Source organism: Corvus hawaiiensis, chromosome 5, assembly GCF_020740725.1.
Source record: "Corvus hawaiiensis isolate bCorHaw1 chromosome 5, bCorHaw1.pri.cur, whole genome shotgun sequence".
NCBI lineage: Eukaryota > Metazoa > Chordata > Aves > Passeriformes > Corvidae > Corvus > Corvus hawaiiensis.
In genome coordinates this window covers 11,201,091-12,276,391 of record NC_063217.1, presented here as the reverse complement: position 1 = coordinate 12,276,391, position 1,075,301 = coordinate 11,201,091, and the positions used below count along the sequence as shown (strand labels likewise).

The window sequence follows — 1,075,301 nt, the reverse complement described above, 5'->3', positions numbered from 1 at the left end:
CCCAAACTGAATGTTACTTAGTTTAATTCATCCTTCCTAGGTATAGACAACAATTGATTTTTAGTCCAGTACTTTTTTTCTTTGTAGTGAGTTCCACTAGGAAGTTGCCATGTTGGCAACTGCTATAGAATAGATCTGTTTGCTTTTGGAAATTTAATTTAAATTGTACTTGCGTAAGAGAATAAATCTGTTATAGAACTCCAACTTTTCATTATGCAGCTGTGCATAATAACAACCGTGTTTCCTTCTCTGGCATAATTTAGTGATGAGTGAAGATCTGTAACAGAGGTACCATGGATACTTTGCTAACAGTTATTTATGGGCACTTAGGATTCTGCATTTCTGAGATATTATACAAGGAGCAATACTTTTAGTTAATATAGTTTTACTCCTTACACCTTATTACTCATTTTGTCTTTCCTAAACAGCTTGTAGACAGCGATAGGAACAATCCTGTCATGCATCCTGTTTCAGTAATATCTGTTCAAACATGCTGGAAAATCTCACACACTCTTCCCCTGCCTTTCCTGCTCTTCATTTTCTTGCTATCTTGTGGAGGATAACCATCTCAGTCTATTCTTACCCAGTGGTAACAAAAGGGTTAAAAGCTATAGACTAAGCTTCCTCATCCTTTATCAGGTCTAAGTTCCTATAGGAAGAGGCAGCCTTTTGGGATGATCAAATGGCACATTCTCCAGCTGTTCCTGATTCATCCCAAACCTATTAAAATGGCCTGGTGTACAGATACTCCACTGCTAGTAGGAACACCCCTGTGAATGGTGGCCATGCTGGAAATGGACTGCTATCAATACAGACAAGCAGAAATAGTTTTGTGTGAACAAAATTAATTTCTGATGAATCTGAAGTGGAAGAGCATAATACTCATTTCTCAAAAGCATCACCATTTGCTTCCAAGGTATTGACATTCTTCACAGAATTATTACCTTTTTCATTGCTATGAGTAAGTAGAAACCTGAATTTATTCATTGTTCCCTTTTCTTGTGCCATATAACATGCACGAGTTACTTCCCTGTGCCTGCAGATAATTCTGTAAAGCAAGGAGGAAAAGGAGCAATATCTCATCTCATCTCATCTCTGTGCTAACATCTGCTTTCAAGAGAGAACTTCTCTGACTCGTGGCATGATGGATGATAACTCAGAGTATCCAGCACTGCCACACTTGGTACCCTTGCACTCTGGCTTAGGTGAGCTAAAACTGCCTTAAATCACAGTGATGGCAAGTGGAGGCAGGAGCTGTTGGTCAGCTCACATTCATTGATGCACAACTGTTGTACTTTCACAATATGCAAATCTTTGGTTAACTAGAGAAAAAAATATATTAAAATGTCCTCTGCCTTATGACAGAGGATTACTGACTTCCAAGACCTGCACAGCAGATTCAAATGAAGCTCGGTTTGGCTGGCTCTGAAAGCTGCTTGCATCACAGTTGGCTTGTGATGAAAATTCAATCTAGATGTTCTCATCTAGCTCTTAAATAAATTTGAAGCTGTATCAATTACAAAATTGCTGAAGCTTCAAAACAGAACTGAAAGCCTAAGCAGAGAATATTTTCTCACATCTACAGGCATAAGAAGTATGACAGAAACTTGCATTTTTGTTTTTTGGCTCTAATGAAACAGAGGAAGGACTGGTATTTGGTGTACTTTTATCATATATAGTATTTTTTGGAGAAATCACTGAGACAGAACAGAGCACAAACTCTTCATGCTTTCTTGCAGAATAACCATAAAACTGGCATATCGAACTCTGCTGGCATATGTCTGTATGACAGCACTTTTGAACTATAAATTCTCTAGCACCAGTCTATTATTAGACATGTAGAAGCTTCTTGCCCACTAGGTGAACATCAGTTGCCAGTTTGAGGCTGCTCTATGCAGTGTTTCATTTCTATGCAACAGCTGCAGGCAAGACACTTAAACAAAACAAGATTTTATCCCAAGAATTTTTATAAAATTAAGTGTTCTACAGGTTTACTTGACCCTGAATCAGTGGCAGAAGACTGATAACTAACTTCTTATCATGCTCCTGAGGATTTATTTACAACCCATGTGTTTAAACAGGAAGACTTGATTTCTGTGTGCCCTCCTGTGTGAACTTTAAATTTTGCACAGTTGCTGCAAAAAGGTGCTAAAGGTCCCCTTTGCACTGAGTTATGCTTTTATACTTCCTGTACCTGGCAGTACCTGTTCTGTTTCCTTTTAGGAATTAGCACATGCCACACTTCATTAGAGCTAGTGGTGTGACACTATGTAGTCGCAATGTGAGCCCTTCAGCTTTTCCCCATGCAGAGGAGTAATAATACACAACATTTGCAGACAGAAACTACCTTCTCTGCGATGGAGGGGGTATGAACGGAACTGATACTGACTGCTAATGCAAAACACTGTTTGGTAATAGCTCATGACAACCAGAAATGCTTCTTCCCCTTTCCTATTGAGTTATACAGCCATTCACGTGCAATAGAGGGGTTTTTTTATATTGACTAGGCTGTAATTTTCTGTGACTTTCTGTATGCTGAGATACTGCTGAAAGATTTTCTGTAGCAGCTTTTTCTAATCGTTTCTTCAGCCTAAATTATGTTACGAAGCTGGGAGTATCATTATTTCCTGTGCAGGCACTTGCTTACTTAAGAGAATTCCTGACTGTGTGTTTCCCTTCTGTTATTTACCCTGGGAACCAAAAAACTGACCCAGGTACAATGACATACCATGATAACAGTATTCTCTTCTGATTGCTCCAACAAAAGAATTGATTCCCACTCTCAAAAACAGAAGGAAAAATATCAATACTGAAAAAGGAATTAGTGACAGTATATGCTCCAAAAATCTTTTTCCATATGAACAAGTTTATAGTGCCTCAAAATTGGTTTGCTTTTATTTATTTACATTTAATATGGAAGCTATCTTACAGATATAGTAGTGCTTTTCAAAAGATGATATGGAGAAATTAGTGCAAATCTTAAATCTATGATACCCATCTTAGAAATACAGCAGACTAAGGACTGATCCAGTCACAGAAACAAACTATCTGCAGAGGTGTAATTTTTGACTGATGGTAGATTTTCAGAGCAGTTTCATAATTACCTAATTCTTACCTTTACAGTAGGGAATTGGTGTCAACAGGGTCATGGTGGCAAGTACTTCTGTACAGGTTTACCTTAGCCTCTCACAATTCATTCATGGGTAACCTGCCCATATCAAAGCTTGAATAATCCTGGGTTTGCACTGCTTGATACCGAACTAGTTACACCAACACAAGTTCAGATATTTCTGCGTTTGCTACCCTCACACTTCCAGCTTCAGTGTAGACATGAGAGGTGTGAGGTGACGAGAGTACTTACAACCTCGGTTCAGATGGGGGACAGCTTTATTTCACCACCGTTCTAGAGACATGATCACCGAGTCTAGGTGCGAAACATATGACCTTTGCAGAAAAAAAAGGGAGTGCCGAGTTTCACAGACGATAAGGAAACATGACAGATCTGTTCCTGTCAGGTGCTGACTGCTCGGAATTTCAGTGCAGGTGTAAAGCAGTCCATGTGAACGGCAAAAGGGTGCACTTTGAGACGGAGGGTGAAGAGAATGGAAAGATAAACATACAAAAAATTACCACAGAGCCTCCACTTTTGGCATTACAGAGCGTAACGCCGAAGTTCCACAGAGCTAAGGACACACCTGCACTTGATGCCTCCACCCGTTCCGCAGCCCACATTTGTAAAACCGCTGAATTTAGTTTTCCTCCTAAACGCAGGCGGCAACAGGAGTACAGCCCGCCTGCCCACCTGCTTCCCCCGGGGACGGACAGGGCCGCCCGCCGGCCCGGCAGCCAAAGAGCGGCTCCCGCCGGGCGCGGGGCTCCTCCTCGGAATGAGCGCCCTCAGCCACAGCCCCGCTTCCCTCCCGTCCAGGGGCTGCTCGGAACCAGCACCCTCAGCCACAGCCCCACTCCCGAGGCGCCGCCTCTCCGGGGCTGAGCAGGCACCACAGTCGCCGCTCCGTGGGCACCGAGGCCATTTAAAATGGCGCCCAGCGGCCGCCCCTCGCTCCCCTCCGCGCAGGCGTTCCCTTCCCCGGCGGGCGGTGCTTCCCCCGCCGCGCCGGGCCGGGGCAGCGACGCGGGAGGAGCCTGAACCGCGGGGGCTGGAGCATCGGCGGAGGAGCCCGGCACCTGTCCCGCAGCCAGGTGTGCGCCGCCGGCGCCATGGGAGGCCTCGTGCCGCGTCAAGGGGGCGCCCGGCAAGGGGTGGCTGCTCCGCCTCAGCCGCGCTGAACCTGGCGCTGCTCCGCGGGGACCGGAGAGCGGCGATATGGACCGCCCGCCGCAGCCGCCGGCCGCTTCCTAGTCCCGCAGCAGCGGCTGTGGGGCGGGTCGGGCATGGCCCAGCGTGACGAGAGCGACGGAGGGCAGCGCTACCCCGGTGAGGTGTCTGGGCTCCTCGGGGCTCTTCCCGCCCGGGCGGCGGCGCAGCCCTGCCGGGGCCGGGGCTGGGGGTGTTGGTGGTACCTGTTGGTGTGAGGGGCAGAGCCCGGGGGCGTGCCGGGCCGGCGGGAGCAGCCTCAGCGCCGAGGGGCTCGCCGGGGCCGCGCTGGCTGCGGCTGCTGACTTGCCCGGCTATGGCCACCTTAAAAGTTAAGAGGAGCAGGTGGGCTGAGCCGTCGGAGTGTTCACCGAGTGGGTTAAAGACCGCGGAAAAGAGTGAGCGCTGCTTCCTCAAGGCTTTGGTCTTGGCTTTTTTTTTTTTTTTTTTTTTTTTTTTTTTTTTTTTTTTTTCTGGTTTTGTTTTGTTTTTTGTTTCAGTTTCTTTAGGTTGTTTTGTAAGCGAAGGCCGCCAGCTCGGAAACCTTCGCAGAGCGAGTCGGGCTCAGCCCGTGAGAAGGAAGAAACTTTCATCTCGCTGTTTCTGTTCTAGTCGAACTCTCCCAGGCAATTCCCAAAGACCAAACAAAACTACATCTCACGATAGCTGAAGTTCTCCTGACGCTGCTGCTAATTTAGTGTGGTTCACAGAGTTTTAAGTAATAATGGTGTGGGGAGAGAAAAAGCAGTGTAAACCGCTTCTGGAGCAGAGGCTTTAGCAGAGCACTGTAACTTGTTTGTATTGCCTGCCTGACGGAGCAAAAACAGTCGAAAAGCAGTGAATGGCTTACTTATGATTGCTCTCCGAGCACTCCACTCAGAAGCCAGATTTGTAAAGCTCTAAAGGGCCTTTCTAAAAGGTCACCAGCTGAGAGTTAGATAACAATCATCTTAATTAAAAAAAAAAAAAATTCCCCACTGGTTTCTTTTATTTCAGTAAAGTTTCAGCCGTACTTACAAAGGTAGCCTTGATTGCTGTATCTTATGTTTTGTTTAAAGGCAGACTTTTTGTAGCTTCAGGAGTTCTTCACTCTTGGCAATGCTGTGGCTGTTGGAACGGGCATGTAAACAAACGGGACCAAGAAATCTTTAATAAAACTGAGTTTGATGCTCTTGTGCACCAAGGTCACCCAAAGCTGCACTTGATAACACCAATGTGTTTCTTGGTGCATGCAACAAAAATATTGTTAAACGCATGGAGAATATAAACCATTAATTTGAAAAAAAATTATTTTAGGAGGAAAAAAAAAAGTTGCAACTTTGTAATTTAAGAAATTCTTTGTTCTTAAAGACTTAAGAAAAAATGCTGGCAGAAGTTAAGTGTTGTAGAGATGAGGTGTGTGATATAAATTGTGATGTTAACTGTTTGAGAACTGAGCAGTATGTGTAACCATTCCCCTTCTCATTCCTGTGAGGCAAGAAAATATAAAGCCTGTTTTGCAAATTGTTGTCTTAGTCTTGTTGCTTGCCTGAATTGTATCATAACTCATAACAAACTTGGAATAATGGGCCTTGAGTTGGCATCTTTCTGTTTTTGTTTTACTCTAATGATTTCGCATTGCTGTTATCTTTCTTTAACTTTTTTATCAAAATGGTTAAAAAGCCATTTTATTGTAAATCTTAGAAATTCTAATCAAATATGACTTGTTCCCTCTGTGTGGCTGAGTGGTATGCAAAGCCAAAATCTGTTTTAAAGCCTCTGGTTATTGTCAGAGCATGCCTTCTTACATGCTGTGATCAGAATTTGGGGAATGTGAGGGCCCTATGGACAGCCCTACTGAGAAAGATAAAAACTCCACCTGTCAGAGAAAAAATTACCCAGGAGAGGGCCTGAAAGCAGAACTAATGTATGTTGATGTTTTCATGAAGTTCTGACACTTGCAATTTAGAGACTTTCTGAGTTTCTTTTTGTTTAGGAATCATCAGTGGATTTTTATTCCCAAGCTTACATGTAAATTTCTGGCATCCATGGTGTTCTGTGACAAGGAGTTGCACAGTTTAGCTGCCCTTTGTGTGAATAGTTGTGTCCTGATGTTAATTTTGAACCTGGCTACAAAACTGTCTTTGTCCTTAGCACTTAAGTTGGAAGTGTTAATGAGTAAATAATATCTACCTGCTCTCTCATCACCACTTGTGACCTTGGCTGTATTTTCCTAACTCCCTTCACCTTGTTACCTCTCGTGGAATGCTCACTCTTATGAGATCATGTTCTCTATAAGACATACGTGTTAAGACTTTACAAATATCGATTTTATTTAGATCATAATATATTTAAATAAACAATGGGGATTATTAATGTTGTGCTGACAAAATTGCATGCTATTTCTCAATAGTTTATTATACTCAGATGATAATGTTTCAACATTGTTATGTTAATAAATGCTTTATGGAAAGAAGCTGGCATTGGAGCACGACAGAATATTTGACATCAATTGTCAGATTTTGCACTTACCAGTGAGGCAGATAAAACAGAGTATAAATATCACTTCATCCTTAAAAACAATCCTACAACAACCTAACGCAGAATGAATCAAGGAGTTCTCATGTGTATCCTTGACAGCTGATTGCATCTCAAGTTTTCATTTAAAGCCTTTGACGGGTACACTTCAAAGCCTCCCACAGTTTCGCTGAACTGTGTAAAACCTTTGTCGCTTGATGTTGCGTAATTTGCTCCAGCAAGCTGTAGTGTTGTATACTTCTGCATTTGCTGGTTGCCCGTTTAAAGGATCTCTTCCTGTTAAATTTATTGCTTGAAAAAATACAAGCCAAGTTAAAATAGCTTCAGAAGCCAGCGTGGAATTTTATTTTCACCTTTTTTTTAAACTCTTTTGTTTATAATATTTGGCCTCTGGAGCTGCTGTGGTTACTGCCTCTGCCAAGGTCACTTGAATGCTTACTATTTGTAAGCTTGGTTGAGAAGAGCAGTGCAATTAAACTAAGGACTGGCTGCTACTTGGGAAAATCATTGAGCAGAAGTGAAGGCAGTCATGGGAGGAATTCATTACAGGAACATGCTTGTACTGTTTACCCAACCATCATCAAAGCTGTTCCTGGCAGATTACATTTCTGTGTTTTGATTTCTGGACTGCACTTTCTAAATGCATTTATAAGTTTGAATTCTTTTATGTCAAACACCTTGGTTATACTGTTCTGAAGTGTGTATCTATATATGCTGTAGCGTAACATTGGGGCTGGGTGAGCTGTGTATTTAAAGAGCAATGTAATGTATATGAAGGGATAAAGGTGAGCACAGGGAGAAGAAAACAGTCAGACTTACATTAGAAAAACAAGTGAATTCAAGCAAGAAGGTCTGAGAATAGGCGATCCCAGTATACAACAGTAATTATACCTAATGCTCCATGTTATGTCTTATTTGTATACTTCAACTATCATTGTTGACTTCTTGAGTGTAGTTTGTTGCCTGCATTCAAGGGTTGCTATTTAGGGTTGCTTGTTTTTTTGCTGGCCCTTGCAATTTTAATTTAGTGAATAGAGAATTCATAATGTACATGGTTGGTGTGCCAGCTATTTCAAGACATCATTTTAATTGCAGGGGATGTAAACTTTTCAAACCATGGTAATATGAAAAAAAAAAGTTGCTATAGCAACTCTTTAAGGACAGTGTACATCTTCACAAGCTTTTTAGTCAAAACAATACGCTTGAAACCTTGCTTACCCAGAAGATTAGGCAATTGGTGCATTGATTGATTTGGATGGGTAGCATATAGTTGGCTGTTAAAAAGTTCTGAAGAAGTCTGAAAGATGAAATATCCAGGGTTGTTTCTCCTTGACTTTTGTCTGTGCTTAGGAGTGGATTGAACTGGAGTGTCATATCTGCAAGTGAATACCATTGGGGTAGTAAGTTAAAGATTTAGTATAGCATACAAAGTACAGTTGGATTCCTGAACTTTCCACATGACTGAAAACTTGTGGAAAAAAACCTTCTGTTTGGACCAGTGAGATATGTTTGAAATGAATTTTCTCTCACTCGCTGCCTGTTGGTATCACAATGCCAAAGTGTATTGATGTCCTCAGATCTAAGAATGTACTGTGTGTGAAACCCTGGTGTTTGGCAGGGCTTAGGTGATGTTAACCAGGGGTTTAGAACTGCTGTGAGATAGCAGTTTTCACTGCTGTTTGAAATTGAGAAGTTTGGGGTTTCTTTTGGGGTATGTTTGTATTTGTTTTTTAAAAATAGAATGTGGGGATGACCTAGAGAACAACTGGCACCTTTAATTAAGTGCTACTCCTGAGAGAGAGTAGGAGAGCAGAAGCAGGAGACCAGGCTTCAGGAACTGAAGAAAAAATCTGTCTAGAAAGCAGTCTGTTTGCAAGATGGAAGGAGTGTTCTTCATTCATTCACACTTATCCCAGAGTGTTTCAGAGGGAAGAACTTGAAGCAATATGTGCATATTTGTTCTGCCAACTGCTGCAGAGTAATTGCATTGCAAACTTCAGAAGAGCTGTAGACAATTTAACTACTCGTATGGAAAGAGAAGATCTGTGTAATGTCGTATTAATAATCATGTAATGTTTAAAGGGTCAGTAGCAGTTCTGGAAGCCAGGGTAGTATTCCTGATGGTGTTCCAGGTGTGTGAAAGTTGCCAATGAGTTTGGTGCATCCAACCTGTAGCTCCTATTTGACAGCCCTTACTTTGCAGGCCATTCAGATTCTGACTGGAAGTGGGGCACTGACTGGATTAACTGACCTGCTGGGAGCCCCTGGGGTGACAGCCTGCATGGATATTGCAAAGATGAAGGATCACAGTCCCTGAGTGCAGTAAATAATACGTATTTGCAAATGTCATTGTTACTGTATATGCACTGATGAAGTGCTTCATGTGTGTTGTCAAAACATTGACTATATGGATAGCTTTATAGATGTTCAGATTTTGCATCTCTTGCTTAATGCAACAATGATACATTATGGATTCTCTTTTGTGACGAATTTGTTATCAGTTTTATGGTTTCCAAGAATACTGAGAAATTCTGTTTAAATGAACACTTCTGAATCTGGTCTAAGTGTATGGAAACAAGTTTTGTAGCCCTCTGACATCAGCAAATATGAATTTATGACTGTATTAAAAAAAATTCATATATTTGTCTCAGTATTGGCAGGGAACCTTAAAATACTGCAGGTTTTATAGTATGTAGTTTTGCTCTTAGGAGATGTGTAAGAAGCAAATGTGGGCACACAAACTGCTTATGAAAAGCTTTTCATGCTTGACATTTTCTAGAAGCCTAATTTAAGTTGCCATTGTCCTGGTTGTTCAGGCTGGGGGAAGGGATGGTAATCATGTGCAAGAGAAGACAAATAATTTTTAATTAAAAGCCTAAATTAGGACAGGACTGAGTGTATTAAAAAAACAAACCAAGAAACAAAACCAAGAAACGACCATGGAAAAAAAACCAACCCTACCAAACAAACAGTCGAGAACAAACCACAACGCTCCAGCAAACTCATAATCTTTTCTTTCTTTTTAACCAGTTACCAGCTGGGCCAAGACAACCGATGCAAATTTATCCAACTCTTTAAACTCTTTAAATGGTTTGACCTTCGTGGGAATTCTGGATTCAAGAGTGGGCAGCAGTATCCAGGGCCTTCAAAACTTGAATTCTGGGACCCTGAGACATCTCTCATTGCCTGAATATGGACCTGGCCAGCTGTCCAGTGCTTTAGAAGATTGTCATAGCCTTAAATCAGTGGATTCTGGTATTCCAACTCTAGAAATAGGAAATCCAGAGCCTGTTCACTGCAGTGTGTTGAATGTGAAGAGAAAGCAATCAGAACCTGAACTCGTGCCTGACAGGGCTTTTCAGAGTGCTTGTGCACTGCCACCATATGTGCCTCCACATTCACTGACTGCTGAGCATGACCACGCTGTGCGAAAATCCTCGACTTTCCCAAGAACTGGGTATGACACTGTCAAACTTTATAGTCCAACCTCAAAAACTCTAAATCGAAGTGATGATATCTCTGTTTGTAGTGTGTCTAGTCTTAGCACAGAACTGTCAACAACTTTATCAGTTAGCAATGAAGACATTTTGGACTTTGTGGTCACAAGCAGTTCAAGTGCAATAGTGGATCTCGAGACTGACGAGGCGCACTTTTCGGATGTTACCCTGAATTCCACTAAAGAGAGCAATGACCAGAGCCAGCAGCAGTATTGTCACGAGACAGATGTGGACAGTAAACGGAAAATACTGGGACCTTTTACAAACTTCTTTGCCAGGTAATGTTTCCATAAAATATATTTTAACAGATTGTGTAAGATCTTAGGAGAAAGGTCTTGTTTGATATTGTGCTTTGAAAGATGTAATAGATTGCTGTTTTAATGTAGATTGGTATTAACATATTTTTTCTGTTATGAGTAAATAGGCAAATATTGCTGGGGACTAAGGCTCTGCATCCTATTCTATATTATGTTTATGATGTATGGAAGCATCTTAAATCTTGGAAGAGTCCTTCTACATTGCAGTAAAAGGATTTCTGAACAAGGTCTTTTTTTCTTCTGAACAGTGGCTTCTCCAGTGGTATCTCTTGTGATTTTGGCCAAGGTCCTTAATCTTGTGTCACATAAATAGATGATTATAGGTAGGATCCATACCTGTATTAAAGAGCTTTGACAGCTGAGGATTCATAAATAGTTTAGTAGTCATGGGATATTTTATTGATCATTCTAAGGGTATGAAGCTTAAAATACAAATACTTTACAAACACTTGGTGTGATTACTCTTATGTTTCCAAATCTCAGTTACTGTTTTTTTTAATAGCCTTTTCCTTAATTTTTGTATGGAATGAAAACATCTGACATTGTGTCACCCACTTGTTGAAATGATAGCATTGGCCACCCAAAGCAGTTTCTAAATGTGGCCCTTGTATGAAGGATAAGGTTCCCCCAGGGAAGTGGGGAATGGGAAAAAGGACTAATTGGTTTCTGGGGGCTTGAGTTGTTTGCTGGTGGGTTCTTTTTTTTTGAAGTTATGTAAGGGCTTCATAATGTCTCCTAAGTTATGATATTTGAAGTGTGATATATTTTAGAGAAATTGTTCTAGAAAGACATTTTAGACATCGAGCAGAGTTGGCTGTATATAACCTGTTTTGTACATGGCTTCAGCTAATCTATTTTTCCTCATGTAATTTTTTTTTGCGTGAGACAAGTAGGCTAATAAAATGCATCAAGAATTGGCAAACATCATTCTTTGAAAGGCTGCCTTATTTGCAAAGCTTAAGAGAATCAGTTTATTTAGACCTACTAAACTGGCTGAAGCCTTTGTTGATTTTTATTCTTAGGTTAAAGTACTGTGCAGCAGAGCTCCAGTCATCAGTCGTGTTTGAGGTGCTGATGCTTTTGTGGACCCTTGTCTGTTTGTTGCCATGGAACCAGACTTAATTCTAAAGCAGGAGGCTTCTTGGCACTTCAAAGCATGAACTTTTGTTACCCATTCTGGTAGTACAACTGCTAACTCAAACAAATGCTGTCCTTCAGCCTTGGAGGGAGCACAGTGGAACAGGCACATTTAGACCCTGCTCAGAGTAGGATGCTTAACCACCTCTCAACTTTTCTTATCCAACAAAGCAAAGCCATCTGTCCAAATTCTGTTCCACTGTAGTCTGTGGAGGTTTTACCAGTGTTACAGAAACTGTAGTACTCACCAGACTGAGCTTTTTAACCTGAATCTTTGCAGGTACATTGAATGCCAGGAAACAAAGGCTGTCATTATTGCCTTTTAAATGGAGAACAGATAATCTTGGTCATTGGGTGATGTCATTGTAAGAATATGAGGATTAAGTTCAAACTAGGTGATCGGCTTTGAAGTTCCAGGTGCTCAGTCTGTAACTTGACCTTGAATATTCTTCTCTTTGGCATCCACTTCCTGTTCTGTTTTGGAAACAAGAGCTGCCCACTTTTTGTCTGTACTTGCACACCACACCCCCATGTTTTATGCATCTGTTTCATGTCATGAGGCCTGGTGGTGAGTTTCACAAGGTATTGAACAAGCAGGGAGCCTTGGAGGTTGTTCTGTGCCACAGAGTACTATCTATATTTATGCTGTCAGCATTGTTAAGGTTCAAAACATGCTGTTGCTAGTTTTTGTTGGTATTTGTAATCTGCCATCCATGGGGTTGAAAACTCCCTGTTCCCTGGAGTTCCTGTGGGCTCCTTGGATTCCCAGGGCTTAAACCAGTACTGAAGTAAATGAACCTGGGCCTTGCAGTGTATTGTTTGAAAGTAGCTGCTTTCTAGAGGCCTTCCTACCCAGCTCACCCTGTGCTCTGCACTGGGGTTTGTGTGCAGTGTGAGATGAAGAGGAGGTGTTTTGTTTAGTATTGCTAAGGACCAGCTTGCTGAGAGGGAGCTTTCTAAAGCAGTTTGTTGCAAGTGCTGCAGTGGTGGGTATAAACAAAGTCCTAGAAAGGAGTGTGTTCTTAGCATTGCACTCTGTGCTGAAAGGAGTTTCAGTTGAGATTCAGTCTCGCAGGTTAAGTGCATAAATTTCACTTTAGAGAGCCAAGGGTGAATAATGGCAGGAGAAAGTCAAATTGCCTTGGGTTTGGTCAGTGGCTGTCACACTTGTGTGCAACATGGAAGAATGAATCCTGAGTGCTTTGTACACAGCCTTCCAGCAGCCCAGTGGTCATGGTGTAAGGCTGCAGTGCAGGGACTCGGCCTTAATCTGCATGTTTAGCTCTTTGAGGGCTTCTCTGGGTAATAGGATACAGGTTTGAACCACTGAGAGCGAAGATGAGTCAGCTTAATTTTTTGCACAGGTTATTGGTATTTGGTAAAAGGGAGAAACCTTGCTTCTTGAAATGGCACTTGTGCTTGTATGGAACCCCGCCTGGCCTCTGAGGATATGTTAGTTTCTCTGATCTTGTCGAGAGTAAATTTGGCCTTGACATGTCAGTTAAGATTTGTGGCTGCCTGTAGAGATAATACTGACAATAATTAGATGCCTTCAGTGCTTGGTCACATGTGCTTAAGCTACTTACATATCAGTTAGGGGTAAATCTTCTGCGGTATCAAGAAAATGGTTACAGAAGTACTTGCTTTAGAATATAGTTATTTTTTGGCACTCTCTACATTTATTTTTCCTTTTGAGACTATATGCACGTGTGCATGAGTACTGTGCACAAGGTTGCATGTTCTGTGTCAGTTCTGTGGTGTGTTATGAAGTGTTGGTTTGAGACTGCATTTACAAAACTATTTGTAGAAGATATCAAAGAAAAGGATGATGAAATGACCTGTTGGCTCATTTCCTTCAGTCCTCGCATCTTCAAGATCACTTGAGAGTGAAGTGCTCCTGCCTTGCCTTCCTGAGCACTGTGGTGAAGACAGTTTCTCTGGCTCAGTTTGTTTCTTCAGCAGTTTGAGTATCCAAAAGGTCTGGTTGTTTCCTCAGGCTGTTGGGTGCATCTTTGGGTGTGGGCAGGAAGATCCAAAGTGAGAAAGAGGCCGCTTTCTTGCTTACGCACAGCTTTCCTCTTGAAAGAGCTTAAGGCACCACAGGTACAGTGCTCTCATTAGGCTCCAGGTTGGTGTATGAAAATGGATTATTGCTTCTGAAAGCAGCTGTAATGCTGACTGTTGACAAAAAAACCTGACATGTTGGTTGTTTTCAAGTGTCACTTGTATCAGCTTTAAAAGCCCAGAGGTCTTTCACGTAAGCATGAATTGGAATTAATTTCCTTTATTTGAATATATGCAGGAACTTAGTTTGAAAACTAGTGTGAGCAAGTAACTGGGTGGGAGACTAAAGAGTAGTTGGCTTGTCTGCACCTTTGCCTTATTGACCCAGAGTAGTGTGAGTTAATGAGTTATACCTTTGGACTTCACTTCTGCACAGTACTGCTGAAACTTTTAAAGTGTGTGGGTCTTAAACAGTTTTGCTGAATCAGAACTGTTGTGATCTTACTGCAGAAGTTGCCCTTTTCATTTATCATTTTCAATTATCATTTTGGAGACTGAGAATGAGGATTTTTAGGGTTACACGGAGTGTGACCATAAAGGGATTAGGGCTATGTACAGTTAAAAATAAGCCATGCAGTTTGTTTCATTTGAATGGATTACAAGCAGCGTAAGTCTTTACTTAGTCCACTGCATGGATATGGTCTGTTTCAGGAATCTGGATCTTCTTTCTTTTCAGGCTACTCCTAGAAGTTTGTGATCCAAGTATTTGGATCTCAGGAAACCTCTCAGGGGCATAGGGCCTACACATGAAGTAAAGGGCTTTAAGAACAACATTACATTGTACTATTTGCAAAGAATCTCTGCGTTTCTGGGAGAAAGCTTCTGGAGCAGGATTGGCATCCTATACCATACATAGAAGCACATACCTAGTCCAGGCTGCAACCTTACTTGTAATCTGATAAGAAAAAGGTCTTTAATTTTGAAATAGTAGCTACTGCTTTCAGTGTTAAGTCTGAAATCATGTGAATTTAATCTGTTTATATCACGTATGTACATACCTGTTTTGAGATTACTGGTCACACATAATTTGTGGTTCTGAATTTAGGAATTAGGTCCATTTATGGAGTAGATCAGTCATCTGTGTTAATGAATAGGACCCTTTCATAATGCTTTTAATGAGAGGACGGCTTATTGTACTTCTCTAATTTTGGTGCTAAAAGGGAGGTAGAATGACAAGGAGCATTGTAGTGTTGATTTCCTGCTTTCATGTCTCCAAAAATGGGAATTCACTGAGCACAGGAAGGAAGAAAAATTATGAAAATAATTGCAATTGACTGATCTAAGATAGTAGATATTATGTTGTCTCCTCTTCCATGCAAGTTTCTGTTCAGTGAAGCCTCTTATAGTATTGGCTGTTCAGGAGGAGACAGGCTGAGAACAGGACTGAAGCGTGTAGGAGGAGGAACAGAAAGAGCTGGATGCACTGTGGAGGCAGGTGTAACTTCACTGTTTCTAACCACAAATGAATAAAACCAAACTGAGCTGCAGGTGGAGTTGGCCAGAAGCTGATGGGAAGGACTCCAGAAACCATGCCTCTGATGGAGGGAACCTGCATGGCCACCCAGCACAGGCTGCTTCCCTTCCCTGCCTTGGGCTGGGCTCCCGAGTGCTGTAGTTGCCTGGCACCACAGGATTCACTGCCCTGTCAGAGGGAAGAGAATAATTTGGTGGCAGTTTTGTCCTTCCCTCCTGTCCCTTCGTCTCTTCCCTGCTACTTTATCTGTGTGCATTTCTAGCAAATTGTTGTCAGTAACAGGCAGCTGAAAGGTCAGGGAAGAAAGGAGGGTAAACAAGCTCATGCTTTTGTGGTGTGGGAAGCAGCACAGGCACTGAGGATCTGTTTAACAGAGGATGCTGGCAGTATTTCTGCAGCCTGTGAGGCATTCAGTTGTACTCATCTGAAGGGTGCTTCAGTCTGCACAGTGTGATTTTGGATAGTTCATATTTGAAAGCCACTCTGTCTACTTGAACTGACAGACTAAAGGTCCTCTCCCCACCTGTATTTACTACCACAGCTCTGTGTGAAACAAAAGAAAAGCTGCAGAATTTTCTGAAATAAATATTCTCTCTCCAAGCAAGTGTTCCACAGGTGAAAAGTTGGAATTCTACAAAGATAACAGCCTTTGCTTTTGATAAAGGTTGAAAATTGTATGATGCAGTTTTCAGAACTTCTGTCCTCTTATTCAGAGTATGAAGTTTTGAACTTTGTCATGTGGCCTGTTCTCCACTAGGTGTTGAACTGAAACTGTCTAAATTAATTGCAATCCTTATTTTCCCTTTATGTATGGGATAATGTAACTCTTTACAATTACAATTCTTTTAGTTCTTCCTTAAACTTTTCACTAAATTTTGAGATGTGGCTCTTTAGAATAAAAGGAAGTTGCTTTTGTAGGTTAAAATCTTTGTTTTGCTGTTGAGTAACTGGAAACAGTTTTGCACATACAAGACTTTAAACAAAGAGGTTTGTTGAAGTTATTTGTTCATTATAGAAGCTAAATGAAAATCTGCTCAGTGATACTTTAAGTTTTGGAGTTTTTTTAGTAACGGTACAAAACTGTGCAGTGAGGACTTAATGTGGTCTAGTTATTACTTAAAAGCAGGTAAAACGTGTATGTTTCTTTTCTAGTGGCTGGTGGGAAGCATTACAGAAGTCTGATACTGGCTGGTGAATGTGACCTGTAGCATAGATGGGTGTTGTATGTTGTTTGCAGCATTGAGCTATAATGCTCCCCGCATCCTCCCTTCCCCTGTGGGGTCACAAGTCCTGCCAGCAAACCTGCTCCAGCATGGGCTCCTCATTTCAAGGGGCCACAGGTGCTGCCAGGAGCCTGCTCCTGTTCTCACAGGGTCACAGTCTCCTTCAGGCACATCCATCTGCTCTGCTATGGGGTCCTTTATGGGCTGCAAGTGGATCTCTGCTCCACCCTGGACCTCCATGGGCTGCAGGGGCACAGCACAGCTGCCTCACCATGAGCTGCACCAGGGGCTGCGGGGGAATCTCTGCTCAGGCACCTGGAGCACCTCCTGCCCCTCCTTCTGCACTCACCTTGCTGTCTGCAGGCTTGGTGCTCTCACACAGTCTCACTCCTCTTTTTTGACTGCTGCTGCTGTTGTGCAGCAAGTTTTTTCCCTTCTTAACTGTTATTCCAGAGGAGCTACCGCTGTCTCCGTTGGACTCAGCCTTGCCAGCAGCAGATCCGTCCTGGACCCAGCTGGCATTGGCTCTGTTGTACATGGGGAAAGCCTCTGACAGCTTCTCACAGCAGGCCCCCTGTAGCCCTCCACTACTGAAACCTTGCCATGCAAAACCAATACAGCACTGCGCACACTTGCTTTTGAATAGAAAGCATGAGAAGTACAGACGTTTCTCAGAGATGTGTATGAGACTTTAGGAGCTAATTCAGATTAATGAAATTAAGGTCTGTTTTCATTCTGATTCATTGTCTATATGAAGGTTTAGTGAATGGGTGGGTTAGATGGTCTTTGTATCTTCATTTGATTTGCAAGAGCTTTCCTGATGTTTTCCTTTGTTAAAAGGAGCTGTGAGAAGTAGATGATGGGGAATGGAGAGTATCAGTGCAATTACTGCTGTGTGATACTCTGTCTCTCTCTCCATCTGATCAAAGTACTGTTTAATGTTCAGATGACTTCTTTTTTCCTGAAAAATGCAGTGAGCAAGGTGAAATTAGATGGAATAAATATCGTTTTTGCTCTTTGATGTTTTTATTTATACTGTCTCACTTCCTGTGTTACATAATCTGTGGAGAAGGTGGAGTCAATATTAACTTCGGTTTTAAACACATTTAAAAAGGCTCAAATAAGAGATGGTCTGTCGAAGAAGTTTTCCTTCTTATGTAGAATTTTATTAACAGAAATTATATATGGAAACCATGAATTTTCTGAATCCATTCCTTTATTTGTGTTGAGCCTCTCTTTTTAGTCATTAAATGCCTCCAAAGTTTTCCAGCCATACCATAAGAATAATAAAGAAAAAACCCTACAGTAAATATTAAGGTCATTCACACCTTAGAGCTGACAGAATAAACACAAGAACTTGGCAACAACTGGAGGTAGGACAAGGCATGTACTGGGTGCTTGGTCTCCCCTTTGTGAGCAGGAACCTTCCACGAGTATGGAATCACAGAGCAGTTCAGGTCAGAGGGATTTCTGGAGCGCTGTGTGTAGGTCCCTGCTTGGTGCAGGGCAACTTCAGCCCTAGAGCGTGTTGCTCGGGACCCTGTTCAGTTGTTGTGAGTACATCCAAGCTTGGAGTTAACCTCCCTAGACTGCACAATTCGGGATTTATCTTCTACCGCTGTGATTTTTTTTTTTTTCCCCTCCCCTTTTATCTGTTTAAAACTTGCCTTGCCTTGCAGCAGCTTGCTGCTTCGCCTCTTGGGTTTTATTCCTCATTGCATCCCTGAGGATGGTCATCCAGGCTAAATAAAAACACCTTTCTCAGCATCCCTGCATGTATGTTGTAGGCCTCAGCACCCAGCCATCATAGTGGTCATCCTCCAGTTTTTGATCTTATTTGTTGTAGTCCATGGGCCCCATGCTGGATACAGATATAGTCTTGTAGGTACCAGGCAGAGCTTTTACTCACTTTTTGCTTTTGATGTTTATGCAAACAAGTTCATATTTAATCTCTGTTGTTGCAAGGTCTTACATTTTACTCGGCTTCAGCTTTTTGCTTAGGATGACATTTCATGTGTTCTGTTTTTTTATTTGTGTGGTAATAGTGCTTCAAATCAATGAAGAAATCTACTTTCAGATTTTAGGAATAGAATTTTCATTTATTCCAATAACATGAGGAGAACTGGGAATTTGGCCAGCTAGAAAAGGATCGTTAATTATAGCTGGTTGATGCTAACATATTAGTTTGAAGTTGGATCTGAGTGTTGATTTTGTATGACAGTCCTAACTTGCTGAAACTCCATTTTCTGAGAATTCTGCAGTATTTTCATGGTAGACCAGCACTGTGCATTATCCATATGCAAAATAGTTCTTGGCTTACAGCAAGCAGTCCTAACAGCTAAACTCACAGGGTACTGCCCAATTTATCTTGGCACATTTCGGACACCTCAGGGCAGTCAGCACTGCTTTGTTCCCCTGTAAAATGAGGGGAATCTGCAAGAAAAAAGATAAATGCAGAATATTGTAGTTTTGATAAAATAGTTTATTAAACTCTACTCTTTTTCCCAGAAATACAGAGAAATTTCCAAGTTACCCTATTGCAAGCTATCAGGTATCCTGTAGTGCTAACTTATATTGTATTACTGTTTCTCTCTACTGTGGAAGTATTTTTTTTCCAGACCTGCAGGTGTCTGTTACCCTGTGAAGTGTCATTGTTCTTGATTCTTACCGAACATACTGGAATGTCAGTGGTTGGAAAACTTTGTTTATAAAATGTGGTAGGAATTTATAAAACATAATTCTGTGATTAGTTACCCCTTTCATAGGTAGGTAAATTTGCAGGCTGTCTGGCTCTATTTCTGTTGATTTGTTTATCCATAAACCAAGCACTGTTCTTCCTTTAGTCCGACCTTTGGCAATCTCCCAGAGATAAAATTCTGCAAACCCTGCTTTTGTATGTAATTTTGGAATCTTATTCAAAGCATAACTTTGGACATGTTTATGGAGGTTCTTCACCATAGCCAAAGTACTTGAACTTTTTTAATGGTGTTCTGTCTGTTGGTTGTTTTGTTGTATAGGTTGACTTAGAGGTGATTGGGGTTTGAGAGAAGGGCATGTAAGAACTGGCAGTCACTACATCTAGTAAATTATTTCTAGAAACCAGTGTTACTGGGTCATAACTACCAATTGCTGGCTTTTACCTTTGGAGAATGTAGATTTAGGGCATTTCAGGAGACTTTGGTGGGTCTCCTGACAAGAATGCCTTCTCAAGTCCATCAGTTCTCCAGTCACCATGATTTACGTGTCAGTCTTGTTCCTCCACTAATCTGGTAACAAAAATTCCTTTGATAGAATGTTGCTGTTTTTTCAGGATTTGTTTTCTCAGTCTCTGGAAAGTGAGCAGGTTGGGAACATCTAGATGTGAGAATCTTTCTTCTGTTTATTGGTAAATTGCAAAAGTTATGATTAGTACAGAATAGAAAAGGTCAGTGGAGGATGAGAAGAAAACAATGTTGTTGTACCTTTTGACTAAATTCCATAGTAGAATTCCATAGCAGATAGTGTTAATTGAATTAATGCCACATAAGGTCAGGTGGCTGGACACTTTTGATGATAATGCAGCAATTACTTAATAAAATTTATCTTAATATATTTTTTGCTTAATAGGTACATGTTATTTAAAATGTCTTGTTTCAATGTAGTTTTCTGGATGCCTTGTGGAATAACTTCTGTGGAGACATTTCTTACTGTGCTTATGTGCTCAGTGTGGATTTACCTGGTTCTTATGATTAATATCTGCTTACTTATCTAAGGTCTATGCATGTACTTAGCCTTGGATAGGCCGAGGGGCTCAAGACCTTGGTGCTCTCTCCTTGCGTAGTTTAGAGTTATCAGGGTAATTTCAGGGTCTTCCTTCAGAAGCAGCTGAAATGATCTTTGACTTTGTTTCTTTCTTGCTTCTTAAGAACACATGCAAGTCTGATACTCATTTGAAAAATTGTCTTTCAAGATAAAATTGTTCTACAAAACTGAACCTTTTGAACTTTCTTCACTGTCCTTATTTTTCATCTGTTCTGCTCATGACACTGGTAAGTCCTTCCCGTAGTTAATTTGCATGACTATTCCACTTGTTTTGTTTTCTGAAAATAATCTTAATTGAAAGACTAATTAAAATTTGGAGCATGCATCTTGAGAGCAGGAGATGTTGTGTGTATTTTTAAAACTTGTAACAAAAATTTACTTACATTTGCAAATTAGTGTTGGTTAAATGCAGATAAGAAATTGCATCAGTTTGCATGAGCTGGGTCAGTTTCTTCACAATTTTCATACATGTTTCTGTGTACCAACTGTCTTTTTAAGAGTAAGGAACCCGTTTACTTGCAAATGTAATCTCTATGCTAGATCAGTGTTAGGCTACCACAGAGCAGCATATACCATCTCACTTTTCTGTTGCTTGCAGTTGTTACTCTGTGCTGCATGCCAGTAGTTCAAGTACTGTAGAACTTCATCTAAGGAGCCCTGGCAAAACAGTCACAGCAATACAGTTAAAATTCAGATTTTCTGAAGAACCCAGATGCTGTAATTGTAAAAACTCCTAAATCCTAAGCTCCTCTACCTTTTCTTTCAGGACACTGGTGTATCTTGGGCATTCTGGTAAAAAAATACCGTGTGTTGCCTGGAAGTCCAGGGATGTGTGTGTGGACCAACAGGTGTCAGTGGGTGTGTATGTGCCTGCCTTGCTCAGCTCCACCCTCTGACAGCTCCTGTGTGAGCCCATCCTTTTTTCCCGTTGTTTAAGTGACATGTGCCAGAGAAACAGTTCCTTGACTCTGGTGGTACCAAACTTCAGAGGTATCTGATGGGCTCAGTATTGAGCCTGCCTGGATAGAGAAGACTTTGAGACTTTGTGGTGGAAAGGGATGACCTCTTAAGAGGTGACTTCACAAAAGTGACTAACCTTGCTTGGAACCAAGCACAGCTGAAATGTGGAAAAATGAATAGTTGAATGCTTGTGGAGCTGCTGCTCTCAACTCCTCACAGGGCAGTAGTTGTTGGCAGTTGTGTTGCAGACCTCCTGTCTTTTTGGAAAGAGAATTGGACAGAACTAGATAAACTTTCTGCTTCAGTGGTGATTCCAGACTTTTTTTAAAAGCAAAAGCTTGAAAATGCTCTTAGAGATGCAATATGGATAGGTTTGACTCGATTACTTGTTGTAATATCGTTAGAATATCTAATATCGTTAGAACCACAGTTTTAAAATTTGATTGCGGCTTCAGCCTGATCATGACAGCACACAAGGCTACAAAAATAGTGGCAATATATACATGTGCAGTACGTATATATGGCAACTATTTTGTACGTTTATTTTAGCAGTGCTTGGAGAACCAAAATGGAATTGTTTCTAAAGTTTTATTAAAAAATAAGGTTTTCCTGACATTGCTAAACTTGCCTCTTGGTATTAACTTCCTCTTTTCCCCACAGAAAAGGCAGCTGGGCAGATCAGTATAGAGTGGTGATGGAATATCTGTATGTTCAAGCTGTAATCTTGATATCTGTAATATCAAGATTGTTCCATCTCTGTCCTACCACAGGATGTTCATTGTATGTAAAAATTAAACCTGGAATTAGAATTAAATTCTCTTCAGGTAGGTAATCCCTCTCCACAGCTCAATTAAAATAACAATGTTAAACAGCTGTTTGGTGCCAAATACTGTTTTTAGGGGACTGTGCAAAAGCAGTTTTCTAATTGAAATTTGATCTCAATTTAACTTCCGTGCTTGGCTTCTCTAAAATAAGCAGCTGCAGACACTTAGTGTAAAATAGTTACCATGTGCAACAGAAATGAAGATGTAACCCATGACACTTTAATGACTCCACACTAATGAGTCTGCAGACATCATGCATCATGTCAGATGTTCTTGTTAATATCCCTATTGTAAATCATCATGATGTGCTCTGATAGTTGTGAAGAGGACAGTGATACTGAGATAACGATGAGCATGTTCTTTTCTTTCAAGGCATGTCAGCCCTTTTTTACATTTAAGATCTCAAATTAATTTTTGTTATCTTAAAACCCTTGTAATGAAACTTTGACATCTTTTACACTAGAATTTCTGAGCTCATCTTTGGAGTAAAGATCTGTTTGTTTAGGGTTTTGTTTTGTTTTTTCAAATAGGGAAGTTTTGCTTCTTGTTAACCTGTATTTTCTGTAAGATCTCCTTAAGTTACCTTTAGCATGGAATTTTTCTTAGTGAATTTGCTCACAGTGAAACCACTTAGTACTTTTCTTGAAAATCTGAGGGAGCTGTGTAAGAATAGGAGGAAAGTAATTCCTTTTTGTGCTGTAGCAACAAAAAATGAAAGGTTTTGCTATGAGTTATTTGCTCTGACATATATATGGCAGAAACTTCCTCCTAAGGCAGTTGGATATTTTAAGGGTTTGCTTTTAGTTCAGGAATCTCAGGTAGTGGCTTTATCAGGACCCTGTGGTGTTGTCCTGATTTATTGCAAAGCTCTGCAGAAATTGAACCAGAGAACATTCCATAGATGTTTTTTTTGTTTGGTTGGGTTTTTTTTCCCCTTAAGTTTTCTCAGAATAGGTGAAAATTAGGTGGCATCTCTTCTGCTCCTTCTATGCCATCCTGTCATATATTACCTTTGGTCTGTTCCAGTCTGGGGCAGATCAGGATTTAATGCTGTGTGTCCTCAGTCAAAGCAAGAGCAGGTTGTAGTTGGCTGTTCTACATCTGATTGTGCTGATTTGTGACTGCTGATAATGTTAAGCCTTTGGGGGATTTTGAGACTTTTTGGAGTTTGTAAATAGTGTGGACACCAACCAAACACTAGGACTTAGGTCCAAACAGAGGGTGGAGGAAAAGAAGAGTACAGAATGAAATCTGTATATTGACCATACCTACTGCTTTCAGTTCAATATATGTATTTTAAATTAAAACTGATCTGGAAATCCCTGACATAGTACAAAGGAAGGAAGAGATGCCTGGTGCCCTAGAATGTAGGGATAGAGAAGAGTGAGCTGAACAAGTGCTGTGCCATCTGCTAGATAAGCTGTAGAACAGATTATTTGTTATGATGCTGCCTCTAAAGGGAAAGTAGATAGTTAGGATTGTGGAATTGAATTGAGAGGAAGTGTGTGAGATTGTCTTTTCAGATTTAGTTCATTTTACACAGGCACTTGCAGCAGAGAGCTGTTACACTTTTATCATTCCAATTCATCTTTATTTTGCTCTGAGGGTAAATACCTACTGCTGTTCTTAAAATCCTTCAGAGGAGACTGAGGGAGTTGTTGCTTGTATATACACTCGTGCTAGCAACCTCTAATGTGGATAGAGACAGAGAGAAAATTGCCTTTAATTTTTGTGTTATTGCAGTGCTAATGAAGTGTAGTGAAAGCCTTTTACTTGCAAAAGGATTTGAATGTGCACAGAGCTGTCGCAGAGGTGTGCCTCCTTACTGGACTCTTCCAGTGTCCCTGATGCTAGAAGTTCTTCTTTTCTCTGAAGATGGTTTGTAGTCTGGAATTTGCTTGCTTCTGAAGTAGTAACAATCTGAAAAAAACCCTTTTGCAAGAGCAGCCAGTCTGCCTTACATGGTGTATCCTATTTACACGCAGTAGATTTTAGGATGTTGTTTCTGTCACGCTTTCCTTTTTATTCTTAGATATATTTTAGAACTTGCTTGATATTTCTCCATTTTAAATGGACTGAATATATATATATATATATATATAAAATTATATAAAAATATAAAAATTAGTATCTTGTCTGTTTGTCTTTATATTTTATTTCCCAGGTAGCTGTCTCAAATGATGATACAAATCTGTCATCTCGGGCTTTAGTTACTTTATAATCTCTGTGTAGCTGAAAGGGGTTTGGAGAAGTACAGTTACTGCTTAGCTTTGACATCAGTTGTAATTGACTTGCGTGGTTTCTGTACATAAACACTTTGTTCTTATCTTTTAATATGATAATTTGTTCTTGGTTTGAATTTCAAGGTAACTGTACCCTTGTGATACAGAAGCATGTGATAATTTGTATAAATATATGCATACTTAAGGATGGCAGTGCATACTGTTAATTTTATAATATATTTCAGCATACTCTAATGCTTTGACCTCAATTGTTTTCCACATATTAAACATATCTCTTGTATTCCAGCAATGTTATCTCTGTTGGTATAGCTGTGATATTGGTCATGTGATCTGATACAAAGTGACAAGGAAAAACAATTTTTTAGTGCCTGGATTGTTCCTGTTGCAGACATGTATTCAGTTCTTTTAGAACGTGAAGCTCAATGTAGTTTTATTTTCCAAACTATCACACTTTATACATAAGAAACAATCTGCACTCGATGTGCCAGCACACACGGCATTAAGGTGGTAACTGTAAGGAAAAGCAGTAATGTCAGAATGGGAGCATCTGTGGTTTGAAGGTACTGGAGTTGCCTGCTGAGTGCAGTAGCAAAATTGCTTTTGTCTCAGTGGATTTTTATTTTCATTTAAATGAGGGAGCAAAAACTTACAGTCAGTTTCCAGATCAACCCACCTTGAGGTGAGTAAATCATGGAACCAACCTGGACATATTTGAATAATATGTTCTAAACTAGACAGTAGGACAAAAGAAAATTTGTTGCTTTAATAATGCAGGCGTGCCATGGGGATAGAATATCTGTGCTCTTGGAGGAGCTGAGTGCTATCAAAAGCATGAAGACTGGTCTGTACTGTTTTTTCCAGTTTTGGAAAAAAGTAGTTGTGGTGTGAAGTTGCAAGTCTGGCAAATCGCTTTATGATTTAAAACTAGCAATGTCAATAAAACTAATCTAATTTTCAGTGCATTTATGTCTAGCTTTATGACTGTTCCTACAGAGTTTAAGCTAGTAAATATTAGACATTTCAGAGAGACTTCAGAATTAATGTGTTTTGATAGCTGTTTTTAAGATTATTTAGGAAAAATAATCTTTTATTAAAGCAGATTAAATACAGTAAAAGGCTACTATGTCTCCAAGGTTCTTGTGATTTTTGGTAGTAATGTGTTGTAACAGGTGGGTAGAGAATGTTCATGCAGCAAGAGGTTTAGTGCCTTAGTCTTTTTTTTAAAGAGTGAGGCTAAATGATCTACAGAAAGGCTAAAAAAGGGTGTCCACTTTTAGAAAGTTGGAAAATGATCTTTTTTTATCTAAAAGTTGTCATTTAACCAAGTCCATTGCCTGGTATGGTGATAATACTGCATGGTGTACCTTTTGAAGCTGGGAAACAGTGTCTGTCAGCACAACCACAAGAGGAGTTGGAATATGTGATTAGGAATCCATAAGCTTAGCAAATGTTTGTCCTTCTTTTCATTATAATTAATCAATTAACCTTTTTTCTTAATAAAACTTCTTTTGTTTTTAGGAGTTTGTTTACCAGAAAGCAAAGTGCAAGATTTGAAAAAGAAAATGATGTGCGATGGAAGTTGTTTGGAAAAGTACCTCTTGGAGAAAACTTACAGAAAGACCCAAAGAAAGTACAAAAGGTATTTGTTTAATTCTGTGTTAGGATTAATGGTGAGTGAAGAAGCCAGTTAAGTTTATGATCTGTATATATGACTGTGCATATATTGTTTGAGTTGCACACAATTTCAATACCAGAAAAGGCTCTTTGTTGAAATTTTCCTTCTGTTACGACAGTGCTGTTCAGAAGAATGTGTTCTACTTGGTCATTACACTGAGTATGTGAGGTGTGAAGAGCCTTCCTTAGCGTGTCATAAGAGAATAAAAATCCGAAGTGAAACCCACTTTTTTCCAACATTGTTGAAAGCAGCATTTCAAGGAACTGGTTCTACTACAGATGAACCCAAGCTCTTGGCTAGTGAGTCAAATGACTTGCCTTTCCAATGGGGAAAATCTTGTGAAATCCAGCTGTGTGGTCAGTAGTTCATGAGCTGCTCTTTCAGTGACAAGAAAACCTCTTTTGTTCTGTCTGACTTGATCTGGGATTTTTGGATTGCAAGTAGCCTTTTAATGTGTTTGGAGCTTTTTTTGTATTTCAGTTGTCACTTCCTTGTTCAAATCACTGTGGGAATAGTAATGTTTGCGTGGAAAGAGACCATGCAGTAAAACTTCAAAACCAGATGCTGTGTGTGAAATGCAAATGCTGATTTGAAGGACTGTGCTGCTTAATTCAGGGTAAAGTATTCTGGAAATCCATGTGTCGTGTGACTGTTCTTAGCTGTAGTTAGGCTGGTAAAGTGAAATTGAGGCAGCTTTTGAACTTGTCACTGTACTCAACCATTCAGACTTTATCTTCAGCTTGTCTTGACACAATTAATGGTTCTGAAGTGTTCACTAAAGATTTTTGATGACAAAATTGAAGAGACTTAATAACTGCAGTACTCTGACACTTAGCAGTATATTTTATTGTAGTGCCTGTTCTTTAGTAAGTGAGTAGATAATCTATTAACATTTTGTGGTTGTTGCTGGTACTGTGACTCTTTTTCCTTTACATCCAAACTATCTTACATTACAGCTTTGAATGGTTGTATTAAATTTGTTACAAAACAGTCATTATTAAATACTTACATGGTATGGCATCCAACCATGTTGCAGCGGGGATTACTGCAACAAGCATATTTCAAACCAGGAGTCCCGTGGAAAGGAAATATATATAGACAGATTCGTGGTAGATGTTTCAGAGATGTTTATTTCTCCAGCCGCATGGCCGGGACTCTGCTCAGGAACTCTCTCAGTCACGGGACCAAGGGTCCTTCTTACACAGGGGAACACAAACCAACCAATGGGGAATGAGGCTGACCAGGGGCAGGGAAACACCGTGCCTCCCCCCCAGGGCCCCTCTCCCAGGGCTCCATGGCAGGGGGAGGGACCCCAACACAACCATTAGTGAGTTTCTGGCAAAATTGCAGTCTAAAACAATTGTCTCCAGTGCCTCTTGGATAGCAATAACTAATCCTTCCTAAATGATTTGGTGCTTTTCTGAGATTATTTTTGGCATGTAGACTTTGAATCATGAGTAGTGCTGTAAGTCACTAGTTGAACCTCACCACCATCTAACAGCACAGCCTGATTTAGATGATCCCTCACCAAAACAATGGTCAGACAGGCTTTTTGAGCACATACGGCTTTTCTCAAGCCATGTAAAAACTCTTGTGACAACACTCATTTGTTCAACAAGTGTATATACAACATAGCATCATACTGTATTTTAACAGTGTAGGAATTAAAATCACTCCAGCTAAGATGTTGCTTGTCCTGTTTTTAATGCTGAAAATATACATGAGTATTAGTCTTCTGATGAAGAAGCAATATTGGTATATGCTCAGGCTGGGTTGTTTTACTGGGTCACTGAGAGCTTTTGTATAGTTTTTATCCAGTTAAATTAAAACTTTAAAGCTGTCAAAATGAGTAATTTTGGAGAAGCTGGAACTGCATTTGCAATGGAGGTTTGCACGATTAATTTTTTATATCAATTATCTTCAGGAATTCTGCTTGAGCAGAACTGGTTATGCCAGTTCCTTTTGCAATTGATGTTTGAAAATGCACTAAAAGTCAAATGACAGCACCTCAGCTAAGTTCTCTTCTTTTCCAGTAGACTGTAGAACTGAGCTAGGCTTTGCAGCCACTGTTTCTTTTAGAAGCTCTTTTCGAGATTGTCAAGCACAGAAGTTGTAAATACCATATATTTGCAACAACTTCTCTCCCCACAGTTTTGTTAGTGAATGCTCTTCAAAAGAAATTCCTTTAAAAATTCAAGAATCACCATATCATTTGGTTATCTCTTCTCATGTGATCTGTCTTCACAGAACTTGTTTGCATGTGGCCAGTCAAGATTTTGTGTATTAAAAGATTAAGGCATATAGAGGAAAGCCAGATTTTGGCTATATCCTAGAGACATGTTACAGCTTTCTTCCCCAGTGAAATGAAATTACTTTTTTTTATAGTGTATTTATTTTAATTTTTTTAAATATAATAGCAGAATCCATTTTTAATCAATGAGTTTTGCAGGTTTTTTTTGCCTTCCAAGTGTGCTTTGACCCTTTGAGGGTTGTACAATTTAGCTTTCACTATATGAATTCCAATAAGAGCTCAATGGAACATCTTCTTTTTTTTAAGTTTCAATACTGGTAAAATTCAGCACATATAACACTTGAGGCCTTTCAATAACAATCTTGACTCAAAAATTCAGTGTAAATATTTTATGATCTCATTTTCTGACATTCCATATTGGAATATTTAAAAATTTTAATGGCAATTCCTTAATAATTAAAAAATAACTATGATTTTTAACTTGGGGATTGTAATTTTTCCAAATGTTTTTCTGTAATAATTAGGATATGGCTATATGTGGGGGGGTCAACATTCCAGTCAATTAAAATCAGCTGTACTGAAGAGGCTCACTCTGTAGGACATGATAAAGTAAAAATGAGCTCTCAAAACAGGAAAATGAATTTCTTGGCTTACAGGTGATGCTTTGTTATGGGATGAAGAGTAAAGGTTATAACATTAGTGTAGGAAAAACTTCATAAATTGAATTATGTTAATTATAATTCAATTCAATCTTCACATGATTTAAGCTATAATCCTAGTCGATGAAGTAAAGTGATTTTATCAGAGTCTGTTTTCTGGTTTGGGTCTGTTAGATGGAAAAGAGTTTCAAAGCAACAGCACCTAGCGAGAAACATGGAAAGAATTTACTACAACCCATGCTTTAGGCAGATAGTGATAAAATGTCCCATTATAAGCAGTGGGTTTTCTCCAGGTTAAAAAAAGCCCAGAGCAGAGCAAAGTCCCCAGACTGCTGATGTGTGCAGGTTCTTGTGCAGCTCCATGTGCAGGAGCAGTGCGGGTGGAAGCTGTGCAGTGTGGGGAGCTGTGGCCTCGTGTTCTGCATCCGCACATCTGCAGCCTCTGCTGATGGCTGCCAGTGGCTAAAAATACAGAGCTTTTCAGAGCATTTGCCTGAGCCGTGCTTTACTGCATTCATATGGTCCATTCAGGGCCTTTGGAAGGGGAAGTCGTTGGTTCAGGCTGGCTGCTGCTTCTGGCAGGTGCTAGAGCTACAGCCTTGGATAGAGCACTGTCTTCTGCTTGTACTGAGTTAGTCTTTGGATAGCCTGAGTAAGCCATTGTGACTGATGGCTATAGCTGCCAATAGGGTGAGCGTTAGCACACAGACTTCACTGCCACTTTGAAGCTAGAAACTGTGTAGTGCATTTTTTCTGTTCTGCATGAGAAGTCCAAGGGTGTGAATGAGTCACTTCCTGTGGTCTCCACTGTTGGGTTCATTTCTATTAGTCAGCCTTCAGAAAGGCAGGATTTAGATCTGTGGGCCAGAGTTCCTTTTTTCAACAAGAAGCAAGGGCAGTGTAAGAAGGTATAATTACTGTGGTTGGTCTAACCTATGCCTTTTATTGTTACATTCTCTGGAAATAAAGGTGTAACTAACTTCCCCACTTGAGAATAAAAACCCAAAACTTGCAAGTTGCCTTAATGCACTGCTGTTTCATGTCTTGCCTTCTGATCCAGTTACAAGTACTTTTATTTTATTGCAATCATATGTAAAGGACATCTAATTTTTGTGAAGGTAAATAAAAATAAGTAAAGAAAGGAAACCTTTTATGTCAATGATGAAGTCCTAAAAAGTCTTTCCTTTTTCCTCAACAAGAACAGTACTAAATAGATCATTCGACAATTCCAGTAGACTGTATTACTCTACAAAGAGTGTGTTGCCCTTGTCCTGTCTTGAAAATTACCTGCCTCAAACAAAACTGCTATCATATTTAAACAGACAAAGCAAGAGTCGTAGCTTCCATTCACCGTAATTGAAAGTGTGATTTAATACTGTGTCAGGGTGATTGTTCCTGTGTATTTTAATAATAAAAGAATTTAATATGACCCAGTCAGGTATCATAATCTAGCAGAGTGTAGCTGACGAAGTTCTGCTTTTGATGCCGTTGGAACTTCTTCCCATATGTTAACAACATATGAAAGTACAGAATACGTTACAAGCATCAGACAAATGGAGAGCAGTAAGCTTTGAGTATTGGTTTAAATAGCTATTACAAGTTACAAAGTATTTTTGAAAGGAAGTGAGAGGTTTTTTCCTCCTTTTCCAGATTTAAAGCTTTTATTTTAGCTTTCTCGCTCTCTAAAATGCCTAGTAAATTGTGTGGCTCAAAAGCCCTGGAAGCTGGAGGGATCCTAAAGAGGTGTAGCAGGCAGTGTTGTAGGATAAGTATCTGCTTTCAGAAGTAAAGATACTAAATAGAAGTATAAGCTTAGGTAGTTGTTACTGCAGTTACAATGTCAGCTGCTGGTCTGCTGCGCAGTCTGTTTCAATGCTGGTGGTATATTTTGGGGGAAGTGCAGTAACTTTGAAGTTGTTCTCTTTGTCTCAATAGGGACAGTTAGTTTGTAGCCCAAGTTGATACTTAGCATTAGCTGGAATATGAATTCTGGTAGCACAAGATTATTTTTAAAGGCAGGAAGCCACAAATTCACGGAAAAATGATTGACTTTTGAGTATCAAGTACACAGCTCTTTCTAACCCCAAAATTTCCAGGCCAGAGATTATAACTTTTCAGAACAGCTGATACATCCGTGGAATTTTGCTCTCATTTGTGTTAAATAAGAATCCATCGTGCAACTGGTATTTGTGTGTCTTCCAGTGCTAGTAGAAAGATACTTAAACACTTACTTCTTTGTGTAGTCGGTAAGCTTTTTTCCATGTAGTAACCTTCCACTGGCAACACACAGGAGGCTTTCAGATCCCCCCCTCCTCTCATGGGCTTTGAATGAAAATAGATGTCTGTAGAGAGCAAGCCTGGAAATAATGCCACGTGCCTTTGACTGTTGCATTGCACAAACACTTGGCAAAGCATTGCTGTGAAGCAAAGCTGGTGATAAATTTTTGAAAGCAGATGTGTAACACCTAAATATGGTGGAACTTCCTATTCTAACTGGAGACTGGAACATTTCCACTGCTGACATGTAAGATTGAGAAAGCTTTGCTAGACTTCATTGTGCTAATTTTGTGTTAAGTTTAAGCAAGCTCCCAAGAAACCTGACCCAAAGGTTTTCTTTGTTTGTCTTCCAGCTTATGCATCTCAAACTTCATATAAAATTAAAGAGTGGCGTAGATACGGGTTTTGAAAGGCTAACTCTTACCATGCTCTCTAGCAACAACAAACAAAGCTGATGTTCTTTAGCTCTGCAAAATGAATGGAGGTACTGTGTGTTACTGGAAACCCTGAAGATGCGAATGTAAGGATTTTGAAAAGCCAGACTGGTGCTTTTTCCTTAAGTGTCTTTCTGAAGGAAGACTAGCAAATTTTATGTTCTCATTCTCCTTCTCTCTCTGAGGACTCTCGGTCCTATTTTTTGCCTTGATTTTATTACAAATTTTTCATGCCTGTTAGTATTTTCACATAATTTTCTTGTGCTCTATTGAGAAATTCTCACTTGAGCATGATAAAGCTCAGTGGAAACAGCTTCATGAATATTAAAGCCTAAAAATAGTCATTGCTTTAAGCCACACTATAAAGGTATGTTGCCCTCCTTCATATGTTTGTATTTGTGCGTAGCTTTAAAAAGCTGCAATTTCTTCTCATCAATACTGAACCTTAAATTCAGAAGATGATTATATTCAGGAACATTTTGATATAGGGTTTTTTTGGTAAAATTAAACACAGAATGCACAAGGATCTGTAAGACTGGACTACTGATGAGAGAGAATATGGAGCACACTGTCAGTATGAGTACAAAAGAAGCTTGTATTAGGCATGTGAGAAATTGGCACCAGTAAGAGTTTCAAAGGTAGTTTCAGGGATCAGAGAAGCAAACATGGATGCAAAAAAACATTCAGAGGCTTTAATGTAGTAGCCTTATTACCTTGTTTTTCTGTAATTTCTAAGGGCAGACAAGCATAAAATTTTAAGAGGTCAGAGATCCATAAAGATACCCAAATCTTGATGAGGAAGCAGAAGGGAAATTAGTAGAGAGATTTGAAAACAGGGGAGAAGTAGAATATGGTCAGAAGTATCCAGTGAAGTACCTTCGCTACCTTAGTTTGGTGTACGTGCTGGAGTCATGGTGCTAAATACAAGTGTGCACATACTTACCTACAAAGACAGCTGTTCGCAAACAAAAATAGTGACTGTGTGGTGTGGAAGGTATCTGAACAGCATAAAATACAAGTTGTTGTGCACTGCAAAGTAAGTGGCATTCCTGGGTGACTTTTACACTGTCTTGAAGATTACAAGTATTTGAGGTTGTTTTTACAACTGCTTTGAGAACCTGCAAGATGAGTTATATGATATTGATGAAATATGATATTTCTGTGACTCCTTTCCTCTATTTCCTGTAGTTAACCTGGATTTTTGGCCGTTTCAGAGTGGTGTCAGCATCAGGTTGATGTAGCATGGAGAGTCCTTTTATTTTTGTGTCTCGCTCAGAATGAGGGGAACAGTTGTGACATGATCTTCAGCCACACTAAGAGCGTGTTATATGAGACTAGGTAGGAAAGGTAAGTTTTCTTCTGCAACATCAGCACTACTGTGAAATGTCAGAAGAAAAAGTTGCTGAGAGATTTTTTGGAAAGCTATTATGCTGAGACTATACAGATAATTAAGGTGTAGAGATCAGTGAGCAGGCATACAGATCAAGTAAAATTATGTTTTCACATGAAGTCCATATCCAATGGAATTCCAATCCCTGGAAGTGATGTTTATGGGTTATGCTGAAAGCAAGTGTTAATAGTGTTTTATTCTGGCAGATGCTCACAAGAAAATAACAGTAAAATAAAACAACCATTTAGCTTGTATTTTCTTGCTTAGACATTTCCCAGATGCTTGTCCTCCTGGAGGCCTTTCTTGCAGATGTTTCCATTTGATTAATATTGCAGTGTGCCACATAGTGTCAGTACCTAGGGAAACACGCACGTGTTTGTATATGCAGATTAAATTGTGTCCTTTGCAGTATTCTGAGCAGGAGGGTGTTTTTTTGTTGTTACTGTGACTCATGTTAGAGTCACTCCTAACAGTATGCTGCACAATATGATTGAAGATCCTGCTTTTGACAATAAAAAGCTGTTCTTAAGCAACATGCTTCATGGTATGCCTTGTCTCTTTTGAGTACTTCAAATACTTTTCTTCTTTTTTTAATGAAGCATGTCACTCTATATAACCAAAAACCAGTTAAATTATTTACATACAGCACAAATGAAACGTGAACCCTGAGGGTGGGAACCATGTGATACATAGCATGTTGAATGATTAGAGGCAACAGACTTCAAAACAGCAAACTGTTATTCTTTCTTGGAAGAGCTAACCTGGCCTTGTCTTTGCTTAGGTTTTAACTGTTCCTTAATCTAATGCCTCCATTGCTCAGAATATGAAGTTATAAAAATATGTATATGGAAAAATTGTTAAAATTTTTAAAATTGCAGTCTAGTGGCTGGAGCACAGGACTGCAAAACAAGAGTATGTGGCTTCTCATTTTTTTGCTTTACTCTTAACTTTCTGTAAGATGTATGGATTATTTTATTCATTTAACTTCAGTGTGATTTTGTGGGATCACAGTTGCCAGCCCAGGTTCTGTATCCCCTGTAATCAGAAAGGAAAAGTAGATGCTTCCTGGGGAAAAGAGGCAAATTTCAGAGCACTTGAAATGATCCCTACAAATAGTGTGAGGTTTTCCTCACAACTTGGCCATAGTATGTTATCTTGTCTTTTACATTGCTTAGGCATTCCTAATTTGTAAAGTATGGAACAGGAGAATACTGTGGTACTAAAGATGAAAGATGTCCTGGTGGAAGATAAAACTTCGCACATATAATGTTATCACAGACAAGTTCTGTTATGCAATTGCTATCTTCTGCTCAGGTATCCTTTCTTTAATGTAAGAGGATTAAATATATGTGTATACACATATAGAGAGAGCTGTGTAAAGCAAGTAGGGCTGATGGTTCTTGAACCATTAATTATTCGTAGAGCTTGGCAGATCACTAAAGTACAGGTTGAGTATGCAATTCAGATTTCTCAGGTTGTATAATATCTGAACTCAGAAGTTCAGAACTCTGTTAAATTTTGAAGGTTAGTCTCATAATCAGATCTTTGCCTGAAGTTCCAGTCTCCTTAAATTCTCTTTGATTACTGTATATATAAGGATCTTCATTAAAATTATTCATTTATGGCCCAGTGTCACGTTAAGAATCACATCTTAGTTTCCCAACCGAAAGATCATCACAAATTTCATGATCTGGTAGTCCTGCTGCATATTCCTTTGTTTTCCTTTTCCTTTCACGTTTACATTGTCCCAGAGCAGGCATTGCAGAGTAACCAAACTAATGGAACAAAACAAAAGGTGTGGTTTTGGTCGTATCATTTCCCCAGTCCAGGGTATTGACCATGGCTGTGTAATGGTGGCACAGAAATGGTGAGAGGGGCCAGAAGGGTATTGAGGGGCAGGAAAGTGCTGGGTATGCACCAGCTGAAATTTGTCTGGTAAACTACATTATTTATAAAAAGTAAGAGATTTCAGATGGACATGCAGTAGACAGTCATGAAACAATGCAAGGGAACATTGAAGCACTGTTGAGGTAGTGATAAGACTTAAAAACCAGAGAAAAAATAGTTATCTGTTTGCTTGGGCAATTCTGGTCCAGTTCTTATTTTGTGTGCTGAATGAGGTGGGACATCCTGTGGAAAAAATAAAATGTGATTAAATCTTGCACGTAACTTGTTCAAGTAGTCTCAGGTAGTGTTTTAATTGAAGCAGCCTAAAAATAGTGACTGCTACCAACTGTGTGTGTAACTTGTAGCCAGCTGTGGTTTGTTACAGGGTGTACTTCGCTTTTCATCCTGCAGTATCTTCCTGTGTCACCAGGCATTCCTCTCTCCCAGTCAGTGCTTTGCAGAAGAGCTGTGATACCATTCTAATTTCAGTGTGAAAGCATAGACATCTACTGCAGGAATACCACTGCCCACCCAGGGGTGCTCTTCCTCAGCATCTGCTTTTTCCCCCGTGTTAATAGCTGTAACTTTAATGAATGTTCTTTTGATATGTGCGATAACTTAGTTTCAGATAGTTCATGAGATAAAGCATTAGCACTGGAGTCTGCAGTGTTTTGCATGAGCTGTGTTGACTTGTGCTCTGACACGAGATGCTTGGATGGCAGGTGTCTGTAACTGGTGGTGGTGGGAATGAAGCCGATATACTTGTAAACAGTGAGCTGTTCTGTATTTGCCGTAGTATTGCTGCATCCGTGAAATAGATGTGAAGTCTCAGGTTGAAAACAATAGCTGATATAACACCTAGCAATTCGGATAAAATAAGTTCTCCCAACTATTGCAAAGCTTTGAAAGCAGTATGCTTAAGTGACCAGTTGTTTTCAGATCAGTCCTTGCTGCTAATTTCGGGACTTAGGATCATTTTATCTGTGATAAAGACCGTGAGCAATTCACCCTGGCAGCTGCAAACCACAGTCAGTGAGATAAAAGAATATGAAATCCTTATTGCAGAGTTGAGAAAATGGCAACAGTTGCAGGTGAATAGATAATATTTTAAAATTCAAGTCTACCAAAAATGGAGCCACAGCAACTTGGGTGTCTCCACTGACTTAGGTAACAGAGTCTTTGGACAAAGAAAGAATATCAAGCTTAATTTATCTGGATTGAGGCAAAATATTTAGCAAGAGGTGATGTGGGAGTTGTCAGAACTGTAGAAGAGATTTATATATCTATCTCTTAGAGTTGTCAGAGGTGGACAGAGCATGAGTGCTACTGAAAAGATGCTTATGCCGTAGGAGTATTTCAGCGTAACACTGCTGCTGCTCCTTCCGCACTGATACAGGGGCTGGTGAGTTTTAGCTGCTCTGGCGCTTCGGAGCGGTACCGAGGCTGTCTCAGCAAGGCACAGCAGCGGGACTCGGTACAAGCAAACGCCTGGCTTGGAGCCAGGGACGCGGGGAGGGGAAGCGGCAGTGTGGGAAAGAGAGTGGAGAGAGATTCAAGGAATACAGCTGCGTCCTAAACCAACACCCGTAATGCTAAGCTGACAAAGACTGCGGCTAACGCAGACGAGCTTGTGGGGGGTTGTCCGTCATGGACGCGGGTCTGCTCCGGGCGGGGCTGCCGGGGCGGCCCGGGAGGCGGGAGGCGTTCGCCAGGCGGAGCCGTGCGTGCCCAGGCAGCGCTGGGCGAGGCGGAGAGCAGCGATGGTGTGCGGCGGCTCCGCGGGTGATTAGCGCGGCTGGCGGGGCGGGGCGGGGCGGGCGGACCCACCCGCGGGAGGCGGGGCGGGCGGGCGGCCCGCGAGGCCGTGCGGGCCCGGGCGGCGGCAGCCAGGCCCGCGGTGCGGGGCGGGCAATGGGGCTCCGGCGCCGCCGCCCGTGAGGGACCGCAGCGTTCATGGTGAGCGGGGCGGCTGCGGGGCGCGGGGCAGGCGGGATGGGCGGGCGGGGACTTGAACGCGTGTCGGCGAACCCGGCCTCGTCCGCTTCTCGGTCGCCTCGCCGGGTCCAGGCGAGAACCAGCTTCCCGGGAAGGGGATTCTCTACGTGCGAGGCGAGACTCCGCCGGGATGGAAGGCGGTGGCACAGCCACGCCGGTGGTTCGGGGTGTCGGAGCGTGGGGGCTGTAGGCTGGAACCCCCGGCTGTGCTGGCCATCCCTCCTGCCCTGCAGTGCTGCCGCCCGTGGAGCCAGAGTCCCGCAGCCTGGTGTCTGCCGCTCCGGCACCCAACATGAATATTTCATATTCGGCTCCGTCGGAAAGTGGCTGCCTTTAAACATGCAGGGCCAAAACAAGATGACCTTGATAGAGCAGTTTGTGTTATTGTACGTTCAGTTCTGCCGTGCTGCTGGTGCTTGGGGAGGCTCGGGGCGTGTGGGAAGTCACACAGCCCTCTCCCGGGTAGTGCAGTCGGTCTTTCAGCACTTGCCCTGTGTTCTGGAGGGTTATTTGCATCTCTCGGTAGAGATGGTTGAGGATCCTTTTGTAGGTTGGCTTCTCTTTTTTGAAGAATCGCAGAGAATCACCACAGTCTCAGCTTCTTGCATCTTAACTGCAAAGCTGGCAGGTTCCACCCAGAATTAAACTTGGTTTCGGGAGGCGTGTTTCCGTGGGTTTTCTTTGTTTGGTTTGGATTATTTAAATCAGTGCTTTAATCTACAGCACGCTCTTATAGAACATTTTCAAACCCTAGTTCAGCTCTTGTGAACAGCTAAAGGTGAAACCTGGAAGAAAGCCTAGATGATCCGAGTGATAAGGCTGTATTTTAAATCGCAAACCGTCAGCTCATCCTAAGTTGATCCTAAAATTAACTTGCAACCATATCAGCTTAGTAACCCCTAACTGCAGCATAGCATTTAAACAGATGCTGAATTATTTTTACCTGTGAGAGATTTGAATCTGGTTTAAAATAAAAAACTTTAAATGAGCTATTGTGTAGCTTAGCCTATTGCAGTATGCCTGTATGTGCAAATACTTGGACTTGCTCAGTCAGCAGATACTCTTAATATGAGTTTGTGGAGGCTTCAGTGTGCTTCATCGCTGTATCATACATTGTACTCTGAAATTGCATTCTCTTCTCAGTGGAGTAAAAGATACTTTCCATGAGCTTTTGTTTTCTGTGAATTTTGGGGTATTTGGTTTTTATGTTTTTTTGGGGGGAAACTGGGCTGGAAGGTTTTGTTTGGTTGTTTTTTTTTTTTTAATCTTCCCTAATTAAAAACCAGTCTTGTAGATAGTATCACCAGAGGACATTTTTATTCTTTTTTTGGCTACCACTGAAAAGGTTGAAATTCCTACAAAGGAATCATACTTGTAATCTGATCAAATGTGCCACTCCCATTTTTGTGCTGGTCTGGCTTTTTTACTGTAGGGTAGTGCTGAGTAGAACACCAGTGAATACTTGCTGAAATGCAGGGTGGGCTTTGGCGCTTTTGAGAGGTTTGCATAATTGTACTGATGTGCTGATACTGTAGCTAGCTACCCATATTCAGAAATAAAACATTTTCTTAACCAATAAATTCTTATAAGGGTGTGCGTAGTGGTGGTCTGGAGAACTTTGTACTTAGCTGAATGGGATTTCCAAATTAATTCTGGGGTACAGAATAAAATTCCCATTGCAGCTCAGTGTGGACATTCTTTTCTCACTTTCCAAAAGCAATTTTGCTCTCCAGCTGGCTTTCAGTGAAAGAAAACCCTGAATATAATTTTCATATGTCAAAATTAAGTAGCTTTAGTGGAACTTCTACTATAATAAACATTGGGTGCATATGTTTTAATGTCAAATTCTGAGATGCCTTAGGGAGTAATCGAGGTTAATTTTTGACTTCGTTAATTTGTGAAAAAGGGCTCATTAAGAAATCAGTCTCCTAATAGAAACTAAGAGAAAGAAAAGCCATTTACTTCATTCCTATCAGCACAGTGGATTTACTCTGCAGCTGGTGCACCTGAAGCCCATTGTGATGGTGCACTTACACACTGGTCACTCTCAGTTGCTTGCTGGTGCAAGTGACCAGTGTAAGACTACATCTGTGCTTTCTGAATATGCTCTCTATCTGAATACCTTTTTTACAGCATTTCTTTGCTTATTTTCTCTCTGGAGGTTTTTTTAGCGAATGGCTTTGTCAGCATGAGCACTGTACCTTTACTTGACAAAGCTGAGTACTAGTCTGTAGTTTAAATGCATTTTCCTTGGTTCTTTTCCTTGTTTTCAAACTGATGTCATGCATAGCAGTATTAGCTGGTATTAATGAGCCAGACATTCCAAATTCATGACCGTGTTTCCCATTACAGTAATGTAGTCATCATAGGATTGATTGTTGAGGTAGTGCCCAGTTAATAGACAAGGGAAAATAGGGATTTTCTGTGTCCTGAGGGCTGCACAGACCTGTACCCGTGAGCCCCATGGAAGTAGCTTGAAGTAGAATTGAACTGTACAACGCAGAGTAGAAGACCAAGGCTGTGTTGTTCCACATTCATTGCATCATGTCTTGTTTTCATCCATCCCTTTTTTAAGGTGTGATTGGAGACAGCCTTTCTGGAAGGGATGGATCTCATTTTAGTTGCTGAATGAACCTCATTGTGTTGGAAAGGTTGGATCTATTGCCCAAGAAAGTTTTGTTGAAATTGAGAGGTTACGTTGAGAGAAAGCAAGCAGTACCATCTGAGGAACTCCATGTGCTAGCAGGAAAAGATCCATGGCTGGAACACTCTTCATAGTGCTTGCTAATAGTGTACATTTACGTTTTTTCTAAATTTTATTTTACTAGAAATGGTATAAAAAAGCTGTGCATGAAAGCCTTTGAGTTTTGGAAGTGGCAAGAATCATAAAGTTGAATGTAGAAGTAACTATAATGTGGATGTGATTTTCCATAGGACTGTTTGACCGTGTCTGTTGTTTGTATATCACTGATGCTTTGCATACTTAATGCTTGCTGTAATACTTAAAGCATTGAAGCAGATGGAAGTTGTGTAAAGGTTGTTTGGTCCCATTAGGTCATGGTTTTAGTATACTTTTTTTTTAAATCAGTGTTTATAGGAAAAGTAAAAATAAAATGGTACCTGAATACCAAGTCCTCTCCTGTAGATCAGCGTTATGCAGTAATTAAGGGTAGAAGGACCTCTGAGGGGCTATCTGCCCTCTCAGGACAGTTTGCTTAGACCAGGTTCTCAGGGCTCATCCACCTGAGCTCTGAATGCCTTCAAGGTCAGGAGTTCTGTCACATCTCAGGAAATTTGTCCCACTGTTCGCCTACCCTCCCTACAAAGCCTTTTCCTCTGGAGGCTGAGCAAGCCTGGTTCTCTTGACCTCTGTTCATACGGCACTTGTTCCAGACCTCAGGGTCTAGACCGTCTTGATGCCTCTCTGCTAGTCTTGCTCCAGGGTGTCAGTGTCTGATCACAGACACAGGTTAACATGTTATGCTCCGTTGTGATTTAGGATTGTGTAAGGCGTTGTACCAAGTGTGGACTTTTCTGTCCAACAGTGATTTTAACCTTTTTTTTCTCTCCCCACTGTTGAGATGTTGCATATGAAAACAGCTTCCATAGGAGAAATCTTACAATGAGATTTTAAGACATGGAGCTTGTGGTCATTTTTGACTTTGCTTTCAAAACCATGTAAATGAAAAAAAAAATAAAATAGGTCCTATTTTTATACCTCAGATAGTATTTGCTGTTTGTAAACGCCTTCGTAGTAGTGCTTTGTAAAAGCAGGCTGTCAGCCAGAGGAACTTTAGATGTTTTTACAAATAGAAGGAATGGAAAAAAACATCAAGACTCACTCCTGAACATAAATTTTGCCATTGTTTTCAGGGTTGAGGTTGCTCTAGTTGAAAAGCTTCAGAGGTACTGCAGTATGGCTAGATGTGAAAGCATTATCTTGAAGACTTTTGTAGATCCCTTTTTAAATTCTCAAGTTCATTATCTTGGTGTTCTCCACTCTTGTAAGTAGCCCTGTGTTTTTCTTCTCTAGGAATATGAAGAAAAAACTGGACGAGCTCAGAGACCACTCTCTCCTAAACAGAATGTGAGGAAGAATCTTGATTTTGAACCACTCTCCACTACAGCACTTATTTTAGAGGACCGACCGGCGTAAGTTTTGAAAGTGCCACAGTGAGGGTCTCTTTAAAATTAACCTAGCAAAGATTTTCTAAGTGTATTTGCTTACTCTAACTTAAACAGATTATTTAAAATCTAAAGCAGATTTTTTTTTCAGACTAGGGAATATGAAATTTGGTTGATTATGAGAAAAATTATTCAAACAGAAGGAACCTTATTTTATAATAAAAGCAATAGCTTTTTGTTAAGGGAGGTAATTAGGATAGCAGAGCTTTAGTTTTGAGTAATTCTATCTTCTAAACATGATTAAGGGATTTTTATTTTCCATGAGAGAACTTAAGCATAAAAACAAAGCTGGTATCTGCTAAAGAAATTGAGAAGCAAGAATCCAGTGTCCTGTTTACACAGAGAAAGACCACACCTCCATAAATAATGAAACAATATAGTGATTGCTCTGCAGTGAGTTCAGCATCACATTTTAAGGGTTGTCAAGCACTTGATGAGTTGTTTCATGCCTCTTACTGCAAGGAGGTTTTTGCATATGCAGACTGACTCCAAAGCGATTTGCCGGCAGCTGCTTTACCATGTTTTTCTCCTGAATTACACAGATTTGGTCATGCTTAGTCAGTTTATGATTATGAATGTGATCTGGCTTTGTGGGCATGACATCTGCATTTTTAGTATAGCTGTGCATTGGTGTGAAGAACTGGCATAACATAGATCTGTGTTTTCATTAACAAACCTGTATGAAAAATGCTCATATCAAACTAGTCTAATTGTAGGGTTACTTAAGTAACTTTCTGGCTTGGCTGATGGACTGTGTGGCAAGACACTGGGAGATGTAGAAAACTGTAAGAGTGATTATTTGTTATAGCAGTTTATTATGTTCAACTGGAAACAAAACATACTAGCTTATCTGTTGTATTTAAAAACCTGTTAAAAATCTCTTTCCTTGTAGGATAATCTGAGTAATACAGTGTTCAGACAGATGGAATTAGTGTTACATTACAGGAGAATGTCCAGATTTTGCTTTCTTTCCTACTGTTGATAGAATGAGGAACTTCTAGCAGAAAAGGAAGGAATTTTTAAAATTGAAGACAACTGAAGCATCACTTACTGCTCTGGACAGCAGTGCTGTCCTCTGACTCTTCCTAAAGAATCTTTTTTTAATTGTTTACCTACAGTTTCTATACTATTTTTTAATGTTTACCTATTAGGCTTTAAGTAGTTTCTTTTTTAAGACAGAAAAGTGGAGTGGGATTCTTTTTTTCAATAGTTGCTCTTGATTTCACACTCATTTGTAGGGTTTAGGTAAAACTTCATAGTAAAAAATCAATGAATATTCCATAGTGCCTCTAGCTTCAAATGGAAAAAGTAGTAGTTGAATTTTAATAGATACTAAACATCACCTCACATGTATGGTGGTAATGTTAAGACATAGGGCAAATAATTTGAGTGGTGGAATTTAAGTTAGCAGAACCTGATTAATTTCATCAGGTTTTCCTTTCCAAACTGTCCCTAACTTAAATAAATTTCTAAAGAGTTGGATTTAAAAAAAGATGCAGATCAAGAAACTGGAAAAGAAAACTGAAAAAAGAGTAGATTGGTCTCTGTGGTTAACAAACTAACATTTCACCAATGTGAAAATTTACTTTTGTTTCTCTAGTAATAATCTTGATTTGGAAAAATACTCATAGGCCAGTATCACATGGTTATGTGTACATTACAGGCACTGTGATTACATAAATTGTAATGCATGCTAACTATTAATGATGTTGGGGGCTGTCAGCTGCCTGATGTGTGACACCTTACAGGAACATAAAAGTGAATTTTTGCATAGGTTTTCTGTTAACCAAAGATATAAACTGTTCTAGGAATAAAATACAGTGCTCTACAATACAGAAGAACAAAATAGTTAGTCATTTCCTGTTTTGATGTTTTGCTGATCTTGTAGTTGTAAGAGATACATATGGTTACGTTCATTACAAATATGATTAACTGAAAGGTCACGTGTTCTGACATAGGAATATTTGACATGTATTTGTATGGCAGAGTCTTAATCACAAATCAAAATGTTTTGTTGGTATTAAGAAGTGGAGAATACTAAAGATGACCCCAGTGCCACTTGTTGTTCTAGAAGAGTGGGGAAGGAGTTAAGTCTTTAAAATAGAAATGGGGTCTTGGAGACCAGAGGGGAAAAGGTGGCTGGTTTGGGGAGTCATTGTGTGTGGGTAAAGAAAGTTGTGGATGTAACTCTTAGACAAGGTGAACAGTAAGAAAGAGTACAGTCCTGAATCTTACCAGTTCAAATCAAAACCTACCAGCTTGGTATATACCAGTATGTTCCCTTTATGAAGATCAGCCTATGGGTTCAGTTGGTTTAATAATAAAAATGCTGAAATTACCAAACATAAGGAAATTACTCAGCGTATTCTGTGTATAAACGTAGTCATAGCTGCTGACTCTGGCAAAAAAAAGATTCTTTCCAAGGATCTGTTGTTCTGCTCTTTGACTGGATATTTTGACAAGAAACAGAGTGTGCTTTTCTTTTAGAAGTATCTAGAATTTTATTTAGACAGTCATGCCAACTGTAAATAATATATTTTTTTTAAGGAACCTTCCTGCAAAACCAGCAGAAGAAGCTCAGAAACACAGGCAACAGTACGAAGAAATGGTGGTTCAAGCAAAAAAAAGAGGTGATGGGATTTCTTGTCTTCAGAGGAGAAAAGTATAGGGATCTTTCTAAACCTGGAATGCACTTGTGTCAGTCTGTTGCTCTGTAATGTGAGGGATCTGTGCCTCCTCTCAAAGAAGAATCAGTCCAAAAAGAGAGGAGCAAAGGTAGTTTTGTTGAAAAGCCCAGCCCCAAGCTGAAAAGAAAATGGTCCTAAAATCCAGCAGGAAATAATTTTTTAATCCATAACTCTTAAATGAGTGACACTTATTTGTGGGTTTAAAAACTTAGTAATATATTGAAGGAGATTGTTGGTCAAATTAGTGAAGACTGGACTTACAACTGCAGGGTATTTGTCAGTTTCATACTGGAATCAACCTGTTCAGGCTGTAGTACATAAATACATAATTTTCATTGTAGGAAAATGTATGTAGTTATGTTCATTTTATACTCTCTCACTTAAAATTTACAGCTTTCTCAAGGATTTGCTCGTAATTTTTTGCCTGATATTTTTCACAGAAGTGTTTTAGTAACACTGTACTATGAACATGATGTAGAGGTGATGGTAGTGGTTTCTTTTGGCTGATACTAGAAAACCATCTGGGTTTTCTAATTAAAAACAAGCATTGCAATAATAGGAGATTGAGACTTGGGTTTTGCATCCAGTGGGAGCTACTGAAAATATTTTTTTCCAGCTGGCCAGACCCTTGAACCATATGAAACAGTAGAAAGGGTATATGAACACAGGACTTGCTTTCATTCTGCAGTTGACACACTAATAGAAGTATCCTCTTGTGATTTTGAACATCATATACCTACCGGTGAAGTTCTAGCTTCATGTGACTCCTGTTTAATCTATCTGCTACTGTATGTGTAGTCCAAAGGAGTTTCCCTGTTCTTTCTTAGCATGTAGGGTAGGTGGTTTGGGAAAAACAGGATGATTGTTAGACGATGGACCAGGTCCTTGTTCTGTCTTCACTGAACTGGAGTATGTCATTCTGTCCAGATAAATACCATGACAAACCCATTGTCCCTAATGTCACTCCAGATGAACAGCTTTGCAGAGCGATATATTGTCCAGAGGTCAGGAGAGCAAAGACTGTAAACACCTTCTTGTTGGCTAGAGAAAAATTGAAAGCCTGCATTTCGGCAGGCTTGCAAAGAGCTTGTATCAAAGCTGAAAACACTGTGAGGCAGTTGCTATGGTTCTGCTTAGGCACAGCTTCTGTGGGCCTTTGAAGTGGACCCATCAGGTTGAAAGTGTCCATTCCAAATACCTTGTTCATGGTACTGCTGTTCTTCAGTGAGCTCTGCTTGCCAGGTGAGCACCTTCTCATACTGTAGGCAGTGAATACACATCCATGTCCTGTATTTCCACTGTGCTGCTGTAGAGACTGGTTTCCTGCATTTGGTAAATGCATGTCTAACAAATTTCCAGTGGAAAAAGTAGTATTTGATGATGCGAAGGAAGGAAGAAGTACTTCGTGATAATTCAGAAATGTAAAATACATCTAAACTAGACATGAAATATGTTTTCTTGTTAATGAACTGAAAGTTTCCATTTGTGATGTATGACATTTAGATTATCCATATGCGAAGTAGCATCAAAAATGTGGCTCTTGTGATTTCTTGACAGTATACATAAATTGTAATAGAAGAATGAAAATGAAGCAAAAATTTGTATTCATTTGGCCTGTAGTTTTGAGTCTATCATAAAAGGGGTGGAGGTTTATTCAGAAATACTCTGACCTGTTCTACTAGATGAGGCTGTTGGCTGTCTGAGGTGCTAATTCAAAGTTACTAGTGTGGTTAGATTTGAAGGGTCTTTGTCCCATCTGTTGAAAATGAAACTTATTTAGAGTTACAGTTTGTTCTTTATTCACATCGGCTTCACTGCTCAGCTTGCTGTGTGCTTGGGAAATTTTCAGAATTTGAATGGTCCCCTGTACTTTAGGGTGAACACAGTGCACTTTACATTGTTACGTAGCCATGACTAACTGAATATTTAGTTTCTGATTTTATTAACTTAAAAAGGAAATTCCTTTTTGCAGAGCTTAAAGAAGCCCAGAAGAGAAAGAAACAACTGGAAGAACGCTGTAAACTGGAAGACAGCATTGGCAATGCTGTTTTAACCTGGAACAATGAAATCTTACCCAACTGGGAAACTATGTAAGATAGTATGTTATACTGAGTTTTAATTAAAAATTGCAGAGTCTATATCCTGAAGAAAAGTTACAAAGTTAGGACGCATAATCTTTAAATGGTCTTGGAAGCTTTTGTTAGAAAATCGTTCTTGGACATCTACAAAGGAAATAAGCAACATCTATATTTCTACAAGGTGGCTGGAAGTGATGTTGTGCTAAATCTTATTACTTGTCTGTAATGAAGGCTCACAATACTCAGAAACTCTGAAGCACTGAGAAGTGATTTGTGGTAGAGAATGTAACAGCATGAAGGCGTGATACTTGAACATCATTCATTTATCAGAAATGAGCTTTTCTTGACTATTTGAGCTCTTGAGTTTTCCTTGACTACTTGAGATGTTGATGTGATATCAATGTAGATTGAAGTATGTGAATGGTTTATGAAGCCTCTTTAATTGCAGAATGGTATACATGCTGGGATAATCAAATGATGGAAAAGAGAAATAGGGAAAAAGTTATTTATATTAACTGCTAAAAGATTCCTTCCAAAGATGCAGCACAGGCAGTTGATAAAGTATCTTGGTGGTCTTTGCTAGTCATCTTAAAAAATGCAGCCCCCACCGTCCCAAATACCACAACACCATAAACCAACAGCATTCAGAATTGCAATTTGCTTAACAATGGAATTCAGTTATCCTGAGAATATATATTAAAAACATGGACAGAATTTGTTGGAAAATGTGTTTTTGGAGAACTGAAGTATAATAAACTGAGTCTAAACAAATTGTAGATTTACATGTGTGTCTTTAGTATTTGAAGATGCATCTGTTATGGTTGCTGTGAAAATAAGGTCACCTTTTCCTTTATTGGTTTACAAACTCATAAGTTCCCCAGTGTATTCACTGTTTTACAGATTAGTTTTCAGAATCTGCTCAAAGATAAATGAAATGTTATGGTTTAGCCACTTTTCCTTGCTACTTAGGTGCTGTTCTGTTCCTCCTCCTGGGCTCTCAGATTGCTGAACATCAGCTGCATCCATTTCAAAGCCTGTTTTCTGTTAAAATGTCCTTCAAGTTCCCACTTAAAAGTTACTCCTTGTTGCATCTTCATGCATTTTTCCAGAGGCACAGAACTCCAAAGATGGGTGGGAAACTGCATGTCTGTTTGCACAGCAGGGTGACGACAGAGGGCAGAGGTAGACTTCCATAACTTGTTCCTGTATTTGGTCTTGTATGGAGCTGTCCAGTTTTTAGCATAGGCAGTGGCATAGGTATGGACTTCCTTTTCATTTATTTACTTTTTCCCTGTGATTCTTGCTGATCAAGTGTGGCTGCAGATTATGGGTATTGTGGCTGCAGTGCTTCTGTCAATATAAAGCCATTACATTGGAAGGAAGGAGGATTTCCTTTGCAGTTCAAAGCAAAATAGTACTAAAGAATGGATATATGCAAATTATGTTTGACTTCTAGGGCCATTGATGTTCATTTTGGTTTGAATCCCATCAGCAGTGGTAGGAGGATACATTTGCAATTCTGCTGGCAATGAAATATTTCTTAGAATAATCTGTTTTACTTTAAACAGGTGTTGTTCCCGTAAAGTTCGAGAGCTGTGGTGGCAGGGCATTCCACCGAGTGTGAGAGGCAAAGTCTGGAGCTTGGCAATTGGCAACGAGTTAAACATCACTCATGGTGAGGCTGTTTCGTTGACATTTTCTTACAAAGTCAAACAGCAAGGGGACAGTCTTGTATCTGTTGTGGTGTGGGTGTGAGGAAATGTTATCTAGTTATGCTTTTTTGTGCTGCTTTGATGTGTTTTGTTCAAAAATGCAGTGCCTTTTAATCTTGTTGCTGTTCTAGGACTGCTGCTGTGAATTGTTTCTGAGTATTGCTGTCACTGTCTTGCTTTCATGTTGGATGGAGATGGTCAGAATTAATGACTCAAGTTTTTTTTTTCTTTTTGAAACATAAAATTGTTGTTAATTTTGAAATGCCTATGAATATGTGTATAGTGTGCTTCCTTTGATTTGAAGCAAGACAACAGGTTTGTAAGAGATTAAAAGACCCTTGGCAAGATCTGTACTTCGATTTGTGAAAATAGAAATAATCTGTTACTTCTGAGTACAGAAAAATACAGCTCTGAAAGACTAACATATGTAATTAATTCCAACAAGGAAATGTGGTAGACTGCCTGTACTCCTGCTGTATTGTGCTGCTTTTCTATGCATTGCTTAGTTACCTTGGGTGTAGTTCTTACATGTAATTTGCTAGACTTTCCTAACTATCCATTCAGACTGTAATTTTGAACATCAGTGCTCTGCAAGAAAAAGCAAGTATTTGAATGTAAAATGCAACTTGGATTGCCTTTCCTTTTCACTTAATACGAAGTTACAGGTCAGTGGAACGTGTCTTTCAAAACTGTAACCTAATTAGAATTTCTGCTACTGTTAATGCCTAGGGCAACATTGCCCATGTGGTAGGTGGTTAGTGGACATGAGCTTGTACAAATAGTGGACTTGGTTTCATATTTTTCGTTTTCCAGAACTGTATGATATTTGCCTGGCTCGTGCCAAAGAGAAGTGGCGATCACTTAGCACAGGAGGGGCTGAAGTAGAATGTGAAGGTATGCTTTTTGTAAATGATTCATGCTGTGTTACAAAATATGACATTTTGTAAAATAATTCCTTAAAATAAAATAGGTATTTTAAACAAACAAACAAAAAAATCTATAAATTTGTGTTCTGGTAAAAGGAAAATGTCTTTTTGTGAAAGCAAGAAATAGTTGTATTCTTCTCAGTGAAATTCTGGTGTGTTACAAAACACACTTGTTCATTTTTCTTTATAAACAATCTCTAGGTACAGTTCTTATTTTGATGCAAATCTGTAGGAAAACTACAAATGGTAGTTTGGGGATTATAATTTGAATTGCAACACTAAAATACTTTTAGTGCATTTAGTTAAAATACTGCATCTATAGTTTTGGAATTGCAACTCAAGTTAGAGCAGAAAATTGCATTTTAGTCCTTTGTAGCTTTGAGCTCAAGTCATTGGTGTGTTTCAGAGAGCATCAATTTTTTTTTGCAGATGGAAGTAGTTTTAGATTTACTAATTAATTGGAAGAGTTGACTGTTTTTGAGAGATTATAAAATGACATGCAGATGATTGAAATTGCCTTTGGAGAGTAATTATGCTGAGCAGAGAAAAAAAAAGGAGAACATACATACTGGCATTTATAAGCAGAAAAATCCCCACTTTGTTCTTTTAAGATTGTTTACATCTTAAATAAGATAACATCTAGTACATTTCCAGCTTCCTCTTGCTCTTTATTTTTTGGAGTGTAGATGCTCATGAGATTGGTACAAGCATTATCTAGTGACATCTTGCTCAGTAAGCAGCAGTAAGTAATTCCCAACTATACCAGAATACCAATAAGACATCTTGATATCAGAAAGAAGTGCTATACAAGTGTACTTGGTACGAGATCTGTTTCAGTTATGGAGAATGTACTATAGTGTCAGTAACAAGATCTACAAAGACTAAATAAACATGAATCTGAAAGGAGAGCTTAGTAGAAGTAGGCAGCATCCGTCACAGGCTGCTGCTTTAGGACTTCTCTCTTCCACTACAGCTTTTCCACAGAGGCAGCTACTTCAGGATCCACTGGGAAGCCTTGTTGGAGGTGAGGGGGTCACAAATTAACAGGCTTGTGTCTGTCTAATGATTTGTCAGCAGATACAGGAAAAGTGCCTGACCTACCTTGCCCTGCGTCTTTCCCCACTTTGCTTCAAAACATATTGAGGGTCACAGTGCACTGTAGGGTTGCTCTAGGTCAGGATATACTTTCTGCTTAGCCTGTGTGCTGAATTTGGGGAATTGTTCTGTCTGTAGCCTTATTCCCTAGCATTCACATAAAAATAAATGAACTGTGCAAAAGCTAACTCTTACTGGAAAATAAAAACAAGATTGAGTGTACACTGATTTTGTATTAAATGTAGTAACTTTGGCTTTTGCAGATGCTGGGTTTTCTGCAGCTGACAGAGAAGCAAGCTTGGAGTTAATAAAACTGGATATCTCAAGAACATTTCCTAGTCTCTGTATATTCCAACAAGTAAGCAATGTTAACTTTTGTCTTGACTTCTCAGGGAAATTAAGTTTACATAATCTTGCACATCCCTTGGTTGGAACAGGCCATTGAGTTCTGAAGGAGTACACATCTTGAAAGGATAAAGTTCCTAGAGATTTTGAAAAACTAGAAATAATCTAGAAAAGAGTAACATCAAGGTACATACAAAACTCCAAACTGTTGGGTAATCATCGTGATTTAGCTAACCTAGTTCATGCTGGTTTCTGTCTGATGAAGTGATGCAGGTTAGTGTTCCCAAGTCAGTGACTCAACACTGCTGGTTATAAATACACAGTGAGAGAGACCACCTCAAACAAAGGGGACCGGTTGGCCTTTTTTTTGGTTTGATGCAAAACTGATTTAACTTGTATGGTTTTGGTGTGCTTTAGTGACTCAGTTTAATCAGATTTTGTCCTTCAATGTACAAATTTCAGCAGCCCTGTAAAAGGCTTAGAGTGTGATAAATCAACATTTTTAGGAGAAAAACTTTTCCCTTTGGAAATTCTCAGTCAGTTACAATACTCAGTGCAAGATATGGCAGCTATTAATAGTCAACAATATGAAATTCTTTTTAGCTGTACATGTCCTTCTCAATATGCTTTTTCTGTGTTATGGCATGTTGCTGTTTTAACTGTTTTCTTCATGGTTGAATTCTGCCCCAGTCTGAGACAATTATGTTGGTTTGCATCATTGTTCTACTTTCTTGGCACTATTGTCAAAGTGCAGGTGAGCTATAAGGAATCTCTTAGGCTTGCACTCCTATTGTGTAAGTATTTAATATGTAATCAATGTATTGGATGAACTGTATGGATGAACTGTATGTATTTATAATAAATGGAGTTTGGAGAGTTGTTTCATTCTTTTAAAGCTAAAGTTATTTGGAATACTTCAACTGTTCTAAGCTGCACTGGGAAAGAACGTGTCCTTTGTCAGCAGTAATAGAGACCATCTGTAGCACTGAAGGTTTTTTAACATGCTTGTTGTATAATCAGATGTATTGTCTTGTTTTTGTTTAATTATAGGGTGGTCCTTACCATGATATGCTGCACAGTATTTTAGGAGCCTATACGTGTTACAGACCTGACGTAGGCTATGTAAGTGAAGAATTTATTTTTTCAGGGGTGGAGAAAGAGATATTTTTTAGGGGAGGAAGGATTGTATTAATCAGTCCCTTTTAGACCAGTATTAAATGGTTTTGTGGGGTTTGTGTGTGGTTTTTTTCTATTCCATTACATGCTTGAGAAGTGTGTATAACATTTCTTTTGCTAGATTTAAGCTTTTTACAGGTTAAGTAATTGGAAAACTCGTATTTGTACTCAAAAGTAGGTAATTTGAAAATTGGAATCAAAGAGAAGGTGTAGTTAAGTCCTTATTGTTAGTATCAGTCTTACTGAGACTGCAGTTGAATTGAAATGATTGGCATTTCCGTGCCTTAGCACCATGAGCTTCTGGACCAGTCTCTAAAGCAATGCCCATTGAAGCTACATGAGCTCACTCATAGTATTTGACGTAGTAATTATGAGAGGACTGAATAGATTTCATTTAGTCTCTGTATTCAGAGCAGGGTTATACAGAGAGGCTTACTCCTTATTCACAAGCAGTTTTAAGACAAGGCAAGTGTAGAGAGGGGACGTTCCTACTCTGTAGGTAGCACGTAATGCTTGGCAAGAGCTGCTGAACATGACTGCTGGGAAATGAGACAAAGGGCAGATCAGCTGCTGTGCTTCATGTGGCATAGCAACAACCTGTTGTGTTGGGAAGGAGCTTGTTCCTCAGGTTTGCAGGAATGACAGTCACACCTTGCTCCATGTGACTCAAAATGGCAGCACTGCACCCTCAGGGTGAGAGAGGTTTACCTGGATTCCACAACAGACTTTGTAGAGAAAGGGAACAATATCATGAGTTTATGGTAAATGAAACAAGAGTATAATCTTAAAGTGGTTTTGTTTGTCAAATGAGTCAGTGCAGTTGTCTTTAACTGCTGGTAATTGATTGAAAAGCAAAAGTACAGGCTTTGTCTCTAGGGTCCGAGTCCAGCTTTCCACAAATCAGGATCTAAATGACCCATCCCTGGAACAAAAAGAATTACTTAGAAACACCCTATTCTTCAAAAAAATCTTTATTCTGTATGTTTGAAAGTGCTGTCAACCTAGCTCATCTTGGGAGTTTAACTTGGAGTCTTTGAAAGAAGGCAACATGGGAATTGTTAGCTTCCATGCACTGAACATGTGATATCAAAAGGCATGTGGGTTAAAAAAATCCTGCTTTTCTGAACATTTCTCAAGATGCAGCAGCTCAGTGAGTGCATTAAACACTAGTGAACACGAGGACAAAATGAGGCAGTATAATACAGTTATTGCTAAAGGGTATCTCCTTACCTTCTTACACTTCTCCTTTCTTCAGGTACAGGGCATGTCATTCATAGCAGCTGTATTGATCTTGAACTTGGATACTGCAGATGCCTTCATTGCTTTTTCTAACCTTTTAAATAAGCCCTGTCAGATGGCGTTTTTCCGTGTGGACCATGGCCTTGTAAGTATGCAAAAAAACCTGTAATCAACATGATGTGGGTAATGTGTAGAGAAAGTTTAAAAAAATAAAAATTGATGATTTCAGCAGCTTGGAAAATAAATCAGAATTTATTTTAAAGCAGCACACTTGATAAACAAAACAAACCCCCAACACACGTATGCAGAATCCCTCAAAAAAGTCAAACCCAATCAAAGATCACCCCATCAACCTTTTTGAACAAGACATGTGAATCAAATTGCTGAGTAGCTATTTTGTGATGCTCGGAGAATAGTTATGAGAGTATTACTGTAGGTGGTTTTCAACAGCACTGCAGCTGAAAGCTGAAAACACCTTAATGCAAGTGTCTTGAAGGTGCTTTTTATCGTAGGCTAATAGGTTGCTAAAAACGGACGGTTGCTGGGAGAACCAGGTTTTCCATATCTTCCTGTAGCAGCTGTGTTTGAGTCCCACAGGCTCCTTTTCAGAGAAAGAAACCTCTGACCTCTCAAGTTTTTGGTGGGAGCTGACTGGAGTCTCCGGAGTCTCTAAATTTCCATGTTAGAAGGCACACTAGCAAAATAAGACACATCTCCTCAAATGTGGTTTTCATTTACTTTAAAGGTATTTTTGTGTAAACTATATGGCATCCTGAATTTCTTTCTCACCTCTTAGCACTATGAAAATAGAATCTGCCTCTTAAGGGTTCAAATTCAAGAAATAAAGCAAGGGAGTGGATGATGACAACAGTCACTGTTGTTGCTTAAAAAGGAGACACAAGAAATCCCATCAGTATTCCTGCTGGAAAAGCATTCCCTGTTCAGTCCCTGAATTTCATCAGTTGTAAATACCATGGGAAAATGTACCACAGGACAGACAGCACTGCTTGGAGCAGTATCAGCTATCTCCATTACAGTACTTGGAAAAAGAGGACATGCTTGTGCATTCAGTGTGTAAATACAGTTTTTGTGAAGATGGTTTTGGAATTAAATTGGATAGAATAAGATAAATATTTTTTTAGCTGAGCTAGTGGGGTTTGGTATTCTCTGATAGTGCTGTTCAGTTCTGTTAGCCTGGCCAAATAGGGACTATGTGATAAATGTGTGCTTACAGAGGGCAGAGATGGTGATACATGAAATATTAACATCATGATAGCAAACCCATGATTTAACAATACAAGGAAAATGTCATTTAATATTTCAAAGAGACTAGTGACACTTGAGTGAGATGGTTTTTGCTTTCTATGGTGAACATACTGATCTGCAGTCTACCCTCATCTTGTTGTGTCAGCTTAATAAGCAAATGCTGATTTGTTGTATAGTAAATTAATAAAAAATAATACCAATATAAGTTAGTTGTGTAAATAATAGTAATTTATACAGGTTTATCTTGGCTTCTTTTGTTGGTTAATTTTATTAAACTATATTTTTTTTCATTACCACTAAGGAATTGTCTTGTTGAATGTGCATTTGATCAAAATAACTACTTGTACTGCTGCCCACATTGCTATCAATAGAAATGACTGTAGCAGTTATGTGTAAGGTCCTGTCTCTGCAGAACTTTTCAAAGTAGGAACTTCAGTAGAATTGTCTTACAGTGGTGCCAGCAGATTGTTTTGTAAGTAGGACTGTCTGATGCATTACCTGCTTCCTTGTTTATACTCACAGGTCTCATAGGTGCTTGGATTTCATGCATGTAAAAATCCACACTAGGAAGCTGTTTCAGGGGTACAGCTCTCTGAAGTGGGTTCCTGAATTTCTGGTGTCATGTTTGACATGAAGCTGTTTCTTAGTAACTGACTGTTCAGAGATTTCACGTAACTTCAGTTACTTCTGTAGCATACACCCATCTCTGATTGACTTAAAGCCTTATACTTGTACTGACTACCAGGCTCAGGTTTTTATTTGTCACTGTTAATGAAAGTAGTCCATCATCTTCCACTTCATTCAGAGGAAATGGGAAATACTTGTATAACGACAATAAAAAAACCTAGGAAACAAACTTGTCATCCTTTAAAAGGGTTACACACAGAAGTCTCCAAAAGGAGCCTCTTTTCCCTTTACTGTCATGATGCTTTGGGAAGATGTATGCTGTTGCACTCAAACTTTGAAGAAATCACAGCCTTTCTTTATTGCTTTTATTGGGGTATTGTAGTTAAAATTACTGAATCATTCAAGGACTTCGCTTAACTTTTCTCCCTATAGTATTAGGGAGGGTGATTAAATAACCTTTTGTTTTTAACTCTTAGTTGAATTGGAAAATTTGTTTTTATCATGATCTCTGTTATGAAATTTGACTAAATACTCAGATTTTAAAGTAGCATAAAAGTCATTGTGTTAAAAGCATGAAGTTCAGGGGTTATGATGTCAGAGAGTTACAAACTGTTTCTCTTGCATAGGTGTTTTGTCCCAGTCTTTGAATTTTTATGTGTGAAACTTGTATCTTCCTTTTTGCAAATGAAATGCCTATTATCTAAATGTAGAATGTATGGTATTATGTTGCTATTAGAATAGTTTTGGTATTACAATATGATTTATGACTGGAATATACTGGACTCTTCACTGTTGCTGTGGAGTATTAACATTGTTTTAGTTTTGTATTTCATTATGTTCCATTGGGTCTTGGATTTTGTTCAGTATAATATTAAATTACTGCCACAAGCATAAAACACCATTCTGTTATAATTATTTTGAGAAATCAGCAAAAAACTTCTCTCCTGCTGGTATTTTTCTTTCCAAAGGAAGCTGGCCAAGACCCAAAGCAAATGTTACATTGTTTAGTATGAGAATTGTATATAGAGTGGATCTTAAACTCTTAGTGCTTGCAGATGCTGCCTTTTATGTAAATGCTTACCTCTTTATAATATCATGTAATTCATTTGATCCTATTTTTGAAGAGTGTTAATCCTACAACAGATAATACATTTAAGCCTATTAATAACACAACTAACTGCTTGTTTTCTCTGTTATATTTTCCCAGATGTTGACTTACTTTGCCGCATTTGAGGTATTCTTCGAAGAAAATCTGCCAAAGTTATTTGCTCACTTCAAAAAAAATAACTTAACTCCAGACATCTATCTAATTGATTGGTAAGACATTGAAAGTGTAATTCCTAATGTGTGTAACATACAGCTCTGTGTCAGTGTTCATGACAGAAACTGCCATGTTCTTACCTGCTTTAATATTCTTCTAAGATAAAGGCTTTATTTTTTGTTCAGTACATGAGTTGTCAATCTAAATCATTCCCACATACTTCTGTGATGCTTAACATTTTCCTAACATTTATTATTGTACTTGTGTTAAGTTGGAAGTTTATTTTGGAATACTGCTGGATAGCAGTGTTTATCCATATGTAGTGCCTGTTTGAATTGATCTTCTGAGAAAATTTGTCTATTGCATGTGCAGGTGTGTACCAGGGTTGTCTATTCAGAAAATATTGCCAGTCTTGCACTTGAAATGTATACTTTGTCCTGTACAGATCAGGAAAAGCCTAATTAAAACATTTGTCCATACAATGTAAAACTCAAAGCTACAGAAGAGCTATTGCACTTAGCAGACAGGCAATTAGAGTATTTTGATTAGATGAAACTGTCTTGCCTTTTAGTTCTAGTATAATCAGAATATTTTCTTTAGAGAGGAAAGAAGACAAAGTTCTTATTTGTACTTCTGCCAAATTTCAGTGTGGTATTATGCACTCCAGATTGAGTGTTTGCATTTGTGCCTATCAGACCTTGGTTTGGGGTAGTTAAAATGTCTCTTTTCAACAAGACTTTGTTGTCAGTTTTCCAATGACATTAAAGATTTTTTGTGAAAAATTGGTTTGCCCTTACATTGTTGACAACATCTTCTGTTCTCAGATATCTGACAAATGCCTTAAGTAAAAGAATAAATGCCCAGTGGTAACAGCGGGATTTTTTCCCTGAGATTAGTAAGGTGTTCTTTTGGAAAATATCTGTAATGTTAATGCAACTTCACCTGAACCTCACAGGCAGTACCCTGATCTTTAAGACCTAGTTGGTAGCACTCAACATGTTGCTGATCTCTTAAACAAAAATACATTTGAAGTAAATCAATCCAATACAAGCTTGAAGTTTGAATACATTAATTTTCATAGGGTTGTAGAATTTCTGAAGTATTGGAACAGTCCTCTGAGATCATCCAATCTAAAAGCACTGCTCAAAGCACAATTAGAGCAGCTTGCTCAGGACCTTGTCCCTTTGGGGTTTGGGTATCTCCAAGGAACGAGACTCCACAGTGTCTTCAGGCAACTCTGTTCCAGTACAACCATCCTTGTAGTTAACAAGTTTTTTTATTTTCTTATGTTTAAAATGGACTTTCCTGTATTTCATGTACTTGTTGGATCTCTTTCTTTTACTGGATACAACCAGGAAGAGTCTGGTTCTGTCTTCTTTTCATGCTCCTATCAAGTGTTTTTAGACATTTAGGTCTAAGCCATCTCTTCTCCCAGCTGAACAGTACCAGCCTGCTCAGCCTCTCCCTCTGTTTCACATGTCCAAGCCTTTCATCACATTCATGGTGAGCTGAACTTGCTCCAGTATGTCCGTGTCTCTCTTATACTCGGAAGCCCAGAGCTGGCTTGCCAGTGCTGAGTAGATGGATGACCTGCCTTGGCACACTGGCAGTAGTGTTTCTTCTGCAGCCCAGGAGTTTGTGAACAATCTTTGCTGCACAGGCACATTGCTGGCTTATATTTAGCTTGGTGACCACCAGAACCTCCCCATCCTTTTCTGCAAAGCAGCTTCTTGTTGTCCTTAACATCCATTGGTAGATTCAGCTCCAAATGGACTTCTCATGCTGCCTTTGCTTGATTTGTGTGGTTGTATATGCCTGTTGTGCAGAGGGTGGTGTAACATGGGCTTTGTGTGACTTGGCTGTTACACTGGGATTAAATTTTAATGCATCATGTGTCGGGGAATTATTGGGCGTTGTAATGAATAGGCTCATTTCTCCCAACATTTAATGGGAGAAATACTATGAGAAGGACTTAATGAGTGAAGGCTGAGAATATTAAGTTGAAGTAGATCTATGCACAGAGAATGGAAAAAGTACTAGCGTAAGATAGAAGGGAACAAAGAGACCAGAGGCTGGGGTGTTCAGTGATAGAGGAAAGATGTTGAAATTGTGTTGCCTCAATGTTCTGAAAAGCCTGTGTGTGGAGGAAGCAGTTGAATAAAAGGGACATCAGAATAAGCTGACTGTAAACGTGGTAGAGTAACTGGATAGACAACACTGAAATCACCAGGTTATTGTATTTTTAATGGACAATAATGTCAATAGCAGTCCAGAAATTACATCAGCCTGTTACATGATGGGGATGATCACCTCACCAGCAGGGACACAGACAAGGCAGAGATATTTAATGCTGTCTTCGCTTTGGTCTTTAACAATGATGATGTGCTTTAGGGGTCCCAGAGCCCTGAGCTGGAAGACAATGGCTGTGAGGATGATAAACTTCTATTCAACCCTGAACTTGTGTGGAATTTACTGCTCCAGCCTCATGGTCTATGACACCTGATGGGATTCATCCAATCTGATGAATATGATGGCTGATATCATCGTGAGACCTCTCACAATGACTTTTGAACAGTCTTGGGAATCTGGAGAGGTTCCAATTGTCTGAAAGCTGGCAAACGTTGTCCTTATTTTCAAGAAGGACAAGCTGGGTGTCTCTGGAAACTAAAGGCCTGTCAGTGTCACTACAGTGACTGGTAAAATTATGGAGAGGGTTATTCTGGGACATATTGAAAGACACCTGGAGGATAGCACAGCCAGCACAGGTTCACAAGGTGAAAGTCCTGCTTCACAAACTTAATTTCCTTTTATGACAAGGTTACCCACCTAGTTGGGTAGATGTGATATTTTTAGACTTCAGTGAAGGTTTTGATACTGTCTCTCACAGTAACCTATCTGGATTCTGCAGCTGGGATGGGGCAACCCCAGATCATGGACAGACTGGGGAAATGAGATGCTGGAAAGGGAGCTGGGGGTGCTGGTCGATGGCAAGTTGAATGTGAGTCAGCAGTGCCCTGGCAGCCAGGAGGCTCAACCCTGTCCTGGGTGCATCAGGCACAGCATCACCAGCTGGGCAAGGGAGGGCATTGTCATGCTGTGCTCTGCTCTGCACTGGGGTGGCCTCACTTTGAGTCCCGGTGGCAGTTTTGGGTGCTACAATATAAGAAAGACATGAAACTATTAGAGAGTGTCCAAAGGAGGGCAGCAAAGATGCTGAAGGGCCTTGAGGGGAAGCCGTGTGAGGAGCGGCTGAGGTCACTTGGTCTGTTCAGCCTGGAGGAGACTGAGGGGAGACCTCATTGCAGTTCCAGCTTCCTTGTGAGGGGAAGAGGAGGGGCAGACAATGATCTCGTCTCTCTGGTTCCCAGTGTAGGAAGTTATGTCAGGGGAGATTTAAGTTAAATATTAGGAAAAGATTCTTCTTCCTAGAGGGCAGCTTGGGCACTGGAACAGGCTCCCCAGGGAAGTGATCACAGCACCAAGCCTGGCAGAGTTCAAGAAGCTTTCAGACAATGCTCTCAGACAATTGGTGTAATTCTCAGAGTGGCTCCTGTGCAGGACCAGAAACTGGACTCAGTAATCTTTGTGGTTCCTTTCCAACTTAGGGTATTCTGTGATACTAGTTGGAGATGATGCTATCATAAATAAGGTGATTGTTATGTAGGAGAAACTAAAATTGAGCATCCTCATGGGACAGGCATGTTAAGATCATGCTGTTATCTAACTATGTTGTAAAGAAGAAATCCTGAGAAACAATACCAGAAATTAGAGATTTAGAGAAAAAGACTGTTTTGACAGAAGGTTGAAAGTTTACATTCCCTTCAACAATTTTATTTTGATAGAATACTCTTTATTGTATTTTATTGAGTAAACATTTGTGATTAGTTTTTCTTTCTTAGTACATATATAGGGTAAAAACCAAAACACAAAACCAAAACAAACCAAAAAAGAAAAAAATTACTGACTTGTGAGCAAAGAACTGAAGTGATGAAGTCTGTGTTGAAGTGTTATTGAAGTCTTGAGGCATATCAGGTCCCCCCTCTTGTTACCTCTGTGGGTGTTAAGAGCACTTGAAAGAAACTTCAGTCAGGAGTGACTGTGGATGTTGCTTCTCAAGGTCTTTGTATCAGTGAACTGCCAATTAGCTTTTCTTGCTGACTACCTGCATCCATATTCAAGCTGTTTATTTTAATTCCAAGGACAACTTACTGTGTTCCTTCCCATCCTTAAAGAGTTACAGCACTGTGATCTTGCACAGGGATGTAGGCTATTTGAGGTAGACCTGCCCAATACTGCATTCAACTTTTTCACACTTGTCTTGAACTACACAGCTTGTACCACTCAGTCTTTAATTTTGTTAGACAGTGCAGGTTGTATTTATGTAAAACTTACATATTTTACTTAAATATATGTTTAAGTGTATTCATATGTGTGTATGTGCATACATATACATACTTTTTACTTCAAAATATTTTGATCCTGTAGGAAACAGATTTAGATTTTTTTTCTTTAAACTGCCACTAAGAGTGTGGCTGCTGTGTGTTTAAAGTCAGGGAAGAATATGGTACAGTGTAGGCAGAGTAGGCAGACCTTTTGCTTGTAGGTAAAAATCTCTGTGAAACAGCCTTGCTCTAACATTAATTTTATTTAAATGAACATTTGTTCTGAGCTCCAAAGGGATGCCTGCAGTTATTCCAGGGGCTGGTGTGGTTAATGTGCAGGCATGTGTGCAGTAAATCCCAGCCGGTGCCAGCTCTGGGAGGCTGCAGTAGCCAGTGCTGCACAGACCAGTTGCTGGGAAACCCTCTTGCTCCTGCCACAATTACAGTGGAGTCAACTAGTCTCCTTTATGCTTCTTCCTGTAACCCGTGCTGCAGGGAACAGCAGTAAACTCGGTGCATTTAAATCATTTTTGAAGGGATATGTTCCAAGTAAAAGAAATGCTGTAGGTGGGCCCAGCTGTGCAGGTTTTCTTGGAGCTGGTAGAGGACTTAGAGAGGAGAGCCCCCCTGCTAGTTTAATTCCACTGCTGCCCTCTATTATGGGAAAATTCCAAGGACTGAATAGTTTAATTTAAAGGTACTGTCACATGATTATTGGGGGATACCTGCCACAAGTAAGGCATCTCATTTAAAAAGGACCCATGTGCTTTAAGCCTAAACTCCAACTGATAAATCTTGTAGAAAGAATTCAAAAGCTATACAGGGTTTTACTTTTTTGGGTGAGTATAAAGGGGATCAAGTGTGTGAAAGAGCCATAAAGGGCAACATGCAGTCAGGTTCACAGAGAACAGAGGGGAAGTAGTGTGTCTGAACAGCCCAGTCTTGGCCTCTCACTCCATCAGCTGATGTTCCGCAGGCTCTTGTGAGCAGAGTAGAATGTGGATGTGCCAAGGACACATGCTGTCTATTTATGGCCTGCTGCTGCTATACAAACACTTCTTTATTCCTACTAATAATTATAGCCAAGGGCTGTGTTTGTACTGATGGATTGATCAGTGGTTCTTTAGTATTACGTGGACTGTGATTGTGCTCCGTGAACATGAACTTCCTATTAACACCATGTGCTTGTTATGATAAAGGTCCAAGCCACTTTGTGTGACCATTTTTAGTGGGCACTTCCAGTAAAGTATTTGTAAGCTTGCTTTCTGTTACTTTAAGAAAAGCATAGTCCATGTCATGCCAGCAACTCTCCACTCCCCCCAAAAAATGCTCTCTTGCAGTCAGTATTTTATATTAAATACTATTTAGTTTTCTTTTTTCCAAATAAGAAACAAAGTAAACACTTCCACTTTTGTTTTAGACTTTAATAATTTTAAAGTTTATAGACAGGGGAAAGGAATGTGTAGTGCAAGAATACATAAGATCTGATTTGCAACAGTGTTGTGTGTGAGTTGCCAATCCAAAATTTGGCCTACCTGTCTGCATTGCTCTTGCTATATCTTATAAAGACTATTTAATTAAAAAAGAAAGAAAATAGAAAAAAGAGAGGGGAGAAGAGAAAGTGAAGGAAAGACGCATGGAGCTTATGATTATCATGGTAGCAGTGCTTTGCTTTCTTGATGACTTTATGGTCATATGCTTTCCCTGTGAGCAGCAAACCAGCCAGGACTTCATGCATCTACCTCAAGGTACACTTTCATCATAAGCAGGGCCGAGGAAGAGCAGGAGCATTTGGTGCTTCTTTTTTTCCTCTTGCAAACAGAGAGAGGCCAGAAGCCTGCACCTGCATTGCTCTGACACTGGATATGTCTATGTGAGTTATCTGTGTTGTCTGCACCTGCGACTTAGAGTGGGTTGGAAGAGAGCTGCAGACAGAAGTCATCCTGCAGTACAGCGACAGCAGGTCATGTGCAAGGAGTGTGCCACTGCTGCTGAAAGGCGCTGCTGGAACTGCTTCAGTCTGGCAGCTGCTTTATTACTCTCATAAATTTCAGCTGCATTTCAGACCAATCGCTCAGACATCTAATAAAAAATGTCTTTCAGTAGGAAATGTTTGAAGGGATGAAATGCTGTATCCATTCTAAGCAGTGATTCGTACTGATGTTTCACTGCTTATTCTAGGGGCCCAGTCTCTGCTGTTAGGGCTTGATGCATCAGTTCCATGCAAATATTAATGAAAGTTAATTGCCTTGTTAAGTTCCTGCAAATGGTGCTTCCTTCCAAATTATGAAGAGTTCAATGGCAAATACCTTATTTGATGTGACAGCTTTTTTGATGTAAATCCTTTCATATAAAAGTAGTGTTCTAATAAATAGTTCTTTTGCCAGTTAATTTTCTGCATAGTTGGAGACAAATGGGTTATTCATGTTAGGTCTGAATCATGACAGAATAATAGCTTTTGTGAATAAAAACAGGTCCAAAAAGTTGGCATGGTTACTTATCTTTGACCCAGACTTGCTTCTGCTTGGGTGTTTGCCCACTACTTGGTGATCAGGAAAGGACTCAGCTGAATTGCTTCCTATTACACTGTTCCTTTTAAATTGAAAAGCTGTTGCTGTTTCCTGTACATGTGTGTACAGACAACAGTCTTAATTCTGCCATGTAGATATTCTGTGACAGTACAGTTTTATATGTGTGTGACTGTGCAAAAAGATTGAGAATATACAAAGTATATGAAGTCTTCAGTGCAGGATCAGCCAGTAACCCAAAGAAGGAGCTTGTATCCTGCTCTTCTTACACCTTCATGTATGTGTGATAAACAAGTGTGTGGGTTTTTCATCCCAGGCTTCGACCTTTTGTTTGTTTATTTTTATAATTCTAACCTAGCTTTTTGGAGAACAGGATTTAAAATGTTTTCACTTGTTATAAGAAGATTGCAATAAGATGTAAAACTAGAAAAAACAGTAAAATCCTAAGGATCATAAAGCTGCAATTCACTTGTCACCTGAATTTCTGCAAATGTTAGTTTCGTCTGGGTGTTTATAAAACTAATATCTTTTCCCTTTTTTCTAAAGTGTGCTGATTTACACAGAAGCCATATACTTAACAACACATCATTCAAGTAAATTTTTATATAGTAAAAAACAGATAATGCAGAAAACCTTTGATTATTAGACTGCTGTGAAAATACATTACTTCATATTCTATACCTATATGTGTGTGTGTGTGTGTGTGTATCTGTTCCATTTTATCTTTTTAATGTAAATCCAAATTTCCTAAATAAAAAATTGGAGGGAATAGAGGGTAGTTTTAAACACAGCTCAATTCAGCGTACTTGAAAAGGAGTTCTTTGTTAAAAGCTGTGGGAAGGTTTGATTGAAATTTGAGCCTTTGCTGACCTCTGCCGGGGAGAGAATTCTTAGCAGTTTTATGGAGATTTTTGTGCAGTGCATCTGTGGAAAAGTTCTCTCTGAATTCTGAAGGAAAAAAACACTGTAACCCTTTCCCCTGATACACTGTTAAGTGATTCCAGGAAGCTTAATTCTCATCGCTTGCTATTAGGTCATTGTTGGCGGCAGTGCTCATGCTCTGCTGCGTAGCGAGATGCTGGAAAAAGGAGAGAGGAGGGAGAAACTTTTTGTTTCTGGCTGCAAGGCTGTCAGCATTTTGGTGAAGGAAGAAATGTGCTGACGGTAGTTAATGAGAATACAGTTTTAGCAACTTAGGAGGAGGTTGTTCCTTCTGGTATTACCCTTTCGCTTCGGGGATCACATCCGTACAGGCACACTGAGCCACCATCTTATCACCACAATCTACACCTCTCTGGACATCCTGCCTTGCCTGTTTCTCTCAGCTGAAGGGAGTTCAAGCTGATCCTTCCTCCAAAACTCATGCTATTATTACTTTGCCAGTTAATCAAGCCTGGGACACGAGAGTTAATTTTATTCACCTCCTATATCTGCATCACAAAATTCCCATTGCAGTTTGTCTTAAGGTTCAGCTTTTTGTGTTTTTGCAACTCAAACTGCATCAATTCTCAACTCTGAAGCGATGATTAAATAGGCCTTTGATTTAGCTGTGTAAAACTATGTATATTGTTTCTTCTGGTGTGATCCAAGAAAATCAAACTTGGAGACCATGCGTTAATGGTTGTACAATTTTATATTGTGTCATGGATTGGTATGCTGTGACTAACAGAAGTACTTTTGAAATATAAAAAGGAATATTCAATTACAAATATTTGAGAAGCTTCAAACATACTGATGATTGGTGTGTGTACCTCTGTGAGTATCCAAGACTTCTTGTCCAGTAACTCTGAAAATTTTGTCCTGCTTTTCAGGATATTCACATTGTACAGCAAATCTCTGCCACTAGACTTGGCTTGTCGTGTCTGGGATGTGTTCTGCCGTGATGGAGAAGAGTTCTTATTCCGTACAGCGCTGGGAATACTAAAACTTTTTGAAGATATTTTGACCAAAATGGACTTTATTCATATAGCCCAGTTTTTAACAAAACTACCAGAGGACTTGCCTTCGGAAGAATTCTTCACATCTATTGCTGCCATTCAGATGCAAAGTAGAAACAAAAAATGGGCTCAGGTAAAGAGGATGTCAATCCTTGGTAACTGGTGATTGTACTTATAGAAATGGGATTTGGCCACGTCTGGAAGAATGTTTTAGCACAGCTGGTGTTATTTTATGGGTAGGTAGGACTGTGTAGCTCACTCCATGCTCTTAGCGTACGTTGAGGTGAGTGGATTCCCTCAGCTTAAACTCCTCTGGAAAGAGAGACCTCAGTCAACATTCAAAATTGAAATATTGAGTGAAGTTTATGAAGTAAAGTGTCACACAATTTTTAAAATTTATTAATTCCAAAGGCTGCTGGCAACATTACAACCTGATACTTAAAAGCAGAAATCTACTCCTTGGGAGAAGATGACAATTTGTCAGGACATACTATCATACAGTCATCTTAATCTTCTTGAAGATCTCTACTCTGCCTAATTTTGGTCTCTACAGAAGTGATTGCATCTCTTGACTTCTGTATTGGGATTTAGTATGGGATTTCAGAAATTGTTTTATCACTGTAATTTCAACTAAATTCCAGTGTAAAGAAAAAAGATGTCACCTGAATGTGGAAATCATTAAGTGGCTGTAACAGCCATTCATGTCAGAGAGTGGAAGCTCCCCCACTTTTTTTTCCTTCTTTGTTCAAAGCAGCAATACAGCCCACTTTGTGAGTCATTCCATTACAGAGCTCTGCCCATTTTATCCAGTTGCTTTTGTGCAGTGAAAACGAAAGGTGGTGTTAAATGTAGTGGTTGGGGGAATTCAGCTGCAACTGGGTTTTCCTGGTTCTTTACTGGGGTAGCAGTGTCTTTAGATGCTGGGGATTTCCAGCTTTCTCTTTGAGATGAGGATTTCTAACCTTCACAGCAGGAGTGGCTCTACAAGTTGTTCATTGTCTGACCTTCCTTCAACATGTCATGTGTGCATGAGGATTGCATTCCAAATAAATTCCCAGCCTGCTGCTGCTTCCCTCATGGAGAAGGAGAGATAGGGGTCCTATTCTGCCAAGTACCCCAAGTAACAGGTTTCTAAAGTGTATGTTGGGGGGGAGATGGTGTTTAAACCTTTGTTAAATCTGTTTCTATCCACCATGTCACAAGGACTTACAGGAGAGGTCTCTTGTCAGTGGAGAGTTTCTCTAAATTTAATTACATTTGATAGTTAAAATAGTATTGCTCAGACATAACTGGAAACTCTTCAGAATAAATTATTGAGTAATTTTTTAAATCTAATGCTTTTCTTCTCTCTCATTTCTTGAAATGTCTAGATACTGGCTGCTCTGCAGAAAGATAACCGGGAAATGGAAAAAGGAAGTCCTTCACTCAAACGTTAACATGGGGTTTGCCTCCAGTGACTCCCAGGAAAAGAGCTAAAGTGGCAAAAGTATTGGTTACTGTTTGACATGTATGAGCCTGCAAATCAAAGTGTTAGTTCAGAGTTCTATTTAGTAGTAGAATAGCCTTAAGGGGGAGAGAAGAAAAATGAGGAGGAGGAGTTAAAAAAAAAAAAAAAAAAAAAAAAAAGAAAGGAAAATAGGGGATAAACCCCTTATAAATTAAACCTAGGCTTAGCCTTAAACTTTTAGTGGTATGAGCATATGCTGTGGAGAGCATTACACATTCTATACTTCTGCTGAGAGCAGTCAAACAAAATAATATCAAGGGTTTGGGGTTTTTTAAAATTTTTTTCTTTGGTGTTTTAAAAGACTGGACATTCATCAATATTGGTTGCTTTGACAGCTATTCCCCTGTTTCATTCTTAGGCAGGATATATTTCCAATACCTGTAACAGTAGCTGGATGTGGATTTTAGATCACTGGTGCTGGAATTTTAAATGATGTAAGGACCATTTCTTTAGAAATGCTTCTGATTTTATAGGCTGGGGGTCCCATTTACCAAAGAAATCATGTAGACATAGAACCACACTCCTTTCTTTAATAAGAAAAAGTTAAGTAGAAAGTAAACTTGGAAGAGAAGTCAAACTAGCAGTGCAAAACTAATTATTCTTCAAGATGCCTTGGAAATTTATTTTTCCAATATGGACTGGGTGCATATGGAGGAAATTCCATTCATCAGACTAGATTCCAAACTCACCAAGAGCATTCTAGTATTAAGGTGGCATCATTTCCCAAATGTACTCTCTTTCCTCTTTTTAAAGCCAAGGTCACATCCTACTAAATGCATGTTTCCATGTGTCCCTCTACTGGAGCAGTGCTGTTTCGGGATGTTCTTGCCTACCAGCTGCTTAGTCCTGTGCCATGTGTCCAGTCATGGAGATAAAACTGTGGACTTAGCAGATAAACTGAGAAATGGTTAAAAGCAATTTTGATAGTTACTTTAAGCCCAGCTTTGCTCACTGGCAGAACTGAGGAGGAGGTATGGTAGGGGAGCAGTTAATGTTTGCCAGTGTTGCTGCTGAAAAAAAAAGGTTTTGTGGGATCTCCCAAAGCTGCTGCTGCTGCCACAGTGGGAAAGTTATGTGGAGCTGATCCATAGAGTGACAAGTGAAAGAAGTTTATTGGGAAATGTGCCAGACATCATAAGTACAAGCTGTCATTTCTGAGCATTTTATCTGACCTCTAATACATGAGAGCAAGTTACAGCAGCAGCAAACTGCTGTTACATAAATCCTCGTACATCTTAGATCCTCTCTGCATTCAGGTGAATGTTGAAGGGCAAATCGTGAGTGCCTCTGATTTACAAGAATGTTTATTGCATAGTGTACAGTGTAAAACCTATTTTATAATAATGATGATCATTGAAAAGGGAAATGTAACTGAAGCAATATTTGTGTTAACTGTGAACAGGCGTTATAAATCCTCCAGCTGTATGGTCAGCGGTTTCCCAGTGCTCTTCAGCTGGTTTATGCTGATTATTTTGGCATTGTCCAAATAAAAACCAAGAAGAATAGTTGCACACTGCTCAACTCAACATACAATGTAAAGGACTGTGGGACGTAATCAAAACATGGTCCTTTGGTACAGACATTATTTCTATGAGGGATAATTTGATTGTAATAGTAAGAAGAGTGAGAACAAGACTCCCTGGTAAGTGAGGACTCATAGTCACTTTGAAAGATGTGTAATGCAAATGCAGCCTGCAAGTCCAATACCTCACTGACCTCTTCTCCTGTCCACTTTGTGTACCTGGTGTAATGGATGTGGTTTTTTTGTTAGTCATCTTAATTCCTCCACAAGGCATCATCTAGGTCATCACTTACTGAAAATAGATGTTAAGATGTGATAGGAAACGTGTTAATTCACTCAAAATTTGTACAGAATTTGTCCTCCAATGACTGGTACTTGTTGCTTTGAAGTGCAATAGAAAGCAGGAAGGTCAGTAAGTGTTTTTTGATATTACTTTTTCTATTACTACAACAAATATGCCTTTCCATGAAGAATACGAGAGGCCATCCGAAACATTTGCACTATGCTTTCAAACGGTTTTAAACACAGAGATCACTTTTTCCTCAGTATACAGTTTTAGGTGGTACTGTAACTGGCTTTGTGGTTTAAGTCTTCATTGCAACTACATTTGTATTTTCTTTTAAAGCAAGTCTACAAGTGTGGCTCATTTGTCTGGTTAAAAATGCTTTTTTAGCTATTAGGTACCTTGGCAGCCATCAACAGCCTGTTCTTTTTCTCTTCTCAATAAGATGTTGAATGTAACAGTGACAGTGGGCACAGTTGTGGGGAAAAGGCCTGCTGCAACACTTGTGCACTGTTTGTTACTTGCAAATGTAATTACTTTGTTTTGTGATTTGATCTGTTCTTAGAAGTTGTATATATTTTGTAAAGGATTTCTTTGTGTATATAAGGTATGTTCTTTAATGAAGAAACAGCAATGCAATAAGGAGCTTTGCACAGTTTGTTTTCAAACAAAATACATGTGAAAAAAAATCACCTGCCTAAACATGCAATTATTGCAACTTCTCATTAACTTGATTTGAAGGTAACGCCTGAATTTTGACAAAAACAGAGATGAGTAGTAATGGCATAGAATTCCTTGCCACTGAGCTTTTCAAGTTTCTTGCAGTATACCAAATCTCTTAATTAGCTATTACAGAAATCTTACTTAAGAAATTCAGGGAATTGCATTTAAAAATTTGACAATTTTATTGTTCAGGTGCTTGAAAGGATCTGTAACAAGATGCATGAGATTTTCTTTTATGGAGCAAATGTCCCCATCAAGCAGACTTTTTTTCATGTGTTCAAGGCAAAATAAAACTGCTGCAACACATCAAAAGTACCACTGTACCTGCAGCAGATCAGAGAAACCAGAAAACTCCAACCAGCTTTGGGATTCTTTACAATCTGCACTTTATAATAAAGCAGTTTTGCAACTTCAATCTGCAGTCAATCATTAATGTTATTTCATTTAGTAAACAATTTCATTTGGAAAAAGAAAAGGTACCTTGTAACAGCTTATTTTTGAATGTTTTAAAATAAGAATGACATAGAGAGAAGTGTTGGTACATCTCCTGTACATCATGTTTAAATTGGGTTATGTAGTTACCATGTTTGTTTTGTTTAGATATGTGTATCAAACTGGAACTTTTTTCAACTGTAAATATATGGTTTTGTTAAATAAAGTCATGTAAAGTTATCTTAATCAGCTACTGTCAGTGTAATTCAGATATTAAAAATTCCAGTACTTGTCTTCTTCTTCAAAGGTGGCTTTGCAGTTTTTGTCTGTTCAAAAAGAGGACTTTGGGCCATTTGTGTATTGAAGGTGGAGGACTATTTGCTGATGCTTTCCAAGTTCTCATGTTCAAATACCTGTTAAATTCCATCATACTTTTAGAAGATCTGATACTTTCCATGCCTGTGGTTTTATCCCTTTTCATACACCTTTCTCTAAGACTGGGCCTGAGGTCTGATAAATTCATTATGCAAAGTAGTTGTAAGTATATCTTTGTGACATGCACAGAACTCAGAAATGCTTAAATAACTTATCCTGGCTTTGTTTTGAAAAGAAGAAATCTTAAGTTTATTGCAAGTTTCATAATCACAAAGCATTTTTGTGCTAAAGTTAAGGCAGTATTGTTTTACTTCTGACGTAGGTGTAACTTCAGGACTTAAAGTGGAGAAGCTTCCTGTTGCTTAAGTGAAAAGAGGTTGAAGGACCAAATAAAAGATAAGAGGGGAGAGAAGGCAGTACCTGTGCAATAAAGGTACATGCAGAACACAGGCAAAGCCTTGGCTGCCACGGTTTATCCAGCGAGCAGCTGTCCCACTGCCTTTTGCTGAAGTATCTCCTGATGTGTAGAATTAGAATGTGAAATCAGATTTGTTCTCTCTAAGCTGACACCAATTCAATACTGAAAGTTTTCTATTGTATCTATTACAGGAGTTGCACACATTTGTTCTAAACTAGATTTACTTTACTTGTTTTCCCAAATAATAATTCCAAGTTTCTTCAGCCATGCTCAGCAAGAAAAGAGGAATTTGCTTTCTGGCTTTTTATCTGAATTCCCCTACAAGTAGGGGCCAGCCCAGCGTAGTGACATTTCTGCGTTTCCAGCGGCATTTCTACTGACTCAGCAGCTCTACAGTATCCACCTTTTCCTCCAAGTCCTGAAGCAGGATCTCAATATCAAGCAAACCCCGTTTCTGCTGCAGTTTCAGGTTGTTTCTCTACAGGCTGGCTCTGGCTGGTTTTGTTTTGGTCAGGATATCGCTCTCCTCTGACATGTTTTGACGCCCATCAGTTCAGCCTTTCTGCCTTGGCTTTCTGCTTCCATTAACTCCAGTTTTTCCATGAGGTGGCTGAGAATATGGTATATGTCCGAGACCTTTCTGAGCTTCAGGATTTCATCACAGATAGTCGAGTTCTTTCTTCATGTGCTCAAAGTCCATAGAGCGTTGACCAGTTCTTTCTGAGCGCTCAAGGTGGTTCCAAGCGTTTGGATTTCAGGCTTCAGCCTGACGTTTTCTGCATGGGCCAAGAGGAGTAGAACTAGAAGAAGAATCGCTCTATTTCTTTAATCCTCACCTGCCCGGGGAAGAGACGCTTCCATTTGAAATGTCACGAGGAGGATCAGGCTCCTCCCGCCGCGCTGCCTGCGTGCCCCGCTGGCCCGGCCCGGCCCCGCCCCGCTTCCCCCGTTGCCGGGCACCGGCCCGGCCCCGCCCCCTGCCCGTGCCGCGGCCCCGCCCCCTCGCGGGCGGCCCCTCGCGGCGGCTTCGCTGGGGGCGGCCTCTCCCATTGGCCGCGGGAAGGGCAGACAGGCCCCGCTCGGCCAATCGGGGCCGCCCCCTCGTCCTGACACCGCCCCGCGCCCGGCAGACCCGGCCCCATTGGCTGGCGCTCGCCGCGGCCCCGCCCCCCGAACGCGCTGCCATTGGCGGCGCGGGCGCCGGGGGCGCGGCCGCGCGCGCGCGCGGGCGGGGTAAGATGGCGGAACTGGGGAAGAAGTACTGCGTGTACTGCCTGGCCGAGGTGAGCCCGCTGCGCTTCCGCTGCACCGAGTGCGCCGACATCGAGCTCTGCCCCGAGTGCTTCTCGGCGGGCGCCGAGATCGGCCCGCACCGCCGATGGCACGGCTACCAGCTGGTGGACGGCGGCCGCTTCACCCTCTGGGGCGCCGAGGCCGAGGGCGGCTGGAGCAGCCGTGAGGAGCAGCTGCTGCTGGACGCCATCGAGCAGTTCGGCTTCGGCAACTGGGTAAGGGGTGAGGGGCGAGGACAAGGGGAGGGGGCGATCCTCCTCCTCGGACCGGCGGTCCTGACAGCAGCCCCCGGGGGCGGGTCCTGCGCTGCGAACCCCGAGCTGCCCCTGTCTGGCGGGGCCGTGCCGGGGGTGGCGCCGGACGGGCTCCCTGCGGGCTCCCCGCTGGTCCGAGCAGCGCACCCGGCAGCTCGGACCTGTCGCTACCTGCCTGCGTTTGCCTCCCGTCAGCGCGTCCGTGTCACACATCTTGCACCTGCCTCTTATCCGTGCTCAGCCTTTGGCTTCAGTATGTCCCAGCTGCGGGCTGGCTGCTCGCCTTCCCTGTCACTGCACAGGCAGGCTTGGTTTTGAAAAACAGCAGTAAGAAAGCGTCATTTCACAATCACAGAATGGGTCAGGTTGGAAGGGACAACGTTGGGTCATCCCAGAGCACATTGTACAGGATTGCATCCACACGGTTCTTGACTATTTCCAGTGAGGGAGACTCCACAGCCTCTCTGGGCAGCCTGCCCCAGAGCTCAGAAAACCTGCACAGTGAAGAAGTTCTTTCTCATGTACATGTGGGACTTCCTGTGCATCAGTTTCTGCTTGTTGCTTCTTGTCCTATTGCTTGGCACCACAGAGCAGAGCCTGGCTCCATCCTCTGACACCTCCCTTCAGATACTGATGGACACTGGTGATGTCCCCTCTCAGTTGTCTCTTTCCGAGGCTGAGCAAGCCCGACTCCCTCAGCCTGTCTTTGTAAGAGAGACACTCCACTCCCCCAGTCATCCTCATTGCCCTCCGCTGGACCCTTTGATTAATTTTTGATTGACTTGATTTGTTGTTACGTATGTTTTGCTTTGTTAAATATAAAGACTTTTTCAAAACCTTAAAGTGTAAGATCATTGCAGCTTGCTTAGTTCTTAAATAACTAGAAAATAATAAATACTGTTATTCTCACAGTAAATACTGTTTGTCTGTTTCCACGTTGCTCCGCAGTAATGTGGTCTACACAAGCAAAACCCAAGCTGTATAGTCCTGTTGGTGTTGGCTTGGGACTTGGACAGCTTCCTGCTCATGGTGAGCTGGCTTTGTGGGAGTGCTGTGGGTTCTCAGGAATCACCAGGGTGCACTGCAAACACTCATCCAGAGCTGAAATCGCAGATCTGATGGAAACACGGCCAGTATTGCTAGAGAAGTTTAGGTACTGGAAGTTGGCTTTTGAGGAGCAGGGGAAAAGTTGTGCTATTTCCTGAGTGCTCATTCTGCTGGAGATGTAATGGGAATCGTTTTATCACTCCTCCTTTTTTTCTGTTTAGGAGGACATGGCTGCTCATGTGGGAGCATCCCGAACACCTCAGGAGGTGATGGAACACTATGTGAGCATGTATATCCATGGCAACCTGGGAAAAGCCTGCATCCCTGACACTATTCCAAACAGAGTGACGGACCACACGTGTCCCAGTGGCGGCCCGCTGTCCCCCAGCCTGACGACGCCGCTGCCGCCGCTGGACATCTCGGTGGCCGAGCAGCAGCAGCTGGGCTACATGCCGCTCCGCGACGACTATGAGATCGAGTACGACCAGGACGCCGAGACGCTGATCAGCGGCCTTTCGGTAAACTACGATGACGACGACGTGGAGATCGAGTTAAAAAGAGCTCATGTGGACATGTACGTAAGGAAACTCAAGGAGAGGCAACGGCGGAAGAACATTGCGCGAGACTATAACTTGGTACCGGCCTTCCTGGGCAAGGATAAAAAAGACAAGGAGAAAGCTCCCAAACGAAAGATCACAAAAGAAGAGAAGGAGTTGAGGCTGAAACTGAGGCCTTTGTACCAGTTCATGTCTTGTAAGGAGTTTGAAGACTTCTTTGAGAACATGCACAAGGAGAGGATACTTCGAGCAAAGATTCGGGAGCTGCAGCGGTATCGGCGAAATGGGATCACCAAAATGGAAGAGTCGGCAGAGTACGAGGCAGCCAGGCACAAACGGGAAAAGAGGAAGGAGAACAAGAACATAGCTAGTTCCAAGAGAGGGAAGGAAGAGGGTAAAGAAGGTGAATTTGCTGCCATTGAAAACCTGCCTGGCTTTGAACTCTTATCGGACAGGGAAAAGGTGCTCTGCAGTTCTCTGAACTTGAGTCCTGCACGTTATGTGACTGTAAAAACTATCATCATTAAAGACCATCTCCAAAAAAGACAAGGAATTCCTTCAAAGAGTCGCCTTCCCAGTTACTTAGATAAGGTACTGAAGAAAAGGATTTTAAACTTTCTGACAGAAAGTGGTTGGATATCCAGGGATGCTTCATGAAACTTAGCTGATCTGAAAAAACACAGCAGAGGCCCATTACAGCCTCAAGGACTCCGTTACTTTTTCCTTCCCTCCCCAAAGATACAGAAACCATGTCGCTTAAAAACACAAAAAATCAGATACATAAACCCCCACAGTCATCATGATCCATGGTGGCTCAAATAGACTTTTGCTTTGAATCATGGAAAATACTTAATTGTGAAACTTCTACATTGGATTTCACTGCTTTTGGTACATTATTAGAACAGATTTTTTCATGTGAACTTACTCAAGTCTGGTAGTCCCAGAGTAGTTGCTTTAGTCTGTACTATTGGATAAATGAATATCAGTGTAATCCTTGCTTTTCTTTGAAGGTAGGAGATAGTTTCATTTGCTGGAAACTTTCTTCACCCTTTGTTTTGTTTTTTTGGCATAATGCTGGCAGCAAAGTGAAGCTTACAAAAGTCCTGTGCTCAGGAGCAGGTGAGCAGGGACTTTTGTGACCATTGCTAAGCTTTTGGAACATTCTCCTTAGTAACTACAGCCAAGGCATGGGGACACGGGGATGAGAGTTCCTGTCGAGAATACAGCAGGGATGAGTCGTGGCAGGGAGTGAAAGGAGGGAAGGAAGGAAGGAAATGTGGTAGGTGAGATGCCTTCAGGGAGTTGTGCTGTGGAGGGGGGTTTTTGAAGAGCTCCCAGCTAATCCAGGCATTGCTTTGACTTGAGTTTCCTGATAGACCCCTCTGAAGCTTTGAGTTTCCTACTTGGTACTGGAGTGTCAGGAATCCCCAGCAGCTGTGGTGCCCTCCTCCAGAGGAGGGGTCAGCTACAGTGAGATACCTGATTTGGGCCAGAAATGGGGTTTGGGAGAATAGGCAGTGAGGTCTTTGGCAGCAGTTGGAAGTGTCAGCCAGCAAAATCACTGCTTGTCCTTGTTGGGGGAGCCTGCTCCTCCTCCTTTGGGATCTTAAGTGCTGAGTTCATACAGGCTAAGGAGGTGTAGCTGCCTCCTTCTGGATTTTGTTGGAAAGTCAGGGAAAGGGAGCAAGATTCTCAAATGGAGTGTGATCACTGAGATTGGTCTTTAAAAACAAAAATAACAATTGATGCAGATTTGGTCAAAATGCACAAAGTGTTTCTAAATTTGGAGCATTTAATCCAGCCACTGTAGGATTCTAATTGCACATACCTTGAAACATACCAGCCCAGGCACATTGAATCTGAATTTACTGACAGGTAGAACAGTGCACCTTGGGAGGGATCTCCTCCCAGTTCTGACAGCTACAGCCTGGAGTGCTGCTGGAGCCAGGCACCACCTGGGATGTAACACAGTGGGAAACACAAATGCCAGACTCACAGTGATGTTCTAGTAAGAGCTATTGATTAAGGAAAAGATGTTGAAGAAGGATTATAAAAAGATTTTTATGCCCATTTCATCCTTAAATTCCCATGCTGGCATTTGAATAAATGAATAAAAGTGGTGGTTTGCCACACGAAAGATGGCACAGATTTACTTGTGCCTAAGCCTCTCTGCTGGTTGTGTCTGGAGCAGGAAGCTGTGACTGGCGGCCGGCTGGGCAGGTCTCCTGGAGTGCAGGTGTACCAAAAACTTGGAACCTGACTGGCTTCAATATGAGTGCACGATCTGGAAATGTCATCTTGCTTTGGTGCTTTGGGCTGTAGTCAGTGAGGATGCAACAAAATTGTAAAACAGTATTAATTCTGCAGTTTGGCAGAGGTATTCTGATCAGAACTGGGTTTCATTTAATACATCCAGCATTACCAAAATAGTGTTACCAGAGATTAGAATAAAATTACAAAGCCAGCATTTCTAAGGAAAAAAACCAAAACTCTAGTGCCTTTTTCTTTTGAGCTTATGATGTTATGTCCCTTCAGAAAAGGTAAGGGCTATGTCCTCTGGGATATAATACTTTGGCTTATCTGTAAGTGGTTTGTTGTGGCATACTCGAGACAAAATTGTCTCTTCTTGGCAGCAGTGGAGCTAACTGCACTGTGCTGAGTAGCTGTAATAACCACTTCCACCCTATATGCATGTACAAGCAGCACACAAGTTCATAAGGTATAAACCCTTGGTTATTTTCTCTGTCCTACTCCTGTGGGAGAGAAGCTCAGTCTGTCTTTTCAGCATTCTAGTTATGCAATTTGGTTCTTCCTGTAACTTGTTACTTAACTGCCATAACATGGTGTTATGATGCCTCAATTCTGCATGTAGCTGGGAGTTTAAGAGAATTGTTTTGGTTTTGGTTCTGGTTCTTCTGGGTTTTTTTCCCTCAAATCTGTGATTTTCATATTTCTACACTGTTTTGGCACATCTCAGTTTAACTGAAGCAATAGTGTAAAGCCCATCTGAACAATAACTTAGGAAAAAATCTAGGCACCAATGAGTCATTTAAATGTTGAAGTGAATTCTGCATTTACACTTTGTAGCTTCTTAATTCCTCAACCCCTCCAAAATGTTTCTTTGGTGCTAGACGTAACTTATTGAACATCAAAATGAATGTAAAATAAAGTATTTTTAATGTATGCAATATGGATATCAATATTTATTTTGTACTTGCAAGCTAACTCAAGGTGGTAAATGTTTGCTTTAGCAAATACTAGTCCCTTGGAAAGGGCTTCCCTAGAAGCAATGTCTCATTGTCAGCTATGCTTTTTAATTTTAAAGGTGACTTGCACTAGAGGATGCTGCTGTTCCATATTTCACATGGAACTGATTTAGTCTAAGCATTCCTTTGTTATGAGCTGCTGGTTTTCTGTTTGATTGCTTATAAATTGAGATGCAGTTAATGTTAATCCAGCAATTTACTACAGCAATGCTGCTGCTCTTCTGTGGTGAAGGGGCTGAGATGGCAAAGAGCTCTTTCAACTTGTATTTTGTGTTGATCTGGAAGTGCTTCCTGTACTGTACAAATAACCCAGCCTTCATGTTGCTAATGACAAGGTGTTTTATATGCTTAATGCTCTTGACTTTTCTAATTAAAGTTATTACTAATGATAGTATCTGTCTTAACAACATTGATGTAAGCCTATGAAAAAGCAACATTCTCTAAGCTGTTCAAAATACTGATCTTGTGCTCTGGGTAGGGGCTGTGCTGTGTGTGTCCATCCCAGCGCTGAGTTGAAGGGAGCATCCATCTCCCAGGGCTTGGATGCTGCAGAGTATTCTGGCTCCGGCCCCTCCTGCCCCCTGCTCCGTGGCAGGCCCAGCAAGCAGTAAGAACAGTGTTTGGAGATTTGCACTAGCCTGTGACCATGAACTGCCTTGTAAATCACACACACTAAGCACTCTGCCATTATTCTCTTGTGTGGCCACTGCATCCAATTCCTTTACAACTGAAACAGGCGTCCTGAGCCTTCTGGTTTACTCTTCTCACAAAATGTTTTTGCATGTGTCCCAGTCACTCTTAAGTGATGACACATTAAATACTGTGAAGCAAGATACCCCATGAGCACGTTCAGCTCATCAGCTTCCTTCTTCCTTGAAGGGAATGTTGCATTGACATTTACTGGTGTAGCTGTGCCAGACACACAAACGCCTGTGCTGAAATCACACAAAGCCTAACTAATGTTGTGCACACAGCGTTTTACTAGATTTTTGCATTGTGTATTGGTAAATAAACTTGTATTAAAGTTCCTTTCCATGATTGATTTAACAATAATGTAGTTTGGGCAATGAGGAAAATGGCTGAAGTCTTTCCAAGAACAGGTGGAGATGCATTGTAGCTAAATGTGATGGGTGGAAATGTGGTGTTTATGAAATAGCTAGTACTGGTGGTAGCTTTGTTGGGTGCTTAAATTTCAGAACTACTTTCCTCTGTTCTTTGATTTCTTCAGTGCTCCTTCCTGACGGTATGGCAGAGTGCACAGGTGGTTCAAGCTCTCCCTAGACTGACCCACTCAGTGCCAAAGCCCCTTTGAGGGCAGGCCAGGGAAGGGGAACCACTTAAATGAGAGTCAGTTACCAGATTTAAAGATGAACCTTGTGTTGAACATTTAACAGGAACTTGTGTTTAAGAACACCCCAAATGAAGTAATGTAGTCCAAAAATGACAGTTTGTGTGAGGCACTGGGAAGCTCGTTAACAAAACCTTCATGTGCTAGGGAAGAAGCTGTCCCTTTAACTCCTATTGGAATAAATTCTGTTAAAGAAGTTACTATTACATTTAGTTTAGATCCAGAGGGATTGGGAGGAGACAAAACAACATGACAGTTCTTAAAAGGTATATAAAATGGAACCTGGTCCTTTTTCGGCATCAGTTGAGAACAGGTCCTAATCAAAGTGCAACAAAATCATTTCTTCAGTCCTACTTCACACATCTACAGTGTGCTCTTAAACCCAGATGGAGGGAACATACTTCTAAATTCAACTTCAGTATATGGAGTCCCTTTTTTTTCCCCATATGTTTAAATCTGATCTTTGCATTTTTTTCCCTGTACTCGATTAATTTAAAAAAATTAACACTGTAGTTGTCTTCACACACCAAGAAATTGTTCTCCTTCCTCTACCCAGTCACAGCATTCTTTCCTAGGAGTTGAGAAAGAATGAATTCTTAAACATAACTAATCTCCAAACACTTGTATGCACTTAGGCTGTTCCTGGTTAACTGTTTAATTCCCATGAGGCAAACCAGCACTGGGAAAAATGCCTTAAGGAACCGTGAGCAGGTCCAATGTTCAATAAGCTCTTGGCAACTCTGCATCTGAACCACAGAAAGGTAATCAATACCTGACTTTAAGGTAAGAAGCTCCTTAATCCACGATAACCAGAAACATGGTAAAAAATTCAGAAGTACTTACTTTTTACAGGACCTAATAACTTCCCTAAGTTTGAAGATTCTGTCCTGTTTGTTAATAGTATGGGCTTCCAGGATACAAGAGGATGGATGCTTTATAAGTTGTGTAATTTGCCAGGTTCCACCCACTCCTATCCAGGTGACCAGACAAATGTAGGATAAAACCTTCAGTTAATCATGTATTGTATTTTAGCCTGATTCTGCAGGATTGGGGGCAGCAGGTGGAGTTAGACATGGCAAGAGCTGCATAGGGAAAAGTTCTGCATGGGGTGCAACCTAAGATCCAAGCTGAGTAAATGTAAGAAATAATGAAAATGAAACTTAAGTTCACATTTTTGTTTGAGCCACTTACATGCAATTATTTATGTAAGTCTAAAAGAAATCATATGCCAAAGTCTCAGCAACTCACTTTGGGTCTTCTGGCTCTCAGCAGGATTGTAACTACAGTTTGCGTAACAAAACTGATTGCAAAGCTAGAAGTTACAAGACTATCAAAATTGTTTAAACCAATTTATACAACATTAAATTAAAAATCCAGAGATAGGATAAATTCTATTGGTTCTTCAATGCCATACAAGTATTAGATGGTTTTCTTGATTCAATGTTAGTACAAGACAAAAAGGTTGAACAATTACAAAAGATACCTAATCTCCACTGCCATTTATTTACAGTTTACAATTCACACAGGTATCAGTTTCAGTTGTTGAGATTATTTTTGAATAGAAAAAATGGCATTAATCACATCAGTTGTGTAAAAGCTGATGGGTGCTTGCAGAAAGCAGGTTATTTGTACTACTTTACCCACTTCTGCAATGTGAGATTCTACAGAACCAAGGGAAGTGTTTAAACCACTATCTGGATTTTCAATCTACACACAGTGATAAACTTGAAATTGCAACATTCTTGTGAGTGTTTCATTCTTTCCAATTTAATGCACCTTCTCAGGAGCAATAGTTGCAAAAAACATTATCTAATCTAAAGCATTAGAGGGCTTAATGGCTCTTGTAGTTCCGAAGAAGCAGCTTATGGAACAGTGATGTTGAAGGCCACCAAGCAGGAGAATTTCATTGGTTACTTCATTTTCAGTGGGAGACCTCAACCAACTCATTTAAACCTCTCAGGGAGCAGAGGAACGAGGAAAGCATGGTGTAAGAGAAAAACCATCCAGCTGTTTAATAGTTGTATGGCATTTGAAACTCTCAGCTTGAGCAGCTAAGCGTCTTTCACAACACCCACCAGGGCGGGCCGCAGCGTGCGCCCGTGCAGCTTATAGCCAATCTTGGACACCAACGCAATCGTGCCAGGCTCCTGCCCCTCCACAGGAGCATGGAACAGCGCTTCGTGTTCATAGGGATCGAACTTGGCTCCAACAGGGTTCAGTCTGAGCAGGCCATGCTTTTTAAACACTTTTTGAATCTGTACTTCTGTCATAACAAGACCTTCATATAAGCTCTTTAAGTGAGGATTGTCATCCTTAATTTCTTCTTTTGGAACACTTTCTGTTGCTTTCTCCAAAATGTCTGCAACTTCTAGTAAGTCCTTACAGAAGCTCTGGATCCCTGAAAATGCATAAAAGAGGAGAGAATGGGATTAGTCTACTGAGGGAAACAAGTGTTAAAAAACCCCAACCTCACAACCCCAAAACCTACAGCAATAATCTGTACTCTTAAAAGTTTAAGAAGATACGTGATACCGTAATCATTTGGGGTAAAATGTCCTTTCCAGTTTTGGATGATAATAAAGAACTATTACAGATACCTTGAAATCTACACTATCTCTTCTATGGAACAAAATGTTACTTCAACTCAAAAGAGCTAAAGTTATGCTAATGACCTAACAATAACAGTTAAAATTCTTACCAAAGTTACCAAAATCTTCAGATGGCTTCATATAATTTCCTCACGTCTCTCTCATCACCTGAAGTTCAAAGCACTATGTTGCCCTATTCCTACCCTTTAATCTGATGTGATAAAAATATTTGCGTAAGACAAAGCATGTAATCAGACTGACAAGGATTCCAAGAGATGAACAGGGATTCTTCCTTGTATGAAGAGAACTCACACCTCTCCCTACCACTACAAACCTCTTTTACAAAGTCAGCAGCTGTGCCTTGCAAATACTGAGCTATTTCCAAGTTAATCATAGTCCTTGTCCTGAAGCTGTTCTCTGGCTCACACTTAGAGAATCTGGACTAATCTCACTTAATTCACTAGCAATCAAGAAAAAATCAGAACAGTTCAATAAAATAACACATTTCTACATAGAGGTAAGCAAAGGACAAACAGCACTGGGTTTTGGTTCGGTTTTTGGTTTGTTGGTTTGGTTTTTTTTTAAGCCAGAGTCAGCCTTTTTAGCTCACTTTTTGGATTTTTTTTTTCCTTACCAAGAAGTGGTATGACCATTACCAGAGGACAAACCTTTGGTTTAAACAAAAAATCCCCACAACTATGGAAGCACCTTACAAGATCTGTGGGGATCACCTAGTTCTCAGGAAAGAGTCTCTCTAACAACTGCACAACTCTGTAGAGACTCAAGCTCTTTACAGACCAGTAACAATGTCCAAGTAGTTCCAAAAATCTGAAAAAAACACATCATGGTTTTAAACTAAAAACTAGAGCTGTGGTTGAAGCTGAACTGTAGCAAATATAGATAAACCAGCTGTCTAGTTATGTGGATCTGGATCAAATCAAACAACCAAACTCTTGAGAAGGTGGTTTGGTTCAGTTTTTTATTGCTAAGTTATATTTGCAAATCTCTCTGACTGCAACTCTGAATTTATGCAAGTCTCAAAAATGAGTTTCTCTTTCTTCAACAGAACAAGCAGTCATGCACAAGCAATAAAACTTACAGATTATATGTAATTTAGTTTTCAAGATAAATTAATTTCTACTGTAGCATCTCTGAACTCAGACAGGACTCAAAGTCCTTTGCAGTAAGTAGAACATTAGTGTAACAAAGCTTATTTCTAATCAACCTCAGGATGAGGCACTCAAACATCCATGAAAAAGAGTGCAAGAGTACTATGTACTTTTTCTTACAGTACACATTAACTGAAGACCCTGAATTCAGAAATTAGAACTTGTGTATTCAGAATTAAACTATACAGCTGTGTATGGTGTGTGGTGAAAAAGAGTAACTTATTTTTTGAGGCAGAGTGGCAGTCAAACACCAGGATAGAACAGCACTCTTCTGCTGCAGCATTTCCACACAATTGCTGATTTACAGATTTGTGCTGGAAGTGTGAAAAAGCTAAATCAGATGTTAGCAGCCTGGCTCTTGAAAGAAGATGTGCTTCTAGCACTCCTCACAGCCAGTGATTGTGCATTCTTACCACTGAAAAAATCCATTCATTTAGAAATATTGCTTCTATTTGGAAGCTATGGCCTTCAACAGAACAGTTATTTAACTGTAAAAGGCTAAAAAAAAAAACAAACCACAAAAAATACCCCAAAATCAGAAAGAACCAAATTCAAAACAAACACGAAGAACAAAAACCAAACAAAACAACCCCGCAAAACCCCCAAACAACCAACAAAACAAAACAACCAACCAAAAAAAACTCAAACCAAAAACCCAAACCAGAAGGCAAACAAATATTCCATGCTCTTGGTCGGATATGAGACCAAAATAAGTGAAAAAGGAAAACTTCAGGCTGCAGACTTCCTAAAAAAAAAATCTGCTAATGCAGTACACGTTGTAGGAAACCAGATACCAAATTTAAAGAAAATGTGAGCTGTTGACTTCAGCAGTTAAAATCTTGCCCTTGGCTGGGGAGATGGTCACAATTCTGATGTAAATTGAGGAAATGTTCAAACCTCTCTGCCTCAAATGCATTTTTTAACCAAGTAGCCAGAATCACTGGGAAGTACATCCTGTCAGTACTGCAAGGCCAGTCTTTGCATTTCCAGGGTCTTACTGAGTAAGCACCAGAGGAGCCTCCACTCACCGTATAACTTCGCCTCTTCTACCAGTTTCTGGCTTCTTTGCCTTATGTTTTCTGCATCTGCCAAGGCACGCTTGTACTTGTCCTAAAGAAGAAAAACCAGTAACAGAAGAGATTTTATTCCTTCTAGTCAGGCAGCTGACAATAATTCACACTAGCATATTCAGTATAAAACAGCATTTTAAACAGTTTCATAGCCTAAATCCACCATTCAGGGCAATCTGAAATAACATGCAATTATCACACCACCCCTCCTGCCAAGACAAATGTTTGCTTCACTTTACAAGGACAGAAACGAGGGAAAGGAAATCAGTTGGTTTTCCAGATTCTCGGTATTTGTCACCAGATTAGCTGGAAGAAACAGTATTTCTGCTTTTTCTGCTGTGTGCTCTCAGAAATCCTTCATCAGTCATGAGATACACTGACACTATGGCAAATCAGATTCAACCCAGCCATGACTTTTAAACCATCTCTTCCTTCTGCATACGTACCACAGAGTGCCCTCCAGTTTTCTCAGCCTTTACAAACTATGAAGCCTAACTCATCTGTTGTTTAGGTCAAGTTTTGGTCTATTCCTAGAAATATGGCCATTTAACAGCAGATGTACTAAGATGTGAAATTCAATAAAATTAATAAAATAAAAATTCAGGCTGAGTGCTTCACCACCTAACCCAGAATGGTGGGCTTCCACCTTGAATGTGTCTGACCTTCATATGCCAGTGAACAATCTCAAAACAGAATAAAAAAAGTCAACAAGCTGCCTGAAGAGCTGCATTAGGCAGCCAACAGCAAACAAAGACATTAAATGGTATCTCAGATTTCTCCTGCAGAGCTCTGGGAAGGGCAACAGAAAGCAAACTTAATCCATGTAGGATCCATAGGTGCTGGTTCTATAGAAGGTTCTGAGCTATCTCTCAAAGTCTCAAATGCTCCAGAAAGACATTTTATATAAAGCACTCATTAATGCCTTTGCTTAATGGCCATCTCCCACCTCTCAGGGCATCCTTCACTCTCTGCTGGAGTTGTGCATGGGAGAGAATGCAAGATACACGAGGCCACACAGAAGGAATGTCATGTTTCAGTCTCATGTCGGAAGGGCTCTCCAACAGACAAAGTTTGAAACTTCTTAACTACGGTGCACGTACACTACTGTATAAAAGCTAAGCATCATTAACTCTGACCTTTGGAAAGTCAGCAGCTGTTTCCATGAAGTCTACTCTTAACACACAGAAATGCACACAACCAGAAACACACACTCACACCCTTCCATGGCTCCCAAAAATTATTTCTCCACCGAGCAAAACCTATGTGAAAATCAGCAACAAATTTTCAGGCAGGAGACGCTCCAATTCCACCCAGAAACTGGAAGAAAACTATCCAATATCTTAATTTTGGACCAGAGATGCATCCCAGATCTTGTAGTACATGTACTTTAAAGAAATTAGCAAAGTGTGGGTTTTATTCAACTAAACAGGAGTCATGTAACTGTATGCAGACTGTGCACTGGGCTTCTTCACTGGGCCACAGTGAAGGCTCTAGGGCACACAATTTGTGCAACCTAATAACCCAGAGACACTTACAGTAACTTCTTTTAGTTGTTCTTCCAGTTTGGCCTTTTCTTCAGCTAGCAGTTTTTCAGCAGAGCTGAGTTCCACCTTCTGCTCATTTTGGCTCTGACTCCGGTCCTCTTCCAAGTTCTGGCCACTGTTTTTCTGCTGTGTTGCTGCACAAAGCAGTCGTGGAGATGTTCTAAGGCAAAAAGATGGACATTATTATTCTGTTGCTTATTTTGTACGGTATTAGCATTTTCTAGACATACCAGACACTTTTGACACGCAATGTCCACAAAATTCTGACATCAAAGCAAGAATTCATACAATTCTAGGCCTGTGAATACTGTGTGCAGAACCCTCCGTCAGAAGCAACATATGTCCGACCATTTAAACTGTAGCAGAAAATAACTGCTTCAAGACAGCTTGTAAGTGTCCATTACACTCAGTTTATAGAGTCACAGCACTTTTAAAGGGAGTATGGGCTCGTTTTCAGCACAGTGCTCTATCTGGAAACAAATTCCGTGAGGCAATCGCCGGCAACAGCCTCCCTGAAACCACACGCGCAGAACAGGGCTTGGCCTCTGGAGCGGCGCGCCCCGTGCCGCCTATCCCTGCTGTATCGCAAACACCGCGGCAAGGACAGGCCTGCCTGCATAAATAATGACTCTTCATCCCTTCCTGACGTTTTCAAGGCTGAGCGAGCTGAGCCACCCGGACGAGGCTGCGGGATCAGCGCCGCGCTGACACAAGGGCTCGGATCCCCGCCCGCCGCATGGACACTCCGGGCCGGGAGCCCTCCAGGCTCCCCGCAGGGCTGGGCCGGGCCAGGCCGCTCTCCCAGAGAGGAGCAAGGAAAGGCAGCGAAGAGCGGCGGGGGATGGGGGCGGCCCCGGCCCATCCCGGCTCTCAGACGGGGCTCACTGGGGCTTGGGACCTCAGCGCGGCGGGGCCGAGCCTCGCTCTCCTCCCGGCCCGGTGGTGAGCGCGGCCCCGGCCCGAATGTCCGGTGACGGGAGGGCGGCGCAGCGCGACCCCCTCACCTCAGCGCGACGCTCAGCAGCGGGAGGCGCGGGCGCAGCGCACCCCGCACGCACTGGGCCACGGCCGCCATGGCGCTTTCCTGCCCGCCGGCCGCTCCGCCCCGCCCCCCGGCCGCCGCCAATCAGCGAGCCAGCGGGCCGGGAGTGACGCGGCCGGGAGCCAATCAGCAGGCGGGACGCGCCGCCCCAGGCCGAACAGGCGGCTATTCCGGGGCGCGGCGGAGCGCCCAGAGGCGCGCGCGCGCCTCGCCCCCGGTGACGCGCGGCGGGCGGGGCCGCGGGCGGGGCGCGTGCCGGGCGGCCATTTTGTGTGGGACGGGGGAGGCCGGGGCTGTTTCGCCGTCGGGTTGCTGCCGTTGACGTGATCCACGGCGTCCGTGTCCGAGCTGCCACTGGAAAAGTTTGAAGATTTCAGCTCATTTTAAGTGTCAGATAACTCTGTTACCAACAACACCCTGTAGCACCCGTCAGCAGTTTGCAAACCCCCACACAGAGGTTTCCATCCTGTGACCACACACACTCACTTTGTACACGCTTGCTGGACAATAATTTCATTTAATGACATCTTGAGCTTTCATTAAATAGGATAATGTTGCTAATCCACTAGATTTGGCCACCTGCTTGTGCAAGCTGTGCAAGTGTCCTGTGTAACTGGAGGCTACGGGAACCCTGCTCTGCGATACTGGGGTAGCTGAACTTGGGCAGTTTGTCAGTTTCTTTGTCAATATCCTGTTAAAGGGGAGGGAAAAAAATTGAGGTCACCTATTTATTGTACAGCTTCGAAGTTGAGTGCTAGATTGTGCACAGATGCCTGAACATCAGCTGTTAGCCTGATTCCTGCATGTGTTTGTGCACTCTGCAAATGAAATCTGAAGGATAAAGATGCAGATACCATAATGCAAATTTAGTAAATATTACATTGGAGTGAATAATTAAAGTATTTACTAAAAAAGAAGATGTAGAAGACATTTTTGGCTTGTTGCGTGAGAATCCTGCAGGACCTTGCTCAGTACAGTGGAACTTTGGCAGAGTCCACCAGAGTACCAGCATGGCCTTTATTCAGCAGATTGGTTTGCCTGGGATGGGCTGTGTCACAGTCTGTGCAGAAAGCAGGATAAATGGTACATGAGGTCAGTCCCCTCATCCTGTGGCAACTTTAGATCCCATTGAGTCTTATTTTTCCGACAGCTGTTCTGTGATGTGACACTGGTACGGTCCCATAGCTTGCCTGTACAGAACACAGCAAAGAGGAGGGTTGTGTGCTGTGTCCTGTCCTTATGGAGTGGCTGTAGTGTGGTCAGTATCTGCTTTCCAGAAAGCTGATGAGCCACAAATTTTCAAGCTTCATCGTCAGAAGTGCTGAAAGAAATAATTGAGGAAATTTATTAAGATAATGCTGAGAAAGAATCAGAAAGAACAAGGAGAAAAACAAGAACAGACGTAAAGGATGATACCCACAAAAGACCATGAAGAAATGAGACAGAAAAAGCAGTTGGATCTTTAGGTCTGATGTTTTTAAAATGCTTCTGGAAAAGATTATTCCTTACAAAACCTAGACAAGCAGTCTGTCTGTCTCATCTTTCTTGTCTGTTGTTTTTACCCACATCCTTAGCATGTAGTTTCCTATTTCAGCTTGTCTCCATTTTTCCGCTGCCCACCATCTTTGGAAGTTGTGCTTGATTAATGATTGATCACAAAATCACAGAATTGATAACAAAAAGTTGAGAAGAACCCACCACCAGCATGTCTCAATAACTGAGGATATATATTAAACTTAACTTGTCTGTAACAATATCCTTCTTGTATTAGAAGCCATTTACCCCAAATCACATTTCACAGGACTTCTGTGAGTAACCTTTCAAGATAACGCACAGTGAAAATGCATTTTGTTGTGAGTTGTGTGAGTTGAAGAGCTGTCATGAAAAACCTGCAGCTGGCTTAGATGCTGATGGGTCAAGACTAAACAACATCTGCAGCTTCAAGAAGAACATGCAAGTTTACTGGAGCTTGTTTGCATCGTGGCTGACGTTGTCTGTAAGTACTGTCCCATTGTCACCAAAAAACCCCAAGGCTTTTTCATGTCTTGTTTTGACTCAGTCTGTTGCAGGCTGTTCTGGTTTTACTGCAGTATCAGCTCATGAGTTGGGTGTTTTTAAACTCAGCTACCGGGTATTCAGTATCTGTTGCCGGACCCGGTTGGCAGTCATAGTGTTCAGTAACAAGCACAGTTTTTTCTCATCCACTCTTCTCCATATCAACCAATCTTTGGTTCTTCACATAAATACTGGGTTTGAATATGATTTGAGGATAAATATTCTTATTCTGAATTCTAAACTGTCAACCATCACCCCTGTATAGGCCATTCACTTAAGAGTTGGACTCAGTGGTTCTTGTGGGTCCCTTCCAACCCAGAACATTCTGCAATTTGGTGAACCAGCTGCTACTTTTTAACTCGTGGTTTTAAAGTGGCTCTAACCTCTAATTTCTGTGAGCTAGTGATATCATCAAGTAGTTTGAATATCATTCCCACTCCTCTGGTGATTAACTTCATGGTCTTGGGCAGTTACTTAACCTCATTTCTACATTTCTACAACTACAATTAAGGGCAGTAATTTTTCAGTACCTTACAAGAAAGTTGTGTAGTGAACATGAGGGAATTAATGTGATATTTTGAAAATTCAAAACATCAACTGAATAAGTCTGTTTTTTATTATTAATATTGCACTTGCAGTAAAGTAACCCGTAATCCTTCAAGATGAAAAATGCCACAAATGTAAGATTTGTGCTTGAAAACTTAAATGAAAAATTAAGGCATTTCTATTTCTCTAAAGAAAACCCCAAACCTAGTTCTGTCTCCTAATGTTAAGATGTAATTTATTGATATTCAAGCAGCAAACAGAATGCCATTACATTTGTGTTTCAGATATGAACTTTATTATTAATCTTTTGAGAGTAAAGGAAAAGGCTATCATATCTTCTCCAATCAAATTTTATATCCCAGCCAGAACCAAATATTGAGCTGTGGTGGGAGCAAGCTTGGTGGGGGGGAACCACCAAAAATATCTCTGTAAATATTCTAGCAGTGACCTTTCAGGCCAGTAACCAGGAAATACCTAAATCAAATTAAAAAATATTAATGTAGCTGTAAGACTGTTACTGAACTATATAGCAGTGAAGACAAACATTCATACCTGTGCCCTTTAGAAAAGATCACAGATCAGACCACATAGCCACAGTATTCCAGTCTGCTCCAGGAAGATGTCTAGTGGAAAATTAAGGGACTGATGCTTATGTATAAAATAATAACAATTTTTCTTCTATAAGGGTTATTGAGACTGAGGATCAGATAACCCGTGGGCCCATTTCAGACAGAGGACAATAAAGATTAAATCAGTACTTGAATTCAGAAACTTTTAATCCTGAAATGCAGGTTGGGAGGTGTGTGTGTAGGGAGACAGCCTTATTTGCTTTTAATTAGAGCAGTACTAAAGTAGTTACTCTGTACATTCCGAATTTATCATTTTTAATGTAAACATTTTAAGAAAACTCTCTCAAGAGTGAATGTGTAATACTTATATTCTGCCTAGTTTCTCCTTAGGCTGAAAATACAGAATCATACATCTTGCTCTGATTATGAAGAGTACTTCTGAGTTCCCATAGCCTTTTGCTAACTAGTTTGAAGGGTATATTTTGTAACCATCTTGTTGCCTGGAGAATGTTGTCGCTGTGTTGGAAATCTAATAGCTATAGCCACAGGGCTCTGAAGAGCGCTAATTAGAGCAATTTAGAATAACAAAAGTTCTGCTCCTGGGAGGACACTGAAGTGTTCCTTCCCCAAAGAAGCATGCCACAATTTCAGAGGCAATTTATTGTAATATAATGCATAAGTCATCTGGTATCCCAAGGATTTACAAATCTGGCTATCTATTACAGTTCTCTTAGCCCTCATGTTAATTGGGGACACTCATGCATGCCTTGTAGCATTCCTGGAGATAAAAAAATGGAAAAATTATGTCAATCAGGCATTGTCTATTTTACTTTATTTAGTTACCAGTCAGAACCAAGCTGTTCAAATTCACAGAGACAATTTATTGTCATGCTGATGTGGCTTTCCACCTTGAGACAAAATTACTGAGCCTTGAGAGAAGAGTTGTCAAATCCATTGTGATTCTCTGAGTGTGGTGTCATGGATTTTTTTAATATTTTTTTTCATAAAAATCAATTGTTGCCTCTCAACTTACCAGAACAATTGGACAGAAGGGGAGATCAGCACGCTGGTCACATTCAGGTTTGACAAGAAGACAGCAGTTGTTGGTCTCTATTTCTGCACACAGGCTAACAATGGAAGTGCAGTTACTAGAATGGTACTTTGACATTCAGATCTACATTTTCCTCTATTAATTTTTCTTTAAGATTGGATGAATTAGTTGTTGTGGGCCTGTTTCTGCTGCCCTTGTGTACAAGTGATTTGTATTAGTCAAAGTGAGTGCTGTACAGTGAAGGATTGCCAAGCCAGATGCTGGCAAATAGGCTGCCAGTAGCACCATAAAAGCCTGAGGTGGCTATTTATTGCTCAGGTGTGACTTTCTCCCTTGCTTTTGACATATTTTTTGTGATGACTGACAGGATGTTGAATGGCAGGGTTGGTTGGACCAGTGCACGGAGCTCTGTTTTGTCACAATGTTTTAGGGCTCAGAATCCCAGTGCAGTCCCATAGATAGGCTGTTCTCTGAGCTCCCAGCTGGCTGACAAAGTGGCAATGCTTATTCTGGTGATGTTGTGCAATGGTTTTGAAAAGCTATGAATGAAAGAAGCATAAAGCAAAATTTTATAAAGGTTATCTTCTGCTTTTATTCAACTCTAGAAAGCAGCAAGAGCTTTTAATTGTATTTCTATGCCTAATTAATGAGGAGGCGAACACTCTTGTGGGACCACTGCTGTGCTCCATTTTGTCCTAATCTGGCTAGATGAGTCTGACCAGAATGGGGACAAAGAGTTCAGATAAAAATAGCTGTAGTGGGAGGGAATAAAAAGCTTTCAAAAATCTGCCATATAAATAAAATCTGCCTAACACATTTTTGGTGCTTTGTGTGAAGATCACAGTCTCTGAAGCTGGACTTGAACCTGTCCCTAAAATGCATGCTTCACACTTTGTTTGCTTTCCACAAGCATCTCTGAAGGTGCAACCATGTTATAGGACCTCATATAATCATTAAAGCTAGGCCAATGACATTTAAGGCAAGTGTGTTTTTGTCAGATTCTCCGCAAAATCATTTGGGTTCTGTTACTATGGTGTATCTCCAAGGTTTGGATATGAAATCTGAATGTCAATCTTGTTCCAGGCAGGTACAGACAGAAGTGAAGGAAAGCACTTAATTACATTCACAGTGTTTGCACCTTGTTCAGAAAGCAAGAACATGGCTGCTTTAAGTTTTCTAACAGTTGTCACCCAAAGTACTTTCACTGCTGTTTTAAAGGTCACCTCAGATACATGAATCACCTCAGGTTAATGTGTTATTTATTAATCATCAGAAACTGAATGAAAATTATTGGTTCAGCATTGCGAATACTCTTGTGCTAGATGTTTATAAAATAAAATACCAAGAAGGGAATCTGTACTTTAATGATAGGTGTTACATAGGAATTCTGCTGCTGTAGATGAAACCATGTAGTCTTTCCTTCTGGCTCTGTTACCAGCTGCTGGTCTCTGCACTGTTCTCTGGTCTGATCAGACAAGTTGTTTCTCATCGCCTTTACAGTCCTTAGCTGGTCCTTGGCTTTTGCCCATATGTTGTTCTTTCTCCTTCCTCCTCTTTTAATTTCTGCTCTTCACTTTCCATCGCCACATCTGTTGTGTTAAGAGTGGAAGAACCTATTTAAAGTGCTGCTTCCATCTCTGCTTACTCATTCCCAGGTTTTGCCAAAGCTATCCTCCCTTACTCACTGTGATCAAGAACACCTTCACCTTTTTCATACTGACCACTGCTTCAACAGCACTGTGTTCATCTCTAGAGATGGTGTGACCAGCACCTCCTGCTCTGCTCCATGTTGGTGTTGGGTGATAATTATGCCTGTGCTGTGGGAAAGCATCAAGGTGGAGAATCCCTGCCCCATGGCTTCTCTTTTAGTTCATTGTAATTAACAAACAAAGCAGGCTCTTCCATTTCAAAGAAATAGCTTTTCTTATGACTAGTGATGTCTGTATTTTATTAGACCACCTTTCCTTGCTTGCTTAATTTGTATTTTACCACTCTTAAAAAAAAAAAAATCCTGTGTCTTTTTTCATGTGTTTATTACTTTTTTAGGATTCCCCAAGTGCTTTGGCTGACAAAGTCTTAATGAATAAAATTACTGTCATGTAACAACTATAAAAATCCACTCCCTCATTGGAATGGGACATGCAAGTTTGAAGATGCTGAGGAAAGTAAGAATCATATAATCATAGAATACTTCAAGTAAAATAGGAATACATAGGAAAAATATTTGTGATATATTTTTGCAGTTATGAACTGTTGAAACATTGGTCTTCCTCATTCTGCATTATGCACAAATACTGAATAGTGTATTTGTGCTATTTTTACAGTGTTATTGGCTCTGTAGGACAGATCCACCCAGACTAACTTTTTTAAGTTGAAAGCTGAGAGTAGTCAGGAAGTACCAAAGAATTCTGTATGAGCTAGAAAACCTGCTTAAAGTGTCCCGATACATTGTCATGCTAATTAACCCTGAGCTGGTTGTGCTTTTGGAAAGCTGAAGTACCCGAGGCAACTTCTATCTCATGCAGCTCTACACTGCTCTGCAGATAAATTAGTAACTGTCTACACATTGATTCTGTTATTTGGGACAGAAGGAGCTGTTTGGGACTGCTGGTTGTTTCTCAGTAGCTATTATTAATACTTTGGTACAAACCCAAGTGAATAAAATATGGATAAACAAGAAGTTGAGGATTCAGAGATAACTCAGAGAGCTGTAAAGTAGATGCTGTACTTTTCTGCCAGAAGGCAGCATGACAAACTCAGAGGATCTGTTCTCATGGTCGTCTGCATTGCAAATAAATGTGTTTCAGAGCCAAGTTCTCCATAAACTCCAGCTAAACTATGTAGATCATGTTAGCAATTGGCCAGCAGAGCTACAAGCAAGGTCAAGCAAGAGCATAGCACAGGAAACATTTATGCATTAATGGCAATTTTGTTGTTACAGCTCATGGTTTGTAAGGAATAATTTCCCAGCTGGGGGCAGTTCCAAGGCAGAAAGCAGATTTACCCAGCTTTTCACTTTTCAGGTATTACTTGCCTTTGTAAGGGCTCTGCAGATCATGAAGTGTGTGCAAAATGCTAATAAAGTGAAGTGATGACTTAAAGTCAGTCTCAGCTTCTCCAGCAGAGCCAGTGAATGGGAGAGACAGGATATATTTGTCTTCCTCTGGTGACACAGTGGGATGGGTTGACCCCGGCCAGCAACAAAGCACTCACCAGCCCCTCTCTTACATCCTCCCACAGCAGGAATGGGGGAGAGAATTGGAAGGGCAAAAGCAAGAAAAACTTGTGGGTCAAGAAAAAGACAGTTTAGTAATTGAAGAAAAAAATGGAAAAGTCAATCATCACTGCTCACCTACAGACTCATGCCCAGGCAGTGTCTGAACCACGACTGCCTTGGAAAGACTCCCTCCCCAGTTTTATTGCTGAGCATGGCATATGGCATGGAATAACCTTTTGGATAACTTGAGTCAGCTGTCCCAGCCATGTCTCCTCCCAGCCTCCTGTCTGACCTCAAACAGTTTGCTGTTTGCTGGGAGATAGAGGGAAAACCCAAAGTGGCCTTGGCACACTGTAAGCACTGCTCAGTATTAGCTAAAAATGAGTGTGTTACTAATGCAGTTTTAACAATGAATCTAAGACACAGCATCTTAGAGATTGCTGTTAGGAAAATTAACTCCATCCCAGCCAGAGCCACTACCTAAAATAATAGGTAGGCCTGACTTTGCAGTGAGATTAACATTCTGCTAACTCTAAATATGACCTGACTCTATTTGTATCTTCTTTTCTTATTTTCTTTAGTCCGTGTTAATGGCATGTATCCAGTTGTCATAGAGAAATATCAGTATTTATACTTCCAATACATTTTATGAAAGCTATAAGCAAAATTTTCAAATGGAGTAGCTGAAATTGTGCATCAGATCTCTATTTATGCACATAAATATTTTGGTCTTCAGACATGTTCTTCACTTGTAGTTCCATAAAATTTATAATAGGCTTCATTTTGCAGTGGTTGTGTATTCATTAGTTTTTGTTTGCTTTTCATGACATATTTTCATTGTATATTTAGGTGAAATTCTAGCTAAGTAAATCTGTAACCTAGATAAATATAAACCTCTGGTTTAGAGAAACTTTTTCCTGTAGAATTGTTGCTGTTTTCTTCTAGAAAAGCCTGTTCTGCCCTGTGGTGAAATATCGCTTTCTTTAGGGACTTTGTGGAATGTAATTTATAGCAATCCTCCATTTGACCTGCAAGCATTCCTGCTTTACTTGAACTTATGTTTTTATGTGAAATTTGTTACATTTATTTCTGGAATGGAAGACTACTTGGAGCAGAGAAGCTGAGATGACATATAATGTGAGATGGAAGTGGTATTAGGCTGGAAACAGTAATACTTTTCAAAACCAAGCAGTGTTTTGACATAGAAATGGTAAAAGGATAAGGTTCATTTCGTTTGTTCAATGAGACCACTGTGGAACTTCTGTATCTGTCATTTGGGCTGTCTGAGCTTTCTGTCTTTTCTACCATGTCAGTAACAAAGTAAGTGATCCAGGTGCTAAACCTGTGCAGTCCTGTTGCAGACAGCTCACATACCCCACCTGGCCTCCAACATCTGTTCCAGAAGTGCACAGGTCTTAGTAAGTCCTGTTCTATTTTCACTAGTCCCATACTGATACCTTTACATATCTGTTTTTACGCACCCACATCACTTTTCAAACATCAATTCTAGCAAATAAGTCTACACAAATCCTGTAAGCCACAGTTCTACATGTACTGTATCAGCCATCATCGAAGCTGCTGTACAGGCTCCTCTGTGCATATCAGAAGAAGGGCCTCTCAAAGGCACTTAAGACCCAGCAAGTTGCTCTCTGTCTTGCAGTCAGCACACAGCTTTGCTTCATTTGGGTTTGTCTGCCTGTGCATCCCCTGTGTTTGTGTGTCTGCTTGGCTTTTGGCAAAATTATTTATGCCCTTTCCAGTCTGCCTTTCAGAATCATCCTGAGGCCTTTGGCTCAGTCTTCTGGTCTTCAATCTGTTTTTCCTGGCTCTGCTCTCATCTGCTTTACAGCGTTTCTTGTGACTCTTACTCTTGTCAGTGGTTTACCCAGCTATTTCAGGAGGTGTTTTGAGTTTTGACTCTTCCATTTTGTACTCTGTCTTGTGAGTTGGCCAGAAATGTGAGGGTCACCATAACCTGGATTTGAGTCATCTGAGTGCACCCTTATGTCTCCTGTTGAAATCCTAAATATTTTACCAGCATGTTCTTCTTGCTTTGAAGCCTAAGACAACATCAGGACACGGACTTTTAAACCAAACCATTGGCCTAAGAAGGCTTGGGATGCTCCTTAAGATGCTCCTTCTGTAGCTTTGGATAACTTGTGCCTTCCAAGTGAATAGAGAGGGAGATGAAATGTTTGGTGCTTGGACCATATTGAAAATAAACCCCATTGCATTTCACGATAAATGCTGTCCCAAATGCCACAGAGAAGTGGCAGCCAGCATACAGAATATTGGAAAGATCTTCTGTTATTTTTCTAAAGTTCTGAAATGAAAAGAACATGCCTGTGAATATATTTAAGCAATATATTCTTTTTATATGTACTTTCTGTTCTGTAAATTCCCCTGAAAATCAATAAAAACAAATTGTACCTAATGTATTCTGTAGTTTGCAAGGAGACCAAGCCTTTCCCCCGATTTATTAATATTTGGAAAAAAGTCATTGCACATAAAAATCTTCTATTAAAAATAGTAATTCATTATGTTTTAATATCTTTTTCCCATAGTTAAAGAAGAGTAGGAAGTACAGAAGTATTTTTTATTGCTCTGAAAATATTTCTATTTTTTGACAGTAACTGGCATCAAGAACAACAACAAAAATAATAAACCATACAGAGTATTTGTCCCCTAATGTTTTATGTCTACTCAGAAAAGATAGGGTACAGACAATTGTTCAGCTGCAGTAAAGTTCTCATTTTTATTGTGCAGAGCTAAATTTATCCTTGCTGTAATTTTTCTGAAACCAGCAGAGTTATTTCTGCTAGGCATGAGAGTGACCTGCTCTGATTGTATTGCTGTTCTAGGAGGGGCTACACTTGAGCGGGGTTTCTTCCCTTCAGTTGAATACACAGGTTCAGGTACAGGTACAGGTAAATTGTGTTTACCTCTACAACTGCTTGTATGATTTTAGCCAGCATAGACAGGAGAGCACAGCAACTTGAATCTGTCTTTCAGATGCAGGAGATGAGATTCTGTTGTTTCAGGGCAAAGATGCTGTTCCTTATCACATGCTTCATCTGAAAAGCTTTACCACAGACCTGATTAGGCAGAAGCCTTCTTCAGAAACAAATTTGGTTTAGTACTTATGAGATGTCCAGGCTTGATATTTTCTAGAGAGTTTCCTGGAATGAAGATGGGGAAAGCTTTGGTTCTTAAAATAAGCTTCTAGTGTTGTATCAGAATATTTTGTGATTATTAAAAAAAGAAAAACAACAAAACCAAACCAACAGGTGGGACAAAAAAATAGGCCAATGGGAATTTTCCCAAAGCTTCTATTTTAATAAAATAAACTCATCAGGAAGGAATACTGGAATATAAAGTTTAGACAGAAGTAGGATCAAACTGAGATTTTTACATCCAAGTTCTATTTTGATATTATTAATTTTCTCTCTGTTAGACTGTACAGACCCATATTGGGGAAGTTCTTTGCAAACTGAAGATTCATAATTCACTCCCAACCTTTCATGTTCCAGTCTCCCTTGCACTGCTGTGAAAATCTGTATTTTTAATAGAGCTGATTAATTTTTTTCACCTTCCTTGGAAGTATCATGTTTCCAGAAATGTATATGGCTCATTTCTGTGCTTATTTTTATTTATTTTTAATGGGTTCTCTCACTCTCATCAGTAGCATATGTATGATACAGGTTGCCATGGTAAACAATGAATTTTTTATTAACATTGTAAATATTAATTTATAACAGGAGTAGCTGGTAACTGAGATGTTAACACTGCTTTGGAGATTTTCCTGCTCCTGAGGTGACAGAAATTATATATGGAGTTAAAAATGTGAAAAGCAACATGTCTCGGGAAGGAGGTTCTTTAGTGATAGTACAGCAGCCTAAGGGCACCGAAATGTAGGCTATTTGGACTGTGAAGCAAAGACAGTAGAAGATCAGACAGAAGCTGCTGAATGTTATTACTAGAGATGACATGGAACCAAGGCTCAAGTTTTAAATTGCTTCCTTGCATTTCTGGACCTTTTGCTGTCAGTTCTTTGCATCAGAGTGTGACCAACTGGCTGAGCTGAATCCAGTGTAAAAAAAAGAGAAGAGAGTGTGAAGAGATGTGATCAGCTTCAAGGCAGGGATGGACACAGGGATGGGCACATGGATGGCCCCCTGCAGTTTCATTTATGACATTACATCTAACTTGCTGCTCTAATCAGGTAATTTTAGGCACATTTTTGAACACTCCTAGTTACTCAAATTTCATTGAGCTCAGTGGGAGCTATCTGCTAGGACATTCTTGAAAATTCACTTTTCTAGGCATAGCATATCTCTTAAAACTCATGTCTTTCATCCATTGTGAAATGAATCCAGTGCTGCTTTCTTTCTTGGAAGCTATAGAAATGGAAGTATTTTTGGATAGGAGGTAGTTTTGTCCAATGGCTTTTTTTGCATAACCTGTGGTTCCTGATGAGTTTCTATTAATCCATGAAGTCCCTGGTGACAGAGTGTTAATTTTTCAGTATACATTTGCTTTTGGAGCAGAAAGTTACAAGGTGGTTGTTGTATTGCCTTGGGACTTTGACTCATATTTGACGCTGTCACTGAAGAGTGATTTTAGAAGAAGCTACATGATAAGAGGAACTATCTTTCAGCTGATATATTAAATTGAGGTCGCTTCTGTCAATGGCCCTCTTAAAAATCACCTCTGTGTCTTGTCAGACATTCCATTTCCCCGTGAAATTAATTCTAAAAATCAAGGACTGTGTCTGAGATATTACAAAGCCCATAACAGTGGCTCTGTTTGCCCCATCGTCTTTGGCACTACTGGCATTTCACTTACTATTTTTGTCAGGACTTATATTAGAAAACTCAATTTTACTCCGTTCTGTATCACAAAGCAGCATATGTCACCCTAACTCCACTGAGCAGAGTAAGATTACTACATGAAATCTTATATCATCCTGTGATATATATGTACACACAAGATTACTCAGAAAATAACTTGTCACTATTGTAGACACTTCATGGTTGCTGGGAAAAACACTCCATACTGAAGGGCACATGTATATATACACTGATTTAACAGCTCTATTCACCCTTTGCTAGAACAGTGCTGCTAGCAGAGTAACAGGAGACCAGTAGAGCTTCATACTTTCAAGGAAAACTTTCTTATCCCCTCTGTTTAAAGGACTGAAGTTCATTATATTAGAAGGAGATAGAACTTACTCACTACATTGTTTTGTGAAAGTAAAAGCACTTTCAACTCCATTTCACCTTGGACTCTATTATAAGGACTCCAAAGGTGTGACAAATGTTGCCGTACAGAATACCTTACTGATTTCAGCAGTAGATTTGACTTTCAGAGTGTTAATTAATGGATTTGAATCACGCAGGTTTTTTTTTTTTTTATTACTGATAAAACAGTTCAGGTAGTTCAGTGTCTCTTTCAGCTGAGATGTTATAAAGCATAGTTCCTTTAAGATTCTTTGTAGACTGAAATCTTATGACCCATTCACAAGAATAGGACTTTGGAAAGCTGGTTTTGGTGCATCTCTCTCCTCCATACTCTTCACTGTATGCTTCTCTCCTTGATGCACTGCAGTAGTGATTTCAAGGGCAAGAAGGCTTCCCTTCCGCTGGTCTCAGGAAAAACCATAGATCTTGCCATATTGTAACCTATTGAAACGTAACATTTACCATTAGTGTCCTGTGCTTTTGAGGTGGCTCCCAAAAATCCAGGTCTTTCTCTTGGTGTTCTCTTGGTGTTCTGACTTACTGTGTGTTGCAGTGGGGATTCTTGCAACATGTGTATCAGACAACAAGGCCCCTGGAAAAGAATATATGGACCAATTCTTGGTAGATATTTTCAGAGACATTTATTTTTCCAGCTGTGTGGTTGGTGACTTGGCCAAGAACAATCATGGGACCAGAGGGTCCTTCCCAGGCAGGGGAGCACAAAACAACCAATGGGGAACAAGGTTGACCAGGGAGTAGGGAAACCCCATAGGCCCTGCCTCTACCCCGGGGCCCCTCTCCCAGGACCACATGGCAGGGGGGAGGAACCCCAACAACTGTATGCCTAGAACTAAAGTTCATTTTGCCTATGTGATGCTGGTTGTCTTAAAACATTTCACAAAGCCACTAAGTTTCTTTTATTTCCATGGAATGTATTGGATAAGAAGAAAAATATTCTACATTCTTATTTTGTCCACAAAAATTATGTCCTGAGTGATTTATTTGACTTCTAACAGACCCACACTCAGTTTTTCACAAGGTTCTGATCTGGCTTTGTGTTAATTGATTTTGTTAATGGTTCGAGTGATATCTTACAACAGAAGAATGTTATATGTGACCCAGTAGTGTTGTGTTCTTTGTAGTCCGTGAAAGACACCTAAAATCTAAGTTCTAAAATCATTAGTTATAAATAAACACAAAGGTTGAGGTCACTGAAAAATTCCTCTCCCTGTCCTATTTCTTAAATAAAGAAATTATAAAGCAGCGTAACATTTATGAAGTCTAGTGACAATACTTATTTTTATATAAAATTAGACAGTATTTGTTCCATTTTGGAAATGCAATGGAAAAATTTCAGTGAGAAATTTTCCAACTTGTTTAATAAAAATGGAGGTCTCTGTGTATTATGTAACAACAACAACAAATCCAGCAACATCATTGTGCTCACTGTCAGAATCTGTGTGGAGTTACTTCTTGATTGTTAAATGGCAACAGAGTCTCTCAGCACTTTTACAGTAAGCAAGCTGGAACCTAAATTAATATTCTACCTCTTTCATATAAATTTTAGCAATTATATAAAATAAATAGATAGACACCTTTTGATATTTATTCAAGTCCTGAATGTTGAATTAAAATGCAGAGCTTCCTAGTTATGTCAAATGCTGTCATGAAGAGTTCACTTGAAAGCAATTCAGCCATTACAGAGAAGTGTATGGCTTAGTCAGCTTATTTTTCTTTCACTTGACTTGAGTTCTAATGTGAAATTGCTTTAAAAGCTTTGTTGCTGTTTTAAATGTTTTGCGGGCTTTCCTTCTCCACAGAAGCTGTAGTTGTCATATTTAATTTAGGAATCTTTCTTTAATGAAATTTGTATTTATAAAACTTGGCAGCGTTGTAGGCAAAATGCTGTGTGTATTCTCAGGTCAGATAGAGAATAGACAAGAATGCAGTGCTATGGCTGGCTGGAATTGGTAATTTGGTCAAGCTGCAGTTTTGGGCACCACAGTATAAAAAAGGCATTGAGCTATTATGGAGTGTGCAAAAGAGGGCCGCAAGGATGCTGAAGGGCCCTGAGATGAAGCCATGTGAGGAGTGGCTGAGGTCACTTGGTCTGTTCAGCTGGGAAGAGACTGAGGGGAGGCCTCATTGCAGTCTGCAACTTCCTTGTGAGGGGAAGCAGAGGGGCAGGTACTGATCTCTGCTCTGTGGTGACAGTGACAGGACTCGAGGAAATGGCATGAAGCCGGGGCAAGGGAGGTTTAGGATTGGATATCAGGAAAATGTTTTTCACCCAGAGAGTGGTTGGGCACTGGAACAGGCTCCCCAGGGAAGTGGTAACAGCACCAAGCCTGACAGAGTTGAAAGAAGCATTTGGACAATGCTCTCAGGCCCGTGGTGTGATTCTTGGGGTGCCCTGTCTAGGGCCAGGAGTTGGACTTGATGATCCTTGTGGGTCCCTTCCAACTCAGCATATTCTATGATTCTATGAATTAAAGTCATCCCTACAGTCCCTGGTAATGGCAGCACTGTGTCCAATGCTCTGCACTGTGCAGGTGTTCTCAGACCATCTCCCAGAAAAGTCAGCTGAGACAGCCAGCTTTGCATTGAAGTAAAAACATTTGTTTGTTTCTTCTACTAGCAAAGGTTTGGGGGCAGCAGCCTGTGGCAAGGGATAGGAACAAACCTCTGTAAATGATTGAGAACTGAGACATTCTTCCTGCAACCATGAATGTGAACCATTACCTGAACTTCCACGTCACTTGTTCAGTGATACTTCAGGTCTTACTTTGAAATCCAGCATTACAGATATCCTCATTTTGTTCTGCAACTTTGCAGCATGGCTTGTGATGTTGGTTGCCTACACCAGTGTAATGGGAATGAAAAACACTTTTGCTGTGAGTTAATAACACTGAACAGTTCTGCCTTATTTTAAATAGCTGAAAATTGTGCAGAGCTATGATCTGTAGGGTTTTGGAATCTTTCCACAGTAGGGAAAGGGACTTGTTCTAACTATATGATAACTAACAGGTAAAAATTGTAATGGTACATGGTATGTACACAGCCTGCTTTTCTATAGCAGACATAAGTTTGTTTGTTTTAAAGGAGCTATTTACAAGTAATTATCATTCTACTTTTTGAAATGTTAGCTTCTGCATAAGAACAGCTCTACCTGCTTTTTTAAAATTTTAGTATGAATTTTTTTACCAAAACCTGCAATTTTGTTATGAGCTAAAAGGGCACAGTTGAAGTCCTGTTTGAATTTGTGCTGAGTCTGTGTAGATGCTGACGAAGTGTGGGTAGACCTGCTATCCAGAAGGTGGGTAAAGGGACAGACTCACTCTTCAGATAGAAGTTAGCATGGCTCATGCAGAGCATCAGATTGCTACGTTTGCAGTGTGGTGCAAAATCAGCCACTGTAGCCCCAGCCAAGATGGGCATGGTTTAAGGTAAGCTTTGACCTTGTCCTGAGGAAATGCAGACTCACATATTCTCTCTTCTTGGCTCTAACGCAAAGGGAGTAATTTCCAGCTGAGCAATGGCAACATGCAGCTCTAGGGCAGTGACACTGCCTAAGGCAATGTTAGGGCAGTAACTGCTCCAGACAGCTGCTAAAAATCTAGTTTTCGTTTGTTAGTTTTGTACCATAAAATATACATATAAACTCTCATAAACTCATAGAAGCAGATGTAAACTACACAGGTGTTAACCTGATTAGATGTAGCACAAGAATGCCATAATATTCATGCACAATACTTCAAAATAGCATTCATTAATCCCATCCAAGTTACAAAGGGATTTGTGGGGAAGAAAGGGTACTACATTACAAAGATTACTAAGCCGCACTGTCTAAATCAACTTGGGCATTGGAAAGAATAAATGTCATGGAAAGTCAATAATATTTGGCTCCTTGGTGACCCATGTTATTTTAAATGTCATGCTCTGTACTAAATTGTGACTCATTTTGTACATGTTACTGATTTTTTTTTTTTTTTTTTTAAATTATCTAGATTAGACTCATGAGAATTAGCCTGTGAAAGGAACAGTCACTCCCTGGCCAACCATTTCTGAATTTTTGATTCTTTAATATTGATACCCCTGCAAGGGGTCTAAGAGAAAAAGTGGTTCATAAACTAAAGGTGGCTGAAATGCCTAGTAAAGATCTGTAGCAAAGAAACCAAAGGTGTCAAATGCTGTGTGAATTCTGAGACAGAAGTGTAATGTGGAGAGGCAGACACACTCAAAGCTCTTGAGTGTAGTTTGGCTCTGAATGAGGGTTTTGTATGTACTTCAAAATTTCCAGAAAATATTTCACTGCACTCATGTTTATGCTAAAATAAACATCTTTAATTTACTGAGGTGAAAACTATAGTGTTTTCCAGTTATTTCTATCTCTAAACTGTGCTTATGTGTCCTCCAAGTAATACAGATGGTTTTGATTGTCAAAAAATTGTTAACTTTGAATTCCAGGTTGTTTTCTACAGGAAAGTTGTTTTTTCTGGCTCTGTAAAAACAACTTCAGATTGAATATGTGCTGGCCTCTACTCTTCCTTCATGTTAGTCATGTACTCAGTGCAATCAGTGGCTTAGTCTAACACATACTGAAAGCAGTAGGAGTTATTCTGTTATTTAATAGGAGCTGGACTTCTGAAAGAAAAAGAGATCATCCTCTGAGATGAGAATCCAGTTTCCTTTCTGCAACTTTAAATATTTAATTTCCTGACTTTTTTTATGAACATGAGAGAGATTTTAGAGAAGCATCTTTAAGTCTACAAGAGAAGTTGAATAAGCAAAAAGGGCAGTGTTCCTCCCCTTTTCCTCTGCCAATGAGACAAATGGGTCACAAGGAGTGAGTGGGGAAAAGAAACCAAACTGTTTATTAACACACGAACAAAACAGGGTAGAACAGGATAAAAACCCCCTCAAAATACAACAAATTCCCGAAGAGCCAACAGACACGCAGGCTCCGACCAGCTGGGGCCACCCCGTGGGCCCGCCAGGGCTGCCCCTGCAGTCTCCCCAGACTGGCTAGGAGGGAAGGGAGGCAGTGAGGCAAGAGGAAGGGAAGGGAAAAAAGAACAAGAGAGAAACCAACAGAACCTTTTCCCAGCTAGCTGGAACACAAAGGAATCGCAGAAAAGCAGCACAGCGCTCCCAGCACACTCGCTCCTGAGCCCTGCCTTTGGGCTGAGCCGTTCAACCGCCCCCTCGGGTCCGTGGCTCCGGCCCCGCCCCTGGGTCCATCCTAAAGGCACAGCGTCCTTGGGCATTGAGCGGGCGGTAAAGGAATAAAGCGGCTTCATAATGTCACCCCAGGACACCTTGTTTCTGTTCTAATCCGATAAATGCTTGATTATAGGGTCCTCCTGTATGACACCATGGAAAAGATCTGGCAGTTAATATGTCTGTTTCAATAATTGTGTACTTTGGCTTCAAATAGCATTCTGAGTGGAAAATCCACACAGCAGGTGTCAGCTCAGGATATTCAGAATTCTTCCTCCCTCTGCTGCCGAATCAGACACAGGAATCATTGTAAGGATTTTGTAGTTTCTTGTTCCACTGGGCTGTTTTTCATGCTAATTGCTTCTATTTTGCATTCCATCAATTGTTCCATAGGTTTGCTAAATTAATGAGGTTCTACAAAAATGCAAGAAGGGGAACTATGAACTACAGGCTTGGTAGCATCTCTCAGTCCTTGAAGACATTATGAAGGAAGTCATGTTGGAAGCTTCCCAGCTATTTGAAGAGCCAGAAGGTAATTGAGAACAGCAGTGGTTTACCAGGATAAATGATGCCTAACCAATTCATTACTTTCTAGAATGAAATGAGTGTTCTGTTGTGAAGGAATAGCCGTGAATGTTGTTTACCTTGACAAGGCTTCTGACATGGTCTCCCAAACCATCTTTGCAGCTAAACTGGTGAGGCATGAATTGGGTAGTTTTGAAAAATTGGACTGTTTGCTCAAAGAGACTCCTGTATGGTTTGGAATGAAACTGGCAGGTAACTACAAGTGATCTTCCTCAGCAATCAGTATTGGGGATGATAGTGTTCAACATCTTCATAGGTTTATAGAATTATAGAATCATTTAGTTTGGGAAAGACTTATAAGATCATCATATCCCACAGTTAACCCAGCACTGCCAAGTCCCCCACTAAACCATGTTCCTAAGCAACACTTCTACATGTTTTTAAGTACCTCTAGGGATGATGACTTAACCGGTTCCCAGGGCAGCCTGTTCCAACACATCAGCCTACAGGGGCAACCCGCACCCTCAGCAGGTTCACAAATAATGCAAAATTGTGCGTGTGGAAGGAGAGCAGTTGATATGCTAGACTGGAGCAGAGCTTCCATACAGAGGCACCTCAACAAATAGGAGGAATGGGCTGGTAGAGTCCTCATAGTGTTCACAATACAAAGGCAGTGTTCTGCCAAGATAGGTTAGTACAGGCTGGGGGCCAACTGTCTAGAAAGTGATGCTGCCGAGAGACCTGGGGGTCCTAGTGGGCAGCGAGGTGATCATGAGTCAGCAGGACCATGCTCAGGGCAACGAAAGCCAGTTGCATACTGGGCAGCCTTGTCAAGTCTGTAGCCAGCAGGTCAAGTGGTTATTCCCCTCTGTTCATTTCTTCTAAGACCCCATGTAGAGAGCTTGTTCAATTGACACCTGCTGTGCAAGAGAAAGAGGAATAAACTGGAGTAGTTCAGCAGGGAGTGAGTAAGATGGTTAGAGAAATGCAGCATAGGACAATTAAGGAAGTGCAAGGAAAAGTTGAGAGCACTGTGCTTCTTTAAACAGGACAAATTAAGGCTAAGGGAGGATCTAACTGCAGTCTTCCACTACCTCTAGGAGAGACAGAGAGAGGATGGAATTAGAAATGCATAGAAAAAGGGCAAGATGTAATGGATACAAGTTTCTGCATAGGAATTCAAAGGCATTAGTAAAATTTCCTAGGTATGAAGTAGTTTTATTTCACAGGGAGGGGAGGGTGTTTAAGCACTGGAATAGATTGCCTGGAGAAGTTGTGGAGTCTCCATCCTTGCAGATATTGTAATTTGTTAAGTTCTTGGGCAACCCAGTTTCACTTTGGAATTCACTGTGTTTTGAGGAAGAGGTTGATCTTGAGGTCTTTTTCAAACTGAGTATTCCATAATTATCCCATTCTATAATAAGTCTTTACCTCTGGACATGACATCCTTCTGAAATGTAGGAGAGATGTAAAATGGAGATGGAAAAGAAGTGTGAGGTTTGGAAATTATTCTGTGCACTTTCACAGATGTTTTAGATCTAAGGTTGGTCCTTGAGTTGGCTCTCCTCCCGATTTCCCTGGGTGTATCGATCCTTAGAAGTGTCACAGAGCTCAGGTAGTGCCTGAATAACAGCATGGTCCAGTGTGCAACTCTGAGCTGGCTTCTGGACTTGACCGTACTGCTGCCTTGATAATGTATAAGTCACTGGTTTGTTTTCCTCTCCCATTCTTTCCCTATTTAGACTGCAAACCTTTTGATTCTGGAAGTGAATTTTAGCCAGCTGTTTAGCATACAGCACACTAGGGCCTCATATTGGGTAAGCTTCTAAGTAAAACAGCATCCAAAAGTGAACAATACTGTAAAAATGCAAAATGTTATAGCTGGAATTTCTGTCAGACTACATTAGTTGTTTAACACTAAGAGAAAATGAAGGTCCTCAGTGTTGTACTGCTCCCAGAGAGAGACTTAAATTTTGTATTATAAATGGAAGTGTTAGCAATGGTGACTGGAAACTGGGATTGAATTAGAGTAATGTGAAGGGGAGAGGCTGAAGAGCCTTGTTACAGTTAATGGGGCAAGACAGGGGAGAAGAATCTGTATTTGCTCAAAAGACTCTGCTTGTATCTTGGCTCCATTCCCTTCCCTCCTCCCAAAATAAAAATAAAACCACAGGGCTTTATTTGAGACTGAAATCCTCGTGTTAACTTGGTGGAAGACTTTCTGTGGCTTCTGTAGTGTTAATTCCTGGAGGGTACTGTGAACCCTTGACTTCCAATTAATGTTGATGTAAAGTGCTCACAGGATTTATGAGCCATAATTAAGGAAAATAACTGATGTGGACTGCTGCCATAGTCTGTTGAGATTCTTTTGTAGCCAACTTCACTGCCACTAGAACTGTTTCTGGCAAAGTACTGCAAAGTACTTTGTTTCCTTTTCCAGAACAAGGAAGTGGCTGATCATGCCGTGTCCCTGCAGCTTCTTACAAAGGCAGCTGGAACAACTGTTGAAACGAAGAGTTCAGAAACCAGCAAATAGTTCTAGCTGTGTTGCTACCCATGAGGCTATAGCAGAGCAACCATAATGCCCACTCCATGAGCAGGGGCAGATTAACTCATTCGTGGGAGAGCACTGTCATATATATTTCTTTTCCACGGGACTCCTGGTTTGATATATGCGTGTTACAGTATTCCCACTGTAACACACCGTTATTACTTTCTCCTGTTCTGTGCAACTGTGGGTACCATTGGGATATAGCACCATGATATGAAGCACCATGGTGTGGTGCTTCAGCAGTGTTAAATGCCTGCAGAGCCTGTCTTTGGTCCTACACATGATATCTGCTAAGGCAATTTCTGACCATTGGATAAGGGAAGTGTGAACTGTGTTTGCTGATTTCCTTACCTTTCCCAAACTGAAAGCCTGTGCCTGAGACAGATCAGGATGGGCTCAAGGTTTTAAAAATATCAGTTCCCAGCAATTATTTTTCAGAATTCACCCTTCTCATTAAAACAACAACAACAACAAGGATTCTTACCTACTGACAGTACAAAGCTATGATTTAAATTACTCTGGAGATGACAATTCTGAAATAAATACTATTGTCAGGTTTATATTAACTTATCCTTTGCTCAGTTTTGCTCTGATAGAACTCCTATGAACATACAACAGGTATTAGCCTTTGTGTCCTTGACATACTCACACTCTACAAGGAAAACACCTTACTTCTGGTTTTTGCAAGTGGTCTAATTAATGTCAGTGGAACTTGGCACAAGAATCAAGAATTTTTATGGGTTTGGGGACTTTTAAATTGATTCCAAATTAGACAGTTAGACATGAGTACTGTTCTAAGCTTTGACTTAGAAAAGCATAGCTGTGTGCTGCTGACCAGCTGCAGTGTTCCACTCGGTGTGTTTGTAATTCCTCTGTCTCCCTCTAATTGTTTGATTAACTGGGAGGTATTATTGGTGTCCATCAAGGGCTTTGAAATCCAAGTATGAATGGTGGTGTAAAAGTGAAAGCTGTTCTTCATTAATGCCAGAGAAAACAGGCATTGCTTTGAGTGTGGCCCATGGAGTTATCCTCAGTCAGTCCCTTATCATTACTTGTCTTTATGAAAAAATAAATAAAACAATGGGGTATGACCGTGCTCATTAAAAACATATTTTATTATTAAGCACCCTATAAAGAACATACTGTAATATCAATTTTTGGCTTCAGCAGTTTGGGAAAAGGGAGCATCAAAGTGCATTAAAGCCAATATGCACCAATGGTATAGTCATTGATTTTCATAGGACTATGGGAGTCAAAAATGGAAATTGATACTGCAGTGATGACCTGGGTAATTGACCATTTAAGTGATCCAGGAGTAGTCCTGTAGGTAAGGGAAGAGATGCCCTTCTTTGGTGTCTCTTCCATATTAATGAGTTTCGTACTTAGTCTTTTATGCTTGTTTCATTCAGAGCAGAGCTCTAAGTACCTTATCTTTACTTGAGAGTACTTGGCATCTTGCAGGATCAGGAACCATGCTTGCTGAAGCTTGCTGCATTTAATTTAATTGTATCGTTTTATTCACTGTTACTCACTCCATCTGTCCCAAAGGGAACACAGAGGAAGGAAAAGAGAAAGAGTGCCCATAAACTATAATAGCAGAAAGAAGGAGCTAATTTTAAACTGCTTTGAAACATGTTTTCTGTAAGCAATGTTGTCCTCCCAAGTGGCAAAGTGCTTAATATAGAGGAGAACTGCAACAAACTTTGGTTTTCTTCCAACAGCGTAACATAGTGTATTGATAACACCTACTTATAAGCGCTGTCTAAAATGTTTTTTTTAGCCTAGGGAAATTGTCAAGTGGATAGGATGCAAAATCCCACAGAAATCCATGTTATGATCATAAATTATAGTCAGTATCATACAGAGGGTTAATAGAAGACTTTTCATAGATAGCTGGGTAAAAGGAAAATCAGCAATTACAATCCAATAGGCTGTTTATGATCATTGCCTTTAACTAGAGATTAAATCTTCTAATGATGTTGTCAGCCTTAGTATGTAAATCTTATATATAGAAATCTATACCATCTTTATAACATTATGCTCCTTTATCCTTTAAAAAATATTTGTAAGTAGAACCTTATTGTAGGTGCAGCCCATATTTTGTGTCTTTGGTATCCACCCTGCAGCATGCTGCTTGTTGTGCAGATCAATATTGTCTCATTGCTTCTGTGTGTTCCCTCATCTACCCATATGTAAGAAAAGAGGATTTTTTTAAGATTAGTATCCCCTTGCTACTGTGGAACTGTGCAAATGTGTTTAATTACGCACACAAATATTATGAATGGCTTCCAAAAGATCTGTTCAGGAAATGTCAGAATGAATGTTACTTGTTCCAAAACAGGCACATGCAGCCTTGATGTGAAGGGCTCCCATCTCATAGTGGTTGAAATTAGGAGTTAAGCGTCTGTGTGGTGTTATACATGAGGCAGTGTTCCTTCCCTTCCTCCTGTAGCATGACATCCTACTGTGTGGCAGGACCAGCCTGATGGTCTGTGTGGAAGGAAAATCCAGGCTCAGCAATGTGTCAGTGGTGGATTCACTGTTAGTCCAGTTTGAAGCAGGAGAGTATTTTTGAAGCAGATCTCCCAGCTGTCAACACTTACTGTGCATTTCTTTGCATCATCGAGCACTTGCAGTTTGGATGACCTAAATTGCTTTCAGGGGAAACTAAACCAGAAGCTTCACTGTGGATATGTACCAAATATGCCCCAATCCCTAATAAAGATGACTGAAACCATGAATTGTCCTCAGCAACATGAAGGTCTCCAGTATGAATTGAATGCATACCAAGAAAAGGCTCTTGGACATTCGGCACTTTGTGCAGCAGCCAGAAAGCACCTCCCATGCTACACATATTGAACTGATTTTAGCTCAGTTGGTCAGAGCATGGTGCTAAGAACTCCAAGGTTATGGGATCAATCCCTGTGTTGGCCATTCACATAGAGTTGGACTTGATGATCCTTGTGGGTCCCTTCAGACAATTCTGTGATAAAGGCCCATATGGCAAGTATGCCTTGATGTTTGACTGCTGTTGACCACCTTGAAATTTGCTCCTTTTCATCTTTTCTAGGACAACTCCTTCTTCAATATTGCCTTGTTTTCTCTATAAGTACCTTGGTCTCTTATACAATATATCTCTTTTTTTCCCATCTTGTTATGTCTTGTTTCATGTTTTGCTGCTTCAGACTCCCAGAAGGTCCAACAACGTACGTGTTGAGGCGCCAGGAATATGGTCATGTTTATTACCTTATACTGTGTGAAAATGTGTTTCTTCCTCTTTCCTGGCCTGTGTGATAAGGAAAAATCAATTCTAATAAGTTATTTATCATTGTAATGATAAAGTAGAATAAAAACCAAGTAATGTAAAATTATTTTAAAATTTCAGTTAAAAGTATTTTTTTTGAAAACACATCTTAAACCTCCCACACATTTAAAACATGAGTATATAATAAGTTACTATATTAGTAAAAAATACTTTTAGGTACTTTTTAGTTATTTTTATTCCATAAAGGTTTATTATATTGTCAATATTTTCAGTAGACAAACCACTGCAGTCACTGAGTAAATGTTTGAAACCGTAGGCTACTGAGGCTAGAATACACATTTAGGTTTTTTTTCTGCAGATACAAAAAAATGCTGCCTTATTTTGGACTTTTCAGATAGTTCAGTTCAATAATTATGTAACACGAAGCTGAGAAATTGACCTGTGCTGAAAAAGCAGAAAAAGTTGGTTTTCTCTCAAACTGTTGATAGGATGATCAGATTTACTAATTAAACACTTTGTGACAACAGAAATAAGGCACAATCAGATTAGTTTGCTAATTTTAGATTAGGAAAGTCTTCCTTATTGATTAGGAAGTTTTTTTAGAGAAAATATTAGTTGACATTTTTCTTCAGGTATACAGCAGACTGAAGATTTTTACTTATCATAAAATAGCTTCAAATGCTGTGTTATGCATTTGGGATGAATCAGAATTTATAACCCTAATTCATTTTCACAGAAGTTACAAAGAAGCAGACATTTAACAAACAAGAGAGATGCTATTCACAGGAGTCTGAGCCCAAACAATTGTGTATTACTCAAATAAGGTCTTAATTTATTTTTGTCAGTAAAGATAAAATAACAATGCATGCCAACAATGAAAATTAACTAAGTAAAGAATACAATTGCAAAACAAAAGTAATGATTATTTAAGGTTTTCTATGTGGTAATTCAAATTATCTTTAAAATCTGTGGCAATCAGCATAGCTACAAATTGTCAGTGATTCAAAGGCAACAGCATAGCTTTCTTTGCTTTTCATCCAGTCTCCTTACTCAAAGATAGAAATTTCTGTGACAAGATGGGAAATAGAAGAAAGATTCAGTGGCGGGAGCCTGGAGATTACAATTTCAGTACTTCCTTAGTGGCACGAGGTTTACTCAGCAGTTAAAGCTGAATTGAAATGTTCTTCCATATACTGAAATGCTAAGTTACTCTGCAGGAAATCCCATCCACTGCAGCGTCGTGTTCAGTTATATGGTGGTTATCCAGTCTGAGACTACAGATGATCTCTTGCATTTTTTGGTATTTCTTTCTTCTTACTCCTTGTAATGCCTTCTCTGTATTTTTAACTCTAAGTACATAAAAATAAACTGACCACCATAAGGAAATAGAGCCAACAAAAGCAGTTCACCTGTGGATATGAACAACAATGAAGAAACAACAGCAAAAGCCCTCAGAAGAACATTAATTTGGACTGAAAATGCTGAGCTGTGTTTTTAATTGTAACACTTTTAAATTCTGTGCTGTTACTTCAGGTTGTTTCTCAATGGATTTAAATGGCTTGTGATGAATAAAATATTGATTTGTGGTTTTGGATGACAGATGCTTCTAAATCTGAACAAACATAACTAATATGAAATTCAAATTCTGATCAAACAAAAAATTAATATGAATTTATTATTTTCTTGCTTTTAATAAGCACAGATGTCTTGCCAGTGGCCTAGGCTCTGTCAAGCATCACTGCATCACTTTTTGTGGGCTCAGACATAAAGGTGTAGAGTTCTTTCTATGTATGTGCCTTGCATGCAGAATCAAACTGATGGATATTCAAGCATAACTGATGTTGACTTTCTTGAATGGAGATTGTGGTCCTAATGTAAAAATCCTGAAACATTTTGCTTTTCTGGTACAATATGCATTTAATAATGTAGGACCAGAAGGGTCCCACCTCATCAATGAATCCTGTCCTGGTCTGGCAGGCAGTTTGAAAATATAATCCGCTTAACAGGCTGATGCAGCTCTGGGCCTCTTACTGATTGACAATGGGTAAAAAAATATAAAATTGCCGATACTTGTTTTATCTTCTGCCAGAGTGCCGAAGATAACGAATGCCCTCGTCTAAAGGAACTCTCACTTCAGTGAACAATGAAGTATATGAACACAAGAATTGCCATGTATGTCCAAATACTGTGTCTCTAGTCTGGTATCCCAGGTCTGACAATGGCCTGTTCCACAGTGAGATTTGAGAAACTCTTTTCTAAAATCACACAGTGACCTTCCTCTGGGAGAGGCATTTTTGTAATGGCTGTCAGTGAGAAATCCACCCAAACATGAGGTTAAATGTTTTTTTTTACTCCTGCTATATAAATTGTGTGTTCATCCTGTTTATATAAACATTTAAGTTTTGGTTTTAATGCCTGATGGTGATGAATTTCAGAGGTTAACTGACAATTTTTTTATTTAAAATATTTCTGCCTTTTACCTTCACTACTTCCCTGAGTGAAGGTATACCAAACCTTGGCTGACTGTGGCTATACCATTTATTATAAATGTCCATCATATGTCTCTTCTTGTTGACATTTTGCTGAAGCACTTATTTTCAAAGATAATAGACGAAAGTTAGATGCCCAGAACTAAATGCGCTATTTCGGCTGAAGACATACTAATGGGTAGAATAAGATGGCATGCTAAAATATTTTTTTTATATCAATCCATCACAAAACATAAGTCTGAGAATCTCAGGAAATCATGTTTTCCCCTCCTTCTCCCATAATCCTACACAGTTTGCCTTTTTATTTGCAGTTGCGTGTTGATCAGAAGCTTTTGTATTCAATCTGTTTACAGTACTGCTCCTGTCTCTTTCCTAAAAGCTTCTAATTAATTTAGAATTTGTCTAATTAATTCAGACAGGATTAATGTATAGCGAACTGTGTCTGGATTAAAACCCTCGTGTGTTGGATTGCTGAGTGGACTGGTGAAAGCATGCAATGCCTTTCAGTTCTAAGGCAGTTCGATATGGTAATGAACAAAAATTTTCACCAATGGGAAGAGAATTTGTGGTGGTATCATCTTGGCAATTTTTTAATAATTGATATGTTTTTAGGAAATCTTCACCAATACGCCAAGGCTGGCATAAACCAGAGCCTGTGCAGGTGTCTTTGAGTAGTGGGCTGGGAGTGAGAAAGCTGACACTGATGCTTGCTCTGCATTATTGATTCTAAGAAGGCCCTGGGGAAGGGCACGGAAGTTTTGGGGTTTTTTGTGTCAGCCAGGGACTTTAATGATATTTCTGTCCTTCCCAAAGAGATGTCCTGAGTATGTTTTCATAGAAATAGTAGAATCCTAGAATGGTTTGTGTTGGAAGGAATGATAAAGATCATCTCGTTCCAACCCCGCTGCCATGGGCAGGGACTCCTTCCACTAGACCAGGTTGCTCAAAGCCCCATCCACGCTGGCTGCCTTGAATACTTTCAGGGATGGGGCATCCACAGCTTCTCTGGGCAACCTGTGCCAGTGTCTCACCACCCACACAGTAAAGACTTTTTTCCTAATACCTAATCTAAACTTTCTCTCTTTCTGCTTAAGGCCACTTCCCCTTGTGCTGTCACTACATGCCTCTGTCAAAAGTGCCTCTCCCACTCTCTTAAAGGCCACCCTTGGGTACTGGAAGGTGCTGTAAGGTCTCCTTGGAACCTTCTCTTTTCCAGGCTGAGCAACCCTAACTTTCTTAGCCTGTCTTCATAGAGGTGCTCCAGCCCCCTGAGCATCTGCATTGCCCTCCTCTCCACTGGCTCAAATAGGTCAATGCTCCATGGGTCAGTGAGTCAGACAAATATGTTGTATCATTCCCTTAGCATGAGGAAACTCAGCTAAAGATGGGCTGGTGACCACAGCCATGGCCAAATGATCCAGCAGGGATAATACATCCTGATAAGGAAGCAACAACGCCTAAGAATTGTAGCTTCGTTAGCTGCAATTAGCATGAACAAGCAACATGCTGAGATATGTTCAAGAGTGCAGGATGAGAAAAATCTGAAGAAAATTACATCCCTTTTCCTCAAAACACTTAAAATGGACAAAAAAATGTATGCCTGTGTAGAGGAGCAATACAGTGTACAGCCTATTGCCTGGCTGAGTCCTAATGTGCATATAGGTATGAAAATCTCATTCCATGGCAAGAATGTACACAGTGTATTCAAAGAGTGAAAGGACACAATACACTGGGTACACAAATTAACCATATATGAGTAGTTACATATCATTTTAGATTGATACAGAGAATAGATATGTAGTAGATTGGTGTATTTAGTATGTGTACATATATATCAGATATAGGAATAAAATAAAAAATATTTTTGCTTGGTAGTATATTACCGCAACCCTAGGGTATATCACCGTGTCCCGCAGCCGTAGGGAGGAGGAGAGAAGATCCAGCAGGCAGGAATTGTGCAGCAAGATTGATTTATTTAATTATTTTACAAACTCTTTTGTAGCTTTTTTCTTCATAGTCTAATTGGACAATGGATCAGCCACCCCTTGGGGTGATTGGCTAAAATCCTAAAACATCCCTTGTCAAAATATTTTTCTACTGTACCATAAACAAGACTTTTCAAGGCTGCAGGTGTTTGGTTGTTTACATAGCTCTGCTACCTCTTCTGCGAGAGAGAAAAGTCTCTCACGGGCTTAGAAAATAGCAAGAAAATCCTTGCTAGCAGCATTTTTGTATCTACAGAAGTATACATCTGGCATCTTATTAATTGCACACATTTTATCTAAACAGCTGGATGATATGATGGAAAAAAATAATTTATTGCTTCTAGAACTTTCAAGTGCACAGCAATTAAAAATTCTGAGGGTTTATTAGATACTTTCTGTGATTATAAAAGAATCTTCGCCTAATGCATGAGTCAACCTGTCATGATAGGTCTTACCACAGATCATCAATTATTACTTACTAATTCATCATTCATCCCCAGTGTTCCCTCCTTGTGGCAGTCAGTCCATGCAAGACTCATCTGAGATAATATAGCATTGGAACAACATGACTCTGTCTTAGTATTGAGTAGTTCAGGACTCTGGCACTGCTCACCACTATCAATCATGTCTGTCTTACTTGGAGGAGCTGGAGAAAACCAGGGCTTTTCCCTGTTTAATGCTGCATGAGGCTGGTAGCAAAGTGTCTGGCTTCTACAGTATGAGGTTGAAAATGTAAAAACAGCCAAAACAAATGACCATTCCATGTGTAAAGTACACACATGCATGTATCAGGGCACACGTTTTTGCTAGAGTAAGTAAAGAAACAAACCTTTTAGCTTAATTACAGATTAGCTAATTTCTTCTAGGCATCATGGCAGAGTTGGGTAATGATAAAAATGTCTGTGTCAGATAAATAAACTCTAAAGTGCTAAACCACTGATACTGAAAGAGACTTGCTGAGGTTATGAGTGTCATTCCCTTGTCCCAGTCTTCTCTGGGTTTGAGTCCACAGAGGGACCTGGCTATATTGATAGTCCTTATAAAACACGAACTGGGATTTGTTCTTTCAGTGCTCGTAACTTCAGGTACCCTGTTGACCTACTGTATTCTGTTCATAATTAATTATTTGCATATTAATTATGCAAAGCACAGGTGCCCAAACTGGTAATTTTTGATGACACTGAAAGTTTGATTTACTATACTGAATAAGCAAAATCCAGCTGTCTTTCTGTGTTTCTCCTCCTTACATTGTTTCTGTAGCCGGTGCGTTATCAAGCCAGCTAGTACAGTTTTGTTTGTCTTGTTTTCTACCAGTTCGTCTTCAGACTGGCTCATTGCACAGCAAATGCTGTAGCTACAGTTTCTAGTGAGATATTTTAAAATTCTAATTCAGTCTTTCTGCTGCTCAACATGTCTGCAAACTGTCAAATTGATCATAGCGTTCACATCACTCAGCAGTCTTCTGCGTAAGGCAAACATGTTGCAGCACTTGAGCAGCTTTCATGCTTTCAAACTACTTGTTTCTGCTGATATACATTCTGCATGGAACTCAGAATTCACCAGCAGTTTTAAAAGAAGGAAATAAAAATATTGGGAGAAATTTATTTTTATTCCTGTTTTGTTTATTATATTCTCTTTTGTGATTATAAATTACAGAATCTACTATTCCTTATATCAAGGAATGGGGATTTTAAGAAATGTGCACCTGCAGTTTATAGGAAAACTTTTTTTTTTTTAAATTTAAAATGCATTTTCAGGCGGATTTTTTTGTTTGACTGGTTTTTGGGGTGGTTTTTTTTTGGTTGGTTGGTTTGTTAATTTGTTTGTTTTTGTGTAATATGAATTATTTGTTACTTTTGTCTTTTCCTTATCATGGAGTGTGAAGATCTCAAGGTCTTATGGAGCTGTATTTCCACCATGTACCTGCAACCAAGTTGCTTTTGAGTTCAGTAGGTACCATGGCAACAAGAATTGTCCCTCTGATTTTAAAACTGCTGAAAATAATTAGCTTTTATTCAGAGATTTGAAAGTCATGGGAATGCTACAAATTGACCTAAGAAGAATGCCAGTACCAGATGCAGCCATAACGTGAGAGAAGGGATGCTGCTGGACACATCTGACCAATATTATGTACTCCTCCTGGTCCACTGCTTTCCTCTCACCCACAGTAGCTTTGTGAAGTGAAGGGACAGTGAAAGGAGTGAAGCACCATGCCCTGACTTTGCTCCACAACCACTCTCTCAACAGCAAGAAGCTCCTTCCTGTAGGGTCAGATTCTGACATATTAGGAATAATGCTCCCATCCCTGCTCCTTTCTTTTTTATTTCCTGCAGCTGTATCAACTCTATTTTTCTAGACAATGGTGTGTTCTTGCAGATGGATGTTCCACTTGTGGTTTTAGCTTCCTTTGCCCTTTGAGCAGCATCAGTAAGTTTTTTTGAGTCATTTAGTGACAATAAATAATAACAGCCTCTTTCCTAGGGAAAGACACAGCCAGGTCTGGTTTCACCAGTAGTTATGCTTAAGTCACCAGAATGTGAAATGGAGTAGAAGTATAATATTCCTGCATGTTTTGTGAGAACAGGTTGGCTGGTGAGGGAGGTGTAACCCGTTTGTGTCAGAACAGCTTTGATTCAAATGTATTCAGGCATCAGTGTCAATCCATCTTGAGTTTTCTTAATGCCAGTAGTTGTTGAAGTACATATTTTAAGTCAGGGGAGCTCACTAAAACATGGTTTATTTAGATTGTAGTTTATAATTGGAAGGCTTTGTTTGGGAAAAACTGGATTTTCTGAACTTTTTCTGCAGTTGTTTAATTTTAAACTAGACAACCTTTTGAATATACAAGAAATAATTGTTGAAATTGTAAAGGTTCTCAACGTCCTTAAAAACTATTGAAAAAAATTTCTTATTTATTTATTTGTAAAAGAGAGTTTCTATTGCAAGAAGCTCAAGGCAGATATCTCAGCCTCCCAAAGAACCCTGTGCATATCACCTCCCACATATTTTAGAGCATACTTTTAGATATAAAGGTCAGATCCATATGTTTGATCTATTTTTCAAACTCACAGTAATCAGGTACATCATGATGCTTTCAGACTGTAAATATTTAATGCAGACTTGCTCCAGGAGATGGAACCATATTGATCCTGTGTTCCTAATCTTTATAACTTTGTCATTTATCTGACTGAAATTTGAAAGCTATCCTTTGTGGGGTTTGGTGTTCTCTTTTCATTTGTTCTGAACAACCTGACAAAACCCCAAACCACTTAATTTGTGTAATTCGGTTTCTCAGCCTTATTGGAACAGTGCATTTTGGTTCATTTCGAAATAGACTGCACTCCATAACTAAACTGTAAACTGAGGGTCTAAGTGTGAATGAAAAATTCTGAACTTCATACTCAGAAGGTGTAATTCAAAAAACAAAACAGATATTTTTCAGAATGAGTAGTCATTAAAGAGAGTAAAATCAAGGCTTCCAACACTTTTTCTATGTTGGGATTGTAACTTAGGATAATAAAAAAAGCTTCATTAAAGAGAACTAAATGAAGTTATATGCAGACCATAAGTAACAGAACATTCGCTATTCATTGTGATGAGAAGGCACTTGATTTTAGTAGAATCTGCTCTCTCTTTTTGAAATTAATTATGCATGTTTTTCATGGTTTAGAGCCAGGATTTTAATAAGTAGAAACTACACCTTACTTCTATTCAGACTGATATTAAATATCTTATAGAGACAATAATTTCTGGTATTATCTGTTAGTGACAAGACTTTGCCCAAATCAACCTGGAATAGACTTTTCACTTTATTATAATGCAAAGGAGCAGGTAGGCGCCATGTAATGTTTTAGGAGAGTAGGCAATATAGACAAGATTGGTGTGAGCAAAAACTCAAAAACTGAAGTTGTCCTGCATGAGGCTAAAAGTGAGTGTTTAGAAACCTAACAGTTTGCAGCTCCTTTTTACTGGTGAGCATTACTAGAATTTTACCATCACTGTGCATTAGGAAGAGTTCAATAAATTTTAACCAGAATTGTTGCTGAAAATGTCTAGTAACTAATAATAATCTATCCAGCAGATACAGATTTCTTTCTACAGTTGTTTTTGCCATTATGTCTTTAATCCTATTTGTCCAGAACACATACTCCAGTCTACCCTCACAGTTCCTGAGAAACTAAATAATTTCATTTTCCTAAATCCCTCTGTGACTAGACGATGATTTCTTACAGTTCAGTAATCTTGCACCATTTCCTTCACTGAAATAACATATTCCTTAAGAGGGAGACTAAGCTTGGTGCTTTTACACCAAGTTTCTTGGGCCCCAGATGTTCACATGGCTGACTTCCTTAATGTCTTGCAAAAGTCAATTCAAATTCATGAAATTAATAACATTTGGACAAAATTCTGTTGATTGTCTGGCTAGTTTGATAATGCCATCATGTCAGTCACTGAATTTCACATGCCTTTGTTGTGATTTAGTTATTACTGCTTCATATCTGAGCGTAGTTCATAGGGATAGAAAGTTGATGCTGTGGTCTCCTTTTATATTTTAGGTACTTTGCATTTAAAAAGTTAAAATGATGATACAAACAAAGCAGAGAGATATAAATAGAACACTTTCTCTCAATATACAGTAACAGATGTTTGGAGAAAAATAAAGGAAACAGGGCAAGTACTGAATAATCTTTCCCTGGTGCCATCCAGCCTTTCTGTAAACAGCAGCTCAGGGACTTTCAGACCTGGCTGGATGTTTCATCTGTATCATGATGCTCAAAGGCCTTAATGTGCCATTACCTGTCTCTACTGTCTCTTTATACTTCTGGCTTCCACAACATCTCATGTGGAGTTTAATTATGCTAAGAAGTGTTTCTTTTTATATGTTTTAGCTCTTCTTCATGCTGAATTCATGAGCTACTTTCTTCCTACCAATTATTTCACAGAACTATATTGTACTCCTCTTTAGCCATCCTTCTTCTAAGCTCAAGAGCCTGACTAGCCTCTTCTCACACAGGTGTTGCTCATACTTTCAATCATCCTTGCACATTCCCTTCTTCAGGTTTTGTTACATCCTTTGTGAAATAGGAAGAGCACTGCATGCAGAATTTCATGGAATCATAGAATGGTTCGGGTTGGAAAGGACCTTATCCAACCCCCTGCCACGAGCAGGGACACCTTTCACTAGACCAGGTTGCTCAGAGCCCCATCCAACCTGGCCTTGAACACTTCCAAGGATGGGACATCCACAACTTCTCTGGGTAAAGTATAAACACAACAGTGATAATTGTGTTTGCATCTATTCCCAATTTCTTTTTAAAGATGTGACCATCCTAGGGGAAAATAATGTTTGAATACCTTGTCACAACATTTACAAGGTCTTGCAGTTCATCCAGGAAGATGAGAATTTACCCCTTTAATCTCGTCTAATGCACCCTTTCCTCCTTCTAAGGATTTTCAGAGCACCTGAATGACCAGATTCTCTTCACTGGATATGACAGGTTCTGTAGCAGATACTTCTTTGACCTGTACTTCTTTTAGCGCTTTCATTCTGAGGTCCACAGCTGCCTCTGGCTGCTTGCTTGGTGTAACTGCAGCTCCCCAGGTTATGTATGCAAAAATGCTTCCCAGATTATACACACCTGCCATGTATATGCCATATTCTGGCCTATGCTATATACTGTATATGCTCCTTCTCCATTTCTTTTTATCAGGCAATAACAATTGAATTGAGACCATATTTTCTTCTGCTTCAGACCCATCTTCAAGTGAAGATGTCAAAAACCCCCAGGTCTCTGCAGCTACAGCAATAAAAATACTAAATAAAAATGCTAAATACACAGTAAGGTTAATAACAAGCACTTCCTATCATAGTATTGTATTCATGATTTTATGCAGAGGAAGTCTTTTGTACTCATGACATGATAAAAAGTTATTATTGATAGATGAAACATCTGCTTTAAAAAAGCTACAAAATATTCCACTACTAACAAACTTCTGCCTAAGATATATTTTTCTCCTCATAATCTTAGACCTGTATGTACAACATGTAAGGAGTTTTGAGAATAATAAATGAAAGTTGCTGTAGAAATAATACAAGAGTGGTTAAGAATGACTTTTAAATGGTTCAGTGAAGTAGATACTGGAAAAGCAATCTAAATTCTATCAGACAAGGTAATGGAGGGTAAAGAAGCTGGCAAGCAGAGTGACTGGAAAACTAAATGATAATATAAGCCTAAAGCATAGAAGAGCTTTGAAAATCTCTATGCAAATGGGCCAGGAGACCAAGGTATACAAGAAGGACTGTAGCTTGAAAGGAGTAAAAGGAATATCTGGTTGAAAAAGGGATAGAGGAAAAGCTGAGCCAAAGGTATTGCTGAGTACTTTTGCTCTTTTGGGGGATAAATTCCCATTTGTGGTGTTCTGGTTTAAAATAAGGCCTATGCACATGTAAAATGTAGCTGGTAATGGCCATCTGGTGAACCTCTTGGCTCCAAACCAGGGTCAGCTGTACCTCAGCCATTCTCCAGAAAGCGTTGTTCTACTGGTGCTTAAAAAAGTGCAGAGGGATCTGCAGTCACCAGAGGCATTCTCTTCCAAGTGTTGTCAATTCACCTCATGGAACTTCTCCTGATACCTCACCTTAATATTTCTTTCTGCATTTCAGACCCTTTGCTTCCAACCACTTCCTCAGTGGACGAGAATGAGATCCCACTGATGTATCAGCTTGAAGCTCAAGCTTCAGTTCTCTGCTTCCCAAATCATTCCTAATGTCTGTATGATATCCTGGGGCTCTAGTCTGGAGTGATCTGATCACCTCTGGAGACTGGGAACATGTGTCATCAACAAAATAGAAGAGATGCTGTATTTCTGTCTAGTGTATTTTACACAGAAATATTTGCATATTGGTCCGACAGCTATTTGTAGCTACTTTTTTGTCTAGATATCTATCAGCCAATCGCAAATGTATGAATGCACCATATTGAGCCTGGAAGAAATGCCTGGCTTTGAAAGGAGAATGCTTCTTAGAGAAATCCATGGGAATACAACCTGGGGGGGAAACATTCATAGCTGGTGAATTCTAATTTGAATATGTTTCATCAAAAGTGTTGTGACAATAGAGTGATTACTGATATTATTTGAGAAATACATAATAAAAGTAGCAGAGAGGCAAATTCAGTTCTCATATGAAACAATTGCTGAGAAAGGTGTTCCTGGTGCTTTTCTAGAACTAGACAAGTATTCACAGGTTTCTTTAGCAATGAAAAGTGCTCTGAAAAGAAAGCTCAGCACCACAGTCCAGCCACATGACAAAGTATTCTGAGTGAGTGAATCAGCATATCACAGGAGGATCCTGTGGGAGTTGCATAGATTTAATGTCTATTGATGGCCTTGCTGCTGTTGAATATGGTAAAACAACAGATGCTATGTTGAAATTTTGTGTGAGGAGAGGACTGTTTTCAAGTATCTTATCCAATGTGGTTCCTTGAGGATTTGGAAAAAAGCATGTTCAGACAACATGCCAGATGAATGCCCTTTCTGTATTGGTCAGTGCTACAGCTGCACTCGGTCTATAACCAAGGCTAAACTCAACACATATGGTGTTTGGAACAATTAACTCTGTTGACTTCGAAATGGGTAAGAATTTGTGTGATTTGCTCTATTTTTAGGCAGTTGGATAGTGCCATGTATTATTTAGTTTTGATTAGCTTAGTCAAAGCACAGAGCTAGTACATGTTAAACACTAAAATTAATCATACAGCAGTGCTAGTTATCAGCTCTCAGCAATCTGATGAGAAGTGCAGCCAGAAGTGCAGGTGTGTAGATGAGGAATGTTGTGGCATTAAGAGCCAAACCTTTCTGCCTCTTACACCTGCACGTTTGGAAAAAAAAATAGAGCCAATGAAAGTTCTTCTAAAATATTATTGTCCAAGGATTTTCTACCCAAACCCTTGTGACACACATATATCAAAAAAGCAGATGCTATTCTGAGAAGTGTCAAGCATGATATGGCACAGAAGGTGAGTGATCTAGTCATTCTTGTGAGAACAGCAGCTTCTAGGAGGTATTTGATTACCTGCAGAGTCTGGCCCTGACTGAGTAGACTGGTGTATGATTATCTAAAAAGCCTCATCTTGCTCCCTATTAAACCAATGACAATTTTCTCATCTTCTTGTCATTAGTGGGTCAACTCTTGGCAATATTTAATGAGATTGAGTTTGCATTCATGAGCTTCAAATCTTTGTAAATACCTTCTTTCTTGTTTATTTGTTTTAAGGAAGACACTTAATGTTTCCACCTGTCTTTTTTTTTTTGTTATCTTATTGTAGGTTCATTTATTTTAACACTCAAAATTGCAGGGTCAAACTAACTACAGAAGTAAGTGGTACGTTTATTGATTCAGTGATAAATGCCTCATTCACAATCTGCATGGCAAAATCTGGTTTTTGTAAGAAAACCTACTCTGGACACCGTTGCTCTATATTTTTGAAGATGTTCATTCAGAATGTTTTAGGAATTTGGTCAAGTGTATTTGTGGAAACAATCAATCCCATGGGATAATATTCTCTGACAGTTGAGCAGACCCTCATGAAAGTTCTGCTGCTGAAATGCAAGGTCCTCTTGTAATACAGGATGCACAGATTCCTAATATGTATGTTCTGGAGGTCTGGAGGAGATAAGAAGGTAAAGAATGGTACAGAACATTCATAATCAGCAAACCTTTTATGAAGAGAAGTCAGATCCTGATTTGCCACTCCAGGGAGCTCCCTAAGGAAAAAGCAAACATGGGTGTGAATCTCTTCCTGGTGTCCAGCAAGACACGTTTCTCAGGGAGGAGTCAGTGCAGTCTCTGTTGGAGTTCCAGCTGGGTAAGTCAGCATAAGCCCAGCAGCCTCAGTAACATAGCTGGGGATGGCACAACTGAGCTTAAGCAGAGCTGGTTGGGTTGTCTCTTTCAACCCTACACGTGAATCTAGTTTAATGTGTAAAACTCGGGGAAACCACAGTTACAAGATGATGATGATGATGGGGAACACTGGCAGAACTCTTTAAAGTTAACAGACACCATGAAGAGGTTAAGGGTTAAACTTTTTGGAGAGATTGAAAGGATATCTAACTAACTGGAAATAATGGAATCTAGTGAAAAAAATTGTTAGGAAACATAATCTTATTTGCATTGCAGCTCTAATGGTTTTGGATATGGATGGATACTCGGGCAACAAAAAAAAGAAAGATCAAACATGCACCTGATTCACAGTAATACTCATATCCCTAGGAATAACTACTAATATAGCTGAGGTGGAAAACCTGGAAAATTAAGGTGCTTTGAAAATAAAGTGGTAGAAATAAACTAAGGATGAGAAAAATTCTGTATCAAGCTATCTGCAACCGAATCTCTTTACTAATATTTTCTGCTGACAAGAGAGACCCCATGAGAAATTTTTTTTTTAAATTATTTTTTCTTCCCAAACCAGAAGATTTGTATCCTTTGATGCAGTTCTATGCAGGCTGAAACTACAAGAGCTGGAACTGTTGCTGGAAAATTGCAGGAACAATGATTTATTCCTCTATCGAAAAATGAGGAAGGGAAAATATGTAAACACTGCGCTATAGGCACAAAGAGTGATTATTTTTGCCACATAAAACAGTTTTAAAATTCATGGGGAAAAGTAATTTTTGACAGTATGGTGTAGGTGGTTTCAGTCTTATAAAAATAGCTATGGATGGTTTATTTGCTTTTCAGACTGCTATTTTTGCTCTTCCAGTCAGGTATTTTTAATGGTTTTTCTTGAATAAGACTTACAGTAGTTATGTTTATTGATGAATGAATTTATATGATTACAGTAGACTAAAAATGCAGAATCTTAACAATAGCAGAAACAAATTTGTAGGCTTACTGTATTTTTCTTGAGCAAGTTGTCTTGGAAGAAAAGATGTGATCATTCTGTTTGATTGCAGTTTTTTAACTGTTGCATTTATTTTAAGTATTTTGGTGGATAAATGTACTACTTCTCTGGCTACACTCTGAATCATATATGAAATTAAAGCGAGGCAGGGGAATTTAGCAGTAGTGTTGTCACTAAAATGTGTATAAAAGTCATTCTCTGTTTCTTTGTCAATTTTTACAGTTTAGGTGATGCAAATTCAGATTTCAAACACTCTTTCATGAGCCCTAGGCAGATTTGTTTTGTTAGGTGTTTCAAATGTCATTTTCCCCAGATTTCTAGTTCTGTCTTCTGTAGTTCAGGGATACAGAATTATCAACCAAAGATGGAAAAAAAAAGAATTCTAGTTAAGGTTGCTTTTTCATAAAAATTACTTCCCAAGGCCAGGCTGGATGGTGCTTTGAGCAATCTGATCTAGTGGAAGGTTCCCTGCCTATGACATCTAGTTGGAACTAGACGATCTTTAAGATTCCTTCCAACCTAAACCATTCTATGACTCTGTGATTCTAAATATTGTTTCAAAAGTAGAAGCAATCATCTCAAGTCCAGTAACGTAATAACCACCAAATGCTTTTGCAAGTTTAGTCAGGCAGATGAAGATGGTGAGAAAATCAAGCTAGACCCTTCTGTCACAGCACTGTGAAAGAAAAACTAAAATGTTGAAAAATCATGAGAATGTCTTAAATAATGTGGCATTAAAATAAAATTCTTGACCCCTCTTTCTTTGGCTTCCAATATCCTGAGTCTAGAGGATTAATTTATTCTGTGTTTTCAGTCTTTTTTTGAAGACATGAGGGCTATTACACTTTCTAAAGCCAGCACTAAGACTTTACATGTAGTCTCTTGATCTTATAGCTGGAGCTCTAAGAAAATTATTGTGACTCTATAAGCTGCTGTATAAGCTTTACGTATTAGAATCACAGAATGGTTTGGGTTGGAAGGGACCTTAAAGATCATTCAGTTCCACCCCCTGTCATGGGCAGGGAGCCTTCCACAAGGTTACTCAGCCCCATTTAGCCTGGTCTTGAACACCTCCAGAGATGGAGAGTCCACAACCTCTCTGGGCAAGTGAATTGTTTCCTATGGATACACATTTGCTCCTACTTACCTCTCACACGGTACATATTGCCAGCTTCAAAGTGAACAATGTACCAGGCATATGGAAAAAACATAGATGTCTCCCAGACTTCCCTGTTTTTGATAATTCCAAAGAAAAGTGAAATAGCCACTAATGCCAAATTTCTAAATGCAAATTCATTTTGTAATGCATATGGGCTCTTAGCTCCCATTGATCTTTCTAAAAATAAGGAACCAAGAGCACCAAAAATGTCTACCTTCATTTTTAGACATTTAGACTCTTTCAAGATTTTGGCTGAAAGGGAACTTCACAGTAGGCCACAAATGTTTGAGACTGGAGAGAAAATATCACATAGAAAACAAAAAAAGATAGAGAAATACTTTACCTTTTCATCCTATGTGTTTATATGAGGCAACAATGATGGGATTTATAGAGGGCTGTTCAAAACAGTATGATATTTATGCTCCAGTTTGGTTTTCCTCCAGATATTTAGGTCATCCTATGTTCATAGGACAATAATAAAAGGTACCTTTTCTTTGGGAGAAGTAGTATAGTATCTTGATATAAGTAACCTGGTTTGGTGCATAAAACAGGATTTTTAAGATGTTAAAAATATGGCAGGGTTTTTTATTGTTTTACTGGCTCAAATGCAGAGCATGGAAGGAAATGAATGCTGAAATAGAGAAATGGAATTGATAAGGGGAGCCTTGGAAAGTGTGAAGTGCTTTGTATTTCTCCAGCTCGTGATTCCAAAGCCCTCCAGCCTTTTACTTACATAAAACATCTGCCTCCAGCTGTTTTGCTTTTCAGAAACAATAGTTTTTAGGAGAGAAATTGGCACCAGTTGTCTATTATGTTTCTATTACTTTAATTTTCACTATTTCTCATACAGCTTTTTTTTTTTTTTTGAAAGTTATCTCCAAAATGTGTGGCAGTCAGGTTCCCTGGCATCTGATAGTACACATTTTTCACAGTGATACGCTATTTCAGTAACTTCCTTTTTTGGGTAAAGACTTATCTATTCACTGAGACCACGCAAATCTTTATAGCAAGCAAGCAAGAAAAAAAAATGGACATGAAAAAGAATAAGCCAGCTCAGAAAAAAAAGGTACTACCTAAACAAAATTCATGTACAATTCTGTTAATTATTTAAAGAAGACACTCCTGAGGGTTGTTACTTTAAGTAAATCTATTTCACAGCTTAAAAATAATGTGGTCTTCTATGATATTTTAGCTGAATATGTCTTCTGCAGAAAACCCTCTCATTTTTCTTGGTTTGGCTTTGAACCAGCCAGTGCTGTATCTGCAGACCTCAGCCATGAGACAAAATTTAGCACACTCCCTGGAAAACTCAGAGCAAAACTCTTCCCCATCCCTTGAAACAGGCATGCAAGACCACACAGTTAGGTCCCAGTCCCACACCCACTTAAGCCTGCATGCTTGCAATAGAAAGGATTTGCTCCATGGTCAAAACCTATTAACCATAAATTGGAGTCTACTTACATCTGCATTCCTTGCTAAGCTCTCTCCATGAAGAGTTCAAGGGGATTGAGGTAGCTGTAAACATGTCATACTGACTTCCCACTAAACATCTACCAGGCGGGTGCATCTCCTACTAGAAAAATGGTGCCTTCAGGGATAATTTGCAAAAGACTAAGACTGATTTAGAATGGTTTGGTTTTAGGTGAGCTTAATATTTATTTTTCTCACACCATTTCATCAGAAATGCAACTGTATTAGCAAACTGTTTAATAAAATGTCACTGATAAAAGTACTGTTAAGATTAGATCAGAATTTAAGTGGTTGGTAGGACATTAACATTATATTTGAAATAAAATGAACTTAATAGACAAATATGAAGCTGAATTTAAACCTGAGGATTATGTCCTCCACACCACATTTGATTATCTAAATACCCAAATATTTCTCAACTTTCCATATTTTGCCAAATAAGCTTCATAGAAATTTTAGGGCAGAAAACATGAATGCAAAGCTATTCTGGGAAAAACAAGTTCCCACAGTCTAGCTGACCACATAAAAGAAAAACATTTTGTTCTCTGTGAGCTCTTAAGGTGTAGACAATGAGTCCATTCTCATGTTTTCAGAGCTCTGCTCATTAATTGTTGATGAGAGATTATGAAGGTTGAAGACAGATAATTTTACAATGGCCACCACAACATTACACTTCACCTTTTATTTTCTGTTTCAGACTAAGCCACTGTTTCAGGCTTTGTGGCATAATAAATATGTACAGGCTAGGTTTTTTTTTTCTTTTGATTGATGGAAGATAAAACCTAAGGAGATCAAGACAGCTTGTATTAATTGTTAGCCTGTTTTTTCAGTGACAGTGATTTCACAACTTTTTTTTTTCTCTTTTATGAGCTGGAGCTAAACAAAATTATAGTGTATATTTACCTACTCAGTAGCAGAAGTCCTGCAAGGTGCTGAGCTGCTCAGTTACTTTCATTGAATTAGAGGAGAGCTGATGTGCTCAAAGGATGATGTTTCTAGCCAACCTCAGTGACTGCCTGTTTATGGGCTACTGGCCAAGGGGGTGGTTGTGTTTTTTCTGTGTACATGCTATTTGCTATCTTGATACTGCTAGAATTGGAAGCTACTTAGCTTTTCCTTAAATCATTGTACTAGTTTGAAAACAAACCAGTGGGAGGCACCAAGTCAGAATAACAATTTAATGGAAATTAAAGAAAAGGGAAAAAAAGTAAAAGAAAACACTGGTTCAAACTGACAGAGTCAAGGTACAACCTGACACCCTGTTAGGCAGGGTGGTGGTAGCAGTCTGGTAGAATGGTGGCTGCAGTCCTCTGAAGCAGTGATCCTGTAGTAAGAGTCTGCTCTTCCTCAGAAAGTCCAATGGTGGCATTGTGGCTCCTGTCCTCTGGAAATCCAGTGGGAAGGGTTGTCTCTGGTGTTTAGAGTCCCAGCTTATATCCACGATGGGATGCTTGGTTCCTCCCTCTGGGTGGAGCATCTCACAATGGGGTAATGAGTCATGAGGCCAAGTGTTGATGAGGCTTATTAACAGAAGATAGTCCAGAGGGAGTTATCTCTGAGTCATGCAGCAGGACAATGATGGGCCATTAACAGCAAGACAGTCTGGGGGGAGGAGGCAAGGAAACACTGCCCCACCTGATTTCAACAGCTCCTGAGGATGGTAATAGAATACACTGCAACCCAGGACAATCATTTACAGCTCTTCCAAATTTATTTACATAACTGCATGCCAGCTAGTATACCCATACCTGCAGAGAGCACTCTGTAATAATCAGAGATAATACACTATACTGAAATCTACTCTTTTATATTGTTCAAATTTGAGCAGAATAATTGAACATGTACTTCGTAGCTTAGTCAGTTCTTCATAGAACAAAGGCAGTTACTCACTTTTTTTGACTTCAGAACTTCCCACAGAAGTAGTTTTTTTTCTTTGTGACAAGGAATGCTACCTATTAATTAGGCTTTCTTCTGTGGACATCTGGGCTGGGTGCTGAAAGCAATGTATCAATGAATTTATGCTAATAAAACAACCTGACACCTGCTTTGGTTTTTATTCTGTCAGATGGAGCAACTACTGAGAAAAGTGTTCAGACATCTAGATTTGTTGACTATAGAAAGATTTTTTTTTTTTTTTTGGTATTGCAGTACACAAACAGAAATTATTTTGGACCCTGAGAGGCCTAGCTAAATAAAAGCTCTGCTGTTTGGCATAAGGGTATGGCATTATGTATAATAATTTGCATTTAACACAGAAGAAAGCATTTGGGTTATGTTAATTGAGTAACAAGGCAATAAAGCTTTGCTGTTTATTAATTTGTTGTCTAATGATATGGTCAGAGTGAATCATAAGGTGTTTTGGGGTTGGGCATCTTGATAAACATATGAGGTTAAGTTGCTTTCATGCATGAGCGTTTTGTCAAAAAACCTGCAGGTCACTGTGTAATGATGTGGTTAACATAAACACAATGTAACTGGAAATTGTTTTGTATCTAATGAATAGAATAACGTATCCTAAATGCATCTTGATACATTAATTTAAATCAACCTTTAAGAGGTGAACAATGTACTAGGAGCATGCTTAAATGGGTAATTCTCCCGTGATTTTCTACTATATTGTGCCTCTGCAGACATCTTGATTTATCAACCTAAGACAGCTATGAGGGTGAAACATGTAACAAATTGTTATCAATATTTTTACTTGCAAGCAAAAGGAATAAAGCATTGCATCTTGGTTTCTGCCTGAGCAGAATTTGAAGGTTTCTGTAATATTTCCAGTATTTGATCAGAAATTAATCTGATAAAAATAAAGTGAGTTAATTGAAGCCTTTTAATCTAATCTGACAGTCAGTAAAAATGTGAGTAAACGTTATTAGTATAGCACTAATAATTCTGCCATTGACAGGAAGAAACTTGCCTTGGATTTACAACACACTAATTTTTTTTTTTTTGAGCCTTTTCTATTTCTATTCTGGGACTGGAGGAGCTTAGAGGTGTTACTGATAACTGATAGTCAGTTATTTGTCTTCTTGTCTGCCCCTGTATATTTGCTGAACCAGAATTTATAAGAGACATAAAAGGTTACAGACATTAAGGGAAGCCTCTTTGTTTTAGGAATCCTTAAACTAAATCTAAACCATCCTTCTGGCAACCCTTAAAAAGTTCCAGTTAAACAAAATTTGAAACTGGGAGAGCTCCTCACTTATCAGAGTTGGTGTCTTACACTGCTGAGCTTGCTTGGGCTTCCTAGACAAAATTATATTTTCTAGTCTGTAAATTAGCTTCCTTCTTTTATTAGCAACCTTGATGCTAACAAACCTATAAAAATCAGAAGCACTTCTGTTCTCTTGTGTTTGCATTTCACCTAGAATAGTGACAACAGAATAAGAAGTAATTAAATATTCTGATCATGCTTTGAACTAGAAGTATGTTGTTTTGATTGTCCTTTGCATAACCAAACATGGATGGAATGGAAGCTGGATCAACCCTTTGTTTTCTCTTTTTGTGCAGTACCTACCTAAGACAGTTGGGTTCTGACCTGTGATGCTGTCCCCTGACTTTGGACAATACAAAGCCATCGTTTTATCTCTTAGGTGACTTAGCTACAGGAGTTTGAATGCATTAATGGGAGTTATATAATGAAGCTTCCTTTCCAGTTTTGCGAACCTTAGCATTCTCATCCGATCTGCTCAATACTCATATTTTGAAACTCTACTGTCATTAAGTGTGCACCACAGTGAAATAATGCCATATGGGTATTGTTTCTACAGCATCCCTAGTCTAGAGACACATTTTATTACTGTGAATTACTGATATATTAAATATGCATTATTTATTAGATTGTAATATTCAGTAAGTGAGTATTAATGTGGTTGATGTAAAACCAGCTTCAACAGCCATTGAAGAAATGTCCAAGCAAAAGCCTTTCACTAAGTGGGAGAGACAAGAGATGGTGCAAAGATTTTTATAGTGTTGTCCACACATCTGTCTTGGTTATGATAATCTCTAAAGAAGGGAAAATGGAGAAGTTGCTTTGGGTTCCATTATATCCTTGACCTCTTAAAAGCCTGATACTAAGGGATTCAATTAGTGACAAGTACAGTTGTAGGTTGAGTGATTCATCCCCATGTACTCAAGTCTCACAATTCATACATAAGAATTACATCAATTTCTGTCAGCTTTAGCATTCTTTAGGTGAAATGTTTCATTAACTTACCTAAGAATAAAAGGCCTGATTAGTCCTTGTCAGTGAGTGATTCATTGGGCTGTGTATCTGTCCATCCACCTTGGTCAGAGTCTTCTGTACAGAAATTGTCTGTAAGACAGTTTCAACTGAATTGTCAAACTGGGGGTGATCACAAAAATAAATGGCAAGTTTTGTGATTGGACAGACAAGGAGAACTTTATTAGTGGGTTTGCTAGGTTCCTGTGAAGATAATGGAAAAGATATTCTGACAATGGGGAAAGACTAGAGCAGACCTTGCAGTTGACCATAGGGTGCAAAGCTGGAGGAAACCAGGCTTCATTACTTCTGCAGCAAATGCTTGGTTTTCTTTTCCTTTTTAAGTCACGTTATGGGAAATGTCAGTAACTGACAGATATAGAGAGCTTGACTCTTAGGAATGTGGATGTTGCCATCTCTTTGCTGCTGCTTATGGGAGCCCAACCTGTCAAACACAGTGGTGAATGCAAAATGGATGAGCATGACAAAGTCCAGCCGTATTTATACAGATGAAGTATTAGGTTTTGCATGCCAGTTTTAACATGTAGGGATTTGGGCCCTTCCATCTCTTCTGAATACTTTTAGGTTATTCTACAAACTGTGGGTAATGATTACAATTACACAGGAGATAGGCCGTGATGTAAGAATCAAAATTATTGTATTCCTAATAATGGGCAAATGACCCCTTCATGCCGGTTGATACAATTGTGGCTGGTCAGTGTTTTCTTAACAATTTGGCATTGTGCTTTCCTCTTGTTCCTCTTTGTGCAGAGGTGAAAAAGATGGAAGGTGACTCGCTTAGTATGAAACTGTTATTCTGACAGGAATGACTTTCTGCTTGTGTGTCTTCTGTGAACTGTTGAATCACTGCCCAAACGCAGTGATTCAAACAAGTGTTTGACCCCAGCTGTCGTTGAGACCAGTTTACTAGAGTCAAGAGGGTTTTGTCTGGAAAATTAACTTTCTGCTCACTTAAACCCAGGTCTTTTTTGCCTTACAAGGGTAATGTTTCAGAGGGATAAGACGCCGTGAGAAAACTAAATGGATGCAAAGTCAGTCTCGTCTCACGCTCCTGTTTCATCTCCCTTAGACAATTCCCTATAGCTACTCCTAGGCTTTCTGAGCTTTTGGTACTGTCTCCAGAAATCAAGGTCTGAGACGAAAAATTAACTTGCTCTTTACATAAGATGTACTTCAGGAATGAATTTAATACATGGCCCCTTCAAGAGTCCCAGGGGCAACTACTGGTGACCTGGGTCATGCAGTGCTGCCTGCCTGAGTTTCTATCGCTGCCTGGGCTCCTGTTTGGCAGGGTGTTTGGGACAGAATCTCCATAACTGGCATCTGGAGACTCCTAGATAAGGGACAGTATCTTCTTTTAGTTCAGATGCTGTGCCGAAGGAACAAGGGGGAAGGCTGCACAGAGGTTGTTTTGAGATTGTGGGGCTATGCTTGGAACTCTGAAAGAGGACTTTATTGGGAGCTGCAGAAAAAGTACATGTGATTTTTTAAAAGTAATATTTTAATTTTTATTCTGTATTTCTTTTGAAATGGAAAGTCATCCTGAATTTGAAACTGCCTTCTAGTTTGAGCTATTACAGTAATGACAGGGCAGGTTACCATAGGTCTCCTAGCACTGAAGGTGCACAGCTAATATGTAATCATATAACTTGCTGAAAGTAATTTTTACATGAACTTGGTATAACCAGGTCACTTTAGGTCACTGTGGTAGTCATCACAGGCCTGTAAATGGTACAGTAAAACCAGTGGATACTATTTTTTTCTATTAATCTTCCTAGAAAAGCCTTCGTAATCCTAATTTTCTAGGCCATTAGGGTAAAGGCAGATTACAACTAAAGCTGGTTTATTAACTTTACTCACCTTGTGTTTACCCAGCCCAGATCTCTTCTGTTAGGTGCCTATACTTGGAGTCATTACTTTCCTCAATGGTCTTTCAAACTTGTTTTCTTACATTTAGGCCTGAGTATCCTTATCTTACTGTGAAGTTAGATTCAGCTTCAGAGTTGGCCCTGGGCTGAGCAGCAGGTTGAACCAGGAGTTCTCCAGAGGTCCCTGCCAACCTTAGTTATTCTGGGTTTCTAACTTGTGCCCTTTTCACAGCATTTGAGGCAAATTGCTTCCCAAGCTCCAATTTATTCACAGTTACATAGCACACTGCAGTGAAGCAGGAAGAGCACCCAGTCTGTGGTGGCTGAATCTTCTTCCACCGCTTCACCTGTCAGTTGAGTGATGCCACCTTGCACAGCCCCAGTCATCGTCCCTGCTGGCTGTGATCACGCCAGTAGAGCATTTCTTGGGGCTGCCATGGATCAATCCCAAATTACAAGCCACCCTTCCCCACAGTGGGCAACAATGGATTAGCAATTGGATCGCGACAATGCAGGTGACGAGCCTGGTGCCTCCTAGGAGCTGGGGAGCAGAAGAACGGACAGGGTCCCTTTCCCCACGGAAACACTTGTCTTAATGACAGATATCGTATTTTTGCACCTGCTTCATTTGTTCTTTGGCTCTCAGCTGCTGACCACAGACCTCTTCTGACCGTTTCACTGCAGCCTCCTGGGACGGACGGCCAACCAAGGCCATCCGTCGTGTCCAAAGAGGCAGCGGTGGGTGCTCGCCCCCAGCGCCCCTCGGGCTGCAGCGCACACACCCCGAGAGGCTGCATGAATCTTGCTCGGCCGCTCTCGGAAAGCCTCTCCCTGGAGCTCTGCTTGAAAGTTCACAAGCGGCGGGCTCTGCTGCCACCGAGAGACCCGTCCCCGCCGCGGCTCCCGCGGGGCGCGATGCCCGTGTCCGCGAGTGCCGGAGCCCGCCCGGCGTTTCGGCGCGGACCAGCAGATGGCGGCGCCGCCCCGGCTGGGCGCGCAGCCCCGCGCACGGCGCTGCCGCTGAGCCCCGCTCCGGTTACAGCCCTCCCCCGCCCCCGCCCTCCGCCGCGGTGTCTCCCTCCCTCCCCGCCACCTCCCCGCCTGTCACTACCACGCCGGAGAGCCACCATGGCGCACGGCGGGCCACGCGTGTCCGCCGCTGCCGCTCCGCGCGGGGCTGCCCGGCTGCCGCCGCCGCCGCTGCTGCTGCTGCTGCTTCTGCTGCCGCCGCTGCTGGGCGCCGCCGCCGCGCCGCGCTGCGCGGAGCCCTGCGGCCGCCCGCGCCCGATAGCTCTGACCCGCGGGGCGCGCAGCCCCCCGGACCCGCGGCGCGGTGGCGGGGCGGCGGCGGGGAGCAGCCGCTCCAGGAGAGCATCCTTGGCGGCCGGCCGGGAGCAGGTCTCCCTTATCAGCACCTCCTTCGTGCTGAAAGGGGACGCGTCTCACAACCAGGCGATGGTGCACTGGACGGGCGAGAACAGCAGCGTGAGTGCGAGGGGCAGTGCGGGCGGGGTTTGGGGTCCCTGCCCTTGCCACTGCTTTGCTCTTCCAACTTGCGGGGCGGAACCTGCGCTCCGCCGGCCTCGGTGCGGCCGGAGCGCGCTGCTCCCGCCTCCCGCTGGCCGGCCCGGGGCGCGGGAGTCCCCGCGGGCAGCGCTCGGGGTGCTGCGGACGGTGAGGTGCCGCCGGGAGGCGAAGCGCCGCCCTGGTCGGGCCGGCCCCGCGTACCCCTCTCCACTTCCCCAGAAGTTTGGAAAGTTTGCGAGCGCGCATCTTGCAGAGGCGCCGGGTGCGCGGTGTGCTCCGCGCCGCGCCGCGCCGCGCCGCGCTGCGAGGAGGAGGAGGAGGGCGGCTTGGCTCCGGACCGGCGAGGCGGCGTCCCTGTGCGGTCGGTGTGCCCCCGGGTCTGTGCCAGGGTATCCGGGTAAAGGGGAGGCAGGGACGAACTGCGGTGCGGGGATTATCTCCTCCAGCCCCGCATGAAGTCCCAGATTAAATTGTCGAGGCTTAATCGATTCACCGCGACTCAGTCATCCCCGTGTAATCCGCGCCGCTCTCTGCCTCCTCAAGCGCCAGGGAAAGAAAAACCCGAAAAAACCAGAAAATGAAATAAAACGCAGTTCTGGGCTTGAGATGATGTGAGCAGCAGGAGTGAGAGAGCGGGACGGCCCCGCCGGGCGCCGCAGGAGCTTAAGGGCGTCCCGCAAAGGTCCGGAATAGCAGCAGCTCTCCGAGGGGGCTTTTACAGCCACATCGGTGGATAAAAATCGTGCGCTGGGACCAGTGATACTTCATTAGAGCATCAGTGTTCACAACTTTACACAGTTAAAACAGTGTGTCTTGCCTTTATTGTTTATCTAGTTTAGACAGCAACTCTCACGGTGAGTGCCCCTACTATTTTTTAAACTAATTTTCAATATCAGCTAGTCTTCACTTCTTTATGTATTGATCCATTAATGGTTGTGTATTCGCACGGGTGGTTTCAGAGATTTGCTGCTTCTAATTTATTCTTCACTGAAACATTATATCATAATAGTGGGCGTCATGGGTAAATATTACATAGCACCTTGCACTGTCTGTGTAACTTCATAGTCAGGAAAATATCGTTATGAAGGCTTAAGGTGAACTTTCTCCTGGAGGATTTTAGTGTTTCTGGAAAACTGAGCATTTTTACAACAGTTCAGCTAAGCTCTGAGTCTGCTTGAACTTTGTGAATTTAGTATAAAGTTTACTTAAACTTGGCTCAGTTCAGAGTGTGCGTGTGTGTGTTATAATTCTCATAAGTATGTGAACTATCATCCTTTTTCTAGGACCTGAAGTCCTGAGTTTTTGCCTGTTTTGCTGGGGAGTCAGCCAGGATGTGGAGCTGCTAAGGCTCCACTTATGAGGACGCAGTGATTCCCTGGAGCATGCTGAGCGCTTATGTTAATGCTCTTGTATAATCAGGTGTCAGAGTTGAAGTCAGCATCATAAAGCTTGACACTTTCAAAGGCAGTTTTTGATTTGCTCAGGAAGGAAGTGTAAGATGATGGTCATTTTCTGTGAAAAGAAAGTGTTGCAAATCAGCAGCATCAGCTATTCTGATTCTGTCCTTCCTCCATTTCTCTGCTATTAGACTGCTGCCGTTTTTTTGTGGACAGTGCTCGCAGGCTGTTAGGACAGCTTCATTGAAAAATTCAGTATTAAAAAGTTGGCATAAGTTCATTTTTTGACATAGAAGGCAAGTAACAGCTTTCATGCACAGCATTCTGCACTCTAAAATGAATACAGTAGAACCTTGCTAATCCACAGTTATGACTAGCGGTCTCGCCTCGCCTCTCTGCAAAGATTTAATAACAGATGCTGCAGTGAGGGCTTGTATTGCTAAAATGTTATTATTTTTTCACAGTATGCTACAGCTCACTTACTAGAATACTACCACGTAGTCTCTTCAAAAGCAAAGATAAATGGCAACTGTCAGAAGAAATGAAAGTGGTTATAGTCTTTGCTGCAACTTAGTTCTTTTTTTGTTTGCTTAGTTGCTATCTACTAATTCATTATTGCAGGATGACGCACTCTTCATGAATGCCTGCGGATGTTCTCTACATTATTTATACATTCAATAAAAAATACTTTTGCAGAGTTACTTATAAAGTATGATGCTCACTCTGCCTGCCATCGGGTGATTACTGTCAACCAAGACTGTATTTGAACAAGTGACCTGGTAATGAAGGACTCTTTGCTGCCTTAACCCAAATTAAAGCAGCCAGTCTTTGCACAGGATGTTTTACAGTATAACTGTCAGCATTTTTTTCAGCATCTTTTCTTTTTAGTTAGCTTTGTTTTATTGCATGCTTCCAGAAGAAGAGCTGATTTTAACAAAGGCGTCCAGAGAAAAATGATTTGTAAAGACAGTTTGTAGAATATTTTTTTTTTGTTTTCTTTTTCTTTCTTTTTTTAAGGCATGGAAGAAATACATTAAGCTCAAAGGAAACAGGATGGGCTCAAGGGGATTGAAGAGAATTTTGCTGCATGCTTGTATATTATATTAAAACAATTGAAAATGAACACCTGATCCCAAACATATTTAAGGTAGTTTTGAATGTCTATTTGTTTAAGTAGATATGTATGCATTTATTTATGTTACTCTGGGTTGTTTGGAGGTAGGAACGCTAACATCCACTGCTTCTCAAAACTGCCACCTTATTCTGTGTTCTTAAATCTATGGCAAGTTTTTCCTTGCCTTGGAAGCACAGGCTTGAGTCATGGATCTCTGTTCTGTCCCAGGTGCATTGCAGCCAAGGGGAGGGCTGTCCTTCCTACAGTGGGGTTTTGGATCAGGCCCTGAGAACCTCAGGAGGCACTCAGCAATCTTGAAGTGTCACCACACACATTTGGCACCTCATTGGAGGTACTCAGCACTTTGTAAACCAAGGAGCTAAACTAGTTTCTTTGCCCTTTACAGCTGTGTGGCTGAAAATCTGACAGTGATGAGCTCCAGATGACCACATATCCTCCTAAACACCTCACCTAGTAAAATAAATGAAGAAGAAATATGCAATAGGATTATTCCTTTGAGCTCCATGATGAAGAGACAACCAAAAAAAGCGGAGGGGGCAGCTGCATCTCTCAGGGATGTTCACCTGCATGAATAGTTCATTGAAAGTGCTACCATGGAGTGTGGATCAAGGGCAAATACATCAGTGTGAGAGGGGCAGAGGTTAGGTTGATGTGCAGATGGAGTTTTAAAAAAATAATTTGTATCATGTAAATCATCCTGTGCTGCATTGCTAGGTGCATGAGATTTTTGGTTGCATGAGATGTCCTGAAAGAAACTAGGGAGGCTATAAATTAAACTGATCCTCTCTCCTCCCTCTTCTTTTCTGTACTGTAGAAGTCTGATGTTTACTTATTATCCTCTTCTAATGCTGTTAGTTTTTTGAGTTAGAGAAATGGTCTCTAACTAATGGTCTCATCCTAAAGCAGAGGATGTGGTTGCATGGATTGTAAAGTGGCCTTGAATCACTGGGAAGATCAGGGTACAATTCCTTGCTTTGTCAAGAGAGAACTGTACCAGGAGGGATGCAAATTGCTTCCCGCTTTGTGTCCTCATTACTTTATTTTGTACTCTAATAATTATTTACAAATCCTATAAACGAGAAGCATGTCTCCAACCTTTCTTGGCAGTGGGATTTATAGTCAAAACTGTCACTGGTGATGCAGGTCTTGCAAAGCCAGTACTTGTCACAGCAAGAGTGTGGCTGGTTAGTGAATTCCTGCAATTAGTATTTCTGCTCTCTGTCCCCTCCGCCTACTGAAATCTGTTGTGAGGTCTTACTTTCAAACAAAGGCTCATGCAAGTGGAACTAATTTTCCTACCAGTCTTAAAATATCATAAACTGAAGACATGACAGGTGGGTAGTGCAACACACCATTTACTGTGGGAAGGGCAAGTAATTGACATCCGTGTAACTGATAAATAACATTGAGAATTGGAATATATACAAGTAGCAGGCTAAAAGAATTGCCCTTAGTGTGTTAAGCTAAAACATGCATGTGCCCAGATGTACTAAAAATATGCTAGCTTTTCTGATTTGGGGGAAAAATAGTCAATTCATGACAGTTTTTAAAAATCCTACTTTTCCTTAGGAGAGACCTTAGTCATCCCAAGAGGTTTTTTTGGTGCTAGATAAACAACTTTGTTTACAAAACTCTATTCTTTTTGACCCTCCTGAAGAATTCCCATTCTGCATCAATACTAGCCAATTAAAAAAAAAAAAAAATCAAAGCCAAAGCAGAAACAGAGGGAGAATGACACTCGTATTCACAATTGATTTTGATTCAGGGGCTGCTCTTCATGCTGTGTGCAGACTGCTAAAGTGTTGTGAGCAGGACTTTGGCCAGCTACTTCCAAGTCTGAAGTTTCATGGTGCCAGTATTTCCTTTTTCTGTTTGTTGTCAAAATATTAAATCCATGCAGGAGCTTATTTGTCCAGTAACTTGATGTCATGATCCCCCATAAACATGTAGCTCTTTGTTAAGGAAAATAAATGTAAATATACACACCATTTTTTTCCAAGTCTTAAATATTTAGCAGCAACTTACCAGAAAGGAAGATTTACTGCATGTCTACAGATATTGCTACACACAAAAACTTCAGCTGATCCAGACTTGTCTATATTTGACATACAGATACTTTGTTTAATTTAGAAACTATTACTCTTTTTGATACAGTTTCACCATATATGATTTGCAGAGCCTAGTGATCACTACATGTATTCTTCTGACAGATATTTTATTTAATTGGTTTTCTGTTTTGTTCAGTTTGCAATAAATTGTGAGGAAAACTATAAAAAGCATTGACTTAAATATTACTGTAGCATTACCTGTAATGGTAAATGTAGTTATCTATGCAAACTGGGCAAAAGTCCATTTGTGGTAAGGTTTGGGTGGTGTTTCTGCAGAGTAGTCAGACTACGTTTTATGAAACTAAAGGGAGCATGAGGTCAAAAATCCTGACAGCTCAAACCTTTGATAAATGGCAGATATATCACAAAATGAAAAGTAGATTTCCCATAGGGAGCGTTTTTCTTAAAATTCCTTGAGATGATAGTGTGATTATAAAAACAAATAGAAACCAAACCCAATAATCATATTTGAATGGAACAGCAGAATCCCACATGGAAAGCAGAATGATTTTAATCTGATTAAAGTAACTCAGGACTTTAACAATTCTTTTTCCTTTTTCTTTTTTAATGGTATAAAGTTTCTGGCTTACTTCATCTATTTGCTTCTACCACTGTTTTCCCTCTCTACCAGCCTTACATCTTGCTGTAAGTCATATTGCTGCCTGCAAGCTTTCTCCACATTTTGGCAAATTCCCACTGCTAAAGGAAAGAGAGAACCTCTTCTCATCCCCTAAGCAGACACTTAAAATGGATACATTAATTAGTAAATGTGTATTTCAAACATGCTTCAAAGTCCTCCACCATGAACAGCCCTCCACACCTGCAGCCATACCTGGTTTTACCTGGTTTGCTGGTTTAACTGGCATTATCTGGTTTGCTTAAGAGCAAGCTATTATAGCAATACTACTGTTCCAACGTTGGGACAAGATCACTTTAAATCTAGGAGGGAAATTTAGCAATGTACACTCAAGAGAGACACCAGATTGAAATCCTTGCTCTGATACTGCTGATGTATTACATGTGTGTGATAAACCAAACAATCATTAGGGATGTGTTTAGTCTGGGGATAGCAGTTCACATATGACAGTGGGAACAAAATGCATTCTTCCCAAGCTCGATGGTCTTAGAAATCTACCGATAAAGATCTTTGGAGAAAGAAATGAAGACATCCCTTTTGACTTTATTAAAATTCAGTAGAGTAGTAGATCCCTTTTGAAAGAACAGAAGGGGAAAATGATGAGCTTTTCATAAAATTAGTGATTGTTCCGCTAAAATGGCAAGCTCTGTAAGGTATGTACCACTTTATGAATTTAAAACATGAAACTGCCTAGATTACAGAAGCTTTTATGCCAAGCCTTTTTCCTGTCCAAATATAATATTTTATGGTTGTGTCAGTTACGACCAAAGGTTGTTCCCATAAAGGAGAGAGAATCTGCAGTACAGTCAAGTGGGATCTTTCAATGTTCTGAAAACTCAACTTCATTTATGCAAATGTGGAAAGTATAGGTTGAAAGTATTCTGCAGTATACAATTGCTTCCTGTAGCTCAGAATTCAACTTGATGACCTGCAACATTCCTTCAGCATTTTTATTCTCAAAGTCTCACATTCCTTACCAAACATTCCCATCCCCAACCTCTGTCCAGGTAATAATCATTTAAAACTCTAACAAATCACCAATTACAAAACCACTTTTAAAGAAATAATGGATGGGATCCTTTGCCATGCCTTTCCTTCTTTAGGAAGGAGAAGATTCTCCACTGCAAGGGTGGCAAGACACTGGAAAAAGTTGCCTGGAGAAGTTGTGGGTGCCGTATCCCTGGAGCTGGCAGGATGGGGCTTTGAGATACCTGGTCTAGTGGAAGGTTTCCTGCCTGTGGCAGGGGGGTTGGAACTAGATGAACTTTATGGTGCTTTCCAAACCAAACCATTCTGTGATTCTATGATTCAGCCATTAAGTCTAAGCTTGGACTTCTGCAGTAGGAAGGAGATAGGGATGGTCTCTGACAATCTTAACAGGCATGCTTGAGAAAGTTTGGCATATCTGCTGGACTTGCTGACTTCCGTGCGATATGTAGAGAAGTGTTTTGCTTATGAATCCTATTGGATGTCGTCAGCCCTGGATGAGGCTGTTGTGGAAAGAGGAGAGATGCTGAGGTGCTGCTGTCTTGCAGGACTGGGAGCCCTCGGCAGAGCTGGTGATGCTCTGCGCAGCCCCGTCACCACGTCTGCGAGCTGTAAGCAGAGTTGAGGTGGTCATGGTGATGCCTGGGGGAAATTTAATGCTTGGCCAGAGACAGAGCATGAGGTTCCAAATGAACAGCTGCTGGATTAAATTGAAGCTGAATAGTAGTGCCAAAGAACTTTGCCTGTTATCTCACCAGTATCTTCTGAAATACCACTTGCCTTACATAGGTGCTATTGCAGTTTCCCACCTGCAAGGTGAGAATAATAATACTTTATCTTTTAGGATGGCTTTTGACTAAAAATTAGCTTTGCACTTTGATATTAAAGTAATGGTTGTTACCATAACACCTAAAAGAGACAGGACTATAGAAAATCACATCTGTGGTTTCTTTGTTCCTTTGACTGTTTCACAGTACAGCCCAGGAATGAGAGAAGAAAAGACTGTCACAGGTCATGCAAACTGGTCTGCTTGTTCTGATATTTGTTTTGATCAGGGCTCCTTTTAATATGTAGTCCAGTTTAATTTAAATGCCTAGACTCTGGCACTTCAAGATCATTGAACGATCTTAAGATTGTGTGACTAAAAACAGTATCAGTGAAATCTAACCTGTATTAAATATGATTTTTCTGTCTTTGTTTAGCAGTATAATGAAACAACTATGCTTCTTTCTCAGTGCTTTTATTTTTTCTACTCTTGTAGACTAATAACTATTTTGCTGAATAACGTTTATTTTGACCTTATAACTTTTCTTTTATAGCTCATTTTTGCTAGTTCTTTAATTGCACCACCTGGATAGGACAGTACCTAGATATAATAGTACCTGTCTATTGTGTATCTGACAGGCACATTTTTAGAAATGTACTTACAGAGATTATTGTTCATTTCTCACATCCTTCTAATTGCTCTAATATCCTTGTGATTATCTGTTTTCCTGGAAAGAAAATCACAGCACAGTAAATAGGTTTGGTTTTTTTCTAAAGGGAAGTCATAAAAACAAATAATTTGGTCATTAGCAAAAAAGGTATTTTTTGTGGTTTCTGTGCAGTAACATGGTTAAAAGGTTGTTCTAGTAGATGAAGTAGGTGTATTTGATGTTTTTTTCCCCCCATTCACTTTATGAACTTTGTTTCTTTATCACTGGAGGCACATTAAACTCCATGAGTGTTGCAGCAGCGTATCTGGAAGCACAAACCCCTGTGATGTGTCCTTACTCCTGTGGAACAGTAGGCCCATGTTTACTGGCCAGTATGTTCAGTTTTAGCAGATGGCAAGCTACACTCTGTGAAAACACCTTTTTTTTTTCAGTGTTACTGTTTCTTGTCTGGCCCCTGGACTGAAAGTGCAACAGGGAAAGAGCAGTCTTCCCCCTGCAAGTGTATGAGCAAGATGTGTACTGGGGTTCTGCTCTGAGTTGGTAGCATTTAGATGCTGTGTAATACCAATAAATAATGATGATGGTGATTGAGAATTGAGCTGTTCCACCTGTAAATTTTATCAGTGCTCAGCTTGGCCTTCCTAACTGAGCTGTGGTGGAGAAACATTGCTTTCCTCAGGTGTTGAAGAGGAGCCTGTTTACAATTAATGCATTCCCATGCTTCCCTCCACCAAAAATTGTCACTGCAAGACAGATGCCCAAGGGGATGGAGCTGCAGGGTGAGAGGAGTATGTTGGAATCACTCTTTGGGCTTTCAGCACTGTTTCACAGTGGTAAATGTGACTGATTCTGAAGAAATAGTTGTTTCTTCATTGAAAACACAATTGTATCAGGGGTAGTAGGTTGCCATAAAATCCTCAAGGGGTACAATAAGATATTTTTCCTGTGTTTGCTAGCAGAAGGATGCCTTGTAACTTGGTCTTTTCAGAGGATTGGAACTGTCTGTGAGTCTAAAGCATCTAAATCTGCAGCAGCACTTGTTAAATCTTGCCATTTATGAAGAGCAGAATACACTTCTCTCAGCCCTTGTTTTATGCTCCCAGGTACTGTTTTGGGGGTTCAGCCTAAGTAGGCACCAGTGTTAACATAGGCAGAGATAAGAGTATAACCCTGAGGGATCTCATGAACCCCTTTAGTATGGGCTGCTCTATTTTATGCACTGTTTTTGAAGGGCTCCATGGATGAGATATAAAAACAGAAATAAACCAGACAAAAGCAGCATGTGCCACGAACAGGTGGATTAGTGGATTACTTTCTGGGTGCACAGAGATCTTTACTGTCAATTACCACCACCAGTCAATGGGCATCCAAACGGCTGTAGTGCACATATGCAGTGTTTCAATAATCAGCCTGTTGCAGAGCTCATGAGGTGAATTCCAGGGAGATTTGTAGCAGCAAATGCCTGGAGATGTTCACGGAGCTGGCTGGTGATGGTGAAGTGCATGCAGTTGGATGTCATAGAAACACTAGTTCTCTTTTGCCCACTTCACCTCAACCTGCAGTGATTTCCCCGGTGGAAAAGGAAGTCAAAATCGGATTATTAGGATCTGCTCTGCATTTGTCTTTGTACTTACAGGCTCCAATCTTGATGATTCTTAACTAAAGAAACTCCAATATCCTACTCCATGGCAGGTTGGTATCAGTAAACTTCTGCCTCTAACTTCCCAGCTGGTTTTGGGAGGGATCCCTCTGTGCTCTTTCTGAACTTTTTGGGGCCCTGTTGAGAGTAGTAAGCATTCACATTAGATGTGGCTGCCTCACACTGGTCTGCGCATGTGCTAAGTGAACTTCATTCCTTCTGGCGTCTCTCATTTTAGTCTTGTAACCTGCACTAGTTTAATTGCTGTGCATAGGGCTTTGGAATCTTCATTATTGTAGTATTTCATGAGGTTAGAGCATAGAAAAAGCTTTCTTCTCCCAAGCACAGATGCCTCCACACAGGCAGTAGGACTTCATCAAAGTTGCAGCTTTTGATGTAAAAGGCCATTTCTTATTTTGCTAATTTGTTTGGCTTTTAATCAGTGGTTTCCTGTGTTTCCCTGCCTGTTACCCAACCACAAAATGGCAAACATGTTAAAAGGTCTCAGCTTCCTTGAGAGCAGTCTCGAAATATGCTCTTTGCCCTGAGTGAGAAGTACAAGCTGAACAGAAACAATGCAAAACATTTATGCTGGGAGTAGGGTGGCTTCAGAGTGAGAGCTGTGTCCTGAGCACCAGTGACAGACTACAGAGTGAACTCTCTGGTTGCCGTTCACTGTACTGATGCTTGGTGTAGAAAATTGGGAAGCCACCACTATTAGTGGTTCTGAGCTTTTCTTTCTCCCTGGATGAGGGAGGCAAATACTGGCAGAGTCAGCTGAGATCTGATGCTCTTCTTTTTGAAGTTTCCTGGCCTGATAGGAAAAACAAATATGAAAGAATACAGAGTTTCTTCTTTCCTCTCTTGTATGTGACATCCACTGAGGTGCTACTGAGCACATGCAGGAGGGAAGAGGATATGTGGATAGAGCAAAATTGTCCGTATTTTTGGAGCAAGCAGCCCACTATCAATTTACTAAATTTCTCTTGGGTCACAGATACTATTGCTTAACACTGTCTAAAACCACTGTAAAGAAGAGAAGCAAAAAAATGTGTTGCACATCACTTGAACAGCATTTTTGTAGCTCTGTGAAACCCACTTTCTGATCCACTGATAAAGTTATTGGCTCCTATCAGCTTCTGTGAAGGAAGATGCAGAAGGAACACATTCCCTGCATATAAGCTGAATCAGGCACCTTTGCTTAAAAATTGTAGGATGTAGCTCAGTGAACAATTTTCAGTTCATAATGAAATACATATGTTCATGCAGAATCTCTCAAGGGCCACTGGGCAGAGCTCTGAGGTCCACTAACAAGGTCTTCTTTTCCTTCCTTCCTTTCTTCCTCATCTTCCAACTGCTTTAAACCAGATGTTTTTTTATAAAGTGGGCTTCATTTAGAAGGCTTTGAACCTTTAATAATCTTATTGCTCCTGGAGAACCCTAAGAGAGAATTTTAAAATTTTATTATATAAGCACTTTGTGCTCTGTGTTCCATTTCTTGATTTAAAAACCCTTGGGAGAGAGATGACTGATATCAGACTACCATATATAATCCATGTGAGAACTGGGTTGTTAGCTGGTAAATTATCAATATAATTTTTTGGGGTGGTTTAGTTAACTGCAGAAAGGCACTTCTTAAACTGGCATGAACTGCTACAACATAAGAATTGAATGAAAGACAAGCTTCTTCATCAGTACATGGACTTGGTTTAGTTTGATCAGTCTGCAAGCACACAGGAATGTTCAGGCTGCTTTTGTGTGTGTTTCTGAGGCTAGAAATGCTTTATGAACACGAGCTGCATGAAAAGAAGAGCCTCCACTTCCTGTTTGAATCAATGTCCATATTATTGTTAGGGATTACATCTTGGCTCTAATGTTCATGACTGTGAAGAGACTGTTCCTGAAGATGGGAATATAAAGCTACAGAAGGATGTAATTTTTATCTTGTTTGCAGAAACTGCCAGCAAGTCTGGTTATTGCATTGCTGTACTTTGTGAAGTACATCAAGGCTTCCCTGAGGGAGCAGAGCTCAGCCCAGTGTGATGTTTCACAGGGATCGGTAGCTCAGGAGTTGAGCCCATTGAGCTGAGACCACTGAAATTCACATTTAGGCATAGACTCTGTGCCAGGGAATAATATAAAGAGTTCATAGTCTTTGATCCACAGTCTGTTGTATGTGGATGGTTTGCACAAAATATGCATGCTTTTTATTTTTTTGCAGCCCCTAAATAGACTTGTATTTATTAAGTGAACCTTACTGTCACAGTCCCTATCAGTCAGTCAGAAACTCTGCTCCCCTTTAGGCAAGTTCTGCAGCTGTCCTTTGTTTCTGTTACTTTCCCGTCTGCTTTTTTGTATGTCTCATTCCTCCTTCCTCCTTCCTTTGTCTCTGTGTTTCCCCTTTGTTATTCTCCCTTCATTTCCTTCTCTGTATTGAATCACCTTTCTCACCCCTGAGGGCTTGAATAGCATCATCTTCCCCCTTCCATCTGAAAAAAAAAGATCTTGAAAGACACTGTAATGACACTGACATGTCATCAGTTTGGGGTTTGCCATTCCAGTGAAAATAGATGTTCACACTTGATCACATATTGTGTGTAGAATTGGACAGACTGCATGGCATTGCTTAAGGAAATCTTGTGTTCATGGCAGGATCTCTAGCTCTAGAGCATAGCAATAGCAGATGTTTAAAAAACAATTGTCCCCAAAATACATCATCTTAGTTGAAACTGGCCCACGAGCAGTGTATTTCACCTAATGCCCCAAATCAACTGTTTGAAGAGATCTCTTAAACCTACCTAGGGTTTGTTTTGGATTGGGCACATACTACAAAATACACTGCTTCTGTGTTAAGCTTCCAGGTGAGTTTAATAATCATAATTAGAAATGAAATACTCAAAATTCCATTTCCAGTTCTGTAATCTGCACATGCCATCTAATAAGAATTTGAAATGACTTGGCTGCTCAGCCAGGTTTAATTGAAAAATAATCATAATCTATTCAGTGTTAGATTTAGTGTATAGAAGAGGTATTGTGAGCAAAACAGAGATTCTGAAATGTCTATTACCGTGGATTTTATTGTCTGGATTAAGTTCAGATATTAGTGCACGTCATTCTCATACTTGGGTGATGTCATTCTGAGGTGTGACTTTGCCAAGTATGCCTCATTATTACTTTTTTGCAATGGACAGACAATGAATTCTTTTTCCTTTAAATGAAATTAAATATTTACAAGCTGTTACTTATTGCAGGAATTTAAATGAATGAAGCTTCTTTTGGAAACAAACACAAGCTGAGGAAAGCAGAGACAGCAAATGAGTTTGAAGCTGTCACAGGAGGAAACTTTGCATCTCATGTATCCAAGCTCTGTGGCTTTATCAGAGCCCTGAAAACATGGGAGTCAAAAGCAGAAACGTGTAAGGTCTTGGTTTCTGGCATATCTTATTTCTCTATTGCAAGTGCACTTGCTGTGTAGTCACTGCAGTTCATGGACTGAAAGAAGATGAACAGATTTAGAGTGCTTTTATCTAACACGAAATTGATACTGTCTTATGGGAATGACTTCTAAGAAGAACATGAGAATGTCTGTACTAGACTAGACCTGTGGATATTTAGGGAAGAACATCAGATTCAGATGAAAATTTTGTGATCCTTCACCAGACAGCTTTTCTGGCCAACAGTGATTTGTGGCTCAGGGGTAACTGTAAAAGCTTCTCAGGTGCAGGAAACACCTTGTTTGTAAACATGAAATGAGAGGGAAGATGAGCTCATGTACTTGATAGTACTGGATTTCTATTATCCTTTCCATAAAGCTAAATGAGCCCAAATTTTGGGGTATGTTCTCTAAGTGATTTAAATTTTGTGGCTTTGTCTCTACAATTTAGAATTTTAAAACCATTTATTGATTCTGTATTGATTTAAATAGTATTTAAATTCAGACAAATTATATAAAGTAAGAAGTAGATCTATCAACACAATTTACAAATTAGGGTTCTTTTTTCTATTGTAAGTTTCTCACCAATTTAGGTAGTTTAAAGAGTGTTATTCACTTGAGTGAATGTTGTTTCTGGAAAGAAAGATGCTTGGCAAAAGCAGTATTAGACGTCTTTTTGTTTCCATGGAATTTATTAAAGCATCTTTTTAGACAGGTGGATGATGGTGCTGTCATATGCAAAAAGTACAAAGTATCCTGAAAGTTTTCCTTGGTTATTTGAAGTTGAATAAATGTTCATTAAATGGACAATCTCATCTAAGCCAGGATGAATTTTAAATTCAAGACATTACTCTTTTGGTACATAACCAATACAGTGTATGTTCTTATCAACAAGTGAGTCTCATTTTTAATTTATGGAAGTTTACCTGAGAGTATTCAAGTGTCTCACCCTTTCCATGTATAAAAATATGCCTTTGATGTCTCAGCGTTTGACTTTAAAACAGCTGATCTTCTGGTGTGCTGTATAATAAAGTTGTTTTGATACCTACAAGAAATTCTGCTTGTTTGTTCCAAGTTTGCATGGCATAGTTAATCTAGGTTTTTGTTCAGTAAAAATTGGTGATTCTTTTGAAAAGGAAATCAATAATTTTCTCTTAAATTGCTTAAATGGCTTATTAAACAGGCATGATCAAGTTTCCTAGATTTTAAGAAGTGCTGAAGGTGAGTTTTGAAAATCTTGCTCATTCTTATTTACAAATAGTTAATAATTTTTAAATGGAGATTTCTAGTGCTCTCTTTCCATTTAAAATATTGTATTGAAGGACATCAGTAAAACATTAAATTATAGTGATCTATCTATAGACTCCCTGGGAACCCGAGCTATGATTGTATTTCTCAGCTAGAGTAAAGCAGCACCATTTCATTGACTTAAATTTTGTCTATTATGGTAGGATCCTTGGCTTTAATTTATCTCACAGGTAGCGGAATGTTAACAGTAATGGAAAGGAAGAGGTGCAAGAGCCTACAAAATGGAGAAAAGTAAACAGAAACAAGTAATAACCCAAGAATTGTATTTTAATTGTTGAATTCAATGCTGTTCTTTCTTACTGTTCTTCCTCTTCATTTTGTTTTTTCTAAAATTCTATATAATTGCATTTATCTAGAAGAAACAAGCCTCTTAGCATGAGCAGAAGGTTGTTGGTTTTTGCCTTTGTTTTCTTACTCTCTCTTGGTCCTCTACCTTCCTTTCTATGGATTGGTTAATTTAATCTTTCTAGCTGCTGTGTTCAACACCACTAGGGTCAGCATATTACATATGGAAGGCATATCAGCTGAAGGAAACTAATATCCCAATCAACTTACCACCAGTGCAGATAGAGGGAAACCAGCTGGCATGAGTGAATTGATTTCTGCATCAGTCTCTTCACACAGGCAATCAATTCAGCAGAGGGAAACGAGACCTGAGTCCTCATCACTTCCCTGTAGCAGAAGGCTCCCTATAGAGGAGTTTCAGCCTCCTGAGCTCACTGCTGCACTCATCAAGCTGTGAGAGTAGGGGTTCTCCATATGGTGTCACTGAGCCCAAAGCCTGTAAAAGGCCACAGCAGCTTCAGTGTGTTTTGGGTCAGATCCTTGGGCTAATGCTGCAACCATACTAGTCACCATGTTAGTTAACAGGTATTTAAGCCCCAAAAGCATTAGGAGTCTCTCATCTCTCATTGGTAACAGCACGAGGCTCATCCGGATAACAAAAGCAGCACCAATTCTATTTGTAATTTTTTGTAGTTTCTGAATCACATACATGCTAATAATTCTGAGGAATGACACTCAAGCAGGCATCATTATTATATCTATATGGGTAAAAAACATGGTTTTCTTCCCTCACTTTTTTTGGTGAAGTAACAGTGGTGCAGCAAACCAAGTCTGTTTAGTACTAAAAATTTTCAGGGCATTATACTGTGTAACTTAGGTAATTGCTTAAATAGTAAAGTTAAAGAGAAAATAATTAGAAGGCTAATTTGGATTCATCCTTCCCTATCACCACTTAGAGGTGTTGACTGTAGAGTTCTGTTATTGCTTCATTTAGCTTGACTATTGCAATGACCTAACTCCTTGCACTTCAGACTGTCCTTGTTCCTAGGTGAGGTAGGGGGTTTGTGTTGCTGGATCAGAGCATGTAGCACTTGTGGCATTCTTAGTACCACAGAATTAGGAGCAAATAAGATGACATTGGCTTACACAAGGGAACAGACTTGCTCTGCTTTGGTCCCAAAGGTGTCATTGATTCTATTTGCAGTACATGGTCAAATACTTGTCTATGGAATCAAAGAGTTTAACAAAAGGTTGTCATAGGGCAGTGTTTGTCACAAATAGTGACATTTACTTGTTGATAGGATAGTATAATGTCAGCATGTCGTGGTGCAAATGTCATCATTTTGTGATGTGACAAATTGTCCCCAAGGACAGACTTTTTAAGAGATCCTAACAGATGTTGGAAAAATGAGTATGTTAGATTGATTATATTTGTGTCGTATTCAGGAACAATCAGAAGTTTAGAAAGCAAACCTTGCAGCAATTTGTATCACTTTTCATTCTTGAAGGGTCTTTGCTAATGTCACAAACTTCAGTCATTATATATGTGATGCTTCCTTAGCAGGCAAATTTGTTGATGCATCATGCTTCAAGGCAGCTCCAGAGATGACAATTTTTCAGTAATAAATGTGTTTAACTGGACTGTTCTCCATTTGTAGCAGACTGGATTTTCCTATTTTAACCACAAAATAGTAGGAGAATTTGGACAATTTCCAGTCTGTCAAAATTTAAGTGCAATAGGAAGTAAGATAATTTTGTTTGTATTTGTTCTGTCCTTCATTCAAACCTTGTTAGAGGCAACTTTGAAGCATACTAAGCAGTGATGCTTGTACTTTATCTACAAGGCAAATTCAGCTGGGATAGCTGTGCTGTGTTAACACACACCTAACCACACTTATGTTCGGTATTGCGATGTATTCCTGGGCCATTCCTGTGTATGCTTGATACATACTGTAAGAAATTGAAAGAGAGGATGTTCAGTAGTTTCCAGATGACATTTTAAATAAAATTAAGACATGCAACTTGCACTGAAATCAGGGCCTTCGAGAATGTTGATTTGTTTTCTTAAATATGAAGGGGATATTGTGGTGAGAATGGAAGGCCACAGCTTTTTCTGTGGAAATAGTAGATTTCCTATTCTGTAGAAATAGACTACATTGAAAACTTGTCCAAGCACAGAATAATTGAATCATAGATTTCTGGATTCCGTAGTGGAATATAGTCTTAGACAGGCCTAGTCATTCTTCAGGGTGGTGGCAGCATTCAAGGCGGATTCTGTCAAACGTGGATCATAAAAGCAACATGAACAGTGTTAGCAGGCTGTCTCCTGCCCCCTCTTCCTGAAGAGTTTGTGCTCATTCTAAACTGGACTTCAGATAAGTGATCTTGTATGAAACTACTTTCCCGTACGTCCTGGTTCCAGCCAGCACAGGGTTAGACAGGAGGGGGCATGGCTAGGACACAGAAGTTATTCTGTACCACCTCACCTCATTGCCAGGGGTGGGGGAAAGGGAATCCCTTCTGGGGAGAAGGGGTTCCTTCTGGTCAAGAAAACATGGTGGAGGGATCAATCTGATATTGTCTATTATCGAGAGGTTTTCTGTGTGAATAATTTCTTTTCTTCTACCTTTTGTTGTTAATATTGTTGCTGTTAATATTAATTTTCTAATTTTTTTCTCATTGTTATTTCCAGTAAATTGTTCTTACCTCAACTTGTGCCTCCAATTGGATGGGGGAGGGGAGTGGTACGTGGTTTTAGAGGGAGTACTAAATTGGAGAATGCCATTCCTAAACCCCAACAGCCTTATTTGGTACCAAAAAGGGCTGTCATGGTTTCATCCCAGCTGGCAACGAACCCCTACGCAACCCTCACTTACTCGCCCACAAGCAGGATCAGGGAGAGAACTGGAACGGTAAAAGCTAGAAAACTCATGGGTTGAGATAAAGACAGTTTAATAGGAAAAGGAAAAGCTACACACACAAGCAAAGAAAAACAAAAAATTAATACCCTGCTTGCCATGTGCAGGCGGGTGTTCAGCCATCTCCAGGACAGCAGGACCCATCATGGTAATGGTGACTTGGGAAGACAAATGCCACCACTCCAAATGTCCCCCGCAGCCCCACTTCCTCCTTCTTTGCCTCACTTTATATACTGAGGATGATGTGATATGGTCTGGAATGTCCCACTGGTCAGTTTGGGTCACTTGTCCTGGCTGTGTCTCCTCCCAGCCTCCCATTCACCTCTAAATTCCTTGCCAGCATGGCCGTATGGAAAGCAGGAAAGGCCCTGGCTCTGTGTAAGCCCTGCTCAGCAATAACAAAAACATCTCTATATTATCAACCCCGTGTTCAGCACAAATCCAAAACACAGCCCCATACCAGCCCCTGTGAAGAAAATTACCCCAGCCAAAACCAGCACACCGTAGATATGAAAGATCTGTTGAAATTTGTGCTTTCCAAGTCTGTATGTTCTCAACTTTCTTTTCACACAGAAATTCCGTTTTGTGTTAAGCACTTACTCTGCCTATATAGTTTGAAGATTTAAAGTTTGATTTGCTGTTCTTTGAAAACACAGATTGATACAAATAAAGCATAGTATATTCTCTAAATGAGGCCAGGGTGGGCTGTCCTTGGACAACTCCCCAGGAGCTGGGGAAGCCTGTCCACTCATGTTGGCTTCAACTGTGACACTGCTGTCAAAGAGAACTGTGCTCCTATGAACTTTCCCTGCTGTACTTGGCCAATACTGAGCTAATTCTCTGTGATTACACCCACAGGAAGCTGTAACTTCCTGCTGAGGAAGAGAAATTGAATAAAAAAAACAACATAGTGTTTGATGCATATGAATAGTGTTGAACAAACTTTAAACAGCTTTCTAATCAAGATATTAGGACATTGGGCTCTTTTTTCAAACTGTTTGGTCCAGAGCTGACGCACAGCCCATCTTTCTCCTCAGTAAGTTCCTGAAGTAGGAAATTGTTGCTCAGACTGCAAACAGTGTAAGCCTCCATTTCCATAGTTTCTGTCTCAAAAATAGACTTCAGGTGAGTTGTGATTTCTCTACAGAGGGCTGCCTGGTTGTACCTTAATGTGTTCCTGCAGAAATGGCAAACAAGGTGGGTCCAGTCATTTTTGAATCTCTTGGGCTTCAGGAACCACTTTTGATTTGCAGGGCTGCCAGAGGCTTTCTGTTCAACCTTCAGCAGGTAACTTGAATCTTTCTATATCTGAATGTCAAATACGGAAGTCTTGTTCCACCTCTTTGGTTATAAGGGCAACATCAAAGATCATCAAGTTGTTGGATACTTTGGAAATTTATGTGATCACGTTACCATAGGTAAACAGAAGGGAAAGAGTGGCAATCTACACAGGAAAGTTATTTTTCTGATGTTTGTCTGATATAAGGGAATCTCATTTTACAGTCACTTATCCAGAGATTTCATGTGGCTTTACATCTTCTGTGGTATTGCTTTTTAAATGCTGTACTGTACAAACAGTAAAGCAAGGTGGATGGTTTTTCATTTTCATGTATTTTTAATGTCTTATACTTGCATTAGGGAAAATTCCTTCTTATTAAGCCACTTTTAATTTTGATATATATTATTTTCTTTCATAATAGCATCTATTTTAAAAATCCTTGGGAAATTTTAACTTCCTTAAGGAATGTTTGGTATTTTTAATATTATTTTTCTCAGCTATATGTTTTTTTAAATTTTAGTTTGGTAAGAGTTATAAATTTCTTAGAATCATTGCATACATAATAATTTGAAATGTGCCTGGCATTAGTTCTGTAAAAACAATCTGGATGTTCTCTGATCTGGATCTACAGAGTCATAAAATATATATGGCACTGTATTAAGTTTTATAATGCTCATTACTTCACTGTTGTACCTGTTGGGTAGAAAATCACTGAAGCAAATGAAGAGTATTGCTCTTTGGGCAGCAGAAATATTGGAAGTGCTTTTACATGGCCCCTTCTAGAGATGAGTTTCACTGCAGGGTTCAGCAAAGAAATAATTAGTATTTAAACAGTTGGCAAAGGAATATGACTTCTTCTCCTTACAAGAAGAATTACAAATCAGTGAAGCACTGCAGAAGTTTTATTTGGGCTAAAATAATTGCCACATGAGGTCTTCGAGTTATAATGAGGGATATCTGTGGTCTAGGAGAGTGAGCTTATAACTCAATATAGTAGGACCTTGTTTTGATTCCTGAATCTTTCACCTGACTGTCATTGCAATTTGGGGCAACACTCTTTGTTCTTGTTCCGCTTGTTAGAGCTGTATTACCAGTGTAATCTATATGTCTTTAATATTAACTGGGCCTTCATATTTAGTTACTTTCAGGGTCAATTGCTAAGCTACTTAGACAACAAACTTAACCTACCTGCTTTGTAATCACTGTAACTGTGTTCTGGAAGGCCTGAGGGCCTACATGTGTTGTACAACATTGACCATTGTACTCTAGGCAATGAGCTCCAAAAGGTTAAATATTTAGATAATGCTAGCCAACCTTCTGCTTATAACTATAGCCCTAATAAACCCCAATATTTGTCTTGATGTCTTTCTATTTTGAAAGGGATTTTAATTTATGTTCTGTAGTAGATGTATTTATTTAATGTGGATTGTGTTAGCATTGCTAATGGTCATAATATGTTTAGTTTCAAAAGATACTTGCTTTGAAATTTACTGCAAAATAGTGTAAGTGCAACCATTTACTTGGGAGTATCTAGGAGAAAGTAATGTTTTTGTTTTAATTTTAGAATAGGTCATTGTAGCATTCCACTTTCATTATTGAAGAGCCAGTTAGTTGTTCTCAGGAGAGTTGTATAGGGCATGAAACAGTCCTGTAAGCACGGTGGTGCAAAGCCATAAGAAAACGTGTGAGTTTGTGGTGAGTGTATAATCCCAGTGCAGTTTTATGGGATGAGAGCTTGTAGTCTAGATCTCATGTAAGCAGTTCCTGAGTGTCAAGCGGGGGCATGCAAGCCCCATTTATGTAAGTGGCTGAGGTTCACCTGTCTATTGGTGGGTTTAGATGCTTTGCAGTATGTTGAGTTTGCATTCTCCCAGGTTCTAGCCCTCTTAAACTGTCCAAACCCAAGGTTGTTTTTAAGTGTACTGCTGCTTGGTGCAGCTCTGCAGCCACTGTGCTGATGCAACTGAGATAGATTGCACACAGGCAAGGGGCTGAGAAAAAGTGGCCAGAGCAGTACAGAAACATGAGCATTGGGAAGCAGCTTCACTGCTGAGCAGTGTTGTGAAACAGATTCCTTAATGTACAGTTTGCTACCTGTTTGTCTGGGTAGCAGTGCTGCTACAGAGTTTTTCCAGACTTATACAAACACTCCCAGCTGGTTTCACTGTAGTTGTTTGTGGAGAACTGAACTGGAGAGGATTTATTGTGATAACAAGAACCTGGACAGGTGTGTTAGACTATTTTCTTTAATGTTTGATTTAAATCTGTTTTCCTTCAGTTTACTTCTTTCCCTATCCACTCCATATGGAGAAAAGTTTATTTCCTGTCTGTTTTCATCAAACTTTAATATCTCTGAAAGCCTTTATTAGACTTCTCCTATGTCTTTAGATTTAATAACCTTAACTTTGTCATCCTTTCCTTGTTGCTCTCTTGGTGCTGCTTTTCTAGACCGCTCATCATTTTTATGGTGCTCTTCCAGGCTCTTTCCAATTAATCAGCATTAGTCCTGTGATGCTCTGGCAGGAACACACTCTTCCTACTGTGGTCTTCTAGGTACCTTTGTTCATTTTATTGGTAAACTCCATGAATTTAATTCTTTTTCTTGCTGACTAAAATAATGTATAAGGAGATTAATCTTTTAGAAAAATAGGAATTTTTGTATTTCTGTGTTTTTTGCTTCTCATGGCAAACTCTGCTTTGAATTAGTGTATCTACTTCAAGTCTTGCATAGTGGCATTGGGTTTTGCATGCCATTTTCTAGATTTTCTTCCTTTCTGGCATATGGGCACACAGCATATGTCCTCCCACATCCCCTTTCACCTCCACTTCACTTTTACTGCTGGGCAGTCTCCCGGTCTCCTGTAATCTGGTTTTTTCTTTTTTTCTTCTATTTAATCTGGCACTGCTGGAATTTTTAAATCTCCCTCTGCATCCTTATTTATTCAACCTATATGAGCTTCTTTATACATTTCTGGATTATAGACATTTATAGGTAAATTATGTGTAAGCAAAGTACACAAGTAAAAACAAGTTCTGTTAAAATTAGAAGCTCTTGTGTGTGTATATATACTTACTTATACCTCACTTGAAACACTTTGCAGGTTAACCTCTCCTTTCTTTTCTCCACAGAAGATCATTGACATGTTTACAAATAATGACCTCTGTGGCCTTGGTTGAATGTTTCCTTTTCTCTTGCTTTTCCCATGTGGCCAGTGTGAAATCTGTGCTTCTGAAACAGTACCTTGTATGTCCCTTAGGTTTTGATTTTGGAGCAGGACATATAGGTGCTACGGTAAAGCAGGTAATAATATTCAGCAGATGTTAATGCATTAAACATAGGCTTCTCACTTTTATTATTATTACTGCACAGCTTTTAAGTGTCCCTGCGTCTTCCTAGGCAGGTATCTGGAATTTATTAAGTGAAGTAAATTCCTTCTGGGTGTTTACAGGAAAAATGGACAAATGTGATTTGATAACACTGATGATTACACAATTCCCTTTCTGCTGATGAATTCAAAACATCTGAGAGCTATATGAAATTAAGTGTTATCAAGACCAAACACTGAATTAAGGTAAAACCAAACATTGGTTGAACTCTCAGAACTGCAGAATTTTTTGCAGAGACATTCAGAGAACAGAAGAAAAAATAACAGAATATTAAGGAGCTTTATATCTATAAGAATTAAACTGATTTTTCAGATAAATAGAAGTGCATAGCTTGCTGAACAGAACAAAGAAGAAGCATGGCTAGTGCTTCTAGCAAGCCATTGCTACTGACAGTGCAAAGAAATTGTTGAAGAAAGGCTATTGAAGAATAACCAGTGGAACATGGGGCACCAGTGAGCAGAGTGTGTCTGCTCTGCACACAGGAGTGCTGTGGTAACTTCACACAACATTAGGTGAAGTTTCTGGTGCAGTTCATGTGTAGCAAAATGCCTCACTGTCTTGCAGGCTCTACTTTGCAAGCTGAGTAGGTTTCACAGACTGCCACTGGCATTGGCTTAGGTAGGAAAAGACTGAAAACTACAGGGCTTGCCATGAATAATGAGAAAACTGAAATGCTGAAGGCATGGAACTTTGTATTTCCCAAGTATTTTTTCAGAGGTCAGTGAAGCTTTATCAGCAGTTGTGTATGCTGTCCTGGGGGACCTGTGTTGTAAAGAAGCACTCTGAATTGTAATATGAGAATTACCACTGATAGGGTCCAAGACTTTGTTAGCTAAGGACAGTACAAAGCCAGAGTGCTAAAGGAAGGCTAAGCACTTTAGCACCAGAAGCAAGAGGTCTCAGATCTTCAAAAGACATCATAAAAGATTTGGCATTTAGGTAGTTTCCCTGAATATTAAAGATTGCTCTGGACTTGACATTTTTACTGCTTGGACTGTTTTTTAATGCAGTCAAGAAGTTTTTGGAGTTCATGGTGTTCTTGTTGTAGGAAGAAACAAAGGTGAAATTTATAAATATATAACAGAGACTCTGAAAATAATTTGGGACCTGGAAACAAATGGCAGAGGACTTTGGGCAGTGGGAGTTGCTGCTGTGATTTAAAGTCTGCCACCTCTCTTGAGAGTCAGGAAGTTTAGCTCTGAGGTAGTGTGGGGTCCTGTTGAATGTGCAGGTATATTTAGAGATGTGTGAGATTTTTGTGATGGGGAATAGTGATACTGTGGTCATCAGGCTCAGTTTCCCACTTTGGCTTTACTACGACCAGGTTGGATTTTTGAACAAGTTCTGAAATCAGTCTCTTCCTTGACTTGGATAACCTACATTTTATTTTCATTTTGATGCTTTTAATCTCTCCAGATAAAACTTCGGGGAAAAGACAGTTTCTTATCATGCATTTCTGTGGCACAAAGTGCAGAGGAATCCCAAATTTGAACAGTTTTGAAGTTCTATAATGTGGAAAGAGGAGTTCACCAAAAGTAGAGTTGATGCTTGTTATTTTGCCTGCAGGGCTGTAGCAGATCTTTAGAAAAAGTTTACAGAGAGAGCATTGGCTCCACTTGTCTAATAATCTATGCTTCAGTAGTTTGTGATCCCACGTATGTTCTGCTTCAGGCTAGATAATTAGTGTTGCCAGTGGTTATCTCTTTCTGTGCAATAACTCATATCTGTCCTGGACTGGAGGATGATAAGCTTTTGTTGCATCTAAGGGGCTGCTGTGCGTCCTCATGCCACTGTATATACAGTACTTAATCAGTAATAGTCTCTCTGGATTTTCTTGCTCTTGCTTTTTGTGCCAGCGAGCATCTTTCAGGGTTTGAGAGAGAGTGAGTGGGTGATATATTTCACTGGGGAATGAGAACTGTTAAGAGCAGGTCAGCTATATCATGCTACGGTATTTTGTTAACTTGGGCAGACAAGACTTCCTTTCACCAGGGATCATATTTTAAACTCCCAGGGTGAGAAAAAGTGCTTGTGACTTTTCTTCCTGAGTGAGAGACATGTTGTACAGGGCCATGCAGTGTGTAGAGCTTAACAGGAATATTTAGCCATTGGTCTGTATCAGCGCACAGGAGATCAGCCTGTAGAGTTTGGCAGCTTGCAGAGAGCTTGTGTGAAGATGGTGCTCTCTATGTCTGGACAGCACCAATGGCTTGGGATGGGCACAGGTTTGACTCTATGCTCCCAGCTTTCTTGGGAGAAATGTCACAGCATCCAGTTGTGACTAGGGAGTAGAGAAAAGAAGTGGGGAGCAGGAGACCATTGCCACAATTTCTAATTGTAAATACTCCTTCAGTTTGTCTTTACTTTGTACTGAATCTAAGTCAATAAGGAATAAGCAATGAGGAATAGACAGAAGTTACGAGTGAGATGTACAGTGTAACTGAGTCCAAAAATGTTTACAAGATCACACTTTGATTTTTAAACAATTGCTTAAACAGATAGTTTATTGATAGAAGGATATTTCTTGCATTTGAAAATGATTTATGGTTTATACAGTAATTGAAGTGGTAGTCACTTCATCACACTTAAGTTTATTGATTCCATTAGCACATTGACCTTCTTTCTGCTGAATCACCAGCTTGAATGTCTGTGCTGTGGGATAAATTAAAAGGAAAAGATGTCATTTTTCCTAACTATGCAGGATCCAGTTTTCTGCAATAAATAAAGAAATGAAAACCAGGAAACTAGTGGAAAATTAAACATTGCAGGAGAAACAATGTTTTGAATCTCTCTAATATTTAATGGATATTTCAAAGTAACTTTGTGTCTATCACAGGATGTCTTTTCTGCAGGTCAGTCGTGAGTGCTGAATTAGCTTGCTCTGTTACAGTGGCCAGCATCTGTATTCTGGCAGTTTGACTACACAGAATTCCAGAAGAATATGGAAACTATCATATGAATGGGACAACAAGGCCAGCTGGAAAATTATTTCTGTGTGATTCCACTTTGTATATTCCACATGTTAAATAACAGTTTCCACACTTTTATTTTTCTGCAGAAAGATTGCTCATAGTTGAGTGACGCTTAAAGCTGCAAAAATAAAAATGGAGAGCATGTGAGCTGAAAGACAGAAATCACAGAAAGATAGAAATTGCAGAAAGGCAGAAATCCCTCTTTGCTTGTGTTCTGCTGGGGCAGCAACTCCCTCCTCCTCTGGCCTCTTTATGAGTGAGCTGCCTTCTGCACTCTTACTCAGTCTTATCTCTCCTTTGGGAAGATAGTGGTTTTCTGCACCAAACTGCCTGTAAGAGCAGGAACTGCTACCTTGCCAGAAGCAAGGGATTCTTTGTCTCTGTCTGCCCTCCCTGAGTTCCTGGCATTGTTCAGCTTGTGGCAGTTCCGTGGGACAGTGTGGTGTGAAAGCTGCTGGTGTGCCATGACACTGAGTGCTCATCCAGCCTGAGCATAGCACTAAGGAGCAAACATTTTGGCTTGTGCTGTATGTCCCTTAGATTTGATAGGTTTTCTCTTTCTCCTCTTAATCACTGATGAAAGTCAGCCAGACTGAAAGGACATGTTTTGCTCTTTGTAGCTGGGAAACAGAACAAAACAAGGTAAAGATTTGGCCCTTGGGATAACTGAAATGAGAATAACCCATCATTCTGTGTCTGTTGGAAGGATAGGTAATATTTTTACCATTTATAGTATATGCTAGGCTAATGGATTTAAAGCTTCAAAATCTCCTGTAGGATATTCTGGCCATTTAATAATGCAGTTCTGAAAAATAAAAGACTTTGATTGCAGCCAAGGCTCCATATAACCCTATCAAGCTAACATTCAAGGTCTCTTAGTGGTACTTAGTTAGTGGTAGAAGAGGTATTTAGCAAAGTCATCTTAGGAGCACAGTATTTTTAAGAGCATGGTTTGTGTCTGGCTTACCGCAAAGTGAGTTTTGACATGATTCCAGGAGCACCTTTTCATTGGATTTCACCCAGGCATTCTGTGCTTTCACTGGAATAAGCCTGGAAAAGCTAAAGGGGAGAAAAAGAAATTAGGAGTTGTCATGCTCTTTCCAAAAGTTTTTTTCAAGCAGATTTGTTTTCATCCTATTGTATCCTATTGCAAGAGGAAAACTTTTGGATGCAGAGTCTGATTCAAAGGGATCACATAGTCTTACCTTTATTAAATTGTGATGTGAGTTGGGCCATATGGCACAGAAGTGGAACAGGGAGACTATGAAGGGTTTTCTCCAGGGATCCAACTCTCTTTCTGTGACTACAGTAGAGTTATTGCCATTCTATGGTACAGGCATGCTCAGGTGCTGTGCTGAGAAGTGCAGTACAGTAATCTGAACTGGACTGAATTAATTTCCTCTATATGACAACAAAGTCTCTGGCCATATTTTGAGGTTGGTTATATTGGTATTGTTGCTCAGAAGTTTAAAAGCTTTCTAACAGCCAAGTGGAAAGGGCATTTCTCATTATTGTACTGATGCATGAGACATTAAATGCTTGATGTTGTGTTCACAGATGAGTGTACAGGTTTTTGGCAAAACCTAAGAGTCAGATTCAGTCATGCAGATTAAGGCCATATTACAGTATATCCGAAGGGGTTATATACACCCAGGCTGAACCACTGGGTCTTTCATGTGAAATAAGGAGTAGGTTTTTGCTAAATGATACAATTGGCATAATATTTTATCAGCGCATTCTTTCTTTTTTTTTTTTAATCCATTTGATTAAAGAAGAAAACAGGATCTAATTTAATTTCTCTTCCTGCTCCCTGTAAAAATCTGTTTTACTGGCAAATTAGAATTTCTGAAAATTTTATCAAGAAAATACTTTCCATCTGACAAGGCTGAAACGACAAAGTTGCCAGGAAACCAAAAATCTATGAGACGTTAATTAGAGAAGATGGTCTGGCTTTTGCTTTTGCCATCTAACTCCATTTTTCTACCCTTGCATCATTTCACAAAGTCCAATAACTATTTTAGGTTCAGTAGCCAGCTGATTGTCTTTTCTTTAATATTGCATAGCATGAATGAAAAAATTTATTTGTAGAAGTATCATGAAATATTTGTCTGTGCTACCTATGAAAATACAATGCATTTTTCAGATTTTATGTGGCCTGTATTTAAATGAGAAAAGGTGGAATGGTAGCCAAAAGTGTCTAAGCACATATGAATTGCAAGAAAAGCCTTCTACAAGCTCACTGTTTATTTTATTAGAATGATGATTAGGAACCAGTATGAATACTTGGAATACAGAAAGTTTGTGCTTCCCACCTCCTGATTTAAGGAGATGCATAAGAATGAAATTAAAGCAAATATGCCAGTAATTTACTGTGTTGTGTGCATTCAGCATACTTGCTCTTCGACAAGTATCCAGCTCCATTCAGTGCCAGCTATTTCCTCATCATGTAATAGAAGAAGCTGGAAGGAGCTGCTCAGCATATTCTGGTTGAGTTTTGCTGCTGGGTAAAGAGGTTTGAGGGGGCCAGATGCAGAATAAGCAAGATGAGGCAGGATGCTATAGGAGCATGGATGCTGGTTCAGCTGCTTGTTTTAGGCTTTATTTGTACTTTTTTTTCTTGAAGGATCATTGGTTAAAGTGCATAATAGGTGATTAAAGCAGTGGATTTATTGTCTACAGTTGTGTTGATACTTGTGTCAAATGAAGTGCTCCACTATCTCCCTGGCAGGACTTTCTAGAAGAGGTGATTTTGGATAGATCCATCTTGTCTTTGTTGTTAGCCTGAATATTAGTTACCTTTTTCGACATTTAGCTTTCATTACATTGGCCTCTCACCTTGTGAAATTTATAAACACCTGCTGTCAAAAATCCCAAACAACAAATTAAGAAGTAAATATGAATTTAAGCTGAAGCTTCTTTAGTACTGGGATCACAGGGACTGACCACATTAATTGATGCACAGTGTGGATGTATTAGGACTGCATCTTCTTCAAGGAGACTTAAACCACATATTAGGGATGAGTTTTTACCATCCTGTGGAAATACTGCAGAATAGTGTGAGCTTAGACTGTGCCATAAAGTGTGTCCATTTTTCCTGGAAGTATTTATATGTAATTTTTTGAGAATTTTGGTTAGAAGCTTGACTTAAATGGAATCCTTTAAGTCACAGTAATAGAGATTCCTTTGCATTTGATGCTGGATGTCATAGTCTCAGATCAACAGAAGCCAGATCAAAGTGGCCAGTCCCTGGCATCTTGAGCTTCTGCTTTGAATCTGTAAAGTGGGAACAGTGATGTTTCCTTACATACATACAGTTACCCTGAAAATTGATTTATTAATATCCAGTTGCTGCTGGTGGTGGTGTTGGTATTGAGTATAGTTGCATACACACTATATCTGTGGAATTCACAGTAATATTTTTGAGGTTTTCTAAAGTTTGGTACATTGTAGTACACTGAGATGAGGTCAAAAGTGGAATCTGAAGTTCTTGTTTTTCTTGAAGACTACTCAGTTCGTGTGACTCTTCCTTTGGAACCTGAGATTCTTTTCTTTCCAATCATGGTCCTAGCTAAAACAAAAGCAAAATAATGTTTTACATTGTCTTCCAATAGGCATTGGACATGCACTGGATATGTGCATGTGCCTCAATTATGTTATAAAATCATGTAACAGCAATAGCTCTGGTTTGTGTTATAGAGCTCAGTCTTGCAGTGTGCTGGACACTCCTGCCAGTTCTCACTGCCCTTGCCTTGGAGTGTTCAATGTGCCCCTTAGGACTCTGTAACCAAGCAGAAACACACTGCATCCACAGTATTTACATTTTCATTCTACTGTTTTTCTTTCTCTTTTAACTGTTCTCTTTGTCAGGCTTTGGGCTCTGAATATTCTCAGTTCCATAGATTGTTAACAAAGTTTTCCACTACCTGTCTACTTCGCATTCCCTAATGGGAACCCTTCTATGTAAAAGTAGAACCCTTCAATCTGTGAAGATCTGGTAAGCCAAGAAGACGTTTTGGAGCCAAATTAATTTTTAACGGTGTATTGATTCAGTGTCTAGCAGCTTATGTGTCAGAGTGTATGAAAGTCACCCTTTGTCCCATCACTCATGCATTTCCTTTGAGCAGTCACTCTTTGTGCATCTTTTTGGTTTTCATTTTTTTAATTCACAACCTTGAAATGCTCTGGTGCTGCTTTGTTACCTTTTGTTTAGTAAGAGTGGGTTGTGTTGGGGATCAGCGAAGCTGGTGAGTGCTGACAGTTCATTGAAGCTCCACACACCCCTGGTGTGCTGTCCCACGCACGATGCTGCTGCTCTCCCTGCTGACACACACCAAAGCAGAGGCAGTGTTAACACTGCACCATACCTAACTGAACTTTCACATTTAGTGTGGTATAACATAAAGCAGTCTATCATGGAGGAGGAGCTGGCACTCCTGGGTTTGGCAGATTGGTGAGAAGCTGGGAGTGCAGGCTTTGGGATGCTGGTTGTTCTGTTGACTTGTTATTGCTGTTCCGTACCAGAGTGTCTAAGCATCCCAGCCAGGGAGCTGAACATCTTTGTTCTATGTGTTCAGTACACATAGCACAAAATGGGCTTTGGTGAACACTATACAAATTTGTATGAATAAAATTAAAACTCTAAAATTTATGCTCTAAGTATGTAGATGAACTTGGCTGTTGGTTTGCTTCCAGAAGGGATATGCTGCTTGTTCTCTCTTACAAGGACCAAGGGCCTAGCTCTTCAAGTAACAAAAATACAATAGCAAAACCAAGTGTTTTAGAAGTGGATATAATGATATATTTACAGCTATTTAATTATTTCAAATATTTAAGATTTTTGGATACCCATTTTGAGTTTTTTTTTTTTTAAAGGATCACTTGAAAGGACTGAGAGCACAATACTTTCTGAAAATCAGATCTAGTTAAGGTTGCTTAAAGTGGAGATGAGTACGAGTCAGTTCACCAGTCATTTTTGAAAATCAACATCTATCTAATGTTGAGGAGTCTAATTTAAGGTTCCTGTTTGGAAACAATGATGTCTTTTTTTTTTTCTAGCTTCATTTAATCCCTCTGTGCAGGAGACTAAAGAGATGCACTTCATCATATTGTTGTCAGAATTAATACTTTTGAAAGACTTCAAATGCTTCACAAATTACACCTCTTGAGTATTACTTTATATATTGTTGTGGCTCCTGGTGGACACATACTTTGTCTATCTTTATCTCCCTAAAATTATCACAATGGTATTATTTGGTATTAATATATTTTTCCTGTGGAGAATGGAAACCAGTTGATGGAGATAGGGAATTTTCCTGAGCTCCCCCTTTGCAGGTTTTGAAGCTTAAGGATTCCCTGTGCTACACTGCTAGCCCCTTAAGCCGAAATTTTAAGCTATTTCCATCTCTCGTTTTGATGCCTACTTTGTAAAATATTCCTATTAACATCATATTTGTGTCCTGCATTATATCTGGTGCTGCTGTGTAGCTGAGAGATGCAGACATTTCAACCCAGAGTGAGTTTGTGGCCTGTATTCATATTCAAATTTTGGTATCATCTATCTATGAAAGTATTCATCAGATTTCTGTGTGAATGCTTTTAATGGTTTAATGTGTTCAGCTGATAACAAACTGCATGCTCAAACCTAATGTTGCTCTTTTTAGACTTGATTAGACTCTATCCTTGATTGTGATTTAATGGCTGTTCACAAGCTTGTTCGCTCTTGCTGTTGCATATTAAGTACCAAAGTATCCAGCCAGGTCTGCCAAAGTCTTTCAAGAGACCATGGTTTCTCAAGGAGATGAAAAGCCCTAAGTAGGCTAACGTTTTGATTCAGGATTTGGATTGTTCTTGATCACCAAAGATTTTGTCCATAAATCCCTCTGGAAATGTTTAAAGTGTTCAAAGACCTGTCTCAGTGCTTAATTTTACTCTCCTAAAATGCTATTTCACAATCAAACAAAATCCTTTTAAAAGCAATTAGCACAAGCAATACCAGTCAAAGCAATTCCAAATACAAGTTTTATTTACCTCCTTTTCTTTTCCCAAATGCCTATCTGAGCTATTGTGCCAGAAAAAGCAGTGTATGATTAGAAGTCAGCTACTTCTCATATGCTTTGTGGATCATCTCTTAACATCTCATAGTTGTGTATCATGGGTACTTGCATGGCCCTGGTTACCAGAATCCTTGCTTTTTAGCAATTCAGGTGTTTAATGTACTGACCTGGTGCCACTTTGGCTGTCTAAAAGCACCATATCCTATTAATATAATAATGGTATTGGCCTAATACTGGACCTGGGGAAAAATACATGCCTTTTTTAGATCAGCCAGGTGTGGTACACTAAGGCATCTGAAATTGCACTAAGTACTTATTTTAATTCCAGTTTAAATGCCTGGAACTCCACTGGCTCCACCTATGGACAGTTAGCTCATAGCTGGCTGCACACCTGTGCCTGGAAAAGATACCAAGCCACTAGTCTTTCATTAAGCAGAGGTATATACTTAGAAATTAAATGCAAAATGTTGTACATGAAGGAATGATTTTGCAGTAATAAATAATGTGGTAAATACCAGTTATCTGGGAAAAGCCATAGGAAAGATGCAATTTCAACCCCTGGTGAGGTGCTATTGACTTTTGAGATTAATCTTACAAGGAGGCAAGTTCTTGTATCCTGCTTTTTAAAACATGTCCAAAGAGTAAATCCTTCAACATGCTTGTTCCCATCCAAGTGGCTCTTTTATGCTTGTATTCAATCCCATGCCTTCATCACTGCCTACTAAAAGTCCTTCATTTTTCTGTGGGGAAATAATCACCAGCTGAAGTGGATCAAGAATTACTTTTATGTGGATCACACTTAGCAACAAGTTTAATTACAGTTGAAGTGGAAGATATTCCCCTTGTGACACATCCTCCCTTTATTGGCACCAGAAGAAACATTTAGCAGTGGAAGAACTTCTAACTTCCAGGAGATTATTGTGCATTTCTGCTGCTCAGACCAGGTAGCTCTTACATTAGCCCAGCTGCCCATTTCAACTTCCTTTCAGGAGAGAAGCAATATATATCTTGTGTTTTAATGTATACCCAGCACAAAGGTAGGATATAGAATTTTAAAATCAGCAAAATATTCTTCATACTTAAATTGCATTATAGTATTTTATTAATGCAGCAACTCTGAATTTTGCTTAGATGTAGTGTAGACATTTGAATTTCATATTAATCAAATCCCAGATATTTCAGGAACATGATTTAGTTCCTACTTAATAATCCACTAAATGCAAATATTGGAACTCTTTTAAAAAGTGAAATATTTTTTCACTTGAGCTTGATGAAGCTGATTAAGAAATACCTGCAATAGGTTGTTTTAGTTTCAGTGTAAACTATTGGTTTAATAAAATAAATTACCACCTCATAGGAGTGTAAAGAGAAACAGTGGAACATACTAAGGGCAAGGTTTTCAAAAGGCACTTTGTAGTGGCTTAACTCTGCTCTGTGAATTTTATCCTTCACTTCAAGCAGAGGAAGGTGAGGGAAGTACCCTGTGTCCATCTTGCACAGAGTATGCATAAACATTTTTGCTCTGTGTTCTTTCTAAAATGTTTGTTCAGCATTGCTATGAAATTCTAGTTGTCTTGCTAAAATCAAAAGTCTTCTGCCAAAGGCAAGGACAGGTTAACTAAGTGAGCTGAAAAACATCTGTTAAACACACTGGCAGTACTTTATTGTCTGTGTCTTGTTAGCTTTTTGTTGGATTTGGCTCAGTTCCTTGAGAAACAATCTCATCTCTTGAAGAAATAAACCTCATGTTACCACCTTAAAATAATACGAAAAGTACTTGATTCTTCTTGCTAAATGCCTCCCATCTTCTCTTTTTAAAGCTGTGTTGTTTGACCTTTTTAATGTCAGACCCTTTCAGTACTGAATCCGATACCTGTAGTATTTTACATTGCCCTATCCCCTAAAAACTCAAGCATATCAGAGAGCTTGCCAGAAGCCGTTCAAGCAAAACATTACCTGATTATGAAATACTTTTAATTAACATGCACATACTTTTGAGAAATAGGCAGTATTAAAGACTGTTCAGCCAAACTAAGCATTTTGCTGTTGTTTTTATCCACAGATCTTCCTTCCTTTCCCTGAATCTCTGTTGAATGATAGCATTAAACTGCAGGTCCTTCAGAGGTTGATGGATTTGGGTAGTTTGCCAGGGGGCTGGGCCCCACCCTCCACCCTACCTTCAGGAGCCTGGGAAATATTAGACCATGCTAGGGAAACAATGTGGATCCAATTCGAAGTCCGAGAAGTGCGGATGTTCTGTGGCATATCAGAAATGCATGGCTTTTAACCCACTTTCTCAGGCCTGCTCTTGCCAATGTCTTTGAGAGCACAGTGATCCAACATGACACACAACACACACTCCCTCAGCTAAGCACACTGGAGTGGGGACAGGCAGAGCTATGGCTGTAACTTTGAATTTTCCATGGTTTGGCAATAGATGGAGCATAGCTCAGTGTGGGTGCTGATTTGCACATGCATATTGTGCATTCCTAAAGGGAAGGCATCAGGGCTTCCCTGATACTTCAGGTGGCTCTGGCCTCCTGGAGAGCAGGACAGGGCCGTCAGGCAGCAGCACTTTAAAAACTTATGAACCAGCAGCTGTTCACAGCCACCTCTTCTGCAGAGCACCCAGATTGCAGGTTTATTAGTTGTTGTTAATTGTCCTTCTGGATGTTGATAAAATACAGAGTGAAAAATATACTAAGCAGTAACCTGCAGTTTCTTTTCTCTTGGATGCTGGAGTTGGATGCATCTTATAATGTAAGTTGCATATTGTAGGAGTGTGTGGTGAGTAAAGTGTCCACTGAAAGTTCATTGCTGGAGAAACTGGATGTAATTGGCTTTGGGAAGAGGATGTATTCATTTCAGGACCCTGCTTGTTAAGCTTCCATAGACAAGGAATGAGAGCTTTCTGTGCATGATTGTTTTCACACAGATTGTGAACATCTCTCTACAGCTGTTTGTCTTTTCTTTTAGTTCTGTGCTAGAAGCTCACAGATAACTGCATTTGCACTCTGAGAAGGCTTTGGTTAGGCAGAGGCCTAAGTGAGGTCTTCTGGTTCCATGTCCAGTCCTTAAGCCTGACTATCTTTGCAGCCTTAAATAAATCAGTTAGGCCAACATTTTTTGAATATTGATGTCTGAAGTTAGACATCCAAATTTGTAGTTAAGCATGTAAGTAGGACTGCTCTGATTTTTATAGACGCTGACTCCCACTGTGTCTTTATGTGTTATATTGTGTGGGGGTTTGCAGCATTACTGAAAAACTAAATGAGAATTTAGGAGTATAATGTAAGTCAGCCAAGTTTGAGAATGTCAGCCTTGACTTACACACTGTAATTTTTTGCTCCTCTGTTCAGCTAACCCAGTAAGGCTTACCTTGCTGAAGAGGAATGCAGAAGGACGAATGGACAGTGTGTTTTGATCAATGAGAAATTGATATTTTCCAGTTTATGAATAAAGACAGTAATTATTAAAATATAAGGAGGGAGATTTCTTCAGACCCATTGCTCAAACATAATGCAGTTGTCATGTGCAAATGTAGCAATCTAATACATTTCTGAATAACAAGACTATGCTGTTAAACACAGCCTGGTTTGATCCACCCTCTACCAAAGCAGATGAACTGCTGTTTCTTAATGAGTGGTTAGACAGCTTCTTAGAGACATGTGCAATATCATACTGATGAGATAAAGGCTCCTTTGTGGTACTCTGGATTCATGAGCATGCTGGCTCGATGGGCTGGAGCAGAATGTTGGAGCATTTTATTACAAAAACATAATTTCCACTGTTTTGGTAAAGTTTTGGGGCCGCATTCCAGTCTCGTTTTCATGACATAACTCTGGCATAGAGAACAGAAGAGCTTACAGTGACACTGGGATCTAACTTCCTTTTCATCACGTGGGGACCAAAATGTAGAACTCTCCTTTTAAATTCCTCTGGTCAGGGTTTACAGTGGCAAGGCCACATTAATTTTGTTTCATAATATATAGGGAGTGAGTTCTGTGGCACACTTTAAGGGACTAGATTTGATGATAGCAAGTACAGTTGCAGCTTTCAGCTTGTTACAGTTATGCTCCAGAGTGTGCATGTTAAAATAGAAGTTCCCAGTGAATATAGTATTGTTTGCAGGCAGAAGTGTCTTCAATTCTAGTATCCCTCTCCCTTCCGTTTTGTGAGGGCTGTCACAACTCTGCCCCTTTTGGGGACAGACCAAAGTCTGATGCCAGTTTGTGTGGAACGTGTATCAAAGCCTACTTTTGTCTTGCTGAATTCAATGGGAATTTTGTCTTTAAATGTAGTGGCAGCCTTGCTGGATTTCTTCTGTTATAATTTATTCTTTAGGGAGTTTATGTCCGAAAGTACTGACTGCCTTTTGCTTCCACTGACTTAAACATGAGCTGACTGCTCACTATTCTTGGAAGGTGCGGTTCTTCACTGCAGAAGATTCCAGTTTAAACAAACAGACATAATTGCTCAGAAACAAATTTTCCCTGGACTCCTGAGAAGACTGTGTTAAATCAGGCTTGCTTTGATTTGCTTTGATGCAGAGGTGTGACAGTGCTTTTCCCGTAGTGGGGTTAACCCTGAAAGTTTTGTCTATTTTGATTAGCATGGTGCAGTTTTTCTTTTAACGGGTGAAGAACAAACACAGAGACAGTTTAATTTTGATTGCCAGAAAAATATTCTTCAAGTAAATGGTTTTATCACATACTTGATCAATCTTTCAAAATCCAGCTGTTGAGCAGAATCAGCAGAGACAATTGTGTTTTCTGTGGTTTTAAATAATGTGTCAAAAAGGACCCTGATTGTTAAGAAATGCACCGCCTATGTTGTTTTTTCATTCTGCAGCAATGAAGCTGCTTTGCTCCAATTTGGATTCCAGTGTCTTGTGCAGCACAGGGCTGTGTGCAGTACACAACTGCTGGAATTGTTTCTTTTTTTAACTAAGTGATTGGCAGCCACTTGGATGAGTCACAATCATGAGCCTAATTTTAGCTGGTGTGTATGTATTGGGAGAATCTACCAGAGACAGTTGCATTTGAAGGGTTGAGAGAGGTGAAGTCAATTAAGTTTTGGGGCTTCTTAGAAATCATCTTTTGTGTCTGAATTCTGTTTCTTCTCTTTTGGTTTTGTACAGTCATATTATATGACCTCTCTGGTGGAATACACCTAATTCCTTCACCTTCAAAGAGTTTATCAGAAGGAGACAATCTAGAGTGACAACATCAATACTTTGATTGATGCTTGTTTGGTATGTGTTTGACTTGTGTTTGTGTTTTGAACATAATGAAGTGCAGGGTTTAAGCTGCCTGTAGTGTCCCATTTGTTAATTTGTCCATATGCAGCCTCTGTTGGTTTCCTCCAGCTGACCTGGGAAATAGCATCCAGGCAGGTGTGTTAATATGGAGTTTGAGAGGAGTTTAGTACAGGCAGTCAGAGCCCTCCAGTCGTGCAGGCTGCATAATCTGGCTGCCAGCACTAATACCACTGTTTAACAGCTGCTGCTATTAGTTTAAGGCAGTAGAGGTGTTCTGTTGAATTCTGCATTTTGCTCTTTTGGTTCACCTGTATCAAAGTAATGCAGCTTCTGGCAGGAGCTGGTTCCTACTGTGGCAGCCGGTCAGGAAAGCAATGTGCACACTGGTGCCTGCCTTTAAGTGCTGTGTATGTGAAAAAGGTGTGTGCTTTTCATGGCATCTTGCTGTTTCCTAATGCGTTATTCCTGTTTACTGTGAGGCAAAGGTGTCAGACTGGATTGTGCAAGGAGATGGAAGACAAGTTGTCATATACTGCCTGTGTTCTGAAAGCAGCCATTAGTAGTACCCAAGTCCCTCTTCTGCTTTGTGTTGTGCTCAGCCTCTGTGTGCGTCTAGGTAGTAAACTACCGTATGTTGTTTATAGAAACTGCAGAGGCAGTGTATCGTTTTCCACTTAATCAGGGTGTTCCTAATCGGGAAATTGCCCAGAGAACTAATAAAGCCAAATACACTCAATAGCTACTGTTTAAGAGACACAGTAATTCTGCTTAGTGGGAACATCCTCAGGTGATTTACAGGTACCTGGGCCACGTCCCATTTTTAACCTGAACGTGACCTGATTTCTCCTAGGAGAGCTTTTAACGTTTGTCTGAGTTATGATGCAGGGAGTGTCTGTACAAACAACTTCTCTCACTGTCTGATCAGTGTTGAAACTCTATCTTTTCTAAACCCGGTAAGCAGAGTGTCCTCACAGTTGGTGCTGTGGCTGGGTGGCAAGCTGGGCTCTTGCTCTGGGCAGAGACACTTCTTCCATTGCTCCGAGGAGTCTCAGGCTGTGGGCTGGTGTTAGTGATGTGAAGGTCCTGCTTAAGCTTTGCTTATGCTGAGCATAAACATGTTCTTGCCCTGGACACGTGTTCCTGATTTGTGCTGCTTCTTGTGTGTAGTCGTGGCAAACTATTTGTTCAGCTGTGCAGCAGCTAAATCTGCAGCACAGCTAAATCTGCATACAGATCTGGCTGAAAAATAACTTGCAGAAAAGGGGGAGGAAAGAAGAGAGGTGTCTCATCCAAATGGTTTTCTAGCCTGTTTCACGATGTGGCTACACAAACAGCTGTACAAGCACAAAGAAGGGAGTGGTGGGAATAAGTGGGTGAGGTCAGGGAGAAAGGAGGCTATTTAAGCCAGTACTGCTGCCAAAACATTACTTGCCAAATTACTTTTCAGCTCCTCTGTTTTCTTGAACATTTCCTCACATCTGTTCTGTCATAGTAAACTCTTATGGATGTTACTGCTTCTGCATAATAACAGCTGTACTGGTTCAGACAAAGACTTCATCTAACCCAATATCCTGTCTCCAACAGTGGCCACAGTAAGCAGACCCAGGGGGTAAGAAGGGGACAAGCCTGTCTGATGTTTCCATGTCTCAGCCTCAGACAATATTTAGCTCAGGGGATTTTGTGAACTTGATATGTTTCATTTACACAGTAACTGTCAACGGATCTCTTACGTACCTGTCCAATTCAAGTTGAACACCATGTAAAATCATGGTATTCATGACATCTTTTGGGAAGGAGTCCCACAGGTTTTGCACTTGGAAGTGTGATCATGAAGTCCATAGGCAGGACAGACCTATCATTTTTATTACTATGTCTTACAACTAATGTTGATTCACCTATACAACAGATAAAAATATTTGAGAAAACACTTCTCTGAAAAATTGGAAGAATCATGGAGTTAGCAACACCTGTTAACTTCTGCTCAGTGATGGTGAAATATTTTGGTTGTCTCAGTCCAGTATGGGAAAGAAAGATGTGAAAGGGTGCTTTCCATAAGCCAGTGAAGGGTAATTAAGTTCTTGGGGTGCTAAGCCAAAATGACTGGAAAGGAGTATCAAGATGTGCATTACTGCTCTCTTTTGCTCTGAGATGAATGAGCTGAGTTTATATCTAAGAACACACCAGTCAATGGAAAAACTTGCAGCTTGCATCAATTCTGTGGGCAAATGAAGTTTTATAACATCCCGATGCTTGTCTAATTCCATTTAGATTCATGATAGATTATAAACTGGATAACTCTGAATGCCATCCTTCTCTGTGCACATCTGTGCTTTGTGACCAAGTCAGTGGATTACAGTGCTGCTTGGGAAGGGTGGAACCACTGAGAGAAGGCTGTGCTGATAAACTAGGGCAAATTTTAAATGTTTGTTTGGTGATGTGTTTGCTGGAGATTATAATTGGTTCTAGATGTGCATACCCATTTACCAGGATGAGAGGGAAAATTATCCATCTCTTTTCCCTGATGTTCATCATGTTTCTCACAGTGACCAGGCCAGGGATGCAGTCCTGGTTGCTGCAGTGCTGCCTGAGCCACCTGAGTTGCTTTGTCAATGAGGATCACAGGGACAGAGAATGAAATTACCTGGTATCTACTTGCACAATAAAATCTTCTTATAAATGGAATGTACATTCCTTTCTCCTGCCCCCTTGGGATGTGGTTCCCCCTTTGTAAGGTGTTCACCATTTATGTAAATGATTGTGATTGCCAAACTAATCAAACCAAGGACAAAATCTATCACAGGCACTCATTGAGCATCCAGCCCCCACATTAGCTCCTACTTCATTAAAATATATATGACCCAATTCAAGAGCTAATTTGGACGAAACCATTAGGATTCTCTCCTCATCACTGGTAGAAGTCTGATGTTCATTTTCACACATGAGTGAGCAGTTGCAGCTTTAAGATGCATGAAGGTTATTGCCGTGTATGTGATGCATATGAACGGGAAAGCAGCACACAGTGGATGCACTCTTTATTTCTGTGACTGCATCATTTTATAAGGTCTTATTTGTGCTCCACCTGTGGAATGCTAGACAGGATATAAAAATATATGGGCAAGTTAAACACAGGAAAGGAAAACTGAGCTCTGAGAAGGGAGAGTGACAGGATGCTCATATTGCATTGTAACTCTTCGGTACCTGATACAAAAATTGGTTGTGATCTCAATGGAGTCCCTGGTGGATGATGTCTGGTTGAATCTCCAGAGGTGTTTGGACCAGGTACAGAGAATCTCTACACATTCTGCAAAGTTGTTTGGTTTGGTTTGGATTTTCCCAACGAGTTTTTGTTGGTTTGTTGGTTTTTTTTTGGTTTTTTTTTTTTTTTTTTTGCATTAGGTAGCTGTTTTAGACGCCTTCACTTAAAAGAAGCCCTTAGCAGAGGGAGTTTGCAAAAATACTTTGAAAGTCAACAGATTCAGAATCTCATGATATTTTTTTAATCCAGCAAATCCAAGTAATTTATCCCCATAATATCCTAGTTTTGGGAAGGATGCCATGACTAGATTGCGTCACTAATATCTTCCGGCATGTGTGGCTGGCAGGGGTTGCTTTCCTGGAGCCACTATCTGGGGTATCAAGTTACTCTCCAGACTGATGGATGAGTCACCAGAATCTCTGTTTTGTTTGTGGGTTTTATCAGAGCTCATCAGGTAGCCGTCAGTGTGATTGACTAACTCTGCGCCAAGTGTCAGGCAAAAGGAGCTGAAGTGAAGTAACACAAGTGACAGCTGAAGAATAAGCAACAATCTGTCTTTTCAAATGAGTTGTTCTGTTGGCAATTTGACAAATTGTACGGTGTAACTAAAAGTTCTAGTTAATGTGTTGCATTACTTTATTTCAAAATATTCTGTTATGAATTGCTTACATTTAAATTCTGGCAGATAGAATGCTTAATGAAATCAGTACAAATACAGTAAAACTGACATAAAAATACTGAGAAAGTGCAAGTCTTCTGAGATTTATTCCTAAATATACTTGCAAAGTCCTGCTTCAGCATTTTTAAAAATAATTTGACATTTTTGTCTTCTACCAAATAAAATGTAATGGGATAGTTCTCACTATAAATGGACAAGAGAGAGAAAGAGTGGGGTTGGAAACAATTTGTTTCCCTATAGAAAACCTCCTGCAAACTTCTGCTCAGCAGATTTATTTGGGTGCCACACAACTGTTTGGTCTAGTTTATCTGCCTTGCATGAGTAATTCACGTTTTTCCCATTCTAAAAAACATCTGACTTCTTTTTTTTTTTTTATAGTTTCATCAAAATTGCTCTGATTCCATGATATTGGATGGAATTTTAATGGGACATGTAAATAAGGAGCATCTTCATGAAATCAAATTTTGTCATACAAATATGCCAGGAATGTTAAAAGAATTTTCTCTCAAACCTTGTTTTTCCTGTCTGGTAATGCCTTGGGAAAGCTCACAGCTCTTGTGAATGTTGTTGTTTACCCATTTTTTTTTTTAAAATTACTCTCATTGTGTAAGCAAGTGTGAATCATGGTGGATTGAGCACTGGCTGCATTACGACCATGTTATAATTTGTTTCTCACAGGCTGTCCAGTCAGTGTTGTTTTTACATGGCCAGCTTGTAAAAAGCTTTACTGGAAAAATTTTAGTGTGATTTTAAACAATTCCAGATTTACTGGTGTATGTCCCTATGGGGATATCTATAGTCTGCAGTGATCTTTTTTTTATTCCTTTTTTTTCCTAGACTGACAAACCAAATTTGTGACTAAATTGAAATATTCCCCTCTGATTCCAGAGGAAGCATCCCCACATGAAGAGCTGCTAGCAAGCAATCAAGTGGTCATATATTAAAAACTTGCTGTGAAGGTACTTTATGTCTTTGTTTTATTTTGTATTGCAAAGGACTAGGAGTGTACATTGTCAGCTACCATGCTTGACTGAGAGTGCTGAGTCAATCACTTGATCATTGAAAATGTCCATTAAATTGCTGATACTCTGTTTTGGGCTAAGATTGTTTGGAGGTTTGCAGCAGTTTGCAGTATTTGGGTGCTTTAGGTTTCCTGTCATGCTTGTTAGTCTGATACAATGTGAAAACACACTGCTTCTGTTGGCAGGTTGCAGCTTAAGCACCGTTTGTATGCAGCACATTTCTGGTTTGTCTTCCTCACTGCTACCTGCTTGTGCTGTGATGAAGATTTACCCAGTAGTCTCCACAAGAACAAGAACAGACAGCAGGAACAGGTTTTAGTAACTATCACTTCTTACAGAGACCTTGCAAACAGCAAAATTATTTTTTTGCACACAGCACTGCCCAAGTTTTAATCTCACCCCTCCTGATAACTGCATGGGAAGGAGCAGACTGCAGCTATCATCATTATGTTGAGGCTTGGGGCTAACACAGAAGACAAGGGAAAGCTATTTCCTAGTTCCTTTGCTGAAAGCAAGGCAGCATCTTCTCAGTGTCACTCTGGTGGGGCTGATACTCTCCCTGCTGGTGCAATGGCTCTCCCTAATGTTTTGGTATGATTTAAGCACCATTGGTATCATAATGTGTGACTCTCTTCTAGGGTAGCTAGATGACAAGTTCCTTCCTCAAAATGTGTGATACTGGAGTTCAGATAGTGGCTAGGTGGTCATGGCCTAACATGGATGAGAAGGAGCAGAGACCTTTTAAGCAGATTACCAGCAAGTTATTCCAGAGAATATAACCACTACTTGCCCTGAAGATATTTATCTCCTCTCTAATAGCTGTATTTGCAATGACATTTTAGTGCCTGTGGCAGCTAGAGCCACAAGAACCTTTTCTTTCAGATACTGGCTTTGTATCTCAGCCTTTAAAGGCAGAAGCTGGTGCAGTGTGTGCTGGAAGCAGCCAGGCTGAGCTAACTTTGGCAGCCCCTGCAGCCAGGCCGGTCAGTGCCTGCATGACCGGTGGCCCCTCACTGCCTCCTCTGCCTTGGGACTCCCTGCTCTGCATCTGGGGAGGTGATTTCAGAGAGGAGAGGAAGGGAAGGGAGAGCTCTAAAACTCTTCCCTCTCCCCTGCCCTCCAGTCAGCCTGCTTCTGTGCAGGGTTCTCCACTGATGAGAGGATGGGGTTTTTTGGAGGGCATATTCCTGCTGGCATCATTCCAGAAAGTGTAAGACATAACAATGCTTTTGAGATCCATCATGGAGAGATGTAGGTGGAATCTCTTGGCAAGATTTTAAAAAAATAAAAAAGACAATTGTACTAACCTTGCTTCTCTATCCCAGTTTTAAAGAACTTGGATGTTGGCATTTTCTCTTCCATTTTCACAAGGATGAACACTAACCCAGAGGTAATGATGGTAATGGTTGATGGGTTTACCTTTGTTATGTAGTGAGTGTTGTATTATCCTTCTGTTCTGTGACTTATGATTAAAAGTAAAACTGCTGACAGTTCTGAGAGCGCAGGGGAGGTTTGGCTAACATACATATCAAACTTTAGAAACATTAGTCTGAAATAAAATTACATTCTTTAATAGTGAGAATATTTGTTTCAGCCTAGTTTTTCCAAGGCAGATAATAAAATTATGTTATCTAAATTCAAACAACTATATTTAAAATATTTTATTACTTTGTTGGCTACCTTTTTTATTCTATATCCCCAGACTTTTGAAACACAGAGGTCATCATCTTAAAGAATCCCACCATTGCCTTAGTTTGAAAATTAGCTCCTTGAAATATCAGCTCTACATATCTTGCATTTAATAAATTAATGTATTAAAGAAGCAAGAAATTGATTATTCAATTACTGTGAATCAGGCACCAAACATCCTAGTATGTTAGATGAAGCATCAATAAAAATCTATTTCATCAGCATTTTTTAGCAGTGAACTAGCTGCTTGGGAGCAAAGGAGAGCACACACATGCAAACCCCTCTCTCTGAATGTTTTCAAATGATATGACTGAAACACAAATGTCCTGTGCAGTAAGTCTGTGTATAATCATGGAATTTGTTGTGTGTGAAATGCAATTTGCATTTCATTCCTGGAAAAAAAGTTATACACATTTGTTTGTATTATGTATGTCTGAGTGAGAGATATGGATCCCACAAGTAAGGAACACATTGTAAAATCTAAATGCAGAGAAAAAAAAAAGTGTATCTAAACATTAAAACTGTGCTGAGCACTGGCAACAGTCCAGAATCAAAACTGTCATGGTTTGTATCTGTCTGCCTGTCTCCTTCTTCTTAAAGATTCTTGAATCTTTGCTTGAGAGCAGGCTCTTCCAGATAGTTCATAGAGCGTGCTGCCAAACACTTCTCATATAGAAGCCACACAAAGCAAAACAAGTCTTTTCACTGGGAATTTATGTGCAGAGTGGTTGCTGAACACTTTGTCTACCTTTTCTGGGGGAGTGTGTGTCAAAAATATTCCTGTTGCAGTTGATGATCATGTCTTACTATGTCTTACTGCATGAAAATGACAATATATGTTTATTTTGAGATGTGGACAATAGAATATAATGAGCTTGTCACCTTTAGCTTTGTGTTGCTCCATTGGATTTTAAGCATGCAAGCACCAGGCCATTTCTTACCATTGTAAATGTCTACAAAATAATGATTCTGCTGGGCAGTAGTGTCATTATTGCACCTTTGTTGGCATATTTGTTTAATAATCTGCAATTTGAACTCTCCAGGCCAAGTTCTGCGTTCTTCTAGATAACTTTCAGACCTCTGATCTTTGGCAAATGTTGACTATGGTTTGTGTAGAGTACTGAGATTAAGGTCGTGACAGTGCTCTTTTTCTAGTGGCTTCAGTAGAGTTCCTTTCCATTTACACTTGAATAACTAAGATCAGAGTCAGGTAATTGGTGTTTGGAGCCTTATTTTTATTTCTTTCTTTACTAAAATCCATCTAACGGTATTCATCTGCTTGACAAATTTTGAGGAAACCAAAGTAAATATTGCTTGGTGGTATGGGAGACTTCCCTATATTTGAGAAGTTTTATTTTGAAAATAAAATCATGCTAGCTAATATTAACTCATTTTGCAAAATTCTGCTTGTGATGTATGCTTTGTGTTACTGGTATACTCTCTTCTAGCCCGAGATCCCCCACATAGTCCTGGGAGATGTTATAAAAGTAGAAGAATCTCTATTCCTCTTTCTATGAATCTGTAAAAACAATTACCACCACCACAAATCTACACAGATGAAGGACGCAAAGCAAGTTAAACTTAAGGCAGATTTATGTCCCTCTTCAGCCAAATATTTCAGCACACATTTGACTACAGACACGGCTTTAATCCATTTTTAGGCAACAAGTCACTTTAGCAAATGACTAAGTCCCACTGCATTGCCATGAGAGGTGAGCGTGGGTGTGCGTTCTTTGCTGGCTTGGAATCTATTCCAGTGTAACTGCAGGAGTCTGATGGTGTCGTGTGTGTGACGTTTGTGCCATGGTAGTTAGGTATAAGGCCACAGACTAAGCGTGAATCATCAACATCACCACAGCAACAAATTTCTTAATACTCAAAATCTTTCTGTCTTGTGAGACACAATCTCTTGCTACACAACCTTGGTGGAGGGGTAAGGAGATTTTTATTTGAACAACTTAGGAGGAGGATTGCGTGTGTTGAAGTTCAACCACCAACCCTACTTTGCTTTGCACAGGATGTCTCAGTAACTTCAAGTCCTGTAGTTGCCTTCTGGACACTGCCCCAGCACTCTCAAGCACTTGTGGACAGCTGGGGTCATCCCCATGCTGATGGATGTTCAAGGACAGGGGCACTGGAGACCCTGCTGCTCCCTGTACTGCTTCTGCCTGCAATCCAGAAAGGGTCAGACTCGGTTAAACTGACAAACAGTTGTGTATCAGTGAAAAGTGCATCTAACTGCACCATGTAGGGCCATCCAAGAAACTCAATTATTTGATATACCAGATTCTCAACTGGTGAGATGCGGTGCCTGAATTAATTACAACAATGTAAACATGCCAAAGAGAGTACCCATCCTTCTTCCATTCAGAGAATTTGCTCACTGAAGCAGACATCTGAAGTGTTTGGTTTTTTTTTTAATAGAAGCATAAATTGATTATTTTGAGAGAATGCAAATGTTCAGAATGAACCATGTTTTACCTATTTTGGGATCTGAATGATTGTACCAGAAACTGAGGCTGGTATCTGTTCCAGTCTCCAGCAGGATGAGGAACTTTGTAGAATGAATTTGGTGTTCTGTTCTCACAAGCAGGGATACAAATGTTTCCATGAGGACTCAAAGAAAAAAGATACCTTTTCAATTTTTGCATCTGTTTTTCAACTTGATGCTTTAAAATGATTTAATAACCATGCATACTCAAATGTTTTATAAGGCTTTTTGGCTTCAGCATGCTTTTCTTGGTATGGATGAAGGCACTTGAAGCTGAACTCAGCGCAAGAGTCAGAAGAATGTCTACAATGAGGTAACCATCATGGGAATCTTTTTTTGCCCCCATAGTATTCGTTTTGGTAATAAAGCTCTTGATGGTGGCAGAGAAGAGATTTGTGTCTGCTTGTGAGCAGAAAGGCATTGCAGGTGTAGCAGTCTTGGGTACCCATTTGAAGAGTTGGCCAATGTTTCATTTGTTGTGATAGTTAGAGGTTTTTTGTCTTCCTGAAAAACAGCAGAAGGCAGAGAATATTACAAACTATACTGAAAAGACAGAATTATAGAACTATAGAATGGTTTGGTTTGGAAGGGATCTTAAAGACCATATCTTGTTACAACCCTCCTCCTATGGACAGGGACATCTTCCACTAGACCAGATTGCCCAAAGCACTATCCAGCCTGGCCTGGAACACTTCCAGGGATCAGGCATCCATATCTTCTCTGGGCAACCTGTGCCTGAGCCTCACCACCCTCATGGTAAAGAATTTCTTTTTCACTTTAAAGTAGTTCTCCCTTGTCCTATCCCTCCATGCCCTTGTCAAAAGTCCCTCTGCAGCTCTTCTGCAGGCCTCCTTAAAGTACCACAGTGACTATTCCCCAGTTGCTGGCTCTTGCATCTGTGTGAGTTATACTGTTCTCTACCTCAAAAAGTTTATTTGGAGGTAGTAGAGACACCTAAATCAAAAAACACAACAAAATAAACCACCAGAAGAATTTGTTGTTGAATGTGGAAGAGAGAACACAAATGTCTGGCCAGCTCATATCTGTCCTAATGACAGTCCTTGTCCTGGAGGTTGTCTTGTAGATCTGACTATATTTGTTTCCCAAAATTTATATCCATCTCTAATTGGAAGTTAATGTGGTAGAGTAATTCCAGTCCTGCTTCTGTGCTCTGTCTCTGAATTAAATTAATTGAGACAATTTGAGGTGAATAGGGAAAGTGCTATCCAGGAGTTGAAGCCTCCATCTTTCAGGAAATAAGAGCTATTTTGTGGGTATTCCCATCAAGAATAAGAAGTTTTCTTCCCAGATGAATATAGTTCAGTTTAATGATTTATGTTTACATCAGTATCTGTTAAACTAGGATTTTGGGCTAGATGAATGCCAACTAGGGCTGAAAAGCCTTTTCAGATGCTCTGCCCATCTCTTCCAAACGTGGATTGTTTTTAATATGACACCATCTGTGGAGTTCACTGACTTAAAGGTGTCATCTGACTTTGGCCTGGCAGTACTTGTATAGTGTGTTAAGCACACATCAGGTCTGAGTTTTAGTTCTGGGAATTCTTAGGGTTTGCTTACTGACTATATTTATAGTTGACATTTTGAATTTGTAAATGCCCCACTGGATGTGTTACGCTGTGTCATTGCTCACTATGACTTAATATTTGTAAAATTTGCTATCTATCGTACTTATTTTTTATCAATTGAAAAAACCCCACTTTCATTCCTGAGAACACATTGTTCTGCGTTAATGGATGTGATAAAAAGGGTAGAAAAGACTGTATGGTATGAATTTGTTAATACACAAATGCACAAGAGATTTAGAGAACATGTAAGAGGACATTTTCCCCAGGTAGTATGTACCCTGTAATATGTACCTTGTTGCACTGCAAAGCAGGTGATGTGTTAAGTGTACAGCTCAAGAGACACACTTCCAGTGTAGTTTTTGATCATTTAAACTAGTCAAGACCCTTATGACTGATCAGTCTTGAAGGAATAGGTTACTTTTTTTTGTCTTGAATTAACCATTACATTTGTAATTCAGCAATATTTAAATACTACATAAACTTTTAGAGCTTTCATTTCTCTTTTGATGTACAGATTATAGTCATTTTTGGAGACAGTAGTCCTTTCCAATCACAATATAAGAGTTGCTGATTAGTTCACATTATTTCCTGAAATGCTTACATTTCTAGGTATATTCCTGGAGAGGAGGCAAATGTATCATAACATTATGGTTTTCTTTTCAGTCCACATGATTAATTTTTTTCTCATGATATAGATACAACCTAAGATTTATTAGTTTCAATTTATCAGATCATAATGGCCTTCTTTCCAGATGTAATATATTGAGCTCAACAGACAGCAGCCTTTTAAAGTTTCTGTCTTTTAAATTGCTATTTATGTGGAGAGTCAGTGGAATCAGCTGGATTCGCATTTTCCCAAGTCTTTAGAATGGAAGACACTGGGGGAAAATAAACTTCTGAGTTCTTCTGGGTCTTAACTGGCAGAGGTGGGTTATTCTCTGCCTACATTAATATATCATAAGTTATTATTTGCTGTCCACAAGCTAATAAATTGTACTGTGTGCTAGCAGGCAGTGTAAAATATGACCTCAAGAATTTGATATCCTTCTATATTGAGGGCTAGGTAAGACATGGATTCTTTATTTACCATGAAGATTCAGAAATAGTTTCATATTTAATGGCGGCTATTGATTTAGTAGGGTTTGGAAAGAGGAGTGTTTTTGCTCATGCATGAAGTCACAGCAAACAAAATTTTCATATCCCAGACACATCTAAAGGTAAATTGCTAAATCAGCATAAACTAATTGTTAGTCTTTGGATTACTTGTATTGCTCTCTTTCCCAGAGAGGAATTGGAGGAGATGGGGATTAGCTCCCACTGTACATGGAAAGGGACTCAGATGTGTCACTCCTGCATCAGCCTGGCCCATGAAAAGCCTCCTGACCCTAAATCTGGGATGTGTAGCCTATCTCATATATGAGATTTTATCACTCCCTCTTAAATAACCAAGTGACCTGATCTATATCACTGCTAAGGACTCGTACCTTCTAATAACTTCAATAAGTTTCATGGTGTTCATCATTTGGAAACAAGTTACTTTGATAAATGTTTTCCAGCATTAGGGGGTAGTTTTCAGTATTTTAGCCTTTATTTTAATGATTTGATCATAGGCTTCAGTGCTGTTTTCTGGAATAGTCTTTTAGATGCATCATCTCTTTGGCTGCTCTTATCTTCCCTCCTTCCTTCTCCTATCCCTCTCATCTGCTCTCCCCTGAGCAGTTACAGCTGCTGATCTTGCACTGCTCTGGGTCAGCTGTTGTGAATATTGCCGAGTAAACACATAACCATCATTCCATCCCACCATGATATTATCCATTCTCTCATCTACAGCTGCCTCAACGAGCAGGGACAATCTGAACAGCCACGTGTAGGTGCAGTTACAAGTGTCTGTCAGTGTTTTCCAAGTTCTGGCAGCTCCAGGCTATTGTGGCTCTGCCTGTATCCAGAGGCTGAGGATGTTATGTTGCAGTAATGCTCATTTTGCAGCTTCACAATGCAGCCATGTCTTTGCTGGATGCTTCTGCTCATGACCATGTTGATTGCTTGTGTGACAACAGTACTTTGGATCCTCTGGAGATTTCTGCTTGCAAGGACACCTTTCCATAGACAACCTCACTTATTCAGTCTTAAAGCAGTGAGTACAGGCTTTTTATATGTAAATTTGCTCATGAGAAATATATATTGTACAAGGAATAGTGCAGTGATTCATTGAAGTAGGAGATTTTATGTGGTTTTTGTATGTGCTAATGTTATTTAACGTTTTCTTCCTTGTCTTTTTATACATCCATATGGAAGGTGAAAAATATGAATTGATATAAAATATTAAGTGTTTGAACAAGTAATTTAGAGGACTAACTCATTCCTAAAAAAGGAATATTTCAAATACATTAAAAAAATTCAGTGCAAACTTTGCAAAGCAAACAGTTGAATTTCTTTCAGTGAGTGCTGATGGTTTTCTCTAGCTTTGCTTAACTCATTGAAAGGATCTGCTTGGTGATATACCTGAACTCTATAAACCTCACTGGGAATTTAGTCCTCTCGTGAAAGACATTTGTATTTATTAGGTAGCCTGGTGTATTCTTAGAAAGAAAACCTCAAGATGTCTGCGAAGGATTTGGTATGTATTGAATGAATACATGATTTGTATACTGCAGAAAGGGAAGAACTGATTTGTCTTGTGATCTCTTGCACTATGTTAACAAATTTGGGATATTGTTGCTAGCACATGCTGGAGGAAAGCCAAGCTCTGCTCCTATTTGGCTTCAATTCTAGTAAGCAATTTTTGATGATTTCAATTAAAATTTCAGCTCATGTAATTCCATCATGCCTTGATAACACAGAGGCCTGTGCTGCACACCTGCCATGTCAACTTCACATAATAGCTACTATTTGGGAGGAACATAATAGAAAGTAGTAGAAAAAAAAAAAAAGTATATACTTGGCTGTTTTCACCTGTTGGTTACTCCAGGAGTTTTACAGCATTCTTGTTCTCTAATACATGTCTCATGTATTATAAAATTTTTGAAGAATAAATGATCGATTTCTGCTAAAATAGCTCTTTGGGAAATCTTGTATTGTCTGGTTCCTTACTGGGGTGCTGGCCAAACTTGATGCAAGGCTGTAGCTGTTTCCCACAGCATTTCTAGCTGTTCCCACAGCATTTCAGGTCCATGGTTTGTGGCATTTGGGAGGTGGTACCATCCAAATGCAAAGGCATATGGCTAATGATGAAACAATATTAGTAATACTAATTTCAGAGCATAAGCATGAGTTCTCTTTCTTTTTGTTTGGCAACATTGAGGTTTCTCAGTAGTGCCTGTTCATTCAGAACAGCCCTTTTCTTCAATGGACAGAATTCTGTAATTACCATAATGCCCCTGCTGGGTTTGCTGACAGGGCTGGTCTATCTGTAAGGGCTGTGGCTGGAATTGCAGCTGCTTGTCTTGGGCAAAGAAGAAAGCAAATGTACTTCTTAGTGGAGATACTGCATAGCTGTTCTTTAAAGGGGGAATTTTTTAGTGAGTGAGCCATAGATATTAATGTAGATACTGGGTTCTGATAGGTAGCTACACAACCAGACAACCAGGCTGTTGCTTTCTAAGCTTAAGATATGTGCCTTGTTGGACTGTAAATATAAAGCTGTAATCAATAGGATGATCAGTTTTCTGCAAGCAAAGGAAGCAATAGCGTATGCAATAATCACTTTTTGTATATGTACCCTGTTGAAGTGATTAGAAAAACGATGGCATCAGCCTTTTTATTACAGCAGTTGGATTAGTTAAGGCTTTGGTTTGTAGTATTATCTCAGAGATAGCAAGCAGATAAAGCAGCTGTTAGGGAAGCTTTGCTTATTCCCATTTACAAGGAGCTTGCACCTGTACTTGTTTGTTTTCCAGTGTGTGGGAAAAAGTGCTGGGAGCATAAAGCCACTAAGTGGCCAGAAATGATACCAGTCCGTTACAATTTTCATGGTTCATATTTTTTACTGTGCTATATGTAATTAATCCAAGCCATTCATGGAAACACACATAACCATGTGCCTCTCCTATAAAAGAGTCTGGAAACACTACTGTTTGCCTTATTCTCTTGTGATTGATATATTCATCCTGATTGTGTAGGCTTCTTCCATATTGAACAGTCCTTCTTTAATTGTAATCCCGGCTCAGCAGGACCCTCTCTGGAAGTACAGCTTTGTGTGTGGGAGAAGCTGCCAAGTCAGGCTGTGATTTCTGTTTTAACTTCCCAGGTGCATGGATTTCTACTTCTTATTGATCAAAGGCAGTAGAAATAAATATACACATGCCAGGATTAAGACATACAGATATCATGCAACCCTTCCTTTCTTTGGTCATATGTGATTTGAAAGGTAGGTTTTCAAGTTTGTTTGGTTTTGAGGTGGGTGGGGTTTTTTCAAAATTACTGCTCAAATCCTCTCTGGGCTTTGAAGTACTCTGTTTGATTTTCAAAGCACTGAAAACTGAATCACCTGACATCAGACACTAAGTGCTTTCAAAGATTTATAGATGAAGATTTAGAAATCCAATTTAGTTTCCACTGAGGTATGAATCTCAATATGTTTATTAAGCTTTAATTTTTAAAAAATAAGACTATCAAAATGTGTTCCCATCAAGACCGTTATTTCTCTGCATTCACAAGGATATTAATGAAACATGTTTTTTTCTCCTTGTGGTGATGATTTTTATCAATGCTGCACCCAGAAAAAGGTTTCTCCAAAATGTAGTTTATGTTTGGAATTAAATATCAGTCTTTGGCAAATTTCTTTTGACAAAGACTTTAATATTTGGCATCCAGCCATTGAAAATACGTGGTCCTTGCCGCTTCACTCAAAGCTGCATTGTTTCTCAAGAGCAGAGCTATCCTGCAAGACCATGGAAAATGAGGGGATTGTAGAGGCAGCTTGGTTAAGGGATTTGCAAATTTAAGACAAGGCTTTAAGATATTTTTGAAATTAAATAGAAGCATTCATGTACTGCAGAGATGTGTTTGTTTAGGCTCCTGTTTGCCATGTGTGTCATCATAGTCACCTCCCTTGCACTAAACATAGACAGATAGAACTGTATCAGATCCATACAGAAACAATAGGCCACTGTTAAATTTACTTCAATAACAATGTCCTGCTGTTGACATTAATTAAAACTAGGAGGCTTTCTTTAACACTTACGGCATTCTGAGGAAGAAAGGTGATCTTAAAAATAGCTTGGACCTATTTAACATAGCTCAGTATCAACATCCTGAGCTGTACTAGGCTTAACAGGGCAGACCTATGGTCTGAAAAATTGTTGTGTTCCTTGCAGGTAGCTGCTTTCTCCATTGCTTGCAACTCTTAAGCGATCCACAACTGCTCCATGTAAAAATCAATACAGTAATCCAGTCTGGAGGTCCCTAGGTGTAACAGCAGTGGCAATTATGTTTTGACAATAGACTCCTTGTGTGTGTGGTGGCTTCATTACAGTGAGTAACTTTAAATATACTACCAGGTTTCTGATGCTACTCTGATCGGGGATGAACTGAAGGGGAGATTTTAAATCAAGACAGCTGCTCTATCTAAGCAGTCCAAGCAAAGGAGTATTAATGGTGGCAGATAGCATGGTATTGAAAATCTATTTGCTTGGTGTAGCACCTATTGCTTGGTGTAGCAGAGCTTTGGATACCACAAAAGTTTGTCTTCAGATGAGCGGGGGCATTATGATTTGTTTAAGGCAGCCAGGACAGATGGTTAAAGAAAATTACCCACCCTGTATTTCAGGGGAACAGGAAGATTTCAGATTACTTTGTGGTGCCTTTGTTGCAGTTTTTTTATTGTAGACGTTTACAAAGATTACTTTGAACATGTACATAGCTATAAAGAAACTTGTAGTTTATGCAAACTAGGAGTCTAACTTGCACATTTATCTGAGAGACAGAAGATATTTAAAGTTATTAAGGAAATGAAAACATAATGATAAAAATAAGCCCATATGGATATTAAATGATTGTATTTGGTGTTCTGCCATTTACAGCCTTTGAAATTGTAGTGTTTTGCTGTCTTTAATATAGAGATGTGGACACTGACTCAGGTGGGCAGAGATGGAAGTTACTTAAATCAGAACTCAGTATTGCCTGTTGAGACTTGCAGTTGTAGGGAACTGTACTTTCATCGATCAGATCAAGATGGATGGCTGCAAAATTGGATCTCCAGCCTCGCTGAACCACACTGGAGTATGAAGGATGCAGGCAGAGGAATTATGCTCTGGCTTGGCCGTACAGCTCCAGCTGTAGCCCCAGGGCTGCTGCTGCCGCTGTTCCAGCAGTGTCTCTTTTGGCTGAATCCTAACTGCCCCATCCTTGAGGAGTTTAAGATAAAAGAATGTGTGTTCTAGTATTAAGAAAAAAAAGTTGTTTCTAGCTGTCAGTACAGTGTGTTTAGCAGGCCTTTTCTGCTCTAACTTCAGGTTCATATGGGAATTAAAAAGGTCAATCTCCTGCAAAGTAACTGACAAGATGAGGTTAAGTTGCTCAAACAGATACCCCTCTGCTTCTCTGAAGTGCAATCTATCAATCATTTCTCAGCTTCTTTCTTTGCTGTCATGAGATGATAGCAAATTAATTGTGTGTCTGAACATCAAACTTTTAAGTGCATCTGTGTGCTCCTCTGCAAAAATATGTTTCAAATGGCTTGGCAATTATAATTCTAGTGAGCACTGTCCTTCACCTTTCACCCATACTGTTTTGAGTCTTTAGACAGTCATGAAGAAGAATTTAACCTGGTTTTAAAAATCAGTTTTTAAAAATGAATGATTATTAACAGAGAAGGATGGCTCCTAAGTGGTCTTATCTCTTATCTGCAAAATATGCAACCATCTCCCTAAGAACCCAAATCTCTTTGTTCAGATTTCTCTAGAAAGCTGTCCTTATCAATGGGGGGCGGGGGGGGGGGGGGGCGGAATTTTCTATGGAATTGATTCCCTTAACAGTATAGCAGGGGTGCTTAAAATAAGTAAAAATACAGTATTGCTTGCCATTTTTGAAAGGGCAGCAGTCTCCTGTGAGCTTGTGTGCCTCGCTACAGCAAATGGGCATTTTGGCTGCCTGTGCATGTGCTGTAGGACTGACCTACAGAGCCACGTGAAAGGGTATGGCTGTAGTTTCATGGGAAAGTGAGCCTTAAAAATCCCATTCTTTATTGCTTAAACTGATTAGAAAGACCAGCACCTTTTGCAGGGCTTTTTGTAAATCCTAGTTTTGTTAAGATAAATATCTAGGTCAGAAGCTAGAGGTGCTGTCACCTGTTTTTTCAAAGCTATGGCATGTTTGAAAACTCTTTAATAAAGTTGGATTGCTATAAGGAATCCAGTGGGTTTCTAAAGCATTCATTGAATTTAACCTGTAAAACTCGACTTCCAGCAGGTTAGCTGAGGATTGTCAGCTGGTGCTTTCATCTTGGCTTAGCCTGACATGAAAACTTTGAGGAAAAGCAAAGAAAAAATTCAGTGTTCTCTTTATCCTATTCACATGCCTTTAGAGCTCTTCTCATTTACTTCACTTCCTTCATTATGTTGCAAAATCGAGCTTACCTGTCTGTCATGAAGCGGCACAGGGCACTTGGCCGTGCGGCCCCATTCTGCTGCTAATGAGGGTATCGAGTGAGCACCGTGCTGACGAGGCTGTGGCTGCTGGGGCATTGCTGGCACTGGGGACAGCCAGCAGAGCAGGAGCTGCCAGCACGGCCAGAAGTTGCGTTAACTCCATGAAGCTGAGCCTGGATACGGCTGCTTTGCATGGCTTGTGCAGAAACAGGACACCCAGTGTGTGCTTGTTAGGGCAGAAGACCTGTTGTTCTGAAATGAGCACCTTTGTTCTCCAGGACTTTTTGGGACTGTATGTACTTTGCTGGTGAAAGTAGATTTTTTTTTTTGCTATTATGAAGTGATACTTGTTACTTTGGAAGTCAATTTAGAGAATCAGCTGACTGTGACCTCTTCAGAAGATGCATCCTGCTGATATCAAAACACATGAATTCTTGTTTAGATGTTTTTTTCTCTGACTTCAAGAAAAGAAGGTTTTTAAGAGCATGTAGTTACTTAAATATTCAGGCAGAGGCCTTATGAAATTTTAAAAACAAACCTGTTTTTAGCCTTCAGTTACTACAGGTGCTTAAATGCCTTCAAAATCTGCCCTGTGGCTTCTCTACTCTAGATATTGCTATAGTAAAATGAAAATATAACCAGGATTAATTCACTAATGGAAAGTGTGTGGCAGCTGGACAGAGTGCTGAGGACAAAAAGTAACTTCTAAGAATCCAAGATATCCAAGAAATGTGAAATCCTCACAATGTCTTTATAAGACCAAAATGAAATAACAGGTCTGACATGGTGGACGTAGTAAGGAAGAAGAGATTTTTTCACATACACTCTTGAGAAACAACACCCTTTAATGGCAGAACTCTGGGGTCCTTCTTTTCAGAAAGCAGACTGACAGCATTTGTAGGTTAAATGAAATGAATTAGCAAACAAGTAATTATATTTGCAAATAACTTTGTTAGGATAATATCCTGCCCATCTTAAACCTGTCATATTAGACATATTTAATCTTTGTGATGCATGGAGTAGTATATTGTGTTTGACACCTTCTAAAGGAAGAAGGACGAGAGCCTGTAATTGGAATGCTGCCATTGGATAGTTATGATGAGCACTTCTCATCTTCAAAGGGCTTTCAGCCTCCCTAGCTAATCCACATATCTGCTGAGTTAGGAAGGTAAGTTTGATCCCTGTTTTACAGATGTGGAAGCTAAGATGGAAGGAGTCACTGCATTAGAACTTGAAGTGCTTAGGTGCTAGTCATCCTGTGTAAAATCAAAATTAATTTTATTTGTGAACTCAAATGAAGTAAATGCGTTGTTTAGATTTGGATTACATGGATGACATTGATCATCCTGTCATTTGACCCGTCAAAAATAAAGTCAGTCTCATGCTATGCCAATGTAACAAGTGTTCTCTAGTAATCATATTACTGTTGAATTCAAGAACCTTTACAAGTAAAATGTGCAGAGTTTCTGAATGTTTGCACTTGAAAGTGAAGATCTGATCCTGAAAGCCTTCTGGATATAAAATTTGTTTTTTAGTTCTGGAACTTCAGACTCTGAAAATTGTGAGAATATTACCCATTGCACTGGAAAAGCTCTCACTAGAGTGAGGAGCTTCCTGAGCAATTTTGGTTGTTGGATTGACATGTTAAGGCAATTTGAGTTTACCAGTTATTCAAATGGTAAAACTAACTCAGTTGCTGAAGTGGACATCTTCCTTTCCCAAAGTGATTGCTTTTGGTGTTAAACCACTCGGGGTTTAAAAGCAACATTTTCTTTTTAAGTCTTTAACTTACGTGTAGAGTTACTTATGGTAGCCTAAACTGGAAAATGTTTTAAATTAATTTTGCCTACTACTGTTCATGCTTTGTATTAGAATTTCTTTTATATAAAAAGCGGTAGGTCTATTATCCCACATATTATTTGGTCTGGCATGTTCAGTTGTCCCAACAGCTAGTGAGCATGAAGTAAACATTAGAGATATTTACAGAAAGTTTTTCATGAAAAAATAATACTAAACTATTTTCTCTTCATTTTCAATTTAATAAAGCTTCCCTAATTTTAAAGTACAGATGAGCCATAAACAAAACCATACTATTGTCCCTTATTGGAATGCAGTGAATGAACTTTATGCAGCTGGTGAACAGACATGAAAATAGTCTGACTGATGACATTTGTAATTACTACCTATAATATATACAAAAACCACAAGCAAAATTTGCAACATTTAAAAAACTCATTAATAAAACCAGAAACACTGTCTTTTCCTTTTTCTGATCATCCCTCTTCATGCAGACATCCCTTTTATTTTCTTTCCCTTATTTCTACAGAAATTCCTACAGGCACTTGTTAGTTCCCAAATAAAAGAAAACATTTTAGTCTTTACCTGAGTTCTATTGGCTGAAATGACAATGCTGTTAAAAATCAATGTGTAGAAAGCTGGATCATTACTGAGCTTTCCCCTTGAACACTTCATAGACACAGCAAACTCAGGAAAACAGCCTGAGTACACTGCATCGTGATTGATTTCAAGTACGTCTGATGGAGTATAATTGTCTATCCATTCATTTATCTTCATTCTCCTCTCTACATGCTTCCTCTTTTGGGATCAGATAATCAGTAGCAATAATAAAAAGCAGTAAGAATAAAACAAAAAAAGAAAATACATAGTAACGATCACCCCTAAGGTTTGGCTGCAAAACTAAATGGCAGTAGCTTCATATTTAATGTATTAATTCTCATATTCCACTATAATATCACCAGAATCTTTGGGAAAGCCCTGACTCCACTTTATGTTAACTTAATAAAAATGCACACTTGGGTTTATATTAATGGTTATTCTGTTAGTGGCATTGAGTCTAAATTTTCAAGCATGTCAACATCACTATCAACATCGTCTCCCTCTTCATGTCTTTTATATTGTGGCAAGAGAATCAATACTTGGAGGGGTTGGGTTCCTAACATTTCTGTGTGGTTTTTTTGTTTGTTTGTTTTGTTTTCCTGGGTTTCTTTTTCTTAATTTTATCATTTATGAAAACATTTATGGCACTAAAAATGGAGACTCCAGTTCAGAATGTATGACTCTCAACTGGCCTATTTGAACAGAGTATTAATTGTGGAATATGCTCTGATACCTACTTGATATAAAACCAGATTATTGAAGTTATATTGAACTTCCTTCAATAGGAATCCAATGAAAAGAAATAGAGATTTTTCTCATATTCTTAACCTTGTAAATTGACATCATTTCAAATTTTACTGGAAACTCTTAATATGAGAAGAAATTTTTCTTCTATGATTATCTACCATAGGCCATAAATCTGTTTAAAAAAATCATACTCTGCTTAAAATATTATTCCAGAAATTATTTATAGATTGCTATCTTTGGTTTCAGGCACAAACAAATATCTTAAGGCAATTTTTTGGTTTTCTAAAAATATATATAATAATACTGTCATCTTACTTATGTATAGGTATAACATACCTGAAAATTGCTGTTACTGCACTGAAAGGACCTGTTGTCATGAGTGCAGGCCTTTTTGGTTCCTCATATACTCCTTGCTGTAACTGCTTTCATATCATTGAGGGTATTGTATGAGCACTGCGATTTCTTGATGCTGTTTGCTCTAATGTTGTATGTTACTTTTGATTTTGGTTTAGTTCTAAATTGCTCTCTCAAATAATGCCTTTGTTGGTTCTATAGTTGCATCCCAGGGTTCTATAGTTGCAACTTGTCGATATTTAAAGTATCAAGTTTACCAGTGAAAAACTGCTTTTTTTTTTTCTGCCAGACTTATCTCCAGTAAGAGATAAGCTGCTTGTGGCAGAGGGTTCATTGACTGTCATCAGAAAAGAAAAATCTGCTTTTTTTTAGATTATGCCTTCAGTGACCTCATTCACTGAAGGTGATGGAACTGTGCAGTGAGAACAAGGTTATGAGGAATGAAAGTAATAATATTTTGTTCTGTTCAGGTATCTTACAAGGAGCAGATGCTGTGGAAAAGAAGGTGTCATTCTATTTTGAAGCTCTTCAGAACAGAACAATACTTTCAAGTATCTAAAGAGTCACGTCTGCTGTCATTTTTACAGGGAGATCATGATACGCTTTCTAGCTATTCAAATGGTTTCTCCTTTTGCGCTAAATTTTGGGTGTACCTAAATCCTTCCCTTTCTTCTTTACTTTTCACCTAGTTAATTCCATGTCCTTTCTGCAGCTCATAGGTTTTGCTTCCTTTGCTGTTTCATTGTAGGTGAGCCCCTCCAGCACTGAGGACGTTTTGTTACCCTCTGTGAGAGCTCTTCAGTTTAAAACATCTTTCAAACATTACTATGCATAGGAGTGCTGGTTGGGCAACCAGAACTGTGTTAATACAGCCTGTTAAGAAGTGATTTAAATGTTTCCAGCTGTGTTAATATATTGATACAGGTAAATTTAATCAGTACAATATTGGCAAATACAGTTCTGTATTACACAAACTTTTCTACATTCTCTTCCTATTTCATCTGTGACTTTAGGGAGTGCTATTTACTCCTGCCATATATCTGTTTATAAAAAGTGTAAGATGACTTTATGGTAGAGAAGGCCCTATCCACACTAAGACCTTCACAGATAGTGAAGTTTTAGAGAAAACAGCAATGACGTATTTCCTGATGAGAATGAATATTGCATTAATTAATTAATTAATTGTATTAATTTTAGAATAAAAAGCTGACATTGTGGGTCTTTTCATTGTCCTAAAATGTGTTTTCATTAATTAAGCAAGATAACATAAGGCATAACTCATCTCCAGTTTAAAATAAAGGAAAACATTTGAGTCTGATATATGTAGATTGTGTGAGTTTGATATCTGCTATCTTCTTGTATTCCCTTGCTTGTATTTCAGGGAAGTTCCTATGTTTTGGTATAGTCCATGAAAAATGTTCAGCAAGGAAAATCTGTGGAATTTGACTCTGAATTCATGATAAAATTCCACACACAGTTCTATTCCTATATTTAGTGAGATTCCAGCCTATTTTTATTTTATTAGTTATTACTAAAATATAGATGATTAAATCTCTTTGTTTTATCTTATTAAAAAAAAAAAAAAAAAGCCAAACCAAAAACCTCACTGTATGTCAGAAATAAAACTGGCATTGGAGAAGAGACTTTGAGCTGTGGTTCTCAAAGTCAAAATTTTGGGCCATGACAAACCCCTTTAGTTACATATCCATAATCAAACAGCCAGTTGAAATCTGGGGAGAAAGATTCTTATAACAAATATAACAGCTGATGCTGCATTGTGTGTGACTAATACACAGGTCTGTTCCAATTGCATATTGAAGCACAGGAACACACACTTCTGATTTCATCTGTTTCCAAGCACAAAATTACACACTGTTCCTCATTAATAATATACTTTTTAAAATAGTACAAGGATGAAGACAAAGCCTGCACTATGTCTAATAATGATATCCTGGAGCATTAGAGATTCTACAAACTTCTGATCTTGATGTGGAAATAGTGAGCAAATGAAAAATGTCTGTGTACCAAGAAGGCAGTGAAGTCTTCCTGAATACTCTCATGTACTTTTTCTTTATTTTAGTGGATTTGGATCTATACCACTGTGGTTTAACTCTTGTCCAACATAATACATTAGTTTGTAATTACATTGCTCTCCAAACCAACATAGTTCTTCAGGCTGTTTTTAGAGGTGATGGTTTAATATATTAAAACAGATTATGACTCACAATAGTTGTTACTGAAAATACAGAAGCTGTGCTGTTCATGGAGAGGGAAGGCTGCCTATGAAACTTGAGAGACTGAGACAATTTCTTTATCTTTCACAGATTTCCTGTGCAATTATGGGCAAGCCTTTTAGCCTCATAAAAGGACTTGGGTCCTAGTATTTACTTTTTGTGCTGCTTATTTTCCCTATCGCCATTATTATTTTTTTTTCTTTTTGAGTTGTAAATACCCAAATAAATAAATACCCAAATAGAAGTGTTGGAAAGTATCTCTGTTCCAATCTTTTTAATGGTCTGGTTGGCAGAAGACCTATCAAAGCAAGAGATGCTTGTTTCACTGTAGGACCAGAATCTACTGGATAAGTGTTTCCCCCTTTGTATTAATAAATAGAATTGTGACTAACTGAGAGTTGTGAATGCAAGTAAAAACCTGTGAATAATGAATGCAAGTACGTGCATAACTGAATTCAGAATTAACTCCTTTGCCAGGAAGCTTTGCATTTTCCTTGTTGCTTTCAGTTATTTCAATTTCCCAGATAAAACATGTTCTGTGCAACTTCTAGTGAAAAGAGGAAGAGAAATTGGTTTAAACAAAAGTCTGTGCCATTGGGATGAAGTGTTCTCCTCAGAATCCTTGGGAAAAGAGCTTTGGTAAATCTACCTTTTGATAGAGCCAAAAAGAAACCATAGAGGGGTCATACAAACAATGACAATACTGGAAGCAAACGGCAAGACATTTTTGGAAAGTAATGCAGGAGGACTGAAGAGCAAGATACTGGGACAACCTGACAGAAGAATCATTCTCTTGCTGCCATTATGATTGTGTGTACTAAACAGAGGTGAAAGACTAAAACTGAGTCACCTGTGAGGAAGACAAAAAGGTGCAAATCTCTCTGGCAGGGACATCATAGTTGATATTTCTAAATTTATGCTTTCAGCTCTGAATACTGCAGAGCTTTCAGGGCAGTTGGCTAGGCCAGGACTAGCAAGATAGATCTTTGTATGAGAAATATGTGTGGTTCTTATAATTGGGAAACTGCTACTAAGAAAAATGCTTTCAAAAAAAGAGGCATCCCTGCTGCAAAGCCACTATGCTTGTCACCAGTTTTAAAGACTGCTCAAAACTCCTGGATTTCCACTTCAGCTCCTTTTTCAGTGCTTTGTTTTTTCCCTCTCTCTACCAAGGTTGTTTACATTTCATTGCTGTGTCTGGCTTGTAGGCTATTTAGTCTCTATAAACGACCTGTACCAGAAAAAGGTCTAATAATGTGAAATGCTCAGTTCTTGTTAGTGCAGCTGCCAGTGGTGCTAAGGGAATTCTGCATGGGTGGCTGTAGGTGCGAATTGAAAAAAATGGGGAGGTGTTGAAGAAATCGAAGGTGTTGTGAATGTGAATGGAAAAATTGGATTGTTGAGCATTTCTTGTCCTGCAGCAAAACCAATTATTGATGAAAGTTTTACTCTGCAAAAAATCTGTTTTGAGCTTTGTGTGCCTGAGTGTTGCTGTTTGGGGTGCAGATTTAAATGACGTGGAGAATGCAGTCTCTTTTAGAAAGTATCTGCTAATGAAAAGGGCACTAACCCTTGTTAGAATTTGTTTCTATTTCCTGTGAGTTTGGCAGAACTGGCTAGAAAAGTACTGAACATCCTTTGCTATTCTCACAAGGAAGAAGGCTGATCTTTTGCACTGTGCTTTGGGTTCCTCCGACTTTGCCGAATAGATTATCTGTTGCTTTTTCAGGAAGAAGTTACAATAATTGTATTGATTGTCTTTCATTTGACTCTTGACTGAGAGGAATAAAAAGCTTCACAATTATTGATTTAGTTTGCACTCAAGTATGTTACTTTTGTTTTCACTTCCCATAGGACCTAATCCCAAGGCCATTTATGCAGTTGTGTAAGGCCTTAATGCAGTAGAGGTAATGCAGCCTGGCTGTACAGAAGCCTGAATCAGCAGACATCCCATGTGCCTATCTCCTTGCTCAGACATTTATATAATCTCAAAATATACCTAAAATAGATTAAGACAAGTTGAAACAAATGGATTTGTTTATTCTTTTTATGAACTAGTCTTGTCTCTTATGCACCCACATGACTTCTAGGTAGATCTTTGTTGTATCTACGCCTGTCAGTACCAGAGGGGCAGGAACTCAGGGCTAAAGATTTTCAAGTGCCAACCACACCCTGATCTTGTTGCTCCTAAAATGCTGTATCTGTCATAGTAGAAACGGTCAGTGCATTGTGCTGTGGAACATGCACTATCAGGACTTGAGCAATGTTATCACAGTCAGCAATCACATTTTAGTGTTTAAATATTGTTTTCTTCTCCTTACACTCTATTCTGCATCCTCAAACAGAGCAGAGCTTAGAAAATACTGATCCCAATAATTCTGTAGGAAAGGCTGTTGAACTCCATGTGAGCTAGAGAGGTGATGCCCAGCTCAGAGGCTGGAACTAAGAATCCTTTTTTCAGTCTCTCAGTGCTTCAGTGTTTGTGTAAGATTGTCTCATGTAAATATGTTGAATTCTATGCTTAATGCCAATTTCTCCAATTCTTTTATTTGGAAAAATAAACCTATAAATATAAGCAAATTTTGGTTGGGCAGAAATATTTAGGCACAAAACACAGTAAAGCAAAAAAATAGTACGAGATAAGCACAGAAATATGCCATTAAATACAAGTAAAATTTATCTCATGGGTTAGGGTCTGTTGAACTTAAAGGCCTTGTGATTAAAAGACCTCAGAGAGAATCAACACAACTTTTTTATCTGGCAGCTTATGCCCTATGCCTATATATATAGTGCCAGTATGTGCATTACTGAAATCACACAATCCCATAATGACTCAAGTTTGTCTTAGATTTCTTGGACGCCTTTTCTCCACCACTTTCAAACTTTTTCACAGGAGTTACATTGGTGCTATATCCCTCTGCCACCTCATTTTCTTGATGTTGCAAGTAAGGTATCTTAAACACTAGGAAATCCTTTGGGGCAAAAAAGTGTGTGTGTTTAAAATTGTTTTATTATATTAATTCAGCTTCTACTGCAATCTGAAATACTGCCTTATGCACATCAGAATTTTAGGAAGGCAATTAAATATATTTAAGTCCAAGTCAGGTATGGTCACACGAGCAAAGTTCTTTCTCCTAGGATGGTTGGTACTTAATAACAGAGTCAGGTTCTCTAGTCTTAGTTTTCACTTAGTAGATGGCCTTGGCAAATCTTTTCTGTCTTGTCCTTATTTGTAGATAAGGAGGCAGAGATCCATTGCACAATGCTTTGTCATCTCTTAATTAAAAAAGCCATTTCATTTCCAAGTTTTTGTTGTTTTTGTTATCATCCAAGTATAGTCGCTAGTATTGTGTTTCCTTGAGAACATTAAGCCCTCTCCAACCTGTGCCGATTTTCTTCAAAAAAAATGGTGTATTATCTACCTTGTGTCCAGGAACCTCCTGGTATTTCAGAAAGATTAGGGGATAGAATTTTCTCTGTTTACAGGTGTAACAGTGAGGAAGCTGTAAAGAACAAGATTCTTCTTGGATAATATACATCTTGCTCAGTGGTCCAGGTTCCTGTCTCCCAGCAGCTTTAATTGCTAGACAACTTTGCTACCCTTTGCAAGAGAGAGAGGGAGAGGAAAAAGCCCATCTGCTGCTCGTGGTTGCTAGGGAGTCACATGCTGCCCTCAGGTTAGACTGAGCCACTTTGTCTCACATTTGTATTGGTTTGGGCCACTGCTCTCTGCCGAGCTGAAGTTAATTTAGCTCTTGGTTTTTAACTCCCCTGCCCAGTAGTATGGCAGCTGGACAATTCAAGGTGGGCTGCATGAATTTAAACGTATAAACTCTTAATACACTCATGCAGAAAGGGAAAGCAAATGTAGATTTTGTAAAGTGTTGCTCTTCTACTTGCTTGTTGTCTGAGATATGCAGCATGGATGAGGAAGCAAACTGCTTTTACTGAAGAATACTCTCACCCGAGACACTGGCAGAATACTGAGGTTTATAGAAATCTTTTCATTATGGCTCTGTGGGGAATTTCCAAATGTATTAGCATCTTTAGGTCCTCTTATCAGCACTTCAAAGATAAAGTGGTGTGAGATGAACGCTCCTCCCTTTGCATGCCAGGTTTTACATACACTGTGCACCCAAAATAGGTACGAAAATCTAAAAGGGATTTTTATAAGCAGATGTTAAAAAATGTGGTGAATGATTTTTTGGATGGTTTTTAATTATGGTTTGTCAGATGGCTTCTCACAGGAGCATAATCACAAGGCACATATTCACTGATGATTTATTTAAAGAAAAAAGAAGAGAAGGAAAGGCAGGGTGGTTAGTGTTTTTGTGAGCTACTGCTGTTGGGGGCTCTGTGTCTCTCCGTAATGCTTATCTCCCTGCTCACTGTCGTCATGGAAGCTTGGAGCCAACTGGAAGATCCTGCTCTGCACGGGACTGGATTACTGACCCTAACACATGGAAAATTGAATGTATTAAGAAGCAGCCGCATTTTCAACCCTAAGGACTTCACAAGGAATTTGAAACAAAAGGCCAGAGACCTCTGAGGAGATTTTCATCCCAGGGGGGAGTCTCATTTTTAAAAAAAAAATTAGCATCACCATAGAAAAGCAGCTTCCAATGACCAAAAATTAGAATACAAAATGGAAGATTTTTTCATTCTCCTCGGTGCTGTTTTCCATCTTTTTTGCCAGCCGAAGGAGCTCTCTTGTCTTAAATGTAGCTGAGGTGAGCTAAGCTCTGACCTCAATGCAGTCAGTTGCACTCACATTGGAAGTGGGAAAACTAGTGACATCAGAATGTCTTGCCAATCCATGGGTGAAAGATAAAAGAGACTCATTCTTTTATAGAGGGTTAACAATGGCGCTCTCTTTATTTATATGTATATAAACTCACTGAAGTCCATGAAAGAAGAAATATACAGGAATTAATCTAGCAGGGACAGATCAGATAGGTGGGTATTTTTCCTCCTTTTCCTCCTGTTGGCAAATATCACAGATGTCTAATAAAAGACAGAATTCTCAAAAGATCTGTGAAAGAGAACTCATGAGCTGTAAAAGCTTGGCTTGCATGTACTAGCAAGAGGAAAATGTGGATATCCTTCAGAACAGGGACAGCCAGGAGCTTTGGGAAAAGGGCTTAAAGGTTTGCCTTTGGGAGTGCAAAGGATGGAACTGCCAGATGTAAGGCATAGGCGATGACCATGCGTCTCCTTAACTCCAGTTTGCTGCTCTGTTGCACAGATTTGTGTTGCAAGAACTGGCTGTTGAGGTGCATGGAGAGGTTAATGGCAGATCTGTGTCTGTGCGTGTGAAATGGAGGGCACAGGACAAGCCTGCGAGGCTTGTTTTGCCATTTTGCCCCCTGGGATGGTGGCAGGATAGCTTCTGCCATGGAATTCTGTGGGGACTGTGTGCTGAATTAATGCACAATGTGTTTCACCTACCTTTTGCTATGACAGATGCTGTCCCCTGAGTTGACGGTATATGTTCTGAACTCCTCTAAGGAGCTGTTTTAGCCTTGTTGTAAATGTTAGGAGATTTATAAGCTAACAAGCTTATACTGATGAGTATTTTCACCTTAGGCCAGGCTATCCAAATGTAATAATACTCTGCAGATTTTTCCCTGAAGGGTGCCTGTGTAGCCTGTCACTTTAGAGGATGTGCATTAAGCCTGAAACAACACAAAGAATAGGCAGATTTTAATGATAGCTGTTGTCATATGAGATTTTGCAAGTGAAGCATGAATTTTTGGTGCAACCAAACCAAGACCAGACCCAGCAGCTTTTTGATTCTTTTCTGTAGAAAAATACAAAAAATATCTATAGCTATTGGTTTTTATATGCAAAACACTTTATTAAACAACTAGTCCTCACAAAGTATATACTCAAAGCCAAATTTGTCAGAAGGCCTCTCCTCAACTTTCAGGTTGTTTCTCAGTTTCTGTCATCCTAGAGTTATTCATGCAGTAGTCTGTGTTGATTTGGTTTTGATGGGATAGTACTGTAGTATAGTAAAGAAATAGGTAACTACGTAATTTACTTTAAAATACTATATGCTACAACATTCTTCAGTATATTTGTGTATAAGTCTATATGTGGGCATGTGTCTCTACACAATTAGCAATACTGAATCAGCAGTTTCACCACCAAAAGCTCTGGGTTTGGACACTGTAAGACATAATAGAAATCTTTTGTTGTAAAGGTGGCAGCAAAATATCCTGTTTTGGCTCTGTACACTGAACACTTAAAGGTCACACTTGTCAGGAACAGCAACTTTATTTCTGCAACAGAAGTGAAGAGTTTTGTCCTGGTTTATGCATTTTACTCTGAGGAGTGAGTTGTGGTGCTTGTAATGTGACTTTGCACTGTTCAAATTCAGTAAGCGTTCGGTGACACACACTACACCCAATGGGGGCTCAGACAGAGAAACACGAAACACTCTGGCGTGATTTTGATAAAGAAAGATGCTGAATCATTGTCTACACTGAAGAAATGTCCTCCAGCAACACAGTTAAGGTAAAAGGACAGTAACTTCTCAACTGGGACACTTTTCTTAGTATTTATCAGTATAAGCATGCACTAATGGTGGGAAGTGGCATAACCAAAACATTGCACAGGGTAAGAGAATAAAGGTAAATCATCATAGGGGAGAAAATGGAGCAGATATCTTTTCTCCAGTGCCAAAGCTATATGGGAATATGGCAGGGGGGAGGGGGTGAGGAGGGACATCCCCCCCAAAAAAAACCCAAAACCCCACACTGTGATTACATGGCAAAAAAGCAGAGATGCTAGCATGCCTGTGTGTGAGTGAAGACAGTGGTGACAAATGGACACACGACAGCACCCCCCCCCCCCCGACATTTGCAGCTGATTAGAAGCACAACAGAAGAGCAGCTGTCATGCCAATGAAATACTACAGAATGGAAATGAACTTACAGCTGGTTGAGGTGACACCCCTGGTACTTTACTTTTATCACTACAGCTCCAGACTCCTACCCCTTATCCAGTCAATGAGTCTCTCTACCTCCCTGCATGCATCCCATTTAATTAGGTTCACTTTAAATCAAAATGGGGATCAATTCCTTCAAATCTGTATTTTATAAGGTGGTGAGGTGTGGAGTAGACTCAAACTGTTCTCCTCAAGCACAGCTGAGATTGGGTAGGTTATCACTGGTACAAGAGTGATGCTAATCAGCTAATAGCTGTGAAAGTTTGGAGACCACTAGCTTGCAAAAAAAGCTGGCATCACTCTGCTTTCTGCTCTTTATTTATCTTGCCCTTCTTTTCCATGCTCTTTTTCCTCTAGCACTGTACAGAAAGCTTGTTAATATTTTGTTCAGCTACCAGCTAACAGAATGAGGCAGCAAGTAAGAGAAATACTTATGAAGTAGCTGTATCCTTAAAAGTACGTGCCTGTATGCTGAACTTTGGTATAACATGTGTAAAATACATTTGCAGATCATTTAGTTCAAACCACGGTGTGAAAGGTAATTCTAGTTGACTGCTGGGAAATAGGAAGTGTAGCCTCTCATTTTCTGCTTTCAGTGCTGAGCTATTCATGGAATCTGCAATCTTTTTTTTATCTTTTCAGTCTCTATTATTTTCCATTATTCTCTAGATTTAGCAGCTTCTAAATCCAAAGGAATACTCTGGATTTTAAATATTGCCTCCAGGAACAGAAAGTCTGTTTTCCTGTAGGATGGATGTTTTGCTCTTGAGTCTATTAATTATGGCCTTTTCTTTCAACAGGAATAATTGTGTTATTAATAGTCTTTTCATGAACAGAAGAAAGGCCTCTTTGGAAGGAGAATGCTTTTGCTTCACAAAAGGTTTCTGATAGCCTTAAGGTGGATTTATCTGGTGGAGCCTTGGCTAACCTTCATATTAAACAGACAGAAACAGTTTAGGGAATTTGGGGATGTGAAGCAAATTAGAAAATAAATTAAAAGCATTATAGCTCAATAGTATAAATTAATGCACTGCTATAAGCTTCATCCTGAGAGAGTTGTCAATATCTGCAAAGCTCCTGCTATGGGGGAGAAAATTAATGTGTATTTTAACATTTGTGTTTTGCCCCACAAGAAGCAATTTGAAAGAGTCCCCTGTAGCTTTGATGGCTTTCCTTATCTTAACTCCTTCCACACCAGTGCTCTGGGTATCCCAGGGGACTGCAGAGGGAAGGGACTAATACCCCATCCTAGGCAAAGCATGTTGTGAAAAAAAAAGCTGTGCAAAACAGCTGCTGATGGCAACACTGATGCCCAGGCTTCCCTCTGCAGATGCTTCTCTGGGCTCCCGGCTGCGCAGGTTGTGGCAGGCTTGGTCCAGCAATTTCAATGTCTTGCAAATGAATATTTATTGAGTCTGATGATTCTGCAGAGTAAAAATCTCTTCTGTTCTGCTAAGGTTTCATTAGCGTTGGTGGGAGAAGAACAATAACCTCCCTCCCCCTCCTGTATCCCAGCCCTCTGCGGTGCCATTCCCTCTGCAGTAACTCTTTGTGTCTGCTCTTCCCAATTGAGATTTTACTGTTGTCTCTTTCCTCCCTGACTCCTGAGGACACCTGGGTGGAGGTTCTACCAAGACATCAGAGAGGGCAGTGCTGTGCCTTTTTTTACTTATGGAACAGAATGAGGAGTGCTGGTCATCCTAAGCCTACGTGAGACAAACCTCCCAAAGCAGAAAGGAGTAAGACAACAGGAATTCTGTTTTCATCATGGATAGAGTCATTCAGAGTGGTTACATGAGAGTTGAGCAGAGCAGAAAAAACATGCTCAATTGCTGATTATAAAGAAGACTTGTATGGTGTTTATTTTCTCTGGTACTCTTATTAGGAACAGGAACTAAAGACTATTCTAGCTGTACAGGGCACTCTTAGTCAGATCTGGTCCATGGTGCTCCAAGAACTATGCAGACACATAGTAGTAAATGAGAAATTATGTTTCAGGGAGCTTGTGATCTTTATCAAAATAAGATATTTCAAAACTCATGAAGGGATGAAAAATTGTGGTGACAACCATGATGTGGCCTGACGCTTGCGGCAGTGTTTAGTCCAGATAGTGTCTCTGCCACTGAGTCTTTCCCGAGCGTCCCTCGTAAGAGCTGGTCCTCGGTGGCCTCTCCCCGTCAGGGACACCAGGGTGGTGCTGTGCACACCCGCCTGCAGACAAGCACACCCACACTGCATGTGGTGGCAGCACACAGCCAAACACACACGCAGACAGGAGTCCAAAAGAGCAGTCCAGGAACGAAGAGGCGGGAGGGGTCTTCTGTATGGAGTTCCAAAGGGTAGGTTTATTGGAGGGATCCAGGGACAAAAGACACAAGCAACTGAAGGATCCAAGGTTATATAGGGGGAGGTACCATGGCTGGGCAAAGCATTCTTAACCAATAAAGTGAGGGCCAGGGGGAGGAGCGGACACAAACTGACAGGGTTGGAGCCGATAGGGAAGGAAAGGGGTGGGACTGGGGAACCAGAAACCAATAGGGCTTCGAACAATGTGGAAGGTTCTAGCAAACATGAATATTCAATAAAGAACATACATAATGAAAGAAAAAGGAGAGGGTGACCAATGGACCAACTGGCTGACATTAATCTACACAGCACAGCAAAGATCTATGGGATCTCACCATAACCAAGGGGGAGATTCTAAACTTCAGTACCGGTCCACCAACAATCCTGGACTGACTCAGAGCTTTGCAACTCCCCAACAGGTCCTCTTGCGCCCTCAACTGCTGCAACAGTGGCCCATTGTTGGCTAGGTAAAAATCAGCCCCTAAGGGTAAACAGAAGGAGATCGTGTCTGGCTGCAATTAATTGCTAAGCTCTAAGAGAAATAGATTTGACAGAGGAACCTTTTCAGCTGGTCCTGAGACAGTATTTCTGGGGCTGGATGTGTCAGAGTTGTAGGTGACAGGACAAAAGGCTGAGGTTGCAGTTACTAGTGTGTTCAAGCATACTGGGGTGAGACATGCAGTGGAAACGTAGGCTGTGCAAAGGCTTACTGCAGAGGCCAAGGGAGATGTCCTTGAATGAAAGCCAGTGGAGGGAGTTCAGTGATAAGAGTGATGTGTCAGAGCTTTATGATGGTCCCTGTGGAGATGAGCTCGGTGCTTTGAAAATGGTGAGTATACATGCTGGGTGCATACTCCTCCTCTGTGATGAGGAGGAGGAGAAGGACTGGATCTGTGGCAGAATATGTCAGCAGCAGATCTGGAGAAAATTAGTTAGATTTATCTAATTTGCTGATATCTATGAGGAGATATCCTAGAAAGACCACATTCCATGGTTGTAGATAACATAGATGTTTTTCTGAATTTTAGCTTGCTGGCTCTTTTTTGGGGTTTTTGTGTCCCTTAATTTTTAATAAAAAGAATGCCTTGCTGTCTTTAATACATGTTATTACTCTTTAAATTCTAATCCTAGCACTGTGAAATAGATTATAACATGCTTCTGGCAGAACATGACTTGCTTCCAGAGCAAACAAGGAAAATCTTGAAAATCCAACCTTTGCTTAATTTTTTCTTACTTGTTCTCAGTATGTGTTTCTCCTGTAATTTTCACTTTATTTAAACTATGAGAAAGTAGGAATATTGGCTTTGTTTTCCTGCCTTCTTTAAGGTACTCAGTGAACTTTAGATGCCTTGTAATTGTCTGTGTAAGGAGAAGGATGTGTGCAAGGAAGACAGGGGATTGCACATATGCAGAGAAAGATGGAACAGAGTATTTGGAACTATGTTGGACTGAAAAATTCATATTAAATGAAAGCTCACCTTGGCATCTGGTATGTAGCCTAAATTTCTCGCAGCCTCTGCTGCAAAACTAGAGAAATGCTGTCTGGGCAATTTGTGTGAGCTCCAAACAGTATGAATAGAGTAAGGAAGCCTTACACGTGACAGCAGGTGCTAATATCTTTATTCTGCTGCACCTGAGACCCTGACATCCCCCCTCTAATGCTTCTAAAAATGCAGGTCAATTAATAGGAGCAGAGTTCTCATTTTTGATCCTGTATTAATTCCCTGAAGCTATTACTGCCTTGAGGGAGTGGGGGAAAAGTGGAGAAGATAATTATACTTGACCTTGTGCTATGGACTTGTGCAAACTCTTGGAGTAGCAATGAACACTGTCGAAGCTTGGTTAGGAAGCAGTGGGAGACACGACGCTTTGTAAAGCATGTTGCTGAATATGCAAGTGACCAAAATTGAAATGGAAAGGACAAGAGAGAAGCAGAAAACAAATATTAAGGCCAACTCTGTAAGTGCAGTGCTGTCAGAGTTAATGCCTTTTTCTTTCTTGTTGTCAGAACATCAGTGATAATCAGAAAAAATGGTACTTACTGTAGAGAAACAATTAAGTTGGGCCTTCACATCCCAAATGATTTAAAAAAAATAGGAATTACACTACAGGAATGTGTTAGAACAGAACTTGTGATGGCTAAGCAGCAGCTGTACATCAAATAGATGGAGCAGAGAACTGATTCTGATCAGCTTTGCTTTTCTTTACCTTTTCCCACTGCACTTTCTCTCACATTATCCTACTATTAGCATTACCAGCTTCCATTTTGGTAAGGATTGCAATGTCTTGAATAAGCCTTTTTTGGGAACCATCTGGCCTGTGATGTCAAAGAACAGCTGTAGATAGAACTGGCTTCTAATGTAGCTAAAGTTCTCATCTCTCTGTAAAATAAAACAGAGCAGTGCCCGCATTGATGCTGACATAGCAACACTGAGCCTTTGGGGAGTTCACTTTCTCCTTTTGGTTTTCTTTGCCTTCAGCCTCTTCCCCCACCAGGGATTCTGAGCCAAATCCTGTTCACCTCGCTTGTATGAAAATAGTTTTTGTTATCAGTAGAATTATTTACTCTCATTTTTAGACCATACAGTCTGTGTCCTAAATGTAGACATTGTTTATCAAATAAGGATGAAAGGAAAAGGAGGTGATATGAAACCCCACATAGATTTAGAAATTTTGCTACAATTTAAATTTTCCTAAATACTTTTTTTGGTTCGTGCGTGTCTTTGTGGTACTGGAAATCCAAAATCAAAAGCAGTTCAGCAAAACGAAACACACCAGAAAACACTTCAGAGTGAAACTATAGGGCTGGATTCTGCTCTCATTTCTAGTGGTGTAAATCTGGTGCAATGTGGACATCTTACAGATTTATGTAGCTGTCACAAACTGTACCCAACCTAGGAAATGAAAGTTTGTTTTTTTCAAGACTGGACTGAGTGCAGGAGAGAGAATTTGAGAACTTGACATGATTTATGAAAATGTAGTAATTTTCTGAATTCCTAGGACTTAGCAGTAGCATTACAGCTCACCTGGAGCTTAACGTGAAGTTAGAAAATTTCAAAGGCATCATTAACAGCCAGACTGCTTCCAAGAATGGGCACGTGGTTGTTGCATTCCCTGTGTGTGGGTCTGCAGAATGGAGAGCAGTGCCATGACCCTTTCCTTTTTTTCCTGCCCCGGGGGCTTGGCACAGTGAGCGATGCTGATCTGACCCAACCCACTGTACAGAGGAGCAGAGCAGTACATAAAAAGATATGTTGTCTTTATACCCTCTTCTGGCTTTTGAGAATCCAAATAGAACCTGGGAATGACCTGCCTTGCTGATCATCCCTTTCTAGTTCCATTTCTGTAAGTGAAAGTACCTGTGACTCCTGTGTACTGTGGAACAAGCAGAATTGTATTTGTGTTATTGCTTTAATAATGGGATGTGCTGTCAAAACAGAGCAAATGGGGAATGAGCAATGAGAGAGGAAAGTAATCCCCTGTTTATACCAAATCATTTTCCATAGCCCTCTCTGAAAGGAACAAAGAGAAAGTAAAGTCAAAGGAAGAAGGTGCTGCAAAAACATGTTTTGATTGCTTTCTGAAGAAGTATCTGTTAACATTTGTCTTTAAAATTGGCTAAGCTTCATTGATTAACACTACACTTAACATGGGCATTTTCCTCCAGTGCAGCAAGGTTACCCTACACCTGACCTCTTTCCTTTGTTTGTTCTTTTATTTTTGGAGTGAATTTTTAGTAATGAATTGCAAAACAAAATGTGATTCACTCTTCTAAGTGCTCTCTTTACTTTTCTGTATTCTTTGGCCATTGAAGTAATTGCTTGTAGGAGACAAATCATGTTATGAAAACCCCTCCCTGTAAGTATAGTGTATATCCAAACTCATGTCCTTATCCTGATCAGATTTATTTTTAAAGTAAAATTCCCTTGCATATAGTCTCACATTTAACCTGTAAATATTCCAGGGAAAATTAAATTAAATAGGTATGGGGCTGGATGAGTTTTAATATTTTGTACTTCCTCCATGGAGTCCCTGAAATTTAATCCAAACCCTGCTTCCCTTGGGCTGCCAAGTAATGAGCAGAAAAAAATGGGGAAAAAAAGAAGAAAAAAGTCTCCAGAAAACTGCAGGGTAAAAGGCCATTACAGGATGAATGAAATACTAAAAGAAGAGGTTAAAAATACTGCCCAGCCACACTTTAGGGTTACACCAGGATTACCTAATGAAAGCACAAGAGGAGTATATATGATGTATGTGAGTGTGATGTAAATGTAAATTATATGATTATCATCCTACATCAAAGAATGTAACAGTGCTTTAGATTAAAGTTTATATAAAATGTATATTTTGATTAAATACTGCATAAGTGAATTATCTGAATTGCAGGGGGCTTGGGAGATGTGCTCTAGCTACTGGGCCAGTTGCAGAGCTGAGATTACTTTGAGTAACCTCAGAGCGAGGGACTGTGGTGTCTGGCAGATCCAAGAGCAGACCTGGGATTGGAGTTTCCCCTACATGAAATGTCCATCAGGATAAAATTGCAGATCACACATAATGTTCTGGTCAATTAAGGTTCAAAATAATCTTCAGCTGTTGAGGATTTTTTCACTCTTTTCTGTTTCAGTTGTTCTGGCATCTCTCCGAGGACTTTCTCTTGCTGTGAGATCTCTCTGCATGCCTGTGGCCCTGTGGTTAGACAGCAGTCGGTATTCAAGACAGCAGCCAGTATTTAAGATGTGTTCATGAGCTAACTTGATTCTGAGAAGCCAGGTTTCACACTTGTTCACCTCTTTCAAAAAGAAGCAGGTTGTGATTCTGAATTACCTTCAGTAGGGTTTTCTCTTCTGGAGATTTTGTCATACATGTATGTATTTAAAATAGATTTGTTTCCCCAGGCCATAGTTTGCTTTGTGAATATCTCTCCAGGAGCCCTGCATCGAGACCAGGGAAGGATAGGTACTGCCTTAGCTATGTCTTGTTCTTTTGCTGGTATCTAACCAATGGCTTTCTGGATTTGGGCTTTCTGGGAACTGGGTCTCATTTTTCTTTGCATCATAGTTCTTCAGAGGACTCAAACTCACCACAGGTATTGTTGTTTAACCAGTTACTGTAAATCAGCTCAGCCAGGGTGACTTCCTGTGAGTGCTTGTTCATGAGGCTCATCCCTTAAGTGTGTCCTGATTGCTCACAGAGATCTCCAGTGAGATGTCAGTGATTTGGCTGGCTGTACCAGCTTGCTATCTGCTTTTCTTGTTTTTCAATGGTGTATTAGTAATCCTAAATCAGAAAAGTGATTGAAGTTTCAGTTCAGTTGCTAGTCCTTAAGAAGGCATCTTTTTTATTCATCTTAAAATTTGGTTTACTGTCTTCTTTTTTTCTCCCTTCTTTTAAATCAGGATGTGTATTACTTGATAATTTGATCAACTCTGCAGCAACAAAGGCCAGCCAGTGCCTCATTGCCTGTTGTGCCCTCTGGTTTGAATAGTAACAGCACATTTTCATGCTGAGTTTAGATGAATTGGCTCCTGCCTGTGTGTGCTGGGTAATGTCCTTTCATATTCTTGGCCTTGGTAATGAATAGGATTTTGAACACCGCTTGTAGATGTTAAGGCTTATTGTAGGAAAAATGCTCACAAAAACTCTAAGCTTCTAATAAGTGCCTAAAAGCCAAAGAGGGTATCAGAATTAAGGTGCTAATTCAGTTGCTATTGGTTGCTTACTTGATGTCTAATTGCCTGTACAAGGACTTAAACTCATTTGCTCCTAGGTGACTTCACAGTTTTCAGAGTATTTTTCCTGTCCTTTTGCCCATACATAAGAGAACTTTGTTGATCTGTTTGCTTTTAGGTCTGTATTCATCTTTTGAATTCCAGATATCTTCTTGAACATTAGTAGTATTCTGCCATCTTAATTAAGATAAAAGTATGACCTGTTTTTTCTGCCTGAAAAAAAAAAAAAAAAAAAAAAGCTCTGTTACTGATACCGTGTTTTGCAATAGGGTAAAAAACCCCATCAACAACCCTAAACAAAACCTGAAAAAAACCCCAAGACCTACTAAAATGCCTTTTGCCTGAAGATGGTCAGAATATTTGCCACCTTGTGATTTATTGTTTGCAAAACCAGAAACTGTCAAAACTGTCCACTTCCTATTTTAGCAGAGTGTATTTCTGAATAGCAACACAAATTATAAACATCTTATAAATAAAATATCTTAATTTTTGAGGAATTACTCTGATTTGCAGATTCTATTTGATTTTACAGCAGAGTAGTGCTATTGAAAAGCTAGATTTAACACAGACAGCAAAGAGGGATTTTGTATGTTGAGGGTTTTTTTTTATTTTGGGTTTGGGGTTTTTTTTCCAAGAGAGATGTTTATTTCAGCTGTGGATTTAATCCTTCCTTCAAAGAGAACTGGAGGATAAAGTGAGTGCCGGTGCAGCACTGTGGGTTGCTACTGTACTTTTGTTCTTTGCTACTGCAGTGCTAAACAAGTTTCTGTTAATGTGGTGGTGCAGGTGAAAATGCTGTAACTTCATTAACGGTCCTGCTGATGAAGTGTGAGCCAGAATAAAATCCAGTTCCTCCTCTGTTCACTGGGTTAGATTTGCAGGACGAGCAGAAGCAGAAGGCAGCCTGCCCTGCTCATGTTATTCCACTGAACAGATTTCACTGAGACTCTGTAGGAGCAGTAGAGTAAAAGAAAAATAGCAATAAAAATGTGAAATCTTTATGCAGTCACATTTCTGATTAAAACCAAACATCTGAGACCTTCCGAGTGAGACTTTGCAGGCAAATTACAATGGGTCATCTGTGCTGTAGCCAAAATGTACTTAGAAAAATAACTGGAGAATGACACATTAACAAGGAGAAGGTAAGGAAATGAACACATAGTTTTACCTTGAAGTCTGTGCAATTCAGCGCAGTGTCAGAGAAGGGGCTCAGGCTCTGACACAGGCATCTGTGGTTCTACTGGTGCCTGATTTGCTACCTACTTAACTCCAGCATGCATAAAATGGATGGTCTTGTGGCCAAAAACCTCTCTAGGTCTTAGGAGTAAATCTGAATGAATAATAATGATTTTTCCAATTTCATAGTTAGAATTAATTTAAAAAATTGGAAACCAAATGAAATGTTTTAAACTAGTTTAAAGCCATTGATTTTTTTTCCCTGCCAATTGTTCCCCAACTCTCATGTGAGAGTAAATTCACTGCTATGTAGGTACTGTTGCAATGGATGGTTTTAACATCAGGCAGTGACAAGAAAGTGCTGTCCAGTTAAAAAGGTAGCCAGCTCACTGATGAATTACAGCAGATGCTAAAGGAAAACTTGGTTTTGTTCTGCCTTTCATAATCTCTGGAAGAGCCTTTTATAAACAATGTTTTACATAAAACAATTTAACTCATGTTAAAGACTGCCTCAACATGTTTTTTAAGAGACATGAACAAATAAAACCTTTTTTAACAATGGGAGTGCATCTAACAATTCACTGTTCTTAAGTATCACAATGCAGAAGAAAATGAAGAATAGAAAAATCACAGTCAAGTGAAGATGGTAACAACAGAATTTCTTTAAAAACCAGTGCTTCTGGTCTCTTGGTAATGCAGTCAATATATTCTCTAAAAGATTTAAGGCAGTAAGAGTTTCTTTAAATAGTAGAGTAGCTTTGAAATTCCCTTTTATACCTGGATAGAGGAACATTAAATCAAGAGGCAGTGATCTTGCTAGCTGCAAGTCATTTGTGACAAAAATCAGATTTTGCATCCCTATTACCTTCCTTGGGAGATCTTTGTAGTTCTAACCAGTGCTTTGCCTTTCTCCCTACAAATCACCAAAATCTTTACTGTTTTTCACTCAGTTGTGTATGCTGGAGACTTTGCTTATTTCCCAGGGCACACTTCAGATGATGCATAAAACTTAGGTCATGAACATTGCTGGTAAGTAAAGATCCGTGGTATGTATGTTCTAGGTTGTTAACTTGGATATCTGGGCAAAATTCCAGCTTGGGTAATTGTGTGCTGTCTCACTGACTTCTGTCATCAGCTGCCACTGAGTAAGGTATTGCATTTAAGTCCTGTCCTACATGAGTGTAATATTATTGTGTTGGTTGATGAGAACCTCAGCATGAGCCAGCCATGTGAACTCACAGCTCAGAAAGCCAAAGCTGTCCTGGGCCCCGGGCTGCATCCAAAGCATAGTGGCCCCAGGACAAGGGAGGAGATTCTGCCCTTCTGCTCCTCTCTCCTGAGGCCCCACCTGCAGTGCTGCATCCAGCTCTGGGGCTTCCAGCACAGGAAGGACATGGACCTGCTGGAGCACGTCCAGAGGAGGCAATAAGGAGGTTGGAGTATCTCTGCTATGTAGACAGGCTGAAAGTTGGGGTTGTTCAGCCTGGAGAAGAGAAGGCTCCAGGAAGACCGTCCAGCACCTTCCAGTACCTAAAGGGGGCTACAAGAGAGGTATAGAAGGGCTTTTGCCATGGGCATGTAGAGACAGGACAAGGGGAAATGGCTTTTAACTGAAAGAGGGCAGGTTTAGGTTAGATATTAGGAAGAAATTCTTTGCAGTGAGGGTGATGAGACACTGGAGCAGGTTGCTCAGAGAAATTGTTGATGCCCCATCCCTGACAGTGTTCAGGACCAGGCTAGATGGGGCTTTGAGCAACCTGCTCTACTGGAAGGTGCTCCTGCCCATGACAGCGGGGTGGAACTAGATGATCTTGAAGGTCCCTTCCAGCCCAAACTATTCTATGATTTTGTGATTTTATTGGTTGCTCAGTTTTCTGGGCATGTGTTCTAGGAACAATTTTGCCCTTTGCAAAATCACTAATGACTTTATGTGTCTATCTTGTTGCCTCATAAAAACATCCAGTTCTGAAAGACCACATTCTCAACACTTACTGGAAGTCAAGTCCTTTCAGTATTCCTTGTGAAATTAAGCATTACCAGTTATTTTGGAAAAAATAAGCTTTCATCAGAAATTCCATGACTTCTGAGCAGGTTTTGTTCACTTCTTTTTTTTCCGAAAATATCCCCTCCTCTCTCCCCAGTAACATTGAATTTGACTGACAATACATGTATCTTAGTGCCAGAGAAGAGTCAAGGAGAACTGCAGTTCATGCTGTCTTTATCAAAAAGAAGTCAATTAGTAGAAGAGAATTCTTGTTGCTATTATCTTAATGTATTTGTATATTTATAAATATTGACATTATGTTCCACTGTGTTGTTTGAATGTTAGTTGAAAGCTTTTGAATGTCTAAATCGTTAATACTGTAACAGATTCTAGTTCGAGGGAAATTATGCCACTTTTTATTCCATCAAATGCTTTTTGAGAATTTTATTTTGTCTTGTTCATGCTCTGCTGGCAATTACTGCTAAGTAGCAAATTCCTGAAGATATTGGAGGCATAGTTCTAACAGCATCTTATGCTGCTTAGAACAGAGGGCTAAATATAGCTCTGGTCATTTTTATTTTTAAAGTTGAGTTTTATCATAAGAATACACTTCAGTAAAGTATCCCAGAGGACTACTGTGATGAAGTTAAAATAGCAGAGATTTTGTGTTTGATAGCATCACCTGCAGCAAACTGTGCTGTCACCAAAAACATTTTTCCATTATGGAAATAACCTCCTCAGGCATAAGTTCTGTGGTATTTTGAATAACAGGAATGGAACTCCAGAATGAAAGTTTCCAAAAAAATCACAGACTAGATATTAGTGGGATTTTATCTATGTATCTGTGTATCTATATATCTATATCTATATATCTGTATATCTCATGCCTCAGAGAATAGGATACCCACAGACAGCCTCACCATCTGTAAGTCTGATGCTGGGACTGTTGACTGCTTACGCAGACTTTCCTTTCTGGTGTTGGGCAGAATCATAGCAGTTAGTGTCATGGATTCTGAGATGTCATAAAAGCAGATTTTTTCCTTTTTTCTGCTGCATTTTTTCCTCTTAAAGAGGAGATAAAGAATGGAGAGGATACAATATGTCATCAGATGTGATCAGAAAGTCTCTTCCCTATTGAGGTGGGACTAGCACCAGTTCCGGAAAATTTTTGATCCTTAGCTGTTATAAAGAACATAAAAATAAAAACCCTAGTAAAAACTTTTTCACCATGAAAGCCATTGGTGGTTAAGCATTACAACAGGTGACCAGAAAAGTTGTGGTATCCTCACTGTTTGGCTTGGTACAACCCCCAACAGCCTGCTCTGACTTTGAAGTTGACTCTGAATTCATCAGGGCATGGGATCTTATGACCTCCAGAAGTACTTTCCCTTATATTTTATGATTCTAAATATGCATCTGGATATTTGGAAGTGAATTTATCACTTGTTTTTCCACTAGCTTCACTAAATTCTATCTAAAGGATCTGTCCATGTGCCATTACAGCTGGTGGAGATGTTAATTTTGACTTCAGTTGGAATTAATACATGTTCCAAATCTTGGTAGTCCGGTTCTAGTGCCCATTAAATCAGACCTTATGACTCTTACTCATTTCTCTAATTTCTCTAATCCATTTATATATGTGACATGTATAAGAGTGTGTGGGAGGCAGTTCCACAGTATTACTGTATGAAAGAAGCACTATTTTGTAGCCTAAAAGTTTAGCTACAGTTTTATTTGCATTCTTTCCCATTGCCTTGCCTCTGCGGCTTGATACAAGTTTGTCAGGCCATTTATATGAAGCAGAAACAGTAAGAAAAACATCTTGAATAAAAGAGTTTAGTACATAACACTGGATTGGAAAGTGTCAACCATGACAGAAGATGAAAGTGTTGAAATTTAAATAAGCATCCTGGGCAGTGTATTTCTACCTCATCCTCAACACTAGTATGCTGTGGCTGTGATGGTAAGACATTCTGCATGCAGAAGTTACAGCTTCTTCTCCGAGTAGGAGTGGTGTGCAATGGATTATTTCTGAAAACTTGCTGTCTAGCAGCGGGGGCTCGACTGGTTTAAGAGCATCCTGCCACGCAGCTGAGGAGCAGCCTGGCAGTGTTGTTGCTTCTGAGAGGAGCCAGATTTGAGCTCGTGACCCAGAGGTGAAAAGCTCTGTATCCCATTAGCTTTTTTCTCTGGGAGATGTTCAGTCTTTCCATTTTTAAGTGTTTAAGGTTTGCTGGATTTTCTCTGATGGCTGCATTTGGCAGCAGTGAACCGTTGATAAGAAATGAGATCAGACCCGTTCCCCTGAGGTTTCCTCACTCACCTTCTCCACTTGAAGCTCGACAGTTTGGATAGTGAAGAAATCAGTTATTTACGAACATTGTTACAGTAGTGGAGCAGAAAAATGTCCCCACATCTCTCTAATAGAGTCTTTAGCTCAAAATCATGCAAGACACTGCTTGAAATGGCTGGAAATATGCATGACTGCAGCAAGACAAAAATGGTAATGGCTTTGTAATCAAGTCAAGTCCAAGGTATTGGAGCCTTCTCAAACTTGCCTGTAAGGCAATTTGCTTGTGGGAATGTGATCCATCATGTTTGTAGCTACTTCCCAGACTGCTCTTTAAAGCACCTAGCCAATGGCAGGACCTCCCTGGGAGATAGGACAATGTGGCATCTCTGTGTCTGTGCAAGAGACAATTGGTTTCAATAAAAATGTTGGCTGTAATGAGCAAGTATGGACTTTCCCATGAGCCTAACTGTTTATTCCTGGAGGGTTTATAGTATAGGAAATTACTTCAATTTCAGACATTTCTGTCTTGAATGATGTGTGAAAATGGGTGATCCTAGTTGAAAGAACATAAGATAAAAATGAACAGTGAAATTGATACTTTTTTAATAAACCAGCTGGGTTAAATTTTTCTCAGGTAGAGCTTCTCAGTACAGCCATATTCAGCAGTGTGTTATAAAGAAACCAGGGAAGACGTCTCTTGCTATGTATGGAAAATCTATTTAAGCAGGTAGCCTGGAATGTGGGAGTCTGCCACTACAGCCGATATGCCACCAGTGAAGCTGGATGACATTCCTTGTGGAGCCTGACAGGATGCCTCCGTGCAGTGTAGCTCTGCCAGCTGTCTCTCTTCCATGAAGCATAGCACAGTCCATTTAGATTCAATTTTGTTTTTATTCTTTGATGAGTGTTTAATAACCATTTCCAAATCTCTGCACAGCTGGGAAGTGACATTGTCAAGAACAGGTGCAGTCAGCTGAAATTATGTGGTAATGCTTGTTGTAACAGCCCTGGGAAGATGTAAAATGGAAAAGTTTTATTTCCATCAGGGCAGAGTTAGCTAAATGGAATTGAGTTATCCCAGGATAAAATAATTACTCTCTTGGTTTTGTCTCACTTTCCATCGTGAGAAGAATAGGATGGGATTTTTGGTTAGGGACAAGAAGTCATATATTCTCATCCCAGCTTTGAGATCAACTTGCTGGATGACATTTGAAAAGGCACATGGACAAAATTTTGAGTTTATTTCTTCTACAACCAGGTGCTTGTATAAGCCACCTAGTTTCTTAATGTAAACCCACAACTCTGCTTTTCATTCTGGACACCCAACATTCCCACCACTTGCTATTTCTGTAATTAACTGTATATTCATACAGACATTTGTGACTTAATGTTTCAGCTTTACGCTTGCTGTAGGAACTCTCTGGGTTGCCAGGAAAATTAGTGGAAGCTTCTTCAAAATAATTCTTTTACTTCTTAGTTTCTTTCTGGTTAAATTGGAGGCAATAATTCATATGTCATCGCATTGTTTTGAGGCTTTAAATCAATTAGACTTGGGTCCTGCAAGATCCTGAACATCGTTGGCTCTGATGGATATTAATAGCTGATCATGCAGAGCACCTGGTGCAAGAAGAAAACTTAGTATTTGCAATTGATCTGAGATCTTTGCTTTGAGATGCTTTTCAAGTGCTCAGGCTTATTCATCTCTATCTAATGGAACACACTGCTCTGTCAGTGGGGATGAGCTGGTTGTGGCAATGTTCTTTTATTCACTATATGTTTTACTGTTTTTTCTCTGATCTTTTCCACTGACTGCTTCATATAAATGTTTTGGTGAACTCTGTGAGTGCTTAAAAGCCTCCCTTCTTGCAACACTCCACTCTCCTTTTCTCTGTTTTCTTTTTCTGATACTCCACCTTTTTGCTTTGCTTCTTCAGTGTAGCAAAACAGTAGGCACAGAAATCTCTGTCCTTAAGAACAAAAGGATTACAGGGGTTAGATATTGCAAAAGTTTACATGGAATGAATAATTCCCATTAGAAAATCAGTTTGTTGACTAAGGGAAAGTAGCTGGGGAGGAAGGGGAGAGAAGAAAAAGATTTGCTTAAAATTATAGTTCCCTGTTAAATCTTTGTTAGTGTGAACAGCTGATGTCTGTGGGAATTCTCTAAACTCCTTGCCTTAACCATGAATCCCCTCTTCATTGCTTTAACTCCCTGTTTGCCAATAGATGGGTTGCCTCAGTAGATGGCAGTCTCTTTCCTCAGTCAGTGCAGAGGCTGTCAGCTGGAGCTGCAGGGTGGTCCTGCGCTTGCCCTCTTTGGGAGAAGACACAAAGCCCACATCCTGGTGAACTGGGCTCAGTCAGGATTGTGCGCAGATTCCATGGAAGTACGTGTGTTCCACCCCAGTGGGCTATAGCTCTCATTAATTACATCTCATCTTTCCAAGTTAACAGCTGCTATTTTTTATTGTACCATAAAGTTTGGAAGCAACAGAGACATGAGATCCAAGCTCTGTCTCACTAACAGTAGCTTTACGTGGCTTTTGAGCCTTGGAGCTGCTATTCATTCACACAGTGGAAACGGAAGGTGTGTCAATCCCAACATACTGTCTTTAGCAAGGTGTTTGTCCAAAAATATGGGAAAAAGCCCAAGGAGGTAAGTAATATGGGTGGAACCCTAAGGACAAATGACATATGAGGAGGTGTACTGCTCCCGAGCAAAGCTTCTCCCACAGAGACAGATTTCCTCATGGAAGTGAAGCTCTTTTTTATTTCATTCACATTGTGATAGTTGCAGCAAAAAACGGTACTGTTTTTAGTATAACACAAAAAATAATTTACTTTGTATTTTGTGACTAATAGTTAATTAAATGTTAATATTTTATTAAAATATTTTAGGAAGAAATGAAATCTGGTATGCATTTCTTGTTAAAATATTTTAAAACTTTCAGTCCTAAATTAATGAAGTATTTTTAAAAAATTGTTCATGAGACTTGAAAGGAATACAAAATGTATTTTGAAATTGAGGTCTTTTTGGCTTCTGAGAGAGATTCTGCATGATTTTACTTAAATCCAAGAGAAGCTGGTGTGATTTTAAACAAAGCTTTTGGTTTTCTTCATGTTTGCTTGAAGAGGCAAGTCAACTTCCAGTCCCAGACACCAACATATGATGGCAGAAACTCAGTCCTGGAGTGTCCAGTTGAGGGTCAAATAGAAGGATAGATTTGAAGATAAAAACTCTGGTGATTTTTTTTTAACTTCACTCTCATCAGCAAGTACCATGTCCAGAGCACCAATGTGTCTGTGAGACAGCAAACCCATTGCTAATTGGGCAGCTGCCTGTTACACCAGCTGGAGTCTGTTAGACCTCTCCAGCTTTCAGTCCCATGCACTGTGTGCTGCAGCAGTCAGGCTTTGAGGCCACAAATATATGAATGATCCTTGTCTCTCTTCCATTAGTACAGAAGGACACACAGGCCTGAATGGATTAGTTACAGAGTTCACTCCAAAATGTCCTAGCTTATTATATTTTTTGCCCTTTGAGCTTGAAAAAGAATTAAAAAACTTTAGCTATTAATACTTCTAATTTTGGAGCCTCTGAATACATTTTAGTTAAGTATTTTGCACCCTGCATTTTGACATACTGTATTCTGTCATAGTGTTACTACAACACCTGCTTCGAATTCTTCTCTCTCCTACCTGTCAGTGCATCATTTCATGCTCCACTAAGTGGTGCGAATAGCAAACCCATCTGTTCATTACTCATGTAGCCATTGTGTGAAATACCAGTGAAACATCTCATGTCTGAAAGAGTCTCTGTCAGCTGAGTCCAGCTGGTTTGCCTGTATTCTGCCCAAAATCCAGAGTCCAGTTGCTTCCTTCAGTTGTGTTTAGTCTCAGCTCAGTACTATTCAAGCAAATGTCTAATCCGTTACTCGAAATCCTCAGTTCATTCACTTTCTCCCCCTTGAAGTGAAATTTGGGGTTGAGATCCTTGCTAGGACATTAATTGTGGCATAAGGTCTTTCTTTGATTTTATCCTTGTAGGCACAGATAAGTGAGTAATATATGTGTGTATACTTATAAGTGAGGGAAAAAGATGAACTTGTTATGTACTACAGGAAGTTAATGAAAGCTTTAAATAACCTGTTTTTCCTCCCACACTATCTTTACTGAAATAACTTCCATTTCCATCAAAAGTTTTCTCGACCAGCTCTAGAGTTCCATCAAAGTTATTTGTACCGTTCAATGGTTCGGCAAGAGGAATTGTTCCTTGGGAAGCCATCATTGTCAGTACTACAGATCAGATGGCAATGGCTTCTAAAATAGCAGGTTAATATCCCTGTCTGACAGGATTAAATGCTTAACAGTGATTCTTGCTTTTACAGCTATCAGGGTAAGTGATGCCATATGCAATGATAAAGATGTGACATTGTTCAGCTTGTCTTTTGGAGAATGATTAAATGACATGCTTAAATCCTTTGTGGCCTCACAGTCTACAGTGGAACAGAACAGCTAAACTGTAAGTGAGGAACAATGGCTAAGTTACCTACCTAAAATTTATTTTGTACTTAAAAGTTGCAGGCAGAAAGAACAGCACACACTATTTTCATTTATGGCTCAACTAACTGATCTGTTGTAAAGTCTGTCTCTGGTGCAAAGTTCCCCACACTCCTCGAGAAGGCACTCCTTTCCTTGGGGTGGAAAAGTTTGGCTGACAATGCATTCAGTAAACCCTGACCCTGTATCATCCCTCTAGAACTTAGGGTAAGATTCTGTTTTTGAATTTAAATATTTGAATACAGTTGTCTATACATGAAGGAAGCGGGAGGAAAAACTTCTTTTACCAAATCAGTAAAGATCTCATTGTAAGAATCTAAAGTTATCCAGCTTGTAAAGTAACACAGTCTAGGGCTTTTCAGCTTTGTGTGCTGGTTGCTGACATCATATTTAAAAGCAGTGTTTGGAGTGGTAGTTTGGTCTGCTTCCATATTTTTTATGTTGCTGGCATAGAATTCAATAGTTGTCTTGTATGGTATTAATCATTCATAATAGGATATTGCAGAAGATAGTGCTGCGAAAGAAAGATCTCTAGTGCTAAAATGGTCAACAAAACTCCAAAGTCAGGATTAGCTGTACCAGTATATTTGGAGAAATCCTTGGAAGGGTAGATTACTGCTGGTAGATGCTTGGGAGCCTCATCCACCACTGACATGCTGATAATCCTATTGATCTGGATTCTGTTTCAGGTGTTTGAGCTTCTCTTCATGTTAAAGTTTTTCTCCAGTATGGAAGTAGGAAAAAAGTACTTTAACTCTGATGTCTTTTGGCTGTTAATCTGTAGTTCCTTAGAGTTCTTCTTTCGAGAATCGCATATTATTTCATATATAGAAATGACATTATTAACAAAAAATATTAGGAATTTGAGAATTCTTTAACTAAATTTTAATATAAGATTATGTGTTTCTTTTAAAATGAGAAGTAGCTGTCTGGCATAAACTTTCTTTATCAAGAGCAAAATCTGAGATTCTTCAGTCTCTATTGTGTAGCTTTAAGAGATCTCCCTAATGGTAAATTAACCCTTCTATAATCAGGCAGCTAACAATTTACGGTAGGATAAAATATAACCTGCAGGGTTGCATTATGTGCAGTTTCCAGGCTTGTAGGACATGAGCAGTTTTGGGTCAGCCATAATGTTAAAAAATGACTCAAAGTTCAGAAAGCTGGAAAGGTGATGGTGTTTGCTTTGCTTAATAAAGCAAACTATAAGTCAAACATTTAATCACAGCACTCTGTGATTAACAGGGTAACAGGGGGCCTGTTTTAATACAGCTCTTTTATTGGCCTCTTTGTACTTCAGGAATAATAAAGGCGAGCCTGACGGATAAGGTGTTTTCAGTGCAAGTCTCACATGGAACTTTTATTTTCAGACACAGGCCTTGTATAACAATATGAATCACCGATGTGAGAGCTGTTCTGATCAATGGTGGTTTTTCCAGTAGGGAAATAACCTGCTGAATTTATTAATGTTTGTCTAATTTACATCATTAGAGTCATTTTTTAAATAGCCCTGTCTGTTTGCTTTATTGCCGGCACATGTATAGGGAGGAGGGATGCCAGAGTGTGAGGCTGCTCATTTCTGAGTGGGGCAGAAAGCTGAGCCTCACATCCTCCTGGGTGCTCCCTGAGCAGAGAAAATCTTTGAGGGTTCAAGCTCTGAAGGCCTGCACACCCCCGCAGGTGTTCTTGTTTCAGTGTGGTTTTACTGATTCTTTAACAGACCTTTGTGGGAGCAGAGGAAGAGCAGGGGCAGGGGCGGCAGGAGAATGGGGCTTGTGTGCTCAGCAGGGAGACAACACCCGTTTGAGTCTCAAGATTTTAAAGGGGAGTGGGTGACATTCGTCTTACCGATGTTGAACATATCAGCTGGCAAAGGGGGATTTTTGCTGCTTTTTGTGTGCTGGGCATTTGGCAGACCTCAGTGGGATTGTTCTTCACTGCTGGTGGTGGAGAGGGGTCTCAGCAGGGGCCCTGGGGAATGCTATGGTGTTTCTGAAAGGCTTGCCCAGCTCCCACCCTCTCCTCTTGGGTGGATTGCAGGAGACAGTACCATGTCTGTTACTAAAACTGTTAGCAGTAATACAAGTGAAACTTTCTAGCTGAAAAGACTGATTTGCAGCTCAGACTGAAATTCTGTTGTTATATTTTTTCTCTCCTTGTTCATTCTCAAAGGAGAATAAAGGAAAGGAAAAGGTAATAGTACAGTTGGAATCTAGCAGACCAAGTTTTCATCTTTGTTATTCTTTATCAGTGAAAATCTGGAATCTCTCTTTGGTTTGCTGGGTTTACTACAATGAGAGCAGAATTTGATGAAGTTGCTGTAATTTTTGTGAACTGTTTGTAATTGGTATCTATCTGTCTATCTACACATGCATAGGCAATATGTGGACAGTTGTCTTTATTTCACTAAAATTGTACTTCATTGTTGTAGTGGCAGAACTAATTCAGTTCAAAGTTTCTGTGACTAAATCTTTTTCACCTGAGTGGGAAAACTTCAATGAATTCTCCAGTCTGAGCTGTAATGCCTGTCGAGTTTGCCCCCAAGAAGCAGTGAGGGGCTCCATCCCATAGTGCATCCAGCCAGGCAGGTGAAGTGGAAGCTGGGAGTCGGAAAAACCCTGATCATTTCTGTTTCTGATTTTATATTAAGTTTCTGAGTTAAATTTAACTCTCTCAACTAATACAGTATTAGACAGATTTCTTGAAGATTTGTGTTTGAATGACTGAGTCTCTTTGTGTAAATACATTGCAGAATTTAAGGTTTTGATGTTATATGGATTTTGGATAAAAAGGAACTCTGAAGGAGCTGCTTAGTCAGGTACAGTGGCTGTACTTAGTTCTGTATTTGTAGACTGCAGGGAAGAAAGTACAGGCAACATATTTTCTTCTTTTTCCTGGGTAGGAAATTTTTTTCTTTATTTTGTGCGGACAGCTGCTCAGCTGCAGGTAAAAAATGTTATAGTTTAGGGGACTGCCAGCTGGAGCCAATTAAAGTCTAATGGACCAGAGTTGGCACTAAAATATCTTATTCTGCCCTAGCAATGTAGAGGTTTGTTCCACTGCTTATACGTGATTTAAAAGGTTTACAATGTTGTTAAGGAGCAAATTTGCTTACCATTTTGCAAACAAAACCATGTTTGAATTTAAAATCTGACACAGAAGTATTATCATTTGGGCTCCTTAATGAGGTCATGGTTCTACTGAGCATGAAGAGTTGTGACGGAGGGACTGTCCTTGCCTGATGTCCTCTTCTAAATATATGAGATGGAAGCAGAGAGCTGAAAGACTTGCTTTGGTCACACCAAGGATCTGCCACATACCTAGGAAAAAATGTGGTTCTTAAAATAATCTGTCTTAGTTCTGACTGCCTCAAGCAAAAGAAACCTAGGGAAAGATGAGGAGCTTGAGTTTCAGTATTGGAGAGTGAAAATCATCATTATTGAGAGTAACATGGGCGAAGGGAGATGTGGACCAGGTGTGCCAGAGGGACAGAATAGAGAGTAAGAGCTCAGCAAAAAGAATTGAATTTTTGAAAAAGAATTCAGTTCATTTGAACTGGAAGGAGCTGTTGTTCTTGAGAGGTATGATTCAGACTGGTTCTTTGTGCAAACCTAAAGGCTTAAAAGGCATTTTTTGCCTTTTCAAAATGAAGTATTTTCAAAGACTGAATTGAAACTTTTTCACTTATTTTTGAAGGTGGGGAGAATTTTTTTTTTTTCAAAACATACAAAATTCACCAACACTGTGAAAAATGGTTAATGTAGGCAATCTTTTTGTCTCAGAAACCTTTCCATTTCTTTACTTAGTGGTAGTTTACTTTAATTTAATTTCATCTTTCAGTGAGAACATTTCATCCAAGGTTTGTGTGATAAGCAGGAACTCAACTGCATGTGATTGTTTCTCCATGTTCCAAAAGATTGTTCAGGGCACAAAAGATATCCTGATAACAAGAACATAAGTAATCCTGTAGATGCATGAAAAAGGAAAGAGATTATTCTTGAGGCCTAATCCTGGAGCATATTGTCATGGTTTCTACAAACAAATAGGCTGTGCATTTGAAAGAATGAGAAATGTGAATAGTAGGCATTTGAAAGTATCCAATTTCTCTGTTTTGCTATTCACGGGACAGATCTAAGCTGCTTTTAGGCATTTTGTCACTTATTCAAAGATTCATGTATTCAAAGATTGGTCAACCGTTGCCAGTTTTAATCCTGAACTAACCATTTTTAACCCAGAAATGGGTTATTCCATGCCTGTGTTCTTATGTGCCACAGGTGGACAAGCTGCTCTAGAGGTCAAAGAGAAAAGAGGATTGGGAGGACAATAAAAGAGCATGAGAAAAAATTGAGTTTAGAGATAATTGTATGGAACAGATTATAAAATGCCTGCAAAACCTGTCTTTAGATGAAGTGCTCCAAAATGTCCAAGGAGGGTCACAAAACCTGGAGTGCATCTAGTATAAGTATCTACAAACAGTGGCTGTTTGTCTTGCTTTAACTTGTCACAGTGTTTCACTGCTTCCTGGGTGACCAGGCTGCATATTGATGAAATACTTTCTACTCCTGTTGGGATACAGGCAGTTACTTGATGTCTTCGTGGAATGCCAGCCTTGGATGGGTTTGTGTTGAGGAGCATTTATTGTTAGACCACTCTGAGGTGAAGATGTGGAGCTCAGAGAAAACTGTCCTCAGAGGAATGAGACTGGGGCCAGGCCTAATTCAATCTTAATTTTCATTTTTTCCATAGTTTTCCTTTTTTCTTTGGGAACCATTTCTATCTATTTTTGAGACAACAAGTTAATTAAAGCACAAGTAATTTCTAGAGCTTTACACAGTTAAAACTAGGTAGTTCTCCTTTTGATACATTCAGCTCCCCTCAATACTGAAACCAAGGATTACAAGAGAACTGGAGATCGCACAGTTACAGTTTGGTTCTCAGGGGCAGCATTGAGATGCTCTCATGAAACCATTGAAAATACTCCATAGATGATGTTATTGTGCCTCTGTCAAAGCCAGGGCACTTCCTTCTCTGAAATTGTCAATGTGTCACTTAAAATAGACATTAATTTTAATATTTGCACAGACATACAACTTCGTAACATTAATAACAGCTTCAGAATGTTAAAGAGAAATATATAACCTAATTGGGAGAGGAATGTAGAATTTTTTGACTGTTCTTCAGGGAGGAGATTTATTAGAAACACTGTAGTATTCTAATTCCTAACCTATCTTCCCTCAGTTTAAAGTAAGGTTCTCTGCCTCTCTCTCTTGAAATTGAATCTTTTTAGGTACCATTTTTTAGAGAACATTGTGGAGGAAAAGCAAAAGGAAACCAATCCAAACCAGAATATGAATGATTCATAGTAAGAACTATTAAGACTGTAAAAAACCCTGGTATGAATTCTGACGAGTTGGCATATCTCCTTCCACACCGATAAATTTGTCACTGGTGAAACTGTTTATTCCTTCGCAGTATGATTTATGCTGGACCTTTCGTACTGCTTATGTGGACCTATAGCTCATCCTCAAACAGTAGAAGATGAACTCTGACTAACAGATCCCAGTGACTGTCCTACAATTTATGCAGGATCAGTGTTTTAAAAGGGTAGTAGGCATGATTTAAGTAGGATTTTAGTATATACCCATGGTTTGTCCTTTGCTGTCAGCAAAGCCATCCTAAGTTCATTTCTTTAAAGAAGCTCCAGGCCAAATGTCAGGAAAAATTAAGTCAAGCAATGATGTAGTCCCATAGGGAAAATGTATTTCAATTGTGAGGTATTCATGGGTATAATATGTCATCCTGTAGTCTGTGACTGTTGGGTGCACTTATAGGCAATGTGGCTTGGTAATTGCTACTTGTTAAGAAATTTGGGTATGAAAAAAAATTACCTGCCAGGGAGAGAGACAGTTTTGTTAATTTTATTTATGAGACTTTCATCAAAATTGGAATGATGTGTGTATGTGGCAGAAAATCCTTTTTGTAACAGAATCTTTTATTAAAGAACATGGTTTTTGCCTTCCACAAAGGAGATGCCGTAATGTTTTAGAGCTTTTCTGCAGTCTGAGGAACAAGTTGGACATAAGCTCCTTATTTTGCTCAACCAACATTCTGATACACAATTTGTCCTTCCTGAGGGCAAGTGTAAGGAAATTTTCCATTTTCCCAACCAACATGGGACAAAGCTAGGCTTGTTGGATCAGCCTGAATCCAAGCCTGGAAAGAATTAATTCTATCTTCTGTAGTTTTGTTTTTGTAGAGAGTTCCTTCTTTCACCTGGCATATTCTAAATAAACCAAAGCAGACCCTACAGTTCAGATTATTCTTTATGTGGATACCTGACCCAGGAGGAAGATGGAGGAGATCATAGTTGGAGGCCTGGTGAGCTGAGATGGAGCCACAAGCTTCCTGTCCATGAGACACTTCCCTGCCCATGCAGTTGTATTAGCTTATTCTCTCAGCTTCTCTGGGGGCGTAGAGGCTTGCAATGGTTTTCTTTAATTCAAATAGGTACCTCTGTGGTATCAGTAGCCATAACCACTCGTGTAGCATTGAAGCATCCATGTCATTCTTAGCCCTGTTATTTGATTACTGTGAAGCATTGCACATGGAGCACACATATAATTTAGGAAGAGGATCTTTTCAGATGCAAATGGATGTTTAAATCAGAAGAAGCTGATGCACATTTGATAGCAGCATCCTTCCAGACTGGAAAGTTTTATCACCTATTAGATCCTTACAGAACAATAGACCTGACCTCTCAGCTGGACAAAATCATCGTATTGCTTTGGGCTTTAGCAACTCTCTGACATTAATGATCTAACTCAGTATTGCTCCTATATCTGAGGAAAAGGGTGATGAAGCCGTATTTCACAGATTTATTGTAAGGATGTGAGAAGTAGAAGAGACCAGATTTTGCTTCAGCTTGTGTTACCCTAAGTCCAGAAGAGGTGAATTAAAAACCCAAAGTAATTTTAAGCAGAGCACTCTTGTTATTCCATAGTAACACTTTCCTAGCCAGCAGCCTAAAACCAATGACAGAAAACGAATGAATCACAAGAATTTCTGAATAGTTTCATTGTGCTCTAACACAATGCACGAGATGTTCTGGGTAAGGAAATAGGTTGCATAGAGTTTTGAATAGGAAAAAAACCTTATGTACTTAACCCTTTAGAATCTGCTGCAGGCAGGAAAATTAAGGATGAGCTGTCATCAGACAGTTTCATCTGGCCCTCACATGTCCGGCAAGCCAGTCCTTTTGGGGAACATTTTATTATTCATGACCTATTTTCAAAACAGGTCTTTTCACATCAGATTTGGCTTTATCACTTTTATTTTTGGTGTGGATTTGTTGAATTAAAAAACCCATCTAAAGGAAGACAAAGTTTTTGTTGCATTCTTTAGTATTCATTCTTCTGTGTCTTAGAAGAATCATGAATTACTCAAGTTATCTTAGAACTAAAGTACTTCAGGATACAGTTAACCAATGCCTCTTCACTGGAAAGGAACTTGGTTCATGGATCAAAGTGCATCTTTCCCATAATAGTCAGCAAAAGATTTTAATCAAGCTGCCCATATGACCATAAAGAGACCACCTCTTTTCCTGAGGAGTCAAGGCCGATTGTGAATTCATTGAATCTTTCCAAAGTGCATTTCATTACAGTGGCTTTCCTTTGTTGTATTGCTGGAATTTGTTGTATTGGTTGGATTTAGGACTTTTTCCCAGGTTGCTTCAGTGTCCAGCCTCAGTGATTCTGTGCCACCCACAGACATCTGTTTTAACTATTTAGATTTCTAATAAAGGTGTTCCATAAACCATAGATTACTAACAGGATGGAAGCATGTTTGTTGATTAATTTCGTATATAAATCCTTTACATATTTCTTATATAAATACTTTCCTAAACATTGGCACGGTCTGTATAGACCAATACCTACTGTTCACAGCTCTTGGGTTGAGTAAGCATTCATTCCCATCCTTTCTTCCCCAGGGTTTCCTTTGTTTGGTTTCATAGCAGTTTTCCTGTCTTTGATATTGCTGCTTGCAGTATTTTCCTCCTTTGTTTTGTCTCCTTTCCAGTTATTTCCCCCTTCCTTCACTTCCAATATTACTAATTTTTTTCTAGATAATTGATTTTCTCAACTTTTTTTCCTAGTTCCCTCTTTTTATTTTTTTTAATGTGTTCTCTCTGTTTTTGTTTATGGAGAGGTTCTTGCCTCCATGTTAATTATATTTTATGCAGGTAGTTAAAATATATTTCCCCCTTCTACCTTCATTATATTGGACATGAGATTGTGCTCACAGTAGCTGTTACCTCTTGCACAATTGATCAGCAACACCTGCAGATATTTCCTTCCTTTTCAGAGACTCCTTCATTGCCTACTGACCCTGGCTTAGGCTCCTGAGAGATGGAAGCTCTCACTGAAGCGATGAGAAAAGGTTTGTTAAGAAGCAAAGAAAGAATATTCTGTAATTGGTAAATGAAGCACTCTTTGCTGAAGAAGATTGAAGACAGTACAGTTAATAATTGTGATTCCTAACTGTTCTTTAACAAAGCAATTTATATAGATGTTACCAGATGATGTTCTAGTGAGGAGAGCACAGCCCAGAGCCCACCTGTGCTGCAGATGGCAGTGGGGACTTAACCAGCTCCTCTCATATCACAGAGACTGAGCTGTCCAGGCCTGCAGCTTTCTATTTCTTTGCATTTAGCCTTTGAAAAGTGTGGTTAAATTTTTCAGACTCATTTATGTAGTTTGGTGCATAATGATAGATATGCTTTTTTACAGAAGCCATTTGTAACACAATGGTTGTGTTGCAGTGTTACTTCTAAAGACTTCAGGGATTCTTTTCGGGCCATATGACTCACAACTTTGAAGTCACTGAGCAAAGGGTCAAGCCCTTCTTCACTCAATAGATGCTTTCAGCTCCAAGTGCTACTAGTACATTCAGGGCTAAAACTCTTGTTATTGAAACAGCTGTAGCTTCAAAATGTCGTGAAGCTGCACTAACGCTTCATTTCCTGCAGTGAATCATTTTACTTATGAAAGTATAAAAGCCAGGGACATTTAGGAAAAATAAAAGACAGAAATAGAAAGAAATAAACCTTCTGTGCTCTGAAATGGATCTTTTTTTTCCCCCCATTGGATAAGTTTATCCTATCACAGCAGTAAAATGCAATGATATGGAATAATTATATACTCCTAGGCTTTTCCAATTGATCTACTGTTGTGAAACTATATTCAGTAAATTCACCTGAGTGACTTTGGGCAGCAAAACACAAGGACATTATGAATAAGAGAAACACTAATTTGGCTGTTACAGTGGAGTATTGTGACCACAGGAACATCATTGTCAACCTCTATTCTAGATTAGAGTAGGTTTGTTGTCAGAAAAATCAGTGTGTTCAGAAGGTGACCTCAGCGATTATTTGTGGGCTTTCATATTTATTCCCTCCCTCTACTTTCTGTTCTTAAAATTTAATTTTGGATTGGATAACCAAGCTCACTTCTTCCTGTTACAGATATCAGGAAAGTGATTTAATTAATTAATTAATTAAATCAATAATTTATTTATTTTTTTGGCAAATTTTCTGGGTGACGAAACAGGAGAAATAAAGCCTAGATTTCTTTTCCTGATTGGCTTTCTGATACTGCTCATATTTAAAGTATAATTTAGTTTTAAAAATACTCAGATTTAAGGGAGGAGATATTTGGAAAAAAAAAAGTGCCATTATTAGTGATTTGCATCTATCAGTAACTGCATTTTGAAGCAGCACTGTATTAGCACAGTGAACAATGAAAGCAGAAAAATGCAATGTCATAGATAAGAAGTATACCCATTACTATTCCCCTGTTTTCCTGCAAGTATTCATCTTCTGCATTTGTCAGCCATACTTTAAAATATGAGGTAAAAATTGTTTAAGTGTTTGTCAAATGGGGATGTAGGAGTTAGGAAATGCTGTAATGAGAAGTTATTTCAACACATGGGATAATATATATGCTTTGTAATATACACAGAGTTTGATATTATTAAGACATTATTGCAGAATTAACAGATTTCAAAGGACACTATGTAACAGCCAATGAATATAATATATTGCAAATAAGGTCATCTTGTTATACAGCTAGAAGTAATAAATTTATAGTGCTCATGATTGTTTTTCTGTATACATTTATCCTTCAGTGGCATTTGAATGTTTTTCTTTGTGTCTTAAAACAGCAGAAGAACTTACAGTCAAAGATCAGAAACAATGAAAATAGAAGGAAAATTTAGAAAAGAAAGGAGGGAAAGTGCATTTCAGAGGCTGGGTAGCAGAGGAGAATACGCCTTCAAAAATATATGTTTATATATTTTAATTTCAAAAGTATAATTTAAATGAGGGACTGTAACTTGCCCAGTTACAGGGCTGCTTTAACAAAGAGAAAAGCAACCCTTTCATGCTTCGAGTTCTTGTACTATTAAAAGTTGGAAAATTTCAAGAGAAAGTTTTAAATTTTGTGGGTTTATGATTAAGTGTTTGAATTTTAAATGCCATTTTCATCTGTCTGCCTCCTGCTTTTTGATCTCACTACAAGAAATGAGAGGATGTGGGAAAAGAAGGAAAAAACTCAGCTACGGAAAAAAGAAAAAAAGGAGACCATAAGTTTTGTCAAAGAAATTAAACAAAATCTTCAAACCTCTCTTCCAAAATGTTGGATGTTTTCCCCCCGTTTTTAATATGGAGAAGCCAATTTTTATCTACAAACACCTACTCTGAAAAAGCAAAACCTGACTAGTTTTGTTTGTTAAATTATTATGGTAGAAGTGAGCATTTAGAAGGTTTTTGAATGGTGTGACAACTATAATTACCCACACAGGGAATAATTTTTGAGGGTAGAGGGATCTTCAATTCCATTGTCAAAAACATGGCAAGAACATTTGGCTGGAAACTGAAGAGAGACAAATTCAAGCAGAAGGTAAAAGCACAGGTTTTTAACTTTCGTGTGTGTGTGTGTCTTTATCTATACAAACTTTTGCAGAGCTAATATCTGGAGTACCTGAAGAAGTAGGGAGATGGCAGAAGAATTTTGCTTACTTTTTCTTGGTTCTATATCACTTTGAATGCAGTGACAAGAACCAGGGTAGTGTTACAGATTTGTAGAATAATTCATTAAATAACACAGATCATGGTCATCCAGAGAATGAAGCAAAGTAATTTTAGCCTCACAGCATAAAGGGGGAAGATTGAGACAACAATATTTGCCCAAGACAGGAGCCTGTTTCATGCCAGGGTCAGCTGCAGTTGGCTCCAGATCCTGGTTTGCCCAAACTTGTGCCTGGGTGATGGAGCAGCTAGGGCAACATGCTGTCTGCTGGGTTCCAAGCCTTCCCAAAGACAGGGGAAGGGCTGTTGGGTAGAGCTGAGACTGTGACTCTGTGCCTGCTCAAGCTTTGCTCTTGGGAGGAGACAGGAGACTGTTTAGTGAATTTTTTGCAATCCCAGTGGCTTAGCAGAAAGTAGTATTAGGTTAACTTGCATGCTCCAAAAGAATTCATGAGTTGAATCTTGATAGATCAGAGGGTTTGTGCAGGATTAGTCATCGATAGTACTGGGGCAATAGGAGTTAAATTGTTTTCCCAGAGTCTCAGAAAGTAGTGGAATGGAAGCCAGCACTTGAAGCCAGGATTTGAAGCCAGGTCCTGTGAATGGACAATGAAGTTCGGCTCCCTTTTCATGGGGTACAGAGCAGCTGGGTAGAAACATTTGTAATACATGAATTCCAAATATCTGCTACAATTTAATTGTGCATCGATCCTTCAGCAGTTGCATTTAAGACCTCTGTGGACTAAGGGAGTCAGACTTTAGTAGATTTTATGTTTTCTAAATTGATATCGTAATCATGTTTTCACTATTTAAAATTTTTCCCCTGAAATACTAACATTTGATATTCTTCCTCCATCTGTCTCTGTCCAGATTTGAATGGTTTGTGAGATAAATTTAATCTCTCTGTTGCATCATTAGATTCAACAGCTTCTCAGAATTTCCATGCTGAGCCGTTTTACGGAGGTCTTTGTAACTCATCCATGTACTAGTGAAATTTGGACTTAAATGACTAAGATGTGAGTGGTTTCCCCCCTTGTTGCTTATGGGTAATTAAAATAAATTGGTATGGAATGTATTTTTAAGTTTGAGGAAGACCTAATGTTTGGACAGGGAATTGCTTAGGAAGTTGTTATTTTGCTGCTTACACTTAGATAACGCCTGCCTCATTAGCGCAGATTGCAGTTACTGTTAATTAGTCCATGCAAAACAAACCAAGGAGATTGCCTAATTCTTTTCTAAATCTCACCTTTTTAAAACTGGTGTTATTCCAGCTTCTGTTATAGAATTACTGTAGATTTACACTTAATGAGGACCATGACATCCTGAATAATGGTCTCCAAGTGAAGTGTGTTTCTTGTTTGGTAAAACCTGAGCTCTCTGATCTTCAGCTGCACTGAGTAGTATCTCAGGTTAAACAAAGGTATAGCTCATTCCCCCTGTGTGCTTCGGGCACTTCTGTTTTACTCCAGGTATTTACTGCTGTAAGCACTCTATGCCCAGAGGGTGCAAATTTACACAGCTGTGTGCCCTCTTAGATGGAATTCATTTAAGCTATTTGCTGCACCGACACATAGAGAGGTAAAGTGTTGACCCAGGGCTTGTGGCAGCATGATGTTTGAACTCTGGCTGGCACCTAACTCAAGATAGCCGTACTTGGAATAATTTCCAGCTATGATCGACTTTATTTGTTCCATCTCATCAGTCTTTTGAAATCTAGGTATGCACAGTGTGTACCTTCAGGGCATTAAATCAGCTTTTTAAGTCACAGCTTAGCAATCCTGCCTGTGTGTTCCATGTGTTCCTTGGCATTACTAGCCCCATGCTCTAACCAGCTGAGCTAGTTCACCACGAATGAGTAGAACAGAGCTAAAGCATATGAAGACAAACAAGTGTGATAATTTAAAATGTTTTGAAATAAATTGCTTCCTGCACTAGGTATGTCTGGGTGAGAACTGTGGTGTGCTGAGATGGGCAGAGCCGGGACACATGGATGCAGATTGCACAGTATCTTTTACTGTGCCTGACATCCAGGAGGCAATGAAGGACCATTAGAAATTAAAATCAGAAATTGAAAGTATAAGTCTTTATATGCTTCCATTCACAATGTAGAAGGAAGACACCTAAAGGGAAATCTACTTCTTTTTACCAGAATGATTTTAAATGAGAGTAGCAGTAATAAGGAATGAACCCCAAACATTTGTTGTGTTCAAGTGGGAGCCATCCTGTAGCACTGGTGCCATTCTGCTGCAGCCAGTGTCTCTATTTCTTACCACTCTGGAGGATCCTGCAGGCTCAGGAGGTCGATTGTCAGCAGTCATATTCTCAAGCTGCATTTCTTCAGTTGCTTTGTGCTAATTGATGTTTGCTTACAAAATAAATCTCCCACATTCAATGTTGGGTGAAATGTTGACTCATCTGAAATCATTGTAGCCAGCATTTGACACCAGGTCTTTCCAGTGCTCATGCTTTCTTCTGCTCTGGGAAGGATTAGGGATACTTCCAAGCCTCTGTACAAGACCTGAAGATGAGCCCTTCCTTTCCACTCCAATTCCATGTGATGTTTATTCAGGAATAGTCCTGATATTGTCAGAAATATTTACTGTATATGATTTTGATCTTATGCAAGCATAAATAATATTTTTTTTGTTTTTTCAGTTGTCAGTCAGTAGTGTGCACATAGTGTAATCCAATACACAGAGAAGTAGGAAGTCTCCGAAGTGCTTTTGGCTTGTCAAGAATTTTAAGCTTTGCAAATAAAGTAACTTTTGGCAGATTTCTAGTGTGAAGGGTCTGAGTAGAAAATAACAATCATTATTTATCTGCTGTCATAGTTTCTGTGTTTGTTCAGAGCTTGGCAGTACGTAATGTTCTGGTTTGGTTTTTTGGGTGTATTTTTTTGTTTATTTTTTATGTTATAGTACAGGCAAGAGTTGCAAAAGCACAATTGTTTGTTTCAAGTTTCAGAGGAGAGGTAGGAAAGGATACTTGTTGAAATAAGAAATTAAGTGTATAGGCTGGGACCACAAACCCAGTCCTCTTCTTCCTTAGACTGGTCCAGCCATTGCCTTGAGTGACTTGTAAGCACATGCACATCTCTTGGATCCATGACATTGCACTTGTGTACAAAACTGGAAAAGAAAAAGGGCTGCTGCCTTTGTTGGTGGTCTTCTGGTTTGCTGAGGTATTGATAAGTTTGCTGAGGTATTGATGAGTTTGCTTGCCAGAGCCCTTTTATTGAACTCACTGAATTAACATGCAGAATGCAATGGGCTACATAGTTGCTTTGTGCTTGACTCGGTCTGTTTTGTGAGGGAATGAAAACTAGTGGCTGAATTAAAACAACCAAACCTCTGAAGAGGTATTCAGTATCTTCAATTAAAATCAGTGATTTTGTAGTGCAGGCCTGCCTTATGCTGTATATATTTTCAGTCACATGAGTGGCATCTTTGTGCAATATTTAACAGGTGGAGTTGTGTGAAAGAAGATGCTTCATTAAAGCATGAAGCAGAAAAGTAGAAAACTGTATTGGTGGTGATGTATCAGTTCAGCTCTGGTCTCTCCCTACAGACTGAGAAATGTTATTATGGGACCTCTTTGTGAGAGCAGTTATCATTAAAATAGTTAAATTCAATATGGCTCAAATCAAGATAGAGATTTTATGCAATAGGCAGAGAGGAACTTTGCTGCTTCTGTTGTTATAAGTGTTTGTGACTAAATAGCTTTATATTTTAGATGAAAACAAATCCAACTGTTCAGATAAAAAAAAAAAAAAATGATAGAAACACAAGAACTATGGATATGATGTATTAAAAGTGACCAATGTCTTATATTTAAGAAACTCAAATACAGCTTGCATGTGTGTGGAACAGACTGGTGCCAAAGAACCCAAAGCTGCACAAGTTTATCTTAGTTTCTTTCTTGAATTGTTTTCCCTGTTTATCTTGAAAGCTGACATATTTTTGTCATTGACATCTCTGTATTACCAAAATATTTCAGATAACAAGTTCTAACTTAATTTGTGGAACTTGACTGTATTTCTTGGTTTTGCCACTTTGTCTGAAGCTTAAATTGCAGATGGGTCAAAAATGAATGAAAGAGTATTAACTGTCCCTTAATATTAACCCTGCATATGGATATTACTCGGGAGTCCAGTGACAGCTGTGCCTCTGGGGATTTTTGGTGAAATAGGAAATTGAAACCAAGAGATTCTGTAATTTGGTTTAGCCTAAGGCAGAAAGCAGTAATATTTCTGAGGTCTGCTGGATCGCCACAGGAAATTGGAACTGGGCTCGGTGCAGCATTGAAGGTGACGGGTGTCACTGTCAAAATCTTTCTTGCACTCTTAGGAGAGGTTTGAAAGAACTCAGAGACTTGGTAAAGGACATGCCAATGGGGCAGTGATGGGAAGATGTTGCCTTCTTTGTACGCACTTTTAATTTGTCCTATGTCATTTGTTGGTATCACTATTTTGCATTTGATATGGTGGAGTGTTACAGCGGGGATATATGCGTCTTACAGTAATCCCCACTGTAACAGTGGAGCAACTCTTTTCAGCTTTATTCAACTTTTTCCAGGCATCCTATTTCCAAACGTGTGCTTTCTGTCTGTGACAAGTGCCACAAGTTGGCAGCCTAAAGGAAGAGGTAGCAGGAGGCAGGGGAGTTTGGTAAAGAAAATACAAGAATTTGATTTCAGTGTGGAAAGAAACACTAATAATATCTTGATAATTGCATTTTTGCAACTGATTTGACACAGATCATTGGTGACTGGAGCCTACTAAAGCAATGTGATGACTTCACACGGACAATCAATATATAGTGCAAGACAGACAAGACAGGCATGGTTTTCTTGACTACTTGGCTATTTCTTGACTACTTGGCTGTTTCTTGACAAGTGCAATGTATAGTGGTCTGTGAGTGCCCTCCTCGCCATTTTCTCAGTGTGTGTGTATGGGTGAGTGATACTGAGAGGTGAAGACAAACTGTTTCATTCTCCTCCCTACACACTTTCTTCTTTCTCTCTTTCGTTCTCATCTATTTTTCTTTTATTAATTCTCCTTTCACTGTTATATAACATCAAGGAATGGCATTCATATTGAAGGTTTTTGGGAATTTGGTTAAAAAGGTAGGGAGTTTGACGAGGGGACTATGCAGACAGAAGATGTGTGTGTGGCAGATGTTTTCTTCTGCCGGTGAGCTTGGCTCCTGAGCTTTTGTATATATCAGAAATATAAACTCAGATCTGACTGAGCCCCTAGCTCTTGAGCAGCTGACTTGAAACCTCAGGACAGAAATCTGCCCGGTTTCCTATCAGCTATAGCTTTGAAATGTAAACTAGTTCATATTGATTTTGTGTATTTGTGTGAATGTGTTCATACCTACATACTTCCTTCCACCCCTCACCCCTCGACCCCCTCCCCCCCAAGTATTTTAGAATTCTCTTTTCTGTAATTTTCCTTTCTTTCTGTTTTGTCCAAAGCTTTAATGCCCTTCAGTATATACAGGATATTATGGAATAAAAATCTATGTAGAGGTAACACCTTAAAGCGGCAGTCAGCCCTTTGCTGGCTGTGTGCGCAGACGTGCAGACCATTTGAAGGCCCTCTAGTTTGAAGAGAAAGCCAGCTTCAGAGGAAAGATAATGTTTGAGAAATAAAACTCAACTTTCAAGGACACAGGTTAGATGCCATCTGGATTTTTCTTCATCTTATCCTTTCTAAAATTTTCCAGTTTTAGGTCAAAACCATGTTTCTTGCAGAAATCCAGCAACTTCAAAGTCATTCTGCTGACAAAAGTTTCACAGCTTGGGCTGAAGTTACTGATATGATGGAAACTGCTGTGGGCTTTGAGACCTCATGGGGTGTTCTAGCCAAAATGCTCTTGTTCATTAAAAATTGAAGTTAAGAGCTGAAAGCAAACCATAGGAAAGAATATGTAATGTTTTTAGAAGAAAAAAGTTTTAAAATTAGTGTATTTTATTCTGTTTTCTCAATGTTAAAAAATGTCATGCAGCATTCAGAACAATCCATTTTATTATTTTTGTAATTATATTTTTTTATGCTGGTGGCATCTACCTGTTCCACCATCTGTTAGTACCTTGTCTGTTACAGAAATGAACCAAGAAGCCATTGTGATTAAATGGATTTGCAGTCTAAATGTACAAGTATTAGCAGTAGATGAAAGAAACATTAGTATCTCCTTTTTGTAAACGAGGCATATGCAGAAGGAAATTCAGTAATCTGAGTTTACATAATCTGCATCTGCTCAAGATCTGGATCCCTAGGAACAGAGCCCACATTTTGCAAAATCTCTGAAAATATGAATCTGTTGTGTATGACTGGGTGTGCCATTGAACAGGTCAGAATTATTTAAGAATCACATAGAAGGTGGCCTCCCCATGTAAGTCTTCCTCACAATGTAATTTAACTGTTGGTATTCTAAGCCCCATTTCACTGAAAGAGAACTTATAGAGAAGTGAAGCAAGTTTTCTATGGCATCCCCAAGCCAGATATCCCAAAGAGGGGTTATAAGGCTAATGTAGGATTTCCCTTGCTTTCACAGTAGTTCACCCACTCGACTTTCACCACTGAGATATGAGCAGCATCACAGTCTTCATTACTAAATGCCACTGATTAGTGAAAAGGAAGGTATGTGAAAGAGTGCTACTATATGCTTGTATGTGATCAAAGCAACTATAAAATTCCACCACTATGCTATAATAAAAAAAAAATTTAAAAAGAGGTTGTATCTGTTACTACTGAGTTTGTCCAGGTCCAGGCTTTAAAAAAATTGAAGTTTGGGTCCTATCTAGCCTTGTAGTCCTATGTAGAACTAAACCATATAATATTGTGATATGATAAATACAACATTATTTTACCTTGTGATTTAATTTTTTAAAATTCTAATCTGCTTGCAAAAATCAATCCTTTTTTTATTGTGAGCTCTGTTAATTGATCTCAGATTTTTATACAGTAGCTTCTGCTTCCTAATATTTCACTGAGTTGGTTTTGAGACAAATTAAATTTACCTTTTTGACAGCAGTTTTCCTTTTTAGTTAATCATCTTTGACTATATAGCAGGAATTGTCTGAATGCTGCTTTTTGCACTAAATGTTTAGTTCATTTAATTTTTTATTATAAAAGCACTTTCTGTAACAGGATTGGCATTTATTTCAACAGTACAAAAATGTTCTGTATCATTATCAAAGTAACCACGTGGAGTGCTGTAAGTAATGCACATACATGGAACAAAACTGCACTTTATTACAGATTTTCAAGTGCAAAGTAGCTGCATGTCAACTTAAAATAACTTTTAACTTCAATAGAGTTTCTCAAGATTTATATATGTGTAATTGAGAACAAAATGCAGCTTCATGTATACACCTAATCACCAGCATTGCAGGAGAGGTAAATCTAAACTTTATTGCTGTCTAATAAATTATCTGGTTAGCACTATAATTAAACTACAAACCAGTTCATTAGTTGCAGGCAGCATCACTAAATTGGGTCTAATAGAAGCTATGTAGTTGCAGAATGCGAGTGTCTGATTGTGAATATTATTGCTGTGACAGCAACAGTTAATTCAAATAATGATGGAACTTTAATGAATGAGGTTGTGTGACAGAATTAGCAAGAGCATATTTGCTGAAAAATTGGTTCTTTCTTGGTACAGTAAGTCATTGATTTCTATTCTCTTCCTTTTTCTCCTTCCTCTTACAGTTGTAATCATCAATCTGGTCATATGTGCACAATATCCTGAGACCTCAGTTACAGCTGCTGTAGCAGTCTGGTGCCTATCAGAACAGAGCAGGCCTGGCAGAAGAAATGCCACACCAAATCCAGCACCAAGCCCACAGACATGTGGTCCCAGGGGCGCAGGCTGTGAAAGAAAGAGGGGGAAAGCTCTCAGTGGTGAGGAACAACTCCCCTGCTGTTCTGCAGCCAGAGCTGGGACAACAGTTGGGGTTCTGCTGCAAAGCTCTTCCACCTGCTCCTCATTGTTTCAAGAAATGAAGTTGCAGCCTAATGTAGTGCTTTCCAAGTATAAAGTGGTGTGTCTGCACTGCAGATCTGATGTATTTGTTTTCTTATTCACTTTTCCTTGATGTGATCTGTTGCTATTTTGCTCACAGATCAAACACATTGTCCTTTTCTCTTACAGTGTGAACACTCATCCATTTATATATACATGAGCCACGGCAGACTGTGTGCTTGCATAGGAGCTCAGGAATGTATACATCTATATATAGCTCATGCTACAGTGTTTGCAAAGCTATAATATCACAGTTTCCCAGCAAATGCTTTCTGGGTGTGTAGCATCATCTAGTATGTAATCCTGTTTAATATATTTTTTTTAATAGCACCGGAATATGGCTTGTACTGCCAGATTTAAATTGAAAGTAGTTATTGTAATAGCCACATTAAGGAGAAATGAAAACTAAATGAAATGAACAATGTGGCTTGATAGGCAGGTGTCCAAAGATCAGATATAGCTCTAGACTCTGTATTAGGATAAGTCAATTTTCTTGCACATTTCATTTTATCTTAACATTTCTCAGAAAGTTTAGATTTGGAGCTATATTTAGTCCCTCAAGGGCCCTGCTTTGATTTTGTTTTCGCATGCTGAAAGCTTTGATTGGACCTGCATGTTAACTTGCCATCACTTCAAGGAAGTGTTACATAGATTCATCAGTACTCATTTTCCCGTGCCCTGACTCCCTGACGTGTTCTGCAGCAGGCGGGTGGAATGACAGCTCCCTGCTGCTGATGCCACTGCAGCCTGTGCACTCCTCTCACACACAGATTCTGGTTTTTAATGATACATAACTGCATTTAAATGTTCAGAAATTTGGGACAGCTACTTTGCAAACTCTGACAGTGCCAAAACAGGGCTCCTGAATAATTTGTAAAAATAACATTTTTCATAGGTCTCCATGCACTGGAGTGACAGGTACAGGCTGTGCAGTCACAAAGAAAGCTGTTCCTTTTCTACGTGCTTTGTGTCATATCCTCACCAATATTATATGTTCTGGAATCACAGATGATTCCACATGGATTCTAGAATTTCTCTAATTTCAGGTTAACCTTTTGGGTTCTAATTTCATAGAATAATGAAATATTGACCCAAACAAGGGATGTAAGTGCCCACAGAGCTGGAGGAGAGATAGAAATGATTTAGGTAATACACACATTTTGGTACCTCTTTTACTAGCATGCAAAATTTTTATTGGATTCCGGAGAGTTGAGAAAGTCAGGCTTTTTAATCTGCAGTCTGTAGGATTCTTGCAGATGCTTTGCAAATACTTTTTTACTCCAGGAACTCTGGACTGATCTTCTGCCAAAATCCAGGAGGTGTTCTCCTGCTTTTTCTGATAAAGCAGGCAGTCTTTGCTTGGTATCCTGTCAACCAGGATCTAGAGTAGCATAATAAAATATGTGCTGCTTTATTGTAATCTTAAGTGATTAGAGAACATTTAAAATAATTTCCAAATGGTAAACTTAGTTGTGGTTCCTCATTATAGCCCCTAAAGAAACAAGATAAAGTACAACAGATTAAAAGCTCAAAACCTTGTTTAATTATTATAAAATCTGAAGAATTTATCAATCTGTAACTTTATGTCTTGATTCTGAAAATAATTTGGCATATATTATTCATAGTGTGCAGACTTCTGTCATTCTTTCTTTCCACCTGAGTATGTTTTTTTTAAATGACACTGATTTTTGTTTTGTAATAATTTGTAATATACTAAAGAAAACCTGACATTTTCCCTTTGGCAGCATTTGCATGCTACTAGAGAGCTTTAGCTTTGACTCTGGACATTTGTGTTAGTCAGTTGCTGTTTAAACAGGTGCTCAATAGAAAACAGTTTTCAGCTACTTCCTTATGGACCTTTTCTTGCCAGTACTCACTGCAGCATCCTGTTGAGGAGTGCTGCCAGGAACCACTGACTCTGTATTTTGACAGTTCACATACAAGCATTAGACAGTTCTTCACACCAAATTCTCTTCATGTTTCTGGTTTTGCAGCTAATAAAAGCTGCAAAATGAGCAGATGTTCCCATTTCTTTTGAAAGTCATGGATTTGCCTACATTTGCTTGAAGTTTAGTCTTCTAAGTTTAGTCTTCTGGAACAATGTAGATATAAATTCACTAACAAGAAGATACCTGAAGGAGGTTTTAGCTAGGTGGGGATTGGTCCATTCTCCCAAATAACAAGTGAGATGATGAGAGGAAATGGCCTAAAGTTGCACAAGGGGAAGTTTAGGTTAGATACTAGGAAAAGCTTCTTTACAAAAGAGTTGTCAAGCATTGGGACAGGGAGCCCAAATAAGTGGTGAAATCAGTATACCTGGAGGGATTTAAGAAACGTGCAGATGTGGTGCTTTGGGACATAGTTTAGTGGTTAGTTGGCACCTGGATTAATTGTTGGACTTGATAATACTAAAAGTCTTTTCTAACCTAAATGATTCTGTGATTCTATGACATAAGGAATGACATGTTATATGCAAACCTTACAGCAAATCACTAATAGGCAGTTCCTGAAGGATTTTTAAATTTAAGTCATCATTTCCTTGCTGGATTAGCTTTCATCTCCTAAATCAGTATAATGAAGGTTTACCTGTAAAGTTGTATATAAAATAATATCATATAAAGAATTATGTGTATAGTTGCTGTTTGACTCTTTGATAATTATTATCAATGGTAATCCTTAAAGATACAAAAAGCTTTGTGAACCATGTATTTTAGAGCTCTGCTGTGTTTATCCAACATACTTTAAATATATTCTAAAATTTACTTTATTTAAGAATAAATAAAAAGACACAGATATGTTTAAATTGATTAATATTCTTCCATGCACAACCGTATATTTCTTAAAAGACAGTTGCATCAGTTTAGTTTGCATTTGAATGTTTGCTTATGGAAATTAAACCTATCTGAGTAAGATATATTTTTTAAGGGCAACTGTGTGGTGTTCAATGATGCAGTTTGAAATGCATTGTATATGGTACAGACACAACTGAGCGTGGAATGACTAACTGGAAGTTAAATTGATTTAAACCACCTCCAGGGATGCTTCATATAAGTATCCACACAGAATGGTTGGTAAGTGGTAACTTCTTAAGTGATTGTAACTCCATGACTCTCAGTGAGTGCTGGTATCTTCAGGAGAAACTTAGGGCTCAGACTTGTAATCAGTTTATTAAAGCTTAATAACTGACCTTGCATCAGCTGAGGTACAATAGTGAAAGCCCAGCAACATAATCTACCTTAAATCTCAGTGTAAGAAGTTTGAGCTCCATGGGATTACCTGCCTGTGGGCTGAGAGTGTGCATAAGGATAACAGAGTTGTGGTAACGTGAATTTGAGGTGATAATGAAGTGTGTTGGGATAAGTGTTTGTGTTTTTCCTGGTGCATTAAAAAACCTCAGTGGATTATAGCCACCAGTATGTAAAGGAAGCACCTGCAGTAAAATTCTTCCAGTGGTACTGCCCAAAGCCTGTAAATTAATTACATAGGTATTTATTAGAATTTTCTTTGCAAATTCCAGTAAGCTTGTGTTAAGATGTTTAAATTATATACCTTATTGTTTTTCAAAAATGTTGAACTTTGAAATTATTGCAAGTTGCTAAAGGTTCAGCACTTTTAAAAAACAAGCCATGTGTTTAGGCTCTTAATAAAATAGGAGAGTCCGGTTTGAGCACCCTCAGGATATGATCCATAGTCTATTACATTAATAAGAAGCCTTCAATTTATCTTAAAGATATTAACTCAATCTGTAATCGATTCTGAGCTATTACTGCATATTTTAAAATAATTTATTTTAAAGAATACCTCACTCTGCAATGAATGGACTTCTGGAGAGGTATTCACATGCAGTGATCACATCTGTGTAGCTGTGAAAAACAAACCAGTGACTCTGCTTAGAAAGAATTGTTCAGGGACTGAAGTCTGTACAATACAGGTCAGCAGGCGAAAATGCAGACTCTCTGTAATTGGTAGTGGTTTTGTTATTCACAGGTGTAATGTTTCCTCTGAACTGTTCTAGAAGATAAAAGATGTTGAAAACCAATATTTTGACTCGGGCTCCTCTCTGTGATGTGAAACAATGCTCCAAGCTCACCTACTTCCCAGCAGTGTCAGCAAGTAGTCTAAAGTATGTTCCTTCACTAGTGCTTGATTTAAAAAAGGAAAATAAATCAGGATGTCAGGACTGTGGGCATTCTCCCATTGACTTGAATCCAGTCATTTCAGTAAATACAACCCAAGCTGGTGTAGAGTGCTGGTATTTCCCCCATTGGATGGGTGGTAGGAAGTAAGCATTAAGACCTTAGTATAATTCTTGCACGGGCATTTATCTTGCCTTACAAAGATGTGGCAATGATGCTGCACCAGCTGCAGGAGCTAAACCAAACTCTCTTCTGTTGAAGACCCTTCAGGTGAGTTCAGAGGGTCGTGGTTGGGCATGCTGGACCTCATGCTGGACCAGCTGTTTTGATAGCCCGAGGATGGCAGGCTGTCACTCTGTTATCTCTGTCCATCTGGATCTCTGGAGTACTGAGCACTGTCTGAGTGTTTGAGGAAGCAAGTAAGTAGAAATCTAAAGTACTCTTTTGAGGCTTCAGTAATTTAGGGTGACACTCAGGTTTTCTGTTTCTTTGACTAAACTTCTTTTCAAGTTTAAGAACTATGTGTTTTTAAAATTAAGATATATAAAATCAAGATGAAGTAGTAAGCTGGAATACTTTTTGAGAAAATTAATCAAGTTAGAATCTTACTGTCATCTAGTACAATATTTTTTATTAATGCATTTAAATTATCAAACTTGGATATGATCAATTAATGGGATTGCATTTGATGCAAATTTCAATTCATTGTTACTGTCATCATGTTCGTATACATTGTAATAACATCTGTGTACTGAGCTAGTTCAAAAGGATAGCTCTGCCATGGAATGCATTCATGAGCATGCACAGTTGGGAAGAGTCTTGGAATGAATCAGAATTTTGTGTTTAATACTGAAAGATTTCTGTGGTACTGTAGTGAGCTGTAAACAATGAGCTTGAAACAGTAGCTCATTACTGCAAACCTCACTGACTTATGAGCAACAGTTTAGATAACAACCTCATACGGGATAAAGGATAGGTTTTGATTTCATTCTTTATTTCTTTCCAGATTTCACTTTCTTCCCGTAATTATTGAACAGAAATATTAGACTGAGAAAACTTCATTGTACCTTTTCCAGAGGCAAATATAATCGCAGGAAAAGGAATACACATAAACAGTATAATACATTTCTTATTCTGTGGTTAACAAATAAGGAAAAGATGACAGAATATTAAAGAACTAGTAGTTTCTTATCAATCCCTTACTCAGTTTTTTTTCTCATTTCAGTTATACAAATAATTTTTACTTGAGGAGCCTCCATATGTAAAAATGGAGCCTCCATTTTTACTATGAGGAGCCTCCTCACTTCTAGCTCATATCTTCTCTGGCCTTAATTTAGAAGACAAAAATGTGCTTAAATTTTCTTTCTGGTGTAACCAGTTTTTCTCCTCATTCAAGGGATATGTTTTATATTAGCATTACAGTCTGTAGGAGAAAGGGTCCAAAACACTACCTGAAAGCACAGGTTAAAGTTTGTGCTGCAAATGTCATTATGTGACTCTGTTTGCTGATAGACAGTCTCTTTGTCATCCTTCCAAAAGGCTGATGGGCTTATTTGGATATTATTTGAAACTAAATTGAGGTAGGAGAAAAACCCATGTAAGTGTTTATATTGGAAATGTAAAGGAACCCTTTCAGGACACCATCTATGAATAACGGTGTCAGCAATGGAAAGAGAAATAGGACTGCTCCTGATGTGTTTCCTTTCACCATTTATTGTCACAGTTTTTCAGCAGCAAACTAGAGGCTGGAAGCTGTTCAGTGGTACCGTACAGTGCTGTGGCTCTCCTGATGAGCCTTTCCCAATGTTATCCAGGTATGAAAAAGCATTTGAACCCTTTCATAGATGTGGCTGAATGTGACTTTTTCTGGTAACTCTTTTCCATGTTTTCTTACTCAGAAAGAGGGGCAACTGCTGCTTTTCTAGAAGCCAAGATCTGAAAGTGGGTAGCTTTAGTAGCTGTCTTTCATCATTGTGCTTGGAGGAAGAGGTCAGGCCACTTCACAACGATGAAGAGTGATGTATCACAGACAGGGTCAGAAACAGAATTTGCTTTATTCTCCTAGAATTACATTAACTCTTAAAGAGCTGGATTTTGCTCCAACTTATGTTCTGTAGGCAATATCTTCATTGACTTTTGTGGAACAGTTTATTGATAAAGCACCTACTGTCAACCTGAAGAGATCATCTTAATCACTGCTTATATAAATCTGTTTTTTCCCATCTACCATCACTTTGTGAACAACTGTCTTGCATTTTCCTTCTTCAGAGATTTAGTTGTCTCTTCAGTCTGCTTTAATCACCGAGTTGCATAAAATGTCCTTGTAGCCAAGGTAGGAATTATCATAAAATTCCAGTGCATAAACTTTCCTACATTGCATAATGTGTCCATTTATATTGGCAAATTCAGCTGTGTGAAATACATGGCATGGAGTCTGTTCTAAATCCTTCACTGATGGGAGGTTTGTCGACAGGCCCTTCTTGAATCCTTGGTAGAGAGAAGGTCAGGATCACATAGTGACTGTGGTGGACCAAATGCTTGGCTGAACCTGGATTTTGCTAGGAATTGTCAAGGTTTCAGAAGATTAGTGCCACATAATAACTAAGCAGTGACCTATCTTACTGCTTAGTTTTTGCATGCCAAGTCCCTTTGAAGCCAGTGTCTTGAAGAGCTATAGCCTATAATGCCCATATGCAAGACCAGGTTGAAACATATTGCTGCTCTAAGTACAGAAAGGCTGGCATTGCTACAGCTTTCTCTAGCAGTGCCATGGCTGTTGAGACATTGTTGGTCTTTAATGTCATTAATGTGTCATGATTAATAAAAGTAACTCCTTCTGCTCTGATTTAATATCTTGACCCAGATCTGACAATCTGAGAATCATCTATCACACAGGAGTTTCCCCTCTCCTCCTCTTGACAGGTTATGTACTTTTGTTTCAGAGTTAATCTCTCCTCTGATGCAAATGTACAGCCACTTTCCAGACAGTATCTCTATCTCATGAAAAAGATTTATTAATTCCAGAAGTCCCTTTCCTTAGTGACTCTCTTAAACAATTTGTAATAGCACCGTCTTTCTTATCCATTTCCTTCTGGAAAGGTTCATAACCTAACAGTGTAGTTAACAGTGAATTGACAATGAATGCATAGAAAGGTCAGTCCATGCAGGTCCAGAAGGTCCTAATAGTGGCACAATGTTCTTGTTGCAAAGATTTTGTTGTTGTTGAAATCCAGTAAATTGAAACTGGAGCTTTTAAACTGAATGTGGTTCCTAGGTAGAACAGTTTAATCCTTTGTTTCCTCTAATAGGATAACGAAAGAGTATTGAAAGTTCATTTGCCATGATCATACTCAGTTCCTAAAGAACCATAGTGCAGCAAAATTTGGAGGTCCATCTGAGGTGGTAATTTTCATGACTTCTGATCATGTTTTTATTGAAGATTCTCTCCCAGGGATTCGGAAGTTGTTCTTAATTCCTATATACGTAGGAGTACATTTTCAAAACTGTCTAATGTAGTCTGCTTCCACTGGTTGCAGTCAAAGGCAGTTTTACTTCTGACTTCAGTGATAGAATTATGTGCCTACTCTACATGCTTTTAACAGTCAAGTTCCCTAGTTGTTTTAAATTGCCTGACAATTGTACTTTGCTTAATAAAATGCCTTATGGACTTGGTTCTTGACCATATCCCATGGCCAGTATAACCTTTCTAATAAGGAATTATAAACTTCTAGGTGGTTTCATCTGACCTAACTTTCCATGGCAGTGCCTTTATACACTCACTTTTACTATTTGATAATAATTTTGTCTTCCTTGAGCAAAGACTCTTTGAAACATTTTAAGTCTTAAAGGAAATTGTCAAGGGATTTGAAAAAGGTTTCTTCTTGAACATCCCATTATCCAAAGAATACATGAAAGGAGTAGCTATGGTACCATGAGGCTTCATATAAGAGTAATTGATTGGAAGGTAGTATTTTAATCTTGAGATTAGTGCTCTATAAGAAACTTAATTGAGAATTGCCTTGCATTGAATACACCAGTAGGTGAGATCATCATTTAGGTGGTCAGAGAAATGACTGGGAGTATCTGTTTCCTTTTTATTCTCTCCTTCATTCTCTGCCATTCTTTTCCTCTAGGTCTTCCCATTCAAGTTCACCATGCAGAACAGCTGCCCTGGGCCAGCTCCTGCTGAGCCAGGCTGATGGGAGAGCACAGATTTGTGTTGCTCTTCTGTGCTAGGTTGTGGGTGGGTGTTGCACATAATGAACCCAGACAAAAAAAAAAAGAAAAAAAAAAAAAAGAAAAGCACTAAAACCAAAACAGAGCCTGAGCACTTTTGTGGAGGGTGGGATGGTGTTCTGGGAAAATGCAATTGCTGTGTATTCCATCTGTGCCGGCATCTGAGAGGAACGGTTATTAGAGCAGGACCCAGAGCATCACACCTGCAGTCCAGTCTCTGTGGGATCAGTAATTACATGTTAATTAACAAGTCTGGAATGAGTGAGAGTTTGCATGTCAGCAGATAATCTGTATAGTGACTAATAAACTGCAGAATGTTTTCAATTAGCAGGCTTGAAAAGGAAATCCCAGTGAGTGTTTTGCTTGGTTGAGAAAGGATGGAATGAATGCACTCTGTTGTTAGTTACCCTCCAAATAGGAAAGTGGCAGATTTAAAAACTACATCGTAAAGATTAAGATCTGAAAACACATATGCTAAAGTTACTTGCTACTACTGTGCATTGATGAAATCATACAGAGTAAACTTCAGTTAAATGAAATTTTTCACTTGATTAAATAAGAGCAAACATGGAAAAAATCCGTTCTTGCATAGATACTTTCAGGCTTTAAGGTCTAAAATGTATTTTTATTGCAAGTTTTTTAATGGACTGAAGTAGGGACAACTCCAGAACCTGTTTGCCAGGGAAACAAATGTTACATTCTTTCTTTGGCCCGAATTCTGGGAATCATTGACTATATTCCACCTCTCTGAGGCTTTTCACTGTGATCTTCAGGTGTTAGATTCCTTCCATTATATGTTTACATAGTAATGTAAGGAGAACTTATTTCTCAGTGATCTAACTTGTCTGTTTTAACTTGATTTTATTTCTGTTCTGTCCACGTTTGCACTCAGGGGCAGCTTTTGAATAGGTAGTTTCCAAAAGTATTGGAGCAATTTTATAATTTTAATTTTTTTTTTCCCTTAGGATAATATTACAAGGGCAGGCAATCTGAGACCCTGCTTTTTAATTAGCTAAAAATAAGGAGAGCTTATACAGTGGAAGACTGCTGAAAAAATGTTTAGTATTTACAATTTATAGAAGTGAACTATAAAACTTTTGCATTAAGAGCTTCAAGACATGTAATACATAATTTTGAACAACTTTCAAGCACTGCAGATGGATCAGAACCATTCAAATCAACCTGAAGTCATAGTTTTCAAGGTAATTCTTGATAAGTGAGTTCTATTCAAAATTAGAGTCAGAAGATGTATATTGTGATGGCCATGAGGTATTTAGAATTACTGTTATGGAGGCACACTCAAAATATGGATGATTTTCAGCCTTGTAAATATCCAGAACTACCTGTCTCTGGCTCCATGTTGTGCAGCTGCTTTTAATGTTTTGTCCCAGAGAGGATGCTTTGGGAAAGGAAAGCTTACACAGACCTGCTTTGTACACTCTTTATCTGCATGGCTCATCTTCAGCTCTTCCCAAGCAGTACTGGAGCTGTGTGGAGCCCTGGCTGGGCTGAGCTACGGAAGCAGGAGTATAAACTCCCCTCCTGTGCTATTGACACATCATACAGGTCTGATAATGAACATTTTGCAGTAAGAGATGTTTTTTTTTTTTAAATCTTGGAACAAGTGCAGCTTGGATATCAATAATGTCAACAATTGTACCTTTTCTTCTTGATAATCATCAGTCTTCAGGCTGGCAGAGAGCTGTTGGCCTGTCTGAAGTACAGAATGTAGAATCCCCTGGGTGGTACATCTTGGCCCATTTAGCCACTGAACTAGTAGTGTTCAAGGCATGAGTTGCCCTCTTTGGACCTTCTGTCAACATCAATTTCCCTCCCTCACCCCCATCCCTCACATTGTTGCTGCCACTCGTAGGGAAGCAAGGCAAAGGCACATGGGAAGGTGCTAGATCATTCCCACATGGTGAGATGTAGCAGAGTTGGGCCAGTCACTTGAAAAGTCCAGATTCTGTGAGAAGTTTTCCCCAATTTCTCTTCTATGTTTTCCTGCAGATCCCTTCCTGGCTGCTGCGCTGAACTGATACTGGATACAAGAGATCTTGATACAATCTAAGGCATCATCTCCTTCATGGAGCTAAAATTTTTATTACCTTGTAATTAATTTGTATGGTTCTCTGTAGCACCTGTTAGGAAATTAAATTGGATGTACAGATTTGGCCAAGCCCCTTCTAGGGCAGGCAGGCAGATTTTCTGCCATTTCAGATAAACCATGATCCTTGACTTCAACACTTTTCAGTTCTTGTGGGGGTTTATCAGTGCTCACCTCCATCAAGTGCATGATGGTAGGTTATCCTTAATTAAATTAATCTAGTTCAAGATCTTCCCCTCCTCCCTTCCTCTTTCCCCCTCCTTCCCCTCCTATATTTCTGAAGGATACCTGACCTCGTATCTCACTTCACATCAGCTTGCAGATTTTTTAGTCTTCTCTTGTCATGTTAAATCCAGGATTGGTGGGAGCCCAAGAAATGGGTTATGTTTTTCACTCTGAAGACAGCATGCATCTAGAATTATGTCCTCACAGGTAACTGAAGTTGCAGCTGTTGTACCAGCCACCTCTTTTCACACTGTCAGGGAAGGAGGCACTGTGGAAGATGACTAGCACCTCAAATCAGCAGCTGGTGTTTCTAACACATGCAGACCTTCACATGTATTAATGTGAAGATTTATGTTTACAAACACTGAGGTTGAAATTAGAGGTTTCTTTGGATAAAAAATGTTATTGTGGTCATCTTCTGTTGATCCTTCGGGTTTTCCACCAGTCTGACAGCTGTCCATAACTTACTGCTCAGAATGTTTGTCAAGGAATAGCAAGTTATATTTTTCCTCCCTTACATGACTTGTTCCATTAGATCAATGGAATTGATCTAATTTAATTATTTTTAAAATAATTTCTCTCCTAATTTTGGGTACATGTAGAAATTATCTAATTACTTGTGACTCCTCTTAGAAATTTGCAATTTGACAGGTTATGCTATACAAAATGCTAAAATAAAAATATCAGTGGAACATAACAGCAGGACAGGACTTTTAAACTGCTATGAAATAAAACAACATAGAAATGGAGTGTTTTCAGATGTTCAGCCAACCTCATGGAAGTCATTTAACTCCTCTGTACCTGTTTGTCTCGTTTGCCATCCCCCATGTGATCTACAGTTTCTAGAAATTCCTCTCACAAGTGTCTCTAAAATGCTCTGAGACATCTGGATGACAAAGAACTATAAATATTAGGAAATAACCTTCCGTTCATATTGCTGTCTGAGCTGGGGTCACCACCATAGCTTTAAAAACAGGCTTTCAAACCATGCAGTCTCAAATTAGAAGTAGTTTCAAAAAGCTGACGCTTTTCCCAAGGTCTATAAAATCAGCTAATCCCAAAGAAAAGCTGATGTCCTTAATTCATCTTGCTTTAATTTCTGCAATGTTAATGCCTCCTGTCCAGGCTGTCAGTGTGGCTCTGCAGTGAATCCCTCTGTATCCTGTTTGCAGGGGCTGCTTGAAATGATGTGGGATTCCTGAGCTGAGGTGCCTGGCCAAAATCCTGTCCTACTGTCTGCTGTGTGAGAGTGCCTTACCCCACCAGGCAGGGGGCCATGCTGAACCTGCTGGGTTTTTAACTAGGCATCATGAGTCAGACACTTTACTGTTAAAAGTGCAGGGTTTGGGCTATTTAATTATTTGTTAGCTGTAAGAATCTGAGGACTCATGAACTGTCTCTTTTGAGGAATGCAGTGATTTCATCAGATAAATGTTTAAAGCAGGGCTAAGATAGCAGCCAACCACAGCAGAAAAATATTTTTTCCTTTGAGATAACCTCTTAAATATATATATATTTAAAACCATTTTATCTCTTCTGTCTGATTTTAAGCACCCCTTCTGTCAGCAGCAGACAGAATTAAAAAGAGAGAACCCTCAGTGGATGCCTTTCTTTTTTTTTTGTGAAATGTGTCAGATGATAAGCAAAACGTAACTGGGTATTTATTCTACTTTTCATGTGCCCTGCAAACCGTGGAAGGCAGCAAGAGATAGATAGAGCAGCAACAGCCTGATAAGCCTGGCTTTTCCCTTTTTGCTGGTTTTCTGTTTACTTTACTTCCTTTGAGGGAACACTGGGCTAGGGACCAAATGTCTTTACTCATCTGGGAGATTTTAGAGCTTCTGGGAATAGACTGGTGCGAAAAGCAACTCCTTGATTAAAAGATTTGTAGGTAAACGTTACCCTTGCAATAATCACCATTTCCCCTCCATCTCCTCCACAGCACATTCTGTTCCAACAGTCCTTAACAAACAATAATAGCAAAAATAAGGCGTATTTTTTTTACACTGGTTATTTTCTCTCTCCTTACTGAAAAGGACACATAATGGAATGAATCTGGCTTCCCATCTGTTGCTAGGTGCAATTCAAAGTGGCAGTTTTGACCTATAAAGATTTGGCTGTTTTGCGTCATGCTTACCCTAGAGACAGCCTCTCCCCTTTAATTTCTTTGTGTCTCCATTTTCCATCTGTGAAAAATCATGATAACACTACTTTTCTACTTCACAGGGATTTTACAAGGACACATTTATTAACAGGCACAAAGCACAGGCTCTGCATTAGATATCACACAAATATATATGTCTAAAAACTTGCTGCCACCCTCAGTCCCACAGAATCCGAGTTGATTGACCTTCATTATGTGACAGGAGGTGATTTGTTGTCCTAGGCTGTATTATGGATGTCCAGCTCTGAATCTTGCCATTTTAAAACACATTCATAATAGGATACTTGCAAGTCATCCAGCTGAATTTGGTGTTTCCTATTAAATAGTTTGGGACATCCCAGGGGTATGAAATTGACCTCTCATTAAGTGTGTTTACATGTTGCACTTGTGGGGGCCAGTGGGAACCACAAACTATTGGACTGGAGGAGGTGTGTGTGAGATACCTATTTGGGAATGGTTTCCTCAGAGCCTGTATCTCCAGAGTTGTGGTTGCCTGTTGTATTAGAAGGGAAGTAGTTCTTCAGTTAGCTCCATAAATCAGTAGTTCTCAGGTGCATTTTTGCAGTCACATGCAGGTCAGGTTTAAGCAGTTCAACATGCCTGTTTGAGAGAAGACATCTCCGGGGCATGTTGGTTGATCAAAGTGATATTTTAGACTTGTACTAAATTATGGACTTAGTCCTGCAAGAGTTCAGGGGATGGGCAGGGTTGTTTTGAGGAGCTGTGGCTGTACAACAGCAATCTTTCAGTACAGACTCAGGGTATTTCATACCTCTCCTATTTCCGATGAGATTGTTGGAATGACAAAATTCAAGCTCAGCAGTGATAGTAGTTCTGTGACTGAACAGGGCACAGCAGCATTCCTTGTGGATGATTACAAGACATGGTCTATCAGCTAGATGGATTGACTTGCTCATTGATGTGGGCTCTGTGCCTACCAGCTCTTTATAACCCTTAGTAAAATCTTTGGAGTCTTATTTCCAGGCTGTGCTAAGCATGGCTGGCGCATATGATGTTAGCCCCCAGTGGGGATATTGGTAGCTATTCCCAGTCTCACAGAGACAGAAAAGATGCAGGCTGTGCCAAAGTAGCACATGGGAAACTGTTATAAGGTCTATTAAAGATCATTGCAGTGTTTTAGGTTTTTCACCATATTACAGCCAAATATTCTATTTTTTTCATAATATTATCTTTGTAACTGTAATGAAAATTGACCTTATTTAACAAGAAACTGTTCTGTTAAAACTCCATTGCATTATGCGAGTATGCATACACAGGCTTTGCAGAAGATGCAAAGTTTTCTGCTGAGAGCTCTACCAGCTTTAAAATGAGTAAATTGGAGCTGCCACTTTACCTCTCTAACTCCCCTTAATTCTACTCTTTGTGGTTGTAATAAATGTAGGATTTTATCCCTTTTCAGGTTTAGCTATCTTTTAAGAATCTGGTGGAGAGAAATTAGAATAAATAGATAAAAGGAACTGCAGCAGAGCTTTCTTCAACCTGTGTTTAGGAACATGTTACCGTAACTGCAAATAAGTGGTTAATTAAAATTTAGCTTCAGATGTATTCACTTTAATTAACTAAACAAAACAGAAGCCCCTTCATTTGAACATCAATGATATGGAAGCTGAAGTTTTGAGGTTTGGCAGTGACACAGCTTTTGAGAACTGGAACGGAGTATCAGAGAAAGACACAGACAGGGCCTCATCCTGCAAAGCTTTACTGATTCGATAGCTCTTCTTATTTCCTTAGGGCATGTTTGCCTGTAGCACTGCATTCCAGTGCAAAGACTCTTAATTTTGCTCAAAGGATGGGGTCAGGAGGAGGTGACATCTCCCTGCCTATGAGGGAGCAGGCAGGTCGAACTGCGCTGAGCCTCCTCCTGCTCCTCCGGCTTAGGCGAGGGGCAGCACTTCGGCAGGACCATGTGAGCTATCTCACAGCACCTCGTTAGCATGGGATGATGGCTTTATTGGAGGAGCGAGTCATAAAAAAGCTTCCTTTGGTTAAAAATGAGCAGTTTTATTTTAGTGTGATGACAGCCTGATACTGAGGATTGAATTTTTGCGTTGCAGCTAGTTTTGTGTGTATGCAGGCAAGGGAAGGGAGCTGTGGACATACAAAGCTAGAAAGCAGCTGCTGCAGGGGATAAAATCCAAAGAAGGAAAACCTGCTGTGATTTTTTTACTTTTATTTTTTAAACTTCTGAGGTTTTCATGGTCCTGTCAGCTGAATGAATGCCTCTTTGAGTAGCAAACTGCTTATGTGGAAGTCCTGCCTCTGAATCTCACTTAAAAGTTATCATTTGCAACTATGGGTGAGCTAACTACCAAGGATGAAGGTTTCAGATGGAGTTTTTTTACTGCTAGTCGTAAAGCAAACATTTAATTAAGGTATTGCACAGTTCTGTATCTTGTCATCATGGAAACACAGACTACAGAAAGATTCAGTGTTACCTGTTCCAGGGAAAAAAGCTACTGTAGAAAAATGTGTCAAAAACCCTCCCACATAATGTAATACCAGTGTTTAAAAATCCATGCTCACCTTTCATGTGAACATCCCAAAGTGTTTTTCAGATGGAGGAACTGGAACCCAGATTAATGACACAGTACTTCTGGCACCCTATTACAAAATATTTATCTAATCTTTCTTTTGTATGTTGTTACCTAGGAAGGCCAAGCCTGGTATTTGTTAACGTTCACACCAGAGAAGTGTCCCCACCCTGCCCTGCTCTGGAGGTCTCCAGGTGCTACTGCAGTGTAAATAATGCATGTCAGCAGTCACCTGCTTGGGGCAGGGGCACAGCCAACAGAACCCAGGCTCCAGGGCAAGTTTATCTGGCCACTAGACCAGACTGCCTCCCTGGTGTTGGTTTTCATCACTAATATTATACTGAAGTCCAAGAAAAATGCCACAGAGAAGGAGCCATGTATTTGCTGAAAACAGGGTCAGCACGATTGTTAAATTTAGAAGCGTAGTACATGCATAGCTCACCCCAAAATACACCTGAATATCTGCTGTCTGTCACAAGCTAACATACCTGTCACTGGATAACCTCAGGTGTGCAACTTGACGATTATCGCAGCTCTTCAATGAGAAGAGGCCAGGCCTCTCCACCTGCCCGGGCGGCGCGGACGGGGGGAGCCGGGCCGGGAGCTGAGCCGGCCCCCGAGCCGTGGCTCGTTGTTCCGCGCGGCGGCCAGCAGAGGGCGCGGGGAGCTGCCGGCCGGGTTCGGCGCTTTCCCAGAGCCCGAAGGAACCCGCGCCGATCCCAAAGGAATCCCCCGATCGTGGGACTCGACGCCAGCAATGTGCTGCTTTTCCTGCCACAGTGCTTCACCCACCAAGCGCTTAGGGCTGCCTGAGCTACCAGAAGGCAGATTTAGTTCTTCAGCACGTACTGGAGACCTCGTGCTTCAGGTCAGGAGGTCTGCATCTAACTCCATTGGCAAGCAGAGCGATAGAGGATTTTCAGCTGAAATAGCAAAAAACATATCCAGATAATGAGTTGGGATGTGCATGCATCTCTAATTCGGGTATCCATATGTAATATCCATATTTAGAGAGTAGGTGGGGAAGGGGAAAAAGTGTTACAGATCTTGTATTGTTCAGCCACCTTGACTGGAGATGAACCTAACTGGAAATACTCTACTCCTGTCATCATTGATTAAGGTTTTAGGTGCAGCTATTCTCTGTGACATCCCTACTTGCCTGGATGGTGTGATGTACAGCTAACGTACAGATATACTACCTGCAAGGGAGGAACTAATTTAAAAAGGAACTTATTTAAAAGAGGTGTTTAGTGTTGTGGGCAGATCAGTAAATAAATTGATCAACTGTATGGACTCAAATTCTCATGTGAGATGCTGTGACCCTGGGGTTCTGGCCCATTCTCTATCTATATCTACCTATATATTTAACATATTTTTCCATGTGACGGCTCCATTTAGCTCCCATTCTTTGTAAAATAATTAACACAGCAGTGCCCAGGTTATTATCACGTCATACCATACCCAGAGGCCCTGGGTATTATCATGTCATAAATAACAGGAATGTCATTTCCACCTTGAAAGCCTGGCTGACCTCATCATGTCCTTCTATAAATATTGATCTTTTAAATGGTGTTCATTGTGACTCTTCATAAAAACTGCACGAGGACCATCAGCTTGCCATGAAGAATATTGAATCCTAGAGCAAACAGATCAGTTATGACCATTTTGGGGTGTTTTGGTGCCTTTGTATTCTTCAGGTTAAAGTGCTATTTATTCTTAGTGCTGTTGACCTGATTTTAATCCTAGCTAATGTCTTACAGCCATTGAATGGAATATATTGAGTAGAATAATAAATTCAGTCTTACAGAATGATGCTATAAGAGCAGTTTAAAAAAGGTCAAAGATGGAATTTATTTTCTCTGTGTTGTTGGAACTCCTGTGTTTGAGTGTTTAGAAACTTGATATGCCTTTCTAGCAAGTGAATAAATCAGAGAGAAGCAAGAACCTTTTATTGGCAGTCCCTGAGTAGCTTCTCTTCGGAGGTGAATCAGTGAGAGGTAAAAGGTGTTGAATGTCTTCAGCTATTTGTGGATATAGAACAGCTCAGAGTAGGATAGAATAGAATCCATCCATGAATTAAGCCACCACAAATGATTTTCAGTCAACACACAGTTTCTGCACATACTAGAATAATAAAGAACAGGGGGTGGCTGTATCAGAGGTCATAAGGAAAAGCTGAAGTGTGTTAAATGTTCACATCTGTCAATCCTGTTCTTTTTAGGAGGGATGGAAAATAGCTGAAGAAATCATGATGACTGTCTCAAATTACTCTATACATGCTATGGGAAATCTCTAGGGATGGTATTTGATTCTGAACACACTATCTTTTCTCATCAGTCATCAAACTGGCATTGCAGGCTGTTATCAACCTATTACCCAGGTTTTTGTGAAACACACAGAATCTTCTCAACAATATAAAACTCTGGGTGCAAATCTCTGTGGCTCACAACAAACACTTCTTGAACAAAGCAAAATTCATACTCTGTTTTTTTTCTGATGATCTGAGCCCTATACATTTAATACACAAACATATCAGCAGCTGTAATCAAAATGAGAGTAAAATAGAGAGCCTAAAGACATGAAAATATTTCATGAAACCTACTCATGAAAGTGAGGATTTTGTAGATTGCTCCCTGGAACAGTAAGATCCACTTACATGTAAGCACTTATATGTGATTCCTGTAACTTGACAGGGCATGTGAAGCTGCTCTTACAGAAAGGAAAAGGCTTTCTAGCTGATACAGTATAATTTCTTAAAAGGATAATTGGTGATTATAATAGTTTTTTGACAAATGCTTTTGACTGTACAAAAGTACTTAATTATTTGTGGATTTAAACAAAATGCTGATTACTGAAGATAAGTATTTTTATTATCTTGCAGACTGTAAAGACTATAAGCTTAATACTACCGGACAGATTTCCATTGACTATGGTGGTATAGGACCAGAAAATATTTGTCTGTTTAAAGGGGAAACCACTTTGGCTTTTTCTCTAGTGCTTATGATATTTAACTTACTAGACATACATTTGGTTTTTTGGTTTGTAGAAGTATATTGTTTATCTTGTGCTGTTTTTTGATCAAACTAAATAGACTTTTAGTTTTATCTGCTCTTCTCTTGAAGTGAAAGAGAAAACTTATTTTAAATATGGAATTTTATTGGAATCTTTAAAAAAGCATCAAAAAAGAAGTATCAGAAATACTTAACTTACATACATTTTTAGAAAACATTTGTTCTTTATTTTTAAAATACTATGTATGCATTTCAAAATTATGGCACTCATCCCTTTTGAATATAGACATAGACAACATAGACACAGGGAAACACAGACAAGGAAGACAGAGAAATGATTCCATGTATTCATTTAGTTTTTACACTGAAATATGTGATTCTTCTGGTGTTCAGTTTTCTACAGATGGTTTAGAGCATATATTATGTACAGTGGAGGCACATGTGTGTAAACCCTCAACATTTGGAAACAAGCTTTCTTATCATCTGTACAGAGTTTTTAAAAAAGGACCAAATTCTCTTCCTTGCTGTTCAGCAGAAGGGGCTGTTTGCAGCAGGACAACAGCATTTCTAGCAGAACTTTGCCAGATGTGTAGTAATGCCTTTGTTTCAATTTGGGAAGGTTTTAAAAGTGGCTTTTCTAATTCAAGATATTTTGATATTCAGTAAATAATTTAAAAGATTCTGGATTAGGATGAATGCCTTTCATAAATGTATTTTAAATTAAATAGGATTAAAATATTATTTTTTTTTTCAGTAGCTCCAAGTTGCTGATCAAGTCATATTTTTGGTTAGCTCCAGATTCTTCCTTATGTAAAGTCACAGGGGTCAGCAGAGTTAATATATGCAAACGTTTTTTTCCAATGTCATTTTTGGTACAGTACATAACTTACTTTGGTACACTGTATGTAACTTAATTTATGCTTAATTGCTCCAGATGATTACAAAGAGTACTTTAGTGGTAGTTTATGAGAAATAATCTCAATGAACCATTGCTAACACCATGGCTCCACAAATGAAACAACTCATCACAGTCTGCTAGTTCTGGTACCAATTTCTGTGTTAAATAAATGAAAGGTGATATGAGTAGCTCAGTCTGTGAAAAGGAATAGTTTCCCCCATACCACATGAAGATTTCTTGCTCCTTATATAATTTCCCTGCCCTGAGTGTAATGGGATTCTGTATAAGCCATCTCTACAGCTGAAGAGTACCTTGTCAGTTAGGCTGGTGTATTTCTGCTTGGTATCTCTGGGCTATGGATGGGTTATAATAATGATACAGTGCTGGGTTCAGGTATTACAATTGTACTGGAGAGTCTGCAGCTTACAGGTAGCATTTGTCCAGTGCTTGTGTTCCAGGGGGCTGTGTGTTTTAACTTGGGAAACAGCATCTATTACAAAAGATTAGGTTGACTTAAATTGATATTGCAACTGAGAACACTAAGGAGAATGACACCTCCAGCAGCTGTGGAGTAACTCACACCTATTTTATAGTTATCTAGAAATGTCAGTCTATTAGTACATAAACTTGCAATAGATTTGTATTCTATTTTCTTCATCTAGTCACAATATTTTCCTTTTTTTTCTCTGTATTGCATGAAGATTTCCAAGGTTTCTTTCAAGCTATTTCCTTAAATACTTGATTTCATTAGTGTTGTGTAAATACTAGCAATCTAGGGCAAGATTCTGGTCTGCTTTCATTTGCCAAGGTGTGGAGTTACTGCTCAGCTGAGCTATTCTAGACTTGTGTGGCAAGGGAGGTCACAGTCTGGTCCCTACCAGAAAACGTGAATTGTAGTCTCCCACTTGGTTCGTGTGCATTGTTCCCATTATCCTTAATGGATGTTGCAGACACATGTTAGGAGAGTAGGCCCTATTAGGAACTGTCTAAGGAGCGAAATGAAAATGATAATCACTTTGTCTTGGATGAGGTATTGTATTTATTCTATGGGATTTTAAAGGCTTATTTTAGTGTTTAAATTATCTGGTGTATTAGAGAATGGTTTAGATAGACTTTGGTTGATTGACAGTGGTGGGTATGTTTTAGAAGATTATTATACACATTGGGACTTCAATTTTGCTGTGAATTATATTATTTTTGGAGAAGTAAATTGCAGTCCTCTCAGGAGACAAAAATAATGTGCTGCTTATTTGATTTTTAGCAATAATTAAAGTGATGTGTTAAATTAGGCCCAGGCATTGTTGTGAAACAGGACAAACCTACTTGTGTGGGAGAGTTCAGAATCCTTGACAAAGCCATGACTTTTTTGTAGTAAAATAAACTGTACCTTGTGGTTTGTGTCCTAGAAATCATCCTTCTCCATGTATATCATCACGTAAGAAGGCCAAGTAGTCTGGCAGAGAGACAAGGCAACAGAGCTGTTCACTGAGATGGAGGGTGGATGCACTCCAAATGGGAATTAAACTAATTGAAGTGGACTGGAGCTATTGCTTTGCCTTACACTTAGCTGACACAGAAGACTGTAATTTTGAATGCTGTTGATCCTTTAATTTACATCCCTTGCCATTCAGATCAGATGAGGCTGTGACTGAAGCAGTAAGCACCTACATAAGGGCTTCAAGGGAGGATTCACTGCCAGCTGCATGGTGCAGAAATTTGCAGGTTACATCTCACTTCTCAGATCACCAGGCTTTGTGGTAGGGCTGTAGGGGGGGGAACAAGGTTAAAAGAAAAGTAATTTGGTGTGTTCGTTATTTGGAGTTCATGGCTTCCTACCTGCAGCCCCAATTTAGTTAAGGTTGTTTTTTCTCCCCTAGAGTAGAGGAATAAGTAACATTTGTTACAGTTGATGGGAAGCAAATTGAGTGCAGTGGAGTAGGTGATCTTTATTGAGAGCTAGGTGGCAATGTCACATATCACCCTGTGTGCAGAACCTGCAAGCGTAAAGGTCCTCTTCCCTTCCTAACCAGAGCTGGGGCGTCATGCTACGTGGATGGAGTGAATGTGTGAGGACTTGGAGAGTTCTTTTATGCTGTAATTGGGAAGAATCTTAGATAAACTGGTAATCTCCAAGGGACAGCAAAGAAAGTTTTATCAGCCAGTTGACAGCTTTCTTAAGAGAAAGAAAAAGACTTAAGTGTGAGTACTATCAATGCAGAGTAAGTTGTTTCTAAATAGGGCTGTGTTTGTCTGTGTGCACCTCCTGAAATGCTCTAAGCACAAGGTGTTTGTCTGAAGCACACGTGTGGGATTTGGAATAACATTCACATAATTTCCTAAATTTCAGCAAAGACAAACCTACCATATCAGGGATCTAAGGAGTTAAGACTTAAATTAGTTTCTGTTGTACAGCATTGTCTGCAGATGCTCTATGTATAGTGAAATGCTTTGCAGTTTAACCATGCCACTTTTTAATGAAGTCATCCAGTGTTTTGAGACCGCTTACTACTAAGATACTGGAAGGAGCACCAAGAATGCTTCTGATTTTTTTTCCATCTTTGTCCCAGACCTTAGCACAGAAGGCTTTTATTTAATTGCAAATCACTTATGTATTCTTTAAATCTGTAAGTGACAGTGTGTACTCATAACTTAGGATGTTAAAATTCAGCTGTGGTAGGAACGTGCAGTCTCTGGGGTCTTACATTATATTTCTCAGTATTTGTGAAGTATAAGTAAAAGTTAGTAATGTGGTATTCAAATTCTGTGGAATTAAGGACCATCAAATTAGGCATCCCTCTAGGCAAATTCTGAATGTAACTGTCAACCAAACACAGGGAGAATGCAAAACATGCAGTGTTGCATCAAAAGAATTGTGTGACTCCTAGTCTCAACTGCTAGGAAGTACTTGATTTTTCCAAAGACAGGGATAGAAAGTGGCCAGTAATATGTAACTGCCAAATAGATATAAATTTCAGCATTACTGAGGCTTGCCATATGCAAACTGAAGAAAGTTAGTATTATGTCCAAAATATTATTTATAACATTAGTTTGTGTATTGATTGGATATTCTCTCAACCATTGTTTTTATTGACTTTATGTTCATAGCTGTTCATCATAGTACTTATTCCTTCCCTCATTCCTTTTCTTTTTCATACTTAAAGGCAAAAATGTCATTTCATCTCAATAACAATAGGACTTGATGGTTTTCACATTCAAAAAAATAAAAAAGCTGGAGAGGTTCCCCAAATCTTCCACATTCTCAATTCGTATTTTTCTCTATCACTTTTCCCAGCTTCCTGTGCTCTCATCTTGATGACCACTTCCTTGGCAAATCAAAAAGTCTTCTTGCTGTCAGAGAACTCCTTATTTCTTCTATTCTTTGGAACAGATTTTTCATATCTCTCCGGCTCATCAATTCATGTTATTGACAATCCTGTGTGCTTCACATTTTGTCTAAGAGTATATCTTTCTCCCTTGTCTCTGTATCTTCATTTCTGTGTCATTCTGCTCTGTCTTGGTATTGCAGTCACTAATTATATATTTTCAAGGTTAAAAAAAAAAGAAAAAAAAGGGTACATTTATTTGAAAAACTCAAAGTAAGATGAAATCGTATAGTATTTGCTCTGTTCTGTTAATTCCCGAGACTGCTCTCTCCCTGCAAAAATGTTCTGGAAATGTTCCCTTTCAGTTTCCAGCTCTGTCATGCAAAGTTGCATCTTGACGTTAGTTTATCTGTGTTGTTTATGGCTGTGTAGAAAAGGACGAGCAGCATTATTTTTCTACTGTTTCTGCTAGACCTAATGAGAATCATTCCTTCTCAAAACCACAGGCAAATATTATGCAGCCATTTGCTGTGTAGCACATGTAAGGAAAAGCCATCAGAGGAAAATACCTTGATGAAATATTGATATCATTTTTCTTGAGCTGAAACTGTAAGACAGAATCACAGAATCATTTAGTTTGGAAGAAACCTCTGAGATCATAGAGTCCAACCTTTGACTGATCACCACCTTGCCACCTGTGTGCCACATCTGGTTGTTTCTTGAACACCCCCAGGGATAGTGACTCCACCACCTCCCTGGACAGTCCATTCCAATGTTTAGCAACCCTTTCCATGAAGAAATTCCTTCTGATGTCCAGTCTGAACCTCTCCTGGCACAGCTTGAGGCTATGCCCTCTTGTCCTGTAAGTAGTTGCCTAGGAGAGGAGACCAATCCTCACCTGGCAACAGCCTCCTTTCAGGTAGTTGTAAAGAGCAATAAGGTCTCCCCTGAGCCTCTTTTTCTCCAGACTAAACACCCCCAGCTTACTCAGCACTCCTTGTAGGACCTGTGTTTAGGACCCTTCACCAGCTCTGTTGCCCTTCTCTGGACTCGCTCCAGCACCTCGGTGTCTTTCTGATAGTGAGAGGCCCAGAACTTGACACACCGTTTGAGATGTGGCCTCACCACTGCAGAGTACAAGGGTAGAATGACTTCCCTGGTCCTGCTGGACACACTATTCCAGATCCAAGCCAGAATGTTGCTGGCCTTCTTGGCCACCTGGGCACACACTGGCTCATGTTCAGCTGCTGTCAGCCAGCACACCCAGGTCCTTTTCCACCAGGCTGCTTTCCAGCCACTCTGCCCCAGCCTGTAGCACTGCCTGGGGTTGTTGTGACCCAAGGGCAGGACCCGACACTGGGCCTTGTTGAACCTCCTGCCATTGGCCTCAGCCCATCAATCCAGCCTGTCCAGATCCCCCTGCAGAGCCTTACTGCACTCCAGCAGATCAACACTTCTGCCCATCTTGGTGCAGTCCACGAATTTGCTGAGGGTACACTCGATCCCCTCAACCAGTTAATCAGTAAAGACATTGAACAGGACTGGCCTGACACTGATTCCTGGGGAACACAACTAGTGATAGGATGCTCACTGGATGTTTTGCGGAAAGAGCAAATATAGAGCTGAAGGGCAATGTGAGCTGGAATAAACTCTGTGGACAAAAACATGTTTTTACCATGTCGAGAAATGTTTTGTACAGTATAACAGTAACAGCCAAAGTGGCCAAAGAGACCAGGGTCTGCCTCAACCACACCTGAGCCTGCTGTGTCTGTTAGCACCCTCATCTGTCCTAACTTCTCTGTAAACAAGAGCATTACTCATTTGTCACCTCAAACGGCTTTGTGTTAAGGAGCTGTGCCATCCAGGGCAGGCTGCATTTCAGACAGTCTTGGCACACAGGAGCTGTCTGGTTTTGGGGAGTGATGTTTTCCTCTGCTTTTGAGTGTATCATATGTTTTTCACAAATGAATTTCTCAGTCTGAATATGATGCCATGGCACGTGGATCAATAGTGTTCCTCTGTGGCAAGGTGTACTGAATGCCAAACATCTTTGGCCGTCTGTTATTCTAAGACAACTTAGCAGAGCCAAGAAGCCTGCACCACCACTTTCATTAGGGGTAATTATCCTTGAGCAGCTGGGATAGGAGCCGGAGCCTGAATGGTAATTAGCTGCCATTGCTAGGAGATGCATTTTCAGGTTTCTGTACCATTTTACTCTCTGTTTAAAGAACAGACAGGGAATTGTGATAAATCCTCAGTCCTTGCTGTTGGAGAAGAGCTGCCTGCCTACAGATCAGCTTAAATTAGGATGTTCTTTGCATGTCCATCCACGTGGTCTTACTGCAGTGAGAAATCATCCTGCACTTGGATGGTTTGGGTCTTTGCAGCAGCATGAACATTTTCCTGTATGTTTTCTCAACAGATGTGTTGCTTTATCATCTTTTTTCATGTTGCAATAAAGTAACAACTACTGCAAACCTGTTTCAGTTCTGTTATAGAGGCAGAGATACGTCTGCATGTCGCCCGTGAACAGAATTAACACACTGGTAGAACCAAACACAAACCTCAGTCCAATATATGATTGATGTGTTTCTACCCATCAGTATTTTCAAAACACACATTTTCAGTAGAAATTTTGTGCTGGACTTAAATAGAAGAATAACTTTTTATTTTTAAAACATTTTCTTCCCCACAACTATATTTGGTATTATGTTTTGGTATCAGTAAATGGCATTGGAAGAGCTTGACAAGTAGTATATCCTTCCTGCAACATCTTCTCATGATTTGGGAGAATTTTTAGAGAGATGGGAAAAAATTTGTAAAGCTTTTATCATGCAGAATAAATCTACTCAGCACTTGGTGACGCCTGCTTTTTTCTTGGATAATAACAGTCATCACTATCTACTAATGTTCATCTTCAAAACTTTTTACAAATATTAGTTAATGAACTTTTGGAGCACTATTTAACAAATAAAAAGAGGTGCATGATGGAAAACTGAAGTAAAGATGTTAGGCAATATATACTTGTCCCGTATTGTATTTCTGTGTAGGCCACACTTCTTGTTAGATTGGAAGGAAAGAAAGCAATCGAAGGATTGCTTCTGTGCTTCACTAAGGACCCCAGAAGAATTGTGTCAGTGAGAACAAGGGCATTCAGCATGACACTGCTAGATGCTCGGTCTGGTAGGATTTGTCCTGAATGTACAGTTGCATTTTCTGGTTGCCGAATTAAATTTCCCGTGGCTGGCATTTTTCGTGTACTTTGTAATTATTGATTTCTGTTCACATTGCATATGAGAATAAACAATAACAATCTCTGTCTATTACAGATTTGTCCATATACCCTTAGAAATACCTTTTATCCTGCAACTTCAAACATTTGAGTTATGGTTTTCCTTCTTTCTGTGGGAAATCTAAGGCAAGGTTCATTTCCTCCTCCAGTTATAGCAGAATTTCAATATGTGGTATTTATGTACAGTATTGAGAATCATTGTTGCATTGCATCGGTGGGAGTGGAGAGGACTTCATCAGAACCTGAAGTGTTTGAGGGGATAGAGACAGGTTTGATTTTTGCTCTATGCCTTGAGGTGTGTTTTTCAACTTTCTGAAAGCCTTTGTGGAAGTCTGCTGATTTCTGGAGGGGAGGCTGCACTTGTCTATAAGTTAATCAGTAGCCACAGTTTTCATTGCCAGGTACATTTCTTCCTTTGATATTTTTGCTCTGCAAACCACAATGTCCAGCAGTTCACATTCTGCTGTAAATGTGCTTTGTTAGTGCTGGTATTGCTTTGGCTGCTGCCTTTTTGTATAGAAAAGAATGTGGTATGAAGGCTTGGTTATAGTGAAGCCTAAGAGAGAAGAGTTCAGAGGATGGAGTAGAGATGTCCTGACTTTAAAATAATGATCCATTTATGAATAACAAAATCTCTCCAAATCCCTTCCCTTGCAGCAAATCTCCCTTCCTTCTTCCCTTTTTTGGCTCATCTTTGTGTCTAGCAGCTTATTGCTTGTAGGTTGTGTGAAGTTACAACTTAATAATTGAATTTTCCTATTTGTCGGCTACATATAGGCCCCCTGGTGCCTTGTTAAGTGCTCTGTTACCAGTGAATGTTCTTAATTATGTTCAGGAAGATGTTGTTCAAGTCACAAGTCATTTACTCAAGGTTTGGGCCCAGCAGGTTATACATTTTCAAATTAATGTAGGTTGCTAAACAGAAAAAACTTAGATCTCCTGAATGCTGATAACTTGCACTTTCTACTGAATTCTATGGCAGAAGAGATTATTTTCTGCATTTTAAAATCAGGCTAATTGATGGTTAAATGACAGGATAGGCTGGTTCTAGTCTCCCACTTTAGAATATGCTGAATATGATTTTGATAGAGAGAGGTGTCTATAAAGTCTCTGATTTACATATTTAGAAGGGACATTAATTACGTGCTAATGAAAACAGTCACCTCTAAAGTTCTGGGAACAACTTCTGATCACAGATGACTAAACATGAAGACTTGTTGTTCTCTATATTACTAGTTTTACTTAAAGTAAAACAGTAAAGCTGTCTTAAGAATCTCTGTCATTCCTTTGTGCATGCAGATATGTACTATAGCAAATGCTCTAAGGATTGTAGATACTGAAGGTATTTCTAGGTAAATTTTTTTTTAGATCATTTTATCTAAGAACATATCTGTTTTTATGGATCTTCACTTATATGTAATTTTTTTCCCTTTCATTGGAAGTCATAGACTCTTTCTAATTTCTTTGATGTCATTAGCATCATCGGCTTTGTCCTCTGCCCTTATTAATCAATTAATGACAGCCACTTGAAACCAATACTCAGAAAAATTGATACAGGACTGTGTGTAGCAAGAAGGGCAGGGCTGCACTGCTGATAGACAAGGAGCTTTGCAACAGCAGACTTGTATCTGGCTAAAACTAGATGCTGACAAATAATAGGGGAAAGTGTTCACCTGCCTCCTATATCCAGTTGTAAATAAATCAATAAATAATGCTAGCAAACAAGTAAAATAAAAGCCTCTGAACAGATATAGATCTCCTTTAGCCAAGCTTAAATAATTTAATGAATTTTTAGTGAGGAGAGTATGACCATGTCCTGCTGACCCAAAAGGAAATGTAAGGTTGGGAGTTTGTCATGAGCATGGGCTCAGTTTATGATGAAGAGGTGCATCAATTATGATTATGCCTGAATTTCCATAATCATAATTTCAACAGGTTTTGTTAGCAGAAACACAGTTTGTATTAAATGTTGTCATGGGTTTATGTAGCAAACTTCGGGCAGGGCATGCTATTTTTGTACCTGGGACTGGGGATTCCTGTTACTGTATCTTAAAGTACATGCAGTTTTGTTTTTTATTCAGTCTTGCTGTTGATAACCTGTCCACCTTTGGGAGAACATGTTAGCTGTTTTAATCTGAGCTAGTAATGGTGAATATCAATACTTTTCAGTGCTATACTTCAGTTTGCATCTGTGACTTTGTTAGTATAGAACTTCTGACTTCCAGCAAAGTGATCTTAATCATAGGAAGCACTGAGCTTGCAGAAAAACTGTCAGCCATAGAATTTAATTTTATAAATAGCTGTAATGCTATACTTGTTAAGCTTACTTTGGGAAAATATCACTTCAACACACATCCTCATCCCCCCACAGTAAAAAAGATTATGGGTTTTTTTAGCTAGGTAAAGCCAAAAAATTACTGTCAAATACTATTCAGGTTGTTCTGTGTGGGTTTATGAAGTAAAATCTATCTATATGTAAGTGAATTTATAATAAAAATTTGGATTTTCATCAGTGAATCTTGCTCAAAATATTGTACATGTAGGGAAGGGATGGGAGACATCAGACCCTGCGAAGTGTACAAGAGATACAGCCCCTGACTGACCTCTCCTGCAAACAAGTGGGAGAGCTTAGAGGCATCTGACAGGAAAGCTGTATGTGGATGGGGTACTTAGTCACCAGGATGTGGGTGGCACTAAAAATGGGTTTGTGAGACTGAATGTGTGCATTAAGATCATACAGGTTGTGTGGGTATTTGACAGCTGGGTGTTGGTGGAAACACAGGGGCTCCAATTGGAAGAAAAATAATGGGGATTTGGGCTACTTTGGACAGAAAATAAGTGCTTAGATAAAAGGGGTACTGAGTGCTTGAGGAGTGTATGGTACAGCTGGATTTGGAAGAACATGAGACTGCCAAGTCAGCAGTAGGCCCTTGACATGATGGTTGTTCTGCCACATCCCTGTGGTCTCTGCTAATAAGTACAAGGCAGCTGGAGGGGAGGTCTCTGACTGCCCTTTCTCCGGAGAAAGGCTTGAAGCTCTGGCTGTGCACTTGCTGTGTTCAGCAGGACTTGAGCTATGGGTCAGAATTGGTCTGAGGTGTGGTGAGGACCTCTCTTCTGGTGAGTGGGCAGCCCACCACATTTCCCAAAGTAAGTGAGCCAGAAACACAGGGGTCCTGCTTCAGTACCTATAGGCACTTGGATACATGGTTAAAATGAAAAAATACCTCAGTAGAGCTGGCAGGAAAGGCAAAAGCTGCAGACATTGTGGATGTAGAGGTTAAAACAGTTATCAAGGTGGCAACTGATTGCTTGATCCTTGTAATAGGGACTTCAGCCTCTTAATTTTTACATATGGGATACTCTCTTTAGTTCCCTGAGAATAGAGAGATAATGTACCTCAGGTTCTTCTGCCCTGCCTTCCTACCAGGTCAATATAGATAAGAACTTCTTTCCCAGTCACTGCTGAAATCTGTGTTATAAATGGTTCTCAAAATTTTTCCTTCCACCTGAAGTTCTGTTTGCTTCTGAGCAGCCTCCCATAATGTAGCTATCCCTGTGTGCCAGACGCCTTCCTCAGTTGTTTTGTCCCCCATGAATTGCCACTCTTCTCTATTGCTGGGGATGTGAGGTTGTGCCTCTGCCTTTCCTAAGAGACCTAGATGAAAACGGACAGAGTTAACAAGAGTTATGGTAGCTCCCTCTGCAGCGTATTCGTCCTATTTGCCTGCTGATCTACACATGGTTTTCTCTTTTAACAGTCTTTTTCGTCACTTCAATGGGACAGTGTCTCCTATAATATTCATACATTGATATCAAAGGGTTTATTGGAATTCAAGAAGCAGCAGTTGCTGCTATGTATGAGCAGTAATTAACACTCTTTAACTCCTCATACATAACAATACAACATCAAAGACCTTGAAGATAAAGGAGCAGTAGCATCTAATGGTGCAGAGACTTTTCACCAGTTCATATATCTGCATTTTTAAGTTAGCATTTGAAAGCAAAATGAGAAGTTCTATTATTTTTATTACTTAGAGGGATCCAACTACTTTAGCCCATCACACCTGCAGAAGGTGTGTATATCTGCCCACTTGTATGAGGAAGAGCAAAGAGATCATGGTTAGATTGCAAAAAGCTTCTTGAAGACTTCCATGAGTTGAGGCTCTGGGTTTATTCTGCCAGTTCTTCACATCTGATACCTCACTGTGAATGAAACATGCTGGGGAGTTACCATACTTTCCTCCCTGTGTCTTTGTGTGATGGTTGATCTTCCTTTCAGAGAATCCAGAGATGGTTTTTGATGTATGAAGTCCTCCATGTTTTTAATCACTAAGAATAATCTAACTACCTTTACAGAGCAACAACACATGCTTGGTAACCATTACCTGAATAACTGGAGATACTGAGATCTGCACTGTATCTGCATGGTGTGCTCCCCCAAAAAACTTTCTACTGTGTTATGGAAACTTCCCTGGACTGGGGTGACCTTACTGAGAACACAGTCCAGCAAAACCTGCAAACAGAAACAAAATTGTTAACTAGATCAGTAGGCTGAACTGCTATTGAAATACTCCAGGCTCAGCAGCATTACTTTCCTTTGGTAGATATATTGATGAGCCAACACTATTTCCTCAGGCTGTTTATGCTTCATGTTGTCAGAAGACCATCTAATGCTTTTCACTCCCTTCTGGAGGCTGAGAGAATACTAAACTGCACTTTTCTTTCCAAGTTAGTATTACACTGAAAGACAAGTATTCAGCTGGTTTCAGCTGCTCTCCTTATGTTGCATTCTCCCCAGCTGTCCTTACTGATCACTTGCACTAGTTTCCCTTACTCAGCCTTTATCTTTGTCCACCTGGCATAAAAAGTTTATAGAAAGAGCAGTGTCAGCTGGAGCATTTTAGCTTAAAATTGCGCTTCTGGGTTTATTGCAATAATATACTGAGGAACATGACTTGATTAGGCTACATAGAGCTTGTGTGAACCACCAAAGAAACCAATTGATCACTTAGTAAGTAAGCTAAAAAGCCTGAGAATGAAAGGTGACTGCTTTGGAGGGACATCTGGTGGGACCACCTTCAACATCACCCAACAGTAAGTTTGCTCTGTTAATATGCTATGGAGTCTTATGATGTTGTCATCAAGGGGAGAACTTTGTTTTTAGTACAGCAATATTGGAAATACTGCTCTTTCAGTACATATGTATATACAGTGAACAGAGACTTCTAATTCCATTGCAAGTAAATTTTTCTTCACTGCGAAGGCTGGTGATGAATTACGACTATTCTTTAATTTTTGGATAAGTAAAGGAAAAAAATCTTCATTCATAGTTCAGGAGTTTTACCTCCTGCATAGATTTGCTTCAGGGCCTTGTATCAGACCACACTGTGGTTCTACAGCATCTCAGAATGCTCAGCATCTCCCTGTGTCTATATACCAGATACCAACAGGTATCAGGGCAGCATCTTGTGTAGGCTGCTGTACTAATTGCTGCTGGTTACTCTTCTGTATCAGCCACTTCTCAGTTCCCTGGTGCAACTTGATTCTGCAGTTCAATTTCTGGTGTTCTTTGACTTCATATTATTGTTATATGTCAGCTGGTTGGGGACTTGCCTTGTAAATGATCTTTCTCATCTGAACCTTGTGATACCAGTAACTAACTTGCATATGTACCTTTTCAATTTTTTTTATCCGCTTCCCTAGCAGTTGTTCCTTGAATTTTTACATCTGGTGTGAAGTAGTTGCCCTAAGGCTAGGGATTAGAGCTGGTATCTTTAGGAAAACCCTAGATTTGGCATCTACTTTATAGGTCTGCACGTGACGTGGTCTGTAGGTTTATGCAGTCTTTGCATTGCTCACCAGTGCATTCGGAAGCTCCCTTAGGAATTGTTTGCAAACTGACTTTCCACAGATGATGTCTTATGTTTTACATCTGGGCACAGAACGCTGGCTGGGATGCCCTTGCCAGGCCTGGCACAGCTGGCTTCACGTCACTTGAGCTGTCTCTTAAGACACTGGCACGAGGAAAACTGCGCGAACGTATTTGCAGTGCATACAAATAGGCATTCAGAATTACTCCTCCTGTCTGCCTTCTGGCTTGCCATCCCTTTCAGTGTTTCAGAAAGCCAGTGTTTAATGCCTTCTCTCCTGCCTGGAAGAGCTGCAAGCTTGCACTGCTATCTCTAAGAGCCACTGAGAAACCACAAGCAAGAGGTTTTGGTATTGCTATTGAAAATTCTGATAGACACAGCGCAGCTTTTTCTTCAGCATTTTCATATGCAGACAGCAACAACTCCAAAATTCAAGCACAGAGATGCTTGCTTTGATCAATATGATCAGTAAGTTTACTCTCACATGAAAATGCTTTTACCATCTAAATCTGTTGGCAGCAGTTATGATTATTTTGAAAGATCAGAAGTTTGGAACACAAAAATCTACAATTTCAGCAGACATAGTTACCATGCAAGTATTTGCCATCTACTTTAATAGATAAGCACTGTCTTGTTATCCAGCTTTAACGCTAACATGCAGATCTGGAAGGTTTTTTGGCTGGGTAGGTATGGTTTTACTTGGCAAATGCAGCTGGCTTGGCTTGCTGTTCTAGTTCACCCAGAAGTGATGCAGCAGATGATACTGGTTGTCACAGCCAATATGACAGGGAAAAGGTAAAGAATTTCAGAATTTAAAAGGAGTAAGGGGGAAGAAGAGTAATTTTTATTAAATGTTGCTGTTTACTTAAAAATGTGATCTGTATGTATTACAAGGGTGAAAAGGCAAAGGGCCAAATCATCCTGGTGCTCATGGTAGTACAATTCTGTGATAGAATAAGAGTATTTCCTTATTATATGAGGAGGTCACAACCCAGCTGCATCCTTGTTATACTATTTATAACCATATAGAGTTGCACTTTAGGTTCAGCAATAAGCAAAATAAATAAGCCAGGAAAGGCAACAACAGAAATCTGTGTGTTGGTGGTAACTGCATCATTAGCAGTAATCCCAATTGCCCAGGCCAGTTCTCGTGTCAGGCAGATGAGATGCATAAAGCAGTTTTGTAACAAGAGACACATCACCTTTTACACTCCTAAAAACAAACTAGCCATGGATGGAGTGTTGCAGGGTAAAATTGCACCATATGCTCATGGGTTGTACTGAACCCCAGTGCAGGAAACTAGAAAATCAGAAGTGTTTTTGTACCTCAGCGAAGGCAAAGTAGGTGTTTGGAGAGAAGGCTGATGCAGGTAACAAAATCACTGCAGTATTCTGTCAGGTGCCATCCTAATGTGGCTTGGTGCCAAGCTTGAACGAGCTTCCTGGCCCCATGTCCCCATGCATAACTGTGGCTCCTGCTGCTTAAGGACCCAGCTTGTCTGCACAGCCTGCCAGCATCTCCTCAGTGCAGCAGTGGGCAGATGCTGGCAGACAGAGGCTTCCCACAAAACAATTTAGCCTTGAAGAGCTTCATCCTGCCTGCAGTAATTCGGCTTTGGAGAGCAGAAGGTCTCACTGGTTCAGGATGCATTGCCAGTGCACATGGCCTTGGACTTAGCTTAACTTTCCTGTTTGTGAGGAAAGCATCCTGCAAACCTCATATATTCAGAGAAAATAAAAACCCAAATGTGAGCATGGTTTCAACAGTGCGCATCTTGATGCAATCCATCTTCTAAGCTCAGAAGCTGGTCCCACTTTGTGGGGTTAGCACTGGGAGAAATGTGGGCAGTAGGAATTAGCAGAGGCACAAACCACACCAATAGCATAGAAACTCTCTCTTGACGTAGTTTGCCAAAATCTTCCCAAGGGGACCTGGCTCATATGTTGAGAAAAAACGCATTGTTGTCCATACTCAGTGATTAACAGTCTCTTGAAATGTTCTCCTTAAAACAAATTTTTCATGCAAGCAGAGGCCAGTGACTTGAAGCTGTCACAAGGTATGGGAGCATGGGACAGGGGTCCAGAGAGCCTGCTTGTTTACAGACACAAAGGAGCTGTTCAGGATTTTTTATTTTTGGCTGGTTGTTTTTGTTATTTTTAAACTCGTCACATGCTATAGGTCCTAAATATATTTTTATTCCTTAGAACAATAGACTTAAACGCATTTCTTAGTAACGCATTGCCTGGAGCTCTTAGATACTCTTACAGTGTAATTAGGTAGTTAAGACACTTTTAAAGGATGTGTAGAATTGAAAGAAGTTGTTTTTTTTTTCTTTTTACTTGTAAGGCTTTATATATATGTGTGTGTGTGTATGTATATACACACACAGAGGAACAATCACTTAAAATTTCTGATTGCATTTTATTGATGTGGAACTGTAATATTTGCAAGAACTTAGATGAAATGGGAAGCAGAGATGAGAGCTTTGAGGGGTTTTTTTGAAGTCTAAAGAGAGCTGCTGTTCTTTCTCACTGGTTGGCTGAACAGTGTTTCCTTCAGATGCTATGAGACCTCCTCCTGCTGTTGATTTTATTTTAGGCACTGAGTGCTCTCAGCATCTACACAGGGGATGGAGATCTTGACCCCTTTGAATGGGAAGTATTGAAAACATACAAACAGATTGTACACATTGATCACTCCTATCATCCCAATTGACCATGATCAAATCTTTTTCCCAGGGAGACAGCTTTTCCTGCTGGCCTTCAGTGCTTCTCATTTCAGCTGTGAATTAAGATGCTCTGATGGGAATATCTTTAATGCAAGTTCCTCTCAAGTCCTTATCAACAGGAATCAAGGTTATTGGCATCCACTGCCTTTGAATAGAAAACAAATCTCATGATCTAGAACTCAAAGGAAACGTTTCTTGGTTTTCTCTTGAGAGCACTAGTCCGTATGTTTAATTGGGAGGCAAAACTTTAACAGGAGGATTTTATTAGGCATCATGTTCCATGAAGTAAAAGAGCAATTTGCACAGCAGTAGCTTTTGTTTGAAATGGGCATAAAGGTTGAATAGAGATCCATTTCAAGTGTATTAAACATCTTTTATGAAAATGTTGCTGTGATGCTGTGTTGTTGGTTTTGTGGGTTTTTTTGTGGGTTTTTTGTGTTTGTTTGGGGTTTTTTTTGTGTGTGTTTTTTTTTTTTGTTGTTGTTGTTGGAGGGTTTTGGTGTTTTTGTTTTGTTTTTAATGCACCTATTCTTGAAAGAAAAAAAAGAAATGTACCTAATATAGTATATATTAGGGCTATTTATTCCCTTTTTCTGTCTTTTTCACATTTTTATTTAAATCCATAGAGCTTTCATATTCAGAGTGTTTCTGGAGAAATTGCCATGCAGAATTTTTTCTTATATGGAGGACCCACACCTCTTGAGGATTTTCATGGGCAAAGAAGTTCAGTTGCTGGAAATGAAAGATAGCCATTACAAGGACAAACCAGAGTAACTTTGTTATCTTACAGCAGAGGTGAACACTCTATTTTGGTTTGGGTTAGTCTCGATCTGCAGGCTGGAAGGGTTGACATGAACTTCTCAGAGTCCATGATGTCAATAAGTATTCTGCTAATGCTGGCCTTGTTTTCCCCAGTTCCCTTCTAAATGCAGTTGTAGTGGATTCTTAACTTTAGAGCTTGCAGTCTTTCTGCCAAACTTGTTGCAAAGGTGGTGAGCTTCCAGCTGTGAAATTCTGAATGGGGGGTATTGCAGAGACACAAAACCCTAAGTTAATTGCTCCTCATTTTTTTTCTCCTCATGAAAAAAAGGGATGAAAATCTTATCTCATATTTCTAATGAGTTGTCCAGATTCTGCATCTCGCACTACACCTTGCAATACAGAGTAAGCAGCTGGGACTGATTTTACTGTAATAGGACATATCTGTGTTTCCAGGGGAAAGGAGAATCTTGAATTTACCTAAATTCCTTAGCAGCTCTAGTCAAGTAATTCGAGACCTAGCATGAGCCGTGTAATCTGATGGCTGAACCATGTATCAGAGAAACACAATTAAATGTAATAAAATGTAGATTTGAATCACAGTTTGGCCTGAATGTAACCCTGAAGTAAGTGCCTTTATATTAATATTTACAATAGATATCAATCATTGCAATTAGTAATAAAACTAACGAGACAGAAGCAAAATAGTGACCTTACTAAAATTCTCATTTCAGTAATGAAATGTGACTCAGACATTTGAAGTGAAAATGGATGCACACTGATAATATTCTTATTGCTTGATTGGCCACTAAGGTTTGGGGTTGCCTATAATGAAAATGCAGAGTTCTCTTAAAGAAAATGTAAGTCATCCCTGGAAATGTTCAAGGTCAGTCTGGATGGGGCTCTGGGCAACCTGGTGTAGTGGAAGGGGAGTTGGAATGAGATGATCTTTAAGGTCCCTTCCAGCCCAAACCAGTCTGTGATTCTGTGATCAGGAGAAAGAACAGCTTGAAGGTCTAGTCTTGCAGCAGGTTCCTGCTGGAACAGCTTTGATTATCATTTATCTCTGGGGTTATGTGTCTTGCAAGTTAAATACCATTTTGCATAACCTAAAGTTCTAAGGGATTAGGAATATTTATGGGAACCATAAAACACGTGATCATGCTACCAGATGTATTCATAGCATCAGATGTGGTAAATATGTAGTGATCAAAATACTGAGTTTTCAGCTACTTATCCTGCTTTTATAATCAAAACAGCACTATAAAACTGAAACACTTAATTTCTTACTGCTCTTATGAATTTTCTGCTAACACAGACAGTTAAAGAACAAATCCTTCTCACCACATATTAGCCAAGAAATGTGTATTTTAAAATGGATTCTGGTTATTTTCTGCAGCTTTCTGTGTTCTCCTGCCAGGAATCCTGGGTTCTGATACTGATTATTATCAAGTGCAGTCATGTTAGTCATAAGGGTAACAAAAGATACTCGGTGCTCTAAGAAAATACCATAAGTAAGACAGTAGAAAATTATTTCAGTGCTGTGTTGTGCTTTGCAAGCTTAACAGTGTGACCTGTCTCATAGCTGCATTTTTTGCAAAAACACTTTTTATCACAGATTCTTTCCCAGCTTTTGATCTTAGAGAGTCTCTCCATCTTCTTTTTGTCTCTTCATTTCAGGCTTTCTTAATTGCTACAAAACCTAGCTCACAAAAGTCTCATCTGAATGCATCATGCAGAATCTTCTTGGCTGTAGCTAAAATGTCTGTCCTGGTTTTGGGGGTTTTGTTTGTTTGTTTATTTTTAAACTCCTACTACAGTAATTAAAGGCTTCCTTCTGCTAGCATTATAAGGGTTGCATACAAAGAAATTAATCAGCTTCTGTCTGTCAGTTGTAAACCTGTCTTTTCTCTTATTAAAAACATTTTCTGTAGCAGGAAATGCTGCTGCTGCCTGATCCTGTCCGCTTTCTATATTTGGTAAGCATGGAGAAGTATGGTTGGCAAAATTCTAGGTAAACTGGAATTTTTGAATCACTTCCTTTTGCTCTTTACTATGAAGAATCTCCATTATTCCTTGATTTTGGTGAGATTCTCCCTCCACCTTCCCATTCTGGTGTTTAGAGTCATAGAGAATTACTTTTTTTTCTTCAGTTTTGTGCTTTTCTTGGCTGGTCAAAATTCTGAGAAGGCCTGGTGAATGCTGCTTTTTCATGACACATCTGGGCACAATATTTGATTCTGAGATTAGTCTTCTCAAAGGGTGTTTTGTTTTGTTCAGACCATTAGCATGCTGGAATAATTGCTTATGGAATGAGGAAGAAGCCTGTCATCAATCTTTGGGCGCTCCTGTCTCATTTTGCCAACTGGATCCATGGATGTTTCTTATTCTCCATGTGGATATACAGGTGGTGGCTTCCCTGGGCCCATGAATGCAGTGAGCAAGATCTGCTGTGCCTTTGGTGCTTTTTTCATAGCCAGTATGGAAAGACTGGCTTGGCATTTCAGCAGAAGTTGCTGTGTCTGATAAAGGGCATTTTTTTTGACTAAGCAAAGACTGAGTAATCCAAAGTTATTTCTGCATATGTGAAATGAATTTCCTTTCCATGCCGCCTCAGTTCATGGGTTAGACCCTCTGGCTCTGGGGTCCTCTAGTATTGTTAAATCTGCTGTATATACACTTTATATGGTCTTATTTAGACTTGTAAGTTCTTTGGGGTGGGCGTCTCTTGGGCTTGGTGTTTGTGCAGCATCTAGCACTATGGGTTTAATAAGAGACCTATTGTGTAGTATCCTCATGAAAGCTAATGGTCTGATGAAGCTCAGGGGACAACTTAAACCAAGTTTGTACCACACTTTAGTAGGTTCACTGTCTTCTCAGGAAATCTTTGCTTTTAAATAGTTTCAGATAAATCAAAAGCAGAATATGCAGAACAACTACAGAGGAGACACAGGTGTCCATACTACTCACCAGACTAACCATGCTGACTGTCTTCCCTGGCATTCCTATTTATTTTTGCACGCTCTCAGAATGCTTTCATCCTTTCCCAGAAATTTGAAAATCAGTTATTGCCCTTTTTTTTGTCACAACACTTCTGAACTCCCAGCATATTGTTAGAGGCTTGTCATTGTTTTCTTGGGTTCAGGGCCATTTTCCTTACCCTTTATGGGACTTTCATCGCTAACTGGGAATTTGGCTGACAGGAGAAATTGTAATCATTTTCTTGCCTCTCTTGCCAGTGGTTTGGAAGAGGAATTCCCAATACATTGCGCAAGGCTCATGTATATGCCTCTGACGCATGCAAAGGGGTGTTTTCCTTGATCCTTAGTGTGGGGAGATTTCTTCAGTTCTTAGTGTTTGATTTGTCAGTGCCCCAGGAAAGCCAAGACCCTTGTGCCTGACCAGTCTGTTGGCATCCCATTATGGAGCCCTTTCACTGAGCAGTGCTGCTGGATCAGAGGGGGGTTTGACTGACTTAGTCAGGGACACTCCAACAGCATAAGGGAGACCCCTCGGTGGGTCTGACAACTTATTTGACTCTTATGCACTGCTGGCAACTACTGGTGCCCAGGAAGGACTCACACCAACAGTTTATGGAATAACACTTTATAAATATAAAATTGTGACAGGTTAAGTTTCAAGGATTGATGGTGATAGTATCTGACTGCAAAAACATATTCAAAGCAATACACAGGCAAACTCTAATCGCCAGTAAAAGTATTCAGTGTGCAGATAATAGATGTCCCTAGAAGGGAGAAGAGATTCAGCCCTTCAACTGATCCCAGAGTTATGAAGGAGTCTTCCCTGACTTTTCCCCATTCTTGACTTAGTTTTATATTATTTCTTTGTTTAGGTGGAGCTTGAGTGACTCTTGTCATACATACCTTTGTTACTGATTGGTATAAAGTTCTCTCACTTTGCTTCTACTGTCAATCATCAGTAAAATAGAGTGCATGCTTAGTGAGAGGTGGTTTTTACCTTGGAGGTGGGTAACTTAGGGGTGTAACAGTATTATAATTAGGTTTTAATAAACCAAGTTCATCTGAGGAAAGCAATTTCACCACAGTTGCTAGCTCAGCAGCAGGACGTCTTCCCTCATCTCCCCTGGCTTACAGGTGCTATGTGGTTTATCTGCTGCAAAGTGCCATCGAGTTCCCCTCCCTGTGAGGATTTCAACAGAGCCTGGCAGCGGTGCTTTGGCTCTACTCCACCCTCCATTCATCCCCCTTAGCAGGTGCTATGGTTGCAGGTTCTGTGTATGGGGAAGCATCATGGCAGAGGTTTCAAGCTGCCAACTCCATTCCATCCAGGGAGCAGCAGCTGCATTTTATCCTGTAATTTCTGTAGTGTTGTAACTTTTGTTAGCGTGTGAATATAACTTCCCAGTTTCCTCTGATTTTACCCCAAGCCATCTTTCCACACTCTCCTACTAGAGTTCCATATAAATTTGGTGTGATTACTGCAAGTTTTTGTTTCTTGATAGCTCCTGCAAGTCATTCCCTCCTGGGAGATATTCTGGCACTTTAAATTTTATTTACGTCTGGATGTTGTGCCTGCAGACCTACCAAAGTAAGATGCTGACTGATTAGAAGTGGTCTTTTTGTATTCATGTTAAAGAATTCACCATCTGTGATCTGTAATTAGACTTCTTGCTAATTAAATGTAAAAAAAACTGCATAATGCCAAGTTGGAGGAAAAATTTATTAGAAATACAATGCAACATATGACTGGGTTTTTTTTAAGTGCTTAACTGTAAATAAAATATTCCTCTAATGTCCCAAACATCCATAGTTTCCCAACCCTGTAGCCTTAAAAAATTCCTTTCAGCCATTCATGATACTATGTTGGTTGCTATAGTGATACCAATTTCCTGTCTCAAATTATTGTACTTCAGAGGTACATGAGGCCTTTTAATCTTCTTTCCCCAGTTCACTCTTTGATTTTACAGATGCTCTTACTCAAGGACTGGAATTCCTATACTGTTGGTCTGTTTTTTCCACTACGTGATGGAAACCAGAATAAATGTGTGCCTTTCCCCCATAGGACTAATGAAGATTCCTGCTGCCTTATTGGTATCCTCACTGAATACTACTCTATATCAAAGCCTTACAAAATTTATATTTTGTTTTTTTTATGGGTCACTAAGCTAGAGAAGCACAGGCTGTTCACCTTGACCAAATCAAGAACAGTTGCACCCAATAAAATGAAATGTAAACACGTTCAGGAAAAGCAGTTTGTCAGCCACAATACTACTGAAAACCTGTATGGGAGTCCAGTTGGGCCAAGCCTCCATATTGTGATTTAATGGGGACTGAACCCTGACTGAGACAGTTTGCTGTTCCGGTGATACATGTAATAGAAAGAAATCATAAAACAGTATTAGCTGATTAATATTCCCTTTATCTACCTATGACAAAGTTTGTGTGCTGGTTGAATTTTCTGTAAAGTGTAAGGTCTCTTTGGGGGGTTGTCAATGTGCTGCTCTATATTGCTTCCCCTCCTTACTGTGCATCCCTATGAGGGCTGCCCGGATCAGAGATGGGTGTGCATTTGGCCTGTTAAGTCTTTTGATGTAACATTCTTGTTGATTAGGTCAAAGTCCCTCCGAATTTTGTTCTTCCCACAGTATGCCATGGCCACTGTAACCTTGATCATCAGCATATGTAGAATTTGGTATGTTTTGTGAGATGTGTAGCCCCAAGTAGCCTCAGTTCAAAGGTCTGTATTGCTAAATTCCTTTCTGTTCAGGAATCACTTGTACAGATGAAGGATGCTGTCTCTGATATAGATCACATCCTGAAAAATCTGTGGGATCAGGTAGACTGCTAGAGCTTCCAAACAGCAGGAAAAAAAATCATTATTGAATAGATTCCAAGTGGGATTACTGGATATCCAAATGGACAAAAACTGTGTGGGGAAGGTGTGCATAGAAAGCATTCAGGAAAGTCAGGAAGAGATCCATGTGGCTGGGAAGTAAGTGATGTGTTTGTATTTTAGGAGGTAATACATGCCAAAACTGAAGGAGAAAGAGGAAGTGAAGAAGATGGATGTGTGTGGATCCTAGGATGAATTACAATCCCACAGAATTATGCATGAATTAAGATGGTTGGCAATGGTGATTCTATAACTGAGAAAGAATATAATATGCTCTTTATGAATGTCTTTCTCATTTATATATATGTTATTCTAGCCCATTTTCTTTCTAATTTAGGCTCTCTTCTGATTTTTGTCCCTTGAGTGGCTCTCTAGTATGGTGGATTTATGCTGTTTGTTCAGCAACATTCCTACTCTTCTGAATTCTGTCCCATGTGCATTTAACATAATCTTCGTTTGCATTTCCACTTGCTTGCTTGTTTAGCTTTTTCTCCCAGGCCATTAGTTCAGTTTTATTTTCTTGTGGGGAAAAATTTTTCTTTCTGTGGTAGAAGTATTTAAGTCTCATATGCTAAAATCATCTTCTCCAGGATACTCCAGATTTACTCTATTATCTTTCCCTTGAAATCCATGTATAATGTTTTGGATTGGTGGTAGAAAAACTTGGCTTCTCCTGCTCATTTTCCTTATGATGGAAGTTTCTGTGGCTGAGCTGGTTGGCAGCAGGGGGGTCCCAAAGCAGTACCTGCACCACACCATTAACAGCTATTTGCTGTGGCTCCAGAAGCTTAGCCTGTGGTGTTGTCTTCTTATTTGTGCTGCAGTTCTTGGTTAGCAGCTGCTCACATCACTATCTGTTTTCAGCTGCCTGTGTGTGGGAATAAACCCATACAAGGATCACTGTCCTGTGGTTGTAATAGCAGAAAATAGATGTATTTTCATCTCTCAAAAGATCTTTAGATCTTTTCAAAGAGAAGTGAACTGTGATTGTGCAGGGTGAAAAGGGTCTTGTGCTTTTTAACTTCTATATGATGACACAAGGGACAACTGCATTTCTTTCTTCTTTTTCTGTTCTTTTTATTGATGCTGGGAATTCAAGGTTTGTTTGGCTCAGGGGAATCCACAGGATTTATCTTTTCTCTCTCTTTTGTACTTACTTGACTTTTTGCCAATGATTGGTTTAAAAGTACTTCTATTAGCTTTTCAACATTAATTGAATGATCATGCTCTCTCTCCACCTCAGCTGCCGGTATGGGCTGTAACCACCTCTCTGAAACTGGAAGAATGCTGTAAAACAAGGTAGAAAGAGCAGGTCAACCAGGGTCTGAAAATTTGTAAACTTTTAATTTTTTCTTGCTTTTTAAGTTTGATCTGTGAATAGCAAAACTGGATTAAAAATTATGTAGAATGAGTATATCCCTACTTGCAGGAAATGTATCAAGTCAGGTCCAATGTCAAGCCAGGAAATCCAAGTAATGGTTCAGGAGCACCAGGGCCTGAGATGGGGGACAGGCACACCTGTGACATAGCTCAGGCCTGGACCCTGTGGCAGAGCTGAAATAAAGACGGCGGGCTCTGCTCACGGGAGTGCATGGGTTGGGGTCCAAGGTGAGACTGACCAGGGCAAATAAAGCCTATTGGTGCTTTCAAGATGCTGACAATGTAACTTCCTGAAAGCATTTACTGGGAGAATCTTATGGCCAAAGTCGCTGTGACAAATTTAAAGTGCCCAGTAGAGCTGAAAGGTGGATGATGCTGACTGTGTTGAGAATGAGCATGAGAATCTCATGATGAGTGAATGCTGGCTTTCAAATGGAGGGATTATGAGGAAAGATGTGGAGGAGATAATATCATTGCAACATCAGGCTGGATGAAGCCCCCAGAGACCTGTAATTCCAGTCCATGCTTTTTTGTAACAAGACCTCTTCTACAGTAGAGGAAGAGGGAAGAGGACAATTATATTTCTTAGAACAGATTAAAAAGATTATAATCATAACTGATTTACTCTGAAAATAATCAATGGACTTAGATGACATGCTGCAAAAGCCTATCTTTCAAAAATCTTTTTGTGCTTTTGATCTGTGAAGGGATCTGCGGGGGATACTCAGGTCATATTCATATCAAAATACTTGGTTTCAGACAAAAATCAAATACTTAAAATAATAAATTATTCAGGTTGTGGTAGTATCATTTCCATAAAAGATATGGATGCAAAAAGAGATGACAGTGGAGAATCAAGGTCAAAACTCAGACTCTTAATATTATCTGACTAATATTTGGTTTCCCAAGGCATTTGTCTTTTAAATAGAAGACTCTTGTGGTAGGGGTATTTTCTACACAATGCACTTGGCCTTCTGCCAACAGATGAGTGCTCCAGATTGATACTAATGAAAGAAATATTAATGCACCGTAGCATGTCAATTATCTTGAAAAGGTCTCCAGCAACCATTTATCACTTAAATTTCACATCTTATAGCTTGGGACCAAATTGTGTTACATGTTAGACTAGTTCTGCCAAATTTGATCCATCATTAACTTTCATTTGTTGATAATTTGAACATGAATTTTTATTTAAGTTATGCATCTTTGTCAACTTGATGGAAACATCCAGAGTTATCATGTTGTCATAGATGAGTGATGCTGTTTCCCAGTTGAGATTTGGCTGTATTCTGAAAGGACTTCAAGGGTTTAACCCCCCTGGGAAAAATCCTGAGGCCAGGGACTTTTTGTGATATCTGAGGGAGAGGGGGTAGAGAGGGAAGGAAAAAGAAAAGCAAGAAAAAATGGGAAAAATAATTTTATTACCTAATTTGGATTCTCAGTTGCTGAATCATGCCTTGAGTTTTTGGGTTGTTTTTTTTTTTAAACTTATCAGAATGGTGGCTTTCATTGCTAGGGTTACCAAGCTTCCAAGCAAAACAGAGTAGTTATAAAGCAGAAAGGTAACACCAGGGTAAACATTATTTTTCTAGGTGGGTTTCAGTGGATTGGGTGATGTATCTCAGGTGCAAGAAAGCAAATGAACCCATTGTAGAAGATGTGATGCAGTCATGAGTTTAAGCAATAAGGACTATAAACATCACTAGTCTCTGACTTAAAATGAAGGCAGCAACCCAGAGGGTCAACACAGAAGCATCTCTCCCCATTACATGGGGGAAAATCCCTTGGCTGAAGGAGAATGTTGGACCTGTGCAGTATGAGATGACTACCCCTACCTTCTAGTATGGGATAGCATGTGGTAGACTGTGGATATTTGTTTATTTCTGTGCAATATAGAGCACTTCAAAACTCATCAACTTCTTTTGCCTGGACCAGGCACTCTTCATCTGCTTGCCTTTTAAAAAGCAAACACTGAACAGGTTAAATTTGTGCTGTTTTATTAAAGCTCTCAAAATTATTGGTGGCATGCTGAATTCTGGCCAGAGAAATCTCGGGGAAGGTTACATAGCAGTTTTTAATTACTGTTTAGTAATACTTCTGTAATGTGCTCAGATACTGTTTTCAGGAGTGTGGCCTCTGTTGAATAAATAGAATGGAAATCAAAGAAAAAGTGCTTAATCAGCCAGTAAATAATTTAACAAGCTCAGGTGACACCATCAGATGATGTAAATTAAAATCAGCAAGAAAGGGATGACAGAGGGTTAAATACAGACTGTAGCTGTATGCAGCACCTTGGAAAAGGAAGCAAAGCATTGGCTTTGGGAATAAACATGTTTTTATTTCTCGAATTGCTGTGTCTGATCATTAATGTTGCCTGTGTCTAAATGGATAATAGAAACGAATACTTTGTGCAAAGCTCAGGATTGCTGCATGTGTTGTATTTGGCCTGTGTTTAATCTAATTTTCTCTTCTGAGAATCTGTAGCAGTGTAAAGGCCTCAGGTGGCCTTTCTCATCACTTGGTGTAGTGATTAGATCCTTGCGTTGTAAGTCAAGAGATCATAGATGTAGTCATTTCTCTATTATCCAGGGTATCGGGAGGTTGGTGTAGGCTTTGGATAATATGTGTCATCCAGAATATGCTTGGACTGCAATTTAAAGACCCTTGAATCACTGTTCTGAGCCCCCAGGGTTTTGGAAAGGCTAATTAGCTCAAGTTGTGAGCATGAAATACCTCTGCTCTGCTTCTAGACAAAACCTGGGCAAGAAGTCGCAAAAATGAGTTGTTGCTGCACCTGAGCTAATAAACCTTAGTGTGCTCTGTGTGGAGCTGCATCCATAACCCTGGACAGTTAATTGGCATCTTAAATAATCTGACCATGTCTGGGCACAAATGACAGTTGCCAGCATTTTGCACCTTTGTCATGTTTACCCAAATTTACAGTGACCAGCAGCTAGTTGTCACTGTATGAATTGTTCTGAGCTCTCTGCAGCAGCCCTTGTGAGTAGGGTTGGGTTTTGCTTCAGTGTGTAAAGTCCTGGTGTCTATCAAAAGCCATTGTGCTGGGTATAGAGTGGAGAAGTTATGTTTCTCAGGCACCAGACTGAGTGAAAATCTGACTGTTTTTGTGAGGGTTATGGTGATGTCTCTAGGGAATTGTGGTACTTCATGGGGGAGTTCTTCTCTGCTTCCCTTAACTTCTAAAGCAGAAGGCAGTGTTGTTAGGGCAGTCTGGGTTCAGAGGGAGCACTGCTGAGACACAGGGTCAGTTATGGGTCTGTCACAAATGCACCAATGTCAGGTCCCCTGCATCGCCTGGTGCTAACATCCCTGAACACTTAATACATCTGTTTTTAATTTTATGTTGCTTTAAAAGCACCATGATTCCTTAGTGGTACATGAAGAAAACCACCCCAATTTGCTTGTTTTGCAGCAAGTTGAATAGTGCTCTGACAGTGAGAACACTTTGTCTAACAGTAAGTCAAAGATATGATACATGTCTTTCTTAGTATAAGAAAAGCTTTCAAATTTTCTTAGTAGTTTGTTATTTTCTGGTTTGTGTCTACATTATTCTAGAACTTGCCTTATGATTTTTTAATATATTTTGTACATATTTGGTACATCTTTTTGGGACTCTTGATATTTATAGTTTATTACTTCTTAGCGTTAGTATCTCATCTACTTAATCACTTAATCTTATCTACATAATAGCATTTAGAGTTGTGCTTCTTGTTTAGGCCTGTTGGGAAAAAAAAAAAACCAGCATCAGCCATCAGAAGAATAGCAACACACCACCCCCAGTAAAAAGATTTCTCCCCCCTCATTGAAAGAATTAAAAAGAAAAAAAAAGCATCAGACTGTGTGTTAGAGGGCTCTGCAACCGTGCATGTTGTATAAAGAATGGAGATGCTCCTTTAGTTCACGTATGTCTCTGAAAGAGGGAGGATTTGAGTCTGGCAGTCACAAGAAACAGCTTGAGGATTTTTTTCTCTTGGTGATGCATATATTTCATTTCAAGTAAGTAGGGAAGATTTTGGTGAAGCTTACTTACTTGCTAGCAAAAAACTGTCAAGTCCTAATGTGAAAAACTCCAAAGTAGGAGTAAGACTGTCTTTATATTAACAAGCTGCTTAGCCCATCACTGCATTAAGTGATGTGTCTCGGTCACCCTCATTCTTGCTGTACCATGGAAACCAGGTGGATGCAGAAAGTTGTTGTTGGATGACAAGTCATGCGCAGTCACCTTAGCAGTGAGACATAGGGGAATTGTTGTGGAATTGATTTTACGCAAAATACTCTGTAGAAAGGAATAACTTAAATTTCAGTTGTTATAAACTTTCTGCTTGTTGCTAATGTCAATAGATTTTGCAATAGAATTGGTCATCAGGGAAAGCAAGAGTGACAACAATCATCGTTACACCAAACTTTTGCTTCCTGTATGCCCCATGGAGGTTCTTCTCTCTCCCATTACATACATTCATGGTTCACATAAGTTTGTTATTGACTCAGCGTTGCTTTTCTTGCCTACGAGACTTTTAGGAAAAAGAAATTTAAATGTTGGGGATCTTTGTTATCAGCTTGTAATACTATTAAATTGGATTCAGTAATGAGGTCCCAGACTTGACAGTGTCTCGATGTTTTCCACTGAATGGCAAATAACCTGGATGGCTTCTGAAACACTTCTGCCTCTTGTAGCAGTGTGGTCCAGACTGCTCTGATCAGAATTACACCTGTACAACTCTGCTCAGCCGAGGATGGCAGGGGAGCAAATTCACCCACGTATGGGGCTCTGGGTTGTGGATCAGTTGCTGTGAGGCTCTTTCTCTGCCCCTGTGTCCACTTCAGTAAGAGAAATCTGACTGCTGGAGCAGCAGAGCAGTGAATGGGCTCTGACAGCCTTCAGGTCCTCGTGACTGAGGTTGTGTTGGTGCACGGTTGTGGGGGAAGGTTTTCCTGCAAGCTCTGGGCATGGCTGTGTGTGTTCTCTTCCCTTTGGTCCCCGGCTGTGCGATCCCACAGGCAGGAAGGTGCTGGCTCTCTTGCTGTTCCTCTGTCCTCCCCAGGAGACTCTTGCTTCTCCCAGGCTGGTGTGAATCAGAAATAAGAGTCCAGCTCTGTGATTGTTAATCCCAGACCAGGTGCTCCTTTATCATCCAGCAGACCAAGTGTGATCTGGAGCACTGCTGTCAAATTAGCCAGGCAGCACAGCGTGAAATCCGTGCTGGCTTTGTGCCTGATGCTGGGAGACAGAGGTTACCTGATCCATAGGGGTGATTGGAGTGGTGCAGGCGGATAATACCTGAGCCAACATAAAGCTTGACAATAGCAAATTAACTTTTCAGCATTTGCTTGTCAGATTTGAACTGTCAGGCTGAGTTAATACTGAAGCAGTGCTTTGGTGTTTTTTTAGGAGCCCGAGGGGTAGCTCTGCCATAGTGTCAAACAACAGCCTAACTCCAAACAGCTATTTATGTAAAGCTGCTGGTGAAATGTTGAAAGAAAACGAGTGGTTGTATGTCTTCAACTGCTTTGGAAAACTTACTGTGAGAGAGGTTTGAACGCAGTGAGTGCCACAGCTCTTCCTAACCACCAATCAGATTCTGCTTATCTTAATTTAGAGGTAAAATAAGCAGTCTGAGCCTCGCTACCCATGTGCTGCCTGTATGCAATGGCACTAAATGAAACCAACTGCAGATGAAGCGCAACTTAGGCATAGTGCTGAATACTTTTTCGTTCTTAGCTCTAAGGCTTTAAGGAACTTTTACTATTATTTTGGATTCTGCCTATATTTTTTTTTTCCACAGCAGGAGAAGGGGATTACAGCAAAATGAGTTTTTCCTTCACAAAATCAGCAACATGGTTTGCTGTTTTAAAGGCGATGTTTGTAGTCTAGCAGTGTGTTAGATATATTATATAGGTTTTTATATGTTTCTGTGAAAGAAAGGAATGCTTTGAAATAAGTCTTTCCACCAAAAGAAAAAAATATCAGAAGTGCATAATATACTGATTTATGAGGAAAATCTGGCTGTAAATTCATGCAACTTATTTGTGCAATTTTAGGAGCTGTTTAATAGTTTACAGCTAGTTAATACTCTCACTTTAAAATCCTGATCAGCTGCAATGAACCATTGTTTCAACAGATGGTAATTTTGCATTCTGAAGAAGAAGTTGCTGGTAAGTCTCTGTGAGATAGTGTTGGTGTGACCCCGCCCACTGCGGGGCTGGGGCAGCGAGATGCCAATCAATCCCAGCCCATCCCCTGGATCGAGTTTCCCGAAGAGGCAGACTCAGAGGGTGGGTCGAGGGGCGGCTCAGAAGCCTAAACTGCACCCCCTGGGCGGAGCCCGGGTCCAAGCCGCCTCCCCTGGTTCGGGAAAATTCTCAGCTACTCGGTTGTTCACTGGTTCTCTGTTATAACTCCCGCCTCTCGGTTTACCCCCCTGTGGTTCTTGTTACATTGTATCCTCCCCCGGCTTGTAACTCATTGGTTGTTTTCCCCTTTCACTGGGGTTTTCAAATTCCCTATAAAACTGAGGACGAGCCTCAGGCGAGGATCCCATCATTCCCATCAATCCAGCCTTCCGAGCTTGTTTGGGTTGTGAAACTTCTAACAATAAACCTGTTAGGAGTCAGACCAGAACAGCCTCTCTCTTCCTGTGTCTCCAAGCTAACATGAGCCGGTACCATTGGCTCCTGCTGTGTTCCCTCTGCAAAGAAGCCAGCGAGCTCAGCCAGCAGCACCCTTCCTGATGCTGAAGTCGCTTCAGTGACGCACAAAACTAACGCAGCTGGACTCTCTATGACCGGGGGCTCGCCGGAGCTTGTGCCTCGAGCACCAAGAACTGCGTTAAGATAGATGTTCTAAGCAGGATCTTACTGGTGCAGATAATTTGTGTAAATTTGAAGACTTATTCTTCGTAAAATTAGTTCATTTTCCAGGATGAAGGTACTCCAACTATAAGAGCATTGTCTTAAGGAAATAAATTGGTCTTAAAGGATGAGTAGAGGAAAGCTTCCTTTTCATGGTGCTGTGTACTATTGCAAAGTTATCTTAAGGGGAGAATTCTTGCTTTAACATATCTGGCATTAACCTATTGGAAAGAGGCTATTGTTAACTTTTTTCTAGTGTGACTTACAGTATCTTGTAGTTACCAGATGTTACAACAGTAGAATAAATCATATTATTTGAGATTTTAACATATAATTTATAGGTATCCTGAATGACTTTTTAAAAGTTTTGTTTTCGAGGCACCAACACTTTCTGTTTATAGTGGAATGATTTGCTTCAGAAAAGGAAATGCATCTTTAACAAGGTAGAGGGTTTTTTATATATTCATGTAGGATCTACTGGGACTTACTCCAATGTATCACAATGGACTGTATAAGTGATCACATTCACATAACAGGGGGATATTCATATAACATTGACTAAATCTGTAGAGAATGATAAAAATAAGAATCAGACCAGACAAGTTTGATTTTGTGAGAAGAATTTTTTCCTAACTGCATGTCTTATCTTTCACATTGATGGATTCTTAAAAGCAGGACTTCATTGGTTGTGAACATACAGTCATCCTTGTGGCATGAGAATTAGAAGCTGAAGTGTTTGGTTTCGTTGTTGATTTTTTATTTAATTTTTTAAAAATACAAGTCCATGACACCACTGATGTTTACAGAACAATATCACAGCTTATCCAATTACATGTTAGTAATATAAATAGATTTGAAATATTAGAGGCTTCCAAGGTGCTACAAGTACATAGGAAATAATAATAAAAATTCTTGTGTGTTGTACAAAACAAATCTTACTCCAGCATCAATAGAATGGCACTATTCTTTATTACAATAAAATTCAGTCACATTCAAAGAATTGAGTCTTACAGGAGAAATACCAGAATTAAATTAAACTAATAAAACCCCCACTTCTTGCAATGCATTTTTTCTTTAATTCTAAACTGCAGCTGATCAATGACATTCTCTGTCCCGTTGTATGAATGGAATAAAAGTTGGTTTGGGAGAAATTGCTGCTTTCTAGGCCAGCAACACAGTTGTCCTTTAGAAAATGAGCATTAGGAGTTGAGGCCTAATTCAATGAACACTTGGTATGTGCCTGGGTGCAATGCTGAATCATGGTTTCTGTGCTGGAAGTACAGGCTTGGCTCCTCCTAATTGAGTCCCCTTTGGGCTGTCTCAGAGTGGTGGCTGGCAGGAATTCAGGTTCTGAGAATCCTGCACACTTGGAGCTTTCTTAGTTGAGGGAACATCTTGTGCAGCAGAGAGCTATGTGAACTTGTCTCTTCTGTGGGACAACTAATATATTAAACTCCTCTTGTTAAATAGAAGTCTGTGTTTCTGTGCTTCCTAAGGTCATGATTTCTGTCCCTTTCGAGCACCCTGCACAGGGTGGTAGGGAAGGGTAATTTTAAGTTTATGAAGAGTATTTGAGAAAGTCACCATTCAGGCTTGGAAAATGTTGCTCACACAACTGAACAAGTCCATGCTTGTTGCGGTGAGCTGTGGCCACTTTCTGCAGCTGCACTGCTCTTAATTTTTTTTCCTTAAGCTATGGGTCTTTTTGCTCTGAAAGGTTCTGACTTCTTTTCTGTGTGTTTGTGTGCGGTTTAACAAGAAAAAATACTTTTGCAGTGGCTTTTAAAATTTTTTTTTTTATTGGCAGCGTTGATTAAGACAGCAATTCATGACAATTTGGCCATTAGCCTCCATTGTGGTTTTCACAATACACCACTATTTTCTTTCTTCTTTGTAGTGGGCTACTAGCCCAGAATCCTTCCACTTCTACTGCAGTAACAGGATGGGTTGAATAGAAATCTATGGGCTCAAGAAAAAAAAGAGACTTGTCTCCCCTTGCTCATCTGCTCGTGTACATCTTTTTAAAAAGAAGTTTGTGTAATCATTTTGTTACTAATGTCAGGTAGAGATTCAGTCTTGTCTTCACAGCCTCTTAAATTTTTCACTGAAACAAACATGTTCAAAAGAGTTAAATGTTATCTTAGAGGCAAGTGAGTGCTCAGGGCAGATCCTGCTCACTCAGAGCAGCCCTGCTGCCTGTTCCAGCTGCTGCACCTCATTGCAGGAGATGTGAAAGACATGCTTTGCAGCTACAGCCCTGGTCGCTCTGGGAAACCAGGCACCCTAGCTAAAAATAGGCTCCTCTAAGTTAGCAGCTTTGCTTGTGAATGCACAGCCCTGAGAAGCTGATTCGTGTAATAAGTGATTTCCTTGGACTGGGAACCAGGGCTAGCTGTGAAGTGACAAGCAGGAGAAAGAGTTGACAAAATGTAGTAGTTTTAATCCTAGCTTTGGCTATCTACAGAGTACTTGATGTTTCACCTTTTAATTTTGCTAACCACTGTGTATTTCCCTAAGATCTCAGTCAACATCAGAGTTTCATCCTGCTGAATGCTTTACTCATATGAGAGAAAGTGTTTGTCTTGGAGACTGTCAAGTTTTAGCAAATCAAGGACTGTGTGAGGAAAACAAAGAATTATTGTATCTATTCTCTGGTCATGGGGAGTTAAAGTGAAGGAGACTTCCTTGAGGCTGAAAATTCACCATTGGAGGAACTTGATCTGAATTGTCTGTGTTCAGGATGTGAGCCTCCATACTAGTTTCCCTCTTCTCCATATTCGTGTTTGGCTTGGCTTCACCCCTCCTTCTGCAAAGCTCTCTGTAACCCCACTTCTTTTCAGTTGTGCAGCTGAACTGAACTTGTCCTGCTGCCAGGGGTGATTCCTCTGCTGCAGGGTGAAGCTGTACACTTCAGTGTTTCATTTGCTGGTGTAAAGGGCTTGTTTTATCAGCTAGGGAAGATTTTCAACTAGCTAGTTTGTGGTACAAGGATGAAAGTTAAAATGGGGGTTGGGAAATGCAATAGATAAATTCTTAAGTGGTCACAATTTAAATCTTAAATTGCCAATTGCATGACTGGCTAGAAAAAGGAAATGTGAACAGAGAAAGAAGGCAGTAAACATGATGATTAAGTGGATCTTACTCAGAGTAAATTATAGCATTCCCAAATGAAAGTCTTCTCCTTTACAGAGAAATCATTAAATGTTAAACTCACACTATTATTTGCATTTCATTGGGTAGACTTGCATGTGCAGAAATATCCGTTTTAATTAGTGTTGAAAAGAAGTCTCGTGTACAGAGCACTGCCTGGTAGGTATTTTTATACTCTCTCTCAGTGAACTCATTTTATATGATGATGATTTCTTCTAATTTTTAATTAACATGTCTAAGTTAGAGTTGGGGAAAATGATCGGTGTTTCATTAACTGCCTCACACTTGGAGATCTATGCAAACCTAATTTGATGTGGTTGCTACAGGGTACTTTGTCAAAATGAGCCACCCTGCCACTACATTTCTCCCCTTGCTTTTCAGTTCTGTGAATTTGAGTGAAAGGCATACACCATATAGTTTTACCTCCAAACTGACAGCATATGATGTGGTGTTGTATTTCAGTGCAGTGTTTCACCAAGAATATATTGAAACATTTTATAGAATGTGTATTGGAAGATCTTTTGTGTATCACTGGTATGTAGTGCCCCCCCTTTGCAAAGAGTGTATATAGCAGTGTTTTGGAAAAGCAGTGAGAGTTTTTCTTGTTCCTTCTCTGGGGAAATTATTGGCTCAACTCTGAGCATTGCAATTTAAAATATACTTGCTAGTGTATAACAAATACCCCATAATTCATAATGTTTATTATCACAAAATATTAAAGCTTATTTTTGCTATTTATTGATTTATTTAGCCATATATACAAATGAGTTATAGTACCTCACTGGAAAAAAACTTTGAGATGTGTGAAGGCTGCATGGTCTAGTGGTAAAGGGGGTGTCCTTGGCTCTGGTCCCAGCTCTGCCACCAACCTGTCCAATGACTGGCACCAAATCACAGAATCTCAGAAGGGGTAAGGTTGGAAGGGATCCCAGTGGGATCATCTGATCCAACCTCAGCTGAGTACAGCTATTGGCATACTGGACAAAATAATTTTTTTGGAGGCAGAGACTGTTATTAATCATACTCGTTAGGAAGTGCATATAATTGTACTAAGTGTTATTCAATGGGTTTAGGTTATTGTAACTGTAGTGTTTCTGTTGCCGTACTGTGATAATGAGAAAGGATAGGAAAACAGCAAAGGTAAAGAAGAGCTGAAGCTCAGTAATGTACTCTGTACTCTGACCACGAATTCTGTCTTGAAAAAGAGTTAGAGATTGTAAAGTCTAAGTAGCAATGCTATGTCTGAACTTGCTTTATCGAAGAAAACCAATACTTTTTACTGTGGGCTTATCATAGTGATAACAGCTAGCCGCAACAGCAGGGAGAAAGTTGGTAAGTTATAAATTATTCAGATTTTTTTTTTTAATGAAGCCATTATTAGAAGGATAGAAAAAATTGTTTTCATTATAAAGTGGTAAAAATGGTTACAATATTAAAATATACTTGGTTTCCTATAAAGTTTTGGACTTAGAAATTTGATCAACTGATCTTTTGTTTTAAAATACGATATTCACATATGATATTAAGGCACATGAGATTAATTTAAGCCATCCATGTGACATGAAATTGCAGAGTAATTGAGGTTGGAAGAAACATCTGGAGGTCATCTGGCCCACCTCCCGCTCAAAGTAGGGCTCTATCAAAAGTGAGATGAAGATGTTAAGGGTCTGTCTGGTTCAGGCATAATTTGAGAACATCAAGGTTAGAGATTCCTCAGCCTCACTGGGTGACCTGTCCTAGTACCTAACTACTCTCAGGGTGAAATTACTTTTCTTTTTATATCCCACTGGAATTTACCCTCTAGCTTGTGCTTTTATTTCTCTTGTCCTCAGTCCCTGGGAAGAGTTTGCCTCTCTCTTCTTTTTTGATAGTGGAAGGTGCTGCCTCAGTCTTCTTTTCACTGGACAAATGGAGCCACCTTACTTTTCCTTATCTGACACATGCTTCAGCTCACTAACCATGATCCTCTACTGGAGTCGCTCCAGGCTGTCAGTCTTTGTTGCAGCAGGATCCCAAAGATGGACACAGTATTCTAGATGGTGTATGTTGCTGTTGTAGGGAATTGCTGAATGATAAATATCAGTGAGAGGATCCCCACACCTACCCGGATGTAAGGGGACATAGTTAATATGCCAAACCTGTCATGAGAAGCTGAATGCAACCAGGAAGTATGAGTTACATAGATTTTTCTCTTTGTACATTGTATTCCAATTCTAAAGCTTCATTTTCCTGGAGAGGTGACAAGAAGCAAGTTGCGGAGAGATGAGTGAGAGTGTCTTTTGGTACATTGCTCACTAAAACACTGGAGCCACTTTAGTGCTAAGCATGATGTAATGCAGGGAGCAGTTTTCGTTTTTAACTGTTTCCAGTTCTGCAATTAGGAATGTAACCCACTGCCTTTATGAGAATAAAATTTATTTTTCCTGGTAGGCTTTTTAGTGTTGGGTAAATATGACAGTTGAAACACATGGTGTTTCCTTAAAAGCTGTGAATTCAGATGATGGCTTAGTGTTGAAAAAAGGATATTGGGTGTTTACGATCCAAGGCAGGTCTGTCAGCTACAGAAGTCAGAGCATGTTTTCCACAAGCTGGAATAGTCCGTTTGGGGCAAGTGCCAGGAAAAAGGAAAAATCTCCCTTGGGGAAGCAGTGGGGTCGTACTTAATGATTTTGTGAAAACTCATTAACTTAGTTTCTAGGCATTAATTCTGAATCCAGTGCTAGTCAGTATTTCCATATTTTCAATCACCAATATGTTTACTGACATGAATTTGCTGATAAGTTTGTAGATAGCACAAAAATTGCTAAAATAATGTTGTTGTAAGCGTAATCTGAAATTGTTCATTAGATGAAAATTCAAAAATTCACTTTTATACAGACAGATGGAGAGCTGTACATACAAAGATATAAGGCTTTCAGGATGGGAGGATGGAAGGTTGCTTTGGGAATTAGCAACCCTGAAGTCAATGTAAGGTTTTTGGGGGGTAGCTTCCTCAACGAGTCAACTGAATTGGGATGGGAAAGAGCTCAAGAGGTTTGTTCTTGATGCTGGTATTCTCCTATATATCTATTTGTGAACTAAACCTTGCTTTCATTTTTTTTTTCTCCTTGTCTCCAGCTGCAGACTTTTTCTTGACAAACTTGCTGCTCTTCTGCAGAAAATCAGTTGAATTCTGCTGGCAATTAGCCCAGGGAAGCAGAGACTAGTTAGAATAATTATTGCTGGAGGTGTAGATGTAGGTCTACAAAGCCTAAGGCTAAACAAGAGGAGACAGATTAAAAACAGCTCTTTGGAGTCTGAAAGATGAATAATGTCTGGGCTTAGAAAGTTCTGAAATTCTTGGGGAGAACCTGGTGGAGTGGCTGAAAAAATGCTGATTATTTTTATATGTATATGCATTCATTTAGTCCCTCCTCTGCATGGCCTGATTTTATTAGGCATACTTGCCAAGTGATCTTTCAGTTTTAGGGAAAGAAGAACAAAATGTTTTAACTTAGTTTTCCAGTAGCAGCACTGTGCTGGCTTATCCCAGAATCGCTATTCCTGGAAACCTGTGGTGAGGTTCCTGTAAGCTGTTTGTGGACTGCCCATAAAGGGTATATCAAGAACAAGTTAGAAAATTAACTTGGCTTTGCCTTTGGTAGCTGCTGCTTCTCAAATCTGGTTTCCTCACCTCAGAAATGTCCTAAATTCTGGAGAATATATTCTGAAGAAAAGGGGTGAGGGGTAGGGAGAGGACCCAAAAAAATGATCCAGATGCTGAAAAATCAGCTTTATGAGGTGAATTGTAGGAAGGTCACTCATCAAGCTTATCAAAGCGAAAAGGTCAAAACCCAATGTGATTACTGTGTATAAGTACTTATTTATGGAGAATATATTTGTCAGCAGAGGTCTTTTAATCTTCTCTAGAAGCACATGACAAGATCCCATAGCTAAAGATCGAAGGTAGATAAATTCACTCAAGAATTAAGTCATCATTACTTGCTTGGCTGCATAAATAAATACTGGAACTCTTTTTTAGTTTTTTAGTTCAGGAAAGAATTACTTTGTCCGCCACCCTAGTAAACACTTACTTTGTAGCCTTTATCATCTTGGATGCATTATGAATTTAGCCAAAAACCATTTGGCTTTGTGATCATTATCTGCCATTACCTGCTATGAGGACTGTTACATTTCACTGTATCGAACACTATTGGAATTAAGGTTGTAGTTGCAATTTCTTTAAGAAATATCTATTTCCATAGATTTGCAGCTCAATTCTAAGCATTCTGAGTAGGAAACATTTGGCTCCAGGCACTTATTTAATTTTTTATTTCTGTCATTTTCCTTTGGTGTTGAAAATAAAATTTTCATAATCTTTGAAACTAAAATGACTGAACTGCAATGGAAGCTTGCTGATTCCCACCTTTCCCCCCACACCATTTACTTTTGTCCATCCTCCTACCTCTCTTCTAGTTGCAGTGGGATGGACCCTTTTCTCTGGTCTATCAGTGTGAAATAACCATGAGAGTCACTACAGAGCTGAATGGTAATTAAAGACAAATCCAGAGAAATGTGTCTATAATGCATTGATTTATGGGGGGAGGAGTATGCAAGTTGGTTTTTCTTTTTTTAAGGAAAAGAAAGAATTAGCAACTAGTCTTGGTTTTGGACACAAATCCATTTTACAAAATTCAGATTACACTTCATACTATCATAATTCTGTTTCTGGGCCTGGTGAGTTGGGACCTCAGTTTGCAGATCTCTGGCTTTGTATGAGCTAGTCATGCACAGTCACAGACTGTTAGTATTCTTTGCTCTGAGGAAATAAAAAAAAAAGGAAGGGAAGGAGGGACAACCCTATGTACCAGGATGCTAAAACCAAAACAAAGACTTGCCTGAGCTGTCTTTGAGGCCCTGAGTATTTCTCTAAGCTATTTTTCTTAAGGGACCAATGAGTAAAAACTTCTTAGGGACTGACAGATCTCCAAATAGCTTAACCCACTGAGAAAATAGACACTGCTCTGGTTAAGATAGAAACCAAGAAACTGAACTGATGTGTTTGAGTATCTGTTGCCCCCTTCCTGGCTGATGCATTTCTCTGGTAGCACATTTACTGCCTTTTTATTTTATTCATGGAGAACTTGCATTATTTCCAGGTATTGGATAGTTTCTACTTCTTCACTATAGTCCCCTGACCTTTATATCCATACTCTGGATCTTTCTTTTGTTCAAAAATTATTTGATTGTCATCTGTTGGTACTTTAGTTAATAAGCATAATTGATTAAGAGCTGTATGTGATACGTCTCTTTCCTGAAAAATGCATTTCAGGCTGCTTGTGTTGTGATTTGGGGAAGGGATAGAGAAGCTACAAAAAATACCATTTCGGGTATTTGCTGTCAGTTTGTTCTCACAGAGATTAAAGAATGCTTTCTCCTTCTCTGGACCAGGGAATATGGAGGGGACTTGATTTCTTCCTCTGCTGGTATGGCATCAATGCCCCTGAAACTGCTTAGGTTTCTGTGGGTAGTGCTCTGAGCTGGGCAGTTTGTGAACACAGGTAGAAAATCCCTGGAATGAGTTAAAATCTCCAGCACTGAACTTCAGCATTTATAATTTCTTTCTTCACACAGCAGTAATAAGGATGCTGTATTAATTAACTAATGTGGTGATGTGTTATCCTTGCTCATTTTAAGTCTCAGAAAGAAAGCCTGAGCCATTTTGCTCTGTATTCTTCCTATATCACACACAAACATTTTCATTGGGTTACCATTCATATAACTGACTACTAAAAGTCAAATTTTAGTTGAAATAAAGTTTAATTTCCTTATTTTTTAAAACTGTGTTTCTTGAAGAAATGTCACTGGTCTTCTATTTGGAAAAAGATAGTTCATTCAAGAATTGGCAGGGAGGGTAGAAGTTTTTTATTTATTTACTTATTTTTTTTCCTAAAACTTGGCCAGTTTTGACATGCTTCTGTCTTCAGGAGGTGGCTGAGTAGACTTGAATGGATATTTTATTCATTTTACTGTGTCTACAAAATAATCTTTTACAGCTGTTTATTGGGCTGCACTGAAAGCTTCTTTTTCCTTCTACTTGTTTTTGAAAAATAAAGGCCTACTGCCCGAAGAAGATGATGGGCTTGGGAAAGGTTGGAATATTAATTCTGTGCTGATGAAAAGATACATCTTGTTCTGAAGTGGGGAAATTAAAGGAACTGAATGGTGTTCTAAACATATGGGTGATGCATTTTTCCTGTGGCCTCTAATCTTGTAAAATTCTTGCAAAAATACAATATTTAAAAAACCAACAAATGTATGTAGTTGATCAGGGACTGACATAATAGGTCTGAGGTAACTTCCAGTAGTTACGTCTGCTTACTTTCTCTTGTACATTGTGAATGAACTTTACTTCAAGAAATGTCTATTTAGAGATACCTTCAGCAGTGTAAGTTCATGCTGTATGATGAAAAAGCTTGCATCGTTAAGGTTAACTCTAGCTATTCTCTTTCAGTAGTCTCATGGCCATTATAACTTGACATTTAAAGTTAAAAGTTTGTAAAATTACATGCATTTTGTGGAAAATACAACATGGTTGTTTTCCTGTGTGCAAAATTTGTGAGACTTGCAAATACTGATTTAATCAAAATTGGATCCTTCTCTTCATGTAGCAAATTTTGAGATCTGATTTACTTTTCCTTTGTTTAGAATGGGCTTGATCCAGATTCCCATTGATTTAGACTTTGGATCAGACTCCAAGTGAATGCATGGGTATGGAAGGGTGAAGAGGGAGCAACGAAAACATCAGTTTGCTAGACAGCATTGAGCTGAAAAGCTGCCATTGGGTTTGGGCTGTAGCTTCTGTGCTCTGCTTATTACTGTCTTTCTGTCATGGCATCAGTGAAGCTCCTAACTTGAGAAAAACAATTTGCAAGAATTAAAAGGTTCAAATTTTTTCTTTGTTTTGGGATAAGTTAATTTCTGTAAGAAAAAGACTGTTGACTGGTAAACAGAGAAGACTATTCTCTAAGTTTCAGAAATAAAATATAAATAGAGAGAGGCATTTACAATTCAAATATAGAACAAACTCATTAGGAAAAAGATTGGAAAATAAATAGCAGTTCCAGAGAGATGCTCAATATAATGGAGGACAAGAGTAAATGTCATGTACACTGTACAGAAGTTTTAAGTGTCTGATAGTATAAAGTTCTGTTGTAAAGTACCTTGGTATGAAGCATATCATAGTCATACCTACCATTTTGAAGAAATGAAATGTGGGGTTTTTTAGTTGTTACAAAATTTAGTCCGCTCAACCTTCTGAGATGATATATATCATTGTACAGTTTTCTTCAACTCTTTCCTTACTTTTTCATTTATTCCTTGGTGGAAAGGGAGGTAAGGAAAAAAAAGACTTTTTCCCCTACTGAAGATGTTGCCTCTTTGGCACAGTTTCTGTTACATGTCAGGACATTGGTGGTACACAAGCACATAACTACTGCAGACTTCCTGGCTCCACAGTGTGAGTGTGTTGCTGTGTGTTGTGGGTAGCAGTGATAGGGAAAGGGTCTTGGGACCCTGAAAGGTCTTGGGAGGGTGTGGGATTTGGGTCTGGGGGCATCATGGATTGGAAAAGAAGATCCTTGGGGTTGGCGTATGGAATTTAGACGTGTCTGTTGATCCTGCTCCTCAGTTTGTTCTTGCTTTATATGTTGTTATTTGCTCTGCCTGGACTTCTGCAGCTCTTTTAGATAGGGATTCATCCAGTCTTTCTGGGAGGGTCAAGCTGGAAGCGTAGGTCCTCAGTATGATAAATCAGTAGGAAACAAAATACTTCCAAAGGACTGTTTACATCTTGATGGGCAAAACTGATCTCTAGAGGTATCTCTCTCTATTTCTATCCTAAAGTAGGGATAAACTACAGTGATAAGTCTCTGCCTCCATTTCTCAACTGTAAAATAGACATTACGGTAAGGGGGTGCAAGAAGACTGAAATTACTGCATTTCTACAGAAAAGAGCCATGAGAAGGTGTAAGTGTAGAGATAACAATTCAGAAGAGTTCTAGGCATGAATTAAAAATAGTTTTCTTCCACTTCTTGTGCTGCTTAACTGTTGCACCTATCCTTAAATCCATGAAGACAGAAAAGAGTAGTGCTCATGACATGAAAAAAGAAGTATTTATCATATTTCTAAAACAATCTGTGATCACAGGAGAGAGACCAACCATTAAAAACATCAGTCTTTAAGGGGGAGAATTTCACATTAAGAGTTTCTTACTGAAACTGCTTTGCAGCTCTAGCTACAGCTGATTAAATGCTGACATGCAAAAACTGTCGCCAAAGAAACTGTTGAATACTTAAGTCTTTACTGGAGTAAAATAAAGGAATATAGATCTCATGTATCAGGGCCTGCAATCTTTTCCTGCTTGTACCTACTTGATCTGAGGGTCATTTAAAATGTATTAGAGGTTTAAGATTGGAATGCGAGGCTAATTTGAAACCTGGCTCTAAGATGATGGATTATATTATTATACTTCATACTGGTTAAACGAAAGCATAGTGTCTGTATGACAAGAGGGATCTAAAATGAAGTGGCATTGCCTGGTGAAATAGCTGTTCCTTTTCACAGATAATGCTATATAATTCCACTTAGCTTTTTTATGTCCTCATGGCTCTTAAAGTAATGGAGACCTAGGGCAGAGGCTGGGTGAGGAAACACAAAAAGCTGGCAAAAACTCAGTGCTCACAGATTGGAAATCTCCTGGTTTGGCTTCAGACTGAATGTGGAGAACTTTCCAGTGCTCCCTCAGTTGCTTCCAATGTTTTCTTTGACGTATTTGGCCCCTGACCAATTTTCTCAACTGCTCCCAAGCCCTTTCTAATAGTCTCCTAACCCACTTGGATGTTCCCTCAGCTCCTTTACGCCTTTTCCATTGGCATGGATGTGAAGTTCTGCTGCTTCAGGAATAATGCTGAAGATAAATGTGCTTTCATCCTTCTTCTCAAAGGGGTTCATTCCCAGTATTTTACAGTAGCTGAATTCTGTTAATGTCATTTGAGATGTTCCAAATTTATTCTCAGTGGGGCCATGGGGAGCGGGCAGGCTTGGCATTTGAGTGTGAATGGTTCCCTCTCACATCACGCTGGGGCAGTGTGTTGGTACTTCTGAAATTAATTCTTTTAGCAAGATGAGTAGAGATGAAACAGTTAAAATGAAAGGCAGTCATAGAGAGACCAACTCCCACCCAGGAGAAGTGGGTGGTGTTGAGCCTTGTCTGTCCCTGTGAGAAACTGCAGAGAGAATGGTCCTTGTTTGGAGAGGCATCCAGGCACCCCTCACTGGGAGGATGATCGAGCTGGGGGACTAAAGGACTTTTCCTAGATAGCACCTGGAGTATCAGCCCCAGAACTCTTTTGGGTTATTCCTGTTTTACTAGGCAATCTGACTTTTTTTTTCGTCTTTTTTTTTTGTCTTTTTTTTTTTTTCGGCAATCCCCTTCACTCTCCTTTTGTGTCATTGTCCAGGCCTGCTTTTGACTTTGGAATAAGCAAAGTTAAAGTATCCCTGACCACGTAAATGCTGATTAGTGCAACACACACTCCATATCGCAAAAGATGTGAAACAAGTTTTGCATCTGCCTCTGTTTTGTCTCTGGTCTTCTGGCTGAAATATTAATCAGCATCACTCTGTCACCGTAATAGAGCTGTCTCGGTCTTTACGTTTGTCCTGGCAGAACTCCTTTCAGGTAGGAGTGTGCCCATGTGCCACTCTGTAGACCATGTTCCCATGTTTATCTTTCTCATTCATAGAGAACAACTTCAGGCACCTACAATATTCAGGTAATATAAATTTCAGTGCTAATTCATGATAAAAAAGGATAGTAAACAGTTTGGCTCTTTAACTGGTCTTAATGAAGCATTAAAGTCCTTGCTTACATGTACAGTCTTTATAAAGATAGGCAATTAGGTCTCACTTGAACACCATTAGCCATTTCAGAGATAATTACATGTTATTTTGAGGTCACTGTAGGTTGATGAAACCTCTGGTAAATATGATGTTGTTTGGTACAATGATATTGAATCCTGTGGTTCTGGTGAAGACAGAGCAGCTGTGAGGGAGAGTAACCAATGTGAACATGTCTGCCAACAGCCCTGCGTCAAAGGAATGCTCTGCCCAGCTTTTGGTATCCTCCTCTATAGCTATTTCCATATGTCTTGCGTAATAATTTCATTTTTGAAATAAAAAGCATAGAAGCATAGTTATTTTTATATGTAAATATTTTTCTTTTTTAAAAAAAGCTCTAGCCCTGAGAAAGGATTTAGTGATGTGGATTAGAAGCTCACTTTCACGTTTTATGTTTTACTATTGGGCAGTAACACTCCATAAGAGACCAGGAATATTTCACAAACTGCACTTAAAATGTGAATTTTCTTTTCTGGTAGTGAATAGCTATACAATAGTGATGACTGAGGTAAACAGCTTATCCATAATATTGGATTCCTGAAATATTTGGAAGAGACTAAAGATGTTTTACATATGCCACCTTTCAATGTTAGCTCTGCTTCCTCTTGAATTTTCATGGGAATGAAAAAGAATATTCACATAATAAGTTTGGTTCTACAGGAAGGATTGTTAATTCAATTTAGAATACATTACTAGGGAAGATAAGTAAAACTAGTCTGTATTTAAAAAAAAAATACAATTAGGAGACTAGAGAGACTAAGGAAAAAAATATTCTTGCTTCATGATTTAGAAATTTATTCTCTTGGCATGTTTGCAAATGTGGTTTTAAGAACTTATCAAATGCTATGTTAAATATTTAACCTAAAAACTGCTCTGGTTGTGTAGTAAAAGGCAATGACAGAAAACTGCAGATTTTTGTGTCAGAAGTGACATTGTTTTGGGCTGTTTGAAAAAGAACGGGAACTTTAATTGAATAAGTAGTTAAAATGTTAGACAGTTTCCAAAACTGCAGGTTTGAGTCTAGTAATTCTGTGGCCTTCAAACTGAGATCCTCTTTGCTTGAGTGAACTCTGCATCTGCAGCATGCCCAGAAATCTTGGACCTGCATCTAATGGTTCTAGAAGGGAGCAGCAACATGAATATGTTCAAGTAGCAGCAGTCCATGTTGGCTGACCAGTTCTACATATGCTTTGATTTTTGGGGGCTGACCATTTACAGTTACATAACAATAGTCTCTGTTCTGGTGTGGATGGGTCAGGCAGTACCACATAGAAGCCTGTGCTTATCCAAGTAGCCAACTGCTAAAAACTGCAGTGGCAGCCCAGCTGCCTGAGTTGCAAATTACTGAAGATAGGAAAATATATTTGGGAGGAATCTTTATTTATATGCCTTCCCCATTCTTATAATTTTTGTACTTATTTATTGCTGTTATAGATGGGTCTGTGCCATGGACTTGTGGTATAAACTGATATGGCTCCTTCAGCCATATGGCTATCTACTTCCCTGTTAAATACGATTGAAATCAGTCAGTGGATTTAGAATTAAAAGGTAGAGATGAGGAGCCAAGACCATATATATACAGCCTCATATATATGGAGTGTCATCACGTAAACATAATTTTCTTAGGAGCTTGTGTTGAAAATCTGGCGTGAGTTGGTGATGGTATAGAAGACTTCTTGTGTTCTGAACTTGAACTGTAGGCTCCTCAAGGCAGTAGGTTGTCTAGTGTTGGGGTCCCTCCCCTGCCGTGTAGCCCTGGCAGAGGGGCCCTGAGGGCACAGACACGGGGCTTCCCTGTCCCTGCTCAGCCTCGTTCCCATTGGTTGGTTTGTGTTCCCTGCGCGGGGGCAGAAGGACCCTTGGTCCCGTGACTGGAACAGTTCCTGGGCAGAGCTCCGGCCATGCGGCTGGAGAAATAAACATCTCTGAAACAGCTATCAAGAATCTGTCTGTCCATATATATATTTCCTTTCCACGGGACTCCTGGTTTGATATATGCGTGTTGCAGGATCCCCACTGCAACAAATGGTGGAGATTTGTGAGCAGAACGATCCCCGATCCCTAAGCGACTGATTTGTGTGAGTAAACCCTGGAAACTTTGGATTCCTCTTCTTGGTTTTGCTTTGCTATTCCATATCTAAACTATGGAGGAACCGTGGGAAGACTCTTGGCTCTCAGAGCCGCATATGGACATTTATCTTAAACTTAAAATGATTCTTGAACAACGATTTGTAAATTTTAGCTTGATTCAAGCTCAAAAAGAACTGAAACACTTCCTGTCATGGTTGTTTAAGAACTTTTTCTATGTTTCTTGGGATTTAATTCTTACCAAGGGCTTTTGGAAAACCGTTTGGACACAGTTAATACTGGAGTCAAAATATATGCCGATGGAAGAATATTTTCGTGAATATTATTTAGTTACCGAGACTGTTGAGCAATGTCAGCTGTGTCCTGGTGAAGGGAAGCGTGGTGCAGGGACCGTGCGGCCCAGGCCACGTGCACCGAGCGCCCTGCGAGCAGCAGCGAGGCAGTTCCCGCGCGCGGGCGGAGCCACGCGAGCCGCAGTGTCGGTGGCGGAGCGGGGAGCGGCGGGAGCAGCGGGACCCGGCGGTGCCTGCCCGGTCCTGTGCAGCGCGTGGTGGAGCGAGCCCCGTGAACGCCCGACCGAGAGGGGCGGCGCGCGGGCGGTGGCTGGCGGCGGTGGCGATGGAACGGAGCCGCGCCCAGCCGAAACGCGCGCTGGAGCAGGGCGCGGGGGAGTCGTCGCTCGGGGGCCCGGCCGAGACGTGGGTGCAGCGCCCGGCAGCGGCAGCGAAGCTGCGACCAGAGGAGGCGACGCACGGAGAACTGAGCGGCGTGGCCCGGCCCGGCCCGCGCAGCCCCGAACGCGACCCCGGGAAGAGCGCGCAGGCACCAGCAGCTCCGACAATTCCAACACGGGAGCGACCGAAGGAGAGAGCAAAGACGCAGCGAGACAGAAAACAGCAGACACTCGGAAAAAGGAAAAGATCATAGCAACTAAGACCTTAGGGATAGTAAAATGGTATAATGTTAAGCAAAATTATGGTTTTATAACAAGGTGTGACAACCAGCAAGACATATTCGTGCATAGAACTGCTATTAAAAAGAATAACCCTGAAAAATGCATCCCAAGCTTGGGAGATGGAGAAGTGGTGGAATTTAATATTGTACTAGGGAGAAAAGGGTTACAAGCATCGCAGGTCACTGGGCCTGATGGTGTTTCTGTAAAAGGCAGTATATATGCAAAAAATCGTAGTCATGTTAGACAGTATCTCCATTGTAAGCCCCCCCTACAGTTTCCCTTTCCTAATCCCACCTTTCCCTTTTACCCTATGTCCTATTACCCCCAGTGTATTCCCAATCCGTTTTTTCACCCATGGTTTCCCTCACAAAACCATGCTTTCGCCAATTGTTTCCCCAAAAATCCCTTTCCAATGCCGAGTGGGGGATGAAAAGGGGGAGGGAAGAAGTTAAACCCTCTCCTGCCTCAGTTTCCCCACAAAGCATGCTCAGAGAATTCTGTCTCCCTTCTGTCAGCCCTAAGATGTTCCAGAGAATCTGTTTGGACATTTAAAGACTCAGGAGGGTGGCTTGTTTTGTTTTGAAACTGTTCTTGTTATGTTTATCCAGTTGTTTTCATTCTCCTTTTATTAAAATAAAACGGGTGAGGTGTTGGGGTCCCTCCCCTGCCGTGTAGCCCTGGCAGAGGGGCCCTGAGGGCACAGACACGGGGCTTCCCTGTCCCTGCTCAGCCTCGTTCCCATTGGTTGGTTTGTGTTCCCTGCGCGGGCAGAAGGACCCTTGGTCCCGTGACTGGAACAGTTCCTGGGCAGAGCTCCGGCCATGCGGCTGGAGAAATAAACATCTCTGAAACAGCTAGCAAGAATCTGTCTGTCCATATATATATTTCCTTTCCACGGGACTCCTGGTTTGATATATGCGTGTTGCAGGATCCCCACTGCAACAGTCTACCTGTTCTGTGTTTGTACAGAGCTAACAGAATATAATCCTGTTCTGTGCTAGATAGTGGATTAAATGTATTTGATATCCTAAAGTTACTCTTCTGTATGAATGTTTTCAGGGTCAATGTGTGAAGTACTAGGTTTAAAATGGTTTTGAATCTGGAAGCAATCACAACCTCTGCTTTCAAGACTATGCACTTATCCAGCTCTTGTGGATGGAAATACCTCTTAGAGAATACGATTTGAGCCATTACTGTGTCTTACTTTGAATTTTGAATTAATTCACTGTATGGAATTATTACTAATGTTGAAGATAAGTGCACTAGTATAGTCAGTGACTTCATACACAGTAAGTCCTCTTGTCTCCCAATACAATTTAGTTGGAAGAAATAGAAATCTAATTCTTTAAGTATTTTATATTAAATCATGTATTGCTTTTGTGAACTTTATTACCAGAGAGGAGTAGAAGCTTATACTGTGAATTCTTAATATCTTAAGTAATGGTTTAAATGTTTGCTTTTTCACCTTTCCTCATAATGCTGCATCAGAGTAAACCTAAATGCTCTTTTTCTGTTTAGTTTTCCCAGCATAATCAAATTATGATGTAGTTATTAATAGTAGTATGGTAGTTTATCCACATAATAGCCTTATAGTAATGTACCTTCATATTAATAATCTCCTGAATTTTATTTTTCTCATAAGAGTCATTGTTTTAAATAAGAAATGTGAAAATTAACATTGCCCTTAGCATGATGATTGAAGAGCCTGCTGCTGCAAAAATGGAAATGGCTTGAGGGATTGGAGCAGTAGGTGGTTGCCTATAATTTGTTAGGGACATTTTTGATTATTAGTTGTCAAAAAAGGTTTGGAGTTACAGGGGGTGGTGGTGACAAATTAATAGGCTGTGCCTAGAACATCTACATCTCCCCAGAATAGTTGTGGTGTACAGTGGAAGAGTTAAATGGCTGAAAAGGTGAGTGAGGCTGTGTTCTTGAGCAAAACAGCAGGTTATGTTCCAGTTGTACAGAGTATTAAGTGCTGGTTCAAGTGACTCTCATAAACACTTCTTTGGATTTCAGTGGGTTCATTCACATGAATTAAATTAACCAGATGCTAAAAAGTTTGCAGAAACTTGAATCTGTCTGAGGAGTTTATTTTCCTGGTAGCCCTGGCTGCCCAGAAGTATTTACAGCATGCTGTCACTTTCTAAAATGTTGAGAAAAAACAAAAACTGCAAAGTATGAGACTTTTGCTATTAAATTTATGAATAGATGCAAAAAACCCCAAAACCAACCAAAAACTTAAAATCACAATTGCAGGGGTCAAATAAAACTTTTTCTATCTACATGCAGATTCGTACAGCTAAAGAGAGATCTTTATTAAGAAAGGTCCATGTAAAAAAGAATCATGGAGGGAGCATGGGGAAAAAATAAAATAGTTTTCCAAAAGTTGATGTTTATTAAAAAGATAAGGATCTTAGCAAATACTCCACAGAAAGATAAAATATAAACACCAGGAAAAGTATTGATCTAGAATTCATTCCTTTTTCCTTTCTCAGCCCTCTTAGCTGACATGGTAATGAAAAGAGAGGATTAAAACAGGCTTCTTAAAGCCAAAATTTTATTAGGAAATTATTAAAAGCACATTGTGTCTTGTAAAGTGAAGTTGTGTTTTTTTCAGTCCAGCCTTGCTGCAAAGCATTTTCAGAGGAGAGCAACAGAAAAGGAGAGGGGATAAACATAGATCATTAGAACTTTCATTATTCACGGGTAATAATATCTGTGGAATTTTCCATTTGTTTTCCTGGTCTGTCATTCACTGAAAACCCAGTGCACTCCTGAAGACAGGTATATACCCAGAAAGGATTTGGGATCCAAACTGCTTCAACTCCTTTGTTTGGAGAAGAGTTTTGACCTGTGACTACTGTAACAGTGAAAATCCACACAGGCAGCAACTGAGTTATGGAAGCAGAGGACTGACATGGGAGAATCAAAATTCTATTTGTGCTCCACCCCCCCCCCCCCAAAAAAAAAAAAAATAGGGAGGGGAAGAGAATGAGGTAGAGAAATTTGACTGGAGCTAGTTATTTCTTCCATGGAAAACTTCTAATGTACATTACATTTGATTTTTAGAATCCTAAGGGATTTATCTTCCATACTGTGGCACATAGGGAGAAACACTGGCTTTATGGAGAAGCCTTTACCAAAGGCTTTGGTAAAGAAGCAGGTAATAGAGTACCAATTTTGTGATAAAAGCTGAAAGTTTTCACTTTCTTTTTTCTTTTTCAGTATTTTTGTCCAGAAGCACCATCAGGTGTTCATATGCCCCTAGCACACAACAGTAGTCACTGTTGTCACCTCCATTGTCATACTCTGGGAGAGAACTCAAAGAATTGTGGGTGAATTTAAGATAAAATGATTTTAAATGATTTCACAAGTCTCTGGAAGCCTGGATGGAGATTTCTATATAATCCTGTAAATCCATCTTTAAGTAAAAAATCTGGTAAATCTAATTCTCCATCATTGCCTAAATTTATTTTAGCTGTAAAATAATAACAGAAAAAGGTTAAGTTTATTTTAGCTGTCCATGACTGATGGTAGTATGAGCTGATTAAGAATCATATCCTTGATCATTGCTCACTTGCTGCTGTGCCTCTCCCCAGCCACAGGCCACCCAAGCACTTTAACTAGGAGAACCATGCGTATGAACCAGTGGCTTCAATCCAGCCTGTAAAATGCTCGTAATTAGAGTCTCATTAAAATGAAATCAGTGAAACAGGCTTCTGCTCTTAAAAACGATGGGTAGAATCCAGAGATCCTGAAGACCTTTATGCTTTCATTGTGAAATAATTCCTTCTGTTCTTTGGATCTATCTGTTAATTTAGAAAAAGTACCATTATGGTTAGCAGGATTGCCTGAAAAGGTGCCCACAATCTAGAGGATGATGCTGTAAAATCTGTTAAATAGCTGACCTCCATTTTTCAGATACTGGGATGAAATCCAGTGGCAAAGTTGAAAGGATGGTCAGCCCCTCAGCAGCTTCATACTTCTTTAGTTGTGACAGGACTCTGCTGCTAATGGTGTTAGAGAATTCAAAGATGGCTCATTATGGCTTTGTTTTTCCTACAAATTCATTCTCTCTACTCCAAAGTGCAAAATAAGGTATTTTAATTTTTACATGAATTTACCAGTCAAATTGGAAAGTACTGACATCTATTTTTCAGAGCTCTGCCTCAGTTTAAATCACCAATCCTGCAGTGTCAAGTTTTACTGCTTATGGCTGCCGTTTGCAGTTACCTGAAAGCTATTCAGCTGAAGTGTGTGGAACAGCAGTGGCTTTCTGGTTTGGTGTGTGCATCCCCAGATGAACTGCTGCTAGCCAGCAGTACTGTGAGCCTGAAAGTCTTTAACACTTCCAACAGGTGCTGAGTTACAGCAATAGCTTATCTGGAAGGTTCTTTGTTGATGCATCCATACAGGTTATGCTCAAAGCAGGTGGACTGAGGGTGACCCAAGAGGATTTTCTCTGTGTGATTTTAATCAGTTTAATTTAGGAATGAAACAGCAGGCTTAGCCTGTGGCAGGATGGTTCCAGCACACTTTCCAAAAATTACCTGAATTTGCAAAGTTGTAATTGTAAGATGTACAGAGATGAAAAAAGTTGGCTCACTAAGTTCAGGATTCAGTCTCCATTTCTGCATAAATGGGAGGAAACAAAGTGTAATCTATTGTATTTTTAGGTATTTTTTCTTTTATTTTCATGTACCAAATATGCGCTCTTGTATCTCTTAAAAAAAACCCCAAAACAACCCAGATTAGTTTTTTTGACTTAAGAGGAATTACACTTGTTTGGAAAAGCACAGTCTGAAACTTCTTCCTTAATAATTGGAGCCAATAGGTGCTCCCAGTAGGGAAGTTTCTTTCTTTTTCTCCTTAATTGCAAGCACTAGAAAAAGCTGTAGTTAAGACACTGACAATACAATGAATAGCTGACCTGGTGGAATGTGCTTGGGCTGTAGCCAGGAATCTCATCCATAGATACACTCTCCTCTGGGAAATGGTTTCTTTCTCTTTGCTTTGTAAGTCCTGTAGTAACCTATTAACTTTTTTTTTTTTTTTTTTTTTGCTTTCTTTTAAGACAAACCTTTATTTTTATAAATAATCAAATTCCAAAAATGTCGTCTGGTAGATTGTGACTTTTTTGAGAATAGGAGGGAATAATACTGCTTATGAATTATGTATTGTTTCCACTTTTGCTTATATCAATATACATCCAGGAATATGTGTTGCAAATTTATGAGGTTTGGCTAACCCTGAGTGAGACTGGTATTATACCCCAGTTCTGTAAAACGCTGCATTATTTCCACAGTATCATGTAATAACATCCATGGTCTGGAATTCTGTTCTCTCACAAGTTCCAGCATACAAGGAGTACAGGATAAATGTATCATCGGCATATTAATTATCTAAATAACTGAAGTGAATGCCTACAGTTGCTGTTTGCTGGAGATTTAATCTGGTGGGCAGGAACAGAGCAGTGCCAGTTAAATAAGAGCTTGCTCCAAACTGTTGGAGACTGGTGTTCACCCCACATTAAAGAAAGCCTCCAGCTGTGCAAGGAACCAGCCTGTTCCACCTCTGTGGGGTTGCCATGGGCACATGGCTCTAAGAGTCACTAATATGGACTGACAGCAAGTGAAAGAAATCTGTAAAATATCTAAACATAAACCATAGCATTCAGCTTGATACAGTGGTTGTGGACTAGTGCTTTGCATTATTTGACCAGTGAATTTGTCACATGTTGAGCAGATGGAAAGCGTTTCTTGCTGACACTTTTCATAGGGTGAAGATGTTTTGTGGATGAAATTTGCTTGTGTATTTTCTTGGCTGTTGGTGATGTAGATGAATAATTTACTGAGCATGGAGCTGGGTCATGAAGGGGAAAAAGTGATACTTCAAGAAATGAGAAGTGATAGCCATGGAAGTTGCATTGATGATCTTGTAAGGAAGATCAGAGCTCATTTTTTCCCTGATTTTTTTATCTGGATAATCAAAGTTAATCACCATTGTTTAACACTTAGGATTAAAAAAATAATTGTGTCTGTAGAGCTGCCTGCTAAATTTAAACTAGCAACCAGATTGCTTTTTCCTAATCAGAAAGTCATAAAGATTGCTTAGGGGATGTCATGTGGTGGTGGTATTTATGTGACAATTCCAACTCCACTGCTTATGTGAAATAGGCAATCTTTCACAGTCATCAGGTTTGCAGAAAACTTCAAGTGCTGAAATCACTCTTCCCAGAAAGAGAAATGAAAAAGCCAGGCTAAAAAGCAAAACTATTAAGAGTTAAAAATGAGGTGAAGTGCTGTTCAGATTTTCAGAAGCCTCACTTTTGTATTTTCCAAACTAATGCTGCTCATGATCTGTTTCTATTTGTTACATCAGTTTACATATTTATATCTATTTATGTTCATTTTCTTTTAGGTGATCCTGATCCTTACCAAGTATTATCATACTGACATGGGGAAGGTTCTGGAGAGCTCTTTGTGGAGGTAAGTTCTTTGCTTTTTCTATAACCTTCCCTCCTGCTGTTCTTGGAATAGATCCATCACTTCCCTTTTCAGACTGCTGCTGAGTTGAGTTGGTAGCTGACTGATGCTATTGTACTAAGATTATCCAGATTGTCATCAGCTCTTACTCCCTCTCTTTCTTGAATGCAGTTCTTGTAGTTGAATTAGAGTTTGTAATGAGTTTTAACAGTAGAGACAAAGAATGATAGAGAATATAAGGTACCTCCTAGATGCCACTTTGCAAGTTGCCATGTTTTTCCTTTTCCTAGAAATTTTGCATCAAATTTACTTTAAAAGTTTGAAAGTTTTACTGTGTTGGGATGTGTCTTTTAGGAGTTCTTGCTGCTTGAGTAGTGTACTGAGGTTAGTAAATAATCCTGCTTTGGAAGTAGTTATGATTGTCTGGATGAAATATACCAGCAGTGTAGGTTATATTGTGTTTTATGACAACTGGGAATAAATAGTAATCCAAATAAATTTCTAAATTGGTTCTTATTCTCATAATATTTGTGAATTAAGATACCAATATGCTTGTTGCCTGTGTGTACACAGATTGCATACTCAGGTGTACATCAGCACAAAAGCAGGGCTAAGGTAAGTCTATGTTATACTAGTCACACTGCTTATTTTGTCAGGTCTTGCTTGTATTTTGCTAAGGGGACTTGTTGTGCTCTAATATGGTTTTTTTTGGTGTGTGTGTGTCTCTGTATAAATTTTCCACAACAAATTCTTTCTAGACCCATCATGTACATTTGAAAAGCGAAAGTATGTCACTGTTATCGATAAAATGATACTGTGCCAGTATTTGCTCTGCTAGTTTTGCTGGTTATCTCTAGCAGTAGAAATAAATGACAGGAGATTTAAGCAGTCATATGTCAAAGTCAAATGTAGCTCATAAGCTTCAGGTCTAGAAACAAAGAGTTTATCTAAAACTTTGTGGCTTAGGTAGTTGTAAACTTCATGCTGTCTCAAGAGCTTGTATGGGGACTCGACCTTCAGCTGTGTGTGCAAGGACCTTTGCAGAGACCATCCAAGAAAAGGACTGGGTAAGGAAATAGGGAGTGGGAAAAGTCTGTGTCCAGGACATCTGCAAAACAGCCTTGTTACTTATTTTGAAAGAGGTGGCATTGCTTTAACCTTGTGGGGTTTCTCAGTGACAATGCTTCTGCAATACCTTGTTGTCATACCAGTGTCTGAATAGTGATCAGTCTGCCCGGGGGCAGTGGTCCATGCAGAATAAGGGTATTTTCTCGTAAAAAAGAAACTTCTAGTCTTAAAAAGGAGATATTCAGGAAAGAGAGTAAGATCAAATGGAGACTGCTTAGCATTGACTCAAGATTGGCCTTTTTAGGGCTATGGTATTTCATTTGTAACTATGCTCTCAACTTGCAAGATACAAAATTATTTGCACATTTGTTTCTGTTTTAATTTTTTGTCCAACATCTTGTGCAAATAAGACAGCCAAACGACAGTTTGGATACTCCCAACTGCGTAAGCACACACTGCTTGCCTATTATTTGCCAGTGGCCCATACAACATGTGCAATACATTTCAAGTTTTGCAATCCATACTTCAGGGTATCTATCATAGTCTTTTAAATATTTTCAGTTGGACTCTTCAAAATAAACTCTTTGCTCTTTTAAAATAAACATAAACCAGGCTTCAGATAATGTTTCTTTCTTTTGAGAACATAAACACTTAAAACAAGGTCATTCAGACCTTGCTGACAGCTGGTGTAAAGAACCGGTGTGAACTGCATTCAAATAAAATCGATACTAGCGTGCATCATCTGGAAATCGTGCCTTTTACTTACAAGTAACAGATGTACCAGATGCTTTAGTACTGGCACAGGTCATGGTACCGCCCCAAGGGCAGGGCATAGATGTCCTCAGGGCTCTCAGTGGTGTCAGGCTTTGGGGATGTGCCAGGTGCCCATGGCTCCATGAAACACTTTAGTGGGGCACAGATTGGGCCTCAGGGAGCTCTCCTTGGGTATATCTTGCAATTTCACAGGGCACAGCCCAGCCAGGGTCTGGACATCAGGATGCCTTGGGCCACCCACTTCGTCAAAATAGCGCCTGGGAGCTCACTTCTTGATGTGATGATAGCCAGAACCTGCTGAGCTGGGGGTGGGGATGAAGGCTGGGGCTTGTTGACCAGACAGGCTGGATGGGTTCTGAGTCACCTGGTCCAGTGGAAGGTTCCCTGCCCATGGCAGTGGGGTTGGAACTAGATGGTCTCTTCCAACCCAACCCAACCCATTCTATGATTCTATGGTTTCCAAACCCAGGATGGAAAAGCTGAAAGGAAGAGAATGAATAAGATTAGCCCTTGGGCCAGGGGCTGCTACCTAGCTGATCCATGCTTGGATATGTTCTGGGCTCACCTCCTTCCTCCACCTCAGCCCACGGTGACGTACAAGAGACATATGCAGTTGTCAACCTGGAAGAGTTACAAAGTGCTTGGATCTGGAAAAGTGCAAATCAGACCAACTACTACAAAAGTATAAAATAGTGCCCCTCTCTGTTGAGATGTAGCTCACTATTTGTACTAAAAAACTGAACAAAGCTGCCTTTGTGGTCAGGGGACTGTGTTTTTCCCTGAGTAAAATGGTTGGAACTTCACTAGTTTTTTTCACCCACATTTGCTGATGGAACTGGGGTGTTGTATTCACATTGGCAGCCTGCCCCGAATGCATATACATTTTTGAACTTTTTTGTTTGATTCTCTTTTGCATTCTTCTCATTTGTATCATACAAATATGCAGTAAAACAGGTGTGAAAAAAGATACAATATTTTTTTTGTCAGTAGAGAAATGCCATTAATCTGTTTCTGTGCCCTAGTGGGAATAGACCCTCTCCAGTTATTTCCTGAATTGGTCCAATGTTTTTGTTCCTATCTTGCCTGGATAGATAATACAAGACATGATATTTTCTAAGTCGCTAAGTGTCTTGGTTTGAAAGACAGGTGTCTGCTAAGGAAGGCAGAAGCCTCCCTTGGAATGGCAGATGCAACTCCCTTCCCTCCAAGTTATTATAATTTTGAAATCAAGGGGGCTTTTAGGCAAAGATGTGGGAAATAGGAGTAACAGTTCTTTACTATTATATATCTATATGTGTATAACCAGTCAAACAAACAACAGTAACTATGGCAGTAACAGCAAACAATCACAAACCCAGTGCCAGCCTTCTCGGCTGTCAGGCCCTTTCCCCTCGGGTGCAGTTCCGCTCGCAGCCGGCAGGGGCGCTGGCGGCTCCCGGTGAGCAGGGCAGGTGCGATGGTTCCCCCGCGGCTGCAGGGGGCGCTCCGGAGCGAGCTCGGGAAACCCGCGGCTCTGGTGCCCTGGGATCCCGGGAAGGATGGAACAAAGGCTTCACAAACCCCTGGGCAGCTGATCCCTGTGTCCGGCCGGACCCTCGGGAACGGCAGGCTGGAACGGCAGGCTGGAGTGGCAGGGACGAGCACAAACCCCTGGTGACAGATGAGATGTATCCAAACGGGGAACCCCCCGGAGGTCTGGGCAGGCAGGGCGAGCAGGGATACAACACAGCGAAGGCTTGAAGCAACAGGGGGGGCAGGGCGGCCACAGCCCGGCTCCCAATGGGGCAGGGAAGGCGGGTTTGGGATCCCAGGGCTTCTCCAGCAGAGAGAAAAGCAGCCGAAGAAAAAAACAGCTTCCCTCTCTCTGCATGCCGAGACCGACTGCCCCCACACACTCAGGTGAAAACAAAAGAGTAGCCAGATGCGCCCCACTCTGTAGCTAGCTCTTTTGTTTTTCTGAAGTACTCAGCCATTTGCTTCCCTGGCAACCTGTATGGGCAAAAATTCCTTTAACAGAAGAAAAAACCAGGAGAGCTCCTAAAACCCCAACACTAAGTGACTTAGTCATTAAGTGAAAGTAAACTAGTTTTATAAACAGATCAATTCTGACCAGGGTAGCTTTTTAATGTCGCAATTTCTGGTCAGTAAATATTAATCTATCTTGGTGTTTATCAGTTATTTTGTGCCTTGAAACTGTGTCTTTCATCTTCTAAAACTTATTTCCACCTCATCTCTTTCCTTTTCTCTCATCACTCAGAAGAATTTTTTTCTCCTTGTTTAGTGGAACAAAGAATGAGAAAGGATGGTCTAGTGATACTTGTTTGTTCCTAGTGACCTGGAGCTGCAGTCAGACTTTTAAGAGTAATGGAAATGGTGGTGAAAAACACCAGTCAGAAGTACATGCCTGGGCGGGGGGCGAAGAAGATTTGGGTGGGTCTTGGTGACACATTTTTGTGCCTTTGCAGAGCATTGTCAGTTTGTGTAGGTAACTTATGTCTGCCCACGCAAGTCAGGTTACAGGCTTGGGAGGCCTAAATTTGAATTGCCTTGCAATTTTTCATTGTTGAATAAATAGGGAAAATAGTGCTGTGTAATAGAAGTTGTAACAAGTTTTTTACTACTAACAGCCATGTCTGGTTACACTAAAGAGGTGAAGACAAAATCTTGTTAAAAAAATACAAGTTAAATAGAGTTAAAAAATACCAGACTGGCTTTTTTAGTCAGTTAACTTTCCTAAGTTGCTTATTAAGTAGTTGTCAAGGTGTAAATTGTTTAATTATTTGACTCAAAATAAGGTAGTCAAATAAACAGAGATGACACTGGTTGCCTCTTGAATATAAACTAACATAACTTTTGGAGAAGGAACAGAAGATTATTTTCAGGTCTACTTTTAGAGTTTCTAAACTGTGGTACATATTGGGAATACAGGTTGGTTGTCATGTAAGAGCTCATTAGCATAATGAAAAACCTGAGAATTCAAGTACTAAAATTATCATCACATACATAGAAGATACTTTACATACTACAGCTGTTCCTGTCAGAGCTCACACACATATTTATCCATCACATTTACAGTAGGAAGGAGCTCCATCCAACTGACCATTTAGGTTGAGTATGTTTTCATACACTTTTTGGACCCATTTGTGTACAAATATACAGGTGCACATATTTAATAACCTCAGGTACCTGCTTGCATATGTTGAATGCCTGCAACTTTAGATGTAAGTATTTGAATTTTACAATCAAATAGTTTAACTTTGAATTAGCAATCACTAAGAAATTAATTTAACTTACCTGAGTTAATTATTCCTAATAATGTCTATTGGAAATATTGATTATTATTATTCCACTTTATACATGGGACAACTGAGATGGTGATATTACTGAAGGCTATGCAGTGGTGACTCAGGACTGTATGGCCATGGAATTACCTTCCAACCCTGTGCTTAGACTGGCTCAGAATCCTGTTACTGGTAGGCATGCAGCCTTCCCTTTCTTAGCTTGATCTAAGCAATGAATAATAGATGTTGCTGCTGATTGCTAATAAAGTTTTGATTGCATATTATCAAGCTGTAATGATACAGTAGTGCTAAAGTGGCTTGCTGTGTAATTGCCATTGTTCCCAATGGCATCACCATGTTGTTATTGCCTCACCACAGCAAAACAAATGGCATTACTTGATGTTAACTGCACTGTTGGATCCTCTTAGCATTGCCAGCTGAATGCTAGGTAGGCCTATGTTCAGAGATGTTGGGTTGTTTTGCCCCATGTTATCAGTAAAGAAATGCTAAATGAAGAAACAGACTTCCCCAACCTCCTTAAATATTTTTGGATATCCCAGCTGAACTTTATGGGACTCCTTACTCTAGATGCAGCCTGAGGGGGGAGCAAAGTTGGAGCGCTGTAGGAGGAGGTTGTAAGGCCAGATCAGTGGCTGGGCAGGTGGACGTGAGAGCAGTCGGGAGAGCCTCGCAGACAGCATCATGCCTGCCAGATCTCAAGGAGTCAGGAATATCCTGTCTTTGGTGGTCCAGCTCTTTCTATCTGCACCCACAATAAGCCACCTGTTCAAGGACAAGACTCACTTGTGCAAGCCCACTGGCCATCAGGAGCGATCAGGGCACAGTGACTGCAGGGGGCTTTGGGCATTTACAGAGTGCAGACCTACACTAACGCTAAAATCCAGACTACAAAGAGCTGGAGATTCTTTTAAGATGGATACAGTGGACAACATATGACTCAGGAAAGTAAAATTTCCAGGTGGCTCACAGAATGAGTGAAAATGAATATGGACATTTGTTTTCAAAATCTTTGGACTTTTAGGTGAAACTCATTTCACCTGTTTCCTGAAATTAATTTAAAAAGGAAAACAAGAACCCTCAATGTACAGTTGAGTGCCCCAGTGAAATTTTTTGTATGAAGTACCGCTTAATAAATGAGCAACTGTATTCTGCAACAATGTGCACTTCCAGATGGCCTTACATTGTGGCTCTGCTTTGAAAAGTGACTTTGTAGAAATGGCCCCAAGGGATGGAGTTATTGAGTCTGTGATTTTCATATCAAATTTTCTCTTTCCAAGTTAAAAAAGAAAAAGAAATGGCTTTCTAATTATTAGCACAGTGAACTCAGCTTGGGATCTAATGTCTAGCTGTGCTTTCTCTAGCTAATGCATCATCCTGAGTAATGCAAGTTCTGCAATCAAAACAGGCTGTCCTCAATTATAATGTGCAGCTCTTTTGTGCTTCTATTATATCCTTAGTTACACCAGTTCCACTGAGCAAAGGTTTTGGGCTGTAGTGTTGAAAAAGCAGTCCTACAATTAGAATTTTATTTCTGTTACTGAACAACAGATTTTTTATGCTTTGATCATATTTCCATATTCTAATAGTATTGCAAAGACTTTCATTGTTTTGCTAAAACTCAAAAGTGCACCATTATGAGTTGAACTGTGCAGGAAAGTTTTTATTTTAAATTTATTTTGGACATTTAAAATGAGCTGTAAAACAGTAGTTAAAATGTGGATGTAGTGGGTTGAAGCATGTCAGCAATATTTTATTATGGGTTTCAGGTAGAAAAAATATGTAGAAGATAAAGGAAATTAAATAAACATGTCTTGTCAAACCTTGGAATGTGCAAGGTATTGAAGAGGTGGTTATTGATATTTTTAATGGGTAGTGGAATTGATTCAGGAGCACAGAGGGTGCTGATGTTGCAGCGTGTGCTCTAATGGACACATGACCTACCATCGACTTTCTGAGACCAAGGCCCAGCACACTGGCTTGGCAGTAACCTTGCTGTTACCTTGCTGTTGCACTCATCCTGCCACATATTTTGGCTGTAGCTTTTGGCTTTTCAACAGAGGACTGAAATTTGGCCATGGATACTTAGGACTGTTCTCTGAGTTGTGACCTGTAGACTCCTCTGAAAGAGATGTCTTTTAAAAGGCTCTCCAGTGCATGGGATTTAGCTTAGGCAGGTACTTTTATGTCTGTGTTGCCATAATAACATTTAAAGATTATTTTGATGTCTTAGTATGTATGAAGGTCTGAACTGAAAAAAAAAAAAAATCCTGCAAACAAGTAAAAGCTACCAAAAAAGTCTATCGAAATTTCTTTACTGAATATCTGTTGGTCATAGATGAGAGTGCTGTGTCATAACTTCTTTTCCATGTCTTCGACAACTTGGAATAGTGATGATGATTTTGAATGTTAACATGTTTCTGCACTAGCTTGTGATCACAGAAAGAATATATGACATGAGGATTAAGATCCAGTTAGAAAGCTGTGATTTATGTAGTTAGGAAAGGGCTCTTGCTGTACATTTGTGTTTATTAAAGCTGATTGCAGCATAGCTGCTGAACATGTTAAATACATCTTGGAGCTGGGGAATTTTGCTGCTTTACAGGTTATTTTTTTTTTCCCCTTAATCCTCCTTCTGGAAAATGAATTAAGTCATTGCAAGATATAACTCATAATGAGTGAGCCAATTTATTGAGAAAGAATAACCATTTATTTTAAATGGCTTAAGAATCCTTTTCTATTGTTTGAGTAACTTGAGCCTAAGTAATAGAAATTCTGATTGCTTTAACTAGTGCTGCAGACTTAGTGGGAATTATACCACAGGTTCTTGGTCTTTTAAGTAGACTCTGTTTGGCCTGGACTGATGGTAACAGAATTGATCTCTCCTTCCCAACACCCATGCAGGCTGGTAGCAGTAGGATGTTTAGGAAAGTTGCTTCACTGGTGTTTCCTCAGGTTTGTCATGGTATCTTATTGAATAAGCCTCCCTACAAGAAATGATCCTCTTTCTTGCCATCCTCAGCAGACAAGTTTAAGGTGAGAAACAGGAAATGCTGTCTTTCTATGCATTAGTCATCCATGGGGCTTGTGATTTGCTTTTGCCCTCCATACCCTGCATAAAGGAGGGAAATTTTGCCTATGAACCACTTCTATTTGAGCAAACTGAGAACTGCAATGTTGGAGCTTTTATTGTGGCATGATTCCTCTGTACTAAATTCATATGAAAACAGTTGAGCCATCAGTTTTTTTGGTAATCAGAGGTACTTTGCTGCATTGTCATCCATTAACTCCCACTGTCAGCAGGCTGGCACAGCAGGGAGGTGTAGGGCCCATAACCTGGGGCAGATGGACTGACACCATATATACATATATATATATATATTCCTTTGCCACTCTGTGAAATGAAATAAATAAGAAACCACAATCAAAGCAGCTAGTTTCATTGCTTATCACATTTTCATGATGATGAATGAGGTATAAAAACTGGGATAGGATATTTAGTGATGCTGCTGGTTCCACCTTCAGCCTACTATGTGGCCTTTTTTGAGAACCTGCCATTACTGTGCTTTCCTCACTTGGTCTTTGACCTGTTAGTTTCTTTGGCATTTGGAGAACTGGTTGTGGGATCCCCCATCAGTGCTGGGGCTGTAATACTGCATTAATACAAATAATAGGAGGGAGCTGTAATGTTTATGGATGTTTAATGTTTGTGTCCCTAAAGTTTTTCTCAGTCTTGAGCCTGAGAAGGACAGGAGTCTGTCAGAGAGCACTGACACACCATGAGACTCACCTGAAAACACCCATATTTTTCCTACAAGGCAGCTGATGGCGCAGTGCCTTTTTGTAGCTGATGTTTTAAAAATGCCATTTTGCAACCCCGTGTTGCATCTCTTAGAGTTGAGCACCTTGTGCACTGATGTGGTGTGTGGAACGCGAGCAGCTTCACTTGCTTCTGCAGTACGTGCAGTCTGCTCCAGAGCATCCACTGTGAACTGATTGCAAATTAATTTGGTTGTTGGGACCGAATGAATGAACAGCTGCATGGTTAATTATGCAGAATGGTATAGAAAAATGTAGTGTTAATGTTTTATACCCTCATTATCCCTGCAGTATGGAATATATTTTTCAGTGTGAAGATAACAAAGGCAATATTTCCCACATAACTTATTTATTAAGATCATCGTATTGTTAGGCTGCTTTCTCTGCTTTAATTTGGTAAGAATTGGGACAGTTAAAAACTCCATACAGGCCAGTTTTCAAAATGTAAATAGTCTTATGTGCTGAAGAATTTAGGGGTGTGGGCAGCTGACAAAAATGAAATGCATTTTACAGTAAGATTTAAATGTCTTGGGGTTTTTTTTTGCCTTCTGAAATACAGAATGTTAGTTGAGGGCTTTTCCTCCCTCTCCCTGCAGCCTCTCATTGAAAAGATGACTGATAATTTGTCAGTCAACTGAATCTCTGTTCCAGCTAATTTTTTAAAAATTATTTTGGGGGGGTTAATGTGCAAGTTGAGTTTGTCACTTCCTGCTTCTGCTCTTCCTATTTCTCCTTTGGTGTATTTTCCTTCTATTGCACATAGTACAGGGATAGCAAGTTATTTTGTTTCAACAAATACCTATTCTTGATCTAACTTTCAAAAAGGATATTTTACTTTCTCACTGATTTTCTCTCCTAGTGGCCTTTTTTTGCTAGCTGTTACCCTCCCTCTTTCATAGGATGGGTTTGTCTCCTCCGGGCCTGACTGCTTCAGTCCAGACTGGAAAAGCTGCTTTTTAGATGAGGTGTTAAGTGTCTAAGTTTTTGTATTTTGGCTTAACATATCAGCTCCAAACCTGATTTTTGAAGCTGTTCCAGAGCTGATGTCCTTCTGATGGCAGACCTTTCTCCTCATAGTTGCTTTGACAGACTGTAGATATTTTAATGACCTTTGAATTTTATCCCAACTTTCTATCATAGGATCTGAAACTGTCATTTTGAACAAGAGTGGGGCAATACTTGTTATCACGTATTTGTTGAAAAGCATCTGTGTCAGTTAATTTGGTTGTTTTTTTTTTAAATCTGGTATGTACTTTCTTTACCAAATGGATATAATTCTTCTTGAAGAGTGTGCATGCAGTTCAAATTACGCCCCTTGATAAAAAGACATCACAGTATCAGTGAAATACAACCACGCCTGGGCAAAAGCCAGGGAAACAAGTAAAGAGACACGTGGTAAAATGTGCTTTCTTAATATCAAAATCTTAACAATTGAGTTCAAAAGCATCTACATCATTCCACCTTTTGATAGCCTGGCTTTCAAGATTTCCTTGAAGGGGAAGGGGATGTATGGTTCTGCTTTCTGTATGATTTAGAATAGTTTTCTGTAATGCTGATCCTTCCTTAGGATTGTTGGCTGTTCTGAAGACTTCAACGTAAAATTATTTTAAATTTTACTCTCCTCCAAGAATTTGGAAACTTATCATTGATTTATCTTAATTTTTACCATATGCAGTACAGTCCTTAATTTGGCAACATCTCTTTGGGATAGGATGTAAAAATCAAGTTGTGCTGTTCTGAAGTACACTGACTATAGTTTGAGATTTCTCTCCCTTTACCATACCCCTATGCAGTTTCTATGCTAAATACTGGTCTCTCAGGTTTCAGTAACTTTTAATTTGCTTTTTCTTCAGCCTGACATGTAAAATTAGAAAAATAATAGTATTTTACTTTTTATCCTCATTTAAAAATATTTAGAAGCAAAATATACATGTGATGGAGTTTTGTATGTATGATGATTTCAGGTGCATAATACTTAAGCTTTTGATGCTATTTTGGTGCAGTTTTCAGCATAGTTCAGAGTGCTCAGTACTGATGGGGAGGATGTACCTACCAGTAAAAGATTAAGCCTCTGCACTGTGAATGTACAGCACATTCTGGCAAAGTGTGGAAGCCTAGAGTGAAAACTCCCATGCCTCTGCTTTCCATGTGGCCTCAGGTGAATATATGAATCTGTCGGTATTCCAGAGTGAAAAGCATCTAAGAATCACCTTTAAATAAAATTAAAAAAGGAAAGAAAGTTAATTACTTAAAGACCAGAAAAATATGTTACAAATATGCTTCATAAAACACCATGACCCATCCCAGCATTACCTTAACAGGTCACAGTTAGAGGAGATCTCTTAACGTACCCTGGCATGTGAAAAGCAGGAGTTCCGAGATCTTCAAAGTGATAATAGGACTTAGCTTCTAAAAAGACCTGTAAACATTTCTAAAGTACATAAATAAGTAAATATGAGTGAATAATTAAGTATCAAATTATATTTGATTTCCATGCTAACTGGAAGTCTTGGTACATCCAAATGCTTGAATTCTTACAAATTTTTTTTTGATTTCTGGTTGGGAATAGATACACAATGCTATTATTATAATAAACATTATTATTTATTTTTTCTTTAGCATGTTTTTTAGGGCTGGGAATAGGACAAGTTCTCTGACACCCAGTTGGTCACTTATGTCACTGCTTTACTGGCAGTTTTCTACTATATTTCATCCATGCAGAGAATGATTTTGGTTGCATGTGAGCACAATGGACATCAAGTACAACCCGTGCTCAAAGCAGGAGTTGCTGCAGTGGTTAATCAGGTCACTCATGGCCTCATCCTGCCCAGTTCTGAAAAACTTCCGGGTCGGAGATCTCACAGCTTTGTTGGGCAATGCTTTGCAGCTGTCATTGAGAGGGGTTAGATCAGCTGGCATCTTGCAGCTTGTGCTTGCCATCTATTGCCTTTTCACTGCCTACCCTGGCCCTGTCTTATTTAAAACTTCTCTTTAGATGCTGAAAGAGTGAAATGAGATTTTCCAGTAGCCTCATTTCCTAGAATGACCTACATCAGCTCCCCCAGCCATTCCTTGTACATCATGTGCTCCAGTTCCCAGCATCTTAGTGACCCTCCACTGGACTGCCTTCACATTGCTGATCTCTTTCCTCTGTGAAGTGACACAGATTTCTTTTTTTTTTTTAATTCGACTTGTAGAACTGGGGTTATCTGTTTTCTGGAGGTTCCTCTCTGCTGCTCTCCCAGTATAAAATAGACTGTTATATGCTGAATTGTTTAGAATAGTTACCTTATTTATCTGAATGCAAAAATAAGTGTGAAATACTGAAATCATTAACAGGGGAAATTCAGTTCTTTAGAAATTGCTTAGACACCCAAGTCACTTCATTACCTGTACAGAAAGATAACATTGGTCTTGTTTTCACTGAGCTGCTCAGTGTAAGAACAGTGGGGATGCCAGCATTAACTTTTTGTCCTCACTTTTGTTATGCAGTATGAATTCTCGATAGGTTTTGATTTAGTTGCTGGTACATTATTTATGACATCTCTTGGCTGTAGCTGCTGTAATCCACAAACCAAAGCCAAGCCTATTATTTCTAGTAATAGAATAGTATTTTGTTGTAGAGCAACTCCCAGGTAATTAGGCAGGATGTGCTGTAATTGGTTGTAACATAGGCTCTTCTAAATAAGGCATTAGTCAGACTGAATGGCAGATGAAAGTATTGTTTTTTTCTTTTGAAGATTTGTCTACCACAGGTAAACATTAGTGTGACCACAAACATTAGGAAGATTAATTTTGCCAGGAAAGAAAGGAGAATTTTTGTTTTAATGATCCTTCACTTAGAAGAGTGCTCTTTTAAGTGAGAATATTGAAGTGTGCAAAGCAGAGTTTTTTGAGGGCAAGAATTCACATACTAATCCTGGGAGTGGGTACAGCTAAAGTCTCATTCAAAGAGTGGACTTCATACAGCAGTTTTTGTTGCTATTGAATTTGGGTTTTGGACAATTTTGAATCATCTTTAGCTTGACCTATACTTTTGTATATGTATACTATTAATTGACAGGGTTTCGAGGGTCAATGTAGACACCTGAAATCTCCGGAGTAGAATCTGCTGATTGCTTTAAAGTGATTATAAACTGAGAAGGAATTAAGAGGTGCAGTTTGGTGGATTTCTTGTCTCTTGGCATCTTCCCATCAAAGCTGGATTCTTTTGTGGATTATGTGATGAATACAAGTTAATTGGAAATAATTCAAAGGAAATGAAGTGAAATTCAATATTAACTTTGAAAGTCCAAGTATACAGTAGCCACCCCAGAACCTTTGAGAAACTCTTGGATTTGCTTCAAATCATGCAGCAAAACAGTGAAACAGTCTTTGTCATGAGAAAATTCAGAACAGGGGATGGGAAACAAAAGGGGGTCAGGTTGCACTTGTTCTGTTGAAAGTTGTTCCCTTGAACATGTTGTTTTGCCATAGTGTTTTGTTAGGAGAGGAATAAAAGAACAAAGGGTCAAAACTTTTATGTGTTATGACGTTGCTATGACCCAGCCCACTGCGGGGCTGGGGCAGCGAGATGCCAATCAATCCCAGCCCCTCCCCTGCATCGAGTTTCCCGAAGAGGCAGACTCAGAGGGTGGGTCGAGGGGTGGCTCAGAAGCCTAAACTGCACCCCCTGGGCGGAGCCCGGGTCCAAGCCGCCTCCCCCTGTTCGGGAAAATTCTCGGTTACTCAGTTGTTCACTGGTTCTCTGTTATAACTCCCGCCTCTCGGTTTCCCCCGTTGGTTCTCGTTGAATTGTATCCTCCCCCTGGCTTGTAACTCATTGGTTGTTTTCCCCTTTCACCGCGGTTTTCAAATGCCCTATAAAACTGAGGACAAGCCTCAGGGGCGGATCCCATCGCATTCCATCCCTTCCAAGCTTGTTCAGGTTGTGAAACTTCTAACAATAAACCTGTTAGGAGTCAGACCAGAACAGTCTCTCCCTTCCTGTGTCTCCGAGCTAACGTGAGCTGATACCATCGGCTCCTGCCATGTTCCCTCTGCAAAGAAGCCAGCGAGCTCAGCCAGCAGCTCTTTTCCTGATGCTGAAGTCGCTTCTGCGATGCACAGAAGTAACGCAGCTGGACTCTCTATGACTGGGGGCTCGCCAGAGCTCGTGCCTCAAGCACTAAGAACTGCGTTATTATGATTCTGTCTTTTTTTGAATCTGTATGTTTCATTTGGCTGGCTAATGGGAAATGGTGTTTATGGAAAGGCTCTAGTCTGTTCTCTTGCGGGTAGTGAAGCAAAGTGAATTACTGTGTAACGCATTACAAAGAAAATGTTGGGATGACACTGAGGCAGAGCCTAGACCACACAAGGTTTGTTCTAGTTTTTATGCTGGAACTCTACAGAGTGCTACATATTCACTGTTTAATTTTCCTTTGCACCCTCTCTGTAAAATTCCCATGAGAAATAGCAGCTGTTGGTGCTGCTGCGCTCACAGTGAGCAGGATTTCCCCTTCAGCAAGTCACAGGTTGATTACCAGGAAACAGCCACTCCAGAAGAAGTGAACTTTGTGGTCTTACCCTTGGGGCCAAGCTAACCTGCGTGGCCCTGCATCTTCTCTCCTGGGAAACAAACTGTGTTTTAAGGCACAAATGCATGGGGGACATGAGAATAAAGTGCCTGAATTGGCCTAAAGCACTCCAGCACCTTTGGAAGCACTGGGGCTCTAATGATTTGTATGGGTTACAAGTCAGGTCCTAAAATTAACGATAGATTTCAACTAAAGTTTGTACCAATTGTGGATTCTTTAGACTGAACGTTTATGCAGCGCACTTCTTATGTTATTTCTTATGGAAATAGCGATCACCTGTTCCCATTCCTTTTCCCCTCTGCTTGGTGGCCTCTGAGGAGGCATTTGTTAGATCACTGGAGTATGTGTTCCACAGATGAAGTCCTGCAGCAGAAAAGGGGTTAAACTCAAGCTTAACAGAAGGAATTTTCTCATCTTGACTGTTTGTTCAGCAATTTTGGTCTTTTGCATCATAAAGAATTTTCAACTAGGCAGAAATTGGGTGATTTTCCTTGGGGTGGGAGGAAGGCAATAGTGAATATGTATAGGTTAGATTAATCTGAGTAAAAACCGTAGACTTTAAAGGCCTTGGGCTTCCTCTATGCATCTGACAATGATTGTGTTGGTTTGGACATTAAAATGGAGAGAAATAGTGTGTTAGAACTGAGTCTGCTCATCCACTTATTCTCATCTCCCTTATCTGTTCTTTGCTCTGTCACATGCAAAGATCTTTGGTGAGCGTTATCCCTTATTACTCATTTTGTCACTTAGTGTAATGGGCAGAAGGTTTCAAGGAGGCACACTGGAGGCCAAGTGGCTTGAGTAGATTCTTGGCTCCTGGTTTCCTTCTGCATTTGATAGCAAATGGCAAGAGTCCAGTGTTGAACTGAGTCCCTCTCCCCCATTAAGTTAACCAGGCTTAACTCAGTCCTACCTGGACAGCTGAGTGGCAGTGAGACAGCTGGCTGCAGAAAGGCAATAATTTCTTTCACAGCTTGCTCACAACACCTGGCTTAGCTCCATATTGAAAACAAGCAAATGGATCAGTCCCACCTCTGCTGAAAGATGTGAATATCAAAATGTAAATGTAAGAAAACTGGTTGCCTCCAGCTGTGTGAGGCCACTGGTCAGAATTGGGTCAGTGGTAGGGTGCCCATGAGGTGTGGCTTCTGGTGCTCTCATTTTATTTTTGAATCAGCTTGTGCCTCACCCAGAGTATTGTAAGACTCACCAAAGCTGTTAGCACGTGCATTAAATTGGTCACTGTCTTTGTTCAAATAAATAAAATAGCTAAATATTTCCATAAATGACAAGTAGATCAGGGGCTCTTGTCCATACATTCAGATGCATGTAGAAAAGGGGGATAGAGTCATGGGAGCATTTGGAAGCTGGAGAAAATGGCCTGCTGTGAGGGATGCACAGCCTTCAAACATTCAGCTTATCAAAGGGAAGTAAAGGGCTGTTTAAATCTAAGGTTCAGTTTACAAAAGGGCTTGGTGTTTGCTCTGCTCAACTCTGGGTGACCCTTGCTGTAGCCAGTGGGCTTCAGCAAAGCGATGGATGTGTCTATTCATTTGTTTTCTCTTTCTGATATTCCCCATCTTACCTGGTTTGACCAAAAATACCTTTCTGAGTTCTTACTCTTTAGCCAGATTTCTCTGTAAATTATTTTTTGGTGAGTTTCTTTAAAAAAGAAAGGGAGGTAGTAACTGCTCAGTTGGATGGGCATGTTCGTTCTTCAGTTGTTTTTCTACTGGTCAGGTAGAAGGAAGGTTGGTCAAATAGTAAGAAAGTAAGTAAGTAAGAAAATAAGTACATGGAAGAAGTTATCACAGTTCTTTACAAAAAGCTTTATAACATTCTGACTCTTAAATAATGCTTTTAAAACATTAATTTAGGTTATAAATTTCATCCCACTTATAAATTAACAGAACATAGCACCAACTGTGCATTGGAAGAGTTGGTAATCTCCATCTGATTGCTTACAGCCAAGATCTTAAAGTCGTTAGAAACCCCAAGAAAGTCAATGATGATTTATGTTCATGTAGGCAGCTGCAGCAGAAGGACCAGGAAACTGAAAGAAATGCAGCTGTGAAATATGTTCTTCTCTTGGGATGTGGATGATTCAGGCTGGAGCTTTGGACGTCAGCACAATGTTCGGTTTTATCCTAAATGTTTAGTGTCATTAAGTTTTGAAACTGTGAAATGTTGTTAGTCAACTCTTTTAAAGACTGTGTGAAGTCAGAAGGTACCCCTACCTTTGTGCAATGGGGAGTGAGGAAAGCATCCAAACTCGTGCCTGGCTGTTAACTCAGAGCCTGATTAACTCAAGTATCTTAGCAAAGTACAGTGTGTACAGACCAGGCTCTGTACCTTTGGGTGCCTATGCACTCTCAGGCTTTGGCACTTCCTTCTGAGAGCAGAGGCAAGGATATTGCTCCTCCTTTGTTTGCTTCTCGTCCACGTATTCTGTCACTTTGAATGGGAATGTTTTCCCCAGTGAGCATTAATTCAAAGGAAACAAGGTAGTTCAGATTGAAAGGTTATCAGCAAATGCTGCATGAATGAAATCGTTCCATGAGTGAATCTTTTGCATGTCTTCTGTGTCAGTTCTGCTTAGAGGAACAATTCCGAAAAAGAGACAGAATACCCAATGTCTTAGATTGGTGGCATTTAACAACTTGAAATACTCAAATTACCCATGTACTCATTAGGAAAAAGGGTCAGTACTCAGAGGGAGAATGGATGACTTACTAATTTATAGTGCTACTGAATCGTGTAAATGAGGGTTTTGTTTAGCTTTAAATGGGGATGTTATGCAATGATGTTAGACAGCTTGGGTGTGGGGCATCTCTCTCAGCGAAGATTGTATGTTTTTGGTAGATTTTAATGGTCAATTTGCGTAGCATCCGTGCTGGGTAAGCAGTCTTATATAATTTGAAAAATCATTCAAGTTTTGTTCTGAATTGCTCTGTTAAATTTAGATGGATGGAATATTATTATAATTTAAAATAAATGGGTTGGAAGGGGAAAAATAAATCAAGATGAAATCTCAGTTGGAGAATATGGTTTTGAAAACCCCTACTATAAATACCTTTTACATGAAGGGGAAGCTATTTAGGAGATTATTGTCTTAGGAACTTCTTTTACATATTCTCTTCCTTGCCATTAATTTTTTTCCTCCTTTTTTTTTTTTCTATCAGATGAGGAGTGGGGGAAAGTGACAATAAACTCATTGAGTATGGTAAGAGTCAGAATGATGTAGTGCAAAGCAGTGTTAAAGTTCTCAGCTACACATTCATCATTTTCTGACCTGTATTCTTTGGTTTGGGATAAGAAGCCATTGGGTTCTTTTGAGTCAGTTCCAAGCACCTCCTTTAGAAGGAAGATTAGGAGTAAAAATAGATTCTTCAAACAACATAACCTCCATTTATATCCTGTGGAAGTTATATTAAAAGGAGAATCTCTCTCTGGAAAGCTTTTGCCATGTGAGAATTGAATTTAACAGGCTGAGCTTTCCGTGATAATAATTGCACAGCTAAGGATGATGCAAATTTAATGGCTCTAATCAGATGAGGTGAAAGAAAGCAAATATTAGGTTTATGCTTTAATTTGTGATTTGCTCTACTGTTGATTCTTCCATGCAAGAAAAAAATTGTGTGTGCTGTTCTTTTTTTTTTCTTTTTTTTCTTTTTTTTTTTCTCTTTTCTCCCTTTTCTCTTTTTTTTTTTTAACCTTTGGAAAATATTAGTCACATTGAGTACTCTTCATGAACATAAATTTAGTCCATCTTAAAATGATACGTTTTACATATTTTAAATAAAAACAGTTTACTGAAAATTATCATCCAGAAAATGGGAATGACCATAGGTCACAACAGAGTACTGAGCTGGGCAGTCCTTTGTCTCTGCTGGTTGCTCATAGCAAATTGAACTGACAGAAAAGGACAGAAGTCTGTAGTGGAGTTTCACAGAATCACATAATGATTGAGAGTGGAGGGAACCTCTCAAGATGATCTAGTCCAAGGCCTTTGCTCAAAGCACTGTCAACCCAGGACCATGCTCAGCTGGGTTTTTAATAATTTCAAGGTTGGATAGTCTAAACCTCTCTGGGCAGCCTGTGCCAGTGTTTGACCCTCTTCACATTCAAAGGTCATTTTTAAGATATTTACATGGCATTTCCTGTGTTTCACTACCCTTTAACTGTTGTCCCATCATTGGGCACCACAGAAAAAAGTCTGTCTCAGTTTCCTTAAACTCCCCATCACATATTTTTGCACATGAATAAGGGGCCCCTAGAATTTTCTTCATCATGGATGAACGCTCACAGCTCTCTGTCTCTCAGTCAGGGGTAAAGGTGAGGTAGAGATGCTCATAGCTCCCTGTTCTTGCTTTTAGCCTTCCTTGACGATAGGGGGGACATTCCGTCTTGCATGAACACTCTCCCTACCTCCCTGGGCATTTTGAAAAATGTTTGGGCACATTTTTCAGATTTTTTCCCCCCACAACTATGGGTTATGAGGAAACATCTCCTCCACTTATCTTGTAACCTTTAGATTTTGTGGACACTACAGTTTCTGCTCCTTGAAGAGGAGTAATTTCATTTCTTTGCTTGCCCTTGTTTGTCTTAGGTGTATTTCCTATGCTTCCCTTGTGTAAGGACATTTGAGGTTTGAAGTAAATACAGCAGTGTTGAACATGTTAAAGGTAAGGGCACAGTGAAGGGGCTAATACAGTGCTATAGTGGCATTTTCTGTTTTATTCTGTTACTATTCTAAAAATTTCTGAGTTTGTGTTTTTTGAATCACTGCTGAATGGCACCCTGGTGTCTTCATGGTACCCCGTATAATATCACTCGAGTATCTTTATGGTTTGTTCAAAAGCCTTAATTTTGTATGTAATGTCAGAGCTTCCCTTTTGATTTATGTACTGTGAATGTATTTTGCCATTTTAATGACCAGTCACTCAGCATCATGCAATTCATCCACAAACTTTCATATTTACTATCTTACTTGATATTTACTTGTCTTCGTTTTACGCCTTTGAATGACATACTGTTATCAGCATACTTTTGTCACCATCTGCCCCATTTCTATAATTATGATGCATTAAATAGAACTGATGAAGAACCTTTTGGGACTCCTTTGAGGACTTTTCCCAATATCAAAAATTAATCAAACCTAATGTTTCCTGATTTTAGAATAATTATTTCTCTAAATAAAGGCCTGTCCTCCTATCCTCTAGCAATACAGCTTCTTGAGCACATTTTGTGGGGGATCTTTTTGAAAGACTTTTAGAAAGTAAAATTCAACCAAATAGTCTTCTCCATATGTTCATTGATTCTGTCAAAAAATGAGGACATTAATGAGTCATGCATCCTTTCCCATATTCGTGTGGACTCTTACTCAGTACCTTTTATTTCTCTGTGTGTCAAATTACAGAGTTGGAAAAATTTCTACTGTTTTGCCTACTGCTGACATCAAACTCTAGTGCCCTGAAGTGCCTCTCTGAATTGCTGTTGGAGACCTTTAAAAAATTGGGACCTATATTTGCAATGTTCATTTCTCTAATGCAAACATTATTTTAAATTAGAAGACACTGTCTGCAATTAATGGCTTAGTGATTTCATCCTTGAGTTCCTTGGGAACACTTGGATGAATACCATCTGGTCTGGGCAGATGAGTAGCATTGATTTGTGTAACATTTCTTGCACTGACACTTTAATATGAGACATTTCTTATTACAATGACAGTGAAGAAGAGCTCTGACATGGAACCTTTCAAAGCAGCTTTGGGATGAACAGAGACACAAAGCATTAGTTTGCTTTCTCTGCTGTGGCTTTGTCTCTGGATGCTCTTTTCTCACCTTGCTCATGTATTGGTTCCACAGATTGCTGTGGCAGACTTTGCATCTTTTGGGAGTTTGACAGAATATTTATTATTACAGTGTAAACTTTCTTGAGTTGTGTTTCAAAGGCTTTTATTTTGGCCTATTGTATTATAGTGTTATCCTTCCGAGGATGTTTTTCTCCCTGTTATCTTCAGCAGGTCAAAATTCAGCTTGTTATAGTTGTGTGTCTTTCTTTGAGTCATGTTTCTTTTCAATCTTGCCTTTTTTTCCTTTGGTCCACTTTAGGTAGTATGCACTGGCACTGAAATTCAATCTCATGCCTTTAAAAAGACATTTACAATATTTTACCTATTGCATTCCTTCTTTTAGGTTTTTTTTTTCTTTTATTTTCTTTTTTTTTAACCAAGATTCCTCTTTTTTGTGCAAGAATCCTGCTGAACCCACTCCTCTTGCGGATATTTTGGCTTCCTTACTTCTGCACAGATGTTGAATCTACGTCCATGCTGCCCACGGTTGCAGAGTGACTCACTGACAGCCCTGCTGAGACCCAGTGAAGAGTTGCTTCCCCTCAGAGTTTCCTGGATAGCTGCTCATGAAGCAGGCTCTGAAAATTTGCTCTTGGCACTGTGCCCTGATACAACATTCAAGCAATCTACATGGGGTCGTTGAAATCTCCCATTACTTCTGTGTTTCCTGATCCTGGGTTCGTTGAGCTTGTGAAGCAAATCTCACTGCTCCCATCCAGGCCAGCCCAGTGGGGATATGTTAAATGCTGCATGCTGTGCTCCCAGCCCTCTGTGGGATGAACTTCCAGTCCATGGGGGTTCCATGTTACTTCCTGCACTTAACTTATTTATTAGATTTAGCTTTCAGATTCTTCTGATGGATAGTACCCTACTAGCTATTCAGGTTGATTTCTTTTCTGTATTCCCCCTTTATTTCTTTAATGCCTAACATTTACGTATAGAAGGACATTGACTTTATTTATCCTTTGGTATGCTTTTCTACCTTTTTTCAAGCTTGTTTAAATGGGACTTTTTTATCTGTCTGCTTACAGTGATCTGTAGTTTCAGATTTACCAATCTCTCTCTTGTTTGCTTAACAGTGCAGTTTGCCTCCCTTCTCCAAAAGTTGCATTGTACCAAAATGTCAGTCCTTCTGTGCCTTTGAATGTTCTTTTTCTATACGTCTTTTCTTAATTTGCTGTCTCATTATGTGGCTATCAATGTTTTTGACTTCAAATGTAAGTAAGAAAGTAAGTAGAAAGATGAGAGGAAAAAAGTCAGCATCTTTTTTTCCGTTAAAAAACAAAGAAAGCAAGTGATGCTAAATACTATCACACATATACAATGTTTTTGCAATCAATATATTTTTGGGCAGTTCTTTTATTTTCTTCTTTTCCTGTGACTGTGAGTTTACACACTGGAGATGCCAAAAATGAGGCAGACCTGTGTTTCTTTTTAGGGAAGAGGGTCATTAACTCAAAAGAATTCCTGCTCTTCTCCCTCACTCCAGTGTCTTCCCTGGGAAAACTCACTCTAAAGAGTGAGGAAGCCTTTGTAAAATCCTTGGCCATGTGTTTTGTGTATATTTGTCATCTGACCTTTTCCCGTTTTTTTTTTTTTTTTTTTTAAGTTGAACATATTTGTATAAAACCAAGTTGAAACTAACCAGCATGCAGAAGCTTTGACTTTTCTGGTGAATCAAAACAGAGATAATACATGTGAATACAACAAACTTTGCATGTCTGCAGCAGCTTCCATCAGCAGCCAACATTTTCCAGTGGCTTTACAATTAAAGATTTATGTATTGGCCACCATTTGTGTCATTTAAAATAAAACTGCTGTTTAATACTTCATGGACATTACCTCCAGAACATCATTATTTGTTAATTTTAGTGGCTAGAAACAGTTTAGTCATCTGGATTGTAGTTTCTCTCACTATTGCTTGTGCCTGTAGTAGGTCCTGCCTGTCAGGGTTTTGAGCAGTGATGTTTGGGAGTCCCTTCTTTGCTGTCTGTGCCTCTTGCTTCTGCCTCCCCCTTTACAGAGAGACATCTTTTATGTTCTTTCACCTGAGAAGATATCTTTCTTCATCCTCTGCCACCCATTTTTTATAGGTGTTTTAAAATATAAGCAGAAAATTTATAACAGGAGATCAGCATTTCTAAGAAAAGTGATCAAGAATTGTATTTATTAAGAAGGTAATTGTGGATCATATTTCCTAGGAATTTTGTAAGGTTTCCAAGCCGTGCCAAATATGATTTCATATATTTTTAAGATAAAGGCTTTTGTTTGTTTTTACAGTAGTAAGACTGACTATGACCTTCCTGTACAACACAGGGTCCTTTTCTTGCTAAATAGCCTGTTGCAAGAACAAGTCTTTGTATCAGAGCTGTCAAGAAAAGAAAAGAAGAAAGCCTTGTCCTCTTGTCCCTGCATTTCTTTCATGTGGTCTATTCTGTGTCTGAGAAAGAGGAGAGGATAGCAGGAGGGGAAAACATAAAAAAGAAAAAGATGTGGGAGAAACTCCTAGGAGACTATTTCATACTTTCTCTCTTTCTTTGCAGAAAATACTAATGTACAAATAAATGCTGCATGCCATCAAAAACTATTAATGCTTCTGTCATCATTAGTTTGTCAGCCTGTGTATATCAACTTGACTGTGTGTATTCAGGGGCATATCATTGCAGTGGAGGCTTAATCCTGACACAGTCAAAACTGTAGCTATGAGCTAAGTGGAGTAGGGAGAAGGAAGTGGGCATCGAGTAACTCATACTGCTTGAAAGATGAAATTTATGCCAGTGCTATTTCTTTGATTAGGTGCTAAATAAAATCATTATCTTTTGTTATTAGCAAACCAGTCTTTATAAAAAGAGAGGACTTAACCCTGTTATCCTGGACACATTTCCACTGCTATGTGCACATTTTTAGACTTTGTAGAGGTGTTGATCTCAGGAAATGGAGATGTGATACTCTGTATTTGTGTTTCTGTATGCAGACATGTAGCCCATTTAGAAGAAATCCACTGTCTTCTCAAGCAGAGGAAATGGCAAGTACTGGAGAGCTCTAAACTCTGACAAGAAAAAGGCACAAATAAAAGCAATGGCTGGGAATTGAAGCAAGACAAATTCAAATTAGAAATCAGGCACACATTTTTAATTAGAAGCATAATTGTATACTGAAACAAATCAGAGTAAGTGATAGATTCTTCTAAGACAGGGTGGCTTTCAGAAAGATGTGTGTTTGTCGCATGAGTTGCTGTCCTCTCACATAGCGGTACTTGAGCAAAATGTTCTGTCCAGTTTTGTGCAGCAGGTCAGGTTAGAGGCTCTAATGCTTCTTTCCAGACTAAAACCAAGTGAATCTAAATACTTGCAGTATTTCTTTGAGGCAAATGCATTTAAAACTGGAAAACAGCAAACTTAGTAAAATATAGAGGGGAACATGTTTAAGGAAGGCACATACTAAATTCCTAGTTTAAATTTCTAATTTCTAGATCTGTATTGTGATTTTTTTTCCTTCTCATGGTCATGTTCTTTACATGTATTGACAAAAAACTGAATGTAGAAAAGCTTTACAAGTTAGGATTGAACTGGATTTCTCGATGCACTTTTGTCATTGGTTTGATTGGGGGATACTAAGATGCTTTCATTTTCCAATGAAGAGGAAAGAGCAGCAATTTAAAGTAGAATTTATTTTCATTCCTGTTTTTGGCACATTTAACCCTTTTTATCGTGTTAAAATAATTTTCTCAGTGCTTTTGCTGTGTGACTTTATTCTTCTATATATTATTAATTTGTAGCTTCTATGTCAATTAGAAATGTGGAGTGAAAAATTGGACATTGTATATGAGAAAGTTCCAGTGGTCTTGCACTGGAGAAGGCAGTTTATCCCTCTCCTACATGGGCTGCTCCATCAGCCTGAATGTCAGAAGGAAGGAGGAGGTGCTAGAAAAGCTGTGTCAGGGAATGCTGGAGGAACTGAACTATACCAGCCTTTGAGGAAATTGATTGTCCTTGTATTCTGTCAAACTCTGACTCTGTATGCTTGGGGGGTATGAAGAGAAGTAGGGTTGAAGCAGGCATTTTTAACTGTTTTTCTGCTCCTTCTTGTACCACTCACTTGTGTGCCTGACATATTGGCAGCCACTAGAATGCCCTGGAGAGGGATGAGAAATCCTGCCTTGATGTTATGTGGGATATGATCAACTTTCAGCAGTCACAGGATCTCAGCCACCCAAAGCTGCTGTTGCCGTCCATCTTCTTAGTTTCAAAGATTTTATTTTGAGTGCATTTCTTTAAAGCTATAGGAAGACATTATATAGCTCTTACAATAGTATGCAAGATTTTATATATGTGGTCCTCTAGGAGATTAAGAAATGTATAGGATCTCTTGGGAAACAATTGTCTGTTTTTGTCTCTTTTTTCGTTTTCTTCTTCTTTTAAAATTTTTTTTCCTGTGGTGTGCAAATTAAACAGGAAGTAAAAACACCCATCCAGCTGTTTTCCCAAGTTTTAAATAGGTTTGGATCTTCCTATGAAGTCATCACTCACCTAGTTACTACACGTTAATGTGTGCCTAAATGTAACAGGTTTCAGATTTCTGGCTGAATTCCTCTTTGCCTGTGTCAGAAAAGCCCCACAAACTACAGACAGCTGAAGCTAAATAGAAATAGTCATTCCCTGGAAGTGCCTTTACTGTGTTTGGCAAGCGGACCACAGTTACTTAAATGCTTTTTAGGTTTGTCTGTGTATTTTTGTCAAGACTGTACACAATATTAAGGAGGTTATAAATTTTAAATTGCCCTTTTTGCTACTTTTCTTACAGTCATGAGTAATTTGGAGTTGAGGAACTTATTAGTAAGGGCTTGAATCCATTTCTTCTGCCAAGCAGAAACTATCTAAAATATTCAGCAGTGCTACCAGAAACAAAGGAAAACAAGGAAAATACAGATACTTAAGTTTTAATGAGCGGAATTGTAACTAACTCCATTTCCCTCTTTTCCTTGTAAGTTCTATTTTTTAAAGGAAGAACTCCTCTAAATTCATCAAGTGACTGTGGCCCCCAGATATTCCTATTAACTTAAATGCCTAAATTAAGTAGGTAGTTGCCTGAGGACATATGTGTAGCTAATGGAGATGAGTACAGGGCCCCGGAGGGTGATTGGGAAGAAAGGGGTGGTGACCTGACCATGGCAGTTGCCTTTCTCTGTCCACTGATTTCTGTAAGGTGAATGTTAAGTGGGATGAATCTGTATCATGAGAGTCCCTCTGAGAAAGGAGGAGGAGTCCGTTGGTACCAGCTCTCTCAAATTCTCTTGTTTTGGATCTAAGACATATTTAGGGGAAAAGAGGCAACAAAAATGCAACACAAACAGTTCTGGGTAAGTGGGATTGGTGAAGTTCAACTTGGTGCCTTGTTAAGCAGGAGACAGTAATGAAGGTGGGAGGAATACAGTAGGAGAATGACTGAGTCACAGAGTGTGGAAAACACGAGCAGAGGAAATTGATCTTTTCCAAACACCGTTCAGATGATGCTTGTGTCTGGTTCACTCCCATCTTGGTCCATTCAGGACACTTCTGGAGTAGTGAAAGATTTGCTGATTGCATGTTGTATACTCAGAGTTCTTCCTAGGTAGGTGATGATAACCATAGTTTTAGTTTTTTTGATGGAATAGGGATGTTGCTGCCATCGCTTCCTGACTTGTTCGGTGAGTTGCTAGACTTTTCCTTCTGAGAAGAAATATCCAAAAGAAATGAACACTGCAGTCCTCCTCCTGGCTGGCTTGGTAGGGAGATGGGCCAGGAGACTTTCTTTTCTCATGTAAAGAAACAGCTTAGCGTGGCCCCTTCATCTGCTGGTTGAACAGATTGGCAGCAGGGGTATCCGAACTGATTTCAGAAAAAAGAATTAACACACTGGAAAATATAAGTAGGAAGGTAGTGTAACATACACTTTAACCCTTCCTGGAAAATGAAATTTAATCAGCAAGAGATGACAAATTACAGCCATCCCTTGGATGATTTAAATAATCTTTTATATTTTCATGGCAGGGATATAATTATGTTGATTAATTGCATAAGATATTACTGTGGAATATAACTTGACTGTTACAGGCATATCATTATATTTATACTACTGAAAATATGATTAAATACACATCTTGGAGAAAGCATCATTATTTGTTCTAAAATTCAACCTTGTGTAAATCAATTAATTATATAAACTGTATATTTTACAAACCTTGTGTTTAGTTTCTGACAAGGTGTTTGATAATTTCCTTGTTATCCTTAGGGTGTAAAATGACTGAATTGCTAATTAAAATGTTAATTCCACCTGAAAAAATCTATTACCTAAGTAGCTCTAGTAAATGTGTTCTATAAAGAGCAGAAGGAAGTTTTCATTTTTAAACTGTTGGTTGTTTAAGTACTCCCTTACTGTTGCTATACTTCGTCATTTGGATTGAGCATGGAGGAGGAACTTAGGAAATGTATTTTCCTTTTGAGACTTTACTACATAAAATGAGTAGCATGCTGAGAACCTTCAGGGCAAAGGGATTTCTTCTGTGTCCTAATAATGGAGGTGCACATTCAAGTCTTTCCTGAAGCAAACTAGAAACCTTAAGAAGGGTAAAGGTGAGCTCTATCAGCTGACAAGTTTTCTTGGCAGGGTGACTTATATAGTGTCTTAATGAAATCCTGATCTGTAACTTTGAAATTTGATCATTAAAAGGTGCATATTTACATATTTTTAATTCATGTGTGTATATTGCAAGTATGTTTCTGAAGTTTAACATTTGGACTTTCAGCATAATATTATAGTCTTGTTGGTTCTGTGCTGTTGTTTTCATGTATAGGGAAAGCAAAAAAAAAAAAATCCCAAAACCAAAAAAACCCAACCAACCAACCAAAAAACTCCTTCTATCTTTCCTTATTTCCTGGGAATATGATTACCTTTATATACCTTGATATTGATATATCTCTTTATTTAAATGTGTTGTTTTGGATGTGTGTGTGTGCATGTGATTACAAAGAGAGGCTGAGATAGGCATGAATTTCTGAGCTGTGCATTTCAATGGAAAGAAAACCAAAGTGATACAAGAGCAATTACTGTCAACATTTCATGTCTCTGTTTAGAGTCATAGTTTTGCATCTGGATATCATAGTGACTTTTTGATGGGAAAACCAGTGTGACTTAATCTTTTCTGAATTCCTTGATTTGAAAGCACTGAGATTCCTGTGGGTTTCAAATGCAAGCAACATATATTAACCACAGAGTTGAGGACAAAATAGAATTAATTTTTGGTTTTTTACTAGAGAGTTAAATTAAAAAATAAGTCAGAACAATACTGTGTGAGTATTCTAGCATTTTGGAAAACACTTGAGGTAGAGGCCACGATTGCTAACTAAGTAATAAGCAAATAAAAATTTTATTCTGGTAGGTAAAAATTCAAAATAAACCTTGTGCTTTGCTTTATATTCCTCCTCTTCTAGAGTGGCAGACAATATCCTTAGCATTATGTAATTGCAGCATGCAACATTAATAGTTTGGCATTACATTTCCTTATTACATGAAAATTTTGCAAAATGTTCAGATTTGAAATCACTGATGCTTAGTTTTCAATGTATTGCCCATGAGTAGATCTTCCAAAAGCAGCAGGATGTGGGAAGGAATTGGTGTAAACCTGATCAGCTACTCATTTCTTAAGAGTTGTTTATCATTAAAGTTCCTTTCTCCAATCTTTGCTAGTTTGTAAAGTGTGACTGGCAAAAATATAAATTTAGTATCAGAAGGAATTGCACTTCTCATGAAGTCTCCTACAGATTATTGTCTGATATGCATCCTGTTACTCCACTTGAGTTTCTTTCCTGTGAGAGCAGACAGTTTTGCTGCCATGACTATTATTTTCTCTCAGCAAACACAATTAAGAACATTTCTGTCTTTAAAAAATCAGCCCAAATAGAGTTTGAATAACCATTAGGAGCTGTGCAACATTTCTATTTTGTCCTATTAGAATATGCAGTACATACTCTGACACTGCAGACAGGAGAGTATAATAATACATAAATGCACTTTGAAGAGTAATAGCAGTCAAAGTCAAACTTCTCTTTTCAAAGAGAAGTTGATTGTATATTCCCTGATAGCATACCATGACAAAGAACACCAAAACCTGTTGTTTGTTGCTGCCTGGATTGGTGGGAAATATTTTAGGAATGGTAAAGTCTGTGAATGTTAGGTCAATGGGCCTAATAGTGGGGTTTTGTACTAGTTCCCACTTCAGAGACACTCACTGATATTCCTTCTTCAGCCTTGCTTACAGGAAACTTAATTTAAAAATGAGAGCTTGTTGTATTGCTTCAAGATTTCAAATCCAAAGAGAGGAAAATATACTCAAAGGGATCTGAAAGGATATGCTGGTATGTCTCCCACAGAAATGTCTGGGTTTGATGTCTTCCCTGGAAAATAATATTCATTCTTGCAATACCCCTCAGGCTTTTGAACTCTTAAGCCATTCTTCAAGATGAGATTATTCAAACAAATGACCCATATCTCTGTAGGTCCTTCCTATAAGGGTGATAACACTGGAGATTTTTATTGCTTTGTCTTGGATTTGTTTCAAGGTAAGATATAGAGCTCTGGTGGTCTAAAAGAGATTCACTGTATTTCATGTACGATATACTGGGTGCTTTTTGTGAACCCTTCTGAAAGGGAAGACCTAGCCCAAATCAGGATTGCAGCTGGAATTGCCCACTTGCATGGAATCTGATGTCACCTTGGCTGAGCAGGCCAGAGGTAGGATTCCCAGCTTTGGGAACAGTGTTTAGAATGAATCCTGAGCTCCGAGAATGAGAAGTCACCACAGGATAACTGTGTTGCGGAGCTGATGTATACAGAGGAGTGAAATTTCTGAATTTCTTTCTCTGTTCAATACCATAACTGTATGTACAATTCTCAAATTTCTCTTCTTATTGCTGCCTTTTCTTGGAAAGACTTGTCCTTGAAGAAGAATGTTTGAAATTCTTGGTGTTACATTTTTAGCCTGGGCATCTTGGGGACCTGGACCACCTACCAGATGAGAGAGTGACTTCTCTGTCCACATGCCAAGGAGTACAGTGGAGGCAGCAGGGGCCAGGATGAAGCTGAGCTAAAGGACCAGTGTAGGTGGTTTATGGGGAGATGACATGGCACAGAAGTTTGACATCAGATGAATGTGAATTCCCTTTGTAGGCAGTAGAAACAGGTTTTTTTGTTTGTGATCTAGTCTCTGAGGCTTGTTTACCCACAGTTTAAAGCTCACAGGAAGGAGTAAGTGAGCTCTAGAAACAGGATCATAGAATCACAAGAGTGTTGGCTGGAAGTGACTATTGGAGATTGTGTGCTGCAGCCTCCTGTGATCTTTGCATTGGGCAATTTCACCATCAGCAACTGTGCAAACTCAAGTGAGGGATTATTGCTGATGCATCTGTGGGGCTGGGTAGTTACCTTACATATATACATATGTAGTAACAATTACTTATTTTGGTACTGTTTCTTCTCTTTGTAATAAAGGTAACCCTTATAAAGTGCTTATGAGAGGGATCAAACAACTGAGGTTTGTTTGTTTGGAACTCATATAACTGAGAACCACTGGGTGTTTGCATCCTTCCACTTTAGTTGCTTACAATAGTGCCCTAAACTGGAATTTCAGAACTTGGCTCCAGACATTTGACTTCGGATGAATCTGGATTTTGGGAGAGGTTTTTTTTTGGACATTGGCAAAATTTTGTCAACATGTTAGGTGAAGACAGGCTGGTTTTAGTTTGGCCATAGAAGTGCATATATGAAGCAATAAGGGAAACAATATCGAAGTGTGAAACAGATTTGCATATTCATTGGGCACTCCAGAATTTATTAATTTCTTACACATATATCCCTTACTGTTATTTTTAAGATTATAGCTGGGAACTCTATCTTACCAGTTTCAGAAATATCTTCTGGTGTCTAAAGGATAAATAAGAAATGCCTTATGCTTCTGAAATATTAATCAGAGTGTTGGGAAGTAAAGGCCACCTTCTATCTTCAGAACGGGTTCAGTGAAGGCGATGGTAGGAGCGGTTTCTCAGCTCAATGCTGTGGGAAGGTCCATCTCTAGCAGAGGCAGCAGCCTCCATGGCTCTTGCCAGTTGAACCACCTAGTGTGTGATTGACAATTAGTGCTAATTTGCTAATTGTGTCTGTAGCTTTTGTGAGTCTAACTAACTTTTTCAAGCCATTTGTATTGCTTTCCTGGATCTTGCTGGATTATTTAATGTTACCCACAGTCTGTGAGGAGACTTGTTGCGCTGGTGCCAAATTGGATGGTTTAATATTTCTACCTTGTTCAAAAGTAATGTGACTTAGGAATACCTGGGTGAAAATAAACACTGACAGCATCAAGGAATAATTTTTCTTCAAGGAATAAGTTTTCTCATTTTCAGTTGTGGGTTTTTGCACACAGATGAGACACACAGATATTAATAAGCCTATCTGCTTTTCCAGCATTTGCCCACTAACTCAAATAACCCAATGCTGTGAGCCAGTTGAGTCCATGTATTTGAAGACGTGTCTGCCACCATCAGCTCTGATAAGTTTTACTTTAATTTCTGTTTTCTAAGGGTTCATCTGGGTGTGGTGTAAGGGAGGTGTCTGTATTTTTGTACTTAGGGACTAGGGCTGAGAAGTTAAAGGATATAAAACTGAGATCCCAGGGTGGAGGGTGCCAGCTGTTAGTCTTCTGCTTCTTAATATAGTTCAAGATTTTTCCTGAGTATTGGAGGGATCCCCACACCGACAGGACCACTCAGCTGAGTGCTCTGGCATGTTGCCATTTGCTGACTTTCATGTGAGTCTAATCTGCAAAGTATTTTTCAAGTCAATGTTTTAAAGCTACAGGATATTCTCACACTGAAAGAAACCCCAGGGAATCATCCGTTTCCTCTTTCCTGCTATAGCAGAGGAGATTATTTCTGCCTCTTTCTTTCCATAGTATTTTTTCCAACAGTACCTCTTGTCCCAAGCCAGGCAGTAACCTAGGTATCTGGCACTGCCAGTCAAAATTGACCCAGGAACTCAGTGTGCGAGTTGTAAGCAGAATGACATAATTCCTACCCTTTATTTAGCTATACAGTAGTGGATGGAAAGAAAAATGCTTTGCTTTAGGAAGCTGAATTTTTATGCTCCATAGATTAACTTGCTGTGTATTCAGAAATTGATATATTCTGGCTTTATGTCCTTTACAGAATGAAGTGTAAAATTCTTGTTCCATAAAAAGTTGTTACATTAAGGAGTGAATAGCCTGTTTAGTTGATCATTGAGAAAAGATATCATAGAAATATACTTACCTGTTGGTGTTTTATGTATGTACAATTTAAAAATGAATTAAGGAACTAGAAAGCCTATGAAGTTTTTTGTTAAAACATGTTTTTAATAGAAGTTTCTGTAGTGCTTGTTTTTTCTGAGTAGTAATCTATCCAAGATGAAGAATAAATCCAGGTTTCAAGTGCAATTTATGAGCATCCTTTCTTACTCCTAGAAGTCAGTGACCTGATATCATGACCTTAAAAACGTGGTGTTTAAGAACTGAGGAATGTTCAGAACATGAGCTTGAACCCAGAGAAGTACTCTTCTATTGTCAGATTTGAAAACCTCTAAAAATTCTGGGGTTTTGCTTTGGTCAAGTCTTCTGTTTCTTAGACTTGAATACTGCTTTTGTGTCAGGGCAAAAGAGAGTTAAAAGAAATTTATTGCTGAAATAAGGGAAGAAAATGAAATTCTGCTGGCTGCCACTAAAAAGTTATGGATAAAGAACACACAGATAATAATTACTTTTAAAGCCTCCCTGGAAAATATTAAATCTCTTGCTATTAGCTAAACTGCCTTTAAAACTAAAGAAGTCATATGCAGGGCCTGTGCAATTTCTTTGTGTGTGTCCATGTGTGATTCTTTGAAGATTTTTCATTTCAAGTCTGCATTTGCAATATTCTCCACTTCTTTCCTTTTATTCCATTAAAGAACTTCTAATGCCTGTTTTGACACAGAGAACCCAGAATTCCACTACCTAGTTTGTTTATTTTTTGCCTATTACGTTTTATTATGTAATTGCATGGGCATCTTGGTTAGCTAAATATATGTCTTAACTGATTGATTTACAGTTGGAGCATGTGTCTTAATACAGGCAGATCTTCCTTTGCAGAGACTTTTCTGGTTGCTTGCAGTCTATTTGTACTTTCCTTGGTTATATTTCCCAGAGATGGGATTTGAGGAAGGAAATGGAGCAAATCTAGATTCAGACTTTACTTTTGGATCTCCTCTCTCTAGAGGATCAGAACAAATCAGTGAATTTAATCATGCACTCAAACGTGATGAAAATTTGGATATTAATCATCAGTGGGAACCAGTGTTCCATGCTCATTAAATAGCAAATTTTGGTGAGTGCTTCCCATTCCCTTATGAGTTACCAGAACTGCAGGTATACACCAAGTAATGTCAGGTCATAATGCAAATTTTCTTGGAAGCAGAGCACTGCATATTGTATTAGTTATCAATGAAACCTCAGATTCCACTTTTACTCATGTAACTTTAACATCATAAATATGTAAAATTGCTTTATCATATGCAGTACAGGATTCTCTTAACTTTTGGAAGTCTGGACTGTTTAGAAAGACCAGTTGTTAGAGTCAACATGATAATTAGATTGAGAATCACATTTCAAGAGTGGAGAATAATAATTCAAGTGGCATTAGAAATAAAGAAATCTTCTGACTCACTAGTGAAGTGTATATTTTTAAAATTAATTATATTTGCATAAAATAATAGAACACGACCTAAATATTTGGGGTCATAGAGGACTTTAGGCAATGTCAATCCTGTACATTCAGAATTCAGAAACAGGCTTGAGTTAATCAATTTTGAATTATTTTTGCTTGTCTTCTGGTATTTTTTGCCTTTAGGCCTGGTATTTTTGAGGATTTTTTTCTACTTTCACAATAAACAGATATTTTCTTTTGCAATGCTTTAAGTAAAGGAAAAAAAAACCTGGGATTTTTCGGTGATTGTCTATCTGAAAAGAAAGGCCATTTAAAGGAAAAAAATTTTCTGAAGTCTCAGGATGATACTCAGATTTGTCATAAGATTTCACAGTATGAAAAACCAGGAAATTCCCATGGCTAGACCTGTATCTTGCCTGTTCCTAGAACAGGGTTCCCTCCTCTCTGTAATGCCCCACAGCTGTGGCAGCCAAGGTATTTCCTATTCTGATGGGTTCTTTTGCAGCAGGGCTGTAGGGAGACACCTGCAATCCAGCTACAGCTCATGCTCCAGGTTGCTTTACCTGCTGCCATCCTCCTTCCTGACCCCAAACAGGCCTTGCACCATGTGCTGGTACGGGGCTGTCACACAGATGGAGTCAGCACTTGCAAGTTTTAAACCACAAGGGCTCCCATGGATCGTGTCACTGAGTGGTTCTGTGGTAATGCAGTGTCGATGTGAGGGCTCTTCCACCATGCAGGATGTCAGAGCTTTTCATACTCTGCAGGGGCATGTGCAGTTCCCCTTCAGTTAATGTTTGGTTCACGCTATAGGAAGCAAATGCCTGCTTGAAAAATGATTCAAGATCCCCGTGTAGCATCAGAAGGAAATAAACCAAACAACAAAAGAAAAACCTGAGGGGTTTTAGGGCAATCAATGCAGAGCACTTAGGAGCAAAGCAAATCCTACAGTGAGTTTAAATTGTCTTTTCTCAAACCACTTTAAATATGGAAAAGCAGCGTCCATACTAACCCATAAGAATGAAACTGTGTAACACCTGAAAGGATTGAGTGCCAGAGGTAAAGCTGCATTTTTAGAATAGAAGTATGAATTCACAAATACGAATGTTTTAAAACATGAAAAAATCCCTAAACTGAGAAGCAGTTGAATTCATGCTGTTGGATTCCCTGAAAACTTTAAGTATCCCATGGGTAGGGGTTTGCTCAAGCCAATCTGGGGCAGAATCTTGTTTTTCTTCATTCGCCTGGCAAGTCTGATGTTCTAGGTTCATAACAGTGCACTTCCCTGTGACAGCTGGTGAGTTGCATACAACTACCACCTGCAGTCCCAAATCCAAAAAAATTATAAAACCCATTTTTTTCAGACGTATTCCCATTTACAGTGTAAGTCCATGTTTATAAAGGTGAATTGTTCCAAATGTTGAAAAAAGTCAAGTTAATACAGCGTATGCCAGTTTTAGTACATATTCTTTACCAGCTAATATTACTTCAAAACAGATTTTATATGTGTATATTATATGTAAGTTCTTTTTCTGTTCATAGAACAAAAATTAAGTTTAATATTAATTATTTATTTAAAGAAAAAATACCATGTTTGTACTTAATTGTGTATTAGAACATCATGTATTAATACAGTGTATGTTATTAATTAAAAATGATGCCTCAGAAGAGATTTAAACTTCTCATTTGTTACTGATCTTATGCAGTGGTGCTTGAATATTCTTACTTCCCAATCCTGAATGGGAAGAGGAGGAATGGAATAGCTTTAATTCACTAGCATCTCTAATTGTTTGCATCTTTTGGCTCTTTTGATTTAAAAAAGCAATGCATGTGGTGGAAATATTAGATATATTTTTATGTTTGTCATGGGTGATGAGCAGCTCTCCTTCCAAGACTGGTCCAAGCTTGCAAAACTGTCTATACATTCTTGTACTAATAAATGTAATATTAGATTTTATACTGTCTGCTTAACAAAATCCAAATGGGAGTAGGCTATTCAAGATATCCTTCTAAATCCTGTTCTCTTGTGCAGTTTCCTACTGATCTATGTAATTATTAAATGCAATCACTTGCTCAGTTTGCATTCTCCCTAAATGCCATCTTTCTGTTTGCTTGGTTTGTAGGCAGGGGAGGGCTTGGGGAGACTGTGGCCTTATATATTCTAACCCTATAATAACACATTTTAGTTCGCCTGTGTACATCAGCAAATGTCTGCTCCACCTGTAAAAGGAAGATATGAAACCTCTTTTTCTAGTGGAGTTGTTTTAGTTGAGTCTAGATTTAAAAACTGAGATCATCTGCCCTGTAAACCCATTTGTCTGTAATTTACTCACTACAAAATGCTATTATTTTCTTGTTCTTCCTGTCCTGACTGACTGGCTTGAATTTCAAGAGTAAATTTGTGAGCAATGGTTTGTTCCATTCTGGCTTTAAGGCTTAATGAGACTGTAATGCATCCAGGCTGAGGTTTCTGTTTGATCTCGTAATAGTAGGAAATGGACAAGTAGATTGCACTAATCATTAGAGATTGCCCATGCATTTGTTTCTCCCTGTTCTGACAGAATGGCCATTGAAGGCATAGGTTGGAGTTGGGCACGTGGAAAAACCAGAAGGGTTCCATTGTCTATCTTAGGTAATGTCACTGGCAAAAAATACACAGCTGGTTATAGAGAAGGCTGGGCATCTTCCATGTCTCCTGTAGGAGCTGAAGATGGAAGGGTCAGTGCTGTTTGAAGGAGCAGGATGATTTTATTGGGAACTTCCTTCTCCTGTGACCTGCCCTGCTGGTGTGACAGCTGATCCTAATGCCAGTCAGGAAGTTGGACACTTGCAATCATGCCCCCATGGGAATTAATAGTCCAGAGCATGGTGGTGGAACTGGTGGCAAAATTGTGTTGCAAAAGGGTTCACCTTTAGTGTATGGCTCTGGTGCTCTCTCAATTCATTCCTGAGACTCAGGCCTTTTGTTCTCTCACAGGTGTTGGAGTGAATTAGCTGTCCTGAAAGAAAAGTCTGAAAGGAACTTCCTTTAGGAAAACTGCAAAATTAAATTAAACTTTAAGGAAACCACAGAATGCCTTTTGAATATTTAACTTAAACCTTGACCTTTTTTTTTCTTCCTCTCACTTGGCCTACCTTGGGATAGAATCAGAAATGAGGGCTGGAAATGCAGGGTGGGAGAGCAGCCCTGAGGTAGAAATTGGGTTTTTGGATGGTGGCCCATCTTTGGAGAAAGCCAAACTGGAAAAATTGCAGAGGTGCTAAAGGCTCTGAGCCCACTAAGCTTGAAAAAACTGCTCACCTGAAAAGGTAATGCAAAATGTGTCGTAAAACTTCTGGATGATGAAATAACATATGCTGTGAAATGGGAAGAAATGTTGGACTTTTCAGAAACATCTGGATATTCTGAGGGTTTTTTGTTGGTTTATTTTCTTTTTTCCCATAGTGTTAAATAGGACTTAAAGAATCTGCAATGTATGGGAGCTGCAAATTCTCACCATGTGTTGCTGCTAAGTATAACGATATATGGTATGTGCAAAGAATTCTGTTTATTTATTTATTTAGCAAAGTATTTGTGTGAATTGTCTGCTTGCTTTGATTTCCCTTCTACCTCAGTGAGTGAAGGCTGTCAGTTTGTGGCAGGAGAGCAATTAAAGCCATTGCAGATGGCATGATGATCTGGAGATGGACACAGAACCTGCCTGAAACAGACCCCAGGAGCCTAAAGTTTCCAGCCTAATTTTCCTGACCATTTTACTTTCAACAGCCCCTGTCAGCAACACTTAACTGTGGTGCTGATAAGTACTGTAAAATGTCAGGGATGTTGCCTAGACCCAAATCCACATGGTGTTACATCAGATTTGATCTTGGGAATATACATTCTCTTAGAAACCGTTCTGGTATTAAAAATAATCTTTCTTGCACCAACAATTGGTTGGCAGCTCTATAGACGCTTTCCAGTAACAGCACAGATGACTTTATTTGCTTTTGGAAGATTTTGCTGCCTGAGTTCATGCTCCTTCCCTGCCTTTCCCCACTTGATTTTTTTCCTAAAACAACTGGATCGAGGCCCAATGACTTTTGCAAGAAACCTTATGTTTTTTGGTGACAAAACAGATAAGGAAGTCAAGTGTCTTTTCCTGCCATACAAACACGTATTGACTGAAAGAAACTGTGTGTGAGGCATATTCAAACACTAGGAGAGAAAAGAATGGCCGTGGCAGCTGGGTTGTGTTTTCTAACTGTGATAAAGACAAAATCATTCTGGTGCTTTTTTGAACCTAAGAAAATTATTTACTTGAGGAAAAGAAAGACATATTCCAGTGTAAATGAAGGAAGCCACATGCATGCTACACTTAAATTCTAGAGCAATGATTTCAGCAAGTTGAGGAGCTGGGACTGTTTTCCTTGCTACATGATGTTCCCCAGGGACATGTGGAGCAGGGCCTTGCAGCCCAGGGAGGCTGGAGTAGGCTCTTGAGGGTCCTTATGCCTTGTGATGCCCTTTTTTAAAGGGCACTCAAGCTTACGTGATCTGCTTTTCAGGAGTAAGTACTTAGCAATAGGCTACCATCTTTCTTTGAAGCTTTTTGGTGTTTGAAACACTGGGATTACTTCATAGTTCAGACTGTGTTACGTACATCTTGGTGGCATGGTGAAAATATTAGAGGATGCCAGATGGGTGATATGATACTGTGAGCAGATGATGGACTAAGACTTGTGGACATCCAGCCATAATGGAGGTCATCAATAACAGATGCTGTATGATGTTTTTTTTATTAGAGTATGTAATGTATAATGTGCAATTGCAATGAAAAGTATCTCCCTGTAATTCAGAGCATTAGCATCTTGTTGAGTAAGCAGACGGTTGTGGAAACCATCAAATAAAGATATTAGCTACCTGTTGTATATGTGACTCTTGCTCATAATAATGGTTTGTTAATCTTAGAAACAAGGCACAAATTTTCTTTGTTGTTTCTTTTGAAAGATTTCTCTGCATGTGATAACTAAGATTTTCTTTGCCTGGAATTTTCATTGAGGTTTTGTTTGGTTTTTTTTGTTTGTTTATTTTGATTTTTTCTTTCTTTTCCTTTGATTCTCTTTGCTAGTGTTTTGTTTTTTGTTTTTTTTTTCCCTACTGTTTTAAAAGAGACTAAAGATTGATAAATAGCTTGCAAAAGTAGTGTGCTAAGTTAAGAGGTGTATCACAGGATTGTGCCTAGCCCTGAATAGTGAAGACTAATCAGGTAAGAAAAAAATGAAGTCTTTGTGCCATGTATTCTGGAACACAGAAGAGATGGACAATCTAGTAGAGGCATAAATCCTGGGTTTAGCTCTGCTATAAGGCTCATGTGTGATGCTCTCAGAGATTTTTCTGGGAGCTTTTTCTAGGCATCTACAGAGAATCTTGGTGACAGGTTTTGTGCATTTAGAAAACATGAGACTTCAGGGTCAGTTGTGGCCCTGGGAATGTGATTCCCTGGTCTGGGTACTCAGCTTGTTTCACTGACAGACACAGATACTGTGTTTCTCAAATCCCATGCAAAGTGCTCATTGCAATCCTATCTTTCTGGATGTTGATTCTCTGTTTATAATTGTTATGATCTCCACCAGGGCTACTCATTACCTACTTTCACCTTATATCTTGGCATGCTAACAGTCACTATGGAATCACTGTGGAAGGTACAGGCTGTACTTCACAGGGCTTCAGGCCCAAAGGAACCACTAGAGAATTTAGCTCTTATTTTCTTTAGAGAAAATAATAGAATTTTTTTTTTTTTTAACTCAAATACCCCTTTATTCAGATTAAAGCAGTTTTGTCTTCTGGAGACTGTTCCAGAGAGCAGGAGAGATAAAAAAACCTCTGAATATGTGATACTCTTGGAATGACAGGGAATTTATTAGGTATGATTACATGAGTTCATCAGGAAAGAAAGCTCATAGTACCATTTTTCTAGTTTTAGGTTTTGATTGCGTTTAATCTCTGATAAAGTAGAATAAGCTAAATAGAGTTCTTTTTCTTCTGCCTTTGGAGTAAGTCTAATTAGCTGCATGAAAGGGAGAAGGTGGTGTTTCTGACTTCAGTGGGTGATTTTGGAAGCCCTAGAATATGGGATTTCAGTAAAATTATCTTCTTAATGGAGAAGAGAAGTCAATCTGACTCTTAGGAGAGAAAGGAAACTCTATGAATGAAGGCAAGAACCTGTGAATGAAGAGAAATGAACAGGCAGAGGGTTTGGAGTCTTGTTTTTATAGTCTTTCTGCTCCTGAAAGTCAAAGCATGATCTTTCTTGTTCAGTCCAAAGCATGCTAACTGCAGAGAATTTTTTCAGGGGAAAAAAAAAGAAAAAGGAGAAAAATATATTCTAGAAGGATGGCATAATTTTTTTTTAAAGACTTCAAGCAATGCAGAATCCCCTGGTAAAATATTTCAATTTGATTTTCCCAGCTGTGAAAGTAATCAAAAGCTTCTTTCAAGGTTTAACTTGCTAATGAGATCCAGTGGCTGGAAGTTAGTTATGCCATTGTCTGCATGATTAACTATTTCCATCCTGTTATCAGATAGCTTTTATGTGTGAAAATACCTGTGTGTGGTGATGAAGTCAGCTTATAACCTTCTCTTTGATGATCTGAGTATGTTGCACTTCTTAAGTCTCAGATCATAAATCATGTTTTCTAGACTGGAGTAATTTTTTGTGGCCCTCCTTTTAATGTTTTCCAGTATTTCCACGTTTCTTAAATTGTGGATGTTATGCTGGTATTCTGTCAGAGGGCTCACGAATTGTATAAAATGGGGATGATTTCTGTTAGTCTAAGCTTTATATAATTATTTTTCCCCTCAAGAATGCAATAGATGATTTTCACTAAGAAAGTATTTCAAGAGTTTTTTCCTGAAGTTCGCATTCTCCTTTTTCCTTTGGCTTCAATATTTTTTCAATCTCACTTCCACTGAAGCTGTTCTCCAAGTTCCCAAAGCGGGAGGCTCTCATGGCAGCGACCACCCGATAACCTTCAGCCATGCAACTCTGGAAGTGTCTATTTATTTTATGTAATTCTGTAGGAAACATAGGCTCTTATTTTAAAAACTTTGACAAACATCCAAACTAAATTCCTTAAGTAGGCAAGACAAGTAGAATTCTGGACTTCCCATTCAGCACATAAAACCTCCAGTGTGAATTCCCCTTGTGCTGCCTTGCATTTGTTTCTATTAAAATAAATTTTGTTAGCTTGTCCTCATAGGCAGGAACTCAGTTTATTCCTCAGGTACCCCATTTTCTTCCCTAACCCTAAGAAGCTGTCTCACCTACCACTGTGACCACAAGAGATTTTATAGTTTTTATAAAAATAGCTTCAGATGAAGAATGAATTCCTTGTCATTTCACTAAATGAGGAGTTGTCAGTATCAAGAACATTTTGAGACCTGTGAGTATACTACAATTGAATCCAACAGAAGTACACTCTGTTAATTCCACATCATCATTTTTTAATTGAGTTGTCATGTTGTACTAAGTCAAATGCCATGGAGAAATCAAGTGCACTATAGCATACAATTGCCTTTGTCAAGCAGACCTGTTATCTCTTCACAAAAAGACAATAGGTTTGTTTTACAAGACCAGCCTTCCATTAAACTAACTGATTGACATTAATTAGATTTTTAGCCTCTAATTCTTTGTTGATGAAATTTCAAATTAATCACTCCTTTTACTGAATGCTAAATAACTATTCTAGAGGTCTGTGGCCCATCTCTTTTATCCTTGTTCAAATATTAGATCTCCTTTGGCAGTTCTTTTTCTTTGGAATTTCTCAATTTTTCAAAGGTTTGTGTAAAAATAGTATTAGCAGTTCTGGGAAGCTCCTCAGCAGGCCCTTTTAGCACTCAGGGGTATGTGTTATCCAGGCTTCTGATTTGAACATTGTTTAATTTTAGCAGATATTGCTTAACATCCTTCTTTATTGCATATGGCAGACTTCCTATTCCATCCACAACTTTGCATAAAGTAAATGCATCCTCCTGCTTCATTCTGAATACAGAAAAGGAAAAAAATATGGAGCATTTCTGTGTACTTTATGTACTTTACATAATCCTTTGCAGTTTTGCCACTCACCTCTTGCAGATCTGCTGTACCTTTCTTGCCACTGTTATCTTCTATGCTCTTTCACTTACCTTTCTTCAGCCTTATACATCCACAAGCTCACTTCTGTTCTCATATGTATTTTATATGTTCTAGTTTCTCTGCTGTTTTCATTGCTAATTCCACGTCTCATTTTAAGCATGATACTTTCATGGCCTTTTTTTTGTCCATCTGAGTAATGATGATTTCTTGGGAATTTAGAAGCTTTTACTTGTAAAGATACCCTCATATTTTCTTAAAACTTACAACTTAATATTTTTGTTTGTTTGTTTTCAGTTTTAATGCCAACTATTGTTTTAAATTTTGGAGAAATGATTCTTCAGAATTTCCAAATTTCCTGTATAATATGTGCTTGAGATTGTAAATAGAATTTTGTTTTATGAAGATGTTTTGCTCAAGGTAAGCACAATGAAGTCATTATCATGAATATTGCTTTCTGATGCTGAGCATATTTTTTTTGAACAGTGTTTCTCATTCAGATACGTGAAACAGATTGTGGGTGATGAACCTGAAGGTTTTGAGGTTCTGATGTGTTGATTTTGTGAATGTATGAAGTCAAATATTTGTCTTTGCTAGAATTTTCTTTACTTTTCTCAGTGAAGCTGAACAACTCAGCTGGTGCAGAGCCCATGGAAAGCTGTGCTGCTGTGCCAGCACGGAGACCCAGTGCCATCAGAAAATTCCAGCAGCCAGTATCTGCAAATATGACATACTTTTAACAATACTCAGTGGTATTTGCACAGTAATACAGTGAAAACTGTTCATTAAGGCCCTCTGGGGTGTGAGCCACGTGCTACATGTCCTGCTCTGTGCTACAATTGCAATGGTATTATTATGACTCCCTACTCTCCCAGAGTTTGAGGAGGTGTGGTTTTGGGTTTTGTTAAACTGTATTGGCTACCTATTGCATCTTCCATGTGCTGCTCTGGCACCCTCTCCTCCCTGAACAGTGTTTGGTGTTCTGGCAGCAAAGACCACTGTATCCCCAACGATTTAGACTTACATTTAGGAAATTCTGCAGAGGGAAAGCAACCACCCAGAAGTGGTTGATGCCTGCTGTGAACCCCAGACAGACGGCGTGGCCGTCCTGCACTGGACTTGTTCATGATGGGTCTTTCCATCGCCTCTATTGTTCAGTGAGCTCAGGGAGGCTCAGGATGCTGCTGTGGTACAAAGGGTTGTGGGCAGGAGGTTTTGTGAGGCTGGTGAGGAAATCTCCTGAGATGAAGGACATCTGCTGAGATTTTTTTAAGAAGCAGAGAGGAGTGTAAGAACAGGGGCTGATAGTTGAAGGTAGAGGGCACAGGGTAGCTCATGTGCACATGACAGCTCATCTTGCAAATACTCCTGTAACTCCAACAGGGTTGTTTCCAGTATCTGAGTACATATCTTTAATACCTATTTCAAGTAGAAGTGTCTCACATAGCTGTATGTTGCTCTTAGCCCCAAGAGAGGGATTGGGGATAAAATCTGGAATTTGAAATGCAGAAACTTAAGACATTGCAGGCTTGATGTCCTGACCATAATTGCATCCTTCAAAATCTGACGTGTTTACCACAGTACTTTCTATACATCTCATGCACCTCTTCAGATTTTGACTCTGAGTCCTATGCTTTGTTCCCTTGCTCATTAGTACTCTGCAGATCTCGGAGCATCCTCAGCTGCTGCAGTAAAGATAACTTTATTATGAATATAATTAAGAATGTTCTTAATGGTTTATTTGACCCTTTTTAATCACTTTAATCACTTTGCTGGCTGCTTTGTTTTGTAGCTGCCACTGAATGTGTGAAGACTAAATAACCTTGTACTTCAATCACATCTTCAATGTTTGTGTCTTTAATAGAAAAGTGATCAACTAATTGATAAAACCTGGCTAGGTATTCCCTAAACTGCTTGTTGGCACCAAAGAGGTGAGGAAAAAAATGGAAAACCTATTTATTCTAATTAACTCAGTAAAAAACAATTTTAGGAAACAATGCCTGCCTCAGAGGTGTGGAAACCTACAGATATAAGCAAAACAGCTCTGTATAGTGTTTCTCATTTTATTAAGAGTGAGTTTATTATTTGCCAGAGAGGGTCAATTTGTAGCATTTTTGCTATACAAGTAAGGCAGAAGAAAAAAATTAAAACTAAGTTCCTGGAAGCTTGAATGTAAAATTTACCAGTGGTCTTTGTTCTTGCAGCCCTAAGAACAGAATATCTCCTGTGCTGTTTTGTTTCTTTCCTCAATGCATATATTTGAAGTAAGTCTGAGACTCAAAGTCAGTGATAAAATTCAGCACCTGAGACATGGGAATAAAATGGATAGGAGCTGCAAGACATCAGCTGCATGATTCTAAATCTCATTGATTTTTATCTCCTTCCTTGTATGTTAGAGTTCAGGAGAAGTTTTTGCCCCTGCCTCCTGCGTTCTCCATGAAAATGACAAAAGGGTTGTGTTGGCCTGTAAGTGCTTTGGTACTGGAGTGCATGTGCATGGACAGATAATTGAGTCACTTCCTACAATTCCTTGGGCAACTCTTAATATGTTCCATTTTATTCCTTGGGTTAAATCTAGTCCTGTGGCTAAGCTTTTCTAAAGAAAAGCTCAAAACAAAGCACTACCACTATCACCAAGGAACACAAAACCCCCTAAATCTAACAACAACAACAAAGAAACCTGAAACAAATCAAGCTCCTCTTTCTTCACTAATTTCTTTTAGTTGTTAGAAGTGCAAACCAGCAACTCTTTGCTTGTCTGGTTTTAAAAGCCTGACTGCAAGAATAGTCATTAAGGGATGTAAATATTTATTTCACTGAGATGCCAAAATTTGAAAAAAATCAAATTATACCGGTGTGGATACCAGCTCTTTGAAGTTTAGTTAATTGTTTCATTGCCTAGATTAGGCAGTGGAATAATTAACTAAATAATATGCTTGATTTTCAAACTCAGATGGCTTCCTCATGTACTTAAACCTTGCAGTATTTCCTCTCCATCTGTCACATTTTTTGCTTTCCCTATAGCCTTTCCTGACAGGATTTATAATGTCCTCCTCCATTTTTAGTGCAAAACTTTATCCATGCTGCTATTTACATCTTCAAAGCCATCCAAGTTTATCAAATATATTATAAAACAAAATATGGAAGTAAATGCAGACCAAATAATTTTAGTTCACTGTAAATTTTTATTTATCTTTGTGCTACAAGACTTCTCATAAATTGCACTAAATGCCTGACTCTTATCTTTGAATTGAGGCCTTTCTCCCGCAGCAGGTGGTGCTTGCATGCAGGAAGGTTCTTCCCCATGTGCAGGGCAGGAGTGGGCAGCAATGGACACTCACAAACTTGAGTTGCCATTCTGTTCTACCCTAAACAAGATTTTTATCTTACTTTGGCATCTTTAGCAGATGTACTTTATAGATCAGATATAAAAGATATAACTTTGAGGGGAGTGTGGGATATCTTCTTCCCAAGAATCTCTGATTCCTCCTCTCCTTTATGAACAGGAGAGGGCTGCTGCTGTTACTGCCAGTGCTGCATTGAGTGGCAAAGAAGGTCGTTCAATACAGCTACTGCCCATCTGAAAATGCTTTCATGGCTCTCTGGGCTGCTTTGGAAATGCCTGGCTATTGGAAAACCAGGAGTGATGTACTGCTTTGACTGATCTTTATTTAAGAAAAGAGGAAAATTTTTTTTAAATTCAAAAGAAAATTATTTTTACTAAGCTGCTTTGATTTTTCTACAAGAAGCATTACTATATTTTATAGCTATATTAAAAGTATGAAAAAGATTAGGTTTAGTACAAAGAGACTGTGATCTCTTCAAAGAGTTTGCCTCATTATGCTTCTGTGTACCATGAGTTATGTATTGTCAAGTGAGTATATTGTGTTAGGGGAGTTACAAGTTCAGTTCAGGATGCCTTAGCTCAAATTGCTGCAAACTGAATAGTTCTGGTTCAAGGGTCTAATAAGCTCCTCAAGTCTGAATGTTCTAGCTCAAGATATTTATATCCCCTGCCTGTATGAAGGCCAGGGTGGTTTGTTTGTTCTGAAAAAAGAACAGCTTGAGAGTGCTTTTCTCCTTTTCTATTTACTCCACAATGTGCTAGTGGTTTTTGGGTTTTTTAAATTATAATTATTTCTCTAGGTTTTTCTTACTTTGCGCACTCAAAATACTGTTAAATAAGCAAGTCACACACTTGTGACTTCAGTTCAGTAGGGGTGGAAAAAATATACACAAACATCAAGAAGCTTAAACTAATTGAATATCCAACTCTAATTTGACCCAAGTTGTCTCTGCAGTAAGATAATTTGTTGCTTTGTAGCATTGACTGCTTAGCATATAATTAAATCCATAGTAATTCTAAATTAATTCTAAATCGATAGCTGTGGGAAGTTAAGATTGTCAGATACATCATACATTTGTCACAGGCTTTGAGAGCAATATAAATACTAGTCAGTTTGTGAAATGTTTATATTCTTTAAAGTTACGTACTGCAGACTTAGGGCCTTTTAACATAGCATTCATTTCTTACAACTGAAAACCTGACTGAGATGAATATTTAATGTAGGAAATTATATTTGATGTTTGGAATACATTATGAAATACTGATTATTTTAAGAAGAAAATTTCAAGCGATGTTCAGGTTAACCTTGGAGAGTTGGCGTGATGTGTGGAGAGTCAAGTGAAAGCCAGTACTCTGTGGGATGTGAGATAGGAGCTCCTGCCCTGAGTTCAGAGTGTTTGCAGCTCAGAGACCTTTAACTCCTGGTGCAGAAACCTTTGTCCAAATACAGCACCCAAAGAAAACATCCTTTTCTTGGAAAGCCCTTTGTAAGGCAGCAGTAATGGTGAAAGAGGGAAATGCTCTTCTGTATGAACACTTTTGCCTCAAGGAAATCCTTGTCAAAAGTATGTCTTCTACAGCTCAGCATTTTCTACCTTATTTGGGCATTTTGTGTAGCATTATTTACATGTGTTCATGTAATTAAGTTTACTGAATAAGGCTGACACATTTTCTTTCTTATTGGCTTTCTGATACTGCTTTCCCTTCTTCCTCCCTATTCTATTAATAAAAATAAATTAATGTTCTTGAGATTCAGACCCTAAAGGATGAAGTCAGTGTCATATCCTTGCACATTATCATTATGTATGCCCATATATAGATATAGATTTTTATTATGACTCAATCTTTCTGATGTTCCAGAATTGTCACTGAAAGCTTTTGCTTAAAAAGGAAATAAAAGTAAAGGTGAAAATAGAAAGACAAAAGTTAGGCTTTGCCCTTTGATGTCTTACAAATAGGAAGAGTGTATCTGGAAAATGACTGCCTTCTGAGACCTCCCTCTGATACAACTAATCTTTTAAAATTGATGCTGATACTCACTTTTGTTCAAACCTGAGAATAAAGCCTGTTCTAACAATGACCTATGATCTGCTTCTGTTTTTCTCTGCTCTTTTCTCTGCCTCCTCCCCTTCACATAAAGCCTGCTTGTAGTGAAAAAAAGGTCAATATGTTACACACAGCTAGTTTTGAAAAAAAAGTAGCTGTAAAAATGAGTTCACTTTGAGCAAACCTGCTCAAGTTTCTCTATTTCTTCATTAATGCTATGCCATCAACTTAGTTGCAAGTCCCTATGTCGCTGAGGGTCATACATTACTTTTTATCTCAGGTTTATGGGTTGGAAGCATATGTGTGATCTAGTGAATGCACACATATTATCTGTAACAAAATATGAATTGGACACAGATTAAGTGGAAACTTGTGTATCTGAATTCTAGACAGAATTCTGCAGTGTACACAATTGTGTGTGAAAATGAGCTCCAAGTGGTGCGCTATGTATTTTGATTTTTTTGAGGTTTGGCTACATGGTTTTACAACATTTCAGGTGACAAAGTTAGTTGGTGTTTAATCTAGTTGATGAAGGGATCAGTATTATTCCTTCAGTATGTGTCTTCATCATGGCAAACAGACCAAGGACTAAATAATACAAGGCAATATGGCAACAATACAAGGACTAAATATACCCTCCAGTATATTCCACAACCTGCATGTGTGTGCTGGTGAATAATTTCCTTCTACTGGATTAAGTCTAAACAATCTTCTATAAGTAAGCCAAGCATTTGATGGAAAACGTTGCATTTTAATGTACAGACAAGGCAGAAATGATGTTTTGCATTTAACAGAATTTAACACCACCTATTCTCCAAACATTCTGCTCATTTAACTCTTAGTATGTCAACCCTGTTCCTATTAGAGCAGGGAGTCCTGAAGGAGGCCCATGAGTAGCGTGAGCATGGTGGCCTTGCAAAGCAAATGTGTTGAAGCTTGTGGAGCTGTTTTCCTTTCCACCACTTGCAGTTATGAAATACAGTGGCTACTTGAGCAACGCAGACAGACTGTGCAATTCCTTAATGGATCAGTCTAGGAGACAATACTGAGCTAACTCATGGTCTGTGAAATTGCTTTCTACGAAGGCAGAGCGCGAACGTTGAAGTGGTTGGGTGTTGGTGGCGGGATGCATCCCTGGGAGTGGAAGATGAAATTCTGTAGCACACTTCACAGTGAGGTAGGCTCCCACTTGTAGCCTTCCACCAAAAAAAATCAATCAATCAAACAAACAAAAAACAACAAAAAAAAACCCCAAAAAACCAAAAAATGTGTGCTTTGCATAGCTCAGACATAGCTGCCTTTGGTAGCAGCTGTTGAAGCAAGCAGAGCATGAGGGAGATGGGAAGGTGGTGGCGATGAATTCCAGGAGGGGATTGCCTACGAGTGGAGCTGGGCATGTGAGAGCACAGGATCAGCTGTGTTGGGAATAGATGCTTTTACGTCTCCTAGCTTTGCATAAATGGTTTTGTTTCAGAGGTACCCATGCATGCTGTCAGCTCTGCAGGGAGGCAGAGTTCAGTTAGTAAATTCAGCCAGATGTTAAGTTGAACAAAGTCAGATGATGACATTGAACACTTGTTTGTTAGATGGATATTTTGGCTTTTTATTTAGTGTCTTTGTACAAACACACAAAAACACAATCATAACATCTTCATTTCCCAACAGTTAAGACTTACATGCCACAGTCCTCATGCAGATAATGATAACCATGGAACAAATACTTTCTGTGTTCCATAAATTGCTGTTGATTTTCAAGGTAACCTTTTCCTAGGAAAAAGGAATTTCAAAATCAGGACATGTGTCTCTCAGAGTCATTTACCATAGTGCTACACTTGCAGAAGGTAATACTGAATAATTTTGATCTGAAAAGGTGTCTTAAAGTTATTCTCAGCATTTTTCTGGATCATATTCTTGTTCCTTATAACAGAATTTTTGTCCTCATGATACCGTCCCTAGCTGATCATAAAACCTAAATGGGATTATATAGCAGAAATTGAGATGGGTGAAGTTTTGTGCCAGCAGTGTACAAGAGAATTACAATCTTTGTTTGAATCATGCCTATTTTCATAGGAAGATTATTTTTACCAAACTAAGGCACAACAATTATGTGATTGAAGAAACCTAAATCTTTGTCAAAACTGGAAAGTGTTCAGCACATGGTTTTGTGAAGCCTGATGTCTTCTCTTAGCAAGGACATAGGATGCTTAGGACAGAGTATGAAAACACACACAGATTAGAGATTCAGAGATGTCTCCTGCCTCTGCTAGCAAAGTTTCAGATTTATGGAACCACAGGCTGCATCAGGATTACGGCAGCCATTCATGAATTCTCCTCTGCTGATGAAATACTGAGGAAGATGACCTGCAAAGAACCAGTAAGGTCTGTTCTATGCACATCCAGGATTACTCACTGGCATAGGAATCTGCTGCCCCTGCTATATCTTTTGGAAAACTGTCCACGTTTTTTTGTAACATACTTTGTTATCATCCTCTTCTCTGCATGTGAATTCTGCTATACTACCTCGGTGAAACCTCATCTTCCCAATCACGTTTTTCAAGAGGATTTGTCTTTTCTTTAAAGACAAAGGCTTGGCTCATACAGTTGTGTCCCAAGTACTTCATTCTCAACTATGCCAATTATTTGCTTTGATTTAAGGCAAGACTCTTTATCCATTTTGTGGAAGCAGAGGTAATATTTTTCTCTAGAGAGGAGTTTAAAGTTTTTTAATATTTAAAGGTACTGCACTACTAGGTCCACACTATATCATAATATTTTATTCATGAACTAGACAAGTGAATGCAGCCTATAGTACAGTGAGATCATGAGATATTGCTTGGGAGACAGCTTAAATTTACCTAGTGCTGAAAATTTGGTGTACAGCTGAATATCTGTCTGGCCTTTCAGAAATATACATCTGAAATACATTGAGCTTCTTCCTGAAACAACACTTCATCAAAGACTTTTTTTTAGTAGAAATAAGGACAAGTTCTTTACATTCTGTTGGTACATGCAATGACCTTGATTCCTATGGAATGGTGGTTAAATATTCTCTGAAATTTCCTTTGAGATGTCAAGCCCCTTTTTCCAGTCTCACATTCTTAAAATGTAAAAAGACCTTTGGTTCCACCAGCCTTCATGGTCCGTATTTGGCTGCTTACCCAACCTGGCATGCCAAAGCCAGTTTGCTGATTCCAGCTCTTCTAGAAATTGGTGAAAGAGCCAAGCTGTATTTTTTGCTTCAGAACATGACTGGGAAATAGTGATTTATTGCATTTATTTCTAAGTTGAAGTACAGTGCAACAGGCTTGTTTTCATCGTGTTTTCTTCTGGTCTAAAGCACACACTAAAATGGGTGTGTGCTTGCAACACAGAGAGAAAATTATTCCCATTAAGTGGCGTGAGTGGCTGCTTGCATGTGGGTGACTCTGAGCAAATGCTCCTGAAATTAACTGCTGAAATGTAACAAGGAAAACCACTGTTGTGCCATAAGGCTCCTGTAGGAATCCATTCTCCCTGATCTGAAATGTGGAAAGAATGTTATCGCTCTATAGCCACTGCTGCTTCTACCTCAGGGAGTGTTTCTCTTTTTTGATGAAAGCATTTTTTGAAGATTGTGAAAATATAGGATCAGAAAGGAAGGTCACTTGCTTGTCTGGATATTTTTAAAGGGATATTTATTCTCTGTTGTGGTGTAAATTAACTGAAAAACAACTGTGCTATAAATAAGTAGACTGCTGTGGTGAATTAGTCAAGAAATATACTGTTCTCTAGGCATTATTCTAAATGATGTGTTCTATCCAATCCTATCCTGTCCTATTCTATTCCATTTTCTTTTCTTTTTTTTTTTTTAATAATACTACATTCCTTAAATAATAATAGTGAGTTTAAAAGCAGCAAACAATGCAGTCAGGAATAGTGCAAAGCTGCTGCTGGGCCAGTTTCTCTGTGCCAACTCAGGGCTGAACTACTCTGAACTGAACAGCCTCTGTTTTCAAGTTCTCCATGAACAAAACTGAGAAATGTTTTAATTGTTGACCCTCAGAGTGAAAAAGCTGGTCCATTAATGTATTATGTCTCCTGCTATACTGTGATTCTTGATTCATGGGGCTAGAAGTGCAGATAATAACGAACTGATGTGCTTTAACAGCAAATTACTATAATAATCATGATTGTTTGATGGCATCCCTTCCCCTTTTCATTCTCTTCTGCAGCACTGTCTTATCTTCCATACTACTGCTGGATTGTTGATCATCTGTCCTCCTTTTTGGTGCATAATGCCAAGTTTTAATTCCTCATTAGACAATCAAAGAATTTTGTGTGCACCAGGACAAACCAGGTTTTCATAGTGGTGTATTTTGCAGTTCTTCTCTGGGTCAAGTTCAATAGAAAAACAAAATACCTCCTGAATGCCTCATTTTAGAAGTTTTGTATCTTCAAAGTAATGCAAATACTGTTTGTCTAAGAAATGAAGAGCTGGTGTAGACTGACTTGTACGTATGTTAAACTTCCTCTTATTTGCATCTTTGCTCCTGATTTTGGTCTTGGCAGGTTCAGAGCTCTGCAGGGAAAACTTCATAAATGCTCTACAAATCTTTAGTAAATTAGGCTGTAAGGAACATCAAAGTAGCGTTCGATCTCATCTAGAAAAGGCATGGCTTGCTGCAGAATTTAATGGTGATTGTTGAATTAGATAATGGGTTTTACGCTGGCTACTATAATCTCTGGTGATGTAGATGGATAAGACATTATTCAACATGCAGCTTATAGAAATAGAGAGTAGGTAGCTCAAACTTGGATGAGGAAGTGCTGAGATATTTGAGAGGGAGAGGGGAAAGAAGCTATTGATCAGTGAATACTTATGTTTGATGCATTTAATCCTTCTCATAATTTACATGGTATTAAATAGATCTTGCAGGTTCTATTTTTTAGGTAAAATGTTTGAACAGGAGAATGCCTAGTTCATTTGAGAATGAGTGGTCTAAACTCCCGCTAACAGGATGTACAAATACACGTGAACTAAAACCTTGAAAACAAGCACATTGTGACAGGGAGTGACTGCAGCTGCTGGAGGTGACTCAGCTACAATAGAAAACTGCTGTCATTGTTTGTATTGATAATTTCTATTAGTTGTTGACTTTTTACAACTGCTGATCAAACTAAGTTTTAAGGGTAGTTTTTTCCCACTGTGGACAAATTCTTTGTCTGGATTTGAAGCCAAGGTACTGGAGTGTCCTCTTTACCAATAATATGAAAAAAACACAAATTAGTCCCTTCATTCCCTGCCCTCTACAAGAAAAGATAAGGCAAAAAGCTTCCGTAGGTATGATAAGTTAGAGAAGATCTGTAAAGTAATTGAAAAGATGATTTACTTCCAGTTTCAAAGAAAACATGACTTTCTGTATGTGTGGCTTTTAGGCAAAATTTGATGTGCGATTTTGAAAACGGAACGTAAGTGTCATGGTAGGCTAAAGAAGAATTTAATTCAGACAGTAAGGAATGGATCTGACTTTGAATTATCAAATTTCTGGCTGATTATTCCAGCATTATACACTAGGTTTCTCTGAAGCTCTGCAGTGAAGAGAATGAAACCAGCAGGTCTTGTTCAAGTATGACCATTCATTACTTCTGCTGCACATGGTTGAGGTCATGCTCTGGAACACGTAGATGCTGTCATGTGCCCATGGAGATGGATAATAAAGCTATCCAGAGGTGAAATATGTTCTATCACCTGCTGGGCTCTAGTGAAATCTCACCAGCACAATAGGGATATATTTCTAGTGCTGTGTGTAGCATGATTATGAATTGATTTATCATGCACCTGTGTCACTTCTTGGTTTCAATATATCACTCCAGATGCAAAGATGGTCTGATATGGCTTCTGGATCATTTTTTTTTGCAATTATTTTGTTGGCTTTTGAGTTATGCAGTGCCTTGGAGATGATCTTCATTTTCCATGCATTACTGCAAAAGAAGATAATATTTTAGGGCAACTGAACTACATGTAAAATTCCTTGATTGATGAGGATGTAAAGTAGTTATGCAGTCAGCAGAGAAGAAAGTTCTACTTATGGTTGCAAAGTATTTACGTTCCAATTCCTCCTTTTAAAAGCTTACTCGACTAAGGCTGTAATTGTCTGTGCTTGGTCTCTGCCCAAAAGAGTGAGGGCTTTGTTGGTGTGAGGGAGATTTTTGTCTACTTTTCTTTTTAAACACAAGCCAAAATGGTTTAGTCATTATACAGAAACATGAGAAAACTTAACAATTCAATTGTCCCTGCTGGCATTATGTAGAATTAAAAAAAAAATTGAAAAGGTTAAATAAAAAATGAGTGAAATCTAGAATTTAGGTTTGAAAAATCCTTCCCTTGGAAGAATAGTGGTATATTTAATTATGTTCAGCAGTGGGAAAATGCTCATTTTTGTGTTGACTGATACAGCTGGTTTTAACCTCACGTGTCAACGTTCCTCATGAAATCTGGCATGTACGCATGCTTGAATTGCATTCTCTGTGAGATGTTGTGGATGTTTTGTGATGTATTTACTCCTGGTTATATTTTTTTTGCGCATATAGAGGGTGTTTTTCTGAGACCAGGGGGAAGAAAAATTAAAGTGAAAACCTTTGCTTGGCTGTTTGCCTGAGTACAGGGCAATCACCAACTGTGTGTCATGTTTTCCATGTCTTTTGTTCAGGATTGTGCTCAGGTGAACTCAGACATATTCTTCTCCGTGGTCCTGTGGCAACAGGGTTTCATCAGCATAAGGGTGGTCCTTGAAGATCAGGGTAGAAGTGGGCTCTGAAACATCTCCTCTTTGGTAGGTTCTAAAGAAGGGACTGTCCAGGGAGATTTAAATAACCTCTTAAGGCCTTTAAGACATTGTCTGAAGACTGCCTCTAGTGTGACAGGCTTCTGGAGCTTTTCAGAATATCCAAAACGTAGTAGGATTTTACAGTTAGTTCACTAAGGGCAACCATCTTCTGATTTCCTCAGTGATTTGCCTAGTGCACAAAATGGATACTGAAAAATATTCAGAAGAACATCAAAACCAAAAAATGCTTTGCATTAGCCCAGTATGTCTTTTTCTAATACGAAGTTTTGATTTTCATGGAGGTCTGGGATGTTGTTTCCTCCAATTCCCCAATTTCAGCTCAGTTTGAGAACAGTCAATTATTGACTTAATGTTTGAGAGAATTTAGACTTAGAGCAACTTAGAAAGCCAGCTGATCATAAATGATAGTTACCTAGTTTCTTTAAGCTATTCACAAAACTCTTTTAAAGATGTAATTGAAATCTTCATGATATTATCCTTGTTCTCAAAATAATAATAACTTCCATTTATAGTGCTAGCATGCAATTGTTACACTATAACACTACACTCTGGGTAGTACTTATTAAATGTTTTTAATTGGAAGAACTCAGAGCATTTCACAAGGCATTAATAATCCCTGTAATTGCCCTCCTAAAGGAAGTATTCATAGCCCCAGTTTTCATATAAAAGAAATAGTTGAGTCATTTGACCTAGGTTACAGACAAGCCAGTGGCAGAGTGAAAGTGTAACCTGTGGGTCCTGATCTCTGAGAACTGAAATCAATGTAACACAGGCAATTGTTTTTCACTGCATGGGAATTCCTTTATATGAGCAAAGGGAATAGGATAGATGGGTGGTTTTTATGAGTGAGTGCTTGTGGAATTATGTACTAATTTTCTTTGACTTTTTCTCATAACTTTTTTTTTGTGTTTCTTTTTGGAAGAGTAAAAGTCATAGTTGCAACAGTGCTAAGTAAGAATGCTTCTCTTCAGTATGGTATTTTCACTATGGTATTACAAAAAATAAAAGTACATGCAGTGCTTTTGTAAGCATTTGAGTTGTAGATTAGTTTTTAACTGTTCAGTTGCAATGGTATCAAGCACTACCAAACAGGGCTGACACAAGTGATATGGAAATAGAGAATGAAATTTTTGCACCTCTGAGGAGATTCAAATCATTAGACTGTGTAGAAGAAAGCATATTTGGACAGATATCAGCTATATGAGAATAGACACTTTTAATTGAGTCAAGCTTATTCCTTGAATATAAAAATTCTTTCTTTACATAACCAAAATTATGCTACTATAGCATTTTTTCTATGAGAAATTATCTGTATTTAGAGCTATAAAAGTATGAAAGTTCAAATTACTGTTATGATTTAAGTAATTAACATTTTGTTGTAAATCAAGTGTATAGCTTAGTTTGATGTCTTTATATCAGTTTCTTAAGAAATAACAGCTTATACATTAAGCATCATATCAGAAGAAAATATTCTGAATTCAAAGGAAATAGCTATAATGAAGAGATTATATGTCTGAAGTTTCCTTTTTCATTTAGTACAGGCCATCTTCTTCTCAGTTTTTACTCAAATAAGGACATACAATCCTTCCCATGGTCTGTGCTATATTAAAATAATATTGATGGCTTTTTGCATTTTGGAAGGTAACCCCACTGATTGTAGGATCTTCTGCCTTTGCTGTTGTAGGAAGGGAGTCTGATGCTGTTTTGGTTTCTAACACAAATCCTTCACAAGTTCATTGCATTACATTTTATAATGATATAGCAGGAAACAAAGACTATTTTATAGCCCCTGTAGAGAAAATAGCCTACTCTGGTCTTCAGGTCCTCAGACCTGTGCTAGCACTAATCTTTTTTCTGCTGTTAGTGATTTTGGAAAAATTCTATTACTTTGCACTACTGTGATGCTTTGTAAAAGAAAAAATACTGAATTTTAAAACTAAATGTAATAATAAAAATATACTCAGTGATGACTTTGCTCTTTTAATGTGGGGTTGGGCACCTTACTGAAAAGAACCTATTAAACATACTATAAGTGGTTCTGAGCTGACTTGATCTGATGAGAAATGAGTTGTTGGTATTAGGATTTTCAAAATCAGTATTCCATCTGCAGTGCTGCATGAAATTTTATAGATTGAATGTATTCAGAGTAAAGCTGTCAGATCTACTTCAGGAGAAGTAATTAATGCTAGTTGCAAGGCATGCTGTTGTCATGACAAAATCCAAACATCCAGTTGAACATACCTGTCCTCCTGACTGCTGATCTTTGTATCTCATTTGGAGACTGTTGTACGTTTGTGGCCCATGTCTGAATGGCAGCTGTTCTTTAGTGGGCAAAAGAACAAAACATTAAAAAAAAAGAAGAAAAAATAATCACTTTTAGACGTATACCTGGGAAGTAAAGTCAAATATTTAAGAGCATCAGATAAAGCCTGTGGATAAGCAGAAGAAGAGAATGTAAAAGGGCGAATTTTTCAACAGTGCAGTTATACTGTCAGGTAACCAAATTACTTTGTCTTGCTGATATAAGAGAATCTGTATGTTGATCTTCAAGCAGCACATAGTTACTAGGGGACCGATGATGCAGTTAGTCCAGTGTATAACATCCGAGTACCAAATGCTTAAAGGAAAGTGCAGAATGGGTCAAGAGGTTTCTTTGGTATCTGAACTGGTTGAGACACTGAAGAATTGGGTTCAATAAGGTTTTCAAAATGTGATGGAAAACTTGCCAGCAGCTCTAGAAATTCCTATTTCTCTAAATATCATTCCATGAGCTAAATATCGTTCTTCTCTACTTGATTTCTTTACGATGTGACAGGGAAATCCATGCATCAGTTGCTCAAGAAAGATTGTTTTGCTTGATCAGGTTTGATTTGATACATTCTTTGTTTCATTCAGAATACCTTTGTCATGGTACTGCATTAAATAAAAAAGTGTTACATCAGCCCTCTGTAGCATGTGCTTTTGTTATATAGCATGCTGATCATGTTTCCTCAAATTTTGTCTTTGTAAAGTAAGCTTGCAGCCTCTTAAGTCACTCTTTTTGAGGGAATACTGGTATTGCTCTATACTTCCCTCCCCGAACCCCTTTTAGCTCTTTAATAAATGGATTTAGCCCTCTGGATTAAGCATAAAGAAGACTAATTCAGCTAGAAATGGATTTAAACTTGCACTTTTATGTTTTGCTGAACCTTGGCCTAAAAGAATACATTGTTTAATTCAGAAGTCTTTCTTAAGTAGGACGAAGACACTGGTGAATGAATATTAATTTCTTATTAGCTATTTTTGGATAAGGTTAATAAAATTACTGAGCATTTAAAGAAGGACTGTTTTTAATATTTTTATTCTTGTGCACTGCTATGTAAGTGTGTGAAGATTTGTTTGGATCCTAAGTTTTCCTTTGCTCTATACTGGATCTACACCACATTTCAGAATACACTTGCATATACTGTAGGACCCAAATAATACAGTGATAAATTTTGGCATGTAAAGGGTTCACCAAATTAAATCCTCCACTTAACAAAGCCTAGAAAATAAACCTTGATTGACCTTTACCTTTAATGTCATAATCATGACTATATAGTATAGAACACCATATAGGATTTCAGGTGAAATCACTGAATTTATTTTAAAACAGTTATAGGACATTGGAACAAATCTGTTCCCTTTGATTCCAACAAGCCACATGCTGTAGCAGCTTTGTTAATCTTCCAATATATGTAAGGCACACCACAGTTTAAATCTTTGTGAGGGATAGGTACACATACACAAACAATAAAATGATTGTACGAATTAGGTGAAAAAATTTTATAACGTGGATTTGTTAGGATTAACTTCTTTCAAGGCCTGAGCTGTGGGAGTGCAGTTGGAAACGTAATATGGTTTTGCTGATGAGTCTCCTTCTCTCCCCCACCCCCTGCCCTTTTTCTTCAGTTTCCAGCCCGAAACCTGAAGCTTTCCCAAATCCACGTCCAATCCACAGGGATAAGTTGTTGGAAGTCGGTTAGCCTTCCAGTGAAATGTGGCTGGTCTGGGGCACTGACATCTGTGGCCGTGACCTTCCCGTGAACCCTCCAGCAAGTCTATTGCCGTTTTTCTGCATTTCATTCAATACACAGGGCAAAGATTCGCTAATTGCGTTTACTGGGCTATGCTACCTTTAAAACATTGCTTTTACAATGTCCTTTCCCCTCAATCACTGGGGTTTTTTTCCACTTTTCTGCCGTATCTGGAGAATATCAAACTGATAGTTGCAAACAGAATATGAGCTTTTGAAGTCCAGATACTTGGAATATTTCTCAGCTTTAATGGTGAGAATAAGTATATTACTGAGAAATATTAAAGACAACTGGAGTCCTAATGATGACAAGCCTGAAAAAAAAGATTATTCTATCAGTAGAACATTTAATTTCAAAAAATTAAATTATGCATAATTTCCAGATTTGTAATAAAATAATTAATGCCTGCATTTTCTCGTTATTGACTGATTTGCTCCAATTTCTTTGTATGAAGGGGGCTTTGTCATTGAGTGAGGAGTCATAATATAGTCAAGTTTTACACATTTTACGGTCTCAACTTCAGCTCCAAGAATTACATGTGTACTTGGGAAATGAATTCACAGTACCACAGAGGCTGGCAAGCTTCCAGATTTTAATTGCTTACCAGTGAGGCTCAGGGCAGACTGTTCTTCCTTGGCTGGGAAAATGAAAAATAAACAAACCTCAGTTGTGCTAAAGAAAATGAGAATTACCTTCTTGAGAAGAATACTCACTGATATGTGAAAAAAAGAACTGCATTGTAGTTATCATTGCATATTGAGCTCTGTGGCTGAATTACCAGAATTGGAAAACTAAGGAAAGTTGGAGCTGTCATGGTATTTAGCCAAGTCCTACTTTTTTTGTAACTAACATCTTTCAGGCAGACTGACGTAGCTGACAGGAAAAAGGGACTTTAGATCAAAATGCATGGGAAATGTTGACAGGAAGGATGGGCTGAAAAGCTCAGTTTTAGCAAACCAAATAAATACCCTGAGCATGTCAGCTGCTATGTAAAGGTACTGCACGAGGAGGTCAAGTGATGAGATCCTGTTACTGAAAACCAACAAATCTGGATTTTGGTCTCTGGCTCCACAAGAGGCTCCACTCACAACCTTGTTTCTGGTGTGCTCAGTTTGCAAGAGGGAATAGTTTTTCACCTTTTGCCTAAAGATCTCTTCCTCTCTCTTTTTCAAAGAAGCATTTTTCATTGCATAACTTCATGTCGTTGCTCTCATATCTCCATCTTGTAAGTGTGCAACCATCATGATGCCAAAAAACTACTGAGAATAACACAGCGAAGGAGTGATGAAGGGTAAATATCTGAAGTCAAATAGTAACTATAAGTGTAATAAGATCTTTGCAATTTATTGCCGTCAAGCTGTCTAGATATTATCTATAGATCTTATCTGTTTAATACAGCTTCAAAAGGAGCTTTGAGAAGGAGAAGGGTGTGTTTCACTTGCTGACATTAGAGCAGCACCTATGTAAGACTGCAAAAGGGAAAAAAGAAGAAAAGATGACACTGTTGGATAGGCTCAAGCCTGGGCTCTTCTAAGTAGACTGATTCTGATGTGAAGTGAGTTTTGTGTTTGCTCCAAAACTGGGTAGAGAACTAGTAGAACTCTACTAGGAAGAAGCCTTATTGCACTGTGCATGAATAGATGAAAAATAACATGCTTAAATTTGGATATGAGAAGCTTGGGATACTGTAGAGGAGGTAATGTGGTAATCAACAGCTGTGGGCGAGCCTGGTGGTTGGCTTGGTGTGGCTGTGTGGGTGCATGTCTTTGTTCCAGTATTGTTTACTTGGGGCATGGACAGCGTGACCTTTGATTGTCTTCTAATGGGACTTTGAGTCTCAGCTTCATTGCTTCTCCTGAGCTTTCCTTTCATAACTATTAATTGGCTTATACTAAAATTTGAGCCTCCCCTGTATTTTTCATTGTTCTTTCTGTTGCCAGCCTGGTAAATGACAGGAATGAGATCAGTTCAGTTTAGCTGCAGGAAAACCATTTCCATGCAGTACAACATGGACTCTAAAATATATTCATCAAGCAAGAGGAAACTGCTTACATGAGTTAAGATCTCTTTATCTGTCAACAATTACATGCTCCAATAGATCTTGTTTAATCTCAAGATACTAATAATATGCATGCTAGAAAGAGTTTTAGTTATATTTGTCAGATCTGAAACTTTATAAGCCTTGCTATTCAGTCACTAATGTTCACGTTCACCAATGTTCATGCTCGTTAAATGTAACACTCATTAAAAATATATAATCCATATTCATCATTTTAGTTATCCATCACTAAATCAGATTAATAGATCACCATGCAATTTTACATTCTTTTTACAACTTAATGGAAATGATCCGTTATTCAAATATTGAGCATTGCCCATCTGCGCTCTTTGTATTTCTTTCCTCCAGCTGAGTCACCCATTAATGAATGAGAAAAAGCAAAAGGTTGACAAATGAGTTTGGATATCTTCAAGTTGTTGTTGCCAAGACCCCGTGTAGGGTTTGGTCAGTCTTCTGAGTCATTACTCTCTGCTTCTGGCTTTTTGTGCATCCTCCTGTGGGGCACTCCTGTTTTGGCAATGCCTCTCTGAAAGATGGTATCTCTGATTGGATTAATGGGTTTGCTTATTATGTTTGATGACTTTTCATATTTCTCATTTTAACCCATTTTTAAAAAAATGGACTCGTCTTGGTAGTTTCCTTCCCAGAACAGGAGGTCTGTTTTAATCAGAATACTTATATAAAAGGGATTTTTCTGGTAAATGTTGCATTTGTTTTGTCAATACTGCCATCTAAACATATGGCAGCTGGTGAGGGGTCAGTAGCTCTGACCGAGGAAGCTGTGACTGGTCTGGAGAGATGGTCCCAAAAGGAATTGTCTTCCTGAGGCCCAGTGTCTTCCCTCAGCTGCTGACCAGGAGGGCGCGTGCAGAAGCTGTCAGCTCTTTAGTGATTGTCAGCTCGTGATTTCAGCTCAGCTCTGCAGGGCAGCCTCCAGGCCAGACCAGAGAGAGACGAGAAGCCCGTGTAGCTGTTCCGCACGAGGCAGCTTTATTGGCAGCTTTATTGGTCCGTACTCCGGTGAAGGGGAGCCAGGGACAAGCTCTCTCTGCCCTCGCAGGGGCAGGGGGCTGGCTTTATAGGGATACAGGGGGTGGGGTTAGAGGGTAAAGGCCAATGGGCTACAAAGGATCTGCACAGGGTCTCCCAGAGGATTCTGGGTCTGTCTTCTTCTCGCCGTAACTGAAAGTGGTTGCCTTTCCAGGGGAGTTCTGCTGGGAGATTGAGCAATCTCCTTATCTCAGTAGACATCCCTCCAGGGCAGTGGCTGGGCATACCCTACATAAACACAGGTATCATTGTCATGCATTTTAAAATTCTGTGTGTCTGGGATAGTCAGGACATTTTGTATCTTTCTATTCCAGTCTGTGGTTCCTAAGTACACTAAGGAGGCAAAAGATAATGACATCATACTTAACTTCAATATTAATCATGACAATACTAATTGCACGCACATCCCTCACTGACATGTTTCATCTGGATTTAGCTCAAGCAAAGCCTTCACTTTAAGATATTTCTCCTTCAGGATTTCCCTACCTGTCTCTGTTATTAATTCTAATCGGGTTTGTCTTGAGCAACACCTCCAGAGGAGGTGGTTTCTGAAAACCAGTGTGTAGCAGTTGGTCCTGAGACAGCAGCCTCTGTCTCTCAGACTGCTCACCATGAGGCTTGTGAATAGGGTTTGAAAGTTTCTGAAAGTGTAAGCAGCTTCTTGGCCTCTGTCAGTGCTAAATGATGCAATTGTAGGAGAAACCCTTGGCAATATGGTCTCCTATTCAAAGCCAGCAGTCAGCTAGCAGATATACAGTGTGCCTCAGTTTCTGGACAGTTCATGTCACTCAGTACACAGAGATGAGTGCTACTAACCAGGCTTAAGAGTTTCATGAGAATTGCTAAGGGAGAGGAGTGAAAAAGGGGTAGAGGAGAGGTAAAGCTGGTTCTGGTCATTGCAGAAAAAAATTACTTTCCAGCAGCTGTGAAAGCTTGTACAGTTCATGAGTTTTCTCTCCGTAATATTTTTTTATGTGCATATGTAATTCCTTTGGACAGGGACTGAGAGTTAGAACACATGATATATTCTTTTAAAAAATACCGTTTAGTAAATCCAGCACATTACCTTTTGTCTTCCTTTCTCCTTAATTTTGCCTCTGTAATTCATTCTGTTTGAGCTTACCAAAGAGCTGCTAGTTGAGGCTGCAGCTGGTAGGAATGCTGAGCAGGTTATGTACTGGGGGAACACTGGGAACACCTTTTGTTTCTGCCCTTCCCTGACTCAGCCAGTGCCCAGGAGCACTCCCAGAAGCAGTGTGGTGCTTTCTTGAACCTGTTTCCCACTGGGCTGGTGGCCTTGAAAGGCTGTGTACCGAACCAGGTCTTTTCTGAACCTGCTCTTTTCCTCCCAGTTTTCGTTTTTCTTTCTTACCTTGTTTTCCATGTCTGCTCTCTGCCTTTTCTCCCAAGTTGCCTCCTGAGGTCTGCTGTTAAGGGGTGTGGGTATAAGCTGGGCTTACTCTCTGTGAAGTGTTTTCAGAGAGGAACCTTGTAAGAGGCTGAAAAGTGAGAATTGTTTTCTTTTTCCTCCGTAAACACTTGAAAAAAGCAGCTTTGGCAATGAAATAAACCTTCAGAAGTGATACTAGAAGTAAAAGTGAAATTTTTTCACAGTGTAGAAAACATACTGCGCAATGTGTGTTTTAATTACAGGAAAACAATCAAAGAAACCTGTGAAGTCTGCAGTTTTTCTGATTTGATAATAGCAGCTTTGTGAATTGCTGAGAGAGAAGTGTTGCCATGCTGTGAAATCATCAGATTCCCCCATGCTTGCCCTCTGTCTGTAAGGCAAAACAAACTCCACTTTATGTGTTTATCTAAAGCTTACTTGCTGCTGCTGTAAGCTTCTTCACAAACCAAGACTGGATCTGAGTTGCTGATCACTGAAGAGATAGGTACTTTAATAAAATAAAAATAAAGAAAAGAATGGTAGATCCTATATCAATATTTTAAACATTAAGCAAATGTGTTCTATACACATCGTTTCCTAGTCATGCATTTCGCAGCAGACAGTTTTGCATATAGGTCCACTGATGCAGTTTGTTCACGTTGTACAACAGCATTTGATTTCACCTGTGTGTTTCCAGCTCAGAAAAAGTGACCAGATAACCTGAACAGATAGGATGTGAGCTTTGTCCTACAGCTAAAACCTGATGAACTAATTTGTACTGACCTTGCTAAGTATTTGGATAGACTCTTGGATTATGAACATTTTCTTCTAACGTTCAGTGGTTTGCTAAGATTACTATTTGCATTTCTTGTTCTCATCTCTCCGCCTGTTCTGTCTTTGTATTTCCTACCCAAATACACTTTTTCTGTATGTCCTTGTGTCTTTTTCTGTCTTTTTTTTCTTGTCCTTTCTAACTTGAATTCCTTAACTGCATGCTTCTCTAAAGCATTTCAGGGGCAGTCCTCCTCTAAGATCCCCTAATGTTAGAAATGAAACAAAACAACAGAAAAAAGAGCCCAACTTAATGCATGTTCCTACATTTCAGTATTTAGTCCATGTGTTTTGTTGGGGCTGTGTGCTTTGTTCACACAGTAGAGAAACTTAGAGAACTTAAAGGCTGAAAAGTACCACTGGAGAAAGCAGTTGGTTAAAGGGATTGCTATCACATGCAAGCACAATATGTTGGGCAAAAAAAAAACCTACTAGAAAAGAAAGTTGATTTGTTTGTTTTTTTTTTAAATATAGTGTAAATGGCAGTAGGGGGTCTTCAGGAGGCATGTGAGCAATGAGAAATCTGTAGATGAATCATTTGCTCTCATGTGTAAAAGGGACACTGGAAGGAGGAGTGGGAAGTCACACTGTTGGTGGGGGAAAGAGGCAGGGGAGCAACTTCATGAGAGATCAGGACAGTTTTGTGGACTGTGTGCTTCAAGTTCAATGGAGCTTCAAACTGGAACAAAGAGTTTTGGATGACAATCTGGCCTTTTCAAAAGATGAAGGGGTTGTATCCTCCTTAAATATTTAAAGAACACTGCGAGCACTTTGAAAAGACTAAAGCATCAAACTAGGCAATTAAAAGAGAGAAGACTCTGCTGAGACCTTGTTTCTGAAGATGTGCTGAAGAGGTACAAAAGCAGTCCAAATGCTTAGTACACAGAAGACAGCAGGCAGTAATTGCTTAAGCGACTGTGTGCTGAAAAAATAAAAAAGTGTGCAATGCAAAGAAGGTCAGTGTTCCCAATATGCTGTTGAGAGCCTGAGCACGACTGTGCATGTTTGCAGTAGAAATCCATGCACTTGCATGGCGGTGTGAAATACCCGTCTGTGCTGCTGAAATTAGGAGCCTTCCAGCATTACCCATCCCCGGAAGATCTCAAGGCTAGGCTGGCTGGGGCTTTGAGCAGCCTGGTAGAATGGAAGGTGTCCCTTCCCAGGGCAGGGGGTTGGGAACTGGATGTTCTTTAAGGACCCTTTCAACCAACACCGTTCTATCACTCTATGATCCTGCTACTTGGATAGTTCTTTCATTCAGCCTCTGCCCATTCTGTCATTGAGAACTGATGGGATAGCCCAAGATACAGATCGTTTTGTATGTATTTGAAAAATCATGGATTTTTTGTGGCTGAAAATCTCTCCAGAGGATTTAATTGTAAGATTTATCAATTAGCAAGAACCTCACCACCCCGAATCCCTGCTGCCACAAGGAATTTACTCCTGAATTAGAGGAATCTTTGATATTGCTAGTAGCACCTGTAATGTGCTTTAGAGAAGCATAAATGGGAAAGGCATAGGTCATTCCATAGTGGATATTCAAAATTGAAAGAATCCTAGGAAAATAATTGGCTTCAGAAGACTTTTGACTTATGATTAATTATTCAAAGCATAATTTCTCTAGCCTGTCTTAATCTTATACTTTAATCTCTTCAATTTGTCTGGCTTTCATAGGTTTTATTTGTAAGTTCATTAAAATTAATATTTGTGAAAAAGAAGTCTGACTTTGAATATAATGTTGCTTGTGCAATTAATGTGGTCATTTTGCTTTGTTATATGCACATGTACTTTATGGAGCTGCATATGAAAGGGTGGTCATGTGGGTTAGATGAATGTGCAATCAGTTGTCTCTGAGCATAATATGTCACACAGCTTCTATTCTAGAGGACAGAGCATCTGTGTGGACATGTGCCACACAGCAGCACTGCCTTCACACTGCTGTATGTTTTTTGAAAAAGATAAAAAAACACCACTATGAATGGCTTGAAATTTTTTGTAAGTGGACAGCAAGTGCAAGGCTTGGGGTATTGTGGTTGTTGTTGGATTGGGTTTCTTAGTCCTCATTATGTCCAACATGTATCTTAAGGCTGGAGTTGCACAGGCAATTTAATGATCAGAAACTGCTCTGGTATAGAAAGGGGCAGCTCCTTTCCCCCTCCTCCCCCAGGTACAGGCCACCCGTCCCCGTGTCATCCCCCATGCAGGGGATGATGTTTGTGTGGCTGCAGAGAGAGCGAGCAGGGCATGGGCTGGCTGACAGCCTTGGGCACAGCAGCAGGTGCCAGCCAGGTGTTTTTGCAGCAGTTTCACCCTCTAACTCGCTCCTCTTGCCTGGGGTTTTGGTATGAATGTGGGAGCCGTGGCCTGCGGCAGGGGAGAAGGGCTAGGGACAGCCTGTGAGCCTACTGAAGGCATCAGCAAACCGTGTTATAGAGAAGTAGGACAGCACTGCAGTTTATCAAAGGCAGCTGGAAGGGTGGAGAACAACTGTGTTTGGGACAGCATTAGTGCTAATCAAGTTAGGTACTCATTAAGATTGGTGTGTGATTTGCTAGAGCAGTATTTTAATATATTGGTTGACAGAAAAAAAAGTGAAATAATGCTTTGGCAAATTTGATAATCTTGTTCCTACATCATCTCTGGTGTATTTGACTGTAAAGTGGCATAGGATCCCCTCCGATTTGGGTCTCTGTTATATAGCTATTTGTTTGAATTTCATGTGCCTTCTTTTGATCTCTTTAGAAGTATTCTGTACCCCTCAGCAGATACCTTCTTGATCAGGTAGTAGCGTTTCATCTGAGCTTTTTTCAAATTTATAATGATGCTCTGCTAGTTCGTATTCCAGAAGGAGTAAGTATCACTTTGCTTTAGTTATGAAATTATTACTTGGGTTTTGTCCTCTGTATAGGTTTGAAACATGCTTTATGGCTCAGCTGAATATAGTTGAATTTGCTTAGCCCTCTTTTGTGAAAAAATAATAAGCCTGAATTAATATTTCTTAATTAGCAGTGCCTAGTCTTTGCTGATAAAAGTCACTTTGAAAATGAATCCAACCAAGGTTGCTATAGTGCTGGAGATACTCATTAGGTATTTCTGCCCATAAGACTGTTCCAGATGTTCCCCTGGGTTTTACTGCTGCTATTTGGAATGATTGGTAGCAGATGGGAGGAGTTTGGGGAGTAAGTCCTCAAAATAGCAGATCTCCAATTTTGCAGTTGGCCAGTTTGGACCAGAAGATAGTGAAAATAGAGTTTAAGTGCCATTTAAATCTGAGCTGAGATTTGAGACCTTTTCCCTGAAGGGCTGTTCATTAATTTTTGCTGATAAATAGCACTTGGAGCTTTACATGCAGAAAGTAGCACATACTTTCCTCTTCCTGAAGTTAGTGTCAAAGTTTGTAGCACTGAGAGGCTGGGGAGGAAACCCAAGCCTTAAACCCTCTAGAATTAGCCTAGTATCTAACTCAATATTAATTCTTGGTAATTGCAAATACCACCACAATCATATGGGACTACAGGTTAATCCCAACATCTTTTTAATTTTAGATTTTGATTTGATTGCTTAAATACTGACTGTATCGGGAACACTGGCAGATTATTCCTAGTATTTTGCTCTAGCAAGAGTAGAATTATTAGCTTTTTCAGATGTTTGGCTTAACTCTTAGCTTTTTAGCTCCCAAAAGCTTTGCTGAGTTTAAGGTTCAGAAAAGAGATATGCTGCTATCAGGCAGTGAATTGGTTTGTTACAAAATATAGTTATCAGTTCAGCAATTTACATATTATAAATGTAGTGTTAAGTAAATATTTAACTTCAGTCATTCTTGCTTTGCCAACTGCCTTAATAGACAAAATTTTAAGCTGGTATATGCAGAATTTCACAAATTTAAGGGGTTTTAATTTTTGTGGTTTTTTTGTGGATATATGTCAGGCTGGAAATTGCTTTAGACGACCGCAAGTAGCCTGTGTCCAGACAGCTAAACCTGCTTTGTGTGTGAATATGTTTGCAGCGTTTCCTTACAATGGCATGTTTGAAAAAAGTTAGATACTGGAAATTCTTGACTGTGCATACCTTAATTTTGCTGTCACTTTGGCCTTTAGGTAGTGGGTGGTAGAAGAATGATGGCTGTTACTTTTCTGGTTGACGGCTTTGTCTCCACAAACACATTGCATGTGAATTGCTTCTCACCATGTGTCCCAACCAATCCAGCCAGTATCATCTCCTTCCAAATGGGCTGAAATTGGGCAGTCAAATGGAAACTCCTATTCACTGTTTGTGATGGAAAAACTAATGAAATGCTCCATTAATCATTTACTTTGCCCTTCATTCCCACTGCAATGAAGACTGAGAGGTAACATTAGCCCATCTGAAAGGCTTAGGCATTTAAGATTGATCTTGAATGGGATAAGGCCATCAGTGATATGATACAGGATTACTAAAGGCTTAAATAAATAACTCATGTCTTATAGTTGTGTTAACGTAACAATCAGTCATACATAGTACTTCTAGGTATTGTATTCAAATTTTTTTATTGAAATGCCTCACTGCTGGGAGTTTTGTGTGCTTGCTGAGAAACTCAGGCTGCTTATTTTGGCTATTCAGGATTTTATTTCATTTCTTATAATGCTGTGAACGTTAATAGTGCTAAGTGAGGCAGGAATTATTTTTTAATACCTGTAAAATAAAAATGCTGCTGCTTTGTGCAGAGATTCCTCAGTCAGTGTTAGAAGCAGTCTCCTCCTTATGCCAGATGATCCCAGATGGAAATCCCACTTAGATGCATGGAGATCAATTGTCACAACATCTTTACAGGGGGTCTGGTGTTTTGTGTGAGATGTTGAGCCATATCCATGCTTGAAGTGCAAATTCTGAAATTACAGGCATGATCTATGGAAACTGTAGAGGAATTTAGAGTACAGTGTAATTTATTTTTTTTTCTTTTGTAATACTTCTTTTACAACCCTTAAAATTAGAAGAGAGCACCTATGGAAACAAGTGCTGGTATTCAAAGGACTTTCCATTATAAGTGTCTCCATTAAGTCAATAAATGTAGGAGTCATAGCAAAGCAATTTGTTGTTTAGCTGTATAAAGCACCAGTGATTTGTGCTTATTGAATTTTAAAACAGTGCGAAAAAGTTAGAGCGAAATTTAGGAAATAGCTATGCAGTTCTTGTTCACTGTTACAAAAAGTTGAGTGATGCATACAAATAACACTAATTAATTTTTCAGTAGGGATCCAGCACTTTGTGCATACTGATTTTTCCAACACTGGCATGAAATTGGTTACTCTACTGCTGTACTGGGAACAAGTGGCGCTGCTGCTGGGGATTATACTGTGTGTAGAAAGGTGTTATGCAATCGGCACTGCTTGGATCCATGGTCTCATTGACTGAAAGCATTACAACTGGAAAAATGTATCATTCTGGTGTTACCAGTTACTTACTTTGAAAATAGATGAAATTGAAATGCAGTTTTCTGACTTTTTTACTTTAGGTAAATCAGGCTGTGGTCAGTCTGTAACAATTGGAAGGATTACCGTGATGCTTGAGTCAGGGTTGATGGCAAGCTCTAGGCAATACTAGTCTTTAAATGAGCTGAACGTGTTCCTTGTCAAGCAATATTTGTCAGTAGAGCAGGTTTAATGTGAGACTTTTAATAACAATAAGACTTTGCAGATTTGTGGAACGCTGTTTAAAGATCTGTGGAGTTTCTTTTGTTTTATTAATGGACAAGGCCAAATATATTTTTTTTCTTTTATCAGGTTGCAATATTCAAGGTAATAAGCCTCTAAAAAATCTGAAAGGCTGCGGATGTTAGTGCTACTTCTTTGCGTTCAACTTTTTCATGTGCAGTGAAAAGAAACATTTGTGAAATTTCTGTACAGTGGGAAGCTGAATGAGGAGAGTATGAATAGGGAGAGTAAATTTTCTGGAATGTTTTTTAAAACAGAAAAATGTGTTAGAATAATAAATGAGTCGTGATAGCTAAAACTTCAGGTCATTGAGGCAATGACCTGAAGTCATTGCATATCCACACGGTCTTAGCCCATTTTCAGTTTTGGATGAAGAAGCACAAGAAGGTAGAAAAACACTGTTAGTGTCAGAGCATAGAGAATAAACTGTTGGTGCAGGGCTTCTCATCGTCACAGTCACTTTGCACTTCCCTTTGATATGGCTCTACATACCTTTCCTAGGGCAAAAGTACAGAATGGCAGATGCCATTCCTGCCTTGCACCAAAGAAAATATTTCAGTAGCTCTTGTATTGAAAAACTGAACCAGTTTAGAGTGGGCATGTTTGTGGCTTTATGAATTGACCATATCATGCTTAAGTCTTTGCAAAATGCCTAAATTATAGTCCATGGCTTGGCTGCAGTCTCTGGGATGACCAGTCCAGACCTCAAACAATTAGAAAGCTGTTTTTTTTCCCCTGCCTGTGTCAGAGTCCTTTACTCTCAAAATGTAACTCATGTTTCATGGAACAGGGTGACTTGCTGTTGGTCTATACCACAGCAGACATTTGGCTCAAAGACTTGAGGCTATTGAACAGTTCAACCACAGAATGCAACAACAGCACTGTAAAATTTTGGGTACGAGATAATTTTTATGAATTTCACTGAACACAAGCAATATTAGAAATTTAGACCATGATACAAATGTCAATGTTAACATTTTTACCAGTCTCTAGAAAAATAGTGATTTCTAGCTCCCAGCCTTTCTCTATGTCTTCTTTAGAAAGTTCCCTTAACCAGCTGATACAGAATGGTTTGGAATATTTTGAAAATTTCTTTTGTAATTGTCTCTGGCAATAGCAATTCATCCTGCCAGGCAAAGGGCTTGAACATTGTCACCAGGCTGATATATTTGGAACATTTGTAAGTACAATGCTTCTGTGAAGCTCTGGAAGCCTCAGGGTATTTCATTTCACAGCTCCGGTGCTCTAATGCGTATCTGGGGCCATTTTAATAGGGAAAGACCTTTCTCCAACTGGAAAATTTGAGCCAATCTGAGGGTTATCTAAGTGTTTCTAATGATTTTTCAGCCCTACTTCTTTTGTAAAAAAACACCCAACTAAACGACTTACTGAATGCTCTAGTGGATTTTGAGTGCATTACATGACTAAATGACTCATTCGCTCTTTACACTATTCAGAGTGCAAACTGTAAACTTCTTTGTGCTGGTGGGGCAGTTTCTCCTGATGTAAATAAAGGCTGGGGGAAGAGCAAGATTCAAGTCCCACCTTGAAAAGACAACAAAACATTATAGTTGCTTTTTGATGGGACTGTTTTATTATTAGAATGATACAAACTCAGTGTAGCACAATTTTTACCTGAAAGAGGAAAGGGAAAGCACTCCAGACAACCCAAATAAAAATTCATTGTCAGATGATAAGGATGGGATAAGGTAATACTGTTGAAAGTGATATTTTATTGTTAATGCTAGAGCTTTAATAGAGGTATTGAACTTAAAGTAATCTCAAGAATTCATATATGTTTTATAAATACAATTTTATTTTCTCCCAAAGCTTTTGCTGAAAATAATTATTATAGTCAGGTAAAGGGAGGTACCATTTAGGAGAGAGAGGCAGGTTTTGTCATTTCTCACTAGAACAGCCATGAAAGTGTGCAGAACAAAAGATTCATTACAAAAGAAGTGAATTTGTGGCCTGGTGGTTTCCCCGCTTCCTGCCCCTCCCTGATTGAGCTGTATTGGTATTTTTATGCCCCAGTACATTTTCCTAGACTATGTTTTACACCTCCCCCATCCGTGAAATCCTGCTGCTACCTGACGGTGTGTTCTACATGCTGCACAGACGAGTCTTTGTGTAGGATGAATCCCTCTAATGCCTTTTGTGGCCAGCTTTTCCCCTCCCTTCACAACATGTCTCCTTTTATTGAGGATGGCACTGACTCAGACTGTCTGATCTGTTCCTTTCAGACTTTTGTCACTTAGATTCTTCTCCCCAGTGTCTTGTGGCAGATGATTACTAAGGTTATTCTTCCTTTTTTTTTTTTTTTAATTGTAACCTAGGCTTTGTAGCTTGAATTTCTCTGTGGAGTGCAGTAGAATATCTGAAATACCTATCTCACCATATCTGTGTATTTCTAAGTCATTAACGATTTTATTATTGCTTCTGTTTCTCTTAACTTTAGGTTATATTATATATTATCAGTAATTTAAAAAAAATCTTTAGCTATCTTCTGAGGCTTTAATATTGACCATTTTTAGTTTCAAGCTACTACTCCTTTTAGGTGTCTCTTCCCCATTGTAAATAATCCCTTGCCAGAAGGAATTGTTCTTGAAAAGTGTACTCTCACCTTTCCTGCCAGGGATAAACTAAGCATTCTCACTCCTTCTCCTCTGTGCTTTATCTTTACAACACATTCATTGTTTTCCTTGCCTACTTCAGATTTTCTCTAATTTATTAATGCCCTTTTTGTAATAAGTGCCCAAACTGGCATACAGTACTTTAAAGCACAGATGTTAAATAATTTATTTTCTATGAATAATTCAGTCCATACTGTGTTAATGAATGATCCTGCCTCCACAGAAGCATCCATTGTTCATAAGTATGTGCCAAATTGTTTGTGCAAACAAATGTCAGGTGGTGTGATCTTGAATAGTTCAGCTATTTGGTTTTGGTGGTATAAGACTGTTAACATAAGGTCTTGTCTTAGCACAGTCTTCCTTAATTAAATGGGCGCAAAGGGCGTAAATCTTAAGAGGATTTTAACCTACTCCTCTCATCAGCTCATTTCATCAATAGAATCTATGCTCTTAGTCCATCACAAATGTGAGATGAGATTTTTGTCTCCCTTTTAGATAAGTTTTTGCCAAGGCCCTGAGTACAGCTGTTAGTGCTCACAGGTTTGCAGCACATATATCTGCATTCTTGCTTGCGTGTCTAAACTTAATTTACCTTCAGTGTGTTCCTACACAGCTTCAGCTAAATTGAAATAAATACATGGCTTAAGCTGAAATGAGAGCAGATACAAACACTTTGCAGAAGTGCAATGCAATTCTGCAATCCAGTCCTGTCCATGTGCCTGGATTCCAAGGGTGAAATTTGTCAGGGCAAGAAAATATAATTATAGAGTGCCATTCAGTTCAAAGAAACCAAGTTAGGCCTGCTAAAACAGGCAAATACAGGTTAATACCAGAACCCTTCATCTCTTCCAATACTCAAGCACAAGTAACATGTAGCAACATAAACAGTCTTTCACAGAATATCAAGAATAAAATTTGGAGTGGTTTCATTCATGATTTTATCATTTTTTTAATACAAGATTTAAAAAAATTGTGTATCTGAGACCTCATCATTTGTCAGTGAAGGATAACAATGCATTACGCTTTCAGTTATTAATCTGCTTGCCACAGTCTGTAGGACTGGAGACATGGAATTTTGACAGGGGCATTGAATCTTGTTACAAGAATATTCTAGGAAAGTATCACTTAAAATGATTTAATGAGCAATATGTTATTTTGACTTCATATTCAATAGCATAGTTGCCTACACTGTAAGGCATTGTGTCAAGACCATCATCCTCTTCTCTGCTCTGCTGTCTGCTTCAGGTTGAGGGACACAGATAATGTAGTGATACAGATGCACAGTCATATTGGCATTCCATATTAGTTTAGCTCTATGTTTGTATTTTTTAAATTCAGCCACTCTTTACAGATTTAAACATTAACCTAAACACTTAAAACAGGCTCACTGCTTGTAACATATCTGACTGTAGAGATAGAGTATCTCTACTACTATATTCTGATGGGAAAAGGCAGTGGACTTTGGTCCTGAATGTTAGATTCATCTAGGCAAACCACTTGTAATTCTTCTATCTGCAAATTGAAGCGTCATTCTGGTCTTGGTTGCTACCTCTGATTTTAGGGTTTCTCAACTAAGGAGCCTATCTCATAATGGATTTCAAAAGTAGCAGAAAAATTCTACCCCGTCCCTCATGAACTGTTATAGGAAATGGTATTTCTTTGACTGATGGGCTGATTTTGACTTCTAATAAAAAAAATGGACTGTAGCCATAACTATGAACTCTCTATTTCCAATTCCCATAAGTGCTCTTCATTGTATATTAAGGACATGAAATCTGAAAGAAGATTTAGGAAGGAGGGCTATAATTCAGAATTACCAGAATAGCTGGAGTTATATCAAGGTATTTGATTGGCTAGTGTACAACATTACTTCTTAAGAGTTCATTTAAAACACATTGCTTCAAATACCTTATGTCCATCACATTTAATTTTTTTTATGACAGCAATAAAGTGAGTACAAATAATTTTTGTGGAATCAATTGTCAGCAAAGGTTAAACATCTCAACAAGTACCTTGTGTCTCAATCATTGTGCCTGAAAGAGGTGTGGATAGCTTAAAACTTTTAAAAAGTGTTGACAAGTACACAAAAGTCTGCTCTCAGCCATAAAGAAGTGGGATGGAGTATAAAGAGCTATTCACATTTGGAACAAGGAATAACAGAGCTGTTCTACAAATAGTTCCTGGGAAACTTTAGGTTGGTGTAATGAAGAGCAAGCACGTCAACACTGAATTTTAGCACAAAAATGTATCTTGGCTTTATGATGATTTGGCAACTAGAGAAAAGCACAGAAAGCTGCACAAGAAAAAAGGTGAAGCTTTAAAGGATTCAGAGATGTCAGAAGTAAAACAGAGAGCAACATAAAAAACCCCCAAAAGAACACTTCAAAGATTTGCTTTAGCATATATGTGGTGGCATGCAGCTCCCAGCACACCAGAATTCAGCTTTTTTTTCTTTTAATTCTTTTTGTTTGGGGATGATAAAAATAGTTACTGTTAATGCATTGATTTGTGAAGAGGATTATTTGGCAAACTGATACAAGTAGGTGACAGCAAATTGGCTGATGTAGTGAAATTATTTTCTACTTTTTTGCCATTCTTTAGTCCCTGTGGAGTGTGGTTCAGTGTCATTTGGAGAATCTTTCAAGGGCAGTTGAACATGGACTTTCAAATGTGAAATGGCATTAATGCAAGATTTTTCCTCTGATTAAAGAAAGTATTTACCTAATACCCCATGATTATCTTTTAAAGGCCTATGGACATGAGGGTTATTTTCAGAACAAAGTCTTTGAAATTTCTACTGATTATGTTAAGTAATAATAAATTGACAATAACAAATAGTAGCATATTCTGTAGGAAAACACATATATCCTTTTTTTCCCCCGAAAAATAATATATTCTAAAAGCAAAATGAATCCTCCAGCTTAGATGGGTTTTAAGAACACAGCTCAGGAAAGCATTCAGAAAGAGTTTAAGCATGATCTCCTTAGTTTTCAGTGTTTTTAAAGTCAAACCAACAACAAAACCCATTCAATCCTCCTAGAATTGTGTGCCCTGGAGGCACCAACAGGCTTTGTTGGCCATGACCAAGCTCTTTGGGGATCGTCATGGCCTGAGCCATACCATGGTGTCTGTCTCCAGCTCTGCCACCACACCACATGCGCCTGTCCGATCATGTGCTCGATGGTCTGGACTCCGACGCGAGCCTGACTTGTTGGCTGGAGCTCAGACCTGGCTCATCACCAGGACATTGCCTTATCCTCTGGACTCATGGCTGGACCAGGCCACCATCTCCAGCCTGCCCAGCTCACTTCACTTGATGTGCTGTAGCTGAACACTAGTCAGTGAGGTTCTTGTCCTGCTGAGAGACCCTTGGCCTTTAGGGACCAGTCACCCCTTGTTGCACCTTGACAAATTAGGGATAATTCAATCTGTTTTACAACAGGAAAAATTACCTCTGCATGAATTCAAACACCACAACCCAGTGTTTCAGTAGTTGCTTTAGGTTCATTCCATTATAAATCCTGGTGAGGGAGGAAAAGAGAAAAAATACACAAACCATATGCTCTGTTACCTGCTTCTGAAAAACCATTTAAAGGGAATGTCCTGTCTGAAGCCACTTTTTCTTATACTGGTAATTAACTTCCTGCTGGGAAGAGTGGTGTGTGTCCTGTTGATTTTTGGAACACAAATGTGAGACCAAGGAGAGATCAGCCTATCCAGGGAGAGAGACAACACTGGGTTGAAGACTTTCAGAAGATCATAGTCACAGACTTATTTTCCAATATTGAAACTGCAGTAAGTACAAAATTGTATCTGTTACGTATACACACTGCCATCGATAGTTGGACTTTTCTCTTTACTGGGTATTTTGCCTCTAAAAACTATCTGGATGGATGAAGGGAGAGGAGTGGATAATGTGTACCTTGACTTCAGTAAGGCTTTTGAAACTGTCTCTCATGAAGTCTTTATAAGCAAACTAAGGAAGTGTGGGTTGGGTGGCTGGACAGTGGGATGGATTGAAAACTGGCTGAATGGCAAATCCCAAAGGGTTGTGATCAGTGGCACAGGGTCTAGATGTCCTCCAGGGTTCTATACTGGGCCCAGTATTTTTAACTTGTTTGTCAATGACTTGGCTGAAGGCTCAGATGCTTCCTCAGCAAGTTTGCTGATGACACAAGGCTGGAAGGAGTGGCCAGTACCCCAGAGAGCTGTACAGCCCTTCAGAGGGACCTTGACAGGTTGTAGAGATGGGCAGAGAAGAACCTTCTGAAATTCAGGTCCTGCACCTGGGGAGGAATAACCCCAGGCACCAGCACAGACTGGAGGCTGACCTGCTGGAAAGCAGCTCTGCCAAGAAGGACCTGGGGTTCATGGTGCACAACAAGTTTTTCATGAACCAGAAGTGCCCTTGTGTCCAAGAAGACCAATGGAATCCTTGTTTTTACTCTTAATTTTTATATTCATGTTAAAAAAATGGGATATTGGGCACCCAAGACACTGGCACAATATGTGGTAGAGCTTTTTAGGGAGATGTGGCAACTCTTCCTGGATGGATGTAGCTGCTGAACAACCTTGTGGTAGCAGCATAACTTAGTGTCTTCTCTCAGCTGTCTCCTTGATTCTCAGTGTGTGCTGCCCCAGCCCTAGTAATAACAATCACTGTTATTTTTCTAATAGAATTGTTTTACACTTTGACCAGTTTTCCTTTTTTCAGTCATGAGATGGGCACGCAAACACCTTCTCAAGCACAGTACTGCCTGCCATGCAAGGGCAGGAATAAGTGGCTGGGACTGAGGAAGATTAGTTAAGCTGCTGTAGTCAGTACTGCTGGTGAGTGTGTAATTGCAGGCTAGCTTCCATTGACTTTCAGCACCTGTCAGTTGTGCTTATAGAAATCTGAATCATTGTGTACAGCTCAGGAATAATTCCTATTGTAGACTTCCAGAATATTTTATCTGACTACTTGGCATTTTTAAACTGAAGTTCCTGACCTCTTTTTGGTTTATCTATTTTTAAGTGACCCCCTGAGTCGACAATGACTTATTTCCTCTACAATGTGAGGACTGAGATGCATCTGTAATTACTGGCTCACACAAACATTTTGGAGGATCCGAGCTGTTGTAAACAATTGCATTAGATGAGCACTTTCTCCGCATGTGAAACCATGTGCAGTCACTTATCACAGCCTGCTCTCATTTCTCCACCGTGGAAGAACTGAGTTCTTGCAGATTACTGCTGCCTAACAATTCTCAGTCTTCTTTTAGCTCCTTTGTCCCTGCTCCAGAGGGGCCACGATCCATAGTGTAAGATTACATTCACATTCATGAACTGAATGTATGAAGTGTGTAACTCAAAGTGAAATTGAAAAGAGGAATATGAATTTTGGAAAAGGGGGGAAAAGCCTTTCACAGTCATTTAATCTCTTTTTGAACTTCATCATTATAAGAGAATACCTAGAAGAATACGTTTCTTTTATTAACCTGAAAGCTATATTACTTGAACCTTATATTAAAGGTCATCTTCTTGCTTTCACTGGGGCTGTTTAAGAGAGTAACACGAGTCAGTATAATGTTGTTCATATATTGCTGTATGTAATATTTTAAATTGTATTTCCAAGGTGTTTTCTTTTGCATCTGACTTGGACTGCCTTATTAACATACTCTTATTTTTTTTAAATGATAAATAAACATTTAATGTGGTTTTCTGAAGCAGCTATGGAAGCTTGTCATGTGTCTGTGACTGACCCATAAGCAAGCTCGAGACCACAGTCTGAAAGCCTATGAGAGTATGTAAATAACTTTCCATGTTTTGTTTGGAAACTCAAGGTGGGGTTGCTTATAGTAAATATCCGAGATTGTTGTTCTGTGGTTTGCTTTATGATCTGAGAAAGTTAAGAAGCGATATCTCATTTATCTTCACCAAAGAAAAATGCATTTATAGTCTTAAATGAGTTCAGAGTTTGTTTGTTAATATGGAGAGAGTTTTTCCCTCACTTGCTCTCTGCCCAGTGTGGGCAGAGGCTCTATCATCCAGTAAGAATTAGCTCTTGACTTTGCTAATTCAGTATATTTGTATTTCAAGCTGGATAATGCTTTTCTCCTTTTGCAATTTCTTTTAATTGTAAAAATCAGATGGAATAAACTTGTTCAAGAGATGTCTGGGCTTTAAGGGATCCAGCCAGTTCTTCATTATTACATGCTCTTACATTACACTTTTTGCCAAAGAAATACATCTGTCAAGGCTTATCTTTCATTCTCTTTTAAATATACAGTTACACTTTGAAACACGGAGAGTTTCTCATGAGTCTGATCAGAGTGTGATGGCTCCCTGTTGACTCATGCAGGAGATGGTAATGGAAATCTTCACACTTTCGTCTTGAGCTTGGGCCAGGGCATTCAGCCATAGCAGCCACGGACTGAGGCAGTGCATACTGCCCAGTGGGTTAAACAAGCACTTTAAAACTAAATAAGACTCTTTCCAAGACTTAATAAAGTCTGGAATTGATCCTAAATAAACATTAAAAATTTTGAAAGGGATATAGTCCCAAGATGTACTTCATGTTTATGAGCCACAGATTTTCATATGGGCTAGAAATAGATTTTGATTAAAGAAATGGCAGTAGTTCAGCTGGTGGTGCTAAGAAATACATTGGTGGCATGTAAGCAAATAAATATGATTAATATGTGGTTTAGTTGCTACATAGTGTCCTTCAAGGCTTTGCATCAGTTATTGACAGAAATTTTTCATGCCTCCAGTGTATTTTATCCTTCAGTTGGAAATATATTTATTTGCCATCTAGTAATTAGGTATGCTGAAGTTGTCACATATATTTTGTCATTTTGAGAGGACATAATGTATGTGTGAAGGAAACCACATGTTATGTTGTAGTAGAGAAGTAGATGAGTTCTTTAACTCTTATTTCTATAAAAATATTTTATGGGCCTTACAGCTGAAAGCCAGTCTCCACTGCTACTATGGAGTGATAGTTGCTCTGTAATAAACTTATGGTGCTGTCACAGGATGAAATAGATGTGGGCACACTACTTGTGTTATAGATATTTGATTTGTGTTTTTTCAAAGACTCACAGCTTGAATTGCAGGCTTTGTTGAATTTCTTTGCAGATTGTATGAGAGTAAGTTGATTCCACATTGTACAAAAAAAAAAAAACCTTTGCAGGAGAAAAGAGAGAGACTGAATATCAAGCACAGAAAGGTTTATAGCAAACAGTAAAAGGAAGACAAGCAAGAAAAGAAAAAAATTAAGATAGGGAGCTTGTAAGAGTCACTCCATCAAACACTAAACCAGACCTGTTCTTCTCCAGCATGCTCTCTCAGTCTATGCTGTTTCAGGCTGCTGAATCCTGTACTCTGTCAAACTCCTGAGGTCTTTGGTTCGTCTATTCGTTATTTTTGTTGCCATTCACAGCAAAGAAATCTTCTCCAGAGGGCCAGTGTGATAAATGAATAAAAACAGGGACATCCATCTTAGTTATAATTATCACCTTGCAACTTTTAAGGAGTATTGGAGGGATTCCTTGCCCTCAAATTCCACAGGTACTGCTTGTTCATAGTAACAGTGTTACAAATGAAAGTGGCAACGAACTGTTTATAACAGAAGGTCAGAGAATCATCTAATGATAATTAGGTTGTGGAAAACAGTATTCTCTAATGTAGATGATGTTAGCATCTTATTAGCTTGTATTTGTAAACATGGCAATGAATGCCCAATATCCTCTGTGGATTATCAATTAACTTCAATACATGGGGAAAAAAAGTCTCTCATATTTCTGTGTTTGTATTAGTCATGGTTAATAGTGTCACCCAACACTGGAAGGCTGGCTAGGGCTGTGCAATATTGAAAGACACTGCATCCCTTTATAGTGCTTGGGGGTGCAGAAAATCTTGCTTTAGAATTGTGTGGTACCATGTCTACAGCAGGAAGCATTTGTACAGGCAAGTTACATCCTTTTTGCTGTGCAGGAGCAGCCTTGAGGCCAGACTTGAGGCCAGCTTCATCACCAGTACACTTCAGTTTGTCCAGTGCCTTCAGGGTTGCTTCTGAGGCAACTCAGCAGTGTTTCTGGGTACTCCTATTTCAGTGCACACTCTAGTGTGTGTTTATTCGTATGCAGCCTGGCAGTCTCCTGTGGCTCTGGCACACATGCAACAGAAATTCCTGCAGTACTGCTTAAATGACCACCAGGTTTATTTGCCAAAGATGTAGATGGATTTCAATGGTAGCAGGGATTCAGGATGTCCATATAGAAAATGTGGACGGATGATGCAAGCCTAAGAACAGGAATGGCCAGAGCACCTCTAGTGGGGCTAGAGGCTTTGATGAAATAGGATCAACAATAATAAAGAAGGAATTGGTCCAGGCCTTGGAGTATAGAGGAAATACAAAAAGGTTCAAGCTAGGCTATTGCTTCTCATTCCTCTTCTTTTTTTTTTTTCCTTTTTTTTTTCTTTTTTTTTTTTTTAATTTTCAACATGACTCCTGTGGATTTCCACATCTACCATCTCTCTGCCTTTGTAGAGTCTCCCCAGGTGTATTGTCTCCAATAGTTTTGCTCTGTATTCTTTAGTGTAGGTTTCCTTACTACCTCTATTATTTGAACTAGTTCTGATCAAATACATTCGTCCAGATAAGGTAATTACTTCATGCCTCAAACCCTAAAGTAGTAATAAAAAAGGAGTACTGAAGAGGGAAATCAATCTTTTCCCTTACTCATCATATCTGCTAACGCTTTTCTGAGCCATCTTTTCTTTGTAGGCATAGCCCTACATTGGAGTGACTGCCAGCAAGAAAGAGAAAGGAAAGCAATGAATTAAAAAATCCAAACAACCCACAAAACCTTCTTGTTACTGATAAAATTGTTTTCAACTATATGGCATGTGTCTGCCTAAACAATACCAATATAGGTAGTAACACAAGAGTGAGAAAGCAAAATGTGGCAGCAGCTGTGTCTTGCACTGAAACAACCAGGGGTCACATCACCTACCTTCCCTACAACCATTCCGACAGCGGTAGGGCTGGCTTGGATAGTCTGGAAGCTGTCCTTAAGCATGCGAGGATACAAGGACAGAGAGGAGACACTTGCTAAGGAAACACATCTCTTAATTGAGCTGGGACTGAAAGTAAAGGAGTTCTTATGAAAAAACCTTTTGTTATCTCTCTGCATCAGGTACAAGAAGTGACCTGGAGCACTTTGTGTTAGAAATATTTTCCACTGTTAGCATAAGCAAAGCAAGCAACAGCACAGAAGTCAGGATGCAAATGTTCATTGGCAGTATATGTAAATGCTCTAAAAAGAGGTTTCCATGTATTTATATACACTGCCATCAGTGTGGTGGAAATTGAAACTAATAACATCTCAGTTGTTTAGCTGTTTTCTGGATAAATGAAAAACATCACATGTAGGAACTTGATAATATATGTATTAGATTTTTAGATGGCGTAATTTAAAATTAGTTTTAGGTCTTCTGTTCTAGAAAGTGCTTTGCCACTGAGGACACTTGCTCTGTTCTCTGAAGAATTGCCATGCTAAATGAGGCTCTGTTTATTGAGATGTTATCATTTTTCTGCTAGAATATGGGGCGTTCCTTTTCCAGGTACTTGAAAGCTTTTTCTCTAAGGAAGGGTGTCCATTACTCAGGCTAGTTGTCCCATTTCCAGCATCGTTTTCTTAATCCGAGAACAAGTCTTGAATTTTTAGGACAGAAAAAAAGAAGGATTGATGCAGCTCAAGCAAGACAAGAAGGAATTAAAGCTTGGCTGCTTTGAAAGATGGATGCCTCACAGCAGGAGCTCAGAGAAGAATTGCCTGTAAGAATAGAAAGTGGAGACAGGTTGCTGGGAAACGGATTAATGAGCTGGAAGATAAATTGAGAGGAGAAATTAAACAGCAGATAGACCTTGCTTTTGGTGTCACAAAGACTGATGTCCAGTTCCATGTAAGAGAAGAAGCTGTGAGTAAAACTGCCATGTTAAGCCCTCATGCTCTGGTTTCCAGACCAAAATGTTTCTGTAATCCCTCTGTGGTGAGGCAAGTTGGGGTCTGTTGCCCTGCATGTGTGTACTGTTGCCTGCTCGCAGTGCCTTCAAGACCTGCTATATTGCCTGGGCAATGACTCTGGTAGTGTTACATGGGAGAAAGGCCAAATTTGGCCCTAAAATGAGAAGAGTTGCCAAGTGTGCTCTGTTAAATCACATCTACGTGCATGGACCTTACTTCTCTTGAGCAGAGAAGAAACTGTAATGTTTTCTGACATGTTTTTGAGGAGGGAAAAATGCTTTCTTACTTGATCTAATAGTTTATCTTTAAAAATGAACAGAATACCAAAGCGATTGTCTTTAAAAACAGATTATTAAGGTGCATTATGTACATTCATTGGTACAGAATCAATTTATCATCATTTTACAGTCTACACGTTTGCATCTAAGGCTGAGTCAGCCTTTGATCACTAGGGACACCTTTGACTGTCACAAAAATCCTTTGTATTTGGTAGAATAATGGTGCTGGTATGTCATTATGAGTGAGCCAGTGATGGAACTTGTAAGCAAGAAGGAACATTTTGGATATGCGTGAGAGACCTGCTGGAGATTCTCAGAGAAAAGAAGACCGTATCCCATTTGGAGAGACAACAGTGGAAAGAGCAGATTATGGAAATGGGTCATGCTCTGCAACAATATGTAATGCCCGAGGGAGTGTCCAAGAAGCGTCCAAGAGCTGGAAATATAATGACATGGTTATGGATGAAGCAGCTCTGCTCATCCATTGGGGTGAAAGCAAATGCATCGCTTTTCCAGAGCAAGCGAAGACAGATGCAACAAGAACTGAAAGGAATTACGAGTTGCACACTATGCAACTTTCTCTTCTGTGCTAAGACCTTAGTGTTGAGTCCATTTCCCAAAATATAAATTAAATGGATTTTTTGGGTAAAATCTTAAATGTCTGGATTATGCTTTTGGTTAACCTGATGCAAATTTAGCCTCATCCTGTTTAGTTTAGTAGAGTAACTTGCCGTTTCTAATAAGGCAACTGAAGCAAAGTCTGGCCTTGGTGGATTTTACACATTTGAATGCAGGAGAGAGCAGTGGTGTTAAATGATGCTCTTGTCGGAGCATGAGAAGAATGTTAACAGGAAGGAGGTTGTCCTTCTAAGTTTATAAAATTGCATTAGATTACATTTTCTAAAATTTTGGCCTTTAAACCAAAGACTAGCACAGGACTGAATTTTACAGGCAACCCATCTGAAAACAGGCTGAGATGACTGTGTACAGAATACTCTTACTGGGTTTTGACCTAAACTGGATCACGTTGATCTTACTGTTTCAGTGTTTAGGCTACAGGAGGCTAGAGGTAGAAATATTTTGAAAAGTTTGAGCAACAGCTAAGTTACCAAGTATTTAGGCCATATGGATCTAGTAGGCAAAGTGAAAATCAACAGAGGGAAGCAACACCTGAAGTATAGCATTTTTAGACAACATGGAATATTTTACTGCTCTATTTGCACATCTTCTAGGTGAGAGAAGGAGGGAAAATATGGGGTTTTTTTTATTTAATGATCCTACATATATAAAAAGTAATTTTAGGTTTTTGTGCTGCTTTGCCACTTGTCAAGATCTGTAGATGAGTCCTACTTATTCTCCTTGTCCTGATGGTTCATTTACTGCAGCAATTGCAACCAGAGGTGGGTGGTGCAAAAAAGGTTGGCTTTGAAATTACAAAGGCAAAAATATCTTTGGTTTCAGCTCCTGCAGCCTCTTTCTGGAGTCCAGCAAAAGACTGGAGACAGCATCAACTTTTACAGGGTGCTCTCAGATTTCTACTTTCTCATATGTCAGCTAAGTTATGACAGTCATATGCCTGGTGAAGCATCTGGTTAATCTTTAATTCTGTAGCAAATAAATTCTCCTGCCTTTAGCACTGATGTGAAACAATGGATCTGACCTTTAATTTCAGACCCTGGTCTTGTGGGATAAAGTGAAGCATAAAGCTTTCTTCACAGCTCCAGGAGGTTCTCAGTTTAATATTGGCAGATGTACAATAGGATCTCATGTCTCCTTATCACTGGCCAGTTTTAGGGATTTTAGTAGAAGTATTTAGAACAATAACAGGAGATGCCCTTTGCAGAAAGTTGTGTGTAAAATCCTGATTAAACTTTTCAACAGAGACTTCCTATAAAGTGTCTCAAGGCCTGTTATTAGGAAGGTACCTGTCTCAAGTCTGGTAACTGCACCACTTTTTCCTCACTATATCATATGTAAAAGTCCAAAGAACCCATCCTTCTCTTCAACTGTTTTTGGTATTTTTTTTGGTTGTTTTTTTCACTATGGTCCTATGATTAATAAAATATTCACCTTGAATCAGATGTAAAAAAGCAGTTAAAATAAATGTAAATTTACAGACATAATTCAGAGTTCTGAATTCTCAGATCTCTTATTATGAAGATGAAATTCCCCCAGTTCAGACTTAGGAAGTGTGGTACTAGGAATAACTTGAAGAATATGAGAGAAATGCTCAAAGGAGTATTGCTTTATTTGGATAGTAAGAGGAAACACTATCAAAGGATAAGAAACACAGCCTATAATCTTGCCTTTGAACCTGTAATTATCCTAACAAGCTTCAAAAATGTGAGGTGTTTAGAAATTTTTTCAAAAATTTCAAACCGCAGAAAATTTAAATATAAACTTCTTGTGTCTCCATTGTACTGTTAGGCAAGAAAGCTTCCAGTCCTACTAATCTGTATAGGTAGAATTTTTTTTTTATTTTCTCTTCACACGATTCACATTTTCACATTCACTGTTTCACATTTTTACTATTGTGTAGCTTATTACCTGTTAATAAACGCAGTCATTTTCAGTAATGCCAATACTGGTAATGTAAATCTCAAGTGTAACCTAATGTACTGATAAAATATCTTCATCTCTACATCTCTGCTGCTAAGAAGTCACATTGCAATTATGTCTGTACCTTCTAGTGTTTGTGGAGGTTTCTTTTGTTTTCTGAAATACACTATTAGGCATGAAATTAAAGAAGAAATAACAGTACCCAACTCTGATGGCTCTGTCCTCTGCATTACAAACACAGTGGTTATGTGAAAAGACCACTTTCTTTCCTTTGTATTTTTTAGAGATAACTTCACCTATTTTCATATCATATGTTACAAAATATACCCTTCAATTAATTTTACTTGTTTTTTTTCAGTTTGATAGATATATGAAAAATACAACTAAGTTGTGTATGATATGTGCATATGATATATGAAAAATACAACTAAGTCTATCTATCTATCTATCTATCTATCTATCTATCTTTTCCTATTCTACTTAGAGTTTGCTGTAGAAAGTGATGGTAATTGCAAAACTCCCACTGCTTTCAAGGAGGCCAAAATTTCATGTTTGTGGAAGCATATGGAAGCCAACAGAGAAAGTTGCCTCAAAATATTTTGTTTCCTTTTTTTGTTTTAAATGTCTGTTAAATAGAATTTTCAATTTCAACTTTAAGAAAATGTGGGAGAAGTGGAAATTTGTGAAGAAAATAAAACCTTAGAGGATTTCTTCCCTGAAAACCAGTTTTAGTATCTCTAATCCATGAGCATGGATAGAGGTGTATGGCCCCCCCTTCATAATCCCCCAAATGTCCATTATGAACAGAAGTTTAAAGACCATGGCTATAATAATTTAGTAAGAAACATTGATATTTCCCATTAATCTGAATGTAATTTCGAAAGAGTTTCTATTAGTTGGTGTAATACTAAAGCTTTGATAATTGATAATTTGTTTTCAGTTAGACTTATTCTCATTTCTGGACGTTCCCATTTGTTTGACTGCCAAAACTGAGGGACATGCAGTTCTTAAAATGCCTTGAAGTCCTTAATATATCTGTCATTTTTAGAAGCCTAAATGAGATTCCTCATTAGTTTCAATAGGAATCAGGTTGATGCAAAAATTAGTTTGCTTTAAGGCTAATTTCTACTTTCTTTTAAGCAGCACATATCATGATCTGTACATTTTCTTTTCATACTTCTCTCTCATTAAAAACCCCACACTGTTTGGAGAGAGAAGCTCTAATCACTGTGTGGCTAGAAGACAGGCATTCTGCTTTTCAGCTCTTAGTAAGAAAAATTTCTGTCTGAAGAGACTAATTTGTCACCTATGATGACATTTCAACTTTGTCACATTCAACAATTTCAGTTAATATTGTTCATTCTATTGAATTTGTATTTCTTTTCAAGAAAGGAAGGATAACCATGGGATGCATAAAATTACGAGCTGAGAAGACAGCTGTATAGTGTTAGGGGAGGACTGGGGTGGACACGTAGAATTTTGGGTCCTTTTTAAAATATATGAACACATTACTGATTTCTGAATTTATAGTTCTGAATGGAAAAACAATTGCTCTCTACAGGAGTCTGCTTGCCCTAATCTAATCTGCACATGAGTTTAGAGTCACAACACCCAAGTTTCAAATGAATACATAAATTTATTTAAAATCATATCTGTCTTTTAAACAATGAAAGTATAAATCACATTCATTCTGCCTTGGAGAGAAGGGAAAAGTCAATGAAATGTGGGTGGTCAAAAGTCTGTGCAACAGACAAGAGCTCTAATTTACACAGGGGTCATGATTTTAAGGGATAAATGTTTATAATCCAGATGGGAAAAGGTCTTAGAAAATAATTTTACAGTCATGGGATTGCCACTCAGAGAAGAATTACTTTCTTATGGACATATCTTCACTTATAATTCAGTTAAATATGTGTATGTACACTAGTAATAATTTAACAAATTCCTTCTGTTGTGTCTCACTATGAAGAATAAAGGCTTTAATTCATCAGTGAACTCTCTGTCTGTCTGTTTTCCCACCTCCATTGGTTCTTCCAGATGTCTGCTGTAGATGCCATAAAATGATAAAAGGATTAAGGTTTTAAGCCATCTGTTGATGTAAGTCTTGCTAGAATTAGAAGCTGTAATTACACATCTCAGTGTAATACACATTTTCAAGGCTCTATTTATTCCATTGTCAATGTCCTTCTTGTACGATCTTTTAAGACATAGTTTTACTATTTTATCCATTTGAGAGATCAAGAAAGAATTCAGTACCTTGGTCATTTGTCAGCCAAATATATAGTGTTTTCACTGACATTTCCTTAAAAATAGTGGAATATTTCTCCTATCTTTTTAATTTTAGTTGCAAAGCATATTTATTTAAGTTTATTTCATATTTTGGATTCCTTAACAGCATTTTAGGTAATCTGCCTTTTTACTAAAACATCTAAGGTTCTGAATTTTTAACTGCATGCCTTTGAGGATCTCAGCATGATTCACTGCAATGTCCATAGAACTTGTGGAATACAGTGTGATGGAAATGAAATGAGAGTTAAGCTTCTTACACTGCACTTTGTACAGTTGCTTTAATAAGCCAAATGCTCTCAGCGTAACTGAAGCAGGCAGCTCACAAGTGGCTGAGAATTGTAATTGTAAAATTATCCAGTCCTTCAACATGGATCTTCATTGCAACAGCTTCTGAGAGAAAAAGTGCCTATGGATGGACCCTGGAGAGCTTGTGAACGTGTACTGTGTTCCTATGGCTCACTGTCAACACCAGGCAACAGCTCCCATGTGACGTTCAGAATGGTAAAATTTCTCATGTGTTGTGGTGCTGTAGAAAGATATTGCAGGCACAGGAAGTTTCTAAACATTAAATGTTCAAAGTTATTCAAGGCCATGTTTTCGTATTTTTTACTCCAGCTAATTAATTTAAATAAGTAGGAATAAGCTGGCAATATTGGCCAAAACCTGCTTTTTGGGAGAGTAGTATTGCCCTACGATACTTCATGATCGAATCTAAATGTCAGTTGTGTAGATGTCCATGTTCTTTGTCTGGTTTTCTGTTTCATTTGTGTCTGTATAAAAATTGTCTGTCATTAGCATCCTAAAGCAGCTTTCCAAACCAAAGCCATTGTACACCTGTTTGCCCTCATTGGTGGCAATGCCAGCCCAGGTCACTTTCTCAGATGGTGTCAGTCACATTATAGAGGTGTAATGTTTGGCAAGGTAAGTCCCACCATAGGCGTGGCAAAGTCAAGAACCCCAAAACCTTACTTGATTGCTGATTTCAGTATGCAAGCTCACTTCTCAGCTCAGAAGGCCAAACAATATAATTGTGAAGTAATTTATTGCAGTGATACGCTGAACTTTCTTTGAAATGAGCTGTATCTCATAATGTGTTTTAAGAAGAGAAACTTTGAATTCAGTTATTAAGGCTGGTTCCAGCAGGGAACTATGGCTATCCAGGAATTCATCAAAGCAGCTACACTCTGAGAATTGCTGACCATAGTGCAACACAAGCAAAAGGACCATTACCTGTAGCAAATCAAGGAAACCTGTCAAAACTCTAAGGAAAAGGAAAATGTGAACAGTTAAAGTCTCCTTTTGGAAATGCTGGTCATACCCGTTCATAACAGGAATGGGATTGACCTGCATGAAATTCAACTGCAGCTGGGATTTCTAAAGTTAAGAACAATGTTGTGGGTAAAATCCAGATGCAGAGGAGTTTCTGGAGAACCTTTATAAAAGAAATTACTGATAGGTTTTCCTTGCTCTACTACAGCCAGTGCATCACATAATGTCAATTGCTTTGTTCTACACCTCAGCTTCATCTGACTTTTTCTTAAAACTGATAAAGTCCTAACCTGAGGCATCTGAAGTCAGCCAACAGTGAATTTTTCATCCCTTCTTTTAAAATTCAAGTGAAATCATTAATTATCCTGTTAGACATGTGAAATTCTTTCCACCTGTATTAATGAACTTCAGCCATATTTTTGTTTTTGGAAACCTGGCTTTTTCTCACCTAGTTCTCGTCTGTTCAATATCTTTTTCTACCATTGGGATTTTAATCAGAAGCCTCTATTTTAATTTTTGGCTTTAGAATATCATTCATTCCAAAAGACACAGGATATCTCATTGCTGTAATTAGGAAAACTGGGTTTGGGGCTCGGTTTTACACGCATCCCCACGTGACTGTCAAAAACAATCCATAGCTTTTGTAATTGCTTTCCTTTGGGAAGTAGAGAAAAGTTTAAAACACCCCTGCTCAACTCTTCAAGAGTAAGACTTCAGGAGTTTCTCTAGACTTAACAGCAGTGATCCCGAAATGGAAGGGATAGACCTGCATAGGGTCTGTTAATTAGTATGAGCTTAATATAGCACTAAAATATTGGAAAACATGTTTCAGAAAGCCATATTGGAAATGTGAATGACCTTTTAATTTGTGTATCTTTTCAGTTTCTAGCTCAGCTGATTCTGTGCCCTCTACTGTTTGTTTTTCGAGCTCCCTTTTATAGCTGGAGAATTGTGTCCATTCATTAGCAGTAAACTGGGATAGGACTTGGTATCTATTTTCTTGGCCTCAAGTTTGCTTTTCTTTTGAATAACTCTATTTTTTAAAGATTTGCACATGATCTGATCCATTTCAGTAAATTACAAGAACACTAGCAAGGGCATTGGCCACATCCTCTGTCTCCTCCTAGTAAATCTGGAGTTTAACAAACTCTAAGCAGCCTTTCTCTTCAAAATGTGTCTTCTTTTTCCTTTGCTCAGGATGTCCTGATTTTGCCCAAGGAAGAACAGAACAACTGCTGCTGTGATCAGGGCAAGGGTCTTGCCAGGCCAGTTTCCTTTCTTCAGGAAAGATCAGTACCTTATGGACAAATAGAAAAGATGTGACATTGAAAAAAATAGATTAATTTGTTGAATTTATTCTGGCCATTTATCCAACCAATATAATTCTCCCTTAGCAAATAGTACTCTCATATACGAAATAGACTTTTCCACGGTTTTAGCAGCCTTACACTGTCAGTAACTGTTTTATGTTCAACCATAATAGGTACTTACTAATAATTTTCTCTCTAGACGTATATGAATTTCTGTATGAAATAGAAAATTTTCATAAAAATGCAAATATAGTACCTACACAATCCTCTGTTCATGGTTTTTAGTTTATTAGGCCCATGTACAATAAATCTTAATCTACTCTGTGTGCTACATACAGAAAATATTCTCCAGCTGTTGAAAACAAGTGTAAATAATGTCAGAGAAAGCAGAAGCTGACATGGATTAAGTGACCTTTCTAATAAAAGGAGCAATAATTGTAAATTAAAGTTTCAATTACCCAGCATACCTATGGATCAATATTTACAGATGTGTCTCATGTTGAGGCAATAAATACTGAGGGAAAGGACCTGTATATAAAAAGAGTTTCTTTTTAAATAACTTCCTTCAGCCTCTGGGATTTTTTTTAAACTGTAATTTCTTGTATAAAACTGTCTTTCTGTCCCCCAGACTAGAACTCCTTTTCCTTATTTTCATTTCTGTGAATGCACCCTTGGCCTCTCTGTTTTTTATCCCTCCTCCTGCCCTCCCCACTGCTCACTTTCTTTTTCCCTGGATCTCTTTCAGGCAAAACTAATGTGATCCATTTATATGCTGCTCTCTGATGCTGTTTACATTTTTGATTTTCTCGCCTTCTATTTCCTTAGCATCCTCTTCATTCAATCATTTATTTTTTGTTTGGTTTGGTTTTTTTTCCAGTCTGAACTTTGATCTCTTATTTACACTTGGAAGATTTTCTCCATTCAATGGGGAAATAAGCTCTCTTCCTACATACCCTTTTCTGAGAATTCATCTCCTATGTGTGATTGATACTGATAGGTCATGCAGATGATTTTAGGTCTCTTAAAATGATTTACAGTTTAAGATAAAGTTGTCTTCAGCTCTGCAATGTCTTATGTGTCTGTCTTGTGTGCGATTATAGCTGCCTTGGGGCTGGATTCCTGTCTTCTTTCTTTTGCATGCAGCTCTGAGCATACTCCTGTCACTAAACGACTCCTGTTATTATTGACTAATAGATGGGGTGTTTCACTTTTCTGTTTTCTTAATTTGAACCTGTGTGAAACATGATCCCCCCTTTTTAACCATTTAAAACCTACCTTACAGCTACTTTTATTCTCAGCTCTATCGAAACAAACAAGGTATTTTCTCAGCAGAAGCATTTAAGGTAAAATATACTGTTGGCACAACTCCTAAATCTTGATTTAGAAGATTTTAGAACAGACATTTTGAATGATTTATAAATGAAATGCAGGACTGATGTGTTGTGTTTGCTTCAGAGACTGACTGACATGTAATCTAAAATTTCTTCACAGTTGTCTAGTTACTACTTTTGACTTTAATGGGAAATTCAAGTCTCCACTATCAATTTGATTAATGGGGTAATACAACTTGTGGCATTAAAAAAAGTTAAATGTTGATAAAGATAGTAGTTTCCTAGGAAGCTGAAAATATATTCCAATTGTTGCTGAAGAGTACAACATCTAGTCACTTGAAAATATTATCATGATTTTAAATGTTATAACTTTAAATAATACTTGTCATGTGAATATTTGTGCAGTTCTCCATTCCATTAAGACTTTATGTGGAAATCTTAATCTCTGCAGGGATGAAAAACTTTGTTACATAAACTAATTGGTTTTGAAAAAATGAAAATAGCATAAACTGACACATGAATAAGGAGGAATGCCACTCTTTGGAATCCACTAAGTAGAACAATTCTCAAAAAATTACATCTGCTGTTGCAGTGGGGATCCTGCAACACGCATATATCAAACCAGGAGTCCCGTGGAAAGGAAATATATACGGACAGACAGATTCTTGATAGCTGTTTCAGAGAGATGTTTATTTCTCCAACCGCATGGCCGGAGCTCTGCCCAGGAACTGTTCCAGTCACGGGACCAAGGGTCCTTCTGCCCGCGCAGGGAACACAAACCAACCAATGGGAACGAGGCTGAGCAGGGGCAGGGGAACCCCGTGTCTGTGCCCTCAGGGCCCCTCTCCCAGGGCTACACGGCAGGGGAGGGACCCCAACACCTCACCCGTTTTATTTTAATAAAAGGAGAATGAAAACAACTGGATAAACATAACAAGAACAGTTTCAAAACAAAACAAGCCACCCTCCTGAGTCTTTAAATGTCCAAACAGATTCTCTGGAACATCTTAGGGCTGACAGAAGGGAGACAGAACTCTGAGCATGCTTTGTGGGGAAACTGAGGCAGGAGAGGGTTTAACTTCTTCCCTCCCCCTTTTCATCCCCCACTCGGCATTGGAAAGGGATTTTTGGGGAAACAATTGGCAAAAGCATGGTTTTGTGAGGGAAACCATGGATGAAAAAACGGATTGGGAATACACTGGGGGTAATAGGACATAGGGTAAAAGGGAAAGGTGGGATTAGGAAAGGGAAACTGTAGGGGGGACTTACAATGGAGATACTGTCTAACATGACTACGATTTTTTGCATATATACTGCCTTTTACAGGAACACCATCAGGCCCAGTGACCTGCGATGCTTGTAACCCTTTTCTCCCTAGTACAATATTAAATTCCACCACTTCTCCATCTCCCAAGCTTGGGATGCATTTTTCAGGGTTATTCCTTTTAATAGCAGTTCTATGCACGAATATGTCTTGCTGGTTGTCATACCTTGTTATAAAACCATAATTTTGCTTAACATTATACCATTTTACTATCCCTAAGGTCTTAGTTGCTATGATCTTTTCCTTTTTCCGAGTGGCTGCTGTTTTCTGTCTCGCTGCGTCTTTGCTCTCTCCTTTGGTCGCTCCCGTGTTGGAATTGTCGGGGCTGCTCGTGCCTGCGCGCTCTTCCCGGGGTCGCGTTCGGGGCTGCGCGGGCCGGGCCGGGCCACGCCGCTCAGTTCTCCGTGCGTCGCCTCCTCTGGTCGCAGCTTCGCTGCCGCTGCCGGGCGCTGCACCCACGTCTCGGCCGGGCCCCCGAGCGATGACTCCCCCGCGCCCTGCTCCAGCGCGTGTTTCGGCTGGGCGCGGCTCCGTTCCGCCGCCACCGCCGCCAGCCGCCGCCCGCGTGCCGCCCCTCTCGGTCGGGCGTTCACGGGGCTCGCTCCACCACGCACTGCACAGGACCGGGCAGGCACCGCCGGGTCCCGCCGCTCCCGCCGCGCCTCGCTCCGCCACCGACACTGCGGCTCGCGTGGCTCCGCCCGCGCGCGGGAACTGCCTCGCTGCTGCTCGCAGAGCGCTCGGTGCACGTGGCCTGGGCCGCACGGTCCCTGCGCCACGCTTCTCTTCACCAGGACACAGCTGACATTGCTCAACAGTCTCGGTAACTAAATAATATTCACGAAAATATTCTTCCATCGGCATATATTTTGACTCCAATATTAACTGTGTCCAAACGGTTTTCCAAAAGCCCTTGGTAAGAATTAAATCCCAAGAAACATAGAAAAAGTTCTTAAACAACCATGCCAGGAAGTGTTTCAGTTCTTTTTGAGCTTGAATCAAGCTAAAATTTACAAATCGTTGTTCAAGAACCATTTTAAGTTTAAGATAAATGTCCATATGCGGCTCTGAGAGCCAAGAGTCTTCCCACGGTTCCTCCATAGTTCAGATATGGAATAGCAAAGCAAAACCAAGAAGAGGAATCCAAAGTTTCCAGGGTTTACTCACACAAATCAGTCGCTTAGGGATCGGGGATCGTTCTGCTCTCAAATCTCCACCATTTGTTGCAGTGGGGATCCTGCAACACGCATATATCAAACCAGGAGTCCCGTGGAAAGGAAATATATACGGACAGACAGATTCTTGATAGCTGTTTCAGAGAGATGTTTATTTCTCCAACCGCATGGCCGGAGCTCTGCCCAGGAACTGTTCCAGTCACGGGACCAAGGGTCCTTCTCCCGCGCAGGGAACACAAACCAACCAATGGGAACGAGGCTGAGCAGGGGCAGGGGAACCCCGTGTCTGTGCCCTCAGGGCCCCTCTCCCAGGGCTACACGGCAGGGGAGGGACCCCAACAATCTGCAACAAGAATATGCAAAAAAGCATGTTGGCTGGGCTGTTTTAATATTTCATTTTCTTTTTGTGTAATATTTCAATATGTAATATTTTTATTATATTTGACTAGTGTGGTAACACAAAATACTGTCCATTTATAATCAAGCACAGCATTTTCTGTACAGGTAAAGTAAGAGAATGCAATTACAGAGGGAGAGAGTAGTGGTCATATGTAATTAATTAATTTAATATTATTTTGGATTTGTAATAGAGTACAAGTATAATCTGAGAAAAATCGTTTTGTTAGCTGTGAAAACAATGTTGATTCCCACGTGCCAAGTCAATGCCTGTTAGTTAATATTTCTTGGTGTACATTGACCTGAAGTGCTTGTCCGTGGGAGATGGAGTCCTCTCTGCCACTGTGTGTAGGTGTGTGCAAGTATTATGTGTGTGTCTGTGTGCAACTCTGATTTTGTGTTGTCATCTGGCAAGAGGAGTTTTGTTCAGGAAAAAACAAAATTTTGCCCCCATTTACAGCTGAAAAGCTGGAGAATGGAGAAATTAAGCAATTTGGGACACAGAACTGTGCTCTAGCGACAGAACTAGGACCTTCTGAGCCCATAACTTTCCTCCATAGCAGGAGTGTTATTGCTGTCATTCTTCCAGCTCTCCACTTGTAGAAGACTAATCTTGTCCATGAGACACACTACAGTATTAAGATTCGTATCACAAAATACTTCAGCTTTTCGGAAACACCATTGTCCTCAGTGCTGCTGTCTTTCCTCTCATCTCTTCAAGGACTTGATTAATCTAAGCCTGTCTTTAAGATTGGTATTCCTTACAGATTTTGTGTTTTTAATTACCCTTGGTTTAGGGAAGATTGACTTGTTTCAGTAATCATGTAAATTCTTAATGGAAAATAAGGAGCCTCAAATGGCATAGATTAAATATTTTATCATCAGCTTTCTTCAAATAAATTGACAGTTTTTACAGCCCTACTCTCAGTTAAGACTGTGAGCAGGCCCAAAGGGATTCATGACTATTTTTGAATAATAAGATACTGCACTGAGTGAATGAAAACAGCAAATGTAAGCCCTATACTCTTATTAAAATATTGAGGCACCAGAGGCATACAAAGTTCTGGCTAAAAAAGGGCTTTGAGAGAAAAGGAGGATTGGAACAACTGTGAATGAAGCTTTAAAAGGAGAAAAAGGGTAACCTGAAATGAGAGTAAATTTAACATACATCTTTCAGAATAAAAATTTCATCCTTCCTCTTCTTCCCACTGGTATTTTGCTCACATGCTTTTAGAAATAAGCAGTAGCAAGTTATCACTTTACACTAACTAATATTTTCTCTGTAGAAGACTTTAAAGTTTCTGCATTCTTGAAGAAATCTAATTTGCATGGTAAAATATTAAAATGGTGTTTTTAAATTCTGTCATCATCTTATGCTTATGACAAATGAGAACCCATTTGCTTCTGTATTTTCACTCATTTCAGTGGTTGCCACAATATTGACTCTCAGTTCTCAGGCCTGGTAAACTTAGAGGGCTTTCATGTGATGTTTTGAATATGGACTAGTTATATCAGGCCCTAAATCCAAAATATTTTCCAAGGTTGAAGCAAAGATGTTGCATTCATTTCATTGTTTTGGGTTTTTTTTTTTCTGTCTGTACAACCACAATTCAATGTCCCATGAGGTGGATTCCCATCTTCTCGGTCCTGTATAAGAATTTCTCTGAGACCACTGAGTCTACTATCTGTCCCCAGACAAAATCCAGTTTTCAGAGAAGCTGTGAGTGAGCTGATGCCTTGTGTATGTTCATTTGCACATGCTCTATGTACTTATTCCCTATTTTGAAATACAAAAGTTTTCTTTATTATACAGATAAAATCAGGAGCAGAGATATGTGGAAGTATATTGCTTTTCTTGGTGTATATTATTCTAGTATAATTAATCTTTATTTTTGAGTTCATTGTACTAGCAGCTAGTGATTAAAAGCAAAAAATAAAGTTGAGCACAAGTACGTTTTAATGCAGCAGTGAATCAGGTTTTACTACTGTATCTTTGTATCTAAATGATTTCTTCTTCCTATTTCTGTTTTTGATGTTCTGCATTTTAATGTCCAGATGAACCAGTTTTATGGCTGAGAGGTTATTTTCTAAAGCAAATGATGAATGTGGCTTTACACAAGAATTTTAATGCAACAGATGCATTCACTTATAGAAGAACCTCAAAGACTCTTTGACAGCAAATGAAAATATATTAGTTTGTCATTAAAGGAATTTTGAATTTCTTACTAACTTAGATAAATGCAGCAGAATATATTTTTGACATCTCATTAGTTAAGTTGATTTCAATGGAGTCGTACATTGTTAAACATGATAAAACATAACATTAAGACCCTTGGCTGGAAAATACCATACAGAACAAACTGGAATTGATTTAATTTGTGTTTTTTTCTACACCTTCATTTTACATATGGTCCCCAAGAACCAGAGAATTTGAGTGTTGATTTTAAAGAGGTGGTCTGTTAACAAGGACGGTAGTACCAAATCTTTGTCCGAAAGACAACAAATAATAAGATAATCAGATAGAGCACTTTTAGCAGGAACAAAAGACCAGTGGGAATGACTTGCTTGTCCCAGAACCCCATTTATTCACATACTGCATTTTTAAACTTACGAATTAGACTAACATTTATTTTACCTTCACCTATTACTGTGTTCTTGAAACAATTTTACATCTATGCAGGTGAGTTGGACTTGCACCCTTCTGTAACTGTCTCCAGTCAGTCCTCTGTCTAATCAGTAGTTTCATCAGAAGGATCAAAGAAGAATTAGGGTTTCTTGGGGTCTCCTTGCAAAAGATGTGCAGGATTTATTCTGAGACTGGTACATTCAAATATTTCATGCCAACTTCTGTTCATAAATATAGAGGTCTACAGTTTGAACTGATCTATGTGAATGTATGAACACACTGACAATATGTGGCTTTTAATATTTTACATCTTAGCCTTTTGCCAAAAGCAAAATGAGAATAGGTCCAGCTCCAGCTCCAGACAACACTGCTTGTACTTCTAAAAATATTCTGTTGTTCATCTGATGATTAGATATCCCTATGTTTTCTTTTTGTTTTAAATCACAAGACACCCAATATTTATTATTCCTCTGTCACCCTTAATAATTGATGGTAATGTCGTCCCCTGAACATCTTTTCCCTTATTCATTAAAAATAGTTAGGGAAGAGGTTGGCACATTATCTCTTTCCTAGGTTGCCCATGCCACTGGGGATGATTGCTTGAATATACAGTGTCCTTAACAGTTGGCAGGCTGGTTGGTGATGGGTGTTATCTCCTGGGAACTAGATTTCTTCAGGGACAGTTCAGAGCAATCAAAGTTTAGGACTTCAGGAACACATTGCACAAATATATCTATTGAATCTATACTTTTTTTTTTGGAGAGGGGGATCACTACAGGACACAATAAATGGTCATGACACCTGACTTCAAGCTGATGCTGTGCAGTCTGTCACCAGCTTGGTCAAAGATGGATTGGAAACCACCTCAGTCCTGATCATACCGATCAGAAGAATCCCTTGTGTCTGCCCCACATCCCTGACCTGGAGCCTTTGACAGGGCTTCTTCTTGCATTTTATAAGCCCTCCCTTTGTGATGCATGAGCCAAATGTCATGAAGGTGATACTTATCCAGGTCTTTTGTGAGTGTTTCTGCATTCATCCCCGTGCTCCCATTTCTGGGAGGATTTTCATTTGCTCACTGTCATGATACTGTGCCTATGCTAATGTAATGCACACACCTGAGCCACCTGAGCCGGCTTCCTACAGACAGGTGCGTTTATTACAGGAACAAATCAAACCTCCCAAAGTGTCTGATTATTTGGGGCCTTGCCCTTTTGGTGAGTGTGCCAGCCCTCTTCTTTGCCTTAGATGATAATTGACTCATTGAAAGGATTTACTATCATGATAGACTAGGGACTCTTTCAGAGGTGATAAAAGCAATTACTGATGCTGGCATTGAATTTTTTTTCATATTTTCCATTACAACCTTGAGAGATGTGGAATGTGGCTAAGGAACAGTTTTGTGTGTGTATTTACATTTTCCTTTCATTAAGAATATATGGGGGACAAATTACAAAAGATGGTGTTGAAATGTTATTTGATAGGATTCAGTCTTTCCAATGCAGACAAGACTGTATGCTGCTCCAAGTATGTTGTTGAATCTTCCCAATATGACATACATAATGTTCAACTAGTCTTACTTATTGTGTGTAAAATCAGAAAACGTGCAGAAGTACTGAAATGTCCATTGCTGAATTACAAAGCCTAATTCAGGGACATGATTAAAATGCAGATCAGTCCAAACTATGTAGAAGTACTAAATTTATTTTTATTCCTATACAGTGAACCCTCAGTATAGTTAACAGTGTGTGCAGGAGCATGGATGCAATTCCCTATAATACAATTCAATGATTGTATAGCTGATGTTATCCTTTTAAATATATATATATAAATGTTTCTAGAAGGAAGAAAAATGAAGAAATTTAAAATGGCTTGGTCAACAAATTGGCCAAAAGAAAGAAATCAAGCAAAGTAGAGATACATAAGGCTGCAGAAAGACAGGATGGACACCACTAGAGCAGTGACAAGTTTATGGCAAGAGAGATAATGAGGCAGCTAAATGATAAGGTGGGGAAAAGTAGATGTGGAAAGACCGATGCAAAAAAAGTATGCTGTTTGGTAAGAGAGGAATTACATGATGGTCTGTGAAATTAGAGAGTAAAGAAAGATAAGATGAAGTGAAATTGGATTTAATGAGGTAGAAGAAAGGTGATTAGGGACAGAAGAAAAATAGAATTTAGTAATGAGAAAATCCTATTAAATTATCCAATAAATCTTCTTTCCACTCAAGGGATTTCCCTTTCTCCTCCTTCTCTCTGGGATAATTTCCAGGATGGTTGTATCAATATCTAACCATAGAGTAAATGCCCTTTTCACTATCTCGCCACAGAACCAGGAAAATTATATAAGTGTACTCCTGGCATGTAGTCATAGCATGCAGGCTTGTAGTCTACCTAGTGTGTTAGCTCCTTTCCAAGACTATGTTTAAGAAACTGATATCACTTTTTCAAGGGCTCTTTTGTTTAGGGTGTTTTATGTTGGGTGTTATATCCATTCATTGTATGGGATACTATGTATGAAATAACCATCTTTCCCTTTTTTTCAGAATCTCTACTGCATTGTTAAATCTCTGGAATTTGTGCCATTTGCTTCTTTTTAATATTGTTTAGTTCTCTTTCACAGCTTGTTTAAATCCAAGTAAAGTAGATAGGAACAATGATACACAGTGCTCATGTGTCACAGTTTAACCCAGGCAGCAGCCAAGTACCACACTGCTGATTCCTCAGACATTCCACCTTTGCCTCCCATGGAAGGATGGCCCCTGCAGGTTGGGGGTTCTGGCTATGCTCCCTGCTGGCTTCTGGTGCAGCTCCTCACTGGCAGAGCATGAGCCACTGGAAAGTCCTTGACTTAGTTTTGCAGGGGGGGGTCCCAAGTGCAGGAAAGCCGGCCAGAGTAACGACACAAACACCGATATGATTTGAGCATTGTTCTCCGCTTTATTGTTTACTTACACCAACTTATATCTACTTTGCAAAGCTTCGCGCCCTATTCCCACGAGACAGCCTCTAAGCAGTGGGGGAGCTGACCAGTGTGTTACTTTGCCAAGGATTTTCAAGGCTGCCTGCTGCCAGGTGTCTTCCATGCCCGCCTGCAGCCTGGGGCCGGTTCAGGGGTTCTTCCTCAGCAACCCTGGGTTGGCCAGTCTTTCCTGGGGTATCATATGCCCCTGTTCCACAAGGAATCCCTCTACAACTTAGGGTGAGAACTTCTGAGCAACAGCCAAAACATCAGCATGTTATCAACGTTATTCTCATCCTGAATCCAAAACACAGTGCTGTGCCAGCTTCTAAGGAGAAAATTAACACAACCCCAGCCAAAACCAGGACAATACAGCAGATAGCTTTCCATTAATTTATCCGAATTGTGCTCAGAAGGTAAAGTTCACAGATTTTGGGCAGTTTCCTTGTTTTCTTTTTTTCTTTTCTTCTTCTTTTCTTTTTTTTTTTTTTAAGGATAAAGAGGAAAATTCAACACTTCATGCCTCCTAAGACATCAGAACAACGATTGCCACTATTGCATTCTTAATGTGTCACCTTTCTGCCTTGATGTCATGTCACTGGGTCTTGTTTGGGAAGAATTTGCCTAAAGGTTATGATTCGATCTCTTAGGACAGTAGGATGGAAATGACAGCAAAATTACTTATTTTCCACAAAGTGGTTTTAACAAAACAACCTTGGATGATTCACACTTTACTGTTCTGAAAAGAGGCTCTTTTCAAGTCAGTGAGCTAGTAGAGATGGAGGACTGCTCTGAAATAGTAGAACAACAAAACTGCAAAGTAATTAAAAAGTAGTTTAACTTGCACATAGAAAACCTTCCTGTGCAGTTACGGTATATCTGATGCACCAACTAAACTTCAGTCTTTAAATGGTGTGTTTTACAGAGTGGAAGGCAACCAAATTGACCACAAGTTTTGGAGAGCTAATATTTTAGTGATGACTAGTCACCTGTTCTTAAGTTTTTTGCTTTTTCTTTTTTTTTTTGAAGACTATTTTACAGAAAAAAGAAATCCAGGAACTAAAGTTAATGCAGTTGTCATAAAAACCCCAAAATTGGTTTAGTCAAATCATAAAACTACAGGAAGTGCACTGTTATACTTTTCCTACAAACTGGGAATACTGAGTAGAAATAAATGTGTACTAACCAAGTCTTCCACCTCTGTGTCCTTCATGGGGGAACATTTTGAGTGCTTCAGTTTCACAAGTCTATTTGTTCAGCTTGATGTACATTTCAAAACTGTTCTGGTCAATTAGATAAGCCTGATGTTGCTCAGCACAGTTCTTAATTTTCAGTGCTGTAAAGTTGCAAGGAAGTTCCCTTAAGTGGTAGTCCCCTTGACATGGAAGGTGCTGAAATCCAACCTGAGCAAGCTGATTTCCTTTCCTGTAGTCTCTGGCTGATCACCCTGTCTCCATGAATTTGTGTTACTCACCTGTTGTCAGCTGAAGGTGCGATTGGCAGTATTTTAGTGAAATAGAATTCTTAACCTCTTTTAAGAGGAGAAGCAATATCCAAACAAAGCCTGTGTACCAGGATTTTGGAAATCTGTGTAAATATGAAAGAAAGAGCATTCCTAATGACTGTGAAAAATAGAATGCTGAATCACAAAATTTAAGGAGAGAAGTAAGTGTATACTTTTAGCTCTGTGCTGTATCTATTTCTTAAATACTTGTTATTAACAGTAAGGACTCTTCATATTAATCCTAAAACCTCTCTTCCCGGGGGGGATGATTCACACAGCTGTTTTTCCAGCCATATGAGTACAGTCTGTGTTTTAGTGATGGACCAAACACCCATTCTTTTACTGGTGATTCTTGCATCAGGCTCTGAGCAGGTTCCTGCTGTGTGCACCAGAGTCAAATTGTTTGTGAAGTGAAATTTGAAAGGAAGACAGCACAAAAGAATTTCATAAGGAATATAAAATAAAACAAGATAGCTGTTAAAAGATACAGGAAGCTTGAACTGGCAAGAAGAGAGGAAGTATTCTAAATTTATAATGAAAATTAATTATGCATTCATTGCATTTGAAGAGGTCAGACATGATGAATTTAAATAGTACATGAGAATGAAGACCATCTTTTATATTAAAGGCATTACAACAGGGTGATGTGAGGAGAGGCAAAGAAATAAAGGAAGCAAATGGGAAAAATTGCAAGACTGAGACAGTAAGGAACAAGAACATTTAATCAAACAGATCTGCTTTGTGACTAAATTGATTCATGATTTTCAGACAATTCAAAATAATGATAATTTATTAGCCATAAAATTGTGCTTTAAAAATGCTTAAAGATGCTGAGAAAGTTAATAAAATAAGACATTTCAAAGTGGATTGCCACCAGCTTGCAACAACCTTTAAAACTTACACAGAGTGGAGTAATTTTTTCTTAAAATTTTATTCCTTTCTTACATATAGTTGCTATATATGCTTCTTGGTCTTATGGGGGGAATACTAAGGTTTTTTCTGTTTTTTGCTATCTCCTGTCACATCTGTTGTGTTTTCACTACCCCATTTCATTTGGGAATGTAGTATCCAAGCAAAGGGATTGAACACATGCCTGAGTAAATGCCGTATGGGATAACTAGCTGTAGGGCCAAAGCAGAGTATGTTGCTCCACTTTCTGGGTTACTGGAGCAGAGAGTTATTCTTAGCAGGGATAGACTATACTGAATAACACTGGCAGAAAAACCTTTCTGCTTAACACTGTTTAATATATGTGTTCCAGCATGTATGAAGAAACCACATTGCTTGGCCACCTTTCTGTTAGAGCTGGGGGCTCTATAATCTTCATGTGAGCTTGGACAGTATTTATATTGATAGCTAAACACTGCCGGCAGACCCAATAGTTTAGTTCGAGCAAGGTATTGCTATGGAGCTTGAGCATACATAAATAGTTTGTGTTTTGGAGTGTGACTGGGAAGTCAGAAACTTGCTCTGACTTTCCCAGCAAAGACATACCTTTAACCATGGAAATTCCAGGTGAAATGAGTCCTTCAAGAGTTTAATTTCTGTAGCCCTGAGCTAAGCATCATTAATGGCAAATGAAATCAGACAGGCTTAGTGGCTAAGAAGGGTGAAAAAAAGTTGGAACAGAAAATAATAAATTGTCATCTCAGTCTTTTACATAACAATACATTAGAGAAATAAAGAGTTTTTTCCAGAGGGTGGTTTCATGTACCTTGTCCGTGGGGTGCCAGGTTACCAGAGCAGGAAAGTGTTCTGGATAATTCCCTTATGGCAGTTGTTATGATTCACTGGTTTTAATAGTATCCCCAGCTTCACTTGAGGGAATTCTCCAGGCAAGCTTCTAAAGCATCATGTGGAACCTAACAGCTTTATTGTTTTTATTTTTTTATCACAGACCTATTCTTCATTTACTTATTGTCTGCACTGAAAATGGCACCATAATTCCTCTAGCCACAAGTAGATAACCACAGTTAAGTTTAATCAATACTTATTCTTCCTAAGAATATTATACTGATTCTATGGAGTATATCTCTCTCTGTCCTGACAAATATAATTGCCACAGGAACAGCAGCCTAAAGTCCCCCTAATTAATGTAATTGGTTATTTCCAATTAAATATTTAACATATATGTGCTCTCCTCATAATTTAGAGTCCTAGGAGTTCAGCATGATTATCTATTAATGACTAGTTATTGCGCTGTGTTTGGTGAAAATCCTAACAAGTTTAACAGCCAAGAGTGTTGGTGGAGGGCTTTTAGTGCATGGGATTTTTGACACGTTTTAAGGAGTCTGGTTTTCATGTTGTATTTCCTTTTCCCTTGTGTTTTCCTTATTCTTCACCCTAGAAATGAGTGTAGTTGTATGATACTTTTATGATATTTCTTCTCACCCCCACCAAAGTGCTTGAGGTCACTGTGTACTTGCCCCATGAACAAAGTTCAGGGCACTGAGTAACCAAATGGAGATAATTCTCTATCTTCTCCATGGAACTCAAAATTATTAGATAATTCTGGGAAAAGCAGTTGTAGATGTCCATGAAAAAGACATACTAACAAGACTATGGTGGGCTGTCAGCAGAACAGATCAAGCAGAGATTTGTTTCTTGGAGGAGCAATAGATAAAATAGGACAATCATCTCCTGTTTTCAAATTGCCATTTTAATGATCTCCAAGGGCTTAATTCAGTTCCAATAATGACTTAAAATTTGCTTTAAATTTTCATTTAAAATTAAAATTTTATCCTTTTAAAAATTCTTTGGAATATTAAAGTGTTTCAGTATAATTTATTTCATTTCAATACCTCTGTCCTGAACCAGATTTTTTTCTTTTAAAAGAGGCACAACAGGGAAAAATCCTTCTCTGCTAGGATCCAGTCAAATTTTCCTCATCAGTTAGGTTGACAGCAGGTTTAGTGCATTTATTAATTATGATTGCAATTTGTTAGAACAAACAAGATTCCAACCCTTTAGGAGGCCTACCTAGATTATAAATGGATAAAAACCTTTGAAAAATTCTTCAAGGCAAGAGCTAAGCAAAGAAAAAGAATGGATTCTACTTTGACACAAGGCCAGTTAAGTTGAGAGTACTTTCTTTTGAAAAATTATTCCAGATAAGTTAGCAATATGTTAGTGGTCTACAAGTGTGTATATATATATTTTGGCTTTCTAGAGATTCACCAAAACAAAACATGTCATGAACTTGTATAGGAATCTCCTTGTGAAAATCTGTCTTCAGGACTGGCAGTTGTTCTCTCCTCTTTCTTGTGAGTCTGATTGTATTTTGGGCTTTGGGGCACCTGGTTTTAGCTGCTACTCAGCAGATAAAATTCTGCCAACAACAGTGATTACTGTGCATTGTGGGTTGGCACATGCTCCTCTTCTTTTTCAAGAGAATGGATGCTTGGCAGGTCCTTAAAGGTATCTCTGGAGGTCATCAATCTAGAAAAACTCCCTACTCAAGAAACGCAACCACCATCTTCAAAATTACCGTCCAACAAAATCAGCCAAAAAGGGAAGGTTAATTTTCAGACACCATTTTCCATATGGTCTTTGTTACCTAGCAGAGTACTTCTTGAGCAGAACCCAAATACTAATCCTGGGGGCATAGTTGTCATAAATTACTACAGAGCTGCTCTTTGTGTGACAACAGATACAAGAGATTCAGATGATTATCAGCTGTCATGGTCAACTACTATACTTAGAAAATTGAAACCATTTTGTGTTAGAGGCAGGCAGTGTGGCAATTTAGTTGGGTAGCACTAAGATTATTCATTTCAGATTTTGAGAGGCTTGTTAAATATATAATTGAGGCCAGTATTCATTCATTTATTTTTTTGAATGGCCATCAACACTGCAAACTTGAAAGTTGAGTGAACAGTAGTGATATGAATAAACCTCATGTTAATGTCTTCAAAAGAAGCAAATAGGTGTTTATAACAAGCAGAGTCATATTTCCTGTGCTGACCTGGCTTGTGTCTCCCTATTTATCAACACTTACGATTTTCATGATTTCCAATTTTCTATACCTCATCCTGTGAACAGGGCTGTAGCCACTCCATTCCTTGGTACAGAACCAGTATGAGCAGTTGTGTCTTGTCTCACAGTCTTGGGATTAATATTTCTGAATTTTCTTCTATGGAAGGCATTTGATCCAATAGTTTACATGCCTCTATCCCATTGCTGTACATTCTTCTATGAGAAGCAGAAAATAATGTCTTCTATGAGAAGCAGAAAATAATGTAATGCAATCAAATAATCTGCTCATCCCTGGCACTAGAACTTCAGACATGAAAAAATGTTTTTTCCTAACTAACTTGGATGACCCTTTCGCAAGGAAGTGTAAGAGCTCTTGTGCTGTGAACTGGACTCACCTCTTTGTTACACCGATGATAAAAAGGATTTTGTGGTTGTATTTCTGGGGCAGTTCTAATGAAAATCAGGGATCTAGTCCAGCTACACAAATTGTAAAACAGAGCTGAATTTGAGTCATTAACATGTTTTTCTTCAGATGTAAGATTTGGTTTCACTAATGTGCTGCTGTACTGGGTTGCTTTTGTCAGTACATTCATCTTTTGAAGTTGCAAATATGACAAAGACGTGCTGTCAGGTAGGTCACACGAACAGAGGTGTATGAGATAGGAGAAGGATATTGTGGGTTGTGAGAGTGTCTGTGACCCAGAAAGTAGCACAGAAGTGCATTTACTCTGTGTGCTGATGACATACTCACTTTGTTTTTTCAAGATCTCAGTTACTCATTTTTCTACTCTATTATGTTTATTGGACAAGTTCCACATAGTTCATGATGAGCAGAAAACTGAGGTCACACCATTAACATTTTTTGGCATTCATAGCTAGACATTTTTCCCCATTTAGCAGAACACAACTTTGAAATAAATAAATTTAAAAACCTGAAAACTAATTGTACCTCATACCTTGTAGGTCAACAAGCCGGTTTTCCAAAAAATGGTGCTGCCTGACAATACCTGTTGGCAAATTCTCAGTCATTCTGAAAATCAAAGCATTTGCATAGGTACATGAATGTAAATGCCACTGTCTGACTTAAGTATTCTGTGTTACTTGGCTGGATTTTTTTCCACAATTTTTAAGTGGCTTGTAGTATCTTTTCCTTGACAAAGAAATTAACAGCCAAAGAAAACAGAATTGAAAGAGGCTCAGATTGCGGATGTTCAATATCTGAGCTGTTCATCTTTGTACATCTGTGAAGTTGGTGCTTTGATCCAAAGGTCTGTGGGATCAGCTGATACTTATGTCACTGTTTTAAGAAAGCCCTAAATGCTTTGTGCAGCCACTCCTGATTTTTCAGTAAGATGCATTCTCTTTCTGAATATTTCTATCAAAATTCCTGAAGGACCAGATAGTACAGAATTCACTTCATGATTGACTTTCAGGCTGAGCCTGGACTTTATAATTTGGGATTTCAATTCTAGATTAGCTGTGACTGTGTATGGCTTTATCCCACCCTCGGTTTCTCCCATGACCTCTTCTTGCTTTCCCAGTGACTTGTAATGACTTGAATTGGGAAGGAGGTTGTTCCACAGTTGGGTGATTGCAGCATTTATTTTGGGTGTGCAGGCCAGGTGTGACCCCTTCCAGCTACAAATGATTGTTCCCTTCTGTCACCAACCCCACATGTGGGCTGTGCTTTGGGACGTGCCTCAGTCTGTACCAGAAGCTGCTCGCTTTCACTACCTTTTCGCTCATTATGCCTCAAAGCAGAAAAGCATCATTTCAGCTGCTGTCTGCTCCTGGGCTTCAGACACTATAGAACAATGAAGATTTTGCAGTATTTGTCTGTGTACAGCTGTATTTAATGAAGATCTCCTGAGGATTTTTGAACAACACTGTATTTAAAATTACCAAAATTCAGTCTTTACAAATGCTTTTGTGAACATTTCATAGCCATGCCCAAACTGTTCTCCATGTTTTGTGCAGACAAGGAGAAATTATTTCAAAGGAAACATTGTATGCCTTTCTGGATGACATCCTGCTGCTTCCCAACCATTTTTTTGTTTGCCTTTTTTTTCTTCCTGCTCCATCATATATTAATTCCTCCTCTTCCTCCTTCAGAGACAGATGGTGAGCTGGTGGTACTAATGAGCTCCCTGCTGCCCAGGGAAGGCAGATTGAAATGCTTTGTGTTCTGAGAACTAACAGGCTGAGCACCCTCACTGAGGATGTAACGCATGTGATGAAAGTTTTGATGCACAAATACTGTAGCAGACTTTTTTTCACAGGCACCTATGAACCGTGTTTCCCCAAGAGAACAACTTCCCAAAACAGCCTTCCTAATAGTCCGATCCTTACTGTGTTTATTGGAGTATGGCTCTGAATGGTACAATAATCTCTCTCTTTTATGGAGATGGAGAGAGCATTAGGTTGTGGACACATGGCAATTGAATGCCCTGCTTCTCTGGCATGAGCACACTGAGAAATAAAAACAAAGAGCACCTGCTGTTCCTTGGAATGAGTCTTTGAACATTTAAAAAACTTTCTTGGCAGAAAGCCATTCTCTTCTGGGCTGACTTTAAAAGGAATGAAATTAATTATAGGAGCCACAGACCTCTAAGGTAACAAAGTGTAATTATCCAGGGATTCATGATGGATTCCCTTACGTCTTGTTTAAAATGTAACAGAATTGTCAAAAGTGACTTGTAGTGAGGATGCAATTAAAGACAGATCCAGTTGGCTGGGAAGTCTAATGGCTGCAGTCGTGTGACCAATTCAAGGCTGCCTACAAATTTCAGAGTGGTAGTTATGTGGATTCAGCATGTTCATGATGAGTGTTTAAAAACCGAATGCACTGATTATGATTCTGAGAACTTTTGTAATGGATTCATTAAATGTTCTCTCTCCAGCAGAGACCACAAAGATGTATTCCTTTCTCCGTACTCAGCAGAAAGACTTCAAGTGAGACAGGATTTCTAATTGAGTGAATGTGAAACATTCCGGTTTTTGTGTTTACAACCAAATAAATACTTATATCAGAATATCTGTCTTTTAATATGAGATGTCTTCTTAAGAGAGACCGTTTTGCAACTAAAATGGAGAACATTAAAAAAATCAAGGCTTTGGTTTAAATTACTACATAGAGATATATCACATACATTTAGGGGATGGATAGTAAATCTAGCTCTAACCAGAGCAACTATTATAGCTAATAAAGAGGTGTGCGACTCTTATCAAAGCAGGTGCTTTGATATCTGTTGATTCAGGATAGTACCCAGTCCACATTTAAGTTAATTACTGTATACTAGCAAGTAACAGATGTGCTACAGATGGCTAGGGTGATTAAAATAAAAAAGCTCATAAATAAAGATTTTACAGGTTTGGAAGCTAACAATAAATGTATGAATTAAAAAGGAGTATATTAAAACTCAAATGTTTTAGTAATTGAACTAAAAATATATTTATTTATTTATTATCAGTCAGTTGCTGTGAATAGGATTAAAACAGAATATTGAGTTACACACTCATTCCCATTTGACTTTACTTCTACTCTGCCAACAGTCACTGTGGGATAACATGTGAGTACTCTCTTCTTGGTTCTGTGCTTTCACCAGCTTTCATTAAGAGCATAAAATGAGGGTCAGTCTGAAAGTGGCTGGTGGTCTTTTATTTTTTTAGTATGTACATTTAAATTTATGGAAATAAAGCTTTTTACAGAACTGTACTTGTTCCTAAAGAATCCTTTAACCTAGCATTTCTAGTTTTTGACTGGAAATTCTGTGCTGAAGGGAGAGGGAGCCACACAGACAAACACACACCTATCTCAGAAAAAACAATGTGGTCCTGTAGGCAATGCAGGATCAAGAAGTTGAACCAGGGGTTCCCACAGGACTAGTGGATATCTTGATAAAAGGCTTTTGTTTGGTTGTTCTTTTACCCTTATTTTCATCCTAAGTCAAACCATACCAATACGGAGTCTCAAAAATTTTATATGACAAGGAAATGGTTTCCTGCCCAGCTGTGAAGGGCATCATTGTAAGGTGAGAAAGATTATGGAATGTTAGTAAAGGAAATGATACAATCTCAGTAATATAAGTGTGTAGGGATAGGCTTACCCAAATTCTCAATTAGTAATAAAAATTTAGATGACCACATGCATATTTATGTGTGTTTAGATATATATATGATATTTTATTTGCCAAAAAGTCTTGATCTGAGCATTGTTGTGTCATGTGAGCAGATCAGCACAAGATGCACTGCAGAAATACTTCCTTCTCTCGTGTATTAAATTTGGTTCGTATTAATGTTTTCTATTAGTTTGGATTTTTGGATATGGTGGAATATTATCAAGTATAATGCAATACTGTTCAGACATGCTTTAGGTTTGCTTCTTCACAGACACACCCTTAAAGAATTAGACAGGAAGAAAAAATGTTGCCTTTACCTGGATTTGCAGCTGGATGAAGCACCTTCTTAGAAATCACTTTAAAATTTCTATCATGTCATACGAAAAAGTCCTTTATTTCCCTTTGGTTGTGAGACAAATACCCCACTCCTAACCCAGATCTACAGAAGATGTTAGTTGAAGAAGTATTTAGCATTGATTAAACTTTCTCATTTCAGCATATGCTGCTGGCACTGGGAAGACGTGGGAAATCCTCTCGCAGTAAAGGGAGAGGAGATGCCTTTTCAGTGCTGAATAAACCACATGTGCTTTAAGTATGGAGAAGTGTGGTTATTTTGCATTAATGAAACCTGAACATGTCAATATTGGAGGCTGTTTCCTTTTGATAAATAGTGTCATATTATACTGGCTGTCATTGTTGTATTTGCTCTGCCAAAATCCTCTGCAACTCATTGTTTCCCAAGCTATATGGGGATTCAGCTCCTCAGGTTTGTCTTCATATTAGGTTTAGGATAAACTATATCTGCTCTCTTTTATTTTTTAAAAATATCTTGCTATTTCTTCTTTTACCCATCCTACAGGCATTGATATAGACAAAGAATTGTGAATAATTCTTTTGAATAAAGTCAGCACAAGAAAAGTGATATATTGTGAGTAGTGAGCAGTGGAAGTTTAGCACAAGTAGATGCTCTACTGCATCCAGATCATATTCAAAATTGGCTTCTGCATGTCCAACATGACAATTCTTTTGGCTGGGGCACAGGGCTGTCATGCATATGGAACTGGATTTCTCTGCAGTCTCAAACCTGAAATCTCCTGAGTTTGCACTATAAGGGATTATACTTGTTACTAATGACAACTCTATAATCCACTATCAGATTTCTCCACCAAACATAGTTCTAGTCACAAGGTCTACTCAAGTTAGTGTCTAGAAAACATATTTTCTCCACAGCTGCTGTGGTTTTTAATTTTTCTTTCTGTGGGCAGCATGCAAAGGACTACAGTAAATTATCTTTGCTGTTGTATATCACATCTCACTTGTAAGTATAGTGCCAGAATTATGATGTGAATTGTTAATATTCCAATGCTGAGTACTGAAGTTGATAAAAATCTGGCATGTAGGATGATGGGATTATCAGTATGAGTTCAGTAAAAGGCGTATACATGTTATTGCTTTAATCAGTTGTTTTCCGTGAAGTAATTTTAGAGTATCCAGTTCTTCATCTTTGTCCAAAGATTTTGATGGTGTCATGAAAAGCAAACCAGCATCTAGAGGTGAATAATTGAGTGAAGCTGCTATAGAGAAGGTGGAGAGCTGGTTTAAAGACTTTCTTGCAGTCAGATTCACTGGAAAAACAGAACAGTGAGATGAATGAGATTCTCTAGAAAACTCTGCGTTTGGGGTCAATCAATTTTTATTAGTGATCTGGTTGACGGACTAGACTGTATATATATGAAATTTGTATATATGTTGGAATCTGAAAGGTTTCTAAGCATTGTTGGAAGACAAAACTGGAATTCAGAATGATTTTGGCAAACTGAGGAAATTATGGGAAAACCAAAGGAGATTAATTAATAGGTCTAAGGTCAAACTCTTGCACTTCTGCAGGAATTGACAGCTTCACAGCTACTGATTAAGAGGAAATTTTACAGAAATAAAACTTGAGTTTTAAAATTAACCACAAACTGAACTTCAGTCCTGTCTTTGTGATGCAGAAAAGTCAAACCTCAAACTGGAATTTATGCATATCTGAATTTATGTGTAAAAGATACAGATTAGTCCTTCTGGTCAATTTGGCTTTGTACGGCATGAGATGGGAGTGAGCATAAAGAGCATCAGGGGTGAAGAGGATCTAACATGTGACTGGTGACAAAGACCAGAAAAATGTGGGGGTTTTATTTTAGGGAATAGCAGTCAGTGGGCAATGTGTTAAGAGTCATCAAATATAATAAAAAATACCAGCAAAGAAGATACAGACTCTAAATGTATAACGCTAGATGGTGAATAGCAGGCTTATATGTCAGCAAACAAAACACAAGTTAGAAAACAGGGAAAACTTTATAGCAATACACTATTCGGATTATTTGCCTGAGCAAGTTTTAAAATCTTCATTACTGGAGGTTAATAAATGTATAAACAAACATCTGTTATGAATAAGATTTAATTTACCTGCCCTGGCAGTGATGGAAATGAAGTAGGCGCCTTTTGAAGGAACTTGCAGCCCTGATGTCTGGATTTCTGTGTGGGTTTGTTCATTTGTTTGTTATGATTCTAATGGAAAATTGATATTATCAGAAAAGAAATTTTGAGCTTTAGGACTACTTACTGCTTTGTGTACTTAAAGCCTGAAAAAATTAACACCTACAGGTAATACTGCTTAAATTTACGTGGTAAGAGTTTCTTAAGTTAGGCAGATCAATACTGTCATGTTGATCGATAATTATTTAATGTATCTGTGGTAGGGTAAAATCAGATGTTCTTATCCTTTCGGTATGTGGTAAATTGTGTCTTCCTTCTGAAAAGCTTCTTTTATGACCATGCCTAAAATGAAAACTTTCATCTGCTCTGACGTCTTGGTGGTAAATAAAACATATTATTAGTATTTTGGCTTTTTAAAAAAGTGTCAGAGTTATTCTGATAACTCTTGTGACCTTCTAAAAGTGGTAATTTGGAAAGCAATTTAAGAAAGCTAATAGTCTCCACTGGCACATAGGCCTGTGTGGTGTTAGAGTTTGTTACCAACTTCCACAGTAATTTGTGCAATAATGCAATATTTGCGTCCATGCCTTCAGTCTCACTGCTACTGATGTGCTGTTCCACGGGGCATGATGCTGTCATGTAAAGTGGCATAAACTCAGATTGAAAAGTAGCGTGACATCTTTATCACAGGGAGGAATAACTTACAGCAGTAGCTGATGGGAATTGGAGAGAGGCAAAGGATTCAGTTTCTTGTATCCCTGTAACTGCCTTTGCTGGGCTGGAGATGGGCATGGCAGAGCAGGCAGGGTGCCCTGATGGGCACCTGAAGAAATGGTGGATGGGACACCTGAAGAAATCCTCTCTAGAGATGAGTGGTTCACCAGTAATCCAACAGTCAGTATCTATTCTGCCTGCCCCCAGGATGTTTCATTTTTCATAGAGAAAACATATTTTTTCATCCTGAGAGGTGCTTCCATCACTATGGATTGCAGGTATGCTGGAAATGTGTATTTAGATCCACTGTTCAGTAATGGAAGGACAGAGGACTGAAACACTTTTGCAGTAGTTGTATACAAAAATATAATATTGTATAGAAAAATTTAATTCTTTAGGCACTGTGACAGGAAATTGGAATCTTGACTGCTAATTATGATTTATGCTCAAAACAAGAAGGTTACTTTAGATTTTTCGTGCTTTGCATATCTTCACATAGAAATGCCCTAATGCATTTTCAGTTCTCTTAGTTACCTGAAATATCTTTCAGATCTGGAAGGAGTATCAATTCCTACCAGGCTTGTTTGTTCCAAGTTGCAGCATTACCTCATGGGTTTATGCTATCAAATACAGAAAACATTTAGCTCTGTTAGCTCTCATGGATCCTCATGAAAAGTTCATAGAATCATAGAATGGCTTGGGTTAGAAGGGCTCTTAAAAATCATCTAGTTCCCACCCCTCTGTCATGGGCCAAGTTGTAAATGAATTTGATATTATACACAGATGTCAGCTCCATTATAAAGGCAGAACATTGAAATCAGATCCTGTTATTGCTGAGCTCAACATCCATTTTTAAAGAAAGAAAACCCATTGATGTCTTTGCTATTTACAGTAGCCCACTGGGGTTACTGGAGGATGTGGGCATCATGCATGGCAATACCTGGAGGGCCTTAGCTGGGGGTTGGTTTATATGACTGTTAAGTGGTACTGCCTTTTCCACCTGAAAATATTTTCAGACAAATATGAACATTCATCAAATGTATGTGAAGAAGAAGAGCTAAGAAATGTTTGTGGAATTGACTGATGGCATTTCTAATTTTCCGTAGTGAAATCAAATCTTTATGAAAGCTGAAGTATTCCAAAATGCATTAGACCAAGTAATTCCAAGGTTAATATTGAAAGTGGGATGTTTTCTAGTGCCAAAACATTGTCAAAAAGATGTAAGTGCAGACCTGCTAAAGAAGCACTTGTTCTCTGAATAGGTTTGTGGGATAGGTATAGTGACAGTTCTGCATCTCCATGCAGCAGACACCCCTTTTGTTCTACAGTTCTGTTCAGTCAAATTACCTCTTATACTTCTGTTCCATCACTATTAGTTCCTAAGAGAGGAGCAGTGTGTTTGGGGAGGGCTTAGGCAAGAGAGTATGCATTATTGAAGGCATATGCAGTACACAAAGATTAATTGAGTGTCTTGTTAAAGGGTAGAATGTTCTGTTAAAAGTGGTTCATGAGGTGAACTAAAAAACCTCTTGAACTGCTTCCCCTGCGCACTTCTGTTGAGATGGACTCAAGCTGGGGAGGAGAAGCAGTGATTTTTGATTATGTAAATAACTTTTTGCTGTGGATGGGAACATGTTCTCATTTGAAATTATTTTTAACCACTTGGATAAGAAGATTTCAGGATGAAATTGTGTATTTATAAATGCTTGTCAGTAGTGAATGACAGTAGGAAATTAACATTTACATTATGAAGGATTCTTTAGAGAATGAATTGTTAGGTTAGAAAGTATTGTTTTGCATCAGCAGGGATAGTGGCAGAGAAGTGGAAGGATAATGCTGGAATATTTACTTGTCTCTGGATGAGCAAGTGGTTTTCCTCTGGAGCACAGAGCTCTGGCTCCTGTGATAAATCTCCATGACTGAGAAGGGCTGCTCTCATTAGATCTTGTCTTCTGCAAGTTCTGCCAAGCTCCTAGGTTGATTTGGGAGTCTCAGTGTGGCATATAAACTGAATCAGCCCTGATAGTAATTGTTACCATGTACTTTATGGCATGTAGACTCAATTCCATTTTTCACATCACTCTTTTTTTAAGCCAGCTGTTGTCTAGGAGCAGCCTGGACTCTGTTGGTCCTCTGCTTCTGTCTGCAGGTGCTTATTCTGAGGTTAGGAGCTGGCATTGTTTTGTTCTGTGGGGGGTGTAATTTGATGGACAGAATGGTAACATTACTCCCACAGTGAGGATTAACTGAAAAGCCAAGTGATACCATCATGGAATCAGTGAAGGTGCAACCCAGGGATGATTGTGGCAATTCATTTTCCCTCAGAAGTCTTCTCTGTATTCGAGCGTGTTTGAGATTGCAGTTGAGTTTGGTTTCAAACAGGAAGCATATGGCAGTGAGCTGGGGAGCCAAGTCTTATGCTGGGACACAGGACATCAAAGAAGCCACATGCATGATTGGATCTCTTGTTCTGCTTGAGTTAAGCAGCAGAATGTTTTTCTGTGAATATTAGCTCATATTTGAGAATTAATTTATTTCAATCCTCTCTAGACATGTCTTTTGTTCATCTTCCACAAATAGACTTCAGCAAATGGCAAAAGGATTTTCCAAATCAATAGATTTTAACTATGCATTACAGAACTCTTGAGGATGGCAGTTGGAATTTATAATCACAAACACCTAGGACAGACGTCTGATTCTCCAAGTCACAAGTTGATCGGGCAAAACTAAACTTACCTGAGCTCTGACATGGCATAAGGGAACATCTCATTTTATACCAAACAAGATAGAGGTCAAGAATTACTTTAAAAATATTCTGAGGCAACTATTGTGGATACTTTGCAAACAGTAGAGTAATTTGTCTGAATAACATAATACAGTGTTCTGTGATATACTGTATTGAGATGAATTTAGTGTTAATATACATGGAAATCACAGAGCTTGATTACAAGTGATTAAGTTAGGTAGGTGCCTTTTTATTGGGGGTCTTAAAAGATGGACTGTTTTCTGGCTCTTAGCATCTCTTCCCTTCCTGTATACATCTTTGCAGAATATTTACGATTTTCAGGAAATGCAATTTGTCTCACCATTCTCAGTTTCACCTTTTCCTAATTATAATGGAAACTAGGGTGAGGGTGGTAAGTGAGGTCTGCAAGCCCATGGGCCAGTGCTTCACAGCTGAGCTGTGGAACTGCATTGCAGGTGTGTTGTTTTCAATTGGCAGTATATAGTGATATTTGAAATATTGTGACAGAGATCCCCTTATTTAACATTTTTGGAACCAGTTTCCTGCAGACAGCATACCTGATATTTAAGGAATTTTTCTTCTCTTTTCTGAGACAGGACAGTAAATTGTCACCAAGTGCTCTCATGCTAAAAGAGAAGATAATAGAAAATTCCAAAGCAAATGTAAATAGGCCTTCTCGACTGTGTCCAAGGATGCCTGACATTGCTATCAGTACTGTGAGTGATGCTGTACTGGCAATTTAGATTAAATCTGTGCCTAGTATGTCCAGTTTTCAAAGTAAGGACTAATGCATTTCTCTCTCCTTGCTGTGCTACACACAGAGCCTTGTGTAATCACTACCAAAAGATAAGAATGAAATGGGAAGAAAAAACAGCAAAAAACAATGCTGTTCTGATGGGAAAGGCAAAGAAAAGCTAGGTAGAAAAGAACGATTGTATGCGCAATTACTGCTGCGATAATAATTGGAAATGCAGTTACTAAAGGTCAGCCATCTCCAAAGGCAAATTTTGCTTTCCTGCTCATAGACTTTGAAATGGTGGGGGAGAAGCTTGGGGGAAGTAACAAGTAGGGATAGGGTGGGCAGCAGAGGATAACAGATCGTGTTTCCCTCCTCAGGACCTTAGGTCTTCTAATGATGAAGTCACATACATCTCTAGTGATTGTATGCCTTCCAGTATTGCCTATTCACTACAAGGCATGGAAGATGCTGCTCTCATCCTATTTAATTATATTCTGCCTTTGTGTATCTGCTGCTCAAGGGATTGAAGAAAAGCAGAACTAATTCTCTCCCACATTTTTCCCTTCCATTTGACACATTTACTAAAAAAGACAAGGTATTTTTCCCCCAAAATCTGTACCTAAAGATTTGAAGAGACAACTGTAAAGCATAAAACTAAAGCCTGGAAAATCTACCTGCTATATGCATAACCCAAGCTGTATTTTCTTGAAGACATCTCATTGAAAATATGACATAAATGTTCTTCTTTTCTTTCCTTTTATACTTGACAGTATGTGTGTAAAGATGTGAGAGCCTGAATGTGGTGTTACTTATTGTTGTTGTTATTTAGTAAAGCCACAGAGCTGAAATGATAAGTAATTCAAACCTCATAATAATAAGTAGGCATGACTCACGGATTACTCCTAAAGTATTTGTTCCATTAATCCAACTCTACTGTGTGGTTTGAAAGTAATTACATTTTGAATATCAGTGTGAATAACTTAAAGGTTTGGGATCACTTGAAGTTTCTTATCAATCATCAGCTAATATCCCTTATAATTTGCATTCTTAACAGAATAAGTGACTGAAAGCTACTTCTTATATTGCTTCTTTTTATAATTATTTACATCTTCCTTTGTTTGTATGGTAATACCCTTCACATTTACATCCTTTAGTGTCTTAGAGGCTACACGTATCAAATTCGTTCTGACGCCTTTTCCTGGTCTTAAAATCAAGAGTCAAACACGGTTAGAAGGGAAAAAGGGATTGTACCTTGGTATTTATTTTAAGGATCTTTAGGTGCACACATCCAGGTCAAATGCACCGAAATGCACACCGCAATGCACACCCCCAAAAGATCAGGTATAACATTATAGGTCTTACTAAGTAGCATACCTATCAAAAATTCCCCAATGAGACGCTTGAATGAGCCCCCCCCCCCCCCCCCCCCCCCCCAAGGAGCCTTCCCTTGGATGGTTCTATCTTAGTTTACAGAATGTGTTCTGGAGAGGACCTTGGGCTCTGGGGCACACAAACCCTTACCTACGAAACCTCTAAAATGTTTAGTCTTCTAGCTGAACAAACAAGTCCAGGAATGTAGGCAAAAAGCACTAAGACTACAGAAGTTGTAAAAAGGTATAACAGGGGTATAAAAGAAAAGGCAAAAAATCTTCATGGCATCAGTTCTATTTTAATGCTTTATGGAGACAAATCCAGAAGTTTCTCTGACCTTTTGCAATATTTGAGGGAATATGAAGCATCTGGAGCTCAGTTGTGTTGAATGCATATTTATTTATTCGTGTAAAATATGCAAAATATTAGGAGAATCTGAGACAGATCCAAAAGCTATGACAAAGAAAATAATTACAAACTTTAAGTGCTAATCAAAATGCTATCCACACTTAGCTGCTGAATAGCCCATATGTGGCCAATGCAAATAGGGATGTGATGTGACTGTTCCTTGTTATGCTAGATTAGTCAGTTCCTGAAGACACAGACTGATACGGAGGACAATTTCTATGGGATTTGATGGGTCATCTGATTATCATATTTCACATTATTCTTACTAATCTCATGCAGTAGAATAGATGGATCTGTGAGCAGGTAAATAAAGAGTGCACTATATTCACATCCAGAGCATTCTCATTCGGAAGGGGGCCTAAAGGATCATCGAATTCAACGCTTAAGTGAATGGTCCATACAGGGGTCAAAGCCACAACCTTGGCATCATTAGCACTCTGTCCTAAGTTGGAACAGAACATCACTTTTTCTTCTGAGACAGTTATGCAGCAATGCAAATGTTTAGCAAACACAAAAGAAAATTATTGCTATATGTAATTTTTTAATAATGCTAATGAAGGAAGGAAAGTATTACCACTGGAAAATACTTCCATCCTCCATCACACTCCTTAAGTCTAGCTGTCTCATTCTTGTGAATCTGAAGTGCAGGAATGCAGGCTCCATGTTAGTTACAGAGAGAAAAATTCAGTTCTATACATAGTACATCATGATGAAAGAGCAAACGAGCTTTGAGGCTGCTTCTGAAACTTGCCCAGAGCTTGCTCAGTAAGAGGTAAGAAAAGCTTTTTAGATTCTGTAACTGTTTCTGGAAAGTGTTTTGCATCTGTCAAGTCCTTTATTTGTCAGTATAACTCTTTTCTTGATCTCCTGTAATGTGATCTGTCTGGGTCTCAAAAAATAATGTTCCTCAGTCAAAAAAAAAAAAAAAAAAAAAGAAAGAAATGTGGTTTAAGAATTGTTTTACTTGTCTTTAACTATAAAGTGGAAGAATGAAATTTGTCTCTCTTTCTTAAAGTACATTACAGATGATCCTACTGCCCAAACTCATTTACTATTATTAGATCTTTTGAACCTGAGATGTGCTGACATCCTGTCTTTAATGCTCTTGTAAATTTTGAAGTAAACAGATTTCAAAGACACTTGACTGTTAGTGTGAAGACAAGGTCAAAGAGTTGAATGACACATCTTCCTTGTACAGTAAGACTACCTATCAATCAGTTTTACTAGCAAATTCTTAATAAAGGAAAGAGATCAGAACATGACAAATATATATCTTGGAAAATATATGTGCATTTTGTCCGTTCTGGTATCCTTGGACTAGTAGTTAATGATGAACAACCATTACATATGACCTGGAAATATGGTTGTCTCCTGTAGGAGAACCTCTTTTAAACTGAAAATTAGAAACAGAAAAAATCTATTATGTCAAAGTGTTCTGAACAACACACATTTAAGTAACTAAAATAAGCAAGATGGTTAAATCAAATTTAAGAATTATCATGTTTTGGTATTGATAATTCAAGGATGGTCATTTAAAGTCATAAAAAAGATTATTTCAGTTATTTCAAACTTCACTCACAATGCATTTGGCAAATATATGCTCAGAAGTTAGGTCATTTTCCTCCTTCAATATGCTGAAAGATTTTGGCATTTTTTAGCATGCCCTGTGGTGCCACTATGTTTTATTTCCTTAGATTTTCTGTAGCATTTTTTCTACAGGTGTTACAGACAGGTTAATAAATGGTAATGTTAAATACAGCCAGTCTCCCACTTTAATAGTAGGACACAGTCTGAATGGCTCTGGAAGAAGGAATTCCTGTTACCTACTAAGTAAATATATAGAAACAACAAAATTTGACTCTACTATCGCATTGGTATTAGCAAAGATATTAAAAAATCAGAGAAAATATAAAATGCCTCCATGGTAAAGGACTTCAGGTGCATTCAACAATCAAGGAACAATATGTGTCTTTAAGATATATAGTGAAAGTTTTCATTTAGTCATTATTTCATGATTAAAATGAGAGTTTTTCTCAGTAAAAAGAAAAAAAATCAGTTCATACCTGGAGATCCACTCTGATCAAGTCTGCACACAAGATACATTTACATATAAATTTACACATATTTATATTATATATAAATGTATACATATTTATATAGGTAAATGTCCCTTGTGTGGTGAATTTGGCAGTGCTTGGTTAATAGTTAAACTTGATAATCTTAGAGGTCTTTTCCAACCTAATTGATTCTATGATTTTATGAGGCGAGCAGATTGCAGTCTGTGTTTTTCCATGGGATTTTCTACAAATGTAGGACAATAGGCATTGAGTGACACCTCCCAACCACCTTACTGTTGCTTTCCCCAGTGATAGCTGGAGTCTGGATTTCATGGAAAAAACTGCCCTGGAGTGGATGTGACTTGGAAGTAAGAACAGCAAATGTACCTTGGTCTCTTCCCAAATGCTGGCATGTTGGGCTTCAATTTATTGGTGTAAGATCAAGCTGGATTCCAAGTCACATATAAAAGGTACTTAATAAAACATGTCTGGTGGGACTAGTGGCTAGAATTTGGGATCTGTGCATTTATTTGCAGAGTGGTAGTGTCATGCTGAACTTTCCCTGTGAACTGGAGGCTTGACCGCATATACCAAAATATTTGCCAAAGCTTGCATAGTTAAATTCCCCAAAGTGGAGGTTTAGAGTGGAAACAACAACAGCAGAAAAGGAAAAAAAGCTTTCCTTGGGCAAATCCTTTTTTTTTTTTTTTTCATTTAAGCTTGACTGCTTTGGGCCATTGAATAAGCCTGAGCTATGACTGCAAAATGACATTTAGATAAAATGCTTTTGTGCCACTTTTCAGACTGCAAATGTAGAGTTTGGGATAAAACTATAATTTCAGACTTCACATCCAAAGATTGTGCAGGCTCTATGTTGTAAGCACTTTTCTTATCAGTAAATGTGAAGGTTTCTTTTGTTGCCTTAACCAATAGTGCTGCCAGTTAGGAACTTCTTTGGAACAAGCGAACTCCAAGCAGAGTTCAATTCTGCTGAACTTAAAGACAAAGCAAAATAACAAAGCTTTTGGTTTTAGTTTGTGAAGTTGCGGATTTCCGAGCAAATACGCAATGAAGTTCCTTTTATGACTTGGTGATGCTTTAACTGTGTTGGTTGCCTACAGAAAATTAATTTTGGTGCACAGTATCTTCAACAAAGTCAAATTATGTAATGTAACTTTCAGTAACTGCAGAATCACAAGCTGAGTGAGGTTGGAAGGGAAATCTTTGACATCATTTAATCCAGCCCCCTTGATCAAAGGGGGTGATGAAAGCATGGTGATACAGATCTTGTCCATTTGACATTTGAGTATCTCCAAGGATGGAGATACCACAAGTACCCTGAGCAACCTGTTCCACTGTTCAGCCACCCTCATGGTAAAAAAAAAAAGTATTTTCTTATGTTTAAATGGAGTTTAATGTATTAACAATTAGTTGCTTAATGTATTTGTGCCCATTGCCTCTTGGCTTGTCACTGAGCACTGCCAAGAAGAGTCTGGCTCCATCTTCACTCACATCAATTATTTATATACATTGATAATATCTCCCCTGAGCCTTCTCATTTCTGGGCTGACCCATCCCAGCTCTCTGAGCCTTGCCCTCTGTTACAGATGCTCCAGTCTCTAATCATCTTTGTGGCTCTTTGCTGGGCGTACTCCATTATGTCCATGCCTCTCATTCTGAGGGGCCACATTGCTGCAGCTGTATCTCAGCAGTGCTGAGTGGGAAGGATTCACCTCCCTCGCCCTGCTGGAAATGCTCTTCCTGATCCAGCTCGAGACACTGTTAGCTGCCTTTGCTATGAGGACACTTTGTTAGCTTAGGTTCGATTTGCGGCCCACCAGGACCCCCACAGATTTTTCTGCCAAGCTGATTTCCAGCCTGTTGGCCTCCTGCATGTACTGGTGCATGGGGTTATTTCTTCCCAGGTGCAGGACTTTCTACCTTGCTTTGTTGAGCTTTATGAGATTCTAGTTTGCCTGTGTCTCCACATGATGTGTTACTGATACATCAGTCCCTCCTCACAGTTTTATATAATCTATAAACTTGTTGCCATCATCCCATGGATCTCTTTCCCATCCTCTTGGCTGCTGTGAAATTTGATGATGTCCATCTGCAGCTGTTCTCATGGTGACCTTCACCCACCACAAGGCTCTTGCAAGGAAGGAGTGCATCTCCTGCTGTCCCAGCCTCAGTGAGAGAGCCCAGACACCCCAATAACCTCAGAGCTACATCCTCTACAGGCAGCTCTATCCGTGGTTCAGTAGTGGATGATAGGGGAAGCAGAAGAACAGGTAATAACCTTCATTTCTACAAAAGAACTCCTTTTTAGACACTGGGTCACTTTTTTCTCTTCCTAGTCTCCTTTAATGTCAGACAAGAATGTGATTGAAGTTTTCAGCTCCTTCAGTGCTTTGAGTTATTTTGAATGCAGCGAACTATTTTTGTTCTGTGGGGGTTGTTTTAACTTCCATTTAAAATTACATGCCAATAATTTATAGTGGACCAAGCTTCTGTTAGGGGCAGTTAGTCATCATCAAGTGAATGGATGTATCAGCATGTCACTGTGGTATATATCAACCTCCTCTCCCATAAAGTACAGTGGCAGCTGTGAATACACTCTTAGTACAGCTTTCTTTTAAGAAAATAGATCCAGCAAGGCATGCATTCAGAAGATCCCTTCTTCCAAGGATCATTGCCTTACTGCTTTATTTTTGGAATGTTCATTAACATGGCGTGGAGACACCATAGACCCATGTGGAGGTGTTAACGGCCATAAAATTGGCTGCTTCCTGTACTTGTTGCTATGAAGCATGATCTTAGTTTGGAAACTCCTGTGTAAATGCTTGTATTTGTCTTAGGATTCTGTTTCCTAGCAAACCGTGACACAGTGCAAAATGTGCTGCATTTGCTGTGGCTGGCCCTCTTAACCTGTCAGCATAATTTATGGGAACACTTCGCAACACCTTCTGCTGCTAATGGTCTCTCAGAGTCCTGCAGAAAAGGCTAGTTCTGCCTCCTAATTTTAAGAGCCATGATGGTGGCACTGTTTGTCTCTTTTCTGGATCTATTTTGGATTTATGTCTGGCCAAGGGTTTGAAAGAGCTGCTATTAAAGCAGAAACATCTGCTGGGGCTTTATGTGCTGCTAGCTTGCCAAGTTCAACAGCACACTAAACTACAGCTGATGGGCTCAGCCCTCCACAGGTGTCACTGCAGTTACAGGAGAATGACTGTAAGGGAAATTGGGGTCCTGAAAGCTCTAAACAAAATAAATAAATAAGTAAATAAAACCCCTTCAGCAACTGTAGAAGGCTATTAGGAGATTATGGCTGGGGTCATTAGCAAATAACAGAAACAAATCCTGCTGAAGTGGTTGTGAGCATCTGAATTCCCCCTTGTCCCTGGTTGCTGCAGCATCCTGAGATGTGCCTCCTCCCATTCCTACCTGCAGGCTTCCCATTGTGTTCTGCATGCTGCCAGCTCAGGCAGCACAGACACTCAGTGATTTTAAATGCTGTTAGGAAAACTTGATTTTGTTTAACCATCTGAATTTTTCATGATTCAGACACATCATGGCAACCTCATTCATGGGCAGACATGGGCAAGGCAGATGATGGTTTTGACATGGACTGTGAACTTTTTTTGAAGGAGAGGAATCCAAAATAATACTTTAAAATTCCTTGTAAAGGTTTTGTTCCTGATGCAATTGTAGTAACTTGAAATAATCACTCCTTTGATACTGGAGACATGGGAACTGATATCTTGGATGAACTTGAACGGCATCTAAGCACTGCCCAGCCTCCATCCTGGATGTGTACTTGCAGTGTCAGAGAAGCATGCCAAAAAACTCACAACAGGCAGCAGTGGGTCTCTAATACATTTCCAGAGTCTATTTTTCTGTATATACTTATTGTTCAGGATTTTTTTCTTTTTAAAAATGTTCAGTTACTCTCTTAGTTTTGCCAAGCATTTGGCTTCAGGTGCAGAATATCACAGTCAAATTACTGACGAAACATTGACTTCATTTACCTTTTTATAAAGTGCTACAACCTAGCCATATAGTTCATTTTCCCTCTCACGTCCTCCACAGCAATCATAAAATGGAGGTCAGCACTTCAGCAGCAAAAGCTAAAACTGCTACAATTGGAGTAAAAGAAGAGTTCTGCTTACAGAAGAGTGAGTAGAAGACTGTAATAGTTGGCAGAGCCCATTGCTAGAGGAATAGATAATTGAATATGAATGTGCACATTCAATTTATTAAATTATTATCAGTTCTTTTTAAATTTTGTAAATGTTTCCATTCCAACCAGTTCTATCCAGTGATTACAAGAAATTTGCTGTTCTGGTCAGAAAGCACAAGGCCAAATTCTCTCGTATATCCCAACATGTTTCTTGCCTTCCAAGAAGCTGCCTGACTGAGAATAAAGTTGTTTCAGAAATATTTCAGCTGTGTTTAGTGGTTTAAATAAAAAGCCTGGGCTGTGGGAAATGCCTAGCATTTTTCCATGGTGGAAAATTTTAATGCTCCTTGCAAACCTCAAGAAAATATTCTTGAACCATCTCCTTTCCCCAAAGAACACAAGTATGTGAGATAAGAAATAATTCCTTTGTAATTACTCATTTCCCCTCAGAACACTCATAAAAGAGAAATCATACTGGAAGTGATATATGTATGTTTCCACTTCTGGCAATATAGTTAGTAAGCATAATTTTGGAAAATTGCATTTTAGCAACAGACTTCTTTTTCCTAAGCTAAAAAAAAGCCCAAACAAAAACAACTCCACCAAAACTAAACCCAACCTTTTTTCCAAAGGTGGTTGTCTAAATAGGTGAAAGGAAGTTAGTATTACATAGGAAGTATTAATTTGTTTTGTAGGTAGTAATTGAATAGTTAATTAAATAGTTAAGTCTCTCAATGGCAAACCTCCCAAATACTCCACGATACACTCCATTCCTTGCTGAGACCTACTAATGCAGTGCTGCATTTGCAGCTGCTGAAACTAAATCTACACAGGGTTGTTTCTTGGGATAAATGCTTGCATACTAACTGTTAGTTACACAATATGTTGAATTCAATGAAGAAAGCATGGTAAGAAATTGATCTTTCCCTGTTTCCCACAATTTCATTCTTGTTTTTTACTCCTTCGTGTAGGTCACCAGAACTGTTTGTGGGAAGGGATTGTAAACAGCATTAGTGAAATGATCCAAAAGCAAGACTTCTAAATCTTTAATTTGACTGTGAATAATTAAAAGAATTTTGTTTTTAACAGGAAAAAATGGCTGGGTTGAATCATTGTGAGAAATTTTAAATTTGCCCTCAGGCACCTTAAGATGCCCCTGTGTCCTTTGAGGGCAGCATGATCCAGTGCATGCCCCAGCTCTTCCGTGGCTGCAAAGCTAAGAAGGAAGAAATAACCCAGCGCTTTTACTTTCTTGCAAAAGTAAGACATAACCCTGTGTTCCTGGTGGTGTCTTGTCTGCCTTGTCACTGTGACACTGCTCGTTTCATGGTTGAGTGGATTCATCACTAGTAGCTGTGTACTGCAAGCGTGGCTACAGGCTGTACCTTCCAAGACGTTCGGTCAGCAAGTGCTGTGTGTTGGTGATGGAATTAATGCACCAAGGCAGTAGTTTCAGAATAGGTGTCTAACCTAAACTAACAGTTTCTGAGAGGAAAGGAGATGGCTGCAGCTAATAGAAGCTAATGTGATGTTTTGTCAGCCTGTAGAATATAAAGGCTAATTGTTGGAGCTGTGCAGCAAAGTAATGAGGAGGTTGAAAATGTAACTGATAAGCAGAGTGATTATAAGCTAATGAGCAGGATGTTTATGGTATATTGAAGGACTAATGAAGGGCTGCAAAAGATAACTGTGATGGTATACAGCGAGATTATGCAGACTAGGCATATTTAAATACAGCACAGAAAGATATATAGTAAATACTAAAGACATAATGCTGCTAACTGTTGGAGTTTGAGCATGTGTGTGTGTTCATTGTGCAGACTAAGTAATTAACCAAAACCAGTACTCAATAAATGCATGACAGAAGATACTAAGAAAGGAAAAAAATGATACAGTGCATAAGTATGTATTATATAATTCACATATCTCCATCAAGTAACACCCCCATCTGTACAAACAGCTCTGTTTATCACCTTACATGTTCTCTCATAAGAAAATGTGAATGGTTGCTGTACTGTGCAAAGCATTGGGCCCAGACAGCTCTCAGACAGGACAGTTCCTGGAAAACGTGGACTTCAAAACACTTTCTTCAAAGGGAATTGCAACATCAGGGTAGAAGATTGTAGCCTGGCATGCCAGTCTGGGTCCCTGTCTGGCTTGGTAGTGTCGGGGGACCGGGCTGTGAGCATTGCAAAATAAGGTCATGTCTTCGTCACTGTGACATTAGCAGCCACAGCTCCTGAGGAGAGATCTGACTCCTTGAAGTCACCTGGCATGGTAATCCCGGCTTTTTTATTGGCTACAGAGGACTGGTTTTCTCTCTCACTGTGGCCAGTTGAATTGGATATGTTTAATGCTTTGAATAAAAGCCCAGTTCTAGAATATGTGGCTGATGAACCTCCTTGAGTCTTCACTCAATACAAACACAGGTTTTTGGTTTCATTTTATTTTTTTCCTGTGGACTTTTTTAGGTCAGCAATTTCAATCAAATATATATGGACATTAATACCTGTAAATATTGGAAGGAGTCTCTATAACTGTATAAAAACAAAGTTGCACCAGTCCTGTAGACAGCAGAGCATTACAGAACAGGTCACTTCAGCTAAAAAGGCAGTTGGGATTACCAAGAGCTCTTAAAAATATCTATGCTATCATATATGTGGCCAATATATGATATCAATAACAGACTGATAAGTGAAAATGGGACATGTTCATCTCTGTAGTGTTTTTGGGAAAAGAAGGTAAACCCTCTGTTGGGGTTTGACACTGGCTAATTGCCAGGCACCCATGAAAATCTGTCTACTTGTTTTCCTCTGCTATAGCTGAGCAGAGGAGGGAAAATTAACACAAAAACTTCATGAGTTGAGATAAAGATTAGGGGAAAAAACATTTCAAGGCAAAACAGTTCAAAACTTAAACAATATAAAGAAAACTTATTATTAATAGAATTAAAAATAAAAAGGGTAATGAGAACTGAAATAAACCTTTAGAACACCTTTCCTTCCAGTCCCTCCCTCTTTCCACCAATCACACAAGGAGACAAAACCATGGGGTTTTGGTTAGTCTTTCACTTCTTAAAAATCTTTCTTCAGTACACTTAAGGAAAAAAAGTTTCTTTCTTCTGCTGTGCTGTGGGATCCTTCCCGTGGCAGATAGTTCTCTGCAGACTTTTCCACCATGGTTTCAACTTTCGCATACAGCAGTCCCGCCCAAACCTGCTGTAACATGACTCCCTCCCACAGGCCAAGCAGTCTTCCCACAACTGTCCAGAGTGGGTCATTTTCGTTTGTGGGGTTTAGTCTTTTAAGGATAAGCTGTTCTCGTCTGGAAGCAAGGGTTCTCTATCTCTGGGAGCAAGGATCCTCTTTCTCTGCTCGAGTTCCTCACCAGTTCACAGCTTTTTTTAGCATCCACGCGATCCAGCATGAGCACTGTTCCTCATGGGCTGCGCATGGATCTCCCCACCCCCCCGTGCACTTATGAATTACAGGGAAACAGTCTGTTGTATCATAGTCCTCGCCACAGCTTGCAAAAGAATCTCAGCTCCAGTACTTGGTGCACTTCTTCCCTCTCCTTTTCACTGACCTCGGTGGTGCCGTGTTGGTTCTCTTCACATGTCCTCACTTTTCCCTTTTCTCTGACTCGGAAGAAAGTGTCTGTAGGTTCATTTGTTCTCAAGTTCCATTGATTGAAAATTCTTATAGAGCTTCACTGCATTGAAAACGTTGATGTTGTCAGGGCTCCATACTGGGGAATTGTTTGCCGTGTTTTCGTCGCTGGCCACACGGTCTCTGCTGGCACCGCACAGGTGGCCCCGGCCGCACGGTTCAGGCCTTGGGAAGGCCCCGGCCACACGGTCCCGGCCTCGGGAAGGCCCCAGCTGTGCAGTCCCCAGCAGCCCCTGCCGGGATGGGCCCCAGTGGCCGCCTCACCACCCCTCTGGAGAAGAAAAGAGAGCTTCCCACGGTTTTTCCTTTCTTAAATATGTCATCACAGAGGCGTTAGCAACTTCTCTATTTGGGCTAGTAACCTGCCCATTGTCAGAGCCTTCAGCAATTGGCTCTGTGCCAGTCATAGTAGAAACTTCAAGCAGGTTTCTCCTGCCCACCAAAGACTAGGCTGTTTTTGAACTAGCACACCCTCTGTTGCCTAATTATGAAGTTGCTAAAATATTTATATGCTACCTCTTGCCTGCACCATCACTTCTTTAGTGTAAAACTGGATTAAGGAGGAAGCGTTTCTATATTTTTGATTTTGGGAGGAAAAATGTGTAATTTCCAAAAGGTTCAATTTTCTGGAAAACAGAGAGAAAGATGTTTCTAGAAAGTTCTCCAGCAAAGCTGATAGCCAATTAGTGATCTGTTAATTGGATTCCTGGGTGTTAATTGGCTTGCTAGGAGTCCTACTCTTCTACAGCCTTTGAAGACACTTTAATCTGCATAAATTCCTCAATATATGAGTTGAGTGTTGGAATCCAATGTTACAATGTGTTTGTACTTTGAAGAAAGGCTTTGGGGTTTTGGAGGTTTTTTGTTGGGGTCTCCCCCCCCTGCCATGGAGCCCTGGGAGAGGGGCCCTGAGGGCACAGACACGGGGTTTGCCTGCCCCTGGTCACCTTTGTTTCCCATTGGTTGGTTTGGGTTCCCCGGGGTGGCCAAGGACCCTCGGGTCCCGTGACTGCAGAGTTCCTGAGCTGAGCCCCGGCCATGCGGCTGGAGAAATAAACATCTCTGAAACATCTACCACGAATTTGTCCATATATACTTCGTTTCCACGGGACTCCTGGTTTGAAATATACTTGTTGCAGTAATCTCAGCAGCGACAAACTGGTGGAGGAATGTGAGCAAGATACCGATCCCTGAGGACAATCAGAATAGTAAATATAGTAAAATAACCACTCTAAATATAGTAAACCACTCTAAATATAGTAAAATAACCACTCTAGACCTCTCTCTTCTCATCTTGGTTTGGATATTCTCTCTGGACTATGGAAGAATCGTGGGAAATGGGGCTCTCTGAGCCACAGAGAAAAATGTATCTAGAAGTAAAAGGAATCCTTGAACAACAAAACAAGAAAGTATTGGAACCGGGAGATCTAGAACATTTCTTCATCTGGCTTTTCAAAAGGTTCTCCTATATTTCTCGAGACTTGCTTTTTAATATCGAACCTCCTGTATCTTGTGAGGGGTGTTTCTGGGACAATATGGGATAAAGTATGGGATCAAAGAGAAGCTTTCCGTGCATACCTTATGATCAGGGAAGCTCTTGAGGAGCATTTGTATGGTCCCATTACCCCTAAAGCAGAAGATCATACTTATCCCATGGCCGAGGCCGCGCGGCCGCCATCCCGGGAGCGCATGACTGCAGCCGTGCCAGGGGAGGTGCCTGTGCTGGATGTGCCCGGCCCCCTCGGGAGCGCGCGCCTTATCGCGGACCCCATCCCTGTCTCGGGGTCCCCGGCCACACGGCCGCGAGTGAGGGAGCGATGCCGCAGGGGCCGCGGGTGCCGTGGGCCACGAGCAGCCAGGAACCGGAGGTCGGTGTGGAAGCCCGCTCTGAGCGACTGGCTCGGAGAGCCCTGTGGAGGGAGAAGCGGCGGTTTCCACAGCGACACGAGAAGCCGCACAGCACAGCACCGAGCCAGAACGGGACCGCACTCAAAGCAGCGTGGAGTTGGGGGAGCGGAACTGCTCACAGGCCACGGAGCCAGCGGCGATGGCAACGCGGGGCCACGCAGAGCCCGGACACGCGCCGGAGCAGCGCCGCTTGGAGAGCGCGGAGCAGCTGCAACGCGGGGCCCGGCCGAGATGTCAGAGCCGGCGAGGTGGCGGCCACGCGGGACCAGCAGCCACGACAAACACGCAAGCACGTGATAGGAGGAGTTGTAGCCACGAAAGTCACAGGAACTGTGAAATGGTACAATGTAAAAAACAACTATGGATTTATAACACGAGATGATACAGGGGAAGATCTATTCATCTGTAGAACTGCCATTAAAAGGAATAACCCTAAAAATTACCTGCAAAGTGTAGGAGATGGGGAAGTTGTACAGTTTGATATAGTGCAAGGAAAGAAGGGTTTACAAGCAGCAAATGTTACTGGGCCTGGGGGTATTCCAGTCAAAGGCAGCCGTTATGCACAAAATTATAAACAATATCCATCCCAGCAATTTCCCCACCCACAGCCTACTTCCCCCTTTTACCCTATACCCAATATGAACCCTTTCCTAAGTTTACCCTATCCCCAGTTTATTCCTAATCCGTTTTTCACCCCATGGCTTCCCTATACAATTCCATTTCCCTACAATTCCTCTTCGATGCTGAGGGGGGGATGAAAAGGGGGAGGAAAGAAGTTAAACCCTCTCCTGCCTCAGTTTCCCCACAAAACATGCCCGGAGAGTTCTGTCTCCCTTCTGTCAGCCCTAAGATGTTCCACAGAATCTGTTTGGACATTTAAAGACTCAGGAGGGTGGCTTGTTTTGTCTTGAAACTATTCTTGTTATGTTTATCCAGTTGTTTTCATTCTCCTTTTATTAAAATAAAACAGGTGAGATGTTGGGGTCTCCCCCCCTGCCATGGAGCCCTGGGAGAGGGGCCCTGAGGGCACAGACACGGGGTTTGCCTGCCCCTGGTCACCTTTGTTTCCCATTGGTTGGTTTGGGTTCCCCGGGGTGGCCAAGGACCCTCGGGTTCCGTGACTGCAGAGTTCCTGAGCTGAGCCCCGGCCATGCGGCTGGAGAAATAAACATCTCTGAAACATCTACCACGAATCTGTCCATATATACTTCGTTTCCACGGGACTCCTGGTTTGAAATATACTTGTTGCAGTAATCTCAGCAGCGACAGTTTTTGGTTCTGTTTGAAAGGATTTTATGAGGTTAACCAAAATCTCTGCAATTTCCCTATTGGACACGTAAAAGCCCTTCAAGTCTTCTGTGCTGTTTAAGTGAAGAAGTTAGTTTTCCACTTCTTTAATGATGTTTCTCTGGTTTCTTCCCTCATAGTGGGTTTTTCCTGGTATTTATTGTTGGAACTTCTGGTGTATCTGTTTTAGATACTCCACCAGCCAGTTCTTCAATACTCTGCTGTAGATATCTATTTTCCTTACAGACATTTGAGATATGGTTGACAGTGTTGTCTCTATTATTCAGGTGAGGGACCAGAGTACAAGGGAAATCCTCCTGTTAGGTGTAAGTCTGTGATAGAGCAAGAACCTAAAATTAAATTTCTCCTGAATTTTAAAGTTTATGCTGTAAATCTTAGACTGTTCTGCTGACTGAAAGAAGGGGAAGGCGTGAAAACATTTGCAATAGTCTGGAGAAAATGAAGTGGGAAGCAGTTGAGTGAGTTTTATGTACAGATCCACTCTTCCTTGATTCTCTAACGTGCATCTCAATTGAATCTTTTTTCCCAACAATGATCTAAATCAGCAGATCTTTTGTATTTTTCCTTTCAAAGACTTTTTTTTTTTGTTTCACCAGTTAAGTAATCCATTAGTCATTTGAAATCTTTTCATTGTTGTCTTCCAGGATTTTAAGTTAATGGAGCTTGTACAATATGGCTCATTTGACTAGAATGGAGCTTGAGTTAGTCTTCAAGAAGAAACAGTAGAGGAAACCTGATGAACATGTGTGTAGTGTTCTAACCATTCTCTTTCTAGTGTGTCTCTTCAATTCATTTAAAAGAAAAAGGAAAAGAAGCATTTTTTTTTGCAGTTGATGTGTTCTTTGAGTATTACATTTGACTTAGGAATGCAATTTTCATCTCTAAGAATCTTCATTAACATTCTACTATATTCATTTAAATATTTCTTATATATTTTTAAATATCTACTTTTAAATATAACCTGGAAAAACAACTAACAATGAGCAATGTTGGATCATAGGTGTGAGTCACTGGGGAGAGCTGTATAATGATAGTGAAGTTCAGACAGGCAAACATTTGGTTAATGTCTCTTTTGGTATCTCCTAAATTTCTTCTCATTTCTCAAGATTTCTGTTGGAACATGTCCACATCCAGTGTTTAGGTACAGTTCCAAATTTTGTTAGATTTATTTTAGGTCAAATATGAAAAAGTTACATTTTTGGGGGTGACACCCAAATTTACACAGAGCTTAGGGGCTTTGGGAGTTTTATTTCATCAGGGTACATTTCTCTACCACTTGGAAGTTTTCCCAACTATTTTTTTGGGCTCACAGTATTAAGCTAAAAAGTCCTGATTATGTCTGTGCTGTAATACCATTGTATGATTTTGAGGACTGTTACCTGAACGTGCTGTTCTTACAGTGACAATTGGTTTTTCCATAAAAACACACACACACACACAAAATAAAAAAGAAGACTAGCACGTATTTCACATATTTCAGCAGAAGTACACACTTCCAAAGAAGCTCTTACCCAGGCACAAGCTCTGTCAGACTCACATTGTGTGATGTCTGCATCACTACGTGAATAATCATGTTGTTCCACCATCCAGTGATTCTAGCACCTGAGTACTGGAAGATGTGTTTCCTATGAACCCTTCATTGAATTTTGTGCCATGAAGAAACATCCTTGTAATCTGTAGCCTGTAACACACAGGTGGGTACACTGCAGCAGGAAGCAGCCTGTTTGTAGCTTGCTGTATGCCCTGCAATGTCTCACAAAAAGCCAGAATTCTAATTAACTGTGTCCAGATCACTTAGAACTGCAGGTCAGGCCCGTCTTTACAAAGGCAGTCTGTACGCTTCTTGCACTGCTTTATGGAGTTCTGCTGTTGTGCTGCCACTGCAAATAAACCATGCTACAGGAGGAAGTTTTCTTATTAGGTACATGTGTATCCTCTTTCTATTATAATTTGAAATATCTTTTCATGATTTTTTAGGGAGGAAAGAGGATATGTTTCTCCTGGTAAAAACAGATGACTCATGTGGGGTTTTTCCATCTTCTTAACACTCTTGACACAGCATGAGTTTGGTTCCTAACAAAAAAAAAAAAAAAAAAAAAAAAAAAAAAAAAAAAAAAAAATCTCATTAAGACTGGAAAATCATAAAGGGCTACTCCTCTCCTTAATTTGTACGAAGTACATTTGGTAATATATTGAAATAGGCATGCACTGGGATCCTAGAATTCATCCTCCCCAACCCTGTCTGTAGCTCAGTAGTGCAGCTACAGAGTTTTCTGTTCTAGCTGCATGCTACAAAATGTTAGTTCTTTATATATGCAGGGTCAGGAACTTGGAAGTTGTATCTTAAGTGAAAAAGTCAGGGTGACCTGTTTTCTCTGGATTATAGTAGATTTGGAAAACCAATTATTTTGTACAGTGCTCCCCTTGAATGATCTCCCCTTGAATGATGTCATTGAACTATGTCCTCTTGTGGGTGAATGTCTCAAAGAATAGCTGACATTCCTGGTCTCTCTCACATGTGGGCTATAGCAAAAAAGATTTGGAAGTCTGAATAGATTTCTCCATAGATCCACAGATCTTCATCCAATCATGGTCTTCCTGCTCAGGCATGGTGTACTTTTCAGGAGATACAGTAGCCTATTTTCTCAGGCTGGAATTGGATTTTTTTTTCTCTTGAGATTGCTAATTTTTACCAGAAAAAAACAAAAAGAAAGATTTTTGACTGCATAGTTTTATTACATTTGTCTGAAAATACCATAGTTATCTTAGTGCACTCTTTATGTTAAAACCTCATTCTTTTTTTGCAGTACTTTTTATAAGTCATGAGAATTAGAAGGGAAAGTTTTGGACTGGAACTTTCTATCTTGGAACTTACTTATCTTTTTTGGGCTTCCTGCCTGTACTCTCTTCACACCTTGACAGAGTTGCCACAGTGTCCCGCGCACAGTGTCACTCTCCAGTGGTCCTATTGTATTAATCCTGGAACTGCCTCTTCAAAGTAAATTTAATTATCTTTAAGGTTCAGAGAATTATTTCAGGATGTTTTTAGTGGGCTAGCCACTGACCTGATATTCTTCCCTCAAAGAGAATAGACTAGGTTATGTTTCCATCATACATACTTGATCTGCATGATTTCAGTACATCTGGCTGAAGTTCGTATTTTAAGTTTTTGCTTTAATTTCTTTTCTGTCAAGTACCGCTGGCAAATTAGGTTTAGCACTGTCCATACTATACGCCTTGGAATTTTAATTGGTTCTGTGCTGAACACCCAGTACACTGCAGTTGTATGTGTTTGATATCTACATTTTTATTTGTCAAGATTGTATTGCTATGATTCTGTTTATTCTCTAATGCATTGCTGTATATCTGCAGGCAAAGCAATATTGTGGGGGGAAAAAACCCAGATCAAATCTATTCAGATAACACTATAAAATGGTTAAACTCTCAACTTTAGGCTGTGAGTATGATCTATGTGTCATAGTCTTATGACCAGTTGGGTTTTATAACTGGTGGAGAACGAAGAACAAGGTAAACATGAACCTTTCTTTACTTGGTATACCTTAGGACCTGTTCCAGGCATATCATTGTCTGCCCACTATGCTTGGTGATGCCAAAGACGTAGAAAGCTGCTCCATGACAGCAGCTGAAAGTTCCTGTATCTTGTGGAAATCTGGATTGGTGAAGGCACAGGAGCCACCTCTAGATTCATACAACATGCCCTCCAACTTCAGTGACTTTCTGGGTGGCACTGGGACATAGGTGGGATGCTCATGGCAGCCTCCTGTGGGCACCAGCCCCTCAGGGACTAACCTGCCTCACATGGCTTGGAGGAGACCTCAGGCAGTGACTACCTCTCAACATATACACACTCCACCAGGGATTTGGTTTTTCACTTTTCTCTCTCATTGTACTCAGTCATGCTCCTACAAACTTCAGCAGTGACTGCCGTGGGTGAGGAGCGTGAGGTAGCAGAGCCTGCTGGGGAGCAGTAAACATAGTAGAAAGGGGCTGTAGGGTGGAAATCACTGCACAGGCAGTGCAGTGTCACACTGGGAGGGACCGGGTCTTGTCTTGGTTCTCTTGGACGTGGGAGCTTTTGAATACTCCCAGTTGTTTGAATGATGAAGAGTTCCTGGGCAGGGTACCTTCAGCCATGTTTGTTATTCCAAGGAGACAAAAGGGTGTATTGAGTGGAAGTCCTCACACCAACTCTCTGTCCTAGGGAGTGCTTCTTGGTGAAGAAGGGGCAAGTGCCTTAGATGTGTCTGAGTCCCTTTCCAAATGCAAAATGAATAACTGTAAATATGGAGAGAGCGTAAGGTACAATTTGATCCTAAATAGAACAAGCAAGGTTTCATCTAAAGAGATTTAAATTTGGATGTCACTTGTTTTGAATTTCACTAACTAACTTTAACATTTTACTTGTCTGTTCTTTTTATAATTGACATTGGCAGTACAACTGCAAAGCACAGATGCCATTTTTCACTGCTGGCTTTTCAGAAATACGGAAGAAGCTGTGCAGAGTGCCCACATTTGAAATACTTGTGGAGATGTGTGTGTGATATGCTGATGGCCAAGTACTGACTTTTGTTTTATTAATTCAAAATTTAGTGATCCTCTGAAAAAGAGATGGAGGAGTGGATGGGATAAGTTTACCAAGTACTAATTCTGCTAGAGGTCTAATGAGAGTCTTCCAGATCTCAGGCCAAATTCTTCTCTTATGCAACAGCAAGCTCTGAAGTGAACTCTTCTTTTTCTGCTTAGCTGAGGAGGTGCTGTTAGTACTTGCCAATGAGCCCGTGCTCTTCATAGCTCTTTTTTTCCACCTTGTGGGTGGTGAAGGAAAGGTGTACATGTCAAGCTTCTGTCACTGCACAGAAAAAATAAACTAGCACTGCAGAGAACTGCAAAGTACAGACAGAAGTATCCAGGTCTTTTTCAAAACCTAGAATAGTTTTCTTAATAGTGGTGGGTTTCTTGTAGTAGAAAAGGAGCACTGAAAAGAACAAAAGGATGGCAGAGAAGCATTGAAAATGGACAGTTGGTGCACAGAATGGGGTTTCTTTGCAGAGTTTCAATGCTGAAGCCTTTAGAAGAGAGCACTTACAGATGTTTGATTTCTTTCAGGTCTTCAGATTTTGGAACATTATACACAAAGTTGAATCTACAGCCTGGGATTGCCACTGTTATTGACAATTTCTACATTTGTTCCACCAACAAAAAGAAGGTATGTGGCAAAAAAACATTTTTGTAGTGCAGGTGAGATTCTGCAACTATGTGAAGTGTGTTTTACAGGTTTTCAAAATATAGGAACTGGTTTTCACAGTGGTGAAGATCACGTTTGGTGCATTTGTGACATACAGAAGTGGGATATTTACTGTTCCTGAGTAATACCAAGATAAAAAAGTACCTTGATGGACACTGAAAGCTTATGAGGTTACTGATTCCTGGAAATCAAGGTTTCATAGTGTTTCCCATGCAAATGAAAAAGGAAATTCTGTAGGTTTTCACACATCCCAACAGAGTCTGGGACTAACATTCAACCTCTTCATCCTTTATGCACAAGGTTCTTTGCATGTTCCTTAATACAAAGTATAGGGATTGGGCAGGCTGTCATTGATAATGATGTTTATCCTGTGTAAAACCTTAATTAAATAAATTTAAAAACTCCTTTTCTTGAAGCTTTCTTAAGAAATGTTCCTGCATCATTACCAAAACAAAATGCTTTTCCTGGAACCTGCGAAGATTAAGTGGACTTTTAAGTGAGAGCAAAATTGACCCACTGAGTGTATTTACAATGGATGTTATATTAGAAGCAACAGGAAGAATGATTATGAGAAAAAACCACAGTAACAGCCTTTCTATGTCTTCAAAGTGCCTGTGATTTAAATGGCAAGAATTGTGAAGTACAATGTGAAACACAAGCACAGTAGGTCTTTCATGAAATACAAATTTTCTCTTGATAAGGGCCTTTTAACTCCAGTGTAATACAGAAACACTGATTTCAGGTAGAGGCCACTGATGGGAAAAGCAATGTTTGTTGTGTTTGTCTGTTTTGCTTAATCAAAAGTCAGTGGAACTCAGCGAGGCTGCCTCAATGATTAAGTACATATTGTGTTTCTCTTGAAATTGTCCCTGGAGTTTTTGTTCCCAAGCCATGCTGTGTTTGAGTTTGGTAATATATTTTTAATCTGCTGCAAAACCAGAAATTATATTTTTGTTTCTTGAAGTGGAGCTGCCAATGAGAACAAAGTTTCTTCAGATTGTGTATCTCAGATATATAATCTACTGGTGGTCTCAAGTCCAAAAGAATAAAACTAAAAATCTTTACCCATCTCAGTTTCTGGAATAGAAGTTAGAAGGGTGAGGTGGATGAGAACCCCATGGAGGATCTTTCCCAGCTCAATCAGCTACAATATTAAAGCATCCCCAAGCACAGAGGTTCAATGATAAGTGGTTGTGCCAGTTGTGTAACAAAATAAACAGCAGTAATATCACTGCTAAATTTCAAGCCTGAACAACACACTAGTGTTCACAAGAATCCTCATGTTATCCTGTCTTAGAAAAACCTATATTCTGCTGAATTTCACAAGTTGAAGTTCTTAGAGATGCAAACCCTGCTTTGTAAACTAATATCATATTGAAATCTACATGATACAGAAAGTCCCTTTGAGTCAATATAAATATGCTGGGTTTATGTGGATATTTGCTTCTATATAGATGTTGTTTATTAGTATATAAGCAACAAAAAGAGCAGAGCAGAAAGGATTTCTAGGGCCTGTAATGATGCCAAAGGGAGGTATATTAATACAGGCAAATATACATACATGCATATGTGGTACAAAAATGAGAAAACAGTGGGGTTGCATGCTTTAGCCAACGGCTTCAGACTCATCTTGGAAGTTTTGCAGTTACATGAGGAAGGTAGGAGGGCAGTCTGCATGTTGTAAGAACTTTGTCTGTTGTAATGGGAAATTTTAGGTGCTGGACCTTTGATTAGGGAACTAAGACTAAGACAAAGTTGATCTCACACAGGTCATTTAGGATGATGGAGGGACTTGACTCCCTGTCTATTTCAGCATGGTTGCACTAGGGTGGAATAGAATATTTAGAACTCTGACTCCTTTTTCTGAGCTGAACAGCAGTCTCAGGGTTTCACTTGTTCTTGATGTTACCAGACTTCAGATCATTACAGCGTGGGTTTTCTTCATCCACTTCACATCTTTTAAAATGTGCTGAAAATGGAATCTGGAGTGCTGACTGTGTGTACTGGAACTGAGCATGCACTTTAAATTTAAAGTATAAGTATTTCTATGCTACCACTTAGCATTTAGTGACTGGGAAAATACATGAAAGCAAAGATAAAAGACATTTATGGGGATTTTTAATACTTTGCATATTAAAAAGTGTTCTATGCTTACATTTCATTTAGCCATTGTAGTCCTTATCTGTGGAAGAACAGATACTGCACATTTAAAGCTCATCATTCCCACCTCAGTGTCATCAGAGCATAAACTACACCTGATTTAAGTTCTGTAGAATTTAGGTATCTGGTCAAGCTCTCTCCCTCTACAATGTGGGTATCTCCAGGCAGCTCATACTGTTAAAATCATAGTTCTTTGTTCTTATGAGAATAAGGATGAATAATCTTGTGGAGGTCTCTGTAACTGACTTAGTGAGTATTGTGGGTCTGAACAGAATCAAACTGTGGCTTCCTACAAAGACATAAAAAGAGATGGGTCATGGTTTAACCCCAGCTGGCAATTAAGTACCACACTGCCATTGGCTCACTTCATCTGCCAGTTCACTCAGGGCCTGTGGATTTCTCTCAGCAAGTCCCATGGTCTTGTGTACCTTCAGGTTCCTTAGAGGGTCTCAAACCTGTTCTCCTCCTACCATGGCAAGTTCTTCAGTCTCCCAGTCCCAACCTTTGCCTTCTTTGATTTGAGTGGTGTGACTAGAGCTCTCTCAGGTCAAGAAACACACATGAAGTGGGTGATTATTTGTTTGTTGTTTCGAAATGCAATTAAATGAAATATCTGCTAGAAGGCTCCAGTCTAGTTCTTAGGCTGACATAATTTTTACGGTTCATAGCTTCTGGTATACCAGCTCCTGGAGTGGCTTAGATTTTCAGTGAATTATTCTAGTTTGCATTTTTTTAAGATGTATTGAAAATAATGTATTTGATGAAGAAGTGCATTAGCAGATGCAAAAAGTACAACAGCATTCTTTTCACATAGTGCTATATGGAAAAGGGATTACATAAAACCCCCACAAAATTATAAGATAAAATATAAGAATGTTGGGGACTGAATTAGCTTGAGGGAGTATGGAAATCATTTAGAAAACACATTACATTAATTTAAAAAGTGGCACATTCCATTTCTCTCTTAGCCTTCTATGAGCAAGTTGTGTTGAGTACTGTTCGTAGGCCTAAGTTAAGAATCGGGAAGGAGTTGTATCAAGGTCATGTCTACACAATCTTTTGACAGTTGAGGTAAATTCACTCTGTGTCTTTTTCTGGCTGAAGGCAGCAGAACTCTAATGCAGAAATTGTGTTGTTGCAGTTACCACAGGATTCAAGGTATGAAACCCAGTTTTGACAAGAAATGATGGCAAATCTCTGAGGGTAGAGCTTTGGAGGGCTTTGTTGGTTGCTCTGAATAAACCTTTCTGATGAAGTCATGGGACGGAGATGTGAACCATGGCTGTATTGTTTGTGAGTCGGAGCTGAATTGCACTCAGCCAGCTGCACAAGCAGGAAACATTTTCACCTACCTGCAAATGACCACATAGGATCATAGATCATCACCCTAAATGCTATGAAACAGCAGAGTAATAGGCAAGGTCACACTCTAATTGAGAGTTCACGCTTCCTAAGGATGCAGTCATATCTGCTTTGTGTTCTGTCTGGTTTTAGTGTAGTATAAACCAGCAACTAAAGACACTGATACGGTTTTGGAAATCTGCAGAATAGTGAAGGGAGGTCCTGCTATGTAAGCTCTCTGATGCTAACTTCTCCATTTGAAGCACTTTTTCATTGATCTGTGTCATAAAGTAGCCTTTCCCTATGCAGCCTTGAAGTGTTGTGCAGTGATAAGGGATGTCCTTTCACTTTAAACAACAGAATTTTTGCAATTATCTCCTTTTCAGTAATTAACACATGCCGATAGCATCAAATTTTGTAGGAAACCAGTCACATACCATGTGCAGGAAATAATTTGCTTTGAGTTCCCTGTTTTCCAAGCCAGCATTTTAATTGTGACTTGGAAGTGTGATGTGCATGTTTATTCTAGAGTATGAGATTAGGGTTTCCATAGCGTCAATCTGAACACTGGTGAACAAAGTAAATTCTTTCTACAGAAGAAAAATTTAGCAGAACTCAGTTTCACTAAGCTAAGTTATCAATAAAATATTTAACATTTTTTAGGGCATATATACTGTTGGATATAGAAATCACATATTTGACTGTATGTCGTGTTGCTGGGGAGGAGTTGAATGAACACACTGATGTTTTTCCCTGACATTCAGTGCATATTTTAATTTTAATTCATACTAATGCAATTGGTGCATCCATCCTTCTGTTTATATGCTTTTGGAAAACAGGCAGCTAAGCAGTTTATATTCAGGCTTTTGATATTAAGAGAAAATAAATGTTGGTTGTGCATACATGAACTTATTAGTTAAATTGGTTGAACACTTACATTTCCCAGCTGTCACAATAACCAATAGCAGCATGTTTTTTCCGAACTAAAAGGCAAGGTGACAAACATGTATCCTTGCTTGTCAAACAAGGCAGTCCACTTAAGATAGTAATAAGGATATAGGCTTTCTTATACACTATTTTAACTCCTGATAATTTAAAGAGTATGAATTACACTTTGCAAAAGAGTATTTTCCAGAGCTATAAAGCATTTCCCAAGATGCAAATTGGCTTGAGCAACGTTTGTAAACGATTACAGGTAAATACAGTCCTACATCATTTTGACATTTGTCTTTCAGAGCAGAACAATTGGTTGTGGAATTTGTCAAAATGCAGTATGACTACATTTACTTGTAAGGAATAATTCTACTCCAGTATCAGTTTCCTTAGAGGCCATGCCAGAACATCTGCAAATAAAGAGAGCAGAATTATCTTACACTTTTACTAGTAGTCAGCTAAGGAATATTCCTTTCAATAAGATGAGTAGTTACTTCAGGAAATGTTTCACTGTGAAATTACAGGATATGAGTCTGTATGTTGAGATCTCTACCATGATGTGTTCTTTCCTTATAAGCAGTGTCACCATTCAGTTTTATTCCAGTGATGCGCCATCAGAGCACTAATGTGACCTGACTGCATCATTTTGCTTAAGACTTCTGTACAGAGCTGTTCAGTTTGTCTTCAGATTTTCCAAATACTACCAGAAATATGTCCAATAATTGACTCTTTGTCTTCCCCCTGCCCATACTTTGCTTGTTGGTCGATTGCTGTGAGAGGCAGTCCTGGGCAGAAATCCCAGATTTTGTTCACACACAACTGATGAGCAGTTGATTCATTGACAACCAGGAAGCTCCTAAATGCAACTACAACTCAATAGGTTAAAACATTCAGAGCTTTCATTGAGCTGTTTGCTGGAGTCACAGTCCACAGCAGAGATTCATCCAGCACCACCAAACCTATGACATACATGGGGAGGATCTGATGAATGCTATTTGATGGGGTGTGACTATGTATATGTGGAAAAAAAATAGGCTAAAGCTTTGAGAAACAGAGTGGAACTGTTGAAAATTAAAGCTGTGGATGAAGAAATGGCTTGAGATCTGGCTATTAGAGAAGTATTTGAGTTATTTACTGGCTAAATGGAGGGTAGGAACCACAGCTCTCCAGCTGGACTGATTTCTGCTATAGTTGAGAAACCACGGCTGTTTCACACTTTATATGTAAACAGGACTCCATAAAAAATGTGTAACTCCTATGTCATTGTCATATTCTAACTCCTTGTCACCCTTTCAATAAGTAGAAGGTAGGAGAATGTTACTGTTCTATTTGAGAATACCCTGTCTCCTAATCACTAGATTATGAATGTGTTTTCCTACGTAGTGTGACAGAGAAAGGTTTGGTTTGGTTTTGTTTCCATCAAAACACTTCCTGTGCATCCCATTCTTGTATGTGCAGAGCTAGAAAGGAATCCCCAGCTCTCGTTGATCATGACAGGTTTGTCTTTGAATACCTTTTTGAATGCATGTCTGACACTGTACTGTGCCGAAAATCAAGTCCCTCCGGATGGGAGAGAATTTGCTGAAAGTCCTTGCAAGGAGTTTCAAAGATAAACCGAGACTTTTCCTTGAGATTCAATGCTTCCAGATAGTTGTTTATTAAGTCTTGTCAGAGGAACAGAGCCACTAGCATGACCCAGGTACAGCATAAAGCACAGAAAAGCAGGAGTGAGAGCTAATTATCAAGATTTACACAGCCTTTTAAAGATAATTTAACCAATGGTTACTAAAAACGTACATTATTTTCACTTTCCTACCAATTATTCAGTAACACAACTAGGAACTGCAGAATTTTCTATTCAATCATCCCAAACTACTTTTACTGCAGAATATGGAGTAGTAGAAGGAGAAGAAGGTTTAGAGAACAACAACAATCCTCCGTTTTAATATTTTTTACTCTCATTTCTTTACTACAAAGAAAAGCCCAAAACCTCTAAATTTTCACCCTGTGACAATCTTACATAGTAGTCTATCACCTGATTCACACCACTGTATTTTCTAGTTCTTGTCTGACTGTTGGTAATTTTTTCCAAGGTTTGAGGCTAAAACAGTGTTGTTCAGGGGGGTAAGAACCCTTAAAAACAGGCAGAGAAATCCTCTCGGCACTCTGGGTTCCTACACATGTCTACTAAAACATTGAACCATTAAAGCTGAAGCTGCCTCTGAAACTTTTTGTGTCAATTCTTCTCTCTTGGAATCAATAAGTATTCTATAGTCCAGCACCTGAAGTACACTGTCATTAAAAGCTGCACTTCATATTAAAAAAAAAGAAAGAAAACTGCCCACATACAAAAACCAGCCAAGCCAACAAACTTGACTAACAATACAAGTGCACAGTCGAATGCCATGACCAGCATGTAAGTTTCTCATAGTATGTAGGATAATTGCTCAGCAAGGTAGAAGGTGTATGAGCTAGATGGCTGCATGCTTGAACAGACATTCTGTGTTATTATTCCATCCTAGAATTCATTTGGTGCTTAGAGATCTCAATTGAAGTTTTTGAGACTAACCTTCCACTGTGATTTTGTAGCCTAATGTGCAACTTTTGCATTCTTTTGTGCTCAGGCATACAATTATTCTGAGGAAAAATAGGGCTGTCTTTACTGTATGCTCATTATAGATGCTTTTGTTCAGTTTTTATGAATGTCTTGTCTAAAACTCATTAGTCATAAAAGCAGACCAACAACTACCAAAAAGACGTAACGTTAAATTAAGTTTACGGTAGTGAAGCCAAAAATAAAATGACTAGTTGTGGGAGTACAACATAAAAAAGATTTATGTGAAAATGGAAAAGACCTCCAAGCAACTGTTAAGAGACCATTGTGCATATGATTCTGCACTTGAGAGACATCTATTTCCCCCCCAGTAATTCTAGGAAGAGAGTGAATCCAAGCATCGTATTTTCAGCAAGGTTTTATTTCCTATTATGATGAGCAGGGGCCATTGCTTGGAGAAATAGGAGTAGTCAATCAAGAGCATGCAGCAGAAAGCAGGTCTGAAGCTGCCCTCAGCACCTGGGGGAGGGTGTGCTGCTAAGGGGGTGGGTGGTCAGAGGGAAGGGGAATGCACAATGTTCCACACCAGGAGGGGTTTAAGATCTGGGATTTTGATTTTTCTGTGTCTGAAAATAAGGGTAATTTTGCAAAATTTAGACCAGGTTGTCATTTCAAAGCTCATTATTTTAAAATGTAGATTCTTATACTTAAGCCCAATTCTAAATTTGAGCCATATGCCAGAGAAGAATATAGAGGGGGTGGGAGCGTGTGCTGTGCAGGACACCAGGCAAATCATGTGTTTCCCTTGTCCAGTCTGCCTATGTGCTCATTGACCTGAAAGTGCTTCTGAAATTCTTCTCTGCTTGAGATAACAACTAAGGGGGAAAAAAAGCTCAATTAATCAACCACAATTGCCTGCAGTAGGTCTCTAGACCTGAATGAGACCTGGATGAGGCTTTTCTCCAGCATGGCAGAGAATTTCTTGTGTCCTAGCAAAAGCTACAACTGTCTTCTAATCAACAGTTATGAGGATCATGCACATCTTTTTTTTAAGGCTATACAGTTCCAGGTGAATATCATCCTGGAAGATTTTCTGATGCAATATGGAACTTGCAGAATTAAATATAATAAGGAGGCAAATCATAATGTATGGGATAGTGTCCAAAGGAGAAGGTGTCCATATGAAGAGTGAATAGAGAGTTACTCAATCTGCATGAATTCTGCCACAGATAAAACCAGAAAGGAAGATGTGGTTGCATTAGTGGTGCTGAATCTTTTTAAAGGAAACAGGATAAAAGAGAGAAAAGATAATTGAAAAGAGGAAATGGTAAAGGATTGGTAACAAGCCTCTTACTGTACTCAATAAGTATTTAATTGGTTGCCAAGTCTGCTTGGTTGAAATGGGTGCAGGTAAATCTATAGAACAGAGTCAGGTTTCTGTTGAGCTGGCATAGGCAAGATGAAGGGTTTTTGTGATTAATTTAGGTTATTTATATCAATTGCAATTATCCTGTATGTTGAGATTACATTTGTCTAATTATTTACTGAACATCACAGTGTGCCAAGAGACTGTATCAAGGTTCCCCATGTTGCAGAAGGGAGGAAACTGGGAACTCTTTCATCTTAGCTCAGAGTCTAATGGCAGGAGCAGCTAACCAGTAGGTCCATGTTAAGGAGATTATATGAAAACTTCTAAACTGTATTTGACAAGAGATGAGTACTGTTCAGGATGTCTGCAAGGACAGTGTATACAGTAGGTGTATACTCAGACAGCCCCAAGAAAATAATGGAGTAGTGTGTTTGAAACATATTCATCATGCCTGCTGATGGATCCTCTGCATCTCCTGAGACCTGTGTGTTTCCTTCTCATTTCCCCAATGATGGAATGGTGGAGGAATCCCAGCTTCCACGCTTCACACTATGCTAGCATTTTGCAATCTACTGATGTGTCAAATTCTGCTTTTCTTCACCGCAGCTGTTCAACTTCACTCATGCTGACCACACAGGCTTCTCTGGCTCTCTCAGTAGGAGACATGCAGCAGGACTTTTTTCCCCAGAGTTGGCATGGAAGCACAGTGGAAATGAGCAGGGTTTAACTGGTTGCCGTGGCCATTTTGCAGGGCTGGCAGTGTGCTCACCCCCCTGAGAATCCCTGGGACTGCTGCCCCCCTGCTCAAGAGTAACACTGATGTTAAACCAGTCAACTTCTGCCTGTCATGGCACAAGCATTTATACAGGACTCCTAAATTATTGTAGAAATTAGGTATTCCAGTGACTTTGTTTATTCCGCTCTCTTTGTGGCATTTACTACAAGGGATGAATGTAACTGTTTGCTTGCCTGTTTCTAATTCTGAACTGAGTCCTGATTCCCAGTAGCCCCAGTATCCTGCAGCAGCAGCAGCTATCTTCTACTGAAAAAGCAGGACCTGTGTGGCAAATATGTTCTAATACAGTCTGCACCCACGTGTTTGAGTACAGTCAGCAAAAATTCAAGCAAAGATAAAACAGGATTTTAATTTTGGTGGGTTTTTTTCACACTCTGTGTTTCTGTCAGAGAAAGATTCTTCCTCCTGGAAACTGGAATCTCTTATGTTCAACCAAGCCACCTCTGAAGCCTTCTTGATGTGGTCTTTTTGGGGCTTGAGCTAGAGACAGATTTTTTCCATCTGTGGAAGTAATGCACTAGGTTGCTGCCATCCCTTCATAGCAAAAGATTGCTATGAAATGAATGGTGAATTCTCCTTAATATTGCTGGTTTGGTTTTGAGGAGGGATCTTCTGCAAGCCTGTTTAAGTTTGTGTCTTCACTTGTTTTTTTCATTTTTTTTCAAACCTTTCATCACCTCTTTCTGCCCTTCCATCTCCTAATGTCTTTCCAACAGTGTCTTTCTGCTTTTCTTTCCTTCATTTTTGAGAATTTCTTCCTCCTACACCTTACAAGTAGATTCTGGACCAAATCAGAACTTTTTCTTTCATGGTTACAATTACTAAAGAATTACTAAATATTATTTAGAAGAATGTAGCTAATGGTCTGTGTTTCTATTAAAAAAACCACAATATTCTTGAGATAATAATAAATCTGCTGACACGTCCTTAACTATCTATCATTCATAAAACAAATCTCTTCAGGAATGGTGGTAGGATGATTCAATCAGGAAGCTGTTAGCCAGGAGACTTGACATCAGTTTCTATAACCTTGAGCAAGCCTGAGCCTCCCTGAAGCCTGACTTCCTATTGCCTCATACCTTGTAATATCATTTGCTTGGTGCAAAAACACTGTGACGTGACAGGATTTGACAGCCTACCTTGAGATCAGATTGCAAAAAGTACAGTATTAGTCTGGCTTAGTTTCCTTGCTTATATACTTAAGACCATAATACTGAAGTCTCTAGATCACCTCTGATCCCTAAATAGGTGCTAAGTATTTTTATGAACCCATTTCAAGATAAATGCACATTTATCAGGTATTTTTTTGTGTTGCACACCTGCAATATTTAACAGCATTTTAAGATTTCCAGCATGCTGAAAATAATTGTTATAAATGTGTTCCTATATTTTTTAAGATTGTTTAGCATTTATCATTCATGGCTGGTTCAGTACATAGGTAATAATTTGAATATGATGCTAACACTTGTATTCTCACTTTAATGAGGAAAGTCAGCTATTTGCTCCAAACAGAACAGGATTGATTTTTGTTGCTATTGGTGAATCTACAGTTTACAGATACATGATTTTATTCTCAGTCCTCTAAACAAAATTAGCAGTCTGGCCCTTGAAATGGCTTTCAGGTGTGACTAAGATGCTCTCACTCTTTTCTAGAAGGCAAGGAGATGTGGTGGAAAGGTCTGGGGTGGAGGTGCATCTGGTGGCACTAAGGGGTTGCAGGTGTTTATCTTGTAAAGCTTGGTGCCAAAAATGGACGACTGCAAGTTGCATAAAAGTTGTGCTTTCAGTGTAACTATGACTACAGGAATCAGCCTGGGATCCATGGGAATAATCAAACGTCTCTTATCAATTTATTATATGCACTAGAGTAGTTTTTTTAGTGCTAATATATGTCCTGGTTTTTTCATTCAGCCATACCCATGAACTAATTTTTTTACAGATTGCATCACTTTATGTTTAAATGCTTTTACAGCTTGTTTGGGATGCAGTGCTGGCAAGCATAAATTAGTGGGGTTTCGCTAAATGTTCCAGTCTGTCCATGAGAATAAGTGTCTCACACTTAGTTCTTCCTGTGGGCTCCAGCAAAGACAATGGTTCTCTTACCTGCTGCTACTGAGGATTTCAGAAATGCTTCTCTGCTCTGCAAAGTGCTGTAGAACAGGAGCAGGAGGTCTTGGCTTCTTCCTTTTACATATTCACTATGTAAGTCTCAGGGATACAGGGTTTCTGCTGTGCTTTGGGATTGCAAAGCAAAGGCTCATCAGAAACTCTCACATGCTGTATATTATTGCAAGGTCCAACTGTAACTTTTCACTTGACTTAGGCTGACAAAGTCTATAAAACTGTCCTTTCTGGACTAAAATTCCATTCAGGAGGTACTAAAGTATTGCTTGGTATATTGCAAGACCATATTAAAACCACTTGTGGGCTGTACTCTGCCATGAGATTTTAGAATTTTATGTGCATATGGATGACTTGGCGTCTCCTGTTAATAACTTTGGGGATTCTGGAGAGGTTATAAGATTTCCCTTTCACAGATGTGGAAACAGAAAGATGTAAATTACTTGCATGGGAAAGAAATTAGAGAAATTTAACAATATGCCACACATCTAAGCCAGTCTCTGAGCTTGAAGACTATTCTTGAAAACTAGTCTTTTCCATCACAACAAAATATTAGATGAATTAAATAGAATGCATTACCACCAGTTTACAGGGGAGTTTGGGCTTGTGGAAGATCTATCAATACCTTAAATATCAGTAGTCAAATATATGAAAGTATATTTTGATGAAAAAAAAATCAGAATGGTTATTATTTCCAGAATCAAAGACTAAAATTTAGGACATATTTTCAATGGTAAGATCATAATTAGCTTTAAGGGAGATGAAGTAGATTTTTACACTTTGTGTTGGTTTTTTTTAAGATTAAACAGGTGAATACACATAATTTGATAAAATAGTGATCTAAGATGTTATCTAAGATAAAATATCTCTAAGACTAAAGATGTGACTCCTGAGCCAAATTTCTTAAATTTGTAGAAAGCTGATCTGTGAAGATAATGAAAGTTTAAAAGCTTTTCTAAAGTGTTTGAGGCAATTTGAACTACATCTTTAAAAATTATACTCAGAAATGAAGAAGAGAGTTGAATTCACACCGAGGACCTTAATTTTAGATACTTGGTTAGAAAACATTGCCCCTATGTTTCTGGACAATTCACAGAATTCACTTTTTATTAACACTTATCTACTATAAACCATTTACCATGTAAAGTACCACTACCACATGGCTGTGTTAGGATAAGATCAGAAATTTTTACCAATACTCTGAAAAATTCTGATGAAAAAATATATCCTAACTTCCAAATTAAAATAAAAAGGCTTGGAAAAGTGTTGGTGGAACTAAGATAAGGAAAACCAGTGAGATAAAGTGGAATATTTTGTTTAGGTTGTCACTCTCTTAAATGTAGTGTTTTAAAATTATGTCAAGGTTTACTTATAAAAATAATAAATACTCCTAATTAAAATTAGTATTTGGCTTGGGAGACTTATCAAAATTCAAGTGTGCATTGAAAACATTGACACTTCAGCATTATCTGGCCAAAATTTATTTTTTCTGAAAGTACCCTGACATTTTAATAGCCTGGTAAGTGCCAGAAGCTTATACATTTTTTACTCTGATAGCTGGTAAATTTTTGACTTACATAATATTTATGACTCTGAGTTTATCTCCAAGCTATAAGGATACTGCTTTACTTATGTATTTTTCAAATTTTTTGATTCATTAGTAAGGGCATTATCCTATTCCCCCCATTTTTTTAAACTAAGATCTTAAGAGGCAAATTCATTAGGCTGATGCTCTCAGTCTACAGGTGGCACTGCTCTGTTTTTCTGTCTTCTTGAGTTCAGTGGCCCATGATTTAGGCAATTGCCAGTTATTTATCTTTTAAACATTTTGATAGCACTCTGTGTTTTGTGGTGTTTTTTTACCATCTCTCTTGTCTGCTCTGTGACTAAAGAAACTACTGCAACTTGTCAGTGTTTGAGGTTGGGCACTTAGCTGTTCCTTAACACTACTGTGTCACCTGCCACAGCATTTAAGCCATGTTCAGAAATGTAAGCTAAATATCACCCAGGAAGAAACAGAGAAAGTCTAAGTCTCTAAATGTTCATGATAGAAAATAATTTTATTTAAAAATCAGCAAATGATATAATGGCAGAATGTGAGAGTCCCCCTTTCTGCCTTCCTGCAGCTTCAGCTAATGAAATTACTCCAGAGAACACTGCAGCTGTAATCTGGCAGTGACCTCTACTGTGGCTTTTACCAGAAATCTCAAAAAAAGGTCTATTCTCAAGGCTGTAGGCATTTTTAGTAGCTCTTAGAAAAATTAAGAATAATGTAGGAAAGCACAGTAAATTTTCCATTTACTTTTTAGTCCAGTAAATATATGTTGATTGCTGCACACTAAGATGCTACTGTACTTCCCCCTTGAAGAGTCTGAGTTTCCATCTTATTATCATTTCTTAAGGAGCCATTAATACGAGGAGGAAACCTCCAGTTTAGGCTTGCCCAGCTCCGTTGTGGTATATTATATGGTAATCAGAGGTACTCCAGTTTGATGACCTTTCATCTAGGGTTGTTGTTTAGTAGTCCACAGTGCTGCAATCTGGCCTTTCATGTGTTTTGAGTATTGATTTTTCAGATAGCAAGAACTGGAATAGTAACTTGGGGCGGTCTGGCATCACTGTGACCTGGTTTGCTTTTATTCCTTGTGACTCTAGTCAGCTTCTGGGAGTGGTGGGGTGATGGAAATGGCATGTCTCTCCCCACTTTGCTTTTGTGAAAGCTCAAAAAAATAGTGTTTCCCCAGTGTCTCTTCCTCTAGCTTTCCATTCCAGTTTATTTCCCTTCCACTTCTCTTTTTTGTCCTCCCACCCTTCCAGTTGTTGGTCGACCTGGAGGGGGCTTTTCTCAGCACCCTCAGCCCAGGAGCAGCAGCAGCATTCAGCTCAGCCTGTATGGCTGGGCAGCCTTGCATGGTCACTGCTAATGACTGCAGAACTGGAAGCTGAGGGAGTTGTACTTCGGATGAAAAATTGCACATCAGATGCAGTTTTGGTCAAGAATCACCTCAAACTGATGCTCTGCTTTCGTAGTATATTATCTCTTTCCTTTGGACAAAGAAATGTCCTGGCATTATTTTGTTCAAACCTCTATGTAAACAACTTCTTTTTCTGAAGCTCCAGGGTATGAATCCCCAGTTCACACTGGGGTACCATAAAATCACAGAACTATTTATATTGGAAAAGACTTTTAAGATTATCAAGACCGACTATAAGCCTAACACTGCCAGTGCCACCACTAACCCATATCCCTAAGTGCCGGGGACACGTCCTCCATGCAGGGGTCATGAGGGCAGGACCTGACACTTTTGCCTTGTTGAACCTCATAGCGTTGACCTTGGCCCATCGATCCAGCCTGTCCAGATCCCTCTGCAGAGCCTGCCCTCCAGCAGATCAACATTCCTGCTGAGCTTGGTGTCATCTGTGAACTTACTAAAAGTGCACTCTTTTGCCAAGACTCATCGGGCCAGATGATTCTAGAGGTCCCTTCCAACCTGGTATTCTATGATTCTAAGACCCCCTCATCCAGATCATTGATAAAGATGTTAATGATCTGGTTGAGGGGATTGAGTGCATCATGCTGATGGGTGGCTTCCAAATACAGTAAGTGTGATGATGGTGGCTCTGAGACTTGTTCTGTGTGAAGAACTCATAATCTGGATGAAATGCTCTTCATGCCTAGGGAGCGAGAGTACGAGCAGTAGTGTCACATGGGATTGAGCTGGTGGCTGATGCCAGTACTCCAAGTTTCTAAAACAATATCACCAGACTTCTTTGTAATCTTGGATATACTTACTCAATCTAGAAACCTCTTCCTAAATGGAGATCTCTCATGGGAATGAGCTTATTTACTGACCATTTCAGAATATAGTCTATTGTCAATGCTTGTTCATCACATATAATGGTGGCTATGCAATATTTATAGTCTTTCCATAAGGTTTGCTGTTGGGAATAGCAGAGTCACAACTGATTACCTTGGCTGCTGCTTACGAAAGCCATCTGAATTATCATACCTTGGTTGGAATAATCTAGCACCGTGTTAGAAGTATATTACCCAGTAAACACGATGCACTTGGTGTCTGTTTGCAGAGACCTCACTCATTTCAAAAGTCTCAGGAGAAAAAATAATTTATTTCTGTGGCTGAATCACTGAACAAAAGAGAAGCCGTTTGTTATCTGAAGTAACAGGACAGCATATGTTTCACTGCAGTGCGGCTGGCAGCCTGGAGCCTTGAAAAATATGTTCTTGTCTTCAGGGGAGCATAGACATCAACTCTGTGCATCTCAAGAGGTGTTAAAACAACATCTGATGAGTCAAGTTGCAATCAAATGAGCCTTGCTGGGGAAGAGCAAGCAACGTAGTCAAGGTTTTGGCAACTGCCATTTTACCTTTGCCTTTTATAATCAGAGAAAATCTACTGTGATTTCTTACAAATTTTCTTGAGCTTTACAATAAAGAAAGATGTCCTGAGCTATTATCTCTCTCACCCAACTATTTTGAAATTTTAACCTCAGAAGTGAAAACAAAAAGTTAAGGTAGAGTTTGTATTTTTGCTTCTATTCCCTTACCTATTAAAAATTACTGAATCTGTCATCTAAGACTTCCTGAGTTAGTCACCTGTGGAAACTGTCTTTATTCTGGAAGAATAAATTGTGAATTTTCATTTTTATCGTTTTTGAGAACACTTTGATTGCCAAACAAATATCTTGAAGTGTACAATTTTGCAGATTTATGTAGTCCTAAATTTTTTATGTTTGTGTTCAGATATGCCATTCCATCTGTCTTCATGATTATAAGGTAGATGACCATTTGGGCACTTTAAAGTTTGTATTTTCTGGTAGAAGACATCAATGGTGCCCACAGTTTTAGCACCCTCACACTAGTAAACAAGGAAAAGATGGTAATCATTAGAGGCTTTTTACACCCAACAGCTTGAAAAGCCTTTGAAAAATAGTCCTTGTACAAGATAAAGATGAAAGGTGTGTGAAAAGTTTTTCAAAGTCGGTATGTTTCTAGAAGGTCAAGCAATTTCATCACCAGTCCTAGGCAAAGATGAGGGACTTCATTTGCTGCTGATGAAAACAGCCCCAACAAAAGAGGTAACAGTCAAGTTTGTGGAGGAGTTATGTGCTTTGGTTGGATCTGTAATTCCATTATACTGAATAAAAGGTATGTGGCACAGGAGTCTCACAGAAGAGATTGAAGCACTGATACTTCTCTGAAAGAACAGGAAAAGAGAAACCATGTTCTGCCCAAATTTGCCTGGCTGAAGTTGGAAGCATAGGGTGGTTCCACAACATCTAACTATGGATGATTCACTCAAAGACCCTCAGCTGGGACCATGACATATAAATCAGAGAAATCCATGACCATATCAGAAGTCATGGTACCAACCAATCCTTACCATGGTGCCATGCAGTATTCTTGGACATCCACATAGAAACAATTGCAGCAAAAGGGTAGATAACTTGGAGACCTAATCTTTTCATTTTGCTTATTCTCTCAAAACTGTTGCATTTAGTTTCCTACCCTATCCTTTGCATTAATTTAGAATTACTGGTTCTATTTGCTGAACAGGCTGTAGGCAAATGAGAGATGCCATGGGTGTAAGATCTCTCATTTCTGTTTATTTTTTATCTCAGAATTCTTCTTTACTCACAGAAATCATGTTTATAGTGGAAATTAGAAAGGATCTAAGGAAATCCTTTCATCTTCTCTCTGCTTGCCATGTTGAGGAATTATCACCAAAAGTAGAAACACTGACCTTCTCCTCCTTCAGAAATAATAGAGAAAATCAATTCAACCAGTAAAGATTATTTCAGTACATGTAGGACAAAACTACTTAGTTGAGGCATTCCTATTACATCCTAGGGAAATTGTCACATTAGAATGGCTATTAACTGCCTTGCTGAATGATCGTCTATTTTGTTGGCAAACCTCATGCTGTTGCACATTTATTGCAAGGGAACAGAGAGGTTAATTCACATGACAATGAATTCTTTTGCCATCTTTATATTAACACCTGATCATGTTCTCAGGAGCAGTGGTTTGACTGGTTCATGGGTGACAGTGATTAGTAGGTAAAACAGCATAAGCAAATCTTTTGAATATTTTTATTTATTTTTTTGATTTCTCCATGGCTTTGAGCAACATGAAAGAGCATCACAGGCAGTGTGTTGCTCCCAGTGCTGCTACAGGATCTAACCTAAGTTTGATAAGGTATAAATTATCTGAGTTTACTCTTGAGGATGTAAGCAAAGGGGTATTTATCAAAACAGTGTACAAAATTTCTGCTGTTTGCTTATGCCACTTCATTTTTCATCAACCTTCTTGAAGCATCAACCTTTAGTCTGGCATTAGAACTGGAGTGTTGAAAATAGTTTCTTAATTGTTCTATGCACTATGAGTTGCTTTATTACCAGATTATATCCTTATGACTCAGATTATAGTTGGAGGTATATGATATACAATAGAAATATGATAAGAAGTGTCACTACAGCTCGTCATTGATTAAGATTTTATTTTACTCTCCTCTTAACTAGGATTGACTAGATCACAGGCCATTTCATTTAAGAGGCTGTATGTGAGAGCTTTGTTGATTTTTAATTTTCCTCCATTGATTTTCAGCATCCAGAGAGCACTTGTTCTCTAATGGCTCTCTGTGTTGGTGTTTGCTTGCAAACTGAAGTAAAAGATAAATGGCTTTCAGGGTAATACCTCTCCAAGGGCTTCTGCTTGAGGGTTGGTGGCTGTTAGCAGAGCTGCATTATGTTTAGAAAAGTTCTGTGCTCAAACAAAAGCATTCTTGAGCCTCTTAAGTGTGGTAAAATTGTTTTAGGTGTGGTGTGACAACAGTCTCTAGCTGATATATAAATCTTTGCAAAGAATAGCCCATTTGTCCACATTTTTCTATGAAAGTAAAATTCTGTGCACTTTTTTGGTAGGAATTTAAATGTATTCCTTGCTCATGTTTTTTCCATAGCAAACAATTGATTTTTCACTTAAAAAATGAATAAGATTTGCTAGTATTCAGTTAGTTTTTAACAAGTATTTGTGCTAAAATGCAGTGCTAAATTGAAAGTTTTGGCCTGTGTATAGGAAAAGAATATTTTTGAAATGGCTATAAATTCAATTTTCAAAATCTTTGCTTGCTTAGGAATGTAAACCTCATCTATAGTGTAAGTTTCTTTATATTTGTATATTTCAAGCCTTCTTGTACACTGTTGCTCTGGTATATCATTGCAAAGAGTAATAATGTTCTGTCTTATAATCACTACTAATGAAAGGGTCCTACTTAACACCCCTTGCTCATTGCTTACTCAGACGAGGCTTTATTATTTAGAAAAGACATATCTTTATTCTAGGCTTGAGGAAGCCATGGAAAAAGAAGTGTGAGGCTCTAGGAGCTCCAGGGAGATGATCCAATGGCAGCATTTCCTCCCATCACCTTCATTGGAAATGCTCTTCATTGCCTCAGAAGGTCCTACTTTGGTGTCAGGTAGCTTAATAGAGCTTTTACATAGAGTCTGCAGCGTGTATTGTCATTCAAATTTAAAAATTGGGGTAATAAAAAATTTTAAGAGAGTTCAGTTGTTAAACATACACTGCTTATGTATGCATCCATGTATGTATGCATGTATGTATGCTTATGTATGTATCCATGTATGTCTTTTTTTAATTAGGGTTTCAGCTCTTCAAGTGTCCTGTAAAATCAGTAAAAACTTGGCTTAAGGGACCAGTGATAACATTTTTGTTGCTCTATGTTTTTCATGCTACTTGTCAAGCTTAATTCAAGCAGCTTCAGCAAAGATCTAAAGATTTATATTCAAATGTCTTGATCAGGTGTGAAACAGCTTAACAAACTACTCCATTAGCATATAGGTCTGAGAAATTAAAGACTCAGTTTGAAATGAAGAGAAGCTACAAATCCTGGGCTCCTTTCTCTGCTCTGCTGCTGTGACATTTTGTACCTCCAAGATGAGCATTGGAACAGCCTCAATAGTCCTTGTCCCCTCACCCTGCAGAGTGCAGCTTTGGTCAGAGTTTCATCATATCTGAAGAAGTAAACCCTGGATTTCAGATTGGTTTCTGTGTTCTGCACCAGTAGTTTAAACTGGTCATGTTGTCACTAAGCAAGTGGATGATGCTATTGACTTCAGTTCAGTGCTTAAGGTTAAGCATTTGCACAATTGCATTTGGGAACTGGGGAATAAAATGGAAGGTACAAAAATTAGTCTTTAGCAGAGGACTGGGACAGGAACCTCTCCATATCTTAATTTATAAATGAGAAGAGTAGCTTTTTTTTTTTTCCCAAGCAAATCCAGTCACTGTCTTATAGCAAAATGCAATATCTCTGAAGCCTTCCCTTAGCTCCTATTTAAGAGTTATACGTTGCTGATGGCTGTGTGTGTCACAGAGCACATGGAAATCTTTTGCTGGAGGCTTTGTTTCAAGCTTGTGGGGCTTTTCCTTCTCAGTGGTCAGGCACATTACATCAGATGGGCTTTTGTTTTGTTTCTTCAATGCAATTTTCAGGGTGACCTCTGCTGAGATAAAAGGACTAAAGCAACTGTGATTTTTCCTGAAGCAACATCTCCAGCAGAAATGGGCAGTTCATTGCTCTGACAGCAATTGCACACTTCCAAAAAGAAACCAAACCAGACCAGAGCAGACCTGGCAGAGCCACTGCCTTTCTGTTCCCTCTTTTATTGCTTGTGAATCAGAGCTATGTTAGGTCTTGAAATACAGTAGTGTATGTAATGACCATAGTAATGATTGAGAAAAAGCACTGTATTTTTTTTTTCCTCTCGGAATTAAAGGAGTATCATAATGTTACATTCTTGGTTGGCTGTTCATTGAAGGCTCTTCTGGAAGAGCTTGAAATTTAGGCTATAACTTCACTGCATGGTTCAGTGCTGTTTAAACTCAGGCAAATGTAGTGTGAAGGGGTTTGAAATTCTGCCAATAGTAAGAGTTGGATTTAAGCTACTGTTATGGAAAGCACCACCAAAACAGGGAAGATGTCCAGGTTTAGACCACACAGAGGTGACACCGCAGCTGGTCTGTATTGGAGGGATATGTATGTGCTGGGGATGTGTCCCAGAGCCTCATTTTCCAGTAAGTGAGTTTAAATATGATTTTAGGCCAGCACAGAGCTCCAGAGAAGGATCTTCTCCCTCTCCCTTCCTCCTAAAACGGTAGTGCAGCAGGTTGGCCTTGAAGGAGCTCTTCTTACAAAGATATAATCCTCAAATGATTGAAGGGGAAAGACAACCAAGGGGTTTAAGTGAAACGAGTCCTGATGTTTTTTCTGGTTGGCTTTCAAACAGAGTCTGGTGCAGCAGCCTTCCTGCAGGAGAGGCTTGTCACCCAGGATGCTGTGGAGAAGGCTGGCTGCTCTGCTCATGCTCTAGGTGCTCCGTAGGGATGCAGCAGTTTTTGGTGAGAGTGTTGTGTTTACCTTTGTGTAGCTGTGAATGGCTAATTTGAAAGTCAGGGAGAAGAGATATGAAACCTCCATCTCTTGTGGAAGTGGCAAATAATAGTCTCTGTAGTGAAGGTGACTCCGTTTCCTCTCATTGCAATAGAAGGTAGGAGATTTTATCATGTAAGTGATATTAGACCATATCACAATCCATAAATCAATCCATGTTCTTTGAAATGGAATGTGGGATGTGAGGTGTGTGCATGTGTGTGTTTATCAGCAATGGATGCCCTAGAGCATTTCATGGGAAACAGCTAAGGATGATATCAGAGAATAGTACTGGAATAAGACTCAAATGAATAAAATTGTGAATATTTTTCATAATACTTGTTTTTAATCAGATGCCTAGCAAGGGAGTTGAAGGAGGGCACTGGAGTGGTTTGAAGCTGAAAATCAAGCATTTTTATGGAAATAGATTCATTAAAACTGCCTGTTATAGAAGGGCAACTGTTTTTCTGTCTGAACATGATATTTGTTCAATAATTGAAATATGTTTCTTAAAAAGAACTATACTTTTCAGTTTTCTTTTTTTTCTTTTTTTTTAGTTATGCAGTTCATGAATGCTATTTATAACTAGACTAGATACCTTGCCCCAGAATACCTTGAACATATCTACCTGCTTTTTACTGATCTGGTAATGTAACCAACCTGCAAAATAAAGGTTTATTTCATTACCTACAGGTAAATTAGTAATTTGGATCAGTAAGTAGAGAAGTGGTTCTGCATCTCAGCATGCATTGTCTGATGTTGATGAAGCAAACTCTAATAGCTTGAAGTTATTTGTATTATTTAAAATACTGTATATGATCTAGTACCTTTTTTTGCAATATGTTTTAAAAATATTTTTAAAGCAGTTCTTTGAATCCTGTCTTAGACTTGAAATAATAGACCTTGTAATTGCCTTTGCACACAGGTTTGGGGAAGCCACTTGATTACTTATCATAGTTATTCTGTCATCTTTTTAACCTTCCTATTAATTCTTAAAGTCTACAGAGTGCTGTTTAGTTTTTATTTTCAGCACAGAGAGTGACAGCTTTGGCTTAAAGAAATCTATTCAATTTATTCCAGCTTCAGTATTTGATGTCAGAGGGTGCAATGTGGGCAGCTGCTCCCTGTGGGATGGGGAGCTCAGAGCCAAAGGGAACCCTGTGGCAAGTGAGGCAGGGATTGCCAGGTGCATGACAGTGATGAGGCTGCAGCTGGGGAGGGGGGTCAGCCTTGACTGTGGTTTCCTCACATTGTATCTATGAGCCTCTTCTTCCTTCCCACCCCAAAATTTTTCAAAAGTATTTTCAACCCAAGTTAGCTGTTCTGCTAATCTCGTAATTCACCCCTGGGCTGGTCAGCTTGAGCGGGGGGCTGGAGTGGAAACATCCTGAGGTCTGCTGGGCTTCTGGGGTGACTGCACGCCCCACACATTCAGAATTCAGCTTCATGGGTCTTCCCGCCAGAGAGTATGATTTACTTAATGTGTGTTTGTTTTACATATCCAGTTGTTTAACTTAAATTCAAAACTGCTTAAGACTCTTTTTCATATAAGGTGAGTGGTGTGAGTGAGCCCATTTATGTATATAATCTGATTTTATATTGCCGAGTCAAAGGCACCACGAGAAAGGAAAATGCTGTGAAACCTGCAGTATAAATCCTTAAAATAGATCCTCTGAGTCTTGAAGTCACCAGTTTCACACTGCTCACTGTACAAAAATGTGTTGGTTCAATCCTCCAGTTGGCCAGAGTCCCTGTTTTAAACATTTATTTGTAATTTCTTTGGCATTCTTTCCCTTTTGTAAGTATCTGAACTGGACCTTTCAAGACTAGCATTTCCTCCCCTCTCCTTCTCTGATGGGACAAAAAGATTGTTCCTGTCGTGCCCCTGGAACCTGAGTGAGACAAGAATTGGTGCCTTGTTAGCCTGAGAGCATCCTGATTTCTCCAGGGATGGAAAGCGATGCTGTTGCAAGCAAGATGACCCAAGTTCACTTGGTTTGGTTGCATTATGTATATTGATATTGGTTCTTTTGTCACTTGGCTGACTTGTCACTTAACAACCCTCCTGTTTTGAAGTCTAGCAGCCTGCTGGACACCAGCTGAACCTGAGAGGCACTGGTGATCTATTGTATGGGAGTTAAGTGTGTCTGAAGTTGTGGTTTGCAATTCAGTGAATGCACATCAGTTCCTGTGGCAGATGCCATCAGTTATGGTTTCCCTTTAGGCAAAAGGTTTGCAAGCTCCTTTTGTAGGAAGTTCACTGGTAAAAGAGAAAGGCATAGTGTGCGCATGGAGTATTCACTCCTCTCCAGAGCCACCCACTCTTCTGCAGATTTTTTTCTTTTTCTATACATTGCATAATTTGCTGTTTATCGATGGGAGGGTTTTTTCACCTTTTCCATCTAATTTTGTTTACAATATGGCTGTGTGGGTAAACTGGTTTATACTTTTCTCTTCAGTTGAAGTTAGACAAATTTGTGTAACTCATGGCAAAACTGAGTGTGACATGCTGGAATGAAATTTTTCATGGAAAAAGAGACAGAGAGAGGTAGACACCATCAAGGTGGGCCACACTTTCTGTGTGACAGCAGCAGGGATTGCTTGCGGAGTGCTGCTTGCAAGCCAATTAACAGACACTCTTCTCAACACGTAGTTTCTTAGGCATATATCCTCACTGTTAGTACATGAGCTGCTGGATGTTTGGCTGTGCATGCAGGGTGTTGATGGTAGAATTTTATAGGACTTTTTTTTTTCATAAAGTCTTTCTAAAACAGACAAGCTGTGAGAATCAGCACCATACCATGGTGACAAAGTACATTCTGTACAGAACATCTTTCAGCTTTCCCTATAAACCGTAGAGCACCTATTGATGACCTTTGTGTTGGCATTTTCATCAGGTTGCTGAAGAGGCAACATTGCTGGTTTGATCGATGCAACTCAGTTAAATTTACTGATTCCCGAGATAAACAGCAAGTTTGTAATTGCTCAGTGTACTTTATTTTCTAGCAGCTATGTCCAACCACACCTGTCAGTTTGCACATGTCACAGGAAAGGATTCAGATCATTTCAGATCTCTTTTGTTTCCCACAGTGTTGTGAGCTGGTGGATTTTCTCCAGCAGAAAAGAAAAAACATGATTTTTAGGATCTGAGCCCGTCACTTCAGTCTTCAGAGCAGTGACCATAATGTGAAACAAATATTTTGAGATTTTAAGAGGGCACATTCTTAAAGCAGAGTGTGCTACTTGAAAAAAGAGATAGACTGTCTCAACATACCATACTAAACCTACAAATCAATAACAAATGAAATTATCATAGTGTGTCTAACTGACCGACTATCACTGATTTTAGTTTTATTTCTGAATACAAATATAATTTTTGTTGTTTCCAAGACTATGCTTGGAACTGGGAGTTCTATTATGTGTTATTACCTCTGTATCTGTGTACCTGCTCTTTTCTTGTAAATTGACAGACACGTCAGTCTCAAGTTTCAGGAGTTTTAAGTCTCCAGTGCATGTTAAAACTCTAGGTTCAATGTGAGTGTTGGGTCTCTTGAGCAAACTATATGCCAGTCAAGAAGAAGCAGTAGTTAATCAAGCCTATCTGGATATCTGCAAACCTCTGTGCTCCATGTTAATGGGCAAGTCTCTCAAAATGCCTTTTTCTCCCTGGGGTTGGTAAAGTAGTTATTTTTCTCTTTGAAAATGCAGGTCTTCTACTACTTGGAAAATATGTGCTAAATAACACAAAATAGTTAGATGAGACCTACCATTTCTATAATCACATTTTCCCCAGAATTGCTCTTGCTTTTTACTAATCTGTTTACTGTTGTAAGAATGCTGCAATTACTGGACCCAGGCATACTTAGTGAAGGACTTGCTAAGTAGCTCTGTTAGAGATATATTATTCTTCAATTTGGCTGCCTGTTAAGGAATTACAGCCATTCCCTCCCTGTTTTTTTTTCTTCTGGTACACAGATTCTCTACTGACATGAACAGACAAAGTTTCATTGATAGCAACACTTGATTTTGAGCCCTCTTTTCTCTATGCCCTCTCCCATACTTTAGGTGGTATTGCTGCAACGAACTCTTCTCATCAGCTTGCATAATTTATTTTAGTAAATATAATGGCTTGATCATCCCTTTTGCTGGGGGTACAAGCCTGATATCAGTGGACAATCCATGCAAAAAGAAGAGAAGGATTCAATGAGGCTCAACAGATGGAACTGACTTCTATATTTTTTTCTAAATAATTTTGATACTCAGGCGTTTGAGTGTCTGTTGTCCTGAAACCCATTTACTGACTTCTGAAACTGTGAGGAGAAGCTGCAAGCACACAACTACTGTGGCCATGTAAAATGGAGGCAGCAAGGAAACAGGGCTGGATTTACACAGCAAGCAGAAAGGATTTGAGGAACTTAATACAAGGGTTAATAAGCGCTCTCAAAGGTAGGAGCAGCCTGAGTTTCCTAACGAGTATTTTATTGTATTTCAGGCAACTGTTTCTCCAAAATTATCATCTTTGTTTTCTTTGAAACAAGACTGATCTGCAGTTGAACTGTGCTGAGACACAGCTTTAACAGAATTATACGAGCTGTTAATAGTTAGAACCCTGTGCTAGACTCACAGCTTGTATAAACTGTTGCAATTACATTGTGTTCAGGGGAGTTCTGCTTGTCACATCAGCCTCAGGGTCTGGTGGTCGGGCTTTTTCTGAGGCTGACGGGCAGCATGTGACTGCTGTTTTCCCTACCTGCTGTGCCGTTTTGCTTACTGTGGGGTGGAGAAAATATCTAGGTTTAGAGATTCCTTGCTTGGACTTTGAAGAGATCTTTTGCCACCTCTAATGCTTCAAAGGTCTCGAAGGGTGCAGCATGCCAAGTTTTTCCTAGCTGGGATCAGCCATCTCTGCTATAGAACCTCCCTAATGTAGGCAAAAATACGTGTGAGACTTCATTTCACAGCATAGTGCAAAAGTGCTTTAAAGGAGGTCCAACTTTCAAGGAGAAATTGTATTGTTGAAGGTATTCTCATGCAAGCAGTATCTGCATTGCGGTCTTTGCGCTGGTTTGCAAAGAGGTGGACGGGAAAGAAACTGGTGGGCTCATCTTTTCCTCGTCTGCTCCTTAGGAAAACTGTAACTAAGGACAACTATAATTAAAGTTTTCTACTTTATACAGATTCATCTCCTCTAGAAGTTGGTTGGTTGTTTTTTAATATAGGATAAAAGTTTAAATTAATAGCCTAATCTCTTAATCTCTTCCTGTAGCTCTCTTGTAGTGCTCTTAAATTATAAAATTCCTATAAGACTGGTGCTATTTTAGTCCAGAGGAACCTGAAAAATGCTAAGCTGGTTTTGTGCATAGCTGCATTTTTTGGTAATTGTCTACAGTAATGCAATGTCTGTGATAAGATGAGGTTTTTCCCTTGTAATTTTGACATCATGATGTAATAGCTCTATTATATACATGCTGTTTAGTAGTCCTGGCTTACTCCTATGTCTTCAAAACAAGTAAAGGTAAATAAATATATGGTGAAGACATTTTGAAAATTTTTACATTTTTGGATGTCTAAACAGAGACTTTTTTTCCAGATGATTACTGCTTGCCATTTTCCAAAGCAAGGGATTGTCTCCAAGTAAATGTGCTGGAATGCGATATCAAATCCACTGTGTCTTTGCTCCCTAGGTAGCCTGTTATAGCTAGAGGGAAGGGCAGCCAAGTGTTAAATTACATGTCTCAGGCCACAGATATTAATTTCAGAGATGGCATTGAAATAGTGAAAACAATTAGCACCCTTCCTTGGACTGATATCTTTCAGTGGGGGAAAATAACCACACCCCAAAAAAACCCAATAATTCTCCCCCATTGTAAATCTTCTAGTTTCTTTTTCCTTGTACCACCTTTAAATCCATAATGGCCTAAGTTAATTCTCTCTCCCTCTATAAAGTACCTCTTATGACCAAAGAGAGCTATTCCTTATGTGTAAGATAGGTGGGTATGAATTTCTAGTCTATTTTAATATAGTTTAGCAGGTGGAAGAGGGAGCAGAATTACTTTCAGGTGGCCAGGTACTCCTTGGTGTAGCAGCAGCAGGTGAACTGCTGGCCCCTAGTGGTAAATGGGAAGTAATTGGACAGTCTGAGTATCCCTTGCTCAGAGAAGATGTTTTCTGATGTTATGTCATGTTAGTTACACCAAGATTCGATGTATAACTGATACCATGGCTGTGATTTAGTTTCAGTTACATGAATTATTCATTATGATTCAGATAATCTTGAAATTAAATACTCTTCGTTTTAACTAAATGAAAGAAAGCTCAAGCTGTGTGTGAGCACTGGAAGAATAAAATTTGTGTATTAAGGGCCAAGGGTAGAGTCATTTTAAGGAAACAAGCAGCCAGTATTTTATAATTTCTGTAAAGAGGAGAAGCTTCTGTCAGGCTGGTTGTGAGAGACAGATGTCATTATAAAACATGTAATTCTCTGAAGGTACTTATTTCTTTTCCAAGTGAATCCATAAAGAGATACAGCTCTGGGATATATGGGCAGTTAATGAGGGAAATAATACAAGGGCCAGTTTGGTGTCCTATAGGTAAGTGCTGTGTTTCAGGGCTCGCCTGGGACAGCAGAATCCACAGAGGAGACAGGCTGCAACATTCTCATTTTTAATGCATCACCAAACTGTGCTCCAGCCCAGCAAGCATTGCAGTGGCGTTCATGTGATGAAATTTAGTAGTTGTCATATGGAAATCATAGCCAAAACATGTTGAATCTATCCAGAAGTTTCCAGGAGAAATGTTCATTATAGCAATACCTTGGAGGAATTCAAAGAAGGGAGGAAAATGCGAACCTTTCAGGATAGTTGAGAGGAGAAAAGCCTCCTTTATCAAGCCAAGAAACAATTACTGTGAGAAGTGAGACATTTAGTCTTACTAATTTGTGTGTTGCCAGATGTTTTTACATTGCTTTGTTTTCTTTGATTAATGTGTCTGAATTAAAACTTACCCATTGCTCAACTTGTATTTATACTAGACATAGTTACTCTCAGCTTAGTGCAGTCCTTTTTTTAAAGGCCAAAAATAATGGCCCTGAGTCCTAATCACAGAAGCTGTTGTAATTCAGAGGTTGAAGCAAAAGATCTGTGCCAAGATAAAACGAGAATGGAATTTGATTTCCTTGCTCTGAATGGGGAGAGACTTTGGCATTGTGGTTGAGCTACTGTTTTCTGGTTAGCTCAGACTAACAGCCATTTCTGCAGACATATTCCCTTCTGTAAGATCTCCTTCATCCTCACCCCCTTTTCCTCTGAAGTGACAGAAAGGATCTGCTTACGCTTATGTGCACCTCAATAACAGTATTTCCCAAATGTTCCCTGGCAGGACATTTTGTAGTGACTAATAGTTTCTCTTTGTGTATCCATTTGCTCCCTTTCCGCCCCCCACCCCCCTGTCCCTCCCCAAGACCAAGGGCTGAGGAGCCCAGCTTCTTCTTGCCTGCCTGACTTCGGGTTGGCTGGTGGTATTGGGGTTGTTAGGACCTGAATGAAGGAAGTGGCAAAAGCAAATTTAAAAAGCCATAAATTGCAAGAAGCAGAACAGCCAGCTGCTGTTTCAGCGTAGCCTCCATGAAGTTTTTAGTACTGTAGAGATTTTCATGTTTAAGATTTGTCTCTGAAAGTGTCAATATTTCAGCAGTTCCAGAGTCTTTTGGAACTTTTCCCTGGTTGTCCCCACCTTGGAAGAATGTATGGCTTTACTGTAACTGCTGGAAATCAGGCTTTGTGTTTGGTTCTTAGTGCTGTTCCCCTCATTCACAGGGAGCAGTGGCTTGGAAAAAAAGACTGATGCCCCTTCTGGCATTCATGATAGGATTTTGTTCCATTTACAGGGCCTTAACATTACTTACTCAGCTGTGCAGGGGTTGATGTCAGTGAATAGATGCCTGAGTCATTTTTGAGTTATTTAACATGTTGAAAATAAGCCTGAGGCTGTCAGACAAGTAACATCTACATAGGCTTTTTCTAGCTGCAGCCACTCTCAATTTCTGTGCTATATTAAAGCTAAGCTAATAATAGTACTTTGGGTGATACTTTGATGGGAAGCTTTGTTAATGCACTTGTGAGGACTAAAGAGACCAGTTAAGTCGGTGCCAGAAGTGTGAGAGAGGCAATGATGCTAGACTGGAGATCGAGTGAATAGATGGAGCAGATAGTGGTTTTGCTAAAGCAGACAAAATATGTGTGTAGGTCTTCGCAGCACATTAACTACAGAGTAGGAACAATAGCTACATTATCATAGCTGGAGCTTCTTTCCTTCTTTAAGACGAAATTGTTTGTTAAAAGTGAGGCTAATTTTATAAATATGAGTACAGGTATTCAGTTCCTTGTTGCATATTAGTAGTCATTCTCACACTGAATCTTTTTTTCTGCAGTAGCCTACAATTTAGCCCAAGTTAATTAGGAAGAAGGTGAGTGTTACATCTTTGCTGAGCTGTCAGCAGATGACATACAAAAGGCAACCATGTCTGCAGTACTGTGCAGCAAAGTAAAGTGGGGCCATCTGCAAGATCATTTGGTGACTTGAAGGTCAAGAGAAGGTGGCAATGAGAACTGCATCTGAGAAGAGCAGGGGATGCTGGCGAGTTGTACTGGAGAGCTTAATAAAGCCACTGTTGTGGCAGAGTTTTGTGTCAAACACATCTGTGTCTGGCGGGCCAGAGCCCTTTTTGGTAGCATTGGTGGAATCAGTGGAGCTTGCTGACTTGCTGCCTTTGAGATTTTTGTCTCAAGTGACACTTCTATGGGCTTAGAGGTGTGGATTAGCTGACATCCACCACTGCCTATTCTGAGTAAGACATCCTTGTTAGGAAATTAAGATTAGGATATCTAATAATAAACACAATGGTCACTGCAAGACTAACCCTATAGAAATCATTGATTTTTTTCTATTTAAATTAAGTTCAGAAAAACTTATGCCTTCTTAAAATTAATAGTTTTATAATATTTTCAATAAACTGGTGATAAATACTGTATAATATATGTTTACTTTGCTGGCTGTGTGTTTCCTTCTCTGTGGGAAGAGTTGTAGGGTGAGACCTAAGCATATCCTGACAGAGTTATTTTGTTTACTTTCTTGGTTTGCCTTACCCTTTTGTCTCTCTCTATGGAATAACTGTAATGTATTAGATAAATTCTGCTCATTCTATAAAATTGTATAGATAAGCTTGAAAACTATTTTGAAAAAAACCCCCAGATTCTGTGTATTGGGTTTTATTTCCTTGTTCATATTGAATAAGTCTCTAGAGGAAGAATTATATGGCATATGGTATTGTTTGGTGTTAGTGGCAGAAGACAGCTTTATACATTTGAGTACTATTTCCTTATCTGTGAAAGCATTAAGGGCAGCACAAAGAAACAGGACAGGGTAAGAGTAGGAAACAAATATGCTGAAAAAGGTGGTGAAACGTGCAAATACGTTAGTATAAAGACATTAAGCTTGGGACAGCCTTTGGTTGCTTTCTCCGTAGATGCTCACCTTTAAGAGGTAAGCCAGCATGTGAAGTCCTGTGGCAGGAAAACCATTGCACATGTACTTGTTGCTGATTGCCACTGTCAGCTTATCTTTGTTACTTCCCAGCAGAGAATTTTGGTACAATTTTCAAACATTATATAGAGAAACTGCCAGCCAGCCAGGTTCACAGGCTCGTCTGGGGCTGTCCAGGGATGGAAGGAGGATGCAGAACACAGCCTGTGGGAGGCTTTCTTCTGTCTTCCCCTGCATAGCTCAATGTGGCAGCTCTGTGGTAGAAACTACAGCACCTTTGCCTTTCAGTTGCATATGTTCTTTTGATTGCAGAAAACTGGTCAGTGTAGGGTCACAAAAAGTCCTGTAAATTACCTCCATGGAGAGCTGTGCAGGCCGCTGGTGCATGTTACCCTGTGGGAGATAGAGTCTGTCATCTATATACAATATACAAAGGAAGCAGGGCCAGATCGTCCCACCTAGGAATGACAATTTTCTGTCCAGACTGAACCCTGTTCTGGATGTGAGGAAGATGATGGGGTCAATGCTCCATATTTCATGTATCCCCCTTCTCTCCAAGCGTGCAATTTGCTCACAGCATACGTAAGCAGATATGCTCCTCTCTTGTATTCCCTTTGTGATTTCCTGGCGTGCTTTTTTCCCCTGCCTCTTCGTACGTGGACCAAGTGATAAACCTTGAAAGCAAATGTGCAAGAATAAGGAGATTGTCCACTCTCTGTACCCCTTACAGGCAGACTTTGGAATGCTTTTTGTTTCAGCTAGAAATGTCAAAATAATCAAAGGCTGCAAAGCTACTGCTTTGCATTAAGGGAAAATGTTGACACCATTTTCACTTGCATCAAGGCCCTTAATGAGCAACTACTAAGGAAGAGAGGACCAACACAAGTAATTGTATTTCTCTTCGGGATTACCCTGTCAGCTGCAGTTCTCCTTTTCAGAAAAGCAGAATAGTATTCTTATGCTAATTAGAAATGTAATATATATTGAGGACTGAGACTCTCTTTTTACACCTGGAATATGAAGCTTCCAACCATCCTGAAAAATTGAATAACCATTTCTGCCACTGTGTGTTGAGAGCAGGCTTGCAGATGGAATGTGGGGCCATTAATGGGTCAATGGTAGATCATTGTCCTAACCTTGTCTTGGCCTCTGTGTCATTCATGGATAAAGTGTGAATATCTTTGGATGGTGTAATTGATAGGATGCCTAGTCTTGAGATTTCTAAAACTCACTTGGTCTCTTGCCTGGTACAGATATGCTTGCACAGACAATGGAACAGGGACATTTTTAGCAGTTAAAGCATCGAGAAATGGAAACTAAGGGAAGTAGTCCTGCTTTGTGGGATTTAAGCATGCAAAATCTATTAATACCAATGGTGCTAATGCTTTTAAATTCTGCTAGTATTCAAATGTAAAAAAATATGCAAGTTAATGTAAAATATGCATCTTTTTTAGCCAGGATTGTCTGAAAACTGACATACTGATGTTCTAGATTTTACTGAAATGGCTTTTGTTTTTATGAAGAAATAGAGCAATCACAAGCTTTACTAAGTGGATGTCATCACTCACTGGTTTCTGTACTCTGCGGCTGTGATGCTTTGTGATTTCTCTGGTGATTCCATTGTCACTATTCCAGGCACAAAGGCTGTTCATGTGAGATCTGTACACAATATGAGGTATTTATTTTAATACTCAGACCATTATAAGATAGCTCTGTGCAAGAATTGGTTTAATACTGGGCCAAAGTCAAAAGAGAATGCCAAAGTCCAAATTCAGGTTCCTAAAGACTGCAAAATTTGGCAGGGGAACTAGCTTAAAGATCTCTTTATTCCCCTGACCAAAAAAAAAAAAAATTGCGTCCTAAGTATTTAGAAGTAACATTTGTTGTTGTTATGATGGGGTTTTTTTTTGTCATTTTTAGTATAGAAGCAGATTTTTGTGTTCAACCGGTGCTGATATTTTAAGCAACACCGATAAAATAGGAAGGGGCTTGATTAAAAACCCCAAATATTACTTTCTCTGTCCTCTCTCGTTACTCTTCATCTGTTTCCTAAATGATACTTCCAACTTATATGATGATTTTTAAGAACTGGCAACTTGGCAAAGTGTGAAAATTTCATTTGCTTATACACATCTGGAATATTTACTTTTTTTATTGTTCAAGATTTTGGATTTATTTTGCTTTTTGACTATATTGTTGCTGAAGGCCTAATTCTAATAGCTATCATTTTAACGGGGTTTATATTTTCATTGGAGCCTCACCTCTAAAAATTTGATTTAGACCTCGTATTAGATTTAAACCTCATACTGGCAATAAGGACTGGTTTGTTTGCTCCTTAATGCTTTGATTTTATGTCCTCATCTCTAGAAGGTCACAAGTTCTGGCTGTCCCTCAGTTTTCAAACAAAATGAGATCTGTTAGATGCATTTTGTGTTTCAGCCTAACAATATTTGGTTATGTACTTAATGAAAAAGATTGCTGGTGGATGCTCTTCTGCTGCTTTGAGTTGTTATCTGTGCTCATTGATCCATGACAGCAGTTTAATTACATGAAAAATGAATGTCGATGGATGCGGAAAGAAATAAATCTTTTCAATCTATGCAGCATAGTTCACTGAAATTACTGAGTTTACTACATTTCCTCACTACCTTTAAGAAAGGTTAAAATGGAGCTATAATGTACTGTGTGTCTGCATCCTTCAGCACTGTGTTTAACCTGTGTCTCACTGCTTTTAAAAGGAAGACCTGGAACAATAAGCTAATTTTATAGAGGAGAGCTTTGTAGACTTCAGGTGATCTGTCTTTATGTGATATCTCATGTTTATATTGGGTTGATTTGCTGTGGATTTATTTTAGCCACAGTTAGAATGGCAAGAATCAACTATGAAAGGGTAGGAAGCAGGCTTAACTCTCACCCGAATAACATATCAAAAAGAGTTATTGACTGAGATTAGCTTTGTCTCTTAGCTGTCGAAGTGGCAACATTTTGGTTGAGTGGAAAATATAGACTTCATTCTGTTTTGCTGCAAGGAAGTCCATTCTGGAGAATTTCTTTGAATATAACATATTGCTCAGCCATCACCAGCTGTGGTTTCCATATTGTGGGATTTAAGACCCTCGTATGCCTGTGAGGCAGAAGAGTAATTGGCCTTTAGGTCAGTATCTTTTAATGCTCTCTGAAAATAACACAGTAGTTGTGTGAACTGGTTGTTGCTAATCTCTGTTCCCAGTCTAAAAATTGTTTCAGATTTTTGTCTGCATTTTCTAGAAGTCTGCTGAATTGCTGGGTGAAAATACAGTAATTTAGAACTACTCACAGGTCTTTAACTCTGTTTTGTAAGTGAATTTCCCAAAGGTTTTGATAAAGCCTTTAATTACAGAGTAGCCATGGAATAAATATCCATAGGACAATGCAGGTACCATTTAAAGCTCAGCTACATTGCCTTTATGGCAGTCATACTTAATGTCAACTAATAAGCGTGGAGCTCACGAGACAGTAGATATTGGCAGGGTAACACACACATTGCTGCAACTGCAAAAGGTCATTGGATTTTTAAGCTTTCAGCTAGCAAACAGCTACTTAAATGGGCAGGAACCAGGACTGATATTTCAGCCATAGTCACAGTAAAGTCACTTAAATATATAAGTACAAGCAGTGAAAATCTGACAGCTTCTACCTCCATGGCAGTAGGGAGAAAGGAAACCTGACCTTGGTGGCTCTTACCTTCCCTGCATTGAGTGCAAGGCAAGCACCACTCCAAGTGGTTCATGTTCGTCCCCCACCCATGCACTCACCGTCTTCAGACATTGACTCACAGGTTCAACTGTCCCTTCACTTCAAACAAAACCCCAAACCTTTCTATTAAGTATTAGTCAAACCATTTTAGAGACTTTTTTTTTTTTTGCCTCCCTCTCTTAATGTCATGGTGTTCACTTTTGAAACTGAGACTGACTGAAGTGATTTCCCTGAAATCAGGCAGAGGCTAGGATGTGGAAAAAGAAATTATAATTTGGGTCTCCTGGCACTGGTTTGATATTTTGTCTCTTGGGACGTGCATTCTATACTGGCGGTTCATGGTCAGTGTTTCCAGCTTGCTCCTGTATTTGATTTTATAGTCACAGTAATGAGTGTTGTGCATCTTGTTTCCTGCTAGGCCATTTATTGTATTAAAATCTATGTGCTGTGTTATCCTCAAGTTGAACCTAAGGGTTGGTATATAATAATCCAGTGTTTATGGTTCATTTCATATTGCAGTTTTTAAACATTTTTTCATATTCTTTTGTGCTTTATTCAGAATTGCTGCAAGGACTGAGTGGTCCTGACTGAGCGGGTCTATTGCACAAAGAAGTAGCTTGCAAAATATTAAGGGAAAAATGTATGTGGAAAAGGGAAAAGTTGTTTGTTAAACTGTGCTTCTAATTCCCCATTTAGGAAAAGGAGACATTCTTCAGATGTATATAATTTCTTTTTTAAAGAATGGCATTTTGCCCCTTATAATTTTTCAGTCCTATGACTTGTAAAAAAGAAAACATAAAAGTACTGCTGCTGTAGTTCTATAGTCTTGCACAGTGTAGGCCAGATCTGGAAGTGATACAAATGTCAATATTAATTACTAGTAGTCTAGTCGGGAGGAGAGTCTCGCTTCCTTTCACTGTAGCAATCTAAAAACTTAGGCATTTAGTACATTTTAGTTGTCAAAATTAATGAAAAGCCATGACATCTCACCGTGAGAAATCAGAATTGGAGTGATACATGAAACATATTGTTGATATGAGTATGACCAGCTTTGTCTAGACACTGAGGGGATCTACAGTGAGAGGCAGGTTTTTATAAATAACCAGTGAAGAAGATTCAGAATTTTGCCTTTCATTGTCATTATTGACTTGATCTTTGCACATGTTTGCTGTTAAAACCTTAAGCATCTAATCCTGCCTTAAGTTTACATTTCTAAATTAATAATAGGAATGGAAACTTTTGCTTGCAGAGTTTTTTCTATTTCTGACATGACAAATGAAAACTATTAATGAGGAATTCCTAATTTCTGTCTGCATTTCTACCATGCATTATAAAATTACTTGAAACAATAGATAGATGTTATTGGTTGCTCAGTTGTTCATGTCTTCTGGTATGAATTGCTGTTATTTTTAACTCTTAAGAATATGTTAGGTCGGTGACTGGGTGTCTGTTGCTGTTGCTGCCCCTCTTTGCACAAAGGGGATTGGTGAGCACCTCCCAAAGCAATAAAATGTGACTTCTGAACCTGGGGAGCTGTGATGCAGGCTGTGAATTGGTGTTATGAGAGTGCAGCAGTACAGAAAAAATAGGTGAACTGGAGGAGTACTTTCTGCAAGATCACAGGAGATGAACATAGTGAGCTGGGGATATCTGTTCTAACCAATTTTGTTAATAGCTGATCTCCTTACAATCCAGGTCTTTTGTCTTTGGAAAAACTATGTTTTCTCAATTGTGTGTGCATTGTTAACCTTCAGGAAGAAATTACCTGAAAAAATTCAGAATAATATGCACACATGACAGATTTGAGCTCCATCTCTGCTGAAGTGTCTTTTCACTCCTACTAATAATAAGATGGTTGGGGTTATTTTGGAAAATGTAATAGAAAATATGCAACTAGATATGTGACACCATTTTAAATGGTCTTCAACGTCTGTGGCCATTTCCTGTTGGTTACTTGGGCATAAAAGTGTTTGCTGTGTTTCCTCAGATGGTCTCTACTGAAGTACAGTAGGTATCTTTTTCAAGGCAACAGATGTTTTAATATTAAGCAGGTTTTCCTGCAGACATGGGAAATACGGGACAGTACCAGTTTTGTGTCTAATGTTGCTCAAACAGAGGTGCTAAAAATGAGCGGGCAGGGGGCTCTCCTGATAAAAGTGACTCTGTATCTGTAGATCAAAACTACTTGCTAGGTATTTTGAGCTAGGTAACAATTTGCAGTGGGCATTGTTTTAGCAGGGTATAATGAGCAAGGTGGTAGTTCTGACAGGAAACTAGGATCAATAAGGTATGATTGAAGTAATTAAATTCTTTTAGAATTAACCTTGAATGAAAGTCTCAGTGTGATTAATGAAGAAAGGAAATATTTGTAAAGTTTTTATGTTAATATTATTAATGCTTAGGATGTACTGAAAATTACTTGTGTATTTGTAGAACTTGAGTGTCTTCTCAGCAGCATGCCAATACATGCTTTCTGAAATATATAATCAGTGAACTATTTCAGTGTGGTACCAGTCAGATTTGGCAGCAGGTGTGACTATCATGTCCCTTCTGAAGCAAGTTAATTGTCATTCATTCAATTTAACACAGGTATTTTCTACTGAAGGGGAAATATCAGTGCCTGCTTGATGAGGATATTTAGATTCCATGGATCTTTTAGTAAAGGTGTATTTTTTTTTGCGTTCATTGAGAATGTGACCTGCTGAAATCTGTAATTTTAGGCACGTTCTTTAGTTGTCAGCTGTCACTGTTGCAGAAGCTTCACTGGCACTGTATGTGACTCAGAAGCCTTCTTGGGTGAGCGGAACTGCCGTGTTAAAGTATTACTAATAAAAATATAAATACCAAAAGACACATTATCTAGGGAAATTCAGATCTGCAGAATGTGCAGATCTATATGGTCAACCTTTGTGAGGAGCAGCAGCAATAGAAATTTGGGTATTGAGACAAGCAATGGTGGATTTTGACTCTTCAAAGTGTCACAGATGGCAGGGAGGCAAATTAACAATTCTTTGAGAAAACATTTGTGTGTGTTACCAGGCTTTTGACAGATGGGTTTCTGCAGTAAGACCTGCAAGCTATAGTTTCCACTGCTGCTGTTGACTTATGAATTCAGGGGAGTTAGCTTTGGATCAACAGGGATTTCGGAAGCCTTCAAGGCTTATATTGGGAGGTGAGTGAGTGATATCCTTGGATATTCAGGAGGTACTTGGTAATGTCAGGCAAAGGTATGAATTTCTACAACAACAGTGATATGAAAGAATGAACTTTTTAACTTGAAAGATATTAATTTTACTCTCTTCAAGAAATGTGCATATGACTGAAATTCAAGTTTGTTAAGTTTGGTAGCTGGCTCAGCAGTTTCCATGGTAGAGCCTGACCACTGGACATGCTGATTATAAAAGCATAGTTCTGTTATTCCTCCTGAGAGCCTCAAATGAAATCCTTTTGTTGCAATTTTCTTTGAGGTGGCTGAGCCTATCAGTGATGCCCATCTGGGTCTGTGGGAGCAGCACCTCATGGATCTGCCCTGTATCCATCCTGTGACACAAATTTCGAACCACCTGAGCTCCTTGAGTGGGGAAGGAGTAAAGGCCTTGAAAAGTAGACACAAGTTGCTATTGACTGGTTACAAAAGAAATCAGAAGGGATCTAAACCTAAATAGTTGATAAAAACTAGAGTCAGAGCAGGGCAGGGTCTTTGCTATATGCATGGCTGCAAACCAGCTCCTCTTACAGGAAGAGAAGATAGGTGTATACTGATATTGTAATGTCTTAAGTTTCTTTTCTCAGATATGTTCAAGCATCTTCTAAAGGAAAAAAAAAAAAAGGGCTGGATTAAACTGACCTCAGATCTGGTACACAAAGTCATATTTAACATAGAGGGAAAGTAGCTCTTCAAGAGAATGAAGAGTGTTTATGGTTTTACAAATTCTTGTCATTTTGGATAAGAGCCAACATGCAGAAATGAAGAATTAGGAAGCAAGGAAGAGGCCTAGTGTAAATAGGCTTCACCCAGAGGGTGGCTGGGCACTGGAACAGGCTCCTCAGGGTGGTGGTTGCAGCACCAAGGCTGACAGAGTTCAGTAAGTGTTTGGACAATACTTTTGGGCACGTGGAGTGACCCTTGGGGATGGTGCTGTGCAGAGCCAGGACTCAATGATCCTTGTGGGTCTCTTCCAACTCAGGATATTCTATCAATCTATGAGAAAAAACACTAGGATTTATTGGCATCAGAGATTTCAGTAAAAGGCATGTGTCACTTCAGGAGGCATGGAAGGAATTCCATGGTGGGATAGGTGTTTCCTCTTGGATTAAAAGTTGTAGAAAAAATACAAGCCAACCTATAGAAGTTCCATGCGAAGAAAAAAAAAATTTAAAATCCTTTTGCTGAGGTAACAAGAGCAAATGAGGGGCACAGCAAAGCTGTGGGGTCAGTGTACCAGCATAGCTGTCCATGGTCTGTGGCAAGTACCACAATATCCCTTTCCTAGATCCCCTGTAAGTTGCCAGAATCTCCCACTTCTCAAATTAGTAGCCCAACATTACCCTTTGAAAAATCTTCCTCAAAGTCTCAGTAGCACAAGATGGGAAGGCAGATCTATTGGAAAGCAGTGATTTTGCACATTAGTGCATGACTATATTGGATTTCGGAGTCCCCAATGTCAAATTTTAACTGAGCCCTAATTGCATCTGGACCACTATATAAATCTGCTCCAAAATACAAATTCATTAATTCTACTCTTAATAAAAACAGCAGCTGCAGATGACATTAAGATCTTTAGGAAAAAAAGGCTTAAATAATCACTGAAGGTGAATTTTCATATTTTAAAATTATTGAATTTTTAAGTAAGTTTCCAAAGATTTGTAATTCTTCTTATTGCACTGGATCATTCAGCAGAATGTTTAATGCCAGGGAGGGAATGCATCACACTGACAGGCTAAAGGAGTGAGGAGAAACTTAAAATTCCTTCAGACTAAGAAGAAAGACAATTCATTGCTGATGGTACTTTAGGAAATGTTAGGAAGAGCCTGTCAGGTGCATGGGAGAAAGCATTTTCTGGGCATACTCATAGACAAGGCTAATAAAGCCAGGGCTCAAGAACATGAAAGAGAGTGTTTGGCAGCAAGTCATAAGCAAAATATTAATCTCTGTATTTAAAAATGAGTAGAGTTACAATTGAAAGGAGGTGGAAAAAAGCAAGGCTAGATGTGTAAGGAGCAGAACCAAAGTACTGATGCTATTGGCACAGGAAACTGAGGCTGGTGAGCTGGGGTAAGATTCTGTCCCAGTCCTAAATTTCATGTGAACATGGATGAGACAAAACCATGAACTTAAAACATGGTTTATTTTCACTGTCACAACATCAGGTCTTTTTATTTCTGCTTTCAGCTGTCATATCCTAACATACAGCATTGAAATTGAGCATTTCTCTTTCATTGAATCTTTTCCTTGTTTAAGTATGAACATTTTGCTCTTGCTGAACAGATTGAGCTTGGAGACCTTACATAGTAAAACTGGCTTTTCATTTCTTAGAGCATTTCTATGGCTTTATTTTTTCTGTACAGCTTTGTGGCATAAAATTTTACATTTGAGCAAATTTATTTGCTAACTATACCCTACCCTACCTACCTAATATTCTGTATTGGCTTTTTGTCCCCTAAAATCTGTATGATCATTGATGGTGACAAATTTCTGGGGGATAAAGAACCCTGAATTCCGCTTCACTTATTATATAAGCTCTAATTTGAGCAGCTGGCTATTTCTTGAGTCCCTTACAAAATATGTAATTGTAATTGTGGGTGAGGTTGGCTATTCGAAGACTGTTTTGCTGGCCTCCTGCTGAAGGTCACAGCATACTTCACTTCTTAGCCTGTGGGAGCAAAGTTAGGCAATGAGAGCTTTAGAAAATCCTTCCCTATGATTACAACCAAAAATAATTTTCTAGCAAGTGGTTCTCACTGCTTGCTTATTTTAAAAGCTGAGCCACCTGCTGGGTGTTCGATTCTCCAGGACTCTGATGATGATTTGAGGGCGGGCGGAATTCAACCTAAAAATTATTTAGAGGAGCTCTTTGATGCCTCAACAAAGACACAGTTGTAGTCCTGTCATTTCTGGACCTCCAGGACTAAGAAATAAGAATTGGATACTTTGGAAAGGGAGTATTTTTGTCTAAACATGTGCCTGTATACTCTGCCTGTGTTCAAAGAAACAGAAATTTTGTCAATTTTTGCCCTCCTCGGGTTGATTTAGAAATGTGTATTGAAGAATCTGGATTACTCTCTTTTCAACATCCTTACTACCTTATTTTTAAAGATGTAGTACACACAGGACTATAGTTCGTTAAGACTATTGTTAGCTAAGTTGTTGAAAATCTTTGTTACAATTTATAAAATAGTGAGACTATTGGTATTAGCAAATGAATCACTTTCAGCAGAACTGCAGAAAAGCTGGATTTTCAGAAGGACTCTGAGGTGCTGCTTTGCAAATAGAGCAGTAGGCATGGGACCCTGTTGTGCTCAGCACTTACACCAGAGTCAATCCCGACCAACTCCTCTAAAGTAACCAAATCCATGCTAACTTCATGGTGAGAGCAGAATGTAAACTATAGTGTCCCCTGGCTTGCTTTACTCCTGGGTGGATTACCAAGGTTCAGCACTCAGGTTGTTGCTGGCTTGCAACTCCCAGCAGTGCATCTCACTGGCTGCAGCATTGCAGAAGGCTGATAAATGTCACTTGGGAAGCAGGTACCCAAGTTCCTGTGATGTAAAGATTTTTTTCCTCCCAGGAGACTGTGTCATTTGCTGGTTGCTTTCCATTTTCAGAGTCTATCTGAAAGTGTGCAGAAAAGGTTTTTTTATGTATTTGGTGTAAAGGATTTGGGAATACAGTCTTTTGGCTTTTCAGGGTGGGTGTTGTTGGTCCTGCGGTGAAAATGCATGGGGATGTCTGCAATGCTCTGCTGCTGTTTTGCTGGAAAAGTAAATTGAAAACCAGAAACATTGCTGATCCTTTTTAAGTTCTTCCAAAATGAGTTAATATTCCCTCATTTGTTCTGAAGTGTGATTTTACATTTATTTTACTTTGAGCCTTCAGTGACACCCATCAAGTCCGATTATACAAAAGGTTTGCAGTCAGGCACTGCTCAAGAAGAAGGAGGGATATAAACACTGCTGCTTGCTTCATAAAGAAACATATTAATCTCACTCTGCCCGGCCTTTGTAAACCTTTGCAGTGGATAAATAATACTATAATTCTTCAAGCATGTAGGGAAGGGAAAGCTATTTACTTGTGCTGTCAGCTATCATTGGAAACATAAAGTCTGTGTTTCTACAATTGCTGTCAGTTTGTAGAAGTAGTGAACAAAAATATGCAGTTTTAGTCAAATTGTGCTGCCCAACCACAATATGGTGTTAGCCTGGTATCCTATTTTTGGGTGAAATGTAATATATTTGATTGAATAATTCTATTGTGGGTATAATATTTCATATTTCTGTCTATATCTTCAAGGCTATAAATAAATTCATGAGATCATTTAGACACTGTCTTAAAAAAATATCTATGGTAATTCCTGGATAAGAGATAAGAATTGATTTGTTGCTTTGATCAATCTATACTTACATGTATTCATTGTTATTTCAATATAATATTTTAGTCACCTTATAAAAAACTTATAATTGTACTCTAACACTATAATTCCAAGAAATGTCCTTTGTGGTAGTCAGTGCTGACTGGTGCACTGAAAGGTAGATTTAGAAAGGATTCTATTATAAATAGAATCATAAATATACCACAATAATACAAACTCTAATTCATATTTCTGTGTAATTATAGAAAACACAGGTGATTATTTGTCCTCTGTAATTTTCTGGCTGTATTTCTTGTAAATGCCAGCTCCACCATTTTTCTATATATTTTCATTTTGTTAGCTGAAGGAAAATGTCATTTCCCAGTAGACAGAATCAGAATCCTCTGTAAATAAAGTAAAATCAGAAATGTAAAATGTCAGCAACTCTTTTCTTTTAAAGAAGGCCATTTTTTCTGTGTGTTTGCATGCAGTGAATAGGGAAAAGAAGTTGCTTTTTTTTCCCCCCAGTATTGCCAATAAAGATGATATTTCAAGCAGCATTTTTAATTTGTCCTTCTCCATGGGCTTACAATGAATTATTAACAGTTTTTAACAGCGATGCCACCAGTTCACAGTGTGTCTGTAATCCGAGGTTGAGTCCTATCCTCCTTGAAGGAATAATACATTGTTCTGTGAATTCAGTGCAATTTCAGCTGGGGTCAGATGACCTTCAAGTAGTGGGCTGAGATGGTATCACCCCTGAATTGTTGGACCCTTGCATTGGAGGTTTTGCTGGAAGACCTCTGAGGTAGCAGAACAAATCATCCACGTGCTTTTCAGCATCTTTTGTGCAAAATAACTATGTTTGTTTAATCACGGCTCACTAGCTACCCAAGTCAAGCCATCCAAGTCTGTGCTGAAGAAGAAGAGGGATCCTTATACAATTCCTCAGTCAACAGCAGGAGGGGTGAATTCAGCCAAAGAATTAGCCAAGAGCTTATATGAGGAAAAGGCTTACACCTGTAGAAACATGGAGCCATTGGAACTGCCAGCTTTCAGATTTTTTTGGTTTATTTTAATCATGGAGAAAAAAGTTGGGGAGGGTGAGATTAGTACATTGGGATCCAGCTCAATTCCAAAACCTGCATAGTTATCTTTGATTTACCTTCCTAACCTCCATCTTAGTCTTGCCCTTTGGAGGGTGCATTTTCCTTCCATCTAGGATGTGAATAGCACTGTGTGAGTATGAGTCTTTTCACTCATTGTAGAAGGACCACAAACCTGTCATACACATAGGTTGAATATTACCCTTGGATGTCTACGGCTGGAAGGGATGAATTTGATGTTAAAGCCTCAAACGCACAATCACATATTGCCTCTGACAAAGTCACGTAAGTTATCTTTAACAACCCCTCACTGATTATCAAGCTATAGTGCATTCATTTGTGTTTATTGTGGCCTAAGACTGCATACACTGATGGGCCAGGTAATATTTGTTAGCTGAATAAACTGTAACAACTGGATTTGGAATATAATCCCTGGCTGAATGTGTGCATGGACTATTTTATTACTGAACTTCTTTATTAGAGTATTCGTGTGCTAAGAAGCCAACATTAATAGATGGGAATCTAAGGTAGATAGATGTGATCTGCTTAGTTTAATATCCTGTCTCAAAGAGAAATTTGTTTAGAATAAAAATATCTCATAACAAGGAGTGAAGAGGAAAGAGTTAATGTTTCCTTTTTTTTTAAAGTATACCACTAGGCACTTTTGTGGAATGACTCTACTGTCATAAGACAAAAGTTCCCTCTCAATATAACTCATTATTTTTGATACATTAATTATGAACCTTCTTGTTTATTTCCCTTCTGGGATAAATGCTATCAATGTTTTCAAATCCAGCTTCAAAGGAAGAAGCTCTGTTTACAAAAATAAAAATATTGCTAATCTTAAAAGTATGTTCCAAATACAAACTCTTTGTTATCATAGTAATGTTACATTTATTAAAGCAGCATAAAGAAGGATGGAATCAGAAAATAATGCCCTCTCTGTCCGCTGACCTGGCACTATTGCCTTTACGCTGAAGATAGCTGGAGCTACTAAGAGAAAATCTGTCTTGTTATGTTTTGGAGGATGGGGACAGTACAACATATTTCTTATAAAATCTGCAAGTTGTGTATTTGAGGTTTTGAATGAAAGTGCTGCCGAATTCCACAGCAGTGCCTTTGAAATGGGTAACCAGGGAAGCATGAACCAGGCAGTGCAGTCACAGGAGGAACAAAGATAATCTACATATTTATGTGAATAAATAAGAGCCACTACTTCTTTTTGCTGTCTCAGTTGCTTCTTCCAATTATAGCATCCCTTTTTATCTATCTTAATCTCTTTCTTAATTAATACTGGTGAAGTCATACTCATCTATGTTGTCTAGACATTTTTTTATATGTAAACATATTAATTATTAAAAAAATTATGTTTCTTATGACCCTGGCACACTCTGAGATGGCCTGAATACCCCCAGTAAAGTTTGGCTGAGGCTGTATTTTGTAAACTGAAGACCTGTAAGGTAGGTATGAGTTCAGGCATTGGAATGAGCTGCTCAGGGAGATGGTGACGTTTAGGAAACTTTCCTATCCAACCATCCAGGAGCTACTCTGGCAGTCACACCTGCACCACCTGAGCTGAGGCCACTTCACAGCTACACTCCCCACACTCACACAGCCAGACCAGGATTCCTATTGCACAGTCTCAGATGTCTCAATTGTTAAATTTAATCTTGGTGCAATAACAAAATACTAGCTCAAGATGGTGCCTCCAAGGAGGGACCTCAAACAAAGACCCCTCACAGTCTAAGCACAAAATGTCTGTGAGTCTTTGGCTCCCACCCTAAGTGTCCAGTCCCCTGGGTGGTGCCACAGGTCCCCAGGCCTTCTGTTTTGCAGAGGGTGGCATTTCATGGCCTCTTGCCTGAGGCTCAACCTGCAGCTCCCATGGCAGCTGCTCACCAAGCTACCTGCACTGAATGTGTTCCTCAGCAGTGGAATCACCATCCCTGGAGGTGTTCAAGAAAGGACTGGATGTGACACGTAGGGCCATAGTCTAGTTGATAAGGTGGTGATCAGTCAAAAGTTTTACTCAATGGTTTTGGAGGTCTTTTCCAACCTTAATTATTCTGTGATACTATGAATTGGAGGACTGGAGTTAGAACCCAAGTCTTCTACATAATGAGCAGTGAGAGTTATGTGACCTTGACTGTAGATGAGGGGGAGTTGTGTGTCTACATATATAATTAAAACCCAAAAGTGTTTCCTCTGTAAAAACCTCAGACTTTTTCACATCTCAAAGCTTTAACATTTCAATTAGAACTCTCTTATGCCAATGGTAGCCTTTCAGATAAGTTTTTTATTCACATGAGCACTGGCTTTCAATTTATTATTTCAGATGACAAAGAATATTCAGGAGCATTAAAATGCATGTCAGGATGTTCTTTAAACCATAAGATTTGTTTAGTTTGCTGTTGCACAGGCACAATGATATTCTGAATGGACCAAGACATTAGAGTAATTTTAAATTAGGTTTTACAGTTTCAAATATTTCTTGCGTAGTGATAGATAACTTTTTTTACAATACAAATAAAGTATTTTGAATTAGTTGAGTGGTATAAAGTTAAATATAAACTTGCTGATTCCTTGCAGAATTTTAGTCTAACAATTATTGCATCCTGGAAAATTATTAGACGTAAGTACATCTCAGAACTTGTTTTTCGGTTTGGGAGATAGATCTGAGCTGTCTAAGTACTTGATGAAGCATATTTTACATAAAAATTGAAAAAGCAGGTTTGATGGGATCAGGTTTTTTCCATGTATCAGTGTTCATTAAGAAAAAAAAAAAAGCCTTTTGATTGTCAAATTCTGTGCAATGAAATCTTAGTCAAAATGTGGTAGCTATTACAAAAAGACAGGTGAGAAAGAGGCAACTCAGGCCTAGCCCAGGGGCAAGTCAAAAGTTATTAGTACATCTGTCTATATACGGCTTAACTGTTGTTTTTCAAGGAGTCAGAAGATGCTACAAGGGGGGATGTCTTCCATAGCTGATGTTTCTGCTGCCACACCATAACTGTGTACAGCAGAGACTGCACATACCTTGTCTGAGGAGTCTTTACATAGTAAAGAGAGCAAAGGACTCAATCTTTTTTGCCAAAATGGGTTGCTTTTGCTGCTGTAGAATAACAGTAGAAGTTGCTTGAATTTTTTATTACGTCAGGGAAATTCAGGTTAAATGGGTGCAAATTAGACCGTGTTCAAACTTATGGTCTGTAAATATAATTCAACTTTTAATATGCATTTTGTAGACTTTTCATCATGGTTATATTTATTAGTATTATCTTGCTGGAAGAAAATAATTCTTGAAGGATTACTACAGGGCTTTCTCTTCTGGCAGTGAAAATAAAAACATACTCAAAATAGTTTGATGTGAAAATACAAAATATGTGTCCTTCATTTTATATATAAAGGCTGAATAAATGCCTATTTTGCACGTTCCCTAATTAACTTCAATTTAACACATATTCATTTACAAAATCATGCACTTCCTTGCTTATTGATATTGTGAATAGGTGTGTGAAATATGTATTTTATTCAGTACACACCGTTGTACAGTTAATTTAGTCCATAGTCATTATGCAGTGGTCCATTATTTGGGAAAGAAGCCATGGCAGTCTGCATCCGTATGAGTTCCCATGTTTGAGCCCAGGACTTGGGCATAGGTGATGTCCGGTTACCATTTAAATTGAAGGATCAGTGTTCCATTTCTGCCACTTAAATATGAGCAACAATTGCTATGAAAATCCCAAGGATAACAAAAGAGCTTTTCAAGGGTAGTATCTCCTGTTAGTGTTGGAGAAATCATTGCAACTTCAGAGGTTTCCCAAGATTGTCTGAGATTTTGTAACAGTTCTTCTCACAATTTCTCATTCACTTAGTGTTTTTAAAGATACTAAAGCTGTATGGAAATGCTTATTAAATTAAGTAACACTGATAGACTGATAGTAGGATATTTTAGTTTTAAGTTTTTTAATAAAGAAGAATGTATTTGACATACTTCAGCATGATAGCAGTTAAGATATCTAAGGATGTAATTCTCAATTATATTTTTTTTTTTAATTTTTTTTCCCCTAAGACTTCTCCACTGTTAACCAGCAACTACAAGAATTGAAATCTTGGTATATAATTTTGCAATTTTCATAGAGGGAGAAAACAATTGTTTTGTTTTGGTTTGGGTTTTTTTGGGTTTTGTTTTTGTTTTTGGGGTTTTTTTGTGTGTGGTTTTTTTTGTTGGTTTTTCTTTGGTTTATTTGTTTGTTGTTGGGTTTTTTTGTGTGTGTACATGTGGTTTTTGGTTTTTTTAAAGAAAAAGAAGAAAGGCAACAGCAATTAGTTTAGCTTGGAGCACTCTCCTCCATGGCTAGACAGTTTTAAAGTGGCTGAATCAGTTTCTTTTTGCAGAGGCAAGATGAAGAGAGACCAGATCAACAGTGCAATTTGAGTATGAAAAGCCTAAACCTCGTTTAAGCAGACAATACTTGGTAACCCCACAACAGGTTGCTGTTTTCTGTTACTCTACTCACGTATCTCTTGTGTATATGAAGTATTGATTCCTTCATCAAAATTCTCTGTAAGAAGAACAAACACCCTTAAATCTTGATAATATTTGGCTACTGGTGTTTCTCCTTTCTGTATTTTTACATTTCCATTTTGGTTGCATTAGCTTATACTTGCGATGATGAGCTGATGCACTTGAAGGCCTTCCTTCTGCTGAACTTGGTCAAAAAGATATTTGAGATTGCAGTAGATGTTTGTTGTATTTGAGTGCTGTTGGAGTAAGAAGTGATGCAGAGTCCCCAGGTGGGTGAAAAAGGAAGCTCTTTTTTGCCAAAAATCAGGCCTTTGAAAATAATTAGGCCTTTATCAGTTGCATATTTTCACAGGACAACAAATATAATTCAACCAACCACCATAAACCACGATGTGAGCATGTGACGGTTATATAACTTGTTTTCTACCTCTATTCCAGCTGAGTCATTCCCAGAATCCTTTCCTACTAAGCTGAAGTACAGGGAGTCAGCCACGATTTTGCAAAGGCAACAAGGCCCTTATCCTGTAAAGCTTTGCCTCTCTGTAACAGGAGTGCATTTTGCTGACCATATTTCGTTATTTATTCTACTCTAGAAGTAAATGCAGGCATGGTTCCCTGAAATCACTATTTGGCAGCAAGGGCTAATGACAGGACCAACCTCCCAACCAAATCTTCTAAGCATCTCCTTGCTGATGGCTGATGCAGACCTGTGAGTTAGAAAAGAGCTGTGTCTCTTGTGAGAATTGTTTGACTGAAGGTTGGCTTTTATAACTGGGAGTGTGATGCCTTCTGCTTTCACATATCCAAAGGTGTTACATCACAGACCATAAATGTGACCATTGACTGTACATCATGATTATGTCATATAAGTGCAGCTGGAAGAACATTTGTCTGGCATTAAACCAAACAGCTCAACTCTTTCAGACAGCAGCACGCACATAACAGTTTCAGATCGTTCATCCGTCTAGTTTTTGATATACTGTGAAAAGAAATGCCAGAATTTATGCACATGGCCACGCTGCTGACAGATTCCTCAGGATACTTTGAAGAAATCTGACAGCTCCAATTTAAGTTTACTAATGTGATAAAGTGTTTTTTAAAGGGTATAAACATTTTATATGGGAAGCTGCAGTCTTGCCAGTGAAAGTGTTAGGCTTTACAAAAACATAAAGAAAACAAGCGCCCCTCCATAAAATAACATGGCTTTACAGTAATATTGTTAGAGAAATTTATATAGTTAAATCTGCTGAAGGAAGTAAAGGATTCCATAGGCCATTGGATTTCTGGGGCAAAATCTTGAAAGTCCAGAAATGTTTTAATAGAAGTAAAGCTAAATTGTGAGATTAAAAACCCCAAACAAATAACTTCCAGTTTTCTTTTTGTTTTGTTTTGGTTTTTTTTTTCAATTTGATCCTCTAATTAGACTTCATTCTTTATGGAAACACCTTCAAAAAAGTCAAATCCAGTTGTTTAATTTTTTTTAATAGTACTCCTTGGTTGATATGAAAGTTTGTATTCCAGCCCTCAAAGCTAGCAAGGTGTCCAGATGAAGCTACTTGTTTCAGGATTGTCTCCAGTTTTAAATCTGAGTAACAGGTTTAAAGATTTTCTTCAATCCTCTTGAATATATAGAACAAAACTAAGAGCAGTTATTGTAATGGGTTTATCCAAACATATGGAGGAAGTAGCAGTTCAGGAGAGAAAGCTGCTACGTATCTTTGGTTGTTGTAGTGTCCCCTATATGCCTCAGCAGCATGACATAAGAAATTGATCTCCTTTACCATTCAGATTAGACCAATTTCCTTAATGCTTTTAACCTAGCGTGGATGAAATAGATTTTTTACTTGAGCTTGTGAAAAACTTAATGGCTGTTCAGGGTAATTGCTTGTTTTCTGATGTACTGTACTGCATAATGTCCTTTTTGCAGTAAAATCTCATCTTAGAGTGAGAACACTTAAATAACAATTACTCTGACTTTATAACCATCAAAGGAAGGTAAGCATCTTGTTGTTCTCCACTTCAGAGATGCCCAGTGAAGATAATCAATTGGTTTGATTGTGTCAGGCATAAATTTGAAACAGACAATGGAATAAACTTCTACTGTCTGCACTGAGTCAAGGGGTCCTCCTCCTACCATCATTCTTGTTCACAGGGAACATCTGAAGTGACAATAGAGGAGATATTAAAATAAATTTCAAGAAGGTGATGGTAATTACCTGGGAGGGGAAAGGAATTTAAGGATGCAATAGCCTTGCCTTGTACCAGCTGCTGAAATCTGATGTGCCACCAGAGCAATAGAAAGTGTGCAATATACCTCAAAGTGGAGGGGAAGGCAAGGGAAGACATGTGATTTGTTAAACTACGCAGTAAGCCCAAGATTCACCACTAAGTATTAGAAACAACTTTAAACAATAAAAATATTAAATAAAATTTATATTGAAGGGATTCTGAATATCGGAAGTATTCAGAATCAGAGGTTTTTGAGGAACCAGCTAATACTGGAAAGAGAAGGATTTCTTTGATAATCTATCTGGATTTTCTGGTGGTCCTCCTTTCCTTCTTTTACAGCTGCTTTGTGTGTTTCACTGTTGGCACAAGAGTCTGTGGATGCCAAACATTTGCAATGGTTTAAAAATGGATTAAGATATTCATGGAAGAAAAGTGCATTTATGCTCTTAAACACAAAGCTGCCTTTTGTTTTGAAAACTGCCTCTTGTTTTGAAAACTACTGAACTGTGAATTGGTGGAAAATGGCAGTGTAGAAAAACTGTAGGGCAAAAAGTGTGGAGCAGAGATTTACTTTTCTATTGTAGTTTTTCTCAGAATCTATTCCTCTCCTGTCATGGAGAAAAGACATTGATGTGAACCCTCTGTCATCACCAGTGTGGTTAATCTCATGAATATCTGAAGATCATAAAATTGCAGAACCCCTCCTAGGCATCAGCATCTTTCTCTGGCCAGTGCTTCCTGTGACTATATTATTTTTTTTAATATTAAATGATAAATTCACCCAATGTATTTTGAAGTTTAATGTTGTTCTCGAATAGATTATTATTGAATGTTTGTTCTTCTATAACTGAATATTTTTAATTAAAAACTGCTTCACTAGTATGATAGATGTATCACACAGTAAATGATCCTGTTCAGAAGGAGATGTACAAGAATACATCTGGATGCTCCTAGAATGATTCAGCATACTCTTTCTCAACCTTTGAATGGAATTCCCTTATAGCTTTTTCATGGGATGTTTGCTATATATTGTCTTTGTTAAGTGATGGATTCAATGGATGAACATGATATTGGGTGCTAAACTTTCTCATCACTTTCTAAATCTTCCCATTTCTTTCAGCAGATAGGTATGGATATACTCTTTGCAAATGTGACTCCCATCTCTTGCCAGTTACTCATTTCTTTGTTGCCTCTTACAGCACACTCATCATTTTCACTTAAGCCTAGCTCAAAATTTAGTGTCTAAATACAATTTTGATGGAATCGAAGTGCAGGAGAATAATCCTGAGCATCTCACTGAGTGAGTTGCAAACCCTGGAAGTCCATCTCTTCTCACTAGTGGAGTTACTGCCATGAAAGCCCAGAGGTGGCTCAGTCTCAGCTGAGCTGAGTGTCTTGGCTCCTGCCTGGTGCCGAGGCTGTGTGCAGATCACGCAGCTGCGTCTCGCTGCTCACCCCCGCAAGCAAATAATGCAGCAGGTGTATTTAGCACGTGTCTAATGTGTACTGACAGTGCTGCAAAGCTGTGGCTGCTATGGCTGTTACAAATGGGGGCTATTCCTGTATACCCGTGGGTGAGTCATAAGTGTCCAGGCAATGTAAAAGCAGGATCATAGAACTGCTTTAGCTAGAGGGAATCCAAGCCACAGCTTGTGATTTTCAGAGAAATCTCCATTCTCCTAGGAGGGTTTCTAGTTTATACTCAGTGATCAGTGGATATAAAGGTACTTTTGAAAGGCTGGACCAAATCCAGGACTTTGCCTTCCCAGATGATTCATGAAAGAGGGGACCTAGAGACAGGTCCTGCCACTGCCCCTTCTTGCCTCTCTAAATCTCTTCTTGCTGACAAGTATTAGTGCATGTCCTTGTCCAGTCTGGCTTTAAGCTGGTAGATGTCATGCTCTTTAACCTACTGTATAGCTGATCATATAGTGCAGTAAATAACAATTCCTACACTACTTCCTCCAACTTAAAAAACACATAAAACAACATATGTCACTTATGTCTATACAAAGGGAAATAATTTGAGGGGAAGCTGACAATCCCAGCCTTCTTTCAGTATCAAGATGGAGACTTTTGCTCAGTGTACAATCTCTAGGAGGAGGTGGTATTTTCTACCATTTTCTGTCACTTACATTAGGTGCACTCCTGATCCTCTGCCCTTTTCAGCGTACCAAAAGGAGCTGAATGCCACTCTATATGCCTCAATTTTTACTTTCAAAATAGGGAGTGGATTAAAAGAAGAAATCATAATAACAATAATTAAAAAGTACCAAAAATTTAACAGACCCAAGAGAAACAAAATATATGCAAGTTTGCCTTTTTTGCCCCTGCAATGTGGCATGTCTGTGCTGGCATGATTGGTAAGAGTGTCTTTTCATCATGCTTCTGCCTACAGGAATGGCTCAGGAAGCCCTGTCAGGGCAGTTGGTTAGACAAACTTTTATGCTTCTGAGAAAGCAAGGTTGTTTATTCTGCTTTGGCAAGTAGGTGTCTTGACTTCCCTTTTGGATGTGACTAAAGGAGCGTGTTGATAATCATGCTGAAATTCATTACAGGTTTTCATCCCCTTCTGCCTTTCTAGTGTATTCCTGAGCCTTTTCTATAAGGAAACTAAATTCAGCTGTGGAAGTTTTAGAAGTAATTACATTGAAAATGCCATATAGTAGGAAGAAGATTTGAAAACATGGTTCAATATTTTGTTTTAAATGGATTTGTAATTACATATGGGAATTCTTTGCTTCCACAGTCCTGAATGGGACAGGAGGAGAAGAATGAAGGCATGCGTGGGAGTATTGATTTTAAATAACTAGACTATTAAATGATAGCAAAAAATGTATCACTCGGTAGATACCTCTAAGGATGATATCACTTTCATCTGTCACTGTGGAATGGAAATAAGTTTTAGACTTCAGCTTTTGATATAGATTTTATGGACTTTTTTTGCCTTTATAATTGGATTAGAATTGCTGCACTTGTAACCTTTTTAGTGACTCTCATTCAAGTATTGACGCATGTTGTGTGTTTTATCAGTATCACCCTTGTGGCTCAAAGGCTTGGTCTACAAAAAAAGGAGTATCTGGCTTTCCAGACATGTCTCTCAATTACTGCAAACTTCTAGAAAACATGTAATTTATAATAATATTGATTTTCATTTTTTTCCCCTAACTTGAATTTAGCAACATCTCTTCAGGCTGACAGTGCTGGCTATAAAAACCCTCTGTTCGACTTCAGATAGAACCATAGTTCAAAGAGTCTTCCTGGATGATACTTAAATCATGTTAGTCTCTCTGCAAAGTATTTTATGATGTTATTAGAGTTGGGAGGCATTAAGTTGCCTATAAAAATTGTAGCCAGTGAAGAATGCAGAAATTTGCTTAATAAAGCTACTTTTAAATTTACGTTGAATTAATATCATTATTACATAAGAGGTTGAAAAAAATAGTTATGATATTGTGAGGTTTAAATTTAATTTTATTTTTAATGAGAAAGAGGGAAAATGCATTGAGGAAGTGATTTTATTAAGGACAGTTTCTAATCCTTTTTTTTACTTTAAATATTTGAAAATAAAGAAAACTTGTTCTTAGAAACTTTTTGTTGACCAACTTCTAAATCTCTCTAATTTAGAGATTCAGTAATTCATGGTTAGGAACAGCATCACAAAGATACAAAGCACATTGGAACTGGAGAGAAGACACATATTTCATCTGGATATATGATGACAGTCTGAATTTTCATGTGGATACAGTACATATTTGAGTTGGTAAAGAGGCAAAAATGTTCTCAAAAGCAAAAGTAAACCTTTTATCCAAAATGCTTAACTGATATGAGAGTAATGTTGATCCAAAGGTGGCCTTCATGATCTCGGAGAAATTTCTTTTAGTATCTATGCACAAAATATAATAATCTGATTTTTTTTTCTTTGATGTGCAGAAAACCATATAGCTGTCCTGTATTATAACATCAGGATTTAGATTATGCACAATGCCACCAATATGGAAGTGTTAGCTTAAAGAATGATTTATATTTTAATTTTAAATAAAACCTGCTTCCCAGCTACAATTTGTTCTTTATGTTTTGCTGAAAATACCTGAGCTCAGCTGGGGAAACTGTATGTGTTCTATAAGCAGTCCTGTTAACATCAATGTTTGGGGCTAATTGTGCTACAGAATAACTGAACAGTGGTGCAGGCTCGTTCTCAGGGGTTTTTTAGGGGTGGAAAGCACTTTTTGGTTTTCCCCTCTTCACTCCATCCTCTGCCATTTCCAGTGGCTTTTGTTGGTTGTTTGGTTTGGGGTGGGAAGAGACGGTTGTCAGCCTTCCTTTAAGCTCTAAATATGTTTCCTTTTATATAAATGGAACTTTACACACATGAATAATCTTTTTTAATTCAGTGGGGACTACCTGTGATTTTAAACTGCAGATCACCCTCATTCTCTGGGGCAGGGATTACTTCTCATGAAGTGCAGAGCATATTGTCAACACTCTAAACAAGTAAACTACAGATAAAATATGAGGCTTAGATTGATGAGTGTGCAGAAAAGTACAGATTTTTTTTTTTTTTAATGAAAGAAGCCCCTGCTTTCTCCCTTATGCTTGAATACTCAAAACAGGCTAAGTAAACTTGTCTTAAACTTTCCAAAGTATTCTCTTTTTCTTTTTGGAGGGAAGACCAGGCAGGCTAAAGATCACACCAGATTTATGCTTTGAGGAGGTATACATGATGGAAAAGACACAGTTAGAAGTAAAAGAAATGCTATTCCAACATGACCTTTAATATCCATCTCCAGATGCTGCTCTGTGAACAGCTCTAGTGGTTTTCCCTTTGAAAAGTCTTGGTTTTCCCTTGTTCCTGGCATTCTGAGGCTCTCTGCCTCCTTCTCCTTCTGGCTGATACATTTCTGATAAAACAGGCTTTGGATAGATGTATGCTGGTAGAAATTCTGGTGGTGGTGGTAGCGATCTGTATTTGCAGTGGGGAGAGTCAGGTTGTGTTGTTTAGTGGAGAGAGTGGAGGTCATTCACCTGGGAAACATGGGTGAAGTGGGACTGCATTTTTCCTTTTTGTCTGTTTGTGTTCCTGATGTACTGCAAGTGGCTTTCCATCAGCATTTCTAAGGTGTGCATCTCTCTCACAGGACTCTACCCATGCTCCACACAAACCAGAAATGACCTCTCACTGAATCAAAGGCAGGCTATCTCCAGAATAATCACAATCTTTATACCTTAAAAATGCTTTTTTGAAACAAGTCAGGTAGGCAATAAACAGATGTTTTCTGGATCCTGATGTGTTGTCATTCCTGCCCTCCTCTCCGTGAGGTGCTGGGCGTAATCAGGTGGAGGTTTAGTGGCATCACCTTTCAGCTGCTGCTTTGGGGCCCTGCAGATACCAACTCACTTGGATTTCTTAGAGCGTGTGGTCATGGTGGGAACAAGCACCACCAACCTCTCTTTCCCTCTCCTTCCTGCTAGCATTACTAGATTATATACAACTGCACACTTGGCAGCATTGGCTGAAGAAACTCAGGCTTAATCATTTGGGACATTCATGGGATTTTTTTTTAACCTTTCAGTAAGGTTTGTTTTCAGGTTACAGAATTTTGCAGCAAAAGGCAGATTGGGAGTTCAGTAGCAGATGATGCCTGCTGCAACAGGGCTGAGGACATTAAATGGGGATAAAGAAAAAAATAAGCTGCGAGTCCCTTTTGAAAACTTTTGAAGCCATAATCCATCTGTACTGTAGGTTTTTGTGGTGTTTAGAAACCCATGTCAAGGCAGCTTTTTCAGGTTTGGATACTGGTGATGGCATAAGGCTAAAAAAAAACCTGTGATGTTGTAGTAACTCTAGTAGCAGAAAAGAAACCACGGGGGTGAACAACAGCTAACATATCAAAGTGTAAAGTATGTTTTATCTCAGTTCTTGGTCCTTTTGTAAGTTATTAATGGTTTATTTGAAATGCAAATGAGAAAGAATGAAATTTTATTGCAAAACTGTATTCCACATCAAACTTTGATGTCTGATTATACAGAAAGAGCTTCTAAATTTTTTTGTAGTTTTTAAAATCAGCTCAACTAATTCTTAAAGGGCCTGTGTTTAAGATAAAAGACTTGGTAAGCAAACAGCCATTGCTGTTTTAAGTGCACATTCCTATTCTCCAAAGCATCAAGCAGGGGAATCATTAAGTCTCCTTTGTTTAAATGGAGTTGAAGGAGAGGGCGGAAGGTGAGTAAAGACATTGTGGTTATTTTCTCAGAGACTATTTTATACAGCCCTTTTGTACCACCTGACTGGGAATCAATAGTACTTTATTGGAAAACAAACAAGCAAAATGAAAACCCAGGACAACACCTGAGCACAGCTGCTGTCATTGCCATTAGGAAACAAAATCTTCCTCTATCTTTCAACATTTACACAAAAGGACAATGATGCAGTTGGAGTTTTACTTTAAATTTGACTTCTTTTCAGGACCTTTCTAAGATGTTGTTTTGGTTTTGTTTTTTTACAGAAAGCATTGCCTGCTGTTTTTGTGGAATATTAATCCCATATTCTTGTATGTGCTGTACCAATAGAGTAACTTCTACTGGGAAAGAATTAACTTCTCCTTTCTTTTTTTTTTTTCTTTAAGTCAGCTCTGTGTTCTTGCTTCCTTCCCTCTTTTCTTCCTCTGCTTCTATCCCCAACTTCAGTTCTTTACAATGACATAAATAACAATGAAATTTCAAAGAAGCGGAGAAGGGAATTCTTAACTGATGTTGTCTCAGAGAAACTCTTGATCAATTTGGTTTGCACATTGAGTGTCTTATTTGTGTGCCTTCCTGAAATCTGACCATGGAACCAACTCAACAAAATAGCAGAGAATTCAAAGCTGTAATTCAAGCTGGAAGTTGTCAGATGAAATGGAAGCTTTGTTCCTAAGAAAAAAAAAAGTTTGACAGTTCTTCAGAAAAATGTGATAAAGCTGTGAGAATTGTGAATGGAACAACATTGATTTTGAAATATTGTCATCAAGATAAACATTGTTGACCCATTCTGGTAATCCTCTTTTTCTTTGGTTTGGTAATGATCACTTTACAAAACTGACTTCAAGCCTGGGAGGAAAATCTCCTAAAATTATTATTGTTATTTTTTTCTTTCTCACGCTTTTTTATTACTTTTTTTTCTTTACATATTCAGAAATATGGATGGATGGAATTGTAAAAATTAATTGAATAGGATTCCTCAGACCTAAGGTGTAGGTGTAAATATCTCTGTTAATGTAATTGGTGGAAGAAAATGCATTTTTAGGACGCAATTCAATTAATAGAATGCACGTCTGAATTTGTGCCTTAAAGTGCCTATTCCTCTTCATTACATAGAGAAGCTTGGGTAACTATTTCAGGTCTAGATATTCATGCAGATGTTTAAATTTAGAAATTAATTTTATGCTCTAACTTGACAGCATGCAGTCAAAAATACACCTTGGCATCAGTGTAGACAGCCAAATTCAGGGTTCTATGTACTGTGCAACAGCTGCCAAGGAATAAATGAATGTTCAAAAGTTATAAGAATGAGGGAGTGAAAAATGCTGAGAATACTATGGCTATGATTTTATTAAAAACCCAAGAAAAATCAGTGCTTTGTCCTCCCCTAAGATTCTGTGTTTGGTTCCAATTGCTGCATCAGAAAGACACTGGAGAGAGACAGAGAGGGAGAGACAGGGAGGGCTTGAGAAGGAAGATGAGAATGAGATGTTTATGGAGAAAATACATCATAAGAAGAGCCTGAAACACCTTGGACTATTTAAGGAGAGATGAATAAGAGGGAAACAGTAAAATTAGCCAAAGTACTGATTACAGTGAAGAAAAGCAGGATGTGAATTTGTATTTTATTTTTAGAGCTTGAATAGAAGAACAAGGAAACACTGATTGAAACTGGAAGGGGGAAATAAAAAACTGGTGGAAGAAAAGACTTTATTCATACATTGATTGCATAATTAACCCATGTAGTCATTTCCCTAAGATGGTATTGAGGCTAGTGTTTTACCAGCCTTGGAAAAAGGGACTGGAAATATATATATATGGGAACAAGTGAAGCATCTACAGCTATGATAATGTGCAACATCCCCCCTCAAAAACAAGAGAGTAGCTTTGAGTGTTTTCAAAGTAATTTCAGAACTCCTGGAATAGCCTGACTTTGGGATGATTTCAGATTTCACCACTTTTGAACCAAGTATAAAGTAAATGGTTTTGAGGAATTTTTTTTCAAAAGTTAATTTATTTATGCAAAATAGATGTACTGTTTGAAACCATGAGGTTGGATATTGCTTGGTTATCATCTGCTCTCATTTATTCAACTCTATGCAAAATCCATTGTGGCACTCTGTCAGAATGAAGGCGTATTTTTTGTTTGTGATATATTAAGAGCGAAATAGCAGTGATATTTCAAAAAGAGTGGGGTAAATCAGTTTTAGTATATTGTCTGCCTGGGAGATGAGCTCAAAGGAATCTCAAAGCAATTCAAGCAGGTTGTAGCCTTTAAATGCTAATTGGGTTTGTCTGCAATGTTATTGATAGAGCCTCTAAGGAAGAGAATGAGAATTCATTATTCTTTTATGAATAACCAAAGGAAGAGGAAGTGAATTAAAGGGAGATGTACTTTTTCTTCCTAAATTCCATATCTATCAAACCTATTTCACTCACTTCAATCTTGTGTCTAGTGGCCAATGTAATGCTTTAGATTTAGTTCTGTTTATAGGCCATTAAATATCTGTTGCAAATATCAGTGACTTTTTTTACTTAAGCAGCTAGCAAATATGTGAGCTCCTGTTATTGCTCCAGTTATGGGATGAAATGTAGCAATGCAATCTTCTTCTATGTCCGCTTTGGTCTGTTACACAGGGTTTAGAATTAAGGGGAAAAATCATGGAAAGGTTTGTAAAGCATTGGAACAGACTGCCCAGGGGGAGTGGTGGAGTCACTGTTCCTGAAAGTGCTAATAAAGCATGTGGATATGCCATTTGAGAACTCTGTTTAAGGGTGAATGGTGGTGGTGCTACATTGATGCCTGGACTTGATGATCTGAAAGGTCTTTTCTAACCGTAAAAATTCTGTGATTCTATGATTGTAAGAAGTTCTGTTTCTCTGAGTTAAAAACTAAGTTTTCTGAAAGCCCAAGGATCGTTTCAACAAGGACGTGCAATTGACGGGCTCCTTGAACCCTCTCAAGTGCCTCTGTGTTTTTTTTTGACCAAGGATATCTGGAATTCTTGTCCCTGCCTCATTGCCCCTTCCTCTTGGTGGCATTGCATTCTGCTGTGTGATTCCCTAATTCTCACTTAAGCTGGGATTGGGTTTGGACTGTAGACGATTGGTGTGAGAAGGCAACAGAGCAGCTTTCTACATTCATTTTGTGATTCATGGGGAAAAAGGATGCGGAGACCATTTCCAGATGGGTATGACAAATATGTGTGAGATAGAACTCTGATTGGAGGTGGTGGGAAGCAGCAAGAAAGGAACTGCCTGGAATTAAACCATGAGGTTTTTGCTTCCTCATCAGGAATGACATTCTGACTGTGTGCACGTCTCTCCCCTTTCTCAGTACAGTTTACTGTGGTCCAACCCTTAACATTGTTACCAACTGGAAATTTCCAAGAAGCTGCTGCTGCTGTGAGTGTCAAATTGGGTTAGAATGGGGCTTAGAATGAGCAAGAGAGAGTTTAAAACTGGGAGCCATAGGCTGTATTCATTGATGCATACTAATGAATGCATTTGATGTGAAGGGTATAAAAACACCATCAAATCAGGAGATTAAACTGTTTATGGCTGCTTTCTCTTACTTTCAAAGAGACTGCCATACTGGTGAATCCCTGTAATTTTGAGACTGGTTTGAAAAAAGGCCATTCATCTTTTAGATTTATTTTGTTAAACCCTGGGAAAATGGATGTCCTTGAGGGGACTATTATTTTTCACAGACTTTCAGTAAAATCTGGAGAGCACCTGTAAAATCTGTGTTAGATACTGTATATATGTACCATGGGTAACTGTGCCCCAAGCATCTTAGGAACCATTCGCTGAAATTAATTTTGTCCCCCCTCCCCCTAATTTAAGTAAAGATCTTTCTATTCGCTTATTTTTTTCATAAAACAGATTTAAAACAGAGACTGCAAATTATCAGATACTCACTAATGATGTGTGCTATTTTTTTTTAGCATTCTTTTTTTTACTGAGGGATTGGAATAAGAAATATCACTGTGCTCTCCTAAACCAACCCAAAGAGGATCTTCTTGTGGCTGGGCAAAATTTAGTGACCTTCTCCACGGCACTGCAGACTAGAGCCCATATGTATTTCTTGGCACGCTCTCTTCATCTTAAATTTAAAGCAGAAGAAGAACAGAAAAAATTGTAGTAGTATAGATTTGTTTTCCTGAGTGATTCTGGTTTCCTGCTTGTCACTGCCCCCCCCAGCTGCTTTTCTGGGGTCTCTCCATTCTGGCCATATTTCTTGCTTGTATGTTTTCATACTGTTGATAAAAGGTATAATGATGCCTGCCATTGAAAAACTATCCAGCACAATAGCTCTTTATCTCTGTGCATTACAAACCTGTCATTTGGGGCCTTGCGCTAAATTCCTTAAATTCTTTTGTGGGGTGGATGCACAGCAAATAAAGCCTGGATTTGCAAGGGTCCTGAAGAGGTCTTAAGACTTGGATGGGATGTAATGCTGGTTATCTCCCCTGAAAATCAGTCCTTGTCTTTCCAGGCCATAATGCATATGTGTTAAACTTAGTGGGAACTTCTGCATGAAGTTTTTAAACCTTCTTTCCACCAGATGCATAATTTCTAAGGTAATAATAATAATAATAATAATAACAATAATAATTTTCTCTTACCTTATCCATTCTCACAGGAATATGTATTTAATGTACTTTTGTCTCTTATGCTCCATTATTAAGTACTAAACCTATGTCATTATTAAGTGAAGAATGATAATGTAAGTTAACAAAATGCAAAAAATTGTAAGTATTGTAAGCATTCACATCCCAAGTGATGGATATTTAAATATAATTGCTGTGTAAGATGTTATATTTATTTGGTAGCTGACAAGTGAAAGAAGAGTGGACACATGTTTAAACTGTGCTTGGCTTGAATTCTTCAAGCACTGAGCACAAACATCCAGATTCACTGCAGCTCTTTGTGTTACAGTTTCTGAGGAGAAAGTGTGCTTAGATGAAGGAGGAGAGAAAGAGGGTTATAGGGTAGGGTCACAACTCTGTATGGAACCAAACTCTGTAACTAATGAGGATACTTGACCAGGTTTTTCCTGTACTAAAGTATATGCACGTATTAATCATAGTAGATCAATTCTAACAGGCAATCGTAAGTCATCTATAATCAGTGTGTGAGCATGTTTGTATGTATATAAATCAATGAAAGATTTAAAATTTACATCTGTACCAGAAGAAATGTTTCAAAATGAAGAATTAGGGCACATATCTTTAAAAACAAAAGTTGAGTTAAAGTGAACTAAAGAATGACCCCATGTAATAACCTGTGCTTTGCTGTAGGTGTGCTGAAAGTGTGCTGTGGCAAATGTTAAGGATTAGGAGATGATGAGTAGCCTGGTGATCTTAAATTGTTAGTGCTCCTCTTTGTATCATAGTGACCAACAGGCCCCAGAGCATGGCTGCTTGGTCTGTACAGCCAGCAAAACATCTGCCTCTCTTTTTTCAAATTCTTGTTACTAATTGCTGCTGAACTGAACCCTGGCATAGAATTTTTCAGGATTTTTTTTGGGCCACTTAACATTGAAGCTTTTGGATACTATCTATGTGCCTGCTTCATGGATATGTTTTAGTGTTCCTTTGGTCCTGTTCACCAGCCAGTGGACTTATGGAGCACACAAAGTGCATTTCTTTTTTTTCTTTTTGACACTACTTAAAAATGTAAATGGTATTAATGAAAATTCAATGAGAAAGCAGAATATTACTGTATCTGTATGTGCCCAGTGTGCCAAGTGGTGCAAACTGAATGCAAGCCTCTTTTAAAGTGAACCTAAAGTAAAATGAAACATATTTCACCAGTGGACTACTAGTGATTATAGTTCTAAACTTGTATTAATTTCCTTTTAAAAATAATAACAGGGACAACAATATTTTTTTAAAAATAATTCATCTTGGGAATGAAAATATCATAAAAAACCTTTGCTTTCTTTAATGGTTAAGTCTCAAGAATCAGCAGAAATAATTACAGATATGGTCATGGTGGAATTCATGAAAATTTCAAAATTATTGTTTACTCTCTTTGAAATAAATGACCAAAGCTTTCCTTTACCACCTTTGGTTTTATCTGCAAGGGAGATAATTTTTTTTTCATTGTTTTCCAAAGGGAGACATCAAAAACTGGCAACATTAGGAGAGAGGTTCATTAAATGAGAATATGATGATGTTTCAAGGCATTCAGAATTAGCTGTACACGCATAAAGTGACTATCTGCTCTTCGTTATAAACCATATACTGCAATTAATTGTGTGGCCTTTGAGGATATTTTCAGCCATCTGGATGTCTACAAAATGGTGTAAGAGCTTTATATCTTCAGGTTAAAAAAATAAAAGGTAAACTTGATCTTAATATCAGTTAGGACTTTAACATCTGTTTCTAGAACTAGTGGTCCATGAACATCGGAATTCTCAGTATCAGATGTTAAAGGCTGGAACATTTCTGGCTTGTTGTTGGCAGTATAAATGTTATGCATCCTGTCCTAAAATAATTGTCTAAGATGACTGGTAAAAGTTGCCCTTTCAAGGTGTCTGCCTCTGTGCCACAACATTAGAGAGAAATGAGAGTTTTTTGTCTTTTTAGATTGCCTGGGTGAAATCAGATTAGTTCCAATGTAACTACCAAATTGCAGTTTATTAAAAAAAAAACAAAAACAAAGAAATAAAAGGTAGTGTGAAGTGACAATGGATATCTCATCGCGGGTATAAGTCAAGCAGAAATCTTTTAAATCACCCTGGCTGTGGAATTAGTGCTGCACAGGGAAGGGGCAGAGGAAAAGGTGTTTGGAAGTAGTTAAATCAGACAAATTGTTATAATTGGAATGCTACAATCTTAGGTATGTTTGGTTTCTTTCGCTGGTTCCATTTAGGTCTGGACCCCAGTGAGCCATGCAGTAGGGACTGTCTTGGCTGTTTAAGCTGAACCAGTTTTTAGACTGATTTTTTACAGCTCCTCAAGTGTAGATGCTGATGATTCTATGCTGCAAAGGTAATTACCATTTTCTCACCTTAAGAGAACTTTCTCTAAATAAATTAGAACAATTCTATATCCATGCTTCTTTCTCAGTGATTTACCATATCCCCAGTGTATTTGAATTGTTTATTAACCAGATGCTACCTAGATTAGAAAGGAAAAGGTAATCTACCATGCAACATGACCCAATATTAGCTCAAAAATGAACTAAATTCATTCCAAACCATGGCAAACAACATACGCTTGTCCCTTGGGCAAACAGAAAGTTTCACACAGAGCTTATGAATGTCCATTGCTGTGTCTCTTTGTACATGTGCTGTTTCGTATAATGAGGTGTCTTGTCAATCTTGGACAGAGTTGAGATAATGTTGTAGGGACAAATCACAACAATTTCCTTCCTTTTTTTTTTTTTTGGTGGTTATCATGGCATTCATGGGGAATCAAATAAATAGTTCAATAGAAATTCTGCAATAAGATCTAGCTCCTTCTGCATAGATCTCTTATGTGTTTAAGATTTCATGAAGCTTTAAGGTCATGTGAATAAAACTGAAGACCCTGATTAAGGTTTATAAAGAAATTAAGGGACCAGAGGAAGCAGGCAGACTTCTTGTAGAATTTGCGTAAATGTTTAAACAACTTGGTGATTAAAACCGTAGTTTAGCTAAACCATTGTGGGCACTGCTGGAGCTCATTCTGAGCACATATTTGTATTAGAGTGCTTTCAGTATCTTCATAAATCTGACTACAAGAGCTAAAACCTGCAATAAATGTATAATTTGGGGGATTTTTATATGAAATTATTTTCTTTTACAGTCCATAGGTTCATGCAGACAACTGGAAATGCTTAGGAAAGATTGATTGCTAGGTCAGCAGCCACGGCTCACATGTTCACTCGTGTTAGAATTTAAAATTCCTATGGTACCATACAAAGTATTTCAACTTTATGCCATAGAAGCTACAGGAAAAGACCCAGTCCCCACCTGATTAATGTGCAACACATCAAAAAAAATGCAAATGAAATATAACTACTATAGGTTTTGTGTGATGACAGTACTGGTAGTAACATAGTAGTAACATAATTCAGACTCGAGACACCCTCTTGGCATTTGTGTGCTATTAAAAAAAAAAAAATGTTTGTATCCTTTCTGCCTATATTGTTTTAAACCTTGCTACAAGAAATGAACTTAATTTTTATTCTTATTGCCCAGTGTTACTCCTAATGTTTCAGATACTCCTTTTGATCTTTCCTCTGTCTTACAAAGCATGTAAAGTGTTGCAATGTTCAAGATCAAACCAACACGATGGAGAGGGTTCAAATTTCATGAGGAGCATTCACTGTTTTCAACAAAGATAGAAAATCTGATCATAATCATTAATTTTGAAACTGCTGTATATATATCAGAAAGGCTGAATTGTTCTGTGATTTTATGAATATTAAGTATTATATAGCAATGCTTTTCTTCCTGGTGAAGTTCTAATGCCAGCATGCTTTTGTGATGTTATATGCTTGTGTTTTTTCTGTGGAAGGACTAACAGATGGGTTTATTTTCAATTTTTTTATTCACAAAGGTGTTCAATTATTTATATGCTACTTTGCTTCCCATCATAAAGCTGCTCAATGAACAGATTATGAAGGCTGTTGAGTTTGTGAAATTCTGTTCAGTTTTTCTGTTCTTTTATGTCAAGCCTTTCTCGTTTCATCTATCCTTACTACTGCTCCTTCTTTCCTTACTACTGCTGCTTCTTCTATGTGGTGCTCATACATTTCATGCCATCATCTTCTGTTCTCTGCTATTTCTTCTGTATTCTGTCTATAGTTCTCCTAACCTTCCATTGCCTAATCATAGTTTTCACATTTTATTTTGATTCGTGAATTTACAGAAAAATGGCAAATTTTCACCCACAAAAATGGAGGCAGGTAGAAGTAAAATTCTTGTTTTCCACTTTAAACGTTTATAAATATTCATTCCCTCTTGACCCATCTGTTGAGCAGCTGGACATTCAGTTGTATTCTCTCTTTAGAACTGGTGTTCCTTTGCTGCTTGTAGCTTTAAGCAAAGTTTCTTTATCCTGTTAGCAGAATTGTCCAGCATGAAATAATGCCATTAGAGACAAAAAAGTAAACGATTCATATATTTCTGTATTATTTATTTTCTTTCTGCAGTTTGACAAACTAGCTCTCAAGAATTTCCAATGAAGAAATTAAATGTCTTTGAAGGCTCTGCTGACCTCAGAATTAATGAAGTAAAACCATTGATTTTACTGGGGATAGTGCCATGCCAATTAACAAACAAATTACTTTGTTATATAGATAATCCGAGGACAGTGAGAAGAGCTGAAAAAACCCCTCAAGTTGGTGATTTCTTTCTCAAGTCAGGGTGTATAGCAGTACCCACTAATAAGCACATGAAATTTTTCTCCTACTGCAGTGCATTGATGCAAACACTGTTGAAATATTTATAAATGTGACTTAATTTTTGGTAAAATACAAAAATCAGGAAGGTTCTATTTGTGGCTATCTAGAATCTATGTGATATTGATATTTAGAATCTATTTGACTCTAAAGTGTACGCACTCACTAATGAGAATTCCCTTTTAAATGTGTTCAGCACACAAGGCCCTCTATCTCAGAGTGTGAGAGATAATTTCAATACAGTGCCATTAATATTCTGTTGGCTTTTACTAGTAATCCATAGAAAAGGTTGGCAGCAACATCACATATTAGCATATGGCTTTACTTTGGTTTTCCTTGCATTGAGAAAACCAGTAGTTCACAGTTTGATCTAAAACCCATAAATTGTTGACAAATTTTCACTGTTCTTATGGCAGAAAATTAATCAAGACAACTCTTGTCAGACCAGTGTTACCAGTTAGGATATCTTCTGGGTGGGATGGTTTGTTGGGTTTTTTCACCAAAGATGTTTGCAAAAGAAGATTGACTAGCTGGAACTGGGAGCAGATTTCTCAGCAGTCACAGAATGGTGAAAGTTGAGCTAAAGGTAGGAAAAAGGAATACAATAATAGTTTGACAATGTAGTATATTGAGCAGAATTGAATAATATGAGAGGAGAGTCATATCTTAGATTTGACACACAGTGCCTGCAAAATGCAGATGCAGGATAGGAAGGTGCCTTCGAGGAAAGCTGGGTCTGAACCAGGATAAACCAGTGCCATCTCCTAATCCAGAAGCTCTAAATCTGCTGAACTTGGAATTTTATTTAATAAAATAGATATTTTACTAAATAAACCTCTTCCTTAAGTGAGAGTTTAGTTGGGTTTAGCATGTATACAGTTGAGATTTAGAACAAATTAATGAGAACAATTTAAAATTGATTCACGTTAAACCGGTTCAATTTCTCATGAAGACTGAATTTCAGATGGGTCAACTACTGGAACAAGAGATTAGGACAAGGTTTTTACACAAAGAGAATTTCCAGATAGTTGGCAGTTAGGAAAATTAAGCTTCATATTGGTGGTTAAACCAGAGGTACAAAATTTGTTCTCTTTTTCTCTCTTCATCTTAGTGACTTGCCCAGGGTCATTCTGTGAGTCAATGTCTGAGTTGGAAATAAAACTGAAGAATTATTACTCCCAGTCACAGGCACTAACCACAAGACAATCTTTCTCCTCATTTCCCTTTTAATGGACTACACTTGCATTGAGCATTCCACACCAGTCAACAGGGGAAAATTATTGGCTACAGTTAGACAAGCGTACTAAAGAGTACCTTGGAGTTTATGGATGAAAACAGCTATAAAAATGCTCAGTTTTATTATTATTATTTATTGTTTGCAAACATGGAGATTCAATAAAAGTTTACAGATAAAGGAGGCCCAGTGCAGGACTTAAGTTTCCCATTATTTCTCTTTTGTTCCAAAAGAATATGCATTAAAATATTTAGGAGGAAGACATTGTTGCCAACATTTTTTTTTTTACAATTATTCTTGGAAAAATATATTAAAATATGGAAGAACTCGTTATGAAAAATTGTCTTAAATTATCCTGTTTCCATTCTTAGCTTCTCTTCTTCACCTAGTAATTGTTACATGGGTCTCTGCTAAGAATATAAAACAGGACCTATTAGTGAAATTAAGAGTACTTTTAGTCCTGAGTAATCTGTGAAGGGTTTTCTTTCATTTCCAGATCATTTTCTTTTGTCTGAATGCCAGATCAGTTCTCCACACTGAGGTCAGTTCTTCAGTTTTGTAGTTGATTTGCCTTTCTGTTGTTGCCAATCAGTAGGAGGGAATGGTGCAAATGAGCTGTATTATCAAGTACCACTCAACATGGGCAACCCATAAAAAGTAATAGCCATGTGTTTCTTTTGGGGATTCCATTAATTTAAATGTGAATCATATTTGACAGCAAACATTTGCACTGTGAGTTGAAATTATTGGGAATGGAGATGAAAAGCTAAGGTTAGTAGATTATGAAACCTCAGACAGTTTTACTGCACAAGTTTAGCAAGGATATCACAACATGGCCAGCACACTGGGCACACACGCAATGGGTAAGGCAGGAGAGAACTGTCTACTTGAAGATATAGTCACAAAATAAAAGAAATGGATCTGCATACCTGGCAGAACCTGGCAGAGGTTTGTAGGGCTGCAGCAAAAGCAGCTGAACACCAGGTAGCAAAGCAGTGTTTGGTTTGCACATCAGCTGCCAGTCCTGTAAAGGAGCTGCAGGGGTATGCCATGCAGCTCGCCATGGGGAGGGGAGGGGAGGGGAGAGGAGCGAGGAGAGGAGAGAGGAGAGAGGAGAGGGGAGTGAGGAGAGAGGAAGGGAGGGGAGGGGAAGGGAGGAGAGGGGAGGGGAGGAGAGGAGGGGAGGGGAGAGGGGAGGGGAGGGGAGAGGGGAGGGGAGGGGAGGGGAGGAGAGGGGAGGAGAGGGGAGGGGAGGGGAGAGGAGAGGAGAGGAGAGGAGAGGAGAGGAGAGGGCTTCAGGAGGTGTTTGATAATGAGGCTTGAGGACAGCCCTTCATCCTTCATCATGCTCAGGATATACAAATGACTTCCATGAGTAGGGGACTACCCCCATGCATTCAGGGTGCTAGAAGAGCACAGAAGTGATTAGAGAAGTGTCAGAGAACATCTATTTAGTTGCAAAACAAGGTGGCAGTGGTATAAAATACTAATTGATTCTTTCAAGGGGCACATGCCCTGCAGAAGCCAGTGTGTATCTTTTAATTCAGAATTTCAGTACCTTTGTGGAAGCATCTATGAATGAGCCCAGGGTGGTGAAAAGAGGCATTGGTGCAGATAATAGATAAGATGCTAATGCTGCTAAGAAAAGGTAAATAAATTAGCAGTAGCACTGCAAAAATGAGACAGGTACTGTTGAAAGCTCTGCTATGCTATTCCTGCAAAATGGGGCCAAAATTGCAGTTTTGTGAGGAGCTGTACACAAGTGCTGTGCCTGGAACTATGTGGAACTTCTTGTCATCCGTCATGTCCACCCTCTGTCTTTTCAACTTAAAGGACTGTCTTCTCTTTCTGTTTGTTTATTTATTTATTACAAAAGGATTGAGAGTATAATTGACCTCAATTGGCCAAGAAACAGCAATTTTAAAGCCTTTTACTCCTGGGTCACTAATGTGACTCATACACTTAAGTTTTGTTTATTCTTAAATGCTAAATCCCAGTGGAATGAGGAAAAAAGCAAGCAAGCCTCAGAACCTAACACAAACTACAGACAACAAGTAGCAGAACCCAGTAGCAAATTTCAGGCTTCACTTGACTACAAATTAATTCTGCATTCTAAATATGCTCTCTGGTTCATTAACATTCCAGTTTCTTTTGTGTTTTCTGAGCAATGCATTTAACTCTAACACATCCCTGTTTCTTTCTGCATAACCTCATTCCACCACAACATTCCAGTAACAGGCACCAGGCTTAGAAAAATGCAGCTTTTTTTCTCCCTTTTATTGCCTCCCCTCCAATATATTTCTCATCGAAGGAGCAAAGGAGTTTTGCCGTTAGCTTCCATAAGGTAGTATTTCACCAAGCATGCATTAAAAATAAGGATAAAGAGTGCAAGTACATCAGTAAAAAATAGCTTTTTTCCCCCCTTCCCCCCCATTTTTAAAAATTTAATTTAATTTTATTTGCAAGCCATTTGATTCTTTCTCTTAAAAGTCATTAGTATTGTTGTGGTACTCTCTAGTCTCAGTAAAGAGATAACCTATTAAATAGACATGAGGGATGGGGGAATCCTTCAGGATAGAAGCAAAACCAAGCTTGTTTTGCAAGATTCACCCTTTCTACCCCTTAGAAAGGTGTAATTCGTAATAAGTAATCTGAAAATAACATGAAGAATATTTTTAAATGTGAAAATGAGTACAGTGAAATTTATTGGGTGTGAGATCATCAGGCACACTTTAAATATAGAGTAAAAATTATGTAAAATGTTGAGCTTTGGGTTTGCAAGCTGCTCAACTGGAGTTATAGAAATCTCCTAATCTCCAGGTGCATGAGGCTTTATGCATCCCTCTAAAGATCACAGCTGGAAACAGATGAGGATGATCCGTGGCACTTTGTGTAACAATTCCCCAAAAACATGCATTTAACATTTGCAGCTATGAGATGAGTGCATTTATTTAATAGATTTCTGCTTTTTCCTTGGACACATGGTGTTCCACAAATGAAATGTTTGTCAGATTGCAATACAAAGTGTGAGCCAGGTTTTGTGTGTGGAAAAGGTTTTTTGGTTATCCTTTAATAAAAGGTAAGGGCTGCAGTGGAATTCTTTCTCTGTTCTGCTTCATGCATCTCAGTCACAAATGTGTAATGGGAGTGTGGTGTGACTTGTCTCCTTTGCAAGCTGCTCCATAGCCAAATGCCAGGGGACTCAGACCTGACTCCAGAGCTCCGCTCTGGGGATTTTCTGTTTTTCACTGGGTAATGTACAATGCATAAACTAAGCAGGGTGCATAACCTGGTTTCTGCCTCTTCCCACTGAGTACTCTGAGGCCACAGAAACTGCTCACTCTGCCTGCAAATACTCTGTCCTCTCATGTGCAGCCATGAAATGCAACTTTGCCAGACTCTCCTGTAGGCTGTGGACAGGCACTCTGACTTGTACCCTGCCCACTAAATTCTGCATACTTAATTGAAATGCCCTAAGGTGCTCAGGATCTTACCTTAATAATGAATGGAAAGAGAGAAGCAGTTGTTTGTCAAACATATTTACAGATAATTTGCCCATGGGATGTACATACACATATATTCTCTCTCAACCTGGAGAGATATGCAGCAAATTCTCTCCAAGTTTAGGAAAGCACCTCTCTGAGATGCCTGAGAGGTGGGTTGAATTTTCTTCTACCCAAAGGAAGATCCTGACCCCACTTCTTCCATTCCGGGCTATATATGTTAACCTACAAGGCACAGTGTAAGTGGTTCTTGTCACCCACAGCTGGACGTGACTTTTAGATACAAGTCTTGTCTGTGGCATCAGGATCTTAAGTGGAGGGAGCCACAAAGCCCTTACTCAGATGCCTTTGCCTCAGAACATGGCAGGAATTTATAGACAACCCTCTTGTCCAGCTATAGGTTTCTCCTTGTTAACTTTGGAGCTTCCTAGGTAGTTCTTTGGAAGAATTTGATGCTGGTATTTTTAACTATTTATTTTTATGTGGGCATACAGGATTCTTGGTTAACAGAAAAACAAGTGTATGTTACTGCCTCTGTCTCTGAACTGCTTTATGTCACAGCCTTTGCTGGACTAGGCAGGTTTCTGACACATCCCAGACTCTTTCAGGTCTTTGGCTCTGTTAAAGCTGTGCTCTCTCCTACTCTGCAGGATAAGGGGTAATACTCTTCACTCCTCCTTCCTGTTTTGGATGAAGGGAGTGTGAGCAGGGCTGACTGCACCCACAAGAGATTACTAAGCACTTCTGGCAGCTTGGTATTAATATACCCATCACAGCATCAAATCCTCGTGCTGTGAAAAGGAAATGCATCTTAAAGTGCTTAGCCTAGAAAACACAATTTAGTTGCAAATAGGGATAGTTCTGCTAAAAATATAATCTCCTTTGCCCGGTTTTACACTGAAGATAGTCACCTATCAGCTTTTATTTGCACTTGTAAGTCTGTAGTAAACCGTGTGACTTAAGCATGTTATGTATCAATTCAATACATAAGTCATGGTCAACAGAAAATAAGCCACATCTTTGCATATATAAAAATGTTACTCAAGTGAACAGAAAGGTCATGTATGCTTGATCTTTTTGTCTCACAGTGTTGGGATTGAAGACTAAGTGAAATGCCAGTTCTGGATAAAGAATTATGCCATTTAACAGTGTTAAAATTTACAGGGTCAGTCTAATTGAGCAGGTTCTCCAGAATTATTTTTTTCTTCACCTGAAGATGTGATAGTATTGTAATATGAAAAGAAGTTGCGGCAGGATTTTGTTCAATGTAGTATGAGGTGCCTTGCAGTAAATTGCAGTAGAGTGTGTGTGTTAAATACTCTCTGTGAAGCAGGCAAGGAGATCTTAAGGTAGGAAATTGGAAACTGTCTCTTCCCTCTTGTGATGTCCCTAGTTTTGTTTCTTAAACATGTAAGGAATGGGTGGTTTGGGTGTTTTGCTTTGTTTTTAAGTAACGTGGAAGAAGTGAACTGCCTCACCACACTGTAGTAACAAATTTCTGCTGACATTTGTTTTGCACAGCCTATTTGCAGATCTTGTAAGAAAGCAAGGTAAGCATTGTCTCTCTCTTAAGGGGTTACAGCTGATGCAAAACATCACCTGAGCTGCTTCTTACCTCTGTTCAAAGCCATGGTGTGAAAACAGCTGTGGGGTCTGCTGTAGGGCAGAAAATACGTGTGATCTCCCTTGTCCTTTGTACTAGTGCTTCAAAGACAGTCCTGTGTTTTGTAAAAACTGCAATAATATAAAACTCAGGAAAATCAAGCCATTAATAAATTCAAAAATTATCAGCTACGGAATGCTAATACCTGTGTCACTGAGCATTGGGTAGGTTTTTGAGTGATATGTTTTTATTATGCTTAAATAAGTGAAATATTTGAATAAGGTCATTTTCTCCCAACTCTTGAAATGTCACAATGGTATTTCTAAGAAGAAAATATTCTGATATTAAGAAGTCTAAGTATTATAGGTTGGATGAAATTTGAATCAACTAAGCTTTTAAAAGTGTTATTTATTTTAACTTAATTAAATTGATAGCTGTTCTACACAGGACTTCAGCAATTCAGTGAGATTTTTAACATACTTTACTTCAATTACTGGAAAAATACTGAAGAAGTTATTCAAAGTACCTGTAAGCACCTTTAAAAATAAAGGAGATAAGGGATGGTAAACATACATTTACCAAGAAAAAAATGTGTCAAACCAATTTAATGTTCATCTCATGTAGACTAACAGGCCTTGTGGGTAAAGAACAGGCAGTAGGTGTCATATTTTGACTTCAGCAGAAAAAATTATTGTAGTTGAATAAAAAACTGTTGAAAAAGCTATAATAGGGGAATGTTATTAATATTTCACTGTCAAAAAAGAAGGCCTTTGTGGCAAGAATGTGCTTATTAAATCCGTAGATGACACCAACCTGAAGAGTACTGTAAGCACTTGAAAAATAGTGAAGCAGAAGATCAGGAAAAAAGCTTATAATGTGATTACATGGGGAGAGGTACCTGGAAAATATAATGATGTTGCAATGAGTGGGGAATGCCTCAGTTTTGCTGAAGTTTAAAAGAAATTGTGTCTGAATGCAAACCATGGCATTTGCTGTTTTTCTTGATGATTGCAATGGAAAAAGATTTTATGTTCAGTGTCCATTTTATCCCCTGAGGTGTGATATTTCTGTCTAATGTGTTGGGTGAAAGAGTCCATGCAAATGAAAAGGCAAATAATATCTGTTTCAGAAAATTGCAAATCTTTTATATGAAACTTTAAAGCTATTTCATATCACAGCTGCCTAAAACTTATATTTCAGCATTGCAACTGCTCTACCCAACTAAAAGCTTTTTCTTCTATTAAGTTATGTTTTATCATTTAAGTGGGAAAACTAGAATTTATTTGATCATTTGAAAATATCAGAATAGAAATTCTGTCATGAGGCAATTTTTACCTCTGTGTAGCAATCAGAAAACAAATATTCTTGGTAGAATTAGTTTAGCATCTTATTTGAACATTGTTGTTAAAAGGATGTTGTCCCTTTTGGTTCCTTTGTTTTTATTATATTGCTTCTGATAGAAGTATTTAACATCTATATATGCATTCTAATGCACTACCTTGACATACATCCTATATGCATGTTAATTTTACTTGAGAGCCCTACATATTACAAAATCTTTTCCTTAAACCCTCTTTTAGGAAGCTACTATTAGTTTAAGAAAATAATTTACTTACGTTCACAAAAGAAATATGGGACTGGAACTCGAATCGCAGTTCCCTTAATAGCATAGTGTTAACTTCATTAAAGAAATTGTATTTAGTGTAGGAGCACTGTGGAGTTAAGCAAAGGATTGCCAAACAATTTCTTTATGTCATACCAAAATTACTGGTCTTAAGTTATCAAGTGTCAGAAAAATAAATGCTTTCAAAATTTGTTTAACTTGAAAATAGCTATGGAGAATATTTTTTAATAGCTTAGTTATCATGTGAGCATTTAATTTGTGATGTTTCTACACAATATGTTTTTAAGATTATTCCACTATTATGTTTTAACATCTATTTCTTATTTTATCTTCACTGAAATCATTATATTTTCTATAATAAGATGAACATTTGATGTGCTCTTGGCATGAATTAATTTTTAACAAACCATTAATAAGTCAGATCTTAAGTATGGATCTAAGTATGGATTTCTTTCCCTTGAAAGTCAAGTCTCTTCTAGCAACAAGTTTTTAATAGATTCTGACATTTGAATTTATTGTAGTTTTTTAAACATTATTCATAATAAGAAAAAGGGAAAAATTCTGGTCAGTCAGACTGTAGATCATACATTTTTTCCCCATTTTGATGCAGTTATGAGACAGTATAAAATTTCTGTTACTAGAGAAGCTGGGATATTATACTATGTGTTCTAATTTCCCAGCAGAAATTACTAAAATGGGACATTTCATCTGTTTATCTACCTGTCAAAATATTTGTGTTATACTCAAGCACAGATTCACTCTTTAACTGGTTGATGAGTTACAGTGATAGTTTTTGCATTGATGTTTCAAAGATCTGAGTTGCAGAACTGGCATGGTCCATGTCTGGAAACAGGAATTCTACTTAAAACTTGAAAACCTACCTTGGTAAACTACAGCCTTAGGCTTCTGTCTGTGCTGTCCAAGACTTAAAAAGGAGGCAAATGTATTGGCAATTGATCAATATTTTGTTGCACTGACCATAAAGCTGGGAAAAGGTGGGCAAGCTTTTGGGCTGTTCAGTTCCAAACAGAACTGGTAAACTTGAAAAAGAATGTTTTGTTAATGTTTGGTTGTATTGATACCAGTTATACCATTTGGGAGAAGGTAGTCTGGTGCTTGTGAATGGAATGGAAAAGGCTGAGAGGTTCTCTCCAAGGAGAAAGAGGTTGAAATGTAGGAATGTAAAACCTTTCAAAAGAAAGGTAATTCTATGCTAATTTCAGGAAATCTGACAGTGAGTTTTATCTGCTCACAAGTACTCAATACTTGTACCAGAGACATTTAGTTGTTCTCCAGGGGGTTACTGCCCTTAACTGAAGTCAGTGACTTTCCACATTCAGTGGGAGTTGTAGCTCTGTAACCTCTTGCACATAATCTATTGTATCTCCTCCTTTCTGAGAGGAGAACATAAAGTCCTTCAGTGGAAGGCTTCTTTTGGATCATTTTGTACAGCTGGAGTTCTGTTTCAATATGAAGTTGGTGCAAAACTTGTAGGTGTTTGCTTAAAACTTTTGGAAGAATCAGTTTGAATTTTAGACTCTGGTGAGTTTTTTACTGGAAGGAGACAATTGGGTATAAAACCATTGAGTCAAGACCTACCCTAAGAGAAGAGCTACCATTGGTTCTGCTTGTACATAATTAATTTGAATGACATTTGAGGGGCACTAAGGCTTCACTCTGGCATAGCATCGAGTCACCAGCTTGACTCCAGCTGTGCTCCCAGTTCCTGTGAGTTAAATGGGGCCACTGCCAGCCTTCTACCTGGAGCACTGAGCGCGCCCCACAGCATCAGCCTATCTGTAAACAAGGGTTTATCTACTTTTCTATTCCCCAGATCTCTTATTTTCCCCACAAATAGCCATAAATTATTAATGAAACGATGGCGAACCTGACATAACTTCAGCATTTTAAACAAACTTCAGCATTTTAGGGGCACTGCAGTGTAGACATTTCTGTTTTCTGAAAAACAGATGTAGTCATTTCTTCTTTAGTAAATTATGGAGACCAAGTTTTTCTTAGGTTTAGGCCTTTTTCTGTGATCAGAGGGGTTGCTCTGTGCCTGAGTTTCAGAGCAAGACATGTTCCTATGTAACTGTTCACTTTGGTTATGTGTTGGAGATGTTGTCAGCCTAAGCCATTAATTTAAGAGGAAAATTTATTTTTGTTAAATTGGAGCCAGAAGTTTTTTAGAATAGAATTCCAAGAGGAATGGATAAAACAGCCTGAAGACCTTATAATTGTCCTGGGTTTATAGACTGTGTAGCTATTTCTATATTGTGGTTGCTTCCAAAAAACTTGTCAGCTTTTTTCTTCAATGGTTGACAGTTTTTACTGTGGTACTGTTTAAATAAGCCTGCAAACATGCAAATGCAATTCAAGATAACCTCTTGCTGACACTAAAAACAATTGATCAGTTGGAATGAAAAAGGAGGATCAGTTGGAATGAAAAAGCTTGCCAAAGTCTGGAGAGGATTCTTATTGCTTTATTTGTATTCATTTTCTTTGCTACTAAATCCCACAGGTATAAAGGCATTCTCATGTCATAAGTGTCTTTAGTAATAATAATAATAATAATAGTAATAATAATAATAATGTCTTTTGTGAGCATCTTTTCTAAGCATTTGCTGATGCTTTGTACCTTATAATAAAGTAGTTTCTATTATTTTTTAACTTAGCTACAGTACATTTCTGTGTTTATGTTTCCTACGTTCCTTGCTTTACCTGTACTGTTTATCTCCATCCTAAAGTAAGGAATAATGAGTAGCTTCCCTAGACTTTTGTTTTGATATGCATAATCTTCTAATTTTGGTTGTGGTGTTGTTTTGTTTGGTTGGTTGGGGTTTTTTTGGTTCTTTTTGTTTGGTTGGTTGGATTTTTTTTCTTTTAGCATTTTAAGCAATCCAGCATAGAGGATGATTATGGTAATCAGAAATTTGTGATATGTTAAATGTAGTGGGTTTTTTGTCACTGCTATGAAGCAAATTAAAAGTATGATCAAAAAATACCATTAAAAGATATTTATGTTGGGGGGAGGGATTGTATGCTTTTTTTGACATTTAACTACTTCTCAGGCTATGCTTTCTGAATGTGATCACTGCTTTGTATGTATGGGTGCATTGAGATAGGTATTTTTATGTATTAGTAAATTAATATAGTATTTTTCTTATAGTAAATCTAAGGAGTGAGTAAGCATTCTTGCAGTGATGTTTTCAGGCACACAGACTGTCAGTACTTCTAAGTGCATGGCCTCAATCAGTGTTTTTCTAGCAAGGTGATTTCAGTTTTGCTGATGTAAATGAATTCAATACACTGGGGTGAAACAGAAAATACTGTTTTAAAGGGATTAGCTAAGTATCAGCATTGACTTTTAGAATATCTATGTCTAATGATTGATACATTTAAATATTGTCAATTATAGTAGTTCAGAACCTTATTAGATACCCACACTATAGGAAGGTGGCAGTAGTTTTAAATACAGTTTGGTGGGGATTTATAAAGATGTTAATGCCCTATGTTAGTGGAATATTTACTTAGCAGGTGAAAGAGACCCATTCTGTGCTGTTATCAGCATGATGGGCTGTGACTGTCCTGTGCTGCTGAAACTGTTTCCTTGTGCCCTGTAAGGCACAAGAAGTGAGAGAGGAAGACTACAGAGGGGTGATATGAATCCTTGTGACTCAGCTTCTGTAATAAGCAAAGACTGTTTGCTATAAAGTACAAGAGGGGTGTTGTAAGAAGGGCTGCAGGGCTTCATAATCCCTGTTCCTCCCTGCTGCACCCTCTGAGAGGTAATTTCATACCTAGAGCTGCTTTCATAGGAAACATGTATCTGAAACCTTCCAGGTAGAGGAAAACATTGAACTTCAAACTTCTACTCTGTCACTGCTGCATTTTGTTCAGGTCTTTATGGTGGTGGTAAATGTTACTTGTACTTTGAGAACTCCTACCAGACTGAGGCTCCATAGGCATATAGGCAAGAAATACTGCAGGTTTTTTTGATAGTTTTTGAGCAAAACCTGAGTGAAAAGGTCAAACATAATGCCATCTGTAAAAGAAGGGAAGGAGGAAGAATCTTGGCATTACAAGGTTGTCAATTTAACTAATATTTTTAGAAAACTATTGGAACAAATAAATAATTTTTTGTAAGCAACTAGAAGATTATAATTATATGTAATAACTGTAATCAAGAAACCAAGGTAAATCAAGAAAAAAAAAGTGTCATAAATTCATTTCTCTATTCTGACAGCTTAACGGTTCAGATAGATAGAAGAGAAGCTGTAGATGTCTATATACTTATACATTAGAAAATCTGTCAGAATGGACAGATACATCAAATGGGACTTTTCAGGAGCCCAATTGCTATTCTATATTTTTCATTAAATACTTTGAATGAAGGACAGAGACTGCTTATTCAGTCTTCAGGTCACGACAAAAACATAAAGCATACAAGGATGTTTAGAAGACAAAGTCTGAATTCTGTGAATATAAAGTCATTCTAGCCATTCTGTTACTGAAACACTATGGGAAAAATAAAATAAGCTTAACTGGGTTGCTATGTAGAAAGGACAGATTTAAGCTTCTATATTTAGATCAAAATAATTAACTGTACAAGCAGAGGATGGGTAATGACTCCTTAGGCGTCAGTCATACAAGAAAAAGTGTGCCCTAATAGTCAATTTTAACTTGAACTTAAGTAAACAATCTCTTGTCAATGGTGTCAAACACCATCTGGACTGTCTGACAGGAACACAGGAATATTGTGTTAAACATCAAAAGGAATTCTTTAGCCCTCCTTGATTATCCTACGGTCAAAAAGGATATGGACCAATTTAGGAGAGCTCAGCAAAAAACCAAGAGTCCTCAGAAATCTGTTTAAAAAAAAAAGAAACCAAAAAACTGAATAAGAAAGGGTTGAAGGAACTGGATTTTTAATATTTTTTTTGAATACAGAGAAGGTAGGACTAAGGTGTCATGAAAACAGCTTTCAAATATATAAAAGGCTCTTGCAAAGAGGTGATGAATGCATTCATGGTCTTTTACAGGGAGATCAGTGAGAAACAGGCTTGAATTGCAGCAAGGATGATTTAGGTTACACGTCAGAAAAAAAATTCTGACAATAAGGAGTGTGAAGCCTTGAAACAAGTAGCCTAGAGATAATGTGAGGCTTCCACTCTCTGAGGTTTCAAGAGCAAGTATCTGTACTTGGTATTGGGGAAATACAGCAGGAGCAGGGAGAGCTCCTAGGGTAATAGATGCTTATGATGAATTTATTAATGTCTGTTACCTTTATGTTGGATTCTTGGAAACAACATGTTTTTAATTGAATATTTGTTGTATGTTACTGGTACATGAAAGTGCTAGGATGTAACGTAGTTAAATAGGCATTGAACTTGGAAGAGGGGCAAACTTAGTCCCTGGCTCTCTCTCTTATGTGCAAAAGCATTTCTACCTTCTAGTCTTTCAAAGGTGAAATAGAGAACACATTTTCTTCCAGATTATTTTCCTCCTAAAATGCTGTTTCAGCTCTCAGCAGCTCAGAGCACAACACTTCCACTGGGGAGTTGTAGTTCAGTCCTAATGCCATCTTAATGGCCCCACTGGGCCCCTGCTTCTTGGCCAGGGCTTGTTACTGACTTGAATTTTGCAGACCTGACAGCAAAGGTCCTGCAAATTTCAGCCTTATTGCCTTGTTTTTATTTCTCATAATTTCTTCAGTGTTCTTGAGCTTCCTTTTTTATTTTAATTTTTTGTATTTCTTTACCCGCTCTTGCTAATGTAACCCTGGTTGGGATGGTATCAAATGCTGGTCTTAAACATCGGGTCCAAAGCCATCTCTGCTTTGTCCTGCTTTTGCTGGGAAAACAGATGTTTTCTGGTTTTGTTTTTAAACAGCAAAGTGCTTTTCTTCAGGTCAGACTGTTTATCTGAAAGGCACTTCACAGATAAAAAGAAGAATTGCTGTATTTATCTTGCAGTAACAGCTGCCATCTCCCTTGGCTCCGGTGCCTGGGACACAAACAAACCCACTATAGAAAGCAGTCCATGTTGCTACAGACTCTCAATTTAAGCACTGTCTATTAAAGAACATCTACATGGCCAAGTTTTTCTGGTTTTCCTCCCTTAGGAGGAAAAAAGGCTGGTTTTCAGTGACAAAGGTTCTCAGTCCCAACAGATGGAAGAGCTGTCATATTTCTTCTCCTGAAGTGGAAAAAGGACATTCATCAGCTCTTGGAACTGGGTGCAATAATCAATAGCTCCTATGTTGTTAAGGCCATTCAAAGATGTAGTTTCAGCATATTTGTAAAACAGCTTTAAGCAGTGAATAAAAAAGAAAAAGGCATCGCAGTAGGAAAATCTCACTAATTTCAGTATTAGTGAGAATATTTGCTATTAGCCTACTTAAATATTAGTATAGAACCAGACTGTTTTTTTTCTTCTAATCCAAAACAGACTTAATTTTAAAACCTAGAAAGAACTTCTCACATTTCTTATCTTCTAAATACATACTTACTTCAAAATTCAATTTGTCACTAGCTTTAGCTAGTGCTGTGTGCATTGTAAGCTGTGAAGGAATTGCTGGTACAGCCTGGGTTGTTTAGAAGTGACTCAAAGGCAAGAAAGAGCTGAATGGGGGCTGCTTCACTGACTTTCTGATTTTGAACAGATTTGTAGTATTTCGTTGAGTCTCTACTGCAGTATCCTTCAGTGGTGACATTTCAAGGTACTGGAATTAGTCTAGGATAAATACACCAAGACTTTGGCAAATACGAACTTTGTTTGCTCAGGCAAGGTGAGAGCACTTGGTCGCACTCAGCAAGAAGGTATGTCCTGATGTTCAGAGGAAACCTCCCGTGTCTCAGTGTGTGTGCTCACTGCCCCTGGTTATGTCACTGGGCACCACTGGCTCATCTTCTTTGCACCATCCATTGATAAGGTCTCCCTGAGCCTTCTCACCTCCAGGCTAAACTGCCCCATTTATAACATCACTTTATCATACTAAATTTTACCATATTTATGAAAACTCGTTAATGTTTCTATGTCAGTCAGATTATTCACTAACCTGATAGCAGTTGCTTTTTATAAAAATCCTTTGAAAGCAGTTGTTTTGTCATCTTAGTAAAGTCAGGGTTGAGTCCTATGTGTTTGAATAAATATAAAATTATTTAATATGTGAAGCTGTATTTCTGGTTAAGACAAACTTCTAAGTAGTTCAGCTTGACTTTGCTATCCCATATTGAGTTTGGAGTGAAGGACCAGTAAATAGCTCTGAAAAATCTCTGAAGGAGAATGTCTTCTACTATGAAATTTTGCAGTCATATTTATAATGCAAATTTCACTATATTTGTGTACTTCAGGATAAGCAGGGATGATCTTTGTTCAGACAGGTTTATCCTATGCTACAGGGAAATCCCTTTATCTTATCACAGGTTTTCTTCTGTAGTAACAAGGTATTATCACTCTCATTACAGTGACATCAGATTTTGTTTTCTACTGGAGAACAAATGCAGTTGCAGTAGCAGATCTCATTCAGTGCAGTGTTTCAAGGCAAAGCCTTGAGATATCCTTCTTGTAATGAGAAACCTTAGATCTCATTATCACTTAGGTTTAGGGGAAGTTGTGTTAAGATTCAATTGTGTTAATAAAAATGGTCAATTGGTTAAAGAATTCACTCTTGTGGCTATAACATCTCTAAAATGGCACCATTTTGCTTGTGACTTTAAAGATTAAAGGTGACTTATGGGGTTGTTAGAAATGTATTTCACAGAAAGCTTTGAAGAAAATCCTGTTCCACTATTCAAAGACACAAAGATGTCATTCTTTCTTTGATGAAGTCCATCACTGTGAGATTTGACACTCAAGTCCCTGTTGTATTCTGTACATGCATGATGGATTTCTGATAGTATGTGCTGCTTTCTCATCTGACTCTACGTATGTTTACCTGTGCATATTTTAGAGGATATTATGACATCTCTATCCATTCTTGCTGTCAGTGTTCTCAGCATAAATAATAGAAGGTCTTCTAAAAGTTTTATTGTAAAAATTAAATTCTAGATAAAGATGATTTTGGTGGCCTTTTACTTGAGAAAAATGTATGTTTTTTAATTGATGGTAGTATTTAGAAATATCTATCCATAGTCTTTTCAGAATTTTATGAAGTTTTCCTCAAAGTAGATTTTCCTCTCTTCTTTAACACATTTTAGTAAACATGCAGAATTCAGTTTTGAGTACTTGATATGTGGCAGTTAAACATAAAAACTACCTAAATGTAGCTTAGTTAGATTCCTCATAAGATCATTAAGAATTTTTTCTGCAGAGTGGACGAAATCTGATAATGCTTATCATGACTTTGCCTTACATTAGCAATGCTACTGGTGGGAAGATGCAATCTCTTCAGCTGAAGAATTTTTTACTGGGACTCCTGCATCTTGTTCCTTTTAAAAACTGAAAAAGTAAGTTTAAAAAGGCAGTTCTCTGAGACCAGTGTAGGTTAAATGATCCTTTTGTGGCATGTACTTAACAAAAATGCTAGAGTGCGGTCTTGCGCTTATGGCTTATATTAATGTTTTCTTCTTTCAGACATATTGACAGGTATTTTATTTCCTCTCCTCTCTTAGCAACTCTTTCCTACTGGCAGAAGGTACAGCTTCAATTAAAAGGAGTGTGCTGGAGAGAAATCAAAGGAGTTACAATTCCTTATGTACGTGGAATATCACAGTTTGTGTGACGTCACATCTGCAAAAGATATGCAGGATTTTGGATGTTATGTGATTTGATTTCTTGGAGCCTGGATCCATGATGATAGGTTAATATATCAGGTTAATATCTTGATATTAACCCTTATATCTTCAGCTGGGTTCAAGGCATATCACACTGAACACTGACCGTTTATACAGATGGATTAGAAGAATATGCTGGAGGGATATTTTTACACTTGGCTGTTGATAGATTTTCTGTGGGGCATTTGTTAAGGGAAGAGGGGTGAGAGAGAAGACAGATGGGAGCAGCAGGAAGAATCAGAACCTGAGTGTAGCCAAATCATTTATCAAGAAAATAAGAACTGATTAGGCAACTGGGGCGGTGGGTGTGTGACAGCTGCAGCTCTGAGGCTGTGGGAGCTGTGGAGAGGAGGAAAGGTGCTAGAGAGGTGCCACGTGTATGCTTGGAACGTCCAATGACAGTTAAGAAGGTGGTTGAGGATGAAGGCTTCAGTCCTGTCAGGTTAACCCTTTCCAGTGTATTTTCAAGTGGATTCTGTGAGTTGTTACTGGGATTTCTAAGCATATGCTCTCATTCACAGATGCGGTTATCCATCCTGGTGATGGCTTCTCAGCAAATACCAGTGCTCTAAAACCTTATCAGCTTTTAATGCCAGCAATTAAAGGTTGTACCCAATATGCCCTTCTGCTCAAATCAAATCAATTCCTTTTTTTTTTCTTTGGCATCCAGGAGAGATTTTCGCATCTTTGTTTCATTTGACTAAGAAAGTGAGATAAGAGAGGTACCTAGATTGAATGCCAGCATTTTTTCTTTTTTAACTGTAGAGGTAGTCCTCTCCAATGAGTAAAAATCACTAGTAATGTCCAGGACTATTTAATGGATTTGTCATTTAGATGACAGTTTTCAGTTACCTGTGGTTCACCTTGCAGCTCATGAGTTCATGCAGGGCTGGATCCTTTTGCAGCATAGTAAAGAAATCCAAATTGTTACAAATTAGGTGACTCTTTTACTGAAAGCTGCATATTTGGGAGAGTTTCACATATATATTTTTAAAATAATTTTAAGTAGGGCAGTCTCATTAGTTTTCAAAAGAAATACTAAGATATCATATGACTGTGGTATGACTACAACTTATGAATATGGTAAGAGGAGGTAGTTTTCTAGAAATGCTAAAGACAGGCAATTTAAACTTCATACTGCATGCAAATTTTAATGGGCTGTGACTTTTGAGGTTCCTGGTTTGAAACTATCAATTTATTCTCTAATGTAAAAAATACTGTATACAAATACTAGCTAAACTTGTGAATACCAAGTGGTATTTCATAGTTTTTACTGTGCTGATTCCAGGCTAGGAGTTGTGATTATCCTTTCCATTAGAAGCCTGTGAGTCAGTGACTCCCCCAGTAATAAAAAAAGCTCTGGGAAAACTAAGTTAATGTTGATGTCTCAAATTCTTATTAAAATTAAATTGGCAAAGTTAGACCAAAAAATGACAGTAAACTTTGTTAGCAGAATGAAAACCTTGTTCAGTAGATGTGGAAAAATAGAGAACTTGAAAATCGTAAACTTTTCTTGATATCTTGGCAGTTACATCTGGCTTGTCCTATGTTTTGCATCTGAAACTGAATAAGCAGTTGGAACATGATCTTTGTTCCAGTCGTTTGAAGCTGTCTGTGTCATCATTACTGGACTTTTTCCCAACTTTATGTCAAGTTCTTTAGAACTGACTGAGCATTGTGTTTTCAGTTTCAGTTTTCTAGTTCTAACAGTGGATTCTCTCTTCATTTGTTTTCCCTCAGATTTTACCAACTCTGACTTAAATGGATAGCTGAAAATTTGTCTGAATTACTGCTTTTAGAAAGTATCTTCTTCTGGATCTTTTCTGAGCTAACGATAACGTTAAGACTTGATTGTGTAATAGCATGGCTGTCACTCTTACCCCTAGATGTTGGACCTGATCTCTTCCTCTGGGCTTAACTTTCTTTTTTCTTTCCTTATTCTAGAATTGGCCTGTCAATCCATCAAGTTTTGGTCATTTTCTGCCATTCATTGGTGTTTCTTCATATTGATCACCCAAAGCAGGGATATTTCTCCTGCATACTATTGTACTACTATTGTTATTTATTAGTTGCCTGCTAATTCGTGAATGGTGTTGAACACCAGTCTTTACTGTCATCCCAATCTAATGCCTTTCACACCATGGGGAAGATTTTTTTTCATTTGTAAAGGTTAAGAAAAGTGATATTAAGTTAGTGGCAAGAGCAGACATCCCAGGAGATAACAGACATAAAGGAAATTTCATAAGAAAATGCTTATATCTAACAGAAAAAGCAATCCAAGGAATGAAATTAAGTAACATCCACTCAATAAAGACTTCAAGAGAAAGGAAAGAGGGTTGCCTACCATTTTCATGCTGTGTATTAAAAAAAAAAAAAAAAAAAAGAATATACTTATACAGTGGGACAGAGCTGTCTCTTCTTTTTTTGGAGGAAGACAGATCTTGACCACTAGAATTCACCAAGTTATCAAGTCAAACTCAAACCATTTTGGGGTAGAGGGAGTTACCTATGATTAGTGAAGAGCATGAGACCTAGAATCATAGAAGTATAGAATCATTAGAGTTGGAAAAGACCTCTAAGATCATCCGTAAACCATCCATAAACCTACCTTTATCCAGCCATAAACCTACCACTGCCAGGTTCACCACTAAACCATGTCCCTAAGCATCACATCTACACATTGTTTGAATGCTTCCAGAGACAGTGACTCCCCCACTTCCCTGGGCAACCTGTTCCAATACTAGATAACCTTTTCAGTGAAGAAAATTTTCCTAATATCCAATCTAAACCTTCCCTGGTGCATCTTGAGGCGGTTGCCTCTTGTCCTGTCCCTTGTTACCTGGGGGAAGAGACTGATGATCACTGCCATGGTCTTGCTGGCCACACTATTTCTGATCCAGGCCAGGTGCCATTGGTCTTCTCAGCCACCTGGGCACACCTGGCTCATGTTCAGCTGCTGTCAACCAGCACCCCAGGTCCTTTTCTTCTGGGTCACTTTCCAGCCACTCTGCTCACAGCCTGTAACACTGCCTGGGGTGGTTGTGACCCAAAGGCGGGACCCAACATTTGGCCTTGTTGAACCTCATAAAATTGGCTTTGGCCCATTGGTCCAGATCTCTCAAACTTGAAAGAGTTTGCGAGTGAGATGCAACTGCTGTTGTGCTGCTTTGTAAGGGAAGTGCATAAATTAATAAATTTTGGGCCTGAAGGCCTTGCACTTCTTTGTAGAATACAAATCACAGAATGTCCTCAGTGTGATGAGCTGAAGAGAGCTTGTCTGAAGTCTGTAGGCAAAGCAGTTTTTTTGCAAGATGCTTTGAGCATTACTAAAATTTTAGATTATTAAATCAGAAATTTTTTACTAAAATAGTCTGATTTATGAGGCATATAATATCTAAAATGTAGAAGTACTTTGGATAGTATATATAAGGATTATAAGACATCTGCTATAGCATGAAACAATAATAATAGCTATTCTTCAGTAAGGGACATTTCCTGCTCATTGCAGGCATTTCGTTTAGATTTTAAAATAACTTACTTTAATGTTTAAATATAATTTTATTATAGAGATTTCTGTAACTCAGCATATCTATAATTTTAATGGAAAAAAATAAGTCCATGATAACCAAACAAGAAAGTACTTATTAAAGTGATTTCCTGGTACTGCTAGGCTGTTCTGTCTGGAAATTGTCTATTTTGGGACAAAATCAAGTACCAACTATACATCTGTACCAAAACGTTTTGTGTTTTGTTTGTTTGCTTTTTAAATTCAGACTGAATCAGTTCTGCTCCCTCTCAGTGCCTGACAACTTCTCATTTTTTGTTTTTTTCCCCTCATCATTGCAGTGCACAGCACTGAGACTTCTTTAAAGGGGTTCAGCCTTTGACTTTATCCAAAAGCTTTCTTTCTACCTGCTTGTCACCGTTGACAAGGCTGAGGAGTCTATTTCTACCCAATTGTGGTTGGTTTTAGGAATAATCTCCATAATTTTTACACAACAGTAGAACCTAAAATACCTTCATGTTGTGAATTAAGACAAACAAATGAATTGTGAAGGTGTGTTGCTGTGTACTTGTCAGTAAGATATTCTCAAATACAACTCAGAAATAGTCCCTTTGCAACTCTGTTGTGCTTTAAGGGGAAATATTTCTATCGGAAACACTGTCAATATGTTTGCTAAAGTGTATCATTCCTGATTCCTAAGTTCCTATTTTCAGCCGGGCTCATGGTTTTATTCATCATAACTCACTTGGGAGGTTTAAATAATCATAGGCTCATCTCCCTTTCCTCCCACCCGTCCCGTCTGGCCCTTTTCTCCAACTAATCAGTGACTGAGATGTTTTTATTTTCTTGAATTTTGTCATCATGGTGACTCCTCTGGAGAGTGTGCTGAGTTCACGTAATCCATTTCAATTCTGAGCTCCAGACAAGTGCAGAGGAAGACAGCAGGGAGTGATAGAAAATGGCATTTGGAGGAATAGAAAATAAGCAATAAATTTTTAAAACCCAATTGACGAAGAAGTGGGGAACACACAGGAAAAGAAATAGCAGCAAAAATATTTCCAGAAATAGGACACCTTTTCAAGTCCTGGACTGAGAAATAGTGGGTCATATTATGATGTCCTAAATTTGCTGCACCTTTTAAAGAGACATTGCACACATGGCTTCAAAAAAGGCACTGCAGTGTTAGGTGGGTAATTTCTTAATTAGATTGATTTATTTTTGATAAGCAAAAACCACTGCTACCATATTACTCATGTTTCACTGGCAAGCTCATGAATTCATTATAATCAAAGCTGCAAACTAGGATATTTTCCTGTACCCAACTTTTTAGTACACCATCGTTTACACTAATTGAAATTTCCACAGCGATTTTTAAGTTCAGAATGTAAGTTTAAAGAAATATAGTGATTTAGACAGTTGGCATTTCTGACTTCCCAGGATTGCACTTGTATCTTCTAGCAGTGTACAGCACACATAATTTATAAAACCAAAATTTCAGGAATGTGCTCAGCCCCGTGGTAGGATGGTGTTGCAAGGTAAGCTCAGATGACATGTCACCACCAATTTTCTGCAAGATCTGAGATTTTTTACACAGTTGAGGGTGGGGGTTTTTTGTTGTTGTTTTTGTTTGGTTTTTCTTCTTGGTCTTTGTTGTGGTTTTTTTTTTTTTTTTTGTTTGAGTCTGGGTTTTCTTGTGGGGGGGATAAGGTTTGGTGGATTTGTTTTATTTTTTCTTCCCCAGATTAATTGGATGAATCACAAGGAAAAGTTGTCTAAGGTCACCCAACAAAGTTCATAGCTCAGTGTCTAATTTTCCCTAGGCTTTTTATCCTCTACTTTAAGTATCTGATTGCATGGTGGCATGAACATATAGAAATCCCATATGAAAAAGCTGCTGCAATTTGGAAAGTTACACTGGCCAAATGGTAACTTTTAACAATAAACAGAGGTTCAGGGGCTTTCCAACACTTTTATTTCAGGAGGATGTAACTGGTAATCAGGAAAAGATTGCTCAGTACTCAAAGTGATAAAAGCAGTTGTAAGATGTAGCTAAGTGCCTTTCAAGCAGTGACATAGTGAGGATCTGTGAAATACAGCCTCTGCCTCCCCACTTGGATTATCATTACAGCAGTGCCTCGAAGAAAGGAAAAATTGATTATCATGTTTTGATTTTAAACTGAAGTTACTTGGTGGTAGAGTACATTAACAGTGCTTAATACATAAACACAGTGGACATATATAAGTATTTCCAACTGTGAAAAACTCAACTATGACAGCCTTTGTACTCAAGCCTTCAGAAAGCATGAAAATAATTAAAAGTAAAGGATATCTTCTGGTAATTGAGGTGGTGGGACGGATTTATTACCTTCTCTGTAGTAACTCAAGCATGAAGAGTGGCAGTGCTGGGCAAGGGAAAAAGCCCTGCAAAGCTTTCAGTTTGAACCAGGCACTCAGTGAGCAGAGTGGATTTCCAAAAGCCTAGAGAGGGGTGGATTGTTGCATATTTGCTTCTCATGAGTCAATAATCCAGATTATCAGACAGCAAATTCTGCTAATATGCAAATGAATCATGTTCTTATCAGTTTCTTCTTCTGAGATTTCAGAACAATTCCATAATCCCATGGTTTTGGGTGTTTTATGTATTTGTGAAATAACATGGAAATGGCATATGCTTCCTTCCAGTTTCTTTTTTGGCACAGAGACCTTACTCTTTGCTACAGCTGTTTTTTCTTTGTACTGGGAGAGGCAACAAATGTGTTTGTTTGAGGGAGGCCTGATCCACCACTGTTGAGGTCAACAGAAATAGCCTGCTCAAAGAAACCCTTGTCATTACAGTTCCTCCTACTGGCTGCTGTGAATTTTGGACCAGCCCAGTGAAAATGGGAGCAGGTCTCTAGCAGAAGAAAAGCAAAAAGAACAGAAAAGCAATTTTCATTTTAACTTAAACAAGTTTTGAATCCCGTAAAGGGACAGTGAGGAATCCTCACCTTGATTCTCTCAAAGCCTATTGTATCACCCAGCAGGTCTGAAGGTGACCTGGGAGAGGACTTGCAACACTGCTGAACATCATCACAGCTGTTGTTTGAATATCCAGCTCCAGGAATGGAGCCCACAGTCCCACCTTCCAGCACGTGCTCTTTATGAAAGGGATGGGGACTGTCAGGTGTGCAACATGTGAACTGTGCTGGACTGTCTGGGCCAGCTCAAAGCAGGAGCCAGTTGCCTGGGACTGCAGGAAGTAATGCAGAGGTGTAGCAGCAGCTGCAGACTGTCAGCAGTGTCATGAGGAAATAAGGGGAGAGAGTGAGATGCCAGAAGGAACATGGTTTAGGGGAAGAGAAAGAAAGATATCTTCATCCATCTGCAGCTTAAATAGCTATGATCCCTGGTCCCTCAAAGCCAGTTCCTCCAAGTCAGGCAGATCCCAGTACCTCCATGCTGCTGTTAGCCTTTTACACACAAGCCCCTCCAGCCACTGTTGCCCTTGAAATGCTGATAACCTGCTCCTGCCCCTTCTGCAGTTCCCAACCCTTGGTGCTGCCACTACAAATCTGAATTGTGCTTAATGCTATTGAAGCCTGTAATTGCCTTTGAGCCATTTGTCACGAAAATGTGAACAAAGACAGCGTGCAAAAATGTGTCTGTGGCCTGACGGGAGTGTTGCTGGGGTAGCCATTTGTCTGCCAGGAGAGAGCACAGCTCAGAAATCATGCTGCAGCTTCTGTCTGACTCTGCTTTATGCTTTTTATGTTCTTATTCTTCTACAATAATAAATAAGTAGTTTTCAGGTGAAGATGTAGAATCAGGTCTTGCACTTCTCAGGCAGAGTGCCCCACCATCTCATGCTATTAGGAAAACGTGAGCAGTGCTGCTGTCTGCTTGTAGCTTTCCTTCTTTTTGAGCTTCTTACTCTCCATGCTTGTGGGCATGGGCTAAGTACATCTTCCAGATTAGTAGACAAAAATTTTAGACCCATAGATACCTGAATTTGTGAACCTTAGCTGGAGCTGGCATGCATTTACAGACAGCTGAGGTAAGTCGGCAAATGTACAACAGCAAACTCAAAACATCATAGGATTTTTTTTTCCAGGAGAAACCAGAAGTTCTCAAGGACCAGTAGATATGGGAGGTGTTACAGGGAAAATTATTTAGTAGAAGTCGTGTGTGGACTCTGCTTAAATTTTGCCTAATTTGAATTTTGGATGCCTGAGTGCTTTTTTACCTCCCTAAATATGGACAGATGAAGTCTATCTGTGGAAAATTGAGGAACATGTCATTAGTACTTTTTTCATTGCAATAGAATATTTTATATTAGAAATTTCTTCTCATATCTACAAGTGGATTGGGTTTTTTACTTTCCTTTTCATTAATAGTGTATTAGGATCCAAAGGACTTAATGATCTAAAGGTGTAATGGGCACTGAATTTTGAAAATTAGTGACTATACAAATTCATTTTTTTAAGAAAGAAAAGATAATGCAACTCAAAATGTATTTTAGTTCTTTATTTGACAAATGTAGATTAATTTTGAATTAAAGGCTTCCTAGACTACTAATAAATATTATTCGATAAATTTAAATAATGCTTGAGACTCACACAGTAGTGTACAATTACAAATACAATAAATTGTAAATCTCATTATGTTGGTCTTTAGAAATCCTTTCTGAGAAGAAAGTAGGTGATGATTATAATGCAAATTGTGGAGTGCAAACTAAATATTATCTAGTAAGGTGCTATTCTGTTTAGATTTTATGATTCTTGTTTTCTCAGATAGATAGGTCTACTGCATTCATTTTAAAAATAAATAGTGTTATTGAGTTTCGTGCCTATTGTACATTAGGTTAAAAAGCTAATTCTTTTGTTTGCTTGTTTGTTTTTAATTTGTTGTTTAATATGTTACCATTTATATGTGGAAATGCAAGAGAGTGCTCTCCTGCACTCTTTCCTCCTGCTTTGTAATTTTTATTTTCTGCAGTGATTGCTTACTCTGGAGAAGTGGAAGGAAGGGTGATTGGATCTGGTGTGACGTGGCTTTCTGGGTTCCCTGGCACCTCTTGTGGCCTTACTTTCTTTAGATTGGTCATGACTTTCCTCTTGAGCTGTCATCCCATCTCTCACCAAGATGCTGATGTTCACAAGTGCTTTGACACCCTTTCGTGACAGTGCAGTCATATGCTCCTCAGCATATGCAGCACATAATGAAACTGTCTTCATGTCCAGGGTGGATTCCCATGGCAACAGCAATGCATTCATGGGAAGGTTAATCACAGTCACGTTGGTAAATGAAGAGCTCCAGGAGCTGTGTGGTGACTAATCCCATCTACCTGTGCCTGTCAATGAGGCAGTGCTTGGTTTAGGAGAGCATATCATTCCCTATGTTTTTGAATTATGCAGCCCATGAAACAACACTTTTTACAACAATCAGGGCAGAGGTAATTTTATCAGTGTTATTTCAATCAGATTCAGACTAAGGCCACAGGGTGCTGCCCCACTGACTCTGGTCCTACAGGTCTGGGGGCAGCAATGCCCTTGAAGCACCTCATGGGGTATTTCCCTCGGCCAGCTTGGGAACATGACAGCAAAAGTTTTTCAGTTCTCACTTGATATTTATTGTGAAGGTATTCTCTGATTTCATTAGTGCAACAATGTAATGTCAAAATTCATACCTGTTCTTGAAAATGGATAAACAGGGAGGTAACAGCCTGAGGTTTATGAACAACTGATAGCATTATCCCTTTCTCCCTGCTTGACCCCATCACCAAGAGGCTGTAAGGAACTGGTACACAGAGTGAAAAGTTTCAGACCAAATCCTTACAGACTTACTAGAATCCATTTTATTGGTATCTGACAACAGATATGACAAAGTGTAATCTTCGTATCAGCCCTGCAAAGGTATCAATGCATGATGAATATGTTGAGAGAAAACTCTGAAAGCGCTTGGAGGGAAATCTACAGCTGTCATTTCAAGCTGTAACTAAACTTTTCAAGGACAAAAGGGATTGAATTGTCAGGTAAAGTTTAATAAATGCACCTTTCAGTTAGTTACTTTTTCCATTTTCACTTGTTGAGTCTCTTGGAATGTCTGGAGTTGAAATGGATCCATGAGGATTGTTGAATCCAACTCCTTGCTCTTTGCACTGCCTGTATCCAAAGACTTTGTTACATTGTTCACCATAGTGAACATCTACAATTCTTTCTTGGGAGCAAAAACTGATTCAGTGATTTTTTTGCTTTTATTGTGTAAAATGTAGGTAAAATCCTTAGTCATGTAAAACAGAAGGGTTTTTGAGGCAAGAGGCAGCCTGGGAATGTATTCAGGTAAGGTGCTGGGATACTATGGCACCATTTAGTCTCAGCATGGATGATACCAGAGAGGAGTGTATATTGCTGGGTTTGTACACATTGTTGCCCACCTTTTATCAGGCTATGACTTTGTTTAGAAAGAAATGTGGAAGGAAAAGCAAATACAGTTGAGACAACAAAATGTGTACTGAGCTTGGGAATGCTTTTCTCTCTTTTTATTTCTTTACCTACTTTGATTTTATGCCTTTCAGAATAGCATCTATCTGTCTGTAGGAAGTGCATTACTTCTTTCTGACACTGTGCAAGTGATAAATACTAATAATATTTCCCCTGACCTGCAGTGAGAGTCAGAAACATTTAGAGAAATTTACTCAGCAAAGCAGAAGAGGCCTCATATGATGATTGAAATTTTAGGCTTTGGAAGACTGTAATCACAATTTGCAAATGCATTTGCAAATTTCCTTGTGAAATAATTGAAAAGATGCAGAATGTTAAAATGGGTGTAGAGAAATGTTTGATTTTCTTTTTTGGTTTCCGCATTTTGTTTTGTTTTGGTTTTTTTACAAGGAAATTTGTTTTACAGAGATCTTCTTTCAAATATATTTATTATTAAATGGGATGTTGTGGTGGTTATTTCTTAGTCCAAGCTTAAATCATTCCAGTGATGGTTGCAGAATTGTTAGATATCCTGTTTCTAGTGTGATGGAGCCTTGTGAGATGTGATAGCTGTTCATCAGCAGGGATAGCCTGCAAAGTGTTTGAAGGACATGACAGAGGTCACTTTCTAAAAAATCTGTCTACATTTTGTCAACATTTTTGTGTATCCACTTAGTTTATACTGCAGCATTTGAGTTTGCTTAGTCTAAAAAAATATCTTAAAAGAAAGAAAAAAAGGGGAAAAAGGCATAGAATCAATAAGAGGTAGATGCAGGGATTTTTCCTAATTTTATTTTATTTTCCCAATAGCATATTCCCTCACACAGAACAGAACAAGTTCAGACAGAAGAGTAGAAGATCACAGAAATATCCAGGAACAGGATGGGCAGTTACTATTATCAGTAATTGTCACTGCAATAATCTGCATCGGTCTCGTAGATAAGCATCTTGGCAGGGTGCTCTCATCCCTTGTGAATGGAGTCAGTCTGATCTTTGAGGGGACAAGGAGGTGAACAGTAATAAATACAGCTTCTGCATGTGAATAAAATGTATCAATGCAATAATACCATTCCCCAGCTTTAGTTTGGTATCTGGAGAACAAATGTAAAGCTGTATTGAAACAGTCTGGGCAGGGCATGCCATGGGTTACTGCTTTGTGTGGATAACGTAGATGCAGTGTTGAAGTAATGCTTTTGGACAGCTAAACCAGTATGTAAAAAAATTGTGTATGGTCTGTCTAACAATAATTTTATTTCCAAAAGCCTTGCAAGTTTGCTTGGGGGGACAGGAGATGCCCAGTGGGGAAAAAAGCACTATAGCTGTATGCTGTTATGATAATAGGGAATGACTTCAAAGGCAGGGACCCTTGTCAGTAGGTTTTGACCCAAAGCTCCACTTGCCCTTCATAAGGTTTAGTCTCCAGACTTACATGTAAAGGCTAGAAAAGCACATATGTTTATGCAAAAGATGTGAACATTGGCTGCTAAGTGTCTGGCCTGCTGCCATCTTTGGGAAATCTACTACAATAGCGTATGGTGGCGAGAAAACATGTTTATGCAAATGACCAATTTGTCGACAAGGAATGCTGAGTGGGATTTGTCTCGTCTGAGCATGCCTGAGGTTAGAAGACTGGAAGATTAGACTCGTCAATAGTAATTACTCTGTCTTCTTCCAGCCCTTGCAGGGAAAGAATGATACCCTGAGCTCTTTGCTGCTCACTACCTGCTGCCATGTGATAATTGCTTTGGCTCAATCAAACCTTAATTAAAATGTTATTGATAATTTGTCTGGAAAAGCAACACTTGCTCACATTTCCTAATGGGAGGTCAAATCATGTCATCTCTTACCTTAATCAGTTAAAACTTCATTAGAAAGAAATTAAAATTTATTGTGGTCTTTTTGCTTTCCTGTGGAAGTGTTGGTCAGTAACAAGGGGTACAGGATGGTATGCAAGGACATGCAGGGATGGCATGGAAAAAAGACAGGTATGTATACAGATAACACTTTACTAGTAGGATAACATAACAATTGCTTAGCAACTATAGCTGAGCTGAGCCAGCTCAGTGATTTCAGTTCTTCTACATCACTTTAATGAATTCCTCTTAGTTTTTGGTTCTGAAGTGTAAAAATAAACAATTTTCATGTAGTGTTCCAGTAGGAAAAGAAGCCTCATAGATCCATATAGTAAAACTCAAAACTGCTCCACTTAGGTAAGTTTCCATGAAATACATATTTCAAGGGATTTTAAAGAAAAATCACTGAGGTTGACTTCATTAAGGTCACTTCATGAACAAAGATTTTCTAAATCATAACATGTTTCTAATGTATCATCCTCTATTTGAAAATTAAAACACATACAGTTAATTAAATAATATGTTTCAGGTTCATTTGATTTACTGAAAATTATAGATAGATTTTGTGTTTGCAAAGCAGATAAATTTTATATGATTTCAAATTTGGTTGCCATGTTAGACCTTAACAACTATTTGCATGTTTTTAAATCAGTAGTAGACACATGCAGATGTTATAGATTCAAGTAGTAGTAGAAATCCTGCTGCTTTCCTCTCTGGCAACTCAGAGTTCCATGTCAGAGAACATCACCATTTGAGTCAGGTCTGTACCTGAATGGAATATACCTTGGCAAAAAGATCAGTGTGTGCAGTGGTGCCAGTGTAAAACAAGGTTTTTGTAATAGCTATTATTATTTTATGTATTTTTTTGATTTCTGGTTGAAAAAACCCATTGTAGAAAATCTGTCATTGGCAAGCCCAGTCTGCCTTTTGTGCAATCTTTCCACAAATGTGTCATCAACTGTCTTTTCTGGGTATATTTTGGTAAACTGTGACTAGTTTTTGTCCAGCATGTGCAGGCCTTTCTTTGAATAAGCATCCTGCAAGTGTATAGGATGTCTGCACCTGCTTTTTCTGTGGGTTTTCTCATTACCTGGTAGGTAATTTGTGTATTTCTGTATTGTGGTATTTTTGTTCTGAGGCTAAAAAGAAACGTCTTTTTTTAAGTAGCCAAGAAAGAGCAGTAGCTTGACTATGAGCTTGATGGAACTGGTGGGTTTGATTCTGTAAAAAGTGGTAAAGTAATATCTGACTAGGAAAGGTATTGATGCTGCAAGACAATATTATACAGCACACTCTTAAATGTCTTCCAGTATTCGTACATGCAGGACTGATTCAGTTAACCACAGTTGTTCACAGGTATATCCTTATGTATATAATTTCTTTTGGAAAAAAAAGGGCAAACTAGCACATTAACTTCAAATTAAGTTTATTCAGAGCATATAAGCACTTTCAAAAGCTAAACGATTGTGCACAGGAAAAGGGTTCTAGGTTCTGGTCTGAGATACCATTATCAATCATTCATACTGTATCGATTTTAGAAACTTTTCCAGCTGTTATTTTAGAAGGCACAGTTTTTAATTTGTGGAGTGATTTTCCTCTTAAGCCTCCATCTTCACATCAAAGTCTTAACATTCTGCTTGCTTTTATGATTGAGGCAAATCTCTCTGGGAAATTTATCCCAGTATATATCTATCAGATAGGGTGGGGATTTTCTTTGCTCTCATAAGTAGATTATATAAAAGGCCTAAATTGAGTCTCATTAGTGGTGGGTATTGGAAGGTCAGTTTCCTCATTCTCTCTCCACCAATAATTAGCAAAAAATGTTACTGCAATCTCTACTATGCTTTTGTGATCTATTTTTTGTAGCTGACATAACTGAAATACACTTTACACTTAAATGTTGCTCCCCATTCAGCATGTCGTACAAATCATTAACATCCCTTGTAATTTCCCTTTATTTTTGTGATTAGAAAGGTGGTATTATTATCATCATCTTTACAGAAAAGTGTAATAGGGAAATGAAGAGGCTTCTTCATTGTGATTCACTGGCAGAGAGTCAGCCCCAGATAATGACAGTGCCCAGAGTAGGATGGGTGGTCACTGGGGTACAGTTTGTATGGCTGAAATGTGCTGCCTTGTTGGGAAGAGAGGGAAGAAAGGGTTCAATAAGAATTGCTCCGTGAACAGAGGCAGCTGCTTTAGGAAATGAGGCAGTATTTATTGCGAGGTAGCTGTTGTAGCATGTAGCTGTTGTGTTTTCTTGCCAAGGAAGTGAAAGCATAAACATTCAGCCAAATATCTATTTATTTGTATGCACTTAAGGGGACTATCCAAACTGTTTGGGGCTAAGTCTGTGAGACCAGAATGGCCATTTTTGGTTGCAAGATGACTTCCTTCTCCTATTCTGAGGTCCTATGCAGGGTATGTGTGAAGCATAGCTATCATATTTCTGTAATTCCTCATTGCCTAGGCCTGCTTTCCTGCTTTGAAGCCGCCTAGTAGGTGACCAGTTTCCAGACAGATTTTTTTGGATGTGGTTTTGTTTCAGCTATAGTGAGACCCCCTTTTTAAGTAGGAAATCTGTTTACATGTCAAACATATTTTGTGATCCCAGTGAAGTCCTGCTTCAGCATTTCTTCCAGTATACACTTCAGTATTATTACTGATATTTGAAGAAATAAAGAACTGAAGACCAATGATATCTCAAAATCAAGCACTAGAAGTTGGGTTAAAAATTAAACATTTGTTTTTTGCTCTTCCTGTAATCTGCATTTTGGATATAGTGCATTTTGCTTTTTAGTGAGTAACTTTTATTGTTTCACTAATATATAACAATTGCTCCTCTTTGAAAGCAGCACTATTCCGTCTTCTCCTTAACTCTTCTGAGGACTGCAGCCTTAGTAGCTCATGTTCATTTGCTCTGGTCTATTTTCTTGTTTGTTTTCAGACTTAAGCCCACTTAAGCCCACCTAACCAGTTTGCAGAAGTTTTTCCTCATTAGTTTTATGATCTAAATGCTTTAACGTTTGAAATGTGAAGCACATGTAGTGTGCCTTGGGCTCATCTGGTGTAATTTGTGTTTCTTTGTGATTTTCTTTTTCCAGCTAAAACCAGATGAGGAAAAAACCTCAATGACGTGTATGTCATTGAACAGGAAAGTGAAGATGGAATCCAGAACTGATGTCCTCTTTTTAATTTAAGCACAAATCAAGCCCAGGCTAAGATATAAAAATGACCAACCCTGAAGGGTTGGGGTTTTGCCATTAATATAGTATCCTATTTTGTATCAACTACAGTAGTTATAAAGAAAAAATATATTACGTAAATAATAGCTTAGCATAAATGCTTTCCATTTAGCCTGTTACTTTGAGATTCTGTATTATTAGTCTGACATGTTTGTGTCTCATCATAGTTTGACCAATGTGACATAAAAGTATTAGCAAATTTCTTGAAGCTGCATAATGTATTTTTCTGTAAAAGATAAGCCTCTCAAGCATATACCAAAGTAATAGAGAAGATCAGAAGGAGAATATAAAGCTATGCATGGTATTTTGGATTCTAGTAGATGAAAAATCCTAAGGACTTTGTATAGTGAAATTTTATAATCAAAAAAATTATCCAGCTGAAATTCTTTGCAATGCCCATGTACCATGTGGGAGCAGTTGTCAGATAATACAGAAACCATCTAGTTCACTCCTTGACAAGCTTGGATGCATGTGAAAAGTCAAAGTAAAGGAAATGAGATCAAGTAGAACCTCCTACCCTGTGAGGTTCCATAATTCTGTAGTCTGAAGTCAAAACTCTTACTTAAAATTGCGATCCTGTGTTTGTGCCAGGACAGCATCTCACACTGTGAGTCAAGGTCATTCTATCTGCCAAGGTTTTTTTATAGTCAAATTAACAATTTTCTTCATGATATTTTGTGAGAATAAAATCTTTAACCAGGATTTGCAGGGGAGCACAAATATATTTATTCAAGTACGAATCATATTGTTTTTACCAGCTGCTCAGGATTGGAAGTTGCCTTTATTCATATTTGTGATTCAGTGTTTAGCTTGCAGATGATGTATATAAGTTTTTCAATAACTCCTATTATACTTTAAAGTCATCTTTTTGTGCTACTTCTAATAGGCATGTTCTTTCCAATGAGTCAGAAATACAGATCAACCAATAGAAGGATTTTTACAGCAGTGTTCTCCTGCTTAAGCCCCTTATCTGTTGTACAACTGACTACTGAAGAAATTTCAAAATTTCCCAAAGCAGTCATCACTGAAAGAGAAGGGAATTAAATATTGCTGAAATAAAAGAGAGTAGTAGAAAGAGTGTGCAGAAACAGACAAGCTTTTATTTTGCTGCTCTTGTAAAGGTGTTTTATGTTCCTCCAAATACTTGTATCTTTTTCAAACCTGGCCTCTAGTTGAAAATTTGTTTTACGTAATTGATTTTTTGGCAGGGAAACCCAAGATAACATGGCTTATGTTTCCTGGAGAACCCTGTTTGATAGTAAGTCCTGCTAGAACATTTTAAAGCATTTTGACTACCAGGTGGCTGGAAGAGTTTTCAAGAGAACCTTTTTTTTTTTGAACCTGGACTCAGGTTCTCTCAGTCTTATTGTTCTGCTTCATGAATTCTAAGAAAAGCTTTGGGGAGGGTACACAAGGACAATACTACTTTAATGCAAATACTAATTGAAGTTTTCCTTTTTATATTTACTAATATTTAAAGGAAAGAGTCACAGTGGTCCATTTCGTGATGGATTGGGTCCTTCATGATTTTCGATGTTTTGGGAAATTAATGCTGAATTTTCAAACTGATCCTGAAGAATTTAACTATATTTGGCATGAAGTGATATGCCTTAGCAAGCAGAATTAATGTATCTCTTTGTGCCCTTTAAGTAAAGGCTATGGTTTAACTGGGTTTTTAAGAGTTTTCTTTTTATGTTAAGGATTTCTGCCATTGGTTGTTTGCAAAAAACCACAAATCCAAAACCAAAATCTCAACACCAAATATCTCAGTAATATAAGAAGTTTTCTGAAAGTTTGATCTTAGAATTATAGAATGATTTGGGTTAGAAGGGACTTTTCAGATCATCTAATTTCAACCCCTCTATCATAGGCAGGGACACCTTCCAGTAGACCAGGTGGCTCAAAGACCCATTCAACCTCACCTTGAACACTTCCAGATATGTTATGTCTTTTATAAGTAATTAACTTATCATAGCTTTAAAGAAAAATGTCTTTATATTAAGACTTAATTGATTTAATATTAGGTTCTTTTTGGGTTTTAAAAACTTCATTAAGTAATCACAGTAGAAATAACACTGAGTCACACTGTTTGATTTTCTATTGCTCATCTTAATTAAGCATAAGTAGGAGAATTTTTAAGGTGACTAAATGACTTGCAAGAATATGTAGCAGTGGAAAAAGTATTCTTAGATACCTTAGAAGAATATTATGTTTTGTGTTTACTGTAATCTGTGACAAAAACAAACTTCAGAAATGCATAGGGTAAAACATGCTGCAGTCAAACCAAGCATTCTGGTCCATTCAGTAATGATTTAGATAAAATCATTTTTCAAGCATAAGCATTGCTTTAAAAATATTAAAAATGGTTAGATGAAACCGCAAGGAGTCTTGAACATTTTGTTCTCTCTCTGAGATTTGCTGTAACACTCTGTCTGTTGCAAACAGAACCAGAAGTAACAGGAATGTTTTAAACAGCCAGAGAAGTTGGAACATCCGTAAACAATTGAGAGGATGAAACTGACCTTGACTGAAGTTTGGGTTGTTGTGTGGTCTTAAGTTAAACAGAATCCTATGTTTTGCTTTATTTATATGTGAGCCTGATTCAAAGCTGACTCTTCCCATGTCCTCCACTGGGATTCAAATAGGTTTCAGATGAATCTCCCATGGCTATTATGAAGGTTGATAAGTTAATGTTTGTGCAGTGCATAGAAAATTTGAGGTAATCCCTACTTGGTGAATATTTTGAATTTAGAAGGACCTGTAGTCCAAGTATAGATGGTCAGAAGGGAGCGAGAAAGGTTGAGGCAAGTTACATATCTACACAATGATGACCCTTTCTGACAGTGATTGAAACACACGGACCAGGCATCGATGATGCAAAGATGTTTATTGAAAAGAGGCACAGATACTTCTACTGTTTAAGCTTCTGCATAAAAATTTCTATTTGTTCTGTCTATGTGCTAGCTAATGCATAGCAAGCTATAATGTTACTTTTTCTTTTGCTCACTTGCTTATCTTGCTGCAGGATGTTCTGCAATCTTCACCAGTGTTTTCTATTCTATGCAAAAGGATGTGATTTTTGCAGGTTCTTCTATCTGCATCTTTCTCACATCTCCTGCTGTACAATTTTTAACAAGTTAGCCATGCTGTTCATGTTTAACCCATTCTGTTCTGCAACACCTGTCATATGAAGCACAAATATATACTACTATATCTAGTGATAATTGAGAAGCATTAGCCTCTTTGATCTTCCTTATCCAATAAATCTATCTTGTCTGAAATAAGCCTTCCAAAAAATTTAATGAGCAGTAGCCTCTAAGTAGACAATTGTTTCACGCTCCTTGTACCTCATGAGTATGGTCTTCTGTTCCTTAATAAGAATGAGCTGTATCTTTGGAAAAGAAGTTACTCTCTTTGAAAAAATATATAGGCAAGATGTTGTTGGGTTATGCTAAACATTAAGGATTCAAGGTGAATGCATCTATTTTGGGGCTTTTTTACTTGCATCTAAGCTTACTAATGATGCTACCATGTGGATTTTGTCTTACCTAAGCTATTCTAGACGTGCAAAAAATTGATTATTTGTCAAAAGACTAGCTGTAAGAATAAGGGCACAACATGGAATAGGAGAGATACTTTTGGGTTCGTTCTTGTAAAAGGCAGTTTATTCACTAAGTCAAATAAATGCAACCCCATTGCATTTGGGTTCCCAGTCATAATACACCACCTTTGAATCTAAAGGATTCCCTTTGGGGGAGGAAGCCAAGAAGGAAGGATAATGAAGATGGGAGAGAGCTCAACTTAGAGAATATTCAGAGGAAACATGTTCTTTCCCATGGTGATTTTGTGTTTAGAATAGCGAATCCTGTTAGTATTCTTGGCTGATAGAACAGCCCTCATGGGTATGTTAAAAGAGGAAAAAAGCTTTGCATTAATTTTCACTTAGTAAATATCTTTAAAGATGTTTGGCTTCTTGCTTTCTCTGACCCTTCCATGTAGAGAGTACCTTAAGAACCTGTATCATCAGAAAAATTCATTGTTTAAACAAATTATTAGTATGCTTTTGCCTGGAAGCAGATATACTGTTAAATTTTGCACTAAGCCCCAAAGTCCTTCCTTTTTGTTGTGGATTTTTTTTAAAGAGTATATTGTTTCCAAAAGGTTGTTACCTTGTTTTATTACCTGACATTTCTTTGCCTCAGTTTTTCAGCGAAGTTACAATTGAGATCAAGGAGGGTAGTGAACTTTAGAAGTAAAAATCAGGGACAGCTGCAAGGCATGCTTTACAGCCAAAGAGGATCACTCATCATCTCTGCTTCTAAAAGCCATGGGGTAGCTTCTGTCCTATACATGTCTTTGAAGAAAAATTTAAAGATAGCCAAAGATGCTGAGAAGCATTCTTTTAGTCCTGCCTCTTCTACCAGCGATTGAACAGAAGAGCTTAGGGAATGTACTTAAGTGCTGTAATAAATAAACATATTTGGCAGTGGATAAAGTCGACTGGACACATCTCTCTCCAGAGATGAATAATACAGCCCTGTGTGGCAGCCAAAGGGGCCAGTTAAGAATGATCTGAGCAGTCTGGAGCCCCCAGAAGATACTAACAATTGCATTTAATGCTTATATAGCACTTTCCCAATGTTTAACTGGATTAGTGAAGGCTAATAGTGACCAGGAGGCTTCTGGTGACTTAAAACACAAGAATAGCTGAGATCCATTAAAATAAAAAATGCCCACGAAGCAGCACAGTGTTCCCTGCCTAAGCCTCCAGCTCTGCATCAAGAACATGACAAAGAACAAATATAACCAGAAGGCAGAAACCTCCTCCTCCCTTTGTACACATCTTAGGGCAAGAGGACTCAAATGGGAGCAAAAGAAGAAATAAGTCTTCTCAAACTTCAGCTTCACCAAATGTGAATCTTGTTGTGTACAGAGTGTCCAACAGGTCATATACTAAGCAATCAAAAAAACCCCAGAGATGACATCATATTGACAGCAATGGTAGTTAAAGAACTTTTTAAACATTAAACTCCAATTCTTTTTATTCAAAATGTAATCTGACTCTAACATGTTTGTAAAAAGGGCCAATAGGGAAGACATAAAATAAGGCTGAAAGAAAGCCAGTCTATGTTAAAGGAGAAATAGGTCGTAGTCTGTAAAGTTGGAAGAGCAGCCAAAAATTTACTTTTCCGTTAAGTGGAAGGGAAGAAGTTGGTAAAGGATTTTGGTGGTACAAAGTAAGAATCCTCTGCCTGGGTTCCCTGCAGGCTTATGGAGCTAAGAATTGTCTAGTACAAAACACTGAGCTACAGATCCTAAATAAACTTCCTGCTAATATGAGGTACAGACAAGATAGCAGGGGTTTGAAGTAAATCATATCAGACATCTTTCATTACACATTAATGGCAGTGCATTATTGCCAGCAGATACCATGGCAATAGAAAATAAAATGCATAGATAGCAAAACTATGGGATTGTGCTGTGTGTGTTGTCAAAGGGATGATCCAAGTATTTGTGATTGTCATTAAAGTTCCCTAGTATTTCCTAATGTGGGACTTTTCAGTTGCTTATAGTTCTGTCTGGCTTTAGGTAAAATTTAGACTGAATTTTTATGTTCCGTATCTGATACTTGATTGTTTTAATATTAGGCAGTAAATGGTCTTTGAAGATTAGGTATGGATCTTTTGCCAGGGATTGAAGGAGGTATGTGGGACTATATGCAAGAAGGAAGGGAACACATGCTCAAACGGTAATTTGTAATGAATACTTGAGATGCTGAGCCAAGATTGCACAAGCAACTTCACTGTAAGTTTTGGCAATTACAGCTCCAGAATTTCTGGTCTGTATCTCTGGGCAGGAGTGCTGGATTATTAGGAGCTGAATAAACACATCTGTGAAAACGAGTGTGGTTTTATTGTGAACAAATGACATGTTGGAACCCCATTTCAGTGTCTTTACTTTTTGTGTACATCAGAATTTAGCTCCAGGAGTAAACCTACTGGATTTATTGGATCTGCTCATAGAGCAAGAGGTCTCTCACTGTGAGTAAATGTAGAAAAGTGGTTCTTAGCACTAGAGCAGACAGAAGATCTGGCAATAAGAAAAATTAATATTTTCATGATTTCTTTCCAATTTTGGCTTCCAGCAAGTTCTGCTAACGACAGTAGGAATTCATAGAAATGTGGAGGGGATAAATACTGAGGTAGCATCTCAAGATTTGGTTTCTTTTGGTAACGTGATGTATTGTTATGCTAAGAGCACACTGCAAATACAGCAACACACAAACCATGTGAGCAGGTGTGTGCATGGCTGACCAAACAAATAGAATTGTGCTCGGTCAACCTGATTAAATGGTGACACATTCTGCATTTCTTTCCAGTGACACATGATGTGTAGTTTCATCATACCATATTACATGGGCTGGTAATCAACCTAGAAGTGCTTTAGGTAGAGGAAATCAAGAGGTTCTGTTGTAAATAGAAAGGAAAAATATGGTACCTATATTTCTTCTTGATATTTGTACATCTATTTTTCTGTCAGGTGAAATATGCTACATTTATAAACATCAACTCAGTATCCAATCAAATGTGTGTTGAAATTTTATCTTAATCGTAGCCTATTCTATGTTATGTGACTTGATGTTTTAGCTTTTCTTCCAAACATGAAACCAGACGACTCTACTTTGTTTTCAGCAACAGTCTTCAGTGACTTTATTCATGTATTTGGAATGTGTATGTATAAAAGTGTATAGATCTCTGTGAGCACAGAACTCTAGCCTATGTCCATAGTGATGATGAAAATTCAGTGGTTGATTCAGTAGACATGTACAGGAGATGCTGTTCCGTATCTGCGTCTACTTGCAAGTGTATTTATGCATGCAACTTTTTAAAAATTAAGTCATTCATTATGGTTGCTCTGTCACTGACAAAATGGTCATTCATCTTAATGTTTCAAGAGCCTGCTTGACAGTATGTCCATTAGCATAATGGAGTTAACAAGTTTATGATTACAAAAATTCTTCATTCCCCAGGTAGTTGGGAGGGCTGATAAATTGTAGATAGTGCAGGCAACACTTTGGAAGCATGAGCACCTGAGTCTTTCCGGGCTGAAATCAACTGTTGGAAGCTTATCTGTCCTTTGGAGAACTGTCATTTGCTTAGTTTTGGGGTTTGGAGGGTCTTTTATGTGAAAAAAGTCCAGGAAAATAACATTTCCATGCCATAGGCCATAATCAAACTGAGAAAAAAGGCAAGAATACTCTTGTTTTTTCTTTATTAGAGGAATTTTATTAAAAGGCTTAAGATAACCAATATTTTCTAAGTCTTTTTTTACTGAAAAACTTTCCTATGCTAAAAACCAGCAATCATGCATTTTCCTAATTTTCTAAGCAGAGTAATTTGGCTCAAACATCATATGGAGATATTTTCACACTGCTAAGAGAAACTCATAATGTAATTTTTGGGATTTGAATCATACTATACCTCCAAGCTGCAAATATTCTTCTTTTTTTCTAATGTATATAGGGTACTGAGTTCAGTGTTGAAGTTCCTCATATTGAAAATATTCATAATAGTGTTGTGATTAAGTTCCTTACAATCAGGTAAGGATTAGTTGCTTCTCTGTATTGCTGCTGTGTATCAGAATAATAGGCTGCAGATTTATTTTTTCAGTGATTTTTCAGTCTGTTTATGGATATGCTGAAGCATTTTACATGCTATGCAGTCAAATTGCTTTCTTCTGAACTATTTATTATACAAATCCAATGTGAAGTTCACTATATGCAAGATTTTTGAATTGATGCTATTTTGCAGCTTGTTCAGTGTCAGATACTTTACTGAGTGTGGTCTTTGCAGAAAACTATTATAAAACATAATTAGAAATTAAAAAGAGAAACAAAAATTGTACAAATGCCCAGTGACATAGTTGAGGGTTTGCCAAAGTCATACTTTCCTATTAAAAGTTTCTGTTCAATGGTGGAACCTCATAGCAGATCTCACTGGGAAGAGGTTGGTGTCTTAATTTTCATCATCCACACAAGTCTTTCATATTGTACTGTGAGTCTGAGAGGTATCTTGCCCACTGCCAATTGCTTTTTCTCTTGCTACTATAAAATGGTGTTAAAGTGAAGGATGTTCTCAGTAGATTGCAGGTTGATCTCATACCCTACATGGAGCTTATCAAATCATGAATTTTACTCTGGAATTTTGATGGAAAAAAATTTGGTTTAAAAGTTTTAAATCTACTTCTCAAACAGGCTTCAGGGAAACTTCATGCTTCTCTTCCATCCTCTTAATACTGCTTAATGCTGAGATGGAACCTTATTTTTATTTCTTCAGTGAGTTTTTTCTGCGACCTTGATTAAAACTGTGAAATAGCAATGAATTCTCCCAGAATGTATCTGCACAATGTTTGGTAGTAATCATGTAATCTGTCTGATTCCACAGGCTGATTACAAAAGCAGGTGTTCAGACTGATTACATGAAACAGCTTCCCTTCTGCAAATAACTGTCATTAAGGAGCAAATTGTGCAAACTGTGCTCCATGCTAGTTTAATTCCAAAGTCATTCCATTAAAATTAATGGAAACTCTTTGGATTTCAACCAAGATAAGTTGTTTAGTGAACAGTTCAGATGGAAAACTGACAGCCATACATATCTGTGATCTTACTGTAATTTTTTTTCCCCAGCTGTTCTCCTAAAGCCAGAGAGAATGTTTCGGTTGTGTAGAATTCATTTTCTGAGATACAAACTAAAGAAAGGAGCCATGTAAAGTGGAATTTTTGTTTGTTTATTTTAAAGAGTGGGTATTTCAAGTCTGGTATAAACAAAGTATTTCTCTTTGTTGATGTAATTGATGGCTCTGAAAAATTGCTTGAAAATAGGTTTGGGCAAAAAATACAGCGTATTTCTGAGCCCCATTTATTTGCCACCGCTGCCTCTGCAATTCCTAACGTGGTTAATGCTCTTCCATGACAGTTGATGACCTTTCTTCAGCTGAAATATGATTCCATTAATGTAGAGATAAATGGAGGCTACTTGGATATTAATGGTGTCCCACTATCTTCTAAGACCTGAAGTATTTATACACTCCCCCATGGTGGATTTGTTTGCTATGATGTTGAGTAGGATGGTGTTAGTATGACTCTTACCAGCCCCTCTTGATCTTTGGATTGTTCTCCTTCTTGAGATGAACTACATTTTACAGCAAAAGAGGACATGTGCAGTGAACCCTACTGAGGAAATAAACTTGCCCCATTTTGAAGGTTTAGATCACAGTGGTTTTTATATGACAGGTATAGGCAGCATAATATTAAAGAGGTAATTAGCAGTGATCTGGGGAAAATTCAGCAACCCAGCAAAATTATGCCAGTGTGAAAATGATGTTAGAAATTTACAGTAGCATTACATGCAGTTTCAGCAGTGTTGCTCTCATGAGAGACTCTTGTAGTGGCTTTTTTCTAGACTTAAAAGGTATGAAACTGTGAGGCTTTTATAGGTAGGAAAAATACAGCAATTGCTCTGCATTTTTATGATAAATGAGTGCTTCTTAAAATTGTTTGGTGTCAATAGTTTAATGCATAACTGACTGAGCTGTTTACATATGTGTTGCAGGTTGCCTTTTAGATCAATTCCTCCAACAAATGAAAGCCTCAGATATATGTGGGGACTGTCAGGTGCTCAGAGTTAATATTAAGACACACAGCAAAACATTTCATAATTTTTTTAATACGGTTTCATTGTATTTTTTTATGTCACAGAGAGATAAAAGGTTTTTCAGTTACCTGGCCTTCTGAAGCATGCCCTGCATTTGAACAGGAGTACAGCTTAATGCTATCACATTGCAACCCCAGTTCACTGCACTGAGACCAGCACTGTCATGCTTTGAGCACAGCTGAGTGGGTTCTGTTGTCTAATCTGTAAGTTCACAACCTGCTGTACAAGTGATGGCTTATCAAAACTTGATTAAGAGGTAGAAGCTGGGGAGGCAGGATAGGAATCTCAAATGTTACAGCTTTTGAACTCTCGCTTGAAACCCCTGGTAGCAAATATCTGATAGCAGAGGGTCGCTGTTGCAAAACCTTGGACAGGTCCAGTAAAGGGCAGTGGTGCACATCTGTGTCAGCTGTGTATCAGTAGTGATACCTGCCTCTCAATTAAACTTATCTCTGAAGTTTCACAAGTACATACCACCTTCATAAAGCTCACTAAGCTAGAACATGCCATGCACGGAGCTCAGTAAAAAGTTGACTGTCTTGTGCGATGCTGTGTTGGAAAGTTACTGATGGAGGACCTGTAAAGGGGGGGGGGGGGGGGGGGTGAAGAAGGGAAGAGAAAAACACTTTAATAAACCTGCTTGACTCTAATGAATGTTGATTGACTGTGTAACTTTTAGGTAGGTTTGAGTTGGAGTAAATGTCAAATATAATTCAGTTCACACGGCAATGTGAAAAGAACTGTTACTTTCCTTGGAGAAAACCTGACAGCCCAACTTTTTTAAAGGGCTTTTCTGTCTTACTCATTTGTTCTCTGTTTTTAATGAAGCCTTTCACAGTTGACACTTCTCTAACAAAAGGTAACACAGGTCGTTCTATTAAACAGAATATTCTTCCATCAGCAACATCACAGCTGTAATCTGAGATCAGAAACTATTATTTCTTTTTTGTCTGATGGAAAGGATGAGCTGTTACTCATAAGAATAGTGTGGTGTTCTGAAGTAATGTCTCTATACTGTGGGTGCTTGGTATTAATGGCACACGTTGAGAACAGGCATTTAGCTGCCATAAAATATATACATATAAGAAACTAAGAAATGTGTGGTATTAAGTTCTTGAGTGAAACAGAAAATGCACTGCAACAATACCCAGCTCTGCAACAGTTACAGAATCCTTTTGGGAACAGATTTGGGGGATGGTGAGGAGAGAAAGGATCAAAATTGCTTAGTGCCTAAGATTAAGACCAGATTTTCAAGGGCTTAGAGTAACAAGTTTTGACAAAATTGGAAAATTCATGGTGTCAAAAAAAGGAATTGCTTTATTGTCAGTGTTTTTCAAAGCCATGTCTTTGTTTAAATGCTCTAGTAGAAGGTAAGAGTTTTTTTAAAGCTGATCTTTGTTTTTCTCCATCAGTTCATAAAAAGGAGAGCAATGGTAGTATTTTTCCTTTGTCCTTCAGTCTATTTGGTTTTTTACATTAGAAATTACAGTCAGAATCTCTTTCCTTCTCTGTGTTCCCATTTCTAAGCTGGTGTGGTTTGTAAAGAGTTATAGAAGTATTCAGAAGTCCTTCAGGTACATCTGTTGTATTTTAGCCTTCTGGGAAAGGATCACAGAAACATGTATGAGTGAGGTTGGAAGGCACCACAGTGGGTCATCTGGTCCAACCTCCCTGCTCAGGCAGGGTCATCCTACAGCACATGGCACAGGTTTGTGTCCAGGCAGTTATTACATATCTCCAGTGAGGGAGATTTCACACCCTCTCTGGACAACCTGTTCCAGTGTTTGGTCACCCACAAAGTAAAGAAGTTCTTCCTGTTATTCAGGTGGAATTTCTTGTGCATCAGTTTCTCCCATTGCCTCTTGACCTAGTGGTTGGCACCACTGAGCAGAGCCTGGATCCATCCTCTTGACACCTTCCCTTCAGATACTTATATACAGGATCACACTGCTTTTAATTGTGGGTATTTCTGAGCAGACAGCAGATATGTGTGCCAGTCAAAGTTAGAAGGAGCAGGAGTGTTAGGTTTGTTCCTAACAGAGGAAGGACCAAGACAAGTGGGACTGAAAAAAGATGAGTATCCCTCCAGGGCAAATCAAGACTGGTACAAGAGCAGGGAGAGAAAGGAAGAGCAGCAGCAGAAAGTTATAGGAGCTGGAAATTGCTTTTGACAAGGAAGACTTTTTGATTCAGGAAGCAATGTCATGTCAATAGTTCAGTCGTGTTGGATCAAGGCACCTAAAGTGCTGTTCCTTGTTGAATGTTGGGATATGTGTTAATTCAGCACTGTAATGAGAATAAAAAAATAAATGTGTCTGGATAGTAGAGAGCTAGGTTGAATTGCTAAGAGCCACTATTGAAATGTAAAATGGTTTGTCCCTGTAAAATGTAGCAAGTTCTGCTGCAGATGTAATTAAATATAGCAAGACTGAGAGTAAAGAGATGACGAACAAGGAAAAATGTACCTGTATTATTCTCATGTAAGTATACATGACTGTATCTATAATTATTACTGAAAGCAAGGCAAATATAAGTCCAGTTTGGTGAAAATGCAGTTTTTATATATAGAGTATGAACTGGGAAGAAACATTTTGTCTGTTACTGGCATGGTCTTTTTTTATGCATCTCTTGAGGTGATAAAAAAATAATTTTGGTAGCCCAGTACGAAGATACATTTTGACATTTTCCAATCCTTCCTTGATCACAGCTGTTTGTGACTTGGGAGTAGCTAGTGATGTGGTGTGAGTAATGCTGGTATTCCCTGTGATTATTCAGAAGGCAGCATGACTTTTAAGATTTCCTGCAGTTTTTGTCTACATGAATTGTACAAATGCCACATTTTAATGGCTTTTTAATATTTTTCAAGCAGCCAGATACTGTTCTTCAATGGTTCTTAAAATTACTCTAGTAAATACATTTGCTATGTAGATGGAAAGAAAGTAATTTAATCTTAGAATTATTTGACATGTTTCTCTGCAACGATGTGTATTGGAACACACTAGAACTGCTTCGATGCAAGACTCTTACTTGATTTTTCTTCATTTTATCCATTTGTCTTTTTACAAGATGAAAATTTCAGGTGGAAGTCTATGGTACATACTTACTGTTTTCCAGATTGCTATTCAGAATTTAAAGGATATTGGGAAGAAAAATATTCTGATAATTCAGCAATATTTGTAAATTACGTATTTATTTATTTATTTTTTTTTGCAGTGAGACTCCATGAATATTGAAGTTCTGCTTTGTCCTTTTACCCCTTAACTCAGTGAGGAAGCCTGTCCTTGCAGAATACAAATCTTGCTTGGGATTTGGTCGAAGGCAATGCTAACAACTGCCAGCAACCTCTAAGTCTTCTCTTCCGTCTGCAAGGGGCACTCACGGTCTTGTATTCTCCAGACTACAGAAGTCTGTATATTTAATAAAACATCAGATCAAGACTGTGCACAGATGTTTCCTTGAAAAATATTTTTAAGAATCTTTCTGTGATCAGACTGTATCGAGTCTGTATTCTGTTAATTCCAATAAACTGACACAGAACTCAGCATCCAGAAGCACTGGTAGCTCTCAGTGCTGATGGAGTGACCTTTTTCCTGAGTCAAAGAAAGGTTTATACCAACTTATAGTGAGCATGATTTGACATAACTTTTGTTTCCTTTTTATTGAGTATTTCAAGTATAGTCCGTTCATATTTTTTAATATAATGGTGAGTGCTATGATTCAGGTCTTTCTTCAGAGTGGTGAGACTGCAGGTGATAATTACTAGATCCAAAAATAGGTATATTGGCTAACTTTTGGATCAGAACAGGTAGGATGGGGGGGAATGGAGTGCTAGTACAAGTGTTAACTTCTTGCACTGAATTGAGTACTCCTTGATAATATGAAAGTCACAGAGTACTGGTGTTCTGTGGAGGATAAACCAGCTCCAAGGCCTGAACTCGTACACCTCTGAAAAGCAAGACACTCTGTGTCTTGTAAAAAATTTTGTTGTAAAACAAAATTGTTTTACTTAAACAGATGGTCACAGTAAACCTGATTCTGCAGCCTCCTCTTACATAAGGAGTGATTCATTGTTTCACTGAAACACCTCCTATATAAAAGTGTAGAAGGACTGTGTAGACCTCTAACTCTGGTTTTTTGTAAGGTCAAAATACATCTGGACTTCATTGTTTTAGCAACAATTTTTACACTGGAAAATGTGATTAAAACAGATATTATAGCAAGAGATTTTATTTCTCAGGGTAAAGATCTGCATCTGTTTGACTGAGCTTCAGCAGATTTAATGGTCTTCATATTTGGCTCTGTCATTTCTACAGGGAGCTATGAATTTGAGTAGAAGATTCACTTACTTTATGGAAAATCTGCTTTTGAGACTCCTTTGGACAGTATAGATGGGGTTTTTTTGTTCACAATAGTTTTTGTTTTCTTGTTCAGTGGTTACTATTTTGATCTACACTATGCCCATTGCAACAACAGTCTTACATTAAATGGTCAAAATGCCAGCCGAGAAAAAGAGGATGAAACCTGTGTGGTTGTTTTTTTTGAGAAGGGTAGGTAGGGATGTTCTGGAGTACTTACGGCAAAGGACAGTTTAATATTAAGGCATATTTTTATTCCATCACATTAATCCTGCAATGCACATAAGCATTTACCTACATTATGTTGATGGGTATTATAAGGCACAGAGCGGTGAGGTAAACGCTCTCCCAAGTCTTACAGTGAATTGCTGAGAGAATATCAAGTACTGCCTGGGATCTCTAATGCCTGGTTTTGCTGCCTGTCCATCACAGCACATCTTTGTTGGGCTCCAAGAATCATATCCTGGTGAATCGTGTTTAAACTACCAATAAAGCAGTTTCTCATAATATTCTGGTCTGTGACCAGAGCAGTCCTTTTTGCTGGTCCTTTTCTAGACTGTAGCCTTCAGCAGAGAGGTTGCAGAGACTCATCTCAACATACAGTAGAGTTGGCATAGCTTTAGGGTCTTGTGTTGAGAGGGAAGGCTTTGTGAGCATGTAATTTTATTACAAATCTTCTGTTGAGGAAAAGCTGCGTGTTTTTTGCAGCCGTGATCTGTGTTTGCAGAGTGCAGTGTGCTTTGGGAAACAGTTATTGTACCTTGTCAGCTTGCATTATGTTACAGCATCCACAGCAAATTGGTTTTTTACCATCACTACATTGAAAAAAGTACCCTGCATCAAACTTTTGAAGGTGTTTTTTCCCCTTATGTTTAGCATAGTGAGTATGGATTAATAAAGGTCACAGTTGACTGTTTTGAGTAAAATAGCAGTGGATTTGGGAATAGATTAAAGGAAATTACTAAGTCCTTCCTTAATTCTGAAGGCAAGTGTAGACAGAATATTGATAGAAAGCCAAACCATTTTTATGGGAAGTTACAGTATCACAGGATCACCCACTGCTATCGAGCTACATAATGAGAACTACAGACCATCAAATACTTCCCTGGGAGGCCCAGATATGCTAAAGATACAGGGCAGCAAGAAATCACTGTAACTGCAACTTTTGATGGAGATGTATATTTAAATTACCTGTAACCTACACTGCTCCTCCTTCTTCTCCTTCAGTGATGGTTTGTAAACTTGCAGTTTCACTTAGACCTGAATAATGGAGAGAAGTCAAAAGATGTACCTGGGGGTTGGAGGAACAAGATATATAAATTCCCAGCCTGAGCACAGTAAATCTTGGACACTAGTGACAACACAAACTTGAAATGCATATTGTAACATGATCTGTATCTCATGAATGTTTCAAAGCCTTGCAGACATGTAAAGTTCATTTTACTGGTAGAAGCCACAAATAACCAACCTCTGGTTAATAAGTTATAATGTGGACATGGGGGTAGATTGCAAATTTTAGCTTTTGCCTGTTTCTGTAAAATGTCTCAATATAAGGCAGACTTTTTCAGTAGGATTGCTTTATTCTAGAACAAGTTTTAGTTGGAACACAAATATGGCTTATGTTGAACCTTTATGGTCCCAGTTCCCTGCGAAGTGTTTATCTGCAGTAGATGTAGGTTCCATACTCTGTAAGAAGCTGTGGCCTAAATCTGAATTCACATACTCTCTCAAAACTGAAAGGCTTATTATACTCCCTCACTGTAAATTTGAATGTGTATGAGAAAGAAGTCAACAATTGTTTTGTAATAGAAAAATATTGGCATTATGCTGTAGCTGCCCCACCTGGTTGGATTTTTGTAGAACCTTGTGCCCTTTTCAGCAGGGGAACCTGACATTCCCTCGTTGTCACTGGGAGGGAGAGAGAGATGGGAGCCAGATGAACACATCTTACCTGAGGTTTGACAGGTTGGGCATGTTGTTGTTGAGAGTTTGCAAGGATTTAACATTCCTCAGAAATTATGTAGGCTATTCCACAAACATAACTTCAACATCTTGTTTCATCCTGTTTCAACTAGCTGTTGGCAATCTGGTATTTCTCAGCCCCATCATGTTTTCCATGAGAACAATTCAGCTTCCCAATTGCTTGCAGTGTTTATTGTCTGTTAGCATGGTACCACTTCAGGTTGTCGGGGCATGAACCTGTGTTGCACTTTTTTACTCTCTTTCCCCTTGTCTGCAGCTGCTCTAACAGCCCAGATGACAGCCAGCCTTTCATTAATACCCACGGCCATGGTTATTTGTAAAGTCACATTCGTAGCTCCGGGATACTGAAAACTCTTCCTAGAGATAAACCTTGGAAAAGATACTCAGAATAGGAGGCTAAGCAGACCCAGGCTTCTCTGTAGATTTACATTCTCTAAAAATTGTGGAAAACATTAAAAGATGCTGCAGTTGGGAAATTCTGATGCTGAGCAGTTTGCAAATCACTCCAGTAATGTATCAACAGTAGCACAGTGAAGGAAATTAGTGGAGGTGCTTTCTGAATATCAGAGCAGAAATGAGGGCAGTGTGTAGCTCATTTGAATTAATTTGCCATAAATAATTGTCGTGTCTTTAAAAATCACCAAGTTCTCATTTGGGGTTAAAAAGAAAAAAAATTAGTTCAAAAAACACTCAGCTGCTCTTAGTGCTGGGTGTGACCAGCCTGGTTTTTGCAGCTGTATTTATTTACTATTGTCATTATTTCACCTACAGGCAAAGGTATGATTGAGCTCGGCACTGTCCAGATGGGAAGCAGGGAGAGAGTCTTGCCCTGGGCAACTTGTAATCAGGCTGACAGAGAAATGGATGTGCTGAAGCCCTTTGAAAATCCAGCTAGGACTACAGGCATGCTGAGCACATTTTAGATGGTGGGGTCTTCTTGCTGCTTTGTTTATGAATCCTAACATCAGTATTATTTCTGGTCTTATACAGCTAAAACTCAGAGATATTTTTGTTATTCTTCCTGAAACATTTTTATTTAGGGTCCTTTGTATAAATATACAATATATTGTTTAGTTATCAAAGGCAAACTATTTCACAGACCATGAAGGTCTGTTTGGAGGCAATTTGGGAAAACTAGCCAGCCACCTGGGCAATCTTCCTTCTTGAATGAGACTTATCTTTTCCCTTGGTTTTTGGGGAAGGTTGGTTGGGTGGGGGTTTTTTGTTTCATTTTTTGGGGGGCTTTTTTGGTTCTTTTCTGTGTGGGTTTTTTTTAAATATGTGTTCTTTGATACCTTTTGAGTTCTATAAGCCCTTTTTGTTTTCAATAACAATAAATAAGTTATAGTCTATTTCTCTACAAACATTTTATTGTCTGCTTATTAATTCTCTCAAAGAAATGCCTAGGAGCAAGCTGATGAAGCGAGGTAGATTTGAGTGTGAGACACTGTCAGGCAAGAGAATAAGTAAGTTTTTTTTCGCCTTTTTTTTCCCTGCCTGTCACTGAACTGTTTAACTTGCAATAAATTATCAAGAACTCTTAGTAAATTAGTATGCCACCTGGGACAGGCTGTTGATTATTGTGTGATTTTTATTTACTTTTCTGGAATGGGCTGCAGTCTCAGATGAGTGCTTCTTTCAGGGAACTCACTTAAAGAAATGACAAAAGGCCATTTTTTTCTGGATATAGATTATACTGAGAGTTTTTAATTAACTTTTAATTATGTGAAAGAGGCTCTTTATATATCCCAGTGTTTCATTTCTTATGTCTCATCCTTTATGGCTAGCTCACGCTGGCCTCCACCCAGTTAGTTGTGTTATGGTGATTTGATGGTGCTTGCAAGTTTTTAGGAGCATTATCTCAAATACAATCAATAAAAAGTCCATAAGTATTCTTACATTTTTTACCAGTGGCTAGCTATGGTCCAAGGCTGCAGTGGATTAAAGCATAAGAAGTGAAGAACAAGATGTCCTGGACAATTATACTGGAAAGGATTTCACAAATGTAAGAAAGTACAGTATCATTTACAGGGCTAATGCCAACAGGAAAAAAACCAACAACCACAACAAAAAGGCCCCAAACAAAACAAAAAAAGCCCTCAACCCAAAACACACATAAAAAGCCACCAAAACCAAACAATCATATTTTTTGTCTTTTATGGCATTAGCCAGATTAACTTCTAGCTGAGCTTTGGCCCTTCTGATTTTCTCCCTGCATAACCTCATGATGTCCTTGTTGTCTTCCTGAGTTGCCTGCCCCTTCTTCCAAGGGACGACCCTCTTCCAAATGCCATAAATGCTTCTCCAAGAACAGCAAGCTTACCATGTTGTAATCACAGCAGTCTTTCTCTGTTCCTAAATAGGAGGTCCAGCAGGGCACCTTCCCTAGTTGTCTCCCTCACCAGCTGTGTTGGGAAGCTATTTTCCACACCCTGCAGGAACCTGCCTTTTAACACCACTCAAAGGACACATATTTTTATTCCCATCTTGTTGGTATTGATGGGAAATGTAGAGAAACTGTGATAAATGTAAAGTCTCATAAGACATTCATGTTACAGCCTCAAGAACCATTGCAAAATCTTGTAAGTGCCAAAGCAGTGATAAGGCTGATGTTTTGTTCAGATTCTGCTTTAGATGGTATCAGTTCCATGGTCTACAAAATGGTCAGTTTGCAGAGCTCCCTGTGACTGGGATCAGAATTGGAACTCCAAGACTAACCTTGGTCTCATGTTTTTAGAGCTCTGTGTAGTTGCTTGTCTTAGAAAGTAAAATAACAATATTGCCTGGATTTTCTTTTTCCGTGTTGGCTGTAATTTGTAGCTGAATCTCCAGCAATGTTCTTGGCAAGAGAGAAAGCTCCTGAAATCTTCCTAGCTTCTTTCTGTCTCTAAATACACTGCCAGGAGCCAAGCTCCTCAACTTCCCATTTACAGTAAAATATTATGTTAAAAACAAAAATAAAAAACAAACAAATGCCTGGTGTAACTACAAACTTTTAAGGAGGATTAAATGTTAGTAAAAGAGAGAAAAGGGTATTAGTAGAAACGTTTGTATTCACTTTTCAACTATTCATTAAAAAGTACTGGAAAAGAGTAAAAATAACATTCTCAAGAACAAATATAAAAACAATAACACTTGCCCCTAAATTTTCCGATGTAGCAAATGAGCAAGAGCATGTTATTTCTATTTCTGAGCTGGTTTGGGTGATGTGCAGCCTTTTCTCTCTCATATATGTGAGAATATGTACAGATTTGCCTAAGGTTTAGTAATAACAACATTCAACTGGGAAGAGACCAGGACTTGTTCCTGCAATGATGTGTATGAGTGCTCTAACAACTAATGAACAAAGACAGTATCTCTGCCCCAACAAATATTTTCTGTCTATGTGCATAAGGAGGAGCATCCTCAGAGGGAACTCACCTCTCCCCCTAGCTCCTTCATGGGCCCTAGGAATCATGCTGGTAAATCTGATGTAAGTTTTCAGCAACACATTTCAGTTATGGAAAAAATTATCCTTTTAAATAGAAAAAATATTTTAGACATCCTCTTCCAAAAGCAGCAATCAACACCACTCCCATGTACACCCAGAGAAAACTAGGACAATGACTACCAGGTATGTGTATTTACTGAAACCCTACCTCAATATCAAATGGGTACTTTACAACTGCAAAAATCTAAGCTCCAATGGAGAAAGGTTTATTATCTGCAGTGCTGCTAAAATGAGGCACAGCAGTACTGTATGCTTCTGAATATAAAAGCTCTATTCTTCAGTGAAGTCCTTTTTCTATTAATGAGATTCACCCTAATGGGACCAAAATTACTTTAAAAGACATTTTCTTTCTGCTTTTCAAGGTTTTTTTTTCCACTCCATTTGGACTGGATATCAAAGATAAGGGGAAATATTTCAATAGTAAGACCTTTTATAATTAAGCTTTGTAGCCTACATAATGGAGATATGGCCAAATTCAAGTGAAAAATAATTACTGTTTTTTCAGCACTTGCCTCTGCTGCTCTGTCTTCCTTTTTTCTCTGTCTTCCATTTTCTCCTTCAAAACCACACAATCTGTTGTGACTTGAGTATGAAAGACTTGCTCAGTACAGCTCTCAGGTTTATGTTTTCTCCTGTGGTCTAGGAGAGAAGACCTGCTCAATCTTTAATTATACCCACACCTCCTTTCGGGAGAGTGCCTACACTTCTCAAAAGGAGTCAGGGGCTTCCTGAAGGATAAGGACTTTAACAGCTCATTTTCTAGTGCCAGCTACCCCTTTAGATATGGAAATGGACAAAAGCAAAATACTTGTGAGACCTGTGAGACACAGCTGAAACACTTTGTAGATGATGCTAAGATAGGCATGATATTTATTGTTTTTCAGTATTCAGGAACTTCTCCCAATCACTGAGCCTCTCAAAGCTCTCAATGATTAGAGTCGGCAGCTTCAGCAACTTTGGAGGTCACTCATCTGGTTGCTTGACCTTATATGTATTTGCAAATGTGTATATACACACATATACACACACACTTCCCACCTACAAGTTTGGAAAAATGCTACTTATTCTTCATAACTTGTAACAGAGTCATTAATCTCCATAAGAAGTGCTCTATAAAATGGGGAGAGAGAGGAATAGATGTGCTTGAAGTTGATGCCTCAACCAGTGTTAGACATATCTTGGGAACATCATGGGAAGGCCTTTGCCTGTGAAAACACCTGATGTGCATTTGGGATTGGGGGGTAAAAATTTTGCAAAGTGAGATTCCCCAGAGTAATGTTTTGAGAGCTTGTTTTTGTAGTCTTCCCAGAAAATTCTTATACAGCTGTATAACAGAACAGAGATTTGTAATAAAGGACCAAAAGGCATACCTTTAATATTTTTAAGACAGAAGATTACACAAGATGATGTGTTACAGTGGGGATACTGCAACATGTGTATCAGACAACGAGGCCAGTGGAAAAGAAATATCTATGGACTGATTCTTGATAGACGTTTCAGAGAGATGTTTATTTCTCCAGCCGCATGGCCGGGGCTCTGCCGAGGAACTGAGGCAATCACGGGACCCAAGGGTCCTTGCCCACGCAGGGGAACACAGAACAACCAATGGGGAACGAGGCTGACCAGGGGCAGGGAAACCCCGTGTCTGTTCCCCCAGGGCCCCTCTCCCAGGACCACATGGCAGGGGGGAAGGGAACCCAACATTTCACCCGTTTATTTTTAACAAAAAGAGATTTAAAACTTAACATTGAAAACAACTGGATAAACATGAGGTAACAAGGACAGTTTCAAAAAAAAAACAAGCCACCCTCCTGAGTCTTTAAATGTCCAAACAGATTCTCTGGAACATCTTAAGGCTGACAGAAGGGAGACAGGACTCTCCGAGCATGCAGGAGAGGGTTTCTTCCATTTGTACCTGTTGGAACTCTGAACAACAATAGTTAATTTCTTCCCTCCCCCTCTTCATCCCCCACTCGGCATTGGAAAGGGATTTTTGGGGAAACAATTGGCAAAGGCATGGTTTTGTGAGGGAAACCATGGGTGAAAAAATGGATTGGGAATACACTGGGGGTAATAGGATATAGGGTAAAAGGGAAAGGAGGGATTAGGAAAGGGAAACTGTAGGAACTGTTTATAATGCGGATATTGTCTAACATGACTACGATTTTTAGCATATATACTGCCTTTCACAAAAACACCATCAGGCCCAGTGACCTCTGCTGCTTGTAACCCTTTTCTACCTTGCACAATTTTGAACTCTACTACTTCTCCATCTCCTAAACTTGGGATGTATTTTTCAGGGTTATTCTTTTTAATAGCAGTTCTATGAACGAATATGACTTCTTGCTGGTTGTCACATCTCGTTATAAAACCATAATTTTGTTTAACATTATACCATTTAACTATTCCTAAAACCTTAGCTACGGTGATTTTTTTCCTTTTTTTGAGTGGCTGCTGTTTTCTGCCTCTCTGCGTTTTTGCTTTCTCTTTCACTTTCGCTCGCTCCTGCGTTGGAGCTGTCAGGGCTGCTGGGGCCGTCGGGGCTGCTCGTGCCTGCTGGCTCTTAACAAGGCATCCCTGCCCAGGAGTGCCTTCAGCTCCACAGCTACTGGGGCCAAGGAGAACTCGTCAGGCATGGGGACACCATTCAGGCAACCCAGGTAACTCATGAGAACCACGGACTTGGCCCCATGGTCCAAGCAGTGCTTGATGGTAGGAACAGCTGCCTTGATCTTCACACTCTCAGGGCCGCAGTAACTTCACAAGGACACAGCTGACATTGTTTAACAGTCTCGGTAATTAAATAATATTCATGAAAATATTCTTCCATAGGCATATATTTTGACTCAGAAATTAACTGTGTCCAAATGGTCTTCCAAAAGTCTTTGGTAAGAATCAAATCCCAAGAAACGTAGAAAAAGTTCCTAAACAACCATGCCAGGAAGTGTTTCAGTTCCTTTTGAGCTTGAATTAAGCTAAAATTTACCAATTGTTGTTCAAGAATCTTTTCAAGTTTAAGATAAATGTCCATATGCGGCTCAGAGAGCAAAGAGTCTTTCCACAGTTCCTCCATAATTTAGAGATGGAACAGCAAAACAAAGCAAGAAGAGAAATCCAGAGTTTACTCACAAATCAGTCGCTGTCCTTAGGGATCGGGGATCGTTCTGCCCGCATTAACCAGCATTTGTTACTGTGGGGATACTGCAACACGCATATCAATCAATGAGGCCCGTGGAAAAGAAATATCTATGGACAGATTCTTGATAGATGTTTCAGAGATGTTTATTCCTCCAGCCGCATGGCCGGGATCTGCCGAGGAACTGCTCAGTCACGGGACCCGAGGGTCCTTCTGCCCGCGCAGGGAACACAAACCAACCAATGGGAACGAGGCTGAGCAGGGGCAGGGAAACCCCGTGTCTGTCCCCCCAGGGCCCCTCTCCCAGGGCCACATGGCAGGGGGGAAGGGAACCCAACAATGATGAGGTCGTGATCAATCCTATATGAGTGATAATTTTAGCCACCACAACTGTCTGTCTTTCCTTCATGTTTTTTCCCTGTCACTAATTGCCATCCATGTAATTTCTCTTTGAGCTTAGCACAGATTTTGCTGTTGACAAATTAATGGCTGGTGGCTAGGAACTGTTTGAGCTGTTTCTTCATTAATTTAGATCAAATCACATATGCAGTCATTTTTTGTGCATTCATTATCCTGTTTGGAAAGTATTGTTTTGTATTTTTGCTCTGCGATGTCTTCAGGCAGAAAATATTTGCCATTTAGTTGGAGGTCTACAAAATAACTTCTTGAATTAGATTTGTCAGTGAATGCCTAAACTAAAAAGATCACTGTGTGCCTGTTTTGTCCAGTAAGTACAAATGCTTGTGGAAATATTGGTGGGAAAGGGTGAAATTTGGCCATTTCTGCTTTTAATACAACTCCTTTTTTTTTTTTTTTTTCTCTGAAACACAGAAAATGTTCTTATTTTATGGGCAATATAAAACCAGGTCAGGGAACGTTCCCCTGCCGTGACAAAATTTGGCGCTATGCCTTCCCCAGTGCTATTCCCCACTCAAACTGCTGATTTAGAGCATACTGGAAAATACCATTTGATTTAGTTCTTGGTATACTGGAGTGCATAGATTTAAACCAAAACATTTGAATATGTGAACAAACCAATATGAGACCACGCCTCAAATCATCTCAACATTAAGTTTCGCTCACTTTGGATGTAGGACTATACGAAGGGTACATTAAATGATCACTTTTGTGGAAGAATTAGCAGTAGCCAGGCTAACATTGGATCTTGCAAGAAGATCAAAGGACTCTTCTGTTTTTACTGTGACTTTTGGCATTTTCATGCCTTGCTCAGTAATCCCTAATTTGCAGGAATTCCTAATTTGCTCAATGCATGCCAGTTTTTTAGAATTCTCAGGCTGGCAGCATGAGTTACTGCTCTGAAATATTTTTGAAGAAAGCATTTCTCATGAAAATTTGCCCTGTCATGGTAGTCAAGTGGCAATGATGTTTTGGTTCTAGCAGGTTATAGATGCATGAGGTTTGTTCCTGTGGAGGAATTTGTAAATGATCAGCTTGTGTATCCTACCCGTCTGATGAACTGAGGTGTAATTGGTATCTCCCTAGAGACTTGGTATCATCAGCCCCTTTGAGGTGTTCAGTTCAAAAAGATCTGGCTGATTTAGGTAGATACAGGTTGCCAACAGGGCAGAATTTTCAGTATGTTCATCACCATCAGTCAGAACATCCATAGCTGTTTCTCTGTGGGCATTCATTATTATGATAGTAATAATAAAAACTTGATTTCACTATAGTGAATGCCCTAAAGGAAAGCAAACTATTTCAAAACTACTTTCTTTTATGATCTGATTATATTATTTCAGGCTTGCGTAGGTGCAGTGTAAGCCGACTGTGCTCTGTCCAGTTGCTCTGAACACATTTTGCTGTTAAGGTGCTAGCTCTGAAGTTCAGTATGTCTTATGTGTTGCTGACTACCGGTTGCTAACCAGATTATTTTAAGATCCTGACCTCTAAATATTCATTCCACATCCCAAAGTGCCTAATATGTTGCTGGTACTAGATAAAAAATATTGCACCTTCAGTTGTGATATTCCAAATGATTAATGAGCTGACCACAACACAGGAGAGAAGAAACTGTGATACATGCTTTCCATTAGCTCCACCAGGATTGCTTCAAATGGCCTTTGATTGTGTCCTGGGATTATGTGATCAGTGTAGCAAATAATTCTCAGGAATCATCCTTAATATTCCCATTTTCCCTTCCCTTACAGTGGTTCTCCTAGAGACTGGTTTCTGTTTTGAAATGCTTCTATGTGACAGCTTAAAAGGGACTCTTCAAGAGAAAGTAAGAATTCTAGAGGAAACTGTGAATGCTTAACATAAAAAGTAAAATACTGTTCTGGGGTGCATGTAAATTCCTTTCTGTATGTATTGCACGCAATTCAGTTGGACACAGAAGCTGACTTATTAGATCTACTTATAACTTAACATTTGTGAGGAGTGATTTTGTAATGCAACTTCCAGGGAAAATCTACAAGATTAAACTGCTATCTGGGAGACATTTTATTTTACTCTCTGCTTGGAATTACCTTGAGTTGATTCTTTAGATATTGTTTTTCATCACTCTGAGAGTAAAGGGACTATATTTCACTCTCACTTAGCTGCTCTTATCAGGTCTCTCATACCATCCAAGATAAAAATCATAACCCTTTGCAGTCCACTTTGTGTGTTTTATGAATGCTGCCTGAGAAGCAGCATCTCATTTACAAGTGGGACCAGGAGCTTTAGTAATCTCTGTATCAGACAAGTGTATCTAATAACACATGAATAACATAAATTGTAAACCCAAGAAAAATAGGTGAGTTACTTAGTCTGAAAAATGTTGAGGGTGTGACTGCAGTGCTGTGAAGCTCTGTGAATACTGCCCTGAGATTGGCAGTACTGGCACAAAGACCATTTCCCTTCAGAAATGTGTAGGCACAGAGCTTTCTGTGATGGTATCACCAGGTGATGCCCTGTGCCCAGCATCCTTGTCTCCAGTTTAGCTAAGAACCTTCACCTAGGCATTAGCACTTCCTGTTCTTAATGGCTTTAAGGTGAAGGAGGGTAGATTTAGATTGGATATTAGGAAGAAATTCTTTTCTGTGAGGGTGGTGAGATGCTGGAAAGATTGCTACTCAGAGAAGCTGTTGATGACCCCTCCCTGGAAGTGTTGTATGAAATTATTTGACCTCAGTGGAGATGGGTCATAAGTTCACATCATTAAGGTTTTTTCCCTGGAGTGGGTCCAGCACTCTTTAGGATTGTATCCCCAGAGCTGAATCCTCTATGTCCAGTGGGAGTTCAGCCTACTGGAGGTGGCTGAGGAAGTATAGGTTCTTCCTGGCCATGCTTGACTTCTCAGTGCATGTCTGCTGTGTGCCTAAATGAAGAGTTTCTGTATTTTTTTCATTTTTTTCTCTGCCCAAAGAAGGTTTCTTCCTTCAGGGCCAGTATAGAGTGCTGAGGAGTGTCTTGATTTCTGACCTTAAGGAGGATTATAGAATTAAAAAATAGTGTGTCTCATCTCTCTCCCAATTACTACAGAAATCTCCTTTAGCAAGTCAGATGCTGTGAGTGTAAAAATTTATTCATCATGGACATTTTTACTTCTTTATTTTCTCCTTTTTAATACTAGGGAAATAGAAAGGAAAATAAAAGCTACAATTAAAATTAAGATCAGTTGCTGAAGCTGAAAGAGCACAATTGTAATATGTTAGAAAATTGCCTTGTTTTAGAGAAAGTGCTGATTAGGATCAAATTTGTCTTGAGTTTAAATTTTGATTGGACCTAAACTGAGGGGAGGGGGGTTATATTTCAGACACAGTGCAAATGATGCATGTTAATATCCTCTGTTTATTGCCACTTGAAATTGCAGCATAGCTTTGAATTGCTGCCAAATCTACAGTTAAGACTCCCGAGTAATCACTATGATTAGTCCAAATCTTCATGGTAACAGTGGAAGAAAAAGTCTGATACGCAGAGTACTGTAGCCTAAGCCATCAGAGTCTTTTCATCCTTTGAGGCTCAGATTGTGATTCCACTCATAGCAGGAATGGTTAGACATGCATATTGGCCAATCAGTCTTGAAAGAGAGATTAAACAAATGGATTTAATTATGTTATTTTCAGATTTATTTGGTTTTTCTATTAACTCCTGCCTCACTAACTTTTCTTGAAATGAGGAAAAGCATAGGTTTTCTTTAGTTTTGGAATGGTTTAATTAATATATTGGCATGGTGTAGTATTTTTCAATTTTATCAGTTTGTTGGGGTTTTTTTTCCTTTTGTTCATCTATAACAGATACTATTTGTACTCTTTTTCTTTCCAATCCATTGCATTATTTATCTCCTTGAAATATTTTTTTTTACCTCTGTGTAGCTACTGGAAGTTGTAGACTTACATTTGATCTGAATGTATACACGTGTTATTGTGGTTTATTTAGCTAGATGGAAATTAAGTAGTGAGGTCTGAGATAGACAGCATAATATAAAGTTACAATTTGCTTAAAAAATATTAGAAGAATCTCACAGGAGTGAGAAATTATATGTAAAATGTTTAAAAGGAGCTCAAATTTATCTATGCTTAAGATCTGTTCTGGTTTTTGAATACATAGTTATTCAAGGAAGTAGTCTATTTTGAGATAAATCCCTCAACCATCACTGCTAGTTGGCTCTCCAGATAGTATGTCCCAGTTGCATCCCTTCATCAGTTGCTTGCAGGAAGGTTTTGCTACTTGTTCCACTTACAAAGTAAATAAAACTCATTATGGAAAGCATTTAATGTGGGTACAATATTTACTCTGGAGCATTTTCCTAAATAACTAGTGTTAGCCAGCAGGCAAGTCTGAGCGCCTGGTGTATTAGCTGTGGGAAGGAGATCTGTATGTCTGGCCATAACGATCAGTTTAAACTATTGAAATATAAATCACAACACTGACTGAAATCAAAAATATTTATTTAAATTAATTATGATGTGTGTGTGAATAAAAGAATAGTTAGGGACCCTGCCATATGTACTTAGAAGTCTACAGTCTTTAGGCTATTTTTCTTTATAGATTTAACGCTAAAAGATACATAATATTTTTGAAGGACAGCATTTGCAAATATCACAGTGTGTTTGAATTTCATTATAACAAGCATTTTTCTTATGATTTCAGTGCTGTTGAGTCCACATTATGAAACTTAGACATGACTATATTTAAGCCTCATTAACAGTGAAAACCACTCCCTATTTTATAAATCTCATTCCTTTATTATTTTGAAGCCATAATTTTGATATTTTTGGAAGTGTAATATTTATAGGATCAGGAAAAAAAAGCAAGACAATATTGATGTAGTCCAGGCATTACTGTTCTGTACAAGTGCATTCATGCCTTTTCTGGGGACGAGGTCCTTCTCTCTGTGTTCTGGTCATGAACCAACAGGAATGAGCACTATATACCTCTCTCAGCAGGAAAATAGTTTGAATTTATTTATTTCCAAGAGAAAATAGATTTTTTAAGCCTAAGTTGCAGATGGGGGTCTGGCAAGGAAAGTACCAATCTCTGTGATAGGCATAAACACTTCTTCACTCCCCCTTGTGTTGCAGGCACAGGGACAGGGCAGCACATGACAGCCACATTCAATTTAAGCTCAAGCCATGCCAGCTGCAGAAAACCTAATAAATGAGTCTGTTACAAGAATCTTTGAATGCTGTATCTAGGCCACCAGCAGCTACTGGTTGAGTGTAGATAGTAATAAATTAAACAGACATTATTTGAAGCACTTCCCAAGAGACAGAAAGCCATTGGATGCAGTAGAAATAGGAGAAGGCATTTGTGAAGGTGTCATTTATCGATGCTTTTAAATAAAAATGTCAGTTTCCTGCTCTTGGGTAAATTATATCATTAAAAAATACAAGATTATAGCAACGTAATGGGTTATTATTTTGCTCTTTCTACTGAACTAGTCACACAGCTAATGGAAGTAGATTTGCCTTAATATATGCTTTAGTGTGGGATTTCAGTGCTGGACCATGAACCCTGAAGTATCTGCAATTCTCTCTCTTGTTCAACAATGTACTTCAATAAGTGCGCCATTTGAGGTCTATGAAAGCCCTTGAAATTAGTGCAACTGTGTATGTGCTTCAAGGACAAGTGCACATGCTTAAGTTACTTGTCAAATTGGAGCATCTATAAATGTTGAATTTATAGTTTTTCCCCCAAGACCAATTGCAGTAAAAGCTCAGTCCAGCTGTCATATCTGTATAATTCATCAGAAGTTTCAAACTTTAACTTCAGCTCTACTCTAAAATAGTGACTACATAAAAATTATACTGTGTTTGTTAATCTCTTTCCTTCTCTGTGTTCACATTATTGTAGTTGTTTGCATAACTCATTGCTATTTATCTCTGTAAGCAATTTACAGTCACTTTACCACAGTGATCAGTATTCTGCGGTGTTTTCTGCACCATTTGCTGAATATTTTAAATACATTTTGAATTCAGGAGGTTTTTTTTTTTTTTTTTTTTAATTGTTTTTGAAGTGTGAACTAGAGAGCCCAGCTGGACTTTGAAAATCCAGTTTGTTTGCAGGCTATCAGTTGATAAAGGCATCTTTTTGAATTCCAACTGGACCCTTTTGATCTGGAAAGGCAATCAAAATGGATCCTCACACTGGCAGTTTTAGAACCATGCTATAACATCCTGACCAACTGCAAAAGGTGAAGAAGTTGAAAAGAGAGAAATTCTGACTAAATTATGTGGGGAGAATTTCTTTGTTGCTGAAAGCTTGACATAAAGGTCACATAAGCAGACAGCTCAAGATATTATTTTGAGTCAAGGCATTGTTTGGACCTGAGAAGGAAATGCAAATAATTTACTGGCATATTTTTCTGCATCAAAGTGAATTGCCTCATTATTCAAAATAAAGGAAGAGGAGAACAGTGAAACAATGGAGAGATATTATAAAGTTCTTTCTCCCAGGTCATTCTTCTGCTATGGCAATGATTCTTTTTACATTTAGTAGCCTCACTAGATAAAGAGATGTATTTATATGGACATGGTAAAATAAGTCATTACTAGTATTATTTTTTTTGTTGTTAGTCTGGAGATTTTATCATGTGGCCTCATGAAACTTGTACAAGCACCAAAACCCAAGGCAGCCATTCTGAGCAGAGATGAGGAGCATGATCAGTTTGGTGTGGATTGTAAGAGAAGTTATGAAATGTAACATTCACAGGTTGGGTCAGGGAAGATTAATAAGATTTTGCAATCCTTATCTCTTAGATGGTTTGAGTTTCTTGTCTGCAGAATTTTGGTACATAAGGTGTGTACAAAACCTGACATTTGCACGAAGAAAATAAGGTTGTGTTGTCTGTTATAGAGAAAACAGCCTTCTGAAGATATGTTGTTGTTTTTGTCTTTTAGATAATTCTTGTAAGTTCTTCCCATAATGACCGTGACCAAAGCCTTTTCATAAGCACAGATGAAGGAGCCACTTTCCAGAAACAACCCATTGCTTTCTTTGTGGAAACTCTCCTTTTTCACCCGAAAGAAGAAGATAAAGTACTTGCTTACACCAAGGAGGGCAAGGTAAGTCTTGAAGATACTGAATTTCTTTGAAATTTAGGAATTACTTTTTTAAGAAGATATAAAGCAATTCTGATATGCTGATTAGTGCTGGTTTTTGTGAAATACCAATTGCCCAGAAGGGAATCATATAGTGTTTTTGAGATTTATTTAAATAATTCATTTTATTCATGTCCAACTCTTTGTGTTTATGGTAATTTCAATCCTGGCATTTCAGTTGGTATGGATACTGGGAATATTTATTCTTCTGCATAATATAGTTAAATAATACTGAAACATGCTCCTCCCTAGAAAGTGACCATAGACAATTTATAGTACAGTAGAAAGTCAAGGAAGTTGAAATATTGCCTCCAGAGGCTGTTCACAGGATGTAAAATAAACTCATACAAAACAAACCGCACACTCGTACAGCAGAATAGGATTTGCGGAATCAGTGACTCCGTGGAAACGTAGAATAATTATCTCCCTTATGAAGGATTTATACCAGGAGTTGCTCATGTTTGTACACTTTTACCCTCTTTCATATTTCTTCTGGTTAAGCTGTAAAGTCATTTTGCTGGCTAGATTGGGCTAAGCACTGATGAGTATGCACACCATCTTAGAGTGTGTAGCTCATCTCTTTTTCACAGTGCCAAAACTGAAGCTGCAAACTCACTGTCATTCTGCTCTCGGTAGCAGCCTTGACTCACCTCTACCATTACTCCTGTTTTGAACTTAAATTGGTAAACTCCTGTCCATATTAATCCCATCAAACTTCACAGAAAGTGTATATTTAGGTGGTGAGATAGGTCAGAGAAGTTGCACATACTGCAGCCAAATACTGCACTGATTTCAGTGATGTTATATCAAGTCACACTCTGGGATATGTTTTTGGATATATAAGTTAACAGCTGATCCCAAACCAATTCATGTTTACGGGCATTTGCAAATAAGGATAGAACTAGAATAAAAAACATAGCAAGCCAACTAAGTCACAAATTACACTAAATATTTTATTTAGCTTTGATTTGAAGTTGTAACACAATTACAAATAATTTGCATGTATGTTATGGAAATAAAATACTTCAGGGAAGCCTGAAGTAATGAAAAGCTTTTGTTATGAAAATATCTTTTTCACTTTGATTTTGTTTCTGACAGTAGATATAATTACTGAATTCTTTATGGTTACTGAGTGGCAGATCTTGAGGTGTAAGAGTCTAAAGTATATTGAACAAGTTGTCCAGCCCACAACAAGTGGGTAGAAGTATTTGTCAGGAGAGAGCAGGAGGTAGAAGTACAAAGTCAAGCATGTGGTTTGTATTTTGATGAATTAAGCATGTTAGGAAGTTTGTGTTTTGATGAATTAAGCATGCTAGGAAGATTGTCAGGCATTTTATACTTGGATAATCTCCCAAAAGGAGTGATGCTACTATTTCCCATGCTTAAAATGTGACTGGACAAAAAAAACCTATAAAAAAATATTCAGTAAGGAATAGTTCTGCAGGAGGAACAGGAAGGGTTAGGCAATATGATGGAGTTTTCTCAGACTTTCAATGACACTAAAAAGAGTCAACCATAAAGACTTGATAAGTCCTACATCTTTATCTAAGATGTGTAGGAATGAAGGATGCCTTTGACTACAACTGGGTCAGTAACCTGCTTATGTTTTGTATGAAATCTGATATATTTGGCCAAGAAGGGAGAGGCAGATAAAGTGATGTTGGCAGAGAAGGAGTTGAAAATCAAAATTGCAACTTGACACAAGAAAAGGTCACTGTACTAAAATCAATGATCTTGAGAGATAATGTTGAACTGAAATTGCCCTGAGGAAACAGTACACTCCAGGTTTTTGAGTTAAGTAACTTCAGCTTCCCTAAAAGTAGTATCAGAATGTAACACAATATAAAACTAGGGAGAAACCATTAGTTCCTTTCAATCAAATGATTTCTTACAAAGGCACTTTGGAGACTGCAAGGAATACAGGATCAGGTCCTTCATAAATAGCAGTCAGCAAGGCTTTTTTGTCTACTGGAGCATCATGGCCTTTTTCACAACTTTGGATTTGATTTAGGGCTTATTTCATATTGCAAAATATGCACTGTTCTTTCATTCAGAACCCTAGATTCTGTTTAAATAAAGCTCTAGCCTCTAGCTGACACGATAAATGAATGCAAATCCAGTCAATGTGGTTGGATTAATCCATTTACTGTATCAAATCTATATGCTCTTTTTCTGGCTACCCCTCAGTTATAATGAATAACAATTTGCTGAGCCTACAAAAATGCTTCTAGATTTTTTTTAAAAACTGGCAAGGATGCAATAGGTTTTAATTGTTCCTTTGGAAGCAGAAAGGATGAAATAATGGCAAAACAGAAAAGTATTTTCAATATATTTTTAAAAAGTTTTTCCACACATTTATTGCACAAGCGAGAATGAATAAAAAAAGAAAAGACCTATTAGATATGTTTTCTGCAGCCAGAGATTTTACCTGTCCACTAAAATAACTGTTTTCACTTCATATCTAATCTCATTGAATAGTTTTATCATATGTACCTGTTTAAAAACAGAATACATGTGGGTCGCTTGGGTTTTTTATTACAGGAAGTTCAATGTGTGTGTAAGTTAGTTACATGCTATTTTTTATTTATTTCAAATAATGTGTCAGTTAAAATTTCATTTCAGTTTGAATGTGCTTTATTAGTCCTACTTTACTCTCCCTTACAGTAAGATTGCAAGGGCTTCCCCCTGCAGAAAGTCAAACTGTTCACTCATAAGCTCCCAGACTTTGATTTTAAATGTGTGTGCAAGGAGGTAGTTTGGGTTTGGGGGAGAGGGGGTGGATTTGGTTTGGCCTTTGACTTCTCCTGTACAGGCATCACTGTTCAAAGGGTGAGAATCTTTCATTGTCTTCTGAAATTCATTGATGACAAAAATGCATCCCTTTGTTTGTGTGCCAGTGTTGTCCTTATCCTAAATAGTTCTCTTCCCTCTTGCCAGGAACTTCTGAATGCTTGGCTTTCTTTTCAGCTTAGACAACAAACAGGGTTAGGATAGTGCATTAAATGATCATCTCTCCCAGATTTAAGCAGTCTGCTGAGGGAGGTAACTCGGTGAGCAGGGACTTTTTAGAAAAGTGGTAAACCCAATAGTTATCTTTTCTGTAATGCCTGTGGTGACAAGTGTTTGAAGAAGTAAGCAGCTTAGGTTCTTCCCCTGCACAGTCCAGTCCATTTACAGCCACATCCATCTCCCCCAGGAGGTTGCTCAGAGCAGGATGTTACAAAATACCCCAGTTGCAGCAAATCCTAAGCCACATAAAATTAGCATCAGAAATGTAGCAGGCAAATCAGGAGCCTGGCTCTTCAGCCTCATCATTTAGCTCTAAGGATGAAGAATTTTTGGTCCCTGATCATTTCTGTCTGTGCATTGACTGGGTCAGTACTACAGTAAGCAGTCTGGGTTCTCACTGTAGTTTCTTACCTTGTGGTCTATTTACTTTAATCAAGTGTGTGATGGAAGAAAGCCATTGTGAAGTGCAGAGTAACTGGGAAATTCTCCTCTGTCTCTAATTCAAACTTCAGTAGATTTACTTGTAGAGTTTATGCTATGTTACCTCAACCTTTATCTTTACATATGAATATTGTTGTTTTTCTGTAGTAGAACATAATACATAACTGTGGGGGTTTTTTATCTTCTGTCATTGTACCTGTCATTTTACAACAAAAACATTCATTACTACTCCTTATAAGATACTTTCCCTCAGAACAATCAGTTACTGAATTGGTGACTTCTACATCAGAGAAGAACAGTTTTACTTGCCTTTTTCCCCCTTATTAGAGATATCAAGAGAAAACCCATCTTATGTAAATTGGATGAAATAAGAAATTCATGCAGACAGCAGGGGGCTTTAAAACTGTCGTTTTAGAAGTCTGATATAAACTTCCTATTTTAACTAGAGGGAACAGATTTGGAAGGCAAATACTAAAGGAAAGAGATTTTTTAATAGTTATTTTAGATCCCACATTATTCTGGGGGAAAACATCTTTCATCTGCAGCCTTGATATCCATCCATATCATTAGCATTTGTTTTTTTACCAGAGGGGAACTGTTCATAGAGAAGGTGGAGCTGGAATCTTTCTCCTCCAGGCCACCTTCTGCCTCTCTGCTGAAGGACCAGTTCTCATGGGTCACAAATTAGTGTCTGTGGAGCAAGCCCATAAGTGCATCTCTCATCAAATCTTTTAAGCATTTCTGTAATACATTTTGGTCCTATTTTAGCAGAGTTTTAAATCCATTGACTTATTGGTTTAAGTATTTTTGATGGCATTAAGGCTTGAAGCATAAAGGATACGTTTTTGCTTGTTTGGTTAATGAATGGGAAGGAGAAGAGAACTGCCATTTTACCATCCCTCTTGTGTAACCATGCTGAAGTAAAAAAGAATGTGACCCCAAATGAACTGTGGATTGTTTTCATGGTAAAAAGAAGCCATTGTTGCAGAATTTTCTTTATTATAGATGATATTTTTAAAGAATTTCTCTATGAAAGGCTGTTACTCTGAAAGAAAAGGTACTGAGCTCCTAGTAATGTGATTTTGGGTTTGTCTGGTTTTTTTCTTTTAATTTGTGTTCAGTCTGTCTTTCTAATAGGGATATAGGGTCTGCCTTTGAAGATGTAAAGTATTATCAGTTTCCTATAATCTAATTTTTCACCTTTTTTCCCCCGTTTTCTAGATTTATGTATCTACTGACTTGGGGAAAAAATGGAACCTTCTGCAGGAACGAGTTTCTAAAGATCATTTTTTTTGGTAAGATGTCTGTTATTTTCCAAATAATAAAATGAGCAGTGAAAGTATTTAATTCTAATCAAGGAACACGTTTGCAGAGGTACGGAGAGGGACTGCATGAGCCTTGGCATCTTTTGCAGGTGATGGCAGTGTTTCTGTGTCCTCTATTGCGAAGACATACTCATGCCAGTGATCATACTGAGTATCAGCACATGGAAGGGTAATAGGTCTGGATCTATGGAGCCCAAGACTTAAAGAAAGCTGCAATGTTGAATGAAATTACTCTCCATTTTACTGGTGAAATTGATCTTTAGAAAGGAGAGCAGTCTTTTTGCAGAGAAAGATCTATAAAATTTTTTTAAGATAGGCTGGGTTATACCTACTAACAAGAGTCATATATACACTTGCATTACTAAGGAAACTGGTGAAAAATATTACTTTATTGAGGACACATATAAAATTATTTCATTTTCAGCTCAAGTATTGTGCAGGTATCTCACATTGTGTATGTGTCTCGCAAAGTATTTAAGAAGTGATTTAAACAGGTTGACAAAATGTTTGAAAAGTAAGTTAATGCCCTTATTTTAACAAATAAAATTATTTTGAAAATTGTTTAGCGTCTTTAAAACCAAAATTAAACTTTTGATAGAGCTTTAATTAATTTTATTTTTTAAATTAGTCAGTTTCAAACTCGCTTCTGCCTTTCACATTTAATTTCAATGTGTAAGTATGTATTTTTTATTACAGGTTTAAGTCATATTACACTAGATGCTTGTGTTCCCTAAATGGCTTTTAACTTCTATATGGACTCTGATCCTTGTCAGTTGAGCAAAGTATAATTTTCCATATGTCTATGGAGCCAATTCTGGCTTTCAGTGATACTTTGTGGTTTACTGGGGGTGGTGCCAGTATTGAAATAGACACCTAGTCTTGGTTGCAAGATTTTCGATGTATTTGGCTTTCACGCTGTTATCCTCCTACTTCTTCAGATAGTTGTTTCACTCCTGTGTTGAAATAGATACTCATCCTGCCCATACTTGGGGTAAACAAAGCAGCCAAACAAAACCTGCCAAAACTTCTGGTTACTAAGCACACAGAGGTGTTATGGTATCTACAGATACACTGGCCACAGCCCAAAGCATTATTTGGTGAGTCCAAGGGTGTGCTGGCACCTCTGCTGCTGCTGCTGCTGCTGCTGCTGAAGCTGGGCAGGGGGAAGCTTGTGATCCGGGCCAGAGACACATGGACAATTCAAACCCCGTTTGAAAGAACTGGGAGCACAAGACCTAACCTGCCCTGCTGCCATGTTGGTCTAATTAACCTTGGGCACAACAGAAAAGCTTTTTCACACTTCCAAGTGCCTCATTTTCAATCTTCAACCTACTTACTGCCCATAATTTTAGAAAACCATCTTCTGGTTGGCTTGTAGAACACTCATCTGATTTAATCCAGTTTGCCTCAACTTTTTCTGCTGAAATAGTTGAGTTGAGCAAAGACTTTCTGCTTAATTGCTCCTGGAAAGTATAGTTTTGAACAGCTATTGAACAGCTTATTTCTGCACAGCAGGTGGAGTTTCATAGGCCGTACACTTTGCAGGTACCCTGTGGAAAGGTATAATTGTTTAGAAGTAGCGCTGTGTGTCAGATATGTCATGTCTGTCTTATAACCAATTCTTCCCTAGCAACATTATATGGGATGTAAATCATGAGGGCATGTGGTTATCTGTCTTTAATAGCAATATTTTAAAATGTGTTAAGTCTGAAAACCATCCAAGTCACTACCAGGTAAGAAATAAGAGTGGCAGCCTCTCTCTCACAGACTTTTGTCTTGGAGTTTTTTCTCATCTGACACTTAGCACACTTAAATTATGAAAAATACAGAAAATCACAGAAATGTGTGTCAGTTTTGCTCCAACCCAAATAATCTGTCACTGTTTTCTGTATGTAAGGATTAAAGCCAACAAGGGCATGTTTAATATTTAAAGTCTGTATTTTGCTGTGTTTCAGAGTCCTTATGTTTCCTCATATCTTTTGATAGGAATAACTCCAATGTAGTACTTCAAAGTCGTGGTTGTTCATAAATGTCACATTCCTCACAAATAAGAATTATAAATTTCAAGAGTCTGTACATTTATAACCAGTAGAAATATTTTCTAGAGGGTTGTTTTCCTCTTTTCTATACATAGACCTGGGTGATTTCTCTCAAAAACTGTATCAGTCAGCAACAGCAAGGGTTTGGAAGCAGATGTTTAGTGCATCACTACCAAATATTCCTTCTCAGAAACTTACATAGACTAAAGATATATATTTTTGTTCTACCTCATATGGAAATTTGCAATATATAAAGAGTCTGCTGTGAGTGGAGGGTTGGACAGGATGGCTTTCAGAGGGAGTTTGTTGGTCATGTGAGACTTTCCAGTATTTTATGGCCTTTGTCACCCAAATTATCTGAGTGCTAGATAGAAACAAGTGTTTGCGTTGTTTTCAACAGATGTAAGAATTGGGCTTTGTCATAGTTTGACTGTAAGGACACCAAGTCTAGTATTGTTTTCCTGTCAGTGTACATCTGATGTGTTAAAAATATTGTGTCAAATTAATTGTACATCTCATGATAAGTGAGGGCATGTCTCTTGCTGATCATGGCTGGTTGTGCCAAGAACATTTCACTGGGCAGATCTTTAGCAGATGTTTCTTCTTTGATTTCAGTTTGAGCTTTGCCACTGAGGTTAATAATATAGCCTAAGATTTTTATTTCAGTCTGGTAACTACAAATATTATCAGTCATAATATTTTCATGTGCTTTGTAAAAACAATATTTTCCTCTGCCTCCAGAAGCAACCAGATCTTTATGCATTTCCTGAAGAAGCATTTTTTTGTTTTGCACAATGAAAATCTAAGTACAATAAATTTAATGGAATGTGTTAGGTATTTATATTAAGGGAAGGTCAGCAGAGACTGAGTATTTTAAATATTTATGTTCAGATATGTATTATAGATTTATAAGCAATACATTAATATAATCTTCTAGGGTTTATTGGTTTTTCAAGTGTTGTTGATCCTTCCTTAAATATCTTTTTAGATTTAATGTGTGGAATTTGATCTTTCATGATAGTGGAACTAATGAAAATACTACTTGCATCAGTGGAAAGTGTATACAACCATCTCTAATTTAGGAGCACAGAGTATTTTCTTTCTTCTGTGGTAGTGTGCTCTTTTCTTACACCATTCTGGCTGATTTTCCTCTGTTTCATTTATTCTTTTGGAAAAGAAAGCTGACTAAGCCCTCATACGAATTTGTCTTCTCTTAACATTTTAGGAGGCAAATCAGGCTTCCCAGAGAGGTGGTTGATGCCCCAGGCCTGTCACTGTTTAAGAGGCATTTGGGCAATGCCATCAGCACTTGCTTCAGCTTTTGGTCAGTGATAAATAGGTCAGGCTGTGGGACTGGAAGGTTGCTGGTGGTGCCTTCCAACTGAAATAGTTTATCCTATCCTATTCTAAAACCAAAAGAGCATAAAGAAAAATCATGAAAGGTAGATTTTAAACTAACAATAAAATAAAATACTAAGTCACACTGTAATGAAAAAAAATTTAGTATAAACATTTAGAAAATAAATATTTTCTTTTCAGTACAAATACTAATTAAACTTTTTTTTTTTTTTTTTAATTTTGAGCAACTTATTCTGAAAAATTCAGAAACTTCGCTTGCTGTGGCCAGTTTTACTTCTGACTACAAACTGTGTTGGCCCCAGTGTGATGATTTATGTTTAAGATATGTAATAGCACCTCTCCTTCATAAGTGCTTTTTCAGTTCTTGGTGTATTTGTAGCATGGAATGCAAAGATATATAAGTTATCGCAGCCAAACCTCAAACACTCACCCTTTACATGGTATGTATCTGCTTTTGTGTATGAAGCCCATTTTAAAAAGTGCTGTATTATGAGGTAATTCTTGAGAAGAAGAAAGAGTAGTGGAGTTTGGGATTCCTCTAGGTCTGCTGCTATTCTTCTCAGTCCCCAAGGCTTATGCAGCATTGAGAAATCCTTTTGATTTCTCAAAATAGGTCTTAATAATACATAAACAAAGAATAGATTGTGAATCAGCTGTCTACACCAGCACAAATATACCCTGGGACAGTAAGAAATGAATTGGTAATTACCAGAGAACTAGGCCCAACACATTTATTTTATGACTATCTAGAGCCTTAGGAATTCTTTATCCTTGACTCACTCGGATACGTGGATCCTATGCTATCTGGATCTGTTGCTCTTATTTTTAGCTACAGGTTTTCCATTTTCATGAGAGGTAAGAACATAAAAATAAAAAATGATGAGTTTATTTTGGTAAATCAGTTGTTCTCAGGGGAAAAAGTTCTGTTCTCATCATGAAATTCCATACAGATACTCAATCACAGCTGTACTCATTTACATCAAGTGTAGTGGATGCCTGGCTATTCAAGTGTCAGGTGAAAGAGAAGATTTCAGCAATGTTATGTTCTGAAGGAGAAAAATGCAGAGAGGATTTCATTGAGCCTTTGTCATTGAATTTTTTATTTGTGTGGAAAGCCAAGAGTCTGTCTGGGCAGTTATTCTTATGTTTGACTTAATCACTTGGAAAAGGTTTTGTTTCTATTTCTGTGTGATGATGTGGGTGACTGTATTTGGTTTATGTGGCAAGGTTTGGTAGCAGGAGCATTCAGGGTTTCTGTGGGATAAGACCAGGAGCTGCCCCCATGTTGGACAGAGCCCGTTCTAGCCAGCTCCAAGGCAAACCCTCAACTGGCCAAACTGAGCCTATGAGTGATGCTGGTGGTGCCTCTGGGGCAACAGATCAAAGAAAGGGTAAAAAGTGCACAACAGGTGTGGGAGAAAGGGGTGAGAAGATGTGAGAGGAACAGCCCTGCAGACACCAAGGTCAGTGCATGGGGAGCGGGAAGAGGTGCTCCACATGCCAGGGCAGAGACGTCCCTGCAGCCTGTGGTGAAGGCCATGGTGAGACATTATCCTACTCTGCTATTTATTAGCAATAAATTAAATTACTCTTCCCCAGGTTAAGTCTGTTTCACCTGTATCAGTAATTCCTGAGTGATCTCCCTGTCTTTATCTCCACTCTTGGACTTTTCATTTTATTTTCTCCTGCTGTTCTGCTGAGATGGGACAGTGAGAGAGCAGCTTGTGAGCACCTGGTGGCCAGCTAAGGTGAACCCAAGGGAGGGAAAAACTGCTACAGCTCTTCTGTTTGGACAAACATGGCAGGAAAAACGTTTTTGTTAAAAAAGCATTTGGGCATAGGGAGTAAACAAATAACAGCACACACTGGCTGTGTAAGGCATTGACTGAATCATTAAACGTGCATCTTTTGAAGTGGATGTGAAGACAGCAGGACCTGAAACACAGATCACTCATAAGGAGATGTATTTTTATGTTGTATGAATCAAATCATAATTTTATCTTCCTGAGTAACCAGTTTTCCAAGAGTCAATGCCATTTTAAACTGCTCACTGAAAACATTTGCATGCTTTTGACCTATTTTCTAAGCAAGGCAGTGCCCTTAAGCTAGAAAACAGTCAGTATAAATGGGGAACATGTTACTTTTTGGATAAACTTTGTATTCTAAGATTATGAGGGGGGCAGATTGAGGAACCTGGCTAGTTTTCAGATGGGCTTTGATTGGAGGATCCTGCACACCAGCAGCCAGGCTTGTCTTGATTTTTTTTTTTGTTTTCAGATATCCTGTTTGAAGTTGTCTTTTAATTAATATGCACCCAAATGAACTGCATCAAATGTTTAACAATGAAGGGACCCACTGGAGGTAGGGAAGACATGTCCATAGCAGACTGTACATGATTAGTGTTTACAGACAACTGCTCCTGTACAAAATAAACCTGGACTACTGGAAACAAAAAAAGGGTTTCCCGCTGGGAGTAAAATTGAATTGTAGTTATCATAGAAGGGACTGATGCTTATGATTCACATTTTGAGATGTGTACTGTTACATGTCAGTGGTAATTAATTGAGTCGTGGTATTCATGGTAATAATCATGAATATTACATAACTGTGACATTTCAGGTGAATAATGGTGTTTTTCTATGCTTCACTCAACTAGAGGAAGAAAACATTGAGGCATTTAGGGAAAAAGAGAGGTAGCTGTATAAAAGAAAAATTTTTATTAAAATAATACCAAGGGTCTCCCATAAAACTTTTTACAGAAAATTCTGAATTCTTAGAATTTCAGTATGGTTACATTTAAAACTACAAAATATCTAATGATTATATCATGAAATATACATTTATACACCTACAAAGACAAATGAAAAGGGCATTTCAATCACCTCCATTGCACTATTTTCATGCTGATGTAATGCTTTTAAGATCAGTGAAATTACCTGGTGAAGTACTAATACAAAAGTAATGAAGAATTAGATCATACAACAGCTAATCTTTCAGGAGAATTTCTGTAAAATGTAAAAACTCATATGCACAAGAAAACTAATCCCTCAAAATATTCCAAAATTATGTTCTGCAGAGCTGTTTTTCCCAAGAGGCTCACCATGGTGTCAGACAAGCACAAGGGAGATAGTGGCAACTTGTGTTCAGAGGAAAGGGAAGAATCATATTGAGGCTGCTTGTATTTACACCACTCTCCAGTCTAACTGGACTATTTTAGTTCTGAAGTGTTGTAATCACCCTGTTATGTGACCTGAAATGTTGGTGTGTTGCACTTGCTTTATCCAGCACAGTACACTTGGTCAAGAAATATTTTTTTTCCTAGAGGAAGGCATGTCTGATCTGAAAGTTAGTCTGAATTTCATTGGACTCAGTGGTTGAATGTAAAATGTTAAAAAGTCAACCAGAAAACCCTGAATTTACCTAAGTAAAACATAAACAAACAAATGGTCCCAGATTGCTGAGGTGTGAACATTTTAATTGCAAAGTACTCTGAGAAAAGTGGGGGAATTTTAATCAAAGCAAAAAACAACCACTACTGAAATTGAGACAAATAGATAGTTCCTAAAAAAGTGCTTGTTCTATTGGGAGGAATAATATTAAAATTTATTCCAAAATGTCGACCGAAAAGGAAGAAGCTGTCAGACTATCAGGGTCCATTGCATCTGTGCTTTATAAGACAGAAGAAGTTCTATCCTAAAGCCAGCTGGGGACCAGTAAACTGTCTTTGTGAATGGACGTGTGGACACAATGCTCACACTGGTATAATGCACTTATGTTGTGGTAGTAATAAGTTTTTAAATGATAATGCAAAAAAAACCCCCATAGTCTTGCCTTTCTCCCTCAATATTAAAAAGTATGCAGCTGAGCTTTCCTTTTCAGAGGACCACATACCATTTGTGTTCCTGTATGCACCTTGTTTGTCTGTTATTTTAAGAAGCTGGGCAGAGGGCCCTGGTCTGTGTTCAGTCTGCAGTATCACATGACTTTTCCTCTGGTTCATGATTTAAGCACAAGTGAAATAACAGTATTATCTTTTAAGTACTGTTGGCAGAGGAGTCCACTGAAATGAGATTAGTTTATTCTTCAGGGAATAGCTTCAACTTCTCTAAATTATTTATGCTCTCTTCCGGAGATTTTCTTAGCAGCTGCAAGAGAGTTGGTCTTTTTTCAATAAAAGAAGAAAGGATTATTCCTAAGTGTGTGTAAAGCTGGGTGAAGGGACTTCGGAGTTCAGAAACTCTTCTCTGTAGCTGGCATTCAAAAGTAGACTTTGAGGATGTAACATCTTCATAGAGTTAATAGTGTCTGCTGTTAGAGTTCATCTGTATAATTAATGAAAAACACAAATCACATTTTTGAAATATTCTGCTTAATTTGTAATTAATTAAATAATTATAATTAATAAAAGTCCAAAGAAGAAAATTAGGCTGGGTAAGAAAGTTTCATTCTGCAGTGTTCATTAAAACAGATCAGTTACATCTTCTTGCACTAAAAAATTACACTGGAAACAAGATTAGAGTCTACATGTGTGAGCTGCCACTGTTAGGAGGAGCATGGTAGAAATGAGATCATTGTAATTCTGAGCTGTTGAAAGAAAGATGAGAAAGGTAAAGATATTGACAAATACCTCAAACTGTGCTTATGAAATCATGTGTGATAAATTATATAAGTACCCAAAAACTTTCTTTGCATTATTGATACTTATTAGCATGACAGGTTCAGCCTCAGAAAATTCGACCCAAAAGTTTCTTTGGTTCATCTGCCTGAGGTCTAACACTAAAAGTAAAATATTCAGCAAACATTTTCTTCCCTCAAATTGCTGACTACAGAGTTATAGCAGGTTTGATTTTGTATTGTGGCTATCTAGAAACATAAATAACAGCACACACAGCAAAAAATTTCACAGATCCCTTCCCTCTGCTCATATATGTATTCTCATCAGAGCTCAGTGGATCTAAAATCTTCTCCAACCTAATGTGTACCCTCCAAAATGCTAAAATAGTTTGTGTTTGAGAGACCAAATTCTTAATAAATACAAGATTTTTCCACACATTTACTAAAAAAATAGAAAGCTCCCACTATAAGTTTCTCTGACATCTTATGGCTTGGAGGGGACTCATCCCTCTCCCTCCCCTTCCTCCTTTGGACTGATCATTTATCTTATTAGGGAAAAACAGCATATGTGATTATTTCTGTTTGTTATGTAGCAGTGGAAATCATCCAGTTTGTTCCCCCTGGCCTGTGTTCCCGAGGAGCCACCAATTACTGAGCCTGAGTTTTAACCGCTCCTCATAAATCACTGCTACTAAAATAATTAAACAATGATGTAATTTCAATCCAAAGTATAGTTTTATTGCATTTGATTGTTAATAATTGTATTAAAATTATCATTTTCTCTTAAGTACCTTTAAATGGACCTTTTTAATATCTGCATCCAGCTGCACTTTATCACTCAATGTATCTCCTTTGTGTGTCTTCAGCTCACATTTGCTGACTCTTGCCCTGCCAGTGAAGGGCCTTGAGAAAACTGATGTGTCTGTGGGAGTGGGGCCAGATTCGGCTTCACTTTGTGACAGCACAACTGCCAGCTCAAAGCTTTCCCTGCAGAATCTGCCTGACTAATGACAATAGAAGGGCCAGAAAAAAACACAGCTGAGCCTGCCATTCCCAGGCTGGGATGGAAGCCCTGAGGGTAGAAAACTCATCTTTTGGCTGAGCATATTTGACATGAGAGATATTAGGAGAAAATCATCCTGTATTCCCATTACACCTTTACAAAGTTAAACTGTACCTTGATCAACTCTGACTGAATTTCCTTCTCAGGATATTTTTCTCAAAATTATTCTTCACTTTCTTTGTCAAAGCAGAACCTACTCTTCTCTTGAACATGCTAACCAAAGATATATCAATTTGTCATGGAAACCATGTGTCAAGTTTAAGATATTTCTAATAAGAAAGGAATCTAACTCTTTTTTAGCATTAAATCTGCCTTGAAGTCTCAAATGTTAAACGTAATTGTAAAAAGATGCTATAGCGCTTGCCAGTGCATGTGAGTGTGTGCATATCTCTGTGTATATATATATCAATTTATGATTATCAAGGGTTTTTTTCCAATTTCATGCTTATTTCTATTATTTTTTTTCAATTTATTCTATTTGTATGCATATTTTAGTAGAAGATATTCTAAAGAAATTTAAGAAAAACATAATGTAAAGTAGAGAGAAAATAATTTCCTTATAGATGTTACTAATAGGACATTATAAATGGGGTTTATTTTATTCCCAGATAGAATTCTAAAGCTGGTTAGTATGAAATCCTCTCTTTTCTTCCATCCACATAATTACTATTCTGTGGCTGGCTCTACATAACTTGATTATATTATGTTCTCAGGGCTGTTGCTGGAGTTGACGGAGACCTTGATTTAGTTCATATGGAAATCCAGGACCCCAGTGGAGGTATGCAAATGAAAATGTTATCAATTGATACCCTAGTATATAGTCATTTCTCTTTGGTTCAGAGGTACTTTTTGGATTGTTTTTAAAACTAGTCAGAAGAGAAACTGTTCAAGTCAGATTCTTTCTCTGTTTATTTGTAGTCAGCAAAACTGTCCTGCTATATAAAAATATAGTGTAATTTAAAATCTACTTGTTTTTCACTTTCAGATGAATTGACGTCAAGATGCTATGCTCTGTTGATAATGTCCATTAATAGTGCAATTTTTCCTGGCATTTAAACATTGAACAGTTTTTCCTGATTTGCAAATAAAACTGGCAATGCAGTGTTAGTGCTGGCTGAGTGTCTGTTAAAGTGAATCATTGCATGTGTCTGGTCTAGTGCATCAACCACCATCTCAGAATTTCCTCATGTTACAGTATCCACTATACTTTGAAACTTCAAAAGGAAAATAAATGGAAGGGCAGACTAATAGTCAGAATGTGCTTAAAGAGTCATCATGATTCCAAAAGTTTGTATAGTTTCTTGTTACCAATCATATCTTGAAAGATAATTTGATTCCTTGAATCAGATCATCTAAGTTCCTGTGCATCTTAAAAGTGAGTCATTAAGAATGTACAGTTTGACTTGCCCTGTTCCCATAGCTTTTCTTCATTTCAGCCCTATTAAAAAATCAAAGTTACCATATTAAAAGCTGGATAAAAAAAAGTCTAAATCTTTTAGCAGTGAGATTTATGAGGCATGATAACAGCTCCATCAGTTGCTTTGTTAGAGACAATGTAAGAAGATTCTTCAGGACCTGAATGCAAAGGGGTTTTTTGTTGGTGGCAGATTTTGGGGTGTTTTTTTGGTTTATTTTGGTTTGGGGTGTGTTTTTTGGAGGGGAATGTGGTTGGTTGTTTGGTTGGGTTTTTTTGTTTGTTTTGGTTTTGGTGGGTTTTTTGTTTTCTTTTTTAGAATTTTTTTTTTGTGGTGTGGGGTTTTTTTATTTTATTTTTATTATTTAACAGAAACAGCAGAAAAAGAAAAACTCTCATGAAGTATCTCCTGGCTAGATTTTCAACAAACTGATTTTATGCAATTATGGTCAGTACAAGGATAACCATTGATTTTAGCAGAAACAACATCTTTGCTCTACCCATCTGATGAAGACCTGTAATTTTTGTGATGTGAATTGTGAACACCTGCAGGACTTTAGATGGTCCATTGCTGCACCAAATGTCCTTGTGGTGATGACTTGGACATAAGCAGGAGAAGTTGAATTGACTGTAACTGCCTCTTAAACAGATCCAGATTTTAAAACAAACGATTGTATCCAGTATACTGGTTTGTCCTTCTCTAATTAAAAGTCATAAAATGTGGGATGCATTTCCCATCATACTGCAAAAGTAATGAAGGACATGGGGGTCATTATTTGCTCTCTCATGCTGTACCTGGAGTGTGAGTAGCATCAGTGATCTGGGCACAAGTTTGTGTAAATAACATTTTCCTCACTGTGCTTGGGAAAGTCACTCAAGTACTTTGTGCTCAGAAGCTTGTGATGGAGGGTGAGCTGTACAAAAGCTTGGGGAAGGTCTTTAAGAGTCTCAGGGAAGGTCTTTGAGCCACAGCTGGTATAAGATAATGATAGTTGGCTCTGCTCTCTCTGATAAGAGCAGATTGTATCAAAGATGCAGTGGTGCTGTTCTAAGAACCCAGGGAGAGAGGATAGTTCTTGCTAACTGGAAAGGAAGACAAAGGCCATAGCTTCCTCTGGTTATAAATCAGTCCAGGCTTTTTCAGCAAGGTATTAACTCTGAATATAGAAATCCTGCCCCAACAGACCAGTTCCAATAGTGTGCTAATAGTGTGTCTGAACATTCTTACAGAGCTTTGAAAATAGGCTTTAAAATTCTGCACGCTGTCTACTAAACGGGGTCTGATTCTTTTCTCATTCATCACAATTTTATACTGGGGTTGATCTATTGATTTCAGTTATGTTGTGTCAGGCTGCCATTTCTCCAAGTGAATAATTCAGCTCTGTGCATAGGTTAAGTGAGAAAAGAGGCTCCTTCTATTATCCCCACCCATGAATGGCTCATTCATCTAACCCCTAATCTCTCTGGACCAGCAAAATTTGGATGATAACAGGCTGCCTCCAGGGAATGATCTGAACTGTAAGCAGTTAATATATTCTCAGTACATTGGAGATTGAAAAAGCCTGGTATGAGACTTTAATATAATAATTCTACAACTAACTCACCTGGCAAAGGCAGCATTTTTCCTACATGAATAGCATTTAATACTGCTTGCTTCTTTTTCCCTTGATAGCCCTGTCATATGTTTCTGTCTCTCTTCCCTCAGGTTATCGCTACATCACTTGCCAGATTCAAAATTGTTCTGATAAGACAATGACAGTCCCATTTGCTGGCAGCACTGATCGGGATTCCCTGACTGTGCAGGATGACTACATATTTCTTCAGGTACTGCCATTTTTGGGAGAGACAGCTCATTTTCAAATTCAAAAATAAAGTTCTAAACAGCAACACTGTAAGGAGCAGGGAGGAATTAAAGAATGATGATTTATGAATTTTTATATGGAAAGAAGCATTCCTTTATCAGTCCAAACAGAAAGGAAATAAAAAGTGTCTTTAGTTCGTGCAACCAGTTGCCCTTTAACTATATGAAAATTTTCAAGTGGATTGTGTTACTTTTTATAAATATTCTTGTGTGTTAGGCGACATGCAAACCTTGTGTTCTTGTGATTACAAACTCTTATGGGTCCTTTCCACAGAAAGGTTCCCTGAGAAAAGCATCCAAGGACAACCACTGACAGAGTAGTTGCACAGCTTTTTCATATGGATTCTCCTCTGAAGAGCTTTTGCCAGGAAAGAACTACTAATATGGCTGTGCTTAGGAAGCAAAAGGGTGAAATGGCAATAGCTGAGGAGCTTGGAGCAAATTAGTATGGAATCACAGAATGACTTAGGTTGGAAAAGACCCTTAAAATTGAGTCCCGCCATAAACCTAACACTGCCAAGTCCATCACTAAACCATGTCCCCAAGCGCCACATCTACAACTCATGGTGGTCCGATTTACATTGGGTTATTTCCCTAACTACAAGACCTGCCTGCAGAAATATGGGCTGGAACTTATCAGCCATATTGCACCAGTACAGCTCAGGCACACTTGTAAGTATTGCTTTGTGTGCTTGGCACTGGTTGTGGTTTGAATCTATCAGAGCTGCAAAATTCTCAAGGAGTGGTTATGTCCTCTTTGTTTTATTAGATTTTACTAGGGAAGTTGCTTGTGCTTTCCTTAGTGCTTGGCTATCATTTTTCCCTTACTTTGATGGGATTTGTTTGCTGCAAGACTTGTCTATTTATTGACTTTTACAGGAAAGCTAAATCATGGCAATGGATATGCCTCCCCACCACGGGCTCAGTGTACATCAGATTGGCTCCTTTCCAGCTTTCCCCCCTTGGGCTTGTTTCTTCCACAAGGACCTATAAATTAGTAGGGACACAAAGGATCTGTTCTCCTCTTGTTTGGCATAGTGGTTTCAAGGACCCACATGGATTAGAAGAATTAACACTAAAAACAAAAACAAAAACAAAAAGGAAAAAACCCCAACCAAAACAAAAAACCACACACCAACCAAAAAAAAAAAAGTAGACATTTTTCAGATCAGATATAGCACTCATGGCACTCATTTTGCTCAAATCTATTATCATCTGTGGCTCCCCCCAGGCACAGTTTAAAATCCATTTCATGGTGTGTAGCTGCTGAGATCTGCTTCTCACCATGTGAACTTCCAGACTGCTGTGCTCAGTAAAACACTGGCTGCTTCCTCATCAAGCATTTTGCTTTGTTGGATGTCTTGTACAACTGCATCCTGAGCTGTTATTCTATTTTATGACAGACATGAGCGGATGCAAAATGGAAGTGTAAGGTGGAAATGTACATCTAAGTAATAGACAGTTGCTACCCAATGATGCCTTTGGTAATTTGGTCTCTGTAGATCTGAGACATGGCAGTGCCAGTAGTTGAGATGTTCATGTGTTCCACATAAAGGGGAAACATCTCTAGTCGTTTTGTTTTGGACTTTTCTGCAGTAAACCACAGTATGTAATGTATATCTTATTGCTAAATTGGTTTGCAGTTAGCCATATCTGTATTACTGGAGGATAGAAGATGCCTCTGGAATCCTATAGTCACATCTGAAACACAGCCACCCCAGAGGTGTGAGGCAGGACAGCATTTACGTGTTCCAGTGAAACCACACAGCAGCTGCACATCTGAGAAACAGCATACTTTCAAAACCACGTGGAAATTATTTTATCAATACACTACAGTATTGTTGTATAATTTATAAACATATCAGGGACTCCTCATGATATCACAGCAATGCCTGTCAGAAAGAGGATGGAACAGAATCCTCTGTGCAAAAAGAGAGGAGAGTTTGAGGCTGTCTTCCTGCCCCTGGCATTGCTCATATTTCCTGAGCGGTGCAGATGTGAATCAGAGTATTGCAGATCTGCGCTGCTAATCCTGGCCCAAATCTATTTTGGAGATTTTTACCATCTTAGAGGAAGATCTCAACCACAATTCTTTAGTGTGTATATAGGCACAAAGATCAGCAACTTTCTAATACTAATTTTTTTCCCAGTTTGCACTGACAGTCAGTTTCAGAGGTGATTTTAGTAGGATGATTAAAGTTTCAAGACTGTTCTTAAGCACAGACCAGCCTTTAATGCCAGTGAGGCTTGACACAACTAGGTGCTTAAACTCCAATTCTCCTCTGCCTTGCATCATCTCCAGTTATTTGAAATGAATGATGTTAAAACATGCATTTAAACAAAACCTGTGAGCGGATGGGTAAGACTGCCATTTAGCACTAGTTAAAAAAATTGTGAGGTTTTTGGTTTATCAATCATCATTTAACAAATCACATTCCTAAAGGCATCACATTCTTTATACCACAAAAAATGCATACAGTATTAAGTACTTTGTTATCTTTAAAATATTCAGGCAGGTGGACCTGCTGTCATACATCAACTTTATTTTTACCAAGCCAAATCAAGTTTTTGGGCTTCAAGATAGGCTGTCTTTCAAATCAGGTTCCCTTTTTAAACACAAAAATTTAGGAGAAAAATAGTGGGATTGGGGTGGGATTTTAAATGGATTTCTCAAGTCAGAGAAAGAAGATGAGTCTGAATGTTAAAAAAAAGTGAAATATTATTTATCAAAGGCTATTTTTTATTTACAGATATCATCTGGTGGTGCTTAAAGGCTTTGTTAGAATTATGCCAATTTATATGCGAGCATATTGGTTACATTTCTGATTAGAAAATCCAGGGGAGGTTTTGAGTTGAGTATTTTCACTGGTGTTTATTTGGAATATTCCTTTTAGTGCTTTGGAACATTGCATTAAAAGTATGACTACGTATTTCAGTTACAGGTTAAAAGCAAAACAGTCTTCCATCTCGGGTTATTTAGATTTAACATAAGCTGTCACACAGTTCTGTTTTTCCTTTGTATAGACCACATCAGCAAATCGGACCAAGTATTACGTGTCCTACCGTCGAAATGGCTTTGTACAGATGAAGTTGCCAAAATATGCACTGCCAAAAGTAAGTGTACATGCTTTTCTTTCTCTTTTTGCATTTGTCATCTTCTCTTTCTACCTAAACTAGTTTTGTTCTGCTCTTTTTCAAACTTCATTATCCTGAGTTCACAATTTCTCCTTGTAAGGATTTTTGAATCCCGTTTGTTGTATATTCTTACCCTACTATTTTTATTTGTATTCTATTAATGTAGTACTCATAAACCATAGAGGGGGAATAACATACACAGCTTATTTGACATCAGTTACTGCAATGGTTTTTGAGCTTTGCTTCCATGAGGCAGTGCTACACACCCAATGGCAATGGAATGATACAGAGCAAGTGTTCTTTCAATAATCAGTTACATTTTAATTCCACATGGTGTTTTCTGCTATAAGCATGAACACTAATATAAGAGAATTCTGCTGCTTGATGGTGCTCTATTTCATTAAAGAATCCCAGGATGGACTTTGATTGCTCAATGAAATTGCAAGACTTGGTAAGAGGTTCCTTCAGTCTATCACATCTTCCTAGTGATAGGGTTTCTATATTTGCACAGTAAGTCAGCAATTAAGCACAGATATTTAAATATGGTCTAACTGATGCAGTTGAATTTTTTTGTGCTGCACACAGTGTATTTCCTAAATTTACAGTTAGAAGGCTTCTGCAGTCCTGAAGAAAAATAACTTGGAGGTTTGAAAGGCCCAGCTGGACAAAACCCTCAGTAACCAGCTCTGGCCTTACAGCTTACCCTGCTCCCACTAGGAGGCTGATCTGGAGGCTCTCATGAGGTTCCTGCTTTTTCGTGTGATTCTCTGTGATTCTATCACTTACTTAGCAGAGAACTTGTTTTCTTTGCATGCCTTGAATTGCACTGGTTTACTTCATTGCTCATCTAATGAAGGACACTAGAGTACAATTTATTTCCTTTTGCTGTTATAAAGCAAACATGCTAATATCAGGATTTTTTCATCTTATATTTTTTTTTCTTTTTTATGTCAGTATAAATGGTGGTCTGAAGACTTCTTGTTTTAAATGTACAACATATTAATAGAATCTCAGATCAAATCCTCAGGTATTAGTTGAACAAGAATTTGAAACTTGGATATGCTTCTAGTAGCACTACAGAAATAGCTATCTATCTAGCTAGCTAGCTAACTATCTATCTGTCTTGTCGACAAATGTATAGTCAAAGACAGGTATATAAAAATTATTCCACAAAATTATTTCCATATTTTCCGGCCTTCAAGGTAGCCTTTATGCTTTCTTGAGAGAAATTGTAGTCAGGAAAACAGCAGGAGAATTTCCAGTTTTGAATGTTAAAATATGTCAAATATGGACACCTCAAGGGACTGCAGCCCATTGAGCCTTGCACTGGCCCACAATAAAGCAATTATGGAGCAAGGCAGGGAAGCAGAGTGTAAACAAGGAGTTTCTGACAAATTCAGAAAGTGTTAGTCACAATTCCCTGGTATTTCTGTCATGTGGAGTCTGGATTGTTTGAAATAGTACTGCATGCATGCTCAATTTTTGCCTTGGAAAATATGGGTTTTGTTTATTTTTCTTTTTTTTCTTGCTAAGTGGATTACTCCAGGCTTGACTGAAGAAATAAATTAGAAGTTAGTGGTTTCAGTTTGGGTAGAGTCAATAGCTACCTAGGAACAGGGTGACTATGTCTTTTTGAAAGGGATGTTTTTACCCTCTTCCTAGTTCAGGCAATATCTAATGAGTGGAACAAAGTAAATTTTATCTCTTCTGCATTTTGACAATGCTTCCAGGAGAAGTTTCCTTAGTATCTGCACAAAACAAAGTTCAAAATTTCACTAAGATGGCCTGAAAGCCAGACATAGCTTTAGAACATTAGAATAGTGGTGAATATGAATGATTATAACCTTTTCTGAGAAAGACACATTTTTTTTAAAGTGATTTGGTACCTTCACATTGCAGCAAAAACTTTAGATGCTGAAGTAAATATGAACACAACTCTGAAATTTTTCACAGTGCTATATTTCAGTGAGAATCATCCAAGTGCAGTGGAAATGGATCATCTAGTCCAATTTGAACAGAAGGGAAAAGACTCATATGAGCAAATTACCGATAGAACTTAGCAAAGAAGCAGGATATCAGCAAAGACACTGGCACATTAAAAGTACATCTAGAACATATTACTGTGGAGTTGCTTCTTTTATGGCAGTAGGAGATAAACACAATGGATAAATTTACAAAGGATTTTTTTTAAGATTGATTAAAACCAATAGCTTTTGAAAAATCTGAGTTTCAGAGGGTTTTAAGTATTAGATTCTGCCCAACCAGGAGATGAAGCATGACTAATAGGCTATATTTAATTTTTCTCAAAAGCATGAAATGAGGTGTCAAAAAAAATCTCTTTCCAAGTGGTCTCTGGACAGAATTTTTGATCAGTGACTGCATACAGGGAAGTAAAACTGTAGCCAAGTCAGAAGATCCTATGGACTGGTCAAGGATGTGTCTAAAAACGTTAAGAGAGCTGTGCCAAAATGCGGCCTCTAGCCTAAGGGAACAGGGCTGGGCTCTTCAGATGTTATTCTTCTGCTGCATAGATGCCTTTCATGATGATTTTGCATATGGAGACAGAATGAGCAGTTTCAGACTGAATAATTAGAAAATGTTTTTGATGTCTCATTTTACTTTCAATATGAAAAGGTTGGAAATCTACAAAAAAGTTATTCAGTTTTTTATATTGATATCATTTCCATTTGTGTTTGTATTTGTCTCCAAATACAAACTAGGTATTCCAAGAGAAACCTAGAAAAGAATATTTTGTCTTTGGGCATATCTAGAGTCCTCCTTACTTGTGAATGAAAGGCTGCTAAAGGCAGCTTCCAGCCAAGTTTTACCTCTGTTAAGTTTCTGGGCTCCAGCTCCACAGTGCCATTGAGGTCACCTTTTTGAAACACATCATAGCTCTGTGTGTACAGACAGCAGAGCCATTGGGGGCCGTCAGGATTCAGGTAATTTTTTTAACCTTTTTTCTGTGCTGTTGAGAAATTTTTTTTTTTTCTTTTTTCTTTTTTTCTTTTTTCTTTTTTTCTTTTTTGTTTTTTGTTTTTTGTTTTTTGTTTTTCCTTTCTTCTTTCTTCTTTCTTCTTTTTTCTTTAATACTATGTTTGATGCTGACATTGCATGGAATCACACAGCTGTCTCCTGCATTTGACAAGTGCTGGCTTCTGCCAGAAGGGGTGGTAGCAAAGGCTGGTGAGACCATTATCAAAGGTTGCCTGTATGCTCCCCAAAACAGAAGAGGAATTTTCAAACTGTTCTTTTAAAAATGAACTGTTTTTTATACTGTATTCCACTTTACCAAGATTGCTTGTTCTGTGCTGCTAAAACTAGATCAGAAGTTAGGAACTCATAGGAAGGGAATACCAAAATCAAGCCAAGAGCAGCAGGATTGTGTTTGTTTGTTGACTTGGCTGGTTAGGCATTCAGGAGTATTCCAGGGGGATCCAGCAATCCCCCTCGGGCTGTTTTCAGCCTTGAGCAGAGGTTCAGCTGCCACTGCTGGGAGGGCAAGTCTGCCCAGGGGGCACAGGCTGAAGCCCCATCCAGACTGCCAACACATTTGTATTGCACAAACATTTCTGCAGCTCTCATTGCCCTTGCCTTGAGAAGTGCAGTATGGAGAGGGGGAGAGGGAGGAGTACATTGGCTCTGGTCCTTATTCAGTTATTTAAGTTATGCTCTAATGTGGTTAACAATTAAACTGGGAACTAGTTCATTCTGAGAGCTTAAGCAAAAGAAATTGTTAACAAAATTGTTGACCAAGCTAACAAAAATGCTACAAATTATGGCAATTTTACTATTGCAATTTGGAATAATTTAATTATTCAGAGTCCTCTTCCCAACTCTCTTAAATAAACTTAATTGATAATGATCTCCTTTTAAGAACTGATACAAGGCAGGCATTTATTGATTCTGAATTCATTCATGCCACCTACAAAATCTTAATGATGAGAGAGCTCTGTTGTCTGTTGTATCCTACTGCAATTCAGAATGCTTAGTTCTGAAAAGGTATGGTATGGAAAAAGCTTCTTTCATCTTTTTCAATCTCTGTATGTATTTTCAATTTTATGAAATAGACAATAATGTAAAATTTTTCAGGTAACCAACATAAATGGAAGTGTAGGGGAAGAGCGAACAAAACCAAAAGAAAAAAAAATCCTATTGCCTTAGAAATATGTTGAAGTCTCTAGTTTATTCATGGTAATATGAATCTCCTGAAGATACCTTTTATCAGATCCATCTATTCTTTTTATTTGATTATCACCTAGTCACCTCAAAGCAGGCCCACTTCTTCCTTGCCTCAGTCTGAATACACATCACTGTTTTAACCATACACTTACTCTGAAATTGTCTGTATCATTCAGTAATAGATATAAGACTATCCTTGAATGGGCCTATCCATTAACAGCAGAAATGGTAGAAGATTCCTGCAGCCCTTTGGTCAGTGATGTTCTCTTAGAGGATTTGGCTGCTTGATGGTTGGACTACAGACTACTGAGTCTATGACAGCTCATTTAGTGAGGCTCTTAGTCTCCTGGTAATCTTTGTTCCGCTTGGGAAGCTGCTTCACCCTCACCATCTGGAGAGGCTTTGACTGAGGTTGTTCCCCTGTGCCAGGCAGAAGAGCAGTTTGCAGCTGCAACTCCATTCTTCTGAAAGTCCACTGGAATGGCTGTTGAGCAAAGAAAAAAGGGAACAAAGTAGAAATGCAGGTAGCAGTATCATTTGATGGAGGGGAAGTGTTCCTTTCCCAGGCAGTGTCAGCGCAGTAGCCAGTGAACCTGAGCTACAGCAGCTGTCTGACTTGCTGGTTGTACAAATCCATCTGAGGAGGATTCAAGGAACTGTTCTTTTCTTCACAGTGGAACTTGTTATTGATTTCTCTCCCTGAACTTTTTTACTTGGCCAGGCAAGGAAGATTAGGAGGATTATCTCTGGGATATGTGCCATCCAGTTACCTTGATTGTGCTTGAGAGATTACAGGGGTATAAATGTGGTACATCTGAAGGTCAAGACTGAGACTACAGAGCCTTGAGTGCTTACATCTGTTCCACTACTGATACATTTAGTCCTCACCATCCTCTGTTTAATACATTGCTTATTTCATGTTAACATTTTGCTCAACCACAGCATTAAAAGATTGCAAAGGAGCAGAATTCTGACATCCGACCAAAAATTATAAGATTTAAAACCTGAGAATTTTGAGGTTCTCTTTTTTTGCCTTATTGACTGAAGCACCACAGTCCTGCCTGTGTAGCGTTATACTGGCCTACAGTATTTTCACTTAATGATATTTTCTATGTCACCAGCACATTGTAGACAAAGGAGCACTGTCTGGCTGTACAATCTTTGTCATCTTTTATATCCTTCTGCCTTCAGGCGGTAATTGTACTTATTTGTGTTGTAGAGTTTCTTATCACAGTAATATGGTAAACTGTACTGAGCATTTCTTGAATATAAAATTCTATAAAGTATTTACAGACTTATAGGCTGGTCAGTTACTGAAAGTAGATGGTATGTGACTGTATACAATGAAAACAATGCATTTCTCTTCCCTTCCCCCTTTAAACCTCTTTCCTTCTTTCCTGCTATCCACAACTCCCCCATATCCCAACTCTGTTTAATAGCTTTGGGCTTTTTGGACTGACTTTTGATTGGGTGTTCATTCAGCTTTATGTGATAACAGACTTGACTACATTAAAAGCAGGTAATTGTGGAAAGACTGATCATGTTGTTACCTCTGTGTTAGAAGTAAAAAAAACCAATTCTTAAGCAGTGAGTGTTTTCAAGAAGAAATATTTGATTGTGTCACTGTACTTGCTGGAGGAGTTCTTGGATGCCTGTGCACCAGGTCATGGCTGAACATGCTCAGTTCTTTCAATGCCTTGTGTACACCCTCAGACTCATTTATTTAGCAGACCATGTCTGTCCATGTGATATAAAAATTCTTTGAAGTGGTGCTTATTTTTTGGTACGAGTTGGCCTTCTGTACATGCCTAATTATTTTCAGTATCACTTTGACACTGCCCTTGTGTTATTTGTTAATTATGTTTTCTGCTGCTGATGTAGTACAAACATAGAAGCTTACAAGTCCCTGAGAGAGCAGAGTGACATGACCTGTCACTGGATGCCTAAATTAATCATGCCAAATTTTAATATGAAGTCTTTGATCAGGATTCGTTTAGCATTTTTTATAGAAAAGTAATTCTGATTCAACAGATCTCCAGCTGTCCTTAATTCTAATTCCATGGGCTGGTTCACTGCCTTGCACCTATGAGTAGTTTCACAGATTTTTAGTGATAAATATGCAGATTTCTGTGCTTAGTGTGGTGTAACATCTCCCAGTGAAGAGGGAAAGATGAAGGAAACATTGTAACAAAGGAATTTGCAAAATGCCGTGCACAAGAAGCACCTTAAACAAAACAGAGAAATCTCGTGGGAGCTTAGAGGTTCAAAAAAAGGTTTTGGATAATGCAACTTGTAGAACCTCACAACTGTGCAAAACTTACAACATAAGAAGAGGAGATAAAGGGAGAATACTAGGAGATAAAGGGAGAATACTAGTATTTGGGAATCACAGTCTATGGCTGATACCAACTGACATTGGTGAGATTTGCAAAAACAGAGAAAGAGAGACGTGAAAATGGCAAGAGCATGGATACATGGGTCAGCCAGACATAGAGCAGAGCAGGCATGGCAGACTCGAGAGAGGAAAAGTAAAGTAGTAGAGATGAGAGAAGCGCTGTCCATGGAGAAATGAGCATGCCACAGAGGAAACAGCGTGGTTGCCACGGCAGATTGGGAAAATGATTCTGCCTTGGGACATCTGGAAAGGCATGGACTCTCATTACAGCATGGAAGTGAAAGAAAACCACAAGATTGTAAGTACTGAATGTATATGAGAATGCAGCCTGGAGATACCAAAAATCTGAAGAGAGACAATAAGAAATGTTCCAAACCCTGAAGACCTCTAAGATCAGTAAAGAAGGTCTTTATAAATGAATTTCAATAGATTGTGTGTGAATAGCATAATTACAGAAAAATGAGATGATCAGTGGCACTTTGAGTAGCTTGCAGAATGTGGAGAGAGAGAAAGCAGGAGGTCCACCAAGAAGGCAATTGCAGTAGTCCAAGCGTGAAATCATAAAAGAATAAACACTTTCCTTATAGGATCTGCTGAGGTTACAGCCTAAGGTTGTATTTGTGTCCATGAATTAGATAAAGCAATAAAAACTTGCATTCCCTCCATCAATGGTTTTTTTTCTCAGACATCCTTTCTAGTTAGCTCTTAGGTGACACAGTAGGTTCTGTCTAGCAATATTCGGTGATGTCCCCTTTCCATGTGCTTCTCACCTCTTGAGGTGTGGGTAGCTTGGATGAAGGGATGCACTTAGCACACTGACAACCCATCCTCTGTATTTTTCAATCAATTTCTTCTTTTTAAATTCACCTTTCAGTATAGGAATAGTACAAGAGTGGCATGACAATTTACCTTTGTTTTAACTAGATTTTCAGCAGTTTGTGTCATCCAGGATTTTGAAAGATCAGTTGAAGAATTGGGTATGAAATTTGCAGTTTTCCTCACATTGTCAATTACTTTTCCCAGAGGATTATAACAGAAAGCAGGGAAAGCAGCCATAGACTGTGATTCCTGGGCAGGAAGTGCTGCACAGGACTGTTGCAAGGTAGTATAACTGAAGGACTGCTTTGTTTCTTGAAGGAAAAGAAATCACTGTGAAAGGAAAATAGCTGTAAGGCTGAACTGGAAATCGGAAAGCATAAATTTTGAAAGGAAGGAACAAAGTTCAAGGCAGTACAAGGGTAATTTCACTTGCTAAGACCAGGATCTGTTAAGCTCTTGCCTCAGCAAAGTTGGCAACCAGCGATCTGAGCAGACAAACATCTTTATTAGTAACAGTTACCGCCAAGAGAAAAGTGAACTCTCCTTTGCTGAGTAAACTTTTGCTGTCCAACCGCTCTTTCCTTCACCTGACCCCTACAGTCTGCCCAAAATTAATCCCCCTGTCCTTGTGCACTGCACGCTTTAGCTCTTTCCATGTTGCTTCTTATGGCTCAGCTGCTCCTACCCCACCCTGGGATGGGGGACCCAGAGGTGAGCCTGTCCCCCAGCTCTCACCTCTGCCACCAAGGGCCACACATGCAACCACTGCCACCTCACAATGGAGAGCATGGAGTGGGAAAGAATTGAGGCACGGAAAGTGCCTTGCCTACATACGCTGGAGTTTTGTGTTTGTCTATGGCACTGTATAAATGTTTTACTGTAATAATGTAGATGATAATTTTGCAGAAAGCTCCTGGCTTTACAGGAGATTAAGGGTTTTCTAGAAGTTTTCACATAAAATAATTCTTTCTTTATTCCTTTTGACTCTGCTTCACTTCCATCCTTATTATCAGATAGGCATGTGAACTTTCCATGTGGCATAATGTGGGCTACCAAGCCTCATGTTGCCCTGATTTAAGGCAGGAGATGAAACATTCTGTACATTAAAGAGGCTTTTAAAAGAACCTATTGTGATCAGTTGCTGTGTTTTGCTGGCAATTCTGCCAGACTCTCTGCTTTGGAGTAATTTTTCAGTACCAAAAAAAAAAAGAGAACTATTCATGGGATGCTAAACAAAAATCTACTTTACTACATAGTTTAAATGAAAGTCTTTGAAAACAACATTGAGCTGTCATGGATAGGGAGCTTCACTTGGATTCTTTTGTGTTGAGATGTGTCACATGTACAAAAATACTTTAAATTTAACTAAACTATTAGTATTTAATAACCCTCCTCTGTTCATATTAAAAATCTTTCCATTGCATTATTTTACTTCTATTCATGCATTTTTTAATCTAAGTGCCACAGTCACGTTGTGCATATTGCCTAAAATGTGACTGCCATGATGAGTACTCAGTCTTGCTTTGTTACTCACACTTTCTTCAGTCTTTACTGGATTCTTATGAATTTGGTTTATTTGACTCCTTGAGTTCTACAAAGTTGTTTTCTTGATTTCCTTTTTTTTCTTTTTTAAGACAATTCACCCCAAATTCATATTTTCTTGACATTTTGGTAGCTTTATTTTATATTCACTGTAATACCTTAGTATTTTTCCAGTAATAAGGTGACCAGAACTGGATACAGTATCCCAGTTAAGTACCAAGGTCATGAAGAGTTTACAAGCTTTCAGTCTCCATGACTTGATGTCATTTCTTACATAGCCCCAACATGCCTTTGTGCTGCCATATCCTATTGCAAACTCATGTCCCTTTATTCTCTTTCCTAAGCTTAGTTCAGTGTTGCTACTTCCTGATTTATTTCTTCTGTTTAGTATTAGTGTTAAATTATTTTCCCCAGCTGTGCATTTTTTTGTCTGAGGCATTTGGAGTGAAGAAGCTGGGAAAACTGAAAGCAAGCTGTAGCAATATCCATGCCTGAAATTCTTGGGAAATGAATGCAGAATGTTGATTCTCATGTTATTACTGTTGAATATTTAAGTGGTTCTGTAGGCATGGATAGACAAATTAATATAATCTACTATAATACACATGAGCTGTGTGCATGATAGGTACTAATTCCTATGTGAAATGCTGTAAATTATATCTGATCCTCTTTGTGCTATGCTATTTTTTTACCTAATTTTCATTTCTCTATTACTTGTAGATTATTTTTTAGATTAGCTTTGTTAATGTTGTTTCAGTCTTCCTTTGACTCTTATCCAGATCTTGGAAAATCAGTCACTTCTTTTTTTTTCCTTTCCCTTTTTTTTCCTTTCAAGAAGTCATTTCCTGATAAAGTCAAAGCAGATTCCAGCTATTGCACATTCAGGATTTTTTTCTCCACTAAGCTGGTTTGCACTGCAGTCAGAAGGCAGTGAGAAACCATCTTGGAGCAGTGGGATACAGCATGCTGATTAGTATTATGTTGGGAGATTACTGCTATTAAACATTCAGATGTTTCCCCTCCCCCCAGTATTAAACTATCCTGAACAACTTATTGTTTGTAAAATAGAAATTATGTAAAAAATTAATCATTGTGTATCTTATTTTCATACAGGATTTACAGATAATCAGTACAGATGAAAACCAGGTGTTTGTGGCTGTCCAGGAGTGGTACCAGACAGACACATACAATCTGTACCAGTCTGACCCACAAGGTGTTTACTACTCCATCTTGCTGGAGAATGTCCGGAGCACAAAGCAGCCAGAAGAGAATGTCCTGATAGATATTCTGGAGGTAGATCTTTATCTTTTCCTTTGTGTGGAGGGTTTTTTTGATTATGGGTATAATTCATTTTAAACAAATTTATTTTCACAGTTATATTTAATGTAAAAAATCTAGGATTTCTGTCTTATTTATAGCACATTGTTACTACTTACATGTTTCCCTCTTGCCCTACTAATGTGTTGTGTACTCTAACTATATTCTTGGGATGGGGTTCTATGGATGTGCAAATCCAAAACTTGCTAAGGTTTTTTTTAAGATGTTGAAAAGTGAAGCTGGAAGCACAATTTATTATTGAAGTAAGAAGTTATGCAGCTCTCTATGCACAGCTTTTTTCTTCTAGGTGACTCAGTGGTGCATTTCCTGACTTAGAGCAGGACATCTTTTAGCCAGTAGGGTTTTAAATAGTAATCCTGCAAGCCTTGTGCTAGGTTGTGTCAGCTCTGAAAGGCAAAGAGCCAACAAAATTAGATATTGGACAGCAAATCCACTTGCTTTCAGTATGGGTCTTGTGCGAGCAGCATCTTTTGTGAGACAAACTCTCCTGTAAACAAATCTGTCTTGTATTTTAACATCAGTGCACTTGGCAAAATAAAAGACTATAGTGTTTTGGAAGAGTATCACAGACTGTTATCAATTCCATTCCTGTTTAGGGAATGGAATTTCAATGTAATGAATTTCAATGTAATAAGGTGTACATTTGCTCTGGTCCTGTTCTTTCTGGCCATTATCACAACATTAAACTGACAGAACTTTGGTCTGACTCAGTTTGTCCCATTACACTGTAATTTGCTTGGTGTTAATTTAAAGAAAACCTAAAACTTTAAAGGTGCACCAGACTTCTTTGGCAAAGGTTTGTAGTAATTCTGGATACAAGGCACACAGTGACAGAGCTCTTAAATGGCTGTAATTAGACTTTTCTTGGTGGGGGAAAATGATAGTGTTTTCTTCCTCTTTATCTCCTCCATCTTTCTTTAGCTTTTTCTTTCTAAATGGCTCTAGTAAAACAGAAAGGTCTCTCATTACCAGTGATTATTTTCTAGACTCTACCTTTTTAGAAATGAGGCTTCCTAATGAGTGAAGCTACACATTGTGTGTAGACACATTCCCACAGGGTGATTTATTGACAGCATTAGTTTGCAGCATTTTATTCTTGGTCACCCCTGTGGGATGCAAAGCTAAAAGGCAGTCAGGTGCAATCTCTACTCCTTGCGTCACCTGTAGCATGTAATTTCAGATAAGTTGTACAGAGATGCTACCCCTGGCTGTCCTTTTGTCTACAAGAATTATTAACTTTATTCAGTTACACTGATTGTTTCATAATTTCCCAGTGTTACTGAGGGCATATTAGATAATGCAATCCTAGTTTATTGTGTGCTAGATCAATTTGTAGGGTTACATTAAAAAGGAAATGTAAGCATGATAAGGACAATACACATGGAGCCATACAATTCAATTTTTTAGGCTATTTTTGAAATTGAGTTGCTTTATAGGAGAGCACTGTCAGCTTCCAGATAGCTTGCACCATAAATAATTAGTGTTTATCTTGTTTACTAGAATGGGATCAAGTGCTCATAATGTGTGGGTTGTTTACTCAGTATAAAATTGCTAATAAATAAAACACATATTCCAGGCCTCAAGGATGGGATTTTTTTTGGTCTAATCTGGGGGGTTTTTTTTTGGGGCATTTTAATGCAAGTATCCCATCTTGGGAAGGGGAACCTTCAGTGCAGCACATAGACAGTCCTCAGTAGTGGAAAATTTCTCTTTCCCCCAGTGTATCATTCTGCTTAAAATTTGTACTGTTCATCTTCATTATCTTCTGCTGACTCCACTTCATCTTTTACTTGTACATCTGCTATAAATTCTTTAAAAGGTGTCTGCCTGTCTGTATTAATTTTATTTTATATGCTTTATCTTTTTCTGCATTGTATTTCTTCTCATGTTGCACATGTAAAAGGGAATAATTTCCAAATACTTGTTTAAAGAAGGGAAGGAAAAAAAAAAAAGGTTAAGTACTAAATGGCTGTCCAAAAGGAGCATGCTCTTGAATTATGTGACAAGGAGCATGTGCCTGAAATTGTATCAAGTGCTGCCAGTGTGAAGGAGTCACAAATTTGACATAGGTGTATTTGCAGAATAGGCATACTAATGTAATCCTTCTACATTGGTTCCTGCTGTGACTCCTTATGTAGATAATAGCTACACAAGTTGCAATACACTTTCTTCATGCCTTTTTTCCCCAAACAAAAAATTATAGATATTTAAATTTCAGTCACAAACATGTATTACACAGCAGTAATTTCTGCATTTCAATGACTGCTGCTAATAAACACTGTGGGACCATCTGAACTGTGCTTCTTGCTACCAGCTAAACAGAATATTGTTGGGATGGAAAATCAGAAATGTAACAATTAGCAATTAATAAGTCACAGCAGAAAATCTCAGAAAATAAGTTTATAAGGTACAAAGTGCTTTTCTAAGAGTACTGGGGAACAACTATCCCCTGAACTGTTTAAGAAAATAGGTACTCTGAGAACTAAGCAAGAAGTTCAAAGAAAATCAACAGAAAGGTGCTTTGAATTTACTCATGTTCAGCTGTCTTGAGTGGCTGCTGGACTGTTCATCAGAGTAACTGAGCACTGCACAATGTTGAAAAGTCTTCTTTTCCATAGCAACTTATTGTTAATGGGAATCTTTTCCCTTCTTGATAGAAAGATACTTACCTCACAATTTTAGGTTAGGGAACTAAGGTAAGGAGTAGAATGTACAGAAGAATTTGGGTGCCTTGGCATCACAGTCTAATCCAGAAGGTAGATTTGACACACTTCATTTCCAGTATTTACGGAGTCAGATGTGTGTAGGCCATGGGAAAATGAAATGGAAAATGCTACAGTGGGGGTGGGATGTTTTAAAGATGCCATTTTTTGCACACCATAATTTTGTATTAGTTACTGGATTTTAGGCTACTGCACCACTTCAAACACGATCTTTCTGAACTTGCTCTGAAGATAGGTGCCTGAAACCTATTTATTATTTCAAGCAGGGTTTATGCCTTTCATTCAAAATACAACTGCTGTGAAGTGCTGGTCGGCTTTTATCTTTTAAAGCAGCAGTGAGAGAAGTTAACTGAGGCACGGGAAGAAATGTTTTCATAACCTTTCAATGTTTGATAGATTCAAACACTTATGTCCCATATTCTAGAGAGGAGAAGTGACCCTAGAGCTTGGTTAGATTAGAGATGGGAATGGAAAAAAGTTTTATCCTGACTCCCATTTGATGATTATATATGGAATGATTAAATATTCATTAAATGAGGAGGTGGGGAGGGGAAAGAGAGGAGGAACAAAAATATTCATGATGCAGCACTGGTTTTGCTATCTGCAAATGAAGAGGGAAACCTCGGTTGCAGTCCCTGATCTAATTATTGTTTAAATATTTAATATTGTGTTCACTGGAAGAAAGACATGCACGGAAATTTTACCCCAAGTCTGCCTTCCCACGTAAATATTTGAAGTGCCAGACTTTTCATGGCTGAGCTGTCTCTCGAAGGTAGAATAGGTAAAAAAGCCCCAGCAATATTAAAATGCTTTGAAAGTGAAGAAAGCAGGCTCATCATTTCTTCCTGTCCTTTCCTTTTCTCACCTGCACTGCAAAGTAGTTGACTTTTATGGTACGTTTGACTTGGAGGTTGTTCTGAGCTTTCAGCATCCTGGATAAGTAACCCAACCACATACGCATAGGATTTAAGAAGAAGGGAGCTCGTGAGAGAGCAGGGCATTTAAATGTCTACACGGAATTTTTTATATAAACTTAAATATATTTTGAAGTTCTAGGCTGTTACCATAACCAGAAGAACATTCTTATTCTCTGTAGATTTGGATCAGTTCCTTCCCATAATTATAAACAGTGAGTATCCAACCTGTAGCCTGCTGGTAGGGATGCCTTCTTTTTACCTTCAATGCAGACTTTAGCTAAATGAATGTTAAATGGAGTTAATAACTGGCAGTTGGAAAAAGAAGGGAACAGTAAATATTTCAAATGAAAAATAAAAGTTCAGAAATGCATCATGTTATCAGGAGGCAAATACTCCTGATCAGTCAAAGAGCTGGCTGTCTTGTGCATTTATTTGTAGTGGACAGTTCAGTTTCATTAAGTGTCAGGACCCAAGGAGATGTGCAAGCTATACTGTGCTGGAAATGTGTATCAGTTTATATATATTGTCCAGAATTTTTCAAAAATTCAGGAAGTCTCATAAATGATGGCAAGGGAAACAACAGCACTCTTGAGGAAACCTTTGCTTTTAACAGAAGATCTTATCTCATGCCCTTGGGTGGAACATATGTTAATATGTTAATAACATAAATGTTAGGGCTAGAACTAAACATATTAAGGTATAATTACTGTCAGCTTGCTTCTAAAATTATACCCATTAACACTTTGAGTTGTAATAATTTTCTAATACGGATTTTTTTGAAAAAATAACAGCCCAAGAGAAGAGGATCTTTTTCTTCTTATTTTTTCTCCAGAGCTCAAACAGATGAAGGGTGGCTAACTGGAGTGTAGAAGCGTTTCAGATGCTTGAGAGGGTGATTTGGCCCTCAATGTTTCTTCCTCAGATGATCTGCCTGTATTTATTTCCTGCAAAGGAAAATTGTGCTTCCCAATTCAGTGTTATTTTAAAGGACATGATACTGTATTGTGTTATTGTAACCTGTTTGTGTGATATTTATATGATATGGGCACAGAACTTCAGTGTAAAAGTTAGATGGTTGTTAAAAATTGCTTATATCATTTGTAGAATAGCATCTTAAAGATGTCCATATTTAAAGAAAATGCAGAGCTGTAATTTTAAGGGTAAGGCCATGCTATCATAATTTTTATATTTTTCTGTAAAAACTATTGTGTTTTGCTGTATTAAACATGTAATTTGATTAGCCTTATGACATGGAGAAAGCTGTATGTTCTTTTTAAATACATTTAGAAATAAAAATCAGTTTTTAATTTTCCTCGCCTTCCCCCTTTCTCCCTTTCCTCTTACCTTTTAGCCTTCGTCATATTTTTTTTAAGGTATCATCCACTTACCTTTCAGTTTCCAGGAGAAAATACCTGAGATACACAGTTCAGAGCCACAGAAGAACAGCTAATCAGGGATAATCGTTGGTGAAAAAAATGTGTATGTGCTGGATATTAACTTTTCTTCTCTATGCTTCAGGTCAGAGGTGTAAAAGGAGTCTTTTTGGCCAACCAGAAAATTGATGGGAAAGTTACGACCCTGATAACCTACAACAAAGGCCGTGACTGGGATTTTCTAAACCCTCCAGACTTCGATATGAACGGCAAACCGACCAACTGCAAACCTGTAAGTGGCTCTTTTTGGTGCATCCTCACCCTAAAGTGTACAAACATTATCCGTATGGTAGGATGTGCAGTACTTCCAACGGCCTGGGAGCTTTGTGCTGAGTTTACCAGCCAAACTAGCAGGCAAATCTAGCATTGCATGAGCTGTGGTTTCACAGGCTATTAGTCCAGTCATCGTGTAGAGTGAGTAGTCAGAGCTTTCTGTTGCACTGCATTTCATATTTGAGATCACTTTGACACAAAGAGGACACATTTCTTGTGTGTCAACCACAATACCCAGTTCAGAATAATCATGACAACAGTCATTTGTGTCTGGATATATGGGGCACATCGTGAGTCAAATAGAGATTAACAATAATTTTTCTCTTTCCATCTTTCATATTTTTGTTTCATATTAAACCAATTTAACCCTCTGTTCCCTGTTAAAGGGAACCTGACAGTTACTTGAGAATAAATACCACAGTAACTTGCATAAAAAATTCCTTTCTTTTTGTAAGGTGATATTATTTCTGTTTGTTTAGATGTTCCAAGTGCCCATAGTATTTTGTTATTTGCAAGACTGTACTGAAAACTGTGTGTTTTTCTCAGTGACTGTCTGCTCCTGGGGACTCAGAGCTCTGCGTTGGGCAAAATAAATGCTTGTAGTTCTGCCACTGCCAGAGCTTTACTCCCTCTTCACACAGCAGAAGTGGAGGGCTGGAGCTGCTGGTTCCCTTTTGCAGCATTCAAGACTGTGCAGCAAGGTTCCAGCCTGCAGGGCCTGGTGCAGATCAATCTGAGATGAGTGGAACAATCGCAGTGGCAGCAGCTGCTGGGGGTGCTGGCAGCTCCTGGTAAAGCTCCTGGTCACATTGCTGTGAACAATATGACCTTTGAGTGCCACTGCACAAAGGGCAAGAAGCAGTAAGTTGTTTAGCAAGGAGACATGATGTGTCCAAAAGTCATTATGCTATTTTTCATACCACATTTTTACTAAAAAAGACATTTAAGTCCAAACAGGTTTTTTTAATCATAATTTTACCGTTTACTGGGACAAACAAACATACAATACTTGTTGCCGTTAGTTAACATTTTTAAGCAATTATTCTGTCAGAAGTGGGGTTTATATAATAATGCTGACTTCTTTGAGTCTGGAAATCTTTTTCTTGAGACAGTGGCACACTATTCAGTCTTCACCAGGTTTGGTTCCATGGGAAACAGCCATTCTTTTTCTTTATGAAGACATACATTGCTGAAGCTGCTCCCTGTCTGGGCTTTCATTATTGTAGGAGCATAACTGGTAGCAGTGATTTTTAAAACCTGTTTTCTTCTCCTTCCTCCACAAGCCTGATTGTTACCTTCACCTCCATCTCCGGTGGGCAGACAATCCCTATGTGTCAGGCACAGTGCACACCAAGGACACTGCACCAGGGCTCATAATGGGGGCAGGTAAGCACATGACATTATTTTTTAAGACCTGAAATGTGGCAGGTGTTCTTTGTAGATCTAGTGTTTGGATTTGTAAGAACACCATGCTACAAACTTTGCCAAAATAAGGCTTTCCTGCAGAATAATCCTTTATGGAACCTTTTGATCAAACAATTCAATATAAGTTAATTGAAGGCCCGGAGCTGTGTCTTTTCAGACAGATCTATATCTGTCACCTGGATACATCATGGTTTTCTGTGTTGTGCAGTACCTCCTTCCCCGTTAGTGTGGTGTGGAGATGTGCTGGTGGCTGAAGAATGTCCTGCATCCTTTTTCTCTGCAAGTGATATATAGGCCTCCCAGCATCATGAATAACTCAGAAAAACTGGTGGAAACTCAGCAAAACTGGTGGAAACAGTGGTCAATCCTTTGTTCTTTAAGCCTGGATACAGATAATTAGTCTTGTAATTTTTATTAATTCCTTTCTGCCTAAAGAGAGATGAATTGAAAGAGGCAAATGTGTCTCTGTGTTGGGAACAATGCTGGTTGCAGCTTCTCCATTGTAACACACATATGGAGTCATGTCACTATGAAGTGGAATTTAATAAAGGAAATTCCATTGCAGTGTTGAGCACTCATCAAGAAAAATATTCACATAACTCAATTTTGCTTTGTAACTTTGTGATCCATCTATTAATTTAATTTAATCTTCTGTTTCTTTGTTTCAAATTTGTCTGATTGTAAACTATTCTAAGAGCTTTTTAAAATTGTATTGTTTTATTCTTATGGATAATGTTTAGGTGAAATGCACACATGTATGCTTCTCTTTTCATAAAAGTGTATCTCTTTTTAATGAATAATGGCTTCTCCTTTATCTTACACTAGTCTCTGACAAACAGCTTATTAAGTTGGAAGTTTCCTGAGAATGTCAAGGGGAGAATTATAGGTGTTTAAAGAGAATGACAGCTGCCAGTACTGGCAATCTTCAATTTAACTGAAGACTTCAAGTTTCTCCGTAGTGCAAAGGGAATTTAAAGCATTTTACTGGAGACAAACCTACTTGGTGAAATGCTGCTATGTTTTTATTGATACAAATGAGACTTAGAATTTATGCAGTGCCCTTGTAGATAGATTTCTAATATGTGTTCAGGTCAAATTTTATGAATTCAAATGTTTCAAAAAATATCTTCCATTTCAAATGTCTTCTTTTTTTTACATAAAAGCACTCCAAATGTAGGTTCTTAATTTTAGCTTTGTCATATCATGCCTGAATGGCTTCCAGTAACAAATTAAGCAGTGAGATTTAATTAGTCCATTATTCCTATTTCATTTTTCTTTATCTTTGCACTATAATCTGATGTGTTGAACAGATATTTGTTCTTTTGATTGGCGTTTGTAGATGTTTTTTCAGTGCACTGTTCTCTGAGATGACATTAGAGAGGGCAGGTTGTAGAAGAGTATTTTGCTCTTAATTCCTTTCTAGAATGGGGTGGCATTTTATAACCATGACACTGTCTTACTCTGCCAGGTAGAGAACCTGTCAGCAGCTTTCCTCAGCATGGTCAGGAGGGGGTGGTTTTGATAACATCCAGACATCATGAAGAGCTGAACTAATATGTTAAATTTGACTTGCTTGTGGGGCAACCAATAATGTAATAGGAATGGTAGGAGGCACCCTTGCTCAGTCACAAGCCACTTTGCTTTTAGCTGCCTAAAGAGCTGGGAGGGATGGTGTGAAAGTGAGAGAAATTTTCCCACGAGTATTGCAGTGTGTCCTTTTTCTGGTAGAAGGTCATGTAGATGAAAACAGAGCAAAGGGATCTGGTTTGGAGCCTGAAAAATCTTATAGAGCAACTGCATCCCCTAGCCAACAGATGACCTGAATCAACTCTGACTTTGACTTGCATTTACATTATTTGGAAGCCCAGGTCATCTGGATTCAGTGCATATGTTGAGTCTTCTCTGGCAAACCTGATACCCTCTTAAACTTACATTTCTTATCAGAAATACTTTACATAGAGTGAGCTTGAGTTTCCTTTGGCCTGATCCTTGAAACTGATAATCCTATACAAATCAACATAAGTAAGTACATACAGGAATCAGATTATTTGGGCCACATCACACAGTATTGGAATTTTACTGTTAGATTTAGGGAGAGCACATCTTCTGGAAATGACTGAAGGTGATAAAGATCCGTGAATGTCAGTTGATCACAGCATGTCTAGGAACCATCAGTGCCTTGTGCTGTAAAAAGCAAAATCACTCTGAGGGTGAAATAGGTAAATAATTGCCAACAGAGAAAGGGAAATATTAATACTCTGGCAAAATGATGAACAGTGACATTAATAATAAGACTGTGTAAAATTCTGATAATCAATTTTCAGGACCAGTGAGCATGTGCTAAGAAGGCCTCCTTGGCAGTTGATGGAAAGAGAGAATATTTACAAGAAAACCCCCATTAGCTAAAAAAAAATAAAGGACAGTAAAGAATATGGTTTTTTTTTTCCTGAAATTGTAACCACGGGGTGGAAACAAGTGATGCAAACAAGTCGATAAGAACTGGAAATATGATTTTTAAGAATAAGAACCCTATTGATCAAAAAGCAAAAACCAATCCCTTTAATGTGGATTTTGGCATCTTTCTAGGAAGTTTGTACAACACAGCTGCTTGTGGTAATGGAAAAGCTATTCTGTGACTTAAGTACAGTTTTGATATGGAAAATGCTGGAAAAATCAGAGATCAGAGACTACTTAATACTGTTTTAATTTTAAAAAAAGAATCATTAAATGGTGAACAGCATTGACACTTAGAAAACTGGGAAAATACAGTAATAGGATGCTAAAATTGCATCTTTTTAAACTCATATTTACAAATAAAAATTCCACTCTGTTAAAGTTGCATAACTAGATCTCAGGAATGCATATTTTTAGCTAATGTCTATATATAAATTGTTCAGATGGAATATTAAATTTTATAGCTGCATACAAAAATGGTATTTTAAATAACTGCTTTGCTCTCTAAGAAATGCAATAGGATTTTGCATTTACATTTGATTCTTGTGCATTTTAATCTTGGCAACAACTTCTATTTCTCACAACATCAGCTATGAAATGTGTGTCAATTGATGTGTAAATTTTTAGTATAAACTTGCTAAGGACTTTTCTATGAAAAATGTTTAGAGATGTGTAGCTTTTTCAGGTGCTAGTTTACAATAATTGCCTGCTTAGCTTCCAATCCAGGTGGCAAATCAAGCAAGCAGTAAATTCTGCACATTCACACAAATTGAGGAAGCACTGGAAAAGTTCTGTTTACTTTTTTTCATATTAGGGCCAAATATAATTGCATACATTGTGATGAATTTCTGTCATTTTTCACAGAAGTAGCATGCCTCTATAAAAAAGGATAAGGGAATGGGGAGATGGTTGAGCATTTCCCATTACATTTTGGAGTGAACATCCTGAAATTCCTTTAAATTTTTCTCATGTTCCTCAATTCTGATTCCCCACTACGTCATCTGAACACATCTTCAGCTTGCCAGTTGTCAGGGAGATTTAAATACAAATTTAAATATGTAAGTTTGTTCTACATTGTGACTACAAGCTTACAAACCATGACATTTTAACTTATTGTGCATGGCCTGAAACCATGTTACAGCTGTATTAGTTACCAGTAATCCCGGCAAGGCACTTCTCTCTTTTTGGAATAGGTGTCTGCCTGTATCATAAATTTAAGTGACTGAAAAAGATTTTCCATATTAGAAGGATTATCTAAGCATTGCACATGGGGCTTATTTCTTCTTACTGTAAACATGTCCAAAGCCACATATAAAAATATGGGTTAACACAGCAATAAGTAGCACTTAGAACACGTAAATTGATAGTAAATTTTAAATGAAGTAATCTTTCATACTTGTTGTGACCCAGTAAGAACCTACCAAAATGCCTGACTCTTGAGATCTGCATTAAGAGCTGTGTTTTTCATAGCTTTACCACCTTTCACGAGAACTTGGCTGGCCCCCAGACAGCACTGAAATACATTGCTTTCTTTCACATCCCTGGGCTACCAGCTGCTAAACTGTCATGTGCAGAGATACAGTAAGCTTGCAGGACTATGCTGAACAGTATAGTGCCTCTGTATTCTAGTTTTTGGTACTGCCACCCCTGCAAGGATGGAACACGTGATTTTATGCAGTTACTTAAAATCAGCCTTTACTCAGGACAAGTGAAAAAGCAAAAGAGGATTTAGTGTATCCCAAAATATGGTTTGACAAGGTTTCTAAGAATGCAAGTAATGGAAATGAAAAATGACTGTCCTTAATCAAAAACTCAAAAATGCAGGCCAAAATGTTTCCTTTTGCTTCCTGAATAGAAGCAGTGTCAGAACCTAACAGCAGAGCCATACTGACTCAGGCTGACAGTCCATCTAGCACAATCGCCTGTCTATATTGGTGACAAAAAGCTTTGGGGGAGTGCTTAAGGACAATTCAGGTGTATATGGTGCCCCAGGCATTGGTTTGGAGAAGACACGCACATGAGAGTCATTTAGGTACCAAAAGAATATGAAATATTGTTAATTTTTTCCAACAAAATATTGTAAGACAAACTTGTGAAACTTTTGTATTACAAACAAAACTTCATGAAACTGGGTGGAAAACAGTCATGTGTCAGAGGAGTTTTTGACCAAAAGTCATGTTAGACTTGTATAAATGGTACTGGCTAATATAGCCTTGGCATGGTTTAAGTCCAGCCATCAACTAAGCAGTACACAGCTGCTTGCTCACTTCCTATCCAGGAGGATGAGGGGAAGGGAATTGGGAGGGTTAAGGTGAAGAAACTCATGGATTGAGGTAAGAGCAGCTTAATAATGGAAGTAAAATAATAATAATAAATTGTAATTAAAAGGAAAAGGACAAAGAGAGAGAAATCCCAAGAAAGAGAAGTGATGCAAATGAAAACAGTTGCTCAACTCCAATCACCTGGTGCCCAGCCTGTCCCTGGGCAGTGGCCCTGCACCAGCCTCTCCCCCAGTTTATTGCTGAGCATGGTGATGTATAGCCTGGAATATCCCCACGTCAGCTGGGGTCAGCTGTCTCAGCTGTGCCCATTTCCACTTCCTTGTGCACCCCCAGCCTCCTCTCTGGTGGCAAGGCTTGAGGAGCAGAAAAGGCCTTGACTCTGTGTAAGCACTGCCCAGCAGTAATGAAAACATCCTTGTATTATCATCGACACCCTTTTCAGTACAAGTCCAGAACACAGCCCTGTACCAGGTGCTGTGAAGAAAATTAACTCTGCCACAGCCCAAACCAGCACATGCCTGCAGCTGATTATCCATTCCAGCTGCAGTAACTTTTTCAGTATGGACCCGAGTTGCCTTCAGTGTACTACATTACATTTACTTGCTCCCCCAGATGCATCTAACACAGAGCCACTAAAATGGTAGAAGAGTTTTTGTGCTGTAGTGGCACACCTGAGGAGTTACTGCAGATATTTACAGCTGTAATAAGAAGCACAGATTTTGGTGTGGCAAACCAGGCAAAGAGCACACAGATATTTGGGGGCTGTGGTCCAGTCTAAACACTTCAGAATGTGGTGGGAATGGTACTTAAACATTTTTGGCTTCCAGTCTTGGGCTGAGCATAATTGTTTATTTCTCACCTTCTTGTGTCACTTGATCACAGTGCCAGCTGTGCTCATATGTGATTGGCCGCCACACTTACCACAAATATGTTTTATAATTCTCCTCACATATGTCATGGAAAGGTTCAGGATGTCTCAGTTCTACTTTGAGTGCTGCTGTGGCTTTGCAGTTGTTTGTTTGCAGTGTTATTAATGTCAGGATTTTTTGTATTTCATTTGATGCAAATTGGAGCTGTTGTAAAGGGGGTTATGGGGTGCCATTACATGCACTGTGTTTAGTTACCTGGCTTATCCAGTAACACAACACACTGCAAGGTACCTAGAGCCTAAAATTATGCAATTTATTTTAAATCTCAAAACTAACAAAATTCTCCAAATCTTTGAAGTTAATTTTTTATTAACCTATTGAAAAATAAAATTAAAACAATGTAACTTTTTAACTAAAGAAAACATGACTCTTGCATGACGTGTTAAATAGAAAGGTTTGCTAATAAAAGCGTAGGGAGTTGTGGGTGTTGTTCACTTAGATCTTTGAAGGACTTGGTTTTATTCCAGTTCTACTTTTTTCAAGCTAACAGCTTTCAGAGTGGCTTATCTGTGACTTATGAAACTCATCATGCATCCCTATGTGTTCCTGTGGAAATTTCCATCTGCCTGTCACCTCTCAGATTTGGCTGCATGGGTGCTTCCCACTGCACTTTGCAGGAGCCTGCCTGTCTCCCCTTTCCTTCTTTTGGCCTCACCTCCTTTTTCTTTCTGAATCCACCTAAGCTGTTTTTCAGCCAGCCATGGTCTGCAGTACCCACAGAACAAACTCCAACTGCACTGAAAAGTTTTATCCTTCCTTACAGAAAGGTGTTTACCTTTTTTTCTGCTTGAAGACCTGATTTTGCAAAGTTTGTGAATTTATGTCATATAACTCTGTGTTACATAAAATCTGGAAGTAATGAAAATTGCAGCCTTCATTAATGACACAATTAAACATTGTGTCAACCATCAGCAGGTCCTGCATGCATCACTTCTGGGCTTCCCCCCTTGGCCTATGGACAGACAATTTTCAAAGGTCAAACATCACCGGAGTCCTTTTTCCCAAAGCAGTGTCCCAGATTCTGTTCCTGTTGGCATCAATTGTGGTTTAGGCAGAATGACAAGTCTCTGGAATTTTAACTGAGCTCATCAACTCCTTTTTCTCTTTTACCAAGAAAAGATAGTAAAGGTAAAATCAGAAGTGGGAGGTCCTGTCTTTCTTTTAACAGAGCTGCAATTACAATACTGTTGCTAATATCATTACCATATCAGCTGGATAGAAAAGGCCTTTTAATGAAGCACAAGTAGATGCTGTTTAATTTACAGACTAATTTTCCATTAGCAAGGCAATTTGCCACTGAATTCTTTAAAGGGCAGATCCCTAGCAATGCTCAAAATAAAGACCTACTTATGCAAGTAGATTTCAGTAAGTGGTGAAAAGAGGTAAATAAACAGAATTTACCCAGCAGCAAAACTAACACTGCATTTGTTAAAGTTATCTGTGTAAAGAAGGGTGTAGATTGACAGCAGTACGTTAGATTCTAGCAAGCAAATAAATATTTCTGTTCTCAGCTGTCCCATAGAAAACTTTCTGTGATTAACTGCAGAAGCACAAGAATATGCCCATTTGCAGATGATATACCAGTGAAAACTATAACAGATGAAAGTAAGAATAGCAAAATAAATGTATTTTGTATAAGCACTGAAACAGATCTTCCTTGCCTTCCTTCAGCCTTGAGGGGGTGATTTCTCGTTCATATCTCTTTCTAGTGATCAGATTACTCTTAAACCTGTATTTGGGGAGAAAATATAACTGAATTAATGTGTTAAGCTTTCCTTTTGGAACTATCTCATTGGATAATATTCACTGAAGGTGTAGGTTGTATTTCAGGAAAAGGTTTTTCAGCCAGAGGGTGATTGAGCTTTGGAACAGGCTCCCCAAGGAAGGGGTCACAGCACCAAGCCTGTCTGAGTTCAGGAAGTATTTGGAAAATGCTCTCAGACACCTGGTGTGGTCCTTGGGGTGTCCTGTGCAGGGCCAGGAGTTGGACTCAATGATCCTGATGGATGCCTTCCAACTCGACATATTCTGTGATTCTATGACCAACTAAATCTGTGCTGAATTATCTGATAAATGAGAGAGTGTGCAGTGAGTTGTAAAGATGAAAACCCAAGAAAAGGCCAAGAATGGGAAGTGGCATCTTCTGAAATATTAGTTGCAATTGAAAGGAATTAACTGACTCCTATAAATTCCCTGATTCAATATAAATATCCCAATCCTGTCCAGGATGTAGTTAGGTTTAAATGATGTAAAGTTATTATCCTGTTAAAGAGTGGAGCACATGCAACCTTGATGGTCTAAATGGAGCGGGTGCTTTGGGCAGTGGGCCCTGTCATTCCTCTTGGGAACCTTTCAGCACTAGTAAGCACACTCTGCATAAGCAGATCTGGTTTAGTGGTTAAAAACCAGCTATTTATATAACACAGAAGTGAAATTTCATAGTGCCATCCTAATCTCAAGTGTTTTTTTCATCGTCTCTTCTGTTTAAGAGGATCTGATAATTTTTATCTTATTTCTACTGTAAAAACATGCAAAGCATGTATTTGAGTCAAAATCCCCTGGAGGATATAATTTAGACAGAATATTGTGCCATGATTGATTCTCCCCTAGGATGCTGTAAACTGCCTAGTGGTTTAATAGTTTGCTATTTGAAATACTGCATGTTAAAATATGGAGATCTCTGTATTTGGGACTGCATCTGCTGTCATCTTCCCGAAGTTTAACACTTCTGTTAGTTTTGCAGGAATCTGAATTCTCCTCAGTACTTTTTGTCAAAATATTCAGTGGCTTCCTAGTCAATATTTAGGTAAATCAAGTAATTCTGCTTTCAATTCTTTTGTATTTTTCAGAAGCCCTGCCCCCTTTTTTCATGTTGCATATTTCACCAGAATCTAGATCTAGCTACCACTTCATCAAGTCTTAGAGTATTTCATTTAACAGTTTCGGTTCAATGTGAAAAACTTTACAGAATGTGATTAAGGTTAAGGTTAAAGCTTCTGAGTTTATGCATGTTTCATACTTACATCTTAAATACATATTGTTTTATAATAATTTTTCAGCATGCAGCAACAAAACTAAAATGTTGGTCTGACTTCTGCATTTCAGTATTAGAATTAAGCCTCATTTCTTCCACCTATGGACAATATAGCAGTGGAAAGGAAGACATTGAAATTGTACAAATGTGCAAATATATGCTTTTAAAGGGTTTTGCTGGTTCTACCAGAAATGAAGTAAGCCTGTTTATCAGAGTTTAGTTCTTGCTCTGAACTGGAAGCTTCTTACTCAAACTTGCATCCAATCTCTCTTGCTCATGTGGATGCAACCCTTGTTTTCTCCTCTTTTGTGACAGGTAACCTGGGGTCCCAGCTGGTTGAGTATAAAGAAGAGATGTACATAACATCTGACTGTGGGAACACGTGGCGTCAGGTAGGAAGCATAAATCATCAAAGGAACCTGGAAATAATTTTAATGTACCAAATGTGATGAATTATGTAATGCTTAACTAATCTTTAGATACTCTTTTGAAGGAGGTGGTATTATCATCTCCAGTTTGCTTAGAAACCAAGAGATTAAGAAGGTGATTTGCAAAGACTCAAATTGATCAGGCTGTCAGGTTCTGCTAAAGTTAAAATATTTTGGTCTCTTTAAAGATCTATAAGTATCTTATGCAAAAAACATAGTGTCTGTTTAGGTTTTTAATAATTTAAGTAATCTTCCTATGCTAATGATGAAGTGGACTTGGGCTAGGTCTTGCAGTACAAGCATGCCAAGCTAAAAGACATGGCTTAGGTACAAAGGCAAAAATTCTTCTGCTTCATAGTCTGAAAGCTGTTACTTAGCGTAAACTTTTTTCTTCATTGGAACTGAGAAAGTGAAAAAAGATTAAAAAAAAAACTTTTTAAAGTCTTTTAGCATGATTTAATAAATTCAGGGACTAGAAATACCAAAGTATTAAAAAGACAACAATGATGTAGTAATGCTATTTGAATTTTGGATGTCTTTTTCTTCCACTGATTAGTGTCAGTTAAAGCATATCACCTTTATTATGTATTGTTTCCTAACTTGCTCTGTCTCAGTGTGGTGGGTTTGCCCTGGCTTGATGCCAGGTGCCCACCGATCTCTCTCTGTCACTGCCCTCCTCAGCTGGACAGGGGAGAGAGAATATAACAAAGAGCTCATGGGTTGAGATAAGGACAGGGAGAAATTGATTACCAGCTACCATCACAGGCAAAAATGACCTGACTTGGGGGAGATTAATTTGAATAACAGACTAGATAGTGAGAAATAAACCCAAATCTTAGAACATGTTCCCCCTACCTCGCCCTTCATCCTGGGCTTGACTTTACTCATTAATTCTCTACCTCCTCACCCTGAGTCACACAGGGGAATGTGGAATGGGGTCTGCAGTCCGTTCACCACACGTTGTCTCTGCTGCTCTTTCCTCCTCAAGGGGAGGACTCACACTCTTTCCCTGCTTCAGTGTGATGTCCCTCCCAAAGAAGACAGCTTTCAATCAACTTCTCCAACATGAGTCCTTTCCATGGGCTGTAGTTCTCCATAAGTTCTGCAGAATGAGTGCTTCCCATGGGCTGCAGCCCATCAGGGACAGTCTGCTCCAGCATGGGTCCCCTGTGGGACCATAAGTCCTACCAGCAAACCTGCTCCAGCATCAGCTCCCTGTGGGGTTGCAGCCTCCTTCAGGCATCCATCTGCTCCAGTGTGGAGTCCTCCAGGGGCTGCAGGTGGGTCTCTGCTCCAGCATGGACCTCCATGGGCTGCAGGGCACAGCTGCCTCACCATGGGCTGCACTGGGGGGTGCAGGGGAATCTGTGCTCTGGCACCTGGAGCACCTCCTGCTCTGCCTTCTGCCCTGACCTTGGTGTCTGCAGGGCTGTTCCTCTCTCATATTCTCAGCTCTTCACTCCTGCTGCAGTTGCTGTTGTGCACTTCTCAAATACATAATCCCAAATGTGCTGCTGCTGTCGCTGATTGACTCTACCTTGAGCAGTGGTGTGTCCATCTTGAAGCTGGCTGGTGCTGGCTGTCCAATGTGGGAAAGCTTCTCTAGAAGTGTCTCGAAGAAGCCACCTCTGTAGACTAACCTGCTACCCAAACCTTGTCGTGCAAACCCAATACACTCAGCACAGGGATATTTTCTTTCTCTATATATGTATATATCAACAATTCACAGTATCATATAGATTCTACTTATAATATATATCCAGGATAAAAAAAAGCACCCTCAAAAAATTTTTTTTCAAAAAAATGATATCATTTCAGTTAAAATAGTATTGTAGTGTTCAACTGAAATAAATTTTTTTTATTTTCTGAGAACCATTAAGTGTGAAAATGTTCTCAGTAGTGTTACTGAGCTTGGGGAATTTGAGATTAAAAAAGAAAAATACAGACAGTTTCTTATATTACTATGGTAGGGTGCCACTAGTACTCCACAAAGTACTTTAAAAATAAATGGATTTTTTTTTTAATGAAAATGTCCTTTGATTTTTAAAAGATAAAATTTTATACCAAATACCTTCTTGAAATCTAGCATACAATAAATAGGTGTTTAAATGCAAGAGCCTTCCAGCATTTACAGTGGGTACTGTGTTGTTTAATACTTCTTAGAGGCCTCTCATAATTTGTTGTCAGCATTTGCCAAAGTTTTATAGTTTTTCTGGGGTGAAAAATAAGAAGAAACGAGTGAATGAGATCAAATTAATATTTTCAATGGTTTTTATTTGCAGAGACACTCAGGTAAATAATATGTGTTGAAACTTGACCCTAAGGTGCCTAATTATGCTGTAAAATCAACCACAAATTGATCCCTCATTGTGGCAGTCAAAATGGCAAACAACATCGCTAGTTTTATTTTAATTAAAACTGCTATGAAGCCTTTGAAAGAGCTTACTCAATTCTAATATTTGTGATCAGAATGGAACTGTAGATTATTTTATGTATTTTATGGCCTCACTGTTCATGATCATTTCTTCCAGAGGACAGCAGCACATTTCCTTTCTCTGCTGGAATACATACAACAAAAGAAAAGGCTTCAATCAGGTGGTAAAGGAATTTAGATAATTCAGTAAATTGCAGGTCTCGTGAACTGGTGAAATCCCATGCTTTGGCACAACTCTTTGTCTAAGTCTCTACCTTGGAACTTTGTGGTTGTCATTGACAAGGGCCTGGCACCTTTCTCACACGCTCACATGATGTTGCAGAGCTGTTTACAGAGGAGAAAAGGAGCAGTGTGTGCTTGTGTATAGAGACAGAGAATGCAGAAAAGCAAACGTAAGAGACTTAGGAGAAAATGTACTGCAGGAAATTAAATAAACCTTTCTTGAAATAATAGCAGTATTGGTTCAAAGGATTATAGGACTTTGGGGAAGGTTAAAGATCCTGTAATTCAACGGTGTGCTCTGAGACAGCATCAAACATACAAGGAACATCTCTACAGGAGGTTTCCCAGAACTATTTGTTAATCCTTCCCTGTAGGAGATTCTGGCTTCATGGTGCTTCACCATTCTTCACAGATTTTTCTGAATATTTGACATAAGCTGACTGTTCCTTTTGCTCCTGTTCTTGTTCTTGTTTCTGTTCACAAATTGTACAAGTTTTCCTCTTACCTTTTGAGAGGAGTGGTTTCCTGTCACCTTTGAATAACTTTTTAGATGTTAAAAGGTGATTATCAGGTCTATGCTGAATATAGGGATTTTGCCCTTGGAAACAGCAAACTCAAATCCACTGATTTTCCTAATGACCCAAATTTCTGAAGTGGTTTTTTTTTTTCTTTTTTTTTTGCTCATTGGTTGGACTGTCTAATATGGCATTCCTCTCCTGATGCATGATAAGACTGAATGCAAAATTACAAACTTTATCAGTACTTAACATAATGAAATGACTGCCCTTGATGTCTTGACATTACTGGCACCCCATTTGGGAAGATTTCTTTACGTTAGCATGACAAAATTGACAGTTTCTGATTCTTAACTGGGACCTGAGTCTGCAATCCATTCTCACTTTAACAACAATCTGCTGATCATTCTTTTCCATAATTTCTTGACCATCTATATATACTTAAATTATTTTAAGGCTTGTGAGGGTCCTTATTGCTCTTTACAATTGCCTGAAAGGAGATTGGGGGGTAGATAGGTGGGGTTTGGTCTCATGTCCCAGGTAACGAGTGACAGGACAAGAGGAAATGGACTTGAGTTGCAGAAGGGAAGGTTTAGATTGGATATTAGGAAAAACACTGAAAATATGGTCAGGCATTGGAACAGGCTGCCCAGGGAAGTGGTTGAGTTGCCGTCTCTAGAAGTGTTCAGATAATGTGTTAATATGGCACTTGGGAACATGGTTAGACAGACTTGGCAATGCTCAGGGTTCATGGCTGGACTCAATGGTCCTAGAAGTCTTTTCCAAATTTACTGATTCTATGATTGGTTTCAACTGAACCCCTATTTCCGTAGCTTGCATTTGATGTGGTCATATAAGGGTTCAGGAAGACTTACCTATTAACAGAGGCAGTGTTCATAGGTAGAAACGAATGCCTAAATGACAGTTTTGTGAAATTAAGTAAATTCTGGTGATAAATGGAAATGTTTGAGAAAATAACAGAAGGTTACCAACAGAAGGTTGGTAAGGAGGATTGAAAACACAGCCACATGACATGCAGCTCCGGTGTCAAAACCCACATATATCACACTCACACTAGTAGGTATTTGGTCTTCTGTGTTGGACAAGTCAAACGTCTGTGTTTAGATAACATAGGCCTGTGATAGAGGCACAGTATCAAACATGCCTGAGATCCCTGCCCTGCTTCAGCAAAGACCAAAGCAGAGTGGTAAATTACACCTGTGCAAACCCCTGAAATACAGCTGAAAGCAGCAGGCTGGGTGATCCTCCAGCATGGACTGAGCTCTGCAGTGTCTTCATCCCCACTTGTGTGTCTCTGCCCAGGTGCTGCTTCAGGGCTCACCTGGTTGGCCAGGTAATGAGAATAAATTTATTATTGAATTTCATCTGTGGTTTTGTGGTTGTTCCTGTGTCCTGCCTGTGCCAGCTCACACAAAAAATAAAAACAAGATTTGTGGTTATAAGTAACCACAATACCACTTGGGTTGGTTCCAGTTGTTCTTCTGCCTTTTGTGGCTGAGGTGATTGTTGATATATCTTGAAACCATCACTCTTTTCTTAAGAAAAAAAATTAAATTTGGAGCTATGTACTCTACAACATTGCACTGTAAATAGCAGTAGTTTAGGAGGTGATTGGCAAGTAACTTAAACATCCATGCCGTGAACTGACTGTAGAAGAAGGAGATCTCACCTTGGCATTATCATGAACTATGTGGGCTTAGAATCATAGAATCATTTAGGTTGGAAAAGACCCTTAAGATCGTTAGGTCCAACTGTTAACTTAAGTGCCAAGTGGACCATGAAGATGTAGCTTAAGATGAACTCATGTTTATTTGAAAGATTTCTCTATTACACCAGGAAAACAATATCAAAAAATGTTTTAATGAGCATGAACTCTTAGGATACTCTGTTAAGTGCTAAGGATTACCTTGTGTATACACATGAGGTTTTTTATTATTTTTCTAATACTGATTTCTGTTCACAGTTGTGGTTGCTTCTGCTATTTCACCAGCATCTGTTAAAACACTGTACTTGAGATACAGCAAAGAGAGCAAGAGAAAAGTCTGGCTTTCAAAAGAAATGGCATAAATAAAAGGAAAAAGTCAGCAACAATAAACCTTTCACATTTGATCTGCTGCCAAAGTAGCTCTTGCAGCAACAAAATGCTCAGTTAAGCTAATGAGGTTACACAGAAAGCCTTTTGGATGTCTAGGAACTAAATCTAGATCTCTGGAGCTTTAGTCTGATGCTTTTTTTTGTTGGAATATTATTTATCTGTGTCAAATCCTTGTGTATCAAAGCAACTTGGAAAACCTTTGGTTAAGTGAGAATACATGTTTTCCTGCAGGCATCTTAGGAGATAGATGGTAACACTTCTAAGCGCAACATAAAAGGATGTAATTACAGCTTTTCAGCCCTGAGAAGGTCCAACTGGCTCATTCTGTGTAGAAAAGCTTCTGTTTCCAGATTTGAGTTTAGTAATGGATATCACTTGATGAAAGAAAAAAGTAATCTCAGGAAATTTTGTTTATTTTTTTGAACTTCTGTATTGCAAAGCAAATTGTATGGCATATATTTCTCTAGGATCACTTAAACATGCTCTCACTGATTTCATGGAGCTAGCCCAATTTCTTCCAATGGATATTCTGACCTGAAATAGCTGCAGAAGTTGTTGGGACAGACATAGAAAAAAAAGCATTTAGAGCAGAAGGAAGAGGACAGAATAGAAGCTGACATTGTGATTATAAAGCACAGAATGTGCACAAAAAATTACAGAAATAGTTTATAAAAATCTTGTTCGGTAGTGACTGGCTACTAGTAAGGATCTGAATAGATTTACTGCCTGCTTTAGTTAGTGGAGAGATGTATATCAGAATTTGTGGCCTATTGTGAACTCACATATGTCATCTTCTTGGGTCTGAACTTCATCTCTCACACTGGGACCACCTTTCCCTCGATCCTTTGCAAACTGTTTGCCTTGGTTTTGTTACCAGAAAGTAGAGATAAGTATTTACTTTTGTGATGAACTGGCATGAAACTGCTAATTCTTTTCAATGTATTGAAGATGAAGAATTGTTTTCATATGGCTTTCATACATTTTGTTTATAAAAAGTTTGAAGTGTGGGCAAGAAGAACATGATATAACAATGTCATTAATATGCCCGTAGTGTGTCCTCTGTGCTTTATAGTGTGCTAAAGCAGGGTGTTAAAATGGTACATGAGGAATTGCCATGGTGCTTTTCTGGGAAGGGCTAATTTGTATAAAGTGGTGCAGATATCAGCTTCCTTTTTCTTCAGCATGGTGGTGAAGCTTTGGGAGACTTGGTGTCCCAGCACATACTGTTGCAGTTTGGTTTGAGGGAAGTTTAGAGGAAAATCGAAACTCTGCTTGCTTATCTGTCTCCAGCTGATCTCATCCTTTTGAAGTGCATCTAAAATTAATGTCTGTCCTTTACTGAATTCTCTTCTAAAATGCACAGCTGGGTGAGTAAGTAGATAGGACTATAAATGCCTCATGTCAGGGTTTTGCCTGTAAATTGGCAACATTGAAAAACCGATCAGACACTTGAAGCCCTAGGATTCCCATAAAATATGTTCTTAATAGATGAGAGGAAGACTGAGTTCTCAACCCAAATTAAGTGCTTCCTACTTTTGAAATAATGGTGAGTGTGCTGTAAGATATTTTCACCCCAGCTTTGGTTCAGTCTTGCTGAGAAATCCTCTAAATGTAGCATTTAGTTTTGCCAAAAAAAGAAAATTTGGTATTGTCAGTATTTTTTCATTCACAAGGCAAAGTAAAGCTAACCTTTATGGTTTTCACCTTTGCTTTGTCAAAGCACATAGAAGACTGCATGCTTGTCTATAAATGCTAAGTGTGTGTGATAATTCTCATGTATCACTTGCTTCTTTGTTAAATGAACTTTCACAGGTTAATAAAATGAGTATTCTGTCTTAAAACAGATTTGAGATGTAAAACAGGAAACCTGTGCTTTTATTTTAGTACTGCTGATGACCTCTAGAAAAGGAATTGAAATAATTTAGGAATTTTTTAATCCTTTATACCATTAAATCAATAGTACGTGTATTTTGGTCCAAATTCAGAGTGGCCTCCATGGTACATCACATAATATTTTAACTTAAACTCACTGACACTGGAAATGAGGAAAACATCCTTGCACCACTTATTTCACATTCTGTAGGTTCTGGAGAGTATGTGAGAAAGTCACAGACAGCAGTTCTTTTCCTTTTTTTCTTAGAATTAAACTACAAAGCATTTTATTCTTCAGGATACACAGAATATGGCAAACACCAAAGAAAGGTGATGGGTCACTTGGTGATATATAACAGGAAGGAATGCAGAATGCATACTATGAGAACTGTAAGCTTGGGCTAAAATCACTTTAGGCAGTTTAATCTGACTGTGATTTGAACCTGAACATTTTCTGATTCACCTGCTTAACTTTCTTTTCTTTTACAGCTGGGAGAAATATAAGAGTTAACCTGACTTTTATGTCCTTTTCAGTTTGAAGTGTGGACATTATAAAACACAAGTCTCTTAATTCTTTTTTGCTTGTTCATTTTATTTCAGCTGTTTTGTACATTTGCTTAGCTGGCCTTTCTTTGTCTGACTTGTAGGTCTTTGAAGAAGAGCACCACATCTTGTACTTGGACCATGGTGGAGTTATTGTGGCTATCAAAGACACCTCCATCCCTCTGAAAATACTCAAGTAATCCTACAGTCAATTAGAGTAGAGCTATTGTGTATTCAAGACCTCAGGCAAAGTTCAGAGTTTAAGATAAGCATTTCAATGTGATCATGTATGAATCATAGGTGGGGTCATCTTAATTTAACATTCATTAAGTCAACAAAATGCAGTTGGATGTTTACTTAAGATTACTTCATGGTGCTGAAGGTACCATGGCATAATGCATCAATCATAAGAAGCTTGTTGCAAAGCATTTTGATATAAAATATCTAGTTTTAGACTGCACAATAGTGCAGCAAAACATGGTAACCTTGTGTAATGGCACACAGAACTATAATCTTCAGCATAAAAAACTGTAAGACATCTTCATCACTTGTGAATTGTTTGTTTTCGCAGAATTGTGTTATATACACGAGTAGGAACTAAGCTCTGTGCCTGGTTTTCTGGGATGAAAGCCATTGTTAGCCTACTATCCAAAAGACCTGGAGGAAATGTGCAGAAGAAAGAGACTTTGACTCATAAATTTTGGATGCACATTTGAAATACGTTTTGAAATATGTTTTGCTGATTCATCAGTATGATTTGCAAATGTTTAAGTGGATGGTAGCAGCTGTGAAGGGCCATCATCATCTTGGTGCCTGGAGTTACTGCACCTCCCATGTTTTCGCAGTTGGCCTCTCGTGTTTCACTGGCCTCTGCTGAACAGGTCTATAGCTTAGAGACTACTAGAAAGAATGAAATGTGAATTAACTTGCTTTTGAATAGTCAAGGTAGCAAGATAGTTTGTTGACAGAGCTCAGTTTTTAATCGGGCTGAGAAATTTTATTGTTGTGGAGAATTTATTACACCTTCTCATAAAAATGGGAATCCCTGGATAAGTTGCTGAGAAGAAGATCTCATTAATGTCATGCACTGTCTAGGCATACTGTATTTTTTTGATCAAAAATCCTAAGCTTTAGTAGTGAGGGGATTTTTTAAAGTGCATTCTGTTTGTATAGCAATAGTTGTAAATGAAAGCCATTTCTGCTTTTTTACAGGTTCAGCATAGATGAAGGCCAGACCTGGAGCACACATAATTTTACCAGCACTTCTGTCTTTGTAGATGGATTACTTAGTGAACCTGGAGATGAGACACTGGTCATGACGTAAGGTTTTAGTTTCACCTCTATTTTCAGGGCTCTCTCTATGCACTTGCACAGATTTTCAGCTGCACATGTATGAGATAGTCCTTGAGTCAGTGGCTTTTGCTTCTCACAGTCACATGGACATTTACACTAATGTCTGATCCTCCCTGGTATGTAACCTGTCTTTGAAATTATCTGACTGCAATATTTCGGATTGTAAAGAAGTGTTATGCTCATATGAAATCTTGCAAAGTTACCACCAGGGTAATAGGACTGTAATAATAGGACAGTAATAATAGGACTGCAATACAAATCTGAAAGATGTAAGGAAAAAAAATAACTATTTCCTCTTGGGAGTATTTTGTTTTCTACAGATTTTTAGTCAGACATCAGAAGTGTTAAACATCTATTGTCTTCGCAGCGCAAGTAACTATAGTGTTGTCTTAGTAAATAGCACTGCAGTACTTGGTGTAACCAAGCACTGTGCTAACAAATATTTGTTTTTATTCTGTGCAGTGACAGAGGCAGATGCTGTGAATAGAGCTAAAAATAACCAAATTCTGCAACTCAAGCTCCTGTTCATCTGTCTTTTTACAAAGGAGCAGGGACATCTGGATCTGAGCTGCACATTTTGCTCCATCTCTGGGACAAATTCTAGTATTTTAGAAGTGTCTGAGAGTAAAAAACACCTGTCCAGTCAGGGAGAAAGGCACATGCTGTCTGCAGCTGGAAAGGGGAATGCACTCAGGGCAGAGCATGCAGGTTGTTGCATGTGCTCCTATTAAAACAGTTTGTGTGATCCTTTATATTGGAGCTCAGTGTGCTTGTGACAAGCTTTTTCTCTCAGGAGTTACAAATCGAGCTGTACCAGTAGCATTTTCCCCAGGGAAAAATAAATTAATAGCCCAATATATAAAGGACCCTCAGCAAAACAGAAATCCTACCCAATGTACTTAAAAGTGTTGTGCCAAGTTCATAACACTGTGCTATGCAGAGGTGGATTTGGTCTGTTGGTTATTTCTTTCTCCGCTGCCCCATTTATCCTCTATTATACAGCTATGACCTGAGAAGAACAGTATTACCCCATCATCTTCCACTTCCCTCAAATACAGGTTTATTTTTGATGTAATATATGCCACATGAAGACACTTATGCCTCTGAATGAGGGATTTCCATTGATTTCAGTAAAAGTAGACAGATCAAAAGCTTATCCCAAGATGTACTTAGGCAGATAAAATGATGTGTGATGACTATATGCACTGGGCTTGGGTTTTTTTCTTAGTAAGTATCATTTAAAAACCATGATTCTGTGAAGATGTGTTTAAATATCTGCCTGAATGGGCTAAAGAGCTCTTGTAGAACCTGATGCCTTTTTAAAATCATCTATCTGAAATATATAGAACTGTAGCTAGATTTGGTACATGAGCCCAAATTGACAACAAAAGCATCATGTGACTTGTGTGTATCTAACAGCACAGCAAGAGTCTGACCCCAATACGTAACGCCAGGCTTGTGGGATCTTACTTTTTAGCTAGTTTTATTGAGCATGGAGGGCATCAAACACATAATATCACAGATTGGACCTGAAGACGTGTGCAAATTTCGTACTGGATTCTAAAGATAATGAGAAGAATAAACCTGCAGTGTGTGTTTCATTGTTGCCATTGTATCAGCTTCCTTGTTTCTCCTGCTGCTTTTGACTTCAGGGTGATGCTGCCAGCCCAGTGGTGCTCTGTCTGACTTTATGTCAAGACCTTTTGCTGTTTTCTCTGGCTTAATTAATTTTTTCTGGAAACTTATTCTTGTACTAAGTTGTGATTGACTTAATCTACAGTGATTTGTTGCTTTTGAGTAGGACACATTCCCTGGAAAAAAACAGAAGCCAACTATGCCATCTTTTCCATTTTATTAGATAAAATTTTCTTTCAAGTAGAACATAGTAAGATGAGTTTGTGTATGGTAGTGGAAATAAATTATTAGTGTCTTTCACCTTAAGGAATCCCCAAATCCATTGACAAGGACCTAGTCTGATATTTTTACTAGTACAGGAACTGAACTAGTACAGTGTTTTTTACTAGTACAAGAATTTGATTTTCTTCCTTTGGTATGGAGTGTGTTTGAATAAAGACTTTGAATAGAGTGCAATGCCAAAATCCACATAAAATAGGAGAGATAGCATAATTCTGAAGTGGGAAGGTGATAACTTAAAAAATGTGCAGCAAAATTGAGGAACAGACTATTTCATTTAAAGCTTCTAGAATAAACTCACGAAAGAGTCAGAGAATATTTTACTTGTACTGAAAGTGACTGTTACAGCAAAATCCTGGTTCCACTGAAGTCAGTCTGTCTGTAAGAGAGATTTCTCATTCTCCAGCGTGGTGTCTGGGATATTGACCTGACCTGTAAGTGACTTGCATTTGAATTCCAGTTCTGTCATAATTTATCCAAAATCACAGAATCATAAAATCACAGAATGGTTTGGTTGGAAGGTATCTTAAAGGCCATCTAGTTCCAACCCCCCTTTCATAGGCAGGGCCACTTTCTACTAAACCAAGTTGCTCAAAGCCCCATCCAACCTGGCCTTGAACACTTCCAGGGATGGGACATCCACAGATTCTCTGGGCGACCTGTGCCTCAGTAAAGAATTTTTCCTGTAAATCTAATCTAAACCTAGCTTGCTTCAACTTAAGGCCATTCCCCCTTGTCCTATCACTGCATGCTCTTGTAAAAAATCTCTCCTCATGTCTCTTGTAGGTCCCTTTCAGGTACTGGCGGGTGCTGTAAGGTCTCCCTGGAGTCCTCTCCAGGCTGAACCTCACTTCTCTCAGCCTGTCTTCCTAGCAGAGGTACTCCAGCCCTCTCACTGCACTCCTCTGGACTTGCTCCAACACCTCCACATCCTTCTTATGTTGGGGACCCCAGAGATGGATGCAGCACTATGGGTGAGGTCTCATGAGAGTGGACAGAGGGGCAGAATCCCCTCCCTTGTCCTGCTGCCTACTGTGCTCTGGATGCAGCCCAAGACACATTTGGCTTTCTGGGCTGTGAGCACGTGCTACTGGCTCGTGTTGGATTTCTTGTCAACCAACACCCCCCAGTCCTTCTCCTCAGGGCTGTTTTTAACTCATTCTTCCACCCAGCCTTTATTTGTGCTTGGGATTGACCCGAACCAGGTTTAGCACCTTGCACTTGGCCTTATTGAACTTCATGAGGTTCACACAGGCCCACCTCTTGAGCCTGTCGATATCCCTCTGGATGGCATCCCTTCCCTCCAATTGTCAACCACACCACAGAGTTTGGAGTCATTGGCAGATTCTCTGAGGGAGCACTTGATCCCACCATCCATGTCACTGACAAAGGTGTTAAACAGCGCTAGTCCCAATGCTGACCCCTGAGGAATGTCACTCAGGACTGTTTTCCATTCCCAGGTGAAGTGGTCTAGTAAGCTTTACTGAAGAAACAGAAAAATGTGAACCTGGTTGCCTCAAGTCTTCATTTCAGAAAGTTTTGTGTTTTCTCCAAAACAGAGGACAACTAAATGTTGACTTGTCAAAAGTTGTCATAGAACTCAGTTGTCATCTGTCAGTCAACATTAATCTAAATCATTCATCGAAGTCCCCTGCAGTATTCAAGATATGTACACACAAATGCCAAGGAAAATATATTTTATTCCATTGTGCTCTGCAAAAGACCTAGTTAAGATTTTTAGGAGTTTTAGTGGTAAAGTATTCAAAAACTTTAGGAAACTCTTTCTGTATAAAAATCAATTTCTAAAGAGTCCTAGTTAGGAGTTTAGGAAAGATAAGCAATAAAATATTCATAAATTTTAGGAATCTTGATCTGTGTAAAAATAAACTTCTAAATGAGGAGCTCAAATCCAGTATTTATTGCTAAATGAATAAGTAAGGTTTGCTAAGAAATTTTCTCAGGTAATATATTTTCATCAAAATAATTCATGGACTAGTAGCTTTTATTTTGTTCTAAATTCTGTAAGAACAAAAGTTACTGCAACCCAGCGTTATACTTAACAATATTTGGGGAAAATTACTTGCTAATGTTGGATTGAATAATGGCCTAACTCAGTGCAAAAAGAAGAATTTTTGTGTGTCTGAAATATTGATGTTCCTCTTCAGAGGAAATAGTTAATGTAGTGTAAGTTTCAAACCTGTTAAAATCGCTTGTAAATCACATTTCAGCTTCTGAGAGTGTTTCCCAAACCAGGTTATTTAGATTACAGTGTAAACCCAGTAGGCACAATAACCATGGTACCGCAGACCATAGCCCTTTTTAAAAGGCCAATAAGAGGTTATATAAAAGGACTGCTTTTATTTATGTCAGGTAGAATCAAAATCTTCCTTGTGGGTAATTGTATTTTTTCCAAAGGGCTATTTTTTTGTAATGTCTTATAGAATAACAACTTTGGATGCTGCTGGGAACTTTATGACATCTCCAAACTGCAGAACTCCTGCATACATGTTTTGCTGTCTTGAATGCCCATTGTTGTGTTCCTTTTGGCTTCCTGGCTGATGATGGAAACAGGAAGATAGTCTAATTTAAACTTACTTGAAACCAGGTGAATATTAACAGGTGTTAGATATTAGGTAGAGCCATCTGGATTTTTGTAACTGTTGATCCTGCTAGGAATGTCAACCTCACCTTTAACAACATCAGTAACAGTCAACATTACATGTATTTTGTGGAGCTTATTGTGTCACACACAGCAGCAGACTCCCGTCAGTTCCTGTTCTCTTTGAGTATCTTATTGGGCGGAGGTACTTCTCTGTGCTTTGAATTCTTATCTGCTGACTTTCTCTTACTACAACACTTATAAAAGGTAAGTAAAACGTCATTATGTAGGAGAATAGCTGATTTCTGAAGGCAAATTCTAGGTTTTCTTCACAGCTCAGTTATGAAATTGTTGTTCTGCTCTCTGCCTGAGAAAGAACATGTCTGAGATTAGATGGAGGAAACATGGTGAAAAAGCATTGGAAAAGCAAACTGCTGCTTCTTCTATTCCAATCTAATTTAGATATCAGCTAATCTAGATGTACACATTACAGTAGCACATGTAATGCTTTTGCTGTCATCTCTGTGGACACAGATGTTAGCAGAGCAAGTCAAAGCATTGCAGTGTCGCTGCCAACCTGTGACCTTGGAGTCAAGACCTGGTACTGCCCTGGTCTCTCCCTCTGAAGTTTAGTGGGTGAAGTTGGTTTTTTAAATTTCTTTTCTTACAGTTTCCTATTGTAGTCCAAAGCACAGGAACAGGATGCTTTCAGTGGCACTCTAAAGCCCATATTTAATACATTTTTAGGACAGATCTGTTAATATAATTGGATAAGAGGAACTGAAGGGTTAGGAATCCATGTTTTGTAAGAATCTGTTATCACCTTGTCCATATTTACAGGAGGAGAAGACAGAAAAAGGTTGATGTGACTTTTTCATTCAGAATAGACTTTGCGTCATTTTGAGCCCTTGTCACAGAGTGAGTGCCTGAAGCTTTGGTACTCTAACTATGCTTCCATTTCAGTTTCTATTTAAAATAAATAAGCATTACAAACTTAGCCAACAACTGAGATTTTTAAACACTTTATTTACTTTTGTTTGGGGCCTTGAGCTGTATTTTGCTATATAATTCTCTCAAAATGTGAGAGCCACAATTAAGGTAGCATAGGCTATTAACTTTAGCTCTGCTAAGTGGAATCTGAATGAAGAATTTCTAATTGTGACAAGAGAGACCTGCTTTTCAAATATGTGAGTAGGAAAGAGAGTATTAGCTAAAGAATTATAAAATTTTGCAAGTATCCCAGGTTAATTTGATCTTTAATTAAGATGACAATAAAGAATTGAATGATGTAAAAGCTATCCTCTACAGTGTCATATGTTTTTCTTTAAACAATTCTGTTCACTGTCCACCTTGTATTTGCTTCTGCATAAGGCATCAGGCTAGGCACTAAATTTGCAATGTTTTCCAAACAGCATACATGTTAAAAGGTTGTTCTTGGACAGGAATTTATCAAATAGATGGGAAAAAACGTTGGATGTAATTCACAAATATCATGGAGCCATTGAACTTCTGGATAAAGAGGAAACACTCTCATTCTGCTCCTCCCTAGCACTTCTCAGAACCTAAGCATTCATTTCCGTTCTTGCTCCCCAAAAGAGCTAAAACCAAGATGTTTTGGCATTAAAGAATGAATGGCAATTATTAGCTTATGGGAGCAGGAAACAATGCAAAAATATATTTCGGTTCAATTTCAACTAAATTGTTTCCTCCCTTCATTTTTCACTTTGGCAGCCAAAAAAAAAAAGAAAAACCAAAAAACCCAAAACCAAAAAACCCAGCCCAACTAAGAAACCCTACTCTTCTCTTTAGTGCATTAAGTATATGCATGTGTTTGTAGTTTAAGGCATTTAAATCATAAATGTCTCAGTGTATTTGCACATGATCTCCTGTACACACAAGCACTTTTTATGTGCAATTGCTTTATGTAGGCAGGTGTCTATTTCTGCACATGGAAACATTCATCATTTCTGTAGCTGCAATTTAGGAAGGCCACTGAAATGTGACCTCTGTTATGTTCTTTCGGGGAATTAGAAAAATATGCTGAATTATAATCTTGATGTGTAACAGACTGCAGCTTGAATCTCACATTATTTTCATCCATTTTACCAGAAGGGACCCTCTGACTAATCTAGATTTTTGTTGGTTTTACAGTGGTATAAAGGGAGCAAAGACAACTATTGGAAGGAAAGTGCATCTAATAATGATTCACTTGTCGTTTTCTCTTTTAAAAATAGTAAGCTTTAAATATCACTGTAGCACACAGTCATGGCTAACTGTCTTTGCCAACCCATATCCCCTAGGAAAATCTTTCATTAATAGCATTATTCCTGTGAGTTAAGGAGAGCACTACCTGTTGGCAGTCGCTGCAGTAAAGTACATCCTTCCATGCCACGATCTCATCATTTTACTCCTCAGCTAAGCAATTTCTGCACAGATTTTGGCATGTGTCTTGCTGTATGTTCAAAGACACTGTAATGATATGAACTACAACAGGCAGAACAAAAATAAGATTGTCACATTTATTTGGTTTCCAGGGATATTGGCATCATTTGTAGTGAAGGTCTAGGTGAAGCAAAGGACTCACCTCTTTGAACTCACAATAAATTGACAAGAGACTTCTAACTAATCCTTTTATGTAGAAGACAACAGATAAAAATGATGGGTTTTTAATGTAAATAGCCTTTGATATCTAGTGAACTGTAAAGTAGAATAAATATTTAATCTGAAATTGCAATTGTATTATAAAAATTACCAGGGAGGTCTGAGAGTTAAAAAATATTTTAACAATACAATAAGTTCACTGATCATTGTATTTCCTTCTAATATGATTTACTAATGGAAAGGAGGCCTCATATGGAACAAGGTATAAATATCATTTTTTGACAAAGCTTTGTGACTGCTTCCATTTAAAAGAATAGGAGACAGAAAGAATTGTTAAAATAATTAAGTAGCATCTCTGATAGTGTGGTTTCCTTTCCCAGCTTGATCATATACTCACTGTTAGCTATTGAGGCTTAGATCTGTAAAGAATTTCAGGTACATGCTTGTACAGCTTTGCTTAGGTGCTGTCCAAAGGAATTTAGACATATTAGCTGAGACAGAGCCCTTGAGATTGCCCATATCACCTGTATGTGGGGCCCTCAATTGACCCTGATTCAAATCCTAGGTTTTACTGTCAGTAGCTCTATACTTTTGAAGTCACTTTCAAAAAATCTAGAGGCTCTGCTCCACCCCAAAGTGGCATATGAAGTTAGCAGAATGTGCCAACAGGGCAGTACAGCACTGTGCAGACAGTCTGCTACAGTGTCCTGTTTTGAACATCACAGCTGATGGCAAACTCATATAGAGGAGAGCAAAAGCCAGTGCAGCGCATTGAAAGCTAGGGCAGTGAGTCTAGAATGAAAGAGGCTTCTGATTTCAAACAAAAGTAACTTTGCATCACACCATTGTCATCGCTAGTCCTCAGTACAACTGCAAAACTTGCACAGTTTTAGTTGCTACATTAAACATCTGAATAAATTCCTCATGTGAGCTTTGTGACCTTGGTGGGAAAATACTGCAGGATTACTCCTACCACTCTCAGGTCTTTGAGTGTTCTCAGGTATTCATGAGTAAAGCCAAACACAGGAGATGACACAGCTACTACTGCTCATCTGAGCAAGGAGAATCTGTTGAATAGGTGCTCTTGTCTATTGAACAGAATTTACTGGAAAAGATTATCATTGCAAATAATTTCTGTTAAATTAACTCTGCCTGATTATGAGCTTTATCAGGAACAGAAATAACCAGCAATCCTCTAGCAAATAGTTTAAATGAGTTAGCTTAAAAACGGCATTAAACTGTCTTATCTATCAAATGATGCAATCAAATTAAAAAATTATGTGCTCATAAATGATCTAGGAACAAATGTAGAAAGTTGTTATGGCAACTGAAACACTGAAGTTAAAATTATGGATCCTAAATTCTTGCAAATAAAAGTAAATTAATTTCCAAGGTAATTGGAAGTTCTTCGAAAAATTATTTATCACAGCATCATCTTTTATAGTTTCAACCGAATTGATTTGATGGCTTTCTAATGAAATACAGTTAATCAAGAGGAAGGTTTTAGTAGCTTATGAGTTTCTATCATCTTGATATATAACTTCTAGTCATCAGTTACACTTGCTGCACCATTCCAGTTTTTTCATTCATATGATTTTATTCATCATATATATTATATGTTTTGCACCTGAGCAATTATATTGTGATTGCTGTTATGCATTGCTTTATTGTAGCCCATATTTTTGTCTAATCCATTGAATCCTACTTAATACATGCTTTTGTTACTTTGAAAAAATACTTCTTTTTTATTCTAGTGATCTTTAGCAGTACATTTAAATGTGCTCATCCAAGGTGTCTGCAACACGTGCTACTGCAGCAACAGCATTAATAATCATTAAGCCTTTTTTTCAAACAGTTTGCTAAAGTGGATGCATGCGGGTGCTGGATTCCTAGGGAAATTTACCCTAGGAATTAAAAGGCTTTATGGCTGCATTTTTAATGGGGTTTGTGACTGTACTGGGACATTTTCTTGAATCTTTGGGATTTTAGTTAAACCAGAGAATGTTGGGATCACTGGTGTCATTACTGTGCTCTGTGAGAACATGGTCTTCAGTCTGTAGAATCAGAAGAGCCATAATGGAAATGAGATTTTTGGGGTTTTTTGTTGTTTTCTTTATTTTTTTTTCCAAGAGGCTGGACCAACATGCAGAAAAGTTATTTCAGTCTTCTGCTGAAATCCACTGGAGAGAATGTTACAGTTCACCCCTTGAAGCAGTGACTTTTCTGTATGCATACATAGTTTGTACCTATCTTCCATATTATCCTGGTAGATTTTTCATAATTTCTAGAGTAATTTCTATACTTTTTCTGTCATTATAGGGTGTGGAACTGGGCAATATTTATCTAATCTCTATCTATAATCCTGATATTTTCTAATTTCTCACTCTAGAGAAGGAGAATAAACAACTTCAATATCTTTTATCATTATTTTTATAGAATTCTAGAATGATAAAATTTTTGAGGTCAGAAGTGACCTCTGTAGGTGATCTGGTCAAACCCCTTTGCTCATACAGACCCACCCAGAGCCAACTACACAGAGCTGTTCCCAGATGGCTTTTGAGTATTGCCAATGGTAGAGACTCACAACCTCTCTGGGCACCTGTATGAGTGCACCCTCACAGCAGAAATGTTGATTCCTGATGTTCAGAGAAAACCTCCTGTGTTTCCTATTGAGTCTGTTGCCTCTGCTCCTGTCCTGGGCACCACTGAAGACCTGTCTCCAATCCTAGCAAAGAATCTTCTTTGTACCTTCCCTTCAGGTATTTATAGACATCGACATTTCCCCCTGGGCCTTCTCTTCTCCAGACAGAACAGTGCTACTTCTCTCAACCTCTCCTCTTATGAGAGATGCTCCAGCCCTTTCATCACCTTCACAGCCTTTTGCTGGACTCCCTCCAGTCTTTCCATCTCTCTTGTATTGGGGAGCCCAGAATTGGATCCACTACTTCGCATGTAGACTCACCAGTACTGAGGAGAAGGAATTAGAGAATAGTGTGGCTGTATCTTTTAAGTTTATCTTGGTTCTTCCTCTTTCTTGCCCTTCCTCCAGGTCTCTTTGAAGACAGCTCTTTACCCTACAACAAGACTCGGAAAACATTTTTTTGTACTTCTCAGCTTTATCTTTCCAGCAAAAAGCCCAATTCTTTCAATCTTTCTTCATTTGTTACATTTTCTAAGCAGCTTATGAGTCATTTTGCCCTTCTTCAAATTCATTTTTAGTGGGTCTGTAAATATGCATATAACATCCAAAATTAGACACAATATTCTTCCAGAGGCTTCACCAGTGTCAAGTTTATCAAAATTATTACCTCCATGTCTGCTGTTTTCCAGTTCTAAATACAACCTAGAATTGGTCTTTCTTATTTTGCAGCAACACTGCATTCTTTTTCTAATTCCCCAGAATACCCTGTCTTTTATTTGATATCTGAAAGTTATTTTCCATTTTGGTTTTCCACCTTTGTTGTGGGTTTGGGATTTTTTTTTTTCCCAAGGAGTACTTTTTGCACTTCGTTCTGGAGTATTTTGTCATATTGATTTCTGAACCTTGCTTCCACCAGTCAATGTCCACTACCTCCCTTATGTGTTATCTGCAAAAGTTTTTGTCTTTCTTATTTGAGCATGAGTGTTAATGAAAATATTGACTGTGGAGCCATCATATCTTTATGATACATATCTCCAAATATTCTTTATTTGATAACTACCTTTTGAAAATGGATTATTCTAATTCAATATGTATTCACATTCCTCTTTACAGTAATTTTATCTGTACTGATGTTTTCTTTTTTACTTTGAGACAATGTCAGCTAGAAATGTGTAACAGTTTTAACAAAGGTCAAAATATGCTAGATTTTTTCCTTTCCTTTATCCACTAAGCCAGTTACCCTGTAAAAGGAGAAAATTACATCAGTTTGGCATGATTTGGTTTTGATAAATCTGTAGTAGCTGTTTGTTATCATTTTAATTATCTCCAAGGTGCTTAGAAGTGGATAGCTCAATAATTTGTTTGGTATCTTTGTGGATATCAAAATTAATTCTCTAACCCTCTGAGCTCTGTTTTGCTGTTTTATATCTCTGGTTATATATACACATATAAATGTGTATGTGTGGTTGTGTGTGCATATTTATATATATAAGCAATATGTTTCCCTTGCCATAGTTATTTGGAATCACCCTCATGAGGTTTCAAAGATCATTAATAATAGTTCAGAGATTATGTTTTCAGGAGAATGTCATTATTCTGTTCTACCTTGAACTCAAAACGCCATCTCCTTTCTTCCTCTTTCCTTGACTGAGACAGCTAACATGAATGGAGAAAATTTCATTTGTTCTGTTGAAAATACTTTTCTTGAGGCAGGAGTGAAGCTTTAACAGGACTTGGCTACTTGCACTTGAAAGTATTTTTTTATAAATGAGTTAATAAAAGCAATGTAGTAAATTTGTAAAGTTTTGTGATGTCCAGAGAAGCATTCACTGAGGTAGGTAGTTGCATAAACACGTGGTGAAGTCTGCCTTATGTTAGTGCCTTGTATGGAGAAACAAAGACTTTAGAAAAGAGGTACAGGTATTTCGCATGTAAAAGACACTTCATGTCTGTCAGCAAACCCAGTCATATTGAAACAGGCATTGTGGAAAAAGCAAGAGACCACCTAAGCAGTCACTTTATTGAGTATGTAACTACCAGTGAATAAGATTATATGGTGACAGCAGCTCTCAGGATCCAGCTGAACCAGAAAAAGGAACCAAACCCTGAGGCTCAATGAGAGAAGTGGGACCACACACCTATGTGCACATACAGCCAGAGGACTGAGCCACATTTTTTAGTCTGTGTGTGTTGCTTCTACTTCTGAGCCATGGGTACATTTAGAAGGAAAGGAATTAGATGATCCAAGTCCTTTAATCTCAGAGCCTTACAAGAAAACAGTAAGACATAAAAAATAAATGCATGTGTTTCTGTTTAATTAAGTACACTGCTGCTGGTGTGGTTTCCTGTGAGCATGGGTTGTTCAGTCCTTATAATGTGAGCAGTGTGGGCAATAACCTCTTGATAACTAAATCTCTCTGTTGTGGAGAGAAGCAAAGACACCAGAAAGAAAAGGGGGAAATTACTGTACATCTTTAGTCCCTGTGAACTGTTTTTCAGCCTCTTTGGTAGATTTTAGAGCACTAAGCCATTTTCCAGTGAAGATGCTTAGTGTGATGGTGTTGCCTCTGTGCTGTAGAGAATCAACCACTTCTGGTCTACCCTGGTTCCATGCTGAACCTGGTATTCAGGACAAGAGAAATGACTGGGCACAGCAGAATGCTTTTAGTAAAACTGTACCATTCCTGCTGTGTCTGGATTTGAACAAAACTGAGGGCAAAACAAAAGGAACAAATTTGGAGAATGATACTAAAGCTTGGAATAAGACCTCTGTGCAGTGTGAACTGCACAGAAATTGTTGGCTTCAGAATTAACCTTAAATTCTTTGGCAAGTAAGTCACGAGTGTGATACAAACCACAAATACATTTTACTTTTGCCCAAATGGAGTCTTCATCCTTTCTAATTTGTTGCTGGATGTCATATTCACCCATTTTGTTTTGGAAATAAAGATTCTGACTTAGAAAATGTTGGCTGCTTTGAAACTGCAGCTTGGTTTTTAAAGCAATGAGATTTCCTTTTTTTTTTTCTCCCTCTACAAAAATTTTATGGTTTGTGACTGGTTTCTGTGATACACTGAAGTGTCTGAAATGAAGAAGAGACTCTGACTTCTCCAGCACAATGTGTAGATGTAGTGTATTCCTTAGAAATTAATGCAGTATCATGATAATGCAGTGAGTTTAACCATAGCACATTACTATCTGAAGACTGTAGAAATTAACACAAAGTCCCACAACAAAAACAACTGAAGAAATTGCAAGTCTTAAGGAATGAGTGACAGAGCTGGAAGCTGACTCTGGTGGTCCTGGATTCTGCTCCCTGATCCTAATTTCCTGTCAAAATCTGAGAGCTCTGTCTGTTTCACATAGCAAGATAATAGACAAAAATTTTTGATTCCAAGTTAGAAAATATTATTTCCAATGAAATTTCTGGAGAGTTTTCTAGAAAAAAATCTTTAATATATGAGTTATATCTCTTCATTGTACAGTTTCATACAATTGACAAATGTTTCCTAACTTGACTTGTTGTACATAAAAGAGGAATAAAAGTGAAAGAAAAATTAACCAGGGACCTTTTAGCAGAGAACTATGACTGTGGATAGGAAAAGATAGGACTGAAATTTTGAATCTCAGATGTATGGTATTTCTTTGCAGTAAGAGTTTACTTTTGGCCTTTTGTTCAGAGTCTTTGGACATATCAGCTACCGTTCGGACTGGGAACTGGTGAAGGTGGACTTCAGACCATCTTTCCCCAGGGAGTGCACTGATGAAGACTATGAGTCTTGGGAGCTCACAAATCTGCAGGTATTCATGGTTTTATGTTAATTGACAAAACTTTTCCGTAGCTTTCAGATTCATATGGAGCTGTGTACTGAGAAAATATTTCCAAATTGAATTTGGATGCTACATCCCCAGCTTAGTCTCCGTATGCTGTTTTTACAAGAATTTAAAGTGGGAGAGGATTTTGTGTTCCCTTTGGTTGTGTGATCTGTGTCCCAAAAAAGGCAGAAGTATATCTGGGGGTCTGCCATAATAATAGGTGGTCCTGCTGGATTGGGAAGCATGTCCCATAAACTGAAGTGTGTAATATTGATTGAAACAATTTCAACATGCAATCGTGTTCTGCCAACTTCCTGACCACATACCATACTCATATATAAATTGTCATAAGTAAAGTCCTTTCCAGAAGTAATTTAGGATCTCAGTCGACCAATCACATAATGGAGTCCAGTTGTTTTGGGTAATACCCTTTCTGCAGTAATGTACTAAGGCTGTCTAATCCTGATGCTCTGTCCAAATCCACTTTTGGAAAGCTAAATTTTCTGTACAATGTACTGATTAAAGAGACCAATATGAGGTGGTTTTTTTTATTAAATGGAATGTGTCATATTTATTCATAATCATTCTGATTATTATGTTCTGCTTCTTCCAGCAGGGTTGGTTTATTTTTTGCATATGACTCAATGTTACTTCAGCTCTCATTTGCTAGTTCTCATGCCTAATTTTACACCTCTTGTTTGGAACTGCTGTGTGCTTACAAAGAATGTTATGCATATCTGAGCCTAAAGAGTAATAGTATCTTGAGATATTGGCATTGAAATGTCTTTCAGAAATTAGAAACTACTAAAGTGACTTTGACAGAGTACTTGCAGCTGCCAAATTACCAGTGCAGTGTGTATGGAGAGAGTTCATTCTGTGTCCACATGGTGCTTCAGGTGGACAGCCGACACGAGATATGATAATTTAGAGAAATTCAGCTATCTGCAGCCAGATGAAATTTTTAAATGGCCATTTGGAATTTTGTACACAGGTTGGGCACACAGGAAACATAAATTGCAGTTGAATTTTCATGTGCATCTTCAGATTGGTGTCCTGGAAATATAGCCTATGTTACAACTCTGTAATGACCTGTTAGTGGACAGCAGTGGATATGAGGGCTTTCTATACCTATATATCTGAGTATCAGAGAGTTGATAAAGTTTGTAGTCTTGGCAGCAAGACCAGCTGTTCTTGGGACAACACAAGGCCTGTGTGGTAGAGGTTCTGTTGCAATAAGTCCAGTGCTTTGATATTCAGGGTGATCGTTGCATCATGGGCCAGCAGAGAAGCTTTCGAAAGAGGAAGATCTCATCATGGTGCATTAAAGGGAAAAGTTTCACATCAGCTCTCACATCCAAAGTTTGTGAATGTGTGAACACTGATTTCTTATGGTGAGTCTGTCTGTGGGCCTTTTGACTTATTGCTAATAAATAGTTACTTCGAGTTTGAGATGAGTTTATTTTCTGCCTTTTGCCCCTTTTCCTACATAGCCTTATTAGCAAATAGGCAATCTGTTATTGCATAACAGGTTTCTTTTGCATTTGCATTTGTTTAAAAACATTGCCATGTTTAAGTATTTGTTTCACCTGACTGAACAAATCCTGGTGTTTTTCTCTATTGATCAAGACTTGAAAAATGACCATTGAATTAATTTTAAAGGCAAGCAAACCCTTTCTACTAAAAAAAAAAAAACAAAAAAGAAAAAAAAAAGAAAATAAATGTTTGGTCTGAGTGCCAAAGGAAACCTTTAAAAAATCTAAGTTACCAAGGGAGGTAATTTTGCAGAATTGACAAAGTAATTGCAACCAGTTTTCCCCCCAAGTGTACAGAACTCCCGTTGAAATTAGAACAGATTTGGCTTTGTCAACTTGTATGTTCATCTGGTAGAATAACACTGAAAAAATATATTGACTTTCAAAAATGTAGTCTCATTCATCCCAAATTGGACTGCAGAGTGAAGTGGCAATAGTAACACATTTGGTGTTGATGTTTTTCAGTGATTATGGGTTTGAGCGCTCTGCACCTCTGAAGTCAGAGTCGAGCAAATGCTTTGCTGACTTTTGGTTTAACCCAGAAGCACCTCCTGAAGACTGTGTGTTGGGGCAGGCATACACCAGCAGCACTGGGTAAGCTGATTTTGCATTTCAGTGGCTTGATGAGGTTTCCAGAGAGGGGGAGAATATTTCAATCAGCAGCCTCAAAAGTGGTTTGGAAGAAATTCACATTTGAGCACTTAAATGAAATCTACAGGAGAGCTGGAGAGGAACTTTTCACAAGGAAACATAGTGATAGGACAAGGGGGAATGTCCTTAAACTGAAGGAGGGAAGGTTTAGATTAGATATTAGGAAAAAATTCTTTGCTGTGACACTGGTGAGACACTGGCACAGGTTGCCCAGAGAAGCCATGGTTTCCCCATCCGTGGAAGTGTTCAAGGCCAGGCTGGGTGGGGCTTTGAGAAACCTGGTTTAGTGGAAGGTGTCCCTGTCCATGACAGGGGGATTGAAAATAGATGATTTTTAAGGTCCCTTCCAACCCAAACCAGTCTATGATTCTATGAAATGTAAATAAGACAAACTGTAACAACTGAGAAATGGAAAAGTTCTGATTCTGACTTAGAGCATGAGCAGAAGCTTCCTACAGACTAATGAAAGAAAAATATTACTTTGCGTGTTCACAGCGATTCAAAACCTAATCCATTTGAGAAGAGGGGGAGCTGTCTTTTCAGAATTTTAATTTTTTTTGTAATATTTTTTATCTATTATTACACTTATGATAGGAATGTTCATTCAGAGCCTTTTCTTTTAGCTCATTGCTTGAGTTTAGAGTAATTTTCAGTTTGGATCCAATGAATTAATCTGAGGAACTGGCAACATCTCACAGAATTTCCAAGTTTCTCACTTCCATAAGGGTAAGGAGTTCTGTGGAGAATAGATTCTTTTCCTGACCATATGGGACACTAAGAATCAAAGGAAAGCTTTAGTAACTATAAACAATACTGCATAGAATATGCACTACAATGTAGTCTGACGTCTGTGCTGAGAATAACTTGCAGCTGGCATCTATTCTGGCTTATCATAACACCATCACAGTCAGTTGTGGATATGAGAACCAAATGCTGAAACGTCCAATCTGGCAGTAGAATCACAGTCTCTGTGTATATTTACCTAACTGAGGAAAATGCTGCCTTTTAGGTTTTGGCTGACAGCTGTGATATAAGTAATATATATAGATACTTATAAGATATACAGAATGGGAATTCAAAAGACTGAAATATGACTCTGATATTAAAGGATGTTTAAAAAGAATATACCTGTGTGAAAGTGATCTGTAAACAATTAGTGTACACATCCAACTATTTTATTATTAGCACTGTAAAAGCATTAGTCCTTTCACTCTTTTATATTGTTATATTAAACAAATGCTTTAAATGTTTTAAGAAATGAAGAGATTTGAAAGCAGCAGTTAAGCAATTGGTTGCAGGTTAATGCAGAAAATGTTTGGTCTAATTTCTTCCTGATCTTTGGGGTTTGAACCAAGAGCATTGAAGACTCGAATGCTAGAAAAGGGGATGGCAGAGAAAACAGCAGACTGTCTAGCTCCTGGAGGGCTATTCAGGCATGTTTCTAAGTTGGAAAACACAGACTTCAAGGGCATGCAAGTGAAATTCTCATCATGCTCCACACCCTTTCTTCAGCAGGTTTCCCCTAGTAAAGGCAAAGTCCCCAGTCAAAGTACTTGCATTGTGAGTTGGCCTTGATCATTTGCAATCTTCTTTGTTTGTGAACCCAAGGAAAATGCAGTAGCTGCAATCAGACATGCATTTGGTGCCTTTGCTGCAATTCATTGTGTCCACTGCTTACTGTTTTTGCAGGTACAGGAAAGTTGTTTCTAATGTGTGTGAAGGTGGAGTAGACCTGCAGCAGAATTTAGCACACCATATGTGTCCATTGATTGCTCCCAAGGGACTTCAGATCAGCATCAGAGAAGAAAGTCTGGCTGTTAGGCCTGGGGAAGACATCACCTTCATTGTCCGACAAGAGCAGGTAGTAATGAACGTTGGCTACATGGAAGTTGAATCACTGATTTTAGGGTTAGTTTCATTCCTACCTGCTTTGCTGCTGAATGAAGATTAATCTGTGCTTAAGGCAAAGATTAATAGCTTTCTAAATACTGAAACTTGCTTTCAAGTGAATAAGACAAGCCAGGAAACTCAGTGAACCTCCAAATTCTACCCGCAGAACAGGAATTGTCTCCTCAGCAGAAAAAGCACTGGCTGCTTGGAAAGTCAGAGTAACTGGATTACCAAAGTCTTCTTGGACTGAAAATTTCAACTGCTGTATCAGAGAACAGAAATGCAGAGAACATTTAATATTCAGGTTTAAGTGTTTTTGAGAATCAGCCTTTCAGAAAAGAATGAGGAAAAGCCTTACAGAAATCAGCAAATAGGACAGCATAAGAATATTTATTATATATTAGTTGTGTTGCCAAAGACATGAGTTTTTTTCTGTTTATCGAGAGACAATGCCCTAAGGCCCTGACCAACAGCAGTGAGTAACTTTTGGAGGAATTGTTTGCCTTGGGTTTGTTTTTTAGCATTAGGCTGTAACTGCTCTGCTCAGGTTACCGGAGTATTGTCCATCCTGACTAACCCCGCTGGTTTGCAAGAACTAGAAGAAAGTTCACACATTTTGGCAAACCTGTGCTATATAAATTGAGCACTTGGGATTTATTTCTGTAATAGAAACAAGAAGATTACATGCAGAAGACTGGGCTGCTTAATACTTCGCAGGCTCTGTGTCCCAGTGCATGCAGTGCCCCAACAGTTTGTGTGGCAAGTTCTGCTGCCTTCCCTTTTTAGAGTTTGTTTGGAAATGTTTATTGTAAGCCTAGAGCATTTGGTTACAATTTGGACTCTAATGATTTTGATTGGCAGTTTGACTTTTTTCCTACTGAAGCGTTCATGTATCTCTGTGGCAATATGAAAAACATTTAAAATTATTCACAAATTTTCAGAAGTAAGGGATCTTGAAGAGAATCCTGTGCTGTGTTTTTTGGTGAAGTCTTTGCTCCATACATCAGAGGAAGACATATTTAGAAGAAATGTAGCAGTTTGGTGCCCTCTATGGCTAAGAATAATATTTAAACTCAAATGTCCTGAGCATTGCTTAGGACTTAATCTGTAGGACAAAATCTAATGAGAATTCATAACAGTTACTGAGTTTAAGAAACAGCTCTACTACAACAAACCAAAACATACCACTTTCTTTGGTGAACAGAATTAATTTACTAGTTTCTGTGAACACATGTTATTAGGTGCAGGAATACCAGACATTAGGGAGTAAAGGAAGCAGGCTTCTGATACGTTTGGGCAGTTTTCAGCTGTCCTTAGAAATAATAATAATAATAAATAAATACATCATCATGATCATCATTTTCCCTGAATTCTGTTGGCTGAATATATGAATAAATAATGTCATTGCAATCTCCTATTTTTTATGAAAGTGGAAGCCCCGATTCCTTATAGATTTAGCTGCCTTTTCCCTTTGTCACTGTTTTGCTATCATTCCATTCTCTGTTGTTACTGGTCAGGAACTAGAAATACCTTGGTGTTTTGGAGACAGCACTCTCATCTTTACAGTGGGGAAGCTATTAGAACATTAAGAAAACCTTCCCCTACAGTCTTTCAATGCTAGTTTCTGTCTCACCTGAAAAAAATATGCATGTATATTTGTTAGCATAAGAAAGCGTGTACAAGAACTGTATGCAAGCTAATGTCATCTAAAGAGATTCCACTTACTAACACATTGCTGGCAAGGAGATATCTCTTTTGCTTTAAACTTTAATAACATATTATCTCCTCTGCTAAATTCTACTCTTCTGTTGTCAAAAGAAAGGTGTTATTTGGAAAAAAAACTATTCACAGTGAAGAAGCTTTCACAGTCCTTTATGTGTCTTGAAATATAGTGCTTAGGTATTTGATAATCCTACAGGTCCCTTATTATGGGTATTTTTTACATTATAAGCAATGTTCTTTCATATGATAAAAAGTGGAAGAAAATCATCCACACTGCAAAAGGGTAAAAGGAGGGAATATAGTATGTTTTCCTTCCTTTTGTAATGGCAGGGTACGTAAATTCTAGGCATGATACCTGCTGTGATTTTCAAATAACCATAGAAATGTAGACTGACAGGTTGGAAAGGACCTCAAGGATCATCTGGTCCAACATCTCTTGGCAAAAGCACAGGCTAGATAAGATGCCCAGATGTCCTGCTGAATCTTAGAAGTGTGTAGCTCTGGGTCATTTGCCAGTTTCCTGGGGAGATTATTTCAATCACTGATTGTTGGCATTGTGGAAAGAATTACATTAGTGCTGCCTTTTAGAATTAAATTTTGAAATAAAGCAATTTCCAAGTGGCTTTTGGAGAAATTGAGTGATTTTTGAATGCTTTAGTGTCAATCCTTTTCTGCTTTGATGGTCTTTCATGTCGCTTGACCAGCATATGAGTGTATACATTCCTTTCCTCGAGGCAAGGAAGTTTTTAAAATCAATACCTGTGTTTTCACAACAAAGAGGCTTTTCTACAAAGCCTGGCCCTGTGGCCTGTCTGAATTGCATGGCTGTGATGGCCATGTGCTCTGGCAAACAAGCAGGAACATCCACACTGCTGGAGATCAAGGAAGCAGGGCCGCTCACTCAGGCAGTGCTGCCAGTAGTATTGAGAAAGTGTTGCTGCTCACAGCTAAAATGCATTTTGACTGCATCCACGTCACTAGTCCATGTGGCACAGGCCTGATTGCTCTCTAGAGCAGCCACACCATGACAACACGAGCAATGGGCATGTTTGTCCTCTGACAGTGGTATCAGTCTTGTGGTACTTTAAGCCTGAATTTAGGAACACACTGTCATTTAAAGGAGCACTTAGCAGAAGTGTGATGAATTCCATGAGATGTTTGACATGATAGAATTATTTGGCTGGACTTTTAAACCATTTCCCAAACTCACCTCACTGATCTGCTTCATTAAGCATGCATCTAATTTTGTTTTAGAGCATGTTAGTTCTTGGCGTGCTGGTAGCTCAGTGTAACACTCTACAACTCTGTGTGAGGATCCTAGCTTGGGTCTTAAAGGCCATATGGTTGACACTCAGGAGGTGTGGCTGGAAGATGCTGTGAAGAATGTCTAAGCCAATTAATTTTATTTTAGAATTGCAAAGGCTAGAAGCTTGTGGGATGAGTAGTAAATTGCTAAAATAGCAATCTTCAGTTGCTTACAATCACAGGAGCATCACCTTTGAACCTGGGGCTGCCCAGCAACATTATGTTACATAATGTCCAGTGGCATTAAGGGAAGAGTGATGGTTTCTGTGCCATACAACTTGGTTAGTGGTCTGGGGTATCTAATTTTAAGGTAGCACCTTGCTGTATAAACTTGATATTATCTCTATTAGTGCACACAGCATCTGTTGCACCAACGTCTTTGCCATGGCTGTAGTGGTTTTACTGCAGCTGTTGTGACTGGGTCAAGATGTCTGGCTGGGGCTGAAAATGCTGTTGTGATTCTATAAAAGGTTATAAACATGTGTCCTGTCTATTTTGGTTCTGGCCGTTGAAAATATTTTTGATGTGTTTTCCTTTTAGGGTGATGTATTGAGTACCAAATACCAGGTAGATCTTGGAGATGGCTTTAAGGCGATATATGTGAACCTTACAATGACTGGAGAGCCCATCCGTCACCGCTATGAGAATCCTGGGATTTACCGCGTGTCAGTGAAGGCTGAAAATGTGGCTGGGCATGACGAGGCTGTGGTGTTCGTCCAAGTCAACTGTAAATCAGCTCTTTGGTTTTCTTACTTTTGCCACTGTGTAAAAACCTCATGTCAGCTATGAAGTAGGAAAGAAAATTACTAGTCGCAATTAGGAAAAACATATTTTTCAATATCCTCTTGCACCCTCGAAGTGTTGTGTGTTGTTAATGCAGAGGCTTGTAAACCAAATGCACTAGGAGGTCAGAATTAGTTTTGTTTGGATTTGGCAGGAGGATGGTTTATTAATCTTTTAAATAACAAGCATGCCTCAGTACAAATTTCAGATTTGATCTATCTTCCTGATTCAACACCTGTTGTCAGCCTTAGCAGCTAAAATTTAATACTTTAAGTTATGTCTTTTTAAAGCTTCTAGGTGCAGTGTAAAGTAAGTTAACAGATGTGTTGGGAAACATATGAGCACTTGTATGATTTTAAAAAATAGTCAAAATCTCAGTGGTTCTAAATCTAAATTTTAGGTAGTTAATTCTCACAGAGTTTTAAATGGTGCTTGGATATAACTACATGCTTGCAGGCAGTATGACTTGACTTATAATTCTCTTCCTCTCCTTAATTAAGACCAAAACCCCGCAATACAACAGATATAAAATAAAGAATAGCATGGCCCTGGGAATATCATGCACCATTGCAAGCTTAATGTACCTCAGGCATCTCATAACTGAAATGAAGAGGAAAACTCAAAAGTGAAACTGATTTTTCCTCTTCAAGATTCAAGACAGCTATTGCCTGTTTTCAAATGTGTCAAAAATTCAGAAACGAGTAACATCAAAGGAAAAGATACTCATCTTGCGTTCCCCAGGTGTCTGTTTCCCTCTGTTGTGAGTGGTGTGTCTTCCATCTTAATCCCAAAGCAATGGAAATCACTGGAGCCATATACCAGGTTGTGCACAGATCCATGCGCTTTATGTCAGCTTGTCTAGTGGCTGCTGATATTTATGTATTTTGCTAGTCAGCATCCTTGAGTTCAGAGTTTCCAGTTCTACTTTGATTAGCAGATGAAGCCAAACACGTTCATGCTAAAGACTAATCTCCGTTAGTATCAAGCAGAAAGAATCAGAATCAAATTTTACACCTCTGTTTCATTATCTGTTTCTTTGTTGTGTTTGTTTTTTTAAATAATTTGAGCTCCAGAGAGCTCAGATAAATTACTTAGGGCTTCACTATTACTTTTTAGAAGCTTTTAGGTGCTGAGAAGTAGAGTAGGCAGAGAAATAGTAGATCTGTACAAGGCAATGAACAGGAAAAAACTCTGTGTGACACAAGTAAATGACTGGTGCATTAAAGGGACTTTGGTGCTGAAGTACAGAGGCAGCAGGGCACTGAGGCAGATGTGATCCCTTCCTGGGCCTGCCCACAGATGCTGCACGGGGGCTAGAAGACTCATGGAACTGTGTTACACAGCCTGCTTGAGTAAATGCTTTCCATGTGATTTGTTCTCTTTAATTTTTTAGGTAAATTACAAGATTTGAGGAAATTAGTTGGCACTAATTAAACTGCAATTTCTACATTTTAGTGAAACACTAATAGCTATTAAGGGACATTTTTCACTGTGGAATACCATGAAAGCAGGAATCTCTGTAGAATCCTGCTTTCAGGAGTCAGCAGTCTCCAACTGATGTATTATGCCTGGGGAATTATTTAGAGACCAATGGTAGAGGAAATATTTTTCACTTCTGCCAGGTTACTATGGGATACTCTGTAATGCAGGACAATTACAAGAATTTTGGCCTGTCATCCAAATCATGCTTTCTGACCCAGATTAAACAATCTACAACTTTTTAATGAACTGCAAGAGAAATTAGAGCAATCTGATAGCATAAATGTGAGTAGGCAACAGTAGAGGCCGAAGAATTCAGAATAAGAAAAGCCTGAAGAGCTACATACATTAATATATAGACTGCGTGCATTTTATTTTTCATGGAACTATGACCTTTGTAGTGTGGAACTTCAGAAACTGTACTGAAATTTTAACTTAGTTAAATAGAAATCATGTAAGCCAAATTCAATCTTAATTGTACACACTTAAGGGTGCTATGAAGCTTGTTCAAATGCATTATGGAATTGTATGACATAGGCAAGCAGAAGAATTTGCAGTAATTATTCTCAGCTCTTTAATATATAGAAACAACAGACTTGAAATAACAGCTGTCGTTCAAGTATTAAACAACTTGGCCTCTAAAAATTTTGGAAAATAAATTAATCTTCTTCAGGAACAAAACCATATCTCAAAGTGATCAGTTTCCTCTGTGAAAACACTAATTTATGGCAAAAGCAAAAAAGTTTCGCAGCTCCCTCCAGAAGGAAAATCTGTTTCTAGAAGGAACAAATTTAATTAATTTCTGACTTTTCTTCAAGGCACCGGCAACAGGAGAAGCATTTTTACTCCCCTGGAAGCTACTGAAGAAATTTTTTAAAGCACACAACATGTCTTGAATTAATATAGGTGGTTAAAGAGTTATTGGGCAAAATGCAGAGTGAAAGTAGAGCCTTACATACAGATGAAGCAGCACACAGACCAGGTGAAGTGAGGTGGAAAAGGAGGTTGGACAACTTGTTCTCAGAAGTTCAGTCAGTTTAGTCAAAATGAATTAGAAGTGAACAGGCAATGACTCAGTTCCTGATACAGAATAAGAGAAATACTTTAGAACAGTGTTAATTACCTTTAAGTTTGCACTGAGATGAAAAGCCTTTGAATGAGTTAAAAGATATTTAGAATGGACCAAAAATGGGTGGGTTAGTATTCATTCTGTGCAATGAATGAATGTTGGGCTATATGGTGGTTTCTTATCCTGGGTAGTTGGTGCAGGTGAAGAAGTTAAGAAATTCTAGTTATCACATTGTACTGTTGAAAAGCTTTTACCTTCAGACATTCTGATAAAGATATACTGGGAAACCTCTGAGGGAAAGGTTTTCTTTCAACACAGTTATTGTGCTGTGAAACAGCACAACACTAATAAACACAACATTTACAAGCAGATAAAACTGTTGTAATGATGCATTTCTTTTAAACAAATAATAATGTTTATGGCTTTGGTAGTTCAGAAAGGAATAAACTTACTCTAAGGCACATTTTGGAGTACAGAGGTTATCTATTTTGATTTGCAAATAAATGCTCCCCTGATGTACACATCTATTTTAAAGCATGCATTAATGAGATTTTTTGTGTGGTGTGAGCCTAACAGCTGATATTTTATAATGAAAATGAGTAGTCAGCAGCATTCTTTTTCAGTTTTCTGCTTTTCCCATAGCAATTTGAGATGTTAGATTTCTATTCATTTGATCTTTTGTTGCTAAGTTAAAAAAAAAAAGCTGAGATTGCCATTTCCACTTTTTAACTGGAGTATTAGCTTATGTGTTCTAGAATTGTACATGAATGAAAAGAATGGGCATGAGAGAAGTGCATTTTGTTGATCTGTCTTATTGCTTTAAGATTTTGTTTGAGGGGTTTTGGGCTGATCTGGGGGATGTTTTTTGGTTGAAATGAGGTCTTTCCAATTATGTCCATAGCTTTCAACATGGATGTAAAAGAGGGAGAAAGGAGGGAAAAATAAGTTCAGGATGTTATGGTGAACAGATGAGAGGCTTTTGGGGAGAGAGGTGTTAATGAATTGATGAATTCTTATTCAGTGATGTTTTTGGAACTTTGTCCAGCTCCACTCCAGGCTTTAAATTTAGAAGTGGTTCCAGTCATTGGGAGAAACCAGGAGGTGAACCTGACAGCCATCATACTGCCTAAGAACCCTAATTTGACAGTTTTCTACTGGTGGATAGGAAACAATCTTCAGGTACACAAATGATTTTGACTGAGATTCTTTTAAATCTTTTTCCAATAAGGGTTGTCCCTTTCTTTCAATTTCTAAACTGTTTCCTTTGTGTGGGGGCAAACAACAATTTATTCTACTTCATTACCTGTGGAAAATAACTTGTAGAGGGGGATGGATTTGGGATCATAACTTGTAAATGATGCAACCTGGATTTATGCACTTCCAAGCTAATAATGAGTGATATAAATTATAGTGCCATACAGATATATAGATATATAGATATATATATATGTGTGTGTGTGTGTATATTTTTTTTCATTGTATAGATAAATATTTTCTGGGAGTCTAAAATAATATCATATCAAAAATTAAGGAATATCTTAAAGAATATCAAAACATTGAGAGCACTCAAACAATCTAGTGTTTTTCATTTGGGGATCAAAGTCTATATAAACAGGTCCTAGATCATTAAATATCCGAGTATTTCAATTGGGAATATTTATTGTGTAGCTGGGTTAATATCTTTTAAGGCAATTCTTTCAATAACAGGTAAGTAAAATATTTTCTTTATGAGGCAGACTGAGTGTGACAGAGGAATGCTTCAAATAAGTGCAGTGAACTTTCTTCTTGTGAATGTGCTGTCTCCCATAATCCCAGCCTGTATCTGTTCATAATTTTTGACTTTGCCATTGCTGGTACAGGCACTGCAGCTCTTGTGAAGGTTTTATAATTCATAAGGAAGTGGTCAGGGAACAGAGTATCTCAGCTCCACCTTAGAGGTTACTGTTGGCTGGTGCTCTAAGTTGACAGCATTAATCCTTTTGACCCTGACATACCCTACATTCTTTGAGGCAAATGACTTGCTTTATATAATCTTGTAGAGATTGTTGAGTCTCCCTCAGACTCCATTAACTTCAGTGGAATCTGACTGAAAACCTAATATGCAACCGATTACTCTAAAAGAAATATTTTCCTCATCTGGCTGCTATTCTGTTTATAAAGGACGCTTTTAGGGAAAGAAAATTATATATTGAAAATTGTAATTGATCCATTTGATGAAACATTGGTACATTTAAAATTGATGTGAAAATTTTTTGGTGATATTTTTAACAACAGGTTCTTCAGGCACTGTTTTCATGGTTCTTGTTGAAATTCTGTTTTTAACTGTTCTTTGTTTTTTTAAAGCCACTGCTTACATTGGAGAGTTTTCTGGTGACAAAGTTTGCTGAGACAGGTGATGTCAGAGTTACGGTGCAAGTCTCCTGTGGGAGCTCTATGCTTCAGGACTCAAAAGTTGTCCATGTTTTTGGTGAGACCTTAGTCTTTTTCATTTTTTTGTTTAATATGTATTAATTATTGGACCTCTAAAACCAGCCCTGGTGCAACTGAACCTAGTGTAAAATGATATCTAATGCCAGACTTAATTCTTAAAATTAGAGGCATGAACTGTCACTAGATAACCACAAAGCTGAAAAGTGGGATTGTATGGGAGGCTTAATCTCAAACACTTTGTTTCCTTTGCTTATTTTAAATGTTACTGTGGTTTCCAAATGCTATATGTAAAGTGTTTTAGTAGTATTTTCGCCTCTGACTAGAAAATTTCCCAGAATTTCTAAGTAAAGTAGTCTAAATACCTCTGGAAAAAAAGAACATTTAGTTGTGTGTATGCTCTCCGCATTGAAAACAATGTCAAATAACTGCCTTTAATCACAATACGTCACTGTTACCTTGATGTTTATCTGAGATTTTGGATCAAATATAGCTCTGCTGTAATTATGAAATAACCCTTCAGCTCTTGTTCCGCGCTGTGCCCTGGTGTGGCTTTTTTGTGTTTTATAATGTGGTGACAAGGCAAAATATACTGTGGAAAATGTAGTGCTGGCAAATTATTTGCATTTGTATTTGTGCTGTCACATGTGGGAATTGTGATAAGTATAAAAGCTTTCATTTCAATGCAGAGCTAAAAGCCTTTGGATATCATGCAATACAAGATGTGATATATCTCTATTGTCTGAAGAAGATTCTGTTATTTTTGCTTTTAGTATACTAATTAATTTAAAATAATGGTAAAAGCGCCACTTATGCTAAATGGAGCTTTTATGAACCTTCTCCTTTTCTGAGATAAATGGATATAACATTTATACTACCACTTATAAATGCATCAGCTTTTTTAGAAGTATTCAGAAGTATAACACTCCTAGTGTGACTACATCAATGGCTTTGTCATTCCAGTGCTCCTTTTGCCAATCCTAATATCAAGATCATGAAAGTACTGGCCATCAGGAACGTAAAGAAACTTTTGAAAAAGCAAGCCACATTAAAATATAATTCTGTTGGAAATACTGGGGGGAGGCAGGTTTGTCTCGTGTGTTCCAGAGGTTCTCTACCTCTGCTTTGCATTAAGTTCCCCAGGTTTTCATCAAAGGAGCCTGTAGGTAGAAAGGGAAGATGTTAGAGACTACTTTCTGAGGTTCAACCCATTTCTAGTATTTCAGATATTTTTGACAAGTCCAGAGAAATATTGTGGGTGTACCTTTGTTTTATTCTTTTTTTCAAAGAGGGCAGTAGTTAGCCTTTGTAATATCATTTCTGTTCTTATTTCATATCTAATTTATGAAGTAAAGTATTCATTTTATATGGAAAACAGAAATGTGCAGTGGAAAAACCCCCACATGCTTATAATCCAGTGAGGGTAAAATCCTTTGGTACATTCTCATTTCAAATAAAAGAAACCAATGACTTCTGTGTAATACTCCCTTATTGACCTAAGGGAAAATTATTGGGAACATTATGACCCCAAAACATGTATGTAGATCTGCTTTATTTCTTTTTCTTCCTCCTTTTTTAGTCTTTAAGCACAAACTTGATGATGTTGATGAAAATACAGAAAGAAATTGAATGCCTGACAACAGAGAGCAGTGGGGGTCCTAGATACTGCAGTGCTGCACAGCAAAAAAGTGCTAAATACAGATTTTTAGCTTTTAGTTCTACCAAACCCCTTTTGCAATCTGGTTTATTTCTTGCTGTTTCTTTTTGTTTTTCCAGATCATTTTCATGTTCTTCCTCTGAAGTTTACTAAGCACCTGGACATGTACAACCCCGACATACCGGAGTGGAGGGAAGACATAGGGCGGGTAGTGACGCGACTCCTTGCAAAGGTGCTCTTTCAGATTGGTCATAAAATGTTCCCTTGCCAGTCATAAAGCTTGAAGGTTAAGTTAATACCTTCTCATTTAGAAGGGATTTAGAAATGGAGGCAGAGCAAAATAATAAAATGAACCTCATGAGCCACATTTCAAGCAAGTTTGTGCCTAGTGTCACTTTCAAGTGCAAGCTGTAGACAATGATATTGTAACATCGACAGTTTAGGTCTAACACAGTCTAATTGGCAATTAATGCTAAATATTGCTCTCTGGGATTAGGGATAGACATATTAGCAAATACTACTGACTGCAAAGCAGGAAGAGTTAAGTAGCTTAAATGTGATAGATTTAGAAGCTAAAGAATGTGTAATATAATAGACATCATCTTTGTGTATAAACAAAGCAGAAAGAAAGAATTTACTATGCTGGTTCTGTAACTTGGAAAATTATATATAACCTATAGGCACACAGTTTGTACCACTGGTTTTTTAGAGCATGTTCACAAAAGAAACGTGGTTTGGGAACAGCTGAATCCTATAGGCTAAATCAAATTTAAAACTATGCTGTAGTACTGTGGCATTACATCACCTCACAGAAACTTTGAGCTCGAGAGCTGTGCTCTTCAGGTACACACCCTGCCAGCAACCAAGGGTGCCCACACTGGCTTTTGTGAGAGCAGTAGCACTGAGGAACATGTTGATATTGTTTATAAAATATTTGCATTTTAAATCACTTTACTTCTCCTGGATTTACAATTGTGCAAATCAGGTTCTAAACTTTTTGACTTTATATAGTTTCCTACCTTTTTTTTTTTTGTTTGAGATTCTTATCAAATGTCAAATTAATTTCTTGCTTTTATCAACTTAAACTCATTCCATAAGCTGTGTTGGTCAAAAAACATTTTATTCCCTTATAAAATAAGCTCTTGCATTTTAATAATTACTAAAACATTTGCCAAAGTATATGAACAATTTAATGGAGCTTCAGAATCTGTTTGAGGAAGGCTAAGGAAAGTGCCCAGGGTATGGTCATTAGAATTGTGTGGCTGCATTGTACAAAACATGGAGAAATTTGGGACTAAAAGCCAAATTTGCACAAACTATTTTACAAAGGGATGTATTTGACTTTCAGCAGGGGAATGAAGGTATTTATTTCAATTTCAGGAACTGAACCCCTCAGTGTTCTTAGTCTCACGTTGGAAGACTTCCTTCTGTCCATTAAGCACCTTCCAAAGTAACCTACTGAAGCTAAAGTCAGCTGTAATGACTATGCACTTCTAAGTGTACACTGTGTCTGAATGGCTCACAAAAGATCCTAAATCCCTTGGTTGTTTTTTTTTTTTATGTTACCTTTGAAAATCTCAGCCATTGCAGAGTTTTGACAAAACCTGAAAACCTCTTCATTTTGCTTCTTTTCTTGATGCCACTGAATTACTTTAATGTGATAACAACACTTAGCTCTTCCAATCTTCAAAGAGCAACTCACATTTCCATGTATTTATGTTTGACTTTGTTCATGTTTCACCTTCTAGTGGAATCCTCTTTAAATATTAAGGATCTGAACACTGAAGGCTAGAAGCTGTATGTGGAGTTACTCAAGTATTTTATATAAAACACAAAGTGTGTTTTCCTGTGATTTGCCAGATGCCTTTGTTGTCTTTACAGGAGACCAGTATACCTGAAGAAACTCTCATGACAGTTGTGAAGCCTGGTCTGCCCACAGCTGCTGACTTGCATGTGCTACTACCAGCAAATCAACCAAAAAAGAAGAGAAGCATAACTAGTGATAAGGTAACCAGAACAATGCACATCTGCCTAGGACAGTCTTCATCCTGTTTTGCAATAAGTGGCTGTACTCTCATTGTCTTTATATGAAATTAAGAGATGATCCCTACCTATATAAAGATCTCACTCCCACCTGACAAGATACACGAATGCTACAGCAGGTATATTTGCTGTGTTTGACAGTGCACAGACCAGCAGCTGCCTACATTTCTGTTTTTATATTACTGCTAATAGACATTGCTTTAGATATTGATATGTGCATATAAATTTGTTGATTTAGACTTGAATGGCACAAATTCCTATAAAATGTGTTATATCAGAATTGATTGTGACTCAAGAAATATCCTGAAAATATACCCTATGCAAATGACCTTGGAAGCAATAGCTTCTATTAGGTCAACAGGAAAATACTCATGTTGTCATAAGTTTAAAGATTCCTTGCATTCTCTTCTGTTACTAGAAGAAAATTAAAGGTTTTTATTATGAGTCAGTGGAAGAATGTGCTTTGTCACGCTGCTCATGCCAGTTCTCAAAATCAGTGTTGTGACACTTTTGTGAGGACTCAGCAATGCAGAATGTTTTCTGCACATTTGGAGGAGGTGTCCCAGAAACCCTTAACATAGACATAGTTAAAAAATTTCTTCCCTTAAAGAGAACCTCTTTGTTCTCGGTTGAAAACCATTTAGATTTGGGAATATTACATTATTTCAGAAAGATTAAAGGCAGTAATTTCTTGTTTAGGCAGAGAACACCTGCTTGCTGGAGATTTTATTGGTGCTTTACATGAAGTGTTGGGATGTAATACTGTTTATTAAGTTAGCCATATAGAGTAGGAATCATTACTGATAGAAGTAGCCATCAATAACAAAGATGGTAAGTAAGTTGTCAGTGTAGTACGAGGAGCCCTTTGGAAAATTCTGAAATTTGGTCCCACTCTGACAAGAGCCCTTTTTGTTTCAAATACATGCATGAAGAAATAACAACTGACTATGATTTAACCTGCTTTAAGAACACAGAAATTTCAAAAGTATTCCATTCTGATTATTGACTCCAGAGAAGACTTGGTTGCTTAATTTATGCGCATCTATTACATTTCTAATGTCAGGTGGGACGAGTCCAGGTGAAAGAGTCAATTAAAGTACAATTAAACTAAAATCTGGAAAACAGGGGCTCTGAGGAAGATTTCTATCCAGACAAAATAATTTTCATGAAAATTCCCAGTGAGTTGCTTTGGCAAAAAGGGAAAGTGAGAACCCAAGATGTATAAGTGGGTAAGAGTTTGAATGGTGTCATTATTTTTCATTCTTTTACATTCTTATAATGCAGGAGCCATTGTGTTCACATGTTCAAATATTGTCATTGTAAATGATGTTGAAAAGGAAGATGGAAAATTCAAATGCTGGTATAAGAACCTTAACTTAGGAAGTCTAGAGAGGAGCTCCAAAGACTGCATTTGTTTTTTAAGACGTTGGAGAGGTGGCAGCACCATGCTCAGTAAATACCTTGGAGCAGAAAAATAAAAACCCACAAGCACTGAAAAAACCATCAGTCTCCCAGTGAAATAACTAAGCCAGAACCTTTGGATGGATTCACATGAGATTCAAATTTTTGACCTGAGGACATGTTGTTCATGTAGATTTGGGTGGGAACCCAGAAGTGGGGAGTTAAATAACGAACAAGTCTTAATCAGTTAAGCAAAAACCACAGCAAATGTTGGGTTCCTTAGGAACCTGCCAGGAAAATATGAGGAGTCAAAAGTTATGGAGCTCAGAAATTTCGTTTACTGGCTGTAAGTCAGATTGACCTAAAGTAGTTGTCCCTCTTGCACTATATGCCATGAACACGTGAATGAACCTGGATTGATACGAAGAAACTTTATTTCATTGGTAGCAGCATCACTTTAAAGCTTCCTAGTCAGTAGAGTTGTCATATTCGTTATCTTTTCAGGCTTTGGGCAACAAGATAAATACTTAGGAGCAATCTGCTGTAATTGTCTTGTGAAATAACTGAAGCCATGCTCACTTCACCCTTGAGTCATTCCCACATAAAAGAATGTAATAAAGTCAGTGGAATGGCTTCAGAAGTTAGATATTTCTCAAAAAGAATGATGATATTTGAACTTTTGTATAGTGTCTGTCCATAATATGAGAGGGACTACAGGGATTTTTATCCATTATACTTCAAAAGCTTGTCAAAATGAGCATAATTGATAATATCATACAAGAAGTTACTTGTGAATGTTTCATGGATATAATGCAAATTTCTAATTTGGCATCCTCTGGGAAGTTGTGTCCCAAATTATAAGGCATAGAGTATGAAACTAGATTTGATCTTTTAGAAAATTGACCATGTTGAAGACACAAGCAAGTAGAAGATATAATTCAGACAATTTGTCATCTGGGGTTAGGATCTGATGGTATATTTAACGGTTCTGCTCCATAAAAATATGAGAGACCATAATTCACTATGCTCTATCCACTGGAGGCAAATGGGAGGAATACTGATTTTTTTTTCCACATGGATGAATGTATATATTTCTGTGGGATATTGTTAAAAATTAGCTATAAATGGAATTCATTCCATTACAGGTAAGGCGATAAGGTAAATTATGACATGCAGTTCATTATTAAATAGCAGTTACTTTTTATAGCAGCAAATCCAAAGTGACATCACAGGTTTTCTTCTGATAAGTTAGAAGAATGGGGAGTTTTTAAGATGGATTGTGCATTGTGTGAGTTATGACCCAGGTAAACCCAATAGCGCGTGCAAATTACTTGCTCTCTGTCACATACTGGGTAAACATAAAGACTTGGGTAATCAAAAAGATTTGGCTATAAAATTTTGACATTTTCAGCTTTTATGTCTTCTGGAGTTTTGCTTAATTTTTAAATATTGAATTTCTTGTAGATTTCAGCTCATCAGTGACAAGTGCTTTCACCATTTAAAGAACCAGAGGTTTTCCTTTTAAAAACATTGAGTGCCTCAAAGTGGAACAGAGCACAAGACATCTGACATTCTCTCTGTTGTATTTTCAGAGAATAGCAGCTATAAAGCAGGCCCTGAATGCACACAACATCAGTTTCTTTCTGAGGGGAGGATACTGGGTCTTAGTGACTTTAGCTGACTCCGGTTCAGGTAAATATTTAAAAGAAGCTATCAACAGACCAACTTTTGGATGCCTGTTTGAGTTCTAATAATTTAAGGAGAAAATCTTCATGTCAATATATATGTGTATGTATAACACATGTATATACTTACTTGGTACTAGTTACATATAAATAAACACACATATATATATGAGTTTGTGTGTATATATATGTTAATATATACATACGCATACACGTATATATGTATACATTTTCATTTGGTCATTGTTAACGGCCAAATTTTTTTTATGTTTCCATTTTTTCATACCTTGTCATTTGTATCACAAGCTTTTTCCTTTTTCTGTGTAACCACAACATAAAGTAAATACCGCTATTGTACAAAATAGTGCCCTGAAGGAAGAGCCAACCAGGCTTCAAAAAACTCATCTGGTGATCTAAAGGCATTTTAGGCTGCACTGGCTGCTAAGAAAGCAGAGCTTCTTTGCCCTTATGTCAGCCATTAACTCTGCTGCTGTAACTACATGGGTCTAACACAGGCTTGCTGCATCTCTGCCATGTATCTCTGATCTTTGAATCAACTAATGGGAAGATTGCTGTAAAGGCTCCACATTGCTAATCCTGTCCTGAGATAAATTATGTTTTTTCTCTGTTTAAAACAAATGGAAATGGGGCGGGGGCAGGAGGAGTTGTGTGCCTTTCCTGCTTCCCTGGATTCACTGTTGATGGAAACTGGCTGAAGAGAGTATGTGTGCATACATGTTTGTATTTTGAACAGAGAGATGTTAAAATGATGTTTTAACCAGAAAGTTCAGCTTTTACTTGAATCTTTTGTTAGAATGTCCTGTAATTTTTGTTTGTGTATTATCTTCCATAATATATCCTTCTTTATTAATTTCAGTGTGTTGTGGGAGAACAGCTTTAGCCAGCCACAATCAATTTATGTAAATGCTGGTGTGATGTTTTTTCTGTCAGCTCTCTGTAGAAGACAAAGCTCTTTTATCTAATTGCTAATGTAGAATTGTGCTACAGTCTCACTGTGGTACCTTGTCTTGTGTAAAGGGCTGACATTCGTTTGCCAGCACAAAAGGGATTGAAAGAAGCCCATGTTCATTCCAGCCGTTACCAGTATATGACCTTGATGAGTTCATTTGTTGTTCAGAGCCTTAGTTTCTCCATCTGTGAAATTAATACAGCTCTGCTTTTGCAAAGCTTGTACTTAGGGTGTGTGATAATTTACTATGATAACTTCAGATTCCCATAAAAAAACCCAAACAACCACTGAGTATGCAAATAATTGAATCATCAGGATCTTGAGTTTTCCTGTTTGTTGCTTTCTTTTTTTAAAATGGGTCCTCTGTCCTTCAGAAACAAGTTACCAATTAATTCTGTGGTTTTGCCTTTCTGAAGAAGCCACAGATATAGTGAAAAGAAGAGGTTGCAAAAATAACAACCAATGTTTTTGACCTGACAGTTAAATAGAAAAGAAGGCTCAAGAATGTGAATGATGTGGAAGGCAACATGCAAAACTGTTCTTTTATTTTGTGTTTCAGACTCTCAGAGGATTGGAGGAGGCAGTGGCTACTGGGCTATTGTGGTTCTCTTTGTTATTTGTCTAGTCGCAGTCGGGGCTTTCATCCTCTACAAGTTCAAAAGGCAAGTGAACCTTAACCAATATATGCATTTTAAGAATTAGATTTATCCATAGATTAGCAAGACAGAGTATGTTATTTGAAAAGAAGATTTCTTGAAGAATTGCAAGAAGTATACCACTTTGAAAATCATGTTTTTCTGAACTTTACAGACATCAAGGTACTACACTGATGCTTGTTTCACTTGCTGTGTTCCAAGATAAATATCGATATGGAAACTATGGAGAGTTTGTTCATTTTGTCTAAATAATACCATCAAGAATCAACTGAACTAAAATATTATTCCTGATTAATTCCCTTCTCATTACTTGTAACAGCTATGAATAAGCTAAAACGATTGGGACAGGGAGTGCATCTGCAATGCTGATTTGCTTAAAATGTAGTTTTATCAAAGCACGTAATGCTCTGGGGCTTCTCTTTGCACACATTACATTTTAATTGCTGAGGCAATGCTATGGAGAATGACTGACAGAAAGAGATTAGCGTTAATTTGGCACTAGAGGGTGTGGAGGGAAGAAATATTTCTGCAAGCGGCCTTTATGTGGAGCATATTCTCAAAACTGAGCCATGCCAGCCTTGGACAGTCCAATATATCTTTAATCTGTAACTGGTTTTAATCCGAGCTGCTGTGCAATTTAAATAATTTGTTCTTGTTCATGGGACAGTATCATTGTCTATCCTACTGGTATTCTGTATCTCTGGGGCATTCAGAAGCTGTTGGGTTTGAGTATACTGGAAACAGGCCTTCATCATCATCATCAGCTCCTGTTGTCCTTCCTCAGAGAAGATTCATACTGATTTGCCTCATTTTTTAATGGGTGATTTTTATTTAAAATAAATATAAATTTATAGAACTAGGAGCAACCTTAAGTTTGTGACAGCAGTAAATGTAGCTAGCATTAAGTAAGGGTTTGTTTAGCTAAAGTATTTTTATGTCAATAGAGAAAAGCCCCTTTTTTCTCAAGCATCTAAATTTTTTAGAGTTCGTAGTGACTGATTGCTTTAAAGGACAAAGCACAGATTACTATATCAGACTGTCTACAATGGAATAAAAATCCATTTTTCTATTTTAGGTGCCTGAAGAGAGGAAAGACATAAAAATGGTTGATGTGATGTAATTATATTATTTTAATAGCAATACAATGGAGGATTTTCTATTTGTGTTTGGATCATAGAACTTCCTTGTGATATCTTTTAAAAGCTATCTGATTTATATCTTTTATTAGCTCTTAAATGAGAGCAATTAAATAACAGACACAATTACCGCATGGTAGAAGAAGTATAAAATATTCAGGAAAGGAATAAAAACAGTCTTCCTTGAGTTCTTTCTAAAATGCCCAATGAACCATCACTTTTATTAAGGAGGAAAATATAGTACAATTTCCAAATTGTGAGCTTTAATGTCTCTCACACTTCGGTATGTAATTTGTGAAAATCATTTGCATTTACATTTTTGGGGGGTAATTTAGATGCAAGTGAGGACTATTATTAGATATATTCAAAAGTTTGTGGGTAGCCTAAAAACTGCTGTTGGCATTGATGAATGAACATGCAGTAGTATTCAATTTTAGTCTGTATCTTATCTGTTTCTGAGATATTTGAAAGAATTATTTTTAAATATTCCTGCTAAGCTTTTCAAAAATGACAATTTTTTGGTTGCATCCTTCATTTGAAATTTCTTCTTCAAAGAATATTGAGCACCTAATCAGTGAGTGCTACGTTTCAAAAATCACTTTTTCCCCATGGGCTCCCTGTGAACTCCTGTCCCACCCGAATCTTTAATCCCTTTTGAAAAGTCTTTCCTTTGTTTATGGAGATGGTTGGTGCATTGCTGGATCCTCATGGAGTACTTGTTGGGAGTACAGTCCCTTTAAAGTCAGTACAGTGAGTACATAAGTTTACAAACTGGTCCACAGGGACTGAGGCTATGAAATGAGTGTGCTTCATAGATATAAAAGTTGCAAGTTATAATGCACAAAGGCAGCTTCTCAATATTATATGGCTGGGTATTAAAAATTAATTTGCTGAAAGAATGCCATAGGCAACAAAAAATGTTCAATTCTAGGTGATAATTTCAGAATTACTGTGGCCTACGGTAACTCAGATAACTTGGGGAAATAAAAATACGATTTAATTCCACAGAGGAAATTACAGATTTGTAAAGTGTTGAAATGATAATACTGTCCATAATTATGATGTATGATTTAAAAAACTAAGGAGGAGATGGAAGACATTTGGTGGTGCTTTCCCTTCATTCATCTAGATTAATAGAAGGGCTAAAACTCCTTTTTCCCTACATCAGTGAAATTTTTATTGATCCTAGTTTTATCACTACACTGGTGGGGTCTACAGGACCTGCAGCTGGCATTGGAGCACATGCAAAGCAGGTGGTTTGCAAGAGATTGTATGACCATGTCTTGGGCTGCTGTCTCTCTCTTTCTCTCTCTTTGCTGGCTCAAAGTTAAGTTTGATACCTGCAAAGATGCAAGATGGAAAAACTGGCTTGCAAAATAAGAGTGTGACTGGTTTGGCAGGGAGGTTGCAGCTTCATACGATGGAGCATGTCTATCCATTTGCAATGACAGAGTTCATGACTTGTGATGAAAAAGGGAGAGAAAACAGCAGGCTTTTGTGTAGACCTACAGCTTTGATAGAAAATGCGAAATATGCCCAAACTGCCCCAAGGTTTCTAAATGCTGAGGCTCCTTGTCCCCAAGCATGATCACCTGCCCAAATTATTCCTGAAGTTCATGTCATAAGAACTTGGGTCTTAATTCACACTAATTTTTGTCATACTGAGCTGGGAAATGAAAGATGGTGTTGACAAGACATCAGAGACTAATCCAACACCTCGTTTTTTACTAATCTTTCATAAGTAATGAAACTTGCTGCTCCTGTTTAAAAAAAAATTTATCATTTTTTGAAAAGTGCAATATTCAGTACTAAAAATTGGTGTCCCTGACAAGAAGTAAATCTAACAAAATTAGTTTGGGTGAGAGCAGTGATCTAAAAATAACAATCCTGCATAAGTCTGATGATTCATATGCAGAAAAAGGAAAGAGTATTTCATCTAATTAGGTAGGGGGGTAGGGGAAAAGCAGAGGCAGATTCATATAGAGGTAGTGGGATTTTGGCTGATTAGTTACATGCGTAGTACAAACCAATGCCTTCTCCTTGCTTCTCAAGGGATGCCCATTAAATAGAAAAGATGTAAATTTTATAATTTCCCACTGCTCTAATCAAGTCTAAAATTTTATAATCTGCTGGATAACCAGAGCTGTCATGGCTGTCTAGGTAATGATTAGGTGACTGTAGGTCACATCTGTTCTGATATGCCCTAATCCCAAATACTTAAGCATTGACTAGGAAGTCTGTTTCCCTCTGTTTTCACATGCTGTAAAATTGCAAGCATTTATCATTTCATGTCTTCATTCATGGACCTCACCCACCCCCCACCCCCCCTTTATCTGATGGTTGCTTTGTGCAAAACAGGTGCTGGAGTCCCCAGAGCTCATGAAGTGACTCCTGGCAATCCCAAGCGTGGTTTGTTGCTTTAGATAAAGGAAAAAAATAAAAAAAGCCAAAATGTTTTGAGAAACACAGGGGTTTGATCCTTTGTTATCAGAGTAGATAAGGACTTCAGATGAGGGCTACTTTTACTCTGTAAATGGCAAGTAAATTTTAAATGATAAATGTGATTGATTTTTAAAAACTAATTGTAATGGTGTCTGACAAATGAGCTGTTTGATTTATCTGAGCTATTGGTTTAGATAGTTTAGGGGAGGAATTTTGAGCATGGCAGCAAGGAGCAAGGGCTCATTCCTTGCTGGTGAACCAGTCTGTGCAGGATGGGGCAGTGCTGTCAGCAGACGGGGGTGGTGGGCAAGCCACGAGTAAAGAGCCTTTGCTCTGCTCTGCTCTCACTTCCTGAGTATGGAAATCACCAAGTGGGTGCCTCGTGCAAACAACATGTTGCAATACTCACTAGTATGCTCCAGTTGTTTAAGCATCCAGGTAAAATGGACTGCAGCTGCTTCTTTTGCCCACAACAGTATGAAGCAGCTGGAAAATATTTTTGAAAAATCCAGGGCTATTTCTTAATGCGAGTCTGGGATCTGCATGTATTTTTTCTATACCATACCATCTTTACTTTGGTTCAGTACAAACACACTTCTTCAGTTCCCTTTGAAACAGTGTTTGTATTTTTTTGTGGTTTTCAAGCTTCCATCCAGAAAAGATTTCTTCATCCTCTCAAAAACAGCTTTATGGTGTGGGGTCCTGGGCAACAGTATAGAGAAGGGAAATAGCACTGTCTGCACCAGGCAAAGTGGAGGAAAGGAAAATTATATTTTAGCCACATCAAAGCTGCTATGTAATCATCATGTTACTAGAGGAAGATCTGAAATCATCCTTTTCTTATTTTTCATTTCTGCATAACAGCAGGATATTAGAGTAGCCAAACCAGAGCAAATAGTTGTCTTTTGTACTTATGTATTTTACCTGATTAATTGCAGCAAATTCTATTCTCTGAAAGAGTATGAAAATCTTCATCTTTTAATTTGTATGAAAACTACTACTGATGTACTGAAAGCTGCATACATTATTTTCACGAATCAGTGTGAATCCTCTTCGTCCAGATTTATACAATTTTGTATGTATTCCTTTTCTGCCTGCTACTATCAAGTACCAATTTTGGTAAATGAACCCCCTCCTGGGTCATTTCCACAATCTGGAGAGGAACTGTGTTATCTTTCTGCCTCATTGACTTACTATCTCATTTTTGGTCTCTGAAGAAAAGCTATCTCTTTTTCCCACCTTGCTTATACTGCTTTTATGTTCCATGAGAGCAAGCTTAGTCCCAATCCATGCCTTTTAGTGATAAAAAAACAACCACTAATTTATTGTTCCATAATATTTTATAAAAACTTCCTCAGAAATCAAAGTAATAGCATGCAGAAAAGATTTCTGAAATGAAAGAGGCAAGTATATCAGGAGTGCCTTAAAGCACAAAGTCAGTCATCTGAACATTAATCCAAATACAATAAAGTCAACACCACAATAAAGTATTCTATTTAATGGATTATTATTGTTGTTACTTTTATTTAAGTTCCAAGACAATGCTACATTATTCCATATTCTTTGCAATGTAAATATGTTCTTTTTTTTATACTGAATAGAATTTTAATCAAGCCTCTGGAAAATGAATGAAGTTGCATAAAGGAGAATGAATACTTTTTTCCATAAAGAAGGAATTGAAAGCCAAATAAACTAGAGATTAAATGAGTAGGAATCAATATCTCATCCCCCCCCTGCTGTTCCTTCCTGCTGAACATTTTTAAGTGCAAACAGTTTGGGGTATGAACTGATTAGAATTTGTGAATATAGGAAGGGAAAAAGAAGTACTTTCTGGAATATCTTCTAAAAGGTGTGGGGCCTGTAGATCTTGGTGAAAACCATGTGCTGTGATGTTCTTTAGTAGTGCTGTGCAGAATTACTTCTCTAGCTCCTATTTTTATGGTCCTCAAAGCAGGCATAATATTTCTTCTTTTTCGTGATTGAAATAAAATGCTACAGGGAAAACAAAAGAAACTAAAAATATAAACCATGGAGTGCTGCTCAGCAGAGGTAATTGTCTCCAGTGATGGATGTGAAGCACATGCATTTTGCAGATGAAGAGTAAACCCCCCAAAGAAACTATTGCATAATCTTCTTGTCTGTTTTCTAAATGTGCTTTCAATTTTCATGTTGCTGATACAAATCTCTTGGGTCAAATTTTGTGTCTTGTCATGTTTTCACAGTAGTCTTTTATGCAGACCCAAGCATTTCAGCTCTGCCTGCTTCAAACACTTACATTGGACCCAACATTAACTCTTTCCTGAAGAAGAGCAAAGCACATCGGGGTACACTAGAGTTTTTCTCTGTATAAATAGGTGTAGCAGCCTCCTTTCTGCATTTTACAGCAGTGAGAAGCACTGGAAAATTGTCAGAATCAGGCCCATCTTTAGTGAGGATCCAGTATCCACATCCTATGTCATCCCACAGTGTGGTTGAGTCTTGTAAACAGAACATCCGGCACATGTGTTAAAAATGCCTCTTGAAAAGGCTTGGACTATCCTTTTCTTCAGGGTGGTTGAGTGAGTTCCTTGTAAAACTGAACCAATATGAAACACAGAGAGATCTCTGTAGTGTGTAAAAGGTCTAATGCCTACAGTACATGTCTCCTCAAGACTTGTGATATTCTCCTTCCCCCAGTCCACAATGTTACAGTCTTTCCCATGTAAGTGTGAGGAGCAAAGGAAAGCACGCAAGTACGGAGTACCTCTGCTTTATACCTTCCCCAAAGGATCTGTACTTAGTAGGATTGGGGCCAATAAGCCAAGTGAGAAATAACAGCTCACACCTTTTCTCATTTTATTCTTAAACCATAAGGAAATGCTCCTAGCCACGATATATTTAATGGTTATTTGTGAACTTGAGAGGTTTCCTTATTCTTCCTGAATGTGTTTACTAGTATGTGTTGTGCTCATGGTTATCTCTAACTAGTAAGTTGTGCAGGGGCCATGAGTTGAAGCCTCAGGATTAACACCAAAGGACACACTTTGTTGACCTGGTTTCATACAGGTCCCAGCAGCAGTCACGCTAGCAGCTCTTCTCCTTTTACTTAACTGCAGAGGTGTGATGTGCCATATGGGTTTGAGATGTTTAACATTTTTATTATGTCAAAATTGTTTTGATAATGCCATTGATACTACTACAGCCTGTCAGAAATAAGGGAACCTTCTGAGAAGGTTATTATAATTTTTGTAGAAACATATATGCTAATTCTGTAGATGTGTTACAGAGACATTCTTCTGGGTTTTGTCTCCCTTAGGCATTTGATGGTGGGCTGAAAGTGAGCAGTTTGACAGGTTTCATGCAGGTCTGATTGAGAGAATACTGTTTTCCACATGACCAGTTTCATTACCAGACACATTAGAAGCAGTTATGGGCCCTAGAGAAAAAAAAAACAAAATTAATTATCTAATGTATTTCTTTTGGTAATGAGGAATGTCCTTTCTTTCAAAATGGCTTTTTTAATCCATGTAATGAAAGGAGAGTGATGCAGGGCTTGGCTTTATGTGTATGTTTTTGTTGGAAGAGCGCTCAGACAGCATTGTGTCATCAGACTTTCTTTCCATCCTTGTCCTTTCCATTTGGTTTTGTACTGCTTATAAATAATGGGATAAAATACCTAACTTTTAGAGATATAATTTACTGTGTGTGTGTATACATATGCCTATACAGGTATGTGTGTTTGTGTAGATATATAGGACTCAATTTATCTTTTGGATAGTTCAGATTAAAGGGAGATTATCTTCAGTCATCTTTCATTTCTTAGTAATTTCCATTTATCCTTATTACTTTGATGCAATGAATTTGCTTTTCAGAATAGTTTGCTACAGTAACTTTTTTATCTCAAACCAAAATGGTGCCCCTTGCGAAAGATAGCTTCTTGTGAAATGACATTTAAAACAGATCATCTTCAAAAGCCTTGAGAAAACAGAGTAATTTGTGTATTTATCCACCTTTCAAACTGCTGCTGTAATGTGGAGCAGGAGATGGTTGCTTTTAGAGAGATGCCTAATAATTAGTGTCACTTTTTCTATTTTCTCACTATCTAAAGGGGCTCAGCAGAAACCACAGCTGTTCAACCCTGTATTCTCTTTTCTTCTTGTTGTCTGCCCATTGCAATAATCTGGGTTTAAGCACAGCCTTTGACAGCCATGATCTGCTGTCATGCTGATCAAGCTGTCAAGCAGCTTCTGGCACTGTAGGAAATGGAGCCTAGAGCCTGCAGCTCCCTAATCTGAAGTGTCTGCTTGGTGCTTGGGAAAGGATGTCCTTATGTGCCTAGGCAGACTGCAGGTGAACACAGCTACAGTGCAAAGGGTATAGCTCTTGAGAAATGTTTAAACCATAAAATCTGCTGCAAAGTGAGCAGTCCCTGATTTTTCCCTTTGAGTTTACAAGGTCTAATTTAAATTAATCTAGTTAAGAGCCCTGTATCAATATTAAGTGTTAAGCCTCCCAGTCTCAGCCATGGTGCTAATTGTTTATTAGAGGCATTTAATAAGGTGCTTTTTGTTTCTCTAGATTCCAGTCAGAGTGAGTGAATTATTGTCTCTTGTAGAGAGGTCTTCTAATTCATCTGTTCCAGTTCAGGCTTTATACTCTGTCTCCTTCAGTGCTGCCTGCTTAACTTAACCAACCTCCCCTGTCTTGTGCCCTTATGAATGCCTGTTTACCTTCTTACTCCTTGTCCCTTGGTCCTGGCCTCTTGGCTTTGCTCCTTTCCATTCCCTGTCTCCTAGACTTCTGACTTTTTCTCCTTGACTCTGACTGACTGTGAGTGCCATCTGATGCCATCACACTTCAATGTCAGCCCGTCTCCTCAGGGAGACACGATGATGATTGCAACCAAACTTAATGTATGTGAAAACACCTGGGACCAAGAATGAACACCCACTGGGCCCTTTTATTGCTCGAATTCTTAAAATAGTTTTTCTCTGGCTTTAGTAATTTTTTTCAACATTGTCCATTGCCTGTCAATCCTAGAAACTGATGCTTAAATATTATCTTAGTATGAACATCATGATAAGGCAGTTACATAAAACTGAGAACAAAGAGTTGGTAAATTTAGATTGTGATCACAAAATTAAGGAAGAATGGCATTGGTGATGATTTTTTATTCTGGAATGACTTTGCTCTGCTGGAGCTCTGCTCTGATGCCAGTGTGTGTGTGGCACAAAAGAACTCCATCCCAAAATTTTTTCTTCTTGTCCCATTTAGGAAACTGCCAGGCAGAAATGTCTACGCACAGATGCACAATGAAAAAGAGCAGGAGATGACAAGCCCTGTTAATCACAGTGAGGACACCCAGAACATCATCCAGGGTGAGGAGTTTATTGATGATGATCTGGACTCTCAAACACTAGGTAACGCAAGAGGTAACTTTGCTTTTAGTTTATCAATTTTCATAAGAAGTTGATTTTTAATTGATGTTTGTTTTCATTTTAGTTCTTTTTCATTTTCTGTTCAGTCTCGAAAAGATGTTACAAATGGTAACACCACTAACAAGGGGTTACCTCAATCACCTTCTTTTGTCTTGCTTGAGATACAGCCTAATGTATGGATGATGTGCTATATAGAGCATGAGTACAGAGATGGTAGTTTAATGTCAGGAGACTGACTTGGACAATTTTAGAGATAAATTATATTTGGTAGAATGGGATATAATCTGCAACAGTCAAATTCACTCAATAATCCCCTCAATTAGTGGAAAATTGAGTTTAGGCCGGAAGGATTTGTGGAGTCAATGCTTCTGTGATTTCAGATGGATTGTATGGAGATCCATTGCTTTATTTGCCTTCATATTCCGATGGCGTTTAAAGTTTTTGTGATCAGAAACATTAAATTTATTCATGTATAAAAAGTATCATAAGTCTTCCTTAATTTAGATGTTGATTTTCTACTATTCATAAGGCAGTTATAAAGAACCCATGAGGGAAATTTCTGTGAGTATCTCTCAGTGCAAATTATTTCAGTGTCAGGTGGAAGTGTATATCCTAGCACCCTGTGGTTAGTTTTAATGCAACATGGAGTGCTGATCTATAATACATTGTCTTCAGGCTGCTTTCAGGTCACAGTCTGAAAAGTGTAGGACAATGTAAAAAACACCCAGTTCCATTTTGGCACATTTTGTGAAAATAAATCAGATGATCCAAAGCCTTTGGGATTTGTAGCAGTAGATCGATGGTGTGAAAGGCAACTGTAATATCTTCATGAACCCCAAGGAAGAAGATGTGTTTTAGCTGCACTCAAGGTACCCTGGGGAAGACAGAACCTGGTCAGAGGAGAGATTTCTTTTTCTTGGGCTTCTTTCACCCTTTTGTTTGTTGTCAATGTCTTTATTTCCATTTGCTGAACTGTGTGCTGCTTCTAGGTTCTTGGAGGTGTTAGCTTTGAACGCAAGGGAAGAATCCAGCCTCTTGCTTTGCTTTGTGTATTTCTATCTCTTCTTTGACAACTTTGTTTATGAGTATCACTGTGTTTTCATTCTGATTTTGCAAGACAACTGTTAGTGCCCTCCTGACTTTACCGGAGTTAGTTCCAAAAACAAACCTGGAAAAACAAAATCTGTGTTAAAATTGTTTGGTCAGCTCATCTCCAGGGTCTTTAGAGGAGAAGCTGAATGCTAACAAAGTCCTTGCAGACATGCCTATTAAAGTGGAGCATTCAAACACCTCTAGTAAGGTACAAAAGCATAACTTCTTTTAACGGTAGAAAATCCCTTATGGTTTGTTTAAAAGAAGGCAGCTTGGGATGCTCTAACAAAGAAATACTGCCCTGATTTGTAACATATTTAGAATTAATCTCTGCTTACCCTGCACTCTTTACTCAGAGAAAAAAAAATCTTCCATATGAGCAGAGAATTATTTTAGGGTTAAAGAGTACAAGATCATGATGTTTTGATGTCACAAGACAGCAAATGTGATCTCAAGGTTATTTGTGCTTCTGCCAGCTTGTGTGCAGCAGCAGACTTTCCAGGAGAGCGTAAAAAGCTCGAATTTGTGGATCATAATCATCCATATTTGTCAGCTACAGTACAGCTTTTAGACAGAAGATGTTATTTAATACATAAAACTACACTCCTGCTCACTCTACTGTTTTGTTATTTGCAATACTTTCCACTAGCTCCGGTATTGCTCAGTACTGCCAAGAAAATATTCCTGTTAATGATACTCTATTTTATCTGGCTTAGACTATAAAACATGTTATAATCCCTGCTTTATATTAAATTCTGGTTTACGACATTATTTGCAGAAGGTTCCTATGCCATGGAGTTCCCTTCTAGTTCTGGTGAGCTTTCTCCCTCCCTCTTGGGAGATGTCAGTAGCCGCCTCCGCTCCATGCACAGCAGGGAGATACAGGCCTGGGTTTCTGTTTGTTCTCTCTTCTCATAACTTTTGAATTTCCACAGTACAGTATTTCCAGACTCACCCATCCACTTTTTTTGTTTTCTATATATTTTATGTTGCCTACTTTATCGCAACCCCCACCTTGGGACTCCTCAACACCATTACCTTGCAGTGACTCCTTCTGGGAGAAGTGGCAACTTGAACAGCTACAGAGTTCCCTTATTGCTGATGCCGGTCAGTGTCCAGTCCCAGGTCAGTGGCATGTCGAATGGACGCCTCAGGTTCCATTCTCCTCCCTCACCTGCACCCCTCAAGACAACTACACCTTTATAAGCCACAAAGAGAACCAACTTATGCTGTCACTGGGATAGAAACCCTAGGAATTCACCACAAATCCACCACCATGAGCAAAAGCTTTGTGCAAAAGTGTGCTGTAGGTACATGGAGCTGTTGCACCAACCTTCACCTGACCTGTTGTTTGATAAAGCCACTCTCTTATGCAATTGACTTGTCCCTGCAATAAAAGGGGGATTTATTGTGGAGTACCTGAAATACACTAATGTTGGCCTTTTGTTTCTATGTTTTCCTAGGCAATCACTCAGGCGTGGTTTTGAGCATCAACTCCAGAGAGATGCACAGTTACCTGGTTAGCTGATATTTGCAGCTGAACACAAAACCCAAAAGACTCTTCTCTGTACCGTTTTATTTTTCCCTGGAGATGTCCCAAAATTGCAGATATGGCTGTAAATGCTGATGGAGAGGAGGTTTCTTATTGGTCCTGTGGAAAAAAGCATCCATCATCAGTTACCAAGGGCGAAGGACAATATGTCTTGTGTTCACTCTGTGGCCTGGGAACTCATTACAATTGAAACTCAAACTATGGTAGCAAATTTGTAGCCCTAGGCACCTTCAATGCCACCTTATTTCTTTTCTGTATATGCTCTATTTCTTTATGTTTATTTTTAGAATGATTGACTGTAACTTTTAAATTATATTTTTAGTTGAGGTATTCAGCGGAAGGCTGGGAGTCTTCAGCCCAAAAAAGGTGATTTTTACACTAGTGACTAGACCAGAACAGATGGTTTGATCACAATGACAAGTTTTTTAGGAGGCCAAGCGTTTCTGTATGGGAAAGGACTGAGGGAGAGAAAAATGCACTCCTAGTTGAGACAAGCTCTTAACTTAAGCATACATGAGACAATCTAACAAATTTAGGCTTAGGTCCTTCTGAGGATTAAAGGAAGTAAAATGTTAATTAGTATATCTCATAATATACAATAATGCTCTTGTAAGTGTAGCAAGTCCTGGCAAGCTATCAGCACGAGTATCTCCCCCCAGTCCCATCACATGTGAAAGAAAAACACCAGCTTGATGCTATTTCCAGACCAGGTGCCTTCACTTGTGGACAGTCATTTTAGTTGCTCTTTTCTCCTGAGTGAGTCCCCCTAGGGTGATGGCAGCTGCCAGATGAGTTGTCCTGTTAAACCCTAGGCAGGTGGCCTGTCTCTTCTTAAATTTCCAGAGAGTGTAAATACCTCTTTTACGTAGCTTTCTTTTTATTGTTATTTTTTAAAAACTTCCTCTAAGGGCAGCGGGGTGGGTCAGAGCTCTCCTCTGGGAAGGGCTGGGTAGCACCACCATCTCCTTCCCATGGCATCCCTGTTTGGAATTTCCTCTGGCTCTTTTCCCTTGCTGGTGGGAGTGGGCAAACCCTAGCCTGACCTTTTCCGCTTGGATTGGTTTGACAATCCAAAGGGTCATGGGGATGATGGGAAGGGATTTAGAGCTTCCTGTTTCCTTCCCATCTCCACAGGGTGTCTCAGTCCACTGCCCCCTTTTTCTGCAGGGAGGGCAGGGGAAGGGCTTCTGGAGGAGCTGCCTGCAGAACGGCTTGTGAGTTGGGCCCTTGTTTCCTAATCCCAGTTTTGTGAGTTGGGTCAGAGTTTCCTAGTCTTGACCTCTGTATCCCCAGAGAATGGCAACACAGTGAATCCACACTCCTCTTGTCTTCTCTTTGGTTTATTTTAGCCATGTAGAAAAACAAGTGTGGTGTGGTGAGTTCAAATGTCTGGCATCCTGTGTGTCACAGCTGCCTGGGATTAGGATGCTTCTCTCAGAAACCTATATAATCTCTTCACTTTTTGCCTTTCATAGAGAATAACTTGTACTCACTGAATGTCATACTGATGGTAGTGACAAGCTCACACACACCTTGTTTAAGAAGGATACAGATAGCACATCGTCCAGAATATGCAAACAGAAAATAATGGATGCTAGTCAAATAGAAAAGAACTGTCTTAAAATCGGTGTGTGCATTGGAATCATTCTTCCATGTAGCTGTGAATATATTATCATCAAATGCAGCAGTTTGAAATACAGTAATTCAGTGTAGTACTGTAGGCTCTCATAAACCCCATAGGATGTATGTAAAGCACAAGAAAACCTAGATTATAAACTTACTGTAAGGAATTAGGTGGAAAAGTTAGAGTGAAGATTCTGAAACTGCTCAGGAAAATAATTAGAAAAATTCTAAAATTTCTGCCTATTTAGTTGTATAGTGCCATGTAAACTTATTAACAGAGAAGCAATGCCCTAGCTGACTGTTGTATGCCAGACTGCGGAAATTCAAGGTCTTAAATGTATCTATCTGAGTCTGGGTTTCTTGAAGAGAAGTGCATATACAAAATGTGCTGTGAATTGGAAACTCTTGGGATCATTGCACCAGTGGCTTTCCTTCCTCACCGGCTCCTCTTGCTTTTTCTAGTGGAAATAAGCTGGAGCAGAGAATAAAATAGCATTGCAAACATCTTACTTGTTCCTGTGAAATAAATCTGAAATAAGTTGTTTGTATAGGGCAGGTGAGTGGCAAACCAGCTTCATGGACAAGGAACGGGACGGAAGCTCCAGCTTGGAGTTGTTCTCGCATGGTTAGTCTGATTGGCAAAGGGCTCTGTTGGAACTGGGTCACACATCTAACTTATGCTTTAACAGCTATTTTTATACATTTAATTCAGGGTGATTTGTGTCTCTGATCACAGGAGTCTTTTGGAACACGCTAGAATATTTAACTGCTTGGTACTCTAATTAACACTTCGCACAATTTAGTGCCTGTAACAATTTTTTCTGATGCTTACTAATTTGATTCATGCAGCACTCATGTGAGGTTGGTTTGTCATATCTTAAAAACATGGTTTTCTAAAGACATGTTGGTATTGCCATAACTGTATTAATAACACCCAGCAGATAATAAAGGAAGCCTTTGATTTCCTCACAAGAATAACTTTAAAATGAATTATTTTAAAACTGAGAAAGTACTATTACCATTTTTTCATTCATGGTGTCTTGGTTTATCTGTAAATGAAAAGACTCACTAGTGCTAGTTCTCAAATCTCTTGAACTACATCCATGATATCTTAACTTTTTATCCTTTATATATATCTAAAATCCTGATACATCAGTATTCAGAAACACATAGTTGCTTCTATGCACAAGTGCTAGTCACACACGTGTGCACACACACATGCAGTATTGGTACGTATTTTAGTTATTTTTTTTCGTGGGGAAGGGTGATATGGTGGCCAAGAAGCAGAAGATGACTGTCAGATACCTGGATTCTGTACCCAGACGTTGAGCAAGTTGCTTGTCTCAGTTTCCCCACCTATAAGATAGGGCTGATAGTAATTACCTACCTCACACAGGTATTGTGAGGCTAAGTTAATTACTGTTTGTTCAGGATCATCAGAGTGAAAGAATTTTGTGGGCATAAATTATTAATTGTTTATCTTTCTTTGTTTTACTTGTAATTATCATTGTTCTTAAAAGTACTCTACTGAAACCAGCTGCAATTAGGTATAAATGTTAAAAATGCATAATCCAAAAAAGGTGCATCACTGGTAAAAAAAGAAAAAAGAAGGTAATTTTATTTAAACACTGCTATTGGAACATACTGTTATGTGGTAGCACTGCAACATTGGCTGCGATTTTGCTGTTACACACTAGTATTGTCAACTCCTCTGCATTGTTATTTGATAAAAAACCTTATAAAAATGGGTACAGTGGTATTTATCAGCACTGATATTGAACTATACTGAAACCAAAAAAACTGGCAGTGTATTGGCCTCATTGGCCTCTTTTGGCCTTCTTAAAATCTGGTGTATTTGCAATTTCAAAAACACCCTGTACTTTTCAGAGTGCTCCAAGCAGTATGATCTGAAGCATTCTAACAGACCCATCAAGATTTACAGCTGTTACCTTTGCTTTCTCTTTCAACATTGAATGTTTTATATGGCTTTGGATCAGCCTGTCCATATAAAGTACTCAGAAATGCTCAGAGGACATTTAGGGAAAATGCACAGAGTGTTAATTAATTTTTCAATAATATAAGCAATATAAACCAGTGCATATTTTTATACTCTGTAGAAGAGGGTGGTGGAAATGACTGTGAAGAAAAAGAAGGTACCAGCCTGAGGCAAGATGTTGTTATCTATAATTCACATCCAATTTCTTGGAACTCTTTTAAGATATTCTCATTGAATTATATCCTTCTTGATGAGTTTTCTTCTTTCAATGACCAGTGTAATGAGGAGTTAGCTGTTTATTCATATAAAGTAGATGATTTGTTAACTAACTGTCCTATAGAAAAAGACAAATCAGTGCTTTGCCATCAGTAGTTCCTAGTGCAAAGCAAGTTTCAGCTGACATGATTATCTGTGTTTTCAGACCAATGAGACATTCCTTTAGTGGGGAGACTCTACTGCTGTCTGCTGTATCTTCAATAGAGGTCAATAGAATGAAACTGCAGTAGTTTCCATCCTCCTTACACAAAGACATGCTCAAAGAAATGTGTGGGAAAAAGAAAATCTTTATAATAAATTAAATACATGCATTTGGTTGCAGTAGCTTTTTGATGATGAACCAGAGGTTCTGATAAGTTTTGAATTTCTAGTGTTATTTCAAGTCAATGTTTCTAAGTAGATAGAATCGATGACAATTTCAGTCATAGATTTTTCCTATGTTTTCTATTAAAAAGTTTTGTAATTTTTCATTAATGAGACTTCAGGGGAAAAGAGAGACTAAAAATTTTATTTCGTTTCACAGCCCCTGCCAGCTGGAGTTATTATAGTTGTTTTATTGTATATTGATTGATACCACTGTATTGTTTCCATCTTCATTTTTATTTCAGCATTTTAGATGAAAGTAAGTGCCCATTTCTCTCAAAATATTGGCTTTCTACCAGGAAGAAATTTATAAGCATTTACCTTTATAAATCTTGATTTTTGAGATGCAAAATTCTGTTTTGTCTTTTAAGTCCATCCAAAAAGCTGCTCCCTGGCTCATTTTCTCTGTTTTAGTCCCAGTTGCATATTGCTTCTACAACTTTCTTGGAGACTGGCACATAGCCAGTACTAGTCTGAGAAAATCTAAAACTTTTGTTAGAATGGGATTTAATTGACTATTAAAGGTCTGCTCTAAGGTCTGCTCAGATCATTTTCTTAATGTTAAGTTTGAATTTTCATGTTCCATATTTCCTTTCAGTATCTTAGCATTTGCCCTCTATGATATTTAAATGTATTTTTATTCCTGTGATGTTTTTGACTTATTTTTAGACTATAATCATCAAAGTGACAAATAACTCAGACCCCCAGTTAGCTTTTGCAATTAATAGCCTAACCCTGCAGTCTCTGGGAAATGTCAAGCTGTGCCCTCTCAATGTTTTAATCTTCTATCCCAAGCTGGCCCTTCTACCCAACCGATCACCTCAGCTGCATTGGCTCCAGTTTTCTGTGCACCCTCGGACTGGATGGGGTGCAGAAGGGTTGCTCCATGTTGAGATGGCCCAGAGCTGCCCATTTTCCAAATCTGGATGGGAATGTCATGCAGATAAAGGTTTTTTTGTTCTTGCTTTTCAAGTGTGTTGCATAAGCAGAGAGGATCCATTATTGTGGAAAGAAGAACCTGTAATGGTACTTCAGGCTGCTCTGGAGGCTAAAGAATGCAGCCTCTTGGAATATTTTTCCATTGAAATTGATACGTACAGCGAGTTAGTTTCATGATTTTTAATATGTGAGGTCTCATTTCTGTAAGTCTTCAGTCCCAGCTTTTTTCCTCCTGTTAAATGGAGTAGCAAATTACTTAAGCTATGAATTGTGGAGCCATGTATGACTTCCATTCTTTTCATCCCTTTCTTTTCCTTATGTGAAGCTTGTCAGCATTACTGTTTCCAGCTAATTTACATGCTGGTAGCTGAAATGATCTTCTGTAAGAGAGTATCTAACATAAGAAATACTGGAAGGCTTAGAAATATGTACTCTGAAATGCAACGACAGAGCTGTGTGAAAAAATCCTTATCAGAGAGCTGTTATGGTTTGCATTAAATACTTTTTAATAGTATCTCTAGAAATACATATTCTTAATTGCAAACTCTTTGCCTTTCTCTCCTTCCAGATTGATTTTCTTTCAGAAGCAACATTTACTAGCCCTGAAAGGAAGTGCATTCTTTCCCTTACACAAGTAATTTTGCTTGATATTATTTCCTTGCAACACTTGCATTTCACACAAAATTCACCTGTATTGATCAGCCTTGATTTCTGTGTTTCTGTAGAATTTGCATCTTTACACTGATTACTTGCAATACAGTGGACATAAAGCCCTGTTGAGCAGCAATAATACAAGCGGCAGTACCTGGCACTGCTTAAATAATATGCCTTTTTTGCATGTATTTTTAATGGTATGATGAGTATATTAATCACCAGGAAGGCCAGGCCTTCCAAATAACTTCCTTAGCATGTCTTATATTTCGATGTTACTAATTTTAGCCATATTTTGATACTAATATTTAGTTCTTTCTGACAGTGTCTGCTCTTGCAGATCAAAGCAAAAGAATTGGCTTATTCACTTTTTAAAAGAAGTATTAATTCACACTGCTTATTGATTAAAACAGTTTAAAACGGAAATCTTTCTGATATGGTGAAAGAGATACTTTTTAATGAGGACAGCTCATATAGGAAAACAGCAGGCTTATATCCATGTGGCTTTTGAGATATTCTTGTTATGGATTCTGAATAGAAAGGACTGTGCAGAAGAAGCAGAACCCCAAACATCAGTAATATGCACATAGGCAGTTTGCAAATGGTAAAACTAGTCCAAAGGAGAATATTTTAATACACCACCTCTATGTCTCAGATTCACATCAGGACCTTTAAATGGTTAAAATGACAGAATATCTTCACAAACCACATGCCCAGGGAATTGCCAAATTCATTGGATCCATATACTTGTGAATACACTCCTCTCTTTGGGGATAATCTTTTGAGATGCTGAAGTAGCAAAGTAATTGTTCAGGAAGTCACCTGCATTTTTTAACACTTCCAAATTGTTGGTGAAACTTTACAGAAAAAGAGCGCCCAAATTTCCACTCTTTTTCTGTATCTTCTTCTTCCCTCTTTTGTTCTCTTTCACTATTGCTGCTGTTTGTGGCTCTGCCTTGCCTGGCTTCTCCATGTATATGTTCTCTACAGTCCACTTTTTCTCCCTTGCTTTTTGTTCTATGTTCCTGTCTGTGTTTTTATTTGGATATGCACCCTACCATGTCCTGACCGATAGCAAGAAGAATCACAATCTCTTCCCCATTCCTGCATCTCCACTAAGCTCTGCTGTATTATCTGGGTCAATGATGTTCCCTGTGCTTTGTGTCACTGCAGTCCATACTTCCTGTTTCTTTCCCACTTTAGTATCTTTTAATCCTTTCAGCTTTAATTTTGTCTCTCATTTTCTCTAAATCTTCCTGGAACTCTTATCTTTTGCCTTTCAAGAACTTCTCTCAGATGTTCATCCCAGAGAATACATGCTTCTAGTTTGAGATGTGGATGAGTATTATACTCCCTGAAAGAATAAAAACCAGCATTTCCTCTCTCACCAGTGTATATATTGATTTTGCCATTGGTCTGTAGTGAAATTATATATTTAATTGGCAGAGCTCTATCTGTTATCTCCCAAATATCTTCCTCTGCCTCATTTTGGGTTACAGTCTGGGACAAGGTGCTCCCATGAGTTTCCTGGAGCACAGCAAGGGGTGGCTTGCTTTGCCAGCCTTGCAGTCTGGCAGGTACAGAATTGCAGCAAAGTTGGGTAGAGACACTTTGCCAGACCATTGGGCTGCATTTGTATTTCAGTATGGGAAATGCTGAGACCTAACCTCAGACACAGCCTTTTAGAGAAATTGTTACAAACCAAAGCTGAAGAATAGGTGAAGTAAAGAGAATCCTTTGTTAATAGAGGGTTGGGAGCAATTGGAGTTGACAGGTTTATGGAATGGGTCTGTGCGAAACCTTTTCTAGAGGCCAGGGAAAATGGCTTGGATTCAAGTTCCATAAAACACAAACTTAAGCAAAGTCACCAGCTAGATTTGGCAGAATTGTCATGCTGGAGGAGCTTGGAGAATTTAGTGGGAATAAGATCACTGAAAAGCTCAGCGGTATCTTTGAAGGGATGCCTGTGTTAGGGAGTGTACGTGAGAGAGATGTGGGAGGGAGGGGACCACAAGACTAAACAGGACAAGGAAAAACAGGGAGAAAGTCAGTGCTACCAGTGTGTATGATTTTACCACACATTGTTGATTTTGTTTTGCTTAAGCCTTGAAGCTTACTTTAATTTGTAATGGCAACTATTTTTAGTTTTGTTGGTTGCACGCAGAGACTTTAAACCATGAGTCTAAATTGATGCAGCATGAGGAACATGCAAAATTATCACCATCTCTACCCATAATTTAAGACAGATCTGGCTCACAGCAGCATTCCACCTGAGGTGCATGGAAAAGATATTGCTTTTGGAGCCAAGATGCCTATGTGTGCTCCAGGTGATTGTGGGTCATTTGCTAATGGTGTTCCTCCCTAGCACAGCACTGAGCTAGGAGACAAGGGAGAAGAATTATTTTATAGTCTGCATCTTGCATTTATACTGTTTAAATGTAATTTGCTGGAATGCCTCTATGAACTGTAATTTTATAATGTTTAAAGAAGATGAATGGAGTTGGTGTAGCATTCCTGAGGGTAAACACCAGTGACTGGAGTTTACTGAACATGTGACTAGAAATTTTAATTTTAGGAACAGAGAGTTCCTCCATTTCATATACACACCAGGCCTTTGAGTACAGATCCTTTTTTTCATTTGTCACTGACAGGCTGTGATTGATTTCCTCATGGGTGTAAAGTCATAGTTTGCACTTGCTGCAGTGCAGAAGGCCCTGGAAGGAAAGCAATCAAATGGAGAAGTATACCTGAATTCTGCTCTCTTGATCCCAGTCTTGTCTAAGTTGCTTTTCTCTGATTGTCATAAAACCAATAAACTGGGCTGATGTCAAAAGGTGATTAACTAATTTTCATCCTCTTCTGTGTGGTTGAGAAAAAATAAATACAAGAAGTTTGCAGAGGAATAGTGGATTGGAAGAGGGTGGGGAACTTAATCATCTGTCAGAGTACTTTGGGAAACTTCCACTTTTTATGTTTTACTTACCACTTATTTTTACAAATATGTACAGTTCCTGTGATTTACCTTTCTGTTAAACTTTGATAGGTTTCTTTGCAGAAGGTGCTTTTAAAGAATACCACCCTAGTGCATTGCAACTGTGGGTTTAGGAGGCATCAGGTATTGCCCTTCCTCACCTAAATTAAATTAACCTAGTATAATTGCTCTGCATTTATGAAGCAGCACTAGGAATACTGCTTCATCCTATATTGGAAGAATATTTGGAGAGATGAGAGTTGGAATGAGAGAATTTTCCTTTTTAAGAGTAAAGGATGGAATTACAGTGCATCCATGGCTGCTCCAGCACAGGTGGTTGCAAAATCTCTCAGTCCAGATTCAGACAGCTAAATATAGATTCTGCTGGCATTACTCATGAAAACAAAAGGACAAAAACATGGTAATTTAACCAAGCCTAAATCATATTTAGTGGCTAATTAGAGCTGCAGCTCTTGGTAGGTATATGAAAGCCAATAAATAAAACTAGACTTGACATATGTCTTGTGAAGATTCACAAAGCATTTCTCGCTACCCTGTTTTTATGTGGAACATCATTTATTTGGCATTGCAGGGCCAAATTCTACCCTAGTTTATGGCCATGCAGTTCCACAGACATTATCAGTTCAGCTTTGTGTTACAGAAGAATTTCTTCCACGATGAATTTGAAAAGCAACTGCAGGTTAAAATCAGTCTTCTCAACTGCACCTGTGCTTACACAGGTTACTGACTGATTTCCATGGTAATTTTTACTCCCATGGTTAGCATGAGAGTTCTTTGGATAGATTTGTAAGCTAATTACAACCAAGGTAGAACTGAATTTTTTAACTACTTGTGACCGCTTTGTCAGCAAATGCTTAGCACTGTATCCAACCAGATTTTTCACCCAGGGTTTATTCCACTCCATGTGAAGGCTCTTAGCAGTCATCAGTATGCTATAACCCCTACCTTTAACATACATGACTACACAGTCCTCTCCTTCTGCCTTTGCACATTGTAGTATTTTTGAAAACAGAACATGCCTTCTCCTTATTTTGTTTCAGGTGACCTTGGCTTTAAGCAGGTTTCTTTGTATACAGTAACAGGGCTCAAGTGAAGAATGAAATAAATCCATAACTGGTGCATTGTCATAAATGGGGAAAAGTGTTATTTGTATATTTTTGTAAATATGTAACATTTAATGGCAGTTTTGTAGTGACGTGCTGTTTTTGAGAAAAAGAAACAAATATATGTTTGAATATGCTTGACGTAACACTTAACTGTGATTCAATTGCACAAGTAATAGCTTAATCAAAAAGTCTTGTGTCTTGTGCACACACATAACCAAGTATCTGTTAGTGATCCACAAGCAAGTTTTGGCAACTTTTAACAATGGTGATGAACTGTGCAGTACAGATTATCACGGTCTCTTTCAGCTTCCAAACATGTAGCAGGCAAACTACTGTATACGTACCTGTGTACTCCACTGCATCCAAAGGTATGCACTTGTCCTGAGAACCTGCACTCCAGGTTTTTCTTTAATAAAATTTGGTTCTAAACTATCGATTGCTTTGTTTTTCTTTTGAAGCCTTTCATGGGGTTTGTGGAGGGGAAATAGTTTAACCAGTCCCCAAGAGTTTGTGTGTGTTCTGTCAGTAGTTAGCAGCAAACTACTCAACTCAGCAACACTGAGCTCAAAGGCTGCAGCAAACCTTCCTCCTCCTCTTTAGCCACTCCACTTCATCCTCCTACACTGCAGCTCGGCTCCATTCCTGGGGAAAAAGGGAAAAGTCCTTTCTCTTTTTCTCTGGGAGTGGAGTTGCTCCACTAGTGGAGGGTGACACCCTGTGGTGAGACTGAAGCCATGCAACTGCTCTTCTAGAAGTCACTGAATCAGAGGCTGAATATTTTTGTCTAGCTAATGAATTCGTAGATTTCAGCCTTGATCTCCCTGTAATAGAGCGCCATCAACAGAAGAAAATCTATATGTGTTTTGCCCTTACCATGCCTTTATTCCAATCTCTTCCATTTACATTGGCTTCACACAGTACTTACTCCTTGTTTATATATTTTTTAATTAATTGTCCTTCCTTTATCCCACTTTCTTCCTAAGGAGTTGCCTGTGCTGTAGAAGCTGCATTCTTTTTGAAAAATTGAGGGGTCTTCAAGTCAAAATTAGCCCTTAAGTTGGCTGTAGCTGTGTGCAAGGATCAGGCCCTGACTCAAAATAAAACTGAGCTACAAAATATATGTAATCATACATAAAGCCAGCAAAACAAAAATCTTCAGAATTATGCCCACTGGACATGCCCAGCTAATACACAACATACTTATTTCACTCTGCCTACGATCTTTGGAATTGAAATGCAAAATTATGTAGTGTATTTCTAAAAAGTCTTGGCCCTAATGTCCTAAGGATTTTCTCCTGTTGGTCCTGGCATTCTGTCTTTGCAAAGGTCACTGAATTGCTAAAGTCAGAATATGCCTTGCATCCCTACAGACTGGGAATTCCTTTCCTGCATCAAAGTTTTGAGATGAGCTGCTACTGGTGTAGTTTATATTTTGGGTTGGAATAGAGTTTATGGTCTGCTGAGAGGTGATGGCTGCTGTGTAGCTTGGTACCTTTCCATGGAAAGCCTGACACTGGAAGAATAAAAACTTGATGGTTTTTTTCACTCTCTGTTTCCCACAACAGGGAAGAACAGAGGTGTTGCCAATTGTTGTGGTTGTGCATGTGCAATGTGAAGTCTTATTAGACCTCATACCAGGACAAAGCAGCAGCATGAATTATTATCTACCAATTTTTTAAAATGCCTAAAGAAATTTTATAGACTACAATGAAGTTTTAATAGGATAAAAAATGGATTATTTATTCACAGAGTAGCTGTATTTTGAGGATCTGAAGATGGATAATTAAAAGGAAAAAGAATTCAAACAAGATTAAACTGAATTTTCTCAGCCTGCCCTAGTTCAGCACTTTCTCATAGTGCCTGCTGAAGGACCTGGCAGCTGGAGGAACACTGTGGTGTGGGCTGTCTGACCCTACCCTGTGGCACACCAGGATAAATGTGAGGCTGGGTTCAGGAATGAAGCTTGAGGCTTCCCCTCCTCGTGTAGCTCAGCTAGGAAACACTGCAATGTGTTTGTCATTTTAGGTTCTCGAATCCTGTATTGTGGCTAGCTGAGACTTTAAACTGCAATTTATCTCTAGAAAAGCAGATGAATCTCAAGTGACATCTCATTTTCCAAATTTAGTCTCTGATATAAATAAAAACAAAACTCAAAGAAATTCTAAAGTCTCTAATGATGGTCCAATAGTTCTTACCAAGGAAAGCTCCTGATTTGGAAGGTCAGGAGTGAGAACAGACACAGCCAAGCTGTTCCCATAAATGAGACACCAAATAAAATTTGCTAATACTTAACCTACTGTACTTAAGTGCTACTGTACTTCAGAAACAGATTTCCATGGGAAAAAAAAATAATTTCTTCACTTCGGTTTCCTTTGCTGTCCTCATGAAAGTCATATTAATTCCTATACTATTTTGAAGCTTAACTGGTATCAACATCATATAAGTCATGTCTCTATAATGGAACTTCTGAGGCATAAACAGCAGCCAATGTTTTTTCCTGTTTTCCACTAAGACACTGACTTCTTTTCAATGTTTTTGTGGTTTATGCTTTAAAAGATGTTTTGCTTTCTTATGGATTCAGCTGCTGTGGAGAAAATATTGCTGCACTGTGACCCTCTTGGTTTTCAAAAGCTGAAGCAAAGTACTACAAATGCTGCTCGTGTATTTTGAAAGTGATAAAAGGATCCATTCTTGCCATTAAAGCATCATACCAAAAGCTGATCTCAAAAAAATTCAAAATCATCAGTTACATGCTAAAAAGCTAAAAAAGTAAAAGTTCTAAGGAATAATTCAGTGACAGCAATTAACACTCTATTTAAAAACTTAACAATTAAGCCAGGAATTAAGCTTATGTTCAACTCAGGACCATGGAGCTGGTTTACTGGTTCTACAAAATCTCACAGGAAAATTATTCCCTTGTAATCAGATTACTGACAAAGAATATCCTTGATAAGACTTAATTTTTGCAGATATCTAATAAATTGAAAAGGAATAATTTTGCATTGCCTTGATCTTAAGACAGATGCTTGCTTTAGAAGTCAAATTGAAAAGAATGTGATACATTGCTTTATAGAAGGGAATGTTTTTGTAACCACTGGGGTGAAAAAAAAATACTTTTCTGTGAAAGAAAACAGCTTCATTTATCGGTAGCAATATGTCAAGGGAGCAGGGGAAAGCACACAGACACTTAAACAGAGCACACTTCCAGCCTCCCTGGAGCTGGACTTCATATTGCTTTGAAGCAGGGAGCTTTGTGTTCGATAGCTCTAATTACTTTTTGCCACGAATTTTGTTTATCGTTTATGGACTCATATAAGCTTTTAGCATCAATAAAATTCTGTGACAAGTTCTGTAGCTGAATTGGGCAGTGAGTGCAAGCACCTGTGAGCAGTTTTGCACCTGCTCATTAATTTTGATACCCTCAGTATTTGTACTGTTAGTGGCAGGGACTATTTGTTTCCCCATTTTTATAACCCGTTAATACAGTTCCCTCCTCAAGATTATATATTTTTTCACACTGGAATGACCTTATCTTTTTCCCTTGAACTTCACTGTAATATGAATAGTATTTGTCCTCGTCTGAAGGGGTTGCTGTACCATAACCCAGCGAGTTTATCTATTTATGGCAGTCAGTGGCCAGACTTCAGAAAATGTTGCATAGGTCCAAAAGCGGATGATTGAGGTACCAGCAATGCAGGAGGTCTTTTTTTTTTTTGCCATTTGCTTCTGCAAGTTGTGTGAATCAGACAGAGCCTAGAGATAGTTGCTGCATTTTAGACCACAGGATTATTGCATGGTTATTTTTTTATTTTTCCTGTTGTGTTTTTATTGTAATTTTTGTTTATTTTTTGTCTTGAATTGTTGTTACTACGCATCACATGGACCTGTTTAAACTCCACTACAGAAAGGAAACCAATTAACTACTTTAGAATATTGCTTCCCTCAGTCTGGGAAAATGAAATGTATATTCTATTTAAGCTTTCTACTTCGTAAATTTGGTAATAATTATGGTGTAATAGGAGCAAGAGCAAAATCTAAGAAAAGCAGCAAGGAGTAATTACAGCTTAACACTTCTCAATCTCATCTGTCAGTCATCTATAAGGAATTGCTACATTCATCTTTAAGTAGCCTGATAATCAGCTCAGTTTAATTTTAATCCACTTTCATTTCTTAGAGGTAATTTGTAATGTTTTACGTATTGCATAATTTATTAGTGGAGTTGACATCGAAGCAAACTGGCGCAGATGCAACAGGCAAGCAGGAAGTGCTGCTATGAGCTCTAAATACATTGAATTCCATGATCCATTGCCAGGAGAGTCCTTAGGCTGCACTTAAGTTGCAGAAGGTCATCACTCAGTTAAATGGGGATACAACCAAAAAATACTCATGATAATGTCCAAGCATTTTTCAACTGACTGGCACAGGAGAATGGCTCTCAGCTGAGGTTGACTATTGCCAGATGCCTGCTAAGAGGCCACCAACTTCTTGAACTGACAAACACCAAGAAACAACAATGCAAAGCCTTTTTTTGACAGGTAACTTTATTAATAATGGTCTTGGATCTGTCGCACCTACCAGGTGCCTGTCTTTTTTCACACTTTGCAAGACTTTCTGAAGAATAAACTAGAAAGGCAGAAAGTTAGTTGAAGCTACTAAGACACACATTTGAAGGTGGGTCTATTTTGAACTTTTTTTTTTTTTAACAGAAGTTTCAATGAATGTGTGTCAAAAAAACTTAAATACACTGAGAAATACAGTAGAAAGGCTATATTTACAGTCAATTATAATGGGCACTGCCAACATATCCAATAACAAAAATAAAACAAAACCTTTTTTTTCATGTTTCTATCATGCTTTTTTTCACAGAGGTTTTTTTTAAATATGATTTTGTTTTTTAAAAAATACAATAAGGAAATAATTACATTCTTAATATGAGAACATTATCATACAACATACACCCTGGGCCAATTAATTTGAAAGTGTCTAACAAAACTTGATACTAAATTAATATTCTCCATTTGAAAAATCAAATTGCCACAATCATCTCATTTAAAAAAACACCTTTGATCCCCCAAAGTCATGATCTGGGTTTTTTTTTATAAAAAAAGCATCACCCATTAAAAAGAACAAAACCAAACAAACAATTTTAAAAAAGCACCTGGTACAGTAACAGGCATTTGGTGAGGAAGAACAAGTGTAACATTTTCTTAAAAGACATAGAAATGGTTCAAAATATGAGTTTTCCTTTAAAACAAAAGTCATGTTGCTCTATGGCTGAGTTTGCCTGGTGATCCTGAAATCTAAAAACGGTGAAAATACAAGCTCTGTGGCTCTTTATAAAAAATTGTGCAGCAATAGTGCTATTCAAGGCAACAGAGCACATTTCACAGCACCAACTGTGGTCTACAGAGAGGTTATTTCCCAAGCTTTTTGGTTTTCCCCCTTTCAAAACCTTGGCCATTATGTAGAATAGACTAATGGTGGTGGCTTTGTGGAGCCTTTGCTGGAGAAAGATGTTTAGTTTATGTGGCAGCCCCTGTGCAGCAGGCACTACAGGGGCTCAGGGTGCTATAGGTGCTGAGGGGCAAAACAAGATTTTATCCCAAGAATTTTTATAAAATTAAGTGTTCTACAGGTTTACTTGACCCTGAATCAGTGGTAGAAGACTGATAACTAACTTCTTATCATGCTCCTGAGGATTTATTTACAACCCATGTGTTTAAACAGGAAGACTTGATTTCTGTGTGCCCTCCTGTGTGAACTTTAAATTTTGCACAGCTGCTGCAAAAAGGTGCTAAAGGTCCCCTTTGCACTGAGTTATGCTTTTATACTTCCTGTACCTGGCAGTACCTGTTCTGTTTCCTTTTAGCAATTAGCACATGCCACACTTCATCTTCACACTGCACTAGCAGAGCTCAAGGAATGCTGCACCACCAGGGCTGGGGCTCCGTGCACAACCCCAGCACCACACAATTTCTGTTTGCCTGGACACAAATGTGCACACATCTACCTCAGGCATAGATTAAAACCTGTCCTTGCCAAGGAATTTTTCTTTTTTTTTTTTTTTACCATGGGATACGGGGGTGGAAAGAGACAATGCCAATATTGGGTAAACAACACAAGGGATTTGGCTTTTGACTACTCTGCATTACTTGATGTGGGACCACTTCTCAATGGCAACTGTTACATCATTGCAAATGTTGACTAGAAGCCTAATTTGCATTATAAATATGTACAGATATAAATTAAATATTTATTGAAATATACAAATAAATAACTTAATTTGAAATAAAAAGCCTAAATGAACTTACTTTTGCTTCAAATTTGTTTCTGCTATTATTTATGGGAATTTGATGCTGTGTAGTCCATAGTCATACAGTATAGATTGTGCCCTCTAGTTAGAGAGTTAATAAGAAGTAGATGACCTAAACTAATATTAAAAGAGTGTGTTTTCAATGAAAACCACACTGACACTTGCTTTCCTATTACATCTGCATTCCTGTGGCACTTTGTACCAAGTAAAGTCACAAGAAGCAAAGAGCCTTTTCTCATGCTGGGCCCCATTTCTACACTGCTAAGGTCAGTGGGATCCCTGGCCCTAAATGCATTTGGAAACAGGACACAGCCCTGTCTCCTGTCAGCTATCAGGTTTTTGATAGCTCTGTGCCTTCAAATTCCACAAGCTCCTGCAGGAAGCTCTCTGGCATCCAGCTCAGCTGAGAATCCCAGTGTACCCTCCAGGAGTTGCACACACCCATTCCTAAAGGTAAGAGATAATCAGAGATAATCTACAGGCTTGGCCATAAAGGGATGTGATCCTTGATAACTGCTGTCTTGCCAGTTTCTGTGATTTTAATTGCAGTCTTAACTAATTATCAAGACTCCAGCCCTAACATCTGTGATTATCTCAAAATATGTGTAGTATTTTTTTTAATTAATTTTATACTCCTCACAGTTGAGGAGGAAAAAAATCTTGAGAGCATGATTGAAAGCTCTCCAAATGCTTAAAAAAAATACCGAGAAAAACTTAGAAGAAGCCATCTTATTATACGTTCCCCCCCCATCCCCTCCTGATTTTTTAAAACCAATCTTGATAGTTTGAAGGGCTTCAGTGGCAATTTACTGCATATAATTTCTCATGAGTGACATGGATGGAGACAAAGGAAAAGAGATTTTTATAATTTTACAGACTAAAATGCAAGATGCTGTTTCCTAGTAAACAGAAATGGACTCCTGTTTGAGAAAATCCCCAATTATTTGTTAAACTGTTTATAAAAGAGTCTGAAAATTATCACCTTTGCAGTCCATCTTCCTCAAAATAATAGCTGAGGTCTGAAAAGACAAAGGAAACTAAGTACAGCAGTGTTCTATACCTCAAGTTTAACAATACTATATTATAAAAAATAAAACGAGACTGACTGCATAAGTTATTCTGAGTTGCCATTATCTGTTGAGGACTAATTTCAGTTACGTTTTCTTTTTCTTCTTCAAAATGTATAGAAAAGAAGCAGTATCTAAAAATAACCTGTTTGCCTTTTAAAAAAATCAGGAACAAGTCATAGTTCAAGAACATGACCTTTGAAAATGACTGGTGCTTCAGAACAGCAATAAAGAGAACACACAAAACCGCATTTGTCTCAAAGTTTGGCAGCTTTTTATCTCCCAGTGACAAAAGCATCTGTCTAAAAAGTATCCAAAAAACGCTTCACCAATGAGTCGTTGTCGTCCCAGGGAGGGCGGCGGCACTGCAGAGCTCCTGGGCTGAGCAGGCCTTGCTGCTTCTGTGAGCACATTTCTTCAGTTTTCTTCTGCCATGTGAGCAGCTACCAGCAAAGCCTCTGCTCATGAGTTAGCCTTGCTCTGTGGCAGAGCTCAGAAGGCAGTTTTGCCTTCTAAGAGTCAAGGTTTCATACCAGTCTTCAGCAGTGTTCAGGCCATCTGATGGACTATAGTTAACATGCTGGTTCTGTGCTATTTCAGCAAAGTAAACTTTCAACTGTGACTTTATGCTCCTTTTTAATTCCTATGGTTAGGTTTTTTTTGGTTTTCATTTTCTTTACCAGTGACGTTGGAAACAAGGAGTTACAGCTAATAAAAAGGGGCACACGTAGTTACACAGCAATACAGTAGAGGGAATACACAGGCAAATTAGCGCCAAGCTACCATTAACTTAACAGAGTTATAAAACTTCTTATGTTTTATCACTTGATGTGACCTTTCACGTGAGTCCTTTGCAGCCTAGGTCTTGGTCTGTCGTAGGTAAGGCCTTTACGGAAAGTGAATGGTTTTGGTATGTTTATGTTCCATTTTTCATCTCCCATTCCTGGAAAGGCGGGGGGGGGGGGGGGGGGTGGGGGGAGAGGGGACAGGAAACAGATAAAGAAACTGTTAAAGAAATCAGGATATTTCACTGATGTCATCATATCTGCTAAGCCACAGCTGGGGTCAATAACAGTTTTTCCGTTAACTTTGCTGGATTCAGCCCACAAATTAGTTAGGGAATACTAACAAGTGTGTTCTGATAGTCTGTGCACAGCATCCACCCCTCCAAAACTATATACAGGAACTTATTTTCTAGTGCAGTGCAAATGAGCCATGTTTGTTTTCTGCAAAGGGGACTTCTGGAGCAATTCGCTCCCCACAGCTGGTGTAAAGCACTCAGCCCTCCCTGAGTAAGAGAGAGGCTGATTTAAGCACACTCTCTAAATGACTTGTGTGAGACAGCAGGAAGCCCTCAATATCTCTCAGAGCTGACAAGTGATTGCTTTACTGCTCTTCAATTTTTTTTTATTATAAGACTCATGGCAGACACATAACTTGATGGCTAAAAAGAGCAACTTAGCAGAGAGACTAACATGCAGGGTTAAGAAAAACAAGTCAATTTGCATTGCATTTGTTTCCCTTAATCCAAATTAAGCTGTTGCTTGGCAAGTTAAAGAAATTGCTTTGCCTTTCTGTGCCTTAGTTTCCCCACCTGTTAGATGAGGACAAGGACACCATGCACACCAAAACATGTAATCGATAATGTTTTTGTTCATATGTCTCAGAACAAGGTATTGCCATTTCTTGTGCCACATAGGTGAAAATCATGAGATTGCTACAGCTGAACACCCAGTTCAATATAACTTGCAGCTATCGAATGACACCGACAGCATTTCCTAACAGTACAGAGGAGCGGAAGAGCTGAAGCAAGATGGGCTCACCTTAGGACATCCACACTGTACTACTCCCTGAATCACACCCTTACAGCCATCAGGAACTACTGAACAACCACAGAAGATGGCCTCTGGCTCCAGCAATCCCCTTGGAGGAGCCTCCCAGCTGCTCTTTGCCAGGCAGGGGGCTGCAGATTCCTCTCTGACCCATCTAGTCTACAGGCAGCCTTCTGACTTGGTTCCCAACCTGAATTCCTGAATTTAACACTCATTCCACAACATTTAAGAGCTCTGACTGAAAAACCATTACTTATGCACGTAAATAGCTGGTTTTTTATGCATGTAAATAGCTGTTTCTGCTGCTGAAAGCAGCAAGAGCATTAGTTTGGCTGGACAGCTGTATGACCATGACACCTCTTCGACTGCTGTAAAACAACAGTAAAGGTCACAGTTGGTGGCTGCTTTAGCAATATAAGGAAGAAAAACCCTTGGGTTTAAAGGTAGACAATAACTTACTTTGTTTCTAAACTGGTTAGGGTTTTTTAATTTGTTTTTGGGAGGGTTTTTTTTGGTTTTTTGTTTTTTTCATTTAAATGGTGCTTTTACTAAAACTCAGTGTATTTTAAATATTCCATTTTACTCTTCAAATTATGGTAACTCTAAACTTAAAACACAGTACTGGTAAAAATTGGATTACTTTAAAAACTCTGTTAAGTGTATATTCTCTAGGTATATGCTACCAAAGTCTAAAGGAAGTCCTTGACTAAGCAACTGGGAGGAGAATTTTTGAAGTGTTAAATAAGCCTTGAAAGAAGAAACTACTTTTGCAGGTGCAAAAGGAACTTTTTCTTTGCTTCCACTGCTCCAGCAGGTTCACACCAAGGAAAGAATGTTTAAGTCAGTATTGACAGCTTGACTGGGAGCTGGGAAACCGGGACAGCTCCTTTTCTTCTCCAGTCCTTGAACACAAGGAAAATATAAGCTGCTGACATTCACCAGCCCACTAGTTTAAAAAAAAAAAAATCAGAAATAATAATTTCAGTTTCCTTGCTGCACATAACAATTTGGTTTCAGAAACTAATTTGATATTTAAATGAGTATGTGAAATGTTTAAATAATACAGCAAGGATATTTGAATCTTTTTACTTCTCGGGGACTACTAACGCAGAATATTGTTTTCCATATTTTAATTACAGTCTCCATTTCTAGCCAAGTACAGATTAGACAAAATTGCAATTAAAATGCCTTCTGGCTTCTTAAAAGTACGCATAATTACCTTCTAAAAAAAATTTAAAGATACTTGCAAACAGAAAAGTTTAAAAATTCAAATATATGTATGCATATATGTGTGTATGTACAGTGTATGTCTTGAACAGCCAATCCCCAAATTGCTGTTCGTTAACACTTAACACTAGATCTGTCTTACTGCTTCTCTCTGTACTTCCTTCTAATGTTAGTGTATCGGAGAGGAGAAAGCTTTTGGTGGCACAGCTTCCCAAACTGCCGTCCCAGGTGCCTGACGTCCCCTCCCAGGCTCGGCTGTGCAGGGCACAGAGGCACAGAGCAGCAGCAGCTGCCCCAGCACACACACAGTGCTGCTGGCTGGTGAGCACGGCCGTGACACGAGGGTGGCTGCGAACACAAGGCTGGCGGGTGACAGGCTCAGCATCCTCCGTGCAAGGAAAGGGCAAGAAGGGAGGTATTCAGTGCATTCAAATACATACCAGGGGAAAAAAAAGGTATTCTGACATTTTGAATGTTTCTACAACTCCCTCATAGCATTGGGAGATCTGCCAGCTGCTGGAGATGCAAGCGCAAGCACAGACGTGGAATCTGTTTCACTCCCACAAACTGCACTGACATCCATGCGTGGAGAGCCAAGTTCTGCTCTGGGATACTCACGTGTGACGCCCTTTCCTGAGCCACATCTACAAGGCGTGGGCTCACTCGCAACTGCAAAAGGCCAAAAGAATTGAGAGCCAAATTCCACCCCCGCACATGTCCAGCAACCCCCGAGCGTGGGGCGTGCTGCAGATGTGCACCTGATGGCAGCTGTGGCTGCCAATGGGCTGAGAACAGATTGGGTTGCACTATCTAATTCAGCAAAATTTCACTCTTAATATTTAGTGCATGAGGTTTTAGGAAAAAGCTGTTAAAGCTGAATTGGATACTTTGAGTTATTTTTCTCAGCATGGGAAAAACACACTTAGTTGCTCCATATCCTTTTTGATTAGCCTAATCCTATGTCCAAGATTCCTCTGCTAAAAAGCCTGACCAGCTTATTGTGCCATCCAAAACACACCGACACCAAAAAACACAGCAGGGTTTTTCCTGTATGGTATATGCTGGGCATAAGAATGTCCTATAGCTGGAAGGTATTCTTTACACCAAAAATGTTTATGTTTTTACAGTGCCCTGGTTTCTCCAGCTGTAACAATTAGACGGCTGGATTTAATGTGCCTGTCCAGCACAAATCCATTTGCAAGGACTGTCCTCTGCTATTCCCTGAGTATTGCTGAGCTAACATCCACATCTCAGACAAAGTGTACAGTTAGAGATGATATCATTATGGGACAAATTAGGGTATAACTGGAATACACAGATAAGCTTTAGAGCACATAAATCCTTCTTCAGGTTTGAAACATAAGCTGCAAACATCAAAGTTGATTAGAAGTGAAACCTATTAGGCCGAGTGTAATTATTCTTAGTTGGATTTAAATGAATCAGGCTAACTGGCAAGAAAAAGCAGTTGATGTCCACGGAAAGGGGGTAGAAGAAGGGTGAGAAAGCTCTCACAAAAGGTATAGCAAGAGAAAAAATTCTATTATGATAATTTAATAATAAAATAATTTTTTGAGATGCTGATTTTTCAGTATCTACTACATTTAGGCTCCAAGCTCATGCTCAGACACTGGAAATGCATATAATTACTGAATACATGTAACAAAAGTTACTTGAAAGTTACTCCTGATACAGAAGACATCAATGAAGAAAAGAAATAGCCTGCATGAAAGACAAGTGTTTATGATTATTACCATTTATAATTACAACTAGCAGTGAACTACCAAATAAACAAAAGCTTGGGCCCAACACTAATACTGTCACCCTTGCTTATGTGTTGCCCACATGCTTATGCTGCCAGCAAATTTAGCCCAGAAGAATGGTCATACAAATCCCATTTAAACTAAACCACAAAAGTCAGAAAACTGTAACAATACAAGAGGATGGCAAATTTCAGCCTGGTACTTGCAAGACTAAATTAAAATAATTAAACTTTTACTTTTAATGTACATTGAGTGGATACTTGCACAACACATTGTTATTTATTATAATGTACATCTATTCCGTCCTTGCACTGGCTGGAAAAGATCAGACCCAGTCTTGTGCCATTTCTAATCACTTACTATAACAGTGCTCTTTTAACCACTTCTCTGCTACACAGAGTAGTGAACACATGGACTGTCTACACCACAGACCACTTACCTTGCAAATTAAATCTATAAAGCAACAAAGAAAAACATGGAATGAGAGTCAAATCTGTCTCCCAAACTACTTACCAATTCTTCTGCAAAAGGTTCCCCAAACCAGCAGTATTTATGTAGTAATACAAATAATTTAGTTATTCTCTCCTTAAGGCTAAATAAGACTTTGTAAGAAAGTAGGAAAAAGCACAGAAAAAGAAAATTAGACATTAGTTCTCTCACCTTTGCCTTTCGAAGGACATGGCCTCGACATGGAGAATTGTTTGTTGAAGGAGGTCGCTTCAAAGCTGCTGCACTGTTCACAGGGATGGAGCATTCAGTATCACTGGTATCACAGCTGGAGATTGGAGAGTTTTCCAAAGTTCGGTGCTTGAAAATTGGAGACTAATGAAGAGTGAAAAGCCTGTGTTGAGTTTCCTCCAAGCAGTCAGATGTGCAGTGTTTTCTAGTTTAGATTCAGCACTACAAATCTTTTTTTAAACGAAACTATATTCATAATAATGATGGATAAATGAAAAACTGATTAGAACAAAAGAAAAAAACCAATGTGCATGACTGCTATGTGAGGAAAATTGAAGTTTCTTTTCTGTTAAACAGTGATGGGTCTGATTAAACAACTGTGGATAATCCAGAGGAACTGATGTATTCCTCTCTTATGTGATGGCTGCTTCACACACAGATCTATAGCATAAGCTGGGACTGCCAAGCTCCACCATGAATGTGGGAGATGTAGCCCTTGCAAAGTGTGACAGCAGCTGATAGGGGACCAGCACAAGCAGGTCTCCATCACTGCACGATGACTTGGTGCATTTAAATCTCCCTGGCCTGGAGCAGTAGCTCACTTCCTGCACTTCTATAACCACCGAGGACAACAAGATGTTGGCTTTTGCACGTTATCCCAGCACTTACTGCCTGTGATTCCCACGTCTACCTGATCCCTGCTGTTGTAGAAAATGTAAATAACACAGAAAGGCATTTAATACTGCTCTTATTTCTTGGGTGTAATAAACCATTATAAAACTCTCATTCTTATTCATTTTTGCTGGAGCTGAGAAGGCTGAGCACTCCATGAGCACAGCCCATGGTACTGGGACTTGCAAGTTTAATAGCTTTGCATACCTGTGGACTTGATGTTCCTGATTTGGGTTCAATAGCCAAGCCCAGTGTGATGCCACCAGCCAAGGCTTTCTTAAGGCTCTCCTTCACCTCAGTCAGTTCTAGCTCCAGGTTTACACGCTCAGCCTCCTTCTGTTTACATTCCTCTTCCAACTTCTTTAACTTGTCTTCAAGAATCACTTGGGTCTTCCTGCCTGTCATTCAGAGCAATTTTATTATTTCAATAAAAAGGTTAAATTGACACTTAAAGAAATTATTTTCTTTCTAAAAAGTAAGGAAACAAGGCCTCTAAATATCAGTGACATGAAACAAAAGTTAGGTACTTTACATAGAACACTTTTTTCATGTAAAAAAGCTTAGTGACATAAATCAAATGCCTTCTATCAAGTGTCATTCCTAGATATCTAGTCTGATTTCAAATTAGTGTTGTTTTTTTTATTTTTCTGTATCATAAAAATATAATTAGCTAGTCACAAAAAAATTATTCCCGTGTTCTGCTTATCTGAAATTCTCATCAGTGTAATTCCTTACATGTGTGTATACATACATACACATATATAAAGTAAGTATATACACTGACACAGTATGTATTTTTATCTTACACATTTTGTATCTATATAGAAAGCAAATACAGACATTACACAGCATTGGTCAGCATCAAAACCAAGCCTTGTTTAGGGTGACATGTCTTCAGCACAGAATACAAAGCTGTTTGGATAATTAAGCCTAATTCTCAGGTGAGAATTCAGCACAAAAAAGCACCTCATACCAGCATTGACTTCAATGGCAGCACGCAGATCTTTTCTCTCTTTCCGGAGCTGGGCCAGCCTATTCCGGAGGGCTTCTTTTTTCTTTAGTAGCTCCTCCTCTTTGCTTTGTAATCTCTTTGCATCTGCCTCCACACGATTCTTGCCGTATTTGTACTGCTCTGCATCTGCATGTGTTAGATGGTTTCTTAAATTAGGGTTTAAACTAACAGTACAATGCTGAACTATTCCCTGAGAATAAACATGACATGAAGCATGTCATGGTTCCCCTTGGCAGGGTTGTTGGAACTAGATGATCTTCAGGGCTCCCTTCCAACCCAAACCATTCTATAGTTCTATGGTTTGAGAAAAAGGTTTGCCATTCCTCTTCCACTGGCTCTTTCTCAAGGTCCATGATTTCTGCCAAGTTCTGCAGCACAGCTACAACGGTATGGGAGAGAGTTTGTTCTCTATATTTACATGTGGAAGATGAGAAATACCAGTTACCTTACAGAACACTGGTTCTGAAAAATAGCCTTGCCTTTCTCTGTAGTTCTGAAGATGGAAAAGAGGCTCCTCTCCAGCTATGAACCCTTCATTTTTAATTGGAAGGGTCAGAGGAAAAAATACCTGCTTGGCCTTTTGGCTGGCTTTCATTCCTACTTCAAGTGCACATCTTTTCTGACCTGACATAAGAGATACAAAGATGTTCACACTTCTTTGATTCTTGACAGCTTTCTTTTTCTTTTTTAACTTCTCATACAAATGCTTTCATTTCATGGCTTACATTTGTGGTCTATTTCATATCACAGTGCCCTCTATAACTCTGCTCCAGTTGCAGACTCAAAGAAGATAGGTCAGCTAAGAGATCACTTTGTCTGTTGCATATCTGAAGGCAAACTCTATGATATGAAATCATTCCTGACAAAGAGTTGTTAAGCCAGTTTTGGTCAGTTAGAAGCTACTTTTGTCCTAAAGTCTAACACAAATTTTTCTTATTACCATTAAATCCATGACTTCTTAAGTAAGACTTCATTAGTAAGTCCACTTTTGAATAACACAGTGTTCTTACGTCTACACCAGCTTCTCATCCTCATTTTCCAACAGGAAGACACAATTCCTCTCTGCCCCAAATGTGAAGTCAGTATTCCCTTTTTTTCCCTGCTGTCCTCATGACTTTGCAGCCGTGAGTCCACATTTCATATTTATCATTCTCCCATATGACACCCTTTTCTTGTGTGGTGTGGCAGGAGTTAAGTGACCAATCTATCTCCTATTCAAAGTCTTGGTGGCATCTCCTCCTCGGCCTCTCAGCCCCACAAGAACCACAGTGGTTCTTTACCTTGTCTACTAAGACAAGAGCTCTTTCGGCTACCCTCCTGACTCCACTCCCAAGTGAGGCAGCAGTGAGGACAGATACTTACTGGATGCAGTGCGTTTCACACAGGAAACTGTTTCAGGTTTCTTCGGCTGGCTATTTAAAGTTCTTGCTTTTCCGGCGATCCCATTAGTAGTCACAGGAGGCTTCTTGCCTTTAAACTGTTTGAAAACAAAAGTACAAATGGGCTCCAGCTATTCCTGTGCCACTGGCATTACTTTCACCCTTTCATCAAGGGCAGAGCTTGACAGAAAGCCGCTTGCTCCAAGAGCCTTAATAGAGCACATTGATTGAGCTGGAGACGGCGCTTCCTCCAGAGGTGCCTCTGGGAGCTGCCTGCTCAGTGGGAGCCGTGCCAGCAATCACAGGATAACAAGGGGATGAACTCCCCGTCTCTGGCAGCATCATGGTTTCCAAGGTGTTTAGATCTCTGGCATTTACGATATTAGGAAAGCCATTGCAAGGCAGAAAAAAATGTGCCTTTGAAAAATTTTTGCAGTTAGGATTCTTGAAACACAAGTTTGTCAGAGATAATTTCATACAGAAAACCCACCAGGGTTTGCCACACAAAAATTCAACACTTTCCTATTTACTATATGTCCTTGCCATCCTTGTGGTGGATTTATTTTTTTTTTAAACAATATAATTATGACATGTTCTTAAGTGCTAGGGGTTAACATATTGTTCACCCCTTATACAATTTCTAGCTACTAATTAAAAGCTTTTCTTACTTAAAAAACCCTCTCATAATGGCCAGACAGTCTCACAAGATTACCAGGAACAGAACATTTCATGTTCAAGGGGTTTCCATTTAGATGGCTCACTGCAATGAACTGAACCCAGGGAAGACAACCCTGTCCTGACTAATCATGGTGTTTCCATGGAGTATGCTCCAGCCAAGCACAGGGCATATGTGTGCCATGCTCTGTTCTCCTGCTTCCAAAAGTTTGTGAGGACTGAATTGAGAGTGCACTGAGAAGCTTGCTGCTGCAGTAATTTATTGCTCATGTCCACCTCCAATTCTGCAACTGTGCTGAATTCTAATATTCCAATATGAGGTTTCTGTAAGGGTTGAGTTAATGCACAGTATGACAGGTACCTTATACAAGGGAAACACTTATCTAACTGTTCCTTGTCAGATTAAATTGAAAACCACCCATCATTGTGATATATTCACAGGTTTATGCCAATGACCAGCTTTCAGAGACCAGCTAAGGGCTCTGAGAGGCTCCTGGCATAGCTGTGAGCAAGGCTTGCTCTGCTCCCCTGCTGGGTTGTGCCCATCTGCTACAAGGCTGAGCATACAGGACTTTGTAGATTCATGTTCAAGCTAAGGTACTAAAGCCTGAAGTCACCCTCAGAAAGCAGCAGACAGGGGCTTATTTTTTTTTTTATGGGGAAGAAAATAATAGGCAGTAATATAAAGATGGTATACATGAATATAAACAACATAATTTACTAAATATATAACATCAAGTTATTATATATATGCATATTCACAAAATATATAACCATAGTAAACATGATATATAGATTAGTACAATTCTAAAGAGCCAGATTTGCTGTCACCGTCAGGTCATATTTCACCTATCTTTTTTTCGAAGACATCTCTGCCTGAGGAGCCAGAAGGTAGCTAGACATTCATTCAGGTTAAGTGTGGAAGGTCCCATTTATTTTTTTCTTATTATTCACAATCGATAAATCATCAAGAACATGTGGGGAAAGCCTTTCCCAGGTACCACTACTTCCACACTGGAATTTACAACTTCGCAAACCTGCTTCATTTGCAGTGGGCTCATAACTAAACTCCAGGCACTTCAGTGCTAACACTAAGAGAATTTAATAGTCCCTTCAGATAACAACCAGATAAACAGAACAGCCAACAAATAAAAAGCTTTGTTAAGTATTAAATAGTACAGTACCTGCGAGCCAGATCCCCTCCCCACAGCAGAGGTATTAGTGACAGACTGAGCAGAAGACAGATTGGATGAGACAGGGTATTTGTAATGGTTAGAGGAGAGTTTGTCAGTAGATAACCTATTGGGTTTCCTGTCAGCTGGCGGATAGCGCGCAAAGATTTTTGGAGACGGCAAATTATCGTACAGGCCTGCGTTATCATAAAGCATTTCTTCTCCAATGTTCCTGCTACGAGAAGAAGGAAAGCCATCTTCTGGTTCCCACTGCAACACATACACCTCAGCAGTTAGTGAACAATACACCATGCAGAACCTCCTAAGTGAAATTAAAACATTAGTGATGCTTTGGACTGTAGTAAGCCCTTAGTGCTTAGCAAGCATACAATTACTACCTACACTTAAATTATTTAGGAAGTGGGGGTATTTATTTCCAGTGTGGAAAGCAAGCATTGCATTCCATGGCTCACAGCCTCAGCCCTGAGCATCTTCCATAGTGTAAGCACACCTATTACCCTCGCTGTTTCATGGACTGCACCTTCAGCTGGTAGCTCTAGCACCAAGGGGGCACAGGCAAGACTGTGTTAACGGGGATACTCACAGTTTACACAGATGAATCCATGGGATTATATCTGGTACATGAGTTGTTAAAAGTAATATGGCCTAGCAGCTATCAGAAACCAAGAGGGTTTTTTCTAGTTTGTTTTTCTAATTTCTTCAGGCTGCATGTCTTTCCCATGAATATCAGCTGCTGGTATGCTAGCACTACATTTTATTTGATGGAGATTTATTATTCTGAGCTACAAGAACTGAAATAGCTCTTTTTTTTTTTTTAGTTTTTAGAAAAATGGAAAGTTCAACAATAGTACTCCAGTGATTCAGCTGATTAACCTTAAAAGAAACCAACCTGGGTTGCCAAATATCCTTCCTTAACCCATCCTGGCCATGGCAGTACACTGGTGAGCACATCCAAGAAGTACACAGAGACTGCTTCCACACGAGTGATCATGCACTGTTCCCAAGAGGGGATTTCTAACTTCTTTCTGACATTACTGACATATTGGAGGACTGAATATCCAGTCCATTTCACACTTTGAAACTCTTAATTTCTCTTGAGTTCGCCCTTAGTGAGGCCTTTAGGCAACAGCACGAATTAAGACCTGACATGGGCTGTAGCTCCCCTGTAAATGTTCCTGAGGACCATATATTGCTATTGGGTAGCATCCACTAAATGTTAAATCCTATAACACATCTGCCTATGATCAGCTCTGCAGTTTATGAAGATGGAAATGACCACTGTGGTTCTTCTTTGGGACAAGCAGCACCTGCAGTCCTCAGGAACACAGCTGCAGGGACTGAGAAGTGTTTGGGTTTTGGTGTTTTTTCAACAGACATCAAAAATTAACTGAGTCCTTAATTTTGCCTGTTCCAGTGTGATCTAAAAAATACCTCCTCGAGTGAGTATTATATTCAAGGACTTGGCAACAAATCATCAATAGGCAACTGCTTTCCAAATGCACATTGGCTCACATGCAGGTTAATGTAAGCAATATGTCCCATGCCCATATATTCTATAGGTGTGAGAGGAGTTTGCAACCCCCAATCAAAAACATATGAGTTCATCTGGAAACTGCCCAGTGAGGATCTTTAGATAATACAATTTTCAGATGTCCACGCATTCAACACATGCAAACCATTTGTTCTGTGCACATTCAATTCTTACCGATCCATTTATGCAGGGAACATCATCATAATGAAGTGCCATTCCACTTGGACAGGCGTAGCCATTGGCAGTGCTTCCCCGGTACGGATTTGTAGATATAACTCGCCTGTTCATGAAACTGAAAAATGCAAAGTAAAAATAATAAAAACCAGCACTTACACTTAAGCCTAGATGATGATTCAGTGGTATATTCCCCATGCCCGATTATGTAGCCTGGAAGCACAGCGCTTCTCACTTTCTTCAGGGCAGTTTTTCTTTGCTACTCACACATTGCTGGTACAGCCAATAACACAACATATGTTCCTGTTCTCCATTCTTACAGTGGGGATACGACTGCCTGAAGGCCAGGAGGGTAACAGCTGTAACTGCTCAGTGGCATGTTTACATGGGAACCTGCTGATCTCTCTTATACACCAGCCTGCCAGGGTCCCAGAAACACTCCCTTGTCTGCACTGAGGAGAAGCAGGTGTTTCTGTGTGCATGTATGCTCAGGGGGATGCAAATTTAGGATATGAGAGAACCAAGAATCAAATCCAGCAAAAATTTGAAAAAACCCCATGGAATTTCAATGAAATCTAACTTATATCTATCAAATTTCCTGAATAATTACTTCCTCAAAACCTGGGAATTTTTCTTTTCTATATCAGAACTTTTGGCTGGCTATGGCACTATGCTTCCCAACTCCCTCTGGGTAACTGTGCATGCAAATACTCTATATGCTCATTCTTGATCTGTTACACATGGTGGACCTGAGTCCTCTGGAAATTTCAAAAGGGATATACATATATATAATATATTTTAATTTCTTTCCCTTTATCCTGTCCCAATCAACACTGTTGCTTGTTTTACTGGAATTCTGCACAGCACATGAGATATCAAGAACTAAATCAGGTTTGCAAAGATCTAACAATGCAGAAAAAAGCAGAATCATGTCTGACAGCAATAATGACCCCGAGGGTGAGTTTTCCTTTGTAGCAACTGCTGGAATTGAATAAGGTATAGAGTGAGATCCCAAATAATTCCTTTCCTATAGTTTCAGGTGTACGTGAATGGGAAAACATGTTTTCCATCCCAAACAATGGCACTATTCAGAGTCTGTGCTGACATTCATAAAATATGATAAAGCACTGCTAAAGCAGAGAGGGTCTTCTGTAGCACTGGCAGCAGCTCAGGAATGCTGTGGTTTCAACAGTTGCTTTCTGTTGGCTTTGGAATAACACGGAGTCCATTGAATTTCTCATTCAAGAGGGAGAACTGAGGCTCACCTGAGCCACGGGAGACCTGGGCTCACAGGAGGGATGAACCTGCCCAGCTCGGTGTGAACCTTTCAGGGCAGTGTGAGGGGTGGAAATACCATTAGAGAGAAGCTTTTCTTACTTCAAACAAACTAACCTCAAAAAGCCCAAGGAAAATTCCATGATAAAAATGTTTTCAACTTTATCTTAACTCATACCTTACTAGACATTATTAAAGGTCTGCATTTGTTTACTGTTCTTAAGGAAGAGTATTGCTCAAGTGTTTCTGGTTGGCCTGAAGAACTGTGTTTGGAGTTGTTGCTGTATTTTTTTCTAGTTAAGAGGCTCCAATTACAGTGATACACAATAACCATGTCTGAAAGCTGGGATATTCATTAGTGGCATCTCATGCACCTGTAGTAACTATTTCCACCACCAAAGGAAGGTAAGATTTATCTAAGTAGCTAGAAACAATTCATAATCATTATTTCAGTAATCCTCATTAATCATGTTTTCAGATGCATCCACGCAAGTTAATTGTATTTGGAAATTGCCAGAAGGAAAATGGAGAAACTTCCCTGGAAGCACTTCAGCTTTTCCTAGATACCTAATGATTTAGATGAAGGAAATGGATGGGGCTATTAATGAGGAGCCGATAGTTTTGAAAAGCATCAATCTTAGGAAGTGAATAAGCAATAATCTAAAGTGACTGAGTGACAAACTAAGCTTTAATGATAGCTGCATCTAATTTGGAATAGTGATATTCATTCTATAAAGGGCAAATGTAGTATTTCATTAACATTTAAGTATCATTGTAATTTCTCCTCATTTTCTAGCAGTAGCTGAAAATCAGCAGACAGCTACTCTGTTGCTTATCAGCAAGCCCTTACAGGCTCTTAAAGACACCCAATGAATTTTAACTATTTCTTAACAGCGAAATTCTGCTATTTTGCAAGTTGCTTGATGTTCCTTTCTAACATGTGGTCTAGTTGCATATGTTTTTTCACTTGGCTCCAATTAGTACCACATTTGTGCAGAAAAGGAAAGCCACGCAGAATTCAGGGGGAAAAGGTTACCACTCTACTTCTCTTAAACGTGGTTATTGCTAGATACTGACTGAAGCAAAAATATATGTCAACACAGGATAAACCTTTTGAGCCCTATTAACTTTTAAACAAATATTAACGTAAGTCTGCATGCTAAGTGCATTTTAATTCTATCAAAATTTGGTTTTCACAAAACTGGGCTTGTGGTAACACTGAACCACTTTGATTTCTATCAGAAGTCATTCAAACCAGACTCTGATTGAAGCTGGGCATTTTCCCTTGTTAACTTCTCTTGGCACCTAGCTAATGGCACTAGGATCTTCTTCTGGAAAACTCCAAAACTTTTTTCTTTTTTTTTTTTTCTTCATTTTCTATTTGTTTAAAGTCATGATGGGCAGATGGAGTGTGATTCTCTAATGTATTAAGTCACACAAATTCCAAATTAGTCTGGGGAGTGTCATCTTGCAGCGGGATGAGGGATGATGCCTTTGCCAGCTGTCTTCTTAGGCCACCCACTTTCTGACCGCAGGGAACAACTGCAGCAGGGCAACCCCCCTGTCCCAACTGTTTCTTCACTCCCATTTCTAAAAAACTCATCTAACCAAGGAAAAATGATGGTCTTTTCCCAACAAAGACTTATTTAATGCCTAAAATGATTTGAACATGTAAATCACTGTATATGCTAAGTATGCATTACTCCTTTTAGCACAGGATCAGCAATGGGGAATTCACTGTACTGATTTGCAATTTAAGCAGCTTCCATGCTGCACCCTCGAGACACCTTTCCCAATTTCCACCTCCTGTATTAAACACCAGAAATTAACTGGACTGAGGTGAGCTTGATAAAATTTTTAATTAATCAGAACTTGAGAAGGAAACACTGATTATGTGTCTACGCAAGACTTATATTTGCTATACACTGTGAGTGTGCAGCATATATTGATCAATAATATGCTGTATATTTCCCTATATGTACAGCAAATGCAGACAATAAATGTGAATTACATAGCTGCATATTTCAGAATATTTGTTCTCTTCCAGGGATAGTTCTAAGATTTTAAGCAAAATAAAATATTAAAATATAGCATTTGGTAAGGGCACTTACTGAAAAAATTGGTAAAGATTTGAGTAAAGTTGCATAGTGCCGTGCATCTTTTACAGAATTTAGCAGGATTCCAGCACAATAATCATGAACACATCTAACATGCTGCAATGCTGAAACACTTCAGGAGTTCAATATCTGGCAAAGGGGGAAGCAGATTTTGATAAGCTGTGCTGGCAGTGGAGCTAATATATGGATATAAATTCTCAGAGCACTGGAAACGGCCGGGTAGCTGAATGCCTCTCACCAGAAGGTCTGTTTCGCAGCCTGGATCACGCTTGCCGTCATTTCCACGTCGATGTAGTCGTAGTGCAGAGCTCCAGGATCTGTTGAAGACCCCGTTTCTGCCAGTAAAATTCCTATCCATCTGCCCATGTCTTCAGAGGAGGAGGCCTGCAAGGAGAGGGCAAGAACGTGGGTCAGGTCTTTGCTCTGCCACTGGGCTGAGCATTATTGCAAAAACATGCATTCTTCTTGGTTGACAAATTGCTACCACATTGTACAAGAGGCTCTGGTTTCACTCTGCTGAACTCCTAAAAACCCCAGGATTTCATATTAAATCTGCTTTGCTAGAAGGAGGGCACTTTAAGTAAGCTATGTGTTCATTATGATGTTACACAAAGTGGGCAATCCACAAAAAAGAAGAAAAAATAATCGTTTAAGGCTTGTTTTAGACTTCAGAATATTGAAAGCTTTAACATAATTATTTTCCTATGTTAGGCTGGGGGATTTTTAGATAGCATGACTCCTGAGAAGAAAGTGTTACTGCTAAACAGGAACAAGAGGGAAGAGGGAATGAAATAGTGAGGAGATTTTAACATTGCTTTTTGAAAAATTTTACTAAATTTGTCTAGATGATGGTATTCATTTTCCTGATGACACAAGTAAAAGCATTAATAATTGCTTCAAGTCACCAATTCAAAAGTGACAAGTAGTGAAACAAATAATGGATAAAAGTAGCAGGGGAAAGACAATAATTTGTCATTAACAAATTTAGCAGTTTCTAAATTTCTTATTTTTATTTCATTGTTTTTCACAGTTCTTTGATATTTTTTCTGGATTTTCAAGTTCTTTGAACTGCTATCATATAACAGGTATGGTTACAAGGACAGGAGACACAACCTGTAGTCAGAAACCCAAAGCAGTCAAAGTGCCTGTCCTGCCACTGAAAGCAAAAGGTTGCCTCCTGCTATATCCTCATTATAGTTGGCTTTAAGTGTATTCTCATTTAAGGTTTTAAAATACGATGAATAAATAAATATGATGAATATCCTGACCCACCTAACACAGAGGAAGATGTGTGCCTGTGAGGAGTGTCAAGAGAACACCAGACTGCTGGCATACTGCATTTTCTTAACTGCACAACTGTATTAATACAGACACAGACTGAGCAAAAGGAGTTCACATAAATAGCAGACAAATGAAAGTTAAGAGTTTTAGAGCTCCCATCTACAGTAATCCATTATTTAATTATTGCAAAGTTATTTACCCAAAGTACTTATATCACTGATACAAAAGTGTGCCTAGAGGAGGAACAGGGATATTTTAATACCAAGGTAAGACGAACATCAGTGCAGAGAAAAGTATTTTACTGAGAAGATTTCTGAACTACATTTAATCTCAGTTCTTTCTTTGTCTACAATATTTAATATTTATTTTCTCCTTCCAATATTTTTCAGCTCTGCAATAATATCATTCCAAAGATTTTTTTTTTTTTTGAATGGACAGACACAGGTTGTATGCAAGTGCTTCTCTAAGTCAGCTTGTGGGAGTTCCTACAAGTCACAGCTATTGTACCTCAAGCACAGCGACCTCCTGCCCATTCCGGAGCAGGCGGAAGGTCAGGGGGTGCTTCGAATCTAGTCCCAAGATGACTTCACAGCCACGGAGAGGGATAGAAACAATGTGTGTCTTCAGATCTGTCCTGTCCTTATGGAAAATGAGTTTATTGTCCTTCACTCTGCACCAGCGCTCACGCCAGCGGTTATTAGAGAGCACGTTGAGATATCCTGCAATAAAATGAAATGTGAGATATTTTACTCCTGACTTCTTCTGAAAATGAAAAAAAAAAGAAATTTACTTCTCAGTGTAATGCTAGCCCTTACATAACTTGTTCCTCTTCTAATAGAAAGTCCAGATGGATTTTAGGAAGACAAGTAAATGACCCTGTCCCACTTCTTCTAACGAAAACTTTCACCGTGCCAATAACCTAGAAAAAGTATATAAATATGGAAATGGCTGTTCTGTGTCAGTCTCTGCAGCAGCTGGACATGCAGGAGCACACAGGTCCCCAGGACTTCAGTAAGAATGGGAGAGGGACACTGAAAAAAACCAGTACATACACAGCTAATGTGCTCACTCTGCCTCTCTGTGGGTAATGACTGATAACTGTGGCTGACCAAATTTTTCTGGGAAGATCACAGCTCATATTAATATTAATTAGGTATTGAAATATCTTCTGTAACATCCAAAAGCAGTGTTTAAAAGACCTACTAAGTTTTGATGCTCTATGTTGTAATCTCACTTAGAAAGAAGAATGCGCATCTGGTTTGCAACACTTGTAAACCAGACTGAAAAGAAGGCAACCTTTGTTACCTATCCAAATAAAACCAAAAATTTTTAAAATCCAAGAAGTAAATACGATACAGTATCCTTACATATTAAAAAGCCATTAACAGATTGTCTTTTAAACCCACCCACTTTTCTTACCATGCTCTATATCGATATAGTGTCTAGGCATATAACATGATTAACCACGCAGTGTTTTGTGGTTTTCCTTCTCTGCACCAGAGGAACAATTATTCCAGACTCAAACCTTACAATCAAAGCAATGCCCATTTTTCCTGCCTCAGTACAGTTTGGGAATTGAAAAAAAAACCCAACCCAAAACCTTTTACTTTTTGCTTCCAGGTTACAAACGGTACATGAATTCAGCATGTTGCTGCTTCCAAACAGGCTATGATGAGGGAAAGAAATGATATCTTGCAAAAGCCAGAAGTGAGGTTAAAAAATCGTCTTCTATCTCAGACATGATTTTCATTTAATCCTGTTGGAGAGATCTGTCTTTGGTTTTCATTAAAACTATGACTTATTGTTCATTTTTCTGGGTTTTCCTTCCAACATTATGGTTCCAATGTCAGAGTGTGATCCAACAGGATGTAGCAGATCAGAATTGTGCACATCTTGGAAGGTGCTATAAAAAATGAGGATGTGCTTAATCCTCTGGTTTTGGCTCCTTGTGATAATCACACTCTTCAGCTCTTCTCCCTCCTCCTGTAACAAAACCCTGTATCACTGTGCATTACATTACAATCCCTAGAAATGAAAAAAAACTTCCCATGCAAGCCAGATATGGCTTGTTTTGGAGTGAGAGTCCTTTACTTCAGACAGTTTTTCCCCTCTGCTCCCAGTGCACCTCTCAGAAAAGTTCTTCCAGAATTTTCTGCTTCAGAGTCGAACTACGCAGGATCCCACTTCTCCCTCCACATCTCTCTACTTAAACCTTCACAACCTGACATGACCAAAATGCCTCGAGTGAGTTCCCCTTCAGGGCATTAGCACTGCAGCTCAGTCCAGGCAGTTTAGGACCAGTGATGTTGTAGGGAAGAGCTTTGCCATGACTCCAAGCACAGGTGGGTTTTAGTTTCCACTCTAGCTGGGTGACACTTGCAGCCCTGCTGGTATCTTCTCTTTGTTCATGGGAGGTAGAGGCTTCTAAAGTGTAAAAACCTTCAACTATGGAGCAGCCTCCCAGAGGGCACTGAACTGAGCCAAATTTCTGGTGGTGAGAAGCTGCTTCTGCAAAGATTTCCTGCAATGACCAAAGCCTAGACATTTATATATTTTCCTTTAAAATCTGCAAGTGGTGTTGAGTAGAGCCAAATGCAGGCAAATAGTAATGGCTGTATCTGTATTTATGTCCATATCCAAACTAAAGCTAGAAATATGAGGAATTAGATTGTACAGCTGTGGTTGACTTCCCATATTATATGGAGTAATCAGTGGAGTATGAGCGCCCGGAAGTTTGAGCCCTTATGGAGGCCAGATGCTTTGGACAATGCTAGCTGGACACAGCTTTTCCCAGCTGTTCTTTTGGTCAATAAATCACATCTGTACTTAGCTGATGTATAGACACATATACATACACTTATTTAATCAAAGTTTGCTTATGTGAATGATTCCTAAAGTGTGGCTTTAAAGCCACCTGTGATCTATGAAGTTCTCTCTGGTGGTCCATGGATCTGCTTCCATCACCTCAGGCAGGCATCTATCACACTTCATGGTCCTATGAGTTCTGTCAACTACTCCCTAATCACAGACTTCTGGGTTTCCCTAAGTTTTCCTAGTCAATTAAAAAGTCAAATCCAAACTCAAAATCTGGTGTAACTGCTTCAAAGCTTTCTAAGGAACTCGGTTTTTTTAAGGGATTGGGTGAAGGGTGGGTTCAATCTCATTCATGTATGGAAGTGTTACTTAATACTGGAGCACCAAAAGACAAGTTGGAGATGTAAGTATATTGAACTGTTTTAAAATAGCAGAGCTGTGAGGACATCAGCTAAGTGCATTGCACAAAGTCTCAACCTGTGAGCAAATCCTAAGAGCTAAGATACAAAACCCAAATATTTTCTGCATGCCTTTTTATACACTTCCTTGGTGCAGCCAAGCACTATAGCCATCATATGGAATGATCAAAATTAAGAGTTAAAATAGCTTACTAGAGATTTGTTACTTCATTTTGTCCAATATGTATCCCTTTAGGAACCCATAATTAAACTCAAATCACTTTTGTTGAGATCCAGTTGACTGCTGTCTGCTATTCCATGAAACCTTAACCACAATCTACTACAAAAGACCTGATCATGTTCCAAGAACCTTCTTCTACTTTGTAGCCTGAATTTATTTCATAGTTCAGCCTATATTAATTTTATAACCATCTGTTTGTGACCAGCGCGTTTCTTTATGCATCTTGTTCACACTTCTCTTCCTCCTCACTTCTGCATGGAGCAGTGATACCTGAGCTTGTGTTACCATTTTATTTAAAAAGTCGAATTATTTTAGTCTATTTGCAAATGACAAACTCTTGATTACCCTCTTGCAGTCTGGATCCATCCTTCTGATATTGGGGGAGGAATTATTGAAGTAAAAGCAATTTTAGACAAATTCCTAGGCTAGAATGCTATAAAGTTTTAATAGCAATCCAGATGTAAGACTCAAGGAGAAAAGTCACTTACCACATGTTGGAACATCTTCTTCAGCTGATGAGGTCTGTTCATCTGTTGATGGCTTTTTCTTTCCTAAACCAATGATCTTCGTTATTTTTTTCCCTGTTACTTTAGTCACAGTGCCCTTGGCTTCCGTTTTTGAACTTTTTTTCCTCTTCACTATTAAGAAAGCAGAAGTGTGTATTTAGTAGTGTGTGTACACCAACCAATAGAGAGAACCTGAATAAAAACAGAAGTTCAGACAAAAATATACTGTGCAAGACAAACATTTGTACAAAAGTTGCAGAGTTCAATGAGGCAAATATCATATGCCCTCTCTAATAACCTCTGTGTTATAAAAATCATGGCATTTTGAAAACAATTTTTTGAATAAAAATCAAGCTTGCAAATTTATTTAATCTAATCAAGCTTCAAGTCTCTTTCCACAGCAGTCATCACCTAATTTATCAGTCTGACTGAAGTACCTGCATATAAATTTAGCTCATATACACAGCAATAAAAATCCAGTCAGACATTTCTTCACTGTTTTCTTCAATGTTCCTGAACACTTCTCTCAAAATACTTCAATAATTAAGTACACAAAAGAGACAGAATATGCTTGCTTAGCAAAAATACTTCTGCTATTTACAGTTAGGTTAAGAGATCTTATCACAATGGATATTTTAGACAAGACTTATGAATTAACTACTAAGAAATTAGTGGCATCAGTATGAATATTTGATGGCTGTAAGTTGGCCATTTCTGTGACCATCGGAAAGAAAAAGCTGCTGAAAAGAGGTATTTTGCTAAAATCCAGACTATGCTTCCACTAACTTCATTTGATACTAGTAGTATTACAACCCTGAGAACTGAGGCATGTTCAGCTGTTGAATGAAATATGACAAGGACTATGAATACAGTTTTTTAAAGTGCCTACCTGATTAAAATCCTAACACTTTTTTTTTGAAAAAAGAGTTTCTAAGAATAAACAGATTCAGAAAAAAACAGGCCTTTTATTTGCAAAACAGAACAAACAACATAAACTTCAGAAATTGCATTCAGTGCCCTAAACTGGATTCTGGCAACAGAGGAAAAAGTCTTTGCCAACTGACAGGGCAGCGAAAATTTCCATCAACTGGCCCTGATATTTGATTTTGATGAACAATACATTTAAAATAGTTACTAACTGAGCTGCTCTATCTTTATCCCTGACGTATCAATTCCTTTTGCAACAGGGAACACTTAGTGGTTATGGACTTGCACAAACTGAGGGAAAAAATGGACAAAACATTCATATGAGAAATGACTGTATGAACTGGTGAGCTGGGAAGAAGAATGCACGGAAAATAGAGAAGCAGTTTGGGACTCACCATGGGATAATTTATCATATTTAGCTTAATTGTTAGCAATCATGGAACATTATTTAGAAATTGTATCTGTAGCCAAGACTGTACAAATCTGCCAGGGCTGAGGGGGAAAGGCAGCTCTGCAAGTGCCAATAGCTGCCCCCAAGCCAACTCCAACACATCCAGGTCTAATTATCTTTTTCAAGGGAAGGATGGCCACAACTTATACTGTGCTCTCCAAACATGCAACAGGCTTCCTTGCTGGAGGGAGGAAGGCCACCCATCCAATCTGGTCACAGACCCTTGCCTGGGGGGCACAGCACCTGCCCTCAAAAGGGTTTCTATCCCACACAGAAGCAGCCAAAGGCCAACTGTAGCTCTTGAGGGGCAGAAGATGAAAAACATTAAAAAAGCCAGAGACTGAGAAAATCTCATTTCTGTGAGACAGAAGCCCAGAGAAATCATTCCCATGAGCATGAACAGACTGTGGAATAAGCCCATTTTAGTGTTTGTTTTTCTGTCCTGTCTTCCTACCACGTTGCTGTTTTTTTTCCTGCAGAACTGAGAGGCAGCAGAAATAAGGTCTTCATCACTTAATCTTTTTGAATCTAAAGAATATACTGATTGCTCAATTGCCAGTGATTTTTTTCACAAAAGCCTTTTATTCTCATTTCCCTCCCCATAGCAAAGCAAGCAGCTGGTAAGAGCAGAGCAGAGGCTGGCAGTCAGTGCCAGCTGGAGATGATCATTCTCTGAAGCCTCCCTTCCCATGTACTCTCTTAAATGCTTCCTATCCATTATTTTAAAAATGCATAGCATTACTTCATCAAGGACATTTCAGTCTTCTTGCAGTCATTAACACCTATTATTTTTACTACTATGTACCAAAGGTCAATTTTCAAAAGCCCCTGGTATTTGAAATGACCCTCCTTGAGGCACCTAAGCTGGGCTGCTTTTCCAGCTGCATCATCACACCTTCTGCGGGGTACCTGAGCCACCAGGTACTTCTGGATATCGTGATCAACACAGGTTTTGGGTCACAGATGATTCTCCACAGGTTTCAGAGTTTATGAAATCTTAATAGAAGATTTTAAAATGTGAAATCTAAAAATGTACCACGGCTTTCCAAAAACCACAAACCCTGACATTGTCCCACACCATTGGGTATGTCAGAGATCTGTATAGCCAGGAAATGCTGGAAAATGAACCAGAGAGAAGATAAGGGAAATGAGTCAGTCAAAAGGAGAGACAGCACTGGCACCAAGGCCAGTATTGACATTGTGCTCACTGCAGCTCACATTACCCTTCATTTAACAGCAGCAGAAAAATGTCTTATCTAAGCCACACCACTGCTAAATGGCAAGTTAAGGAAGCCACAGAATTTCTTCTGCTTTGTGGAGGAAGGCAGGGGATGGGGAAGAGAGCATAAGTGTTGAGTGTATTAGATATAACTCAGCCAGAACTCCCTCTGGATTTCGGATTTACCTTTGTAAGTGAATAAGGACTACAGAATGTGCATGGCTCCAAAATAACATATGCAAAATAATATACATATGTACTCAAAAACTCACTGATATTGCATGACTATATATATTTTATTATGTTAGTGTAAATAATCATATGTAATATGATAGTTTATGTATGAAAGTATCTGTGCATACACATACATATAAAATATATATATATAAAAACTTTCCTTCTAGTATTTAATGATAGATTTTTTGCTTAGAAGCTTTACACCACTCTTTATATTGCCACTAGAGAGTTACGAAGAAGCCTGTTCTTGCCTGTAGTGGTCGCCAAAGTTCTGAAAAACTGCACTTTTGAACACAGAAAAGGCCAAATCAAAATTTCTATATTCTGTTTGGTTATACTAATTATACTGATTTTACCTGCACAATAACATCAAATGACAAAATTTAAGGAATCCTTCTTGATATAGTTCAGTTTTCAAGTTAAATTGAATCTAATAAAACCATTCAAAAATTTACTGCCTTTTTTGAAAAGATAAAAGTGAGGTATTTCCTTTCTCTATGCACACATTCCTTTCACCAGACATACCTTGTTCTTTACCATTGCACACAGTAGTGATGCCATTTTCCACAGTACCTTCCCCATCTGAGCTCGGCCTCTCGAACGACAGCTTCTGCAGGGTCAAAGAGATTAGCTGACGTACAGTGTTTGCACCTTCATCAAATAAGTGTCATTAGTCCCTTTAAAAATATGCTTTCTATGAAATAAAACACCCTTTCAAGCTCTCATCCACTTGAAGAGAATTAGGAGATAGTAAAAAGTTCAGTTTTAGACACTTTAGAAAATCACAGAAACAACAAAATAGTATATATTTGAAAGTGTATTAAAACCAGTGAAATATTCATAATTCACAATATATTTTAATGTATTTCTAGACACTAAATGTTGCAATAAGGAATTACATGGATAAGATACGAATAAGGTAAAAGCTGTATCTTTAAAGAATACTTCATATATGCATATGCAATTACAACTTACCAGAAAATAATGCATTCCTACAAGGTGCTTCAGTACTTTCAATATGTGCAAAAAACCAGACTTTTGAAATAAATTTTTAGCACTGATTATTCTGTAATGGTTGTGCATGAGGTCTGGGATGAAGCAGATAGAGCTTATGACAGCACAGCTTTGGTGACCACATTACTCAGAAGTGGCAAAGCCCTGAAGATTTGCAGATCATCACAAAAAGGAATGAATGACAAGATAAATTACACCTTTTCATGGCATGTATTTCAGAAAAAAACTTTTTTACAACTCTGTAAGCTACTTGGTCACTACTGTGCAGGTGTGTGCAAACATACAACAGCTTTTGCCCGTGAAACCAGGAAGTCTGGGCTGTCCTGGAACAGTTCCCAGGATAAAGCAACATAATCCTGCTGGCAGTGGTGCACTTCCACCAGAGGGGTGACACTTGCCATTTGGAGTCGGTTGAAGAAACCTCTGTCAGTGGGATTTTTAAGCAGGGGCTGCAGACAGATTTGCTCACATGGATGCCTTAACAGAGCAGGGGCTTAAACTGGTGCTGGTAATGCACCAATCATTCACTGCAAAGCTGCTCACTTTCCCAGTTCGTGCTCTCACATCCTGCTGAGTCAAGGCAGTGAAGACAACCACATGTGAGTAGCCAAGTTTCTCTATTGAGACATGAGTGCTTGAAAGGGTCTGCCAAAACAGTGACCTCAGCATGCCCAGGGAGGTCCTCAAGGACTAAATTCCCCAAAATAAGAGACTTTCCCTTAAAATCTTGGTATAATCTTCATCTATTCTTTCCCAAGAGTGATACCCCTGCTTGCTCTTTGCATTTGTTGGAGACCATCTCTGCATCTCAGCACAAGTATCAGACCCATTAATCTGCACCCTTCTATGGCTGAAGAGAAGCTGGACCCGAGCCAGCCTGCTGGTTGTTCATGGCCAAACAAACTGACATGGCAGAAGCCTCAACTCTGCAGGATGTGTGCACATATCCAAACAAACCAACACAATACAGGGACTGTGTGCCTGGAACAGCAACACAAGGCAGCAAGGATTTACATCCAGTGCCTACCAGTGTCTATTTGAGTAATCATAAGGAATTTTGCATTCATCATTTTGATGATTTTACCTTTTCCAGCTCCACTTTATGTACCGGAGAACTAGACAATGGCCCATCAGAGTCTACAGCTCCTGTACAGTTGCTGCACACATCTTTTATAACCTTAGAAGACAAGGCAAAACTTATTAATTATTCATAAAATACAAATCAGAGAAATTATATATGGATGTGAAAGCAGGTGGGAAGGAGAATCACACATTTACTAGGTTGGCAGGTGTCAGGCAGGCTGACACTACAACAACTTTTCCATGCCTCTTCCCTAAATCATTTCATGTATGACCTGAAGGAGACATAATGTCTAGAGGTGGAAGGTTTCAGTTTCTAGACAAACTAAGCTCTGAGGCTCTTCTCAGTGACGAAACCAATATCACTGCTGATTTCCATGTGCTAATTTTGCAATATGAACTCAGCAGACACCACCAAACTGATTTCATTACAATGGTGAAAAAATGGGATTAAATCCAAGGTCCCTCAAGACAATGGACAAGAGCTTTGTATAATACACCACACACAGATGCTCTTTTTTTCCTATCAGAGAACTAATGAAGTGCTGATTGATTCAGAGTTAATACTGCATAGTGGTGTTTCATGGCATTTTTGTATTATAATTGCACGTTAACTTAGAGTTAAAGGTCAAACTAATTGTAAATATGTTTGTAGAAAATGGAAATGGCACTTTCTGTTCCTAAAAAGTTAAAGAAAAATCTTCAACCAGGAATTTACTGATATTTTGAGGGAATTTGAAGAACTTAAAAATCTGAAACTCTATAAATGTCAAAATACACAGTGAGCAAAGATGTTTGATGATTCCCCATGGCCATAGCTAAGGTCTTTATCTCTTGTGAGGTTACCACCAGCCCATTATTAGCCTGAAATTGCTTGTGCTGATGAGAATATGCTCTTGATCCAAACTCATGCTGAGTTTCAAACAGAACAATTTTGATGTGGAAACTATTAAAAAGCAAAGGATGGCACCAAACAGTCCTTTCCCAGCACTTAAGTTCCCTTTAAGGGTGAAGCTAAAACAAATCAAATGTTTATGGGTTTACAAAGACCCTTCTGCTACTCAGGAGTACATCATAAATTACAGGCATTATGGGCTGTAAAGAAAGGAAGAGCACAAGCCCCATTTTACAGAGGGAGAACCCAGGAACAAAAGAATGATGAAATCACTCATTCAATGACACATAAAAAAAATCTAACCAAAGCTGGGGAATGAACCTACACTTTTATTTCTGAGCTAGAATCTCAAAACACTTCAGCATTCTTTCCTGACTGTCTAGCCTTCCCTATATTTTGTTCCAGAAAAAAGACCAGCATTTCATGGCACTTGGTGTCCTTTGTAACAGAAAATGTAGATACATCTGTGACAGAGCATTTGCACCTCAGAGTTAAACAAAGCCCTGAATTTCCCAAATTCGTAAGAATTTTTTTTGTGTCTTGTTTTTTTTTTTCAGTTGTTGGTCCTCTGTATGGTGTAAATACACTGCTGTTTTCTTCCTAGAGAAATGTGACTGTAAAGTTTCTGGAAACATTCATTTCTGTCTCCTGCATGACCCTGATTCAATGGCTTATGTTTTCAGCATCTGCTCACACCACACAGTTAGTTAATTTTGGCAAAGGAAGATTGTAATGGGAGTTACAGACAGAACAGAGGGAAATGATTTGGCAGCACTAACTCAATAGTATGTGCAAAGTCATGCACTCAAGTGAATCCAGTTCTTATCGTACCCCACATATTTAATGAGAAGCTGAAGTGTTTAATTGGGTTGCAATTAAACTTTCATTTAAAAAATGACACACTGTCAAAAGGGAGTTAGTGGCAGGATCTGAAGTAAATGCATATTCAAGGTCCAACACTTCATGTGGGTTCAAAAGGTTCACTGGCAAAGACTTGCTCATCACCTTCTATGTGCAATATAATTGTGCTCAATGCACAGCATAAAACTCATTCTTCTCCAGCTCACCAGGATAAAATGTCTTTAATATATAATGGTTGCCTGGATGCACTCTCTATAATTACGTTTGCAGACGGCCGCCATTATAAATCTGGTTTTCACATGCATATAGCTTTAGCTCAAAATTTTAAGGATAAAACATTCCACCAGTATTGCCAACTTGCATAATTTCAATCACAAGACTCAAAAGTTCTTGTCAGTTTTTTTCTATGTTCCATCTTCTGGAGCCATATGAAAACAAAAGATCACTATTTTCATTAAAAAGTGTGTGAGAGTGAGGAATGGAGTTCAGCAAACTTTTATCCATTGCAATGAAATGTGTAAAAATATGAATAAATGTATCTCAATAGCTGCAAAACTAGAAAGGAAAAAAAAAAGGAATCTCCAAATGAGTTATTTTTAATAAAATGGCATCATGTGGAAGACTGCACTGAGAATACCTTGTGATGGCAAATATTCCATTAAAAGCTTAATCTATTATCCCACACATTACAGAAAGGAAATAATTCTCTTTTTCTCACCACAAATGCCTTTGTACATTACATATACACACACACACAGGGTGATCTGCCAGGAAAATGAAACTGAGACCATAAACAGACTATCTATTCCAATATTTAAAATGTATGAGCAAATGTAATCAGAAAACCGAAGACCCTGTACTTCTTTGGATAGCCTCAAAACTATATATGTTTAAAATATGTTTAAAATAATCTTTTATTATTCCATTGCAAGAATCTTAAGTACCACAATTACCATTACAATGTTACAATTAGCAGACTTTAGAACCGCCACTTTCAAATGCAGAAAATGCAGTAAATGCAGACCTGGAAAAAGCTTCTGCAACCTGAACTGTATTATTATTCCTTATTCATAGAATTGTAGAATCATTTAGTTGGAAAAGACCCCTAAGATCGAGTCCAACTGTTGACCCAGCACTGCCAAGTCACCACTAAACCATGTCCCTAAGTGCCACATCTACACAGTCTTTTAAATATCTCCAGGGACTGACTCCACCACTTTCCTTGGCAGCCTCTTCCTTTCAGTGAAGAAATTTTTCCTAATATCCAATCTAAACCTCCCCTGATGAAGCTTGAGACTGTCTTCTCTTGTCCTGTTACATGTAACCTGCAAGAAGAGACTGACCCCCACCTGGCTATGACCTCCTTTCAGGGAGTTGTAGAGTGATAAGGTCCCCCTTGAACCTCCTTTTGTCCAGGTTAAACACCCCCAGCTCCCTCAGCCACTTCTCATCAGACCTGGCTTTAGATCTTGAATCCCCAGGTGGATCAGGATATATATCAGAGTATGGCATGGTGACATAAAGTACAGAGGGGAAATATTTGCAGGTAGAAGCTGGAAAGATTCCCTACCCCGAGCCATAGCTGAAGTCAGTGGAATGTCTGCCACATGGTGTGTCTGGAATATTTCTCTCTTTAAAACTATCTTACTACAGAGGCACTAACATTTACTATAAAAACTTCCCACCTGCATTCACCTACAAATTTCTATAATTCCTGTATCTTATTTTAAAAGACACACCAAAACTGGAGGCAAAATGCTTGCCCTACATTTATTCTTTATACATGCAAAGTCAGAAAAAGTAAATTAGATTCTTCTGGCTACTTTAAAGTTCCAAGCTCCAGATAAAAAGCACTGGCTCTGTAGTAAAACCAGAAAGCCAGCTGCTTGCCAGCCAGCCCCTGCCACACAGAAACCAAACAAATCCTGAGTAAAAGTACATTTGTAGATACTTCCTTATGGCTGATCTCTTTGGGACCTGATAAGGAGTAGGACTAAAAGTTGTCCTGTGCTCAAGGAGCTTGCAGACCTCTCTCCTGGTGGATACCATGGATGAGCTCAAGCTACAGATTGTCCCTAAAAACAGGGATGTGATTACAGCATTTTGTTTCGTCTTGCATTCTCATGGAACTCACATGAGAAGCGCAGAGCACTTTTAATATGATCGAGTTTAAGACAGAAAGCTGACAGCCTGACTGCACATTTGCTTTACTTTACATAACCAGGCCAGAAATTCATCCAGCCACCCACCCACTTGTTCTGCTCTGTCCACATGTTTTACAAATACTGGAATTGCTAGAAATGGGATGGGCTGTATCCTTTGGCTCTGCCACTTAACTCTGGAAATAGGAATACGGCAAAACTGAAATCTGCTTAAGTACAACACAGCAGAGGGAAAAGGGTTTGGCTCCAGATGTAAGTCAGTATTTCTCATGCCTGAAACACTCCTTTTTCACTGCTGGAAGAGTACTGAATGTTTGGGACTCTCTGTCATTTTGGCATGACTAAATCCTCCTTTCTCTCTCTTGTGGACTTTTTCATACAACATATGTTAGTGTCAATACCCTCCTCCTCAGGAGAGCAGCAAAACTCTCTTGGTGTTTTGCAGAGAAGAAATGCCCCAAGGAGTTTACATAGAGGAAAATCTAGGCAGCAAAGGCAGAAATTATTCCCATCATAGCCTATGCTTCAGTTCTCAAGAAGAAACCCCCTGTACCTTCTGTACTGGAAAACATTATTCTCAGGCATCCCTTAGCCTGAAAAGATTAATCTTTCTGCCTTACTGCCATTTGTGTGAGCAAAGTGAGGATGAGATTCTGGCAGACTAGCAGTCAGCAAGCCTGCATTTAGTGTCTGTACATCCTCTTAAAAATACTTTTCTGACTTACTCAACCAAGACAACCCCTGTATATCATTTCTCCAGCATTATTTCCATGAAGTCCATTGCCATATATGGCCACTGAATCCGACAGAGCCCAGGAAGGAGGCTGAGGAGGGTGGCAGGAGGCACTGCTGCTCCAAGGGCAGAGGTACCCTGTGCCAAGGGAGCTGCATCCCCAGCCTAGGAGGTAGGGAGATGCACATCTCACTTTGGGCTGTAAGTCTGAGCTAGGTGTGATTTAAATAATTTTCCACCCAAAGGTGTGAGTAGGAGAGAGGAGGAATAGTATCTAGTGGTGAAAGTCCCAGCCTTCCTGTGTTCTGCTCTGACTGCTACAGCTTGCATTTTTGATTTTAGCCAGGAAACCCAAAGAAAAATTATCACTGAGAAAACAAGTAAATAGGATGTTTGTGGTTCTGTATTCATGGGTGGTTTGGTTGGGTTTTTTTAATTTACATATACATCTGGTTTTTTTAAGTTATGTATTTTCCATGGTGCTGGTCACACACACACACACACAAACACACACACACACACACTTTGGTTCACAGCCAAGCTGGGATCCTCTGGCTCTGCCCACTGGCAGAGTCCTGCAGACTAGTCAAAACCCCCACATGCAGCTTGGTTCATCCCCTCTGCAGGTGAGGCCCTAAATAGCTCTTACGCAAATTCACTGACCTTGCTTTTACTTGAACTGAGGTATTTCAAACCATCTGTTGGAGACAACAGAGGCGTAGTTCCTGGGAGGTTTCATTTAGTTTGCACAGCCTTTGTTGCTGGTGATGACGGGCAGTGGAGAAAGAACCTGGACTGACTATCTTCGGTCATAGTATATTCTTTAAGTTTCTTATAAATTAACAAACACTGCATGGAAATCGCTGGTACTGAGTATGCATCCCCAAACACACTTTTTCTAGTTAAGTTTTAAGGCTTGACCATTCAGCACTTGACTCTACTCAGCTACAAAATGGAGATAATAACCTCTTTGGGGAGCATTACACAAGCCAAGAAAGCAATGTTTGAAGTGGTGTAGATCTCTAGCTGGAAATTCCCATAGAAAGCAAAAGCAGCCACACAATGTTTACAGCTACAAGCTCAATTTTATGCCGATGTAAACTGGCTAGAGAACAGCTCTGTCAGTAGTTTACTCTTCAGTAAAACTGTCCACATTAAGATTGGAGATCAGAAGTTACTTGACTCCCTTCACTAAGCTCAGGGCAATGAAGAAAAGAGATGTTTTCAAAGACTTTTATGAGAGACAACATGCAGTTAATCAGAGAGAAAAACTGGGTAGGCCGACCAGGTAAACAGCCCTATGAGGAATGCTGCAGGGTCTTTGGATGACTGAATACAGCCCCAACCATGATTTTATTCTCTCTTTAGGGTGAAACATCCCCTTATTACAAGTTCAGAACTGACTGAGCATTGTCAAAATGATAGACGAAGAAATATCTTCTTATGGCTGGAAGATTCACTGCTCAATTACAGACCCTCAGCTGAAGAGATTGCTGCACAGTGGTGGAGCACCATAAAATGAAGAGAAGTTAACAAAGGGTGCCTAACATCAGGGAAAAATGAAAATCAAGGCCAGTACTCCAGAATGATAGATTACCTCTCATGCATGATAAATCTGAAATACATTTTTGCAGGAGAAATGTTAGGAGGAAGAGAAGGCCTTGGGACCAGTCACCATGACCATTTCCTTCTTCTACCAGTCTTCTACAACAAGTTACTTCAGAAATTAATTTCTTTGGCATCCATGTATGTTTAATATTGAGTGCAGTTTTCTGTGGCCTAGTCTGAGGGTTCTGCACACAGAGCACATTCATTGGTACAAGCGAAGCCACTGATCAAGCATCTTCTTGTAAGGCCATGTTCTTACTAGTCCATTTATTTTTAATGCAGCATTTCCCAGGGATGCTGACAAATAAGCATAGTTTCACCAGTCTGTTGGATGTGCTGAGACAAACAGGAAAATGTCAGACCTTACTTGACCACAAAAGCACACACAGATGCACATATACTCAAGCGCACATGGAAAAAGATCATTCTTGGGTCCAAGTGTGTAACTGCACACATTTTTTTCATGTACATTTTTGTGGGAACATTATAGGACTCAAGTCTGGAAAATTCGACCACTTTTTGTTGCCCACCATATAACCAAGATGATCTCAGCTCTAGCCTGAATTTGTGCTAGCTTTGCTCCTTCCTCTGAAATCTTGACAGGCTCTTTGGTGACATCAGCTATCTTTTTTCATCAAGCATTTGTTAGCTGGTAAATCTGAAACTCCCTTTGTGGTTTCCAGTCTAGACTTCACTTTGCACTAGGTTTATCAGCTGGGGCTTTTCCGGCGTCATCTTTATAAAAAAAAGGTTTAAAGTATTCTGCATTGATTTAGAATTTGTCTTCCAATAGATATTTTAAAATTATTTAGTTAATAAACATATTCCATACTGATTATATGAATTGAAAAAAAAAAAATTTTGCTTTAGCTTTCAAAGGACTATCTGGCCTCAAAAGCCATTTTGAGCTTTTTAGCATCAAGAGTAAAGCCTTAACGTGACACATTTATATTCAGGAGAACCCCTTGCTCCTGGGTGATAACCTGCCTCAAGGGGCACATACTGGTGTAGTATCTTTGACCAAGAAGGCAACTTATGCTTTAAAAATGTGGTTGCAGAGTCCTTTCTCTATGGCAGTCTCTGGATCTGCCTGTTTTATTAACTACAGAAATCACGTCTAAGAGACAGAGCACTGGGAAGGACGCTGACCCTCTGAGGGTCAGGCAGGGAAGGCTAAAATCTCCCAAGATGAAGCTGTGACCTCTTTCTCAGTATAAGAATGTCCTACACAAAGCCACACATGATTTGCAGAAGCTAATGTTGAGTAGGGTTTGATGACCAAAACATAATTACTTACAATAATAATTTTAAAATCCTTAAATTCTGGTGTGTTTTTAAAAATACAGAAAGCAATGCTTATTTTATTTCTCCAAAGGCCATACTTCTTCTGGAAAACATTGAAGCTGCTGCAAGAGCTGCACAGATCATTTCTGGTTAGCTGTGGGACGGGCAGCTTGTACTGCAGAAGCAAAGGGCTGAAGCAGCACTGAGGACTTGGAACTCGAGTGCAGTAACACTGCCATGTACTTGAAAGATTTTATTAATAGAGAGCTTTGCAGCATGAAGGAGCTAAAGAAAGTGCTGTCAGACTGTCTCCAAATGCTTTGCAGACACACAGAATACACAACTGTGTGAACATGCAACTGCACAAGATCTCTCTTTTTTTTTCCATTTTGAAGTAGCAGGAATGCATCTGGGATATGGAAAAATCTAGTACTGCTCTGTCTGCCTGTGTGGGGATGCTTTATATACAATTTAAAAAAATAAAACAATTTTTATGAAAGAGCGTCTGATAGATGCCAATGAATTCAGTATTACTAAACCCGAATTTAGAACAACACAGGAAATAAGAGTGCAGTTACTATGATCTAATTACAGCGGAATTCCCTTGGAAGGCAATATGACTTATGAACTTCTTTTCATTCCAATCAGTGGTTTTGAAATGCTAGCTGAACTAGTGGGACACTTGCATGCTGCTTGACTTTAAAACTTAGACCAAGATACTGCTGTTAGAAGAAGCCTAACAAATACATGGCTATGATTAATTGCTATTAAATTGACAATAGAGAGAGCGTTTTCTAAGCTAGGATACAAAGTCACAGTCAAAATCAACCACACATAAACCGCAAACCCCCAAAAGGTATATTCAAACATTGCAAAATAGGAAATTACAGATTAATTTTCCATTTAGTACATTAACCCACAGCAGAATTTATACCTCTTAAGCTGCATTTTATGTCTCCCTCTTCTGCAGAAAAACTATCTGCCTTCAGGAAATTCCTATGTGTTTAATTCAATTGTATTTGGAAAAATACAATTTATTCTTAGAAAAATAAGTACCATATAAGGTTAGATCAGAGCACAGCATGGAGAATGCCTGATGAGTCTGATGCATTCAGACTCATACATGTATTTAAAAGGCTGGATTTCAAGGTCTTAAAACAGTTGCTACTGCAACTGCAGTGATAGTTTCCCACACTACTTCACTGACCTCCACCTCTGAGACTGGCAAAGTCCAACATAAATACTAGTAATCTGGTTAGGATCTGAAACTGCAGCCCTTGCCTTGGGATTTTCCATGTTTGCAGACATTGAACAGAGAGGAGTGGAAGATGACAAAATCCCATTTTCTCAGAAGTCTGCATTCCCAGGACAAACTATAACAGATGGTATGTTGCTGAACCAGAATTAGTAAACCTGAATGGCCTTCAGGACACTGAAGGATTTGTCTCCATCCAGATCAATTCAAAAACGTATCTCCTCAGAGAACCTTCTTTTCAAAAAGTTGACACCATGCCAAAAATAATATGGGTGCTGGCTGCCTTCACCTGAGGGAATTTAAATCTTCCACTCACTACCAAGATGCCCTAACCATCAAATCTTTATGGAAAATAAGCTGGAGAAGAAGATGGAAGGGAATTTGCCACCTGTCCTCTCTGTGCCAGATTATTGTGTCATTGGTAGTGAAAACCATCACAGCAGCAGGACTGGGGTAACCCTGAGGAATTGCTTCAAGGCCTGAACTTAAAATCTGTATTTCTGCTGTCCCAAATTAGATGGAATTTAACTGGTCTGGATTTGCATGGAAGTTGCTGTCTGTGTCTCAGTTTTTAACAGCAACTGAGCAATGTGAGTACTTCGTGGGTAGGAAAACTGCTGGTCAGAAATCCCCCCCTTACCTTTAGCCACTGTTCTGCCTGCTCTTTGCTCTGCACTGCCAGAACCAGGGCATCTGCTCCTTGATGAGAGATTTTCAGCTCATGCTTCTTCTTTTTGCTGTCTTTGGGAATATAGGTGATACTGCAGTCATTCAGGAGCAGTTCCATCTGGGGCTGCTGGTCCTTGGAGCTTTTGTAACACTAAATAAACATAAGGAAAGTTCCAGAGTTAGATGTTACCTTTCTGAACCTTGGGGGAAAGCTCTTATTATGTAGAAATGCTGTATTTTTAATTTTTAAAATTTCAGATATATTTTACACATCCCTTTGCCACATGCCACAGAGTTCAGCCAGAGCCAACTCATCCACTCTGTAAAGCAAAATTACTTCCAGACTAATAATAATAGACATCTCTTATTGCAGGACAGGTACAACACATGGAGAGCATTAAGCATCTCTGTATTATCCTTATGATTCAACTTGACCTTGATCAGGTAGGAAGAGGGTGATTTAGGATATCTGTTCACATGTAGCAGCAGAATAAACCTGTAACCTTAACAACCTTAAATCCCAGATGTTTACCTTGCCCTCCAGCGACAGACCAGATATGCAGGCAAATCTACATCAGCACCTACACACTGCAGTTGCAAAGACACTGGCACATAACTTACTTATCTGTTCTTTATCTTGAGATAAGTAAAAAAACATTAATGGAAAGTGGGTAAAATCACACTTTTTCAGTTAATACAGTCTAATAGTCCCTGCACAAAACTGCATAAAATTCCATATTACCTTATTTTGTAATCTCCTGGCTACAGCTTATGTTGTAACTGATGTAACTTATGTTTTTTCCCCCATAAGTAAATGCTGTCAAGGAATGGCCATTTCATGCTGGATCACTGATGAGCTGCTCTGTGTTGGAACTGGTGATCTGAAGACAAAGGGTTCTTCTTTACAGAGGTCCTACAGACCCAGTCTCTATTCCCACCTTCCAGCACATTGGTACAGCTGAAGCTCCCAAAGCTGTTGCAGTGCCAGATTGCAGAACAATGTTTAACTCCCTATATGAATGTCCAGCTATTTTACATATTTATGTAAATCATGCTTCCACTCATACAAATAAGCACTAAGGCTAAAAAGACATCTGATAATAAAGGGGTCTCTGACAATCAATAAGGCTAACTAGTATCTGCATACAAAAAATAGCTGAGCATTTATGTGAATAGAGAAAAACACATGAACTTTTGCACGTCTGCAGCAGTATTCATGCCATGATGCAACTGTCGGGAAGACAGTAGCTGACAGAAGTATCTTATAAACACTACAAGTTAGGCTGAGCAAATACAGCCAACTCTAAACCAGCCTCTGCAGATCACTGACAATCCTTCCCTCTCCAAAGCCCCATTATACCACAGTTTCTCCAATTTGGTCACAGATTTTAAGTTTGCAACATGTAAAAAGCACTAAGTTTTCAAGCTATGAAATCTTGAAGATATACAACATTAGTCACTTTAAGAACCTATAAACAGCATATAATTCCTTTTATATGAATCTAAATATTTTATTTATCATTATAAATTGCTAAAACTGAAGTATGTATATATTGAAAGACTTTAAGTGAAAAATGATTCCCTAAAGGACTTTACATGAAAAACAATTCCATACTAAAAGTTATTTCTAATGTCTAATTCTAATTAAAATATTTTTGGTTTATGATGACAGCTGCATTTATGACACAGGCAATTACTAATCCCTAAGAACATGTATTTGTTTTACTTGCATATCTCATAAGTTAACTGTCCAAGTCCTCCTTCAAACAATAAACCAATCTTGTGTAACTTGGTCATTAGACTCCTATTGTAATTTTTATTTTCTTAATCCCCATTATAGAATTACTGAAAGATGATCACTGTAAGGAAAAAAAAAAGCTTTTTTGGACCACACATGTGGCTAAAGGAAATGAAAATATAAAAAATAACATATTTTTATATGGAAGAATAAATGTAACTGTAGAAGAAATACTGTGTGACTTCAGGGAAAAATCTGTTTCTCTGTCTCTTTCCTTCTTTTCTTCAAGCTGTTATCAGACGGTCCTGAAATCTGATATGATACTGATACATGGTGATAAAAAAGTGCACTAAGGATAAAGGCATTATAAGAATATAATAAAAGCTGAATCAGAATGAACATTTTTTTCAGCATTTAAATACAGGAGGATAAAAAAATTAAAGCTACTGCAAACTAGCAAATTTATTTCAATTATATTTTCAGAAATCTCTTACCTCCATTTCATAACCACCTATGTTCCATGCTGCCATAAGCACAAATGTACTTGGAAAGTCAACAAGCTTAAGCTACATTGTACCGCCACAGATGGAGAGGTTTACAGAAAATGTTCTATCACCTGTTAATCAGCTTTTAACATTTGGGATATTGCAGTAATTGTTAGTTACGTAATTAGGTACAATAGCTGGCAGCACCATATCAGAAGGCAGGAGAGCCTAAGACCCCAACTTATTGATTAATATAAGCATTAGTTTGCTCATAATGACACACAGTAAGTGTTTCCCCCAATTAAGCTCTCTTTTCAGAAAACAAAAAGACATATATGAGCAGATAATTTATGGAATCTTTCACTGGTGCCTCCAACCAGAAAGAAGCATAACAGATTTGCTTAAGGAATAAATACATCCACTTGTTTCTATCCTTTCTATAATGCAGCTGTGCATCACGTGAATACTGCATCTGTAATTACTGCAGAACAGCTGGCAAAGGTTTAGTTTAAAGTGTATACATTACCACAGCATATGCTGCCAAGTGAATTCTCAGTCCAACAAGGGACTTTTCTCTCCAGCAGTCTGATCCAACAGTTCACACACAAAGCTCCCTATGAGATTTTTTGTCCGCAGGGAATGAAAGATTGGATTTACAGTTTCAGCAACTTTTTTTTTCCAAATTAAATATTTTATAAGATAACGGGCCAGACGTTTTTTCCAGTATCAGAGAACTGCTGGGATTCAAGCTTGAGTGAAATAAAAATCAAAGTTCTAAGTGGCTAAATGATACACTCGTAATTTCAGTGCTTTTCCGCTTCTTGGGTAAATCATGACTGAATTCTTTGGTAAGGTTACTGCAGACTTGGCCACGGTTTGCAGAACGTATTCCAAAAATTAGATTCCTGTAAAAATAAATACATCATCTAAAAGGTACAAAGAAAATATAACTAGCTAAAAATAAAAATTACCAGTAGTTTGTTTTCTTTGATAACACACAGTAGTTTGGTCCATTGCCCAAATCGTTTCTTTCTAAGAAGGAAGGCACAGATTTTGGCATCCTTCACCAGATCCATAGAGGCTTCCTCAGAAGGCCACTGATGTCTCATTTTCTTCCCCTTTCCATCCTCCTCCTCTTCATCATAGGATTCGTAAGAGCTGCTCATAGCATCTGAGTCATAATCTTTAATAAAAGTGTAAAAGCGTTAGGTTAAAACACTTAGCCATGAAGCACATTGAAATAACTGAAAACCTCAAGAAGGCTCATTTCAAGTTAAAGCTTTTGAAAGTCAGCCATGAACAGGTTACTGTTTCAGTGCTTAGTAGTATCAATACCTTATGTTAATTAAATAAGAGCTGCTTTGCTTTTATGAAACTTCACAGAAAACCCACAGAGACACCTTGTGAATTTTAATGAAAGAATAAACTGGGAATACATAGCTAGAATTTCATGCAGTGTTTCATTATCTTCAAAATATTATATGACAGGTATCCTCATTTTTTGTAATTCTTTCACAGAGAAACATCTTCATCTTGTCTTAGTACATCACATCGAGAAACAACACTCCATATGGCAAAGGTCGTAAGAATACATTATGGGGCAGTATCTACCCATCATAACATTTCATATAATTCCCAAATACATGGTAATTATATGCCCATGTACTGCTACAATTAGCACTCAATAGACAATGCTGTCCCTTGAACTACAGATTCTGATGGAGGCAAAAGCATTGTGCAAAAAATATTTTGTTCTGTGCTTAGCCTAAGATGCTTAATCCTGCTCCAAGTTTGATGATGGAATGGCAAGCTTCCATTTGAATCAAACACTCTTCCTTCAGGCCTTTCATTTTCAACAATGCAGACAGATCTAGCAGTACTCCTCAACTACCAAACTATTTTTCTATTATCAAAGAACCTTCTCTTCTACCATCCATACTAATTTGTTTATGTGGGTATATGTATGTAAAGCCCTTCAGATAGTAACACCTGAAGGCTTGTTATCCACTGCCACACGTTCACATGGAGCAAAACTGACTGGAATATTTTTAAGAGCTGAAATTTCATCTAAATATTTCAGGTAGACTTTGATATATTTTTAGGCCAGCAGGTGGAAGAAAACCTCTCATTTGCTTTAGCTAGGTAATTAGGACACAGCTGGGATGTAGGAAGGAGAATTGGAAAGATTGGGAAGAGGACAAGAGAATGGATTGCTGGAAAGCTCATTCTGCATCAGTTCCTCCCTATGTGCACAGTCAGAATGGGACATACTCAGATCTCACATTTCTTAAAATTAGATATTCTGATCCAATTTGTGTTTTCGTAAGTCTTTGAAACAGTATTTCTTCATCCCAAAGCAAAACAAAAATAAAAATTAAAGCCCTGAAAGCTTTTTTTTTCTTTTCTTCAATTGAATTGCCATCTTCTGGTCAATTCTGCTGCAGAGTGTTTGGTTTGGGGCAGCTCCATATGGGCAAGTGGTAAATGCCTGAGATGATTATCAGTGGGAAAACTGCAATTTTTCACTTGCTTTAGAAAAATCAAGAGGAGGATGGAAAAATTTAGGGCAAATATTTAAACTGACAGATTTGGAAACATTTATTCCAGAATATTTATTTTTGCATATTTATTTAAAAGAATATATAAGATCTAGTAGAACTTGCTGCTTCACCCTTCCTCCCCTTGAAGAAAGAAAAAAGCCTAAAAAAAACACCCCCAAAACCAGAACCAAAACATTCTCACTGCTCCAACTTCTTTCAGAGCAGTCTTCCACAAACTTTCACACAGAAACATCAGGAAATGCTTGAGAGATCACTGACCAGTCACAAACATGCAGCAGCACACCAGCCTGCTGGGCGCAGAGGCTGAATGATTCATGTGGAGCTACCAAAGATGCAAGCTCTAATCAATAAACAGCTTCTTCAAGAAGATCTTCTCCCAAAGGCACAAGCTGTGGGACAAGCTGCCATAAACTAAAGTTGCCATCTCTCTGGGAACTTCCTCTTCAGCTCCTGGCTTCCCCTTTTCAAAAAAGTAGTTAGTGCCTATAACCTCCTCATTCTTTCTTCATATTCAGTTGTGATCTTTGTTGCAGCTATGCCACTGTCCCAGTGCTCACGTTTGGCCCCTTTCTACAATATTGTTTTACCTCATTTGTGATTTTGCTTTGGTTTTGGCAAAAATATTATTCTGATTTTTTTTTTTTTTTTTTTAGGTAAGAAGAAGAAGAAGTAAGAATTCACTGCTCATATGTTGAGATATGGATACACTATTACGCTATTCTGGTGGAACTTTTCTGTATCATTACTAGCAAGATTTTTCCATTAAAAAACTAGCTTTTGAATTTTAAGAGTGTCTGGGGCTTAAATTTTACCAGATGAACTTAAAACTTAGCTGTACAGAAGGGACAATCTTCAAGTATATTCTTCCCAAGAGAGTGGAGTTGGGTCATTTTTCTACACTCTGAAGATGGGAAGTTTGCATGACAAAGACTCTTCTATCAGAGGACTGCATTTTTAAGTGCCTCAATCAAAAGGATGAAAAAATGGAATCTGTTTTAGCACATTGTTTTTCCTTCTTTGTAAGAACATGATTTAACTTTTTCATATTGCAGAAAAGAATGTTTCACCTTGGATAAAATTACAGGTCATCCCTTTGCCCTATATCAAAAAGTTGATTTTCTTCTGACTATAAGTCCCATGCAACAATCTTGCCTTACTACTAGCATTATTTACTGGGTTAAATCATTGCTTTTTCCTCACAACATTGAAGCCTATGATTTATTTTCTTACAGCAAGTTCCACCAGTTTCAAGAAAAAAATAATTGTAGAAAGTGCTGATTGGGACTTCACAGTAGAAACAGAAATTCTGCATATTTAATAACCTACAAGTATTTCCTGTGTGGCTCACAAGCATTCCAAGTGCAGATTTCCTGTTAGCCATAAGCTGTATGCTCAGCACATATGGTCAATATGCTGGCACTGCAGTTGCAGGTTCATCCAAATCTCTGTTTCTAGGAGGATGAAAGCCAACAGGAGCTTCTGAGACTCCCATCCTGACACAGGCTAATGGGATCTCTGGGCACCTGTTGCCATATCCTGCCCATTAAATAGTCCTCATGTGTCTCTTCTTGGTTTGTGGGACTGTTGGCCAGACGAAGAGCTTGTTGTGTGACTCACACCAGGAAGGATGCCCACCCTGGAGTGCATGGGTCATCCCTATGAAACTTGGCTCCCCTTTACAGCATCCTGCTTCTACTGCTTGTTCTCCAAATTCTCTGTCACATCCAAAACAAGGTTTCCAGGTTCTGAGGTACAAACTAGCATGTGTAGAAAAATATCTCTCCATAACTAAGTGCATTTATTAAGTCTGCTATAAGCTCAGAGGGTAAGGATGCACTGATACATGTTCCAGTGCTGCTAATCTACTGGTGTTTGCACCTTTTGCACTTTCTGATTAATCTGGCTTCTTTTGACATTAGCTTTTCAACTTCATCTTCACAAAAATTTTCCACTGTTACGGGGTGAAAATCAAAGTAGAGGTTCATGTTGTTTGCAATAGTGTATTCCTAAAATTAGTCTGTATTAATTTAGGCATATTGTACAGATCAGCAGCTTTTAATACAGAGGCAGCTATCAGACAAGCCTCTTGCTTTCATCTACATACAAGCATTTATTTACAAACCAATTAGAGGGTCTTGGGGAAGTTATGGATATTTCATTTTCATGACCATATTCTGCAATTTTCTTCAGTGCTTGTTTACTTTCACAGGTGAGACACATGGCATGTAAGTCTCCTTGCTATTAATGGCATTACAAAAATATTCCATAGGAATGTTTACTTAAAATAATTATATCTATCCCAACAGCTGCATTCTTGCAGTTCTACTTCTAGTACTTTTTTTCTATTGTCTTCTCCATCTCACATAGTCTGAACAGCTAAGGTTGTATCTTTTAATACACTTTGGTAGCTGATTTTAATTATCACACAACTGGATTTAGTGGAAGTTTTGCATGAGTGAATACATATTACTAACTGCACATTGAATTTAAAAGCAACTACTTCATTACCAGTGAAGAGGGGAATTCTTTTAACACAAACTTAAAGATATGATAAAGTTCAGAACATAAGAAAATGTAACAAAATCTCAGCACGTGAGATACTCAGTCAAACTAACAGAGGTTTAAATGTCTGGAGATAGATATATATATATGCATGTGTGTGTGTACACTTAAATGTAGAATTATTAATTAACTTTTAAGGCTGATATCCTAAATATTTTTATGCATTTAAATGGTTAAGTACAATAAGAAATCAGCTCCATACTTTGTCCTGTTTTTCCCTAGGCGATCCTTTAGCAGTGCTATTAATAATTGCACTATTAATACTGCCTGAGCATGGCTTTTGTTTAATGACAAAATCCAGATCAGAAGGTCACTGGGTTACAAAGTGTAGCAGGACCACCCTGCAGCATTTCAAGGGAGAAAATGGAGAGAAGAGTGATCCTGATGCTCTTCTAAGTTCTTATGTTCTTTCATTTGCTTTCCAGTACATGAAACTCTTTATTACCTTGAATTTCCTGGGTTAATTAAAAGCTGCTAGATAACATCAGTTTGTGCAGTGTACAGATGAATAGTATTCTAGTTTTAGGGTGACTCCTATTCATGTTTTAAGAACAGAGAGATAGTTTTAAATAATTAAAATGGTTATAAAATATGAGGAGATATGCCTTTAATCTTCGGATCATAGAAAATAATGATTAGTGATATATCAGCCCTACACAAGTAATAAATTACCCCAGCCAATAAAAAAGCAGCAAAAAGATGGTACATAATACGCTGTTGACTGACCCTGTGTAAAGGTTACAGCAGCCATTTCGGTATTGCGTCAGGGTGCTCTCTGCACAGCTCCACTGAAGTGCACAGGTCTTGGGGTAAGTGTTTGGATGTGAAAAAGTGCATTTGGGTGCTGCAGAGCAATGTTCTGGTGGACAGCTGGCAGCAGCCCTCTGCCTGCTGCCCTGAACGAGTCACAAATGTACTGTCATGTGCACCACACTTGGCTTGTGGGAGACGCTGTGACCAATTCATCCCTTTCCACAATGTGTCATCAGAAATGCTGCAAATCACATCTTTCCAATAATTCCTTTTTTCTTTTTATTTGTCTACTTCAGCAAGCAATTCAGTGCAATAGAGGCACAGCAGGTAGATGTGCAGATCAGTACCAGTTTCTGAGACTTCTACATTCACAGTATGATCAGTTTAGAGGGGTTTACTCTGGACAATATTTAACTCTGGACTCCTGGTCCAATGCCCCCATCTTTTGTGTTTCAAAGCAGTCTAAAAGATTAATGGCTAATTTGGACCCTCTGTCTCCAATAGCTGCTGAAATCTGTTTACACGCACTTCACCCAAGCTCCAGGTTTATTTTTGTCTAAAAGGAGCCAGGTTTGAGCACACCAAAACAGTTCTGCAAACCAAACCAATGCATGGCCAGCAAGGATAACCAGAACTGGCCCCAAATGGTCAAAGCAACGCTTATGACACATCACCACAGCACCAATAGAGACAGAGTTCTCAAATACTAAAAAAGTCGAAGGACACTGGAATTACCAATTGCTCAGAAACTGCTCTGGAAATATCTTACTCACTGGAAGTGATGTACTCAGGAGCCTTCCCAGGACTGAGTGGCACTGCCTCCTCATAATAGCCTTCAGGAAGGGAAGATGTTGGCAGTGGTGGAGGCCCATTATCTGGTGGCTAAATGAACAAAAAAAGAAAAAGTGATTACAGACCAACAAGGTGTTAAATTAAACATGGGCAGAACATCTGCTCATGACCAGTGCCAATGCAACCAGCTTCATAAACCCTGCTCTTGTGACTATTTCTTATGTTAACTGTCTCTAAAGGCAAGGCTCTGGAGGGCTAAATTAGATGTTCTGCAAGGTAGCATCTTCTAGATGAGAAGCAAACCTAATTCTCAAGCTCCTGATATGTTGCTGTAATTAAACAATAATAAGTCCAGGTTGAGACTTGAAACAATAAAGTTACTTAACTATGTTTATAACATGCTGATACATTTTTAAATGTATCATTATCATCCAGACCTGTACTTCTACTCATGGTAAGGAAACAGAACCTTCTTGCATGTCCTGCAACTTAGTCCTTTGGAGATAATAAACACTGTAGAATACTACTTGTCATTGCTAAGGATGGCATTGCTAAGGAGCTACATTAGAAGAATTTTTCTCTACAACAACATTAAGTGGTAAAAATGCTGAAAAGATACAGTTCTCTATTTAAGAACTGGAAATCTAATGGGGCTATGTAGGAAGGAGATTTCTATGCACAGACCACTTTACAGTGTTAAGGCTTATTTATTAGTATTTTAAAATAATTCACATTACAGCAGCAAACAAAAGTTTGGTTGGACAGTTTAGATAAGTTAAATAGCCTGGGCTGGCAGAGACTAAGAACAGAAAATTAAACTATATTTTCATAGTAAGTGTTTTTTCAATGGCATATCAATTCTTTATATATATATATATATATATATATATATATATATACACAAATGTCTAAAATGCTATTGCTACATAGTCAAAACTGAGCTACAAACAAGGAAAATTTTGAAACATTAAGAAATTATTACATGATAAAATAAATATGTCCAATAACAGGTCAAATTCTAAAATGCTTCTTTTCTAAATATAAACCTGTTTTAAATTTAAAACTGACCAACTGCTGGTATGTTGATACAGTAACAAAGTAAATTTAGTACTCTGTGACTTCTTCCATATGACTTCTATTTCCTTAACAAGTACCAAAGCAACTGTATTTTACAGAACCCATTCATATTACCACAGATTTTTAGTTTCATATTTATGTGTTAGAGAAAATACTGGAGCCTTTTTTCAGCAAAAATGGTTTATTGCATGATTACAAAAATTTAACTTGCAAGCAGAGTCTCATTTCTGCAGTAACACTTTTTCAATACATCTTTCTCTTTTTTTTTTTTTTTTCTCTTTTCATGTAATGACAGAGATGCAGCAGTGTTTGTCTGCACTGGACTAATCCAGTCTAGACTAAGGGAAAGAACAGAAATACTGAAGTGAGAAACTGGTTAGATACAGACACTTTTGGAGTGTACCTCAGGTGGGCTGACCAGTCTAGCAGAGCCTTCTTCCACATCACACAGATGAGGCCACAGGGACTATGCTCCTCTTTTGCTACAGACCTGAAGTTACCTGGGAGGAACCTGAGCTTTAATAACATGTGCCATTAACTGTACTGAAATTACTTCTGTGGGCACTTTCAGGGCTGGATTCATCTTTGAATATTTCAAAGCTAGACATCTCCAAATCTCATTGCTGATTACACACCTACGCCAGACACCTAATTCTTAACAACATTGCTGAGTCCCACCCTTAGTGTGCTCTGTAGTTAAATTCGTATCAGGTAGGTTATTCCACCTTGCAGGTAAGTGCTTGTGTATTCCCAGTGTGCAGGAAGGCAAGGAGCTAGTGACTAACCCTGCCCTTCAGCTCATCCAGCATGGACTTATCTTTGCACACCAAGTAAAATCAGAAACTTTTTCATGAGCAATGAACTGATTCATGACTGAACACAGAAATTCCTGGTCAGATTGAAATTTACACTAATACTACTTCTATATCAAATGATACAGCCAACTTCTTATGTCACAATCAATTACAAATTACAGTTGGCAATTACTGTTACCTACAACGTGAACTAAATGAGATTTCCTCACAGACCAGCTTTGCTAGAGAAATTATCTGTCAAAGAAGCAAAATAAAGAAAAAATATGACTTTCAGTGTAGTGACCATGTAATTTTGCTGAAAAAAATCAAATTGACAACCTGTACATCATGACAAAATAAATGAGTCTTTCAAGGTTAGCTGCTGCTGCACAACAGGCATACAGGACATTAAAAATTATTACATGTTCATTACTGTTGGAAAATTGACAGCAATTATGAATTGCTCTACACATATCACCTCTGTGTGGCCTGAAGTGCTAGACACAAAGAGGGGGAACTGTCTCCAAAGAGTTGATTTTCTCCCTTCACGCAAGTGGGTAGAACCTTGTTCTTGTGAGTTGGCGTCACAGTTTGCTCCTGGAGCAGTATAAATTCATACCACCTATCTCATTAGACAAATTAATTTCTCAGTCTAGCCTTAAACCTTTTCCCCATCAGGTTTACATGCAAGATATGAAATTCCTATCAGTATTAAACCTCATTCACCCAGGAAATACCTGCCCTGAGTCATTCCAATTTTGACTTGACACAGCACCAAGGTTTCAAAGCTGTATTTTATCTGGGAACAAATGAGAGGTTCCAATAAAGACCGGAGGGAAAAAAAAATCCTTGTTTTTAGACAAAATGTTATTCAGAATGAAAGAAAAAAGGAAATGAAACACAAATGGTACTTGTCTGATTTTGACCCTGCTGGAGCACCAGTTACTTCATACAGCTGGGGCGGGCTGGGCTGTGCAGCCAACATCAACACAGATGGAATCCATTGCTGAATTAACTGGGCCCTCCTCTCTGAAATGCATTTTGCAGTGCTTGCCATAACAAAGTTGAAAACAATTATAAAAAAGATTTTTCTTTTTTTAAGAAGGGAGAAACAGAAACATCCAACATTAAATACTTTCTGATAAAAGCAGGGCTGTTTTAATATCAAAAAACCCTGACTTATTTAAAAAAATATAAAAATGCCTCACTCAGATCTGTACAATAAACAGCTACATCTTTTGGGAGCTACAGAGTACACAAGTTTGATCACCAAGATACATAAAACATACACGTGTGCATTCTGGTATTAGTTACTAATATTTATAGTGCTTTAATGTTTTTACTATTGCTAGTTGTATTGTTTAATTCTTTCCACTCAGCATTTTTTACTGGAAGAATTTTGATGAAGTTGTGAATTATGAACTAGGTTATTCAATAACCTTTCAATAATTTACTTGAAAAAATAAAAAGGCCATAAACCCCACAAAACTATTCACATATTCTGTAAAAGAATTAAATCTTAAAAAACACTAGAACACGTGTCACTTGAGTGGTATCAAGATGAGAGACCTGGCAACCTGCAAGGAAGGCATTAGCATGAATTTCTACTTTTTTTTTTTTTTTTTTTTTAATGGCAGGCAGCAGAGAAGAAACCTAGAGAAAGAATGCTGCCTCTCAAGATAAACCACCTCTCTCAGCCACAGGAATAAGAACTGGGAAAATAAATTGACATTACTTTTATCTCCTTGGAGGGAAAGGGACAAAGATGAGTACTATGTTGCTGTCCAGAATAATAACAGTAATAATGAAACAGTACTGATGAAGATGTTTGTCAAGTCCTGGGTTTGAGACCAACCTGAGAGATGCTTTAATTGAAACCAAGAAGCAGATGAGGTGATCATTACACTACAGAGTTGAGGTCTCTGATCACATTAGAAACTGGATTGTGCATGTGCCAATTCCAACTTACAGAATGGATTGTTGAGAGAAAGAAACAAAATGGTAAAATTCATTACCCTACTGAAACAGATTTATATGGACACATTAATTTAATGGTATTTTAAGGTCTTCCCCACCACCTGCCCATCTGTATTCCACAGACCACTAATAAACTCTTTCTTCCTTTATCCTAAGAGAGACACTACTTTATTTCTCCCCTTCTGTCAAGGGTACTGAGCAAGATAGACAGTAACTTTTATTTTAGGGATAGTCTATCTGATAATCTGGTGAAAATATGGAAAGCAGTCTGAAAGACAAAGAAAAATAAATGCCAATGTATAGAGGCCGGAGGATGTAAAATCTCTTTATATCCCAATGAACTTCCCACTTTGTAGGAAAGAGAAAGAAATACCTTCCTTTATGCAATGATTCAGGATGTGGAGATTTCCAGTGCAAAGCAGTGAGTTTAGCAGAGCCTATCCGTAACCTGTGCTGCAGGCAAAGACTGCCAGCAACTCAAGTGCCACATTCACATGTGTTATTAGATCGACCACCAGTTTGGATCCAGCTGGACTGTGGAGACGGCTGACACATAACCCCTCAATGCTGAAGGCAGCAACACGAAAATGGAAAAGTGGTCACACACTGGTGATGTCTAAGAAAGCTTTTTGGGAGCCAGCAGGCAAATGGGGGCTGTCAAGAAGAAACTTTGACACGGGCACATGTCATTTGCTCTGGAGCAAGCTTAGACCTGACCTCTGCTCAACCCCACTGCATCTTCAGCCTGGAGGGGGAAGAGTACACACACATTTGTGATCCCTAATTCCACATGTGAAACAATGGATGTCCCAAAAGCAAGATGAACCAACAAACTGAGTAAAATACAATTCACAAAATTACTGAGCATATATTTCAATCAGGCTTTTTTTGTAACACTGTAAGGGTTGGAAACCCTTGCCACTTGGTATGACAATCCTTAAATAAATTCAAAATTGTGCTAAAGAGAAATCACTATTTATTGCCAGCAGTTGAGAACCTGGATGGACCTTGGATTTATTCAGGACAAAAGTGCTGACTTTGTGGGATACTAAGACCATATTGAGCTGTGCTATATTATCCTGAGTGTACACAAGGAGAAGCTGAGAAATAGTCTTAATTTGACCTCAGCTTCATATTCTAAGATTATTATTTCTGAGCTTGTCAGCTGGAGCCCACAAAACCAGGAGCCAAATAATGTGAAGGAAGTCTAACAACTTATCTTCCCAGCTTCTGAGTGCAAACGACAGCAAAACCATCCAGACAGCCACAGAACTCAACTTTCTGGAATGGAGCATACCTGTCAGTCCCACCAGAAGGAGGGTAACAGGGCCACATGATGGGCTGGTGTAGTCCCACCTGACTGTCTCTGAGTGTACATGTAATTAGAGCACACACCTCTACAATGCCAGTGCTGCCAGGAAAAAATCAAAAGGAATTCCTTCAGGAATGAACAACCAGAGTTTGACATGATGGGAGGCCCAGCAATATGAATCTCATGAATAGCAGAACTGGTCACCCACCGGCTCCTGCAGGGCTAACAGATGAGTGCAAGGGGGAAAGTAGTGGAAGTGATTACCAGGTGGAGGGAGGATGAGTGTAAGCACAAGTGGAGCTTTTTCTTAGGGGGTGATCCTGAGCAGGGACTTGAGCAGGTTTAAGGTTAAGAACAGAAGGCACACACTTGGCACGCTGTTCTCCAGGGAGTGGAGGAACATCTGACACAGCCTGCGAGCGTGTCTGCTGACTCAGGGGTGAATGCCTAATTAAAGGTATCACTGGAAGAGTGCTTAGTATGTACAGTGACTACAAACAGATCACAGCCTCAAAAAGCACAGCCTGATGCTGGGAAAGAGATCTGAACACGCTTGCATTAAAGAATGAATCAGGGCATCCTATGGCTCCACAGTTTGATATGAAGATTGTCTGGAGAGCATTTACACAGGAACTTTACCAGGAGCTGAGTTACTTTTTCACAAGACACAACACATCTGCTCAGATAGCTGAACAACCCCTTTACCTAAGAAACAGGAAGGCAAAGATGGCAGTGAAGAGGGCCAGATAGTAACAGAACAACATAGTATATTGACCAAGTAGAAAATGCAGTTGGTTCTTGCATCTCTGATGGCACTGTCAGTCTGTGTCCAGACATAAATTGTCTCAGTTCTTTCTACTGTATGTAATTACATTTGAGATATTAAATAAAACCAAAAAGACTGGAGCATGGAATGCACCACTGAAAGGACAGGTAGCTGGAAGGAGTTACACCCAAACTCTGTGGAAGACTGGAGTGAAAATAAACTCCAGACTCAGTGGAAGGAACAGAAGATCTAACAAAATAATTAAAAGTGAAAGAGAATGAGCCAGAAAAAAACCCAAGGTATTTCTGTATCATTCAGAATTTATAATAAAAGATTATTACACAGCCAGTTGGAAGCATCACTCAGACAAAACAATAGACCTGAGTCATGTCAAGCAAAGGGTCTGTGTGTACCAAGAAATGAAATGGGCTTTAATTAATGCTAGGGAACACTTTCATACATATTACATGAGAAAGATTAATCTGAATTTTAAGCAGCATGGGGCTCTCAGTCAGAGTTGTTTACTGTGACTGTGCTCAAAGAAGTGTCTGTATTCCCCAGCAAAAACAAAATCACCCTTCTCTTACAGGAGTTAATAAATTCATCCAAATATGTGACATGGCAGTGAGGACATGATAGTACAGTGAGAAAAGTGTAGGCAACGCCATTTCCACTGGAACAATATTGTCTAAGGGCCTGAGCACTGCATCAAATTAAAACAAGAGGAGACTTGGTACTTACTGGCCTAATTCCTTCTCCATGTATTTGTGCACAGAACATCAGCGAGCATGATCAGGAAAGCAAAAAGTCTGGTCACTAACTATCAACACAGGGAGGGTGTTCTGTGGACGGGTATAGCACAGAAACAAATTAAAAACCTGAGGTCAGGAGTGTGAGCCATGCTAAGAAAAATGGTGGGATAATATCCTATAAAATCTGTGGCATTAGTAATTTAATAATTTTCTAGTACCAGTATCTAGTTAAAAAAAGACAAAAGGGCAAATAGCTTCACAATGATCATAAAAAGAATTTGGTAAAGAAGTTCAATTCTACTCTAACTCATTCAGTTTAAGTGTAAATTCCAATTAAAAGCAGCTGAGAACAGCTCATTCTGGCAGCTTAGACATGAGGAAAGTTTTGAAATATGATGATGTGTATTGCTATAAAGCTATACTATAAATTAATTGAGAAGGTAATTGCTTTCACTAAAACTTTTCTGTGGTACCATTTTTAAGTGTGAAATAAATCATCAACAATAATTCACCAACCTCAGCCATGGAAAATGGGAATGACAACTAGTGTCCTGCAAGACATGGCTAACACAAAAAGAGGTGGTATACATTTCTTTATCCTTATTCCTTATGCAATCACATATTATGGGCAAAACTATTCCACAATCACAGGAATTAACCTGTGCCCAGGTGGCCAAGAAGGCCAATGGCACTGGCCTGGATCAGCCATATTGTGGCCAACAGGACCAGGGCAGTGACTGTCCCCCCGTACTCAGCACTGGTGAGGTCACACCTCAAATCCTTTGTTCAGTTTTGGGTCCTCCACACCCAGAAAGGCATTGAGGTGCTGAAGTGAGTCCAGAGAAGGGCAACAGAGCTGGGTCTGGAAAGGGTCTGGAGGGCAAGTCTTATAAAGGGAGGCTGAGGGAGCTGGGGATGTTTAGCCTGGGGAAAAGGAGGCTCAGGAGGGACACTATTGCTCACCTGAAAGCAGGTTGCAGCCAGGTGGGGTCAGTCTCCCAATTAACAAGCAACCGGACAAATCTAACAGTCTCAAGTCATGCCAGGGGAGGTTTAGATATTAGGAGAAGTGTATTAATCAGAAGGGTTGTCAAGCACTGAAAGAGGCTACCCAGGGAAGTGGTGAAGTCACCACCACTGGAGCTATTTAAAGATATGTAGATGTGGCACCTGGGGGCATGGCTTAGTGGTATCTTTAGGCAAACAGTTGGACTCAATGATCTTAAGGGTCTTTTCCAACCTAAATAATTCTGATTCTATGTCCAGAAGACTGCTGTTCTGGTCACTTATGATCAAAGTACATGATCCTTACAGCAGGTACTCAGGAGAGATAACAATATTGTTCATTAGCAGTAACCCATAGCTCAAAATGAAACTGATAGAGCCTTTCTTATACACAGCAGAATGAAATGAAACCTGAGAGGAATATGATTGGGATTACAAAGGACATCTGAAGCACAGGTACCATGGTGAGGGGAAAATAACCTACTTAAACACAATGACAAAGACTGGCAATGAACACTGGGATGGTGGAACCACTTTCAAATTGAAATAGTGGGCTAAACAAACCTAAATGCTAGTAAATAGCTTTTGATAGGTTTCTGAAAGGGTTAATATTTTATCATTGCCTGCAATAAGAGTAACTGCACTGATAAATCAAAAAGGTCTCTTTACTTGTTCCTTCATTATGGAAGAACTTGTGCAGACCTGTTCAAGGTGAAGGTATAGCCAGCTCTGAATGAAACAAATGAATATTTGTTGAATTCATTTTTGTGGCTTTTGAAACTTCTTTAAGGAAACAACCTGAAAATTAATACTGTCTTAAGATCATCTTTAAAGAGGAATAGAGAATAAAAACTGCTTTTCAGTGTTAGAAGAAAAAGGTAGATGAAAGAGAGATTCCCAATTACCCACCTGGCACATGGACCCCTTGCTTTTGTTATGGTACTTTAAAGTTGTACATTTTAGAGAACGATCTAAAGCTGGCACTTTTTTGGTTGCTGTGAAAAGAATGATTGGTGATATATCACCTCAAGAATCCTTTTGATTTCCAGGTGATTTTTCTTCTTCTTCTCCAAGGACACTGTCTCCTTTCAGCATTTTCTAATAAATATCTAAGAGTTTACCTGACAGGCAGCCAGATAAAGGGAGGTGGTCAAATCATTTCTCCACAATAGGAAACCCATTTAGGAAACCCATGAAGCACTCCTACAGAGTGACTGTGTATTGTGCAGGAAGGGATTGGAGGAAGATGACCCATCCTTTTGATTCATATCTGCAGGGTTCTGGAATTCTGATGAACATTTGTTGCAATTAAATAATTATTAAATTGTCAATATTCCAAGAAAAACAAAACATACACTCGATTTTACTGTGAAAATCATGCAGAATAGCCAAGTGTGCTGTTTGTGTTTGATTTTGTTGGACAGCACAGTGCAATGAAATCACCGACTGTCAGATGTAATATGACAACCAAATGCTTGGAAGCTAGAAGTATTCTGTCACTGTCATGCTGTGGATAGTTTATGCCAGTAATCCCTCAGGCATATCGGAGCAGCGGGACACACCAGATATTATCCTACTGCTTCAGTGGAAAATGTACTTCAAGGCAACTTGGTGATAGTGCAACAATGGGATCCCAGGTGTTAAACCACTGGCAGCACTTTGAACCATTCTCAGAGCCTTGGCTCTGTTATTCCTCCAAACCCATCATCTAGCACTGCTTTGTGCCTGTCAAGAGCAGGGGAAAGCCATAAAAGTAGCTGCTGATGTAGAGGTGGATGAGGCAGGCTGAAGACAAGCCCCCGCAGTAAGCAGGTCCAGGAGGGGAGAACAGACAGGACTCTTTTGAAACACGGGGATCTCTGGCTCTGCTGCTGACCCAAACAAAGCTTCAGAGCTGCTGGCACGGTATCCCTGCCAGCAACCTCATAGTAATGCACCCAGACAAGTGTTGTGTCAGCTTCGTAAAGGGACTCAGCATTGCCCTTAGGCTTCACATCCTTTATCTGCAGCATTTACTTTGCCAGCCACCTCAAAGAGCTGCTTGCTAAAGCAAGAGGAGATTTGGTCTTTCTATGCTTGACAGAAAGTCTGCTAGACCAGACGTAGCCAAGGAAATGTATACAAAAGAGAACTGCTAAGAGACTGTGTGCTTAGTGATTTTCTTGATTCAAGCATACCTAACGGCCCAACTTTGTCCCTCAATTTTAAGACCTGATTCAAAGTCCACTGAGTCTAGGAAAACTCTTCAGGCTCTAATGTGTTTTAATAACTGAAGAATTCCTTGACACTATTAACAGTATGTCTCTTAATAAAATGAATTTTATACTCTTTGTTCATGGGCTGATGAAAAACAAAACTGATACAAGATTCGACCTGAGCAAATATGCAGGTCTATTTACAGATTTACAAAGGAAACCTTGCACAGCACCTGCCCACACATAATTCTGGCTCCTGGCACTACTTTAAGGAGTATTTAATTCCTTCCCACCCACACATCTTTACATAAGTTGAAGCTTAAACACCAATTCAGACTAAACATTTTTGAATGCAGAAATCCTTGAGTGACATAAAGAGAAACAGTGGTGTGAATGAACCTTTAATTTTCATCACTTTCAATAACTGATGGACTAAACCCAGAGATTTAAACCGGTGTATAGTTTATTTGAAGTTATTGATTCCCACTTCCAGTAAATTCCTATGCTCCATTAGCACACTGTGTTTTCATTGGAGGCTAAGACCATCACAAAATGTTACTTAGCAAGTGGAAAAAGCTTTCTGTCCTGAATAGCTGCCAAAAAGTAGTGCCATACAGAATGACTTCCAACTTGCCATGTGAAGAAGGGCAACCTGGAGCAGGATATCCCAGCCTCTGGTGGGCCCAGGAAATTTTTTCCACTCAGCTATGAAGATAGTCTAGGAAAAATGGCTAGGAAAGGTAGCTCAGTATTTGTGTCAGTGCAGTTATATACAGTTTTCATAGAGATTGGCATCAGCTACAAATTTTTAGGACTCTATTGATTCAGGGTGTCTTGAAATTCACCATGCAGGAGCAGCAATGGAAGGGAGAATTAGATCTTGGCCACTGTCACTAATGTCCTGTGTATGAAAAGAAAGCTAACATGATGGTCTCTGAATATATCAAATAATAATGAGGGTTTAACAAAGAGACATCTAATAGAGAAAGGTTTCCAAAAAACAGTTAAGGATCAATTCCATTATATCAATGTGACTTCGGGAGAAGAATTCAGAGTCAGACTGGGGTTTGAGCTTGCCTTCAAAAGACAAAAAGCTGATGGTTTTGTCTTTCCCTTCTGATTCCACCTGGTCATTTGCAGGTCAGCAGCAGTCTGCCATCTTTTTCACAAATTACAATGTGCTACCATCTTAAAATATCACCACTTGTAACCTGTATTTGGATGCTGCAAAACAATGAGAGTCTTGGGACATCTCCTGGCTCATCTCATGGTGGCAGCAACACCAGAAAGGGAGGTGAAATCCACCACTGCCTGACAGCAACAACAGAATTGCAGAAAAACGGGCAAAAATCAGCTTCTAACACTATGGAAAAACTTGATGAATTCACTGAGGTGAAAACATCCTCAGTGCTGCAGGCAGATCACAAGGGAGGACCATGTTCAAACTCCACTTTGCCAGGCTCAACGTGGGAAGACCACACTGCAGACCAGCCAGCTCTGTGTCAACTTCCACAGTAATTCCCACAGTATCTCAGAGAAATATTTTTGTTACTAAAAAATCCAAAATGAACTACTGCAAAAACCAGTGTTGACCTCCTGGACCCAATTCATACTTCACACCATTTCACTTGCTGCAGCTGTACCAACTTTAGGGGAATTTACACATTAGTGTATGAGAAAGGAAAAGGAGATGGGTCTTTTTAAGAAAAACAACTTGAACCTTCAGAGACAAACTGAACGTACACAAATATGAAAGAATGAGGATCTCAGTTGGTTTCAGTTTATGAAGGTGGTACCTGTCTACGTTTCAAAGGCATGTGCACTTTGCATAATTTTCCTGCCTGTCCCGAACCCTTTCCCTTGTAATTTATGCTGTATGTATTTTGAATTAAAGTAAAATAATCAGTTTCTGGCACTGTTAACCATGAAATGGATTCTCTAAGTTACACTGCATATTAATAAGACTACCTTTGCATTCATTAAACATATATTAATTTACAGTCACAAACTTAAAGCTGGCATTGCTTAGGGAGAAACTAAGATTAAGGTATTCCATACAATACATGTTTGTAGTGGTTTTTTATTTTTTTCTTCAGTACATAGCATTTTACAAAAGGCTGGACAGGAGTTCGATCTGACAAATTACTGATAGATTAGTTCTTATATTCATAAGATGCTACTGGCTTATATACCTCTTAGGACCAGGGACAAATGTGACAACAAAATAGGACACTAAAATGAGGCAGAACATCAGCCATCCAGTTATTCTGGCCCTGTAAGAATCTGTGCTTCCTGATTCAATGAATGTGGGTCTCCATGGATTGCCCTTATCATTGTGCACAAAATTTTTCACACAAGAATAAAGAGATGGATACTTTATCAGTATCAGTTCAACTTTCAACAGGCTAAACCATGATATGCTTATGCTTCTCTAAAAAAAAAAAGTTGAAAATGTTTTCTTCCTCATATCTACTGTAAAGTCAGTAAGAGAGAAGCATTGGAACTTGTTTACAGTTTTTTCTGTAACAAGACAGCTGCTCCCAACTGGAGGATTGAATTACAGACCTCAATCAGTATCTTTGCTATAAACACCTCTAAGAATCAGTGCATCTACTTGATCTGAAGGGAATTTCCTATCCAGAGACCGGGCAGGAAAGCCACTAAAGACTTTATTCAAAAAAAGAAAGTATTCTTCCTTCATTTTAAAACTCTGCCCCTTCATTTCTCAGCTATCGAAAGGAGACTTCTCATGAGGCTTGCTCCAGGAAATGTTACCAATAAAAGTGTTAGAAACTGTCTGGGACCTGTGGCCTTGGCCAGGCCAACCTCCAGTATAGGACAGGCCAAAATTTGAAATTAAGGCTATGTTGCTCAGACTTTTGTCACGTGAATTTTGAAAATCTCCAAGGATTACCATTCCACAGCCTTTGCAGTGACCTATTCCCAGACTTATTTTACCACACGGAATTTTTTGACATCCCTCCTGCAGACTGAACCGAATTCCCTCAACCAAAGCAGAGGTGAGAGGAATAAATACTTCCCTGGACCTGCAGGCTCTTTTCCCTTGTAACCATTTCTGCTAGGATTTACCACAAATACATTCTCTCTTGTATATATTTATATAATTAAATATAACACTCACCAGCCACTGCTGAGGTATTTCTGGCAGAGGCATTTGAGGAGGTGCTGGCAAACTGTTGGCAACTTCTTGCTTCTGGACATGTTCTTTTATTTCTAAACCTGTGGAAGAGCAACAAACATCACTTAATACCTTGGTGGACGCAAATGGAATATTTTTTCCACATGTGGATCCCATGTCTGACTGTCACACACTGAAATCTGGCATGCAGTTCTGATCACAGCCCACCTCCCAAGTGCAGTTACTGAGGCAGGACTGGAAGAATGCTGGGAATTCAGGAATTTAATCAAGCAGAACAAACACATACTTACTCTATATGATAATGACATATATGCTGTTTGGATCAACAAATACCAGACATTGAAAAAAATTACAGGAAATCATTCTGAACTGCCCATCCATCTCAAACTGAAAGACTTAAACAACATTCAAACACGCTGCCAGGTGCCTGCCATACAGATAAAAACATTTATTGGGTGAATATAGCACAGTTAAAAACATCCCAGTGGCAGCATACAGTGAATAAAACACAATCACCCTGTGGGCAGTACCTTTTTTCAATGGAGATGAACAACAGCGGTTCCCATGGCACATTTTGGATGGGCAAGGCTATCACACAGAAACAAGCCCCAAACCATCTTTCATGACAAAAGAATGTGAAGAGGGTAGAAGAAGAGCCCCCATCTGCCTGCTTTCCTGGAAGTGATGGTGACAGCTCTTAGGCCAAGACCACAGTGCCCACATTCCCTGGGCCCCCTGTTACCACCACCATCTCTGATCATGGAGCTGCAGTGTGAGTTTGCCCAAGTCCCAGCAGATGCAGGATGCTGTGCCACCCCAGCCTGGAGCACTGCTGAGAGACACTGCCCTAACCAACTCACCATTAAACAGAACTGCACACTGAGCATATTTTCCCACCATTTCCTTCTTATGAATTTTTTATTTTAATAACCCCCTCATTTTCCAGGTGAATTTGAAAAAGGAAAAGTATCTGAATGTAAAAGCTGCTTTGAGGGTCCTTTGTGTCATTGTTGCATGTCTCTCACAGGACAAAAGAGGAATGGACCGCTCATTCTGTGTTTTTGGCACAATAATTTAAATCACAGTTGAATTCACTTCATAGAAACAGGATATTGTTTATTTTTCTAAATATCAAAGGAAGATTAGGGTGCATCTCCTCAATGTTCTGGCAAAAATTCAGTCCATGGATTGTACCCTGCTTAACCCTACACTGAATTTAGTTCCTAGTGTTTAGTTGCATTTTTAAAATATGTATTTATATAGTCAAATGGATGCCTTTTGGTCAAAATCATATAATTCTCAAGAATGTAATTGATGAAACATTTCTTGTCCTAATATCCCAATCCCACTGGCTGTGAAGTCATGGGTTGAAAAACAACACTGATAAATTAAACTATCTCTAAAGATTACAGATTCTTCTTTCTTCCTGCAAATCAAGAGAGTGATTAATCTTGGGAAACATTCCTTTTTTTCTTTTTTTTCCAGTATAAATTTCACTTGTTGCTCTTTACATAGGATGAGTCCATATCATGACTGCCATCAATATTCAAGTCTCCCATGGCTTCCATAACAACCAGAAGTCATATGTAAAGTTTTTTACTGAAAAAAACACAAACTATTCCAAGTGAATATATTGACTCTGTGAAACTATTTTCCCCCAGTTTTCATCTATGTGTGTTTTAAGCAAGAACCTGCTCTAACATTTAATTCCTTCTACCAACTTACACTGCAGAAGGAGTACTACAGGTTTAGGACACCAGGTCCCTTTAAGGAAAACAGGCAATGTTGACAGTCATATTAAATGACTAAATCCAGCAACAGTTCTTACTCCAAAATAAACTCTTTGTGTTTTTGTTTTTTAGAAGAAAGTCTGAGTTTTAGAAGGAAATGCCAAGTTTTTTTTACCTACAATCCATTGGGCATACCAAGGCTCAGGAAGAAAAATAAGGTTTATAGTTTTGCCAGCTATTCAGAGTAACCACTGGTTTGGATGCAGGGCAGGTTGAGGCCAGGCAGCTATGACCTGAAGAATACATCTGCCTGGCCCAGTTCTCTCTGCTTGAGAGATATTAGTTGAAGAAAACAGTGTGCATTTGGGGGAGATGGAACAAAACAAGGTAAAAGATTTCTAAAGAATTCCCCAAGTAAGAACTCACTCAGTTTGAAGTGTTTTACTAAAACCCAACCAGCCCATCACAATAATTTCCACACCTTTACAAAGAAAAACATAATTGTTCATTTCCAGACATTCTAAAGAGGCCAGCCAGTTCCCAGCTCCCCAGATCCTTCATTACTATTCCCCATTGATCTTACATGGTTTTCTCCAACAATCAAAAAATTCTTTTGGATTCACCCTGTTAATTTTTGCAAATGCAACTAAAGAGCTTGAACTCAGCATAGTCCTCAAGCCTCTTAAACTGTGCTAGCAACCCAAGAGCTCTCGTGGAGTTGTGTGGGTGGAGTAAAACAACAATTTGAAAAACAGGCTCCAAACGATAGTTCATCTTAGTTACAGAGTACTGTGGGTTTATGCATCTTTTATTGCTTTTAATCTTAATGAAGAGATGAATAGTTTCAAAGGGATGGGAGTACTGAATGTTATAACCGATTAAAAAAGCAGCAGGGTCGGCTCCAGTAAAGTACATGACTCCCTGGGTAGTTTCACACACACTCAAAGCCAGGACGTGATGGCAGAGCTCCCAGGGAGGCAGTTCCTCTCCTTCCCTGCCTTGTTCCTGTCCCTGCACCAACCTTTTCTTTGAGCCAGCATAAGCATGTGTGTGGCCTTCGGTTGAACCAGACCAGCGAAGTGACACTGGTTAGGACTAAACCAGCAAAAAAAAAAAAAACAAATAATGTTTGTGCTAGCAGAAAGGAAGAAGCAATACATGAGTACCCTGGGGAGAGAAACTGGATGCTTTTTTAGAGGACATGCTGGCTTAAATTCTATTCTACTCAATTCCATAAACTAGTGTTTATAGACATATAAAGCATAGTCCTATGATCTCTTATTTAACTGAACTAGGGAGTTTCCTCAATTCTAGTTTGAACTGGAGCATATCTTTTAGAAAAGTATTCCATCTTGATAAGATGCCAGCAATGGCATGCAGAACTTGCTAAGTTCTTCCATTAGTTCATAACTTCAATGCTCAAAACACGCTTTATTTCCATTTTGAAATAAACATTCAGTCATTGCATTTACTGTTGTGTAAGTCTAGGAGCTTGTTCTCATTCATTCCTTTTCTACATAAAGATTAATTATGACACCTCATTTTGCATAATTTGAAGGCGTATTTCTGGATTCTTTAATCACTTTTACAACCTTTCTTTGAAATGTCTACATTTTATTTCCTTGAATGAAGGCACTAGAGGTGAGTAAAATGTTCCAGTAACAACCGCACTGAGCAAAGCCCTACCACTTAATACAGGGATCTCGTATGTATTTTGGTGATTGATGGATCCTGTAATTGGATGAAATGGATCTTGTTACAGAGCCTGCAATAGACTTTAAAACCTAACTGGTAGGTGCTGAATAGTGCAAAGCTATGGTTCTGGGGTCTTTTTATCTGTCACCACATGTAGAGACATAAACTGAACACACCTAGGAAGGTGTGCTGGCACAGGGAAATTGATATTCACACAGTTAAGACCTCTCACCCTCAAAGTGATTTTGAACTGTCTATAGGGAGCAAATCTTTACCCGAGATAACTCCCACATACATCATGCCTAGGAACTGATGGAGGAGACAAGTCAGCTCAGGCCAAACCAATGCAAGGATCACTCCACAATTTAATAGCACAAACAGTTGAGCTCTAGAGTCCAGAAACATACTCAGCACTGTGAGGTGGAGGGTTTTTCATCCCGGAGCACCATCCACAATCCCGAAAGAATATTGACAACGTTCCCCTGTGTTTTCAAAGCTGGCAACAGAATGACACCTGACTTCTTGAAAAAGTCAGATTTTTTTTTTAATAAATCTAGTTGCAAAGATTGAAGGAAGAACATGCAGTGTCAGCTCAGCATTGCTGAGGTTATTTTAAACCTCACTAAAATACAGCTGTTTATAAACACATCAAATTGTAGGTTCACACCTGTAGATTTTGGTTTTGAAGAGTTTGGTTTGGTGTATTTTGATGAGCTTTTGGAGCATGAAGACTCCTTCCACAATATGAGAAATTGGTGTCTGCCTCTATCTCTCAGTATGAAGTAGAAATAGCAGTGGGTCTTTAAGAATGTCAAAATGGAAAAGAGGACAATCATTACTTTATAGTTGATCTCCTTGGACTTGAATCCCGTGACAAAAACTATTTCTTTAGTAAATGGGGGAAACACTGCATCAAACAAGACCATATTTTTCTAGTACCAGAGAAGAAACAAATCAGAAATACAGCTGCTCACAATGTGGCATTTTTCTTCAACAAACTCTGGTATTTATCAACAATCTAAACTGGAGGTTTACACTGGCAGTATTTCTGTCAAATGTAGTGGAGACAGAGGTCTTTTAGCCCAGAGGTCACTTCATACAGAAAGGTGAAGTAAAAAATATAAGAGTACTGTTAGAAAAAATAGTGAGGAATGTTCTTCACACAAGCTCTGTGGAAAGGCTCCTGTACACAGTGAATCACTTATGTTGCACTCAGTTCCATAATCTTGATGGAGACAAGCAATTGTGCAATAAAAATCGTTTTAGATAGGAAGAAAATGAGAAAGTGAGTCTAATTGCAAAATGCAAGCCGAACATTCTGACAGCCATTTCCTATCTCTGGCTTGGCACTCCTGTATCAGCTATGCACCAGACTCCACCTCAGTATCAAGCCTTTTGATGGATTTGGGTCATTTGCCACAGATGAAACCGTGCTGTGGCCAGCACTCCCTGACATCAAAACTCACAAACAGCATTACTGGCACAAATAAAATGAAGTAACCACTCTGCCAGCAGAAATGAAAACATTCTATGTAGGAAATAATTCTGTGGCTGGATTCACCCATGTGTACCCAAGATACTTCTAAGTGGGTCTTTTGCTTTATTTTACTGCTGGACATAAAGGAAAACATTCAGGTAAATTACACTTTGGCTTCCCCCGTCTTTCTTTCTTGCTTCAATTTAGAGCTTGTCTTCAGCTCTTAAAGTTATTTCACTGAGTACAGACTTATTCTGTGCATTCTGCAAGTGAGAAAACACACCCCGGCACTGACCTTTTGATGACTGTATCCTCAGGAGAATGTTAGTTATTACTGCCTTCTTCTCCCTGACAGTGGAAGTTAGATATTCATGGTCCAGAAGTTCAAGAAACAGGCGCAGCTCAACTATTAACTCTTCCATGGCTGAAAGACAAACAAATAGAATTACTTTTTCTGAAAAGTCCCATTGGGAAAAAAGGTAAGAGTTAATTCTCATTTATCCAAATTCATAGTTATTTTCTAGTATTTCTTAAAAATGTATGGTCCTCCCTGATGGAAAGAGACTTTAACATTATTAAACATTAATAGATCCAACAGAATAATCCATCAGTGAGTTTTGCTTGCATTTATAACATTTATTTCCAAACTGAAAGATGTATCTTTTCACATGCCACATGATGAAGCCAGCACCAGACAAGTTACATGTAGGAATGGTGGCCCCTGGCTTTTCTACCACTGCCACCCTGATTCCCCTCCCACTAACAAAGTGCAAAATTTCTAACTGCACAAGAAATTTAAGACTCAGTAAAGCTTCTAGACACCACTGATATTTTAATGAATCTTTCTCTTTCCTTCATATTTTTTCTTCTGTTTGCTGTGGTAGGAACGAGCAGGTATTCTTTTTCTTTACAGTGATTTTTCTTTTTTATGATCTCCAAAGACAAGCTCCCAACCTCTCACATATTTTCTTATCATTCCCCAGATATATAATACTTCCAAGTGATATATTTCACATTTCATCCCATTCTATTATTCCAGATCTCAAAGCTCTTCAACTTTCTCCGGAAAAAATTGCATTCCTTCTCTCTATTCCCAGTGCTTCTCAATTTTTTTATCAATGAAGTTTATACACACAGTTCTACTTTTTTCCTTTCAAATTATCCCTAAAGTCTTGCATTGTCCTAATTACTGCAGTAGCTCAGACCATACAAACACCTTTGTTACAGCCTGATCATATGATATCTCTTCAGCAGGTTCATGAGGAAACCCATGGTATTGAACCACATTTTCGTGCTTCAGTTCTCTCACAATTCTGAGATTCTCTGGTCCCTTCGCTTAAGGGGATGTACTATTTATAGTTTCATATCCTCATTCCAAAATGCCTCCACTTAAATTCTTCTCTACTTAATCACATTTATTTTTATAGTCTTTTCAAGGCCTAACTGGGCAACTGCTGCTAAGCCTCTTCAGACCTCTAAAAGGTACATTCTTTGCTGCTTACTCCCTTACCAGCTCTTCCCTACTCCTAAAACCTTTCTGATACAATTGTCTACCCAAGTGAACCTGGAATCCTTTCTTCCATCTCTGAGAATGTGTCTGGATGTTTAAACAACCCTTGACAACACCACAGTGCAGGGAAGCCTGCAGATGTCAGCTACACTCCTGCAAGGGGCTATTGGCCTATTCTTGTCTCCAAGAAATGCAGATTCTCCCATGCATTTGGAGACTCTACCTGAGGTCTGACTGCTCTGGCAAACCCAACAAACTACTAGCAGGCACAGAAGATGTACCAGGGCATGAAAACATCTCAACAAAGAAATCCCTGAAGAAGTACGCGTGGGAAAGTATTTTCATAGAATCATTTCAGTTGTAAAAGATCATCAAGTCCAATGTCAGCACTGTCAAGTCCACCACTAAACCATGTCCCTAAGCACCACATCCATGTGTTTATCAAGGACAGTGGCTTCACCACTTTCCTGGGCAGCCTGTTCCAATGCTTGACCATCATTTCACGGAATAAATTTTTTCGTAATATCCAATCTAAACATCCCCTGGTGCAAATTGAATCCATTTCCTTTCATCCTGTCACTTGTTACTTGGGGGAAAACACTGACACCCACCTCCCTACAACCTCCTTTCAGGTAGTTGTAGAAAGTGTCCACCCTGAATCCCATTTTCTCTAGTCTAAACAATCCCAGCTCCCTTCGATACTCCTCATTAAGACTTTTGCTCCAGACCCTTAACTCTTAATTTTCTCAAAGACACTATTAATTTGTACAGATAATTCCAGCCTGCCCAAGTTTTTCTTGGTGACTACGTTCTTCTATTCACCTAAGCAGTATAAACTGTCCACCTTTTCAGGAACTATGTTTCTCAAAGATTTTCACAATATATTGGCAGAAAGAAGGTATTTAAAATGACAAGAAAACTGTCTGCTCACTTCACGGTGTAACTTATGAAAAACATCCCATGGCTACAACGGTAATTTATTTCGCCTTTACATTTGTAGCTGTCTAAGTTCTCTAGAAGTCTGTCAGAAATCCAAAGTATTTCACAACAACTCTATTATTTCCAGAGTCGTTCAAATAATGAGACAACAACATATATATGGCATACAGCTTTCTGAAGCACAAAGGCAGAAGCTCAGATTTGCAAAGTGGAAAGTGATCGTGAGACTTGAGGAGAAATAAAAAGGCCCTATAACCAAAAAAAGTAATACCCAAGCAATCAGCTCTTATTTTTTTCTCAAATTATACAGTTTAGAGATAAGATGTATATTCCATTCTGTGTATAGTGGTCTCTTGCTTTTAAGTATGCTTTGAATATAAAATGCATTCATATTGTTCATTTTAATTACAGAATATATGAATATTTTAATAGTTACTTGTTACGATACATGCCTTTCAAAAGCTATCATTACCATAGAATCTAGGCAATCATTGTGAAACCTAATCAGTATGCAGTACAAGGAATGTATATTTTTCATGTAGGAAACAGCCATATAAATTACTGTTAGTAATTGCATATATTACTGCACTAGAAGTTCTTTGCAATGCCACATGTCCTAATTTCTTTAAGGCAAGGGATTGTAAATAGGCTGAAAGGGAGCTCTCCCTTCTCCTCTTCACCAAAGAATACCATATGCCACAGTCACCTCATTTATTTGCTGAGAACCTTCACTTTTAGGAAGGGAAAAAAGGACGAAAGGATCAGATACCTTTGATATGTAGAGTACATAACCGTGTTCAGTTATTAAAAATTATCAGATCCTTGTTCTCAGGATCTTATAATCTAATATAAACAGATGGATTGCACAATGAGAAATTAGAGCAAGAGGGAGTTACAAGGCAAGGAGACAAGGAAGCAAGAGGAGAGGAGATAGGGAACCGTTGCTGGAGAGACTTCTGGCAGGTGGCACCAGCCCAAATCTCTTCTGATTGTACCATAAGTGGCCTTCCTCTATGTCTTTGGATGAAATCTGCATTGCAGTCCCTGGTGACCCCTTCCCATTGACCTACAATGACCAGCCCACCTAAGGTACTGGAAGCAATTTAACTGCCCCAGCAGAGGATTTCAATATCCAAAGCTTTGGTTAGGACAGATAAGAGGATGGTAAGATGGACCTGATACCAGTGAGGCAATACTTAAAACATGCCAAAACCGCTGCCTTAGCAACACATTCACACTCAGTGCATGTGCCCTTGGCCTGGCGTGCAGCACTGTGGTTCAAAGGTTGAGTAGTGCATCACCAAGGAATACAGAGCATGACAAGACTTGCTCCTCCAGCCTTTGTAAGCTCATAGGTGTGTGACACTGACTTCAAGCAAGGAGCCATAAATGCTAATTTACAATTTTAGTGCAACAACAGAATGAAATTGTTAGCAGCTGTTAAAAAATGCTAGACATGAACACTTGGACATTGTTTCTACCAGGACTGAATTAGGGATGAATTTTCTTTTGCGGGAGTTAATAGCATCAGAAATATCAAAGTGTGAAGGAAGGAAGTTCTGAATTTCACTTTATATATGCATTGATGTCAAACATCCAAAAAGAAAGAAGGGAAACGCTGTTCCCAGCTAGCAAGAAACACTCTTTCCACATATCTTAAAAGCATACTTTCCTCTGTTAGTACTTTTGCTGCTTAAGGAAAGAGTTGAAATACTGCCATGAAGTGTATTGAAATAAAGTAGTGAAAACTTTTTTCCAAGATGGCAACAAATAAATTTATATGTTCTGGGGAAAAAACAAGTTTCCCTGTTGTCAATCCTTGGTTGATCTTCTGGATTGAAGAACCTTATTTTCTCCTTCCTAGAAATGTGATGATGTGCTCACAAAAAGAGTAATGGAACTGAATAACAGAAAATCTACATATTTTCAGTAAGCAATCATTGTTTCTTAAACGGAGACTCAAAAGGAGCGGGTGGTGCAAGTCCCAAAGAAAAACATACTCCTCCAGTGAGAGATTACCCTTGGAAATCTGACATCACCACAAAGAAAGAATAATAATCAGAAGAAGGCTCTCAAAAAGGGGCCAATTTATTTGACAGCTTTGGCTGTATTCTCATTGCCAAAGGAATTACTTGTAAGTGGCAGGTGGCGAAAGGCAGGGTGGAGCCCAGGGATGGTAATCACACAGTAAGCTGATTTTAGCTTGACTGAGGAACAAAATCACATTCCATATTAAACGATGAGAAGTCCATTCTATGCTCAATAGGAATTATAGGCCCCTAATGGACTGCTGTAATTGCCATGCACAAATAAAAAACCAGTGATAAATCCAGAAGGGTTTCCAAGACCGGCTCTCAGGAGCTTTAAAGTTTTTCAAATGGCAGCACATAAAAACTATATACACAAGCCAGCAACAGAATACACCAAGGTAAAAATAATAAGAGGAAGGCAATTACATCACACTGCAGATTTTGTTCCAAACCAGAACTAAAACCAACTGGGGCTGAAAAAGCATGATGATGCAATTATTCCAAATCTATGTTTACGGGTACTAGCCTACAACCGTTTTTTAAAAGAATGTATTTTTCACTTCCAGTTGATTAGAAAAAAATGGTAGGAGCAGGACTATATCCCACACATGATTTCAAGGTTGCTTTAACCAGAGGAAACTACAAGGATGAGCTCATTAGAAAAATGGTCAGATTGGTTTTTTGTTACTCCTAGCAGTTACAGTATTTCTTAACCTTTCCATAGCGCAAATGACCTGAAAGTGTTTTTCAGCTGACTAACACACACTGATGAACTTCTAAAGAAAAAGAAATTCAAGACCAGGAAGGAGGACAGGAAGTATGTTTATTAATTATTGTCTTGTCCATACAGCACAAACCTTCCACACAAAGTAACTTCACTTCCATGCTTGCATGTCTATTATAAATGCATGTATGAAAATACATGAATATACAAATCTATCATGGAAATATGATTTTAAATTGAGCTTCCATTTTTTAGAAGATGCTATTGATCAGTTCCTTGAACACTGCTGAATCAAATCTCTCTGTGCTTACATTTTCTGTTCTCTGTTTAGTTTGTCATTTGCAGATGTTGAAGGTTAGAACAGAGACCCACTACAAGAAATCACCAAATCTGACTTTCTATACAATACAGGCCAGAGACTCTCACCTCGCTACCCCTGTTTGTAGAGAGATGTGTATTTACCTGAAGTACCTGTTCCAGGAAAGCCAAAGATCTATGTCAGCATTTTGAGCCCTAGTTTCATGGGGGGGGGTGATCCCATTTGACTTCCCCAAACAAATATGATTGGATTTATGAGTAGTATTGAGGCTAATCTTATATATATACATATATATATATAGAGAGAGAGAGAGAGAGAGAGAGAGAGACTCTTATAATCTTTAAAAAAACCCTCATTGGTATTTAGGCACACAAGCAACACTGCAGAAACCAGACATATGATCTCATTTACAATAAAAAGCAGAATATGAATTTCATGTTTATACCCATTTCTCTTGAAATAGTGTCACCATCCTTAGTTTTGGATGCGGAATTTGAATATTTTATTAAAAAGCTCATAACAGACTACTGCTGAGGAAACCATGGCTGTATTTTATAATGCTATAAATATCAGGGACACTACAACGAATGTAGAGGCACAAGGCAAAAATCTTTATGAAGAAAACACAAAATCACTTTAACTCACTTCCACTCAATCCTATAATGCAGTTACAAATATCCTGAAACCAGCAATTAATAGAAAAGTACCTTTCATGACTATTTTATCATTATCCAAGAAAAGAATTTTACATAGAAGCACAAAAAATCTGAAAGCAGGCAGTGAGAGCATATTTAGCAGTAGCAAAAATTTTTAATTTTTTCAATAATGCTACCAGAAACTATTTGACATACTTGAAAACTGTATTGAAATCCTCTCCCCCAAGAAATGACAAGGCTTGCTGCTTGAGGAACACCCTATGAGGAGACAACACTTCTCGCTTGAAGAGTTTTCTCTTGGTTGCACTGGCCTTTCTCTGCTGCCCTTATAACCACAGTGTACAAGGTGTGATGGATTCTACCTGATAAATATCCTAAATCCTGCTCCAGAAAGTGAAGATGATCAGTTTGGGGATACATTGCGGCTGGAGAAATAAACATCTCTCTGAAACAGCTATCAAGAATCTGTCTGTCCTATATATTTCCTTTCCACGGGACTCCTGGTTTGATATATGCATGTTGCAGTATCCCCACTGCAACAATACATGGCATTAGAGGAAAGAATAGTAGTGTGTTAAAAAGGGATGAACCCTAAATAGTAAATGAAGCCCTATGGATGAAGAACTAGTATGAAGCAAGTAAAACATATACAAGGATTTCCATTAGAGTGTTTTAGCACAAAAATAATTACACTTCTTTAAAAACTGTCAACAATCATCTTTTGTTTAAAATTTGGAGCTCCTCGGCCTTTCACAAAGTCTCTTTCCAGACAGTTTGGGGCAAGAGAGGCAAAACACGTCTACTAAAAACTCTTCCTGTTTCATGCATATTTATGATCAACTTCAATGACTGTCAAGGGATCACTTCAGCCACAACCCACATGTATTTCTCTTTTCCTTCTTCCTTCTGCTTCAGTTTTCCAGGAATTGGCTTTTACAAAACCAGCTGTCCAAAACAGCTATCAGAGCTCCAAATGCTACTGGTACAATACCTGGGTGATAAAACAAGAGGTGGGAGGGCATTAAGGAATGTTTGGACAAGAAACAAGCTGCCAAAAGTCCTACTCCACCAGTGAATCCTACAGCCACGCCAAAAATCCTACAGCCATGCAATGAGTGACAGCAGTGCTGGGGTGTAATCCATTAGCATGGATAAAACGTTTATTTCTTAAAGTACAGACCAGTGTTTAAGCAATGCCACAGAGTTTGGAGAGGAATGTCTGGTTTTAAGCAAGTTCAGAGACTCATAGGAAAAAAAATAAGGAAAAAAAAATAAAGGAAAAAAAAACAAAAAAGGAAAATAAGAAACAAGGAGAAATGAAAAAGAAAAAAGAAAGAAGAAACAGAAGAAGAACCAAAAAAGAAGAAAATATAATTAGTGTTAAAGGCATTTAATTTTATTTAAGTACCAATTACCTACATGGAACTCATAATATGCTAGCCAAAAAGAAAAAAAATTGCTGATAACTAACTAAAGAAACTTACAGTGGACTTTATAAAGTTGTTCAAAGTTTTATCTAAAGTATGTTTTCCATATGAGATTTCTTTTGTTCCCAAAATAAATGTAACATACTTTGTAAAGCACATGAACATGGATTTCATTCTCACTGGATTCCCAGCAGGCTAAGTCTCACCCTCCTGCCTCTTGGCACTCTTGGCCTTCAGGCTGAGTTTCTCTTTGGACTCCCATTACCCTTCTACAGCAGAAAATTGAAATTTCTTGCATTTAACCATCTCCAAATGTATGAGCTGACATCATTCCACCAGGACAAGATATTCCAGGTCCTGTCTCCTGGCTCCTGCATTAGCTCACCTCCTCTCTTCCTACAAACCACAGAAGATAAGTGGTCACTACAGAATTAATGAACAGACTCCAATTCCACAAAAGAAAAGCAGTTCCCTCTGATGATGCAAGAAGAAAGATAATCTGTGGTAGGAGGTGAAAGTCTGTGCCTGTCTCCAAATCCCAGGGGAAATGGGGATCAGAAAAGGCTGAGACACACAGAAACAAGTGACCTGTGCCAGTAAAAACAAAGCAAAGCACTGCAGTGCCCCTTGCAAGTTCTTCACTCGGGTCCTCAGCTGAACACCCTTTTTAGGGTAGAATGTCTTTCAAAGTTATGAATAACTACATATCCAGCAGAAGTGTGAGACAGTAAATTAAGGAAGTTAATGGAATGGAGAAACAGAATAGCAGAACAATGAGAAAGAAATACAAATATGGCAACAGCAGGAACTCCACATTATATTTTGGTGGTTTTGTATTGAGCAACACAATTTTATTATCCACGTCAAATAGCAAACTTGAAAACTGTTCAAGTCCAGAGTCTGATCATGTCATCCATAAGAGCAGTACAATTGAAGAATAGTTTTCATTTTGTGGATCTGGAGCTCCAGGCTTCCAGTGTGCAGCTATTTTAGAGCCAGAAATGAGATAATATTGCTTTTTATAAGCATAGATCCAGAAGTTCTCACATTTGTATGTGAAGGTGGAAAAAAACCCCTTTTTTTTCTGTCCTACAACACTCTTTTATACTACAGTTCTCACTGCTGAGTTCATTATGCAATGAGTAACTTCTGCCATACATTGATTATTGTCTGATGCTTTCCCCAAGGAGAGAAGCATGTTCTGCTTTTTCTGCCAGGCTTTTGAAAATTTCTATTAATAGATACAGATGACATGCATGATCCATAAATGTATGAAATATATTCTCTATTGAAAACAGCAATATATGCCTTTCAACAGTGGATTCAGCTAGCTGTGATAAAGTAGGAAAGCTGTAATTCTAAAATGGGGAATTTCAATTCCCTCTGCCTCTCAAGTTAATTCTCTAAAATATATCAATGTCTCTCTGATTTCTCCTCCTTCTGGTTCTCCTTCATGATTACTATGAAGAAAGGAAAATTAAATAAACTTTTAATTTTATAATTTCTGAAAATAAATTTAAAAAACAAAAAATTGTGCTCAGCCAGCCTGAGGCAAATTATTCCTTTCAGCTCCTTCACTCAGCACATCTCTGCAGTATGCCAAACGAGACAGCCCAAGGGTCCCTATGTAACCCTCCCATGGCGTGCAAAGAGAGTGCTGGAAGCCTGGATTTGATCCAGGGGCTTGGACAGAGGCTGCTACAAAGGAAGGCAGCAGCAAACACCCTGACCACAGGGAAGAGATCAGCCAAGAGTGGGATCCACACTTGCTAAAGGAGCTCTACATAGCCAACTTCAAGGGCCTTTTTTTTGTCTCCATGTGTTAATAAACGATCAAAGGTTACACTTTCTCTCTAAAAGAAGATAAAGTCAGAAACTACATTTCAGAAAACAACGAAAACCTAGGCCTCTGAAACTAAGTTATATTTTCTTACAATAGGAGAATTAGAAGTCAAACAAGTGCACTTTCATGTATTTTTTAGAAAAGAAATGGCACTAAAGACTATACTAATAAATTGGTCCAGTAAGTCAACTGAAATTTTGCCACTTGAGCTATGGACTGTATTGGAATTCAAAATGCTATTTTGTCACAAAACCTCATTTTCCCACCTTTAAAAATATACAGAAACCTCATCATTTAAATATTCTAGCATGGAATGCTGGAACTGATGGTGAGAGTTTTAAAGAATGGCTACAGTATGCATGAGAGGCTCACTGCCCTGGCAGGACATGGGCAATACTACCATGATGGGACCTGAAACTGAGCATGCTGAAGAGAGGAGCACAAATGCTCTGGCACAATTTTCGTGACTGGATTTAGACCCCACAAATCTCATGTAAGAAGCTGGCACCATGTCACCAACGTAACATCTGAAATACGATAATTGTAAAGCTGAATTATTTTCAATATCCATAGTATTGATGGATGATTATTTTCATCTGCAGTACTAATCAGCCAGAAAACAAGGCATCTTCAGAAGATACAAAATAAATAAAAATTATTTCCCCTCACGACATAAAAAGAAAATACTTATTCAAAATTTTGGGTCTTTATCTGGCGTACTTCGCACAGTTTCACTGATGCCCAACTAATTCACTGCAAGCTTGGACATGCAGTAAATACTTGTATGGTACAGAGATTTCATTTTAATTATGGATGTACTCTGAATTTATCATGAAAGCAGAAAACATATGTTTAAGATACAGTAATAAACTGCTGTCAACATCTTTCTCTCAGGCTGCTCCAGCCACCTTTCCTCCTCTATCCAATCAGCCTTGCACCTCTTTGGAATACAGACTGTGCTAGACAGACTTACCTACAAGATCCCAGAGAAAATCTGCCTCCATGGCTTGCACTCCCCTTGCATCATTTTCTGTTTTCTGGACATTATCTAGATTTTTTACATCTGGTCACCTTGCCCCATATGTTTGGAACAGCCTCCCTTTTCCCTGCCAAGCAGCCTCCCTCTCTTCCATGAAATCCCTCTTTCTTTCAGCCTTCCCTTCAGCAATAACCCTCACATTCTCCCTTGACCAACAATTGTGCCATGTCTTGTCATGCAGCTGGTTTTTTTATCTACCTTTAGTTCAGATCCTGCAAATGTTTTCCCATGGTAAAAAAAACTTTCCAATCCTTCTGATCAGTTTCACTAACCACAGCAGCAGGATGAGCTCAGAGAGAGAAAAAAGATGTGTTTTAGTTATTAACATCTAAAAGGCACTAACTTCATTCCTATGCAAAAGGAGCAGAGCAGACAAACAGACAGATGTCTGTTCCTCCTGCCAGCAGTGGGAGAATGCAGCTCTGAGGATGGGAGACCAGGGCAGCTGCCAGAACATATCCTGGCACCAGCTCAGGCACTGCCTGGCCAGCTGTGCCAGCTCCGTCCTCCCCCTCACACCTGGCCCTTTCCAACAGAGAGGTGGTATTTAAAAAAAAAAAAAATTATTATTCCATATTCCAAGAATACTTCTAAGCTCTGAGGACGTATGTCCAAAATGTTACCATTACCAGTGGCTCTCACTCACCCTGAGCCTGGCTGCATTTCTTCAGGTCAAGGACATAATTTATTGTTTGTAAAAAGTGCTGCCATGGGACTGAACAGCACAAGCAACACCAGCTCCCCACTGTTACAGCATCTAAAAACTTCCTATCAGGCCACAGGAGAGAAAAAGGAAAGCACTTTACCTACATCCTCAGCATATTCTCTCCATGACTGCCCACTTGTGTCAACTGATGGATACCACAAAGATACAAATGGACCATTGGGTTCAGAACAAAACCCTATATTCAAATTACACAGTGAGCACAAATTACCTCTGAGCACACTTCAGCAGTATCACTTGGGGAGGGAAGCCACATTTTATGACTAAGAGGTTCACTGCATGTCCATTTGTCCTCACCAAACTTCTGTCACAGCTGAGGGATCCTGATCAACATGAGCTTCACCAGGGGTTGGGTGTGCCATCAATCCAATGCTCTGTATGGCTGGATGAGATCCTGGATGGTTTGTTTAACCACATTTGCCAAAATGTGTTCCCCAGTTTTTCCCGTATTCCTGAGTAACAAAGAATACTCACTGCCAAATGTCCTCCCACTGAGATCACAAAGGCAAAAACCCAGCACCCTCCCTCAGGAAAAAAGCAGAACAGCAACGATTAGAGTTTATAGCAAGTTTGCACATTTTCCTGAGTTTATGTGCTTTGTTTTTCACAGACTCATAACCTAACTAGGAAACCACAGACTGATGCATCTGTTGGTCTCAGTTATTATCAAAAATGTGCTGACTCCCTATAAAAGTTATCCCATTGCATCACAGCACAAACACCCCGTGTCAGGCCTGTGTGTGGCAGCTGAGCCCGGTGAGGATCCCTCGAAGCCAGGCTGGGATAGACCAGCTGGGGCGGCGGTGGGGCCCTGCCAGCTCCGCCCAGCACCAGCCACAGCCACCGCACAAAGATAAAAGCTGTCCAGGGCAAACATTTGCATCCTTGCCTCATCTCACCATCTGCTGCTGCTGCTGCTCACTTGAAAATTAATACAGTGGCTGCTTGAACCAGAAGCTAATGCTACATCTGTCCTCCTTAGATCATTATTAGGCTACACATGCAACCCTTTTTGCAACTCATATGGGGTAACAGTGGCCTCTAATCTGACAGCATCTGTCCTCCATCAAGAGAGACCAAACTGTAGACCCTGAAACAAATTGGACTGAATCTTCCTCCTAGTCTGTGCTCCCTTACTTTCCCCTTCTTCTTCCCCCATACACGTTCATTAGAGTTAAAAAGTAAATTAATAAAGCGTACATCTCTTTCAAAGAACATAAAAAGGTCTTTCACAAGCAAAAAGGTACAGAAAACTCAGGACTGGTCTTGCTTGTATAAATTACATTTCCCAGTCCAGTTTCTAGGGGCTGTTCATGGCTGTTAAGGAAACAAGTGAAATTGCATTTTATCATCTTGATCATCTATTCCTAATAGTTTCCTATTTGCATCTGATTTGCACTGCATGAAGAAAAGCAAAAATGTGAGAATAATCAAGCATATATATTGAGGTTACATATCTCATACAAATCGTAATTCTGTGGCCTTTAATCCAGAGAAAGTCTCAAAAAGGCATTCCCTATACATAGATTGCAACATACTGATTTTAGAGAAGGACTAATTTCACAGGCTTCAGGGGAAATAATCTGAGATAGAAATCTATTCTCTTCTTTTCCATGGAAGACACACTAGAAACTTCTTGTAGGAACATCATCAAATTGAGCATTTTTAAAAGCCTTCTAGTAAAATATATTTTACCCTACATGTATTTTTCATCATTCAACTTAGAAATTATTTACAATAAGAAACTGAGCAGTCAAATCCACTTAGGGGAATTCTAGCAAAATGTATGTATCTACAAAAAAACAAAGCCCAAACCATTTTCCTCCTGTTCAAAGCACTTTGAAATGAAGTGAAAAAACTGCTAAGACATATGTTTGCAACCATTTTTTTCTTAAGCTACAGTTTGAGAACCATGGCTATAGCTAAGAAAACTTCTAAAACTAAAAAGAAAAAGTAAAAAGAAAAACAAAACAAAAAAAAACCACCAACCAAACCCAAAGAACATTAGAACGGATAAAATACTCAGTCATGTCCTAGTCCTTTCTAGATCTGTCCCCATAGTCGTAGGGGCTCAGGACAGACACATATATTAGCAATAAAATAATGCTAGGTGACCTCCTTCACCTCTTAGAAGCAAGAAATGGAAAGACAATTGGCAAAACGCAGAAAATACCAGTAGAGAAATAGGAACTATTTAAATTAGCCCTTGTTTTGGAGCATTTGAGAATGGCAGAAAGGTGCTTCAAAAAGGCCAGGCGGTCCTGATGAAAAGGAAAAAACATGAGAAGATAAACAAGAGAAAGATAGGTCATTCACAGTCCATGAACTTTCACAGCATTCCTTGGAGAAAAACAGAAAGATTTATCTCAGTTAAATAGCTTGTTTATAGGAAAGATGCAAATGTGTTCTTGGGGTATGGCTTTTTGTCTTCTTTGCCTCTTTAATCTGTTTTCTCATGATTACACTTTTTTTACCCACAATTTTCCTTAAGAGAAATACAAGGAAAGGCAAAATCAGCTTACACATTCTTTTCATTCCAGATGGCAAAGTGACGAATACTGACTAAAGCTAAATCAAGAAATTTTTATGATGAAGGAATGGATTCTAAAAAAGCCTTTGCGATTTTTCAAGTGAGAGAATCAGGAAAGCAATTATCTCCTAACTTTTAGAAAGCAGTGCTCATTCTCAGGCACTGGAGACTACTCCATTTTCTTACCATCCTTTTGGGTTCCAAAGCAGCACTCTGTGGTTTACAGATGGGAAACTGAGGCAGGCTTAGTACCACAGAGACTGTCACGGAGCATAACTTGGCATTGCCACCAAAAGAAGCAGCCATGGGCACCTTTCCCAAACCTCAGCCTTTTTCAAACCCAGGCTGTCCTTTCTGCCTCTTCTCTGGGCTGGCATGTGTGCCTGTGCAGCCACAGGATGGACTGAAGCAGGGGACAGATACCCACTCATGCTGGAGTAACTTTATGGTAGGACATGACCATAGACATACTTGTACCTAAATTAATACTCTGTGAAGCTTGTGGGGCAGTAGTCACAAACTCAGGCTGGTTTGAATTTCCTTTTATGCTAGGATCAGGCAGTACTGGGATAATGAAAGAATCATGTGGTCCTCTGTGTCCTATTTCCTGACATTTCACAAGGAGTGACAGAACACATCGAGGGCTAGTGTCCCAACCACACTGCATGCTGGGGGAGTTCTATGCACATCCTGGGATTTCCCTCACAGGGACACCAGTGAAAAATGGGAAAAGTTTCATGTTCTGCAACTCTCTAAATCCACAAATTTGGTGTCAATTTAATTTCTGTGCTGTAACACCAAATTAACCCTACAGACCAAATATACACATGTTGAATGTCTAACACTGAATGTTTGAGACGAAATCTCAGATGCAAAAACCATCTGTCTAATGATTTCCATTAATGGTAAAGTTCTCCCAGCGTCAGTGGCTGCTGAGTTATCTAAATCTTAGCACATCTGAAAATCCAAATCAAGCTGTGGCCCTCTCAAGACAAAGTGACTAATTTTAACATTTTATGACAGTGTTGTCTATTTTTGTCTTTGGCTTTGTAATGAAAACGTGGATGTAAATCATGTTACCTGAAAGCAGTGGAAAGTTCTTATTGAGCTATTGAAGAAGAGAAATGTTTTGTTAATCTTAAAAAAACCCCAAACACCTATATAGTAAATTACTAGATATTTGCATTAGAAAATTATAAAAAAAACATTGTTCAAACCATGTAGAGCTTACCATTATGCTATTAATAACTTTAATAACATTAAATTCTATTAAGAAGTTTCTACACAACTGTGCAGGTTTCCCTGACTTTGCAGGACTGTCCCAGCCCTGTGAATGGAGGCAGATCCCACCAGCAGGAGCTGCCTCCACACAAGCCACAGCATGGCCTGACCAGATGTGCAGATGTTAATAAATAATAATGACGACGATGATGATGATGGCAGAACCATGTAAGCATTCATGATTTTCTAGTTTCCAGCCTCTCCTCGATCTACAATGCCAAACTTCCTCAGATGGCTGGCGAGAAGTCAGGGGCTGACAGCCATCCTGGCAGCGCTCTTGGCCCCCGGGGCCCCTCACCTAATTATCCTGACATGGAGCAGAAGGATGCTGAGCTGCTGCCAAGCAGGAGGTGTGGGCTCAGAGGGACACCCAATCTCCCCGACCCAAGGAGTCTGGCCTGGAAGGACAATCACAGGTCACCTTGGGCCCCCAGACCTACATTCCTGGCTTGCACTAGCCTGCAGGGAAATGGATTACCTAGGTCCAGGAGTAGGGAGGAAGAAGACTGGATTGCAAGCCAAACTAGAGATTATTTGCAGCATGGATTAATTAAAACTACTCGGATTTCATTTTTTAACCTCTCATACTGAGAAAGAATAAATGCTTCAGAATAAAAATACTCAACCAAGCCAACACATCACCCCCACTGGTCTCGTGGCTGCATGTGCCAGGGCACAGCCTGGCCATATGTGGCTAGTGTCACCCTCTGACATGATGACACCAGCCAAAAACTATATCACAGGCTACAGTGAAACTGTATTCCACTGTAACAGCTCATCCTAAAAGCCTGAAACAAGAAGAACATGGAGAAATAAAACGAGAGGTAAAAATTATCATCATATTCAAGCAAACTGCATGCACAACTCTGAAATGTTCATTATAAAATTCCAGTGGTCTCAGTTCCACAGCATTGAGACTTTATATTGAAATAATGGAAGAGCAAGGGTGGAAGGGGGCTTGGAATAAAAGTCAGCAAGTGTAATCATTATTTGGAAAATTCTTAGGTACTTACTTTTCAGAGCACTGCATGAATATTCATTAAGCCTCCTAGCTTAGGAGGCTTCAGGTTTGAGTGTTGGTATCTTCCCTTTATGGATTAAAAAAACAAGGCATAAAAGCCCAGTTTCAGACATCTAAGTGGAACTTGAGGGTTGCTCTTTCTCCATAGTCTCATCAAGTCTCTCACCAATTGTCTTTCTCTAAGGTAAAAAGAGCAACAACTAAGTGACTGTGGAGAAAAGCAATGGCCCAAGACCACTACAAAAATAAATGGCAAAAACAGAGATGAATTCCGAACTCGGAAAACTCTGACCAGTACCCTGCTCCTTTGGGAGCACTACTTAAGTGTAGCAAATCGTGAGCTAATAATATCACTCTTTGGAGCTCTGGTAACAGTTTCCCAAAGCTTGCTCTGTGAGGCCACAGTTCAGTGATCCATGTAGCCGATCAATGGAGCAGTGCTGTCAGCAGAGCTTCAAATTAAAAGCTAAAAGAAAAGGGTTCATTGAGCTCTTGACATAAATTTTAGGTTCAGCAACAGTGCCTTAAAAACACTGCTCTTTGGCAATCACCACAGTCAGATGGCATTTTTCAGAATATATCTCAACTTTGGAAAATGATATTTTGTCAGGGAGTGTCTTGCAAGCCCCATATGTTCTGATTTGCAGCTGAGGACCACCACAGCAAACACCTCCCAGCACGTAAGTTAGACATGGGCACCTATTCAAGTGCAAGCTCGAGAAGCCTCAGCCACACTCCAGGGCAACAGTTTCACCTCAAGAAGCTTCAATACCATCTCAGAAACCAATTTGGAGAATAAAAAAAGTCTGTATGGAAACCCTAGGAAACAAGACAGATAACACGCTGTGCCCGAACACCATTGCTCCTCCAAAACTAGGACTAAAAGAGAGATACCAGAGGACAAAGCAGACATCTTTCTGGTTCTTCATGGACCCATGAGATGTACTGAAGCAAACGATATCTTCTCCAGGGCTTTTTATCTCCTTGTCATTGGAGATAAAAATAATAGTTTTTATGTTTCTTAAAATACATATATGAAAGCAATGTAAGAATTCTTGTGTATGCCATCCAACTGTTTAATGGTTTTGCAGCTATAGAAATCTGAAAGCATGACAAGTAAAAGTGCTGCAAATGTAGCTAAGCAGAGTATGATCCCAAAGCTCTGCCAGCAAGCAATCCAACCTGTCTTATTTGCTCTTGTTTCCCTGCATAAGACAAAAAAGGAATTGTTATTCATCATAATTTACAGTATATTCCTTTCAGCAAAGGACACAAGACAGGTCACTGATACCTTGGTAGGGTTTAATCTTCTAGGTGGTCTAAGTAATGGCATAATTTTCCAAATGAACAAATAAATATGTATCTTCTAGCCTTCCCCATTTAGCTAAGTGTCATAAGAACTTTAAAGAGAGTAAACACAATTCAAAGAAAACAACTAAGGTGATATGAATGGTAGAAACTTGAAAAATGAAAGTGAAAAGTATAAATGTAAAATATCAGCAGGGATACAAAGAATGTATCTTTTGCCAATAATGCTGGACCACTGGGTAGGACAAAGACCAGACAGGGTTATGTTTCTCAGAGTTTAAATAAGAAACTTCCCAGAAGTCTGGTTATGTCAAGGTGACCAAAACGATGGGATAAGGCATCCTCTTTTTGTGCATTTGTTAGAAAGCTGCATCTCTGGCAACAGTGCACCCAGACATGGGGTTGCATCTGCTTTGGCAGGATCTTAGCAATATTTGATTCCATCATCATGAATTAACACTGCTTCTGCCCCTACACTGGAGAATGTCTTGGCGCCAGTGAATCAGCAGAAAAGACAAGGGTAAAGCTGAGTTCAAGGAAGAGTCTGGGTCATAGTTTATTTGCTTATTATTTTGGGTTTCACTTAATTCTATGAAATTCTTTTCTGATTCATATGTTTTCCAAGGGCATTGCCTCTTCATGTTTTCTTATAGGTTCAGCACCTCATAATGAGCCTCTCTGCTGCCTTTTGGCTTTGGACAGGCTGAAGCCTTATCTCTCTTCTCAAAATTTTATTTATTCTCTTTGCAAAACCTTATTTATTGTTGGACACTGGTGGTGAGACCAGACTCCTTAGAACACAAATTTGTATATACAGCCCAAACTCCTGTAGAGTTTACAATCCAAACATTCACAGCAGAAAATCCTCATTAGCTCTGTTTCATCCTTGTCTCCTACCCCCTATTTATTTTGGCATTGTCTAAGAATATGCTGTATTCCTGAAAATAGAAGTCTCCTTTATAGTAGGATTTAGGTACATTAAAGCAGGCAAAGTATAATTTTGATGAACATTAATGTAGTAGTCTGGTGGGAGTACAGCTGTTCAGCTGTGCTCCTCACAAAAAGATGCTGAACTGTGTGCCAGAGCCACCAGCTTCACCATGGCAGCAAGAGGGGTGGAAGCAAAGGAACTCCCATCCCTGAAATGTGAAATTTCCCTGTTTGTAACACCACATTCCTGTTAACGGAGCAGTTGTGAGAGCCTCCAGCGAAAGGCAGTTTAGAAGAATACACATATCAGATCACTGCCAAGGGTCAACTCTGATGGAGTTATGTCTTGGTGTACTCCTGCTAGAAGAAGGATGTTGTGAAGGGTTAAATGGCCATTTCCTCAGCAAGAATCAAATGCTATGATGAAGACCCAGTGCTCTTCTGCACCTCCTCAACCATTCCTGTCTCTTCCCCTCGAGACCATGAGAAACTGCCACACCAAGAGGCGAGATTTGCAATATGCCAAGCACAAATATCACGTGGGGTGGCAAGAGACCTCCTCTGAGAACCAAGGACCTGGTCAGAAATCTTCTATCAAGACAAAACATGAGTGCCCCACCAAGCTGAGGTACTGAGATAGAATCAGAAGGTCCTCTCATTTATAGCCAATGCTTCAGAGCCATTTTTTTAATGCTGTGAAAGCACAAGAACATTTTATTACCCCTCAGAATAACAGTTATATGTTAGAAAAAGATGCTCTGGAAACTTACCATGAAAATTACCGGCAAATATCCACTTCTTGGCAGCCTTGTGTATTTGGAGAGGTCTTTTATTTAGTTAAAAAAAAAATAAATTACTAAATAAACATACATGTTATTACTCACATTCAGGAGGAAGTGTGACTTTTCAGGAAAAATGAACTTTCTGCTCAGGCAGTTTCCAATAAGAGCTCAGAACAATGAGTATACTACAAGTCAGATTTATTAGAAATAAATTAAAATCATCTGTCATAGAAAACGTATTTTTTTTTCTCCTCTAAACTTTTGTTCTGAAGACGAAATAAATTCCAATTGTATTCAAAACAAAGTAGATAAAAGCTTTTGTAACTTGTGCTATCTCCTCAATTGTATTATCTATGATGAACACAAGCTATTTATTTTTGGAGGGTAACAAATGAATATTTTGCTATTATTTTAGGCTGTTTGGTGCCTTTTTAACAGCCATGCATTTCATTCTTTTCAAATGCCTATTCATTTTTGGCATTAGAATTCCCTGAAGTAATTTTGTAAAGAGACAGACACTTAAGTCTGTGTCTTTACATCATTATTTTACATACTTTTCTAAACACGAATTCTATTGATTCATTTTGAAAATCCACAAAAGTTCAAAGTTTTTAGCACTTTTGAGAAGTGGCCCCTATTATCAGTTAAAATATCATTATATATTAACCTGCGTGGAAACCAGAGCCTCTCCACTTAATCGTAAACACTACAGCTAAAATCTGACCTAAGTAATCTGCCAAATGCTGTGCAGAAGCTGGTGCCAATTAGGAAGATAATCTAATTTTCTCTGTTTCCAGAGCTGGAAAAAATCGTCCCCTGGATTTTATCCAGGGGACAACTGTTTCTTTGGGTTATATATTTTCTAAACTAATTTAGGGCATTTTGCCTTTGGCTTGGAACATTTTCTAAATAATACAAAAACATCAGTTTGGACACAATGTCAATGCCATAAGACACTACTTTTATATGGTTTCACATGAAAAAAAAATCCCCGTTACATCAGAGACAATTGTAGTAAAAGAAACAGCCCTAAAACGCCTTCTTGCTTTCAGGCATGTGGGAAATGTCACTGAACAGACCTGCAGAACCTATACCAAGCCCAAAAGGTAACTTGAATCCTTTTCCTATGGCACCTCTGACTAGAAATGCAATTCCTTGTTCCTACCCCAGTGTGATTGCAGGTTGTTGGGAAAGGATGGAGCTGCTCTGTCCCCCCTTTCTGCTGTGGGTTTCTGGTTTTTCCCTCTATCAAGGACTAGACTCAGCAGTTGCAGTGCACCTCAACTGAGTGCAAAAGGAAGGATTCCTTTTCCTTGAATAAGAGCCGCTCACCCTATAGCTGCACAACTGTTAGATCTGGTGCATTCATCATGAATCTCACCAAATTCCTGGTAAAGCAATCTGGTCAGGTGCTGTAATCTTCAGGGCTGCTGACTTTAATTTTAAAATTACTCTGGAGCTACTCAATTTCCAACTGCTTTTTGTTCTTCTTGCTAATGTCTTACTGTGAGGTCGAAAATGCAATCTTTTGATAGTCGGGTTTAATCACAAAATCTATTTATATTTAAAAGCACACTCCTCCAATATTTACTCAGTTGTACTGTCCTGAGTTTTGTTGGATAATTTACAATAGAGAACAGTTAAATTTTGTGCCAGAAGCAGTTAAACAAGTCACTCTTATTTTAAGAGAATGCTTTGCTAACATTAAGATATAGAAAATTAAGAGCTATCTTCATGGAAGCGACTTCTAGATTTTCATTAAATACCTCCTGCTAGTGGTTTTATATCAGGCCACTGTCTCTTGGAACTAAAGACCTGATGCTGGTACAGGTTGCATTTCCTGAAGTACAAAACAACTCTGCTGGAAGCTGAGCCTCTCTCCTACAGACCCTTCTGAGCACTTCATGCACAAAGACAGAGCCACGCCTTGGAACCAGCCTTGTGCTGCAGGGCCAGCGCTCGCTTTTTTTTTTTTAAGTGATGAAGTTGCTAAGGAAAATAAAGAAAAAAAAAAGATTTCTCAAAGTGAAAAGCATAGTTTCAAAGTAGTAATAGAATTAGACCTGAGATGTTTTGGGGGAGACTCACTGGAGGGTAGATGACAGCTGGGGAACCTTCATCCTTAGCAGCTGTTAAGGTTTGCTTCTACAAGATATTAAGCAAAATACACCAGTCACAGCCAAAATTATATGAATTCATGTGACTAGTCACTTTTTTCAGAACATATTCCTTCTGGACTCAGCTACTCAGAGATTCAGCCCTTCTTCTGGGTCCTCAGAAGGCTGGTACATGTTCTGGCACAAAGGCATTCTTTCATCCAAGAGCAGCGGGACACATACAGATTCACTCCCATTCTCTTTTGTAATCACCCTGTCTGCTCCTTCTCAGTCAAGGAGGCAGAGCTTGATGTTCTGCATGAAGGTTTTCCCCATCTCCTCTAGTCTTAGTGGCTGAAAAGTGACGTGAAACTCTCACGTCCTTCTGTCACAGGATCACGGAATGGTTGGAGTTGGAAGGGACCTCTGGAGATCACCTACCCCAACTCCCCTGCTCGAGCAGCTTCACCTAGAGCAGGTTGCACAGGATTTCATTCAGGCAGGTTGTGCATATCTCCAGAGAAGGAGACTTGAGCCTGTTCCAGTCCTCTGCCAACCTCAGTGTAAAGAAGATCTTCCTCATATTTAGATGGAACTTCCTGTGTTTCAGTTTATGCCTGTTGCCCCTACCCTGTCTCTGGGCAACACTGAAAAGAGCCTGACCCCACCATAATGACACCTGCCCTTAAGGTATTTGTATGCACCTTTAAGATTCCCCTAAGTGTCCTCAAGGCTGAACAGGCCCAGCTCCCTCAGCCTTTACTCAAAACAGAGATGCTCCATGCTCCAGGGAGATGCTCTATGGCTGTAAAAGGTCCCACCTTGTTAACTGGCTTAAATTTCTAAAGACATTTAATTCTACATTTTTTTTGTGACTACAATGGCAAGTGTGTGGGGTGTTTTTAAGTTTAATACATTTAACCGAATTTTAAACAGAGATCTTTCTGCAGAAGGCCCATGTCCGCAGAACAAGCTTTTTGATGACAGCTATAACATATTGACAACACTTTTACTATTTTCATTATACTAATACCCAGAAGATTGCAAAAGAGTATGGAATGAACTGAGGTTTTACTATAGCTACAAAGACAGTACCACTACTTGCAGGACTAGATGCTCAGGTTGGTTTTTCCACGTATAATCTCATCTGCCTCTAGCATTTATCTTAATGTTAGGAGAGACTCACTTCTACATCCCTTCCATTCTGGATCAAGGCTACATTCATCTCAAGGTTTCATCCACACACAGACATTGTAATTACACTGAAGGTTATTCTACCATGTCTGAAATACATGTCAGCCATAAAAACTGAAGTCTTATTTCTAAAAGCCCAGCAGGAATAGCACAATAATGTAAGGGAAAACTCCAAAAGATACTCCATGAGCAGATCTCAAGCATAATACAGAGAAAAAATTTTCAAGGTGAAAAACTTTTTACATCCTAGGAAGTTACATTATTTGTTATTTATATACTTAATTATGCCCACTACAGATATATTTTCTGCACTAGTTATAGCAAAAGCATTTTACTATAGATGCCTATCAATAACTGGATAAGACTTCCAGCTCATTTCACACTAGCTAAAAATAGCCTCAGCCATGGTAATGACTTTGAGATTGGCTGGATTTCAACTAATAACCTAAAGATGAATAGACCTACGTATCCAGTTACTGAGTCCCTTCAAATGTACACTAACAGAATACTTATCTTTATCTTCAGAGAGGAAAAGGAAAAAAAAATTAGCCAGATTAGCAGAAACCATTTTTTCAGCAATTGTCTGAACTAAATGGATTTATTAGTTTAAAGAATACTCTAAAAATTAGAATTGCCATGACATCAAACACACATAAAATTGTAATCCAATTCCAAATTTCTACTATAATCTTTGAAATTATATGCTTGACTCAACTGTCAAATCTTAGAAGTCCAGGAAAGGTTTGGTGGCCAATCAAAAAGATATTTAGTAAAAGCAAGCTGTTATACAGGATAATAATCCTAACAAATCCCAGTGGTGACTGTGTGGTCCAATATCCCTTTCTTTTTCTTCAGCATCTACTGAAACAGTACACAGACTATTTCACATTCTGTTTTGAAACAAGCAAACCATTTGTGAGCAAATGGCTTTAAGAGAAAAAAAAAGTATTTGGTAACTATGAACTGCAACAATGAAAAACCTGCAAAGATTGTTAATGATGTGACTGCTAGTTAAAATAACTGCAGATTTTATGGCACCAAAAGTGGAGAAATCAAACCTAAAAATACAACAAAAAAGAAGAGATTACTAATCTACTAATACATATTTTAAATTACAAATTTTGAAGTAAATACAGCTTTCTTTAAACACTAACAGATAGTCTAAGATTGTTTGCTCTTCTGTTTTCCCTAACTTGCTTCAAATTTATGGAAGTCTTGCTATTACCAGACCTATTCTCTTCTCAATGCTCCACTGAGAAACATGCTTCCTATCCTAAGTGAAGATACAGAAGAGTACAAAATGGTGAATAATTAATAATTTATCATCATAACTGGATTAAAGGCATTAACAATTTATGACAAAATATGATTACCCTGAGCAAACATTGTTTTTCCCTAGAGTTCTGTTAATTTTAAAAAACACAAATGAGAAACCACTTCTCTGTATTGCACAGTTGTACCCATGCACATTCGCTGTTCATGAAACCCAAGTCCCTGCTGTCTCTGCTGTCCCTGGCAGATGGGACAGCTGCTCTGCAGACCAGTGTTACGAGTGTATTTTAATCACAGTAGCACACAGGAAGGTATATTAAACCCCAAAGGCATCCTATATGTGTCCCAGTGGCACACATATCAGGCAGATAACATTTAACAAGAAAATCAAAATCTCAAGGTTTCTGTTCAATCTCAAGGACTAACAGAGCCAAAGAAGGATCATTTCTCTGCTGGTAGCCAAGCAGTGACCCTCAGTGACAAGAACTCAGTGTAACTCCAGCTCTGTAAGCTGATCTAAAGATGGGATCATCCTGCTGAGTTCCTGGTGGTTTCCAAGCTTCATTCCTCTGTAAATCAGGAACCAGTGGCTTCAGTGATCAGATAGGGGAGACTGGAAATTTAGATTGCAACATTTTAGTCTCAGGCTCTTCACGTTCTTCCAGTACAGCCTATGTTGACTTTATTTAAGGTCCCTGACAACTGCAACACATTGACACCTTCTTTTCACAAGTGTTGCAATGCTGAAGTCCTCTGATTAGTGTCGTGGTCAGACTGCCAGTGTGCCTCTTCCAACCATCAAATCAAACACTTTACACAGCTTGCTTCTCAGGAGGAACACCAGAGCCAAACCACTAACAATGTAACTTCTGCACAAACAAAATGATCCAACAATTCCTGTACAAATAGGCCCTCGTGTGCCACATTAGCTGACATAATGGACTAAACACACCAACACTTTTAAGACACTGATTTTAACCACGTAGTATCCTGTTAACTTTCATGCATTTACTCCTTACTTTAGTCTCATTTACAAGAAGATCCTAAAAGAAGATTGCTAAAATACTTAGCACAATACTGTGGCAGCAAGAAACCAGTTCCTTATCCCTTTGCAGTTGTGTGTTCTTTCATTCCTCGTCTCCGTGCTTCTGGAAAAGTGCAGCACCAGTGACAAGACTCTGTTTGTCAGGAATTGTTAATGTTTACTGCCAAAACACACACACATATTTTGCTAGGCAGCAAACTTAATAGAAAAAACATCATGTTATTTATGCCAGAATCATGTAGGCCACATTAAACACTTTGACATGGTGGTTCACATTGACATTTAAATATTTAAGAAAGAGGGGTGAGGTTTTTTTTATGTTATTAGACTCTCATACTTTCCAGGGAACACTAGGTACCTTCTTTACCCTTATGTTAAAAATAAAACCTCTATCCTACATTGTCTTCTGTTACTTCCCTGAAAAACTCAGCTTGATACTAGAAAAGCAATATGTATTTATAACTGGTTTTTGTAATTTCATAAGTAAAGAGACCACAAATTTTTGCAATTATTTCTGAACAAGTTTATCTAAACGAAGCTATAACAAAACAGGGCAGTCAGTCCATCTCTTCATATCAAATCAAAATATCCATCTCCATGTAAATATAGGAAAAAGTCAGAAGGTTCCCCATCGACTCCTCCTTCCTTACAGAGCATCTATCATTTGAAAGGCAAAAACTACAGAAATCTCCTAGAGAGTGAGTATCCTCTAACTATTCAAATAAAAATGAGAATCCTACTTTTTGCAACAAAGAAAAATTTATTACTCTTACCTCATTATTACTAAGACATTAGTATGGCTTTTTCAAAACATTCCAGTGGCCTTCAAAACTGCAAAACCTGCCAAATTCTTTGACTCAGTTGCCATAAAACATTTCTAAATTGCTGGAACCAGATCCAAATTTTGTTTTATAAAAGTATAAAAAGGATATGAATAAAACCATGGGTTGATTCATTGAGAATGTAACATATGTTAAAGGGTTTCCGGGTCCTGTTACTCATTATGAGAAAATAGCGATCCAGATACGCAGATATATTATGGTGGCTCCACAGATTTAGTCTCATCCTATTGTTTTTGGTGGCTTTCCCTTTCATCTAATCATATGCATCTGGATTTTCCCTAAGTAAAGCCACGTATTCCAAAACCAAGTAAATGAAAGCAGTGCCATCAATAAAAGTGTGTACTTTCTCTAGTAATATTAACCACACACTTCTCTCTTTGTCAACAGAGCAAATTGGACCACAGAGAAAACAAACCTTTGGAATTCTCACCAATTCTGCTGTATTACTATGAAATGTAGAGTATTTTTATTATTTGAGAAGACAATAATGTAGCTTACAATTGAATTTATACCCAGGTTGTACAAAGAGCTGGAAAATATCCTAATTTTTTTTTTAAATCTTATTCAGAATGTTTCAGTTTTCTGTGAGTTTTACAGTTTAGCAAATCTTTACAGGCTGTTCAGTAATTAATACCTTCCATATAATCAACCAAGCAATCATGATATTCATATTCAAATATCAGATAAAACATGTCTTTTGCTGCAGGACCATCTGCAACACCGCTCAGCTGACGAACCCAGCTCAGGTGTGGGATTTCTATCATGTACACATAAGATAACTCCTGCCTTTCCAGATGGGCTTTGCAAGCGCTTCTGGGAGCATAGGTTCACTGTCTGCCTTCAGGCACATGTGGGAAATTCTGGGAATGCACAGGTAGAGTAACAACTCCTCTGTAGCTCAGCCCCATCCTTGATGGGAATCAGCAAGAGCAGCAGCCTTCATCAATGACCCCACTCATCTCTTCCCTTATCTGCTCATGTTGAGACGCTTGCCTACCCTGAAAGTAGCTCCAAGCCCTGTTCAGAGGGTTTTGCGAAGTGTGTTTGGGAAGTGAACTAGACAACATCTGGGCAAGTATAGGAGTGAAGCCTGCAAAAGAATCAGCAGCTAACTCATGTTCATCTGCCCTTCCTGGAGTCTCAGCAGTCCCAGAGCTGCAGCTTAATGGAAGGTAACATAAGGCTTAATATTTCTGTTTGGCACAGTTTTGGGGTTTTTTTGTTTAAACTAAAGGCTGGAATTACAGACGAGTATAAAACAAGTTGAATTCTTATTACTTGTGATGCTCATGCAAAGTACAACTGCATTTTCTGAATTTCAGGAAGAGTCTTTCAGAGAGTTCAAGTTTGGGTACTGCTGGGGGAGGGAGGGCTATTTTGACCCCATTTGTAAGGAAAAGCATTTCCATGCTTTTAGTGACGTTTTCAAAAAAGCACAGGGTGGATTTTTTTTGTTGTTGTTAGTATTTTTAAATTTCAAACAAAGCCAAAAACGATCCGTTGCTTTGGAGGACTGTGTGGGAGGGAGGTGCTGTTAAAAATATCCCAAAATCCTCTTCAAAATAAACTCTGCAATCTCTTCTGCCCCACCACTTGTGGCTTTGTTTTTGCAAGTACACTGATTTTTTTTAAATGATTTTTTAGTCTCTTTTTTTCTATTTGACTGTAATGCCAAACAAATATTTACTCTCAAACAGCAACACAAAGCCAATGCATTCTCTGAATTGTTTTGCTGACTCTGTTTCTTCCACAACATATTTTGGATTTTAATGCTCACCACCCATATCAAGCTGCTTTTAGGCAGCAGCACAAGGAACTTCAGGATTTCACTTAATATTCAGTATTCCTCTCCCTAAGGAATGGTGGTGTCATATTTCAGCTTTTGCTTTGTATTTCCCACTGCCATGTGTCTCTGTGTGTTTTTTAAGACACAATTTAGGCAGAATATATTTCTGTGGGGCTCAGAGCGGGAAAAATGTGCTTTTAGCAAAGAGAAGGAGGATGACAATAGGGAAAAATGAATGGAAGAACCAAAAAGAGAAAAATACTAGCAAGCAGGGTGTGATTGTCACTCCAAACTCTCATTTTCAGTCTACAATATTTATAAAAAGTGGAATCTTAGTAATTATATCTGGGTGTTTTTGTAGCTAAGTGATTATATTTGACACAGCTTGAAGGCAGTTATGTTTATACAAGTGCGTGGGTTCAAGATGGAGAATCGAAGTTTGCCAAAAGCAATTGAACCATAAAAGTCACTGAAAGTTTTTGTATTACACCAGAAGAGGAGAAACACAGATACTGGTGCTGTGCTCTAACCAGACAGCTGAAAAAGAAAGCTAGGATTTTGCTCGTCATATTTTCTTAGAAATGGTATTTCCACAATACTTCAAAGAAAACCTTTTTTGTACTAAAGCCACTTCTAAAGCAGCTGCCATCAGAGGAAGCAGGATGAGACAACAGAAGCAGGGGGCAGGAAGGACAGACCACAACGCCAGAAGGAGATGTCTGCTCAGTCTGAGCCTCTGCAACATTCCCTTCTTTAAACACTCAGTTGGATATGTTCCTCCTAAAGATTTAGGCTTTAATAAGCACAGACCTCTACACCAGTCTGAGTGGACTGAGTCTTGCAAGTTGTGTCCCTCACAGGCTGGGTCGCGGGAGGCTGTGTGTGGAGCTGACTCAGGACAGTGATGTGCTCTCATCAGGGAGCTAAAAGTGCCAGCAACTGAAAACTGAAAGAAAACAGCAAGCACGTCCCAGCCTGACAGCAGATGGTTTTCAAATTCTGGACATTTGAGAGGCAAAGGGGAGGGAGAGAAAGGAAAGGTACAAAGCAACCAATCCTGCAGCTGCTTTCAAAGGTGAATAGGTGAAGTACATGTCAATTTTGCTAAGACTGTAGAATTGAATTTCAACACAATAAAAGAAGAAAAGAAAAAAAAAAAGAATAGAATAATTCCAAATATAAATGTCCATGGAAAAGCAGCTTTGGGTGAACATGAAACTGTGATCTGAGAACTGAGTATGATGAGTGAAGCAATGGTATTTAGCATTTAAAGCTTCTTCTAAGATGTCAAAACTATTTTTCATTAGGTAGTTACCGTGTGACCATCATATTTTATTTAAGATGGGGAAACAGAAGCTGTCAGGTCACTGAAGAGAGTGGCCAGGAAATCAAAGCTACCCTCATGAAAAACATCCTTTACTATGTTTAAGTTTACTTTGTTTAGACATCATTAAGCATTAGCATGAGGAAAGATCAATCTTTTGCATGGGAAAGGGTTAGAAAAATATGAGAATGCACACAACGTAAATACTTCATGTTCAATCAAAGAATATGGCTATCAAAGAAATCAAAGAAAGTAACACTGAGGAAGTGATGCTGTTCATCATTCTCTTCCTAAGTGACACCATCTCATTCCTCATGGAAATCAGTCCAACCTTCACCTCCACTGGCAATCAAACCCAACCTTCAAACTGTTAACCTAAGAAAGAGTGCTCCTAACGTGAATTACCAATCTTCTTTGCTGAGTCTTAAGCCTGTTTTCTCTGGTTCTGTCCACAGAAGATATAGGGAACACACACTGCCTTTCTCTTCATAGCAGCCTTAACATATCTGAAGACTATTATGATGCCTCTCCTCATTTTTCTCTCTGCTAAACAACTGAAATCCCATCCCCAATCTCTCACAGGCTGCATCTTCAGAACTTCTGAATATTCCTTTTGCTTTTTTCTGAAATCTCTTCTATGGTCCATATTGTGTCTTAAGTACAGGGCCCCACATGAGACACCGCTCTAGATGAGGCCCTCTCAAGGTTATTTGGGGCCTGAGGATTATTTGACATCTATTCCACACAACACTCCCAGTAACGTGTTTGCCTGTTTTCCTGGCAAAGATTTGCCATCAGTCCTTCAGCCTTGGCCAAGATGTGGCTTCCACATCTCATACCTTAGAGTGTATACAGTTGTTTCATTCTTGCTGTAGGTAATGCAACAACATGAAAAGTAACACTTACCTTACCTTAAATTGTTTCTATTACTTAAACACAGGGAAGGGAAGGCAGGGATGAGGTTTTAGAATGTTACCGGCCTTCAGCCTCTGCATAAGCAAAAAAAACACCATAAAAAAACTCTTCAGGGTTTCATCACCAAATTTATCATAGCAAAGATGAAAAACAAGAGGGGAACATTCACCCTAATTGCCTAGAATAATAAACCTTTTTGTCATCTGGGCATGAGGCACGATGACAAAAAAGCTGCAAACATCCCAGCTGGTAGCACTCTGAAGAAACCACTTTGCTCCAGATTGAGAGACCCCTTCCCACATGCCAAGATTTTGAAGAAAGCTTGCCAACTCCTCCCCCATGTTCTAAAAGTCAGTTTTATGAGAAGCAGAATGATGGAAAGAGGAAAGATTTGCAAGTGGATGATACAAATGATGTGCTTAGGAGTCCAGGAACAACCTTCAGCCTGGACTTGCTATACTTCTGCTCAAGCACTGTTTGAGTAACAGTGTCAGCACAGGAGGAAAGAACATGACATAATCCAACACCTCCTGATATTACTGCACATCATTGTAATCAGAGAAATAGCTCTATGTCTGCCTGAAGTATTAGCGGTGACAATATGTATAGAGTTCAGCTGACCTTATCCTTTCATGATAAAAAAAGTTGTGATGAGGAAACACTGCTTCACTAATATGACAAATTAGGTGAAGAAGTGGACACATGACAAAGCCTAATTATGGAGCAGAAATAATGGGTTATTGCCTCATTTCTGTCAGTCCTGAATTGTTACACAAGTTCAGGCAAGAGAAAAAAAGACAGAAGGAAGAGACACTATACAGACCCTTCACAATCAGCTCATCTCAACAGAATAATGTGGATCTCTTAGGGTTTGGACATATCTTGGCAGAGTTGCCAAGGATATCCCTCTCCCTCCTCCCCATGCATGGAAGCTGAACCAGTTTTATTTCATCCACTGAGGCATTGTGGCTGGAAGAGTCATGTTAACGCAAAAGATCCGTGTTTCTTGTTAGTATTTAAATGCCAAGCAGTTCAACAGCTGAATCATAAGCAGTTCAGCCAGGCACGGGATAGAATTAACTTCAGCTGGCCAAGATGGGTACAGCAGAGCTCTTAACGAGGCAAGACTTGACAGGCTCAGCAGTAAAGAAGCCTCTGCAAAGCTAATCCTGTCCTAAGATCCTCCCTTTCTTCTTAGCTTATCACAATCTATTTAAGTGAGAAGAAATCAAATTCTTAAAGAATCTGTTTGATGCTTGTCAAGGAGTAGCAGTTTAACTTAGAGAGTAGCTGTAAAATATCATCCAAATAATAAAAAAACCTGGAAAAGTCAGGACAAAAAGTAATTCTTACATTGTTAAGATTAAGTTTAAATTCCAAAGGTATTCCTCTACTTCTTTTTAGACTGGGAGGCATGAGATAAAACATATACTCTCTGAGAGGACAAGATGTACAATTGAATATAAATAAAAAACTCCTGTTGATGCTCTCTCTACTTCCTCCCTTCCCTTCCAAGATGCTCACAGGGTGCTTTCATCTTAACTATTTCCTGATTAGAGAACTTGTGATCCCTTAGGCCAGGCTGGATGTTCTCCTTTAAATGAGTCACCAACACTCTGAGAAAACAATAACTGGACAGTCACTTTCTGAGATACTGAGATGACTTTCAGTGCAGTCTGTACAAGTGAAAGAAGCACATACAAGTGTGTAAGTAGGTATTTAAAATTAGATGGTTATTTCTGAATATTTTTCATCCCTGCATTTGCTGAGAGCTGTGGTTTTACAAAAAGTTAAAGCTAACCCAGGCTGCTGCTGAGAGGGACTGATGTCATCTCTGATTTCTTATTTCCATGCCTTCCTTTGGGCCAAGATTAGCATTTCTGGGCCATGGGTGAGCCAGAGGAGGGCATGGAGCCAGCTCACCATGTGCCAGTGAGAGCTTCTGTTGGTGTCTCTGCAGGGCAAGAGCAAGGAAGGGAGGATGAGCTGGATCGTATCTTGGAGTAGCAGCCTACATTTAGATTAAAAGTCACTGTGAAACAGCAGTCTCTGGTGCAGATGCCCCACAATGGTTAACATTGGAAGGGACCTCTGCACACGGTCCAGTCCTACACCTGTGTGTGTATAAAGATGTTCATACATATGTATTTCCACACAGCTATACATGTACATACATTACTATCCTCATGTTGCTGCGGGTGGAAGCACGACAGTTATCAGGAGACATGTGGTGGGAGAAAACATCTCCATCTCCTGGGTCAGGCACTCAGGGTACGGCAGGAAGGCTGCAGCTCACCCCCAGTTCCTCAGAGAACAGCCCCTACTCCTGTGGGCTTTTTATCTGAAGGACTCAGTAGCTATGTGGGAGCCAACACAAGGCTGTTTTTATTATGCAGTATGCTCAGCTTCTTGGAGGATGCATGATTCGGACAGAGAGATTTGGGGCTGCATAGAACATATTGTAATAAAACACCGGAAGGAAAAAATGATAATTATTAAAAACACATGCAAAATACTTCTGCGTATTACAATGTGAAACACACTCAGATGCTCTAACCTGCTGGAATTACCAGAGGCAATTTCACCAACAGCCTAAATGTTATAATTATTTTCAAATGAAAGCAAAAGCTGCAAGTAGGCTCACCTTTAGCTTTCTCCTCCCTGGGGCAGTGCATTCCTGGCAGGGGTGTTATCCTGCATGTCTGTGGAAAGCATTATCTTCTCTGATAACAATGGAGCACTGTGCTTTTAAAGACTACAAGGCAACCATGCAAAGAGTGGGAAAGTTCATTGGGAATAATTCTGTGAGAATTAAACTGTCCTGTAGTCCTCCATGTTTTACATTAGGGACATTGTTTATTTTGCCTTCTGAAATTTGGTTTAAGGTCAAGAAATACAACATCAGTAGAGACTATATTTTTTTACATAAATAATGAACCAGTGGGCTATCAGAACTACCCTTTGTTTTTTATATTTTTTGATTTGTGCTCCTACCTGATAATTAAATAGAAGAGAGTGCAACTGGATAAGCAAAAGTTGTAACAGAAGAATGCACACAGTTATCCACATCTCACATTTCAAGGGGACTTATTTAATTTTTTGATGTATTTTAACCCCCAGGACATTGTTCTCCAGGTGAAATTGAATACATTACAGTTCCTATTACAGTTTCTTTTCCTAGAAATAAGATTCAAGCATACGATTCAACCCTTACAGAAGCAGGCTACATATATACCCTTACACCATAAGATGAATTTAATAAAGCTGTTTATTGGAAAAATCGTTGACAAGGATTTTGATTTGTGCTGACATGCGACAAGCAAGAGGAGAGACCAATCTTAAAAATACCTTCTGGCAAGGTTTTTAAATCCACAAGCACCAAGGCAAATGAAAGCATTAAATGAAAAAAAAACCCAAACCAAAACAAAACCAAAACCCCACCATCACCAAAAAAAAAAAAAACAAACCCCAAAACAATAAACCCAAAGACTCAAAGAGAAAGAACCCGTATCCTTTAAGGATGGAGTATGGAAGGGCAGAAAGTTTTGTTGTTTCCAGTATATGAGAAAAATGGAAACGCATCTGGAGTGATAGGAAGAAATCTCTCCTGGAGGCTTTTTGAATTCCCCTGCAATGGGTTACACATATTGTATTTCTAGCTGCTTATCTATGGGTGTTGCAGTATAAATGCATGCAGCAGTGTCAATACAAGAGGCTACACACACAAGTGCATTCATATTGAAGACCTGCTGTCCGTAACACTGTTTAAGTACCTGTGTCTTTTCTACCCCACAACTCACGCTCAGCTAAACCAATTCAGCAGCTGGAAGCACTACTTAGTTTACCTAGTGCTTCTGTTTCTGTATCAAAATCCAACAGCTCAGGAAAAGCTGAAAATCCTCACCAGGACTCAGTAAAATTGGGCAAGCTTCCCTAAATTAAGCAGAGAATATCAGGTCCACTGCAAAGTCCCAGGGGTGTATGTCACCCAGGACTCCCAGCACCAGGGATGAGGCAATACAGGCAGACATAGATTTGAGTGTCCTTTCACAGCATGGCTTCTCTCAGACATCCTCCACTGACCCAAGAAGAACACCTGGCGTAGCGAGATAGATAAATACAAGCACATTCTGTAGAATATCAGAATAGCAACAAAAGGGCTAGGAGTGATGGGCACCAGCTAGTCATCTTTAAAGACGCTGGGGCCAATTCTCCCCAGATATATTTGTGGTCAGCAAATGAGGTTTCTTGAATTAAAAATTTTAGAAGTTTGCACCATTTTGCAACTGAGAGTCTCTCCCAATGTAGGCTTGTTGAATAGGAGGAGGTTTTATTCCAGAACTACACCTCCAGTGCATTTTACCTCCCTACTTCGCAGGGGAGAAGACTAGTTACAAATTAGTTTTAAGTCAAGAAATGCTATCCAATGTTGTACTTATTAATATCCTTGCGAAGTGAAGAGGTATAAGCACCTATGTGCTATATGGTTGCAAGTACAAACCAATTTCTTCTAAATCAAGGTCAAGAGTGACAGGGAGGCATCTCCAGAGGGTTGTTCCTTGCACTTAAAATCCTTAATACCTGCCCAGTCCTTTACATTTTGTCACATTTAAGGTCTTTATCTATCAGAAAGATCAGCTGTTCTCTGGACAGAAAGATAAGGAGAGCTGTGTAAATATATCTACAACAGATGTCTTCCTACCAACACCTGCAGCACCTTGTGGTATTTTGCTGGGGATCTCAGATACAGTTTTGAGGAAAGCACAGAAATATTTACCAAGGCCTAATGCTCTCATTTAGCTCTATCTTGCCTTTCTGGTTAATACAGAAAGTTAACAAAAACTCCAGCTGCTCAGTGTATCACAAGCCCTTGTAAAGAACACATAAATGGACACATGCCTAAATTAAACAGCAACCACGTGGTGGTCTGCACTGAGTGCATGTGATGTGTTTATGAACAACACTTTCTAAAGTACACTGTACCTCTCCAACTTTTAATAATATTTAACTTACCTCATTCTTTCAACAAAAACTATTTAGGTAAAACAATACAGGAATAATCATCATGTTCCAAACACTAATGAATCTTTCTGGGAGGTCACCTGCTATACAAGCAACATGTAGCCACAGAGCAATTATACAGCCTGCAGCAGTGATAAAGAACTACATTCCTTACAAAAATAGCTTAAGCTATTATTAAGTCTTTGAACTATTTTTAAGACTTAAACAGCAACAAGAAGTCAGACAAAGGCTGATACCAGTAAACAATAAAAACAGACAAAGAAATAGTGAACATGGGTGCACTGTTTTCCTTCGGGGTGAATGAAGGAGTTTCACAAGGTTCTTTTTCTTTTCTTTTCTTTTTCTTTTTCTACTGGATTCAATGCAAACACACGTGTGACCAACTTTGCTTGATTGCATCTCATGGGTAAACTCATTTTTATAGGTGTTCATTTCCCCCTGGAGTCATTTGAGTGCTGTTGTATTTAGAGTTTCCAGCCATCTCTATTAAATCTCTAGATTCTATGCAAATTATTGCTCTATTAAACTACCTCAGAATGATAAATATATAAATGTATTCAATATGTAATATGATATAGTATATAATAACAAAACAAAACAACTGAGTTTGATTAAAAAGCAGCCTTTAAGAGATCACCTTACAATACAATATTTCACATAGGATTTCAGCTGAAGACAGGCATATTTCTCAATTATCTGTATCTATACTTCCTGTCCAAATCTGAAGTATACTTATAAAAGAATCAGGTTTTGGAAATAAATCCAAGCCACTGGTCCTCCCTGGTCTTCCTATCAAAATCCCAAATCCCTGATATTGCTCAAATGTAGGATTCGTCTTTAAATGTATCAGCAAATTATTGGTTAAATCCAGATACTTCAAATTCCCAGAAATTACAATTTCTAGTGTGCACCTTTTTAAAGGACACATGCAAAAAATTTTTCCCAAATTCTATCTGTAGTTTCCCATGTGATGGTTTCCAAGTCACTACACAATCAGTTTCTTTTTCAGTTTTCCTGTCTTCAGAACATATAGTTTTGTATTTTGATGGGACTTTTTTTGTTGTTTTTAAATTTTAAACAGTGGCAATAAAACTAATTATTTTTTTTTATTGAAAATTAAGAACCTCAGTTACCCAAATGCAAGACATCTTAATTAGTTAGGCGCTGAGAGCAGCAGCCTAAGAAAAAATCTCACAGCTGAATGAACTCACATTTGGTATGCAAATAATTTTATATGAGACCAATATAGCAAACTACTCATAAATCACAAAACTAAAATTATACAGCAATGCCCAGAAGTACACCACCAAGAATTTTATATCATAAACCTCATTTACTGAGAATCTGTCTCTGTCATCCTTCCTGCATTTCCAGTCTCTTTCCAAAGACATTTTCACTGAATACCATAAACCATAAAGCCCTGAAATAGCCATGCAAAGATGTTGTGACAGACCTTTTTGTAAGCACTGAGTAAACCCAAAGTAGGAGTACACTTATATATGCAAATGCAAAGAATGATCATCTTGTTTTAAGCCTCCTGAATAAATTCCTTTAATTCAGAAGAATTACTCATTTTATGGGGTTGAAAGCTGAGGCAGGCCATTTGAGCTTTAGCAGTGACATTGCTCTGACTAAATGGCAGCACTCACAATGCACTCATCTGTATCTCAGCTAGTTGCCCAAGGCTCAATGCACAGTCAATGGAGAAATTTAGGCTTCCTAAAATAGATGTCTAGAACAGATCAGATTAATTACATCCTAGAGAAGCCAATTTGTATCCCCTGATTGTACAGAAGGTCTGCCGGGAAGGAGCTCAGCTGTAGACCTGCTCTCCCATGGGTGGCTCAAGTCGGGCAGAATGAATCTCACTCTTAAGTGCCTATCAGCTTTCACATGCCTTTCATTTGGAAATCTAATCCCATGTTTAGTAAAATGAAAGTGAAAAAGAGCTTTCTCGTTATGGTAAGATATTTAAATATAGTTAGAAAGTTGTTTAGTGACATGTTATATTCACATATATTTAATTGTGCTATTATTATTTATCATTTTCATGTCATCTTTTAACTGCGCTTAACCAGTTTTGTTGAGAACAAAAGTAAGAGAAATATCTAGATTTGCATTTTCTGAAGAACTTATTAACTGGCACCACAGAGAGCCACAGTAGAGATCCCATGGAGCCTCGTGAGTTTCAGATTCCCTCAGCATTCACATGAGGCTGCTGCTACAAGCACCAGGCACAGGCAGGACTTGTGAACATATGATGACACAGTTTCATATTCCCGTTTTTTCAACAGATGGTCTGAGTGCTTTCCTTAGTACCTTGCAAGTACCAATAGTTGAGTCCTATTTTAGATGTGAATAGATTAAAACAAACTGTTTACCCTCAGTTAAGAAGCACATTTCCAAATGCTAATCTTCAAAATTGGTAAATGTAACATAACTTCATAAAAATACATTCTCATTTCACTTTAACTTTGGCTTCCTTCTGTCACAGACTCACCACAGTCTTTATCTCCATGCCTTAAAACTGGTGTGAAAAACGTAACAGATGTGATGGATAAATGAAAGATTTCATTCTACTGTCCTAAGAAAAGGGAGGAGGGAAAGAAAGCGCTTTTGGCTGGTAGCTGACACCCATCTATCAAGAACAGTGAACGTGACAGGCCACCACAGAGAGAATTAAATGGTTTTAACAAACAGCACGCTTGTTCCCTCAAGTCCCACACATAAGCAGGGCTTGCACTGCACTCAGTACCTTTGCTTTTCCTAACCTACCAACACCAGTTCAGCCATGGCAATTTAGTTACAGCCCCAGAGTACACTGAATAATGCAGTTAAATATCCCATTACTACCCCTCTGGATCTCACTACTGCTCTTCTGCACCTGATTTAGATAAGCACCAATGCACTTACTTCACAAATCTTATTACAATTTGCAGTCGTTCTTATCTTTAATCAATGTCCAAGTTTGTTGCCTTCTGCTTCGCTTTGCCTTTGGCTGCACGTCAGGTTGCATTCTGTCTCTGAAGGACAGTGATTGAAAGTAATCTGAAATGAAATCCCCTACAGAATTTCTATCCATGGTCTTCTGATAAGAAAGCAGACCCAAACAAGTTCCCATCAGCAAGATTCTGTATTGAAGGACTGAAAATCTCCATGATGGAGCACCTTGGTCTCATTTCTTACAATGGAGACACTTGCTCACCATTTGTCTTCTAAAGCAATTTGTCAGGACAGTGACCCTATCCTAAACTCATCACACATGAAAATTAACAACAGACATGGATACTCAATCAAATACAGAGTAAGCCAAGGCTAAAAAAAAAAAAGGAGTGGCAAAAAGTCATACATAGAGGATAGGGTACCATTCAGATGTGAATGGATGCCAAATCCAAAAGACCTCCAGTGGGGGGCAGAAGGTTAAGAACAAGCATAAGCATAAACAATAACTAATATTGTTGTTTTGGGATAGGATATTTACAAGTGAAGTGTACAATAAACCAGTTTAATGTTTTTCAAGTCCAGCAGATATATTGTCATCTTTGGACTTTCAGCTAGATTGAGGTCATCCTATGTTGCTGAGTGCCCTATATGAGCAGATGCTGACAGATGATCATTTGGAAAAGCAGGTATCAGTCACAATGAGTACACCACTCGAAATTTTCCCTTCAGAAGGTACTATTTGTAATCTGGAAACTGACAGCAATCCAACCTAGCAAGTAAAAATCCTACAATAACTACACAGCAAAAGAGTGATGACCCATTATTTATCCAGAATACACAGTTCTTGCTTTGAGAGATTCTGAAAACGGATGCATGTATGAGAAATGGAGAAAAAAAAAACCTCAGGGAAGAAAAAGAAGCTACAGTAATAGGAAACTACCCAAATTAATCCACTTGCTAGTCTTAATGCATATTTTACAGTTGTTTTGCTAGCTTAATAATCTATTTCTTAGCCCTCACACTTCAAGCAGATGGGATGCAGCCCTCTGATCCTTAAATTAAAAACCATGCAACTTTATGATGACAAAATCTTTAATCATCCAGGACACAAAGTCTACCACTGTCAGAATTTGAATTCAGTGACGTAATTCCACAGTGTGATCAGATAAAGAAAGGAAAATAATGGGATTTTCAAAAGCCCAGATTCTAGTAATCTTTTTTACTAGTAACAAGCTGGCAGACAAGCAGAATGTAAAACAAGACAACAGCAGCAGACAACGAAAATTCTCAATTCTCTCCACTCAAAGGGCTCTCTGCTGGTGCTCAGTGATTTCCCAGCAGTCCTATTATTAGGGTCCCAAGTCCCTGATCTTTCTGGTATTAGTCAATGACAAAAATTCACTTGCTGACAGGCAGAGAAAGAGCTATTGTAGGCAAGAACGCTATTTCTTAAGCACAGGAAGGAAGAGGCATCACCTGGTTATAATGCCAAATTAAAAACTGAATAAAATTATTTAATTCTGTATTTGGTTTACTACAGTATAAATAATAATTCCATAAGAAAATGTACTTTACATGCGAAATCAGCAACCAATAAACATTTCTTTTTCCAGGTGGCTTTTATTAATTCTGTTCCTTACAGTTTGAAATGGCATTTTCCCCTCCTGCTTTGGACAGCTTCCACTTGTGTATGTGAAGTTTTCTCCTTACAAAAATCTCACCTGGAAGAAATTCTCACTTTAATAAAGAAACAACAGCAAAAGGAATTAAATATTTTCCTAGGCTTAGTTCAGATGGTCCAAAAACTACCATTTTGGAGAATTATGCCACTAATAATGATTTCTCCAATCCAAGCAAAATACTTCTTGCCATGCCCTTTGTCTGCTTTCATGGAGTTACACCCTGGCAACTCTCATCACAATGTACAGTTGCTCCATATTACTTTTATATTATTGAACTATACAAAAATGTTCTTTACTACTGATTGTAACAAAACAACCCTGTGAAGTACTATGGTACACACAGAGCCATGCCTCACCCCTCCTAGAGCTGGTAAGAGCCTTCTGGAATTATACACATACTTTTTGTTGCGTCATTGCACTGGGTACAGCTGAAATGAATAGGAAAAGGATTATTTTGGCACGAAGTGAACTGATCCAGGATGGTCAGCTCTTACAGCTGACCCTGGTGAAGGCAATCAAAGAAAAGTGCACGTACATGTGGAGGGTCTCAGCACGTCCCTCATCAGTGAGAAAACCTGCACAGGGAGAAGGGCACAGTCTGTAATTTCAATAGCAAATAGTAGAGCACTGAGTGGCACCACTCATGTATGGAGGGCAGGGCTGTAAAACAGCAGGTGAGGTGTTTGCTCCAGACTGCTTGGCACAAGGGGCAGGTAATCCTGCAAAACCGCAGTTCAAACGTGCTGCGGCAAAAGGTCTTCGGGATGCAACACCTGGCATTACATCAAAAAGGTTTCCAGGTGAAGCAGATAAAAGCTTTTTTATCCCAGAGTTTAGGAGTGTTCCTAAACTCACTAGCATTGCAGGAGTTAAGATGAAACTTTAAAAAGCAGGGGTGGCAACATGAATAAATGCAAAAGATGCTAAAGGCTTCTTACATGCTTCTCTCCCTTCTTTGCACTTCATTAAAGAGAAGATTGTGGGTTTGTACTGAAATCTCAGGAGTGCTGAGGCACTAGCAGGGCTGATGAGAGGTGACCAGTGTACCAAAATCCTTAAAACTTTATTATGCATTTCTTGCAAGCATTCATGCAACCTGTCAGTTCCCTCCTTCCCTTTGCACCCTGAACATCTGCCACTTCCAGTTCCTACTGCTTGTTCCATTTCATGAAGTCATTTGATTTTTATGAGTTATTAACATATAAAGAGCTGCTCTAAGGTACCAAGTGCTTTATAAGTCGCTGCTGACAACTTGCTAGAAGGGCCATGCTACTTTTGCTCTCTATACATAGCTCAAACTATATCTTGATCAAGGGCACATTGCTGCTGTGTTGTGTCTGGGCACATTTGGTCCTGGCTCAGGATGGGCCATCCAGCTGATGCCTCCTGGCCACGAACTACTCCACAATCACACCTTGGAAAGCTGCATAGCTTCATTTCATGTATCTTTACTTTCACATTATTTACATGCAGCTCTTGCTCCGGGTTGTTCAGATCCTGTCTCCCAGAGGGAAGCACTTAGCAAGAAGCAGCCCTTCCCTACAGCAATGTGTAGGGAAAGGGCTGGACTCGTTCACAAACACGGCTTCCAAGCTACCTCCCTGAAGCAAAAGAAGAACTTAATCAGTGTAAATGCAAAGACTGAAACTACTTAAAGCACACTCAAACCAAACTAAGGTTTGATCCCTATTTAGTAGAGTACTTTTTCTTTATTTGGTTTTCTTTAAAGCTGGCAGAAAATCCCAGAACAGCTGGGTTTTTTGTAAGAGCTGGTATGTCAGGAAACCTAGCCCAAATGACCCCAAGTCTCAAAGATGGATTTCACCCTTTGCTCCCATAAAGTACAATAAACTTCAGGGCAATCTGAGTTTGCACTTATATCCCGGAGCCTGTAGATGTGCTGACCATAAACCAGACAGGAATCGAATCCCAAGTGCAAGAACAGCAGAGCTCATCCCATAATGCTTTAAAAGATGTTACTGTGGTAGGAAAAAAAAAACTGAAGGATTTAAAAAGGGTTGAAGAACTCCATAAACCCCCAAACATCATACCACTTCAAGACAACTTCTGCTTTCCTTGGAATCTAATCAGTATTTTAGTTGTTTCTTTGGGACAGTCAGTCATATGGGCCTTCTACACATACATCTGCTTGCCCTTGGGTTGTAGAGAGAGCTACTGTTTACAGACAAGCCTGCACTACAACTTATTTTTTTACACTCAGACCACTTTTAAAAGTTACACAGTTGAACTATAAGCAAGAGGACAGAAAAATGAGAGATCTGAAAAAAATGAGGTCAAAGGGGGGGATAGCTCTCAGCAAGATTTTCCACATATGCAAAATCTAGACTCAGTGTTTTGCAAACAACAATAAAGAGGAAGATCCAAAGGGATGTGAAGGAAATTGCAGTGTTCAGGGGCTGTGAGGCTCAGTCATTGCAGACAGACAGACAGGAACAGCAGTCAATGGGAGACTAATGGAAACTTGAGTCAGATTAAAATTAACTGTTGCATTTTTGGGGCTTGTTGAACACAGTTTGCTCCAGAATAGCTCTGGAATAACGCTCAGGATGTGGCTGTCACAAGCAGGAAGGTGTCTTGATGGCCACAAGCTGCAGGAGTAGAGGCTGGTGGATGCTGAGTTGCACTCAATCCAACTGTCCATGTCGCTGGCAAAAATGTTAAACAAGACTGGTCCCAAAACCAACCTCTGAGGAACAGTCCTCGTCATTCATTTACTTAAGTTTAGTGCTTGCATAAACACTTTTCTGAGCGCCAGGGAAAGAAGACCAAGAAGCTGAAAAAAGCAAACCAAGGACAGCAGAAAGTCCCAGAGAAGATGAAAAGTTCACAAGCCACAGGAACAGACAAATTTTCCCAGAGAGGGAACAACTTTTCCTTTCCCCAGAAAGCGTCCCCAGAGGACACTTGTTTTGTTTATCTGAGGTTTTTGGTGTGTGCTTTCAGCTGTCTGCATGTTTGGGGGTTTGTTTTCATTAATTTCTGAAGTGAGAGACTTTTAGATTTTTTGATTTGGGTTTGTTTTTTTAAGGTCTCCAACTATTTTTTTTTCCCCTTTTAAATGAAACCTTACTTGTTAAATATCCCCTTTTTCAGCAGAAACAGCTAACCTTGGAAATAGGATTGTTTTTGTAACCAGGTGGGGTCCCACCCATCTGCACTCAGCATTATTCATACTGGCCCTCATCCAGAATTTTCCCCAAGACTCTTCAGGGTGGATTTCATTCCTGTTAAGCTCAAAACAAAATGCTATGGCCTGACCTAGCCTCTTGTCTACTCTCAGCTCTCCTGGTTCTTCCTGAAGGACCCACCATGCACCCATCATTCCCTCTCTAAGGAGACTCACAGCTTTTCCTGGTCCTAATGACAAACATATGATGCAGACAGAGGGCTCAGGCGAGGAGAAGAGTTCTGTATATTCTCAGAAGACCTTCAGTTGGAATACTTTTTCCCCCTTCCAAGAATCAGATCTTTTCATTTGCCAAAGGGTATTCTTTTGATAATGCTATGTATTAACAGAGCTGAAAATCACTGAGCTTCTTAGCATCTTCAGGTATTTACTTTCTTCAGCCTGGTCTCTTACGAACAGTGACAAATCCAGTATTTCACTCTATTCCCTAGAATGGACTTCATTACACAAATAAATCCACTCTTCACAGGGGCAATTTCTTTCTGTTTGATCTATGCAGCAGCAGAACAGCATCAGAGTGGCCCCTCCACAGCTCAGCTCCCATCCACCACTGCCCTGGTGTCACTCGGCAGCCCTGCTCCTTAACTCATCCCTCTGCCTTTTTCATTATCTCTCCTGTTTTCAACTCCTGCCATTTTATTATTTCCTCATTACAGCCCACCTTGTTTTCAGGGCTGAAACCACATCTTTTTGTTTGGTCTGACTTGCAGCAGGCAGCCAGGTGGTTTGCTGCACCCTCATGAAGCAGGAGCCCTCAGAAAATGATGCAGGACTCAGCTCCTCAGACCAATTCCTGCTGGCAGCTTTCCCTCTCCTCCTCATCCTGCTGCTGCAATGGGACTGCTTATGGCTTTGGCCTCTTAAAAGGCCAAAGGTTGTTGACCAAACAACCTCTACCAAGTGTTTGTGCAGTCATGGTGCCTGGCTGCTGGAACCAGAAGAAGATGGACAACAGGCAGTGCAGTTTTGAGCAGGCTTCTTGTCGCTCAGGTTTGCTGGTCTGTGGGGCAGGGACTGAGCACTGCAACCACTGACCTGCCTAGTGCCAGTGCGGCAGACGGGACTATAAAACCTGTCAAACTCACACAGCACACACTGAGGGAAACCACAAAAATAATTATTTCCATAACCAGCTAGCCAGCTCACATGATGTTTTTTTCCTGACAGAGTAGATAACCTTTTGCTAAATGTATTTCACATTTTATGCACACTTTCCTTGCACCTGCTATTGCTCATTTCATGTGGCATTTCAAACTTCCTTGCTCAGATCTGGTACCAAGATGGCTTCTGCCAAGAATTGGCTGGTTAAAAACCACAGAAATTACAGATCATACCCTGCAGTTGGCCATCAATATTAGCAGTTTGAAGGTCAAGGCCTTAATTTTTTTCTTGAAAGTATGATGGTACATTTATTATTAGCAATTAGCCATTGTTCTTCTAAAACCTGTGTGACAAAGGCAGCTCTTACATATCACCTACACATATACACACTCTTTATTCATCTATCTATCTATCTATATCTACATATTCATTTGTATCTATCATACATAGACACAAACATATCACCATGATGGCAGACAGAATTACACAGTAGCAATTCTCCCTGTCCCCATTGCTTCTTGCTCTCCCATCTACCTGTCAGCAAGGACTGTGCCTGCAAGGAAGCTAGGCACGAAGTGGCAAGCTGTCAAACTGTCACTGTACTGAGCCCAGGAAAGGAAAGCAAGAAAGTTTTATCTACTGTAGATGGCAAAAAAAGGAGAGCAAAGGAATTTGAAAATGGCAGTGAACTTGGTGTAACAATGAAAAATGTAAGAACACAAAATATTTTAAATTTTAGTAAAACTCCACAACCAGACCAAGGTCAATAGGGAAAACCAACCAACCAAACAGAAAACAAACCCACCACTTACAGGGTGTTAATAATGTTTTGCGTGCTGAAAAGGGAGATGTTGCAGCTGATCAGCTGATCTTAGCTGCTACAGTATGAACTTTCCTCTGGAAGAGATCTAGAGTAGCCTGCAAAGGCACACGTGTTCCCAGAAAAAAAAACCCAAAAAAACAGCAAACCACTTAATCTGAGAAAGCTATGTTATTTCATACAAGATTCAGAGCAATCTGAAAACACTCATTTATTCCCTAACATTTACTTGTATAGAAAACACCTGACTTATTCTAAATGCATAAATTCCTTAGCAAAAATAATGCTGAGGATTAGAATGGGACTGGAGAGCATAGCCTGAGAAAGGCTGAAGTTGCAAGGCTTGTGAATGAGTTGCCAGTGCCATTGAGATGTAGTGAAAGTCTCTTCCACTGCTTCACAATCATCATCTTTTATTAATCAGCCCAACAGCACACGGCAAAAATAGGAATCTGCCTACAAAGCTGGCACATATGGGAAAAGCTCACTCCTGGTTGTTTTATTTTAAACAAACCCTACAGTAGCTCCCATTGTTTGTTTGTTTTTCCCCCCAGACTAGACAGCATGTGGCTTATGAGCCACACTGATAGATGTGATAAAGCTCCTGCCAGATCTGATTGATGACGGCACTAGGAAGTGCTGTGAAGGTCACAGTGTAATTCTCTCTTTGCAGCTGCTCCTGGCAAAAAATGGTACAGGAAAATAAAATCTGGATCTGCTAATTGCTAATAACAGAGAAATTCTATCCTTACCTTGCCTTCTCCTCTCTTCCAATTTCCAACAGGAATGCCATAAGCATGTGTAACTGATGAAAGACCAGATAAGTTTCAAAGAGATACTCCAACATCCTTTAATGGACAAAAAAAAAAAATCCATCCACAGCAACTGGTCAAATATTGAGCCTTCATACTTTGAAGACAGCACAGAGTAGTTTAGCCTGAAAGCTGCATATGAAAGAGCTTTTACTATTTGCTCTTCTGTAAAACTGAGATAACATACCACTGCATATTCCCTGTGAAGGAGTGCTATCTCTGATAATGCGAACACATGAACTAAGCTCCTTTCCCTGTCTATTCATTTTAAATGAACAAGGCAAGCATGCTTACTAGAAGTGGCTACAGCAAGCCAGAGCATCAGTCAGTTAAGTAGGACACCAAAATCCTCTTTTCCATAAATGTTGAAATGTGATGAGGACACTGATAAGAGACTTTGGGGAATTCACAAACATGATATAATGACAGTCCCCTAATGAATAATATATATTCAGTGCAACTCATAGCAATTACCTCACATACACAGTGCTATATTTCTTGGGGGTAAGATGTTGTTATCTTTGAGACGTCAGCTACATTACAGATTAAATTTGAAACCACTTGTGTACTCTTTTCTGGCACTCACTATTAATGGATGGAAATATTTTTATTCAGCATTTTGTACTCATAAAGATTTTGGCACAATAAGGCCATTACCAACATCTGTCTTAGAGAAAGATAGCCTTTATCACTCAGCTCAAAACTACATAATGGCAGAGAGATGTTGGCAGCAGAAATCCCCCAGATAGTCAAAAAATCCCACCACTATGTCACCATAAAAGGAATAATACACTGATTTTTTTTCCCCTTTTTTCAGTTTAGGAAAGAGATTTAGAGAAGGCAGGCCTATCAATTTGGTCCTTTTATGGCCAAACATACACCATCAATTTTAAAAATACCAATACATGTATAGAGCAGTAACTATACAAGATCCAACTGATAAAAAAATCCTCTTAGGAGTTTCTTTCCTACATTTCTTGATGAACACTGGCAAAATATACAACAGATATTGATTCATCCTTTTCACAGCCTCCTGTATTCTCCAGAGGACACTCTAAGAGAGGTAACCACCATAGCTCATTTGGACATTGCTGTGTTAAGGGCGCTCAGCACCTTTAGCAGTCAAACCTTGCTTTAGTCATGACTAAACCTAAGTCATGACTGACTTCTTGCTAAGGTGGCAAAGGGGTAACTGATGGCAGTTCTGCCATTCAGGTTTTAATTTCTTGCCATATCTCTGGAAAATAGAGATTATGTCCCAAAAGACTGTTACCTGTAAAGAGATATCCCCTGCTGCACAAACCCAAGTTATGTTCCTGCAATACTATTCATTAGCATTACTCACATCAGCACGTCTTTCATGACCCAGAGAGTCAGGAGTTAACCTCTGATCATAGAGTATCATAGAATGGTTTGGGTTAGGAGGGACCTTAAAGATCGTCTAGTAGAGTAAGAGCAATTTATTCTACACATAGTGTTTTAGAGCACATACACTATAAATGGCAGATCTTCATGCGTGCATGGGTGGGCTGGTGCAGGGAGACTGTCATGCTGGTGTAACCCCTGCACTCTCAGCTCAGGGTCACCCCTGTGCCACTGCAGCTACGTGTTTTCCTACCTGCTCATACCGTGTTGACAGACTGTTCTCAGTATTGCTTCATGCAGACACTCCCCAAAAAGACATCTGGTATGGTCTTGAAAACTTAAATTGCTCTAAAGTCAGCTTAGGATGCTTCATAGTAGGAAAACTAATTCCTCCTAGACAACCTTTATAGATGTAGGGGTACATTCCAGACCTGGCTTTTCCAGTCCTTTACTAAAAGCTCAGAGTTCACAGTACCTGCAGTCCTCTGGTTGACTTCCACATTTCTATTACTCTTGTTGGGTTTGACTGCTAAGAGTTCAACTGTGAGCCTGAGGGCACTTTACATTAGAAGTATATTAATCTGGGATAATACCTACTGAGTGAGTAACACACTCACCTGCCCAGCCCAGACAGACAGTTTTTGTATCAGATGAAACACTATTTGTCAATGAACTGATGAATCAGGGAAGTCAGAACCATACCAGTAGATAGGTGTCATTCACATCTAAAACCAGTTGAACTGCATAGCTGGAAGGGATGCATAAATTTTTTGAAAAATTGCCACAGTAGGCTTTACTGTGACTAACCCATAATAGCATAGAGTGGACTAAACTGTTCGGGAGTTTGGAGGTGCAAGTCCTCGCATCCCACCCTTCCACTTCAGCAGGAGATCTCTTGCAAATGAATATAAAGTACATCCCTTCCTCCTCCTCGACCCTCCTCATAAAACAAAGAGCACAGCTTTGAACAAAGCAGTTAGCCAGGCAGGCTCCTGGATACCACACTCCCACTGACTGACCTATCAGACACAAAACTTTGGAAAATGGATGGAAATTAAATCGGTCCACTCCAGATTGCATCAACCAGCCCAGAACTGCTGGCTCTTTGTCCTGAGGCAATGTCACAAGGGAGACGGAAGCAAGCAGCAGGGCAAGACAATTCCTGATCTTACAGCAAGTTGTTTTTGCACCACTGAAAGGAATAGCACAATTAGCCATATGTGAACCAAATACAGCCTGTCCCCATTGAGACTTCAATATTTGATTTTGGGCTTTATGTCTCAGACAGTACCTCTTCAACTCTGAGCTTTAGGAGAGGAAAAGAAAAACCTCTTTCACTAATATTGTACGATTTTAAAATAGTGTGAGTGGTTGATCTATTGAAGTGCTACATTTTACCCCCTCCTTGTTAGCACTGTTTTGATACTGCAATTTCAACCCCACAGACCTTCCAAATCCATTCATCTAAAAATCTACCCAAGACCCAGGAACACAACACAACACTTTGACTTTTGCTGACAAATTTCCTAGGAAACACCGAACAGTACCATATGTCACCAAAGGCAGTGAGTATCTGGTCATTGTTCTGTTTGCAGGCTTGTCACTGCAATCACTGGCTGACACACAAAGAAAACTGTAGATGCTTCTTTTTCTAATTCATTTCAAATTCATCTTAAACCCATCTAGTGCCCTATAGCCCCAGAAAGACAGGATGCTCTCCCTCTGCCTCTAACGTAGCATTTGCTCTTCTTCCACACCAGTTCCAAAAGGAAAAATGGTTTGTTTAAAACAAGAAAGTAATTGTGCAGTTCTTCCCATGGAAACCACCAGGAGGCATAAGGGATGACGGAAGAGCACCAAGTGCCCATACAGGACAGCACTGATGGACAGATCCATCTGACTGCCAAGCTGTTCCCTTGTGCCCCTGCACTGACCATTCTCAGAAAGGCAGACAAAAAAAGCTTCATAAGACTGTTATTTTCATGAATGAAAAGGGTGGCCCTATGACACTTGGAGCAAAGAGTGGCAGAGCACCTGCAAGGGTGAGACACTAGTTATGGAATAATCATTAATTGTTATGGATACCTCTGAGAACTGAACCAAGACGTGTTGTGACATTTTTTCCCCATGGAACAAAACAAAGAACTGCACAAAGAACAGCAGAATCTGTCATCTTAGGAAGACCTGGACTGAAGTATATTATTTAATTGTATCTCTCTGGCTTTGAGATTTATCATTTCATAGTTGGATCTCAGCCGTAAAATTCAGTCATATGATAAACAGAACAAGCACACCAAGTGTTTGCATCAAACTGATCATATAGGATACAGAGGGGAGATGAGCTAAATACTTCTCTGTTCCTGACATGTGCCTTGTCTTGCCTTACAGAGTGTGCATTTACTCATTTGCACTGTCCTTTAGGGCAGGTGAATGCCTGGGTTGCCGAGGGATGCTTGCCTGAATCCACTCACCTCCTGCCACTCCAGAGCTTTCAGGTTATAAAGCTTATGGCCATTTATCTGGCTCTTTTGCCGCTCATTATTTTTCTACCGCCTAAATCTTTGGCAAGTTTCCTCTAACCCCCCCCACACAAGACACATACCGCGCGCAGAAAGGACAAACTTGAGTTTCCAAAAAACCTCTCAGTGGAACAAATCGAACCACGTCGCTGTGACCTGTCCCCCCCAGCCTCCAATGGCAGGCTGCTCCTCAGCTCGAACCTCCGTTCAACAGGAAATCAAGGAGGGGGTCGGCCCGGGAAGCCAACGGGATGGATCTGGAAAGATGGTTCTGTTCGCCTTTGCCCTGACTGACTCCGGGACTGTAACATGATGCAATCACTCGGCTATGATGACACAGGATCAAATAGCCAAGCCTGTAGGGAGACCACCTCTGCCCACCCCAAAAGGGAGAAAATAAGGAAGCTCGCCGCGGTACAAAGCAGCAGCGCGGCCGCCTGGCCGGTGCCTTTCCCGGGAAGGGATGCGAATTTCGGGATGGCGGACAGAGGGCTTCGTTCCGGAGGATCTCGGCCGGGTTTCTGCTCTTTCAAAGCCCGGGCAGGGGCCGCCCCGCGCTCGCTGCCGGGGAAGCCGCCGCCGCCCGATAACCGGGCTCCCTCCCAGCTTTTTCCATGTGCTGCTCCCGGCCAAGAAAACGAGTGAGACTTTATTAATTTTTTTTTTTTTTTAATTTTTATGTCCTTTTTTTTTTTTTTTTTTTTTTTTCCCCCAGTAGGCTCACAGCTTTCCTAGCACGGGGCTGCCCGGAGCAGCAGAGGAGCAGAGGCTGAAAAAGCCCATTTCTGAATCCAGCCCTTCCCCTCCCTCTTTTTCTCTCCTGTGCTCCCTCTCCGCCCGCGGAGCTCGGCAGGGATGCTGCCCGGGGCGGGCGGCGAGCGAGCGGGGCCGGAGCCCTCCTACCTTTGCGGCCGTCCTGCGGCGGCTGCCGGCACAAAGCGGCCGAGCGCGGCTCCTCCCGCGGCTCCTCCCGCAGCCCCGCTCTGCCGCGGAGCGCAGCCAGCGCCGCGCCGGGAAGGGACAGCGGGGAGGGGACAGCGGGGAGGGGACAGCGGGGAGCGGACAGCGGGGAGGGGACAGCGGGGCGGGAGCAGCGGGGCGGGAGCAGCGCCCGCTCCCACCGCCCCCGGGCCCGGGCCCGCCCCGCGGGGAGGGGACAGCGCCGGGGCGGAGCCAGCGGAACAAAGGCCGGGGGCCCCCGCAGCACCCCCTGGGTGCAGGGCAGGATGGGGCGGGTGTGCGCAGCAGCTCCCGGGCAGGGGCGGGTGAGCCGAAGTGCTCCTTGCGAGGCAGATGCTGGCAGATCAAACCTGGGCTTATTTCCCCAGAGAAAAGCCTCCCTGGAGTCGGAGTTGTTCCCCGAGCCAATGCTGGAATACTGCGATACGGGAGCCTCAGTGCAGCCCATGCCCTCCCTATTCCTGCTCAGCAGTGACCTGGGCACTGAACAGTGGAGAAGTAACGTGGATTTGGGGATAATAAGCATGTCGGCATTTATCTAAAATTTAGGCTCTTTTGTTAAAATGGTGTAAAAGCATGCACAGACTCAACATGGATTTAACACCAGGTTCAATCATCTTAGTTTAGCTTGATACAAGCCATATTTAAATCAAGGTGAGACTAAGGTTTATATTGATTAAACCTGCAGGCTTCAGTTTGTAACAAAATTGCTGAACCAGGGCAAGCTTGTATATGAGCAACCTGGGTAAACATCTTCCAACTTTGACAAATTCATTTATTTTCCTCCCTGTCCATACAGAAGCTGGAAAGCTGAGGTCACAGAAGAATGTCACTAAAGGAAGAACATTAGTTAAGGCAACAATATTTAGTCCAGCTGGGTGTCAGAACTCCTGTTCTTGTTACTTCAACTACAATAGTTGGATGCACAAGTGTGCTCTTGTGCAGAATATTTGGGGAACATGGTACATGCAAGTGCATAATTCTGTACAAGCTTGTAGCTTACTTTGTACCTTAGAGTATGCAACTTCTTAAGCACCTTAAATTTTGATGAATAAAATTTGGGTTGTTCTGGCCAGATGTGCTCTTCTGTCCTGTTTCATCATCCTCAGTCATTCCAACATGGTGGTACCCAAAGGAACAGGTTTAACCAGGGAAAATTCTATTTAGTCAGCATGTCAGTGGCCACTTAGGATATGCATGAGATCTCTGTACCCTAAAACAAGAGAGCTGAATTCACAGCCCAACCTTTTCAACAAATATTACTTCGCCTAAAATCTCACTTTCAGCTGTTCTCTTTCTTGTATGCCTTTGGGTATGGGCAGGGAAGGACTTGCCTACTGGATGAGCTATTACAGCAGCAGCCTGCTCCTACCTGCCCTTTTGTATTCTGCATGTTGGGAGTTGGCTTTGGAGTACTTTTTTTTTTTTTTTTTAAGTGATTTTTCAGGCAATAATAAAGTGCTTAGCCGGTCTTGAAAAAATCAAGCTGTAGCACTTCTTCTCCACAGTTCAACTGCTTGCAGCTATTGCTCTCTTTGAGCTACTTAACTTGTATCATGACCTGTAAAATATGATCTCTAGGGAGAACAATCCAGAACTTTGGTGTTAAAGCACAGCCCTTGGCTGCTGCGCTGCATGCAGTGCAGTGAGCACTTCCAGGATTTGCTGCCTTGACTGCTGCTAGTTTTTCGGGGTTTTTTTAATTTTAATGCACACATCACATTAAGTAACACTTCAGCCTCTGCCTGCCCCAAGACGTGCTGTGGTCTGTAAACAGGGTGCTTGGTTCTAGCAACACTTCAGAGCATTTCTTCCACAGAAATGTCGTGAAGAAGTTAGGAAGCTGATCAGCAAAGAAACACAGATGAGAGAGTCATCACAAGACCAGCAAGAAAATAAGCACTTTATGCCCTCTGTCAGACATGAAAGTGAGATAACTAAAGGGTTTGTCCTTAGGCTGTTGGAGAGATTGGTAAAGACTTCATGTCTTGTGGTGGTAACTCCATAGGGACTAAATAATGGGCCATCTATCATGGAGACGATCATCAGACAGCACAAGCTGTTCCTCATGGACAAGCTCTCTCGTAAGCTGAAGGGCTCAAAAGGACTTTTTTCTTATTTGAATTCTTTGTTTCCACAATGCTACACTTTAAAATGGCATTACTCCCCCACTTTTTAGTTTGGCCATATGCATTCCATAAGCTACTTCAGCTGCAAAATACAACTTAGTGATTCATTGCATTTCTTTCCCATGAGTCTTTAATGACACTACTTAAATACAAATTCTATTTTATAGAATTAAAAAGAACAGCATATAACTCACTTAGAACACGATATCATCAAAATAAATCAAGTGATTCCTAAGGAATTTCTTGCATGGAAACTGAAGTCACATCATTAATAGGAAATCTGTGGTCCACAGTAACTGTACGTCATACTTTGCACCCAATAAACTTCTAAAACTAATCATCTTTTAACACAAAGTAGGAGAAAGAAAATCTGTGTAAATGTCCCTATTTGAAATACATGTCCTCCAGCTTGAAAAAAACACTTTTTAGCTTTAAGACCAAATTTTCATGCAGTGCTCCAAACTGTCTTTATTCTCAATAGTTCACTATAGAGTTCCACTCTATCAAGGGTAACTTTATTACTGTAGAAATAGTCTTCACAAGCTTTAGGTAGGACTTGGTGAAGCTTAGTCATAGGGATCACTTATCTTCCTGTAATCTTCTTAGCACTGGTTATCACAAAAAGAAAAGAAAAGAAAATAATCAGAGCAAAGAAAAATAAAATAATCAAGGAGTCCCAGCAGTGAGGTTTCCAAATATAGTTGTTTACAAGACTGGGACTTTAACCATCAGATAATCTGTAGTGTGCTGAAATAGAAAAGTCATGACAATGACAGACCATGTTTATTATCTTTAGAATGTGCTTAAAAGAGTTATTTATGCATATTTTAAGATATTTCTTCCCTTGGAAAATCAACATTGGATGAAATCTGAGAAACACAGGCATGAGAAAAAAAAATCTCCACCCATTTGTTGTGATTTATGTCTTGTAAGGTACTCCAAGCAATTTGGATTTGGCTCACTTAACTAATGTAAAAAGGCAGGAAAACAGTACTTTGGGCATTTAGAAGTATGGGTCAGTTTTTAAAGATACACTCAATTCCACTTCAAATCTGCCTTGGACTGAGTCCATAACCTGACAACTCACTAGTTTAAGAGGCCCCAAAACCTCAGCAACATCCTGTTGAGAAAACAAGTGTAAGAAAACCTATTGGATGCTGTATGTGATGACTGGTATTCCCTGAAAGTCTTCTCAATACTTTTCAGAAAGACCTTTCAAGATGCCTGTACAAAAGTATGTTCTTTTTTTTCAGTACCTAGAAGTGAAATCATAGCTGTAAGAAAAAGCCTGTATGTTCTTGTTATTTGGTATCAGAAAGACTGTAAAACAATTTGCCTATTTGGGTTGTTTTGGGGTTTTTTACTTTGTAAGGGGGGGTTGAGCAGAAAAAAAAAGCCTACAATTCACAAAATGTTGGCTTAATGTGAGCCTCCACAGTGCCCTGTGACACTGGTGCGTCAGGCAGGGGAGGTGAGGCTCCCTGAAGCAAGCCTTGCTGCAGCTGCCTCCTGACGTGTCCCACCTCCTGCCCTCACATTGTCTTGCCATGGGGGAATGGATGGTCTCAGGGAAGAGTGAAAAGCAGGCAAAAATTCTGTGCAATCTGTCAGGAGATGGGCTGACATTACAGCCATTGCCACTCTCTTCAGTAAAACATACTGATGATAGGATTTCAAAAGCAGCAGGCAAGTTATGGCTTTTTAGAACAGAAATCCTCTGTTGCTTTGAAACAATAATTTTTCAGTAAGGAAAACATCAGTGTTTCTGCAGTTGTCTCAGGCACTCAAGGAATTTACAGACTAGGAATAAATGTATTTCACAAACAGAAAAAAGCTCTTGATATTGATGGGGTCTTTTTCCCTTTCTTCTCATATACTGTGATCCTGTTACAGCAGAATCTATTGTTATTAAGAACCTAATACTCAGCATCTTTTTGATTTTTTTTTAAAGAGTATCTTGTTGAAGTATCTTTTAAATGAATTATTTCTTCTTGGGTCCCACATAATTTCCAGGTCCACTGGGGCAAAAAGTAATTATATTTTAGATATACTTGAAAAATTTGTTTCATGAACCTTACAGTGCTAAGTACATACATGTCCCAAAAGGACTTCTTATACAGCAGAAATGCCTTTCTGCAGAAAGCAAATTTGAAAAAGTGTGCATTATAGAGACTTCAAGAGGAGGGATTATGCTGCTTCTCTACAATGCACAGGCCTCTCCTTACTCTCCACACAGGTCTTCTGTGTAACAAAACTACCTGCAACTAAATTCACAGAGATATAAGTACCTTAAATTAGGTTCTTGATTTTGAATCAGGGAAAAGGAGGGAATATATACCAAAGCACAATATACATTTTATAGAATCTTAATGTGCAGGTAAAAATAGTTACTTCCCACTTGTATACTTCTGTTTGAACTAAACGTAAGCAAACAGTCCTTCCTTCTTGATTTCAGTTTTGGAAGAAATTCTATATAACCTGACCTTTGTGCTTTAGTGCAGGTACAAATGACAGCGATTTCAGTGGGATTAGCATTTAGTTACTGACATTTTCAAAATACTATGCTAACATCCTTTTATTAAATGCATATCAAACCCTCAGAATCATTGAAAAGTAGCTCTGCCTTTGGGTATTACTAATTTGAAAAAAAATCCTATTCTTGTAATTTTAATTCTTGTAAATTTAAATTTTGTATTAAATTTGAATACAATGGGGGAAGATTTCCTCTAAGTCTTGCCTCCTTGTCCCTGCTTTCTTTGAATTCAAACAAGATTGGGCCAAAAATGGAATCTTATTGAAAGATAAGTTTTAGCTTCTATTCTGTATTTATATTGTCTCCTGTGCCATTTAAGTAATTTAATGAGTAAATTATTTCAGTACTTTATGATATTATTTTTATTGCACTATAAAAATAATCAGTTTTCATACTGAAAAAAAGGGATTAAGACAAAAAAGTGAAATTTGAAGAATTTGGTGCTTATACAGCAACTCATACAGTCCTCCAGGCACTTCCATTTGTCAAAAACTAATTGTCAGATGAAAAATGTCTACTACAAAATTGGGAAAAAATGGGGAGCTCAAAGTGTTTATGCTCCACCTCTGTAACTTGAGAGAATTCATTTTTTAAAGTCTGACTAGCAAAATGTCAAGTGACATGAAGAGTTTTAACCCCATTTCTCAAGTGAATTATTCCAGGTCAGAGAACTGAAAGGAAATTCAGACAGACCATTAACAACCTCAGTTGTTTAATTTGCTATCAATCATGAAGCCTTCTTAATTATCAGTTAATTGAAAAAAAAAATTATAGTAGTAGTGTGAGAAATAATAATGACTCTTATGTCAGAGTTCAGAATCATGTCCACTTGGATGGAAAAAAATCCAGCACTTTGCAAGAGTGAGGTTAGGTTAAGCAAGGCATTAGCATAATGTAGATTTGTAATAAAAAAGTCAAAGACATTCTTAGCTTTCTTCTTCCCCACCTCCCCCCCAAAAAAAAAAAAGAAAAGAAAAAGAGTTAGAGTTCTGACATAACATGGCGAAAGGAAGCCTTTATTCTGTCAGACCAGTCCTGAACATAAGGTACAATGGGCTGAGAGAAATTTGCAATAGAGTTATCAAGGGCAAAGAAAGGTTTTAACCTTGAAAGAGATAAAAACCATTGCAATTTTTAGTGGAGAGACGAGGTAGAGGATGTAATAAAAGAATGTATCTTAGCAAATGGAGAAAACAGGTCAACTGCAAATCATCCATGACACAAATGTAGTAAGATTTAATAACAGAAACCAATGGTAGCCGGACTTGTAACAAAAGGCAAATATGTAATAGCTGGGACAGTAATGCCCAAATTATGATACATTTAGCTGTGTGGGACACATTGCTTTTGCCTGGTTTTGGTTTCCTCCTGATTGCTCTGGAGCTGCTGCTTGTCAAGCCCGGCAGGGAAGGACTGGCTGGCCCCACCTGCTCAGGTGCTGCAGATGTCTGTCCAACCATTACAAACATATGGAACCTACCTACTTAAAAATACTTGTGTGCACAGATGTCAAACACCAAGGGGAAGGAAGAAAATGTCCTAAATAATGAAAAGTAGCAGTATTTAGAACTCACTTCTCTGAGCTGTAACTCACAGAGATGGTGGTTGTGAGGGGGGGAGTAACAACCTGCTGCAATAACCCAACAAACTGCAGTTTGCTGTGGGTGCTTCATTACCTGGGAAGTAAACTACTGAGATCTTGCATTTCAAGGCCATGAACTTTTACTGAGTACTACCTTTTCTAACATGGCTTTTCACATACTAGAAACAGCAAGAAGGGATACAAAGACTCAAAAAGCTTGAGCCAGCACCTCCTATGAGCCTTTAAGGGTTTACCCATACCTCAGAAGCAGCTTGGATATGAAGAAGGAATGCAAGCTTTCAGTATAAAATTGCATGTACAAGAGAGTTGCATCTATCATTGCAATATTAAAAGCAGTCACCTTTTTTTCAGATACTCAAGTAAAAAACTGGTAGCTACAACCATGACCTCTCAAGGATTCACACTGATCAAAGGTCAGGTGAGGTCTTAGGAAGCTTATAAAATGACCCTGTCCTTTTCCTCACACACAAAACAAAGGGGCAAGAGAATATGAATGTAAGGACACTCTGAAGTTCATGCACCAGACAGACAGAAGTGCCTGGGATCTCATCTAGCTCATCTGAAAATAGTAGAACAGCGTTTTCATGCATATATGTGAAAAGGTTAGTAAAATTAATGGTCTGTTTTGGTCACACTTGGGAAATGTTAAATAGATGGCTCCTCGAAATCAAAATGCGGAATGTAAGAGCAGGCATCTCTCTTTGTCTGAATATATCTTTTTTGTCCATGTAAAATCAGCCTTGTCTCAGAGGGTTGTTAGATTCCAGGTACTGTCTCACAACTATGTATTTTCTTGTTTCTGCAATTACAGGTTTCACAGTTCTCCCCTGAACCACAAGGAAAAGAAATAGAAGAAGGTCAGACAGAAATGTTCAGCCTTCTCAGACAGCTGTAATGGTAACCTGGCATGCCTGGCTTCTTATCTGGAATTGTTGGTCAGATATTACTTCAGCAACCACAAAAAAACATGTATTCCTTTGTCTCAAAGACTATGATGATGAAATGCTGGCTCTTTCATTGCTCAGTTTGAGACATGTCTTCTTTAAAATACATGAGGTGAGAATTAGGTCATACATAGGGTTGACACAAACAGCTGAGACATACAACTCAGATCCAAGAATGAAAATGAAATCTCTGACAGAATTCCCCTGCTTCTTGTACACATATCAAAATAAGTTTCTCTGAGAGCTATATTGATCCTTTTGAGCTGCATAGCCACATCCATACTTACCAAAATGCTGAAAGGCAGCATGTCCTTGAAAACAAGACTATAGAACAGTAACTTAATAACTCTAAAGAGCATTATCTGAAAAACAGACGATGATTTCTCGAGAGTCAGTTTTTTACTGCCAACACCAGACCACACTATCAGATGGAATATTCTGGCAAAGTCTTATCTCCTTACTCTGAAATGCCTTTTCTATTTCATAATACTATATAAGATTAGCATATGGAACCCTATTAAAATAAACCTGAATATTTACTATGCACATGTAAGTGTATTCACATTTAATTAGACACTCAAAGTTCCTGAAAGAAAACTACATGACTGAAATTCCAATTAGCAATTTTTAAATGGGGAAAACATGACAGATTTTAGAAACAGAAATTTTGTATTCTCTGGTATACCATGGTCTAGTTTATGGAGTTTAGGTGATGTACAGACAACTTAGCAGTGAAGTAAATTACAATGCTACTCACTTTATGGACCTTTTACACTGGTATATTTGGCTGGTGCCAAATCCAGCACACAGTATCATACTGTAAACGTGAATTTAATGAGGCTAGAGAGCATAACTAAATAGGTCACTGCACCATATGACAGTAGATGTTTTAAATATAGAGTGATACACTGGCATGTATCATGTGAGAAAACAAACATCTTACCAAGCTGTGCCACCTTTGCACAGAACAGACGTCTACAGACCATTTCAAACTTTCAGGGAAATAAAATAAGGACACACAAGAGTACTTGTTCATCTAAAGTCAGCAAAGGTTTTGTGTATGGAAGCCAAAATTCCTTTTTGGTTTTGGCTGGTAGTAGGAACGCAAGTTGATAAACTGACTGTCTTCTAAAACATTTTTGCGTGTTTGGCATTGAATATGTGCCTGTTTAGTGAATAGTATAATGAGCACAAAAAAATTACTGTGTTAGGGCATTTTGTGAGATCTGTGCAACTCAAAGTACTTTCCTGACTGCTTGAAAGTGATTTGGTAACATGGTCTAGGAACTGCCAGTGGTTTTATGACTGGTATTCCACCAGCTTGGTAAAAACTGGCTTATTTTCCCCAATAGACTGTAGGCATAGAATTAATTTCATCCAAGATTAGATAGCCTGCAGTGTATACTTCGGCACTGGGATTGCCTTTCTTCATATTCAGTGGACAGGAATATGATTGGGGCAATTCATCTCACATTTTGAACATTAGAATGTGAATGAAGAGCTTTTTTCTCTTCACTGACCATAAAAGGGAGCACAGAATGACAAAGGAACTTGTGAGCAAATATAGAAAGAGGGTGGGGTACAACTCCTTATACAGTGGGGCATTGTGATAAGAACTGATGCTTGTGAGCTAAAAAGTCTAGATGGGGGTATGTAAAACAAGAGTTCTACCAGACTTAGCTCAAGTAGGACAAGGACCTTCAAGAGACACTTTTAAGATGAACTGTCTCAAAACAGTGTAAATGGGTCAAACAGCTCATATGAGCTCACCATCCTTACTTGTCATTAGCCACACATCTGCTGGTGCATAAAACAGTAGAGCAGCACAGAGCTGTTGACTGCCTGTGGTGCTTAGTAATGCACTTTTTCCTTATAGCGTAGGTTGAATCCCACACCAGTACAATAGCTGCTGTGGTTAAAAGATTTTCAAATTATTTATGAAAATCCATACTGAACCTGATCTGCACTGATACATGGATTTCTTTGATCAACCTGCAATTTTTTTAGTCACTGAGAAGATGCCTGGAACCACTATGATGCCCCAGGAATGTGTGGATGAGTAGAGTGGCTGTCACCAACGTAAAACTTCCTCATAATCATTCTCCAACCAACTACTCTCCTGGATTTAGATTTTTGTTGTAGCAATGGACCCTGCTGGTCACATTCAGGATTGGCCCATTTCAGTGGGCTGCCAGTTTTCACAAAAAAATGTAACAAGCTCTTCTGAGGTCAAAGAGCATTATGGATGTGGTCTACATGTGATCAGGAGCTGTCATTTGAAACTGGCTGACTGTTCTCTACCCAGGCTAATGGTTCTGTACACCACCAGTGAAGCAACTTTTGCTTGGTGAGATGTGACATTTGCTTGATGGGATTGTTTAAATCATGACCAACTTTACAGTAACTTGACATTCAGAGATACACTCAATGCTCTCCTCAGTGAGCAGATTTAATGCAAACTATCATGGGAAGACCCTATCCAGAGCAGCAATATGATCTAAAAATTATACACACATTAGCAAAGTCATTCAGTTATGTCTTTGTTTTAATGACTTTTTTTAAACATTTGTATCATCAGACAAAACATTTAGGTCATGAGAAAATATTTATTTCCAACAGCATGGACTTTGAAAGTTAGTTGGAAGAAGGCATGTTCAATGCTATGATTTTTCCCACGCTGGGTCAGTTGAAATAGTGTGTTGTAGTGCATATATTAACCAGTTACCTTAGGGAAATGCGAAAAGACATAGTGAAGTAGGAGGTGAGTACAAACATTCAAGGCAGTAAAAATGCAGAATACTGACACATGGCTGAAAAATGTACTTTTTGTAATGCTCATTTAGTATCACACAAAACTAGCAACTCACTTTAAAACATTCTTTGTCAGCAACCATACCTATGACCATATGAAACCATTAAATTTAACACAGTCTTTCAGCTGGAAGAGATATTAAGGTCTAACACTCATATCAAATGCTTAGATTTTGTTAGCTTTGCCTGTTATTTAAGATAGTTTCAAGGTACTGCACCAGTATCACATAGGTTTGTTTTTTTTCAAATTTACTTGTACAGAAACATGCGAATAGTAATGCATGAAGGTTTTATATATTTGATTATAATTGTCTGTATTATTGATAGAGCACACCAAGCTTTTTTTGTTACATTTTATGCTGAACTGTTCCATTTCCACATCTACCAAATGCCATCACAGTTCTCATGGCTTATTGTGTAAAGCTGGAAAGTTGAGAAAGTAAGAATGTCTTCACTTAGGACATATATTAATGAAAATAATTATTTTATAGATAGATATATCTATCTACATAGTAATTAAGATTATATGGTATTTTTATCAGCATGAAATGTAAAAAAACCATTCTTCAAACACTCCAAACTAGTAGGAAAACACAGTCAACTGGCACAATACACTCTTAAACCAGTTTTGTATAAGGCTTCAGTTTTCCTGATGAATGGGACTAAATCTTTAAGTAGGTCTGTATACATCTTAGCAATTATAATTGTTTTATGTCACAATATATTCTTAATAAAATAAAAACTCTGGTGTTGTAATTAAAGATAGCTAGTTACCTTCTAGACAAATATGATCTTTTAAAGAGTATGCTGTGTTTAAATATAACAAGTAGAATTAAGGTGCTTCCATATTTCTGCTTTCATTCTTAAAAAGTACCAGAGATAAACAATTGCAATCATTGCTTGTGGATATGCTTTTCTTTGGCTTTTACCACATTTTTAACAGCATGTGATCCCCCGCTGGAAAACTTCTATATGAATTACTTACTTGATTTTGTAAAAATTGCATTATAAAACTTAACGGAACAAAATGTTCAATGCATTTCCTGCGTCACAGCTACACTCTTTTCTCTTCCTTTAAGAATTTCCATTTGCATCAAGCAACAAATGCAAGCAACAATAAATTTAAAGCTAGATTTTTTGCACATTGTAAACTGGGTAGGACCAGGAGTTACTGACAAAACCAGCTGGAAATGCAAAATTAGCAAATTCTCTGTATCTCAACACATTACCATCTAATCTGTCTTGTTTCCCCGACACATACTAACACAACGAAGCTGGACAATGGTTCAACAGCAAGTGCATGTGATAGTTCTGGCAAGACTATTTTTGTTTTGATTAAGCACATATTTTATCCGGGAGGGTTTAGAAAAGCAGGGCCTTTTTCTTCAGGTCATTCCGCTTCCAAAGTGCCAGACGATCAAATTCCTCAATACTCATTTTGAAGACTTCCTGGAACTCTTCAGGGGACAAATGCCTCTTGAAAATGAAAATACAAAAGATATCGTTAAGCTTGTCTGTGCACAGGAATATTTCTGCCCTTCCTAAGTTTTAAAACACACCACAAAATAATGCATTAGGGTTTGCATTTAAATTCCAAAACTGTTTCTGGAAAAGACTGCATCAAAACCAAATGAGCTCAGAGTAGCTGGGAAATGAAATTATTGATGGCAGTAGTGACTTTTGAAAAAAAATAGTATTTTCAATATAGTTCCAACTGAGCAGAAGCTATGGTTTTTGGGAAAAAATACATGTTTATCCAGGGTGCCTGATGACAGAGCACACTGAGACAAATTTAAGTTATTCCAGGACTTTAAAGAGATTGATAACAATGTAACTTTAGAGTTGGATTTGTTTTGCCTTGATCTTTAATGAGAGCAGCGGACACCACACTGGCCCACTAATAGCAACTTTGTAACTAAGGAGAGAGCATACTGCTAAATTCTGAAATCCAAAATGTGCTTATCCATGGGGAGAGACTCTCCTAAGAAGTTCAAGCTGGATAAAGTAGGGGCTTTTTAAATGTCAAGAAATATGCTTCTATTTAATATTTTCATGATTTAATATTTAAAAAAAAGAAAAAAGAGATTGAGAAAAAGGGGAGAAATCCAACATAAAGAATTGGAAGGAAGTAGGATAGCAGTTCCCTAGCAATTACTAGCATCCACACAGAAAAGGTGGAAAAGGTAAATGTGTGAATGAGAAATTAATTTGCAAAATTCATCCAATAATGGTGGACTAATGCTTGCTCAAGTATTTCAGTAGTATCAGTTATGCTTCTCTGTTTCTGATGAGTTAAGCACACACCATCTAAAAGGGACAGATTCAGTGCAATGAAAATTAGAAATTGCAATTTTTAAACATGGACTCCCCTCTTCCACGAAGGTGTCCTTGAAATCTGTGACGACTCCTGCAATCTAACCCTCTGCTCCCCAGCCAAGCTCTTGAAGCTCCTCAGACACATTTCTCCTCCCACGCTCACCCAGGCAGCCCCAGCCTCAGCATCTCAGTGCCTGCTTTAGTACTGCATCCAAAAACCAGGTCCCCAAACACTGCTAAGCACAAGAAATGCTTGGACACGCTTCATACAGCAGAATCAAACTCTTCACACATTAGACAACTGCGTTATTTCAAGAGAAGGATATCGGCCCTTTTCTTCCATCCCACTGCCTCCTGGTTGCAGGACTTCCCAGGAGGTGAGAAACCTTGGTTCAAAGTCCTCATCACTCGGAGGAGGCTCAGAAACACCATCTACTCTACACTACTCACTCTTAAGACACACTGGCAGGGTAATGTTAAAGGACATACGGTGCTCATGGATGTGAATAATGAACCAGCTACCAGCAAACACTGAGGGTAAGGTGCTGAAGGGAGGGGGGAGCACAGCACACCCAGGGGAAGGGGAGCCACGGGGTCCTTTGGACTCTGTACTGGCAATTCAAATAGGCCAAGGTTGTCTAGCATTTCAAGCAGATCCTTGCATCATCTGGAAGAGTGCTAGCCTCTATTAGCCACAATTGTGGCAGGGAACATGATAACATGTCCTGGCAATCCCATGATGGTTACCTGACCAGGATGAACACAGCCTCATTTGCCCTACCTTACAAAGCTATTTTTTTTTGACAGGTTTGGAAGTAAAATTTTACTTTCCACTTATTAACAATGACTTCATCTTTGTAATGGAATTTACTCAAGAAAACTAAAAAATTGCTTGTAAGAAGTCATTATATATAATTACTTTAAATGTTCATCATGGGTTCTTGTTGTTTCTTAAAAAAGGACAGCCTTGGTTTTTTTCCCTTGAGATTCCACATACTCAGAACAACAGTGACTAAGATCTTGGAACTGAGCCTTCATTTTTCATTTGACAAATGGCAGCAACTCACCATAAGCGCTGCTCATAGCATGGAACAAACACACCATGCATATTTGGCAAAGGAGATCACTTCTCGCATGAAAATGAGCAACATCTGACAATGTATTTTAGAAACAACCTCTCGCTGACAGAATTTAATTCTACTGGGCTCAGAAACAAAAAGTAACTTCTCTCAGCATTGGTTTTTTAAGAACATTTTCTAGGTAATCCAGTGGACAAATGAGAGTAAGTTTAGCTTTAGTAATTTCTCACTGCAAGGACCATGTTTGTAGGTCGTAGGATTGAAAAAGAAGTCTGGATGAACAAAGTGTATAATATTTTATTTTATTTTACTTTATAGATTGTGGGTAAGACTTGAGCCATCTCCTCACTCAGGAGAAAGCAGTGGCAAACTGTAGTTCATACTCGAACTAAGAAGAAAATGAGAAAGCCTATGCCCTGGCAGGTAAATTTACCTTGCCAATCTTCTAAAACCATAGAAAATTACATAAAACTTTAAAAGGACTATGTTTTCACCATTTCTTTTTTCCTGAGGTAATTTGCACCATGTATTATGAGAAACTGCTGTGGTCTCATCAGATCTGTTCCGGTATTGAAGGTCAATGGAGGAAAGCTCAACGAGCCCTACATCATCCCTTTTCTCCAGGATGCCAAACATTTGCTACATCTTCACCTCCTAATGAAGCTTGCCACCCATCTCAGTACAAGATGTGCAATTCGCCCTTCCCTCTCCAATTTTGCACTTTGCCATTTATCCTTCTGCTTTGCCCTCAGGCTTAGTGAGCTTTTGCTCCACATGCAGCTAGCCATGAATGAATTACTTGTGCACTGTGTCCAGATGACACCACCTTCATTCTTTGCATATATTAATTTTTTAATTCTTATACCGAAGTTTTGTTTTATAACAGCACCATTTTTTTTTTTCCTCCTCACAGAAGGTCACATTTGGTGCTGCCTGGTCCAAAAGCAGTAAACAGTTTCTAGCCCAGGGATAAAGTGACTGAGATGGTTAAAGCACGTTTCTAGCCCAGGGATAAAGTGACTGAGATGGTTAAAGCACAAGTTCACTTATTTCCACATCCATTCCATTAGAGAGTTTCTTTGCTTTTAATTTTCTTTCACATATGCCCTCCTCTCAAGGACTAACAAACTGACTGCAATATTAGCAGTTTCTTACTCCATCAATGCATTATCCACATGCAAAATAATTCTGATAGAAGGAAACATTTTCCCTTTGTTCTGAACTCTCTCTGAGAACACCAGTGTGTGCCCAGTGTAACATGTTTTCCCTGCACCTTAGAAGCTTTCACCATACCCTTCTTAAGCACCATGGGCTCTAGATTTGGGACTGACCCTAGAAGCAACAATGACTTAAGTTTTGTCTTCAAATTTTAGAATAAAACCTTGATCCCAGAAAGATGTCATCAAACTGGCAAAGCTTCAGATAAAAGCAATGGAAGTAATCATGGGTTACAATTTGATTTATGAGGAAAGACTAAAAGGCCTAAGTATGCCTAAGCTCAGCCAAATGATAACTAAGGTAAAACATGGTAAATGTCTACAAGTATTTGAAGGGTCTAAACACCAGGGGAATACACCAGTGTGAGAAGTTTATGTTCACACTTTTCTATGTATACGTGATGCTAAATTTTGTCTGCACTACTGTTGGGACTTTCCTAATAGCTTTCCTCAAAGATTTAAAACCTAGAGCTCTTCCTAAACCTAAAGGTAAAAATGTATCAGTAAGATAAAAATGTACCAGTAAGAAATCTTGGACTGATTTATCTTTCTTCTCAGCTATTGGAATATTAATTAGTCTTAACTGAAGCATTACCTTCTCTCATTAGTCAAACAAAAGAAGGGAAATTGAAAACTATGAGCAGGGAATATGACAGATACTCATCTTGAGGTATGAGAGAATATGTGTGAAGCTATGCTTTACAAGGCCAAGAACATGATTTCCTTTTCTTTTTTTTCAGTAATGCATCAGCTTAAAATATCCAGCTATGTTAATAATGCATCACTGGGCCATTAAAGGAAGGAATGGCCAAACTTATTAGTAAAAGCAACATTCATTCATTTTTTTACTAGAGTTGGCCTTGTTTACATAGGAAATCTGGGTGTTTTACAGTGTGCTAGTAAGTGATTCCTAACTCCCTCTGTGACAGTTTGGCCACACTCAGGCAGCTTAACTCAATCTCCTTCTCTGCTCTGCATCAACAGCAAGGCTGGGCACATTGCAGATGCTGAGGAAAGTAGAGAGGACCTATCAAGGTCCTGTTCTGCTCACACTCTGAACTGACTGTATGTAAGTGAGGTCATTTTGGAAGCTACATAATGATGTTAACATGGTGCTACCTGACAACCTTGCTAGAAGATAAGGGAAACAGTTTAAAGATGATTCTTCACTAAAAAAGACTGCAATACTGGAACTCACAGGATCAGAATATCAGCATTTGTGACATAGTTAAGTGTGATATTGCTACAATAGAAAGGACTATGGCATCATGGTTTTTTGATGGAATTGTATTAATCTGAGGCAAGGGCGAGCTAACCCTCTCTACTGCATTGCAACCACTAGAACAGAAAATCCTCATCCTCTATGAAACATGAACATGAAAATGAGCAGTACAGACACATCCTCATTTTTTACTCTCTCAGAACAAAAGTAATTAATTGCACATTCAAATACTTGCTCCGCGGTGTTATCTCAGAAAGAAGTGGTGCTTCTCACGATAAATTAATGAGGCTCGTCTCCATTTCTGTGGTCTGCTAAAAAGCCAGTAATAATTCTAAATAGAGTTATAATCTTTAATTCAATGAGATTTCTTTTCCCCAAGAAGAATTGAGTTTTTAATGAAATTCAGAGATGCTCACAACTAATACACAGTGTCGTGGTTTCACCCCAGCTGGCAATCAAGCCCCACACAGTCATTCATTCACTCTCCCACCAGTGGGATCAGGGAGAGAATCAGGAGGGTGAAAGCTGGAAAACTCATGGGTTGAGATAAAGACAATTTAATAGGGAGAGCAAAAGCCACGCACACAAGCAAAGCAAAACAAAGAATTAATTCACTGCTTCCCATGGGCAGGCAGGTGTTCAGCCATCTCCTGGAGAGCAGGGCCCGTCACATGTAACAGTGACTTGGGAAGACAAACGTCATCATTCCAAATGTCCGCCCCCCCTTCCTCTTTTTTCCCCCACTTCGTGCACTGAGCATGATGTCGCATGGTCTGGAATATTCCTTTGGTCACTTTGGGTCACCTGTCCTGGCTGTGTCTCCTCCCAACTTCCCATGCACCCCCCACTTCCTTGTCAGAGAGGCCATACCAAAAGCAGAAGAGACCCTGGCTCTGTGTAAGCCCTGCTCAGCAATAATAGAAACATCTCTATATTATCAGCACAAATTCAAAACACAGCCCCATACCAGCCACTGTGAAGAAAATTACCCCAGCCAAAACCAACACATTAAGGAACATGACATTAGTATGAATAAGTCACAGGAAGAGAAAATTACAATTCACCTGCAGCACATGGTGACCAGGGGGAGCTTCACAAGCATCTCTATTCTGTGTCAGTAATTGGATGGGAGTTCTCATGTGAAAACCTGCTGATGTAGGAAGCTCAGAGGATATCCTACCTCCTCATGAGTCAATATTGAACCAATGAAAGAACTCAGTGGATGGCAGGAGGTGATGGCTTGAAGACTAGAAAAATCAAGGTCCTAATTCCTACAGCAATTTAAAACCTCAGGTTTGTTTCTCTTTTGCTTTTTTTTTTTGCTATATTCATGGGAAATGACAGCTGAGCACTACACTGCCTTTGCCTGAATCTGTAGTGAATCTTTCAGCCAGTCTCTGTCTGAGGCAATTCTGAGCACTCTGTTTTAGAGAGTGTAATTTTAAGTAGTTGTCTACTTCAATTCATTTTTATTCAACGTCCTTGCAACACTTCTAACTTCTGATTCACAAAATCCAGAAATAAATGCTACAGGATCTTCTCCAGAGATTTCAACATGAGAAATACTCAGACTAAACTGGGATTTATTGGGATGCTCACAGGTAAGTGAGCATCCATGTAAATAACCAAGTCTTAGCTCTTCAAGTTGGTGCAGAAGCTTTGCTGCTGAGACAAAATCTTTTCCTATGGTAATATTCAGGATTGTAGAAGTATCTCAACATTTAGATAATAATAGCTTCCTCCCCTCTCCAGTTTTTCTCTTCCTCACTGCCCTTCCACTCCCTTCTCTCATGCCTCTGAAGGTTAGTCCAAATAAGACTCTCAGATGCCCAGTCAAATTTACTGGAAAATTTTCTCGTTTTTCTATTGAATTTTGAATCCTCATTTTGCTTTCACAAGGTTTGCACTCTTCACCCCTCTTTCTGTTGCACTGCTGGGGCTCAGCAGGCTTTTCAGATGTTTCTTCTAAGCCTGCTGCATGGCTAATTACAAAGCTGTAATTAGCCATGTGCCACATTCCTAAGGAAGTATTGAATGTTATGCTCATCTACGGCCTAATAAAGCTTCATGCTCAATAAATATTTGAAACTATTAAGTAATTATGTGATTGGTGAGCAAAAGTTAAGAAACAGCATGAATTGCCACCTAATAAACTTCAAAAAGTATCAAAAGATCACTAGGGCAGCTCTGTTGATCAGAGGATAAGGCAGCGGGCACCTGCAGTTACCCTAGATGAGGGCAATTAGTCACAACACAAATAGAGCCCTTATGCAGTCAAACCTTGCAGGAGCTGTAGATCCCCCTCCACACAGCAATGCAGGTCCCCAGAAAGGTTCCCAGGGAAAGCAGTGTAATAGAAGCAGTGAGGAAAGGAGTCTGAGACCCTTCCCCATGCCCATATCACCCCAAGCACCTCTTCAAGGCTCCTGGATCTGTGGATGTTCTCATTTAGTATTTCAGGGTACCATGAAGTCTCACAGAGAAGCTGCATTCCACTCAGCACTACCACTTCCAATCTAACCTCTTGGGAACTATCACAAGGCAGACAGAAAGTATCCTGTAGGAGCATTGTATAGTCAGTATTTTTCCCAGCTGAGTCATCCATAAACATACAAAGAGCTGAAAAGATGTAAGTATTTCTCTCAGGTATATGAATATATTATCTAAATAGCATATACATAGAACATTTCTGATGATAATCTATGTCACCATCCTGTCATTCAATCAAATGAGCTTTTTCATTACTGACATTGACATAAGTCATTGCCTCCAGCTGACGGCTGATAAAAAATTCTGTATAATTAAGAAAATAATTCATAAATAAAACCAAGCCTTGGAATCCATAATAAATTATGAAAATATAAAGAAGATAACGAGTTTCAAAAATCTCATTTGATTTAGGCAAAAAATACTTTATTCTTAAAGCAGATTTTCCAGTTTCCTTTAGGTTGGATTTTAGTGAATGTGTAATATGAATGTTCCACCTCTAATCTCTGTGCACTCCTACAGTGTTTCCACTCACACAGAAATTACTTTTCACATCATATCACATCAATTCTAATGTGTATTTTCATTTTATAATGGCTCCTTTTGTGAAGACTTTGAAATCTGATATAAACATGCATCACTGATCACAACACAAGCACATGCCTAGAATAACAAACAACACACATATATTTTTCAAGCTAAACACTGTGAAACAGTTCTACTGAAGTCAGTGACCCACACTTTTTCACCCCAAATGATGAGCTTTATTGTGAAGTGAGCCCATAACCTCATACCTGGCCCCAAACTACAAACTGTAGAACACACAGCATTCCAGTTTTGCTCTCGTTTTCCCCATCTGAGCTTCAAAGGAGGTGGGACACACAATGTTACTTGTACGAATGACATCCAGGAGCTTGGGCTCTTAAAAATTCAGGCTCAGTTACTGGAAACAAGTCCTAAAATGGTTGAAGCCCAAATGGCTGGAACCCAGGGTGATTGTTGAATGAAAACTAGTGGAAAAAATGTTACCCCTGAAGCAAATCCAGACAAGCAGTTCCAGGAGGAAAAGCATGTTTGACTTAATGTGAGTGCTCTGTTCAAATAAAACTGCACCCATGTTTAAATCTCTCATTTCTGTTTACAAGAGAACAAGGAGGCAAATGAAAGTTTGCTACTTGACATTCCAGAGTACTTTCTCTGCAGCAATTGTCTCAGTGTATCCTTGTTAAACAACTATGAACAGGCTCAAACAAAAAGTGGAATAATTTACTTTCTACTGCATTTGATAGGCATGAATGGATAATGCTTTTAAGCCTTGAATTCAAAAGAAACAGCTAAAAAACCTAAGATACATTAAGATAAGGAAATCAAATGAAAACACTAAAAGATGGCTTCCAAAGGGAAGATTTTAACAATATTGTCTTTCAAAACTACCAGCTTGTGACCACAAAAGAAATCTTACACTCTGTGATAAAAGCAACTGCAGGAGGAAAAAAAATATAAATCTATGCAGTTGGGCATGAACTATCAATGTGCAAACACTGAACCACACTGTTGTGACTGAAAAACAGGCAAACAATATCCAATCTAAGAGGAAAGTATCAAATGTGTGCTTTTAGGAGTCCAAGGCTCAAATGATAAAGGTATTCGAGTACTTAAAAGAGGTATCAAAATTTTCAAAAGTGTCTGTAAGCTCAACTTCCTTTGAAAACCAGCAGGTAAGGAATGTACCGATGTGTACCATCCAAAGGTGAAGTCTTAGTCCTGAAAACTCAGGATTCACGTTATCCAAGATGGGGAAGTTTGGTCCAGGACACTTATATTTTAACACTTGCATTAGAAAAAAAAAAAAAAAAATTGTTAACAAGTTCTGACATAGACCAAATTGTATTTTCTCAAATGCTATTGCAGCAAGTTCACCAAACAATCATGTTTTGTAATTATACTATGTCTTCACAGAATATACCAATCTAAGCAAATTAGGGACTTACAGAGGTCTTCAAAGCAAGGCCAACTTTAAAATCAGACCATGTTCCTCAAGGCCATGTCCAGCTGTGTTTTGCATGCCTTCAGAGGTACCACAGCCTCTTGGGCAACCCGTTCAGTGCACTACCCTTCCAGCGAGGAACTTTCCCCTTGTATCCTATTGTAATTTATTTTCCTGCAACTTGTGACTGTTGCCTCCTGGCTTTCCAGTGCCTGCTTCTGGGAAGGGTATGTTTTGCCCTATAACCCCTTTACTACAAAGGTGAGCTGCTGATTCATGTTCAGTGTGTTTTCCATCGGCATCTTCAGGTACTTTTCTGCAGAGCTGCTCCCCCCATCTTGTCCTGATGAACAATGTTATTCGGTCACAAGTGCAAGAACGTGGATTTATCTTCACTGAACTTCTTGAAGTCTCTGTCAACCATCCCTACAGCCTGAACAGAGGCTCTGCTCACCTAAGCATCAACTGCTGTTCCCTCAAGTTCGTGTCATCTGCAGACACAGTGAGGGTGCAACTCCTCTTCACCCAAGCTGTATAATCCATCCCTGTGCTACTGCTTTGTTGTTCTGCAACATTATCTGAATGAACTTGTTCTTTACCATTTCCTGTTGGAATAGCTCACGGGAATGCTGCTCTGTTCACCTAACGTTACAATAAACAGCACTGCAGTAGAGAGAAACTTCTAAAAAATTACTTGGCCAAATCCTTATCTCCTGTAAATTCCTTGCATTTCTAATCAGCTTATACAAAAGTGAGATCTAGGCTATTTACTCAAAAACCAAAGTGCCAGCAAAGTATTTAAAAATCAGCAAGCTGCTCATTATAACCAGTTCTCAGTGCTGCATTAGTTCACTGTTGGCATAAACATCTCCTTGGAAGAGCACAAGGAACTGGGTACTTCTGTTTCACTGCTGAGTTAAGACAAGCAAACAAAAACAAGCTGAGTGTTTTTATGCTTAGATACATCCACTTTTGAGGAAAGAATGACTATTATTTGAATGCATTTATTACCAGTTGAGCCTTCCTAATCTCTAGATACCTCTTGGGTTTAGAAAAATATGCATTTTTGCAAGAAAATATTTTTTATAATCCTTAAAATAAATTTCTTGCACAACAGTGTAATCTAAAAAATACTCATAAGGGGAGCAAAGTTAGGAAAACACTACCACCCATTAAACCCCCACCCTCCTGTGGTCCTTGAACATTAGTCAAAGTTTCATTGTAGCCTCCCTTAATTTGACCCCAGGAGCTAATACCATTGACTTGAGTTCACTTTTCATGATAGGAACACTCACTATAGGAGACTTTCTTTGGAGGAGTGAATCATAGACAAACGATAGTGCCCCTTCCATGACATCTATGATGGATCATTCAAAGTTCACAATGAACTGTTTCACAAAGAGGAGGCTGCTTCAAGTCAACTTGTGAGATGGCTGTTAAATAAATCTACCTCATGAAAAGTTAGTTAACCTTATTGCTCCTAAGTAGACCAGGAAATCAGAAACATCACGTGTGAAATATTCTGCTGATACCAGACACAGTAAGACTGTTCTCAGGTTTGATAGCTGATATGAAGCTATCAAACAGAAGCCCTTGGTCTCCTTTCACTGACACCACCTGTCCACACAACTAATCAGAATAAAACTGGTGTATTAGAACATGGATTTTTTCTTAGAAGATTTTCCTAGGTATATCTCTATCATAACTGTATAACGCTACAGTTTGCATAACACATGGACTTAGCACTGCTATGTCCATCAGCATTTCTGTAGGCAAAATCCAGCCCTTTCACAAGTGACATTGGCTGTGCAGGATGAAAACAGAACATCAGCTGGCAACCAATTCAGATTTGAAAGAGAACTTGACTCTTAGAGATCCCAAGCATTGAATCACACCCTCTAGGGGGTGTGAAAGGGACCTCAAGAAAGGGTGAAATATTACCTTAGCACCTGCTTTCAGTATTCCCAGTGCTGTCCTCAAAAGTGTGAAGATACCAAGATAAGTGGGCCCTCTACTAACAGACAGTGTGTGTCTGTACCCACATTTTTAAGCCTGGTCTGCTTTTGTGCAAACCTATAAACCCACATAGTCCTGGGCTCTCTGAGTCCTGGGTCTTGCCCAAGCCTGAAATCTGCTGAATGCACAAGTCAATAATTAAGTTACTATCTTCTTCTTCTTCTGCCACAAGAGGAAGTAATGATAAGCTGCTTTTATATGCAAATCTACTTATTTCCAGCAATTCTGTAACACAGAAGAAAGGGTCAGGAAAGAGGGGAAGAGGCTGGCAGGGAAAGCAATGGATTGTGTCTGTCACTCAACTCTGCATATGGTTTGAATGTGTAGATGAGCAACTGCCTCTGTTTTTCCAGTAGTTACAGTGCTATTAAAACTCTGCTAATTTAATTGTTTTAAAAGCTACCAATCCCTATTAAATGTAAGACAGTCTACAAAGGAGTTCTTCCTGCAGACACACATGTTTAGCATAGGGCAGCAATCAGCAGGATTGGTCTGGTCCCCTCACTGCTTTTCTGGTGCAGGTTTGAAGCAGATCTTGTTTATTGTTCTTTTTTGCAAACCTCTGTGAGATCTTTGAAGTGGCTGGGCTCCTTGAGCCAACAGGCCCTGTGCTGCACCTGGTGTGAGGCAGACTGAGCAACTCCAAAGCTAAACAAACAGCAATCCCAGCTGAGGACAGTGTATGAGTTACAGATAATGGCAGCCAGGGCAGGCATGATCCATCCAAAGCAAACTATATGTTGTCTTAAAAAAGCAATTTAGAGCTGCATTTGCTCTTCAGACCAGTCTGATGTGTTTAAACAAAGACTCTATTCTTTAACACACACATACACGTGTGTATGTATATGTATGAAAGAACCCTTTACAGAATATGTCCAGATGAGAATCCCTCCAACTCCCTGCTCCTTCTTCCCGAGTCATCATGCTTTTTACTATTGCTATCATGCCTCGCTATAAACCACGCTTAAAGCAGCACACAACTGTGGCTCCCTTTTCCTTACAATCAAATCAACACCACTTGTTGGGTAATCAAGAGACAAGCACATGTAAGTATTCAAGAACACAACACCAATTTGAAAACATACTATATGTATGAAAATCTGGTAAACTAATTGTTTTTAAAAACTGATCTTTAACAAGGAACTTTCTGCTTCTTCAAAGTTTTTCTTCTTTTTTTACTTTAAAAATAATTTTTCTTCTTTTCTTGTCATATTATCAAGTTCAAAATACAGTAAATTTACTAAAATATGAATCTCCCCAAAAGTCCAATATTTTTATCACATATTTTTTACTGAGGTATCTCTTCTTAATAGTAGTTCACAGAAAGATACATTAGTTTAGGTGAGTCTTTATTCAGTCCTGTTATTGACTGTTATTTATTCAGTCCTGTTATTTGACTAGCTCAGTCAAAAAAATCAACCTCAGGAATTTTGCTTGAACATCAACTTCAGGATTTGACCTTTGGAAACTAAGCTTTCTGTTATGATAAATTATATCTGCATTTCTCTATCTTAAGTGAGACGTGGCTGCTACAGCAAAGCTGTAGTACGTGACCACAGATCACACAGCCAAAGGAAAGGCTGAATAAGACAACGGACCAAACACAGGTCCATGTATTTTCAGGATAAACTGAGCCTTTTTGTAATATCGAGGTTATTCTATGAGGTTGTTTTTTATAGGAACCAAAAATAAAACAAATTCCAAGTTTCAACACTCCCCACCCAAACTCCCAATAGCATGTAAAATCATCCAAAAGTCATGGGTTTCATTGGTATCTTTGTAAAATATCATTTGGTAAGACATTTGCCAGGTTCTAAGCAATTTTTTAATTAAATTGCCTACATACTAATTTTTTTGAAATAAAATATAATGCGTAATGTTATTTCTCTCTTCTTTGTTGCTATTACTGAGGCACAGGAATAAGCAGCATAGCAAGCAAACAGCTGAAATGCTTGCAAAACTGTCAGTCAAATATCATTCCTACCTCCAGCCTGGTCCTGTCCACATCCTTAGGCAATTTCACACGAACTCGGTTTGTTACAATAAGAGTTTCATAAGGATAAATCTGTTAAAAAGACAAGAACATATGAACTCCAGCTGAATCCAATTCTGAGGCATGGAAATGGTGGTGTGGGGAACTTACTAAGAAATGGTACATACTTGCATCCTGATTTGACAAATATTTCACTGGGACAAAAATTAACAAAATAAAATAAAAGAAAGGAACCCATGTAACCTTGCTAGGAAGTGCTGAATCTGATTGTTCTTCCAGTGTTGGAAAAGCCCTTCTTACCTTGTATTCTGCAAAAGAATGAGAACAGGTTCAGTTTAGAATTTATAGCCTTCTTTTGGTGTCACCACAATGAACATTTAGGTACATCACAAATGTGCTATGCTACTACATTTCTCTCTTCTCAGTAGTTGTTGGATAACTGCATGCATAATAAGAATATGACCCCCGTGCCCTGAATGCCTATAACACTGTCTATTACCAAATCAATAGTCCTTGAAATCAAAGGCTTATTACAGAAAATCCATCTTGATGCCACTGGGTTACACGGTGAGCATGTCTGGCAAAATTGGGTATTTCTTTTTACAGGAGGCTTTTGTGCAGAGTTAAGTCAGTCTGTCATCCAAAAGTCCTGCCCTTATTGTTCTTTACTGAAAATAGTTAAAATAAATGGATTATTAAAGGCATGTCAGTTTGGGAACACATACGAAAACCACTGAGATAATACGATATTACAAGATGCCAACACCCTGCACTTGGGCTGACTGCAGTGGGAATAACAATAGGGAAGAAAAGATGATTTGGGGGTGTGGCAACAATGATTCCTGGATCTACAGTAGCACAAGGGAATCTAGTTAGGTCAGTGTATGACTATATATGATATGACTACCACAATGTTATCTATTCACAACGGTGATTAAATGCGACCAGGACAGCCAAAATGCTTTCACAGACCTTTTTATGGTCTGAAATGAAATCAGAGATTAAGTCTACTTTTCAAAACATGTACTTTAACCTATTCAAACATGAGACAAAGATTTTTATCAACACAGAGTCATGAAGTGAAGCATTAGAGTAAGATTTTTAAAATGAGTTAAAGTGTCTTGGAAATAAAATTTTTCAGCTCCCTTGAAAATTCCAACCCAAGTTCCATATTAAGTGCATAGTCCACTGCAATAAAAGAAAATAATGCAAATAAATCCTACTTTTTGAGCTCTGCACATTTTAACCACACTGTAGCACAAATAAGAAGCACAGTGGACTTTTTCCAATTAGACTCGAAGGAGTGATTATCTTAAATTTCCTCCTGTCTTTGACAGGAGACCAACACCACAAGGCAATGCTGCCACATATCGAGGACCCTGATATTGCCTCAGCCTGGCTGCACCACCTTATGATGCAAGACTTCTGTCAGGCCTTTACATTGGGCTAAGTAAAAAGAAGATTCTCTGTGATAAACATGATACTGAGCTGTGTCTCTGACTAGTCATTATTCTGTGAACTACAGGAAGAGCTCAGAATAGCAGCCTTTGTGGCAATATGTTAACAAACATCCTCAAAGGGAGAAAACACAAAGGGGAGTGGAAATGATATTGCAATGTACCTTTCATCCCCCAGCTCGCCTCCTGGTCCGTTTCATATTGGCCCATAGTTTCAGGCTGACAGAGAAAGAGAGAAGCAATGTAGCAGCAAAATACACCAAAAAAACCACTCTGAACATTGTTGAGAGGAAAAAGAAAGCCAGCTGGTACCATAGAACCGAAATACAGATCCTTGCATGAGAGAAAGAGAAATAAGTCTCATTCAAATTTGACCTAATTGCTCAAGTAAGCAAAGTAACACAGAAACTGTCACTTTTCTGTGGTGTAGATGTGTTACTGCCATCATCACAAATCACTTCTGCTGCACTGTAACTTTTTTCCTTCTGCTTTCTGCTTCACACTGCTGATGCCGCTGACCAGGGAGAACTGTATGTGTGCCGTATATGTGCTTTGTTTGAACCACTGTCCTCTTCCTTTCTGGCAAATGCTAAGATGAAAATCAGTATAGGAACCAGAAAAGCACTATCATATGATCTTTTTTTTCCAGGTTTCATTTTTGCCTGATGGGGTATCAATGGTGTGCACAGCTATGCCCACAATAACCCACAAGGCTCCTTGCTGTTTGCTTTTGGGGCTTCTTTATGCAGCACTAGGATGATTAAAAATAACAAACCACAAAAGCTGGCATGAACCTACAATCCAAACAGAGGACATCCATTCTGTGAGGAATTTTGGCCTCAAGGATTTGACCATGAGCAACCTTTTCAACGCTTACACAGGTTTGGTACTCTTTATGTGGGACAGATGCTGCCATCTGCCGCTTTCCCATCACATTGCAAGGCTTCCTGAGTGCTTTGGCCTCATCTCTGGGAAGCCTCGCGATGGCCAGTGCAGTGCCTGGGCACAAGTCAGTTTCCCTTGCTTGCTTCAGGTTACTGGCAACACCTATTCTGAAAAGTCAGAAAAAACCCTCCTGACTCATAGGTGGGATTAGGTTTATGTGGACCCTTTCAAATTCCTAAATATTATTCGATCAAGCAACCAGGTATTGAGGCAACACAGGCATAATTATTCCTGTAGTAGTAACTCAAAGGGATGGACATTTCAGCAGCTACTGAAAAATCCATTTAGCTACCCCTTGATAATTTCTTTCTTGTAGCTCCTTCCAATGAATCTCAGTTTGACTCTTATCACTGGGGAAGTTTAATCCTCCTCATATGCTTTTGCCGGTTTCACATCTTCTTTTGGAGAAAGAAGGAAATTTGAACGAGGTCCTCTCCAGGCAGTTTGGACACAAGTCAATCTTCAAAATGTAGGTGCACATGCATCTGTGTTTTGACAGCCCATTAATATAAACCATAATGGTTTTTCACCTAATAATACAAGCCATGAACAGAGAACTCCTAATGTTAGATGCCAGAGAGAAAGAGAGGCCCCATTGTCAAAGCTGCCTTTTTAATAAAGACTAATAAAAGTTGCAAAAAACGATTAAAAAAAGAATTCATAGTCTGTTCTCATCATAATTTTGTCAGGCATTTTTCTTTCTAGATTGCTGCTTGTCATTCCATCTGCATTGTTCCCTCTCTGCCTTAAAAGTGCAATGACTGTGTGTGAATACACACGCCACACACGGACACACATCCATACTAGAAAAAACAGAACAGATGGTTCAAGGAATGCAATGGATATGGGCTGTTCCACATTTGCTCTGAGATCATTACTTGCCTAATTATAGGCCTGACTGTATCCATCATTAATTCAAGCTATTCTATGATTAATATGTGCAGCCTGTACATTTTAGATCTTAATTTGTTTTGGGAGGAGAATCAAGATTCCCAATGCTCATGATGCACAGAATTAAAAGGAGAAGCCTCAGTCAGTCTTACTCTTTCAGAGAGACAAACTGTAACCCACATAGGGAATGAATCTGTCAGACAGGGCTGGCATCCAAAACACCTTTGAAGTGTCATTACTGTGTAGATTTTCAGCTAGTTACTGAGCTGTCTATTTATGAGACCTTATTTCCTGAAGAATGTATTTAAATGTCTACCTACCTGATGTAAGCCATTCTTTCCATAGCCAGGTAGAGAAGCAGACTTAGAATATGGAAATCCTGTAAAAGACATAAGATATAGCTAAATTTTTTGCAAATCTTTTACAGCCTATTAAAACAGGGAATCCAAGAAAACATCCAGAAAAAGCAATTACAATCAACATGGATATTCTATCAATGAGATGAAATATAACTGAGTGATGCTCATCTTTTCTCAATATTTCATGCACGTGAACATGTGTAACAATGTCTAGGAATAGCAGCATGCCAGTGGCAGGATGTGGAGGGAGTTGTGGGGCTCATGTCATGGAAGCCTCGTGCACCTGTGTGATGCAAAGCTTGTGATTTGAGAGCTTGTGAAATCTCTGCCCTCCAACTTGGTGTTAAATCATGACTTGAAATTGGAATTAAAGGTATCATCATTTTATATCACCACTTCTGAATATGCTGTATGTGGTCTGGGTTTTGGTTTTGTGTCTTAAAAAACATGAGTTGATACCCTATTTAAAAAAATAACTTTTTTTCTTTTTTCTGTAAAACTTCTCTTGGCAAAAAGCAAAAATGAAGATATAGCAACAGATAAAATAAATCAGTGAGTGTATACACACCCAACTGAAAGAAAGTTTTAAGATGGATAAAATTGGCAAAGTGGTGTTACCATGAATAAATGATGTAACACAGTGATGTGGTCATTATGAGACAACTGAAACTCCTTACTTTGAGTATTAAGACACTAACAAGAAAGTTTAAAAGTTAAATAGTAGAAGAACAAACACATGTGTAATAAAAATTCCTGATTCCAGTATAGGAAATTATGTAAAACTGATGCAAAGTGTTACAGAAGTCAGACAGCTCAAAGAACTGAATGTACAACACTTCGTTCTGTCAAAATTGTTAGAAGCTGTGTCCAAAGAGGAATGCAGGAAGGGAAACCAGACCCCACTGGATTAATAAATACCCTAAGGAGATTATTAGAAATAAGCATACAGAAAGAAAAAACAAAAGATGGATCAGCAGAGAGCTCACAATGTGCTGAGATAAAGTGAAAACTGCCAGAAGTCAAGCTGAGTTAAACACTGAAAATTATATTAAAACAAACAGCAGAAGTTTCTCCAGCTATCCAAATAAAAAGAGAACAAGGAAAGAAGAAATGGGATCACTGTTGCACTGTGTCAGCACTCAGCAAAGGTGGAAGATAACCCAGGTAGGGCTCGAGCACTGAAGAAGTATTTCATCCATGGAACAGAAAGTGGAGTAGAGCAAGGATGAAAAGCTAATGGAATAAGGGTAGGCCAGTGAATCACAGTCATGATAGAAAAAAATTCAAAGCACTTAATGTACTTAAACAGGGAGCAATAAGCTCACATTGAATTGCAAGCCAAATACCTCTTACCATTAGATAAGGGCAACTACAGTTTTATATTTAAGAGGGGAAAAAATAATGAAACAAAAAACCTATAATTGCCTGTTATGTGAACGATAGTGCCACCAGAGAGCACAGAGTATAATACCCGTGTGACAGACTGCAACACAGCTCTCATGTCTGCTCCTGCCTGGAAAAAGTGCTGTTGGACATCACTGTGGAGTTAAATCTCTCGGCCTTTTGGCTGCAGAGAAGATGGGTGAGCGAGGTTTGTTCTATCGCTAAATAATACCCAGCCCCCGAGGAACCATGCCCCGAGGTAAAGACGCCTCTGCAGCACAGCCCAGCCCGTGCGGCACCGGCGACACCGCGTGGCCGCCGGGCAGAACCGGAGCGAACTGAGCCCAAAGGGCCGAAAACGCAGCAGCGAGACCCGCTGACTCCAGCAATCCTTCTCCCTAACCAGACACTATCTGAACATCAGCTGCCCTCTGCAGGGATACGGCTCCTGCTTGGTCCAGTATGACATTCACTCCAGTCTGGGTATTCTGAGATTGTGTCTCAGCACATCAGGGACACGTGAACAGCAAGGGTTACACACCTTGCTAGATGTCTGCTTTCCTAAATAAACAACACTTTAACCCATGAATTATTTTAAATGATTAACTATTACACATCTACACATACAGAAACACGACCCATTTACACAGGTGGATGTAAAGAGATACAAGGTCCACTCTTGCCTGCTGATTGCACAAGTCTCACACTGATGTGCTTTGCTGTTAGATGTGCTCTTCTGGGCATTCAAGTAATCTAATGTGGCAAAATGTCTTCTAGAGCAAAACAACCCTTTTCTGGTTTGCTCAGAGGCTGGACTGTTTGCTCAGTATATCTGGAAACATCACTATCAATTCACAGCCTGCTAACTCCCTCCACTCTGCATGTAACCACGTGGGACCAAACCTATACCTAAAAAGTTTATTTTCTCTAATAGTCACTGACTATGCCACAGAGATGGGGCTGAAAGTCAGAGTTCTCAAGCATAAGTGCAAGAGGTAGAGATGCTCCTTTTCTGTGGCCAATATGACAGGCTATATATATTCAGAACTACGTAGGAAAACACCGAATAGAGAAGGAACTACTTAGGATGTCCATGGGTATTAAAAGAGTCAGGTAAGTGAATAAAAGCCTAAAGAAAGGAAAAGAAAACTTCCTCAATGTCATTTCTGCATAGCTGCTAATTGGGTAATGGGGCCAACTTTCATGAGGGACAGAGAAATGCTGATAAAAAGCAATGGAAAATGAACTACAGAACCTATATTGGCACAAAGGTGATAATGACCCTGACATAGAGGTGTGAATTATCTATTGGATTTCTAGTTTTAACAGCTCCACATTCCCAAGATAATCAAAAATATGAAAGAAATGCTAGTATAGAAGAGTGACAGGTATAGAAACATTCCCAGGGAAAAAATGAACACCATATGGTGTTCCTGTATAACACAGTTCTTGGTGTTCTATGTACCTCTCCCTGCTTAAAATCTGGACTTATGGACTATTCTCTCAAAACATGCGTAGAAGAGCATCAGATCTACTCCACAAAGCTTCCAGACGTACCCAATGTGTGTGCGACAATGAAAGGTTTAAGTGTTTGTTCCTGGAAAATGATTTTCAGATGTTAAGTGTGTGAGGTCGTCAGATTTGATTTTCCCTACACAGGGAATCCTGCAAAACACCTTGTGCACATGTTTGTGATCTCTGGTGAGGATTAAGTTATCACATCCCTTCAAGCTAGACCAGTGAGACCGATGATCTAAAATAAGTTTTCTTCTTTATCTTGTTACAGCCTTGTGACCGACTTTGTAGCATCTGTTTTCCCCCTTCCTTGCGTAGCTAAGCCATAATTTCCTTAATATAAGTTGATGGAGCCAACTATCACATTACCAAAATCCCCACAAGACTGACATCCTAGTCCTGCTGCCAGACATGCTTCACATTGGATGCATTCTTTTAGAAAACTGCTTCCCCAACTTGTTTACCCCAGATGACCTGCTACTGCTGCATGGTGTAAAGTACAGGAGGCAGGGAGAGGAATGTCCCAGTTATCTCTTAAAATTCATTAAATTTACTTTTTGTCATTTACGTAATCTAAAAGTAAAATTCAGACCCAATTCTGATGCTTCTGACTTGCTGAACTGTGGAGTAAGAAATGTGTAGAACATGCTTTTGGTACTGACCACTAGCACAGACATATGGTCCCCAGACCAGTATTCAGTTACAAAATTCTCCCTTTCCCACCTGGAATATTTCTGTGACCTTATAACTGTGAGTGATAAAAAAAAAAAAACAACCTAAATTAATCTCTGCAGTGATGTATTCTTTATGCTTATCATGGTAACGAAGAAATGGCTCCACTGATACTCAAACTACACGGTTTGTGTCAAGGATGACAGAATGAAAAATCTGCCTGATACTGCCATCCTGTCTACTGAAAATAGATATCATAAAATAAATGGGCACTTTTATCAGGGGGGTGGGTTTTGGTGGTAAGGAACCTCTGCTCTCCAAAGAGACAACAGTTCACTTACACAGGAAATGCTGCTTCTTTCACTAATAAGAAACCATAAATAGTTTCATCATCAAAGTCTGGAGGCACTGAACGCTTACAAGCCACAGCAGAACAAACTGACAAATAGGTGTAATTATGGCAGAGATGAAGCACAAAAGCAGCCAGAGAGCTGTGTGGGTGGGGCTGCAGCAGGGCCACCTTCCTTTGCCAGCGTGGTGCCCAGCAGTGCCGGGGGTGGGTGCAGCACTCACGGGAGTAGCCGGCGGTCGTGCCCTCCTGTGCCCTGTCGCTTCCGGCAGTAAGGGACAGCGACCGCGTGTCCGAATCCGGGGAATTGGTTCTGGTGTCCATGTCCCCTTTCAGAATAAGCCAACTGGTCTTCAGCTGCAGAGAGGAAAAACCTGTTACAAGATACAGGATTTAACACCTGAAGGCAGTTCTCCTACCTCAGCTGTCCCAGACACCTTGGGAACTGCTCGTCTGTGTATGCTCGCTGCAGCTTGTACCATCCTTTATCAAATTATAAAAGCTGACTATATGATGACTTAGACATCACAGCTACCAGAAACTTTTAATTTTTAGCTGAGCTGAGGACAGTTTCTCTGTTCATGAAGCTGCCCACTATGCCCCACTTTAGAAGATGCACTATGTCATTTTCTTATAATTAATCTGCTCTTGACATTTTTCTTCTACGTTTATATGCACCCTAAGTAAAAGGCTGCAGGATCAGCTGAATCTCCAATGTAGATATTGAGACCACGTGAAAATGCATGAGTTTACTGCTCTTAATCTCAATCTCCCTACTTCTCCTTACTGTAGAATGTACATTCTAAACCCTTTGGGTGAGAGATTAAGCTTTTCTATGTCTTTTTGAAAAACCTAAAAGTAGTAACAATTAGTTCAACTATTTGAAAGAATACCTTTATATATGAATGTGTTTTAAAAACTGGTTGCTTCAAGAAAGCTCAATACCTCCTTTTGGTCTTTCTGATCATTACCTTCTTACTGTCCTGATCCAAGCTTCCATCCTCCCCTTCTGATCTTCTTGCTGCTGTAAGATTAAGGTAATTTTAAAAATTTGAACTGAATGCATATTTTTTTTTATCTTCTGTTTTGACTGTAGTTATGTTCCAAATATTTTTAAGAGGGGGAGAAAATCAATTAAAAAATAGAATTTGACAGAAAATTTGATGTGTAGAGCTATGGTTTCACAGAATTAATTAAAATAATCTTGAAATTATTACAGTAATACTCATCCTTCATGTATACAGTGAATTTAGAGAATCTATTCCTGCTGGATTCAGAACCTGTCTTTTTAGGAAGAAACTGCTTTTGGGGAATGACTGGTGGGAAAAAAAAATTGTACATCATAACTCAGGGACAAATTTCTATGGTCACTGGACACAGGGAAGCCATTTCCTCCTTCTGTGTTACAATGACCATGGAAGTACAACCAGTCATGCAGATATTTTGTGGTCAGCACACCTGGATCTGCTGGGCTCCCAAAGAGGGTAGACAATCATGGTAAAGAAAATTATGAACAAACTTGGCATTACCCCTTTATGAAATATACAAGAGAGACTGTGTCAGACTCTGAAATGCAATATTCTTGACCAACCAATTTTTATGACTCTTCTGCCCATATTGTCCTTTTAAATAGTGTTTTCCAAAAAAAAAATCCTGATATTGGGTTACTTTCTTGTAACTTTCCAACTTACTGAGAAGAAAACTGAAAACCTCAAAGCTCTTCATTAGATAGTTCTCAACCCTCAGATGTGTTTTTCCTTGTCTTTTATGTCCCAGAGCATTGTTCCAGATATTGAGTTACAGTTGAAAATCTTATAAAAAGTTTTGTGCCAGATTTCACATAATTTCAGGTAAGTTCTTAAAACTTGAGCCCTAATTGCCTTTGTATCACTCTGAGTAGTTTGGGGGAAGTTTTAATGGTGCAAAACTGGAATAATGTAAGGATGTAGCACAACTTTAAGCCCATGAGAAGTGAGTGTAACAAGGGGGTTGTCTGCAGTGCCTGAGAAAAATAGCCCTGTGCAATGCAATATAGACAGAAAACATACTTATTAAAAACAGAAAGAGTATGATTATACAAAAGCTAAGGCTCAGATGAGATTGTTAGAGACAGAGATGGAGAGGAGATAAAATTGCACCATTAAAAGTGCTGCAACACTCCCAACAAGTTGGGAAAACTCTGCCCTCTCCAGTACCCCAGCCTTCATGTCTGCAGAGGATCTGCCCTGCATCTAAACAACACAGGCAAAAGGCCACCACCAAAAGCATTTCAGTGCTATTCTGTTGCAATTTCTGGTGCCACCACACAGCTCACATCCAGACCTTAACTGGTTTTGCTGAGGAGGTGGTGCTTAAAAAATGAAAACTTGCCATAAGGAAAATATCTGTGGGTTAGAGGTGAAAATCTGTAACTGTAAAGGGTTTGATCCCCCCCCCCTCAATTTAGTGTGGGGGAAAAAAAAAAAAAAAAAGCTGGGTCAGAAAATATAAACAGCATTATGAAAAAACACAAGGTTTTCACAGTTATCTAATAGCATCCTGACAAGGGTACTTTCTCAAGATGGCAAGCTGCTTCTCTGAGGAATAAATAGGAAGGAATATTCATATATGACAGATAAGGAATAAAGACCCTACATTGCAAGAAGGACCTAAACCTGGCTCACAGATATTCTGGGAGCACACCCTAAATCACGAGTCAACAAGATATTCCAGGGTATGTGTACGGATCTTGCTCTCATTAAATCAGAAATCCACATAGAGAATCTGATGCATTTTTGGAAATTTTATTTTTGTTTCAAGACACTGATGTTTTCAAAGAAAAAGCCCCCATGCTTAATTCAAGATTTCTATTCAGAAATTTCAAAGGTTCCACAAGATCTTGAGAGCATCTGATCTCAAAGAGATGCAGAGGATTTATAACCAAAATCAGTGGGGGCTATGAAGGCCAGCCCCTCACAAGTTCCCAAGAAGGCTTTGTGGAACACAAATAAATCCAAGTGCTCTGAATTTCATCAGTACTGAGCATTAGCTTCACTGATACAAGGGATACCCAGTTCTGCCATGAATCCCAATGTGAGTTGAAAACTTTTTCAGTAACTTTGAATGATGTTCAAATATTTCTAAAACACAAACACACACATAATACACACACAACCATGCAGGCTCCTATACTATTCACTTTGCAAACCCAGCTCTGAATCTGATCTCTTGCATGTCTCATTCTTCCACCACCTTTATTTCATTCTGAAGTTGGTTGTTTATAAAACAAACACAGAAGCTGTAGCTACAGCAAATCTGTTGGGTGCTGATGTAACTAAAACTTTTTAAAGCCAAATGTTTTGGAAGAGCTTCTTGCAGTTCTTGTTTTAAAGAACATTTTTGTGCTTGTTTGTTCAAACTTGGTCTCTTAAACAAAGGAATGTTCTCTGGCTCCTTTTCAGCACGAATTAGTTCAGTGTCCCATTAGCTTGAGGGGCTGAATCATCAGCTGCTCATGTGTTCATGCTTTAGGCGGGATTCCTTCCAGAACAAAAGGTAAATTTATTTAAATTTGATTTTACTTTATACTCCTTTTATTGGAAGGAAAGTTTATTGATTTTTGTTGTTGTTTCCGGATTTTATGGTTTTGGGGTTTACATATTTTTAGTTAGAGTAAATTATGTTTTGCCCTCTGGTAGGAGAAAAAAAAAAAAAAGCATGTATAGCCAACACAATCTTTCAGAACATCTATTATCTAGAAAAGAAAGTTTAAAACATATATTCTTGTAAACCTATTGAGATTGCTGACTCACTACTTTAATTCTCTGCTTGCTCCAGTGATTATGAGGACAACTCCATACAGCAGTGCAAAACTGACATAATCCAGACTTCGACAGACAGCAAACTGATACAAAAATGCCCAGCCTGCAAAAATATAGCTGCTGCTTAGAATCCTCTTTGCAAACCAAAAGTGTCTATAACATTAAATGACACAGTCAGGATACAGGATATCAGAATCCTCTCATCAGTGAAGCTCATGAGTGAAGCTATGCTGGCTTACATAGATGAGTGTTACTCTGCATTTGTTCACTATCTTTCCAAACACCACTGCAATATTCAACTTTTTCTGCTGTCGGCTTTTTTTTTTTTCTGAGAACTTGCCTCTAGTGATTTATACAAGGAGCAGGCAAAGAGGGGCAGGAGAGGGCAAGTGGGCGTGGCACAGCAGTGAGTGCATAGCACAGCGGTTTGTGTGGTGCTTATTATCAGCTCTGAATTATCAAAACAAATTAAAATACCATTATCCCAGTTTTGGAGAACTTACTGTATCCTTGGACATCATGTTATACAAAATGCTATTTAATTTTCATGTTACTTTTTCTCCTTTTCTGTTTGAGATTATAGGGACATAAGAAATGCAAAGACTACAGCAAAGGAATTTGGGGGTCAAGATACATTTTTTTGCAAAGACACGTAGATAAAAGTGCCACAGAGAAAAGTAGACTGTACCATGCTGTTTGTAGATAGGAGGTTTCCTATAGATGTTATCTTTTACGCCAGTGTCTGAGGAAGAGGAAAGAGAAAGGAAAGAATGAAAGAGTAAGCAAGCAGTTGAGACCATGCTGTTCTTGCCTCCTCTCGGCAACAATAACAATGCAAAAACTTCAGCAAAGACTATGCATTCATTCACTGGTTTGCCATTTACTGGTTATTAAAAGAGAACAAAACTTTATCCATCATATTCTGAAAACATTTACACCTACCTATGCAACATAATCCCCCCTAAGTCCCTCAAAATACTTTAAGACAACTTGAATGGCATCCATTTGGTGATATGTAGGTGGCTTCATCTGCACTACCACTATATACTTCATAGACAGCAAAAAGAAACTGGCTACACTTGCCACTATTTAAAATTCATATATAAGTACAACAGACTACTACAACTGTCACACTTGGAAAAGGATTTTCTCCATTAATTACAAATAAAGTCTATATGCTCACATGTAAATGTTTATACTGGAAATACAAACTACTATTTAGGAAATCCAATAATTTGTCTTAATTTTGAATTGTATGGCTAACTTGGCCTTCCAGGAATTTTCTGGGAGCCCTCAGAGCCACTGTCTAGGGTTCCCATATCACACTGTACAGACATCAGATTTACTCAGTACTATGGACCTGAGCAGATACAATTCCTAATTGTGGTCTGTTTACAGAAACATAAACCACAGAAGCTAAACATGAATAAACAAACTATTACAGTGAGGAGGTAGATGTGTTTAGCAGTCAAAAAGCTAAATGGTGTGGATGCAAGTTTAATGTGCTTGTTGGCTGAACTTGAAAACAGTGGAGTACATATGCAGAGACAGGCACAGCGAGCCTCCTTCAGTTCTCAAGTCTTCCAGCTTCTTTTAAAATTTATGTTAATATTACTTAAATTCAGATAATAGACTGATAAGGAAAAATAACTAAAACAACAAAAACCCCTTCAGTCATTCCTCCTGCACACAAATTCAATACATCCATGCAGTTATGGCAATATCGACCATAGGATCTTAGAATCATTAAGGCTGAAAAAACCTCTAAGATCATCAAGTTCAGCCACTAAACCAGCACTGCTGTAACTTTGTACTCTTGGTAACATTTTTTATTCTGTGCCTCCTGTAAAGTAGTTTTTTTAAAAAATATAGGTACATGAGCACACAGCTCTCTTTTATTTTTGAGATGAAGTTTAACAACAGTTATTCACTTACTAGACATTTTCTTGTTCTGCACTTTGAAATTCACAAATCAATGCCAAAAGGAAAAAAAAAATTACATTCATAAGAGGATAAACAGGTGCCAGATATTGAAGATCAAAAGCTAAGCAGTTAATGCCTACCTGGAATATGGAAATGCCTAGGAGCCTGCTGATAGACAGAAGGTGAAGATTTGCTGTCAGAGTACATGGATAAGCTTGGAGTGCTCCGACCACTTTCACTGCCTCCAAGGGGAAGAGCAAAGAAAGCAGATAAAAGAAAAATGGAAAGCAAAGTAGAGTATTTCAAGCATAAAAGCTTGTTCAGAATGACTTGTTAATCCAACAGTTTTAAATATATGTTTTTGTAAAACCCATTATTTTTCAGCATAGTACATTGGCTCAGACTCCAAACACCTCATCAAAAATTACTATCTGATAAATATCAGATTAAGATGCCCTACTTTGAAATGAAAACTTCTCTTTTAATGACACTTTAAAAAAGAAAATCAAAGGGTAAGAACATCCAGAATCTTGCAATGTGTTTTGCATAGCCTTAACTGAATAATCTACTGATCCCGTGTTTTAAAAGTTTAATGCTATGGCTCGTAGCCTGTCTCTGAAACCAGTAGTAAATAATTAAGTAATGTTTAAATTATCTCAAAGCAGGACTAGACCAAAATATAAACGTTACGGTTAAATCAAATAATCCTGCATATATGAGTGACAAAAAGAAATGTTGAATTTTGGCTTTCAATAGCAAACTTTTCCCACAGGTAACATACCACAGCATTTTTATGCAAACAAGGTTGGATTATCAAGTCATGAATCTATAATGCCATAGTCACTTCACCAAATTTCAAGATATAAATAGGATTTTTCCATATTCATTTCTCCACTTGTTTTGTCAAATGCTTATTAGGTGCCATTCATCTCCTCTTGGTTTATTTCCCTGAAGCACACTCTATGGCATTATAGTGCTGCTTGGCAAACAAAAAAGTAAAGCTCTACTTTTTTGGGACTTGTAAAATCCTTTTAGTTCACAGCACTGTTAAGCAACTTGAAGCAAACATGACATTTATTCTTACATCAAATGATTGTTAATTTGCTGTTACTCTTTTAGTGTGGATGAAGCACAGATTTAATGGCTAGTAATGATGAAGTTGTAGCAATTTTCTCTGGGGTAAGGAAAGTGCAGCAGCTCAGGGCATTAGATCTGCAACTGAGCTCTGCCTTCATGAAAGGGACATTTTATAACCACAGAGCTACTGGGCTACCAGAGCTGTCGAGGCCATGCCCATGGAGGTGGTCTCTGCTGACAAGCAGTGGGTGCATGGCCATCTGACACCAAAGCCAGCCTTGCCATGCACCACTGAGGTCAAGGGGACAGTGCCACCGAGCTCAGCAGGAGCAGAGACAGGACAGATGAGGTCAGAAGAGCGTGCTGTTTTATCTCATAACAATATACTAACTAATCCATCCTAAATTCTGTGTCTGTAGCGTTCACAGTAGACAAAAAATTAAAACTCAAAAGCTATTCAGCTGTGACACAACAGTGATTTCTTGTTGAAAAAGTGTAATCTTGGATACTGAGAAACTGAAATCCCAACTACAGGTGCTGATAGCCCATGGTCCTTCCAAAATGTAAAGGAAAAATTATGGAATCACTAAGAATCCAGTGTTTCACCATGAGCTTGCAGGCAAGCAGTCCTCAGACAAGAAACCAGACAGCTATTCAGTTTCTGGATTCCCACTTTGCTCTTGGAAGACAAAAAATGGTGATAGGTTTTCACTCCACATTTATGAATTCCCTCTTTCTTTGCTGCTTGCCCCAAATTCATGCCCATCCCTATTAAATGGAAGAAACCTCAACGTCCCTTATACCTCCAAAATTCTTAAAAATATTGTGATGTCCTTCATTCAAATAAGATACTGTTATTGGAGTTTTCTAATTTAAACAGAAAGCAATTTCCACAGTGTATTAATTCCTCATTTACTTAAAAATTAGCATATTAATAAAATGTCTATTCATATATGATCTGCATGAGTAATCACTTCACTGAGCAGTGACTCAAGGTGTTGGTATCATACACGCACAGAAAGTCATTCTTCAGTGATAGGGCAGAGTGTCAGCAGGGAATCAGGAGGAAGCATTAATTAAGGAACACAAGATATAAGTGCAAGTACCGGGGGACAGGGAATCTAAAAATTGCTCAGTGCAAGGATCATCTGTGTGGAGCAGTTTGCAAAGCCATAACCTCTAATTTACTCAAAATGGAAGAACTAAGGATGAAATGACGGAAAAGGTTCTTCTTGCACCCCACTCATACAAACTGATACACATTTGAACTTTAATTCTGCCACTGATTTGGACAAACATGAGTAGTTGTATTTCACATTTTGAATACAACAGTAAATGTTCAATAATAAAGCAAATTGAAGATCCATGTAAAGGAAGTTAATGTGTAGGAACTACAGACAGCTGCTTAGCCTAGGCTATAGTTTAAATCTCTAAAATGAGACTTTGCCAATACATTATCTCTTTCAAGGTTTGCCTAGTATAGACTGAAGAAGAACTTCAAGTAAGTTCTCAGAGAAAAAATAACTACCAGAGAGAGCAGTTTTTCAAACTTTTGGGCTTGCCTTCTGCCACAAGCAGCCACAGGCTGTGATCTTCTCTACTGATCAGTGACGAGCAAAAACCCAGAATCCTGAACTCTTCCCTGGATGTTGTTTAACTTGGAAAGAATCTGGGAAGGCTTACTTTGAACTTGAGTGTAAACCACAAAAACTTCCTTGTGCCTTCTGGCTGCTGACAGGGCAGGCTGTACTTTTAACCCTGTGTGTGTAGAGCCAACTGACCAGGGCTCAGACCATGCTCCCTTTTTAAGGGACTGTCAGGAAAAGTACAATATTGCTTATATCTCCTTCTTAGTCAGCTTTTATCTTAGCTGTGAGGATGGGAAAGTTGATAACAAGCTACAGTAAGAGCTGTCTAAGTTCAGGACTGAAGAACAAACAGATGTCACTGGTCTAATGAGGGAACTGTCCAAGCCTACTCACAAAACTGGACCCTTTAATATCTCTGCCCATGGTGCACTAAACTAGAAAAAGTTTTTTGAAGCTTGATGACTAATTCTTTTCAAGTTTTCAAAGCCAAAGAAAAATATCTTTGGAAGCTGTGCTCCTGCACTAGAAAGGCAAGATAATTTCCATCATGTTTTAAGCAAACATTTTTTTCAGCACACTCAAAGACTCCATCACTTCAAGAAGAACTGCTACACCAAGCATAGGTACTTCAAGTATCACACCTATGACTTGCAAGAGCATGAACTGAGAAACTTTCTTGAAGTGAGGTTCTCACAGGACTTATTCTGAAGACAAAAATCCTTAAAAGAGCACAACCAAATCATTTCTCTTCATGATAAATAACAGGTCATCCTATTACACTTCATGGGAGCTAGACTGCAGTACACTGACAGAACAGGAACTTAGTAATCATATTCGTCACTGGAAAAAATGATGAACTCTGTCATTCTCAGGAAGAATATGATTCAACCTCAGTGAAATCAAAAGGAAGATTTTGCTTGTCTTATTTTCCCTAGGCTAGTGATGTATCTGTCTACTGGAAGCTTAAAGAAATTATGACATATGTGGAGTGCTGGTTTTACAAAGATTACTTCTAGTATAATAAAGCAGAGTATTATTTTTGGATTTTATTTTTTTTTTTTAAATAAGCATTATTTCACTTTCTTAAAACTGAAGTGGCAACATTAAGGTTGATCCGGACACAAAACAACTATTGTTACAATCCTACTCTTCCCACACTAACCACTTTGAAGAGAAAAAAAGAGCATATCTACACCATCAAAAGGCACTTCCAGATAAGGAAAAAACCACATTCTAGAACTCAGAATTCAGAGACCTTGAGGAGGATGAGGCAAATCTTCTGACTCATTCTGGACAGAGACATTAACTCAGTGAAAACCAGTGAATAATCTATTCAACCTTGGCAGGGCTCAGGACTACCTACTTAGGAAAATTATAGACAGGATCACCTGCCTCACAGGAACACTGTGAGGCACTGTAAGGTACAGCCTGCAAAATATTTTAGCTCCTTAATAAAAAAGTGCTGCAGAATTGCAAACTATTATTATTTCGATCACATTACTAATAATTATTTGGGCACAAGAACCTACCACTTGATGATTCCTTCATCCAAACAGGAGCACTTAATAATTGGTGCTGCTCTGAGAAACAGCGGGTAGCACTGAGCAGAAACTCATTTGCACAGGAGTGCTGCCAAGCAACTGCCAGCGGGACTTTGAGAAAGAGCTTTCCATACAGTGAAATCGTGTGCTACAGCACACCGAAGAAGTTTCTCTTACTCAGTACATCAGGTTGGACAATACCATCCAAAATTAGAGGACAGATAAAAAAACAGTTCAAGCAGTGCCCCAGAATACCAGGGATTGTGCCAGTCATTCAAGAAACGTGTGGGAGGCTGACTGCTTCTGGTTGTGGAAAGGAGCTTTGCAGGTAGACTCTGAAACGGCAACAAACAGTTTAATCTCATCAGCTTTTTCCCCCTAAGTTTAATCTCAAGGATCATATTTGGATGTCTCGAGCCTGATTCTGTTCCTGTTTATCCCAGTGAAATTCAGCTGCCTTTGGGCAGCATCAGGGCCCAATGAAGATGCATTAATTATTATTCCAAAGGCAACGAGTACCTGCTATTCACTTGCATGTGCAAGTCTGGCTCCTGCAGAGGGTCATTCCCTTTTCTTTACTGGTTACAACCTCAAGAACAACAGTTTTACTTAATTAAATCAAAGAGTACATGAGAGTCCAGGAACAGGCATTGAAAGTGTTTGCCATTCATGTCTGCTCACAGTTCATATTGTTACTATAGAAGAGAGACTCAGGGGAAGACAAATGCGGTAGCTGAATGTCTTCTCTCTTGGACATTTAACCAACTAGCTAAAAAAAAACCTTTGACTCAAAGGCTCCTGGCATTCCTTAGTGCTGTCTCACATCCAGCATGGAGGTCATCAGAAGTTAATATCCACTGCAAAAAAACTAATGGCAAGGAGAACAGATTCAGTCACTATGTTTTTTAAGCTATGGCACAGCTTAACTGACAGTGCAACTGCACTGATGTAACCAGCTGTCATAACTTTTTGCAATGCTACAAATAATATGAAGAACATCTAAATGTAGGTTGGAAGGTTAGATAACTGATCATCCTATGTTGTATCAAATGTATAAGCTTATTATACTATTTACCATCACTATTTAGGGTATTTTAAAACAAAAAGACTTTTAAATAATTCCCTTCCTCAGTTTCATTAGAAAAGCTAATTCTTTCCATCTACCCTTTGAAAGACACTTTACACTCACTGAAAAAAAGCAAAAATAAAACACCCCATACCCACTCAGTTTGTAAAACTTACACAGTACATCAAGGAAGCACTTGCACAAAATTAAGACAAATTTTATCCAGGTGGAAGCCATGCTTGCACAGACATAAAAGTGAAACACAGCTGAATAAATCTACATTATCACAGCACGGTTTTGCATTCCTGGACCTTACCTTTGAAGAAAGGGATGTAATGATGTCTGAATGTAGATGTAAGGCTTGGGTGTTGGGGCAGGGAGATGCAGCTACTGGTACCAAGACTGTGAGTACCAGCTGGGGGCAACAGAGAGTAAGTGAAAATAAACTATTTAGTTCACTTACTGAAAGCCACAAATTACAATGCCATCCTTTTTTTTCAGGAACATTTTCCTCCTGATGCTTAGAAAACATATAGCTTATATTTAAAACTCCATCTTTCTCTGGTTATTGCTAAAAACATGACAGTGGCCATACTTTGGGGTCAGCCAAGGGACAGGGGCTTTCCGCAGACAGAAAGGGCATCACCCAAAATGCTGTAACGCATCAGAAAATATTCCAGAAAAGGCACCACAAAAAGCATGGCTGCACCCAGGGGAAAACCTGCATATTAAAAAGCTGCAAGAGGGAATGATAAATGCTCATAATGGATCTAATGAAATGAAATGGGAAGAGCCTTGTCTCTGCAGAGAACTGTGCCCTGAGTGGGTCCAGTTCTCACTGTCGGCGGTGCACACCGGTAGGATTTAGTTCACCATGCACCAGGGCACTCCAGTGCATGGCTAATTTAAGTATTTGAAGAAACATTCTGAAGTTATTTGAGCTCTGAAAGTTAGACATGTGATTAAGTACCTTGAAATATATTCTCAAGTCATCTTTGCTTTGCTGCAATAATGTCCTGATAACACAGTTTGGAAGACTAGTGGCAGTTATTAAAAATGGTGATTATGAAGATTATCCTCTAAATTTTAAAGCATTAGAGTTTATTTGGAATTCCTTTTTGTCTTTCCTCCTTGCTTTAACAATGTGCTGCTAAGATTAGGCATGACAGCTACCAGACCTTCAGCAGAGATTAATGTCTCTAATAGATTTTTTTATGCTCCATCTCATTTCCACTTTGACAAAGACTTTATGTAGTATAAATATTCAATTCCTGTAAAAATTGTTCCTGTTACCCATAAAATCTTCATTTCCCCTGGAAAGATTAAAAATTCACAGATTTCAAAACTAGTTTAGAATTATAATGTATCCCCAATGAAATTAAAAGACAACGAAAAAGTAATAAAAATACTCTGTGTTCTTCACCTGAATGATGGAGAAAAAATACAATTAATTTTGAGCAATTTCACTGATTATTCCCAAGGATAAAACTCTGTACAAAACCCAAATATGAATGGGGTTTTGTAAGGCTTTCCCATGCAAAGATGAAAAGGAGATGATCCCTCCTGTTGGTGTGACAAGAGCACCAACACAGCTGCTACTACAGCCCAAAGCCACAAAAATACATTGTAAACTTCTCGACTAAAGCAACTTGGCCTTCAAAATCCAGGCATCAGAACAAGTCATTCCTCCAGCTCTTGCACTGTGGACAGGGGACATGAACCATGACCCTGTGTACAAGAATCTACACAAAGTCACTTGATGACCCTCTTGGTTTTGTGCATATTCACTGATACTGTGCCACACCTTGAAAGAGCTGTGGATTGAGTATGTATCTTCAGGCAGGATGAGACCAGGATAAAGTTCTTTAAACTCTTCTATCTTGTGTCTACCTAAGATCAATTTTTCTTAAATGCCTATTTTTGTTTTCTTGGATGCATGTTCCTGAAGCACTTGCTTCCTTTCTCCCCATGGGACTCTTTGTTCACTGTAAATAAATCACTGCTATAAACTGCTATTCCACCTTAAATCCCTGTCTACTGGAGTCAATTCTACTTACAACATAACACAAAGTAATGGAAAAATCTAGAGAATAAGTAAGGCTGCTTTTCAATTACCTGGTCTGCTGTAATGCTGAGGAGAATGGGAAGTGGGGGTGTACCGACCATAGCCCAGGGAGCCAGCAGAGCTGGGACTTGATGTCCTGTACTGCTTGAAAGATCTGTCATCTTGGTCACCCTTAGAGGAAGAGAGGAAATACATGTCATTAGGGAAGAGAAATAACTGCAGAAACAGGCAGAATATGCCATCTTGTGTGTTTCTGTGCTGTGCAGGTGGGAGTCGATGCTGTCCTAAGATTCCATGCAATCCTAATGAAATGAGGTGGTTTTCAGCACCTCCACCAGTAGTGTGACTGAAACTGCTCTGCCAAGTACCAGAGAATGGTTATGTTGCCAGGAAAGTCAGCACAGACATAAATTTAAAATTACAATATAATTTGAAAAGAACACAACAGTGTAAAAGTGTTGTTTCAGGACAGTGTAATTCCCTGAACAAATAAAAGCAGGTGGAAGATGAGCTCAGGTTAGCATGACAGCATTATGGTCACTTTGTACCCATATGAATGGATGCATAATGGTTACAGACAACACAAAAATCAGCGTTTGCTGGTTTCACTACATCATGAAACTGACTGTGTATAAACTGCCCGGTGTACCATACTGTAATATGGTCATTACTCTAAGAATCCAATATAAACACTCGTGTAGCATTAGCATTAATACTGCAGCATTGTGCAGAGCCAGTCACACAATCCAATTCCCACTAAACGCTTGGCTTCAACCAGTTAAAACCATGTGCCCACACTCCAAGCCTCTGATTTTGTACAGCTAGTTAACCTGCAACTGCAATTTGCAAGTAGGGTCTTCTTAACAGTAAAAGCACTACTGAGTGGAATAGACGTAGAAATGACTTTGTGTAAATGAGCTATAAAAGCAAATTCAAATTTCCTTCTTTTTAAGACAAATGAGAATTGGCTTGAGTTAACTCCAAATGAGAACAAATCAATGTAACCTGCAAATGCTCCATTAGGGAAAGTCATACTCCAAAAAATCCTTCCCCTCTCCTATTCCAGTAGAAAAGAAGGAAAATAGGCTATATCATAGCAAGTGTCAGTCACTTATCATGAATATGGGGATGCCTTTAGGCATCTGTGTAATTCCCACTGGATCATTCATCTTATATACACTCAGTAGATGCTACTTAGTCCCACCATCTTCTCCCAGATTCCTATCAGAACAACTTAATTATGTCCATACATTCATCTTTACGTGAATTTGCCTTCTCTGGGACTATACTTGACTCTACAGAGATGTACAATATTCTGACACCACCAGATTTTTTCCTAGGGTCAAGGTATACTCCATCCCTTCAATGTCACCTCAGACCCACCAGCTGCATTTCCAAAAGTGGAAAATCAGTTTAGTATAGTGGCCAGCAGCATTATTGCTTTAATATCCAGTTCATAAGTAATTATACAAAAAGCAAAGAACAACTGATGCCTTCCCAAGCGTGCAGTGTTCTGTAGGCATCTTGCCACCAACTCCTCTACGTTCAGCTCGAGATGTTTCCCTCCTGAAGTACCTATGTTGTGTAATACCCACTCTAACCTTTGCGGAGACAATTACAAGCAGTATTGCAATGGCTTTACAAAGCCTTGTGATGATATTTAAATATCAGATGAGTGTTAGCTAGTGGTCTGTGATGTGTCCAATTCTATGATACAGTGGAACTTTCCTCTAATAAAAATCCCTGCAACAAAACCAGTGACAAGTTTCCAGATGATGATGCCCGAGCACTTGATCACAGACTCCTTAAAGAGAGACAGCAAGCACAAAGAAACTGGGTAACATGGGAGTATACACAAGTCATGGCAGTCCCAACCTCCACATCAGTATCACTTTTGGAACCTAATATTGGCAGTTTGGTAACTGAATTTAAAGGAAATTATTATAATCTTCCAAAACACCAAGTTTTCATATTGTTTCAGACCTTACCTTTGTGTACCTTGTGTCTCTGTAAGGAACAGTCAATCTAGTTCATGTAACCAAATATTAAATAAAGCATTAATTTATTTGTAAATTATCAAATAAATTGCATTTCTGCTGGTTAACTTCTCTGTTAATTCTCAGTCCTTAATTCTCCATGATTACCAAAATTCTGCAGATCATAAAATTGGGATAATGGAGAAATTAGCCAGACCCATGATACGTAATTGGGTTACTATCTGGGAAAATATATTAAATGCATTCACTGCTCCCAAAATGATGTTTCTTGAAACAAAGACTAGCTTAATTAATGCACATCAAAATACACAGACCTAGAAGTTCAGGTATGTGTAAATGATTTATAAGTAGGTGTACACAAATAGTATAAGTAGTTTAACTATTTGTGAAATAAAAAAATGAGAAGAAAATAAGAAGAGAAAGATATGCTGAGCATTAATTTAAATCAGCTGATGCTCACAGCTTTAAATGTGAACATAAATCATATTTCCCAACATAATTTATTTAGTAGAGCTTGAAGAAGTGACCACCATACAACCTTTATTTAGGAAAGCAGAAACATGGATGACAGTGGAGACAGATGCATACAGATGACAATCCAGAAGCAGAGCACATATTGAACACAAGTAACACTCTGAAAATCATAAATTATAAACCCCATGCACTACAGAGGCAAGGGGCGAACCCCACATTTCAGACGCTGCTGCTTATCAATATGACCAGGTTTATGCATCACAAAATGGGTCAGAATAGGAAAACAAAGGCATTGGGGATTACCTCAGTAGGTGTTGGAGAGAGCAACTGAGGTGACTGCAAACAGCAACACACAACAAATTAGTGATACAAATTCATGCATGATGTTACTCGTGAGAAGAATTACTCTTAAAATATCACTCTCCATGTATAATACATGATACAGTTAGGAAAAACACCTGTCAATTAAGTTAGGGCAATTTTTCTTATTATCTGTTTATAATTAGGTATGTAAGGACTAATATATAAATGATTTTATATCGGTCTTTTAGTGGTTTCTCTGTTACAAAGTCCTGGGGTCTGGTGAGGCCGGTCCTGTGCCACAGAGAAGGGCAGTAGGAACCTCCCATTTACGGCAACTGCCTGAAACTACACACAAGCCCTAATTAAATCTGCATTGAAGGATCTCCAAAATCAGGACTAGAACTTACTGTTTTAAGGGAAAGCAGAAGTTTGCACTATTTAATTTTCAATTAAACATCATGTAATCTGACAATTTGCTGTTCATTTTCCTATCCAAATCAAACACTATGTTTGCGTAGTTGAGCAAATCGACTGAAAGTACTGCAGCTGCAGGTATGAAGCCAGGATGCTGAAATTTGGAAGACAGGGGTTTTTTTTTCCCCCCTGGCAATATCACTCTGGAACACCAGGAAAATATGCATGTTGGACTGCAAGTACAGTCTATGTTTGGTCTGTGCACAGCTTGGTCTGTGCACCACTGCCAAGCCTGGATGTCACCAGGCACTTGAGGAGGGCCACAACCATTATCAGCACCCACAAATTTTGACATAGAAAAGAAGTGCTTATGTTCCACAGGTTCAGGGTTAAGCAGCAGTTTTCGATTTTGTGAAATCAGAAACCTAAATACCATTTCAACCTTTACCACATACAATTTTAATTCTTTCTGGATACCTTAAAATGGAGCTAACATGGTTCAGCACTGTGCAGAGAGGGCTTGGAAGAAAATCTGTAAAACCTAACATATGCACTGCACTTCACCTGACAGCAGTACTGAGACCTTAGTGGTACTAATTAAGTGTAAAAGGTGTAAGTGAATGGGTAGAAATAAATGCTATAATTAATAGCCAAGATATTTAAAATATCCATAGTCATGTTATCACTTAGAGAGAACAAAGCAGACTTCCACATTCTGTAAATATCTTACTCATACCTAGTATATTGAAGAGGTTTGATTTGTAAAAATGTAGCTAAAATTAAAAAAGAAATCAGAAAGTCAAATGAAAGGTAAGCATGTTCAGAGAAGAAAAGCTAACTTGCATGACAGGAGTTATATACAAGTATGTTTCACAAAGCCCAGAATTAGTATTAGTCATTAGTATGTTAGTAGTTTATTAAATTAGATTTCATTAGCACAAACTGTATCATATTAGCCCTGCATATGAAAAGGCTGAAGTGCATGCATGACGTGAGGATGAAGTTAATAAGGGACAGTTGAGCAAAATCCGTACACAGGAGAGTGATACCATTGTTGTGTTACCAAAATAACATGGTACACTTTGTTAAAAAAAAAATCATGAAAGACATTTGTCTTTGCTTCTCAATTTGCATTATAATTAGCAATGGCTCCTGTTTCCTACCACATGCAGAACTACTCCCATGGAAAAACATTTTAATTATATGTCATCTCTTTAAAAAATGATCACAGAAAGCAATATTTTAATTTCCACAAACTAAAAAATGAAATGAACATCTTGGGTTTGGTTGTTTTTTGGTTTAGTTTTTTGTTTTGGTTTTTTTTTTTTTTTTTTTTTTGGAAGTGTTGTGAATGAATGGATGACGTGACTCAATTAAGTGAAGCTATAAAAGTTATATTTTTTACAAAAAAGTTATGCACATGTTTAAGAGTTTTCGGCAACGTGTTCAATGACGCAAATAAAACCTGAAACTCATAGTAAAAAAATACCCATGTTTCAGTACCTCCCCGTAACTATGCCTGTCATCTGAAGAGTAACTGATATATGGAGAATAGGAGATCATATCTGGGCGGTCAATGTTATAGATGGCTTTATTTTTAGGAAGAGCAGCCAAGTCCCTGTAGTCAAGAATTTCATCTCCAAGCTTTGCCTAAGAAAAGGAGGAAAGAAAGCAGTGAGAATAAGAAAGAATATGAGCAGGATGCAACCAGACAAGGATAGATAAATGTAGATAGAAAAGTCATAATCATAACAAACCACTTTTTGTGTTTGTGAACATTTAAATCTCTTGTATTTACTACACAATGCTAAATATTACTGCTGTTTTCTTTTATATACTGTTGCTCTCTACCTTGTCACTGGCATTTGGCTAACAGGAGTAGCATGGCATCATTCCAATTCCCTGGTTATATCCCACTTACTTCTGGCTGCACAAACAGAATTTTTGTTTATAGGGGACAGATATTGTAGTCTTTTCAGGCAAAACACACTCAATTTTGAAGTGGTTTCAGAGTGCAGAATTCCCCTGCTGTAAGCAGTAGTGAATAATCATATATGTACTTCCAACATAAACTCTCCAGATGCTGAAAAGCATTAGTCAGCTCCTTCATCTTTCCCTTTCAGTCGTGTCCCATAGCTTCACCTCCTTTCCTGACTATGTCTAAACAGCCCTTAATTACGGGTCACAAACCAGCAGATGATGGATTTGCACCATGGTGGAAGATCACAGATGCCACTCAAGCAAAGTTCAAATCCTCTCATGAGACTTACACAACCAACAGAGGGGAAGGGCTGTGCTGTTCCCTGTTCTCCTCTTATTACACATATTCCAAAAGTGTAACTTATCATCAAGTTGCTACATTTTCACAGATTATCCTTAAGATAATTGCACCAAAACTGTATCCAGCACATACTATGCTGTAGATACGATGACAAGTTGGCCACATTGAGAGTGGAGAAATGGGCAGCATAATTGTCTCATTCCCACTTCAAGTTTTGCAGAATGATAAGCTCTTCGTTGGCAACAAAATGATGAGTGAATCTTGCTGTGCTCTGAAAATCTCAGTATGATCAGCTATAAAACTGTAATAATGCTTTCCACATGCAAAAATACAAAAGTATCCAGGATTAATGTGTGCAGCGATTCTACTTTTTCTTAGTATGAGCTAAGAAAAGTTCAGTAGATTTTCCAGGGAAGTTTTCTATCAGGTTAATAATCCAGGAAGAAGTTAGTCTGACAACTTTCAGTTATCCCTTTTTCTAAAACAATGCATGAATTTGTGCAAACATAAATTACATGAAAAGAAGGAAGATTACTCTTGACTAAGAAAGTAGAACCAAGCTGCCATAACCATTACATATTTCCATCCTCAAAACTAATGAAAAAATGTGTTTTAATGCAGTATGTGATTCTTCAGCAATCTACAGATCTCACTTTCTTTGCAGCTCCTTTAAGAAGCTAAAGAGCAATGAAACAGCCCCTTCACGAAAATAAGTCCCTCCCTACTGAGAAGCCAGTGGAGAGCTCTGATGCAGAGACAGGTAATGCAAAAGTAAGGAATCTGTCTATCCCATCTGTTCCAGAAATACTTTGGGCAGCATTACACCTACAAGGAAGGCCAAAGAGGCTGTGATCTCACTTAAGGTATCCAGGCTTTTGAGAATTATTCTAGTGAATCCAAAGTAGTTCAGAAGTGGGAATATTTAAATGTGAATTACAGTCATTTTGGCCACTACCTCTCCATGCAGATGTACAACTTCCCATTGGATTTCACAACTGTCAGGAGTAAAACTTATCTAGTTGTGTAATTCCTTTCAGTTTAGATATAAAAATGTGGGCAAATTTGGATGAAGAAAAACCTTAGGGATACAGTTGCCTTTGAAACATTCAATTCTCCAAACATTCAGTCTACAAAGGTGTTTTTTTTATTTTATTGGTTTCACCTACATTCAATTATGTGAATGGAGTTCAAATCTGCTCGGAAAGGCTCAAATTACAGCTGAGAGGCTTTAAGCCATTTATTCAGTAATTTGGTATTTTGGATTCTGGTAAAACTATGCTCTAAGTATAGAGTATCTATTTCATCTGGAATATGTAATTTTGCAATCATATAATTGTAAATACAATTTGTATAAAAACATAGTGTGATGTCTATTCCTTGCATGAGAGCACATATAACACAGCTTTGTAAACTAATGTAAGCCTTCCAGTTGGATATATTAGGTTGAAGCACCTAATTCTCTCTTAATAAAATTTAGCAAAGTATAAAACAAGATTTTTATTTAAACCTTATTTAATGTCATAATTTAGAAATCAACTCATTTTTAATTAGGGACTCTGAGGGGTTGTCAGCCCTAGGGCAAATTTCAGTCTGGATATAATGAAGTCATCTCTAAAGATCATGAAAGATGCCCATTACCTTCCAAAGGCACTGGCCTGTGCCCTCTCAGTGCAAGAAGACACCAAAGTCTGTTATCAGCAGATGAAGAAAAAGTGTTATGGTTTCAATAAACCATCTGTATGAAGCACATTCAGGTTTAAGTCAAAACATGCTTCCTTCACCTTTCCCTATCTGACCACATGACCATGGCCCAGAACCACACCTGCCCTGCAATGGGGTGGTGTTCAGGATGATGTTAGCATTGCTCTGACTTCATGACTTTGGAAGTGCGAGCACCATGAACTCATGGTTCCTAAGATTTAACTGTCTTCTCTAAAATCTTTTGTCCATGAAATACCTCACAGAGCTCACCAGCTGGTAAGGTACAGTTTTACTACAGGTTTTAATGATCTGAATCCATGCTACTGCTGAGAGTTTCTGCCCTGCATGCACCATCCCACCCTGTTCTGCCTTCTACATCAGCATTAGAAGTCATGTAGACAGCAGGGGCTTTTTTTTGCCTCTTTGGTTGTCTGGAGGTTTTTCCTGGGTTATTGTTTAGCTCAGTCTGGTCTCAAATTTGAGTGCGTATCTCTGAGTACACACTAGTATTAGCAATGAAGATGAGATGGGAAGACATGGCCAGAGAGGGACAGGGCCACATGAGGGTGGGACCTTCCTTTCAGTGGCAGCAAGAATTTAGGTTTGGCAAAACCAACCACAAAAGCACACAAGACAAATCTTGAGCATGTCTGTATGTCACAACACTCCTGTAATAGAAAACACATGTAAAAAAAGATAGCCAAGGACCACTTTGATAATATAGAAGTCAGTAACATGTTTTTAATTCTTTTTACTTCCCTGTTTGTGAAAGCCAAAATAGGATTTAATCAACCAATCAAAATCAAGTTTTGACAATTAAGCAGTGAGAGATGGGAAAGATAGAATAAAAACTTGCACTCCTCTGGGGAATCTTTTTTTCTAACTGACTCATACTTGCTAGACAACTTTATTCTTTCACAGTTCCAGCTGTATATTACAGTGACAAACATTAGTTATGTGCTGATTTAATGACAGCCTTTAAAACAAACAAATAAAAAAAAAACCAAAAAAAAAAAAAAAAAGCCACCAAAAACCAAAAAACCCCAGAAAAGGAGAATGGAGGTTTGTCCTTGACTTTTAACAGCTCATGAAGTATATTTAAAGTTGTTACCACAAACACCAATAAAAACAGTACCATCCTGCAGTTAGATAAGTGTCTCTAAAAACATATACCTCTTAGTAGAATTCTCATGCTTGAAAACACAATGAGATGGTGCATGCCTGAAGAAATAAAGCTCATCTGGCCAAAGAAAGTGGTAATATGCTCCCAGCCATGATAATAGGCTCCCAGCACAATGACTGTCCTCACAATGACATTTCTTTGCTGGTAATATACCACTGGTATTCATCAGCACTCAGAGTCACTGAAAAGCATTTACAGAAGGGGCACTTGTTCCACTGCAAGTTTAGTCTTACTCAGATAAACAGTATATTGTATTCAAAATAACTTCTGTTTGAAGAAAAAAGACAAGTGTGGATCCAAAGCACTCTTTTGCTTGTCTCAGTGTAGTAGATAAGAGGTTAATATTTGTATAATATTGTCTGGAAGACAACTGCATCTCCAACAATTTTCTCACTATATGGTTCTAACTGATGAGGATGACCTGCCTACCTGAGGGATACCTGACCAGGACAAAGAAAAGCCCAGGAAATGCTGAAGCCCTGCAAGAGATATTTGTATGGATCACACCACACTTGTATTTTTTACCTATTGCTGGCAGCCTTGAGAATTTGGCCATGAACACTACACTGCAGCAATTTTGATCTGTCTTGAAAAAAAAAATATATATAAAATTTTAGCATACTTGTTATTTCAAATTCTCTCTATGAGCTTTCCAGAGCACTCCTTAAACCATAAACACATCAAAGGTCCTCTGAGCAAGGGACAGGCATTTGGCAAGGCCAGAGTCCTGCAATCACACTCATGAGTGTTTCCATAAGCCATCAGATGCAGGCTCAGGAGCTCAATTTAGACAAGTTAAGTTCAAATCTAAGCTTGTAATCTACCTGTGGGCTGTACTGTTTACTTTAACTTTTCAGAAAGCACTGTGGTATTCTGCATGCCTTGGTATAAGCCAGCTCTAGTTGTAGTGTAAGTGCTATAAATACTCCACAAAAAATAAGAGGAAAATGCCAGAATTCTGTTATGGCAAATGCAGTATTCAAACATTTTAAACTCGAGAAAGTAATTTCATTTTAGAGGAATCACCAACCACAGTGGTTTGGAGACACTAACTTTCCATATAATGTGCTAAATTGTAGGAGGAAGCAGAAGGTTCTCCCCAGCCCACAGAACAAATTTCACTGTGAAATACTCACATAGATCACACGGCTTGGGGAACCTGATGTACTTGAAGCAGGTACAGAAATAATACTCTCAGAAGAAATCCTTGTTTCCTGTAGCAGGAGAAGCGAAATAGATAGGAAATACAGGAGACTCAAAGATAATATAACTGTTATTTCAAAACAAGCATACAAGACATTTAATTTAATTCAATCTTTACCACTCAAAAATGACATATTATAGAGAGCTCAAAACATACAGGCATGGAGTTAAAAATAAAAGAACACTTTCAGACAATCAATTTAACCTTTTAAAAATGCAAAAATAGTTTTACACATGGCTTTCTTTTCCATGTTCTTCAGAACAAAATGACCCAGAGCACTTCTGGGGTGCCAGAACAGCCTTTGGGCACTATCAGAGACAGGTCAAGTTACAAGATGATACAGTGGCAACATTTTTACTCCAAGGTTATGCCATCAAACCATTCTACAAGTCTGGAACTTGTCACGCTGCCACGCCATTCACTCACAGCGAACACGACACAGAAAGGGACATGGGGGATGATCATTTAACACAGACAATCTAATTAAACACCTTGTCTGCACAGATAAAGCACTTTTCAGTTTTCCAGAACTTGTGTAAATGACATGAAAGTGTCACCATTGCACTGATGTCATGTAAAAACCATATTTCTCTTTCATGATGTCCCTACAGGATGCCCAAGGCAGAAGAGAAAAATAACGTTAGAAAACTGCACTATTCCAACATTTTGAACCCAGTTAAGGTCAAATGGCAGTTTTGGATTAAGCTCAGGATTCCCAGAAAAAGCTTCAGAGGTTATTTCTGTGTCCTGTGCCCATGGCCATGGGCATCTGGCTCTAGGCAGCAATGCTTGAGCAGAGGGGTTGGACAAGACGACCTGCAGAGGTGCCCTCCAAGCTCTGGGTCTTTCCAAGGGCAGACAAGGGGTCAGTCCTTTCCTGACAGCCCTTGGAAGAGCACAGTCAGGGCATTTCGCTGGCATCAGCAGGTTCCTGGAGTTCCCAGCATGAGCCTTGCACATGTCCAGTAACCTCTTTGAACTGCCCACGTGGAAACCAGAAACGACGGGTGTCCTTCAAGGGTCCTTACTGGGACCAGTAATGCTTAGTATCTTCATCCATGACACAGTGGGATTGAGTGCATCCTTGGCAAACCTACAGATGACACCCGGCTATGTGGTGGGGACAACATGCTGGAGGGAAGGGATGCCATCCAGAGGGATCCTGATAGGCTTGGGAAGTGGGGCCATGCAAACCTCATGAAATTAAACAAGGCCAGGGTCAGGGCACTCTCTAATACGACCTCCACAAACTGGGTGGTGAAGGTAGAAGGACTTGGAGGATACTGGTGGCTAAAGAATTGGTTATGAGACATCCTACATCTCACACATGTTCTTTATTCTCTTCATGATCCATTACCTCTTTTAGCATCCCCATCCATGCCTGCTGCACATCATCTCCCAGCTTTTTCAATAAAACCTCACACCTTTGCTGACTCTATTGCCTCTGTACGTTCATTCTCTGTACTACACATTTTTCTCTGTCTTCCACCTACCTCTTTTCCCTGTATGCCTTTTTATAAACCTTACTTTCTCTTGCTGCTTTGATTCCTCCTGTCTTTTCCAGCTTTCTCCCTTCTGCTTAAAATCTCACTCTCCCATCATCTTTCTTTATGCTGTCACTCTCTTTCACAACTTCTTTCTCCCTTCCACTCCATCTCCAAAGTTTTGGAGCATGCTGCCACTTTCTCCTTTTGCCTTTGTCACCTACTTTAATTACATGCTGCTCATATATCTATATATAGGAAGATTACTTAAAAACAACAAATTGCAAGGTCGAACAGCCAATTTCTCAAGCAGTAGATTCCATTCCAAACTTTACAAGTTATGTTGAAAAGTTCATTGTTACTCTCTTTGAAAAAGCATCCTTCCTTCTGGTTTTATTTTTTCAATAATGAGCATAAAGATAAGAAAATAGGAAAAATCTAAGAAAAAGAGAAACTTCAAGGCTTTGGAAAATTATACGATATTCAGAGCTTGTCATAAAGAAAACTAGAGCAATCACTTCCCAAACACATGGGTACAAAATCTACAGCCAAGATACTTTAGGGTAAAGCCCAAACAATTTTTTTTTTCAAACTGTAATTTAGTCAAAGTTGGACTTTCTAACACACCAGATTTAACAATCTTTTTACGGCTGCTGTCTGCTGTTCTAGCTTGTCCCATGTGCCGTTCTCCAAGCCTTGAACCAAAGCAGAGCTTTTTTGAACAAGGATACCCAGGGTACCACTTGGAGCACCAGAGAACATCAGAAGTGAAAAACCCACACTTGGCCTCTACATTAAGTGAGATAGTTGTAACTCATTCCCACCACTTCAGAAGGATCATGTCCTAGGGACAGCTTATTCATCTGCTCATCTTGTAATTATTCAGGTTGCCAGAATTCTCCCCTTTTCCCCTTGCACACAGAGAGGTGCACAAATCATCCAACTTAAGGAGATACTTAAAGCCATAGATGAAATTAAATTGTGGCTGGCTTGCCAACATTTTATAAACAAATAATAAAAAAGAAACTCCAAGGAGATTTTTTTTTGTAAAAACTAAGTGAAAGTCCTCTGATCTTTTAAGTTCAGAGCCACATGAAAAGAGAAGAGGTCATGAACTGATCACATCATAATCAGACAGAAGTTAAAAATTAACTTCTTTTTTCTTATTCATATTTTCACATTTTTCCTTATTCAGTTTATATATATAACTCTTAGGTCAGCATTCTCCTGAAGTTATAGCTTTAATCACTGATTAAAAGCAGAATATTTATATTACATGATTACACTTCATTATCCAACTAGATTCCCGTCATTTAAAATTTAAAATTACAGTGGTGAAAAATTTCCAAACCCTTCCCTCCATGCCTGCTGCAAAAAAAAAAAAAAGGATCAAGAATAATATGTCAATCAAATAACACTGCATAAAAACACAGTCTTTTTACCTTGCTTTTTTCTTCAGCCTTTGCAGCCTGTCTACAAACTGGATGCCAAATGGATGTTCCTGTAAAGTAAATTTAAAGTTCTGCTTAATTCATTTCCATGATAAGAACCTTAAAAAGTTCAAAATAAGAATCTTATTAAATTTTCCTACAAGGTTTTAAACGACAGCTTATTGACTACTTCCCCTGCTAGTGCATGGATATTTTCAAAGTTCAACCTGACAACCTCTGAATACCAGTAAGCCTGATCACAAACATTTAAAAGATTTCAGAAAGATCCATGTGCTTCAATATGGGAGATCACCATCAAAATCTGAGTCCTAAGAATTGTGCTATGGGGATCTCTGGAGCTCCTCCAGTCCAGCCTCCTGCTCAGGGCAGGTCCCATAACAGCAGGCAGGGCGATGTCTGGCTGGGCTCTGCCTATCTCCAAGGATGGAGAACCTACAGCATCTCTGAGCAACCTGTTTCACTCTTATGGTAATTTTTTTCTTTATCTAAAGTTAGAATTTCCTGCACTCTTATAATACATATTCTTGTAATAGTCTGGCTCGAGTCATACACAGTAGCACACTGTGGTGGGATGGAATAGCACTGTGCCATGTAACCCTAGCTGAAAATCCAGTCTGTCTATGACTTATTCACTGTTCTGATCTTGCACTTCCTATATGTTTGTCTCTTGTAAGTCAAATACCAAGGAACTGCATAAATTCAGGGGAATATCCATCCTGGAAGAAGCAGGAGATACAGAATGAACCAATTCTCTATTGCATACAGGTATTGAAACAAGGATCTTGAAGATATGTAAGTAAACAATGTGTGTGAGATAGAAACTCGAATAGTTTTGTGCTAGTCACAAAGGAAATAGTATTTAAAATAAGTTGAACATGAAATTTGAAATAGCATTCAGTAGAAGAGGAATGTGTATAGTGATATAAAATAAAATAATTATTTTTAAGTTTTAATAGTAACCTTTACATGTATTCCAGTCTGAACTCAGACAAGCCACAAATTAAAGCTCCCCACAGTTAAATAATATGAGTGCACTGCAACTTCTGCCTGACTAAATGGGAAGTTGAGAACCTTTGTGTAATAAATATTTAATGTTTATACTGGGTGGAGAGCACCAAGAAGAATAATTGAAAATGCTTTGTTTTCACAGCAGTTTGATAGTTTTCTAACTAGTGGATTTTGGAAACAAGATAGAAACAGAAAGCCTATTTCCCAGAAGACAGATGGAGATCATTAGAATTTATTTCACAAAAATAACCCAGATGAACCCAGACTCTTGCAGTAAAAGAGTACCTATAAGTACAGACCAGATAAATTATGTTTACTAAGTTACTGATTTTTTTATTACTGAACAACTAAGAATCATTTTTATAGCACCTTTAAATTTAATGCTAAGTTATCTTCTACTCACAAGTGGGTTTGAGCTTGCCCCACTTGTCTCATTAATTGCTGTAAATTATCCCACTTTCCCAGTTGATTTAAGAAGTATTTAGATCACTTTTTTTTTTTTTTTTTTTTTTTTTTTTTTAACTACTCCTGTCTATAGCCAAGCATCACTGGCTGGGAAACTTTTTCACACTGAAGAAAAAAAAGTCCTTTCCCAAAACTTGTCTGTTGGATGACCACTGAAAATTTCTGCTAAGGAACATGCAACACCCAAAGGAACTTTACCGTAATTTATTAAGAGGATGAAGAACACATTATAAAACCCTGGGCTCTGACATTTTTTATTATCTAACAGGTTAGGCAGTCCAAATCACAGATCTTTCATGGCAATAACACCAGCTTCTAATGGAAACTGCTCTCCATGTGAAGATAAAAAGGGCATGCCAGTAAGCTGGTATGAACATTCCATGCGTCAGAAAATACAGTAAGATGGATCCAAATTAACAAAACCTGAGCATACCTTGCTATTATTTGAACTACTAACCAGAACAAACCCTAACAAATAGCTACCCTTACAACAAATGGAACTGAAAGAGAAGATTGATTTGCAAATGAGTTTCAGAGGGTTTGAAATCTAGAAACATTTTTGTAGTCTGATATACTTTGTTCAAAGCATTGATTTCACATGGGATTTTAGTACTGCTAAGATCCTTCTCAATTGGAAGAATAACAGCATTTTCTGGCTCCTGAGGGAGAGCCCAGACAAGTATCACTATGTCTTTTAATGAGCTAGTTCTTGTTGCAAACCAAAGTGACAATAAAATAGTCATTTTAAATAAAGTACTAAACCATAATTAGATCTTACTGAGACCACTGTTGTGTTTTAAATAGAGTCTAACTTTTCCAGCTTAAGGAAAAATTTCAAAGTACACTTCTAGAAAACCATGGACAATTGCAAAGTTGTAAACACAGATCTGGGCATGCACGTGATTTTAGGATAATACACCAGCCTTGCAGTTCCCACATCCTACCAAGTTTCTCTTTTCCGTTTTCCTTTGAAAAGATACTGCCAGTAAAACACATATGCAAAAGCCTTCATTTTCTCTGGTGTTTGCCCCTGTATTTAACTGCACAGGCAGTTTTCTTAGATCAGTTTAGTAGAGCTAAAAGTTGCTACATATGAAGGATTTCAGCGCATATCTATGTTAAATGACATTTTTTCCCACTGCATACTGTATTGCACAAGTCCTTCTGTAACACTGAATTTCTCCTGTGCAAGCCTGTGGTGTGGGCAAGCAGGTGTGGGCAAGAGAGCCAAGTGGAACTGTTTTATTTTTTGTTTGTTTGATTTACCTTGAAGATACATTTCTTCTCCTTCTGCAAACATCTGATTGCACCTGACACATCGTGCGCAGGTTGGGTGATAATGCTTTTCTCCTGCCTGTTTGGAAAGAAGGTACAGATGATTAAGCATATTAATCAGTTGAGCAGTTTTTCTTTCATTCTCTTGAACATGATTAATTTAATTAGTTAATGGCAATTAGTTCAACACTCTCCTATAACCACAGTGTCAACTTCTCATTCTAGACAATTCATGATTTAAAATGTAATTATGGTCCTGCCTACACAAAACAAAACAAAGTTGATGTGCAATAGTTAAGTCTCTGAATTTACAGGATAGAAACAAATTTACGCAATGAACACATTTTCCCTGTAAACCAAGTGCAGAGTAGCTTAGGACTTACCTGCACAAGGAATTTGGGAGGTCATAAACTTGAGCACGGACTGCAACTCAACCATATGTTCATCATGCTTCAACTGAATACATAATCTTAATGCTCAGCAAGAACCACGCTGTGCAAGGAATGTTTGTAGCTGCTTTGAAAGTGTCTTGCAGGTAACTTGTACTAAAGAGCTTCCATGAGGACCGTGTGTAGCCTGCCTATAGGAATGTAAGTTCAGAGCAGGCAGCTTTGGGTACTGTGCAATGACACAGACAGGCCAAGAGTTTTGCCATCTGTTCAGAGATGAATCCACATAATTTAATACCACCATTTTCATTGACTGCAATGAGAACAGAACCGAGCCCTCAATTTGCTCAGAACTACTTAGTAACTTAACAATTTTCATATATTTAAATTCCCAATTACCTGCAATATTGGCTTGAGCCAGTGACAAAAATAGCAGGGAGTTGTGCTCTGCTGAGTGAACAACATGGGCCAGTCCCTCCAAGCTGCATTTCCACCCCATCTTTCAGATGGCACTCACAGAACAGAGTCTGGCATCCTAAAGACAGTGCTTGCACATGCTCCCAGCACTCCTCACCCTTCAAATTCCTTACAGAACTGAAAGCCAAATCTTGGCATCTCCTTTTTCCTTTTTGACCCCACACTCTTCCATGCTAGACAGAATTGCCCACGGTTTAAATGACTTGAGGTCAATGCCATTTCCACTGGGAACAAAAGCCAGGAGATTGAGTAACTCTACAGCTTAGAGCTAAAGTAAACTAGGTTTAACTTAAGCTAAGCCTGACTTCAGCAGAAATTCCCCTGAAGTTAAAAATATGAAAACTTCGGTCCATGTAGAATGTCTCATAACCTGCTTATCTGAAAAATATTGAAAGTGCTACTAGGACTGTGTGTTCCTTTAAGAAGCTACTATCAAGCATTGCCCCACTGCCTTCAGCACATAAATAGGTTCTCACAACACTGCACTGTAAATCCCCCTGCTATCCGTCTAGAAATTTATCCCTGGTACTACAAGGGTGACTTTTCTAACTCTTTCTCGTTTCCTAAATTTCAAAGCTTTCAGATGTATTTATATTAAAAGAATGTCATCTGTGTATGGGGGCTATTTTGCCATCCACAGTAAGAATCGTACGAATGCAGTAGATCCAGGTTAAAGAATCTCTGGTTTTACTCCATCAGTGTTAACTTGATTCACTCCTGAAAACCTGCTGCAGCATTTCAGATTGGCAATAAAGAAGAGCAACATATCACATCACAACTGCCATTTTGCAAGCAGCTATGCTTCAGTTTACTCTTTTTATGGTGTCATTTGTGCAGATTTCAGAGTGATTTTTGCAACTTTAGAAGATGGTCACTACTATCTGTGATGACACCTTTAAAGTTCCAGACCACAAAGTATCAGTATTGAGCTCAAACTTCAGGTTTAAAATTGCCTGCCTTAGTGCAGGTGTTCAAGCACAGAGGGTATTTAATTATCAACAGATAAACTTACGTTTGGCATATCAAACTGAAAAGAAGTACCATTTCCCTTGGAAGGTTTGTACTGCACAAGTGTTGCTAATGCAATGCATAGCCTCAATAACTCAACTGATTTAGCACAACTGATACAATTCCCAGGCTAACATTCCCTAAGGGAATGCAATGACTTCTTTGCTAAAATAAACTGCCAGGACAAATTCTCAGATAACCTCGATGCATCACATAATAAAGTCTATTTCCCCAAATTTAACAGTACAAGCAAATATGTAATTTTACTTCACTTTGCATAGTCAGTAATATCAGCCAGGTATAGAATGGCACAGAGAGACCTCTTTTATAATTAGACACAACTATAACAGAAAAATTAGGGGAGAAAAGTGTAGTGATCCTTTTGCTGATGATCACACCAGGAGAACTCCAATGGATTTTGCATAATTATCTCTGAATTAAAATGGGACAAACTCAAACATTTTCATACAAGTCTAAGTGCTGACAGTAGCTTTTGTCGCCCCTTTTCAATTTTTTTTTTGTTCTTCTAATCAAAGCACAGAAGACAAGACATAGCAGACTCTTCATCACTTGGAAGTAGTTAAAACAGACCACACCATGTTTCTAAATGAGAGGTGCCATCTGAATCTGAGGCTAGGCAGCTGATGCAGGAATTAAATAACACTATTTATTGATATGTATATGCAGTTACCCTGATCAGGTATCATAAATTATATTCAAACCCCGGACCTGAGTCTCAATCATGGAGTCCCTTGGGTGAATGCCAAGGAAGCTTTCATCACTGCCCCTTTCTCCTGTCCCTTCAATTTCAGGGTCTCACTGATTTCTTGGTCTCACCGATGAATAATTGGTTCCAGCAGAACCCAGATATTTTATAAGCTTAGGGAAGCAAATATTGTATGGTTTTGGCTTAGTTGTAATAAAGGTCTCACCATTTTTTCTCTTCTTGCTTATATTGATGTGAGGTAGTTCAATGCAGCAAACAAATTCCTAACCATATGGTTACTTCTTTCCACAGTTTGAAAGCTTAGTTTGACAGATTGTTGTCTCAGTGTTTAATAAAATACCAATACACACACAGCACAGAAGAAGCGACATTAATTTCTGAGAGATCTCTTATGGTTCAAGTGGTAGATTGTAAAAAACCTCCTCAATGTCCTACATTTGCTTCAAGACTGCACCAGTCTTTGTGCCCAGGAATCCAGATGTGAAGATAGTATTACTGTAAAGATCAACTTGAAGACTAATTTTCAGCAGAGATTACCTCAAACCCAAATAGCAAAGCATGTCCTTAGTAACACACAACATTAGCAACAATTTAATTTCTCTTCAAGTGACTATGCACCAGCTTTCCATAACCACCAAGTCACACTCTTAGTGTGTAATTTAAAGTTGAGTCAAAAGAGTCCTCAACACTCTGAGACAAAGCATTATGAGCTACTTCTTTCCCTTTTGAATGAAAAGTCTCCTCTGCAGAGAAGGAAGAGCCTTCTGGGCTAATTAACATGAGGAATGTTTTACCAGGGGAGCCAAGGACCTCCTGCAATCCTTGCCCTGAGCACAGGGACCATCACAGTGTTGCTGTCCCACAGCACACCAATAGACAAACCCATGCTTCACTCAAAACAGGACCAGAAAGCTCTCTAACAAAGTGCATACAACCACCTTTTCTCATTTCTCGTAACTTGAGGGCTTGAACTAGGTAAAAGAGTAATAAACCTGCTGTGACTAAGGTGAACTGCATCATTCAAAGCACAATTTGAAGACAGTAAGGGGTGTTACTGGAAAGCCTTCAGAGCAGTATGATCACCAGGCCTTGAAAACATGCAAAGCTAGCAAAACTAGAGTAAATCATACCAAAAGGAATACCCTTAACTAGTTAAGTTGGAGTTTTAAATTAGCTGTCATCACTCAGGAAAAATGTATTACATTATTGCAGACAGCTCAGCAAAAAACTCTGCTCGTTTTCTGGCTATAGCTGCAATAAATGATGAAGTGGTAGAATATATAAAAAATGATATGTGCAATAATTGCAACTCTATCACAATGACATTGTTTGTCTAGCTTCTCCTGCTGTTTCTAGAAGTGTGATTGATATAATTTTTTACTGCAGTTGATGAGCAACAACTGCTTGTGGATTGACACGAGAGATTGAGAAGCCTAAAGCTCAGAGCATGAGCTGAGTTCTGGAATGAAGACTCAAGATTTCTGATGTCTGATTCATCACTAAAGTCTAAGTACATCCTATCTCACTGCATTACTCAATGAAGTAATTTGTAAAGGCAAGACAGATAGTACAGAAAATAGTTTAATATATTAGATAAATGTATAACTATCTGATTATTTTCCTGAGAATTAAAAGCTATCAGTAAATTTTCTCCTGTAAAAATAAAAAATAGTAACAATAAAAAAAAAATCTATCTTGTTATCAAAATGCATAGTGATAATAATTGCCATCTTTTATTGCTGGGAGTAAAGAGTTTGTGGAAGTGACAAAAGGTTAGATTGCTGCAATGATTCAATCACATCAAAGCATATTTTCCATTTTAAGTGTATAATACAATATAGTTGCTATAATAGTTCCTCATTACCATTAAGTGTTATCTAATGAGGTAGATCCTGCTAACCTCATACTCCAATCTCTAAATCAATTCCTAACTGTATCTTACCCTGAATAGAAATAATGAAAAACAGCCTACAAAACACTGAGCTGGTGGGTATGCCAAGGCATGGTGCAGCTGCCTGACCCACAAACAAAGCCCACAGAAGACTGGTATAAAGCATTCTTAGTTCAAAGCTTTTCACACGGAACAGATTTGTTGAAGAGTTGCGTCATCACCAGACAACCACCTGTCCAAGCAAAGGGAAACAGAATAAAGCACAAAACCACCAACAGTCAATAAGCCTTTCCATCAGGCAGCTTCTCAACCTGAAATGAAGGATTAAGGACCTTATAAAAGACATATGACTTGACTACTGTTGCTTTTAACGTGGAGGGAAGGTACTATTTGTATGGGATAGGAAGGTGAGAAGTACTTAGGCAGTGTAGGGATGGGTGAAAGGGTAAAACTTTGATTAGACAATAAATTATTTTTTTTCCTATATTTTGTCTCCATTTTCTGAGTAATTTCTATTCATGTGGACATTCCCATTTGTTCATTAAAGGCCACTGAGATTCCTTCAGGTAAACTTCATAGTACAGCCAACAGAAATAGAATTCATTTTAAAGCCAGGAAGTGTGTAAGTGACTACATAATGACAGAATAATTCAGGTTGGGAAGGACCTCAGGAAGTCATCTAATCCAACCTCCTGCTCAAAGCAGGGTTGATGCTCAATTCAGATCATTCTGCTCAGGAATTTCTTCAGCTGAATACTGAAAACCTCTGAGAATATTGCTCCAGTGGTTAGTTATTCTTAGTGATTTTTTTTTTTTCCTTTTTATCCCGTCAGAACCTCCCTTCTTTAAATTTATGACAGGTGTCTCCTGCCCTCCCACCATGTGCCCCAGGAAGGTGCTTGTCTCCACATCCTCTAGGGCCTCCTCATAGGTATGGCAACACTACTATTAGGTCCCACTAAAGCTGTCACTTTCCTACGCTGAACAAGTTCAGCTCCCTGAGCATCTACTCGGGATACATGCTCCAGCCTGTCAACTATCATGGTAGTCCTCCACCAAAATCCCCTTGCTAGTTCTAGCACTTTGTGGAAGATTTCCTTAGAGATCTGCTGGCTCTGTTCTGCTCCCATTACCTATCATTTCATATCTGCTTCATTATCTATCATTTTAAACTCAACATTAAGGAGCATGTGCTTTCACTGGGAATACTTTTTTCTAAGTATATAAATAAAAAGGGTGGAAAACCACTGAACTCCTTTAGTGGCTATTTAATTCATCCTGTTTATACTTCTCCATTCATCCCCCAAATGATTGTTTTTACCAAGATATTAAGCCATTATGTGAATGAATTGTACATTTTCTTAGGTGCCAGAAATGTACAGGAAACTGATAAAGAAGCAAAAGTATAAAAAGGAACTCCAGATTTTTTTTAATTTAATAAGGTTTTTGAATGAGATACAGCATTTTTTTTTTAAATAGCCCAATCAGTCACTGCATTGGTTTGTGAAAGCAAAATCACAATTTCTGTAAGTAAATGCATTTCCCTGACTTGGCTGAGATAAGGTTTTAATTCCTGCTCCCAGAACTACATTACATATTATCTAATAACTCTCTGACCTAACAGCACAGAACAGGCTTAGAAAATTTTCCTATCAAGTTATTCCACCAATTAGGCAAACCCAATAAGGGGTTGTTCTTGCTTATTCCCACAAGTTAATACAACCCTCCTCCTCTTGGCCAGCACTTCAACCCACATTGCACAGCATGCATTTAATCCAAAAGGCTGTGTACAATCTAGGGCTCAGATGTTTGTCCGTCTTTCTCTCAGGAATTCCATGAAGAAGATGCAAAGCACTGCACCATCAAGTGCTATCAATGAATGCACACACTGATAACTGCCACTGTATCCACATAGTGACATATTACAAGCACAATATTGGCCTCCATAAACTGAATTCTAAAGAGTATTTTCAAATTAGAGTGATGCTATTCAGAAAATAACCTTTGTGTTTGGAATAGAACACTGTGCTCAGTTACCAGCTTTAAGAGGAATAACATAAAATCTCCATTCACATTTCTAGCAAAGCCAGAGTTTTGTATATGCAACAGAAGGACCTTAAGAATTACTCAGTAATAGTTACATACAGTAATGGTTAAGTTAGTAAACAGCTGTCATATCATCTACTGGGTGTGAAGGGACAGGCAACATTGTCAAGGCAGAGGTATTTAGCAAAATATCTATTGTTTATGTCATACAACAGTGCTGAGAAGAAAAAAGTGTGACAGCCAGAAGTTAAAGACAGAATTCTGTGGAGAAAAACTCTTACTAATTCTCTTAGTCACAGTGGACCTGACTCACCACTGAGTCACTTCAACAGCATGCCAGGGCAAATGAACTGTTTTCATCAGGATTTACACCACTGTAAATGCAGTGTAATGTTTTGTATCAATCATTCTCCTCACCTTCTCCTTACTGGATTCGTTTATGATCCTACTGGATGCCAAGAAACAGTCACATGAAATGTTCACTACATGCACCTGCAGCATTACTTATAGCTTTAGCAATCTCACATGTACAGTTATTTCTTGTTTTCTTGGTTCTGGCTCATCCTGCTTTGCTTTGCAGAGCCTTGAGAATTCCCACCCACATTTGAGTCATTTTAACTGCTTCCCACATGCTCTTTATTCTTCCAGGTATAAGGTGCAGATCAAATGCACCAACAGGAGCATTTATCTCAGAATGATAACAACTTCCTATAATACTGGACTCTCAGAAGAAGAAGCTTCTAATGGTTGTGGGAGAAAATAAAATAGAAGTAATTAAAAAACCGTAAATTGAGCAAAAAGAAATAATAGAAGGAAAAATAGCACTATTACAACTGTAATCTCATTCTGTGGCATCTGCAAACAAGTTCTGTCTCAGAAGCAAATTCAGCCTGGCCACAATCAGGTAAAATCTGGAAAAGGACAACAGTGCATATTTTTCTACAGAATCTGGTAAATGTTCTTGTAAACCAAAATGGTCTGTCATACCTAAAACCACTGATTTTGCACTCAGTTGTTTTTGTTATGGAGTGAGTGATCTGCTTGTCCTTTTCTTCTCAGCTTTGCAATTTTTCTTGTCACCCACTGAGACTGGAAGAGGCTTCTGTTTTCCATTTGCTCAACAAATCTCCTTTATTTCTTTTCCACTTTCCTCTCCCATTCCTTAAAGCCCACCTAGCAGCCAAGACAAGCTGCAGCTGGCTCTCACTTATGCCAACTCTTAATCGGGGAGAGGGAGTGAAGAAGGAGAAAGATGATTTGCAGACATACTCCCTTTAATTTTCAACTTTGCAGCTGTGCATTTAGCCCACCCATTTCAGATGGGAAGAATGAAGCTCAACCAAGATGGAACAGCCCTGGAGAAACAGTGTGATTTATCAAATGAAGCCAGCACAGCTCTTTTTCATTCTGAACATGGTGATCTGGGCTGTAAACATCTAAGAACAGAAGCTGTCTCTCATTCTGTGTCTGAATAAGGATTGCTCTTCTGGATCACTAGATTTAGCTGGGACTAGAAATGCTGCTGTCACATGCAGAACTGACGTTAATAATCCTTCCTAAAAGTAGGAAGTTTCTACTTTCAGGCTTAATCCACATATTTCCAGTTCAATGTACCATTCAGAAGTCCTTACTTCGGGGGGAAAAAAAGAAATCTGAAAAAGCACAAAAAATGCTGAAGGTTAGTAGGATGAAAAAATTGTAAAGCTACAAGAAATGAGTCACAGGCTGCTCTCCTGCTATCAGCAGACATGCTGAATTGTTTTCACATGGGCCAGAGCCTCCTGGAGATACTTCATCAACAAAGGCAATTGTCACTGAGCACACTTACTGCTGCACCACTGCCATGGTTACAGGAGAGAGCTGGAGGCAGGTGCTTGTGCTGCTGACTGGGCCAGGGGAGGTCCGGGGCTGTGCAGAGCTGTGCGATGCAGCGTTCCCCCGACGTGGGTCAGAGGACCACCAGGAATGAAAGAATACTCAAAGTAATTGGATGAGGGACTGAAGACATCCATGAAGTGCAATGTTTCACACTGTCAGAACACTCAAATGCTGGCAAATAGCACTGGATATTAATGCATCACCACAGCAACACATGGCTTTAGAGAGGCAGTGTAACTGGCAGACTGTGTGCTGCTAGGGTCTGAGGCTCAGGAGGTATCAGGGTGACTACTGGAATCACTCCTTTGATCCTTTAATCAGTTCAGATAATTTAAGATAGTTAACTGGTACTACGTTTTTGCATAATAAGGAAAAGCAGTGGACACCACAAGTGTCTGCCAGACTCAAAAATCAAACTATGCACTAAAACTTACACATACAAACCTACACAAGCACAAACGCACAGCAGCACTACTGAGGATTCTCCCATACATGTGGGAGGAATTCTCAACAGAAAGGCAAGTAAGCAGCTGAGAAAAGAAATACAAAAACTCCCAGAAAACCTGCAATAGTCATTCTTTCTTCTCTATCAACCACTTTCCCTCAAATCCTGAACTTTTCTGTTATTCAGAAATAGTTTGCAGAACTCCTTACTTTGGTAAAAATTTAACAGTCTTCAGCTATCATCAAATGGTACTAAGTGCTCTTCAATAAACCTAAAAAATTATTTACAGGAACAAAGCTATGCAAAGAGTTTGGTTCAATGTATAGTTTTCTCCTGACATTAACAACTTGTGAGATTTTAGCCGTTCAGATAATAAATACAGATAGGTGTAGCCCCGTATTTCTGAAGAGAAGAGGTGACTAAAAAAGGGAAAGGCTGAAAGTGGGAGAAACATGAGGTGAATTAATCTAAACCAATATAACTGGGCTACAGAAAAGGCTAAAAGCTACGGGGAAAAAGCATTTGCATTTCTATTTATTTGCTTGCTGACAGTATTTTTAATGATGCCTGCTTTAAAGCAGAAAGTCTAGGTCAACTGTCAACACTTACCCAGCCAAATTCAGATACAATGCACTGATGACTAACCCGCCTTTGCAAGCCAGCAGCCCCAGATAAATGCAAGTGGCATCAAACCAGAGACCATTCCCAAGCTGCAAAATGCCTTGCATCTCAGCTAACATCATTTATTGAAAGGGCTAGTTAACATTTCCTACCTTAGATGGTCTCCTTTTGGAAAAGCTAATGCTGATTTATTTAGATGTGTCTTTCCAACAGTTTTCTTTCTTCTCTGTTGAAGGGAGAAAACTGGCGCAGAGAGCAGTTTCTAACGAAGATAGCGCTGACATTTGGATCCTTTTGCTGCTCTGACAGCCTTCCCGAAGCTGCCCATGCCACAGGGAAGCCTTCGCTCGTACAGACAGAGCCGCCTTTATTGTGTGTTTCACTATTAATGCCTACATAATAAGGTGCTCAAGCACCTTTCACACATCAGTAGGTCCTGTTGTTAATGAAAGAGCAGGGTAACAGACATTGCAGAATGAACCATTCTTCCACACTGCAGGCAGAAATTTGTACTCCCTGCTGCAAGGAATTAGTATTGTCTCTGCTATCCCTGAGACTTTTGCAAAGGGAAAGGCAATCGATTTACAAAGTAGATGTGGCTGCAAACAAAATCACCTCAGCCCTAGGGCAAAGTAAAAAACAAACTACGAAAAATAGGATTCATGCTTTAATTAATAAGTGACTGAGGTATAAGTGACATTTAATTGACATATAAATTACTGACACTTCTAGTCTCATTTCTGCCCAGTGCCTACTGCATTTGTTTCCTTATTTCAAAATAATATACGGTTGTAATTAATAGATTTTAAAAACATATATTGATTATTTTTTTCTAGACATCTACACACATGTAAACCAGTAAAATGTTAACCCTTTCTTCCCCCACATAAACTGAGTGCTGTGCTGCTGTGTTAGGATGTCAGATACCAAACATAAAGATGGTTCCAACTGCTGTAAGGGATTTTCAACAGCACTTGTAAGACACCTTTACACCACAGTCACGTAGCTGTGAATCATGGGACAGCTGTAGATAAAAGTCAAGTACTGAAAACACCCCTGAGGGGTATTTTGGCCACCGATGGGATGAAGTTGCCTATCCAAGCAATCGTGACCCCCTCACAGCCTATATTGTGTTTACCATTAAAACATCCCCAGAAGGTTATCTTTGGATATGGAGGCTTCCTCTAACAACGCTGGAAACCACCAGCTGAAACAGAGGTGAAGAGAACCACCCTCCAAGTAGTATCTCGGTATGGGCTGTCAACGTTAAAGAACTCAGAGAAAAAAAATTGCACCAGTGTGAGATATACCAGGAAAGGACTTTCTTTAGAAAGAGTGGAAGGGGTTACAATCACTGCACAAGACAGTGGTGAGGTGCTATGTAGAGTACAGTGTTCATCCATACTGAGAGAAGGCAGTTCCCGTTAGGAATCCACAGTGAGGAGGTCCACCAGCATCACCAGAAAAGCCTGGAGCTGACTTTATGAGCAGGAGAGAACTGGGTTCACCCAGTTTTGCAAAAAAAAAGTTGAGACGAACTAAGACTACTCTCTATAAATTCTCCTTAGAATTCATCAATTAAAGGGGAGAAGATTTTTAAAAAGCTAAAAATCAATCTGTATCCAAAGAAGTTTTAACTACACATGTACCACTTTAAAATAGAGAGGTGCTGGAACTGAGATGAAATTTCTAAGGATCAGATGTAAAGGAAACCCAGACATGCCTCTCAGGAGAGGATGAGGAGGAGTCATTGGCTGTCACACAGCTTTGCCATGCACCTCAACAGCTTTCCAAACCTTTTACACAACCTGCTGTGTGGGAAGGACCGGGAGATAGACAACATATCTCTGCCTCCCCCAGGAAAACGCAGCTAGAAGACTGATTAAAAATGAGGAAACAAATGGAAAGTGTTTTCTTGAGTGAAAGGGGTTTGCAACAGGCTCTGAATTGCTGTAAGAAGTATACTATATTTTTTTTAAAAAAGACAGTTACACTTTTTTTTTTAGGATATGTTCATTACCACAAGTTGAAATTTTAACTAATAAATTACTGCTTGTAATTGAAAAAAAGGAGAAAAAATATTTTTAGTGCTAAGTGTACAGAAATAGACTGCAACACGACAAAAGGGAAATGGCTGGTCATAAAAATCAATGGCTTGTTATTTTAAAATGTGTGTTATTGCATGATCATAACTACTGCAGGATTGGCAGCAGAGATACAGCGTAAGCACTGAAATAAACCCTTTCTCTCCCTAGAGGTTTTCAGTCACACTTCATTTTAAGTCAAACTACTAAAGTAAACTCCAGCAACCTCTTGCTCTTCACTTAAGGTGGCAGGTTTATCAATACATATGGTCAGGGATAAAATAAAACAACTTCTAGGAGAGGGCTGATTTGCATTTAAGAGTGCTCTGTATGCTTCACAAACAAAGCAAATCTTGCCCATAAATGCACTGGTGGGTAGGGTTGGTTTTTTTTTTTTTTAAACAACAGCAAAACTACTGCTTTTAAAAGCAATCAAAGAATTTATCATCTTCATAAATGAACTACTCAGCCCCTTTCATAGCTTTTCCAGTACAAGTTCCCTGGGAGAGTGGGTGCAAGCCAAGGTGGACTGGAGGGAAGAAAGAAACAAGAAAGGAATTATAAACAAAGCTATCCTGTGTTTAAGCCCATTTACTACATGGAATGAATCTGGCCCTCAGAAAATGGGCTGAGAGAAGAATTTAAGTATCTAAATCATCACTGTATTTGGCTGACAACCTACAAAAACAGCCATATTTTTATAACTTATCAGTAACTCACACTAGTTGACTCTCCCTTCCTTTCTGCTGAATAAACAGTTAAAATGAACAAGTGTTGGAAAGGGAGACAATATTATAAAATCTGGGCACAGAATAATTGTAGAAGCAGCTGTCCTCCTGACATTAACACAGAAATCAGAGATGGAAAAAATCCTATTAGGTCATATATTCCCTCCCTTTGTCATTGCAGGACTGTTCCCTAAGGAAGATTTTCCAGTGCCTTGTCCAATCTTGTTACAAGACTTTCTAAGTGATAGTTTCCAGCAGCTCCCTTGGGAGAGTATTCCTCTGGCTAGTAAGTGTTGCTGTCAAGATTTCCCCTCACTTTAAGAGCAATTTGCCCTATTATTTCTGTGTTTCTCCAGATAATATTCAAGATGGTAAAAAGAAATACTGTCATTTTGAAAAATGTGCCAGGATTCCAGACAGTTCCACAAAAAGCATGTCCTACAACAAAAGAGCAGGCATGATTACTTTGTATTTTTTCTGTCCTCCTGACCAGGAGATATACAAACATATAAATGAGCCTGGTGGTGACAAACACACATCGAGTTCAATACCAAGACCAGAGGGAGAGAAAAGATCAGTCCCAGTTCCAAGCCTTTTGAACAAGTCCATCTGCTGCACACAAACAACAAATGCTTTAACCACGTTAGCTACAGACACGGTCTCCACATCCCTTCAAATCTGTTTGCTCAGGCCATGACTTTTTGTTTAGCTTCCTACTGAAGTGAGGCATTACCTCCTCATCCAGCTGCTCTCCACGGTGACACCGAAACTCAGTGGCTGTTTGAAGTGATCCCTTACAGAGTTCCAAAGACTCGCGGAAATCCCAGGCGGATCGCCACGGAAGAAGGCTCACAGTGTGAGTCACTGCTTGTAAACAGGTGGTGAGAATGTAAAGAAAGCTCTTGCGATATGTAATGGGAAAACAGAGGGGATGGGAGCAGATATCTTGGGAGGCGTCATGAGGAACAGGACCTACAGTGACAGCAGAATGCACATGTGACATGCACCCATATTCAAGCTTCATTAGCTTTGTTGCACACAAACCAGCACATTGTTTTGTATAGTCCTATAGAAAAAAGTTTACAGATTATAAAATTTCCAGGTTGTTATAACAAGTCTCCAGAGATATTTAATATCATTGTAACCATTCAAATCCATTTCCTGCTCCATCCTAACTTCATCCTATCTTTCCTGTTTCACATTGATACTGACATTCCTGTGTTTTTACAGACTGTGGCACTCCTTTCTCCTCATCTATTTTTTTTCAAAGGTTTCAGAATCTTGCATCAGTATTTTTTCCGCAGTTAAGTGTCACAGACCAATGAAAGTAGCTTCCAGCGTGAACCAATACCAAAGCAAGATTAGAATCAGTGCTACAGAGCTGCCCAACACTGGGGAATGGAGAGGAGAGGGCCACACACATGAAATCATCATACGCAATCTCTCATAGTAGAATTCCTTTAATACCTTTAAAAAATTAACTTTTCCCAAGTTTGTTACTGGCCCATCTACAATAAAAACAAGGAACTGCCTCCTATTCAGTACACTCTCACCAAGCAGTCAGAACAATCAACTACAGTCACATGTGCTCCCAGGTCCCACAAATCAAACTTGGTACTGTTACTATGCAGATCTCTAAAACTTTTTTTTTTCTTTTTATTACCCATAGAGACAGGAAGGACCCAGTTCTTAACCACACCACACCACATGACATTGTTTAACTATACTGCAGGTAAAATATTACCTAATAAAAAGAGCATTTTTGCGCATATTTCAAGGCAAGAACCAGGACAGAAAAACACAGTATTGTGCAGCCAAGAGTCAGTACAGAAACTGGAGCTTCTGTTCTTCTCCTATTAATACTGAGGTATTAATCACTCCTTGTAAACTTCTCTAAATGCATTCCAAATTTGCCACAGCTTTAACTCTTCTCTCTGCATTCATCTCTCCCTTAATTACCTTAACTTTACCTTTAATTCCCACCCCCTCCTACTCCCTTTCATTCAGTGTCTAAGGTTAACACCTCCGAAAACATGTAACAGCTTTCACTGGTCACCTTTTTACGGTTTTAAGATGTTTTCTTTTGTTTTGCCTCTCCCAGTTGAGACAATAGTGTGCAAAAAAATGAGAAAGCTTTCTTTATACTCTTTCAAATTCCCTTCTAGAAATCTCTTTTCGAAGAGGTCCGTAAAAACAATTTTTAATGGAAAAGCCTCTCATGCCTAACATTAACACCATATCATCCTATCCAATACAGATTCTCATCTAGTATGGACACTTGCTCGTCAGTTCCTAACAAGTTATAATTGTCCACCACTTGGACACTTAAGTCTTTGTGTGACTCAAGCACATCTTCCTCTGGTGGAAGTCCTTTGGGACTTCTCCAGGCTTTCTTAGCTGATGCAAAGAGTGAACTGAGTAACTCTTCCTAATGCCCGTACTGCTTGGACTTTGCAAGATACAGGGAAAAGCAGAAAGAAAAAGCAGATAATCAATGACATTGATGGGATAACAGTACACAAGGATAAGGATAAATTCTATTCAGATCCAAGGAATATATTACTTTCTGACACTGGGTCATGGAAATTTTTGCATAATGCATAAACATGCACCTACACTAAACCACCTCCTGCTTCTTAGAACAACAAGCACAAAAAATCTCTGCCACACAGCTCATTTCTGGGTGCAAAAACACAGTTCAAATCATTCATTTTACTTTTCAACAGCTTCATCCTATCTTTGGGGAACATAAAAGAGAATCAAAAAGCAGAAATTACAAATTAATTTAGCACAAGTTTTAAAACGTGCCTGATAACACATTCATTAATTACTTCTGCTGCTTGAACATTCTCCAGTACCATAACTATCCATTTAGGGACTCTGCATATTACCAAGTCATTAACAGAAGAAACAAAAAACCCAATTACAGAAAAAGTTCCAGGTATTTAATAAAAGTAACATTAAACTGTTGCATTAACACTCATTTGTGAGCATAGGACTAAACCCAATGGAGCTACTCTTTTTGTACACTTCAAGATGTGCTTCAATGACAGCTTCTCCCTACCTCAAGCACTCGTCCTGTGATGTACTTTTCACAATTGTCACATCTGATACCAAACTTTGCATGATAGTCCGTTTCGCAGTATGGAACACCATCCCTAGGGAAGAACAACAGGTCATACAGCTTACCATTTACTAGATTATGCATCTAAAATTTGTCAATGTTTCAACAGTTCATAGGGTATTTATGGACCTTCCTGCCTCCCAAGTACCTCATATTTATTAATGTTGTAAAAAACTGAATAGTTACTGAACTATTTTGGACCACTTTTCTGCTTTGCTGCTAAACGTGTAACAACACAGGTCTCTGAGACCCTCATACCATCTGTTTAATCGTGTTACCCATTAACCGATTCCACATGTCTCCCCCTCTGTGGAAAAAATAGTTATTTCTATATATTAGTCTTCCCCTCTTATCATCTTATTCATTCAATTTATGTATCATCCAATATATGTGTTACCTAATCCTTTAGCTGAGACTGCAGAGAGTAATTTCTCAAATATCTTGTCAGTAAACCAAGTTTTGATAAACATTTAAATCTGACATTCTTGACTGGACTTGCTTAAAGACAGCCAGGGATCAAACACCTTGGGAATGTGCTCCACAGAAGCCAGCAATGACTACAAGAATTCAGCCTGAGCAGCAGTGTGTTCATGCATGATGTGACCAGCTATTTCACCACCACAAGAGACAATTTAGAGATATGAAGAATAAAAACTGGAGCCTCTGCTTTTATTGTAAAGCATCAGGACCAGAACACTTGGACTACTGCCCTGACAAGAACCTGTTAATTTTACATTTTACAGTTTTATGAAGCTGCACATGTAGACCATTAAACCGATGAATGAAAACAAATTGGTCTAAGAATAAACTGGAGATTCTTCTCATGTTTCAAAGTGCAAGTTAAACATAGTTAAATATGTTTCGTTTGTTATGTTAAACCAGCCCCTGATCAGACAGATTTATTACCAGAGCCATGATTTTATCAGACATTTCCCTAGAGAAACATAGAAATTAATTTTATAGCGTGCAAGTTGGATTTCTTAGAGACTAACCTATAAGTTATTACAATAATTAATTGAATTCATTAAAGCCAGGATGTTTCTTCTCTTGAGTTATTTTGTTTGGCATTTAGCCTTTTTAAAAGGAGGATTTCACAATAACTATATCTTTACAATTTATGGGAGGTTTATATTAAATAACATGCAAAAAAAAGCACTGTACTAAAATACAGCAAAGTAGCACAACACTGAGACAATGCAAAACCTTATTTAAGAACACCCTTTTTATATTGTTTCTCCAGTGCAAGTTGTGAAATTAAATATTATACTTGTGTTAATCTAAATCCAAAGAATTGTTGAAAGTCAGTGAACTTTCAAAAGTAGGCTCTGAACCTCCATCGTCTTTGGGCACTGGTGACTGAGCTACTTCACTGCTTAAGAAAATCTCAGAGTAACACACTTGTCTGAAGCAGAAATTAATCCCAGGTGCCTTGGCCAGTGAAAGCCCTGTATGTCACTGGCCTGATTAAAGTGCTGACATGGGACTTGGTGTGTGCGTGCTTTGTGCTGTTTCTCAGTGCTGTCATCACATTCAGTCCAAATCTGACAACACAAAGGTCTGGAGCAGCACAAAAGCATGATATGTACATCCTTGATGAACTTCTGGTGAACATTTCTGCTTATGTAGTACATACAGAAAGAACAGTATCTGCTTGTTCACATTACAGCATCACAGAGAGAAAAACCATAGGTTACTAAGGGCATACCTTTGGGTCTTTGAAACATATTCCACCCACTGACTGCTCTGTAGCATAGCTGCTTTGTAAAGTCCTTTTCCAGGTAAATGGACAAATGTGACTTCTACTTCTCTCCATTTCTATTTTTATAATACAATTTAGATAATAATTCAGACAATAATCTCTAATATATCTCCCCAAATACATATATAAACAAAAAATAAAGGGTATGCAGTGATGAATTAATTATTTGGCATTAAAAGAATGCTGAAAAGAGGTGAAAATACTCCCCTACTTACTTGCTGATATACTCTGCATTCAGTAGCTTGCCACAAGTATTGCACTTAAAACAGCCCAAATGCCAGTGTTTGTCCAAGGCGACCAAGGACTGACCATTTTTTATTTCTGAACCACAACCCCCACAATCTGCAAGAGAAAAATCCAGTATGAGTGAACCATATTCTTTAGGTGGTCATGCAACAGTTGGTTACTGCAGTACTGCAGTGTCCCCATAACAGCTCACGAGGGCTCCATAGCTAGCTCGTGGCTGCTCACTGATAGATGACAAGGGTTGCCACCCTTAGAATGCTCTGACATTGCTACAAGACATGCATCATTCAAAGAAAAAAGCTGATGACTTTAGTTTCCTAGTGACTTAGACTTTATTTTAATTCATTTATATCATGTTTAAAAAATACGAAGTTTTGCTGATTAATTTTTCAAGCATTGCAAATCAGCCTGAGAAAAGAAATAAGACAAAGAGTAAAACAAATAACTGATTCTATTAGACTTTGCCTCGGTATCTGCAAGCTCTACTTATTTCAAAATTCTTTGTGAAACCATGAAAAAAATCCAAGGTGAAATTCTGATATGAAATTTCCTGTAACCAGAAAAAACACACCAATACTTAAGAGGCATTAGTGACATTTCAATATGTGAAAGTGATGGCTGTCTATGTATTTATTCTTTGTAGAAATTCACTTATATTAAAGCTCCGGGAGGTGCTAACAAAAAATACATGTAAAACATGTAATAACTGGGTAACAGAGGTTAGTCTATGTTGGTTAAACAGGCTGTAGGTGAACTAGCTATACTTTCCAGAGAGAGTAATTGAGAACAAGACTTTCTAGGTGTTTGGTTGCCTTATTTTTAACAATAGAATATTTTGCCTAAGCTACTAAAAGCCAAATCTAGACTCAGTTTCCACACAAAGAGTCCACCTGTGAGTGTCCTCTTTAGAGATGTTACATAGGCATGCGATTTGGATCTGGTTCTCCATATCAAAAATGAACCCTCTAGTACCTTACAACGACAATCTCTCATTCACTCTTCACTCTACAGATTTCCTGTCTATGTATGATTTTCTTACTAAATGTTAATATAGTCAGAATATGTGGAAAATAGGGATAAATGTCAGTGATAAATTGATTCTAATACCAATATCTCAGTAATCCTTCTAATCCTCCATAAAATATCTTCCATCTGATGTGGAAAAATACATAGTATTTTTAGGAATTCTTCAGGTATACCAACAATTTCCTAGAGAAAAGACAAAACCTGAAAGACACTTAATCATTCAGAGATGCCAGGAGAGAAAAAAAACCCACAACAATGTCTTACATGGAAGAGAAAGCTATGCAAAAGCATTAAATAGATTTCTCTAGATATTAAGAAAGAACTCTAAACCTAGGATCTCATTAAAACATTTAAACAGTCCTCTTAAAACCTTTTTGATTTAAGATTTTATTTAGTTGGTTACATGACCCTAACGAGACAGTGTAAGTGAAATTGTAAATGTTTCACTTCTGAGCACACAACAATAAAGCATAGTTTGTATTTTCCTTTAGTGGATTTGGAATGTATTGAGGGAGCAATAATGTACCTCTTTAATGTTACCCTCTAGAGTGCCAATACGTGGAAACAAGCCTAGGACAAAAACACGTGCACTACAGATCAGAACATTTGAGTTTAGCTCATAAAAAAGAACATTTGGGTGTGTGCCTGGCTTTAGCCCCTGCAGTAATCTGCAGTATCTATTGTTTAACTGCAATCAGAAATTTGTTTGTGATCTCCCCTGTACTGGGGATTCATCTGGTAATCTAATTTAACCTCACTGCTTGAGGGCTTATTTCACAAACTGAATACAACATCATGTGCTCAGATGTCATTCACCTTTCATCTGGTTTAAGCTTGGGTGGGCAGAAATGCAGCATTTTGTGAGCTACCTTTTTTATTCCCAATGGCTGTTTTCCCTGTAAAGTGCCAGATAATTACAAACAAATACTGTGGTTGCTATGCCAACAGTGCCTACTGATGCAGCGTCCTTGTCTTCCCATCTTGGATCCAGCATCCTTTGGTGACTCAACTAATTTCAACCAACAATTCTGCAGAACACATCAATTTGCTGCTACATGTTGATATTCTTCCTTGAGTACTCTCTCAACAGTGTCATAAGAGATTTTCAGAGCTATTGTTTTATAAAACAAAACAAAACAGAGATTATTATTATACTTATATAATAACAAAAAATTCAAGGACTTGGGCAGAAAGCAAGTATTTTGCATTCTTCATTTCTTCCAAATGGAATGCATGAAGGAGGTCAGAAGCAAAAAGGGAGGATGAAAATAGAAGGGCTTGTCAGAGGGGGCAGTGATGTTGGGAGCTCAGTGAGTCCCCAAGAGATATTCTGAAAGCATTGCTGAGATAAACAGGCTGCTGAATAGCACACATGGTACACATCAGACAGTTCTGAGACAGGAACAAACCCAGTGTTAACAGTGGGTCAATGTACTACTTGCTCCTTGATTAAGTTTCCCTGAAGTTGTATGTTTTTGCGCACTACTAAAAAGAATCGCTGGTTTAAAGCATTAAGGTCTCTTCCAAGAAAGCCACTGTTAGGAGATACACCATCCACTGTTCTATGTAATACAGCTACAGGCAGCCACAAGGGATTTTCAGTTCTCCAGTTCAACCAGGATGTCTCTGACAATGCTTGTTTATTCCTGAAACACCGCTTCTAGCCTAAGGATTATGTGCTTGGAAAACAGCTGATATTACATACTGCTTTTCACATCTCACATATTAATCTGAAGGCTTCCCAAATTCTTTAGTATCTTTTTAGACATTTAGCTAAATTTCTGTGTACTGCCACTGGTCAGACTCTTACATATCCTGCTACATGTACAGGCACACACCTCCATGAACTTGTGCTGCAGTGCTTCCTATTGACCCATCAAATTCCCAACACTGAGGAGGGATTATACACTGCTATCCAGTTTCCTGAGTCCCATGAGCTTCCCAGCTCTGGGGTCAGCTGTGAGCTGCATGTCACCAGAGATCAGGAGATGGTGGCCTGTAGCTGCACTGCAAGGCACTGGGGAAATGGGAGTAAGGAAGGGATAAGAAAGGATACAATCTACACAGGTAAAGGATGATATTTATCTGGGATCTTGGCAACACCATGGCACAATTTATTTGCAGGCCAAGTATGCCCTTTGAGAAGTCATTATACCTAGCAGCTCACCTCCCTCAGCACATGGTTTGAAAAGCAGAGCTGGTTCATCTCAGGGGAATTCTTTCAAAAATCCAGTCTAAAGTGTGGCAGATATCATCCAAGTTTGAATCAGGACTCTCAAACAATTCCACCCTATGGAAAGACTTCATCCATTTCTAATGAGATTTAAAAGAGAGACGTATTTGAGGTTTAAATAAACCTGTTTGAGATAATTCAGGAAAAAGTTAAACTTTTACTTTCAAAGGTCAGGTTTTGCCACAAAGATGTGCTTCCAGTGCTGTTTCCCTCTGAGGCAAGTGGTTTGCTGAGGTTTGCAGGTACCTGTGCTCTGGGAAGAGTCAGTGCAGTGGCCCAAGAGAGCCAGGGAAGTGCAGTGACAAGAAAAACTCTCCATGGTGTGTGTGGGTGTGTGTGTGTGTGCACACAGAGAAAGGGAATGTAAATACATTAAAGGATTCTGTATCACAGATAATCAAATGAACTTGTTCTGACAGTACTCAACCAGGCAAGTAATGTCCATTACAGTCAAAGGCACTTTTCACATATGACAAGGAGACAGCAAAGATGGCCAAGGATGATCCATTTCTGCAGTAAATGACAAGAGAAAGCACCTAACAGAGAGGGCTATCCTATCCCCAAAAGAGAATGGCATTAGCAAGAGGAATGAGTAGAGCATCTCAAAGAGCATTCACACAGCAGCTTTGGCTGATGAACTGTAGAAAGTAGATAGTGAAAACTTCTGTGAAGAAAAGTGAGGGAAAAAAGAAAACAGGATAAAAAAGGAGAGTTTTCTCCCAGAAGTGGGCCAGATTCCATATGCAGGAAGATGAGCAATCCATGGGGCCCTTCCTCAGCAATGCTGAATCCAGCTTGATGTGATAGTCAATAAAAATATTTCTGTTTTTGCTGTTTAATTGAATTGCTGCTGCTGTTTAATTAAATAAAGGTGGTAGTGGACTCTTAAAGCATGGAAGCACTTCATGAGCAAAACAGCAGAGGAATGGAGTTCAGAGCAACACCACCTCTCGAAGATCTACTGCAAAAAATGTTGGTGTGAAAAGACCACATTTCTTCCCTGTAGTGTTTGTACCTTCTGATAGTGCACAATAGTCTTGAGGTCAAGGTGAATGTTCCCCAGTGATATTTCACACATTAAACCCCTTGCTGTGTAGTATTTAGCCATGCAGTCTGGTCACTGATATTTTCTGAAGCAATACTGGAATACTTACAAATCATTAAATCTCACATTGGATTTTATTTCAGCTGGACTTGGACTAAATCTTCAAAAATATTAACATCTATATTATATTTTTTCTCCAAATAATTTGATTTAGTTCTTTTTAATCATATCTTCGAGGGGTTCTGGGTATTGTTAATCCTATAATGGCACCATCTGTGTTCCTTTTCAATAACAGACTTCCTTGAAAAACCACCCTATACTTTTTCACAAGGGTACATTGTATTTCATGACACCTCTTATGCAGCACAGTGGTAGAAGTTCCAGTTACACATATTGGTGTAAAATTCTGTCCTTTAAACCTGTGCAGACTAAGAAGTACTGACTGAAAAGAGCAGAAATCCGTACTTACTTCGCAGGTTCTGTACAGGGAAAGAGCCGGCGCTGCTGGAGGGGGGCAGGGAACATTTCTGGCAGATGCACTCCTTCCCGTTAAAAGTCACCCGGTCACCCGCAGGGAAAGGCAATCTACAACAGCAGAAACAAAAGCAAACCTCTTACAGCCTCACGCCTTTACTGAAATTAAATCTCTCTCCATAAAGGAACTGATTATTCTCTGGCTTCTTTTCCTCTGCTTTCCCAGTTCTCATTCAGTTTTCCAGCCACTTAGAGGCTTAAGTATCAAAGGGACATATCAAACAGCTTCAAATGCAGATGGTTACAGCTTCTTAGGGAAAAAAAAAATCTAAAGATATGAAAACACAGTGAGCACTCAAGTCCAAATTGTTGTGTATCTAAGAAATGTAGTATCAGCCAGGGTTCATCACTGACAGGATCAGTTACAGAATGAAAATAAAATTGGCATTACAGGGAGTAAAGTGGAGGCAAAGGCAGCTGCTTTTATGTTGTTAAATAGATGCACAAGAGTGATGACTTTTATACATTAAAAAACAGCACTTGTCCTCACAAATTTTACCACATCAAAGTCCTTCTCTTAATCTATGTTCTCAGAAAGCACATGTTAGTGAACTCTCAAAGGAAAAAACCTACCCCAGTTATAAAACCCACAGTGTCTACATCACTTGTTTTCCCTACTCAACAAAAGCTCTTCTTACACTTAATTAAATCATTCTTTTTTATCAATGTCCTTAAAACAAAAAAGCTCTCTGCTGTGCACTTCCTTGTCTGGGCACAGAAAGCACTGAGGCTTTTTCTCTAAGGGAACCAGATGGACAAATCACTTCATATGCAGCAAAGGATGGTGAGGATTTAGAAATACATTTCACCCCACCCAAAGCTCATGTCCAACTAAATCCCTATCCAAGCTATCAAAATATGGCTTAAGCGGGGCACAAACATAACACATACCTTCTGCCTCATGGTGAAGTCCATCTGATCAGCCCATCTGATTAAAATTTCATTAAAACTCTCCATAGCATTTCCCCACAAATGCTATCAAATTCATACCAATTGTGAGGTTGTCTTCACTACAAAAGCTACACAGATAATTTGTGCTAAACTTAAACATTATTTTCCTCCCTAAACTGCCTAAGAGAAGCTTATTCTACATTTGAATGACATTTAAAAGAATTTTATTACTTAGAAAAAGAACAAAAGCAATGCTGTCCTTTGTTTCTATATAATGATACTAAAATATATTTGAAACCACATAAGTAAGTGTTCAACACTGCCATCCATTTTGGACCATTGGTGATAATTTAAAATATCATGAGCACACATGGAGTTTAAATATTATTATCTTTTTTGATATCTGGTAATGATTTCTGCTTTTCACTTTTTTTTCTCTTCTACAATGACTTTATACTCCAAAAAATTCCCACTTTCTCACTTACCTAAATTTAAGATAAGGAAAAATACTTTATAGAAATAGCCTTTAAAATTGCTCTTTGATCCAACTAAATGATCTATGTGTGATTCTGGTACAACGAGGTCCAACACCATGTTAGTACAGATCCAGGAGGCCTAAATTTCCACCTGTTTCAAAACGGATTTTGTACCATGAATTTTACTCAACAACCTAACCAGAAGACAATACTGTCTCTAGCGTGACAGACATGATGTGATGGAGCTGCACTCCAGTGAGCAAATCTCTCCTGTCTTGCAGCAGTGCAGCAGCAGCAAGCTTCTGTGTCATATATTCAAAAAAACCCCCAAAACTAACTTTTTAGGCCATAGCTGTTGTCTGCAACAGATTTTGATATTTTTTAAATCAGAGAGACTTCTAATACATGGAATAATAAAAGTTTTATGAACTCACAGAAGAGTTGTGGTTGGAAAGGACCTCTGAAGGTCATCTGGCCCAACTCAAATTTTATTCAAATGAACATACATATATTTGAATAAAAATTAGTAAATGTGATACACTTCTATATAGATAATATAAATTCATGACTAATTACCAAAAACTGTCTCAAAAATGGAGTGATATAACTCAAATGCTGTCCTAATTTTCTACTCCCAATGTGAAAATAAACATTTAAACATGTTTTCACGATAACAAAATATTACAAAATCAAGTCTATTGACTTAGCACTACTAACTGACCTGGAAAGAAATGAGCCAAGGGAAGTCAGCTGTTCCAGAACTGAGACAAGAACGTAATCGATCTCCTATGTGTTTTCAGGAAGACATCTGATCTTGATTGACAGATACACACAGACTTCTTACCATTGGTAGTCTGCTCCAAATTAAAACCCCACAAAACCAGCACCTTGCTCCACTGATACCATCACACAACCACACTCACTGCCATACAGCTATGCTGCCATCTTTTATTCCTATGTACAGTTGCACGCCCTGGGCAGGGCAGTACCTTCAACTGTGTTTTGCCACAGTCTCTATGGGAACCAAGGCTGGGTTCAGCTCAGGACCCAGCTGGGCACTCATGAGATGTCTCAGTAAAACAGCAGGCTTTGCACCACTAATAATCCTGGGGATGGTGATGTGCTGGAAGCTGTGAGCAATCCACTGCTCTGAACAATCTGAACAAAATGACACTACTGAACAATCTTATATGCAATATATTAGGAGCAGTAGGGAGAGGTAAGGTTAGTTTATCTTCCTGACTCAGGGATATACCTAATAAAGATCCAGCTGAACTACTGATGAGCACAGAAGCCCACCTCAAACAGACACACCAAGCAGCAGGTAAAGTAGAAGCAGGGACCAACCACTTCGAATTGCCTCATCTTATCATTGTCTAAGCAATTAGGCAATCTAAAAGGACGTAAGTTAAAATTAGAAGAGAAGAATAGGATAATTGATCTCCTATGGCACAAAGACAGAACCAGGCTGATGACACCTACAAATATGCCAAAGTTCACAGGCACCACAGCATGTCACAGAGCCTCCTCAGATGGGAGGGCATGTAGGGGGTTTCATAGCCCATAAAAATATCATACTTGACTTATTTTCTAAGAGTTCAGTAGTTAATCCATCCAATGGGAGAGGGCAACAATTTTGATTCTTTATTGTTCTCCAAATGGGCAAGACACCTTGCTCTAAAACATCCCCAGAAAAATATTCCTTGGAGCTGTCCACCCCAAGGTACAGACAGACATTTCCTTCCCTCACAGGTCTTCTAAACCCATAAATAGGCCTCAAAGTTTGTTTCACTGTTTTGTTCACTGGAAATTCACACCCAACACATTTGTCAGTTTTTCTGTACCAGCTGACCTCTCCCTTTCACAAGCAGCTCTGCTCAAGCATTTCAGTGCCAGTATGAGTGAAGGCACAACAGAAGGTGGTAACAGTCACTTAACAAGGTTTCAGTTTCTGAGCTCTGTAAGTTGTGAGCGAGACTATATATAGAATTTTAGGCTAAGAGCACCATATCTGCCTTCAAATACAATGATATCTCACCACCAGTCACCCACTGAACACTGCTAGGTATTGCAGAAAGCAGGACAGGGTTTAAATTAGCTACTTATCCTTTAATAAATATTCAGTGAGATTTTCACAGTTGGATAATCTATTTTTAAAATGAGAATTAAGAGCATTTTTAAAGCAGCTTTCTCAAATGACTTGTAGAATTTTAATACATGTATGATTCATTTCCCAACAAATTTTGTTTTATCCACCTGCCTACAATATTTGCAAACCCAGAAAAAAATCTGGAGGTGACCAACAGAACTATATTGTAAAACATCAAATCACCATCAGCCTAATCCCGGGTAACTGTGTGCTGATACCAAAAGGTCAGGTCCTGGTCTTGTCTTTCTCTGCATCACACCTCAATCTATGCAGCTGTGGGAAAGTCAGTCAAGCTTTCTAGGAGGGACTAAAGAAAATATTCTTTTTTTTTTTTCAGAGCAGATGGATGGCTATCTATTCTTTAAATTGCTGATCTAACTCTGTGGCTGAACAGTCAACTAAATTCGATATATGAAAATTAACAGAAGCCTGAGGTTGGGTTGTGGAGAGAGCAAAGCTATTCATTTCAGTAGCTGGCTGCAGTTACACCAGGTCAGGGGTAATGTCAGACTGCAACCTAAGGACCAACAGGATCAAATTCTGCTCTAGTTTGTACCTGGAACAATCACATCCCTCAAGGTGCTCCATAGGGATGAATCTGACCCTGTGGATTAAAATGATGATACAAAGTGGACATTGTGTGCTATCTACCATCTACATGAATTTCAGAAAGGGCAATGCTAAATCCTGTAAGCAGTGAGGAACAACCCCATGCACCAGTACACCACAGGGGTTAATCAGATGGAAAGCATAAGAAGATGCGGGGGTCCCAGTGGACACCATGTTGGACACGAGTCAGCAGAGTGTCCCCATGGCAAAGAAGGCCATCAACATCCTGGGAGGCATTAGTGCAGCCATCAGATCCAGGGATGTGGTCTTCCCCGATGCTCATAATTTAAAGAGACTGCAGCAGGCACAATCTTGGGCTCCTCAGGATAGGATTTACTGGAGGGAGACGATGGAAGGTAGCCAGGTTCAGAGCTGCAGCACAGGACATGGGCAGGCAGGGGCTGCAGGAGATGTACCTGCTCAGGAGAGGTCATATTGCTGTCTAAAACTGCCTGATGACACGTACATGAAATTGGAGCCACGTTCTTCTCAGAGGTAAAGAGTGAAAGGACTGGAGGGGGAAGACACAAGCCGGAACATGGGAAATGTCAACTCAGTATAAGGGAAAAAAATTGCCATGAGCTTGTTGAATGCTGGACACACTGTTCAGGGAGTCTGTGGATCTCCATCCTTAGAAATATGTTAAAGGAATTCCATCAGCGGTCTGCTCAAACTGGACTTGCTTTGAGCCAGGGGCTGGACCATAGGACCCCCACAGATCCCTTCCATCTTGCATTATCCTAGGGCTATAGGGATGCTCCATATAGAATCAGAGAACTCTAAAATCACTAAGGTTGTAAAAGACCTCCAAGATCATCAAGTCCAATCTTTGGCCAAACACCATCAGGCTCATATCATCGCATAGTGCCATGTCTACTCATTTTGTGAACACTGCCAGGGATGGTGACTCCATCACTTCCCCGGGCACCCTGTTCCAATGTTTAACTCCCTTTTCAGCAAAGAAACTTCTCCTAATATCCAATCTGAACCTCCTTTGGTGCAGCTTAAAGACATTTCCCCTTGTCCTATCACTGGTTGCCTAGGAGAAGAAACCGACCCCCACCTCACTACAGCCTCCTTTCAGGCAGCTGTAGAGAGCAGTAAGTACCCCCTGAGCCTCCTTTGCTCCAGATAAACAACTCCAGTACCCTCAGCTGCTCCTCACAGGACTTGTGCTCCAGACCCTTCCCCTGAAGAGCAGCAGATCTAAATTTCAAGAGCAGCACAACACTGCCCCTTTATTCAGGAAAAAGCATATATTGATAAATATATTTGGTTTAGAATCAAAATGCCAAGAACACTCAGGCTGATTTCAAGTGGAAACAAAACCCTTTCGAATTCAGCAGCACTAAAGTGAGCAAATAAAAAGGTTTAGCATATTCAGAAAGTCTGACATGATTGCTGTGTTTAAGAAAAAACTGAATTTGAACTTCTAATTTTCAGTAGTACCCTAATTTCTTAAGACATACATACACAAAAGATCTCAGTTCTTTCTAGAAGTAGCAGTGTTACATATGTAGGACTACACAATCTTCTGCTGAGAAAAGAAAAGGATTTCAGCTTTTTGATTTTTTATATTCAACTGCCTGGCCATAGTGAATTACTTTCTTGAAGACTGTAAAAATACAAATGGGTTGAAAGAGGTTTTATAGCTGGGTTTGGCACATAATCCCTTGAAGAATCTGTATCTGCCTCTTTCCCCTCCACATACTACTCACCTGTACATGGCACATATTCAGCTTCTGCCAAGATACTGTTTTAAAAGAAAACTTCCTGAACTCAGAAGAAGTTAGATATCAAAATTATGTAAAGCAAATGTGAACCTGTTTCCTTATTAATCTGGGATGCATGTGCTTATCTATCCTCCAGCTAAGGGCCAAGTTGTCCTCTCTTTATCATTCATATGTCACAATTTTTTTGTCAACTTTTAAGTACAAGAATACTGAAACTAAAGGGGTAACTATTACATACACTCCTCCAACTGGGTATGTAAACACCAATCCCCCCAACTTTACTAATTACAGTAACACCCATAAAAGCAAATCCCAGTTTTTTGATATCCAGTGAACACATAGCCCATCAGTAACAGAAATCATGCTCTAGGTACAACATTATACAGACCATTATATATGCTTAATAAATCTATGTAACTTATTAACACACTAAGACATCTCCTGAAAATCCAATTTTCAGAGTATTATCACAGGTATGACAACCCATTTCTTTCTGAAAGACTCAATGTCCTGCCCTTTCTCACCTTACGTAAGAGCCACACTGTCCTGTCTACAACAGCCATGTAAGAAGAATGTGCAAAATTTTAATAAAACTAAGCTTCTATTGCTACAGCCAGGGTCAATTTTCTCTCTCTATTTTACTTTTACAAACACATGAAGCTTTTGAAGGAAATGTCTTTGGCAGCCTTCTGAAGAACGCAGCTCCTTCCAATTAATGAAGCTGTAGGAAGACTTTCAGCCACTCCCTGGGAATTCAGAGTAAGCATTTAATCTGCAACAGTTTTCAATCTATGTCGTTATTCTTCCACTCATTCCTAGTTTTAGGCGTTATCATCACAAAACACAACAGCAGAAAAAGATTTCACTAGACTATGAACAGCACAGGAAGAAGAAGGGATTAAACCCTCAATCTTTACTCCAGCAGAGCAAACATGCAATTAAAAGCTGCATTTTTATAAGAGCCACTTGGTTAACACAAGACCGAGAGAAACAATCAAATAGGATGGCACAATATCTTGTACTTTTAATAGTTTTTTTTCTCTGAATACCAATTCATTTTTTTCAGACTTTAGCTTGTGGCAGCCCTAGGTAGTAGCATCTGACTCCCAAGAGATGCCCAGAGATGAGCTGGATTTCTGACACACCAGCTTTTCCAGAGGAGGGCAGCAGGTTATGAATGCCGTGCAGAGGGTACAAGGAATACAGCTTCCTGTGACACTGGGCCATGTGGCATCCAACAGTAGTAACATCAGGAGACAACTGGGCTTGGATTGCTGGCTTTTTCCCACTGCTCCCTCTAGCTAGATTTTCTCACTGATGCTACCATACACTTCCCACATGTTTCTATTCAAACCTTCTCTTCTCTGAAAATAAGGAAAAAAAAAAAGGACTTGCTACTGACACTGGTTTACTATTCAATGTAGAAACAGTTTAAAAGTGTTACTTCAGCAGCTACAGAAATAGGGGTTGCAGAAGTGCTCATTCTGGAGAAATGTGTCATGAGTGCAAAATGCCTTCTGCTACCAGTGTTTCCAGGCTGAAGATGGTAAGAGCCTGGCTTGGTTTCCATGAGAGCAGGATCAGCCCCACTGGCAGGCAGTCACCACCTCTCAAATTCACACCATTCTGGAAGTCAGATTTCTAACACAGCACCCACATTAAAGTCTGGCTGTAAAAGGTAATGCCAAATGCAGTTGGCATCATCTGCTAACTGCTACTGACAGTGTGCTTTGGCCCAGTATTTAAGGTTTCTGCCCATCTGTAAGAAATGAGGCCACAAATGGTTTTCCTGACTCTTCCCACCAAGGAACACGTCAAGGTAGAGGGTTTTACACTTTTTTCCCCCCCCTCTTTTTGTTATTACTGTTTTTTAAATGAACAAACAAGTTCCTTGTTTTGGCTTAAACAACACATCTTTATAGTCTCCCAACCTTATTTTTACTGAGGATATCATTCAATAAAATAAATACTGATGATGTTTAGACAGGACACTCTTCCCCATAAAAAACACACGTTATGTCTGGCTTGCAATGACAGGGGTAATTGAGGCTGATTTAAAGCATATAAACACATGACACGATTCTTCTGCTGCTCTGCATCACAAATCAGTGTTACAACCTCTCTGGGAGACACTAATTGAATCCTGCTAGTCAGCAAGGCATTAGCTGGCTCTGACGAAGACAATAAGAATTTGTGTGTCCTTCTAAGGAAAGCAACAGAAGCAAATCTGGATCTCTCTACTGAACAATTAGAAAGAGTGAAATAGCATTTAATACAACTATTTAGTTATACAGAAGGCTAGGGAACATCACTGATTTTCTTTTTATATGACATATTATTGTATCAGGAACTTAATTTTTAAAAGCTTTATCACATCTTCACCACACATGATATTTGTAGCATGAATAATTTCACAGTGCTGCAGTTTAACTCACCTGAATTGTTAGGTACTTAAAAAGAAATATTTTAGTCACAAGGAAAATTATTCCAAATTTCCAGGGAGACAAAATAGTACCACCAAGCTCCAAACTATCAGCTAAAGGACTAACTAAATACAGAAAGAGTTGGTAAAAACAACAGGCTGAAACCCAGGTTAGGTACCAAGTTGATAAGTACAGTAACAAACATTTAAAAAAAAAAATCTGCTAAACTCTAGTGGTGTGACTGAGAATACAAACACGTTTAGCAGGAAAAACGGAATCAACCAGTTTTTTGATTTCTCTTAAATAAAGAAGCATCTGACTTTACAGAAGGTACTAGTGCTAAGAATAAAGGTACCAGGAATTAGCTCTGCTCATCTCTAGAAGAGTTGTAATACTGCCAGGCTGCAGGCCAAGAGCGTGTGCAGCCAGCAGTTAACTCAAGAGATCCATCGGAAATAATTTTCTCTACTATTAAAAGAAAAAAATAAGAAAAAGACTTTAGGATTTTTCCTTATCTTTACTCTTCATGTTTGTTTAAAGTATCCAAAAGGAAAAATGTCCTATGGAACAGAGAAAAACTTAGATAGAATTTAATATAATAAAGGCTTGTCCATCTCAGAGCCTTCTCCTTATCAGGGCTATTATTATTATTTGTTCAATTGCTTTATTTAATTGAGATCCTGCCATGAGCCACAGCTGCTGTGGAATTTGAAGTCCTGCTCCTGCATCAGCACAGGAGGATATCTGAGCTCAGCAGCTCCATGGGCTGGGCAGGCTGGGCTGGCAGACGGGCACAGTGCCATGGACATGCTGGTTTGGGACTGCACAGTCACCTGCATGAGGCATCAGCACACAGAGCATCTCAACTGTGCTGCACCAGTGTCTCACTGGGCTTTCCCTTTGAAAGTCAGGTTGCTTTTCTTGTACTCCTAAAAGCTCAAGTTTAGCCAGAGAAACTATGGCAGCATTTCCATTTGCTCCACATTGCTGTAACAGTGCATTTCCTGAAGGTTTAGTGGACTTCAAGCTTCTTCATGAAGCCTTCAATTGATTTTTTGGTGCTATTTCTACACAAGAGGATTGAGATGCAGGTCAAAATGACATCAGTCCCTGTATTGTTGAGTCTGGGACCCATGCAGGAAATGATCCCACTGAACTACACTGGGCTTTAGTAGGGGAAAAGCTTGTGTGCTGTGTCACTTGTCACACCCATGTCTAACAGAGATCCCCCGTGAAATCAAATGTCTTTAATAGTCCAGAACCTTTCTGTCCTATTTGAAATGGTTACTGAAGTTTCTGAGAAGAAGCACTGTGAAAATTCTGTTTAAATCTATTAATACAATATCCATCTGGCCTGTTGAGGACTCAGCCACTGGCACAGGAATCCTTTGTAATTTCAGTCAACAAATGACAAAACAGCAGACACAACAGAAATAAAGCAACATTTTGGGCAAAACATCTTACAGTGAAGACAGTGGCAGTTTCTAAAGTACTTTGAAAACCTCACACATAAGATAACATAAACCAGAAAAACACATTTGGAAAAAGGGAGGCACTCAAAATTTGCAATTTCTTTTTTCAATTCTGCAGTTTTTAAAGAAGTGAATAACAGAAAACCCTGTCTCTAGGCTATAGGTGATGCCTGGCATCAGTCTTTCAAAATCTAGCTTTTAAAGGAAACACAGCTTCATGTAGAAAACCTACCTGCAGACAGCACACACAAAACAGTCTGGGTGATAGGTTTTGCCCAGTGCTGAGACCACTTCCCCCTCAATGAATTCATCACAACTGAAGCATCGTGTGCCATAGAGTCTCTGGTAGTCCAAAGTACAGATGTAGTCTCCCTGTCTCACAAAAAATCCTCCTTGAGCCAGGTCACATCCACAAGCTGCAGAAAGAGAAAAGGCAGACTCAGAAGGCAGGAAATGAAAACTCATGCTCTAAGATGAGGCTGTGATCTGAATGGTTCTTAGTGGAGTATTTAAGCACTTCAATGTATGGGCTTATGATCACAGAACAGATGTGCATCTGAAAAACACTGCTCTTCCAGTAAATTACATCAGTCATGTATTCTGTACACTAATGGCCTGGACTTACTTAATGCAAAAATGTCACCCTCAGTGCAGAAGCTGTGAGTGCAAAGTTGAAGTCTGTAGGAGTTGAGTTCAGGGTTAGCACATACAACACCCAACACATTTAACAGGTTAACAGAAATGTATAAAGGATATAAGCCTTTAAAATCTAAAGCACCAGTGTTACAAAGAAACAACTCTAACAGATTAGAAGTGTCTGATATTCCTCCTGAACACAAAAGGGTTTTAAATACTGCTCTCTCTAAACACAGGGGCTGATGCACATGGAAACTGCTGCAAGCTTTCACAAGTTAAATCAGTTTAAATCAGATAGTGTTTACCTGATAAACATCACTCACCAAGTATGAACTGGAGGCATCTCCAGATTCATCTGCTCCTGGCAAAAGTAAGGTTTTAGTCCTACATGTCAATTTCTATTTTTTAAAATAAACCTGGAGGAAAGGGTTAAAGTTCATTAACCAAGGGCTTGGGAGACTGTTCAGGGGCTTTTCCCATTGCATCAGGGATGGAGCTAGGCTGGAATTTTGAGAACATGTAAGACAGGAAGGAGAGATACAATGGTCTGGTGAAGTCATACAGAAAGAGCAGACACGTAGAAGATGACCATCATCCACATTGATCACGATCTTTGAAAACAGACTGGATTTGATTTATAAGGAGAACTGGACTTCAGAAAGGTGATTCTACTGCTGTGTTGACTGCTTCTTTACTGCAAGTCACAGCACCACACTTGTTACTACGTACTCCTGCTCCTGGGGATGTTCATGCAGGAATGTGTTCCCATCACCACACGGTGTTTACAGTCAAACGATGCTGAACCACAGCAGTGTCACTACTCACATACAGCCCACAGAAGAAGAGTGGGAAGGTTGCTTATTAAATTGGGATTGCATGTACAAAACATTGCAGAGTTGTTCAGTGTCTTGATCCCAAAATAGCAGAAGTATCCACACTTCTAAAATTCAAGATTGAGATTTACACTTGGGTACCTGAGAGTCCACAGGCACTTTGGTTTCTAAATGTAAAGGCTGTCAACTCACACCCTGCAGTGTCAGAATACATCATCTTGCACCTAAACTATACGAAATGAGTCCAACAGAGGTGCTCAAAGCACAAAGTAACACAAGCAGCACAGAAACCCTGAAAAAGCATAGGATCCTGATCATTCATTCAAAATTACACCAAATCACTCTCCCATTTTTTTATAGTCTTTGTTAACTGTAGCACAGGAGGCCTGGGCTCAAGGCCCTCTTTAAACCCTACATGGGCATTTAAGTTCTCCTCATTCTCCCTGGAGATGGCCCTGACTGCTAAGAAAACAACAATCATGCTAGAACTATATTAGTGCACGGTCAAACTGAAGAACTACAGGTTAATTAATCTTGCTTATAATTCAAAAGACTTCCAATTATATTGCATGTGTCATGGACAACAAGGATTAGATTAATTATATTGCAATACGTTGCTCATATCCTGTCTCAGAGGGTTAACACATTTGCTTTTAACATTTCTCTTTCTCACCTATGCTCTCATTTTCATGAAGGACAGGCTTTTTGAAAAGATTTTCCAAAAATCTTGGATATCATGAGTTTCTTTCAGCCTATATATTTCAGCTACATACCGGTGTCACAGAAGCAGAGATCAGCTGTGGCTCTAAGATGATGCTGATCAGCATGCTGAGCTGATACTGATGCCCTAGAGCAGCTCTAAATTGCATCATACAGTGTTTGAACTTGCAGAATGGATCATAAGACAAAAAAGTTAAAAGGACATAACTGCATTTCTGAAAAGAGAAGGGAGGAATTACATCCCTATATACATTTCTTAACGTTTTGCACAAGCAAATCTGTATTTATTGTCTAAATGGAAGCCAGGCAGGCTCTGTCTCACTGCAGCTGAGAGCTCTGGTGCAAGGTTTGGGGTACGCGGGGTCAGCAGCAGTTCAGCCACTGGCATTTGGTGGCACTCTGTCTCACCCTGAGGGTATTTGCCTTTCTCTGTGCTGTCACTAATGTTACAACTACTCCAAAGTTGTGTACAACTCCAAAGCAGTTTGCATTAATGCACTTAATCCTGGCTTCTCAGGAACCCTGTAGCGAAACTGTTCACCCAAAGAGAGACAGAAACACGAGTTATTAGGACTTCAAAATAAAAGTGAGTTTGGCATCCTTTCACCAGGCCTCTTTCTGCATCACCATCACTTCAGACTCCCTATGTGCAAGGAGTGGCTGAATGAACATCTTTGCACCACCAGCTCTGGTCCACAGGCCATAACTTGAGTCACAAACCCTTGCCTGATCCTGCACTCTTTGAGCCATCTGATCCAATTTCGCCTGTCACCCAGCTGACCAGAGAAGAACACAGGGATTCCAGTTAAACACTGGCCTGGATATCAAAATAGTCACAGTTTAAAGCTGAGAAGAGCAGCTCTGAAAAGAGACCCAATGGCCTTCCCTCAGGTGAGATGCTGTGCCCCTTGCCTGCTACTTACATGGACAGAGACACTGCCCATCTGAGATGATCCTGCACACCTGCAGAGACAAGAAACCAGGAAAGGAAAGCTGGAGGAAGTCTAGGGAGAATGTCTGAAGGCAGCTACCAGATCTTACTCTCCTAGGACAGGAAATCAGCATAATGTCACATCCACTCCTATCCGGCACTTGTCTTCCACAAGGAGTCTGGAGGTAGGATTATTTATAACCTAGAAACAGTTTTCAACGGTTTCTGGAGTTCATCTTGGTGAAGAAAGAAAAGCACTGCAAACACAGCAATTATATTAATGAAGAGACTAACACAGAGTAACTCATCTTCTTCTCTTGGTATTACCCTGCATACAAGGCAATGCCTTTTCCTGAGCAGTTACAAGCTTTAGGAGTAATTTTTAAGTAGTGAAGTATTTGTCTCCTTATGGTATTTAGTAGTAAGCCAGTAACCTGGATGTGCTATGAGACTTGAGAGGGACGACATCCACACCATTTTTAGGGAGGGTATCTCAGGGTGGCTTCTCTTACAGCTGGATAATTCCACTCTTCAAGACAGTTTGCAGTTACCTCACACCAAAGTACTTCATATATAGACCTGGGGGCTCCTCTACTGGTTTAGAAACAGACTATGTTTTTCCCTAGCATGGTGTCTGTAACAGCACCTGAAGCACTAGAATTCATGCAGTGTGTAATGGCTATGGTTTTAAACTAAAAGAGGTGCAATTTAGACAGGATATATGGAAGAAATTTTTTTAAGTGAGGCTGGTGAGGTACTGGAACAGGTTGTCCAGAGAGGTGGCCCATCTCTGGAAACATTTAAAGTCAGGTTGGACAGAGCCCTGAGCAATCTGATTTAGTTGAAGACGCTGCTCATTCCAGGGAGGTTTGGACTAGATGACCTTTAAATGTCCCTTCCATTATTCTGTGATTTTATAAAAATTATTCTATGATTTTATAAAAATAAATATCAGCAAATCAATTAATCAATGCACTTTAAGCATATTGCTATTCCACTACTGCATGTCATCAGTATTCCATTTGCAGTGTACAAATATAAAATGCATCTATTTTCTGTGCTGGCAAATGAGCCTACTGAAAGTAGATTAATTTCTTGGCTGTGTGCTGGGCCTAAAAACCAGCTGTGTCCTGAGCTGCCTGGGGGATGCTACGCTTGCTGTGCTGCTGCACATTACAGCAGGCTGAAGCAGCAGCATGCACTGCTGCTCCTGTCATCCCAACAGGGCTGCTCTGCTGTCAACGTGCCAGACAGTCAAGTAATTTGCTTACATGCAACCGCACATACAAGTCTATATTTTTCCCTCCCATTTGTTGCCTGATGTAAGTTAAATACATTTTTTTCTTCCTCAGCACTGTGGTTTAATGTCCAGTTCTGGTATTTTCCTCCATCCATGAGATGGATGCTGCTGGCTGGCTAAGATCCCAAGAATGACACGTAGTACACTGCTGATATAACTCTCTTTTGACAGCTAAATTGTACATCTTCATACACCACTGATGTATGAAGTCTGGGATCCCATTCTCCAAAAGCCCATGATTATATGTGGAACATTTCTCCTGGCCACTATGCCTGTGAGAAGGAATCACAACCACCTGGCAAACTTCCACCACTACAGCTTTGACTTAAGTTCAAACTGAACTGCAATCAATCTGAAGCAGTCTAAACCCACTTTCAGCAGATGCCTGTGACTGTGATACTCCTTCTTGCATGGTCTGGTGTGGTAAGTCCAGATAAGCTTTCCACAAAGCTTTTGGGGAAGTCTTTCCCAGCTCCAAGTTTGCTGGCCGTACAATATTGGGATGGGAATATCATCTCTTAAGTTAATTCACACCTGAAACTTCGGTCTATAGGTGAGCAGCAGTAAGACAGAAGGAACCTTGCAATGGGGTATATAAACCATGTAATCTAATCACTCTTCCTAGGCATGAGTGATCCTATCTGCTGTCTTTCCAAACACATCTGTGAACTCAAGAATACTCAAGTCTGTCAGTCATTGGCAGTGTATCAGCAGTATTATCTGAAATACCAGCTACAATCTCAAGGACTTGAATGGCACCTCATTTTCTTACTACCCAGGGCAAACAAAAGCAGCATGCAGCCCCAGAAAAGTCTTGGACACGCGAGCTGGCCTCTTCTCCAGCTTCCAACCAAGAAATGCAGGAAGGCAGACAGGTCTGACAAAAGAAAACCAGAACCTTTCAGGAGTAGAAAAGACACAGAAAACTTAGGGGATATATCATATCCTGCAACACTTCACCTTGCATATAGCACTGATAAAGCTATAAAGGATACAGAGTACAATGCACTACACAACCTCCGAGGCTACACTGGCCATGACACCCATAATTTAATTTGTGGAGAAAACACTTCAGTGAAGGAAAAGCTTTTGAGATTCAGAATTCTCTTATGAGATCAACAAAACATTAGAGCATGCCAATTAAAATGAAGGAGAGTTTGGGAAGTTTCCTGTGCACTATGTATCTTGACTCCTATAATAAATGGGAACTACACATCAAGTAATTTTTCCTTAGGAAGTACATTTCCATTTTCCTTCTGGAAAGCATAGTCTCCCAATAGCTTAGAGACAGTGTTGCTGCCCTATAAAAGCTCTCCCATAGTCTTAGAGGTGAGCAAGATCCTCACAGCATTAGGTATGCAGTTGTTTCAAAGTACCAAAATAATCCCCAGGAAAACTGGAAAAGTTGTCTCATTTATACTGATTTCTTGTTTTAAGGACTCAATCTGGTTACCTAAAATTTGCAAGTATGCTAAAGAAATTCAAGAAACAGTAATGTGCTTAAACCCATTTTCAACCTAACAGCATCTTATGTGTTTATGGTAAAATACTGCTGTCATTTGCCAGACTAATTAAAACAAGTTTTTAAAAACAATAAAATACAATAAAATAAAATCCACAACCCAAAAAAACCCAACACACAAAGCAACAACACCAAATATTTTCCAATTTTTTTTAACAGTGCTTTGGGTGCCAGCTCCAGGTTTGCAAATTAAGTTCCTGCTCTATTCACAGATATGGCAGATGGTCTCGTGTTAATGAGTTTCAGAAAGTGGGAGGTGGAATAACACCACTGTGGCAGTGATGAATTTTATGCAACAACTCTCTGGGTCTCCATGCAGGCATCACATCACCTTAGTGCACTGAAATGCCCCATAGCTACTCCAGAGTGCTGCTGTATCCCTGCTGTGTCCTCAAGGGAAAGAGCATCACATAGACTGGAAGGCCCCTGCATAAAGGCATCCTTGCACTTCTTTTTCAGGGTGAAAAACCTTACCCCAAGAAGAGAACTTAAGTAATTAAAAAGACTTACAGGCTTTTTAAAATAATAATAATTCTGTGACATTATCTAATGTGGGCTGAAACTATGTATGCTCAAAATTTCTTTATATGAATAGTATCCTTACTGCCTGCAAAGCTTATACAGATTTGAAAATCCTATGATCTAATGAGCACTTAGCTTTCTACTATAACTTCTCATCCTATGGACTAGAAGGATGCAAATAAGGAGAAAAGTTGGAAAACAGAAATAACAGAGATTTGGCTTCCTGTGGTGAATAGTTAGCTACCTTTTAATGAACCTAATTAAGATATTCCTTTACCAGTACTCGTAACCATGATTCCTCTCTGTCCATTTCACCATGTTTTATTAACATTATGTATTCATTAAATTCTTGAAAGATACTCTTAAAAAAAGATTCATCAGACTCTAGTTGAAATATATGCCATGAAATAAAAGGTTTTGCTAGAGTGCTGATGTGATGGGTATACGGCCAGGACATGAGGGGCTGCAGAAAGTTCTTAATGAATGCAAAGACAGGTTACAACAAGAACATGATTAAGACAAAGGGAAAACTATCCATTACTTTGTGATAGTGCAAGATCACTAACTGACCAAAATTTAATTATTGAGTTGTTTTTAGAAATTTAGTGATTACAAATTTTAAAGTTCAGGTTTTAAAACTACAACATAGAACCATTTGCTGCTACATTAAATTACTTTTGCACTGGCAAAAGTGATTGTTATTATCATCATCATAAGAAATAAAAATAATAAGTTGACATTGGTAAGGCAGCCCTAAGCCTACCACACTCTGCAAGCCTGACTTGGTGAGCATTACATTGGAAGCAGTTTTTCCTGTTATACTGAGCTAATATGATCTGGGATTGCAAACTCCTGGAGGACTCAGGAAGTGCTGGACACGTTGCTGGGAGTGCCTGATGAATAAGAGGCCCTACACTAATCTCCAGTGCCCATGACACCACAAATACCAGGAACTGCTACTGCCTGGCAAAAATCTGGGACTCGGAACTCTTACAAATGGGCTTCCCGCAAATGACTCCCATTTTGAAATGTGAAACCCTGTGGCTATGTTCAGATGCGAGTCCCTCAGATTACTCAGTGCAGCTTTGAACATATTTATATCCTAGCAGATGCATTTGATCTAACAAACAAATAACTCCTACTGCCAAGTTATTCCATGTTTTTAAAATTTTCACTGAATATTCTGTCTCAGCCCTTCCCATTAATAGGACTTCCCAATAAATGATGTAACTCTGGGTTCTGTTGCATTTTCTACTGAGAAAATGGTATAGAAGTGATCTATCCAGACCTGGGCTTTTTTAGAATTCCCAGGACACTGCAGTGCCATAGAAACACTAATCTCCAGAACCACATACCCTATTCTAAACTGAAGATGTGATAAATTCTAACAGATTAATTAAAAAAAACAATGAAAATTAATGGGGGAAAAAGTACACTTGCAACTGCTAGCTGCGTTAGCGTGGAAGACTGCATGTGCTGCACCCATAGCAAGAAGCAATCAGGAGAATTTTGATTGGGGGTAAAACAAGATACACACGAGATACAATGAAGCAGGTATAGCACAAAGGTCATGTTTTTACCTCTATGCTTCAGACTGGAAGTTTACTTCCTTTCATCAAGACAAACCAGGAAAGGACACAGATGTGAGTTACAGTTCTTCTCATATATGTACAAAGAACACTCTTTAGCAGGATGGTATGGATTCTCCCATTTAAATTGGCCACTGCCACTTTGGAAATGCCAGGATACTATCACAGCACAGAAAATGAAATACTTGACAATCACTCCTAAAACAAGGTAGCTTCTAGCCTTATTAAAGATCTGAGAGGCTACCCAAGATAATATAATCACAGCATCTACATCTCTCCTATCTACAGTTCTAGGTTAATGTGTCTCTTTACTGGGTCTACTAGATCACACTGCTGTAAAGAAGCTCCAAGTTAGTATTTGTCTAATACCATCCACTCCATTAAATGCCATCCTGACATGACAAACACCCTCTGAATAGTTTATAGTCACCACATTTTTTTTAATTTGACAGTCTGAGTCATTAATATTTTATCACTTTAGTAATTTTCCTTGGTGCTTTTATTACAGTGGTAACAAATAAAAAAAGAATGAGCAAACATGGGAACCAAAGCCCTTGAAGTCTAATGAAACTTTGCTTCACTATATCAAAGGCAACTGCTTCATTGTAACAGTACTTTTATAAAACCTGATTAAAATAGGATATACTTTAAACTAAAAATTAAATAAAAATTTGAAGTGAGACTAGATGGCATGTTCCCTTCAGCATTTTATTAGCAGATTAGAGGTGCATCTAAACAAGAAATAACATATACAAATAGACATGAGTATAAACCTTATATAAAATGCCTATTTACCTCCCTAGGTCCTATTAAACTTTGATATGGAGCAAAACTAGCAGATGCTCCCAGTACTGCTGTTAAATTTTTTAATCTGGATGTATCTCTTAGTCTTGAATAATAAAAGAGTTGCTTACCTTTTAAAAACTTTCAATTGTTTAGAATCATTACCTGGGGAATGTAAGAAGAACTGCATGGGAATGAAAGAAGAACTGCATGGGAATTAGTGACTTTATACTAACCTTCCTTGGTTATGTAATTTAATTTTAATACAAAAGGCATCTATACAGTTGCTGTTACCGTTCTGAAACTCGCAGTCCCCCGTAAGGTTTTCCAGTGTCCAAGGCTGGATGGGGCTTTGAGCAACCTGGTCTAGTTGAAGGTGTCCTTCCTCATGGCAGAGGGATTGGAATGAGATGATCTTTAAGGTTCTTTCCAACCCAGCCATTCTATGAATAATCAGACAGCAGTATGGCAATACACAAAACTACCTTTCTACCCTTAAAAAAAAAAAGGAAACAATTCAATGTATTTGACCCCCTGAAACTTCATAATTTATCCAACACTTTCAAAGAAACAGCTTCACATTTCACACATATTCAAAAAGGTATGTCTTCTTCCAGTGCAGTATCATTTGTCACTGATGAGATCATTCAAACAGACCCCAAATACCTCTAGACACCATGCAAGGCACAGTCATTTGTCATTCTTATTCATGGGCTCTTTCTCAGTTTGCATTCTCCATCACTATACAGCTGTAACTTCTATGAGAGGGACCAAAATTTCCTGCAGCTTTATAAATATTAAATATTTTCTGATGCAGGCTACAAGATGATCGAATACAGAGGCAGTCAACCAAGCAGGCAGGCATCTTAGCAGGGCAATGCAGCCAGCACACACATGGGATTATCTGTCCTGGACAGTCCTGCAGCTGCACTGGGTGCTGGACACACAGCCTCTTTCCACATGCTGTCTTTGGTGGATGAGGTGAGACAGGACATACTGCATTGCTGAGTAGCATCAAAATAAATGCACCTAAGGGAGGAATCAACTCTGAGATAAATACCTTCCCAGAATCATCACCCTGCCCGTGCACAGCACAAAACTCTCCTCCAAGGCTGAAAGCAGGTTAACTGATCAGAACTGAACACAATTTTTTTTGCTAAATCCTAACACATGGACTGTATTCTTTCATTCATTAATTTAAAAACTAAGTCACATTTGCCTAACCTGATTTTTTTTTCCTTTTATGCTAGCTCGTGAAATGTACATTCAGTGCACTGTTCTGTTCCAAAGCTCTTCTCACGTGACAACGTGGCAAATCCATATTACAAAGCAACTTATGCTTCTTAAGTAACAAATAAAACCCAGAAATGAAACAAAAACAGATACCAGAAGAATGCCAGAAAATTGATGGAAACCCCTGAAAAGTGATAAAAGAAATTACAGCATTTAAATAATGAGGGAAAACCCTCAAACCAACCATGTGTGCAAACTTAGCACTTAGAAAAATGATTAGTAAGGAGGAGTCTAAGTCCTCCAAGAGCCCTGACACCAAGCAGCCGTTCAACCACACATCTCTGACACTTTCTCCTGTGCCAGCTGAGAGACTGACAGGTGGCTGACAGATGCTACCTTGCTACCTTGTTAACATTGTGATTTTTTCTCTCATTTTATCCAAGATCTGCCTGAAGGGAAAAAACTCCTTCTTATCTCTTACAGACAGGTAGGGGCAATGCAGCTTCTACAGTACATTCATCATTTTCCTCTGCATGGGGGTGGGAAAAAAACCCTCTGCACTGCCTAAATTTGGGACCAGTGGATCGATTCAGCAACCACATGCTGCATTTGCTGGTGACCTGGCATCATCTAAATGGAGATGGCCTATGAAATAAAAAATTTGATGCACAATTCTGTCCTGTTCCCTCTGAAGGATTTGTCTTTTCTCATAGCAAATCTGTAAAACAGAAAGGGGGCTTTGATTCCATGAAGATAATAATATGGAGTAAATACCAGAATGTTCCTGAAGCTTCATGCAGACAAGACTCCTGAATAACAAATCAGCTGCTCTTTTCCTGAGTTAGGTCTGAAAAACTGATTTGATAATGAAATTTCCCATTAGAACACGTGGTTTAAAGAGCTTAAAAGATGCATGTATGGGACGTGTTCTGCTTTAAATACCAACCTCTTCTGAATAGGTGACCAAAATATTTTTACTGTTTAGGAAAGTGCACTATGCTTATTTTGCATGCTGTGCAATTTTGCAAAGAACACAATTATTGAGCTGAACATTTAGTCCTGCCTGTCTAACTCATTAAAGATTGCCTCAGTTACTTAACAGTACGCACTTAATCCCATGGGATTTTTAAAAATATCGCAATAGCTAACAGATAGTGACAGCCTTCTTCCTAGTATTTCCTCTAAATAGGAATGGAAATAGTTACAGTGACACATCTGGAACCAAAGATATGCTCATGTTTCTAGACTGAGCTACAAGGATTAATAAATGTCATTTGAAGTACTGGTTAATAATGGAGTAAGCAGATTGTTCAGTAAACATGAGCTAACATTTATGTACTTGTGTTGGGGTCCCTCCCCTGCCGTGTAGCCCTGGGAGAGGGGCCCTGAGGGCACAGACACGGGGTTCCCCTGCCCCTGCTCAGCCTCGTTCCCATTGGTTGGTGTTCCCTGCGCGGGCAGAAGGACCCTTGGTCCCGTGACTGGAACAGTTCCTGGGCAGAGCTCCGGCCATGCGGCTGGAGAAATAAACATCTCTCTGAAACAGCTATCAAGAATCTGTCTGTCCGTATATATTTCCTTTCCACGGGACTCCTGGTTTGATATATGCGTGTTGCAGGATCCCCACTGCAACAAATGGTGGAGATTTGTGAGCAGAACGATCCCCGATCCCTAAGCGACTGATTTGTGTGAGTAAACCCTGGAAACTTTGGATTCCTCTTCTTGGTTTTGCTTTGCTATTCCATATCTAAACTATGGAGGAACGGTGGGAAGACTCTTGGCTCTCAGAGCCGCATATGGACATTTATCTTAAACTTAAAATGATTCTTGAACAACGATTTGTAAATTTTAGCTTGATTCAAGCTCAAAAAGAACTGAAACACTTCCTGGCATGGTTGTTTAAGAACTTTTTCTATGTTTCTTGGGATTTAATTCTTACGAAGGGCTTTTGGAAAACCGTTTGGACACAGTTAATATTGGAGTCAAAATATATGCCGATGGAAGAATATTTTCGTGAATATTATTTAGTTACCGAGACTGTTGAGCAATGTCAGCTGTGTCCTGGCGAAGGGAAGCGTGGCGCAGGGACCGTGCGGCCCAGGCCACGTGCACCGAGTACTCTGCGAGCAGCAGCGAGGCAGTTCCCGCGTGCGGGCGGAGCCACGCGAGCCGCAGTGTCGGTGGCGGAGCGAGGCGCGGCGGGACCCGGCAGTGCCCGCCCGGTCCTGTGCAGTGCGTGGTGGAGCGAGCCCCGGGAACGCCCGACCGAGAGGGGCGGCGCGCGGGCGGCGGCTGGCGGCGATGGCGGTGGAACGGAGCCGCGCCCAGCCGAAACGCGCGCTGGAGCAGGGCGCGGGGGAGTCATCGCCCGGGGACCCGGCCGAGACGTGGGTGCAGCGCCCGGCAGCGGCAGCGAAGCTGCGACCAGAGGAGGCGACGCACGGAGAACTGAGCGGCGTGGCCCGGCCCGGCCCGCACGGCCCCGAACGCGACCCCGGGAAGAGCGCGCAGGCACCAGCAGCCCCGACAATTCCAACACGGGAGCGACCGAAAGAGACAGCAAAGACGCAGCGAGACAGAAAACAGCAGCCACTCGGAAAAAGGAAAAGATCATAGCAACTAAGACCTTAGGGATAGTAAAATGGTATAATGTTAAGCAAAATTATGGTTTTATAACAAGGTGTGACAACCAGCAAGACATATTCGTGCATAGAACTGCTATTAAAAAGAATAACCCTGAAAAATGCATCCCAAGCTTGGGAGATGGAGAGGTGGTGGAATTTAATATTGTACTAGGGAGAAAAGGGTTACAAGCATCGCAGGTCACTGGGCCTGATGGTGTTCCTGTAAAAGGCAGTATATATGCAAAAAATCGTAGTCATGTTAGACAGTATCTCCATTGTAAGCCCTCCCTACAGTTTCCCTTTCCTAATCCCACCTTTCCCTTTTACCCTATATCCTATTACCCCCAGTGTATTCCCAATCCGTTTTTTCATCCATGGTTTCCCTCACAAAACCATGCTTTTGCCAATTGTTTCCCCAAAAATCCCTTTCCAATGCCGAGTGGGGGATGAAAAGGGGGAGGGAAGAAGTTAAACCCTCTCCTGCCTCAGTTTCCCCACAAAGCATGCTCAGAGTTCTGTCTCCCTTCTGTCATCCCTAAGATGTTCCACAGAATCTGTTTGGACATTTAAAGACTCAGGAGGGTGGCTTGTTTTGTTTTGAAACTGTTCTTGTTATGTTTATCCAGTTGTTTTCATTCTCCTTTTATTAAAATAAAACGGGTGAGGTGTTGGGGTCCCTCCCCTGCCGTGTAGCCCTGGGAGAGGGGCCCTGAGGGCACAGACACGGGGTTTCCCTGCCCCTGCTCAGCCTCGTTCCCATTGGTTGGTTTGTGTTCCCTGCGCGGGCAGAAGGACCCTTGGTCCCGGTGACTGGAACAGTTCCTGGGCAGAGCCCCGGCCATGCGGCTGGAGAAATAAACATCTCTGAAACAGCTATCAAGAATCTGTCTGTCCATATATATTTCCTTTCCACGGGACTCCTGGTTTGATATATGCGTGTTGCAGGATCCCCACTGCAACATACTTGGACACTCAAAACAAATTAGATCTTTGCAACTTCCAGATTAAGTTTCAAATAAGCAAATACTTACAGAAGGGGTGTTGTATCAGTTAATTCCCTTTTCCTGTGACCATCCTTCTGCTATTCATGTGACAATATTAGATCACCAGGCACCAACCTGGAGCAAACCAAGTCCCTCCCCCCAAACAATGGAAAAGCACAGAGGGCCACACTGGAATTCAAAGATCACAGTCCAACACCAGAGAACCTGAACAGATGTGGCCATGACCCACCCTATGGCATTCATTAGAGAGTGGGAAAAGAGATAACCTCTGAGTTTCTTTGAAAATGTTAATTCTCTCCTAGCCCTGCATTGTTCTCCCAAACTGACATCCTAACTCTATAGTAAACTCCAACATGGATATAAACAGGTTTACATCCCTTGAAAACATACTCCAGTTTTGGGACTTAGAATGTTTAAAATCTTACAGCAAGCAGTCAGAAAGTTCACAGTAAATCCTTTCAGGCATGTATTAGATTGTAAAATATGCTTGTGAGGTTACCAGGGTCATTAAGTCACACACACCATTGCTAATGCCTTACTCATAGAAGCAGCAGTCACAAACACTTACCTTTGCAAACAAAGCATTTAATATGGAAATATTTGCTCTGAACTCTCAAAACTTCTCCTTTGCATGGTTTTCCACAGGTATTGCAGAGAATTGCAGTACTTGATGGCTTCTCCAGCTGGCTATGTACAGCCTGTGGTTGTGAAACTGCAAGGGAAAACAAAAGGTAGAGCATTTTAAAGGCCATCAGATGCATCTTCTGTAAGACCTACAAGTAATGACAATTAACACCTGGGACAAATCAGGTCAAGCAGATAAAAGTTTTAACTTCTGGGATTGGCCAGCACAGGAGAAAAGATCTGCCAAAAGGAGCCGAGCCAAGCCAACCCTGTCATTTCATAACTTTGAAAGCTTTTGACTGAACACACTTCAAACATAAATCAGAACTCCTTACAGAAGAAAGAATCCATATGATCAAGTCTTGAGAGCCTCCACCTGAATTTCAAGAAATGCTTTGTCATATTTTCTCTTCAAGAAATCAAAGACTATAGATAAAAGCTAAAGACTATAGATAAAATCTATTGGTTTTATTCAAAATATCTTTAATGGCACTTGGTAACCCTTACACCATGAGCTACTGATCTTTAAAGTTCATGGTAAACGCCTTTTTTACTGATTTTAAAGCAGAAATATAGTTCTGTAGACGTTTTGAGTACTTCTGAAACATTGACATCCCTATAAATACCACATATATCTGATCATAAAACAAAGTTTTCTGTTATTTTGTAAGGAAACCAGGTTTTCAAGAGGTTAGGTTAATCTAGGTTAGTGAAAATTAAGTGAGTTAAAAATTTGCTGCCATCTTGTGATGTAAATTAGAATTGCATTTATTGTGCTGTTGGAAACACAAGAGAAGTTGGTATCTCAATGTATTGTGTGGAACAGGTGAGAGATGACCTTGTTCTTGCAATCCTGCTGCAGCACTTGCATCAATTTTTTATCACAGTGTACTTACGAGTCAAGAGAGGAATCATCAAGACGATTAATTATAAAAGAGCTGAACAGATTTGGCTTTTTCCTTGTGTGAAGAACTAATAAAAGGAAAGCATATAAAGCATTTTAAGTAAATGACATTTTTCTTCTGTAATGTGGCATGCTTACTCCAAGGCTGGATTGCTTATTTCAAAGTGATTGAGTTTGTTTAAATTCTAGCTACAAAATAAACTTACCAACCAACCAACCAGTCAAGATGGAGCAACCTCCCATAAGCCAATAGGTTTAAGAGAAAAAGGCCTTTCCACATCCACTGAGTTGAAGGAGTCAGTACTTCAGTGGCACGCTAAGCTTCCCCTCCCACACAGTCTTCCAGGGAACTTGCTGCAAGTTTTACCCAAAACAGCACTTTCTACTCCTGTAACTAAAGTGGTTTGGGGTTTTCTTTACCCAGAAGATACATGGGACTGAGCTCCTCATGGCATTATTCACCATCCATTAGCACTTTGCCTTGTCTGCTAAAATTACATGTTCTGTGATGGTCAAAAAAGTCCTGCTCAAGGCAATGTGAACTTTGGAGCAGTTACTGAAGGCCTGGTTATAATTAAGGACATCTCCAATAAAAACAACATGAGCACAACAGGCAACTGGAAGTTTATAGAAAGGCAGATGCCCAAACTTACACAGAGCAAACAGTACACATTGTTCAGGCTACTATGAGGGTCTGATTTATTCCTCAAATAAAAACAGAGGAAACTCTGAACTTTGCAATACTTTACTTTTGACACAAGAATCTCTCTGTACTGTAACCTGCCCAAAACAAACTACCCACCCTGCTAAAGAATCAACCCTGTAAGAAACCAAAACAAAGTATTTTCCCGAGTGAGTTACTAGAATAGCTGCTAAAAGTTTGCAACTATAAATAAAGGTTTTCTCTCTCCAGACTTGCTAACAAGCATCAAATTTGTAGCACCTAATTCAGGAAAGACTTGACTTAAAGGGAGCTGACCACAGCCAGAACATTTTGGCCTAAATAGTTGCATTTGAAATATAAAATTCTGATTGGAACAATTAAACAATTGACTTTTCTTCACACTCAACTATTCCCACGTTTCAGCCTTTCAGAACAGCATCTCTCCAGAGGCATCCATGCCTGGCCAGTGTAGAGAGCTGCCAGCTCATGCTGTGGTGTGTCCCACAGGCCAGAGGAACCTGGGTCAGGAATTCCAGCCGCAGCGCAGAGCATGCCCAGGAGGAGCCCAGGAGCACTGCCAGTGAGCCCGAGGGCAGCCCACCCCACCAAACACACCTCCTTCCCTAAAGTGACAATAGCCTCACATTTCCAGAGAAAACATTGCTTTTCTATTTGCTTTCTTGCCCCTGGGAGTCCAATGCTGCCCTTTCTGCAAAGTAGCAGAACACTGAAAATTGTTGCAAAGCTGAGTTTTTTTGTTTTCTGGAAATTGTTGCAAACTGAAAATGTGGCAGAAAACAGAAAGATTTGTTTTCCACAATGTATTTGGTGCTCAGTGTGCAGAGCTATGGGGCAGGACAACTTCACACATTTCCTTCTCCTTGGGTCTCTAAAGCAAGGTTCAGAATCAAAAAAAACCCAGCAATTCAGCTATAAAATAAATTAAAAAGGGAAATATTTAGTATTCTTGTTAAATTCTTCTTTGGAATTTCTTTTGGAATTTTTCCATTAATCCTGATGTAACAAAAAGCATATTTAAAATATACACCACAGACAAGGGAATAATTATTTTTCTTTTCTCTCCGTTCAGAACTAAGCTACTCAGTGCTTCACACAAAACCCCAGTGGGAATACAGTGCCTCTGAGATCAGTACAAAGAAGTCCTTCTGAAGACAGTTTAAAACACTTGCTCTTCCATCTAGCCCAACAAAATCATATAATTAATCACATATTAATTTATATTTTAAAACATTGACACTTAATATGATTTATGTGGAAATTTCAACTGCTGAAAATTCTGAGAAACTAATTCTATTAGGGAACTTCACATTTTAACTTACGTTTCAAACCATATTTAAGGAGATATGTTTACATGGCAGTTTTCAGCATTCTACCTTTATGCCTTTATGTATCAAAATCAGTCTTCAAAGCAGCAGATGAAACAATCAACACATTTAATGAGTGAAATAATTAATTACTGATGGAATGTAATGATCTGAGACTACTCATCAGATTTTAACTAACTAAAGAGTTCATTAAAAATTAAATGCTTACATTATAACCTGAGATGCAGAAATTTCCTTCTTAACTTTAAATTACTTTTTCTAAACCAAAATACAACTGAATACCTGATTCTCTAAGTTTCCCTTTCTCCCAGACTACATTCTGCCCCAGCAGAGGTATCCTCATGAATCCTTAAACCCTAAAAGGATCTGACGGCACTCACTTTTTGACAAGGACAAAAACTGGCAAGGAATGAACGAGCAGTTTCCACAGCACTTCTTTGTGCAAGACTTGTCTGCTGGGGACATCACTGCCAATATTCTTGCCAACAGTCCAGTGCTTACACATCTCTGATGTCAAGACCCAGTCTGTCTCCACCAGGCTACGCAGATAATTCTGCAGTTCTGGACCAAGTAGGGCACATTAACCAGCAACAGTTTGCTAAAAATTGTCAAATAAGATCAACTCCTCAGACTTAGTCCTACACTGCTGAGTCCAGACATGCACTTGCTGCACATACCACCAGGAAGGGGGGACGGCGGCACTGCTTATTATTGAAGCTGCATTACACATCTTATGACCACTGTCAAGTGATGTTTTCAGTGTGCTTATAACTTCTGCAGATTCACAGAATATCCTGAGTTGGAAGGGACTGACAGGGACCATCAAGTCCAACTCTTGGCCCTGCACAGGACCATCCCCAAGAATCACAATATTTGCCTAAGAGCTTTGCCAAACTTTAACCACTTACATGAACATTACTCGCATTTGCTGTTCTCAAACTCACTTCCTCAGGGAAAATTTCAGACAAAATTTAAGCTTTTTATAAAGGTGGAAAAAGGATAGTATACAATATATTGGTTATCAGTGTTAAAAAGAAAGCAGAGCACAATGCTTTTGGAAGTATTTGGAGTAAAGGCTGTAGCCTGACACTGGTGAACACTGTGACAGGTACACTGGATCCATGAAAATCCACCATGAAAATCATGGTAAAAAACCCATCCCTTTGACTAAGCCCAGCTCCTTCGGCATTGCTAGACTGAGCAGGATTTAACATCCCTGGGGACTGGGATAAGGAGCCAGAGGTAAGGAAAAGATTTGGCTGAGACAGCAACGCTTTGGAAGCAGAACAAGACAACTTGATGGAGGTGACAGAAGGGAGAGGATTCGCAAGTCCCTGATCATGCTCTGCTCAGGAGCCTGGGATAGAAAACGTCACCTTCTCTCTGCTGTGAGCAAACTGCTGAGGGAAATCAAACTCTTGGCAAAAGATCCAGTCTAGGACTGGTCTATGCAGAGGATGACAAACCCCTTTGCTGTCAGGCTCTCCAACAGCTAAATAAGAAATCTTCATGGTAGATTACAGACCTGATGAAGAAACATGTCCAGAAACTGCAGAATTCAACACAGCCCTAATGCTTTTTCCAGTTTGCTGTGTTTTAACTCTTCAGAGGAACCCTACAGAAGCCATTTCTGAGCTTGGAAATCAAGTACTGAAAATTAAGAAGTTTCATGCTTAAGAATGTACATTTAATCTGGAATCAAACCTCAACTGTAAAGTTTAATAATAAAGACTTCCACCTTCTTTGTTTACTACGCAGACATAACTAAGGCTTCATAACTCATTTGTGCCACATTATTTAACCCTGTTCTAAAAAACCAGTTTAATAGATTTACTGCTCTTGCTGATTAAAGAAGCCCAAAATGATAAAGGGCCAAATGACACAATTTGATATTCTAATCTCAGAATCCTTGAATGATTTGGGTTGGAAGAGACTTTAAAGGTCACCTAGTTCCAATCCTCCTGCATAGGCAGGGACACCTTCCTCTACACTATGTTTCTCAAAGCCCCATCCAACCTGTCCTTATGTGAGATAGACATTTTAAAGAGTACTGTGATCTAAAGAAAGGTGTAATTTGAGTGGAGAGACAACAGTCATGTGAAAAGAAATTTTATTCCTAATACTTGCAATCCCCCCAATTACCTCTCAATGCAGGGAAAATGGTAATTCCTCACCAAGGCTCCTGGAAGGATAGTGCAAAACCAGAGCCTAAAGGCAACAATGAAAGGAAAACCAAAGGGCCTGGGGGGGCCACCTCCCCTGTCCTTTTTGTGGGTTGTTCTGGGGTTTTTTTATTGTCTTCTGGAGGTCGGGTTAAAAAAGTGCAGGTCTTTCATTTCAGGCTCATACAAATACAGTATCATTTGCCTGCAACAGCAACTCTCCATCAGCAGAAAAGCTACATCAATTTTTTTTAGCAACTATCAGCACTACAGGCTCCTCTATAAATCAACAACCTTTTGCTTCATGAGATGAAAACATTTTTTTGAGGTGAAAAAATACTAGACATCAATATTTATAATTATCAGCTCTCTAGTTCATAATAATGTTAAGCTTTTTCAACAAAGGCAAAGGCTTCATTCCAACTCTGAACCAAAAATTCAGAGTCCTGATAAGGGATATTATTCTGCATGATGGAATTACCTTTGTGCTGACACTGAAACGTTTCATCTCTATATCTAGAGGTGGTTACTGAAATCAAAATAAACTAATATGAGACCCAAATGCCATGTACTCATTAAGTATTTGAGAAACAGGACAGAATTATTGATTACTGACATGCTGTATCAAGTGATTTGGGGAGGGTGAGGTTCACAGCGGCCCAGAGGGGAATTAAACTTGCAATCTTCCTGGAGCAGGATTAAAGGAGAAGCAGACAAGTAAATCAGCACCAGGCTGGAATTAGAGACTGGAGTTTAAGTTGTTGTTTTAACAAACCCTTCTCAGTGTCAACTGAGTCAAAACACTCAGGGATGAATTTAAAAACATCCAGATGAAAACAAAGGAAAGAAGCATTTAAGTGCCTGTAAATATCCCAGTGAAGCATTATTCATGCTGTATGGCTGGCCCCTGTTCTCTCCCTGCCTTGTCTGTGTTTAAAATCCAGTGATGAGGAGTTGTGCTGGTGTGAGGGTAAGGATAACACAGAAATACTTAATACGGTAATACATGCAGTGATCAGAGAACTACATGGGTGTCACCTGTAAATTTAATTTAGATAAGGAGGTTGGTTTTTTTTTTTCCTAAGAACCAGTGATTCATTATGGAGCCTTGTGGGGGCCTGAGACCCCATTGGTCCTTTCCACAGAAAGGATGAGGAAAAGAGTAATTGTGTAATGGGAACTCCAGAAGCTCTTCCCATCCATCCAGCCAATGCCACTCGGCAGTGGGGAAGAGCAATTCCCTGCCCTCAGCCCTGCCTAAGGAGCTGTTAGATATTCTGGAACAGCATATTAAATGACTTGTGGTAACCTGGTTTACCCTATTCCTCAATCAGCACCTTGTGTTAAATGACTTTACAATGTGTTTCCCTGCTTTATAGTGCCTTCTCCTGGTAACACAATGCCCTCTTCTTCTGCATGTCTCACAAGAAACCAGGAGATCACGAGGATAAAGGGAAAGAATTTTTGCTGTCAGTGTCCATGTTATGTGGTCTCTTGAGCCCTCCAGCTGGCTGGCCACACAGAGGGATGAGGTGTCCCCAGCCCATGAATTCAGTCCCTCTCCCAACAGTGCTCTTCTGCACTGAGAGGGTCCGGGCACCCCCCTAGAAGTGCTCACTGCTCTTTCCAAGACCTCTGTGGTGGCTCCTATAGCAAAGCACTGTTACTTCTCTCCTTAGTTCCTGTATTATAAGAGAAAATATTCACCAAATTCAATGATCTCTATGTCAATAGGTTTCAATTCAATTCTTTCACATTGTCCAAAAGTACAAAAAAAAAGGCTTCAAGAATTGTGTTCCTTTTTGAAATGCATACCTGCCTCTAACACAAATAAACAACCACTCCTACAGCGCCTTTCCAGCACTTCCTACACATCATTATCAAAACAGAAACCCACAGCTGATACAGGGCAGCAGGCACACAGCACAACTGAGGCAAGCGCTTGCTTTTACCTCCAGTTACAGAGTTTATGGGACCAGAAGCAAAAGAGAGGTGTTATCCAGCATGATGTGAATAAACCATTCACAAAAGATACAACACAGATCAAGTATTCACACAAGAGCTTCAAGTCTCACCATATGCTCAGTGCTAAATTCACATCACACAAACAAACTTAGCACAAGTTAACCTCCTGCCCTCGTTATGATAATAAAATATTTACCAAATTCAAACACAGTTAGTAAAAAATCTCTGCTGAATTTGAGTAACTACTACTGCAGCATTGTAAAGGCTACCTTTGCACAGGTTTAGCTAGATTGCAATGAGAAAGGATATAGAAAGAACACTCCAAGATACATGCATAAAGAAATAGGGCCTTTTTTCCCCTTACAGTCTAATATAAACTCTGAAATCAATTTAAATTAATAAAAACAAGGAAAGTTTTCAAATTGAGCTGTCAGCTAACTACCAGAATCATTATAATTTCCAAATCATCATTCATATAATTAAAAGAACACAAAGCATAATTTACAATAAGTGTTTAACCATCTTTCCCCACTGCTGTGTTTCCACATAAACACAGAGTTGTTATTCTTGTGACAGCATCGGTGATTTAGCTACCACAGCCCCAGATGAAAAACAAGTCACTTCAGGTCTAGGCTGCCCAAAACGTGGAGCCATCACACTGTACCTGTGTCTTCTGGCATTCCTGCATGAATTCCCTTCCAGAGGGGAAATGCCAACCGAAGCCCTGCTGTTATGTGGCCGCTGCTGTGGGGAGCGGGATCCGCAGCGTGCACTGCCACAGCCACCACTCCGACCCCAACACGCCCAGGGTCAGATGACTCCTGCAGCACCCACGCACAGGCGGGAGCTGAGCCAACACCTCGCCGTCACCACCGTGTAAAAATAGCGTCCTACAGAAGCCGAAATATTGTCACGTCCATGGGAGGGGGCACCACTGGCAGGGTCCCGGAGGGACCAGATGGAGGACGTTGCCAGCAAGGGGTGTCTTTGCATCAGGTGGTACCACAGCCGCTTCAGGGTGGTGCTGGGCACCTGGGGAGAAAGGCTAAAAGAACTAAAACCTTCAAACTCCTTGTCATAAATACAGGCTGAGATAGCAGGGAAACCCCTTTAGACATCCCACCAACACAGCAGTCCCTTCCCCCTGGTGCAGGAGGGCACAGCACTGATGTCCAAAGGAGATGATGTAAGCAGTGAGATGCTCTCACTGTGAGATACCTGGCAGCCAAAAATCTCCTCCCGATTGCTCATATGGAGTTGAAACGTGTATCACTGGAATAGCACTGATGTGTTGAGCTATTTAAAGCACTACATGGGAACAGAATGAGCATTTCTATAAGGACTAACTTCAGAAATCTATATGGTGAGTACACCACTGCCCTGGGCCATGCCAGACATGGTCTGTAACTTTAAATAGCCCTCAGCTGACATGGCCTGACACCCAGAGCACAGATCTGAAGATCCCAGGTTCCATACACTGAATCAAAACTATGAACTAATCAATTAAAAAAAAAAATCTTATATATGCATTATCTTGCAGCAACTGCCTTTTGACACGAAACTCTTATGGGAGCATTTTATTTTGTTCAATATTGTTGTGCTGCCCGTGTGAAGCCAAATCCATCCTCACACTCTTTTGGATCACCATCAGCCACCCTGGCTGAGCTCTCCAGACATTTGCAGATTTGGCCTACTTAGTTTTTCCCAGCAGCTACTTCAGCTTGGCAGAAACACAAAAGGCACTCTGCTAAATGGCAACACTCTGAAGGCACGTAAATTAATAGGCAGGAAAAGTGAAAGGGCTTTCACTCTAACATAGCCTTTCCCTTTGCTTGCCAGGCTTCCAAGGCTAAATGCTTGGTAACTTGCATTTTAACGCTGTATGATCATAATGTAGCCACACAGGGCACTAATTTGTATTTACAATTTGAGGTGTGATCCCTGAGCCTCCCCTGAAGTCTCACCAGTTGCCTACAGCAAAGGAGAAATCACACTCGAGGAGCTGAGAGGATTTTCATGGTGTTTCTGAGAAACTCTTATCACCACTCATGCGCTTCACAGGCACAAAGCACGAGGCCATTGCACTTCATTAGCATGATGGGCTGACTGGGGGAGCGTGACAAGGGGCAGCAGTGACAGCAGCACAGATCAGAGACCTCCTGCTGCAAATGATGCAGAAAACTGTGTAGCTTTAACCTGATTTCTCAAATCAACACAGGCCAAACACCTGTAACTCCACTGTTTTAACAGGAATAACAGCACACTGCCCTTGCTACAGAAAAGGACAAGACACTTGGCTCCTCTTACAATCTCAAGTGAAGTCCTGGTAGCCACAGCAGTGCCCATCCTCTGTTTCAGGTTTGCTTTTTTCCAGGGTTACATTACCCAGGTCAACACCTTCATCAACATCTTTGCGAACAGCAACCAGACAGCAACAAATTTAGGCCACTCCGAAATGGATTAGATGGCTGCAAAATCTTTATAACCTGTGGTACCATGAGTTATAAATGACATTTTAAAAATATTTCAGACCTGTTCCCAATTAACTCATGCTTTTTTTCCTGTACTCACTGTCCTCTTTCCCAGTGTAAGCTAAAGTGACTGTCAGCAGTAACTGGACTGGTTATAGTTAAGTTTTAAGTAGTTCCTGCAAGGAACAAGGAGTTAGACTTGATGATCCTTGTCCCTTTCAACTTGAGATATTCCAATAGGATTCTAAGATTCTACGAAGGTGACAGTATATAGTTGAACCCTGCTCTTCCACGTTCACAGCACTTCACTAGGCCCGTCTGGAACTTTTTCCACAGCCTGTCTCTGAAAATGTTTTGGAATAATTATTTTATTAGATGTAGAAGAATGTAGAGCTTTTTCCTCACTACGAAATATGGAAGTATTTCCTAACTAAGAATTTTTTTAAAAATCAAGAGTTATGTAGATGCTAAAAAAAGCTAGAGAAATTTTCCAGCTTTTTACAGCCTCCTGTGAAAGTCTCCGTTCTCATGCAAGCTAGCTGAGAAATGGTTTGTTATTTTGTAAACTATCTCACAGGTGCAAGTTGTTGTGGAAGTTGTTTTGATTCATTGAGAATAATATTTTGAGAATGGGAACTATTCTGCTCAGCCAATCACTTTGGTGGTTGTCTGGCCAATGGGCCAATCATGTCATTTCTCTATTGTGAACCACGCTATAAAAAGATGGGTTTTTTACATTAAACGTTGGCCTCAGCCATCTTCCCTGACCTGGATTTATGTCATGATTATTCGCCGTTCTCGGCACAACAGCGACAGAGTTATAACACCACCTGAGATTCAGGGACTTCGCAGTATACAACAGGTATGCACCTGTTTGCTTGCAGCAACTCTTATGCTGCTTGGGATTGGCATCTTGGTTTAAATTTTAGGTTGCCCTGTGTGGAGTCAGGAGCTGGACTCAACAATCCCCATGGGTTCCTTCCAACTCAGGAGCCTTTATGATTTTATAAAACAATGTCCCAGGATTTCAAGGCACTCATCAGGTTTCTACCCAATTGTATATATGTCTGTTTATAGCAAATGGAGACTACAGAGTCCAGTCTCAATACAGATTAAGATACTAACTTTTCATAAATAATATATAATTAATGAATTTTACTTTGAAAAGGCTGGAAAATACAAGAAATCATCATACTTCACAGATATTCTCAGTACATTTTAAGATGCATTTCCTTTTAAGTTGAAAAAACTGGTTGCAGTGCTGCTTCATGTTATTTTTGCTTTTGGATAGTTTTGACCCAGGTTAGTGCTAATTTGGATTTTCTATTGGGGATCAATACGATCACAAAGAGAGGCACTGCTCTCTTCTCTGTGGTGACCAGAGATGGGACCTCGGGGAATGGCCTGAAGTTGTGTCAGAGGAGGTTTAAGTTGGAGAGCAGGAAAAGGTTCTTCACCCAGAGGGTGGCTGGACACTGGAACAGGCTCCCCAGGGAAGTGGTCACAGCACCAACCCTGACAGAGTTCAAAGATGCTCTCGGGCACCTGGTGTGACTTCTGGGGATGGTGCTGTGCAGGGCTACAACTTGGAACTTTGATGATCCTTGTGCATCCTTTCCAACTCAGGATATTCTATTATATGAAAAATACAGTAAAATTAAACATATCTCTAGGTATAATGATTCTGGTAACACTTTATAACTAGGACAAAAATAAAATTAAGTAGTAGGTATTTCCTTTTAACTGTCACAATTTATTAATTGAACTGATGTATTCCTTGCAGTCATGTCCAAAGTTGGAACTACTGCTGAATGGCCCATGTCCTCAAGCATTCATGATAGAAACAAAAAAGGACAAACCCATGGCAGAAGTGAAAATGAGCAGGAAAAGGGTAAATGACTTGGATAAATGGTGCATCTACAACTAAAATCATGCCTTCCAACTTTCTGCCCAGCCTCTCTTGCATGAATCCTATATCTGCTGGGAACGGACTTGCAAAGCCACCCAACCCTGCTCTCAGTGACCTGTCCTGTTCAGAAACAGCCTGAGTTTAAACTTCTGGCTCTCAAACACCTCCACCCTCAAGGCTATGCATGAGATAACACTTCTCATTAACTGCACAGCAATGAGCCACGTGCATGGTCATCTTTAACCAAAACACATACAAGCAGGTCAGAGACAGTGGGCTCTCGTACAAGGCACTTAAGTAAAGAACCTGCTTCAGCAGGAAGGCTGGACTAGATGAACTCCAGAGGTCCCTTCCAACCTCAACCACTCTGTGATTCTGTGCCAATCCTGCATATTTATGAAGCAGAAGTCAGGCTGAGGATCCACGATGAGCTCTGCATGACGGGGAGCAGGCAGTTGTTTGCTTCAGAGGTAACTGGGTCATGAGTCCTGCTCTGCTCCTTGCTATCTCTTGGGAATAAAGAGCTTCCTTCAGCCCTGAAATCCATTATGACAGCCCTTGACTGCTGGCCAGCAAGTCAGGTGAATGAAAACAGAACTTCTCCCACTCCCAGCTCCTTTCTCCAAGGGGGACCTTTCTGCAGCAGACCTAGAGCCAGACCAAAGCTGGCATTAGCTCCATGTGCTCCCCAACTAGAATGAAAGCACCATCTAATATTCTTCAGCAAACTGTGCACCCAAAATACTGAGCAGAAATCACACGTAAACCCTACAAAGCCTTTAGCAGAGGTTTTTATAATGGGAAAAAGAGGGATATCAAACCTAAAAATAGGGTGCAAGAAAACGCTTAGAGAACTGAAAAAACCAAACACAGGCCCATAATGAGGTGAGAGCATGTCCAGAATGCAGTTGGCAGAGTGACACAGGTCAGAGGATAAAGGGATGGGGTCTGGTTATCAGCAAAGAGACAACGAGAGCCACAGCGACAGCCCTGCAGGTCACACACCTTCAGGAATGAACTTGCCACACAGGGACTCTGCTGACCTTATGAAACTGATAGGGATTGCCAGTAAAATGGAGCAGATATCAGATAAGGAAAGATCTGCTTAAGTAGAGGTCACAGGCTACAATTTAGCTCAGAAGAAGACCTGTCATGCAATAAGGATAAGGCAAGCAATTAACAAAAGGTATTAGTTTCTGAAAGGTCAGGCATTACAAGGGACTTTTCAGAGAAAGGACTTCGGAAAGCAAGAGGGAAACTGTATACCCAGTGGTGAGCTAGAATAATGGGATGTATTGTATTAAGGGAAGGCGTCCTGCCTGCAACAGAAAAGGTACTGTAACAAGAACCACCCAGAAAAAAATTAGAATCCAAGCCCAACATTTTATGGGAGGGAAATCAAAGAAGCAGAATGAGGCAATAAATGTCAGTTGGTGTGGCCAAAAATTGCATATGGTAGGCATGAGAGTTAGAAAAACTCATTTATATCTTTGAATACAGGAGGATTTAAACTACAATGTGAGTTTGGCATTTAGGGGCTCATGAGTGGTGCAAGAAAGATGACAGGCACTGCAAAGATGCCAAGAAAATTTTCGGGTACTTCTGGGAGTAAATGAATGCATGGAGCAGGATTTTTTCTGTGTGGGCTGATGCCACATGCATACAAAGAGAGAGAGATTACTAAATTTTAGTTTATCATTGTTTTATATATAAAATTACCATTTAAATTGTCTGGATTTTTAATCAATGGAAATTTCAAGTGCTTACGTAGAGAATAAACAGAAGTATTACCTAAAGAATTAGACTTAAAGCACCTTCATTGCATTGCTCTCTTCTGAAAAGTTACACAGACATTGCCATAATTCTGCAATCATCAGCTACCTATCATACAAAATTATCAAATGATGATGTGGGTTGGGTGCTATTCAGAAAAAAAAAACATTCAACCTCTCATGTGTTTTAATTAGAATCAATAAATTTAACTTTGAAGGTTTCCAAAAAAAAGAGAATTAAAAAATGCACACACCCCACCCCCATCATCCCCACCAAATTGGTAGATTTTGAGAGTTAAGAGGCGTGGGTCTAGGTCTAAGGGAATACTCATGTGCCTGAAATGCCACACATATAAGTCCAAACTGCAAGGCTGGAAACCCCTCCTCACACCTGCTCCTCAACACATCCAAAGGCAGAGCAAGCTGATTTTTCATTTCCCATTTCCCAGCTGTCCATGGCTGACTGTGGGAAAGCGCCTTTGGCTTCCACACGTAGTGGACACAGACGTGTGTGCTCGTTTGCAGCTTGTGTCTTTTGTGAGTGTGGGGTGCCAAGTGCTGTACTCAGTGTCACCCAGTAGATCTGAGAAGTCTCCATTTGAAGAGTTACCTTCCTTTTTTCCAGGAAACAATGACTCTGTGACCATAGGGACCTTTCTGAATCCTTGCCACATTTGTTGGATACACTCATCCCACATGCCTGGGCTGCCTTTCTGCAAACCCTGCAGCTCAGCCCAGCTGTGGCACATGGCACTACCAGGACAGTAAAGAGATGGCCAAGCACACATGTAGAGACCATCCTCTGCAAGAAAAGCTGACTATCATCTTCAGATTGGGGCCATCTGAACAACTGGCAAGATGAGTTTTATACTGACAGATCCAATCGGGAATGGGTGCAAATCCAATGGGTGCAAATTCCTTTTCCTCAGAGGCTCAGGAAGCTGCAAGCCCAACCCTTGCGTTTGCATAGATAGCTCTGCTTGGGTTTGCAAAGGAGAGAGACGCTGAAAATCATGTTTACAACCTGGACTGTGAATCCCAAGTGAAAAGACCTGAACAAGAAATCTGCCCCAGAGGGGAGTGGGGATTTCAGACACATCCTCATCTGCAGCACTCTGTGTCCTGCACACACATGCACAAATTCCCAGCACTTTAATCCTTGCCTTTAGCCCACAGTGACCCTGCCAGAGAACATTTTTCTGCCTGCCTTCCAAATCCCATTCTCTGTAAAGGGATGTAGCTGCAAAGCAGCAGGTCAGATCCAAATCCTACTTAAATACATTCATTTTGGTTGATGATCACTGAGGAATTTGTCAACAACACGGAATGCTGTTTTGAAAGTAAAAAAGAAGTCATCATTGGAAATGTGAAGCCATTACACTTAACCCTGTTCCCAATAAAGTCCACCAGTAAAACTATTATTGATCTGGGTTGAAGACTTTCATCAGCATTCATTTCTGAATTCTGCCAAGTTTTTATCTTAGCAACTGGCTCAACACAACCAGAAAGTTCAGCCTTTCCCCTGCTTGCCTGAGGTTACAATTTCCCATCAGTAACATCTGAAATGCAATTATGTCTCTGAGCTCACTTTAATACCAAGAAACAAAGCAGATATTTTTTTTCTTGGAGTGTGTCTAAATTAATTGATATTCTTTATTGCTCAGTTCCACCATAAGAAGCTCCAAAATCTTAAGAATCAACTTAAAGAAAATCACTGGACTCTATATCTGTTACTGTTCTGCACCTCCCTGGCTGCCTGATGATCACTTCTAGCACCTCCATCAGTTACTCAAACCATATTCCTGCCATCTCCTGCCATTCCTCATCTTCAGGGTATTCTTTTTTGGAGAGCCATGACCCAATACCAGAAACTGTCATTGTGGTGCTATTTCCTCCCCCCAGGTCTGTAGCACTTGCTGGGTGCACCCCTGCCCAGCATCACTCTTCACACTGGTATCTGCTCCATCTGTGTCCTTGCATGGGGGAGGGGAACAAGCACATTCCCTGGCTTGGAAATGAGCAAATGTTTGCAACTGGGGAAAAACAGTGTATAAGGAATTTCCGTGGCTCATTTGTTTTTCCATTCCCTGGTACAAACAGAGTAATAATAACAACAGTGATGCCTGTTTGTTACAGCAACACCAAAAGCCAAAGCAAGATAAAATAATATAAAAAGCAATGGTCCATTTTGCTACCCACAATATATCCCACCCAATCATTAATTAATATAATCTACTAACTTGCCACTAATGCTATACGAAATATGTTTCTAAAAGGATTACAAATAATAATTTAAGGACCTTTGCAAAGGCTCTTTCCTCTTTATCTTGTAGTCTACAGCATATAAAAATGTCTAAAATGATTACTCTGAAGTATAAAACTGAACTGCTTTTATTTGCTCTGCTTAATTTAGCATTAGAAAGGGATTAGCTCTTGTTTTATTGCAATCAGAGTTACTTCAAATATATATAGATATTGATGTTACTGAAGTTCTGGTGCTAAAGTCACACTACCTCACACAGTGAAAATTAGTTATCTTTGCCGAATTTGTCAAAGTGTAAAAACTTCTTATTAGATTCAGTTACACCCATACAAATCTAATTCTGCTTCATCCCCATCAGGCACACCAGCACACTGCCTCCCTTTTCACATTCAGGCTACACAATTTCTGCAATCAATTATCTTTCAACACCACATTCATAGCAGAAATGTGTTATATTCACACAAACATGACCCAAGAGCCTTCAGCTACAGTGCTACTTCTTGCACAGTTCTGCATCTAACAGTTCTATTACCAACAGGAACATTTTTGACATATCTACACAACATGCTTTTTGACCAAGTTTTGAGTTGCTTAATTTGCAAACCAGCATCTTATTCAGACAGCAAATGAGTTCAAACTAAATATTTTGTTCTGAAACTTTATATTCACCTTTTACAGACAGAAGGGGAAGCAGCAACATCATCTGATAAAATCATGTCTTATTTATAAAGAGAAAGATACTGCACGGCATTTTTCCCAGGTAATGTACAGAAATGCAATTCAGTGAAGGACAGACGAAAATCCCATGCCAAATTCCACACTAACCTCACTCCCCTGATTTCAAGGGGGTTGAAACACAAAGTATCTTTATTGTGTCAAGTGAACAGTGTGTGGTCAGGAGATCCTAAAGCCCACTATTCCCCATCCAGCCACTGAACCTGTTTAATTCCTTACATTCTACACAAAACATACAATTAATCTAAAATTGTAGCCAAGGCCTGGCGAACACCAAGAACCTTTTATTTTCCCCTGTCTCAAGAGAAGCCTTTATCTCTGTCCCTAACAGAGAAAAGCCTAGCAAGTCACTGCAAGGTGGAGCTTGGCAGCCTCCTGGGCAGATGTAGGTCACTCCTCCTCCTCCTCCCAAGGGCAAGGAAACCAGGAGTTTCATCTGGCTGCAAGCTGCTCCAATTGCCAATAATCCTACCAATTCGAGCCTTTAATAACAACCTACTAAGACGGCGATGACGCAGGATGCTGTCCCTTGACCTACATGCTGCCGAAGCGAGACGTGGGCTGTTGGGCCATCATGGACACAGCTGTTCAAGGACCCAGCTCGTGCCACGACACATCCTACCACATCCCCTTCTTGCTTTATGCATGGCTCTGAGGCTGTTTGCACTCACAGTCCTCCCTCCTTAAGCACTTCAGGCTCCCTTCCACTACCCCACGTGAGACGGTCGCTTACATATGGGTTTGGTCTTTGCACCGATGGCTGCTCTTTGGCCAGTTGGCATTATATAGAAACAGGATAAATTATGCATAGCCAAATCTGGGGGACCATGGGGTGCAGGGATGTGTCCCACACACAGCCAGCAAGGCGCCCAATAAGCACATGGAGCCCCACCAAACGCACACACAGTTTAAGAACAGAGGACAGGCTATGGCCATGAAGTGCTGGGCTCATCCAGAACAGGACAATACCCGATAGCCAACCTACTCGCAACCAGGTCCATTTATTCCTAATTTAGCTCTATTTTTCCACAAATGCTTCTCCCTGATTCCCCTTAATGTCTCCTTTCCCCAGCTTCAATCCTTCTCCTGGGCACACAGTTTCTTCACATGTTCGTTCAACCACGTTGCTGAAGAAAGGGAGTCTCCCTTACTGTTTCCCAGGGCTGCAACACATGGGAGCTCTGTTCACCCTTCCCCACTGCTCACCATGTACCAAAGGAGCACCAGAGCACAGTCTGGCTTTGCTCTGCTCCCAGAGCATCACAGAAAAGTAACAGCTTTAATTAAAGAGAAGCCCAACTTTAGCTTAATGCAACACACAGGAAAAACAAGTGATCCATGCTACCACAGCATGTTTCCAGAGTTTATTTCCAAAACAGAATATAAACAAAGATAAATCTCCTCCCAGTGCAAATACTCCTAAAGTAAATGATGACTCAGATGGTAAATACTCTTTCTATCACATCCCACTTCTCTCTATCATTTGGAGTGACAGCCCCGCTCTCACTGAATTAAAGAAGGACAATTCTGCTTTGTAATGAATGAAATCAACATTCTCTCCTGTATAACTTGTTTTTCTGCACTGCTAAGCACTGTCATTATCTGGACCTTAAAACTTTTTCATTTTAATAGTGTTTCTGTAGGAACAGGCCTGAAATTTAAAAAGTTATTTTGCTTTTCTAGGTACTCTCTTAAAACACAGATGTGACTGTAGCACTGAGCAAGGTACCTAAGAAAAACATAGTCTAATAAAGTTAAACTGATGGAGCTGGAAGCAGTGAGTATTAATTTCATATTCAAAGCATGATATGCAACTCCATGAAAAGACTGATGGGGTCCTCAGGGTATGAAAAATTGTATGATGCAATTGAATTATCTCAGCAATACAGTTTCTTACATAAGAGCTAGAAAAGGACATAGTAAGAGCTAATGTGTTAAAAAAGCAGAGAACTAGGAACAATTCCTTAATGCAATCCAATCCTTACTCTGTAATAATTTTAGCTACAACTATCACTGGGGCTGTGCAAAATGAGATCTTGTGGAAGTGCTTCTCTCTACTGACAACCAACTCGCTCTCTCAGCCAATGAGACCTTAGGTGTCAAAAGCAGAAAACTCTGAATTAGCCACCATGACTTGCAGAAATCCTTAATTTGACCTACCTTCCAGACTCAGTCATTCTAACAACATTTTTCATACTGTCAATCACAAATCAGTCCCAACTCTTTTAAGTGATTCTATTAGTAGGATTTTATGTATCACTAAGCATTAGAAATTCTGCTATCTCAATTTTAGTCCCTCTTCCAACACTGAGCCGAAACAGAGTTGAAAACTCTGGTTTGAATTTCAGTCTGGCACAGAACAATGACTTCCACTCATGCTCCAAGCCATACAAGCTTGATGACCCCCATCATGTCACAGGTTCCCTGTCAGACACCCCACTAGAGCCCAGGGCAGACAGGTTTAACTGCCTTGCATTGTACCACTGAGTTCACAACAACAATGCTTTTGGGCACCTTCTTATTTCCACAGCACTATGAGTAAGACTAGCATGGCATTTTCTCCAGTGGCAGCTGTAATCTTCAAAGGAACAAGCTTTCAATTCTTCCCTCTGTGCAAACATGAGTTTTATACAGAGACCAGGTAAAACGTCAGCCTTCCATTGTTTGCTAGAGTTTCCTGAAATGCTACTGCCAATAGCAATGCAAATTTCATCAGAAGAGTTACTAATTCCCAAACAAAATCACTCAGTGAGAACACTGTATATGGAACAATGTGCAAATATATTTTATTCAAAGAAGAGATAAAATATTTAATGGTTTAAGCATTTCTCTTGGGCAAAAACTAACAATGTGTGGTACTGCTTAATAAAAATGAAACATCTTTAATCTCTCAGCTTTAAAATTAGGCACTGGAAGAAGAAATTCTCTTTCTGAGTAGTTTCACAATGTTACAAACTCTTACTTCCAGATGCTGATTACACAAGTTCAGGATATAACCAAATATTAAATAAATGTGTAAACTGTATTTTTAATGTAGACTCATATAAAAACTTTACAGACTAAGTGAAAAACAAAGAAAAAATAACAAAGCTGCCTCTCTAGGGGAAGATTTGTAAAACAATACAAAACCCCTGCATACAAATACCTGGGAATTGCTGGCCAACACAGATGTGGTACTGAGGAAAGAAAAGGACCAGGGGAAAGGCAAACCCCACCAACTACTATTTTCAATAGTAAGAGAACAACGACAGGTTCTCTAGAGTGGAGAAACAGCAGGAGACGTCTACCTGTTCTTGGGCCCTGCTATCACACAAAATAGGCCCTTCTTCATGTTATTTTCTTGAGAAAATGTAATTTTGCAAGGAATACCTGCATTTGTTGTCAGTTCTTCTCCTTCACCAAAACAATAAAAAGTGCCCCAAAGGCTAGTTAACCATTTGAAAAAAAAAAAAGAAGAGTAATACTGTGCCATTTTACAATTACTATCTAAAAATATAGGATTTTTTTTGATAAATATTCTTTTGCCAAGATAGTGTCATGGAGTTTTTCTATACACACAGCAATAATATTATCTTGATTTAGAAATACACCACTAATACTAGGCCATTCAGCATGGCTCCTGAGAAAGCAGCAGAATCCCTGCACCTCTAGTTCAAGATTATTTTCTGCTGCACTTCACAATTTGCTTCTTTTAAACCTCCATTTAACTTTCTTTCCAGCTGCAGGTCAAATCTGCCACCTAATTCCTGCCTTCAGCCCCATTGCTGACGGTCTGCTAGGATGGTTATATCCATACAGCTGTAATCAACACTTACTTACAAATTGATTAGGTCAATTACAGTTGTGAGTTCCACTTAGCACCAGTAAAGGAAAATTGCTGGAAGTTCTCTCTTTGTCCTCTAGACAAGCAGCCTAAGTGTCCAACTCTACAGCATAGAGATGGACACTCTACAGCATAGAGCATCTCTGCTCTATAACATAGGTCCCCAAAGACGCTCCAGACTGACAGATTTCCCACTGCCCTATTTGGTCTGCTAGCAATTACCAGAAACTGGGAAAAGACAGAAAATAAACTCATTATTATCACCTGGAAACCTACTGAGATGGACCTTTCCATTCATTTTGTATGCTCTCTTTTCAACCAGTGAGATTACATTTGTACAAAGGTAGAATTATAACAATCACTTTAAAGTTTATTATTCTACTCACACAGTAAGATTTAATTTTATTTAAAGCACTGATCCAAAACATTTCAAACACACTCAGACATACTCAAAAGCCTTAATACTTATATGCTAAACCTCAACTTTGGCAAATATAAATCCTTTTATTAGTTGTATGATTAGGTATGGACATAATTAGAAAATGTAATAAAATAAAGTCTGCTTTTTAAAACTTGAAATTGCTCTATCTTTAAATAAAAGCTCTTTTTCCTCAGTATGTTTTGCTATCATTTTAGAGACAGTTTATACTACTGAGATTCTACCTCTCCTATCTAGGAATTCCTTATATATTTTACATTCCATCAAAAAGAAAATAAAGGTCCCAAGATTCAACTTTAAATCAAGACACTATCTCAAAGTTGGCCTAGCTGTACTAACAACATATGAAATTATAAATGAGAAGATGTATACTCTGCTGTGCAGCAAATCCACAGACTATTAGAAATTTATTCTCAGGTCAGCTGTATAAGAGATTAGATCTTTTAATTATCTGTCACAGAATGGGAGTTAGGAGCCTCGAATCCATTCAGTTTGTGACCCGTAGAAATAAATCTGACCTCTTACAAGGCACATGTAAGCACCACACACACTCTGAGACATAGCTATGGTTTTAAAATCACTGAGTAACTCTCTGGTATAACACTGCTTCAGAATAACTGAGCTTCCACTGGCAATGTACGTGCACCTGTGTTTTTGGAAGTGCTGCACAAGAGTTCCAGAAGCATTGTCTTGCTGTCCTGCTTTAGCTTTAAATGTAATTTTAATCATGCCGAAGTCAAGTTTAGCACTCCCACACGCTATATTTAGAACTAGAATAATTTAGGTTGGAAGGCACCTCTGGAAGTCATTTATGCCAGCCTCCTCCTCAGCACAGATCCCACTGGATCAGGTTGCCCAGGGCCTCATCCCATCCAAATCTCAAACCTCCAAGTATGTAAGGCTGCCACTTTCCCTGCTCTAGCGCTTTGCAATCTTCTTGGGAATTTTGTTTCCTCTTATACCTAATCAGAACTTGCCATGTTGCAAGCTGACATGGGGTTGACTCCTGTCCTTTTGTCACACACCTCTGCGCAGAGCCTGGGTCCATCCTCTCTCCAACCCCGCAGTGGGACATGAAGACATTGATGTTCTCCCTCAGCCTCCCAAAGGAGCCTGGCTCCTGCAGACTCTCCTCGTACATCCAGCCTCTGCCCATCCAGGCAGCCTGTCCACAGACCAGTTCCACTTCTTCACAGCACCAGGACCCTGGCATGACAGCAAAACAGATCTCTGTAAAATCCCTCTCTAACACGAACACCATCACAGGTGAGTGAGGACACACCATTTAAGGCAGGGTGATTAAAACTAGCCTTCCAAACCCGTATTTTGCATCCTTCGAAAGCTGGCCCAGCTCAAAGGTGCTGAACACCTTTAACTCACAGCATCTTGCCCATCCAGGTTTTTTTACACAGCCACCTTCCATCATAGTATCATATATCCTAAGTAACAAAGCAAAACTCTTCTGTCTGGATCTGCCGTAAAGGAACTTGGAATGCCCTTAGGGGGGTGTCAACATTTCTCATCTGAACATGTAGCTTTAGACCACTGGAGTCTAAAAGAATAGAAGCTAATATTATACTTATGTTTAAATGGCTAAATGAATGCCTTTTTTTTTAGATATGTCATAATTAATTTATTGTCCCACAGTGTTATCAGTCACAACAAATATGTAGATTTGCAGCAGCCTGACCCAAGGATTGACCTTACAAACCAAATATGAGATACAGTGACCTTGGTGATCCCACCATCAAAAATTCACAGCAGAAACAGAGCAGCCATACTGTTTTTAAATCTATGCACACACCAAACGTACAAAGAAACCAAGGCGGCTTGCAAAGTTACACATTTGACATTGCAACTTGCCTTAGAAGCAGAGATTTTGTTGAGACAGTAAATACCAATCCCACCTAGCAATATATCCGCGGGATCACAGGTATTACTGCACAGGTATCCAGTTTCCAGCCTCTACACCCTGCCCAGGTTCCTTGCAATTTAAAAAACGGGCAATGTGATTAACACTGCTAATCTGGCTGCACTGTGAATTTTGGCTGACTCTTCCATATGGGAGCTCTGGGAGTTTTGACTGAAATATAAGAAGTATTGTTAAGCCTCAAAGTTCTATCACAGCCTTGAAATACTTGTTGTTTTAAATTAAGTACCATCCCTCAGAGATATGTGACTGTGCAGCAATCTGTTCTTTAGTTTTTTTTATTATATTAATTTGATTCTAGTTGTCATAGTTTCAGAAAAAGGTTAAAAGTTTTTAACATTCTAGAAAGTCTTCTCATCCCTTTCCAGTATGAACAACATAAACAAAATGCAAATGGTAAAAAAGAGGCTCCAATTTCTGTTCCAACTTAGGATTATGGATGCCACTGCTTGTGATTTTCCCCTTAATGTTCTTGTATACATACATGGCCTAATTTATAGATCTCAGTCATACACATAAGGTGTTGGCTTCTGCTTGTAAAATGATGATATTATAGTATTTTTTTTATTTCTATAAAAGGTATTTATGTATTTATTTCTTTAAAGTGCTAGAGATACACTACAACACCTTGCTTTGGAGAAAGAATACCAATCACATGAGTTTTGGTCTGAAGAGACCTTCCCAGGGTGTTGGGAAGAGCTGACAGGGTAGTTCCACTCACCAGTGTAGCCTCAAGGAATGGAAAAAATATTCAGGAAAAAAAAAAAGAAAAAGAATACTTCCACAGCAAGTGATATTCCTCTTGGAAACAACAGAAATGGCCTCCTTGTTCCACTCACCGATTTTACTGCTGTGGTGGGGGAAATAGGACAGTGGTGACAATGCCCACAGCTGAGCATCTTGTGCCAAACCAAGGCAGGGGCCAAAAGCATCTCACCAATATGGCTGGTACCAAGGGACCCAGAACTGGCCCCAAGCCCTCCACCACTTGGAGCAAATCCTGATCCACTGGATCCATCTGTGTATCTTTTTCCATAATGCTTCATTTTCCAGCCTGTAGGCAACTGACAAAGCAGATGTCACTGAAATGACTTAATGTATTAAGCTGCTATTTGTTTAATTCTGATGTGGAAAATGTGTCACATTCAAAATAGTTTAGTATGTTAATGTACCACTGCAGCAACCTACCGCAATCTTTAAACATTTTATTTTAGACTTATTTGCTTATTTTACTTTAAATCATAATTAAAACCTGTTTTCTTGCTTCCTTTTAATAGTACTCTTAACTTTACCTCCAGTTTCCTCAAGCTGAATAAACAGAATTATTATCACAAATAAACATTTAACGTCCTAGCATATTTATCTACAATTTATTTGCATTAAATTACATAAGACAGATGCAGATAAAACTTCCACTATAATGTATTCCGTTAACAATCTGTAGCACAATAATTCATAAATGAAGGGGCTCTGGGGATTTACCTTCAAGGAATAACAGTTTAATGTCTGTGTCTACATAAGAAAGCTGACCAAAGCTATATTTGGAATGGGTCTCTGAGTAATAGTATTGAAAAGAAATCTGAAATCTAAATAGTCTTATTTGAATCAAACTTTTTCAAAAAATATTCTTCAAAATTCCAATTCTAAGGTAAGAGCAGGTTTTAATAACTACGGAATGAACTTTTATTTCTTATATGAATACATAGCTCCTTATGCTGCAATGGGATTATACATGACAGTACAGCTAGTCTTGAACCTGAAGATTATTCATCTCAAAAACTTTTATAGAATCAATTTTAGAATAATTTTTACAACATTATGATGAGCTCTACAAATGAGGAATTCCAAGCTGTAAAGATGAACGCTGCACATTTCCAACTGAAGGAGCAATATGAAGTCTGAACTTCATCCACTGAACCTTTCTGTGGATTCACAAGAGATGTTGCAGAGCCTTATTAGCCTGACGAACTCTAAGCATGTATTAGTAAAATTAATCCTCTTGCTCGTAGCTGCAGCCCTTTGATAAGTTAGCATCCCTTGCATTAGCACGTCTGGTTTCTTGAGACTCTGGGCACACATAAGACACATTCAATTTGCCAGTGCCTTACCCTGATGATCTGGGTAAGGCATTGTACTGTGACAGGCCTTTCCTACAGGGACTGCAGGGCTGGCTGCTGCTTCACCAGTGGGCTCATGTCAGCAGCTCTGCAAATAACCCTCATGAACTTCTTAAACTGAAATATAAAATCAAAATTTTGGAGTGCACTTTTAAAAACACAGCTTCTGAAACATGCTTCTGTGCTTGTAAACCCAGTTAAAGGATGATGTTTCATGATATTGAGGAATTCCTGCAAAGAAATACCTGTCTGTGTTTTGCTTTACAGCAGGTTCATCTGACTTGATGGTGGGCAAACAGCCACTCCTCACTGAGACTGCAATGGCCCATTGCACAACAGGTGCAGGCACAACCCACTGCGAGCCACCTCTGGAACAAAGGCCAAATGGCATCAAAAGGCTTCTAACAACAAAAAAGCTGGAAGGAGTGTGTTCAGCAACACAGTTCTTCATAACCACCCTGTGCTGGTGCCCAGCAGACACCCCCTGTGGCCTGTCTGCTCCAACTCTCCTTGGAATAGTTCTCATTAGGCATATGCTCTTCCCCCAACAATCAAATTATACCAGCAGTGACACTCTTCTGGAATGATGAAATGATCAAAACCTGCTGGCACAGAAATGAACACAGGAATCTGATGCATCCAAACAGGGAGCAATGGGATACAATCAGCACGGTGCACTCGGGTCAGGTTTTTTTAAGATGGACTTGGTTGTTTCAGTGTCTTTTAAAGAGGAGTGCCATGTGTGGCTAGGAGCTGGTTCCCTTTATCTAGACAAACGTACTCAGTAAAGAAGCTTGACTCAGTATCAGCCCTCAGAACTGAAGTGATCTTCACCCCAACAACTCAGCTTTTGTATCACTGGGGGATACAAAAGCTGACACGTCCCATCTGTGTGACCTGGAATGGATCATAAATATTTTGTAAATTACCTATCGTATCTATGTGATTGTAACTGATGAAAGCTGCACAAATTGAAAAATTGGAAAGTTGCCTGAAACCCCAGCCTCCCTACCCAGCTGGGAAAGGGAGATGGGTGAGCACAGAGAAACCCGGAGCTTTTCCACTTTGCTGCACTTATCTGTAACCCTGGCCTTTGGGGAAATATTAACTTAAGCCTGCCTCTAGAGGAAAAAGCTGCACGTTATCTCTTTGCCACGTTATGCCACCTTTAAAGAGCTTTAAAGAACTGGCAAGTGACAGTGACAGCTGCTGGCAGGGGTCTGCTGCGACAGGCGTCACTGTGGGCTGCACAGATTCCTTGGTGGGGCTGCACGCTCCCAGCCTGGGTGCCAGCACATGCTGCCTTTTCCCACCACGTAAAAAAAAAAAAAAAAACAAAAAAAAAACAAAAAACCCAAACATTTTCCAGGGTTAGGTTCTAGGTTTATTTTTTTTTTTTAAGTATTTTACATGTGCAGTTTTATCTGATGGGTGACATCAGTTGCAATCTTGGTTTCTTTTTGAAATGAAATCTCCTCATGGATATGATCCAGAGGGAAACAAAAATCAAGGGCAGGAATATTTAGGATGTCAGGGACATGGAGTTAGCAGTGGAAAACTGGCTTTGTTGCAGTTGGTTCTGAAAGCCCAACTCTTCCCTCCCTCCCTCCTTGAGCTGCTGGATAAGCTAAGGACCAGATATTATTTTCAAAACTTAGGGGAAGATGGCGAACAAATTAACCTTTAATTTTCCTTTCTTACATCTGCAGGCAAACATCAGCCACTCGTGCCAATGCCAAAAATAACCCAAAATGTATTAAGTCTTACACATGTAAAGTCAGAGTGACCGAACAGAAGGAACATTCAATTCAGACTTTGGTATTTCAGATTCTTCTTCACTTTACTAATCCTACCCAACACAAGTCACAAATCTCTTCTCAGTTCTGTGTGCACAAGCAAATCCCATTCTCTTGTGAGAGCTTTGCAGTCAATTGACCAAAAATACTATTAAAAAGCTAAATATATTTACAAAAATATGCAGCACCAAGAGTACTGTAATGAAATTCTACCAAAAAGAAGCCCTGACATCAGAGAACATAAATGTGATACGTCCTGCCAAAAAAGGAAGGGGTTCCTGCAAAATATGGCAAAATTTTCCTAAAGATAAGATTTTATCTTTTAGTTTGTAATTAAAAATAATACAACTGTTTATCTATGGCACAAAGCCAGGGACAGGATCTCCTCTCAATAGTTTACAAACAATATAAACTGCAGTCAGAAAAAATACAGGGAATATTAATATAACAGCAATTATTGTAACAATTACATTATTTGTATTTAAAGGTTTTCCAATCATTTATTGCATTAATGCTTTCTTTAAGCTATAGCATTTTAGGATGCTTACACAGAAGTATGCAACAAAAAGTTGAAATACATTGATAAAAAGAGATCTTAACACTGACAGTGAGAGTCAAGGGCCATGTTGGAAGCAGCCTCGAGACAGGAAGGAGTGGAACACGTAGGGTGACTTGTTTATGGGTCAGTACAATGACTTTTGTGGATGTGCAGCTCCTACTGCCCACCCAAAGTGCTCCCTCCCCACTGCTCCAGTGCTACACAGAGCTGCCAAGGTGAAATGCCAGGTAGCCTGTGACCAATCTAGGTTCTTTGGTAATTGTTAATGCTTCATGGTACCATAATATCAATGCAATAGAAATAATGTCCACATAATATATTTTTTGCACAGCACAGTCACAATGATTTCCCTAGAAAATTCAGGGGGGCTATCTAAACTTCAGTCCTTTGCCTTCCAGCACAAGAGACATGATTTGCCTTCCAGATCCACAGCACGGAGCCACAAGGCAAGCTAAGAGTAGGAATCTTCCTTTAAAATGTCAAGGTTTGTTGTTTACCCACTGCTAAGGTCTCTCTAAGCAACAATGCATGTGCAACTCCTTAAAAAAGGTTCACAGATTCACTTAGGGAAAACACGTTCAATAAGGGAAAAAAAACCCAAACTATTTTTTAATTACAAAAACATAAACCAGTACAGCATTTTCTAAGCACGCAGTGTAACAAGCACAGAAATGAACTATCAGGAGAAGTGATAGGTTCAATACCTTTTATTGTCTTGAAAGAAGACACTTTGCTTTTGCAAACTACTCAGTATTGGGATATATGAGTGAAATCAACCATTTACACAGAGAAGAAGGAGAGGATTTAATAACTGAATGGTTATTAAACCAGGATGGTTTAATAACTGAATTTGACTCATAACTTAGGCAGTGTCTCAAAAATAGTTTACACAAGTAACTAGAATTAAAGATGAAATTCAGAGCTGAAATATTTGTGCTTTTTGATGCCCACAGTGCAAACAGCTATACTGAAAGCATCCATCATTCTAATAAATACATAATTACTGATCTACAAAGCACACGTACTATAGTAAAATTACTAGGATGGAAGCCAGGTCTGCCTCCAATATACAGGATTTCTTTATGTTTCCAAAAATATTAATTACCCTTGTATTTAGAAAGGCTCTGAGAAGCTTCATCTTTCTTTCATCTTAGCAGGACAGGTAAATCAAGTATCCAACCAACATTGTGGCAGTTTCTGACAGCTGTAGCTTAACAGCCAGGCTTCTTCTGCCAACTTAAATTTGCAGCTCGTGCTGTTTGCTGCTTTCTAAAATAGGCATGACTATGGCATGCTTCTAGATCTATGTAGACCTTATGTGCTTCAGAGACAAGACACAGAAAGCTCAGCCGAGCATTTCCTCAGAGCTGGCAGCACTCCCGTACCGCCAATCTCATAAACTTCACAGGACACAGCCTGAGTCGTTCCCATCAAAAGTCAGCTTTGACCTTGGAAAAAAACTCAGGCATATCACAAGTTAGAATTATAGATCTATGGACAGAAACACAAAATATGCCTATCGCTTCGGCAGTTTTTCTGAAAATGTACCATCAGACTTCAGTCCAGAAAGATGATTTAACCCCAAGTTTACAAGTAACAGAAGTTAAGGGCTCTCAGCACAACCTAGGCTTTATTCTTAGGTGAAATCCTATTAATAACATAGACAATCAAATCGACAGCAATGTCACTGGGTAGCTCTCCTAAGTCATGAAGCTCTATTAAGATAGAAACAGAACTTTGTTAAGCTGGCTTCCTGCATTCAATGAAATTTAGGCCACACTACCAAAAAGAAGGTAAAATTCATCATCTGAGGTGATGATCCCTTAGTACCATCTTGAAAAACACACAAGACCAAGATGGACACAAGCCACTGTCACAGTTAGTTCCCAGGTCAGGACAATGGGCACAGCTGGAAACATGCTACTGGGCCACACAGGCATTCAATCCCAGCTAGAACAGTGTAATGATCTGAAATCATGACAGTGTGTCAGCAAACTGAAACACAATCTATCATGTTTTAGAATCACGAAAGGTCTCACGGCTGATACACACAGAAGCCTTAAAGAAGATGCTAGAAAAGCTTTGGCTATGCTCTCCCTGACAACACATTAAGGCAATCTGCGAGATGCTTGTTACCTTAGTTTGGTACCATGAAAACCTGTGGCTATTAGAACAAAGATGCTAAAATGTTTGCACCTAATTCTGTACAAAGGCACATAAATAAATGTCCTGGTTTCAAAGCTATTAAAAAAACAGCAGTTCACAGTGATTTCACCCATGGGTGATGATACGTAGAGCTTCTCAAAAGTCTCAGCAGTGGAGGAGTCAGATTTTCACACCAAAATCTCTATCCCATTTGAGGAGGGGCTCTGCAGCTGCACATATGTAACCCACAGGACAGGTCTGCCTCTTCAGGCAATTGTCCAACAGATTTGTGATACATAAACCCTGTTTCTCCACAGGGAAAGCTTACCAATGTTCATACATGCAGCTGACACTAGTTTTCCTCCAATTTTCCAAGACGGGAATGAGCCATCAAAACATGTCCAGGAAGACTGGTTAGTAAACGGCCACACAAAACATTTAAGATTAATTTGCCAGTAGATCTCTGTAGCAGCACAGCAGATACTCTGCAGTCACAGTTAAGGACCGTTTCAAATACCCACAGAAAACTTTGGACCAGATGCCCAGAGATCCAGCTGACTGCAGGTCAATCTTCAGTTTGGCAAATGCTGGAGCAACCTGGCCTATTAAATTTTGAAAATCTCAGAGGCTGAACATTTCACAGTCCCTCTGCTACCCTCCTTGCTTCAAGCTCTTTCACTGGGATTTCACTTTTCCTTAAAACCAGCATGAACTTCTCCTGCTACCCCTTCTGAGTGTTGCTTCTTGACCTTTTTCTATGCCTTTGTGAGAGGAGCTTGGCTCCATCTCCACTTTACCCAGCCATCGAGGGGTTGAAAGACATAATTCAATTCCCAGGTGGATCAAGGGCAGACCTCTCCATCCCCTCTGCCTGCATGCCACACTCTCAAGAGAAGCGTGCAGCAGCTTCCCCCATCATGCTCACTGCATGAATCCTGGTAGGTGCACTCTGTTGACCAAGTGGGTTGGGAACATCACACCTGAGTTAAACTATGAGTCATGGAAAGGTCAGTGCAAAACAACTCTCCTCCCTTATCACCACTACTTACCCATCACCTGCACCCAGGAATGCTTTGTCACTGCCCAAAGCCAGTGGCAGAGCACGGGGCTGTGTTTAGTCTGAGCAGGGCAGGAGCTGCAGAGCAAACCGAGGCTCACAGCACAGGCAGAAACCCTGCAATTGGCACTCCTTGAGCCTGACTTGCAGCCAGGTTAACACACAGCAGAACAGAGAGCATATGTGCGAGTACTCACAGGGGTGAGGTGCCGGAGCCACTGCCAGACACTCGCGGTACAGACAGACGCAGCCCCAGCTGTTCCCGACTGCCTTGTGTCCCGGCTAAGGCACTTCGCTGCAAACCCTTTCCCATTCCTATCTTCCTCTCATCAAGGGTAATAATGGCAACACAGCCATTTCTATGGTTTCCTTTGGTATCAGTGCACAATTATATGTGACCTTAAACATTAGATCCTCTCTATCTGTGTTGCATCTAAAACTGTAACCGAGCGATTGCCTTCATGCTGCTGGCATTACAAAGCCAAAAGAAGGACCACAGCAAACGCTACAAGACTCCATGAAGCCAAACTTCCCAGCTGAACTCAATCAAAAATCCTCAGTGGGCTCTCACAAGGTAAAGAACAGAAAAACTTGTTTGACTTGCAGGTCCCAGCTGAGTTTGCAATACCAAGAACACCAACAGGAAAAGAGAGGGAAAGAACTTTTAAACAGAGCAAAGCAAATGAAGGGAACTGAGACAAAAACAAAAAGGAAACTCTCAAAGTATTTTTCATTACTTCTAGAGCATTCACATGATTTTAAACTGCAAAATTTACAGCAATCTGGGATTTATAAATGTACCTCAATAAGCTCTCTTGACAGAGGTAAAAATAAGTCAAGAAAAAAACAAAGTGGTCTCTGATCAAGAACTCTCCAAATGAATCCCTGCATACAAGGCTGCCTATTCATTCAGTCCCACTCAGAGTTGCTCAGCAGAGAAGATCTCAGTATATATTTAGACATCAACTAGTAAACTTCTGAAAGCCTTGTGAATCACTTCTGAAATTCCCTTTATCCTAAGTCATATACTTTATGTCATATAATCTCTAAGTCATATACTTAGGAGGAGAAGGAAGTATATGACCTATTTTTTAAAGTGACAAGAGCTCTTGCCTGACACTTAAGCAGAACAGGTTCTGTGGCTTGTTCTTCATATGATATGCATCAAACTTTAACTCTTACTTCACCATGAATTTTACCATACAAGCAGTATCGGAGCAATGCAATCTTACTTTGCCACTGCCTGAAGTAGACTTGAAGGAACACAACTACTGTATGCTTAGTGCTCCCCTTCTGCACGGTGCATCCAGCTATTTCACTCCATAAACCAGTACAGGTGAGGGATGTTTCTTTTTCCCACTGAAGATCAGATGAACTTGGCAAAAATGAAATGGAAGAATCATATTTCATCTTCCTCTGAAGTATCATAGTGCCTCATGCTAGAAATGAACTGACAGAAGGGGTACTTGCAAACTTCCCAAGGAACTGGATGCTGTATTCGTGAGCAGCTACTATGCAGCAACAACCAAGATTACACACTAGTTCTTCATATCCACCATGAGGAGCAACTGCAATCTGTTACTGTTTTACAGTGACAGCATTACTTAAACCTAAAAATAACAGTTTCTGAGTAGCAAAAAAACCCCCCTGTAATTAAAAACATTGAAGTATTTTCAAAACATCACTAGTGATCCCTTGCAATTCAGGAATGTGTGTATTTCATGGTCACCTGCCTTTCGACTTTGTTTTCCTTCATCTACAGATCAAGAAACTTGTCCTACAAAACCAGGAGAATCTTCAAAATATAGTTAATGATCAATTTGACTAATGTCAGTAGAAGGATTTCATTTTACAGAGAAAAGGGGAAAAATGGCTCCTAAAGCTGACAGAAATATTCACTGAACAAAGTTTTTATTCATTTCACATTTCTTGTCTGAAATGGAAAAATAAATAACTGTGCTTCATGCAAAACAATACTCCATCTAGATTTCAGAGCACAAGCATCAACAAGTAAGCTGGGAAAAAAACCATTCCAACGTTTCAGGCAGTAACAGTTATGGACCTTGACACGCTGCTAATGGATCTTGACACAGGGAATAATCTAAATTCAGAAATGTTTGCCTTAAGGTTATATTTAAGGATGCAGAGAGCAAGCCAGCAAATTGTCGAGTAATCTCCAAGGCCCATGTGCTGCCCTCCATCAGATGCTGGGCTTGCAGAGACCCAGCTCTGCTGGCTGAGCCCCCCATTCATCCTGGCCCTTCCAGAGCACTGCTTCTAAAAGCCCCATGCAGCACAAGCCCTTTTAACACAAATATGTTTAATTCATTATCGTGAGTGCTGGATGCTTGGTTGGAGAACCCAAGGTCCAAAGTTGACTTAATGGCACCAGCAAACCCCTACAGGACTGGAAAATGCAGCAGTGAGCTTACAATTAACAGTATTCAGGAAAGAGGCATTTCATTGCTGAAGCCTGAATTTGTGTAGTGTAGAGGAGGAACTGTTTGTCATATTGGACAAAACTAAAACCAGGATTTCTTCACTTCTCCTTGAATGTTGGCCAGCCCATTGCATAAAGAAGAGAGAGAAAAGTTACCTCAATAGCCATGCTTTTATTTGTCAATTTTCTTCACATTTCTTAGCCCTCTATGTTTTTATGTCAAAGATAATTACTGGGGATTAAGTACATAAGCATTAATGTCCTGAGATGCAAAACTACCTGTACATCGTACTGCAATGGCAGTCAGATGTGAACAGATACCTGGGCAGGTGCTGCACTGCAAACAGGGAAGTCAGCAAGAAGGAGACCTCACTCAGAAAGCCAAATATCTGGGTTTTGTTAAGCAGAACTAGCCACCTTTCCAGAGATGTGCTGCAGCACTTGGGCAGCATGTGAAGGCCACTAGGATGGAGACAGGAGACAGGATGTCCTGCAGCCAGGAGTTACCAGCTGATGTGACATCACCTGAGAATCTCTTGTGACCTATTTCATCCTCTCCTAACTGTGCTGTATGTCTCCACCACCCAGGAACATGCTGCCATTTAAAAGATAGATATACTGAGCTGAAACCGTTTTCCTAAGAGCTATAAAGAATCCCCCAAAACCTTAATGAATCCCAAGATACAGCTTCCTGTTTTTCACAGTCTAAGAAATTAAATAGAGTCTATGCAATTCAACCTCAGAGGAAGAAAATACCATCAGGAAATATATATTGTTGTTTATTTTTTCAGGGAAACTGGGCTTAAATGACAATGAAATGAAGTAGTTCTACTTTTGTTTAATGATGAAATGTGTAGGATTGTATCTTATAAGGTGAACACATTCATTAGCTGGCAAACTCCAAAGCAAGCTGACCTCCTGGTGCTCCTATCTAGTAATTCAATGCTCTTTTACCAGTGCTCAGAATGAAGGGCTGAAAGTAAAATGCTGTAACTGAGTATAAAATAAAGTACAGTCGGAAACAACCATAACTATTGTCTCTAGGGAGGATTCTTATCAGCATACTTGCATGGGAACTTTGAAAAGAAATTAATCATCTGCAAGCAGAGCTGGACCCTGTGTGACCGACCTGAGTAACCTCTTTTGTAACCAGAGCCACCACATTCCTGCTCCATTTGGGCTGTGACACTCGATTAGCAGCTCTCTGATCCATGCAATCAAATTGTCCCTTTAATATAATGGTTTAAAGACTAAATAGCTGTGTGAATTTGTGTCACGACATTTAATTTAATCTAATCTAAGATAATTCACCCACTATGTAATTAGCTCTGTGATTCCCTTTTTGCACTTAAATAGTAGACATCATGTTAACCTATTTCTGGGAATTGAGGAGAACCTCATTTTCACAGTCTCGAATATTTAACCTACTCTGTTCTTGCTATGATTTCAAGATGGCCAAGAACTGAATTATTAGACTGAAAACCATATTATAAACTCTTAGAACTACCTTTAGTATCCTAAAAGCACAACCATTTCATGTAACTCTCCCAGGTACAAAAAGCAGTGAATAGGCTCTTTCTTAGAAATAGTTCCAGCCGAGATCAGTGGTAAGAATGTAAGAGGCAGCTGAGGAAAATCATATGTGGAAAAATCTAATTACAACACATGTAATAATGCATCTGAGCTGTGTCTTACTATACCAGATGATCATATGCTTTCTAGATTTAAAATTATAGCATGAGTCTGCAGTCCATTCATCAGAACAATGGTTCAATGCATGTACTACTGACCACTTTAAATTATATTACCTATATTAATTTATTACAAGCTACATCACGTTTACCAAATATAAGCCCTTCTATATCTAATGCCAAATCCTATGGTTAAAGTGGCAAGGCAGTGTCACAGCACAGTGATACAGACAGTGAATCATGCGTTGCCTTGGTGCAAGAGGGGACAGACTGAACAAAAGTTTCTGGAGTAATAAGGCAGATCCGCAATGGTTTGCTCCATCTCAAGAGTAAAAGAAATATTGGGGATTTCTCTTAGATTACCAAACCATGTGACAATTTGTTGAATCTTGTGTGGGGCTGATTTTAACAGCCCACTGCACCTGCATTTTTTTTTTTTTTTTTGCAGAACCAGAAAGTTACAGTAAACAGCAAACTTTGAATTAAAGCCTTTCCATAGTAATTTTGATGGAAATCTTTTGGGAACAGTGATTTTAGACAAACTGTGGCATTGAATTTGTTGTACAATACTTGCCCCATCAATGTTAATGGAAAATTCCCATTGATTTTACTGAGTAGATATGGGCTCCTCACATTTAATTTATCAAGAGAATTGATTGCAAGTTGTTTACATAGCCCACACAGACATGCAAAATCAAAATCTGGAAACATCAAAGCTAACCCTATACTTAAAACTAAAACTCCTAAAACTGCCAGTTATTCTTTCAAATGAGACCTAAGAACTCTCAGGGGTTTTTTCCACTCTCTTTTTTGGCAGGATGTTATTTTTATCTTGGCACTGTTCATTTTTGCTATTTCATTTACAACACGTTTGGAGCAATTACTGAGATAGAATTGTGTCAAGTCTCCTCTGCACCAACTTTCCTACTGGATTTATCACTTTAGAATCTATTTAATTGACATTTAAAATATTACAGAGATAAAAATTTGGACTTCAATATTTCCTCTACCAAGCTCAGTTCTATCAGGACAGAATTTAAACATTTTTCAGTATTTCATATTCTTCAGTTCAAAATTATAGCCAGGCAACCAAGGAAAGGATTCTGCGCTGGCATTTCATCAGTGCCAAAGGAGATGTTACCATCCCTATTAACAATCTCAATGCTCTTTAAACACAGGGAACAGACTTGGGATTTCTAGAGTAGTTTAAATACCCTGCAACACATGCTTACTTTGCTCTCACCTGCACACCTGCCTCAACCTGGGCACTTCCACAGAGAGGACCGGCATGCTGGCAGTACATGTTTCACTCACGGACCGTGTGAGAACGTGGACAATCAGCACACATGAAAGCACTTATGCCATCAACAAACACGAGGAAATGCCAGACTAGGTTTTCAGCTGAAATCTGCAGCAGGTGCCTGACCCCAGGTCACTCAGTGTCTAACTACGAGCTCGTTCTCCTCTCTGTTTGCACCAGGCTCCCTCCCCCTTGGCTCGGTGCGAGGATGTGTATGATTAAGCATGTTGACATACAGAGTCCTCACATAATTGTAGCTATTCAGCCTCTCCCTGTTGTTGTGGTAGAGAGTATATTTAGCAGCCACAGTTACCCTCAGAAACGAAATACAGAACCAACTCCCAAAGGCTCCCCTCTCCTCTGTGCACAAGCCTGCATTTGCCTTAAGGACTGTAATATTTTGCGATCAGCTGTGCTCTGAAGCAACCACCCCCCGCCGACACACAACGCAGATGAATGCTGAATCGCTGAAAAATACAGTTCCAAGTCAGTTCTCAAATCCTGCATGTATTACAGGATAAATTACTTTTGTATTGCCCTGGGCAACTGGATTCCTCTGGGCGGCAATCCTAGCTTGGGCTCCGTGGCACATCCTCAATATCCACCTTCTCTATCACCACAGCATCTCGGCCAGCAGAAAAGGCCGGGCTTTTACCCCAAATATCACTGGCTGAAAAGCTGTGTGCTCCCACTCGGGATGCTGGGCGGGCAGGGGCACCAGCTGATGCCACCCTCACCGCACGTCGGCCGCGGGGCCGCGGCGAGACCCCCGAGCCGCAGGGTACCAGCGGGAGGATGGACACACGGCGGCCCCTCCGCGCCCGGTCAGCCCGTCCAGCTGGGCTCCGGCCGGGGCTGCGGGGGACGCCCGGGGAGGGGGCGGCTCCGCCGGAGTCCCCGCGCAGGGTCCCGCCGCCCGCACCGCGGCGGATCCGCAGCCCCTCCCGCCCGACAGCGCCCGAGGCTGCGGCAGCTCCCCCCGCGACAGGCGCACACCCAGATTCTCGTATTTTCGGGTGGTTTTAGGAAAGCAATTTTTATCCGGCTGCCGCTGCCCGTGCCGTGCCGTGCCTCGCCGCCCGAGCGGGGCAGCGGCGAATGTCCCTCCCGCAGCACCGGGGGTCTCGGCCGCCCCCCCTCCCGCCTACCTGTGCCGGTGCTCATGGCGCACAGGAGGAGCCGCTCCCGCCGCCGCCGCCGCCGCCGCCGCCCGTCACCGCGCCCGCGCAGGCGGCTCCATCCCCGCCCGCCGCCGCGCAGCGGGGCCGCGCTCCGCCCCCGCCGCCAGGTGCCGGCGCCCGCAGTCCCGCCGCGGCTCGGCTCGGCACGGCACGGCTCGGCACGGCAGCACCTTGGGAAGTGTAGGCAGCCCCGCGCCGCCGCCCGCGGACTACATCCCCCTCCGTGCCTTGCTGCGGCCGGGGGTGGCTCCGGCCCCGCCGCCTCTGCGGGCAGAGCTGCTGCAGCATCCCCCGCCCCGCGGAAACTTCCCCCCAGGTCTCGCTGGAGCCGCAGCCCGCTCCCACCTGCCGGCCGCCACCGCTCCGTCCGGCCTGCCTCGCCCTGCGGGTGAGATCCCCCTCTGCATTTTCCTGTCCCACTTGAGCTCGGCTCGTGTGATGCCTGAGCAGAGCAGTGAGGTGCACAGGTGCTTCGGCACGGCCCCGAAGCGCCCGGGCAGTGACGATGAGGATGCTTGCGCTGGTCTTCAGCGCAGCCCAGGCTCCAGGCAGCGCTGCAGCACTGCACGGAAGGTGTTGGCAGCAAGTCTGGGCGTTCAGGAGAGGAAAGCAGTCCTTTCTGGATCAGGTGAACTTTCACTTGGGTCCTTTGGATTTGGGAGTACAAGGGCACACAATTATTATTAAAGCCATTTGTTTATTAAATACCGATTTATTCAGTATTTCATCCATTTGGAAATCTATTTTATTTCTGTGAGAATTAATTTTTTTTTACAAAAAACAAACATCTATTTTAACAAATGGAAAAGCAGCCAGTGTGGTTGCATAAGCGTGCTGTACTGCACAGCTGCTCTGATGCTCATTTCAGACTGGGCTCAGGGCAGCTTCGGGTTGCAGTAACAGCATGAGGAAATAGGGGTGTGAAGACTTGCTTTGTATTAATATCAGTCTGCTGATTACTCTCTGTTCCACTGACAGTTGTCTAAAAGTTATAACCTAATTAGTAATTGTAAGCATAAAACCTACACAGCTTTCCCAACCTACACCTGAAACTGAAGTGAGATGAGCTCTGCAGCAGTGCTTACATGTCACAATTTGATAGGGAATCATGGTCCTTGGCCCTGTGTAAGTGTAGCGGTACCTTATGGCTCTTATATCATTTGTCTGATGTGAATGGGGAGCCCCTGGACATAATCACTGCCATCGGGAAGAATGTGGACCTGCAATCCAAGCAGCCACAGGATGAGACGAGACAAACAAGTATCCCATTCCTGACAGCCACCATCAGTGGGTATCTGCAGAGGGGATTTCCTGAACCAGATGTGTGTTCCTTGTTTTGAAGAATCTTCTGTGGATTTTCTTGTGTTGTCTTGCCCAGTTGTAGCTTGAACCCATGCACGCTTCAAAAAACAACAGCATCCTGTGCAGGGAATTTCACAGCCGAACTGTCTGGTGTGAAGAACTATCTGCTGTTGTTTTGAACCCGCTGTTTGCTATTTTACTTGATACCTGCTCATTCTTGTAGTAAAAGAGATAGCAAACATAATTCCCTGTTCACTTTCTCTGTGTCACTTATGAATTTACACTGCTCTATCAGATTCCACCCTTCACTCCTACTCTAGTTAGTCATTCCTTAAAATGGGTGACTCGTAACTTCAGCACCGTGCTGCTATCTATCACTTTCTGTAATTTGTTCTGGAGTTTTCTTGTTTGATCATCAATTTTGGTTTTAATCATGAAGTGCCTTTGCATATAACAATCATCATGAGTTCAAGGCAATCTCTGAGTGATGTTAGTAGCCCTGTGGTTACACATAAGTGTTGCTTTAAGAGCGAAATTAGACAGAGCTTTTGTCTTGAACATGGTGGGTGTACAATCCATATCGGAAGTAATGAAGAGGAAACTGCCTTGGGCTTGAAGGCTGCTGAAAGACAGTTTGACCCTTCTGCTGGGTGGCAGTGCGAAAGGAGAATGCATGCTAAAGCATATCATAATTCATGAAAAGCAGTGAGAACCCCAGGGCCACAAGAGGTTTTTGGAAGTTTTTCCTACAAGTCATAGAGACAACTGAAAGGTCCAGGTGACTACACAAATGCTCAAAGTACCTACATGGTGCCAGATCTTAGGGAGCACTGTGAGTAACAGGCCATGGACTTCCAAATTCTCCTTGTTTAGGGTAATGTCACCTGCCCTAAGCTAGATTAAGAGCTCCCATGACCCAATGGAAAAGTCATAGTCTGCCACTGGTAAGACTCCATTACTCCAACCAATGAACCAGGGAGTAATCACCACTTTAAAGGTCTACTGTCAAAAAAAGGTCTTCTTCAAGCTTATCCAGGAAAAGCCCTGCCTCAGTGGCTTTTGAAGATAGTTCAGTATCATGGATGACACAGATGACACAAGCGTTACTTGGGAAGATGTCACAGTTCAGTGCATGAGTGGTCTATGGCAAAAGTATTTGCCAGAGTTTATTCTGAATTCTTCTGGATTTGATGTTATCCTTGCTCTCCAGAAAGACATTGTCTCTATCTCTGAGAAGCTGGCCTTTAAAAGGTTGATAGCAAAAGTGTGGGGGAATTGTTGGCTTCACGGTCAAAGTGAAACCATCCAGAAAGAGTTGGCAAGAAGGCTTATCCTAAACAATTTAAACTGAGCACCCAGTCTCACAGAGGAAATAAATCTTTCAGGACAATGATCCATCCTGATAATGGGCATTTACACTCTTTGGGACACTGTAATATTCAGTCTCTTGTTACCAATCTCAGGCTAGTGGGCAGTCATCTCTTGATTTTAATTTTTGAAAGCAATCAGCTTGTCCAGCTACTGCAAAGAAGGCTGAAAAGTCAGGCTTTGACCTGTCAGCACTTTGCACCACTTCTGTCATTACTGGGAATTGAACTGGCACTTGGCAAACCTGATGGTCCTGTTTCTTCCTTCACATCCTCAGTGTCATCCTGAATTCTTTTAAGAGCATTGATACTTTTTTTGGAGGAGGAGGAGCTTAAACCAGGACAATAAAATTATTACTTTTATTTGATTATTTGTCTGCAAAGTTTTTTAGGTCATTGCCATATGAGAGGGGTCAGTGTCTCAATGATGGAGGGTCCAGCAAGAGGGAGAGGAACTGGAACTTCTGCACTGGGAATGAAGCAGAACCTTTGTCTCTTCCAAAAAAATCCAAACCAAAACAACCCAAACAAACAAACAAACAAAACCAACCAACCCCCAAAAAACAACAACAAACAAACAAACAAAAACAAAAAACTGTGAAAAAAACCATCATCCATCCAGTTCCCAGAAGTGATTTACATGCTAACCCAGACTATAGAAGACTACAAATCCAAGCAGCTGCTTAAATTGGTGAAGTTTTCCCTTGGCTTCATGTTCAAAGCTGCCACAGTATCACAAGATTTTCAGGTCAAATAGCAACTTGGAGTGAAAATTAAAAGAACATTTAGTTTGTGCCAGCTGTGCTATTAGTTGTTAAAACCCTTCTGAAAATGTCCTAAATAGATATCTCACGGAAAAAAAAATTCAGAAAAAATCGCATAAATTAGACCTGCTTTTGTAAATCTTACTGTGCAGCTCTGTATTTCATGCCATTAAGTTCTACTGTATAGTCCTGAAAATTGAGTTTAAGCTCCTAAGAATCTTCGGTAATTTTTACTTTTTAGCCTGAAATCTACTTGATAGGCTGATTTTCACTCTAAGCTGCTGTCTTTTCACAGCCATTTTATCTTTCAGAAGACAAAAGAAATCTTGCAATTTATAGTAACATATTTTGAAGTGCTTATGTTTTAAATGACAAGTTATCCTTCAAAAGCTTTCTATAAATTTACAGAAATATATGATTTTCCTATTAATTCAAAAATAGAAATTCTTTTGTGTCACAGAAGATTAAGAACCTGACCTGACATGCTGTCATGACCCCTCTTTTGCTTTTTACTGATTCTCTTTTGTGTGAAGAAAGCCTCCTAAACATCTGTGTTCTAAAGACGTTTCTACTTTTATTTTTCTGGTGTCATATATCTCTTAGGAATTCAGGGCTGGGCTATTTTGCCTGGGTTACAGTCCTGTAACTAGACTTGAACTTCTCTAGTTTTATGACTAATTTCATATCAAGTGATGAGCTTTTTGACATTAAAACTACTATATCACAGAATTACTGGTACTGGGGCAGTTGCCAAAATAAGCCACACTTGTGTTTGCAACCAGTGACAGCAGTTACCTCTCCAGCACCTTACTGTGTTTGTGGTATTAGAATGACATTGATAGTAAATAAAATATAAGGCAAGTCTGAAGTCCCAGAAGAGTAACAGACTATCTTAAAATGAGATTCTGGATATGGGAATAAACTGCCAGCTACTCACTGAGCCAGAAGCACATGTTTATAAATAATGAATTAGTGTGAAGCAGCTGTAATGAAATAATAGCATAGCACTATATTAAGATGTCTGAGCTGCACTATCAAGATGTCAGTATTAACTTTTATACAAAGCTCCTCTCACACCGTGGGAAGAATATAAACACTGCTTCAGCAGCTATAACTTAGACATCCATTACCCATTACAAACCTAAATGCATTATGATCACTAGGTCAAATAAAACTCTCAGGCAAACTTTGAAAACAGAAAGCGTGAAATAACATCAAAGGGAACAATGGCTGAGGATGAAAGAAATCTTTGTTACAGTGAGACAATCAAGGACTGTTCTCTCATGTCAGCAGTCAGCTTTTGGAAAGTTGGTCAGAACAAATAAATTTTAGTATTGCAGGCTGCTGCAAGACAGGAAGTCTAGCACGTAATGATGAGCATCTGTATAGAATTCATACACAAAGATGACAAACTCTGAGGTTACAGCAGTGAAATGTGCAGAAATACAAATGCAGAGAAGGCTTTGGGAAGAGCCAAGACAAAGCATGAATAGTATAAAAGTCACTACACTCACAAAAAACATTGGCAAAAATTTAATTTTTATTTGGGAATGGCAGGTGAAGCTTGCAAGGATTTTAGTGCAATGCTACACAGTCTGTGTAACCATAGATATCAGTACTTATGACAGTAAAGATGTAAATAATGTTGTACTTTCTGTAGTAAGAAGCAGCATAGTATGGTCCCTTTTGTTGCTGAGATGTTAACGCTTATTAAGCACATTGTGTCCCCATGCAAATGTGACTCCTTGGAAAACTACTCTTTATGTGGAGCTACAGCTTCTCCCTTGAAGTCGATGATACTACAATCCATTGGCCCTGAGTCAGTATAACTCTGTTTTGCAGCCCAGGCTGATGTGTGCTGATTTCCCATTCTTTATCCTACACTGCATATCTTACACTGTTCTTATGTAAAAAAACCCATACAATACAGCCTCGTGCCAGCAGAATATAAAATCTTCTGAGGTGATAAAATTCTCATGTGGTACTGTCTGTAAGTGAGGCTTTGCCTGGGAAGATGTGTGACAGTTTACAGGAACTTCCAGCCCACTCTGGCAGTGAACATTCCTGAGACATCAGGCCCTTGGAAAATGCAGCTGTGACTGATACTGCTCTCTGTGTCCTCAGCTGCATCAAAGCTGTCCTGTACTATTGGTGTTGCTTTCCAGGCTTCACTAGGGGAAGGTCCCAGTCTGTATGAAAAGGCCTGGACCAAGCCTACCTAAAAGAGAACTTAAAAGTTTACGTGGGGATTGTGGATACCATATGCACAGATGTCAACTAGAAAAAAGAAAAAGGAATAGAAACATAATTCTTTTTTTTCAAACACAGGAAAAAGTGGAAAAAATATCACTGAATATAATTAATGGACATGACACATGCTGTGCATTTAATGGAGTCCAGAATGTGTTAATGCTTATCAGAAGTTTTGGGTTTTGCTGCATAGCCTTAAACTTTTTATAGCATGCCCCCACACATTCACACCTTAACATCATTATTGTCTGTGGTGGCCAGTGCAAGTACAGTTGACTTAATCAAAGGTCCATAGATGGAATTGTAAGATGGTTCCAAGGCCAAACTTCAGACAGGAAGCATCTAGAGTTTTCAGGGTTTTCAGATCCATATTGACAAAAGTTCTTCTGTGTCTCAGATTTTCTCTGATAAATAAAAAATCTTTCCTCATATTTCTCAAGACTGAGGGTTGCACTCTGCCTTTTAAAGATTTTATTCTCCTTCTAAGAAATACTGTCTCAAGCATACAAGGCTGGTTACTTAAGCAGAAAGTGTTGTGCTTGTTATGTTTATAAACACCTTTTAATATACTTAGCGCTGGTACCTGTGGCCAAATGGTCTAAAAAGATGAATGTGAGAGGAAACTTGTTACTAGAAATTATAACTTAGGTCTACAGATAAAGCTGCAAAAAAAAAAAAAAAAAAGGACCCGGGAACCCTTCTTCAGGTCTCAACTAGAGGGCAGCAGTAATTTGGAAAAATTCCAATTATTTTGCTAGTTTTATATGAAGGCAGACTTATAGTTTTTTGTTGAAGCCAAAAGTATCACTACAGGATTTTCTCTACTGTAGACATTTTGGTGGCTGGATATGCTAATCCTGAACTATAGGAAGATACTATTTTGGGCTACCTTGATCAAAGGGAAAACTACTGACACTAAACCAAGTGGCACCTAGTGAATGGAACAAAGCTTATAGGATGATAAATTGAAATTCTATGATAATTTCTGTCCTGGTGGCTGTCTACTGGTTTTGGTCTTCCTGATATTCCTTCAGGCATGTTCTTCCACGGAGCATCAGGAGAGGCAAAAGCAAGCTTTCATTTCTACTGAATCCATATTGAAATATCTTTTCTCCAATTTTTGAATGCCTGAGGAAGTAAAAATTTAGTTTCTCAATGCCAACACTAGTTAAGGAGATATCTCTATTCCACATATAATCAAGCTCCCATAAATAAATTTCCATGGCCCTGCACTTTCTAGTACTAAGCAAAATCACCAAACAGATGGGTAAAATTTCAGTTCTGCAAATTAAGTGTTTCAGTGTATGGCTAAGGATTGTAAGTGCTTCTTTCTTGAAAGTCTTTTTATCCATCCCAGAAGTGTTCTGGCATGCTAGTAAAGAAAAGAGTTTGAATATGTATATAGAAATATAAAAACACATTTCAAATAGTACACATTTATGCAAATCCTCAGAAGGGAGAAGGAATTGAAGCAGAACTAAATATTCATTGCTGCTGCTCCTCCCCCTTCTTTTTTAAGATCAAGGAGCAGTGGCTTTCTACTCCACTCCTCAGAATAAACAGTTTTAGATATACTGACATAGTTTTCTCTGCTTTAAAAGACAGCAGAAAAGCTGTCACAACCTCAGTGAGAAATCTCATTCCGGGAAAAAACCTTGAGTGGTGCCCTTTTCTAAATGTTTAACATGGGACTAGATAGTCTTGAAGTTCTCTTCCGACCTTGATGGGCATGTGACTCTGTAAAAAGAGTCCTCTGAAAGAAAAGAGGTAGCAAATCCATTTGAACAACATAATGAATAATCTATACTCAATATATGATTACATAATTATTTCCTGGCTACCTATAAGAAGATTTCCTTAAGAATAAACTCTTATTTCTACCTGCAAACTAGAAACAGCTGAAAACTGTTAACCTTTAATTAAAAATCAGTTCATCCAATTATAAAAGGAAGTACCTAGTTTTCCTTTAATTCTCCTACAATGCTGCAAAAGGTGGGGATTTAGCCTGCCAAGGGTAAAGAAAATAATTTTTTTTAAAGAAGGATGTTCTGTGGGAGCTTAAATGTGGAATATAGATTTTGTTTTTCCGCTTTTAATAGTTGGTGGTTTGGAGAGGAACAGAATTATTGTTTCCATGTCAACACATATTTTCTAATTTCTTGATACTTGGGTATTTTAGAGGCTCTATTTGCCAAGTGTGTTGTTAATTCCAGTAGATAAGAGGAATTTAATTCCACTTGCAAGATGAAAGAAGAATAGGGAAAGCTCATTTCCTGTGCTGAAGCTTGTGCATACAAACTGTCTCAGTGTATTCGGTTTGGGGTGATTGAGAGATAAAAGCTTTCTGTGCTGTATGGAAGTCCAAAATTTGTGCTTGATTTGGGGAGGCTGTTATCTGTGTGGGGCAGAAAATAAATCCTGCTGAGTCAGAAAGTACAGGAATGAAATGCTTAATCTAAGTATTAGTGATTCTGAGTGGTAAGTGGTAACTGCAGTTTTTATTCTGAGCTAATGAGACTCTTCTAGAAGCTTTCTCTTTCTCTGCTGTGGGAAGGCCTATGATCCATGTCATGGCTGGGATGGAATTGTGAATCCAGTCATGACTGGATCTCTTTTCGCCTGCTGAGATTTGGATATGGGCTTCCTTGGTAGGAGCATGTTGGCTTTTTGGTCTGCAGCTAAAAGTGGCTCTTTGGCTCTTGGAAGCTGCTAAGCTTGGGAGGAAGCTCTGCCAGGTGGGTACCATGGTCTTGCTTGTTCTCGGGAACAACAAGCTCCGTAACATCTATTATTAGCATTTGGTAATTGTCAGCAAACTTAGCCATTATGCTGTGTAAAGAGCTTAGGAACTGTGTAAGTGGTGTAACAGCTGGATGTTTTGACTCAGCATTTTCCTGCAGACTACAAGGCGACAGCATTTCCGTACAGATGGATGGCAGTACATTTTTCTCTTCATGTTTTCTGTTTTTCCTCTCTGAACCTGGCCATGGAGCTGGGGTGCTGTTTTTTCAAGACCTGTGGGGAAGTAAAGCTATCTGGGTTTCGAGCAAACAAACGCAAAGATGTCAGGAGACCAGAAGAAAGCACTTCAGCTAGTTCTGTATGCAGTTGCTGTGGAGAGATAACATGCTAATCAAAAAGAAACATATGGTTGAACTTATTTCTGTGGAAGTTGTGTGTAATCATATGAAAATAACACAACTAATATCCATGCATGCTGATAATCTGGCTAGAATTAATATAATTGGGTAAGTTCGCTAAAATGTTACCTCTGTGAGTTAGGACTTCAAGCCGAATGTTTCTCACATCTAGGGGCTCAATTGATATTTCTTCGTGAGCTTTGCAGTACAGATTGTATTGCATTACATTTCTTTTTAAGTGGGTGTCCCTCAATGACTAGATGAAAGAGGAACCAATAGAGACTAATTTAGCCAAGAAAGCAGTCAGTATCTTGTGTGATTTCAAACTTGTTGTGCTAGATGTAAATAGTGGAGAATGCTAATTTCAGCAAAACATGGAACAAAGAAGATCTTTTTATGATTGGTTCCAGCTAGAAGAAATAAGCTTGTTAACGTTTATTGGACTTGGGATGAAAGAGATCGGACAGGAATTTAGTAAAATGTGTAGAAAGACCCTGTCTCACCTAAAACTGGTATTCCTATCAGTTACCAATGAATAATCCAATGAGTCATGCTTCAATATTTTTGCAAGTTAGAGTTAGTCCCTATGGAAGTGGACTGTTCCTTCATAGGCGTTTCCCCAGCTGTGATGGAATAATAGTTACACGGGAAGGTATAAGTCAGCCTTTATAGTAAATGTGTTGTTTTCCCTAAAACGAGCTGCTGAAGTGAAAAATGGTTAGACAAACATGCAGCTGCAGAAGGGCAGACAAACAGGATGATGAAAAGCAGTGCCTGAGAGTGACAATTAGAGGAAGTGTCTTGTATCCACACCCAGTGTCCTCCCCAGCCTTCTGTCAGCTTCTTTTAATAATTCTGAAGAGGTTGAGTACAACCAAACATAAACAGGGCCATTAAGTCTTCATGTAATTTTATTGGTTAAAGAATTGACTAGAAGAAACAACTTAGAAGCCTATTTTTAGCAAAAAGAAACCTGAAACAGGTAGCACAATTCGTAGTAATTAAAATGTAGTATAAGGGATGTGATTACTAATATGGAAACCAATCTGTGCTACCTCTGTTTTTTTCCTGTTTGCTGCAATATATTGGTCTCTTGAATTATTTCATGAGTGCAGCTATCCAATAAGGTTATTCACTTAGATTTTTGTAATGCAGATGTTCCAATAAGACAATGGGAGGTCCAGGGCCAACTTTTCATGTCATTACCTTAAAGCTGAAAATTTCCTTGTTTCTGCCTAAACTACATGTCCCAATACACCCCCAAGAATTCAAGTTCTGGGTGTGGTGTGATGAAATACTATGGAGCATTACTTCAGAGTAAAATCCTAGAGGAAGCTGAAGATTTCTGGTCTAGTTGAGGATTGCAGGGAGGAGTTGGATTAGATGACTTTTAAAGGTCCCTCCCAATCCAAACTATTTTATGATCCTAAGAAGGTATGGAAAACGGAGTTAAAGAGCCTGGAGTTCAGCTGGTGCCATTTTGTTACACGTTTATTGAAGTGAGTTGCAGCTCTCCTAATTTCAGTGCTCTAAAATAAAAATTAGTTGTATCTTTTGAGATTTTAGGGACATACCAACCAGTGGTAGATTCTACAATGATTGGGACCCAGAAATAGAGACTGAAAGATTGTTGTCCATTGGGAAAAATATAGGCTTAGATGACTCTTTGGTGTTTTTTTTCAAAACTTGGAATCACATAAAAAAAGAGGAATACCAGTGAAGAACTGATGTTATAAAATGTAGCCAAATATTATCTTTTAATATAGATATATATATAAAATAAATGTAATGAAAAGACTTAGACATTCATGAAACTCATGGAAAATTAGTCAGTAGAGTGGTGAGAGAAATGTGGTATTTCATGCTGTTGGCATAGTTACTTCATAAAGTAATTACTCCTGAAGTGGTATGCTTTGTGTACCGCATTATAGCGCAATATCAAATTAATTCCCTCTGGGATGATTGGTTGGTTGTGATTTACACAATCACTTGAGTACCTTCCAACATCATAATTTCTGGGAAGATGGAGAGTTCTCAAGCATGCTGCAGGAGCAGATTGGCTGATCAGTGTGAAGTAGCATTTATAATTCATGTTTACATGGTGTGATGGGATGAAGTAAGGTAAATGAGAGTATGGTTTATAATTAATACCTAATTTCTAATGTTTAAAAACAACTCTGAAGTACATGTTCCTTGAGATGGATTGGCAGGAGTCATAACTAAGGTCTCAAAGGTATCTGAAGGCTCTGGTTTTGGTACTCCTGCTGGTAAGAGCTGTAGGAGGGCATCAGTGCAGTGAGGACAGCCCGTCACCTGAAACCCCACTGGTTTTGTGGGTCATTTAGGATATGGCACATGGATCAGTCATGTTACACAGAAGATAAACTCTGTGTGCATTCCACAACAGTCTTGTTCAACTCCCCAAAATGATATTTAATGCTTCATAGTGTGTGATAGATCTCCTAAACAACACACTTCTGCAATTTAAACCTGAGCATATTGGTGTAAATTTTTTGTCAAACGATTTTTCATCAGTGTTTTTGGCAGCTGAAATGATAACAAGAAATCTAATTTTGCAATCAAAAGGAGTGACAAAGCCCTATACTATATCTGGAGGACTGTTTGTTACTTTTTTCTGAACAATGCTTTTTGAACACAATGGCCTGGATGTGTCCCTTGGAGCCCTCTAGCCACCAATGCAAAATGCCACAATGAATTATTGCTTTGAAAAGCTAGAGTGTGTGAATGAACGTTCCAGCACACTTGATACATTTCTGCTTTGCATAATGAACTTTAGTAGCTGAACTCCATGCTCAGGAATGTTTCTTTCCACTATAGAAGTCTTGGAATTAACAGTATTGGTTAATAGACAACTTTTTGTACTTGCCACATCCAAGCCAGGCTGTGCAATCAACAGGAAAGATAAGAAGGTCAAACAGGAAGAGCTGTGCTGGAGCCAGTTTTGATCAGAGCTGAGGAAGGCAGGGATCTGCCTGCTCTTTTCCAGCATGTTACAGTGGATCAGACCTGGAAAAGGTAGGAGAAGTCCTGTGCTCTATGTCTACATCGCCCTCTTTTGCTCTATTTAAGGTACCTGTGGCTGGTATTCAACAGTAGGTTTATTGTCAGTGTGTTAGAATTGCAGCCAGTTAAACAGGGCTAATTTTGGTATTCTTCTGTTCTTTGGTGTGTCCATAATGAAATGACTGTAAAATGTGTGTAAATGTGATCTGTCAGTGTTATGAGAACCTGCTGGGATTTTCTGTGCTGCTCTGTTTCCCTCTTCTAGCTAGTGTTGTGTGAGCTGAGCTGCTATTCAGTAGCAACAGCTCCTACTTTATTCCTCTGCATTAGCTGCCACAGGCCAAATTCTGTCACATCTAGATCTCAGAATGAAGTACTGAGATTCACAGATGCCTTTTATAGTTTTCTAACAGTGATCTGGTTTTTGTTTTAAAGCACCCCTAGAGTTTACGCTTATTTTTAAGCAGTTATGAGACTGTGGATTTTTGTCTCCAATTTTCCATATCTAAACTTAGAATTTTTGGACTTACGGTGCTTTCAGAGCTGTGTTGAGGATGGAAAAGATATTTTGGGGCTACTGAGATATAAAGAAAATTAATCATAACAGAGGGTTAAAGCTTTTAAAGGAGTATATTGCATCTCTGAAGCTTGCTGAGGCTTTTTTTGTTTGTAGACCAGTTGTGAACAATGATACTGCTTGCAACACTGTTTGCTGAGAATTGCTAACTAACCTAAAGTTACTTCAGTGATAAAGGAGTCAATCTTCCATTTTTGGAAATAACTCAGGTTCCTAAGTTTGTTTACCATGATTATAGATTTGCTTTACCTTTCTGTGTAATACATAATTTAAGTGTTGCCTCTACAGAGCCTAATATGGATTCCTTTTACCTCTAATATTCATGCCTGTGACTGAATTTCATAGAGATCAGGACTGTGATTTACTCTCTGAGGATAAAGTTTATAATGATCTTGGCTTTAAGATGTTTGTAGCCTAATACCTAAGATGTGAAATGTTAATTGAAACTGGGAAGAAGGAATAAAATAACTACTCTAGTATCAGTTTGGGGAAATGACCTAGAATCACTTACGACAGTATAGTTGCAAGACTAAAGTCTTTAGTAAGTCATTAATACATTGTCCTGAGGCTCCTAGAGGGAAGACAATGAATGAAAGAAATATTGTATTGCATACAGGTTTTAGGAAATTAGTTTGAATAAAGCCCATTTTTATATACTGGGTCCTAGTCTCAGAAATATACCTTTAGAGGGAGAGAGAGAATCTGGTTCAGTAAATGTTATTGGTTTTCTTCTTCAACACCCTTTAAATGGGAATGCATTGGTGGGAGAGAGTGTTCGTGTCATCCACTACACCTCTTAAAATAATAACAAAAGGCAGGGGAATAAAAACAACCCTCAGCCTACATGGAAAATCTCAAGCTATATGTTTTTTTTCTGGTTAGCTGGGCTTTGGAAACACTCAGTAAAAGGGAAGCAGCTATACACAGAAAAGCATGATAAAGGAATTATTCTATTTAACTTCCAGAAGGAAAAATAGTGCCTCATTTCCACCTGATGTTCAACAGCTGTTCCTGCTTGCTGTACCCTGAGAAGGAACAGGGAAGGTGCAGTGACCTTTTGAGCCTCACAAGCCTGGACAGGGATGTGGGGCAACACACAGAGCCATTGGACACACTCCCAGTGTCCAGAGAGCCCGGGCCACAGGGAGGGAGGACACCAGTGCAGCCAGCAGCACTCAGGGTGTTGAGCTGTCCTGTGTCTGCCTCTCACTCTCTCTGCTGCCTCAGAAACTGAGGGTCCCCCTGAGCGGTGGGGAGTGCCACATATTGCCTGCGTGGCTTTTATTTTGAGTAGAGGTTGGCTCTGGGTTCAGAAAAACAGGAAGATCATTAAGTTTTATGGCCAACATCCTGCACCAAATAGGATTTTTTTTGGTCGAGCCTCAAAGAGCATGAGAAAAAGAATTTTACCTAAATGAAAAATAAAATGGTTAGTCAGTACACATAATCTACACATAAGTGTAGATTGTAAGAACTGGTTAGAGAAGACAAACTTTACATGGAGAGTAAGAGATCTTTAATTTTGAGGATCTTAATCTTGTATTTGTTGCTATCAACAAATGGTTAGTTGCTAACTTGCCATGATACTTACTAGCATTATAGGTTTATGAAAAAATCTCTAACAATGAGAGTGACTCGAGCACTGCAGTTCAATATTCTCTAAAGCTGTTTTATTTTCGATGAATGGTTTTCTGTTTTTCTACCATTAAATTTGCTTTAATTTGTGCTGGAACAGTTTAATAATTGAGTAAGTACCAGCATAATAAGGATAATTATACTGTAGCACTGCTTATGTATTAGAGTTTTACTTCTTGGGGTACTTACATGATAGTTAAAAGCAAATAATAAAAGTACAGAGATGTAGTGTAAACTTCAATGAAATTTTGGTCACTTAGGACCTAATTTGTGTTACTTAGGATACATTTAGATGCCAGATAAACATTCAAAAAGGCCTAGGTAGACAAGGGGCCTAGCTACTGGAAAGTTTGCTGTCTTGTTCTCAGTACTTATGCAAAGTCACATTTGGTAGCTAAGGAAAACATTGAAAATGCAAGAGGAATCTGTAGAGGAGAACATGACTGAAAATAACATAAAAATGAACATAAAAATGTTTGAGATTTGAGGTTTTCTTCTGTGCATCTTGGAAGAACCAAGAGAAAACATACATAAGAACGTACCTGTTTTGCTTTTCTTTCACTCATTCTGATTTCTTCCCCTTGGTTTAGGCTATGGGATAATATGGCTGAATCTTCTTGAACAGATTATATCCATTTTGATTTGTTCATGTCCTACTTGCTCTATCAGCACCAAGCTTTCCAAGTTCACTCACAGACCTGAATATTTGTTACCCTTACCAGCATAAAATGATGCAGGAGACATGAAAAATTTATCAGTATCACATCTCCAATTCAACTGAATTCTAATAATTCAAGTCAGAGTATATTTGTTTTCCTAAATTTTGTGCAGGATGATATTTTTGCTTGCGGATAGAAGCTTATGGAAAAATTAATCTGAACACTGAATTTCATTTCTTGGATTAAGGGTAATCCTGATCTAAAAATAACAACTGGCTTTGAATTCATAGAAAAATGTAATTTAAACAACCACCTTTGGAATTAAATTATCATTAATACCAAAATATCTACATCTTTTTCAATAGGAGATACTAGTATTTACAAAATATATGCAGAAAAGTATTTAAGTGTGACAGTTGGAATGCATTACATATAATCCTGGTACAGTAATGAAAAGGATGGTGTCAGGTACTGTCATTACTTCAAGGAAAAGATCAGCTATATAGATGGAAAAACATATCCCTGGCTAAGTGAGTTTGGCCTCTGGCAGGCCTGTGTTTTTAGTCATTTATAGCTATGTCATCAAGTCTGATAGGCAGTTTTTCAGTGTCAACCAGACATGTTAGTGAAAATGTTTTTTCATGAGAGAAGGCATAAAAATTACTTGTGTTTGGGTTACTACCTGTGTTTCATAGGTGTGTATATATGAATGTTTACACATAGCTTTATATGGAGAACTGTGATGCAGCACCAAAAGCATCTTTTGAAAATCAGCTTCAGCACTCTGATGGGCACTTTCAAATAAATGGCAAAATAAGGCAATGAAAACATTAAAGCAAAATCCAGCCTAGATTTCTTCATACTTCATTAACTTGTGGTAGATATGGTTATGATTTAATTCTCTGAGCTGGTCGTACAACCTGTAACTGTACCTCATTAATTTTCTATAATTTCTTAACTTGCCTCTGTTTGTATATAGTTTACTGTTTTTTCAAGAAGTGCTAATTAGGGGTAAAGGTTTCAATGACTGTAAAAGAGTATGAAAGTTGTGCAGGCAGATCCTGCCTTGTCCTATGTACCTACCTACCCTGGCAGGCTGCTGGGCAGCTGTTGTGCTGTTCACATTGGTACTTGGTTTGCTCAGGTTTACAGATAGATCTATGATGTGAAGCTTGGAGGGCAAGAAGAGTTGGAAGGCAGGATTGTGAAGAAAAAAGCCAGAACCATGTGCTTTGGGGCACCCCACTGCATGGTAAATGGAGAAGCGAGACATTTCTTGACCAGACTAAAGGCAGATGATAAGTGGATACTAGGTGACCAGGGACTGGTCTGAGGCTTTAGCAGAGCAGAAGTACATCTTTCGTATGCAGCTTCAGTTTTAACCAGTTTCTGCTGGAAAACAAATGAGAGATGAAATTTCATGAAGATTGCAAGCTTGCATACGCATGAATATGGCTCATTAATGAGTATGGCCAGAGTAAACACAGAGGAATTCAGATTAAATCCAAATGACAGGACTAAAGCAAAATCTCTCCTGTGGCTTTAAGAAATCCTTCAGAAACACGTGCAAGCCCACTGAGGAAAAGGGTATCAATATCAGTGGGCATGTGCTGGCTCTGTGAGTCATGTCCTTTGTAGATGCTTTGGCTGGTGGTCTGGCTGCATCTTTCTGATGCTGAAGTAGCTTATGCCCAAGAAGTGGGATTGCAGGATGTCTCACCTCAGTGACTGGAGGGAGCAGTGAAGCTTGCAACTGTTTGTGCTCTACTTCCATTACTATTCCTTCTTGCTTATCATGTCAAATGGGGTCCTGATGCCAGACTCAGCCTCTAGCTTCAGTAGAGCTTAATTTTTCTGCTTTGCTGCAAAGTAATACTTGGATCCTTGCATGCCACTCTTCCTGCACAGTGGGTTCCTGTGGAGGATTCATTCTTTAGCTGAATTTATATAAACCTTCTTTGTTGTTTGAATTCAGCATGCAGTACTCATTCCATTCTTGTCACCTTCAGAAAATTATGTTTTTCCCCTGCAATTCCTCTGTTAATGTGAATGATGTTATCCCTTGGAGGCTCTGCTTTATAGCTGGCCAAGAATGGATAATTAGCAGTGGGCACAAGTACATTTCACTTCAGGCCTTGGATTGTTTCTGTTAGCCAAGTCTATTGCTTTGTTGCTAAGGCAGTGATGCCACCTCATTGCAGGAGCTTTTTCTGGGATAAATTTGGTGTTACACAACAGTTCCTCTGAAAGAAGCCTATAGCAAATTCTTTAATCCATATTACAATTAAAAATAACTCCTGCAGGAGAGGGACAGCTCTTGAATGTGTTCATCTTTTCTGATGCTTTTTAAAAATAAAATATTAATTTTTTTTTTCTCCTCCAGGTTGTTGATGATTTTAATTGCATCACTGTGAGGAACTTCAAATTATGGAGAGTTTGGCAGGGGCAGGTGGCACATCCATGCTCAGCACTAACACCATCGTCCCTGCTCTGGAGGGAGAGCAAGACAAGAACTTGGGGAGGGAAGAAGCAGAGCAGGGAATGTGCAGGTGTGACTGCAAACATGTGGAGAGCAGTGCTGCCATCAGCACAGTCAGGGATGGAGTCGGGATGGACACATTGCAAGAACAAATAGGTAAGACCTCAAACAATGCATCCTGATGCCTCTGCTCCCAGCTTCTCTTTGTGCCTTACTTACTGTTCTTAAAATGGTGCACAGGCTGAGAACTGTCATGTGTTTTTCACAGAATCCAAATGGGCTTTTCTTGCAATACAACAAGCAGCTATTTTTTGTCCATAGAAACACTGCATAGATTGGACTGAAATCCACTTAGGGCGGACAAATGGATTGTCTTTTAGTAAGATAAAAGGAGATGAAAATTACTAGAACCTAAGAGCCACAGTACTGAAATATAAGTTCTTTGTCTAGCACTTTTTGCTGTATCTGTAAGGTTCATAAGCTAAGTTAAATTGCATGTTTCTATTTTAATATTTTTTAGTTCCTTTTTTTTATCAGAGGTGTAGTACTATCTTTGTACAAATGAAAATGTACTTCATGCATTAAAGTCATGCAAGTCAGAGGTACCTTTTGGGTGGAGGGGTGGAGGGACATAGGTAGGTGGCTATGGCCAGGCTCTTACTTTACACTAGGCTCAAGAGCTTTCTGGACATGAAAATACTTCAAACAGTCATGGACAAAAACTATTTTATTTAAAAGTATATGTCCTGTGACCTGCACAATGTCTTTCTGTTCACAACTGAAACACTTCTGACATCAAAGACCAGGTACAAGCATCCCAGGGCAGTATAAAGTTGCTTTTTAGCTTTCCAGGAAGTATGCAAGCCATTCCACTAGGTAGGAGTTCATTTTAAGTTTTTGAACCTAATTATAGTTCTTTAAACAGTTTAAATATATTTAAAATGTAGTTATAGTAACTCTTAGCCTTTTACTCAAATTTAACAGCAAACTATTATTTTAAATTAAACTCTGAGTAATTAAAATGCTAGCTCATAGCCTTTGCCTTTTCCTAAAAGTCACAGAAATGGATGTTAATGTCTTGATAACTACCTTTCAAGGAAAGTTATAGCTGGTAATATCAAAATAATAGTGATGGCAAGTTCATATATCAAAAACACATGCTAATTTATTGTCCTTGTCAACTACTAAATGATTATCAAAGTGATTGATAACACGTTGTCAAAGTTTTGACAACTTCTGTGTTTGTAATCCTGACTAAAACCAGAAAAAGCAGAACTACAGGCAAGTATGGTCCCAGAAGCTCTGGGGAACTTAAATTTAGAATGTTTCCTAAACAGAGTCAGCCTGAGCTGCAGTGAGCTTACTATCAAATTTCTATTTAAAAACAAACATCATATAGTCCATATCAAGAAAACAAATAAAACCCCAACCCCAATGCTTCTGTCAAACACCCAACCAAACCCTACAAAACTAAAGTGTTTGGGGATTTCAAATTCTAATTTGAATATATGCTAGAAATAAACCTTAAAGACAATGTTTTTACTGCTTGATTCCTTTCTTTGGGAGGTGGAAAAACTCTGTTTTATGTATCCTTATTTATTTGCATGACTTTGTTTATGTAACATTCATAGATGGACTTGAAAGAAGATGCAAAAGACTTGGAAAATACCATGCCCTGCTGTATTGCAGGGTTTTTTTCTTAAAAGCAGAGTTTCATAGGAGAATGTCTTGGGATACATGAAAATTGCCTCAGAAATTTTCATCTAAAAATGAAAGATCTATTTCTTCCACTTTTACTCCTAGAAATATGAAGCCTTATCTTCACTGGTATTTGCCCAGGGAGCCTTGAGAAAATGGAAGTGGTTGCAGTGGGTGTTTTATCAGCATAAAAATATATCATTCCCAAAAGGACAGGAAGAAATAGGGGCTAAAAGAAAAAAAGCAGATTACTATTAATATAAAACATACCTTATTTGTGTTGTTTTTCTGAAACTTCAAATCACTTGATTTTTCAGTACCCCCTCCCAAGTACTACACATGTAGCAAATAAAGAGAGGGGTTATTTTTTTCCATGCATGATTTGGTACAAGGCACAGCAATTTATACTACTGAAGCATTAGTGGGGGCCATTTTTAGTAGAGGTGCAAGGGAAGAGAAAATGAAGTCTGACCCTTGCTCCCTCTCAAATGAGAATTCTGTTTCCTGAGAACCTGTCTTTCCACCAATTCTCCATCACCTTGAAATTTCACATCAAATTGATGAAATCAAGGTTTGACTTCCCCCTCCAGCTCAGGAGGAAAATGTTCTGTAGGTACTTTTTGTGGGGTTTGGGGATTATATAGCAGGAAGGGGAGAAAATAGTTATTTTCTCTTAGTAATTATCTGCTGCATCAAATGCTTTGAAAGCATGGAGTATTTTTTTGGATTTTTTTCAGTGTGATTTATATGACTTAGAAAAGGCACATAACCATTCTTTTCATTTATTGCAGTAGAGTGTTCTCCAAGTGAAAAATGCATGAATGTCTGTTCAAGGACCCTTCCCAGTCAGGCAGAGAATTTTCCAACTGGTAAGACATTTTTTCCCATCCTATTTTTATAATATACTGCTTTTCTCATTGCTTACTTTTCTTTTTTAAATTGAGACAACTATGTCGATATTTGCAGTGATCACTCCTGTAAAGTTTATAATGTCTTTCATGGCAGCTGTGAAGCGACCAACTTTTGTACGTAAGATTTCTTGAGAATCTCTCATAAAAAGAGGGAGCAACTGCTATAAAAGCCAGAAATAATTTATGTACTATATTGTAATGGCTAAGGAAAAAAAAGAAGCAAGTAAAATTCATCACTTATTTTGCATATATATTTCAATCCTTCAAATGTCTTATTTTTTAAAGGTTGTGACCTTTCCAAGTATCTATTTTTGTTGTTTTTAATGCTGTATTTCCAGTGATGTGTCAACTGAGTGCAGTTCTGCAGGAAGTGGGTTCAGTAGGCTTCACCTCTGGAGGGGCTCATGGCAGGCTCTGTGGATTGAGGGTCCTGGTGCATTTCCCTTTTCATGCCATCAAAACCAACACTGAGCTGTTCCCTGCTCTCTGGCTTGACCTGACAAATCACATCAGTGACAGAGAGTCTTCCCCAGGCCTATGGTTATTTCTGGTTAAATTATTTGTGCTTTATGTACCTGATTGTCTTGCTTTGTACAGAATTTGGCTTCTTTGTAGCTGGGGGTATGGGTCAGGGCTCACAGAAGCAGACAGGAGATTATAATGGGGTTTTAAACCATATTTCATCTCTATAAGGCATTATTATAGGGGGGTTTTGACAGAAGCAGCTATATTTCTGTTATTTTAATTCAATGTAATTATTATTTCTGTAACATTAACTCTCTATAAAAGTTAGATTGTGTGTCTACTGTTACGTATTTACCTCAGAACCAATCTGATTATGTAAAATGAACATATAAATTTTTAAGTAATAGTCATCTCTTGTGCCAGTATGTTTTATATTTTTAGATAAAATGAAAAGGTCAATAATTCTGTTCCCTAGCAGTGATCTGAACAACATTCAGAGACTCCAGTTTGTGTTCTTTCTACTAACAATTGATTATATGACCACAGCTTAAAGAGACAGGTCTTGTAATTCAGTAACACAGGTTTATATTTCTGAGCCACCCTTCTTGACCTTAAAGTAATGAGTAATTTAGGTGCAAGTCATGGTAAAACTCCTGGGAACATGCATAGGAAGCCCTCTGAAAACAGATCAAGATACAGCATATTAGACTAGAATGTGAAAAACATCTATTTTACCAGATTAAAATGTGAAACTCAGAGGAAGTGGAATATTTTAGTACACACAACAGTCCCATATTTCTGAAAGTGTGACCTATTTACATACTTTGCAATTGGAATTCTTCCTGACTGGGTACTATTGGTTTATATGTGCCCATCTGGGCATCTGGAAACTTATGATTTACTGTTATTGAGCTAAATTAATGAATTAATGCAGAATGAAGCAGGTTTATCAAAGATCCTCTTTATCTGAGAGAAGCTGGCTGGAGCTGTACCATTAGCTGCAGTGAAAGCTTCTCATAAACAGATGCCAAGAGCTTGGGAATAGGTATCTAGCTGCTTTCAGATGTGCTGGGAAAATAATGTAAGTGAGCTTTTAGTTGGGCTGTTTAACTTGGTTGGCCCTGCTCAACCAGGTTATTGAGAAACAGCTTTTACAATATTCAATTTATAAAAGCCTTCTGAAGTGTTGGGGGTGACATGTCAGATAGCTATGAATTTAAGATTAGCATGAAGGGTTATAGCATGCTGAACTATCTGTGGGGTTTGTTGTTCAGGGCTTTTTTTGGGGATGCCAGTATCTATGTGCTTTGATTTTTAATATGCATGGAATATTTGGAAATCTGGGCATGTTTGCAATGCCCAGAGCTGTCTAATTTGACAAATTACCAATCTGCTTGTTTTTTTCTTCTTTTTTTTTCTTCTTCATCCATAAGTATCAGTTGTCTCCCAAAATTGTTTCATGCTAGGCTCCTATGTCTACAGGATAATAAAAATGTAAAAGAAACATGCAGTAGATCAATCTTCTGCATGCTTCTCTAAGAAGCTGAAAAAATAGAACTTAATGTGTATTCTATGATTTTGAGGGATTTTCTGGTTCTCCAAAGCTGGTTCACAAATATTATAGTACTGAAAATGGATATCTTCCTCCAGATATCTCCTTGAAGTTAACAATGATAAAAAGAAAGAGTGGATGTCCTGATTCCAGGCTCCAAAGACAGCTCAGAGGGCAGCTCCGTCTTCTGGAAAATGACAGCAAGGAGGTGGTGACAGTTTTCAGTGTAAGTCAATTGTGTGGAAATTGGTTTATTTATTCAGATAATACACCCTGTGCTGCTGAAATAGCCTGCAAGATATTTGGGTCCTATTTCCATCTACATGCTGGGTCCTTGAATTTGAGTGACCAGTTTCCTGGGGCCCAAAAACATTTCGGGATTTTAGAAATATTGAATCATTGAGAAAGACTGGAATATCAAATTGATGTAAAATAAATAAACCCATCTTAATAAGACATTGAATGGGGTTTATTTTAAGTATTTTCTGCTTTGATTTACATCAAAAGAAATAATGGGGTTTTGATTTATTTTAATTTTCCCTTGTATTGACTCATCACTTCAGTTTCTAGATACCTGGAGTCATTTGGCATGCTGATTTCCTGGGAAGCTCACTGCTAAGCCAAAGAGGAAGTCTGAAGGAGAACAGCCTAAATAATGGACTTCCTAGGGCTTAATGGCCATAACTTTAAATAGCATACAAGTGTTGGCCAAATTTTATTACCATTTTTAATTTCTTTGTATATGGGAAACCTGTCCTCTACAACCAATGAGGTTGGCTTTGAATAGAGGTTAGTCTTTTCCTCCCTCTTGGGGGAAAAAAAAAAAAAAAAAAAACCAGAATTATATCATTTGACCTCTGGTGTCTCTTTTTTTTTTTTTTTTTTTTTGTCTGTGCCATGGGTTCCAGCCTCCTTCACTGGCAACCCAAAGTACTGAAATCTTAATTAGTTATGGCTTTGACTGCCTTGGACACGTATTTTTCTACACCATTGTCCTTTCATGTGTTGTGACCACCCCACCACCAGGCTGCTGACTTTATGGCTGTGCAAACAGTCTGTACTCCTCCTGCTCTGCTCTGGATTGTGTTTAGAGGGAAATGGGGGAAGGAAGATGGGATCAGGAGGCAAAGGAAAAGAGCAAACAAATAGACTAGATTTGTGGTCTTGTTAGAAACAGACTGGAAAAGACTTTGAAGGAAACAAGACTGATAATGATAAGTTTCCTTAGAATGTTGTTTTGATATTCAGCAGTGCATGAAGCCCCTGAGGCTGACATACTTTAGCATGTGTTGGCAATTTATTAATAGATTTCAGGCTCTCATTAATATATAATCTAGTGTAGAAAGGTGCATGCAGAAGATCAAAGCAGTGATGAGACGTGCCTGCTGAAGAAGCCTAGGTTGGACTTCTATATTTTTATGTGTTCAGATGGTGTGAATTGAAAATATGGAAGTTAAACAGCATTAATTCAGAGATATTTTTAAATTGTGCTGTAACACTCATAAACAGTGGATCAGCTCCACTTACTCAGATTAGAGAAAAAGTTTGAGGGACAATTTTGTCCCTGCTGCCTTGAGTTAGAATCAGTTTCTTGATCAGTCCTTCTGTTGTTTCAAGCTGCATTTCAATTTTGATGTGATGGAAGCAAGGGCACAATGCTGGGAAACGATACAGTAGCATTATACCTGTTTGACACTGATCCTGCCATAACTATGCCCCTCCTGGTGGGAGAGATCTTTAAAGTCCTTGCCAGGAGTTCGAGAAACAAACGGGACTCTCAGCCTTCGCTGCTTCTAGATAGTTGTTTATTAAGTCTTATCAGAGAAAGAGTCTCTAGCATGATCCAGACATAGCACAAAGCAGAGAATGCAGGAGAAAGCCAAATTATCAAGATTTTACAGCCTTTTTAAAGGTAAATCAACCAATGGTTACCAAAAACGTATATTATTTTTACTTTTCTACCAATTATTTAGTAACACAGCCAGGAACTGTAGAATTCTTTGTCCAGTCATCCCAAACTACTTTTACTGCAGAATATGGAGTAGTAGTAGAAGAAGAAGAAGGTTTGGAGAGCAACAACAATCCTCCATTTTGATGTTTTTTGCTTTTATCTATTTACTACATTAACAAACCCAAAACCTCTAAATTTTTCACCCTGTGACAATCTTACATAGTAGTCTATCACCTAATTTACACCAGTGTAGTTTCTAGTTCTTCTCTAAGAGTAGGCAATTTTTTCCAAGGATGGAGGTCAAAAACAGTGTTGTTCAGGGGGGTAAAATTCTTCAAAATAGGCAGAGAAATATTCTCTGCACTCTGGGTTCCCACACCTGTTAGCTTTATATTTGATTTATTCTCTGAGATTGTAATTCAGGTACTTGTCTTATAAATTACCACAGTTCTTTGTATTTCCCTGAAAGGCAACAGCCAGCATCATTGGAGAGAGCCCTGTTTTTAAGCTACAAACTGGAGTGCAACCAAGCTGTATATTACCCCTCTCTGTCTAGAATCCATCAAAATGTGGGTTTTTTTTCACTTATGTGCAGGTTTATGTCGTTGTTCCTTTTAGCATTTCTGGAATTACTTAAAATCCATCATTACAACTTAGTGTGATCATTGCTTATCTTTGCTAAAAGTATAATTTAATGCTATTCTAGCAATGTAAACCAGTACAAATGAGGATAAAAAGATCTTACTGCATCTTTAAAAATAGAAAAGTAGCACGTCAGTATATTTTTTTAACCAAAAATGGTGAACTTGGAAATAACTTCAATATCTCTTCTGGATAGACTGACAATAGCAGGAAGCAGGTTCAAAGTTGCATTGCAGGAGCTGCATTTTTGTGTGTGTACAGAGCTCTGAGGGTAATCTACACCAGGAGGTTGTAGAACCAAAAATTTTACTGTGATTAAGTGAGAAATTTCAAGTAAAAAAAAAAACCTCCCAAACTAGATCCTTTCCACTATTTAATATTAATTCCCACACGTCTGGCAAAGGCAGTTCCCAAGCTGTAAACCACTCTGTGTGGAGGATATTCTTAGGATATGCTGGCCTATATATATAATCTGACTATATGATTATACATATGGCTATACATAGACATTTCTGAACTAGACAAACCTTTAGTCTCACTCAGTGCGGTCTTTATTTCCTCTCTAAATTAACCTCACTGAAATTGCTGATACAGTTGCTAATAAAAAAGATTAAAACTTGGCTCCCTGTATGTTAAAGAACAGGTATCTCATACAGATAAAATCCTGGATTTTTTTAATCCTTCTTAATGCATAGTATTTTAGCCTAAGTGTTACCTAATGAGAAATTGTGCTTAAGTCTCGTATGATTGTAATTAAAGTATTGGTTTTTGATTTTTAGGAGCTTTCTGCCAGACTCCTATCTATTCACAGTGATCAAGATCTAATAGTGGTGACATTTAAAACTTTTGAAGAAATATGGAAGTTTCTAACCTACCACTCACTGGGTAAAGTTGTTTCACCATATAACAGTTCAGTATGTTATTTTGTATTTAATTGCACACAATTTCTGGGAACTTGTTGAACCCCATTTTGTGATTTATACACTGTGCATTAAGTAATAATGGAGTAGTCTCTAACTCTCTGAAAGTTTATATTTTTGTGTAATACTGTAAAATTGCAAAGAAAACAAATTGGATTTTCTTTTCCCTAGGTTTTATAAACCATTGCATGGAGAATTTATTTCTAGATCACTCTTTCTGGCTATATTCCCAAGAGGAGGAAGACACAGGCCTTGAAGTCTGTATAAATGAAAAATCATTAAATTTGATGTACAGAAGTCTGCTAGTACAGGAAGGTAGGTAAGGCTGTACATGCTAAGGCTAAGTTCAGGGAAGCATCTTCTTTAAAACCTCCAAATCAGATATTAAGACCTATGCAAATACTTAAGTTGAAGTTTAAATTTACTCACTCCAAATGCACATTGTAAAGAGAAAAGAACAAATACAGATTAGGTTCAGTGAGATCATGAAGAGATTGAAGAAATTCATGTGCAGCTGGTACATAAATGGATACCAAAAGGATTAAGGAGCGATGTACATTCCAACTTGCTTAATATTACTGCAGGTGCTGGAGATGTGCAGGAGGAGGATTATAAATAGTGGCCAGGCTCATGTGCTTCTCCTAAACAGCATAACCTTCTTGTACTGCCAGAGACAGGATGACAGGATAGATGGATCATTTATTGCTGCAATAGGAGTATGCAGAATTGCAGCAGAGGGCTCTGTGTTCCATTTAAGACCTCATCTCTGCATTTTTTTTTACTAAAAGAGACACTAGACAGAAAAATATGACACTAGACAAAATAGACCTATTCATATATGAATATTTGACAATTGGCAAGAAAATTCTTGAAAAATATGGATTTTCAATTTCTAAATGAAAATTACTAATGCTCTTGAAGCCAGTTTAGAGCTTATATGACACTAAAACATTACATAAAATGACATCTGCTTAACTGCTTTTGTTTTAGGATCTTTTTTTGTTTTATGTCCTGACAATACGATAAGAAAGATGATGGTTACAGACAATGAAATAACTTTTTTTGAGACTGAGGCTTTTACTGAAGATGTAACAGGTGCATCTGTGGATGGTGACATGTCCATGTTGTCTAATGCTTCTCTGGAGCCATTGGAGCCTTTCCATCAGTAGGTACCTGACTTTACCTTCCTATTTCTTATGCATCTGATTCACGTATGCACATGTTCTGCTTCGAGATGCCTCTACAGGGTAACCTGTTGTGGAACATCCATCTTAACTGACACTCATAAAAATATGCTCTAATTCCTTTCACACAACTGAAATTAATCCAGATACCTGCAGAGCTTCATTTAGAGTTGGTTTGCCATCTTGTGAGTTACGTATTGTTTTTTCTTTCCGGAGTCTGACATAAAATCTATTAACATTTTTAGAGTAACACAAAGTAAAAGTTTTCAATTTTCAGGATGCTTGGAAATATGGGTAGTAACAGATGAGATGCTTATAAATGTTGATCATAGCAGGCTAGCTGTGTTTTTAGTGAACATTATTGACAGGACCCATCCACCTTCTCTATGCAGTTTCTCAAGTTCATGTCCAAGCTCACAATGAAAATTATATCAAAAGACTCACTTCAGGAATCACCAGAAAATCGTTAGTTCTTGGTGCTCTTAGTACTTAAAACTGGGATATTTTTTTTTTTCTGTTGACCTGTGGTAGGGACAAATAGCATGACTTTCTCAGTTCAGTTTGTTTTCCTGAAATAGCACATCAGGAGAACTTTTACTAGTAATATTAATCAAAACATAACTGTGTCTGAGGTGTATGAGCAGTGCCGAAATTGAAAGCTAATTGTGGGAGGGATTAATCAGTTTTCATATGCATTTTAAATATCATTGTTATTGTCACAACATTTAGTGAAGTGTTCTGTACACTAACTTCTTTTTCTGCTTTCAGATGGTTTCTCAAAGGGTATCCTAATCCTGTTGATTTTTCATTTAAAAATGAATCTAAATCCATCAGAAAAGTTGGTAAGAAACTCCATTAAGACATCAATGTTAGAATAACCCCAAACTTACTCCATGCTATTGCTAGAACAGACTCTAAAGGGTTCAATAACTTTTTTTCCATTTTATTAGAATGGGAAAATAGCTTTCAAAATTAGTTTGCAGCAAAATTCGTGAGAGTATAAGTTTGTCTAAGGTTAAGCTCTAAAGAGTCAAACTCTAAAGTCTTGTCTTCCCCTTTTTCCTCCTAAATATTACACAAGGTAGTACAGAGTAATGGAGTTGAGGATGCCTCTGTAGTTGTGATGACAATCTTTCAAATAAGAAAATGCAACATGTGATTGTGGGACTTTCACATGTGTACTGCTTTATCTCATACTGCCAGAGAAATAAAACTTACACAGATGGTTTGATGTTAGAGAGCAAATATGGCTTATTTTCTTCTATGATGTCAGTTTTAATACTGTACTGACTGATATATAGCCATATTTATCCCATAGGGATTGTTTCAACTGGTTCAAAACTGGTTCAAGTGTTTTACTCTGGCCCAAGTTCAGAGCCCTTTTTAAGAGGGAAAGCAAGGACTTAAATCATTTCTTTTTTCTGCTCTGTGATGGAATTTGCTAGAATTGTGAAAACATTCTAGGCTTTGCTTTCTAAAGGCTGGGAAATGAGGATTTTAATGCTATTTACAATTCTAATCATCAAACCAATGATGTTTGGATGCTTTAAATCTTGTCACAGCAGATATTCAACTCACATGTTCCAGGAACGTCTTTTGCTAAATATATTCTGCTGAGTTGCTATTCTATTAAGTGTGTTTCTATTGTTAAATTACTTTATCTGCAAATATTATTTATCTCCTTATTACACAGCAATGGGATCCTGTCTCGCTGTGATGAATTATGAAAGTATTGTGTCAGAAGAGCTGAGTTTTCAGGAAGGGGACAAAATTGAGGTCATTGGCTACTTCATTGAATGCATGGAATGGTTTCTTGGAAAACATGTGTTTACTGGCCAAGTGGGTTTTGTAAAGACAAGTCATGTTAAACTGGACCTATCTAGAAATAAGTGAGTGATATATATAGAGCTCATAAACAAAAAAGACCTAGTCTTTTAAGCTTTAAAATGCTGAACATTAAATTCAGGGTGTGGGGGTTTTTTAATATGTTTTGGGATTTTTTGGGGGTTTGGGGGGTTTTTTTGGGTTTTTTTTGGTTTTTTTTTTTGTTTGGGGATCTTGTTTGGTTGGTTTTTGTTTGTTTTTTTGGGTTTTTGTTTTGGGGCTTTGTTGTTGTTTTAATGTGAATTGTCATAGCATGTATCCGTCAAAACTGCAAAGGATTCGGAATATGAAGTCTGCTTAAATGTTGCAAAATACTATTAGTCTGTAGCTGAGTTTCTTCCTGGACAAAGAGGTTTCTGGAGTTATTATATTGGTTTAATTTCTATGCTTTGTCTCACAAGATCCAAGCAGCTTTACCCTTGCAGAAGGCTCTCTCCCAAGAGATCTATGTTAAAGCATCCAAGTTCTGTTTTTTTTCCTAGCACCCTCAGTTATACACATTAACTTGCCTCTAATGGGACCTCTGCAAATATTTGCTAATAATGGAGACTGAAACCTCTAAAAAGGGTGTATTTCATCATGCATTGGCAACATGTAAATAGGCTGCTCTTATTAATATGCCTGAACTGTTTGCATGCTGAAAAAAGGAGTTCTTCAATGCTGCTTGCAGGTCCATTTAATATGTAACTTTAGGCTTAGATTAGAAAATCAATACCATAAAGTCCTTCAAGACTTGTACTTCTAATAAATACTCTTATAAAATGCTATACCATGACACTGACAGAAAACTTTCTCTGATATGGCATAAACTGTTAGCTGTAAGCATGTTTGCTATCAGTTTATATGCAAATTTTATAAATTGACTGAAACTAATTTTGAACACAACACAACCTATAATGTAAAGACTGTATTAGTTTCTCCAACAAGTTCATATTTGACTGATGCAGTGAGCTCCTTAAGCCAAATCTGCTTTCAGGCATCTTCAAAGTTACTTCTTTCCTTGCTAGACAACAAGATCTGGATTTTCTTGAAGCAGAAGAGCTATCTTTTTTTTCAAAAGAAAAAAATCTAGAAGAAGTAGTACATTTGTTGAAACAAACCTCCATCACAGATGTTTGCTCTGTGTACAGAATAGGTAAGTATGACTTTTACTCCTTTTCACTGCACAAGATACACGTGTAGTCCCTATATCCCTGGTATAATATTTTTTCAATGAGATTCCATAATTTGCACCTATTTTGAAATACCTTGGTATTCAATTGGATCTTTGATATGGCATGTAAAAATCCTTTATATTATCTTCGTTATTTTTCTGCTGTTTCAAGACTTTTCCCAGAAAAGCATTTGCAAATCTTCTTTTGTCCTTTTTTTTTTTCTGAGTGAATTTAAACAGCAGGCTTTTAAAAACTCTTACTGAGCTGAACAGATCTGCAAGCTTTTACATGACTGAATTATAAATTATAATTTCACATGGCTGCATTGTAAAAGGCAGTATGTTCACCCAAACACTGCAGGATTTTCGTCTTGGGAAAGTAGCACAGCATAATAATTATTGACAGCTAATGCAAACACACACCTCTTCATGCTTGATTTAATTTTCAAAGGTATAGAAAAGTAGCAAAATCTAGTCATATAAACATAATTTCTGATAGAGATGTTATTTCTCTGTGCTTTGCATAAGCAATTGGGGTAACTGGGGTTTTACCTTTATAGACTTACTGTAAGGCAGGGTAATGCAATAGTCTTGCTGAACTGAACAGAGGTAGCAACTTCTTACTCCACCACAGGCTGTTGATGATGCATATCCTTGTCAAATGTCTAAAAAAGTTTTATCTCCATTAGTGCCATCCTGAGAGCCAGGCCTGTAGGCTCCAGTTTGAGAGGAGCCAGTGTGTAGGTTTGAGTTGGGTGTGTTGGTTTAATTCTGCAAATCTGTGTGTATGTGTGAGCAATAACTAAGGCATGTCAGACCTGCCCTGGCAGTGTGCAAAATGCCTCCCCATCTCACCTCCTGAACTCAAATGAAAAGCCTGGGAACAAAAGCTCAAACCTCTAAGGTACTAAAGCAGTGTCATGGACTTAATGGATGTACTGCTATTTTTGCTGTTGTGCATTTTTCACCACATCTCCTCCCTAATCTTTTTAAGTACCACCTTCTTTTATGTCCTCCCCAGCTCATAGTACCATCTTTACCACTTTTCTCTTAAACAGCTCAATTGATCCACATAATTTATCCAGAGGAAGCATTTTCAATATTCACTTGATATTTTGTTGTATGATCTGAGTAAATGGATTTTCAATTCCTTCCTTCTACATTAATCTACTGAGAAGTATTTACTTATGAGCACTTCCCTGATTAGATATTCAGAGAATTAAGTTACAACTACTGTAAACATCTGTGGCTTTCATCCACCAAAGTCAGGAAAGCATTTATAAAAAGGAGATCCAGAAGTAAACAGTCAGTGAGAGGTCATTCTCAAAGGCTAGTAAAGTAGCTTTCCATCAGCTTAAATAGAGCTTAAATAGGTCTGTGAGCCTCTGCTTTTGTATATATCCCTCATAACCTCAGTACCGCTTCTGTTGCATCAAGTGTATGAAAGATGGTGAAAATATTCCTGAAATGCAGCATGACAGCTGAAATACCTTGACAAATATCTGCTACACAAAATAGTAATTCGTAAATGCTCTACAGATATGCAGTGTTTAAATGTAAAGCCAGATCTGTAGTCATAATGTCTACAGAATTAAGAGCAATCTTTTAAAATCAGACTGATATTTTTTCACCCACCTGCTATTGGAATGGCCACAAAAGTCTGACACTTATCTACACAAGCAACCCTAAATAATTTCCCTTCCCACCCCCTCCCCATTACCCTGGGAGTGACACTAAAAATATTAAGGGCTCCTTGTTATCTCATTTTATGAGCTGGTTGGAGAATGATCATCTTTGCTGCCCACTTGCATTTTAATGCAGCAGAAATGCTTCCCTCATGCAGGACAGGTTGGCTTTAATTCTGAATGTGATATGTTCCCCACCTTACTGAGCAGAGGTAGCTGCATGATGATAGCCATGTAGAAGCAGTGAATTGTGTCAGCCAGAGGGTAAGTCCCTGTTAGTTTTGGGTCAAACTTAGAATATTTCTTTTCTTCCAAATTTCTGGGACATCTCAAGTTCTTCTGACATAAAGAATTATCAACTAAATATAGCCTAATTTTAGGAGATTTAAAACTGAAAAATAACCAAGTCACTATAGCTAACATGATTTTTTTATTTCCTACAGATGCATTAGAAGAACCTGAATTTCATAAAGCTCATGAATGTGGTAATACTTCATACACATAAATTTTTACATAAAATTAATGAGACTTCTGGTATTTTTTGGTGTATTTGCCAGCTATTCTCCTTCTAATGTCTCTTCAAATGTCAATTTTCTTTTCCCATTGTTTGCTTCCTGAGATTTTGCTTTAACCCTTTCTCACTAGGTTTTCAGTAGGACATTGTGGGTTTTCACTGGTATCAGATGCCTTTCTCAGAACTTACTATCCAACTGCAAATTTTAAGACTTTTACTGATGTGACACATGCATGCACCACCTCCCAGCCCCTCCACATTGTTAATCAAGGCAAAATACTGTTTATGGGGCACGTGGCAACTGCTGAGTTTGAATTCCTGCAGATTTTTTTGTGTCTGCTTGAAAACTTCGTCCCAGAAATAGATTTCCCAAAGGAAATATTTTGTTGAGGATGCAGAATTATTTCCCTTTGGCATTTTGTTGCTAAGCTGTCACTATCATTATTCATATTGTATTACATTTTCCTAAACAACATTTTTATATTTATGATTCTGCTGCGGTTTCAGAAATGAGATTCTAAGGGAATTGAGTTCTAAATCTGTAGCTTCAACAAGCTCCTGTTGATCTGCAGCTGGAAGTTTAAGAACTGACTGACTGTATACTCCATCCCTAATCCCCGTCCTATTAACTGGGCTGGGAAACAGTGGGAGGACTAAGAATTGATGGAGTATCTGTCTTTACTATACTCGAGAGGTATTCAACAATGTTGTCACTAGGAGAATTTAGATCAATGGCCACATCAGTTGCCACAAATTGGTAATTTTGTGAAAGATAATCTGTGCCAGCAGAGAATCAGGGCTGAGGATTGATAGAAGAAATCCTAATAAACAATACACAGGCCTGTCTGGCTGTACCTGGACAGAACAGAACCTTTGCAGACAGCCCCAAGCACCCATGTGAGACTTCACCAGCTCAAGTAGCACAGTCTTACTCCCTGCCCTGGCTAAGCTGCCTTAGCATGCTGTCAGGGCCCAGGCATACCCTTACTCTACTCGAATGGTTGAATTCCCACTTCCTTCACACCTTAAGTCCAGCCAGCATCCATGTCCTGACTTTGGGCCCTTTATCCAGCCTCCACTTCAGACCTTGGGTCGTCCTTGATTTTCTTCTGCTTACTAGCTAGTCTGAATTGTATTTCTGTGGCAGGTCTCTTGCTCATGTACACATGGCGAGAACAGAAAACATACACTGAGTGTACTTTTTGAGTATACACAGACAAAATGCAGTTTGAATTAATCCTGGACTTCAGCTGGATCAGCCCTGGGCCTGACTAGACAAGTGTACTCATCACTAACCTGCTTACATGTGGCAAGTTTATTCTCACTCCTCCAGTCTCCCACACTTCATCCTTCTTGATATCTTTTTACACCTTTGGCTTGTTTCCTACACATACTGTTAAGAAATCACAGTATGTTTACATAATGTTCTTGTAACTTCTTTTGTAACTTTTGTGATCTTCACTGACAAATGTTGTAGTTGGTCTATCAAAGATCTTTGTGTGCATTCATACAGGAAGTTGTGATCTGTAATTTATTTTTAAATTTCAGATATCCCATGCTCACCTTCTAGCACGGGATCCACTAGCAAGAATGGCAAGATAGAAGAATTGCTGAAGAACTTCAAGAATTTGGAGGCTTCTCAAGCTGACGAGCCAACTGCTGAAGGGAAGGAATCTGCTGGCTCTTCAAAGACTGAAATATTTCTTCTATCTGAAGGGCCTTGTTTCCACATATGTCAAGATGATGTTCAAGCATCTGACATCTTTGAGCCATTGTTACTCTTCTTAAATAGGAAAGAGTATGAGAGTAGCTTCCAAAGCCTGTATGATTCCTCTTATTCTTTTACCAATTGCATGTTTTATGGATTTTCAGAAGAAGAAGACCTGGTTAGTTTTTTAAGATTAGCAAGGGAAGCAGCAAAGAAAGCAGGCCTGTCCTGGGCACTAGCAAGGCTGTGCTTTCTCTTAGGCAGGCTCAGTGTTAAAAAGCTGAAGCTTTCCCAAGCTCGAGTGTATTTTGAGGAGGCATTGAGAGCAGTAGCTGGAGAGTTTAATGATTTGTACTTTGTGATGGCTCTTTATACAAATCTAACAGTCATCTACTTGACCCAGAAGAACAAAGAGAAGTGTACTCATGTTTTTGACAAGGCTGCATCTCTTCTCATGGGAATTCCCAACTACATTTGCAGTGCTGACCTGGAGGCAGATATACTGAAGTATGCTCTGAAGAGGACAATTTTGAGCCAGAACAAACATGCAGAGGCAAGGGCATGCTTTCTACTGGCAAAACATTACAGTGCATGCAAACAACACCAAGAAGCACTGCCATTCTTGGAAAGATTTCAGCTGTTGCTCAATGACCTGGGCTTACAAAACACTTTATCCAACAACTGTTACTTCAAACTAGCAGAGTCCTACCATGAAAAGTGTTTGCCACACATCGTATTAAGCTGTATAAAAGTTACCTCTTGCCAGAGCACCAATAACTTAATGGATTCCCTGAAAAGGATTGATTTAGTCATCAAAAATGCTCCCAGAGTAGATGGCCTGAGAAAACTCGGGCAAATACTCCCATCCCAAATTGCACCTTACCTCATACAAGCACTTTCTTCTGTGTTTACAAATGAGCAGGAAGGACTGTGCAGCACTCTCTATCTTAGCTTAGCAAAGCTCTACAGCCACCACAAACAGTATGGAAAAGCCATTGCTTACATGATGAAAGCACTGGGCTCTGCTTCTGCTAAGCCAGAGGAAACTATTAACTATTTGGTTTCGCTTGCTTGGCTGTACATTCTTTACAAGCAATATGATGTGGCTTTAGCCATTTTAAATGCTGTTGTATGCTCTGCATGGAGCAATCCCCAGCAACTCGGCATCGCTTATAACATGCTGGCCATTGCTTTGAAAAGGACAAACAACACAAAAGAAGCTGCTGAGAGCTACTACAAAGCACTGCGTCTTTCAGAAGAGACTGAGATGACCCACAACCAAGCCATAGCCCTGGCTAATTTTGGGGCACTCTGCCTGCATGCAGCAGCCAGCAAGCTGGCAGAACATTATTTCATCAGGGCAGTTAAGCTATTCTCCAAGCTTCCAGTTATGGAATGTGGTCAAGACTTTATCCAAGTCCTCCTTCAGCTGGGATATTATTATGTTGGTGGAACTGAAAAAGAGAAAGGAAGGTTTTATTATGAATGGGCTTTTTTAGTTGCCATGGAGATGAGTCATCTGGAGAGTGAGTATATCTTTTATAAGTTACAAAATGTACCCTGTTTGGGAATGTTGCTGATACAGGTATATTAGATCTGTATTTAGAAGCTGCATATCTTTGTTATTCTTCCTACCATGATTAAGGCAGCTTTTGCAGGGAAGGTGACTCTGTTACTGTTTTCTTTTGGAAATAAAGTTTGAAGTAACCTCTAGCCTTTGTTAACTTAGGGTTGAACAAAATGGCAGTGGGATATTCTTTTTATGATTTCTATATTTTTCATTGTCTCTGCTGTAATTTGTGAAACAGTGAGAATGAATAATTTTAAAATTAATTAACTTTCATTTTAAAACAGAGATTCATGTTCGTATTTCCAATCTATTATCTTAGGCCAACTACAAGCAATTAAACTTCTGTGTCAGTTCTACACTACAGTTGTTCCCAATGAGACTCAATGTGTCATCTACAATGAATATCAACTATCTTTAGCTAGAAAGATGTCCAACAAAGTTCTGGAGGGACAGATTTTGGAAACCACTAGTCAGCTCTATTTGTCTTTAGGAACAGAGAGGTAAGACACGCTGAATGACTTTTATTTTCATTCTGATTTTAACTTTTCCATCTTGCAAAGGATCTCAATTTGTGCAAAAGCTGACTATGACTGATTTTTTTTTTTTTTTTTTTTGTTTTTCCCCTCTGCTTTGGTAATACGCTTTATCAGAGTTGAAGACTCCAGTGCTAATGGAGAATTTTCTTGTTTCTTTTTAAGTAACTGTAATCTCTCAAGGGAGACAAGATGTTCTGGAGGGATTAGCACCACTTCAAGAACCAATTTATTTTTAAAATCGATGTAAATACATTTTAAACCTATTATATGTTATACAGCTCTTGATGATTGCTACATCAGGTGATTCATTTGCAATGATTTGTCCAAGACTTTTTTTTTTTTAAGACACTAAAGGACATATTCCAAACAGTTCAGGCGTTAAATTGCCTCTATGTAAGTGTTGCTCTTCGAGGAAAGGCTTTTTTTTCCCAAACTTATGTAAGTACGAAGCCAATGTTCAAACCTGCATAGTGTTACTCTTCAGCAATTCCTATATTGCTCTTATTTTCTAAATAACAATTTTTTTGCTCCAATCTGTTGAAATAACATACTGCACAAGTTAAATTATAGTAACAAGTGCTGAGGAGACTAAGTTTTCTCTAAGAGTATTTGAAGTGTTTTTTAAGGCTGTTTTGTCTGATTTTTTTCTTGGTGTACTTCAAGCAGTTATTTAGATTCAGATATTTTCAAGCATGCCTCAGTAAGGATGCAAAAAATATTCTCAGTGATGGAAAGAGAACAGATGCCTATTCTAGCATCTAGCACCCAGTGGCTGTAGTCTGAGTATCTAACATGCTTAGAAGGTCACCCAATTTATTTTGCTTTGTTACTGCTTTTTAATGATATAGTTGGTGACTGTCCTTTGGAGAGACTGAAGACAAAGAAATTGGTTAAGATTTCAAGCTGCCTGGAATTTGCAGAAAGATTTCAGTAGCTGGAGAAGCTGTATGCGTGCTTGTAGTACATGGAATTTTTATATCCCAGGAGCCTGGCTCCCAGATGTTGACTGTGTAACCTTAGCATGCTACCAGATAATAGCACAGTATCACAGTATTCTGTGATTTATTTTTTTTTCCCCCCCTCAGATGAGATCTTGTAAACAACTAAAATCTTGATAGTTTGAAATACAAAGTGGGGTATTACTTTTAGATTTGTTTTGGTTCTCTCTGGAGGCCTAAGTAGCTGTTCTGAAGTTGCACTGTGTAAGGGTTCTCTGTGATGGTCGCGTTATATTTTAATATATTTGTGTCTTGTGCTCAGAAGAAAATGCATTGGGTCAAGGTGATGGGAGTCCAGCATAAGATGGAGAAAGATTTAATGAGTCTGGGGTTTCTATGTCTGGTATAAAGCACCATAACATCAATAAATCTGATAATTTAAGTGTTGCTAGAACTGATCATGACATGTCCCATTCTCTTCTGCCCTACCACTCTCCTCCCAGTTTTTCCTGCTTCTTTCAATAATTTCTGATTAGTCTGAATTGCACTTAACTCAGATGCATAGATTATTAAAAAAAATATTAGATGCAATTTCTTTCTGAAGTTTTTAGGAAAAATCCATAAATGGTAGAAGAGTAAAAGATGAGGAAAGACTTTTCTACTTCTCACAAGTTTGAGGTAGAGGAAGGACACATCTAAACTATCTTGAAATAATATACAATATAACATGATAAATTGTATGGATAACATAACTACATATATATAATGTTATATATATAACATATTTTTATAATATATAATAATATAATAGCTAACAATCTAACAAGAAACATAGATTAAAAAAAAGGAAGAAGACTGAGTTCTCTAGTTACCAGTGTAATATAGCTGAGAAATTATAATTGTGCACTAAATAGGGGAAACAGAATGTGTCTCATATTAACATAAGGCTTTTCTCACTGAAGAAAACCATTTGCAATTCTGAAGAAACCCCTTTGTGGTCAGCACTTTTCCCTGTTTCAGGGCCTACAGGTCAGCTCTGGAATATACCAAAAGAAGCCTTGGAATATTTATAGATCTCCAGAAAAAAGAGAAGGAGGCATATGCTTGGCTACGGGCAGGAAAGATATATTATGTTCTGAGGCAGAATGAGCTGGTGGATCTTTATATTCAGGTATGTTGTCAACCCTTCCAGGCATGCACATGGTGTCAGTGTTGTGCAGGTGGCATGGTAAGAGTAAGTAATTAGATACAAAAATTCCACAGACTTTGCCAGTTGATGTTCTGAACATATAGTGACATCACTGATGTAATGCTCAGCAGCTGATAGGAAAGTCTCAGCATTTTCCACTGATGCTCCATTTTAATCTGTTGCTTGACTCTGGAAGGATTTTGGGCAGTGACCTTTCTTACTGCCTGTTAATTCTATATGTTTCTTCATCACCATTTACCAGCTCTGAAGCACCACAGGGTTGTCTTAGGGGTGTCTTTTCAGCTGTGAGAGCAGAGACACATATCTTGCACACCTCTGTGCTTAAGTAGAAAGAAGGATTTGTTTTAATTGAATGCAATTTGAAAACCAAGGAAGACAAAGCCAGAGCAAGATGCTTAACCTGGACTTATGTAAAAAACACATTTTCATGACTATTTTTTCTATCAATAACTGAGAATCCTGGTATTCTTGCTTTGCATGCTTTTTTATTAAATCCTTTTTGCTAACAAGGCATGTACTTATCCATGAGAATAGAATAGTAGACCTGCATTTATTTACAGAAATCAGTTCACAGGCTTTTAAATCTGCAGTTAGCAATATCCAACTTGCACTTTGAATGTATTTCTATGATATGTTTGATCTAATTCAAATTTAGTATGTGGCAGCTATCAAATACACTGTTGTTTTCAGGGTGTCATGTGCTGAAAAAGGTAGCAAGATACTATTGCCAGAAAAAGGGAAGCCTGGACTTTTTTCTTCTTCAGCTACTGCCACTGGCTTAAAGACAGGGTACCAAAAAAGAGCATGTTTGCATCAAATATAGCCTTTCTTGTCATTTTAATAGGAGAGATCTTTTTTTCAATTGCTAATATTTTCAATTGCTAATTTTTTTTTTACCATGGAATAACCAAGATTCAATTTCTTTCTTTCCTTCCCCATTCCTTGTTTTCTTTTCAGGTTGCTCAGGATGCTGCTCTTTGCACTGGAGATCCAAATTTAGGAATGGAATTGTTTGAAGCTGCTGGAGACATATTTTTCAATGGTACTTGGGAAAAGGAGAAAGCAGTGACTTTCTACAGGGTTTGTGCAGTTTTTCTGCTGCATTGATAGTTATGTACCTCCTACCATAGCAGGTATTTTACAAATGCTGAACCAAAAGCTGAACCTCTCAGCAAACTGTCTATAACCTATTGCAGCTGCGTATTTGTCATGGTTTTAGTAGATATCACCTCTTTCAAATCCTCTTCTGGTTCCAAGAACCATTCTAAGCAAAGAGCAAAATGAAACCAGAAATTACTTGATTTGACATAAATGAGATCCTGTCAGCGCACATCTTGGGATTCAGCCATACCTAAGCTGATGCTGTGTGTTTCAGGACAGGGCTCTCCCACTTGCTGTTCAGACTGGCAACGAAACCACTGAACTCAGATTATGCAATAAGTTGGTGGAATTGCTGATGAATCTGAAGATTTATGAGGAAAGTCTGGAATATGCAAGAGTAGCTCTCGTCCTCAGTGTAAATTTAGGTAAGAACAATTTCCATTATAGCTGAGTATGAGCAATACCTCTAAAAACACAGCAGAACTCTGAAGTTTTCTTCCATTGCATCTAGTCAGTTCTTGCCAGGATTTCATAGCACTACTATAATTACTGGTTTTTTCCTCTATTCAAGAATGAGCAATTTATTACTTCCTCTTCTAATTTAGGATCAAATGGAAAACCTTTGGTAGAGCATAGAATTAAACCTGGAATTTAATGTCCAAACTGAGTGTGCTTCTAACAGCTAAGATACAATACTCATGAATAATATTGTCCTAAGAGGCTTTTGAGTGTGCCAAATACTTTCAGATTTGCTCCTAGCATTGATAGTCAACCAACATAAGATGGAAAAATCAAAAATGATAGGTCTAGTATCAAAATTACTATTCTTCAAGTTTGGGAGCTGTTCAACTGATTAGCAACCTTCCTAACCCTCTGTAAAAGCACGGATAGGTCACTTTGATCAGTCTGAAAATAATATTTTTGTCATAATGTTTCATGTAAAATACATATTGGGATGGACAAGGGAGTCTTTATTCCCATTAACTTTCTTTAATTTCTTTCATAATAATCTCTTTGTATTCTTTGTAAGTATGCAGTGTGTGTATATATATTTTATTATATATATATACATATACACACATGAGAGATGAATGTAGTTATTTCTTAAAATCCCAGACACTTTCAAATCCTACAGCAGGAAATTCAGAAATTCCATAGGATTTTTCTTGCAGGGCAGGTTTTGACCATGTATCTCTTAAGCAAAACTGATTTTATTCAATAAAAGCTCAGCAAATTCAATATAGAAATTTTTTTAAAGTAGCATAGATTTGAGTACTTTGTCTCTTTGTTTTTATCCTGACTCATATGTTATCTCATTAGGAAATCAGCTAAATGAAAGAATAGCTTACCATCGTCTGGCAGCCATCCATCACCATTTGGGTCACTGTGAACTAGCTGAACACTTCTATTTAAAGGCCTTGTCCCTCTGCTCCTCTCCTCTGGAGTTTGAGGAGGAAACACTCTATTATGTCAAGGTGTACTCAATCTTAGGAGATATTATATTCTATGACCTTAAGGTAAGAAATGTTAATAACTTCTGTAGCAAAATTTTATACCAAGTAATATTTCATAGAATCAGATTTTGCCATGTTCTGGTTCTGTGTGTTTGGAATGTAAACAGTAAAGTGGGCAAACTGAAGCTCAGAATCTGTATCATTCTTGTTAGATACTTACAAACCTGAGCTCTGCCGTCCTCTTGCACTGGCTGTACTAGATTTGAGCCTCTTATTTCAGGACCCCTTTGATGCAGCTGGCTATTACCACTTGGCACTTGCTGCTGCCATGGAGCTGGGCAATAAAAAAGCTCAGCTGAAGATTTACACCAGGCTTGCTGTGATCTACCATAACTTCCTCGTGGATCGGGAAATGTCTCTCTTCTGTTACCAAAAGGCAAGAACCTTTGCAACAGAGCTGAATGTTAGGAGAATAAATTTAGCTCCTGATCAGTGTTACAAGAGTTCATAACCATTTTTGGAAAAGGCAGACTAACTACTCCAGAAGTACCTGAGGAAATACTGCACTGGCTTTGTAGGAGGATGCAGACTTCATTCAATGACTCATTATCCGTGTGCTGTAAGCTGGAGCTCATCATCCCAGACTAAATTACCAGTTTATATGACAGTGAACTACATTTCATTGTCTTTAAGATACATAATCTTGTACTTGTTGTTTAAGGATCAGTCTGTAAATCAAAACTCAACAGTCTTCTTTTTTTACATTTTTCTTTGCTGTATCTTTCTGCCTTGCTGGATATTGGAAAATGATTAATGCATAGATGTAATGAAAAATATCTAATAAAGTATTACAGAAGAAAACCCATTCAACATGAATTGTGGCTTCCTTTGCCTGACCTAGCTTTATTACTTTTTTTGACATCAAGTAAATGCATCTGCACAAGCATGTTAGGTAGGGTTGAGAAATGGTTTTACCCAGTTCCCCAGACATTGCCCCTTTTTTCTGTCAAATGCACCTACTGCAGTACTTATGGGGACCATTTAAGCTTTATCTTATAATTCAAGAAAACTCACATACATATTGTAATAATAACTAACTGGTTTTTAGAACTGTAAAACTGAAGCTGTCAGAATGTGAGTAGCAGGTTTGTGGATTTTGGTGGTCGTGTGAAGGCCCTCCTTCCCTGTTTTTGAAGACAATTTGTTTAACTGCCCTTTCCAGAACTGTCAGTATTGTCTGCAATGACTTATTACAGTGTTTCCTACTTGTTACATAGAGATAAATATTTTTCAGAAAAATGTATTCTTTCACTTTAGTTACAAAAAAATCCAGATTGTTTATTTTGATAATTCTGAATCTTTGTGACTCAAAACATCATACCAAAGCTATGATAGAAATTACATATTAGATCATCCTCAGATTCACTTTAAGATTATGCCTTTTCATTCTCTTAAGAACTCTCTACAGAAGGTGCTGGTTTATTTTATTTTTAAGGGATATTGCAAAGAATGGAAATATGGAAGTGTTTTTGGAAGTTGCACATGCAGTCTCAGAAACCAGATGGGGCTGTTGGCTACATATTATGTTTGTTTATACTGTCAAGCCTGGGGAAAGGTGAAAAACATACCTTTATTTTTTTTTCCTCATCTCTGTATCCATGTAATCTCATTGCCTTGGTTTTTTTGCCTGAGAAACTATTTTTTGCCTAGAATCTGTTACTCAGAGCATGCTCTGAATTCTTTCTATTTATATATTCAGGTATTTGATTTTTGTCATCTTTTCAACCTTGTGAATTTTTTGTCAGCTTTTTTACTTCTTTCCTACAGGGAGAGAGGATATACATATATGTATGTACATATATGTATATATTACATGTATATTGCATATATTTGTGTATATATATACACATATAATATAAATGAGAGAGAATGAAACTGAAGATATTCTCCAGGGAAGTGGGAAGTGCATCTTTTTCCTTGGTCTCCCCATGGTCTATATAACAGATAATTTCCACTATCATGATAACTGGGACCTTTTAGTTACCTTGAAGAGGTGTGATGACTTAGGTAGACAAGGTAACTCTCTATGGTCCTGCTCTTAGATCAAGGTCCACAAAGTGAAGTGGCATTTCAGTGCTGTACCTTTGGGATTAAACACTTTGTATTTGCTATTTCTAGAAGGCTCTCTGCACAATAAGCATTTTGTTTGCTTGTTTTCGCTTTTAACACTGTAAAGCTGAAAATTTTAATGTAATGATGTCTTAGGAATGACTTGATGACTCAGATTCATACTGGTGTCATATTGTCCCACTAAGCATGGGAAATTAGTTATCCCATATGCTCTTCATTGTCTTGACCTGAAAACTCAACAAAAGTCCTGTATGATCTCTGCAGAGCTGTGAAAATTGTGAATGTTGCTCTCTGTTCATTAACTTGCTTTTCAGTGCTTGACAGTCTATTTTCCATTTCATTTGGTTTTCAGACTAGCTAAATTTATAACCTCTTGCTGACTCTGATTGCTGTAATCATAGCCTGTCTCTATATTCTGGGAAGGGAAGCTGACTTTATCTGGAATTCAATTCTGCTGATAAGGCCTATCTTCTTTCTTGCATGGCTACTTCATCTTTTTGCTTTGATTCCACAGAATTTTTGCTTTCATAGCAATCTAGTTCTATATTATTAATTCACCCTTTAGTGTTAAACTGTGCTTGAGCAGTGTATAGTACATGGAATTTCTTGACCATTCCCTTGAAGCCAGTACATCAGTATATAAAAATGTATCTGGTTTTTGAAAAGGCAGGACCTGAATTATCTCCTTGCCCTGGTGACATGTGAAGTCTGCTTTGCTACTCCATGTGGTTAAAGTGCATCATAGGCAGAGGATTTCAAAGAACTGCATTCCTATTATGTATATAAATGGCATGTTTTATTTTTAAAAGCTGCTCCAAAACATGTTATCTTTAAATACGTCTTTTCCTCCAGGGAGCACAACAACATTTTATGATTCTGAAATAACAAATGCAATCAATGCACTTGAACAGCAAATTTGGAATTGACAGGTTCTGGGAGGAACTGAATTTGGGTAAAAGGATTACACAGTTAAGTTCTGTTCATCCAATCAGCAGTGGTAGGATTCATCTTCCCTTGGAGACACCTGTTAGGTGGCTGTAGTCTCTTTAGCATCAGAGAATGGTCAACTGTCTGCAATGTAGAATTTCACAGGTGCGTGAGATGAATCCTATCTGGTGAGCTTCCTGGTGCAAGTCTTTATTGAATGGAAATCTGATTATTATAAAACTCTATTTTCCCCACAGCTGTTATGATCAGGTAAATGATAAATTTTGGCCAGATAACTGGTAGAACATTCTTCCAGCTTAATGAAGCATAAAGGCTGAACAGCATGGAGTCCAGATACCTCCTAGATAGGGTATAGAAAAGACAGTGAGGAATAGGATGTTTGAATGATAAATGAAAAGCAGACAGAGGAAGCACATGAAGATTCAGAGGGCTTCTCCCCAGAATGAGTTATGTAGTTGATCAGTAGCAAATTTTGATACTCTTAATGAGCCAAAAAGCCCTGCTGAGCTGTTAAAAGCTGCAGGAACTGACACACTGTAGGTAGTTCTGCTTGATTTGAAATAACAAGGTTCTGCTTCCAGAAAGGCATGAACTGGTGCCTGTGAGCAGCTCCATGTCTAGAACCATGTCAGATACAGAGCCAAATACTTGTGGTGCTTTCTCATCTAGGAATGACATGTTTCCAAGGGTCACCCCTTCATTTTTAAAATGGGATTGTAGAGAAGGAAGTTGTAGTGATGGTATAATGGTATAGAATACTTAATTCCTGGAAAGGATGCCCTCCTGTAGAAGCTCATGTTTCCAAAAAGGAAAATACAGAGTACTGTACTCATGCAGTTAGGGGCCTTCCTCTCCATCTCTCGTGGTTCAATAAAAAACCTCTCCAAACTCTGCATGTTCTGTGTGTGTCCATGCAAGGGAGGGCAGCCCTGTTCCCTCTCATGGATAAGCAGCTCACTTTGGAGTAACAGATGGCAAGGCTACATCTCCCACAGTCTGACAGCCTTGCATCGTGCACCTCTGCATTAAATAGTGTCTTGTTACAGTATCCCCCTGATCCTCTAATTCAGTCTGAACGCTCCCAAGTTTTGCGGGCCCAGCTTCAGTGTTGGTCAGCCGAGGGACTCTGGCCACGGGGTGGCAATGTCTAGCTTTGCATCAGTGCCTTCCCGCCCGCCCGCGTAAGAAAGGAATCCAGGAACGTGGAAAAGTAGCTCACTTTCTCCATTACCCTTCCTATCTCGCTAAAATATCTTAAAACAAACCAAAACACAACCCTTAGAACCCTACGACCCACTCAAATAAACCCCCTAAAAACGGATGAGCTAAAACTCTTCAAGCCCCTTTACCAGGGCAAGCAAAACGGCGCTTTCCCCAGTCAGCATGTATTGCAAAGGAAATATGCTCCAAGAAAGCAAAAGAGCATTTGCAGGGAGGAAAAAGAATTGAAGGTAATCATTCTAAGCTACTTTGAAATACCTTAAACTGACTTGTACACAAACAACTTAGAGAAAGTTGGCTGTTCTGAGGTACTATGCAGTTTTATTTTTTAGCAGGAAAACTGCTGTGCAAGCACAGAGGACAGTGGTACAGAAGAAACCTAGTGACTGAGGTTGGATGCAGGCACATGCTGAAAGCTCTTGGTATTATTTTTAAGTGGTCAGCTTTTGATGTCTTCTTGTTTTGCCAAGAGAAATGCCCCATGAATTCTTTGTATGAGCCTGGTGCTACTGTATTCCAGGCAGTGACATTCAAAATACTTAACCTCAGGAACCAAGAACTTCTTCTGAAGATGTACCAAAGATACTAGCAAAATTAGTAGCTGTTTTCCTAGTTAATGTAAATTGCCTGGCTGGTGTTATTCTCTGCTGAATGTTAAGGAAGTGTTCCTCTAAATATTTTGCTCCTAATGTTTTTCCGCGTTCATTTGGCCATGTCAGATAATAAAGGTAAGAAAAATGTTTAATTTCGCAGAGTATCTATCTCACTCTGGCACTTTAATCACTGGGTGGCAGGTTGTGTTGCCTTTGCACTGACATACTAAATGGATTGTATCTTGCCACGAAAAGGCAAATTAAATACAATTACTCTGACTTAAAATATTATGAAACTTGTATGCCATTTAGATGCTGAATTACTCTAGAGAGTTATGTGCTGGGAAACTCTTGAAAATCATCAGCAGGTGTTTTTCCTGATGTAGCAGATGTACAAAATCTGTTCAAAGTAGCCTTTCTTTGCCAAGTCAACAGAAGGGAATTTCACCATTGCATGGAAAATATCTAATTTTTTGGAATTTGGAATGAGCATAATAAATGGAGCATTTTTGCTTTTCTAAAAATAACACTGGTTCTTTCTGAATCTTTCCTGAAGTATATTTAACACTGTGGGCTGGTGTTAGATACTTGTGTTCTATCAGTCAGGTTACATTGAGGGAGAGGGAATCTTCTCGGGATCAAATCCATTCCTAAGCTGGGGAAAGAGTTTACAAAAATCATGGACCATTGTCCTCCTGTTTGTACTTTGCTTAAGATGAAGATACATTTTTGTGTGCCTGCCTTTGCTAATATATGCCATGGCTGCATGTTTGAGATGCAACACAGCTGTTTCTTTCTCTCCGTCAAGATTTATCCCAGTTCCAGTGTAACTCTGTGCTCTTTGTAAGACCAGAAAGCAAGAGCATGTGGGTATTAGGAGGTACTGAGAAGTGGCTGAATCTGACCGTGAACCCTAACATTGGCTTCTTTTCTGGAGTTCTTGTACATTTTGACCTTTGACCATGAATGGGGGGGGGGGAGGGTGTTTTTAGGAAAACTGGGGACTTAGGTCTAGTGATATACCAACCCCCCAAGTTATTTTCTGCATTTTTCTATAATTTCTCTTTAATAATTCCTATCCATTTAATAACACACAAAACCTTCCAAATCCAGATCCACTGTTCTTCAGTAGAAATGCAGCAAAGCATCTATATTTCCTTGAAATTCAAGTGTAAATAAATTACTTTTAGTCTACATTCCTTTAAAAAAATATCTTCAGCCTTGAACAACCTATTGTTTATTGAGACAGTTTTATGCCCAATTCACAGAATCACACATTTGGTAGGGTTGGAAGGGAGCTCTGGAGATCATCCAGTCCAACCCCCTGCCAAGGCAGGGTCACCTAGAGTAGGTTACACAGGAACATGTCCAGGTTTTGAATGTCTCCAGAGAGGGGAGACTCCATGACCTCCCTGGGCAGCTGTTACAGAGCTCTGCCAACCTCAGTGTAAAGAAGTTCTTCCTCATGTTGAAGAGGAACTTCCTGTGTTGTAGTTTAAGTCCCTTGTTCCTCGTCCTGTTGCTGGGCACTGCTGAAAAGAGTCTGGCTCCATCCTCTTGGCACCCGCCTTTCAGATATTTGTGTGTATTGATCAGATCTCCTCTCAGTGCTCCCTTCTTAATTTAGACTTAAATTTCTGAGCATAAATGTAAAATGTGTTCAGGATTTCTCTTATGTTTTCAGAGTTGATATTCACATAATCACAGAATGGGTCAGGTTGGGCATGGGGCATCTGGCCCAACCTCTCTGCACAAGCAGAGTCAACTAAGAGTACATTGCACAGGATTGTGTCCAGACAGTTTTTGAATATCTCCAGTAAGGGAGACTCCACACCCTCCCCAAGCAACCTATTCCAGTGCTCTGTCACCTGTACAGTAAAGCAGTTTTTTCCTCATATTCAGGTGGAACTTCCTGTAAAATTAGTACTAACCATGCAGAAACATCCAAATTATAAAGACACAGGGTAGTGAAATAAATACATACACTCTATCTATGAAGCTATTCCCTAGAAACTATTTCTTCTTGAATTTTTAAATCTTGGCATCAACCTGTAGCTATTTCCTTGGTAGATTAAAGTAATATGCACTGCAATTTTCTTTAAATCTTCAATCTTTGTCTGATATTCATCAAGAATTAGGTGGTATAAAGACATGGTTACAAATCAAGCATTCTGGTACTGATGAATTCAACTCAAGAGAAAACACTTGTAAATTGCTTACTAAGTAATTTGAAAACTGTTTTTCTTCTATGCTCTGCTGTAGGTCTGTCAATAATACACTGTAGAAAAGTTCTTTTTTCTGTTCTTCCTGCATACCAGAGATAACAGCAGTCTTACATGCAAACATACAGCTGAGTAAATAAGTTGTTCAGCATGAAATAATATTAATTAGATGACTATTGTTCTTTCTTTATTATCCAAGATGTCCCATTTTTTTAACTTATTGATAACTACAGGTTTCTTAAAAGCTTGGAATATTTGCAACTACAGGAAATTTCCAGAAAATTGAGATGTGTGTCAAAAAGTATCTTAGCTTAAAAATCTGTCCTTTACTAACAAATTTTAATTGACGTCTTTTTTCTTACATATTTTTTCTTCTTTCGCAGTGGACTTTTTGTGTAGAATCACTTTGCTATTACATATTTCCATTTTCTGCCTACCAGTTGATCAATGTGTATAAAGTTGCATCTGTGACTTTCTGGGTCATTAAAAAGATGACACACTTTCTTATTAAATCAGAGAAAAGTTGTCCTTATTGCATCATTTGCCAATTATGTTTGCTCTATTGCTTTCCTTTTTTAGACATCATTTTTACTTTTATGTCTGCCAGGCTTTTCATCACCCTTGCTGGTTCCTGGGTGTCTGCCACATACCAGTTAATGTTGGAAAAAAATCAATCCTATTTCTAAGAATGAGTCTAGAGAAGAGTGTACTAATTGGTCAATGTTTATTTTAGACCAAATGAAGTCTGGTTACCTGTTCACTATTAAGCTTTAGTGACCAGGAACACTGATTTGCCAGAAAAGCGGGGGTTTTTTAACGATGTGCTTTCTCCTATCAAAAGTTATTCCTGTCATAAGCTTTTAAAAAATTTTAACTTGCGTAGGAAAGGTGTTTTGAAGCATGCTTCCAAACATCTGTGCCTACTGAGCAAGCTTCATCTACTTGCATCTTGTTGGGGTGGCACATCTTGCCATGTTTACACTCCGTGCTCTGACAAGGGTGAAGCAAAGAAACCTACAAGACTTCCAAGAGAAAGTAAGAGAAAAGCTGTGAGAATTATGAACAAGGTTTATCCTCTGCTCAAAATGAGGAAAAATGCCATGGGAGCTACTTTTGAAGATGCTGCTATATCATGTCCAGTCTCCTATACTCAGAGCAATCATATGGATTCAGAATTCTCTGCTGCTTTTTGTTAAATACATCCTTTGTAATAGGCAAGGGGTAAAATTTAAAAGCAGCGCACTGAGCATGTTTCTCTATGGTTTTATTCTTTGTTAATGTGCAAATATCTGCAGTTTTGCTGCTTTTTTAGTGCTTATCAACTTTACTTTAAAATCTATACCTGGATTACCCAAATGTATTCATTGATCTTGTCTGAGCTGTGTTCTATTTTTAAATTATTTTTTATAAACTAATCCTGTCTTAAATATGCTGGATATGGTTTATAGCAATTTAAATCTAATATAAACTTTGAGCATTTAAAAATATTTATATTGCTGCCTTCGGACCTCTGTGTTCACAAGTCAAGGTTTTATTTTACTCAGTTGCTGAGACATGGAATTCTGATTTGGACAATACGCCGCATTCTCAGTTCACATAAATCAGCCATTAAAATAAAGCCCTAGATCTGGGTCAAATTAAGATTTTGGGATTTGGCTAAAGGTCTATATCTAGCACAACATTCCCGTGCCACGGGAGATAAAAGCTGAATGCTGAGGTTCTGCAGAAATGGAATCATGGAAACAGTGAATGCGGGCTGGGAGACTGAATCTTCCTCCCATCTGGGAGCAGCTCTGGTGTGTGTTTTCCCGTGTGAGAGTCTGGAGAAGTGGGTTACGTGGGCAGGGATGAACTGGAGAGATTTCCTCATTGTTGTGTTTGCACTAAACCATGAGGAGCACTTCTCCACAGGATGTAGAAGTTTTGGCATATTCCTACATATCCTTCTTGTTTGTCCTTTCAGTGACCTTCCCCTCTCCTTTACTGCTCTACAAAATACTAAAGGTTCTACTGAAAAGTGGGCTGCAGAGTGGGACACATTTTACAGGATTTGGTTTATAAGACCCGTTAGAGAGGTCTGATTTTGGAAGAAGATCACAAGTGCATGCTCTAAAACCAGTCTCTCACTTTCCCCATAGTTCAAGACCTTACATTTTTTTTTCTCTTCTGAAAAAATCCATTATCCTTTATTGGCTGATTCATATTTCTGTAATTAGAGTCTTCTCCCATTCCACAATTCCTAAGCCAAGTTACTGTCTGCTTTGTTTACACTTTCAGGAAGCTAATATTTGGATGATTTTACTGGAATATGAGTTTGACAATTTCTGCTTGGATTCTTCCTTAGTTTTGTCATCTTATGCAGAAACCTTCCACAGTGAGTCTATCAGATAGGCTGCATGAGAAACTATCAGTGAGCGGATAATTTTATTCCTCATTTAATTTTCAATACTGGGGAGTCAGGAAATTGTAAAACTGAGCCTTCAATTCTCCTGAAATACAGGAAAATATAAGGGAAACTGTGAATGATTTTTATTTCTCAAAAGTTGTATAAAGCCATATTTTCCCTCATTCTTTTGTTATTTCAGAAATTGTAACTTAAAGCTGAAACACCTTAATGGAAAGGTTCTGATTAAGCAAGCACATGTATTTTCAATATCACTCAGCTAATTTAAAATACTCTTGAAACATCTAACTAAATATGCATCTAGGCTTTTATTAAAGTAACAATGCATGTGGGATATCCTACAGTGGTTTTCCACCATGGTCAAAGTAGTTTGGAAAATTCCAACATAGCAAAACCAGCCTCACGACACTTGTAGATCCTCTTTTTTATTATAATTTTTTATCTAATACCGTGTTACACTGCTTTTAATGACTTTATTTCTACTCTGCAAAAAAACCAGCCATAACCTCTAGAATAAATTATTCAAAGAGTTCTTTCAGAGAACAACAAAAAAAATTAAATCTGTGCATTGAACAAGCACAGGACAGCAATGAATTTTTAATATCTTCATTGCATCTTCAAAAGTAGTATAATTTTTTGTCATGGTATAGATTATTTTTGCCACAGCAACTAAAGATAAAGTCATTAAACTCACTTATGAGCTACCAGTAACACAGTTTAAGCAAAGAGATTCAAACTGGTAACTGAAGAATGGGCATGCCAATATGATTCAAGAATTCATTACCTATATTCCCATAGGAAGTTTTTGGTAAAAATTACTTTTATCAAAAAAGTAAAAAATGTACAAGAAAAAGTACCAAAAGAATTACAAAAAGATGGAAGATTGCAGAATTAAAATTTGGTATAATATGCCTATTTTTGTTATCTTAGGTACTTTTATTACTTTACTGTAGATCAGAAATTGTTCAAGTTTTTATGTTTTTTGCAAACATACAATTCATGTTAAGATTTTAGCCCTATTTTTATTTTGCTTCAATTGACTGAAGTATTTATTTTCATACAATACAAGAAGGATTGGGACTATACATGAAACAAAGATAATTAATTGTTAGACCTCATGGAATAAAGTACCAAAGTTACAACCTTTGAGTTCCCCAGATCCATAGGCTTCATAGAGCCAAGTATAAATGTCTCAAATATGTTCACTATCTTGGCCAGTGTCTGAATTCAGGCATAAGAAAGAAGAATGTTAATTTTTACAGTCATGTTTAGTTTCTGTGTCCTGTATTACAGGGTATGGTGGAATATCAATGTCTGAAATAATCCATATCCTGAGGCAACACTTCTGAGTAAATGGTGGGAAACAAACTGGATTAAATTTATTGAATTTTAAAGAACATCTGAAATAACTTGGAGCTATTTTCTTCCTTTCAAATTCTCAATCTACTAAGGGGAGTTTTAGCTCTCTGCTGGGTGGAGTAAAGTATCACTTTTCATTTGGTCCATACTGTTCTGCACATTAAAATCATGTTCATTCTTTAAATTCATCATTCATGAATGAAAACAAACTAATAAAATCTCTGGAATAAATCACCATGCAAATAAATTTTCATTATTGTAGAGGCTTAAATCATGACTTAGAAGTAGGTTTATGTGTTTATAACTGAACTTATTAAAATAAAAGATCTTGTAAAAAAATTATTTCGCACATCCTTTTCCAAAGAACTTAAAAATTTGGTTCAATCCCAAGATCCTACTCATGGATGGAATTCTTTATTATTTTGAAGAGTCCAGAAGAAAAGCACAAGGTCTCTGCAGTTTAGATTTGACAACAACATTGCAATTCTTGGATTACCACTGTCCTTATACTTTGAGAAACCTGTAGCAGTCATTTAGGTAATCACCTTTCCTCTGGAACCCCAGGGATCTCAGAAGTAGGATTCAACAAATGAAACCCATAATACGTTCCACTGGCATAAAATTGGCAGTAGGGAGTATCAAGATAATGGTAAATTGTCTTTGAACTCGCACGTCAGAGTTCTCCAGGATAAGTGCTTTAATGGGACGGGATAAGGTGAAGTAATAAATGACAAATTTTGTAAAACAGTGTCCCTCCGTACATCCTCTCGTTCAGAAATACATGATGTAAATGTGATTTATAAAGAATTTGAAAACAAGCAGGTGGGACTTCACACTATCAAAATGAAAAGGATTTCAAACATTGACCTTCTTTTGCAGAAATCTACATGTCTATGATTTGCCTTCAATGGCAAATTGGAAGGGGCTAAATGCACTATTGAGACCAGGATCAGAATTCAAATCTCTGAGAAATGAAACTTGTGTTAAAGGCCTGAGTTATGAAAAATAGATGTGGAATGGGGAATAGTTGACTAGGTAACAGAGGTGGATGGGGGATTGTAATGGGTAACTAGACAGATATTAATAAACATTTTGGCTGTAGAACAAAAATGGAAAGCTTCGAATCAGTAGAAGTGTCATGGACAACAGAGAGAAATTTATTCTCTGTCCATTGAGATCTTGGGACTGTATCCAGTTTAGGCACAACTCAACACAAGAAACATGTTGACAAATTAGAGTACAAAGAGGAACAATAAAACCGATAAGAAGTTTAGAAAATATGAACTTTGTGGAAGAGTTGAAGGAGTAATGTTTGTTTAGTCTAGAACAGACTGAGGGCAGCTATAACAGGCTTGACAATGTAAAAGCCTTTTACAAAGAGGATGGCTCTTCTCATCTGCAGGGGAAAGGAAAACAATTTATACTGTATATTTTTGTAATAGAAGGAGTACTTCATTAAAGTACCAAGATCTATTACATACGGCGGGTTTCATTCATTGCAACTTTTTAAAAACAAATTAGATAAATATTTTTTTTAATATTCGGTGTCCTGGCTAAAGGTATTTTTGCCTCAGGGCACCAGGGTTGCACTAGATCCCTAGGGATCCTTCTGTTCCTTTGCATTTGCATGCTTTCAGGATTTAGTTTGACAAAATACAACAGCTTTAGATGGAGGGATCAAAAGACTTCCATCTGTAAATGTCCCAGACTATAGTGGAGAGAAGCCAAAGGAGACGGTGATTCAGACTCTTTCATGTCTAGTTGTCCAACCACTAACTAAAAAGGCATTATTTCACTCGGTTGTGCTCTGTAGGGATAAACCATGCTTACATCACTAGAGAAGGAGATAGGGGAAACCTGTTTTGTTTCAGATTTTTAAGGGTATAGCCATATCTTTGGCACTGTCAGTGCTAATGTGCTTGTGACCAGTGACAAAGCAGTAAGTGTCATGGGATTTAATCAGGTTGAAGAGTTCAGGAGAGATTTTGAATGGTGGTTATACCAAAACACTGGATAGATGCTTAGTAAGGAATGACGTATTCTGCAGTGACTGAATGGGCTTTGGTACACCCAAGCCAAACAATAAAAAATCTTTTTGGAAGATTTAGCTTTTTCATTGTATTATTCTTGTGCTCAGACAAGCTTAGTGCTTGTGAATGAAAGTAGATATGACAGCAAAAGAGGCAGACATAATTTCTTTATCTGTACAGGCACAGCACAGGCAGAGCACAGGCACAGCATGAAATACATGATGCTAAAAGGCTTTCTCAGTTGATGGGAGGATAGTTTAGTCTCCAGGCTGATGCAGAAACAATTACTTACTGGGACTGATGATTCTGCTATGGGTGCCTGTCCACTGGGAAAGGAGATTGAGAGACGAGTGTAGGCTAATGAACAGCTTTCACTAATGTCTTGGACTATAAACCCATAATTTAGAACAAAAATGTTACATCAGTTGCATGTTACTGGTTTGCTCAGAAATTCATTTCCACTGCTAAAACATTTTTATAGGCAGAATTGTTTCATATACGCATTTTTATTTCAGTTGAATATAGGACTCCCTAATGGTAACTGAAAAATGAAGCGACTTGCAAAATTTACAATATTTATCAGGAAGAATCAGATGTAATAGTGGGTGAAGCATGACACAATCTTTTCCAGTAATTTTTCTTGTTATTTGTTTCTTCTGGCTTACATCTTTTTTCTATCCACCACCCTCAATGAAAATACTTCAGAGTACTATTGTGTGAACTAGACAGATGTATGGTCAGATATTCAGCACTGGACACCAAAGCTCCAGAACTCCAAAGTCATGCTTATCAGCTGCTTAAAGCAATCTGAAGCCCACAGACACTTATAATTTTGGCCATTGGATTCTCTTGACTAATGTTCTTCCTGTGGTATAACTTTAGTTTCTGTATCATGAATAGCTCAAAACTCAAATCTAAGTGCCATCAGAATCTGCTAACAAGATATTCCTTTGTTTATTTCGATTGGCATCTCAATCCAGAAAGCAGTTTCAAACTTCTTTAATGAACTAGTATTTTAAGAAGAGTAACAGCAACAGGTTGCCCTCCCTAATCATCAGGCACTGTTAATTTTGTGGAAGAGGTAATAGAAAATGGAGGAAGTTCTATCAGTATGTTCCAAACAGGTCAATAAGACTGTGAAATCACACAGGGCCTCTCTGGCTTTGTGGTTTCCCATAAACTGTTGGACACCAATACTGAGTATCTTAGTACTTATCCGAAGGTCCCAGATAATCATACCTGGGCTTTGCACTTCTAAAAGCAGGTCCTTATTGGAATAAAAGTTTTCTTTTGGAAGAGGAAGTCCCACCTGTAAAATGGGCAATTTCTGTGTGCCTACTTTTGCTGGATCTCAGCTGTATGTGACGTACAATAATCCCAGTATTGGAAACTTCCATTACACATCCAATTGACTTTGTTGATTGTCCTGTATTGGCCTTTCAGCTTTGGGCACTGTGGTTTGAAGTTGATGAAATCTCAGGCAAGCACCCCAAAGACTAAAAGACAACTGCTTTTTCAAGGACTACAATATTTCTCCAGTAACACTGCAAAGGTTACAAAGGTGCACTCAACCATTCCATGATATCAAATCAGTAATAGGTGCAAGAAATTATTTGTATTACTCCATAACTCCAAAAATCTAGATTAATGAGAGCCTCCTTGTGCTTAATTGGCAGAGTTCATGCTACTGTGCTAATTTTGTCACCTGAGAGATTTGTTGGAATTGACTTTGGTGTCCTATTTCAGATATAAACCAAGAAATATACCCTAGAAAGTACACCATTTTTAGCCACTGGGTTTATCACTTTCATTGCCAAGGATAATATTTTCAAAATTGAAAAACATGCAGGCTTTCTTTTCATACTTGCTGAAAAAAAATTTCCACTGCTACAAAAACACAAACACACCAGTGAGCACAAATCCTCAGTGAGGTAATGGCAAAGCTCAGAAGCAAGTCTGCAAGAACTAAGATTTGCTTATGTGAAGAAAAAATGTTAAATTTATAGGCTGGGTGCTGATGGCTGTCTTCCACAGGTGCTAGACATAATTTAGCAATAGAAATTTGTTTAATGACGGCATACATTTTTTATTTCTGTTTGCTGTTATTTTTAGAATATGCCTGTCACAAGGCCTTGATCCTAATTACTATCTTCTGATTAGTCTTACTGAGCTACTTTAATTGTAATGGATATCCGTATTTGTGCTTGAGGCTAGTGGACTGAAAAGGCAACACTAAGGCTGTGGTTTCCAACCATCATGTTTGCCCTTATATGCCATAAGGGTTGATGTGGTCCTGGTTCTGTTTTTAAGAATAACCAGCCAATTACCATAAGCAGTACAGATGGGAAATTATTTTAAAATATCTTTTTAAAATTAAAAATTACTTTCCTTTTGGTGAAAAAGTAAAGTATATAAAATACTGGGAAAATAAAATATTTAGTATAATTTTTAATTTTAGAAATGTGCAGAATTCTTCCTCTTTCTATAGGACTGGTGACTTAGTGAGGACAGAAGAGTGAGATCAATAAATTATGTTTTTATTAAATTTAAAATTGAAAACTCAGTAATTCCAAATGCACCTTGAGGCAAAATGGCTATTACCACGCATATGAAAGGAGATGACTTCAAGAATATTTTGTCTGTGGGTTTCATAAAAATAAATTTCTGAGGTAAATTTTATCTCTCACAAATGGAAATTTTCTGTGGATTTGTGAGCCATTTTCAATTATGAAATTATACCAGTGCTGATTGTATTTGTCCATGGAAAATCTTGACCTACATCATGAGACCTAAGGGAAAGCAAAACAAATCCCATTTTTTCTGTAGGAGAGAACTATGAAGCTGGTTGAGAGAATAATAGCTTGTGTAAATGAGTTTCTAACCTCTCACATAAACAGCTTCTGGGATCTCTACCCAGACTATAACAGAGCAGACACCACAGAGAACAAATGTCCTCAAAGACTGAAAAGAGAACCAAAAATTGCCCCCAGCAGGTCTGAAAAGAAATTCCTTCACACAATTGTCTATATACTCTCGTGTGTGTACACAAAATTATCTTTATAAAATGAAGACCATAAGCCTCTTCCCTAAAATGTTATAATCTAATAGAAAAGATGACAGAACTACTAAGAATTAGAAACAATACCTAACGATAGATATGGGCCACAGAAAACGTCACACCATGCTGGAGCTTCTAAATGAAGAAAGAACACATAATTAAAAAAACAAACAAACAATAAACCTAAACAAACCCAAAAACATCAACCCTCCCCCAAGAAAACCAAAGCAAAACAAAACCCCATAAAATGAGCATCACAAGTACCAGAGCATGGAGTGCAGAAATCACTAATCACAGAAATTTTCTGTCCACAGAAATTCAGAGCTTTTTTCTGTCTTTCCATTCAACAATCTGGACATCTTTGACCCAAGTTAGGCATAAGCATTTTTTTCAGGAGCTCTTTGGGAAGAAAGCCACATGCAGTCTCTTTCCCTGAGACCTTACACAGCTGACATCCTAAAAACGTTTTCTGTGAACAAAGCTGTTACCTCTGATGGTTCTTTGGGAAATGACACTTCCTACAGAGTAGGAGTCTGGGGTGTATTGCCATGTAACCATGTCTGACTGGTTTTCCATCTGCAGGAAAACAAGATATATATTGACTTAGATATGTGTTGAATTAAAGGTAACACACTCCCAAGCCCAGATGAGCGCTGCTTTATCAGGCTCTGAGAAATGAAGAACATGTTGCCAGTGAGTTAAGGATAATGTAGTTCAAAATTTTTTTAAGATAATCTCTGCCTTCCTATAAAATCTATAGTGATAGCACTGGAGTAAGGGATAATAAGACTAATACGAAAAAAAAATAGAAAGCATACTGAAAACCAGCTGCTTGAACTTATTTAAAAGTATGTATACAATCAAAAATGGTCACAATTTATCTGTCTATAGCATGTCAGATAATTTCTAGGTCAAAACCAAAATGAAAGACCAGAATTCCTACTACAGCAAAATATCTGCTATGCTGTACTGTAACATGGTAATTTCTTTGAATTATTATTGCATAGAATATTCTCCTATCAGGGTTTCAAACTCATCGTTGAAGAGGCCTGATCCAATGCCAAATGGAAGCAGTGTAAAAACTACAACTGACTTGAGTGAGAGTTAAAACAGCTCTTGAAAAAGGAAGCTTGTTGTGAATAAAGTTTCTTCCTTATGGTATGGCTTCCCTTGAATGGAAGCATATTTCCACAACTAGAAGTTTTCATTACCTGCTACCGGCCTTAATGAAGCACACAAGCTAAAGGCCCTATATTACCTTCTTTGCTCTGTGGCATAATCAGGGCTGCTGAATCTCACATAATCTACTGATATCTAATCCTGAAGGACTTTTAGTAATATTCTTGAAAGAAATAGTGAGAAAAGAAACAACAAATATTTAGAATTAAAATGTGTATAAATGGATATCACGCTCGGAGTATTAAAGAGAAAGTTGGCAAAAAAAATTGCAAATCTTGCTGGTGTTTTCTATAGGAGAGATATTAGAACAGTTCAAGGTCCTTAATTTCATACACATACACTGAAATAATTTTAGGTTCTTACTTTCTGAAATGATAATTTCTTCCATCCCACAATCCGATTGGTATCATCAATTTAGTGCTGGTGCAGTGGTATGGAATTGATGACACAGAAGGATCCTTGCCCAACCCAAATGAGTCTATGTAATCAATTTTTAGCTAACACAGATTTTTCTGCCTCTGCTAATCCTTGCTATGCAGGATATGTTCCTTTCTAAAGGGAAAGGATTTTCCTTACATTTTAAAAAACACAACCCTTTGAATGCAAATAAAATGACTAATGCTTCTTAAGCTCATGGTGGTTCCATGCAGTAACTTAAATGAGAGGCTGGTAGTTCATCTGTGACTGAAAACCAAAACCAGACAGATTAGCTTGTTAGAGTTCTCACAACACACAGCTATGAGTTATGATCATGGTGGGGAATATATTTCTTTTTCAGTTGCCTTCTTTTAAGCTTCTCTTTCAGCTGTTTCATTATATTGGGATTTTAGAAAATGGGTGCATCTAATCTCTTTTTAAAAAGTCATACTGAGAAAGAGGGAAAGAGCAGATGTTATTTTCAAAAGTGAAAATCTAGCTAAAAAGATGAAACACAAGTTTGCTAGTGACAATTCATAAACCTCACATGTTCTTCTGCTCTGCTGTCAATGGAAAGCCAGGTTTGAAAAACAGTTACAACAGGAAAAAGAGATATTGGTCTCCTTCTGAAAGCATATTCTTCAAGTCTTTGCATGAATTTAGGATAAATGAATTAATGTAAGATGTCTGCTGGTCACTGTTCTCTGTGTGTACATGAAATGCCTAGTTAAACAAACTCATCAAAAGAATTTGGCATAAAGATACCAACAGTGTGGATGGTAATGGGCTTTATTAGGAACAGGCAGCTCGATATCCAGCTTGGTCAGGACAGGACAACTGTATGCAAGCCAAGAAGCAAAGCTTTATATGTGTAAGGAGGTTTTCATGGGAAAATGACATGTATTGCATTTCAACACATAAATGCACTGTTTTTTGTTCTGAAGAGCTTCTGCTCTGAGAGTTCTGGCAGCAGAAGTGTGCTTTGAGTCCCTGTCCGGTTGATGCTGGAGTCAGCGGGAACACCTCCACTGCTGTGACAGAGTGGATATGCTGGAGTGTCCAGCATGCTTTAGGAATGCTCTAGACCCCCCTCCAGTTTCTTCGAATCTGATGAGCAGTGTGGATGCTCAGTGCCTGACAGAAATTCCTGCTCATCAGGACCCATCATACCAACATCTTTGCACTGTTCAATATTCCTCCACTGTAACTGCTGTGGTGACTGCCCTGCCTGAACCCCGAGCTGTCAGGCAATTGCCAGACCTGCTTTGCCTTTACTTGCGCTACTGAGACTACAAAGTAACTTCCCTCTGCAGAACTGGAGCTCACAAGCTGACCAAACTTCACTGGCTGTATTATAAAATCTGGGTCTTGGATACATATGTATTATCAATTTCACTGGTTTTATCAGGGATGTAGATATCTATCTACATGACTGAGATAAAAACCAGCGATTAGATGAGCATAAGTTTTGATTCTGACCAGCTTTGCTTTTATTTGAAATGAAATAATGCAGTGTGGATAGTGTCAGTTTGGAGGGCTATTCAGTCTCCCAAGCTGTTACCTTTACTTGGTAGAGTGGATCTGATTCCCATCAAAACCCAGGGAAAGATTTATGGTGTCTTCTGTGAAAGATGAACTAAGTCCTTTTCAAGCTCTCAAATGAAACAAGACAAAATGCATGTGATTCTTCTTCCCTAACTTCAAGGTCTGAATTCAACTGCCTAAGTATCAGTTCAGACTGTGATTTTTAGCACTTTAATATATTCAAGACGTTTGCAAGGGTGCCAGGAAAAATGGGGTATATGAGAGAGCTATGCTTTTCTGGAGTGCCAGTGCTCTTTTGCAGGCCAGATAGAATGCAGCTCAGATGGCAATAGATCCATATGTGTGCAACTGGATTGAGTAGTAGTAGTACTAGTAGTAGTAGTAGTAGTAGTAGTAGTCATAAGTAGTTGTAGAGGACATGTCTACATGTAACTCAAGTGCCCAGGCTAATCTGACTCTTAATGGAGTTAATATATCAGTAAAATACATAGAATTATTTCTCTAATCTGAAAGTAGACACCCACATTTGATGAAATTAATTGCATCTGGATTCAGTGGATGATATTCATGAAATGAACTGGATGTTCTGCTTGTCTTGAACTAAAGATTCTGCTCTTCTATAACCCAAATTTCATAACAATAAAAAAGTTAAAGAGCCTTTGTCTTGTCTTTGATAACCAACACTGAGCTGAAGTTTTCATTTTTCAGCCACTGCTTCCAGTTTGATACATAAGGATTTTCTCTCCTCAGAGAACTGTAATGGCTCTCCAGATCATCCAATTTTCTATATCTCCTGCAAATTGTGTAAAACTGTTTCATTGTAACCATAAACTTAGGTATCTAAGAGGGAGCTTTCAGACCAAAGGGACAGACTTTCTAATGACATGTAACTTCCCTACACATTTTTACCCTTTTCACTAGCTAACTCAGTTTGATCTTTCTAGTTGTGTCTTGTATTTGTATTCTGGAAGTTGTATATCTTCTGGAAATTTTAGCCTGCCTGCATAGTAAAGAATCTAGTTATCAGCCATTGATTTAAAGGTTTCTTAAATTGTGAGGCGCTTTCAACTCAGACACCATACAAACTTAGGTTATCATCTCTCCAGATTTTGTACAGCAATGCAGGCTCAGAATGGCTAAAATCTGTATGGCAGCTGTGATCTCAAAGGACTGCTGGATGCTGCAGTGAAAGGGTGGTAGTGACTCAGACAACAGCAGTCTTCCCTCCAAGTGCCCGAGGTGCTTCAAAGAGGCCCTGCACTGCTGAGAAAGATAAACCTGACTCTTGGTGGCCTGTGGTCATTCAAAGATCTTATTGAGCATTTCACAAGGGAAAAGACACTGACCTCAGTGTCCTGGACAGATTATATAAAATTAGTAAAACCAAGTCCAGAACATTTCGGGTCTAGTTTTGCATTCCTCCCTCAGTGTTGGGTGCCAGGATTTCTCCTGGCGTGCTCTGGATTGAAATGAGCTCTACAAACCAAAAGCTACGCTGGACTTGGCCCTGGGTTCAGCTCCCTTCTAAATCTGCTGTCAGCTGTGCATTGGGAAATTCACCCACAGCAGATGGGCTTTTGTTCTGGTTTGGTTTTGATGCTGTCAGGTGAGTGGGAGTTATTTGAACTCCAAAGATTGAAGTGGAAATCAAAAAGCAACCAAAATCCCAAGTGATCCTGTCCACAAGCAGATGTTTTTAGACCATGGCCATTAAAAAGCCTGTATAAGAAAACATTAACTACAATAGAAAAACAGATTGTTGGCAATTAGTGCTCTTCAAGAAAAGAGCATTAAAAAAATGGGGGAAAAACATTTTGGTGTTGCTAAATCATACTTATTTACTAAATATTGATACCAGATGACTTCCCATTTGTTGATAAAAACATTTCAACATGATAAATGCTTTCATCTAAAAGGTTTTTTTGAAACATATTATAAGATGGGGAATATTTAACAGGAGAAAAACAATAGGAAGGGCAGGTTGTTTAACATAAGAACAAGCAAAACTTTTGAAAATATCTTGAGCATGATATGTAGGGACAAACATCATCAAAAGTCACTGGGTTGGTTATACCCTGTGGATATATCAGACAAACTTGACTGCAGTCCCAATCCAAATACAGGCTGGAAGGAGAATGGATTGAGAGCAGCTCTGGGGGAAAAGATTTGGGGGTGTTGGTGGATGAAAAGGGACATATATAACTTGATAAATTATATAATTTATGCGAGTGAAGTTCATCACATCAAAATCAGACGTCCGGGATAAGAGTCACGTCTTTAAATGTAGGGGGTGAATGGAGGCAATGAGGAGATTCTTCAAGAAGCTGGATGAGAGGACAAGGTAACATTAAACAAAGTATTTCTGATGAGACAACCTCTCAAGAACAAGGAGAAGTCACTACTGACAGGTTAGATGGAGAGCCAGGAGGGGCTCCTCTCACCCTCTGGGTGAGAATGGCGCACAGTTCTTTTCCTTGCTTTCAGGATGAGTTCTCCAATCCTTATACCGCTATATAAAATATGACTAAGTCTTCATCTCCTTCAGATCTTCTGAAGAGAAGATTTAGGCCAATGTACGGTCAGGAATGATACCCAGATGCCTCAGTGCAGAAGCTATTTCAGTCCTGGGTTTGTTTCACTGCAGTGACTTCCAGCAGGCAATATCCCACTTGCCTGTTTCTAGGATTTTCAGCTACCTGGTTCTGAGGAATTCCATCCCCTCTCAATTGTCCATGTTTTTGTAGCACCATGTAACACCAAACACCTCATCTACTGCCTTTGAAAACTGAAGCTCACCCTAATCCTACTAAGAGTGCAGTGCCTTCTTTCTTCTCTAAGGATAGCAGGAAGGTCTGGGGAAAGTGGGACTGGAAACTTGCGGCTCTTTGACCTGACTGAATGGCAGTCCAGTGGAGAAAAGTGCATTCCATTTGGGACCTGAGTGGTTCACTGCTGCTGTTCCTGAACACCATGAAACTGGCAGAACCATAAAAGAACTGTCCTTGCAACTCAACCTGCCAAAAATGTCCAACATTAAAAGGTTTGTCTGTGGAAAAGCTTTATGAGTCTGCACCACTAGAGAGGGAATTTTTGAAACCCTGTTCTCCCTTGCAACAACAAACATCACATTACTTGTTTATTTTCAGATTTAATCTCAACTGCAAATACTGATATATTCATCTTGTTCTCTTCCATATGTAGTCAGTGCTCTTTCCTAACAACTCTGAAATGCAGCTGCTCCATGACAAGTAAAGGATGAGGAAACAGGCATGCATGACTCCTTGACTAGTAAAATTTTCCAAAGACTGGGCCAGGAGCACACAGAAGTCCTGGGGATAGCAGTAAATATACATTCCCTTGGGTCCTTTGGAGTGGAGAGAAGACAAGCATCTCCTCTTTTTCCTCCCTCACGTAAAAAAATACCCTTAAAATATGCACATTTCCAAACACATTTTATGCTCCAATTTCACTGTAGCAATATGATTCAGTAATTTCATTATGCAAATTCCTCTCATTTAGAGCGCCTATTATTTATTCTTCTTTTACCCAGTCATCACCAAAAAAAGCCATGATGGTTTTAACTTATTTGGATAAAGCACACTGATAAAACAATTTGGTGAGAATACTGATTAAACCCTTTTTTTCAGCATGAAACGCTGTGGGAGATTTCCTATACAAGGCAGTCCTTTGCCCCAAATGGAAGAGGAGTGTGAAGCAGACATGAAAGAGGTACAGCTCCCATCTGTCTTTCAGTGTGGCTTTGATAACGATTCACAGAATTTCAAGAGGGTTCTATGTGGAGGGGGTGGCAAGCAGAAAGCCTTGTCGTGAGTACTGGTGAGTTTTCACAGATAGTCATCTGTGGAGACAAACCAGAGAAAAGTGATTAATGAGCTGGAATAATATGATCTTGAGGAGTACTATAGTTTGTGCTACAATGTTTCTTCACACTGCACACATCTGTCACAAACAGGCTCATGAAATCATTTGCTGTTTGCTTTATCTGCAGAAACATTCTTTGTGTGCTGACATCACACGAAACGTGCCAGGGTAAGCAAATGCAGCACTGTGGCAAACAGCTCGGACTAACAGTAACACCTGTCTTCTTAACTTGCTCTGGCCAACTATTTCCCAGGGCTAAGCTAATAAAAATGCCCATAGCTTGGGTGAGAAGGTGTAACAACCACCTCTGTGGTCCAGCCCTTTCACTCAGAGCTATTCTGAGTCACAGGGTTGGGCTGAGAGCTCCAGTTTAAAACAGTAATGGTGGCGGGATGTGAGCAAACTTCTGCTTCCACATCAGCAGCACCATCTACCATGGGAAGTGTCACTTTCTTCACTTTTTCCCAAGGATCTGTTTTAAGTCACCATAAATGAGAGGACACTGGCCCTTTGGACTGACCTTATCTTTTCCACGCTTGTTCCCGTATTCTCCTCTTTATGGTTTCCCTCATCCTGTCAACCTCCCTACCCTGGCTTTTGAGATCTGCTAGCTCCTTTCTTCTGCCATCATTCAGTCTTCATAGGGAAAATTGAGGCTGCTTTATAATCTTCCTCATTGTGCTTATGCTGCCTTTTCTTTAATTCCTCAGAAGTAGTCCTACTTATCTTTAAGTTTTAGGCCTCTAACTTAACCAAAAATTTCCAACTCTTATAATTTTATGGCAAACCTTGAAAATGTGGTATTTTTCTTCAGACATTAACTACTGCAGTAATTTGAGACTTTCCATTCCACAATAAAACAAATTTCCAGTCCTCATTTCACAGAGGGAAGTTCAAAAACACAACTCCCAAAGAAGACCATAAACACACACCCCCCAAATACAGGTTATTCATTTTTAAATTCATAACCAGGAAAATGCTCAGGAGTTTTAAAAATTGAGGTTGGAAAGACTCCTAAAACCACCTTTCTTCAGCAATCTTTCTTTGGACTGATTGTTTAATTAGAAAAATTTGATGAGAAAAGCATCGTATACTCCAGGCAAGCACCATTTTTATGGTAAATCCCCTAACTCTTTCCAAGTTTAATTGAACAACTCGTCCTTTCGTGAATTAAACAGAAGAAAGGTTTCTTCATAAATTTTAACTTTTAGGTTTGATTTCTAGAATTAATTCTATATTTGTTTCTGTAATTAATTCTACAGTTCTGTTTCAGTCTTCCAATCCCCATTCCTCTTGGCACCCACTGTGCAGACCCTTTTAAAGAAAGATTGGCAGATATCCAGTGACATCCACACCATCCTTCCACAAAGCCAAGCCACCATAAAAAGATTCATAAAATCTGCAGGCCCCTGAACCTTGTTACTCTGCCAACAAGGAAAAAACCAGTCACATTAAATGGGATGGTATCAAGAAAATAAAAAAAATAGGGAAGAGATGGAAAACAGAAGGAGGTTGATTTTGGGATGTTGTAGAAAGTATGCATAGTTATATACTGAATACAGAGTGATACCAATAATGATAACACAAAGGGAGCAAGTTGGATTAATACATTGAATCTGCACTTCTGAAAGAGTAACTAATTTACAAAAAGTCTTTCTTACTTGCTGAATAGAATTTAATATAACACAGTTAGTATAGCTCTATTCACGGTGTATCCTCATCTTGGCAAGATTCTCTAATCTTGCCAATCCTTCCAAGAGATAATACATGCCATCTGGAGGAAATGTTTCTATTTCCCCCACCCTCCCATCTGTTATATATTTCTCTTTGATTCCCCCACCCTCAGCACTTTATCTTCTGATCATCTCTAGACCTCAGACTCTAGCTGTACAACCATTTTCACTTTCAGTCTCACTGAATTTCTCTTTGGGTTTTGCCTTGCGGTTTTATCACACTACTGAAACTACTGGTCTGCAATAGTCTCCAGCTGAATCCGTCTTCGTCTCTAATCCCAATCCATCTCTTTATTTCTTTTATCTTGAAATTCTGAGTGGGCTTCCTGAACTCATTTAAGGACTTCTGCTATCCAATCATATACTCTTTAATCAGACTGATTGTCTGCATTATGGTGACACAATCAGAAATAAAGTAGGAAGGGAGTTCAAGATTCTACCTATCCAAGACAGGATCTGTTCTTTCTAGAGTAATTTCTGAACAATAACTACGTAAGCTTTCTTATAAACAAGGTCTTTAAAAACAGAGATTCCACATATTGTCCACAAACTCAGTTCCAGTCCTTTGCTATCTTTATATTTGAAAATACCAGTCCCTTTATACTGAAGACGATCTTTGTAATACCAGCCCTAAAGTTCCCTAGGAGCATTTTGAGTCTTTTTTTTCCTCAAGCTACCACAGTGAACACAAATAACAGCTTGTTACTCTCTTTCAGCAACCTTTTACATATTTGAATACTCTTATCATGCCCCTTTTCTGTTTTTTTTTGCCCTAGACCAAACAATTTCAGGTCTTTAAAGCTTAGCTTTAAGTCATATTTAGAAAGCTCTAATGATGTTACACTCTTGTGGATTCTCTCCAACTGATTCATGTACTACTTTTTAAGCAGTAAATGCAAATCTGGGCACTGAATTCCAAATGAGACCTTACAAGCAGTGAGGAAAGAGGAAACATGAGGGGTGAGGTGGTGGGGTCTCTCGTAAGCTTGAAAACTTACATGGGGAAATGTACTGAGCCAGTCAGTCCCTGTTTCACTACCGGATTGCTCATTACTTGTGTCAAAGTGTAGCACTCTACAGTTGTTCTTACTGAATTGCATCTTATTTACTGGGAAAACTTCTCCATTTAAAGAAATAATTTTAAATTTCAATTTTTCTATTTTTTTGTCTTGCGCTCAGCTGCAGAAACCATACCAACAGGGCTGGACAAAAGATATGCTCCTATGGAAGCATCCAACATAATTTCTGATGGACTTTGAAAGACTGACGGCTATTTGGACAGCAGGATTTCAAGAAGTTGTGCATTTTGAAGTTTCACACAGATTGTAATTTCAATTTTTGCTTACAAAAATATTATCAAAGATTTTAGTAGTATCAGTATGTAGTTATATAACACCCACAGCTTTTTACACAGTCTACAAGACCTATTATTCTATTGTAGATGAAATTAGGCTTGTGAGACAAGGTACATTCTTAATCATAATGTCTGTTTATTACTTTATGGTCTTCTGAAGGCTAATAAGCTGACTTTATTTTCACTCTACTGTGAACTAACCTTCTAGGTTGATTCTGGCAGTTCATTAAGAGTGTCCTAAGGTGAAATGCAACCAAGTACAAAACATCTTAAAGTGACTCCTTTAACTCATTCTATATAAATTAATTCCTCTTTAATGCACTGTCCTTTTGGATGAGCAGGATGTTGCAGGATATGTATATTCACAGGGATACATCAGCTGAGATTAAGCTATTTGAAATTCTAGGCAGTTGTTCAACAGCAAAGCAGCACATGGAGCGGAAAGAAGAAAAATCCCATTTACATTTGTATGTTTTTTCCTCCGATTCACTGTAGCTATTTATGACTAGAATAAGGAGTTTCTATGACTCACAACCACTTCCATGTGACTGCTGGTTCCACAAATTCAAATCACACACACACAAATCTATGAGCTAGAGCAGATGCAGTGTGGGCCTGTCTTGTCTGAAGAACCCACAAAAGCGTGGTTTGACTTGAAGGAGATTCCTCTTTCTTTCAGATAGCCCTACACATACTGAACTGATAATAGCTGTTGTCACTGCTCTCTCTTTGGAGGCCAGCAGGAGGTAAGGATCAGTAGATCAGTATTTTTAGAGAACTACAGACTTTGGTATTCTGCTGAGCAGTGACTCTGCCTTAGCTCTGCCAAGCCCTCCCAAGCTCCCTCAGAAGCCACCTGAGCTTGCCCAGTGCAGCAACGTGAGGAGGCTGCAAAGCAGGAAACCTGCACCCCTAGGTGGGTTTGACCTTTCCTGTCTTTTTCCTCCTGCAAAAAACCAAAAGCTTCTAATACTATATAAGAAAACTGAATTTTGCAGTGTAGATAGAATATTTACCTACAACACAAAACCATCAAAGCCTAATCCTGCTCTTTATCACAAAGATCAGAGAATTGGAATTGTCTCCTACAGCTCAGGAAGAAAGCCTGAAATTTTACTCCTTGGATTTCATGTAGGAAAAAACCAAAGGAGTCTTTTCTTTCCTTCTTTCCTTCTCTGTTTTTCCCTCTTCAAACATATATTTTGACCTACCCTTGTCTCCTTTTAAACACCATCACACATCGAACAGCTCTTCAAAACACAAGTCATCTTGCTTTGTTCCTCTGGACACCTTTCATTTTTATGAATCAGTATTTTCCAATAAAAAAAGAAATTCTTATTGTGTTCCCAAACACCTGCTCAAATATACACTTATCTTTTGACTGCAGAATAACTTAACGATAAAATCTGAGATACAATTCCCCCTTCCACAACTAGAAAAAGCCTGTTAAGACGTGGCAAAATTTATAGCATATGATTTCTAGGCCAGTTCTGTTATTAACAGTCTCAATTTCCTCTCCTTAAACATACTAACACAAACTGTTCTTTTGGCTGGAAAGGGAGTGAAGAACAGAGCAGGCTGTGGCATTTCCTTCAGATCATCCTGTCTCTGTGCCAAAAGCCTACCTTTTTTCTCCTGTGCCAAATGCAATGAGTTCAGAATAGCTGAATACATGTTAGAGGAGAAAAAGCTCCGGATTTTTAAATTTGCTTTCAGTGTACTTTCAGAGCATTTATTGAATAGATGTTTGGATTCATTAACATTTCCAAAGATTATTTACTGGCATCAGTTTCAGCAGCACAAAAAAGAAAAATAACTTCTGCTTTTCAGTTACTATTAGGGGATGGAGGAAAGAGAAAGAAATTGTCCTTAAAAGTCTATTTCTAGGGCACAGCTTGCCTGGCTTATGAAGACAGCTGAGAAAGTTCTCACTTTGTTTGAACTGATGTGTTTGTGAAAGTCTTATTTCTCCTCCCACCTCTTCTTTTATTCTGCAGTGTCCAGTCTTGAAAACAAGCTGACAGATGTTCTCTTGGATCAGCTAGTGAGACTTGCAATGTCAGGAGTGCAAACAGACTTTAGCTGTTTAGTTCAGGAAATGAGATGAAAACAATCTGATAAATAAACAGTGTTTATTACTCCAGTTTAAAGTACACGTTGGATTTCTTTTCAAAATACTCCTATGAGGAACTGAGGATGAATATTAAACATGTGCTCTGAATTTATATTAATGGCAAGGTCAAAAGGTCTTTAACTTACACAATTTGTATAGTTAGGTTATAACAGCAGTGAGTGTTTCTAATCTTTAACCACACTAAAGAAACAACAAGAAATTTTAATTGCATAGAAATCCACTCCAAAGAAACTTATAAGACTTATGAATACACCAAGATGAATTAGAACAACAGGATTTAGGACCGTGTGTGAATTAGAATACTTTGCGACTTTAACTAAGAGACAAACAGAGATTTAAAGAGCTGCCACATAATCACCCAGTATGGATTGGGACAAGACAGAGTGGAAAATATTCTTCTGTTCAAGCAATTAAGTATGTATTCTAATGGTTATGGGCCCATAAATTTAGATTTAGATATCATTTAAATGGCACTTCCTTTATCAGCAGCATCTAGATCCCCAGAACAACATTAAAGCATCATTTAACTTTTAATTCTGTGTAGTGTCATGTGCCATCCTATTTCTCTGCCACAGCTATGTGGTCTATACAGTACAGAAGAGCCCAGCATCCATGGCTCCATGGCACATATGCAGCCAGGCACAAGTAGGAACAGCCAGGGACCTGCCCTGCATGTATGCCAGGAGATGCAAACAAGCAAGCAGAAAAGGACAATTAACTTCGTAAAAAGGCAACAAGAACTTCTTTCCTATTGTGAAAAAGAAAATAAGAGGGTTTAGATTTCAGTAGGTGAATTTTGGAGCTAACTCCTGATATTCTTTTAAGGACATGGTGACTGCATGCTCTGCTGTCCTTTGGGACTTGCATAAAAACACTATTTGGCCCTCAAGAGAGAAAACAGAGATCCACTGAGTCACCAGTAACATTTGCTGCACTGCTTTGGATTTGTCTTGAGGCACCTCCCTTCCAGCTCTGCAGTAAAGCATCATTTCCACCAGACGGAGGTGATTCAGAACCCACGAAACGGTCATTTTTCCAAGCAGTGGAGGACTATTACGGAATGAGTTATCATTTAAACAGCTTTTAGTGCCACATTTGAATTCTGAGTGGATTCAAATTCTAGTGAAAGGTGTTCAACAAGTACCATTGAGCCAAGAAACTTTACTCACTGTACCCAAGAGGAACACACCCAATACTTGTTGTGACTTTCATTTTTATTCCTAACCTTACTCTCTGCATCACTCTCTTTTTGGAATAATGAGTTTTGGGGGGAGAAGTACCCCATACTATACCTATGCTTCTCTGAGAGAAATTATTTCATGTGTTATATTTTCACTACAAGACAGCAGTTAGCAGAAAACGCCTTTCAGATTTATTTATTTTATATTTTTAAGCCTAAATGAACAAGATGCAGACTGATAAGCCAATTAGGAAAGATTCTGTGAAATTCCTTACACTCCTCCTCAATGACAAACTCTCTCCAGCTGAGGTGGCTGTATTTATCTGTTGATATTTGCCCTGTTTTCCTATACTGTGTTTGAAGTCTCCAAGTGTGACTACAGAGATAACAATAGGAACCCAACGGAACTATGAAATAGTCTGTAGTCCAACACTAGTAACAGCAGTACTTCACAGATTATTTTGTATTTACTATTTACTACTTTGTAACTTGAAACATTTTTCCCAACCTCTTCATTGTAACTGATACTGTAAATAACAAAAATATTTACCTTACCTACATACAGTGCTCTTGTTTCCTTCTGATCCATGTTTCAGGCCAAACACTTTACACTTTTACTAGTCTCCTGTTCCCTTAAAGGGCAAGTTTATATCAAAACACTGATATTTTCCATATTTTAGATATTGCACTCTAAAGTCAATTAGTAAATCTTACCTTTTCAAAATGTGGCAAAATGTGTGCTACAGAAAAATCTTACGGTTTTCTTATCACAAGACATGCCATGTCTTTAGCTATCATGTAGACCTTTTTTTTGTCATAAATGAGACTGCTGCTGCGTGGAAAATCCAGTCTTGGACCAATTCTGCCCCTATAACAGAGGAGTAACAAAACACTAACTGTAGTGGGGGATTCTGGTTGCTGCCTACTGCATTCAAGAGGTCCTTAATTAGAAAACAGCACTGTGATTTCAACCTTTTTACTACCCTGTAGCCTGATGCAGCTGCTCACTAAATTGTGCCTAATTAAACCTAGTTCACAGGATCCCATCAGGAGAAGATCTGAAGTAGTACTTTGCAGGACTACATGAGTTTTATCCCTTGCATGAAAAAGAGGGAAAGGAGAACTGCAGGCAGAGGTCAAGGTTGGATGGGTCACGAGGCAAGTAAGACTTCCAAAGTTTGGTATAGTCTCTGGGTGAGCTATGTCAGAGCTCTTTTTTCTGAAGCCAGCTCAACCCATATGTGGGTTAATTAATTTGAAAGTTATTTCTAGTGAAAGTTATGATTACCTTAGAGCAAAAGTGAGTCCCTTCTTAATAAAGATGGCATGCACGGGCAAGATTCACTCTGCATGTTATGAAGACTGTGGGGGTGACTAATTGACAGAGCTCAACAGATGCACTCTTCCACCTGACAGTCTTACTGAATACATTGTGATTAATAACAGGTTAAAAAAAACCCCAAAGCTCAAATATTAAGGCTTTGGCAATAGTTTCAACTACTGTTATAGAGAAGCTGCCAAATCTTTTATTGAAGCAAATGATAGTGGGGAGCCCAGTAGATCCCCTTCGACACTTGGAAAATGTCTCGTACAACGTTCCACGATGCCACTTGCAGAACAAGTGGCTACAAGGACTATGTTTTGCTACTTGTGTCTCTGCTTCGTCTGTACCTGTAAAAGATTTGTGTCCAAGAGCATGTTTCGAGGGATTCGAATGCAATGTGTGTTTAACATTACAACACAGGCCAAACTTCGATTACTCTTTGGTGGCTGTGGCGACAAATGCCCTTATTAACGCTGACATTAAAGACAGGCATGAGAGCAAGCAAAGCGGCTGCCGGCTTTCTGCCCCTGCATTCACAGAGGTCACAACCGCTCACATGTAACACATTCGCATTTGTTTATGCCACGTCGGGCACCCACAGCCCCTGGTGTCCAGCGGATGGCCGCAGCCCCCCTCAGGCCGGGGCTCTCCCCGCTCGGGGCGGTGATTTCCCAGCAGCCAGGCGGCTCTGCCCTGCAGCGCCCAGATGAGAGGAGCGGACCTTCCCCGCGCTGTGTCTGTCTGTCTATCCGTCCGTCCGTCCGTCCCGCCCGGGGTGGAGTCTGCCCGCCCTTCCCGCCCGGGGCTGCCGGTGTTGCTGGAGGCGGCACCGTCCCACATAAAACCGTCGGCACCTTCGCACTGAGTCCTGCGGCCGCCTGCCCTCGGCGCTCCCTGCCATGGCTCGGCGCCTCAGCCCCGCCAGCTGAACCCCGGCAGCCCCCGCGTCCTGCAGGGACCGAGCCGGCCGTGACTCCGCGGCCCTGTACCCCGGCCTGCCGCCCTCCGCCTGCTGCGCCGTCCCGCTCCGCCCGCAGAAGCGCTGCCCGGGGCAGAAGACACTGTCCTGCCCGTCTGTGCATAAAGCCCGCCTTCCCCTTCCTTCCCTCGCCGCGATCGCACCTTCCCGCCTCCTGCCCCGGGGCCGGGCGGGCTCGCTCCCCGTGCTCCGCCGCCGCTGTCCCCGCCGAGGATGCGGGTGTCGCTGCTGAGCCCGCTGCTCCTGCTGTCCCTCAGCGCCGGCCCGCACGCCGCGGAGCTCCCGCTCGCCCGCGCCAAGTGCCCGGCCCGCTGCGATGTCTCCAAGTGCCCCAGCCCCAGCTGCCCCAGCGGGTACGTCCCCGACCGCTGCGGCTGCTGCCTTATCTGCGCCGCGGGCGAGGGGGACTCCTGCGGCCGCAAGGAGGACCCGCCCTGCGGGGACAGCCTCGACTGCCGCTACCCCATGGGCAAACGCTTCGCCAAGGGCGTCTGCCAGTGCAAGCTCAGCGCCCAGGTGTGCGGCAGCGATGGCCGGACCTACGACAACATCTGCCAGCTGAAGGCGGTGAGCCGCAAGGCGCTGCAGCACGGGCTGCCCGCCGTCGCCCAGGTCCAGAAAGGAGCCTGTGAATCGGGTAGGAGCATGGTGGGACCTGCCGCGGGGCGCGGGTAGGAGACCTGGCTTCCAGGGTAAAGGAAGTCACGATTTTCAGTGGCCTGGGAAGACTGGGTGGCTCTAGGGACTCTGAAACCCTCCAAGGGCATGGCACCTAACCCAGCTGCTAATGACACCTGTTGTGTGCGGAATGGATGCTCAGGTCCTTTCTAAACAGCAAAATTCCTTCTCCTCGATGCTCCGTGTGGGCTTGGGCTGGGCTTTGGGAAGGTTTTCCCCCGGTAGCATGGCTGTGGATGCCTCGGTGAGGTGCAGGTTGCTGCCGCAGTGCTCCTGGGACAAGAGACGGACGCACTTGCCAGATGGGAGCGAGGTGGGTGGAGGTCGCCCGGCTGCCAGGGCAGGGCAGCGGCCACGTCTTCAGCCGTGGCCTTTTCTGGAGGCAGGACAGCGGTACAAGCCTGCTCCCGTCCTGCCAGTGCCACCTTCGCTCGCCATATGGCCAGTGACGGCCGCGGTGTTGGGTGGCATCAGCCGTGCAGGTCGCACAGCAGAGCCGCAGCAGCGCAGCCCGCACAAACAGAGCGGGGAGCCGGGAACACCTGTGCTCCGGGACCGTCCCTGCGCGGGTTTGGGGTGCTGAGCAGATTCACCTGACAGGCGAATCAGGCACGCCTCTAAGAGCCGATCAGGGCAGAAAAAGCACTGAGTATTAGATAAACCACCTAGAACATAATCTTTTGGCTGGATTGCTTTCTTTGCCAAAGGGTTTTGTAGTCTTGTAGAGCCTTAAGTAGGGGGAAAAAAAACCTCAGAATCTCCTTTATAGTGTAAAATATTGGCACTCATGCTATCAAATGGTCTTCTGGTTGTTGTAAAGTATTGAGGCCTTTGCTCAGCTCCTTTGATATGCTACGACAGCTTCAGGCTTGATGATTTAACTTTGGAAAGTTTAGTAATCTCTTAAGCTAGTAATTTCCTTTTAATATTAAAATGTGTCTCTATATGGTAGTGTTAATGCTGGCAGTATCTTTCCACATAGTTATGGATATATTATTTTAAGGGTTTGCTTCTGCTACCTTCCCCACAGAGTTCCTGGAAAGAGAAGTGCTATGCTTAATGGAGTTTTAAAACATGCATTAGTGTTTTCATTATGTCAGGTGAGCCACTAACCATCCTGTATTCATAGCAAACTGGCCAAAATAATTGGGAGGGTTCAGAAGGAAAAGGGCTACTGTTGTAGCCTTTGTGTGAATAGGAGATCTTTCATGTGTATCCTGCTCTTGTGAAAGGCTAAACCAGTTCAGAGAGGTATATTCCCGGAGCTCCTTTCCAAGTGTCTTGTCAGAGCCAAGAATTACTCCAGATGCCAACCTGAAGTTGCAGTCATCAACCTCACCAGTATTTTGTAGTTATAAATTGTTTTTTGCCTGTTCCTTTCCACATCAGCATCTATTAGCTTTAGTACTCCTAAAACGTTGTTGGAACTGATCCACGTGAAATAATCAGAATGTTTAACCAAAATGAGTGGGCTAGCCTGCATCTGAGAGCTCGCTGAGTGCTTGGCATTTGGTATATATGACATTTTCTTTAAGGAATCCTCCTGAATCTAATGTTAATAGGCCTAGGAATTTGGAGCTGTGAGGCAGAGAACTTTTATTTTTTTCCAAGCAACTATTTTAGTGTTCACTTTATTTTGGCTTTATTTTTTGTCTCAGAAAACCTCAGCTTAGATGAAGCATCTGGTTCTCTGTTGAGATTTAAATTTTTTTATTCAGTTCTACAGCTGCACAAACTGAAGCTCAAAGAAACCGAGTGTCTTGCCCAAGGTCAGACTGAGTTGGTGGTTAAGCCAGGAATAGAACTCAATTACAGTATTTTTTGGTTTGTTTTTGTTTTTTTAAACAATAACATGCAATGGCTGTAATGAGAGGCTTGGAAGAAAGTTGACAGTGTAAAATTGCTGTCAAATTTCTCTTCCGTGTTCTTGCTTGGCCTCAGATGACTCAAATTTTGAAGGGATAAGCTAGTTATGAAGTAAATGTAGTTTTACTTAACCATCCATGTATTAAAACAGCCTCAAATAACAGAAGCTTCACATAGTATGACTTGGGCCCTATTTAGAATACACATGGACCCTGAGGAGTGGCTCCTGAAATGTCTACTCCTGTCCTTTTCCAGTTGCTTATGTTGATGCTGAGTTGGAGTCTGGCTGTGATAAACCAAGACAGGCTGAGAAACTTCGCTGTGGTTTCCTAGTGACAGCAGTCTGGCGAACAGGGATGCATGACAAATGGGTAGGAAAGGATGCAGGAAGGAAGGGAGAAAAGAGGTGGCATGGGTTACTGAGTGATAATTGAAAAATTAACAGAATTTAAAATTGCTTTTCCTTGTTGAAGTCCTGGATTAGCTTGAAGAGCACCATGCCAAATTGCAAGTTCTCTACACATTATACTAAATAGGGTGTGTACTGCGTGGAGGTCCAGGAACTCTGTAACTCACATTCTACAATATGTGTGTGCCCAGGGGCTTCTCAGAGATACTAATAGGAACAGTCTGCAGAACTCCTGAGCAAAGTTAAACTCCCTGCTACAAACACTGTGCTTTTTAAAACTTTTTCAACACTAAATACATCTATGTATAGGAATATATTCTGAAGCAGCTAGTTTTTTCGTGCCTTCTGTCACCTACTGTGATAAGGACAAGCTATTAAAAGCCAATATGTAAGCAATGGCATAAATACTTGTGGAGGACAGCCTCTGTAATGAAAGACCTGCTGTTACAGAGCCCTGCTTCTCAGGGCAGCAAGTGTAAGTTTTAACAATGCCACATATTTATCTACTAAGATGTCAAACATCTCACTCAAAGGATTCACTTGGTCATCTGCAATCTACAGTCAATCTGCTTGTTCCTTGAACAAAGGACTGGTTTTGATCTCTCAATACAACTTAGTAGAGTTAAATTCCCTGCAATGTTATTTTGCAAATAGTTTCTGTGACGAGAACTTAAAGGAAAAAAAAAATTAACTACAGGTGCTCTTTTGTCAATGGAACAAGGAAAATTAAAAGCTTGATTAGAAAATGTTTGAGGATGGATTTGACACTAACCATTTGCTGTCCTCTGCACTGTTAACCTGAAGTCACTCTCAGAAAGGGGTCATGATGTAAAGCCTCACCTGTCAGTCAAATGTTTGCTAGATATGGGCCTAAAAGTTCATTTTCCTAAGAGAATGTTTGAAGCACAGTTAATGCATAAGCAGAGTCACTGCACACAGTTCTCCATTGGGTGCTTGGACTGTGCCTGTACATAACCTTGAAGATACAAAGGAACAACTGAGTGTATGGTCACTCACATTTCTGACAAGTTGGCCCAGTAAGAGATACTGAAGTTCCCTGCTGGTGTTCTTGTCATCAAAGCCTTAAAGCTGCCTGCAGCTGTATTTAGGGAAATGTACTGCAAGGTATTACTGGAAACCCAAACTCTGGTCACATTCCGCTACTGCTTGTTTTCCTTGTGCCTGAGCTGGTTTGAGTTACTGCAGGTAAGGGTGGATATTGTACAGTATTTGGTATTCGATCCAGAGTACAGTGCTTCACTGCTTTGTAAAGGACAGGTAACAGGAAAGGGATATTCTCACTGCATCCCCTCATGAGGGTCACTTGGAAGGGAGGAATAACAAGCAGACAAACACTGTTAAGTCAGTGAGGTGTCTGTGCTAGAAGGCTTGTGCCAGTCTGTCTCTGTCTGGCCCTTGTGATTGCTGCATTACACAAGAAAGCCACTTTGGTGTTGGTTCACCAAATTGTTTTCATCTGTGCACGTTAGATATCCATTGTATAAACAAGTTGCCTGAACCATAATGTGGCATTAAACTCACCAAGGCTTTATGGTCAGTGCACAGCTATGCAACTTGATCTTAATGCTGAATTCATCAGAAAAGCTGCCCATGAACCTATGTTTTCAGCAGATGTTTCTGTTTTTTAAGCAGAGACATTATAATCTTTTATTTGTCTTTCATTTCTTTCCATGAAAGCACAGTAGGGACAGTGTTTATCCCTGGTGATCAGATCTGCCAGGTTGCAGTCCTCCCTTAGACATAACAATTTTGCTGAATGCACAGATCTTTTCTGAAGCTGGTTTTAAAAGGGGGATGGGGAAACGGCCTTAAAAGAATGAGTTTCCCAGGCTCACAAATTCTTAATGAATATAAAATTGTGGATTTTAATACAGTGTATTGTCTTTAAGAAAGCAGTGAATGTGATTTGATTTAATTCTACAGGGACTAAGCTGGCAGATATTCAGAAATGTTCAGTCTTTTGAAAATGTAAATTGGTCTGGTTTTATTGTCTTCAGTGGGATTATAATGATTATTTCTGCTGAATTTTTTCCCAGTTCTCTTCATACTAAGTTAACTCTACAGATTTGTTGGCGTTGTTCCGGATTTACAGCAGTGTTAATGATATTGGAGTGGGTCTATTGTCTCCGTAAGAAAGTAAATAAACCACTATTAAATGAACCCATAGCCTGTAGATAACATCACTATCCAGGAAAAGTCTTAAGCTGATAATAAGGCTGCTCCTACATGACAGGCACTTAACTTTAGCCATTCAAATTCAGTGTAGGTGGAGCACATAAAATTGGAAACATAAGATCACATTTTAGAAAATAGGCTGCAAATGTGTAGCTCCAGTTTATGCACTTACATTGAAATCTGGATTTTGGGTGTTGTGTGAGAGGAGCTGGAGACCTGAAGATCTAATCACTTAGTTGAAATGATAGGATCGAAGTTCAAGTCTACTGAAAATCTGGTTGATTCGTGGCTGTGGAGCAGATTGGGGAAATCTAGCATTTTAACTAAGAAATGCATAGATAGTTAAGGACTCATACAGCATAAATTTGGTTTTGTTTCAAATACCTGGTTGCAGCATGTTTGAAGTCTTGGTTATACAACAGATTGCTAATTGGATTAAATTGTCTTTTTGCCAAGACAAACTAGATTTCATTAGTGTGAGATTATTTTGAACATTCAGTACTAACATGGAAAATAATGCACATTATTGAGAGACCTTTGAAAAACTATGTGGCAAATCTCAGAAAGTCAACGGGTCAAAATCCACAAAGGTGCTGTGAGCTCAGAGCTGTTACATGCTCAGGACAGCAGAGATCTGAGGGCTGTATGGGGCTCCACAAGGCAGCAGGAGTATGGTGGGAGGATACATGTTTAATTTTCTCCTTTTAGTAAGGACAGTAGCGGCAGCTAGTGTCTGCCAACTAATGCAAATTAAAGGATAGAGTCTACCTCTACAGTTATAACACTAGTATTCAGGGTGACCTTGTGCAATATACTCAGTGTTGGATGTTGCTTCCTTCTTCAGTTTCCCAGGCTTCAATTCCTCCCTTTTGAAGTATATTGAGAACTTCTGATGGAAACCATCAGTTTAATAATTATGCACTAAAATGCTGTTAATAATAACCAACACTTCAGTTTCCTTGAGTAGTGCTGTATGTGTGAGAGTAAATGTGAAGTTACGTTTTCCATGTCCATAGTCTGAGTTCCTGGCACATCATATAATGTGTTTAAAGGTTCTCATTACTGCTAGCTTGCAGAAAATGATTCAAGAAAGATTCTCTGAAGGCCTCTCAACTTTGTAAGTCAGTTTTCACCAGTGTTTGGTCCCCATCAGACAAGAGGAAGAACAGCTCATCTCTGATCAGCCCAGTAGATCTTCAGCCACATCTTTCATACAAAGCCTGAGTGTTATGCTTGATCCTCCTTTGTTTCAGATTTCCCTTTAATATTGGTGCAGATTTGGATTTTCTGTCAGGTTTGAGCATTCTTGTCTTCTGACCCTAGCAGGGAGGTTTCAGGCTTCTGCTCAGAGACATGTTTTTGCTGTGGTATGACAAGAAGACAAGCCTTGTTTCAGTTTTAGCCTCTTCTCTGTATTGCTGCATTTTCTTTTTTCATGTTTCATCCACTCTTTCAGATGTTTTCTCTCTGCCTCCCCCAAATCCTACCTGGAAAGCCACTGCCACCCATGATGTTTGCCTGGTGGCTAGTCAGGAGTGGCCCAAACCTGAGGTTTTTGGCAGGCGTCTTCCTTTTGGCCATGTACAGTGCTGTAACCATTTGGCCTGGGCAGAACAGTTGGTCACTCAGAAGATGCAAAGGGATTTAGTTGCCCTGGCTCACATAGAGCTAAGCTGATCTACATCAACTGAAAGGCTGCATTCATCACTATTTTCCCCCAGTTCTGGGCTAGTTTATCAGCTGCCTTTCAGTGATGCATGATCATGTCTATTGAGATAAAAGTGATGGCAATGTTATATCCTGTCAGTGAACACTTGCTGTATAGGCAAGTGTTCAAAGTCACGTTAGCAGACTTCAAAGGATACACTGCATAATCAGGCAAGCTGCTTGGGAACTGAAGGTAAGATAAATCTTCAGTGGCCTAGTAAGCAAAATAAATAACAGTATATTGTGCTTATATTTGACTGTTCTCTGTGATTCCTGTTTGTGCTGTCTCTTTTAAACTAAGCACTAAAACAATCATATTCAATTGGCTGGAGGGATTTTTCAGAGTGCATGAGAATGTACATAGAAATAATAGACTGCATCTAGTCCTGCCAAGTTGTTCCTTTTGTTTATTCAGTATCACATAAATCTAGCTTGCTAAATGTAAGCAGGTTTTCTTTTCATTCAGAAGTAAATCCTGTGTCCAGTAACAGGATGAAGAACTCAGATTTCTATGAAGAAATTCCTCATTTTCTTGTTCTGGTTTCTTCAACTTATTTGCTCCCTTTGGTAGGCCCCATAGTTAATTTTAAAGCAGCAGGCTGTGAACATGAAAGATTGCTATTTGAGTGTGGTGATATGACCCCTATCATATGCTTTACATGTGTGGTGATATGTCTCCGTGTATTAGGGACTGCAGAGAATATGACATTTAGCACAAGCAGTGTTATTACTTTGGGATGTTGTGATGCTAGAATCCAGGATGTTGTGGCATTAGAAGCCAGGATTCTGTGGGCTTTCCCCTCTCTTTAAAGCCTTCATTTCACATAATTATATTTATTCTTAATAAATGCTGTGTATAGTGTTGTTCAATGTAGGACCATACTGACTTTTGTCAGGTCTTTTAGTAATCTATTGTTAGGCCCAGCTTCATGTGACAGCTTAAATGTGATTTTGGAAAAATTTTTAGGTGCAAAGGTTGTAATTTAAAGCAGGTTTCTAATGTGTCTACTTAAAAAAATTAGAACTTAAGTTCTAACTGTGGCTCCCAAATTCTTCAGCTGTGTTACTCAGCTCTTGTTAGACCACATCTAGAATACTGCATCCAGTTTTGGATCCCTCAGTACAAGGAAGGCATTGACAAACTGCAGTGAGTTCAGGAGAAGATCATGAGAATGGCTGGGGGGAACTGGACTTATCTCCTGTGAGGAGAAATGGAGGGTCCTGGGCTTGTTCAGCCTCGAGAAGAGAAAGCTTCAGGAGGAGCTGAGAGCAGCCTCCCTGTACGCGAGGCTCTGCACAGAGGTGCGTGATGGGTGGAGGAGAGACAATGGGCATGAGTTGGAACATGAGTCTCAACAAGTTCAGACTTGATGTAAAAAAATAACTTTTACATCATGGGGGACAGTGAAGTAGTGGGAGAAGTTTCCCAGGCAGTTTCTGGAGTGTCTGTCCTTGGAGTTTTGTATGTCCCAGCTTGGTTTCCCTTTGTAGCTGATGCAGCTTTGAGCAGGGTGTAGAACTAGAGACCTCCTAAGGTCCTTTCCAGCCCAACCTATCTTATGACCGTATGTGTTTTGGATAATAATTAGTGGTTGTCCTGAGAAAAATGCTCGAGACAGGGCTTGTAGACTCCAAAATAAGCCCTCACAGCTAAGTGATGCTGATGTTTAATTTTCTCAGGATCCAGAAAAATGCTAGTTAAGTTTTGAACAATCTTAATGACTTTGACTCCTTTTCAAATACTGTTTGGAAGCTGTTATAGTAGGAGCAACAGACCAATTCAAGGGAGGTTCATGTTGCCTACTTGCTTAAAAAGGGTATTGTCCTATTAACATATCCAATTCTTTCTGCTAGTATAGGTCACCTACAGTCCAGCAGCCCAAGATACAAATTCAACTTCATAGCAGATGTGGTGGAAAAGATTGCACCTGCAGTTGTACACATTGAACTTTTCCTCAGGTAACGTTTTCAATTCTTTCTTTTAGTTACATTGTTTAACAAATGTCTACAAAGATTTTTCCAGCATTGTAACTTTCCTTTTGAACTCGTGAAGTTCACTAATAGTCTAAATACTCTAAAACATTACAGCAGACTCATTTCTTGAGAGAACCACACATTTGTGTGTTCTGTTTCTGTTCAGTAGATCTATTCTAATGGGCTTACGGTACTATACAATATATACTGTCTACCCTAAAATGAGTCTATCTCATCTTTGGAGGTCTCTTCAGCCTTCACTAAAATGTATTGCTTGTTGGAATGTATTTATTATCTCAGTTTAAATACAAATATATATATCCAGACGGTAAGCTGGGAAAAAATGGCTTGTTGTTGCTTTTTCTACTTTCAATGAGAGGTGATTTTATTTTGGCAGGAAGAGCATTAAGAGGTACAATGTTAAGCAGATGTTACCTATCTAAACATAGAAATGACTTCCGATAGGAAAGAAAGGTACTAAAGTTGCTGACCAGGACAATACCAATATTCAGGGTGCTGAAGCTGGAAATGAGGTGGCAAGTAAAACACTGAATGCTCAAAACAACCTGGGAGGCAGGTTTTAATATGAGTGGTCAGAACAACCTGCTGTCAGAACAAATGACTGCAAATATTGCATGTACTCCATTATGTGAATACCTTTCTTCCTGGAGTCCTCTCGTTTTCCACAGACCTAAGAATTTCTTGGAGAATTTTTGTAGGCTTTTTTAATATGCAAAATCAAGATAATCAGGGATATCAGGAGACATCGCTTTGTGCACATGGTGATTGGTCCTTTGAGAGAATGTTTCAGCTGAAGATGCTTGAGATCTTTGCACATGTAGTTAAGATTGTTTGTTCTTTCCCTATAAGTAAATGTTTGCCCAGCAGCCTGCTGGGTGCTAATTTTAATACTGCTTTTTCTCTACTGCTAAATAGCCCAGAACTTTCAAATAATATCCTAACCAGGACCATGTCTTGGAAGAAAGAATTTGTGGGCCTTTTCTTGTCTTCTGCTGTGCAGGAACTTTCTGTTCTCCTAACAAATCTAAGGTCACTACAGCAGTTGTTCACAGAGAAAATTCATAATACTTTGAACAGTTTGTAAAATCTTTTACATGTCTATGTTTCAGCACATGTTGTTTTCCACTAAATTTTACCCATTGCTAGTGTTTTTCATATTTTTTCTTTCACATTCTTAGTCATGTTGGTTTCCAGACATGCTTTTTCCACCCAGTCTGCACTTGGGCTTTGTGATTCCTGTTGGACCTCACCTCTTCCTTTATGCCTCTGTCCAGCTGCAAGTTTCCTTCTTCCCCTTTTCCCATTAGAGGATCATTTCATTTTTCAGCCCTTTTATTTCCTGTCATTGTTCTCTTCCAGTATAGAATCAATAACTAGTGGGATCAGATGGGTTCCTTCTCCTTCCTTTTTTGTCACCTAGACTCTGTGCAAGGAAGTCTATAAAGACAGAATTGGAAACCAAGGAAAGGGACCTTGATGGTTGTCTGTAAACCTCAGTTCCTACCTCCCTGACTGACTAAAACCAGTCACAATTTTCAGGAAGGGATCATTTATTTGTAATTTTTTTTAAATTTAATTTTTCTTAGGACTGTAAAATTTGTCATCAAATGCTTTGTTATTTCTCAGGGTGAAAGGTGGTAAATGATGTCCAATATAATCTTCTCTTAAGTTGGTTTCCCTTATGACACAGAATTGCTTGCTTTTTATACAGGCACCCTCTCTTTGGTCGAAATGTCCCCCTTTCCAGTGGATCTGGGTTTATTATGTCTGATTCTGGTCTAATTGTGACCAATGCCCACGTGGTGTCAAGCACAAATGCAATATCAGGGAGACAACAACTGAAGGTACAGCTCCAGAATGGAGATACCTATGAAGCAACCATCAAAGACATTGACAAGAAATCTGACATTGCAACAATAAAGATTCACCCTAAGGTGAGTGGCATAAACAGAAGAATGACTCCATTTGGGAGCTCTTTCAGTTTCACTTAGTACTAAGTGATTGACTAGAATATACGTTTAAGGATTCCTTAGAAATATCTGTGGAAAACAATGTACTGAAGACCTGGAAATTTTTCATATCTTGGAATTAAATTACTATGTCTTCTGTGCTAGAAACTGTTAAAAATGAAGAAAAAAAAAAATGCAGCTCATTTAATATGTTAATATTTAATATTAAATTCTGCTATCTTTACCTAAAGACCCAGGCTAAACCTTTCTAAGGTTTGTGCCAGTATGCACAGAAAGCAAGGTGGGGCATAATGCAGAGAGAATGGCAGGCTGGTCTGCAGTTGGTTTGTATGCTGGTTTTTAGGAGGAGGGAACAATCTGCTGGAAAACAGGGAAATGTTGATGCCCTCTTTTTCCAGGTGAAATTGCAAGGAACTAGTGATAGCTGTTTGTTTTTGAAGACAGTTTAAAGCAGTGACCCTCCTGGCATAAGTTTTGGTTGTATGATAGTGGGTGGCTCTTTCCTTAATGTAATGGAAAGTTGTATGTTCCCAACTTGTTGCTCATTTTTGATCTTTGCAATCAGGTTTTTTTCAAGTATGAACTAATGCTTATTTCTTTCTCTCTGTGTTTACATAAGAAAAAACTACCAGTATTGTTACTGGGACACTCTGCTGATCTGAGGCCAGGAGAATTTGTGGTGGCAATTGGAAGTCCATTTGCCTTGCAGAACACTGTGACAACAGGTATTGTCAGCACTGCTCAGCGAGACGGCAAAGAACTGGGCCTGCGGGACTCGGATATGGATTACATTCAGACAGATGCTATTATTAATGTAAGTATGAGGTTTGTGATGAGCTTCACCTCACAGTCCTTCCCCACCTATGCAGAATGGAAGTGCCTGCTCTGAAAGATGAAGCCACTAAATAAAAGCAGCTTTGTTTAAATTCAATGAAACTCTTCTTTTATAAAAGTCTATGCAGTGTCTGTAAGTTGTGTTCAGACGTGTTATGAAGGGTATGATAAATAAAAGTTCTTCCTTTGAGGTTGTCTTTGAGGATGCTGCATAAGTCAGACCCTTTTAATTCTGTAAATCTCATGCAGTAACACATGGTTGTATCAACCAGCAGTAAATTACAACATTTCTCTCTCTGCTTGCTGTTCTGCTGTGGTCAAGGAAGCTGTAGAATAGAGCCAAAGTTTCTTTCATCTCCATCCACTGGAACCAGATGGAATAGTCAAATTTAGAGTATGTGCTTCAATGTAATGACAGGACACCCAGGTAAGAACCTAAGGAGAGTTCTGGGGGTTTTTTCCCCTTTGCACATTACATATTCAGAACAAGAATCAAGATGTAAAATAACAAAGTCTGAGGTTTTGGAGCTCAGGGTCCTAGCATTGCATGTTCTATAGAAATAGATTGAAATAATGTTCCTTCAGAGCAGCTTGGAGGGATCCAGAGAGCTTAAGTGAAGTCCTTGGGTGTGTGATTAGCTTGTACTGTTTTTAAAAAGAGCACTGCTCACATATCTGAGGTGGAAAATGGCCTAAAACTTTATAGCTTAAATCTGTTACACATTGAAAAGAAAATATTTTCAGGATTTATTTGTTGGACCTCAATGTCAAATTTGACATAACAAGTAATAAGACTGAGTGTTTTACACACACAAAGTGCTTCCCGAATGGTTATTGTCACAGACTTGTCGAGAGAAATTGTGGGGGGAGGAAAAAAATGAAGGTAATTATCTTTTATACTAAGATATGACATAAAAGTGAGCTTTTTCAAAAAGCTTCTGTATGACCCAGGAGCTGAACCTCTCCAGACATTTAATTGGAATTACTCTCTTCAGCTGTGCAAATAGAAGAGCAAAACTTAGGCAAGATGGGTTGCTTGGAAGCACACACCGAATTGGTGGCAGAGACAGAATTAGAATATGGGATTCTTGACTTCTTGCCTACACACATTTTTCAAGCTCAGACTCCTTCCTTGTGTATATACTTAAGACATTTGGTGCCCTCCAAAGCTATTGAGGAGGTTTAGACAAGGATAGTAGAGTGTGTCAGATAATTCTAGACCAAAGGAAGAGTGATAGCAGATGAGATGAGGAAAATGACAATAAGTTTGAATTGCTTTGCCATCTGAGACCACAAAATATGAAGAAGGTCCCTGGCATAAGGATGCTTTCTGCTTAGCTAATGCACTTATTTTCTCCTGAGAATGGGAGGAGCTTGAGAGCTGGTCTGTTCAGAGCATTCCTGTGGCTTAGCCAAGACTTTCCTGCAGGAATGTGCCTGCAGCTGCCTTTTGAGAAATGCTGGGACAGCAGTAACATAGGGCAGGAGAAAACAGGGCAGTAAGGTCCTAAATGCAGCTGTGTTGCATATGCTGAAGGTTTTTCACATCCTTCAAGCAGAAGACAATTGAATGAAAGATGATGTGCTGAGGAAGGCTGAAAAATTATTATCTTGGTTTTGTTGTGTCAGTCAGACATAAAAATAAAGTGTGCAGCCTCTGGTCACTGGAGAGATACAATATCAGGAACTGATCTATTTGCTTAAATTTGACCTTTGAAGCTGTTTTATAAGCTTTAATGTCTGTTTTATTCTCCTAAGAATCTGTAAGGTTTGTCCAATCCTATCTAAGTGTAAACAGTTTGTGTCTCACTTTTCTGTCATACATCACTTAGCTTTTGTTTCTTTTGAGTGGAAAGTTGCTGCTCTTGGCTGTTTTGCAAACCTACTCGAAAACTCTGGCCTCACTCAAAAACAAACTTGTTGAGCCAACATGAAGATGGACAAGCAACTTTCCCAACTCTCATTTCCTGTAGTCCTGTTGCATGTTTCCTTTAAAGGCCATTAGGTATTAGGTAATTTTGGGCTGCTCAGAGTTGCTATATGCCCTCCTTAGGGAGGGATATGTGGTTATTAAATCAATCCTTATGTAGTAGCTACCTCATAGCAATATGGTGTGATTAAATACATAAAACACTGTATTCTGCTCCAGTGGAGAATGAGACACTGACAGTCTTACAAACCAACTGATGAATGAAACAAAAACTGTATAAGCATCTCACTGAAATATAACTTTAAATAGTAATTATTTCAAAACCTTTTTCTGACAGTCTTTAGAAGAATCATAATACTAGTTTTAACTATTTAATAAGTCTTACACTTAGGAGCCACTCCAGATAGATAGATCCTAACTTAGAGCCTATTTCTGAAAAGAAAAAAATTTTGAGAGCAGTGAAGGGGTAGGACAAGACCTACTTGTAATCTTCTGTGTTTGATACTGTGTCTGTCAGTGCTGCCTAAGAAATGACCTCCTCTCTTTCATTTAATTACAAAGTACTATTTGAAGTGAGAATCACATTTCCTGCAGTGAAGTATTAATATTCCCTTATGTCATTTTTTTACAGTATGGCAACTCTGGAGGACCTCTAGTTAACCTGGTAAGTCCATGTGACCTGGTTTTTTTTGTTGGTTGTTTTGTTTTGTTTCAAGAGCTAGTTTGAAGTTAGTGGGAGAATGTTCTTTTGGAAAAATTCATTAAAGATAATGGTAGGCAGATAACATGAAGCTAATGCAGAATATGCAAATTAGGTGTCAGTTCACAAACCATACGAAAACATTTCCCCATTGAGCACAGAAAATTTTACATAGCAGTGAGGAATAAGGGATCTGGTAGGAGCAGTTATGCTCATTCACACTGTGAAACCTGGGATGCACAACAAAGATGGCACCTGCTTGACCCACACAACTATTTCAAAGTAGATTGCTTTAAATCAGCACTGGTTTTGCAGGTCAGTGACCTGTGGCTGTAGTGGTAGTAGTGACTCCACTGCCCGCTTGGCAGAGGGAATCTCTTGCTGGGAGAGGTGGGATGGACCTTGGATGAACACACTGTACTGCAATCTCTCTGGCCATCACAGTTAAATGCGAAATGGATTATGAATCAAAGCCCAGATCCTCCCTTATAAGTAATGTTTATTTCTTGAGTGATTACAACACTCTAAAATTTCTTACACCAGCTTTTAACATGAAATGCTCGGCAGGGAGCTGAATCCTGTACTTATGAACAACTTTAATTGGGTGTTCTCTGTCAACAGGATGGTGAAGTGATTGGGATTAACACCTTAAAGGTCACAGCTGGAATTTCTTTTGCTATTCCTTCAGACCGTATCACTCAGTTTCTCACAGAGTCACATGACAAACAAAGTAAAGGTAAGGTCTGCAAGAAACAGTGACATCTTCCAGTTACTATCCTGATCCAGGAGAAGTGCCAAAAGACATGGGTCTGGGATCCTATTACTGAAAGGAGCAGCATCATTTTACAGTATAGAGCATCACAGACTTGGAAATAGAAAACAATCTTACAGAAGTAGGAGAGGCTTTTTATTACTCACACCCCCCAAAGAGCAGACAGTATCTGTGTAAAGATGGGAAATAGGGCCTCTGAGAATAGCGAGGACACAGATGAATCATCACTGTCTCAAATGATCTTGAGAACAGATGATCACTTGTTTAAGGAGTCTTATTCTCCTCTTTTCATTTCTTGTCCAAGCAAAAAGAAGATTAAGGTGTACTGTAGAAAATAAGGTAAAAAACTTTTTTAAGCACCTGTCCACAGGTGTGTGCATTTTCCATAGAACCCGACCTATATTTTATCATGGTCATGCATGTCAGGGCTATATAATAAGATATTGTGGTAGATCCTCAGACCCTGGTGGAAGAAGGGCTGTTACTAATTCAAGAAGAAATACATCGGAAGATGGGAGAGAGGCAGAAAGAAAGAAAGGCCTCTGCCCCAGAGAGCGTATAAATCTAAGTTTATTGGCAATGACAACTGCAGTACTTTAGACTTTTTTTTACGTGCCTGCACCGTATCTGTCACCCTGTTCTAGATGTCATACTGCAGGCTGCACAGCCAAAGCTGATCTAGTAATGCTGCATCCAGGCCAAACCTTTCTTAGTCTTTTGCTTGCCAATTTATCTGTCCACACCCTACTACTCATCTTTTATCATGAGTGTTGGCTGCTGCTGCTTCTTGTCTTCAATCTTTTTGTTATTAATCTTGTCTTCTCCTGAGTTCATCCAGTTCCTGATGCCAGGGTTGTTTCCCTACACCACTGTCCTCTCAGATAGTGCTATTTCAGAAACTTCCCTTAGTCAGCAGTTTTAAAGTGATGCATCTGCTTGTATATATGAGAGCCTCACAATCCTGATGGGTCCCCTCATCTGTGTTTGGCTGAATTCCACAAATTATATTGCTTTCACTGTTGATTTGGGGGGAGGGAAAGGAGTAGATATAAAAAAGGTGTTAATTTTATGCTGAGAAGTGCATTTTGAAGTAGCTGACAATTTTGTTTCAGTCAACAAGTCAAAAAACTTATTTATTTGCCCTAGTTACTAACTGACGGTTGGTGGTTTCTGAAACAAACAGGTGTCTCATTAGTGATGCTACTCTTCAGAACCAAACTGCTCATCCCAAGCCAGGGAGGAGCAATGGCTCACCCTGTAGGCCTGGCCTAGAGGAACGAACTCAAGCCTTGTGCAAAGCCCACCATCTCCTGGTAGCTGGGGCTGGAAAGTCAGTGAAAGTTGGAGATGTCATGACTGAAATCAGCCACCTTGCTCCTTCAGGCATCTTTGCCTGCACAGAATGATGAGCCCAGCTAAGGGCCCAGAGACAGCTTTGCCCATGGAACCTTAAAAAAAACCCCAAAAACATTGTAAAAGATTCAAGTTTATACAGTGATTGTAACATACAGATCTTTTACTTATCATGTCACATTATCCCCTAACCAAAAGGATTCACACTTTCTCTTAGTGTCAGTGTGGCTGTCACTGCTTCAAGTATCCTGGGCACAGACAATCTTAATATTTTTCTTTTTCAATTTTTTTTTTTTTTTTCGCTTTTGCTTCTCTGAAATACTTCTTGTAATTTTGCAATGGCAGAACAATCAGTTAGAGCCCTTAATGCATAGAGAAAGCTTCTCAGAGATATTTTCACTGTATATTTGAGACATAGTTTGCTTTTTTTAGGCCTTTAGTAATAGTTTTAAGGTTTATTGTATAGTCGTTATTTCTTGGCATAATGAATTTATGTGAGCAGAATTTTAGGGATGCTTTTATCATGTTTTCTTTTCTTCCAGTTATGTTCCAGTAGTTTCAGTGGGATCCTCCCTTATGGTACAATTAGGTCATAGAAAGACATTTAAGGGTATTACCATTTTGCTCTTAATATCATATTGTCTGAAGATGATAACACTCCCTGAGGATACCACTCTTTCCAGATTTATTCTGGCATAGTAGATACTCAATTGTTTAATAAGCTTGACCTTGGTCTTTTGAGTCTCAGTTGATCAGATAACTGTTTTCTATAGAAGGCATATATTTTTTTAAATCTCATCCATTATATATAACTGCAAATATCTGATCTCTTAAAGAACAAGAGTGGAGAGGGGTGAAAAAGGAGAGGATGTCATTTGGATGAAGAATTGGTACTGATTATTGTTATTTATACAGTCTGTATTACCTAATGCATGGGTAATATATAATAGCACCTAATGTATTTTTGACCAAAGATTTGCCACAGTCCTCATAGAGATGTTTGTTTGTTGAACGGTCAAAGACTTTGCTAATTTTGGGGTTACCAGTTAACTTCCTTTTATAGTTAGGAAGTCTTGAACTGCTGCATGAAGTTAAGTGTCTCCATCTGTACCTCAGTTTTAACCAGCTGTGTTTTCTATGTTTACCTCTGGAAGTTAACTACATACTTAAGTGTTTAGACATAGATCCTTTAAAATGGAAGACAGTAAGTTAGCAATTTAACAAAACATTAAAGAGAAAATCTATCCTAAAAAGTCAACTTGGCTTCTCTTGTAGTGGCTTTCTTGTATGCAGAAAAGGGAATAAACGTTGTTTCAGATGGGCAAGGGGAAATGGGGGAGTTCTGCATTGGCCACACCCAACAACTCATTTACACGAATCCTCATTTTACATCCCCACAACATTGTATTAGTTGTGTTGAAACAGTATTCTTACCTTTGCATTTGAAAGATTATTACTCATAATAATTACCACTAATCATGGGGGTTGGTTAGGTTTGCTGAGTATAGATAGATTCAGGCCACTGATTAAATTCAGCTATGCAGTTTATATGAAAGGGACACTGCACACAGTCCAGCATTATAGGCTTGAGCTGTTTTCACATTTTCTGTTTGGCAGTGGAATATCTTTCTTAAATGCTTTCAGGGCTGCTCCTGTAATCTGCAAGATGACCTAGGTGCAAAAGTAATTAGCAAAGAAGTAGGAGTTTTGCCTTACACTTGAATAAGAAGTGCAGGATCCATTTCTTCACTTGGAGATCCTGGTAGTATCCTGGCCCCACTGAAATCAGCTGCTGTGGGTATAATTTTGTACCAGAGTTGCTCAAGCCAATAAGAGTTTGAGTACATGATTCCTTAATTTGGATTTATCAGTTCTTTTTGCTACAGTTTATAGGTCATAAACATTTCTGCCTTCAGCTGGTGTTTATCTGTCTGGTTTGTATCTCTATTGTTGCAAGCATCAATAAATAAAGGTAACAGTAAGGCAAGTGCTTTCCTAACTGTGGAACAGAGGTCTCTGTAAATAGTGAACTGCTTCTGGATACTTGGGGTCAGCTGCTTGTGACTTTCTATTAACACTAAACAGATTTAAGTTTAAACTCATGGTTGAGGTTGGTTTGAGTGACTTTTTACCTATGGGAATCAGTGTTTAATCTGGCCTGTTGTTTACAAAAGTGAAATGAGATTTGAGTCTCTCTCTTTTCTGTGCTGTGCTCCAGCTTTAAGCCACCATGGTTTCACATTTTCAAAACCTGATTATTCTAACACATGAACCTTTTTTTAGCTACTGCTGGGACTGCACCCTTGTGATGTACTCCTTAGATTTATGACATCACTTTATTCCAGTTCTCCTAATTATTTTTTCTTTTGCTTCATGATAGCACAAATTGCCAGAATGACAGGTTTTGAGACTTTATTCACAGAGCAGTTGTAATATGACAGTGGTAGTTCCAGGTGTGCATACTGTTCTGCTGATGTGACTTAGCCCCAACATCACCATGCCTATGCTCTGGGATGATAAAACGCTACAGCTGGTTGTCTGTGCCTGTTCAGTCTCTGCTGATACTTCAAATAAGATGGGCAATTATATTCCCTCTAATCACTGTTGATGGAAACTTTGGTTTTGTTGTAGGTGTTTGACTTGGGTTAAATTGAGTGGAATGGACTTTTATGAAACAAAGCATTTATTTATTTTTACTTCTATTCTGACAAACAAAATGTCTGGACAGGGGAAAGAGAGGAGTGTTTATTCTGCTGCTAAAGTAACTCATGGCTCATAGTTTTTAGTTTTACTTTATACAATAGCCTGCTATTTTGTAGCATGAATTGCTATTTACAGCGTGGCAAACTTACTGCAGAGAGAGGCCAGAAGGCCTTTTTTAATTTCAGTGCATGAACAGGAGTGAAATAATAACCCCAACCTGCCTGAAGTTGAAGGTAGAACTAGAATTTTGGTTAGGAATGAGTCTGTAGTTACAAGATCTATTTGTTTTCCTAAAGCTTAATGTTGACAGTTATCATTAGCCACTGGGGAGATAATTCCCTTTATCACCAGTGTTATTTCTCCTGTGGTATTTCATTCTTGCTGTTTTGTTTCTCCCCAGTCAGTTTCTTTTGTTCCTTCTTTCATTTTGATTTTTCACTCAGGTGAACATTCCTAACTCAGGCTCCAGAGTATCTTTGTGCTTCTGCAAATTTCTGCCTCACACAGGTGATGGCCAGCAGCAATTGTTTAATGCAAACAGAAAACTGTCACCTGAGAGTCTGTCACTGATGTATTTTATGAAGGGAATTTAATTATTTAACTGTCCACATTGCATGGACACGGGGATTGTGTTCAGGGGGGAGAATTATCATGTCTGAATATTTTTAAAAGGTGAAAAACTACATTTCTGCTATGCAGACTGGAGGAGCACTGTGAGCCAGTTCATGTTTATGCCCATGCTCTTCAGACTTCAGATTTGAGCAATTGAACTTCTTGACACTCTTACTATAGCTGATTTTGGCCTTATTAGTTTTACTTTAAAATAAGGGAGAGCCAAACATTTCAGGGCAAAGCAGGGGTGACAGTTTCGGATGCAGGATTTTTCAGAGTGTAGTAAATCCAATGTTTAGTAGTCAACACTTTCAGTGACCCCAATGGGAGTATTGGACATAGTAAGATTCAGAACTAAATTCTTTACTCAGGAGCATTTTTCTTGGAAAGAATAAGAGCTAGAGAAGACTGTGTACATCTCCTTTTCCCTCATATGAGAACCTGGAGAAGCTCAGAGATCTTGCAAAGTAGTTGTGCTGGAACAAGTAAGGGGAAATATTGTTTCATGCCGGATGTAACTGAGTACTGCAGCACTCACTTTAGGAAGTCATCAAACTGCATTTTTTCATAAGGCAGCTGTGCAATGTCATGACTTACTAAAAGCCAACTGCAGAAATGTGGTGTTCTTCCTAAAGGAGTGACTTCTCACCATTTAAAATTCAAGAGAGTCCTGGCGAATCATAGAATTATAGAATAGTTTCTATTGGAAGGGACCTTTAAAGGTCATCTAGTCCAACCCCCCTGCACTGACCAGAGACATCTTTCACTACATCTGGTTGGTCACAGCCCCATCCAGCCTGAACTTGAGTGCTGAGAGTTGGGGCATCTACCACTTCTCTAGGCAGCAGGTTCCAATGTTTTACCACTCTCATAATAAGAAATTATTTCTGATACCTACTGTCCTCTTTTAGTTTAAAATCATTACCCTTTGTCCTGTCTTATAAGCTCCCTTTAAAATACTGAAAGATTTCATTAAGGTGTCCCTGGAGTCTTTTCTACTTCAGGCTGAACAACCCCACCTCCCTCAGGCCGTCTTCATAGCAGAAGGTGCTCCAGCCCTCTGAGTATTTTTGTGATCATTTTGGCAAAGGTCTACAGATTTTGGGTTTGTTTTTAAACTTGCTTTTTATTCTTTGGGGTAGAAATAACAAACCACTTGCATGACAATCTGTGAGTCTTTTGATTGCTCTTTCTCTGAAAGGTGGAAATGAAAATTTATTTTGATCCCATTTCTACATTTTAATGAGAACATCATATAATTAAATTGTCTTGACCAGTCTCAGATTAAATAGTAGCTGGTTATGAAATTTTCCATTTATTGAATTCATGTGATACTAGATGACAGCAATTTCCTAAATTTCCTGAAGGAAAAACTCTTATGGAGTGTAAATGAGCTTTCTCCCTTACCCTTAGTTGCAGGGAGAGGGATTGCCATTCTGTACATCAAGGCTAATCAAAATTTAAAAATAGCCTCAGTGTAGATCTATATGGTTTTGTTCAGTTTATTAAAATATGATACATTCTGTTTTAATTTTCAGGTGTTTTGGGTCATCAGAGCAGTTATTTTTGTCAGTGTTTGCCTAAATTTCTTAAACATCCTCTGTGTTCCTTTCAGATGGGAAGAAACGTTTTATTGGCATCAGAATGCTGACAATAACACCAGCGTAAGTATCTTAGGAAGGTAATTGTATCATCATGCACACAAGATATGGTCAGTAGTGGTTCAGAACTTCATTTAGCTTTCATTACCAATCTCCAGAGATCCAGAAATGGCATTGGCTTCTAGGAAATCTGCAGGCATTTTAATGATATTGGTGAAATCTATGTTCTGAGACCTGGAAATGCTCTAAATACTGATAGTGGAGGATGTCCTCCTGATAGCTGAGGGAAATTAGGAAGAGCCTGAACACAGATTTTGGTTCTTGACAAGGACATCTGGAGTTACACCAGGTTTTAGGTAACATTTAAAGAGAATGCTGTTTTCACGTGACTCTGAGTGCCAATGACAGATCAGCTGATGGAGGGTTTGGTGGTGCTTTTATCAGTTCCAGTGGAAGTCATCTGATGTGAGAATTGGGGCCTAACCATTAGCTAGAAAGAGAGGCTAAAGTGCCAAACTAAAGCTTTGTGCCTCCAGGTTAACAAAGCCAGAATATGGACACCCTCCTCTGGCTCTTTACTGCCTTTTCCCTCTCACATTGCTTTGTGTCTTGCTGTTACCCAGATATATTCTTGAATAATAAATGAGGGCTCTTATGCCGATGTTCTTTCCCAGCAGTAGGCAATGTTTCCAATGTGGCAGTAGACTGCAAAATTAAACAAGACAATTTCCAGCTGGGGTTGTAGTAAAGCCATCATTTTTTTATTGAGTTACACTCTTGCAATCCTCCCTGAAGGGTCAGATCCTCAGCTGGAATGAATTAGTGTAATGGCATTAACATCATTGATGGCGAGAAACTCGGGATGTTTCTCTGAATAATTGTGAACACAATGTGAGATTTTCCTGCTTTTGTAGCATCTAATAAAGCCATGTAAGATATCTGCAGGCCTTTTTTTCAGAAGAAGACCACTTCCTTGGTGTGTTTAATTATTCAATTGTTAGTTGCCTCAGTACAAAATCAAATTAAGAGAATGTGTGCAGCCATTTTGGCTTGTTTTCCTTCTGTGGGACCCCAGTTCTTCATGGCAGATAGCCAAGTAATCCATCCTTGGTTTAAAAATCTTTGCTTTCTAGAAATGGGTTCTAACCCACACTGTACACAGACCTGAAATTAGGTCATCACCTCTGAAACGAGCAGATGTTTGTAGAGCCTCTATTTTGCAGTGGGTTCTTGTCTTCTTTCTTTAGAAAGTGATGCACAAACAATGCCTGAAACAAACTTGAGGAAACTGAAGTTTCCAATTCTGATCTATCTGCTGGCTGAAGTCATCAAAAGCTCTATTGTTCTAGATAAAGACAAGTTAAGAATGATTTGCAAAAACAAACAAACAAAAAAAGTTAGCAAATTCTGCCCTGTCACCAGCACTTATTCTTTGGGCAGAAATGTCTTTTTCCCCTCTATAACATCTGGGACAGAGAGTGCTCCTGCCCTTGTGCTTGTGTACAGGGCCCTCTGAGCTACTGCTACACAGAGCCAAAGTCAGATTCTTGCAGGAGATGTACAAGACTATTAAGTTTAGCGTGCTTTGCACAGGGAAGTAGTTTTGCCTCTCTTAAAACCTATGTAACTTGTTTTAGTCCAAATTCAAACCCTGCGTTTTCATCACAGAGCAACAGGGAAACAATTAATTGTTAATTCTTTTACTTTTTTGTCACAAAAAGTTTAAATAAATAAAAATATTTGAATGCTTCTGCTTTTGTAGTGCAATCAAATTCTGTATAACTTTGTTCTTCTTTTAGCTTGGTGGAAGAACTGAAGCACAATAATGCTGATTTTCCCGATGTCAGAAGTGGAATTTACGTACACGAGGTTGTTCCAAACTCCCCTTCTCATAGGTAGGTAGAGCATGTTATTTTCTTCACCACAAATAAATCTCCAAAGAGGTACTAGTAGGTAATATTTCTTTTTATATTCAAGTAATTTCTCATACCAGGCTTCATTTGTAGACAATTAAAAATTGTGCCTTCAGGTTTAAAATGTTTGTGCTGAAGGTCTGTTCACATCTATAAAAATGAAGCATTTCAATATCAGAACTATCTAAATCATGGAATCATTTAGGTTGGAAATGACCCTTAAGGTCATCAAGCCCAATCATTAACCCAGCTCTGCCATGGCCACCAATGAACCCTGTCCCTAAGTGCCACTTCTACCCATCTTTTAAATACCTCCAGGGATGGTGACACCACCTCTTTGCTGGGCAATCTCTTGCAGTGTTTGAAAACCCTTTCTAAGAAGGAATTTTTCCCTTTATCCAATCTAAATCGCCCCTTGTACAACTTAAGGCCATTTCTTCTTGTCTATCACTTTTTATTTGGTAAAAGAGACTGCCACCCACCTCACTACAACCTCCTTTCATGACATTATGAAACACTAACAGTGTGCAAATATAAAGAACACCCCAAATACAATGAACAAATTTGAGGGGTTTTGTGAAGTATGTTGAATATTAATAAACAGAAATTTGTATTAAGTTTAAACAGGAAACAGGATAGGATTCACATAAGGCACTGTCAGAGCTTTTATCTGAGACAGCACTTAATCTAACAGGAAGAGGCTATTTTATGGAACAGTTGCAAAATAAATAAAACATTTCTGAAAATGATTTTAGGAAAGTCAAAAACAAAAGTGGTAAAAGCAGCTATTCTGGATTACATTTGAATAGCAAGAGAGAGATAATTTCCCGATACTTTACCTGGTGTGTTTTACCTGTCTTGAAATTTTGGGAAGGGTTTCATTTCCAACGCCTGAAATACATATTGGCGACATAAAAGCATGACCTTTCAAATGGATGAAGTGAAGTGAGTCAACACTGGATAAAAGTGATTCCTGTTTCCCATTTGCTGTAGTTTTGTAGAAGACAAAGAGCAATCTAGACTCATTGTTTTTGCTTTTTATGAAGAAAATCCTCAGTGAAAAAACCCAAGCCTTATTTTGCATTTAGCGAGTTGTACCTGTTATTCTTTCACAGTCAGAAGGGTGGAATTTCCTGTCAGTGGAGACTAAAACAATTAAAAATTTATCACATCTGCAAAAGAGGTGGTAAATAGCCTTTGTGCTTTTCCTCTGCAATAGAATGCATCCTTACTGCCATTTTCTTGTCTTTGCAGAGGAGGGATCCAAGATGGAGATATTATTGTGAAAGTCAATGGGCGTCCTTTGATGACTTCCAGTGACCTGCAAGAGGCTGTGATGAATGAATCACCTCTACTACTTGAAGTTCGAAGAGGAAATGATGACTTGCTATTTAACATTGAGCCTGAAGTTGTCATGTAAATAGAATTGAGGAAGCTCTCACCATAATTAAACTCACTTATTCTGGAACACTAGATACCTCCTTTACAGCTACAGTAATTATACTTCCTGTTGACTAATGACAAGGTGGACTAACTTAATTGCCTGAGCCATTTCTGTACATAGTAGCTAGAATGACTTCAAAGATGCCATTTATAGAAGATTTAAATTTCAAAGAAGCTTAAGAACTGTGTTCTGGGGAGGAGGAGAAAAAAAATTTTGGGTAGCTGGTAGAAATGGGTCCCACTTCTTGTACCTGCAGATTCAGAGCAGCCTCAGTTCTGCATTTTGAAAGATCAAAGTACTGCTGGAAGTGAACACCCCAAATACAATGAACAAATTTGAGGGAAGTTTATGAAAGGGGGAATTATTCTTAAACTACAGTCGTGGCTGCAGCAGACCCAAGATATTGCAATGCAAAATTGAGCTGCTTTTTCGTTTTTTTTTTATGTAACTTTTTCAATGTGAACCTATTATTGGAAAAGCTTGTATTTGTTCTTAGCGCTTCTGTGCTCCATGTCCATGCAGGCAGATTAAATCTGTAAATATTGAAAGGAACAAAAATGGTATCAGGCTATAGAGTGTTACACCTAGGTCATGCGATTTTTGGAATATAGTAAATGATTCTTATAGAATTAATGCCTTATATATAAATCAAAACGATGTGCTGAACAAAGTTAAGTTTGAGAAAGTGCACAGTTTTTTAAGAATTTGATACAAACTTGTTTTGCATTTTTACTGGTAAGCTTTGCTGTAAAATTGTTACACTACTTACGGCTTTGACTGGGTATGTTTCTACTGTAAGGAGATTAAAGTTTACACAAATAATGTATTGATGTAAACCTCTTTTTAAACAAGAATGTCTTCCCTGCTTCTTCTGTCTGACTGGAACAGGCTCTCCCAAGAGAAAATTTTCTTACAGAAAATTGGGCCCTGATGTTATGAAAACCTTTTGCATTCCTATGATATAATTATTCCACCCTTATTTAGATTATGTTCAGAAAGGCTTTGCACACAAGTAATTTATTTACCTTTTTTCCATATTTGTGAATTTTGCTTTGATGTCACTTAGAAAGTACTGTTTTGGGATCATGTTGTCCTCAGTTCTCCCTGTACATGATGAGAAGCAGAGAGGAAGCACCAGTAACCCTGTTTTACAGCTAGGGCATGTGAGAATTCTGTGTAATAAACCCAGGAGAGGAACTGCTAAGAGCTAAATCCAGATCTCCTATGTACCCTAAACCGAACAAGTATCTTCTCCCTTAGTGAATATTGCTTCAGTTTCCAAGGAGGCAGAGGAGCATTTCTACCTGGAGCATTTTCCACAGCAAGCTGTACTTTCTAGACCTGTTTCTCATGTCTTTGTTACACTGATGCAAAAAGGAATTAACCTTTGGCACAGTTCCCTTGAGGTTGCCATCATGCCTAGACTTTCTGGTTATACCAGCTCACTTATGTGTGACAAGCCTTGCATCTTTGGGTTTGTACAACACCAGCCATGCAGAAAAGAGCAATCTGTTCCCTTCTTGCTGGCTGACTGGGACTGCAGCTATACAATTCAGAGGTGGATGGGATATCTTCCTCTTAAAAATGAATAGTGTTTCTTTCCATCACAGAATGTGACGTGCCTGTAATGATGGCTCCGCCCCCCCCCCCCCCGTTGTCACCAACAAAAGGTGCTTAGTTGTACCTGCTGAACATTCCAATTCCTTTATATTAAGATACAGCCTTAGCATCCAGGCTTGCAAAAAGCATACTTGTGTTCTGAACTTAGGGTAGCTGTGGCATGCAGAAGGCTGCTCTCATGGCTAACATCAAGCTTATTCATCCATATGTCCCATGTTAGTACCCACATTTTACAGTTTGTATGGTATCTGTTTGTAACCATTGATTAACACTAAAGAAATTAAAATATTTCTGAGTTTGTTGCTAACTTTTCAGGTTTTGGCCAAGACCTTGTTTGGTAAAAAGACTCAGAGTTATTAGCTTCTTTTATTGTAAGAGAAGCTTTTTATCTTCCAGTTAACAAACTGCTGATTTTGAAATAAATGGCATAAAAACTCCTAGTACAGCAATATTGGATACATACTGGAAGTGACACAGTAGTATTAAAAACTTAAAACACTGTTGTTGGTCCTTGCCAAATGCCTTGGCCTTTTAATCAAGTCTGTGTGTGTGGGGTCCTTATTCATCAAAAACTGTTGCATTCTACCAGCAGTTCCTAGTTTTTATGAACTGTCTCCAAAAACCTTGATGAACTCGCACATCATATCCAATGGCCTGCAAGTGCTGCTGCACTGTAGCAGATTTCCCTCTGAGGTAACAAAGGTCAGCTGAGGTTCCTTTAGAAAGAAAGCATTGTCATTCCCTTTGGCGGCAGGAGCATCTGTGTCATTTCAGCTGTGGTGTGACCCTTGTCTGCTGAGATATGAGTAGACTTTATTATTTTCCACTTGTTCTCCTGACATTGGCCAGAGCTACAAAGGGTAATTACTCAAAGACAGTGTCTCCTGATGCCAGCAGTTAGCATTAAGTTTATGACCCAAACTTGTTATCTCTGTTTCTTCGATAAAAGAAAGTCAAATGGCAGTTGGTGTCTCTTTAAAACAAAATATTCTGGCAGCCTCTCTGGTATAAGCAGTTACTGGTTGTGTCTCTTAGGAAAAAAAAAAAGTTTGATCTTGATTTTTCAAAAGAACTGGACTGGCAGCTACAGCTTTTTCAAGTCAAAGTGGTTATTGACCTCGCTATTTCTGCAAGGCCTAATCGGCAAAATAAGGAAAGAGAGAGACTACCAGTGACAATAAGAAAGACATGAGTATTTCAGGATGCTTCTATGCTGCAGCCCAGCAAGGTCAGCAGTGGTTGCTGCTCTGTCCTACCCAAACTAAGCCCTTGGGGGGAGCTCCCTCTCACCTGTCCTACTCACCTGTGCCTGCTGTGAAGATGAGCAAAGTAATGACAACTTTCCAGGCTCAGTGTTCCATGCAAAACAGGAATGAGAACACACCATACATAATAAAATACCATTCACAAGAGTTTGTGGCTGTTAGGCAGACAAGGTATGGGTGGAGTAGGAAACAAGAAAATAACTAAAAATAGAAAATAACCATATACTTAGGAAAAAAAAGAAAAGAACACACACTTTGTCATCACTCCTGAGCCCCACAGAGCTGCTCCTGCGGCTGATTATTTGTAGCTCTCTGGTCCCCCACTATAGGAGTGCTCTAAACACATTTGTACCTCTGATATCAGCTAAAAAAAATCACTGAGAAGAGAGAGAGAGGAACTTTCTATTTGCAAACAAGGGAATGCCTTCCCTTACAGGGAATCCAGTACCTGTGAAGGAACTGGGCATGACACAAGAGGTGCATGAGCCTTGGGGTGTGCCAAGCTTTTACACCTGCTTATGTGCAACAGCAAACTCGTGATTTGCAGGCTGTGGCTGCTGTGTTATCCAGAGCACTCTCATGGTCCAGCAGTTGTATCTGCTGCAGCTCCAAGAATTTCAGCCTGTGGAGATCTGAAAAGGCTTGAAAAGGCAGCAGAAATATGAATTACTGGGGAACCTTAGTGTTCACACAGAAAATCGCTGCAAGGCAGCTCTTCTGCACCACCTTCTATCTGCTTGCTGCTCTGTAGATTCTGCACAACCACACACCAGCCAACAGTCCCTTCTTTCTGTACATGTCCTGGGACTGGCTCTGCATCAGTTATTCTGTGCAAAGCTCTTACCTACAGCGTCTGCCACAGGGGCTTTTAACACCTCTGCATTTTGCCCTCTGCATCAGCTGCTCTGTTTGCTCTTCTCCAATGGCTTTGACCAGCTATTCCATACCTCCATATATCCCAGACAACGGTCTCACACTCTTTTAAGTTTGTTTTGACTGCTTTTTTCTTGCTTGGGGCTTTGTTGTTTTAGCAGAAATCAGGAAGAAGGAGGAATTTTTATTTCTTTTTTCCCAAGCTCTGAAGTCTGGAGTGCTGTGCTGAGCATTTCAAGTCCATAGCAAAATACTAAGGCACGGGGTTGATGAGAAGTTTATTTAACCACAAGACACTGCAGGATATAGGTGATGTGGCCTCTGTTTAGGCACCACCAGCCAGGACATACGAGCCTGAGGGCTTATCCCAGGGGTGTGCATGGACAGTATGGGTGTGCTTTCTGTGCCCACATACAGGGCTAAAGTCTGAGGACTGCTTTGAAGTAGGAAGAAGACTTAAAAAGGGAAGAAAAATGGTGTTTAGCATGTTTATTTTATTTTATTCCCCTTATTTATTTGGCTATCTGTAATCTTCATTTAACTGGACATGCCCAGGGAAAGCCTCCAGGTCTGTGTTTATTCTGATCCTTATTCCAACAGTGGCAGATTATTTTTGCAACTTTGGTGTTCTGCAAATAGTAATTTGGTCTTCTATCCAGTCCTTCCCAGTGCTAGTGTCAATAGAACAGCTTGGTGGAACTTTGCTGAGATGATGTAGAAGAACTTTGCAGGTGATGTCATGGGCTGTAAAACGAGGCAGAAAGAAGAACCCACTGTCAGTTAAGGCATAGTTACTTAGGAGACCTTGGTGGTCGGTCCAATTCTCTATCTTCTGTCAAACATTAGAGAAAATGTTCTCTTGCATTTTTATACTCAAAAATGCAGATTATATTTACTAGCAGTTAACTAATACTCGGGGAGGACAGAACATAGATACAGGAGAGGAACTGCAGCCTACAACAGTCACAAACAAAAAAAAAAAAGAAGAAAACATATATTTGGGTTTTTTCTCTTTTGATCTTTATCCTCTGGGGAGAAAGGTCAGACAGTGCCCCCGCATCCCCTTCCTCTTTCCCTCCCTTTCTGTCAAAAAGCTCCCCCAGAGACTGTGAGAATATGTCAATATTAAACAGCATTTTCCCTATAAAGATCTCTGGAGAATAATAGAAGCAACTTCTTGCTCTTTATTTCTTCAACAAACACTGGCCAGGCCTTCACAAGCAGCCAACTGAGGCATAGTCAGGAAAAAACAAGTTCTTAAAGGAAGCAGTCGCCAAGGAAAATAATTGGGCAGCATGAAGGTTTTGGTGACGCAGCTGCACAGCTGCTGAGTTCAATGACTCTCAATTGCCTCCATCTGAAGTTGTGCTGCACTCTTGAAATGATTTTTACCTCCATTACTATAAATAGCAGGGCATGATGATTTGCTGCTTGCACTCCCAGAGGCAGCTTGGGAAAAAACAAAAAACACAACCAAATCCTAACAACTGAACCAATACATGACAAGAAAACAGAAAGCCTTCAAGTGTCTTCTCAGTAGGATCCTAAGTGTCAAAGAGAGATCATGAAGTTAGAGAGTATAGTGCTAATGCGTTTGATGATGATTTTCTGACGTCTTTGTTGGTCAAGAAGGTGTGCAGTACTACAAGAGTAGTGCCAACTGCTCTGTCCTCCTTCTATAGGAAGAAGTCCCCCTCAGGGTTGGTGTCACATAGACTGCTGGTCATTTCATCTGATCTACCTGTCTAGATGCCCATCAGCATTAAGAGAAAGGAACAGTAGCTTTCATTTTCTCAGTAGTGAGAGGTTCAAAACAAGTCCAAAAGGCTGTATCCTAAAAATATTTCCTATAAAGCCTCCTTCCTCTGAAGAGGCCTCAGATAACCCGAAATGATGTCCATGACTGCACCGTACAAATCCCAAGAGCATGGCGTAGGTTTTTCAGTTGAAGGTAGCAAAATGTTGGTTCCTGACTTGTTCAGGTGTTAAGCTCACTCCCCCATGATATTTCCACCGCAGCCACCTACCTAAAGTTATCTGTTCAGTGTTTGAAATGTATTAATTACACTTGCCTTCCTAGCTGTTTTACTGCCAAAGCTGCTTCTTTCCTGTCTATAAATCCCGATGCAAGGAAAAAAGGAAAATACACCTCAACCAGCAGAAATGCTCCCAAAACACCTTTTTATGTACATAGAAATATCTGAGCTTGGAAGTCCATCATGTTGGTAGTCCTTGTGTTTAGACACCAGTGCTCTGTTTGCCTCTGCATCTTACGTGTGTCACCTACTGCCAGCTGTACACCCCGCTGGAAAATGAGCTATTGCTCTCATTAAGGGCATAAAGCTGCCAGTTGTGCCTCTGCAGAAGGACTTCAACATCTGAAATATGTTACTCCTCTGGAGTTAAATATTGCCATGCTGGCCCATAAATCTTACAGTGAAATTCCCCTTTTAGGGAAAAGCAGAGAAGTTTTTGCAGCAGGATAAGGGAGTTCTGATGTTTTGAGAAACCCTTTGCAGTTTCTCAGCGGTTTGGGATGTCAGATGTTATATGAAGAGGAAAATCAGTGGGCAAAATCTGAGAAAGTGATGAGAGGTGCAATGATTAATATATACCATTGTTTTGCATGTTTTTCCCCCAAAGTGTCTGTACATATGGTCTCCGTTTCTGTTGGGTTTATTTTTGAAATAAATTTTCTGAGTGCTTCTGAGGTTTTTTAAGGAAAAGTTATGACCTCTTGCTGATCAATATCTTTAGTCTTATTGGTATGAGGCTAAGCAGCCAAAACCAGAAACTGGACATGGCATGAGGGAGCTGCAATGTTTTTAGGGAGGGTTTGGATGTTTTGTTCTGGGTTGGGGTTTTTTTGTGTGTTTTGTTTGTTTGTTTGTTTGCTTGCTTCACATCTGTAGCATCAGCTGCAGAAAAGGACACATGAGTAAATTCTGGCAAATTGAAAAAAAGCAGCCTCTGAAGGCAGTCTGGCAAACTTCTCTATATCACCACTACCTTTTAGAATAAAGCAAATTTTTCTACAGCTTATTTATGCCATTTAAACAATATTTGTGTTGAAAATAAAAATAGTAATCTTTATACATTTTGAACTGGTTAGCATTAAAAATTATCCTCTAATTGAACAATATTTGAAAAACTTACTTTTAAGACTATTTTATTCCAAAATGTGGTAGGTAATTAAATAAAATCAGTATTTTCTTAAGAGAAAGGTGAACCTTGTCTAAGACAACTTTTTAAGTGGGCAGTGTTTTCATAGCACAACATTTATTTTACACATTACCGAAGAAATTTCACCCGACCAAGAGAATTGCTAATGCTGCCAACACTAGTGGTATGGAGTCAGGTTCTGCAATGAAAGACTAAGACATAGAGACTCTGTAAAAGACACCTGAAAGTTACCTTGTTGGCTAACAAAGGCCTCCCATGGAATTTGTGTAGATTTCTGTAATTCTGCTGACTGCTGCAGGCCAGGCTTATGTTTGTCTCTTTATGGAACTGTGAAGGTTGAGAGAGTTTGCAGCAATTGCTATTAATTACAACAGCTGGGCAGAAGTTATATCCCCCCAGCTGGCTGATATCCACCTCCATCTGTTTGAGAACATAATTCTGCAGGTGATAAATCAGCATAAAATCTAGTTGTCTTTTCTCCTGAAAACAGATTCCTGTTTACATTTTACTTCTAACATGCAAAAAAATTGCTACAGTTATCATCTCGTTTAGGTCCATGAGGTTTGGGGGGTAAATGCAAAGAGATGCTTAAACTGCAGGTGGTCAGTGAGTAGTAAGTAGTTAAAAAAATCTCAGATTTTAAACAACTCTTGGCACATTTTCATTTTGCATGTGCAGCGTGGCCTTACAGTCACAGATGTAGACTCTGTGAAATCAAGCCTCTGTGGTCTTTTTTACTTTTAGAGAAAAAAAAAGCAAGTCAAAGAGTGAAAAATGAGCTCCCTACCATCCTGCTTTCATTATTAGCATGGAGGAAAATGAAGGAGAAGAGAAAAGCAATCGTGGCCAGAAGCTCTGCTTGCTCGTCCTGCGGTTCAGAGTGGTTGGATAATGCGAGGTTTATTTAACTGTCTGTGTCTTGACACAGTCCCATTCCCATGGCATTTGAGGTCCAGATTCTCTGGAAGATGTAGGTGGTATTTCATGAATACCTTATAGATTACATGACTCACTGTGTGTGGTACTGTATTTCCTAGAGATGGCCATAAGGCAAAATTTATATGTGTGTGGCAGTATCTAACACCACAGCACTAGTTTGTGTCCTGATTTAGGGGAGAAAACATCAGAATGTAAACATCTTTCTTGGAGCAAAAACTTCCCTCAAGTTCATCCCAATGCTTCAAATTACAGAGGCACATTTTGAGATTCATTTATTTCCCTACAAACACATAGCAGCTCAGACAGAAAGAAAACAAAATAATTTACATTACAGGGCACATAGAGTACCCAGAAGGTAAGAAGAAGGAAATTTTTTAAATTTTTAATGGCAGCTATATATTAAAAATTTTTAAAATGTGGGTTTGCTACATATTAAGCATCTTAAGATAAAATCACACCATTTTGAGAAACTACTTCATGTCCAGCTTTTCAATTTATGCAAAATAGGAAAGGTCTGCATGAAATTAAGGCTAACTGCTTAGTGATGTGTAGAAGAAGTCTTTCTGCTGTTAAAACCAAAAAAATACTCAGGTCATTCTCACTGATAATTCCCCACCTCTGATTGTGCCAACTTTAACAAATAGAAAGTCATATTGATTGCTATGTACTACACAGGATAGGTTTGGTTTGTTCCCCTAAAAGCAGAAAAGAAAAACCCAGTCACTGCAGGTCATTTAACTTTCTTTTGTGTGTGTGCAGAGATTAGGAGAATTAGAGAAGGAGGTCTTAGTGGCAGAGAGGATGCTCTGGGCTAAACCCAAGACCTAATCCCATGGCTGTAGCAATAGTATTTTGAAAAATCATTTTTCAGCTGTTATGGTAAATGTTTCTAAAAATAGAGAAGTTTATAGTCTGTTACAACAATGAATCAAAATAACTCTGCTCATTTTCCAAGCTGAGTCTCCAGAGCCTTGGAAAACACCGTGTTGGCTCATTTGAAACAGGAGAATGATTGACAATGTAAGGTAACTAAAATCCTGAAAGAGAAAACAGGTAGATAAAATGTGCATGAAATTAATCATTATCTGCTCCTCAGTTCCAGGCACGGGAGCTGTGTCTGCTTAACAAATAATCTGTCTGTGGGTCCAGCACGAGTACACCATAGAAACCTAGGGCCTGATCCTAAAATCTGGGAAAGAAAACATACACTTGAAGTTGAGCACATGATTAATATATTGGTGAGCACTGAAATCTGGTCCATGCTGGAATTCTCATGTTTCAAATATTAAAAAGTCCCTTCAAATCTCTGCAAGTGAGTAATCACAATTTGCCAGTCTAACATTTATTTCCTCTGCCATTTGTAGCAATTCCAGAGCAGCCCCGATCTTATGAGAGATGAAGACACAGCACACACTTCTAATGAGCCCCAGGTTATATACACCATAAAATATACATGATGCATTCATGTTGTGTGTGCATTTGCAGTCTATACAAACATAAGATGCAAAAATTAGAAATTAATATAAAAGAGAATATAAAAACTGTAGAAATATTCACCAGGGAAATCAGAGATTAATTTTGTGGCTAGCAGACATTATAAAAAAATCTGACCAGGAATGAGAATCTCACAGGAATGAGATTCACATAGCAGGAAGAGGGCGAGAGAGGAGGTGGCTGTGGTAAATAAGCCCTGACTTTATACAGACAACAAGTTTTCTGCATCTTACTTGAAAAGTAGGGGGGTTGCAGTTTAAATCTATTCCAGACTATGATTAATGATGGACTGGTTGTTTAACTCCTCCTCTACTTCAGTTTCTGCTGAAATCAGGAAGAAATCTGAAATTCTTCAGATTTCTAATAAATCTATTAAATGTAACCAGTAGCAATGCTAACACAAAGCATTCTGAAAGCTCAGGAAAATAAGATTATGCTATCAAATTGCAAATACTGCCTCTGTGTGGTTTAAAACAACACGACTCAATGAGCCTATGTGGTCTGCAAGAAGACAGATGTCTAAATGGACACTGGCTCCTCTCTGATATTCAGTCTCTTCACTGAAACCTTAGCTCATGGCTGTGAATATGTACTTTTAAAGATATTTGAATTCAGTGTCTCAGCAGGGTAAAGACAGCATGCCCAATTAGTCAGGGTGTTGTCTCTAAGCATCTGAAAGTTTAATTTAATTAAGGCTGATTTTCCAGCTGACAGTTCATATTTTAATTATTTTTTAATCCTGATAAGTCACCTTCTATTCCCCAATATGTTTTGTTTTTCTGGGTTAAAATCAAACTGTGTTTCCCCATTATCAGAAAGTTTGTGCCAGCAGTTTGGTTTTGGTTTTTTTTTTAATATTATGTATGTTTTCTGTGTGTTTCAAGTCTCAACTAGAACACTCTCTTAGGATATTAAGGTTCTTATAATTTAAAGACAGAATAGTAAACATAAACTTAAAGTATCCCTTAGACAATTTCTTCTTTATCCTTCCTAAGTTAGGGCCATACTTCATATCATAGGAAAAACTCAAAGCTAGTATGTCAAACAAGATAAATCCCACCTTGCCAGAAGATCTTCCTCCTGCTTTTACCTTCTGGGAGGAAATGCCTGGTGCTTGAGTCAAAACTCAGAGAACTTAAAGCACAAGGATGCTCTTCGATTTTTATAGGAATTTGAGGAAAAAAACCCAAATGCAGAAATTGTGCCTGTGTTGACAGATCTTACCTGCACAACCACAGCAAACATTTGTCTGAAAGGGTCAGGTTTTTTTGAAGACTGCCTCCATTATCAGCCAGCTACAAAGTAACTCAGCATTAAAACAACCAGGAATGGGAAGAATCCCCATGAACATCTTTGTGCATTAACGACAGTGTTTGGTTCTGGAAGGTCTGAAATATCTGGGAGTTGTTGGGGTGTGTGAATATGAAAAGGAGCTGAGGGCTTTAAGGTGTGCTGGAAGTGGCTAACTACATGTTACCTGTCAGCTTCTTTGTAAATCTGCTAGAAAGCAGAATACGCACAGAATGGCTGCTATCCTCTGTTTTTCTACATGGAATAATGTAGCAGCAGGTGATTTTAACATAAGGCAAGTAATTTTTACACTTTATACAGTAAAAACTCATCAGGCAGCTATTTTGATACTGGCAAGGCTTCTGAGCAAGCCAGTTTTGAGGGGGAAAATAGAAGACAGGATTTATTCCATTTTCTTTGATACCCCAAGATGCAAGAAAGCATCCAGCCTTTCTGCTATAAAAGACTTCAGAAGACCCTTTAGGGATCATACTAGTGCTGTGTGTTTTGTGCTTCACCACAAAGGTCAGGTTGGCAAATTAAATAACCTCTAGCTTTGTTATCACTATCTTTCCACTCCAACACTTTCCTTTTCTCCAAATTGACTTTTCCAAATAAAGGCAGCTGACAATCTTGGGGAAGCATCAGGCAAAGAAAGGTAAGATTTATGAACAGAAAAATCTAAGAAATTCTAAATTTTTAGCAAGAATACCTTCATTGTTATTACCTATATTAAATATTGTAAATCACAGGAGGGAGATGTAGTGAGGCAAGATTTATTAATTAGATTACCATGAAATGTAGGTAAATAAGAAAACTTCTTTATAGGATGGAAAACAGTATTTTCTTCTCTTTTTTTAGTGAAAAAAACCCCTGTTTTCTGATAAATGTTGGTGGACTTTTTTTTCAGTCATGACACTGAGAAGCAATATGAAAAAGACAAGGAGTAAATCCAGACACCAGTCAATCCCTTCCATATTTGTTGCAAGTACAGACAAGGTACTAGTCTTTGTGGTAAGTTACAAGCTGTTGAGATCTGGTCTAAGACCAACAAAGTCTTTTTGCATCTGTCATGAAATACCTATAATTTTATGTGAAGCAGTGACCTGGATTTGAGCCAAGTGGCCAGCTGGAAAATATACTGCCAGTTTTAGGTTCTGTATAAATTATTATGTTGACTCCTTCCGAAGAAACAAAGCTAGAAGTGTTCAGATCCCTTTGAAACTTTGCAAGAATCAAATTACAGGTACTTCAAACCAAATGGAGAACAATCTAGTTCTGGCCTTCTGGCCTGGCTTGGCCTATCCTATTCAATGCTATCCTATTCTATTTTATATCTTTTTTCATTCTGTCCTTACCTGACTTCACCTTATTGTGGTAATAAATAAAAATGTGACCATGCAGTCACTGGGTGTTATTCCCTAATGCTCTTCTCAAGGAATGCATGCAGTTGGTAAAAATAACAGGATTATGTAATGGTCTGTACTTTTTAGTGAAATAAAACAGAGTAAGTTTAACGTCTAAGAAAATGTTGTCCTCAAATCAGAGTTTTGCCCTGATCAGGATGAATTTTAGGACAGCTTAGGTGCATCCTGAATTTTAATCATAGAATCAAAGAATCACTAAGTTTGGAAAAGTCCTCCAAGATCACTGAGTCAAACCACTAACCCAGCACTGCCAAGGCCATGAGTGTCACATCTACCTTTTTTTTAAATACCTCCCAGGATGGTGACTCCACTGCTTCCCTGGGCAGCCAGTTCCTGTGCTTGATAACCCTTTCGATAATGAAATTTTTCCTAATATACAATATAAACGTCCCCTGGCATGACTTAAGGCTGTTTCCTCTTGTCCTGTAACTGGTAATGTGGGAGAAGGGGCTGAACCTTCCTGGTTACAACCTCCTTTCAGATGGTTGTGGTGAGAGGTAAGGTCCCTCCTGAGCCTCCTTTTCTCCAGGCTGAACATTCCCAGCTCCCGCAGTGGCTCCTCATCAGACTTGTGCTCCAGACCCTTCCCCAGCTCCATTGCCCTTCTCCGGGCTTGCTCCAGCCTCTCAGTGTCTTTCTTGTTGTGATGGGGCCAAAACTGAACATAGAATTTGAGGTGTGACCTCACCAGCGCTGAGCACAGGGGGATTGGCATTTACTAAATGGTGAGGGCTTTTAGACTAAATAGAGGGCCAATGCTGCTGTTGAAGTGAGAAGTCACAAGTAACTGTAATTACTTGAAAGAGAAAACAGAGCACACAGTCCCACAGAAACAGCCTAGATGTCATATTACTTTTTTCTTAGGTTAATGAAGGGGTATCTCAAGAATCAAAATAATAACTTTCAATTCAAAATACCAGATGTAATGTATAATTAGAATAAGATGCAATAGAAAAATCTTGTCCCAGTCTTTAATATTGTGTGAGTTTGTCAGTCTACCTCCGATGTATATATACAGAACTAACAAAATCATATCTTCAATATTGATGCAGCAGTAAGATAAAATTTAATCACACCAAAGCCAGTTTCATAAAATTTATTTTGGAGCTGGGTGTACTGATAGAAACATTCGACTTCAGTGTTTCCCCTTGCCTCCTTTACCCTGGAGACACATTTTTTGATACACAATGAAATTATTCTTATGGCATCTCTTGCAATACTATCTTATTGTTCAAACAGGAATTGAATATGGAACAGATATCTCTTTTTAACTCTACAAATTGTGGCAACTGTTTAGTTAGAGCAGATATTTTATTCCTCTGGGAGAATCTCCCAATTAGTGGTGGCCTTTTATAAGAATGCTTTTTAAAATCTTTGGCTGAAAACTGAAAAAGTAACCATAACATCATAGCCTTGAATTTTGAGCCTGTACTTACTTCTGCAATTAGATCAGATCTTTTTCCAGTTACTTTTCTAAATCCATTTATGGTGACACAGAAGGTAGTATGACCAATAATGGAAGTTTAAGAAGACTCCAATAGAATAGCTTTAATCCATCTTCAATAGCAAGTAATAAAATTCTATCCTTTAGTAAAGAGTTATCAGATCTTTCAAAATAACCTTTACAACCCTACTTTCCACTTCCAAATAAAGTGGACATAGTTCTGATAAGACTATTATTAGGATTTTCCTTTCTGGGGCATAAATGAATTCAAAGTCCCTTTAGAAAACTAAACATGCACTGCTGCGTGTACCACAGTGAGTTGGGTCTCCTTTCCTACTGCGGAATGGAACTGCTTCAGAGCAACAACTGACTCCTCTCTCTGTGTGCACAGCCTCTGCTGAACTCTAAATAAATACATTGACTCACACACTGACTTAGCCTGGGTTTGTGGTTTGATAGATTTCCCAAAAGCTTTGAGAATTTAGTCCGAGTTTTTTTGCCTGCCTGGCATACGGCTTAATGCACAAGCAAGAGTGTGGGAATACGCATTTTTTTACTACTTCTCCCTCATCAATAGTAAAAGACTTCATCTGTGAAATTTTCTAATAGGCCAGAGTGCAACAGTGGAGCCACAGAAGAAGCCAGTGAATGTGGGTAGTCATGGACTGAGCAATTCTGGGGTCAGTCCTATGGCTTGCATGGAAACCCTCATCTCCACCTCAGCTCCCTTGATTTGTTGAAGGCCTTATCCCAGTGTGGGCTCTGAGCAGTGTCTGTCAGACTGTCCCATCCAGCAGATGTGCTGCACTCAGCCATGTGCTTACTCATTAGGAGGAAGAAGGGACAGCAATTGCTTCACTTTTGTACTTACTGGAACTTGAACACTATGGAAAGGTTCAGGGTTTTTTGGTTGGTTGGTTGGTTGGTTGTTTTTTTCCATATCGTCTATTTCTTCCTTTCCACACAGGAGAATTTAGTTCCATTCAGACCAGTTGACCTTTAAGCTCTGAACAGATCCCTCTCCTGAATGACAACAAATACATTACCTAATTGCACTGGAAATAAGAATTGGGAAAATTGGCTTTTCTTACTCAGTATCCTGTGAGTTCTGTATGACTCCTGCCCCACAGGAAAAACCCAAAAAACAGATTGGATTATGAGAACTGGCATCTAAGAAGCTGTCTGAAATAAATCTTAACTGAGATTAGATACCGGGGGCCTGTATTGCAATATTGAAATTCTTCACCTCAAGTGCCATCAATCCTGAGAAACATCCAAACTTCAATCTGTAGCTCCATTTCTGCATCTATCCAATGTCCATGCAGCTGTGGTAAGACTACGACAAAAGGTCCCAGTGTTATTGTCAGCTTTAGAGCTCTTTTCCTTCCACTCTACTTTCTTTTTATTTGTCCTTAGTTACTGGCTGTTTTTAGAGAGCTTTCACTAAGAGCAGTGCGAGTGAGCCCTGAATGGAAGAAAGTCTTAAATCAATGTGAAATGCTTTCAGAAAGAGGTGGTGTATACACATCCTTTCTTCTTTGTGGGTGGCTCCAGAGAATAATGAGTCTACTTTTTATACAGAGGCAAAAGGGCAAGACAGGGGAAAAAGTTTGACCCAACCATAAGTATCACTGTAAGCAGCTCAGGGGGAGGAGGGTAATGCAAACACAGCTCCATATGATGGAAGTCACTTTATTGAAAGCAGCTGGCAAGCAGAGAAATAGGATATTTTGGCACCATCAGAAACTTTATCAAGACTTAGCCATGTAAGGTTGCATTGATTGTTATTTATAGCATCAGCTTAGAGGGGGTATGGAAATTATACCAGGAACCTCATTAGTATCAGCATGAGAGCTGTGTCCAATCTTTCTGCTCTAGTGATTGTATTCATTCCACAGCACAGATAGAGCAGGCAGCCAGGGAGAAATCTTCTCAGTGGCTTTCAGCCTTATTATGGAGGAAAAATGTTAAAATGGAGAGCAACTGCAATACTGACCAGGCAAGACCTTGCTTTTCCTGTGTTTTCTAGAGTCCCATATGTATTCTGCCATCCCACCTGCCTTCCTCTCCAATGGAAAGCAGGTTTCTGTTTCCCTCAAATTAAACTAATGGAAAGAGAAATTTTCTAGAGATACAGCTTTAAAAATCTGTTCTTATTTTTATCAGAAGAGAGTGTATAATAAACTGAAACTGTCAAGGAATGACATATGCCATTAGTAGGTATGCAAGTTATCTGCTGTGTGCCAAAATCTGCCATGAATTGATTTTAAGTGTAAACCTCTTATCAATTTGAGAAGTTGTCAGTCTTGCATTTTCTTTAACTAGGTCACCTAATAGTGAGCCAAGTCAAAGAGATGGCTGACTGATTGTTTAAACCAAGACACTGCCAATTGCTAATACTGCCTATATAATACAAATACCATTACAGGTGTCACAGCCCTGATTTATCCCTAATTTTCAGGCAGTCTGTATGGGCTGCAGTTTCATTTTGAATATTTGCTATACTCATATGTTTTGCTCCAAAAAGCCCTTTTTCAGGTCTGAGCAGCTGGTGTGTCCAACTAGTTCTTGTCAAGGGAAAAGCTGAAAGAGGCTTGGCTTTCAAACGGTTTGAAGGACTGATACAAGTATTTGAGGGCTTTGGTACTTAGCCTGTTTGCAGACTGTATCGTCAGAGAATTGCAGAAGGGGCAGATGGAACTTGAGGAGTCTCAGTTTATATAAAGAGCAGGGCTGCAAAAATGTTATTGAAAAGAAAAATCATGAGTTGAAGTGTGGAATTTTCCCCATGTGCTTACTACTGCTTATTGTCTGCATTTAATCACTTATCCAGATTTTTAAGTTTCAAACTCATTTGCAATCTGCCTTTATTCTACTAGTTTTATATCAGGTAGATCAAGTGGAAAAAGACATGCAACAGCACTGTATTTTGAAATTCTGCGTTCCTGTGGGAGTCTGTTAATTTTCAAACATTGCAGTTCAGGCTCTAATTGAACAACTGGGATAGAAGTTAACAGTCTGATACTTTTCAGTATTAAGCCTTACTGAATTGGATTTAAAGTTGTTGGGTTTCTTTAATAAAAGTTTATTTTGCATTCTGTGTTTTCCTTAATAATTTCATTTACTTACTGATAGTAAACCGAGTGATAAAGCACACGTGAAACACAGCCATGTCAGTAATTGAAACATCTGCTTTACCTCATCTCTCCAATTTGATGCAGGCATTCCTAATTGCTTTACCTCTGAATTCTTCTTCTCTGTGAATTAATTACTCAGGAAAACTTATCCTGACAGCCTCACTCATATCTGGAGTTCTATTATGTTCAACCAGTGCACCCATCCAAATTTTTTCTCTTGGACTGAATGACATTTTAGTACATTTTCTTGCCTTATGCTTTGGATATTACAGGAAAATCTAGAATGTCTGGGCCTTGAATACGTTATTCTCAGGTGAGACCTTTGTATGCAAATTTGTTTTCTCCTTCTTGCTAACATCCAGATCTGATCTACCCTTTGCAACTGTTCCCTTCAAGTCTTTGTAATGGCTAATTTGATCTACTACAATATATGTACATCTGAACTGGTACTTTAAATTTATTCTTCTTAATCCTTTCCCGTTATTGTTAAAAATCAGATGGAGTAAGATCATATGTTTTCAAATGGTATCTTTTTTCTCATTGTCACTGCAGAGATCCTTCTGCATCATTTATCTCCAACATGACTTCCTCTCCTGGACATTATTACATTTGCAGACAAAGCTGAGGATTCCTAGTAGGCACTTTTACTGAGCAATTACCTGCAATGTGCATTTGTCTGTAACTCTGAAAGAATGTCTTTTATTCCCTAGTAGTGTTTTATGGTGTTTCATTTAAGATTGGGCTTCTGCAACCAGAAATTTCCTACCCCACAAAGACCTTTTAAACTTACTTTCTTGTAAGCTGTCAATAGGTGACTGAAGTAATGTAATCTTGCATTTTCTGGACATCAACTGTTGAAAGGGAATCATTCTGCTATTTCAAATGAGCTATTAAATAATGATAGAGGACTGCATGGTTTCTGGTGACTGCAGTAGAAGTGTAGCAGACAGACGTTAAACATCCTGTGCCTCCCATTTGCATAAACATTGGTTTGGAAATCACTAGGGTCAGTGGTCTTCAAAATACTCAGTAACCACCTGGCTACCATTAGGAATTAAACATGCAAGGCCAGCTTCAGGGCTTGGGTGAGATGTGGGTTCAAGATCGTGCCCAGGCTATGACCAACACCTGCTCATCACACAGCACTGGATAAGGGCAGAGGGAGGGGAGAAGAACATCAAAAGGAGAAATAACACAGATCAACAGCAGTGTTTTTATGCCCTGCAAGTTGTCACTTCTCCTAGTTCCTCAAAAATTTAGATGGAACACAGAACCATAAAAGAGAGGTTTCTGCTTTCCTAGAAGTAAATTATGTTTCCTACATGAATGCTTCTAAAGCCTCTGTGTCACACATTTAGGATTGTTTAAGGATATTCCCTATGCTGAGTACCTGTACCAAACTTAGAAAAAGCAGCATTCTCCACTGACTGAAATGAGAGCTTGCTAAGAAAGATTCCAATGGCTGAGATATGAATATCTCCCTTTGTAAATGTTGTTGGATACCCATTCAAGTGTGACCAGGGAGAGAGCAGCATTATGCATTAACTTTAGAGTTCTGAAGTAGGAGTTGGGGATATGAAATAATTTTAAATATTTGTAGAGATTCCTACAGAGATAATGACAACCAAGGAGAGAATTTGATAAAGTAGGAAGGGGAGAAAATGCTATTAGGTAAATTGGAAATCCAGGGTAATGTGGTGAAAAGAAACAGTCTGAAGAATAGAGGAGTGTCTGGCAAATGTTATATAACTGAAATTATTCTGGCCAGCTTTGGGTAGAGAAGAGCCAAAACCCAGAGCAGGGTCTGGTAAGGACTGCCCAGAATGAAGAATTGGAATAGAAAAAACTTGTGAAGCACTTTCCAACTGTCCCAAATTCCTTTGTCAGTAATGTGAAGTGCTCTTTACGAATTGCCTTGGATGGGGTTGGAGGTGGTGAGGTAGTGTCTAAGCTGTAGCATGTACCTTGCAGTTTCTGTGCACGCACAAGCTGAATTGCAGGAGAGGAAAGTTGAGTTCCTCAATGTTTCTGCAGAGGGAAGAAAGGAATTCTATTTAATTGCTGACTTTTTCCCAGTTTGCCTACCAGCACTAAGTCATTGTTAGAAGAGTCAGCTCATTGTCTCCAGAAAAGATGTTACCAGCAGAGCAGCTGTGGTGTTTCAGTGAAGTATCTAAAATTAAATCACATGAAGCCATCACATTTCTTATTTTCCCATTCAAGTAAAGTCTGTTTTCCAGTTCAAAAACATCTTGAGTGCCCTCAGCTTTTTATGACCTACATTCCATGCATTAGATAGTCTCACCCTGCCCCCCCCCCACAAGTGTCAGACACCCAAGGACAAAATGTCAATAATATTTTCCCAGAAATAGTGATGATGCATGTCTGAGTCAGGGAGAGAGAAACCAATGGGTATATAAACAACACAAGCACAGAAACATGAAAATGACGCAAGAGAATCTGGAAGATTTTGTTGTGTTCATAGTTTTTCATAAACACTCAGTATATTCAGAACTGAAGTGGTGTTATTTGCCTTTAGAAGTATTGAAGGTGAAGTAATTGTTGTGTCACCATTTTAAAGGTATTAGACACCTTTTTTTTTTCTTCCTGTAATTCTCTATTGTGTAAAAGGGCAATTGTTTCTAACTCGTATAACTCAAATGTGTGATGATGCAATTCTAGGTTTTTACCTGGATACTTATTAATGGCATCTATTAGCATGACATACATTAGATACAAATTCTTGAAATATGTCTGAGTGGTGTTGTTACTGAAGTTTTGAAGTAGAGGTTTGAAGCACAGAGGGATTTGAAGACAACCCAGAACAACTAACAGTGTAGTAGCTGACGACAGCCCGAAAATACGTAGCCTTCTTAAATGTCTAAGCCTCCTTTTCTTACTTGTTCCATATGATTAAGATTTCATACTTTGGAACATGTAACTGCCTTGATAGTATGAGACTAAAGATTGTGATACAAGTGGATTTGGTGGCAGTGGGTATCTGTTGGTTTTTAGAACAGAAAGCCAGATCATAGAATGAATCATAGAATGACTTGAGTTGGAAGGGACTGTAAAGATCATCTGTTTCCAACACCCCTGCCACAGACAGTGATTGCCTTTCACTAGACTAGGTTGCTCCAAGCTCCATCGAAACACTTCCAGGAATGGTGCATACACAACTTCTCTGGGCAATGTGTTCCAGTGTCTCACCACCCTCACAGTGAGGATTCTTCCGAACATATATACTTAACCTACTCTCCTGCAGCTTAAAGCCATTATCCCTGGTCCTGTCACTACAAACTCCTGTAAAAAATCTCTCTCAATCTTCCTTGCAGGCTCCCTTCAGGTAATAGAAGGCCGCAACTAGGTCTCCTGAAGCCTTCTCTCTCCAGGCTGAACAATTCAAAATATTTTAGCATTTCCTCATAGCCAACAGGTCAATAACAGACTTTAGATGGCACAGAAAGAGCAAAGGTCTTTTTAGCAAAGTATTCTGCACTTTTGAGTAGCCAGTAACATCTTAAATAGGGTAGGAAAAAGGCAAATAATCAGTAATATGTAATCCTTGTGTTATTCTACGAGCAAAACATTCCCCTATGACTTAGGGAATTTGAGATTAACTTTATATCCTTTTATCATTCAGTGATAACTGATGTGGTTGAGAGAATCCTAATAGAAATTTCGTTTCTTGTGGTAAGGCATTTGCAACACTTAGGACAATAACTGGAAAATGTTGATGTGTGTGATAGTATTTGTCTCTGTAATCCCATTCACACTAAGGAGAAGTGAGTATAGATTGAGCTGGTTCTTCCACTTGTATTGGCAAATCAGTTGCACAGATTTCATCAGAGTATGCTGGGTGGCTTCAGTGGCTGGATGAAAGAGTATTAATTTGGAATCACAAAGTGCAATGCTCCAGCCAGTGGTTTGCTGTGACTCTGCTATAAAGGCCTTTATGTCTCCATTTCTGTATCCAAAAAAATCAGCGTTTTGATTCTGTAATATGTTTTGTAAACATTCTGCTTGTCACACTATAAACTCTTTTTGTATTTTGAGGCTAACTTTTTGGTCTCTGGATGTTTTAAATAAGCCAAGTAAATTGAGATACCAAATTTTGTTACACACACAGACAAGAAATTCAATGATGTGGATGTAGCCCATAGCTGGTTTTCCTTAGAGAACTCTGATGCACCAGCATTTTAACTCATTGACCCTCTGAGTGCGAAGAATAACTGTGTATGAAAGTACGTAGGCTCCTTTGAAGAGCAGGGGGAGGATTAGACATCTTGCAAAATACATAACACATGTATTAAGCAAGGAGAAGCTTAATGCTAACCAATAGGAAAAACTAAGAATGGGGTTTTTATGTGTTATAAATACTACCCCTCTCCAGAGCATAGACTCTGGATTCAAGCCTACAGAATGATGTATCTATACATTTTAGAGTTTAGAGGGTCTTCTGTGGCTAGACGTTTACATCTGGTTTTTGAAAGAATTATGCTTAATGCTTTTCTTTAAAAACAGTACTCCTCAAGACAAAAGTGGTTCCCTTGTTTTATGAGTCTTATGCTTTAAGCTCTTACCAGGGAAGGAGCTGGTCCAGACAGGCACTGAATGAGGGGCATTCTGCCGTGCTGTTCATGCCAGAGACCAGTGCTCTGGCCTCCTGGGCTGGGCTGGGGAGAACTGGAGCTCTCCCTCTCCACTAAGCCAACAGGAATCCAAGGTCCAACAGGGAACAAAGCCAGAAGGAGTACACAACTTGTGGCTGGTGTGGAGGAGGGAGTCTTGTGTTTTGGTCCATTCTAGCACAGATAAAATCTGCACTGAAAAGTCTTTGAAGAGTGTATGGGAGGAAAACTTACACTACATACACAAAGTGTATTCCGTCTTCTTGAAGATCAGGAGTCTCTCTAAAGTGGACCTCTTGGGCAAAGCTGTAGGAATGGCTTCTGCCTTTATCCCAGATAGGCACAGGGAAGGAAGCATCTAGCCTGAGACATTTGGGCATTGGTACCTTTGTTCTATCAAAGTCCTCTGTTCATGGTCTAAGTTCCTCTCTGGCTGTAGCTGTCAGTGACTTGCCTAAATCTACACTATTTAAACCAAGGACTGAATCCAGATCTCCTCAATCTGGCCTACAGCCTTACTGCAAAACCACTGCCCCTCAGATACATAGTACTGCTTCAAGATGCAGCCTGAGGACTTCTAAGTTTGTGAACCATTTCCTCCACTGAAAATTGATCTCCTCAGATTTCCTCCATTGCAGAAAGATGAAAAGATTTTCTAAGAAAATCCTAAACCAACAGTGCTTGATCTGAATTCTAGCAAGTCATGTTTCTATCAAGTGTTGCAGTAGGAAGCCTTGGAGAGCAAAGGCAAAATATATCCTTCTTTAGCTCAAGCAAGCTTCAACCTTTCTGCTGTAAGCAAGAGGAAGAATTTAATTCCATGGAGCTGAGTTTTTGGTGTTTGATGCTGAATGAAAAGGAAAGCTCCACTGGCACTGGTGTGGCACAAAGTGACTGTACAAAGTCAGAGGCCAAGCCAAACTGTGGAAAAAACAGTGACTGACTCTTCCTAACCTCAACTGTAGGTGAAATAGCACTGAAATAGCAGCTTAGGTTTTTCCAACCACAAAAAAAAAAATCTGTGGTTCTTTGGTTTAGTATACAAAATTCAGAAAAAGTACCCAGAATGGTTTGTAATTTTCTACTTTGGTTTCAAAAATAAAGAACTGAACACTGAACTGAACTATGAGCCATATAAATTCTAGCATCCAGTATAAAATTTCTTAGGTTGGGAACTAAAATAAGGAAATCTAGTGTAATGAAAAAAATTATACACAAGGAACATGTCATATTTTAGTGAGTTGTATGTGTCATCACATGCAGGGTCTTTTAAAACATCACTGGCAAACTGAGAGACTAAAATCAGGCACTGAAATCTTAAGAAATAATTCTTTGAGCACAAGCATTTTCCTTCCATTGATATCAACCAGCATTTTCCACAAGCCCACTGTATCATCATAGTACCAAATAAATTAACAAAGGCCTCCCTATTTATCATTTTCCTACTGAATAATGATTTTTAGGCTATGAAGTACTCAAATTCTTTCATTGTATTTTAGGCCATGTCCTAGCTGGAAATCGCTGTAATTATGAGTTAGGTGACTGGATTGTGTGAATGCTCCTTGTCATGTAAGTGCAACATAGGTCAGGTCTGAGCCTTTTTCACCAAAACATCACCAGAATTCCAATTAATATGGTAGAGACATTTTTAAGCACTGCATTTAGGGATGATGGAGCCATTGGTACAGTTAAAGCCACCAGAGGAAATCAAATTTCTCACTTAGAGGGCAGTGTCATCCTAAACCACAGTACCCATTTCTGACCAGGCCTGATTTCCTATTTCTTGTAAAAGAAATAGAGGTATTTCATCATATATCATTGCTGAGCACAGCAGGGTGCTGTCAAGCAGTTAAATAATTTATAGCAGAAATAAATTGACATAATTTATAGAGACCAGCTGTGAAGAAGAAAACTGCAATATAGATCACCAATGGGTTTCACAGCTACTATCTGGCAACAGCAAAGGATGAGGCTTAGGAAGCTGGGTATCAATTGCAGGCTAAAAAAAGTATGTTATAACTCTCAACTTGTCACTTCATGTCTCACCTTCTCCAACAGGTTCCTATGACTGCACTGATTCTTCTGGGCCTCTTAATCCAAGTAATTCATCCAGGCCCACTTTCCATCTCCAGCAAAGATTTAAATCTTCTTTCCCTCACTTTCAGAGTGTCATTCCCTTCACTGGTCTGTCTTTGCCCCCTCTCCAATTCTTAGCAGACCATTTCTCCTCTATGCTTCCTCCCATCCAAGTTCGTGTTTCAGCTTATTTTTATTGCCTAGATTCTATACCAAAAAGTCTGTCCCCAAAGTGAGGGAATCTGGAAGATGCCCTATTTCCAACTCTGAAAGACCAGCACTACAGGAGATGTGAGAAGATTAAGACTGTTCAGTGAGGACAGAACTGGTGCTGTCTAGCTCTTAAAACAGAAGCTGTTCCTGCTGAGCCCATTTAATCTATGATGTCATAGAAGTTTATCTCATAAAACTTTGTCTAGATTTGGTGGAAAGCAGTGAAGCATGTTTCATGTAAGAAAGCATAATTTTCACTGTGTTTCCAATATGTCTTGTAGCATAGGCTTGCAGCTTCTCCAAGAAAATGTCTGTGTACTTTTAACATTGCAAAAAATATTTAATTTTCTCAGTTTTGTTCTTGAAGAAAGCGGAACAGTTGCACAATTTTGGCTGACACTTGCCAGTAAAATTTAGCCTAAGGCTATATTTACTGAGCAACATGTAAAATTGCAGCCCAAACCATTCAGGTCTGGCAAAGCTATAAGCTGTTAAATACAGAGCCTTGTAAGTGGAAGTGTTAGTAATGTTTAATAGTAGGCAGTGCTACCAACTCCACCTATAGGATATCTTAAATCTACTATTAGCTCTATAAATAAGACCATGCTAAAAGCAATATTAAAACAGTAACAAACATGTTTTTATCAAACTTGAAGCATCATGAAAGGCTTTACAGCCTTAAGCTGATACATAAATGTAGGTTCTGATCTCACAGTATATCCTAAGCAGAGGGAGAAGTCAACACTTTTCAGCTGTGGTGTCAGTATTCCCACAAGAGTGTGTTGGCGGGGCTTCACTACCTTGATCTGCTACATAAAATTTCCGTGGGAGTTCCTGTGCTCTGCAGTTCGTGACCTGAAATCTCTGCTCCCACTGAAGTCAAGTTTCCCTGAGAGAGTATTGAGCAATAACTAGATAAGGACCTCTGTGTGTAGAAATATTTTTACTGTAATGCTACCCGTGTAGTGTAGTTTGTCGTGTTTTGATGATGAAGGAGAACAGGATCAGGGTGTGTGTATGGAGGGGGGAGTGGGCAAGCAGAGTAATAATTAACGTCTAGCAGACCTAAATTCTTTCTCAGTTGCTGGAAAGCAGCTGTTAAAGGGATTGAAACAAAGAAGAAAGAGCACAGTTGTTTCAGACAAATAGGTGCACTAATGTCTTCCAAAGTTTATGTTGAATTTCTGGAAGGCAAGAAAATGGAGAATGAAATGAAATGTCAGGGATCAAAATGGGTTTTGTGGGCAGAGAAAGTTGGTTCTTTCTGTCTCCTTCTTTCTTTACATCTAGAATTTTCATTTAAAAAAAAACCAAAACAACCAAAAAACATGGAGCAAAGAGAATTAAATGTCTTGAAATGCCCATAATTGTAACCCAAATCTCATAGCTACCATGACTTCCTCTTTACACTTCATTATCAGCCAAGATACCCTTCCACCTCTCCTTTCCCAGGCCCAAAAAACCCATAAAATGTTGTTTTACCAATGTTAGCTAATCTCCAATGCTCTCAGGAACTCCTAATGTCTTGTCTTCTCTCATGTACATCTTCCCTCTCCACCTTACGTTTTTGTGTAACAATTTTGGTTGCTTTATAAATTTGTCTGCCTCAGGCTCCTATAATGCTTCTGTAATCTTACAGCACAGACACAGCTGTAAGCACCAGCTAAAAGGTCACAGCCGAAGCATCAGTTTTTTGGACCACAGTGTGTCTGATGAGATTTTGAGCTTGAGATGCCCTGGAGGGAGATGGAAACTAGGGGTTAGCAACCGAGACTGCTGCTCTTTACTTCCTGCCAAAGTTGGGGGTTTATTCTGCCGAATCAGAGTTAGAAAATGAACGAACTCTCCAACCCCCATATTTGCTGATAATTATTCTCCTTCCTGAAGAAGTTGTAGACTGTATTTTACACCACCTAAGAGTCTGTCACTGTGTTTATCCTATGCAACAATGCTGACAGGAACAGAGGGAAGAAGAAATTAATACCATTAAATAAAAGGTCTTCTAGAGAATTTATTGTTACTCTTACTTATATTCCTTATTATCTTTAAGAAATTATGAGAGATTTCTAATTGCATTTGATGGAAATAATTTCTGCCCCTCCAATACTCTTCAAATGCTCTTTTGTGGGGTAATGGGTTGTTTGCCCCACTGCACAGGAGGCTTTTCCTTACCTAGATTCAGAATTTCTGCCTGTAGGAATCAGATTTTCAGTTACCTCCACTCCTCTTATCAATAAAGACAAAGGTGGAAAGAAATCAAGGAGAAAGAATTTTCAGCAATGGAGAAGCTTAACTACCTCTTGGACTGATGATTACAGAGTGACACTTCTGCGAACAAACACTATTTTAAAAAACTTCTGAAAAAGAGCAGGCTTTAGTCCTTAGAATACAATAGAACTGTATTGAATACATCAAGGATGATCATACTAAACTGATTCCCCCTCAGAATGCCAACTTTCCTGAAGGTATTTAGAAGACAAATAAAAATAGAAATGAACTATTTTTCTAATAATGCAGATGAATGGAGCCCACGCTTATGAATGCTTGAGGAAAATGAATAAAGACAATTTCATGCTGGCTCCTTGGCATAAAGATAAAACAGAAGGTCTGTACTGATGTACTGAGAAGGGGTATGACTGTTCCTTAAATCCAGAGTCATCTCTTCAACCTGTCAGACCTATTTTCCCTATTCTTGCTGTGCTGGGAATGCTCATTCTTAACACTCCTTGGGCTTTGTGTTCTCTTCAAAGTGACAGCTATGGTAGAATGGAGTGGCAGGATTAATGCACAATAAGAATTTGGAATATTTGCTGAATCTGGACTTTATAATAGCATGGCATGGAGTCTCATTTCAGAAATGAATTGAAAATGAGTAGGATAACTACACTTTCAAGTAGGCTGGCAAGTAGACAGGGGACCATAAATCAAGGTTAATGATAATGGCAATGTTCCAGTTTGGAAGGGAAGATGAACATAAGGAGTATTACAAGAATTGGTGCTAGGTCCAGCTTTACTAAAAGCCATTATTTATTATGTTAATGGAAACTAAAGAACACTGAAGTCAGACTAGTTGCCAAAATCTACAGAAGATGGAGAAAACATCATGCCTAGCTTCAGCTATTTGAGTCCTACTGAGAACATTTTAGTTTTCTAAATTTTCTTGAAAAAAAAGAATGTAAAATGTACCTCAAAAAGTGACAAGGCTAAGAGGAAGGATGTACTGTCTAGAAGCACCTTTCCGCAGATTTAGAAAAAGTCCAGAAGAGTATAGCAGTCACATCACTGAAGTACTTTCAGGAAGAACAAATTATATTAAATATGGAAAAAGGTTAAATTATGTTCTCCACCAGATTTTCTTTGGAATGAGATATATAGATGGAGAAAGATATTTTGAAATACTGGTGTCAATGAAGAAGTTTTAACACAGATCAAGAAATAAAAACCAGCTTTTAACATTAAATAGTTCCAGAATCAAGTGTTTTTGTGCTTCATTTGAAAAGTTCAGATACATATTAAATAATTTAATTACAATAAAGGAATGTATGTTGAATTTGAAGAGTAACAGTATTGAATGAGAAGTTAATGAGTTAGTTTAACAAAGCATTGAAAGTTAAAAAAAAAATCTTTTGCCAAATTATTACTAAGAGGGAGAAGAAAATTTGCTGAAAGTATTTATTAAAGATGAAAACAGCAAGAGGAGTGATAGCCCAAGAGGCGTGAGTAAGGAGGATGAACTCAGTGTAACTTTAAGCTGAACATTAAAGTTACTGCTTGATACTAAATTTCTTCAGACTCTGAATTTGGTTTTGCCAGAAAGAAGATGGAAGCCAAATAACATTAGATTTGTGCTTTTGAAGTTTTTGGTTTAGTTATTTTTAACTGGTTTCGCAAACAATGAGGGCACATTGTGGAGTGTGCTCCTATGCTACTGATGTGGGCAAATCAGAAGTGAAGCAAAATACAGATGTGGCCCACTAAAGTCAAAGTAAGATTTTCTGTCCATGGTACTATTAAGTTTTGATCACACCCAAGGAAAAATGAATGAGAGAGAAGAAGCAATGAAATCAACATTCTAATTTAGTGGTTGGGTCGTTTCCCCGAAAGATGCAAACACAGTCTTCTAATTTTTGTGCATTTAGGAGTTTTGCATCCTATTTTTACAGTATCCATAGTACATGGACAAGATATTTAAACAGGTCTTACAGCAAGGACTGGAACATGAGTCTGCTCTCATAAAGTAATACTTTAAACTGAAGAAAGAAGGATTATCTCTTGGCCTAGTGAATCTTTTATAACTCCAGGGAAAGCTGGCTGTCTAGAAGAGTGCATGAAGTCATCCTCCAACAGTCCAATGTTTAGATCCCATTCCTAGGACATGTGAATTTCATATTCCTTAGGCTAAGAAAACTGGAAATAGGTGTTTCACAGGCTGCATGAGTGCTCTGCCCACTTTGTTAACAGATGACAAAACAACACTGCAACTGCCAAAACTTTTGCTGGCATTTCCATGAAGAATCTTACTCAGTAGACACGCTGAAAAACCTGTAATATGTAAGAGAGGTAGGAGAATAGCTATAATCTTCTGATGTAACTGATGTGCCAGGCTTTTCTGTGTTGTCAGTGCTAGAGCTTACGTGGCTGGTGCTGTCTGGATGCATAAGTTACTGGTGAAAATGGACACACTGAGGGGCTACCATTTTGCAGTTACACAGCCTGTGTCACACATCTGACTTTTTATTGGTGATTCTGAAAAACATAATGTGCTGACAGCAGCATCTGCCTGGGAATTCGCTGGAAAAGAATGGTCACACAGACAATAAAATCTCCAGAGCTGATTTTCAGGAAGCAGGAGTGGAGCATTGGTGTCTCTGCAGGCTCCTTATTTGCACTACATCACCTGTGTTATTAATCCTGAAAACCTTGTCACTGTCTGGAAACTATTTGCTTTGACTATATTCAGGAGTTCCCGGCCCCATTTCTACCTGGCCCAAAGCAATTCCCTACACTGCAGGTAGTCCATTAAACAACACACAATTCCTGTTTAGGGTTCAAAAAAAATAGTCTTTTGCTTTTTGCAGCTCTATTTGGATTTTTATTGACTGACTGTAGTAGACTATTATGTCACTTGCCCTGTAAAAATGCACAAGCCATGAATAACATCAGTGTCAGAGATAAAAAGGAAAGGCCAAGGTCTGCAAAGGAGCTTAAGGTACTTAAATCCAAAACATAGATCCTTGGATTTTTTCATACTTTTCAAAGAAATGGAATTCCCATCAGTGAACATGTCTAGGTGTCTACATTTCTGGCATTGGAAATATGGATTTCTTTCAAAACCCTTATAGCAGATCAGTATCTAAGTCCTCTCGGGGTTCCTAAACTCCACACTTTTTGTCAGTCTTCCTCATGACATCCCTGTCCCCTAGGGCATGGTCTCAGGATGTGTTTCAGTTCTGCCTGGAGAAAAGCTGGGAGAAGGAGAGAAAATCTCTAGTCTTTGACAATGCAATGATGATGCAATTTTCATGCACTCCATGCATGAAAATTTTTCCAGTGTCTAGTTTGGCCCAGATGTTTTTGCTGAGACCATTTTTTCACATAGGTCAGTGAAGCCTCTCCTGTCTGTAGCTCCCCTCAGTCTTTAGTGAACACCTTCCAAAGAAGAATAAGTGCATGTCTGTCAGTCTGTCAGGAGGGGATCCAAACCATGGGGCTGTTGGTGGATAGACTGACTTTTGTTTTCTTGAGGTTTCTCAATGGATAATTTCACTGTGCAGAAGCTGTTGAATAATCACTGGGTTGTGGAGGAAAGTGGTGAAAAGTCTTTCATCACTGATAAGGCTCTGTGCCCACTTTATGGGCAACACAAACCTGCCTCCTTTGTCTACATGAGCTCTGCAATTGTGTGGATGTTTGGTGGTGAGGGAAATTTGCATCTTCACTTTGTGAGAAAACTGCTGGTCTAAGCTGGGGCCTCATTCAAGGCAAAAGACCTCCTGGGTCCTAAGAAAGGGTATCAAGCCCTTGAATTTTCAGGGATGTTACAAGCAATCCATAGGATAGTGGTGGAATGGAAAGCAGAAGATCTGGTCTAGGTTATCTAAAATTTGGGAAGTTCCCGATCATGGGACTGAGCAGGAGCCCCTAACCACCAGTAGAGGTGCTACGCTAGGCTGGGTTAAAGTACCCACACAGTATCTTGTGATGCAGGAAAATATTGAGTCTCTCAGCAGACACAAGTAGGCCATGGCTTTTAAGGATCTGGGAAAATGGATGCCTGGGTGGCAAACACATGAAAACCATCTGGAACACCATCAAAAGAGTTTTCTTGTTTCTTAACTACGTATACTATTAGCTCTATCATAGGTCAGTCCAAGATGGATGTTTAAAAAGCTCTTGTGCAGGCTCAGATTGCACTTGATAGCTTCAAACGCTGCAAGCAGCCCTCTCATTGTCTGCAGGGTGAGTTGAAAGTGAGGCCAAAGAAGAGGGAATTGAAACAGCATTCTTGGGGTGGGTGGATCCCTTGTCACCAGCTTTTGGCATGGTAGGTGCTGTGCCTGCCTTCAAGTCTGCATTTTGAGACATTGTGTTCTTGTCTCAGATCTTCAGATATCCCTGAAGTTTCACGTCATTACTAATGGTAAAAAATATCTGTCTTTTATTTCTATTAAAGACCTGCTGTCTAGCTCAAACCAGATCCCTGAGTTTTTGAACACTCACTAGTATCTACCTGGACTACTGCTAAAATAAAAATCCATTTGCTTCTCTTTAAGTAATGCACTCAAATATGGTCTCTGCAAAATGTAATTTCCATCTAATGCTTGAACTAGACCTCATGAAATAAGATGCTGAGAAAGATTTACGAGTCACTGAAGCTCAAGCTAATGTGCTGATAGCTGTGGAATTTCAGATGTTTAAATAAAAGTACTCACAGCTGCAGCAGGAATTTCCTAATTTGCCAAAAGCCCTTAGAAAATAACCCTCCAAAATGGTAAGTAAAGGTTTAGACTATGTATGTGCACTTGATTTTTATACAATAAAATAGTCCTTGCAAACAATTAAAAATAATTATGGAATCATCTTCATTCGCAAAAATTCTCTTGAGAGTGGAACAAGCAAGCAAGAGTGAGATAGACCTTTCTGTCTGCTCTGCCCCGGGAATTCTCCTAGATGCATACACTTGATGGCATCTACTCTGCAGAATAGCTGCTAAAACCTCCAAAGTCCTCTGGGAAGTCTCTTACTGACTTTCCCTCAATTGAGACTTTCCTTGGCTTCTAAGTACAGCATAAGGAGCAAAACAGACCAGCTCCTGCCTTGAATAATCATTTGAAAGATTCAGTGACGTTAAGTGAATTTTTACTTAGCTAAAGCTGCAACACCAATTTCATTATTAAAAATAATGGAGGATTTGATGCAATGGAAAGCTGATTTACAAATATGTCATATGCCAAATCCAACTTGCAGGTTTCTTGGTTCGCTTAATGTTATTTCAAGATGTCAAATGGACCATAGACTATGTTGTTTTCTGCAGGAAAGATAGACTGCAATCCACTTTTATATGTTTCATCTTTATAGTAAGTGCTCAGAAGGATAAAAAGCCATTTGAGAAGACAGGCAGTACTTACAATCATGTAGCTGGGACTGTTTAGGAGTATTATTATTTTTCCAGTGTATATATGCTGGCATAATACTGCTTTGGATACAGTTATGAATGTATATTAATAAAAACTTTTTTACCAGTATAATTTCTTCCCTGGCCAAAATCAGCTACACAAGTATAAGCATATGTATGTAAGCACAACTATGTTTATACCATTACCAGCTGCAGTTGAAGCCTCTTGTATAGGCAAACCCAAGCCTTTCAGAATACACCAAAATGGCACCAGCCTCAATGTTTAGAGATTTGACCCTCTTTTATGAACAAATTATAAATCACTTTACTCCTCTGTGTTTGGGGAATAGTCCTTAAGCGAACATGTTTAAAGAGATGTCGTGCTTCCAACTGAGGCATTGGAAACATTCAATTTTTTTTTGCAGTGTCTTTCAAAAACCAGTTGTGTCAAGCGTGCCAAGTGTTTGATGTTGGTTTTCTGACAGGAGAACTTAGAAATGTATTGTTTGGGC

General features: G+C 39.0%; 8 protein-coding genes and 2 long non-coding RNA genes across 36 annotated transcripts; 6 read left to right on the top strand and 4 right to left on the bottom strand.

Moving 5' to 3' along the window:
• The first annotated feature begins 4,160 nt into the window (after positions 1-4,160).
• Positions 4,161-69,100, top strand: TBC1D14 (TBC1 domain family member 14). Of its 3 annotated transcripts, XM_048303355.1 has the most exons (15): positions 4,167-4,438; positions 9,866-10,610; positions 25,894-26,014; positions 40,977-41,095; positions 43,676-43,758; positions 45,788-45,905; positions 47,462-47,568; positions 48,419-48,499; positions 49,505-49,555; positions 49,890-49,984; positions 51,022-51,093; positions 52,403-52,531; positions 55,487-55,596; positions 64,262-64,520; positions 65,758-69,100. In XM_048303355.1, exons 1-15 carry the CDS (start codon positions 4,396-4,398, stop codon positions 65,821-65,823), a joined length of 2,199 nt encoding a protein of 732 aa, XP_048159312.1. In that variant the 5' UTR covers positions 4,167-4,395; the 3' UTR covers positions 65,824-69,100. The 3 variants fall into 3 exon arrangements, with proteins under 3 accessions (XP_048159314.1, XP_048159312.1, XP_048159313.1); XM_048303357.1 differs by lacking the exon at positions 49,505-49,555 and having other exon boundaries at positions 4,161-4,438; XM_048303356.1 differs by lacking the exons at positions 4,167-4,438; positions 49,505-49,555 and adding an exon at positions 4,620-4,716.
• Positions 69,101-70,878: 1,778 nt separating this feature from the next.
• Positions 70,879-77,092, top strand: TADA2B (transcriptional adaptor 2B). 2 transcript variants are annotated; one of them, XM_048304119.1, is made up of 2 exons: positions 70,879-71,155; positions 72,463-77,092. In XM_048304119.1, exons 1-2 carry the CDS (start codon positions 70,886-70,888, stop codon positions 73,453-73,455), a joined length of 1,263 nt encoding a protein of 420 aa, XP_048160076.1. In that variant the 5' UTR covers positions 70,879-70,885; the 3' UTR covers positions 73,456-77,092. The 2 variants fall into 2 exon arrangements, with proteins under 2 accessions (XP_048160076.1, XP_048160077.1); XM_048304120.1 differs by having other exon boundaries at positions 70,880-70,930.
• Positions 77,093-78,572: 1,480 nt separating this feature from the next.
• Positions 78,573-84,893, bottom strand: GRPEL1 (GrpE like 1, mitochondrial). Its single transcript, XM_048304121.1, has 4 exons — positions 84,788-84,893; positions 83,775-83,943; positions 82,198-82,279; positions 78,573-79,810 (listed from the first exon to the last, which is right to left on the bottom strand). The coding sequence occupies exons 1-4, from the start codon at positions 84,856-84,858 to the stop codon at positions 79,464-79,466; spliced, it is 669 nt and encodes a 222-aa protein (XP_048160078.1). The 5' UTR covers positions 84,859-84,893; the 3' UTR covers positions 78,573-79,463.
• Positions 84,894-127,697: 42,804 nt separating this feature from the next.
• Positions 127,698-133,117, bottom strand: LOC125326265. Its single transcript, XR_007203724.1, has 3 exons — positions 132,176-133,117; positions 130,289-130,387; positions 127,698-128,065 (listed from the first exon to the last, which is right to left on the bottom strand). It is a non-coding gene; the product is annotated as an uncharacterized LOC125326265 (long non-coding RNA).
• A 440-nt stretch (positions 133,118-133,557) lies between these two features.
• SORCS2 (sortilin related VPS10 domain containing receptor 2) lies at positions 133,558-684,815 on the top strand. 6 transcript variants are annotated; one of them, XM_048304588.1, is made up of 28 exons: positions 133,558-133,668; positions 310,124-310,191; positions 445,216-445,315; positions 572,266-572,430; positions 577,138-577,211; positions 587,030-587,094; positions 589,436-589,554; positions 592,616-592,705; positions 602,778-602,957; positions 608,161-608,307; positions 609,632-609,734; positions 618,788-618,864; positions 626,707-626,798; positions 627,815-627,922; positions 641,391-641,511; positions 642,784-642,917; positions 643,524-643,652; positions 645,399-645,570; positions 649,167-649,353; positions 653,003-653,136; positions 654,301-654,424; positions 656,161-656,273; positions 657,923-658,048; positions 661,078-661,177; positions 662,700-662,802; positions 671,628-671,731; positions 673,929-674,008; positions 674,347-684,815. In XM_048304588.1, exons 1-28 carry the CDS (start codon positions 133,639-133,641, stop codon positions 674,368-674,370), a joined length of 3,069 nt encoding a protein of 1,022 aa, XP_048160545.1. In that variant the 5' UTR covers positions 133,558-133,638; the 3' UTR covers positions 674,371-684,815. The 6 variants fall into 6 exon arrangements, with proteins under 6 accessions (XP_048160545.1, XP_048160542.1, XP_048160540.1 ...); XM_048304585.1 differs by having other exon boundaries at positions 671,628-671,773; positions 673,929-673,990; XM_048304583.1 differs by having other exon boundaries at positions 671,628-671,773.
• On the top strand, positions 133,919-139,137 carry LOC125326389. The gene is made up of 3 exons (XR_007203795.1): positions 133,919-134,564; positions 136,125-136,254; positions 136,628-139,137. It is a non-coding gene; the product is annotated as an uncharacterized LOC125326389 (long non-coding RNA).
• Positions 684,816-688,901: 4,086 nt separating the features above from the next.
• On the bottom strand, positions 688,902-803,799 carry AFAP1 (actin filament associated protein 1). Of its 4 annotated transcripts, XM_048304590.1 has the most exons (19): positions 803,665-803,799; positions 754,048-754,176; positions 748,833-748,930; positions 735,794-735,902; positions 730,116-730,327; positions 726,893-727,072; positions 717,459-717,551; positions 715,886-715,970; positions 712,509-712,658; positions 709,075-709,286; positions 707,525-707,670; positions 703,895-704,012; positions 702,181-702,438; positions 700,305-700,419; positions 698,904-699,068; positions 698,138-698,328; positions 697,241-697,402; positions 695,439-695,489; positions 688,902-692,704 (listed from the first exon to the last, which is right to left on the bottom strand). In XM_048304590.1, exons 2-19 carry the CDS (start codon positions 754,172-754,174, stop codon positions 692,678-692,680), a joined length of 2,499 nt encoding a protein of 832 aa, XP_048160547.1. In that variant the 5' UTR covers positions 754,175-754,176; positions 803,665-803,799; the 3' UTR covers positions 688,902-692,677. The 4 variants fall into 4 exon arrangements, with proteins under 4 accessions (XP_048160547.1, XP_048160546.1, XP_048160548.1 ...); XM_048304589.1 differs by lacking the exons at positions 695,439-695,489; positions 803,665-803,799; XM_048304591.1 differs by lacking the exons at positions 702,181-702,438; positions 803,665-803,799.
• Positions 803,800-813,457: 9,658 nt separating this feature from the next.
• Positions 813,458-946,982, bottom strand: ABLIM2 (actin binding LIM protein family member 2). 15 transcript variants are annotated; one of them, XM_048303546.1, is made up of 22 exons: positions 946,902-946,982; positions 910,210-910,353; positions 896,177-896,360; positions 886,127-886,242; positions 881,323-881,449; positions 879,289-879,382; positions 863,922-864,009; positions 861,174-861,232; positions 858,180-858,257; positions 853,382-853,528; positions 851,465-851,497; positions 848,741-848,861; positions 846,942-847,040; positions 841,493-841,594; positions 840,118-840,171; positions 836,601-836,653; positions 835,854-835,986; positions 831,672-831,730; positions 829,680-829,734; positions 828,302-828,366; positions 828,050-828,130; positions 813,458-815,217 (listed from the first exon to the last, which is right to left on the bottom strand). In XM_048303546.1, the coding sequence occupies exons 1-22, from the start codon at positions 946,915-946,917 to the stop codon at positions 815,104-815,106; spliced, it is 2,022 nt and encodes a 673-aa protein (XP_048159503.1). In that variant the 5' UTR covers positions 946,918-946,982; the 3' UTR covers positions 813,458-815,103. The 15 variants fall into 15 exon arrangements, with proteins under 15 accessions (XP_048159503.1, XP_048159506.1, XP_048159504.1 ...); XM_048303549.1 differs by having other exon boundaries at positions 828,359-828,366; XM_048303547.1 differs by lacking the exon at positions 946,902-946,982 and adding an exon at positions 917,971-918,078.
• Positions 946,983-958,546: 11,564 nt separating this feature from the next.
• SH3TC1 (SH3 domain and tetratricopeptide repeats 1) lies at positions 958,547-988,083 on the top strand. Of its 2 annotated transcripts, XM_048305056.1 has the most exons (18): positions 958,552-958,793; positions 964,036-964,287; positions 966,621-966,698; positions 968,856-968,983; positions 972,130-972,235; positions 972,442-972,585; positions 973,261-973,435; positions 974,223-974,296; positions 975,148-975,343; positions 976,346-976,473; positions 978,620-978,661; positions 980,239-981,924; positions 982,288-982,468; positions 984,463-984,613; positions 985,610-985,732; positions 986,028-986,178; positions 987,074-987,270; positions 987,488-988,083. In XM_048305056.1, exons 2-18 carry the CDS (start codon positions 964,080-964,082, stop codon positions 987,716-987,718), a joined length of 3,999 nt encoding a protein of 1,332 aa, XP_048161013.1. In that variant the 5' UTR covers positions 958,552-958,793; positions 964,036-964,079; the 3' UTR covers positions 987,719-988,083. The 2 variants fall into 2 exon arrangements, with proteins under 2 accessions (XP_048161014.1, XP_048161013.1); XM_048305057.1 differs by lacking the exons at positions 987,074-987,270; positions 987,488-988,083 and having other exon boundaries at positions 958,547-958,793; positions 985,610-985,694; positions 986,028-986,172.
• Positions 988,084-1,018,692: 30,609 nt separating this feature from the next.
• Positions 1,018,693-1,044,404, top strand: HTRA3 (HtrA serine peptidase 3). Its single transcript, XM_048304718.1, has 9 exons — positions 1,018,693-1,019,536; positions 1,027,615-1,027,714; positions 1,029,462-1,029,684; positions 1,030,340-1,030,534; positions 1,033,116-1,033,148; positions 1,033,806-1,033,920; positions 1,040,240-1,040,288; positions 1,042,025-1,042,120; positions 1,043,393-1,044,404. Exons 1-9 carry the CDS (start codon positions 1,019,113-1,019,115, stop codon positions 1,043,556-1,043,558), a joined length of 1,401 nt encoding a protein of 466 aa, XP_048160675.1. The 5' UTR covers positions 1,018,693-1,019,112; the 3' UTR covers positions 1,043,559-1,044,404.
• The last annotated feature ends 30,897 nt before the right edge of the window (positions 1,044,405-1,075,301 follow it).

Excerpts from the sequence above, each read along its gene's own strand:
- SORCS2 (XM_048304583.1), top strand. The coding sequence starts at position 133,639 with ATGGTGCACTGGACGGGCGAGAACAGCAGC. Across the intron at positions 577,212-587,029 it reads TCTAAAGATCATTTTTTTTG|GGCTGTTGCTGGAGTTGACG; the intron begins GTAAGATGTCTG and ends TTATGTTCTCAG. Across the intron at positions 656,274-657,922 it reads TGACGCGACTCCTTGCAAAG|GAGACCAGTATACCTGAAGA; the intron begins GTGCTCTTTCAG and ends TTGTCTTTACAG.
- ABLIM2 (XM_048303546.1), bottom strand. Across the intron at positions 853,529-858,179 it reads CCCCAAGCCGTGTGATCTAT|GCAAAGCTTGGAGATGAAAT; the intron begins GTGAGTATTTCA and ends TCCTTTTCTTAG. Across the intron at positions 848,862-851,464 it reads TCTCTCCAACACCTACTGAG|GGTGACCAAGATGACAGATC; the intron begins GTAATCCCCAAT and ends TCTTCCTCTAAG.
- TBC1D14 (XM_048303355.1), top strand. The coding sequence starts at position 4,396 with ATGGCCCAGCGTGACGAGAGCGACGGAGGGCAGCGCTACCCCG. Across the intron at positions 4,439-9,865 it reads CGGAGGGCAGCGCTACCCCG|TTACCAGCTGGGCCAAGACA; the intron begins GTGAGGTGTCTG and ends CTTTTTAACCAG. Across the intron at positions 49,985-51,021 it reads GTCTCTGTATATTCCAACAA|GGTGGTCCTTACCATGATAT; the intron begins GTAAGCAATGTT and ends GTTTAATTATAG.
- GRPEL1 (XM_048304121.1), bottom strand. The coding sequence starts at position 84,858 with ATGGCGGCCGTGGCCCAGTGCGTGCGGGGTGCGCTGCGCCCGCGCCTC. Across the intron at positions 83,944-84,787 it reads CTGCTGAGCGTCGCGCTGAG|AACATCTCCACGACTGCTTT; the intron begins GTGAGGGGGTCG and ends TTTTTGCCTTAG. Across the intron at positions 79,811-82,197 it reads AGAAGAGGCGAAGTTATACG|GGATCCAGAGCTTCTGTAAG; the intron begins GTGAGTGGAGGC and ends ATGCATTTTCAG.
- AFAP1 (XM_048304590.1), bottom strand. The coding sequence starts at position 754,174 with ATGGAAGAGTTAATAGTTGAGCTGCGCCTGTTTCTTGAACTTCTGGAC. Across the intron at positions 715,971-717,458 it reads ATAAAGTGGAGCTGGAAAAG|AAGCTGTCGTTCGAGAGGCC; the intron begins GTAAAATCATCA and ends TTGACCCTGCAG. Across the intron at positions 712,659-715,885 it reads GTGCAATGGTAAAGAACAAG|TGAAGAGGAAAAAAAGTTCA; the intron begins GTATGTCTGGTG and ends CTTTCTTAATAG.
- TADA2B (XM_048304119.1), top strand. The coding sequence starts at position 70,886 with ATGGCGGAACTGGGGAAGAAGTACTGCGTGTACTGCCTGGCCGAGGTG. Across the intron at positions 71,156-72,462 it reads AGTTCGGCTTCGGCAACTGG|GAGGACATGGCTGCTCATGT; the intron begins GTAAGGGGTGAG and ends TTTTCTGTTTAG.
- HTRA3 (XM_048304718.1), top strand. The coding sequence starts at position 1,019,113 with ATGCGGGTGTCGCTGCTGAGCCCGCTGCTCCTGCTGTCCCTCAGCGCC. Across the intron at positions 1,033,149-1,033,805 it reads GAGGACCTCTAGTTAACCTG|GATGGTGAAGTGATTGGGAT; the intron begins GTAAGTCCATGT and ends CTCTGTCAACAG. Across the intron at positions 1,033,921-1,040,239 it reads ACATGACAAACAAAGTAAAG|ATGGGAAGAAACGTTTTATT; the intron begins GTAAGGTCTGCA and ends TGTTCCTTTCAG.
- SH3TC1 (XM_048305056.1), top strand. The coding sequence starts at position 964,080 with ATGGAGAGTTTGGCAGGGGCAGGTGGCACATCCATGCTCAGCACTAAC. Across the intron at positions 964,288-966,620 it reads CACATTGCAAGAACAAATAG|TAGAGTGTTCTCCAAGTGAA; the intron begins GTAAGACCTCAA and ends CATTTATTGCAG. Across the intron at positions 986,179-987,073 it reads CGTCCTCAGTGTAAATTTAG|GAAATCAGCTAAATGAAAGA; the intron begins GTAAGAACAATT and ends TTATCTCATTAG.